At 39.1% G+C, this 1,153,433-nt stretch overlaps 4 protein-coding genes and 3 pseudogenes across 9 annotated transcripts in view; 2 read left to right on the top strand and 5 right to left on the bottom strand.

The window, feature by feature from the left end:
- FMN2 (formin 2) overlaps positions 1-181,249 on the bottom strand; it is a 405,197-nt gene extending 223,948 nt beyond the window's left edge. Inside the window, 8 exon segments of the mRNA XM_050770753.1 lie at positions 7,008-7,095; positions 59,327-59,471; positions 61,471-62,003; positions 62,006-63,340; positions 82,435-82,490; positions 92,413-92,560; positions 148,304-148,470; positions 179,403-181,249. Of these exon segments, the coding sequence (XP_050626710.1) occupies positions 7,008-7,095; positions 59,327-59,471; positions 61,471-62,003; positions 62,006-63,340; positions 82,435-82,490; positions 92,413-92,560; positions 148,304-148,470; positions 179,403-181,023 (4,093 nt within the window). The 5' untranslated portion in view covers positions 181,024-181,249.
- LOC126942849 (alcohol dehydrogenase class-3-like) lies at positions 99,252-100,609 on the bottom strand (annotated as a pseudogene).
- LOC126951483 (26S proteasome non-ATPase regulatory subunit 2-like) lies at positions 115,512-128,391 on the top strand (annotated as a pseudogene). The gene is made up of 3 exons (XR_007724490.1): positions 115,512-115,604; positions 118,115-118,314; positions 125,502-128,391. The product of XR_007724490.1 is annotated as a 26S proteasome non-ATPase regulatory subunit 2-like (transcript).
- An 85,907-nt stretch (positions 181,250-267,156) lies between the features above and the next one.
- LOC126942884 (40S ribosomal protein S7-like) lies at positions 267,157-273,079 on the bottom strand. The gene is made up of 2 exons (XM_050771017.1): positions 272,786-273,079; positions 267,157-267,792 (listed from the first exon to the last, which is right to left on the bottom strand). The coding sequence occupies exons 1-2, from the start codon at positions 272,843-272,845 to the stop codon at positions 267,451-267,453; spliced, it is 402 nt and encodes a 133-aa protein (XP_050626974.1). The 5' UTR covers positions 272,846-273,079; the 3' UTR covers positions 267,157-267,450.
- Positions 273,080-282,384: 9,305 nt separating this feature from the next.
- Positions 282,385-313,523, bottom strand: LOC126958686 (hydroxymethylglutaryl-CoA synthase, cytoplasmic-like; annotated as a pseudogene).
- Positions 313,524-365,755: 52,232 nt separating this feature from the next.
- Positions 365,756-881,545, bottom strand: CHRM3 (cholinergic receptor muscarinic 3). 5 transcript variants are annotated; one of them, XM_050770803.1, is made up of 6 exons: positions 881,293-881,545; positions 722,353-722,460; positions 641,546-641,608; positions 602,227-602,329; positions 450,547-450,673; positions 365,756-373,755 (listed from the first exon to the last, which is right to left on the bottom strand). In XM_050770803.1, the coding sequence occupies exon 6, from the start codon at positions 373,734-373,736 to the stop codon at positions 371,964-371,966; it is 1,773 nt and encodes a 590-aa protein (XP_050626760.1). In that variant the 5' UTR covers positions 373,737-373,755; positions 450,547-450,673; positions 602,227-602,329; positions 641,546-641,608; positions 722,353-722,460; positions 881,293-881,545; the 3' UTR covers positions 365,756-371,963. The 5 variants fall into 5 exon arrangements, with proteins under 5 accessions (XP_050626760.1, XP_050626738.1, XP_050626771.1 ...); XM_050770781.1 differs by lacking the exon at positions 881,293-881,545 and adding an exon at positions 723,750-724,299; XM_050770814.1 differs by lacking the exon at positions 722,353-722,460.
- A 251,849-nt stretch (positions 881,546-1,133,394) lies between these two features.
- LOC126958643 (interferon-induced transmembrane protein 1-like) lies at positions 1,133,395-1,133,913 on the top strand. The gene has a single exon (XM_050797053.1). The coding sequence runs from the start codon at positions 1,133,395-1,133,397 to the stop codon at positions 1,133,911-1,133,913; it is 519 nt and encodes a 172-aa protein (XP_050653010.1).
- The last annotated feature ends 19,520 nt before the right edge of the window (positions 1,133,914-1,153,433 follow it).

The following is a 1,153,433-nucleotide window of genomic DNA, read 5'->3' as shown; positions in this document are numbered from 1 at the left end:
CCTGTTAAAGAAAATGTGGCACACATACACCATGGAATACTATGCAGCTGTAAAAAAGAATGCGATCATGTCCTTCGCAGGGACATAGGTGAAACTGGAAACCATCATTCTCAGCAAACTAACACAGGAACAGAAAACCAAACACCACATGTTCTCACTCCTAAGTGGGAGCTGAACAATGAGAACATATGGATATAGGGAGGGGAACATCACACACCAAGACCTGTCAGGGGGTAGGGGACAAAGGGAGGGATAGTATTAGGAGAAATACCTAATGCAGATGACGGATTAATGGGTGCAGCAAACCACCCAGGTACATGTATACCTATGTAACAAACCTGCACATTCTGCACATGTACCCCAGAACTTAAAGTATAATAAAAAATAAAAATAAATAAACAAATTTTAAAAAGAATATGTATCCTGTATGCCAACAGCAGTTCTCTTTTTGGTATCTGCTACATTAGGACGATTTCTTCCTAGACAATTATCAGAATAAGGCTTCTCAGCTTTGAATCCTTTTGAGGGAGGGAAATGACAGATCAAAACAGCAGCAACATGACATGATTCCGATGAGAAGTCATAATTAACACTGAGATCTCACTGGCATTTCTGATTGAAATCTAAAAGCCTGTGTATTGTCTTTGCAAGTTACCCTTAACTATATAATTTTAAATAAACTGTTTGGGAAAGCAATCATTAGGCTCAGAGATTAAATAATAAAAATAACTACAATTGTATTGACAGTATCAACTATATTTCTGATGGAATATTAGGTAGTTTACATTACTATCTCATTTAATTTTAAGACACATGATTTTCATAAATCATGTTTAAACAGGATAGAACTTTCGGCAAGGAGGTCATATAGCATTCACTGCCCAAGGGCCCATAATTCCAGTTAGCTTTAGACAGGACAGATATAAAAGCCAGGAAGGAACCAGAGCCATTCATACCCTGGGGTTGGTATCCCTGCAGTATATCGAAACGTGTTTCCATAAGTTTAATGTGTAAGACTGCTAAACAGATATTAGGTATTCCTTGTGATGAGATCTGTAATCTATTTTCAAATATTTTTGCAGAGGGAGTGTCTAAGAGACCACACCTCAGGGATGGCTGACCAGCACTGTGCAAGAAAGGCCATTCTCCAGAGGCAGTTAATGCAAGCTGCTCAGCTATCTCTATCTAAATCAACAATCGAGGCTTTAATACGCACACTAATGTCTGAAATGGGCTTTCAATGGTGAAATTAAAGTCATTCTGGATGTGTGGATTAGCTGAAATCTCTTAGAGATGCTCCACTACTACCTCTTCCATAGCTAGAATAAGAGTCTACTGGAGGCCAATAGCTTTGTTCTTTAAGGAAGCTGCCTGAGGCCTAGGACCTAAACAGTACTGGGTGCAGCCACTGGCTGAGTTGAGTTTCTAGATGTCTGGTGCAGACTATGAGGGTAGCAGATTCCTACCTCCGTGCAAAGCTTGTATATGTCTGAAGCAAACCTTTCAGATAAGATCACGGTGAGAGCCCCTATAAAGAGAGAGCTAGACAACCTCAAGTTTATGAAGCAGGGTTTTCAAACTATTTTGCTTGAGATGGCCAAGAAATACCAGTGTAATAAAGATCTGTGTGTGGGGAGGGTTCAGTCTGAAACTTGCTTCACTTCGATCTGGTAGTAGGGTGACAATACTACTAGCGTATTTGAAAAGTTTTTGGGGCCAGGTAAGGTGGCTCACACCTGTAATCCCAGCACTTTGGCAGGCCGAGGCGGGTAGATCACTTGAGGTCAGGAGTTTGAGACTAGCCTGGCCAACATGGTGAAACCCTATCTCTACTAAAAACACAAGTTAGCTGGGTGTGGTGGCAGGTGGCTATAATCCTAGATACTCAGGAGGCTGAGGCATGAGAATCGCTTGAACCTGGGAGGTAGAGGTTGTAGTGAGCTGAGATTGCGTTACTGCACTATGCCTGGATGACAGAGCGAGACTCTGTCTCAAAAAAAAAAAAAAAAAAAAAAAAAAAAAAGGAAAAGTTTTCACTTTACATTTGTTATCCAGGCAACATTATCAATGACATCCCCTTCCAGTCTTAAAGTATCCCAGTTAGGATGATAAATTATATGGTATTTCTATCTAACCGTGACATTGTCGGGGGATAAAGCTGAACCTTATGGAATTGCAAATTCTTTTGCAACTACCGTTACCTATGAAAATGGACCTAAGATGTGTGAAGAGCACACTGACCCCTGAAATATGGACCAAATGTTGTAAAAAAAATTTAATCAATTTTCACAAAACTAAACTACCACTGTGAAGCTGTAGGATACTCTTATAATATCAATTTATGGGAATAACAGGCCAAAATCATTTGAAATCAGTCCACCACTAACACCAGCTAAAAATGCTGAGTGAAACGTGTTTGTAAAATATCACAAAGACATCAAAGAGCTGACAAAATAATAAAGAATTACCGTGCTAAACAAAATGAAGAGAGAACTCAGAGAAGTGACACAGCTCGCGAACTGCTTTTGCCCTGAGTGTATCTGCCTATCCTAACAAATGTCAACTTTCTCGCGACAGTTTCACAGTGGCAGGGGCCAAATATCAAAGCCCAGAACCCACTCATCATAGAGATTCTAGACATACCCCACAATGAAATGGGACTCAAAGGGCTATACTGAGGGGAACCAACCCATTCCGTGGACATACAGTTAGCACTGGCTGAAGGGACCCCCCCACACCCCCCAAAGCTTGATTCAAGGTGATCCTAAACCCACAGTGCCCCCAGACCCTAGCACACACACACACACAAATGGTAAATCTTCTCTGGAAGGCACTTTCCTCTCAGACTTCAAATTAGTGTAAACCACAGAGTGAGACTTTTTCAGAGCTATTATAACTGTAGGACAGTTTGAACATTACCAAAGAGCCAGCAGCTCAGGCCTTCACTATAACTTTTATATACTAAACATACACAGGTAATTATTTTGGAATGCCTCCTTATATTTGCCGCATTAATAAACTGAGTCAAGAACCTGACCTTGGCCGGGCGCAGTGGCTCAAGCCTGTAATCCCAGCACTTTGGGAGGCCGAGACGGGCAGATCACGAGGTCAGGAGATCGAGACCATCCTGGCTAACACGGTGAAACCCCGTCTCTACTAAAAAAAAAATACAAAAAACTAGCCAGGCGAGGTGGCGGGCGCCTGTAGTCCCAGCTACTCGGGAGGCTGAGGCAGGAGAATGGCGTGAACCCGGGAGGCGGAGCTTGCAGTGAGCCCAGATCGCGCCACTGCACTCCAGCCTGGGCGACAGAGCGAGACTCCGTCTCAAAAAAAAAAAAAAAAAAAAAAAAGAATCTGACCTCTTCTCCTCTCTGCCTTTTGAATGTATGTGTTGCCGAGAATGCTCCACATCTGTTATCGTGGGAAATAACCTGTATTCCAATAACAGACTGAGCAAGTGGTGCTCAGTAGCTGTGGTAGCAGGACCAGGATTAGAACTTTGATACCTAGAATCCAAGCCTTACACACGAATTACTCTAACGGAGCACTTTGAAATATAAATGTTACAAAGTAAATGCAACCCTAGAGTACTGACAGCAAAGAAGAGGAGAGAAAATGATTCTTGCTGTTTATTACAATATTACATAAACTTTGTTTTAGAGAAACCAGTGCTGGTGATAAGAAAAGCACAATCTTGGAGAAGCAGTGTGTCTGAATGAAAAAAAAAAATACTGGTTAATGAAGGGGCCCAAGTGCAAGTTCAACCTGTTCCACTAATGAGCTGTGTGATACTGAGAGGGAAACCGGAGCACTCACAGGTCTTCTTTTGCCTGTCAATAAAAATGCCGCATAGCCAAAGCAAGACTAAATACAAAGAACAGATCCGGAAGCATCATATTACCTGACTTCAAACTATACAATAAGGCCATACTCAGCAAAACAGTATGGTACTGGTATAAAAACAGACACATAGACCAATGAAACAAAGTGAAATACTTACAGCCAACTGATCTTTGACAAAGCAAACAAAAACATAAAGTGAGGAAAGGACACTCTATTCAACAAATGGTGCTGGGATAATTGGCAAGACACTGTAGGAGAATGAAACTGGATCCTCATCTCTCACATTATACAAAAACCCACTCAAGATGGGTCCAGGACTTAAACCTAAGACCTGAAACTATAAAAATTCTAGAAGATAACACTGAGAAAACCCTTCTAGACATTGGCTTAAGCAAAGACTTCATGACCAAGAACCCAAAGCAAATGCAATGAAAACAAAGATAAATAGGTGGGACTTAACTAAACTAATGAGCTTCTGCATGGCAAAAGGAATAGTCAGCAGAGTAAACAGACAACCCACAGAGTGGGAGAAAGTGTTCACAATCTATACATCTGACAGAGGACCAATATCCAGAATCTACAAGGAATACAAACAAGTTAGCAAGAAGAAAACAAACAATTCCATCAAAAAGTGGGCTTAGGACATAAATAGACAATTCTCAAAAGAAGATATGCAAATGGCCAACAAACATGAAAAAATGCTCAACATCACCAATGATCAGGGAAATGCAAATCAAAACCACAATGGGATACCACCTTACCCCTGCAAGAATGGCCATATTTTTAAAAATTAAAAAAATAATAGATGTTGGCATGGGTGCAGTGAAAAGGGAACATTTCTACACTGCTGGAGGGAATGTAACCCAGTACAACCGCTATGGAAAACAGTGTGCAGATTCCTTAAAGAACTAAAAGTAGAACTACCATTTGATCCAGCAGTCCTATTACTGGTCTACTCAGAGGAAAAGAAGCCATTATATGAAAAAGATACTTTTGTACATGCATGTTTATAGCAGCACAACTCGCAATTGCAAAAATATGGAACCAGCCTAAATGCCCATCAATCAATGAGTAGATAAAGAATTGTGGCATATTCCATATGATGAAATACTACTCAGCTATAAAAAGGAACGAATTAATGGCATTCGCAGCAACCTGGATGGAGCTGGAGACTATTTTTCTAAGTGAACTCAGGAATGTAAAACCAAACATTGTATGTTCTAACATTCATAAGTGAGAGCTAAGCTGTGAGGATGCAAAGGCATCAAAAGTGATACAATGGACTTTGGGGACTTGGGGGAACGGTGGGAGGGGGTAAGGAATAAAAGACTACAACTCAGGTTCAGTGTATACTGCTCGGGTGATGGGTGCACCAAAACCTCATAAATCATCACTAAAGAACTTACTCATGTAACCAAATACCACCTGTTCCCCAAAAACCTATAGAAATAAAAAATATTTTTTAAAAATGACACTAGAGGTCTAGATAAATTCTGTGGCCACTTCTATATCCAAAATCAATGATGTTTATGCTTCTGTGGATTTCTCAGTGGAGGCATATCCTGAGAGAAGTCAAGTTTACTCTAGAGGACACAAGCGATTCACATATCTAACTCCTGTTTGCAGACAATACACCAAGCCAGAACAGGACTTTGCCTGCAGGAGGGCACAACCTCTTACTGCTTTAGAATTGGAAAGCCGCCATATTTAAAAAAAAAAAAAAAAGTGTACAGGGTTTCAAAGGGACTAAAGGAATCACTTAACATCTTAATGGGATAAAGTCTATGCATGATTCTGTATGACCCTTCAACTACCGCCTTTCATGCCATGTTATTGCTAGCGTTGCATGTTAAAGCAAGCAAATTTTCAGTGAACTCTCACTGGCTTTACCACAGACACAGATGTCAGGCGGACTCTTTTGTTCATAAGGTTCTCATTATCAACTCAACCCAAGTTGAATACTTGACTGAAGGAAAGAACCATATCATTATTTTCAGATTTCATCCTATGACTTAACTGGGCTACATCTGCCAGCTTTAGAAACACCAAGTACTGCCTGGCGCCAGCCTTGGCCTTCTCTTCGATGACTAGTACCCCAAATGTTTCAGCTTGAGGAAGTCTCCTCCCCATCAAAACAATGTAATAAAAACTGAAATTGTGATTAAGAGTTACTCATCAATTGACAGGCATACCAAGCTTGTGCTATTTATGAATTATCCCACACAAGATTTTCAGTCCAACAAATAGAATCCACATTCGTAAAGGGGTAAGCTAGAAAGCCAGTTAAATGCTTTCGTGATTATAAGGTCTGTGTTATTCTTGAAACCATATTTCTTTAATAGGTAAACTGGCATTCCACTGGATAATTCAATCTGCTTTAAATCTATTCTTAGGTTCTAGTCAGCTTAAGGGAGGCTCTGAATTTACACTTAATTCCTCTATTCACCTTTGGGCAGTATCTCTCAGCAAAAATGTCATAAGAGGATACAGCATAAGAATGGTCATCAATTGTACAGTAGAATTCAAGTATTAAAATATTGACACTAAAGCTATTTATAAAATATTAAGAACCACCCTAATTCCAAACAGAAAATATTTCTGTTCATATGTTGCAAACCTCACTCCCACGTGAAGGTACTAGGAGACAGGATCCTACGGGGTGGTCATTAGGTCACAAGGGTAGAATTCTCATGCACGGGATCAGTCCCTTTATAAAACAGACCAAGAGAACTCTCTTTCCTTCTTTCTGCCAGTTGAGGATACACGGAGAAGATGGCAGTCTGCGACCTGGAAGACGGCCCTCCCCAGAATGGAATATGCTGGCACCCTGATCTCGAACTTCCAGCCTCCTAGAACTGTGAGAAATAAACTTCTCTTATTTATCACCCACCAGTCTGGGGTACTTGGTTATAGTAGCCTGGACTAAGATAATAATGTCACATGAGAATGAGACTGTTAGTAAGGTATACAAATAACACCTCAGGCAAATTAATAGTAATCCTTCCAGAAACAATCATGGGAGATAGCTTGATCACACTTATGGGAAATATACTAACCTCAGTCTACACAGAAACCCTAAGTTTGAAATAACTTTACCACCAAACATCATATCCTTCAGCCCAAATTTTAATATTCAAAAGCTAAATTTTTATTCTGACACTTACCATGTTGTATGTCTTTCATATCTAAATGAAGACTAGACATTAGTATTCCAACTGCTTGTGATCTTTTGTTGCTTAATAACTTGACAACCTGCTCGAGAAAGAAAGTAAAAGGGGAAAACGTTAATTTGAACTCCAATATGCTTACTAGCATTTTAAAAAATCCTAAATGAAGAACAAATTAAGAGAAAATACCTCACATCATTACCTAAAGTATTCAAAACAGTTGGTTTTTTTAATGTTTGAAGAGTTTTTGGTTTTTATATCATAAATCTTCAAAATCCATCATTTTCCCCCATTATTCACCATCAGCCTCAAAGACATGTTTTTAACCAGTCTTTTGAGAGCCTGATCTGTCAACAAGTAAAATTTCTAATGGTCTAGGAAATTAGTCTGATCTCTGTAAAATCACAATTACACATATGATCATTTGCAGCCTGAGATTTGAAGTGTTCTTTTTTTTAATGTGAGTCTTGAAACACTGAAGCTTGAAACATGTCAACAAGTGAAGGGCAAAAAAAAAAAAAAAAAAAAATTACAAACATAGAGAATCTGCTAGATTAGTTTGGTTGTATCACGAAATTTTTTTTTAAAAAAAGTGCTTTCACTTGGGTCACATAGAAAGCTCACTATTTTACTGGAAGTTCCTCTCATTCTGCATTTGACCCACATTTTGGGGAGAACTTTCCTACTAATTAACAGAGGGATACAAGTATCATATTAAAATTGCTGCACCAGCACAATCTCAAGTCTGGATTTCCAGCAAGTCTTGAAGAATCAGGGCACACGATCCCATGGGAAGGTTTCCTAAAACAGAGGTGGGCAGGCTGTTACAGAACAGACAGATATTTTTTTGACCATGTTTTCCAGACAATAGCATCACCAGGAAATCCTGCTTATGAAACTGACCCAGGTCCTGATCGTGTGAAGGGCAGCATTTTCTATTTACTCCCAATGTTTTGTTTTAAATCTGCTTAAAACACTGGAGGAAAAGGAAAGAAAGTGGTTATAGTCAAATTACCAGAAGTGACAGCTGCCCTAACAGCTATTGCATCTGTGGACCCTGTCTTCCCTTATGGTTTAAGCTGGGTCAATCAGAATAGTAATAAAATAATCATACCCAACTGTTACACAAAGTCACAGAGTAAAACAATATTCTTAACAGCAATAATAGCACTCTGGGTGCCCCAGCATGGATGGGGTGGGGAATAAAACATAACACTTTCAGAAGGACCAACCACAAAAACCACCCTGACCTTTTTTGTTGTTGTTTGTTTGTTTTGAGATGGAGTCTCACTCTGTCACCCAGGATGGAGTGCAGTGGCGCGATCTCGGCTCACTGCAGCCTCCACCTCCCACGTTCAAGTGAGTCTCATCCTCAGCCTCCCAAGTAGCTGGGACTACAGGCGCATGCCACCAAGCCTGGCTTTTTTTTTTTTTTTTTTTTTTTTTTTTTGTATTTTTAGTAGGAACCGGGTTTCACCATGTTGGCCAGACAGTTCTCGAACTCCTGACCTCAGGTGATCCACCCACCTCGGCCTCCCAAAGTGTTGAAATAAGAGGCATAAACCACCGCTGCCCGGTCCTGCCCTAATCATTTCTGAAAGCCTCTGGGTAAGGCACAGTATCTCCCGAAAGGCGCTGCTTTTGCAAAAGAAAAAACAACATATACATTTTGATTCTAAATTTACTCTTTAAACATTTCTCTAAGTCCCACCTAGAAAAATGAGGTTATAACTAGAATATGAACCTATTAGTACAGTGAAGTATTTCTATCCATAGCATTGTCCTCTTCAGAGCTTAAAAAATAGGAATTTAGTATCAGAGAAGCAGAAGGTGTATACTCTGTCCTGAAAACCAGTTTCTAACCACAAGTGAGTGCAATCCGGGCCCAGTCATGCTGCTTGATGAAAATGCTTTTATTAAGGTTTTCTATCATTTTCTGGTTTCTCAATGCAATAGGCACGTTTCAAACCATGTATCATTTGACCTCCCTAGAGTATTGACATGTTGATCACACCCTTACGGTAACTTCTTTTCCAGGGCTCCTAACATTTCTTCTCAGTTCTTTTGAAGATGAATTATTCTGATTTCACCTTAAATATGTGCATAACCTACAGTTCTGTTCTCTGTATCTTATTCTCTTCACATTATAACCTATAATTTCTCCTGTAGAAACATACATGTCTGCATCTTCAACTTGGCAGTCTCCTACTTTCCAAAAAAAATCTCCATTTAAATTGTCCACATAATCTCCATTTGACATGTCTAAAATGACACACATGGATCAGTTCCGCCCCAACACTAGCAGCCAGCTTCTTCTCCTTTATGCTACATATTGAGATAAAGGCACCGCTGTTCTTCATCCGCCTAGCAACGTTAGGAATCTAGAAACCAGTCAAGACTCCTGCCTCCCCTTCACCTGCACACTCTGGTCTGGGATCGAGTCCTGCCAATTACAGCTCCTCTGTATCTGTGGAAACCACCCTCCTCCTTAACTCTATTTTCAGCATTTAGTTCTGTACTTTATCTTACATAGATACACGCAAACATTTCTGATGGGTCTGCCAAACTCTAGCCCAGTGGTTCTCAAAGTGTGTTCCTTGGACAAATGAGAACCACCATCACCTGGGAAGTTATCAAAAATCCAAGAAAAAGTTAGAGGGGAGTTTCAAGACGGCTGACTAGAGGCACCTGGTACCCACCTCCTCCACAAACAAGAACTGAAATAGTGAGTAGGTAATCACAGGTCAAACAGATCACATTAGAGAGAACACTGGAATTCAAAAACTAAGTGACAGGAAACATGGGAGGCGAAGAAGAAGAGGGAAGTGGGGCAGTCTGCTCAGCCAGGACCAGCTGGGAGCCTAGACAGGCTCTCAAATGCAATAAAGGTTCTCCAGGCTCCCTCACGTAGTAGTCAGTGACCCCAGCAGCCCACATGTCCTCCACAGACTCCTGAAATCGTAGCCACGGGAGAACCCCACGATCCACACAGGCCCTGAGGCTAACACGGGGAGCCACCCGGAGACCAGGAAGCAGCACACCTCCAGAGAGGCAGCGCACTGAGTTCCACTCACCTGCTGCATCATAAGCAGTTACAGGAAGGCACTATTTTGAAATGCCAGCCCCACCAGACTGCATCCTGCCCTGGGGCCCAATAGCCCCTGCATCGCCACATCCCTGAGGCTCCCCTGATATCCTCAACTGCAGCCAGGGCCAAAGCACAAGCCTTTGCCAATGACCCTGCTACCCCTAGTATAAAGGCCTTTGTGCATTTAAGAGCACCCTGAGGATGGGGTACCCCACTTGCGGCTGCCATATAGAGCCACAGCACATGCTCCCCCAGTCAGCTGTTTACAACTGTGGCCACGGTAACTCCACCCTCCCCAGCAGGGCCTCAGGGCCACCACGCAGTTGCTGCCACCCTCACCCAGCCATTCTGCCAGGGTGGGGTGTGGGGGACCTGGGGTCCATCCCTATCCTGCTTACCACAGCCAGCACCCACATGTACCACCTAGGCGCCAGAGAACAGGGCCACTAAAACAAGTTAAAACAGTTAAAACCCACCCACTCCCCCAGTGCCCAAGCACACTATCCAGAGGCTTGGGAATGGCCCTGCTCCATTCACCCCCACTGGCACCTGAGCACTCCTTCTGGGGGCCTGAGGACAAACCCGCCCATCCTACTGCAAATACCACAACTAGCACTCACCCACCCACACCATCCACTCACCCATGCCACCTGCAAGCCTTGAGACTGCCCCGCGTGGCCTGTCACAGCCACTGCCAATAGCAGTGCAAACCACTTGGGAGCCTAAGCGTTGTCTCATCACTGCTCCTGCTGTCCCCAGCACCATGCCCACTGCCTAGGAGCCCAAGGACCCTCCCAGCCACCCAGCCCACTTCCTCCACTGCTGGCACCCAAGCAAGCCACCTGGAGGTCCAATTGGCCTGACTGAACCTGCTAATATCAGGGCCAGCATACACGACCCTAGGACCAAAGCACAGGCGTGCCCAGCCTGCCACTGCCACCTCAAGCACCTGCCAATGATTGAGGACTGGCCCACCTAGCATCCTCATCCCCAGCAAAACTTACCACAAGCTCCACTAACAACCACACCCTAAGCCACTGAGGAAATTACAAGCACTACTGATACTTACGGAAGAAAAAATCATACAGAGACTACACTGCTGTATTCACCCAGAATGAAAGGCAAAACGCTACATCAAATCAACACCACAGATACATCTTCAGGAAAAAGTCCTCCTCTATAAAAGTAAATTCAAAAAAGTTGGAATAAGTGACTGTTATACCAGATGCACAGATATCAATGTAAATAAACAATAAACATAATAAAACAAAGAGATATTACACCTCCAAAGGAACATAATAATTCTCCAGCAATGAATTCTAATGAAAAAGATATTCATGAAGTTCCAGAAAAAGAATTCAAAATAATGATATTAAAGAATCTTAGTGATATACAAGACAACTCATATAAACAATACAAAGAAATTAGAAAACCAATTCAGGATATGAATAACAAATTTATCAAAAAGGTAGATCTCATAAAAAAGAACCAAACAGAAAATTCTGGGATGGAAGAATTCATTGAATAAAATACAAAACACATTAAACTAGATTAAGCAGAAGAAAGAATTTTATAACCTGAAGACAGGTCTTTTGAAATAACCTAGTCAGACAAAAATAAAGAATAAAGAATAAAAAAGAATGAACAGGCCAGGCGTGGTGGCTCTCGTCTGTAATCCCAGCACTTTGGGAGGCTGAAGCAAGCAGATAACAAGGTCAGGAGATTGAGATCATCCTGGCCAACATGGTGAAACCCCATCTCTATTTAAAAAAAAAAAAAAAATACAAAAATTAGCTGGGCCTGGTGGTGCGTGCCTGTAATCCCAGCTATTGGGGAGGCTGAGGCAGGAGAATCGCTTGTACCAGGGAGTCAGAAATTGCAATGAGGCAAGATTGCATCACTGAACTCCAGCCTGGAAACACAGTGAGACTCTGTCTCAAAAAAAAAAAAAAAAAAAAAAAAAAAAGAGCGAACAAAGACTACATCACACATGGGACGCCATATAGCAAACAAATATTTCAATTTTCAGTGTCCCAGAAGATGAAGAATAAATGAAAGGGATCAAAAACCCACTTAATGAAATAAGAGCTAAAAAAATTCCCAAGTCTAGTAAGAGATTTAGACATACAGATACAGGAAGGTCAGAAATCCCCAAATAGATACAGTTCAAAAAAATCTTCTCTGTGGCACATTAGAGTCAAACTGTCAAAAGTCACAGGCAAAGAACAAATTCTAAAAACAGCAAGAGATAAGCATCTAGTCACTTATAATAGAACCCCCCGTAAGAATAACAGCTGATTTCTCAGCAAAAACCTTACTTGCCAGGAGAGAATTAAATGATATATTCAAAGAGCTGGGAAAAAAAAAAAAAAAAAAAAAAAAAACCTGCCAGCCAAGGATACTCTTCCCAGCAAAGTTACCCTTCATGATGGAGAAATACAGTCTTTCCTAGACAAGCAAAAGTTGAAGGTACTAATCACCAAAAGACTGGGCCTACAATAAAAGCTTATGGGAGTCCTATACCTGCAAGCAAAAAAATGCTATCTACCATCATGAAAGCATGCAAAAGTATAAAATCCACTGGTAGAGCAAACGCACAAATAAGGAAGAGGAAGGATCCAAATGTTGCCAATATAGAAAACCACAAAATCACAATGATGAACAATAAGAGAAAAAGAAAGGAGCAAAGGATATACAAAGCAATCAGAAATCAGTTAAGGAGGCCGGAAGCAGTGGCTCACACCTGTAATCCTGGTACTTTGGGAGGGTGAGGCAGGTGGATCACCTGAGGTCAGGAGTTTGAGACTAACCTGGCCGACATGGTGAAATCCCATCTCTACTAAAAATACAAAAATTAGCCAGGTAAGATGGCAGGCACCTGTAATCCCAGCTACTTGGAAGGCTGAGGCAGGATAATTGCTTGAACCCCGAAGGCGGAGATTGCACTGAGCTGAGACAGTGTCACTGCACTCCAGCCTGGGCAACAGAGTACAACTCCATCTCAATAAATAAATAAATAAATATATATATATATATATATATATAAATGAAATAAAAAAATAAAAAAAGAAATCAATTAAGGAAATGACCTGAATTTGCCCTTACATATCAATAATAATCTTGAATGTAAACAGATTAAATTTTCCACTTATAAAGAAGATGATAACATGATAAAAGTTTCAGTTCAGCAAGAGGATGTATGTACCCAACAACAGAGTACACAGATATATAAAACATATTATTAGATCTAAAGGGAGAGACAGACTCAAATACAATAGTAGGAGACATCAACATTACACTCTCAGCAATAGTAGGATCATCTAGACAGAAAATTAACAAAGAAACCTAGGATATAAACTGTACTTTAGACCAAATGGACCTAACAGACATTTACAGAACACTGCATTCAACAGCTATAGAATACACATTCTTCTCATCATCACATGGAACATTCTCCAGAATAGATAATGTGTTAGGACACAAAAATATCAACAAATTTTAAATATCAAAATCATATCAAGTATCTTCTCAGATCTTAATGAAATAAAAGTAGAAATCAGCAACAAGAGGAACTTTAGAAACAGCACAAATACATGGAAATTAAACAACACGCTCCTCAATGACTACTGAGTCAAGGAAGAAATTAAGGAAGAAATAAAAAAAGTTCCTAGAAACAAATGAAATTGGAAATACAAAACACCAAAACCTAAGAGATACAACAAAAGTAGTACTAAGAGGGAAGCTTAAAAAAATAAATGCCTACATCAAAAAAAGTAGAAAGATCTCAAATAAACAATCTAACAATGTATATCAAGCAACTAGAAAAGCAAGAACAAAATCAGTAGGAAGAAATAAGTAATGAAGATTAGAACAGAACTAAACAAAATAAAGACTTAAAAAAAACCCACAAAGAATCAACAAAATAAAAAGTTAGTTTTATGAAAAGATAAACAAAATTGATGAACTGCTAGCTAGACTAACCAAGAAAAAGAGAGAGAAGACCCAAATAAACAAAATCAGAAATTAAAAATGAGACATTACAACTGATACCACAGAAATACAAAAGATCATCAGAGACTATTATGAACAACTATACAATAATATACTGGAAAATCTAAAGGAAATGAATAAATTCCTGGACACATACAATCTACTGAGATTGAATCAAGAAGAAATGGAAAACCAGAACAGACTAACAATGAGTTGTGAGATTGAATCAGTAATAAAAAGTCTCTCAACAGGAATAGATGGCGTCACTGCCAAATTCTACCAAATGTACCAAGAACACTAATTTTCCTCAAACTCTTCCGCCCCGCAAAAAAACAACAGAAGAGAAGGGAATGCTCCCTAATTTATTCCACAAGGTCAGCATTACCCTGATACCAAAACCAGATAAGAATACAACAAAAAAAGAAAACTACAGTCCAATATCCTGATGAACAGTGATGCAAAAACCTTAACAAAATACTAACAAGTTAAGTTCAACAGCACATCCAAAAAAAAAAAAAAAAATACCATAATCAGTGAGATTTATCATCCCAGGGATGCAAAAATGGTTGTACATATGCAAATCAATAAATGTGATTTATCAAATCAAGAGAGTGAAAAACAAAAGCCATATGATCATCTCAATGGACACAGAAAAAGCAGTTGATAAAATTCAACATTCCTTCATGATAAAAATTCTCAATAATCTAGGTATAGTAGGAACATATGTCAACTTAATAGAGGCATATATGACAAACCCACAGCTAACATCATACTGAATGGGGAAATGCTGAAAGCCTTTCCTCTAATAATTGGAACAAGACAAGGATGCTCACTTTCACCGCTCCTAGTTAACATAGTGCTAGAATTCCTAGCCAGTGAAATCAGGCAAGAGAAAGAAATAAAAGGATTCCAAATTGAAAGACAGGAAGTCAAACTGTTTCTCTTTACAAATGACATAAGCTTATATCTAGAAAATATAAGATGCCACAAAAAACCCATTAGTTCTGATGAAACTCAGTAAAGTTGCAGTATACAAAATCAACATACAAAAATCACTAGTGTTTCTACAGAACAATAATGAACTAGCTGAGAAAGAAACGAAGGCAATCCAATCTCAAATAGCTACAAAAAATAAATAACTTATGAATAAATTTAACCAAGAATGTAGAAGACCTCTGTAAGAAAAACTACAACACACTGATGAAAGAAATTGAAGAGGATAGAAACAAATGAATAGACATCCAATGCTCATGGACAGGAAGAATATTGTTGAAATGACCCTACTCCCCAAAACAATCTCCAGATCCAATGCAATCCTTATCAAAACAATGACATTTTTTCACAGAAATACAAAAGCAACCCTAAAATTCTTATGGAGCCAAAAACAAGCCTGAATAGACAAAGCAATCCTGAGCAAAATGAATCAACAAACAAAGCTGGAGGAATCACACTACCTGACCTCAAAATATATTACAAGGTTACAGTCATCAAAACTGCATGGTATTGGTATAAAAACAGACACATAGACCAATGGAAAATCATAGAGAACCCAGACATAAATCCACATATTTACAGGCAACTGATTTTCAACAAAGACACCAAGAACATACAAGAGGGAAAAGACACCCTCTTCAATAAATGGTGCTAGAAAAATTGGATACCTATATGCAGAACAATGAAACTTGACCCTTATGTCTCACCATACACAAAATCAGTGCAAGATGGATTAATAAGTTAAAGGTGAGACTCGAAACTATAAATCTACTAGAAGTAAACAGGGGGAAAATAACTTCAGGAAATTGGTCTAGACAAAGATTTTATGGCTAAGACCTCAAAAACACAGACAACTAAAACAAAAATAGACAAATGGGACTATTTTGAGCTAAAAAGCTTCTGGACAGCAAAAAAAAAACAATCAACATAGTAAAGACATAGCCTGTTTAATGGGAGAAAATATTTGCAAACTATTCCTTCAACATGGGACTAATATCCATGTACAAGGAACTCAAACAACTCAACAGTACATAAATAAATGAATAAATAAATAAATAAATAAATAATTCATGTCCTTTGCCCACTTTTTAATGAGGACATGAATAGACATTTCTCAAAAGACAACATACGAATGGCCAACAGGTATATGAAAAAAACTGCTCAACGTCACTAATCATCAGGATAATGCAAATCAAAACCACAATGAGATAATATCTTACCCAGTTGGAATGACTATTATTAAAAAAAAAAAATGGATTCTGGCAAGGATGTGAATAAAAGGGGATTTCAATTAGTACAGTCACTATGGAAAACAATATGGAAATATTTCAAAAAACTAAAAATAGAACTACCATATGATCCAGCAATCCCACTCCTGGGTATGTATCCAAAGGAAAATAAATATTAAAAGGATATCTTCACCCTACATTTACTGCAGTACTGTTCACAATAGCAAAGATATGAAATCAACCTAAGTGTCCATCAATGGACAAATAAAGAAAGTATTGTTAAATATATATAACATGTTTTAATATATACATATAATATATAAAACATATCCATACATACACAACAGAATATTATCCAGGCATAAAAAAAGAATAAAATCATGTCATTTGCAGCAACATGGACAGAACAGGTGGTCACTACCTTAAGTGAGATAAGCCAGGTAAAGAAAGACAAATATCGCATACTCTCACTCATATGTGGGAGTTAAAAATGTTAATCTCATGGAGGTAGAAAGTAGAACAAAAGATACCAGAGGCTGGGTAGGGTGTGTGGTGGAGGGGGAGGTGATGAGGACAGATTGATTAATGGGTACAAGCATTAGATAGAAGAAATATGGTCTGATGTCAGATAGAGGAGGGTGAGCATAGTTAACAACAATGTATTATATATTACAAAATAGCTAGAAGAAAGGACTTGAAATGTTCTTCACTCACAGGAATGATATATGCTCAAAGTGATGGATACTAAATATCCAGACTTCATCACCACACATTCTACGCATGTAACATCATAAATATGTATAAATAATGATGTATCGTAAATATGTATAAATATGATGTATCAATAATAAACATTAAAAATGCAAGTGCTCAGGCCCTATCACAAACCTACTAATCAGAATATGAGAGTAGGAACCATCACTCTGAATTTTAAAAGCCTGCCAAGTAATTCTAAAGCCACCCATTGCATTTCATCCCTTCCTGTCCATTCTCCAAATTGATATCCAAGTACCCTCTCTAAAAATGCTGATATCTGCATGTTGCTTTTTAATCATAGGTTTTAAACACAATTGGCTCATGTTTAAGGGTTAGTCCTTTAAAAAGTCTTACAGAATCTTTCACATATCATACCTGGAATTTGCCTTTTTTTTTTTTTTTTTTTTCTGAGATGGAGTTTTGCTCTTGTTGCCCAGGCTGGAGTGCAATGGCACAATCTCGGCTCACTGCAATCTCCACCTCCCACGTTCAAGTGATTCTCCTGCCTCAGCCTCCCGAGTAGCTGAGGTTACAGGCATGCGGGACCATGCCCGGCCAATTTTGTATTTATAGCAGAGATGGGGTTTCTCCATGTTGGTCAGGCTAGTCTCAAACTCCCAACCTCAGGTGATCCACCTGCCTTGGCCTCCCAAACTGCTGGGATTACAGGCTTCAGCCACCACTCCCGGCCTGCTTTTTCTATTATAATTCAAACGCACTTGATTACAACTGGATTTTACATTTAAATGCCTGAGATGTTACATAGGAACAATAATCATCTACCACCTTCCAGAAGGCAGACATTCAGAAGAGGATAGATGTCTAAAAGCATGGATTCCACAGTGTCTTTAAGTAACCCAACCTTTGTATTATGAACCACTGCTATGATCTGGCCTTTTTTTCCAACACCTTGGAAAAGAAGAACCTAGGGTTAGAACATTCTTAGAATTCAGTGACCACAATGCAATGAAGAGGAGAGTAGTCTCTTCTAAGATGATCTCAGAACTTAGGCAAAAAGCAGAAAATGCAGAATGAACACATTTGAAATCTATAAAATTAGAACTTACAATCAGAAAAAAGAACTATCTTGAATCTGCTTTAACGTCATATCTCTTCATAATTCTCTTAATAAAGTTAACATCTTCGGCTTCCCTAGAAGGCAGGACTATGTAGAGATTATGAACATGGTCTCTCTAAAACAAAGCACTATTTCTCAAACTTAACGTGTGCTTGAATCATCTGGGATCCTCTAAAATGAAGATTCTGATCCCTAAGTCTGGGTGGGACTGAGGTTCTTTGTTTCTAACAAGCTTTCAGGTGATGCCATTTCTTCTGGTGCACAGATTGTGGAGGTTCTCCTGCTTCATCACCACACATTCTATTCATGTAACATCATAAATATGTATAAATGTGATGTATCATAAATATGTATAAATATGATGTATCAATAATAAACATTAAAAATGCAAGTTCTCAGGCCCTATCACAAACCTACTAATCAGAACATGAGAGTAGGAACCATCACTCTGAATTTTAAAAGCCTTTCAAGTAATTCTAAAGCCACCCATTGCATCTCATCCCTTCCTGTTCATTCTCCAAACTGATATCCAAGTACCCTCTCTAAAAATGCTTTCTAACGTATTTGAGAAAAGCTACTCCAACATCCTAAAGCCTCAGTTACCTCCCCTAGAAAAATGATTAAAACAGTATCAACTTCCAAAGACTGTAGTGGACATTCAGTGAAGTACTCTTAGTGGCATGGTTATAGCTGATTGTAGTCTCTAACTCCCAAGCTCAAGTGATCCCTCCCACCTCAGCCTCCTAAGTGGCTGGGATTACAGCCATGTTCCACAACACCTACTTTTATTCCTACTTTTATCCAGGGATAGCCATATGACTAAGTTATGGATAACAGAATGCAGGCAGCAATAAAAGCACAGCCTTCAAAAGGCTGGCTGGCCCTCTACTTTCGTTCTTTCTTTCTTTTTTTTTTTTTTTTTTTTTGAGAGAGAGAGGGAGTCTTGCTCTGTCACCCAGGCTGGAGTACAATGGCTTGATCTTAGCTCACTGCAACCTCTGCCTCCTGGGTTCACACGATTCTCCTGCCTCAGCCTCCCGAGTAGCTGGGATTACAGGCGCGTGCCACCATGCCTGGCTAATTTTTTTGTATTTTTAGTAGAGACGGGGTTTCACCATGTTAGCCAGGGTAGCCTCAATCTCCTGACTTCATGATCCACTGGCCTCGGCCTCCCCAAGTGCTGGGATTACAGGCGTGAGCCACTGCGCCTGGCCGGCCCTCTACTTTCTCTATCCTTTTCCTCTCAGGCTGAGGCAGAATTATGGAAGTGAGCCATTATCAGTTATACTACGCCCTGAGGGTGAAGCAACAGAAGGCCTGGGGAATGAATCTCTGGACAGCCTGATGGAACACAGGCACTGCACCTCCCTGGGCACTTACCTGCCTAGATTTCCCCATGAGACAGATAAAATGAACTTTTCATCTTTTACAAGTCACAACAGAGACAGCCAAACCAATATTTAACTAATACCCCTACTACACATCAGGCATTGTGCTAGACGGTGGGGTAAATGCACAGAAGACCAAAAAAAAAAAAAAAAAAAAAAAAAAAAAAAAAAAAAAAAAAAAACACCAGACCCTTATCATCCTCTGCCTAATCAGCTCTATTTCACAACCCCTAGAGCTCAGTCAGTGACAACGTGATCTCCAGTCATCATGATGGAACCTCTGACTAACTTCCTCTGGATTTCTGGTATCCAGCCACACATCAAGTTCCACTGATGTTTCCTTGCCTTTCCTTCTTCTCTTTCACGACCACCACCCCGCTGCAAGTTCTCATCACTTCCTCCCAGAGAGTACAGGCAGAATGGGATTCTGCCTCTAGGATCTCAGTCCTGCTCTCAGCCCAGCATTCTGTACTGCCTTCATCCTGTCACTCCCCTTTAAACAGATATTTAGGGGCCCCTGATAATGTATTTCTCTTCTATTTTCTATTGCCAAAATGACAAACTCTGACTACTCACTGGACAGGAATGTTCAAGTCTCATTCCACTGTGATGCTTTTCCTGAACATCCCTCTACCTCCCACAGAACTCTTACAGGAGCTGGCTTAGGAGCACTTCTTTTTTTTTTTTTTTTTTTTTTTTAATTTATTTATTATTATTATACTTTAAGTTGTAGGGTACATGGGCATAACGTGCAGGTTTGTTACATATGTATACTTGTGCCATGTTGCTGTGCTGCACCCATCAACTCGTCATTTACATCAGGTATAACTCCCAATGCAATCCCTCCCCCCTCCCCCCTCCCCATGATAGGCCCCAGTGTGTGATGTTCCCCTTCCTGAGTCCGAGTGATCTCATTGTTCAGTTCCCACCTATGAGTGAGAACATGCGGTGTTTGGTTTTCTGTTCTTGTGATAGTTTGCTAAGAATGATGGATTCCAGCTGCATCCAAGTCCCTACAAAGGACTCAAACTCATCCTTTTTTATGGCTGCATAGTATTCCATGGTGTAGATGTGCCACATTTTCTTAATCCAATCTGTCACTGATGGACATTTGGGTTGATTCCAAGTCTTTGCTATTGTGAATAGTGCTGCAATAAACATACATGTGCATGTGTCTTTATAGCAGCATAATTTATAATCCTTTGGGTATATACCCAGTAATGGGATGGCTGGGTCATATGGTACATCTAGTTCTAGATCCTTGAGGAATCACCATACTGTTTTCCATAATGGTTGAACTAGTTTACAATCCCACCAACAGTGTAAAAGTGTTCCTATTTCTCCACATCCTCTCCAGCACCTGTTGTTTCCTGACTTTTTAATGATTGCCATTCTAACTGGTGTGAGATGGTATCTCATGGTGGTTTTGATTTGCATTTCTCTGATGGCCAGTGATGATGAGCATTTTTTCATGTGTCTGTTGGCTGTATGAATGTCTTCTTTTGAGAAATGTCTGTTCATGTCCTTTGCCCACTTTTTGATGGGGTTGTTTGTTTTTTTCTTGTAAATTTGTTTGAGTTCTTTGTAGGTTCTGGATATTAGCCCTTTGTCAGATGAGTAGATTGCAAAAATTTTCTCCCATTCTGTAGGTTGCCTGTTCACTCTGATGGTAGTGTCTTTTGCTGTGCAGAAGCTCTTTAGTTTAATGAGATCCCATTTGTCAATTTTGGCTTTTGCTGCCATTGCTTTTGGTGTTTTAGACATGAAATCTTTGCCCATGCCTATGTCCTGAATGGTACTACCTAGGTTTTCTTCTAGGATTTTTATGGTATTAGGTCTAACATTTAAGTCTCTAATCCATCTTGAATTAATTTTCGTATAAGGAGTAAGGAAAGGATCCAGTTTCAGCTTTCTACTTATGGCTAGCCAATTTTCCCAGCACCATTTATTAAATAGGGAATCCTTTCCCCATTTCTTGTTTCTCTCAGGTTTGTCAAAGATCAAATGGCTGTAGATGTGTGGTATTATTTCTGAGGACTCTGTTCTGTTCCATTGGTCTATATCTCTGTTTTGGTACCAGTACCATGCTGTTTTGGTTACTGTAGCCTTGTAGTATAGTTTGAAGTCAGGTAGCGTGATGCCTCCAGCTTTGTTCTTTTGACTTAGGATTGTCTTGGAGATGCGGGCTCTTTTTTGGTTCCATATGAACTTTAAAGCAGTTTTTTCCAATTCTGTGAAGAAACTCATTGGTAGCTTGATGGGGATGGCATTGAATCTATAAATTACCTTAGGCAGTATGGCCATTTTCACAATATTGATTCTTCCTATCCATGAGCATGGTATGTTCTTCCATTTGTTTGTGTCCTCTTTGATTTCACTGAGCAGTGGTTTGTAGTTCTCCTTGAAGAGGTCCTTGACATCCCTTGTAAGTTGGATTCCTAGGTATTTGATTCTCTTTGAAGCAATTGTGAATGGAAGTTCATTCCTGATTTGGCTCTCTGTTTGTCTGTTACTGGTGTATAAGAATGCTTGTGATTTTTGCACATTAATTTTGTATCCTGAGACTTTGCTGAAGTTGCTTATCAGCTTAAGGAGATTTTGGGCTGAGACAATGGGGTTTTCTAAATATACAATCATGTCATCTGCAAACAGGGACAATTTGACTTCTTCTTTTCCTAACTGAATACCCTTGATTTCTTTCTCTTGCCTGATTGCCCTAGCCAGAACTTCCAACACTATGTTGAATAGGAGTGGTGAGAGAGGGCATCCCTGTCTTGTGCCAGTTTTCAAAGGGAATTTTTCCAGTTTTTGCCCATTCAGTATGATATTGGCTGTGGGTTTGTCATAAATAGCTCTTATTATTTTGAGGTACGTTCCATCAATACCGAATTTATTGAGCGTTTTTAGCATGAAGGGCTGTTGAATTTTGTCAAAAGCCTTTTCTGCATCAATTGAGATAATCATGTGGTTCTTGTCTTTGGTTCTGTTTATATGCTGGATTATGTTTATTGATTTGCGAATGTTGAACCAGCCTTGCATCCCAGGGATGAAGCCCACTTGATCATGGTGGATAAGCTTTTTGATGTGTTGCTGAATCCGGTTTGCCAGTATTTTATTGAGGATTTTTGCATCGATGTTCATCAGGGATATTGGTCTAAAATTCTCTTTTTTTGTTGTGTCTCTGCCAGGCTTTGGTATCAGGATGATGTTGGCCTCATAAAATGAGTTAGGGAGGATTCCCTCTTTTTCTATTGATTGGAATAGTTTCAGAAGGAATGGTACCAACTCCTCTTTGTACCTCTGGTAGAATTCAGCTGTGAATCCATCTGGTCCTGGACTTTTTTTGGTTGGTAGGCTATTAATTGTTGCCTCAATTTCAGAGCCTGCTATTGGTCTATTCAGGGATTCAACTTCTTCCTGGTTTAGTCTTGGAAGAGTGTAAGTGTCCAGGAAATTATCCATTTCTTCTAGATTTTCCAGTTTATTTGCGTAGAGGTGTTTATAGTATTCTCTGATGGTAGTTTGTATTTCTGTGGGGTCGGTGGTGATATCCCCTTGATCATTTTTAATTGCGTCGATTTGATTCTTCTCTCTTTTCTTCTTTATTAGTCTGGCTAGTGGTCTGTCAATTTTGTTGATCTTTTCAAAAAACCAACTCCTGGATTCATTGATTTTTTGGAGGGTTTTTTGTGTTTCTATCTCCTTCAGTTCTGCTCTGATCTTAGTTATTTCTAGCCTTCTGCTAGCTTTCGAATGTGTTTGCTCTTGCTTCTCTAGTTCTTTTAGTTGCGATGTTAGAGTGTCAATTTTACATCTTTCCTGCTTTCTCTTGTGGGCATTTAGTGCTATAAATTTCCCTCTACACACTGCTTTAAATGTGTCCCAGAGATTCTGGTATGTTGTATCTTTGTTCTCATTGGTTTCAAAGAACATCTTTATTTCTGCCTTCATTTCGTTATGTACCCAGTAGTCATTCAGGAGCAGGTTGTTCAGTTTCCATGTAGTTGAGCGGTTTTGATTGAGTTTCTTAGTCCTGAGTTCTAGTTTGATTGCACTGTGGTCTGAGAGACAGTTTGTTATAATTTCTGTTCTTGTACATTTGCTGAGGAGTGCTTTACTTCCAATTACGTGGTCAATTTTGGAGTAAGTATGATGTGGTGCTGAGAAGAATGTATATTCTGTTGATTTGGGGTGGAGAGTTCTATAGATGTCTATTAGGTCTGCTTGCTGCAGAGATGAGTTCAATTCCTGGATATCCTTGTTAACTTTCTGTCTCGTTGATCTGTCTAATGTTGACAGTGGAGTGTTGAAGTCTCCCATTATTATTGTATGGGAGTCTAAGTCTCTTTGTAAGTCTCTAAGGACTTGCTTTATGAATCTGGGTGCTCCTGTATTGGGTGCATATATATTTAGGATAGTTAGCTCTTCCTGTTGAATTGATCCCTTTACCATTATGTAATGGCCTTCTTTGTCTCTTTTGATCTTTGATGGTTTAAAGTCTGTTTTATCAGAGACTAGTATTGCAACCCCTGCTTTTTTTTGTTCTCCATTTGCTTGGTAAATCTTCCTCCATCCCTTTATTTTGAGCCTATGTATGTCTCTGCGTGTGAGATGGGTTTCCTGAATACAGCAGACTGATGGGTCTTGACTCTTTATCCAGTTTGCCAGTCTGTGTCTTTTAATTGGAGCATTTAGTCCATTTACATTTAAGGTTAAGATTGTTATGTGTGAACTTGATCCTGTCATTATGATATTAACTGGTTATTTTGCTCATTAGTTGATGCAGTTTCTTCCTAGCCTCAATGGTCTTTACATTTTGGCATGTTTTTGCAATGGCTGGTACCGGTTGTTCCTTTCCATGTTTAGTGCTTCCTTCAGGATCTCTTGTAAGGCAGGCCTAGTGGTGACAAAATCTCTAAGCATTTGCTTATCTGTAAAGGATTTTATTTCTCCTTCACTTATGAAACTTAGTTTGGCTGGATATGAAATTCTGGGTTTAAAATTCTTTTCTTTAAGAATGTTGAATATTGGCCCCCACTCTCTTCTGGCTTGTAGAGTTTCTGCTGAGAGATCTGCTGTTAGTCTGATGGGCTTCCCTTTGTGGGTAACCCGACCTTTCTCTCTGGCTGCCCTTAAGATTTTTTCCTTCATTTCAACTTTGGTGAATCTGGCAATTATGTGTCTTGGAGTTGCTCTTCTCGAGGAGTATCTTTGTGGCGTTCTCTGTATTTCCTGGATTTGAATGTTGGCCTGCCCTACTAGGTTGGGGAAGTTCTCCTGGATGATATCCTGAAGAGTGTTTTCCAACTTGGTTCCATTTTCCCCCTCACTTTCAGGCACCCCAATCAGACGTAGATTTGGTCTTTTTACATAATCCCATACTTCTTGCAGGCTTTGTTCGTTTCTTTTTCTTCTTTTTTCTTTTGGTTTCTCTTCTCGCTTCATTTCATTCATTTGATCCTCAATCGCTGATACTCTTTCTTCCAGTTGATCGAGTCGGTTACTGAAGCTTGTGCATTTGTCACGTATTTCTCGTGTCATGGTTTTCATCTCTTTCATTTCGTTTAGGACCTTCTCTGCATTAATTACTCTAGCCATCAATTCTTCCACTTTTTTTTCAAGATTTTTAGATTCTTTGCGCTGGGTACGTAATTCCTCCTTTAGCTCTGAGAAATTTGATGGACTGAAGCCTTCTTCTCTCATCTCGTCAAAGTCATTCTCCGTCCAGCTTTGATCCGTTGCTGGCGATGAGCTGCGCTCCTTTGCTGGGGGAGATGCGCTCTTATTTTTTGAATTTCCAGCTTTTCTGCCCTGCTTTTTCCCCATCTTTGTGGTTTTATCTGCCTCTGGTCTTTGATGATGGTGATGTACTGATGGGGTTTTGGTGTAGGTGTCCTTCCTGTTTGATAGTTTTCCTTCTAACAGTCAGGACCCTCAGCTGTAGGTCTGTTGGAGATTGCTTGAGGTCCACTCCAGACCCTGTTTGCCTGGGTATCAGCAGCAGAGGCTCAGTTGAAAATGCAGAAATCACCGGTCTTCTGTGTCGCTGGCGCTGGGAGTTGGAGACTGGAGCTGCTCCTATTCGGCCATCTTGCTCCGCCCCCCCCAGGAGCACTTCTTTACTCTTCTGAGACTACATATACTCCTATTACAATATATACATGATAAAGTGATTTGGGGGCAATTTTCACTAAAGCATAATCACCTCTAGACACACTCTGTATCATACTGCTTACTGTAGTACTCCGCATAATGACTGATATATTGTAAGCATCCAAAAATGTCTACTGAATAAGTAAACCTTGTTAAAACTGCTATGCCCAGCTTAGATGTCCCACAATAAACCTAGAAAAATGGTTAGACAACCAACCCTGGCTAGACATCAGAATCACTTAGGTACCTTCTTAAACAAAGGGTCTTGCTCTCCTTTCTGAAAAGTCAATTTTCTCTAGAGTAGGGCCTTGGAATACATATGTTTTTAAAAATACACAGCTGATGCTGATGCAGACTTAGGAACCACTGAATACTTCCTTTGAAAAGGAAGTATTTGAATAATGGTTGAACTGGGATTGAATAATGGCCGAACATAGTAGAAAGCTCATGTGAACTATATTTATTACACAAGTAGCCAAAACCACATTTAAATAATTATTTGATCAGACAACATGGTGTTTGTTGCTAATTCAGAAGTTTAAATGTAGTACGCATTTTATATGTGTCACATGGAATACTAGCTAATTAAGATGACATCAAAGGGCTTCACATTAAATATCCAATAGAGATAATTTGAAGTTTCTTGCAATTTCTTACAAGCTAGTAAAATCTCACAATTTCTTACAAGCTAGTAAATAATTTGTACACAGTCTAAATGTAGAGTCACAACAAAAGTTTTAGTTTCCTGATTCCTAGTTAAGAGAGAAGATTGCTTTCTTCTGAAATGGCCTTGCTGAAAAGTGGACATTAATTAAAGGGACAAATGGCCAGATCCAATACGGCAAATCCTTCTCTGAATAGAAAAAGATAAGATTGCTCAATTATAGAGATTAATTAAGGTAAATTTCAAAGCAGAACCTCAGAATGTAAAAACTGTTGTTTCTCAAACAGACGTTAGAGCACAAGGTGGTATATCAAGAGGTATGCAATGTACTCAAGGAATACGAGCTATCAAATGCACCCAAGAATACCCTAATGACCAGGAGAATATAAGCAAATATGAAATAGTAAAACCAAAGTGAACAGGAGACGTAAGAATAGAAGGAAAGGCAAAGAAAGAACTATTCCCAGACTCAAGATTTCCAATGATTTGATCTATATCAGAGTAGGAGATCAGTATTTCAGGATATGTCTTTGCCTAAATTAGCAGCCATGTAACTTTGGACAAGTTCCTTGGCCTCAAGATCTAAATTTTCATACCTGTAGAATACAGTTAATAATCCATATGCAATATTCCCATAATTTGAGATAAACAAATTTGGCAAAATATAAAATATTTTCAAAGCATAAAACGTCTTGCAAATGCCAGGTGCTGGTGTTTTATTTTGTAATCCAATAACTGGCAGTTATATTTATGATGTTGTAAAATCACTTGAGTTTATTCCAACAAGAGGAACAGCAAAGATAATAGAAGGTGATAAGAAATAAACATCTAAAATTAAGAAGGAGAACAATCCATACATTGGCTAACTCCTACCCCCTTGGGAATTTACAAAGTGTGATTTCTCCAAGAACTCTTTAGACATACTGTTGTTGGCTATCTCATAACTTTGATTTGGATTCAATTTTCTTTCTTTGGAAAGATAAATTCATCTCGAGATTTTTGACCCAATGAGAATCAGGAACCATGAGCCTTTTCTGAACCGTCTGATACTATTTCATGAAAACAGCAGTCATTTTAAATCTTAACTAGTCTACACTCAAAAGTGAAGAATGCTGGCATGGGATTTTGCAGAGCAAGAGGTTATCAGGGTTTTTTTTTTTTTTGGTTTTTTTTTTTTTTTTCTGTCTACTCCCACAACCAAGGAAGACTGCAGTCTTATTTACACTACTGTATTCTCCTACTCAGATTAATGGTAAGCCTCAGGGAAGGGTGACTGACCTCAAAGGCATCCAGCAGCATTCCAAGGCACTGCAGACCACAGAAGGCATTAACACTGACCATGCCCACAAGTGGTATCTCCAGACTATCTGGTTGGCACCAGACAATCCTCTTTGCTTGGGCAGCCTAGATTTAATCTCAGAAACAAAACAGAGGTACAGTTTGCTAATTGGTGAGGTGATATTTGACACCTCTCACTGATTAAGAATCTAGAAGCCAACTTCGATCACACATCAAGGTCTATTTAGGCACGATGTGCCTGCTTCTGAACTTGGTCCCAGATGTGTCTCTTGGCAGAGGATCAAGCTATGGCATGGGTGAAAGCGTCTTGCTTTGCTTGTCCTGCCTTTGGGTCTGAGTCAGCCTTGGAAGGAGACTGACAGCTGTGGAATTTGGTAAGGTTACCAAGAAGAGCCTCTTGTGCTCTCCCAGCCTGTCTCTCTCGTTTGGTTGTCTTGATATATATTTTAGACTTAAGTTTGGAGAGCTGTGTCTCTTGGTTGTAACATCATCTGGATGTTGTTCATCAACTGAGTGGGTTGTTTCAATCTCTCCTGACGCCATCTTCTTGGTTCCTGCTTTCATTCTTGTTTAGTCTGTGATCCTGATACCGGTCTCCTGGTCCCATCCCTCAGGTTGTTCTAACAAACTAGAAGCAAGAATTTCAAATATGTGCAAGTAAGTCTACAGGACATCTTCTCACCAAGTAAAAACTAGTGTCCATCTGACTTCTCCATTGTTTCTTGATAACAGTATCTCCCTCGACTATCTTTTGCCATTCAATATACTATTATAAATCACTGTTAAACCAGAAATCAAGTCAGACATGGAAGATGTGTCGTTTTTAACAGAAGCAAATGCATGTTATATAAAAGCGATTTGGTAAACTCCAAGACATACGTGTTCCAGTTGATTTTAAGAAAGGCACACTAAAATAGAGAGTGATACCTACCTAGCCTACAAGATCGGCCACACTTATGATCCAACCCAATCAATGGTTGGATTCTTCTCTTAGAATACAAGCTGTTAAAGGAGAGGAGCAGAGCCATAGCCTTTTCTAAATACAGTCAAGTTGAATGGAGTAATTAAATGTTCCAACAGCATGACACACATAAATCACATCTGTCAAAATAATAACAACTATTATCTATTGAGTCACAGAAATGAGGGATGTTCAGTATGAAAAATTGCTGAAAGACCCAAGCCAGAGAGGCAGGCTGGGATTTCCTGTCAGCTAAGTCTGACTCCAAAGCTCACTCGTCCTCTGGTGTAGGCCCTGTGAGCCATGTGCACACACACCTCTGCCATAACACAACACTAAATACAGCACAGGAATGTGCTAACAAAAAACCAAGGGAACTTCTTAGGCTTTTTGATATTTTTCTTTAAAGGGATAAGTTTAAAAGAATTAGAAACTCAATTTCTTATTTAGATCAACTTTTCCTTTCTTAGAAAAAAGGTGAAACATTTAGGATGACCTTGACCAAAAAAAAAAAAAAAAAAAAAAATCAAGAGTTGAAAATATACCTAAGTGATTCCAAACAAACAAAATGGCATTAGGTATACATTTTATTAAAGTTTTTATTCTAGCAGACTGCATTACTTTTTTTTTTTTTTTTTTTTTTTTTTTTTGAGATGGAGTCTCGCTCTGTCGCCCAGGCTGGAGTGCAGTGGCCGCATATCAGCTCACTGCAAGCTCCGCCTCCTGGGTCCACGCCATTCTCCTGCCTCGGCCTCCCGAGTAGCTGGGACTACAGGCGCCCGCCACCAGGCCCGGCTAGTTTTTTTTTTTTTTGTATTTTTAGTAGGGACGGGGTTTCACCGTGTTTGCCAGGATGGTCTCGATCTCCTGACCTCATGATCCACCCGCCTCGGCCTCCCAAAGTGCTGGGATTACAGGTTTGAGCCACCGCGCCCGGCCAGCAGACTGCATTTCTAAATTTCATGTTTTGTTTAAAAATATCACAGTAACATGCACTAAAATGTTTAAGTATCACCAGGCTCTTAAAACAAAATGCCTTTCTAATTTAAACCAACTATCCTAAGTCTCCAGCTTCCTCCACTTTTTAAAGCAAAAAAATATGCAGAGATGTTTAAACTCCTTGAAATTAAAATAACATTATAATCTTTTCTTCTTTGAACATATCTTTTTGCCAGTCTAGCCAATTTTGGCATGAAAAATATTTGCAAGCTATGATTTGGACCTTCACTATTTCAAATATCTTAGAAATGAGCAAACAATGTTTCACCTATCTGGTTGCATACAAGTCTGCTGAGCTGTATTTTTCCCTTCAGAATTCCCTCTACAAATCTGGCTTTAGATATGTATCCTATCTATAATTTTCATATTATGTTTTTAGCACTTAGAATTCAGTTAGAAGTATCAAAGTTTACAATAAAAATTAAAATTAAGAAAACCAATACATTGTGAGTACCATATCTAAATGTTTCATGATATTGCCAAAAATATTTGGACATCACATATGTGTCTACAAAATATAGGCATCAGCAGCTCACTTTGTACTTCGTTATCTCAACGAGAGATATTAATCATCACAAATAAAAGACACGATGCAGATAAGATAATAAGGTTAATGACAACCACAAAGGAATAAAAGACTCTTATTGAGACCATGTGCATATTTATTATTATTATGTTATAGCAAGTACGTATTGAGAGAACATTACTTGGTGCATAATAAATAAAGGGCTTTATTTTATTCTTCCTTGTAATCACTGCCAAAATCCAACAAAACAGGTACCACTACAGTCCACAGAAGTGGCTGTTCGAGGTCACATATCCATAAAGTGGCAGAGCCAGGATATGAACCAGGCAGTCTGGCTCCAGTGTCCACCCCCTTGACCACTATTCCACACTACCTCTCAGCCGTATGGAGAGCACACTCCTGCCAAGGAATGAGACACACGGCGTCTCATTTTCCCCACTATTTCCTTAGTGGCCTGTGTTATCAAATACAATTAATATGGACAGACAGAACGTAAAGAGAATAAATTAGTTTTCAAATTGTTAGCCAAAAAGCAAACCTTAGACGGTAAGGTCCATCTGAATATTCTGTCTTATGTACTGCTCAATTTCAGGGAAATTATGAAAAACAAACAAATAACAACCAAACTAGTTCCCTTCCTTTGTAGTTATCACAACAACAAAATGCCTGTGATAAATTTAGATGAAAAGTTTGATAGAGAAGAAATTAAATATTTAGAAAACGAATCACTTAGCATATGTTTGTTGACTAGAATCACATAATAAACTTTTAACGATTTAGTAAATGGTCATTCGGTATTCAGGCATTTTGCTTTACTTCCTGCTCTCTGGCCAATGGCCTGATGTTTCATTCTGACCCTTTTATAGGGACAAGATTTGATTTCTTGCTCCATCCATAGAGTATGCTGGTACTTTCAGAACTGTGAAGACAGAAAGATGAAAACTGGATTTGACCCTATCCTATGGAGGAAGACATGTCCAGCTTCCTTGCAGGTCTACAATCTTTATTTCTGGAAACAACATACTGAATAAGCAAGTGGCTGATTCTCCAAAGACTTTCCTAGAGTTTGGAAGTTAAAGAGAGATAAACAGTGACATGTCAGTGAGTTCATTTATGATGCTCATTTTTGGAGAATAAAAATTTCAACATGTGATTTAAAGTTGTTACAGACCAAGTAGTCTTCTTTCTGATGGCACCATTTTCAAGGATCATATATTTAGCATTTTTCCTTCCTTCAACAAATGCACTTGAATAAATTTATCATATTGTGTCAAACAATTCTATCACATCCTTGTCCAACAATAGCCAAATAATTCATTATTCCTATCCCTGAAGTCATCTTCAATTCTGTTGTCCCAGAGTCTCAAATTAGTGTTTTGCTGTTCAACAAAAAGTTTTTCTAAAGTGGCCACTATTGAGAAATTTTAGTTTTTAAAATATTGCTATTCTATAGTCAAGTGAACAAAACCCAAGTACAGAGTTCATTTAATTATTGCTTACAAACGCATCATTGTAAATATCATTCAGATCATTGTATAGGACATTATCAGCACTCCTGAAGGCTCCATTTATACCTCCTTCCTTTCAATACTCCCCCACACAAAAGTCTCATTCTAACTTCTATCGTCACAGATAACGTCTGCCTGTTCTTGAACATCATAAATGGAAACACTCTGTTTATAATGGCTTTTGCCTATAAAATCCATATTGTTGTTGAGTATAACAGATTGCTATTTTTCATTGTTACCATTCCACTGTGTATCTAATATTGATAGATATTTAGAAGGTTTGCAGTTTAGGATTTTTACAAGTAATGCTACTCCTACGACTACTGGGTGCTAGGGTAAATGTGTTTGGACCTGAGTATTTACTATGAAGTAGATTTCCAAATTAATTGTACTTGTTTGTAACTTTAGCAGAGCAACAAATGAAATGAACAAATAAAAATTTCATGCTTTTCAATAATTGTCTTAAAAATTTACATTGTTATGACAAAAGTATTAGCTGCTTCAGAACAAAATCATGAGATTAAATAAGTCACGCAGGAGCCTATAAACTAGTTAAATATCTTGAAAAGTCATTATATGTGTCAGTGGTTTCTAACACCACATCTACAGATATATACACATGATGAAGACATATACTGTTAGGTATTCACCAAATAAGTTTTAATGTCTACCCAGGATCACTGGCTGAACATTGAGAAGCAGTGGTTATGAGGATACACAGGGTTAAACATATTTCAAGTTTTCATATATATATCACTATTGAATGATTATCTAATAGATAGTTAAATCATGTCATTCTAACTCCTAAATGTTCCTCAAATCAGTCCTTTCTTCTCAATCATCATTACCTTAATTTGAACACCATTATCTTCCCCAAAGCACTACAGTCAGCTGCATGAAGGTATTTAGTTAAAAGTACATTTGAATTTTCAATAAGTATACAAGCATTTGCTGGAAATGACTACAGGCGAATGTTTATTTCTGGGTTGGATTTTTCCAGCTAGATCATTCTGCTTAATGCCTAGAAGCTGTAGGCAATGCGTTTATAGAAACAAACACAGCCAGATGAAAATCCTAAGGAAGCAAATCGTCTTTTAAAAGACTCATTCAGAAGTCAAATAAAAGCAATTTTAGAATCAGACGCTATTTGGGATTATGAAAGTTTGTTTTCCCAAGCCTAGTGTCATTCTCTTAAATTTAAGGCAGCAAGTAGGCAAAGAAACTCAAGTATCCTCTAGAATTCTACATGCATAACTCAACTCCAATCTCTCTCAAAGCCCAGTCTTATTCTGCAATTAGTCCCCTACCCCGCCCACCCCTCCCAAGATAAAGTACTAAGCCCAGTGCTTGGCACACAGTTACTCTTCAATAAACAGTAATGGAGTGAATTAATGCCACATGGAGTCTCTGGTTCTCTTAACGCTCCAATGAAATTCCCTTATGTCACCACACCATGACTCAATCTGAGAGGAAGACATGTGTCCCATTCTGTAAGTGATTCCATCCCAAGATAAAAAGACCAGCTGGGGTATTTAATTAGTCTATTTCTAAAAATCCAGAGAAGGGAAAGATACTGAAAATGCAGATCACTAAACAAAATGCATCACAGCAATTCCACAGAGTAGGAAACTGATAACGGACAAGACCTTGACACTTAAAATCACATGGTCTGTGCAAAGGGGCAAGCTGGGGTCACCAGCAGCTGGTATGCACAGCTGAGTCAAGGCTGACTTGAACAACTGTAAGTAGCTCTTAAAAAAGACCCCTGTTTTCTAAGTTGGTGGCAACTTATCTGAGTATACCTGTTAATTATCTGCACAAGAACCGTCAACAGGGACAGTCAGCAATCAAACAAACTCTTAGAAAGAACTGTTAGCCCAGTCTTTAAATCATTGTTTTGTTTCATGAGATAAGAGGTAGAAATACAGCTTAAGAAACTCAGATCCAAATCCTAGCCTATTCCATGACTATTCCCAGGTATGTGAAAAACAATAACAAAACCTCACATCCTTCCTGTCCTCAGCTACCATTAGTGGAAGCAATATTGACTTTGCTGAAGACATAACGAACACGTCACTTAACTTTGTAAAGGCACTTCCATGAAAAATTAAACCCAAAGTAGCAAAAAGGAAGACAAAATCCTTGAAAGAAATCCCTCGAAGAGTTTCATTTTTGTACAGCTGATAGAGTTTGGATGTCTGTCCCCTCCAAATCTCATACTGAAATGTGATTCTCCACTGTTGAAGGTGGGTCCTAGTGAGAGGTGACCACGTCATGGGGGAGGATCGCTCAGGAATGGCTTTGTGCCCTCCTCCTGGGAATGAGTCAGTTCTCACTCTATTAGTTCCCACGAGATGTGACTGTTAAAAAGAGGCTGGCACTTCCTCTTCTTTCTCTTGCTTCCTCTCTCACCACGTGACATCCCTGCTCCCCTCTTCACCTTCTGCCCTGAGGAAAACCTTCATGGCAGAAGGTGATGAGGCTTCCTCAGAAGCTGAGCAGATGTGGGTGCCTTGCTTGTATGGCCTGCAGAACCATGAGCCAAATCAACCTACTTTCTTTGTAAAATACCCAGTCTCAGGTATTCCTTTATAACAGTGCAAAACTAACACTAAGGTCTTTTTAAAAAGTCGAATGAGTCAGGAACATATAATCTTTAATGCTGGCGATGAGGCAATACCATGGGGTGTCCCACTGTATTAGGGGCCTGAAGTATGTAGTTAAAGGCATGGCGAGAGTCACTAAAGCGAAAAGCTTCCATTCTAAACAGTATAGGTGGTGCTGGGAGACAAGAAAAAATTCCATTTTCAGGTAACCACCTGAAAGGAAATCACCTTTCTACCAATAGAATGAATGAATGCAAAAAGCTAAAGTCATGCAAAAAAAGCTATAACGATCAGCAGAATCCTATGCTTCAGCTTTCACTGCAGATCATGCATGGATTAAATTTGCTCAAGCATGAATCACACACCCGCCTCCTTTATGTCTATCTCCAATACAGGTACAAGGTAATTCCACACCAAAAACGGTCTCCTGGGGAAGAAGAAACCCTCACACATGACACAATAGACATGAATAACCTAAGATATTAAAAAACTAGAAACTTAAAAAAGAAACATCTGAATGATGGGGAGTGACTAATGAATATATTACCAGACTTTCTGGGTGGGATTTTTTTCTGCCAGGCCAACTTTGATATTGGGGGAGAGGAAGGAAAGGGGTGATGGCTCCTTATTCTCAAAGGAACTGGTTGACTTCCCCAGAAGACAGGAAAAGCTTGAGGTTTATGCCCTTCACTGATGCAAGATTACACAACTAACTAATCTGGGTCTGGACACAGTGGCTCATGCCTGTAATGCCAACAACTTGGGAGGCCGATGTGGGTGGCTCACTTGAGCCCAGGATTTTGAAACCAGCCTGGGCAACACAGTGAGAACCCATTTCTTAAAAAAAAAAAAAAAAAATTAGCCAGGCATGGTGTCATGCACCTATAATCCCAGATATTTGGGAGGTTGAGGCAGAAGAATCACCTAAGCCCGGGAGTTTGAAGCTGTAGTGAGCAATGATCACACCACTGAACTCCAGCCTGGAAAACAGAGAGAGACCTTCGTCTCTGAAAAAAAAAAAAAAAATCAAATTATTTTAAAATCAAAATCTGATCCAAATAAAACGATTGTTTAAAATGAAAAGCAAATGAATATCATAGCAATATTAACTTCACCACAGACTGATATCTTGGCCTAGAAGTCTTTCTATTTAATCATGCAAAGATGACGTCTGTGCATTGTTTCTCAACTTGTATATGAGGATACCCTGGACAGAAAGAAGTCACTCTTGATTTATTGCAATATATCAGGCTTCATCTTTTCCCCCTTTCTCATTTTTGAATTGGAAGCCAAAAAACTAAAGTAGAGGCAGGAAAGAGAATAATTTTAGTTTGTATAAATACCAAATTACTCTTTGGGATGAGTCATGTGTTATAGAATCTTTCAAGAATTTTGCATGCAATACTGGTTGCCATACACGAGATGCTAATTGTAGCTCGACATGGAATACAAAAAAGAATACAGATCCTTGAACAATCTAAAACTGTAAGTGTAGTTAAGAGGGATGTACTCATTCCTCTTAGAAACATTAGAAGCTGACACGGCCCGGATTTTTAAAAGTTTATAAGTATATGAAAAAATATTTTTGCATAATTGGTTTGCTAAAATGTAACTGGAGAAATAAAGTAAGAAAGCTATAGCTGATCATGAAGAGAATAACCCTTAGTTTCCTCAGGGACACAGGGAACCAAGGAAGTTATCCTCATCTGACTCAACGTGATTCAACATGGTTTCCTAATTACAGCTAATCTGTGGGGAGGTTGATACACACATTTTTAGTGGGTAGGGGGAGTGGTAGTGATGACAGAAAGTTTTTTGCACATCTCCTAAAGCAGAAATCATGTGGTTATTGTCCAACATCACAATTATGGCAAGCATGATATATGTCTCTTTGTGGTGGAAGAGAAACAGACATGCAAACTCAGACTGGATTTGGGCTAAAGAGACAAACCAGCATCTTCACAAACAATGCTCAGGTGCACTCACCCTTCCAAGGCCTGTTTCCCTTTCTTCTACAATGGGTTTTCCCTTTTCTGGAAGGTCTCTACACCCTTGGTATCTTCTCCGACAGAAGTTCTGCCCATTGTGTAAAATTTCTTTGGCCCTTCTCACCTTTTTCTCCTCTTTTCAGGGGTCATCGGGAAGAAGGTAAGAATCATGGCGAGGGTAGGGGGGATGAGTGTCACCTGAGGAGGTTGTTAATGCAAAAAAATTCAATAATTTGTTCGAATTTTTTCTGCCTCTTTTTTTTCTGCTTTGTCCCCCTTGAAAAACCAGCTGGCACTATGAGCTCAAGAGAAGTCTGACTGGAATAGGTGGAAAGGAATGAATTTAAACTCACAGGCTGTCTATGAGTTTAAAATACATTATCAGTTTAAAATATCCAAGAAGTAATGAACTCATGCCCTGCAAAAATTCTAACCCTACCAATATCCCTTTCATCCATCTGAAAGGCTGAATCACATCTGCCTGGGACTTTAAAGTAACTATGAAATATAGACCATCATTGCCAGTGAGTATCGCCAATAGTTGTAAAGAATCCATTTCCGGAGTTTCCGGATCACTAAAATGGACTATTTTGCTTGTTAAGGAGGGAGGGGGCCAATGTGCAACGTTCGAGTCCGCCTGCCTCTTGTTTCTAGTTATTTTTCTGCACACACAGAAAGAGCAGGAATATCATAGGCTGGTTTTATCCCCAATTAATTAATGAGGTGGTCCTATTCTTTTTAAGAGTTATGTATTGAGTTTTTCAGAATAAGCAACATCTTTCAATGTGAATTTTTCTCTGAAACTCAGCATGAGTCTTCAGCACAACCGTATGTCACCTCCTCTAGATGACTTCCATGGAATTAAATTTAAAAATCAGTACAATAGTCTTAGCAAGAGAGATGGTTTCACATGCTTTGAGAAAGAAATTTCAAAGGAAGATAGACCCATACACAGTTTATTTATCTATTTATTTATTTAAGACAAAGTCTCACTCTGTCACCCAGGCTGGAGTGCAGTGGTGCGATCTTGGCTCACTGCAACTTCTGTCCACCTCCAGGGTTCAAGCGATTCTCTTGCCTCAGCCTCCTGAGTAGCTGGGATTACAGGTGCCCGCCATCATGCCCGGATAATTTTTGTCTTTGTAGTAGAGATGTCAGGCTGGTATTGAACTCCTGACCTCAGGTGATCCACCTGCCTTGGCCCCCCAAAGTACTGGGATTACAGGAGTGAGCCACCGTGCCCAGCCACCATACTAAGTAGTTCCAATAATCTGAATTTATTAAGTGGCTGTTACAGTGAATGAACGAATTTTTTAAAAGCGTGGACAACAATAAATCACTAGAAATTTATAACAGCTTACATTTTAAAACTACGATGTTGATGTGAGTAAACACAGAGAAAAGATAAAATAAATATCTGAGCAAAACAGCAAGGCCACAGTAAGATGAGTAAGAAAAACAGTGAGGACGTGACAGATTCAACAAAGTCCTGGGTGGCCTAGTGGGGAAAAAAATGTATAGTAGACTATTATAAGGAAAGAATGCCATGGTTATTAAAACAGGGTACTGAAATCTGTGAAACCATATTAGTAACCTCAAGAATGGCAAACATGACTTATTAAGTTGGATTAAGAAAAAAAGAGCGCAAATTGAAAACAAACAAATTACTGTTTGGTATGAATCATATGTTATAGATTCTTTCTAGAATTTTGCATGCAATCCTCGTTGCCATACATGAGATGCTAATTGTTAATCTCAAGATGAATACAGAAAAGAATAGAGATTCTTGAACAATCTAAAGTTTTAAGTGTAGTTAAGAGGGATGTATTCTTTCCTCTTAGAAACATTAGAGGCTGACATGGCCTGGATTTGTAAAAGTATATAAGTATATGAAAAAAATATTTTTAAGTAGGTTTTCAACTCCATAGTGTTGCATAATTTCAAATTAAGAAAAAGAGGCTGAGCGTGGTTGCTCATGCCTGTAATCCCAGCACTTTGGGAAGCCAATGTGGGCGGATCATGAGGTCAGGAGATCGAGACCATCCTGGCCAACATGGTGAAACCCTGTGTCTACTAAAAAAAAAACAAAACAAAACAACAACAAAAAAATTAGCTGGGCATGGTGGTTTGTGTGTGCGTGTAATCCCAGCTACTTGGGAGGCTGAGGCAGGAGAACCCCTTGAACCCAGGAGGCGGCGGTTACAGTGAGCCGAGACTGCGTCATTGCACTCCAGCCTGGCAACAGAGCAACAGTCCATCTCAAAAAAAAAAAAAAAAAAAAAAAAAAAGAAAGAAAAGAAAAAGAAAAAGAATGAGCAAATGGAAGAGATTCAGCAACATAAATGTTAAGATACTCATGGTAGAGAATATTAGTAATGCTCTTATCTGAAAAAGTGAAGAAAACATATGGAAGATGTTACCAGGAAGGAAACCAATCAATGGGGGTAAATGAATTCAGGAAGTGCCTACAAACGCTTTGGAGAACAGAGGGATTTTTAAAAGGGATAAACTCAGAGGATGATAAGACCAGATAAATGTGACAAGAGGACTTCTTCAAAATCACTATTTCTAGTGCCTGAAGACATTTGTTGAATAGCATAAACCCAAAGAAGCTTGCCTTACATAAGCTCTTCATGCTGTTTGGGTGGAAAAAATCTCTCAAACTAAATCCAAGTTTGAAAATGCAAACTACTGAATCAGTTCAAACCTAATTATTATTTCAGGTCACCACTGTACCTACTACAAGCCCCTCCTAAATCACACCAGATTAAACACCTCAGGCCCTCAAATTTCTATGCCTTCAAATCACTATTCAGAAGCTGTGCTTTTCCTCCTAAATATATGAGTCTAATGTAACTAATGGTATAATTTGCTTTTGAACTGTGTATTTTATACTAACACCTGTTTCCTTCCTGTTCAACTTTCTGTCACCAAAATATTCAGAATAAACTGAAACCACCTTGCCATTTGATCTTCTTCATCTGCATCTTATAATGATCAGATTTTTTAATACAGTCAAGCTTTGATCATATTGGTAGAAACATAGGGAAACACATTTTCAATCATTTTAAAAGGAAAAAGCTTTGTTTGGTCTTACATTTGGCAAGTTTGTATTGTTTTATTTTTTGGAAGGCTTAATGTGGAATGCAAAGAGATGGTCAACTTAAAGAGAGTTTTTCGTTTTGTTTTCTTGTTTTTGGAAGAGCTCTGTCTACCTGCTTCGTGTGTGGCAGTATTGAGAAGAAGGCTGGCATTACTGGAATAGGAAAGTTTTTACTTACAAAACAACAGCCAAGTCAGTCTGGCATCACTGGGGGAACACTGCAACCTAGCTTTCAAAACAAAACAAGTCACTGTCTTTCCTTGTAAGTTCGAAGGATGGAGACCAGCTCAAAGCCAATTTCTACGGAGCCTTGGGCCAATCTAGGCCATTGAAGAAAAACTGATCATTTAAAAAGCACTCAGGAGCAAGTGGATTTCAACTCAGATTCTAGCTTCTAGTGGCATTTGAAGAACATGCTAGTTTGTTTTGCTGGCACTAGAAAAAAGCAGGCAAAATTCCATCCTAATTATGAAAAGCTTTACTTAACAAGGGTAATTAAGTATACAAGATGTTAGTAAAGGGATCGCAAGTAAAAACACCAACAACATTATACAGGAGAGTATTAAAAGAGAGAAGGAGTCATTCTGTACTATATTGACGGTTAAGGAAGTTTAAAGAGTGACCGACATAGATTTTGTAAAAAGTTTTAATGGCAACATTACAATCCATGTAGAAAAATATACAGAACTATACATAAAGATTATCACATAGATCAATTAAAGAAAAGCCTTGCCTACATTCCTACTAATACACACCTCAAAACAAAATTATTTTTATGGCTGTCTGAGAAAAAATAAGAAAAAATAGAAACACTTTGGGCGGCGTCAAAGCTTTAGGGGACGTCAGCTCTTCCTGCTCTCATTTTAACTTCATTTACACTATTCTCTTTCTTTTCTATAAGCAATTGAGGCTTTTTTTTTTTTTTTTTTTTTGAGACATGGTCTGACTCTGTTGCCCAGGCTAGAGTGCAGTGGCTTTATCTCGGCTCACTGCAGCCTTGACCTCCTGGGCTTAAGCGATCCTCCCGCCTCAGCCTCTCAAGTAGCTGGGAGTAGGTGGGGCTACAGGCACATGCCACCATGCCCAACTAATTTTTGTAGTTTTTGTAGAGACGTGGTCTCACTATGTTTCTCAGGCTGGTCTCAAACTTCTGGGTTCAAATGATCCTGCCAGCTCAGCCTCCCAAAAGGCTGGGATTATAGGCATGAACCACTGCGCCAGCCTCTCTTCTATAAACTTTTGGTTAGCAAGGTTTATACTACAGTTTCTTAAAATGTGTTTACTAAAACCTGATATTTTAAAGATACTTTTCTGCCCGGCATGGTGGGTGGCTCATACCTGTAATCCTAGTACTTTGGGAGGCTGAGGTGGGTGGATTACCTGAGGTCAGGAGTTCGAGACCAGCCTGGCCAACATGGTGAAATCCTGTCTCTACTAAAAATAGAAAAATTAGCCGGGCATGGTGGTGGGTGCCTGTAATCCCAGCTACCCAGGAGGCTGAGGCAGGTGAATCGCTGGAACCAGGGAGGCAGAGGCTGCAGTGAGCCGAGATCGTGCCACTGGCACTCCAGCCTGAGACTCTGTCTCTCAAACAATAAAAAAGAAAAAAAGATACTTTTCTTAAAGAAAAGTCAGCTATGGAAGGATAGCACAGATATTCCATTCACTTTTAAACCTGGTGCACCATCACATGAAACAATTCCACAGAACCACCATAGTCATTTTTTATAAACAGTACATTGGTACTATCATTAGCAGCATATTAAGTCCTGACTCTTCTAGGGAGGGCATCGTTAACTGTCACCAAGAAATCAATACCTTTTGATCTTCACTCCATATATGAGCGTAAAGGGCAAGGTATGTTGATTACCAAGAGAGGATCAAACATCACAGCACATGAAAGAAAGAGAGAGGGAGGGAGACAGATAAGGTGAGGAAGAGGGGGAAGAACGGTGGGAGTTGAGAGGGTATGGGCTAATTTTAATTTGTGCATTCAAATTTAGGTTCAATAATGCAAATCTCCATTACCACATAGGTCTGTTCAATGAGTAAGTTAAAAACACAGAGGTCTTTAGATTTTGCTTTCAATCCTCCTTCCTCCATGAAGACTTGATGGAAGAAAGAGTCTTCAAAACTTTCATCAAAATAGGCAATAAAACCAGTTTACTGTCAAATGTTAAAATAACAGTGGAGGTAATCTTCATAAACACCACAAATCTGTCTCTGGGGGATTCTGGTGACCATGTCCAAGAGTAGTCACTGGAAGGCCAGAAAGGATTTTCCAAAGGGGTTTTAATTATATTCCCAGAGCCCAGACTCAAGAGAAAAATCACAGTCCATATATCTTTAGTCTCTTCATCAAAAGCAAAGAAAAAAGTTATAAATTTCTCCTTCTGAGATTAATGAACTCTTGCCTATAAAACTATATTGTGCTTTAAGTTAAAAACAGCTTTAATTTTTGACCATTTATTTTTGGGGAAAAAAAGTTTATCTGAAGGTTTTTTGAGCTTGAAAAATGTATTATTTATCCAGAAAATTATAGTCTGATATCATGATCATTCTATGGGTAATAAGTGCTACCAGAAAAATTATTTACCTTCTCATAAAAAATATTTACTAGCAAATACATGCATAAATAGGCTAAGACTTGAAATTCTTACTGAAATTCAAATGGCCGCACCTTTTTTCATTCCCACCAGCAGTGTATGAGGATTCCAGTTTCTCCACATCCTCATCATGCTAGCCTTTCTCTTTGATTATAGCCATCCTTGCACTTGGGAAGTGGTGTCGCATTGTGGTTTTGATTTTCAATTCTTTAATGCTAATAGTGTTGAGTAGTATCCTTTTATGTGCTTATTCGAAAGCAGTACCCTTTTTTTTTTTTGGAGAAATCCCTACTCAAACCTTTTGCCCTTTTTTTTTTTTTTTTTTTTTTTTTGAGACAGAGTTTCACTCTTGTTGCCCAGGCTGGAGTGCGATGGTGCAGTCTCGGCTCACCACCACCTCTGCCTCCTGGGTTCAAGCGATTCTCCTGCTTCAGCCTCCTGAGTAGCTGGGATTACAGGCATGCGCCACCACACCTAGATAATTTTGTATTTTTAGTAGAGACGGGATTTCTCCATGTTGGTCAGGCTGGTCCCGAACTCCCAACCTCAGGTTATCTGCCCCCCCTTGGCCTCCCAAAGTGCTGGGATTACAGGCGTGAGCCATTGCACTTGGCCTTGCCCATTTTTAAATTAGATTTTTAAAAAATGATTGTTGTTATTGAGTTGTAGGAGTTACTTAGATATTCAGGATGTTTACCACTTATCAGATTTGTGACTTGCAAACATTGCCTCCCATTTTGTGGGTTGGCTGTCTTTTTAAGTTTTTTGATGGTATTGTTTGTAGATTCAAAATTGTTAACTTTGATGTAGTCCAATCTATTTTTTCTTTTGTCATAGGTGCTTTTAGAGTCACAAGTCTAAGAAACCATTGCCTAATCTCATTCTTTTGCATGTGGATATACAGTTGTCCCAGCACTATTTGTTGAAAAGACTATTCTTTCACCCTTGAAATGTCTTAGTACCATTGTCAAAAATCAATAGACCACAAGTGTAAGAATTGATTTCTGGATTCTCAAATATATTCCATTGACCAATATGTGTATTTGTATGCCAGTACTACACTGTCTTCTTTACTACATTTTTTTTTCACATGAATTTTTAACTTAGCTTGTCTATTTTGCTAAAAAAAATGAGGTTGGGGGAATGGTTGGGATGTTGCTAGACACTGTGTTGAATCTGTAGGACAACTTGGCAAGTATTGTCATCTTAACAATATCAAGTCTTCCCATTCATAACTATGGCACATTCCATTTACTTAGATCCTCCTTAACTTGTTTCAACAATGGTTTCTAGATTCAGTGTAAAAATCCTGTACTTCTTTTTTTAAATCCATACTTCAGTATCTTCTTCTTTTTAATAATATTGCAAAGGGAGTTGTTTTCCTAAATGCATTTTCACAACAATAATTACTAATGTCTAGAAATACAATTAGATTCCTTGTTACATCTAACAGTTTCTTCTAGTGAATTCCTTAGGATTTCTTACATACAAGATCGTGTTTCATCTGCAAAATGTTTTGTTGCTTCCATTCCAATCAGGATACCATTTATTTCTTTCCCTTGACTAATTGCCTTGACCAGAACTTCCAGAACACTGTTAAACAGAAGTGACAATAATGAATGTCCTTGTCTTCTTCCTGAAAAACATCCAGTCTTCAATGTGAGCCCTGGGTTTTTCACAGATGCTCTCTATCAGACTGAGGAAGTTCCCTTCTAGTCCCGTTTTTTGTTTGTTTGTGTGTGTGAGTGTGTGTGTGTGTGTGTGTCTGTGTGTGTGTGTGTGTGTGTGTGTATCACTAAAGGGTATAGGATTTAGCAACTGCGGATTCTGCAGCTATTGAGATGTTCATCGACTTTTGTCTTTTTTCTTTTGTAGAGACAAGGTCTCATTCTACCATCCAGGCAGTACAGTGGCACAATCATAGCTCACTGCAGCCACAAACTACCACTTAAGAGAACTATGTAATTATACTATGCTTTGTGCAGATAAAATATGTTTACCAGTCCTCTTTGTTTTTGTATATGTGATCTCAAATTACCATATCATTTACGCTCAACTTGAACTTTCTTTACTATTTCTTGAAAACCAAGTCTTTTAGCAACAGATTCTCTCAGTTCTTGTTTATCTGGAAATGTCTGTCTTTTGTCTTCATTTTAGAAAAACTCTCACTGGATGTAAGAGGACTGGTTGACCATTTCGCTTTCAGCACTTGGAATGTCATCCCACTGCCTTCTGGTCTTCACTAATTCTGATAAGTCTTCTGTTAGTATTATTGGGGTTCCCTTGTATGAGATGTGTTGTTTTTCTTTCACTACATTCATACTTTTTAATCGTTAGCTTTCAACAATTTGACTATGATATAGGGGGTGTGGATCTCTTTATGTTTATCTACAAGGAATTCATTGTATTTCTTGGATGTGTGTATTAATGTTTTTCATAAAGTTCAGATGTTTTCAGCCATATACATTCAAGTATTCTTCTGTCCCTTATCTCTCTCCTCTCCTTTGGATATAGTTCACATACATTGGTCCCTTAGTGGTGTCCCCCCATTTTTCTGAGGCTATGTGAGTTTTTTTCATTCTTTTCTGTGTATGTTTTTCAGATTGTGTAATCTCTATTGATCTATGTTCAAGTCTGCTGATTATTTCCTTCTGTCACTACAAATCAATTGTTAAATCATCTAGTAATTTTTTCCCCATTTTGGTTATTGTACTTTTAACTCTAGAATTATGTTATAATGTCTATCTGTTTATTGATATTCCCTACTTGATGAAACAGTGTCCCCAAACCTTCTTTGATTTCTTAGAAATAGTTGCCTGGAGTTCTTTGACGATATTTTAAATGGGTGCTTTGAGTTCTTTGTTAAGTCTAACATCTGGGCCCTTTTGAATAATGTTTCTGTTGCCTGTTTGTTTTCCTGTGTACAGACCACTCTTTCCTGTTCTTTGTATGACTTGAATTTGTTGTTGTTGAAAACTAGACATTTCAGGTTTTATATTTTATCAACTCTAGATATTGATTTTCCCTTCTCTGCCCTAGAGCTTCTTGTGTTTCTGGTTTGCCTATTTATTTGCTTGGTTACTTCACTAGGCTCATTCAGTGAAGTCTATTTCTGGCTCAGTGCACAGGCTGACATTCCTGCACACATTTTCCCTTTAAGTTTTTAATCTTTCAGCCTGGCTACCTATGGATCACCCCTGAATCAGTGAAAGATTATTCTTAAGGCCCCTGGGCCCTTAGGGTTTTACCCTTAACCACTGGGGCTGAGGGGTGCCTTGAAGTGTGCTATCACAGTTCAGGGAATTTACCAATTTTTTTCCACCATGTTCATCCAGAAACTAGTCACTGCTTTTCCCTCTCCAATTGCTCCTCTGAGGGTACAGCCTTGGGTATGTACACAGCTTTCATACTGCCACAGATGACTGCAATATTATTTTTAAGCCTGGTTTCTTAGGAATTGCCCCTGTGTCAGAACAGCTTATTGTTTGCTCAGTGTTTTAAGAGAGGTATTGAAATTGACCCAATAGTCCCACAGACAGATCTTTTGGATGAACATAGAAATTGATCATTTGGTCTTAATGCTTGAAACTTACATTTGTTTTATCTGAGTTCCTTCACCCAAAAAGCACCTTCAGGCCTCTAAAAAAGTATCAGAGAACTAAAACTCATCAGCTCACCACACCAGAACTAAAACTCACCAACTCACCACACCAGACCCCTCATTCACCATGATTGCTTCCTTGCTGCTTGCTAGTTCTTCTTTTCTTACACATTGCTACATTTCTCCCCCACTATATAAACCCCTAATTTTAGTCAGCCAGGGAGATGGATTTGAGACTGAGCTCCCATCTCCTTGGCTGCAGCAACCGATTAAAGCCTTCCTCCTTGGCAATACATGTCGTCTCAGTCATTGGCTTTCTGTGCGGTGAGCAGCACCAACTAGACTGAACCCCTGGTGTTTCAATAACAGCATGTTTAAGACTCATGCCAAGACTTAGACTCCCACACAATAATATTGGGAGACTTTAACACCCCACTGTCAACATTTGACAGATCAACGAGACAGAAAATTAACAAGGATATTCAGGACTTGAAATCAGCTCTATTAGACATCTACAGAACTCTCCACCCCAAATCAACAGAATATACATTCTTCTCAGCACCACATCTCACTTATTCTAAAATTGAACATATAACTGGAAGTAAAACACCCCTTAGCAAATGCAAAAGAACAGAAATCATAAACAGTCTCTCAGACCACAGTACAATCAAACTAGAACTCAGGATTAAGAAACTCACTCAAAGCTACACAACTATATAGAAACTGAACAACCTGCTCCTTAATGACCACTGGGCAAATAACGAAATTAAGGCGGAAATAAATAAGTTCTTTGAAACCAATGAGAACAAAGACACAATGTACCAGAATCTCTGGGACACAGCTAAAGCAGTATTAAGAGGGAAATTTATAGCACTAAATGCCTACAGGAGAAAGCAGGAAAGATCTAAAATCGACACCCTGACATCGAAATTAAAAGAACTAGAGAAGCAAGAGCCAACAAATTGAAAAGCTAGCACAAGATAAGAAATAACTAAGATCAGAGCAGAACTGAAGGAGACAGAGACGGGAAAACTCTTCAAAAAAATCAACAAATCCAGGAGCTGGTTTTTTTAAACGATCAATAAAATAGACCACTAGCCAGACTAACAAAGAAGAAAAGAGATAAGAATCAAATAGACAAAACAAGAAATGATAAAGGGGATATCACCACTGATCCCACAGAAATACAAACTACCATCAGAGAATACTATAAACACCTCTACCCAAATAAACTAGAAAATCTAGAAGAAATAGATAAATTGCTGGACACATACACCCTCTCAAGTCTAAACAAGGAAGAAGTTGAATCCCTGAATAAACCAATAACAAGTTCTGAAAATGAGGCAGTAATTAATAGCCTACCAACCAAAAAAAAAAGCCCAGGACCAGACAGATTCACAGCTGAATTTTACCAGAGGCACAAAGAGCAGCTGGTACCATTCCTTCTGAAACTGTTCCAAACAGTAGAAAAAGAGGGACTCTGCCCTAACTCATTTTGTGAGACCAGCATCATCCTGATACCAAAACCTGGCAGAGACAAAACAGAAAAAGAAAATTTCAGGCCAATATCCCTGATGAACATCGATGAGAAAATCCTCAATAAAATACTGGCAAACTGAATCCAGCAGCACATCAAAAAGCTTATCCACCACGATCAAGTTGGCTTCATCCCTGGGATGCAAGGCTGGTTCAACATACATAAATCAAAGACGTAACCCATCACATAAACAGAACCAGTGCAAAAAACCAGATGATTATCTCAATAGATGCAGAAAAGGCCTTCAATAAAACTCAACACCGCTTCATGCTAAAAATTCTCAATAAACTAGGTATTGATGGAATGTATCTCAAAATAATAAAAGCTATTTATGACAAACCCACAGCCAATATCATACTGAATGGGCAAAAGGTGGAAGCATTTCCTTTGAAAACTGGCACAAGACAAGGATGCCCTCTCTCACCACTCCTATTCAACGCAGTATTAGAAGTGCTGGCCAGGGCAATCAGGCAAAAGAAAGAAATAAAGCGTATTCAAATAGGAAGAGAAAGAAATCAAGGGTATTCAGTTAGGAAAAGAAGAAGTCAAATTGTCCCTGTTTGCAGATGACATGATTGTATATTCAGAAAACCCCATCATCTCAGCCGCATAACTCCTTAAGCTGATAAGCAACTTCAGCAAAGTCTCAGGATACAAAATCCGTGTGTAAAAATCACAAGCATTCCTATACACCAATAACAGACAAACAGAGAGCCAAATCATGAGTGAACTTCCATTCAAAATTGCTACAAAGAGAATAAAATACCTAGGAATACAACTTACAAGAGATGTGAAGGACCTCTTCAAGGAGAACTACAAACCACTGCCTAAGGAAACAAGAGAGGACACAAACAAATGGAAAAACATTCCATGCTCATGGATAGGAAGAATCAATATTGTGAAAACGGCCATACTGCCCAAAGTAATTTATAGATTCAATGATGTTCCCATCAAGCTATCATTGACTTTCTTCACAGAATTAGAAAAAACTACTTTAAATTTCATATGGAACCAAAAAAAGAGCCCATATAGCCAAGTCAATCCTAAGCAAAAAACAAAGCTGGAAGTATCACGCTACCTGACTTCAAACTATACTACAAGGCTATAGTAACCAAAACAGTTTTGGTAATGGTACCAAAACAGATATATAGACCAATGGAATAGAGCAGAGACCTCAGAAATAACACTACACATCTACAACCATCTGATCTTTGACAAACCTGACAAAAACAAGCAATGGGGAAAGGATTCCCTATTTAATAAATGGTGTTGGGAAAATTGGCAGCCATATGCAGAAAACTGAAACTGAATCCCCTCCTTACACCTTATATGAAAATTAACTCAAGATAGATTAAAGACTTAAACATGAGACCTAAACTCTGCTGAGGTGGGCAGATCACTTGAGGTGAGGAGTTTGAGACCAGCCTGGCCATCATGGTGAAACCCCATCTCTATTAAAAATACAAAAAATAAAATAAAATTAGCTGGGTGTATTGGTGGACGCCTGTAAGCCCAGCTACTTGGGAGGTTGAGGCAGGAGAATTGCTTGAACCTGGGAGGCAGAGGTTGCAGTGAGCTGAGATTGTGCCACTGCACTCCAACCTGGGTGACAGAGCAAGACTTCATCTCGAAAAAAAAAATAAAAAAAAACAAAAACCCTGCAAGAAAACCTAGGCAATACCATTCAGGACACAGGCATGAGCAAAGACTTCATGATTAAAACACCAAAAGCAATGGCAACAAAAGCCAAAATTGGCAAATGGGATCTGATTAAAGTAAAGAGCGTCTTCACAGCAAAAGAAACTATCATCAGAATGAACAGGAACCTACAGAATAGGAGAAAATTTTTGCCATCTATCCATCTGACAAAAGGACTAATATCCAGAATCCACCAGAATCTACAAAGAACTTAAACAAATTTACAAGAAAAAAAAACAATCCCATCAAAAAGTGGGCAAAGGATATGAACAGACACTCCTCAAAAGAAGACATTTATGTAGCCAATAAACATATGAAGAAAAGCTCATCATCACTGGTCATTAGAGAAATGCAAATCAAAAACACAATGAGATACCATCTCATGCCAGTTAGAGTGGCAATCATTAAACAATCAGGAAATAACAGATGCTGGAGAGGATGTGGAGAAACAGGAACGCTTTTGCACTGTTGGTGGGAGTGTAAATTAGTTCAACCATTGTGGAAGACAGTGTGGTGATTCTTCAAGGATCTAAAACTAGAAATACCATTTGACCCAGCAATCCCATTACTGGGGATATACCCAAAGGATTATAAATCATTCTACTATAAAGACACATGCACACATATGTTTATTGCAGCACTGTTCACAACAGCAAAGACTTGGAACCAACCCAAATGCCCATCAATGATAGACTGGATACAGAAAATGTGGCACATATATACCATGGAATACTATGCAGCCATAAAAAAGGATGAGTTCGTGTCCTTTGCAGAGACATGGATGAAGCTGGAAACCATCATTCTCAGCAAACAACCACAAAAACAGAAAACCAAATACTGCATGTTCTCACTCATAAAAAGGAGTTGAACAATGAGAACACACGGACACAGGGAGTGGAACATCACACACTGGGGCCTGTCAGGGGGTGGGGGACTGGGGAACGGATAGCATTAGGAGAAATACTTAATATAGATGATGGGTTAATGGGTGCAGCAAACCACCACGGCACGTGTATACCTATGTAACAAACCTGCATGTTCTGCACATGTATCCCGGAACTTAAAGTATAATAAAAGAAAATAAACAAATAAAATGGGATTAATAACACACACACACACACACACACACACACACTCATGCCAGTGAAGCTTCCGCTTGGTTTTGATGGGTCTGTATGAGGTTAGCCAAGGCTTTCCTGGGGGCACCACATCTTGCTCTGATTGCTCTTGGCTGGGTGCAGCCTGGCAGGTGTGTATTCACCCTCCCTACCTCCACAGATGATGGTGATCCTTAAAGGGACCTTCTCAAAGGTCTCCTGTGGTTCTCCATGCTTGCCTGTTAAAAAGCTTCTCCAACAGGAGACTGAAGAAATTAGAAATGCCAGCATCCTGCCTCTACTAGACCAAAATCATAGCCATACAGGAGTTACAGAGAAAGAGAGAGAACTACGGTCCTCTTGGCCACATATGTCCAGAGTAGAGCAGAGTTGGGGGTGGCTGGTAACGGAGTAGGCTGTGGCTAACTGTCAGAGTACTCTTGCTGTTCTGAGTTTTAGCAGATTTTCTTGAATGACTGTTTCTCCATTTCCTGTGCGCCCTTAGGACAATTTTCAGAGACTTCAAATAAATAATTTTTTGTTATAATTTTCACCAGTTACATTGTTTTACTGGGGAGAGGATCCACCACGTTCCTCACTATCTTGAGAAGACTCTCCTCCAGACAACTTGCTAAAGTAACACTTCAGATAGTTTCAAGTCCCAAATTAATTTTAAAGATTCATGAATTAACAATTAACAGAAAATAAAGGTGAAATATTAGATATCTTCCATTTAGTTGTCTGGGCATGGTGGCTCACACTTCTAATCCCAGCACTTTGGGAAGCTGAGGCAGGAGGATTGCCTGAGCCCAGGAGTACAAGTCCAGCCTGGGCAACATGGCAAATCCCCATTCCTGCAAAATAAAAATTAAAAAGTTAGCCAGGCTCAGCGGCCCACACCTAGAGTCACAGCTGCTTGGGAGGCTGAGGTGAGAGGATAGCTCAAGCCAGGGAAGTCGAGGCTGCAGTGAGCCATGATCATACCACAGTACTCCAGCCTGGGAGGCAGAGTGAGACCCCATCTCAAATAAATAAATAAATAAATAAAATAAATAAATAAACCTTCATTTTGAAAATGGTTATGGCTTTTTAAAAAAAGTTTATTTTCCATTTACAAAAAGTTTTAAATTAAATAAACTAATGACACAAATAAGAACTTTATATTTTTTTTCTAAGTCTTAAACATATGCCCTCAAATAACAGGAACTCTTTTTCAGTTTAGGTCACACTAAGTTTGGTTGTGAATAATCTGACTAGTGTCGTCACCGGCATCCCTTCTGGTAGACAAAAGGTAGGGCCTATCATAATTGTGACTATGTAGGTCAAATGAGGAATAAACTCCTCCTTTGCCCTGAGATTATCCCAAATCCTGTTGCTATCCATGGTAAAGAAGCGTACATCCTGCTATTTCATACCTTGACACCAAAATAAGCTTCAGGTCCAATTAATCTAAATTCAGTCCCCACACTTATTTCTAGTATGACAAACTGGAGGCCGGGTAGGAGGATGAGAAGGAAACACATTCAGTGAATATAAATGATCTAAATTCACATTCCTAAAACTCCCAGACAGGGGAGCACACAGGGGAGGCCTGCTACAGTGATGACTGAGTTATTCTCACTTTAATTAAGCTGCAAGGAAACCTTTGCTCATGATGCTATTCTCAAAAATCACCCCTTAATCCTCTCTACATATCTAAACCAAATAAATTCTTCAAGGCCCATTTCAAGTCACATCTCCTCCACACAGCCTTTATCCCAAGTCCAGCCTATATACTCTGTTGAACTTCTGACCACCCACAGTTTGCACTATCTTTAGTATATAGCATGGAACCTGAAGGACAATTCAAGTATAGTCACTTGAATACTCAAAGCTGTCTCTCTTGGGTTGTTCCACAATAAATTAGCCCTCCAGAGAACCTCTGTGCCCATTCTGGTATCTTAGCTCATTTCCTCTGCTGTAGTCCCTGCTGAAATGGATCAACTGTGCTGCCATCAGATCAAAAAAGGGTGCAACAGTGAAAGCGCTCACTGTTTGGTTTTTCCAGTGAAACTAAAGAGGGCTGTCTGCAATAGTGGCTCCAGTCTAAACCGGCTCTGCTGAGAAAATACTCTCCCATCATCTGCTCCAGATAGAATTCATTTAAAAATTTTTTCTTAGACATGAGATGGGGTCTCACTATGTTGCCAAGGCTGGAGGGCAGTGGCTATCACAGGCACAATCATAGCACACAACAGCCCACCTTGTAGGCGGCTCTACAGGTGCACGCCACTGCATCTGGCATTCCAAACAGCATCTGTACTCTATTCTATACTCGTTCTTCAATTCCTATGAATGATAAACAGAACATTATAGCCATTAAAAATTCATACCACTTTCCTTGTACATTTAGTCCAACAGAACCTTTTTTTTTTTTTTTTTTTTTGAGACAGAGTCTCACTCTGTCGCCAGGCTGTAGTGCAGTGGCGTGATCTCAGCTCACTGCAACCTCCACCTCCCGGGTTCAATCAATTCTCCTGCATCCGCCTCCTGAGTAGCTGGGACTATAGGCGCACGCCACCACGCCCAGCTAATTTTTGTACTTTTAGTAGAGATGGGGTTTCACCATGTTGGCCAGGATGGTCTCGATCTCTTGACCTCGTGATCTGCCCACCTCAGCCTCCCAAAGTGCTGGGATTATAGGCATGAGCCACTGCACCCGGCCCAGAATCTTAATATCATGGTATATAAATATAAAATCCAAAAGAATTAACAGTCTACACTATGACTAAATTGTATGCAATTCTAACGCACGGTTACCCAAATATAATTTCCCTAATATATATCAAGGTGAAAGATAATTAGCTTAGTTACATTTCCTTTATATTATGCTGGTGTATTTGTGTTATTTTTTATTTTTAGCCTTTTACTTAGAAGTATAAAAATAATTTTATTGGCCAAAAGAAAATTTAAGAGGCTGAGGCGGGAGAATGGCATGAACCTGGGAGGCAGAGCTTGCAGTGAGCCGAGATTGTGCCACTGCACTCCAGCCTGGGCGACTAAGTGAGACTCCGTCTCAAAAAAAAAAAAAAAAAAAAAAAGAAAATTTAAAAACAGAGGTTAATATTATTGCATTCCTTGAACTGATTGGGTATGCTCTACAAATATAGGAATAGCATCTTCAAAAAAAAATAATAAATCTTTCAACATCTTAAACAAATCCAGATTCCACAAAACCTATGTTCCTCTAATTATAGTTTTGTATTTTGATGTGGTTTTCTATGTAAATACATTTTTAAGGCTTGCAATAGGAATGTATTCTATTAAAAGCAGATGTTAAAAGTTACAAAGTACCAAATGTTTATTGTGTATCCTCAAAACAAATCTAAATTGTCTTATTATAAGATATTTAGTGTTTCAGACATGATTTTATGTCTTTGGTCAAAAGACAAATATAACTGTTCAAATCAACCAAAACACACCCTTGCCAGCTACAACTGGAACAATTAACACCAATACAAAACACTAGGCTTCTATAACACAGATCTTCATTCAGTCTGTCACTCTGTAGCACTGAAATCTCTACTAATTACAAGAAAACATAGTTTTCAATCTAAAAATGAATGTCTGCAATAAATAAAATTGCAGCAAAGATCACAGATAAAATATGTAATCTATTTTTCCTTTTCATAGCAGCCAATAATACAGTGGCAGGCAATATGTGAAGTGTGCCACACCTGTTCTCCCAAATTCTTCAACACAGTAAGAAGAAGCTTTTATTGGCAATTACTGCTTCCCGTAAGAACACTTACAAGTATTATGTTATACACGCCCATAAAAGAGCAGCTGAATGAGGAATACTTCTTTTCCCATCGCTATTACACATTTTTATAACTTTGTTGTTTTTTTTTTTTTTTTGAGACTGCGTCTCGCTTTGTTGCCCAGGCTGGAGTGTAGTGGTGCGATCTCGGCTCACTGCAAGCTCCGCCTCCTGGGTTCAAGCAATTCTCCTGCCTCAGCCTCCTGAGTAGCTGGGATTACAGACACCCACCAAGACTCCTGGCTAATTTTTTGTATTTTTAGTAGAGACGGGGTTTCACCATGTTGGTCAGGCTGGTCTCAAACTCCTGACCTTGAACATTTTCAAGCTACTCAGGAGGCTGAGACGGGAGAATGGCGTGAACTCGGGAGGCGGAGCTTGCAGTGAGCCGAGATCGCGCCACAGCACTCCAACCTGGGTGAGAGCAAGACTCCGTCTCACAGAAAAAAAAAAGAAAAAACAAATCTTTCTTAGGGGTTAGGTCATCAAGCACAATGGAAAGACTGAACATGATACCAAATATCGAATTCCTTAAAGTTAGTATCTGTAATAAATGTGAATTCTAACAAATCCTTTCACCACCTGCCCTTATAATAAGTAGCAGATTTAACAATGTATTTTTTCTGATCAGATTTCCAGAGGCTAAAGTCCAACAAATATTTAACTGTCATACTTTTTCTCCCATTCTCTGGGCAAAGAATTTTAATCTGATAGATTAAATAGAAGAAACCCACAGAGATTCATTGTGTTGCATTAAATGGTTAGACAAATGTCAGTTACGTACTTTTTAAAAAATAACAGATTCTTCTTTTTCACTCTTGCTGACTTCTATGTGCAAATTTACATTCTGGGTATCATGTTCCTTTACAGATCCTTTAAACATGATTAGACATTATTTACCTATGGCATATTTTACAAAGATGATTCTTTTGGTACCATGGGATAAATGAAAGGTAGCATCATTTCACATTTGGCAAGGTTTAACCACAGTGGGTGTCTGCCTCTAACCACTATTTATATGCCACGCAAGCAAGTGACTCTTATTTTTACTGCTTACAGAAACTTACGTATTTAAATCTCATACCATTCAAACTTTTATTTAACTGGGCAAATGTCATGTTGGTGAAATCACAGTTTATATGCTTGTCAAAATCTGCTAAAATATTGGCCAGGCATGGTAACTCATGCCTGTAATCCCAGCACTTTGGGAGTCCAAGGTGGGTGGATCACCTGAGGTCAGGAGTTTGAGACCAGCCTGACCAACATGGCGAAACCCCGTCTCTATGAGACCAGCCTGACCAACATGGCAAAATCCCGTCTCTACTAAAAATACAAAAATTAGCCAGTCACAGGGGCCTGCACCTGTAATCCCAGCTACTTGGGAGGCTGAGGCAGAAGAATCACTTGAACCTGGAAGGGGAAGGTTGCAGTGAGCCAAGATCACGCCACTGCACTCCAGCCTGTGCAACAGAGTGAGACTCCATTTAAAAAAAAAAGAAAAAAGAAATCTGCTAAAACATGGTAAAGGTTTTAAAAGTGTCTCACATACAATTTTATTTATAACCACAGTCATTTAAATACAGAACATATATGAAAAACCAATACACATTCAAATTCTTTTTTTAAAGTATTTAATTCATTTTTTAAAGTATATATTCTGGTCTCCATATAAAATACTGCACTTACACTCATATAAAATATTCCACATCCATAATTATCACTTAATTAGGAAGAGCAGAGGCTCTGCAGCCAGATGGCTGGAGTTTGAACCTGAGCTCAGCCCCTTACCAGCTTGGAAACATTACTGAATTCCTCTACATCTCTGTACCTGAGGTTTCTGTACTATGAACCATACTATGAACTGAGACTAATGGTGCCTGTCTCATACGAGTAGGAGCATTATATCAGTTGATATAAGTACAGTGCTAAGAACAGTAACTGGTACATGGTAAATAATGGACACGACATGGTTTCCATGGTTATTATTGTTGTAATAATTACTACTATTACTACTACTACTACTACCGTGTTTACCAAAATATATTTCCTTATGACATTTATTTCATAGAAGATTAACCAAAAACTATGCAACCCTTATTATTAAAATCACTCCAAAGTAAATTCTCTCACTTTCCTGCTAATGAGCTCAGATTAAAATTTTTTTTTTTTTTTTTTCCTGAGACAGGGTCTTAATCTGTCACCCTGGCTGGAGTGCAGTGGTACTATCACAACTCACTGCAGACTCAACCTCCCTGGGCTCAGATGATCTTCCCATCTCAGCTTTCCAAGTACCTGGGATGACAGGCATGCACCACTGCAGCCAGATAATTTTTACATTTTTTATAGATCCAGAATTTCACCATGTTCCCCAGGCTGGTCTCAAACTCCTGGGCTCAAGCAGTCCACCTGCCTTGGCCTCCCAAAGTGCTAGGATTACAAGTGTGAGCCACCACGCCCAGCAGGTTAAACTGTTTAATCCTTATTTGATCACCAAAGATCCTGAGGTGACTTAGGGTCATTATAAACATTAATAATCACTGAACTACCCTGCAAATAGGGAGGAAATTGGACTAAATATTACTGGCTCTAGAGCCTTCCTTAAAAATGGGCAAGTGTGAATGTGTGTGAATGCTTAAGCACGAACATCATATGAGATCACTTTTTCTATTTTCCTCTTTATTCCTTAAGACATGGGGCTCTACATCAGACAGTTCTAATGTCAAAATGTCACACTCATTTGGGTTTGAAAAACTGTGTCAGACTATAGTCTGACAAACTTCTATGTACCTTCTCAGCTAATCTTTCGTGTGTTACTTCAAAGTGAAGAAGGATAAATGAAGTCATTATAGAACAAACTTAAATCCATGCTCCATAAGAAAAGTATAAAATGCTTTGTCTTAAGTTCTTTGGAGAGAAAAGGAGTTGGAAATATAAGATATTCTTCATTTCTATCAGTCTGAGCATCCAGAGAAAATAACCCTCTTTCTCCTTATGCCAAACGGCAATGTGCCCAGCTGAAGAATCTTCTATTATCACACTGAAAACGTCTCCGCCACGACAGTAAAAACAGCACAGGCACCTCGTTAAACACCAGTGCATTCAACCACAGTCTTACTTTCAAGGAGAAGACAGATCACAGAAAAATTATTTGGCTATTTTTAAATATTTAAATAAAAACAGAACTTCCAGCTTCCATTGTATATAAGAAGAATTGCTTGAAATACCTCCATAAACATATGCCATGGCATTAAAGGCTATTAATTTTACTGGAAATGAATCATAAGGTACCAAAATGTCTGCACATACAATCAGTGCACATTTCCCATAAAAAGGGGAACAATTTGCATGCATCCTGAAAATACACTTTCCTTAAACAAAATTTTAAATGTCTCAAGTAAATGGAGTGGACAGATTTTTCTTCCAAATACAATGAAGTTAAATAAAACTATGTTTCTTCAGCAATCCATCACTTTGTAGTGATTTTTCTCTAACATACATTTAAAAAAATCTTTTATCCCTCCAAAAACAGATCTGAAATGCAGAGCTCCGCACCAAGCCCCAGGCCAAGGAGTTGCTGAATAGGTTTATCTGGAGTCATGATGGAGACTGTCCCATAAACCCTGTTTGAAGCTGAAGGTCAACAGTAGCGTCACTATCAATAAACACAAATGAGGACATTGGCAAAGTCTCTTACCGACAATTTATGAAATGTCTTAATGACAGAATGAGGAGATTATCTTAAGATGATGATGCTCAACACAGATGCACTGTTTATATGCAGAGAGATTCCTTCATGCCAACTAGTTTAATTTGAAGTTTGATGATTTAGATGTAAATCATAGTTCAGTAAGCTAAAACTTAATACTAAGTCAAACAGAGCATGAAATCCTACAGTCTTGGTCATCCTGGGAGACTTCTTCCTTATCTGTATTCCCTTAGCCAAAAAAAAAAAAAGCGGTGCTGGGAGTAGGGAGAGCATGGCTCAATTTTCTGAGTATTTGGTCCCTGGACAAGAGACGCTCCATGCCACATCTACACATTAGTCAAGTGACAGTTCTGGCTACCCGACTCTCCTCAATGTAAGCCCCGCCCATATTCCCCACTCAGACAGATTTTACATCTCTGACACAACGCAAAAGAAGAGACACGATGACTCAGCCTCAGTGTACTATATGCAAATATACCGTGGAAAGGATTTTTAAAATATTTATCTCTGCCAGAGAAAATATGATTTTCCATTACTCCTCTTAACATTGTCACCCTGGACTTACTGCTTATTATGAAATGGGTAACTTTCTGGTTTTTAATCACTGCTAGACATAGCCACTGATATTTATAAAGTTTTCATCCCTTAGTCAGCTGATTAATTTAATAAATATTTACTGAGTGCCTGTGATGTTCCAGGTGCCATTTCGTTCACTATGTTACTGACCTGAGGTCACCAGCAACCAGCAATAATACAACAAAAGCATTTCTAAAAGAATTCAACTGCATAATGTTTGGGTTTAAATTATTCTGAGATTAATAAAATGCCTGGGGTGAGCCTGCTCACCCAGCTAACTATGGGTTACAAGGGTCTAGCTGTCCCATTGAAATTCATCTTCTCCTGGCTGGATATGGCGATGTCTGTCTGGTGAACATTGTCTGCTCTGAAATAAGTATCAATGGAAACAACTCCAGGTCATGTGCCTAGCTACTACTTCCAGGTCAGAGGCAAAAATTCGAGGAATCAGCCCATGAGCTGGAACTCTTATGGCGCTACTGGGCAAGGAGAACACTGGAGATATCAGTCTCATTTTTCCCTCTTTGCTTCCCAAGACTGAGCTGCTTGCCATTCCTTTGCTTCCAAGACCTCTTTCCTGCCACCCTGCAAAAGTTAAGAAATGTAGCCACTCTCCATTTCAGGGTAAAGACGGGCACCATTAGCAATTCTATCTGGAGTTCATTATGATGAGGTTTTACTCTACTTTCCAAATGACACCCCTGAGAAATTTATAACAATATCCCTTTATGACAAGCCCAATGGATATATCAGTTGAAAATTTTTGCTTGGAAATGTTTTTCTTGAAATGCAGCAATCTTTCTTTTTATGACTCAAAAATGTCACAGGTTAGATCAAAGGATCTAACATAAAATAGAGAGGTTAGAAATGGATATAAGATTTCTCTTCCACATTTCAAGTACAGTGTAACTGTTTAACTGGATTCTAATGGCATCCACTTCAGATATAATGCAACAAAATACCAAACACATTATCAGTTTCTAAGGATTGGATTTCTTGCTTGTTTTCCTTTGCCCACTTTTTCCTTTCTTTCCATCCATAGGAGCACTCAGATGGATATAAATCAAGTGAAAATTGATTTCTAGGCAACTAATTCTGGAAAGAAACAGTGGCTGAGACTTTGGAAATATGTGTTATGATGTTACGAATAAAAGTCGGGACATTATCACTGGATGGAGATAATTATGTGTTGTTCTATTTGTGCTAGTCTTACTTAACCACATGTTCTAAAGTCCTAACCCTTGCTATCTGCCTAAGATCCATGGAGGTTTACACAGCCCAAAAACTATTTCAAAGTTTTCTCTAATGACAGTTCACACTTATGCCAGAAACACTGTCCAATTTCATAAGGCACAAAAAATACTCACTTGTTTAGCCTTTGTCTTTGAGATGGTATCAGAGATAGGTTTCTTTCTCTCCTTTACAGCAGTTTTAGAAAATAATTCCTCAAATTCATGACAATCTATGGATGGCTCCTCAATTTTTTCCCAAATAAGTGAAGTACTGGAGTCTCTAAAATTAAGCAAAAGAACAATAAAACAGCCATCAAACTGAACTACATCACAGTAAGCATAAACAGAAAGGAAGAAAGGGAGGGAGGAAGGCCAGCAGGAAGCAGGGAGGGAAAAAGACGAGAGATAAGAAGGAAAGAATATTCTTTTTCTTTAAGACCACCATTTGTTTGATCCACTTATTGGGAAAGTTAAAATACCATCCATGAATGAAATCTTACCCCAGAAATAATTTCCAGAAACCCTCAGTTATCAGGTCACCGTATAAAAACGCAAAAAGAAAACCTATCTCAGTATGGGCTAGGGAGGCAAGAAATGTTTGATATCTCAAAATCCCAACTTGACTTATCACCTCTGCAGATTATTCATGGGTTAAAAAACACACATTTACAAGATGGCATCCTCTCCCTCCTACTGCCTCCCATCACCCCATTGTTATTTGTCTTCTCAGTGACCGCAGATTCATGTAATACCACCTAAAAAGGGTAAACATATTTTTAAAAAAGCAAAGCAATAACAAAACACGAGAACTTCCCATGTCATATCTGGAGAAATGACTTTGGGGCACAGTTTAAAATGAATCACCCACATACATAAGTGGAGTGGTAACAACACAGAAGACAAACTGAAAAATTAGAAGTCATCACAATATACAGTTTCTTGCCCCCGATATGGTTTAGAGAGTAGAAAAATTCATATAAGAAATGAAAACGAACCTGGCAAATACCGTTTCTAAATGCATGCCACACACACAAAGGAAATTCAAGGAATCATGAAACATTAGAACAAGGCAGGCCAGTGAGGTTTAAAGTGTACGTTTTCCCCTGCCACCTACACATTCCACAGCCAAGTATCACAGCATTGTCTCAATGTCTAGGGAACACGGTTTATAGATGATGCATGAATGCATAAAATGCCACCAGAATACCTGGTGGAAAGTATTCTTTTATGATGATTATTCCCAGCTATGATTGTATGACTTTGTGCTGTGTTGCCAATGATTGACAGAAGTGTCATGAAATTTTCAAAACTAAATTATTTCACACTTGGGGTGTGGATATGTGTATTTTTGTGTAGCATGTTTCTGAAGAAAGCCTACAAGATGGGATTGTAAAGCAGGGCTGTGCTTTTTTTTTTTTTTTTTTTTTTTTTTTTTTTTTTTTTGAGATGGAGTCTCACTCTGTCGCCCAGGCTGGAGTGCAGTGGCGGGATCTCAGCTCACTGCAAGCTCCGCCTCCCGGGTTCCCGCCATTCTCCTGCCTCAGCTTCCTGTGTAGCTGGGACTACAGGCGCCCGCCACCACACACAGCTAATTTTTTTGTATTTTTAGTAGAGACGGGGTTTCACCGTGTTAGCCAGGATGGTTTTGATCTCCTAACCTCGTGATCCGCGCCTCCCAAAGTGCGGGGATTACAGGCGTGAGCCACCGCGCCCTGCCCCGGGGCTGTACATTATAAAGTGTGTACTAAACCATGCTCTAGAGTCAGTTTACTTAAGAATTTGATTTACATTTTTAAGCTGTGTGTCAGAAATGGAAACTTGAAGTAGTGAAAGCAAGGAGTAGATTCTTACATGGAAAATAATTTGGCTACAGATTTTTCTGCTTACCTGCCCTCATTCATTTTCCAGAGGGCATAAAAGCATAGTTTCACTGGAATTCAGGCATGAGTCGCAGTCTTACAATTAGATAACAGAGCATGTATGCTAAGAAAAATATATCCCTCAATCTTTAAGAGATATATCAATAACTATATAGATGGATATACCTACATCTCATACATTGATAAATATATATATTTGCTTTACACCTTTGGTACTTCTGGAGAAAAGCCTAAAGCTTTAAATAGCAAGCTGCTGCACTATATACTGATGTAAAAATCTAGACAAATTTTAGAGCTGTGCTTAAAAATACATTCAACGGTAATTTTCCCGAGTTTGACAATAAACACTTCCCTAATACTGACACACACTATGCAAAGATGAGCTCACTTTCATGTTACCTTTTACTATGTAGTTGAATCCTGGTCCAGTAAAGAGGCTTCATTGGTCGACAAGGCTCTATGGGCTGCTTCCTACTCCCTTTGTCCTGATTCATCCCTAATCCAAACAAGCCACTCGGCAATGGAGGAGGAAGAAATCCACACACCTGTGGGGTTGGTAAAGTGCTACTCCCAACTTGTGGGAGGAGTGGCGGGCCTGATGCAGGAAGCAGAGGGGGCGGTGGGATTCCTGTCCCAGGCGGAGGGGGTGGGGGAGCTGGAGCAGGTGGAATCCCCATACCTGGCAAGGGAGGAGGTGGGGGAATCCCAGCACCAGGTAGGGGGGGCGGAGGAGGTATTCCCATTCCGGGTAGAGGGGGCGGAGGGGGTATCCCCATTCTGGGTAGAGGGGGCGGAGGAGGTATTCCCATTCCGGGTAGAGGGGGCGGAGGAGGTATTCCCATTCCGGGTAGAGGGGGCGGAGGGGGTATCCCCATTCCGGGTAGAGGGGGCGGAGGGGGTATGCCCGCTCCGGGTAGAGGGGGCGGAGGGGGGGTATGCCGGCTCCGGGTAGAGGGGGCGGAGGGGGTATGCCGGCTCCGGGTAGAGGGGGCGGAGGGGGTATGCCGGCTCCGGGTAGAGGGGGCGGAGGGGGTATGCCCGCTCCGGGTAGAGGGGGCGGAGGGGGTATGCCCGCTCCGGGTAGAGGGGGCGGAGGGGGTATGCCCGCTCCGGGTAGAGGGGGCGGAGGGGGTATGCCCGCTCCGGGTAGAGGGGGCGGAGGCGGTATGCCCGCTCCGGGTAGAGGGGGCGGAGGCGGTGTGCCCGCTCCGGGTAGAGGGGGCGGAGGAGGTATTCCCATTCCGGGTAGAGGGGGCGGAGGAGGTATTCCCGCTCCGGGTAGAGGGGGCGGAGGGGGTATGCCTGCTCCGGGTAGAGGGGGCGGAGGAGGTATTCCCGCTCCGGGTAGAGGGGGCGGAGGGGGTATGCCCGCTCCGGGTAGAGGGGGCGGAGGGGGTATGCCTGCTCCGGGTAGAGGGGGCGGAGGAGGTATTCCCGCTCCGGGTAGAGGGGGCGGAGGGGGTATGCCTGCTCCGGGTAGAGGGGGCGGAGGAGGTATGCCCACTCCAGGAAGAGGAGGGGGAGGCGGTGGCAGCATTTCTGTACCCGGCAGAGGAGGAGGTGGGGGAATGGCTGTACTGGGCAGAGTAGGCACTGTCATGCCAGGGAGAGGGGGAGGTGGGGGAGGCACCATGCCCAGGCCAGGCATGGAGCTGGAGGACTCTGTGCAAGGCAGAGGTGGTGGAGATGGGATGTTACAGCTGTTTTTAAAGGCGGAGGAAACAGAGTGTTCATGGCTGGTTTCAAACTCGGTAGAAAGAGAAGAATGGGGTGGCTGTGACCCAGGCTGTCCTTGACCAGCAGACCACAGAAGGGATGGAGGTGGTGGAGGCTGTGAGATGCTCTGTGTGGGCTGATGGCTGTCGAGCTGGACTGATATTCGCCTTGGAGACACAATCAAAGAAATCTCTGAACAGAACTTTGTCTGAGGTCCACTTTCAGCCCCAGGCGGGCATGGAGGATGCCCCAGCGCATCCACAGGAGGCAGTGTCAGTACCCCGCCCTCTTCTGTCGGGGAAGTCTGTATGGATTTTGCCTCTAAAATCCTTTGATGCCGTCCTTCCTTTTCTTCTAACCTGAGAGCTTCGAGACAGACATCGCCTGAGGCTGTCACTCCATTCCCAAGCCCTTGACGACCACTGGCCACCTCTGTGTCCAGGGCAGGATACTGCCTCTCTAGTTCAGCTATTTTGGTTCTCAGATCCTCAATAGTCTGTTCCAGCTGCTGAATTACATTGGCCTGTCCCTCAGACTTCATGTCAACAACTTCCTGAAGGGCAACAAGGACAGACATAGTTAAGTATGAAATAAGGAAAAATTTAAATATCAAAAAATTAAGCAAAATTATATCTGTTTGTTGTCATACTTCCAGAAAGACCCCGTGACAGAAAGATGGTATTAATATTTCTGTGTCCCCTGGCTTGCACCCTGAGATTTCAAAGTGGTTAACACACGTGACTTACCACAGAATCCTAAGTCCGTATCTGTCTCATTTTCAAATGATGTCATTGAGGACAAATAGACCACTGAGAATAGGGAAGAAAGTTCTGAGTGATAAACCAGTTTATTTCTAAGACAGCCTTCTTTCCAGCCTAGGAACATTTGTTTCTAGGCTGTCTCCTAAAAACATTTTAAAGGTAATCCTGAAATTTAAAGGCAGCCACTGCTTTTTAAAAGTGATCACTGAATGAGTATTCAATACGAATATGTAAAATATTTTTGATATCCATATGGGCAAGGTAAATGCCTTACAAGCATGTGCCATACCGTTTATATGACGTTTACTAGGACTGTAATATTTTACCTAGGGTATTTCAGGAAGTGATAACTGACAGTTCTCCACAATTTATAAAGATAGCTGATGGCCAGACATGGTGGCTCACGCCTGTAATTCCAGCACTTCATGAGGCTGAGGTGGGAGGATCACTTGAGATCAGGAGTTCAAGACCAGCCTGAGCAACATAGCAAGACTGCATATCTACTAAAAATTAAAAAAAAAAAAAAAAAAAAAAAAAAGGTAGCTGAGCACAGTGTCACATGTCTGTAGTCACAGTTACTTGGGAGGCTGAGACGGAAGGACAGCTTGAGCCCTGGAGTTCAAGGTTGCAGCAATCTATGATCACACGCCACTACACTGTACTCCCGCCTGGGAAACAGTGAGACCCTGTCTCAAAAAAAAAAAAAAAAAAAAAAAAAAGGGTGGCTGATCTCAACTGGCCAACATATGGGGCACTCTGACATCTAAGTGGTGTCTTCCTTTCCTAAAACTTACAATCAACCAGGAACCCTTCAAGAAAAAAAAAAATATTTTGAGTAGAAAGAAGGGCATTGCCTTCTTAAGGGTAAATTTAAATGAATAACAGATGAAAAGAGAGGAAGAAGGAATTGATAAAGAGAAAGGAACACAAACAAAAATAGGAAGACAAGCCCCAGCCTTGTGGAAACTGCAGTGTCAGACAACTGCTCATACAGATGTGGATTGGCTCACTCAAGGCTGGAATGAAAGGGAAAGAGAGGATGAGAGACTTCTTGTGTTGAGAACTATTTCTTCAGAGTGTTCCAGGGTTTCCTGCAACACTCCAGAGTGTTCCAGAGTGTTCCAGATGATCCCCATAGGGCATGGTAAAGAGCCATAGGTCTACATGCAAATGCTTCTTACCCACCTGGGAGGCTGACACTTACGCTCTAAGACTTGATTTTTACATATTGTGGAAGAATAATTAACAGGTAATATAAAGATAATATTAAGTATAAAACTAAACTCTTACCTTACTTGCTAAGGTTAAACTCTGGATCCAAGAAATACCTCCACAAAGTGAAAAGCAAACATCTTTATTAAATCTAAACAGACATCCAACCCATTTGCAGTGGAAAAAATGCAGATGGACAAGACAGAAAAGGGTATTTACTACAAATGAGGCATTTGTGGGTGCTATGATAGATGTGATAAAAATCTTTAGAGCAACTTTTCTCCCCCCATCTCCATGAAGGAAACGTAAACTTTTTTCTTTTTTTTTTTTGCAACGGAGTTTCGCTCTTTTCGCCAGGCTGGAGTGCAATAGAGCGATCTCAGCTCACTGCAACCTCTGCCTCGCAGATTCATGCAATTCTCCTGCCTCAGCCTCCTGAGTAGCTGGGACTACAGGCATGTGCCACCACGGCCGGCTAATTTTTGTATTTTCAGTAAAGACAGGGTTTCACCATGTTGGCCAGGCTGGTCTCAAACTCCTGACCTCAGGTGATCCACCCACCTCGGCCTCCCAAAGTGCTGGGATTATGGGCGTGAGCCACCGCACATGGCCTGGAAATATAAACTTAATAGTCCTTCCTTTTTTCCACAATGGAGTCTTGCTACATTGCCCAGGCTGGCCTCAAACTCCTGGTTTAAGCGACCCTCCCAGCTCAGCAACCCAAGTAGCTAGGACTACAGGCACACACCACTGCACCCTCCTAAATTTAGCAGTCTTAATCCTAACCTCTGTTACTTCTTCCTTGGAAACTATATCTTTTGCTACAACATTGAATTTGCTGAAGGTCAATCGTGATGTTTGCTGACAGCTGAAGACAACCAGTAATTTAGAGACACAACACCTACGAGGGGTTGATTTCCTTAATTTTCTATTGATAAAAAAAAGAAGTAGCCCTTATTATGAAAGGAAACTGAAAAACACTGACTTTTCAACTAATAAAGGAATGTAACACACTTCAAATAGGCAAGATTTTTGAGAATTTATATGCTATTCAGGCATATATACCTGCACATGCACACCCCTTAAAAGCTCATTATTTTTCACCAATGTCTACACAAAAGACTAAGGTATTTGTAATGCATAGTTTGGGAAAAACTATATTGCCGTGTAGTTTTTAAGTAGCCCATAGTGAAAAAAAATAACCTTTTTTTATTATTTAATTCTTATCTTAAGTCCCAGGATACATGTGCAGGACATGCATGTTTGTTCCATAGGTAAACATGGGCCATGGTGGTTTGCTGTACCCATCAACCTATCACCTATGCATTATTCCCAGCATGCATTAGCTACTTATCCTGATGCTCTCCCTCCCCTTACTCCTCCTAATAGGCCCCTCTGTGCCTTGTTCCCCACCTGTGTCTATGGGTTCTCACAATTCAGCTCCCACTTTTAAGTGAAAACATGCAGTGTTTGATTTTCTATTCATGTGTTAGTTTGCTGAGGATAACGGCTTCCAGCTCCATTCATGTCACTGCAAAGGACATGATCTCATTCCTTTTTGTGTCTGCATAGTATTCCATGGTGTATACGTACCACATTTTTCCTTATCCAGTCTATCACTGATGGGCAATTGGGTTGACTCCATGTCTTTGCTATTATGACTAGTGCTGCAATGAACACATGTGTGAATGTATCTTTATAATAGAATGATGTATATCCCTTTGGGTATATATCCAGTAATGGGGTTGCTGGGTCAAATGCTATTTCTGGTTCTAGATCTAGGAATCACCACACTGTCTTCCACAATAGAACATAACCATTTTTAACATCCTGTATGGCCACTATACTTAATTCCACTCTCCAATTGTATGATGCTAGTAAGTACAAGAAGAAACCAGAAGCCAAAAAACCAGCACCCAAATTTATCTTAACCAGGAGTACAATTAGTCAGTATTTCTGACTGGATTAGTAAAATGCACAGATCATTTTCGTTTTTCCAGCATACTCTTAAAGGTGACCTTTAATCATTGAAAAGTATTTCTTGAGTTATGCTGGTACATAACTATGGTTTTCTTTTTCCCATGAATGATGATTATATAAAAAGTTAGTTGATAAATAGCATGTAAGAAGTAGATTCTGGAAGAGTTTTCCAAAACTCGGTTTGTAAATGTTATTGCCTAGGTCAGCTCTTTTCATCATAAATTTGAATATAATGAAAATAGCATAAAATTAAAGGATATTATTATATAAACACACACACACACAGAGGAAAAAGTGATTCTGATCAGGCACAGTGGTCATGCCTGTAATCCTAGCACTTTCCGAGGCTGAAGTGGGAGGATCACTTGAAGCCAGGAGTTCGAGAGCAGCCTGGGCAACATAACACAACTTCATCTCTACAAAATGAAAAAAAAAAAAAAATAGCCAGGTGTGTTGGTATGTGCCTGTAGTCCTAGCTACTTGGGAGGCTGAGGCTGGAGGAGCACTTGAGCCCGGGAGTCCAGCCTGGGAGACAGAGTGAGACTCTGCCTCTAAAAATATAAAAAATAACAATAGTAATAAAAAGAAAATGATCCTAATAATGGCATAGCACAGTAACAATTATCACACCTCTTTCTACATGGATTTCTGCCCCACATCACAGGCCAGCTAGTTCCACATGGCACCCAAGTTAGTGGTAGCAGAGGTCATAATACTAGTGACTGTGAAGATTCCTGGGATTTTTTTTTAACCTTTCTAATTTACATAGCCAGTCAAAAATGTAACTGCATGATTACACATGATACCCAGTACCAGAAAAAGATCTCTTAAGGAGAATCCACTTAAGTTTTCTTTTGGTTACTTTGGATTGGCCCTCCCAATCTCCATCCTCCCCTTCCCGTTTACAGAAATAGGAAGGAAAACTACATTTACAGACTCCCTTGCAGCTAGATTCATCCAATTAGAAGCAGCCACACAAAGATTTAGAAAGTCAAATGAGGTAAGCATCATATTCCTGTGTCTGGTCTGCTCTGTTAGCAGTTAAGGTCTGAAAACAAAGCTTCTCTCCGACAGTGTTCAAATGTCCACTCTACAAATTGCAATGGTGGCCTCAAAAGTTTTAACTCCCCTGATAATCCAGTTGTATTTGATTTCTTTGAAAAGTGTCACCTTAGACATAGATGCTTCAGACCTTCGAAACTTCCCATAAAACACCTGATTTTACAGTAAACACTCTGTTTCATGCACCTAGCATAGTTTCCGGTTCCTGCAAAAGGTCTGACTGACATACCCAGGTTCCAATACTTCAGAATAAATTATGAAAAAAATTCACTTTTTTTCCTTAAAAACAAAATTAAAAATTAAGCAAGGGTGTCATTTTAATTCAAAACAATTTTTATCATAATGGAAAAATACACAAATTCTTAAAATTAAAACTATTTTCAGTGCTAATTTTTTAACAAAAATATATGGTGTCATGATAAATGACATCGTATCACCTTTTATGAAAAGATGGTCCTTTTTTATAGTATTTGAGAACCTCATTAATTTCCCCAAAAGCCTCTGACAATCCTAATATGCAAATTCATTTTTTAAACACATCTATCACATCATCATTCTTACTGTATTAACTAACTCTGCGAGGTGCTTCTAATCAATTACAGTTCATGTGATTCAAGTTTTCCACCATCACCTTCTCTGATTTCAAGAAACCCTCCACCTTCTGCATTAACAAGTTCACTTTATGCTGTATTTGTATCATATGGTTTAAAACACCCAAAAATCATTGATAAACTGATCCTGCCAAACTAAAGCATGGTGGATAATACCAGATGGTCTGTGTCAAAAGAAGAGGGATTTGGGGTTGGATCTAATTTTATAAATGATCGATTTATTAGCGTGTATTGTTCTGTTATGTATTTTATTTATTTTTTTAAACAAAGTGATAATTGAGGGTACTTAGATAATAAAAAGTTGAGAAAATAAAGAATTGATATACCCCATAAGCTTCAAAGGTTTTCAAATGTAAGATACAATAAGAACCAGAGCTAACAAATGACAGAGGAAGTAGTGATAAGAGGACAAAATTCCAAATCTGAATCTTTAATAAATACAGCAATGCTAGCCTTGTGATGCCAGGAAAGTGGAAGAGTCAAAAAATTCATAAAGATGGTGATCAACAGACTGGAAAGATGAGGGACTAAAATTTTTATAAACAGAACTTTTTTGTACAAATCATTTTTAAAGAAGAGAACATGGACAAAGAGTTGGGGGGCAACAAACTATCTGCTTCTTACATTATTCCCACTGTAGGGAGAACAAAAAACCAACTTGCTAGAATCTTCATTCTCCCAATGACTTATCCTTACCTGCACCCTAAAATCCCGGCCAGCCCTGTATTAATGTTACAATCCCCCTTTTCTAATCCACACAAGCAGAGCAACTAAATGCATCTCAAACCTTAACTGACTAGCCTGTAAAACAAGGCCGGCCATCCACTACTACAGAGTAGGCAAATGTACGTAGGATTTTTGGCTCTGTAGCTAAGAGTCTTCAAAGAATCTTATCTGGCCTTCCTTATCCAGGGCTATCAGTCAAGGGCTGGCTGGCTCTCAGAGAGTACCAATTCAGAAAGTCAGCTCAGATATTTCCTGTAGAGCGCTCTAGAGAAAGCTGCATTGCTTGTCAGAAGTAAGAGCTGATTTCTAATATAGGTTATTTTCTTTCAGGGATTTATAAAGAGATTTACATGGCAGATATTAGTAATTATCGGGAAGAAAAGGCCATACATTTTCTTGCCATTTAAGCAAAAACCCTATTCTCAGGACCCACACAAAGTGGAATGAAGTTCCGCAGGGCCCCCCCTCCCACACAGCCTAGATTTAATCTCGAAGAGACTGCCAGGCGCTCTGTGGTCCGTGGAAAGCCCTCAAGTTAGGAGCCTGTTCCTCTGTGTCCAGGGCCTGGAACTTAATCTTGTCTCTTCGAGGTGCAGCTAGATAGAGCCTATCAGATTCTCAAAGGACTTGACAATGAAAAGATGCACTTTTCATTATCTTTAGCCTTCTCCAGTTTTCAGAAAGACTCTCACTCAGCAATTCCAGTGATTGTGCAACACTTTACCGAAGGCTAATGGCTTTTTCTATCAAAAAATGTAACTAAATGTTGTAAAAAAGAAAAAGAAAAAAGTAACCGTGGCAATTTTGTACAGAACCTATCTAATGGGTGCATCCTTAGAAATGGAGGAAGGTTAAATCTATTTTCAGGCAATACAATAAGTAATAGGCTTTATAGATTACCAATTTTGAGATTATTTGTACTTTAAAATACTGTTTCAAAACCCTAAATCATAAGTGGTAGAGTCTGCCATCTACGTTGGCTCAATAATTACATGCAGTAAGTCAGCCAAAATTCCTCCATTCCTGTATAATCTTATATGTGGGTGGTGATGGTTAGCTCTTATAAATTGTTTGAACACTTGCATATCACAAAATACAAGTTTCCATTAAAAAATAAAATGTTCACCAAAAATATTTTTCCAAACAGAAGATTATCTGATTCCCAGAAAAAGAAAACATTACTGTAACATTAACGTTACAACTGTCAAAAAAGAAGCCAAGATACACTCAAGTAAAGCTTGTGCTGAAAAGTTAATTTGCTCATCTTTGAAACTTTATTATGTTTATTATGTAAGCAGGATACTTTTAAAGCCTAGAATTTAAAAGCTGCTTATTGGTAAGTTAACACTGCAATAATTTATTTTATAAATTTTAACATGAGATATATAATTAATTTTCAACCATAGTTAGATTTTTCAAATTCTGCTAAATTCTAAAGCAACATTACTGGCAAGTTAGGATACCTCTAGACATCTGTAAAATAGGAATTCTATTCTTCACAGAAGCATATAAATTCTCTATTTGTCATGTTCTTTTTTGTTTGTTTGTTTTTTGAGACAGAGTCTCACTCTGTCACCCAGGCTGGAGTCCAATGGTGCGGTCTCGGCTCATTGCAACCTCTGCCTCCTGGGTTCAAGCGATTCTCCCTCATCAGCCTCCCGAGCAGCTGGGACTATGGGCACGAGCCACCATGCCTGGCTAATTTTTGTATTTTTAGTAAAGACGGGATTTCACTATGTTGGCCAGGCTGGTCTCAAACTTCTGACCTCGTGATACGCCCACCTCGGCCTCCCAAAGTGCTGGGATTACAGGCATGAGCCACCATGCCCGGCTGTCATGTTCGAAATTCAGAAACATCCTAGTTTTGGAACAAACCAAAGGCATTCCAGTTGATAATATGTTAACATCTGCTACACTTGATCCCATAGGGAAAGAAATCAAGGTGTTATGTAGATACGATTTTGCAGAAAACTGAAATACAAGCAATTTTACGTTTGAAAGGGAAACTTCAAGAAAGAATATTAGAGCAGATGGTAAACAGTAAATAACTTGCCTAGGGCTTCTTAGAAAAGAACATTTTATGGGAGTGAGCCTCACACAGGGAGCTGGGATGGCATCTCTAAAATCCTTATTATAAAATACATGATGAATTATGGAAATTGTAGTATTTCTGAACTGGAATGGACATGGCAAATCTCTTTCCATTCCTTCACTGATGAATGAGAAATGTGATACGGAAGGGAGAGGCATACGTTAGAAATCATAATTGGCTGTATTACTTTTAACATCTCTTTAGCATAGTAGCTAATACCATGGGAAGGTTAAAGTCATGATCTTTGGTGAACAAACACAGTGGAAGCAATAAACATTGAGGGAAGCAAGCCAGGAAAAATGGGAGATAAACAGCAAAAAGAACAAGTCTTTTTTGTTCCTGCTCACATATTGAGAATTTTCTTTCTACTTATTTGAGCTAGAGTTGCAGGAGGTGCTGGGCCATACGTTAAAACAATCTGTTCCTTAATTGTCTCAAGTAGTGCAAGGAAGAAAAGCACTATTTTATCACAGCTTCGCTTTCCTTGAATGATCTATGGATGGAAAGTGCAGCTCAGTTTTTCACCTCCTAATCACCTCCCTTGCATTAACACCCAACTATTCTCAAATTGGTTTTGTTTTTGTTTTTAAAGAAAAATCCTCCTGGCCAAGCATGGTGGCTCATGCATGTAATCCCAGCACTTTGGGAGGCAGAGGTGGGCGGAGCACCTGAGGTCAGGAATTTGAGACCAGCCTGGCCAACATGGTGAAACCCTGTCTCTACTAAAAATACAAAAACTAGCCAGGCGTGGTGGTGCACGCCTGTAATCCCAGCTACTCTGGAGGCTGAGGCAGGATTGCTTGAACCCGGGAGGTAGAGGTTGCACTGAGCCGAGATCATGCCACTGCACTCCAGCCTGGGCAACAGAGTGAGACTCTGTCTCCAAAAAAGAAAAAAGAAAAAAAAAAAGAAAGAAAAAGATAAATCTTCCTAAAGAATAAAGCCTGGAGAAAATCAAACGGAGTGGATTTGGACTATTACCTGGAGTGGTGGCCCTGCCACTCTAATGGAATTAGTCTCGGCACTCTCATGGTTTCCTTATTGCCAAATACTATATATTTAACCCTGTCCTTTATAAAGAATCCGATACTAGTAATCATTCCTTCTCCCTTAGAACTCTTTTCTTCTGGTTTCTATAATTTTACGCTGCTCCTCCTCATTTCTTTCTCTGTTTCCTCCCTGGGATTTTTTGGGGGGTGGAGTAGAGACTTTGTACTTAGCCTACGATCCCCTCTATATATACTGGGAGAGTTCATCAATTTTTACATCTTCAATCTCTCATCTTGATAGTTATTATCGCAAGTGTTTCTCTCTCATCAATACTTCACTTCCATATTGGGACTGCTTAGCTAATACTGCTATTTGATTACGCTACCCTGTTCCTTAAAGTGCATCTGAGGGTATAGGAAAAAACCTAACCATAATGCTTTCCCTATTCTCTCACTCAACAGTGAAAACAGAGGACTTCTGTGACCTGTATCATCGAAATGTGTAAAGATTTCATCCCTCCAGCAGCCAATCAATTCTATTATAGATACCAGATGGGTGTCCTCTAATTCAAATCAATTCTAACACTATCTACCTGGAGGTAGCATCAGGTCACACAGGTTGAGGGCTCAGTCCTCAAAACTGCCCCCACTTCATATGCAAGTCACAGGTCCAGGCCTCTGGAACTTCTGACCGACTGCCTATAAAACCAGGATCCCCCCACCCGCCACCCCTCCTCAGGTTCAATGTGTTAGAGCAGCTCACAGAACTCAGGGAAACACATACTTTTGCTGACTTACTAGAAGGGATGTTACAAAGGATGCAGATGACAAGATGGATGGGGAGGGGCTTGGGAAAAGGGGTGCACCATGCTCCAGGAAAATCATGTGTTCATCAGCTCTCTGGAAGCTCTCCAAACCCCATCCGTTTTGGGGGTTTTAATGGAGGTTTCATGATGTAGGTGCGATTGATTAAATTACTGGGCACTGGTGACCAACTTAACCTTCAGCCCCTCCCAGTTCCCGAGGCTGGGGCGTGGGGCAGAAAGTCTCAACCCTCTTATATGCCGTCGTCTTTCTGTGGACCAGCCCTATCCTGAAGTTACTGGACAACAGTAGCCTACAAAAAGACACTTACCACTTTGAAGATTCCAAGGATTTTAGGAGTTGTATGCCAGGAGATGACAATTAAGACCAAATGTATATTTCGCAATATCAAGCATCTTATCCTCCAACAAAATATTCCTTTGCCTGTTCTGCAGTTTACCTAGGCTTGGGAACATCTTTTGATCATTTCTCTAATTCATTGTCTCTTAAACTCAGTGTGCACCAGAATTGCCTAGAGGGCTTGCTAAAACACAGATGATTTGGGAGGTCGAGGAGGGTGGATTGCCTGAGGTCAGGAGTTTGAGACCAGCCTGGCCGACATAGTGAAATATCGTCTCTACTAAAAATACAAAAAAAATTAGCTCGGCATGGTGGTGGGCGCCTGTAATCCCTGCTACTAGGGAGGCTGAGGAAGGAGAATCCCTTGAACCTGGGAGGCGGAGGTTGCAGTGAGCCAAGATCGCACCATTGCACTCCAGCCTGGGCAACAAGAGCAAAACTCTGCATCAGAACAAAAACCAACCAACCAAAAAACACACACAGATTGCTGCGTCCCACCTCCACAGTTTCCAGTTCAGGAGGTCTGGGTAGGTCCTGAGAATCTACATATCTAACCAGTTCCTAGTTGATGCTGATGGTCTACGAACCACACAGCCTAATTTACACCCTAGACATGGTTACCAAACCCATCATTCCAATTCTTGGTTGCTACTTTTCCTGTATCATATCAGCACCTTAGTTGAAAAGTAATGGAATTACTTTGAGAGTTTAACAGCTGGTCCTACCTGGCTCTACTCTCCCTCTTACTATCAATTCTACATTCCCTTGCCAGGTAATTGTTCCTTAAACTTCCTTGCTCATTGGTACTTCCTTCCTCAAAAACTCATGGCTCCCGACTACTGAGCATAAAATGTTTTAAATCCTCTGTTAGGCTCATAAGACCTTGAATAGCCCATAAAATGTGGCGACCCCATCACTCACTCTGCCTACTGCAAAGGGGTATTGTGAGAATGTTTTTTTGGTTTTTTGTTGTTGTTGTTTTGTTTTGTTTTCTTCAAGACAGGGTCTCATTCTGTTGTACCAGCTGGATTGCAGTGGCACAATTGTAGCTCACTGCAGCCTTGACTTCCTGGGCTCAGGGGATCCTCTTGTCTCAGCCTCCCAAGTAGCTCATGCCACCATGCCCAGTTTTTTTTATTATTACTGGTAGAGACAGGGTCTCCCTATGTTGCCAATGCTGATCTCAAACTCCTGGGCTCAAGTGATCCTCCCACCTCAGCCTCCCAAAGTGTTAGAATTACAGGCATGAGTCCCCACACCCAGCCTTATTGTAAGAATTTTAAAAGATACAGTAAATTCTTGCTATTTGCAGTAGTTTTGTTCTATAAAGTTTTTGTGAACATCAAATTAGTGAATACTGAAATATTGCTTCTAGAAAAAAATACAGGTTTAGATTCCTGCAAGCCCTTCGTCACGTTTTTGTCAACCAACCAATGTATTACCTTTTTAAAACGTGTGTTCCTGCTGAAAGACACCTTATTTAATGTATATTGCTGATTTACTATGGCCAACAGCAGCGTCACTCAAGCCTGAACAAAGCTTATCTGACATGTGTTTTCGCCACAAGGCACATCACAGCCTTCTTGCACATAGGAATATTAGACAACACGGCAGCTCTATGCTTGGAGGCAATTTCAAACAGTAAAACCAACAAGGAAAAGCACAAAAACATGAAAACACAGTCGCAAAAATACTCTTATTTACAGAATGAGAGCTGAAAGCAGAAAGCAGAGCTTCATCTCATTCAACATGAGCTGGGAAACAGCGCGTCAAGCAACTCAAATTTCTCGCCACTTGGAGCATGTTTGCAACTGGCCATGAAAGCACCATATGAATATGATTTGGGGGCTCCATATAAATTTTAGCAAGTAGGTGAGTTCGCAAATACATGCAAATCCAAGAATAATGAGGACCACCTATGCGATGAAAGCAACTTTCAAAACCAGAGCACTGCCCAAACATAACAACAATAATGATAAATATGATAAACTACAATAATGATAAATAATGATAAATAACAATAATAATGATAAACTAACATTTTGAGTGCCAGGAGCTCCTCCAAAGCATTTTACATAAATGCATTTAAAACCCACAAAAAAAATGTAGAGATAGGAATTCTTATCATGCCCATTTTATAGATGAGAAAACTAAGGCACACAGAGTAAAATGCTATACCCAAATTCTGACAAAGATCCTCTCCTTGACCAAGCTCTAGCCAGGCTCCTCCGAGCCCTCTTCTCAACTAGGCCTTAACCTTGGCCTGTAAAGGCTTGAGCAAACATTAACATCATTTTCTAACAGCTAAAGGCTGCATCCCAAAGATCACCCTACCCCTCTTTAAATTACTGCCTAAGAAAACTCAAGGCTGCCAAAACAACTTACTGATTGTTTCGGCCTTCACCTGAGGATAGCGCATCTTTCCTAGTCTCTGGCGGAGGACAGACTCCTAACTTCTTATAACTGCCAGTTAGCAGACACAGCTGGCCTAATCTCATTTACACTAATGAACCCTTTGCAGTTTTTCACTTCTGAGTCTCCTGAGCCTCCTCTCACCGTTCTCCCTATTCCTTTATTCTCCCTTTAAAATGCTTGGTCACCTATGTACGAATCAAAGTTGAGTTTAGTTCACGCTGGACTCTTCCCTAGCGCAATAGTTGCCACTGATATAAAATCTGTCCTTACCATTTTAACTAATGTCTGACTTTGTTTATCTTTGACAGTTCCCCAGTTAAAAGTGGAATAACTGGGATTTGTGCCCAGGAAAACTGGTCCAAAGCCCAGATCCTCAACCACTATGGTATGAGTATAAGCAAATGTTCTACCACTCCCGAAATGCACCCTAGACTGAGTCTTCCCAAGTCCAGTGTCTAGAACAAAGTCAAGTTTAGACAAATTTAGATTAAAAAATAGAAGATTTTTTAAAAGGGAGTAGGAGTGCAGAAGAAACATATGTATAAGACAGATATGAAGGATCCTAAAGATTTAAAAAAAAAAAAAAAAAAAACTAGGGTATTTTTTAAGGCTGGAACAAGCCAATCATACAGGAAATAGTGGTAACGCTGAAGATTGAGGATGGCAAGGGAAAACTCCGTGTGTCAAACTCAGGAGTCTGAACATTTTCTCAAATGCTATGAGCAGTCACTGGATGAGTCTAAGCAGATATCAGACATTAGCAAATTTGGATTTTAGAAAGATAACTCTGGAGGCATTAGAGAGACCCATTGGGAGAATACTGCAGTAATCCAGATAAGACTGGGCTCTGGGTTAGGTGCTGTCAGACTGCAGGCCAAGGAGGCCCGGGAAGAGGAAAGCAAAACTGGGTCTCCAGGGCAGCTGTCAGCTGAGCGCCCCTCAGGTCACCTGGACTATTGTGCTTCACCCTGGCCACACATCCAATGCCATGCTCACTTCCAATTTTCTACCTTTACTCTCTTCTCTGATCTGAATGAAATACTCACTCTTCTTCCCTCCACCTGTCCAAAAATAACCATTTGATCTAAATTTCACCCTTCCTAAGAAATTGCCCTTAATTGTAGTCTCTCAACAACCTTCCCCCTTTTTGTGAAGTTTATCTTGGCAGAATCACACTGCATCTTGCAAATCATTTCATGTGCATGCAAGAGGTATGTTCTTCTGTCTGCTTCTTAATACCCAAGACTTTGTCTTATAATTCTTCGTATTTCCTTCAATATCTACCACAAATACCTTGCACACAGTAGGCCAGCAGATGGTCAATAAAGGACAAGCCCGCTTTATAAGCAGAGAACTTTTATCAGCTCCACTACCCCCACTGGATTAGCTGCTTGGACTGTTTGCCTTTCTCCACAGGCCATTAATAATGTTGCATAGTGCAAACTAGTTTTACACCATCCAAAACTCAATAGAGCAAAGATGTTACTTCATTTCACCTCCAAGCCTGACCACCCCAAGGAAAAACAAAAACAATCTGTGACATCCAATTATTTCTTCACATTCTCATCTCAAGTTCTAACTACTTTCCAGATGTTAGCTGGTTTTCATTCTTAAAACTCATAGAAGAGTTTCTTTTATGATTATTTCTAAGCTAAAACATCTATATTTTTCTCTGAGCTCCTTCGAATTTCTACAGAAGAAAAATTCTTTCCCCACCAAAAAAAAAAAAATACTTTCTTTCTGTTAACATAGTATGGTAAATACCTTTCAAAATGCTACCTAACTTCAATGTCAGCACCGCCCCACGGGTATCCTGTCTTCTCTTCCCTTCCTAACCATCTCTCGCTTGCCCCTTCCCAGACTCATTTGGTCAGAGTATTTACTGGTTAAACTATTTATTGAGGACCTAAGAATGATGAGACACTGAGGAAGACTTCAAGGATAACTAACTCATGGTTTCAGACCCAAGCATCTCTCTCTCTCTCTCTCCTTGTGTTTCTTACTCTGCCTTATTTTAGTTATTTACTTGTCTTGTGGGTTATTGTTTTGTTGGTTTCCAATTACCTTGCAAATTCATATTACCTTTTGCCTTGGAGTTGAGAAAGACCTCACATTCAACAACATTTCTTTAGAACCCTTCTATATGTCTAAGACATTCTACCCTAATTCAAATGGCTTGTTTTATTAAGTCTCCAGCATTATTTCTTCAAAATTACTTTTACCACCCCCCCTTTCTTTGGATCTGACCAGTGCTGCCTTTGCTCTTCAAACTTTGCTTCTGAGTAATCAAGACCATCCCATCGACGAGGCTACTCCATATTACTCCATCTGTTTCCTTGACTTGTTCCTAAATTATTTCTGAAACTAATGGAACTGAGTGGCCATTGCATAAAGAGTACTATAACAGATACTTTAAGGAGATCCAATTTAAAAAAATTTACTTCTTCAAATACATTTGCAGTTAGATTGAACAATGAGGAGACTCAGCAGGGCTGATCAGAGCAAAGAGTTTTTCTGACACTTGAGAATGTATTTGCATATAGACCATACAATATACGGGGGAAGACAGTACTAATATTGTATAATTCCTTTTTCTTGTCGAGCACTTTGTAATAGATGTGACTACTGATAAATAATATCATAATGTGCAAAGACCTCACTTTCGATTGCCTGTTATTTTCAATTCTTACCCAAAGATAGAGTTTTTAAAAATCAAAATGTTATTCTATTTCCTTTCCAACTAGTCCATTTACATTAGAAAGATATCAAGAGTTTTAGAAACATGCTTTGAAACAAAAATTTTATATATAATTTCAAAAGCAAAAAGTTAGAAACCAGGTAGCTACCAGGTGAAGCATGTTACCATACACCAATCTTTAACTTAGAAGCAAATGTTCTTAGATAAAATAATTGACACTAAGCTATTATAGACTATAGAGTGTAAAAGGCTTTACAGTTTAAATATTTCAAATGCCAAAGGATTTAAATAAACAGAATCAAAAGACAGTCGCATTTCAGTTTTATGACATAATTCTTCAGATATAGCAGATTTTCAGGGCATATTACTTGAAATTAAAATAATCAGTAAGTGAGGTCTAAAGAATGTAATTTTATTTGAAAACCTAATTCCACAGGGTCATCAATAAAAGCACTCAAGGAGTAGCTATAGTCCGTTCTTTTCACTCGAGTGCCAGCTGTATTTGCTTTAAGCATCAGACCCTCTGGCAACACCACAGCCTCTGATGCCTATGAGTTGAGGAAAGGCTTTATGAGTCATGTGTTTTTTCTAGGGATATTGAGCTCTCAGAATTATTAACTACAGAAAGAGTAAAAGTCAAAACTCATTCAATAAATTCCAGTGTGCTCAGATTGAGAGAACAGGTGCCTGAACGCACATCTGAAGAATAACTTAGAGAGGATGCTTTCCAACTCGGCTGCAAGCCTCTCACTAAGCAGTCCTGGGGATCTCGCATTACGACCACAGAAGAACGCAGGCAACACTGGACGGACCAGAAAAATCTCTTAGGTTCATCACTCATACTGAGAAAACTGCCTTCAGACCTCTCATTTCCATCTGCAGTGGTGATTTAGAGATACAGAACTGCCATCTAGTGACTAAGAAGGAAAAAGCAAGGACTTTCCATGAAAAATAATTTTTTTTTACATAACAAAGCACGAAAGTTAGTAAAATTCACACAACTCAGCATATCAAAGTTCTAGTAAAACTTCAAAACATATAAGTGAACTAATATACCTATTTGCCTCTATAATGTATCTTGGCATCTGACTCATACATGGTATCGTTTAAATATAATAAAATAAATTTAGAATAAACTTCTCATCTCATTCATCTGATGATTTTGGCATACGGTGATTATCCATGTAAAAGGATAATTTTTATCATTGTATAAGTATAAAATCAAACAGATCTATACTCAAATAGTGGGTCTACGCTTTATCAAGCCTGTGATCTTATGCAAGTTACTTTTACCTCGTATAATCATTTTCTTTAGCAGTTAAATGTGCATTATAAGAGTTGCTTTAAAGGATTGTTGTAAGGATTTCTTAAGGTAATAGAGTAAAAGAAGAGGTATACAGTAGGTTGACAATTAATTTGAGTTTTCTGTATCCCCCTTTATGGACAGTTACTTTAGGCTGTCATGAAACATACCCATATCATCTAAGAAAAGAATCAGCCCATAAAATAAATGTATGACAAAGAGTTAATGATTGCAAAAGTAAGTGATGTCATTGTTGGGTGCTTAATCTCCATTGCTTTCAAATATTGTTACCTCTCAATTAATTTTCCTGACTTCTAGACACTTCACTGTCAACAAGGATAAGATGTAACATTTGTTCAATCTATTTCACCCTTGAGTCTTCAAGTTGTAAAATCAAGTGTTTTAATATAACCTACTCCATTAGGTTTCTGCTTATTGCTATACATATATTATATATATATATAATTTTTTTTTTTTTGAGACGGAGTCTTGCTCTGTCGCCCAGGCTGGGGTGCAGTGCGCCATCTTGGCTCACTGCAAGCTCTGCCTCCTGGGTTCATGCCATTCTCCTGCCTCAGCCTCCTGAGTAGCTGGGACTACAGGCGCCCGCCACCACACCCAGCTAATTTTTTGTATTTTTAGTAGAGACAGGGTTTCACTGTGTTAGTCAGGATGGTATAGATCTCCTGGCCTTGTGATCCGCCCGCCTTGGCCTCCCAATGTACTGGGATTACAGGTGTGAGCCACCACGCCCAGCCCCGTTGTAATATATTTTACTATGGTCCATCACTCAGGAAAAACACTCTATAATGTTACACACATGAATATATATCTTGAAATAGCATAATATAGAAAGCAATGTTGTACACGTTTTATCATTGTTGATATTATCAAATACTTCCTGTTCAGGTTCTCTTTGACATTATCATATATAACAATTGATTCATACACGTCCTGGACATAAGAATTTAGAAAAACTTAATATATTCCTTTAAATCACAATTTAGCCATGCTTTCCACAAAAGAAAGGCTTAAAAAATGAGGGGAGATTTGAGGGTACTATTTTTCTTAATAGTTGCTGACCTTACTATTTCTTTTTCCCTTTTTATCTTTCTTCATCTTTTTTGCTGTGGGCTAATCATTGCAGATAATTAAGGGACCATCAGTTGAGCCTACCATGCCTCTCCAAGTGCCACCAAGTTGATGTAGGCCTCTGCTCCCATAACAATAAGCTGCAAAAGCTTGCTTTTTTAATGAACTGTCCTTAAGGATAGCTAATCTCACTGCATTTTTGAAAATTACCCAGGTGCTGTTTTCAACCAATGTTATACCCCAATTTCTCCTCCAGGGGGAGCACAACTTTCATGTATAACAGGGATTCTTTTCTGAAGGGAAGTTACTTTATTCTTTGATGGCTTCTCAGAGATCAGCAATAATTTAATTTTACAGAGAAGAACCCTATGTCCCAGGTAATCTAAACATGTTGTCATCACACTAATCAGAAACAGATCCGGGTGTAAAACCCAGGTATGTGTCTCCTCATTTTCTCTTAGACCACCAACAGAACAGAACACATCTTTTTACTATTCATTTCTAAAACTAAGTTACTGTCAAAAGCATAGCTGGGTGAAAATGTAAATTAAGCAAATGGTTTTATATCCAAAAAAGCAATTGCTATTCACAATTACTATTCCATACAAATGTTTCCTTTCTTGCAGCCCTTTTTTTTTTTTTTTAAATAAGAAATCCATTTTAGCATAAGGAAAAAAAAACACAAAATTTGGCTTTTTTGGTAACGGATATGGTTTGGCTCTGTGTCCCCACCCAAATCTCATCTTGTAGCTCCCATAATTCCCACATGTTGGGAAGGGCCCTGGTGGGAGATGACTGAATCATGGGGGCTGGTCTTTCCCATGCTCTTCTCATGATAGTGAACAGGTCTCATGAGATCTAATGGTTTTAAAAATGGGACTTTCTCTGCACAAGCTCTTTTTTGCCTGCTGCCATCCATGTAAGATGTGATTTGCTTCTCCTTGCCTTCCGCCACGAACTTGTGAGGCCTCCCCAGCCATGTGGAACTATAAGTCCAACAAGCCTCTTTCTTTTGCAAATTGCCCAGTCTTGGGTGTGCCTTTATCAGCAGTGTGAAAACAGACTAATACAGTAACAGGAAAAAAAAGTTTCTGTGGAAATTAAACAGATACTAATTAATGTTTCATCCACCAAAGTAATAAGAATCTTATTTGACTTTAGCAAAGCTCTGACAGATTTTTTTTTTTAAAGATCATAGCCATGGGACTATTTGGGCAGGCGCATCTCGGCAGACTTCTCCCTGGAGTGGCCACCGTTTCCTGCTGGAGCCAGCTGTCATTGGGCCCAACTCTTTGGCTGGATATAGAATAAAACAGCTTCTGAAAAGCTTGTACTCAGTTCCACTTCAAGGCTGATTTTCTACGCAAAAAAATAAATGGAAGAAAACATCCCCTTCTGCCTGACTGGGTTCCGCTGCAGGCTTAGGGAAAACGGGGTCATCCTAGCCAGCCGGGCAGATGGAAAGATAAATCGCAGAGTCTGTCACAATCTTAAGACAAATAAGACAGATGGGAATCTGACATCCTAATAAGATCGTCTTACCTTCTGGACAGCATCCAAGCGTTTTTTGGGAGTTTCCGAAACAGCAGATTGAGATTCTAGTTTGGAAAGGAAGCAGAGAGTCAGTATCTTAAAGGATAATTTTCCTATTTCTTCAATCAGAAAATAAAACTTTCAGTAAAATATATCATTAACCATAAGTACCAAAACTATCCAGTCTCTCTCCCAATTATATAACTGGGTTATTAGGATATGACTACTTCTCAGTATATATAATACATATAATGAGAGTGCCCATGTCATTTTTTAAAATTGGGATATTCCTAAGCCCTTCTCTATATATCAACTATCCTTATTTGTCTCAATTGCTAGTTTCTAAATTGTGCCAGAAAGTCCTTCTAAGACTTTCACAGAGTATCTTATTCACTTAGCTGAAGTCGGTGTCACGGTAGAAGCTACCGCACCAAGTTTGAAGGATGGGATCTCAAAAGCCTTGTCTAACTGTTGTCAAATTGCCCCTTGATTTCAATGAGAGATAATGAACACTGTTACCAAGAGACACTGAGTGAGGAGGGTTTCTGAAGCGGTTTTTCTCTTTTAGTCCTCATGTCATCTGAGATTCTACGAGACTGCAAATTCATCATGCTAAAAAAACCTAAGGCATAACCAAGTCACGGATTTATTTTTCTTAAGCTAGAGGGCACTTTCTTCTAAGTGAAGCTTGCATGCAAATTTAAAAGTAAAAGGGCCTTTACGATAAAAATAAAAATGAAAGGGCCTTCAAGGGATCCCTCACGCTCCATGAATCAGAGCCTGAAAAACCACTAATCTCATCCATCCTCCACACCTTTCAGAGGAGAAATTCAACGCCTATAACGCAAGCGGTTGTTGGCACGGTGAAGACGAGAGTTTATATCTCCTGACTGTCACGTTGCTCCCCTGACTGGCATGCAGACCAGACCCTGGACACAAGGCACAGCAGTCACTGGTTTTTTTTTTCTTTTTTTTTTTTTTTTCCGAGATGGAGTTTCGCTCTCTTGCCCAGGCTGGAGTGCAGTGGCGCAATCTTGGCTCACTGCAACCTCTGCCTCCCGGATTCAAGGGATTCTCCTGTCTCAGCCTCCAGAATAGCTGGGATTACAAGCACCCACCACCACGCCCAGCTAATTTTTGTATTTTTTTAGTAGAGATGAGGTTTCACCATGTTGGCCAGGCTAGTCTCGAACTCCTGACCTCGTGATCCGTCCACCTTGGCCTCCCAAAGTGCTGGGATTACAGGCATGAGCCACCCCACCCAGCCAGCAGTCACTCTTTATGGTCATTTTGACATTTCCAATTTAGCAGCATGGTAGCTGATGTAAGTGACAATGCTACAGAAAAATAAAAGGCATTTAGTATTCAAACAGCATAACATACTGTTAAGCTACATTGAAAGTTACATTGAAAGCTACATTGAAAGTTTTCATTTCACTCAGATGAGAATCTGTCTCCACAGGGGCCCACAAGGCCTGGTTTCAACTAGTGTTACTCACTAGCCTCTCTACCCACCTACATCTGTACCAACTTGCTCACCAGGCCAGCCACCCTGGCCAGCTTGCTTGTCTTGTAACACACCAGTCATGCTTCTTCCATAGGGCTGCCAAAGCCACAGTGGCTACTGTCTCTGCCCAGAGCACTGCACTCACTCTTCTTCCCAATATCTGCAAGCCCCACTCTGTGGCTGCTTCCTTCGGGGCTTTGCTAAAGCAGCAACCCCACCCACTCCTTAGCACCCACCACACACTCACCCTTACTTTCTTCGTAACCTGGATCATCACACCATATATACTCCATAATGCATTTGGTTGCCTACTTATTTATACCTGTTATTCCACTAGAACATAAACTCTGTGAAAGCAAGAATTGTCAGTTTTTCCCCTTGTTGTGTCCCCCACATCCAAATAGTGCCTGGCACTTAGTAGGTGCTTAAAATATTTGTTGAGTAATTGTAGGAGTGAATGAAAGAAACACGAAAGATCAAAGCAATGATGAGACCACGAAAGTGGGTTCCACCATGAAAAGCTGGGTATCCTGGGCAGAGAAAGAGACAGTAAGGATTTTACATGAGACGATATAGATATTGCCTTGCCTTTCGCTATTTTCTGAATCTCAGCTAAGAGCATATATTTTAAAACAAAAATCATTGAGAATAGCATGATGCAGTCACTTACCAATAAGTGTCACAGTGGCAATAAACAATTGGCCTTAAAATACAACCATTTCCCCAGATAAATATAGTATATCATTGAGCTAATCAAAAAGAGATTCTTCTCTCTTATATTGACAAATCTCTACTCTGAACTTAACACCGGAGTTAGCCAAATTTTAATAAAGATATTTAAGAGCAAAGCTAGTTAACAGTTAATATTAAAGCAAATCCAAACTCCAGAATGCTCTTATTTTCTATTGTTTTTCATCACTTCCAAACCCTCCCAAACACAATAGACTCAAGACAAGTCTTGGCTTTGTACCAGTGGGGAAAAGTCTCTCTTTCTCTTCTATTTAGATCATGCAATAAGAGGCTAAAGGCTCTCCTGGTGGTACACAAAGAGTTAAATGCTTTCCAGCTTTTTTCTATAGTCCTTGACCCGGTAACCAAACCCAGCAAGTAAACTTCTGGGCTCTGATGGTAAAGAACAAGTGCAGTTTATCAGAAAAACATACTTAGAAAACCACGTTTATTAGAAAGATACATCAGCAAAATATTCTGCACACCTACACCCAAACTTTCAGCCTCTCTCTGTCTAATTCGATAGCTACTGAACTGAATTCATTCTCCCATCCCTAACCATTTCACTGTAGTTTTTATTTGTGTGAATCTGTGTGTTAAAACATCAAAGAGAAATTTGTAGGTTGAAATACTGTCTTCAAAATCATAAGCTGGAAAATAGGAGTTCTAGAGGGTCACGATTTTAAGAGGAATGAGACGTACAGAATAACTCTACTGAAAAATAAAGGGAAAATCAATGAGAACCACTGAGAGAGGAGAGAAAAATACACGATAAGGAAAAAGAAAACAATACAGAATGAAAGAAAGAGAAATAGAAGGAAAAAGATATAGGAGGGAGAAAGTAAAGGGAAGCATGAAAAATGGCAAAAGTGTCCTTTAGGGAGCAGAGAGAAATTGATGTACCAGTAATGGCTGAAGAGAGGAGTCACTAGATAGGTGTATCTGAGTTATCAGCTTAGTTCCAACTTTCATAGCGCTCCCTAAATGAAAATGATCACTCCCAGAATTCCCGGCGCCCTCGTACCCAACACTCTCCTCCTCTTGGGATCCAGGGCACTTTCAGGAATTGCCTTAAACCCAGCTCTAGGAGAGACTGACCATCTCCATCAAATATTCATCACTAGAATGGTTATTATTTTCAAAGAGTAACCCGGTAAGAGAGCTCTCAAGGGTACATTTAAAACTGCCACCTCCTTCACCCATCCTTAAAATTAAGACATCAGAATGTTCTTTAAAAAAAAAAAAAAAAACCGGCCGGACACAGCGGCTCATGTCTGTAATCCCAGCACTTTGGGAGGCCTAGGCGAGTGGATCACAAGGTCAGGCCAATATGGTGAAATCCCGTCTCAACTAAAAATACAAAAATTAGCCGGGCCTGGTGGTGGGCACCTGTAGTCCCAGCTACTCAGGAGGCTGACGCAGGAGAATCACTTGAACCCGGGAGGCAGAGGTTGCAGTGAGCCGAGATTGTGACACTGCACTCCAGCCTGGTGACAGAGCGAGACTCAGTCTCAAAAAAACAAAACAAAACAAAACAAAACAAAACAAAAAAACATTATGAAGCAGAAACAGAGAGGGAGAAAGAACATTCCTTAAAAAAAAAAAAGTTAAATATTCCATTTGAAAAAGTTACCTCATAAAATTCTGAGCGTAATCTAAAATTCTGGACTCCCTATGGTACCAAATATGTTTCAGGAGTGACCTCTTTTTCATCACAAAATAAGCTGTTCACTCATGAAACAAAACATACTTGGATGAGCTGTGTATTTATAGAGAGAAGACAAGGCAATGAGCAGGATATGCGTCTCTGCTAAAAAGGGAAAATAAACTAGCCTTTTAAAATATATATACAAAATATGCCTTCTAAAAATGAATGAAGTAGTCTCTAAATAGTTTGGCATTTTAAGTTCAAATGCAGCTACATAAAATTATTATATGATAGCTTCTTTAATGGTATATACCATTTGATTCAAATCCAATCAATTTAACTGAAACGTAATTCATTAAATTTCATTGAAATAGCATGACTTATGATTGGCTGCCTAATAAATGCAAGATGCTTTTAATTCTGATATACCATGTCTTTCCAAAAATGAAGATGAGGTTAAATACTTGAATTTTCCTAAATGAGGCCAATTCCATGATCCGCTTATTTGATTATTTAATAGTATTGAGGCTCTGCCTCTCATTGTCAACAAAATATAGCCACACCTAGGCTATAGTTAGCTCAGGAGAAAAGGAAGGCCAATTTTATAGAAACTAAATGTATGCGTGTATATATATACACACACGTATATATACATATATGTATATATACATGCATACATACACTATATAATATATATTCAATTCAACATATTATATAATTAATATATAATATATAATCATAAGCCAATCATATAATATATATTATCTAAGATAATATATTTTATCTATATATAATGTAGTTACATGTTGAAAATGGAGAATTATCTTTGGGAGATGCAGTCAATCTACTCCAGTACATTTTACTCCTTGATTAAGTGAGAGGCTCAGAAAGGTAGAATACTACCAAGTCTCCCCTGGTCCCTTACAGAATTTCTGCATTATCTCAACCGAACTTATGTGAAAACATTTGAACAAAACACAGAAATGGACCGGGCATGATGGCTCATGCCTGTAATCACAGCACTTTGGGAGGCCAAGGTGGGAGGATCACTTAAGCCCAGGAGTTCAACACCAGCCTGAGCCACATGACAACACCTCATATCTACAAAAAATTTAAAAAAATTAGCTGGGCATAGTGGCTCACACCTTTAATCCCAGCACTTCGGGAGGCTAAGTAGAAGGATCACTTGAGCTCAGGTGGTGAAAGCTACAGCGAGCCAAGGTCATGCCACTACACACCAGCCTGGGCGACAAACTTAAACCCTGTCTCAAAAAGAAAAGAAATGAGTTGATACTGTATTGACCTTGCACGGCACAGAATCTTTTCTGTTAAGAACCATTAGAGATACTTCTTTGGGATATGAATTGTGCTTCTCTGAGTGACTGTGTTTTCAATCTCATGGACACTGAGGAAGACATTCACATTCCCCTTTCTGCTTTACAATTACCTTGAAAAATGGCAGATCCTTATGAGATACATTTCACGGGGCTGTCTTAGCTCAGCTTCATTTTATCGTTCCATCCTAAATTCCTTTTAGTTTGATCTATATTCCTTATTCCTTTATGATCCTTTTGTACATTTTACATATTTATAAGCTGCTCAAATCTTTTTTTGCAATAAAGGTGAATTACAATGTACTCAGCCAGTGCATAACTGCATTTTAAAGGATTTTCACCTGAAAATATCCTGCCATGGTTCTTTGTTTCTTTCTTTTCTTTTAGTCCTTGCAGCAGGAAGTCATCTACCATGTTTCTACCAGATCCTCTTCCATATATTTTCTTCTAGGATTTTCTGTGCCTTGATTCTCTTTCTAAAAAGTCAGTTCTCTGTCTCCTCTCAGCCATTCACATTTTCAAAGAAAGGTGAGGGATTTGATTTTCCAAAGACGAAACGACAATGATCAAAAGCCCCTATACACATCTACACACCTGCTCCTGCTCCGGGGTTCTCCATGAATTTGAAAACTCAAGTTCATTATTTCATGTTGTTCAAATCTATTGAATGACCTTTGAAACTTGGTATTGAGCCCCGAAATTGGTCCATGAACTGTTTTAGCCCATACAAAACTCTCCCTCAAATCTTGCATTAATGTGCTAAGTAAATGTTTACTTAGATCTTTTCCAGCAAAAGATTTTCATCATTCACTCAAATATTTAAGTATATACTATGTACCGGAAAGTCTTGAAATTCTGAAAGCTGATGGGGAAGACATGTATATATATAAACAGAAAAATTCAATACATAAAGCATTCAGATGACAGACAGGAATAGGATGTCATGGGACTCCAGAAAAGAGCCCGCGAGTGGAAAACAGCCATGGATGGGTGGGTGCGTGCTGTGTATAGGCAAGGGAAACAGAGGGAGAAGATAAAGTGAAAATGATAAATAGAAAGGGTTTCTTTCTATCAATGTTTTTGTCACCAACTGGTTTTGGTTTTTTATTTGTTTAATGCCACCAACATGGGAAGCATATGACTTCCTTTTTTCCCAGCCAGTCTTATCCTTCAGGGGTGTTCTGCAGACTTCAAAAGGTCAATGCTAACACCTTAGGCCCATCTGTGGAGGCAATGCCAACTGCAGAGGGAGCTAGGATGAGAGCAAAGGACTGCCAGGAATCTGCAACTCACTGGTGAGAAGAGGCACCAAGACCTCACCATAGCCTCAGCCCTTCCAATTCATACAAAGAAGGGGCAGTTCCTTCACCAACCCATAAAGGAAGAAAAAAACCATCTTTCACAGAAGAGATCATGAAAAAGTTAAAGTGAGATGCTCCCTATGCAGTTAAAGTGAGATACACGAAAAAGGCAGAAGAGAGAGTACCACAAATCTGAATTAGCTGGACATGTGAATTAGGTGACCTATTTTAAGAGCTGGAAAAAAGGTCGAGCGCAGTGGTTCATGCCTGTAATCCCAGCACTTTGGGAGGCCGATGGGGGGTGAATCTCCTGAGGTCAGGAGTTCAAGACCAGCTGGGCGAACATGGTGAAACCCCGTCTCTACAAAAATACAAAAATTAGCCGGGCATGATGGTGGGCGCCTGTAATCCCAGCCACTCGGGAGGCTGATGCGGGAGAAGGTCTTGAACTCGGGAGACAGTGGTAGCAGTGAGCTGAGATCATGCCACTGCATTCCAGCCTGGACGACAGAGTGACACTCCAAAAACAAACAACAACAACAACAAAATGAGCTGCAAAAAACAACAAACGAGGCAAGCAAAAAAAAAAAAGTCCTCCATTTTCTAAGCTAGACCTGCAAGTCTTTCTTCTTCTTCTTCAAAAAATGTCATTGAACTCTTTTACTTTGAATTAAAATAGAAAGGGGTCAGCCGGGCACAGTGGCTCATGCCTGTAATCCCAGCACTTTGGGAGGCAGAGGCGGGTGGATCACTTGAGGTCAGGAATTCGAGACCAGCTTAGCTAACATGGTGAAACCCCGTCTCTACTAAAAATACAAAAATTAGCCTGGCCTGGTGGTAGGCGTATGTAATCCCAGCTACTCGGGAGGCCAAGGCAAGAGAATCACTTGAACTCAGGAGGTGGTGGTTGCAGTGGGCTGAGATTGTGCCATTGCACTCCAGCCTGGGTGACAGAGTAAGAACCCACAAATAAATTTTTTTAAAAAAGGGGAGGTCATGTGTTATACACAGTGAATTTAACCATGATGTCACCACATAAGAATATGCACCTATCAGTTAACTACAAATAGATCATTACTATTAATAATTATATTATCAAACTTTGTGATTGATGTAAAACATGAGACTGTAGGCAAAGTTTACCTATGATATTGACATTCCCACTCTTACAACTGACTGATTAGAAGAGAGTGTGGTGTGGTTCTGGGAATGAGGCTGTCTCATGGAAGTGTCTTTCCAAATGAACATCAGGGAGTCACAACAGAAAAAGTTTAGAAAGACCCATTAGATCACTCTGATGAAAAAATGCTACAATAGATCAACTAGAGAAAAATAAGTCACTAACTTAAATTACTTCTTACCTCCATCATCCTCTTCAAGAATGCATTTTTAAAAAGGAGACAAGTTATTTCATTAAAAATCACTTGCTCTGGCATTTTGCAAGCTACAATAAATCATGAAGCACAAACCAGGTGACAAACTTCCTGGTATCAATTCCAACTTCATCTTTTACCAAAGTAAAATTCAGATGATCACACTCAATTAACTTTGAGTCAAGTGTTCCACCAGTATATATGCCAGCAACATAAAATGTTTTATAATGTTTTATAAAGTGCCCTAAAATTGAAGAATATCATATAAATGTTTCAGTGAAACAAGTTGAGAATGATACAGTAGGGAACAGAAAACAGGAAAATATCACCCAATCAATGATGCAAAACATGGGATATAAACAACTGTTAACAGGACTCTCCACGCAATTGATTAATTCAACTATATCTACCCCTAAGTATTTTATATCACTAAATGTGATCATAAATAGAGTAGTGTAGAAAATGGGATCAATACTTTTAATTGTGTGTTTTCCTTTCAAACTAAAAGTCTCTTTACTTCCTTGATTTTCAGGCGCTATCATGGTAGAGGTCTCTCATCTCTGAAGATCTTTGCTTAAAGGAAGTCTGCCTTGGCCTTTGAGAAACTGCTGTCTGTAAGTGTTATGATAAACTCAGCGTCCTTCCTGGAACAGCATTTCCTACACCTTCTCTCTCACTTGTTCGTTTCAGGGAGTACAGCCCACCCAGTGAATACCACGCAGTGTTTCAAAAGCACTGGACACTTAAAAAGGGAGATTCAAGGTCAAGTGTGGGCCCCCATTTCAGTGCATTGGTGGAAAAAAAAAAGGCACAAATACATCCCTCCAGAGACGGGGATAAAAATGGGAGGCAAGGTTCCCTTTGCAGAACTTTGGGTGGGGGACTGGAATAAAACCTTTTACATTGTTGGTCACTGTTGGTTGAAAGGGACCTCATGAATAAGGCAATGACATGAAACAGTGATAATTATAATAAATAATATTAAATACACTGAGCTAGGCACTGCATTCTGCATTCTAATGCTTCATACAAATGCCTGTAATTCTCAAAACAGCCCTACACAGTACATGCTATGCTCATCACCATTTTACAGATGAGAAAACTGAATACAGTTGTTAGGAAATTTGCCTGAGATTACAAAGCTAGTAAGTTGGCAGAGCCCAAGCTTCATGCTTTTAAGTTATGTTCTTCTACTATGCATCCAAAATAAGTTTCTAATGACTATCTTCCTCTCTATGAGTCAATCAGAAAAAAAAAATCAAAATTCTTAACTCTAATGTCTATGTTACCATTTAGGAAAATCTAGTGGAGAAATCTATGAATAGCAATGATGCTCTTCTATTTACTCCTCACTCATGCTTCAGAAATCAATATTTATGCCTGGTCAGTCCACCAGGAAGAAGTTGGGAATTTATTACAACAAAATGAAGAAAAGTCCAGGTGCAGTGGCTCATGCCTGTAATTCCAGTACTTTAGGAGAATGGAGAATCGCTTTAGCCCAGGAGTCTGGATCAGCCTAGGCAACAGAGTGAGACTCTGGCTCTACAAAAAATTTAGCCGGACATGGTAGCACACGGCTGTGGTCCCAGCTACTTGGGAGGCTGAGTTGGGAGAATTGCTTGAGCCAGGGAAGTCGAGACTGCAGTAACCCATTGCTCCACTGCACTCTAGCCTAGGTGACAGAGCAAGACCTTGTCAAAAAAAAAAAAAAAAAAAAAAAAAAAAAAAAGAAGAAGAAAAGGGAGAAAACAACCATATTCCATAAAGCATTGTTCCACAAATATGGTTCTCAATTCTGTATGACAAATATAAAGTGTTTTCTGAAAATCAACCTAGGGGGTCATCATCCTGCTGAACTCCTCCAAATGAACCTGAGGCTAATCTCACGCTATCTTCCCAGCCAATAACACAAAATACTTTAAGACAACAAAAGGAACAAAGAGAGAAAAGACCCCAAAATAAAAATTTCTTAAAGATTATATCTGAATGCCACGCAATTAAAGATTAAAGATTACTTAAAATTAAGATTTAATAAAACGTATATCTCTCTATCTTGCCTCTTCCAGTTACCTCTGAAGACAAAGGAAACACTTACCTGTTTCAGCATCCCCGAGCCTGTGTTCTTCATCAGGAGGTTTGGATGGTGGCCCCATGGATGGGACTCGCCTAGGAAACTGCCCTTCTGAATAGTCCAACGAGTGTGTGGGTTGACTAACTGCAGCCCAGGTATAAAGCTGATCTTGCTATATTTAAAAATAAAAAATGTTGAAATGCTGTTAATTTGGTTACAAAAAAATAAGCCATGACTAATATATTGCGAAATCATTTCTATGTATATTACTTATATATGCATATATATATTAAACATTAAAACAGCATTTTATACTATTCAGTGTAGATTCCTAAGATACACATTTTTTTTCACGCAGTCATTTTATCTTTATAACCACATTTGCCTCAACTTCATTTCTATAGTAAAACCTTCGCCTCTTTCTTTGGAGGGAGAGAGGCTACATAGCCCCGCAGGGAATTATACAATCAGACGGTTCAGACACTCAATCAGAGAACTCCCTCAACTAGCATCTTTCATTCATCTGAATACGATATCCCTTTTAAAATTGTTTATATACTTGTGGGAATGTTAAAGGACAGGCTGTACTTGGGCACCACAGGACAATAATAGCTCCCGTGCCTTCAACCACAAAAGGCCCAGGAAACCGACTTATCTGGGGTCCAGGTTGGAAACTGTTTGGGAGAGAAACCATGAAAAAGTGAATGAACCTGCCAAGAAAAAAAAAAAAAAAAATTGAATAGGGATCTTCTGGCCAAGAAAGACCTCGCCAGCTACAGACCCACAGAATCTGGACAGAATGAGAAAGCAGCTAGTACTATACCTAGGGCCAGGAGACAAACTAATCTCACAAGGAAGCCTGCTCCACGGCCTATAAACACCTGGGAAAACTGCTCATTAGGATTTCAGAATAACAGTGTGTCCAGCCATTTTAGGATGCATATGCTTAATATATGCATGCCCTCTATTTGTGACATTTTTCTGAGTGTATTTCCCTAATACCTTTGATCCACGTCAAGTAAAGCAAAGAGAAGAACAGTATGGTAGAAGTGAAAAACAAAAAACCACTGTAATCCCTGGGTCGAGATTACAAAGTAAATGAGTAATCTGATGGATGTTGCTATTTCTGTATTTAACAAATTAAGAAATTCATAAAATAATCTCCAGCATGCTGGAGATACAATGTAGAGACCAGTTAGTTTAAGCTTTACATTTAGGGACAGTCATTAGCCCTAACTGAGAATTCAGATTCCTGGGGTCAGCCAGCATTGGATCAGAAAGGACCACATTTCAGACCTGGCTAAGCATTTGAGCTACTCATATATCTTCCAGCTATCCCATCTTGACCAACACCAGAAACTGCGCTATTTAGCACACTGAATATCAGAAATAGTTTTTTTTATTGCTGAAATTAGTGGCTTTAATTAACATAATAAATATTAGGTATGAGCTGTCATTGGAGAACCTGAAGGAATTCAATGTAAGTAGATTGAGTACGACATCAGAGAACATGCCCACAATTAAAAAGGATAAAACTCAGGCAAGGGGTGATGTCAAGGTGTGACAGCCTGAGAGTGCTGCCTCCCCCTCTAGTTTAGGAGGACATCTCTTTGCCTGTTGCCAGCAGTCGGGCACAGGGTCCTATTCCTTGGTGTTTGTATCACATGGACCTTTCACACAAGGTGAGGTCAAGCACCTACCAGCGTGGCAAGCTGGCCATGCTCTGACTCTCGAGTCAGGTTGTATAGGCTCTTGTGCAAACTAATGTTGTATGTTTAATAAATGTTTATATGTTGGGCAAAACTTCATTTGAGATTTGCTTTCATTAAAACCCAGTAAATCCTTGCCCCATATACAAAAATTCAAAATGGAACAAAGACCAAAACATACGACCTACAACTACAAAACTCTTAGACAAAAACATACAGGAAAAACTTCATAACATTGTTTTGGCAATGAGTTCTTGAATATGACAACAAAAGCACACGCAACAAAATTTTTTTTAAAAAATCAATGAAGTGAACTATATCATAATTTAAAACTCCTGTGCATCAAAGGACACAATCAGAGTGAAAAGGCAACCTACAGAATGGGAGGAAGTATTTGCAAATCAACTCTGATAAGGATTTAATATCCTGAATATAGAAAGAACTCCCACAAGTCAACACCAAAAAACAAATAACCTGATTTTAAAATGGGCAAAGGGCTTGAATAGACATTGTTTCAAAGGAGATACACAAAATAGTGAACAAGCACATGAAAAGATGCTCAATATCACTAATCATTATGGAAATGCAAATCAAAACTACAATGAGATCGCCTCATACCCACCAGGATGGCTATTATTTAAAAAACAAACAACAACAACAACAAAAATAAAATAAAGCATCAGCCTGGGCAACATGGCAAAACCTCATCTCTACAAAAATATAAAAGTTAGCCAGGTATAGTGGCACACGCCTGTAGTCCTAGCTACGTGGGAGGCTAACATGGAAAGATCACTTGAGCCCCAGAAGTCAAGGCTACAGTGAGCCATGATCACGCCACTACACTGCAGCCCAGCAAAAGAGCAAGGCCCTATCCAAAACGAAGACAAGATAGAACATAAGTGCTGGTGAGGATGTGGAGAAATTGAAAGCATTGTGTACTATTAGTGATACGGTAAAATGATACTGTTGCAATGGAAAACATATGGCAGTTCCTCAAAAAATTAAAAATAGAATTACCATATGATCCAGCAATTACACTTCTGGATATGTACGCAACAGAATTAAAAATAGGATCTTAAGGCCGGGCACGGTGGCTCATGCCTGTAATCCCAGCACTTTGGGAGGCCGAGGTGGGTGGATCACGAGGTCAGGAGATCAAGACCATCCTGGCTAACACAGTGAAACCCTGTCTCTACTAAAAATACAAAAAAATTAGCTGGGTGTGGTGGCGGGTGCCTGTAGTCCCAACTACTCGGGAGGCTGAGGCAGGAGAATGGCAGGAACCCGGGAGGCGGAGCTTGCAGTGAGCCAAGATTGTGCCACTGCACTCTAGCCTGGGCGACAGAGCGAGACTCCGTCTCAAAAAAAAAAAAAAAAAAAAAGGAATCAAAGAAATATCTGTATACCTATGTTCATAACAGCATTGTTCACAACAGCCAAAAGGGAAAAGCAACCCAAGTGTCCATCCATGAATGAACAGATAAACAAAATGTGATAGATATATATATAAACTGGGAAATTATTTAGCCTTTAAATAGAAGGAAACTCTGATATATGCTACTGCATGGACGAACCTGGAGGACATCTGGCTAAATGAAATAAACCTGATACAAACAGACAAATACTTTATGATTCAACCCATATGAGGTACGTAGTATTGTCAAATTCATATTGTCAGAAAGTCAAATGGTGGTTGCCAGGGGTTGGGGAGATGGGGGATGGGAAGTTGTTGCAAAGTAATGGGTACAGAATTTCAGTTTTGCAAGAAGAAAAAATTCTGGAGGTTGATTGTACAACAATGTGAATACACTTAACAATACCAAATTGGACACTTAAAATGGTTAAGGTGGGAAATTAATGTCCTGTGTATTTTGCCACAGTTAACATTTTTTAAATAATTTTTTTAAAAACAGTGAATTGCAAGGCTGTTGGGAATAGCTAAGACTCACTTATTCAAGAGCAGTGCATGATTAAATTGACAGGTCAGTTCTTAAGAGGTAATATGGATACTGTGATGGCTTAAGAAAACAACTGAACTGTAGCCAGGCATGTGGCTCACACCTATAACACCAGCACTTTGGGAGGCTGAGTCAGGTAAATTGCTTGAGCCCAGGAGCTCAAGACCAGCCAGGGCAGCACAATGAGACCCCACCTTTACAGAATATTTAAAAAAAAAAAAAAAATAGCCAGGGATGGTGCACACACTTTTATTCCTAGCTACTCAGGAGGCTGAAGTGAAAGGATCACTTGAGCCTGGGAGGTCGAGGCTGCAGTGAGCGATGACTGTGCTTCTGTGCTCTAGCCTGGACAACAGAGTGAGACCCTGTCTCAAAAAAAAAAAAAGAAAGAAAATTTTCTGAAACGTAACGCCCTCTCCACTCTACTCTTTGCCACCCTCCAGTTAGTGGTGATGATACCTACTTTAGCTACAGTTACTCTACACGGCCCCAGAAAATAACCTATCTTAAATCTTTGCAGCCATTGCCCTCCTAATATTTTCCAGAATAGCAGAACCAAATTGGCCACAACAGCACGTTTCTAAGCCTGAGCTTCGGTTCCTCGTGCATAAAATATGATATATGTAGCATGCTTAGAAAAATGCTTGGCCTACCAGCTCCCCTGGGAGTTGATGGAGAGAAGCAGGGCTGGAGTGACTGAGAGACTCCAGACCTGGCATCATGGTCAACCACAAAAAGGCTTTTTTTCTAGAGAGCCATCATCCTACTAACAGCCTCAGACATAGTTTGTTCCGTATAAAAGAGGGACCACCAACAACCAAGGGGATAAACTATCTCACTGAGTTTCATCATTCACCAAAATACAAAGCATGCTAAAAGCACTCTAGAAAACCTCATATAAACAAACAAAAGTATCTGGTCAGTCCCCCAGTCTCTGAACCACGCCTCAGAACTGTGATATATTACTGGGTTGTAACGGTAATCTCAAAGCCTCTCATTCATCACATAGCTCCACTAGCAGAAAATAAGCAAAACAGACTTCTTTCATGGGTCCTCCACGTCTGCAGAATCAAATCCCAACTCTTCAACTTAAATATCATTTCATCATTCCTATATCCCTACTATCTTCCTTCCCAAATTCATTTCTCATTTCCTAAACCAAGCTTCACGCCACTAGAATGCTCTACCACTCAAGGAGTCTAATCAATCATTTAAAAATCTAGTTGAAGTCCCATTTCACCTGAATCAGACCCTGAAAGGGTCTGCTGAAAGGCCACTCCTGAATCAGACAGCTAACTCAGCACACCTGCCACCCCACATTTCAACACTTGATGTGTACCATCCAAAACGGTGGCTTGCCACCTAGTCCTGAGTGTATATCACGTTTCCTCGAATTGACTGCAAACTCCTTCAGGATGAGAAGGGTGTACATGGGTCTTGTAAATGTCCCCTAGCTCTGGACAGTGCTATGATGACTACAGAAAAGCCACCTGAGGCTGGGCGTGGTAGCTCATGCCTGTAATCCCAACACTTTGGGAGGCCAAGGCAGGCAGATCACCTGAGATAGGGAGTTCGAGACCAGCCTGGCCAACATGGTGAAACCCCCATCGCTACTAAAAATACAAAAATTAGCTAGGCATGGTGGCGCACGCCTGTAATCCCAGCTACTCGGGAAGCTGAGGTGGGAGAATCCTTTGAACCTGGCAGGCAGAGTTTGCAGTGAGCCAAGATCAGGCTACTGTGCTCTAGCCTGAGTGACAGAGCGAGACGTCATCTCAAAAAAAAAAGCCACTTGATGCCTACTGAGTTATCACATTTATCAAAAATAAATAAAAGAGATGGCTGGTCAATACAGGCAGAGGCTGCAGCTGCTAATCTCATTTCCTTCATTTGTTTAGCAAAGTACCAAAAGGAAACTTTATGGGTACCATATAGAAAATGAAGGTATCAGGTTATCTGTTATGTCTAAACCTATTGATAATTAACTATTTAAAGAAAAAACATGGAGTAGGTAAAATTCCTAGGATATATTCATCGCTCCCCCTAAGCAAATCTCATCACTTTGTAGAGCCTCAATATTCTCATCAGTAAATCAGGAAAAATGCATCCCTTGTCTTTTTGGGGGAGCTTTATGAGGCAAGAGTAAATGACATGTGAAAAGAACTACAAAAATTACATGGTGATATTCAAATGTCATACGCCATGAATAGTATTTGTTTTGACTTTGAAAAATCTGTGTTTGATTACAATGGTCATACTTTTTTGTTTAAAAAAATCCTTTTCAGAGGAATTGAAAATCATTATCTCATGTACACATCATCTCTACATAACCAGCACTAAATCTTTCTGTGCTCTTTGTATGACTATAAGTAGTTGAGCAAACTGAGTTTTCTTGGCATTTGTGCTGTCTGGCAACAGGTTTTGCATTCAATTAACAATTGCCCTATGGTATTTCCTCAACCATCCATAAATGTCTTTTTCTCTGTGTGTGTGTGTGTGTGTGTGTGTGTGTGTGTAACATTTCACCAATGTATTTGTTATTTTCCCAAATAGGGTATATGAGTTTCTAGCTACCAGTTACCATATCCTATATTCCCCGGTTCTCTCAGGAATGTCAAGTATAAATAATCAACATACTGTGAGTATTAAGGACAAGGTCAGGATGGATAAGAATTGTTTAACAGAGCAAATCAAGGTTTTATTTTTGAGTTAAGGCAGGGATGCATTTTCGTGGCTCCATTCCACATCCTTAAATTCTTAAGGTCTGTTTTGGCTTTTGCTGAATGACATTATGTCTTCCTAGTAAAGAAAACAAATACAAGCTTTCTACCATAGGCATATGAGAAACTTTAAAATCACAACCTAAAAGTGGTGTAAGTAGGCTACAGGCCTGCTAGCTTAAGAAAAAGAAAAGTTACTTTTAGCAGCTATTTCCCCATCTTTTCACTAGGTTATAAATATAACAACACCTAAAATAACTCAGAGCTATAATCCACAAATAATTTATCATAGTGTGTCCACTAGAAAATAAATAACAATGCTCAAAGGTAGGCATTCTAAGAGTGCTTCATTGAGATTTTCACAGGTAAGTTGAGGGTTTGGTTCCCACCTTAAAATATTTCAGATCAATATTTTTTCTGGTTCTTCCATATGCAAGAAAATTTCATTGTCCAATGGTCTGTAATATTTTTTGTAGAAATTAATTTTATTATGTTAAAATATTCCTTAATGAGCTGGCAATTATTCATGTGGAGGACAGTCCAGAAAACAGGTCCATGACTGAATTATCCTTGTCCTTGATTACAGAGATTCATGAATGACACACATCACACCGTTCTCTGGAGTAACTGCTGAAGGTCTAGGAGGCGCTTCTCCCTGCCTGTTAGGCTGCTCCCGTCGCATTACGACAGGATGTACGTTGTTTTTCTCTTTTGAATTAAATCTTGACAACAGTTCGAATGCTCTTTCCAGAATGCATCAGTTCAAAGGCTTCATTAATTTCATCAAAAGACAGATTGTGAGTCACAAATTCATCAACTTTTATCTTTTTGGGACATATATTCAGACACCAACTTTGGGACACTTTCTACAGTCTTTCATCCTCCAAAGGCAGTGCCTTTCCATGTGCGACCTGTTACCAGCTGGAATGGATGAGTGGCAATTTCTTCACCTGAAGCAGTGACTCCAACCACTACACTGATGTCCCAGCCCTTGTGACATGCCTCAAGTGCTGCTCTAATGTATTTCTAATACATTCAAAGGAATAGTCCACTCCTATATCAGTCATCTCAGTGAGTACTTCTTGGATGGGTTTACTATAATCCTGAGGGTTAATACATTCAGTGGCTCCAAACTCATTGGCCCTTGGAAATTTATCTTGATTGATGTCCACACCAATGATTCCAGATGCACCAGCCACTTTACCACCCATAACTGCCAATCCAACTCCTCCCAGGCCAAAGATGGCACAAACAGAGCCAGGCTCCAACTTGGCTGTGTTCACAGCAGCAGCATAACCAGTTGAAATGCCACAACCTAGAAGGCAGACTTTATCCAAAGGTGCTAAAGAATCCATTTTAGCAACAGAGATATCAGCCACAACTGTGCATTCAGAAAATGTGCTGGTTCGCATGCAATGTAAAATCGTCTCTCCTTTGCAAGCAAATCTGCTGGTACCATCTGGCATTAATCCTTTCCCTTGAGTGACTCTTATCTTCTGGCAAAGGTTAGTTTTAGGATTTAGACAAAATTTGCATTCTCCACACTGTGGGATGTAAAGTGGGATGACAGTTATCACACGCCTTCAGCTTAGTAACTCCCTCATCAACACTTTTCCACAATTCCAGCACCTTCGTGTCCCAAGATCACTGGAAAACAACCCTCAGGCTCAGCTCCGCTCAGGGTATAGGTGTCAGTGTGGCAAACTGCAGAGGCAAAGATCTTGATTCGAACTTCATGAGCCTTTGGGGGTGCCACCTCTATCTCCTCTATGGAGAGAGGCTTTCCAGCCTCCCAGGCAACTGCAGCCTTGCACTTGATAATCTAGTTCGCCATGTCCGCGGGTTCTCGTCGGCACGGAGGGCGGACTGTATGTTAATGCAGAACCTAGATTATTACTGTCTGAGAGGAATTGCTGCTATTCTCATTCCATGGTTGGCTTCTCTGTGAGTAGAGATAGGACGTCCATCTGTGTGAGAATTAATCTGAGTTCAGGTTCCTCTCTTAATGAGAAACGATCAGCACTGCCCCAACTCAATTGTCTATCAAGGCCAGCAGACCCATATTTAAGTAACAAAATAGGGTAACTATATCCCAGATATTCCATAAAGTACAATCTCCCATCTGATATCACAGTTTGCATGAAGGAGAAAAAAATATTAAAAATTAAAATTGCCTTGAAGTATGCAGCTCACTGATTTCTTTATAACCACTCTAAAATCTATCCTGGTCAGGTGTGGTGGCTCACGCTTGTAACTCCAGCACTTTGGAAGGCCGAGGCAGGAGGATTACTTGAGCCCAGGAGTTGGAGACCAGCCAAGACAAGATAGCAAGACCCTATCTCTACAGAAAACAAATTTTTAGATGAAAAATTAGCCAAGTGTGGTGGCACACTCCTGTGGTCCCAGCTACTCGAGGCTGAGGCGGAAGGACTGCATGAGCCCGGGAGGTCGAGGCTGCAGTGGGCTGTGACCGCACCAGTGTACCCCAGCCTGGGCAACACAGTGAAACCCTGTCTCAAAAACAAAACAAAACAAAACAAAATCAAATCAAATCAAATCTATCCCTAGATTATGTAGATAAATCCATCTCAGGCCAGCAGAGGGCTCTACACCTTGTCCTACTGACCTCAAAAAGAATTGCCTCAACTGAACTATGCTTGGATGTGATCTCGGAGACAAGACTCCCAAGTCTACAGAAGACGGCTGAAAATGCCCATGCCATTACACAATATTTTGTGTAGGAGGGCTCTGAAGACACACTTATTCCTGGTCTTAGAATTTCACAGCTCTGTCTAAAGAACTAAATAGTTGGATGGTAATTTGAGTTTGTGTTTTTTTTTGTTTGTTTGAGATGGAGATGGAGTCTCTGGGTCCTGGGTTCAAGCGATTCTCCTGCCTCAGCCTCCAGATTAGCTGGGACTACAGGCACGTGCCACCACGCCCAGCTAGGTTTTGTATTTTTAGTAAAGACGGGGTTTCACCACGTTGGCTAGGAAGATCTCGATCTCTTGACCTCATGATCCACCTGCCTCGGCCTCTCAAAGCGTTGGGATTACAGGCGTGAGCCACTGCGTCTGGCCATTTGTGTTTTATTTTTTTTAATCTCAGGGACAATATATATTGTGTCGATCAGATGTGCTTTTCATTTTGGCTATTAAAAAAACACAGTGAAATTCATACATGGCCCACCTGCCACATGTTTGGAGACTCTGGAATATATGTTTTTGATTAGTCTCATTCCTGGTTCCACTTCAGTCTTGTCTTTTTTTCTTTAATCTTTTCACTGAAATAGCACATTTTTATTTTCTTATTATATCTTTTCTTCCTAATCATTGTAAATACTTTTTGGACTAGGTAACAATAAACACATTATTACTATTAGGGAAATAATGAAAGGGCCTTATTTATTTAATTACCTAAAGAGATGGGATTTCATTCTGTGGCCTAGGCTGAAGCGCAGTGGTGTGATCACAGGTCATTGCACACTTCAATTCCTTAGTTCAAGCACTCCTACCACCTCAGCCTCCCAAGTAGCTGGGACTACAGCTGAGTGCCATCATGTCTGGCTAATTTTTTTGTAGAGATGGAGTCTTGCTATGTTGCCCAGGCTGGTCTCAAACTCTTGAGCTCAAGTGATCCTCCCACCTCAGCCTCCCAAAGTGTTGGTATTCCAGGTGTGAGCCACTGTGCCCAATTAAGATGTCCATTTATTTATCTATTTTAACTCATTTGAACCATTTATAAGATAAATGACTGGCTGGATAAAAAGTAGATCTACTGACAGTAGTCTGAATTGAACTCTCAATATCTGGGTTTGTGTTAATCATTTAATTATTCAAAAATAATAGCACAACCCTATAGAATTGTTATGAGGTAGGGAGATAAGAAAAACAATAACTAATCAGTACCATAATATAACAGCATCCACTGTGTATATTTTCTAAATTTTCTTTTCTTTTGAGATAGAGTCTCAGTCTGTCACCCAGGCTGGAGTGCAGTGGTGTGATCTTGGCTCATTCAAGGGATTCTTCTGCCTCAGCTTCCTGAGTAGCTGGGATTACAGGAGTGTGCCACCAGGCCCAGCTAACTTTTTTATTTATAGTAGAGATGAGGTTTCACCATGTTCTCCAGGCTGGTCTCAAACTCCTGACCTCAAGCAATCCACTCGCCTCGGCCTCCCAAAGTGCTGGGATGACAGGTGTGAGGCACCACGCTCAGCCTATTTCTAAATTTTCTTTGAATGTTTTATGTAGATGTAATCATAGTGCACGTGCTTTTATAAATAATACAGACTTTTAAAATAATTGCATCATCTTCACACTTGTAATTTCTATTTCTGCCACAATCTTCGCACAACACTATAACATAACCATTAAAACAGCTCTGCATGGAACCCATAAATGTGACTGCCCAAAGCATCTATGGTTGGCTTTAAAAAAGCGTTTATTTTTTTAAAAAGAAAATGTATATAAAAATGTCAAATGTAAAAGAATAATAAGATAACATCAAAAGATTAAACCCCAGGATGGACTGAGATCTCTGAAATGTTCACAAATAGGCCAGGCACTGTGGTTCCCACCTGTAATCCAAGCACTTTGGGAGGACAAAGTGGGGAATTTACTTGAGCCCAGGAGTTTGAGGCTGCAGTGAGCTGTGATCACACCACTGTACTTCAGCCTGGGTGTCAGAGCAAAATTCTGTCCACCCCCACCCCAAAATAAAATACAAATGACAACGGAGTGTTTTCTTAGCTGTGTTTGAAAGAAGCACTAACATTACTACCAGCGAAATACAAATTGGCACAAACTTTCTACAGAGAAATTTAATATCAAAATAATTTTAAAACCTTTTTTTTTTTTTGAGATGGAGTCCTGCTCTGCCACCCAGGCTCAAGTAGAGTGGCATAATCTCGGCTCACTGCAAACTCTGCCTCCCAAGTTGGATTGATTCTCCTGCCTCAGCCTCCCAAGTAGCTGGGATTATAGGCATGCACCACCATACCCAGCTAATTTTTGTATTTTTGGTAGAGACGGGGTTTCATCATGTCGGCCAGGCTGGTCTTGAACTCCTGACCTCAGGTGATCCACCTGCCTCGGCCTCCCAAAGTGTTGGGATTACAGGTGTGAACCACTGAGCCCAGTCACCCCATCCATTTCGAACCACCAATTCCACTCATGGAAATCTTCTCTATGGTGAAAATGTATCAGTGACATGCACAAATATTTATGTACTAGAATATATTTATTCCAACATTACTGCGTTCTTTAAAGAGAAAAAAAAGTAGAATTTCCAAAAATAGCAGTAAGAAAAACATTTTTATTGTGTACCTATAGTGGGACAATCAAGAGCCATTAAAATCACACCTCATTGAATGCCATGTAAAATATGTGTATGGTATGTTGTCAAGTGTAAGTATTTGGCTGTAAATTGTATATTGTAAAAATAATACATGAGGCCGGGGGCAGTGGCTCACACCTGTAATCCCACCACTTTGGGAGGCTGAGGCAGGTGGATCACCTGAGGTCAGAAGTTGAAGACCAGCCTGGCCAACATGGTGAAGCCCCATCTCTACTCTAAATACAAAAATTAGCTGGGTGTGGGGGCTGGCGCCTGTAATCTCACTTACTCAGGAGGTTCAAGCAGGAGAATCGTTTGAACCTGGGAAGCGGGGTTTGCAGTGAGCCAAGATCGTGCCATTGCACTCCAGCCTGGGCAACAAGAGTGAAACTCTGTCTCAAAAAAAAAAAATTAATAATAATAATACATGCGCTAATGGCCACATAATGTATAATTATATAATGAGGTAATGTGTGTGTGTGTGTGTGTGTGTATATATAGGAACACATAAATGTGAGTTTATATATATCTTATATCTTAAAGGGAAGAGGGAAGAGGAAAGGGAATATTAAATCAAGAAAAAATCAGCAAGCCAGGATTCAGGGGAGAACACAGACCTAGGGAGTGGAGGTTGGCTCATGGGGGGTCCTTTTGCCCCCACCCCTCAACACTTCACAGGATTCCTGTGAGAGTTTGTGGGTGCATTTTCAGGGGAAAGGGACTGGAGGACCCTGATCTGTAAGGGAGACTGGCCCTACTAACACCTTTACTTGGGGTTAGGATCTAAAACAAAGGTAAACTAGAAGTAGGCGGGTTGAACATTTTCAGGGCTAAAATTCAACTTTAAAGCATCTAAATCTTTGAACATACCTCAAGGTGATCTTGGAATGTTAGTGCCCCAGGTCCCTGGCAAAAGCAAACATAAATCCTATCTGGGAAGAGATGAGATCAAACTAAGCATCTGCACAGTATAAAATTTAAAAAAAAAATCGAAAATGGAGACATAAATAAAAAATAAACAAAAATCAATAGAAACAGAAAAAGACACACAAAGATCCTAGATTATTATCAGACACACATTTTAAAATAGCTATGTTAAATCTCTCCAAGAAGATAAAAGACAAAATAGAGAACTTCAGTAAGGAGTGGTGGCTCATGCCAGTCATGCCAGCCTTGAACTCCTGGGCTCAAGCCATCCTCCCACCTCAGCCTCCTAAATAGTTAGGACTACACTACAGGGGTGCGTCACCATGCCATGCCACCACGTGAAATTTATTAAGTTAGGGAATCTCAAGGTTGCTTAATTTGTCTGTAAACAGGTCTTAAGGTTGCTTAATTTCTCAGGAAATAGGTGAAAGTACAAAAAACAAAAATTTAGTCATGCCAGCACTTTTGGGAGGTCGAGTTGGGAGGATTGCTTGAGTCCAGCAGTTTGAGACCAGGCTAGATAACATAGAGAGACCCCATCTCTACAAAAAATTTAAAAACTAGCCAGGTGTGGTGGTCCACACCTGTAGTCCCAGCTACTTGGGAGGCTGAGTCTAGAGGATCACTTGAGCCCAGGAGGTTGAGGCTGCAGTGAGCTGTGATCGCACTACTGCACTGCAGACTGGGAAACAAAATGAGACTCTGATTTAAATTTTAAAAAAGAAAGAATGCCAACAGATAACTAGAAATAATTTTAAAAACTGAGCAATTCTAGAACTGATAAATAGCCAAAATTAAAACCTCAACAGATCTACTTAATGGTAGATTAGAAGCAGCTGAATAAAAGATTAGTGCATTCAAAGAGGGATAAAAAGAAACAATTCCGAATGAAGAAACAGAGTCAAAAGGATGGGAAATATTGCAGAGAAAATAAGAGGATAAAAGATACAGTGAAGAACTCTAACCTATGTATAACTGGAGTCCCAAAAAAAAAAAAATCATAAAGAGAATAACATAGAAGCATTATCTATAGAGAGATCATTCCTGAAAATGTAAAATGAAAGAAAGTATCAAACTACTACTGATTTCAAAGCCCTATAAATCCTATAAATGGGTGAATACAGTAAAACTGCTATAAAAGAGCTAAAAATAACATCTTAAAAGCAGCCACAAATAGATTACCTTCAAAGAATCAATAGATAGATAATTTTTGTTAAGAAGCTAGCATCATTGAAAGCTAGAAGATAGTGGAATGATCTTTTTTAAACTGCCTACTAGAATTCTACACCTTGTAAAAATATTTTTCAAGAAGAAAATGAAAGAAATCTATTTTAAGACAAAAAACACTAAAGAATTTGTCACCTAGCAGGCTTGCACTAAAGGAAATACAAAAAGATGCTCTTTGGGCTGAAAGAAAATAATCCCAAACAGATTCCTGAAGATGCAGAAAGAAAGAGCAAAGAGAAAAGATTGAATAAATACCAAACAGAAACAGTATTAATGCCTTGTGGAGATAATATAGAAAGATAATTAAAATAAAATAACAACGTGTAACTTGGAAGCAAAATTTATTAAGTTAGGGAATCTCAAGGTTGCTTAATTTGTCTGGAAACAGGTCTTAAGGTTGCTTAATTTGTCAGGAAATAGGTGAAGGTACCAAAAAAAAAAAACCAAAAAAGGCAAAAATGTATGCGATTTTAAAAGATAAGCCTAGGTGTAGTGGCTCAGGCCTGTAATCTCAGCACTTTGGCAGGCCAAGGCCAAAGGGACTGCTTGAGCCCAGGAGTTCAAGACCAGCCTGGGCAAGACAGTAAAATCTCACCTTTATAAAAAAATTTAGAAATTTAAAAATAAACATAAAAATTATCTTGCGTGGTGGGCAAGATAGTAAAATCTCACCTTTACAAAAAAATTTAGAAATTTAAAAATAAACATAAAAATTATCTTGGCGTGGTGACGCACCCCTGTAGTGTAGTCCTAGCTACTTAGGATGCTGAGGTGGGAGGATGGCTTGAGCCCAGGAGTTCAAGGCTGCAGTGAGCTATGATTATGCCACCGCACTCCACCACGGGTGACAGAGTGAGAACTTGCATCAATAATAAAATAATAATAATAAAAAAAGATAGTTGGTAAAATTACAGTTTTCAAACTACCAGAGAGAACAATTAAATAGTAAAGCATAACTGATAAATCCAAAAGACACAAAAGGAAAAGGACTATAGAACAGATAAGACAAATAGAAAATGTACAATAAAATAGTACTTTAAATCCAAGCATTTAAACAATTGTATTAAACGTAAATGGACTTAGTTATACTTCAGTAAAAAACAAGACTGTCAGACAAGATAAAAAATGAGTTCCAAACCTATGCTCTTTATTGAAGATACAAATAAAAAGGTATAAAAGTGATTAAGATTACTAGAAAGTAAAAAGATATAACATGTAAATTTTAAACTAAAGAAGGCAAGTATAGCTATATTAATAACAGATAATATTTCACAGCAAAAAGCATCATAAGAAACAAAGTGGAAGTATTCTATTGATAAAAATGTAATTCATAAGGAAAATAAATAATTCTAAATATGTGTGCTTCAAATAACATGGCTTCAAAGCATATATAGCAAAAATTGGCAGAGCTATAAGGAGAAAAAAAACATGTCCACAAACATAGTAGCAATAACTTTCTCAATAGCTGCTATAATGAAAAGAAAAAAGTAAGGATATGGAAGATCTGAACAACATAATCAGCAATTTGCCTAATGGACTTAAGCAGAACATTTAACCTAAGACATTCTTTTCAAGCATACACAGCACACTGATGAAAGCTGATCACATCTTGGGCTATGGTAAATCTCAATAAATAGCAACATACTGAAATGAAGAGTATGTTTTCTTAATATAATGCAATTAAATTAGAAATAATAAAAGAAGATAAAACAAAGTCTCCGTGTTTGGACATCAAGCAATAAAATTCTAAATCACACATTATTCAAAAAAGGCAACATAGTCAAAACTTTTAAATATTTTTTAAATGAAGGATATATAAATATTTGCCTTAACTTTAGATATACAGTTAATCATGTTTAGAGAGAAATCTTTAGGTTTAAATGCACATATTAAAAAGATAAAAGGCTACAAAAATCAGTATGTTAAATATCCATCTAAAGAATTTAGGAGAGAAAAAGATGCAGCAATTTAGTCCAAAGAAGGGAGAAAGAAGGAAACAGATTTAAGTGTTAATAAATAGCCTCCAAAGAAGCCTTCTGAAAAAGCTAATAAAATTTAAAACTTTGGCAAGTATAATCAAGTAGAGATACAAATAACTAATGTCAGAAATGAAAAAGGAACATAATATTGATCCTACAGGCTTTAAAGTGGTAAAGATACTAGAATAACTTTACACTAAAATTTTAAAATATTAGATAAAACAATTTTTAAGAAAAAAATGCAATTTACCAAAATCAACATATAAAACAGAAAATGTGATTCGTTCCATAACTAGCTTTTGCTTTCTTTTTTTGAGATGGAGTCTTGCTCTGTCACCCAGGCTGGAGTGCAGTGGCAGGATCTCGGCTCACTGCAAGCTCCGCCTCCCAGGCAGGTTCAAGCGATTCTCCTGCCTCAGCCTCCTGAGTAGCTGGGATTACAGGCACCTGCCACTGCGCCTGGCTAATTTTCGTATTTTTAGTAGACACAGGGTTTCACCATATTGGTCAGGCTGGTCTCAAACTCCTGACCTTGTGATCTACCCGCCTCTGCCTCCCAAATTGCTGGGATAACAGGCATGAGCCACCGCGCCCAGTCGCTTTTTCTTTCTTCATAATTTCTTTTGATGATTTTTTTTTTTTTTTTTTTTTTTTTGAAACAAGGTCTTGCTCTGTCGCCCAGTCTTGAGTGCTGTGGTATGATCACAGCTCACTGCAGCCTCAACCTTCTGAGCTCAGGAGATACTCCCACCTCAGCACCCCAAAGCGCTGGGATTACATGCGTGAGCCACCACACCCAGCCCATTTACTTTCAGTATGTTCCAAATTATCAGTCTTTTCCTCTATAGCCAAGATATTGTCCTATTTCAGAAGTTTTTGCCTACTCCACAAGCAACAAGATTCCTCCTATATTATCTTCCAGAAGCTTTGTTATTTTATCTTTCACATTAACATTTATAATCATCCTAGGAGGAGTTTTGTGTTTGTGAGATGGATATCAAGTTTCATCATCTTTTTCATATGATTACCCAGTTGACCCCATCCCATTTATTTAAAAGGCTGTATTAAGCTGCTTTTCAGTGCCACTTTTGTCATTCATTAACTGTCTATACACATGAGAGTCTGGTAGGTGGTTCTCTACTCCACTGTGTGTGTGTGTGTCCTTGCACAAATACTAGAATGCTTCATTACTCTTGCATTATAATAAGTCGTGATACCTGGAATAGTAACTCTTTCCACTTTGATTTTTTTAAAGATCATCTCTAGGCCCTTCCAACATAAAGTTTAGAGGCAGTTTGTCACATTCCACTAAAGCACACACGCACACATTCACCCACACCCTTGAGATATTGATTAGAATTGCATCTAATCTATTAGTTTGGAGAGAAGTGAAATAACAGACTTCAAAACGATAAAGATGATAAATCTGTTCATATATTTGTCATTTCTGATTTCTCTCACTGAAGTTTAATAGGCTTCTGCATACAGGCCATGCACATTTCTGTTCAGTGTCTTCTTAGATTATTTAATGTTTTTAATACTGTCTTAAACATAGTATTTTTTAAGTATCTTTAACATTTTTGTTTGCTGATAGAGAAATGGCATTGGTTTTACACATTGATTTTGTGTTCAGTAATTATGTAAATTATATTTCTAATTAATGTATTTGAAATTTTTACATATACGATCACATCATCATAAATAATGGCAGTTTTATTTCTTCTCCAATTTCTTATTTATCTTCTAGACCATATAGGAATAATTGTTCAATAGAAGACAGAGTGGTAATAGTGGCATTGTTTTCTCATTCCCAAACTTAAAAGAACAAACCTTCAATATTTTACCATCTAAAGATATTTGTGGTAGGTTTCTTATAATCGTCATTTATCAGAGTAAGCAAGTTTTCTAAGTTTCCTAAGAGTTTATGTCATGAATGGTGATACAGTTTACCAAATGCTTTTCTGATAATCTCTAGTGAGGATCATTATATATACACACATTATATACATACATTATATACATTACATGATGTACATATACATATTATATACATATTGCACACATTATATAATGTGTATATATACATGTTGTATACATTATATATAATATCTATTATATACATATATACATACAATGTATATAACGAAAATTATATGGCTTTTAAACGTTAAGCTGACCTTACTTTCCTGGAATCAACCTAACCTGGTTTTGATACATCATTTGTTTTCAAATGTTAAACCAGCCTTGCATTCCTTTATATACATTGCTGAACTAAATGTGCAGATGTTTCATTAAGAAATATTTATATTTATCAGGGATAGTAGCTACAGTTTTCTAATGATTGTATCTGGTTCTAATATCAGGGAAATTTTGGCCTCATAAAATAAGTTGGGCAATGTTCACTCCTGCTCTGTTTTCTGAAAGAGTTTATACTGTCTAAGACTGGTTTTATTTCTTCTTTAAATGTTTGGTAGAATTCACCAATGAAACTACCTAAGCCCAGAGGTTTTGTTAACAATCTTATTTTATTAATAACAAAAAAAATTCTAAGGTAAGGAACAAACTGAAGTTAAGACCAAAAGAATATGTGTGTGTGTGTATCGATAGATAGATAGATACACACACATATTATATAGGGGTGTATGTGTGTGCATATATACACATATATATATATATCCATGTATGCAAATAATTCCTATGCTCCAAGCGGGCTTGAAAATCTAAGCACTCAAGAGAGAGCAAAAACATTCATACCACCATGACTTGGGCTTTTTAAAATAAATTTTCAAACCCTCTCAGTGAGCATGCATTATTTGTAATTAGAATTAAAAGTAATAAATGGCAGTCATGGCTGTCTTCCCACAAATAGGTTAGGTTAAATAGAATAGGTTCTCCCCACACTCTGTTCTGAGCTTGTAATTCACTTTGAAGATCTATTAGTTCATTTCACTAGCCTTCCGCTTCTCACAAAGTCAGAACAAAGTAATGCTGACTCTTAGAAGGGTGAGGAACCCCATTTTGAACTCCATAACCAAAAGAGAGAGATGTGACGGCTCAGGTTTGTTGGGAGTGGGGCTATTACTGTCAAATACAGAAGCCATAGAAGTTAGAAGAGGAGGGAAAAAAATAGAGTGTCAAGCCTAGAAAAATGGAGAATCTCTCTCAAATTACTAAAGGTCATCTGGAAGACATTAACACGATGCCTTTTATTTCTAATGAGGCTAAAGCCGCTCACTTTAAACCCCAGCGTATCAGAGAGAAGACAGACATAAAGATAAGTTTTATATGGTGGATTAAAAAAACACACACACATAAAAAGGCAATCTTTATAATTTTGTAGTAGTTGGACAAGCAAGCCAATTAAAATTTCTTGTTAGTCTCTTTATGGTGTCATGAGACTATTCTATCATCAACTAGATAATGCAAATGATGGAAAATCCCAGAATTAAGGGAAACAAAACAAAGCAGTCAGGTTGGAGGGGAAACAGTTTTTATGAAATTTATAGCAGTTTTATAATGTTTCTCAAATCTCATTGGTTCCAGATAAAAGACTATATATAAACATTACTCAGAAGAGTAATCATTAAACTACCAAAGAATAACAAATACAATATGAAACATAAAATCATATTAATTCAATCTTTAAGAGATGTTACATCTGAATTGAAATATTACATTAGCAATATTCAGCCTGTCTTTTTTTTTTTTTTTTTTTTTTTTTTTTTTTTTTGAGTCAAAGTCTCCCTCTGCCTTCCAGGCTGGAGTGCAGTGGTGCCATCTTGGCTCACTGCAAGCTCCGCCTCCCGGGTTCACGCCATTCTCCTGCCTCAGCCTCCCGATTAGCTGGGACTACAGGCGCCCGCCACCACGCCCGGCTAATGTTTTGTATTTTTAGTAGAGATGGGGTTTCACCGTGTTAGCCAAATGGTCTTGATCTCCTGACCTCATGATCCGCCCACCTCGGCCTCCCAAAGTGCTGACAGGCGTGAGCCACCGCGCTCAGCCGGCCCAGTCCTGTCATTTTTATCACCTAGAGTCTTTATGAGAATGTGGACAAAATAGGGGATGCACTAGGGGTTCAGAAGAAAATTATTAATCAGTTCGACACAAAATGCAGGACTGGTACACGTGGTCAATAACACACTAACAATAGAGACTGAGTAGTAGCTTGGGAGAACTTACTGGTAGGTGGATCAAACTCAGGCATGGGGGAGGGAGATGCAGTTATGTGCTTCTTATAAAAGTATTTGACCTATATTTAGAAGTTCATTTCCATTCAACTTGATGTCTGAATTATTGGTTGACCTTGAAGGAAATAAAACTACTGAAATCTAAATGACTCTTTCCTAATCATACACTAGAGAGGAAACATATGTAGCCAACCTTGTGGCATTGATAAAAATAAATTATATAACATCAATAATGCTCTGAACACCACCCAGGGAGGTCAGTTGACTTACCCAAGGTCATAGCAAATTCAGAAAAAGACAGCAAGGTTCTCCTACCTCCAGCTAAGCATAGAAGCTTTCCTGTAATACACAGAGCTTATGCTCTGAGGCCTTGAAAAACAATGGGTTTTTGTTTTTGTTTGTTTTGTTTTGTTTTTCAAATCCAAGCTGAATGTAACTTGGCACTCTGGCTGGATTAAATATTTGACACATCTTCTACCATTATCCAGCTGCAAGAAAAAAATGAGAGAGGTAGGATCTTGTGGTGATTAGGGGATGCTCTTAGAATTTAAAAAATTAATTTTAAATCCTGGTTCCTACTCTTAATCTTGACTAGTTAAACTCCCTGAACCTCAGTTTTCCCTCTATGAAATGGGGATATTATGAGATAATTTTTGCAAATCCTAAAGCCTGAAATATCTAGTAAGTGTTCCACAAATAGTACCAACTGCAGTTATTATAGTTAATAGTGCTTCTTTCCTTCCTTCATTCCTTCCTTTTTCCTCCTTCGTTCCTTCCTTTTTTCCCCTTCCTTCCTTTATTTCCCTTCTAAATTTTAAAAAAAAGTTATTATAATCATTCACTAGTTTCACCTTCAGATAACCCAGACATGGAGGCAATTTTTCTAATACTTCTGAAAAGTGAAAACAAAATCTTTCAGTACTGCTGTGCATAGCCATAACAGAAGCTATTATTTCTCTCAGTGACTGGTGTTTCAAGGAAAGCATTAAACTAATAGCAATGACTAGGAAAGCACGGTTTTAATGAAGTCACATACTCCCACAGATTTCTGACTACCACAGACATATACAAAGCTGAGTTCTTGAGTAATTAATTGTGAGCAACTACTTTATGCCAGATAAACTAGGTTCAACTAAATGCCAACGTGAAATGTTAAAGTTATAAGCCTCTCCACAGCTTCAGAAGGTGGCTATATAAAGCATTAGCTATTAACACAGCACTGTAGAGGAAACAATAGTTTGTCATATTAAATAACGTAAGCTGTGAGGTAGACTTTTTAAAGTCAATAGTTAAATGCCTTTTCTTGCTAAGAAAGTTTTTTTCCTAACTTTCATTTTCTAGGTATCAGCAAGTACAATTAAGAGTAAATCCATTTAAAATTGAATACTTCTATTATTCTGCCCACTCTTTCTAAAGCTTTCAAAAGCTTGCTCAATTAGCAAAGTCAATCACGTTTGTTTCTAGATCTTATTTTTCTTTCTTCTTGTGTTTCCTGTATATTATAATTCAGGCAATTAACGAATTGCATCTATTGACCTAACATATCCCACTTTCTCAGCGATTCCCGCTAACCTGTAGATGTTCAAATTCCATCTTCTCGGTCAATGCATTCTGCTTGATCCTTTCTGGAGACAGGTCCTGACAAACCTTTTCTACTTTGCATAAGGCCGTCCCATCACAAGAGTGGATGCTTTCTCTTACCATCCCAGGGCCAACCAGGATCTCAGCCCGCCACCTTAGCCTGCTCTAACTCAGCTGTTGGAGAGAAAAAATTCCCCCTGTGAAACAAGTTCATGGTGTCTCTATTTCGGAGACTAAACCCTGCCCTCACTACCTCCCACAGTGTTACTGGAACCAGTTTCCTGACTCTGCATTACCTCTCTAGCACTTCCTTTGGAAATGTAACAAGAGCAACATGGATGAATTAAAAGGAAATGCCTCTGCCGAGACATCTTAAGAGAAGGCAATCAATAAATTTTAAGTATCCTAAAATAAATTTTCGGAAGTAGTGAATGGTTTGGAGTTTAAACAAATGGATTCTTTTTTATCTGCCTCAAACCCAGCTGAACATTTCCCTCTGCAGGAGGCTCTTTTCAATGACATACTTCTTGTTGTTGTTGTTGTTGTGACAGGGTCTTACTCTGTTGATCAGGCTAGAGTGCAGTGGTGCAATCATAGACCCCTTCGGCCTCCTACTCCTGGCTCAAGTGATCCTCCTGCCTCAGCCTTCCAAGTAGCTGGGACTATAGGTGTGCACCACTGTGCCTGGCTGACTTTTTTTTTTTTTTTCCAGTAGAGACAGAGTCTGACTATGTTGCCTCAGCTGGTTTCAAACTCCTAGGCTCAAGTGATTCTCCTGCCTCAGGCTCCTAAAGTGCTAGGATTACAGGAGTGAGCCACCACGTCTGGCCCTTTTCAATGATATATATTTATAAAAATTCTGAGTTTTAGTCATTATTTAAAAAAAAAAAAAAAGTATTTAATTTTGAAGTCCCAGGACAGATGGTCAGATTTTTTTTATGATATAGCTAAAAAGTCCTTTTATATACTAACAAATTGTGGATTGCTCATCAAAAATTGAGAGTATGAATTATCAAAAAACATTACTCAATAAAGCATTGCCCATCTAATCTCCAAAACTAGACAAGCTTACCCCTTCAAAATCTAGTAAGTCGCCAAAATCAATTATTTCCATCTCAGATGTGTCTGTAGAATGTGCTTCTTATTCATCTCAATCACTTTGGGTTCTCAAATGTAGTTTAAAAATATTTTGATAGGCCAGGCACAGTGGCTCATGTAATCCCAGCACTTTGGGAGGCCAAGGCAGGAGGATCACCTGGGGCCAGGAATTTGAGACCAACCTGGCAACATAGCTAGACCCTGTCTCTACAAAATATTTAAAAATAGCTAGGCATGAAAGTGCATGTCTAATCCCAGCTACTCCAGAGATGGGGGTGGAGGTGGGAGAATCACTTGAGGCCAGGAGTTAGAAGCTACAGTGAGCTGTGATCGCACCACTGCACTCCAGCCTGGGCAACGGAATGAGAGTAGTTAAAAAAATAAAAATTAAAACAACATGTATAGTCTCTTACATGATTACCACATCCCTGTAGCTAGCTCTCCACTAAGCAGAAAATCGTCTTCATCAAAAGCAAAGATTAGTGGCCAGGTGAGGTTGCTCACACCTGTAACCCCAGCATTTTGGGCAGCCAAAGTGGGTGGATTACTTGAGCTCAGGAGTTCGAGACTAGCCTGGGCAACATGACAAAACCCTGTCTTTACAAAAAATACAAAACTAGCAGGGTGTGGTGGTGTGAAACTCTAGTCCTAGCTACTCAGGAGGCCAAGGTGGGGGGATTGCTTAAGTCTGAAAGGTTGAGGCTGCAGTGAGCTATGATCACAACACTGCATTCCAGCCTGGATGACAGCACAAGGCCCTGTGGAAAAGGGAAGGGAAGGGGAAGGGGAAGGGGAAGGGGAACTCCTGGCCTCAAGTGATCCTCCTGACTTGGCCTCCCAAAGTGCTGGGATTACATGAGCCACTGTGCCTGGCCCATCAAAATCTTTTTAAACTAGATTTGAGAGCCCAAAGTGATTGAGATGAATAAGAAGGGAAGGGAGGGGAGAGGAAGGGAGGGGAGGGGAGGGGAGGGGAGGGGAGAGGAAGGGAGGGGAGGGGAGGGGAGGGGAGGGGAGGGGAAGGAAGGGAGGGGAGGGGAGGGGAGGGGAGGGGAAAGGAAGGGAGGAAGAGACAAAGGGAGGGAGGAAGGGAGGGAGGGAGGAAGGGAGGGAGGGAGGGAGGGAGGGAGGGAGGGAGGGAGGAAGGAAGGAAGGAAGGAAGGAAGGAAGGAAGGAAGAAGGAAGGAAGGAAGGAAGGAAGGAAAAGATTAGCGTATTTCTTTCTTGCTACTACAAATCTGAGATCTCTGGTTGGTCCAAGGGTAGTGAGTTATTTCAATTGATTTCAATTGATTGTTCACAGTCAGTTACAGACCAAATTCCTTGTTTTACTCTTTCCTTCTTCTCTCTACTATACTTGAGTAATTTTTAAAAATAAGTAAATACAAATATTTGAGACCTCGAATGATTCTGAGATAGAATTGAGATTGCTGATGTGCCTGTGAAGATGCCCTTAGCAACAGGTATCTCCCGTCCCTGTCCCCGCCCATCCTTCACAGCCCACCTTGGTTTCTGCCACTGGAATTGCTCACCATTTCTTGAATGTGTCAGGATCTTTCACAGCCAACCATATCTCTGAGGCAGAAATCAGGTTTTCTGCCAAGAACGACCTGCCTTTTCCACCTGGAAAACTCCTACTTAACTTTCACGTGCTGCTTCAAATGCCATCTTTCTAGAACGGGGCCTTCTTCCACTTGTGCAGGTGGAGTTTATTGCTTCATCTGTGTTCCCAGAGCACTTTGTACCATCTGTGCCAGCATTCACTGTGTTTGAACTGAGAATTCTCTTTGATGCATTGTCTGTCTGCTCCCTATCTCCAACGAGAACGTAAGTTCTCCTAAGACATGGACATGTATTCTTCTTAACTGGGTAGGCCTTGTGAGTATTAACCCTTCTTTTTTTTTTTTTTTAATGGAGTCTCACTCTGTCGCCCAGACTGGAGTGCAGTGTAGCGATCTTGGCTCACTGCAACCTCTGCCTCCTGGGTTCAAGAGATTCTCCTGCCTCCCGAGTAGCTGGGATTACAGGCATGCGCCACCATACTTGGCTGATATATCTATTTTCTGTAGAGATGGGGTTTTGCCATGTTGGCCAGGCTGGTCTCGAACCCCTGACCTCAGGCGATCTGCCTGTCTCGGCCTCCCAAATGCTAGGATTACAGGTGTGAGCCACCGCGCCCGGCTGGTATTAACACTTCTTGAATCCCTTACTACATGTTAGCTTTATCATAATCTAACAAAAAGTTCATAGAATTTAAATGAGGCAACTTCTGGGCTTAAATCATAACTCCATCTTTTTCTAGAAATTTCACTGTGAGAACATTTGGTCCCTGGCCTATAAAACAGTATCACACAGGCTGAGAGTAGTGGCTAACACTTGTAATCCTAAGATTTTGGGAAGTCGAGGTGACAGGATCACTTGAGCCCTGGAGTTTAAGGCCAGCCTGGACAACATAGTGAGACCTCATCTCTACAAAAAATAAATAGATAAATAAATTAGCCGAGCACGGTGGCACGCACCTGTGGTAGCAGCTACTAGAGAGGCTCAGGTGCGAGATCACTTCGGCCCAGGAGGCTAAGGTTGCCGTGAGCTATGATTGCACCACTGCACGCCTGCCTGAATGACAAAGTGAAACTGTCTCAAAAGAAGAAAAAAAAAACCGTAAATACAACCAGCTCAAGGGGTACTTTTTGAGAACCGAGATTAAATGAGATGATACATGAATTTTGCCTGAAAAAGTCCTGCCATGAATATAACAGCAAAAATGATGATAAAATGGCTCTAGCATCCACTCAGTCCCCATTCCATGCTAGGCATTGCCCTAGCCCCTTTACAACCCACGCTGTAAATATCATTAACCCTCCATCTTAACAACTAGGAACCAAGCCCACAGAGGACAAGTGAGCCAGTCAGTGCCACATAGCAATCACCCAGCAAAGCCAAGACTCATACCCAGCTGGGGATTCTACCACACATACTCTATAATGTTCTCTTACCTAGGTGCCTGATATTTTATCTCATCCTCACCAAAACGCTTCGATTTTCCTCACCTCACAGATGAAAACACTAAGTCTCAAAGAAGTAACTCGCCCAAAATCACAGGGCTACGGAGCGAACAACTCAGACTGGAACTCTGGAAAGTTTAGTGGATTTTATTGCCAGTGTTTGTGGCTGTCTCCAATAATCACTGATGGCTCTGAGTAAGGGAGAAGGAGGTGGTGAGTTGCAAAGTAGACACTCCGCAGGGTTGAAAGGCTGAGAAATGCCAAGCCAGTGGCAGGCTTCTCTCTGCATGGATCTGCTTAGTAGAGCAGCAAGGGTTCCAGAAACAGAATCTCCTAGATTGGTATTCTAGCATGACATGAGCTTCTTGGGATGTTGTCTCTACTTAATCCTAGCTCATCCCAGAAGTAGGCACAGGCAACAGGGCCACCATGCTGGGAACAAGCGTAAGAAGAAGAGAGCTTGGTATGTATGAGTCTACCGCATGATGCTATTGCTAGGACAAATTTGGAAACGGAAACAAAAGGTCACGCATATGGAACCCACCCCCACACACACACATCCTCCTCCTGGCTCTATGACAGTAGAAGATGCAAAGGAAGGAATTAGAGTGGGGTGAATTTCAAAAACTATAGCCTTATAAAAGGAAACCAATTTTGAGCTAAAGGAAGGAATGAAAGGAATGTAAGGCTTTTTTTTTCTTTTTCTTTTTTCTTTTTCTTTTAAATGAGCTCAGAGTATCAAAAGGGTCCAGTGAAGAGCACGGAAGATTTAGACTGGGCCTAGAGGAGACAGGATCAGGACAGGATTAGACAGAGGGGAGACTTATGTGTATTCTGTAAATGTCAGAGCCCATGCTGGTACCTACCCTCCAGAAGGAATAAGAAAAGAGAAGATGAAAAGTGCTGATAGCAGGGATTAATTCAGAACAGTGACATGCATTAAAAAGTCCATTGGAGGCCAGGCATGGTGGTTTATGCCTGTATTCCCAGCACTTTGGGAGGCCGAAGCAGAAGGATTGCTTGAGCCCAGGAGTTCGAGACCAGCCTGGGCAACATGGCAAAAACCCATCTCTATTAAAAAAACAAAAAAAATTAGATGGGCTAGGTGGTACACATCTGTAGTCCCAGCTACTAGGGAGGTTAAGGTGGGAGGATCGCTTGAACCTGGGAGTTTGTGGCTGCAGTGAGCTATGATAGCACCACTGCACTCTAGTCTGAACAACAGAGCAAGACCCTATCTCAAAAAAAATAAAGAAAAAGTCCATTGGTTCCTCTGCTTTGCTACACAGACAGTTCTGCTCCTTCAGAGGCAGACTTACACTTTTCAGTGATTCAGTCTTAAAATTAGATAGCAAGTCTCAAGCTGAGCGGGGCAACGTCTAAATGCCTATCATAAAGATTTTCTTAAGCAAAAAGAAACACTGTACGAAACTGCATTCACAATTTTCTAAGACTCCTGTCTCTCAGAATCCAGATTTTGCCCACACCGGAGCTTACATTTTCTCAAAGGTGTTAGCTGAAGGTGAGGTTTGAACAATGTGCTCCGGGAAAACACATACCAAGCAGAAGTAGCACATATATTAAAGCTGCCTGTTGGGTCTCTTTTCACAGAAAGCAAAGCTAAAATAAGGGCTCAGCCTTAAGATCTGTCACCAACCACGTATAGCACAGGAAGCAAGCTGGAACTGAGATTAAGATCTGTGACATGCTCTGCTACTTATAGACTAGGGTGCCTTGTTGGTGCTTAGAATGGGAATTGACTCACCCGTTAGTAGACCATATAGCCATTATGGCTACACTTATTATCATCATTTAAAAACAAGGTCGGCCTTCACGTGCAGTGCTTCATCCCAAATATAATTCAAGAGAATAAAGTAGAGAATTTGAACAAGTCATTTCTAAAGACCATGTCCTTAAATCAACACAACAATTGGGACTTAGAAGCCAGGATATTTATGCATAATATCCATGTATAGTCCCATAGAAGGATGGTTTAGGTTCTACTACATATTTTTTATCTTCTGAAGCTATGGATAAAGGGAAAGTTCCTGTGAGAACCCATAATCTCTTTGCCTTTGAACATACTTGTGAAATGCTAATACATGTGGATGCATAGCCTGTAATGATTATTCCAAAATAGATTTAGGGACTTCTGCATAATAGGCACAGCAGTTAGGAGCAGGCATTTCAGAGTTTAACATACCTAGATCTGAATAGCTTCTCTGCTAATTATTATGACCAGTCTCTTTATAAAAAACACACCTGACAAAACGTCCAAGGGGTGTTAAAGATCAAATGATATGTGTAAAACCCCCAGCAAAGTAAGAACTCAGAAAATGGTGACTATTAGCATTAAACAGGTCATTAGAGGGTTTAGTTTGACTGTTACTGGTGAGGCCACACCATTGGTAAGAGTTGAGAAACGAAACCAATTTTCATCACCTAGCTCAGTACTCTTTAGCTGGATTTTAGTCTCAAATTATTATTAAATGTCAGTTTGACCTTAATTAAAGCTTTGATCCAACAAGGTTGTAAGCAAGATATGCCTTCCCTGTTTTTCTTGGTCTCACGTTGTAAAAACTTTCCTCATGCTTACAGGCATTGCTTCTTGTTCATAATTAATGAGCGCATGGGATGGACTGATGTCTTGTTTCATCCTGTACACAGAAGACACTACCCAGTTTCCACCCAGTTATTTGTTGACTATGTCTGATGGCTGGCTGAAGGATTGCTTGGTGGCTGGAAGAAGGATTGCCGTATCTATAAGCAACCATGATCTTTGTACCTTGATATAAGCTTCTGTACAAAATTTTTGTTCACATCCTTAAAAGTGAAAACATATTTCAATAATGGTTAATCATTTAGCTAAAGGAGCATATAACCCTTTAGCAAATACAACTTAATTAAAAATCCATTTTATCTGAAAAGGAAGTTGTGTTATTTTAACCTATCAAGAGATTTTAATGGAGTAAGTGCTATATCAGAAGAGGACAAAAAATACTTAATCAACATTAGCATTTATACATATCAGATTGTTTTCTCTAATGTTATTGTTACCTTTACTGTAACCGTATTTGTTTCCACCTGTACTTGGGGGAAAAAAAAACACAAATGCTTTTTTTCTTGAAAAATCTATAAAGATTTCACTCCTCTCTAATTTCAAAAATTTACCTCAAAGAATTTTTCATTTTAAAATGTAAAGCTATTACAATTAATTTTCCTGGAATATATTTTGCAGGGGTGAAATTTTAAGACGCCTTCCTGAAACTCCTTCTATTTGGAAATGAACACTATTCTGAGAATTCTTCTGCATAATTTGAAATGACCAGCAGAGGGCAGAGCTAAAAATTTGACACTAGAATCCCTGTGCATGAATGAGAAGAAATTTCCAAAATGAGGCTGAGGAGTTCTATTTTTGACTGAAATTTAGCACCTCGGTTGCTATATTTGCTGAGCTTAGAGACATGCCAAGAAGAAATGTCAACCTAACATTCTCTTCAGTACAAATGGGGAAAATAAAAATCAACAGTGCAATAAAATAATTTAATGCAGTACAAATGCTAGAATTAACCAAAAACAAAGAACTGAAATAATGTGACATAAATAGTAGCTTGCTCATTTTATGCACACATATGAGGTGCAACTAAATAACTTACAAATCAAATACTTGGTGATAAAGGTAGACAAAAATATCTGTAAAAATTAATCTGTGAAAAGTAATTTTATCTGTATCTGTATGTGCATTACATAATAACTTCTTAATCTAGAATATAAACCTTACAGACAAGATTCTTGCAAAAGTTTTCCAAATTTTTGTAGGGTTGTTTGAAACTTTGATAAGTACAAAAATGGTTATTTTATTCTCCACATTCTGTAAGTTCAAAGTTTTACAACCCCTTATATTTCAAAAGCACATTTCGAAAAACGTGTTAATATATAAAGGAAGAAGCAAAAGGAAGAAAAACCCTGGGGTTTAGGCTTATGGGTACAGTATATATTGAATATGATTACATTTAATATACAGAGATTTTTTTTGTTTTTTGTTTCTTCGAGATGGAGTCTCGCTCTATCGCCCAGGCTGGAGTGCAGGGGCATGATCTCGGCTCACTGCAAGCTCCGCCTCCCGGGTTCACACCATTCTCCTGCCTCAGCCTCCCGAGTAGCTGGGACTACAGGCGCCCGCCACCTCGCCCGGCTAAGTTTTTGTATTTTTAGGGGTTTCGCCGTGTTAGCCGGGATGGTCTCGATCTCCTGACCTTGTGATTCACCCGCCTCCGCCTCCCAAAGTGCTGAGGATTACAGGTGTGAGCCACTGTGCCCGGCCAATATACAGAGATTTTATTCAGCAACATATCTGGGCATGAACATCTGCATTTTACATCTCAAGTTTTTTCAAATAGAGAAAAGGTTAAATAGAGAAAGTTCTTGTAAGAAATAAAAAGTGGTGTTAATTCCACCGAAAATTCTGTTAACCCCAACTGGAGACAAACTCAGTCTCAGTCTCTCTCTCTCTCCTTCTCTCTCTCTTTTTCTCTTTCTCTCTCTTTCTTCCTCTTTCTTTCTCTCTCTCTCTGTCTCTGTGTCACTCCATGTGTCTCTCCGTCTCTCTTGGCTGAGCAGTTTCTCAGTTACACACGGGAAGTTAACCAAAGTCATAATAATGATCAATCCAGGGAAACTGTTTTGTTATTAAGGCTTAGCTCTGGCACAGCACTTCTCATGAGCAGAGCTGTATTGTAACTCTTGAGAATTCAAAGGTGAGTGAAATAAAAGACAAGAGCAGCTTCCATGGCGAAGTAGCAACTAACATTCACAGAACACACTTTCTAGAGCAAGACTTTCCCAAATCTGGCTTATCAAAAATTCATATTCCCAGAGCCCAGTCTCAGATCTAGTCAATCAGACTTTCCAGAAGCAGAGCCCAAGAATTTGCATTTCATAAATATTGCCAGGTAGCACAGTAACACGGAATAGCATAAGATGAAGCTGCCGACCTAGCCAGGAGGTAGCTAAGGGAGGTCCCTGTAGATCACAAATAAGAGCTACAGTAGCACCCTAGGGTAAAGCATCTCCAAGTGTAACAAGATTGGACTTGGTTTTTAAAAATCAGGGCCAGGTGCAATGGCTCACACCTGTATTCCTAGCACGTTGGGGGGCCCAGGTGGGAGGATTACTTGAGTCCGGGAGTTTGAGGCTGCAGTGAGCTATGATTGCTCCATTGCACTCCAGCCTGGGTGACAGAGAGAAATCCTCTTTTAAAAAGAAAAAAAAAAAAATCACTCTTTTGTGGAGAAGGAACCAAAGGGAGCAGAGTGGACCCATGGAGACTAATTAGGGGACTACCGCTTGAGACCAAGCTCAACACTAAGGTGACTTGGACCAGAGTGATGGCAACAGAAAGAGACAAAAGGTCAACAGATTGGCTATGGAGGGTGGAGAAAGGGCACAAGAAGTAGAGTCAGCCTTTGTGGGTTGGAATTCCATCTTCTGCTGCTTACAAAACGATCGACTCTGGGCAAGTTACCCTAAGTCTCAGTTTTCACATCAGAAAATGGAAGTCAGATTAACTGAGTTATTTAAGTTAAGACCAATTAATTGAAGTGATCATGTTAAATACTTAGCACAGGGCTTGACCCTCAGTCAGTACTGAATGTCATGGCATGAAGAAACAAGAAATTAAAAGCCTCAATTTTCTATGACTCGTTCCTCCACTCCGGCCAACTAAACTGGAAAAAACCAAACAGACTCACTTAGATTCATTAATCTGCATTCACCATGGGGTCTCATTGCCCCGTCTTCCATCTTACCCTGAGGAGAACATCATCCTCCATTAGTTCTTTACAGCTTATCTCCAAAATGAGTCTGAAATTCCCATTCTATCAAGATTCCATTTTAAAGAACAGACCCTATAACAACTGTCAAGTGAAATGGTACAATAACGATACTAGATTGGTGTTCACTTATTTGGGGGCAAGTTCCTAAATAAACTCAAAACAGCCTATAAGGAAAGTGAATGTTTTCTTACTACATAGTAAATTAGGCACTTACTCTTCACTATATACTATTTATTTTTATTTTTATTTTTTGAGACAAAGTCTCAGCTTACTGCAACATCCGCCTCCTGGGTTCAAGCGATTCTCCCATCTCAGCCTCTCGAGTAGCTGGGACTAGAGTTGCATGCCACCACGCCTGGCTAATTTTTTGTATTTTTAATGGAGATGGGGTTTCACCATGTTGGCTAGCCTGGTCTTGAGCTCCTGACCTCAAGTGATCTGCCCACCGTGGCCTCCCAAAGTGCTGGGATTACAGTGTGAGTCACTGTGTCTGGCCATACTTTTTTTTTTTTTTTTTGAGACAGTCTCGCTCTGTCGCCCAGGCTGGAGTGCAGTGGCGTGATCTCAGCTCACTGCAACCTCTGCCTCCTGGGTTCAAGCAATTCTCCTGCCTCAGCCTCCCGAGTGGCTGGGACTACAGGCACATACCACCAAGCTCGGCTGATTTTTTGTATTATTTTACTAGTAGACACGGGGTTTCACCATGGTAGCCAGGATGGTCTCGATCTCCTGACTTTGTGATCTGCCCGCCTTGGCCTCCCAAAGTGCAGGGATTACAGGTGCGAGCCACTGCACCAGGCCATACTATTTTTTTTTTAAATCATTTTGAACGTGGCATATGTAGACCCCATCTTTCAGTTACACAATTGACACCCGGGAAGAAGAGTGATTATATGTACCAACAGATGTCACCCTCAAAGACCAGCTAATTGATGCATGAAGCTCAAAACCTGTCTCCTGAGCGCCCCTGTCTGCAGGGGATTGTGTCAAATGTTGTAGCTTTCTAAGGCTCATAACGCAAGGTTTCTGCCTCGACCCGTGGCCTGGCTTTGGCTGCCATCTATTTTGAATATGAAAATTGCCTCATTGTCCCAGTGCCCTCACTCACACCTGTGATTCCAGCACTTTGGGAGGCTGGGGCAGGAGGATCACTTGAGGCCAGGAGTTCAAGACCAGCCTGCACAACACAGCCAGAGCCTGTCTCTACAAAATATATAAAAATGAGCAGAGTGTGGTGGTACATGCCTGTGGTGCTCGCTACTCAACAGTCTGAAGCTGCAGTGTCATATAATTGTACCACTACACTCCAGTCTGGGTCACAGAGCCAGACCCTGTCTCAAAAAAAAAAAAAAAAAGAAAAAGAAAAATTGCCTCATTGTAGTAAAAACATTAGGTGCATTTCAAATACAATACTAAAGAAAAAGTTTTTCCCATACACACACACACACACACACACACACACACATATATATACGCACACATACACACACACACACACACACACACACACACACACTATGATGTACCCATGAAAATTAAAACATAAAGGGCAGTAGCAGCAGAGGTGGAGGAGGGAGGCCGGGACAAGACGCCAGTGCAGCCCCCAGCGGCGGCTCCCCGGCAGCGCCAACAAGAAGTCAAGTGGCAAGGAGTGGCAGGATGCCGGGGACAAGGACAAAAAACAGGAGCTGTCTGAGGAGGAGAAACAGCTTCGAGATGAACTGGAGATGCTCGTGGAATGACTCGGGGAGAAGGACACATCCCTGTGTTGACCAGTGCTGGAGGAACTGCGAAGGCAGATTCGTTCTTCTACAACTTCTATGACTTCAGTGCCCAAGCCTCTCAATTTCTGCATCCACACTACGGCAAACTGAAGGAAATCTTTGAGAACGTGGGCCCTGCGGAGAATAAGCATTTTGCTGCTGCTATCATCTCTGTTTTGGCCACGGCCGTGAGTGGGGAGCGTGACTGCCTCAGGTATCAGCCAGTAGGCTCCCAGAAGGAGTTGGCGTCATGGGGTCATGAGTATGTCAGGCATCTGGCAGGAGAAGTGGCTAAGGAGTGGCAGGAGCTGGATGACGCAGAGAAGGTCCAGCAGGAGCCACTGCTCACTCTGGTGAAGGAAATCATCCCCTACAACATGGCCCACAATGCAGAGCATGAGGCCTGCAACCTGCTTATGGAAATTGAGCAGGTAGACATGCTGGAGAAGGACATCGATGAGAATGCACACACAAAGGTCTGCCTTTATCTCACCAGTTATGCGAATGACGTGCCTGAGTCTGAGAACTCAGCCCTACTGCGTTGTGCCCTGGGTGTGTTCTGAAAGTTTAGCTGCTTCCCTGAAGTCCTGAGATTGGCCTCGATGCTCAATGACACGGAGATGGTAGAAGACATCACATCCTGCAGGGATGCGGTCGTGTGGAAACAGATGGCATTCATGCTAGGCCGGCACGGGGTGTTCCTGGAGCTGAGGGAAGATGTCGCAGAGTATGAGCACCTGGCAGAGATCGTGTCCGGTGTACCGCTCAACAGCAACTTCTTGGCCGTAGCTCAGGAGCCGGACATCATGGAGCCCCAGGTGCCTGAGGACATCTGCAAAACCCACCTAGAGAACACCAGGTTTGGGGGTAGTGGCTCTCAGGTGGACTCTGCCCCCATGAACCTGGCCTCCTCTTTTGTGAATGGCTTTGTGAATGCAGCTTTTGGCCAAGACAAGCTGCTAACAGATGATGGCAACAAATGGCTTTACAAGAACAAGGACCACGGAACGTCGAGTGCGGCTGCATCTCTGGGGATGATTCTGCTGTGGGATGTGGATAGTGGCTTCACCCAGACTGACAAGTACCTGTACTCCTGTGAGGACTACATTAAGTCAGGAGCTCACAGGCAAAGTGAACTCTGGGATCCAGAATGAGTGTGACCCTGCTCTGGGACTGCTCTCAGATTATGTCCTCCACAAAGCAACACCATGAAACGTAGTTCCATCTTTGGGCTAGGCTTGGCCTACGCTGGCTCAAATCGTGAAGATGTCCTAACACTGCTGCTGCCTGTGATGGGAGATTCAAAGTCCAGCATGGAGGTGGCAGGTGGGACAGCTCTAGTCTCTGGAATGATGGCAGTGGGGTCCTGCAATGGAGATGTAACTTCCACTATCCTTCAGACCATCATGGAGAAGTCAGAGGCTGAACTCAAGGACACTTACACTCGTTGGCTTTCTCTTGGACTGGGTCTCAATCACCTGGGGAAGGGTGAGGCCATCGAGGCAATCCTGGCTGCACTGGAGGTCGCGTCAGAGCCATTCCGCAGTTTTGCCGACACACTGGCGGATGTGTGTGCATATGCAGGCTCTGGGAATGCGCTGAAGGTGCAGCAGCTGCTCCACATTTGTAGTGAACACGTTGACTCCAAAGAGGAGGAGGAAGACAAAGACAAGAAGGAAAAGAAGGACAAGGACGAAAAGGAAACTCCTGCTTTCTTTCTGGGAAAGAAACATGGGAGCGCATCAGGGAGTGGCTGTTCTGGGGATGGCCCTTATTGCTATGGGGGAGACTGGTGCAGAGATGGCACTACGAACCTCCGGCCACTTGCTGAGATATGGGGAACCTACACTCCGGAGGGCTGTACCTTGAGCACTGGCCCTCATCTCTGTTTCAAATCCACGACTCAACATTCTGGATACCCTAAGCAAATTCTCTCATGATGCTGATCCAGAAGTTTCCTTTAACTCCATTTTTGCCATGGGCATGGTAGGCAGTGGTACCAATAATGCCCGTCTGGTTGTAATGTTGCACCAGTTAGCTCAATATCACGCCAAGGACCCCAACCACCTCTTCATGATGCGCTTGGCACAAGGCCTGACACACTTAGGGAAGGGTACACTTACCCTCTGCCTCTACCACAGTGACTGGCAGCTTATGAGTCCAGTGGCCATGGCTGGGCTGTTCACTGTGCTTGTCTCTTTCCTGGATGTTTGAAACATTATTCTGGGCAAATCACACTATGTATTGTGTGGGCTGGTGGCTGCCATGCAGCCCCGAACGCTGGTTACGTTTGATGAGGACCTGTGGCCGTTGCCAGTGTCTGTCTGTGTGGACCAGGCAGTGGACGTGGTGGGCCAGGCTGGCAAGCCCAAGACCATCACAGGGATCCAGACACATACAACCCCAGTGTTGTTGGCCCACGGGGAACGGGCAGAATTGGCCACTGAGGAATTTCTTCCTGTTACCCCTGTTCTGGAAGGTTTTGTTATCCTTCGGAAGAACCCCAATTATGATCTTTAAGTGGCCACCAGGGGCTCTGAACTGCAGCTGATGTATCAGTGGGCCATGCATCCTGCCGCCAAGGGTGGACACGGCTGCAGACTTCTGGGGGAATTGTTGCCTCCTGCTCTTTTGTTACTGAGTCAGATAAGGCTGTTCAATAAAGACCTTTATCCTGCCCCCAAAAACATATATAAATAAATAAATAAATAAGAAAAGGTTTTCTCCACTTGTCCTGTGACCCTGGGACCATGGCTCAGAAGTCCTCTTGTCCATCCGTCTTCAGTAAATATAATCAAAATACAATTAATATTTACCAAAACATGAGGTAACTTTCAGATTCAAAATAGCTCAGTTCGTTATAGTCTTTAATCTCAGCTATATTTTGGCTTTGCACTAGCAGCTTTGTTTTTTTCAGACACCCTCTTTTCATGCTCCTGACTGGGTCAGAAGGAGCCTCAGTACAGCCTAACTAGGACCATGAGCAGCTCAATATCAGAAAACAGTGATGACAATGAAGCCACCGTACTCCTACCTACAGGCTTAAACACAGCCCTCTTGCAACTTCAAAGCTACAGGGAGACTCTGATAGATTTATGATCTGCACCCAAAGCACATCCCATCAGTCTGATCAAAACTGTCCTCGTCTCATGTAGCTACTTCCAAATGAATCAGTGTTGCCAAGTTTTTCCACACAAAGCATCATGGGAACTAAGTCTAAATTGCCTTAGAAATTGTGGCTTTGAGCATCTGGTTCCCCCAGGCCAAATGTCCCAACTCAACCACCCAACCTCTGAGGACTTCCCTCAGAAGCCCCATGTGAGCCCTAGCCAGCGTGCCACATAGACACATTCTCTCCTGTCCTAAGAGGAGACAGTGAAATCCAGTCTCAGCAACTATCCTCTCCCCTTCATTTCACTGCACAAAATGCAAACATAGGAGACACTTAAAACTCTTCAAAGTTCTCATTTCACCATGGTATTTAAAGTACAGGGCTGGGCGTCATGGCTCACACGTGTAATCCCAGCACTTCAGGAGGCCACGGCGGGTGGATTTTCTGAGGTCAGGAGTTCAAGACCATCCTGGCCAACCTGGTGAAACCTCGTCTCTACTAAAAATACAAAAAAGGTAGCTGCGTGTGGTGGCGGGCACCTGTAATCCCAGCTACTCAGGAGGCTGAGGTAGGAGAATCGCTAGAACCCTGGGGTGGAGTTTGCAGGGGGAGGAGTTTGCAGCGAGCTGAGATCGTGCCTTTGCACTCCAGCCTGGATGACAGAGAGAGACTCCATCTCAAAAATAAATAAATAAACAAACAAACAAATAAATAAAATACCGTCATCTGTTATTTTTCATGCAGATTTCTCATGCAGATTATCATGCTAAGCTCCACTCTTGTCTTAGGCTGTCTTCCATCTTTGAATCCCTAGTATTTTCTTAAAAGCATCCCTTTGAATGCCTAGTATTTTCTTAAAAGTAAATTCTAAAAATGTCCAGGATTCTTCATAACACATAACACCTTCATAACACATTGACCTGACCCAGAAGTGAGGTAATTAGTTTATTAAAGAAATATTTGTTACCCAACTACATTTAACGAATGCACAGGGCCATTAGCTACCAATAATATGAGGAAAGTTAGACTCTGTTTTAAATGAAAAACAATTTCCTTTTCTAATAGAAGGCAGTGTGGCGTGGGGAAAAAGCAAATTGCCCTGAACAGCAGGAGACTAAGATCCTGGCTCTGTCAAATCTATTTTGGACAGAAAAGTCGCTTCACCTTTTGAGCTCCAATGTCCTCGCTTGCCAATTTAAGAGAACTGGGCTATATTAAATACTTGCTAAGGTCTTCTTCAGTTTTGATATTTTTATTATTCCCTCATAAAACAGCAAATTAGTCAAATATGTACACTGTGCAGACACATGGCTTGAAATAATTAAAACAGGAAAATTCTTCCCATATCCTGGGATAGGCTGTGTTTGATAGCGGGAATCAGGGAACACCATAAATCGAAAACTGCTGCTAAATGGAAGAGACTCCCCCCATCCACAGCATTTAACCTGGACATCAGCTGCTCTACATATAAAAGCCTGTAAATAGCATGAATTACAAACACAAAGCACAGAAAGAGAAGTCACTCCCAGGAAAACAGCAGGCCCCAGCAGTCACTTTACACACTATATACCCAAAGGAGAAAACAGCTTTGTGTTTCAACCTGCATGGGTCTGTGTTGTGGCAAGTTAGGGCCAGAGATAGCCAGAAATGCAAAAATGCAGTCGAAGGTTTTGTGCTGATAAGGGAACTTCAAAGCAAGGAAGAAAATGAACATAATGTTCTCGTGCTTCAGTGCATTCTGCAAAAGGAAAATAAAAACTATCTCACCAGGCTTGTAATGAAGATTAATACAGTTAATAATTGTAAAGTGCTTAAAACAGAGCCTGGTACATAGAAAGCTTAATGTGTTTTTAAATACTGAAAACAGTTTTGTTTTGTTTTTTAAGCACCAATACAAAAAAACGGACAATGACCTGAAAACAGGTTACATACTGGAATGGGAATCACGATGAGCAAACCATTCACATCCAGAGGAAGAAAGAAAGTGAGAGTACGCCAATGCAAGCACTCACCTTCACACAATCTTAGCCAGCAGACCACTCACCAGGCCACACCCTCTAGCAGTTTACCAACTAAAACCAAGTTACCTACCCAATAATACCTGTAGGCATCCTATCTGAACCCCCTTAGCCTGCAGACCTTGAGAATCTTGGCTGCCCTCCTTTCTGCCATTCACCCACTCTGGTCTTCTGACTTTGTAGCCTACTCTTTAAACCACCGCTTTAGGCTGGTATCTTCAATTCCCACCCTCACTAACCTTCCGATGCATCTACCTGGGCAAAAAGCCCAAGTGAGCTGGCACAGAAGCTCTTGAGCTAATCACACACGTGGACTGACTTCACCTCCCATCTTCCCACCACACCCTACACCCCTGTCTCCAAACCTCAACCTGCTGAAATCTGGGCAGTGCTCTCAGCGCTCCAAATTCCTCTCTACAAGGGTATTATCAATAGCTTTCAGTCTTAATCTTGATCTCTTGGCAACACTGAATATCATTTAACACTCCTTCTTCCTTTTTAAAAACTATCTTGTGTTTTTCTCTTTATCATTCTCCTTGTATCTTTTTCCCCCTAATTGGGTAAGTATTTATCTACATGTCAGTCTCTTCTTGCTTCCCACTCCACAGGCACTTTCCAGAGCATAACGGCTTCAAGCATCATCTGCACACTGAAGATTCATCAATCTCTCTCCTCCTAGGCTCTCTCTCCTGACCTCAGATACAAATAACTAATTGCCTTTTTGTATATATTTAAAGAGGTACCCTCAAATTCAGTAGGATTTTAATTGAATGAATCATCCCCGCAACCTGCTCCTCATTGTGAATTTTACACACAGAGCGAATTGCATCACCCTGTACCCTAGTGCTCAGACCAGAAACCTGGACATCCTCCTTGTCTCTGCCCGCTCCCTTACCTTTATACGAGCCACCAAATCCCCAAGGCTTCTCACGTCTACCCTCTGAGGCAGTGCTTCTTAAAGTGTGGTCCCCGGACCAGACCGGCATCATGGGCATCACCTGGGAAGTTGTTAGAACTGCAGCCGGCATCATGGGCATCACCTGGGAAGTTGTTAGAAATGCAAATGCTCTGATCCTAACTCAGACCAGCTGAGTCAGACACTCGGGGGTGGGGCCAGCAAATTGTGTTTAACAAGCCCGTCTGACTCTTAGAGTTTGAGATTAGTAGAAGTAACAATATTAATCCAAGTATAATTAGAATCTGCCTTTTTTTAGTCCCAAATTTCTTTCCCAAATATAAAGAAGATGATTTTATTAATTAACTATTATGGTATTATGAAAAGAAAATTAAGATGTATGATTTGTTAAAGGAAAAGCTCTGATTCTTGCACTAGCGCAACTCCCTGGATACTTGGAAGTCTTTTAAAAGGGGGAAAAAATTGTGTGACCGTATGTGATTTTTCGTTTGTTTGTTTGTTTTGAGACAGAGTCTCGCTCTCTTGCCCAGGCTGAAGTGCAGTGACACAATCTTGGCTCACTGCAACCGCCAGCTCCCGGGTTCAAGCGATTCTCTGGCCTCAGCCTCCCAAGTAGCTGGGACTACAGGCATGCGTCACCATGCCTGACTAATTTTTGTATTTTTTTTTTTTTTTTTTTAGTAGAGATGGTGTTTCACCAGTTGGGCCAGACTGGTCTTAAACTGCTGACCTCAAGTGATCTGCCTGCCTCAGCCTCCCAAAGTGCTGGGATTACAGCCATGAACCACCGTGCCCCGCCCACACGTAATACTTTTTAAAAATAAAAGGACTTTCTACTACCTAACTCCTTCATAGCTTCTTGAAGGCATTCTGTCTCTCCTGGATTGCTGCAACGGTTTCCTCAGAGTCTTCCAGCATCCCAACCACAAACACAGCACACCTCTCCGTCCACACTCCTCTAACACCCAGAATGCTCCCTCTAAAACATGCAACTGACCACATTACACTCCTCCACCGAACGCCCTCCAGCGGCTCCCCGAGATAGGGTTCACTTCTTAAACGCTTCTTCCAGAAGTCTTCACAAATGCCTCTGGGTCCCAGGCAGCATTTCTCTTTTCTTTTTTCTTCCCTTTCGTTATTTATTTATTTATTTATTTATTTATTTATTTATTTATTTATTTATTTTATTTATTTTGAGATGGAGTCTTGCTCTGTTGCCCAGGCTGGAGTGCACTGGTACAATCTCAGCTCACTGCAACCTCTGCCTCCCGGATTCAAGCTATTCTGCCTCAGCGCACACAACTGCACCCAGCTAATTTTTGTATTTTTAGTAGAGACAAGGTTTCACCATGTTGGCCAGGCTTGTCTCAAACTCCTGACCTCAAGTGATCCGCCCCTTGGCCTCCCGAAGTGTTGGGATTACAGGTGTGAGCCACCGCCCCTGGCCACAGCACCCTTTGTTAAGACGCCTCTTCTGGCCGGGCGCGGTGGCTCAAGCCTGTAATCCCAGCACTTTGGGAGGCCGAGACGGGCGGATCATGAGGTCAGGAGATCGAGACCATCCTGGCTAACACGGTGAAACCCTGTCTCTACTAAAAAAATACAAAAAACTAGCCGGGCGAAGTGGCGGGCGCCTGTAGTCCCAGCTACTTGGGAGGCTGAGGCAGGAGAATGGCGTGAACCCGGTAGGCGGAGCTTGCAGTGAGCTGAGATCCGGCCACTGCACTCCAGCCTGGGCGACAGAGCATGACTCCGTCTCAAAAAAAAAAAAGACGCCTCTTCTGGCCCTCCTCCTCTACACTGGGCCTCCAGGTTCTGGGCATACTTGACCACTCAACACCTCAAAACTCCTCTATCACCCTTTATCAACTACTGTACCGCTTGCTGTGTCTGTTCACCCAGGAGCCCCTTTCCATAGTCAGCTACACAAGAACAAGAAAAGGCTCTATATTTTTCATAGAAAAATTCCATAAATATTGTGTGACTGGCTGGTGACCACACATGGTTAGAGACAGAAAGAAAAGCTCACAGAATAAATTCACTATCTATATATTACATGAGTATACAGCAGGGGCTAGCCAACCTCAGTCTGCCAGCCAAACGTGGCCAGCTGCTCCATTTTGTAATACAAAGTTGTATTAGGAAACACAGCCTTGCTTATTCGTGGCATATTGTCCGTGGCTGCTTTTATACCACAACAGTGCAGTTGAGTAGTTGTGACAGGTACTGTAAAATATTTACTAAAGCCTAAAATATTTTCTATCTGGCCCTTTACAGAAAAACTTGCCAACCCCGATCTAGACAATAAAGGTAATAACAGGAGAATAAATCTTTCAGATTTCCAAAGTCCAGTACAAATTGAGAGGATCTAAAATAAAACAAAACACAAAACAAAACAAAAAAAAACTCCTTAAGCTCCTGAATTAAGTGATGTTTTCTCAGTACAGGATCCCTTCACTTTGCCATAGAGTCCCATTTTTTTTTTTTTTTTTTTTTTTTTGAGATAGAGTCTTGCTCTGCAGTGTCCGCCTCTTGAGTTCAAGCGATTCTCCTACCTCAGCCTCCCTAGTAGCTAGGATTAGAGGCGCCCACACCATGCCCAGCTAATGTTTATATTTTTAGTAGAGACAGGGTTTCACCATGTTGGTCAGGCTGATCTCAAACTCCTGACCTCAAGCTCCATCTGCCTCGGCCTCCCAAAGTGCTGGGATTACAGGCGTGAGCCACCGCACGGGGCCGGATTCCCAATTTTATACTCCTTCTGGCTCTTGAGAAAAGGAAAAGGAGGTCAGAAGAAATACAAGTCACATCAATAGAACTAATTAATATTCAGTGCATCTACAGGAGAAGGATAAGAAAAGAAAATCATGACAGAAAAGTTGAGCTGAGTCACCCTTTTTAATAAAAGTCCATCATACAAATTCAAAATGAATTCTGAGTCACCCAACACTGTTTGCCAAACTGGTGATAAAAAAAAAAAAAAAAAGGACCAGTTGTGAAAGTCAAAATGGATATGTAAAACAGCATAATCCTCTTAAAGGAGGAAAAACCAATCATGAAGAAAGTATGTCATTGTCTTAAAAAGCGTGATTGCCATGCGTGTGTTTTCTAAAAATCTATTTTTCTAAGTTTCAACTACCTTTACTGTTGGGAGGCATGCTAAAATCCAGGAAACTACTGACTGGCAGCATTTCCTCTGAGCTCAGAAAATTTCACGGTGGGGAGAATAACAATAATTATCATTACTACTTTTGCAACAATGTGCTTGAATTGAGCATTACAGGGAAAAAACATCACCCGTTTTGCACTCTGAAATAAGATACATAAATGGCAACACATATTAGCAATTTATTAAATTATGTATCGGATCAGAAAAATAAAATAATCTCAAAATAGGCTTAAACATAATAATCTCCAACCACACCTAAAAATACATATGCTTAAACGCATATGTATAAAAACTTGGATACTGATTACTACAGGATCCAGTCATACATTCACTGAGTAGTAACTGGGGACAAATTACCATAAATTGATTTAAAAAAAAAAAAAGGAAAAGAAACATGGCCAGGCACAATAGCTCACACCTGTAAACCAAGCACTTTGGGAGGCCAGGGTGGGCAGATCACCTGAGGTCAGGAGTTCAAGGCCCTCTGGCCAACATGGTAAAACCCCGTCTCTACCAAAAATACAAAAATTAGCTGTGCATGGTGGCATGCACCTGTAGTCCCAGCTACTCGGAAGGCTGAGGCATGAGAATCGCTTGAACCCAGGAGGCGGAGGCTGCAGTGAGCCGAGATCGCACCACTGCACTCCAACTGGGTGACAGGGTGAGACTCCATCTCAAAAAAAAAAAAAAAAAAGAAGAAGAAAAGAAAAGAAAAGAAGCATGACAAAGTTCTTTCTAAAATGATAGAGTCCAGATAATTAACAATTTTTAAAATATATGTTAAAAGCCTTCTACTTTACACTGAACTATCTGACTACAAACACAGGGGACATAATTTGAGGGGACACAATTTGACCCACTATACAATCAATATTGTGGTAAAGAAAAGTTACCCATCCAAGGCAATTTTTTTCAAACCATATATCAAGTGCATAGCCTGCAAAGAAAGAAATCAAGTAGGAACTTCTTGATACATATCCACTTACTATATTCTTTATGAAATAAATCAACTTTGTAACTAAAAAGTAATATTGGATTGGAAAGTCTCCCTTAGAGAAAACTTAGTAAGCAGATTTCTTCCTGTTTATATGTATTGACTGGTCCCATCAATGATTTTATCCCACAAGAAATTATCCAATCAAGAAAATAAAACAAACTCTTTGAAAGAGAAGAGCAATGTTATGTAGCAAAACGATCTCCAGCCCTCTCTGGTTCCTCCCTGTCTTAGGAATTCTAGATGAAATGGAGGTTCCTACTCTTTGGTGAGGTGCTAGGGAAAGCAAAACGCTTCGTTCTTTCATGCCACAATGTCTGTCAAGTATGCCAGACACTTGCACACATACACACAGAGAGCTAAATAAGTACCTCATATGTCAATATTCGAGTGTAATACTTCTACAGACTGACCTAGGGAAAGCACGGAGTCACTACGGAATGGTCATGAACATAACACCAAGTGGGCACGACAGATTTCCCTTCACAATTTGCAGTTACCTCCCCATAGCTTTCCCTACTCTTTCCATTTCCCTTTCACTCATCCAGAAAGATATGGGGGCATGAGGGTTGGTGAAGGAATGTGGTAACTACAGCAGTAAAATTAAGTAAAATGAATTAAGAAAGGAGGATGACAATAAGCCCAGAAGCAGAGATCCAATACAGAGTCAACTCCCAGACTAATTCCAGAACAGACCCATATCCCATCCCTTCTCCCATCTTCTCCCTCTCCAAGTGTTTTCTTTTCTCTCTCTCTTTTTTTTTTGTTTTGTTTTGTTTTGTTGCTATTGTTACTGTTTTTTGTTTCTTGGTGAGACAGGGTCTCACTCTATTGCCCAGGCTGAAGTGCAGTAGTGCAATCACAGTTCATTGCAGCCTCAACCTCCCAGGCTCAAGCGATCCTCCCACCTCAGCCTCTCCAACAGCTGGGACTACAGGTGTGCACCACCACACCTGGCTAAGTTTTTTAATTTTTTGTAAAGACAGAATCTCTCTATGTGGCCCAGGCTGGTCTCATACTCCTGTGCTCAAGCGATCCTCCTGCCTCAGCCTCCCAAAGTGCTGGGATTACAGGTGTGAGTCACCGCACCCAGCCCAAGTGTTTTCAAGATTATCAAATATAGGCAACCTTTGATCATTCAAGACAATTCACTGAATAGATTCTCCAGTTCCTCCTCACTGCAGTCATCATAGCTTTCCTACAGCTCTCTTCTTTACAAAATCAAGGCATATTTATTAAACAGTTATGCCTGATTCTGTAACAAGAACTTGAAGGGCAATAATATTAAATACCAACCACTAATAATTACCTAGCATTTGTGATGTGCTAGACATTGTGCTAAATGCCTTATAAATTAATCTCATTTAATCTTCAAAACAACTCCAGGGATTATTAGACACGAAAAATTTTAATGAGACCTTGGGTAAATGTTTTCACCTCTTAAGTAGGTGGAGGAGATGGGATAAGAATCGAGTCTAGGACTAGAGTCCACTCCTAACTACTCTGGGGAGATCTGTCAGGTAAACACAAGGACACAGCATTACATTGTTCAAGAAACCTTCACACAATATTTAATTTGCATTCAGGCATTACAGGGTACATAGCCAATTATAATATGTGCAACATATCCTTTCAGAGAGAAAATGCAGACTGAGATGGCTAAAGAAGATGTCTGGAAGGGAATGGCATCTAACTCTGAATAGCATCCTATGAGAAAGAGTGGAGCCTAACTGGGAAATAATAGTGAAGAGCAGAAGTAGTGGTGTCCACAGAGCCCCAGAAGTGACAGAAAACACGGACAATTAGTAAAATCAACAACACTTCAGTGTGGCGAAAGAGTTTGGAAAGGAAAGTGGGTCAGGAGTGGTAGAAGTGGGAAAGTTTTGAAAGGCAGAAGGAAGACCACGGAGATCCAAAGAAGCTGGAGTTTATTCTGACAGAGAAACAATTAAAATGACATGGCCAGGTGTGGTGTCTCGTGCCTGTAATCCCATCCCTTTGGGAGGCCAAGGCAGTAGGCTCACTTGAGCCCAGGAGATCAAGACCAGCCTTGGCCACCTAAGGAGACCCCGTCTCTATTAAAAAAAAAAAAAAAAAAAAAAATTAAAAACTAGCTGGTCATGGTGGCATGTGCCTGTAATCCCAGCTATTTGGGAGGCTGAGGTGGGAGGAACGCTTGAGCCCAGGAGGTTAAGGCAGGCAGTGAGCTGTGATCACCCAACTGCACTCCAGCCTGTCTCAAAAAATAAAGTAAAACAACATGATCAGACATATATCACTAGATTTCTCACCCTTGGCACTACTGACATTTTGCACTGGGTAATTCTTTGTTGGGGGAAAGGGGGAGATGCCTTGTGCATTTGGAATGCTTGGCAGTGCCCCAGTCTCTACCCGCTAGAAGCCAGTTGCACCCCTCTCCCCACTGTGACAACCCCAAATGTCTTTGGACATTGTCAAACGTCCTCTATAGGGCAAAATAACCCTGGATTGAGAACCACTAGACAAGACTGAGGAGACTGGACTGGAAACCAGTAACAGGCAAACCCAAGAAGCTCATGAAAAGGCCAATGTGATCACTGAAGCCAAGTGATGACGGAACCTGAAAGGTGATTTTCCCAATCCTCCCTCATACCGCGACCTTCTCATCTAGCCCTCCATAATCAGCTAGAGAGGATTCCATGTCCATTCTGAGCATAACCCGCTCCACTTCTGAAGCCCGTATCATCTCATCTACCCCTCTTCATCACAGACCCTGACAAACCTCCTTGGTATAGCCTTCACATGTCAAGGACTTTACCACGTGGTCCTCTCTCTGCTTCTCAAGGCTGACTCTTCCACATTCTATGGGACATTAAGTCCCAAACAACACCCTGAACTTCTCAATTCTAATCACAACGGGCCTACCTCTCCACCATGGACTGGTCTTTGGAATGCGAAGACCACCTCCACCTCTTAAGTCTTAAACACCAATATCCTTCCCTCTGGCCACAACCACCAACGAATTCATTCTCTCTATATTCTCACTACATCTAATTATTCTCCACTGTCCTTAAGAACTTTAATCTTTTGATTGGTCAACATTCTCTTAATTTATGAGATTTATTTGCTCATGATTTTACCATATAACCTATGGTCTATGCCAGCAATATCAGTTCCCTTGCCCTCAAGGAATAGCCACTGTAAAGTCCCAAATAGTCGCAAATTCTAGATGTCAAAAGAGAATTATTATTCTCTCTGAAACCTGTTTCCTCTTTAGTATGCTAACTCTTTAGTAGAGTATCCCAGAAATATGAACCAGAAACTCAAAGAAATCATCTACTCCACTGCCTCACATCCAATCAAATGGCAAGTCCTGTCAATTCTAAATCCTAAAGATTCCCTGTATCTGGCTCTTTCCAACCCCACAGCCTCTGTTTCAGTTTAGACACTCTTCTGATCACCCAGATGCTAATTTTAGTTTTCTTCAATCCATTCTCCATCCTGCCACCAGAGTGATATTTTATAAATGCCAATCTGTTTATGGCTTAACTACTCAAAATTATTCAAAAGCACGCCCAGGTTGTCTTTGTTTACATTCCTGGTCTCCTTTCTATTCATCATTCTCCCAATTTACACTCCAGAAATACTTAGGAACTGTGCTCACATGTACCCCCATGCCTTTCTAAGTACTGCCCAGTATACAGACTTATTTTTTTTTTTTTGAGACAGAGTCTCGCTCTGTTGCCCAGGCTGGGGTGCAATGGTGCGATCTTGGCTCACTGCAACCTCCGCTTCCTGGGTTCAAGCGATTCTCCTGCCTCAGCCTCCTGAGTAGCTGGGATTACAGGCATGTGCCAAGACACCAGCTAATTTTGTATGTTTAGAAGAGGCAGGGTTTCACCATGTTGGTCAGTCTGGTCTCAAACTCCTGACCTCAGGTGATCCACCCGCCTCGGCCTCCCAAAGTGCTGGGAATACAGGCGTGAGCCACCGCACCCGGCCTACGGACTTCTTTCATGGCTGCTCCCTGCAGCTAACTCCTACTCATTCCTCAAGTCTTGCCCCAGCTATTATCTCCTGAGTTACCAAGGAGACCCAGTTACAAACCTTCCCCTTTGGTCCCTGTACTATAAATATCTCCACCTAGAGCCTAAACATGATTATGACCTGTGGTGACAGCCAAAGGGCATTGAACACTTACTATGTGCCTGTAGTGTGCAAAATGCTTTATTCATATTCATACTTTCCTCTCACTCAGCAACTACTATATTTATTCCTCATTTTACCCAAGAAGAAGCAAACTTTGAGAAATCCAGGCATTTACCTAAGTTTGCACCATAGTTGAGAAATCCCAGACACTTTGACTATGGAGCCCACTTCATCCAATAAGCTCCAATAATTCATTTCCATGTGTTTATTTATTTAAAGTGGACCGTAAGCCAGTTCAGGATAGAAGCTTTCTTTTCATCTTTGTGTTCCCAGAAACAGGGCAGGGGGTTGGGGTGTAGGTGTCAGAAGGGAAAGGGGGAGCTGAGAAAAACAAGTGGAAATCATTATTAAATATGAAGAACCCAATCTAAATTAGAAGACAAAGAATTTAAGAATTCCATGAAATGGCAAGAATGAGCTGAAAAATAAAAAATACTGAGAATACAGGGGGAAAAGTTATGTTTCTTCACCCAAAAAAGAAAATAAGAGGCAGTCAAAAACTTCATCGTGCTGGATGGGAGTTCCCTGTATAAGAAAAGGATAAACCAAATGTAAACTAAACTAAATATGGGATACTTTTGAGCAAGTGATTGTTTACTAAAAACATAGACTTCAGCCAGGTGCGGTGGCTCATGCCTGTAATCCCAGCATTTTGGAAGGCCGAGGCAGGTGGATCTCTTGGGGTCACGAGTAAGAGACCAGCCTGGCCAACATGGTGAAACCCTGTTTCTACTAAAAATACAAAAAATTAGCCGGGCGTGGTAGTATCCGCCTGTAATCCCAGCTACTCAGTAGGGTGAGGCAGGAGAATTGCTTGAACCCAGGAGGCGAAGGTTTCAGGGAGCCGAGATGGCGCTATTGCACTGCAGCCTGGGTGAATGAGTGAGACTCTGTCTCAAAAATAAATAAATAAATAAACACAAAAATCTTTTGAACTGGACCCAGGGAAATCCTTGTTCAAATGGTCTGGGGGGTGTGATATTGGAATACTGAAAAGGAAACAAAATCAGAATATGCTATCTGCCTCTGCAGTGCAACAGTTACATAGCATCCATATGTCTTCCAACTTATAGATAAACTATTAACCTTAAAAGTATACCCTAAACATAAAAGTGTATCTGGTAGAAGCTGGGAGGTAGACAGGGCTCAGACTAAATGAAGGCGAAAGTGGAGACACAAATAGTGTGACTATTACATGGTGGGTGGGGTGGCAAGAGATACGATCTGAATTTGATGAAACAATGGCAAAAATCATAAGCGTATTATTTAAAATTCAAAGAAGTGTTATGAAAGAGAAACTTGAAATAGCAATATTAATTATATTAGAAGGAAGAGGGAGAGACAAGCAGCTACATTCTCACTGGTGACTGCCAGAAGGCAAGAGCAATGTCAATAACGGTGGCTAGGGCATGTTGTCCCACATCTATAATCCCAGCACTTTGGGAGGCTAAGGTGGGTGGATCACTTGAGGCCAGGAGTTCAAGACCACCTTGGGCAATGTGGCCAAACCCGATCCCTACTAAAAATACAAAAATTAGCTGGCCATGATGCCATGTGCCTGTAGTCCCAGCCACTCAGGAGGCTGAGGCAAGAGAATTGCATGAACCTGGGAGGCAGAGGTTGCAGTGAGCCGAGATCATGCCCCTGTACTCCAACCTGGGTGAGAGACTCCATCTCAAAAACAAAACAAAAAAAAGGCATCAGCAGGCATTAACATACAGCAAGTCCACACAGCTTATGTAAATTTTGGTAAACAAAATCATCAGGTAAAATAATTGTTAAAGTTGGTCTGAAAAAATTAAGTATCATTTTAATACCACCTTTAAAATACAAACAACTTTGAGAGTTGATACAGTATACAATGTTTCAAAAATAAATATACAGCAAAAAATATATATGTGTGTACATTCTCTTAGAGCTGAAAGACGTGGCAAGGCTTTTGTTGCTTCTCAGGAAAAGATCTGTGTGGGCTTCGCTAAATAGCATCAAAATGTTTTTCCTGCTCTAGAAAAAAAAAAAAATGAATTCAAGGCCAGGCTAGGTGGCTTACACCTATAATCTCCGCACTTTGGAAGGCCAAGATAGGTGGATCACCTGAGGTCAGGAGTTCAAGACCAGCCTGGCCAACATGGTGAAACCCCGTCTCTACTAAAAATACAAAAATTAGCTGGGTGTGGTGGCGCATGCCTATAATCCCAGCTACTCAGGAGGCTGAGGTAGGAGAATCCCTTGAAGCCAAGAGGCGGAGGTTGCAGTAAGCCAAGATCGTGCCACTATACTCCAGTCTGGGCAGCAGGGTGAGACCCTGTCTCAAGAAAGAAAAAAAAAATAATGATTTCAAATGCAAATAATAATTTGTTTGTCCACTTAAGTCTTCTTTTTGACTATGGTGACAACCAGTAGAATGTATTTCATTAGTTTTCTAGGACTGGTTGCTGTTGGTTTTGATTAATTACTTCATCTTTCAACAGGTTCAAAAATCTTGTTTCTTGGGTTTCTTTGTAACCCGAATTTTTATGTCTTCCTTGTCTTTAATTTTAGCTTCGCTCACACATTCATCCAAACCGATGTCCATTTACATACATATCAAAGAGCTCTTGCCCATCTGGTGAGCATGGGATCACCACATGTTTGGCAAAATCAGCAGATCTGCCAACCCCAAACAAGTCCAGCAACCAAAAACATGCATCCAGAAATATCCTGCTAGGCAGACGTTTACACATAAGCTCATGAAGGATTAAGTAGATTTAGAACCACCTACACCTGCAAAAATGCTTGGGTCAAGTAAACTTGCTTAACTCTTGGTGATGTAAGCGGATCATATAATATCTGCCACAGTTAGGATTAAAGAAATCCTAGAAGAGCTTGTTAATGAATAATCAACAATTATGTAAGATAAGTGTGGTTGGCTGGAAAATACGCATATGACCCAGAAAAAGGGATGCCATTTTGAAAAAGGCATGAGAGAGATGACTAAAATAGGTTCCAAATAAACAAAGAAGCCTAGCCTCAGACCACTGAAATATACCATGATCTATAAGTCAACAATACAATCTGCCAAGTAGCAAGCATTAGTATTAGCCCTGTTTTCTCTTGCTAGCAGTTCTATCCTTACGTCCTCCTCCCAAAATGGAGCTGTCTTCTCTACCTCATGAATTGCATAACCATCCACCCAGCTACTTCAAACCAAGAAGTCATCCTTGATTTCCTTGTGTTCTCTTGCTGCCATGTCTACCCCACCAAAAGTCCCATCAGCCATACCTCCAGAATCCACACCAACCTACTAACTGGTCTTCATCTCCCCTGTCACCATCCTGCCCCAAGCTACTGCCACCATCTAGAACTAAACTACTGCGATATCCCACCTGCCTTCCTGCTTCTACTTCTGCGCCTGCCTACACTCAAACATTCAAAGAGCAGGCTTGGGGGCGGGCATGGTGGCTCACGCCTATAATCCTAGCACTTTGGGAGGCCGAGGCAGGAGGACTGCTTGACCCCAGGAGTTCAAGACCAACTTGGGACAACACAGTGAGACCCTGTCTATAACAACAACTTAAAAAATTAGCTGGGCACAGTGGCTCATGCCTGTAGTCCCAGCTACTCGGAAGGGTGAGGTGGAAGGATCGCTTGAGCCCAGGAGGTCAAGACTGCAGTGAGCTGTGATTGCACTACTGCTCTCCAACCTGGGCAACAGAGGGAGACCCTGTCTCAAAAACAACCACCACCACAACAAACAAACCAAGACCAGCCCAGGTGATCCACAAAAGAATATTATAAGACAAATATGTTCTTCCCCTGCATAAAGCCTCCCAAAACCTCTCATTAAAAAAAAAAAAGGCCAAGTGTGGTGGCTCGCGCCTGTAATTCTAGCACTTTGGGAGGCCGAGGTGGCAGATCACTTGAGGTCAGGAGTTCAAAACCAGCCTGGCCAACATGGCGAAACCCTGTCTCTACTAAAAATACTAAAATTAGCCAGAAATTGCTTGAACCCAGGAGGCAGAGGATGCAGTGAGCCAAGGTCATGCCTCTGATCATGCATGGGCAATACAGCAAGACTCCGTCTCAAAAAAAAAAAAAAAAGCCATATTCCTTCCATGGCTTTTCAGACCCTACCTATGCTATGGCCTGAGCCCTTGCTGTCCTCATCTCTTGAAGCTCCAGCTTTCTCTGAGTCATGCTTGTGCTCTTCCAATGATGCCCTTTGGACTTGCCCTGGGAGCTGCCTGGAATGGCCTTCCCACAGACCTCATCTCACAGGGCTCCCCTCTGCACTCATCCTACCCCATGCCTTTCACTCCATCCTGTTAGTCCTGTTTTCCTTCATATCACTTATTAGAATCTAAGAGCAATTCATTAGCCTGTGCATTTTTACAAAATCTGTCTCCCTCCCTTTTGACTAGGTCACACATTTCAACAGAACACATTCTCCTGCTCACTAACACATCCCCAGAGACTACAACACTACCCGGCTTCTAGAACGAATATACTTGGTAAAAATCTGTGAATGAATTAACAGGATCACTCAAAGCCATCTTTGTCTTTTAAAGTTCTTGACATCTTAGTCATGTTAAAAGGTAAGACAAAATGTGCAATTGTTTTTCATACTTTCTACAGCACTCGATAAAGCAAAATGTTAGGCCCTAAAACTGTATAAAATAACATAAAACAAAATCAGAAGGGTTGAGTCAAGTAGGCTAATACATAAACTACATCAGTGAAGAGCCTCAAACTGAAGATATTTATTGCTGTAATTGCAGAGGTAAGTGCAGAGATGAGAAGGGAGAGGAGTGGGAGGTGGGAGACAGGATCCCATTAGGGAAGGGAACAAAGTTGGGGGGGTGGGGAGGTAGGAAGGGTGCCAGTTATGACCTTATTCCCACAGCATGTTCTGTCTCGAAGGGCAACTGATCTCAAGAGGATTGTTAGTTAGAAATGTTCCCAACAGCTATTTTCTGGAAATCAGCAGAGAGACTAATTATCGGAAATTTCTCTCCCCATAGATAAGCACATTTTTCCCCATCCCTCATTGACACCCCAGTCCTCAGAACCCCCTGTATCATTATATCGTCACCCTCTCCGGGTTTTCAAGAAACTCCTTGACTACACATCCAATAAACGCATAGTTCTGTTGCTGAGCTGCTATTTAAGTATAGGGCATAACATTTCATACAAGAGTATCTTCAGTTTTTTTCTTTGTTTTGTGTTCATTTTGAAGGGGGAGTAGAGAGGTCGTACAGAGCCAGTGAATAAAGGAAGACAAAATGCAATCCCATCAAGTTGAAGGAAAGAAATTCCCGATTCTGAGGAAAGCCTTCACACAACATCAAGGCACTGTATTCCTTTGTTGTTTGTTTTCCACACTCGATGCCACACCCAGCTGCCCTCCAAAATAAGATGACGGGGAAGAGTTACTAGTCTCTAACACAAGGATAGAGTGAGGTGAGTATAAGAAACAACCAGGTTAGTCGATTAAAAAAAAATAAAGAGAGAGAGAAAGAAACAGGATTACCCTTTCTTTTCTGTTTATCCAATTCTACATTCATTGACTGGCAAGACTGTTCACTTCTGGGATTTAAGGGAGGAAAATGTCGTTAACTTGGGAACAGTTTGAATCAAAAAGCAAGTGCTAGACATGGCTAGTGTTTGCCTTTGCCTGCACTATACTAATTATAGTTCCAACTTGCCAAATCAATATATCTTCTAGAACTGAGTTCTATAATATTTAACACACCATCATTCTAGCATTCTGCCTCTACAATAACACAGACCTCTCATAGAAGAGAAGGGAGGAAAACATTTAAATTACACAAATTTTCCCCATAAGAGAAAAAGATCTACCTAGTAGTGATTAGCTGCAATGTCATTTTAAAAAATTGCAGCAGGAAAAATGTAAACAAATCTCAGGAAGGAAACTTGCCAAGTCACACACAGCACAACATGGGGAATTTTCTTTCAAATGGGAAGCATCAAGAATCAAGAAGATCTCCAAATATTTTGTGTGATTTATTTCCCTAATGCTAAAGGAAGATTGAGGAAGACTGCAGGCTGTAATGGGTAAAGAAGAGGAAGCAAAGTGAACAGATACAGACACTTCATTATTTATTATCGTATCTTGACCTTAGCCAGGGCTCATTTTCATTGTCTTTAAAACTCATCATTATTTCATTCCTATATATTGAAGAAGGCTAAGAGAGCACAGTTGGCAGTAATAAAACAAAGTAAATAACCATGATGAAAAACCACAGCCAGGCGCAGTGGCTCATGCCTGTAATCCCAGCAGTTTGGGAGGCTGAGGAGGGTGGATCACGAGGTCAGGAGTTCGAGAACAGCCTGACCAACATAGTGAAACCCCATCTCTACTAAAAATACAAAAATTAGCCGGGCATGGTGGTGCGCATCTGTAATCCCAGCTACTCGGGAGGCTAAGGCAGGAGAATTGCTTGAACTTGGGAGGCAGAGGTTGCAGTGAGCCAAGATAGCACCACTGCATTCCAGCTTGGGCAACAAAGTGAGACTCCATCTCAAAAAAAAAAAAAAAAAAAAAAAAAGAGTAAAAGAAAAAGAAAAACCATTATCCTCAAATAAAAATCCTGGGCTCTGCACAAGTGGACCAATCTTCAATTTAGTTATGAGAATTTCACACATGAGAATTCTTACACATCTGGGTTTTAGAGGTACTCATCCCAACCAATGCCACACATATACCACATACCTGAGAATGACTGGCAATACTCTGTCTCGACAATGAGAATCCAGCTGTGCTCATATTCATTCTGAACTGTGAATATGCCTGGTGAATTACTGTTCTACAGTATTAACTCTCTCGGTGAATGGGAGCTGGGGATGAAGCAGACGATGCTGCTTCATGTCCGTACTTCACACATACATGAGTTAGGAACGCACCAAAATAGCATTGTAGGGCCCATGGAAACCTCCGGCCCGCTGGGAGGAATAACTGTGCCCGGTGGAGCTGCTTCTGAAGGAATGCCTACGACCAGCAAAGTCATAAATACTGACTTACAGCCACTTTAGAATCATCGCTGATTCCAGAGTCTTGAAGCGTTTTTGTACCTCATGTTCACAGCGGCATTATTCACTTATTATGAGCCCATATTCATAGCAGCATTATAGCAAAAGGTGGAAACAAGCCAAGTGTCCATTGACAGATGAATGGATAAACAAAATGTGACATATACCTACAATGGAATATTATTCAGCCTTAAAAAGGAAGGGAATTCTGACACATGCTCCAACACGGATGAATCTCAAAGACATTAGGCTAAGTGAAATAAGCCAGCCACAAAAAGGACAAATACTGCATGATTCCACTTATATGAGCTACCTAGCATAGTCAGATTCATAGAGACAGAAGGAGAATGGTGGTCGCTAGGGGCTTGGGGAAAGAGGAGAATGGGGAGTTATTGTTTAATGGGTACAGGGTTTATTTTGGATGATAAAAAAGAGTTCTAAAGATGGATGGTGGTGGTAGATGCACAACCACATCAATGTATTTGATGCCGCTAAACGGTACATTTAAAAATTGTTACAATGGTAAATTTTACGTTATCTGTATTTTACCGCAATTAAAAATAATTCAGAAATCACTTTTTTTTTTTTTTTTTTTTTTGAGACGGAGTCTCGCTATGTCGCCCAGGGTGGAGTGCAGTGGCCGGATCTCAGCTCACTGCAAGCTCCGCCTCCCGGGTTTTTACGCCATTCTCCTGCCTCAGCCTCCCGAGTAGCCGGGACTACAGGCGCCCACCACCTCGCCCGGCTAGTTTTTTGTATTTTTTAGTAGAGACGGGGTTTCGCCGTGTTAGCCAGGATGGTCTCGAACTCCTGACCTCGTGATCCGCCCGTCTCGGCCTCCCAAAGTGCTGGGATTACAGGCTTGAGCCACCGCGCCCGGCCCAGAAATCACTTTTTAAAATCATCGCTGATTAAAGCAGGCTAGAGAACTCCTGAGTGACCATCTGTTAAGAAAAGGAGGTTTGGCAAATGTACTTAATACTCTAGTTTTTTTTTTTTAGTGTACAAACAGACATACTGAGCTGTTGAGCAGCTAAGGAAAAAAAAATGCTTGCATCACATGTTGTTTTTAAATTATAGGGTGACTGGGCAGACACACATCGTAGTTGCTATTTCAACAGCAAATCTGCCTCACAGACAGAAGTGATTTCTCCTACTTACATCAAACGAAGCTGCATTGGTCTGGGCATTCTGATTACACGGTTCCCTGAAGCAATCACTAAAAGGAAGGAGAAGACCCATGGCAATGATCCGTGAGCAAAACTTCTCTGCTTCTTCTGGAGGCCCGTTCTCCTGCTGGCTGAACAGCTTCTCCAACAGTGTTCGCCCTGCAGATGAAACACAGTCATTAAGAGGGAGCACTGCCGATCACCTGGCTCTGAACTCACCAGGGGACAGCGGCTGGGTAAACACTGCCAGGGAGCAGCACCGTTTCCAAGGCTACTGATAGAAAGGAGCCTCTCAGGCTAGGAGAAAGCTCTGTAGTCTGAGGCCACAGTTGCCACATAAAAAACTACAGAACTGGTTTGCTCTCTCATCCCCCTAAATACCTCCTGCCTCAAAAGAGAACAGGCCAAGTTATGGGCTACACAGCTTCCATCTAAGATTCTTAATTCAGACAGGGTCTTGCTATGTTGCCCGGGCTGGCCTTGAACTCTTGGGCTCAAGCAATTCTCCCACCTAAGCCTCCTGAGTGGCTAGATTTATAGGTGTGAGCCACCACAACCAGCTGGGTTTTTTCTTTAATAGAGATGAGGTCTCACTATGTTGCCGAAGCTTATCTCAAACTCCTGGGCTCAAGCCATCCTCCTGCCTCAGCCTCCCAAGTAGCTAGAGCTACTGGCACACACCACCTCACTCAGCTCCCTTTTGGATTTAATTGGTAAATCCAATTTTGGATTTAAATTTGGATCCAAGGCCAGACACAGTGGCTCACACCTGTAATCCCAGCACTTAGGGAGGCCAAGGCGGGTGGATCATCTGAGGTTGGGAGTTCAAGACCAGCCTGGCCAACATGGCAAAACCCCATCTCTACTAAAAATACAAAAAAATAGCCAGGCGTGGTGGCAGGCGCCTGTAATCCCAGCTACTCGGGAGGCTGAGGCAGGAGAATCGCTTGAACCTGGGTGGCGGAGGTTGCAGTGAGCTGAGATCGCACTATTGCACTCTAGCCTGGGAAACAAGAGCGAAACTCCATCTCAAATACATAAATAAATAAATAACCAGGCGTGGTGGCGGGTGTCTACAATCCCAGCTACTCAGGAGGCTGAGACAGGAGAATCGCTTGAAACCAGGAGGTAGAGATTGCAGTGAGCCAAGATCATGCCATTGCACTCCAGCCTGGGCAACAAGAGTGAACCTCTGTCTCAAAAACTAATAAATAAATAAATAAACAAACAAATAAATAAATAAATAAATAAATATTGGATATAAAGGCTAAACCCCTTGAATTTAATTGCAGATGGCTCTCAAAGGAAGCAGTTCGTAACCCAACATGCCGCCATTTAGACTCAGAAATATCAGTGACTGACATTCACAGTGTCCATCATGACGGGGACAGAGAATGAAGAGACAAAGAGGCAGGAGGCAAAGGCACCAACCCACAAGAAGTGAAGAGAGCTGGCCAACAAAATAAAAATAAGTCACCCAGAAAAGGGATAAAAATTCACATTTCTCTCAGATGCTCCTCAGAAATATAACTCTAGCATAGGTCTGAACTTAAGGACTTTTTTTTTTTTTTTTTTTTTTTTTTTTTTACTATTTCCCTAAAAAAAAGGCAAGAGAGGCATAATAAGAAGACACTGGGCCGGGTGCAGTGGCTCACACCTGTAATCCCAGCACTTTGGGAGGCCGAGGCAGGCAGATCACGAGGTCAGGAGATCGAGATCATCCTGGCTAACATGGTGAAACCCCGTCTCTACTAAAAATCAAAAAAAAAAAAAAAAAAAAAAAAATTAGCCGGGCGTGGTGGCTGGCGCCTGTAGTCCCAGCTACTCGGGAGGCTGAGGCAAGAGAATCACTTGAACCCGGGAGGCGGAGCTTGCAGTGAGCCGAGATCGTGCCACTGCACTCCAACCTGCTGACAGAGCGAGACTCTGTCTCAAAAATAAATAAATAAATAAGACACTGGCTGAGGATCCTAGAGGGCCCGGGTCCACTTAGGCCACAGGTTCTCAATCTTGGCTGAAACTGAGGATCACCTGGGAGAACAGAATTGCTGGAAGCAGGGCTCAGGCATCAGTTTTCTACGGGTCGTCAGTTGGTTCTAATGTTAGCAAGAGTGCAGAGTCATAGCTATGGGCCTTATTTTATTTCTGACACTTTTTTTTTAGATAGACTCTCGCTCTGTCACTCGTGCAGTGATGTGGTCTGGCTCACTGCAACCTCCGCCTCCCCGGTTCAAGCGATTCTCCTGCCTCAGCCTCCCAAGTAGCTGGGACTACAGGCATGCACCACTACGCCCACCTAATTTTTTTGTATTTTTAGTAGAGATGAGGTTTCACCATGTTGGTCAGGCTGGTCTTGAACTCCTGACCTCAAATGATCCACCTACCTCACCTCCCAAATTGCTGGGATTACAGGCGTGAAATACCGTGCCTGGCCTAGCTCTTTAATTTCAAACATTTCTGTAGCTTGTTTTGCGTTCATAAACTTTCATCAGAGGAAATGGAAAATCTCTAGGGTCCTTTCTGGGGTCACAATTGCTCCTCCTTCTAATCAGCAGATTCTTTCTTCAAATTTAGATCAACTGTTATCCAGGAAAGTCTTCAGTAATCCCCTTCCATGCTCTTTTGGAACCCTTCATAATTTCTTTGAGGAATTAATTATTTTATCTAATTGGTTATGCAATCATTTGCTTAAAGCTGACCTTCCTCACTGAAATGCAAACTTGCTGATGACCAGCATCTGTCTTGCAAACTTGGCCACTTGCACATAAAAAGCATCAATAAATATTTTCAGGATTTCTGAATAAACACAATGCTATGACAGATTCATTCATATAGCCAGAATTGGAAATGATTTATCAGTCTATACCATCAAACTTTTTACGTAAAGGGCCACATAGTAAGTATTTTAGTCTTTATGAGCCACGTAAGGTCTCTGTCGCATATTTTTCACTGGTTTAATTTTGTTTTGAGCAACTTTGAACGTGTAAAAACCATTCTTAGCTCCGGGCTTTGCAAAACCAGGCCAAGTCTATACTTCAGTTACAATAACTACATTTCAAATGCATAAATGTTCAATTCTATCAGGATACTAGTCATGCAATTGTTATGCCTCTTCTTATTTCTGTCTATAAAACAAATCTCAAAAGCTGCCTTTGATATTTCGAGTAACAAAGCAGGACACAAGAGGTCTCTCTATTTTCTCCATTTCTTCCGGTCATTAGAGAACATTCTTTGGTCTCCCAGGATTTTTTTGAGGGGAAATAAAAAAGTTTTCCCCTACAGAACTTCAGTTTGCCTGCATCTAACTAGAACTAAATATCTAGGAAAAAGCATCCCTCAATTCTCAGGTGATTAATTATTAGAACAGTATATTGTTGTATTCATCTTACTGAATTACTGGAAATAGCCCTAAAACTAATTATTTCCTACCACTCAGATAATGTATATGACAAAAAATAAGGGCATCAGGATCTTGCATGTGTGTGACTGAGAGTAAATGTGTATGTGTATATCAAGCCAAAAATTATCAAAAGAGTCCAGAACAGTGTGGAAGAGAGAGAATGATGACCTGTTGGAACTCCACTTCCAAGAAAGCATATATCCCAAAATCCTTAATGAAGGGTTTCTCTACCACAACCCTGTCGAAATCCTGGGCCTGGTATTTCCGTGTTTAGGGGTAGTGGGGAAAATTATCCCGTGCTTTTAGCAGCATCCCTGGCCATTACTACCGGATGGCAGTAGCACAGCCACTTGCCCCCAGCGGTAACAGCCAAAAATGTCTCCAGACATTGCCAAATGTCTCCTGGGGCAGGCGCAAAAATAACCCCAGGCTGAGAACCCCACACCTAACCTCTCTCTAAAGAAACTTCACCTCCTTCCTTAGTGATAACTTGGCTTCTGCTTGAGGATCTCCTCGCCTTGCAATCATCTCAGGTGGAGGCTTTTTTGTTTGTTTGTTTGTTTGTTTGTTTGTTTGTTTGTTTGAGATGGAGTCTCGCCCTGTCGCCCAGGCTGGAGTACAATGGAGAGATCTCGGCTCACTGCAACCTCCGTCTCCTGGGTTCAAGCGATTCTCCTGCCTCAGCCTCCTGAGTAGCTGAAATTACAGGCACGTGCCACCACACCTGGCTAATTTTTTGTATCTTTCGTAGAGACGAGGTTTCACCATGTTGGCCAGGCTGGTCTCAAACTCCTGACCTCGTGATCCACCCACCTCAGCCTCCCAAAGTGCTGGGACTATAGGTGTGAGCCACCATGCCTGGCCAGGTGGAGGCATTTTAAGTCAAATCCCTCACATTTGAGGGACAAAATGTGGGAAACCTCCTTGTTCCCCATGAACACTTCCAGATGATTTATTCTCCTCCAAAACCATGAGCTTTTTTGAAAATTCCTGCCACTGGCTAGACTCTACTATCCCTCCTCCTTTCTGCCATCCACTAACCTCTAGTTATTCCCTCCCCTGGTCATTCACTAAATAACTCACCTCCTTGCCCCCGTTCCACCTCTACTCCTATCATTCTTAGTGATTTGGACATCCACATGGAGAGCAAACCTGTGCTCAGGAGGATACGTCGCCTAAGACCTTGAGCCCCTTGCCTCCAGCTAACATTTTCTCCACCACAGAATAGCCACCCATTCCCATCTCACAGCCTCAAAGCGGTCACTATCAGGAACTGTACCACCTCCAAAAGATCAATTCCAAAGTTTACTCCAAACTCTCCAGTGGCCTCCCATCACCCTCAGAGTAAAATCAAATCCGTCACTGTGGAGTCCTGATAGGTAAGTTAGCAACAACGAGGAAGGGGGGTCCCAGGTGGGGGAGAACCATTGTTCCAAGAGATGGTTAACCACAAACAACCCACTTGCACACTATCCTGTTCCCAAATACCTCACTCTGCATGCAGCCCCAGCAGCATCACTTTATTTGCACGTAGCCCCACAAGCAGGACCCTATCAAACTTTACCCCAGCCCCTGCCCCTTGGCAGACAGCCCCTTCTCTGCTGTGCTACCCGTTGCTCCTTTGCAACGTACTTACTCTCTAATAAACTTGCATTCTTCACCTCACTACTGTTGCAGTAAATTATTTTATAACCCAGTCAGTCACAACCCCGCAACACTCACCAGATGCAAGAGCCACCTCCCTACCTCCCACCTCTCACCACTCTTGCCTACCGGCCTTCTCCTCCTGGAACACACTGAGCTCACTCTCACCATGAAGCCTTTTGCACCAGAACACTCTTCCCCCAGATACATCAATGACTCCCTCACTCCTTCATCTCATTCAGGTCTCCGGTCAGTGGTCACTTTCACCAAGAGAACTTCCTAAAACCCTTTCTGAAGGAGCACGCCCCATTACTCTTGTTCCCATTATCCACTTGATTCTTCAGAGAGCTTAGTCCTTGAATTTATGTAAGTCTGTGATCTGTCTCCTACTCCTGGAGTGTAAACTCCATTTCGGCAATCCCTGCTGTGTGTTTACCACCTTTTACTCAGGACCTCAAGGAGTGGCTGGCAAAGAGGGGATAATCAATTAATTTTTTGATCATCAATGAATCTATGTACAAATGCCTGAAAGGAACATCTAACTCCTGAGAAATACCTTCTACCTTTAGACTCTTACTCTAGAACCCCTTCTAAAGCTCCATCCACCATGCTGACCTTGAATACCAGTTATCCCTACTACTGTTGCACAATCTGTCACCCGTGCTGTGTCACTTCCTTCCTCAGCGGCTTAAATTCTATGTTCTATCACTATAATTAAATACTTCAAACACTTCAGCTCTCTTATCCCTCTTTCCCTCCACCACGCTTGTCAGGTGAAACCACAACCTGTTTCGGCGCAACCATCCACTTTCTCTTTGCCTGCACCTGAACAACTGAACATTGTAAAAGAAAGTCACATGGGTAGCCTGGGCGCGGTGGCTCATGCCTGTAATCCCAGCACTTTGGGAGGCCAAGGCAGGTGGATCATGAGGTCAGGAGATCAAGACTATACTGGCTAACACGGTGAAACCCTATCTGTACTGAAAATACAAAAAAATTAGCCGGGTGTGGTGGCACGCGCCTGTAGTCCCAGCTACTCAGGAGGCTGAGGCAGGAGAATTGCTTGAACCTGGGAGGTGGAGGTTGCAGTGAGCCGAGATCGCGCTGCACTCCAGTCTGGGCAACAGAGCAAGACTCCATCTCAAAAAAAAAAAAAAAAAAAGAAAAAAAAAGAAAGCCATGCAGGTGTTGTCTGTCTTCACTTTCAGTGCACAGCTATATACCTCAATGAGGTCAACACTGCTGTGTGTTCTCATGTAAGCTTCCACTCCAATACAATGCTTAAATAATCTTCTCCCCACCTGACCCATTCTTTCCAATGATGAGATGATATTGTCAAATGATTTACTGAGACAAATTCCAAATATGCAAAAATGCTCACACTTGTCTTCCTCACAATGGAAAGAGGCCCTGTTACAAACAACAGCCAGTTCTTTCCCTTGTGTTGTGAGCTGAATTCCTTATTGCTTGCCAGGATATCACTTCTTTGGCTATCCCTTCTCTCCTGAAATACAAACACCTCCCTCTTTGCTGGACATTCCCAGTATCACACAAACATGCTTAAAAAAAAAAAAAATCCGAAAGAACAAATCCTCCCTTGAGCCAAATCACTCTCGGCTCCCACCTACTATTCCACTGCTTGGCTTCCCTTCACATCAAAACACTAACTGGAATTGACGACGTTTGCTACCTCTCCCTCCTTGCTCAGTCTGCTCTAATTTGTTTTCCATCCCCATGATGTGCCAGAAATTGCTGGCCAGCATGGTATCAGTAACTTTTTTTTTTTCCATTTTTTTTTAAAAAAAGATAAGGTCTCCCTCTGTCACCCAGGTCAGAACGCAATGGTCCTACCATAGCTCACTGCAGCCTCAAACTTCTGGGCTCGAGCAATCCTCCTGCTTCAACCTCCCAAAGTGCTGGGACCACATGGGTGAGCTGCCACACCCAGCCAACATTTCTGTCTTCATCCTACTTAGTTTATCTTTCAGAAAAATTTCACTGCTGATTTACTCCTACTCCTTAAAGCATTTTATTCTCATCTCATGATATTCCCCTCCCCTGTTTTCTCTAACTCGCTAGACATTTTCTCCCAAGTCCCTTTTAATGGCTTCTCTCCCCAACATGGCAATGTAGGAGTGCTTTCAGGCTCACCCCACGGCTTATTCTCTCAACTCTTTCCATATTCTCTCCATAATCTCACCCAGTCTCTAAATACCCCATTCTTTGAAACTGGGCAGACCTTTGTGAATGCACTGACTAGTCAGGAAGTTGCCCTGTATGGTCTTTAAGGGGGAGAAGCCCTCAATTCTGGGAATTTCCTGTCATTTTCCAAAAAACTCATGAATAATCCACCCCTTGTTTAGCATATGATCAAGAAATAGCCATAAAAATAGCCAGCCAGAAGCCCGCGGGGCTGCTCTGCCTATGGGGTAGCCACCCTTTTATTCTTTTACTTTCTTAATAAACTTGCTTTCCCTTTACTCTGTGGTTCCCTCTTGAATTCCTTCCTGAGGGAAGCCAAGAACCCATGTGGTCGCCCGGGCAGAACCCCAGTTTTGGGGTTGGCTCTGTGACAAGACTGTATTGTAAAAGCAGGAGGACTGGGGAAAAAGATGAGAATTCAAAGAACCACCAAACCAGCAGGTTTACCAATTTTGCTCCTCCAGTGTCCCTCAAGCTGAACTCAAGGTACCCCAAAACCCAGAAGTGAGCATCAGCACCGACAAGGAAAGCTTCAAGGGGCAATTTGGCCATGTGTGTCAGTGATCTTTAAAAATTCACCCCTTTGACTCAGAAATTCAACTTTATAAAAGCTATTCTAGGTAAATATTCAGAGGTATCCTCAGAGTGATGCATCATAGGAGTATTATGACGATTAAATGAGATAATGCATGTCGAGTATTTATCACAGTTCCTGGTACTATAACAAATAGATTATTAATAGTACCAAAATTAAAAGGAACTAAAATGTCCAACAATAAAGACATAAATAAAAAAGGAAATGATAGCTTTATACACATGACTGTTAACTATAGAGCCATTAAAAGCCATGCTATTACAGAAAGAATAATAACTTAATTGATTTAAACATATTGAATATATATAAAGAAACCAGAAAAATAAAACATCAGCTATCACTGGAGAATGCTAGGGCACTGCTAACAGAATAGGAAATAATGAAGCATTTATGCTGCCTTTCTAGAAAGATCTGTATTTCAGGGTAACAACCATACCTCGTGAATAAAGAAAAGTCTTCAATACAGAAAAATTCCGGCCAAAATGTGCAAAAGAAATGATAGAATTAGAAAATCACCATTTTGCAATTCCTAATGAAATAATGGGCTCACTTAATGAACAGCAAGTGGATGGAAAATCCATTAGAGAAAATGTCAATTGAAATGCTTGCAAAGAAAGGATCAAGCTGTCAGCCTCAAACCCAGGGATCATTCACAGCTTCAGGACAATTGAGAAAGCCAGACTTGGTGGGCCCCTGCTGGGGGTGATCATAAAGTACACAGCACCCCCCATCAAGCTCTCCCGCTGTCCCCCAGCCTGTGGAACAAAAGAAGGGAGAACTGAGCATGAACCAAATCAACTGTCAGATTGCACCTAGCATCCATTCTAGAGTATCAGAGAGTTCTGAGGATGGACTAGGGTAATATTGAACAACTCAATCTATTTGCTTTCAATATAAAGAATGGCATTGTAGCATATTTTTAAAGCCCATTTTTGAGACACATATTTGATACTAAAATAACATGATGTCTGGAGCTTGTTTTAAATTATTTCACAAAAAAGTAGGTGGCATGGGGTAGAAGGGGAAAAAGGGGGTTGATAAAACTATTATGGCATTGAAAATATTGATGCTTACTGAAGCTGAGTGATGGATTCATGGGAATTCATTTAATTCTCTAAGTGTGTATATTCAACTTTCACAACAAAATATCTTCAATCACACTATTAAAAAGATTTAATTACATAGAAATATGTGACACAAAAATCATGTGAAAGTTCAAGACACAAAGCTAAACAAAGCATGTTCCTGATTTTGTAAAAGCAAGAGATATGAACCCAGTTTATTAAAGAGTCAAAATCACTGTGGCGGGAAGGTGAACAGTTTTTGTTATTTCCAGGAGACACACTCCAGCTAGACTATATACTGAACTCCTTTTCTATTCAAGGAATGTAATTTGACCGGGTCACCGGGAGTGGACGGAGACATCAACTTTTATTTCTCTTCCTGCATTTGATAATTGAGTATTTAATCGGGAGACACTCACCTACTAAATAGGACGCCTTGAATCTAAAGTAGGGAGAATGGGCTGCCCTGAAGCCTTCCAAACACAACTTTACTTTTTTTTTTTTTTTTTTTTTTTGAGACGGAGTCTTGCTCCGTCCTCCAGGCTGGAGTGCAGTGTCACGATCTCGGCTCACCACAACCTCCACCTCCAGGGTTCAAGCGACTCTCCTGCCTCCCGAAAAGCTGGGACCACAGGCGTGTGCCACCACTCCCGGCCAATTTTGTATTTTTAGTAGAGAAAGGGTTTCATCATGTTAGCCAGGCTGGTCTCAAACTCTTGACCTCAGGCAATCCGCCCACTTCAGCCTCCCAAAGTGCTGGGATCACAGGCGTGAGCCCCGGTGCCTGGCCACAACCTTACTTCTTAACTGTGCAAACCACAGGCTTCCAGCTTCCCTCTGGCACTCGCTTTCACACCCCGTGACTACAATATCCCCCCCCAGTCAAGGTATCCCCCGTCCCCTCACTCTACTCCTCGGTCAAATCACTGTTCCTAGACAGACATGTCAACCACACCAATAAATGAAAATCATTGGCCCTAGAATAATTTTAACTTTTTCAAGTGTCCAGTTTTCAAACCTGCATTTCACTTCATATTTGCATACATTTATTTATTCAACCATATTTCCTGAGCTCTTACTCTTTGCAAAACAGCACTAAGTCAATTTGCCAAAAATCTATCTGCTGAATGAACAGCTCACAAAACACTGCCTGTGGGCAGCAGCCATTTCACAGCAGGGGCTGGTGCCAGCTAGAAGGTCAGTCCCTAGGGCCCGGACCACAGGGTCAGCTAGGGGGGCCTTCAGAAGCACACATTGTCCCAGGGTCACTTATCAGGAAAATTCGAATGGAATCACCATAAAGGAAGAGTTAGGCTCTACCACTGCCGAGGGAACACACCCCCAGCAGCTGTAGCAACACTGCAACTAGAGAAAATTCTCAAAAGCTGATAAAAATCATCTCTACAGCACAGATTGTTATAAACTTTATAAGTATCTAAATGCTAATTTCTGAGGAATTTATAACTCTATAAAGATGAAGGCAGGAGAGGGACAAAGTTTCTTGGGCTCTTTCTGCTCCCTTCCCTCCCTCCACCCAAATACAAGACCCAATGGGAGGGGCCATCTTTCTGTCCTTCAAACCCAGCCTCTATTGTCATTTTCTTAACTAGAAAATGCAGGCCTGTCCAGGCACGGTGACTCACGCCTGTAATCCCAGCACTTTGGGAGGCTGAGGCTGGCAGATCATGAGGTCAAGAGACAGAGACCAACCTGGTCAACAGGGTGAAACCCCGTCTCTACTAAAAATACAAAAATTAGCTGGGCGTGGTGGTGCGTGCCTGTAGTCCCAGCTACTCGGGAGGCTGAGGCAGGAGAATCCCTTGAACCCAGGAGGCGGAGATTACAGTGAGCTGAGATCACACCACTGCACTCTAGCCTGGTGACAGAGTGAGACTCCGTCTTAAAAAAAAAAATAAAAAAGAGCCGGGCGCGGTGGCTCAAGCCTGTAATCCCAGCACTTTGGGAGGCCGAGACGGGCGGATCACAAGGTCAGGAGATCGAGACCATCCTGGCTAACACGGTGAAACCCCGTCTCTACTAAAAAATACAAAAAACTAGCCGGGCGTGGTGGTGGGCTGTAGTCCCAGCTACTCTGGAGGCTGAGTGGCGTGAACCCGGGAGGCGGAGCTTGCAGTGAGCTGAGATCTGCACTCCAGCCTACAGAGCGAGACTCCGTCTTAAAAAAAAAAAAAAAAAAAAGAAAGAAAGTGCAGGCCTAAGGATGTTAGGTGTCTTGTCAAAGGTCACGCTATCTTTATCTAGGAAAGGCCCATGTCACTGATCACACATATTACATATTATATACCTAATTATACAGAAATGAAGAAATCTAGAATAGTGTAACCATAAACAATTCTCTCATTCTTTTATAGGATGGAAAGTGTTCCTTATTTTCTGCCCATTCCTTTCCACTGAAAACACATGGACTCTGTACCTTGACTTCATGAAGTACACCCATGTGGGGAGGCATGGGATTGCAGCCACAGCTTAAACAACAGAAGCTACTTCCTGGATCCCAATCCTGATGTCAGAGATGTTTGAACCAGAGCGACTCCATCTTGAATAGGGGCTAGGTAAAATAAGACTGAGACCTACTGGGATGCAATCCCAGGATGTTAAGAAATTCTTAGTCATAGGATGAGTAGGAGGTCAGCACAAGATACAGGTCATAAAGACCTTGCTGATAAGGCTGATAAGACACTGATAAGACAGATTGCAGTAAAGAAGCCCGCTAAAACCCACTAAAACCAAGACGGTGACCACAGTGACCTCTGATCATCCTCACTGTTACACTCCCACCAGCGCCATGACAGTTTACAAATGCCATGGCAACATCAGGGAGTTACCCTATATGGTCAAAAAAAGGGAGGCATGAATAATTCACTCCTTGTTTAGCATACCATCAAGAAATAACCATAAAAATGGGCAACCACTTGGGGCTGCTCTGTCTATGGAGTAGCCATTCTTTTATTCCTTTACTTTCTTAATAAACTTGCTTTCACTTTACTCTAAGGACTGCCCTGAATTCTTTCTTGTACGAGATGCAAGAACCCTCTCTTAAGGTCTGGATTGGGATCCCTTTCCGGTAACATTGATGCTTCCATTATGCTAGGTATGGCCTTAGACAGGTTACATAACCCCTGGGAATCCTGTTTCCTCATCTAGAAATTGGAAATAATCATCCTCATTACCTCCAAGGTTTAATGTGAAAATTAAACGAAACAATTTTTGTAACAGGTTTAACACAGTACCCAATAAATGTTACCTGTTATTATTATGATCAAGATGTACTTCAAATACTCTCTACTTGTAAGTGTGATTAAAAATTTTGGTTCAACTTAAAAGAAGGAAATCATAAGTTGGATCTAAAAGCATTTGAAATAGTATGGTAATAGGCAAGGTAACCACAGATTCAAATATCTTCATACACCAAGTTTTGGGGGTTTTTTCTTAAATTTAGCAAATTTTAACAACAAGGTAATATTTAAGACACTGCTTGCTACAATTCCTAACCTCGATTTTTTTTTTTTTTGAAAAAAGGGCTTGTATTATTTGTTTTACTATATTTATTAAATTCACATCAAAAATAACATTCATTAAATGAGTTGGGGACTTACTAATCATTAATGTTCTCCAATTATCGCTGTACTAATCCCCTCACACTCTTCCCACATATTCTTCCACACTGTAGCTAATCAAAAGTGAAGCTTGTAGAATCAGCTTTGCAGTCATACACTAGCTGTAAATACTCCTCTTACCTTGGGAAGCAAAAATCACAAGCCTAGACAAGTATGGACACTGCAGTGGGTGGGAAGTTTTCATTCACCATCACAACAAATGTTGCAATCCTCTTGCACAATGAAGAAGTAAAATCAACTATCCTTGCACTGGGGTTTTATTGGGCCTCTGACTATCAACACTACAAAAAGTAAAAAATACTTTATTTTAACAGGGCTATACAACGTAAAAGGCATTTCTGCATCTACTGTCAGCTCTGTGAAGTAGGCAGAACAGGATTTATCATCACAACTTCAAAGAAACTAACTGAGGAATGAAAAGGTTCTAGAGTCTGCCCCAAGTCATAAGATTGGAAAGTGGCAGTGCCAAAACTGGACGCACACTCTGCTTTCCTCATTTTTATTCCAGGGATCTTCTACTTCTGACTCAGCCAGCAACTCTGGGAAAAGCTTCTGACCAACTTTCTGCATTAGGATATAAAAGAAACAGACCAGCGATCGGTGCCCTGCAGGGGCTAACAACCTACTTACAACAACCAAAGTCCAAGAAAGAAGATTTTAAAAGCGGTCTGTTTAGAACACACTGCCTTCATTAAACATCCTTAGTGGAACTGGGAGGTTGGGGAGGAGCAAACATAAGATATAACCAAGCACTTAGGAGTCTGTCATATCCCAAAGAATGTCCTAGGCCTACTAGAGGAAGACAATCTGAAGAAAACATGCTCCCTGCCCTTAACTAAGAATAATAATAATAATAATAATAACAATAATACCATAAGGCAATGTAGCTGGCATACTCTTGTAGAAGTGATGCAGAGTACGGGCTGGCTCCTAACTGCTGACAACACAGAGCAGGGAGAGTCTGTGTCTCAGTATATGTATTTGCTATAATTGACGTGGAACACATCTTTAATACCCTTCTCAATATTTCTAGTGTCAAGTAATATGAATGCATCAAATGTGGTCTCAGTTCACCACAGAGAACAGCCAACTTCTTCAAAACAATATAGAAGACGCATTGTAGGCACTTTTTCTGGAAGACTGAGAGGATCTTCCTCTAAGAGTGTCTAAATGAAAGGTGTACATAGGTTCAGTGACTTCAACATAGAGCAGGGAGAGTCTCCCATTTTACTGAGACAAGAAACTGTCCAAACAGGAATAGAAGCTTTGAGGACAGACAGTAGAAGATGCTTTTCTCCCACTACCCTTGATGGTACATGTAACCTTTCTGGTTTCACTCACCCAAAGACTAATGATTGTCATGAGGAGGACCAAATGACTCAGTGACAATCCACTACTGTTAATCTTCAGTATGTTGGAGCCAGAAGAAATCTTAGAGATCATTTAGTTCAAACCACTAATTCCGTTGTAAAGAAATCAAGGCCCAAATATTTGAGTAATATGTTTAAGGTTATATACAAGGAGGAGGGCTAAATGCAAGTTTTGTACTGCGTTTTATGTCCTATAATAGCATTCAATTTTAATCATCTGTTTGAAACTTATATTTTAATAGCCTACAAATACGTCATTGATATTTTTTCCATGTGTGTGTTTGTGTGTGTGTGTGTGTGTGCGCGTGTGTGTGTGGTTTTTTTTTTTTTTTTTTTTGAGGGGGGGAGTCTCACTCTGTTGCCCAGGCTGGAGTGCAATGGCAGCATCTCAGCTCATTGCAACTCCGCCTCCTGGGTTCAAGTGATTCTCCTGCCTCAGCCTCCTGAGTAGCTGAGATTACAGGCTCTCGCCACCACGCCAGGCTAATTTTTGTATTTTTAGTAGAGACAGGGTTTCACGTTGGCCAGGCTGGTCTTGAACTCCTGACCTCAGGTGATCCATCCGCCTTGGCCTCCCAAAGTGCTGGGATTACAGGTGTGAGCCACTGCACCAGGCCCCTTCTGTGTATTTTTTAACGGTTGAAGGATGAACAAGATAGTTGCTGTATTTTAAAAGGTGTCAACATAGGTTTCTGTTTCTTCCAGGTCACTATATCTTATGCAAAATGAGAATTAAAACAGATATCTTGTCACATTAAATTTTTCTCTGACCTTATAGCTCAGACATAACTATCTAATAAATTTCCCTGATATCCCATATTATCTATAAATTGAAATATTAGGAGGAAATAAGGCTGTTGACAAACAAATCTATTATAAGACATTAATGATAATTGCTTAAGTTTATGATATCACTGAATACAGAGATATCACATATTCTGTATCTCACATACTAACAGCCTATACTGGCTAAATAAGAAAAAAAAATAAGGAGGGCCATTTATGATCAAATAGAAATTACCATGTCTAGTTTTAGGTCCAAAATGCTGCAGGTTTTACAGTACAAAGAAGACTGCCACAAGGATAAATATCTAGGGTTGTCTCAAAGAAAGAAAACAAATATGAAATCCAATAGCTACACAAATCATTAAGGAAACAAGTCACAAAACACACAGGGATGAGGAACTCCCTGCCCTAATCTGCAATGAAGATGACCACGGCTCATAAAGGGATCTGCACCAACATAAAGCAGAGTGAAACTCTACTATCCCTGGAGGAATCAAAACTCACCGAACCCAGGTACACCTTTGATTTAGACACTTTACAGGAAGATCCTCTCAGTCTTCAAGAAAAAGGGCCTGCAATGTGTCTTCATAATTGTTTTGAAGAAGTTGACTGTTCTCTGTGGTGAACTGAGGTACACGTTTGATGCATTTATGTTACTTGACACTAGGGATATTGAGAAAGGTATTCAAAGATGTGTTCTACATCAATTATAGCAAATACATCATACTGAGACAGAGTATTCAAAAAAATGACTTTGTTATAGAGAGTTCTTGGTACTACATGGTCTATTAAAATTGATATAAAGTTCAATTTGACTAGCATCAAGGGATTTTTTTCCCTGGGGAAGAGAGAAAAAGAAACTATCCAACTTCAATTTACCAAATGCTGAAAATGACAAAAATAAATAGAGAAATTTAATCTAATAAATCTAACAAAGTTGAAAAAAGAATATCATAGAACACATATGATGATAACTACCAACGATGTCAGGACCTATGACAGTTTATGAATTTCCTGGTATTTTTTTAAAAGGTCATGTAATAAATCAAGATTAAAAGGGAAAAACTATAGAAAGTCAGAAGAAAAATGATTTTTTAATTTAATTTTTCTATCTATTAAGTTAAATCCATAAAAGTGAATCTAATAAATGGCAGCTTCTAAAATCACTTGGTTGAAGAGTTTTACATAAATATTTAAAGCACTCTCAAATAAAAGAATGAGTCACACAGACCATAGCTGCTGCTCTGACTTTTCAAGTCGCATATCATTGACTCTCCTAGTTGGAAAGAATATCAGTGGTCAAGTTCAGCCTCTCCAGGGCTATGACCAGCCCCTTTGATCTTCTCAGTCTCTATTTTAACATCTCCAGTGATGATGACATTGATCGTCGCAAGACCACGCATTCCAACACTGGACCTTCTATAAGGTATGGCCTCCCTTGTGCTGAGTTGAATCATACAAACCGCTAGCAAATCTAACTCCTTCATCCTGAACACATTCAGTCTTCAGCTTGAATATAAATCTCAGGTTTCAATTGTGTTCCTACAGTCAATGGAAAGCTACTGGAAAACTTGGAGAGTGGCATTAAAAATCCTCCTGGGAAAGGCCAGGCACAGTGGCTCATACTGTAATCCCAGCACTTTGGGAGGCCGAGGCGGGCAGATCACAAGGTCAAGAGTTTGAAACCAGCCTGGCCAACATGGTGAAACCCCGTCTCTACTAAAAATATAAAAATTAGCTGGGCGTGGTGGTGGGTACCTGTAATCCCAGCTACTGGGCAGGCGGAGGCAGGAGAATTGCTTGAATCCAGGAGGTGGAGGTTGCAATGAGCCAAGATCACGCCATTGCACTCCAGCCTGGGCAACAAGAGCAAAAACTCTGTCAAAAATAAATAAATAAGCAAATAGCCTCCTGGAAAGGAGGGGATGAGTATTTAAAAACATATTTTTGGAGGTATATTTTAACAGGATGTAGAGACTAACTAAATATAAGGAGGCGGAAGAGCGGGGTAGCTTGGCTAACTGGCACAACTTCCAGATTTCTGACTTAAGAAACGGGGCAAAGGGCTGTGCTAGAAGGTATTATCCACCAGGAATCCAACATTACATAAGGGAGCAGGTTGGGTTTGGAGAAAAGATGAGTTCAGCTTGAAACTATTCCCATATCTTTACAAAGATGTTCAAAAGACAATATGAAATTGGCACCTGAAATTCACAAGAGAGATCTGAGCTAGAAATTTGATTTGTCAACATGCAGGGAAAGGATCCCTCAGGGTGGATGTTAACATAGACTACATATGAAGCCTGGGGAGAAAGCATCATTTAATTAGGAGAGTTAGGTGGAAGAAGAAGATCATATGAAGGTGTCTAAAAGGCATCCCAAAAGGCAGAAGGCAAACTAAGAAAAAGCATGCAATGGATACCCGGGGATGAATGGTTTTCTGATTAGATAAAATATTATATAGTTGTTTAAATTATGCTTTTGATGCATTTTAAATAATTAGTGAAATTTGTATTAATGTTGAAAACACAACATACTAAATTAAAACATTAATAATGTTTCTGGGTTTTAGGATTATGGCTCCCCAAAAAGAATATGGAAATCCACAAAAACTTACCATATTTAATGCTAAAAAGAAAGCCACAATAATTTCAAAAGAATCTACACAATGTACACTGTTCTATGATTATATTTCAATTATTTGCTGTAAAAAAAAAAGCACTACATTTAAAATCTCATATAACTCTAAACTATAGATTTTACTAAGTAAACTTTACATTTAAATAACATTCATAAAGGAAATCATGCAATATTTATATTCGATATTCGATAGATACCGAAAACAATTTCTTTACCCTAACAATAATCAACTAGAAATAAAACTAAAGTAAGATTCCATTCCCATTAGTAATAAAATATATGACGCATCAGGAAATAGTTCAGCAAAGGAAACACAAACTCTTAATGGAGAAAAGTCGAAACTCTATTAAAATGAATAAAAGATAATCTGAATAAATGAAGAGATCTTTCACAATCTCAGATAAAACAATAGTATAAAAGTGGAAACAGTCCTCAATTTAATCTACAAATTGACTAAAATCTCAATCAAACACCTTCAGGATGTTTTAAGAAACTCAACAACCTATTCTAAATTTATATGGAGGCCGGGTGCGGTGGTTCACACCTGTAACTCCAGCACTCTAGGAGGCCAAGGTGAGTGGATCACTTGAGGCCAGGAGTTCAAGACCAGCCTGGCCAACATGGTGAAACCCCATCTCTACTAAAGATACAAAAATTAGCCAGGCATGGTGGTGGGTGCCTGTAATCCCAGCTACTCGGGAGGCTGAACTGGGAGGATCACTTGAACCCAGGAGGTGGAGGCCGCAGCGAGCCGAGATCACATCACTGCACTCCAGCCTGGGTGACAGACCGAGACTCCGTCTCAAAAATAAATAAATAAATAAATAAAAATAAATTTATATGAAAACTCTAGGGTCCATATTGATGAACTAAGTCAACTTTGAAAAAGGAGGTACTTCTTTTGGAGATATCAGACATTTTGCAAAGTCACATTTATGAGAACCATATGGTACTTGCTGAAGATAAAAAAATACACATAAAAGGAATGAATATAAACCTCATAACAGACTTATCTATATATGGGAATGATCTAAAGGTAGCATCAAAAATCAATGAGTAAAAGACTAATTAGTAGATGGTGCTGGGAAAACTGGCTTGTCATATGGAGAAAAATAAAACTTGAGCTCTATATTACACCATACACCCAAGAGGACTCTACATCAAAGACTTAAATGTAAAGGGTAAGATGACAAAGTTAATAGAATACTATAGAGGGCAGAAAAGTTAATAGAATACTACAGAGGCAGAATTTTTGTAACCTAGGAGTAAGAGAATTTCTTAAATGAGACAAAAATAACACAAACTGTAGGTTAAAAATAGATGTGCACAGGCATGGTGGCTCACATCCGTAATCCCAGCACTTTGGGAGGCAAATGAAGGCAGCACATGAGTTCCAGACCAACCTGGGCAACGTGGCGAAACCCCATCTTTACTTAAAATACAGAAAATTAGCCGAGCTTGGTGGCGCATGTCTGTGGTCCCAGCTACTTGGGAGGCTGAGTTGGGAGGGTCACCTCAGCCTGGGAAGTCAAGGCTGCAGTGAGCTATGATCATGCCACTGTACTCCAGCCTGGGCGACAGAATGAGACTGTCTCAAAAAAAAAAAATTGACTATATCAAAATTAAGTATTTCTGTTCAACCAAGGACACTACAAATTTAAAAGAAGGATAAATATTAGGGGAAGATCTGTTATATCTAAAACTGACTCTATATGTCAAGATCCCATGATTACACAGAACTGAATCCACTCCAAATCATTTAAATAGGAAGAGACTTACTATAGAGTACTACTTGGTTTACAGATTCATGGAGGGCCTAAATAAAAAGGTTCTAGCATCTTTTTAGAAACCACTCACAGAGCCACTATACAGGACCAGGCCACCAAAGAAGCGACTGCCTCACCTCTGATCTAAAGTCGTTGGCTGCAGAAGCACACTTCCACTGCTAAAGCAGGACTCCTCATCACCGGATGCTCCCTCTGCTGCCAGCACCACAACTGTTGTGCCTACTTCTAGCCACACCAGCCGCATGGGCGAACCAAGCCCCCTTTTGGGTTACGGTAAGGCTGGCACCTGAACACTAGACCCCTGCTAACATTGCCCTGGAAGAATTAGAGTTTTTCAGCTGTGCTTGCACGTAGAAACAACAGAAGTCAATCTTAGGACTTACTAAGGCCTTCTAAACCTGGCACAAATCCATCAAACCTAAATCACATCTGAAACGTCACCTGCAAGGGAGTCTGAAAAATGTCATTTTTAGATTTCTGGTCTCTAAGCTAAGAAAAAGCCAGAAAGAGGCTTAGTGACAATCCATCGTATCTCTAACATTGGTAATAAATAGAATAATAGCTAGAATATACAGGAAGCCCTGTGAATAAACAAGGAGAATCGGGAAACTCGACAGAAAAATGTAAAAGCATATGAACAGGCAATTTGCAGAAGGCTAAACCTAAATGGCTAAAAATATACAACGGTTTTCCTCAAAAGCATTAGTCAGCAGATAAATACAAAGTAAAACAATGAGATACCACGTCCCCTCATTGGATTAGTAGGAATTGGATAATGCCAATTTGCCATGCTAAAGAAGCATAAACTAGGAAGGCATTCAGGAAACTAATCTGACAGTACCTACACAAATTAAACCTTTTATTTCATGACCTGACAATTCTACTTCCAAATGTATATCTCAGAGAAGTTCTCACATAGCTCCCCATATGGAAATATTCACCAGAGTGTTTTCTGTGGTGGCTGAGAAGTACAAGAATCTAGATGTTCACCATCATGCTTATGTTTAAATAAAATCTAGGGAATGTATCCAGAGCCACCACATTGCACAGCTCTAGGGGAACATTACTCACACACAATAAAAGGTGAATGGTAACCCTGGTACTAAACAACCCAGCAGGACTTTCATTCTTAGGAATACTACATAACAGTGGGAAGCAAAAACAAGGTGGCAATTCACCCAGAAAAGTTTGTAGATTTTTTTCCAAAGGCGGTTGAGTTTTGTTGTGTTCTTTTTAAGAAACAGAATGAGGTCTGCAACTCAGAGTATTTGTGTAAACTAAACATACACAGAAATACTATGTACTTTACAAAAAATGCATACTAATTCAAAGAGGGCAATACATAAAAGCGGTTCTGTGTGTCTACTAGCGGCTTCGGAATGGGAAGTGAAAATGCAGGGAGTATAATGAGGACACAATGAGTTCTGTCTGGACTGATGATGCAAGTATGTCACAGACTGAATGGATTCTCATGAATACAACTACATGGATTCTTTTTTTCTCTGAGGACCAGAAAGAAAAAGTGTTAAGAATACCTAAAGCTACAGACAGAACATGAGCTATCTGAAAAATGACAGAGACACTTAGGACGAGGTGAGGAATAGTAGATCCTGAACAATGAGGTGACAAAACTACAGAGCATTAAATATTAATACATATTAAAATATATATAATGTCTATTATATATAACATATATCTTATATATGCTAGGTAACATAATGTGTATATTAATATATTTAATATGTACATAGTAAAGAATTTAACTGCAGCCTCAGGGTGATAGGGGACCAATGACATGTTTCTATACTGGAACCAGTTCAAGTTTGTATTTTAAGTCATTTAGTCTCTTGCTTCATGCAGAATGGAGTGGAGAAAAGGCAGGTTGTGGACGAGAAATGCTGAGGAGGCTGTTGATAGGGATTTAAACTAGGAAGGGTAGAGATAATGGAAACAGAAATTAGAAGACATATGAAAGAGATATTTAGGAAAAGAACAGAGAAAATGAAAAAGATGAATTGGGTGTGAAGTATCAGAAGGATGGAGGAATCAAAGAACATGGCAAAGCTAGACAGCAACGCTTTGATTGGGAAACCCAGAAGGAGGGTGTTAAGAGGGTGGGTAAAATAGTAAGTATAGTTTTAGACACGGTGAATATGCTCAGCCTGTGATATCTAAGTGAGATATGTCTGATGTCCAGAGAAACACAGAAACTGTGGACACAACTCTAGCAGTCTATCGGTAATTAACAAAGCCAAGAGGACACATACAAAAGGAAAGTGGAGGCTCAACCTTAGGGGCTGAGCCTCCAGCTAAAGCTAAAGCCACATGCCTAGCTTTTACTATCCAAAAGTAGATGATATGAAAATGATTTGTGAATTTAGAGTCAAATGAGGCTCCTCAGAGAAATAATCCAAGTTAAAGATTAAAGGCATCGGCTGGGAGCAGCGGCTCATGCCTGAAATCCCAGCACTTTGGGAGGCCAAGGCAGATGGATCACCAGAGGTTAGGAGTTTGAGATAAGCCTGGCCAACATGGTGAGATCCCGTCTCTACAAAAAAAATGCGAAAATTGGCCGGGTGTGGTGGCATGTGCCTATAGTCCCAGCTACCCAGGAGGCTGAGGTGAGAGAATCTCTCGAACCTGGGAGGCAGAGGTTACAGTAAGCCGAGATGGCGCCACTGTATTCCAGCCTGGGTGACAGAGTAAGACCCTGTCTCAAAAAAAAAAAAAAAAAAAAAATTAAAGAATCACCTTTTTACTGATATCATGTAGTCAGCCCAGTCAAATGTCTCTCCACTTAAATCACTGCAGTTCTTATACAACCTTCTCTGCCTATCCCCAAAATATTGAATCCAACAGAGTCAACATACTTCTTGATTTTTCTAAAAATTGAACAGAGACAGATCAAACCCTATATCCTGAAAGAAACTGCAAGGATATCGTCCACACATTTTATATCCCAAAAGCCATTTAACCAAAATAGCACCAAAAGGACAGAAGATATAACTGGCTTATAGAAGAACATTTTGGTTAGCTGCAAAATGTAACACTTCCCACAGAGTGCTCAAATAACTTACCCTCTCCAAACAGGCAAGTATTGGTCTATAAGAAAAAGAAGCCAATTATCTTCAAGTATATAGGTTAAAAAATGAGTTGCAAAAGATTATCTCTATTGTTACCTCTTTTATTATACTTTTAAAAGATAAAGCTTGTATCTCAATAATGAAGAGACTCCTTACAAAACTCTCCACAGAGTATTCAAATGCATTTATTTGGGATCCTGAAATGGTTCTATTCTAGTCCATTTGCTTCTTAATGGGCTCAAACAAGCTGTACTTGTTTAAGGCCAATGGAACTTTTTTCTTTTTAAAGTAAAAAACCCAGCAGGGCACGGTGGCTCACGCCTGTAATACCAGCATTTTGGGAGGTCGAGGCGGGTGGATCACAAGGTCAGGAGATCGAGACCATCCTGGCTGACATGGTGAAACCCCGTCTCTACTAAAAACACAAAAATTAGCCAGGCGTGGTGGTGGGCACCTGTAGGCCCAGCTACTCGGGAGGCTGAGGCAGGAGAATGGCATGAACCCGGGAGGTGGAACTTGTAGTGAGCTGAGATCGCGCCACTGCACTCCAGCCTGGGCGACAGAGCGAGACTCCATCTCAAAAAATAAATAAATAAATAAATAAATAAACAAACAAACAAATAAAATAAAGTAAAAAACGTAGGAACTCTCAACACCTTTTACCCTTCTAGTTTCTAAGAAATTTTTATTATCAATGCATACTTCTAAATGGGATACCACTCTCATAAAAAGTATTTCAGTAAGCATATTCAATAGTAAGAAAAATTGAAAACGTAACAAAAACCAATATATTAAAGTATATTGAAGTAAGAGAATTAATAGTACTGCTTTTATTGAGCAATTTAAACTAAGGAAAAATGCAAAGCCTACAATCCATCCAAGAACAAGAGATGACTTAAGTTGCAGATAATGAACCTAAAAGTAATTACTCAGTATATTTTGTGCCAATATTAGAAAGCCTTCATATACTCTAACTCTTTGAGCCATACATTATATAATATAGCTTTCCATTTCATATATTTTCATAACACAGGATTAACCATCATACACAATCACTGTATCAGTGTTCAAAAACACAAGGTCCTATCGAGACCTGCCTGGGTAACATAAAGAAACCCTGTCTCTCCAAAAAAAAAAAAAAAATTATCCAGGCATAGTGGCTCATGCCTGTGGTCCCAGCTATTCAGGAGGTTGAGGTGCTGAGGTGGGAGGACTGCTTGGGACCAGGAGTTTGAGGCTGCAGTGAGCCATGAGCACACCACTGCGCTCCCGCTTGGGTGGCAGAGCACGACCCTGTCTCAAACACACACACACACAACGCAGACACACACACACACACACACACAGTCCTATTGTCAGATAATGACAGTCTAACCAATCCAAATCTCCTTCAGTACGAACCAAAAATTGATCAAAGCTATCAAAGTCAAAACATCACCACTCTCACCATCAATTACTCCATGGCATAAATGGGTCTTCCAGTATAGGAATTTTCTTCAGCTATACCAATAAAGGAAAGCTCTAAATACACACAGCATCCCTATTAGGCAGAAAAGGTACCTGCTGGAATCATTATTTCTGTAGAACCACAGTGTTGAAATTGACTTGAAGGAAGACGCTTCCCAGCAGGATTGCATTCACTCTTCCATCCTGGGAAGCCAGGGTATGAACAAGAGGCAAGAAATGATTGCCTTGTGCCCTAATAGGAAACTGGTGGTAAAATGGAAAGGGAAATAGATTGTTCTCAGCCTGCACTCTTCCCATAGCGCTGACACTAGCTTATTGATACACATTCTTTCCCCTCCTGCGCACCTAAAACAACCATTTAAATGACACAGAATTTCTTCCCATATGTGTCCACTGTATCACCAGGTACTACAACAAAGGACCCTTCTGCGTGAAGTACAAAAAAAGACTCAACTGAGTAGTGCCTAAGCCTTTTTAAGCATAATTTTGAAACGCATTATAGGCTTGATTTTCTCAAGAAAGTATTCCATTCCTCCTGAAAATAATAGGACCATATTCAGTCCATTGCAGCTCTAGGATAACAGACAATAAAGCTTCCAGTGGGTTCCTGGTAGGTTGGAGCCTGACGGGATCACAGAAGAGTGGCAGTAATTTTCCCATCCAATCAACACTTCCAAGTACATCTTTACAAAGGAGTAAGACATAAATTCTTCCCTCCCTCTCACCCATAGTAGAGCATCAGGTATCAAAAGGATAATAAATCTCTAGTGTGGTTAGCACCTTATTATAGCATCCAGAAATAACTGTTCCTTACTCCTAGAATTTTGATGTTATAACGACCTTGCTTTACTACCATTCCGAACTGATTAGAAGTCATTTTTTTCCATATATTTATATTTTAATATAAAAAAGCCTTAGAAAGTTTCTATAGTCACTAAAATTATATCTAATAACTAGCAGGTCACAGGCAGTACTTTTTTGTTTCTTTCTAACAGTCCTTTAATGCTAACTTTTATTAGCATCAGGTTAGTACTTAGAATATAAAAACAGGGATGAACAGAGGAATACAATTTTCTCTATTCCCTTTACCTCTTCTTTCATTACAATAACGTTTATATTTGGAAGCTCAGTTACTGTAATGTCATTACTATTTTAACATTAACCTGCAGAAACAAGAATAGCTATTCTTCTATCAACATAAGTTCTATAAAGTATCAATGATTCAATCACACCTCATTGAAAATAATTAATTTTGACTGCCCAGCAAGGTTAGTAATTTTCCAGCTTCAATTCAACTGGTTTTAATTGCCAGTAGGAAGCCTGGATACTCAACTTGTCTATATTACCACCAAAAATGGTGAATGAGCAAGTATTCATCAAGACCTCAGTATAGTCAGTGCCTTTCCCATACTGACAGGCACGCAGCAAGGCACGGAAGAGATACCTGTGGACAGATTAGTAGGAGAGGAGATGATGGACGGATGGAATCAGGTGAACAGGCAAGGAGGAAAGAAAGGCAGAGGGTGGCAAGAAAGAAGACCAAAAGAATCTCTAAATCCAAGAAGCCTATATAATATGATCTAGACAGTAAAGTACAGAAAAAGTGAGATGACAGCCAGTAAGGCCTGGCTGGAAAAGATACAAAGAGGAAATGGAATTCAATCAGCACTTTTCAAATGCTAAAGCCAAAGAGACAAATCATGTATTCCAAGAGGGTAAAGCTGCAAGACAAAGGCACAAAGTCGGGAAAATGAAATGCGTGTTCATAAAACAGTAAGCAGATTAGTTTGTGTAAAGTAGAGCATTTATGAAGGAGATCGTGGGAAGGTAAAGCTGCAAAGTCAGGGGATTGCAGCCAGATGCTGTGCAGAGCAGAAACACTGAGTGAGGGTGTCAGCTGCCGCCTCCTCTTCTCACCCCTTCTTTGGAAAGCAGCACCCTCCCCCGAATCTCATAGTCACACCCCATCATATGCTTTCCTTATCCAACCCCGACAACAAAACGAAATATCTGATAAGTGACAAAAATGCTTACAATTCCAGGAAAAAAAAGAAAAACAAATACATAAAATAAACAATTCGCAAAAAAAAAAAAAGAAAAAAAAGAAAACTGGGGCTCAACTAGTATCTGGTCAATTCATATCCTCCTAAGTTTTTGTATACAATTTCAGAGTTGTTTTAACAAATTTGGTTCTGATCACTTTGACGAATGACTTTTTTTAAGATAAGACATCCAGTCAGGAGCACAGATAGCCCAGATGACTGCCTCTCAGGTACCAGGCAGAATTGTAGGGGCTTTACGTATGCTATTTCATTTAATCTTAATAGTATTAATTTGAAATTATTCTTCTACCTTCATAGATACGAGGAGAAATTACTGGAGAGTCACTTAGCTATACAGCAAAACTAGGATTGCAAATATACCTAGAATGAAAGTAGTCAGAATAACTACTGCTACCTTTATCCAACTGTATATTTTCTGTATCTTTTCACAAGAATCAGAAGGAAAAGCACTCAAAGCACCTGTTCCATTTCAAATACACATGGCTTAGATACAAATGCCTAAATGCACTTAAAACTAGGCCAGTCCTCAACTCATAAAGCAGTCATTAAAACCCATCACTGAAGCTACTGGTGCACTTGACTTCAATCCAAACCACAGGCCCAAAGAAACCATGAGAAAGGATGTTTCAGACCAATCTAAAATGATTTAAGATCAGTGTTCCGGTCCCGGCTTACGTTGCCAAATTCTTCTCTGATATATGGAACCCAGTAAGGCAGTATTTAGGTGAAAGCATAGCATTCATACAAACCCCTTTCCTTTTATAATAAGCCATTTTATACGTATCAGGGAGATTCTGACCTTCATTCATTCGTCAGACATTAACTGGACATCTATACTCTGTCAGGGGCTCTTGCTGGAAATCAAACTACTCCTGGCCTTAAAACAATCCAGTGTAACAATTTCCCAAGCCATATGAGAAAAGGCATACTCCTAGAGTGGGTCCTTCCCTCTATTGATATAAAAATCGAGATAGGCCGGGCACAGTGTTTCACACCTGTAATCCTAGCACTTGGGGAGGCCAAGGCAGGTGGCTCACCTGAGGTCAGGAGTTCAAGACCAGCCTGGCCAACATGGTGAAACCCTGTCTCTACAAAAAAATACAAAAATTAGCTGGGTATGGTCATGGGAGCCTATAATCCCAGTTACTTGGGAAGCTGAGGCAGGAGAATCGCTTGAACCCAGTGGGCGGAGGTTGCAGTGAGCCAAGATCGCGCCACTTCACTCCAGCCTCAGTGACAAGAGTGAAACTCTGTTTTGCAAAAAAAAAACAACAACAAACAAACAGAAAAACAACATAACCTTCAGAAAGGCCAAAATCAGAGTTGTACAATCCAAGTTCTAGAGTCTATGCACTTTATTAATTAGCTAGTCCTCCAAAAGCTCACTGATCTACTTGGTTTCATCTTATGCATATTAACAACAGATTTGGTTTTCTAAGGACATATCCTGGATGGGCCACTTACTAGCTTAATGCCCTTAGGCAAGAAGTTACTTTACTGTCTGAGCCTGGGTTTTTTCATTGGAAAAATGAGGATAAACAGCTATACTTCAAGACTGTTGTAAGGATTAGAGATAGTTATGTAATGCACCAACAGAGTCTGGCACTTAGTCTGGCACTTAGAAGTACAATAAGTATAGCCAATATCATAATTACAGGAATTGTAAGCCAATTACAAATTGATCAGAAAAGTCCAATTACAAAAAAATTGAGAGACAGGAGCAAAGCGACTAAAGGCAGCTAAAACAATAAATATCTGGCAGCAAGAAAACAACCAAGAAACTACACAGACAAAAAAAACCTCAGAAACTACAGACTGAGGCCAACAGCCCACACACTTTGATAGCTGTTGAGGACATCACTAATGTTTTTATAAGATGTAACAATGATGTGCCTGAAGATGACATTAAGCCCTTTAAAACAGATTAAACTTTTATTCCATGTGTTTAAAAAAAGATAAGCACATAATTGACTTGGGAAAGATTCCTATCAAAAGTGATTTAGCATCACAAATTTAACACGTTAGATATCTAAAGTTTAATTAACTGCAAAACTCTAGTACCAAGCTTCTGTTATACTTCATATGTAAGGGAACCTCCCGAATTTCAGACGCCATTTTTTCTACTAAACACTGAAAAAGATGTATTTCAAACAAATTTATTATGAAATACTTAAATGCAATGGCCTAAGGCATCATCAGTTTCTTAATAGCTAAAACAAGATAAAGTTTGGTCTCCCTCATTGCTAAATGTTCTTAGATCTACCAAAGAGACACAAACATGTGCCACAGAAATCCCTTTTCACGTGTATTTTCTCCCTACATTTGGAAGGCAGTAAAAAGCGAAAAACATCTGTTCCTTCCTGTAGCGCTGACAATCCTCATTCTATGGTCTAAAAATAAAACATGCTTATGGAAGCTTATAGATACAATGCTCACCTGCTTCAAAGGCAGCTGGCAATTAATTGATCCAAATACATGTAAAATTAAGGCCAAGAAGAAATTTCCCTAAGGACAATGCTAGTGTTCCCCATGCCGGTAATTTCCAAGACACCCATAAAAAAATAGTGGAGGAGAGTAAAGCAGCAAACGTAGTGCCAGATGACATGAAGAGTTGACAGCTGAGAAACAAGGGCCTGTGTCAATCTGGATTCATTCTACCACCATAAGAACAGTTTCCATGAGAGCTGCTTAGAGAAAATCTGGTTCACTCTGGCCAACAATCACCCTTCATCCAGCTCAAGGAAGGCCAGATGTTTAAGCATTAAAGGAGTACACCTTATTAAAAACAGGAACTGGAAAATCTAACTAAAGAAAGGCCCTAAATCTGATCATATATTTTATAAACAGTTTTTACTCTCTATAGGGCCTTAAAACATTGAACATCCAAACAGAAATAATAAGTACATTAGACTTGAATCATCGACTCACTTTCTATTTCTGGATCTGCCTCTGAATGAATCACAGTGTGACCTTGAGAAAGTTATTTCACCTCTTTCTCTATCTCCATTTCCCCACCAGTTACGAAGTTGGGTAAAGCCTACTGATCCTCTTTTCCTGAACAATGCTGAGTGAATGAGATAAATATATGGAAGCTGCTACACAAAAAGATATTTGCTGATTACCAACCAGCTGTATCCAACCATCAAATACAAAATAGGTGATGTCCTTATAAAAATGACTAGCTCTGCACTTCTACTCTGCACAATTTAAAAAACAAATCGCCTGGAGAGGTCAACAAAACCCAGGTGGTTCCTATACAGGACTCTTTTAAGAGTCCCAGATTTCAAATTTGGGAATACTTAGCAAATTAAAATAAAATGCGAGTTCCAAGAAGACACTTTTTTTAAAAAGGAAAAGAAACATTCAACCTATTTAGGGTCTTGTGATCTTCCAGGACTCTGTTCAATCCTCCTCTCTCAAGTCCTCTTCCCTCACCCCTTGCCACCAAGCAGGTAAGCCACTGCATCCGTGATGTCCCAGCAGTGATTTGCATGTCTCTATCTATACAGATATTTCTGTGCACTGCACTTATTTCATGTCTCCTCCTCACTAGTCAGTGAGGCTTAGAAGGGCAAAATCATGATTTAATGGCCTATGTATCACCTACATCTAGAATACTGCCTAGCACAGTGTGCTACCATTTAGAATACTGCATAGCACAATGCGGCTGCTCAATGGGTGTGTGCGTATGTGTGGGTATGCACATATATGCACACAAATGTATATACATATATATATATATATTTGCTAAATGAATGAAAAAAATAAATTTCCAAAGTCTTATGCTACTAGGAATAACTATCATTAATATTAATGATTGATAATCATTATGGTGAATTATTTTCACTTTTCGAAAACGATATACGTGAATGTCACTTAAAGAGAAAATATGTGATGCCTCACCAACATTAAATTCATGAAAATTAATGCAAAAACTTTCCAATTTTCTTTTATCAAAAGTGATCTTTTTTCAATTTGTTGGGTTTTTTTTTACAATTTATCTAGTGGGTATAAAACTACAAACATTCTTTTTAACAATCTACACAATAAAGAGAAGGTGGAAAAGAAGAAAAATAAGAGTATGTGAAATGAATAGAAGAAGCTACTTTTAAGGGTAAGACCCTATAAAGGCAAAATAAAAGGTAGCCCACAGATGTAAATTAAAATGTGGTCAATAAGTAGCTACCCCAACATTACCAGCATTTAGTCAGCCAAGAAGTCGCTGTCTGTGCTGAGAAATTTCATCTAAGCGATGTTTTATACATAATGTTTAAAATAACAGAACATAAGATTTTAAAATTTTCAGATTGCATTTGAAATGTTTAATCCTTCAGATATTTATCATAAACCTATCAGTAGTCATGTGACTTTTCATATTTTTCCATTCATTAAATTCTAACACTCTATTTCATTTAATAATCAAGAATAGAGGTTAGGTAAACACGTCGGGCTCTTAAGGTAAGGCCTTGGGTCCTGTAAGCCTGTAAGCTAGGATAAACTCATTAGACTGCTTGACATTGACCACAGCAAACAAACTCTGGCTGTGCTTTATGTCACCCTGGGTGTGAGTCTATAACATATGCTAGGGAAGGGAGGTACCAGTTGAACTAGATGTGCTTTTGACCTTCTCACCTTCACTATCTCCAAACTACAGGCTGTTCTGGGTTGGACCATGAAACTAAATGAAAATGATCCCTACTATTCTATTTATTAATTTTCTAATAGCATGTATCGGATTTTCTTGCAGCAGCAAACAGGAGTGAGTGACCGCTTAACTTCACTAAGTAGCGGAACCCAGATTGCTGCAAGATAGAAACTACATATTACATACATACCAAACGTGTACAAATACACACAGATACTAGAGCGGTCAGAGATTGCATTTGGATCGTACTTGAATAAATGATTTGTGCCTCCAAAACCGACTGTTGCGAAAGAACCATGAACAATTTTTTTCTTTGTAATGCTGTGGTGATGAGAAATGAAAGAGAAGAATGATGGTTTAGCTAACAAGACGAAAAAGGAGTTTATCTCCCTGGCGTGACCCTACACATTGTGAAGAGCAGATATTTTGGTGAAATGGGCAGAGCAACCTTTTTTGAGATGACTTAGAACAGACACAACTAAGTTGTTCCCTTTAAGATCTTGTAAGAACACAGAAAACCAACAAGTATGTCCGAGGCATTTCACCGAGGGGGGCGAGCTCGGTGGGCCGAAAAGGATTCCCTACGGAGAAGAGACACGCCACTACCAGGTCACCGCCTTCCAGAGTCCAGGGAGGGCGGGTGGCAGGGGAAGGCCCTGATTGGCAGGCGACTTGCGACCCGGAGGCCAGCAGCAGGGCGCGCTCACCTGTGAACACGTTCTGGAAGCCATCCGCAGCCGCTGGCGCCCCAGACGCCTTGGCGGCCAGTGCCGGGGACACTCCACCGCCGCTGTCAGCGGCCACCCCGCGCTCCAGCAGGTGCGCGGAGCCTCCCGCCCGGGGCGTGCGGGCGCCCAGCTCCTCCGTCCAGTCCGCCGAGCGGCTCAGGCCGCCCGCAAGGCCGCCGTCGGCCCGGTGCTTCTTGGCCGGGGCGGCTACGGAGGCCAGGGCAGTTCTGGACCCTCGGCTCAAGGAGGGCTCCGGCCGCCTCTTGATCCTGGGGCTCTGATTAGGGGACTGAGACGGGGAGTGATTGGGCGAGCTGAGCTGCCGGGTGGTGGTCTTGATGTAGCAGGGGGTGATGAGCGGGTAGGGCTTGAAACAGCGCTGGCTGGGCGCAGGGCTGCCGGGCAGGGAAGCGGCCGCGGGGGAGTCAGGTCCTTGCGCTTCCTCCTCCGGCTCTTCCTCCAGCCTCTGCGGGGCGTCCTCTCCCACCTCCGGGGCCCACTCCTCCCCCGGAGAGCCCCGGGGCGCATCCTCAAAAGCATCCTCCTCGCCCTCCTCATCCGTGTCCCCAGCCCCTCGCACGGGGGCTCCGGCCGCTTCCTCCCCCGGCCCGGTCTCGGGAAACGGGAAAGCCGTGGAGGACGGCGAGTCTGCGACCGCGGGTTGGGCCGCCGGGAGGCCGGGCGCCTCGGAGGCTGGGAGGCCGCCGGGGGACGGCGATTGCTGGGGCTCCCGGGGCTCGGCGGCCAGGATCTCGGGCAGGTCGGAGAGCGCGGACAGCGCCTGCTCAGTGTCCGGACTGCCCGGGGCCTCCCCAGCCCCGCCGCTCGGCCCCAGCAGGAACCGGTCCAGGCCCAGGAAGGCCCCGGGCTGAGGGGAGACGGCGGTGGGGGGCGCTGCAGGCTCCTCGGCGCCCTGGAGCTGCTGCTGCTGCTGCTGCTGTTGCTGGAGCTGGAGCTGGAGCTGCTGCTGCTGCTGCTGCTGCAGGCGGATCGCCTGCTGGATGTCTGAAAGCAAATCCTCTTGCTCCGTAGCCGAGTGGAAGCTATAGATGTCCGTGTCCGAGCCCGAGCTGGTCCTCTGTCCATCTTGCGCCCCTGCTGCAGTTTCCACATCCTCGGCGACCGGCCGGCCCCTGACCCTAGCCTCGGCAGGCCCAGGACCCCCTGGACGGGTCACCTCAAAAGGGTCCGCACACTCGGTATCCGATAGGCCGGTCTCGTCCGCCGAGAGGCTGAGGTCCGGAGTCTTGGTGAGCAGGGAGTGAGCGCTGTCCAGCTCCCCCGTCTGCAGGGCCTGGGAATCCAGCACATCTTCGCGGGAGCCGCCGGCGCCTTTCCCCTTGGACAGATTCTTCCTGATCCGCAGGTTGGAAAACACCGAGGCTCTGGAGTCCGACTTGCTCTTCTTCTTGCCCGACTCCCCGCCGCCGCCCCCTCCCCCCTTGCCGTGCTTGCCCAGCGCCTTCTTACCCCCGCTCCCCTTCTTTGTGGTTTCCACATCCCTGGGCCCCAGCGCATCCTCGGCGCCGCCGCCGCCGCCGCCGCCTTCGTGCAAGGCATCACCTGCGCTCCTCTTCAGCTTCCCATCCTGGTTCCCCATGGTGCAATCCCGCTGCTGCGCCGCCGCGACGCGGGCACTCAGGCCATCCCGGCCCTCCTCGGCCCCGGGCCCGGGCCGAGGGAGTCTCCCGGGAGAGTCAGGCGGCGGCTGGGCGAGCCGCTGGGAGGAGAGGCCGACGCGCGCCCGGCTGGCCCCGCTCGCATCTGCGGCCGCTTTGCATAATGCGCGGCGGCTCCCGTGGCTGCCGTCGCTGCGGCTGCGGCTGCGGCTCGGGGCCGGCGGGGCGCGAACATGCTCAGTGCAGAGCGCGGCGCCCGCCAATGGCTGCGCAGAACGCAGCTCAGGCCTGGCTCCTCGCCCGCCGCCACCGCCCCCTCGGCCCCCGCGCGCCTCCTCGCTGAACCTGGGCGCGAAAAACGTTTCCTCTATCTCGGGGACTTTAATCTCCACCGTGCGAATCGCATGCATTGTCCCCGACCGAAGAGATCGTCAGCTGGAAGATGCACTCTGATCTTCAGAGCTACTGGACCTGCCACGAGAAAAGTTAAACAAAAAAGAAGAAATTTTTACATGGGGAAAAACTGAAGCCCAATTCCAGTTTAGAGGTGCCATCGGGTCACGGCCACATACACAACCCCCTGTCTGCCTCTGCATGGCTGTTCAATAAATATTTGTTGAATGAATGGATTGTTCTGTTTCTTGAATAATTGATCATCTCGTTGAACACTGTTGATGCGCGTGAGCATATGGTTCAAGAAAGGTTACTGCGCATGGTACTGCTTTTATGTTTCACACACAGACCCTGCTTCTCCAGAAGAGGACATTAGCTGTCATTTCTAAAGTTGGGTTATAATTTTTTTTTTTTTTTTTTTGACAGAAGAAAGAGGTAGGAGAAGTAGAAAATACTGAGATTAGAGTTGATTAAAATGCTAATCTCCAAATTCTATGTGTTTACCATATAAATTAAACAGCATTTGTATTCAAAAAGGGTACATATACGATAACTCCCAGGAGGTCAAACTCATCAATATTAAACATGTCACTATTGTAGCTGCCTATAAAAAGGAAAAAGACAGAAGGGAAACACCCTTGGCACAAACACACAAAATCAGATGTTATGCTATAAACTACCACTTTCCCAAGCAAACCCTTCCAGGCAGACTTCGTCCTGTAAAAGTTTCTTAACCTTCTGTCCACAATATTGGGATAAACATTTTTCCTCATTGAACATTTCGTCATTATTTGCATTATTTATTACCTATTTTGTAAGAATTGTTTTATTTAAAAAAATATGGATATCTAAAGAAGCTTTAAGCAGTAAACTGAGATTAAAGTGGCATTAGTAAGTTTTACAAGTATTTAAGCAAAAGTTCATTGATAACCACTTGGAAAATATGGAATAGATATCCAACTTATTAATATTTTCAAAGTAACCCAGAGGAGGGAGAAAGGCTATATATTATATTGTCCAACTTAAATGTAACAAGCAAATGTGTAGCCTTCCTTTGCATATTATGAACGAGGCTTTTAAATTTTTTTTTTAAAAAAAGGTTGGTCTTGTCAGTCTTTGATTACTATCCTTTTTCAAACTATGTTTTTTAAAATAAATGTAATTTAAGGGCAGTTAGCCAGTTATCCTTAGGTGGCCCTTTCAAGTAAATGCTTTAGAGAAATCAACTTTAATAACTTTGCCAGGGTTATATCCCAGTCTCCAAGCAATTCCGGAGTACATGAAAAGCCTTTGTTTCACCTCTTTCACAAGACTGCTCTCTCCTTTCTTCTAGAATCTAGGCTCCTCTGAGGGCACAATTTGCCTGCAGCTATTAGAATTTTCTGCTTCTTTGAGTGCTGAGGTACTTTGAATCTTGATTTTTGCTCTTTCTTTAGCAGAACGTCTTTGATTCTGAACTATTGATTTCCTTATTATTTTCTTCTGTGCTATATTCCAGAAGTTCAGAAGACAAAAGAAGGGAAAGAAGGAGGGAGGGAAAGAATTGATTATTTTTTTTCACAGTGACAGTTGTGCAGCAGGCCACAGCTGCCAAATCTCTATTGCATTCAAAGGCTCATTTGAAACTCACAAGTGTGATTATCAAATACACATAGGTGCTCTTAACCCAAGGATAATTAAAGCATGAGCTCAGGCTCAGAGAGGCTAAGAGATTTGTCCAAGGTCACATAGCAGCAGAAACAATGCTGGAACCTGCAAATTTAGACCACAATTTTTTTTTTATAACAAACAACGCTGCATAGTTTACTCTTGGGGGACTGGTAAGGAAATCATAAAGGCAAACTACAAAGCTTTGCCAAAGGGTTCTTGTTATTTAATAGCTATTTAGTATTCCTAAAGATGCCTGAAACATGGCCTAACCTTAATTCCATTTGATCAGGTAAGAATATCATATCTGTGGTTGCAAAACTAGATTTAACAGATAATTAGAGATTTTACCTCATGCCTGGCCACATCCTGGTAGCAGGATACAGACGAGAAACAGCAAGTGTGACCAGCCTATATATTCATGTATCTAGAGTAATTCTAGTGTAATTGTCAATAAAAGTCTTCAGTGTTAGCATTCCAAAATGGTCACAAAAACTATTTTTATAAAATAAAATAAAGTACTACTCATTTTCCCACAAAGGAAATTGGATATGGGCTTTAAAAATTAAATTAGTAACAGTAGGTTAGAAAACTCTAAACAAATATCGAACTCTAGCTGAGAATACGTATGCTGATGTAGTTGGCTTAAGTGTACTGATTTTGGCAACTTACTCTAAAATGCATCAAAAAATAAGACACTTGAATGGATGCATGGACAGATATGTGATAAAACAAATATAATAAAATGTTAATTATAAAATTTACGTGGTAGATATATGGGTGTTCACTGGGAAGTTCCTTCAACTTTACTGTATGTTTGAAACTTCTCTCTCTTTTTTTGAGATGCTCTCATTCTGTCACAGACTGCTGTAATATGATCATAGCTCACTGCAGCCTGGAACTCCTGGGCTCAAGTGATCCTCCCACCTCAGCCTCCTGAATAGCCAGGACTACACGCATTCACCACCATACCCAGCTAATTTTTCAATTTTTTTTTTTTTTTGTGGAGATGAGGTCTCCCTTTGTTGCCCAGGCTGAGCTCAAACTCCTGGGCTCAGGAGATCCTCCTGCCTTGGCCTCCCAAAGTGCTAGGATTATAGGCATGAGCCACTACACCTGTCCTGTTTGAAACTTTTCATGTTCAAATGTTGGAAAAGAAAGTGGGTTACAATAATACATGCATTTCCCAGATTTTTAAAAATTAAATTATGTAATGGTTGATGGCAATTAATAAATACTAAATGAATCTTCCTCTCCTTCACAGTTACCTGTCTGTCAGAATTCCATTTCATTTCCTTTTCTCTCTTCTTTCAGCTCTCTTCCTCCTCCCTCACCCTCTTAATTGACTGAAAGATATACTGAAATGTTTTTGATACTTGGTGTTTTGCTTTGTTTTGTTAGTTTTTATTTCTGCTTAACCTTGGTGGAATGCTTTAGAATCTCTAACAGAATAATTAGTTTGCATCTTAATTACCCAACTCATTCTTTTCTCTAGCAGGTGAATGACACTTTTCTGCCCTAGTGTCAATTACTAATCTTTTGCCTTCCAAGATCCACCTCTCAGTCCTGACTTCACTCCTACACACTCGGCTCCTGAACCTACATCCTAGAGAACACCATGCCCCCAGTCAAATCCAATGTCTCTATAACTGAACTCATCTTCTCTTTCATATCTGTTCCTCCTTTGTTTTTGAGTAAGAGCACCACAGTCCCTCCAGTTTCCCAAACCAGTGTTGTTGCTTACTCCTCCCTCTTCCCCAGTCCCTATAATTTACCAGTCACTAAGACTTCTCTATTCTTTTTTCGTAATGTCTCTCAAATACAGTCATGTCTCCCACCCCAAGTGCCACTTCTCTTGCCTCCTTCCCACCCCCACCTCCAACTCCCATCTGCTCCTTCCCATTATCACCAATGCTTCTGGACTGGGGTGATGAATTTGCTCTGCAGGGAACACATGACACTGTCTGGAGACATTTTCGGTTGTCACAGTGGGGTAGTGGGGTAATGTTACTGGCATCAAGGATGCTGCTAAACATAATGCACAAACAGTCTCCCCCGACCACCCCGCCCCATAAACAAGAATGATTTAGCCCAAAATATCAGTAATCCAGGGGTGAAGATAAGGGAGGAGACCACCCCTCATATCGTCTTATGCCCAATTTCTGCCTCCAAAGACAGCAGAAGTAAAAACTAAAAGGCAGAAATGAAATCCACAGGCAGACAGCCCGGCGCCACACCCTGGGCCTGGTAGTTAAAGATCGACCCCTGACCTAATCGGTTCTGTTGTCTATAGATTACAGACATGGTATAGAAAAGCACTGTGAAAATCCTATCTTGTTTTGTTGCGATCTAATTACCGGTGCATGCAGCCCCCAGTCACGTACCCACTGCTTGCTCAATCAATCACGACCCTCTCACGTGCACCCCCTTAGAGTTGTGAGCCCTTAAAAGGGACAGGAATTGCTCACTCGGGGAGCTCGGCTCTTGAGACAGAAGTCTTGCCAATGCCCCCGGCCGAATAAACCCCGTCCTTCTTTAACTCAGTGTCTGAGGAGTTTTGTCTGTGGCTCATCCTGCTACAAAGACACTTGCTTTAGCCTGAAGACTCTCACAGCTGACAGTCAATAAATGGTTACTGAAGGAGTGAAATAAAGAAGAAATAAAAATTACATTTCTCGGTTAACTGAATTAAATCAGGAACTTAAAGGGAGAACCTAACAGAACAAATCAGATTTTCAATAGTCTATCTACAGTACCAAATATCTTAGAGAGAGAATTCACTCTTCTCTAAGGCATTCTAAGTTCTAAAAACTATACAACCTATATAAATATTTCAATTCCCAACATACTTGATAACATTATAAAAAGTCCTTGCTCATACCAGAGATTTCCTGGTAACCAGAATGGAATTCCCAGAGCTCATTTTGCTCATTATGTGTATCACAAACAATTAGTTATATAGCTTTCATTTTTACCACCATTATTCATTTTATCACCAATGCAGAACTTAAAGTGTTTATAAAACAGAGAAAAAGTGAAATATTCCTCTCCCCAAACAATACAGAATGTACTACAAGTTTGTTTCTATACTGGAAAAAATTTAAAGGTAAAAAATTCTAGGTCACTTAAGTTCCTCCCTGCTGCAAATGAAACATAAAAGCCATTGTCTCCTAACCTCTAGAAAACTTATTAGCTTCCTCTGAATAATTTTCTCTTCATTATATAGGCATGCTTTGGCATTTAACACGTTTTAGCCTTTTGATTATTGGCAACCGAGAAATAAAAGAAGACATAAAAATGTTTATTTTAGTTTTATGTCACAGAGAAATTCCTCTGAAGCTAAAGAACTCTGGTATTGAATTTCTAGACATATATAGCCTTTCTAAGTGAAGACGTACTTTTTCTGCCACTGCGCCCGGCTTTGATTCATACTTTTTTCTGTGCCCAAATATTTTTCTTATATATTTTGCTTGCCTTAATCCTTCTCACCTCCAATTTGTTGTTGTTGTTGTTGTTGTTGTTGTTGTTGTTTTGTTTTGAGACAGAGTCTTGCCCTGTCACCCAGGCTGGAGTGCAGTGGCGTGATCTCGGCTCACTGCAACCTCCACCTCCTGGATTCAAGTGATTCTCCTGCCCCAGCCTCCCAAGTAGCTGGGATTACAAGCACATGCCACCACACCCGGCTAATTTTTGTAGTTTTAGTAGAGACAGCGTTCCACCATATTGGTCAGGCTGGTCTTGAATTCCTGACGTTGTGATCAGCCCACTCGGCCTCCCAAAGTGCTGGGATTACAGGCGTGAGCCACCACGCCCAGCCTCCCACCTCCATTTTTATCATGAATATCAGGTTCTCCAAGAGGCCTCCTTTAAAGTAGGTGATTTCCCTGTCTTGGAGCATCCGTCTTAACTTTCAAATTCTTGGTCACAATTTGTAATTATATGTTTGATTACTGACTTGTTCGTTGACTGTCTTGACTCTTACCCATTACAATGCAAATTCCCTGAGGGCAGGAAGCAAGTGTGTTTTATTATCACTGTCACCTGCTGGCATAGTGCTTAGTACTCATATATTCTCAATGAATCGTGAACAAAATAAGGAGTTAAACAAATAGGTCAGGCTTCAAGCAAAGCTTTCTAAGCCCCTTTTCAAGTTGTTTTGTTTTGGAGACGGAGTTTCACTCTGTCACCCAGGCTGGAGCGAAGTAGCACGATCTCGGCTCAGTGCAAGCTCCGCCCCCCAGGTTCAGGTGATTCTCCTGCCTCAGCCTTCTGAGTAACTGGGATTATAGGTGTACCCCCATCACGCCCGGTCTGTGTCTCTCAGACCACAGTGCAATCAAACTAGAACTCAGGACTAAGAAACTCAATCAAAACCGCTCAACTACATGGAAACTGAACAACCTGCTCCTGAATGACTACTGGGTACATAACAAAATGAAGGCAGAAATAAAGATGTTCTTTCAAACCAATGAGAACAAAGATACAACATACCAGAATCTCTGGGACACATTTAAAGCAGTGTGTAGAGGGAAATTTATAGCACTAAATGCCCACAAGAGAAAGCAGGAAAGATCTAAAATTGACACTCTAACATCGCAATTAAAAGAACTAGAGAAGCAAGAGCAAACACATTCGAAAGCTAGCAGAAGGCAAGAAATAACTAAGATCAGAGCAGAACTGAAGGAGATAGAGACACAAAAAACTCTCCAAAAAATCAATGAATCCAGGAGTTGGTTTTTTGAAAAGATCAACAAAATTGACAGACCACTAGCAAGACTAATAAAGAAGAAAAGAGAGAGGAATCAAATCGACGCAATTAAAAATGATAAAGGGGATATCACCACCGACCCCACAGAAATACAAACTACCATCAGAGAATACTATAAACACCTCTACGCAAATAAACTGGAAAATCTAGAAGAAATGGATAATTTCCTGGACACTTACACTCTTCCAAGACTAAACCAGGAAGAAGTTGAATCCCTGAATAGACCAATAGCAGGCTCTGAAATTGAGGCAATAATTAATAGCCTACCAACCAAAAAAAGTCCAGGACCAGATGGATTCACAGCTGAATTCTACCAGAGGTACAAGGAGGAGTTGGTACCATTCCTTCTGAAACTATTCCAATCAACAGAAAAAGAGGGAATCCTCCCTAACTCATTTTATGAGGCCAACATCATCCTGATACCAAAGCCTGGCAGAGACACAACAAAAGAAGAGAACTTTAGACCAATATCCCTGATGAACATCGATGCAAAAATCCTCAATAAAATACTGGCAAACCGGATTCAGCAACACATCAAAAAGCTTATCCACCATGATCAAGTGGGCTTCATCCCTGGGATGCAAGGCTGGTTCAACATTCGCAAATCAATAAACATAATCCAGCATATAAACAGAACCAAAGACAAGAACCACATGATTATCTCAATAGATACAGAAAAGGCTTTTGACAAAATTCAACAGCCCTTCATGCTAAAAACGCTCAATAAATTCGGTATTGATGGAACGTACCTCAAAATCATAAGAGCTATTTATGACAAACCCACAGCCAATATCATACTGAATGGGCAAAAACTGGAAAAATTCCCTTTGAAAACTGGCACAAGACAGGGATGCCCTCTCTCACCACTCCTATTCAACATAGTGTTGGAAGTTCTGGCTAGGGCAATTAGGCAAGAGAAAGAAATCAAGGGTATTCAGTTAGGAAAAGAAGAAGTCAAATTGTCCCTGTTTGCAGATGACATGATTGTATATTTAGAAAACCCCATTGTCTCAGCCCAAAATCTCCTTAAGCTGATAAGCAACTTCAGCAAAGTCTCAGGATACAAAATTAATATGCAAAAATCACAAGCATTCTTATACACCAGTAACAGACAAACAGAGAGCCAAATCAGGAATGAACTTCCATTCACAATTGCTTCAAAGAGAATCAAATACCTAGGAATCCAACTTACAAGGGATGTAAACGACCTCTTCGAGGAGAACTACAAACCACTGCTCAGTGAAATAAAAGCGGACACAAACAAATGGAAGAACATACCATGCTCATGGATAGGAAGAATCAATATCGTGAAAATGGCCATACTGCCCAAGGTAATTTATAGATTCAATGCCATCCCCATCAAGCTACCAATGAGTTTCTTCACAGAATTGGAAAAAACTGCTTTAAAGTTCATATGGAACCAAAAAAGAGCCCGCATCTCCAAGACAATCCTAAGTCAAAAGAAGAAGCTGGAGGCATCACGCTACCTGACTTCAAACTATACTACAAGGCTACAGTAACCAAAACAGCATGGTACTGGTACCAAAACAGAGATATAGACCAATGGAACAGAACAGAGTCCTCAGAAATAATACCACACATATACAGCCATCTGATCTTTGACAAACCTGAGAGAAAAAAGAAATGGGGAAAGGATTCCCTATTTAATAAATGGTGCTGGAAAAATTGGCTAGCCATAAGTAGAAAGCTGAAACTGGATGCTTTCCTTACTCCTTATACGAAAATTAATTCAAGATGGATTAGAGACTCAAATGTTAGACCTAATACCATAAAAATCCTAGAGGAAAACCTAGGTAGTACCATTCAGGACATAGGCATGGGCAAAGACTTCATGTCTAAAACACCAAAAGCAACGGCAGCAAAAGCCAAAATTGACAAATGGGATCTCATTAAACTAAAGAGCTTCTGCACAGCAAAAGAAACTACCATCAGAGTGAACAGGCAACCTACAGAATGGGAGAAAATTTTTGCAATCTACTCATCTGACAAAGGGCTAATATCCAGAACCTACAAAGAACTCAAACAAATTTACAAGAAAAAAACAAACAACCCCATCAAAAAGTGGGCAAAGGATATGAACAGACATTTCTCAAAAGAAGACATTCATACAGCCAACAGACACATGAAAAAATGCTCATCATCACTGGTCATCAGAGAAATGCAAATCAAAACCACAATGAGATACCATCTCACACCAGTTAGAATGGCGATCATTAAAAAGTCAGGAAACAACAGGTGCTGGAGAGGATGTGGAGAAATAGGAACACTTTTACACTGTTGGTGGGATTGTAAACTAGTTCAACCATTATGGAAAACAGTATGGCGATTCCTCAAGGATCTAGAACTAGATGTACCATATGACCCAGCCATCCCATTACTGGGTATATACCCAAAGGATTATAAATCATGCTGCTATAAAGACACATGCACACGAATGTTTATTGCAGCACTATTCACAATAGCAAAGACTTGGAATCAACCCAAATGTCCATCAGTGACAGATTGGATTAAGAAAATGTGGCACATATACACCATGGAATACTATGCAGCCATAAAAAAGGATGAGTTTGTGTCCTTTGTAGGAACATGGATGCAGCTGGAAACCATCATTCTTAGCAAACTATCACAAGAACAGAAAACCAAACACCGCATGTTCTCACTCATAGGTGGGAACTGAACAATGAGATCACTTGGACTCAGGAAGGGGAACATCACACACCGGGGCCTATCATGGGGAGGGGGGAGGGATTGCATTGGGAGTTATACCTGATGTAAATGATGAGTTGATGGGTGCAGCACGCCAACATGGCACAAGTATACATATGTAACAAACCTGCACGTTATGCACATGTACCCTATAACTTAAAGTATAATAATAATAAATAAATTAAAAAAATACAAATATTTAATTTATCAAGCTAAAAAAAAAATTTGTGTTTTTTCAGTAGAGATGGAGTTTTCTCATGTTGGCCAGGCAGGTCTCGAACTCCTGACCTCAGGCGATCCACCCGCCTCGGCCTCCTAAAGTGCTGAGATAACAGGTGTGAGCCACTGCACTTGGCCTCAGGCTCTTTAAATATTGAAGGGAGTTGGCACTTTGTGGGAGTTAAGATAACATATCTTAGAGACTAACAGGCTGTTGTGTACCAACGGCTTGAGCTGTACCCACCCATCCACTTCCATCCCTACAGGTGAGATTGATTAGTTGAACGCTGGCTAAGCCATCGTTGCCCGAGGCCCATAAAACTATTGCCTCCCTGATGAAGGCAAGTTAGCAGACCCTGAGCCTTTCTCCCAAGGAATCCCGGAATCAACAACAATAGGATGTCCAAAGAAAGGAAATTTTAAATTGTAAAAAAGACAACCCAATTGCTGAATTGCTCTTTTTATTTTTATTGTCATTTAAAAATCTTACATTTAAGATTTTTCTTATCTGCCGTAAGTGAAGTCCCAGGAGCTTTAGTGGAGCAGAGGAAGAAATGGCTAGAAGATGTTTCCTTGGCTAGGAAGTGTCTAAAAGACCGGATGAGCACTAAAGCACTAAAGCACTAAAGAACTGCAGCAACCTTTCATGTGTTGTCTGAGCAAGGAGAGGCAGACTTCCAAATTCGTTTTCTTATCCTCCCCTCCTAATCTCCAAGCAAAAGATTTAAAGTGTTGTCATAGGTACTGATAAATTAATCCCAGTAAGAGAGTAATACAATCACCTTTCCCTTAGACTCCAGTGACAGATTTTTTTTTTTTTTTTTTTTTTTTGAGGAGTGCAGTGGCACAATATTGGCTCACTGCAACCTCTGCCTCCCGGGTTTAAGCGATTCTCCTGCCTCAGCCTCACGAGTAGCTGGGATTACAGGCGCGCACCTCCACACCCAGCTAATTTTTCTATTTTTAGTAGAGACCGGGTTTTGCCATGTTGGCCAGGCTGGTCTCAAACTCTTGACATCCGCCCGCCATGGCCTCCCAAAGTGCTGGGATTGCAGGTGTGAGCCACCCAGCACGGCAGACAGATGTTTCTGTACTACTACGAGAAATACTAGCCATGTTATAGATGGTAAAATTGTCTCGCCAGGCATGGTGGCTCACACCTGTAATCCCAACAGTTTGGGAGGCTGAGGCAGTTGGATCACTTGAGGTCAGGAGTTCGAGACCAGCCATGGCAAAACACTGTCTCTACTAAAAGCACAAAAATTAGCTAGGCGTGGTGGTGGGGGCCTGTAGTCTCAGCTACTTGGGAGGCTGAGGCAGGAGAATTGCTTGAACCCAGGAGGTGGAGGTTGCAGTGAGCCGAGATCGTGCCATTGCACTCCAGCCTGGACAACAGAACGAGACTCCGTCTCAAAAAAAAAATTGTTCCCTTCCCTAGTGATCACCTTTATACAACTGAAGCTCCAATAAAGGTGTGTGAAATCAAATTTCCCCTACCCTTTTCCTGCTCTTCTGAGGAAGATGAAGCTGATGCAAAGCTCCTCTTTGAAGGTACTGCTTAGCGTTGCACAAAAACCCAACCACCAGCAATTTCCTAGTGACGTCTACATTACCTGAGGGCAGTTCCCTGGAAAGATCTGCAGTGAGAGATGTGAGTTTAAAACTCCCTTTCTGATCAGAACAAGTTCCCCCTAATTCCTGTGCAGAAGTGCAAAGGGTGAAGGCATTTGTTTTAAAGTGAGCAAGCAAGCCATTGCCCCTCACTGAAACATTTATATTTTCTACTTCACCTTTTTCTGGCCTTTTTCCATACATTGGCTCTTACATTCTAAGAGAAAGTGCTGATGCTTATAATTCAAAGTGTATGTGTGTATATATATACACACATACATACATATATAAATATATATACACATACATATATACATATATATATATACTTTTTCTCTCTCTCTCTGAGGTTGCAGTGAGCCGAGATCATGCCACTTCACTCCAGCCTGGGTGAAAGAGTAAAACTCCGTCTCCAAAAACCAGAAGATTTTAGGGAGCAATGTGATTTAAATCAATATTAAGAGCGTCTTCATCATGCATTAAAATATGCATGGACAAACTAATGTCTATTAGGAAAAATGTGTAGGCCAGCTGTTATTGGTGTTATTCTTAGCTTACTGAAAAATCCATGTATTTGCTCAACTTTTTGCTAACTTACTAGTTAAGACAGAAAAAAAGATTACTAAGCCCAGAATGCTCAGCGGAATATACTTTCCTCTCTTCTCTCCATATTTATACTGTCAGAGGCATTTGAACCACAGCAACTCCGTCTTGAGTAGGGGCTGGGTAAAATAAGACTGAGACCTACCGCGCTGCATTCCCAGCCAGTTAGGCATTCTAAGTCACAGGATGAGATAGGCTGGCACAAGATACCGGTTATAATGACCTTACTGCTAAAACAAGTTGCAGTAAAGAAGCCAGCCAAATCCCACCAAACCCAAGATGCCAACGAGAGTGACCTCTGGGCATCCTCACTACTACACTCCCACCACGCCCTGGCAACGTCAGGAAGTTGCCCTATATGGTCTAAAAAGGAAGACATGAATAATTCTGCCTCTTGTTTAGCATATAATAAGGAAATAACCATAAAAATGTTCAACCTGCAGCCCTCCATAGTGCTTTTATGGGGTAGTCTTTCTTTATTCCTTTACTTTCTTTACAAACTTGCTTTCACTTTACTCCATGGACTAGCACCAAATTCTTTCTTGCGCAAGAACCCACTTTTTGGGGCTAGATCAGGATCCCTTTTCGGTAACAATACAACAATCAGCTTTTCTCCTTCCCTTCCCACGGTCCTTTCTGTTTTGTAAATTTTTTCTTTTTCTTCTTTCTTTTATTTATTTTATTTTTTTGAGGTGGGAGTCTAACTCTGTTACCCAGGCTGGAGTGCAGTGGTGCAATCTCAGCTTTTGCTGCACCCTCCGCCTTTGAATAGCTGGGACCACAGTTAGGCACCACTACGCCTGACTAATTTTTTGTGTTTTTGGTACAGACAGTGTTTTATTATGTTGCCCAGGCTGACCTCAAACTCCTGAGCTCAAGCGATCTGCCCGCCTCAGCCTCCCAAAGTGCAGGGATTATAGGTGTGAGCCACCATGCCCTGCCCTGTTCCAAAAATTCTTTATTTTAGTGGTGGCAAGCTCTGTCAAGAGCAAAGACTTAGTTCTGCTAAATCTCTATTAAACTGAATGACTAAAAAGAGTTTTGTAAATTTTTTTCCACAGTGTATTGTTAAATAAGAAATTTTGTGCCTGCATGTGAAAACCTATGGTGCTCTTGTATATATTTACATATAACTTTCATTTTAAGTCCATCAAAACACATAATACTGTTTTAAAACTCAATAACATAGTTTTGGATCAGCCATTGCAGGTTCTAAGTGTTGCTCAAGAAGCTTTGAAAAATCTAAGGCTAGGGTTGCAGGGTCCAAAGCAGTAGTCATTAGCCATACGTGGCCATCAAGCAATAGATGAGCTTTAGATGAGCACTAAAGCACTAAAGAAATAGGGCCAATCTGGCCAGGCTCAGTGGCTCACGCCTATAATCCCAGCACTTTGGGAGGCCAAGGCAGGTAGATCACCTGAGGTCAGGAGTTCGAGACCAGCCTGGCCAACGTGGTGAAACCCCGAATCTACTAAAATATACAAAAATTAGCCGGGCGTGTTGGCAGGCAACTCAATCCCCGCTACTTGGGAGGCAGAGGCAGGAGAATCGTTTGAACGTGGAAGGCGGAGGTTGCAGTGAGTCAAGATCGAGTCATTGCACTCAAACCTGGGGGATAAGAGTGAGACTTCCCTCAAAAAAAAAAAAAAAGAGGGGGCCAATCTGAATGGAAATGTTGCTGTTAGTGTAAAATATACACCAATCTCAAACACTTAGTAGGACAAAAGCATGTAATGTATCTCAATAATTTTTATTGATTTTTCAAATAAAAATATTTTGCATATTTTGGGTTAAACTATAGAATTAAAAATAATTATATTTGTTTATTTTTCCCTTTTTAAATGTGGCTACTAGAAAATTTTGAATTATGCATGAGGTTCACATTATACAACATTTCTGTTGCAGAGCACTACTCTAAGGCCAAGGATTGCCTTCCTCAACCTTAATTTCTTATTGATTTTGTCTTTAGAATGCCTTTTGCAACTTTTTGACACTGGAAAAGGTTATTATGGGTTGAGTCAATTTTAGTGGACTTCTATAGGTAATCCTGAATATTTTTCACAACTCACTTAAGAGATCCTGAGGGTATAGTAACATACAGTCACAACTGTAAGCGAGAGGACGGCTTGAGCCCAGGAGTTGAGACCAACCTGGATAACATGGTGAGACCGAGTCTCTACTGGGGGTGGATGTGGGGGAAGGTGGGGGGAGGGGGTTGGGGAACGGGTGGCAAATGCCTGTGGTCCAAGCTACTCAGGAGGCTGAGGTGGGAGGATCACTTGAGCCTGGGAGGTCAAGATTGTAGTAAGTTGGGATCATGCCACTGCACTCCAGCCTAGGCAACAGGGTGAAATCCTGTCTCAAAAACAACAGCAACAAAGCAAAACACCAAACAAACAAAAAAATAGGAACCCATGTAGTTTATTGATAAGAGCAAATGGTAACATAGTTCTATGCCTTAGAATCTATCATTCTACTTTCACACCATCTACAATCCTGGGAAGTCTGTTAATATTTTTATACTTCCATTTATAACCAGTTTTCAATATAACAGAATAGAGCATTATTAATATCTTTTAAGAACTATTTGATTCTTGCAATTATTTATGTAGCTAGGGTGTGAGCCAAGCAATGGTATGGAATGCGGGAACACAGTTAATGGATCACCTTGGGAGCATCTTCACACTGAACAGGTGGGACTCTTGTTCTCTTAACCCTTCCCCTGCCACCATGTTTCTGATACGTATCCAGCTTCCGTTCTTTTTCTGTCCCCCAAAATCACTATAAAAAAGTCTGTTTAAACCATTTGCTACTTCTTCTCTCATCATTCTACCATAATACATTAAATCCCCCCAACGTACCTTTTTTTTGAGACAGGGTCTCACTGAGTCACCCATACTGGAATGCAGTGGCATGATCACAGCTGACTGCAGCTTCCACCTCCTGGGCTCAAGTGACTCTCTCACCTCAGCCTACTTAGTAGCTAGGACTACAGGTGAAGGCCACCATGCCTGGCTAATTTTTTTGCTTTTTGTAGAGATGAGTATCTCAATATGTTGGCCAGGCTGGTCTTGAACTCATGGCCTCAAGCAATCCTCTTGCCTCAGCCTTGCAAAGTGCAGCATAAGCCAGTGCTCCCATCTGCCTTTTTTAATGATACTTTTTAAAAGTAGGTTGGAAGAGTGTAGGGAGAATTGGCCTTAGAGAAAGTGAGTTCAAATCTTGACTTTACCATTTATTGCCTGAGTGATTTTGAACAAACCATTTAATCTCTATGAGGTTCAATTTCCTCATCTGTGAAAGAAGTATAATGGCAGTGTATTAGTCCATTTTCATGCTGCTGATAAAGACATACCCAAGACTGAGCAATTTACAAAAGAAAGAAATTTAAAGGACTTACATCTTAAATTAAAGTTCTATGTGGCTGGGGAGGCCTCACAATCATGGTGGAAGGTGAAAGGCACATCTCACATGGCGGCAGATAAGAGAAGATAACTTGTGCAGGGAAACTCTCCTTTTAAAAACATCAGATTGCATGAGACTTATTCACTATTACGAGAACAGCACGGGAAAAATCTGACCCCATGATTCAATTACCTCCCACTGGGTCCCTCCCACAACATGTGGGAATTTAAGATGAGATTTGGGTGGGGAACACAGCCAAACCATATAATGTCACCCTTTGCCCCAACCAAATCTCATATCCTCATATATCAAAACCAATCATGCCCTCCCAATAGTCCCCCAGGGTCTTAACTCATTTCAGCATTAACTCACAAGTCCATAGTCCAAAGTCTCATCTGAGACAAGGCAAGTCCCTTCTGCCTGTGAGTTTATAAAATCAAAAGCAAGTTAGTTACTTCCTAGATACAGTGGGGGTACAGGCATTGGGTAAATACAGCCATTCCAAATGGGAGAAATTGACCAAAACAAAGGGGTTACAGGCCCCATGTAAGTCCAAAATCCAGCAGGGCAGTCAAATCTTTTTTTTTTTTTTTTTTTTTTTTTTTTTGAGACAGAGTCTCGCTCTGTCATCCAGGCTGGAGTGCAGTGGCCGGATCTCAGCTCACTGCAAGCTCCGCCTCCTGGGTTTATGCCATTCTCCTGCCTCAGCCTCCCAAGTAGCTGGGACTACAGGCGCCAGCCACCATGCCCAGCTAGTTTTTTGTATTTTTTTCAGTAGAGACGGGGTTTCACCGTGTTAGCCAGGATGGTCTTGATCTCCTGATCTCGTGATCCGCCCGTCTCGGTCTCCCAAAGTGCTGGGATTACAGGCTTGAGCCACCGCACCCAGCCAGGGCAGTCAAATCTTAAAGCTCCAAAATGATCTCCTTTGACTCCATGTCTCACATCCAGGTCATGCTGATGCAACAGGTGGGTCACCATGGTCTTGGGCAGCTCTGCCCTTGTGGCTTTGCAGGGTACAGCCTCCCTCCTGGCTGCTTTCATGGGCTGGCTTTGAGTGTCTGTGACTGTTGCAGGCACATGGTGCAAGCTGTCAGTGGATCTACCACTCTGGGGTCTGGAGAACAGTGGCTCTCTTCTCACAGCTCCACTAGGTGGTGCCCCAGTAGGGACTCTGTGTTGGGGCTCTGACCCCACATTTCCCTTCCACACTACCCTAGCAGAGGTTCTCCATGAGGGCCTTGCCCCTGCAGCAAACTTCTGCCTGGTCATCCAGGCATTTCCATACATCCTCTGAAATCTAGGCAGAGGTTCTCAAACCCCAATTCTTGACTTCTGTGCACTCGCAGGCTCAACACCACATGGAAGCTGCCAAGGCTTGGGGCTTGCACCCTCTGAAACCATGGCCTAAGGTCTGTATTGGCCCCTTTCAGCCATGGCTGAAGCAGGGTACCAAATCCCTAGGCTGCACACAGCACAGGGACCTGGGGCCTGACCCATGAAACCATTTTTCCCTCCCAGGCCTCCAGGCCTGTGATGGGAGGGGCTGCTATGAAGACCTCTGACACACCCTGGAAACATTTTCACCATTGTCTTGGGGATAACATTTGACTTCTTGTTACTTATGCAAATTTCTGCAGCCTGCTTGAATTTCTCCTCAGACAACGGGATTTTCTTTTCTATCTCATTGTCAGGCTGTAAATTTTCCAAACTTTTATGCTCTGTTTTCCTTTTAAAAGTGAATGCCTTTAACAGCACCCAAGTCATCTCTTGAATGCTTTGCTGCTTAGAGATTTCTTCTGCCAGATACCCTAAATCATCTCTCTCAAGTTCAAAATTCCACAAATCCCTAGAGCAGGGGCAAAATGCCACCAGTCTTTTTGCTAAAACATAGTAAGCGTCACCTTATGGTTCCTGCCAAGTTCCTCATCTCCACCTGAGACCATCTCAGCCTCGATTTCATTGTCCATACCATTATCAGCGTTTTAAGCGAAGCCATTCAACAAGTTTCTAGGGAGTTCCAAACTTTCCCACATTTTGCTGTCTTCTTCTGAGCCCACCAAACTGTTTTTATTCTTTTCTTTCTGAGACAGAGTTTCACTCTTGTTGCCCAGGCTGGAGTGGGATGGTGCGATCTTGGCTCACCACAACCGCTGCCTTCCAGGTTCAAGCAATTCTTCTGTCGCAGCCTCCTGAGTAGCTGGGATTACAGCCATGCACCACCACGCCAGGCCAATTTTTATGTTTTTAGTAGAGACAGGGTTTCTCCATGTTGGTCAGGCTGGTCTCGAACTCCCAATCTCAGGTGATCTGCCTGCCTCAGCCTCCCAAAGTGCTGGGATTACAGGCATGAGCCACCATGCCTGGCCTCCAAACTGCTTTAAACTCTGCCTGTCACCCAGTTCCAAAGTCGCTTCCACATTTTCGGGTATCTTTTCAGCAGTGCCCCACTCTACTGGTACCAATTTACTGTATTAATCCGTTTTCACGCTGCTGATAAAGGCATACCTGAGACTGGGCAATTTACAAAAGAAAGAAGTTTAATGGACTTGCATTCCACATGGCTGGGGAGGCCTCACAATCGTGGTGGAAGGTGAAAGGCACATCTCACATGGCGTCAGACAAGAGAAGAGAAGTTGTGCAGGGAAACTCCCCTTCTGAAACCCTCAGATCCTGTGAGACTTTTTCACTATCACAAGAACAGCATGGGAAAAATATGCCTCCATGATTAAATTACCTCCCACTGGGTTCCCCTCCACAACATGTGGGAATTTAAGATGATATTTGAGTGGCGACACAGCCAAACCATATCAGGCAGCTACTTATAAGATCATTGCAAGGATTTAATTGGAGAATGTATGCAAATGACCTCACACATATTAAATGCTCAATAAATGTTAAACAATGGAAATAAGTTATTTGCCAGTTATGTAACCGAAGTATCTCAAGGCCTCTATAGCCAAAGCACCCCAGAAAGGCAGAAAGGCAGAATCGTTAATTCATCAAGACGGAGGAAGCTTGCCAGGCGTGAGAAGCTAGACACTCTCAAGCTTTGTTGCTAAGTGTACTGAACTGTCATCTTGTCTATCAAGACCCTCTGCTTATGCCATTCTTTTATGAGTGCCAAGGAGTAAGTGTTTTTCTGATTGATCCGGAGTTTTCCTGCCTCTAAATGCTGATTTCATCCACCACAGCTTTCAAGATGTGGGCTAGGAAACGTTGAGCTCCAAGCCAGTGTTCCCGGGACTTCTAACCATGAATGGAAGAGGTCTGTAGCCCTCACCAGAAGCAGATGCTAGCGGCATGCTTTTTGTATAGCCTACAGAACAGTGATCCAAATAAACCTCTTCTCTTTATAAATTACCAAGCCTTGGCCGGTGCACACCTGTAATCCCAGCACTTTGGGAGGCCAAGGCCGGTGGATCACCTGAGGTCAGGAATTCTCGACCAGCCTGACTAACGTGGTGAAATCCTGTCTCTACTAAATACAAAAAAAATTAGCCAGGTGTGGTGGTGCATGCCTATAATCTCAGCTACTTGGAAGGTTGAGGCAGGAGAATTGCTTGTACCTGGGGGGCAGAGATGGCAGTTAGCCGAGATTGGGCCATTGCACTCCAGCCTGGGCAACAAGAGCAAAACTCCATCTCAAAATTAATTAATTAAAATAAAATAAATACATTACTGAGCCTCAGGTATTCCTTTATAGCAACACAAAACAGATTAAGACACCACATACCCCTGATCTGACTACATCTGGCAGGTTCCTCAGACTACATTTTCTGACCATGATCTAGTGGTAAAAAATCAATAGTTTTAGTGAATGGATAAGCAAAATGTGGAATAGCCACACAACAGAATATTCTTTACTGATTAAAAAAAAGTACTGATACATGCTGCAACATGAATAAACTTCAAAGACATGGTAAGTGAAAAAAACTAGGAAAAAAATACCATATCTTAGATGATTTCATTTATATTAAATGACCAGGAAAGGCAAATCTGTAGAGACAGAAAGTAGACTCATGGTTGCCCAGGGCTCAGTGCAGCCATGGGACAGTGACTATAATGGGATGACTTTCATTTGTGGGGAATGGAAATATTCTAAAATGGGATTCTGGTGATGGTTATGTCAGAGGTGTTAGAACTGGACTGACTCCATCTTTGACAGGGGCTGGGTAAAATGAGGCTGAGACCTGCTGGGCTGTGTTCACAGGAGATAAGGCATTCTTGGTCACAGGATTAGATAGAAATTTAGCATAAGATACGGGTCACAAAGCCCCCGCTGATAAAATAGGATGCAATAAAGGAGCCAGTCCAAATCTACCAAAACCAAGATGCCAAAAAACAGTGGTCTCTGGTCATTCTCATTGCTCATTATACACTAATTATAATGCATTAGCATGCTAAGAGACACTCCCGCCAGTACCATGGCAATTTACAAATGCCACAGCAATGTCTGGAAGTTACCCTATGTGGTCTAAAAGGAAGAGGAACCCTCAGTTCTGGGAAATCCCCTTTCTCAGAAAACTCATGAATATCTGCCACTTGTTTAGCATATGATCGAGAGATAATCACAAAAATAGATAACCAGCAGTCCTTGAGGCTTCTCTGCCTATGGAGTAGTCATTCTTTTATTCCTTTACTTTCTCAATAAATTTGCTTTCAGTTTACTCTGTGGACTCGCCCCAAATTATTTCTTGCATGAGTTCCAAGACCCCTTTTCAGTAACAACTGAATTAGAACAGGTGGAGTTATGATACGTGAATTATACCTCCCCAAAACTGTTAAAAAATCAATATTTTAAAAATCTATAGTGCTCACTTTGGGCCTCGGTGTAGGGGCAGTAATTTCCTAATGAGAAATGGCCTAAATGCTGTTGCTGTTCAGCCTTGGCCTGGTGTCCAAATTCAGTCAGCTCTTGGGTCCAAAAAGAAACCCGAAATGGATTCCAGGGATGAATATTTCAAAGTCATGTTGGCCAGGACTACTTAGGAATGAGCTTGTCTCACTAAACAAGATAAGCAAGGAAAGGGTCTCTCCTCTGAATTTAATTGTCATTTTATTGACAGGAACTGGTCAGCTGTTGTATACATTATGAGTTTCATACCCTCAGCACCCCAAAACCTTAATATTTATTTTTAAGAAGAGATGAGCTAAAGAGAATAAAAATGATTTTCAAAATTGCTAAGCTGTAAAATAGACCAAAAATGTATTAAGTGCCAGTTGGAGTGACAGGAACCATCAAACATCTCAGTATCCAACAAGGAAACTTTTCTTAATTGGTTATTTACCTGTCTTCTTTATTGGTCTGAAATATATACTGGAAAGAAAATAGTGGAGTGGGAAACTAAATTCTAACCCAGTTTTAACTGTTTTCTAATTCAGTTTAGAAAATCAGTTTTCTAATTCAAAGTGCTGAGATTAACACCTGTAATCCCAGCACTTTGGGAGGCCGAGGCAGATAGATTACTTGAGGTCAGGTGTTTGAGACCAGCTTGGACAACATGGTGAAATCCCATCTCTGCTGAAAATACAAAAATTAGCCAGGTGTGATAATATGCACCTGTAATCCCAGCTACTTGGGAGGCTGAGGCACAAGAATTCCTTGAACCCAGGAGATGGAGGTTGCAGTGAGATGAGATCGCGCCACCACACTCCAGTCTGCATGACAGAGACTCTGTCTCAAAAAAAGAAAATCATCAGAACTACTTTATCTCTGGTCTGTCTCTTGCTGCTACTTCTCTCTCTGTGCCTGCAACCTCCTGTTTCCCTCTGTTCGCTAACCAGCATGTACATGGCCTGCAATAGCTGAGCAAGGCTGAGTTCTACATGACTTCATAGTCAAGTTCTCAGTCATGTTTGACTCATCCCAAGTATGGGCTGTTCCACCCATTTCAAGTGTCCACCCAGATCCAACCAGCTGAGGTCAGGAGAGAAGGGAGACATCGGCCCACAATTGTAGGTAGAATGATGGCCCCCAAAGATGTCCACGTCCGAATCCCCAGAACCTGTAAATAAACATGTTACTTGGCAGTGGGGAATGAAGGTTGCAGATGAAATTAAGGTTGCTAATTAGCTGATCTTGAGATGGGAAGAGATCCTGGATTATCCAGGTAGGCCTGGTGGAATCACAAAGGTCCTTTGAACGTGAAAGAGGGAGGAAGGAGAGTTGGAGTAAGAAAAATGGAGAGACAAAAGCAGAGGTCAGAATGACATGAGGAAAGAGCTGTGAGCCAAGGAATGCATAAAGCCCCTGGAGGCTGGCAAAGGCAGGGAAACAGATTTTCCCTAAGAGCCTCCAGAAGGAGCACAGCCCTGCTGACATTTGGATTTTAAGACTTCTGACCGCCAGATCTGTATGATAATGCAATTGTGCTGTTTGAAACCACTAAGTATGTGGTAATTTGTTACAGCATCATCAGAACATGAATGTGGTGTTTTAAAAAATGAATATTCTATTCTAAAATGAGTATTTACTTATTTATTTATTTATTTGAGACAGAGTCTCACTCTGTTGCCCAGGCTGGAGCGCAGTGGCTTGATCTTGGCTCACTGCAACCTCCACCTCCGGGATTCAAGCTTGGCTCACTGCAACCTCCACCTCCTGGGTTCAAGCCATTCTCCTGTCTCAGCCTCCCAAGTAGCTGGGATTACAGGTGTGTACCAACACACCTGGCAAATTTTTCAATTTTTAGTAGAGAAAGGGGTTTCACCATGTTGCCCAGGCTGACCTCTCACTCCTGACCTCAGGTGATCCACCTGCCTTGGCCTCCCTAAGTGCTGGGATTACAGACACACCCAGCCATGAATATATATATTTCTAATCCACTGAATAGGTTATCTTCAGAACAACTTCAATTTTAACCCTCAGGCCTTGCTCATTAGCAAATTTTGCATCTGTAAATACAGGAAGAAGTCTTACTGAGAGACTACTGGGAAAAGGTGCTGCTTGTCTTGTTTTCTTGTGCTGGACAAGAGAATCCTGACTGCGATTGGGAATTTGCAGAACAGCTAATCAGACATCTATATAAAATCATACACACAGTGGTTTGTCAATTTGAGACATTCAAATGACGACAAGGATTGGATTGAGACTGAGGAATCAGAACACTAAGGAATCAGAACCCCAGGAATCAGAATCTCAACTATTTACTTAACAATTAACTTTTAGAGAATAAATAATAGGTAGGCTTTGTTAAAGTGATTGAAACCACCTTTGCAAAAATTATAACAGTGAGAAAATTATGACAATGAAAGAGATCTGACTAATCCCCATCTCGCCTTTAATCTCCAAGCTGCCCTTAATTATTCCCAGGCTTGGTCCATGCTAACTTTTGGGAAATTTAGTTTATAGTTTAAATGGTAATAGCCCTTCTCCAAAACTAAACTACCTTTGTAGAGCTAATGAAAGACCACTGGATTAGGAAAATGAGAGGAACCTGAATTCTGCTAAAGTGTAGATATAAATGATTACTAGCCATTATTCTGGAGGTCACAAGATTTACAACTATCCCAATTACTCCTGCAGATACCATCACTATTGTAGAACCTAAGGTTGGCCTTTTGAGATATCTTCAGGTTTTTGCATTTTTGATGACCAGTGACCCCACCCATACCACCAGCCAGTCCTGTGTACCCACCTAGAAGCAAAAATGAGGACCATTTTTGCACCTCTGTGATTGCATCCCCAACCAATGAGTAACACCCATTCCCTTGCCTGTTGAATTATCCTTGATAATTCAGAGGCCCTAGCCTCTGAATTTTGAGGGAGGCTGATCTGCATAATAATAAAATTCCAGTCTCTCTTGAGCCATCTTGTGTGTAAGATTCTTTCTCTATTGTAATTCCTCTATCTTCATAAATCAGCTATATCTGGGCAGCAGGCAAGAAGAACTCACTGGGTGGTTCCATTAGTGCCCAATCTTTTATTAAGAGGTTTAGTCTACTCAAATTCTGTTTTTGGTTTTCATAGGTGATTATCACCTATCTCTGCTCTCAGTCTAACTGTAATACATCCCCAAATCCACTTGCCTACTTGACATTTCCTATAGGTTGACTTAAAGACATATTAAATCCAACATGTTCAAGATAATCTGTCAACTGTGGCCATCCTACCTCCCAATTTGTTCTAATATCCTTTATTCCCCAATTTGTGGGATTATCAATTAGAGAAACAAGAAAATCATTCAAAATGCTTTTTATTTTAAAACAATTTTTTTTAGAGACAAAGTCTCCTTATGTTGCCCAGGCTAGACTCAGACTCCTGGGCTCTAGCGATCCTTCCACTGTGGCCTTCCAGGTAGCTGGGACTACAGGCAAGCACCACCATACCCAGCTCGAAAAGCTTTTTTGTCATTGTTTTAATTCCTAAACATGTCTTGAATTTGCTGTCTCCTTCCCATTCTCCCTGCCACTGTCACAGTTATAGTTGAGCTCAAAGCCCTCAGCTTGTCTCTCCAGGACCACTGCTAGAGCTCTCTCATTAATCTACCTCAAGGCATGCACAGCTTGTATCTCTTCCAGACTAAGAAAATAAAATTCTAACATGCAGATCTAACACCTTACTACTCCTCTGTAAGATGTCTCCATTACTTTCTGATATGGTTTGGATCTGTGTCCCCGCCGAATCTCATGTCGAATTGTAATCCCCAGTGTTGGAGGTGGGGCCTGGTGGGAGATGATTGGATCGTGGGGGTGGTTTATTAAGAATGGTTTAGCCCCATCCCCTTGGTACTATCCTCACAATAGTGAGTTTGTTCTCTTGACCAGATCATTTTAAATGACCAGATCTGGCACCTCCCACTCCCTCTCTCTTCCTCCTGCTCCAGCCATGTGAAGGGCCCACCCCTACTTTGTCTTCTGCCATGACTGTAAATTTCCTGAGGCCTCCCCAGAAGCTGAGAAAATGCCAGCATTGTCCTTCCTGTTCAGCTCATGGAACCCTGAGCCAATTAAACCTCTTTTCTTCATAAATTACCCAGTCTCAGGTATTTCTTCATAGTAAAGAGAGAATGGACTAATACACTCTATCACCTGTTTAGACATAAAACCTTTAATGATCTAACTCTTAACCCTTTGGTTTCATGCTGGCATTGCACATATGTGACTGCTTTCCCAGCATTTTAGAACAGCGCCCAATTTCCATTTGGAAATCCATGTGCCTCTGGGGAAGCTGACTCCACCCCCGCCCAGTATCTGGAGTGGAATATATGACTTAGCACAAAAATACTATTTTAAGAATGGACATGTGACCTTTGCTGATCAAATCAGAATGGACAGAACAATTGCTGGAAATGCTTACATAAAGATTCTGGATGGTGTAGTAAATGGACAAGAGGCCTGGACTTCCAGACTGTGATTCTCCTTCCAGGAGACAGGCCTGCCAAGGGCAAATGTTGCCTCTGTGGGGCAAACTTGTTCCCTACCATAAAATCATGAACCTCTTTAAAAACAAAATAAATGGCCGGGTGCGGGGCACATGCTTGTAATCCCAACACTTTGGGAGGCTGAGGCGGTGGATCACAAGGTCAGGAGTTCGAGACCATCCTGGCTAATGAGAGGTGAAGTTGGCTGGGCTTTTGGGTGGGGTGCAGACTTGGAGAACTTTTGTGTCTAGCTAAAGGATTGTAAATGCATCAATCAGTGCTCTGTGTCCAGCTAAAGGATTGTAAATGAACCAATCAGCACTCTGTAAAATGGACCAATCAGCAGGATGTGGGTGGGGCCAAAAAAGGGAATCAAACCTGGCCACCCAAGCCAGCAGTGGCAACCCGCTGGGGTCCCCTTCCATGCTGTGGAAGCTTTATTCTTTTGTTCTTCACAATAAATCTTGCTGCTGCTCACTCTTTGGGTCCGCACTACCCTTATTAGCTGTAACACTCATAGTGAAGGTACACAGCTTCACTCCTGAAGCCAGCGAGACCACAAACCCACCGGAAGGAACGAACTCTGGATGCGCCCCCTTTAAGAGCTGTAACACTCACGACGAAGGTCTGTGGCTTCACTCCTGAAGCCAGGGAGACCAGGAATCCACCGGGAGGAATGAACAACTCCGTACCTGCCACCTTTAAGAGCTGTAACACTCACGGCAAAGGTCTGCGGCTTCACTCCTGAAGCCAGCGAGACCACGAACCCACCAGAAGGACCAAACTCTGGACACACGATCTTTAAGAACTGTAATACTCACCACGAGGATCCGCAGCTTCATTGCAGCTTCATTCTCGAAGTCAGTGAGACCAAGAACCCACCAGAAGGAACCAATTCTGGACACACTAACACAGTGAAACTCTATCTCCACTAAAAATACAAAAAGTTAGCTGGGTGTGGTGGCGTGTGCTCGTAGTCCCAGCTACTCTGGAGGCTGAGGCGGGAGAATCACTTGAACCCAGGAGGCGGAGGTTGCAGTGAGCCAGGATCACACCACTGCACTCCAGCCTGGCGACAGAGCCGGGCTCCCTCTCATAAATAAATAAATAGCTGGCCACAGTTGTTGTCGGAAATAAACAGGTTCTTGATATAGGACCAGGAAAGTTTAGGCATGCTGAGGCATTGTAGGGTGAGTAGGGCAGGGCTTACTGGGTGAAGAGGAAAGAGGAACTCTTGGCAAAGAGAGAGAGAGTCTTGCTAGCAGGTCTCCCCGCTCACAGATTGAATCCCCAGCCACCACCAGGAACTGAAGCAGCCAGGTTCTTCCTCCCTGCAAAGGGCACAAATTTCCCAAGGCTCCACTTCATTTTTTCCAGTGTGCAGATGGGCATTATCTAGAGAGAATTAGCTGGGAAAGGGCGGGTTTCATCTGGGACCAGGAGCCTCAGCTTTCAGGCTGTTTTAGGCTTGGAGGCAGGGTTTCCCCTGGGACCCTTGGCTGTATCCCGTCTCTAGCGCAGGGGCACGTGCCTATAGTCCTATCTACTGGGGAAGACCACTTGAGCCTAGGATGGTGAGAATGTGGTGCACTATTAACTCTCTTGTGAATAGTCGCCACACTCCAGTTTGGGCAACATAGCGAGACCCCATCTCTAAAAATAAATGAATAAACACATACATTTTAAAATACTGTGTTGTATTACATGTACCCTATAAATACGTACAACTATTATGTATCCACAAAATGTAAAAATATAAAAAATAGACATACAAATAACTAACTTGTGTTATATCACATGTACCCCATAAATATGTATAACTATTCTGTATCCATAATTTAAAAATTATGAACCTTTATATGACCTTATGCCTGAAGGCTGTTACCTTGAACATTTTGTTTTCTTTTTTTTTTGAGACTGAGTCTCACACTGTTGCCCAGGCTGGAGTGCGGTGACCTGATCTCAGTTCACTGCAACCTCTGCCTTCCACGTTCAAGAGATTCTCCTGCCTCAGCCTCCGGAGTAGCTAGGATTACAGGCACCTGTCACCATGCCTGTCACCACGCCTGGCTCATTTTTTTTGTATTTTTAGTAGAGATGGGGTTTCACCATGTTGGCCAGGCTGCCCTCGAATTCCTGACCTCGTGATTCACCCACCTCAGGCTCCCAAAGTGCTGGAATTACCGGCGTGAGCCACCGCGCCCGGCCGAACATTTTCAAATATGTGAGTGTTACCTTGAACATTTTCAATTATGTGAGTAAATTAATTCATTATTTGACATGTTTGAATTGGAATTTACATAAACGGGTAGATACTTTGTGTTGCTCCATGTTTACGTAGATTGGAAAGCTCAACATTGTTAAGATATCAGTTACTTCTAATGTGGTCTATAGATTCAACACAATCTCAAACGTTCCTGCAAGCTATTTTATAGCTATTGACAAACTAATTCTAAAGTTCATATGAAAAGGCAAAAGATCCAGAATAGTAAACGTAATACTGAAGAAAAATGAAATTAGGGAATTGACACTACTAGATTGCAAGATTTATTACAAAGCTACAGTAGCAAGACAGTGAAGGATTGGTAAAAGAATAGACATACACATCGTGGAACAGAAAAGAAAGCCCAGAAATAAAACCATATAAATATAGGCAGGTGATCTTTGATGAAGAAGCAAATACAATTCAATGGAGAGGGGACAGTCTTTTCAACAAATTGTGCTGAAGCAACTGGACTTCCATATGCAAAAAAATAAATAATAAGCTAGACATGATGTCTACAAATTCACAAAAATGAACTAAAAAATGGATTATAGACATGTGTTAAACACAATACCATAAAACTTCTATAAGAAAACATAGTCTGGGTGCGGTGGCTCACGCCTGTAATCCCAGCACTTTGGGAGGCCGAGGTGGGCGGATCACTAGGTCAGGAGTTTGAGACCAGCCTGGCCAACGTGGCGAAACCCCATCTCCACTGAAAATATAAAAATTAGCCGGGAGTGGTGGCACACACTTGTAATCCCAGCTACTCGGGAGGCTGAGGCCAGAGAACAGCTTGAACCCAGGAGGCAGAGTTTGCAGTGAGCCGAGATTGCGCCATTGCACTCCAACCTGGGCAACAAGAGAGAAAACTCTGTCCAAAAAAAGAAAAAAAATATATATATACACATATGCCAGGCGCAGTGGCACATGCTTCTCATCCCAGTAAGGCAGGAGGACTGCTTTGAGACCAGGAGTTCAAGCCCACCCTGCCTAACAGTTATCACAAGCCCTTACCACTATTTTTAAAATAATTTTTTTTTAAAAAAAAGATAGAAGACATAGGAGAAAACTTATATGACCTCGGGTTTGGTCACAAAAATGTATGACTAAATTTATGAGTTTTTAGGTATAAATGCAAAATTACATTCCATGAAAGAAAAAAGTTGGTATTACACTTTATTAAAATTAAAAACTTCTCTGTAAAAAGCACTGTTAGGAAAATCTGAAGACAACTGGCAGACAGCCAGAAAATATTGACCAAACTCATATCGGATAAAGGACTTGTATCCAAAAAATACAAAGGACTCTTAAAATGCAACAATAAGAAAATAGCCCAATTTAAAAATGGGCTAAAAAATCTAGATACCTCACCAAAGAAGATACATGGATGGCAAATAAGCATATGAAAAAGATGCTTACCATCATTTGTTTTCAGGAAATTGCAAATTAAAATAACAAGGAGATACCATTACATACCTATGAGAATGGCTAAGATTGCAAACACTGACAACTCCAAATCCTGACAAGCATGCAAAGCAACAGGAACTGTCATCCACTGTGGGTGGGAATTCAAATGTGGCACAGCCGTTTTGGAAGCCAGTTTGGCAGTCTCTTACAAAGCTAAGTGTAGTCTCACCGTATGATCCAAGGAATCTTATTTATCCAATTGATTTGAAAACATATATTCACATACAATTCTGCAAAATTATAGAGACAGTAAAATGATCAGTATTTGCCAGGGGTTCCGGGAGTCGGGGGGTGGGGCAGATAAACAAATGGAGCACAGGGGATTTTTAGGAGAAGTGGAATGTGTTTTATTTTACTGTGAGTCAAAATCTATAACCTTACCTTGTTACTTTACATTCTAGTACTAACAAGCTAATGTTCTTCTATGAGCACTTTATTCACTATTCATGTATCCATTCATTCACTCAATAAATGATTACTGAGTACTCTACAACACGTTAGGCACTATTCTATGCCAAACTCTTCTACGTTCTTTGGACACTTCATTCCCTATTGGAATTTCTTATGTGAGTATCTTCTATAATTGAATAGTTCACCTTATAATATAATATATTACCTCTCTTCTGTATGCTTTTAGAGTTGGAGGACCACCATTACTAAAATTATCTTGTAAAGTACAATTACCAGTCAGAGAAAACCTTGCCAAACACACAAGATTCAAAGAAACACACTTTCAGTATCGATTTGTGTGGGTCTATCAAATATATAAAATACCGAAGAGTTTTAGTAAGGTTCAGAGGTGTTTACATTTAAAAGGTAAACACATTAATTTATCTTAAGAGCCAGTCTTGCAAAATGTAATCAAAGGACCAATTTGATAGACTATAGAGATCTCTAAGAGACTCCAGAGTTAGGTGATAAGTATAACTGAAATCAGGGACATGGCCTACCTCTTGAAGCTGTGGAGTCATTGACATGCAACCATAAATGAGGTTGAGGGTTATGGATGATAATGTAGCAGCCCAACCAACTCGCCCATGAACAGAGACAGTAACTTTTTTCTTGCTTTCTTGGGCCCTCGCAACTCTTTCGGGCTCACAATCACTCTCTTTCTTTTAATTTAATAGATAATTTTTTGAAGCCATTTTAGGTTAACAGCAATACTGAACACAAAATACACAGAGTTCCCAATATAATCCCTGGTCCCCCAACCTCCTTTGCTATCAACATCCTGTGCCACACTGGTAAATCAATGAACCTGCCTTGACATGTCGAACTGTCTTGAGGCATCTTTTCAGTTTCAGGACAAGTCTAAATGTGTAGGAGAATCAAAGCCATCGTATAAATATATCTGCGTTAAGGAATTGTTAAGGAATATGCATGAATTCCTTTCTTATTTATTCTAATGTGTAACATAAGATGGCCCACTAGATCTTCTATAAATCTAAAATAAGAGGTGGATTAATTGATTTAGACTTGTGATTTTAAGTTAAATCTTCCTGAGTTGGAACATGGATATGAACTTATTCATGTTTGAACTGTAATTATTAGTTCAATGGATTATATTTATAAGAATTATCTAGCACTCGGAGAGGTTTTGTTTATTAGGTCAAAATATTTTTGAAGGAAATGGAATATACTACATTTGTAAATGCAGCTTAAGGTTTAAAGAAATAAAATTTGTAAATGAGGCCAAGACTTAACAATAAGCTCCGTGGAAGTAACATTGAACAATAACAATAAAATAAGAATACTATATTATATTATGCACTTAAAAACTTTGGGAATAACTAGGATTTTGAATTTGTAACTTTAGTAGATTGAATAGTAATTTTTAAAAATCTCAATAGACTTTTGGTATATATAAAATTGCCTCTGAGGCAAAATAAAACAAAAACCCTTATATTTTATGTCCTCTTTTTTAGAGTTAATCAACCATACATTTAATCTTTCAAATTTCTTCTAGAATTGCATACATCAATACATGGTTTGGGGTTTTGGGGGGACATTTATTTCTTTTTTGCCATACAGTAAAAACCAAGAGTTCAGGGACAGCATCTTATCTATATTTGATTTTGTAGTGTCTGGAATGGTGCTTTGGCACAAAGCAGGTGCTCAATAAATTCTGACTAAACACAATACAAAGTTTCAGGTAAAAGTGAGGTAGCAGAGTGTGACAAAATGCTTCAAATTTACACTTACTCACTGTAAAGATAGCTGGATCAAAGCAAATTGCCTCCCTCTACAGGCATCTTCAAGATTATCTGAAACAGGATTACCATTTCAGTCAAATTTCAAAATGGAAAAATCCTATAAGGGTTCATCTCTATTTCCCATCTGTTCTTGTGTCAGTTCAATTCTGCAGTAGTTGCTGTTGGTCCTTTATGTCCCATCCTGCGTAGTGCTGATGCTTCTGGGTTTGTTGACACTTGGTTGTTTCTAGTTCTTTATTGCACACATTAACTGTCCTAGTGAAAAGAACTTGGAAACAAAAAACAAGCTCAAAGTCTGATTCTCCCTGGGCACAGTGGCTAACACCTGTAATTCCAGCACTTTGGGAGGCCAAGGCGGGTGGATCACCTGAGGTCAGGAGTTTGAGACCAGCCTGACCAACATGGTGAAACCCCATCTCTACTAAAAATACAAAATTAGTTGGGGGTGGTGGCACATCCCTGCTACTTGGGAGGCTGAGGCAGGAGAATTGCTTGACCCCAAGGGGCGGAGGTTGTAGTGAGCCGAGACCCACCCATTGCACTCCAGCCTGGGCAACAAGAGTGAAACTCCATTAAAAAAAAACAAAACGAAAAAAACCCTGATTCTGTCATAAGCCAAATAGACTGCAACATCTATGCAGCCCAGGCCAGTGGCTTCCCCTTTCTGAATATCCTTTCTCTTGGCAGTGACAGGAAATGATATTAGTATCTACCTTACAGTATTTCTGTGTTTATAAAATGCAATATTAATTTATGAACTTGGAAAAACTAGACAAATGAAAGACATGCTGTATGGCCATGACAACTATTTCTCTCATTTGTCATGACGGTGCCTTCTAGATTTATTCTACTTCAAGTGTCCATAGCCCAAAAGGGCTGGCCTCACCTGGGAGCTTGTTAAACATGCAGAATCTCAGGTCTAACCACCCCAAACCTACTGAACCAGAGGCTACATTTTAACAAGGTCTCAGATTATGGTTTGAGAAGCACGTTCTGCCTAGAACTGAAGCCATATTAATTTTGTATTGCTGCTGTAAGTCACCACACATAATTGTATTATCTTACAGTTGTATTATCTTACAATTGTATTATCTCCAGACTTCTGGAGGTCAGAAGTCCTAAAATCAAGGGGTGAACAAGGCTGTGTTCTTTCTTGGGGCTCTAGGGAAGAACTGATTTCCTTATCATTTGTGTATTCTAAAGGTCACCTGCATGCCTTGCTTGTATCCCCTTTCTTCCTTCACTCTGCCCACTGCTTCCATCTTCAGATCTCCTCTAACTCTGAGTCTTCTTTCCATTGTTCTCTAATAAAGACCCTTCTGATTACATCGAGTCTACTTGGACCTTCCAAAATAAACTTCCCACCTCAAAATCCTTAAACTTTAATCATTTCTGTAAAAGTCTCTTTTTGTCATGTGAGGCAACAGGTTCACAGATTCTAGGGATTAGGATATGGATATCTTTGAAGGTCATTATTCTGTCTACCACACATTCCATGTGATTAAGCTTAGCTCAGTTTCTCAGAAGCCCCTTCAGAACAGCAGCACAGAATGACAGGCCCTTATTCATTCACTCTTTCATTCAGTCATTTGTATTTTTAGAGTGGCAGGGCCTAAATGCTGTCCAATAATTAATCTATGTTCTCTTTGTCATCACTTTCTTCCATTCCTAACGCCCCAAATTCCACTCTCTTCAACTTGCCCACTCCACCATTTCTACTTTTTGTCTCCTACTTGGCCTCCTACTTCACAGAACAATTACAAACCATCAGACAAGAATGTCTTCAACTTCTTCACATTCTCTCTATTCTCATTTATTTACTCAGAAAATATATATTCAGTGTCAAACTATGGACTGAGCGCTGTCCTAGGTTTTCAGACAAAATGGTTCATAGGTCTCATGGAGTTGACATTCTACTTGAGAAGAGGTCAAAAGAGAAATAAGAAGAGAAGGAGGGAGATAAGAAGGGGAACTATCAGACAGTGAAAAATACCATGCTGAGAATATGTAATAATGCACTAGGTAGCTATAAAGACAGTGTGGGCCAGCCATGGTGGCTCACATCTGTAATCCTAGCACTTTGGGAGGCCAAGGCAGGAGGATCGCTTGGGCCTAGGAATTTGACGAGCCCAGGAGTTCAAGACCAAAATTTATAATTAAAAAAAAAAAAATTATCTGGTCATGGTGGCATGCATTTGTGTTTCCAACTACATGGGAGGCTGAGGCGGGAGGATCACTTGAGCCCAGGGGGTCAAAGCTGCAAGGAGTCGTGTTTGTGTCACTGTACTGCACCTAGGTAACAGAGCAAGACCCTGTCTCAAAAAAATAACCAAAAAAAAAAAAAAAAAAAAAAAAAAAAAGCAATGAAAACAAAAAAAGCATTCCTGGGCAGGTTCATCAGGAATCATTTTCCTGACTCTAAACTTCCACTGTTATTCTTTTCTAAAATTAATCTAAGAGTATGCCTCGAGGTCAAAATATTCTCCTTTTCTTTCCTACCCACCCCCCTTTCATAATTGCCCTTTTGTTTCTTGAGGAAAGGAAGCATCATTCTCACCCAACCTAAATCGTAATATGTTGCTTTGCCTTCAGGATATAAAGCCTCTGGCGTGCCAAATAAGATACAATTATAGATATTGGTGGTAGTGTTGGAAAGTGAAGGTGGAAATAAACAAAGAATACCCAAATAAGAACGAACAGAAGATTGATTCAGAGGCTGCTCTGACAAGGGAATCAGTCACCATCACTTCCCTCTGGCAGAGGCTCAAAGGTAAGCAGAAGAGTGGGAAAGCTTTATACTGGAAAAAAGAAAAAGAAAAAAAAGGCTTCTGAGTGCTCTGATTGGGGAGGCTGATGGCGTGCGGCATCTTATGCGCCTGGTTTCAGGAGCATACGGGGGCCTTCAAAGTTCGTGGAAAATGTGCATTATGAAAAAACTATGGATTTCAAAAATGGCTTGCACCAAAATAAACTCATAGTAACTTTTTATAACATGTCTGAACAGGGGCTCGTTGGACACACTGAGAAGGATGAGGCATCAGTTTGAAAAGAGCGTCTATCAGAGCAACATGAATTCTGCTAAAATTGAAGCAAGAGCAAACATTCAATGTTGAGTGGGAAAAGGGTGAAATAACTGATGCTTTATGATAAGTTTATGGGGATAATGCAACAAAGAAGTCAGCAGTTTACAAATGGATACCTCATTTTAAGAAGCAAGGAGATGGCCTGGCGCAGTGGCTTATGCCTGTAATCCCAGCACTTTGGGAGGCTGAGGTGGATGGATCACGGGGTCAAGAGATCAAGATCAGCCTGGCCAACATGGTGAAACCCCGATTCTACTAAAAATACAAAAACTAGCTGTGTGTGGTGACATGCGCCTGTAGTCCCACCTACTTAGGAGGCTGAGGCAGGAGAATCGCTTGAACCCTGGAGGTGGAGGTTGCAGTGAGCTGAGATCGTGCCATTGCGCTCCAGCCTGGCGACAGAGCGAGACTCCATCTCAAAAAAAAAAAAAAAGAAAAAGAAGAGGCGAGGAGACATCAGAGCTGAAGGCCACAGCGGCAGACCATCCACATCAGTTAGTGAGGAAAGAATTTGTCTTGTTGATGCCCTGATGGTTGACATCAGAAAAAACAGCCATGGACTTCTCAATAGGTTCAGCTTCACGATTCTGACTGAAAAACTAAATGTGAGCAAACTTCTCACTCAATGTCGCCGAAACCTTTGTGCCCAGATCAGCTGCAGACAAGAACAGAGCTTTCAACTGAAACTTTAAACAAGTGAAATCAAGATCCTAAAGCAGCTCCACAAAGAATTGTAACAGGAGATGAAACATGGCTTTACCAATATGATCCTGAAGGCAAGGCGCCGTCAAAGCAACGTATATCCAGCAGTGGAAGTGGCCCAGTCAAAGCAAAAGCAGGGGCCAGGTGTGGTGGCTCACGCCTATAGTCCCAGCTACTCGGGAGGCCAAGGTGGGAAGATTGCTTGAGCCCAGGAGCTAAAGACCAGCCTGGGCAAGGTAGTGAGACCCTGTCTCTGTTATATTATTTCTTAAAAAATAAAAAAAGCAAAAAAAGCAAAACCAGTCAAGCACAAAGATCATGGCAACAGTTTTTTGGGATGCTCGAGGCATTTTGCTTATTGACTTTATGGAGGTACAAAGAATGATAACATCTGCTTATTATAAGCATGTTTTGACGAAGTTAGCCAAAGCTTTAGCAGAAAAATTCCCAAGAAAGCTTCACCAGAGAGTCCTTCTCCACTATGACAATGCCAATGCTCACTTCTTCCCATCAAACAAGGGCAATTTTGCCAGAGTTTCAGTGGAAAATCTTTAGACATCCACCTTCCAGTCCTGATTTGGCTCCCTCTGACTTCTTTATGTTTGCTAATTTTAAAAACACATTTAAAGGGCATCCATTCTTCTTCAGTTAATAATGTAACAAATATTGCATTGATATGGTTAAATTTCTAGGACCCTTAGTTCTTTAGGGATGGACTAAATGGTTAGTATCATCGCTTACAAAAGTGTCTTAAACTTGATGAAACATACATTGAGAAATACAATTTATATATATATTTTATCTTTATTTCAATTTTCCATGAACTTTTTGATGTCCTCTTGTGTTTAGCTTTCTCTGGTTGGTCCTGAGTTGAAAGGGGTCAGGGAGAGAGGGAATAGGGAGGGAAGCTGGCAGTCATTGACCATTCAACAGCCCTGAATATTCTGAGTCAATGCTGCAGAAGTTGCAGTTTGGTTGACATTTGGACTTGTTGCTTCGGAGGCTGTGGGTCAATTGTCATACAGGGTCTGGCCATTGTCTGTTTGCTTATTCTGTCTCTCATGAAAAATTTTGTCTCTAAGGCTCTGCTCACCTTTAGATGTTCATTTTAGCATAGCACAGCTCCTCTTTCCCCCACCTCCAATCCACACCACCATTAGAAATTCCAAATATACTGATGGATTTATTATTTACTGTTTTTTTAAATGTGATCTCTACTTCTCAACTCTGGGGTTGCCATTAAAGCTGTCTGGAAAACTTTTCTGCTCCCCTCCCCACCCTTGCATTCCGTGCTAAGTTCTACCCAACTTCAGATTGCAGCTCTTCATCCAAGAGCTCTCCCTGGACCCTTTAAATTTCTCGAATGTGCTCTCAGAGCCCCTAATCTTGGACTCAGTGATCACATTTATCACAGGTTGTGGCTCAGAAACCAATACCTGACCAATACCCCAAAATACGGCACTTTGACATGCTGAACTGAAGAAGAAGCCTCAAGGTCTCTGTGATCTTCCGTGTTCCCCTCTGGCCCCAGGTCTGTCTCTCAGTTCTCTGTCTCTCCCAAAGGATGAGGTTGTTCTCCACAGTTCCCTTATCCACCTAAAGCATGGACCTTTCGTCCCTTCCCTGAGTTTTCGTCACTGAACTCATTACTGCAAGAATGACCGAAGTCTGTCAACACACCTGGACATATTTTTGTCACGAACCATTGTCTGCTCTGCCGACCCCACAGACGATGTTCCAGACCATTGTATGTGATTCAAGCTCATTAAAGTCTCCGAAAAAATAATTTACTACCCCATTAAATTCATCCATACTTCCCCATCTCCCTTTTACCTAAGAAGAAGGGTATGTAAGCATCTATCTCCATTGCATAATGGGGATTTCCCTCTTGTGACATGTTAATAAATTTGTATACCATTTCTCTCTCTTTTTTTTTCTTTTTGAGACAGGGTCTCACTCTATTGCCCAGGCTGGAGTGCAATGGCACAATCACGGCTCACTACAGCCTTGATCTCCGGGGCTTGGGTTATCCTCCCACCTCAGCCACTTGAGTGGCTGGGACCACAGGCGTGCACCACCATGTCCAGCTAAGTGTTTTTTTTTTTTTTTTTTGAGACTGAGTCTCACTCTGCCACCCAGACTAGAGTGCAGTGGCACGATCTCAGCTCACTGCAACCTCTGCCTCCCAGGTTCAAGCGATTCTCCTGCCTCAGCCTCCTGAGTAGCTGGGATTATGGGCACGTGCCACGCTGGCTACTTTTTGTATTTTTAGTAGAGACGGGGTTTTGCCATATTTGTCAGGCTGGTCTGGAACTCCTGACTTCGTGATCCACCTGCCTCGGCCTCCGAAAGTGCTGAGATTACAGGCGTGAGCCACCGCACCCGGCCTGTCCAGCTATATTTTGTAATTTTTTTGCAGAGACGGGGTCTTGCCATGTTGTCCAGGCTGGTCTTAAACTCCTGAGCTCAAGCAATCCGCCTACCTCGGCCTCCCAAAGTGCTGGTATTACAGGCATTGAGTCACCACGTCTGGCCTCTCATATTAATTTGCCTTTTGTCAGTTGATTTTGAGTGAACCTTCAGAGGGCAAAAAGGAAGTATTATGGTGGTCCCTACACATATTTCATAGTATTTGCCTATTTGCTTGCCTGTCTCTTTCCTCTAGACTTCATACCTCTGAGGATAGGGCAGTGTCTTATTTACTATTATATCTCTAGGACCCCATACAGTGCCTGGTGCATAGTGGGTATGCCTTAAATGAATTGATGTATCTCCCATTTGCATTGTACTAATGGTGAACTGACAAGAAAAGCTAATATATTCTTATGGCCCTTACCTGTAGCAATTTTACATAAGAAAGTAGCAGGAAAACGTATACACAGAGAAAGAAAAGACGATATGGTTGACCGTGAGAAAGTTCAGTGGCCCAAAATCTAAGTGCAATAGAAGTTTAGAGAGAGAGAGGATATCCCGCTTGATGGAATGGTTGGAGGAGACTAAATGAGGAGCTTAAACCTCACATTTTCTCTTCACCACTTTTACAGTTCAGGACAAAGGGTGTTTTTTGGGTCCTTGGGCAAGGCAGGGAACAATTTATTTAGTGTTGGTCTTTTCCCAAACTGGGAGCCATCATTCCCAAGAGGAGTTCGGCAGCCTGTCCTCTGACCTTCACTTACAAGGAGTCCAAAGCTTATAATTACTACTGATTACTATTATTTTTGCATTTAGTTTATATCTGATCACCATGAACAAAGACAGACACAGAATTTCAGGTTTTGGAAACTGTATAGAAGCCTGCAACAAGTGAATGGCAGAGAGGTCCTCCAAAAGCTAGCTTGCTAGTTGCTCTAGTTGAAAAATATATAATAGTGTCTGCTTTCAAAAAGATTTAAAGGCATACAATTTCTTTCAAGTCTTTTTTATTTTCTTTGGAGACAGAATCTTGCTCTGTTACCCAGGCTGGAGTGCAGTGGCACGATCTCGGTTCACTGCAACCTCCGCCTCTCAGGTTCAAGGGATTCTCCTGCCTCAGCCTCCTGAGTAGCTGGGACTACAGGCACAGGCCACCATGCCCAGCTAATTTTTGTATTTTTAGTAGAGACGGGGCTTTACCACATTGGCCAGGCTGGTCTCAAACTCCTGACCTCAGGCGATCCACCCGCCTTGGCCTCCCAAAGTGCTGGGACAGGCGTAAGTCACCGTGCCAGAGCCCTCAAGTCTTAGATACTATACAAAGTGAAACAACTCAAAGATTCTAAGGAATCAGGAAGCCTTATGTTTAAACACAGTTTTAAAAATCCTTTCAGAATGTTGACCTGGCACTTTTATAAAAAAGTTCAAATTTCCTGATAGTAGCGCCTACTATTACTATTTATTTATTTATTTTTAAGACAAAGTCTGGCTCAGGCTGAAGTTCAGTGGAGTGATCAGCAATCATCCCACCTTGGCCTCTCGAGTAGCTAGGACTACAGGCATGTGCCACCATGCCCAGCTAATTTTTAATTTGTGTGTGTGTGTGTGTGTGTGTGTGTGTGTGTGTGTGTATGTGTGGAGAATGGGTCTCACTATGTTGCCCAGGCTGATCTTAAACTCCTGGGCTCAAGTAATCCTCCTGCCTCGGCCTCGCAAAGTGCTGGAATTACTGGCGTGAGCCACTGCACCTGGCAAATACTGCTTATTAAAATACCATCACAAAGATGTAAGTTTCCCATACGCGAGGAACAATTTTGGTTCTGCTATCACTGTTCCCTTTGACTATCAGGCAAGAGTCTCACTCCTGCTCATGTTGGCCCTATTTACTTAAAAGTAAATGTTAGGCATGTTTATTTAACCTATATGGCTGTGAATTCCCTGACTATTCCGTTCAAAAAAGTATCCAGAAAATAATAAGGTTCCGAATGAAATCTTTCAGGGAAGAAAAGCAAACTGCTGTACATGAGCAGAAACAGCTAAGAGTGTAGCCTGCTGACACAAATAGGAGCACTTACAAGACTAGAAAGCCCTTCTGGGGAAATGATTTGAGGGAGTGCAGTAAGGAGGTTTATGAATGTTCGTGGGACGCAGCTCCGAGCATAAAGGTCAATAAAAAACAAGGGATGGAGTTTGGGAGTGGGTGAGGAAGACAAAGAGCACAGTCAGAAGATGGGCTTGGACAGAGTAGCTGGCGAGCTGCGTGTAGGAGGGTGGAGGGTGAGAAATGTACTCAGATGCCAATAGGATCAGCTCTATATGACGCAGGAGATGCCAAGAAAAGAATGCAAATAAGAATGTAGCAAAACATGGGCGAAATTGTTGGAGCAGGTGGTCTCTCGCTAAAGAGGAAGGGGTAGGGAGGAGCAGTGGGAATGAAGTGGGGAATATGTCACCATACTTACAATGCACAAAAATGAAATGTGTACATTGATTTTGTAAGATTGAGGCTGTGTATTCTTTCTTCTAAGAGACACTGTCACCGAGGCTAGAGTACAACGTCACAGCTCACTGCAGCCTTGAACTCTTGGGTTCAAGCAATCTTCCTGCCTCAGCTTTCTGAATGGGTAGGACTATAGGCACATGCTACCACACCTGGCTAATGATGTGATTTTTTGTAAAAACAGGGGTCTTGCTTATTGCCCAGGCTGGTCTTGAACTCCTAGCGTCAAGTGATAGCCTGGTTTTGACCTCCCAAAGCGCTGTCACTACAGGCATGAGCTACTGCATCTTGCCAATGCTGAAGGTGTTTAAGAAGAGCAGTCAATTAATTTATAATGCTGAAGAAATATCACAAAGTTTGCAAATGGGAAACACAAGGATTATTTTTTAATGCCATTAATAAGTTGGACGAGATTGAAGGAGTTACTAAAGACTGAAAAACCATATAAAGAGAGAAGAAGAATTGTATACAAATGAATCAAGGAAATATGGTAGCATATGCTATGTAGTAATTTTGGAATATATAAAATATATTAGTTGAACTGAAACGGTTAAAATTATAATTATTTTGCATATCTGTGCAGCACACATTTAGGTTTGACAAATACAACATGGGAATATTAAATATGCTTTGGCATCAAAATACGAAGAAGTCCATTATAGTTAACTGAATATGTCCTGCTAAAAATTATAATGCAAATGAGCATTCTTCATAGCCTTGACTGCAGGATGGGATATATATAGATAATTCATATTCAAAATCTCAAATGCAGCCACCTGAGTGGATAAGAAGTAAATATTAGCTTCTTCTCTAAATTTATTTGCTTATGAAGAACAAGGCTGAAAATATTGAATACATTTTTATTTTTCTACTGTGCTTTTAAAAGGAAGTTAGTTTAAGAGCCTAAGGAGTTGAAAAAAATATATTGACTGGCAACAAATAGAGATATTTTTTCCTGGAAAATGTAGTCGTAATTTACAAAACAAGTACTGGGTTTTTTGTTTGTTTGTTTTACAATGCTGTGAAAGCTTACGTTCAGATGATAGTGTTAGTAAGTCGTTTTCAGACGTTTTTGTAGTGTGCTGATAATCTCGGCAAAATTCATGAGAACTGTTTAAATGAAACAAACTTTAACATGACGACAGAGATGATTGTGAATTCTTGAAAACACTTCTTTGGGAGAGAGCTAAGTCTTTAAATCCCTTCAGTGAGCTCTTCTCCTAGCAGCATGGCAGTGGCTACCTTGGATGTGTTAGAGACACAGATGCTGAAGCCAACTCATGGTTGATGACCTTATTCAAGGTCACTGAATAAATCGGTTTCAGTCCTAGGGCTAGACTTCTAACCACAGAGCCATTATGCGCAGCCTGTCTCCTGAGCTGTGTTGCCATTAATTGACCCTTTAAATACTTTGGGTTTTCAAATCTCATTTAAAAATTCAACGTGATGAAACCATAAAAATGGACTCTATCTCTCTTTCTCCGGCCCTCCATCTCCCTCTCTCTTTCTCTCTCTCTGTCTCTCTCCCTCCCTCTCTCTCTCTCATACACACACACACACAACTTATCTACTTCGCAGCATTGTTTAGGGTTGAGTGAAAATCTAGAAGCTTTTAGATCCAGACAAATCCAGCTTATAGAAATGGGTTGTTTGGCCAACAGAATGTGTACTCACGTTGGTTTTAAATTAGCTGTCAACATTTGGAAATTGGGAATTTTGTGTAGTTGGCTTCCTGACTTCTTTTTAACAACTTAAAGATCTGGTGACCTTGGTTTGTCTTTTCAAAGGGTAAAAATCCCCTGCGGCTGGGTAGCACAGACCCTTTTAAATGGGCCTAATTCATCACCGTCTCCGCTTGGGGCCTCTTCATAATTTACATTTAGTGCCCAGCCTCTGCAGCCATGTGAGCTGGGAGGGACCTAATTATTTGACCAGATTAGAAACGTTCAATAGTTTCCAGGCCATTTTCCAGTCAAAGCCTTTATAATAGATCTTCGATTTATCTTTCTATCTTACCTGTCTGCGTTCCCCACCACCATCTTTCTGTTTCCGTTCCTGAATATAAAAGTACACTAGAGTATAAAGTATACTGTCTTTATCTAAGGTACTCACTGTGTCGTAAGTACAAGGCGTACATGCTGGTATTCATGATTTTATGTGTACTCCTGGCTTCCCTTGCTTAAAGAGCCTTCCCTATCCCTACACCCCAGGGCAACTTCCTGTGGAATTTACTCAGCTCTAATATTCCTTCCTAAATGCGGACTTGAAAATTATCCCCCATCTCCATCCTCTCTGGAGTTCCTCACTTTCTTCTCTTTGATCATCTATCACAGCACTTAGCAACTTGCCTTATGGTAATTTGCCTACTTATCCATCCCACACTGTGTTATTTGCGGCTCTGACCTCAGGATCTGACTTTCCATTTTCTCACTTTCCTACAGGAGCAAAGTTGTGGCCAGGACCATTGACAGTTCAGTAGTTCGTTCTGGGCTTAGGCAGAGGTACCCTGCATTTAGCTGGGGTGGTCCAAAGAGGGTTTTGCAGAGCAGACTCTTGCTTGAAGATAGAGGTAATTGCTTGAAGGGAATGTATACACCTTTTCTGATTCTTGATCTTCCTTAACGTGGGGATACAGGATGAAGACAGGAGTATAGTAGAGCTGCTCCGTGTAAGACCTGATCACGCTCCAAAAGGGGCAGGACCACCAGGCAGCACAACTGTATCATCCATATCATTTTAATTTAAAAAGGAAAGCAGAGTTCTGGTTCAAGAGCCATCAAAACTGCTTCTGGGCAATATCACAATGTCTTGATCATAAGGAGTTACAGGCCCTGCTGGTAGCCTTTGCTGAACCCAAAACCCTCATCAAAATGATGTGTTTTGGTTTCCAGCCAAGGCTTGCCTTTGAATCTTTACTGAAATAGATTAAGGGAAATTGAGATGTCATATAGACAAGGTCCTGGTCAATGAGCCCAGCTATCAATCAACCCAAAGCACTGCAGATGGAGGCCAGGTGTATAACCCATATCGCAAAGAAAATCCACCTCCTTTGAGGAACTTATATGGTCCTTCATATACTGCCCATTTGGGGCACTGTGCCTTGGTGTTTCTGTTATCCGAAAGGGGTTCCGATCCAGACCCCAAGAGATGGTCCTTGAACCTCACGCAAGAAAGAATTCTGGGCAAGTCCACAGAGCAAAGTGAAAGCAAGTTTACGAGGAAAGTAAAGGAATAAAGAATGGCTTCTCCACAGGCAGAGCAGTGGCGTGGATGGCTCGACTGAATATGCTTATAGTTATTTATTGATTATATGCTTATGCTAAACAAGGGTTGCATTATTCATGAGTTTTCTGGGAAAGGGGTGGGCAATTCCCGGAACTGAGGGTTCCTCCCCGTTTTAGACCATATAGGGTAACTTCTGGACGTTGCCATGACATTTGTAAATAGCCATGGCACTGGTGGGAGTGTCTTTTAGCATGCTGATGAATTATAATTAGCGTGTAATGAGCAATGAGGACGACCAGAGGTCACTTTTATTGCCGTCTTGCCTTTGGTGGGTTTTGGCTGGCTTCTTTACCGTGTCTTGTTTTATCAGCAGGGCCTTTGTGACCTGTATCTTGTGCTGACCTATCTCATCCTGTGACTAAGAATGCCTGACCTACTGGGAATGCAGTGCAGGAGGCCTTAGCCTTATTTTCCCCAGCCCCTATTCAAGATGGAGTCACTCTAGTTCAAACGCCCCTGACGTTTCCATGATTTCACTGTTTCTGAGGAAGCATTCACTGCCAAGTACGCTGCAAGTGCTGCCCTCAGCTCTTAAGATCTCTTACTACACAATACCATCTTTAGCTCTTGGGATACTGGCCAAATACAGCATTCATTAGAAGGATGTTCCAGATCAGAAATCCAAGGAAGTACTATCACACTAAAAGTATAACTGTGTCCTTTCCATTGTAATTAAGATTCCTAACTAACGATCTTCTGAAAGTAGTATTTTAGTTTCAGAATATAATTTTAGGATGCTTCCTATAAAAAGTATCTGAGTGTAATCCCAGCTACTCAGGAGGCTGAGGCAGGAGAATCACTTGAGTCTAGGAGGCAGAGGTTGCAGTGAGCCGAGATCGTGCCATTGCACCCCAGCCTGGGCAACAAGAGCAAAACTTAGTCTCAAAAAAAAAAAAAAGTATCAGAGTACGTTATTGAAAGTAGTTAAAACTCACATTTTTAAAAGTCAAAGTAAGGCATTCTACGGTTGGTTAAATCAGAAGTGCAATATTGGTATCAGGGACTTGGGTGTATTCCATATTCTAATATTGCTGTCATTTGACTTGTCCCTTCCTGGTTTCAAGCCAGTTGTTACACTTCCAGGAATCAAGTGAAGACAATGTCTTGCAAAACAAAGGTTAATTATATATGATTTTTTTTTTTTTTAATTAGGGAGAAAACCCATTCTAATAAGTCTCCCAGCCGTGTCCCACCAGGTCACATTGGCCACAGTTAGATCTCATTCTTAGCACAAACTGGAAGAAGGAATGGAAATAGAATCCATGGCATTTTCAGTCCTATAGTTAGCCAGAATGGAGGAGGAGATGTCGGTGTGATGCAGGGAAAGGAGGAGATGGCTATTTTGAAGGCAATCAACAATGTCTACCCATCCTACAAGAATGCAAAGAATCAGCAGCAAAGAATAATTGGTCATTCAGTGTCTTTCAATGGACTACCTATGTTCTGAATTTTTTCTTTTTCTTTCTTTTTTTTTTTTTTGTCGGGGGGATGGAGTCTTGCTCTGTCGCCCAGGCTGGAGGGCAGTGGCTTAATCTGGGCTCACTGCAACCTCCGCCTCCTGGGTTCAAGTGATTCTCCTGCCTCAGCCTCCCCCGCCCTGAGTAGCTGGGACTACAGGTACATGCCACCATGCCTGACTAATTTTTTTGTGGTATGTATTTTTAGTAGAGATGGGGTTTCACCATGTTGGCCAGGCTGGTCTCAAACTCCTGACCTCAAGTGATCCGCCCGCCTCCATCTCTGTCTCGATTACAAGCGTGAGACACCACGTCCAGCTCGATGTTTCTAATATTAAAGGCCTTTCACTAACGTCATGTATATTAAATGCTTGTTTCTTACCTACTTATATTCTGATCTGATTTCTATCTAACTTTAAACACTAGACACCAAACCTTGACTTCGATCTTGCTCGTGTCTACTTCTATTTGATGTTTGAACTAATTACTCAAATGTTTTATTCTCAACTCTTTCTCACAGACTTTCAGTTTAGCCTGAGATTTCTGACTTCCGTACTCCAGATGACTTCGATGGGTGACTTAGGTTGCTGGGACCCGACAGGTAGCGTTGGCTGCCTGACAAGAGCAGATGGATTTCACATGCTCTCCCATCCCCACCAGCGCCAGCATAGAGCATTTGTACCAAGACACCAGATGGAAAAAAAACCTGGGACCATCCTCTTTTCTGTTTCCACCTGTGATCAGAATTAAGAAGATACTATTTAGGGACAAAAGGAATCTAAACATTATCAGATAAGAAACTTATAATAATAGAAAAGTAGACAGTTGTTTCCCTACCTCTACCCTTAAAACAAGAAGGTCCTGGCCGGGCGCCGTGGCTCACGCCTGTAATCCCAACACTTTGGGAGGCTGAGGCGGGTTGGATCACCTCAAATCAGGAGTTTGAGACCAGCCTGGCCAACATAGTGAAACTTATCTCTACAAAAAATACAAGAATTAGCCAGGAGTGGTGGCACGCACCTGTAGTCAGCTACTCAGGAAGGAGAATTGCTTGAACCTGGAAGGCGAAGGTTGCAGTTAGCTGAGATCGCACCACTGCACTCCAGCCTGGGAGACAGAGTGAGACTCCATCTCAAACAAACAAACAAAAACAAACAAACAAAAAACGAACAACAATAACAACAAAAAACCAAAAAACCAAGAAGGTCCCACATGTTCTGTGACTCCATTTCCATAAAACATACAGAATAGGAGAATCCACACAGCAGAAAGTAGATGGGTGGTTGCCAGGGGCTGGGAGAGGCTGGGGGAAAATGGGGAGTGACTGCTAATGCCTACAAGTTTATTTTGGGTTGATAGAAATGTTCTGAAATTGGCCGGATGCGGTGACTCACACCTGTAATCCCAGCACTTTGGGAGGCTGAGGTGGGTGGATCGCCTGAGGTCAGGAGTTTGAGATCAACATGGTGAAACCCCATCTCTACTGAATACAAAAAATCAGCTGAGCATGGTGACATACACCTGTAATCCCAGCTACTTGGGAGGCTGAGGCAGGAGAATTGCTTGAACCTGGGAGGCGGAGGTTGCAGTGAGCCGAGATTGTGCCGTTTCATTCCAACCTGGGCAACAAGACGAAATTCTGCTTCAAAAAAAAAAAAAGTTGTAAAATTGATTGTGGTGGTGGTTGCACAACTTTATGAATATAATAAAAGCCATCGAATTGCACACTTTAAATGGGTGAATTATATAGTATATAAATTATATCTCACTAAACCTTTTTTTTTTTTTTTTTTTTTGAGACGGAGTCTCGCTCTGTCGCCCAGGCTGGAGTGCAGAGGCCGGATCTCAGCTCACTGCAAGCTCCGCCTCCCGGGTTCCCGCCATTCTCCTGCCTCAGCCTCCCCAGTAGCTGGGACTACAGGCGCCGCCACCTCGCCCGGCTAGTTTTTTTGTATTTTTAATAGAGACGGGGTTTCACCGTGTTAGCCAGGATGGTCTCCATCTCCTGACCTTGTGATCCGCCCGTCTCGGCCTCCCAAGGTGCTGGGATTACAGGCTTGAGCCACCACGCCCGGCCAAACTTTTTTTTAAAAAAAGAGCTTAGGTAAGATTTTTTAAAAAGTTATTCATTAGATTCCAGTGGTGTGATTGCAGTCTCATAACCCACTTCACTGGCTTGCAAATGCTTGCCACATGACTAAAGAAAAGATGAGGATTTGCCAATACTCTGGTGCTATAGAAGGATTTCTGTTCTTCAGTGTTCAAGAACTGTGAATCCATTGGATGAGTAGGAAAAGCAGAGGACATAATGTTCTTCAGTTAGAGGTTGTCTTTTTTTTTTTTTTTTTTTTTTTTTTTCCAAATTGAGACCAAGTCTCGCTCTGTCGCCCCGGCTGGAGTGCAATGGTGCCATCTCAGCTCACTGCAACCTCTGCCACCCGGGTTCAAGTGATTCTTGTGCCTCAGCCTCCTGAGGAGCTGGGATTACAGGCACACACCACCATGCCTGGCTAAGCTTTTTGTTTTATTGGTAGAAATGGGGTTTCATCGTGTTGGCCAGGCTGGTCTCTAACTCCTGACCTTAGGTGATCCTCCCGCCTCAGCCTCCCAAAATGCTGGGATTATAGGCATGAGTCACTGCGCCTTGCCTAGACACTGTCTTTAACAGAAATGCACATGCCACTGTCCCCCAGACTTTGGTCGTTATTGATGTGATTGCCAGAATGAAACATAATTCTTCAAATTATCCCTCAATTTCTGGACTAAATCAATGGTTTTACATCATTATCACTGAAATATAATCCATTAAGTGCTTAATTTACATCATATTAACAATCTCGGTACACTGGATCAGGAAAAATATCACTTCAATCAATGTCTGTGAAACATTTTTCCTTGAGTGCAAAGGAACGTTTCAGTCTAGTTTTTGTATGTGAACATCATGGTAACCAGACTTCAGGGAAAAGTTTCTATCCTTTTTTTCTAACAGATAATACTATCTTCAACATATAAAAGGAATGTCTTATTTCTAGGGATATTTCAGTTCCCAGCAGCTTCTCAGAGTCTTCTCAACAATTACGCGAGGTAAGTGCCCTTGGATATCCACATTTCCACCTTTGAGTTTTGCAGATTAAATTGTTCTAATAGTTTTAGCCCTTTGTGCAATACGATGGAAAGGTGCTAATTTTTCACTGCATAGAGTAGCTTCTTTAATTTTTTATATTCTCCACATTAAATTATAAGAATTTCATATTATTTATTTATTCTGTGCATTGGCCCCATTCTTTTTTTCTTTGCCTTCTCGGGTTTTCTGTTTTGCCTCCTGGTTTTCCTTCTGCCTTATTTAACTCAGTTCCCCTTGTTAACTCTTATTTGCTTAAGTTTTTTTTTTTTTTTTCCAAGACAGTATCTTGCTTTATTGCCAAGGGTGAACAGCAGTGCTGCAATCATGGCTTACTGCAGCCTCAAACTCCTAGGCTCAAGCTATCCTCCCACCTCAGCCTCCCAAGTAGGTGGCACTACAGTTACTGAATTTAAAATTTTTTGCAGAGATGGGATCTCTCTATTTTGCTGGTCACCAATTCCTGGCTTTAAGCAATCCTCCTGCCTTGGCCTCCCAAAGTGCTGGGATTACAGGTGTGAGCCACCATGCCCAGCCCACTTCATTTTAAATATTGCTGTTATATGTCATTTCATCCATAGCTTCTGATTCTATACACTCTCTATTGAGGAAAGCTGGGCTTCTGTACATTCACCATGTCACCTAGCAGTGGTAATAACAATATTAATCACAATTCACATTTTTGGAGAACATTGTTGAGTTTCATGAGCCTATATCATTTAATTGCCAGGCTTGTTAGGCAGATATTGTACTGTTATGTATCTTATATAGAGTGAAACTGGGTTTAGCAAGAGTAAGTAAAATCGCCAGGATCGCATGATTAGCAGGTGTTGGGCCTGGGCAATCTGACTCCAGAGCTTAGACTGAACCACTGCACTATCTTTTTCCTGATAATCAGGCAATAGGCTTCACTTCTTAGCCTCAAAGACAAATGGGGGCTTGGCGTATGAGAATATTTGCATACCTCATTTTTAAAAAATAGAGGCAGGGCATTGCTGTCACCCAGGCTGGAATGTAGTGGCACAATCATGGCTCAGTGCAGCCTCATCCTCCTGGGCTCAACTGATTCTCCCATCTCAGCCCCCTGAGTAGCTGGGACTACAGGTACACACCACTATGCCCGGCTGTTTTTTGTTTTTAATAGAGACAAGCTTTGGCTAAATTCCCCGGGCTGATCTCAAATTCCTGAGCTCAAGCGATCCACCCACCTTGGCATCCCAAAGTGCTGGGATTACAGGAGTAAGCCACTGTGCCCAGCCTATACATCACATTTTCATTTAAATTTGTAATCATTCTAGATCTTACCATCATAAATTTGAATTATGGACTGCTGGTACTTTTCTAGAATATTCCGATATTTAATCTAATTATTCCAAGGACTACTGATTTATAATGTTGAGATTATAAAGGTTTGTTATAGTAATTTACATTTAGAATATTTGCGTTGGAGAACTGTGTTTGATTACTTCTGGTTCTAAAAAATATTTTTTATAGAAAGAGGAAGTGCCCACCAATCTTGTTATAGTTAACTATACCATGACTTCCTTGGTCTTGTTAAAATAAAATCAATTGCAATAAAAGTAATGTGATTTTTTGGAGTCTTCATTTTCTATCCTTTTTCTCTTTGCAGAATTTTTTTTTCGGGCATAATAAGCAAGTAGTTCTAATAGACCAATTTTAAAGCACAATGCAAAAATTTATTCTTCTAGGAAGTACAGCATACCTTAGAGACATTGAGAGTTCAGTTCCATGTTCCAGACCACCACAAAAAAGCAAATATTTAGGTAAAGTGAATATCACAATAAAGAGTCACAAATGCTGACACAGAGACACGAAGTGAGCACAAATGCTGTGGGAAAAATCTCACTGATAGATGCTCGATACAGGGTTGCCACAAACCTTCAATTTGTAAAAACCCACAATATCTGCAAAGCGCAGTAAAGTGAAGCATGATAAAATGAGTTATGCCTGCAAACCAAATTGTTAGCATTCCCTAAATACATCACCCTTTCTTTCTTTGTGTCTTTACCACATACCTAAGTCCTTTTCCTACATGATCTTACCCCCACCCTAACTCTGGTACCCTCCCTGTGCTTGCTGAATTTCTCCTTATCCTACTTACCTTCCAGGACTCTCCTAATGTCACTTCCTGGGCGACATCTTCCAAGACCCTTCCAGGAGAAGTTAGTGTTTCTCTAATGATTCCATGGCACTTTGTTCAAATCTGTACCAAAGTACTTATTTCATTGTACTTCAATTACTTGTTTATATCTTCCTCTATCATTGTGGACTTCTTGAGAGGGGCTGTATCTTTTCCACTGTCACAATATCATATGTGCTTAGCAAACGAGGGAAGCAGTGAGGGAGAAACATCTACATGAGGGGCATTGAAGGGTAATGAGAGGTGATGAGGTAGGAAACCTGGGGAAATGCCTAAATTAGCATTTTGCTTTTTGCCATGTACACAGTATTCTACCTGGAGAAAAGCAGGGAAAGGAGTAAGATTATGGTTAGTTCAATTAGAATTGAGCAAGAAATTCAGATATGGTTTACTATATTTGTTGAACATTCCATGTTTAATTTATTTTTATTGTTTTGAAAGGTGATTCCTTTCCTTCCTGAAAATATCTCATGTGATATTTTAAATACATTCTGTGTGGACTTTAGGCTTACCCTGAGACTCTCCCAAAAACTTTGACTTAAAATATATTTTCTATGAAGAAAGTTAGTGAATTATATGCAAAGTTATCATCCATTGGAATTATCACTGGTAAATGAAATGCTGTTCTGTGGTAAGAGATTTTTTTCATTTCAAAGTATTGTATATTTCACATAATAGACAAATTTTGACAGCAAGATCACATTTTAGAAGGCTGTCATCTTCTAATAATTGTGTTAATACCTGCCATATTGTCTTAGTTTAAGAGGCTAAAACAGGATACCACAGACTGTGTGGCTCAAAAAACAGAAATGTATTTCTCATAGTTCTGGAGGCTGGGAAGTCCAAAATCAAAGTCTCAGCAGATTCAGTGTCTAGTGAGGGTCCACTTCCTGGTTCGTAGACAACCATCTTCTCACTGTGTCTTCACATGGTGGAATGGGTGAAGAAGCCCTCTGAGGTCTCCTCTACCATAAGGGTATTAATGTCATTTGTGAGGACTCTACCTTCATGATCCAATCACATCCCAAAGGCCCTACTTCCAAATACCATCACACTGGGGATTAGGCGTCCTCATATGAATTTCGGGAAACACAAATATTCAGACCCTAGCAGATACTGACGTTATTTATTTCCCCTGGGTTTCCAGATTATGAAAGCCTGATGTATGGTGGGGAGAGTTACTCAGATCATCTCAGCAGAGCTTGCCATGTTTTTAAATTAAGGAGGTAATTTTAAAACATGGGCACCTGTAATCCCAGCTACTCTGGAGGCTGAGGCAGGAGAATTGCTTGAACCCGGGAGGCACAGGTTGCAGTGAGCCGAGATTGCACCATTGTACTACAGTCTGGGCAACAAGAGTAAAACTCCCTCTCAAAAAATAATAATGATAAATAAAATGAAATAAAATAAAATAAAATATGAAGAGCTCTGCTGAGGTAAGAAAAGGAAAAGACTTTTCCTTAATTTAAAAATAATCAGCTCTTCATCCCCCCTTAAGGGGCTACTTGGAGGGTATTTGTGTTAGGGGAAAATCAGGAGAACTTTCAAACCTTCTTTAGTGAGCTAGAGTTGTGAGAATAATTACGTGAAAGGATGGAGGTAGACATCTTGAGTAAAGGGTATTGTACCTCTAGCAAGTTTAGGTGAAGTGGGCCTTGAATGAACATGCGATGTCTAAAGCTTGGGAAGTCATTGATAACATTCTGTAAACAGACTTTGGAGTAGCAGACCATTATTTTAATAGCTAAAGGTCTATCGCTCCTGCACTCAATGATACAATTCTGAGTGGACCCGTGTCCTAATATTATAGCTACTCTAGGCTATAGAGCCACTGTGAAAGTTCTAGAACTTTGGAACTTCCACATTTGAACCATAGAAAGGCTCTCTCTCCTTTTTCCCATACTTTTCTCTGCTGTTTGGATCAGGGGTCAGTCGAGTCTTTCTGTAAAGGGCCAGATAGCAAATTAGGCTTTGTGGCCATCTGGTCTCTGTCTAAGCTGCTCAGCCCTGCTATTGTAGTGCGAAAGCAGCCATAGACGATATGTAAATGAACGGCATGACTGTGTGTCACTATCACTTTCCTTATAAAAATGGGCAGCCACCTTGAAGGTCATATAGCTTGCTGACTAGTGGTTTAGAAGAACTAGAAAGAAATTCTAGGCTGAAGTGTTTTGGGTTTTTATGTTTATTTATTTCATATGTATAAACGTGGGCATGGGGAAATCTGTGATCCGGGGAAATCTGTGATCCAGGGAAATGTTCCTTTTCTTCCTCTGGGTGCTGGTTATACAGGAATTTTAACTTTGTTAAACTTCAACAAGCTTACAATGATCATTTGTGCATTTTTGTATATATATACTAATTTTAATAAAAATCTACTTTAAAATATTTTTTCCTTTGTTTTCTTTCTCTTTTAAAAAATATCTTAATAGTGTTCTACCTTGCTGCTTCCAAACATTTCTATAGGACCATAACCATATGCAAAGTTCTTTTCTAGAAATAGTGTTATTTTAGCTTTGGACAAGCCTGTTTTATTTGCTTACTTGGACCTGGGCTGAGTTTTGAACTTCCCCACAAAACTTTCCATGTTATCCATGAAAAGACTCATCATATTTCAGAGACCAGCCTTCTTTCTGGCAGTCACATTTGACCAGAAGTTTCATAACTGCCCAACTTCCCACCCAGTCTTGGAAAGTCTGTCACATGTTTTACTCTTTTATGACTTTGTGAGAACGTGCAAATGCCAAGCCAAGCAAGAACCCTGCTACCCGCCCCCTTCTTTTGAGCAAAAAACAAAAACAAAACAAAACAAAAAACAGGGTGTGAAAACCCATGTTCTAGTTTTTGAGGAATTTCAAAGTGGCCAGTGGGATAGAGTATGGAATTTTAGAAGAAAATGATTCATCAGAATTTTATTTGGAGAAGAAGAAAGAAGCTTTTCTCAATGCCCTGCATCAGGCAGAGCCCTGAGATTGTTCACCATTTTTACCTTCTTCAATTTGAGTCCAAAAGCTTTTTAAACATATACATCAGCTAGCAGAACAGATTTTGTGCACTTTTTCAAATTAGGCTGTTAATAATTTTAGAATTTGGAATGGAAGATTTTAGTACTTCCATTTTAGTCACCTTGAAGAAAACAAAGCAGCATGTATCAAAATTCTAAGAAGTATGCCCATCATTTATTTCCAAAATTAATTTCTAGGAATTCATCCCAGGAAATTAGGGAATTGTTCAAAAACGTGTGAGAGGTGATAGCCATCAAAAATTGTTCATGCGATGGCTCACGCCTGTAATCCCAGCACTTTGGGAGGCTGAGGTGGGCAGATCACCTGAGGTCAGGAGTTTGAGACCAGTCTGGCCAACATGGTGAAACTCTGTCTCTACTAAAAATACAAAAATTAGCTGGGTGTGGTGGTGGTGTCTGTAGTCCCAGCTACTCGGGAGACTGAAGCAGGAGAATCACTTGAACCCAGGAGGTGGGGAGGTGGAGGTGGGGAGGTGGAGGTTGCAGGGAGCTGAGATTGCAGCCTGGGCAACAGAGTGAGACTCGTCTAAAAAATAAATAAATAAATAAAAATAAAAACAAAAAAAGGTTGCTCAGATATAAATAAGTAGGAAATAACATGAACATCCAATAATTGTGGCTTATTTCAATACATTAGGGCCCATTCTTCTATTGGGATGACGGTAGCAGCCACTCATGAGTGGTGTGCCTCTGTCTATTCATGTGGAATATGTGGATGCTGCATTTCCTCTCCAGTCAGGACTCAGATTTCAAGTAACTCCAAACCCAAATCAAAGGGGTTTAATCAAAATAGATTATTTCATGCAAATGAATAGTCAGGGCACAAATTTGGCTTTGGGCAGAGATGAAACTAGGGATTCCAAGGATGTCCAGATTTGCGTTTGCTCTTTCCCTTTTCATCTTGGAGAGATGTTCTTTTCTGTTCCATTCCCATCCTACTCCTTCTGTATGGTGCTCTGTAGCACATCGGGGCCTTCTCCAAGGCTGTCTCCAAGGCCAGAGGGAGAATAGGGCCTCCTTTTCAATTGTGTCAGCAAAACCTTTAAGCCTGGTTCTCAATGGTTGCAACTTGCATTTCATTCCCATTTCTGATATGATTATTGTGGCCGGAGGGGGGAGTGGAGCCTGGCTCACAAGCTTGGCGTGAGTTGAGGGCAAGAACAGGACACCTGTTCACAGGCACTGAATGTAGAGGAGTGATTCCCAATAGGAAAATTGGGGTGCTGCTACCAAAAGACAGAAAATGATTGTTTTCCTGTTTTTCTTTTACATTTATGGAATAATATCAAATTTAAGCATCACTAACCATCACTATGTGTAATAGTTTTGGAAAGAGTATACAAAGTAAAATTAATTTTACTGCTTATTTGCATAAGCTAATGAAGAAGGAACCATGGGTAGTGATATAGCTTGAATGTTTGTTCTCTGTAAATCTCATGTTGATATGTGAACCCGAATGTTGGAAGTGGAGCCTTGTGGGAGGTGTTTGGGTCATGGGGGTGGATCCCTCATGAATGTCTTGGTGCCCTCCCTGCAGTCATGAGTTAGTGCATGCGAGAGCTAGTTGTTAAAAAAAGCAAGCGTATCTCTTGCTTCCTTTCTCACCATGTAACACACCTGTTCCCCTTTCACCTTCCTCTGTGATTGGAAGCTTCCTGAGGTCTTCACCAAAAGGAGATGCTGGCAGTATGCCTTTTGTACAGTCTGCAGAACCATGAGCCAAAAATGAATCTCTTTTCTTTATAAATTTACCCAGCTTGGGATATTCCTTTATAGCAACACAGAACGAACTAACATAGGTAAAATCTATAGTCCTCATTTCTGAAATGATTAGATGGCTCTAAATGGTATTTAGTATAATTTCTTACCCACTGCTATATTAGTTAGGAAAAACCAAAGAGTGTGTTAAAGGTGGTGTCTTCTATTGTTCACTTAACGAGAAGTCCCGCAGAAGAGGAACCTAATGTTAAATGGGATGCTAATGTGGTCACGGGTTGGGCTTCTTAGAAACAAAGATTGTGTAATTATTCAGAGTGAGCTCTCAGGTGAAAGGTAAGGGGATGAGGAAAGCAGAACAGGGCAAGGAAAGCAATAGGTGATAAAGTGGGTTCAGGAACTTCAGGCTGATCTCCATGGAGAGCTCTGGAGTGTGGATGGTGTCATGAAGTTTTTCTTTCTTGGGCAAGAGGCCAGGCTCCTGCCTTCTATCCGTCAGCCGTTGGCTATGGGCTGTAACCTTCCAGCCATTTCGAGGTGAGCCCATAGGATTTTTCAGGAGAAGGATGCTGTTGTGAGTTATAGCAGCTAGCACTCACAATCCCTTGGTCTGATAAGGCGGGCCTCCGCTGGTACCAACAGTGTCTAATATTGTTCTGTCCTTTGGACCAGTCCCATCGACTCCCTTCTCATATTCACTTCACTCCATTTCAGGCATAGATTTTCCAGGATTCTGGTTGATGACAATTTCTGGGAATCTTACAAGAGGAGGGAAGCGGGTCCCAATACTGTAACTGACCCTCATCATTTTCTCTCCCTTCCACCTGGTCTGCATTCCTCTCACCCTTGGTTGACACTTTCACTGGAGGATGGATTCACTGGCTGGATAAATGGAGTCAGCAGCATCTGCTACAGATGTCAGGAAGGATCCAAGCTTTTTCTATCCTTCTACTTCACCATCACTGGCGTTTTGAATTTCATCTTCATGCTTGTTTCTTCATGAATCCAGGGTATCTGCTGCAGCTCCAGACATTAATTTTCCCCAAAGGCAAGATTAGAAGATGGGAAGAAACTAGCTTTCCTTTTACTGAGAAGAAAAACAACTTTCAGAAGCCTCCTTTTCATCCACCCTTCAGACTTCCTGAATTTTTCATGTTAGGATTGGGTCACATGACTGCATCTACCCATAAGAGAGGCAGAGAAGAAAAGACTATATAGGTAGCAAAAATGTGTCCTAATAGGGAGAAATGGGCTTAAGAAGCTGCTACTTGAGTAAGCAACCACTGGTGTCTTCCTCTTTCACTATGCATCATTTGCATACACTTTTTTTCCCCCATATACCACATTGCCACTCAATCCTCCAAAATAAGTATGCATTTACCCTTGGCCCTAGAGAATAAACCCCCAAATCTCATCCAGTTTCTACATTCAGCTTGAAGCCCTATATTGCCAGCAATAAGCAAGTCTGGATTTGGCTTCTTATATGTGGTGGCCTGTAACTAAAAGACCAACTTGTCCGCCATGGAAAGAGTTAAGGACTTGCCATCCCAAAATTGCAGGTTTGGCTCACTTCTTATTTTGAGCTGAAAATACTGCAGAAAAAACACTTGCAGGAAAGGCTATCAGACCTGCCCCTTCTTGCCTGTTGTAAGCCATAAAAACTGTTGTGAGAAAGATGCCTTTCCTGTGCCAGGATGAGAAAATAACCCTTATCACTAGAGACTGGGAACTGATCTGCAATACATCTGTACAAATAAACTTACTAAAATCACCCTTATCTTCCACTAGCTTTACACTCTCCTTTCCCTTGACTTCCCCACAATTTGCTACCCCTAGCCCAAACTTCTTTGTCACCATTTCACAAATTTATTATTTCTACTAAAAATAAAAGAGAAAAAAGCTTTCTACTCTGGCCATTTCTTAGGATCGTCACTGTTTTGTGTAAGGCTCCCTGTACATGTAAAGATTAATAACACTCGTATGCATTTCTCCTGTTCACCTGTCTTAGGGTAATTTAATTCTTAGACCCAGTTGAAGATACTAAGGGAGTAAATGAGAATGTATCCTTCTTCCCAATGCTGCAAACACGCTTAAAATACAGTGAGGGAGAAAATTAGAAATCCACAGTGAAGTTTTGGGGAAACCGGAAAGTAGAAAACAACCATAGCAGTGCCTGCTAAGCCATATTGGAACCTAAGGCCAAAGGGGGAAATAAAAATCAGTAATACGGGCTGGGTGCAGTGGCTCACCCCTGTAATCCCAGCACTGTGGGAGGCGGAGGTGGGCAGATCACTTGAGATCAGGAGTTCAAGGCCAGCCTGGCCAATATGGTGAAACTCTGTCTCTACTAAAAACACAAAAATTAGCTGGGCATGGTGGTGGGTGCCTGTAATCCCAGCTAGGCTGAAGCAGGGGAAATGCTTGAACCCGGGAGGCAGAGGTTGCAGTGAGCTGAGATCATGCCATTGCACTCCAGCCTGGGCGATAGAGCGAGACTCCGTCTCAGTAAAATAAAATAAAATAAAATAAAATAAAAATAAAAATAAAACAAAACAAATCAGTAATACAATGTGTATTTAAAATTTTGATATTCTGTTCATCATGGATTTTTTGCAGTCACTTAGATTTTCTAAATATTGCATTAAAATATTACTTATCTTAATTACCAAGTGTTTTAGCACCTGCTTGAAATTTTTGCCCCAGATGAGTGCCTCATCCACCTCACCTTAGCCCCAGTCCTGCCTATGTTAAATACCCTTTGCAATGTAATAGCTTCCCCAATAGGCCAGTCTCATTTGTCCAATGTTGGTTTCGGCTCTTTAGGAAAATTCTTTCCTATTATTTTCCATGGCCATTCAGAGACAGACCTGTATTGGTAGGAGGTAATTCATGGTGGATGCAATGCATTTACTATCCAGTTCTACTTGGTTTAAGTGCTGAGACTAAAAAGTTGAATAGTCACAAACTAACTGCAGCCAGGCCTCATGTTTTTGTCACAATACAGTTCTCCCAAAAATTTAATGTTTTCCTATTTGTTTCTAATCAATTTCATGTCCTAATAATCATAATCAAAGATTTTGTCTACTCACAGTTTTTAAGTCCAATGAGTTTCCTAAGCACTGGTCTTGAGGCTACTCATTCTTCTAGACTTAAATGGTCTCTGCACTGCAGCAATTTGAAATAATATCCTCTACTTAGGAGATGCTAAGCTTAACTGCATTTTTCTGGCGTGCATACTCTTTTTGTCTTTCCAAGTACATTTAATGAAAACATTTTTTAAAAGGGCTGGAGTCTCAAACTTGTCAAAAATTTTTGCTATTAAACCCATAACGTCTGTGCTAGTGCTTGTTTAGTTGTTGAGTGTAGAAGTCGGCTGTTTCAACCCAATAAGATTACAATGATGGGACACTCAGTCAAATTCATGCTACAGATTACAATGAATATCTCTTTTAGCAAAGCTACAGTTTCTTTCAGGCCAGGCACCTCCATTTGAACTTTCAACCTCTCTTGCAGGACTTCACTGAAAGACACAGGATTAAGGAACATTTGCCAATATTCTGAGCCTGGAATGTTTGAGTTCTCACTGTCCTGATATACCTCCTTCACTCATTCATTCTTTATTTTAGGGACTGTCACCAATAACACCTCAATACCAAGGTCCAAGTTTTTATTAAGCTGTTCTTTAGCTTTGCCTCCTGGGTAACTTGGAATTTTGAAAATGACATCAAAGATCCAGGCTTCCTCTGTCCTTCGACACTCCCTCTTCCTTAGTTTATTGGCTTTTTGCCCTCATGACATTGCCTTACAATTGGAAGATGAGTGTGGGAAAAACAGCTTTTCTTTTATCAGGAGTCAAAAAAAAAATAAACACAAATTTCCCAACTGAGTTCCCCATTATTTGCTTGTTGTTTTTTGTTGGCTAAAACTACAAGAGGCTGAAAAAGTATCTGACAAGACAGGAAAGGGATTGCCATGGTTATCTTGACAAATCATGATTGTCGAAGATTTAAACCAATATCAGTAGAGATCAAACAAAACAACCAATCAACCAACCAAACAAACAAAACAGAGCTGATTTTGTTAACTTGCAAGGCAAAGTAATATATTGCCAGTAAAGAAATTCACTCATTGAAAGAAGTCAGGACTTTTTAAGTAAAAGAAAAGGGGAATTGGTGCTTATGCTAATTAAGCATTGAAAACCAGCACTCTGGATAAGTGGTAATGAGTCCATGAGTAGGCTCACATTTGGTTAAAACAAGTTCTATTGTTCACTGGTCAGAAAAGAGTGGGTCTTTTTGTAGCTTCAGCTGGTCTGAATCCACCAGGATAAAGCACCATAGTAAGTTTTGATACCTGCTTGCTAAGGGCTACTGAAAATGGAAGTTTACTTTTAAACATAATTCATCATCTGGCTCTATTATTTAAAAAGAAAAAGGACAGTTTCTCTTAGAAACAAAGAGGCAGGGGAGGAAGCTGTAGGGTGATACTCCAGTGTGAACTTCTCACACTTCTACACATCTTGCTGGGTATTCCAAGAACACAAGACCCCGGCCATTCTCTACCTGGGCCATCGCTCAGACTTGTGTTGGCAGTAAACAACATTTAGGCATGAGGCAATATCCTTCTCTAGGGCAGAGGGCAGGCTTGCTTACTGGTGGGTTTTGACTTTTGAATGTTAAATCAATCTTGAATTCCTGGGATACATCTACCATTGGTCAACATGTATTATCTTTTTAATATATTGTTGAATTTTATTAGTTACAAAATTGTTATGAAATTTTGCATCTTTGCTCATAATATCAATGTACCGCTGGCCTCATAGAATATGTTGGGATGTATTCCTTCTTATTCAATTTTCTGGAAGATTTCATATAGAATAGGTCTTATTCCTTCTAAATATTTAGTAGAATTCTGCAGTGAAACCACCTGGATATGAAGTTTTCTTTGTGGAAAGGCTTTGAATTACAAATCCAATTTCTTTAGTTATATTTATGGCTATTCATGTTATCGCTTTCTTCTGGAATGTGCTTTAGTAGTTTGTACTGTTAAAAATATTAATTAGGAGGCCACTGGGCCAAGACAGCTCTAGTGCCTTGGGTTCTTATGTAAGCCAATTAATCAGAAGCCAGCAACTCACTTCTAACTAGAGACTTTCCTCTTTAACCAATCAAATATTTTCTTTATGTTGCTTCCAAAAACACTGTATAAAAGTTTTCCCCTGGCTGGGCTCAGTGGCTCATGCCTATAATACCAGCACTTTGGGAGGCCAAGACGGGCGGATCACAAGGTCAGGAGTTTGAGACCAGCCTGACCAACCTGGTGAAACCCCGTCTCTACTAAAAATACAAAAATTAGCGGGGTGTGGTGGCAGGCGCCTGGAATCCCAGCTACTCAGGAGACTGAGGCAGGAGAATCATGTGAACCTGGGATGCAGAGGTTGCAGTGAGCTGAGATCGTACCACTGCACTCCAGGCTGGCCAAAGAGCTGGACTCCATCTCAAAAAAAAAAAAAAAAAAGGTTTCCCCTTGTGCCCCCTCATTAGAACCCAAAGTGGTTTGGTGCTGCCCAATTAATGAATCACTATCTGCTCAAATAAACTCTTCAAAATTTTAATGTGCCTAAGTTTCTTTGTAACAGTATCTTTCAAGCAATTTATCCATTTCCTCTAAATTGTATAATTTATTGGCACAAAATTGTTACCATATTCTACTCTAACATATACTTCTAATATTTGCAGAATCTGTAGTGATGTCACCTTTCTCATGCTTGAGAGTGGAAATTTGTGGCTTCTCTTTCCTTTGCTCATCATTCTGGCTGAAGTTTGATCTCAAAAAACCCAGACTTTGGTTTCATTAACTTTTTTCCCCGTTGTTTTCCTATATTTGAATTCACTGATTTCTACTCTGATATTTACTACAGACAATCATTTCACATTACAACAGTTTGAGTGCTATACACATTCAGTAGAAAGCAGTACAATATTCTTCTGTGGTGCAGGGTAGTAGCAGTGGCAACTCCCAGTCAGCCACATGATCACGTGGGCTAACAACCAATATTCTACAGTGTACTGTGTTACTAGATGATTTTGCCCAACTTTAGTTTAATGTAAGTGTTCTGGGCATGTTTAAGATAGGCTAGGCTAAGCTATGATGTTTCATAGGTTAGGCATATTAAATGCACTTTCACCTTCTGATATTTTCAACTTATGATGGGTTTATCAGGACATAGCCCCGTTGTAACTAAGTTGAGAAGAATCTCTTTTTTTTTTTTTTTGAGACAGGATCTTTCTCTGTTGCCCAGGTTAGAGTGCAGTGGCATAACATCCTGGACCTGGACTCAAGTGATTTTCCCACCTCAGCCTCCCGAGTAGCTGAGACTAGAAGCACGTGCCACCACATCCAGCTTATTTTTGTATTTCTGTGGGGATGAGGTTTCACTATGTTGCCCAGGATGGTCTCAAACTCCTGGACTCAAGTGATCCTTCTGCTTCAGCCTCCCAAAATGCTGGGATTAGGTATGTGCCACTGAACCCAACTGAGGAGCATCTTTAAAAAAAAATTGTTTCCTTCTTACTTTACATTTAATTTGCCCTTTTTTTTTTCTATTTCTTAAGGTAGAAACTGAGGTCACTGATTTGTGACTTTTCTTTTTTTTTCAAATACGGGTCTTTAGTGCTATAAACTCTTGAGAGACAATTCTCTATGGATCTCTCATGTTTCTACATATCCAGGCATTAACCACCAGGTCTATCAGGCACGTTTGTATAAGCTGGCAGCCTTGGAAAGATGAACGCGGTGACTTCCTGCTGAACAAATTGATTTACCTTCCTGAATAGAAAAAATTGAGAAACATAAAAAGATTTGCTTACATTCTAGGGTAATAAAGATAATGTCTCTTCTGAGAGGAGGAGGGGCAGATTTTACAAACTCCACCTATATATGATCAATGTCTCCTAATCTCAAGCTTCCTCCTGTAACTTGCTCCCACTGTGTGTGTAAGCAGCATAGGGCCACATCGTGTCACACCGTGGGAACTAGGACTTGGGAAACTAGTGACAAGATGTTATTATTGCTGAGGTAATAAACTGTATAAGTCCATTTGGGCTTGTTGTCTCTTAACTTGCTGAATCTATGGAAGTGTTGCAAACCAATTTGTAGTTGGCATTGCAGGGCTGCTTAGGAAGTGCTGTACTGCATGACATAAATTATCCAATGAGTGTTATTTTAGCTGCATCCCATGCATTTTGACGAGCTGTGTTTTCCTTCTCTTTCAGTTCAAAATTTCTTCATTTCCCTTTGGATTCCATCTTTGACCTCTGGGTTATTTAGCAGTGTATTATTTATTCTCCAGATATTTGCCTTTTTTTCCCCCAGATATCTTTGTGTTATTTATTACTAACTTAATTCCCTTTTGGTAGGAAAACATACTTTGTATAACTCAATTTCCCCTAAAAACTTATTGAGATTGGTTTTATAGATCCACGTATTCTGACCAAGAAGTACCACTTAATTTTAGACCCATTTGGAGGAATATCATATACTGGTCATTTATTTAAGATATATGCAGCATTATACAGGACATCGCAACTTTGCAAGGTGTTGTTAATTGATCTTTAACTGAGTCCTCAAAGAACTTCTCCAACTTTTCATAAGGGTTTCTGTTCAGGATGATGATATGGTATGTGATAGCTCTAGCGAATCCCTGGGGGAGCCCATCTATTACCCGATTTTTCTCAATAGCAATCAGTGTTTCTGGAAAACATAGATGACCTGTGATATTAGTAAATCCATGAATGATAACATGGCGAGACAGACAAATAAAGATAATCAATCCCAGATTAAGAATATTAAGCAAGAACAAATTGCTCTTCTTTCATTATGAGTGGAATTCAATATAATAAGCCTCCTACCAGGTAGCTGATATGCTGATATCTGTTCTCATTCTGAGAGTCGTTTCAAATATTTTTTCTCCAAAACTTTTCATCACCAACCTCCAATTTTTTTCTTTCCAGCCAAACCATGAATCAATCTCCATAAATCTATTCAGACTCATCTCTGAGGCTATTTGGATGACGGGTATTTTCAAAACTCTGCCCTCTGAAATAATTTTTCTTCTATGTTTGTGGTGGTTTGAATGTTTTTTCAACCTCCAAAACTCACATTGAAACTTAATCCTCAGTGCAACAGTATTGGGAGGTGGGACTTAATGGGAGGTGTTTAGATCATGAGGACTCCATTTTAATGAATGAATTAATGCAGCTATAGAAAAAAGTTACAGGAGTGGCTTCCCTGTCTTCTGTTCTTCTACAATGTGAAGACACAATATTCCTCCACTCTAGAGTAGCAAGGGAGCACAATCTTGGAACTAGAGACCTAACCTACTGGCATCTTGATTGTGGACATCCCAGACTCCAGAACTGTGAGGGAATAAATTTTTGTACTTTATAAATTACCCAGTTTCAGGTATTCTATTATAACAGCACAAAACAAACTAAGATAATGCTCTATCAGAGAAAATGGAGCTTATAGAGTTATAATGTTATTGCAAACAGTTTTATTCAATTCAAGTCAATTAATCCTTACTGAGTTCCCACTCTATGCATGGAACTTCAGGCTGGTGCATGTATATTTTGTATGATCTTACTGAATTATTTTCTCTTTAGTATTTTTTAGTAGGGAGCAGTGAGGAGGGCATAGGTAGTCTGAGAGAGTAGTGAGAGAGTATCAGGAATAGGCATAAGGGATTATGAGTCACTTGTTCAAAGAACTTATTTAGGACATGAGAATTATCAAATGCCTGGTTTGACATATAACACTTTGACCTGGTGATGGATTACCAAGGAGTATTCCAAATTTCAAAGCTGTGTGGTAACAGCACTAGTTTATAATGTGCTCTTTAAGTTGTATGCTTAATTATGGTTTTACAGTTAGATGATTATTATTCACCAAGGCGTAGTAGGAAGCTAAGAGCCACTTAGTAAAAGGATAATAGCAGAAAAAGGCATACTTTTGCTTTCAATTATTATGCCTTCACTGTGAATTTATTATTATTATTATTATTATTATTATTATTTATCCAGCAATGCCATGGATTCCATTGAGTCTTCTGATCCATCACAGATTCTTTGAGCATCATTGGATCTGCTAGCTCTTAAAGGTCAGGAAGCAAAATGACCAATACTATTTCCTGACTCATCTGGATACGATTCTTTTGCCCAGGGTTGTGCTTAAAGCTAGAAGCCTCTGGGAGACATGGGTAAATGATTCATGGCACGTACTCAAATGTAGCAAACGCTGCCTCCAAAAACAGAAGACTCACTTGGTGTCAGAACTTGCTGTTAGGAGTAGGGGAAGAAATGGAAGGATATCCCAGCAGGTGCCAGACCACTGGACTCCCTGAAATTTCTCTGAAATATTGTTCCCTGTATTTTCATGGTATTTATCTTCCTCTGGCATACATGATTTTTTTTTTTTTTTTTTTTGAGACAGAGTCTCCCTGTATTGCTTAGGCTGGAGTGCAGTAGAGTGATCTCTGCTCACTGCAACCTCCGCCCCGCCCCTTGGGCTCAATCGATTCTCGTGCCTCAGCCTCCCTCATACCTGGGACTACAGACATGTACCACCACACCCGGCTGATTTTTGTATTTTCTGTAGAGACGGGGTTTCGCCATGTTGACCAGACTAGTTTCCATCTCCTGGCCTCAAGTGCTCGGTCCGCCTTGAACTCCCAAAGTACTGGGATTATATTTCAGTGATATTTAAAGTAGTTTCTTCTTGCTTTTCAAGTCCTGTTTATATATTACCAGCAATGAAGTAGGAATGCTAATATGGTTCTTGTTTGAAAGTTGGCTCACTCATGTAAGGAAGGAATTGTAGCTTCAGTGAAAAGATAAATAATTTCATCAGATACGTGTGGTATGTGTGGGAGCCTGTTTTGAATAGAGAGAGAAGTTTAGAGGGTGTTTGAAATGCTGAGGTTCTTGGAGTCCTTTGCATATTCCAGTAAGTTCACATTCTTAGAATTATTTTCCTTTTTTTTTTTTTTTAAAATCCAGATCATATGTTTAACCTAAGTTACCAGAAGGACCTATAAATTCAATTGACATAATTAGGGACCACCTGGATCTAAATTTGAATTCAATTTTTAATTACCCTGGAGTACAGGAGATACTGTTAGGAAAACCATAGAAAAGTGCTAAATTTTTGTCTGTCTCAAGAGAGAATTTAAGGATTTGAGATTGCTGTTCCCTTTGCTTACACTTATTTAGACAAACTCTAGGCCTTGACTTTTTATCCTTCCTGCTGTTCTTTGGAAAATTCACCATGGCACTCTAAAACATTGCCTTTAGAGAGCACACTATTTTAAGTGACCAAAAAATCTCTAATTCGATTTGCTATTTTGCCACCTTGTGTGCTGTAAACCAGCAGGGTCTCATGCCTGGTTTTTACTGCCTTCAACCTTCAGCTACTTGGATAGTAAGTCCCAGAATCCCCACATTCTCCTGAGATGCTGTTGCCAACAGTCCAGGCCTTATTCACACTTTCTGTATGACTTGAACTCCTCAACTGCAAGCAACAAAAAATGACTTTAGATAACTTACATGTAAATAAACTTGTTGGAAAGTTACCCTTAGCTTACAAAATTGACAGTGAGGTTGAAGAACCAAGCTTTATAAAAGGGGCAAGCAAAAAAGGAAGCTTTAGGCATTAGAATCACCTGGCTATTCCTTCTATGCTATAACCCATAGCCATAGCCACACATTGTGACCATCTGTGGACTCAGCCACCAGAAATCTAATCTAACAATAGGTTTGTCTTTGTAGGTTTTAAGATTAAAAGTTTCCAACAGGGGCTTCAGATAGTGGCCACGTACAGGATGAACGAAATAAAGTGGCCTCACTTTTTGATTTCCATAGTGTGAACAAACATCAGGACTCTTGATGACTTTCATGAAAGAGCAATTTTCCATGTTTTTTTTTTTTTTTTTTGAGACGGAGTTTTGCTCTTGTTGCCCAGGCTGGAGTGCAATGGCACGATCTCGGCTCACCGCAACGTCCACCTTCTGGGTTCAAGCGATTCTCCTGCCCCAGCCTCCTGAATAGCTGGGATTACAGGCATGCACCACCACGCCTGGCTAATTTTGTATTTTAGTAGAGACAGGGTTTCTCCATGTTGGTCAGGCTGGTCTTGAACTCCCGACCTCAGGTGATCCGCCTGCCTCGGCCCCCCAAAGTGCTGGGATTAACAGGCAAGAGCCACAGCGCCCAGCCTGATTTTCCATTTTTAAAAAACTTTTATTCATCACTTTCATTATAGAAGTTCAACAGTTTATCCTTCTGTTCCCTCAGGTCATATGTGGTGTTCATTCCAACACCATAATCTTTTGTAAGGTGCTTCACACTTACACCATCGTCCAGTTTCTCCAACAACTTGGTCTTCTGTACTGTAGATAAACCTAAATACTTCCTCTTCTTATCACTGACACCCATACCCATATCTGCAGGCCTTTTTGGACTTTTTCAACACTATCTTTACACCACAGAGAAGAAATCAGCAAAAAACCACAGCGAGTAAAGCTCATAGGCCTTGGCCCCACGTAGGGCAGTACAGGGGACCTGCCACTGGTGCCGTCTGGTGTGCTTACATGGGGGAGTCTGGGCATGTCTAGAAAAGATATTTTGCAGCTGAAGGGGGCTGGAAGGGTCTTTGTTTCCCTGGGGATGCTGAAGAAACTGTGTTGTGTGCACCTGCATTTTGACTGCCACCTGTCACGTGATGTCAGATGTGGAATTTTCCACTTGTGACCTCATGGCAGTGTTCAAAAAGTTTTGGATTTTGGAGCATTTTGGATTTTGGCTTGTTGCGTTAGGGATGTTCAACCTGTGTCTGGCAAGAAAGGGTCTCCATTGTGGTTATACTAATTGAAGTTTGAAAACCTTCAATTAGTTTTGAGAGACAGGGGTACTCCCAGGTGTATTCAAAATTGGCTGAAACAAATCCCACAGTTCATTGATCAGGAAACAGACTTTGATAAGTCCTCTGAGGATCTGGGGAACCAGAGTGAGTCAAAGTTCATGACTCTTAGCCAGGCGCGGTGACTCACCCCTGTAATCGCCATACTTTGGGAGGCCAAGGTGGGTGGATTGCTTTAGCCCAGGAGTTCAAAACCAGCCTGGACAACATGGCCAAACCCCACCTCTACAAAAAATACAAAAAATTAGCTGGGCGTGGTGGTGCATGCTTGTAGTCCCCGCTACTTGAAAGGCTGAGGTAGGAGATCACCCAGGCCTCAGGAGAGCGAGGCTGCAGTGAGCTGTGATCATGCCACTGCACTCCAGCCTGGCAAGCAGAGTGAGACTCTGTCTCAAAAAACAAAACAAAACAAAACAAACATAAAATTCATGGTTCTTGAACAGCTTTTGCTGATTAGAACCATTGAACGAAAGTGCAGTATTTATTATTGTAACTCAGGCAGGTGCTGATATAAGTGGAAAATTTTCCTTACTTAATAAAGGCTAAATCACAAAAGGGAAATTCCCTGCGTTTGCTAACTCTTGGGTTATTTTCTGTTTTAGAAGTTTAGATGTTACTGGTGTTGTATTTGGGATATTAAGACTCAAAGGAGCAAGTCTGTGGAATAGCCCAGTTTCTGGTTGGCTCCCCTTGTCTCTCTGCTCATCTTGTTCCATGTCAAACAATAAGTTTAAGAGTGGGAGAATCATTTGTTGTAGAAAATAGCATGTTAAAAAATATTCATTGTAAATACATAAACATTGTGGTGGTATTTTGGACCATTTGATAGAATAGAAATATAACTGCATTATACGAAAATTATTTTTGCAATGAAAATTGTTGGAATAGAATTGATATTCCAAATATAATTTCTTCAAAAGGAATACTTTATATGAAATTCAAAACAGAACTCTAGAAGGGTAAAATATTTGTGAATTATCTATTTTGCTACAGTGCTTGAATTTTTGTTGCTTTTATTGTTTATTTTGCTTCAGTTTCTTGCCATTCTCCGAGAGAATTCCAATGACTGGTCATTTTTAGACAGAAGTGGGGTTTTAACCTGTAAGGGCCAGTACACTGATTTTTTTTTTGATTGAATAAATTAATATGCTTGTGGAAATCTCTGCCTGGTTTAGGTAAAACTCTGGTTTTCTTAAAAATTATAGCCAGGCGCGGTGGCTCACGCCTGTAATCCCAGCACTTTGGGAGGCCGAGGCGGGCGGATCACGAGGTCAGGAGATCGAGACCATCCTGGCTAACACGGTGAAACCCCGTCTCTACTAAAAATGCAAAAAATTAGCCGGGCGAGGCGGCGGGCGCCTGTAGTCCCAGCTACTCGGGAGGCTGAGGCAGGAGAATGGCGTGAACCCGGGAGGCGGAGCTTGCAGTGAGCCGAGATCGCGCCATTGCACTCCAGCCTGGGCGACTAAGCGAGACTCTGTCTCAAAAAAAAAAAAAAAAAAAAAAAAAAATTATAAAAGATTTGTAAAACCTAGAGATTCAAGTTATCTGAACTTTCTTCAATGTTTAAATACGGAATTTAGATGTATTTAATTCCCACGACCAAAGGGTAGAGTTAGAAAATGCAATACCTTTATAATTTTTAATATTTACAGTCTATTACTTATATATTAATTACTAATTGATATTAACCACATGCTTTTAAAATATGAAGGATAATATTGTGAGACTAATTGTTGTTTATTGTGAATCCTAAATACTGTATCAAGGAATTTTCAGAGTTTGAAAATTACATCAGGCTGGACCTACGGTGTAATCAATGTTCTCTAATTGATATTCCCATTGATATGAAAGATAGCATACGTTGTATTTATCAGAGCTAACTTCTTTTAGGTTTACTTTAAATTTTATTGTTAAATTCAGGGACAGATTACAGTTCAGCATCTTCCCATCCAGAAGCATGATAAGATTCCTGTTGTGTTCTAGAACTAACTGTTGCGTGTAAAATGTTGAGTGAAAATGGAAATAGAGTTTATAACCTTTTAGGATTTTTGTTTTATGTAGAATTCATCTCCCTAACTTGTATACCTTCTTGATTCCTTTAAAAAATATCTAACACTTAACACAAGTATGAATAGAAGTAAACTAGAAATGGAATTAATCACTAATTTAATTCAGGCATTACTAATAAATGCACCTATCAATCTATTAGGCTATGGAAGGCATAATACAAGTCCTGCTTCGAAGCCACTCTTCATGTCAATTGGCAAAGCATGACATATCTGTGGTAGAGAGTGTGAATATAATTCAAATCTAAATAGGTGTTATAACTATTCAAAATTTAAACTTTGATCAATGGGATCAATATTCATGACATACTATTAAGCAAAAAACACATTTATAGTAGAATTCCATTTCTATTCTGTATATATTATTTATTACAGATAGGACTATATATGTTTACAGAGAAAGGACACATATAGAGGACATGCAAATATGTGATATACATGGAATATTCACTGAAGTACAGTATCTTTGGAGGTTAGCCAGTGATTAGCACCTTTTCCTCAAGTTATAAGAATTACAAGCTGAAGCTTGTTTTGCCAATGTCTAACAGTTTTGGGTATTGAAACTCGTGTATCTAGGAAAAATAAATTAATCACCAGCTGTGTAGTGAAGTATGTGCTCCAATATTTGGTGTTAGCATCCAACATTCATGCTGCACATTGCAGAAATTGGTAGAAATGCCCTTCAGAACGCTCTTGCTACTGCAAATGGGAGAAAGATGCAAGAGGGCAGTACAGAATTATGGTACTATTTACACCATTTTCAACGTTTAGCTGGAAAGGAACATGGAATAGTCTAAAAGAGTGGGATATATAGAATTTACTGTAATGAGTTCGTAAGTTATACTGTTGCAAAATGACGAGCAGAGTTTTATTGTTTTAGAGGTTTCTTGCTGTCATCTTCGTTTTTTTTTTTTTTTAAAAAAACCTGACCTCAGCGATTTCACGGCAGTAGGATGGTGACCACTGCCACCTACAGACCAGAAATGTGAAGCTCTTTTTCAGTTAGAGTCCCTCAGAGACTCGGCATCAAACGTTCTATAGAAAGGAATTTTTCAAGCAAAAGTTGAAAGAATTTCAAATGAAATAGTAAATATTCTAGAGAAATAAAAAATGAATAATCATATTTTCCCCAGAGATCACTCTTTGATAGTATACAGCATACACATTAGAAGATTAATGCCTAATTTATATTTTGAGTCAGACACACACATCTGACCATAAGAGTGGACCCACCTAATATTTCCTTTATTCACTTCATTTTTTATGTCTAGAGGGAAGCTGTGGAGGGGAGAATTACATTTTGCAACAGAAATTTGCATCCACATTGAAATATACACACAGACACACATATATGATTGAAAGGATAAGTAGATGGTAGGTAGGTAGGTAGGTAGGTAGGTAGGTAGATAGACAAGCAGACAGAATTATAGATATGAAAGGTGGGAATCTATATAGACAAAAATGTTTATATAATTATCTCTTAGTATTAGAATTACAGATTATTTCTGCTACTTTAATTCTTCTTGCTTCATTTTATTTTAAAAATTCTACAGTGAAAATATACTAGTTGTGTGGGGATTGTTTTCTAACTTGAAGGCAGAGCTTTGAAAATCAATGTCCACATAACATAAAGCTTTTAAAGTCCTGCTCCAGGTAGAAAAGAAATCACTAATTCTTCAAATATTCCTGGCATACATTATTTTTAAATTTAAATGTATACTTAAAGGCATCCAATTTTATTATTTTTCCAAAAGATTTTAGAAAATTATACACAGTAGTGCCTCATTCCATTGACTGTAAGAGTTTCATTTCTCATAGTAACAATGTATACTAAAATTTAATCGGTAACAGATAATCTATTATGTCATGGTCTTAAAGGGTTACACAGGTAAAGGTTAATAATCAGATCGTGAATTTTGGCTATGGTCATTCATAAAGGGTTTTTTTTGAGACAGTCTCACGCTGTTGCCCAGGTGGAGTGCAATCTATCACTGCAAGCTCCGCCTCCTGGGTTCACATCCATTCATTCATTCCTGAGTAAGGAAAACTAGGCGCGCCCCACCGCCACCGCGCCCGGCTAATTTTTTTTGTATTTTTAGTAGAGACGGGGTTTCACTGTGGTCTCGATCTCCTGACCTTGTGATCCGCCCGCCTCGGCCTCTCAAAGTGCTGGGATTACAGGCTTGAGCCACCGCGCCCGGCCATTCATTCATTTAATAAAACATATTGAGTACCCACCATGACGATGACACTAGAAATACGAAGGTGAACCAGACAGGTCCCTGGAGTCATGGAGCTTACAGTTAGGAGGGGAGCTGATCAATGACAGGAACAGTTGTCAGGTTGTGTCCTTAGTGCTGTACTAGGGAAGGTTCTTGGTGCTCTAGGCTGAGGTAGGGATAGAAGATCAGAGAAGACCTAGACATCACACAACTAGGTTGAATTATAGCCTCTAAGTTTTTAAGACTTCAGCTTTCATTGGTTCAATTGGATTATGGGTCAAGATGGCTAACAAAGATTTCTCATGTCATTTCAGCATCTGGCCACTTATTTATATTCAACAAAACATTATCAAGATAGTCAAGATTGTTTCATTACAAGAGAAGGATAATTTAAAGAGTAAGCTTACGATGATCATTTACTAACTTTATAGAGTATAATTTTATGAATAGTGCAGTGTTTGTAAGGTTCATATGGCAACATTACTTCGAAAACCACAATGCAAAACTCTCTGACAGTAAAAGCTGTATTTTTGCAGTCGCCAAATATATATGGGTGCTTACTAAGAGCCAGGCAATGTACAAGGCTTGGGAACACAGAAAACAACATCTCTAGAGTTCTCCACTTTCTGGCTACCAGAGCTCACTCTAACCCCTGTCAGCCCATGTTAAGTAGGAGGCATTTAATGATGGTGAATGGACTCGGGTCTCAGATAGGCAAGATCTGTTACATGAACCATGCATTTTAAAACCTTTCTCCCCTTTTACAACTTCTTATCCTTGCTGATTTCCTGGGCTCTGATTTTTTCTGGGTTTGAAAATAGGTCTTCCTTTTTTTTTCTTCTGAGATGGAGTTTCACTCTTATTGCCCAGGCTGGAGTGCAATGGTGCAATCTCGGCTCACCGCATCCTTTGCCTCCCAGGATCAAATGATTCTCCTGCCTCAGCCTCCCGAGTAGCTGGGATTACAGGCATGTGCCACCACGCCCAGCTAATTTTGTATTTTTAGTAGAGATGGGGTTTCCCCATGTTGGTCAGGCTGGTCTCGAACTCCCAGCCTCTGGTGATCCGCCCGCCTCAGCCTCCCATGCCTGGGATTACAGGCGTGAGCCACTGCACTCAGCCCTGGAATGAGATCTTCTAATGATCACATGCTTCCCAGCTTCATTTTGCAGCCATACTAGTCAGGGACCATATTCAGCATATCCCCTGAGCAGCTGGATGCAGGCCTCAACTTGCTGGGCACGGGCACTGACTGATCAGTCCTGAGCACTGATGCATCAGAATGGCCCAGCTGGACGGCAGCCAGGCCACCCTCAGTCCTCTAAGGGTGGGATTCATCACCACTAGGTCTCCGGCTTTCACTCTAGTCTGTTAATTCCATCTACTGATCGATGCAGATGTCAGATCCCTGGTACCTCCTTGGGCCTTTGCTTCCTGCTTGGCTGTCCTGACATTGCTGAGCCCAGAACCCTTCCTCCAGCTCTGTCAGCTTGGGCTCATGTTACTTCATTCTTTCCACAGCCTGCTCTGGTAGCCTTGGATTCCAGACTCTTTCCCCCAGGGTTTTACTCTAGAATCTGATTTTTCCATCGTTAGCCCTTGTTAACCCAAAAACCATCTGTAACAAATCCTTCTGGTTGATGTAGAATAGGAGAAAAATAAATGACTTTGGCAAGGTCACAAAACACAAAACGGTGGAATCCCAACTCTAAGGCAGGTGAGCGTGAACCCAGCGCCGCTGCCTTTAAAGACTGAGATGTACGGTCTTTCCACGCCGGGAAAGACGGTCTCAGCCACCTCTGTCCATCTGCCCTGCCTCCCACTGACACGCACTTACTCATTGTCCTAAAGTACATCAGCTTGTCCCAGTTCAAACCAGAGGTAGATTAACATGGCTGACAATTGCTTAATCTGGAAGGTTACTTTTCCAGAAGACCCAAAAACACCTGCTCCTCATTCTAACTCAACTACTCACTAGCTTTATGATCCATGTAAACTTCCTTGCCCTCTGAGTCTCAGTGTTCTCGTCTGTAAAATAGAGATGATATCTATGTACTAAACAAAACGCCTGATAGCATAGTAGGTACTCAAAGAAGAGGGGCTACTTTATTAAGTTATTCAGAAGTATTGTTATTTAAACTTGGCCTCTTGGAGACACAATGCATTACAGAAAAAAAAAAAAAAAAGAATTTCTGACAAGGGAGCACCTGTGGGGTGGTGCAAACTACATTTAATTCTAACCACAAAGCCGCTCTGCCTTGACCTGGTGATCCCGCTACTTAAAACCCTATGTACGAACAAAAATCTGCACACTAATGAACAGAATAAATATAAAAACAAAATAAAAAAAAAACGGAAAAGTCAACTCAAGATTTCTGGGTAGATTTGTTGACCATTGTGGATAGTTTCTATGCTTTGCTGAATATCTAACACTAATTAGTTGTCTCGGAACACAGCTAAATAGGGCTCCATCACTTGCCAAGAAACAAAGAATGATGCTCCAAGATCCACAGGAGTAAAAATCACTGCAAGGTCCCCTTCCTGCCATTTTAGGATTTAAAATATCTGTGAAAAATGGAGGGGCTCTTTTTGAGTCATTGATAGAGAAATAACATAGATCCTAAGGCTTCCTTCAACCTCTGCCTGCCCCATGACTGCCCCGCTGCAGGCTTGGTCCTGCCCAGTCCCTGAGCTGGTGAGAATGAAGCCTGGTGTCCACTAGGCCCTTAGCTCTAAAAGCGGGTGTCTGGTTTGGGGTTCGATGCCTTACACTGTTATCCATTGCCCAGGGAGCTGCAGGCCTCTCTATAAACTTGTAATCTGTGTCCATGGGGTTGATTTTCTTGCCTGGTTCCTGATTTATGTCTGAATCTTGTCTAATCCTAGAAGATTTCCTTGCTCTCTGCTGATTTGGCAGGGGTTTAAACACCAAGCCTGGCTCCTGTTGCTCTTCTCCAGTGAGCTGGACCCTGCCCTCTCTCTCTGGTCTCTGCCTCCTGCAAAATGAACTTTCCTGAAACCGAAAGGAACCAATCCATCATATATGGTCAGTGTCAGAGACTGTGCCCTCAATACTTAAAGTTTCAAGACCTTTGGAAACCGATGTCATCGCTGTCTTGCCCTGGGTGTCACATCCCCCAGGGATTTGGCATTAGGATGACTGCTCCTTACCTGGGGCAGGCCTACCATCAGGTTGGTTTACTCCTTTGCAACTTTGTCTATTAGAGGCATACCCCAGTTTCCCCACATAGCCGGTGCCTACGGACTTGCCCTTGAACTCCCATCTTCTTAGGAACCAGAGTTATTTGCTCTCCATTCACTTATTTATTCCCATGGCTCCATCTTTAATTTTGTCCAATGTGCATAATGTATAAAGTTCCATCATGAGGCATTTATCCTGAGGCCACCTGATGCCCAACTTTCTTTCTTTCTTTCCTTTCTTTCCACTTATTTATTCCCATGGCTCCATCTTTTAATTTTGTCCAATGTGCATAATGTATAAAGTTCCATCATGAAGCATTTATCCTGAGGCCACCTGATGCCCAACTGTCCAATGTGCATAATGTATAAAGTTCCATCATGAGGGATTTATCCTGAGGCCACCTGATGCCACCTTTCTTTCTTTCTTTCTTTCTTTCTTTCTTTCTTTCTTTCTTTCTTTTTCTTTCTTTCTTTCTTTCTTCTTTCTTTCTTTCTTTCTTTCTTTCTCTTTTTCTCTTCTCTTCTCTTTCTCTCTCTTTCTCTCTCTTTCTCTCTTTCTCCCTCCCTCCCTTTTTTATTTTTTGGACAGAGTCTTGCTTTGTTACCCAGGCTGGAGTGCAGTGGCACGATCTCGGCTCACTGCAAGCTCCGACTCCCGAGTTAACATCATTCTCCTGCCTCAGCCTCCCAAGTAGCTGGTACTACAGGTGCCCGCCACCACGCCCGGCTAATTTTTTTTTTTTTTTTTTGTATTTTTAGTAGAGAGGGGGTTTCACCGTGATAGCCAGGATGGTCTCGATCTACTGACCTGGTGATCCACCCATCCTGGCCTCCCAAAGTGTTGGGATTACAGGCGTGGGCCACCGCGCCCGGCCTTTTTTTTCGTTTTTTGAGACGGAGTTTTGCTCGTCACTCAGGCTGGAGTGCAGTGGCACGATCTCGGCTCACTGCAACCTCTGCCTCCCGAGTTCACGCCAGTCTCTTGCGTCAGCTCCTGAGTAGCTGGGACTACAGGCGCCCGCCACCAGGCCTGGCTAATTTTCTATATTTTTAGTAGAGACGGGGTTTCACCATGTTGGGCAGGTTGGTCTCAACCTCCTGACCTCAGGTAAGTCGCCCGCCTCGGCCTCCCAAAGTGCTGGGATTACAGGCGTGAGCCACTGCGCCCGGCCTATGCCCAACTTTCAAAGCCACTCGGGTACTTCATAGCAGTGATTATGCATACAAGAGAAAACAGGAAACAGCAATAGCAACACTAGGTTGAGTGCGGACACAGTGCACTGGGCATGTGGGTCAGTTTCTCAGCTGGCTAAGGAAATCCTGCACACCAACTTGAGAGTCTTCAGATTTCAAAACTGCACGTAAGCCCTGCAGTATGATTCTCCAAATCCTTTCCGGCAGTCGCAAACCCGCAAATCAGTGTTTCCCTGTTTGTGTGTTTCTCATTGGCTTCCGTGTCATATCCAGCATGGGAAAATTGAGTTCATTTTCACAAGTGATTCATTTGCCATGACTGGAACCCAATGAATACAATGTGCAGAAGCTGAGATATGCTGCCTTTGTGTTCAGTTCTGGCCCGAGCTTCCCCAAAGCAAAACTGAGCCTTCCTATTGGCCATGGTTAACAATAATTTACATTTTGTACATATGAAGTTATCATTAAAGAACCAAAGTGAACTACATTTGATGCTGTAGAGGCAGGTCATTAAGCTGACAGAGGAGGGTTCTGGGAGAACCAACAGCACTGACATCAGCCATTCTTCTCATTCTTAATTTTAGAGGTTTTGAGGAACTTATCATACAAATGCTTTTTGTTTATTTTTCTTTTCTTGAGTTTCCATTTTACTTCTAATTTAAGCATGGAGGCTATGTTATTATCAATTTGTAAATGACTTCCTGAATTACATTTAAAATATTAGGTTTTGTCATCTTTCTACTCTATAGAAGTTTCTATGTTAGGAACAACTACTTTTTTAAAATCCGGTTTCATAAAGAATGTTTCAATACTTCTCTTAATATAGGTATAAGTCTAGATATTTTTGGATTTCTAAGCCTTTGTGACATCTGGTAGATAAAGTCATTTAAAAGTTTCTAAGTAAATATTACCTCGTTTGATATTTTTCCAAATCTGAATACAACACTAGTAACTTTGGTTAGAGACATAGGAAGATGAAAGAAAGAAAGAAAGAAAGAAAGAAAGAAAGAAAGAAAGAAAGAAAGAAAGAAAGAAAGAAAGAAAGAAAAAAAGAAAGAAAGAAAGAAAGAAAGAAAGAAAGAAAGAAAGAAAGGAAGGAAGGAAGGAAGGAAGGAAGGAAGGAGGGAGGAAGGAAGGAAGAAAGGAAGAAAGAAAGAAAGAAAGAAAGAAGGAAAAGAAGGAAAGAAGGAAAGAAAGAAAGAGAGAGAGAGAGAGAGGGAGGGAGGGAGGGAGGGAAGCAAGCCTGAATTTAATACATTTATGTTCCTACTTTACGTATAGTATTATCCAAGTGACTTAGGATAAAACTTTAAGCATTTATTCATGGACTCACTCAGCACTGCTATTGATCCTCTACCATGTACCAGGCACCCTGCTAGCTGCTAGACAGTGGCCTACCCTAGTGAATATATCATGAGGAATGCCTGCTTCCTAGAACTTGTAATCAGTGGATTCAGAGAACCCCAAGTTACTATTTACTATATATATTCATGGTGATTACTGCTTTACATGGATTATTATTTAATCTTCAAAGCCATTATTATCTATTTTTTTAAATTTTTGTAACTTTTAAGTTCGGGGTACATGTGCAGGATGTGCAGCTTTGTAACATAAGTAAATGTATGTCATGGGGGTTTGTTATGCAGGTTATTTCATCACCCAGGTATTAAGCCTAATGTCCATTAGTTATTCTTCCTGATCCTCTCCCTCCTCCCACCCTCCACTCTCTGATAGGCCCCCGTGTCTGTTGTTCCCCTCAATGTGTGCATATGTTCTCATCATTTAGCTCCCACTTATAAGTGAGAACTGGCTGTATTTGGTTTTCTGTTCCTGTGTTAGTTTGCTAAGGATAACGGCCTCCAGCTCCATTTGTGTCCCTACAAATGACATGATCCCATTCTTTTTAATGGCTGTATAGTATTCCACATATATATATACACCATATTTTCTTTATCTAGTTTATCATCGATAGGCATTTAGGTTGATTCCATGTCTTTGTTATTGTGAATAAATAGCAAATCATAAACATACATGTCCATATGTCTTTATAATAGAATGATTTATATTCCTTTGGGTATATACCCAGGAATGGAATTGCTGGGTCTAATGGTATGTCTGTCTCTAGGTCTGAGAAACTGCTACACTGTCTTCCACAATGGTTGAACTAATTTACACTCCAACAGTGTATAAGCATGTCATTTTCTCTACAAGCTAGTCAGCAACTATTATTTTTTGGCTTTTTAATAATAGTCATTCTGACCAGTGTCAGATGGTATCTCATTGTGGTTTAGATTTATATCTCTCTAATGATCATTGATGTTGAATTTTTTTCATATGACTGTTGGCCACGTGCATGTCTTCTTGAGAAATGTCTGTTTATGCCCTTTGCTCACTTTTTAATGGGGTTATTTTTTCTTGTAAATTTGTTTAAGTTCCTTATAGATGCTGGATATTAGACCTTTGTCAGATGGGTAGATTGAAAAAATTTTCTCCCATTCTGTAGGCTGTATGTTCACTCTTTTGATAGTTTCTTTTGCTATGCAGAAACTCTTTAGTTTAATTAGATCCCATTAATCAATTTTTGCTTTTGTTGCAATCGCTTTTGCAAAGCCATTATTGTTTCTGTTTTACATGGAACCTGAGACAAGAGAGGTATGTAGCATACATGAAATTGCACAGTAAGTGGTGAAAGCAGAATTTCTATCCAGATGCAGTCTAACTACAATGCTGCTGGGTGAAGAAGAAGATATGATTCCTCCCTTCCGTTTTCTTATTAGCTAAAGAATAAACAAAATCAGGTATATGAAGGTCGGTAGTGGAGGTACTCCCTAAGTTGCCCAGACATTCTCATGGATTAGTGAGTAATAATCGGGATAATGTGGGCAGGGAGGAGGGCAGTATTTGAAGTGGAGATCTATGATGACTCATTCTCTGGGGCAGCACCAGATAAGCTTGATTCCTCACCTTAAAGCAGACCTTGTCCTCCACAGCAGGACTTTCAATTCATTTCTCCTTCCCAGCGTTTTGCATTTCAGAACTGAGAAGTGCTTCAGGGAACAAAATTTCTATGGATGCACTACAGGTAAGGAAATCAGGCTGTGGGTCACTGAGACTGACCATCTGAAGAGCTGTATAAAACCCTGGGTTCAGACAGTGAAGGGCAATTTTTTTTCTTCTTTTTTCTTTTCTTTTTCTTTTTCTTTTTTTTTTTTTTTTTTTTTTTGAGACTGCATTGTTTTTGAGACTGAGTCTCACTCTGTCATCCACGTTGGAGTGCAGTGGTCAGTCCTGGCTCACTATAACTTCTGCCTCCCAGGTTCAAGCAATTCTCTGGCCTCAGCCTCCCGAGTGGCTGGGATTACAAGCATGCACCACCAGACCTGGCTAATTTTTGTATTTTTAGTAGAGATGGGGTTTCACCATGTTGGCCAGGCTGGTCTCAAACTCCTGGCCTCTAGTGATCCACCCTTCTTGACCTCCTAAAAGTGCTGGAATTACAGCCATGAGCCAGCATGCCCAGCTGGGTCATTTTCTTTTTATGTATATATATTTTTTCAGTTGAAAATCTGAGATTGAAAACCAAATGAATGAATGGAGAAATCTCACATGCTTCATGCCAAGAGTCACTCATTACAGAGCAGGAGAAAGCCTTCCTTTCATTGAAATAAACTATTACAAATGAAAAAGGGTCTTGGCGGAGAGTTTACTTATGCGTCTCAGGTGAAATCATCACCCACATTCTGCACTGAGGCTGTCAAGCTTCCTCAGGAGACAGCACTCCGTCTGCCTCAAGTGAAGTTAATCTCCTTTCTATCTTTTTAAAACTAAGGTGAGCAGATGTTTCTTTTCAAATCAAAATGTTCTTAGTCTTTGACTTATGTAGTGAGCTACATACTGAAGAGCATAAAACACTTAACACTAAAAGAAAACTACATACTCTATTCAGTTCAAGGAAACAAAATGGAAAATAAGCTAAATGCAGAGCTTTTTATTACCATTAAATAGTTGATCAAAATAAGCAGAGTTAAATAAAAGGGGCAAATCTGAGTAAATAAAGTTTTCATTTATGCCCAGGAATATAAATATATATAAATATAAGATAGAAGTCATGTTGATCATTCCGTCGTTTCCCAACAGATAGTTGAGGAATTTCTTTCCAATATTTTTATTGCACCACCTGGTGGAATATTTGCCATATGATTGATATTTGAGAAGCAAATAAGTGCTGATTCCATTCCTCTTCACCTTTTTTTGTGTTTTACTTAGAAGGTTGGTTAAATTAGGGAGAATTTCATGTTGTTATTTCTAGTCTCTTTTATGAGTAACTTGCCTTGCCTTTCAGTTAAGTGTTCATAGAGAAAAATGACTAAATTACTCATTGTGGAAGTACACATCAACATATGTAATGGGATATTATTAATCATTAAACAAGAAGGAGGCTCTGGTGCATGCTACCACATGGATAACCTTGGAAACATCATGCTAAATGAAATAAGTCAGATACAAAAGTGCAACTATTGCATGATTCCACTTATATGAAGTTCCTAGAATAAGAAACTTCATAGATAGAATGTGGCCTAGAGTTTACCAAGAGCTGGATATAGTGGGGAATGGGGAGTTAATTGTTAGTGGGCACAGAATTTCACTTTGGAATGATAAAAAGTTCTGAAAAAGATTGTGGTGCTATTTGCATAACAGTGTGACTGCACTTAATGTCACTGACTCATACACTTAAAAATGGTTGAAATGGTAAATTTTACATTACATTCGTATTTTTTTTCCAACTTTTATTTTACATTCAGGGTGTGTATGTGCAGATTTGTTACGTGGGTAAACTGTGTGTCGTGGGGATTTGGTATACAGATTATTTTGTCACCCAGGTAGTGGCCATAGTACCCGATAGGTAGTTTTTCAACCCTCATTTTCCCTCCACCCTCAAGGTAGGCCTTGGGTCTATTGTTCCCTTTTTTGTGTCCATATGTACTTAATATTTAGCTCCCACTTATAAATGAGAACATGCAGTATCTGGCTTCCTGTTCCTGCGTTAATTCACTTAGAATAAAGGCCCCTAGCTCCATCTGTGTTGCTGCAAGGGATATAATTTTGTTCCTTTTTATGACTGTATAATATTCCATAGTGTATACGTACCACATTTTCTTTATCTAGTCCACCACAATATTTTAAAATTGCCAAATAAAGTACACATGAACATACATTTTACATACTTAATTCCTAAGTAACAAATAATTTTGTTAGAATTCTTTATAAGAAGTTCAAATTCTAAATCTTAACCTCATATATATGTTGAGAGAATCAAAGTAGCTCTGGAAATATTTAAGAAATTAAGAGTAAGAAGGCAGAGAAAAAAAATGGTGAACACCAGCTCTGTTAACCATACAGCTTTGGACAGTGTGAGGAGACCAATGACTTCAAAGTGCCCTCAAAAATATTGACAGGATAGAGAGTTAGCAGCATTTTGGATTTGTCTGAGAATTAAAATGTCCTTTTAATTTATTTTCCAATTTAAAAAATTATGGTAAAACACATATAATGTAAACTTTACCATCTTAATCATTTTCAAGTGTACAGTTCAGTGGTATTAAATACATTCATGATGTGTCACTCTCACCACCATCCATCTCCCGAATGAACCCTTTTTATCTTGTAAAACTGAAATCCTACACTCACTAAATAATAACTTCCTATTACTCCCTTAACCTTGGCACCTGGTAACCACCATTCTACTTTCTGTCTCTATGATTTTGACTATGCTGAGTACATCATATTAGTGTAATCATATAGTATTTGTCTTTTGTGACTGGCTTATTTCATTTATAAAGTCCTCAAGGTTCATCCATGTTGTAGCATATATCAGAATTTCCTTCATTTTAAAGACTAAATCATGAAAGAATAGAAAATCTGAATATACCTGTAACTTGTAAGTGGAGTAAATTGATAATCAAAAATTTTCCAATTGAGAAAAGCCATGGACCTGATAGTTTCACTGGTAAATTCTATCAAATATTTAAAGAACTATCATCAATTTTTACTGAACTTTTCTAAAAACTTGAAGAGAAGGGAACACCTCCTAACTCCTCAGAGTCCTATACCAAAACCAGACAAAGACACTATCAGAAAACGAAACTACAGACCAGTAGCCCTCATGTATATTGATGCAAAAATACTAAAAAAAAAAAAAAAAAACAACCAAATTCAGCAGCGTACTAAAAAGATTATACACTATGACCAAGTGGAATGAATTCTTGGAAAGCAAGGATGGTTCAACATATGAATATCAATCAATGTAATACATTACATTTACAGAATGAAGGAAAAAACATATAATCATCTCAATGTATGCAGCAAAGGCATTTAACAAAATTCAAAACTCATTCATGGTAGTAACACTTAGCAAACTAGGAATAGAAGGAAATTACCTCAAAATAACAAAAGCCACATATGAAAAAACCCCCAGCAAACATATTCAATGGTGAAAGACTAAAAGTTTTTCTCTAGGATTGGGAACAAGACAAGGATGTCCACTTTCACCAATTCTAATCAACATAGTACTAGAAGATCTATTCAGAGAACCTAGGCAAGAAAAAAGAAAGGGCATTCAAGTAAGAAAGGAAGAAGTAAAATTATCTCTGCAGATGACCAGATATTACATTCCTAAAGATTTCACACAAAGTTGTTAGAACTAACAAATGAATTCAGCAAATAGGATACAAAGTGACAAATAAAAAAATCAGCTGCATTTTATATACTAATAATGAACAATTAAAAAGGAAATTACGAAAACAGTTCCACTTATAATAGCATCAAACATAATAAAATACTTAGGAATTAATTTAACCAAGAAGATGACAGATTAGTATAATGAAAACTACAAACTACTGCTGAAAGAAATTAATGAAGACATAAATAAATGGAACCACATCCCATGTTCACAGATTGGAGGACTTAATATTGTTAACATGTTAATACTACACAAGGTGATCCATAGATCCATGTATTCCCTATAAAAATCCCAACGACACTGCAGAAATAAAAAAAACCCTCACTTTAAAATTTACATGCAATCTCAAGGGACATGGAATAGCAAAAACAATCTTGAAAAATAACAAAACTGGAGGACTCACACTTTCTTATTCCAAAACTTACTGCATAGCAACAGTAATCAAAACAGTGTTGTACTGTCTTAAAGACAGACAAATAGACCAATAGAATAAACTGGAGAGCTCAGAAATAATTCCTCACATACATGGTAAAATCATTTATGACAAGGGTGCCAAGACCATTCAATGGAGAAAGGACAGTCTTTTCAACGAATGGTGGTGGGAAAATTATACATCCATATGCAAAAGAATGAAGCTGAACCCTTACCTAACACCATATTCAAAAATTACCTTAAAATGTATCAAAGACCTAAACGTAAGACATAAAACTCTAAAACTCTTAAACAAAAACACAAGCAAATGATTCAGAACATTGGATTTGGCAGTGATTTCTTAAGTATGACACTAAAGACACAAGAAATTAAAAAAAGACCATAAAATTAAAAAAAAAATGCACACCAATGGTTGACCTTCTGACTTAATTTAGAAAGTTGAAATCACAAGGAATTACTTTTTAACTGTCATGATTTAAAAGTAAACATATTGAAGTTTTGACTTTGCATTTAATTTTATATGATGAATTTATAAGTACTCGAGAGAAGAGAGGAAGTGTCATCTCTTTTGCATAAGAATGTAATTTCAGAAATGTAATGATGCAAAATTTTGAATCCTTATGAGGTGTATCTGCATGGGCTAAAGTACGTGTGGAATGGCTCTCCTGGGAGCTCTGTCACAAAGGAACTCTCTTGTTGACAATTCAACTTCTACATCGATAGGGCTCCACTGTTCTGGAACGCAATTTGACCATTCTTTAAAATGTTAAGCATAGTATTACCATATAACACCTCTGTATTATAATTGCCCTACATCTAAGGGCAATCAAATTGAAAAATTTATTCCAATGAAAGAAAAATAACATTTGGAGGCTTAATGCAAAGTTTTATGGTACTAATGCAAAATCACACCTAGTACTTCTAGGTATATAGAATTTAATTGCCCTGGGATATAGGACAATTTAACTGTCCTGAATATAGGGCAATTGTAACACAAGGGTGTTAATTGTTAATTGCCCTATATCTAAAAGCAATTCCACCCTTAGACATACCCAAGAGAAATAAAAACAGATGTTCATATCAAAACTTAGACGTAAATGTTCAAAGTAGCATTATTCATAATAGCCAAAAAGTGAAAATAATGGAAATGTCCATCAACAGATGTGTGAATAAATGGAATGTACCAATATTCATACAATGGAATACTACTCAGAAACAAAAAGGAAGTGCTGATCCATGTTATAACATTGACAAACCTTGAAAACATTATGCCAAGTGAAATAAGTCAATCACAAAGACTATACACTGTATAATTCCATTATGGAATATCTCCAGCAAAGGTAAATCTAGACAGCCAGAAAATAAATTAGTGTTTGCCTAGGGCCAGGAGTAAGAGGTTGGGAAGTAACTGATAATAGGTATGAGGACTCTTTTGGAGTTGATAAAAATGTTCCAAAATTGTGGTGTTGGTTGCATAACTGTGAATGCACTAAAGCCAATGAATACTACAATTTAAATTGGGAATTACATAGAATGTAAATTATATTTCAATAAAGTTGTTAAAATGGGGGCTCTAGTATTCTGATTTTTTTAAAAAATATCTATTTTGGAGATAATATTTGGTTGTAAGTTGGTGAAATTATACACCTAGATGTACTAGGTTTGCTTTCGCATTAGTAGCAAAAAATTAATTTGCATTAAGCCTCCAAATGTTTTTTTCGTCTTTTATTAGAATAAAGAAGTTAAAAATTTACCTTCCGTAAAATTAAATCCATTGAATTGCTTCAGGAGTTAGAGTTATTTAAAAAATATTTTTATATTTATAGTATAATAAGAGAAGGGGGTCTTGCTGTGTTGTGCAGGCTGATCTTGAACTCCTGGACTCAAGCACTCAGCCTCCCGTAGTGCTGGGATTTCAGGCATGAGCCATTATGTCTGACCTGATGCTTATATTTTTGATTGAGGAATAGAAACTTAGTGTTAGATGAATTAGTGACTGCAAGGCTTGACAAGACACAATGGCAATCTGAAGGCAGCATGAGCTGCCCACCACAAGCTCTTGTATAACACGTGCCCCTTAGAGAAAAATCCTAAAATTGCTACCAAGAAAACTCACAGATGTGCCCCTCACCCACGAAATATAATCATAAAAGTTTAATTGTAAATTGCAAGCCAATTTTATTCTTAACTTTATAAGACAAAAGAAAAAACAAAAACAAAAACAAAAAGAAAACAAAGAAACTTCTATCAGCCCAACCTGGGGCTGAGGATAGAATTAAGCCCTAATGGTTGAAGGCATCTATGGTCTAGAATGGTTCTCGTTTTCTACCATTTTACGGAGAGCCAAGACTCGAATTATTTTCCGCATTTGGTGATGCAAATAACTTTGGTTAAGAAAGATACTCATTTCTTTGCCTTTTGAGATATGATCCTAATTTTCCAAATACAGCTGTTTTTTTCATATGTCACGCAATAAACAGTACTTTCACAAGGCACACAGCTGAAAAAGAACACAATCTTCTCAGTTTTAGACCTAAGAATTAGAAACTGTGAAAGTCCACAATTAACTCCATTTTTTAAGAGACTCTAGCAAAACTGGATAATAGCAATTTTCACAATTATCATACAATCCTTTTGGTGATTTGTCGATATCTTTTATTTCTGTTCTCCCAGAAGACCAGATCTTTAGAGCATCATCAGAGAAAAGGTAAAATTCACCAGCATGCTCATTTTTCAGAAAAACATATTTGTTTGAGGCCATCTTACTTTAAAATTAAATGTTTAACAAAAACACCACCATTAAGATACAGTCATATCAGTGTGGGTTTTTTTGTCCATATAATTATTGTTTTGTAAATTGTTTTGTAAAAGTCCTGTCATTAAGCTTTAGTTCCATACAAACTAATATTCTGAAACACCTACCTTTTAACAGCACTAGGAACCTCTTCAACGTTCATAAATCTCATGCTTGGAGCTGACCAAGAGGAAAGAGAGCCGTAGAGAGCGCCTGGGTTCAGCCATTCTGGCGATGGATAAAGGTCTTCTCAAGTCTCTGCTGCTGTGTGTGTTGGGCAGCAGAGCTGGCTTCCTGCCTCCAATTAACTGGTAAATAATATTACAGTCTGGGCTGTTCTGAGCCCAGCTAAGATGGTTTTAGAGTGCTGTTTCTCAGAGAGGATACAGAAAGCTAATCAGAATTGTCAGTGTAATTCCTCTCTGCTCAGTGTCTGGAAAGGAGCCTTGTTTATTTCAAATTGCTGTGCTCAAGAAATTTTATTTTGCCATGGTTCACCAGAAACAAAGGTGAACCTACAACGAGTAGTAAGAAAATCTCAAGACGTTGTTAACAGTGTTAAATAAAGTTCAGTTCTTCTAAATTAGACTAATTGAGTACCTACTACTGCATATAAAAAGCACCAGCTTGGAATCTGAAGACAGCAAGAGGAATAAGACAATGTCCATTTTGTAAGACAGGTGAAGGGATTGGTGCCATTAGGTAAGACACAACCTTCCTTTGGGCCTTAGCTGCCTCACCTGCGAAAGGTGAGGATTTGACCATTTGCTTTCTAAGGTTCTTTTCAGGTTAGAAAGCATTTTAAAAAGCAAACAAGGCTAGGCGCTGTGGCTCACGCTTATAAACCCAGCACTTTGGGAGGCTGAGGCAGGCGGATCACCTGAGGTCAGGAGTTCGAGGTCAGCCTGGTCAACATGGTGAAACCCCATCTCTCCTAAAAATACAAAAATTAGCTGGATGTGGTGGTGCATGCCTGTAATTCCAGCTATGCCAGAGCCTGAGGCAGGAGAATCACGTGAACTTAGCAGGCAGAGGGTGCAGGGAGCTGAGGTTGTGCCACTGTACCCCAGCCTGGGCAACAAGAGCGAGATTCCATCTCAAAAAAAAAAAAAAAAAAAGTAAACAAATAACAGAATGTCCTTATTCCAGCCATCCCTAGAAAACAGAGTTAGCTTTACCTTAAATTCCATATTTTAAATGATAGTCATATACATAAAAGACAAGCGTCTACTGGTCATATTGTTGAAATGATTCTTTGTCGTTTCTATCAGAATTTTGCAGATTCTATTTTTTGCTGTCAACTTTTCTCACTCCACCAAGCAGGATAAGCCACTTTTTTTTTTTCTGTTAATATACTTTATTTAGTCATTTTTGTTTATAGTTGAAACTGGGAATTCAAAATTTATATCCTTGCCTGTGAGCTTCATATAGACACCAGAAAAAGTTTTAACGTTGTGTTCCACATTGTTTGCTGTGCTTTGTCCAAATGAGCCTTTATGAGATGCTGCCATCCAGTTTCACGTGGATTCTCTTGTCCACAATTTCACTTGGGAAGACCAAGTGTTCGGGGATTGAGTCATGCGTGACTTTCAGGGTACGGCACCTGGGATGCTTTTGCTTATTTTTTTGTACGGCTTTTCAGGTTGGCTTAGGCAGAATTCTCCTCTGAGCAATAAAGACAACATGCTTCCCCCTAAACTTTTTCTCTAATTCACATACTAGCCAGGCTTGGATTTTCTGGAAAGATTTCAGGTGAGCAATGGGAACAAAGATTATGATAGCTTTCCCACCACCATCATCTTCAGTTTCCTTGGCTGCTGTAATATTCAGCTCCCTGAACTGAGCCTTGAGGTCCAAGTTAATCTCCAGCTCCAGAAGAGCCTGGGAGATACCGGACTTTGAACTTGTCTGGCTTCTTGCTCTTGGGCTTCGTGATCCTGGCATTTGACTGAACATGGCCTTCTCCTTGCTGAGTGCCACCTTAGGAAGAGTAAAACCACATTTTAAAACCAATTTGTCAGGAATTCATAATCATTTTCTAGCTAAGATAGGATGAGACCCCTTTTCTTCCCTACACATTTGTAGACATCTAAAACCCTATCCCATGTGGGGATGATGGAGTGTACAGGGGCTACCTTGGTTAGTGTGGCAGAGTTAGCATGCTGGGAAGGTTTCTTACCCAGAGTTGCAGGTGACCGCAGTCAAGGCTGTGCACAGAACCAAGAGCAGATGACGGCAGATTGGCCAGAAAAGGGAGAGCCAATGGGCTACCAAAAGCATTATCAGGCCGGGTGTGGTGGCTCACACCTGTAATCCCAGCACTTTGGGAGGCCAAGGCAGTGGATCACCTGAGGTCAGTAGTTCAAGACCAGCCTGGCCAATATGGTGAAACCCTGTTTCTACAAATAATACAAAAACTAGCCGGATGTGGTGGCACATGCCTGTAATCCCAGCTACTCGGGAGGCTGAGGCAGGAGAGTTACTGGAACCCGGGAGGGAGAGGTTGCAGTGAGCCAAGATCACGCCACTGCACTCCAGCCTGGACAACAGAGCAAGACTCCATCTCAAAAAAAAAAAAAAAAAAAAAGCAGTATCAGAGGTGTTCCCTGAGACTTAAAGTAACACACATTACGACAATCATGGAGACTAAGAAAACAGAGAAGGCAAAGCAGGAGGCTGATTCTGGAAAATACCTGGTCGCCCAGGCTGGAGTGCAGTGGTAGGTCCAGGCTGGGAGATGCTGTGGGCAGATAATCAGGTCTAAAGGGCTGGCAGGAGAGACAGGTGTGGGAGCTTGGAGGACTGAGACTTGGGGTACAGAAGGATGTGGCAGAGCACTGTATGTGTCATCCTTGAACAAAGATGAAGACCACCTGTTCGAGCCTCGGGAGCTTCATTTGGAAGCTGAGGCAGAGTCATTGAGCTGACTGTAGTGATGTGGCCTCATGAGTGAACTGGACCCCAGTACCAGTGCTGGCAGTAAAGGGACAAGAAAATGTTCTAAGGCTCCCATCAATGACTCTGGATCTCATGGGTGTTGCTCCTTTGCCCTGCTAGGACCTGAGAGAGCTGATGCCTTGAAGTCATTCAACAGAGGTGTTTTGCTCATGGTTGTCCTCCCTTGGGTGCAGGGCTAGCACTGGCCTCCAGGGAGGCAGTGCCCACAGTGCTCTGCTGGAGCAACTGGAGCCAGGGAGGAGCCACCCATGGGTCATTCTGGCCATTTTCTTGCCACCAACCAGACCTCACTTCCTGTTGTGAGCTTTCATCTCCACAGTGTAAGCTGGTCAGATGGAGGAAAGTTGGGACGAGGGCCTTGAGATCCTCTCATTTACTCATTCAGTAACTAGGTCCCAAGCACTTATCTTGTTCCAGGGCTAAGTATGGTCAGGGTCTCTGAGTGAATGAATGACATGACCCTTGTCCTCCAGGAGCTCACAATCTGGAGGGGAGGAGGAGGGACAGACCATTAAAACAGAAGAAAAGTGCGAGCATAAAATTGAAATAAAGCACAGTGCTATGAAGGGGAGATGAAGATCACTTCAAGGGTGGGAGATGGGTCTGAAAAGACCTCACTGAGGTGACATTTATGCTGAGAAGGATAATTGGGACCACCCCTGCAAAAGACTGAGACCAGTATGCCATGGGAAGAATCAATGGCCAAAAAGTCCAGAAAAAAGTGAGTTTGGCCAGAGAGGAGGCAGAAAGAAGGCCAGTGTGGCTGGAGAGGGCTTGTGAGTAGAGGAGGGGAGGGAGGGTAAAGGCAGGGGTGGATGCTGGATGTCCCTGTGTTAGTGATCTACAGCTGTATGAAAGCATTACCCCAATCTTAGAGGCTTACAATGAACATGTAGATCTTCCTTTTTCAGGGCCTGGGAATCCAGCAGGACTTCTCTGGGTGCTTCTGCCATGATATCTCTCAGGAGGCTGGGGCTGTGGTCTCAACTGAGGCTCAAGTGGGGCTGGATCCAATGCTAAGCTCACTCATATAGTTACTGGAAGGATTCAGTTAGGACTGATGGCCTGAGCTCCCCTCTGTCCGTTGCCCTCTCTATATCCTAGGACACATGAACCTCTCCATAGGGCAGCTCATAACACAGCAGCTGATTCTCCAGAGTCAGGGATCTGAGAGAGGGAGAGACAGAGAGAGGACAACACAGAGAAAGGAAAGGAGAACAGAGAAGGGAAACAGCAAGATACTAGTCACAGTCGTTTTATAACTGAATCTTGGAAGTGACATCTCATCCCTTCTGCCATACTCTATTGGTTAGAAGTGAGTCACTAAGTCAGTCCACACTCCAGGGGAGGACATGACACAAGGATGTGTCCACCAGGAAGTGGGGGAACCTTTTGGAGCCATTGAGGTGGCTCCTATCACATAGGCTGAGATGTGGCCCTTGGGTCTGAATCTAAACACACATTTAACCATTGCAAGCTTTTATAAGGATGACAATATCAGAATTTATTAAATTTCAGCCCTCTAATAGTACACACAGGAAAATGAGGCCAGGAGGAATGGGACATTTCAAAGATCACATGGCAGGAACCCAGGCCTCTTTTTAGTTGTATTCCAGGATAATTCCTACCATCCCTTCATGCATTTCATGTCTAATTTGTCCATTACCTACATGCGATACCAGCCCACAGGTTTCTTAAGTGTTATCTCACACATGCCTGATGACATCCCTAGGGAGTTGATGCCAGGATGATCTCCCTTGTGCAGGAGAGGAGGCTTGGGGAGACATTGAGAGGCACAGTGGCTTTGCCCAGAGTCACATAAGTGGTAAGGAGGAGGAGCTGGGTCTGAACCTACATCTGTCTATTCCAAGGTGGGACCCTGGCTGCACCCAGGCCTTCCACAGGGGCTGTAGGGAGGCAGGGTTGGTGAAATTCTGTACATCTATGGAGGGTCATGGGGTAGGGGGTGTGTAGACAGTAGTCCACAGGGTCATTTGCAGTCTTCTAATCAGGGAGGAGACTCAGGTAAGGGAACCCCAGGATGTACAGAAGGTGTGGACAGCACCCTGCTGAGAAATCTGGCTGGAACCTCAACAGTGATGTCCAGCCAGGTCTCAGGGGTCAGGCTGCTCCCCTCCCCACTTCAGAGTAAACATCAACATGACTGACATTCCACGTGCCTTCCAATGACAAAACCTTCCCCCTGCCTATCAGAGAAGCCCAGTCAATGTCCTACTCCCAGGACGTCTTCCTAGACTGCAGTCTACCACATAATTGGGCTGAGTTTATCACTGCTGTGTCCCCTCTCCAGTTTCTGGCAGCTCTGCTCTGTGTGGTCCAGCCCTATCCCTTCCCTACATGCTCACCTGCACTCACCTCCAGGCCTCCTCACCCTCAGACTCTGCCTCAGTGGGCTCTGGATGCTCCAGCTGGGCCAGGAGTAGGTGGACACAGTGCTGCAGGCCCCGGCCAAGCATGTTGAGCTGCAGATAGGCCCCAGCACCTTGAGAGGGGGCAACTGTGGCGTCTGATAGAAATCACTGGAGTAATGATCCATCCAGGTACCCAGCATGGAGGAGATGGTGCAGGGGGAGGCAGGTGAGCAGAACACGTAGAGGCCCAGTCTCTCCTTCCACCCTGTCCCCCAAGGGATGCCCCTGGGAAAACCTCAAACTTAGCTCAAGCCTAAATTCCTGTGTGTAGCCTATAGATCTCCTCTTCCCACGGACACTTCTCTTACCCCACCCCCATGGTCTCTATCTGTGATGTCAGGGTGTGTGTGCATGCATGTGTGTGTGTGTGCACGTGCGTGTGTGTATATGTGCGTGTGTGTGTGTATATGTGCGTGCGTGTGTGTGCGTGCGTGCGTGCGTGTGTGAGCGTGTGCGTGTGTATGTGCGCGTGTGTGTGCACATGTGTGTGCGTGCACATGTGTGTGCGTGCACATGTGTGTGCATGCGTGTGCGTGCGTGTGTGTGTGCGTGCGTGTGCACGCGTGTGTGTGTGTGGATGCTGAGAAGTAAGAGTTTGCCACGGGGATGGTCAGGCAGGATGGTGATTCAAGGTCGGGACTGTCTTCCTGGGGAAGACACAGGTGGACCCTTTCCCGAGCAGCTGAGCCTATGTCAATGCTCACACATGGGGCCCACGTGGGGTGCAGACAGTGCAGAGGAGACCCCCTGCACAGCACACGCTCAAGACACCGGTGGTTCCTCCAATATCTGTTCCCACCTGTCCTGTCCCCTGCAGCCAGAAAGTGGTGTCAGCCTCACTTAACCATATGGAATTGCAGGGAGTGGATAGTACCCTAAATGGTAATGTAGGCACTGTAACAATTAGAAGTGAACATGGACGTGGGCCAGGAAAAAACTCCGGATCTTCAGAATTATGCAGAGCACCGCACCCCTGCCTCTTGTGTAGAACGAATAAGTCCCAGGGAAAAAATTGTCTGGTTCAAGTTCACACACTGATTCAATGAAAAGCTGGTGTCTTGGTTAGGATTAGTTTTGCCTACACATAGCAGAAAACCCAGAATAACAGCGCCACAGAGAAGATAGGGAAAGAGCTTTTCCTTTCTCCCATGAAGGAGCTCTGGAGGTGGTCTCCGTGCTGCTCTGGAGGTGGTCTCCGTGCTGCCCCTGGGTGGCCCCCCAAGGCACTCAGCCAGCATGACATCTTTCTCCCCCACCATCTTCGTAGCTGGTTTCCATCCTGAAGCCTGTCTCAGGGCCCACGGAGACTGCTTTTCAGAGGAAAAGGAGGAGGAAAGAAGGACAAAGGGGCCGCACAGCTGTGTCAGTTCCACCTAAGCACCCTCCCCAAAGACCCTCTCAGTCCTTCTGCTCACAGCTAATCAGCTTGAACTTTGTCCGGTCCCTCTTAGCTGCAGGAGAAGTTAGGAATAATAGATGTCTAGTTTGTCTGGCAAATTGTTTTCCTAATAAAACGGAGTCTCTGTTTTGAAGAAAAAGACAGGAATGAAAACCGCATGTAACGAACAGGGCCCTCTCCCTACCCTAAACTCCAAGCTGAAGGAGGCAGGAGGGACGGACTTCTCCTTGGGTGCACTGGGCATCCCTTCACCTACCGCAGCCTCTCTTTTCTTGGTGATTGTTCATTCTCAGAGAGCGGCCAAAAGCCGGGGTTCCAAACCGGGACATTGGAATGGGAAACCTGCTTTCAATTCCTCTGTGTCATCTTTCATCTGTCTGCGCATTGGAAGAAGGTCTGAGAAAATCCTCTTTTATATCCTAAATGGGTGGGCAGAGGGGGAGGATTGTGGAGACTTTTGGGCAAGTAGCACGTTCCTAAACCGGGTCACGATTGAATCTCTGTAAGTGAACGAAGTGGAATGCTTTGACCTCACCGTGTTGGCCCCCGGGACACCTTGACCTCTATTGTGAGTGTTACGGCAAAAATAGTCCACCCAAAACAAAACTAATAATGGTGGTGAAAACTTCACATGGTAAAATGTATCACTGACAAAGAACTGATGAGAAAAAAATATTGTACAATATTATATATTGTACCTATATATATTAGGTACAAGTTTTATAAATTAAAAAGCATTTTGACATGTATTATTTGACCCCGGGCACATGAAAAAGTAGAACGAATGATTCCTAAAAAAACTTAAAAAGAGAGAATATATAGTCAGTAAATTATGTGGGCAAATCGCTTACATAAAACTTAATTGATCCTGATAACAATTTCAGTTTCCTAAACTATAAAAAATCAAATTTTAGTAAATTAAAAATAAAAGTGAATAAACGACATTGGTTTACTTTCTATAGGTTAAAAAATCACTGAGTTAAAATATCTTACCGAAGTTTGCTCTCAACAAAATTTTAAATTGTTGATAATAATTTTTTTTTTTTTTTTTTGAGACGGAGTTTCGCTCTTGTTGCTCAGGCTAGAGTGCAATGGCACGATCTTGGCTCACTGAAACCTCCATCTCCCGGATTCAAGCGATTCTCCTGCCCCAGCCTCCCGAGTAGCTGGGATTACAGGCATGTGCCACTAGGCCAGGCTAATTTTGTATTTTTAGCAGAGACAGGGTTTCACCATGTTGGTCAGGCTGGTCTTGAACTCATGGTCTCAGGTGATCCGCCCACCTCAGCCTCCCCAAGTGCTGGGATTACAGGCATGAGCCACACACCCGGCCTGTGTTGATAATAATTCTGATTTCAAAGGTTATTGAGCACAGAATAAAAATGATTTGAGAGATCGAAGTTCTCTGAGGTAAAGTGGCGGAGTCAGAACAGCAGGGTCAAATGGAAGGCAGCTCTTGCAAGGCCAAATGGATTTTTGTCATTTTAAATGTGACAGATATAATAACTATGTAAGTTAATCCCACAATGAAATTTTTAAGCAGCTTTATCAGTGAGATTATGGTAATAGCCAAATAACCCTTCATATTCCGAGGGTGTAACACTGTATTTCACTGCCCCCTGGCTTTATTGGTTGTGCACTCAGTTTGGGGAGGCAGTTCTCCCTGTGGTCACTCAGGAACCCTGAATTCTTTCACCTAGTGCCTTCACCATCCCTGGGACTTCAACCCCATAGAAAAAGAAGAAGCATGAAGAAATACCCTTGGGGGGATTTTATGGGCCTAGACCGGCAGTGGCTCCCATGAGTCCCACTCCCCTTCCATTGACAAGAAGTGGTCACATGACTACACAACACAAGGGAGTCTGGGAAATGTGGTACAGCTGTTTGTGCAGAGGAGGGGAGAATGGATTTTGCTGGACAACTAGAGTTCTCTGCAACAGTGAGTAACTCATTTAGATTAATTGTGTTTCTTGTTTTATTTTGTTTTAAGACAAGGTCTTGCTCTATTAACCAGGCTGAAGTGTAGAGATGTAATCATGGCTAACTGCAGCTTGGACTTCCTGGGATTAAGTTATCTTCCCACCTTAGCCTCCTGAGTAGCTGGGACCACAGGCATGTGCCACCACACCCAGATACTTTCTTAACTTTTTGTAGAGATAGGATTTCACCGTGTTGCCCAGGCTGGGCCCCAGCTCCTGGGCTCAAGCAATCCTTCCGCCAATCTGACCTCCCAGAGTTCTGGGATTACAAACATGAGCCCCCACGCCTGACCAACTGTGATTCTCAAATCTTTGTTGAGTGTCTACTGTATGCTAGGTCCTGAGCTAGGAGCTGAACAGAGGGCTGCACCATAGCCTGAGAGAAGCTCCCAGTCTACAGAAGGAGATCGGACATGGTATGAAGTGCCTGCTATCCTAAGAAGGATAAAGTGAAAGTGCTAGAAGGCTGGTGAATTATTCCAGCATAGGAAACTGCCTGAAGATGACAGCAACTGAGCTCCACTTTTGCAGAGAAATCAGATTTGGCTGGTAGAGGGAGACAGCACGGGGAGCTACAGAAGCATGAAATTTTTTTTTTTTTTTTCTTTTTTGAGACGGAATTTTGCTCTTGTTGCCCAGGCTGGAGTGCAATGGCGTGATCTCGGCTCACTGCAACCTCCACCTCCCGGGTTCAAGTGATTCTTCTGCCTCAGCCTCCCGAGTAGCTGGGATTACAGGCATGTGCCACCACGTCCAGCTAATTTTGCATTTTTAGTAGAGACAGGGTTTCTTCATGTTGCTCAGGCTGGTCTCGAACTCCCTACCTCAGGTGATCCGCCCGCCTTGGCCTCCCAAAGTGCTGGGATTACAGGCGTGAGCCACCGTGCCTGGCCCAGAAGCATGCAATTTATGTACAAGTTATAGTAAGGTACGCTAGACAGCAATTAAAATCAGATTTTCAAAAACATTAAATGGCACGAATAAGTGTTCATATTAAGTGAAAAAGTAACTGTGAATACAGGATCTCCCACTGTTTATGAAAAAAATCTCTGTATCTAAATTAGATGAAAATATACAACTGTTTTGAATGATAGTTTTCATTTCTCTGAGATGTTTTATTTTTATAATATCAGCCTGGCACGGTGGCTCACGCCTATAATCCTGGCTACTCGGGAGGCTGAAGCAGGAGAATAGCTTGAACCCAGGCGGCAGAAGTTACAGTGAGCCGAGATCGTGCCGCTGCACTCTAGCCTGGGCAGCAGAGTGAGGCTTCGTCTCAAAATAAATAAATAAATAAATAAATAAATAAATAAATAAATAAATAAATAAAATAAATCAGAAGGATTCCATCAATATACTTTGATTTAGTTTTCTATTATCTTTAAAGCAGACATACATAGCTGTGATGTAAACCGGTTACTCTCAACACTGCCCCACCCCTCATCCTGCTAAGGTGGTGAGACTGCAAACTTGTCTCCATTTTCTGCTCTAGAATCCAAAGCCTCATTCAGCTGCTCAATAAAAATACTCCCTGAAATGGTGTACTGGGGAGAGACCTATTTTTTCATAACGTGCAATGACAAAACCAAGACTTCCACTAGGAGGCACCCCCAAAGCATTGACTCTTACACAATTTGTTTTGGATCTAATCAGAATTCTTAGACGACACCTCACTTTTAATGTGATCTTTTGGAGACAAAGTTACGGAGCCCTGCAGCACTCATGCCATTTTCTCATATGGCCACCAGAGGGCAGTGTGTGACTGCTTTTGACGAGGATACTGCCTGTTTCAGTAGTTGTTCTAGCCGGCCTTCTTCAGAATGTGTTCATGACCTTAGGGAATTTCTTTTTCTTTTTCTTTTTTGTTTTTTGACACAGGGTCTCGCTCTGTCACTCAGGCTGGAGTGTATGGCATGATCGTAGCCTACTGTAACCTCAAACTCCTGGCCTCGAGCAATCCCCATCCCCGCACGGCCCTTTGCCTCCCTAGTAACTAGGACTGCAGGTGCGCACCACTACACCTAGCTTTTTTTTTTTTTTTTTGAGACAGAGTTTCGCTCTTTTTGCCCAGGCTGGAGTGCAATGGCGCGATCTCGGCTCAACGCAACATCTGCCTCCTGGGTTCAAGAGATTATCCTGCCTCAGCCTTCCGAGTAGCTGGGATTACAGGCATGCGCCACCATGCCTGGCTAATTTTGTATTTTTAGTAGAGACGGGGTTTCTCCATGTTGGTCAGACTGGTCTTGAACTCCCGACCTCAGACGATCCACCTGCCTCGGCCTCCCAAAGTGCTGGGATTACAGGCGTGAGCCACCGTGCCCGGCCTCTAGCTAGCTTTTAAAATTTTTTGGAGAGAGAGTCTTGCTATGTTGCTCAGGCTGGTCTTGAACTCCTGGCCTCAAGTGATTCTCCAGCCTTAGCCTCCCAAAGCACTAGGATCACATACAGGTGTGAGCCACTGCATCTGAGAATGTCTTCAATAAACATTTATTTTTTTATATCTCTATTATCATTTGGAAGCTAGTGAAAATTCCCCATAAGGAACAAATATAAGATAATCCTCTGACTGGAAATGTATCTTGAAACACAGGCAGCCAGGGACAATTGTGTCTAACCCCAGGATCTGAGTCCAGATCTGCCGCTCCCTTCTCCATCCATCCATTCTAAAAACCTCTGTCTCTACAAAATATATTTTGACAATTGGATGTAATGTACTAGAGATGCTTTCCAATCACAGCACCCCCTTCTTTGTGATATGAATCTTTTGGTAACAAGGGGTCTTCCTCATAAGGGAGTAGAATATGAAATAAATGAAGACCAAATAAAGGAAATTGGCAGGAGGTCTCAGTGGAAGTCTGTCCAGAGGGGAAATCTCATGTTAGCATAGCAAAAATCCATTATACTTCCAACACAGTGAGTTTCCATTTTCCCTCTAAGAGTTTGCTAAAATCCTTTATATTCTACAAACATCGATTTATAACTAAAGTAGTTATAATAATTTTAAGAAAGAGTTAAAGTTACTATTTTAATCACCAGATGCTCCAGCTTCGACAGTTCATCCCTCAGTATTCTATCATAATCATTGGTCAGCCTCTCAAGATAGTAATTTGAGAGGAGTGATTCTACATCTTGGTTCCAACCGTACTGGAGGTTCTTAGCCCAGTACCTGGCCAAGCAGAGGTGCCTTAGAATACCCAGGGAATGAACTTGAGACACAAGATCTGACAGGTTGGAGAAGTGCATTTGACACTGGGACTCGTCTAGAAGAGCTCGGATATGAGGTCACCGTAAACAAGCTACTTGATAACCTGACAGGCTCTTTAAACCTGATCGTCCTTCCACAGCAGCCCCCAGCTTGGACCTACCTGGCCCCAGGTATTTCCCAGAATCACCCCCTGCTTTGACTTCTCTTGCTCACTGTGGCCTCCCTTGTGTCCTGGTGGGTGGTTCTTCACTCTATGTCTCTGAGGACACCTCTGACACCCTTGGGTAGCCTAATGCATCTCGCTTTTCTGGCCGACCTGCCATCACCTGCCGCTGGTTCTACACTCGACTTTGATTGCTGTATCATCCACACTCCAGTTAGAAGACAATCCCAGCATGCTGAGCCTGGGAGCCCACACTAACCAAAGTAACCCCCAACCCCATCTCTTCCAACATCCCCATTAGGGATTGGAGATTCAAATGTCTACAAATATGTTGGGAAGAAAAGGGACCTCACGCCATCTTGCCTGGAAAATGATTTCCTGTTTCAGATAAGTTGCTACACAATTGTGTGATTTATTTGTTGTCCTCCACGGAATAAGAGAACTTGGCATAAACAAATATATTTTCAATGTCCTAATACAAATAACAAAGAATATCTTAACAATGTGAATATTTCTTTTCCTTATTTTGTTTATAATGTTATTAAAAAATGGAACTTAAAGTAAAGCTATATCTGCTTTCTAGGGATGGCTAGAACGGCAACGTTCTGTTACTTGTTTGTTTGCTTTTACAAATACTTTTTAGTTCAGTAGGAACCATAGAATTCGATGGGTCACATCCTTGCATTTTGCAGGTGAGGCAGCTAAGGCCCAGAGAGGGTGTGTCTTCCCCAATGCTCATGGTCACCAATCCCTTCACCTACCTGGAGAAAATAAACAGGATCTTACTACACCTAGCATCTCCAGATTCTAGGCCAGTGCCTTTAAATAGTAGGCATCCAGTAAATCAAATTAATTGGATTATAACTTAACTTGGAGGTCTTGCCTTCCCTGTCCTGTCTGCCCCTGAGTGCCTGGTGCTGGCTTTGACCCTAACTAGATATTAAACAGGAGGAGTGGTATAGGGTAGAGTTCGGAACAACGCATTTTCCTTTAGTGTATAAAAATTCTATGATTTCCAAATGTATAAAAAACTTTGATTTAAACTACTTCTCTCCCTGAGATCAAAGCTATATATATGTAGCTTTGTTATGTGTGTGTGTGTGATATATATGGCTTTGTTTTATTTACGTATCTTCTCAGCCCATTTGGGTAAGGGATGGGGAAGAGCTATTTGTGATGAGAAAATAATAACGCTATTGAATTAATTCTGTGACTTGTGTTTTTCACAGTTTTACACGTCTGGAATTGACAATGTCTGAAAAACACTGGTGTCTCCATGGACTTGTGGTGCAGTTACCATTGCCTGTGGATATGTGACTTTGGTTGTTATTACTGGACACCTGCCTGGATTATGGCAACCACTTGATGTCTGAGTCAACAAAGTATGGACACAATTAAAGAAGTCAATGTTCTGGTTGTCTGAAAGCATCTTTGACACCTGATAAAATCAAGACAGGCCCAGCAGTAAAACTTGCAGACTTAGTATAATTCAAGAAGAAAATTCCAGCAACTAAACTGTGGCATGGTTTTAAGAGCTGCTGCATCCCCAAGGTTCTGCAGAGCATCCAGTATTTAGAAAACCCAAATGAACACCACTGACTGTGAAAAGATGGACACTGAATACCAAAAAGATTTGAAAATACCTAAGCATTTTATTTCGCTTATATTTTCTCTTTTACACATGCATAAAAGGAACATATATTTTAAAATCCATGTGTAAAGACTCCATAAGCTCGGTGTATACACTAAATGTGTAATGATTTTGATGACTAAAAAGCATTAGGTTTTGTAAACCTAAAACTGTTATAATATAGTTTTTTTTTTTTTAAAGAAGCATTGGGTAATAGTACAATTGAATAAATGTTTCTTTTTTAGTAGTACATAAAGTAATGTTTTTACAGTTGAGGATGACTCAGATGCAATGAAATATGGGTATTTCATGCTCGACTCTGAGTCATTTTGCTACTATAATTAATAGACAATAAGTTCCCCAAACAAGTGACAGCAAAATTTTTTTTTTGTTTTTTGACGGAATCTCACTCTGTCAACCAGGCTGGAATGCAGTGGGAGGATCTCAGCTCACTGCAACCTCCGCCTCCTGGGTTCAAGTGATTCTCCTGCCTCAGTCTCCTGAGTAGCTGAGACTGCAAGTGTGCACCACCACGCCCGGCTAATTTTTGCATTTTTAGTAGAGACAGAGTTTCAGCATGTTGGCCAGGCTGATCTCAAACTGCTGACCTCAGGTGATCCACCTGCCTCGGCCTCCCAAAGTGCTGGGATTACAGGTGTGAGTTACCACACCTGGCCTGATAACAACTTTTAAAGTTTAACTTTATATTAATGGTTTTAGGAAAAAAAAATCTGACTCCTTACTTATTTTTGCACCAAATGAAAAAAGTCATAATAAAAGTAAAACTACGAGGTTATAAACTGTTCTGTGACCCAATAATAAGTGAGTATGTGTCTGTGTTAATGACTTTCCATACTCAGAAGTCACATTGCATATTTGTTTACCGTAAAGAAGGTAGATCTCGGCCAGGCACGGTGGCTCACACCCGTAATCCCAGCACTTTGGGAGACCAACATGGGTGGATCACCTGAGGTTGGGAGTTCAAGGCCTGCCTGACAAGCATGGTGAAACCCCGTCTCTATTAAAAATATGAAAATTAGCTGGGCATGGCGGTGCATGCCTGTAGTCCCAGCTACTCAGGAGGCTGAGGCAGGAGAATCGTTTGAACCTGGGCGGCGGAGGTTGCGGTGAGCCAGGATCCCGCCATTGCACTCCAACCTGGGCAACAAGAGCAAAACTCCATCTCAAAAGAAAAAAAACAAAACAAAGAAGAAGGCAGAAGATCACATGTGTCCTTAGGCTGAATTTTGAAAATTTACCTAGTTTAGTGAGATAAAAGGTATTTTGACATGATTCACTTGCCTTTTAGCATACTTGGGATGTAAATGAAGAGGAACTTTGATAATTCCAGTTTTCTAAATATAAAATGTGTTCTCCATAGATATGACTTTGCTAAGATGAGGGTATTCCTGTTCGTCTGCATAGGCGTGATCTGCAATTTATAATGGCATCTACATTCATAATATTAATATAATTTTTCATCAAGATCGGAAGAGTGTGACTTTTGTGATAATGTAAAATGGTAAAAAGCTGCACGTCTGAAGTTGTCTTGGGGATCTCTTTTGCAGTGCATCAGAGTATCTGGTTTGCTGCTGTGTATTTCACCATTACTCAGTGTGTGGGTGACTGCTGGCTGCTCTGCTCATTAGGGAGGCTTGCTTTTCAAATAGCCTTTGGAAAACTGACAAGTGATGACATATGCTTATATTTATCTTTAGATCCACAATTTAGTGATTGTTATTTGTAAAAACCCCTTTTCATGGTCATCTATTCAGCAAATATTTATTGTGTATTCACTGCAAGTCATGCAGTACGTTACAATTACCTTACAAACAACATAGCTAACTAAATCAATATTTATGTTAGAATTAAAGGTATCAAGCCTTAGAAAAAGCTAATTTAGTTATCATAAGAGAAGCTGTGACCAATATGTTTGACATCTATACATACAGATAAAATATTATTGCTCGCACAAGGGTGATGTGATAAGTGGTCAAATTCCCATTATCAAAATTCTTATCCAGTAGTTTCCTAGGTTGCTTAAAATGTTCCCCTTTAGTCTTATTTTATTTTTAGTTTTTGGTAATTTTTGGCAAGGTTTTTTAACCAGCAGTTTATGGAAATCTATGTTCCACAATCCTAGAGAATTCATCACTAGATCTGCAATATGAGAAATATTAAAGGGAATTTTTCAAAGTGGAAGATTTTAAAAAAATTAATAGTTGAGGGTGCAGAAATGTAGGAAGGAATGAAGAGGAGCACAAAATTTTATATATACTACCTATACATATACACTCTGAATTAACATCTACTTTTAAAAAATAACAATTATAATAATAGCTAGTCAAGTGAAAACGTGTAGAAGTAAAACATGGAAATAATTGTGAAAAGGGCAGTAGTATGATAAACGGATTCAATGAGTGAAGATTCCGGATCGCTTCTCCAAGCTACACTATAAGTGGGTCTTTTGTTTAAGCGACAGTATTAAGTCAAAGATAAACGCTGAATCTGTAGGGCAACCACCAATCAAATTAAAATAATTATGTATATTTATGTACACATTATGGAAATAAATGAATAAATGTTTATTCATACACATAACTAAAAGGGTGAAAAGTGGAATTCTAAAAAAAAAAAAAAACAAAAACCAAAAGAGAGGAAGCAAATCTCAAGTGTCCTGTCATTACCAAACAATAATTATATGATTATTAGAGAGATTTGACGTATTGAAAAGGGTAACAGAGGAGAAAATGGACTGATTTAAACTTACCTCGAAAACAGGCGCGGTCACAGCGGAGCGCTGACATCAGCCTCCCGCGGCCCAGGCGGCTGCGCCCCCGCGAATCCCCGGCCGGAGCAGCTGCCGGGCGCCGTGCGGGTGGCGGAGCGGCCGCCCCGCGGTGGAGGAGCGTGTCCAGCGCAGCCCGGATTCGGAGCAGGGCCGCAGCCTGGCGGTCCTTGCCCGCGGCGACGGTGACATCTGCGTGGACTCACCCTTTAACACCCGCGACGTCCCGGGGACCGGCCCGGGTCGGCGGTGGCCGCAGGGCTGTGAGGACGGCGACGAGGTCCCGCAGGTGGGCGAGTCGCAGGGCCGCCAGGGGGCGGTGTGTCGGTCCGTCTGTCCCGCGCCGGGCCGCCCCCAGCCGGTTCCCTGTTCCCTTCCCAGCCCGGCACCCTCCGGACCCCTGGTTCCGGAGCCAAGCGCCCTTTTCCTTCTCCCGTCCCCATCCGGTCCCCCGACGGGGCGCGTGGAATTGCCTGGGTTGTATTTTCTTATTCAAGAAAGGCAAGTGCAACTTTTTAACCTTTACTATGTTTATATAAAAATTAATAAATTTTTAAATTATGTTTAAGGTAGGGAGAGTAATATAATGAAATGAACCTGATGAACCCACCATTTTCCTTCAGGCATCAACAACATTTTACCAATCTTGTTTCATCTCTCTCCTCAAATGTATTGTTTGTTTTATTTTTCCCAGAATATTTTAAAGCAAAACCAAGACATTATGCCATTCTTCCCCCACATTTTCTTGTAGTATTCTCTAACTGATAATTACCTAAGCTAGGCAGGACTATAGATGCTATTTTTAATTTATGTAAAATTTTTATTAAAATAGTGAGTCATATGCTCAGAAGTTATGCAACTGAATGTAAAATGTGTCATATATTTATATATCATAATTTTTATAATTTTGGCTACACATTTTTATCAAATGTATTATTTATATTTTGAACTCATTCTGTAATCCTATTTCTACCTACGTTTCCAAATCTTACAAATGGGCACATTTTCTCTTTTATTGAGCTCTAATCTCTTTTTCCGGTCAAGAGCATTAGAGTATTGGTTTAAGCTTCAAGATTTCAAGTCATATCGCCTCAAGTAAATCCTTCCTCTGCAGCCGTTTGAAATTTGTCAAGTAATAGCACTTTCCAGAACAAAACCAGACACAAAAGAAAACACATTCTATGATTCTATTTATTTGAAGTCCAGTAACAGGCAAAAGTCATTAGATGTTCTGGGGATTAAGAGAGTGATGGTTTTTATGTCAACTTCATTAGGCTGTAGTCTCAGCTGATCATTCAAACGCTGTGTTGCTATGAAGGTATTCTGTAGATGTGATTGACATCTACAGTTAACTTGAAATAAATAAGATTATCCTCTTATCTGGTTGGGCCATTCCAATCAGTTGAAAGGCTTTAAAAAGAATTGAAGTTTCCCTGAGGAAGAAGAAATCTCATCTCTGGATTGTCAGCTCCTACCCCAGAGTTCCAGCCTGACCTCCTGACGCCTGCCCTGTGGATTTCAGACTTGCCCAGGAACCCTCACAACTCCTTGCTGTATATGTATGTTGCTAGTTCTGTGTCCCAAGAGGAGCTTGACTGATACAGGTGAGGAAGTGAAGAGGCCCAAGGGAAATTTCTTGAGTGACAGAAGGGTTCTATAATTTCTTCCAGAAGTGGCTACAAAGATTATAGAACAGGCTGGGTGCTGTTACAGGCTCATACCCGTAATCCCGGCACTTTAAGACGCCAAGGCAGGAGGATCGCTTGAGCCCATTAATTGGAGAACAGCCTAGGTAACATGGTGAAACTCTGTTCTACAAAAAATACAAAAATTAGCCAGGCATGGCGGCAGGCACCTGTAGACCCACCTACTTGGGAGGTGGGGTGATCATTTGAGCCCAGTAGTTTGAGGCTGCAATGAACCGTGAACCATGATTGCACCACCGCAATCCAGCTGGGACAACAGAGCAAGACCCTACCTCAAAAAAAAAGGAACGGTTGTAAAACAATTTCAGGATTTAGTTTCATCATCTGTATTAGAACAAAAAACCTCCCTACCACTAATCATACTCAAAAATTAATTTGATATGAACCATAGGCCCAAATATGAAAGTTACATTATAAAGTTTTGAGGAGGAGAATTTGGAGAATATCTTTGTTTACAATAAAGAAAACTGGACACATGATTCAAATAGACCTTCCACAAAGGGAAGTATACAGGTGGCCATTCCACAGGGACACAGTACTCAACATAATTAATCACGAGGGAAACAAATGGAAACCACAACAAAGTGCCAACACGCAATACTGAACAGGGCTAAAATTAAAAATACGAACACTACCAAGTGTCAGTGGGGATGCAAAGCAAGACCGCTCATGTTGCTAGTGAGAGGATAAAATGGTATAATCACTTTGGCAGTTTCTTATAAAAGTAAACACGTTCCTGACCTATATAGTTCAGCAATTCCAGCTCTCAGTATTTACCCAGGAGAAATAAAACACATGTCTGGAAAGAGACCTTTACCGGAATGTTCATCACCATTTTATTCACAGCGGCTCCAAACTGGTAACAGCACACACATCCATCAACATGAACATGCAGTATATTTGTCCAATAGAATACTCCTCAGCAATGAAAGACAAACCATGGAGAAAGCAACAGAATTGATGAATCTGAAAAATATCTTGTTCTGCAGAAGAAGTCAGACACTAAAGCTGAAGTGTGATTTCCCCTCCCACCATTGGATTGTCTTTGTCTTTGTCAGGAAATAGTTCATGGATAAGTGTGGATCTACTGCAGGATTCTGTTCTGTTGCTTTGATCTCTGTGTCTGTTCTTATGTCAGTACCACGCTGTCTTGATTCTGTAGTTTTCTAGTAAGTCTTGAAAGTAATGTGATCCTCTAACCATGTTCATCTAAAGGTTATTTTGACGGTTCTGTTTCTTTCAGTGATACATTTTTAATTACTCTAAGTGTTGTCACGTTTTACTTAGATTCTAAACTTAGTCGCTGAAGTTGTAATTCATATTTATAATAAATAACTTATATACCTTTAGTTTCTAGCATGGTAGTAGGCATAAATTAAATGTTGATTTCCATATCTTTTTTTTCTACTCTGCCCTTCCACAAAATCTTAGACTTGCATAGGAAAAAAACAGCCTTTCCTTTTGTGGGTTACATTGAGTTATAATTTAACTTCGAGAAAAGAAGGGAACTAAAATGAGCAGTAGAGAGAATTTCACTATAAATGTTAAGTTTCCCAGTAGTCATTTTAAAAATCTTTATGACTATAGGATTCCATAATTCATATCAACAATTTCTTATTTGGCCAACTTTGTAACCAAATTTTCAACAGGTGTTCACGTACCTTTGCCTTCTCAAACAAGCTAGCTAACTCCAAATGCCATGGGGAATTAAAGTCCTAGACCTGGCTGAGCACCCAGGCCACCTGGAGATTGTTTTACCATCTGTCAGGCTTCACTTCGGACCTCTGTATCCTCTGTATCTGTTTTTTTTTTTTTTTTTGGAAACAGAGTTTTGCTCTTGTAGCCCAGGCTGGAGTGCAGTGGCACGATCTTGGCTCACTGCAACCTCCGCCTCCCGGATTCAAGCAATTCTTCTGCCTCAGCCTCCCGAGTAGCTGGGATTACAGGCACCGCCACCCCCCCCTGGCTAATTTTTTGTATTTTAGTAGAGACGGGGTTTTGCCATATTGGGCAGGTTGGTCTCAAACTCCTGACCTCAGGTGATCTGCCCGCCTCGGCCTCCCAAAGTTCTGGGATTACAGGCATGAGCCACCATGCCTGGCCCTATATCTCTATTTTTTAAGGACCTTAGTAATCCAGGTACATTCAGACTTTGAGGAACCAGAGCCTGGAATTGCCTGGCCTTAAAGACTCAGCTCATGGGACATTGAGGAGAAGCTGGCAGTGCCCAGCAGAGCCGACCAACAAGTCCCATAAAGGAAAGAAAGACTTTGGAGATCCTTACTCCTGAATGGTGTCCCACCCATCCTTAAGTCAGCTTTGAAACTAGGGATGCAATATGCCGAATCAACCTTACTCGAGAGCGGCTTTCTGAAGCTGGCATAAGTATCAGACAAAGGGCTGCTTTCCTGCCCTGCCACTGTCCCCTGGCTCCCCGAGAGCTCCTCAGTCACTCTTTCCATCTGCAGAGGCCCCAGGAGGCAATCAGCACAACAGCCTTGCCCCGTCCTTCAATCCTCCTTGGATTTGCTCCTGTTATTCCTTCTCCCTGAAATCTCTACCTCCCCACTCCATCACCGCCTGTCAGATTATTTCCATGAATACCTGATTTAAATGGCATTTCCTCCCTAAGCCATTGTGACCGTCTAGGTCTGGATTTTCCAGTCATGTTCGGACTCCGTGCATTCGGTTCCACTGTCATGCTTTGAGGAAAGCTCATGTGTGCTGAAGTTTTGGTTTTCACTCTGTTTGCTGCTCTCAGCGTCTTCACTTGGAGTTCATAGTTCCCTCCTCCATGCCCTCTGGCACTTTGGCTATGTCTCTGTGTTGATGATAATTCCTGGCCTCTTCTCTTTAAGAAGCATCTGGGATGGCCCTCCGGCTCTGAAGCTGTCTTGAGGACAGGTATTGATTTTTATTCCCTGCACGTTCTCTTGGCATTCACCCCAGAGAGGAGTGTGATATTATTCCACAAATAACTTCAACCTCCAAAACTACTAATGCCTTCACTGTTTCACTTTACATTTAGCCATGTGGAGAAATCTAAGTAGGAATTGTTTTTATAGTGGTACGCTCTAATGTTAGTACTGGCTGTGGGTTGAATTGCATCCCCACCATTCATATGTTGAAGTCCTAACCCCCAGTACTTCAGAATGTGACCTTATTTGGAGACAGGGTTGATGCAGATGCAGATGTGATGAGTTAGGTTAGGACGTGATCCTAATGGGATAGAGAGAGCAGGGTGGGCTCTTAATCTAATGTAACTTGTGTCTTTACAAAAGGAGAAATTTGGACACTGAGACACAAAAAGGGAGAACTCCATGTGGACGGGAAGGCAGAGATTCAAATGATGCAGCTACAAGCCATGGAATGCCAGAGATTGCCAGGAAACCCCCAGATGCTGGGAAAGAGGCATGGAGCGGTGTCTCCCTCACAGCCCCCAGAAGGAACCAACACTGCAGACAGCTTGATCTCAGCCTTCTGTCCTCCAGACTGGGAGACAATAAATTTCTGGTTTTCAAGCCATCCAGTTTGTGGTATTTTGTTCTGGAAGCCCCAACAAACTAACAATGGACTTGACCAATGGACACCTTTGCACCTTCCCTATCTATAGCTGTAGACCTTTAGTGTTATAATCTGGAATCTCTAAGAATAATTTGTGTGTTCTTTAGCTTGTCCTTCTTAGGGAGATAAGCAAATTCACAACTTAGTTCTTTCTTTTTTTTTCTTTCTTTGATTTTTTTTTAACCAATATGGTTAATCAACTATAGATTGTTCTTCTTTTATGTCTTATCAAAGTTTTTGTGCCTGATAAACATTTACTTATCCTTCAAGACCAAGTATTTGAAATAAAATTCAGTGTGGCTACACATATCAGAGGCTTTAAAATAAGAATTATTTACTCACAGAAGAGTTTGTTTCTCTCTCATATGTAAGTCTCAATGTAAGTAATCCATGAAATCTTTGTAACCCACGTTCTTTCTACCCTACCGGTCTATCATCACTAGGACACTCATTCTCATGATTCAGTGTGGCAACCAGTGCTCCAGGCATCACATCTGCATTTCAAAGAGCATAATGTAGAAAATAACCACGAAGAAAAGGGCACATTATATGAAGCATCTATCTTTTTTTTTCTTTCTTTTTTTTTTTTTTTGAGACGGAGTCTCCCTCTCTTCCCCAGGCTGGAGTGCAGTGGCGTGATCTCGGCTCACTGCAACCTCCGCCTCCCAGGTTCAAGCGATTCTCTTGCCACAGCCTCCCGAGTAGCTGGGACTACAGGCATGTGCCAAGTAATTTTTTTGTATTCTTAGTAGACACAGGGTTTCACCACATTAGCCAGGATGGTCTCCATCTCTTGACCTCGTGATCTGCCCATCTCAGCTCCCAAAGTGCTGGGATTACAGGCATGAGCCATGGCACCCAACTGAACCATCTATCTTTTAAGGAAGAATCCCAGTAGCTACCACATGATGCTTTTGCTCATATCCTAGAATTAGCCACTTAGCTAGAATTTTATCACACGATCATACGCGTGACACACAATGAAGGCTGGGAAAGGTCATGCCGTGTTTGTTCTGAGCCATTATCCTCCCAGATAAAATAAAACATTTTATTACTGTGGAAGAAGACAGTGGTGAGTGAGAGAAAACAACTTATCTCAGCCACATCTAGTTAAGATTTACTCTTGGGAAATAATTTATTTTATAAATTATTGATATTAGTGATATTCTATATTACCCAGCCCAACATCTGTATTAGTTACTTGAATGCTAGTTACTAAAACTAGGAGGTCCACAAATTTCAGTGTCCTAATGTAATACATATTTACTGTTGATTCACATTATAATCCAAGTATAGATTTCTTGTTGACAGGCAGCTTTCTTCCTCAATGCAATTCAGAGACAAAAGTTTCTTCCATTTCGGCCAACAGGCAGGGGAAGAGGGCATGAACAGGCCACATTTCAAAGTCACAACCTGGAAGCGAACATATCACTTCCACTCACATCTCATTGGCTAGAACTCAGTCATCTGGCCACAGCCAATGCAAGACGTCCAGGAAGAAGAGGAAAATAATTTATCTAAACAAGGAGCTATGCTTGACACAATATTTATCTCTCTTGGAGGAAATGGTAGCATATATGGGTCACCTGCTCAAATAGCAATGTTGCTTGGGCCTTAACCCAGAAGGCAGCACCTTCACCTCTCTATGAGAACTGGAAGTATGCTGAAATCAAAGATAGTAGTGGGAAATTGGATGCTTGAAGAAAAATGTTAAAATTTATCTAAAAATGAACCACTTGCAATCATAAAAATAAATTATACTGCTAAGATGGGAGAGGGAGAGAATATTGACATTCTTTGATGCTTTCTTTGAGTATGAAAAATTCGCTAGTCATTGATATAATGAGTTGTTTTTATTTTTTCTTTTTAAGGGATTTGTCCATTTTATTTAAACGTCAAAATTTATTGACATAAAATTATATAGAAGAGCAGTAGAGACTGGGGTAACTAGGATTTATGTTCAGAAGTGGGTGCACACCTTCTGCCAGGCCAGTAGTGTAGGGAATTGAGACCATCTAGTCAGTAGTTGGGCTGGATTCAAATTCCTCCAGGGCGGGCTATTTACTGTGACCTCCTGCTTAGCGTGGAGCCTGTGGTGCTGGCAGGTTTTCCTGTGTCAATTCTTCATGCTTAGCAGCTGGCATCATGGAAGGGGTCTTGTGCCATGCTCAGGGCCCTCCCGCAGCAGCTGTGTAACTGATGGATTATTTGTGTTGAGATCTCCTACAAACAGTCACACTCCCGTTGTCTTCTCCATCTGATTACATTTGTGGAAATCTACTGTTCATCTCCATGACTCATCTGGCTTCTAATGTAGCCAAAGAAGCAAGGAAAATGAGCAACAGTGGGAATTCCTAACCTGCCTGTCTTGAGGGTTTGATGACACTGCTCACCTCTCCTATCTCCTCCATGGATGACGTGTTGCCTTTGGTTTACTCTCAAGGACAGGGTAATTCCAGGAAACTCTACTTGGGCCTTTCTTCCCTAGTAACGAAAATTCCTGGGTTCAGGAAACCAGTGTGGGGATTCCGCCAGTGGCTAAAAAATTCCTATCCCACTAGTTGATAAATACATCCGTTCTGGAATGGGGAGTAACCACAGGAGGACGCCATGGTCTCACTGAACAATCTTAACCTTGGGCCAAGGCAGCTTCTCTCCCCAGAACTCCAAAGCCCCTGCTTCAACTGATGGGCCACACAGCATTTCTGATGTTGGGGACTCAAAATCTACTCTGAACATGTAGACAAAATTCTCTAGAAACCTCATGTAGATATTTTCCTTCTTCCAGAGTGTGGTCACAGCAGTAATTACCTTTGACTTTGGGGACATTTGGGGAAGCTGAGGGAAAAGATATATGATACATACCAGAGACTACATTGCAGCCTTGAAGGGCTCCAATCTCTCCTTCAGTCTAGGAGCTCAGAGTCATTACTGGCTTATGTCTCATAACTACATTAGAGACAATGGGTCCTCACTGTAGCAACAATCATATCTAGATTTCTTTTTTCTTGGTAGGCTGCCCATCAATTTCATTTCTCAGGACCCCTCGATCAATTACCCCTCACCACATATCCCTGTGGGTCATTCTCTAATTCCCATCCTGCCTGCATGGCATACTATGTGACTGCATGCACCTTGTCTCTGATGCCCGAGCCACCTGACCCAGCCACTCTTCACTGTCCCCTACCATCATTGGCAGCAATAGAGGATGGCCAAGCACAGAGCTCTTCGAGGATGCTGGTGCCTCCTTTGCCAATGCACTTTTTAAATACTTTGATGAAGTGAGTGAGCTCTGCTTTCTCCCAGCAGGCAAGATTAGGGATGGCTGAGCAGACTGAACATCATAGTTCCATCCCACCGTGCCTGTCTTTATCCATTCTGATTCCTTCCTCCCTCCCTCAGCAGTATGGCAAGGACATCCGAGGATTCTGACCTCATTATCTGGAAGTCCTCATAGGGCCCAGAGTACCAACACCATTAGCAGGTGGTCTGTCCAATACTTTAAACCCAAATCCATAGTGGGCTCTCTCATGTCAATGAATTCAGTCCAATCAAGACCTTTATTTTGCTCCTTGGTCCACCACCTTGGACCCACTCCCGCTCCTGCTGCCCAGGCTTTTGCCAGCATGGAACTGCAAAGTCCCATAAGCTTTCAGCATATAGTCATCTCCTCCAAGGCAGTCCTGGCAATGTTCTCTCCTGGCTAATGACCTATCTTTAGATCTGCCTTTTATTATGGGTTCCTAACTGTACAGCGAAGCAAGGTCAAGCAATTTCTTCACTGTACAGACCACCTCCTCCCCAAGCAAAAGGTGAATGTGAAGGACCAAACAGAAGTTATTTGTACATCAGACTAACAATGTATTTTTACAAATAAATGAGAAAAATCTTTTCAGGGCAATGGATACATGTATATTACCTTAATGGCAGTGATGATTTTATGGATATATACATGTGCCCAGACTTGTGAAATTGTAATCTTTAATTGGATGATGTTCATTGTAATATCAATTATACTTCAAAAAACTGTAAGGAAATTTACAGACTAACATACCTAGGAAACTGAGCACAGTGTCCTTATCAATATGAAATATTAAACAAACAATTTATATTTCATAAAATGTTACAAAGTCATAATGAGGAATTCTGGTAGGCTAAAATAATTATATATAAAAGTATATTAAGATTCTTGAAATACAGAAAGGATAATTTAATTTTTTATTGACATTCTTAAACTCCAAATTTAAAATACTATCAGAGTGAAAAAAATTAAAGTGAAACGTAAAAATATCAAGAAAGGCAGAAGGTCCTTGAAATCAACAATGAGAAGACCTAGTAAGTGAAAGACCACCAGAGGGCAATGCAGGACTGCTTAGGACAATGACATTGCTCTCCCCCCCAATTTTTTAATTAAAATTTTATTTGACAACAATTAGCAACTCAAATTGTAATTAAAATACCATCTGCTACATATTTAGGCAAACACCCAGAAACCCACTTTATATTCTATTAGTATACGAATTAATTGTGACACTATTCTTAAAAAAAAACAGAAAATAATGAACTCATTGCAAATATAACACTAATAATTTTAACTCCTTAGTTCTCTCATTGCATCATTTCAATACTTCTATAAGCTAGCATTCAGAACAAGTTTTATTATTTTAGAGAATTTTAAAAGAAATATTTACTTGCTGTTATTATTTGGTAAAATTTGGAAAATAATGTAAATTCCCTATAAGAAACAAATATAATTATCCCCTAATTGGAAGATGTATCTCCTTATGCATGCAAATGTATACGATTATTAATAAATGAATGAATGAATGAGTGAAGTTGGATTTTAACCAAACAAGCTATAAAAACCCCAAATGATGAAACAACTAAATGTAAGAGCTAAAACTAAAAGTCTTAGAAAAAAATATAGGGGTAAATATTTATGACCTTGGATTTTGCATTAGTTTCTTAATGTGTCCCACAAAGCACTAGCAGTAAAAGAAAAAAACAGATAAATAGGACAGCATCAAAATTAAAAACGTTTTGTACATCAAAGCACACTGTCAAGAGAGTGAAGAGACCACTCACAGAATGGCAGGAAATATTGGCAAGTGATAAATTTGACAAGAACCTTGTACCCAGAAAATATAAAGAAGTCTTCCAGCTCAAGTACAGAAACCCAAACAATTGAACCAAAAATGGGCAATAGACTTGAACAGACATTTCTCCAAAGAAGATATACGAATGGTAAGCAAGTGCATAAAAGGTGATCAACATTAGATGTTAGGGAGATGAAAAGGAAACCAACAATGAGATACCACTTCACACCCACTAGGATGACTATAATTAAACAGTAAGAACAAAACATAAAATAGCAACTGTTGATATCTGTGGCCATCCGCACACCTGACCCTCATTGAAATATAAATGCAGGAGACAGAGCTAGACTTGAATGCTCCCAAAATTGCTTTTTAGCAGTGCTTCATAAGGGAGTTCCGAAACAAAGGAGTCTAAATAAAATGCAGGAGATACAACCAAAACCTAAAGAAGACCCTTCAGAATTTCTGGTAGGGCTTTTTAAAATGTGCAGGCAATACACTGATATAGATTCAGAGGCCCCTGAGAACTTAAAAATGGTAAATATAAACTATATTAGCCAAAGAGCTCTGGATATTCAGAAGAAACTACAGAAAACAGAGGAGACCCTGGGGATGTTGATGTCTCAAATGGTTGACATTGTTTTAAAGATTTTCAGTAGCAGAATCAAGTCCAGAAAGTGAAACAGTAAGCTGCCTTGCTGGCAGTGGCACTGACCGAGGAAATGACCCACGGTCCACAAGTCGGAAGACTGCAATTAAACATAGGTGGCCCCCCATCCCAGAATCCAAACCACATAAGACACCTCATAATGGGACCCCACCAATATGCCTACTGTAAACAAGAGGGCCATTGGAAGACAGAATGCCCCAACCAAAATAAGACTCTTGAAGAAGATAGGCATCAGTCAATGCACCAAATGCCTGAGATCACCAGTAGTGATGAGGAATGATGAAACCTGGGCACTACTTCTGACTCTACTGATCCCATTAAGATTTTCCACATGCAACCCTGAGTGACCATGATGATAGGAAATCATCTTCTGGATTTTCTGATTGATACTGGGGCTACCTATTCGGTTCATAGTATTAGACTTTACAAGTTATCTGAAAACAATGCTAATAGCTAGAATCCCTGGAGAAACCTTGAAAAAGTCATTTCTCTAATCTTTAGATCACCAAGTGGGCAAATCACACCTAAAACATGGTTTTTAAATATATGCTTGAGTGCCCTGTCTCACTGCTAGGAGGAGACCTACTAACCAAGCTGAATGCTAGTATCTTTTGCACCCAGAGGGAGGTACATTAAAGTGCCACCAGAACAAGCATCAGCCTCCAGGTGGTGCTGCTGCAAGTCAAGGAATCCCCAGTGGAGGTCCCTGAAGACATCTTGTAAGACTGGATATGCAGGTGGATTGGAGGGTGTGATGGGCAAAGAGAACAACACCTATGCATGTTAAAGTTCTTCCTGCATTGAGAGTTACAAACTTGAGATGGTATCCACTGAAGGAAAGTTATTATTCCACTTATAAGTTAGATATTCCACTTTTCCTTCCTTCCTTCCTTCCTTCCTTCCTTCCTTCCTTCCTTCCTCCCTTCCTTCCTCTCTTTCTCTCTCTCTCTTCCTCCCTTCCTCTCTTTCTCTCTTCTCTCTCTCTCTTCTCTCTCCCTTCTCTCTCTCTTTCTCTTTCTCTCTTTTCTCTTTCTCTCTCTCTTTCTCTTTCTCCTTCCTTCCTTCCTTCCTTCCTTCCTTCCTTCCTTCCTTCCTTCCTTCCTTCCTTCCTTCCTTCCTTCTTTCTTTCTTCTTTCTTTCTTTCTTTCTTTCTTTCTTTCTTTCTTTCTTTCTTTCTTTCTTTCTTTCTTTCTTTCTTTTTTCTTTCTTTCCTTTTCTTTCTCTCTCTCTCTTTCTTTCTTTATCTTTCTTTTCTTTCAATATGGGGTCTCACTATGTTTCCTCAGCCATTGAAGAAACACAGTGACTGGTCTGCAACTCCTGGCCTCAAGTGATCCTCCTGCCTCAGCCTCCTAAAGTGCTAAAATTATAAGTGTGAGCCACCCCACCAAGCCTCTCCTTTCTTAACTGCCTTTCTTGAATGGGACCTCATCTGCCCATGCTGGTTCCCATATCACACCCTAATTTTGTTAGTACAAAAGCAGGCACACAAGACTATTGAGGTATGCAGGACTTAACAGCCATTAATTAGATTGTAGAAGATATCCACCTACTGGAACCTAACCCTTATGCTTTAGTTACTATTCTGTCTAGAGACTTAAGCTGGTTTACTCTTGTGGACCTTAAGGATGCATTTTTTATTTTTATTTTTTGCACATCTCTAAGCTCCAACTCTCAGGACATTTTGCTTTTACATGGGAAGTTCCTGAGACTAGGATCAAACAACATTGTTGGACTGTTCTCTCTCAAAGTTTTAAGAATTCTCCCACCACTTCTGATGAAATCTTAACCAGAGATATAAGGATATCTAATTAAAAGAAGGGTCACATCCTAGTTGCCAGCAAGGATGAAGAAGCCTCAGGCCAGAACACAATTTGGAACTTAAATTTTCTAGCTGAATAGGGCTACTAAAGTCTGCAAGAAAAAGGCCCAGATTTCCCCAGACTTCTGTTAAATACTTAAAATTTGAATTGTCACAAAGGTAGAGGAGTTTATACCTTGATCCAAAAGAGGCACTGGTGAAGGTAGCAGTACCTACTACCAGGAAACGATTGCATGGATTCCTAGGTATGACAGGGTTTTTCATATCTGCATGCCCAATTTTGAACTGATAGCTAGGCCCCTTCAGAAAGCTTTTAAAGGAAGAGACAATGAGCCTCTCAATTGGACTCATGAACACCATAAGCCCTTCCAAGTTATTAAATAAAAATGACAGACTCATTCATTGTTCCTGCTCTAGGTCTTCCAAACATTAGAATGCCTTTTGACCTGTTTGTCCATTAAAGGCAGGGGATTAACTTTGAGACATTAACCCCAAATCTAGGTAATGTGAGAAGATCCAATGCCTGTTTGTCAAAGCAGCTGGACGTAAGGGCTGAGGGATGGCCCATATGCCTGAGGGTGGTAGCAGCCACCTGTGATTTACTACAAGAAGCAGAAAAGGTCATCTTGGATCAGCCCACTGCTGTATACACTCCCCACTGTGTACTTCCTCTATCAGAACCAAAAGGAGGATATTGACTTACTTTTGGAAGGTTAGGCAAGGACCAAGCCATATTAGACACCCAATCAGGACCTGCACTAATGATAAAAGGGGTACAACCCAGAGGCTCTGGACTCAGAAAAGACAGATAAATTGAATGTACTTTGTTGAGAGCCACCCAGAATTTCAGGGATTTTGTTGGTATTTATGGATGCTTTCACTTGGATGGATGGAAGTATTTCCCCATCAGTTGGAAAAGGCTTCTGAGATTGTAACTGCTCTATTAAAAGAAATAGTTCCCCAATTTGGGCTACCCATATCTATTCAAAGAGACAGTAGAAGAGCCTTTATAACAAAAATAACTCAAGAAGTCTCTGGTGCATAGACATTCATTGGAAATTAAACGCTTCTTGGCAACCACAATCTACTGGCAAGACAGAAAAGATGAATCATGCTCTTAAAAAGACTGTAGCTAAAATTTGTCAGGAGACTAATTTACCTCAGGGATGAGGTCTTACCCATCGCTCTGCTTCAGATGAGAGTGGCCCCTAGAAGCAAACTCTAATTGAGCCCCTCTTAACTGTTACATAGGAGACACTTCCTATGCTCAAAGGATAGACTGGGGGACCTGGAGGGAAGCTGAACTAAAGAATTAGATGCTGTCAGGTGTGTTCCATCACTGGAAGTCTCTCTCACTGCTATACATGAGTTCACTTCTAGCAGGTTAATATTGCCCGCAGATGTTCCTCTGCATCACCTCTGTCCTGGAGACTGGGTTTTATTAAAGTCCTAGAAGAATGAACATCTGGAAGATCAGCTTTGTCCTTGTTGGATCAGGCCTTATGAGGTGCTAATGGTGACCTGTTCTTCAGTCAAATTGAAAGGAGTCAAGCTGTGAATCCATCATACCCAAGTTATGCTGGTCCTAGTACAGTCTTTGGATTCACAGCACCTTGTATGCAGAAACACCTCCAGGAATGGAAACCACATGGTAGAACACCATAGCCAAGATCATCCAAACATCAGTTGGCAGTAGGCAGTACAAACCAGATACTGACTCCTCCAAATGGACCAATAAAGCTGGTCCGACTTCACATTGGTGTTTAAGAGATCACCCGCCTAAAGATAAGCAATGAACTACTCTCGGGTTCTTGCTTTACTTCTTGGTTTACTTGCTTGTCTTCTAATTCTCCACCTGCTCATGACTTACTGTGTGTTGCCTGATTGCTTTCTCTGCAAACAGTGCTAACAGGTCTTTCCTTAAGTAACCAAACATTATCGCTTTCTTTTGTTGTTGTTGTTGTTGCATCTTCTCATTGATCATAATCTTCAGGGCCCTCTTTGGCTGTTTCAGGCCCCTAGTGTGGAGTCTTCTCTGTGTCCACTCCCACCTGAGCCAGTGCCTGCCCCTGTTGGTAGCATGAGGCTGCTGCCCCTCATGGAATGAGATGGAGTAGAGGGCCTGTTGACCAGCTCCACGTAGATCTCCTGCCTCGAGTTCAATAAAGGCAGTGCTTGCCTAGTAGCCAGTAGAAAGCACTAGAGTTTTGCCTGGCCATTGTTGGACCGGTTCTGCTCCCTGACTGCACACATATCCTTGTGTCACAGACATCCACCTTGGAAGGAGAGGAGATGGGAGTCTGAGGGCCCAGGATTGACATGGGGGCAGATAGGAGCCTCCCCAGCACTCCCTGCCATCCTGATATGGGGAAGAACATGACAAGAACCACCGGAGTTACAATCACCACCAACATGCTCTTGCCAGGATGGGCCCTCCCCTCAGGTTTCCTGTCCCCCACACTCAGGTGGAGGGTGTGGGGCTGCCCAGATGGGCTCACAGGCATGGCCTGGATTGGACTGGCCTGCTTTGGGCCACCCTGGGCTACCTTTGACCTCCTGGCAAGTGGCCAGAGGAGCTCTTAGAAAATCCTCTTTTATAGCCTAAATGGGTGGGCAGAGGTGGAGGATTGTGGAGACTTTTGAGCAAATGGTATGTTCCTAAACTGGGACAGAATTGAACCTCTGTAAATGAAAGAAGTAGAATGCTTTCGCCTCACTGTGTTGTTCCCAGGGATGCTTTGACCTCCGTAGTGAATATTACTGGAGGTCAAAATAAAACTGGTAGTGGTGAAAGTTGCCCATGGTAAAAATCACTGTTGACAAAAAATTGGTGGGAGATAAATACTTTTAAAAATATTTGATATACATTATTTGACCTAAAGTGCCTAAAAAGATAGAAATAATAATTCCTTGGGACAACTTAAAAGGCAGAATCTACAGTCAGCAAATCACGATGTGTAAGAGAAGTCAAGTTATTTATATAAAACATAATTGATCTTCAGACAGACATTTTCAGTAAATTCCAAATAAACTGAATCAATAAATTGTAATGAATAAATTATAACTGGTTTGCTGTGCTGTATTAGTCAATTTTCACACTGCTGATGAAGACATACACAAGACTGGGCAATTTACAAAAGAAAGAGGTTTAATGGACTTACAGTTGCACATGGCTGGGGAGGCCTCACAATCATGGTGGAAGGCAAGGAAGAGCAAGTTACATCTTATGTGGATGGAGGCAGGCAAAGAGAGAGCTTGTGCAATAAAACTTCTTTTTATGAAACCATCAGGTCTTGTGAGACTCATTCACTATCACAAAAACAGCATGAGAAAGACCTGCCCCCATGATTCAATTACCTCCCACCAGGTTCCTCCCATAACACATGGGAATTCAAGATGAGATTTTGGTGGGGACACAGCCAAACCATATCATTCCAGCCCTGGCCCCTCCCAAATCTCACGTCCTCACATTTCAAAACCAATCGTGACTTCCCAACAGTCCCCAGAGTTTTAACTCATTTCAGCATTAATTCAAAAGTCCACAGTCCAAAGTCTCATTTGAGACAAGGCAAGTCCTTTCTGCCTAATCTGTAAAATCAAAAGCAAGTTAGTTACTTCCTAGATATGATGGGGTTATAGGTATTGGGTAAATACAACCATTCCAAATGGGAGAAGTTGGCCAAAACAAAGGGGCTACAGGCTGCCTGCAAGTCCAAAATCCAGTGGGCAGTCAAATCTTAAAGCTCCAAAAAAATGATCTTTGACTCCATGTCTCACATCCAGGTTACACTGATGCAAGAGGTGGTTCCCACGGTCTTGGGCAGCTCTGCCCCTATGGCTTTGCAGGGTACAGCCTTCCTCCCAGATGCTTTCATGGGCTGGCATTGAGTGTCTATGGCTTTTCCAGGTGTATGGTGCAAGATATCAGTGGATCTACCATTCTGGGGTATGGAGGACAGTGGCCTTCTTCTCACAGCTCCACTAGGCAGTGCCCCAATAGGGACTCTGTGTGGGAGATCTGACCCCCATATTTCCCTTCTGCACTGCCCTAGCAGAGGTTCTCCATGAGGAGCCTGTCCCTGTGGCAAACTTCTTCCTAGAGATCCAGGCATTTCCATATATCCTCTGAAATCTAGGCAGAGGTTCCCAAATGTCAATTCTTCCTTCTGTGCACTGGAAGACTCAACATCACATGGAAGCTGCCAAGACTTGGCACTTGCACCTCCTAAAGCCACAGCCCGAATTATACCTTGGCCCCTTTTAGCTATGGCTAGAGCAGCTGTATGCAGGGCACCAAGTCCCTAGGCTGCACACTACAGGGGGATCCTGGGGCCTGCCTACAAAACCATTTTATCATCCCAAGCCTCTGGGCCTGTGATGGAAGAGGCTGCTGCAAAGGTCTGTGACATACCCTGGAGATGTTTTCCCCATTGTCTTGGTGGTTCACCTTCAACTCCTCATTGCTTATGCAAATTCCTGCAGCCTACTTGATTTTCTCCTCAGAAAATGAGCTTTTGTTTTCTATCACATTGCGAGGCTGCAAATTTTCCAAAATTTTTATGCTCTATTTTCCTTTTAAAGCTGAATGCCTTAAACAGCACCCAAGTCACCTCTTGAATGCTTTGCTGCTTAGAAATTTCTTCTGCCAGATACCCTAAATCATCTCTCTCAAGTTCAAAGTTCCACAAATCTCTAGGGCCGGGGAAAAATACTGCCAGTCTCTTTGCTAAAACATAACAAGAGTAACCTTTGCTCCAGGTCCCAACAAGTTCCTCATCTCCATCTGAGACCACCTCAGCCTAGATTTCATTGTCCATATCATTATCAGCATTTTGGGCAAAGCCATTCAACAAGCCTCTAGGGAGTTCCAAACTTTCCCACATTTTCCTGCCTTCTTTTGAGCCCTCCAAACTGTTCCAACCCCTGTCTGTTACCCAGTTCCAAAGTCACTTCCACATTTTTGGGTATCTTTTCAGCAGTGCATCACTCTACTGATACTCTACTGATACTGATTACGGTATTAGTCTGTTTTCCCACTGCTGGTAAAGGCACACATGAGAATGGGCAATTTATAAAAGAAAGGTTTAATGGACTTACAGTTCCACATGGCTGGGGAGGCCTCACAGTCATGGTGGAAGGCAAGGAAGAGCAAGTCACATCTTACGTGGATGGTGGCAGGCAAAGAGAGAGCTTGTGCAAGGAAACTCCCCCTTATAATACCATCAGATCTCATGAGACTTATTCACTATCACAAGAACAGCACAGGAAAGACCTGCCCCCCATGATCCAATTACCTCCTACCAGGTCCCTCCCATAACACATGGGAATTTAAGATGAGATTTTGGTGGGGACACAGGCAAACCATATCATGTGCTATATTTAAAAAGTATTAAATAATTAAAATTTACTGTTGAAGTTTACTCTTAAAGTTGCTTCTCAACAAAACTTTTAAAATATTAGTATAATTCTGATGTCAGTGTTTATTGAGCAGAGATTTAAAACATTATGAGGGATGGAAGTTCTCTGAGGTAAAGTGGCTGGGTCAGAACAGCAGGGTCAATGGAAGAGCAGCATTGGCAAGGCCTGATGGACTTCTGTCATTTTAAATGTGACACAGAGATGATTATGTAAGTTATCCTGTGATCGAATTTGTAAGCAGCTGTATTAATGAGGTTACATTGAATAAACAATTTCAGTGGCATAACACTGTATGTGGCACCCCCCCCCCGGCATTGCTAGATGGGTGCCCAGGTTGGAGAGGCAACTTTCCTCCCTGTGGTCATCCAGGAACCCAGGGTGTTTCCTTCTTGTGCATTCACCATTCCTGTGAATGGTGATCATGTAAATTGGGTCATTCTTGTCAGACCCAGCTAAAACAAGAGTCCAGAGACCAGAGGGAAAAAGCACTCAGGGAATATAACATTGTTCTGAGAATGTAATTCTCTGCAAGCCCAGCAGCTGAAACTGCCTGCTGTAACCTGAAACCAGTTTTCTATTAGTTTCTACGATGACCTGCCAGGAAGCTAAGGCTAGTTTTACCCACCACCACCACTCACCAATTAGAGGATGCCAATTCTCTAAAATTTTACTCATGCTGATGACCTTATTTTCAAAACAAAACATAACATAGCTCTTTTTATAAAACCTCCAATCTTCTCTTTGTTCTTGGACATTCTGAAGACCACTTGGACTATGTGTATTCCCTGAACTGCAATTTGTGCTTTCCCAAATAAAACATTTAAATTTACAGATTCACCAACATATTTTATTTTGACTTTGATATCTGGGGCTTCCTCCCTACTTGCATCCATCCACAGAAGAAGAAAGAGCACGAAGAAATGTCCGCAGCAGGATTTTACGGGCCTGTACTGGCAGTGGCTCACATTAATCCCACGCCTCTTCCTTCGGCAAGAACTGGTCATGTGACCACGCATAATACAAGGGAGCCTGGGAAATGTAGTCCAACTGTGTGTGTAGAGAAGGGGAGAATGGACTTTGACAGACGACTAGAGTTCTCTGCAACAGTAAATAACTTGTTTGGATTTATCGTGTTTCTCCAATTTTTATTGAGTGTCTGCTGTATTCTGAGCACTGTGCTAAGAGCTGGACAGAGAGCTAATTCAGCAGCATCTTGACCTTGGAGAAGCTCTCAGTATTTAGAGGGAGATAAGACATGGTATGGAGTGCCTGCTATCCTAAGAGACAGAAGGATAAAGTGAAAGTCTTAGAAGTCCCATGAATTATTCTAGAATGGGAAACTGCCTGCAGAAGATAGTGATTGAGCTCCACTTTTAGAAATAAACCAGATTTGTTTGGTGGAGGGAGACAGCAGCAGAAGCTATGGAAGCATGTAATTTATGTACCAGATATATTAAGGTTCTGTGCAGCAATGAAAATCAGATTTTCAAAAACAATTGAATAGCATGGATTAGGGCTCATATTAAGTGAGAAAAGTAACTGGGAATGTAAGTTGATGCTGTGTTTGGAAAAACTCCGTGTCTACGTTTAGATGAAAGCATACAAATATGTTGGGTAATAGTTCTCAAATTTTATAAAATGCACTGTTTAAGTAATCAGAAGGATTCCATCAATGGGCTTTGGTTTGATATACTATTTTCTGTAAGCCAGATATACATAGTTGTGATGTTGGCCAGTCATTCTCAACATTTCCCAGCACTGCTGCCCCTTTTCCCCGACCCCCTACCCTGCTATGAGACAGTGACCTGGTCTCTATTTTTCTGCGCTGGAATCTATGTGCTCAATAAATACTCCCTGAAATACCACACTTGGAAGGAGATCTCCTTTTTACAATGTGAAATGAAGAAACAATGACTTCCTCTCGAAGTTATCTTCCAAACATTGATTCTTACGAAATTTGGATATGATCTAACTGCAAGCCCATAGCGATATCTAAATTTGAATGTTGGCTTCTTTTGCTGACGCCAAATGCAGAGCCCTGCAGCATTTGTGTGTCATGCTCTCATGTGACCACCAGAGGGCAGTGCATGACTGCTCTGACATTGTTTACTTCAAAATGTTTGCAAGTGAGCCTTCTTGAGAAAATTTTATAAAAACTTAGGAATTTGTTTTTTCCTTTAAAATAAGAAATTATTTATTTTACAGCAAATAAAGTTTAGAAGATTTAGTTCTGTACCTTAGTTCAAACTATCCGTATTTTACAGTCTATAAGGCTCATTGTCAGCACCACAAAGCTGTCTAACCAATCTTCTTATCTATCCTGGGTGATAGGTTTTCTTTGTTCTCTTTTAGAGGTAAAAGTCTAAGAAAATGCTTCATAAATCCAACTCTCAGACCTTGAAGTGGAATACTTCTAGTTAGACTATGTAAAAACTTGGGTTGTACCTTGTCATTTTCACTCAGAAGATACCAAAAGGAAAAAAAAAAGGAGAAAGAGAAAAAATGAAAAGAACCGTTTTACACCATGAATTTAGGCTTTCAGTGGATATGTTGAATTTATAACACTGAAGCATGAGAAGTAACCTAATAATGTCCTGCTCCATCCTTCCTTTCCATTGATAATTTTTAAAAAGACAACCAAAAATATGTTTCGTTCATTGTTCAAAATAAGTTGCAAAGAAGGATGGCGACAGTGAATGTCCTCATCCACACCTCCGTTAACATCTCAATGTTGCCACCATAACCTGCCATGAACTGATTCAGGAGCCACCTAGAGCTTTATTCACGGCTTTGGAATGTACCATGTTTCCTATACCAGAAGCCTGGTCAATGTCAGTGTCTCTCTGTTCAGAGGTCATTACAACAACTTTTGTCACGGCTGGCCTTGTCTTGCCATTGTCAAAGAATCTGTGCATATCACGTTTTAAGACCACATTTCCCAAGCTATAAATGTTTTTCAAGAACCACAGGTACTTTCAGTAAGCTAGTTGTTCAAACTACAAAATTCTTACCCGTTTTAAAAAAATTTAATTGAAGGTTAGTACCTCTACTTTCTGACAGAAGTACAGGGTTCATTATACCATGGGTGAAAACTAAACTTCATGTATACGAATGGCCAGAGAGGTCTGCAGTTTTACAAAGCCCTTAACATCACTCAAGTGCACTTGGCATTGGCCAGACCACAATGGGAAACATCCCAGCAAACTGAGTAAAAGAGACTTTCCCAAGTACACGATGGTCATCCAGGCTCCATGTCAGTCACATAAAAATTTGAGCAACATGTAATCCCATCCCCACCCTCACACCGAAGCCTTGCACCTCACAGAATATCTTGATGTTCCCCGTTACTAATGAGAGCTCCTCCCATTTCTGCTGCCGTGGCAGGGAGTCTTGGCACTGTCTTAGCAGGTCTTGGAATATGATCAGTTACTGTGTTTGAATGCACAAGTCTGACTCCTTCATCCCAAGTGTCATCACTTGGAGAAGGACACGGAGCGTAAGTTCTTCTGTGCTTTTCACCTACCCTAGCTAAGTACCATGTTTCTTCAAAGAGTGAATCTCTTGGGCCCCGGGGAACAGAGTTGACCAAATGATGGGTGTCCTCTTTGAGTTTCACGTTTTCAACAAAGACATCTGGTACCACACAAGTTCTTGAGCTACACCTTGATTTAAGATCCCATAAGCTTGCTGTTATTTTATCAATAGCAGACCCTGGTGAGGCATCTTGTGTAACTTTAAGAGAGTACAGGGTGGCGGCTGAACCAGAACCACACAAGAACACTCCAGTCTCTTCCCTGATCGTTGCTGAGGTGAGTACTGCGCTGGGACAGTTGTGAGGAACCATATACTGACGATGTGTACGTGTTTCTGTTTCATTGGATATAGCAAAGATGCCTTTGCTTTCTGATGGAAGAGTTCAGAACTGTCCTTCGTAAATGCCATCTCCACGTTTGTATCAAAATAGATGTCTTCTAATTTAACATTCCCACAGGCTTCCAGGCCATTCTAAACACTGTTTTTATCTCTGTTCTGATCATTAAGGAAGTCATTCCGCAACGTCTGAGACCAGTTTACAATATGGTGAGTGAAGGATCAAGATGCCAAAATTATTCAAGGTAAAATCTTGATCATTTCCTTCTTTCTGCAACTAGGCATGGGTCTTTTTGCAGTCGACAGAATAGCAGTGGTCTAACACACTGAAGCAGCACAGTATAGAGGGTTTTCCATCTACTAGAGGACATTCAGAGAGCATATCAGGCTCATAAAAGTCATAGGCACATTGCATATGTGTCCCACGAAGCCCTCGTTCAAAAATTAAAGTTGCATTTGACCTAATTAGCAGAGCTACCGCTCCAACTCCACCTGTCAGTCTAACATTTCCTGTGGGATATACAGCAATATCTCCTCCAACCTCCAGGGCAAACTGTCCATCCCAGGAGCTGGACTCAATCCAGTTAGCAACACTGAAGACAGCAGCTGGGACTCCATAGAATGCATGAGTTGTGTCGGTTCCCTCTACATCTATATCCCCAGGATCCTCAAACAGCTACATCAAATTAGACTTCACTGACTGATTTGTCGATGATTGTCTCTCTTCCACCTTCCATTTGCCCAATGCAATCATAGGAAAGGTCATTTCTCTCCACAAGATTCTGAACCACAGGCATGCAAAGAGAGTTGATCTCTTCTCTATGTGTGCAGAAGCCCATCTTGGCCTGGCCCAAGCCAATGGTATACTTTCCAGCATCTATATCAACATACTTTTCCAACTTTGAAAATATTTCCTTGGCATGCCCCAGGTTTGATATCCATTCACTGTGTCCAATCCAGGCTTGTCCTGGACTTCCTGGCGTCGTGCTCAGTTTGGTGCCCGGACCTGGATCTGGCGGTGCTGTTGCCCCCTCTGCTGCCCTCCCAGCACTGCTCAGCTGCACACCCTGCAAGCCCAGGCCATGGGCCTAATTCTAGAGAATTAGTAAAGAAATATTTATTTGCTTTTATTTTTCAATTTAAATGGGAAGCCAGTGAAAATTCCACACAAGAAACAAATATAAGACAATCCAGTAACTGGGAGATACACCTTGTGATGAGTGCAAACTCGTAAAATTATTTGTCCAACCTCAGGATTTGCGTCCAGATTCATCTCTCCCTCCTCTATTATAGACAGTGCATCTGTCTATAATGTGATAGACATTGATCGGCAGGTGATCGGCAGGAGGTCTCAGCCACAAGTGTGTCAAAGTGGACATCTCATGGTTAGCATAGGCAAGGTCTAGTATACATTGTCTGCTATCCCCAAAGAACTCAGTGTCTGTGTGAGAACTTTGCAAAAATCCTGCCTCCCTCCCTCCCTTCCTCCTCCTCCTCCTCTTCTTTCTCTCTCTTTCTTTCTTTTTCTTTCTTTCTTTCTTTCCTTCCTTCCTTCCTTTCTTCCTTCCTTCCTTCTTTCTTTCTTTTTCCTTCCTTCCTTCCTTCCTTCCTTCCTTCCTTCCTTCCTTCCTTCCTTCCTTCCTTCCTTCCTTCCTTCCTTCCTTCCTTCCTTCTTTCTTTCTTTCTTTTCTTTCTTTCTTTCTTTCTTTCTTTTCTTTTTCTTTCTTTCTTTCTTTCTCTCTCTCTCTCTCTTCCTTCCTTCCTTCCTTCCTTCCTTCCTTCCTTCTTCCTTTCCTTCCTTCCTTCCTTCTTCTTTCTTTCTTTCTTTCTTTCTTTCTTTTTTCTTTCTTTCTTTCTTTCTTTCTTTCTTTCTTTCTTTCTTTCTTTCTTTCTTTCTTTCTTTCTTTCTTCTTTCTCTCTCTCTCTTTCTCTCTTTCTTTCCTTTCTTTCTTGACAGAATCTTACTCTGTTGCCCAGGCTAGAGTGCAGTGGCACCATCCTAGCTCACTGCAACCTCTGCCTCCTGGGTTCAAGTGATTCTCCTGCCTCAGCCTCTTGAGTAGCTTGGATTACAAGCATGTGCCACCATGCCAGGCTAATTTTTGTATTTTTAATAGACACGGGGTTTTACCATGTTGGCCAGGCTAGTCATGAACTCCTAACCTCAGGTGATCCACCCACCTCGGCCTCCCCCAAAATCCTTTATTTCTTAAAAGAAGATCAGATCAGAGTAATGATAAGCGATTATAATAATTTTGAGGGAGAGATTAGGTTTTATTACAATAACCCAGTAGTTGTGCTTGCTACCATACTTGCTATAATCCTTAGTCCCCTGCACAGGACACTGGGCAACCTGAAAGCAGAGTCTACGCCTTGGTTCCGACTACATCGCAGATTCTTAGCCCAGCACCTGGCCAAGCAGAGGTGCCAAGTACAGCTGAATGAAGGCACTTGGGTTGCAGGATATGACAAGAATACTACGATGTTGGAAATTGGGACTTTCCTAGAACAGCCCAGATATGAGGTCATCATAAATATGTGCCTTGATAACCTACCAGGTCCTTTAATCCCACTGCAACCCCCAGCCTGGACCTACCTGGTCCCAGGTATTTCCTAGAATCACGCTCTTGCTTTGCCTTCTCTGTTTATGTTGGTTTCCTTCATTGGCCTACTCTGTATTACTTCACTCTAGGTCTTGGGGGTCACCTCTGATCTCCCTTGGATCTCCCTTCTCTGGATCTCCCTTCTCTGGGAACCCATTGGATCTCCCTTCTCTGGCTCACCTGCTGTCATGTTGTTTCTGGTTCTGCACTTGACTTGGATTGTAGCATTATCCCAACTCCAGTTAGAAGAGCCCCCAGCATGCTGACCCTGGGAGCCCTCACTAACCAAAGTTACCCCCTCACCTCACCTCTTCTGGCATCCCCTCTTGGCATGGGAGTTCAGATGTCTACAGATGTGTAAGTAAGAAAAGTGGCTTCATGCTCTCTTACTAGAAAATAATTCCCAACTTCTGAAAAATTAGTAGAAAATTGTGGGTTTATTTGCCTTGCTTCTTGGAATAAGAAAACTTGATGACATAAAATAGAAACTGCAATATTCTGATACCAATAACAAAGAGTAATTTAAATACTGCGGCCAGATATATTCCCTTCTTTTATGTTCATGACGCTGTCATTTAAAAACATGGATCTTAAGATAAAACCTACTCTGCTATCTAAGGATTTCTAGAAAAAGAAAGTTTTTTGCTTGTTTGTAAAAATTCCTTTTAACACAAATGGAACTTTAGAACTCAACTACTCAAATTGTTGCTTTTCATAAATGAGGCAGCCAGAACCCAGGGAAATGTTGTGTCTCACCCAATGTCACCAATCCTTGCCCTGGCCTTGAGAGAGCACACAGGGGTCTTATTCCACTTAGTATCTCCAGATTCCATGTCCATGTTTTTTAAATAGTAAGAGCTCAATAAATCTAAACAGAACTGAACTATACTGAGCGATGTGATAATGCCCTGAGATTTTCTTACTACTGGTTGTAGGTTCACCTTTGTTTCTGGTAAATCATGTTAAAATTTCTTGAGCAGAGTAACTTGAAATAGATGTCTCCTTTTCTGACACTGAGCAGGGAAGAATTATGCTGACCATTCTGATTAGCTTTCTGTATTCTCTGTGAGAAGCAGCACTCTAAAATCATCTGATTTGGGCTCAGAGCAGCCCAGATTGTAATATTATTTACCAGTTAATTGGAGGCAGGAAGCCAGTTCTGCTGTTTCACACACACCAGCAGAGACTTCAGAAGACCTTCATCCACTGCGGGAATGGCTGAACCCAGACGGTCTCTGAGGCTGTCTTTCCTCTTGGTCAGCTCCAAGTATGAGATTTAGACATGTTGGAGAGGTTCATGTTGCTGTTAGAAGGTAGGTCTTTCAGAATATTAGATTTTGTGGAACTAAAGTTTAACAACAGGATTTTACTTATAAAACAATAACTATGTGAATGCGTAAAGCTTGGTATGGCTATACATCAGTGGTGTTTTATTCATTAAACAATTTATTTAACTATAAGATTGCCTAAAATATAAGCTTTTCAGAGAAATGAGCATGCCTAGTGGTTTACGAAGCACAGAAAGACCTGACCTTCTGGAAAAGGAACATAAATAAATTACGTGAGTACAACATGAAATGCAGAATTGCAGAATTCTAAAACTGCTCTTCTCCACTTTTGCTGCAGTAACTGAAAAAATCATGGCATTAATATTGATCTTTCACAATTTTTTGACAAATAAAAATTGTATATATTTAATATGTACAATCTGATGCTTTGATATATATATAATGAAATGATTATCATAATTAAGCTAATTAACATATCCATCGCCTTATATAGTTACTTGGGGTGGGTGTGTGTGTGTGTTGAGAACATTTAAGATCTACTCTCTCAGCAAATTTTGAGTATAACTGTATAGTTACCATAACTATACAGTGTTAGTATTATTGTTAAGTATAGTTACTGTACTGTGTATTTGATCTCCAAAACTTATTCGTCTTACACTGGAAAGTTTGTGCCCTTCGGCTATATCCCCCAATTTCCCATTCCTCAGCCCCTCGCAACCTCCCTTCTACTCTCTGTTTCTTTGAGTTAGACGTCTTTAGATTCCCTGTGTCAGTGAGAATATGCAGTATTTGTCTCTCTGGTCTTATTTAATTTAGCAAAATGTCCTTTATGTTCATCCATGCTGCCACAAATAGCTGGATTTCCTTCTTCTGAATCACATTATGTATATATGTCATCAATGGTATAGCATGTGTCAGTACCTCATTACTTTTTAAATGCTGAAGAATATTTCATTGTACAGATATGCTACCTTCGTTTATTTGTTCATCAGTAGGTAGATGTTTGGATTGATTCTGGGGTTTTTTGGCTATCATGAATAATACCTCTTTGAACATCTATGTAAATGGTTTTGACATATACATTAGCTTTTCTTTCTCTTGGGTATTTCTAGGGATAGCGTTGCCAGCACCAGCCCACCCAGATGCATCTCATAAGGTTTCCATATTTTATGTCTTTGCCAATCTTGAAGTCACGCTTTCTCTTGCGAAAAGAAAAGGTGACGCTTTCTCTCCTCCTTTACACTTTCACACTCTTCCTATAAAATTAAAAGCCAACTTAAAACTCAAATATATCTATTTTTTAAATCATAGCAATCAGCAAGTGATCCCCTGGAATTTCAACTTTTTAAATTAAATGAAAAGGTAATCTTTTAATTGAAAGCAAAGCCAAGTGGTTGCTGAGTATCTATCCTGTGGTGGAATTATTGAGGACGTGTCAGTGATAGTCTGCTCAGGGCCCACAGTTCTGTCTGGCGATCAGAGCTGGCCTTCACTCTTTCTTTCCCAGCTATCTTATTCCTAATGTCTGAAGGGTTTCCAGAGTTACTTTGATCTATTTTTTGGACATACATTTTTTTTGGACAAAAACATTTCACATTTGAGCTTTTTTATAAAGAAATTTAATATATGGTTTCCCAGCTAGTAAGCAAATAAATAATGTTATGTTGATTTGTACTTATTTGGGCCATTTAGAAATTGTGATAAAAGATAATAACACTAAATTTACCATACTAACGACTTGAAGTATACAACTCAGTGATAGTAGATCTATTCACATTATTCATTTCCAGAAATTTGTTATCGTACCAAACCAAAACTTGTTGTCCATTAAACAATAACTCTGCAATCCCCCTAACACTCATCCCATAGGAATCTAACTAACTTTCTGTTTCTGACTTTGCCTATTCTAAGTTCCTCATACATATGGAATCACACAATATTTGTACATTTCTGCCTGGCTTATTACATTTAGCATAATGTTGTTAAAGTTCATCCATGTAGTAGATCTCATTTCTTTTAAAGGATGAGTGGTATCCCATTGTATGTGTTGATGTTTACTTGTAGAATAAGTAATTTATATATTTTCTCCATGAACAACTGACTGAAAGGCAAAGTGAATTACTGATAAAAGAGACTAGAATTGGCTACAAATGGAATCCTGGAGATATTATTTACTCCCTAATATAACCAATTTTCTAAGTAAAACAATGAAAAGACGAGTGGGACTTGCTGCTTTTTGGTTTTTCACATGCTAATCATATAGACAATATGCCCACAGACAGCACAGTAAAACAGTGAGAACAAATTCCTGTCTGTTAAGAAATGCTGGAATATTCAACATGAATTCTATCCTATGACCTGGGTGTACATAGAAACTGTTTATTCAGGTTTGCCTCTTGTTTAACTCTGCATATTATGGTGAATTATTACTGTTAGTATTTTTAAATTAAGACGGAATCTTGCTCTGTCACCCAGGCTGGAGTGCAGTGGTGTGATCTCGACTCACTGCAACCTCCACCTCCCAGATTCAAGTGATTCTCCCACCTCAGCCTCCCGAGTAGCTGTGATTATAGGTGCCCACCACCATGCACGGATACTTTTTGTATTTTTAGTAGAAACAGGGTTTCACCATGTTGGCCAGGCTGGTCTTGAACTCCTGATCTCAGGTGATCTGCCTGCCCCAGCCTCCTAAAGTGCTGGGATTATAGGCGTGAGCCACCACACCCAGCCCTAGAAAGCTCTGCATGTAGTTAATTTTCCGTCTTGTTCTATTGATCTGAATAGAGCATGCAATTTTTGTGTGTGTTGGGTAGTTTATGTTCTGATGCTCATGGAATGCCACAGCAGTCAAAGACCAAGGATATTTTGCCGTAAAAACCAACTTGTGCTCATGTGAGAAAAACAAAAACAAAATGAAGATTTTCTTTCCTCCGGGGAGATGCTGTTTTGTCTCCTGAAGAAGCTTGGTAAGCCTCAGTGTAGGATGTACGTGATGGTTTCACATGAGACACGTTTTAAAAATCCTCTCTGATACCCTTTTTTTATGTCTGATGGCCAATCTCAATCAAAAGAAGGCTTTCCCCTGCTCTGTGATGAGTGACTCTCGGCATGAAGCAAGTTAGATTCCTCCAGTCAGCAATTTGGTTGCAGTTGCAAACTTTCAATTGAAACTAAAAGAAGGAAGGAAGGAAGGAAGGAAGGAAGGAAAGAAGGAAAAAAGGAAAGAAAGAAGGAGAGAAGAAAGGAAGGAAAGAAGAAAGGAAGGAAGGATGGAAGGAGAGAAGGAAGGAGAGAAGGAAGGAAGGGAGGAGAGAAGGAGAGAAGGAAGGAAGGAAGGAAGAAGAGAAGGAAGGAAGGGAGGAGAGAAGGAAGGAAGGAAGCATGAGTTCATTTTATAAAACTTTTATCCAACATGTGTGATGTACAAAACTCCATCTCGGAATTCCTGAGAGATATATCCTAACACCATCTCGATCCCCAACTTTCCAAAACCACGGTGACACTTCTTAGGAGTGACTGTGTGCAGAGGAGAAGACAGGAAGCAGTAACAGCAGCCCTGGGCTGGGCTCAGGTGCTCTGGACACAGATAACAGGTTTACAGAGGGGCCTGCAGCTCCCTGGGCAATGGACAGCAGCCTTCAGCATCGAACCCAAACCAGACACCCTCTCTCAGAGCTAAGGGCCTAGTGGACACGAGGCTTCATTCTCACCAGCTCAGGGACTGGACAGGACCAAGCCTGCAGTGGGGCAGGGGTGTGGCAGGCAGAGGCCAAAAGAAGCCTCAGCATCTACAGGTCTCTACATTACTTCTCACTCTCCCAGTGACTCAATTTTTCAGATATTTTACACCCTAATGTGTTAGGCAGGACACTTGTAGTGGCTTTGCACCTGTGGATCTTGGGGCATCACTGTTTGTTTCTTGGCAAGTGACTGAGGCCTGCCTAACTCTGCACAGGGCCAACTAATTAGAGCCGGTTACTCAACAGAGCGCAGAAAATATCCACAATGATTAGCAGATCTGTTCAGGAATTTTGAGTTGCTTTTTGTGTGTTTTAAAATTTCGTTTGTTTTTATATTTACTCTGTTAACTAATGGCATATGTTTGTGTGTGCACAGAGTTTAGAATGACAAGGTAACAACATAAAGGCAGAGCGGCTTTGTGGTTAGAGTGAAATGCTGTTCAAACACGCCATGCCTCCTCCCCACCCTACATTCATTTTTTTCTGTTAAGGCGTCATGTCTCCAAGAGGCTTTCTTTAATAAAACTGCTTTTGAATTATTTAATAAAAATAGCCCCTATTCTTTGCACACTTACAATATGTCAGGCATGTTTTTTGAATACATGGATATTATATCTCTATTTGACAGATGAGAACACTGAGACTCAGAGAGTAAGTAAGTTCACAAGAACTCTAAAGCTAGTGAGTGAGTAGCTGAGCTAGAATTAGAAGCAAGTGTATCTGAGTGTTGTAGAAAGATAACTCCCCAGATTAAGCAGTTGTATGTTGTTACTGTCTACCTCTGGCTTGGACTGGGACAAACTAATGTGTGTTAGAACAATGAGGAAGCGCATGTCAGTGGAAGGCAGGGCAGGTGGACAGTGGCAGAGACAGCTGCCTGGGACATGGAAAAGCCATGCACCCCATTCTTTAAAGCAACAGCATTGGGTTCACTCTCACCTGCACTAGAGTTGGGGTTTCTTCATTTCACCTTTTGTTTTGTTACCTTGCTGAATTGACTCAATTTTCTCTGATTCCAGGTCAACCTGAAGGATTTGTTACAGATGGTTTTTGGGTTAACAAGGACTAATGATGGAAAAATCACATTCTAGAGTAAAACCCTGGGGGAAAGAGTCTGGAATCCAAGGCTACCAGAGCAGGCTGTGGAAAGAATGAAGTAACATGAGCCCAAGCAGACAGAGCTGGAGGAAGGGTTCTGGGCTCAGCAATGCCAGGACAGTCAAGCAGGAAGCAAAGACCCAAGGAGGTACCAGGCATCTGATATCTGCATCGATCAGTGGATGGAATTAACAGACCGGAGTGGAAGCCGGAGACCTGGTGGTGATGAATCCCACCCTTAGAGGACTGAGGGTGGCCTGGCTGCCGTCCAGCTGGGCCATTCTGATGGTTCAGTGCCCAGGACTGATCAGTCAGTGCCCGTGCCCAGCAAGTTGAGGCCTGTGTCCAGCTGCTCAGGGGATGTGCTGAATATGGTCCCTGACTAGTATGGCTGCGAATTCAAGCTGGGAAGCATGTGATCATTAGAAGACCTATTTCCAAACCCAGAAAAAATAGGAGCCCACGAAATTAGCTGGATAAGAAGTTTTAAAAATGCATGATTAATGTAACAGATCTCATCTATCTGAGATCCACGTCTATTCACCATCATTAAATGCCTCCTACTTAACATGGGCTGACAGGGGTTAGAGAGTGAGCTCTGGTAGCCAGAACGTGGAGAACTCTAGAGATGTTGTTTTCTGTGTTCCCAAGCTTTGTACACTGCCTGGCTCTTAGTAAGCAACCAATATATATCTGTCGATTACAGAAGTACAGCTCAGATTCCCAGGGAGTTTTTAGCCATTGTGATTTTCTAAGTAATGTTGCTATAAGCACCTAACAAATCGTTGCATTATTAGTAAACTTACAATCTGTAAAACAAATTAGTAAATTAATATCACAAACTTACTATTTAGTTCACTCTTTTGTTTAATGACACAATCTTGATTTTATTCTGATAATCTCTCATTGAATAAACAATGAGTTCCCAGGTGCCAGAATGACTTGAGAAATCTTTATTACAACTCCTGATCCATGATTGAATTTGAACCTGTGAATTGCTGAAGTCTTGAACACTTAAAGGAAATAATGTAATACAGTTAGTTGATGTCTAGGTCTTCTCTGACCTTCTATCCCTACCTCATCCTAGAGCACCGGGAACCTTCCCTAGCACAGCAGTAAGGTCCCAGCATGACAACTGCTCTGTCACTGACCAGCTCTGCTCCTGACTGTAAGCTCCATGGGGCCAGAGATTTATCTGGTTCACTCTTGTATTTTTAGTGTCCACTCTGCTGATTGCATTGTCATGGTAGGTACTCAATAATTTTTTATTAAATGAATGAATGATGGTGAGCCAAAATTCACAATCTGATTATTGGCCTTTGTATATCTAAACTTTTAATACCATGACATAATAGAATATCTGATACTGATAAATTTTAGTTGTATTGTTACTGTGAAAATTTAAATTCTTACAGTTAATAGAATGAGACAGTGCTGTGTATGACTTTCTAAAATCTTTTGGAAAAATATATAGTTGGGTGCTTTTAAGAATATATTTAAAGTCAAAATAATGAATTTTGAATATCAAATAATGAATATTTGAACAGTTATTCCTTTGATTTTCTAAGTGGCACAAGACTCGAAAAGCTTTATGCTATGGAGACATTTATTTTCAAAGTTCTGCTTTCAAGTGTGAAGAAATTTCTATACAAGCAATATATATTTGTAGTAGAACTATTTAAAAATAAAATGAAGGAAGAGGAAACAAATTACTAGAAATAATGCATTGTCCTAACATCCAGGTATAATCAGAGTAAAAGCCTGGCAGAAAGATTCTGGAATCCAAGAATATTTTTGCTCTGGAATCCAAAAAGATTCTGGTAATCCAAAAATATACCCATACCTTTACCATATCTTCATCCTTTGTCTCTCTCTTTCTCTCTTCTTAACCCTCTCACACTCATGCATATGTGTGTGTGTCTCTCTGTATGCACGTATGTATGTGTTTCTGTGTGCATGTGTTTCTGTCTGTGTGCATGTGTTTGTGTGTGTATTCCAATGCAGATGCAAATTTATATTTCAAAATATAATTCTCCTCTCACAGCTCCAATGTAAACATAGGAAATGAGTTGTCAGTGGAGCTGTGGAAAAAGGAAAGGTTAGCAAGGCCAGTCTTGATGGTCAGATGTGTGTGTCTGACTCAAAATGTAAATTATGTACTAATCCTTCAATGTACATGCTACATCCTATCATAAACTTTGATGCCTGGGGAAAATATGACCAGTAATTTTTATATTTTTGAGAAGACTTACTATTTCATTTGTAGTTCTTTCAACTTTTGCCTGAAGAATTGCTTTTTGTGGAATGTCTGTAGGTGGTCTCTAAGGGACTCCACAGAAAAAGAGCCAAGCCCCTCTTATGTCTGGTCTGCAACAGGTATCACCCTACTACTGCGAATTCCACTAATTGAGGTTGAGTTTTTGAAAAAACCAAATATCTCAGCAGGAAATCTGTAATACAATAAAACTGCTAATCATTCTGTGACAGTATAATATGTAAACTCATTACAGTAAATTCTATATATTCCACTCTTTTAGATTCTTCCAGGCCCCTTTTCAGCTACACATTGAAAATTGGATAAATATACCCAGTAATGGGATCGCTGGGTCTGGGTATATACCCAGAGGGATATGAATTATTCTACCGTGAAGACCCATGCATGCAATGTTCATTGCAGCATTATTCACAACAACAAAGACATGGAATCAACCAAGATGCCCATCAGTGACAGATTAGATAAAGAAAATGCGGTAAACATAAACCATTCAATACTATGTAGCCATAAAAAGAATGAGACCACTGCTTTTGCGGGAACGTGGATATAAATGAAGGCCATTATCCTTAGCAAACTAACTCAGGAACAGAAAACCAAATACCGCATGTTCTCACTTGTAAGTGGGAGCTAAATGTTGAGAACTCATCAATACAAACAAGGCAACAACAGACACTAAGGTCTACTTGAGGGAGGAGGTTGAGAGAAGGGAGAGGAGCAGAAATAACAACTATTGGGCATTAGGCTTCATACCTGGTAATGAAATAATCTGATGCAACAAATCCCCAGGAGACAGGTTTACCTATATAACAAACTTGCACATGGATACCCAAACCTCAGATAAAAGTAAATAAAAAAAAAATTGGGTAAGTACCCCCATAATTCTGTACTGTCCTCTTGCATCCACTTTTGGTGTCCAGTAATAAGAATATTCTGAAGGGTACTACTACCAGCTTCTGCACTGTGCAGTGGAAATTTTGGATGTGAATCCTACATATTAGCATACACACTTCACCATGCAGCTGCTGATTAATTCATTTTTCTTAGCTATACCAGTTTCAATTTCTGAAACTATCAAAGATTGGCAAAGAAAAAAAGGCTTGGACATGTTGTTTACTCTTTTTTCAGTTTTGCTGAGGTATAATTGACAATAAAAATTGTACATATTCCAGGTGTACAATGTGATATTGTGAGATACATAAACACAGTGAAATGATTACCACAGTGAAGCTAACTAATATATCCATTGGCTCACATGGTTACCTTTTTTTTTTTGGTTTGTGGTGAGGATACTTAAGATCTATTCTCAGCAAATTTCAAGCGTACAATACATTATATTTGACTCTTGAACAACACAAAGGCAAGGGGCACTGACTCACTGTTCAGTCCAAAATTTACATATTAACTTCTGATTCCCTCAGAACTTAACTCCTAATAGCCTACTATTGAGGTATCAGCCTTGCTGATAACATAAAAGTTTGATTAACACATATTTTGTAAGTTATATGTATTATGTACTGTATTCTTTCAATGAAGTAAGCTAGAGAAAAGGAAATGTTACTAAGAAAATCATCAGGAAGAGAAAATATATTAACCATTGATTAAGTGGAAATGGTCATTATAAAGGTCTTCATCCTTGTCGTGTTGACATTGAGTAGGCTGAGGAGAAGGAGTAAGAGGAGGGGTTGGTCTTGCTGTCTCTGGGGTAGCAGAGGCAGAGGAAAGTCTGTATATAAAGGAACCTACACAGGTTGCTCAAGTGTCAACTGTATTATTAACTACAGTCACCATTCTATATAGGGCTCCAGAACTCATTAATCTTATAACCAAATGTTTATACCCTGTGACCAACATATCCCCATTTCCCCACCTCTCTACCCTGGTAACAACCCTTCTACTCTCTCTTTCTATGAGTTCAACTCTTTTGGATTCCACACAAAAGTGAGATCAGCAAGGAAAAAATAATTATAAAGATATGTAAGATAAGTAAGGATAAAGATATTATCCTTGTATTTGTGCTATTCACTGTCTGGACTTAAAAGACACCATTCCTCAGTTAAATTTCAAACATATTATATATATTTGCATATCATATATACATATATCATCTTGCTCTCTACTATATATATATATCTAGTGTGTATATATATATAGTAGTATGTATAATACTATATGTAGTAAATACATAGCGTTATACCTAGAATCAAATGGAATTATACTATAAATGTTTTATAATCTAATGTTTGGCTTTAGAATATATCATGAATATCATTCCAGGTGACCAACTTTTAAACTCTGGTTTTCTATAGCACTTGTTTAGTTTTGCATTATTTTCTCTGCCTGTGCAGCAGGTATGTATCATGCTTTGCCAATGCATATGAAGGCAACATGGAAGCAGGATTTGTGTTGTGCCTTCCATAGCCCTTGATAGACTCATGGATACATTAATGCTATTTAATAAGTGATTATAAAATTAAATTAGTGAATAGTATTGAATCTAGCTAGACACTGTTTCATATTTAAGTGTTAAGGAGTGGACATTATACAAGGTGATCAAAAAGGTAAATGGGCTAGGAAGTTGAGTTCTGTGTAAAACAAAAGCCTTAATTGGTTATAAACTGTTCATTCCCACCTGTATTTGACAGTCCTATGTTCAAAATTTAGTCTTAAATTAATACAACAGTGACAATCTTAAATATCAATCATTAGAACTTCAGTTATAGAACTTCAATTACAACAAGGGCCTAGTCCAATGTAGGATGAAAAATCTTTAAAATTTTTTATAATCACACCAATAATCTGAAAATTCCTTGATTTTTTTAGCATTCACAATAATAAAAAATCAAGGAAAATATTGTCTTTCACATCTGGAAAACAGTATATAGTATACCAAACTGTAGTTAGATATGAGTAGTAGAATGTATATAATAAGAATGATAAGCATATAATGTTTTCTAACTCTATGCCTAGGCCATGGTACATTTACATTTCACATTAAACATTAAAGCAAACGGAGATAACTTTAATCTCTAAAGATGTTTTATATCTCCTTTGTTATTTACAAGAAAAGCAAATGGGTTTACCTAATATAATGAAACTGGGCAGAGATTTATATAATAAGATGAATTTATTAAAGAAAACTCAATATATCAGTTTTAGCAGCTGAAATATTGCTTCAATTTTAAAATGACCAGTTCATTGGGATTTTATTTAGGAAAGGCAAGAAACTAAAAGAAAATAATTAATAACAATATAATAAATCTAAACACTTTGGCAGAATACATACTTCCTAAATATTATACTTGTCTAGGATTTCACTTTGAATATATTGTATTCTTTTGGAGAAAGTTTCATTTGGAATATCAACTGTAATTCAATAAATTTCATTATAAAAACAGTTTTTTTGTTATCCTGTTATTTTCTTGTTACATGAAATACCACTGTTGTGTAGGTGTATTTACAATGAATATGTTTCAACAAACATTTTCTATAACAACATAATCTACCACGTGTATGCAATTGTTTGGGACAAAGAAAGATTAGGAGAGAGACAGGCAAAATTGACCTAAAACTGATTTATCTGGTAGACTAACCCCTTTGACTTCACAATCTCTAATACCCCAGCTATTAACATCTAAACTTCCAAAGCGGAGAGGAAAATAACCCAAGAATTAGCAGCTAGGAGATAATTTCCCTTTTATGAATTAGCCTGCTATTAGGGAAAATTTTCCACTTACAGCAGCACCTGCCAAGGAGGTACAAAACTGAATACTGTGTTCAAGTACAGTGGTTCTAACCAGCTAAAGCTGTTAAAGGGCCATTAACCTTGAGTGATTCAATACATTGGATCCCCAGCAGACTCAACAAAAGTCTCTGTCCTGGCCAATGAACAGTGAGACTTGTATCAGCTAATCTCACACAGACACTTCAGGAACGTTTCTGGGAATCCAAAGGTCTAGTACATGCTGAGACATCCCCTCAATTTCTTCCCCTTTATGAAAATGTGGGGAGGTTATTTGAAGACTCAGGAAAAAGTCAAACAACATCTTGTATGGTTGGGATTTGTCCTGCATAGTGCTGCATATCTCTTAGATAAGTGATGCTATGTGGCATTACTACACATAGGTCTAAGACAAAGAAGTACCTCTTGGTCAGAAGACAAGGGTCTAAAAACCAAAAGATACCTCTCACACTCACATATAATAATATAATATTTAAGAATTTTACTTCTCCTTCCTGTAACTCTGAGCTTTGCTTGTAGTAGTGTTTTAGATACAAATAAAGGAATCCTTAAAACCATATGCAAAAGTAATTCTCTTGCATTGGAAGCTGAATCTGCCTCCTAATCATTTCATGGTATTCATTACAGGGAAACAGCTGAATCGTTGTGGTGCTACTTGAAGTGGTTAATACTAACCACAAGGGAAAACAGAAAAACTACATAATGGGTATAGGAGGAGTATGGATAAAATTCAGATGATCTCAATGGAGATTTTTAAAATTTCATATTCTCATATTTTTTCATAAGAGTATGTCAGGATACACTTCAATATACAACTAAGATGGACTAAAACGTATTCGATTTACTTTCCTGCCTAAAATAACTAAAAAACAAAATGTATAAAACATACAAAATATATGAAGCAGCTGTTTGCTAGACAATGAACATTAAGCAACAAGGGACAGTGATCCTTCAAAGACGAGAAATAAACTGAAAAGCCAGATGTTTGCCCCGATTTACTACTAGGGAAAGTTTACAGACTGTGGTGCAGAAAGGGGAACGTGGGCAGTGCCCAGAATCTTGCAGAGTTGTGGAGATGAATCTGGGAACCCGCAGCGGACAAGGCAGTTATATTTTCCAGGACAGAGCTGTGCCAGAGAGGAGAAGATTGACAGAGAGAGAGCCCAGATATCTGCAGAGAATCCCCTAGCATGTTCAGATCAGTTCTGCATGTGATGAAACTACTCAAGTGTGGAGAAATAATCACCAAAAAGAATTAAAGGGAATTATCCTTGGAGCTCATACAGGGCTGGAAATAGTGCCTGTTCCCAAAGGTAAAAGTGAAAAACATTATAATTCGTAGAGCATCTGCTAAAGGACTGAGAAGGATGCTGTCTCCAGGGTGGGAAACATTAACAACTCTAGATTGAAAAACTTTTGATCCCACCAAATGCAATAAAAAGCAAGATCCAAAAGGATCAAACTGAAATTAATTACATCCCAGAGCAAAACTGAAGAACATTTCTAGCAATGCAAAAATATCCAGCACACAAGAAGATAAAAATCCGTTATTTTCTTCCAATAAAAACTTACTAGGAAGGAAGGAAGGGAAGGAAAGAAGGAAGGAAGGAAGAGAGAGAGAGAGAGAGAGAGAGAGAGAGGGACAGGAGGAAAAAGGGAGAGGAGGGAAGGATGAAGGAAGGAAAAAATGAAGGAAGGAGGGTAGACAGGAAGGAAAGAAGATACAACTCATATTAAAGAAAAAAATCCCTGAATGGAAATTGACCCATAATTAACAAAGATGGTAAGATTAGCGAACAAGTAACTTAAAACAGAATTATATCTCAATTCATTCTGCTCACTATACTAGAGGAAATATACTAGTGAAAACACTGACCAAGTCAGATATAGAGGACATAAGAAAGAGAGAAATTAAACTTCTAGAGAGAAAAAATACAAGGTGTGAAATGAAAAACACACTGGATGAGATGAATGCAGATTTTATACTGCAAAAGAAAATACTCGTAAATTTTAAGACAGGGCAATAGAAATAATCCAACGTGGATAGAAAACATGGAAAAAGAGTTTTATTAAACAAAAAGAGCATCAGTGAGCCTCGGGACAACTTCAAGGGTCTTTTGTAGTTGCAATTAGAGTCCCTGAAGGAGATGGTAAAGATAGAGTTAAAAAAATTTACAATTTGAGGGCCACATTTTTTTCTTTCTTTCTCTTTCTTTCTTTCTCTTTCTTTCTTTCTTTCTTTCTTTCTTTCTTTCTTTCTTTCTTTCTTTCTTTCTTTCTTTCTTTCTTTCTTTCTTTCTTTCTTTCTTTCTTTCTTTCTTTCTTTCTTTCTTTCTTTCTTTCTTTCTTTCTTTCTTTCTTTCTTTCTTTCCTTCTCTCTCTCTCTCTTCCTTCCCTCCCTCCTTCCCTCCCTCCCTCCCTCCCTCCCTCCCTCCCTCCCTCCCTCCCTTCCTTCCTTCCTTCCTTCCTTCCTTCCTTCCTTCCTTCCTTCCTTCCTTCCTTCCTTCCTTCCTTCTCTCTCTCTCTCTCTCTCTCTCTTTCTCTCTTTCTTTTTCTTTCTTTCTTTCTTTTTCTTTCTTTCTTTCTTTCTTTCTTTCTTTCTTTCTTTCTTTCTTTCTTTCTTTCTTTCTTTCTTTCTTCCTTCCTTCCTTCTTTCAACAAGGTCTCCGTTTGTTACTCGGGCTGGAGTGCAGTGACACAATCATGGCTCACCACATCCTCAACCTCCCAGGCTCAGGCAATTTTCCCACCTCAGCCTCCCAAGTAGCTGGGATCACAGGGGCACACCACCACGCCCAGCTAATATTTGTATTTTTTGTAGAGACGAGATCTTGCCTACTCCGCAGGAAGGTCTCAAATTCCTGGGCTCAAGCAATCTGCCCACCTCGGCCTCCCAAAGGCTGGGATTATGTGAGTGAGACACTACACCCAACCTCAAAATTTTCTACATGTCAAAAATTACAAAACAGGAAAACTCAATGCACAAGAAACTGCAAGCACAAGAAGCTTCAGGAAACGACACCAAAGCACACCAATTACATTTCTGAAAACTGGTGATAGAAGAAAATCTGAAAACCAACCAGATAAAAGATTTTCACAAAGAAATAAAGACAAGAATGACAACTGATCTCTATTAAAACTAACAAGTAAGATTTTGGGTAAGTAAGATGGGTTAGATCAGGTAACAGTTAAAGAAGAGACAGTCACTAAGGAAATTCATGGAAACTGCGAAGAGGTTTCCATGAGCACCATTTAAGTATCCCAGGATTAAAGAGACCTTTAGAAAAATTACCAAGGCTTCAGAAGATTTTGGCCAAAATGCTATAATTTGGTTAGAAAATTTGTGGCACAAATACCCAATCAACACCGGATTGGTTCTTTGTTGGTTCTGGGAGACAGTGCATAGTTACTATTATAATCATACTTTGTTAAATATAAGATTCATTTATATTTCATAATTTTATTTATTTATTTTCAAAATGAGTTGCCAAGCATGCTTTTTTTCTCCATAACTTCTTTGAAGAACTGACTTCTAATTAATAAAGTAGCAGCCTCCTGGTTCCCATTATCCATGATAACCGCCCCTTTTGTGTCTGTCTTCCACAGTATACAGGAGCTCCAGGTACGCAGACAGCATGTTGGGTCTTTGGTGAGAGGCAGAGCCCCCTTCCCCACTGAAGCTGAATATGAAGGATACCAGGGCTGGTGGCTGGTGCAGGGGTAGAGATGTCGGTCATTGCTGGAGGATCCTGTGTGGGTTGGTGTTTTCAGCTGTGTCCAGCTCCAAATCTGCTGACCGGATACTTGGACCATTCTGAAGCTTGCACAAGCACCTTGTGAGCTTTGAAAAGTTCTCTCCTGTTCACACAAGCTAGAGTGGTGCTGCTATTACAGATGAGAATGTCATCTGCCTCCTACACATTCACCGTGGTGTCTATAATTCACTGACCTCCCCTTACAAGTGCTTTCCTGAGTGAGAGAAAGGAGCACTGGGCTTGGAGGGAGACCAAATAGGCAGGGTGGCCAGACCTGCCCCTTCTTCTCTCCTGGATGGCAGTGCCGGACTGCTTTGCTCAGAAGCTGAGTTATGGAGCAGAAGGGCTCAGCAGGGCTTTCTGGGCTCCCTGGTTCATTTCAGGCACCCTGGTGGACTCCACTGCTGGCTTGTCTACCTCCCTTTGTTCCCTCAGGTCTCAGCCCCAGGATCTCTGCAGCCCTTGCTTTCCTCAGCAAGCCTCCACCCTGATAGAGAGACTCACATCTTGGAAACTGCAGCCAACGCCTTGGAAATGTGTGTACATTTCTATTTGTGATCCAGAATTTTCACTTCTAGAGTACCATCTTTGAAAAAATGGAGACTTATGGATGCAGGTGTTCCCTTCAATGAGAGTGAAAAAGGAAAAATGGCCCAACGTCCAACAGCAGAAGGTGCTGAGTAAGATGTGACACAGGGCCACTGAAAATGCACAAGGGCTAGAGAATGTCTGGGCAGTGTCCACCTGTGGGGACAGGAGATCACAGCAGCGCATGGGCTACACATGGAGGGCCAGGACAGGAGGAGGAGCATCTCGTGGGGAGGGCACTGTGTCTGGGTGGAGGGACTAGATCTTTTATTTTATTTTTCATTAATGTTGAATTCCTTCTTTTACTATTAATATATTACATATTTTTGGCTTTATAATAAAATGTCTATAAAAATTAAAACTAGGTGATATACATCAATTATTTAATAGTGAATTTAATATTTATTTATTTAATAGTGAATTATTTAATAGTGAATGTTAAATGGATAGTATTTAATATGATGTGAACTTTTCATAATTATAAAGATAAGACGAACATTCTAAAATATTTAAGTTTTACTTAAAGGAGAAAATAAAATATTTTCAATGTCCCACCACCAAATCTGATCATCAGTAAATGGTTTGGCCACCTCTCTCAGGCTCTGTCTCTCACTGTCGCTCTCCTTCCCCGTCAGTCTGTCTCACTGCCTCATATGCACATTCATTTACATATATGTGTGCCTGTATGTTTACACGGTATATTTTATTTTTTAAAAAAATAAGATCCTCAATGCTGCACTTTTTCACATCAATTTCCTTGCAGTCTTTCCCATGTGGGCACAGAGACCCACCATGCCCACCTCAGCAGCAGCTTGGCATTCCCTGGTTACACGGACCCAATTTTCTTCACCCATCCTCTCTATGTGGATGTTAATGATGTTTCCAATTCCTTGTTATTTCAACCTGTGATGTGATGAAGAGTCTTAAAAATAAATCTTGAAACATGGTGCACCAATGTCTATGGGATGAAGTCCCGGGGTTATCACTGCTGGCTACAGAGGCAGTGGTTTAGAGCTTTGATAGACGCTGCCAGCTCAAGAGAGGCGTATCCCTAAACAACTCTCCCAGGGCATCTCCTGAGGCCTCTGCTTCCCACATTCTCACCAGTGCTGGTCGTCACCTGACATGCAAACCTGCCAGTCTGATGGGGACAAGTGACAGCTCAATAATGTGTTCAGGTGAAGAGGTCAGCTCCTCCACTCCAGGGGGATGGCATTTGAGCAGTGCCTAGAAACAAGGACGGGGCAGGGGGCTGGCTGTCAGCTGAGGGGCTCCTGGAAGAGGCAATGATGTGATCCTGTGGCATTTCCTTATTCCCTTGCTACCGGCTCATGCAGAGAGGGCAGATTGGGCCCTTGGCAGAATGTCTCTGTGTGTGAATGTGTGTGTTTCTGTGGAGTTTTGTTTACTGTATATGTACATATATGATGTTTATCTGTTCATAATTATAAAAATAATACGAACATTAAAAAATATTTCAGTATCACTTAGAGGAGAAAATAAAATATTTTCAATGTCCTACCACCAAATCTGACCATATTAAATGGTTTGGCCAGATCTCTCAGCCTCTGTCTCTCTCATTTTCTCTTTCTCTGCCAGTCTCTGTCACTGTCTCACATTCACATTCATTTACATAAATGTGTGCATGCATGTTTATATGGTATGTTATTTATTTTTTTAATGAGATCCTCCATGCAGATGATCAGCGTGCTTCTTCACATTCATAACATGTTTATATATGTGTGTGTATATGTATACACATATATAAATATAACTCTATACACTACATGTGTGCATATATGCACAGGTAGTGTTTGTGTCCCTCTTTCTGCATGAGGCTCCCTGGACTGGTGGTTGACACCCACGATTCCTTTGAGCACTGCTGATGAGCTGCGGGATGGCCTGAGACCCCGCTGAGTGCAGGCCCCCGGCTGGTGTGCTGATGCAGATATCACCACGGAGTCCTGGAGTAAGGGCCGCTTTCCTTCTTGGTCTGTCCCTGTCAAGTGAGTCTGGAGGAAGTAGGTTTACTCTGCCACGGGTGGGGCACAGCGGGGGGTTGGAACCTCAGGGAGCACTTCTGAATATTGCACCCAGGGGGTTGGCTACAGAGAGGCCATGGGAGCCTTTTATCCAGGTTCGCGTGTGAAGTGTCAGGGTCCTGCTGCTCCAGCCATTCTGGGATAAGAATGGGGGCCGGGAATTCTGCTGCCCATCTGTGCCATGCTACATATCTGACAGCCAAGGGCCACAACCTGCCTTGTGCCCGGGTGGATGGCAATGGGTTAAAAGGTAAAAGCCAGAGGGACCTTGCTGTATCAGGGGGTCCCCCATTCAAGTCCTATCCACTCTCCACCCTTCTGAACTTCAGAGAACAGAGGAGAAGGGGTTCTTTTTGGCTGGCGTAAATGTATACGTCCCCAGCCTTTCCGGGAAGTCCTGAGAACCGCTCTAAAGCCCACACTGCTGAGTCCCTGGGGCCAGAAAGGACTGGGGGCTCGCGGCAGCTTTCCGGCTAGCGCATGCGCAGTTAGCATTCCTGGCCCCTGCAGGACCTCGGCCTATGTCGAAGCAGGTCCTTAGAGAGTTCTCATTTACAGAGCTGCTGCATTCGTCCTGCTCAGGTGTTAAAAAGAGAGCTTTTTCTGACGGAGAGGTTTCTGTGAAGAGGCCATGGCACGAAGGTCTATCAGATTTGTATGTGTAACTGACCAAAAGGAAAATTGAAGCTCAGATACCATCACGGTTCAGCCCAACTGGCGATGGACGAAGGCCCTCTGCAGTCTGCTGGTGCGTGGGCTGAGAAGCAGAGTGGACTTCCTGCCTTCAATTGATTGGCAAATAACAGCACATTCGGGGTTGCTTCCTTTCTCTGGAACACAGTCCTGTCTGCATGAGAGGGAAAGGGTGGATGCTCTGTACGATTCTAAAGATCTGGGGCTTTCAGTTGGCCCATGTCCATGTCTACTTCTAATTGTCCCCATGCCTCAGTTTCTCTTAGGGGAACTATCCCCCGGCTCAAGCCCATGTACTTAAGTGAGGCTGACACACTTCCTGGCTACAGGAGGCAGAGTCTATGTGGGATTAGATATTGGAGGAACCACTGGTGTCTTTTCCATGCACCGTGCAGAGGGGCTTCATGGATGCACTATCTGCAGCCCACCCTGGCCCAGTGGGCGTGCCCACCATGAACGTGAGGCCCAGTGGCCCTGTGCTTGGTCCACTTGTGCCCTTCCCAGGAAGAGAGTCTGTGTGGGCCCTGGAGTCCCTGTCTGCCTCACCCTGTCAGGGTGAAGGGAGTAACACTGTCCATGCTAAGCTCCTACCTGCATAGTTCCAGTACATCCACCATTGGACATTGGGGAACCTGAGTCCCATAGAGAAGCAGAGACTGCTGAGGGTATAGGGCATGGGCATGTCCAGAAAAGAGTGGATTCCCACCTCCTAGGCCAGGGCTCGACCATCTCACGTGGGGTTCCCTAAAAGACTGGGGAGTCCTGCCTAGCCTTCCCATGTGGTCCCTGCACCTCTTAACAAGCCCATGGGTGTGCACCCACATGCATGATGATCATAGGGCTGAAGTAAGAGGAAAAGTGGACCCTGGATGGGTCGGAGGGGAGGGTGACAAGAGAAAAATAAGAAAGAGGCTGGAGGTAGCTCTGCAATGGGGCAGGAGCACCCACTCTCCTAGCACCATAACCAGGGCCATAGCCTTGGAAGGACAGAGATGCCAGGATGCTGGGCTGGGGGCATTGAAAGGTACCCAGGGGTCTGCCTGGTCTGGGACCATCTCACTGCAGTCAGAAGACGATGGTACCTGGGGTTCCATGTTCACCATTCTGGGCACTTTCAACTGAGACAAGACCCCGTAGGGTGAGGAGGGCTACAGGCAAGAGGGCCTCAGTTTCCCTCTTTACATATTGTGATGCTACAAGTTGGTCACCCCAAGGTTCCCACAGGTTTAGAAAGTGTATGGCTCCAGGTTCCCTGTAGATGACTTACTGAACTCCATGGTCCTTGGAAAATGCTTTCTATTTCCTCGGAGTCTTTTGCAGCACAGAGAGTCTTGGGGGACTGGAGGACTGAGATGTGGGGTAAGGAAGAACATGGCAGAACACTGAACTACTCATCTCGAATAAGGCAAAGACAGTCTGTTACAGCCTCGAGTCCTCACTGGAGATGAGCCCATAGTCACTGCCCTGGCTGTGGTGAAGTGGCCTGATGAGTGAAATGGACCGCAGAGCTAGTGCTGGCAATAGGGGGACAAGGAAAGTTTCCGGGGTCCCTCTCAATGCCCTGGATCCTGCAGTTCCTGCTCCTTTGTTCCTTGAAACCAGGGAGAGCTGATCCCTTGAAGTCACTCAAACAAAGGTGTTTTGGTTGGTGGTTTTTCTCCCTTGGGTGCAGTGCTAGCATCAGCCACCAGGGAGGCTGGGCCCACCGTGCTCTGCTGGAGCAACTGGAGCCAGGGAGGAGCCACCCAGGGGTCACTCTGGTCATTCCCTTGCCACCTCCTATTAGGAGCATCCACCTTCACAGCCTGCGCTGCTAAGGGAGGAACGTTGGGACGAAGGGCTCGAGATCCTCTTATTCATTCATTCACTCATTCATTCAGTAACTAGGCCCTGAGCACTCACTTTCTTCAGCCTCTATGAATGAATGACATGGTCCTTGCCCTCTAAGAGCTCATGGTCTGGACAACGAGAGGACAAAACCATGAAAACAAATGTGATCAGAAGAAAAGAGTGAGCATAATGTTGAAATAAAGCAGAGTGTGTAAATGTGAGATGAAGGCCACTTTGTGGCTAGGGGGTTGGAAAAGGCCTCATGGAGGTGACATTTATCCTTGATGATTAGGCCTCTTTGCCAGTACTGCCAGCTTCAGGGTGGTCACGGATGGGGCTGGCCTCTGGACAGGAAGGGGCCAAAGGCCTAGGAGCCCAGCCCCTGCAGGGGAGCCCTGGGAGGCCAGTGAAGAGGACAGGCCAGGGCTTTGACTCTTCTACTCTTTCCTGCCAACCCTCTCAGAATCGTCTCCTCCGTGCTGGGCACCTGGATGGATCCTTGCTCCAGTGATTTCTATCAGCCCCCACAGTTGCCCCCTCAAGGTGCTGGGGCCTATCTGCAGCTCAACACGCCTGGCCCGGACCTGCAGCAACATATCCACCTTCTCCTGGCTCAGCTGGAGCCTCCAGAGCCCACTGAAGCAGACACCCCCCCTCCCCCCCCCCCCCCCCCACCCACCACCCCTCCCCACCCCCCCCCCCCCCCCCCCACCCCCCCCCCCACCCCAACCCCCCCCCCCCCACCCCCTCCCCCCCCCACTCACCTCCCCCCCCCCCCAACCACCCCCCCCCCCCCCCCCCCCCCCCCCCCACCCCCACCCCCCCCCCCACCCCCCCCACCCCCCCCACCCCCCCCCCCCCCCCCCCCACCCCCCCCCCACCCCCCCCCCCCAACCCCCCCCCCCCCCACCCCCCCACCCCCCCCACCCCCCCCCCCCCCCCCCCCGCCCGAATGTGAGGAGGCCTGGGGATGGGTTCACATGAGCCTGTGGGAAGGGGACAGGGCTGGACCGCACAGAGCAGGGCTGCCAGAAGCTGGGGAGGGGATGCAGCAATGAGAAACTCAGCCCAATCATGTGGCCGACTGCAGTCTGGAAGACTTCCTGGGTGCAGAGTTTCTCTGAGCTTCTCAGAAAAGCAGAGGGAAGATTTTTGTCAGTGGAAGGCACATGGAAAGTCAGTTATGTTGTTGATCTTTCTTCCTCTGGCAGCTCCAGTCCAAACTCAAAAGCCATCTCCAGAGTGTGTGTGAGGGCTAGGTCCACCACCAGCTCCAGCTCCAGGCTTAACCAGCTGCTCTAGGGAAATCTGCAGAGCTGAAAGCAAGAGCAGCAACAACCGTAGCACCAGCTCCTAAGCTCCTTTGCAAGCTCCATCACCAGCTCCAGCTGCAGGGCTAAGGCAGTCCCAGCAACGGCACCAGACCCAGCCACGCAGCCACTGCAGCCTCTGGCCCCAGCTCCAGCTCCAGAGCCCAAGTCAGCTCCAGCTCCAGCTCCAGCTCCAGCTCCAGGTCTTGAGACAACAGAACCTGTTGCTGTTTCGTAATAGCCATCCTAGTGAGCGTGGAGTGGTATCTCATTGCTGGTTTGATGTTAGTTTCCCTGATATCTAACGTTGCTCATCATCTTTCATGTGCTTGTTCACCGATTGTACATTTTCTCTGAAGGAATGTCTATGCAAGTCCTTTGCCCATTAGTAGTTGGATTGGTTGTGTTTCTGTCCTTGAACTGTAAAAGTTCATTATATTTTCTGGGTACAAAATTGTTATTAGACTTATCACTTAGTAATATTTCCTGAAGTCTTGAGTTGTCTTCCTTAAGAGTGTGTTTTGATGCTCAAAAGTTTTTAATTTTGTTGATATACAATGCATCTGTTTTTCTTTTTTTCTTTTACTGCTAGTGTTTTCAGTGACATGTTTAAGAAACTCTTGGCCAGGTGCAGTGGCTCACGCCTGTAATCCCAGCATTTTGGGAGGCCAAGGTGGGCAGATCTGAAGGTCTGGAGTTCGAGACCTGCCTGGCCAATATGGTGAAACCCTGTCTCTACTAAAAATACAAAAATTAACCGGGTGTGGTGGTGTGAGCCTGTAATCCCAGCTACTCAGGAGGCTGAGGCAGGAGAATCACTTGAACCCGGGAGGTGGAGGTTGCAGTGAGCTGAGATCGGGCCATTGCACTACAGCCTGGGTGACAGAGGGAGACTCCATCTCAAAAAAGAAAGAAAGAAAGAAAGAAACTCTTGCCAAATTCAAGGTCTTAAAGATTTGCTCCTATATTTTCTTCTAAGATTTCTAGTTTTACTTATTAATTTAGTTGTTTCATTTGTTTGCAGTTAAATTATTACATCTTGATGTATTAAAATCCAACTTGACTCATTGCATAATTTTACATATGTGCATGTGTGAAAAGATACATCTTCCAGTTAGTGGATAACCTTGATTTGTTTCTTGTAGGAAAATTTTCATTATTTTTCAAATTATATTAAAGAATAATAGCAAATAAATATTTATTTAGACATTCTGTAAGATGATAAAACGTGTTTTGAATGCTAGCTTGTAGGAGTATTGAGGTGGGGCACTCGTTGTTCTAAGCAGTCCTGCACTGCCCTCTGGTGGCCTTTCATTTATCATGTGTTATCATTTACTTCCAAAGACCTTCCTTCAGCCTTTCAGAAGGCAGATGTTGACATTTTTGCACTTCTTTGTTTCACTTAGTTAACATACTAAATTCGGAGTTTAAAAGTGTTTTATATTTCTTTAGAAATAAAAATAAAAGTAGAAATAGCTTCAAGAAATTCAACTCTAGCTTCATAATACACTTACATATAATTGTACGTGGCACGTATTCATACACATAAAGTGTATGAGTCACAGTACACTGTTACATATAATTATTCTAGCCTTCCGGAATTCCTCATTATGACTTTGTAATACGTTTTGCAATATGAATGGTTTATTTAGTATTTTATGTTGATCAGTATATAGTGCTCAAATTCCCAGGTGTGTTAGTATTTAATTTCTTTACAGGTTTTTTAAGTATAGTCAATTTCACAAAGAACCAATCAATTTAAAATGTACAATTCCATGAGTCTTGAAACATATATCCACAAAACCATCACTGCAATTAAAGTAGTGTACATGTATCCATTACCTCTAAAACACTGTTCTGATTTCTGTTTAAAAATCCATTATTAGCTTGATGTACAGATAAATTCCATTAGTCCCCTCAGATTCACTCTTCACTTAGGGTGGAGGTCGTCTGTGCAATGAAGGAACTGCTTGATCTTGTTTCACTGTACAATTAGGAACCCGTAATAAAAGACAGATCTGAAGATAGATGTTAAAATAGCCAAGATAGAGCATTGCCAGAACTGCCCTGGAGGAGATGACTATATGCTGAAAGCTTATGGGACTTTGCAGTTCCATGCTGGCAAAAGCCTGGGCAGAAGGAGCAGGAGTGGGTACAAGGTGTGGACCAAGGAGCAAAATGAAGGTCTTGATTGGACTGAATTCATTGACATGAGAGAGCCCACTATGGATTTGGGTTCAAAGTGTTGGGTTGACCACTTGCTAGTGGTGTTGATATTCTGGCCTTATAAATGGCCTCCAGATAATGAGGTCAGAATGCTTGAATGTCCTTGTCATACTGCCGAGGGAGTGAGGAAAGAGTCAGAATGCATAAGGACAGGCATGGTGGGATGGAGCTATGATGTGCAGTCTGCTCAAACATCCCTAATCTTGCCTGCTGGGAGAAAGCAGAGCTCACACTCTTCATCACGGCATCGGCAAGGGAGGCGCCGGCATCTTAGAAGAGCCCTGTGCATGGCTGTCCTTTATTGCTGCCAATGATAGTAGGGGACAGTGAAGATCAGCACCATCAGGTGGCTTGGGCGTCAGAGACAAGGTGCATGCAGTCACACAGTGTGCCATGGGGGCAGGATGGGAAATAGAGAATGTGACCACAGGGATACGTGGTGAGGAATAATTGATCAGGTGTCCTTACAAATGAAATTGATGGGCAGCCTACCAAGAAAACAATCCTAGATACGATTGTTGCTATAGTGAGGATTCACTGTCTCTAAACTAGTTATGAAATATAAGCCAGCAATGGCCTGACTCTGAGCTCCTATGCTGAGGGAGAGATTGCAGCACTTCAAGGAATGACCCTGCAATAGAGTCTCAGATATGCGCCGTGTATCTTTTCCCTCAGCTTCCCCAAATGGCTCCAAAGTCAAAGGCAATTGCTGCTGTGACCACACGCTGGAAGAAGGGAGATATCTACACGCGTTTTCTGGAGAATTTTGTCTACATGTTCGGAGCGGATTTTGAGTCCCCAACATCAGAAACGCTGTGTGGCCCATCAGTTGAAGCAGGGGCTTTGGAGGTGTCGGAGGAGGAGCTGCCTTGGCCCCAGGTTAAGTTTGTTCCGTGGGACCGTGACCTCCTCCTGTGGTTGCTCCCCAGTTCCAGAAGGGATAATGGGAATAGGTAGATTTAGTAACTGGTAGAATCCCCACATTGGTTTTCTGAACCCAAGAATTTTGGTTATTAGGAAGGGAAGGCCCAAGTAGAGGTTCCTAGAACTACTCCTTCCTGAAAGTAAACTGAAGGCAACACGTCATCCATGGAGGAGACTGAGGGGTGGGCAGTGTCATCAACCCCTTGAGAAATGCAGGCGGGCAATTCCCACGTTGCTCATTTTCCTTGCCTCTTTGGTTACTGTAAAAGCCAAGTGGGGGCTGGGCGTGGTGGCTCACGCCTGTATTCCCAGCACTTTGGGAGGCTGAGGCTGCTATCCTTAATCATGAGGATGAGTGCCCCTAAGGAGGATGGAGTGGTGGGGTGGAAGGAACCCAGGCAACAGTGATTTCATGGATGACCTATGTTGAGACTTACACATGAGGAAGAAATAAAGAGTGATTTAATTGTAAATCACTCTTATTTTGGGCTCTGCGTTATGTGTAGTCACTCTCAATTTTAAATCAAATATGTAGTATTAAGGGATAAGTAAACGTGTACCAGGCTCAAACATTTTGAAAGGTGGATCACGAGGTCAGGAGTTTGAGACCTCTCTGGCCAAAATGGTGAAACCCTGTCTCTACTAAAAATACAAAAATTAGCCGGGTGTATTGGGAGGCGCCTGTAATCCCAGCTACTTGGGAAGCTGAGGCAAGAGAATCGCTTGAACCTGGGAGGCGGAGGTTGCAGTGAGCCGAGATCATGCCACTGCATTCCAGCCTGGGTGACAAAGAAAGACTTCATCTTGGGAAAAAAAAAAAAAAAAGCCAAATGGGTCATGGAGATGGACAGTGAATTTCCACAAACGTAATCAGATGGAGACGGGAGTGAGAGCTGTGACTGTTTGTAGGATATCTCGACAGAAGCAATACTTCAGTTACGGTGTCTCGCAGAGGAGCAGGCCTGGCAGGCTGCTGTTGGGGGAGGGACCCGAGAATGGCATGAGATCCCCTGCCTGTTTAAAGGACAAATTCCTTTAAAGGAAAAAAAAAAGACTACACTACATCAATGGCTAGTGTTTTTTTTAAATATGTATATACTGATAGAATTGACCTCCAAGAAGTTCAACCTTTTCTCCTTCTCTCCTCTTAGCAAGATAATTTATTGTATTTTTTTTTTAAGTGCAAGTGGCTCATTTTTAGAGTAACCTTAACAATATCCTTCAGGACCCCAAATATCCCACTACAATCATTTTTTTCCTTTAATTTTTTTAATTGACACATGATAATTATACATATTTATGGGGAATGCTATATTTTGATACATGCATACAATGTGCAATAATCAAATCAGGGTAATTAGGATATTTGAAACCTCAAGTTTTGGGGCCAGGCGCGGTGGCTCACACCTGTAATCCCAGCACTTTGGGAGGCTGAGGCTTGGTGGATCACCTGAGGTCAGGAGTTTGAGACCAGCCTGACCAATATGGTAAAACCCTGTCTCTACTAAAAATACAAAAAATTAGCCAGGCGTGGTGGCGGATGCCTGTAATCCCAGCTACTCCAGAGGCTGAGGCAGGAGAATCGCTTGAACCCGAGAGGCAGAGGTTTCAGTGAGCCGAGATTGCACCACTGCATCCAGCCTGGGCGACAGAGTGGGTGAGACTCCATCTCAAAATGAATAAATAAAAAACAAATCCCAAGCCTCAAGTTTTATGATTTCTTCTTCTTCTTGTTTTTTGTTTTTTTTGTTTTTGTTTTTGTTTTTTTTTACTTTTATTTAAATTCAGGGGCACATGTGCCGGTTTGTTACACAGATAAATTTGTGTCATGGGGGTTTGTTGGACAGATTATTTCATCACTCAGGTATTAAGCCTGGTACCCATTAGTTATTTTTCCTGACCGTCTACCTTCTCCCACCTGCCACCCTCCCATAGGCCTCAGTTTGTGTTACTCCCCTCTATGTGTCCATATGTTCTAATCATTTAGTTGCCCCGTGTAAGGGAGAATGTGTAGTATTTGGTTTTCTGTTCTTGTGTTACTTTGCTAACGATAATGGCCTCCAGCTCCATCCATGTCCCTACAAAGGACATGATCTCATTCTTTTTTTATGGATGTACCTCCTACTCTCCTTTATTTACAGTTTTTATAGAGAGGTGAAGATGCTGCTTTTTGAGTCGAGGCTTAAGTGAGATTGCTATGTGAGCTGATGTGTCATCTGTGCTAATGTTTCCTCCAAGAGAGGCAGATATTGTGGCAGATATAGCTCATTGTTCAGAAGAATTAATTTTTTCTTCTTCCTAAATACCTTGCATTGAATGTGGCCAGGTGACTGCGTTCTAGTCAATGGGAGATGAGTAGGAATGATGTGTTGAGCTTGGGTTGTGATTTTGAGATGCGGTCATGCCTGCTTTTGCCCTCTTCTTCCTCAATCTGCTGGTTGAAATCTGATATAATTTAAGAAGTCTGTCCCTGAATCACATGTAGAGAAAAACTGCCTGTCAACCAGAAAAAATCTGCTTGGGCTGTTATGTGAATGAGTAATAAACTTATTATTGCTCACTGTCCTACTGTATTATGACACTGAAATATTGCTTTTGTGGTTAGCATTAATGTAATTAATAAAAATGTCTGGGTGGGTCATATAGAATATCATTAATATCAATGACTTATATAAAATAAACGATTTTGCTGGATAAACCTTTTGAGCTCCATATGTGTGCCAAGCACCTAAGACTACTAGTGTTTAGTCACTCTCCACTGTCCTCTTCCATGCTAATAAAATGTCTGATTTTATGTGGGAACACGGCTGAGAATAAAGTTGACAAGTGACCTCCATTGTGTGTCATGGGTATGGCCATGTGACTAAATTATGACCAAGTGGAAATTCTAGTCATTATATAATCAGAAGATATAATCAGAAGTGTCATGTGGTAGATAACGAAATCTTTCCTTAAAAGATAGATGCTTTCTACAACGTGCCCTTTTCATTTCAGTTCTTTTCTCCAATCCACTCTCTGGAATGCAGATGTGATGGCTGGAAGACTGGCTGCTATCCTTAATCATGAGGATGAGTGCCCCTAAGGAGGATGGAGTGGTGGGGTAGAAGGAACCCAGGCAACAGTGATTTCATGGATGACCTATGTTGAGACTTACACATGAGGGAGAAATAAAGAGTGATTTAATTGTAAATCACTCTTATTTTGGGCTCTGCGTTGTGTGTAGTCACTCTCAATTTTAAATCAAATATGTAGTATTAAGGGATAAGTAAACGTGTACCAGGCTCAAACATTTTGAAAGGACAGCATAAGAAGACACTATATTTGCACAAGTCTATTTGCTAAAAAAAAAAGAAAAAGTCATCTCCTAAAAAGTGCAGCCTAAGGAACAAGAGAATCATTCTTAGAGATTTAAGACCTATACTACTAAAGGTGTATAGCTGTAGATGTGAAGGTGCAAGAGTCTTCACTGAATAAGTCCCATGTTAATTTGCTGAGGCTTCCAGAAGAAAGTAACACAAACTGGATGGCTTGAAAGCCAGAGATTTATTGTTACCCAGTCTGGAGGACAGAAGGGTAAAATCAAGCTGTCTGCACCGTTGGTTCCTTCTGGGGGCTGTGAGGGAGATGCTGCTCCATGCCTCTTTCCCAGCATCCGGGGGTTTCCTGGCAATCTCTGGTGTTCCTGGACTTGTAGCTGCATCACCTGAATCTCTGCCTTCCTGTCCACATGGAGTTGTCCCATTTTGTGTCTCTGTGTCCAAATTTCCCTTCTATAAAGACACAACTTATATTGGATTAAGAGCCCACCCTACTCTCTCTACCCCAATATGATCGCATCCTAACCTAATCTTTAATCTGCATCTGCATCAACCCTATTTGCAAATAAGGTCACATTCTGAAGGACTGGGGCTTAGGACTTCAACAAATGAATGGTGGGGATGCAATTCAACCCACAGCCAGTACTAACATTAGAGCGTACCGCTATAAAAACAATTCCTACTTAGATTTCTCCACATGGCTAACTGTAAAGTGAAACAGTGAGGGCATTAGCAGTTTTGGAGGTTGAAGTTATTTGTGGAATAATATCACACTCCTCTCTGGGGTGAATGCCAAGAGAACGTGCAGGGAATAAAAATCAATACCTGTCCTCAAGACAGCTTCAGAGCCGGAGGGCCATCCCAGATGCTGGAACAGAGGCCAGGAATTATCTTCAACACGGAGACATAGCCAAAGTGCCAGAGGGCATGGAGGAGGGAACTATGAACTCCAAGTGAAGATGCTGAGAGTAGCAAACAGTGTGAAAACTAAAACTTCAGCACACATGAGCTTTCCTCAAAGCATGACAGTGGAACCGAATGCACGGAGTCCGAACACGACTGGAAAATCCAGACCTAGACGGTCACAATGGCTTAGGGAGGAAATGCCATTTAAATCAGGTATTCATGGAAATAATCTGACAGGTGGTGATGGAGTGGGGAGGTACGGATTTCAGGGAGAAGGAATAACAGGAGCAAATCCAAGGAGGATTGAAGGATGGGGCAAGGCTGTTGTGCTGATTGCCTCCTGGGGCCTCTGCAGATGGAAAGAGTGACTGAGGAGCTCTCGGGGAGCCAGGGGACAGTGGCAGGGCAGGAAAGCAGCCCTTTGTCTGTCTGATACTTATGCCAGCTTCAGATAGTCACTCTCGGGTGAGATCGATTCGGCATATTGCATCCATATTTTCAAAGCTGACTTAAGGATGGGTGGGACACCATTCAGGAGTAAGGATCTTCAAAGTCTTTCTTTCCTTTATGACACTTGTTGGTCGGCTCTGCTGGGCACTGCCAGCTTCTCCTCAATCTCCCATGAGCTGAGTGTTTAAGGCCAGGCAATTCTGGGCTTTGGTTCCTCAAACTGTAGCTCCACAGGGATTTTTCAAGGTGCTTAAAAATACTGATATAGAGGTCTGAAGTAAACCCAGACAGATGTGTGAAGCAATCTCTAGGTGAGCTTGGTGCTCAGCCAGCTCTGGGACCCTAATTTCCTCATGGCATTTGGAGTTAGCTAGCATGTTTGAGAAGGCAAAGGGGTGTGAGAACCTGTTGTAAATCTGGTTACAAAGTTGGCCAGATAAGAAATTCTTGATCTCAATTGTGGAATCCTGTAGTCATAAAGTTTTTTAAATGACTAGTGGGAAAACAGTGAGAATTTATAGTGAAATTCTCTCTACTGTATATTTTACTTCTTTTTCTTTCTTCTCTAGGATGTAAATAGAACTCAGTGAAATCCACACAAAGAAAGGCTATTTTGTCTTTTGCTAAGTCTTAGGTTTTCAGAAAGGGAAGTAAATTGGCACCAGTAGAGTGGTGTATAGCTATTAAGATACCTGAAAATGTGGAAGTGACTTTGGAACTGGTTAACAGGCAGAAGTTGAAACAGTTTGTAGGGCTCAGAAGAAGACAGGAAAATGTAGGAAAGTCTGGAATTTCCTAGAGACTTGTTAAATGGTTTTGGCCAAAATGCTGATAGTGATATCAACAATGAAGTCCAGGCTGAGGTGGTCTCAGATGGAGATGAGGAACTTATCAGAAACTGGAGTAAAGTTGACTTTTGCTATGCTTTTGCAAAGAGACTGGTGGCATTTTGTCCAGGCCCTAGAGATTTGTGGAACTTTGAACTTGAGAAAGATGAATTAGGGTATCTGGCAGAAGAAATTTCTAAGCAGCAAAGCATTCAAGAAGTGTCTTGGGTGCTCCTAAAAATATTGTTTTATTCATTCAGCAATATATGGTTTGGAATTGGAACTTATGTTTAAAAGGAAAGCAAAGCATAAAAGTTTGGAAAATTTGCAGCCTGACAATGTGATAATAAAGAAAACCCCATTTTCTGAAATGACATTCAAGCCAGCTGTAGAAATTTGCATAAGTAACAAGGATGTGAATGTTATTCCCCAAGACAATGGGAAAAATGTCTTCAGGCCATGTCAGAGGTCTTCATGGCAGCCCCTCCCATCACAGGCCCAGAGACCTACGAGGAAAAAAATGGTTTTGAGGTCTGGTTCCAAGGCCTTGCTGCTTTGTACAGTCTAGGGACTTGATGCCCTGTGTCCCAGCTATGGCTACAGGGGAGCCAATTTACAGCTCAGGTCATTCCTTCAGAAGGTGCAAGCCCCAAGCCTTGGTGACTTACACATGTTGTTGGGCCTTTGGGTACGCAGAAGTCAAGAATTGAGGTTTGGGAATTGTTGCCTAGATTTCAGAGGATGTATATAAATGCCTGGATGTCCAGGCAGAGGTGTGTGTCAGGGGTGGAGTCCTCATGGATAACAGTAAATTATAAGCTACAGCAGTGCAGAAGGGAAATGTGCAGTGGGAGCCCCCACAGAGTCCCCACTGGGGCACTGCCTCGTGGAGCTGTGAGAAGAGGGTCACCATCCTCCAGACTCCAGAATGGTAGATGGAAAAACTGCAGACGGAATATCAACTCATGAAAGCAGCCAGGAGCAGGGCTCTGCTCTGCAAAGCCACAGGGGTGGAGTGGCCCAAGACCATGGAAATCCACCTCTTGCATCAGCATGACCTGGATGTGAGACATGGAGTCGAAAGAGACAATTTTGGAACTTTCAGGTTTAGTGATTGCCCTATTGGCTTTTGGACTGGCATGAGGTCTGTAGCTCCCTCATTTTGGCCAATTTCTCCCACTTGGAATGGGTGTATTTACCCCATAACCGTACCCCCATTGTATCTAGGAAGTAGATTCAAGTAGATTGCTTTTGATTTTATAGGCCTTATTGGATTTTGGACTGGTATGGGGCCTGTAGCCCCCTCATTTTGCCCAATTTCTCCCACTTGGAAAGGGGGTATTTACCCCATGCCTGTACCCACATTGTATCTAGGAAGTAGATTCAAGTAGATTGCTTTTGATTTTGCAGGCTCCAAGGAAGGGACTTGCCTTTTCTCAGATAAGACTTTGTACTTGGACTTTTGAGTTAATGCTGGAATGAGTTAAGACTTTGGGGGACTGTTAGAAGGGCATGATTGTGTTTTGAAATGTGGGGACATGAGATTTGGGAGAGGTCAGGGGCAGAATGATATAGTTTGACTGTGTCCCCACTCAAATCTCATTTTGAATTGTAGTTCCCATAATCCCCACCTGTTGTGGGAATGACCTGGTGGGAGGTAATTGAATCATGGGGGTGGTTACCCCCATGTTGCAGTCCTTATGACAGTGAGTGAGTTCTCATGAGATCTGATGGTTTTATAAAGGGCCTTTCTCCCTTTTGCTCAGCATGTCTCCTTCCTGCTGCCATGTAAAGAAGGATGTATTTGCTTCCCCTTCCACCATGGTTGTAAGTTTTGTGAGGTCTCCCCAGGCATGCTGAAGTGTGAGTTAATTAAACCTCTTTCCTTTATAAATTTCCCAGTCTTGGGTATGTTTTTATTAGCAGCATGAGAACAGACTAATATGGAAAGGAAAGAGGAGAAGAAAGAGGGATGGGAATCAACATTTATCTTAATGAGGTAATTTAAAAGTCAATGCTTTATTTATTTATTTATTTATTATAAAACAGTAAGTTATAAGCTGGACATGGTTATAGGGCTCATGCCTGTAATTCCAGCTAACCATGAGGCTGAGGAGCGATTGCTTGAGGCCCGTACTTCTAAACCAGCCTGAGTAAGATGGCAAGACTTTGTCTCTACAAAAAAATAGAAAATAAAAGCTTAGCCTGGGTCAGGTGCTATGGCTCATGCCTGTAATCCCAGCACTTTGGGAGGCCAAGGTGGGAGGGCTGCTTGAGTCCAGGAGTTCAAGACCAGCCTGGGCAACATAGTAAGACTCTCTCTAAAAAACCCCAACTTAACCTGGCATGGTGGCACAGCCTATCTTCCTAGCTACTCAGGAGGCTAAGGCAGGAGGACTGCTTGAGCCCAGAAGGTCAAGGCTGCAGGGAGCTGTGATTGCACCACTGCACTCCAGCCTGGGTGACGGAGTGAGACCCCATCTCTTAAACAAAACATAATAGTAATTATCATTTTGAATATAAGTAAAAGGTGACCAAAGCTTAGAGTACTAAAAATGCATTGCTGAAAAACATAGAATAGCCAAAATGTTCTTAAAGAACATGGTTGAAAGGTTGCCATTACTTATTTTCTATTAATTAAGACTTACAAGAAAACTGTAGCAATCAAGACAGTGTGGTATTGACATAAAAATAGACATATAGATCAAAGTAACAGAACAGAGTCCAGAAATAGATCTACTTGTACACCAACTATTTCTTGACAAAGACATGAAGGCAATTCAATGGTGAGAGGAGAATTGTAATTCATGTGCTCTTTTGTGTCCTTTTCTGTATAACCTGGCGCTTTTCAGATTTGTTGATTTTATTGCATTTATCAGTATTTGTCCTCAATTGCTGAGGAGTGTGCTATTTTAGTACAAATGTCCCACATTTATACGATTGGCTGTTCTCCTCTTGATGTATGTTTGAACTGTTTCCTATTGGGAGCTGTTATGAATAAGTCAGTAATGAATATTCTGGTACAAAACTCTCTTTGTAAATATGTGTTTTATTTCTCTCAGGTAAATACTGGGAGCTGGAATTGTTGGATTACAGGGTAAGTATATGTTTACTTTTATAGGAAACTGCCAAAGCGATGGAATCATTTTATCCTTTCACAAGCAATATATGAGATTTCTTCTTACTGATATTGAAGCTCACTGATATTGGTGTAGTTAGTCTTTAACTTACAGCCATTCTAATTTGTTTATTGATCACTTATTATGATTTTTTGTTTCTGTTCCATGGTGGGCAGATCTATGCAAATCTACCCCCAGTTTGAGGAAGTTGACAGGCTGAAGAAAGAAGCTGACAAATCCAGTTCTCAGAAAGAAACATTTAATAGGCACTTATGAATAGAAGCCATGTCTGTGTCTCAGGTTATGGTGAGACAAGATGGCGAATGCCTGTGCCATTTCCCCTGTATTATTCCATTCTCCTGCTGCTGTAAGGACACACCCTAGACTGGGTAATTTACAAAGGAAAGAGGTTTAATGGGCTCACAGTTCCACATGGCTGGGGAGGTCTCACAACCATGGCGGAAGGCAAAGGAGGAATAAAGTCACATCTTACATGGTGGCAGGCAAGAGAACATGTGCAGGGGAACTGCCTGTTATAAAACTATCAGATCTCATGAGACTTATTCATTATCACAAGAACAGGATGGGAAAAACCTGTCTCCATGATTCAGTTGCCTCCCACTGGGTCCCTCCCATGACATATGGGAATTATGAGAGCTAAAATTCAAGACGAGATTTGGATGGGGACACAGTCAATCCATATCAACACCCAAGACCCAGGGCTTGTATACCATAGGAAAAGAGTATATGTGATTCAGAAGTGATGTGTAGGACAACTGAAGTATGATAATATCAAGGTTGTTTTGACATAAGGGTAGGATTTATACTAAGTACAGATAAGTATGTGCACTTACACAAGGAGCAATAGATAAACTAGAAATCTCAGAGGCCTTCCTGGAACAGAGGTTCATCGGAAGCCAACATGGCAGATTAGCATCCAAGATGGACTTGCTTTAGCCTCCACAGTTTCCCTAAAGACTAATCATGTTGAGCACTGCGTCCCTGTTACTGAGCCTTTGTATATTTTCCTTTGTGAAAGGTCTAACATGATGGTTTTCATATTCATCAATTTTGTTGTATTTATCGGGACAGGATATATGGCCTATCCTTTCATTGCTGGGTAGTTGTCTATTATACACATATACCACAATTGTATGTATTTTCTTTTTGGCTGGTTTGTCCTGGTAAATGCTATATTTGAAAAGTTCAAACTGCTACAGAGAAAAGATTTATTTGAGGCAATGTGATTTGAAATCCTGCAGTTTAAACCAATGTGCTATGCTGCTTATCAGGAGAAAGAGTGCAATAAAGGAGAAAGAGTGTTTTGGAAGGCATAGGTAAGAAACAGGATTACAAGATGAGTTCAAAACATGTGTAATACATTTGATAAAAATGTGTAGCCCAAACTATAAAAATTATGGCTTGCAAAATGTATGACATATTTTACATTCAGTTGCATAACTTCTATCCATGCGACTATTTTAATTAAAAATTTATGTAAATTTATAAAACAGCATTTATAGTTCTGTCTCATTTAGATCCGACAGAAATGTCACATCCCAGACTGTCCAGTTCAAAATCAGACATCTGCTAATCTTGATAAGAAAGTGTATCAGTTAGGATTTAGCCAGGAATCAGAAAACCACCAGTAATTTGGGAATAGGGATAATTTAATATGAGGAGTTATTAATTGACAAGAGGCGATTAGTTGCTAACAGAGTAACTTAAGTGAGAGAGAACTCAAGAATACAGGAATTGAAGCTGGAGTGTAAGTTCCACCAATCAGATCCATGTTCAGAGGATTTCAAATCAGAAGCAAGCTACTTAAGCAAGGAGGCTCTGCATTTTGCTGCCAAAAGCTGATGCACAGGTGTCTGGCTTTTGGAAGCATCCAGGGTGGCAGGAACAAGTTGCTGACACAGGAGTGGAACCGTGAATAGTGTCAGTAGAAGTAAAATCTGGAGATGTGGCAGCCATCATTTGCATGAGGGAAAGGCCAAGAGAATCATAAAACGCAGGACAAGTCACTGTTGAGCTGCTTAACCACGTGCTGTTGTCTATTTATGCCGACTCTCTGGGCAGTTTCATGTTTCGGTCTTCTCTGATCTCTATTATCAACCCTGCCCATGCTTAATCTTTTTTTATGTGCCAGTTTTTTTTTTTATAATCTTATTTGTTTTTCAAAGTACCAACTTTTAGCTGTTGATTTTCATATAGTACATTTGCTTTCTTTTAATTGATGTCTTTTCTTTATTATCCAGTTGCTTCTACTTTCTTTTGTTTAATTTGCTATTCTTTTTCTAGCTTCTTGTGATAAAAGCATAGTTAAGTGATTTTCAATGTTTCTTCTTTTCTAATATAGGCATTGGAAGCTGTAACTTTTCATCTAAGCTACATTCCACAAGTATTGGTATATTTTATTGTTATTACCGTTCAGTTCAAAATATTTTAAAAATTTTACTATGATCTTGTCTTTGACCCATGGGTCATGGAGAAGTATGTTGCTTCATTTTCAAACATTAGGAATATATTTTGAATATAATTCAAAAATAGAAATATTTTTCTTTGTGTTATTGATTCCCAGTTTAACCAAGACTGTGGTCAGAGAACTCAGTCAATTTGATTTAAGTCCTTTTTTTTTTTTTTGAGATGGAGTCTTGCTCTGTCACCTGGGCTGGAGTGCAGTGGTGCAATCTTGGCTCACTGCAACCTCTGCCTCCCGGGTTCAAGCAATTTTCCTGCCTCAGCCTTCTGAGTAGCTGGGATGACAGGCATGCACCACCACGCCTGGCTAATTTTTTTATTTTTTTATTTTTAGTAGAGATGGGGTTTCACCATGTTGGTCAGGCTGGTCTCAAACTCCTGACCTTGTGATCCACCCACGTCGGCCTCCCAAAGTGCTGGGATTACAGGCGTCAGCCATCACACCTGGCCGATTCAATTTAAGTCTTTTGAAATTTGTTATGACTTGCTTTATCATCCAGAAGATGGCCTATTTTGGTAAACGCTATTACAGATTTGCAATGGAAAGGAATATCTACTCTCCAATCAGGTATAGTGTTTCCTATATTAGGCCAACTTGGTTAATCATGTTCTAGTCTTTCATATCCTTACTGGTTTTGCCTACTTTTTCTGAGAGTGACTTATAGACATGTGTTAAAATCTCCAACTATGTTTGTGAATTTGTTTTTATCTTCCTTTACTTAGAAGCTATGGTATTATGTGCATATACATTTAGAATTTCTATATTATTGTTGAACTGATCCTTTTAATTATAAAATGTTCTTCCTTATGGCTAGTAATAATTCTTCATTTGAAATCTACTTTGTCTTATGTAACATAGCTGCACTTGTTTGACTTAATCAAACACAGCTCTGCAAAGTCCTAGCCTACTCCTCAATTACTCATATAGCTTTCTTTTGGTTTGTGTTTGCAAGGTACTTGTTTTTCTATTCATTTATTTTCAAACTTTCTTTGTCCATCTGTACGTGCTACTTATAAACAACATACAGCTGAGTTTTGTCTTTCATTTCAGTCTGACAATTTTTACTTTTAATTTGCTTTTGATTAGTCTGTTTACATTAAATGAAATGTTTAATAGTTGTATTTATGGCCACTTGCTATTTTATTTTATTTCACCATTCTGCTCTCTGTTCCTCTTTCTCCCATTCTTCTTTTCTTTTGGATTATCTTATTTCATTTTTTATTCAATTAGCTTTTGAATTATATCTGTATCTCTCATTAATAATACCAATTGTCATTTGTTTGGTGTACCCTTGAGATTTGGCTCCTTTCTTATTTTCTTTTGGATGATTTTTTTTATGATTCTACTACTCCCCTCTATTAGCTTTTTAGCACATCAATATAGTTATAGTTATTCCCATAAATATGTACATAGATGCATAAATATATATATGTATACGTGCTTGTGAATTTGTTTTTATCTTCCTTTACTTCGAAGCTATGTTATTACGTGCATACAAATTTGGGATTTCTGTATTATTGTTGAACTGACCCTTTTAATTATAAAATGTTCCTCTTTATGTCTAGTAACAATTCTTCACTTGAAATCTACTTTGTCTTATAGTAACATAACTACACAGCTTTCTTGTATAGTGAAAGAACAAAGTATATTTATAATATGCTTTAACAATTTACATTAAAATAAAATAGAAGGTATTTTATTTTAGTTGTTACTATAGAGATTCAATATTTACCCTTGACCTATAATAGTGTAGCTTAACTTAGTCCTTGTACCACTTCTAAACAACCAAAAATCTTAAGACTCATTAAATCCAGATTTCACCCATCTCTCTTTTTTACTATTATTGTCACATAGTAAAAATTTTACTATATTGTCAACCCCATTAGATATTATTGTAATTGTTATTTTTAAAACATCAATGTTAAATCATAGTGTATATATCTGTTTACTTATTTATTTTTTTCTATCTTTATTTCTCCCTGCAGCTCGTGCTTTCAACTAGAATTTTCATCAGTCTGAAATATTCTGCTTAGTATTTCTTGTAGTGCAGACCTAGTGAAGAATTCTCCAGGATTTGTAGGCAATAATGTTTCATGATCTACTGGTTAGAAAACCTCGCCTAAGAAACAAAGAACGAGACTAAGATGAACATTTTAGACAATCTAGGAAACTATTGGATAGATATTTTGAATTAGATGAGAATTTTATTTTATTTACCTAAATTTTATTCGTATGTTAAATATATTGGCCACAGCATGTCTTCATAACTAAATTAGCATTTTTCTTTAAGATTTGAGAACTTTAACCGTAATATGGATTTATTTAGCTGCCTTTGTTGGGTATCTTAACATAACTGTGCATGGCTTACTGTGAATACTCAATAAATATTCACTGAATGAATGAACATGAAAAGAGGATTTTACAAATAAAAATCATTAAATTAACTGACCTAAAGATAAATATAAGCATATGTTATCACTTGTCAGTTTCCCAAAGGCTATTTGAAAAGCAAGCATCCCTGATGAGCAGGGCAGCCAGCAGTCACCCAAGCCACATGTTGAGTAATAGTGAAACACACAGCAACAAACCAGATATTCTGGTGACACTGCAAAACAGATAGTCGAGGACAACTTCAGACATGCAGATTTCCCTCTTTCTGTATGATCGCACAAGTCACACTATATTCTCTTTGATTTTGATGCAGAATTACATCAATATTACCTAATTAGAAGCCACTATAAATTGCAAATCAATCCTATCCTGATGGAAATGAGTATATTTATACTAAATGATCACATAAATAACATCATACATTTAAATCTGTGAAGAACAAATTTTATATTTAGAAAATTGGTGATTATCAAAGATAACCTTCCTTTACACCTGAATGACATTGAAAGGCAATTGAATCATATTAAGATACATTTCCTTTCAGTAATCCAGGCAAATTCTCAAAACTAAACCCAGGGTAACATCAGATATGTTAAACATAAATATGTGATGTGATTTCATAGTGTGGACATACATCAAACACAAAAGTGTGCTCACTGCAGCATAGTTTATTAACTTCAGGTAGCTTTTCTTTTATTAAGATAGTTTGGCCTGAAATCTTCACACTTTGAGAGGCTGAGACGGTAGGGTTGCTGGAGCCCAGGAGTTCGAGATAGGCCCAGGCAACATGGTGAAACCCTGTCTCTACTAAAAACACAAAAATTAGCTGGGCATGGTGGTGCGGGCCTGTAATCCCAGCTACTCAGAAGGCTGAGGTAGGAGAATCGCTTGATCCTGGGAGGCGGAGGTTGCAGTGAGCTGAGATCACGCCACTGCACTACAGTCTGGGTGGCAGAGCGAGACTCAGTCTGAGGGAAAAAAAAAAAAAGTTTGGTTTTACATTTGGTGCAAAAGTAGGCAAGCAGTCAGGAGTTTTTGTTTCATTGAAAACATTAACCTAAAATAAAACTTTAAAAATTACTATCTCTTGTTTGAGAAACTTATTGTTTATTAATTTTAGTAGCAAAATAACTCAAAATTGAGCATGAAATACCCTATTTCATCGAATCTCAGTCATCATCAATTGTAAGAACATTATTTTATGTGCCATTAAGAAGGAAGCACTTTTTCAATTCTACTATTACCCAATACTTCTTTTTTTTTTTAAAAAAAGAAACTTTGTTTCACAACCATTTTAGGTTACAGAACTCAATGCTTTTCAGTCACTAAAATCATTATTGTGCATTTAGTGACAGAGCTCTTGGAGGTTTTAGACATGGATTTTAAAATATGTATCTCTCTTATGTATATAGAAAAGAGAAAATATAAACAAAATAAAAATTTGAAGGCATTTTCAAATTGTTTTGGTATTCGATGTTCATCTTTTCATAATTACTAACATCCAGTCTTTAGTTTCCTCTGTGCCCTGTGTTATGGAGAACCTTGGTGATGCATCAGCTCTTAAAAGCCCTGAGGTCAGGAGATCAAGACCATCCTGGATAACACGGTGAAACCCCATCTCTACTAAAAATACAAAAAAAATAGCTGGACGTGGTGGTGGGTGCCTGTAGTCCCAGCTACTTGGGAGGCTGAGGCAGGAGAATGGCGTGAACCCGGGAGGCGGAGCTTGCAATGAGCCAAGATTGCACTACCGCACTCCAGCCTGGACGACAGAGCAACACTCCGTCTCAAAAAAAAATTAAAAAAAAAAATAAAATAAATTGAAAAAAAAGCATACCCTGCTCTAGTTGCTGGGATTTTCTTCTCAGTTTATATTCCTTCTGCAAGTTTTTTAGAAATCAGTTTCATAGGCTTATCCTTTGAAGTACAAATACCTATCCCTTCTGGGGAGCCCAGGAGAGTAAATGATGCATTACCACTTTTGGAAGGCAGAATAATGCCCTCCTAGTGCTGTTAGAAGGAACATGGTCCTGACAACAGCTTGATTTGGGCCCAGTGAGTCCCATATTGGGTCCTTCAGAATTGTAAGACCCAAAATGGGGTCCTTCAGAACTGCGACCCCAATGTGACCTTCAGAATTGTAAGTGAATACATTTATGTTGTGTCAGCCACTAAATTGGTGGGAATATGGTACAACAGCAATAATAATTAATACACCACTTGTGTCTTACTGTAAATTAATTTAGTAGATACTTTGTTCCAGGGCAGTACCTACCTGGAACAAGAAGGACTCTGGGGAAAAAGAACTCCATGCCAAAAAAGGGAACTCCACTTATTTCGCATTCTTTCCTTGCCTAGAAAGGACCGCACATAACTACCAGATTAAATGAAACAAAAGAAACCACAGTCAGCCTGAAAACAAAGCAACACCAACAACAAAAACAGAAGCTCATTTCCAATAGGACGGGAGCAGCCTCTTTCCTTAGACTGAGCGGGGTCAGTGCTGAGCCTCATTTGAATGAATTCATCTTGGTATATGTACCTTTTTCATTCCATTGTCCTTTTCTTTTTTCTTTTCTTTTATTTCTTTTTCTTTATTTTCTTTCTTTCTTTTTTTTTTTTTCTGAGACAGAGTCTTGCTCTGTCGTCCAGGCTATAGTGCACAGTCTCAGCTCACTGCAGCCTCCACCTCCAGTGTTCAAGTGATTCCCCTGCCTCAGCCTCTCGAGTAGCTGGGATTACAGGCACGCAACACTACACTCGGCTAATTTTTGCATTTTTAGTAAAGACAGGGTTCCACCATGTTGGTCAGGCTAGTCTCGAACTCTTGGCCTCAAGTGATCCGCCTATCTCCGTCTCCCAAAGTGCTGGGATTACAAATGTGAGCCACTGCACCTGGCCCCATTGTCATTTTCAAGGTCTCCAAAGTATTATCTGTCTTTTGTAATGACAGAATACATTTCAAATGACTGGATTTATTTATCTGTTTTTTTGGAAAACAGAGAAGAATATGTGATTCACACATATTCTTTTGCATTACATGGAAGTCTGGGAATGGTAATACAATGACCATGAAATACTTTCAAGAAAAAGTCTCAGTCAGAGTGGGGAATGTGTTTGATAACCCACATGAGCAAGTCCCGGGAAGTTTAATCAGGACACATTTCTGGATTCTGCTGCCTGAGGTTTTAGGACTGCTAGTAGAAGGGAGGGGGTTGTTTTTGGAGTGACCATTTACGCCCCATAAAAAGAAAATGTGGTCCATGAAGCATATGGACCACGAAACATGTACAGAGATCATTCTTGGTTTTGGTGTTGAAGTAGCTTTCACCTAGAATCACTCTTTGGTAGGAGAAAAAAACAACTGTTTAGAAGCTGATTGGACAGTTTCAAGTTCGAAGGATGAAAGGAAAAGGACAATCACATCAAAATTGAGAAGCTTAAAAATTGTAGCTAAAAAGAACATAGTGAAAAAAGTCATGTTTCTCCAGCTGACAGAGAAACAATAAATATTTATACATACATACATACATACATATATGAACAGGCATTAATATATGACAGTAATTTGCATTAAGAACATTTCAGAGAGAGACATTTCTAAATGCAAATACATTCCAAAGTAAAATCTTAAAATAAACATATACTAAAGACCTGAACATGTATGTAGTTCATTCAAAAATTCACATCATTAATGAATATGTGATATTAAATATCCTTTTGGCTTTCATTGAAATGAGCTTTTAATTATTTCTAGAGCTCTAGAAATAGCACAAAATATTAGAAGTCATTACATGTTCTGCAAAGAGAGGCTTTGATTTGGAGAACGGAGAGAATTATTCATTTTGCTGGCTAGTATGAGGGTCTGGAGTCTGTATTAAATTTCTGCTTGAAGAATTATTGATCATACAGTAGATAGGAGGCTACATATATTGAAAGAATAATTCAAATCAATTAAAATGTGGAAGTATGAAGATAGGCTCTTGCATTTTTAAATGTTTAACAAATATAAGTACCTACCAAGTGTCAAAGTGTTTTTCTAGGCTCTATATGTACACTGGGGTGGAGAGGGACAGAAAAAAGACACAAACACTGTTGCCATGGAGTTTACCTTCTAGAGAGGGGAGATAGGCCATAAACATATTTGAAAACATATAAAGAATTAATACGTGCTGTGAAGAAAAATAAAGCAGGGTGCTTAGATTGAGAATAAAATAGGAATGTGGTATTTTGGATAGGAGGACCAGAGAAGGCTGCTTTGAGTAGTTTACATGTGAGCAGAGCATAAATGACACATGACATAGAACAGCCGTGTGAATTGTTGGGAGAGGCATGTTCTAGATGGAAATCCAGTAAGCCTAAGGCATGCGGCTATAGCCAGCTTTACTTGTACCTCAGGTAATGCCTCTAAGCTCTTCCTCTCCCATTGGTGGCCACTAGAGAATTCTGGGTGACAGAGTCACCCAGAAACTCATCCTAAGTCTATTCCCCCTTTCTCTCGTTGCTTGGCATGAAACTCTAGACTCAAGAACCTTTCCACTGTGCTTTCTATCCTTTAAACCCTCTCTTGAAGAAGAAGAAGACAGGGATATATAACCAACCTCTGAAGTATTGCCTCAACTATGACGAGAAGTGTTTGGGGCATTTGGGGTAGTAAGAATTCTGGAGACCTTCCCTTTATTCTGAGTGGACTTAATTCTATATGTTGTTTCACCATTTAAAATCATCGATAGCCTAAGAATATAACTAGAGAGCTTTCAGAAAGTGCTGCGCCTCCCAGAGGAATACTCGAACACTCAGCCCTCAGTGTGAACCTGGACATGCACCTGGAGCCGAGGGCATCTGAGCTAGAAGAGGTGACTATTTCTTGTGGGGGAAAGGGGGTTTCCCTCTCTGTGGTTACCTTTACTCTGTAAAGTAGCCAAAAGTCTCTATCAGGCAGGAAACAGCAACTTCAGCTGTTGAGCTGAAAAAAAGCTGGAGTTTTAAATCAGGAAATAGCAAACAACACAACAACAACAAAAATATTTGGCTACAAGTTGGAAAAAATGGGACTGGGGACAGATGTCAGGACAACGTGGTTCTCGTGTCCTGCGGTGAAGTCTTCACCATGGGAAAACTGCTCCTGTAAACTTTATAACATTAATCAGAAAAACATGGAGGGAGAAAATTTAAAAACAAAAAAAAAGCTTGCAACACATTCAACATTAATCATTAAGTCAGCTTGTTCTCTGACCTGCTTTCTGATAAGTATGTAATGTCTATAGCCTCAAAATAATGTAGGCCCCATTACAAGATTATAATTCCCCTTAACTTTCTATAGATAACAACTTAACCATTATAAAATGTCAAGTTTTCCCTTTGAGATATTCAAGTCCTGCATTCTAATAAAATTACTGACTCACCTGGTCTGAAAGACTCTACTAATGCCAGCTGATCTAAAAAACTCTACTGATGTCAGCTGGTCTAAAGGATCCCACAACAAGCTGACTCACCAAAGAATGCACTTTCCACATCGTGAAGGTCTCATGCCCCTTATCCCAACCAATTAATGACCCCAATTCTCTAGCCCTTCATCCTTCGTAATCCCCTTAAAAGTCACAATCGTGGCCGGGTGCGGTGGTTCACACCTGTAATCCCAGGACTTTGGGAGGCCAAGGCAGGCGGATCACAGGGTCAGGAGTTGGAGACCAGTCTGGCCAATATGGTGAAACCCCATCTCTGCTAAAATACAAAAATTAGCCAGGCATGGTGGCGGGCGCCTGTAGTCCCAGACACTCGGGAGGCTGAGGCAGGAGAATCGCTTGAACCTGGGAGGCAGAGTTTATAGTGAGCTGAGATTGTGCCACTGCACTCCAGACTGGGTGATGGCGTGAGACTCTGTCTCAAAAAAAAAAAAAAAAAAAAAAAAAAAAAAAAAAAAAAAAAAGCCCAGCCTCAAACTCCTCAGAGATACGTACTTGCGAGACTCCTCCCATCTCCTCGCTCAGCGCGCTGTGATAATTACGCTCATTCTCTGCGACATTCCTGCTGCCTGTGTAACTAGTATATTACTACACAGCAGACGTACAAACCTGTTGGTCCTATAACAAGTTAAGCCATTGGGACAGACCTGGAGACAAGTCCACGTGGCTGCTCGGTTTTGGTGAACGAGGGGCTCTCTCCTGTGCCTTGTCTATTGACGAAGCAGTGTGGATCTGGTGCATAAATTGCCTGCAGCAAAGTAACAATTTGTCGTTTTGAAGACATCTTTGGTAAGTTTTCTCTATGCAGCTGGCACCCTCTTTCCTTTCTCCTGATTTTTTGGCCTCTTCACAGGTCTTGTGGTCTCTTTGGGGGTTTGCGGCTTCTTTGGGAGTCTTGCAGCGTCTTTGGAGGTCTTGTTGACCCTCCCTAATAATAGGAAGGGTCTTGTTTAAGAGGATTCCTCCAATATTGAAAAAAAAAAAAAAGGGTACTGCCTGGGAGAAATAATGTTAATTTTTAAAATTTAAAACTTTAGGAAGGCCTTTTATTTGTCTTTGTCTTGTTATGTGTGTTTATATTTGTGAAAAATATCCCTAAAGGAATTGCTAGCGAAAGCTCAGCAGGCCTCATGTAGGGTGGCCATCCACCCTCCACCTTGCCCAGAGACCACCTGCAGAACTCCTGGGCACAGGTCATTCCTCTCCACTTTGATCCCTGGATCAAAGGTGCCGGGGCCCGCAGAGGCAAGGTCGAATCTTTCCAGGTCAAATCTGGGCACTGAGCAGAGTGACTAGTGTCTGTGTGTTGGTCGTGCGCGCCCTCTCAGCCGGAATGGGAAATGTTGGTTTGGTTCCTCCAGGCAGCCCCATTGGGCTGCATCTTGTAAACTGGGAAAACAAGAGGTGTCTCCTTCAGATCGGTACAGTGGGCAACATCCATTAAGGGCAGAAAAAACTGCAAAAACCCTGGGAAAGTTAAAGGCATGCCATGTTTTCTAGGACGCCAGCTGGTTACATATATGGCCTGTTCTTGTGCACATTTTAAACTGATGGGCAAATGACAGTGAGGAAAATTCAGAACTCAAAAGGTCCATTTGCAGCTATAGGATTCAAATCTCTCTGTGTGTCTATCTCTTTATTTTCTTTTCTGCCTACTTCGAATCTGCTATTATTAAGCTACTGGTGTTGAGATAAAACTCACTGTTTGTGGTACTACTAATTCAAAGTTACTTGGAGATTTTGTTTTTCTTATACAGTTCTGCCAGTACTAGCTGAAATGTAAACATTAAAACTCATTTAAAACTGGGAGTGGAGGAGAAAGGATAAAAATGTTTTTTTTTTTCCCCCATAAAAACTTCTTTGGTCCACAGCCTTCAATGGATTACCTATCAAGGCACACAAAGTTTAGCCATGTGAACAGGCTCCCAATTTTATCCAAAATAATTCAGATTCAGCCAACTTTTATAAACTGGTGAGTTTGTGTTACCATCTTATGGCTAGAATTCCGAAGTAAAAGCTGTAAAATCCTTGTTTATATGTGTGTATGTTTAGATAAATTTACCTATATAAACATATATTGTGTTACATATTAAGTCTACATGATACCGACTTGGCTTATAAATAACAAAGCACTCATAAATTAAGTAAATAACTCCAAATATCTTTCAAATTAATGTGATTTAAATCTTTAATTTAAAAACTGGCTTTAAAATTATTAATAAAATTAAAATTAAAATGTCTTCAAAATTGCCAGCATACATTTTTGTCTGGGTTTATTGACTAAATGGTTTTATATTTGTTTTCACTAAATCTATTATGGTGTCAGAGTTTGGCATGAAGGATATAAAGCTATAAACCCAATCAAAAACAAAATAATCTTTATTTGTATATATTTTTGATAAATAGGGCCAATTTGATGTTATTGGTTTAATGAAAACAGCTAAACCTTCTGAGTTATTGGCAAAAGTATCCATATGTTTAAGTTTCTTACTTAGGTAAACACCTAATATTCAGAGGCTATAAAAATGGTTAACAGGGAAATGATTTTAAATGATGATTATCTTTGTCTAATATCTCAGTTTTCATAAGCAATCTGGTTAAACTGTTAAAAATAAATTAGTATAAATGAGACAAAGGCCTAGTGGAAATTTTGTATAATTTAAATCTTAAAATTAAAATTATTTAAATACCCATTAGATGTGTGGGTCATTTCCAACTAAGAAAGGGTTATGATATTTAAAAAAGCATGTTTCTAAAAATTGTGGAGTGGTTCTCATCCATAAAGCATGAATGTCTGGCAGACAGTTCAAAATTTCTTGCTTCCTTGGTTTTCACTAAAATTTAAGGTTACTTAAAATAAGGATTCTAGTTAATATGTAATTCTGTATATAAAATGTGCCAAAATATGTTCTTATTAAAAAAAGAATAATTGTGTCTAATTCAGAAATTATCTAAAGGTTGATTTAAATTTATAGACTTGGAAGTTATTCACAAAACAAGGTTAAAGAAAACCCAGGAAGTAGGAGAGAGAAATATTTAAAAAGTTATGACTATAAAAATAGTTTTAATATATGAAAAAATTTTGCATGGTAAATTTTTGTCCTAAAATAAAATAATCAGTTATTTAAAAAAAGAAAATGTTTAGGACAAAGCAAAAATTTAAGAATGTCATTGATGGCCTACAAAAGTCATAATAAGGTTCATAAAAGACAATTTATTAGAAAAAAGTTTATGCCTGGGTAGAGTGGCTCATGCCTGCAATCCCAGCGCTTTGGGAGGCCAAGGCAGGTGGATGGCTTGAGCTCAGGAGTTCCAGACCAGCCTGGGCAACATGGCAAAAACTCACCTCTACAAAAAATATAAAAATGAGTCAGTTTTGCTGGTGCACGTGCCTATAGTCCCAGCTATTCAGGAAGCTGAGGTGGGAAGGTCACTTGAGCCTGGGAGGTCAAGGCTGCGGTGAGCCTTGTTAACGCCACTGCATTCCATCCTGGGTAACAAAGTCAGACCCTGTCTTAGTTAGTTACAATTTTATAAAATAATTTATAATAATTTTTCTAAAATTTAGCTCCCTATATTAAAATAAGATTTTCTTAAGATATTAATTTGCTCATAAATTATAAGATGTTCTCATTTTTAATTTTGTAATCTGTTTTTTTAAAAAAGTCCCTCAAATTTATATCTCAGAAGTTCCACTTCTGCTGTGTCTTGGTGCTATCAGTTTTTTCACCCTTTGAGAAGGCTTGAGATAAGAACTCTTTCAACTTTTTTTGTCAGCACCTATAACTTTTGCCTCCATTTCTAACCTTACTGTGATAGCCTGACACTGTAATGTTTATCTTAAAGGTCTGAAAAAGCAATGTTTTCTTCCAGTGCATCCTGACTGTATACTCTTGGCTTTTCTTGATATGTCTAAATTGTTCCGTGTAACAGGAAGACTTTCCATGGTGTTACTAAGAGTCATGTCTAAATAGTTTCTAGTTTCTCGTTTCCTTTATAATATAGTTTATGTTCATAATCCTGGACACATGCTTCCTGTATCTGATTAATTCAAGAACCTTTTTTATCAGGTTTGAATTTCAGGTTATCTAAACGGGCTTCCCATAAGGAACAGTAATCACACAGCAGGAAGTTTCTCTTTGCCTTTTTAATAACTGGCCTAAGAAACAGAGATTTTTACATTTTGTCAAGATAATTTCTGTGTCATTGTTGTTAGGATTTTCATTACTTAGAAACACTAAGATTTAAAAGGATTAAATTTTTTATATACATATAACTTTCGGTATTTTCTTTAAGGTCTTTTAATTCTCAATCTTAAATAAATAACTATAACTTTACAGTGACCTCTGATTCTGTTTTGAGCCTTTTAACATCGTTGATAAACATCTTCCAAATCAAATACTAAATTAAGTCTCTGACTTATTGCTGGGGCTTATCAAAGCTATAAAAATTAATCACTGCAAAGTTGTAAAATCTTTTTACAGCTTCCAGTCAGACCATGAACTGCAGTATCGTCACTTCTAGCCTGACAATTACATATACTAAAAGAAAAATCAGTTAATGGACTCACTCCAGCCCCTTTGAAAGTGTTCTTTATTTCAGGTGCTATTAACTAATCCTTGATTATAGCGCCTTGTTAAGTGGCAGGTCTTTGACTCCTGGATACGCATATCTCATCTAAAAAAGGCGTCAACTCTTGCTAAATCTTAAACGTTGATACCTGTGTGTGACATCAAACTCAAGTTAACCAAAGCCTCATCTTCAGACCCAGAAAAAGGTTCTAGTCAAAATGAACTGCTTTCATGAGACATGAGGCCGAATTTAAAGCTATTAGACTTCTCTAGGCTCAGGGACTATCAGGAAAGAGGTGAGCACATAAAATTCCAAGGACCACTTTTGAGGGATAAAATTAGTTTAGATCCTCCAGATCCAGGATGGGCACATGGATGGCTAAATAGGTGACAAGTTGAGAAACTGCCTCTCTAAACTCCTTAGCTCAAATGGGTTTAACAAAATGCTTATGCCTTGTATAAATAATTGCTATCTCAGTATCTAAGACCAGGATTCAATTCTGTAAGCTTTTCTTTGACTTTTGGCTCTCAGCTGTTACGCTGCTCAAAAGGTTTTTAAGGGTTATTGAGTGTCTGCCTACCTCCATTGCCATCTGGCCTCTGACATTTAATTGGCAATAAGTCGTTTGGCTCTAAGTCCTTTGGTCGTAGGAGTCCCACTGAGAAACAAGATGGACACAGGGCAGGTAGCCACACCACCCTGGCAACAATATGGGAAAAATAAAAGTTTGGCCATCAATGCCACGTCTGTCCTATCTTAACCAAAAAGGGGAAATGTAAAATCCTAAGCCCCCTGTACTGACTGAACAGACTCACTTGTGGCCAAGAGGACCCCAGAAAGACCTTAAAACTTAGTTCCTGGCCATGAAGAGATGGGAGGTCAGACATGGCTCACAATACACCCTTCCTTTTTGAGTCTAGACACAACTCAGCAGCATTACTAGTAAAATAGAAACCACAAGGCAGAACAGACTCTGTGACAATAAAATCTCACGAGTACCCCCAGAGCTTTCAATCTATTTTACAAGGACTTTAAAAATGTGGGCTCGTAATTCTGACAATAGGGCTTATAATGATCTTATAGTCCAGTATATAATTAAATACACGCCATGCTAAGACAGCGTGCAGGAGCTCTAATGTGTTCATGCTGCACCCCTGAAATTTCCAACTGGGCAGCCATACGTGCTTGCAGATTAGTGCCAGGCAGTTTTATTCCTCAAATCCTGACTCTTACCCCCACTGTGCCCCTCACTGGCAGTAAAAAGCTAGAGTGGTCTTCACCCAATTCACACTGTATTAGCTCTCACCTCAGGGCTGGGGTTTGATTAAGCCCAGGCAGGGCTAAAACTACTCCTATATACTTGACGAATTAATCAGCACATTCAACATCAATCATTAAGTCAGTTTGTTCTATGACCGGCTTTGTCATAATTATTTAATGCCTATTGCCTCAAAATCATGTAGACCCTGTTACAAGATTATAATTCCCCACAACTTAACCATTATAAAACATTAAATTTTCCCTCTGAGGTTATCCTTGAAGTCCTGCATACTAATAAAACTACTGACTCAGCTGATCTGAAAAATCCCGCTGACACCAGCTGATCTCAACCCCCTACTGACTTCACCTGGTCCAAAAACCCCCACAAGAAGCTGAATCACCAAAGAATGTGGTTTCCACGTGCTGACAATTTCATCTGTCTTACTCCCACCCATCAACGACCCCAATTCTCCAGCCCCTCACCTTCCACAATCCCCTTAAAAACTCCAGCCTAAACCTCCTTGAAAAACTGGATCTGAAACTCTGCCCCCATCTCCTTGCCCATTGCTCTGCAGTACTTAAACTTTCTCTGCTACACCACTGCTGTCTGCATAATCGGCCTATTACTACACAGCAGACGTACCTGTTGATCCTATAACAATAATACAGTAAGTCTTCACTCAATGTGGTCAATAGGTTCTTGGAAACTGCAACTTTAAGTGAAATAATGACTAACAAAACCAGTTTTACCATAGGCTAACTGATATAAACAAGAGTTAGGTTCCTGTGGCCTTTTTCTGGTCACAAAACCATCACCATGCTTATAAATAAAAACGAAACCACTTTTACTGTTGAGCATTGACATAAATGTGGGCTATACATACATTTAAGAAAGATTAATAAAAACAAGATAATTACTTACTTGTGTATTCCAGTTCCTGATGGCGGGTGGGTGGAGCCTGTCCTGGCTGCCTAGGGTACACTGAGACCATGTAGATACACCGATTCCAGGTGAATTATGAAGCTTAGGTATGAGCACAGCGTTTGGATGTGAGAGGAAACCAGAAGACGTGGAGAAAACTCACATAAACATGGGGAGAACACACACACTCCACACAGTGGTCCCCAGGAGTCCTTTCTTTTCCTCATCAACGCTATAATGAAACAACGTTAAACGAGGTTATTCAAGGACCATGCCCAGGTGAGGGCTAGAGCCAGACAATGGTGGCCTGGCGAGGATATTTGAAGAAAGCAATATTTCTGGGGGTGCAGAGGCAGACATCCTTTGATAGAAGCCTAAGGGAGGTTTTAGAATTTCCAAAAACCATTTTTCTCTTTCAGGTGCCTGGTTGTTACTTTGGAAGAGACTTCTTTTACTAATACTGATTTGTTACAAATCTGCCTAGAAGATCTGAAGTTAAGATTTTGGACTCTTTATTCTCTTTGGATCAACCCTTTCCTTGAAGGCAGTTGTATTAGTCAGGGTTCTCTAGAGGGACAGAACTAATCTATCTGTCTGTCTGTCTGTCTATCTCTCTGTCTATCTGTCTATCTATCTATATGTATGTATATATGTGAGTGTATATATGTATATATATGGGTATATATCTATATCTATATCTATATCTATATATCTATCTCTCTGCGTGAAAAGGGTGAATTTGCCTTCCCCAGTCCACTGACTCAAATGCTAATCTCCTTTGGCAACACCCTCACAGACACACCCAGGAACCTTTGCATCCTTCAGTCCAATCAAGTTGGCTCTCAGTATTAACCATCAGAGCAGTATTTGTAGCAACCTACAGTTTTATGGACAGGGTTTGGTCAGGACTGGGGAGGAATGGTAATGGTGATAGAGAAAGCAATGGATTGAAAGACACAAGGAACATAGCCACCTCTTACCCTCTCAAAAACTTAGCCTCTGACATGAGTGTGATGCCACTGTCTATTTAAAATACTGTTGACTCTAATGATGTCATCAGTGGTCTTGTTTATTTCCGTGCACTCTCATCTTCAGCATAGCTGGACACACACTTATTTTCTCTCAACCTCTTTTTCTTCACGTGCTCCTACGTTTTTGACCGTCTTCTACTTTTAGGTTGATTGTGCTTTGAGGCAGCCACAGCACCTCCTAACATGTGAGATTAGCCCGAGGCTGAGTAAGAAATTGTGTTCAAGCCACTTGTTGGCTTATTAGAAGATGAACTGGATGTTACTATTGTCTTTTGCTGGTGACTTACAGTGCAGGCAGTGAGGTTTATGGAACATACCATTAGGACCAGGTTGAGGTGTGAGCTGGAACTCCAGAAAGACAGGGAGAGCCTTTTTGGGGTCACTAATTCCTTCCTGCCTTAGTGATGCTCTAGACATGCATTTTGAGGAATTGTGGAGGTCATCAGGAAGGATTAAAGTGGAAAATAAGTGACATAAAGGAGAAATGACAGTTATCATATATTCAGAGATCTGTCATATGGCTGATGGAGTTTATTATTCTGCATTCTATACAAGTTCTCTCATTTTTTGGCTCATGTACACTCAAAAGAATCTTCAAAAGCTATATACCCTTGCATATTTGTAGTTTGTTCTCTAAACAATTTTCTCATAAATTTAATAGTTCAAATGATGTAATTTCCTACTTATGCCAGATTTTCTCTGTTTATTAATATTTTTTATCACAACCTTATAGTATAGATTTTATCATTCACCTTATGGAAAATGTAAGCCATATAATCCAATTGGCAAAGCTAGTCCTCATTGTCAAACTGATCAGCTAAATTACATTTGCTTTATGTTGAAAAAATGTCTGAACTAATTTTCCAATTCAAAGATATGCGTTTTTATCATGGCCACTTCACCTTTGAATTCTAATTCATAAATGGACTGATAGATGGACGAATGGATAAATGAATGGATGGATGAATGAATAGATGATTGAGATAGATAAATAGATGAATGAATGGAAAATGGATGAATGGATGGATAGATGGATGGATGACTGGATGATGGATGGGTGGATGGATTGATGGATGGGTGCATGGATGGATGGGTAGATGGATGGATGATAGATAGATGGATGGAAGCTTAGCATATGTTGGTTCTCTAGATGAAATAAGGCACTGCCCTCTTCAATATTTCTTAAGGACTCTCTATTTGCTCTTCTGTCACAGGACATTTTCTTAGGAACCATGCATTTTGAAACTGTCCAGATTTGAAACTGTTTGATGTCCAGATTTTTTTGCTTGTAGGAATAAGATTCAGGCTGGCTGAGAGACATATGGTGTAAAATGGAAAGGCAGGTGTAAAGAAGATGATCTTTTTAAGCAGGTCAACCTGAGACTGAGTACCTATGGTGGCTGAGGATCTTGAAAGTGACTCTTAAATGGACAATATTCTAGTACTTCCTGGAAACTCCTCATGTATTTCACACCACCCCAGCTTGAAAAGCAGTGCCTTAGAAGAGAAGATGAGAATTGGTGGATAAAATGAAGCTATCTAAACACAAAATGGCCTGCTTAATTTAATATGTAGTTTTTTTTTTTTTATCATTGAAGTTACTTACACAGAATCCTGGTGGCCAGTTGTCAAGGATGCTGTAGGAGGGCCCCTTGCATTGAATATAAATTTGACTGGAGAATATTTAAAAGTTCCCTTCCAACTCGAAAATCTATGATATTCTAGAAAGGGTGGCTCAATCTATGATGTGCATTGAGTGGATCTTAATATTATTTAGAATCCTGAAAGTATAAAAGGACCTCATTATCTCTTAAGAAACATTTTCTCTTTAATGGTCTTTATCTCTCTGTTTTTACACATTGGTTCCATCTTCTGAAGCCACTTTTTTTTTGTTTGCTGCCACTTAGCTAACAGGAGATGTAATCTGCTTAATAGTATACAAATTGATTTTGGTTTTTTACTTCAGAAGCGTGAAAGTCTTAAAGTGTATTAGAAAGTACATACGGGCTGGGTGCAGTGGTTCACGGCTGTAATCCCAGCACTTTGGGAGGCCGAGGTGGGTGGATCACTTGAAGTTAGGAGTTAGAGACCAGCCTGGCCAACATGGTGAGACCCCATCTCTACTAAAAATACAAAAATTAGCCAGGCATGGTGGCAGGTGCGTGTAATCCAGCTACTCTGGTGGCTGAGGCAGGAGAATCACTTGAACCCAGGAAGCATAGGTTGCAGTGAACAGAGGCCATGGCACTGCACTCCAGCCTGGGCAGCAGAGTGAGACTCTGTCTCAAAAAACAAACAAACAAAAAACAAAACAAAAACCAAAAAAAAAAAAAGTACATATGAAGGTGACACTTAATTCTGGGTTAAGGGACATGTTAGGGAGTTGGGGTACTGTGCACAGGTTGAAAAGAGCAGAGAGAAAGGCTGGCCTATTAACTCAGTTTTCCCATCTTGGCAAGGAAAAGTTTGTATTAGATGTACTCTTTGTTTCTCTTACAATCAAAAAGGGAGTAGAATTCTGGCAAGTTTTCTATCTGGGTTTCTGTAATAGTTCTGCCGTAGCAGGTCTGAAATGGAAGCTGGTAGGGGTGTGGATTGGTGGAGTAAAGAGGGCGGTGTGAAGGGAGCCATCTTTTATCGTATCATTTCCTGAGGACCCACAAGGACTTCCTCTACTACTTCCAGCACCTAAAGATAATGGCACTGGTGTCCACCGCAAGGGTGGGAATGATTTTACACAATAGTGTCTGGGAAAATATTTACTTCTGGCCCACTGGCAAAGGATTGGCCTTTTTATATTGTTCTGAAGTTAACTTCAGAGGAGGTTCTTCCCTGAAAAGTCACAGCTGAAGGAACTCACTGCAGACGGTGGGTAGTACTGGTTTCCATTTGTTGTCTTTGTTAGTTTTGTTCTTCTATATTTTGGTCTGAACCGCTATAGATTGTTTGCATTTCAAGCTAACCCACGCAGCACAATAACATAGTCAATAACTTCTAACGGTATCTTTCCTGCAGGTGGAACTGGTTACAGCAGTCAGGGTTTAAAGGCACTTTGTTTTGTGGAAGCCTGAATAGGGAAGTTGTCACACCTAGAGATCTGTTTGCATCAGTGGGTCAAGATTTAAAAAGCTAGAATATTGGCCGGGCGCGGTGGCTCAAGCCTGTAATCCCAGCACTTTGGGAGGCCGAGGCGGGTGGATCACGAGGTCAGGAGATCGAGACTATCCTGGCTAACATGGTGAAACCCCGTCTCTACTAAAAATACAAAAAACTAGGCGGGCGTGGTGGCGGGCGCCTGTAGTCTCAGCTACTTGGGAGGCTGAGGCGGGAGAATGGCGTGAACCCGGGAGGCGGAGCTTGCAGTGAGCCGAGATCACGCCACTGCACTCCAGCCTGGGAGACACAGCGAGACTCCGTCTCAAAAAAAAAAAAAAAAAAAAAAAAAAAGCTGGAATATTATCAAAATTCCGTTGGCCCTATCAAACTAAATGTCAAAGAATCATCCCTCTGATATGACTATACCACACTCCACTTTCTACCTGATTTATAGCTTCTAAGTGGCTGTTTGTATCAGAAGACAAATCACAAATTTGTCATCTCTATGAATTAATTGCTTGAAGGAGAATGGTTTGATTCAGAAAGGTAAATTAGTAAAGGTAAGGAGAGTTTAGTAAGTGTCATGACAGAAACATTGGCTGAGATTAAGCCAAATACATACGCAGCCTACATGGATATTAAAAATAGTTTCCCCTAAATAAAACAAATAAAAGACTTTTGAAAATCAAAATCCCAGTTTTTAATGGAAAAGAACAATTGGTAATATCAGTCAGGGAAGAAGTCTGACAGATACATGCGTTATAGACAGGATATTATGATGACAGACATGTCACTCAGTGAATCCAGAGCTTCGATAGTGGATTTTCATGTAAATATCCTAGCCCACTGCACAGTCTAGAATGAAGAGAAACTCTATGAAGAGAAGCATGATGCAATCATTTTTTAAAAAAAGAATTACAAAGGAACACTAAGGTAGTGACCAAAAGATTTTAAAAATTGATGCAAGCATCATTTTTGGGGGTCAATCTCTGCTTACATGTTGATGAGCCCATCATGTTTTGGGTGTTACCAGGGGTTCAGAGCTCACTTGTGGTCTTCGGGTGCATCCTATTCATCTTTGGTCTACTGTGGTTTGCATGCTCAGCATATGGGAAACACAAGACACCCTCTGGGTCCTAATAAAAATATCTAACCCTATGAAAGCACCTGGATTATTTTTTTTCTGGGGTCTGAAGACAGTTTTTTCCTCCTGCAGAGATTTCTGATTTCTCAGATATTTCCCAATAGCAAATTGGCAAATGACTGGTGTCAAAATAGGCATAATAAAAGCTTGGGGGTTGGAGATGTGAGTTGAAATGTCAGGAACATCCTTCACTGACTACATTGCCTTCGACAACTCTCTTTCCCTTTTGCTGTAAGATTGAGTTAATAATTCTACTCTTATAAACCACGGCTAAAATAGTCTCTTTAGAAACACAGTGCTAATGAGAGCGAGCATCTCCATAATTTGAGACTCTCATTCCAACATGATTCTCATCATTATCCTCCATATAACTGAAATAAAAACCAATCTTTTACAGACTGTTACTATGAAGGATCCTTCTGCCTTTTTACAACCTCTCTGCTGTTGTTTAATTCTCATGGAGAATGACAAGTGCCACTGAAATATGCACATGGCATCTCCAAGAAACAAAAGCAAGAACTGAAGTGAAGGGGTGGTAGGCAAAAAAGGCCAAGAATGACCATAATTAGACCAAAGGACTTCCACTTCCAAGCCGTAGCTGGCTGCATCCTCTTCTTAACTCTGTAAATTCTCTGGACTACAGGACATCTTTTCAAAAAAGTTCTCTCTCTCTAGACTCTTCCAAGCCTTTGTAGGTGAGATTCAATTTCAATGAAAGATCATTCATGCTTATTGCTTAAGTTGTGTTAATTTTTAATGCTTTTAAAAATATGCTGGATAGTTAAAAAAAAAAAATATATATATATATGACTCCTGTGATAGAAACATTTATTTCAAGGGTGAAATATCTCAGTTCAGTCAAATAAAATAATAATTGTGGAAAATATTTAAATCAATTGATTGGTCATATTTTGTAAAATTTCTGCTCCCTGTAGCCATTTGGATAAGGAAGCTTCCCTTATCTAAGGGAATCTAAGCTTCCCCAAAAGTTATTTATTAACTCCCAACAAAGTACTCTTCAGTTAAAAATCAACTCATACTTAATGGGTATTTCCAACATTGACATATTCTTATGGTTTATTAATCTTCCATACTTTTAGCCAATGTTTCTTTCCATAGTCAAGATTTCATATTGCATAAATGTGTGCAGCAATATAAGGAAGACTTTCACACAATAGAAAACTTTTCTTCTTAAATCTCATATGAGTTTTATGTAAAAATGTCTACTATTATGGAGTAGTGAGAAAAGCAGTTGCTTTTCTGGCCACCTACCTTGATCTAAATGGTAATTGTAATAGCATGAAATAGCAAAACAGAAACGGGGAGGGGATGCCCAACGTTTCAGTGAGCACAGGTTCAAACTGTAAACTGAGGATGAAGATATGAAGATGTAATGACTGGCAGAAAAAGCTGTGAGAGAGAAATAATATATACATATATATGTATGTGTGTGTATATATATATTTCCATATATAGCTATATATATACCTCTCTCTCTCTCTCTCTCTTTCACTTTCTCTCTCGTACTCCTTCCTGTTTTTTCTTGCCCTAAAGACTAAGGAGCAATGGTTGGTTTCTATGGGACAGGTTGTGAAACAGTACAACAATCATGAAGTGATCAGGCATGCCATTCAAAAAAATGTCATTTCTTGCCCAGAGTAACTTCAGTTTGTACCTTCACTTCTAGCAGTTTTAAAGTCAGTGTAATAAAATATGAAGCTTGTTTTTTTTTTTTTCTCCAGTGGGAAAATATTTTCTGTGGGGTCTAAAAGAAATAAAAATACACCTGAAAAGAAAAAAAAAAAAAAAAAGATAAGCATGCCTTAAAAAAAGAAAATTCCCCTTCCCTATATGTATCTACAGACAAATATTTTTCTTCACATGCACTTTTGGAGTAAGGACTGTACGTGTAGCTATAGTTTCCACATGCTTATACTCCTCTAAACACATGGCCAGGAGGTATTTGGTTTATGATGGTATGATGATAGTTGTTAAAGAAAGTTCTTTTGCATGTGAAAAAGAAAGAGAAGTCAAGGCAAATAGCAGTCTGTTCAGAATTATCCTTTCAATGAATTCTGCCCTTTTATACAATAAAAAGCTGTGGCTGTATTATAGGCCCTGGATTAAATAAAAGCAAACCACATTCTTTGTTCAATAATAGTTTTATTTATTATTTCACTGTTAACTTGGGGATAATATTCACCACAAAGTTGCAGGCATCATTTTATAGTACAGACTACAGACGATTGACTTTTTCAAGATTAAAAATGAACATGGTTTGTGACACACCTGAAATGCCTACTGAGGAAGTGCTGGCCACGAGGTAATAAAAAAAAAGGTAAAATTCAGTGCCTTTGGCAAAGATGTGGACACTGTTTTAGATGCGAGTATGATACATGCCCTTTGCTTACAAAGCAAATATACACCCATCTGTTTTTGGACTGCGGTTTCTCTATCCACCAGAGAGCATCTTTACATGATTCACAGACATTTCCCTGAGAGCTTCCTGCCAAGAGAAATCAGCATGCTGATTCACCATCTTGGAAGCCCTTTTTAATGTAATTATTCCTCAAGCCTGCACCAAACTTGGAAACGGTTCTTATATTTAAAAGAAAGAAGGGCTTTGCCCCAAATGTGGCCGTCACATAGCTCTAAGTGGACGCCCAAAGGAAGTGTGAAGTGTTACATGTAGGAGGCTGGGAATGCCCATGTGCTGGATGAGGAATGGATAGAAGGGAGAGCATGTGTTCGATTGCCTGCAGAACAGGATGAAGGATTCTCTCTTAATAACTTTCCACACCAAGCAAAACTACATGCAAGGATTTTTAAGCCAAACTACAGATCTTCACTTGTACAGAAAACTGTGTTTATGAACTCTCCCGGCCCTCCAGATACTTCTCTTACTAAGGCAAGCAACCAAGAAGCCTGTTGCAAAAGAATTATCCCTTCAATGAATTCTACTCTTTTCTACAATGAAAAGTTTCTCTTTGTTGACCAATCCAGTAAAGTTTCTGAGTTCTAGGGATAAAAGAGAGAGTTAATTTTCTTTTTCCTTTTTGGACTCTAAATTATTTGTTCATAACTTCAAATCTATTTAAAATATTTCTCCTTATTGCTCAGTGATATTTTATTAGATAACCATCATATTTGTGAACATTCTCCATTTCCCAGCCAAACAACTCCTGACTACAGTAGCAGCATGGGACATTGATGTGCACAGAATTTTGACAATATTTGTTATATTAATAAAGAGATTATTAGATATTCAACATTTATTGAATATATGCAATTTACCAGATTCTGTGTGAGCCACAGGATTCAGAGTGATGAATAAGACCCAATTACTATCATCAAGGAACTCACAGAATACAGGATAAAAATAGTTTTGAGTTTTGTATTTGAACTGCAGAACTGCTAAGCATTTTGGACTCCAAGAAAGAACAATAGTAAGCTTTAATATTCTGGGGATAATCTTTTTAGTTTAAGGTAGGATTGCCAGATTATAATTTGGGTGCACGAAGTTTTAGTAATATTTCTTTGCAGTGGAGAGTACGGCTCCTTTATCTTTTACGTAGAATGCAACTGAGACGTGAGCCTCTTTGGTTCTCTAGATGATTTTTTTGGGGTGGTCTCAAGCCCAGACCAGAGTAGTAGGGTCAGAACTTTGTGTGAGTCTCTGTGGTTCTACCAGAATAAACATAGGCCTAATGTTCTAGCAATGCATTTGGATGACTTCCATATATCCAAATGTACTATTCGTCTCTGCATGAAGCTGTCAACGTGATGTATGCCTAATAATACCAACACTTGCTCATTTCTGAGCCGTACAACATAACACTGTGCAGTTACAAACTTACATGGAGTATAGTCATGTTATGAACTAGATCTTCTTTACTCATTTATATTATCTTATCATAAGCCTACTTTCCCAGACATTAAAACTAAAGCCAGAACAAGAAAATGGAATTCTCCAGTTCTAAAGAGCACTGGGTTACCATTCTAGAAACCTTTCTCTTAGGTCTGCAGTGTTGACTCACACAACATTAATGCTGGGAGAGGCTGAATATTTAGAGTCATCGAAACAGAAGAAGAGAGTATAACTTAAGCGTATAGAAAGGAAGTAGTAAAATTGTCCTTGAACCTATTAAGGGCTGGAGTTGATCCTGTTTAAATAAGTTTGTTGCACGTAGCATTAGAGCAAAATATTCTTTCAGAGGAGGTGCTAAAAGTAGGGTTGTTTAGGTTAAAAAAGTAACGTTGGAGTGTTATATTCTATATAGTTTCAGTCCTACTGTGAGAAATGCTATTGTAAAACCAAAGCAAACACCTGCTACCCAGAAACTCTATTTTGTGTGGTTGCCAGACCTCAGTGCTGGGTTGGAGTGGTATTTGAAACCATACTACTCTGGGTTTACCAACAAATTTCCAAGCTTCCCTGGTTACCTTCCAAATTTCAAGATTTTGTGGTGTTGAAATATAGTAAGTAAATAATTTTACAGAGTATAAAATCTGAAAATTTCAAGCATTCACTCAATATACCATTTTACTTTCATCATGGTATTTACTGACTTCAGTTTTGACCCATTTGCCATCAGAAGACAAATTGGAGAAGCTTCAGTGTTGTTGCTTAGTTTGAGCAATGAGGAGAAAACCCAGAAAGTTTAGGTTAAGTGACAAGCATGCCTAAGGACATGTAACTAAGCAGTGACCAAACTGGCACAGGAACTTAGGGTTCCTCATCCTGAATTCATTGCTTCCTTGACTACACTGCACTACCTTCACAGGTCCTCGGAAGCTGCCAGGGGAAGATTGTGCAATTTCCTGGAATATGTCCCCATCTTTGAATCATCTCTACTCAGATAAGTACAGGACACCCTGGCTGATCCCTGGAATCCTTCTCCGTGTCACTCTAGTATTAGCTTTCCCCGCTGTGACAGAGCCTTGGCATCCTCCTTTCCTGCCTGAGTCAGAGCTGAAACAGCCAACTTTGCAGCAGAGCTCTGTGCTCCAGCTTCTCTCCTGACACACAGACGGGCTCCCAGCGCTCTGCAGAGCAATGAGTCCTGCCCACGGGCAACGCGGGAAGCCTGACAGAGAAAGTCGATGTGCCTTCTAGATCTTCAGCCACAGCAAGGTCTAATGCTTAGGCTTCTTGTTTGTTTTCATTCCGTCAGAGTCTACAACTGTTGTACACTAAAGGGTAAAGAGAAATGAAAAATATGTAGAGAGTCAAGGCTGGGCTTAAGAGGCAAAGGGTGATTAGAATAGGGAGGACTAGCATCGAGGCCACAGGGAGCTGATGGGCAAAGGAGAGCAGAGCCGAGGGAACTAGGGGGCCAGAGAGAGCTCACTTCTCCTGACCATCTGGCAATGCCTGGAGAATGGAGAATGTGTGTTGTGTGTGTGCTTGTGAGAGAGAGAGAAGGAAGGAGAGGGAGAGAGAGAGATTCTCCAAGTGTAGTTTGATCATTTTCTTCTTTCAATCAAAGTGGCTAATCTTGAAATGTCTGCAAGCCTCATGCATATGGCATGAAATAATTTGATTCCCAGTTTGGGATGAAGACATTTTGATCTTATGTAAATGCTGAATATCTCCCGTAATGACAAGCCCTTTGAGAAATGCACATGTAACTAAGGTCCAGTTATAAACACTCACTATATCTTCAATTATACTTTTAAATTCTTCATATTCAAAAGAATCTATTTTGCTTGTTTTCTTTCTCTGAAAATGACCCAAGAAATGGACATACCTTTCTATAAAGTCAGTAGATAGTATTTAAATGCAGCTTTCATCCATAAGAGGCTTAAAAACAATTCTATAATAAAACCAGTAAAACCAAAAAAGGAGACCTAGAGTCTTGGATTTGTTCCTTCTCTGCCATTATTAGCATCACAAAAGGACAAGGATAAGGAGATAATCATATTTAAGGAGATTGTAAGTGACTCTCAAAGTTCTGCTAAATTTCAGGGTTTCTCCTTTTCTCAAATTTAATTCTATTATTATTTTTTTTTAAATAAAAGAAACAGCCCTTTTGGGAGGGAGGCAAGATAGGAGTTTGCAAAAGGATGGGAAGTGCTGAAGTACTGGGACACTTGAATAAGCTTTCACATATTTATTAGTGCCAGGCCAACTGGAGAAAGAAAATATAGATGCAGTTGCTTACTAGACATTTCACAGGTGGATACTATGACATTCTGTAGTTTGCTGTACATATTAGAAAATCGTCTGTTTTTTCTTGTTCTTTGGTTGAATGTGGGCCCAAAAAAATCACTTACAATTACACTGATCGTTTTTTTTTTCCCCGTGTAACATGATTTCAGACACAATGGTGGAGGGCTGCTTTGTTCATTTCCTATCAGATTTAACTAAAGAGTGGTTTTAAACATTTATGTTGAAGTGACGGTTGACTTTTTGTTACCTAGAAAGAGTTAGGTGCTTGCTGATGCCAGCAGGATGACATGTTTCTTCTTCTTAGCCACAGGAAAGCTCAATAGACTCTATTCATTGCTCAAGTGGACTTTAAAGAATCACTTTCAAAGGACACCATGGCTGACGACTCAAGAGTAATATTTATCAACATTAAATAAACACTTGGTGTAGTATCCATAAATATTTCTGCATATAAACATAACATGAAATTAAATAGTTCAGATACACAGACACCACTGAGTACACGTCCACTGTTGTCAAAGTCGTCTGTAAACACCACCTCACACTGAATACAAAAGCAGCTTCTACCCAGCTCTGGGTTCACAACACGAATGCCCCGTACAAAGGGAAGATATCTCCGCAGCCCTCCCACCTCCCTCCCCTCCCTCTCCCCAAACAGCCCCGGAAACAGGAAAAGAAACCCCAACAACTACAGCAGCAACAACAACGACAATGACGGCAGCACCCCAGCCCCTCCCCAAATAAAACAGTTAACATTTTGGTCAATTCAAGGGAGAATGCAAAAACAATTTTTTTTTTTTCCCCCAAAAGGTAAGGAAATCAATTTGAAGCATTACTTTTCAGAGTGTAATTCTTTCTTCAGAGGACATGGAACTTCCTAAACCTCACCTATTCCTGGGTGAAGGTTACTCAATGAACACCAGAAAGCACTGGCCAGAAAGCTGAGTAACAAAGGTGCAAGCCCTATTTTCTTTTAGAAGGTGCCATTCAGCAAGAATCAAACACAATGTTCTCCTTCATTCTCTCTCACCATGTTTTTTTTTTTTTTTTTTTTTGCCATATATATATATATACATATACATATATATATATTGCTGTGTATGACATTCAAACGTGACACTATTACTGAGTTTCAAGCAGTTTAGATAGCAGAAATTTTGTTTAGAAACATTCAGGTTTAGATGATTAAATTCAAACGTGTGGATGTGGTTCATTCTTTGAGCTCAGAGGGGCCCCGATGTGGCTCTGTTGAGACATCAACAAAGGAGATTGCTTAACACCAAGTCTGGTGAAGCCACGGTGCTCAACTGACTCACGAGCCTGTCCGCTCTGCACAGGCCTGCTGGGAAGGCCTGGCTGCTCTCTGTGGAAAACAGCCCTGGTTTCAAAAACATTAAACTGGGCTTATTTCACGTTTATGTTGCATTAGGATCCTAGAGAACTTCAGTCACCAAAGTACTGAAAGCGTATATTGCAGGAATAATTTGCCAGTTCAGTGTTTCCCATGATATTATATACACTATGTGTGTGCGTGCAGAACTCACACATATATATATATATACTTAAGTATTTTTATTTGTACGAAACTTGAACTGCACAAAACAGTACTTTGCAAGAATCAAGAATCAAGTCCACAAATAGAGTTTAACAACACACCAAAGAAAAGACAGGAAGCTCTATTGGGACAAGAAGATTCAGCTTTGCAACGTGTGAAATAATTTTGGAACCACAGATTCGTTAGCCTGCAGTGTTCCTCGTGGGGTCTGGATTCCCACTTTTGGGATCCTTGGGAAGAATGTGGGAACTGGGTCAGCTATGCTCATGTGAGATTCCAAAGCTAATGGGAATTAAAGACCCAGGCAAATCAATTTGGGTATATAATTGCTGTGAAGCAATTATTTTTCTCCTCTTTAAGAAAAAAACATGTAAAGTCTATTTCAGAATAAATTTCTATATATTCAGTAGTATGTTTTTTGTTTTTTTTTTTTTTTGCTAAATTGGTATTGACTTTTTCTGTTAAAATGGGTTTATTCAATGGATCAGTAAACAGGCAGCTTCTTTCACATCCGGGTGATAAAACCATTTTTATCATCACCAGAAATCACCCCACCCTCAGCTTCCTCCTCCTAAGGTCTGTGGGTTGATGTGTGCGTTTCGTCACTGCTATTGATAAAACCTCATTCTACAAGGCCTGCTCAGGTGCGCGCTTGTGAAAAATGACCGACTGTCTCTGCTGGTACTGCTGCTTGCGCCTCTTTTTTTTGTCACACTGGCACAGCAGCAGCATCTTGAAAGTGGTTCTGAATGTTTTGTTGCACAGGGCATAGCACACGGGGTTCACGGTGCTGTTGATGTAGCACAGCCAGTAGCCCAGATTCCAAAAGGTTTTGGGTATGCAGCTGTCACAAAAGGTGTTCACCAGAACCATGATATTGTATGGGGTCCAAGTGATGATGAAGGCAAGCAAGATCGCACTGAGGGTCTGGGCTGCTTTCTTCTCCTTGACAAGGGACATCCTTTTCCGCTTAGTGATCTGACTTCTGGTCTTCAGAGCAAACCTCTTGGCCAGAGTGGCTTCCTTGAAGGACAGAGGTAGAGTGGCCGTGGTCTTACCCACTGAGGAGTCGACGTCAGAAGTCTTGGCTGTGTCCACGGCTGACTCTAGCTGGATGGGAAGCTTGGAGAAGCTTTTTGGAAAACTGCCTCCATCGTCCACGCTCTTCTGGGCCTGCAGCTTGTTAGTTTTCCTCTCCAAGTCCACCATCCCCAGCTCCTCCTCAGGCACCTGCAGGTTATCGGACGAGGGTAACTTGGTGGAGTTGAGGATGGTGCTGTGACCTGGAAGCTTGAGCACGATGGAGTAGATGGCTCTCGTCTCGGAGCCAATGTCCTCCTCATCGGAGGAGGCGGAGTTCTCCAGGGAGGCAGCAGCATCATTGTTGTTCCAACTGTCACTGCTGCTGTGGTCTTGGTCCATCTGCTCGGAGCTGGGTTTCCAGCTCTTGGTTGTGAACCAGAAGTGGCAGCGGCTGTACTTCCTCCTGTTGGAGCGTTTCATGCTTTGCTGTTGAAGTTCGTAACTGCTGCAGCTTCGAGAACTGCCCGTGGGGTGGACAAAGTTTTCTGTCTCTGCCTCTGTCCCAGAGGCTTGCAGCCCAGCAAGCTCTTTGGTACGCTTTTCAGTTTCCTTATAGATCCTCCAGTATAAAATAGTCATAATGGTGACAGGCATATAAAAAGCAGCGATGGCTGTGCCAAAAGTAATGGTGGGCTCACTGAGGAACTGAATGAAGCACTCTCCTGGAGGCACAGTTCTCTTTCCAACAAAGTATTGCCAGAACAAGATGGCAGGAGCCCAAAGGACAAAGGAGATGACCCAAGCCAGACCGATCATCACACCAGCTCTCTTTGTTGTTCGTTTGGCTCGGTACGTGAGCGGCCTCGTGATGGAAAAGTATCTGTCAAAGCTGATGACCAGAAGATTCATAACAGAGGCATTGCTGGCTACGTAGTCAATGGCAAGCCAGAGGTCACAGGCCAAGTTCCCTAAGGCCCATCGATTCATGATGATGTAGGTCGTAAACAGATTCATTGAAATGACCCCAATTATCAGATCGGCACACGCCAGGCTTAAGAGGAAGTAGTTGTTGACCGTCTTCAGCTGCTTGTTGACCTTAAATGACACAATTACCAGGATGTTGCCGATGATGGTCACCAAGGCCAGGATGCCCGTTAAGAAAGCGATGAAGACCACCTGCCAGACGGTATGACCTCCCAGAGGGTCATCGGTGGTACCGTTTAGAGAGGAGAAATTCCCGGCTGCTCGAGAAGCATTGTAGCTGCCCAAATGAGTGACGGTTCCTGGGGGCAGCCCTGCATCGGAGGGGCTGTGTATCCAGGAGGAGCTGATGTTTGGAAACAAAGGCGAGGTTGTACTGTTATTGTGCAAGGTCATTGTGACTCTCTGACATAGTCTAGGGGAAGAAAAGAGAGAAAAGACGGAGTTAGAAAAACTTCTGCCTTTATTTGCTTGTTCTTTGCATTGCATACGTTAAAAGACATGGAAGGCCTATGACAGGATGCTGAATCTCTATGAAGCCAAACATTAGCAAGTTCATTCTCTTATTTTAAATGAGTGGAGTCTAGGGCAGACAGACATGGATTTGTTTGAGATAGTATTGTATAATTGGTGGCATGCACTGAACATTGTGCTTTTTTCCCACATTTTTCTCATTTCTAAATATATTCCATGTAATTCTGTTACTAAACAAACTCGCCCTTACTTCTCTTATTTTGTAAAGGCAAAAAATATCAGACATTTCTATTACAATTATCCAAACAGTTTTATCATCATGCTAAATTGATAACTTGACTTGATTTGCATTTTATCTATCTGGGCATTTACCCATCTGAGGCTTGAGAAATACACAAATTTAAGGTGATACCAGCCATTTAAGCCTCACTAAAAGGAGCAGTGCCAACCTGGAGAAGGCATAAAACCAATGTAAATCAATTCATATTATATTATCTCTTTGAGACAATTGAAAAAGTAAGATATCAGTTCCTTGTAAGGACTGGTAACACGACTGTCTCCCGGGAAGCTATCTTCTACTTGATGACATGCAGATGAACTTTTAGCAGAATGTTTTGAATGGATCAAGCCAGTTTTAAATATTTCTAGTATTTAGATCTTTTAGATCCAAGCATGAAAACGTATTTTAGCATGTCACACATACGTGAACAAATGGACATGCCCACACGCATTTGCATATAAAAGTTGCAAAACTGCAACTAGTGCTTTCAAATGCTTGTTGCTAGAGTATATGAACAACTAAGAACCATTACAAATAAGGTGCCACCAGTAAGACCCCCGTGGTGTCGCTGCTGGCCTTGGTTGTGACCTGCACCATTCTCTCAGAGCCTCCAGGGCTGTACTTCCGGGACACCACTGGCTCAGGAATTCACACACCACCAGCCACTGTACACTAGATAAGCAAATCATTCCTCAATTAGTGTCATTCTGTGAGTTCAAAGTTTGATCATCCTAGCAAAAATCTATTGTGCACCCTGCTACTGCATTTATGCTCTTGGTTAAAAAAAAATCTTCAACAATAAACTCTTACAGATAAACATATATGTGCAAGTGCAGTGCAAGAGTCCTAAATCAAGTCTTAAGGTATTGAATGTCAGCTTTTTCTCAGAGTGTCTCTCAAAGCAGTAGCCAGATTCACACAGAGCCTTCTGGAAAGGATTTCTGGTATAGCAGGAAGACTATGGGGTCAAAAGGAGTAGTTCAAATCTGTTTGACCACTTACTGGAGGTGCGATCTTAGCTATTTAACTTCTTTGAGTCTAAGTTTTCTCATTGAGAAATGGGAATGATAATTTTCTGTATAATAGAATCAATTGTTGATAAATTCTTTTCAGAATTCAATAATAAGTGACCAAAGAAGCTTCATTTCTCATCAAAATGTTTTAACATGTATAAAGTACTTAGAACAAGAGCTGATACAGTAAATGCTATATGAGTATCTGTGATTATTATCTTATTCTTTTTATTGAACAATGAACTCTCTTTGCTTTGACTGCCAGGATGCTCAGAGCTAAATTTAGTGCAATAATAAATGTTAGTAGAAATTATTTATTGGACATTTACTATGTGGTACATGTTGTGCAAATGCATCGTATGCATTATCTTATTTATTTATTATATTTTTTGAGACAGAGTCTCGCCCAGACTGGAGAGCAGTGGTGTGATCTTGGCTTACTGCAGCCTCTGCCTCCCAGGTTCAAGTGATTCTCATGCTTCAGCCTCCTGAGTAGCTGTGATTACAGGCATGTGTCACCTTACCTGGCTAATTTTTGTGTTTTTAGTAGAGATGGGGTTTCACCATGTTGACCAGGCTAGTCTCAAACCCCTGGCCTCAAGTTATCTGCCCATCTTGGCCTCCCAAAGTGCTGGGATTATAGGCGTGAGCTGCCGTGCCCAGTGTATTATCTCATTTAATCCTTAAATAACCTCATTTTACAGGAAAGGAAGACACATTTAAATAATTTGTGCAAGGAATTGACCTAACAAGGAGACGTGTGGGGGGACCTAAAGAGTTCCATCCAGACAATCTGAACCCACAGCCTCCATGTGTAACTGTGAGGCTATGCTGCCTCTCCACCAGCTCCTTCCAGGTGTCCTATACAACTAGCCCCTCCTAGCTGGTTAAAAATCATCATACGCCTCCTTAAGGTGGAATTGATGTGCATTTAAAAATTAATGAGATACTCCTTATCACCTAAAACAATGGCAAAGATACAGATGATTCGATACATTCAGCATTCACAGTAATATGGCAAACATAATCAATTTTCATGGTCTTGGGGTTGCAGTATACACTGGTCATTTGAAAGGCGATTTTGCAGTTGGTAAAGAATGCCAAAATCCATGATCTCAGGAGCTGCCTGACTCTATGTATACACATAATACCTATGATGTTAGACATAAATACACTCACATACGCACATATAAATACACATACACATGTTCACTTTAGTGCTCTTTGAAATAATAAAAAAATTTGAAATAGTCTAAATATTCTAATATAATACTCAATTACAGAGAGGAATAATACAAAATATTCTGTATAATCTAACGTTATTTTCCCATAGCTAAAATATCTGACATTGTACTAATTTTCAATTTTAGAAAATTGATGAGACTATTCTCTTTTACTTTTTTTTTTTTAATATTTGAGTTTTATTAGGTGTCAACTTACACTTAACTCTCATTCTCTCTCACTGAGTGATGTCTGGGTTTGGAAAGTGTTACATGCTGTTTGTAGCACGCAATTGCATTCAGGGTTTCTTCCAAGATGCATGTATGGAAGATCTGTCTGTGGTTCTCCCTCCATCCAGATCCCAGTTTACAGCAGTTCTAAAGGTGTTTGCCTTGTTCTCTCTCCATTGCTGACTGTGTATATCCCACTCCACTGCGACCGTGTATATCCCACTCCACTGCGACCGTGTATATCCCACTCCACTGCGACCGTGTATATCCCACTCCACTGCGACCGTGTATATCCCACTCCACTGCGACCGTGTATATCCCACTCCACTGCGACCGTGTATATCCCACTCCACTGCGACCGTGTATATCCCACTCCACTGTGACTGTGTATATTCACAAGGATAGATGTGTCTTTAATCAGGTCAACACCCTGTCTCTGAGGTTAATAACTACTATTACTATTGGTCTACTGGGGAGTCTGGGGTGCCTCTTAAATGCTCTCGGCCCCATATGCTGATAAGTGGCATTTGGTCCTCTTTAGATTATCATCTTTATTCATCCATTTTTGTTTGTTTGTTTTCCAGCACGGGACCTGTGTTTATTTCTCATGTGCTCTGAAGAGCCTTTCTCTTTCCAAACTCTCCTTCACCCCTGAGATTCCTGAACATAGCAGTTACATTTCCTCGTTTCTACTATCTAGGTCTCTGCTTTCATGTCCCATGGGAGGCAATCATGTCCTGTAGCCCCAATTTCAGGTCTTTAGCCATGCTGGTTTTATTATAAATAAATGTAATGCCCAATCATCCTGATGCTTTATTCATATTTGCGCTGATGATACTTCTTTCATCTTTGTTGGTTAAAGCCATGCCGTGAGTATCTGTTATTTGTCTTTCTTTGGACTGTCTTTTTGGAAATAGCCTGTCACCCATAGTATGTAGTTTGGGACAAGCATCAATCAGATGGTCCTGGCTCCTCTACCACAACAATGAACATGAAGAAGACCCAGGCAGGAGGGCTGATGTGGGGATTTGATGTGGATGTTGGAATGAGATAGTTACTCTCTTTCATTTGGAATTACTAGGTGCCGATCACCGTATTTGCCACCACATGGGAAACCAAGAGCAAGCAAACATAGAGTAAAGGCATGGAGGAAGGAGAGAGACAGGAGGGAGTGTGGCAAACAGAGATAGCATGATGATGATGATCTTTGAAACCTGAATTTAGCCACTCCTGAGGTCAACACCACCTCCTTGACCTCGCCTTTCCTTTGTTGCCAGGGCTACCAGAGACACTTTCTGTCACCTGCAACTGGAAGGTGTCCCGTCATTGTCAATATCAGTGCATGCTCATTTAACCACTGCTAGTGTTAGATTATGGTGATTGGTGCTGTGGAATTCAGGGAGTCCACAGCCTCTGCATTTCATAGACTCACCCCTAGGTAAGAGATGGAATACTAATAAAATATTTTTAAAAGCACAAGTTATTTAGGCAATATCAAATCACTCTCGGTGGATAATCACATGATGTTTGTATACATTAAACAACAATTTAATTTGCTCTGTTGACCTATATTATTGAAGAATATATTGAAGAATTTTTGAAATTGGCCTAAGGTCAATTGTTTTCTTTCAGTCTATTTCATCCTGTGACTCTGAAGAGCTCCCCAAAATGAATAGTATTGTAGTCTAATTATGCTTTGTTTGACTACAGAAAATGAAAGAAGCCAGAATTGAGGAAAGACAGCTATCGGTGAGTTTAGTTGTCGGTATTGGGTTAATTAAATACCGGTTTATCTTTGACCTGTATTCTTTGGCATATCTACCATTGGCCATCATTCTTCTTACACTTTGACATTCATGCAATATCTAATACCTTTCTGAAGTTCTCAGAGATGTGCTTTTCCTTATTTAAAAATGTTTTAGTCCCTTTCTGTCATGCAATAGATGTACAGTATGAGATGAGCAAAAATTTTAAAGGTAGACAAGAACCATTAGAGGGAAATGACTTGTAGGCATTTGCTTACCCATGTGATACAACATCCAAAGGACAAGAGTTAATAAGTTAACGAGTTACTAGTCAATAACCATGGCAGTCCTAATGCTACCCTTGGGTTTCCTTCTAAGGACCTCAGATATTCAAGTAACGAGAAAGAAGGGAATGTGGTATATGAACATAACTTTGAGGAAAATAAAGCCTTTTGAATGGGAAGCAGAAATTATGAGCAAAGCACACTACTAAAACCCATTGTGACTTGTAGCTACAAAGAGAGAAATGTTTAGGAAGTCATGGGTACTCATTTGGGGTTCTGATGTGATGAGATACATTAATACCACTCTATTAATAAATACGATGTTCTCATCATCATTAATTTTTTTTATTAGAAAGCAGCAGAGCAGAGTTGAAAAGCTGTGGTCTTTGGAGTTTTGCTGATTTGGGTCTGAGTTCTGGGTTGGCCTAGGAGATGTATAAACTTACCAGATTACTTGACTACTTTGAGACAACCTTTCTTCATCTATAAAACTAGAATACTGTCACCTGATCTGTGGATTATGGAGAAGATAAGAAGCATTGTGGTGTTGTAGGCTAATACTCTGAAGTATTAACGGGGATCTTGCCTCCCTTCTCCCAATGCTAACTTTTCGTGTTCTCAGGGTTGTGTTGTTACTGTAGAAACACAGGGAGAAAGAAATCAGTATTTCCTAATATTTTGCTTTTTAAATTAGACTTTAAATACTCTGGTAGAGAGAAGGGATTTAAAGATAAGGGCTTTTAAACTGCAAACATTTGGTCTTCTGAGCATCAATGCGTGGTATACTGACCTACACACTAGGAAAATAAGAAAAATTTTCCCTTGCCACATCCAGAGTGAATAAATTGATATAAGTACTACAAAAGGTGATTTGGAGGTATTAACTAAAACTGAAAAGGTATGTAAAATGACCTAGCAATCCAACTGCTAGGTATCTACCCTTTAGAAATTATTGCGTTCGTATGTATACAAGGAGACATGCACAAGGCTATTAACTGAAGCATTTATTTTTATGACAAAAATGAGGAAAATCTATAAGACCATTCATTTGTTTTGAAATGAATTAAAAAATGAGGTCATTCATAAAAGGGAATACTATGCAGCAGAAAAAGGCAATCAACTCGATATATATTAACTTATAACCGTCTAAAAATACTTGTGAAGTAAGAAAGGCAAGTTGTGGGAGGATAAATACAACATGATAAAATTCAGTTTACAATGAAACACAGCAATAGTATACTAAAGATTGTGCATGCCTATATACTAAAGGTTGTATATAGACATATAGACATATACCACCTTTAGTATATTAATGTAATTAAAATTGTCATAAAAGGATAGAAACATCTACATGTAAATCATCTATTAGCAGTGGTATTTTGGAGGAGGAAGATAAATAGGATTGAGGGTGATGGACAAAGAAGACTTCATCTGTAATGTCCCAAATGAGAAAAAAAATTCCCAAAGTTTCCAAAGCCAGAAGGAAGTGAAGAAGAGACTTGAAAGGGGGAAGATATTGGTGATGGTCACCAAGGAGGGCTGGGGATCTTGCCCTCCACCCTGCTGTTGCTTTTAAATGCGGAGAAGGTTGGAGAAGAAAAAGGTCGCATCTGATAATATTGATCAGACTCAAAGACGACGCGTGCCTCATGCCCTCCTGCCTGGTGCCCAGAGATGGCAGCTGCTCAGAGGTCAGTGGGTCACTGTGGCAGAAGCATCGACGACCTGAATGCCTGTTGTAATGAATTCTTCCTTAGTCTTGCCTGAGACATAAACTCAGCAGGGCAAACACCTTGATTTCGGTGCTGAGACTCTGGACAGGAAATCTGATTGTAAGCTGCTAAGTTTGTGGTGATTTGCTATGCAGAATGGGGCCTCAACAGGCAGCTTCGAGGCAAATTACACAAAAATGAAACTACTGGTCTTGCTCGCCTGAATAAGATGGAGTAAAAATATTATACACACTTTATATGTAAATTAGCAACGTATTATCTCACACACAAGAAATCCTAGTTCTCTGGGTTGTGGATTTTCTCCCCTCATTGCTGTAGGGGGCCTTTCTTGCCTTTGTTCCTCCAAGGGACATTCAGCACCTGCCATGCCTCTTCTGAGTCCACTGTCTTTTCTCCACAGCCCAGGTGAGGTACATTCCTAGTGCTCCCCAATCTATTCCTATCAAGACTGTACCCAGCTTTATCAAGGAAGACAGTGTCCTTACAGGGCCAGGAAACAAGATTTCTCCCACCTACCCCCATCTTCCTTCGAACATTTCCTATGACCTTCTCCCAGGCCTTGGGGCCACAGCCTCATTAAAGGGACTGTTCTCTGGAGGCTCAGCAATGGAGGTCCTGTCGGTACACAGGATGACGTGAGGAGAAACTGATCAGCAGGTCATAAGGAGTTCCAAAAAAAAAAAAAAAAAATCTAAAAATACTTATTAGAAACAAGAGTTGTCAAATGTTTTACTTCAGGTATATCTATTATTTCACAGATAATATGTAACTTCCTGAGAATCAGGTCTGCAGGTCAGACCCAAATGAAGCAATGATAATCCTGGGCTAAGAGCCCTCAGTTGATGGTGATTTTCTGAGTAGAAGGTATCATTTCTATGTTTAATATTCCTTCCTCATCCTGACTCAACAGCCTATATTCCATAGTGTTAGGATATTTTGAGTCAAGGGAGTTCATAGTCTACACTCATTGAATTGAATGATACTGGTGAGGAGACCTATGGGAAGCCTTTCCTTTTAATGCTCAGGAAGAAACAGGTGGTGGGAACAGAGATTCTTGTCAGCCCAGTGATCTTCGCATTTTATAAGTAATCCCAGGCAGGATTTCTAGGAATGCAGCCTGCATGAGGGCTCAGGGCATGGTCAGGTAGGTGCAGAGCAGGGGCAGGTGCCTGGCTCCTCTCTGGGGTCAGAGCAGGCTCCCTCCCTGCCAGATTGTGGGTGGAACATTCAGGGAATGGTTACTGAACTGTTCCAGGCACCAGAGCTCAGGTAAGAAGTGGAAAACTGAGCAAGATCCTCCCCGTGGGTACCATGAGTGCCTTTGTGGGGTAGTTACATCTATGTGTATGTATATATACTTAGTGTATATATACCACATACTTAGTATACTTATATAGTGTATATATACTATGTACTTACTATACCTATATACTTGGTGTATATATACATTGCATGTTGAACTTACTATGTATATACACTATATATATACATACACACATTACACACACACACACTAATTGGTCCACTAATCGGCTGTTGCATTTTGAACTTGGTGTGTGTGTATATATATGTGTGTGTGTATACATATATATGTATGTATATACATACACATATGTATATATGTGTGTATATATAAGTATATGTGTATATATGTATGTATATATACGTATATATGTATATATACACACATTAAATTCAACAGATATATATGTGTGTATATATATATACACACACACACTGAGTTCAAAGTGCAAGAGCCAATTAGTGGGTCAATATGAGAATTAAAAAAGAAAAAAACATACAGCAAATTGAATAGGATATATCAGAATACATACCACATAATGACAATCACACTTCATTAAATTTTTGCTCTACATACACACACATATAAAATTATGTCTATAGTGGTGAGGTACATACAATGTATTTTGTGTTGAATAATGTTGGAAAGCCACTGCAGTGGATATTTTGACATCTTTTATTAATATTTAAAAGAAGAGGGTAAAACAAAAAATGTGAAAAAAACCAAAAAAAATTGACAGTACAGAGCTTAGGAGAAATTGAAGGTTAGTTCTAGGAAATTTGCCTTCTTCCCCCTAGTTATGGCAAAAAATAACTTTTCTGGGGTTACAAGTCTGTAAAATCTATAGGTAACTTTAGAAAATGTAAAAACGTGTAAATATCCAGTGTGAAAATACATGCGAAATTGCTTACAGAAACTGACAAGGCCAACATACGTGTGAGGCATCTGGTTATAATGAATTCCAAGGAGACAAACTCATTTCATGTCCTCTGAGCCAACCAGGCAGTACCTATTTGGGAAAAATGTTTGAGGGCTCTCGATTTTTAAATCTACTGAACTGATTAAAAACGTGTAAATTTTCTAGATGTCTAGATTAATTCTACCTGTATAATTGTTTTTATTATTTTTAACTAATGATACGGGAAAAACCCAAAATATCTTTGCAACATACAGCCGAGCAGTTTTTTCTCAGACCAGCTATTTAGTGCTTCTTCCCTATTTATAATCCAGTCTGCTTCATTTTTCAGGGCTTGTTTTGCGTCTCTCTTTGACTGCCTTCTTTGCTTAGAGTGTCTCTGTTTTCTGCCGTAATTCACTATAGCGTTCAACGGCTAAAATGACTTTTAAAACTATCCGGTGAATGGAAATACCACATCAAGCCACTAGGTGGCAAAACAGACTCGGAGAACAGCCTCTGCCAGCAGGCACTGAAGCAGCTGCCCATTCCCCACGCTGGTGACCGGGAACTTCAGCTTAGCTCAGTCATGCAGCTCGGGGAGGATATCAAACACTGTCAACAAAGCTTTGCAATCAAACGTGTCTTTAAAGGGAATCCAACTTGTGAACCTGGCTCTTGATATTCATTTCAAGCTGCAAGGGGGAAAGATGTTACCTAATATGGAGCAATGGCTCTTATTGTGAACAAAACATCTCTGAACGCCAAAACCGGAACAAAATTCTATTTAGAAAGGAGATTTTTTTTTTTTTTTCCTAAGAAAGTTGATGTATCATGCTGCCTCCTCCCTTGGTTGCCACCTTTCCTGGATTTTTACCTGATTTGATAAATATGGACCTTGACAACAAAAACGCAGGATGCTTGGAAAAGGATTTGCATCAGGAACTCTTTTGTGTAGCAGTAGCTGTTGAAGTAACACAGTTTTTCCTCAAAACCAAAAACCTAGATTGGACTGGTGTTTACTTGCATTAGTACTCTCAAGTCTACAACCTTTTGTCATTAGAATATCTAGAGAAATGGCACGAAGTGAAAAGCACACGTGAGTGGTTCTTGTTAAATATTAGTATGACCCCTTCACCTGGAAAGGGCAGACTCCTTGTTGCTGAAGTTTTCTTTTCTGAGAGAAACAGGGAAAGAGTGCAGCTGGATTCTGTTCCACCACAAACAGATTTACTGATGATTCTTCAACATTGTAGCGATGTATTTATTATTATATGTTTTTAATACTGTGCTTTTATAGTGCAGGATAAACAATGCTTTTAAAATACCAGCCAGTCTAATGTGACTGTGGAAGTCATTCTGATGAAAAATCTAGTGAAAACAGTCATTTGGACTAACTATTTCTAATACGTCAGTTTATGTACTGAAAGGACACCTGGTGAAGAAAATTCCTTTGGCTTAATATTTATGCTTTCATGATTAAGTTAGACTCATGATCACTTTTTAATTCAAGGTCCGTATTTATCAGAGTATTTAATTTTATATCTGGACACGTTCCACACATCTGATTTCCCTTCGAACTTCAGCCTATTTGCACGTCCCAACTCATACATGTAGATAGAACTGTGTATTTGCAAAGAGAGTAGAAGCAATGTGGGAGACATGCATTAAACAGCTAAGACCTGCCATAGCATGTTAGGGCCAAGAAATACACCCCATTCTGCCATGTGGGCACATTCCTAGGCACTCTGATCCTACATCCTCATCTGCAAAATGAGGATTATAATACTTGAGGATTAAATAGAATCTGTATAAAGCACCCAGTATAGCCTGACTGGCCCACAGCCGATTCTCAAAAATGGTAAAATCAATTCAATAATTTTCTCTGGCTGGTTGACTTTATAGCAAGGTCTTTTTCATGCCTAACAAGAGCTAACATTTGTTGAGTATAAAGCAGTGGTTTTCAACCCAGGGTGACTCTGCCCTAGGGGATTTCTGGCAATGTCTGGAGCCACTTTTCTTGTCACAACCTGGGGAGAATGTGCTACTGACATCTAGTGGGTAGACACTATCAACGCTGATAAACATCCCACAACGCACAGGACATCTCCCGACAAAGAATTAAGGCTGCTAAGATGTTGATAGTGTGGAGGCTGAGAAACCCTGCTATAAAGAGAGATCTTACAGACCCAGAAAAATGTAGCTTTGCGTTTTTCAGGAAAACCTGGAAAATGTCCTGATACTTATTAATGAGGCAAACTCTAAATCTCTTCGAGAATCCGGTCCCACTTCTCTGGAAATCACATTCTTCACTCACCCAGCACAAAAGGAATCTTATATTCATGTGTTCAACCCTTCAGTCGTTATTTCACACAGTAAATGTGTTTGAGTACTTCCTGCAAGACTTAGACTGGGGGTGTGGTTCTGGTTCTGGAAAACCACTTGTTGGCCATGCCACCAACTAAACAAAATAATTGCAGTGGAAGGAGCAGTATAGATGATTAGCTTTGCTTGAGTTGATGTGGCAGTAACAAAGATGAGGACATTTTGTGAGTCTTGAGGAATAAGACTCCAAGCTGGGCCGGGCGCGGTGGCTCAAGCCTGTAATCCCAGCACTTTGGGAGGCCGAGACGGGCGGATCACGAGGTCAGGAGATCGAGACCATCCTGGCTAACATGGTGAAACCCTGTCTCTACTAAAAAATACAAAAAACTAGCCGGGTGAGGTGGCGGGCGCCTGTAGTCCCAGCTACTCGGGAGGCTGAGGCAGGAGAATGGTGTAAACCCGGGAGGCGGAGCTTGCAGTGAGCCGAGATCCGGCCACTGCTCTCCAGCCTGGGTGACAGAGCGAGACTCCGTCTCAAAAAAAAAAAAAAAAAAAAAAAAAAAAAGACTCCAAGCTGCCATGCAGTCAAGAGCGGGCACAGCATTCCAAACAGACGGAAGAATTCATGTGAAGCTAACTCCCAGTGTCCCCGATGCACTCTGTACATATTCCTGTTACCTCACAGAGCATTTCACTGTGTCTCTGGGACAGCACAGACCCCTGGAGGGACACTTTCATCTTCACCTACTCAAGGTTGTGCCTTGAGAATAGCATAATGTCGTTCCCAGAGCAGACCTAGAATGATTGCCTCTACTCTGTTTTAATTGAGATGAGTAGTTACATTTTGTTGTTGTTGTTTCTTAACTTGGAGGTTCAGGGGTACATGGGCAGGTTTGTTATATAGGTAAATTGTGTGTTGTGGGGGGTTTGGTGTACAGATTATTTTTACACTTATGTAATAAGCATAGTACCCAATAGGAGATTTTCAATCCTCTCCCTCCTCCCACCCTCCACACTCATGTATGGCCCTGGTATACGTTGTTCCCTTCTTTGTGTCTATGTGTACTCAATGTTCAGCTCCCACTTATAAATGAGAACATGCAGTGTTTGGTTTTCTGTTCTTGTGTTACTTTGCTTAGGATAATGGCTTCCAGCTTTATCCATGTTGCTGCAAAGGACATGATCTCATTTTTCACGGCTGCATAGTATTCCACAGTGTATGTGTTCTACATTTTTAAAAAATCCAGTCTATTGATTATGGGCATTTAGGTTGACTCCATGTCTTTGCTATCGTGAACAGTGCTGTAATAAATGTATGCATGTATGTGTCCATAGAGTAGAACAATTTGTAATAGTTACACTTTGGATGGGAGAACCAGTAACAGAAGGGCTCAAGAAAGCAAACTTTGAGAAAAGGTAAGAGAGCAGGAATGGAGGTTGTGTCTGATGAGCAGTAACTTGGAAGGATGGAGAGCAGAGGACTGGGGGCTCCAGAGGCAGCTGAAAGGAAGACTGAGAAACAAATTTGGGCTTTCTCACAAACTCTCTCAGTGACATTCGGGAGGGCTGCACTCAAGAAATGAAAGAATTCAGTGGAATGCATCTTTCAGGACAGGTAGGAGGTACGGCCGGGAGAGAAGGGCATCGCTCTATACCCGGGCGGTTGTCGTGGAACTGCTTCAACCTCTGCTGCTGCACAGAAAAAGCAGTGAGCTCTCCACAAACACATCCTCCCTTCAAACGTCCGTCCGCTCATGGACACAATCTGGCATCACATAATACTGAAATTGTTCTGTAATTGTTTCTTGCTGCCCTTGAACTTATCTTCCAGGGCAGTGAATGTTTGCCATATACTGAAGGCACCAGGGGGTCCTGCAAGGTGCTAGACAGCCCGAATTTGTGTCCTGGCTCCTCACTTATGAGCCGTGAGACTGCAGGTTAGTGATTAAAGCTCTGGGATCCTCTGTGCAACACTAGAAAATTAAGACTAGTAACACCGTATGGTTGTTAAGTGATTCAGTGAAACAGTAGGTGAAGCCTCTGACACATGGGTGTGTTAAGCTTTATAAATGGAAGGCTTCTCGGCTGGGTGCAGTGACTCATGCCTGTAATTCCAGCACTTTGGGAGGCCAGAGCGGGCTGATCACTTGAGGGCATGAGTTCGAGACCAGCCTGGACAACATGGTGAAACCCCGTCTCTACTAAAAATACAAAAAATTAGCTGGGTGTGGTGGCACACGCCTGTAATCCCAGCTACTTGGGAGGCTGAGGCATGAGAATCGCTTGAACCCGGGAGGTGGAGGTTGCAGTGAGCTGAGATTGTGCTACTGCACTCCAGCCTGAATGACAGCATGAGACTCCATCTAAAAAAATAAAAATAAACAAATAAATAAAATGGGAATCTTCTCTCCCGCTTCCTGCACACACTCATAGCTGAGGTCCCTGGGGCATGCCGGCAAGGCGGCCACCACAAGGCATCCATTTGCGCCTCTGCCCATCCCTGCTTGAATATTTGAAATATCCCTTGTTAAGTACATACGTTTTTATTTTACTATTAGGTTGTTAATCCCTTGAAGACAGTATCAAAAGACTTTTTCCTTTTCCTTCGTTTACTGAGTTTCCAAATCTGTCTTAGAATCTCCAACTGTGATGAAAATAAAGTGGTTCCTTAGTAGATAAAATGTTTAGTGGATCTATATTTGATGCCTATGACTTTATTAGTCATCAGTGTTTCTCAGAAAAGCAAATCTGGCCAGGAAAAGACAGTCATTGTGATTCCTCCCAACAAGATGAGAGCAAAAGACCCTTAAGATCAAAGCGAATTCTACTGAAGAAGAAGAAGAAGGCAAAGTGGAGGAGGTGAAGAAAGAGATAAGATACAAAGTGGAAAAACCTCACCAATAGGAAAAACTGGGTAAGATACTCAGCAAAGGACTTTATACATGGCTAAGGGATTAAAAACTATAGTGGGAAAATTAGGAAATTATGGAAATGAGAAAAAAGCCCACAATTTCATTTGGATTCCTATTGTTTTTTTCAGGGACATGTTTTCTAAATTCTTTTTTTTTTTTTTATGATTTCAAAGACAAACATCATGCAAACCTCAGGGCATTGCAGATTTTGACCCTACCCTTTCCTCTGCTACTGCTACAGCTGCCAATCACTTCTGTCCTTCCAGGAACAGAATGCTTTTCTAAGTGAAACGCATGTACTGACTCATTTCATCCACACAATAGCCATACGAGGTGGGGACTGTTATGATTTCCACTTTAAGTGTGAAGAAATGGATGCGCCAAGGAGTCGAAGACTTGTCCCAAGTCACACGGCTGACTGTAAATGCAGATGCAGGATGCCACACACACAGGCTGCCTCTCAGGTCTGTTTCCTCATCTCTGTCCTCGTAAGCAGATCTTCCATGAACAAGCAAAATTGTAAAACAATAGCTAAGCTTATGAAGCAGAAACTCAGTCCTCTTGCCGTTGCCTTTCTCATTCCCATGCCCTAGAGGTAATCCCTGGTAGCAGTTTACTAAGTAAATATTTGTTAGATGAATGGATATATTCTTCCAAAATGTGTTCTTTTGCAAAATGACAAACGCATATTTTTAAACACGCAGTGTGTGCCAGGCACTGTTCGCTGTGTGTACACATATTAATTCATTTCATCCTCACTGGGATCCTGTGAGTTGAGTCTATTTTTTAGTCACTAGATGAGAAAATGAAGACACAGAGAGGTTCTGAGATGGGGCCAGTGTCACACAGCTCCTAGGAAGCCAGGGTTAAGACTGAAACCAAAGCCATCTGATCCAAGATTTTATTCCCAAGCCTCCAATATGTATTATGTTCTCTAGCTTGCTTTTTATTTTCATTAAACAATATATTGTGGACATCTTTCCTATTCAGTGCAAATACATCTATATGTCACACACACTTTAAAAATAACCCCAAAACATAAAGAGACACTGTCCAGGGTTCAGATGTGGGCACATTATGTCCTTGGCTAAAATAGGATTTCCAGGACAGGAAGGTGCATGAGACAGTGTGTTTGCTGAAGACTCTTTTAAGTGAAAGTTGCAGAGCTCAGCATCAGTGAGGCCAATACAAATCTAAGATACTTTGAAAAAAAAATAGCTAGTTTCTAGATTCATTTTCCCCCACTAGATCTATTATAATTTTAGTAAAAAGTGAAAGCTGCATGTCTCATTTTATCAGTGTCAAAGGAGCTAGTCATCAACCATCTGTCCCACATCATAAAACTGTATAAAATCAAATAATTAATAAATATGCAAGGATTGCAATGAAGTTTAAGATGGATCAGGAGCTCAAGGAACATTTTTATTAAAACAATAAACTCCAAGGTCATTTGCAGATTTTGATTAAATCATAAAATATAAATTAAATTTTTAAAATTTGATACACAAGAATAAAAGATTATTTTAATGAAAGTACCACCTATCTGTGAAAATGAAACAATAAGTACAGAAACTGCAAGAATCAAAATAAAATAATAATAAAATGTTTACTTTGGCACAGCCTATATACTTAAATATTAGAAAACAATGATCTCTTGTTTTGAATTTCCTGAAACCAAATGGAAACTAAAGCTCATATCACTATTAGTTCTGGCTCTCTGGGATTAAAAACAAAGGGCCAAAGGAATAAAGTTGAGCCAGTCAAACAAAACAGTGCGAATCCTTATTCTAAAACATGAGAGGACTATGATTGAAAAAACTAAACACCAAAAGTGTCTGTAAGCTAATAAAATTCTAAGCCTCTTACTTGACTGAACAGACCATGTCTTGGCCAAAGGGACCCGAGGGTGACCTTGAACACTGAGTTCTCGGCTGTGATGGGATAGATGAGACACACCTTGCTATACCCCTGCCCTCAATAACTAGGATGAAGATTTCTTCCCTTAAGGCTGAACAGAAACCATCCCTTTCAAACTCCACTCTGATATCCACCAACCCCCGATGCTACCCCTCCTTCTTTGCCTGATAAAGGACCATCTACCATGGAGTGGCTCTGGCCAGTCTATGGAGAATGTGCGTGAGGGTTTTCGTGTCCCCTGCTTCACCTTTTGACGTCAGAGGGCTGGAAACTCCACCTTCAGGTCATGCTAATGCTGCCATTTTTTGTATATAGGACCCACGAAGGGGCATGAAGCTCAATTGTGCATGCGTGTACATTTCTCCCTTCATAAATATTCATGACACTTACTATAGCTTATTAAATATGTATATTAGGCCACCCTACTCAGCGAAATTCCTGTTCCCTTTGTGTGTTTTGCTTCTGACAGGAAGTTATGCTTCTTAGCCTGTCAGAACGGCCACCCTCAAGGTGCAACTCTTTATGGGAACTAAAGCTCTCTTTTGCAAACTCTTGAACCTAGTCATTTTTCAGTTAGCATGTGGAAGCAATACAAATGGAAAGATTTATTCAGAGGGAAAAAAAGAAATTATACTGAAATTTATGAATAAAAACAAAAATTAAGTGCAGGTTGAATGCTGAGGTTAGGTGCCTGGAACTATTTTTAGAAAACCCCTACATTGCACCACCTCTGGGCGATAGAACTCTGGCTGCCTGGGGTGTGCATGAGGATCTCAGCATAGAAAGTCCCTTGCCCTGATAAGTTCAGATGTGTCATCTTTCCCCACCCACCTCTAGGCTCCCTGAGGACAAGAAAGGGGCACATATGGATATACAGGCAGTAAGTAGACAATTTAGAACCATATACGCCTGATTGCAAACTGTCTGCGTACACCTAGGCTACCAGTGCAGATGATTTCATCCTGTAAAGCTTGTCTTTCCCTTTCCTGGGATCTTATATGAAGGGCGCATAATTCAGTGGCTGAGATGTGATGAAGTCCTTATCTGTGGCAAACATTATCAATTGGATCTTACCGATGACAACGTGCATCAAACACTTTACAGAATTAATATGCTGCAAAGGAGTGGACAAGCTTCTCCAAAGGAATTCTTTTTTGCAATTGCCAACTCCCAGATTCAAATGATTTAATAATCTTTATGATGCGAGTGGAAGATTCAACATGTCTTATTGTGTTAATATTTGAAGTTGCACTGCACCATGTACAGTGCTATGAACGTTGCTGAACAGTGATATTTCAGGATGTACAATATGACCCAAAGTATAAGCAACCCTATAATAGTTGGTACTGCCCACCATATTTTGAGTGCCTGCTGTGCGTCCTGCAATATATGACATATATATTCATTAGGTTAAATCCTTATAATAATTCAGTAATTCAGACATTATTCTTGATAGTATGCATGAGGACACTGATGCTCAGAGGGGTTAAGAGGAAACTTGCCCGAGGAGCATTTGACTAGTTAACTAGCAGTACTAGGAGATGGACTGTGTATGCCAAACTCTAAAACTAAAACACACACTCTCTCTCTCCTTTTTTTTTTTTTTGAGATGGAGATGGAGTCTCACTCTTGTTGCCCAGGCTGGAGTGCAAAGGCATGATCTCAGCTCACCACAACCTCTGCCTCCTCTCTGCAACCTCACCTCCTGCAGCCTCACCTCAATGTCAGCCTCGCAGGTTCAAGTGATTCTCCTGCCTCAGCCTCCCGAGTAGCTGAAATTACAGGCATGCCCCACCAGGCCTGGCTAATTTTGTATTTTTAGTAGAGATGGGGTTCTCCATGTTGGTCAGGCTGGTCTCAAACTCCTGACCTCAGGTGATCCACCCGCCTTGGCCTCCCAAAGTGCTGGGATTACATGCGTGAGCCACCATGCCTGGCTCTCCATTTGTTTAACTTACAATACTGTGGGGTCCTCTTGTGACTGGCATTAACCATGTGATTATTGTTATGTTCATACATTTCCAGTTCTACATTCAACACAGATTTGATTCCTCTGTACTCTGTGACAGATGTATACCAGAAACCGCCAAGACCAGAGGCCCTTTGAAATGTACACTATACTCCTTGAGGCAAGCATTATCTTTCTCTCTCACCATCATTATGCCTGATGCTCTCTGCAAGACTGTCATTTAGAATTGGTTAAATTTCCGACAGAGGTCATAAGCACAGCCTCAGCCCATCCCAGCCCAGGGGTGGTAGCCCGGGACTGACTGGCTGAAACACCATCTCTCTCGAACCGCTGATAAAGTGAATGTGATACAGGAGGTAGAAAGAAATTATTTAGTCAGATAGTGTGAAAGAGTCCTTGGCAGAGCTTCCCTTTCAACAAAAAGCAGCCCAAGAAATCATTTTTTTTTTTCTAATAAAAAGCAGCCTGAAAAATGGAGCTGCAAACATAGATAAGGAAGCTGGAAGCTTGTACAGGGGAATGCTGGCAGCTGTGCCAATAGAAAAGGGCTACCTGGGGGCCAGGCAAGTCCAACATGGAGGCTCCATCTTCTCTGTTTGTGTTACCACGTGTACAGTAAAGGGAGGGACAACATGGCACAGGTCAGGCAGAAAACCTACCTGCAAAACAAAAGATTAAGGTGGGGGCTACCAGAAATGGACCCCTATGCAAATAGGGCACCTAGTCCTAGCCAGTTTTTCGTGCCCTAAGCAAATGGCACAACTGGCCCAACCAATCTTCCGTGCCCTGTGTAAATCCGACACCACCTCCTCACCAGGCATCTATAAACCCCCCTGCATTTCACTGTGGATCCAGGGATCCATTCCTCCAGGACCCCTCTTTCCAGCAGAGAGCTGTTCTCTTTCTTACATCTGTTAAACTTCCTCTTTACTTCACTCTGTGTGTGTCTGCATCCTTGACTTCCCTGGCCATGAGACAATGAACCTTGGGTATCACCCCAGACAATGAGGCTGCTTCAAATGGACTGGAGTATCATTACCAGCCCACTATGGAGATGACAGTATACTTGGTTGCCCTCCGTTGCTGGCTTAGCTTGATTAACCAGTCTGCATAAACCATGGATAAGAGCCAACAACAGAGGTGGACTGAATTCTTTGAGTGGGTTTTACATGATAGAAGAAGCAGCAGTAAGATCCCCACATTCCTTCCCTTAACACTAAGCAATTAGCAAACCTGGGTTTGGGACACTACTGATGAAACTTAATTGTTCAGGGAGGTTGATTAACATATTACTTGGTTTCTCCCCATGAAGGCATCAGGCAATTGCATCAGAATTGATGCAATGCTATGTGATCCCACCTAATTCAGTCTATTTTTCATTGCCACTTTTTTTTTTGAGACAGGGTCTCACTCTGTGGCCCAGGTTGGAGTGCAGTAGTGCGATCATTGCTCACTGCAGCCTCAACCTCCTGGACTGACCTCAAGCAATCCTCCTGCCTCAGCCTCCTGGGTAGCTAGGACTACAGGTGTGTACCACCATGCCTGGCTAACCATAGAAATGTTTTTTTGCAGTGACAGGGTCTTGCTATGTTGTCCTTCTTCTTTTTTCCTTTTTTTTTTGAGACAGGCTCTCTGTCACTCAGGCTGGAGTGTGGAATGCAGTGGTGCAATCACGGCTCACTGCAACCTCAACCTCCTCAGGCTCAGGTGACTCTCCTACCTCAGCCTCCGGGGTAGCTGGATCTACAGGTGTGCACCAACATGCCTGGCTACCTTTTTGCATTTTTTGTAGAGATGGGGTTTTGCCATGTTGCTCAGGGTGGTCTTGAACTCCTGGACTAAGTAATCGTCCTGCCTTGGCCTCCCAAATTCATTGCCATTCTTATTGATATATGAGTGTTGGTGTCAGAATGCATTTCTCTCCAGAGATAAATACCACAATAACCATCAAGACCACCACTTAAACAAGTAACTCAACTATAAAACCAGGCTATGAGAGAAAAGGCCTTTTATAAGATTTGTATCTCAATATATTACAAATCAGGGACAGATGCAAGCTTTGTGGAAACTGAAGCTTATACATTTTGCTGCCTTTCCTTTAATAAAATACATACAAAATTATGAATATAAAATACCATTGCTCCTCTATCCCTCAGGGGTCCCTTGAAGCTTTAGCTTTATTAGCTTCAGAGTAAATCTTTGGATTTCAATAAAAATCTAGATGATCTGGTTATAGTTGAGCAACCGACACTTTTAAAAATTTTGTATATTGAATAACTAAAGATAGGCGTATTCATGTACTTAGAAGTAATGATATGCTCTTCAAAAACATCTCAACAGATGCAAAAAAAAATGCTGTTAGCTCTGATGAAAAAGGAAATTCAACTTGCCCAGGTGTAACTTATTCCAACAAATCGCTTCTGAAGGTTTAACTAGCTTTTAAAGTTGTCTGAAGACCTGGCACCATGGCTCACACCTGTAATCCCAGCACTTTGGGAGACTGAGGTCGGGGTGGCAAGGGCAGGCTGGAGGAAATCACTTGAGGTTAGGAGTTCAAAACCAGCCTGGCCAACATGGTGAAACCCCGTCTCTACTAGAAATACAAAAATGATCCATGCATGGTGGTGGGCGCATATAATCCCAGCTACTCAGGAGGCTGAGGCAGGAGAATAGCTTGAACCCAGGAGGTGGAGGTTGCAGTGAGCCAAGATCGCCCCACTGCACTCCAGCCTCGGTGACAGAGCAAGCCTCCGTCTCAAAAAAGTTTTTTGAGCACTCATGAGTTCCCATGACATGCCACCAAATTATCGCATTCAAAAAAGGGAAAAATAAGAAAAAAGAAAGTGGATTCTCTCTGCTGGCAAGCTGATATCAGTGCACAGCCTACAACGTAAAGGACCCCAGCTGGAAACACGAGGAACATTAATGAATTCTGAGTCACGAAAGCAGTTGTTTAAGGAAGACAAAGAGACAAATCAGGACAAATAAACATCATGGGAGGGTGGTGGAGGAGAGAAACGTTAATTTCTGTGAGAATGATAAAGAATAACAAAGAAGAGGTTGCTTTGATAAAAATCACATGTCAAAGGAACATTTATGGAGGGTTGTTCTCCAAGTATCTGGCACAATGTGGTTCACAGAGAAACCCAGTAATGCTCTTTGGAACCGGGCTGGAACACAGCATACGTTGTGACAAATGGTACCCTATCCAGCTGCAGGCAGGTGTCTACCGCAGTTCCTGAAGGAATGTTAGATTTAGCTAACTTAAAATTCTTAATTAGAGATCTGGAAACGAATGTTAATGAAATTTTTACATGATATTAGATTTGCAGCTATTGTAAGCACAAGCAAACATATGGAAATCGATGGACTTGCCTACAATTATACAATTTATTTAAGGAAAACCTCTGACCAGATGTTACGCTCTCCATGGCCACTGAAAATAGAAGACACACAGAGGGATTAAGTTTAAACTGATTCCAGGAAATATTTAAATAAGATATGATAATAAGACAGAAGAGCTGGCCCTGAGAAAATGTTGCCATGGGAACGTCTATTTTTTTCTTCCCTGTGATATTTTAAATTAGAATCCATATCCATCAGGGTTGGAAACCTTCAGTGCACATAACCCACGGCCATATCACTGGTCTTTGGCACCTCCTCCTCCCAAGGGGACTCCTCCTTGGTTGGTCATCCATGACTCAAGGTTTGCTTTTGTGCTGCCTACAATTGCAGCCCAATACTTTTCTCTGTTGTTTCACCAAGGTTTGGGTACGAGAAAAAATGAAGTTCGAGGCTCAGATTCTGTCTCAACAACCACCAGGATTCATTCTTTTCTTCTCTGCTTTCTCAAAAATATCACCACCATGTGCCTTTCATTGGCTTGAAGTTAGAAGCACATTTATAAGAAATTAGGGAGCAGCTTATGTGGCATTAAATATTTTAACAGAATGTGGTTGATCATTTAGACTGAAGACGTAGCTACACTAACACTTAGAAATAACTCCCAGCGCATTTTCATTACCCTCGCCCTCAACAAGCCAGTGAGGCATCAGAGAAAGGTGGATTCCCACGTGACACATCAGACAAGGAGAATGACCTAGGAAAAATATTTGCACCCAGTGCCCTGGGATCATTACCTATTTAGTTTAGTGTCACCTTCCACTTATTAGAATGACCTAGTGGAGACTTAAAGATTCCTTTAAGGATGGGACATTTAAGGGGAAGGTTATTGCAGGTGTGGAATTTAGGGAGGATTAATGGCTTGGTTGCTGTATATGGGAAGCACTGAACAGGTGTGCCCGTGATCAAAACACAATGAATGCGTCGCCGAAGTACATATTGCAGAAAGTCATTGTTTGGCACCGAAGTTGTCATCCAACAAACTTACCTGAAGACAAAAAATATACTGATAATTGCTCTCGGTACAAGAAGGAGCCCAAATATCTGTCAATAAGCCAACTGTCTTCATTAGATCACTATATACTTGACTCATCAATTTTCCAGACCAGTTGTCATCCAAGTGTGGTCCCTGGAACCCCAGCATCATCAACCGGTTACTCGTTAGACATGCCCATTTTTGGACCCTACTCTGGACCTCCTGTCACTAAAATTCAGAGTGTGAGGCTCAGAAATCCATGTTTTAACAGGCCTTCCTTCCAGGTGATTCGGATGCATGCTAAAGTTTGAGAATGACAGTCCTAGATGACTATCACATGTTTTCCATATCACCTGCTTGCACAATCAAGAGATAGACTGGATAGTTTGGAGGTAGTTCAGGTCAAGGATGTAAATTATTTTTTATTTCTTTTAAGGCACCTGCTTGTTAAAATTTCTCCAATGAGCTCTAGAAAGTCTTTCCAAGTATTCCTCCTGGCCACCTCCCCAACTCCAATTCTTATCAGTCCCAGATTCTAAATAGGCAGTCAGATTGTAAGGTCTTTACTGGTGAGAAGGGAGTCAAGGCCAGCGGCATGACTCATGTTGTCCATCTGTAAGGCATCCATTGGTGGGAGTGAACGATATTATGCTTGTTTTTTACCAGCCACTTAACAAGAATTCACTGTTCATCTTTCTTATGAATTTAGTCTCCTAAGGTTTTGAGGGATATTTTAAAAACTTGACAACTTTTTAAAATGGAGAGTAATATTTAACATCTACTGGTAAGCACCATACAACTGCTGAGTTTACCTGCCTGTATAAGCGTGCACAGTTCAGTGAGAGTAACTAAGAGATAAAAAGAAATTTCAAGATGTCTGTGGTGAGCCATTTTTCCTACCCTTTCCCATCCATGTTTATACAGGAGAGGTGAACCAAATCAGTCTCAAGAAAGCTTTGTTAAGGAGACTTTTAAGAAGCAGTTAGTGCAATCTTCAAGCATCAGTGTATTCATTTCCTGTATTTGCCATAACGAATAACCACAATCTGAGTGGTTTAAAACAATAGAAATGGATTCTCTTCCAGTTCTCCTGGCCAGAAGTCCAAAATCAAGGTGTTTCCAGGGCCACACTCCCTCCAGAGGCTCTAGGACAGAATCCATTTCTTGTCCCTTCCGGTTTCTAGTGGCTCTGGGCATTTCTTGACTTATAACCATATCAATTCAATCTCTGCCTCTAAGGTTACACTGCCTACTTGTCTTCTCTCTTCTCTGTATCTCTTGTATGAGGACACTCGTTATTGGATTTCGGGCCCACATGAATAATCCAGGATGATCTCTTCATCTCAAGCTCCTTAACTTAATTATGTCTGCAAAGCCTCTTTTTCCAAATAAGGTAACATTCACAGGTTCCGAGATTAGGATGTGGTCATATCTTTTTGGGCGACCATCGTTCAACCCACGATAGTCAGCATAACATAAAACATACAAGCTTGGCTATTCTCTTGAGATCAGAACTGTTATCATCAAACTACATCTGATGTGTGTGGGTGTTTGTTGGGGTTCTTTTTTCATAGGATACATATATTCCCTTTGGAACTCTAGGTCAGTGTGCTTTTTTATTTGCATTAGAAAAATTTTAAGAGGAGAGATGCTCTTTCAAAAATACTTCAAAAGAAGATCAAGAGATTAGAGGTGGGGATAAATATAGACATAGATGTAAGAAGTGCTGCAGTAGACAGGAGACAATTTGGTCTTAGTTTCTTTACTTACGTTTATACTTCATTTATTTATTTAGATGTTCAACAGATACGAACTGACTGTGTGTGTATTTGTTCAAAGTAATGGTTGAACACAAACCAAGAACTAGACTTAGTGGGTTCAAAAACACATACTACTTTTGTGTCCCACGGCTCAAGCCGAGGCTCAATTTCTCTGCCTCAGTTTCCTCATCTATAAAACGCAGAGTAATAAGAGTACCTAAGTGTGGGGTTGTAGGGAGGATCAAATAAATTTAGAAAGCAGTTAGAATGCTCAGCACATAGAAAGCAAGTAGTGTTTGCTGAATAAGTAATGTAAACATGCCAGCCTCTGTGCTAGCTTTTAGGATGAACAAAAGAAATGGAAGGTGCCTTACACTAGAAAAAAACTCCAAAAAACATGAATGGACCTAACTGAAATGCTGCAAATGAAATAAACGAGGGACATAGTTGGCGTTGAAGGGTGTGTAACTGGGAGACTCTATCTTAGATAATGTGGGGAGGAGATGCCTCTAATGAGGTAGCATTTAACCTGAACACTGAAAAATAAATAAGTGATGGAGGAACATCAAGGCTGAGAGATGTTGTTTCTTGATAAATCAGTTTGTTTTACAGTTTACGATGATGAGTCAAGGATCAGGGTCATTTATCCCATTGAGTGCGTGATTAAATGTTGTGTGTTTCAATAGAATCTACACTAGACGGGGTGGAAATAGGCAGGAAATTCTCCTGAACTATAAAGAAATATCCCATGCAGAGGAAAACACTTAGATATGTATTTCTGAACCTACTGGAGCAAGAGGATCCCCAAATCATCTTGAAGGGATGCCTTTCTCTGCAAAGAGCTGCCCCGGGCTGATGAGTCTCCAGGAGTATAAATCACCCTCAATGTCAGTTTCACTTCTTCATGGGTTTATTGAACACCTACTGCATGCTGGGCAGCCAGTGTGCCCTGCCTTAGGGGATGCAGAGACCCTGCTTTCCAGCAGCTCAGGGCCTCTGACAAAACACTAGGTCACATGACCTTGTAGTAGCAGACACGCATGATATTCTAAAGATACGTTAATTGTAGGTTATTGTAATTTAGTACAGATTAGATTTTCCTTCGAATTTCTCTTCTTATTGCATTCATGCCAGTTAGCAATCATGCCATTCACATCTTTTCCTAAATCTCCATGAAGAGTGATGTCAAAAACCTTAGGCAACTTCCTGCATCTCTGTGTTCTCTCTCTGTACCTAAGTGGTAAAACAGAAGTTGATAATAGCACTTATCTCATAGGATTGTGCTGGGATTAAAAGACATTAGAAGTATTCAGAATACTTTAAAATACATGTATTTTGAACAGCGTCTAGTACATGGTAAGCACCTAATGTGAGTTAAAAGAATATTGTTATTATTACTAGTATCACTAGCAAGCCTCTTAAGTCAAAACAAAATAAAAGCAAATAGAACTAACAATCATCTGCATGCCAGAGCGGCACCGCTACTAATTGGCATATGATTTGGGGCAAGTGGTTGTTCTCTTTAGGTCTCAGTTTTTCTCATGGTTAAAATAAAATGAGGACATTGGGCTGGGGCAGTGGCTTATGTGTGTAATCCCAGCAGTTTGGGAGGCCAAGGTGGGCGGATCACCTGAGGTCAGGAGTTCGAGACCAGCCTGGCCAACATGGCAAAACCCCGTCTCTACTAAGAAAATACAAAAATTAGCCAGGCATGGTGGCGGATGCCTGTAATTCCAGCTACTCAGGAGGCTGAGGCAGGAGAATCGCTTGAACCCGGGAGGCAGAGGTTGCAGTGAGCTGAGATCGCACCACTGCACTCCAGCCTTGGTGACAAGAGAAAGACTCCATCTCAAAAAAAAAAAAAAAAAAAAAAAAAAAAAAAAATTGAGGTAATGAGTTGTTCTCCAGTTGTAAATTTGTAGAACTCAATGTATGCAAACACCTCAGTGCTTATGTTGATCTGGGACTTGTCAAATGGTCCTGTTTGTCACGCTTTGCCAGGAAAGAACCAAAAAAGTGTTGAAATTAAAGGGGTTGGGGGCTTTGCTGACAAGGTTTCCTTCCACTGGTGAAGCTCAAGCTCGAAGAACTTACTTTAAATAGTTATTGAAAGGGCATAGGAAGCAGATGGCTGAGTGTGGGTTCCAAGTCACTGGCTTGGGAAAGAACCCTGGTACAATTCAGGTAAAATCTGGAGATTTGGATTTTTTTTCCGATTGATTTAGGACATAGGCAGCTTTGATGAAAACCTGATTGAGAGAAAGGGTGAGGTAATCAATGATTACCTGAATGATAACCCAGGTACATTTGTGGATGGAGCCCCAGTCGATTTGCCATTTTGTTTTCTTCGTTCCTCATTTATTTCATTTTTTTCCTTTCCCTTTCTTTTCCCTTTACCCACTTTCTCTTGTGAGACCAGCTGGTGGCAGCTCTCGCAACAGGCACCAACTCCTTTCTGGTTCAGGGGTTGTATTCTTCTACTTAGCACTTGCCTGCTGTCTTTTTTTTTTTTTTTTTTTTTTTTTTTTTTTTTTTTTTTTTGAGACGGAGTCTCACTCTGTCACCCAGGCTGGAGTGCAGTGGCGCGATCTCGGCTCACTGCAAGCTCCGCCTCCCGGGTTCACGCCATTCTCCTGCCTCAGCCTCCCGAGTAGCTGGGACTACAGGCGCCCACACCGCGCCCGGCTAATTTTTTGTATTTTTAGTAGAGATGGGGTTTCACCGTGGTCTCGATCTCCTGACCTTGTGATCCGCCCGCCTCGGCCTCCCAAAGTGCTGGGATTACAGGCGTGAGCCACCGCGCCCGGCCGCCTGCTGTCTTTATTACTAAGTGTCTTGCCCCCAGCCGCCTCAGCTGAGAACTAAGATTGCTGCTGTTTCTTCTTCTGAACTTGAAACCGAAGGCTAACCTGATTAGGCCTGCCAAATGTAAATGACCTTGCTTGCTTTTAGTTGCTTGCTTCTAGTTGATTTTAAAACCTACATGGCTGGCCGGGCACGGCGGCTCACAGCCATAATCACAGCACTTTGAGAGGCTGAGGTGGGAGGATCACTTGTAGGACAGGAGTTTGAGACCAGCCTGAGCAACAAAGCAAGACTCTTGTCTCTACTAAAAAATAAATAAATAAAAAAAAATAATTAGCTGGGCATGGTAGCATGCACCTAGAGTCCCAGCTACTCAGGAGGCTGAGGAGGATAGCTTCAGCCCAGGAATTAGAGGCCACAGTGAATTATGAGCATGCCACTACACCCAGCCTGGGCAACACAGTGACACCCTGTCTCTAAAACAAAACCAAACAAACTCCAACAAACCCCCACATAGCTAAAGTTGCATAGCCAAATACCATGTAACTAAACTTCACAGGCTTCCATAGAGTAGTATCTCTCACTATAGGTTATCATGGTAATGGCTGCTTACATTGTTTTTTCAGGAACTTGGGGTCAGCTCTTGTCCAGTTCAAGCCAGCTGAGACTGGCGGCCCTCTAACTGGGACTGTGTGAGTGCTCGATGGGTGACCTCTGGATATCACAGGCCAAAACCCCACCCTCAGATCATGCTAATAATTCCATTTGGTAAACACAAGTTCCATGAGGAGCCACGGGGCTTGACTACACTTGCTTAGATCACCAATTACCACCCTTTGCTGACCCCCAATTTCCCTTCCTCATGCTTCAGATTGCCTTGTTCCTTTATCCTATAAATGTCCCTAAGCAAGGGACATTGTCTTTGGCAAGTTGGGTTTGGGATCTCTTCTCCTGTCTCCTTGCTTTGCTGCTTCGTGAATAAACCCATTCTTTGCTGCAAAACTCATCACGGTGATTGGCGTACTGTGTGACAGGCAGAACAAGCCTGTCTGGGTGACAAACTCACTGGAATGTCATACAAATTAATAGCAACAAACAGCTGTTTGAAATTATCATTATATTTTCATGGCCCTCAGAAAGAGATTTAACCTTAACTATGTCCAGTGTCGTTATAGCTGGGGGGAGGGAGAGACTTTCACTGCGGCAGAGCAACCAGCTGTGTGTGACCGTGGAGGGACACGTGGTTGACTGGCTTTGTTCCGGATCGGCAAGTGCTTCTCTAAGGGGACTAGAGAGACAAGAAGGAAGAGGGCATTTCTCTCTCCTCTCTTGCTTTCATGGCTCCCGGCTTCTGCACACTGGGCACTGCTGGGCTGTGGCTACTCACGCCTGCGGGGACAGCAGTGCCCTGTGCCTGGTCCAGCCAGTTCACCCAGGAGCCTGCTTTTCAATTTGATGATTCATGGCTTCCTTGCCTGGGGAATTTTCAGATGGAAAGAAAGACATCTGACAGATTTATGGATGTTTTAATAAACATAGGCAAGGCAAAGTTGGCTTTTGAGCTAACACATGGATATAAATACCAGATTGATAAAACCTGGAAAGCACAGGCCATGTCTAATGGCCTGCAGAGGCTGATCTGCCTGTGCTGTTTCAGGTGGTGCTTCGCACCGTGGGCCAGCAGCAGCAGCAGAATCTCCCGGGAGCCTCACAGAAATGCGCACGCTGGGTGCGTTGGCTCACACCTGTAATCCCAGCACTTTGGGAAACTGGGGTGAGAGCACTGTTTGAGCCCAGGAGTTTGAGGCTGCAGTGATAAATGATCGGGCCATTGCAATCCAGCCTGGGCAACATAGTGAGACCCTGTCTTAAGAAAAAATGGAAATGCACATTCTTGGGCCCCACCCTAGACCTGCTGACTTGGAAATTCTGGGGGTGATGCCCAGCAATCAATGCTTGGACCAGTTCTCCAGGCAATCCTGAGGCAAACTTAAATTTGAAAACCCCCGGTGTAAAGGAGTTTGGATTCATTCTCTCTATTGTACCTCTGCACTTGCCACTGTAGACCTGTAAAGTGCTCTCTTACCCTCCACAGCCACCTGGTCAACCCCAGCGAGATGCTGCTGGAGCCCTTCCTTGTCAGGTTGAATTAGGGGTGTCCCATCTAGGCAGTTACAGAGTGACCAGCACGTACCCTCATGTGGCAAACTGACCTGTATTGTAACTGTCTTGATTCTCACCTCCCTTAACACCTATAATCATCTGAGGGCAGAAGCCTGGTCTTAATCATCCCCTTTGCCCTCATGTCCAACAAGCTACCTGGCCCAGAGTCAATGCATGGATATATATGGCATGTGAGGGAGAAAGAAGAGAGATTTCATTAAAAAAATAATAAAATAAAATTGAAAATACTGAGAAGATGGTCATTACTGTATACAGCAGGGATCTCCAAGCTGCCGGCCACAGACCTGTACCAGTCTGTGGTCTCTTAGGAACTGGGCCACACACTACGAGATGAGTATGGGCAAGTGAGCGAAGCCTCATCTGTGTTTATAGCCACTTCCCATTGCTCTCATTACTGCCTGAGCTCCGCCTCCTGTCAGATCAGCAGCGGCATTAGATTTTCACAGGAGCACAAACCCTATTGTGAACTGCACATGCGAAGGATCTAGGTTGCATGCCCCTTATAAGAATCCAATGCCTAATGATCTGTCACTGTCTTTCATCACCCCCAGATGGGACCATCTAGTGGCAGGAAAATAAGCCCAGGGCTCCCACTGCTTCTACATTATGGTGAGTTGTAGAATTATTTCATTATATATTTTAATGTAATAATAATCAAAATAAAGTGCAGAATAAACGGAATGCACTTGAAGCGTCCAGAAACCACCCCCTCCTCTCCTCCCAGTTGTGGAAAAATTGTTTTCCACAAAACTGGTCCCTGGTGCCAAAAGGGGACGGCTGGATGTGGCATTATCTGTAGAAAGACAAAAAAATCTGAATATTTCCCCTCATGAGAAGAAGCATGAAGCAGCCCATTGACACCTGGGTTTGAATTCTCTCACAGAGCTGTACGGCCTTACGAAATTCAATTCACCTCTCTTAGCCTCAGTCTCTGCATCCATAAAATGGAGATATTACTTTTTTCAGCAGTTTTGAAAGTTATAAATAATGTATACAGTATCTGGTATGTAACAGGTGTTAACTAAAAGGAAACTACATTATTCTTCACCAGTTAGGGTTTACTCACCACATAGTTGAAAGCCATTTATTTTATTCTCTCTTGTCTTTCTTTCTTTCTTTCTTTCTTTTTTCTTTTTTGATAGAAACAGGGTCTTGCTATGTTGACCAGGCAGGCCTTGAACTTCTGGCCTCAAGTGATCCACCTGCCTCAGCCTTCCTGTTAGCTGGGACTATAGGTATGTGCCACTGCCAATTTATCCTTTTTAAAAATGAAACTGGCTCCCCTGAAGCCCCTAACTTCCTATAGAATTTTAAAGAAAAATGCCTTGATATTTCAAAATAAAAAACCTTTCAATTAGGTTCCAAAGGGATGATTCACTAGAATTTCAATTACCTGTGAGTACCTTTTATAGATTAAAATTGCAAGCAAACAGGATGACTCTGCGTGTGTATGTCTGGGTTTCAGAGAAAGAGAGATGGGGCAATTTTAACCTACATTTGCTTATTTTCTGTAAGTCCTTTCTAACGCAGAGATTTTTCCAGACATTTTGCACTTGCTCTCTCTGTTGAAGATACCAACTATGAGTCACAGAAGGTGAAAACAAAATGACATTTATGCCTTTTCCCGAGAGTTGTTCAATAAGTAGATGACTTCTTGCAAATGCGCCTGCTTTGATGAACCCCCAAGCTAAGCAAATAAGAGTAAGGCTCATGAAGTGAGTGCTGAGTAAACACTAGCGAACTGATTGTCGGCGTAACCCAAAGATATATATAGCATACTCCAAATGCAGAGCAGCCTCAATAAAAATCCCTTTGGCTTCCTACTTTCTGCTGTTTATGCCTGCCCTTCTGAGGCATGTGATTGACCACAGCAGGACAGATGGCATCCTCTCTCCCAGGAATGCATATGTGGGACTGAACAGCAGTCAGCACGTCCCATGGTGGAGGCTGGTCTCATGCACAGTGGAGATGTATACCTATGAACGTTATCCTCCATTCACCATTTATATAGAGGCACAGAGAGAGTTGGTTTGCAGAAGAAACTGAGGCACAGCTGAAGACACAGATCTGCTAGGATCCTAATGGCTTTCCACATTCCAGTTAGGGCCCTCCATAAGCCTGGTTTTGTTCTGGCCCTCGGATTGCCTGAGATACCTCGCTATCACGTCACCAATCTGTCCTTTTGCTTAGGCTACTTTCAGCTGGTTTCTGAAACTGATATCCACGTGAACCGTAGTAATGTTGTGTTAACAATAAATGCATACCAATAATTTAACATTGAGAAACAAGATCAGTATGAAGGGAATGGGCTATGTCTGTGTATAATTAATTGTTGAGTTATATAAGAAGATGTCTTAAAATGAAGCTGGCTATTCAAATTATTCCTATAGAATGGGCTAATACTACTAAGATCTGAACAAGAGATTGAACTGGACTAATGAGCTGAAAAAATTGGCCACTTTTGGGTTTTCAATCAGAAACAAAAGTGAGTTTTTTAGCATGTCATCAGTGGGAAAGGTATGGCAATCAGCTTTTTTGATGCTCTCACCTCCACGATTCAAGGATTGAGGTGTAGTCTAGTATAAGGGATGCTATTTCCTTCTCCTACAACATTTTATAAAACTACCTTTAAGAGGGGAAGCTGGAGTGGCAACAAGTGTTCTGATCTGGGAATGGGGGAACAATTCAATGTAAATTGCTACCTTTTAATTCATTTGATATTGCCTTGGAAGAAATGATAGGAGAGACCATAGGAAACATTACACAGAAAAACAGTAACTCTCACTTAATTTTGACCAGTTGCTACTCATTACCCCAACATGCTAAATCGAACACCAGTATTGAAGACCAACAATTTGGGGCAAAATGAATGCAAAGCGATCATGGCTACATGATACTGTCTTAAGATACATAGATGTTGTCAATACAAGACCCAATTCAGTTAGGTCTCCATTGTGACATGATTCCATGGAGCAGGGTTGGCCTTGGACCGAACCTGGCTTGTGCCTTATTTTGTGCAGCCTGTGAGCTAAGAATGGTTTTTGTGTAGAAATATAAAGACGACAGAGAACAAAACCAGAAGAATAACATTTTGTGACACACGTTAAGCATATAAAATTCAAATTTCCATATCTATACACATAAAATTTACTGGGACACAGCAACACCCCTTTGTTTATGTGTTGTCTGTGGTTGTCTTTGTACTACAACAGAGTTGAATAGTCGCAACAGAGACCTTGCGATGGCAAAGCCTAAAATACTTGCTGTCAGGTCCTTAACAGAAAACAGTTGCCACCCCTCTGCCGTAGAATCTTAGCTCTCTGTGTAACACCCATCTGCTCTCAAGCCTCATGGGTCCTGAAGGACAGAATTCATGTCTATTGTATTAGTGCTGTTTCTGTAACATGCAACACAAAGCTTTAAATAAAGCTGGCCTTAATAAAGATTTGTCAAATGACTGAATCATCAACAACTATCTTTTGGGCATTTTGCTAGTCACACAGATACAAAGATATATTGGGTCGGTGCAAAAGTAATTGCGGTTTTTGCCATTTTTTTTTTTTTTTTTAAAGTAATGGTGGCTAGGTGCGGTGGCTCATGCCTGTAATCCCAGCACTTTGGGAGGCCGAGGTGGGCAGATCACCTGAGGTCGAGAGTTCGAGAACAGCCTGGAGAAACCCTGTGTCTACTAAAAAATACAAAATTAGCCCAGCGTGGTGGTGCATGCCTGTGATCCCAGCCACTCAGGAGGCTGAGGCAGGAGAATCTCTTGAACCTGGGAGGCGGAGGTTGTGGTAAGCTGAGATCGCACCATTGCACTCCAGCCTGGGCAACAAGAGCAAATCTCCGTCTCAAAAAAAAAAAAAAAAAAAAAAGTAATGCCAAAAACTCCAATTACTTTTGCACCAACCTGGTAAGAGACTGACCCTGCCCTTAGGTTTAAATTGAACTAAGACCATCGAATGTGTGTGTGTGTGTGCTCTAAATGGATACATGTATATACGGCTTTCCTTCACTGTCATCAGGGATGGGTTCCACAACCCCTGCAGATAACAAAATCCTCAAATCCTCACCCAAGTCCCACAGCTGGCCCCGTGGAACCTGTGATTATGAAAAGTTGGTCCTTCGTTTACACAGGTTTCACATCCCTCAAATACTGGATTTTCCATTTGCGTTTGGCTGAAAAAAATCTGCATATTAAGTGGACTTGCACAGTTCAAACCTGTGTTGTTCAAGGGTCAACTGTGTATATAGATATATATCTTGAGATCTCTCTCTATATATTTATATATAGAGTGAGATATATATAGAGATATAATATATAGAGATATATATATAGTGAGATAGATCTATCTATCTATCTATCTATCTATCTATCTATCTATAGATATATATATTCTAAAACTAAACTAAAGCTGCAAGGAAGTTATACAAAGGAAGCCCATACATAGTAAAGTTCAAACTGAGTTCAAATGGACCGAGTTCAAAACCATTCCACGTGAGTGCTGGTACCTTTGGCAGGTCACTTGTCCTCCTGAGCCTCAGTTTACTCAGCTACAAAGTGGGGATAAATCCTACTCTTCGGGTTCCTATAAGGATAAAAAAGGATGATGTATGTGAAATTTCTAGTCCAAGGCTAAGCACACGAAATCCATGAAATACATGACAGTCCTCATGAGTGAAGAGTTCAGTGGATGCTGTGGAGAGAAAGCCCAATGAGAGAAGCAGGTAGGCAGAGTTGGGAGGAGATGGGGGACTTCAGCTGGGCTGGAAAGAACCAGTTCTTGGATCCCAAAGCAAAAACAAATATCGGGAGGTGCTCAACACATGCGGAGGAAAACGAGGCAAGTATGGCAGCAGAGAGGACTCATGCAGGGGGAACCGTGAGAAGGACCAGAGATGCAGAGAAACAGCAAACCAGGCAGTGCCTGGTTCCAGAGTTTTGACTGTCACCTGAAAATCACAAGAGATCTGCTAAAGATTTTTCAACAGGCAGTGATAGGTGCAAAATAGCATGTAGAAACAGAAAACCAAACACCACAGGTTCTCACTCGTAAGTGGGAGTTAAACAATGAGAACACATGGACACAGGCAGGGGAACATCACACACCGGGGCCTGTCAGAGGGGGCAGGGGCAGGGATAGCATTAGGAGAAATACCTAATGTAGATGCCGGGTTGATGGGTGCAGCAAAGCACCATGGCACGTGTATACCTATGTAACAAACCTGCACGCTCTGCACATGTACCCCAGAACTTAAAGTACAATAAAAATTAAAAGAAGAGAAAGTTTCCCTTTGCATTATCATGTTACCTGTGTGGGCATTTAGGAAGCCAAAATGGTAGCATTTATCCCCACTGTGTAGCTGAGGACACTGAGGCTCAGGAGGACAAGTGACCTGTCAAAGGTACCTGCACTCATATGGAATGGTTATGAACTCAGTCTGTTTGAATACCCTGGTTGTGTTCAGATAGACACAATACACAATAAATGCCCTGGGTGTGTTCAGATAGACACAATACACAATAAATGCCCTGGGCGTGTTCAGATAGACACACTACATCCCCATTGTACACACTGGCACAGTCACGATTTGCAAAATGACTTGGGGATCCCACGAATAGCTGTGCGTCCCTAGCAATTTCTGTATTGGGGTCATTTCAAAAGTACACTCAAGAGACAACAACTTCTGGTCCTGGATTCTGCATGCAATTTAGGAAGGAAACAAACAAACAAACACACTGGAGGGTTGTTCTGCCAAACTTTTCAGCTGAACAAGAGAAACTCAGACTAAGACACCGTTTTTTGTGCAGGTGGCTTTATGCTCTGAGGGATTCAGAGCCTGCTGATTTTTGAGATCTGTTCATGACATCTATCACAGCATGTATATTACTTGAAAAAACATATCTATGATGCTAAAAATACTCCGCAGTCTAGCTTGACTGCAGGCTGTCAGAATGTTACATTCAGATTTTTCTACTTCCTGCTGATATTTGGACATTTTCACAAGTAGAATGTTTACCCTTATTTTGTTTTTCCTTATAAAAGTAGATTGCAGATGAATAAGGCTTAAGGAAGGCTCAGGAAAGGATTTGTGTTGTATCCTGCCATTTCTCAGTTGTTCTGGATAGATAATTCTGCCTCAGTTGCTCTTCTGTGGAGCTGATTTCGGGTTGGGGCCGTCCCACACAAGGTGGGTGTTAGTTCTCTTTGGAAGGAGTCCTTCTTTTCAGGATAGCTACTCCTCTTTCCGGTCTAGACCAGGTCCACAGGTCTGTTGGGTATAATTGGTGCTATGACTGGTCACGGAAGGTCTGAGCTGAAAGGTAGCTCTGGCACATTAAAGTTCATCACCTCATTTTATAGAGATGAAAACTAAGGACTTTAGGGTTTCAGTCTAAAACTAAAAAGTAGCAATGTGACCAAGGTGAGATCTTCTGACTTGCAGAGAATTTATATGTTGCTCACACCACACTACCATCTTTCTAAACACACAAGTCTTGCCTTGGCCTAGTATTTAACAAACAGCTCCAAGTCAGAGAGGGCTGATGACACAGGCCTCACCAACCTTTCACCAGCAGATCCCAGAGAGACCAGTGGCTAGCGTGGGGTGAGGTGTGTTAGCTTTCTTACAAAGTTGATTCGAACAATGATGGGCCAATTATTTTTCATTTCCATTTTCAGAATTCAATCAACACAACTGTCTAAATTACCGAGATGTAGAGAGGCTGTGTGTAAATATGGGCGTGTTTGTGGTCGAAGAATTTTTTTCATTCTTGAACCCAGCTAAAAATTGCAGTGTGCCTCTTGTATTTGGCTACTCTTTGGGAATGTCAGCTTTTCCTTACGAGGAAAGGAGAAACGATCCTAGGTGAAGAGATTTTGATCGGGTCTAAGGCAGTAATCATTAGCACTCCAAAATCCTTGGGGGGTTGGGCAGCTCAGGGAACCACATCATATATACTGCATGTACCTCAGGGAACCATATCATATATACTGCATGTACCTCAGGGAACCATATCATATATACTGCATGTACCTCAGGGAACCACATCATATATACTGCATGTACCTCAGGGAACCACATCATATATACTGCATGTACCTCAGGGAACCATATCATATATACTGCATGTACCTCAGGGAACCACATCATCAGGGAACCACATATATATACTGCATGTACCTCAGGAACCATCATATATACTGCATCATATATACTGCATGTACCTCAGGGAACCATATCATATATACTGCATGTACCTCAGGGAACCATATCATATATACTGCATGTACCTCAGGGAACCATGTACCTCATCATATATATACTGCATGTACCTCAGGGAACCACATCATATATACTGCATGTACCTCAGGGAACCATATCATATATACTGCATGTACCTCAGGAACCATATCATATATACTGCATGTACCTCAGGGAACCACATCATATATACTGCATGTACCTCAGGGAACCATATCATATATACTGCATGTACCTCAGGGAACCATATCATATATACTGCATGTACCTCAGGGAACCATATCCATGCATCATATATACTGCATGTACCTCAGGGAACCATATCATATATACTGCATGCACCTCAGGGAACCATATCATATATACTGCATGCACCTCAGGGAACCATATCATATATACTGCATGTACCTCAGGGAACCATATCATATATACTGCATGTACCTCAGGGAACCATATCATATATACTGCATGTACCTCAGGGAACCATATCATATATACTGCATGTACCTCAGGGAACCATATCATATATACTGCATGTACCTCAGGGAACCATATCATATATACTGCATGTACCTCAGGGAACCATATCATATATACTGCATGTACCTCAGGGAACCATATCATATATACTGCATGTACCTCAGGGAACCATATCATATATACAGCATGTACCTCAGGGAACCACATCATATATACTGCATGTACCTCAGGGAACCACATCATATATACTCCATGTACCTCAGGGAACCACATCATATATACTGCATGTACCTCAGGGAACCACATCATATATACTGCATGTACCTCAGGGAACCACATCATATATACTGCATGTACCTCAGGGAACCACATCATATATACTGCATACCTCAGGGAACCACATCATATATACTGCATGTACCTCAGGGAACCACATCATATATACTGCATGTACCTCAGGGAACCACATCATATATACTGCATGTACCTCAGGGAACCACATCATATATACTGCATGTACCTCAGGGAACCACATCCTATATACTGCATGTACCTCAGGGAACCATATCATATATACTGCATGTACCTCAGGGAACCACATCATATATACTGCATGTACCTCAGGGAACCACATCATATATACTGCATGTACCTCAGGGAACCACATCATATATACTGCATGTACCTCAGGGAACCACATCATATATACTGCATGTACCTCAGGGAACCATATCATATATACTGCATGTACCTCAGGGAACCATATCATATATACTGCATGTACCTCAGGGAACCACATCATATATACTCCATGTACCTCAGGGAACCACATCATATATACTGCATGTACCTCAGGGAACCACATCATATATACTGCATGTACCTCAGGGAACCATATCATATATACTGCATGTACCTCAGGGAACCACATCATATATACTCCATGTACCTCAGGGAACCACATCATATATACTGCATGTACCTCAGGGAACCATATCATATATACTGCATGTACCTCAGGGAACCATATCATATATACTCCATGTACCTCAGGGAACCACATCATATATACTGCATGTACCTCAGGGAACCACATCATATATACTGCATGTACCTCAGGGAACCACATCATATATACTGCATGTACCTCAGGGAACCATATCATATATACTGCATTTACCTCAGGGAACCATATCATATATACTGCATGTACCTCAGGGAACCATATCATATATACTGCATGTACCTCAGGGAACCACATCATATATACTCCATGTACCTCAGGGAACCACATCATATATACTGCATGTACCTCAGGGAACCACATCATATATACTGCATGTACCTCAGGGAACCACATCATATATACTGCATGTACCTCAGGGAACCACATCATATATACTGCATGTACCTCAGGGAACCACATCATATATACTGCATGTACCTCAGGGAACCATATCATATATACTGCATGTACCTCAGGGAACCACATCATATATACTGCATGTACCTCAGGGAACCACATCATATATACTCCATGTACCTCAGGGAACCACATCATATATACTGCATGTACCTCAGGGAACCATATCATATATACTGCATGTACCTCAGGGAACCATATCATATATACTGCATGTACCTCAGGGAACCACATCATATATACTCCATGTACCTCAGGGAACCACATCATATATACTGCATGTACCTCAGGGAACCATATCATATATACTGCATGTACCTCAGGGAACCACATCATATATACTCCATGTACCTCAGGGAACCACATCATATATACTGCATGTACCTCAGGGAACCACATCATATATACTCCATGTACCTCAGGGAACCACATCATATATACTGCATGTACCTCAGGGAACCACATCATATATACTGCATGTACCTCAGGGAACCACATCATATATACTGCATGTACCTTAGGGAACCACATCATATATACTGCATGTACCTCAGGGAACCATATCATATATACTCCATGTACCTCAGGGAACCATATCATATATACTGCATGTACCTCAGGGAACCATATCATATATACTGCATGTACCTCAGGGAACCATATCATATATACTGCATGTACCTCAGGGAACCACATCATATATACTGCATGTACCTCAGGGAACCACATCATATATACTGCATGTACCTGTACAAAATACGATGACAGAGACATCTTGCAAATGAACTAACAAACAGAGGGAAGAAGAAACAGGCCACTCATCATGTGTTATGATTGACGTTTACTGTAGTACTTATTTCCATTGAAACTGTATGTAAGACATAGAAAATAATATGGCAGCCATGGGCGGTGGCTCACGCCTGTAATCCCAGCACTTTGGGAGCCCGAGGCGGGCGGACCACGAGGTCAAGAGATTGAGACCATCCTGGCCAACATAGTGAAACCCCGTCTCTACTAAAAATACAAAAATTAGCTGGGCTTGCTGGTGCGTGCCTGTAGTCCCAGCTACTCGGGAGGCTGAGACAGGAGAATCACTTGAACCCGGGAAGTGGAGGTTGCAGGAAGCCGAGATTGCGCCATTGTATTCAAGCCTTGCAACAGAGCAAGACTCCGTCTCAAAAAAAAAAAAAAAAAAAAAAAAAAAAAAAAAAAAATAATATGGCAACCCAACTCTATATACTAGTCTGTAGTGCATCCTGCCATTTTGCAACCTAAGAAATCCTCTTTCTAAATAACATTATATCTTTAAATACATTCTCTTATGAGGCCAACTGTCTACTTTTCTTGAACGTCTTCTGTCACTAGTTTGGAGTGATTTCACAATCCTAACTTACAGGGCCTGCAGGGAACACGTCTCAAAGCGAGGACACTGCTGGGATGGGTCAGGAAGAGCAGCACGTCCCGCCAGTCTGGGTGATGCCAGGAGAAGTAAAGCACAAAATCGCCTCTGTGGTTTATCCTTTTTAAAATCCTTGCTAGTATGAAGTGAATCTGGCTTTCAGGTATGCCTTAGGCGAAAACTAATGAATGTCATTTGAGTCAAAAAGAGGATAAACACACCCAGCACCTGTGATCACTCACTTATTTAATGCACCAGTGAGAATGTTTGAAAAGCATGATCTCCTTAGAGCACTTCTGCGTTTGACAGATTTTAATACGAAGGAAGGTGGCTAACGAGAGCCTCAGCTATTCCATGAATACAAGCATAACCGCAGAGTGAATGCCCAGCATGGAACATAGAGGAGGTACTTTTGTTTCCTTCACAGAACACCAGGCAAAGTTTTGGGGGAAAATACCCAAAGAACAAAGGAACGAACAATAAAACCAGCCCACAAAGCTCTGAACTGCTCACCTGTGAGACTGAGCCACCTCGTCAGCAGATCCATTTTATGTCTGGATTGCTGGCCTGTCTAGCGCTCCCGGGAAGGGGTGGCGTTGAATGTCTGGCTCGTCGCTAACACTCAACAAACAATATTAATCCTTATCATATGACTTTATTGAAGGCCTGCACAGGAAACTAACAGACAAGGTTTCACATGTCCTCACTGTCTGGAAGGGGTATTTCTACTTATCTGGACAACTGTTACCCACCTGGGAGATGGACGGGCCGGCTCAGTGCCTGGCTTTGGCCTCTCTTAACTTCCCTATGTATACACATGTCACCCTATAGAGATGTGACTTGGTCTGTTTCCTTGTCAGCATTGCATAAAATGCCTATTCTTTCCCTCTCTAGATAACAGACTCCTTGTATGCAGAGACTGTGCCATTTACACATTAGGAAACTTCCCAGGGGCACCTCATAGAATGTGCCTTAACCTTATTTAGCTTCAAGGACCCATGAATGACTCACAATAATTGCAGAACGGTCCCCAAACATGAAGGACATAATACAGCAGAAACAACAAACACAAAATGACCTGTTTGGGAGAGAAGACAGTGTGCCCCAAACCACATATCAATGACTTGAAAGTAACTCCAAATGCTCACTCACTTTGCAGGTTCTTCTTTCCTCAATGCGGGAAACCCCTGCCACTCTATCAATCAAATGAATACCCCATCGATAAGTATTTACCAAATACCCACGAAGGACCTGGCATAAAAAGAAATTCAGACACAGCTTCTCCCTACAGGAGTTCACATTTTGGGCAAATAGAGACATATGCACATAAAAACATAATACTTAATAAGGGGCAATTACTACAGTAACAGGTACACATTATAAGCTCTGGGGTCAGAGGAAGAAAGGAAGTATTGGGGATCAATGGCTGAGGGCTGGGGATGTGCTCATTCCGGAGGGTGTGATCTGTGACTCCAGGCTGCGCCAGGCCACAGGGGACTTTGACTCCTGTGGCTGATTCTGTAGCCCAGGCAGAGACCACTTTAAGGCTTACCTCCCCCAGAGAAGCTGTAGGCCACAGGGTGAATGAATTCAACATCCCACCTAATTGCCTGATTACTATGTTCCAAGCTTACAAGGCTGTTCTTTGACTATGTGTTCTTTTCAGATGAGAGGTTGAAGCTGGAAGTGGGAAACAATTCTTGGATTGTTCTCAGGGTTTTGGCTTGCCTTCCATCATCGTTTTAGGGCTCAAATGGATCCTAATTCTTGACTCTGTCTTCCTCCAAGAACTTGTGATGCCTTCAGTTTGTACCATATGGTTCCTTTTAGTGCACGCTGCTGTGTGTCCAGCCCAGGTGCTCTCCCCACCCTCACCTGCTGTTTTGGGACTGGCAACTCACAGCTGCTCCCCTAGGTCCCTGTGTCAGCGTGGGACGACCTCTGGCATGCAGTTTGGGGTGCAGGGTTTCTGGGCGTCAGGCAGAAAGCTAGGCTGCAGTCAACCTCCATCTTGCTCAGCTCCCGGGAGTACATTCCCAGTACTCACTGGTACAGGAATCTCCTCCCCAGGCTCTGCTTGTAGAGACCTTGACCTTGGGGCTTAGAAAGCAATTTCACAGGTGTATTTATTTCATATGAAGCAGACTATTATCCATAGTTTATCAGTCTTGAAACTGGGGCTCAAAGACACGAAAGTCACATGGTCAGTTAATGAAAGCAGTGCCTACTACAAGCCAAGGCTCTGTTGTTGTTCTCAGCATCCATCATCGTTTCATTAATTCATGTGCTCCTCTGGCAGGTTTGAGATTGGACTGCAGGATCAGGGTCCTTTCGCTGATTTATGGCTGAATGTAGTGGGAGAGAAGCACTGTGTCTTCTTTATTAGCAGGGCAGGACGGGAGCTGAAGGGGGATGTGAGTACCTAGCAGTGCTTGCGAACAGATTTGAGAACTCCCTAGCCTGGGCTGGTGGATGGGCTTGAAGCTCTGGGTGACAGAAACAGCTTAAAGTTCATAGTAGTGGTCTTTGCTTGGGGCTATTTATTTTGAGATATCCGTATATGTCCCAGTCATCATCAAAGTCAGGACAGCCACTTAGAGACTGCGAGAAGTTAAAAAAGAGAGGGAGAAAGAAGGAACGAGAACCGAGGGAAAAGGACCTCTGTGTGGTCCCCGGGTGGCAGTCCAGCTACACCGTGTGAACAAGTAAACGTGCTATTATGTAGGGACAGCTGTGAAATCAACATGCCCAGTGGAGATTTGTACTACAGTACCCTGATGCAGCGTTGCCACCGAAGGTCATGAGAGGCCACTCACGGCATCACGCTGCAGGAGTTCCCTTCTGTTCTCTGAAAGCACCCAAGGCTGTTGCTGAGCATTAATTTCTCACCCACACAATAGTATGAGTGACTTCAGAGTTTTGCCTCTCTTTCTTTACAGTGTGTGCAATTCAAGGAGGGAGAGATAATTGAGTGTTTGGTGCTGTGTGCCATGCGTACACTAGCAGTGGGCTTTGGTTCCCGTTTTATGCTCCTCCTTGGCTTGCCTGTGACTGGCTAAACACGGGACAGATGAGGGCAGGCTCCTCTGAAGCGTATGTGACACAACACTGATCACCAGGAGAAATCCCGTGTCCTGCACTTCGGGGACTGGGGTCGTTGAGTTACATACTCACTCTAAGGCTGCCTTTGGAGGGAGATGGAAGATAAATTAGGAGGCACTGTGCTGTCTCTGGGCCCCAACAGAAATGGCTATAGCCAGAGCTATAAGAATACCTTGTACTTTTCTAGTATGATGTTAGGTTCTGCCATCTCATCATATACCTGGACATGACTTTTTTTTTTTTTTTTTTTTTTTGAGACAGAGTCTTACTCTGTCACCCAGGCTGGAATGTAGTGGTGTGATCTCAGCTCACTGCAACCTCCGCTTCCTGGGTTCAAGCAATTCTCCTGCCTCAGCCTCCCAAGTAGCTGGGATTACAGGTGTGCGCCACCATGCCTGGCTAAGTTTTGTATTTTTAGTAGACAGGGTTTCACCATGTTGGTCAGGCTGGTCTGGAACTCCAGACCTCTTTGGAAATTTCCAAAGGCCTGAGAGATAGCCTTTCACCTCTTGGAAACTCAGTGAAGTACTCTGTGAAAAAAGAACTAATGAGTCTGTGTGATCTTAAACACATCACACCACTTCTCCTGCCCCAGCCTTGAACTTCGTCCCATGGACAATTACATGGCTCTGTGTGACCCTGCATGAGTGGACCCTTGCTACCTCTCCAGTCTCCTCTGGGACCTTTGTCTGCACCATCCTTGCATTCTAATGCCTCAGTCATCTTTCAGTCCCTAATGCTGGTCATGTTTCTTTTTTATCATATCGTCTGCTTATACTATTTCCTCTCCCTGGAATGTTCTTTTTGTCCATTTTTGCTAGTTACTACGCAATTATCCTTCATATCTTAACTCCATCATCACTTCTTGGAAAAACCTTTCCTGATCCCCCATCTGGGTCAATGTCCCATTATAAGCGGTCATATTACCAAAACACTTGCCTTCAAAGAAGTTTTTTCAAATTGTGATTTTTGTGTTTATTTATGTGGTGATTAGACTAATAGTTCTCTTTTTTCCTTTATAAGCTTCATCGCTTGTTTTTGCACAACATCAAATCCCTAGGGTCTAACAGGATGCCTGGCTCACAGAATACACTCAATGGAATATAATTGAATGTTAATAATAGATGTTACTGATAGAAAGAAAAGTAACTCTCTAATTTTGAGTCCTAGTTCCCCCCCACTAAGTGACTTGTAAGGTATTGGAGATCACATTTCTTTGGTCTTTAATTTTTTACCCTCTAAATATAAATAATATGAATCGTCCTCAAAGGTTATTGTAAGAAAAATATAGTAGATATAATGACTACAACTGATAGGCATTAACTTAAAGGATATTTAAAATGCTTCAGATTTTTTGATGAACTAAACTACTGGTATAGTTGGCACTAAGAATTTCAGCTACACAGGCTGATTGATCAATTCTACCCTATCAGTTGCTACAGATTGAGCATCCCTAATCTAAAATGCTCCAAAATCTGACATTTTTGGAGTGCTGACACAACACCACAAGGGGAAAATTCCACACATAAGTACTTAACACAAACTCTGCTTCATGCACAAAATTATTTAAAACACTGCATAAAATTACATGCAGGCTATGTGTATAAGGTGTGTCTGCAACATAAATTTCATGTTTACACATGGGTTGCATCCCTAAGATATCTCATTCTGTATGTGCAAATGTTTCAAAATCCTAAAAAGTCTGATATCTGAAACTCTTCTGGTCCCAAGCATTTCGGGGAAAAGATACTCAACCTGTATATGTATATTTAGAAATAATTAATAGACAAGTATACCTATAATAATTTTAATTTTAAAATGCATGCATACTTTTATACCATGTTTGCTGTTAAATGCAGAAATGTGGGTATTCATACATTTAGTAATAATGTTTTTGTATAGTACTTTTATAGCTTACAGTGAATTTTCACAAAGATTATTATGTTCTCATTTTATAAATGCAATATCAGACTCGTTTATGTGATTAAGTGAATTGCCTAAGGTCACAGACCTAGTAAATGAAGAGCTGACATTGGAATAGAGATGCTCTGATTTGAGTTTAGTGTTCAGCTCCAACTCCCTGAGAAATTCTAATCATCTGCCAGTTTTTTAGGCTGCTTCCTTTTCTGTGTGGCTGCACACAATTTAGAGAATGGGTGCTTCCTTTCAACCAGCCGACTGTCGGGTTCTCTGGGCTACACATTGCAGTCTGCATTGATGGAGGCTGGGTTTCAGAGTATTCCTGAAGGTCTTTTAGAGTTCACCTGGGGACATGCTTTTTCTTTGGTTTACTATTTGCAAAGTACTGGTCTGCATATTTTACATATAATAATAATATTATACTTATTTTGACATTAAATGGTTATGTATATATAACACTTAGAACTTATATATAATTTAGAACAATGCTTGATATATGGCATGAATTACATAAATACAACTTATTTTTCAATAAATCTTTATTTAAAAAACAGTATGGCCAAGCACGGTGGCTCATGCCTGTAATCCTAGCACTTTGGGAGGCCGAGGCAGGCGGATCACTTGAGGTCAGGAGTTTGAAACCAGCTTGACCAATATGGTGAAACCTCGTCTCTACTAAAAATACAAAAAATTAGCTGAGCATGGTGGTGCGTGCCTATAATCCCAGCTACTTGGGAGGCTGAGGCAGAAGAATTGCTTGAACTGGGAGGCGGAGGTTGCAGTGGGCAGAGATCCTGCCACCGCACTCCAGCCTGGGCAACAGAGTGAGACTCCACCTCAAAAAAAGCAAAAAACAAAAAAACCAACCAACAAACAAACAAAAACAGGCCAACAAATCCATAAAAAGATGCTCAACCTCACTTGTTATTAGGAAAATGGAAGTCAAAACCACATTGAGATACCACTTTATGGCCACCAGGTTGGCCAAAATTAAAAATAAAGTAGAAATAAACAAAAAAGAACAACAAGTATTAGTGAGGATGTGAAAAAACAAACTCTCATACAACGCTGGGAGAATGTAAAACGTTACAGCCACTTTGGAAAACAGTCCACAAATTATTTTAATGGTTAAACATAGAATTACCATATGACCCAACAATTCCATTCCTAGGTATATGCCCAAAAGAAATGAAAACATATGTCTACCTGGAACTTGTACATAAATGTTCATAGCAGCCTTATTTATAATGGCCAAAAGGTAGAAGCAACTCAAATTTCCATCAACTGATGAACGGATAAAAATGTGGTATTTGCATTCAATGGATGATTAGGCAGCCATAAAATGGAACACATGGTACAAGGTGGGTGGATCTCAAAAACGTTCTGCTAAGCGAAAGAAGCTAAACACCAATGGTCACATACTATACAATTCTATTTATATAAAATATCCAGTATATGCAAATCCATAGACACAGAAAGCAGACTGGTAGCTGCCCGGGGAGAGGCTCTGGGAACAAATGGGGAGTCCCCGTTCAATGGATACAGGGTTTCCTCTAGGGTGATGAGAATGTCGGGAAACTAGAAAGAGATGACAGGTACCAACACTGAATGAATTAAATGCCACAGAATTGTGTACACTTTAAAATGATTTGTGACTAATTTTTATGTTATATAAATCCTACCTTATAAAACCAAACAAACACAAAAAACCCAAACTGTAAGAGGCAAGTACAATTATTCTCTGTTTTTTTCAAATGAAAATACTACGGCACATAAAGGTTAAGATCCTTGCTTCAGGTTTCACAGGTAGTTAGAGGAAAAACCAAAACAGGAATCTAGGTAGTCTGATTTCAGGTCGTCAGACTCCAACTACTATACTTACATTCCTCATGTTATTCTTTTCTGCTATTCTTTGATTTCAGTGACAATAAAAGCTAAAACCCAGCTCTAAACGGGGAAGGGTAGAGAAGGAAAGGGATGACTCAACATATACTTAGAGTGAATGCATTCATGTGTATGATTAAAGAACAATGTCGCTTCGTTCTGCAGTATTGTGAAATCGCAGCAAGGATGCCAGCGTGGGAGAGCTATTGAAAACTGGTCAGTGGATTTAATTGTTGAAGTGTTCTTGCTTTCTAATTAGTGCATCATTAAGTGAATTAAGTGAAGTCATCTTGCTCTTTGGCAACCAATAAGAATTATGATGAGACACAGTATGAACCACATACACATTTACAGCCATGTTATTAAAGTATGATCTATTTTAATTAATAGTCTATATCAATAATATATGTCAATTAATTTCCTTGTTTTCTGAGGGATCACACTAGATAATGTTCAAGGCAACTTCAAATAATGTTATAACAGAACATAAGATGTCTAAGATTTCAGACAGGTGGCCATAGTGGCAAAACATGATTAAAGACCTATGGGTAATTGAACACACACTTTGTTGGCTAACAAATTATTTTCACCTTTGTGTATGACTAAACTAGAAAGTCTGGCTTTCATTTATTAGGATTATCCACCTCCCTTCCAGGTCTTTTTCTGGACCTAGCTGAGGTGAAACAAAGACACTGAGTGATACATCGAATTACTCTAAGAGAGCCTCTGGCATCACTAAATAATCAGAATAATTTAACAACCATTTCAACAAAAACAAATGGTGCATAGTAATTCAGTTTCCAGGGATTCTTTTGGAATTATACGATAAACTTTAAAAAGATGTTTTATTCTTAACTTGATTTTTACTTTACACACACACAAACACAGACACACACACACACAGTGATTATTTTATATTGTTTTCATCCTTTAAAGCAATAAAACTTATCTTAGGGAACAGATTAATATTTAACTTATTCATGGTAGTATCATAATAAACCAACTTGGGAAAGGCTCCTTAGTTTTAGATAGTAAATATGAGAAGATTCTGGTTCCAAATGGAAGTGTCAAAAAATATTTCTATTCTGGCTCTTTCCCTATGGGGCATGTGTTGAGACATTATCATTTTCCTTATAAATATTGAGATTGGTGGCTGAAATTTATGAGTCTATGTTTTTTGCTTTAGCAACTTTCTGTATACCTAAAAGTTGCCACTCACTCATTTCTACCCTCCTGGTTTCTATCTCAATTTCAAGGCCATCAAACAGCCTCCTAAGCAATCTTTCAAGTTTTAAAGAGACTCCTGAATGCTGCTTGTTTTCAGGAAGCTTTCTCCTGTCGAGTTTCTGCTCAAAGAATACAAGTATTCACTGGCCATCTGTCCCTTTAATTTAGCAAGTGATTCAGTACTATTAATGTGCTACAGAGAATATTGTTCATTTGAAGGCTTGCTTAAAATTTTCTGTTCAGATGAGTTTTACCTACATTCTCTGCAAAATCCCACTCAAGTAAATGTTAGCTCTTCTAAGAAGCCTTCATGCACTATCCTAGCTAGTGCTGTCCCTCTCTAACTCCTTTCCATTTCCTCCTTCCTCTTCTCTCTGTTTACCTCCTTCATGCCATAAATGTTTATCAAGAATCATTTATGTGTCAGACATTATGCTGGGCACTTTCTCAACTTGCCTTCCCTTTCATCATCTGTAATCTTCCATGGCTTTTAATTGTCTTCCTGGTAGTGATCTCATACCATCTGTATTAATCCATTCTCACATTGCTATAAAGAACTGCCCAAGACTGGGTAATTTATAAAGAAAAGAGGTTTAATTGGCTCATAATTCTGGAGGCTGCATGGGAAGCATGGTTGGAAAGGCCTCAGGAAACTTAAAATCATGGACGAAGATGAAAGGGAAGCAAACGCATCTTCACATGACCAGCAGGAGAGAGAGAGAGAGCACAAAAGGGGAAGTGCTACCCACTTTTAAACAACCAGATTTTGTGAGCACTCACTCATGAGACAGCACTAGGGGGGTGGTGCTAAACCATTAGAAACCACCTCCATGATCCAATCACCTCCCACTAGGCCCCACTCCAACACTCAGGATCACAATTCAACATGAGATTTGGGTAGGGACACAGAGCCAAACCGTATCACCTTCTATACTACACAGCTATAAGCAAGTTAGGTTCAAGAACTCTTACTGATTCATGGTTGTACAAATAAGTCAGTGTGGTGGAGGGAAAAGGGATAGAGATGTGAACATAGAGACAGGACAGTTAGCACCAGGCTCAAAGAAGCAGTGGATGAAGCCAAATAGGAAATGGAGAATATTAGATTTTTGCAGAGGCAAGTACAACTAGACTAGAATTTTAAATAGCTTACAAACTTTAAGATCACCTGGAATGATCCCTCCTGAGAAACTGCTAAAAAACACAAAAACATAAAAATTTGTTACATTGATATGCCTGCTAAAGCATTTAGGGGAAAACATATAGATGTCTACAACTAAGTTTGAAATGCATCAAAAAATATGACAGATTGTTAGATGGACAAAGGGACGGACATGTGGTATTATAAGATTATCACAATGTAAATTATTGACTAAAAAACGTGGGTTTATAGACGTTGATTGTAACATTCTTCCAACTTTTCATTATGCTTGAAAATGCTTATAATCAATGTTGAGGAAAAATGCTAGTCATAATGTAAAAAGGGCAATTAAAATGATGTTTCCTTATCTTACCCACTGGTCAATCTATAAGCAGACTCTGACCTGTCAATAAATTCCAGGGGTGTGTGTGTGTATGTGTGTGTGTGTGTGTGAGAAAAAGTCTGTTAGTAAAATCCCCTAATGCTGACTAGGTTCAAAGGACATATTTATGTATCAGATTAAAATGTATTCATCTCAGTTGTAGTTTGTCTTGTCTATACATAGTAAAGGAAATTCTCGCCTAATTGAGAGAAAGTGGATTTGGAAATTGCAATTCATCTAAAGTTTAAATGAAAATATGTGTAACACTGAGTTAGGTAAATTATGAATGGATTTCACAATGAAGCCATTTCTCAAAAAGAGTCAACTAGAAACCTGAAAACCTCTCTATAATTTTTTGTTCAAAAGCTAAGAAATGCTTTTGGGAATGCATGATGACTTCGTGATTATCCTGACCATTACAAAGCCATTATTGGAAGGCCGTGATTTATTACAGGCCTCATCATTTCTGTTGAAGTCAGCATTATTAAGTAACTGCTAGCAAGGTGGAATATGGCAAAGAGCGTCGGAAACACTTAATGCATGTAGATCAATAAAACCTATTTCAATTTGCAAAGTCAAGAGTGAAGGGCATTACTAGAAACAACTGCATAATAAGGCTGTTAAATCACTGCAGACTTTATGAATGAAGTGACATCTGATACACAGTGAAAGAAAGACATGACAAAAACTAGGAAATGGCTTTTACTCTTGAGTCTGAGCAATGCAATTTTTACAATGAAGCAATTAACTTTAAAATGCCTTCCACTTATCTGAATTCTTTTGAATTCATTCAGTATTAAGCTTTAAAAGAATGATGGAAACATGCTAGCTCTGAAAGTACATTTTCCATATTTTCACATAGGAAGATATTTCTGAAATTCCTAATAGCCATAGCAATTTAGAATGAACAGATTGGTAAAACTTTTGGAAGCGTATTTCTTCTCTGGAAGTAATAGTGGCAGAGAGCCCATGTTTCATGCTGGATATGATTTTGTAGGCATGAGAGACAAGACATTTAGAACTTCTTATCCTCTTCACAGGCTGTTTTCTGGGTAACATTTTTTATTTGTTTATCATACCAATGCTAGTGATTAGTATTTCTTCTTCCTTTTATATACTCTTTTCTCACTTGTAGTTTTAGGAGGAAAACACTTAGGATGCTGTGTTTTCTTGCTCCTAGTCATTTCTTTGACTAGAAGACCATGAATAAGACTCAGAAGGATTGTATTTTGTTGTTGTTGTTGTTGTTCACTGTACATCACCAGTGGGCAGAACAGTCTCTGGAACATAGGAGCTCAATAGGTATTTCATGAATCAATGACTAAATGGATAAATGCTTATTACAAGTAAATATGGAAGTATCCATTTTCCAAGGGCCTAAAGAATAAAATCATATTCCAAGCACGGTCATTGTTTCTGATATAAACCTTGATGGTCTCTTCATTTATATGGCCTACGGCAGCCTACACTTTATTCTAAGTTTCAAAATTCTAAAGAATAATGAATTTACTGGAATCAGGTATTTTTTTAAGATTTTATATTGTGACTCATATCTTAAATAGAATATCACATGCATCCTCCATAAAAGCGATGATGTAGGTAAAATCTTTAAAATGAAAACAGAGCAATTCCTAACTTCTCCACCAACGTGGGCCAACATCCAAGCTTTAAGTAAATTACATAGCATCTTCTTCCTTCTTTTTTTTTTTTTTTTCAAATCTTTCTTTTGAGATTCAGTTCTAGTCTTTTATGCTATGAAAAGGATAGAAACAAAGGTAAATAAGATTGGTTCAAAAATTAATTTTTATGGCTTAGAGGCAAGATGGAATTTCTTCCATTATCCCTTATCCTTTTAACTTAATCTAATTTGAGAAATATTGATTTTGTACTGAATTTTTGCATAGAGGAGAGGAAGAGGTACATACAGGTGAATCAGGCATGCTTCCTGAAGATAGAGTTTGTAATCTATACAACAGAATACACTAATTGACTAATTTTTTTGTACAAATAAACAGAAGAGGTAAAAGAGTATTCATTTTGTCCTTTTAAATTCAAAAACAGTTAAATTCTACTTAAAAAGGCAATGTCTTATAATATTGGAACTTAGAGAGTTTTATTAAATTTATAAGAAAAAATAATATTTTCATTTAACAATAAAAAAACTGGTACTATGCTTGGCTTGAAATTGCATTTTTCAAATCACTGACAACTGTTGGCATTGAAAGAAAGAAAGAAAAAGAAATGAAAAGAAAAAAACAAGACTATTTCAACATGTTGGATTTACTTTACAAAACCGGGGAGAGTTCAGATTTTTAAAAATACATTTACAGCAGAATTTGACATTAAGTTTACTCTAATAAAACTAGAAATTCTAACTCTTTACATATTTAAAAACTAATTCTCCAAATATTCATTTGGTCATGGAGAGAATACTGAAATAAAATATATATTTATAAATACAATCTCATAGGATAAGACGAAAGCTTTATTGATAGGTTAATTTTTAGTGATAGTTTCCCTCTATTAAGAGAAACAAAGAAAATAAACATCATTGAATTAAAAAAGCTGAAAAAAGAACAATGATGAAAACCTTAAGGAATAGAAAGAAAAAAAACCATAAAGGTAAAATAAATTCATTTGAACACAGAAAAACAAAACAAAAGCCAAGTATAATAGTCCAAACCTTCACCACAAAATATATTAACTTCTTATAAGAGAGATTTAGAGAAAACAAAGACATAAGCAAAAGTTACCATATAACACCTGTCAATACATAAATTAGAATGTTCACAATGACAGATGAATTTTCCATAATACTACTATTAAGTGTAAACTTTTCCATTTAAAATTAATCTCATGAAAGTATTTCGTCATGACCTATGTGCCACTGTCATGAACTATGTGTCATGGACTATGTCAGCACTATGTGCTGAATAATTCTGGGGTATCTGAAGACTATTGCTAAAATATGGGCAACTGGAAAGATTTAGGTTATCTGTTCATAATTCAAGACCGTATCAGCACATTTTTCACTCACACACTATTTCCTGAAGAATGTATTAGCAGTATGGGTCTGAGCATTGAGTCAAGAGCCCCGAATTCTAGTCTTGGCTACTATGACTTTATAGTCTTTGCTATAAATGAAAATCCCCCTCTCTGGGAGGGCATCGTATTGCTTGTATCTGAAATTTGGTTCAAAGAATATAAACGAGGACTTGGATAAAATGCCTGATTATTACACATGCACAAGCATGTCATCGTCATCATGACCATTATATTGGAAGGAGCTTTAGAGGTTTCCAGAGGGGTACACAGCTTAAAGTGACAGTGACTAGACCAAGCTCACATTGTAGTTAAGGGCAGTGCTTAATACACTGCTTTTTCAAATTCGTCAGACTGTCTCTTTTTCCTCTACCTTATGAAACAAACATAGATTTTTCATTTTCTTTTAAATCCTTTCTGAAAATATTTTCTGTAATTTCTTGAATTGACCAGGAAAACATTTCCTTTACACCCCTTCAACAAATTTAGTGTAAATACAAATAGAAGAGAGTTTATTGGAGTTGAATTGGACCTGATGTCTCATGTTTCTGCTGATAAGTTAAAGGACAGTAAGGATGATAGTGAAGAAGATGATCAGCACTTCTCAAACATCACGATGCCCACAAATCACCCAGGAATTTTGTTAAAACACAGACTGATTCAGTGGGCCAGGGTGGGACTTGAGAATCTTCACCTCTAACAAGCTCCTGGGCGATGATGCTGGCAGCTTTGAGAAGCCCAGGTCTACTAGATGATAGGAAAGCCTTTCATTTAGAAACTATTTTTTATAAAGTGTCACCCTTAAAGGTAAGAAAACTATGCCTTTTTAATGCTAGCTTTATGGAAAAGAAGCAAATAGTCAAATAGGCAAGCAGATGGCTGCAACACTTTCTATAAATTAAGTTCTAGGCCACTGCTGAGAACAGCACATGCTGCTTCTATAAGTATATTACAATGATTCTGGGTCCCCAAGAAGGTGTCAGATGTTGCTATTTATTTCCCATTTGAAAAGGGCTGTGGGTGTTTAATACATTTCAGGAAGATTTTTAATCAAATGTGGTCAAATTTGGATCCTTAAAGACCTCAATTTCATTTGTCAGACAGTCGTATTATATGGAACAGCTTCTTCTCAAAGCAAGGGTGATAAACACTGGGCTGAAGTCCCTCTTTCTAGGGTTTTGCCTGCTCCTGCCAAATAATATTGTAAGATAAAATAAAATGCTTTACTTATATTTGCAATAACTTAGCAAAGATACATGGTTCTCCCTGAATAAAAGAAATTATATTTTCTTAGAACTTTTAGGATCTTTCAGTGATGGAAATTCTAGTTCAAACAACGAATTGTTTTTTAATGAAGAATTTAAAAAGCACCAGATTGCTTTCTTCAGATTTTCTTTAATTTAATTTCTGAGATTAATAATGAAATCTGCTACATTCCCATGACTTCAAAATGAAGCATCATTTTTCATTCATGCCACTCATTTTCTCTACCTTACTGGAAAGTAGTCAAAGTGAGTTTTCCTCATCAATATTATTTTTCCTAAGCTAGATCAGCTCTGATTTTCTCATTTTTTTTTTTCTGTAGCTTCGCTGTCCTTTGGGCCTGAATCTTAGGGTTCACAACAGATATAAAAATGGTACCTGTGTCAGGGATGTCTGATATCCCATAATTGGAAACCTACTTGTGTTACGTTTCCTCATGCTGTGAATAAAGACATACCCAAGACTGGGTAACTTATAAAGGAAAGAGGTTTAATTGACTCATAGTTCCATATGGCGGGGAAGGCCTCAGGAAACTTACAAGCGCAGTGGAAGAAGAAAACACGTCCTTCTTCACATGGCAGCAGCAAGGAGAAGTGCCAAGCAAAAAGCGGAAGATCCCTTTATAAAACCATCAGATCACATGAGAACTCACTCATGGTCATGAGAACAGCATGAGGGGACACACTGCCATGATCTAACTACCTCCCAGGAGATCCCTCCCTAAACACATGGGGATTACAATTCAAGATGAGATCTGGGTGGGAAGACAGAGCCAGATTATATCACTACTCTTCATAGATGACTGGTGATAACAGATTTCTCAACAAATGAGATGACATTTTTGAAAAGAGCATGCAGTTGACTTTTGAATGACACGGGTTTGACTGCCTGGGTCTATTTATATGTGGATTTCTTTCAATGAAAATTACACCGAGTGTGCCTGCCTCTCCTGCCTCCACTTCCACCTCTTCCACAGACACCTCTGTTATCCCTGAGACAGCAAGATCAACCCAACCTCTCTCTCTTCTCCTCTTCAGCCACTCAGTGTGAAGACAATGAGGATGAAGATCTTTATGATAATTCACTTCCACTTAATAAATAATAAACATATTTTCTCTTCCTAATGGTTTTCTTAATAACATTTTCTTTTCTCTAGCTTACTTTGTTGTAAGAATACAGTATGTAATACATATAACAAAATATGTGTTAATATAACAAAATATGCATTTATCCACTGTTTATGTTACTCGTAGGCTTCCAGTCAACAGTAAACTATTGGCAGTTATGTTTTGGGGGAGTCAAAAGTTATATGCAGATTTTTGACTGTGCAGAGGATCAGTGCCCCTAATCCTTATGTTGCTCAAGGGTCAGCTGTATATTTATTTTCCCAGGAATTTCAACATATTTATATTAAATGGATGTTCCATGTATAACAAAGGGAGCAGATACCTTTCAATAAGAAAACCAGGGTTTGCCAAGTGAGGATACCAGTTTCATCTACTACTAATAGTAACAAGAATAGTTAATCTATTACTAATAGTAACAAGAACTAATAGTAACAAGAACTTCACATTTACAGTTAACTAGTTAAATAGCTAACATTTATTAGACACTTGCTAACAGCATTCTGTCTTAAGTTTTGCAAATAATGTATGAGGCAGATACCATTATTATCTCATTTTAAAGGCCAGGAAACAGAGGGAATAAGAGGTTAAGCAGTTTGCATAAAGTCACACAGCTAGTAAAGGAGGCTCTATGGTCAAATCAAGATCAAACTGCTTCAGAAACTTGTATTTTAACTACTTGCTTAGACTATGAGAAAAGTGTCAAAATATTTGATAGGTTCTTTTTGTCTTTTGCAGCACAATACAGATTGATACAAATGTCTATATTTTTATTATATTTTATGTATCATCTGAATTTTATTGTCTTGTGTCTCCTGACGATGTTTCTAGTATTCAAAGAGACGAAGTCAACAACCTTTATATGCAGACATATTTGAAGTTTGTTTTAGGACTCAAGCCCAGGCGTGTGCTGCACCTATAATAGGAAATGTCTGTAGATGAAAGAATGTGGCTGCTGGTCTTATCTCAGGGCTACAATGATACTTGAGTCATCACCAGTAATAGAGACTATTGGGACAGTGAAGTAAATATGCAAAATCAGAATGGTATTCAGTGTTTTCCTCCATTGATGTGTTGGCTTTGCTAAAAACAGCCCAGATTTTGCCTGAATTGTAAACTAAGCAAATATAACTAGAGGATACATAGGGAACAGATGTTGATTTTTAAAAGACCATTTATCCATCATCACTTTTTTTATATAATCAGCTGAAACTAGCATTCAATCTCTTGTCTTAAAATTGTTGAAAGTTCCATAAATTGTTAAAAATCCATAAGGACTAACACTCAAAGATTGTAAGGTGAAATCGAGTAATATCTCTTAAAACTCTATACTGTAGCTATAGTTTGTAAATATAGTTTGGTGGAATTATTTGTAGATGATAAAATTATTTTTAATCCTAAAGGACCAAGAATGTCAAAACTGTATTCCTGTATGTGCTGTGGAAACACCATGACATATTTATACCATAGTGAGTTTAATGAGTCAAGTTACATTTTATCTATTCTTGATAATAAATATGACATCCTGTGTTTTATCATACACGAACAGAGAATGTTGAAAGTCTCTTGCAAAAATGTGTTCAAATAGTTATAAAGACTTCTGAATAAATGAACAGTCTCTTTCCATGTTAGAGAAATACACCATAGGGATTCAGAAACTAAGAAAAACATGCACCTGCTGCATCCTAAATGTGAACATTAAGCAAGTTATTTAATCTGTCTGTGCCTCAATTTCCATTTGAAAAATGGGGATAAAATATGAGGATAAAGTGATATAACATATGTAGATCACTTCACAATACTAAGCGGTCCATGAATTGTAACAGTTTTCTAAAAATTTTTTTGGATCATTAAAATCATATAAAATCAACTGTAGTTTTCCTAACTGGATGTTTGGAAAGTATCAATAAATAAAGTATATGTAATTTGTTGTGGGTTAGAACCTATCAGAACAAAAGACTAGGCCAAGTAGGAGACAATTTTGAGGTCAACGAATTTCCAGAATAATTTTGAATGGTATAAAAATTTTCTCACAACTCCTCCCTCTCGTTTTGTAAAGCATTTGGGTAGTGATTTTCTCCTTAGCTGAGTCAGAGCTAATTTTATTATTGAATGGTATGAAAATCCTCTGAATTTGGACAATGTCTCCTTAGCCATGGATGAGTGGATATATCTATTATAATTAGGCAAATGTATGCAAGAAAGTCTTAAATGGGTATTTTTAATATGGAGACGAAGACTGTGTTAAATGGTGGTTTTGTCTTATATATTTTCAATGGATCAGCTTCTTGCTACCATGAATTGACGTTGCTCCACTCCTCTCCTCTCCTCTCCTCTCCTCTCCTCTCCTCTCCTCTCCTCTCCTCTCCTCTCCTCTCCTCTCCTCTCCTCTCCTCTCCTCTCCTCTCCTCTCCTCTCCTCTCCTCTCCTCTCCTCTCTCCTCTTTCTCTTCTCTTTTTGAGACTGGTGCTTGCTCTATTGCCAAGGCTGGAGTGCAGTGGTGCAATCACAGCTCACTGCAGCCTCAATATCCCAAGCTCAAGCAATCCTCTCACCTCAGCCTCTAGAGTAGCTGGGACTACAGGCGTGCACCACCAACACCTGGCTAGTTTTGTGTATGTTTCTGTATGTGTGTCTGTGTGTGTGTATGTTTGTATGTGTGTAGGGATGAGGTCTCACTATGTTGCCCAGGCTGGCCTAGAATTCATGGGCTCAAGTGATGCTCCCACCCACCTCGGCCTCCCAAAGTGCTGGGAGTACAGATGTGAACCTCTGCACCTGGTGGTTATTTTTCCTTGACTTATTTTTCCCACGTGGTTCAACCTTACATCCTATCCCTTCCACTTTTTTTTTGTTATGACTTTAAGAAATTAATGCCAGTAAAACAACAAACTAAGGCCATTGTAAATAATAATTAAATGTATCGACATCAAATATAAATGTTTATGTATTATTTTGAAGATCTATTTTAGTGATTTCTGAGACATGGCATAGATTCTTATGGCCTACAAAATATCCATTCTCCCTTTCTCTCTGAAATAAAGAAATCCTCTATTTTCAGCTGTGCATGCAACCATCTAGTGGAAAGACAGCATTTCCTATCTTTCTAGCAGTCAGGAATGAGAAATAAAAGGAAGTGTTGAATCTACTTCTGGAAAGTCTCCTTTAAAAGAAAAGTGACACAACACCCTCACTTTCATCTTATTTTTGAAATACAGATGTGATGGGTGGAGCTCCAGCAGCCATATTAGACAATAACAATGCGGATCAAATTCTATGATGGACAGAGTAGAACACCAGAAGGAGCTTTGGGTCCTTACATGGAGATGGCATATCATCTTAGCCTGCTTCTAAACCTTTTTACGTGTAAGAGAGAGAAAAATCACTATTACTGAAGCTTAGCATTCTGTCTCCTGCAGCTGAACTTAATCCTAATCAATAAATAAGATCGTTTATATAGAGCACTCATCTTACAAGATGTTCTATCAAAACTGGACTTCTTGTAAGCATTAGTCTATGCCACTTACCTTTCCTGGGAATTCACCATTTATAGTCACATAGTAAAATAATAAAAACTCAGAGAAATACTGTAGCAAAGGAAAATGTTTGGCTTCATTAAGTCACTGTTTCCCAAACTTATATGATCATAGGTTTAAAAATAATTGTGGGTATAACATTTCTTAATATCCTTGGGTATTCCTTCCTCACAATTCACTTCGGGAAATGCTGATTTATATTTGCTGTTCCTCTGAATTAGCACTTACCATGAATTGTCCATATCACTCTGCCATTTGCTCATTTGCTGTTGGGGAAACTTGTCTCAGTTTTTTCTCGTAATTTGGCAAAGGTGGCAGTACTATTGTATTTTTTATTGGCTTATCCATTGGTGCATTAGACCAAGAATCCTTTCTGTGATACTGAGGCAATCAGTTTGATTGAATTTCGATAAAGTCTGTTGGATTTTTTCAAACTTGTAACAACAAATTAGTAGATGCCTACTAGGAGTAATAATTTTCCCTTTATGACTAGATATATGTTCAAGTCTCAAACAGCCAGTAACTATAGTAGTCCCAAGAATATAATTTTTGTTATAGTCCTTTCAAGAGAAAGCATTTTCTGGAAGTTACTTTAAAAATGACATTGATGCTACCATCTATGTGGGAAAGAAAATTCACAAGGAAACAAATCACAAATTTATGGTATCCACAAAAGCCCTGGCCCAGAAAATGTCTATTAAATCATAGCTTTATAGAAAAAAAAAGTTGTACGTTTCACTTTAAAATCATCGACCTGAGATAAGCCTATGGAGATACATTGTCTTCTTCAACAGTTGAAGCTTTGTTAGTATGCATTTAACAAATCTTCCCATCTATCCTTCCATTGACAAACTACTCTATACCAGACTTTTATTTTGTAGAATCAATACTAACTTAAGATCTACTTCTATAAAGGCAATGCTTAAGAATGATACTTTGGAAAAACAAAAATAATATGTAGTTAAAAAGAGTAAGCAAGAACCCATCTGAAACTGAATGGCCATGATACACAAACATTAATGGTGAAGCCATGAAAACAGGCCAGAGGCTATAATTCGGTATGCAAGACCTAAGCTGTTAGCTGTTTTGTTCTTCTTTAGATTTACTAAGTTGTTTACAACGTCTCTTTAAGAAATGTTTTCAGAAATAAAATTATGACGTGTTCATTTCAGGAACTCAAGTAAGCACAAACAAATATTCTTAAAGCTGGCACAAATGGTGGGTCCAAGCTCAAGTAACTACATGAGAGCTGGTGGGGAGGGGGGGTGGTGATGGACCGCAGCAATGCTGACTTGTATAAGCAATACACAAGAGAACTGGGCTGCTGGGCGCGGTGGCTCACACTTGTAATCCCAGCACTTTGGGAGGCCGACGTGGGCGGATCACGAGGTCAGGAGATCGAGACCATCCTGGCTAACATGGTGAAACCCCGTCTCTACTAAAAATACAAGAAATTAGCTGGGTGTAGTAGTGGGCACCTGTAGTCCCAGCTACTTGGGAGGATGAGGCAGGAGAAAGGTGTGAACCCGGGAGGCAGAGCATGCAGTGAGCCGAGATCGCACCACTGCATTCCAGCCTGGGCGACAGAGCGAGACTCGGTCTCTCCAAAAAACAAAAAAACAAAGAGAACTGGGCATGGTGGAGCCTCCTGGAGACACAAGACTTTCAACCTGTGGATTCAGGCCCAGCAGGACCAGGTTGGACTTTTCAAGAAAAACTTGTAAATATCTTCATTTAAAAATATTGACAAGTAATTATTAAAAACAAACCAAAACCAAAACCAAAACAAAACAAAAATAAAAACCTAGCCGGGTAAAAATCAAATGAAAACAAAATAATGTCAGTGAGTTGAAATCCTAATTTGGCTCATGAGCTGCTGGTTTGCTACCTCTTGTTTTATATAAAGTTCCATTTACTCACTGAACACCTGAGAAAGGAAGCATTTCCTACAGTTTTCTAGTTTCTCCTTGTTAACTGGCTCTTTCATATGCATTGTATAACTTCTTTACACTGTTACTAAATAGAGTGTAATGGAAAATTTACTGTGAATTGATTACAATCTCTTATCTGCAAATATGCCATTCAGCCCATCTGTGACCTCTGCCATCTTGAACATGGACCAGTCCTTTCAAGGCAGATGAAATCCTGCTTGCATCTGGCGGTTGGAAAAAAAATTAAGGTATCTTTTAATAAGCCTTCTTTCCTTAGTTCACATTGCATTCCATCTACAAAGTTCTGGCCATCTTCTCCACCCCTCTACTTCTTCTGTCCACAGTTATCAAAATGAGTATCAGTGTTTGGGTTAGGAGCCTGGGCTTTAAAATCAGGTTCATAAGGGGTGACTACCTGCTATGCCACTTACTCGCCAATAATTCAGGGTAAGATACTTAGTCTTTCTGCATCTCAGTATCCCTATCCATAAAGTGGGCTTGATAATAATAGAGTCTACTTATTGGAAGAAATGTTTATTAAATAGAATAACAACAAATCATAGTTTGTTCTATCATAAACACTAGGTAAAGATTAGCAAGGGCCACCCATTTTGCCAGTATATAGCTCTAACGCTCAGGAAATTCTTCCTGAATTTGAGTTAAAATGTCATCCACTGGTCCCAGTGCTACTTCTTAGGGCCTAATCCACCAAATTTATTCTTAAATGTAGCCTCTGAGTGAACAGGTATAGTTTGATCCATGTGGAGATAGGGTATGCTATCACCTCCTTTATTCTAGATATTGTATTTCTTTTCTTGTAGTTTGGAATCACATCTGCTGTAACAAATAAGTGCATTGTATTAATGACTCATATTGAGTTCACCAAAAATATCAAATCCCTAAACCTTGATTTTTCTATATTCACGTATAGAACCTCCCATTTATACCTCCCAAGTCTCAGTCTAAACAGACATATAAGGTGGGTGGTGGGGTGAGTTTGGGGAGATGTTGATCAAAGGATACAAAATTTCTGTTAGACAGGAGGAATACATTCAAGAGAACTATAGGAAGCATGGTGACTATGCTGAATAACAATTTATTGTATACTTGAAAATTGCTAAGAGAGAAAATTTTAAGTGTTCTTATCACAAAGAAATAATAAGTGAGCTGCTGTGAGCTCCACCCAGTTCAAGCAACCCCATCAAAAAGTGGGCAAAGGATATGAACAGACATTTCTCAAAAGAAGACATTCATACAGCCAACAGACACATGAAAAAATGCTCATCATCACTGACCATCAGAGAAATGCAAATCAAAACCACAACGAGATACCATCTCACACCAGTTAGAATGGCGATCATTAAAAAGTCAGGAAACAACAGGTGCTGGAGAGGATGTGGAGAAATAGGAACACTTTTACACTGCTGGTGGGATTGTAAACTAGTTCAACCATTATGGAAAACAGTACGGCGATTCCTCAAGGATCTAGAACTAGAGGTACCATATGACCCAGCCATCCCATTACTGGGTATATACCCAAAGGATTATAAATCATGCTGCTATAAAGACACATGCACACGTATGTTTATTGCGGCACTATTCACAATAGCAAAGACTTGGAATCAACCCAAATGTCCATCAGTGACAGACTGGATTAAGAAAATGTGGCACATATACACCATGGAATACTATGCAGCCATCAAAAAGGATGAGTTTGTGTCCTTTGTAGGGACATGGATGCAGCTGGAAACCATCATTCTTAGCAAACTATCACAAGAACAGAAAACCAAACACTGCATGTTCTCACTCATAGGTGGGAACTGAACAATGAGATCACTTGGACTCGGGAAGGGGAACATTACATACTGGGGCCTGTCATGGGGAGGGGGGAGGAGGGAGGGATTGCATTGGGAGTTATACCTGATGTAAATGATGAGTTGATGGGTGCTGACGAGTTGATGGGTGCAGCACAGCAACATGTATACATATGTAACAAACCTGCACGTTATGCACATGTACCCTAGAACTTAAAGTATAATAATAAAAAAAAATTAAAAAAATAATAAGTGAGGTAATGCATATGCTAATTAGCTTGATTTAGCCATTTCACAATGTATACATATTTCCAGACAAAACAAACTATATGTAATGTGTGTATGCATATGTGTATGTATGTGTCTCTATACATAGATATATAGTTTTGTAACTATACGGGACTTCTTTTCGTGGCAGAAAAACTATTTGGGGTCTGTGGGCCTAATGAAAAACAGCAAGTCAACAGGTAATAGAGTTTTACTCTCTCTTTTTCCTCCTTAGAGATAGCTGAAAGTTGAGTATCTGCACACAATGAAACTCTACAGTCAATCCCACTCGATCATTGGTAACCAATGTAATTGTTTTACCAAAATTCAACATGCCCTACCAAATCCCACATCCCTTTTAAATTCATCTCCAGAGCATAATAGCTCACAGTGCCTTCTGAATCTTCTGTCAAATTGTCACCTCCTCTAACACATACCATATTGCTACTATTCAAGGAGAGGCTGATATCAAAAGAAAAATCCAAGTTAAGTGTGCAAAGCCTCTATCAAATTTGAAGTCATCCTCAACTCGTAGGGACTAGTGAAAAGCCACACAACATGTTCTCCCTTAATCTTTGCTCATTACTAAAGTAGACACCTCGGGTCAATGTTACAGCAGCAGAGAGTCAGGGTGTCATGGAGCACAATGTGGGTGGATGGCCTCTGAGCAATCTGCTCTGGTAGCTGGCTCTTTGTAAACGGCCTAAAATTATGGCGCTTCCTCAGTGTTTGCTGCTGCCCACACGTGCACCATGAATCAAGGAACAATCACTTCACATGCCAGGGTGTTGGCAATGAATATTAATCACGAAGAAATGGAACAAACAGTGACGGTGCTCAGTTTTCCTAATACCATACTACAAACTGAAGCCATCCTAGAAATTCTGGAGAGAAAACACCATGGTAACCCTTTTTCTTATGTTAACTGACAATATTTACATTATTGAAAGAATATATAAATGCAAAAATGAGATATCTGTTGTCCTAAAGATTTCATTTGATTTGTCTTTTAAATGAGATCTTTGAAACATTTTCTCTTTATCTCAGAATAAGGGCCAGTTTTGTTCAGTAACAGTTCTAAATCGATCATCCTGCCATCCGTCAATGGTGTGTGCTACAGCTGCCTATGCTTTTTCCTCCAGGGCAGTAGACAGCATTTTGACACTAATGGTCGTTTTCTTGCTCACCGAATTGAATTTTTTTTGTGTATTATCTGTCACTTCCTCCCAAATATCAGTTTATTAGGAGTTAAACTGGAATTGCAGAACAAGATTGCTTCTTTGGGCATTATTAAGAATACAAAATCAATGCCGTGTGAAGTATTTGAGTGCTGCAGGCCACTGATTGGCTTTTAAATGAGCTATGGGGCATAGAAATCAGGTTAATGGGGTTAACGCTCTAATTTACACAGTATTCTAAGGTAACTGACTTCTTAATATATTTAATGAGATTAAATATATTAAATCTATTATATATTAAATATATATTAAATATATATTATATATATAAATATATATTTAATATATTAAATATAATTAAATATATATTAAATATATATTAAATATATTAAATAAATTTAAAAAAAGTCCACCATCAAAGTAAACTTACATATTTCTAAATGCACACGTAATGTACAGGTAAATTTATAGACAACTTCCTGGATGGATATATCTGAAACTGATAAATGAGGTTAGCTCTGGGGAAGACTGAGGTTGAGTGCTGATCAACAGAGGTGTCAGCTCCATCATTGTTATTTACAGTTTTTAGAGTAAAAGTGTATGCATGCATTATCATTTAAATGAAATATAAATTAATTAATAAAAATTGTGTTAACAACTCAAAAACCGAGGCCTTGGCTGGATGCAGGCTGCACCAGGGAATGACGTTCTTTCTTTACCTGCTGGGAGAAGAGCCCAGCCTATGTCTACCTTCCTTTCTTTCCTTCACTTCTACTCCAGCTGAGTGCTTTATGCAAAAGCACTTCTTTTCCCCCCACCACTGAATGTAATAGCAAACGTCCCAAAGCATTCATGGTACTGGTTGGTCTCTTTGTATGCCACTCTTCCCTTTCCTCTTTCTGTATAAAGGGTGAATATGAATAAGTGGACTCTTGATCTTGAATATTTTAAAACATTTAAGCCACGAGGAGGATAAATGGTACTGTTGCTCCTAAGCATCATATTCTGACATGGAATCTTTAACCACAAACGTTTGTCTTTGACCCAATCACTCTTTTCTGCCCAAACACCTTCCTTGGATTCCCATAATCTAGAATTAAGTTGAAGCTCTCTTGCCTGGTACTGTATGACTCGAAGTTACTATTCCAACCTATATCCCATACTTTCATTCATAGACCCCATAGTGCATTCCAAAAGCCCAACAGAGATCTGTCCCAGGAAAACTTAAAAGATGTGGTTGATCAGTATGCAGAACCACTGAGTGAATTATATGTCCTAATTGCATGCACTCTATAACAACACACTATTGAATCATCTCAATCATCTTCAATGGTGATACAGATCTAGAGGCAGTGAAAGTAGCTTTGAATTACAAGCTACAAGACCTACCCAAGTTTCAGTCCCAGCATGATTTGGGGCAAATTCATTAGCCCTGATATTCTTATTTGCCACAGGGAAAATAATATCTACCTTGTCTATCTTACGGAGTCATTTGGAGGAAAAAGTATTTTGAAAATGCCCTGAAGGGCCAATCAAATGGTCTTCCCTGAGTATATAAAAGCATATATACCTGCATTTTTCAGAAGTATCAGTTTCCCAGGGAAACACTTTAAATTTCTGCAGTAAGAGCTTTCTCTTCTTTACCTATTCTAATGTTTTACACATCAAAAGGTCCATAATATTTTACAGGACTTGTGGTTAGTAGTACAATGAGAATATGTGCGGGGAACCCTGTCATATCATGGGAAATTCTCCAGGTTTGAAGGGAGAAGATGCCAAGTCTACTTTATCACTAACCAGTTTTGTGACCAGATCACAAATCACCCAACCTTCTTGAGCATGGGTCGCATTGCCTATACAATAGGATACACTTTGTAGGCTTGTGGTAAGGAACATGAGATCATTTGCATACAAAATATGGCATGGCCATTTTAATGCGTTTAACAATGCTAACAGGAGGAATGAGAGAAGGAATGTGTTTGCCATGTGTTGTTTGACAATTACAGCCACCAAGATACCTATATATTGTAGAGTTGTCCAAAACTGCATGAAACAGATGGTGTTTGTGGTGTAGAATGGAATCTTTAACCACAAACATTTGTCTCTGATCAAATCACTCCTTTCTACCCAAACACCTTCCATAGATTCCCATCATCTAGAATTCAGTTGGAGCTCTGTTGCCTGGTATTGGATGATTCAAAGCTGCTATTCCAACCGATATCGCATACTTTCACTGTTAGACCCCATTCTTCAGTCCATATAAACTGCTTCCCACTAACCAAATAGTCCCTGGAATTTCTTCTGGCACTGTTTATCCACCACCTAGAATGTTATCTCTCATTTTTACACGTCCTGGCCTTTAAGATTCAATTCATATACAATTGCCCTCATGATCTTTCTCTGAGCCTTATATTTTGAAGTACTCTCTCTCTTCGTTAAAATGCCATAAAGCATTTTTATTTTACTATTTTTGCCTTTTAGTATTGTTATCTATGCACATGATTTATCTTCCCAACTACAATGTAAACTTTTGAGGGTAGAACTCTAGCTGTTTCAGCTTCATAGCAGGTACAACTTGGTCTCCTATGCTGCACCAAATAAAAACTTAATGAATGGGTAAGGAATGAATGGATGAGAGAAACTATGCTCAGTGGTTAAGATAGGAGAATATCAAACTCTAACTCTCTTCAGGAGACTGGTGATTGGAGATAAACAGGTAAAGTCAGCCATATATAAAATTCTGAAGGAGAAATGTCTCGTAATGATTATATAATTATGTAGTTAAGTACTTAAGCACACAGATACTTTGTTGGAATTCAAGTTCACTACTACGACCTTGCTGTGGTTACTGCTGTGCTTCACCTTAAGTTCCGTAGAGTCTAACTTAAAGCTTATAGAACATATTGTAATCATTACGTTTCTGGAATTGATGGGTTGCAAACTGTCTGTCAGGGTTTGCAGCTTACAAAGGATAGCAGGGTTGAGAGAGAGAAGAGGTGAGGACTTGTACCTGATCCCGGCTTCAGAGTCCTTCCCAGCTCACAGGTAATCGGTAATGTCAGGAACAAAAAGATCTGGAGACAAGAAGTTGGATTTGATGATTTCTACAGCTTCATTCTCATTTTGCAGTTCTAGGTGCTTGGAGATTTCTCTGGCACTCTTGATCTGTCATTATGGATGTGTCAAATGTATCGCTTTGTTGGCTCCAAACAGAGTCTTCAAAGGGCAAGCGTGGAAATGAAAGAAAAGTAAGACGCGCTCTCCCTGCCTCGTACATCATGAGAAACAACAGATTCCCATCATGGTCTAGCTAGCCTGTGACTGATCCGTGGAGCACGAAACCAAAATGTTGCATTTTTTTCTGCTTACAACCCTGTTTATCATGCATTACTGACAGTAGGAAAGGATACTGACATTGTGTGGTCCAAAGAGTCCTCATAATTGCCTCTCCCCTCCAGTCACCTTTTTTTTTTTTTTTTTTTGAGATGGAGTCTTGCTCTGTCACCAGGCTGGAGTGCAGTGGTGCTATCTCAGCTCACTGCAACTTCCACCTCCTGGGTTCAAGCGATTCTCCTGCCTCAGCCTCCCAAGTAGCTGGGATTACAGGCACGTGCCGCCAAGCCCAGTTAATTTTTGTATTTTTAGTGGAGACGGGGTTTCACCATGTTGGCCAGGATGGTCTCGATCTCTTGACTTTGTGATCTACCTGCCTTGGCCTCCCAAAGTGCCAGGATTACAGGCATAAGCCACTGCGCCCAGCCACCTCCACCCATCTTATAAGTGAAGAAACCTTCCTTTTGTTACTCATTCCTGCACACATAGACAGTGGTCTAGGAATCCTACGAGGGTCTGCTCTCAGGTGAAAAGGAGGTTTGAGGTGAAAAGGGATGGCAGAATGAACTTGGCTTCCCCACTTCTAGCAGAGCATAGTGTTATTAAAGGACAGGAGGGCTCCTACTGTAGTTCCACAACCAAGAAAAATACTGGAATAGAAATAACATAATCATGGGGATTTTTATCAATTGAAATACATGCATATTCTGCCTGTTAAAAAAAGCAGAAAATGATTTGATATGTCTCCATTCAGCAAACATGGTGCCAGCTTGGATGCTTGATTACATAACAGAATGGAGAAAAACACACCTCCTCTAAAGCTACACCCTTTCTCAATCCCAGGATAAGACTTTGTTTTTGAAATAGCTGTGGGAGACAGGACTAAAACAACTAGCATTTCCTGCTGTTCTCTGAAATGTTCCTATTTTTCACTGGTGGACTGCTGGCTGGGGAACTGGTCACTAAGCTTTGTCAGTATGAAGCCAGTATGCCCCTCAGTTGAAACAAGAGGTCACACCAGGTCATTGGCTGGAATCTGCAGCCAGCTGCATCCCCATAAAATACCATCCGTGCCGGCACACACATAGCATGGATCTTTTTCTTCTCTACAACTGTATCTCCATCAACTCAAAAGAAGCGGCAAGGACATGATGCAAGGTTGGCAATTTGGATCTTTGATGCTTATTAACTTGACATTGAGTCCCCCATGCCTACTTCCATTCAATTTGTTAAAACCTAAAATGTGGTAATTCAGGTCCATGTTCGTTCATTCTTCTGAATCAGCAGGCTTCTAAATTTTTAACTGTGTCCTATGGAAATAAACACAGTTTTCTTTGTGACCCAGTGCACACACATACACGGAGAAATAATTTTCATGTGATAATACCTCACTCTGTGGGAGGTACTTGGATGTCTTCTATTCTATGCCATTCAAAATAAATACAAACGTTCTTCCTAATGCACTAAGTTGATTTCATGACTTGAAATTTGAAAACCATTGTTTAAACCTCGAAAGGCTTTGATGGTCGAAAACCAAGCCTTATCAGTCTCCGTCTCTTAGAGTGCCTTTGCACATAGAAGAAAGCCAAGAAATGTTGTTAAATAAATAATCATTTTCCAAGTGAAAAAAGAATCTCTTCGACAGCATTGCCCAAACAATCTTTTTCCTTCCCTATTTGTGTTGCAGTTGTGCAGCGAACATAGTGGGCATTCATCAGTTGCTTACGGAAGGACTACAGAAACCTTTAAAAGATTCATGCTTAGTGTCTTCATTGACTTAGTGTCTTCATTGAAGGAAGGAATAAGAAAAGGGGAAAGAAAGGAAGAAAGGCAGAGCCAGCTCTGTTCATCTTCAAACAAAAGACGTAAAATGATGCTGGCACGGAGGATCCGGAAAGACTGAAGATCTGCCCAGTTTCCTGTTGGCCAGCGAGATATCCATGTGGTTTATAATTTAATCATTGCTAGACAAAACACTGCTAAAGGGGGAAACATGTTTAAATCACAATGGCAATTTAAGGTAGAATATGACTTGTCCCTTGACATCTAGCCCCATTACCTGAATCTTCAGTAAACTGATCCTCTAGAATCTCCAAGTAATGAAAATGACCTAATTCGCCTAGAACCAAAGCTCACCCATATTTCCATTTGCTTATCCTGTACCACTGACTTTAGACATACAACTGAGTGTATGTGTTAAACGTAAGCCTCAACATGTTTATGTAAAAAAAATTTCCCTAAGAAAATATATTCAAGGTATACCCAGTGAATATCATTGAGAACTTTGTTACAATTAGTGTGGTACTAGTTCGTAGGGTAGAAAAAAGTGAAATCTGAACAGTTCTCAGTCTAGTTGGTGGAGGCAGCTGCATACACAGTAAGCCATGCTACTGTACTTCAAGTGTTGTGCTATAGGTCTGAGCAAGGGGCCATGAATACTCAGAAAGATAGCCAGACATTCTGCCTTCAGGGGGAGTGATGATTGAGCAGATCTTTGAAGACTGGGTGGGAATCACCTAAAGTCGAAGGATAAAGAGCATTTGGCTCAGTGGGGAGTGTATGAACTTGGCTGTCAGGAGCAGGTAAGTGTAGAATGCTTTGGGGATTGCTTAGTGGGTGGGTATTTCTATTGCCTAAAGGTCTACGGTGCAGGGAGAGAGAATAAGCCCCTCACCAAGTTCGGGAAGCTGAGGCAGGAGAATCGTTTGAACCTGGGAGGCAGAGGCTGCAGTGAGCCAAGATCGTGCCATCGCACTCCAGCCTGGGGGACAGGGTGAGACTCTGTTTCAAAAAAAATACATTAAGTTGAGAAGAAACGTGGATATCATAGTAGGGAGTTGAGTATTTATTGAACGTTTAAACATGTACTACTTTGCTTTTCCTCTAATTGTTGAGTGTGTGCAAATTTTATCCTCCCCAGTTTGTGTGTGTGTGTGTGTGTGTGTGTGTGTGTGTGTGAGACGTGGAAGTATACAGCCAGAAGGGGATTGAGGTTATTTAGCACCAAGCAACTAATTTTATACATGAAGAAACAGAAGCATAAGTCATTTAGTTAGAAGGGTCTTTTCCCGGGGACTGGAGAGAACTCAGCTATGTATCTATTTGCATACAGATAGAAAGTAATCTTCCTGCTGCTGTTGTATAGACTGGCTGTTAGTCAAGAAGAAAAACAGCTCATTGTTTATTTAAATTGAGCAGGAAGGAAATGCAGGAGCAGGTGGGTGTAGCCGATAATCTCACTATTCAGGACATCAGGACACAAAGGAGTATGGTATAAAGGTAGCTTTGATTTGGACACTTTCCAAGGGAGCTGAGCTCCAGAAGCACCAGAAGGACTTGGTAATGAGGCAGTTTTATGGCTAAAGTTATCCCAAGCCAGAGCCTTCAGAGTCCACCAGGGAATCTGTTACACTCAGTTATCAACAGCATGCACGGAAGGTTGTCCCCTCCTCGGGAATGTATCAATAAAAAAGTTAGTTCTCCTCAGCCAGCGTGCAGGAATTCCTCTGCTTGGTAACAGTGAGGTTTTGGGGAAAGGCCAAAATCCCACGAATAGCGCTGGGTCTGAGAGTATTAGCCTCTTTTGTTGAGTCCTGGTTTTGACCTCCACTGGGATGTAGTGTGAGGGCCAAAGGATAAGAGGTGACCCAGGAAGATGCTCCTCTGAAAGTCACCACCTGGAGGAGTTGGAGAGACTTCCTTTCACCTGGTTCTTCTCTTGGTTTCCATGGACATCAAGCCTGAGTCTAGACTATATTCATCCTAGTCATAGGACAAAGCCAGGGTTTCTTTGCAGGAGCAGTCAAGGAGCTTGCTTGGAAAGATCCTATCCCAAGCGGAGAAAGAACTGACGTATACAGACCTGACGCAAGGAAAAAGCTTTACTTCTAGAGGGAGTGACAAAGTCAGCTTAACCTCTGGTCCAGGCTGGCCCAAATTCAAGTCAGTACTGAAGAATAGCTTCATTAAAATATCTGTGGGGACTGAGATACAAGGCTTTGTAGCTTATGAAATCTGCACAATGGTTCCAGAGATGGTTTGTTTTTTTTAATTTTTTAAAAAATTTTATTATTATACTTTAAGTTCTAGGGTACATGTGCACAACATGCAGGTTTGTTACATATGTACACATGTGCCACGTTGGTGTGCTGTACCCGTTAACTCGTCATTTACATTAGGTATATCTCCTAATGCCATCCCTCCCCACTCCCCTCACCCCATGACAGGCCCCGGTGGGTGATGTTCCCCACCCTGTGTCCAGGTGTTCTCATTGTTCAGTTCCCACCTATGAGTGAGAACGTGCAGTGTTCGGTTTTCTGTCCTTGCGATAGTTTACTCAGAATGATGGTTTGGGCATTTGAGCCAGAGCGACTCCATTTTGAGTGAGGGCTGGGAAAAATGAGGCTGGGACCTGCTGGGTTGTGTTCCCAGAAAGTTAGGCATTCCTAGCCTCTGGATGTTTATGGTAAAGGGAACAGACTGATGACGTTTACTAAACAGGCCAGACTCAGGAGTGTCCTGATATCCCAATATCTTGAGAACAGAAGCATTCCTAATTTTGCTCTAAAGATAATAATATTGATACGTGCAAAATATAGTAATTAAGAAAATTAATCCTTTGTCACAAACCCATGTAGCAGAGCAGCATGTCCCCATGATCTTTTTTTTGATTCTGTATATAAACACGTATTGCATCTAGGATGAACGTGTTCTTCCTCTTACTCTTGGGAATGCGTTACTCTGTCTATGGAGCAGCTGTTGTTTCACTGTTTTACTTTCTTCATAAATTTACTTTTTTGCACTGCAGACTTGCCCTGAATTCTTCCTCGGGTGAGATCCAAGAACCCTCTCTTAAAGTCTGGATCAGGACCCCTTCCCGGTAAGAGTTTCTCTATTGCTAAGGAAGGCTGGGAGGGTTTCTTAGCATGTTCAAGTAAGGAATGACTACAGCGGAGGCTGCTTCCCTTTCTAAGAACGAAGACAAACACTAGGGATTTTGCTAAGAAAAAGTCATTCAAAGTTGTACACTTTGCCATGGAAATACAGATGTGCTTAATGGCAGCACCAGATTCCAGTTTGCTTTCTGCAACTGTGGCAGCTTTTTGTTTTTTTTTTCTTTTCCCCCTCAGTTTGACAAAATTATAAAGGAAGAACAAAAATGTGACAAAAGGTAACTGGCTGGCCATGAACCCGTGAAAAAGCATGACCTCCTCCAGAAATCAGGGGGCCGGCCGTACAATGGCGGGACCATCAGGCTCGCATGCAGCTGCTTCCTCTCAAGCGATTTTACCATAAAACATGCAGTGACAGCTTCTGTCCTAGACCACAAGCAGGCAGAGTTAATTATTTTCTTCATTTCCATAAAGGTCAGAAACCAAAAATGAGCATGACAACTGAGGCAAAAGTGTGATGGTCTTTCGGTAAATACACAGAGAAAGCACATCCCATAAAGCGTGCTAGCGGCTGTTTGCCTTTTGGAAAGGATGCTTCTAGGAGGAAAATAATAGTTTCTAACTGCTTAAAAGCGTTACTGCCTAATTCCTCATAAAACACACAAATACTGGCTTTAATCTATATAACACCTGATTTCATGGCCAGGACACTTAGCCAGTGGTATTCCAGAATGCTGTTGGCCAAGGATCCTCCCCTCCCACATGGCACTTACATGTCCGGCTCAGGCAGCCCCAGGCCTCACATGTGCAATTGAACTTCTGACTTAATTTGCAGAGGACAGATATTTGCCAGGCTATGCTTGAAACGACAAACTATCTCTTTTCTTAAGACTCCCAACAGTTCCATCAGTCTGTTTGATATTCTTTCTATAACCACAGACAAAATTAGAGGATGAGTTCTCATTTTTTCTGTTTATGTCTGTTAAAATGGCCAGAACACTTACCATGATAGGGTCTGAAACAGAAATGTATTAAACAAGTCAAAGAAAAATGGTTCCTTCCAGTATTCTGACGCTGTGTTCCCTTAATTGATCAAGAGGGCATTGGTAAGGCACTTGGCAGAGAGGGCTCTGAGGAAGGCCCAGCAGTCGGCCATTCTCCTGTTCTGTCCAGTCCCAAGGGGAGAGACCACCAGGAGCTTCCTCTGGTGTTCATACATCAAAGGATTATAGATGGAATTAAGGCCTTAGAAACCATCTCGTTCAATATCTTCCATTTAGAGTTAAGAAAACGGAGAGGGGAAATGACCGAGTCAGCGTCTCCTGACTGGTGAGGGTGCACTTGGTTTGGCCCTGTTGTCCTGACTCGCTGGGCTGTGCTCTTTCTTCTAAGCAATGCTGCTTTTACCTCTCGGTGACATGTGACAAAGTAGTCAATAATAACGAAATGTTATATGGCACTGCCCTTTCTTAAATGTACTTTTAAAATACAAAGTCCATATTAAAAAAATAAAAATCCCATACACAAAGCAAGCCAATTTTGAAAATCTCATGGAATGAATAGGGGAACTTTCCACCTCCTCAAGCCCATTGGTACGAAATGTTCTGAAATTAGGAGACTGAGGAACCACCAGTCAAAAATGTGGTTGTTCCGGGGGTGGGGTGAGAGGCTGTAGGGTGGTCCTGCAAAGGCTGGGTATAGGAGGCTAGTGGTGTCCACAGCTCAGGGACATCATTGGTCCTCTTTGCTCACAGGGACAATGTCACCATGAATGGCCTTGTTTTCTTGTAAGTAACTCTTTTTTTTTTTTGAGATGGAGTCTCCCTCTATTGCCCAGGCTGGAGTGCAGTGGTGCAATCTCCACTCACTGCAACCTCCGCCTACTCGGTTCAAGTGATTCTCCTGCCTCAGCCTCCTGAGTAGCTGGGACTACAGGCACGCACCACCACGCCTGGCTAGTGTTTTTGTGTTTATAGTAGAGACGGGGTTTCACCATATTGGCCAGGCTGGTCTCAAACTCCTGACCTCGTGATGCACCCGCCTCAGCCTCCCAAAGTGCTGGGATTACAGGCGTGAGCCACCATGCCCGGCCATAAGCAACTCTTATCCACGTGTGTTCCACAGACATTTCATTTCTGAATCCTCATTTCTTTTCTGAATCCTGAAGGCATCATGTTAAATTTCACATACACCGCTTAAGTCACACAAATTTTGACTGAGGGTGGAGAGGTAAAGAATGTAATATTAATATATTTTCTAGCACTTTGCATGTATTATCTCTTTTAGTCCTAACAGCAACCTCAAGAAGTTAATCTTTATTTGACAGATGTATGAATGTAAGCTCAGAAAGAATTTCCACAAATACTTAGGACCACTAAATGAGCAGAGCAGGATGAACTGAGTTCTTTCAGATTTGAAAATCCACGATGTTTTAAAAAGGCACATTTCCCAAGTGGTCCATCCTAAATGACAGTTCCAAGGCCCAGGTATCATTTTGCTATTAAATTCCTTGAAATAATCGCAGAGATTTCAAATACCAAGTATTTTTCAAATTCTTTAAAAATAGAGGTAGGTACAGTATTTGAGTAGAGATAAAAATAATAATTATAAGGGGCTCTTAGTTGGTGTTTCTATGTGTCAGGCAACGTTCTAAGTGCTCATTGGACATTAACTCATTTGATTATCCCAGCAATTCTGAGGCTCTGAGGGAAGTACTACTGTTATTCTCATTTTAGAGACAGGGAAATCGAGCACAGAGAGGGCCAGTAATTTTCCCAAGATCACACAGTAAGTGGCAAAGCTGGGTTTCACATCGAGGCAGTCTGCCTCTGAGACCCTGCTTTAAGCACTCTGCGGTGCCGTCTGTCCTAGCCTTCCCCAACCTGAAGACCACATGAGTCAAACAATTTTTAGTAAAACGGTTATAAGATGAAACACAAAAGATTGATAAATTGAAATTTATCTGAAAACACACGCTTTTTTAGTATGGAAAATAAAATACGGTAACAGATAGCTCGTGTTTTATAACCCTCAACTTGCTGGAATAATCCTTGATCTCAATGGAAACCAAGCCAATCAACATAAAAAATTTAAAATTTCCTTCCTTTTTCAAAAAAAAAAAAAAATTTCACTTCTTGCAGTCAATTGAACTAATTCCTTCCCTGTCCCAGGGGGCTGTACCAACTGGGAAAGCCTTTGACCAAACTGACACCAATACCATAGCTTTTGGTAGGAGAGGCCCAGACTTGCAAAGCTAGCGGGTTTTCTTACTTTATAATTGAGGAAACTGAAGCTCAGAAAGGCCAAAATTCCCATTGTTGGAATTAGACTTAGAACTGTCAGTTCTACTCATATCTACAGTTAAACAATCCACTTCAGCGCAGAGATTCATTACCTTCAGCCTGCTTTAATCACAGAGATGGAAAGAAATTAAAACAAAGCAAAAACAATAACAACAACAACAACAAAAGCAACATCAAGGACATTTCAAGAAAGCAAGTGTCTGCACACCTGCTGCAGCGGGTCACATAAAGTCACAGATCTAGCCCTCGTAATGCATCCCATCCATCAGCAGGTCCCTTTGGCTCTATTTTAAATTTGCCCCAAATCTTAGTCCAAGCCATGACCACCTCCTGAAAGTCTCTTAAGTGGTCTCCTTTGTTCATCTTGGATCTCCTTCCATCCGCTGTCTGCACAGCAGGCAGAGTGACACTCCCAAAACATAACCCAGATCACATCATTCCTTAGCACAGGATCCCTCTGATACCTTCCATTTTCTTAGAGCAAAATCTGCATTGATATTCTTGCTCCCAGCTGCCTTCCCAATCTTATCTCACACCCCTCTCCCTTTGCCCACTGTTCTCTGTCCATACTGCATCGATGCTGTTCCTGGACTGCTCCAAACATGCTCCCACCTCAGGCTTTTACACCTCCTCATTTGTCTTCGTTGACGTGGTCCCTTCCCAGAGAGCACCCTCACTTCAATCAGTTCTTTGCTTAAATGTTACCATATTAGACTGTCCTTCCCTGAGTACACTATATAAGCCATCTTATTCATGCTCTACCCTTTGTAATCAGTTTTCTTCATGCCAGTTATGGTCCCACAACATTGTGTGTGTATATGTGTGTATGTATATATACACCTGTGTGTGTATCTATGTGTGTGTACCTATATAGGTGTATATATATCTATGTGTGTATATATCTATATGTATGTATATATACGTGTATATTTATGTGCATGTGTCTGTGTGTATTTGTGAATGTGTGTATCTACGTGTATGCATATCTATGTGTATGTAACTGTGTGTGTCTACGTATGTATATATGTGTCTGTGTGTGAATATCCGTGTGTGTACATATGTGTATCTCTCTGTGTTGACGTGTGTATTTGTGTGTCTATTTGTGTATGTGTATTTGTTTTTCCTAACAGAAACGTAATCTCAAAGGCAGCAGTAGCTGTGTTTACTTCACCATTGCCTCCCTTGTGTCTAGAATGTAGTAGGTGTTTAATAAATATGTGTTGAATGAGGAATAAATAATTTATGATAAGAACAGAAATCTGAAACACAAAGTTAAATTGTCTCCCATGTGTTAGAAAAAAGAATGTAAAGAATTACATGCTGCACTTTATAATGATTTTTTAATTTAAAATACATTAAAGGTGTTCTAGTATTTCATACTTAGATACTGTAAAAATATTTGCAGTTCAATGTGATTTACTGCCTCGAATGAATTCATGAACAGGTAACGTTTTACTATTAGGTGGTAACTATGTTGAATTTTTTTTTTTTTTTGCGGGTTAAATTTGTATTTATAAGATTTAAAAATTATCTGTGCATAGTAAACTATATGATGCTTATTAGGTTTATACAATCTCTTAGCAAAAATAATATGAGTAATAGGTAATTTTCAGTGAAATGTGCTATTTCTAGGCACTAATCTAAACCTTTTACCCACCCTATGCCATTTAATCTTCAAGAAGCCTGTGTGGTAGGTAGGAACTGTCATTACCTTCAACATATAAATGAGGAAGCGAAGACACAGAGAGTTAAAATATCCTAATTGAGGTCACACAACTAATCAACAGTGGCCAGAATACAAAAAGGCAATTTGTCCATTCTTCTATTCAGTCATCCATTTTTTAATTAAAAAAAACACCTCTGTGTACTTACAATCTACCAGGAACTGAGTTATGTAACAAGGATGCAAAACAGTGACGTAATCTCTACGGTCATGATGATCCCGGCATAGGACAGAGGAGTGGACCAGATGTCAGGCTGCCCAAGAGACCAGCTCCACCTGGGGAGACAGAAATCAGGCAAGGAGTCAGTTCCTTCTCCCACTTTGGATTCCTGTTTTTAATGGTGGAGTCATTAAGCATCATAGAATGATCCAACGTCTCTGTTTTCCCTCCCTAGAGTCTTCAACTGAAGTCATAAAAGAAAGGGACTATTTCAGTACCAAGTTACCTAAGTGTTAATGTTTGGTTCTGTGGGTGGCCTTGAATTTGTAACTTTGCAGCGTGCCACTCTTGCTTCATTTCATCCAGGTTTTTCTTGACATCTGAAGAGGCAGTATCTCTAGGGAGTATATTTTTGTATTTCTCCATATGTTGCTTTTTGTCTCCTCACATATATTGCCAATAAGACTTGTGAGTTCCACCACAGGCCAGCTCTGCAACTTATGTTTAGTGTTGGCCTGGAAAGAAATATTATTATTTTCATTGGTTCATGTCTTTTCCTCTATTGTAGAAATGATCTTTTCCTGCATTTTCCCTCAACAGATTGAGGCATTTTCTTCCATCTTATTTGATCCGTATTTTGTACATTGCTCACAGGTTTTTCTCATTCAGGATCGTGTTTGCTTCTACCCTTTATCAAAAATCTCTTTAACAAAGTACCCTCCTCCCATATTAACCCTGTAGCTCTTCCAGTGATTACGTTTCCCGATACTTTTCATTTTTCCTTTCCTGTAGATTAAGGTAATTTTTTTGTATATTTGGTTCTTTGCCACAGTCCTCTCCTTGAAATCTAGGCTACATTGACCTTGGTTTCCTCCAGAACATGGCTGCCACATAATACTGAAACCAGAGATGCACTGATGCTGAAGAACTTTTTTGCTTCTCTCTCTCTTTCTCTTAGGTAGTCACTTTGCAGTCATATTCAAGTATGCCCATAGAGCATATTTACTCATCTAATGTTTCCCGTGTTTACAGAACAAATGGCAACAGGGACTATAAGATAGCAAAATGCAGCATCTCTTAAATTCCTTACAACCAAATGGGGAGCAAGGGTGGTGGGGAAGAGCATATGTGATTTTAAAAAAGATTTTTTAAAAATTGTAGTAAAATACATGTAACATAAAATTTACCATGTTAACCATTAGGTGTAAAATTCAGTGGCATTAAGAATATTCGCAATGATATATATCCTTCCCTTGAATATTTTTCATCTTATAAAACTGAAACTCTTTACCCATTAAACAATACCTCTGCATTTTCCCTCTTCCCAGTTCTCAGCAACCAGCATTCTATTTTTGGAGTCCACAAATTCCACTACTCTATGTTCCTCATGTAAATGGTATCGTATAGTATTTGTCATTTTGTGACTGGCTTATTTCACTTGGCATAACGTCCTCAAGGTTCATCTATGTTATTGAATGTATTAGAATTTCCTTCCTGGACAGGCGCAGTGTTTCACACCTGTAATCCCAGCACTTTGGGAGGCTGAAGCAAGAGGATCACTTGAGCCCAGGAGTTAGTTCAAGGCTGCAGTGAGCTATGATCGCACCACTGCACTTCACCCTGGGAAAAAGAGCAAGACACTGTCTCTAAATAAAAAAAAAAAAAAAAAAAAAAAAGAATTTCCTTCCTTTTTAGGACTGAATGATATTCTGTTGTATGTACACATTACATTTTATTTATCTATTCATCCATCAATGGACACTTAGGTTGTTTCCGTCTTTTGGCTATTGTGAATAATGCTGCTATGAACGTGGGTATCTGTTACATCATGAGTAATTCTTTTGTTTTTTGAGAAAGCGTCTTGCTCTGTCACCCAGGCTGGAGTGCAGTGGCACAATCCCAGCTCACCGCAAGCTCTGCCTCCCAGGTTCATGCCATTCTCCTGCCTCAGCCTCCCCAGTAGCTGGGACTACAGGCACCCACCACCACGCCCGGCTAATTTTTTGTATCTTTAGTAGAGACGGGGTTTCACTACGTTGGCCAGGACGGTCTTGACCTCCTAACTTCGTGATCCACCCGCCTCGGCCTCCCATACAGGCATGAGTCACCGTGCCCGGCCCACATCGTCAGTAATTCTAAAACTCAAAGTCACAGAACGACAATAACATACATACACGAGAACTTACAGCCGTATGTAAGTGCCGAGTGTACTGTGGGAATCACTGAAATCAAGTGAGAACTTTATAGAAGATGGAATTATTGAGCAGCACTTTCAAGGTACCAAGAGATAAGATTTGAAGGCAAACAGAGAGGGAGGGCGCTTGGCATATTTGTATTGTGCATATAATAATCATAAAAGTTGAGAAATAAATGATATAGAGGGCGGAGCAGGGATGGGATGTTCTTTAGGCTAGAATAGATAGTGCTGGCCTGAATAGATGAGAAGAATGCTAGTGAATTGATATAAAATATTAATGACTATGATTTTAAAGTTTTCACAGAGCAATCGCTACAATGAAGCAATTGTGAATTTCTCAGAATTAAAAAGGCATCCACTGGACTGTAGGTCCCGTAAGGCAGGCCTGAAGCAATTTGCTTTGCCCACCCCTGTAACCCAGTGCCGATCACAGCGTGTGCACTGGCAGGTGCTCAATAAATGTATGTTAAATACATGAATGAATGCATGAACTGCCAAGGATGATTGCCACTGATGAAGATGGGCTAAAGTTGAGAAGGCTGAAGTTGCAGGTTTTATTTGAAGGAATCAGGTCTCATTGGAATAGCTGAAAGAAATAACAAAGGTATGGGATCTGAAATACTTTAAGGAGGAAGAATCTTTCAGGCAAAGCCACTAGATCTCCTTGGTTAGGATTTTGCTTATAACTATCGTCAATACCTGTGTTAGTTTGTCCTATGTTACTATAACTTTTTATAACTGGTGAGTATTTTAATAGATGTTAATTGTTTTCCTCTCTACCCTAGATGTGCTCTTAATAGCTAATTCTGTTTTACAAGGCTCACTTTTGGTCGGTATTTTCTTGTTAAGATAATCATAATTCTAAGGATATAGGGAACACAAAGATGATTCTAATTTATAGATATACAAATTGTTTTTGACTGCTTTTCCCTCTTACAGGGAAAAAGAATCAATATATTCATTAATTACCTTTTGCTTATCTGTAGATAAGAGGTTTTTATCATTTTCACCTAACTTTGTGATTATATGCCAGCAATAAATGAAATTCTATTGGCATTGTACAAGTATGGAAGTTGGGGGCTGGATTGTCTTATACAGCAAGCAAGGGAAAAAGTCTACATTTGCATGTTGAAACACCTCGATTGAAGGCACCGAGTCCACCTTCTGTAATCTTTGGTCCTAAATGGAAGAGGATCCATGTATTTGCTGACTGTTGTTCTTTGCCGTGGCTCACACCATGGCATCTTTGGTGATAGAATTGCAAAGCTTCTCTATGCTACATTCAAGATATAAAACAAGTGGTTATATTTTAGAGGAGAGAACAAAGATGTGTGATACGATGGCATGAGGAGCTGGAGTGAAATGCGGCCTCGCCAACGAGACAGAGGGCACCGCCGGCAGCCTGGCATTCTGTGCCCGGTAGCAGATGGTCACGCACATGCTCCCGAGTCCCAACCACAGGCACACGGGGAACCTTGCAGGCTCCTTTCAACAGTAATTATTCGAGAGCTGTTTTCTTTAGGTGTTTGGGAAAGGTCAGCGTCTGATCTAATTCCGCCCACAGTTACACAGTTATAGTTTCCTTGACTGCATTTGTCACTGTTTTAGCATCATCTGACATTCTATCTGCTTGCCAGTTTTCTTGTTAATTCCTTTTGGAAAACTATTTTTTCCCCAAGTTTGTCATTTTACTTAAAAAAGACACCACAAAAGGGTCTTCTGTGCTATTGAGTTGTTCGCTTTTTTGGCCTTTCCTATTGGAAAAATCTCACATAAACCACTTCCTGATGAGAAAAAGCATTGATTTAATCCTTCGCCTATGTTTATAATTACTTCTGAAAGATGACTTCAGTGCATTAATAAGTGATTAAATCAAACATATTTTGGAGAATCGATGATAATATATCCTTCTCTCGATAGTGAGTTGTGGCTGAGAGGGCGGGGATCAGGGATGAAGGTGTTATGGTCCCAATCCCGAATGAACAAAATGCACAGGAAACCAGCAGAAGCCTGGCTGGGTCCCAGGTATCTCACAGGTGGCCTCCCTAGACCAAGGCTGGGGGAATCGATCATAATTGTCTTGTCAACTGTCTTGGGCATATTAGATACCATCCTGCTCAAGACACCAGGCTTGACTAGATGGTACCTGGAGGTCTCTTCTCTATGAATCTATCAGGCTATTGTCTTCTATATTCCTAGTTGAATATGATTACGTCATTGACTCTGAGCTTAGTTTCCCAAGGGATACTACCTTATCTGCCTCTCTCATTGAGCTTTCTTGATGACCAGCTAAGACGGTGTAGGAAATAGTAATTTAAAGTTTATAAAATGCTGCACAAATGGTAGAGCTTATTAGGTTATGTGCAAGGATAAATCACTCACTTCGGCATACATCTGTGATAAACTGTCTACCATCGGTTTGTAAAATTTCAGCCTGGAACTCTTGAGTACCTGGAGAACAATTATTTCTGATATTAACATCTTTCTGCCTTTCTTTGAAGACCAGGGTTTTAGTCTATTTCTTTGCCACTTTGTGACTGTGGGGAAATTACAACTGCTGGATTTGGGTCTCCACACGTATCTTTTCTGTTTCCTTCTGTAACATTGTTACTCTAAGTACCTATATTACTTGGGTAATGATGCAAATGTTGCAAATTGCCTAAGCTCCACAAAGGCACAATTTAATAAAAAACCCTTTTCCATGTCTCATTATTCAGCAATGATGTTAGTGTCCATAACACAAACTTAACTTTTATTAACTATATTCTTTGCCTTGCATGTTAGGGTCAACATGGGGTTAAATAAAAGGAACCTCTGTGCTTACTGGGGTTATGATAATTTATTTAAATATAAGCAGAAACTTACCTTCCTGGATTGAGATCTGGGTCTCAGTCTAAGTTTTTAACTCGGTGTCTGTAATTTTTCAAGTTGTAGACGTTATTTGAAGTAGTATTGATTTAGTTTATGTAGAATAAGGATTCTTCAATATGCTCACATTTCATGCTAGATAAATCATCATAATCACTGCACATCCACCTTTGGATGTTCTGGTTAAACAAGTAACACAATCCCTAGAAAGTAGAAAAGCTCTCTTGCAATTTGGAGTACTCGATTTAGCTATCTTTAAGTTATTTCTCCATCCTTGTTTTAGAAACACAACCCAAGTTATAAGACACTCCAGGGATCTCAGCATCACAACCAAGTTATGGGTACCATTTGTTGGTTACAAAAGGGCAAGTGTTGCTAATTACTATTTAATTGTGTTGGTTGTGGGGCCATACTTTTAGAAAGATATTATCATTTAGTGGATTAGATTTCTATCCAGAAATATTTCTGTTAATGCTCATCTATTAGCTTCTGTATTAGTCTGTTCTCACACTGCTATAAAGAAATCCTCGAGACTGGGTAATTTATAAAGGAAAGAGGTTTAATTGACTTACAGTTCCGCATTGCTGGGGAGGCCTCAGGAAACTTACAATCGCGGTGGAAGGCAAAGGAGAAGCAGGCACTTTCCTCACGGGGTGGCAGGACGGAGTGAGTGCAGGCAGGGGAAATGCCAGACAGTTATTAAACCATCAGATCTTGTGAGACTCACTCACTATCACGAGGATGGCATGGGAGAAATTGACCCCATGATCTGATTACCTCCACCTGGTCCTGCCCTTGACATGTGGGGATTATGGGGATTACAGTTCAAGATGAAATCTGGGTGGGGACACAGCCGAACCATATCAGTTTCCAAGTGTTCCAAGTACAGTTTTAGAAAACTATTCTGATTGTGGAATTTAGAAATTCTGTTCCAGCTAAATTTAAGCTTCAATAAAGTAGTTTCCAATGTGACCACTTTGTATCCCAAAAGGAATTATGTGTTGATGTGCATGGTGAAGGTTCGTTTCTCATCCTAGTGCCGGGGAGACTGGTGCCCCTGGGGTCCCTGCCACTTGGTTCCTATTTCCCAGCCTGCGCTGAGTGGTATATGTCCCGCTGGAAAGTGGGGGCAATCAGAATGTGCATCAGAGAATTTCTGGGAATATCCTGATAATGGATGTGTGACTAGAGAGTCACTTAAAGACCAGCAATGATGTCAAAGTAAAGAAAGCAAGGTGGTTTTTGCCCTGCCTTCTAGGACACAGCTCACATCTTCCCCTTATGCTGAAGTACGTTAACTGAGGCACAAATTACAAATGCCATTTTTATGTCAGATAAAACAGAGATCAATGTGTATATGGCTCATTAGAGACTCAACAGCTTCACTGAAAGTGTTGGTCAGCTTTATCCTGGATGTTGGAAACACCATAGAGTTAACAGGCCTTTTGCATTTTCAAAAACAACCGTACCACAAATACTTTCTTCTAGCTTTGGGATGGCCACTGAACCCATGAAGTCAGAACATGTAGTTCTTTTTGCTGCGGGTGGCACATCACAAGAGGATAATAAACCCACATACATCATGCAAGATTATACCTTTCCTAGTTTGCGCTCTGTTTGTCAGTGTAAGAGAAAGATAAGCAAGGAGAGAAAAAAAAGAAATCTCACTCAATGCCCATATTGTGCAAGCCCCTAGTGAACAATATATAAATTTAAATACTAACATTTTTTAAAATTTATTTTTTATTGATACATAATGTGCAATTTGGGGCATATATAATCTGATATATTCATATGATGGTTATTCTCTGGATAGTACTAATAAAATTATTTCAAGAAATGCATAGTTTTTTCTGGAATGTAGAACAGCAAGGGCACAACTTTTGCTTGCTTGTTTTGTTGTCTTGAAGACCAATTTGGCATCTTCCTGTTGCAGGGACTCACAAACCAACACCCCAAAATATGGCACTTTGTATACACTGTACTGAAAAAAAACATCTCAAAGTCTCTCTAATCACCTTTCTCCCCCCATCAACATCTCTCCCAAAGCATAGGATGAGATTGTTCTCTGAAATTCCCTTATTTGCCTAAAATCTGGACCTACCATAGAAGAAAACAATAACCTCTGGTCCTTTTTCCAAGTTTTCATCAACTGAACACATCTCACAGGAGGGAAGACTAACATATCTGGATAGACTTTTTGTCGCAAACCGTCATCTTCTCTGTGGCCCCAACAGACTTTACCCCAGACCACTGTATGTTCCTCAAGTCCATTAAATTCCCCTAAAAATCATTTACTATCCACCTAGAATCACCCACACTTCCTACCTCCCTTTCCCTAAGAAGTAGCATATATAAGCATATGTGCCCCACTGGGATACTGGTAATTGTTCTGTGATTCTCCCTGTGTGCACAGTAGTAATAAATGTATAAAGACTTTTCTCCCATTAATGTGCCTTATTGTGAGCTGATATTTCAGCAAATCTTTTGAGGGTAAAGGAGAAGTGGTCTACAGTTGTTTTGGGCTTGAGGGTTCAGAAATGGGTAGTGTGAATTACCCTGGAGCTCTCACCGACATGGTAAACACAGAGTGTGACCTCACCCACTTTCTCACTGCCCAGTGAGCACAGGTTCGGCCAGTAGTCTCCAGGCATCCGGTTGGACAGGCTGTGTCTAGAAATCATGGTCAGTGAATAAAGCCATGAGTGGGGCAATGCTGTGGGGAGGGAAGTACGAAATTCCATAGCAATCACATCGCCTCTTCTTCCATGAAAACCAGAAGATGACTGGCAGGAAGAAAAGCTCCTAGACACCTCTCATCTGCTCTGTGCCTCAAGCCTCACTACAAATAACACATTCACAAAAAGATCTCATTTTGATTTAGCGGGTCTGCATATGTCTAAGCTCATCTCATGGTGATTGAGCCTTACTGATATTTTTACCATACGAGCTTCTTCAATGAACATTTCAACACAGAAAATACTTCTCATAGCCGTCTCATGTTATTACCTGATCTTTCCATTAATCTTTCCTACAGGCTTTTATATATTTATTGAACTTTTGGATCAAATTTCCCTGATTGCTTAAATATGTATGTATCTCAATGAACTATTTTGCTCAACATAGAAGGCAGTAATAGAAGACTGAGGTCAGATACAGGCTGAGCTAGAAGTGACCATGGACTCATACTTTTATTCTTCTGAAGGAGCAACAGGACCCAAAATAACACCTGATCAGAAGAAATAGTGGAAACTTCGGAATGTGTAAAGTGTTGATCCAAGCCCTTCACGTGCATGAATGAATTTCTGCCTGCCTGACCAGAGATCTCCTGCAGGGGGACCTAAGGGACCCATCTGTGACTGTGGGGTCTGTGCCTACTAGCCTCGTTTATTTGGGGTGACATCGACTGGAAGGAGAGCAGGTTAGGGGTGCAACAAGGTAGAGCTTAGAAGGAGCACACATCTATCTGCTTGGCCAGGGACCCCAGTCAGGTAGTCACTGGCTGAGTGGCAGGAAGTTGAGAGGATGACTGGCTCATGTTAAACAAAGTTTATGGGAAGCCATTGTTTTAGACTGAGCTCCTGCACTAGGCCCCAGCAGACCAGGCCAAACCAGAGTGGAGCCACTTACGCTTAGTATTACATAATCAAAGTGAACTTGGAAATGGGTCAGTCTTCCACACAACAGGAGCTTCAGAGCAACCAGTCAGAAGGAGCCCAGTTTACCCGAGTGTGCATCCTAAGGAAGTCCATTTAGCTTTAACCCTGTGAGGAGAGTAATTCTGAAATGACCAATCTGCTTTGTGTTCCCTGTTTCTGCCTTCTTCAGCCCTTTCCTGCCCACAAAGCCAGCTCCCTCTGCTCAGCTCAGCAGAGCATCCATTCTATTTCATAGCATGAGGTGTTGCCTAATTCTAGAATTGCAAATAAAAGCCAGTTAGGCCTTGAAATTAAACTCGTCATAATTTTGTCTCTGGACACAGGGAAGCAGGCATCAATAGCACAGGCCATGCTCTCTAGAGCACAAAGAACTCCAGTCCTGAGAGGCTGGCCCTGTGTGAGAAGCAGGGCTACAGTGCTCTTAGCCCATGGGCCGCACTGAGAGCAGGACTCCAAGATGAGGCAGACGCACACACGTGCTTTAAAGACTGGACGCCAAGGAGCTTCCAGGGAGTGGGAGAAGCTCAGAAAGGGTAAGGGCAAATGTCACTGCGCCCCTATGGTGTATATTATGGACCGAATTGTGTTTTTTAAAATTCATAGTTTGAAGACATAATCCCCCATGTGACCAGATTTGGAGACAGGGCCTTTAGGGAGATAATTAAGGTTAAATGAAATCCCAACGTTGAGGTCCTAACCCAGTAGGATGGGTGTTTTTGTAAAAGAAGGAAGGTAAATCAGAGTTCTCTTTTTGTGGGTACAGAGAGGAAAACTCATATGAAGACCCAGTGATAAGGCGGCTGTCTACAATCCAGGAAGAGCGCCCTCACCAAAATCAACTCTGCCTGCACCTCGATGTTGGATTTCCAGCTTCCAGAGCTGTGAGATAGAAATGTCCGTTGTTTAAGCCACCCAGGATGTGGTATTTTGTTGTGACAGCCCAAACAGATCAAGAAAATGTGCCAAATACCAGGCATACTATTAGCTCATCTAATTCTCAAAATGTGCCAAATACCAGGCTTTACTATCGCCATTTCATAGATGTGGAAACAGGCTCAGGAAAGGAAAGACATTTCTCTAAAGTTGTGTGGACAGTAAGTGGCTCTTGACATTTGAACAGGAGATGGGCTGAGAGGATGAGAAGGGGGTGGACAGTAACATCGTAGCTCCTTAATGGAACTGAATCACAGAAAGTCTGAGCTTAGAGATCTGTGCAAGTGTGTGTGTGTGTGTGTGTGTGTGTGTGTGTGTGTAGAGGGTGCACTGTGAGTTTTCGAGGGAGGAGATGGGAGTCTTGCACGTGTGTCCTTGTGCATTTTGGGTGGACAAACTAGGTGAGAACAGGTGGGTGGGGGTGGAGGCTAAAGGCAGAGGAAGCCAAAGACAGACAGTGCCTCCAGTAGCCTGTGGGAAGCTTCCTCATGCCTTTGAGATATTGCAGAAGGTCCCAGAGATTCAGGGAAGCTCTGGCCCATGGTCATCTCAGTGGTACTGGGTTCTGTCTTAAAGATTTGGGCAGTTCTGGGGGTGACGCAATTAGGGAATATGACTCACATCAAACTGACCATGAAATACCAGTTGAGAAAGGAAAAGTAAGAAGAGAAAGATAGTTTTGCAAATGACTCAAGGTTACATAGATGGAAGGAAGAGCTAGGCTGGATTTAAACAGATCTTCGTGGTTTCACAGGGAGCTTCAAAATGACTCTCTTCATCTCCAGAGCTCCAGGACAGCCTCAGAGCCTTCAGGGCCTGGTCTTGCTTTCCCCACAGGGCTATGGTATAAGAGGTAGATATTCCTGTCTCCGTGGAGAAAAGACAGGCATAGTAAACCCTTAGGAGGCGCTGTCTGTGTCCAAATATTGTGCAAAGCTTTTGGCATACGTTTGCTCATAGCGCCTCACATGTGCTAATATCATCCCTAGTTTATTGATAAAGACTGAGGCGGCTGGTGTGGTGGTTCACACCTGTAATCCCAGCACTTTGGGAGGCCAAGGTGGGCGAGGTCAGGAGTTGGAGACCAGCCTGGTCAACATGGTGAAACTCCATCTCTACTAAAAATATAAAAAATTAGCTGGGCGTAATGGTGGGCATGTGTAATCCCAGTTACTCAGGAGGCTGAGGCAGGAGAATCGCTTGAACCCAGGAGGCAGAGGTTGCAGTGAGCCGAGATCGCGCCACTGCACTCCAGCCTGGCGACAGAGCGACACTCCCTCTCAAAAAGAAAAAAAAAAAAAAGAAAAGACTGAGGCACAGAGAGGCTGGATATTATTTCTACAGTCACACAGGCAGAATAGGACTTAGGCAGGCTTTGAGCCTAGGCAGTCTACTAGACTATGCTGCCTAGCGGCTTCCTGAGGAAATCCACCTTGCTTAGTATTTCCCGGACCAGGAGAAGGGCAAGCAGGCCTGGGGAGCAACATTCTGAGCTTGTTACCTGGAGGTCTGCGATTGATTCCCGCTTCTGCCTGTGCCTCAGTTTGCCTAGCTTCAAACTGTGTCATGTGATATAGATCTTGCATATAGATGCTCTGTGAGGATTGCTCAGGGAATGCTCAGAAGTTATTAATAAAGCTCCTCAGCAAAACAGGATTACGTAGATTTAAAAAAAGAAACAAAAAAAGAAGCAACACCCGTGGTGTAGTAAAGCAAGACTGTATTAGGAAAGACCATGTCTTTGAAGCAAGGCAAACACATTCCCTTGGCTTGAATCAGCCTCATGGGAAGGGCAGCAGCAGCCATCAATCACGAAGCACCGCCTTCTCTGCATTCTGGACGCTTCTCTGCAGCTCAGAAGCTCTGCCAGCTATTAGGCCACCTAGATGGCAGCAAACTGGTGGGTGGGTGAATCCTCTGGATATGTGACAATCGAGAGGAGGGTGTGAGAGCAATAAGCTGGCATGGAAGTCTGTTCTTTTTATCGCCCCCCCCACCGCAGAATGAGAAAGTTTTAGCAAAAGAAAAAAAAAAAAAAAGGAGAAACCAGACTGAAATGTATTGATATATGATGAACTACACTGACCCAGAAATACTATCTGATTTGTCATTGAGATAAAAGCACCACATCGATTTTGCTGAAGTGCTGTCACGGCACATCATTCACCTGGAGAAGAGTTAATTAAGAGTGCAATTTAAAGATGCATAAAACCTGGACCTAAGATGTAGCCTCAGACCCAGGCACCTTGTGCTCCAAGATCAAATACAGGTCCCAAGACGAGAACACCTTCGTCCTCCTCCCAAAGTCAATTTACCTCTGCTCAATGTTCAGGTATCATTTTCTGCATTTGACTTGGTTACCTGTAGGCTGAATTCGACCTACCCTGTGGTAAATGTGCTGGCGTTTTCTTCATGCTTTCGTCTATAAGCTTATTGTTTTCAAATTTTCAAATTACGTTTTTGCAAGATATAAGCTTTCAGAACCACTGTACTCTATGCTTTGTTTAAATTACTATGACTCCCAAAACAAGCATCACATCATTCAAACGAAAATAGGGGTTTACACATTGCTTATGAAATCAGAGAAAAAGGCAGGAGGGGCCTTTAAAAGTTTTAGACAAGCCTTTTAATTTTATAAATAGCAAAACTTGATTAAAAATGCAAGAGAAAAACTCCGCAAGACAAAGGGATGAGAGTTTAAATGCCCAGATTAAAGTCACACATTTCCTCTAGTGGGTGAGTCATGAGAATGGGTACATTCTCATGTGTCCTGACAGTACAGAGGAAAGCGTAGAAAAATCAGCACAGCTACTTTCAATTTTATTGATGAATCCCTCTCAACCGGCTTCAGTCTTAAAATTTACTTCGTCTCTGCCATCCAATAACATGACACAGTGCTAAACTGCATCAAAAAAGATCAATGGGTACTTTGCCAGAGAAAAGAAAGAGAAAAGCAAACAGCGGGCCGGGCATGGTGGCTCCCACCTGTAATACTCGCACTTTGGGAGGCCAAGGCAGGTGAATCACTTGCAGTCAGGAGTTCCAAACCAGCCTGACCAACATGATGAAACCCCGTCTCTACTAAAAATATAAAAATTAGCCAGGTGTGGTGGCGCGTGCCTGTAATCTCAGCTACGTTGCTGAGGCAGGAGAATCACTTGAAGGGAGGCAAGAGGTTGCAGCGAGCCGAGATTGCATCACTGCCCTCTAGCCTGGGCGACACAGCGAGACTCTGTCTCAAAAAAGAAAATAAATAAATAAAGAAATAGAAAAGAAAAGCAAACGGCAGAGTAACAGGAAAAATCACTGACCTGACCGTGAGTCACGCTCAGCAACCACTTGCTGGGCTGAAACACAAGATATCATTTATAGGATTCTGTGTGTGGACCCTCTTTCTCACTAGTGCATAGTCGCTAATCACTGTCTCAACTCAGGGAAGACTTAATCAGCATTAAAGGCAACCTCATTGGCATCTAGAATGATAAAGGTGCAGGCAGGTACGCATGGCTGTTTCCGCAGAAGAAAGAAAATAGGTGCATTTCCTCCCGTGGTGAGGGCTGGGAGGCACAGGGAGCTCTGGACGTCTCTGAACTGCATATCACATTCATCTCCAGCCCCAGGCAGCTTTGATGTGACACATGACCATTTCTCTTATGTGTGACTAAGAGTAAAAGCAGCCAGCACTGTAAGGAGAGGAGGCTGGATTTGCTGAGAAACGCACCGAACACACTCTACGGTGCCCTTCTTAAAAATCAAACATCTCCCACCAGCAAGACCCAGGTAATGCACATGAATTTAAAATATTGAGAGAGAGAAACAAAGAGACAGAGAACCCACACGAAACTTCTCACTTTAAAATGAACAATTTGACTTCTCGTCCAGGGACACCTAAAATGATTATAATCCCTCATTTAAATTTAGGCTTAAATAGCCAAAAATTCCTAAATTGGCCTTCTGAGATTGTTTCTGCATTAGTTATTATTATTTTTTTTTCCTTAAAGCGAGTAGTGACTTTCACAGGATTATTGTGACATCTGGGTACAAATAAAAGGAAAGGGCTTCATCCACAGGAAGGCAGTCTACAACTGAGTTTCATGGTGGCTGTGACTTCACTTTCTTGGGACTTCCTGAAGTCTTCCTCTCTATTTTGGACAAGACTAGGGGAACAGAAGATATATATTTGCTAAGGCAGCTGAGAAAGATGAATGTTTGCAAAACTTAATAGTATAAAGAAAGAAGTGTTTTTGGTCAAAGAAGCGTTAGAAATGCCACTTAGCCATTAGTCTAACGACTTACGGACTTAGCCAGTTAGTCCAAATTATTTTTTTCTCTCTTTAAGTTTTATTTCTTAGAACCATTAATATACTGACTTGTATCTATGAATCTCTGAAGAGAGAACACAGTAAGTACCTTTTACTAAATTTATTTATTTATTTTTTGAGACAGAGTCTCACTCTGTTGCCCAGGCTGGAGTGCAGTGGTACGATCTCGGCTCACTGCAACTTCCGCCTCCCGGGTTCAAGCAATTCTCCTGCCTCAGCCTTCCAATTAGCTGGGATTACAGGCACCCGCCACCATGTCCGGCTAGTTTTTGTATTTTTAGTAGAGATGAGGTTTCACCATATTGGCCAGGCTGCTCTGAAACTCCTGATCTTGTGATCCGCCCGCCTTGGCCTCCCAAAGTGCTTGGATTACAGGCATGAGCCACTGCACTCAGCCACTAAATGTAATTTTTAAAGGAAGTTTCATGGAACCAGCTTTCTGCAAGAGACCCTTCAGGAAATGGTGCGGTAATGAAAAGGGTGCACATTTTGCAGGGAGAGGTGCTGGAGAGCAGACTTTGACTTTGCTGTTTCCCACCTATGTGACCTTGGACAATTAACCCCTCTGAGCCTTGTGCATCATCTCTAGATTAAAACACTTTGTACTTTCAGGTTGTTGGATTGGAAGTTGAGTAATGTGCTTGGCACAATGTTGCCACAGGTAGACATCCAACCCATGGTGTTTCATTTTGCATGATAAATAGATGGTTTGCTCATTCAAAGCATCCGTTTGAAAATAGCCGGGCGTGGTGGCTCATGCATGTCATCCCAGCACTTTGGGAGGCCGAGACGGGCGAATCACGAGGTCAGGAGAATGGCTAACACAGTGAAACCCCGTCTCTACTAAAAATACAAAAAATTAGCTGGGTATGGTGGCGGGTGCCTGTAGTCCGAGCTACTCGGGAGGCTGAGGCAGGAGAATGGCGTGAACCCAGGAGGTGGAGCTTGCAGTAAGCTGAGATGGTGCCACTGCACTCCAGCTTGGGTGACAGAGCGACACTCCATCTCGAAAAAAAAAAAAAAAAAGCATATGTTTGAAAGTAGATTTTTTGTTTTGCCACTGTAGAAAACCACAATTAGTTGCTAGCTAAGTCAGCCTTACACAGACCTTTATACAAAATCACCTTAAATAAAATCTTTGAAAATTAAACCATCCAACTTTGTATTTAATTATGCAAAACCCCTCTAATCTCCTTTGTTTATCTCTCATTTTACATAACACCTTGAGTTGTTCTACTCAGTAGATAGGGTTCTCTTTCTTACCTAAAGGCATTTACCTAATGTCACCATTGCTCAAATTATGTTAGGTGCCTTACTCAGCACACAGTAAATCCTATGTAAAAATGATTAAATTGGCCAGCCACAGTGATTCATGCCTGTAATCCTATTACTTTGGGAGGCTGAGGCCAGAGGATCGCTTGAGCCTGAGAGTATGAGACAAGCCTGGGCAACGTGGCAAAACCCCATCTCTACAAAAAATACAAAAATTAGCTGGGCATGGTGGCACATACCTGTGGTCCCAGCTACTCAGGAGACTGAGGTGGGAGAATTGCTTGAGCCCAAGAGGAGGAGGGTGTAATGAGCTGAGATGACACAGCTGTATTCCAGCCTGGGTGACAAAGGGAGATCCTGTCTCAAAAAACAAAAAACCTAGCACATATCAGCCTCTTGATAGACTTTTTTATTAAACAGATGAATAAGTACATAAATAGATATGAATTAAAAACTTACTTATGCCTTCTACCTTTTCCCATGTTGCTTACTTGCAAAATCTATCCATTAGTTTTGTTATCTCCTCATAATCAGGTACCTTCTGCTGCTATAAATTGTCTATTTTGTTGTTGTTGTTGTTGTTTTAAAATGGCTTTAAAACAACCCGCAACTGTGCTGCTTAAAGTAATATTGGAATATTGGAACAGCTCCTTCTCCTCCTAGAAACTTCCCCTGGAGAAACTTTTAACATTAGATGGCCTGATAGCCACATAAAATATGCAAAGCATGAGTCAATATGGAGGTCCCATTCCGGTGTGTCTTTTTCTAAGTTCTAAAGGTTAGGCAGCCAATGAAACTAGCACATGCAAGAGAGAGACTTTGCTTTATAAGAACACTTTTACCTCATTCTATTCTGGTAAATTGTACTAGAAAAAGCAAAGTATCAAACGTGTCAGATGCTGTCAAAGGAGTCTGTGAATAGCTTTGCTAGGCTGGAGCAGAGGAGGTTGACAGCAGATCGGGGGAGAATCTGTGGTGAGGGAAGGGCTGGGCTGCAACAGCTGAGGCTGATGTGAAGGGCTTTAGGGCACAGCGAGGAGCCTTCGGTGCAGGAGTGACAAGATCAAAGTGGCTGGCAAGGAAGCTAATTTTCACAGCGGTCTTGGATGGCCCGCATGGGAGACAATGGTCTTGCGGTTAGCATGTCAGCACGCTTTCTGGCGCCAATTGTGCTGCCACATCATAAGAGCTAAAATAAATCTAATGGCGGACTACCTAGGAAACACAAAAGGCATGGACCTCATTGTGTGGGTCTGCTCTCTGGTCACAGCGCGTTCTCTGGGATACCTTGAAATGCTATTGGGATTTTGAGTCAGGACGGCTTCTATCAATAAAACAAAACAGTTCAAATTCATAAACTGTTTGAATTCATAAACACTTTAAAAGGAAGGAGACTTAATTCACACATACATGTTTAATGTGACTATGAATAGGCAAGATATGAAGGCGGTTCTGTGCTTTTAGCGACAAAACTTATGGCGATTCCAAGGATTTCTTTGGAAGCCGTAGCTCAGTTAGAACCTGTACACACAGGGACGGGTACTTGGCAATGAACTTTACTTTTATGGATGGCCATTTTCAGAAAGGTTATCAGGGCACAACACAGGGTGTGAATGGTCAGATGAGGACAACTACTTCTCTTGGCCTCAAAGGGTTGATAAACAGGTGGCAGTGTTTGATCACAACCAAGTAGTTCAGCCTCATTGGTTAGCTCTCACTAACAAGTGATCAAGGTGCCTTTGGCCTTGGCCAAGGACACACTGATAATTATAATTACTCTGAATTTAATATTTGTCACTTGGCCCTCAGTGGTGGCTACTGGAAAATGCAACTTCCAGTAAATCTCAGGGAAATAACATTTGGGATAAGTGGCACGGGTTGACATTCTAGAGTCCTAAGCATATGATTCGGAAATCTTCCCCCTTCCCAGTCCTCCAGGCTTGTTCCCCTCAAAGATCTTGAGATGAGTGACCCTGGAGAAGCATTTTCTTTTATCTCACAGCAGGAAGTAACAATTCCCTTGCTGGCCTGGCTATCCTTATCCCTGAGAAGACAAACAGTGTGGTCCCCTTGGCCCTGGGGAAACTACAGGCTGTGACTTCAGCCCCCTTATGTCTGTGGCTGTTTCTGCAACGCAGCTACAGTGGGAAGACAAAGCACGCCCTCAAGTCCCCCGGCATTCCTTGAATCGCCTGGGGAATCTGAAGCAGCAAGGATCCCTTTTTGGTGAGGATTACCTCACAGCTGGCATTTCATCACGGCCCTAGTGAATGCAAAAGGATGCATGGAAGAAGAGTCATTATATGCTGGCAGCTGCAACACACAGATCAGCTTCTGTCCCCCAAGCTTGTGGCTTGGCACACATGGATCAGCACTACAATAACGGTGGCTGCATTCCACATGCGGCCTCCTTTGAGCGCAATGAATCTCAAGGCAGATGCAGAATCTTACCCGTCTCGAGATAAATATCTGCAATAGCTATAACACCTCCTCTTTAGTCGAGCAGATACTATGTGCTTCCTTCACCTTTACTGAACCCCTCTACCAGCCCAGGTGCAGAAAAGCGTGGCTTCCTTATCTTCTTGTAAGACCCATCAACTCAGTGGAAAGTGCAAAAGGAGCCTTTGGTGAAGCAAATTGGAAAACAACTATAGTAGGCCAGGCATGGTGGCTCACGCCTGTAATCCTGGCACTTTGGGAGGCCGAGGAGAGAGGATAGCTTGAGTCCATGGGTTCAAGACCAGCCTGGGCAACACAGGGAGACCCTGTCTGTACAAAAAAATTAAAAATTAGCCAGGTGGTGTGACGTGCACCTATATTCCCAGTTACTTGGGTGGCTGTGGTGGGAGGATCGCTTGAGCCTGGGAAGTTGAGGCTGCAGTGAGCTGTGATCATGTGACTGCACTCCAGCCTGGGCCACAGAGCAAGACCCCATCTCAAGAAAACAAACAAACAAAAAACAACAAAAAAACAGTAAGTGGACCTCGGACTCATTCCTATCATTCCTAGGAAGGGACATAGTGAGGGAAGATGGAAAGAAAAAATGAGGAAGTGGGGGAACAGACATTGGGTTCAGTGCTGGAATCTTATGGGTTCGGAAGTTGACCTTCTAAGGCCTTTGGATTAAAAATGGACTTCAGAGTCAAAGACTCCTAGCACAGACCTTGACAGGGTGAGGGAAATATCAACTCACCAACTTCTTTATTTCCTCCTTTTGTAAAAAGTAACATGCAATGCTTAAGTGGGAACTTGACAAGATTTTACAAATAGGAAAAAGCAGTATTCTAAATAAGACTTTTCAATAACTGCTTGTCCACTGCACCAATACAAGCTGTCGTTTCTGATGGGTTTTCTAAGAGAATGCTGATTTAATTCTTACAAACAGTGTATTTCTAGGAAATGCAAATACTGGGGCAATTCTTTGGAGGGCTATCATAGAAAGTACAGGAAAAGTCTGAGGTTATGAAGAAAATCAGTGGTTCACCCTGGCATTTCCTTCATGATCCACTTCTAGTTACAGGAAGCAGTAGGGCTTATCGCAAATAATTGGTCCAATCGATATGGCAAAAACTATCCCTAGGCATTTTAGGTGGCGAATAAGAAGAGACTCTCATCTTTATCCGTTAGATGTGATCTAGTACTACAGCTGGAAAAGATCACTTGCACAGGAAGGAAAACAGCTCACACAGCAGGTAATTAAGGCAGGATGAAGCTGTCCCCTTACCCACAGTGTGATTCTAGGGCAAAGTCTGTCTCCCTTTGTTCATATGTCCAACATGAATCTCCACCTTCTCTGTTGCAGATTAATCCTGTCCATAAAATAATCTAGTATTTTATTGAGTGGTATCAGAGCTGTCCTGATTTACTCTGCCTGAAGGTCACACACGAGGATAAACAGAAAAGAGCATTGCGATTCCTTTCTGCACATCTGACTTCAGCTACTACTTGTCACAGGCAGCTGGAGAGCTTTCTTTAGGGCTGTCTTCCTCGAACTCCCATGGAATTTGAACTCCCATGAAAACACTGGGACTTTGGGGCTAGTTAGATACGGGGTTTGGGTTGAAACAACCAGTTTTTCAAAAAATAAAAAGGCAGATGATTACCGATAAAGAATTCCAAGGAATTTTGGAATATGTTTCTTAAAAAAACTTCATTTTTTATATAAGTAATGAATATTCATTGCAGAACAGCTTGAAAACAGAGGGAAGAAAAGAATAATGAGATAATCATAATGACTCATGATGCAGCCACCAAGCAGCAAATTCTTTTATCACTCTGGAATATCCCAGCATTTTGGGATATGTGTGTGTGTGTGTGTGTGTGTGTGTGTGTGTGCGCGCGCGTGCACGCAAAGCAAAAACACTCAATTACATGTACTCTCAGTTTCTATAGCAAATTTGCTTCTCTCATATATACTAAAAGGTATAAATTAGATTTTTAATGTGATTAAGTCGATGAGCTAAAATATAACAGAGCATGTAAAGATCAAAGATGAAGTGAGGAAAGCCAGAAACATTTCACTTAAATATCTGAATGCAATGCATGGTTACTAAGCCAGAGAAAAACTATTTATCTGGCCTGAGAATGTTATTTAAATCCCAGGCTCATTCATGCTAAACAGAGGTAACATTTTCCATTCACTTCTCCAAGGCTTCTCTTCTGGTGGAAGGAACCCCCCTTTCATTCGCCCCGTAGCATTCCTATTTATGGGCTTAATGCCCACAATTGAGAAGGATAAGTTTAGAAGGTGCTTATTGCCAAAATGATGATATTTAAATGGTAGGTCAATTTTAAACAAGGTGTCTTTTTCAGGTTGTGCCAATCTATAAACATTATTCTTGCCACAGTAGTATAAATGAAAATCCACTAACAAAAAGGCCAGAAGAAGAATTATTTACAATGATGTATTAAGGAGTTGGAGCTACTTTTCTTTCTCTAAAGAAGTAGAAAGAAACTGCATTTTTAAAGTTGAAAAAGTCACATAATCTTCTACCTAAATAGGACTTTTATTTCTTTTATGTTATCATTGTGTTCACAATCAAAACCTGCAGAAGAGAATATTTGTCAAATCATCACATTTTGCTTTTGGATGCAATCATCTAACACCGGTCTCAAATAAAGAAATTATATTAATGGAAAGTTTCATTATTATCACCATCAAAACTCATGTGGAGCCAGGACCATGTGAAATATTCTCTGGCTTGGGAGCAGCTATGGAATGACGGCATGTACTACTCTCAAAACAGAATGTATGCCTCTGTGGGCTTCTTCTGTGAACAGTTTATTAATTTTATGTCTTGAAAGATAATGGAAGTACACCTAGTATTGCCAGATACTCTAATTCTATCTCTTCTTCCGGCATTTCTCCTTATTGGCCAGCATTGCCTATTCTGAACAACTAAAATAAATTAAAACATTAAAATGTACCTCTTTTTTTAAAAGTCGAGATAGCATGCAGCTATGTGTATGTTTTCTACAATGTCTACAATATGTGCATTTCTCAGAGTGAACACGCTAACTTCCATCTCCAAGAGGGAGCCCTGCCTGTATGGCTCATCCCCACACTCCCAGCCACGTGACTTGCCACTATGCAGGCCTAACACATCTGGCCTTCTAATTCACTTACAGATCTCCATTTAATTCCGGCAGTCAATCCTATTCTTTTCCTAAGCACACCCATCCGCTCCCAATAGATTCAACAATTACAATCTCTGGATGTCCACAGGTGTGTGTGTGTGTACGTGTGTGTGTGTGCTGTGTAACTCCATCCCATTGGATACTGCAGGTCTGCTTAACACCTGGAAGCAAAAGTGGCTTCACAAGCGAATGAGGCCAAAGCAATTTGAAGCAGACAGTCGGGAGACTGGAAGATCAGACACTCTGAGGTTTTTCAGCTGTTGTTCAAAGCTGGGAAAAAGCTGCCACTGAATTAGAGGCTGGCAGCTGAGGGCTAATTACAACATCTCAGAACTTCTCTGAGGGATTTTCAGACAAGAGTGGAGTCAGGGTTTGAAGTGGACCTATGCCAAAGGTGTCTGAGCAGGCTGGGTTCCCCCACAGACTAGCGAATCCAAAGCTTTCAAAATGCGGACTCGAGCTCCAAGACTCATTCCTGTTTTGTTCTGTTTTGTTTTTAACGTGGTAATGAAATAGCAACTATCAAGATGCCAGCAAGAAACCGTGAAAGCAAACCTCTTCTGAACTAACCAAGAAGGGAAATCAAGTGCTTTTATGTGAGTACAGTTAATAATAATAGAAATAATGAGGCCAATAATAATCTTTGGAAAGCATTTTATACTTCGTAAAGCATTTTAAAGTACACTGGTTCATTTGGCTTTTACAATAATAATCTGATATATATGGCAATATATTTTTATTACTCAAAAAATACAACTAAGGGGAATCTATCTATCTATCTATCTATCTATCCATCCATCCATCCATCCATCCATCCATCCATCCATCCATCCATCCATCCACAAACCCACACTCACCCCATCTCCCTCCTATCAAGGCCCTAGACTTCTAGAAAGGTCAGCTGGGGCAGAGGCTTTAAAAGCATGGAGAAGGCAGTTCTTCTCACTTTGTTTTCTCTCTTAGCTACTTCTATTGTCCCCTCTTCCCCTCCTCTCTTAATCCTCCACTTGTCTATGTATAACACCTAAGTTATAAGCTTCTTCAGATAAATTCTCAATAGATACTTGCTGATAGACCTGCAGTCAAGGCATTTATCCGTTCAGTGGATATGGGTAAGTGAACGGTCCTGAGTGAAATGGCGAACTTAGCTCCAGGCCTATGAGTTATAGTTCATGATTAAGCCAAACACATCCCGCTTTGGCACACCAGAGGTCATGTCGTCTGCGCTGGACTAGCAGGTCTGCCCGTGATTCACGGCCTGAATGAACCTCATTGAGTTTCATCCATGAAAAGGGCATGACACCGTCCTCCCATTTGCAGGGATTAAATGAGATGCCAAGTGTGAAATACGTAGCCCAGTGTGTCATGAAACATAGTAATCTTCAACACAGGGTAACTATGACTCTTGTCATTATACTCGTTTTAGGTCCAGAAGGGAAATTACGGAAGAGTTAAGGAAACGGGCAGAGAATAGTTTCAGAATGTGAAAGAACAGGAGATGGAAATGAGTTAATGACCTTTGAGAAGAATTAGCAGAGACTAAACAGTAGAAATAGTAATACCAGGAAATGATAGAAGAGAACATTTTATAGGGAAGAAAAGAGTTGGCACAAGTCACCGCCAGACAGAGACAGATTAAGAGGAAAATATATGGGTGTAAAATGACACAGAAAACAGTCAATGTGAGAGGCAAGGGAAGATTTTGAAGAATCATAACTCTATCTTCTGCCGCCTCCTCGGCATCGATTAGGAAGTAGGGGCTGCATTTAGCTCAAACCGAGCTGCAGGATTTGGGGATGAACCTACACATGCCCCATGGAAGGATGTGACTGCACGGGAAGGATTCTGTGGAGTTCAAAGTCGTCAAGCTCCTTTCCTTTTGAAACGCAACTGCAAAAACAAACTCTCTTAAAAACAAATGGCAGTTCTGATCCAAGTGAAGATGTGACTGGCAACAGTAATAAGTGGCAGGCAGGACCTCCGCCTACACAGAGCGGAAACAGTGTAGCTCTAATGCCCTCACTTAAAAAATTTCCCAGGAGAGAATGTCAAACAAAACCCATAGTTCCTACCACAGAAAGGGCAACTTCCACATTGTGGTCCACTACGAATACAAAAAAGAACACAGTGAATGACCTTTGAGGATACAATGGGATGAACTGAAGGAAAGAAATCAATTTCTCCTCATGGTCATGATATCTCATTGTTCACTCCTGCGTTTTATTCAGCTTCTACTTCATAATACGCTCCCACCTTCCTGTGCTTTTGCTCTTGGAAATACCTGAAAAGACTGTCGATTTTGTAAAGCCACCTTCCCTGGATTTTCACAGTAAAATCATAAACCTGTCATCACTAAGGAGAGATAAAAGCTCCCTGAGAAGGGGGATGCTGCCTCTCTCCTGTTGCCACAATGCCTTCTGCTGCTGGAGGCTATAAATCCTCCAAGAGTCAGAGTTTAAGTGGTAAATTGATTTGTTTGGCAATTCTTGCAAGTCTTAGAAAGGCAGGAAACAGTCTGTCTGCTGTCATACCCAGGGCTACCTCCGCAGAGTTAAATTCAGACAAACGTGCTATCACGACTTATCGCAGTTACCGGGATCTCCGATAGGTGGTTCTGAGAGGGTGGGTGGGTGACCCACTATCCTGCTTCACTTGGTGGAAACCGCTGTGCTTGGCAATGTGGTATATACTCTTAGTTTGCTGCATCATTTGACTTGATCACCCTGATCACCTACTCTCCACCTTCCACACTTGATTTTAGTAGCTCACTCTAAAATTCACATGAAGGGAAAAAAGGTGATCTTTAAGAATGTAATCTACGACTAAACTTGACATGATCAGATATTTGACCATCAGTGAGGATGGGTGAAGGCACATCATGAAATTCAAGGCTCTACGTATCAGCTCTGTCTCATAAAATGGAAAATATTCCCTAGGACTCTTGCCTAACATATTAATATAATATACTTTCCTGGGAAATATACGTATTTAAAAAACAATTTTTGTAAGCCAATTCATGGTTTTGAAGGGAGTATGATAGTGGAGCTGCTTGCCCTGCATTTTTAAAGTAATTATTCTTTTCATTTTCCCCACAATAGCCAAGGAAGTAAATGCTATGAAGACACGTACTTAAAGTTACCTGTAGAATGTGCCCTAAGGAAAGTGGCCTCTGAATGTATTGCCTGGAGTTAGGCTTTTGTGTTGTAGTAACAGACTATCAAAATAGCCTGGCACAATGGAGCCTTGCCCTACTCCAAACCAGAAAGAAGATAAGACACGCGAATATTTCCTAATCTCCTTGTTCATGAAGAAAATAGAGCCTTCACCCTGTTACCCCCCAAAAAGGGTTTGAGAGTATTTTATACTGTGATGTAAGGAATGCACTGTGTTACCCATTACAGGGATATTTGTATTTTAAAACAGTGGAAGAATACGGCAAAGTTTGGCATGGACCACAGATTGCATATAATGGATTTTAGGCTTTACTAGAAGAGAGATTTTTCTGTGAGGCGGCTGCCTTGCACCTCAAAATCAAATCTCAGATTCAGATTTAGAAATAACTACACCTGGTTAGGAGAGGTGGCTCATGCCTGTAATCCCAGCATTCTGGGAGGCTGAAGCAGGCAGATCACTTGAGCCCAGGAGTTTGAGACCAGCCTGGGCAACATGGTGAAATCCCATCGCTACAAAAAACACAAAAATTAGCTGGGCGTGGTGGTGCACACCTGTAGTCCCAGCTGCACGGGAGGCTGAGGTGGGAGGATCACCTGAGCCCAGGGAGGTTGAGGCTGTGTTGAGCCTTGATCATGCTACTGCATTCCAACCTGGGCAACAGAGTAAGTAAGACCCTGTCTCGAAAACAAAAACAAAACTAAATAACTACTCCTGCCATTCACATGTAAAGTGGGTCCTATGAACCCCCACTTCTTTTCCTCCCAAATGTGATGTACTGTTTTACTGCTGCTGTTGGACAACAGAGGGCACTGAAAAGCCTTTTGATGAGGTCATTAGCAAAGCACTCACAGCGGTAGTGGTGTTCTGAACAGCCTTACTCTGGTGTTTTCAGCTCCTGCTGCATTTCTTGGTTAATGAACTATGTTAAATTTTAGCATATTCTCAACCATTGATGTGAAATAACATACAAAGTGATAATCCTGTGTGGTTCAGATAATATTTTCTTCTATGGCATATGCTTAATGGTTATTAGCTTGAAGGAGAGAGAGAGAAAACTTCAGGGTTTTTGCATACCCTGGGATCTACCAATGGCATCAGCCATGTCAGCTTACATCATTTCAAAGCCGCTTGGCTTCATCCAAACTTGAACTTGTACAAAGCTTCACTTAGTAGAAACAATCCAGAATTTCTCATTTTTGGAAATGTCAGGGATTCATTATAATGAATAGAAGAGAACTAAGTTTATTTTTGTAGAACAGAGGGCCATAATGCATAAGAGAAATTGGCCTAGAAGCTTCTGGAAAGCTTCTAGAAAGTTGAATCAAAATGCACAGGAGTAGATAATTCATTCTTTATAACTCTCCTGATGCTACCCTTTTAAAATTCTATTTATGTAAGGAATGAAACACATTACCTATTCACCTAGTAATGCAATTTATAACTGCTGATTACAGATACCATTTTCCTTTAATTATGATGGCTGCTTGGCAGGAAAAGTATATATTAGTGAGAAAGTATTGATTTTCTATGAGCCTAGAACCATGGCTTAGTTACTAAACAGAAAACACACTTAACCTGCTTATTGTTATCATGAAAGAAACAATAAAGGAATCAATGTCCAGATTCCTATGAGGCACACTTCTGTAATTTTTAAAGACACTCTTTGGAAACACCAGGGGCTGCCAAATTGCATCAACCTGCTTTATCTCAGCTACTTTATGGAAAACAGTTCCATCTTATAAACCAAGTCCTGGACAGGAGAGAGAGAGTGGTCCTAGCACTGGCTGCATCTACTTCAGGAAGCCCTAAATCACTGTAGTTGATGGCAGGGACTTCACTGTCAGATAGGTGTGTGTTTGGGGGTAAACTACGCCACTGCTCTAAGCATCAATTTCCTCAGATCCAAAATTGGAACAACAATAATATGAACTCCAGAAAACTTCCATGAATAGTCAGTGGAATAGTGTATGCATTTTGCACCATTGTCTGACTTATAGTAAGAGTCCAATAAATGTTAGTGGTTGTCATCGGTATTAGAATCAGGCTAACTAACTAATTAAGCCTCCCTGGCACCCCATTTCCTCATTAGGACTAGATTAGTGCTTTTGAAACTTTTCCTCTAAATTATCCCTAAGAGAAAATAAGAAATGCATCCTCTGGAGGCCAACTGGAAGTGTAACTTGAAAGGGGAAACTTCAATGGGGGAAAAAAAAAATCCATTACATTTTTGTTACCTTTCTTAAATTTTTTTACAGTTTATATTTTTCTTATATTTCTTTTTTCTTTTTTTTTTTTTTTGTCGCCCACGCTGGAGTGCAGTGGCGCCATCTCAGCTCATTGCAAGCTCCGCCTCCCGGGTTCACACCATTCTCCTGCTTCAGCCTCCTGAATAGCTGGGACTACAGGCACCCGCCACCACACCTGGCAATTTTTTTGTATTTTTAGTAGAGACGGGGTTTCACCATGTTAGCCACGATGGTCTCGATCTCCTGACCTCGTGATCCACCTGCCTCGGCCTCCCAAAGTGCTGGGATTAGAGGCATGAGCCACCACACCCAGCCATTCTTACATTTCTTAATCAAATGTATTCTGCCTCATAATAAATCTTTGTTTAAATATTTTAAAAAATATAGCTTAAATGATCTTCCACCATATTTGATGCTGTAGGAAAATGTACTATGATCATCTCGTAACTCTGGTACCCCAGCCCATCCACAGTGATAGGCAGACCTTGTAGGAGATGCACTCCACCAGATCCCTGTTACTCCAAGTGCGGTCTGAGGGCCAGCATGCTGGCATCTCCTTGGACTTGGGCTTTGTAAGAATTGCAGAATCTCAGACTTCACTCTGATCAACAGGTTCAGAACTGTTCTGGGGTGATTGAATCACCCAGGAGGTTCAAGTGCATGTTAAAGTTGACAATCGTTGAACTAGATGATTTCCAACAAACTTCTGGTGCTAACCTGCTTTGATTAAATAAAGTGAGGAAATCAGCACTCACTCACTGAGCATCTAATGGGAGCCCGGCACTGTGCTTTTTAATGTGAGGAACAAAGAGATGATGAAGATATCTTAACTACTCTTGGGCGTTTTCTAGCTGGGAACAAGGAGCCAGAAGTGACCTAGCTCCATGGAACCAGAACCAGTCATTGACCCCACTGGAACTTTGCTGAGCTATTCTTACTAGGATTGCCATCCTTAAGGAGAATAGAACACAAAGCAGACTGATGATCTCAACCTGGGGAGCTTAAAACAGTGAAGATAATTCTCCTTTCTTATATCCCCTTCCCCACACCCCTACCTGTTTTCAGACCTATTAACAAATTCTTCACTGTTCTTATCTATCATCTTTACATTCACACTCTATCATTAGTGTATGGAAAAGCAGAAATGGAAAACAAACAAACTGACCTGATATGAAGAAGAAATAATGCATTTTAATAGAATAATAATAAGCAGTTTCCCTAAGGCAACCCTTAGGGTGCATAATGAGTTAAGTCTGTGGATTGCAGATACCTGTTTACAGTCTAAGCTTCCAACGTGCTCTCATTTGACTCTGTTACTCATAATTCATGGGTTCATTGAGGGTTGCAAGGGAATAAATGCTTTTCAGTGTTTTATAGAGCCCTCCTTTTCTCCCCCTGAGACAGGGCTGTGTGAAGCAGTTACAGTTTGATGTTGTGCAGAGTGACATTTTTTGCCTAAAGACAACGTGATCTGCACTGTTATGAAAAATTGTCATGGCAGAAAAAGCAATAAAGTCAGTGGCAGCCTCATATGCCTGTTTCTCCTGTTGTCTACAGTAGAGCTGTGTCACTGAAAGTGACAATAGTGGCAAAGTATGACCTGTGGACATCGGTACATTGATGGAGAGGAAGATGAGGCTACAACCAGTAGGTTCCCTGGGAGGGTGGGCTGAGGGATTCTTTGAGCAGGCTTCCTGGTTCCTCTGAATCTCAGTGCCTGGAGGGAAAACAGCATGTTCGATCCTGCCCCTGAGAAGTGAAGACTCTCAATTCTGGTAATGCTCCTTGAAGTCATTTATGATGCGTTAGTCCTTTTCCTGCCCGTCATCATGAACATTTTCCACACCAGTCACCCGTCTTTCCCACAGACTCTGTCTCAAGCTCATTCAATCCAGTGCACTCCACTCCTCGTCACATAAGTTGCTCTCTCTAAGTCTATCCATGACCTCTTAAGTTCCCGGTCCAATGGCCTTCCGGAAGGTCTTCTGGGAAGACTTTACTCCAATATTTGAAACAATTTTCTCTTTTAACATTCTCTCTTCCATGGGTACCTCGTTATTTTGCTGGTTTTCAGCATATCTGGTCTTCTCTTCTCTGTTTCCTTTAATGGATTGACCCTTCACCCTGTCAGTGAAACACAGCTATTTCCCGAGGTCCAGTTCCTGCCTCCTGCTAGCTACACTTTCATCTTTAGACACTCATCCACTCCAACAGCTTCAAACAACACTTCGCTGCAAAGGCCTCCAAAATACACTTATGAAAAATCTCAGTTTTCCCCTCGGATCAAACAATACATGTCCCACAGCTTGACCGGTCTTTGCATATGACTGACAGTATTTCTACTTATCAGCACCTAATTTTAAGATTAGCCATCTCCCAAGCTGAGTGCCAGTCTTATCAACATCAGGAAGTCTTCGATGGCTTCTAAGCCTAGAGGAACCTTTCTTTCTCCCTGTGTCAGCGGAGAGTCACAAAGTAATCCTTGATCTTTGGTATTTCACAGTCATTTCCCACCCCCCGCAAGACAGTGCAGTGTTGAGAAGTTTGATGGTGTGCAGAGTGACTTTTCTACCTTGCATTATTTCCACCTCGCATATCTGCAAGGTCATTTAGCACGTATTTGTTGAGTGTCTACTGTGTGGTCATTTAGCACATATTTATTGAGTGTCTGCTGTGTGCATGGGGCTGTTCTATGTGCTAGAAATAGAGGGATCAACAAAAAAGGGTTTGCCATCGAGAAGCTTATATTCTGGAATGGGAGGAAGACCTGGCATATACAATTGAACCTTGAACAACGCGGGGATTAGGGATGCCAAACCTGCCCCTTCCATCAATCGAAAACCCACATATAACTTTTGACTTCCCCAAAATGTAACTATGAATAGCCTACTGTACACTGGAAGTCATACTGATAACAAACAGCTGATCAACAGAGATTTTGCATATTTTATATATGTTATATATTGTATTCTTACAATAAAGAATACAGCAGGAGGGAAAGGAAGAAACAAGGATGACTCTCAAGTTTTAAGCCTGAGCAACTGGGAAAAAGGAGGTGTCAAAGATGGAAGGTTTGGACTGTGAGAATGTGGACTTTGGTTTTTGATTTTTTTTTTTTTTGGTAGAGATAGGGTCTTGCTCTGTAGCAAATGCTGGAGTTCAGTAGTACAATCACAGCTCACTGCAGTCTTGAACTCCTGGGCTCAGGTGATCATCCCACTTCAGTCTTCTGAATAGCTGCGACTACAGGCACAAGCCACTAGGCCTGGCTAATTTGTTCATTTTTTTTTTTTTTTTTTTGTAGAGACAGGGCCTCACTATGTTGGCCAAGCTGATCTCTAACTCCTGGGCTCAGGTAATCCTCCTGCCTCAACCTCCTCAGTAGCTGGGACCCCAGGTGCAAGTCACCACGCATGGCTTGGACTTTTTAAGTTTGAGGTGAGTACAATATTAGACATCCAGGTGAAGAATCAAGGAAGCAATTTGTTAAATATGCCCTGGTTACCTCACTCTTAGATGACCACTGCACTGAAAACACAGCTTTTAAAATGCTTTGGAACAACAGGAAATAGACCTGATGGGGAATGAATGAGGCAGATTACACAAACTACTGCTGCTCTTTTGTACGCTACACACTGAGAAACTGTCATCAAACATACAAAGTCATTGCTATTATGTAATCAAATTATTCCTTCAAGTGGGCCTAGCCATTTTCATACTTTTAAACCAACACTTTGGAGCATTTGAGACCTTTTGTCTTACTCCTTTTTTTTTGAGGATGAGTATCCCTTTTATTTTAGTTTTAAAGTTTTGTAGAGATTTTCATTTTATTTTAGAGTCGGGGGGTACACATGCAGGTTTGTTACATGGATATGTTGGATGATGCTGAGTTTTGGGCTTCTATGGAACTCATTGCCCAAACAGTGAACATATACCCAGTAGGTAGTGTTTTAGCCCTTGCCCCCTCCTTTCCTCCACATTTTTGGAGTCCTCAGTGTCTATTGTTCTCATCTTTATGTCCATGAGTACACAATGTTTAGCTCCCACTTATAAGTGAGAACATGTGGTATTGGATTTTGTGTTTCTGCATTAATTCACTTAGGATAATGGCCTCCAGCTGCATCCATATTGCTGCAAAGGACACGATTTCATTCTTTTTTTTAATTACTGTGTATCGTCCTACTCTTGATACAAAACATATCAGTGTAGTGTAAGGTGAAAGGCAGTAGTCATAGAGTTGATGAATTCACTTTATTTTGTTTACAAACAATAGTGGATAAAGTGTCCTGTAGTAAGTGGAATAGTAGACACTGGAGACTCCAGAGGGTGGGAGGGTAGGAGGGGCGTGAGGAATGAAATGCTACCCATTGGGTACAATGTACACTATTTGGGTGAGGGACACACTAAAAGCCCAGACTTCACCACTATGCAATATATCCATGTAACAAAAATGCACTTGTACCCCCAAATCTATTTTTTTTTAAAAAAAAGGTCTTGCAGTGTGACTTGGTGGATGCCAAGAAGGAGTACTGGGAACTGGCCTTTCCTAGAACAGAGAGAATCCCTCCGAGATGAGGATCAGCCAAATGCTCTGACCATGGCCGTGTGCATTAAGCACACACCCACGAGAGCCTAAGCATATAATTAATTGCACCAAAATGTCCACGAAGCCTACACAACTGATTTTCAGTTCCCATTCATTATTTATGAGACAAGTGATAAGTTACACTGAAACGACGCCAATGATACTTGGCATATAACTATGATAAGACCTTTGGTGGTGTACGTTCCTCTTGTGTGATTTCTATTTCTTAAAATACGCTGTGATTTCTTTCTGTCCCCTCTGATATACAGATAAAAGCCTCTATTTTCCACTTTTTTTTTTCTCTGTGACTGCCCTCCGTTCCACTTCATCATTATTCTGTTTTCTTTCTTGAGCTCTAACGGAAAAGATGGGAGTACCAAGCCAGAAGGAAAATAGAAAAACTCCAGCACCCACACAGGAGTGCAACCTTGGATGCTCTTCTAGGAAGACAAGCCCCCATCTAGGTATGTATTTAATATATATTTGCTCACAGAAGTCACAGTAATGTCGTAGAATAAACTATAATAGCAACAGGAATTTCAGCATTTTGCATTTCTTTGATGAACTTAAAAAAAATGCTCAGCCAAAAGACTCCAAGAAAAGTGTTCCCCAAGCCAGAATGTAAATGTCACTGAACACAGTCAATGTAAAAATATGAGCATAAAGTCCCCTTACACCCGTATCCCTGTGGAAACGATAGTTTATTTATACTCAGCTCAGACTAAGATGAATTGGTCAGGTCCGGTGTGCTGCCAGCTAGGCAAAATGAACAAAATTTCAATTATTTCAAAACCCGATCTCTCCAAATCTGGAAAAAACAATCCACTATTCATGTGAACCCAAGGATGATCAACTTCTAATAAAAATTATGAATCTTTTCAATGTTTTCCTAATTTTGAGGTGACAATACATCCATTAAGAATTACATTATCATAGATCAATAAAGTTCTTTATAGGAAGATGGAAACAAATATAGAAATCTTTATATTTATTCTGAAATGGGGAGTTGTTCTTGTCTGTCTTTGGTTATGTATTTGGACAGTTTACAAGGACTGAAAGAGAGCCAACTTCCACACAATGGAGGAAATCTGCTTCACCAAAGATAATCAGAAAACTTCCTCAGAGACACTGAGGTGCTAACCCCTGGCATAAGGGGTTGAAATGAATAACTAATTGTCCAAGTCACTCTCAATGCAATTGGTGAGTTACGTTAGTCAGAGGCTTACATTTTTTTGGAAGAGCTTGAGAAAACCAACCTTTAAGGATCGTCAATTAAAATATCCTTTAAATCCACTTTGGTTAAGTAAAATTACTTTTAGATCTCTTCAATAAAATATGCATCATCCCTCACCTACTTTTTATGTCAGTTCATTTTCAAAATGTCACTCAGCAAATCATTCAAAGGATTTTAGGTAAGTTAACACCAGAGAAGCTATTTTCTTTCAGGTAAAAAAAAAGTGGTTGCTGCAGAAAATACATTGTTTTTCACATAAAAAGTAAAATATTTATTAAAGATAATTCTGGCTTCTTTAGAATAACCAATACTACACTATTGTAAAGATTGGTTAGTTCACCAGTGTGAGTTAATTAACGGATTAATGATGTATTCTCATGTACGGATCATGGTGTAAGTATTTTTGGAAATTATCCAATATCAGATATTTACAGAGATATGATACCAATTAAATAATGTTAGCTGACCAACATAATGGCTACTCTGCTTTTTAAAAGACGTACTAAATTTACTGATAGGATCGGAAACATCTTAAAAATAAGTAACGGAACAGAGAAACGATGGGATGGAGATAGATCAATGTAAAATAAATTACTTAATATCTGAAGTGGTTTAATGTGTTATAAAACTTGTAAATTAGTAAACAGAAACACTACTGCGTGTTAAGAAGATGGTAATTAAAAGCACGGAGTTAGACCTGAAATAAGCTACCGAATTTGTGTAGCTCAATTCCCACATTTTACTGGTGAGAAAATAAAAACACAGAGAGATTATGTAGAAAGTACCCAACCGACACTAATTAAAACAAAATGCAGAATGCATATAACGGTTTCCTGGTTAGCACTCATCTTGCTCTAATGGCTGAAATCTTGAATGTTATTGAATCATCCATTTGAATTATACAATGATATACAGTAAATCTAACCCAAATAATAGGTCACCCCAGGGAAAAAAGACAAAGAAAAAAAAAGGAACAAACTAATTAATAAGTGGGAGAGGCAAAGCAAAAGGTAGCTCTAACAAAGGTGTTTGTTAAACTTGCGAGGGTTTTTTTTTCTGTAACCACGGTGCATGTCATCATCAGAAAAAAACACATCTCATTTATTTCACTGTGATCTCTGTACTGTCTCTAGTCAGAAATGTTAGAGCTAGTAGGTGATATATCATTTATTTAATCTCTGTGCTCTCTATTCAAAATTATTTTCTGTGAAGAAAATAAAAATTCTCTGATCTAAACTATTTAAAGCAAGTAATTTAGGCTGGGCACCATGGCTTATACCCGTAATCCCAACACTTTGGGAGGTGAAGGCAGGCTATTGCTTGAGTAAGAGACCAGCCTGGACAACAGGGCAAAACCCCATCTCTACAAAACATACACAGACTAGCTGGGTGTGGTGGAGTGAACCTGTTAGTCCCAGCTACTCAGGAGGCAGAGGTGGGAGGAAAATTTGAGCTGAGGAGGTTGAGGTTGCAGTGAGCCGAGATCGCACCACTACCCTCCAGCCTGGGTGACAGAGTGAGACCTTATCTCAAAAAAAAAAAAAAAAAAAAAAAAAAAAAAAAAAAGTACACATTTCATTTCTGACAAGTTCATATTTGCTTATTTCTAACAGAATAGGTTGTGATAAAGTCAGAATTTCCCAAACGCCTCAGAAAACTGAGAAAAATTGACAATATCCCACCATTCACACGGTTCTGCTTAATCCTAGCAGGTGAAACGTTTTCATGCTTAAAAGCTGAAAAGGAAAAGAAGAAAAGAGCATCTATAGCAATTCCAGTCTATGACTCCTCATCTGATACATTTAATTCTCTGCCTGAGCAGTTAGAAAAAAAATTAGAACGTTACTAGAAATCACTTTTCTCAAATTTGTGGTCTTATTATTTATCGTCAGTTTTTAAAAAGTCCCTAATGCTCACAGGCTCCCCCTCACTCCTTTCTGGAATTATGATAACTGGATAAAGAATCAAAGCATGGATCCCCTCAAAGGTAGGCCCACTGGTCTTCCTGAGACCCTCCCTGGCAACTTTAACCCAGGAACGACAACATGGTTATTGTGATTTTATTTCATCGTGCTCCCAGCAGCACACTAAATTGTCACTCTTGGAAGAAAAGGTAAAACTACATTAAATGAACAATCTTGAAGTAATCCCTGGAAAATGAAGATATCGGTGTTACAATACAGTACCTTTTAGAATGGCTACTCATTTTAAAAGACCAGACCAAAAGACAGCAGTGATTCACTGAGGTTCAATAATTCATATCTTTCTAACATTGGGAAAAGTCCAAGTGTGTGGCAAATCCTGAGAAATGCTTCAAGTACACTGTAGTGTCGCTGGAAAAATAACTGTGGGGCAAAGTCAAACTCTCCATCGAGCATCAAAGGACTGCCAGGAAGTTTAGGATTTGGCTTCCCATTGATACTTGTGTTATAAAAGATGATCATTTTCCATTTCACAGCATCTGTAACTAGGCCACAAACAAAGGCGAAGGTCTTGCCATAAAATGCAAGTCATACATGTGTCACTCAGGCATGTCGTAATTTATTGAAGACATCATAATTTGATGAACGAACCTCAAGCCTGGGGTCTAGGGCTTAAATTTTAAGCTTGATTCTGTGGTCCATTATTTCAATGATCTTGGCAAGAGCCAGTTACTTTGAACTTTACCATTTAAAAAATTCATTCGAGTCCTGAGGTCCTATAACTTTATTTGAACACATTTTAGTTTTAATAAACTTCTATAAATGAGAAGAACAAAGAATTTGGAAGTCATCCTCTGTATAGGTTTTTGAAGATGAGAAAGAACTCTTAAAATGATTTCATGTATTTGCCTACATTAAAATTCATGTTCATATTGAAAGTTTCTCAGGGTTTGTTTTGACTTGGATCTATGTGAGAGCAAGTGACTCTTTTTCTCTGTCAACCCCAAGACCTCACCCAGAGCCTGGCAGACCAGCTTTCTTTGACTAAGGGATGAACACTAATTCTGCACCTTAGATGCTTTTGATGATCAGACTGCAAGCTGTCAGTCTGAGAGATCGCAGAGATTTCAGAGATCTGTGAGATCTTCTTGTCTTGTCCATCACCATTCCCTGGTGTTTGGTGCAATGACAGGCATGTAATAAGTACTCAACAACCATCACCAAAAAGCAGAGTTCCTCTTCCTCCATGATCTTGGCAGTGAAAGTCAGAAAGGAAGAAAGGGCAAAGAAAGGAAGAGAACTAGCCTTGACGCCCCGGTGGCCAAGGTGCTCAGAGAGAACCTAGAAGACACTTGAACCACAGCCGCAGTGAGACATACTGCGGGGTGATGAGGAAACCGATTCCACAGCTTGATCTGTCCAAATGCTTCTCCTTCTCAATTAACTCTTCTCCGTCTTATTATTCTCTAAACCAGTATTTGAAGCAGGATTGATAAGACTGAATATGTATATTTACAGACACATACACCCACTATTGTAGATCTTGTACCTGCCAATCTACCCACTAAGTTTCTGGTAGCCACATATCCCTGTTGCTGTCTCATGTTCGCAGCTGAGTCCATAGACTTTCAAGACCATCTCTTTATACAACTCGTTGAGGACCTGCTTCTTCCTTTCTTACCCATCTCAGTGTCTATGCCTACGTGCCTAATGAAATATCCCCAACCCTTGTTTTTACTTTCTTTTTTTTTTCCTCAAGCTTTCCAAGCTGGCAGAGATTATACTGAGCCCTCTGATTGGTTTGTGATCTCCAGGGCAAAGCCAGTCTTAGGATGGCAGGGAAAATGTATCCTCGTCTCACACATCAGAAAATAAAACTGATTAGAAAAACAGAAATGCCTGTAGTAGCATTTCTACAGCCACTAAAGACGTAGCCACACTCCAACCAACTCACTCTTCACGGGTCTCCCTGCTTAGCAGATCCTTTCATGGTATTACTGAAATTGCTCAACATGCCCATTTTAAAGGAATTGCTACTGGCTGGGTACGGTGGTTCACACCTGTAGTCCCAGCACTTTGGGAGGCTGAGGAGGGTGGATTGATTGCTTGAAGCCAGGAGTTTGAGACCAGCCTGGCCAACATGGTGAAACCCTGTCTCTACTAAAAACACAAAAATCAGCTGGGCATGGTGGTGCATGCCTGTAATCCCAGCTACTCAGGTGGCTGAGGCAGGAGAATTCCTTGAACCTGGGAGGCAGAGGTTGCAGTGAGCTGAGACTGCACCACTCCAGCGTGGGCAACAGAGTGAGACCCTGTCTCAAAAATAAATGAATAAACAAAAATAAAGAAAAGCTGTGGGACATGCTAGTTTTGTGTTTTGTTTTGTTTTTTTCTCTAGGAGAGTCTCCTACAGATGTTTTCCTAGTTTTTGGTGATATTTCACCAGGAAAAAAAAATACAAAATAAAATATCTATTGTTTTTCTGTGAATAAGTTTTATTGTGCATTTTCCTTTTCACAGTACTTTTCACAAACGTATACATTTTTTACATTACGGAGTAGATGAGGCTTTGCCCTGCCATTGACTCTGATGTCCACAAAGCTGTATTTTGAGACCCAAGCACAGGCCTTGCTCTATCATATTTGTGCTCCAAGAATTTAATGAGGTTTAGGAACTAATATTCTGTAAAAGAGGTCAGGGAGCTTCTCTTTGAATTTTAGATCTGCTAACAGATTTGTGATTCTCTGCCCAGGTTTCCATAATTGCCAGGCTAGAGAGAGGATACTGATTGTAGTAGTCTGTTCTTATGCTGCTAATAAAGACAGACCCAAAACTGGGTAATTTATAAAGAAAAGAGGTTTAATTGACTCACAGCTCCACATGGCTGGGGAGGCCTCACAATCATGGCAGAGGACAATTGAGGAGCAAAGTCACGTCTTACATGGTGGCAGGCAAGAGAGCTTGTGCAGGGGAACTCCCCTTTATAAAACCATCGAATCTCATGATACTTATTCACTACCGTGAAAACAGTATGGGGGAAACTTCCCCCATGATTCAGTTATCTCCACCTGGTCCCACTCTTGACATGTAGGTATTATTACAATTCAAGGTGAGAATTTGGTAGGGACATAGCCAAACTCTTATCATTCTGCCCCTGGCCCCTCCCAAATCTCACATCCTCACATTTTAAAACCAAGCGTGCCTTCCCAACAGTGCCCCCAAATCTTAGCTCTTTTCAGCATTAACCCAAAAGTCCACAATCCAAAGTCTCATGTGAGACAAGACAAGTTCCTTCTGCCTATGAGCCCATAAAATCAAAAGCAAGTTAGTTACTTTCTAGATACAATGGGTACAGGCATTGAGTAAATACACCTAGGGTACAGGCATTGAGCAAATACACCAGTTACAAACCGTAAAAATTTACCAAACGGGGGCTACAGGCCCCATGCAAGTCTGAAATCCAGTGGGGTAGTCAAATCTTAAAGCTCCAAAATGATTTCCTTGAACTCCGTGTCTCACATCCAGGTCACTGATCTTAACTATTCTTCCAAAGACCAATGAGTAATCTGCAAAACTGAGCTAACTCCACACGTGTCCAATGTGGCTGGGAAAGTGGTTGCTATAGTTTGGATGTTTGTCTTTCCAACCCTCATGTTGAAATTTGATCCCCAATGTTGGAGGTGGGGCCCAACGGGAGGTGGTTGGGTCATAGGGGCAGATCCCTCATGAATACATTATTGCCCTACCTGAAGTTGGGGACGGTGAGTAAGTTTGCTCTTAGTTTCTGAGGGAGCTGGTTGCTAACAGGAGTCTGTCACCTCCCCACTCTTTCTCTTGCTTTCTCTCTTTCCATGTGATCTCTGCACATGCCAGCTCCCCTTTACCTTCCTCCATGAGTGGAAGCAGCCTGAGGTCCTCATCAGAAGCAGATGTTGGTGCCACACTTCTTGTATAGCCTGCAGAACTGTGAGCCAAATATACCTTTCTTCTTCTTCTACATTACCCAGTCTCAGGTATGCCTTTACAGCAATGCAAAATGCACTAAGACAGTGGTGTTCTGCTTAATGATGGTAAAAGTATATGCCTATTTCATATTGCTTATTTATTGTTCAGAGACTGCTTAATCTTCACCAAATTAATTTTTCTTCGTCCAGAGCATACAACTAGATGACATTTTCCAGTCTCCTTTGTAATTAGGCATAATTTGAGCACTGACCAGTGACACATGACAGATGTAATATGCACCACTTCAAACCTGGTCTAGTACCCTCCAATGACCACATCTCACATGCTCTCTTTCTCTTCCGAATGGCTGCAGCCAAGACACCCTTAGTGTGACCTTGGAAACCATATTTGAACATGGTAAAGCCAAAGGATGGAACGATCCTCAAATCACTCAGAGAAAAGACGCCTGACCAGGAAGACCCCAAGTGGATTCTTACACAAGAGAAATATAAGATAATGCTGTTTTAATCCATTGGGTTTTTGGAGTTTGTAAGTTATAATAGTTAGAATTACTATAACTAATACACATTCAATATCCTTTCAGAGAATTAAAACGGCATAAAATATACTTTACAATTGAATGAAAATTTCATTTTCTGTAGATTTAACATATATTACAGTCTTTCACTCAGGGTTATCACTTGTTTGTTTTGTTTATTTTTGTTTTTGGGACAGACTCTCACTCTATCGCCCAGGCTGGAGTGCAGTGGTGCCATCTCAGCCTACTGCAACCTTCACCTCCTGGGTTCAAGCAATTCTCCTGCCTCAGCCTCCCAAGTAGCTGGGATTACAGGTGTCCACCATCACTCCTGGCTAATTTTTATATTTTTAGTAGAGATGGGGTTTCATCATGTTGGTCAGTCTGGTCTGTAACTCGTGACCTCAAGCAATCCACCCACCTTAGCCTCTCAAAGTGCTGGGATTATAAGTGTGAGCCACTGTGCCTGGCCTCAGGGTTATCATTTGAAACATGAATTGACTTTAAAGGACTGTTAACATAGGCCTTAGAGGACACTGGAAGGAAACCTGGTTATCATATGAAATGGTACGAGAATCTAAATACAACAAGTAAAGAAAAGTCTAATTGCCGAAGCTGAGTGGTTGTCTGATTTCTCAATATTAAAATATTTGTTCTACATGAGATTCAGGGGAAGAAAAACACAACTTTTTGTTTTGTTTTGTCTTGTTGTATTATTTTGAGTTGAGAGTCTTACTCTGACAGAAAGGCTGGCATGCAGTAGTGTGATCATGACTCACTGCAGCCTCGAACTCCTGGGCTCAAGTGATCCTCCCGCTTCGGACTCCCAAGTAGCTAGTACTACAGATGCATACCACCATGCCCAAATAATTTTTTAAAAAAATTGTTGTAGAGAGGAATCTCTTTATGTTGCCCAGGCTAGTCTTCTCCTGGCCTCAAACAATCCTCCTGCCTTGACCTCCCACACTGCTGGGACTACAGGTGTGAGCCACTGCACTTGGCCCACTTAACCATTTAATCTTAGAATTACAGTGAAATAACAATTACAGTGAAATAACAATTACAGTGAAATAACAGCTGTAAGAATTACAGTGTACTTTTTTTTTTCTTTTTTTTAAATTATTTTTTATTATTATACTTCAAGTTCTAGGGTACATGTGCGTAACGTGCAGGTTTGTTACATATGTATACCTGTGCCATGTTGCTGTGCTGCACCCATCAACTCGTCAGCACCCATCAACTCGTCATTTACATCAGGTATAACTCCCAATGCAATCCCTCCCCCCTCCCCCCTCCCCATGATAGGCCCCGGTGTGTGATGTTCCCCCTCCCGAGTCCAAGTGATCTCATTGTTCAGTTCCCACCTATGAGTGAGAACATGCGGTGTTTGGTTTTCTGTTCTTGTGATAGTTTGCTAAGAATGATGGTTTCCAGCTGCATCCATGTCCCTACAAAGGACACAAACTCATCCTTTTTGATGGCTGCATAGTATTCCACGGTGTATATGTGCCACATTTTCTTAATCCAGTCTGTCACTGATGGACATTTGGGTTGATTCCAAGTCTTTGCTATTGTGAATAGTGCCGCAATAAACATACGTGTGCATGTGTCTTTATAGCAGCATGATTTATAATCCTTTGGGTATATACCCAGTAATGGGATGGCTGGGTCATATGGTACATCTAGTTCTAGATCCTTGAGGAATCGCCATATACAGTGTACTTTAAATATATACGTATATATACATACAATCTTTTTACATTTAATTCCCAAATACGAATTGAGATAAATAGAATTAATAACATGTTAGAAAATTGCAGGCAAGCTATGTTAAGACACTTGCCTAAGATCGGACAACTTGTAAATGACAGGGCTGTAATTTAAACTTAGTTGTGGTGATTCTCAGGCTCATTCTCATTAACAGAGGAGTCTGAGATAGTTGTTCCTACTTCCTCTCAGCATGGACCAGCACGATCACACTGCAATCTGGGTCTGTCTGTTTCACTTTACTGAACTATCCCAACGTTGCAAGGACCTTTGAATTGCTGAGTCTCATGATACTTTTTCTATCCTCATTTTACCTCTCTCAAGAATCCAGGTTATTGATCTCTCCTGCCACTGGGAGCTCCTGTTTTGGCTTCTAAGACGTGACGTCTCTTGGCTTCTTCCCTCCAGGCTGGCTTCTTTCAAGCTTCTACACGGCTTCTGCTTCATCCTTACTGCCAAGGCTTCATCCTCTGCCCTGGGGGCTCCTTAGTCCACATGCAGGTGGCTTTAACTAAACTGCCTGAATCCACAGCTAACCTCACGGAGAAACTGTTTCTTTCACATCAGACATCATCCGAGTTCCAGACATGGCTCTTCAGCCATCAGGTGGATACCATGAAGAGATGACTCTGGCATTGCAGACTTCAGAAATCTAAAATCAAACTCACCATCTTTCCTTTCCAACTTGGCCTTCCTGCATCCAGTCTGAGTTGGTATCATTCACCTATTTATGAAAGCCAAACTTATGGGCAAGACCCTACATTTGAATTTTTTTTCTCATGCATCACCTGGTTTATTGTAATCACCCACTGCTTAGTCTTCCTGACTCCTGTCTGGCCCCTCTGACAAATGTTTCTAGGTGGAAGCGAGAGTGGTCTTTCTAAAATATAAATTTGTCATTGAATTTGCTTGCACAGTGTCCTTCGGTGGCTCCCTGTGACTCAAACTTTGGTTTTGCTACAAGATTTTCCATGACCTGGTATTTCTCATCAAACTTCTCTCCTGCATTCTGTTCACTTGGTCCTTACCCTGCCTTCCACTATGCACATGATTCCCCAAGGCCGGGTGACACTACGGCATTGTCTCATTTGCTGTGCATGTGACACTCTGCAGCAGCATTCCCCACTGTGGAAGGTCCGCCTGCCCTCGGCACCCTGCAGGGTGAGATGCAGCATTCCTCTGAGCCCAGTGACCTCTGAGCACATCTCTGTTATAACAACGATCATAAGGCACTGTCCCTGCTTGAGCTGCTTAGGTAAGGCTCATCTCAGACTAGTACAGAAGCCGTTTAGAAGCTAGACAGATTTACGAGCTGTACCACCAGATTCCTCTCCTATTGCTCATTAGCTGTGTGGCCCCTGGGCAAATTACTTATCCTCTCTACGTCTCAGCTTCCTTATCAATAAGACGGGAATCGTAACAATATCTATCTCATAGTAATGTTGTGAGGGTTAAATGGGGAAATATACATGAAATGTTTAGAATGGTGCCTGGCACACAGCACATTGTAAGTATAGGTCATTATTATTTGCTTTTGCCTCACAGTAATCTAGCACGATTACTATTTTGTATTACTGTACAAATATTAATAAAATGAATTATACAAGGCTGAGGGGGGAGTGCTGTTTGTTTTAAAAATAAAATTAAATCAGACTGCATCCTGACTAAAGTAATATCCAGTCCTTCTGAAATTAAATGGGTATCAGGAGAACTATAGGATAATGCTATTAAAGAGGAAATAGAAAAAAAAATAGGTTAAAAGTGAAGCTGATGAACCCCTCAACGTATACTATCCTCAAACAAATAACTTGAGATAATACGTTTAAGATATTAGACTGATCAATATCGTGTAAACATTTCAGCCTGTTTCCTAAGGGCAGTTATGCCCATATGTACTACACATATACACACATACAGAGGACAAGGGCAGTTATGCCCATATGTACTATACATATACACACACACAGAGGACAAGGGCAGTTATGCCCATATGTACTACACATATACACACATACAGAGGACAGGATTTTAAACACACACAAAATATTACATAAAGAAAATAATTCTGGTCCCTTCCTTAGGAAAGGCTCCTAAATCTCCAAGCAGGAAGAACTTGCAAACTAAACCCTTCCATGAAGATGAAAATAAAAACCAAAGCCTATTAGTGGCAGCTGCTTCCATCAAGTAGTTTAGCTCCCATTTTTTTCCATGAAGAAACTAACCATCGTCAATCCCAGTTGATACCTGTGAATATAGAAGAAGTTGTCCAAGATAAAACTAAGCTGAGAAATCTATAAAGCACCGATAGAAATAATAAAAAACAAGATAGACATTAAAAGAAAGAAAGAAATTCTGCACTGAAATAAGAAAGATAAGAGGTGAAAACATGGAGAGGAAGAGTGACGAGAGCAGAGAAGTCAATGAGACCGTAGCAGAAGCAAACAAGCTGTCTACGGGGTCTTCACGCATGCAGACAGAAAGCGAGGGGGTTACACAATTTACTTTTCTATTTCTAAATCCTCAAATGTTCATCACAACTACATTCCAAAACCCATTTAAAATCATGCAGCCTTCAGAACTCACAATGTAACTTTAAGAAGTCACATAACTAGGTTTATAATGTTTTCCATCTCCATTAATTTCAGCTGATCTATAGAAATATTCCTCAATTAAGTCACAGAGTGTTCATCTACAATCATGGGCCCGAGGATGCTGGACCTGAACTGCTTGGCTTTATAGGAGAGCAATTGCACTGCAGTGGTTGGAAGGCTTCCCTCTGCCTTCCTGCTTCTGTTTATGCCAAGACCCTCAAATCGTGCAGAAGGAGCTGCGAGCCTTGCTGAGAGGTTGCAAAGCTGGCACATGGATAGTGGAAATATTGCCAAGTCAGCAAACTGGCAGATGGCAAATTGGAAAAAAAGCAAGGGAACCGAGAAGACAATGAAAATTCTAGACAACTATAGGATACAATGTGGATTGTTTTTAATTAACAATTTGGTATGCAAATCTTGTAAGAAAGAAAAGAACTAAAGAGGCTAAACTAAAATCACTGAAAAATAGAGCTGGAAGGACATTAGAAATCACTTAGTTCCCTCACTCCTCCAAATGTGTCAAGGGAGGAGAAAGACTTAGAGAGGCTCAAAAGATTTCCATTAGCCTTGTTGCTAGTAAGTTAATTCAGTCACTAAAAATATAAAGAAACACAAACAAACAAAAAACCATTAGGAATAAAAAGGAAAAGCATTAGAAAAAGAATAAAGGTAAAATCAAAACTTCTATTTTTGTATTTTTAAGTAATCTAACGGATAACATTTTGTTCAAAACGTTAATTGTAACAACATATTAATAATTACAGCTAAGGTACAAGTCAAATAAATGACAGCAATGATATAGGGGACAGGAGGGAGGAATTTGGAGTACTTTGCTATTATAAGGTACTCATATCACCCACAAAGTGGTACAGTGTTAATTGAACATTGACCTGAGTTAGTTGTAAATGTATTGCACACTTTAAGGCAACCACTAAAAAATAAAAATAAAAAAGGAGTAAAACTGATATACTAAGAGAGAAAATGAAAACAAAAACCAAAGCCTATTAGTGGCAGCTGCTTCCATCAGTTAGTTTAGCTCCCATTTTTTTCCATGAAGAAACTAACCCTTGTCAATCCCAGTTGATACCTGTGAATATAGAAGAAGTTGTCCAAGACAAAACTAAGCTGAGAAATCTATAAAGCACTGATAGAAATAATAAAAAACAAGATAGACATTAAAAGAAAGAAAGAAATTCTGCACTGAAATAAGAAAGATAAGAGGTGAAAACATGGAGAGGAAGAGTGACGAGAGCAGAGAAGTCAATGAGACCGTAGCAGAAGCAATTAAATTAATGTTCAATTAAAACCACTGAAAGTAGAAAAAGAGGAAAAAGTAAAAATAAGAACAATGAACTTGGGCAACACATAGAAAACAACAGCTAATGCTAATCAAAAGAAAGCAGGTGCAGTCATACTAGTTTCAGACAGAGTAGACCTCAGAGCAAGAAAAGTTATCAGAGATAAAGAGCTGCATTGCACAGTGATAAAAAGGGGTCAATTGCCAAGAAGGCCTAATGATGAAAGTTTATGAGAAAGCATCTAAGTAAGCGAAGCAAAAACTTACAGAACTGACAAATCTTGGAATACCAGGCAGATATCAAAAATAATCAAATCATGTCCTTTGCAGCAACAATGGATGCAGCAGGACACCACTATCCCAGGTGAATTAACGCAGGGACCGAATACCAAATACTGCATGTTCTTACTTGTAAGTGGGAACTAAACATTGACTACATCTGGACACAAAGAAGGTAACAATAGTCGACAGTGGGGACTACCACAGTGGGGAGAGTGGAAGTGGGAAAAGGGTTGAAAAACTACCTATCAAGTACCGTGTACACACTGTGCTGACAGGATTATTTGTATCCCAAACCTCAGCATCAAACAACTTATCCATGTGACAAACCTGCACATATACCCCCTGAACCTAAAATAAAAGTTGAAAAAAAATTAACAAATCTATCTTGTCTTGCAATTCTTAAATGTCATTAGCATGTATCTAAATTTGAGTCTGTTTTTATTCATTTTGTTCAGTTCTCAGCTATTCATTTCAGACTTTAGATTCATGTATTTGATTGCTTGACTATTTACTCACTTCTCTCTGCTTTTTTTGGGAGTAACCTGGAATCCCTGCAAGATGGCTATTATTATCTTGCATGTTTTATATAAATCCTGCATATACTCTTATTCATTTATTTCAGTGAAATTTATCTTTCTTAGTCTTCTATTAATAGCTTTCTATCTTCAGCTGTGTCCATTCAATTTTCAACATAGAAACACATACATAGTAATATGTATTTTCACATATATTAAGGCTACTGAATACGTTTTTAAAACTTGTAAATTTTCCAAAATATTGTTTCTTATCTCTGTAAGCAAAACTATAATTATTATATTAAATTATATTTTGATCCTCCATTAAAAAAGAAACAGGTGAATCCAATATTATAGTTGGAGACTTTGACATCTACTTATGAGAAATAGATCCATTAGACAGAAAATCAGAAAGGACATAGCCGAACTCAAAAATACCATAGGTATAATGAACATCTGTAGACTATTCAGTCAAAAGCATTAGAGTATACATTCTTCTCAAGTTTATATGAAGCATTCACCAAAATAGACCACATTCTGGGCCATAAAACACACTTTAACAAATTAAAAAATATATAAATCAAACAATGCCTGCTTTCAGACTACACTGAAACTAAGTTAAAAAACAATAAATATAGCTTAAAAGTCCCCAAAAGAGAGAGTAAACAACTGCCTTCTAAATAATACATGGGTCAAAGAAGAAATCGTGAAAGAAATTTGGAATATTTCAAACTAAATGCAAATGGTACACAATTTTATCAAAATTTGTGTGGTGCAGCAAAACTAGTGATAAAGGGAAATTTATAGCATTGAATATATATATTAGGAAAGAAAGATCTTAAAATCCATAATCTAAGTTTCCACCTTAGAAAAGTAGAAAAGGAGCAAATTAATTTCAAAGTAAGCAGATAAAAAATATATACGAATGTCTCTACTAAAAATACAAAAAAAATTAGCCGGGCGTGGTGGTGGGCGCCTGTAGTCCCTGCTTCTCGGAAGGCTGAGGCAGGAGAATGGTGTGAACCCAGGAGGCGGCGGAGCTTGCAGTGGGCGGAGATCGCGCCACTGCACTCCAGCCTGGGCGATAGAGTGAGACTCCGTCTCAAAAAAAAAAAAAAAAAAAAAAAAAAAAACATGCTAATAAATGGAGCAGAAATCAATGAAACTGATTTCTACAAAGAGAAAATCAGTAGAGAACATCAACAAAACTGAAAACTAGTTATTTGAAAAGATCAATAAAACCAATAAGTCTCTAGTCAGGCCAACTAAGAAAAAAAGTAAGGATTCATATTACTAAATCATAATTGAGAGAGGAGATATCACTGGAGATAACATGGACTTTACAAGGATGATAAAGGAACATTATGAACACATTTTGCCCACAACGTTGATAATCTAGATGGGAGGAATTAATTTCTTGAAAGCTACAAGCTGCCAAAAACTTACACAAGAAGCAATAGTTGATTGAAATAGGCCTATATCCATTAGAGAGATTAAATCGATAATTAATCACTTTCCAAAACAGAAAGCACTAGTCCCAGATGGGTTCACTGGTAAATTCTACCAAATATTTAAAGAAAAATTACACCAATTCTCTATGATCACTTTCAGCAGATAGAAGCAGAGAAAACACTAATACACTTTATGAGACTAACATTATCCTAATATCAAAACTAGACAAATACATTACAGGAAAAGAAAACTATAGATCAGTATTGCTTAAGAACATAGATGCAAAAGTCCTCCACAAAATATTAGCAAACCAAATCCAACAATACATAAAAAGAATATACAATACGACCAGGTGAAATTTATCCCAAATATGCAAGACTGGTTCAACATTTGAAAAATTATTAATGTAATCCATAATATCAATATGGTAAGATGAAAAACAACTTGATTATATCAATAAATGCAGAAATAGGATTTGACAAAACCCAATACTTATTCATGATAAATTCCCAGTAAATGAAAGAGAGGGAAATATCCTTAATTTTTAAGGAATATCCACAAAAATTTCACAACTAATATCATACTTAATAATGAGAAACTAGTAGCTTTCCCACTAAGTATGTACAAGGCAAGGATGTCTCCATTCACCACTGATTTTCAACATGACACTGGAAGTTCCAGTTAATGCAATAACACAAGAAAAGGGAATGTTAGGAATTTAGATTTGGAAGGAAGGAATAAAATTGTATTGACATGATCATCTATGTAGAAAATCCAGCAGAACCCATAAAAAATCCACAAAACAAAAACAAAAGAACAAACCCTCTTGCCCAAGCTGCTAAAACTAATAAGGAATTGTATCCATGCTGCAGAGTGCAGTTGACAACAATCCATTGCTTTCCTGTACCAGCAATGAACAGGAGGAATTTGAAATTAAAAACACATATTAATGTTAATTTCCCCCCAAATAGGTATAAATCTATCACAATAGGTATAAGATTGACATGAGGAAAACATAAAACTCTGAAACTATAAAAGCTATTAAAGAAGAACTAAATAAATGGAGAGATATTTCATGCTCATGGATAGGAAGACTCCATATTGTCCAGACGTCAGTTATTCCTCATTTGATTTCTAGATTCGAGACAATCCCGATCAAAATCCCAGAAAGTTATTTTGTATATATGGGCAAAATGATTTTAAAGTTTACATGGAGAGGCAAAAGATCCAGAATAACCAATACAATATTAAAGGAGAACCAAGTCAGAGGACTGATACCATCTTATGTCAAGACCTGTTAAAAAGATAATCAAGACAGTGTTCTATTGGTGAAAGGACAGATAGACCAATAAAACATAATTGAGAGCCCAGAAATAGGTCCACATGAATACAGTGAATCGATCTTTCACAATGGTGCAAAGGCAATACAATAGACTAAAGATAGTTTTTCCACAACTGGAACAACTCGGCATCTACACACACACACACACACACACACACACAAATAAATGCAGACACAGACCTTACACCCTTCACAAAACATTAACTCAAAATGAATCACAGATCTAAATGTAAAACATAAAATTATAAAACTGCCAGAACATAACAAAGGAGCAAATCTAGATAACCTTGCGTTTGGTGATGACTTTTTTGATACAACACCAAAGTAACCATTCATGAAAGAAATAATTGATAAGCTGGACTTCATTAAAATGTCTTCTCTGTGAGAGACACTGTCACGGGAATAAGAAAAGTCACAGATTGGAAGAAAATATTTGCAAAACACATAAAGAACTGTTATCCAAAATATACAAAGAATGCTTACAACTCAACATTAAGAAAACCAACCACCTGATTAAAAAATGGTCAAAGCCTGAACAGACTCTTCACCAAAGAGGATATATAGTTGGCAAATAAACATAGGAAAACATGCTCAACATATTTTCTTAGAGAAACGCAAATTAAAACAACAGCATACCACTACATATCTATTAGAATAGCAAAAATCCAGAACACTGAGAACACCAAATGCTGGTAAGGATATGGAGCAATAGGAACTTTAATTTATTGCTGACGGGAATGCAAAATGGTACTGATGCTTTGGAATACTGTTTAGCAGTTTCTTACGAAACTAAACATATTCTAACTATACAATCTGGCAATCGCATTACTTGGTATTTATTCAAAGGAGCTGAAAACTTATGTCCACACAAAAGCCTACACATGAATATTTATAGCAACTTTATTCATAATTGCCAAAACTTGAAAGCAACCAAGATGTCCTTCAGTAGGTGAATGAATAAATAAACTGCAGTACAATGGAATATTATTCAAAGCTACAAAGACAGACACTATCAAGACATGAACTGACATGAAGGAACTTTAAATGCATGTTACTAAGGGAAAAAAAAAGCAATGTGAAAAGGCTACATACTGCATGATTCCAAGTATATGACATTTTGGAAAAGGCAAATATATGGAGACAGTAAAAAGATTAGTGGCTGCCAGGGCTTAGGGTGCAGGGAGGGATGAATAGGTAGAACACAGAGGATTTTTAGGTGACACTCTTCTTGTTTTCTTGAGACAGTGTCTTGCTCTGTTGCCAAGTCTGGAGTACAGTGACACAATCTCAGCTTACTGCAACCTCCACCTCCCGGGTTCAAGCAATTCTTGTGGCTCAGCCTCCCAAGTAGCTGGGATTACAGGCCTGTGTCACCATGCCTGGCTAATTTTTTTGTATTTTTAGTGGAGATGGGGTTTTGCCACATTGGCCAGGCTGGTCTCAAGTGATCCACCTGCCTCGGCCTCCCGGAGTGTTGGGATTAAAGGCATGAGCCACCACACTTGGCCTAGGTGAAACTATTCTGTATGATACTATGATGGTGGATACATGATTCTGTAATTGTGAATACACTTGTCTGAGCCCATAGAATATACAACACCAAGAGTGAAACCTCAGGTAAACCAGGGTCTTTGGTGATGATGTGTCAATGTTGATGCATCACTTATCACAATTACACACCCTGGTGGGGAATGCTGAGAACAGGGGAGGCTGTGCATGTGTTGGGGCAGGGGGTGTATGGGAATTCTGTATGCTTTCCTCTCCATTTTGCTATGAACTTAAGACTTCTCTAAAACATGAAATCTATGAAAAAAACAAATGAACAAACAAACAAATAAATAAAAAACACCAAACCCCCACAAGTCAAGTTTCATCAGTAAGGGAATATAAAATATTATAAATATTAAGATGGAAACATGAAGCAAACATTAAGATGGGAAAACTGTCCACTTATCCTTCTGACAAGTGGCAGTAAAATATTGTTAAACCATCTTTCTTGAAGGAAGAATAAAGGAAATGGAAATAATCACATCACACCTTCTTGAAACTATAAGTGTGTCTCTTTTAAGGATAGGACTTTATATGGTCATTGCAAATGTTCACAATAGGAGAAGGAAAAGTTGGACAAAAAAGGCCAAAATGAATAGGACCTGGCATCCCCTGTAATCGTGGCTCCAAAGAGAGGAATTACAGGATTGTGTGTGGGTAATGTCCAAGTCATTTCTGAATCAAATCCAAATCCCTTAGCTGCTATCGAGAAAACACTATGCGAACCAACAGATTCACAATCATCTACCTCACAGCAAAGGATATGCACTCTTTATGTCTGCCCTATGAGAATCCTATAATGTTGCTGGAGAAGGGCCATAGAAAGGCAATGAGAATGATCCAGGTCAGGAGGGACTGCTAAATTTGTATAAATTCTTGTCTGCCAAGATAAATGTTGGGGAGGTGGCTGGTGGAAGTCTATAACATCAAAAGGGCACAGATAGGATAAACACGGAACTTCTAGCCAGATGCTGTTAAAACCAGGATATGGAGAGAGGGTGGTAGATGTGATGACTTGGAGATTTCAGAAGTTAAATTTAAGACGTATAACAGTAATATTTAATCCAATCTAGAGTAAACATTGGTCACTCATTACCTCAAGAATTGGAAACGGTTGAAAATAGAAAGAACTCCGAAAGATAGTTTGCATAATTTCAAGTTGAATCATTCAGTTTTTATGTTTTGAGACTATATTCTTTTGAGTTTAGGGATGTGGTATTGCTCGATGTGCCGCTGTCAAGCTTAATACTGGGGCAGATGGTCAAAGGTCAACCCAGCACTGTTGCTTTTCTTTTTTAAAAAATTTCAATAGTTCTAGGGATACAGGTGGTTTTTGGTTACATGGATAAGTTCTTTAGCAGTGATTTCTGAGATGTGAGTGCACCCATCACCCAAGCAGTATATACTGGACCCAGTATGTGGTCTTTTATCCCTCCTTCCCTCCCAACATTTCCGCCAACCCCCGAGTCCCCACAGTCCATTATATCACTCTTATCCAGGGCTGTGTTTCTTATATTCCCCTGAAGAAAAAAAATTGGCCAAAGGCATTTTATCTAGGTCTCAGGAAATACAACCCTGTAACTATTTGAAGGATTCACATTTTTGGCTAATATCCTAAGCAGAACCTAGAATAGGTTTAAAGCCTTTACACAGCTCTCTGTGAATGCTCATTTCTTTGTTTTTTTCTGCACTTAGTTTGCATCTGAATATCATAAATCGCTGGTCAGCCTTATAGGCTGACAAAGAATATGCTCAAAGAACAGAAGAAAGCTGTGCTTTTTTTACCTTTGTGCATTATCTGTATCCCTACCTCAAATTCCTTAAACAAAAACTGTGCCTGGCTCAAATTTGAGACTTAATGTTTATTTACCTAAATGTGATAGATTTAACATTTTCTTTTCCTGAAGTTTTCATTGTAATTCAGTCAATTAGTACCACGCCAAACAGCACAGCTTCCGGAATAAATTTTTATAAAATAATGTTAGTTTTCATTTTTATAATTATTAAGCTCATTAAACATCACCTCATTAAATTATTAAGCAATCTATGTTTCAATCACAGTTCCTTGAGAGCCTTCCTCAAACGCCGTTCTGAAATCAAGATGAACTAACCTACAGCAGTGTTTTGCCTGACTAGTCTCTTCTATCGTAGATGATGATGTCGATTTGGCTTGATTTTCTTTTAGTGGATTCTTGTTTATTCCTAGAGATGTCTTCCACTTTCTTATGGCTTACAACCATCTGTTTAATAACCTTTCCCAGAATACAACCTTTTCTAGAATAGCACAGAGTGTTACATAGAGCAGACAGTTAAAATCTTTGGTTGAAAGGATTATTGTGTTAGCTCATGGATAAAGGATATACTATTGATACGGTTTGGCTATGTCCCCACCCAAATCTCATCTTGAACTGCAGTTCCCATAATCCTCATGTGTCATGGAAGGGACCGGGTAGGAGGTAATTGAATCACGGGGATGGTTACCTCCATGCTGTTCTCATGATAGCGAGTGAGTTCTTACAAGACCTGATGGTTTTATGAGGGGCTTTTCCCCCACTTTGCTCCGCACTTCTCCTTGCTGCTGCCATGTGAAGAAGAACATGTTTGCTTCCCCTTCCACAATGACTGTCAGTTCCTGAGGCCTCCCCAGCCCTGTGGAACTCTGAGTCAATTAAACCCTTTTCCTTTATAAATTACCAAGTCTCCGGTACGTCTTTATTAGCAGCATGAGAACGGACTAATACAAGAATATTATATTCCACTATATGGTGAGTACCTTGGCATGGCCCTCATTTAGTGAATTTTTTCCCAGGGACAGAATCTTTCTTTTCTTTTCCACTCTTTGTTTGTCTTCCCTTCCTTACATCAATTTTTTGAAGGGTTCACTATCTGCCAGGGGATAAGGAAAATATGGGGAGTGGCATCTAGTTCTGAGCAGCCACACTGAGAAAGATGAGAATATACTGAATAGTACTTCATATTATTATTCTATGTAATCACTGGGACCATTTTAAAACTTTTAAGATACACTTACATAATTAATGCTTACATGTGTTACACATTGTCTTAAGGATTTTGCAATCATTAACTCATGTAATCCTTATGACAACCTTATAAGGCACTTATTATATTATTATCTCCATTTAAAGATGAGAAAACTGAGGTACAAAGCTGGTAACATGAGGCTGTATTCAAATCCAAGGAGTCTGGCTCCAGAGTCTGTGCTTTTTTAGCCACTGTATTGTGCATCTATGAGAGTAATAGGAGAAATGTTCACAGAGACCAAATCATTATTTGATGTCCCTTTGAACAGAGAAGACAATACAAAGAAAGCAAAGAGATAAATAAAAAAGAACAAACAAAAGCTGAGATGTACGAAAGCCATCAACTTTCTTTTTTTCTAAAATATGTAAGACTTCAGGTCTAGAAATATCGATAAGGGTTAAAATCCCCTTTCAAGATGCCACAATACTACACTATAATCAAATCATTCTTTCCTGGAAATTCTCCTTACAGCTGAATTTCATTCAGCACAGGTGAGAACCTGTAAGGAAACTTTCTTTTACGTTCTTTCTGTCACCACTAGCAGCAGTTCTAAGCCTTCGGCTCCTTCTCTTCAAATCCTGCCCTATGACAGTCTGTTTCTCCTCTCCATTTCTCCCTGATCATATGATGACTGGTGCAATATGCCACATTCTAGTGTGTCTCATAACATGATGCTATTCTACGATTTCCTCTTTTACAAAATACCTTGTGCTTTCTTCCACCAGGCCGCCTAAAATGGAATCTTGAGCAAACTCCCTACGGGCATTGCCATACTTATACACTCACCAGGGAAAACAGCAACTGCTACTTGGCACTGAGATTTTGGAAGTTCTTAGAGTACAGATTAAAGCTGAATTGTACTTTCTGTTTAAGGAGACCCTAGGACTATGTCTCTATTCATATAACAAAAGAAAATATGTGTTTTAAACCTTTTTTCACAGCAGAATTGTTTTAGATAAGGCTTTGAAAACTGAAAAATTCCTCCCATCTGGGTAGAATCTTGAACATTTTTCACAGACAATCTTGTACCTCTTAAAAAAACTAAATGTATTAAATATAAAAAGAGAACTTTGGGTTTCCCAAATACTTTTCAGAGTCAACAGTAAGTATAACTGGTTATTAACATGAATGTCAAAGATAAAATGATTGCTTGATTTTTCAGTAATTCTTAAAATTAATCTGAATTTTTTAAATAAACTTACCCAAAGAGGTAAAACTAACTTTTTTTTTTTTTTAGCCATGATCCCAAGTTAGGTAAGACAGACTATCAGATCATGGAAGAATATCAAATAGCACTTAGTGCAAAGTTTTAATTCAGTATAGTCTCTAGAAAGACTGAATTCGTATAAAGACTATATGGTAGTTCTTTTTCTTTTTTTCACATCCTTTTTCTCTATAGAGTTAGATTCACTCTCCTATGACAAGGAGATTTCCAAAACTATCGCGCACTAAGGTTTAAATAAGCTTCCCTCACATTTTTCCCCTTCTCTCAAATTTTTCCTTCTCTATATTCCAGAGTAGCTGTCAGAAAACATCTGATGGTAACAAACAATGTCCTTTCCTCTGTGAAGGGAAACACTTCCTGGTCTTTTTATTAGTAGAAATATCTGACAAGGCAGGGATCAGATAATTATTTAATTACCATTTCTAAATGGAGGGACTTCCCCCAGATCCTTCTGTGAACCAGTGCAACCCTAGGTTTTGGAGAAAGCTGCCAGAAGGAAAGGATGGCTAACATTATTCTGAAACGTGATGCAATCTCTCAGACTCATTATTTTATTTATGAAATATGTGTCATTGTTGATGAGCAAAAAATTTTATTTGATGAAAACTATGCCATCCAAAGACTTCAGCCTCCAAAGAAATTTCATTCTGCACTGATTTAAATTGAATTTTCTTTTTCTACATCCTGATTATAAAAATCTTTCTTTTCCCCACATTGAAAGACTAATTGGCTTTCATGACTAAGCAAACACAGGAACTCCTATTTAATTCTAGATTTAATTACCTACCAGTCTGATAATGGCTAAGGAATATTGGAGCAGGTAGTCTTTCTTCACCAAAGACTCATTTTCCTTCCTTCTTCCATTCTAACGAAACCCCTATGCATTGAGGTAACATGCAGGTTCCTTTAATTACAGGAGTTATTCTCGTTCTCCCAAGTCTAGGGATTGAAGCATGATTGATTACAACTAGCCATCTTCATCTTATTTCCCTTGACTAGTGATTGATAGCTGAAGGGCCAAGTGTGAGGCCTTCCAGTGGAAGGTAGGACTGCTAGTGGGGACTTCCTTTTCAGAATTAAAAGGCAAAGAAAAGAAAGTCTTTTGCTCCTTTACTTTCATTCCTGCCTGGAATGTGGCTGGGATTTCTGGTAGTGCAGTAGACACCTTGCAACTGTTATACAAAGCAACAGGAATGGGAATGAAAGCCAACATAGTAAGAAATAGCAAAAATAAAGATGGAAAGAGCCTGTGCTCCTAACGTCAGAGTTAAGCAGTTAATTCAATACCAGCAACTGCCTTCTTCCAGACCTCTTCATATTTGAGATAAGTAAACAGTTACTTAAATCATTAATAATAGGGTATTTTATTATTTGCAGCTGAGTACGTTCATGATAAATATAGCTATAAAGTCAACTTAGACTAGAATGTGCTATTTGATGAACAATGTAAAAAGCTTTGGTTTGTGTTGGTTACTTAGATGATGGTGAGAATGCCTGCAACGTTTTGGTGGTAAAGCAGACCCCAATACACACTCTCCTCTTACACATCATTAGTGAGTAACCCTTTCCTAGATCAGGATGTTTAAAAATTGTTCACATACAGTGTATACTGTAGACTTTCCCGAACATTTTAAATTTCAGTCTCAAAATTTTCCTATCATATCACCGAGAATCTCCAAACATCTCAAGAAAGTCTTCCTCTGCATAGATTTAATGAGTGTTTACCAGGTGCTAAGCTCTGTGCTGAGTGTGGGGGTTCAGAAATGACAAGACAACATCCTTGTTTGAAGACACTTAGTCTAATAGTGGAGATGAAAAATAGAAACACGTATGCATTAAAATAAAAGGTTGGAAGCCACTTCTGCCTTTAGGAGACAGGAACGACATGAGAGAGGAGGGATATCTGACTGAGGCAGTGAGGTATGGGTAAGAGCTTGTTAGGAGGAAAAGCAGGGCAAAAGCTATTCAGAGAAACAAGGGGTAATTGTATAGAGAGAGTCACAGAAAGGCATCGTGTACAGTGGGGGTGGGAGAATTTGCAAAAAGAACTGGAAGATAGGAAATGAGACCAGAGCAGACTGTAAACTGCCTTAAATGCTCGGACAAACTGCTTAGAGTTTAGCCTGCAGACAACGCAGAACAATAGAAGCCCTTTAAACAGTAGAGAATAGGGTCAGATCTGGGGAGATTATTCATTACTTCAACATTTTTCTGTAAGACACAATAATACACAATCACGTAAAAATTTAAATAACAAGGAAGTATAGGCTGGGTGTGGTGGCTCATGCCTGTAATCCCAGCACTTTGGAAAGCTGAGGTGGCCCGATCACCTGAGATCAGGAGTTCTAGACCAGCCTGGGCAACACGGTGAAACCTCATCTCTATGAAAATACAAAAAATTAGCCAGTTGTGGTGGTGCACGCCTGCGATCCTAGCTACTCGGGAGGCTGAGGCAAGAGAATCGCTTGAACCCGGGAGGCGGAGGTTACAATGAGCTGAGATCACTCATTATAACCATTGCACTCCAGCCTGGGTGACAGAGGGAAACTCTCTCTCAAGTGAAACTCCATCTCAAAAAATAAAATAAAAAAGTATATACATAGAAATGGAAAGTTTGTTTCTTTGCCTTCACACCCACCCTCTCTCAGGGGAAGCTGCTAATAACAATTGTTGTGTATTTCTCTGGACTTTTCATTTTTATGCATACTATATCACCTATTTTATCTTTCTTTTGTTTCTGTTTGTATGTCTCTATCTCCTGTCTGTCTCTGTATCTATCTTTTTAACAAAGATAGAACCACAAAGAAATATAGGATATTTTTGCAGTTTACTTTTTGACCTGAGAATTACTGTGGATATCCTTTCCTGTCCACACATACAGATCGACCACACTGCTTTTCATATCTGCATGTTAATCTAAAACAGGGCTTTGAAACCTATGGGCGTGTAGGCCAAATGGGGCATGCTGTGTGGAAGACAGCCACAGCCGTTTACGTATGTATTATCTATGGCTGCTTTCTTGATACAGGAGCAAAGTTGAGAAATTATGATAAGAGACCGTATGGCCCGCAAAGCTTGATATATTATAATACTATCTGCCCCATACAGGAAATGTTTGACGACTCTCGGTCTACATTATGTACACACTAGAATGAATTTCATCATTTCTGCGTTGATGTCCACTTAGGTCACACAGTTGTTTTGTCACAAATAAGGCTGCAATGAACAACCTGACATATCTTTGTGCTCAGAAGCGAGTGTTTCTGTAGGAGAGTGTGCTGGAAGTGGAGGTGCTGTATGAACACGTTTCCATTCTTTTTTCTTTTTTTGACGGGAATCCTGGCGGCAGTGTGGAGAGGAGTTTGGAGCTAGGAGTCTCAGGGAACGAGATCAATTAGGAGGCTATTCCAATAATCCAGGGTAGAGAGGAGGCAAGCCCAAAGGCGCAAACGGAAAGAGGCTAGAACTGAAGAGATATTTGGGAGGAAATATTGAGAACGACATGTTGGATGAAATGAAGGAGGGAGATGGTGGCTAAAATGCTTCTGAGATTAAAAGTTTGAATAACTTACTCACTGAAAATAAAAAGATTAGCATCCTCTGAAATGTGAAACTAAGAAAGGATGTTTTCTTTGAATGTCATTTTTTTTTTCTTTTTAGAAGGAGTCTGGCTCTGTTGCCCAGGCTGGGGTGCAGTAGGGTGATCCTGGCTCACTGCAACCTCTGCCTCCCAGGTTAAAGCAATTCCCCTGCCTCAGCCTCCATAGTAGCTGGGATTACAGGCACCCATCACCAGGCCTGGCTAATTTTTGTATTTTTAGTAAGGACAGGGTTTCACCATTTTGGCCAGGCTGGTCTCAAACTCCTGACCTCAAGTGATCTGCCCATTTCAGCCTCCCAAAGTGCTGGGATTACAGGTGTGAGTCCCTGTGCCTGGCCTGAATGCCACTTTAAAAAATCTTAAGACAAATTGATGTAAAACTCACTTGGGTACTTTCATTTTGAGATAAGAAGCATGATTATGAACAAAGGCTTGTGGTTCCTTGTATCACCAATGATCATTATTTTAAGTCTAATAGTTCCCTCTGTAGCTGTCATCACTCTGGTCCCTCCACTTTCCTGGGCACGGTGAACCTTTCCTGGTCATTCAAGCAGTCCTCTTCCATGAGGTCCTTTCCTTCATTCCCCATAACAGCAGACTACGTGCCTAAGGCAAAGATCCTTGGATCCTCAACATCGTGATTATTGAAATTTTTATCCAGGCTCTTAGCCTTCTTCTGAAGCACATCTTCACAGGATGGTACAGATTTCCTGTCTATATCCTCAAATCACAAGTTAAACCAATTTTCACATTTCACTAAGATTATGTCTTTCACTTGACCATTTTTTGTTGTTGTTGTTGCAAAAAAATAAATTTATCATACTACAGGCATTACTGACTAAACTGAGATGAGGAAAGGGCCACAAAGCCAAATGAATCTGCAAACACATACACTGTCTAGGCCCACCCACTGATCTTGGAGCCCATTCAGATCTAGGCCTCCACAAACCTACGTCCCGTGAATTTTAGGAGCAACAACACATGGTTGAAATGAAAGCTAATAAATCTGAAAATACCATAGGTCGGCTGTACTCTCCAAGCACTGTGGAATTTTCCATAGACAGTGTTCAACATATTTTGATATAGAGCTTTTGTGAGTATGAAACCAGAATGCTCCAGAATCTAGAAGTACTTGAAAATGAGATAAGATCATGACGTTGGCTTTTTTGGTTAGTTTTTGTGATTTTTAAGTGTGAGGTGCCCCGGTAACAGAGTTTAGCTAAAAAGAAGGTGATGGATGGCCCTAAAAGAAATAGGTGAGCCCCACACAAATAACTTTTTTTTTTTTTTTTTGAGACTGAGTCTCACTCTGTTTCCCAGGCTGGAGTGCAGTGGCGTGATCTCTGCCCACTGCAACCTCCGCCTCCTGGGCTCAAGCAATTCTCATGCCTCAGCCTCCCAAATAGCTGGGACTGCAGGCACCCGCCACTACGCCCGGCTAATTTTTGTATTTTCAGTAGAGACAGGGTTTCGCTATGTTGGTCAGGCTGGTCCTGAACTCCTGACCTCAGGTGATCCACCCGCCTTGATCTCCCAAAGTGCTGGGATTACAGGCACCACACAAATAATTCTAAACCTACAGGAAAAAAAATGGATGCATTTACTGAGTGATCTGGAAGGAGAAGAGCTACAGTAACAAAGTCGATGGCAAAATGTCACGACTCCTTTCGGAACACAGTGCTTATACAACTGTTCTACATGCTGAATAGGTCAGTCATCTCATTACCAAAATTCACATTTTAAAGGAAAGAACATCTTGGGGCTCTCTGTCTATGAAATCCTGCCACTTTGATACTAAAGTTCTTAGACAGCTCTGAGGCCAAGTCTTACAGAGTTGACATAACAATAACATCAATGCCTTTGCCAGAGACCTTTGAGATCAGATCCAGGGAAATGCAGAGTAGGACAGATCAAAGCCTCACCAGGCCGGTGGCAGGCACAGCAGTCCTTCCCTACTTATCCATTGCCTACCTGTTCTCCCCGTCCTGGGAGAGAAAGGCAAGTGTCAATATCCCTGCCACTTTCCCTATAGAACAACTGAATGAAAGAAGAAATTCCTAGAATAGATGTGCAAAATCATGAAGAACATATTCAGAAGAAAAAAAAAAGTCGCTTAGGTCAGGTGCGGTGGCTCACGCCTATAAACCCAGCAATTGGGGAGGCCAAGGTTGGTGGATCGCTTGAGGTCAGGTGTTGGAGACCAGCCTGGGCAACATGGTGAAAATCTGTCTTTACTAAAAATACAAAAATTAGCTGGGCATGGTGGCGCGTGCCTGTCATCCCAGCTACTCAAGAGCTGGGCAGGAGAACTGCGGAACCCAGGAGGTGGAGGTTGCAGTGAGCTGAGATCATGCCACTGCACTCCAGCCTGGGTAACAGAGACTCCATCTGAAAAAAAAAAAAAAAAAGCTGTTGTCATTTTACTCTGGCCCTTAGGGAGAAGTAAGGCGAAGAAGAGACTTCTGGACTTCTGATATGGGAAAAGGTTACGTCTGGAAAACATTCTCAGCCCTCTACATCTCTCCGTGAGCAATCACCAGTGTCTAAGGATTGTAATAAAGGAAGTCTCAGATGAAGGAAAAAAGGAGAATCGCAAATCACTACCAAATGTTTAGAATTCACAATTCCTTTATTCTTTACAGCATGTTTATTTCAACCTGCATTTAGCATTTATTTAATTTTGCCCTGCAATTAATTTTTACGTGTTCATTTTCACCAGGTTGAGCTTTCTGGAAGGCACAAGTGCTGCGTTATTCATTTTTGTATCACATATTCATCCATCCCTTCCCAACTCCAGTATCAACCTGGCACATATTAGGTACATCAACAGCTATGTAATTTTACCCTATCCTGACTACTGCCTTCATTTCAGTGTTTTCCCTCCAAAAATCTGATCTTTAAATAGCTTGATGGAGTTCAATGCTTCTGAAGTGAATGTTAATCCTGAGATATGCTTTAGGAGAAATAATTTACATTAGCAAATAGATCTGAAAAATTGGGCATACTCTATTCTCTTTTTGGAAAATCACAATGCATATTAGCAAATTAAAACCTCTGAGATGACTTGCAATGAAGGGATCAGTTCAAGCCTGTTTTGCTCAGTCTTTCCTATTACGTTGAATAGGGGCATTGTGCTTTTGTTTTTGTTTTAATCCTGTCTATTGACGTACTCTGGAATTATTGTTCTTTAGAATGTTGCTATTCAAACTGTGGCCTATGGACCAGTAGCATTGAAACTACCCGGGGCTTGTTATAAATGCAGGCTCTCATGTCTCACTCCAGCCCACATGAACCAGGGCCTGCTCTTAAACAAGATACCCAGGTGATTGACACGCACATCACTGCAGAAAACACCTGAGGAAACTCAGGTGTAATGGAAAAGGATTTAGCTTGGAAAACCAGGTGGATCCATCTGATTCCATCAGTTACAAACTATGTGATCTTCTGCAAGAAAATCTGTATATTGCATGATCATTGTGAAGATTAAATAAAATAATATATCTAAATCACCTGGCACATAATAAATACTAAGTAAACTACAGCAATTTCTATTAGGACCATTATTCATGCTGTACATATACTTCACTTATTACATAATTATAGTCATTGATATTAATTGACCAACCAAATTGATTTGTTAACCACATTGATTCTAGAAAGTTAGTATAATTAAAGTGTGCTACAATCAAAGGAGAATATAATAATCCCCAAAATCCCCTTTTGCTTCCTCTTTAAAGAAGCTGTTTTTATTATAGGAAATCTATACGTACAGAGGAATAGGAAGATGTTTTATGAAAGTCCAAGATGTTTGTCTTTGAATTGCATCCCCTCCTTTCCTCCGGAGCAAAAAATTGGAGGATTCAGAGTTGGAAATTCTCATGCCTGAAAGTTTAGATTCCTAAGGACCACACATTTTGCGTCATTAATACCCTAACATTTAATTAGCAATTTAATTTATCTTAGGTATGTATAAACAATATCCATTTACTTAAAAAAATCACGCCAGCCTGGTTTTCATGTTCCATGTGACAAAGATTTTCTGAACTTTTATCAGAAAAAAAAATAGAAAAGTCAATTGGGGAAGAGGTGAAACTAATTGAGAAAAAATATAATTAGCAAGCAAATATCCTTTCTGCCTATATTTTCTATTTTTGCTCTATTATTTAATATATATCCTGTGAGACTGAGCGCGGTGGTTCATGCCTGTAATCCCAGCACTTTGGGAGGCTGAGGCGGGTGGATCGACTGAGGTCAGGAATTTGAGACCAGCCTGGCCAAAATGGCGAAACCCTGTCTCTACTAAAAATACAAAAATTAGCCAGGCATGATGGCATGTGCCTGTAATCCCAGCTATTCAGGAGACTGAGACAGGAGAATCACTAGAACTCGGGAGACGGAGGTTGCAGTGAGCCCAGATCGCACCACTGCACTCCAGCCCAGGTGACAGAACAAGGCCCTGTCTCAAAAAAATTATATCTATATCTATCTATCTGTATGTCCGTATCTATATACATGTCCACATCTATATCTATCATCTATATCTCTCTATATTTATATCTATCTATAGATAGATATCTTGTGAACTTCATTTGTATTTTACATCCACAAATGCTTTGAATGGCCAGAGCACATTTAATTTATTCCTTTTTTGGGGCTTTTAAGTTCAAAGATACAAGTGCAGGTTTGGTACATAGGTTAACTTGTATCATTGGGCTTTGTTGTATAAATTATTTCATCATGCAGGTATTAAGCCTAATACCTATTAGTTGTTTTTCTTGATCCTCTCCCTGTATTTATTTACTATAAATATATTTATTCAGCTTAAGAGACTCTAGTTATCTACCTTAGATTCCAACAAGTGTTGGTGACAAAGCACTGTGATGCATGGACTGCTTTTCTTCTTGCTTTCTCTCCATTTTATTCTCCCCATGTGGCATCATATCCATATATGGTCATCCTACATTTGATGATAACCCCTCAGGGCTTCAGTTATTTAGACATGCCATTTCTTCTTTCTTATCTCTCTCAGATCTGGCATTTATTTTTGTTAAGAAAATACTCATGCATGGCTGGACGCCGTGTCTCACACCTGTAATCCCAACACTTTGAGAGGTCAAGGTGGGTGGATCACCTGAGGTCAGGGGTTCAGGACCAGCCTGGCCAACATGGTGAAAGCCTGTCTCTACTAAAAAATACAAAAATTAGCCGGGTGTGGTGATGGGTGCCTGTAATCCCAGCTACTTGGGAGACTGAGACAGGAGAATTGCTTGCGCCCGGAAGGCGGAGGTTGCAGTTAGCCAAGATTGCGCCATTGTACTCCAGCCTGGGCGACGAGAGTGAAACTCCATCTCAAAAAAAAAAAAAAAAAAAAAAAAAAAACCATAAAAAAGAAAATACCCATTCATTTTATTAAACTTAGTTCATTGCCAATTTGATTTTTTCCCCCAGTTTGAACATATGAATGCATGTTGAATATACTAACCGCTTGAGGCCATTTTTAACATATCCAAACACTCTTGCATCAAATACAGCAGTTAAAAGAAAGAAGTTGGGCTCTCTCCCTACAAAGTCATTTTTTGTGTGTAAGGAAAGAAGTAGGTTTCGGTTTTTAATACCAATCTGACACCAGCAACATCAAGAAGTTCAACCACTTGGTTTTTTGTCCTAAAAATATGTGTTCAGTTGATTACTGTCAAATGTCACAGACTGTCAAACTAAAGTCTGCATAGGTTTCTTGTCTGTTGCTATAAACAATTAGCATCACAAATGTCATAACTAGAAAATAATAAAGCATTAACCGGGCCTGACCCTGAACAGGACTTACTTCCCTAGTGGTGAGTGCGTAAGTAGCAGGCAAGGCACCAGGACCCATGGCCAAGGACCCCAGTGTTTGCTATTAGACAACGGAGCATCAGGGAGGACAGACATAGATCCCTAGGCTGCTTGAACGAAGAGATCTGCAAAGTATTTTGCTGCTTCTGTCATGCAAGATCAACCGTTACTGCAAAAAGACTGGGTGGCCCAACTGTGGCACCCCTAGTGCCATCTCGAACAACCTGGTCAAGGCACCCTGCGACTGGTCCCATCACCTCATCTCTAAAATGAGGAATTACTAAGAATCCCTGAGGCTTCTTTCATTTTCACACTGTTGTAAGTCTGGGATTTCAGATGCCCAAGGAATTTTCTTTTCTGGAATATTCTGACATGTAGATGACGGAAAAAGGCAAAGCCTTTTTAGAATCATAGTATTTCCCCTCAGTGGAGGCCAGTCAACTGCATGACTAAATTCCTTCACAGGATCACACTTGTTCACCAACAAAAGGCAATTTCTGGCTCACTGAACCGTACTCTCTTGAATAGTAACTATGTGGAAGATGACTTCACCTGTTCAGAATTTGTCAAGCCCAGAGATAAATCTCATGAGACGTGGCTAGAGAATAGCCTCTTCTTGCCAAAATGATTTATTGAGTTAATGTAGCTGAATTTATCAACTCATTTTCCCATAGTTGGAGATTTGCCTGTAAACATAATTGTTTTCTGTTATGGACAACTGCAGCAGGCATCTGTATGCACACTGAGAAAGGAGATAAAGTGATTCAGAGAAGTGAGATTTTGTAGAGCAGCTATTTAAAACCTCTTTGGGTTTCCTCAAAGCCCTATTCCACTTCACCTCCTTGCCCATACCCAAGTCTCATGCCCAATACACACAGTCAGGGCAGCTGATGTGCACCATAGAATTCACTGAGACACAGAACAATTCGGATGGGAACTTGCTCAATACGCACTCACTAGCACCTTCTATGCTAATTCTTTTCTCTTTTCCTTCTGTTCTAACGGAAGATAAGACCCTTCCTCATGCCAAGGATAATTCTTCCAACTAGCGTCAATATTCCCCCTTTTGGCCAAATTTTCAACATCCACTTCCAAGGACCCTGTCAACTTTGAATTCTTAAAGAGATATACAAATCAACGTAAGATAAGCACATTAATGAAGGTGGAACAGTAGGACAAATTAGTAACTCTGGCAGAATGAGGAAGTCGTTGGAAGTGTCATCAGCTTATCATGCTAATGTCCACTTTAGCCCCTCAGGATTTTTTTGGTTTTGTTTTTTGAGACAGGATCTCACTCTGTCACCCAGGCTGGCGTGCAGTGGTGCAATCACAGCTCACTGCAACCTCAGACTCCTGGGCTCCAGCCATCCTCCCACCTCAGCCCCTGAGTAGCTGGGACTACAGGCATGTGCTCACCATGCCTGACCAATTTCTTTTTTTTAGTTTTTTTTTCTTTTTCTTTTTTTTTTTTTTTTAGAGATAGGAGTCTTGCTATGTTGCCCAGGCTTATCTCAAACTCCTGGCCTCAAGTGATCCTCCTTCTTAGGCCTCCCAAAGTTCTGGGATTACAGGGATGAATCACCACGTCCAGCCAGCCCCCAAGGACTTAATGAGATAAAAGCTCCATCAAGAGAAAAGGTCTTAAATTGTTTGTCTTCTATATTCCCAGTGCCCGAATGTGAAAGGTAATTAATGAGTCCTTTTTTCTTGAATATTGAAATGATTCATGGGAGTTCATGGCAGCACTTTTTCGGGGGTGGGGCCAGATCTCCAGATTACAGACAATAATATTTACTGCCTCCCACTTCATAGCACTTTGGTGCTTTCAAAGCACTTTGGCCTATATTCGTGCATTTGGATTACTATTTGTTCTACATAGTATTGTAGAGAGCTCTATGTTTGGGCGATGTCGTTAATTAGCTACTTGACTTGAAAGAAAGTTCCTTTCTCTGGGACTACTCAATTTTATCATCTGTGCAATGCAAATAGTATTTCACAGAATAGCGATGAGGTTTAAATGATATTATATATTCATGAGACATTGAAAAGTCAAAGGAGCTATTTGCATGCTAGGTGTTCTTTGCATGCCTTAAAAGCAGTTAGTACAGCACCCATTGAAAATCTAGTGAATGTTAATAACCATTTGTCATGTTTTTCATTTATGAACTCCCAATACCAAGGCTTTTGTTTCAATTTAAGGCAGTGGTTGTTCTTTCTGGTTTGAATATTTTCTTTGTTAAAACATGATAGTTTTCTGTGTATGCACTTTGTTCTTCCAGAAAAACAAAAAAAGCAAAAGGGAAAAAGGGAATAAGATTTCCTCACGGGTTCCATTGGCAGCATTTTAACAGCGATCTTCTTAAAACCCTATATTTTCTGGTGCTCTTAAAATAAAAATGGACCTCAAAAATGCCACAGAATTTTATAATAGTTTTACAATTATGACTATAAAAGGACAATAGACACAATTATACTCTGCCATTCTTACCCAGCATCTTATAACAACAGGAAATTTCATTTTCGACTCATTTTTAACTTGTGATTCACTATGGCTCCTACAATCTTATTTGAATCCAGCCTTTTTTATCATGACATGTGGCTTTGTTTCCTTTTAAAATTAAATACCTTGTAGTTTCATTTAATTTTACTTGCTTTCTTTGTGATCATCCTACTTGTCAAGGACATAATTAGCTCTAATCTTATATTTTGAGATTATGATTCCTTTTGGATTTTGGAGTCATCTACAAATTTAATGAACATTCTCATTATTTCCTCATTCTTGCCACTGGTAAAATTATACAGAAAACTACAGCAGAGAAAGCAGAGTGAAAGCAAATATAGGCAGACGTATTTATCTGCAATGTTAAACACAGGCCCAATGATCACATATTAATAAACGTGAACATGTTATAAATACCCTTGGAGACACTCAATCTATTCATTCCACTGACCTTTATTAAGGACCATTTATGTACCACACACTTTGTTCTATGCAACTGGGGATTTCAAAAATGGTGTGTCATAAAATCTGCTCTCAAGAAGTTCATGATTTATTGAGAAGGAACTTGTAAACCTCTCAGCATAGAACACAGATGTTATATAATGATGCTAGAGAAAGTGAAAAACTGCAAAACTGCAGATGAAGTCACAGTCAATTCTCCCGGCAAGAAGAGGGATTCCCAAACTTTGGTTAGGGATGTGATTGTTGAACTAGTATTAAAGGAGCTGAAAAGGGTAAGCTAAATTTCTGCTCTGGTCATGAGAGAGTTAAAGAACTGGATTTACCCTCCTGCCTCAACTACAAAGCTGGATAAAACAGATGAAGCAATCGTTTTCAGACGCTGGGCAACAGGCAATGCATGACAGTGATCTCCAAGAAAAGGGAACGAAGCGAAGTGAACCCGAGGATCATTCCAGTCTACTCCCGGGAGAGAGCTTCCAGGCTGCAGTGCAGGGCAGGGACGTTCAAACAGAGCTCAGGTTCTTGCTGAATTGGAGAGACTGAATTGGGAATTCTGGGAGGCTAAGGGGGCTAGAGTCAGCAGGGCAGACTACCAAAGAGAAGAAAATGGCAAAGCGAGAAAACTCCAGACATCTGTCCGGTGTAACTGATCAATGCAAGGGTGTGAGAAATCCACCTGCGTCCAGGAACAGGACCACTGGGAAGAAGCTGCAGGGGCAATCTGCAGAGCACCCAGGCCAGATGCAGTTTGTATTTCCACCAGCCAGAGTGAAAAGGCCCCCCAACCCATGAGGCATTTGGCTGAGCACTCTGAAGCATATTGCCTCAGTGGTAGCGCCAGAGTAGGCACTCGTTGGTTCCTGCTAACATAGTTAAAAAGCAAGCCTAGAAAAGACTGAACTGTTTCCAATTTGAATGCATCCCCAAACAACAATAAAACATTTTAGAGGAATACAGAAACTCTAGGACCCAGTGATGTCCCCAGCAACTCAAAATATCTGGTATCAAATAAAAGAATCCTTAGACATGTAAACAAAGCAGAAACATACAACACATAAAGAGAAAAAGAATCAATCAGTATAAATGGACCCAGACATGACATAGATGATACCATTCGTAGATGAGGACATTAAAAGATCTTACACGGCCAGGCGCAGTGGCTCACGCCTGTAATTCCAGCACTTTGAGAGGCGGAGGCGGGTGGATCATGAGGTCAGGAGATCGAGACCATCCTGGCTAACATGGTGAAACCCTGTCGCTACTAAAAGTACAAAAAATTAGCCACGCATGGTGGCGGGTGCCTGTAGTCCAAGCTAGTCAGGAGCCTGAGGCAGGAGAATGGCATGAACCCGTGACAGAGCGAGACTCCGTTTCCAAAAAAAAAAAAAAAAAAAAAAAAAAAAAAAAGAGCTTATACACACACGATCTCTCTCTATGTTGAAGAAAGTAAAGCACAAACATGATAAGGAGGAATCATACAAGGCATAAAAAGAATCAAATCAAATGTCGAGAGATAAAATATGCAATATCTGATATAAAACATACACTATCTTGGATTAATAGCATATTTTGAACCTGCTGAAGAAAAGATTAGTGAGATATATAGAGATATTAACCATCGGAAAGAAACCAGGGAGAAAAAAGACCAGAAAAAAAATGAAAAAGCATTTAAAAAAGTGAGCAGTGGGACAATTTCAGATGGCTAAATGAAAAGATAATTGGAATCTCAGAAGTATTAGTGGTTTGGGCGAGGGGAAAGGAAAACGGATAAAATATTTGAAGACAAACGAACATCTGAAAAATTTCCAAATCTGATGGAAACTATAAGTGCATAGATTCAAGAAGTTTGGCAAATGCCAAGCACAAGAAATATGAGGAAAACAACACCAAGGACCATCATCATGAAACTGCTTAAAACCAGTGATAAAAATAAAATCTTCAAAGCGGTCAGAGAAAAAATGCAAATTATGAACAGAGGCGTCAAGATAAGAATAACAGCCGAGTTCTGGTCAGAGACAATACAAACCACACATGAGCCGAGCGGCCCCTTTAAAGAACTCAAAGGAAGGAAAAAGCAAATCGACCTGGAGCTCGGAGTCAGAGAAAATACCTTGCACATATGAAAGTAAAAAAAGAGAAGAGGAGCTCATGAAGGGAGAGGGACTAGTGTAAGGAAAGGTGTGTAGGTGGGCAAAAGGCTCAGAGTGTTCAGCAATAGACAAGAAGACCACACAAAAAGGTAGACAAAGAGGCAAGGCTGGTCATGAGGTGAAAAGACAGGTTAGTGGCTAATCAAAGAGGCTCTTGACTGTCGTGCTACAATAAACTATACATATATATATATATTTTTCAGGCAAAGTGAGGATTTCAGTGATGATTTTTAACATGGGATGATATGATGCACAGTATTTTAGAAATCTCATTCTAAATCAAGAATGGAGAACCCACTGTGGAGACAAATTCTGGAGGGAAAAATAATTATAAAATTATTTTAAACAAAAGTATTTGATATATCAAAAGACATGAAAGGATACATCTTGGAAGTGGATTCCAGATGATTCAATGAAGCTTCTCCAGGTGCTGTAAAAAATAATGACCTTACTCCTTAAGTAAGCACTCAAAATTTTCTTCCAGTAGAGAGAGCAGGGGCCAGAACTTGTTTGCTCGGTCCCTTTCTGGCTGTGTAAAAATGTGTAAAGCTTGGCATGACCACATCTGTTTTTTAATTTCAAAATGTCTTAATTTTACAGTTTATTTCAAAACACATTTTTAAAAGCCACTGACTATATTTGCTATTTTTATACACAGACTTAAGAACAAATTTGGATATCTAAAAAGACGTAGTGCTGTTTCGTTGGAGTGATAAGGCTGGATAATACTGCAGTTTAATTCTCCAGCCTCTTTTGTTTTGTGGTTTTATGGCTAAGATTCGTTTGTCCAAAAAGGCTGTGATTTCCTTTGCTGCAGCTCCTTTTAAAAAAGTTTAGGGTACTCATATTCATCCCCACTTCCATTTTGATAAATTAATATAAAATAACATCCTAGGTAAAATGTAACGGATAATATACTAGGTTTTTTTTTTTTTTGTTTTTTCAAAATAACATGTTTTCTATTGAGGTAAAATTCAGCCAAAGGTGTATATGCATACATATTCAAATGTGAGTTTCATCTCTGCTAAAGCATGCAGACATTCAAGATAAGCCTCTCAAAAAGGGGGGGGGGGGGAAGCCATAAAGCCCAGGGGGGAAAATGCTCAAGCTCTGATTGGTTTTCACCCCTGCTTTTTTGATTGAGGTATGGAGCCATTTAATAAACCTGAATGCTTGACTTCCAACACTGTGGAAATATCTACAAATTTAAGCATCAAGTACCTGATGATAAGACAATCTGTACTGCTGATTCTCTTACTTCTTACAAAAGAAGCCTTAGGCTTCACATTTCCTGGCAGGAGCCCTCAGACAACCAGATGCATGAGAACTAGGAATCACATCACGGTCTCACATTTCTGTGATAGTCCAAGCTCTACTACATGATATCTATGAAACCAACTTGCGCGCTTCTGAAATTCATCAATAGCTGCAATAATTTACCAAAAAAACATAGTAGACTCTGTCAACAAAGAGTTTTTCTAAGGGGAAAAAATATCCTAGAACTATAAAATAAAAAATAACCTTTCCTTTGAAAAATTGCTTTTAATAGCCAAGGCAATTTGAAGCAGAACTGCTTTTAATAAACAAGCCAATTTTTTAAAACTGTGAGCGTTCAAGCATTTAATAATTTAATAATTTTTAAAACTGTGAGCGTTCAAGCATTTAATAATTTCAGTTAACTCAAAAATTATAAAGCATGAAGAAAACTTCCAAAATGTTGGATAAATCTGGAATCATTTACATCTATGCTATTAATATCTTCGTATTCCAATAAGCAATTGCCAACCATTTTCATGTAAATGTGCTGCTTCTTGTGCAATATCATTACAATGATTACACAGCACCTTGTTTGTTGGGGTGGGGAAGGGGTACACGTAGCCTACCATTCACTGACTCATTCAACTTGCGCTAATGAAGACCTGCTACGTGCAAGCACCAAGCAAGATGCTGTGGGAAATACGAAGATGAACAAAAATATATCTTCCGCCCACCACTTAGTACACAGGTATTTAAAATACTAGATATAAAAGGCTCTATCCTAATTAACATGTTGAGACATTTATTTAAGTTTCAGGTATAATTCTTTGAAAGTATTTTATTACGTCAAGACAAGCTTTTCCCTACCCTAAGCCTCAACGGACAGTTTTAGGTATCCATGCTAAGTGCAGGAGGGTTGTATAAGATATTCAGTGTTGTTATTTATACAGCAAACACCAAGATCTAGCATTATTTTCTTTGGCAGTGCTGGGAATTACTTAATTATATGAAATAACCACACATAAGGTGTTTGCAATGGACTGACTGTGCCGAACCTAGAGTGACTCGGGAAGACTGGCTCGTCTTTAAACATCTTCATACCACCAGGATTAAGTGCTTAAGCCACTGCTGCTTTATTAAGGTACCTACTTTCTTTTGTCTCTTTCAGGAGATGGGCAAACAGAATGCATTAACATTCAACATTCATTTACCAAATGTTTATTGAGCATTAAAGTGAGGAAGGCACAGGATTAAAATGGATGGCTTTTACTGAACTTCTACTTCACATAGCCACTGGCAAGTACATAAAAAATATACGATTCAGACATTCTTAATGAGGCTGTCTTTTCTACAGTTCCTTTAAAATAGGTTGTATATACTGAATGGAGATGTAATACACATTCATTAGTAAACCAGGATAAGAAATGTAAACAGTTGATCTTTCAGTATTTCACGCCTTGAATTAACAACTAAATGAAGTTTGGAAGAAATATTAATTTGAAACTATTTCACGGATGAAGGATACAAATTGTAACAACACTAAAAACCTTTCATACATTTGTCTTGAAATTCTCAAAGTCCTTTACAAATCATATTCACAATGTCATGTGACAGAAAAAATGGTAATTTTATTGTCAAGTGAAAAATTTGAGGCTACAGCAAGATATGTGGTCTATTTTAAATTCCATTAAATAGAGTATGGATAAAACTCTTCAGTGATCACAAGCCGCTTGTCTAATGCTTAAAAACTCAAACAACTGCATACATCTCAGAATTCCCTTATAAACTAAATACAAATAGCCTAAAATATACCTCCGTGCAAAATTATTATGCAAAGCATTATGTAAAATTATGTGAAAATATTACATTAAAAATCTCAGATATGAATAACATGAGAAGAAGTAGCATTGAGGAAAGCAAACTGCTTACTTATGCTGTCACCTCTGGCATCAAAATTTAGTTATAGAACTCGATGGTTCTATAACTCAAAACTTCACATAGAAAACAGGTCAGCCATTACTCTCCACCACTTTTTGCACTTATAGCACCTGCTTCATTCTTTCAGAGAACCTTCATTGTTTATCATTATTTCAGCAATGACTATATTTTTCTTCCTTATTAGACATTGGGTATTAGAATAATAGTGGTCCAGTACATACAAACATTTTAGGGCTATGCATGCTATGTTATCAACGTCTATTAACATCTCCCTGAAATAAATTGGTAGGTAGAATTCTACTCCACGAATACGAATGCAATTATATTAACCTAAGAGTTATTAATAAAGAGATAAAGATCTGTTTTACAAGCTTTAATTATTATGGAACAGATATGTTTCATTTTGGTAGCATTGAGTTTCAGTCGAATTCTTAAGTCCTCTTTATTCATCACAGTACAGACTGACTAGGAGAAGCGCCCTTCATCACTGTAGTGAGTGTTGAGAAGTTAATGAATGAGCCTGACTCTGTATGTTATAGTGAGACTGAGTCATCATAGATCCAAATGCATATGAGAAAATCAAGTGAATTATTAGATCGGTGCAAATGTAACTGTGGGCTTTGCCATAATACATACAGTACCAAGAAATCTGTAGGTCAGAATGACATCTATCATTTGCTGGGGAAGCTTAGGAAACTAGAGAATTTGTTGTTTCCTGCTTTGAACAGTTCTCACTTTCAAAGGTGGATTTCTGGAATGAATTCTACATACAATTGCCTCATCTATATGGTTTTATTAGGGAACAAGATATCCTTAAAAAAAGCGATTTTTTATTTCTTTGTATTCCCTGTAGCGAGATGCTGTGGGAAATATGAAGATGAACAAAATATATCTTCTAAGACAACTATAGCTTTGTCTTATAATTAACACTGCTTTCAAACACTCCCAAGTTTGAGGGGAACCTTGTAAAATGTGCTACAAACCACTCTGGCTTGCTCCAGTGTGGTTATGGTGATCACCAATGACAAGATCCCAGCAAGAGCTGAGAACCAACAGTGCTTCAGAAACTACCCAGTGTGCTGGCTTCTCTGAACACAACCACCTGGTCTCCAACCCTCCTGGCTTGGAAGCTTCTTAATTATTTTTAAATTAATGTTTCATATATTTTTTTCCATACCTTTTCCTTGCTAGGTTATAGGCAGTCTCCTTTTGTGGTCAGTCTGAACTAAATAAATCTCTGGCTGTTCACTTTCTGTTGTGAGCTAGAAATCCAGATAACCAAGCTTCCTAGAATTGTATGTCAATTTCGAATAAATGGACTTTGAGGATAGTCTGAAGGTTTTCCATTATCGGCATAAAAATCAGGAACTTTGTTGCTTGGGCATACTATGCCCTAGATATTTGAGGTTTACAGTTAACTCACTTCCTGATAAGTGAGGTTTTATTGTGTTATTTAAATGAAACACAATGGTTTACAAAACTCAGTTGGGGGCTGCCTGACATACTTAAGGTAAATAAAACCTTTCAGGATGTTGATCACAACATCCCTGATGGTTTCGGACAGATTCCTTTGAAAAAACAGGAAGGTGGAGTCCTCTGGGATCTTTAACCTGGGCAATAGAAGCATTGATAAAGGTGTGGTTTGGATTCAATTTTAAGAGAACAAAGAAAGGATAAATCTCATTAGAATTAAAAAGAATTCTACCTCAGTAAAATAGGAAAGCTCTTGTAAGCTTTGATGAAACAGAAAAGTACCTTAATCCAATGCCTGATTCTTTTAAGACAAGATAGGATAGCCTTGGGTCTGTATTTTAGAAATTAATTAATGATCTTAACATGAGAATTAGATTGCCTGTTTTTTCCACAATAAGACAAATTATGGAAGAAAATCTTCCATCCTACCCTGTTCCTCCTTTAACCTCTAGAGGACTAGACTCATGACTTTGAAATTTTTTCTTCCTTGCTGTTGGTTAGGTAGGGGTAACCCAAGGGTCACAGCTCCACTATGAACACAGCACTAGTCCCCACAGATTCTGGTAGGGTTCTTTGGGTCCTGAGCCCCAGAGTGTGAGTGGACTGCCTTTTCATATGCCATCTAAAGCAGAACCTTCAGAACACTGATAGGGAGTAAAATGACTTGATATCTCCCAGACCTTCCCAATGTGGAACTGAAGACATTCTGCACAGAACAATTCTCTGCATGACTGAGCTGTCTTGTTTACTGTAGAATATCTAGGAATCTTGGCCTCTGCCCAGTGTCCCCAGTCCTTGGGAGAACCAAAAATATTTTGATAACTTTGCAAATGCCTCCTGGAAGAATGGTACTGCCTTCAGTGAAGTATCATTTTAGAAGATCTGCTGAAATGTCTATGGAAACAAACACCACCACAACCCAACAAAAACATACAGGTTAAAATAAAGCTAGCACTGATAACAAATCTCATTAAATAATTGGTGGGTCAATATGCAAAAGATGTTTTAGGTTCCAGATTATTTGTTCATGTGGAACACAAATATTTATACTTTATAATTGTGGTCATAAGATACATTTCCCCTGACCCAGACACTGCAATTGAAAAATGTTTGCTTGTAGTCTCTGTTAAATAGTCTTTTAACTAATCACATACTTAAAAGCCAGTGATTGTATTTGCCTTAAACTATAAGCTCCCTTAGGGCAGGATTCTTGTCCCTCTTGCTTATAACTATAATCACAATGCTAAGCACAATGTTTGGCATAAGTAAATATTAAAAAACAAGTAAATGAATGAATATAGCAAAGCCTCTAGCCTACCATCCGAGACTTCTACAATCAAACAGAAATGAGCTCTGCCACACATGAGTGATGATGCTGGAAGAGTCAACAGAATATACTGTTTACTTGTATTGAATTACTTTTCTTACTCTGTAGAAAAATATCTTTAAAACATTCTCTTAGGCAATATCCACTGTTGTCTTTGTAGCAACCATGGTCATCTGCTAAATGACAGCTTCCCAATATACTGCTTGCTGATATAACCCAGGATTCAGGCAAGGCCACTCTCATGCTAATACTTCTGCATTCATTCAGTCAACAAAATATAAATTACTATCTGATATGGTTTGGCTCTGTGTCTCCACCCAAATCTCATGTTGAATTGTAATTCCCAATGTTGGGGAAGGGACCTGGTGGGAGGTGATTGAATCGGGGGAGGGAGGGGATTTTTCCCTTGCTGTTCTTGTAATAGTGAGTAAGTTCTCATGAGATCTGATGCTCATAAAATGTGTGGCACTTCCTCCTTATCACTCTCTCTCTCCTACCGACCATGTGAAGATATACCTACTTCCCCCTCACCTTCTGCCGTGATTGTAAGTTTCCTGAGGTCTTTCAGCCATGCTTCCTATAGAGCCTGCAAAACTGTGAGTCAATTAAGCCTCTTTTCTTCATAAATTACCAAGTCTTGGGTAGTTCTTCACAGCAGTGTGAGAATGGACTAATACACTATTAATACTAGGTATCCCTCTAGATCATGGGGTTGTACTCTTCTGAACAACACAGACACAATTCTTGCCTTCAGAAAGTTATAATGACATATCTATACTTTTGACTTGAAGTCATTCTAAGAGCTAATCCCTTTGATAGGGATTTGTATACTCACTATAATAGATTTCAGAAAGCATATAAATTATTTTAATCTTATGCATAGTAGTTTATGTCTTTGCAGTCTTGCCCTCTACCTGAGGCAGATTGCCAATATAGTTCTTTCAAACAAATACTATGCTTCCCCAGAGAGAAATAAAAAAAACATTGCCTATCTCCTTCTATGTAAATATCAATAAAAATGATATATATCTTGAAACTCTACATTTTCTTTACCAATATATGAAAGGTTAACCCTTTTAACCCTGACCCTAATTCTTCTTTTCTGTTTGGCTTCTGATGTTTGAATCCTATTATAGCTTAAGCCTAGTGAAAAAAAGACTAAAAATAAAATTATTGTCACATTTCAGAGTAGTTTCAGAATTTTCCATATTAGAAAAATTAGCTTTATTAAACTATTCTATCTGTTTTTTAAATGTTTGAATGAATAAATATGACAGTCGTTTGTCACAACCTGAAAACATTATTCGCATTTGAAAATGAAAAACAAAAAGTAAATCCACATGGTACTTACCCTCTATTTTTGTATCCTATAATTTTTTCAGTTGGGAAAGATATTTATTCAAGGTGGTATTTTGCTAACAAGTTAATATTACCTAATTCTATAACAATGAGAACTGGAAACCGTATTGCAAGCTATTTATTTCCACTCACTAATTTAATAAGAGAAAAAAACCCCCACAAAACTAGAAACTATAGCTGGCTCATATACTCAAAAAGCAGGCAATTTCTTTACAACCTGTATGTGCTCTGGCAATCTCTCTTAGAGGACTAACAGCTCAAGAAAAAAATCCTCTCTTCTTCTCCGACAGACATAGAACAAGGGCTGGACATATGGCTGCCTAACTACAGTCTTTTTCCCAGCATCCCTTGCAATTATGAATAGCTCGCTGATGATTTTTTCCCCAGTGCAATCAGGTCAGGAGTGGACCTGACGGGTGCTGCGTCCATGTCTGACCACAAATCTCCCACATTTGCTCTTCCATATTCTTTTGCCTTTTGCATATGTTGCAATGATAGTAATTAGAGTGACCTTGAAAATGACCCCAAGAAGATGAACTCACTGTCCTGGAACACTTGTTGAAGAGCAATAAGTGAACAATATGTAAACTTATGCATTCCTTGAGCCACTGAACTACAAAGGAGCTTTTGTTAGGGCAACTTCACAGCTTCACATTTCCTATCCCATATGTAGTCCTGATGAGCTCTTCAGCAATCTTATTCCATTTTGTGTCTTCTCACATGCCTTTAAAATAATGTTAATATTATTATAGTTTCTATTTTTTAAATGCTTAGTTTGTGTTACACCCAATCTTATGCACTTTACCTGAATCATTTATTCACCACAAATCTTATCAGGTACATCCTATAGCTGTTCTTATTTTGTAGATGAGAAAATTGAGGTTCCTTGAATAACTCGGTGGATCTGAGATGAGAATCCTCATCGGTCTGACTGAGTGCCTGTGCTCTTTGTTCCAAACGGATCATTTTTTGTTTCTCTGGAGTTTCACTAGCTACTTACATAAATTAGCACTTAGCCTAGAGGTCCAGTATCTAAAAAATTATAAGTAAAAGCATCTTAATAAAAAGAATCCCAATAATATGAATTTTATTTAGGTGCCCAATGGCCATTTGTTCTTAGCAGTATAAATCAGTTGGAGATGACTGATGTAAATTATAGATTTATTTTGCAAAAACTAAATTATAGAAATGTACTGGGTGGTTGGCACCTATCCCAGAAACTTTGCTCTTATTTTTCCCTAGAATAACAAAAAGGATGCATATCGAAATTGACAATGAATAACACTTCAATGAATATCATCCTTGAAGGGGTAATCAAGTTATTTCATACATCTTCATATTAGCAGAAATCCCAAAGAAGTCCTTTTCTCCTTTTTTTTTCTTTTTTTTTTTTTTTTTTTGTTTGAGATGAGGTTTCACTCTTGTCGTCCAGGCTGGAGTGCAATGGTGTAATCTCGGCTCACTGCAACCTCCGCCTTCTGGGTTCAAGCGATTCTCCTGCCTCAGCCTCCTGAGTAGCTAGAATTACAGGCACTTGCCACCATGCCTGGCTAATTTATTTTTTATTTTTTATTTTTAGTGGAGACGGAGTTTCACCATGTTGGCCAGGAGTCTTGAACTCTGGAGCTCAGGGGATCCACCCTCCTTGGCCTCCCAAAGTTCTGGGATTACAGGCATGAGCCACCATGCCCGGCCTCCTTTTCTCCTTTCTTAAGGATACAATGAAAGGATACATCAGGAGATAACTGGTGTTAAAAGAAAAACTTTAGACAAATTAAATTTAACAGAGTTTGAGCAAAAAATGATTTGCAAATTGAGCAGTCCTACCAACCAGAAAATGTAGAGACCAAGGTACCACATTGTAAGATAGAATTTATGTACAGAAAAAGGAAAGTGAGGCACAGAAAATGGAAGTGAGGTTCAGAAAAAGCTAGACTGGTTACAGTTTGGTGTCTGCCTTATTTGAACAAGATTGAACAGTTGGCCGCCTTTGACTGGCTAAAACTCTGTGATTAAAGCAAGACTAGGTTACAATATGTTTACACATCCTGTTAGGTTACAGTTCACTATAACCTAAGTGGAGAAACCTGTAGGCCAAGCTTAAAATACATGAGGAGGCAGCTTTAGGCTAAATTTAATTTAACATTGGTCAGAAGAACAAGTCCTCAGATGAAAATAGTATTGGAGAGTTGCTTGAATGATGGAAGCAACGCAAGCCATCAAAGAGATTTCTAAATAAATAGCAAAAATACATTTGATTACAATAATATGTATCACTGGAGACAGTCTAGAGCATTCATTCACCGTAGGTCTTCAATGTTTTTCTCCATTTTATTGTTGTAGCCTTTCATGCACTTTCTTCCAAGTGCTTTCACATCTCTTCATTTGTCATTTTTCCATTTTTGCCTTCTGCACACATTTATTTATTTGTTTATTTATTTATTTTTGAGATGGAGTCTGGCTCTGTCGCCCAGGCTGGAGTGCAGATTTGCGATCTCAGCTCACTGCAAGCTCTGCCTCCCGGGTTCACGCCATTCTCCTGCCTCAGCCTCCCGAGTAGCTGGGACTACAGGCGCCCACCACCACGCCCGGCTAATTTTTTGTATTTTTAGTGGAGATGGGGTTTCACCGTGTTAGCCAGGATGGTCTCGATCTCCTGACCTCGTGATCCGCCCGCCTCGGCCTCCCAAAGTGCTAGGATTACAGGTGTGAGCCACCGTGCCCGGCCCTGCACACATTTATTAAATCATCTGCCAGCCAGCCCATCATGTACCTGGAAAACTCTACTGCTGAGTTACAAGTGCAATGACGAAAGTATGTACAGAACGAAGTAGCATGAGAGGGGGTGTTCAGAAGAGAGTGGTAATAAAAGGTGTGGAAGAATGGGTGATTCTTACAATATAACAATGTAATAGCACAAGTATGTTACCAATTAATGAACATTCAATCTTTGAATAATTATTTCTTAAACAGCAGCCATGGGGCTTTTTAAACTTTTAACTGAGATTCAAAGCCATGGTATTATTACTCTGTAACATTCACACGACTTCTTATAACTCAAGTGTTTTCTCACCATTTGGCCAGGCAACTTCTTCAATATCTTAAGTGAAGTATTTTGAGGTCAGAATACCCTACGTAAATTTTAATGCCTTTTACAGCAGAAACTCTTATTTAACACATATGAAAATTCTGGTTAGTGATTAAACTGCCCTTGTACAAACTCACTTCCAGTACCCTGAATCTCAAATGCTCAGAAAATATACAAAGCTACCCTCCACACTTCATTTTCTTTGAGATGGAGTCTTGCTCTGTCACCCAGGATGGAGTGAAGTGGCATGATCTCTGCTCACTACAACCTCCGTCTCTGGGGTTCAAGTGATTCTCCTGCTTCAGCCTCCTGAGTAGCTGGGATTACAGGCGCACGCCACCACACCTAGCTAATTTTTGTATTTTTAGTAGAGATGGGGTTTCACCATGTTGGACAGGCTGGTCTTGAACTCCTGACCTCAGGTGATCCACCCACCTTGGCCTCGCAAAGTGCTGGGATTACAGGCATGAGCCACTTGTGCCCAGCCTACCCTCCAAGCTTCTTGCAGGAGCACTTCAGAGTTTAAGTGGTAAGGACAGCACTTTTGCTCTCCCACCTTAGGGCTCATCTGAAATATTACACCCAAGCACAGTGGCCTGAACAAAGTCAGTCTCCCCAAAGAAAAAGAAAACAAAAGATCTCATTTACAATCACTACTTCAAATTTGTCAAGGGTTAAAAGGTAAAGTTTGACCACTTAAAATGATTTGTCTTTCTTTAACGAACATTGTCTAACCTAAATTTTACTAAAAGAGAAGGCAAAAATGAGAGGAGAAAAATAAATAGGTATCTGGCCTTCTGAACTAGTGAGAAACACAGTCGGTGGTCCTGGTGACCGTATGGTTCAGACCCCAGGTTTTCCCTACCTGCGCTGTAATGAGAAGCCGTCTTTCCTGAGCATTTCAGTACTGATACTCATGCAGCACCCATTTGCAAAGAGCCGCCAGTACAGGGCTGGTGTGCCCCAGAAATCATTTTCCTTCAGTAAAGCTAGCCACTTAATATGAAGGTCAAGTTATCTTGCTCTGCATAAACCTAGACAAGGGCTAACATAAAATACAAGGCACACCAGAATTTGCATAAAACTCCTTTGTGTTCTATAAATTATTCCTTGTTAAATGAAGTTGGTGTTTAAGGGCTAATTATATTTATCAAGTGAATTAAATCCATCCAGTTTGGACTAACCACATATTCCCTGGCCATTCTTTCCTTCCTTCCTAACACTGAGGTAACAAGAAAGCAAGATATAGGCAAATTGATTCTGGTTAATAACTTCATAGTTTAAATTTTTCTGACCTAGAAATCAGCTTCTGCACAGAATTTACGACTCAGCTGTGCAGATATTTCATTAGCTAAAACACACTGTATATTTAAAGATTCTATGGAATGAGACAGTCAAGGACACATGGGTATTAGGATTTATCCTTTTCCAGAATAATGGCTCAAGAAATGTCCACCATGGAGTGGCAGTAACGGGAAACTGATCAGTCTGAGAGTTAAAAAAGAAGTGTCAATGATTCTGACTTCATCATGAGAGAGAAGTGATGTTTGGAAAACCAAAATGAAACAAAAATGAGGAATGTGAATCCTGTAATGAGAATTAATGATAAAAAGCAGTTATTTAATAATATACAATACACCTTCAATTAGTGCAGATAACGGATGTGTATACACTTTCTTCTTAAGTGGTGGTTTAAAATAACACAAAAGTTGGTAATCCAGTACAATTTTGGAAGACAGTGAAATCTATAGGGTGTCTATTCAACTTGTAAGTGCTTTTCCTTACTCCTATTTTCACAGTGTTCCTTTAAATATCAGTGTTTATTTTTTTGAGGCAGAGTCTCACCTGTAGCTCAGGCTGGAGTCGTGGCACGATTTCAGCTCACTGCAACCTCTGCCTCTTGGGGTTCAAGCAATTCTCGTGCCTTGGCCTCCCAAGTAGCTGGGATTACAGGCATGTGACACCATGCCCAGCTAATTTTTTTTCTGTATTTTTAGTAGATATGGGGTTTCACCATGTTGGCCAGGCTTGTTTTCAACTCTTGGCCTCAAGTGATCAATCCACCTTGGTCTCCCAAAGTGCTGGTAATGCAGGTGTGAGCCGCCGCACCCGGTCTAAGTGTCTATGTTTCTAATAGATTATAAGCATTATTTTACTTATAAAATGATTTGAAAACATGTTACTAATACTTTTGAAATGCAGAGCAAGCCACACATTCTCAAAGCAAGAATTCTGTGCTCTTTTTTTCTCAAATTGCTTTCCATGCTTTCCATGCTTGACCAAAGGGTAGGGATTTGATAGGGAAAGAGGAGCAAGAACAGGTTTAATGGGGAAATAATGTGAGCAGCTGCTACATTAGTAAAATCTCTCATCCCCAGGTTCCTAATCACAACCCCCAGCAAAGCTTTTAAAAGATGTAAACCTCCTAGGATCCTGAATGGAAGTTCTCTGCATCTTTAAACTGCTCCTTGAGTAATTCTGATGGACATCTTTAGTTGGACTTACTACAAACTTGAGCTGAATTCATGATCCAAAGTCAGGAATTTTTGTTTATTTTGTTTACCATTCCCTAATCAGCTCTCAGATCAATGTCTGACAGATAGTGGGTGCGCAATAAATATTTATGTAATGAATCATATTTATTGAGTTCCTTGATAAGAAAATAATACTAGAAATCAGTTTACTTATATGTGGGAAAAATAAAATAATTTATATTTTTGCATGATATAAGTGCTAATTTTGATTTTTCTTGTAATTTCTTTAATTATTTGTCAAACTTAGACAAATATCTTGTTAATGGATTGAAATAGAGCAACACGCTGGGTGTGGTGGCTCATGCCTGTAATCCCCTCACTCTGGGAGGCTGAGGTGGGAGGATCACGAGGTCAAGAGATCAAGACCATCCTGGCCAATATGGTGAAACCCAGTCTCTACTAAAAATGCAAAAATTAGCTGGGCTTGGTGGCAAGCACCTGTAGTCCCAGCTACTCGGGAGACTGAGGCAAGAGAATCGCTTGAACCCAGGGGGCGGAGGTTGCAGTGAGCCAAGATCATGCCACTGCACTCCAGCCTGGTGACAGAGTGAGACTCTGTCTCAAAAAATAAAAATAAAAATAAATAAAAATAAAAATAAGAAATAGAGTAATAAAGGCAAATATCTGGTAAGGCTTTTAAGTCTGAGAAGGCAAACAGACAAAAGAAATCCCCTTATTTAAATATTTTTTTTGATCCTTCAGACTTATACCTACATCCTGACCAGGGATGAGACAGAATGAGAGTTGATATTTGTTAATGAGATAAATAAATCTTCATAATAGTATTTTAAGCTTTCTATGAGATATAATATTCATATAACCCTTCAACCTGTCTATGTATATTTTGCTTTACACACACAGCAAGTATGTCTTCTCATAAGTTAAGCAGAGGTAAAATGGAAATAACAATCAATTCGGAGAAGATTTGCTTGTTCTTAGTCACATTATTTACTCCCTGAGCTTCAGTTTTTTCACTTGTCACATTATACCTGTATCACAGCGTTTTAAAAATTAAATGAAAACTCATGTGAGAGTGCCTGGCACAGAACAAATGTGCAAGAAATATGGCTTTACACTCAGTCTCTATTAACACCAAGAAAAAGCTCATGTTTTAATCACGAAGAGTTACCTTCACAAACCTTAAGGTATACAGATGCCTGGCACCTATGGCTTGTATTTGGACAGAATGCTCCATTGGTTTTCCACAGTGAAATGCTAACATTTGATCAGCATTATGTGGGTAATGTCATTGCGGGATAGAAAACTCAAGGGCATTTCTGAATTGACACTATCTTTCTTTTTCATATGTTAAATCAAAATGGGATTTAATCTAGTTCCTTTACAAGTTAAATGAAATGATTAATTACAGTGACACCTGAGGGTCCAGCCCTGTGTAAAATATATGAATATTTACATTGCACTCACCTTTAGAAGTAGATTATAATTTTAGAAGGAAAGTTGTCAAGATAAGAAACTCCTTCAAGACAAAGCTGTTAGCCATATCATATTATGTTCTATTAAAAATTATAAGAAAAAGTAACATTAGCTGCATAAATGTCTTCTTTTGAGAAGTGTCTAATGTTACTTTTACTCATAATTTTTGATAGAGCATAATATGATATGGCTAACAGTTTTGCCTTGAAGGACTTTCTTATCTTTACAACTTTCCTTCTAAAATTATAATCTACTTCTAAAGGGTGGTTGGGGGGGTAGGGGAGGGACAGCATTAGGAGAAATACCTAATGTAGATGTCAGGTTGATGGGTGCAGCAAGCAACCATGGCATGTGTATACCTATGTAACAAACCTGTATGCTCTGCACATGTACCCCAGAACTTAAAGCATAATAATAAAAAAAGAAAAAGTAACAGTCAACAAAGGCCACTATTGGTCCCTTTGGAAATTATTTTTTGACAAGGAAAGGTACATACAGCCTTTCCATAGCTCTTGGCTTTCATACCTTGTGGCTATCACTTTCAACTTTGCTGAAAGTTGTTACGTATATGACTTAAGTTTTTCTCTTCTCCAATTCACCTTCACGATGCTGCCTTTTAGTTTTCTAAATGATGCATCTGATCACGTCACTTTCCTTCTTAAAAACCTTCAATATCTCCCATGTGGTTGCAGAACAGATACTAAATTCCTTAGCATGTCATAGAAAGACATTGGCAACCTGGCTCTCCAGTCTGTTTCTCTGACCTCATCACCACTTCCTCCCACCCCCTTTCTTGCCTCTCCATTCATGTCCTGAAATGCCACATCTGACTCCTGCCTGCCCCCTTGTCATTCCAAACCACCGCTTGCTCCATGTTCTTGCACTAAGCCAGTCCCTTTGCCTGCACTGTGTTCCTCCTCAATTTCTGCTTCTTCACCTTCTCATGCAAGGCTCAGGATCCCACCTCAATGGATCATCTCTTCATGGACAACTCCCCAGAAGTCTGTTTTTCTCTTCCCTCTCTGAGCTGCTGCAGCTTTAAACACTCAGTAGAGACTGATGACTTCCATGGGTATTCACCAGCCTAGATGTCTTCCAGGCATCTTTCCTGACTCTTCTATCTACCTGCGAACCTCCTCAACATCTCCCCTTGGATATTCAATAGGCACTTCAAATTACAATTTCTAAAATATACCCTTCCCTCCCAACCTGTCCTCTCGTCTTCCCAGTCTCAGTAAACATCCCCTGGCTTGCTGCCCTGCCTGGCTGACCTGAGTGCTTTTTGGGAACAAGCTGTTCACACGCCGGTCTCAGGGCATGTGCACCTGCTGGCCCCTCACCTCCTCACCTGAAAAGTCCCTCCTCCACAGCCACAGGCCGCTCCCTCCACTTCTCCAGTTTGTTGCTGAACCATCACCTCTCAGTGAGGCCTTCTCTGAAATTCTGACCTAAAATGGCAATCTGCAGTTCCCCCATCACCACCCCATTCCACACACTTTCCCTTTTCGCATTTTTCCCCTAGAATATTTATCACCCACTTATACACTGTATATTTTTACATCCTTTCTGTGTCCATTCCCCTGACTAGAATGTGAACTGAATAATGTCAGGAACTAGGTCACTTTTGTTCGTCTCTGAAACCTAAGGGCCTAAGAAACTAAAATATTAATAGTTCCCAAGACACAGGTGGTTCAATGAATATATGTTGAATGAAGTAGGTATTAATTTTGCCATGAAAACGGAAGTCACTGGCTGGACACAGTGGATCATACCTATAATCCCAATGCTTTGGGAGGCCTAGGTGGAAGGATTTCTTGAGGCCAAGAGTTTGAGACCCGTCTGAGCAACATAGCAAGACACTGTCCCTACCAAAAAAACTTTAAAAAAAGTAGCTGGGCATGGTGGTGTGCACCCGTAGTCCATCCTAGCTCTTTGGAAGACTGAGGTGGGAGGATCAGTTGAGCAGGAGTTCGAGGCTGTAGTGAACTATGATCGCACCACTGCACTCCAGTCTGGGTGACAGAACGAGACCCTGCCAAAAAAAAAAAAAAAAAAAAAAAGAAAGAAAGAAAAGAAAAAGAAAAAAAAGATCACTGAGGCAAGGAGAAACTGAGTTATTAGTTTTGACCAGCTTGAAAAAGGAGTGAAAGCTGCTGGTTAATGGTTTGGTTTGGATCTGGGCTGTAATTCACATATACTGGATCTGTGACCCCAGACATATGGCAAGGTCTTCTCCCTTGGTTTGCTTGTATGTGAAGTGGGAGAAATGAAATACTTATCTGGAAGGTTGGGTGGCATGTATGTGTAAAGTACCCACAAGAGCCCTGGCACATGTTAAGTGTTCAATCCATGTCAGCTGCTACTATTATTAGAAATAGCTCCCAGGACTCTCATGCTCAGACCACCTCCATTAACATTGCCCCACCTATATCTATTGTTCTACTATTAAGGACCATGAATTGAGCACTGTGTTAGACACTGGGAATTAACATTCAAATAAGACATGTCCCTTGTCTCAGAGAGTAGACATTAGACAATGGAGAAGACCAACAAGTAAAGTGATGAACTGAAAATATTTAAAATACAATAAAAAGCAATGATGAATGGCATTCACTGGCCCCTTGTTACTAACGTCAAAAATAATCTGCTTCCTTTGAAAACTCATTTCAATTTTGGGTTTAAGTTATAAATAAAATGAGTAGTAAAATAAAGGTATCCTCATTACCTAAACAATTGTCAGAGTTTCTATTTAAATAGAAGACATTTTTTTTTTTTCCCCTGAGTAGTTTTACTTTGGGCTCCAAGTCACTGCTTCATTAAACATTATGAGCCATTGAACATATCCTGACATGATTCCCCTTACAATAAATTATAAACCTGGTAGCTGTCCAAAAAGACCTGTCTTCAGTAGATGAAGCTTAGATGGAGACAGATGTCAGTAAGTATAAGTAAAATGGAAAACAGAAATATTTTTGTGGTTTCATTTCAACTATCACGGGGTCATGGTTTCTGAGTGAATCTTGTTAGAGGTTTTTAAATGACATCAGGCTCTTGTTTTCCCAATTTTGAGACTTGCAACATGAAATTGTTATTTCTCTTATTTGCATATTTACTACTACTTAAATGAATTCCACAGAACTTAGGATGGTTGTGATAAATTAAACATGTTCCCAACTTGTTTGCTGCTCTTCCTGTTATGCAAGCCTGTTTCCTCACCCCTTGAATGGGGCTGGCGGTGTGACTTGCCTTGACCTACAGCAGGATGGGAAGAGCATGATATTTGTGACTTCAGAGGCCTGCTGCCTCTGCTCTCCCCATCTTGGACTGGCAAGACTGTCATAAGAAACCCAACTGTTTTGCTGGATCGGCCATGTAGAGGAGAATGTAAACACCCTCAGAGAGTCCTGCTAGCCACCCTAGTTGTGAATGAAATCATCTTGGGCCATCTGGCTCTGGTTGAACCTCCAGGTGACTGTGGTCACAGGAGTGACCCCAGGCCCGACCAGCAGAAGACTACTTAGCTGAGACTACCCCAAACTGAAGAAATGTGAGCAAATGGCTACTGCTTTAAGTCACTACATTTTGGTGTGGTTTGTTTTATAGCAATAGATAATAAGAGCCTTGGTACTTGATTAGATATAGGGGCCAGGGAATGAAGAGCTAGCAAGTAGAATTTCTAGCTTCAATAACTTGGTAAAACATTGGAATATGACACACAGAGGCATCAGTGGATCAGACGGAGGAAGATGATGCAGCTGTCTTTCAGGTATATTTGGAATTTCTATGTGAAAATAAATGCCCCACTAAATATAATATATAAATATTATATATATAAATGTAAATATGTCCTTTTATTATAAAATTGACTTTGTATCAAGTTTGTCCAAAGTTATATGAACAGAGAAGGAGCAAAAAAACATATACACGCTGCAGAGATAAGGCAAGAATTGGAACGCTGTTTTTCCTGCAGTGTGAGAAGGCTCTGGTCACCACAAAGGGGGCTGAGGGGACAGTAAAGGGGGGAAGAGAATCAACAGATGAGTAGAAGCTAGAACTATGTGATGCATGGGGCTGACTTCACCTCCTGCAGACAGTGTTTGATGGATAGGTAGAAATGAGGTTGACGGACAATTTTAAAATCAGATTCGTTTTTTAAAAGAATGTCTTACTTTCTTCTAATCCACCGCAGCTCTCAGCTCTCATAATCTCTGTCCTTGTGAAGCCAAATATAGCTTCCATGTTTATACATAAATGTAAGATGTGGACTTTTTGTGTGTTTAAGTGCACAGTACATATGTGTGTAGTGTGGGTGCATGTTATTAAAAAAAAAGACTTTAGCTGATTGAATTCAACCAATATTTGACTGACTCCAGTGGTGAAATCCTTTCATTTATTTGTTCAAAGTCAAACGCCTTATGAAAAGTATATGAGGGTTGATGGGGCTTAGGACAGTCTACCCTAACATACGGCATCTTGGCATCTGAGAAAATAGCAGAAGCAGGAAGACACTCTCAGACTTCTCCTGCCCTCTTCCCCTGAAGCAGGCTGTAAAACCTAGAAAAGACATCCTAACCTTCCTTGAAGATGGTCATAAGACCCTCACATGAGAAATGTCCACCCTATACCTTGCAGTATCTAGGAATACTGGGAATATCCCTATCTTTGAAGACACAGGGACACAGAGAAGAATCTGAACAAACAGGCCTTGCTAAGTTCTCCCAAGTTTATTACTATTAGAGTGTGCTTTTTTTTTTTGTCCTCTAACCATACTTCTCCATGTGTATCTTCATCAGATCTAAACATAAAAATACCTGGGTTTACCTGCTTCTTTGAATCTCCCCTTCTGAAGGTTCCCATGTCATATAAAATTTATACGAAGTAAATGTGCATGCTTTTCTCCTGTTAATTTTTGTTATGGGAAGCTTAGCCATGAACCTAACAATGGGAAAGATAGTTCTTTCCCCTCTGAGACTTAGAGAACACAGACAAAGAGTTAGGAAGACTAGTATATGAATACATCAGGAAAAAATACCAGGGGATGATGAGATTAAGCTAAGAGAATCATTCAAAAAGTACCATTGATACATGTATTTAATAGCTAAATTTAACCTTCACCCTCACCTCAGTGCATGTTTATAAAAACACCCTCCAACAGTGTGAAAGCATTCCAATTTCTCCACAGCCTCACCAGCATTTATTGTTTCCTGACTTTTTAATAATCACCCTTTTAACTGGCATGAGACAGTGTCTCATTATGGTTTTGATTTGCATTTCACTAATGACCAGTGATGATGAGCTTTTTTTCATATGTTTGTTGGCCACATAAATGTCTTCTTTTGAACACATGGACACAGGGAGCGGAACATCACACACTCAGGCCTATCAGAGGGTGAGGGGCAAGGGGAGGAGAGCATTAGGACAAATATCCAATGCATGCAGGGCTTAAGACCCAGATGATGGGTTGATAGGTACAGCAAACCACCATGGCACATGTATACCTATGTAACAAACCTGCACGTTCTGCACATGTATCCCAGAACTTGAAAAAAAAAAAAAAATCCTCAATGTCAATTTCCTTGGTAGTCAGTGGTACTCAGAGCAATCTAGAACATGTTGTCAAAATTTCAGATTTCCAGCTTTGAAAATCAGTAAACAATTTTCAAAGGAAAAATAAAGAAACAATTTTTCAGAGGAAAAATAAACAATTTTTCTTCCAAATTTTAGGCAAAGAACTTCATGGTATTATTTTGAAGCAATTTCCAGTTGTTGTATTAAAAGACAATAGTTTTCTCAACTTCAGTTTTTAACTGTAAAATTCTTGGACTAGAGTATATCCTATTCCGTTGTATTATTTCTGCCTCAACAGGAAGTGGAAGGTTGTATGACAGGAAGTGACCTCGCAAGAGACACCCAAATATCTCACAGCAGGCTAACTCTTCTCTACTACACTATTCCATCATGCTCCACCCTTTTGGAATATATTCCTTCTCTATCGCTCTTCTGACTCCAAAGCTAGCACATGTATTCCATTAATGCCCAGAGAGAGATGAGGCCCCATACAAACACATATCTCCCTGGCCACCTCTCCTGTGCAAAGCATCTCATGTTCGTGTCTTAAGCACTAGGACCAAGAACAAAGTCAACTGGCCTCCAGATGTGAAAGGCCCACCAGCCAGCAGAGTGCAAGAACAATCCAAATGTATCAATATCTTTAGAAAACATAGATTGCTAAAGAAAATAGACACTAAGTCTTTTGATATCATTTTCATTATTTTCCCTGAGATGACTGGGACATGCCCCATTTTTCTAGCTTCGTTTTTAAAACTAGCAAAACATTAAAAAAAAAAATCCTCCAGCATGTGACTGAGGCTATCTGAGCATATAATACAATGCTGAGCTCTTCAGAATAATATAATGTCCCAGCCTTATTAGCATTATAGCTGAGTTAGCCAGTTCCAAGAGTGGGTGGGAAACCTCAGTATTCACCATCTTCATTCAGTGTGGGCTCGAAAATATTCTGTGTACAATGGGGAGTTTCTTACCTGAAAATGAATGTGATTTAGCTCACCTGACTAAAGTTTCAACAGCTATGCATTGTTACGGTGAAAGATTGCTGCAGTTGGCTTTGATTGGTACTGTTTTGGAAAAGAAATACTTTTGGATTTTTTTTTCTTTTATAAAAAGGGCGATACAAGTGTAAGTCCTGAGCTCCTATTAATAGCCCCAGCAAGCGCAACAGCAAAACCCAGTGCATGCCCGTTTTCAAGTGCTTCTGAAATGACAGGAGCTTTCAAACAGAACTGGGCAATGCATTTTTCCAATGCCAATGCATGCTGGTGCTGCTGTGGCCTGTCAAATACATACTATTGAAAAGCCCAACTGGGCACCTATTTGCTACAATGTTCTTGGCTGTTCTCCACCCATCATGTCCCAAGATAGAATCTGCTCAGAACAGCAAGTCTATTCTTAGGTGCTTCCTGTAGTGAGCATTAACAAAACGATTGGAATCTATGGAAACAGGTAGGGACGATGTAAGGGGAGGCAGGTGCAAAAATCTTCCAGGAGCAACCTCAGAAGAGATATTGCATGCACTATGCTTTAGCGGTGACCAAGGCTTCTACCTCAAAAACAAACCTTAAGTGAAAGTTGTCTTTTCTAGGACCATGCATAGATGGGAATAGATACAGGACTCTCTGAAACATATCTGCTATTTACACAGTACTTTTCTAAGTGAACAGAGTACACTCTACAAGCTCTCTTGAGAGAGCAGAAAAAGTGCTCAAATCATTAATTTTAAGTTTCTGCTCCCAATGCACAAGATCTGCGGAAAGAAAGTCATGGGTCTGTATAGACTGGGCTTTTGTCCCTCTCTCATTTCATTCCTCATGTTCAATCATCTCCATCTACTCAGAACAGTCACACTTTCCTAGGGAGGGACTGTTTTCTGACTGCCCTGAAATTAATGCATTCCATTCCCCCATTTGTACATGTTTCCTGGACTCCCAAACCCTCCCTGAGCCTGGCTCTGGGATAATAATCCCCATGTGGTTGACTGGGACCATCTGCTAACCCTGCCGTTAAACTCCACTACTGACTGCAAGCTAGGGCTCTCCCGGCAGGGCATTGGTGCCCAAGTGCTGAGCAACGTACCTTCTCTCAAATCCCCTACAGAGTTGCATTCTACAGTTACACATGTCTTCAGAGCAAGAAATGAAGGGCATGGGGTTATCAGGAATGAGGACCAGGTGAGAGAAGGAACCAAAAGCTTATTACCAAAATGCAGATCCAAGGTACCATTAGAAAAAATTTAGTCACGTTGATGTTTCACTGAAAACCTGCCATAGTGGAGGAATTGTGAACTCAAACCCCATATTCGTTTTAAAAGTTGTTCTCTTAATTCTTGCTGCTAATAAAACAAATAGACAAATTAAAGAAGCTTCATTCATAGGTAATTATTTCTGTTTTTGTTTTGTTGTTGTTATTTTTGTCATTCTCATTCCCAGGTTGTTACTATAAGGAAGAAACAAAAGTAGTCAATCATATTTTTTGCCAATGGTTTCTGGGTGGTTTTTATTTTTTAATTGCCCGTATGTGTTCTGAAAGATCAGCTTACTTCAGTTGTTGACTCTCTGAGATCTAATCAGACATCTTAACAGATAACTTTGTAATTCATAAGTATTGTCTCCTAGGCAGGATGTCTTACGAAGAGTTTTCTGGGTAATCTATTCCTTCAAACAAATAAAAACAACACGGAGAGCAGCGTAACATGACAAACAATGCCATCCCAATTCTGGAAAACACTGCTGTACCCTAGGTCAACCCACAGTGCCCTGTCTAAGCAGCCAAGAACCAGTGATGCAAACGTGTGAGAAGAAAGTGGTTATAATTTGAGGTTGAGGAGCAGAGGATGTTGCAAAAACAAGCGAGGTCAAAGCTAAGAGTCAGGGCTTTAGTTTTGAACTATGTGCTTAGGACTTTGCTGAATGGCATTTGAAACATCTGAACACCCCTAAATAGGGTTAGTTGTGTGTTTTTGTTTTTCGTTTTTTTCTGAATTTAAATGATTGGTGGCAACCATCCCAACATTATCACACTTTCTATGACTGAGGATGGATTTAGTGGTGAGTTTTAAGTTCCATTATTAGCTCAGATTTTCTCTGGAAAATTTATTTTGTCAAAACAGATCATTGCAAAGTGGCTTTCCTCACTACTCATGGTGATAAAGGGAAATAATTGCATTGTAAAAGTTATTTGGTCATTTTACTACAATGTGGGATGAAAATTCTTCTAATAAATACGCCCTAATGACTACTGGTTTTAAGTATATTTAGGCACATCATTGTAATTATTTATACTTTAGTGTAATATATTAGTGAAATAATATGCATGAAGACAATATCGATATTAAGTCACATGTACACTTACTTAGCCAGAGTTCGTTTGGGGGATAAAAAAGTCCCTTAAATGAACCAATAACAATAAACTGTTTTAAAATACTTCTGCAGTAGCAGTAATTCTATACAAATATAAATGTGTTATGTAAGTATATTCTCACATTTTCAGCAAGACTGAAATTTCATGCAAAACTAAATTAAGAGTGGAGAATCGATTTCTATGATTACCCAATGGAATATTTTAAGTGGATTTCAAGTTGCAGCCATTTTTATAGGCAAATTCTTTACAAGTTACTTAATTATACTTTATTATATATAAGAAAACAAAACATTACCAACACAATGCTGCCAGTGCAATGCCAGAAAGGTACATTGTACTGGCATCGGTGGTTATGGAACTCACATTAGCAAGGTCAGCGATTTATCTTGGAAGAATTTCAGAAGCAAAAACCTGAGATGGAGTTTCAAACCCAGGCTATAAAGCAAAATCTGTAGCACTGTATATTCATCTGAGAGTCATTAGGTTTAACATCTGATAATACATCCTGAAATAAACCCTTCATTCCCACACCAGTGTCCCCATGTATAATGCATGTGAAGAAGGTTATCATTTATTTTAAGGAAGTATTAAAGTAGAGGTGAAGGTAAATGATGTATCAAGTTTTAAATTACGTTGTTATTATATTATTATTATTTGGTTATTGGTTGTGGCTTTAACTACACCTTGTTTTTTAGCTAATAATAATAAACTATTTGTCCTCAAAGAGGCTGCTCTAAGTAAGGGATGGCAGGGAGGATTCAAATCCTGGTTCTATTGGTCTAGCTTATAGGCTTTGGGGCAGCTTCTTTCCTTTCTATACTGCCGGATCCTTAAATGACATATCTGCCTGCAATAATGAATAATATCTCCCTCATGGGACTTTGGTGAAGATTAAAGGTGCTAATATTTATGAAGCACTTTAGTTACATGTGCACATAGGGAAAGTGGAGTAGTCGATACTAACTGCTGTTATTCAGAGGGCAATATAATAACATGAGCGGGGGTTTACTTCTCCTTGCCCTTCAGACTTGAATCTTACAGGCAGTGAAGTTGGGGATCGAGTTGTCATTAATTTATTTTCTACAGTGTCTGCAGAAGGATTCCTGATTGATGAAGGGAGTGGTCAGAAAACATCATGCACGTCCATGTATCCCCAAGGAAACCCTCCTTGTGGTTTCAGCTGCTAAATTACTTTAGCGTAGCTGCTTTTCTGATGTGTTTGTGTTATTGTAAATTGTATAATAATGTAAATTTATCAGCATCTTTCGGAGCGAGGAAGATTTTTCTCCAGGTGGCACATTGTCAAGGACAAAAGAAGAAAAGAACGAATTGAACCAAAATCAACCCTCAAGAGGCAGCGATCAAATAACATACTGCAGATGGTCAGCAAAAGAAACGGGGCAGCAACTTATACCTCTAGCCAAAAATACTGCTTCATTTATTGTTTGTTGTTTTTATTCATCACTTTTATTTGATTCAAAATTAATGAATCCATATTGGGGAAAGAAAAGCTTGACAGTGGCCCTGTTTTGAGAAAAACATTCAAAACGATTTCAGGATTTCAAATTTGGCTTATCATTTTAAAAGAATAAATAATAAAAGCAGGAAAAAAAACTTGCCTCTCATTTAAAACTTATCGGCTACATGAAACATCTGCAGTTGCAGCAGATGGACAGTAGCAGAGGCAAGTGCTGAACACGATTATTTGGCAGCACAGGAAATGGACACAGGCAATGTGCTCCGAGTACCCTATTTATGCATCAAGCAAATCAGCATCATCTATAATGTGGGGATAGAAATGATTTGACTTTTGCTTTGAAAGAAGACACATGCAGGACTACTGGGGTAATACTTCAGTCACACTGATCTCCACGAGGCTGGCATTAGAGATGTTAACCTCAGGTTACATTGATTTTATAATAAAGTTTTCTCTTTCTGACTCTGAGCAGGATATTCAGTCTATTTTCTCCCCCAAAAATTGGTAAATCAAAAGTATGATAACTCTTTTCCTGTTCTAACATAACCACCTTTTTGGAGCAAATGCAAATGCCCTGTATTTCAAATGAATACATGCTATGGAATAGGAAGACTTTTGAAAAATTTAAATCATGGAAAATTTCCAACATCCACAAATGTAGAGACATAACGAATTCCATCACCCAGTTTCAATAATCGTCAACATATGGCAATCTTATTTCATCTAAGTTCCCACCTACTTTTCTCCATCTTGGGTTGTTTTGAAGTAAATCCCAGTTATCTCATCATTTTGTCCGCATACTCATCAGTATATGTTGCTAAAAGACACTTAAAAGAATGTATAATCACTACACCAGTATCCCAACTTAAAAAAAAAATAAGAAAAATTCTCAATGCACACTTATAACATGTATCTGATTATATAATAAATGTTATAATCAGTTATTCACTGGAATTCTTCAAAAAGGATAACATTTCCTTCTTCGATTTCTTGGTACAGCCTGAGGTACAACTTGCAAAGGAAAAGCAGAAAAAAAAAGCGTGATTCTTTTATTTAAGTTTTCGGAATGTTGAGTTGTGCTCTGCCCCTAGAATTCTCTAAAAGTTACCAATTTCCTTGTAGTATTATTATAAATCCATGAAATTTTAACACACTTAATGCATTCCAATTAACTGTGAATGTTGTTTCTGATTTTCAAAATGTGCCACTGGTCACTAGCGAAAGTCCTTTCAAGTTGGCATGACCTCAGCAGTCTCTGGCTTCTTAGGTGTCTGGTGCAACAAGATACTCTACACTCATCCTGAACATTTCCTGCCCCAGACCTGGAGTCTGGCATCTCTCCAAGAAGAACTATTTCCCTTAAGTGGTAAATTACTGTTAAAAAGCTACATGCGAATGCCTGAAGTAAGTGCTCATTGCTATTAGGTGGGTTGCCTGTTATGCATGAAAGTTTTGCTTTCTGTAGCTAGGGATGGAGGTAATAGTCACATCATGGACAAAAATAACTGACCATTGATAGTGCCCTCCACATTGAGTAAAAGTGTGGAAAGGCTTCAGGGTACAATCATTACTGTCCTTTGAAAAAATTCTTAAGTAAAAATAAAATTTGGATTCACAACATCTAGAATCAAATTTAATATGTTACATTAAGAAGCATAAGAGATGATATATTTTATATTAAATTAAATAAGGTATATAAAAGATTCAAGCAATGTCTGATTGAGAACAGATGCTTAATAGGTGGTTACTTCCTTTTCTTTTTCTTTTCCCCACCTAAGAAAAATGTAGTGAAGCCATACATAAACCAATAGTTGAGCTTACTTTAATTCAAAACTAAATTCCCTATTTCATCTTCATCTTTTAATTTTATCTCAAAATATTTTTTCTCTCAAATGAATATAAACGTTCTTACAGAAGATGCTTTGTAATGAAACTAAAATACCTCTATATGCATCTCCAGAGCCTGATAGCAAAATAAACACTTATTAATAGCCTCTAGTTTATGACTACCTAACTTGATAATAACTAAATAAGTATAGTAATGAAATATTTCTCAGATGCTTACCAGATGTCAGGTATATATCTACAGATAGCCACTTGCCCACTATTAATGGAACTTTTTGCTCAATTATCTCCTTTTGTTCATAAGTCTTTGAGACAGTGGGGGAAATCTCTGGTATCTTCATTTTGAATTTTCTCTGCATCCTTTGGAGCCTCTTCCAACTATGCATAATTTGGGGGAGCTGTCCAGATGCTGGAGCCACACCCAGTCTCCACTTTGACTCATGGCTGGTTGAGGTAGTTGGTGGATCCATTTGGGATTAGAGGGCATACAGAGGTTAATAACTCCAACAGGTGGAGAGCTCAGGGAACATTTAGTCAACCTGATTAAATGACCAAGAAACAGAAGACAAAAGGATAATGTGTTGTAACATCTTTACTGAATAAAATGGCATTTAGGCAATGGAGATATCTGGAGGGAAAACAACACTTCTAAGAATGTAAGCAACGTTAAAATATTTGATCCAGTTTTGGATAAAGTTAATCCAATTAAACAAACAAAATGAGATATTAGGTATACTTAGCTAAATGTTATGTATTTTAAAGACTTCATTTGAATCATTGAACTTCATCAGCACATGGCTAGGAGGCAGACCAAGTGCGAATCTGTGGAGTAAATCCCTCAGGCTGTGCTCCATAGGTGTGTGGCTGGGCATCTGTAGACTCAGAGATTTTTCTGAGTTAGAACTAAAATGGAAAGGTTGCTAAATAATTGTGTTTGGATCCAATTGTTTACATTTACTGTCTGTAATTTGGAACCAGAATCCCCATAGCGTAGCTTAATATGTATTTTAAAATGTAAAATGCAAGCACATATGGCTAATTACTGGTTAATTTTTTAGCTTTGGACTAACATTTCTCTGCCAAACCATGGAGGCAATGGTAAAGATTTTTCTGTTTTTGAGGAAACAATCTTAATGGCTATATATAGATCATAAATGGTTGGCAAAAGATGCATTTGAATCTAAACCAAAATTAAAATGTTTTAAATTATCTAACTGCTGCCAGATATTCAAACGGGGAAGATTTGTACTAGAAAGTGTTCACAGTTTCCATACACATTCACGCTCGCTCCACTCTACCCTCCCTCCTCTACTGTTCTCTCTCCCCTTGCGCTCTCCCTCTTCCTTTCTCTTGTTCTTGCTCACATGAAAGAAATGCATACAGATTATCACAACACTAATGGCATATAAGAATAGTGACAGAACTGATCACTGAATTCTTCGGTTATGAACAGATCATCAACTGGAATCTTCTTTAATCTCCACCTTAAATAAGACAGCGTATATTAGAACAGCCAATATCACTTGCAATATAATTCCTCTTCCTCCATTCATCTGTTTGATGTAGATATCCTCAGGCCAGCTATGTTTTCATCCCATACCAACTGTCTGAGTGCTCTCAGTCAGACTCATGGATTCCACTGACATCCATATAGTGATGACTCCTGAATCTCATTTTAGCCTCTGCATTTTTCTTACCTAACAGAAGTGCACATTCAACTGTCTACTGGCTATCTTCATGTGATGATCCACAGCCTTTAAAGCTCCAAAATGTTATAGTAAATTTATCAACACCATCCTTCCCCAATTGTTTTCTTTTTAAATTCTCTCATTCAAAGAATGGCACCACTATCTTCCAACCACCTGAGTAAAAAACTTAAAGTTGTATTTTTTTTCTTATTCTCCTTCATCCTTTGCATTCAGTTGGCTACCAAGTCTTATAAATTCAACCTCCTTAACACTGCTGGAATCTATTTCTTCAGTTTCCTCCATTATGTTACTGCTTCAGTACAGCGTTCATCAGTGCTCTCTCAGATCATTGCAACAGAGTCCTAAATTATCTCTGTCTCTCTCTGCCTTTTTTCCCAATGCCCCCATGAACCTCTCTGCTTCTGCTAGAGTTATCTTTCTAAAATAGTTACCTTTCAAAATTTATAAAATACAAATCTTTCCGTTGCACCCCCACTGTCAGGGCCCTGTGAAAATTGTACTGCTCTTCGTCTCCACTCCAGACTCAGCGTCCATGGTTCACTCATGCAACCTAAACTTGCAGCTCCTAGAACATGGCTTGTTCTCTTATCATCAGTTTCTCTGAACAGACTGTTCCCTCTACAAGAATGCCCACTCTCTCCTTATCAGCCTAACATGTACTTGAACTTAGAGATTCAGATAAACTTTGAGGCTCTGATAAAATAATATTTCCCTTAAGAAGCCTTCCTTCTCCCACTTCTATGAGTTAGAAACCCTGCCTCTGTATTCCCATAGCCTGCTTACAGACCTCTACGACATCACATGAAAGGTAGGAACTGCATTGCTTGTTCTACCTCCCCTATTAAACTGTGGGGGGTGGAGTCTGTGTCTTTGATACTGCATTCCCCATATCTAAAACACTAGTTCTCAAAATTTTTGCTCTCAAGTTCTCCTTACTCTGTTAAAATTATTAAGTATAACAAAGGACTTTTGTTTATGGGGACATATAGCTATACCATACTAAAATTTAAAATTGAGAATAATAAACAATTTTAAAATAAAAAACCAACTACAAAGTTTTAAAATTTACGTATTTTTGTTGAAAACTGGCTATATTTTCTAACTCAAACATTTATTGATAGGAGTGGTATTGCCTTACAACTTTGTAAATCACATTAATGTCTGGCTTAATCAAAGATGGCTAGATTCTTGTGTCTTTGTCCAAGTTCAACGATATGTTGTTTTTTTGATACAAAGGAAGAAAATCCAGCTTCATACAGATATATAGTTAGCAAGAGAGGAGTATTTCAGTAGTCTTTTCAGATAATTGTGGATATTTTACTTTGAAAATACACCCAAACTCAAAAGTAGTTGTTTCTTAAATATGTGACGCAAAGTGGAACCTGAAACCATTTCTGTAAAGTTTTCACACTAAGTATATTAAAGCCTGTTATATTTTGAATGAATCTTTTACTATGCATGATTCGTAACATTATGCACTTTTAAGGCATTTGTTCACTGAGTTATACAGATCATCCAAATTTGGTCGCTTTCATTATATCTAATACAAAAAACCCACATTAATTAATCTCACCATCAATCTCACCAGAAAACTCTGTAACTATTATGAAGTTGTCCAGCTCATTGTGGTGGACACAGTTTTTCCAAAATTCAAATTTTGCTTGAAAGCTCAAAATTTTATCATTGACAACAAGTAATGTCAACTGTTTTCCTTGTAGTGACGGCTCACTTGATTCATTTTTGAGAAAACGTCTGCAAAATATCCAAGTCTGAATAACCAGAGTTCATCTGTTAGTCCTTTCAAGTACAAACGATGCTTCCTGAAGAAGTATGTAGTTCAGCTTGCATCTGAAACAAGGCCACTGTGATTTTTTTCCTTCATAACAACCATTATGCTTCAGTATGAAACAGACGTTTATGTGTACTTCACACTGTGCACACAGAATATTAAAAAGATGTTCACTCAGGGATGAAGATTTAACAAAATTATTATTATTATTTTTACTGCTTCATCCCAACATTTTAAAGTAAAACCTGTGTGAGCAAGGGGTAGTAAATAATATAATGGCTAATACAGTTTTGTGCCCTTGCCTTGGTTTGTACTTAGGGACCAGCAGTTTTACTTACAATTGCTTTTACACCAGCAATGCAAATGTCAACACAGTGAGTTCTTATGAGTATTAGTGTTATAATAAAGTTCATGTCATTCTCAGTGTTCTCATCTCATGCACTCCCTGAAAGGGTCTGGAAAACACACAGCTTGGCAACACACTACACTTAGAGGCCTGCTGATCAAGGCAATGACTAAAACACAATGGGCACTCAAGACATTTTGAATGAAGCATTGAATGAATGAATCCACATTGGTTTCATCTGTAGTAATAATAAAAGTGCTTGTGATGATTCAAAGGGCGTACATGTGAGTGTGTGTGTGTGTGCACAATGGAGACTGACAAAAAGGTTTAGTAGATCCTTGAGTCAAAGTTAGAATGAAAAACAGAGACCTTGTGATAAAAATTCCATTCTGGTTTAAGAATATATTAATGTTATTCCGTTAACTCCACCACCTTCAGCTACATGAGAAGATGATAATGTTTTTGCTGATTTTATAGAGACTTGTCAGTTAATGTTATTGTGAATATTTTGAAGAGCAATTTATTCATATAATATTTAACTGAACTACCATTGTGAACTTACAAAATACAGGGCAAACAAAGATTCAAATATTTGAAAGACTCACTTGACCAAACTAAGCAAGAATATTGATGGATGGACATGGTGTCTTCTAGACGATTCCTCTCCTAATCACCATACCTACATTACTTCCTTTATCAGAGAGTTGGTTACAGAATAGGCATGTTTTCATCTTATACAGAGCAGGTATTTTTGCCAGAACTCTTAAGGTCTCATTCTGTTATATCCCAATCTCATTCAAATGGGATATAACCCTGAAAACTGATGTTAAATTCAGCTTCTGTCAGTGGGGTTGTTGTGAAGTATGTGTTTGTTAAGAGCGAAGCGTATTTGCTCCACTTCCAGAAAACTCTTAACAACAATGGGCAAAAAGGTAGTTAACCCTACAATCCTAGCAATATTGTGTGAAAAGGAGTAGATTATGTAAATTACCTTGATTGGGGTGTCCCATCTTTAAGAAAAGTATTTATTTTCTAGTAGTCTTACAGCACGACAAGTGTAATCTTGGAAAAGCTCAACAAGGAAACTTTAAGGGCAGCAAGAATTTCAGAAAAAAAAAAAATAGTGAGTAAGGATAGTTGGTGTCTTGTGCTCAAGGTGTCCTAGTCCCAGGACTGTCAAATTGTGCAGGTACAAGCTAAACAGATGTGGGGTGATTAACCATCCACTCCAGGGAACACGTGTGGGAAGGTATCCATCAGTGGAGCAGGTTTGCAAATACATGACACGTGAGACTCGCCACTGGCCTTAATGAAGCATGGACCATTCAGTGCTGAAAGCAAATGGTGAGGTCTTTTTTTTCCCTCTCTGCTTTCTGTGATGCTTCTCTCATGTTCTCTTTAAAAAAGTCATTTTGAGGCCGGGCGCGGTGGCTCAAGCCTGTAATCCCAGCACTTTGGGAGGCCGAGACGGGCGGATCACAAGGTCAGGAGATCAAGACCATCCTGGCTAACACGGCGAAACCCCGTCTCTACTAAAAACACAAAAAATTAGCCGGGCGAGGTGGCGGCGCCTGTGGTCCCAGCTACTCGGGAGGCTGAGGCAGGAGAATGGCGGGAACCCGGGAGGCGGAGCTTGCAGTGAGCTGAGATCTGGCCACTGCACTCCAGCCTGGGCGACAGAGCGAGACTCCGTCTCAAAAAAAAAAAAAAAAAAAAAAAAAAAAGTCATTTTGACCCTTGCTGATCTGTGGAGGCAGAATGCTCAATTAAATTACTTTCATTATAAAAGCACATACAGCCAAATACTTTTTATAGCAAACGATTTCAAATTCATAATAAGCATCAAGGAAAAGTAGCACAAAAGCTTTTTAAAATTACAGAGAGACTTTTAAACAATTGGTGCTACCAAAAAAGGTCAGAGAGAGTGCCTCACTGTGGAAGGTTCAATTGGCCAAGAAATTATGAAACTGACATTTTAAAATAATAATACATTTTAATATTCATTCTTTTGGGGTCAGGTGCAGGCTACTCAGAATAACAATTCTGTCCAAATAGAAAACGAAAACCTTCCAGGAAGAATTACCTTCAAAGCAGGCTGTATCTGTCCATTTAAGAACTGCATTGAAACATGATAGTAACTTACATTTCCTGGGTACGGACTATGTGTCAAGTACATTGTTAGTGCCTTATTTCGATTTTTTAAATTTGATCCTCACAATAACTCTATGGGATAGATACTATTATTATCACTATCATACACATGAGAAAATTGTGGCTTAGAGCTTAAATAAGTTTTGGAGACAGTGAGTGGTAGACCCAGTAACCAAACTAAAAGTTACTAAATCTAGAAGCTAGTTCTATTGTTAATGGTAGCTTTCCAGAACATCTATGATTTTCAATTGTATAATTATTAATTTAGACAAAGAGTATTCAATAAGCACTGCTATCAGGTACTGCTAGATGCTGGGATTGTAATAATGAAATTGTTCTTATTTATTCAAAAACACACAGTCTCATCAACACCCCATTTCTTGGAGCTGGTTCAATAAGACATTTATTGTCATGTCTAATTTCACAGAAGAAAAGCTAAGCCAGGGGTTAAGGATTTTACATTCAGCAGAAAACAGAATTATTACTCACTGATTTCAGTCAAGTGTTCTGTACGCTAGATATCACCATGCATCTTATAGAGAATCAGACAAGTAATTGCTGACGCCATTAAAGTCAGTTCTGAGCCCCACAAAACCTGATACAACCACCTGATAACCTCTTTAGCTATAGGATCTACTTTAATACGTTATGCTTCAACACAGCCACAAGGCAAAGGAAAATCAGATCAGATTTTTTCAAAGGTAAATCAGGATTAGTCACAATGCAAGAAAATATAGGGGGAAAAACCCCTAAATGATCAATAAATGGAATCTAGTTTTGTAATACACGGCACGTTAACTTCATAAAATATTATTCATCTACTACTATTTTATTCAAAAGTTTGGTACACATAAGAATATTATTTTAATGCATACATAAAACCTATACTGACTCATAATGCACTAAAATTATATGTTAATATAACAGCATCTAGACACAAAAGAATTAGAATAGCACATGATCTAGAACATGCTAGAACAGGGGTCAATACACTTTTCAGAGAAGGGCCTTAGCGGTTCCAAAGGCGTTGTTGGAACTACTCAACTCTGCTATTGTAGTGCACAAGCAGTCATAGACAACATGTAAATGAATGTGCATGGCTGTGTTCCAATACAAATTCTCTTATGGAAACAGGGAGTGGGCCAGATTTTACCCGAGGGTTGTGATTTTCTGATCTCTGTGCTATAATATACAAGTATGGGGCAGTTTAAAGACATTTACACTGGTGTTTTTAGTAATATTTTATAATATTGTTTAATAAATTTTAAGAAAAGTCTGTACATCTGCATAATCAAGTTATACATTTGCTCACTTGAATTCAAGCCATTGGTCATTATTTTTACCCAGTCTAAATTATTTTTACCCAAAGCTACCCAAGAAGGTAGCTTTACCTTTTTGAAATAGTTTGCAAATTCCAGACCAGACGTCAGGGCAAAGAGTCTTTGTAAAGTATTTAGCCAGATAGTAAAGTTTTCATTACTGTTGGTTCAACAATCCAAAATCCATGACCTGACCACCAATCAATCAACAAGCATTTACAGATTGATGACAAAGTATTTTGCCCTGTTCTAAGCACGTTTGTCAGACAGTCTCCCTCCTGTCAAGCAGTTTAAAATCTAATAAATGAGGCCATAATGTTATCTTTATTTATTCAGTGAGACATTTTGGCATAGAAACATCAGGCATGTCCAGTAACCGGAAACAAAAAAATATATCATGTGACATAGGGTGGAATTACTCTAGTAGATAAAAATATCTTTTCATCCATTTTCAGTAGAAATAAATTCAATTTTAGTTTGTATATGTGGGCTGTTTACCTGATCTCTTTACTCACTGATAATATAGTATTTTGGGGACAAAAATGGTCAATAATTCACCAGTTACAGTTATTTATGTTCCCCAAGCTTCAATTTAACCCTTCTAATGGTAGAAAAATGACATAATCATTTCATAAAGTATGCTAGCATTCTGCTACCAAAACAAAAAGAAATGCACTGCCATTATCCTCCAGACAATAATAAAGCTTACTAAATACTTTTCTAAGTCTAAAATAGGTTGTTGGAGAAGGAAGCAGCGACTAGATCATAGATGACACCATCCTAAAGTGCTTAGTTCATATTGCTAAGTAATAGGAAGAGCAACATGGTTGACAGTGCAGATAGGGATAGCAGCGGGGAATATTAACAAGATTAAACATAAGAATAAGTCACTTGGCTGAGCATGGTGGGGTGGGTCAGGACTGTAATTTCAGCACCTTGTGAGGCTGAGGCAGGAGGACCGCTTGAACTGAGAAGTTCAAGACCATATTTAGACGGTAAAATCATCAGGCCTTGATACGTGATTAGATGTGGGAGCCAGGGAATGAAGAGCTAGCAATGAGAATTTCTAGCTTCAATCATTTGGTAAAACATTGGAATGTGACACCCAGAGGCATCAATGCATCAGAGGGGGGAAGATGAAGGAGCTCTCTTTCAGGTGTATTTGGAATATCGATGTGAAAGTAAATGTCCAACTAAAGAATCCTTACCCTAAACATTATCTTATTCTCACATTAGCATTTATTGAGTGTACTGCATGTATCAGACACTGTGCTAAGCACTTCACCTATAAAATCCCACTGAATCCTCCCAACAGCCCTACTGATATATGCATTTTACACCTAAGGGAAATAGAGTGAGGTTAAGTAAACTTCCAACACACAATCAATTAAATGGCAAAGCCTAGATTTATTAACTCATAATTCTAAAACGGACTCAGCCACTATCGTATATGGTGATAAAAAGAAAAAGAAAACAGCTTACTCTGAAGAATACTACAAAGATATTATCGCTTTGCCAATGTCAGCCCCACAGGTGTACTGTTTTGGACTTTGACACGAGACTACTCAACGAATGACCTAATGCAGAGAATTAGACTTACTTCATTTCATTAAGAGCTCAAGAGGCACTTCTGTACATTTGGGAAGTTTATCAGGGCCAGGATGTGTTCACACCCTCCTAAGTCAACATTCTTACCAAGTCGACGTTGGTCCAGCATCTACAACATGACCAAAAACGGCAAGGCTTCTGACTTTGGGCCAACATTGACTTGGATGGGGAAAAAAAAAGGCAGGTTTGTGTGTTTTAAAGCATATTTGGGAGTACCAGAGGCCGTACAGCTTGGCTTCAGTGAATATCAGCTCAGGGCCAAAATACACCCATTCATAAACTGGAGTTTGTTTCCCTAGTTTTGTGGTGAAAGCCCCTGGAGTTTTGGCAGGCTACTCAACCTGGCACTCAGCTGAATTGCTGCAGCCAGGATGCAAACTTCTACTGGTCTATACTCTGAGGCCTCATCTTTAAGTTCTAGAATCCCACGAGGCTAAATGGTGAGAAGAGGAGGGCCTTAAAACGTATTAGCTCTGGGCCAGTCATGTTGACCCACAGCAACTCCTACTCTAATTCTACGCATACCTCATACACTTTGCCCCAGATGATGGGGATTATATTTAATCACCATACATCCTCCAAATGATCAGTGTGGTGAGATGGAACATATGAAGTACTAAGCAGCATCTGGTATACAGGAATTGTTCCATATATGGCAGCAATTATTACAGATATTTGTAGTAGTATATTTTAGTAATAGCCATATGGGAGCTTAATAAACATTTGTCTATGTATTGAATTTGGCAATGCTTATTGACCCATTATTTATTTTGAAAGACAAAGTGGAAACATCAGTCCAAAATGAGGCAAAATGTAATGCAGTTCATATGATCTCTATTAAGATAATATACATTGTTGACCTTTCAAAGAAAAATATTGACAAAACATTAGCATTTAAAAATTAAAGCTATAATTAATTACAGTTTAGAATGCATTTATTTTTTTTCCTTATTTTTTCCTTAGAATATCTATAGCACCATTTTATCCTTATTGAACAGAATTGTTTCATGTATTTAGCATTTCTGGCAAGTAATTAACTGAGTGCTAGTGCCTGGTGTATAGCTAAATAAATGGACATAGTTACCTCTTCTTCATGAAAGCCAGTTTAGATATTAGGGACATTCCAACTCAACAGTATTTCTCACCTTACAGAAGTGAAATGAGAGATAGAAAGCAGAGGATACTGAGAAAATTCAAAAATCTCTATTGACTCCAAGTGCTAATCTGGGTACAATATATACATCAACATGGAATTTTTGTACTTTGAGGAAAATGAATTAGTACAGTGATGACATAATCAACCAATTCTAGCTTGATCTTTATTTCCCTTTTAATTTTTTCTATTCCATAGTTGATACATGTTCATATCTACCCTGGAATGTGCTAACAATGAAAAAAATAAGTTAAAAGAAATAGCAGATTCAATAAGGTACAATCACGTTTATGAATGTTCTTAACAATAAATGCATAGCTCGTCCAGGCCAGAAAGAATTCAGTTTCTGAATTCAATGCCACTCTTGAATATGTTAACTCAGTTCTAAATGAAATGCATTGTTTGTACAAAGTTCTACTTAATATTTAACATAATGAAGATGTTTAATTCCAATACATTTGCACTGCAGAAAATGCATTTGTATTGCTCAGAGTGCTGAATGAGTAATAATGCAACGAAGAAAAACCAAGACTAAGAGATGTCAAATAAAAACCAGTCACAAATCCTATAGGCAATGACATTCAGACTAGAACTTAAGTCTTAAGATTTTGTTATTTGTGTCCTTTTACTGTTAAATTGCAAGAGGAAAGTCTTTTTGAGGTAGCAAAAATAATATTTGTGGGGAGGAGACAGCAATAATATCTGTTCATGTAACTAACTAGGTCTATGTGAGTGGGTAGGCACATGAGGCCAACGGGCACTGGGAAACATGTCTGTCAGGTTCTCTCTGTTTTGTTAGCTATTGAGTCAACCTGACCGAAACAAAGACACATTTCACAAGAGTGAAAATTGGTTTCAGTCAATCCTTTTAGCATTTTCCAGGTGACTACATTTTTATAAATCGCCTGACAAAATCAAGCAGTTACATTGCTTCACAGGCTTTGGCTGGAACATTAAAGGAACTGAATGATTTATGCAGGAGAAGATCAAATAGGTTGCGTTGTATCTAAATGCTTGTCCCATGAACCAAAAGCTGAATGTGAATTGGCAAATTAATGATTTTTCATTTTCTTCTAGGATTTCATGGTCTGGAAAGCCTTTTGTTGAAGGGACACATTTCACCCCTTTTTAAGGTGCATCTTAAAAAATACTTCACTGTCCTGCAAATCTCCCATCAGTTCTGATTTCCCTCTCTCACCTGCTGCAAAATTTATTTTTTCATGCCACACTATTACGTTGTTTTGTTTTGTTTGTATTTTCCTCCAATTGTTTCACGAGTGCCTATGATACACTTGAGTGCATATAATCTGAACCAGATTATATAGTAAAGACTTCTTTTGTACTTCTCGTACTGTAGAAAGATAATACCTATTGGCTATTGCATGATGAATTTTCAGCACAGGAATTAATTCAATACATGTTCTTCATTTCTACTGACATATGTAAAGGACATTTTTCAGTCCTTTTCAGTTTTTTTAGGAGGGCAGCTTTTCTGTACTTCATTAAAATACAAACTCCTACTTTGATTTACTTTCAACTCTAAACTTTGTTCTCCCTGTTAATGAAATGCATTTATATCTTGCATGAGATACACACTCTTTGTTATGATTTAGAACCTTCCAAAACATTAACGGTTGCTCAACAGAAATGCCATAGCTAAGGTTTAATACCATGCCTATCATTTACTTGTTTTTTGTTCTCTTGATCCTGAAGTACCGGGATTCTCACATAAGTACCTTTGCCTGAGCTGGGGTAAAAGTTGACTCCTAATGTAAGGTGAACTGGGGAAGAACATTTCTTTCACCTCTTTCCCTGATCTCATCTTTTTTATTCAGCATTCCCTCTAAAGAGAATTTCACTCACAGAATTAGAAAGAGACTCTGTACTCTTGTGTTGTATCACTTTTAGAAACTAAAACCCATTGGATTTTTTGAGAATTAGGAATCATTGTACTGTGCAGAGTTTGGGCTTTTTGATACATTTCCGATCCTTCGATTGAGCACTCCCTTTTATTGGATCACTGGAACAAAATCATGATTATTAAACATGTCACAATATACAATTCTCATACTATAATAATTTATGAAGATCTTTGCTTAAATATATGTTCTCAAATCAATTTCAGTTGAGTGCAAATTAAGCAAAAATAAATTTAAAAATGCATCTCACCCTTCAACAAGATATTTCCTTGTCTGAGTTGTTCAAACTCATGCAGAAAAAGCATATTGAAATAAAGATAAGGGGCTATCACTTGCTCTTATTTTCATTATATTCAGGAGATGACCACTTTGATTATAAGTACGAAGACTTAACAATACTCATGATTTCCAACATGAATTACAGTACTTAAGACTTTGTCTTCTCGTTAAATCATGCTTATTCATGCATTTTATATAAAAACTCTGGAGAATAACTTAACAGAAAATCTAAAATAAGAGAAAGAAACACTGAAATTCCCCAAATCTCTATAGATAAAACCCTTTAAGGCTTAGGATTAAGCATTTGAAAATATCAGGAGCATTTAAAATATGTTCATGCTTAGCTTTCTGTTCACTTGCTAACTATCTGTAATATGAAAAGTCTGGCGTTGAATGGCATGAGAGCATTACTGTTTCATTTTCATAATCCAAGTTTAATTTTAATATATCTTTTATTTTAATTTAGGTTTTTCTGGGGGGGTTCAGAGGCAGAGAACTACTTTATTTCTGACTAAATGACAAAAATCATTAACTGTCAGTGACTATATGAACATGATGTGAACAATATAAGCAAAGAAACTAGGGCAAAGTTTTTTGCTTTAGAAAAACATATGCTCATATTCTATATATTCTGAATTATCCTCATAGAAACAACACAACATACAATATCTCAAAACGTTACTATAACACGGCTCATTAGTTTGCAGGCTGGAAACGCGGCGTGTTAAATCCTTTCCTCTCAACCATAGTAAGTAAAGACACAGATATGACACAGTTTGCAAGTCTTAGCTCTGCTCTGCAAACTCACTGCTATCATAGGTCTTCTGCATGGGTATTTTTAGTGCCCAGTTCCTAGTTCAGTGCTTAAAAATCCTGCCGATCCCTGGGTTGGAACAAAGCTTTCGGAAGCAATTAACTGCTTTTGCCATCCCAGGTGCCAAACACACACACAATGTCCTTTTATTTGTGGAAATACACACAGATCTGTTCTGCATGTGCTCAGAGCTCAACACAAATATCACCCCTTTCCCACAGGCAGCAGGAAGGATGTGGTTTGAAGGACACAGTGGCTCCATCTGAATGTTCAGTTGTTCAAAAGATCTCTTGTTGCTACGCTGAGTCGCGGCTCTACTACTTATATTTAAGAAGATATAACCAGGCCGTGCCCAAAATCCCACTTTTATCTATTTAAAACAGGCATTCAAGTAGATCATGCAATTCTTCTTTGCCCCTTACCTTCAGTGGACACATGCTGAAAGTGTGTTCATAATCAAAAGACGTTCCCCTGAGCTGATGACCCAGTAATTCCTTACGTATACAGGTCAGTTGCAACAATACTGTACTAAAATCGCCAGATGAAATGGACAGAATTACCCGGTGGCTTGATAAAATCAGCTTACTTTGAGTCTAATCCAAGGATAAACATACAGAAAGCTCCAAGCAGTGGAAGCTGTAAACACTGTAGAACTGCCCCCTGAAACTGTAAGACTGCCAGGAAAACAAATATTTGCTGGATTATAGGGTGCTATCTTGGTTTTACCTGAATGCAAATGAGGGCTAAATAACTACAAGCTACTGTTTAAAGTGGAAAAGTATAACACAAGTGCAGGGGACTAATTCTGCCGACACCACTAACACCAGTCTCCAAAAACCCTAATGATACACTCAGAACAAGCAAACCAGTAGATCTGATTACCAATTTCACACATCCTGCATTCCTGGAGCTCACCCATTTCATCATTTCCAGACACTCAGACTCTAACTAGGAACGCCTAACTCATAGCCCTGTATTTTGTTAAATTTTTCCTCTAGTCTTGAGTCCTCCTTTAATCTGTAGGGTGTTATTCTACACAGGACCTCTCTCTTATTTTTTGGAGTCTAGCATCTTGCATCTTCCTGGAGCCCCAACTAAACTCATAACTTCTAAGCTTCTAAGAAATATGTAAGTTTTTCAACTCTGTTCAGTAAGTCTTTTTGTGACCTTAAACTTACCTTAGAAAAAGATGTATTGGTAGTTACCAACTGCTTCTTCGGCCTTGCGTATAATACCTGTTCCTCTTTCTGACTCCCCTGCAAAGTTACTAGCTCATGAGAATCTGTAATTTAAGCAAAAAGCTTTGGCAACCGGGTAGTTAAATTGCTACTAGTGGTTACTTCTGAATGACTTCAAGTTGATTCTTTCCTTGTGTTTTCTCCAACCACTTCTCATTTCTACTCATCAGTGTCACTATGTGTGATCTATGACACTCCTTAGAACTATGCAAGCAGACTTCAAGAAAAAGAAGAATGGACATTTGATGAAAATGTTTTATTGGTAACACTCAGATAGAAATACCACCTCGAGAAAGTGTACACAACTCCATGTACCAGGTGGAATATTACTCCCGACCCAGAGTATTATATAAACATCTGTATTTTCTTCCGCAATTAGAAACAAACAGCTCTTGATGAAATGTCTGTGCCCTGGTCCTTCAGAAGTCTGTATCTGACTCTAAGATGCCAGGAAAATTTCATCTTGTGTCATGTTTCATGCTGAGGGGTTTGTATAGCACTAGTGTAAACCTTGGTCTCTAAGACACATTCCACGGTGAATTTATTTCAAATTCCAAACTGAGTTTATTCCATTTCACTCACTTAAAATTCCAGTTGTGATTGGAAAATATACACTTCATTTACCTTCTGCGCAGTGTTCAATGAACTGCTTGTCATGTTTCACCCTAGTAGGTTGCATTTCAATCCTGAGTGTGTCTGTACATCAGTTGATTAAAGCTTAGCTATTATTTGTAAGGGACGTTATAACATGCACTGTCATCTTTCTTGGCATTTTTTGAAACGGTAACATGAGGATTCTGGCAAAATAATATGGTAATTGCTACTCTTTGCTTATACCTATACCATTTACTTGTCAGTAAACAAAATCGTGTTTTCAATGAAGTAGACAAATAGAAAACTCAACTTCCCTATCCTGTTGTATCTTGTGCCACTCTCTATAAACTGACATGTCATAAAATGACATAGCTTGATAAACTGCTGGAATAAAACACAGATTACTGCCATTTAGCTAGAGCAGGACACGTCACTTTGAGGACATGGCCTCAACGAATGTCAATTCTAGAGGAGGAAGGATAGAACTGAAATGAGGGATCTGGTTCTTTGTTGTATATGGCTGAATTTCCTGGACATTGTTTAAAGCAGAAATGACAGGTAGCATAAAAGAGTAAACCATACCTTAAGAAAGCAAATTATGTAAGCACACCCCTCGGATTCCAAATTTTTGCCACACTAAGACTTTACCACATAGGTTATTGCTCAGATCTGAAGAAACATTAACTCCAATCCCTAACCAACTGATAACAACCAATAACCACATTAGTTGTTATTTAGTAACGTAACAACGATAAAAATCTTGTGTGTGTGTGTGTCTTTTCTTGAGCTCTATATCAGGATTTTATAATGCTGAGAGAGTTGTCTATTAAGAGACATATTTCAACTTTATTCCTAAGAAATGGTCCCCACTCCTCTCTGTGATACTGTTAATGTCCAGCATGGCTCTTGTTATCAAGAGGATCTATTCTATGCTTTCCTGGTACCAGCATAATTAAGTCCACAAAACTGGTTGCTTTCAAGGCCAATAGCTATTCAAGGCTACTTCCTCTGCAAGTGTACAGTTTTAATACACCCATAAGCCTTATTCGGGATCTCAATCTTTTGCAGTTGAGACATGAATCCAACAAGACTGTTTGAGAAGCTCACAATTCAATTCAGATCTTACATTTGAACTTTTTCTTTTTTGGAAAATGTACTCATGGTAACTTTGTTCATGCAAAAAAAAAAAAAAAAAAACTGGAAGTGATTGAGAACATTCGTTTTACTGGCATTGAGGACATTTCAATTATCGTCTCTTAATATGTCATCTCGTAACTATCTTCTGGAACAAGTATTCTTCAAATATGCCATATGGATGGTTAAAATCAAAACAGACTATTAATAACAAATCTAAACCAAGCCAAACAACCAAATACACATACAAATAAACCAAATGAACCCTCCTGTACATTCTCATTTTTTCAGAGAGCTACATCCCTGCTCCACTTGAGCTATGTTTGGGCTCCTCCCTTCATCTAGCAACGTTTTTTAAAGTTTAGGTTCTTCTTTCCTTTCCCTTCTTCTCCCTTCCCCTCTTCCTCTTCTTTTTTTTAATCCTCACTATTTTAGGACCCACTGGTTGGCTTTCTTTATTACCAAATTAAAAATATTATTTATTCACTCTCTTGCAAAAAAAAAAGAAAATGACTCTTTTGAGAGTCACACTGTTTAGCCGTAAACATCATTTCTCCCTGTGAATGGCTGGGGTCCCAGTGAAGCCTTCTACATTTAACAAAGGCTTTGGTACACGGCTTAAAGTCTTAATATCCAACCCAAGATCCTGGATGACGTCAATGCCCTTTTCAGTTATCATCCAGCACCAGCTTTACAGTTCCCTATTATTCACTATGATAGTCTTTTTGAGCCTCCACTCTGCTTCAGCCAGTCACAATCATGGCCACCCCAAACTTGGCCACCTCTATACTTGTTCTTTCTCTGAAGTTATTCTCTAAACGGCACCATCCAACTTTTCAACTCTACTGACTTCGTATTTCCACTCCATCTGTTCCACAGCCTCATTCAGATCTCAAATCTCTTAAAAGTATCACTTTCTTTACTTCTAAAAGCTCCCCTTGGCTCTCTTTCTTCTCTCTTTTACCTAGACATCATAGCCTATCATTTCAAACATCCTCCTGTCAGTACCCACTTCTCGCTTGAATTCTTGTCATCCCTCCACATTTTCCTCCAAAATTTCAACCCAAGATCAATGCAATTATTTTACGTCTGTTTTCATATACCCAGGTTGCTACATTCCAGATAATTTCATGTGACTCTGCAGAATGGTACGGGTACAAAGCCCTGGTCTTCAACATCTCTAGGACTTCAACACTGTCCACATTTCCTTCCACATCTCTTTTTCTTTCAAGCTTTAACTGTTTCTTCCAATCCAACATTATGTACCAACTGCCACTTCCTCACTCTCAGCAAAGCCCTCCTGTCCTAATTTACAGGTAAAATAGCCCATGAAGTGAGAATTCATTCAATTTCCTTTCCTCCCAGTGAGCTGATTCCAGTGTAACTCTTTGCCACCCAACTCATTAGAAAAGATATCTTTTCTCTTATCCAAAACTAATCTTCCCACCTTTACTCTGGATCCTACCTTCTTCCCTCTTTATCTGTTTTATTAGCAATCCCACTTCTCACACAAACCATCAACCTCTCCCATCCCATTGGTTTCTATGCGGTGGTGCACTGAAGCTGATAGCTAATTCTGGGTATCTTCTCAAATCTGCATTCTGCCTTGATAGTTTTACCCCAGCCATGGTGAGGGTGTTTACGCCATGGTCATCTGTAGTAGCTACAAATTAGAGCTTTTATTTCTCCTCTGGAGGCCTGGTTTATCAGAACACCACTGCATACAAGCCTTCTCAAAACAAACCAAACCAAATCATTGACAAAAATTCTTGTACATAGCCTATTTCCTCCTCTAGTTATAGTGCCCTCTGTCCTTTTATGGTCTAACTACTTAAAATATGTAGTGTGTACCCAGTCATTTGCTCTTAACCAATCTAAATATGCCTTTAATTCTTAACAGTTCTTCACTGAAGCTGATATTTCCAAGGTAATCAGTAACCTCATAGTTGATAAACTTAATGGGTACTTTTCAGTTTTTACTCACTTAATCTGTGGTATTTGATACTGTTAGCCACTCCCATCTTATAATTCACTCTTTCCCTGGCTTCAGGACATCATCATTCCCTAAATTCCCCCTTACCTCTTCTTTTCAGGGTTCTTTTCATTTGTCCACCTTTTAACAAGTTCTTCCACAGTACTCTTTCTCAGCTTAAACTATTGGCAAAATCTTCATTCCATGCAATGCCATGTCTCTCTCACATCTCTTTCACATGCTGTAGTTATCACTGTACAACTACCCACTTAGGTTGTTCAAGAGATCAGGCATCTCAAACCTCAAACTCACCAAATTTTGCCTCCTTCCTTGTCACCTCACCTACTCTGGTTCTCCTGCCCCTCAGTCTATTCTTCACAACTGAGTTGAGCTAATATTTTCTAGGCACAATTCTGACTGTATCAACACTGGATTAAAACACTTGAATTTCTTCCCTACCTCTTGAGCTACCTCTGCAGCCTCATTTTCCACGAGGCTTTCTCTTCTTGCTGTGTTATGTGTTTGTGCAATTTCTGTCCTTTCTATCTCCTCCCCGTCCTGTGCCTGTGCGCCCTTCTACTGCAGGGCCTTGGCACAATCTGTCTTCTGTCTCTGCTCATCCTGCCTCACCCAAGTAACTTTGATTTCTCTTTCAGGTCTCAGCTTAATGAGAGCTTCCACAAAAAACTTTCCCTGAGCATTCTTCACAAGCTCAAATCCCACTATCAGGGGCTCTCAGAGCACCCTACTCTGCCACCTTTCCTTTGAAGCATTATGGGCTAGGTGCAGCATCAGAAGAGCAGCTTTTTGTTTGTAAAATTACTAACACCTGTTTCTCTCTTTAGATGACGAGCTCCATGAGGGCCAAGGCTGTCTGTTCTTGTTCACCACTGCACACCCAGGAGCTCACGGCATGCTGTCTGTGTTAGTGCTGTGAGTATTTATTAAATTAATGAATGAAGATCCTGGAAATTTCCAGAAGTTCTTCAGCTGCAAAAACTAATAGAAGGCTGGGTTTCCCGCAGGCAAGCAAAAAGCAGTTTTAAGTCAGTGAACTAAGGCCTTGAGAGACAGCTCCTAATTTTGTAAGCATTGCTGGTTAGGCATACACAGACGAGTTACCCAAATGATATGAAAGAAATCTGCCATATTAACATCATGTCTGGTTTAAAGAATAGGGCTTAAAACCTTAAAGAGCTACATACATTTCTCTGGGTTTATGTTTTGTCCCTCCTCCATAAAACAATTTAATGGAACATCATTTTTTAATACTTAAATAAGGTGATCACACAATTTATCATCCAGACTAAGGCATGTTCGTTAGTGAAAGAGAGTAATCATAACTGTGTCACGGCAACAGAGGTAAATTGCAGAGGTCTCCAGCAAACTGGGACAAGTGGTCACCCCAGCTGTGGCTGACATAACAGAATGAAATAGGTAAATGCAAAATTCTCTGTCCATGGAGATCTGTGATGGGAGGTATAGAATAACTAAGCCCAACATACAGGGAGGCTTCTCATCAATGTGATGTTGGTGTTGGCGCGAATTGTGGAATAAGCAATGCATCTTCAATAACGCAGTATACAAAATAAAATTATAGTTGCATTAATCATTCTACATTTTATTTGGAGGTTGTTCTGTTTATTATTTTATTTTATGCCCCACAACATACCTATTTTAATTCCTCAAAAAGCCTTTGTTGAGCAATGGGCCAGGGACAATTGTGATGGAAAGGAAGAACAAGATATCAACCATCCCTAGAGAATCAACAGTATAATTACAGGGCAAATAGTATCATCCATAATTATAGATGAAGAAATGGACACCCAGAACTCAGAAATGATTTGGTTAAGGATATGCAGATAATAAACAGTATAACTGGAACTATAATTCAGGTCTCTGACTTCCAATTTGGAATTCACTTTATTTGGCTCAGCTGCCTCCCAGACATGGAGTGAACACACTTAATGTACTTTATGCTCTTGTCTTCTACTGCACAGAAAGGCCCATGAAGTACGTTTACACAGTCTTTGCAGAAGCAGATTGTGCCGGGCTCAGCAGGCAGCGCTGGTGCTGCCTGTGTGGACTTCCTTTTTAGGCACTGGCTTCTGGCCCTGTGTCAAGGATTTGAAGGGGATTTAAAAGGCCAAACACATCTCTGATTAACTTGTCGCTGTATCATACCTATGTTTAAATCCTGGGTAAATTAAAAGGCCAAAAATATGCCTTTTTACTTTATGATCAAATTCCACTGCAGAGGAGTAATGAAATAGTCCAGATATGGTCGGGGGATAACCCTGGGGATAACAGGCCATCTCTACTCAATAAAATGTGGGTATTTGTCCATGATGAAACACTGGACCTTCTCATTAAAGAGAAACACTCATTTATTAGTGCTTTGGGGTTTACAAAATACAGTCTTTACCAAATAGATGTATCACTGTTCTCAGATTTCTAAGGGAAATAGCTTTTGAGATTGCAATGCAAGTATTCGAGGAAACATGGCATTATGCTTATATTCTTTTAAATGCTATCCACAGACACTTGTTAAAATGTAAAGTATTTTCAGTAGTCAGAAATACCCCAGCTTACAGAGAGTTCTGTTTTTTCATTCATTCCAACTACATAGTTCTGTTAGTATAAGATCCTGACAATAAAACTGAAAGGTGAATTTTGTCATTTTCAGCTTTCAAAAAAAATTTCACTTATTTTCAAGAAATATTTCCTAAGTAAGAGATTACTTTCAAATAATCTTTTTTCTTCTTCTGACCTGAAGAGAATTCTGTAAAGGACAAAAGCAAAATTAAAATAGCTCACAAACCAACTAAGTCATTCAAATCACAACCAAGGATAACTAAAATAGAAGGCTCCTAAAGTTACCTGAAATTGATCAGGGACCAAGATAACTGGAACAATTACAGTGAATAAAATTATTTTTTAAACATCTACAAAATTATTGATCCTATGCTCATGACAAAGATGGATATAATGTATAACTGAGATAAAAAAAAAAAAAAACTTCTCTGTTTGAGTAGTCTGCGAGTTTATCTTAAAGGGAGAGTTTTCTTTGTTGGGAATATTTCTGAATGGGCTTACTGGAGGCAAAGGCTGAGATCAAAAGGCATCTAAGTCTGGGGGGATCTGCTCTGGGGATCCCTGGTGAGGATCTAGCTATAGCTAGAGGGGAATGGGGCGGGATGTGGAGCTTGAGACCAGCTTGGGCAATAGAGTGAGACTTCATCTCTACAATACGGTGGTGCATGCCTGTAGTCCTAGCTACTCAGGAGGCTGAAGCAGGAGGATCCCTTGAGCCCAGGAGTTTGAGGCTGCAGTAAGCTATGATCACACCCTTGTTCTTTAGTCTGGGCAACAGAGTGAGACCCTGTCACTAGAAAAAAGAGAGAGAGAGAGAGAGAGAGAGAGAGAGAGAGAGAGAGAGAGAGAGAGAGAGAGAGGGAGGGATGAGAGAGAGAGAGAGAGAGAGAGAGAGGGAGGGAGGGAGGGAGAGAGAGAGAGAGAGAGGGGGAAATGGAGATGAGGAGATAGAGACAGAGGGAGTGTGGCAGTGGACTAAAGAGTTGGTGGAAGGAGATCTATTGTTTTGTGATCCTCTCCTCAGAACCCCTCAAGCCCTCTGGAACTTGATGCATTTATTACTATTTATCAATAATAATAATTTATTATTTCTTACTATTTAATATTAATATCATGTATTATTAATAATTAATGATTTATTAAATCTTTGGGCTGATGGATGGAATGGGGGGTCTGGGTGGCCAAGCTTTATTGAACCATATGGAAAGAGGAGTGCAGACACTGGGGACTGAATAGGAGTAAACTCTTGAGTAATGTTCAAGACTTTTGGGGAGCACCCTGGACTCAAAGGATGCAAAGTTGGATGGGAGTCAGTAAAGTTTACCCAGTCTCAGAGGAGGAAGAAAACTCCAATTTGTTATTGGGGTTACAGACACGATCCATGCATGACCTCAAAACCTTATGGTGTAGTGGTAGAAACAGAAGGAATGAGAAAATGAAGGAATCTCATCTGTGCCACTGCAGCTGCATCTGTACAATGTCAAGGGCCCAGAAGGAGGTCTCACTTATGCTACCTGGAAACGCAGGGTGGTATCGTGGGGAGGTGGCATTTTTGCTGGGTCTTGCAGAATGAGTGAGAGTGGTCAAATAGTTTTGAAAACTCAGAACAGTATTATTTCAGTTTCCTAAAATGAAGCCACACAAAGGGGAAAGAAGGAGATGGGCTTTCTTGGTGGGAGGTATAGCATGAATGAAGTTAGGAACACAGCAGGTGTTTTGGGGTGTGGTGAGAGGTACCAGGGTACATGGTTGAGGAGTGGTCAACCTTCACTCCAAAGCCAAAAGTATTAAGGCCTTAAAGGCTATACTTATTTTCTTTATGCTTAGAAAGAAGCAACTTGTCAAGAATTGAGATATAAGAAAAAAATTTTAATTTACTTTATCTAAACTTGGCATTCAATACAGTTACTAAATTCTCTGTCTGGTACCTGGTTAAATGACTAAATAATACTCAGTAAACTATTCTAATTTAAGTGCTTAACTGAAGCTTGTATCCAAAGTGAACCACGAGTCCCCTCCTCATCTGTTCATACCCTCCTGCTCATATGTCACATACCCAAACCCATAACATATCTATCTCCATAGTTTTAACAATCTTAACCATTTACAATGCTATTTCTCGTCATTTAGGTTGTCGGGTGTTCTTGCATTATCAGCCTGCCTATAGATATGGAATTAATAAGATTATACAAAATATTTGCCCAACTTAGATCACAGAATTTTGCAATTTCCTGATCAACTGCAAGACTGATCTTCCATAATATGGATGTAGTTATATACATACATACACATATATATGGGTATAGTTCCATATATAGAGAGTATCTATATGCATATAGCTATATATATATTTCAATAATATGGATATAGTTATACATATAACACATAGATGCAGATAATGGAACGACTGTTATTTGTCTTTAATTGGGCTATTTAATTGTTTGATTCACAATGGTTTGTTTGTGGAATTCCATGACAAGTCCAACAACATTAACTAGCTTTCAAGGTCTATGTTGGCAACATGAAATTGCCATTAGAAGCATCACAATCAGTGTCCTTCCTCACCTGGCAGAGGTGGAGGAGGACTGCAGAGTTACCTTTCGTAATATCTCATGATACAATGGCGCTTCATGTCAAATAGCAATTAATATCATTTTAACTTAATGCGGATATTGTTTTACATTTTGATATTAATTTTTTAAAACACTTGAGCTTTAAAGAAAAGATAAAACAAAGTAGCTTTGTCAATAATGAAGAATTTAGATCTGTCACTGGTTAACCTCTTTAATTCGCAATTTAGCTACTTAAGTAGAACGTCCCAACTTAAAATAAATGTCTAGAAATTGCCTCATAGGTTAAAGAACTCTCAAAAACCTGTCCCTGACAATGGTATTTCCAAAAGCAGCTAGTGACAAGAGGTTAAAGGGATTTATAACCCCCTTTTAGCAGCTTAATGTCTATACAAAGGAATTCATTCATTCACTTTTTTTTTTTTCTCAACACATATGGAACCCCTGCCACATAGGCAGCTCTGTCCTAGCTGGAGAAATGAGTAGATAAAGTCACCGATTCAAAGGAACTTTATTCTACTGGAGGGTACAAAATGACAGCTAAATTTATAAGGTAACATTGGCTGCTTTACAGAAAAAAATAAAGCAGGCTATGTGGGTAAAATGAGTGATTGTCAAGAATATGACTATTTTAGATATGGTGGTCAGTAAAATCTGCCTCAAGGTGGAGACATTAGAACCAAGGCCCCTGCTCACCAGGAGGCAGTCTGAAAAAGTGTTAGACAAAATAACCCAGAGAACAAAGACCTGGGGTGGCAAACAAGCTTCAAGTGCTCAAGAAACTGCAAGAAACGTCGATGTGATTGGTCTGGGTTTCAGTCTGAAAACTTTGAGCGCTAAATACTGAACGTAGTTGCAGAAAAATAGAAAGCAAGAGAAAGCATTGTATGTTTAAATATAAGCAAATAAATAGATAGAAACAGATAGAAAACAGTATGTTTTAGGGAGTATACTTTTGGGGTAACATATCTTTTATTATTTTTCCTAACTGGGGAGGGAGTGAAAGACTATATTGCCAGCAAAATGAAAGCTTTTACCCTCTACATGTGTCAAGCAATTCAGCAGTGGATAATTACATTTATTGGAGTTAGAAAATAAAGTGGGATCTTAAGGAGAATTAATTAGTTTATTTGGAATCATGGTGACAGAGAGTGAGAAGACAAAGAGATAAATGTGAAACTTCTGTTTCACCCACTAAGGAGTCAGCAGATAGTATCACAGAACCTATAGACCCCAAACACGAAAAAAAAAAAAAAAAAAAAAAAAAAAAAAAAAAAAAAAAAAAAAAAAAATTAAACCAGGAAACAAAGAGCCAGGAATAGAACAGTAACCTTGGCAAAAACTGGCCCTTTCTGGATGAGGCTTATATTTTTAGGTGGTTAAGCCCACAAATAAACACCCAAAATTATAGGATGAATGCTGGTGAACGGTGCTGTGGAGAAAAATAAAGGAGGTGCGGGGTTTAGAGAGTCCCAGGGGTGGAGGTGCTGAGATGTTCTTTTATGTAGGATAGTTAGGAAATCCTCTCCAATAAGAGAGGCTGGGAAGCCACTGGAGGGTGTTGAGTAGAGACTGAATTTTAGAATATAACTCCAGCTACTGTGCAAAAGATAGGTTGAAGGGATCAGTGCTAAAGCAAGGAGGGCAACTGGAAGTCTCCTGCAATCATCTGAGTAAGAGCTAATCTGAGCTCAGGCCAGCATAAACGGTGAGAATTTGTGAAATTCTAGATACAGCTGATGAGTGCTGATGAATGAATCCAACTGGGAGCATGGAAGAAGAGCCAGATTCAAGGATGGCCCCAAGGTTTTGTCCTGAACCACCACAAGCTTGTTGCTATCATTTAGCAAGAGGTGGGGGAAGATCACATATACATGGTTTAGTCTAAAAACTAAAGTGTTATTACACACCCTCAATTATCCTTCAGGCCACATCTCCTCCCATGTTGCAGAATTAGCACATTCGCTTACTGCCATTGCCTGCCTATGAGGAGTTCAATGGTATTTTTTTCTTCATGAAATATTCCACAGTAGTTATTTACCAAGTTAGAGACAGATTGAAGAAAGAGTTAAAAGAGTATTCATAAATGAATTTAATCTGAATCGTGGTCTGAAAGATTGTTTCAAGGCCAATACTCTTCTATATTAAATTATCTCAAGGTATGTTTATTTTCAATCCATGCTTAAGTTTAGCTACAGAGTCAGGGATAAAGTAGGATAAGTGAAGGTATTTAATTATTGTTTTTTTTTTTTCCAGATCCTCAACAGAATAATTGCTGACAAACTCTCTTGCCCAGAAAATGTCTATTGGAATTATGGAGTACAAAAGAACTACAAAAGCAATGAAGAAAAGAAGGATGTTTTATTTACATCCTATTTCAAAACCATTGCTTTCTTGCTATTGTATGTCTCTGCAGGCCCAATACCGTGCATCTGCGTAAGAAGTTTAGAATTGTTCCTTATGTTTCCTTTTAACACTGGTATATTCACTTGAAAGTGTAGATTTTATTCACTTCTAAAACAGTTAGCTCATAATTCGGAACACTGAGGTTTGCAAAATGACTGAAGGAAACTTTACCCAAACAATAGTTGCCAGTTCTGCTGAGAATTATCACAGGCCCACAACAGCTGTGTGTTTTTCCATACAGATATTCTGATTTTTTTATTATACAGCTAATTTTTTTTAGACTCATGAGTAAAATAGCAAGTCAGTCTGTGCATAAGCATATGTTTAAATCTACTGGGAGAAATGTCTGGAATCCTTCTGGTTATTAAAATTAAAAATCAGAATAATGAAAGGCATATGCAACTTACTGTATTCTTTATATAACTTATTTCGTCTAGTCCTCCAAATAGCTATATGACATATTTATCCCTACCTTACATAAATGTTAACCAAAGTTTGTAAGGTTAGTTCATTTGTCCACAGTTACCCAGAAAATTGTTTGTGGAGCTCAGCACAAGGCTGACTGCCAGACTCCAAAGTCTATGTTCCTTCTACTACCACACGTTGCCTTTGCTGTTCTTATAAAAGTTGAAAAAATATCCTTCTGCTTTTCCTACTTTTCCAGAAACTATTTATGATGACAAATCCAGTTTTTTTTGTATGTAGCCCTTTAGCATTTCAATGCATGTAGCATAAGGCATGTGCATTTGTGCATGCCGTGCACGCCTCTGTGTGTACATGCACACGTGTGTGGGGGTGCATGCCTTTGTGTGTGTGTGTTCACGCACATGTGTGGGGGCGCATGTCTGTGCATGTCTGTGTGTGTATGTACATACACACATGTGTGGGGAGTGAGATGGGGCAGTGCTGAGAGGGAGGAACATTTTTTTCTAGGTGTTAAGTTTCAAGAAGTTGGTGAAATGGAGACAGCCAATCCAACCCAGGAGACAGTGTTTGAAAACAGGGCTTCAGCTCCTCGTATGATGTGGATTGGGGAACTGGTCTGTCCTCCTAGCCATGGGATGACCCTGCTGTGTTCAGGAACCTTTCCATCTCTTGGATTTTAAAGGAAAGTATCCTTTCTGTCAGCAAAATTTTCCTTCTATCCCATAAATGAATCATTTACAAATAATTTTCTAAATATTTAGAATGTAATAACATAATTATAAATTATAATAATGCATGTTTATTATATTTTATTGTATATTCACTATATATAATATATATCATTGTATTTATTATAATTTACTTGCATATCATGAATTATTTATAATTCACATATAATGTAACATATAAATATAACATAAAATAATTTAGTAATTTATTAAAAAACAAATTAAAATAATCTAAATAAATGATAACCATTCTCCTTGACATCCAAGCTCCTCATCAGACTTATGATATTTAATTCTTCTCTTTTATTTTCAATCTTATCTACCTTTATCATTTGTTTTACAACTTTGCATCTCAGTTGTATATAAAAGCTTACTTAGTATTCCAAGGTAATTTTATCATCTTGTATACATTGGCCATGGAGCTCCATTGCCTAGAATAATGTCTCTATTCTTTATGTTGAACATCAAGGCTATTTGATAAATATATATATACACACACACACACATATATGTGTGTGTGTGTGTGTGTGTGTGTATATATATATAGTGAATCTATTTGCCAGCCTAAAAGTCATTCTCTTCTTTATATCCTCATACGGGTTAATTTTCCCTTTCCTATAAAGATAGGGTCTTTATAGAGGTAATCACCTTAAAATGAGGCCATTAGAGTGGCCTTAATCCATTATCATTAGTGTTCTTATAAGAAGGGGACATTTGGGCCGGGCACGGTGGCTCACACCTGTAATCCCAGCACTTTGGGAGGCCGAGGCAGGTGAGGTCAGGAGATAGAGACCATCCTGGCTAACACGGTGAAACCCCGTCTCTACTAAAAATACAAAAAATTAACCAGGAGTGACGGTGGGTGCCTGTAGTCCCAGCTACTTGGGAGGCTGAGGCTGGAGAATGAACCTGGGAGGCAGAGCTTGCAGTGAGCCAAGATCGCACCACTACACTCTAGCCTGGGTGACAGGGTGAGACTACATCTTAAAAAATAAAATAGATAAAATAAAAGAATTAAAAAAGGGGACATTTGGACACAGAGACATAGGGAGAACATAGAGAGAACGCCATATGAAGACGAAGGCAGAAGAGAGATTCATCTACAAACCAAGGAACTACAAAGATTGCCAGCAGCCCCCAGAAGGCAGGAGGCAGACATGGAACAGATTCTCCTTCACAGCTGTGAGGAGGAGCCAATCCTGCCTCCAGAACTGTGAAGCAGTAAGTTTCTGTTGTTTAGGCCTTCCATTCTCTGCTACTTTGTTACAATAACCCTAGCAAATTAATGCACACATGGCAAAATGGTATTTTTCAACTTTTATGAGAAAAGTAAAGGCAGTTATAGTAGAAGACAGCATCATGAGTCTACTGTGCTCAGATACGGCTATTTGCTTTTCCCCAACTATGTTCCATACTTTCTTCTTTTCATACTTTTCCTTTTTTATTTTGAGTCAGGGTCTTGCTCTGCTGCCCAGGCTGGAGTGCAGTGTCATGATCATAGCTCACTGTAACCTCGACCTTCTGAGCTCAAGTGATCCTCCTGCCTCAGCTTCCCAAGTAGCTGAGACTACAGGTGCATGCCAACACACCTGGCTATTTATTTATTTTTATTTTATTGTAGAGACAGGGTCTCATTGTGTTGTCCAGGCTGGCCTCAAACTCCTGGCCTTAAGTCATCCTCCTGTCTTGGCCTCCCCAAGTGCTGGGACTGTGGGCATGAACCCATCACACCCAGACATTTTATATTTCTTTAATTTGGAGTGTCTTTCCTTTCCATGCATGCCGATAGAATTTCCAATTATCACTTAGCCCAAAGAAGACTTTCACATAAATTCTGCCATAACCCTTATTAGAATAAATGTATTCCTCTAAGATCCCTCTAGCTCTATTTGCATCTTTATTATAAATATTAATATATCTTTCCCTGCATTGCTGTTACATGTATACACATCTTATCTTCTGGTAAAAAATAAGCCTCGTCCCTTGGAGGAAGGGCTAACCTTTCCTCCTTCTTGTATTACTCATGATGCTGACCACAGCACCCTGCACAGAGAAGAAATTTAATATTTGTTTCATTACTTAAATTGCATAAGAGGGACCTACCTACTTGTGAAAAAGGTTGCTGTGACCCGTGTTCCTCCTTCTGTGACAAGAAACTAAAACATACATATATTTATTCTCTTCTCTTCTTCCTGGATCTGGTTCACCAGATTTCCTCCCCTCCTTCTTTTTTCATCAATACAAAACTTCAAGTCACAGTCTTGCCGATAATTCTTCTTTGACTAATTTATGAGTTAAATAAAGAATGAATTCCCCACACATGTATCATTTCCAAGGTCAGCTCTTCAACACTGCTTTATTCCACACCTCTCAATGGGTGTATGATGCAGGCCCACTTTAACACTACTGTACCTGTGGTTGATTCCTACGTGCAGCTCTTTCTGCTCTTTTTGCCTGAATTATCTTCAATGTTCTTTGTGCAAAAATCACAGCCAGTGTAGACTATTTCCAAAAGAGCTGTAAAGGGGCATTTCAGAAACTTCCCTAAACAATATTTCTTTAAAATGCACCGAGCTGGATAAAGCCTCTTTATGACCTGCATAAAAACTCCAAAGGATAAATGTGTGTCACCTTCCCAAAGAACTACTTCTCCAAAGTGATTCCAGCTCTTTCCAGTTGAAATGTCAAACTTGACATAAAAATGAGATGTTCCTGCATGAATTAATAAACAAATAAATCTGTGTTTCCCATTGCCCTTTCACTCAGAGTGTTTTCTGATTATTCTTTGGTTGAAGTTACTGGTTACATGTCTGCTTCCTCCATTATATTTTACTCCTCAGGAATAGAATCTACATTCTATTTGCCTTTATGTCTCTAAAACCCGACACAGAGTGGGTGTTCAATTAACTTTACTGATATCAGTAATTTGCAGATGCAAGCAATTCTGAATAGAGTGAATCAAACACAAACTTCAAGTAGATTTAGCAATTCTTACAGGATGGCATTATCACTTTAATGATATTTCTCAATTTGTGTTACAATTTGATTAAACAATTTTTACCCTAAAGCTTTGAGACCAGGTTTTTTCAGAATTATATAATTTGATTTTAATGCTTATGTTAGAGGGCATATGTCTTGGGGAAAGGATAAAAGAAAATAACAGATTCTTAGGTGACAGTCATCAACTGTTTGCCTTTATGAATTTCTTGATTTGTATGGTAGCCATTTCTCACGCTTCTCCTCAAAACAAAATAAAATCAGCCTGGCGCAGTGGCCCACGCCTGTAATCCCAGCACTTTGGGAGGCCAAGGCGGGTGTATCACAAGGTTAGGAGATGGAGACCATCCTGGCCAACACGGTGAAACCCCGTCTCTACTAAACATACAAAAAATTAGCCGGGCGTGGTGGCGGGCACCTGTAGTCCCAGCTACTCGGGCAGCTGAGGCAGGAGAATGGTGTGAACCTGGGAGGCGGAGCTTGCAGTGAGCCGAGATCACACCACTGCACTCCAGCCTGGGCGACAGAGCGAAACTCTGTCTCAAAAAAAAAAAAAAAAAAAAAAAAAACCCAAAAAAAACAAAAAAACAAAACAACAACAACAAAAAACAACATAAAATCAGAATAATAACATTAATCTTCTATGTTTTCCTTTACATGGCAACTCCCAAAGGTGACGGAACCTGGAATTGACTCACATTTTGCTTTTTGGTCCACAGACACAGCAGTAGTGAAAGCTGAATCATCCAGCTCAGAGGATTTTAGTGTGTGGGGACATGCAATCTCCTGACAACTTAGGAACTTCCTCTGTTACCCGAGGAACAAGAAACTGACATGAACTTACAAGATAATTGAGCAAAAAAGAATTTCCCAGAAGAATAAAAGTACGGCTTATCAATGTTCCTCTCTTTTTAGAATATCAAGCCCACTGCCATAAAGCCCATAGTTGGGGGCCTAATCAGTATATTTCTGGGGTGGTGATACAACTTTGAATTAATTTTAACAATATTTGACAAGGGAGAGTGGAATAGCAGTGTGTGGGATTTGGGAAGCACTTAAAAATGTTATCAATTTGCACATAGTATCTATTATAGATTATAAATGTTGCTAAAATAAATATACTATACATCAGGACACACAAACAAAGTTACCTGTAACAGGCTACTTTCTTTGAATGGGAACTCAGGTCCGCACAGACATATATAACTAAGTGAATTATATTTGTTTCTTAAAGTCGTATTAAATGGTGGCACATGCCTGTAATCCTAGCTACTCAGGATGCTGAGGCATGAGAATCACTTGAACCCAAGAGGTAGAGGCTGCAGTGAGCTGAGATCACACCACTGCACTCACTCCAGCCTGGGCAACAGAGTGAGACTCTGTCTGGGGAAAAAAAAAAAATCAAAGTGAAGGGTGAATTTTATTTTTGTAAATGGTAGACATTAATTTAATATGCCAGACAGAAAATGTCTACAAGCTATTATGATACTAAAGTTTTTATTTGGGAAGGGAAAATGATAATGATTACCTTTCTAGATCTATAAGTGAAATGAACATTTGTGAAAGTTAGCTCAGAGTAGCACCCAGAGAGAGATTGTTCAGTAAAGGGAAGAAATTGTGTACAGTATTTTTAAAACCAGAACTAACGGCAGCGCCCTCCCTTGATATAAATGCCAGAACTGAATCCAAAACACCCATGTTCTGGGGGCAAGTAGGCAGCTCTTCAGAATACTGTTACAATGGCTGGGCATAGGTTAATTGCCCCAAAATGTTATCCTCAAGTTGAAATTCCAAGAATAGTGACAAATTTAAGTACTACCTCCCTTTAAAAGGTAAATAAGTCAACCAAAGAGCAGCAACATTTGCCAAGCATCAACCATCTCTTTAATGCTATCTGAGGAAAAATGGTTTCTACCAAAGCATTGAATGAAATTGCCTCTCCTTGAGGAAATTTCCCTGCAGCCCAGAAGAAGCTTGACATGACTAGAACTATAAAGTGATAATGTTAATAGAAAAATTATTGTCTAGACATTAGGAGTTGACTTAGAGTGATTAACATAAACAGAAGCAAATAAATTCCATGGAGAAAAAGAGGTTTAAATCTGGCCTTTAAAGAGTAGATAAGATTTGGATAGCTGATAAGGAGAGTCAGGAATATTCCGGATGGAAGGAATAGCATGAGCAAGGAATGGGGTGAGAAGGAGCAAACATCCCTATGGCGATCGGAGTCCAGGCTGCATAGAACACTGGGTGGGTTAGGAAGGAAGGAGATGACTGAGTCAATGCACTCTACACAGAGGGATCTGCATTTCTAACTGGAGTCTAAAGATCAGGAGCAGAAGAGACGTGATGAATGTGACATCTTAGGAAAATGATCAGGCAATGTTATGCAGGATGGATGAGAACGTGAGAGGTAAGAGCCAGCTAGCTGAGCTAAGTGATTACCGGCACAACTCTAGGCCTAATTTGATGAGGAACAGCTGTCAATCATGAGAACGAAGAGGAGAACTTGACAGTCATTTTAAGGACAGACCTTGCACACCTTGGTGACAAGTCTTGGTGAATGAGGAAAGATTCAAAGAAGAGAAAGAAGCATGGAGGACCCAGAGGGAAACAGAAAGGTTTTCAGTGCCGTGCCTCTGGCACCCCTCTGTCTGGTCTTGCTCATTAGTTGATCAGTACATGCTAGAGAGAGAAGGCTGTCTGCACACCACACAATCCCATGAAGAACTGGTAGAACGAGGACCAAAAAGTCTTTAAAATTCTGCCTAGCTGAACTGACTTTAGGAAGATGATGGTCAGGGGTACTATGTACAAAGTTCTATGCTTAGGTTCAAAAAATTAACTGCACAAGTAAAAGAGAGTGGAGAACTTTAGTCAACTGGATTGCCAATCAGTCAGAAAATATCTTAGGAACTTCAGTTATTATTAAGAAGACAACTGAAGGGTAAATAAGAGTAAAGGGTAAAAACAACTGATAAAAGCATCACATGGGTTTTAATCATTAGTGGAATATAGTTAGGATAAGGGAGCCAGTAGCTCTTTTCCTCCAGGCTGTTCACATCATATCTACAGTATGGGTTCAGTCAAGGGAGTTGCCCTTTCAGATGAGATCAGCCATGTTCAGGGTAGAATGATAGACAGGAGCTGCCCTTTCAGACACAAATTACAAACTGAAAAACTTCCCAAAGCCACTAGGTAACTTAGATAAGGAAACACTTCTTAAGTAAGAAAATAGGAGGAGTGTGCCAAACTAAAGAAATAACGTCCCACACATCTTTCTTAATTTTCCTCCCAAACACTCAAGGACCAAAAACGAGTCTGTGGGCTACAGGTACATGACTGTCTGCAATAGGAATATGCCCATTAAGATGCCAGTAGGACTCAAAGGCATATCCTGTAGGGGACAGGGTATGAACAGATAACATTTACCTAGGAAAAGGCTTGTTTGATAGCTCTTTCCAAAGTTCTGAGGGGTTATGAAGTGAAAGTGGAATTAGATTTGTTCTTCGTAATTCTGTCAGAAAGCAGTACCAGCATTAACTCATAGAAGTTTCAGAGTTTGGGACTTGCTTTTTAGAGCAATTTTCCAAAGGTCAAAGAAGAATATCTGTAAATTAGACTGACTTGCGAAATAGCGAGCTCCTTGTCACTTAATGTACTCGTGCTGACATTAAATGGATACCTGCTGAAGATGTTACAGAGGGAATGGCATATATTAGACGGGTGTGAGGTTGATAGCCCCAAGATCCTTTTCAAAGCTAAGATTCTAACATTATATCACAGCCAATTCTCAAGAATGAAGGAATACAAGGGAACACTGGTACCTTGATAGAAAGGTATACAAGCTGATGACCAAAGAGCCCAGTAGCTGTTATTTAATATTTCTTTTATGAGGATCTCTTTATCAGATATCACCTTTCTTCCATGAGAAAAAAATAATGAATTAAATATCTGAAGGCATAGAAATTCAGGTTTATTTTTCCTTCCAGAGTGAAAGAAAATGAATTCTGCTGAATATAATGAAAATTAAGACTAGAAAAAAAGTAAAGACAACAGAAAATAAACTAATTTTCTTCCCTATTTTCCTGAGGCTGTTATCAAATATAGTTCTGATATTCTAACTAATAATTTAGAGAGTTTTGGTCACATTTTCAGGTTCAATGCTGTTAGGTTTCAGAGATATGTTTTCCTTATTCTTTTGGGTATGCAATCTGTTATAACTAATCTGTAAACATCTAGTCAGTATTCCTAGGTTTTATCAAATAATTCCACTTCTGAGAATTTACACAAAGGAAGTAATGTGGAATACACAAAAATACTTTATGCACGAAGACATATATCCTAATTTTATTGTTATGAACAATCAGAAATAATTAAACAACACATGATACAGCCACTTGTCTTAGTCTGCTCAAGCTGCTGTAACAAAATACCATAGATCGGATGACTCAAGCAAGAGAAATTTATCTCTCATAGCTCTGGAGTCTGGGAAGTCCAAGATCAAGATGCTAGCCCATTCAATTCCTGGTGAAGGTTCTTGTCACTTGGCAAATACAGCCACCTTCTCAACACATTTTCACATGACCTCTTCTTTGTGCAAGCGTGAAGGAAAAGACAAAGAGAGATAGCTATCTCTTTTTATAAGGCCTCTAATCCCTTATAAGAAGGCATTGGACCAAGGCACTAATCCTATTGGACCTCATCTAAGGGTAATCACCTCCCAAAAGTCCCCTCCCCAAATACCGTCACACTGGGAGTTAGGCTTCAACATATGTGTTTTGGAGGAATACAATTCAGTCCATAATACTACTCAAAAATGAGTTTTGCAAAACTATGTAGTAAAACAGAACATACTTTTAATACATGAAATAAGAATACAGAAACAACACATGCAATATTATTAGATGTACCATATGACCCAGCCATCCCATTACTGGGTATATACCCAAAGGATTATAAATCATGCTGCTATAAAGACACATGCACACATATGTTTATTGCGGCACTATTCACAATAGCAAAGACTTGGAATCAACCCAAATGTCCATCAGTGACAGACTGGATTAAGAAAATGTGGCACATATACACCATGGAATACTATGCAGCCATAAAAAAGGATGAGTTTGTGTCCTTTGTAGGGACATGGATGCAGCTGGAAACCATCATTCTTAGCAAACTATCACAAGAACAGAAAACCAAACACCGCATGTTCTCACTCCTAGGTGGGAACTGAACAATGAGATCACTTGGACTCGGGAAGGGGAACATCACACACCGGGGCCTATCATGGGGAGGGGGGAGGGGGGAGGGATTGCATTGGGAGTTATACCTGATGTAAATGACGAGTTGATGGGTGCTGACGAGTTGATGGGTGCAGCACAGCAACATGGCACAAGTATACATATGTAACAAACCTGCACGTTACGCACATGTACCCTAGAACTTAAAGTATAATAATAATAAAAAATAAATAAAAATTTAAAAAAAGAGAAAAACTTAGGAAAAAAAAGTCTTCAAAGAAAAATGCCAATACGTTAACTGCGGTTGACTCAGTACGACAAACTATGAAGGCCTCATTTTTTTCTTCTTTTTAAAACTCTTTACTTTCCAGGTTTTAGTAAAAATGTATATACAGTTTTAGAATTGTGCTAAAAGAAGTAAGTTTGTGAGAACATACTTGCATGTCAACTCATCAAAAAGAATGAACTCAGAGACTATTTTATTACTTTTGAAGTGTAAGTGGATCTGTGAGGCAAGAAGGACACAGACAACCCAGATCCTGCTCATGTGGAGAGACGGCACCTGTATACCTTGGTCAGAGCTGAGAAGACACATGGTTGTCCCTCAGTAAGCGTTTATTAAACTCAATGTTTCTGCAGTAAGACAGGCAGCTGTACACAATGGGCGACCATGGGAAAATCAGCCTTTGATATTTGGAAGAATTGACTTTTGCCAAAAGTGTATATGCTTGACTGGAAGCATGTTATTAATACATTTATTATATCTGAAATGCTATGCACCGCTGATCAATTTAATAGTCTTATAGTGTTAAGTATTTTACTTCCAGAAAACGAGAAAAGTAATTGATTCACTTTCACTCTTTGTAGATGAAGTGTTGGAGTAGAATTCTAGAATGCCGAGATATCAGATATGCATGTTCCTGCCTTTTGAGAGGTCCACAATTGTAAATTAAATTCCTGCAGCATCTAAAGAATAAATCTGCTTTAAACATGTAAGCTTCTTTCCTATATGCTATTCAAGTACTCTAATATTTCTTTTTAGACTAATGACTTGGAAATAATGACCTTTGAGAAGGAAATAGGAGAGTGATTTCTCAAGATTTGAAATAATCTAGTCTTAATTATGTAGTAATGTCAAGTATAGACATCACAGCATTCATAATACCTGCCATGGCACACAGTTTTACAAAATAATAATTACCTTTTAATGCCTGTTTTTAGAAAACGAATTTAACAAATTTGGCTTGTCAGTTCTTTCTCAGAATCTCTTTTTAAAAATTGCTTCTGTGTATGAATAATTCTCCATTCTGTCTGCATAAAGCCATATACCTGAAATGTAGTCACCTTTCCTCCCTTACTTTTCTATGCTGCCAGCTCTCTCTCGTCATCTACCAGGACAGTGGTTTTCGATGCCACAAGTATGAAGAAAATGATTCAGGGAATTGTTATCTTTCCTATTTTACTTCTATGTTTTGAAGAAAGAACTGGAAGGTGGTTTCTATGTGTACCTCTAGACCTCTCTACAAACCACTTTGGAAACAATCCTGCCAGCAAAGTGGCCAAATACTATGGGAGGCAATGGGGAAACCACTGTAACTCTACCCTAAGCAAGGCCACAGGTTTTAGCTCTTCAGCCTTTGGACTAGTGCAGTAATTCTCAGTTCTATTTAAAACTGTAGTTTTAAACATCTGTTGCCTCCCTCTCTCTTACATGTCTTGAATTCTTCTTCCTTTGCTGGGTGTCTGTACTTAGGGACTGGTTTCTTGGCACTGAAACCCATCCCCTTTCTATCCTTGTCACCTATGAACCTTGATTTTCCCTAATACCATTTTTTGCTCAAATGCTTTTCCTTCTGAAAGATGCTAAATGGTGATTTTTATTTGGGTAATTTACTGCTTTGCATTGTATTCGTCAATGACTGGGCAATTTACAAAAGAAAGAGGTTTAATTGGACTTCCACGTGGTTGGGGAAGCCTCACAATCACAGCGGAAGGCAAGGAGGAGCCAGTTATGTGGCATGGATGGCAGCAGGCAAAGAGAGAGCTTGTGCAGGGAAACTCGCCCTTATAAAACCATCAGATCTCGTGAGACTCATTCACTATCATGAGAACAGCATGGGAAAGACCTGCCCCCATGATTCAATTACCTCCCACCAGGTCCCTCCCACAACGTGGGAATTCAAGATGAGATTTGGGTGGGGACACAGTCAAACCATATCAGACATATTGCCATATTGATATTACTTGCATATTTATTTCACTTCATGTTCTCAAGAAATCTGGGAGATTTTGAGGGGCCAGTGACTAAAATCATCATCCTTAGTTCCCTGTACTTGCTATAGTTATTCCCTGAAAAATCATAAAGGCTCAAGCTTGTGTTATAAGCTTTGGTGATTAACAACAACAACAAAAAAAACCTTGGGCTACAAAAAAATTTTAAACTACTACTAATGAACTGTTTTTTTCCCATAGAGTGGTCATAATTAGAGGAAATTGCAAGGATTTTATTTAGATACTGCTGGTTTTTGTTTTTGTCCTGAGGCTTCTCTGTGTATTCTGATCCTTTATAGCAAACGTGTATTATTCGGTTAATAGAAAAACTAAATATCATAAAGATGAAAATAGAAGATATTTTTGACACATAATTCATATTACTCTGAGTCTATACAAATGCCAGCTACATAAATGTGCCAGTGTGCTACTGAATCTGTGTACTTTAAAGGAGATCATATTAATTATTTATTTAATGCTGGCTACCTGTCCGGCTCATCTGTAGGGGTTTTCCATGTATTTTATTGTTCAAAGTGTACTTTGGCCCTGGGAAGTGGGTGTTTTTGTAAGTCTCATTTTGAAGATGAGGAAATTGAAACTCACACAGTTTAAGGATCTTACCCTAAGTCACTAGGCATGTAAAAATGACAGGTGAGTGATGAACCCTAGGAGAAATGCACCAGTGTCCACGCTTCAGCCAAGACACCTACACTGTCACTCAGATGACAGCGTGAATTTTCATAGTACTTTACAGTTTACGAAAGGCAGCACTTTTTATAGTACATGACAGTTTACAAAAGATAGCACTTTTTACCTTGATATAAGATTTCTTGGCAAGTCACAGGGCGGGTATAAGATTTTTGATATAAGATATCCTGACAAGCCATAGGACAGCTATCATTATTTCAATTTTAATGATGCAGAAACTGGAGTTTAGGGGGGTTAAATGTCCCACCCAAGGCCAGGCATTTAGCAAACAACAAAGTTAAGACTAGAAATCATGTCTTACAACTTCAAGCCCTGGCTTACATGTTCTCTGTATTGTAAATAACAGTCATAGGAGAGAATATGTTAATACATACAAGAAAAGGTGATGTTTAACACAGCGGTAATGCTACTATATATAACGATGTGTATACAGGTAATCCATTCACTAAGACAAAGGGAAAAAATCAAGATACATACTTTTGAAGTACTTAGTGCACATGAATTGTGCAAATTTTCAAGTGTATTCCCCAAACAAGTAAAGTTAAATAACTGTGTAAGTCTGGTTCAAAATCTCATTACAGAAGAGCAAACCGGCAATATTTCAAAACTAATGAAATTTTTTTTTTCTGGCTCTTGAAAACAATTGTTTAAATGAGCTTCCTTTCCTTTTCCTTTCCTCTCATTATGAGTGCTCTAAGGGAAAAATCAGTTCATGTAAATATAATAATAGGTTTAAAAATTCTTATAGCATAACTTCGCATTTTTCTCACTGAAGCTCATAAACTGGATGTGAGCCTTTATTGTTTTCCAGGGAATGACTATAGCTGAACACGGAGAAATAAGGAGGATGGTTTTAGTCACTGGCCCCTCCAGATCTCCCAGATTTCTTGTGAAAGTGAAGCAAAATAAATATGCAAGTAATATCAATGTGCCAACATGTCTAAGTAGTAAGCTGAATTTTCCTAAATAACAATCTACAAAATACAATTTTAATTTGTTCTGTGTATAGTAAGAAACTATACAAAATGTTAAGAACTAAGATGGTATTTTCTGTATAAAAATTGTATGGCTGGGCACGGTGGGTCACGCCTGTAATCCCAGCACTTTGGGAGGCCGAGGCAGTGGATCATGAGGTCAAGGAGATAGACATCATCCTGGCTAATATGGTGAAACCCCATCTCTGCTAAAAATAGAAAAAATTAGTCAGGCATGGTGGCACGCGCCTGTAGTCCCAGGTACTTGGGAGGCTGAGGCAGGAGAATCGCTTGAACCCGGGAGGCGGAGCTTGCAGTGAGCCAAGATCATGCCACTGCACTCCAGCCTGGGCGACAGAGCGAGACTCCATCTCAAAATAAATAAATAAATAAATAAATAAATAAATAAAAAAGTAAAACATTTTAATAATCAGTTCCATCTTTCCTTGCATCATTTCTATGGTTCCGTTTTTGGTCTGCAGCGTAGACACCAATGAAAAATAAATATATGACTCTAAAAGGTTAAAAAAAAAGACTGATAAAAATGAAAGTGTAGTTTGTATTAAAACAACCTGTACATATTATTGGTATTTTAAAATAAAAGATACTGATTTTTGTTTATATTGAAAATGCAGATTAAGACTAGTGTGATAATTTTAGGATGTTAAGTTTATCTTAAAATACAAAGGATCACTCAATTTTTATTCAATTCCATTTTCATATGTTCACGAATGGGCAAGAGAATGGAACATTTTAATCCCTTTGATTTTTAAGCTCTGATCCTTAAGGTAAAAATGAAATATAATATTTTTAAATTAGAAGAAGGGAAATCATCTCTACTGTTATAACACCAAACAGCCAAAAAATATTAATTCACCATGATGCAAGAGTGAATTCACATTTCATAAGCACTTCCTGCCAAACAATATCTAAGATCTTTCTTTATTTTTTGGAACCTCAAGCCTTGTTTTAAAGATTCAGAACTTAGAGGGCTCATTTGCCCAAGGCCACTGTGTGGAAGCAGAGGCATAATCACATGCCTGAAATGGATGAGCTCCCTAGAACCTGTGACTAATGATTTGTGCTTTGTTTCACAGTGAGGCAGAGAAGGATCTTGCACTCATTGTTGACTTCACGTCTCAAGATACTGTGAAATTGTCTTCATTACAATCATAAGTTTTTAGGTTTGTATTGATCATCTAATTCTTTATGAATAAAAGAAGTTTGAGAGGTGGAAGAGCTCAATTATTTTTGACATATGTAAATATCCTTTAACTAGGCTATACATTTTGGAGTGCTTATTTTTTGTCTTTAATTCTCTTAAGCTCCACAGATATCTAAAGGTCTGAAGCCTGCATATCATACAAACAGCATAATGCTCATGGCATCCCAACACACAGTACCTAATAGATGAATTATTGCTATGTGAAAAGGGATTGGAAATCATCTTTCTGAAATATGGTTTTCTGTCATTCACATATTAGCCAGAGGCTAACACATCTTTTATTCATATTGGAAAAATAAGCCCCATCGGGTATGAAATTGAAGGAAACCCTAGATATTTATCTCCTAATCTAATATCACCAAAGCATTAAATGAATCCAAATGAAAGGATATTCCTGCATTTCCCTTGTATGGCATACCCCAGGTGTCTTTTCACTCTAACGAGACATGGTCAAACTATAGGCTGACCTCAGCCTTTCCTACCACCCTCACCTTGCTCCCACTATCTTCAGTTTTCCCACCTCTCACCTCTATAGAGACTATTACAAGGAAAGGCTCTCCAGTTTCTAAGGTTTCTTCTAATTAAACCAACTCAAAAATCATAGAATTATGGCAGTAAAGAAGCAAACTTGTCTCTATATATTAGTCTGCTTAGGCTGCCATAACAAAATGCCACTGGATGCCTTAAGCAACAGACATTTATTTTTCAGAGTTCTAGAGACTGGGAATGTCAAGACCAACATTTCAGCCAATTTGGTTTCTGGTTAGGGCTCTCTTCCTTGGCTTGCAGAATGCCACCTTCTCACAAGGTCTTTGCATGAGAAAAGAGAGACAGAGATCCTACGCTTATGGCCTCATTTACGCTTTATTACCTCCTAAAATCCATTATCTCCAAATACAGTGGCATTGGGGGTTAGGGCTTTAATATAGAAATTTGGGAAGTTTCAAAATTCAGAGCATGATACTCTGAAGAGTCTAAGAATTGCTAGAACCTCATGAACAAAAACGGGATGGAGAGAGTCTACTTTGAACTGTGTAGCCATGATTTTGTAGAGAGCCAAAGGTAACAATCACCATACTTTTCCTTCAAAGTGGCGTGAAGAAAATATGGAGGAAGCACAGGCGTGCATGAACACAGAGCAGGGATACAAACACTGCATGTGATCCGGTTTCTTACTCCTAAATGCACTTAAGATGTACATTTACAAAGTGCATGAACAAAATTCATAGAAACTGTTGGAAAAATTAAAGAATCAATGTAGGTCAGAATGTACCGAAGCCAAAACAAACAGATGAAAAATCTATCCTCTTTGTAGCCAGGTCCTTTGAACAATTAAATGCTACGATCTTCTTTAGGTCCCACTCCTGCAATTTCCCAAGTTTCACCATGGAGAAACTGTTTCCTTCCTCCAGTATAAAGCCTTTACATTGGTGTTTGCTGTCTGTTTTGTTCCTTACAGGAAGAGCAAATGGAACTAGCATCTTCTCTCAAGTAGCTCTTCCTGAGTTCAAAGATCATTGAATTTCCTATTGGCAAGCACTTCAGTTTTCATAACTTTTCCTGCCTTTTGTTAGGTTATTAATTTTTGTGATTATCCTGCAAACCCTCTTCAAATTGTCCATGTTCCTCTTGAGTAATGGAACCAATTTACTCATTAGAGTCTCACCAGGTTTGAGTATAACAGCAGGATTACCTTGTGGTCCTTTCGTGTTAGTTTTGAAAATAGCTGACAATATTTCAAAACAGTGAGACACACAGTTCCTTCTTTAACCTCAGCTGCTATTTCTTACTCAAGGAGAGTTCATTTTAAAAAAATAACTAACTACAGATTTTAAATTATTTTTGATACAGAAATCTTCTCTGAGCAGATTTAAACGCCAATGTCTTGATTCTTGGACCTTAATTCATGTAAACTTCATAGATACTCTGCCCCATCGAAAAGCTTGGTCCACCCATATACAAAGTTCACAGGAAGATGAGGTATATAATCATGAACAAGGCCAGGTCCTTCAAAAAACACATACCTAAATGTATCTCCCAGACTGACTGCTATCCGACTCTTATTATTTATTTGGAAGATATTACCGTTTTGCTCAAGAGCAAGACCACTTCTTAGATATGGAAGAAGGAAACCGGAGTAGATTTCTGGAAAGGAGTCTCCAGGAAACTGATGTAAGACACTGGTGACATTTAAAATCGCTAATTCTTTTTGAGATCATTGCATCCCCTGAGGTCTCTTGCCTCAGGATCCTTGTCAAAACACTAAAATAAGTACTCTTTGATTTCATGACTTCACAACTGATCTTTCTAGACACTTAGTCTTTAGGGGGGATTCTCAAATGGTGTGTCCTTTGGGGCTTGTAAGCCTTGAGTCTAAAGCAGACATCCTATTTCACATCAAAATATGGAGAGAGACATTTCATTCACTATTTATGTATATATCTAAATTAGGAGACATTAGCATGACTGAGAAAAAAAGGTTAATAACACATAAAACACTTAGAGTTCATTTAAAATTATGAGTGACTGTTTTCTCTGTAGGAACAATATATAAAATTTAAAAGTCGATGAATAACTATATGCTAAGATCTCCAGATAGGCATGAAGGCCACAGCTTAATATCATTCTAATCTGTCTTCAGGTAACAGCTTGATAGTTACTCTCTCAAGTTGACATTTTGTTTAAACTGAATACATAGACTATATTATCGATGTGTCTTGGCTAAATGATGAAAAGCTTGTAGCTTCTGACCTTGAAAATATTTTCTTTCTTTCTTTTTTTTTTTTGTAGGAATCAGGAAAATGTTCTAACAACATGTTGAGTGAGGTAAAATTCTTTGAGCAAACACAAAGGCAGAACCATAATATTTTTAAAAATTACTCCCACAACCCAACCATGGCAAGTTCTTCATTGCACTTACCAATATCTCTTTTTATATGTCTGAGGGGATCCTGCAACTTTCAAATAAAAGCCAACTGCTTCCTGAAAATCTTAAATTTGCCCTTGAAGCCCATCACTGCCCAGCTGTCACTCTGTGATCATGGAGGTCTGGTGACCTGTGACCATGGAGGTCTGGTGACCTGAATGGGACTGCTCCTGGATTCCCCCAGCAGCAGGAAGGGCTCAGCTCATGATACCTCCAATTAGAGCCCAGCAAAATTTCCTGAGTGATATAAGGTCTTTGCTTCCCTTGGTCCAGCCTATAGACCAGTATCTAATGGTCACAGCTAACCAAAGCTGTCTGCTATTCTGCTACCCTCAGCTAGGGTCCAAACATCATCATCAACCTCAAATCCTTTGCCATTTCTCATTAACCCACTGGATTCCTGTCTCCTCAGATCACTATATATATATTTAGGTACTTTGTTACAAGCAGATGAATTAGAAATAAATATATATTTAAAATTTTTCAGCCACTACATATCACATAAACATCCTGAATTTCTTGGAATACTAACAAAAACAACCATATTCAGCTCTTTTAAAAGATGATCTTTTCCCAAGCAGAGAAGAAAATCATTTATTGTGAATTTCCATATAAGGGGTAAATTCTGAGAAATATAGTCCTGTTTTTAAGTAATTTTTTTTTTTTCTTTTGAGATGGAGTCTTGCTCTGTCACCCAGGCTGGAGTGCAGTGGCGCGATCTCGGCTCACTGCAAGCTCCGCCTCCCGGGTTCACACCATTCTCCTGCCTCAGCCTCCCGAGTAGCTGGGGCTACAGGCGCCCGCCACCACGCCCTGCTAATTTTTTTGTATTTTTAGTAGAGACGCGGTTTCACCATGTTAGCCAGGATGGTCTCGATCTCCTGACCTCGTGATCCGCCCGCCTCGGCCTCCCAAAGTGCTGGGATTACAGGCTTGAGCCACTGCGCCCAGCCAGTATTTTTTTTTTTTTCTTAAATTGAGAAAGTACTTTGGGTTAAATATGCTCAATTTATGTTAATGCAGCCCCTTTTCTTGGTGATTATTTTGCCTAGCTGGGATTATTTTAGAAATTTCAGGGCCGGGTGCAATGGCTCACACCTGTAATCCCAGCACTGTGGGAGACTGAGGCGGGCGGGTCACGAGGTCGGGAGATAGAGACCATCCTGGCCAACACGGTGAAACTCCGTCTCTACTAAAAATAAAATAAAATAACATAAAATAAAAAATAAAATAAAATAATTAGCTGGGCGTGGTGGTGCACGCCTGTAGTCCCAGCTACTCAGGAGACTGAGTTGGGAGAATTGCTTGAACCCAGGAGGTGGAGGTTGCAGTGAGCTGAGATCACCTCGCTGCACTCCAGCCTGGCAACAGAGCAAGACTTAAAAAAAGAAATTTCAAGTTTCAAGTATTATATCTCCAAAAACTTGCTCTCATACTACTTTGGAGAAATACATTGAAATGTGAATCTGTGAAATTCTGGATAGTATGGCAGAGGTGAATGCATTGCCTTTGAAGAAAAGGAGAACTTTTGAAGAAAAGGAGAACTCCACCCAACATCTCTCTCTCTCTCTCTCTCTCTCTCTCTCTCTCTCTCTCTCTCTCTCTCTCTCTCTCTCTCTCTTAGTGTCAAGTGACCCTTTAAGCGTGTTCTGGGATGCTATGGGCTCGGAAGCACGGGCAGTCCTAGGGCTCTTGTCTCTTCTCGCCTCCTCACTCCATGTGCTCTCCCTGGGCAATCTTAGCTCTTCCCAAGCTTTGAATTGGCCTAAAATAATGTGGATTATTCCCGAATCTCCCCTAATTGGACAGCTCCTGACCGAAATCCCTACCCTGGACACTGAATATCTACGTGTGCATCCTAGTACTTTCCACCTTCCTCTACCAGAATATAACCTCCACAAAGGCACGGACTCTTCCATTTTATTTGCTGTGTTAGCCTCAATGCCTAAAAGAATGTTTGGCACAGAATATGCAGTCAATAGATATCCCACTGTTAGGATCTCTGAGAAAGAGAAAGCAAACTCTTTGAAGACATAGTGCAAAGTTGTGGAAGTAAAGGAAATCCCTCCTCCAACATAAGTTGAATACATTTGAGGCATAACTGTATGTCTTCTAATGTGCAGCAATATTAAAAATCTATTTCATGGCCAGGCGCGGTGGCTCAAGCCTGTAATCCCAGCACTTTGGGAGGCCGAGACGGGCAGATCACTAGGTCAGGAGATCGAGACCATCCTGGCTAACACGGTGAAACCCCGTCTCTACTAAAAAATACAAAAAACTAGCCGGGCGAAGTGGCGGGCGCCTGTAGTCCCAGCTACTCGGGAGGCTGAGGCAGGAGAATGGCGTGAACCCGGGAGGCGTGACAGAGCCAGACTCCGTCTCAAAAAAAAAAAAAAAAAAAAAAAAATCTATTTCATAAACCCTGTTATTTTGTAATCATTTTAAGTCTTATTTAAAAATACTTTAGAGAAATTTACATTTTTATTCATTTTTTTCATTCTTTTATGCAACCAACATTTAGATAGCCTAAATTCGAATGTAAGTCTTTCTGTGTGCACAAGGGGAGTACTCAAAGCTAAGGAAACAATTGGTGTCATATCCTCCTGCATCTTACATTTTTGACATTTCAATATAGAATCCTTCTGTGAAAAAAAAGTAAACTGAGAAAAATCTCATTCTATATTTTTCAACAAAAAAATTAGTGATTATGAACATGAAAGCAAATCACATTTTTACTCTGTTATTTAAAACTCCCATAGAAAGGGTTAGAGGATTTTAAAATAAATGTAGTAGTATTATATTAGAAAGAAGGTAGTATATTTTAATTATTATCTTTAATTTTTGAATCTTTGAATAGCAATCTTTAATTATGACTTAATCAATGGTGAATTTATCATAATACTGCAGCCAAAGTCATATACACTTTCATTGTATATGAAAAGCAAGGAAATAAATAAGATTGCAGGGCAAGTTTACTATCCTAGGAACACAAAATGATTTAAAATAATTTAGAAATGTATATTATATATATACATAAATATATATTATATATAATGTACAAAAATAAAATATATAAATACTATGTATAAATATATGATATGTAATATAGAATATTAAATAATATATAATTCATATAATACATAATATACATAGATAATATAAAATATATTATATTTTATATATGTATGAAATACATATAAAAAACATAATATAAAATACATAATATATTATAAATTATAATATATATTATAAATTATATAATTATATATCATGTATTATATATAATTATATGTTATATAATATATTATATACTATATATAATTATATAGTATATATTATTTTATATTATATATTGTATTATGTATTATATATAATTATATATTATATTGAGTAATATATTATATATTATATTTATTATATAAATAAATGGAAATACATGCAAATATATATTGTATTAAACATATAATATATGTTATATTATATTGAATCATATATTTATGAATATGATATATAAATACATTTCTATAACATATTTATATACATATATATTTATATACATAGAACCCAAAACAATGCTTATAAATTAATGGGAATATATATACACACACACACACATGAACACACACAAATTTCTATACATACACATGTATAAAATACCCACATATACATATATATGTATAATATATAATAATAGAGTATATAATACATATATGTGCATGTATGTTATATATAATACATGTGTATGTATATGTGTGTATTTATACATGTATTTTTTTCCTTCTGCAAATAGATCAATGAAAAACCTTGCAATATATTAAAAGAAAAAGTAACAGAAAGTATCAAAACTCCCTATTTTTTTCAGCCTGGTAACTACCTTAAGAGCAGTTTTGTGTATTAATGTGAAACATCAGTATTCATGACACATTAACAGCAGTCGTATTTGATGGTGGTAGGAACATACATCCATGCATCACTTAGCGACACTAACATGTTCTAAGAAGTGTGTCATTAGGTATTTCATTATTGTGTGTACATCATAGAGGGTACTCACACAAACCTAGGTGGCATAGTTTACTACATACCTAGGTTATATGGTATAGTCCATCGTTCCTAGGCTACAAACGTATACAATATATTACTCTACTGAGTATTGTAGGCAATTGTAACACAATGGTATTTGTGCTATCTAAACATATCTGAACATAGAAACAGTAGGGTAAATATATGGAGTTATTACGTTATGGGAGCACTGTTGTACTGTGGTCTGCCTTTGACTGAAGTATCATTGTGCAGCATGTGGCTATGTTTGTAAACTCTAATGAATATTTTCTTAACTGTCCCTAGTTAAAATATGTCACATTTATATTAATAAAGGCACGTTTTTATGATCTCATAATGTAGAGATGGCAAATTTGCTAAATTTGTTCAATGTTAAAGAGCTTGAAACTTACAAAGAACGGAATTAACTATGTAGTAAGTTATTGATTAATTTTAGTATTTCTAAGTACTATCAACATGATCTAATTTACTCAGAAAGATCATGATGCTCTGATAAATAACGATGGATTAGGAATACTACATGTTATTGTCCTGGAATACCATCACTTATAAATCATACTAATGAATAATTTCTGAACCAGCACCAGAGTTACAAAAGTGGCATGGGCTGCCATTAAAATGAGTTATTAACAAATAAACTAAAGTGATAAATCAAATATAAAACTTGTACAAATATTCTTAGTAAAAATGGATCAATTAATTATTCTTGGATATCAAAGGACATATCTACCATTTTATTATTTTTCCAAGCATATTATTATTTTATTATTGTTAAAATATAGTATCTGTAAAATAATAATGTAATAGATAATCTTGCATATATTAAGATAATCAATACATATTGAATGAATGGATAACATTTGACATTAAGTAGTAGCTATTTTTCTTAAGAGAGCATCATACATTTCTAAGCACTTGTGTTAATAATATGAAATAAATTGAATGCCATTCCCTGCTATTAAAGCTACTAACATTTTAGGAAGCAGGTATATTACATTTTTCTCTATTTGAACTTTCTTCTAACAGGTGAATGGGGCAGTAGCAGTTCAAGTGAATGAAACTCTCTGCAGGTCTTTCCGAATGCTCCAGCATGTGGAGCAAATTAGTTGATTGTATAATTTCCCAAGCTGCAAAATGATGATACATCAAGAAATTTATGGATCAGTTAAAATTCAACAAGAAAGCATTTATTCAGTGACCACTTTGCACTGTCATTAGGGACACAGTACTATGATGAATATAGTGGGGATTCCAGTCCTCAAGGAACTCGCAATCCGAGGAGTAGAAATAAATGAAATTGATAAAAGTAGTGAATTCTGCATAAATATGAAGGAAGGGCTCTGGGGAAAAACATGGAGAACTTTTAACTCTGCCCAAGGGTGAGCAGAGGAGGGATAGGCATCACTGAACAGGTGACACTGGATCTGAGCCTTGAAGGTGAACACCAATTTCCCAGGAAAGAGGGTTCCGTGTAGTCCAGGCAGGATGAGCAGCATGTGCAAGCATACTCTTTGGATAAGTCCCAGGAAATCATAAAATACTGGAGCAGTGGAACATAGGATTCACAGAAGGGAACAGCTTCAGATGAGCTCCCATAGAAACTCTGCTGTTTTATGATAAGTTTATAGAACAAAGCACCTATAGGCACCACGGAATCAAGAGTAACAGGAAGTGAGTAACAGGAAGTCCAGTTTTTAAAATTATATATTACTTCGGAATCAGTGCAGAGGATAAATTCAAGTGAGACAAAACTGATGGTAGAAAGATCATGAAGGAGACTCTTAAAGAGCATATTAGAGTCATTCAGTTGAGATTAGAAGGCAACAGTGGCAGGAAGGCAGTGACGGGAGTCAACGACAGACACGGTTTTTTGGTTTTTGTTTGTTTGTTTGTTTTGAGATGGAGTCTTGCTCTGTTGCCCAGGTTGGAGTGCAATGGCACGATCTCAGCTCACTGCAACCTCTGCCTCCTGGGTTTAAGCAATTCTCCTGCCTCGGCCTCCCATGTAGCTGGGACTATGGGCGCACACCACCATGCCCAGCTAATTTTGTATTTTTAGTACAGACAGGGTTTCAGTATGTTGGCCAGGCTGGTCTCGAATTCCTGACCTCAGGTGATTTGCTCACCTCGGCCTCTCAAATTGCTGGGATTACAGATATGAGCCACTGAGCCCAGTCCAGAACACAGTTTTGAGAGGTACCACAACCCAGTGCATGAGAGGAGAAGGAACTTTTCATTATTGCTTTTTTTTGTACTATAATATAATATTTGGAGAAGTGCATGGCAGAATACAAAGGACTATGGGTTACAATGCCTTCTTATAAGAAAACCAATGAATTGCCACTAATAGTGAATTGGGGAGATAATACGATATTTAAGAAGTACTTGCTTTTTGTTAGATACTCCTTTATTCCTCACAAAACTCCCAGGAAGAAAATATGACTATTTTTACTTTCACAGATGAAGAAACTGAAGCTCAGAGAATTTAAATACCTTTCCTCAAATTATAGAGCCATCCAGGTCCCAGCTGGAGTTCTGTGGCTGGGAGAACAGAAACGTGGTTGCAGAGTAAGACAAAGCCATTACATGTGTCATGAATAGTAATATTCATTAGAGCCAAAATGCCCTGTGAAATCAGAGAAGGTAGGCAGAGGTTAAAGAACAGGGAATTCCAGTGACATGGTGAGTGGGGCTAGAGCAAGAGAGGATACAGAAGAAAATGTAAGGGAGGGGTTTTTCTGCTGATTTTAGTTTTGTTTCTGTTTTGTTTACTTTTAAATACATGTCCTCACACAGGTCCTTTTGGTTCACCTGCAAACATCCCCTTTTCTTATCTTTTCCCCTCTGGTCTCCAATCTTGATCTCTCCACTGTCCCAGAAAAAAATTATCATCCTCTCTCCATATGCCTTTCCTTCCTTCCTTCCTTCCTTCCTTCCTTCCTTCCTTCCTTCCTTCCTTCCTTCCTTCCTTCCTTCCTTCCTTCCTTCCTTCCTTCCTTCCTTCCTTCCTTCCTTCCTTCCTTCCTTCCTTCCTTCCTTCCTTCCTTCCTTCCTTCCTTCCTTCCTTCCTTCCTTCCTTCCTTCCTTCCTTCCTTCCTTCCTTCCTTCCTTCCTTCCTTCCTTCCTTCCTTCCTTCCTTCCTTCCTTCCTTCCTTCCTTCCTTCCTTCCTTCCTTCCTTCCTTCCTTCCTTCCTTCCTTCCTTCCTTCCTTCCTTCCTTCCTTCCTTCCTTCCTTCCTTCCTTCCTTCCTTCCTTCCTTTTCCTTCCTTTTTCTTTCTTTCTCTCTCTCTCTCTTTTTTCCCTCCTTCCTTCCTTCCTTCCTCTTTCTTTCTTTTCTTTCTTTTCTCTCTTTTTCCTTCCTTCCTTCCTTCCTTTCTTTCTTTTCTTGTTCTCTTTCTTTTCCCTTCCTCCCTTCTTCTTTCTTTCTTTCTTTCCTTCCTTCCTTCCTTCTTTCCTTCCTCCCTTCCTCTCTCCCCCCTTCCTTCCTTCCTTCCTTCCTTCCTTCCTTCCTTCCTTCCTTCCTTCCTTCCTTTTTCTTTCTTTCTTTCTCTCTCTCTCTTTTTTCCCTCCTTCCTTCCTTCCTTCCTCTCTCTTTCTTTCTTTTCTTTCTTTTCTCTCTTTTTCCTTCCTTCCTTCCTTTCTTTCTTTTCTTGTTCTCTTTCTTTTCCCTTCCTCCCTTCTTCTTTCTTTCTTTCTTTCTTTCCTTCCTTCCTTCCTTCTTTCCTTCCTCCCTTCCTCTCTCCCCTTCCTTCCTTCCTTCCTTCCTTCCTTCCTTCCTTCCTTCCTTCCTTCCTTCCTTCCTTCCTTCCTGCTTTCCTTCATTTCTTTTTTTTTTTTTTGAGATGGAATATCCCTCTGTTGCCCAGGCTGTAGTGCAGTGGCATGATCTCAGTTGACTGCAGCCTCTGCTTCCCAGGTTCTAGCGCCAACATGCCCAGCTAATTTTTTTGTATCTTTTAGTAGTTTAAAAAAATTGGTTTGTTTAAAAAACCTTCCCCCATATGGGAATATGGTTTAGGAATCCTAAATACATGAGTTACTTATTCCCTGAGGCACAGTATGTTGTTACAATGGAGAATGTAATTCAACATCAAAGTGAAATTTCACAATTGCTGAGAAAAATAATTTGACATGTGAAAAGCTTATATTTTTGCTAAGATCATCCTATTGCTTTGGACCATCTTTTTTTTTTTTTTTTTCTAAAATGCAAACGTGAGGCAATATGTAGCATATCATCTTTAACTGGGTTTAAGCTTTGCCAAGAAAGTCAGAAATTTCATAGAAAAATAGACAGAGGCAAAAGAATAATCCAAATGCTTCTTAGAAACTTTACTGAGGTAATATATTACCTGACTGGATAACTTAGAAGCTTTTCAGTTGTTCACAAGTAGAGCTGTTTCTATACCAGACTAGAGTTTGCAGAGATACTGTCGAATTTTATCTCTTAATGTTTGTCCACATGACTCTAGCAAAGTTGTTAAAGATAAGAGGCTTCAATTAGGAATCCTTAGACCTAGCACATCTCCTTAATACGGCAGAAAAAAGTAAAAAAGACTTTAAAGATGAAAATAATGGTGAAAAGAAAGTGTGGGCAGCTATGCCCAAATAAAATCTAGATGAGCTGCTAATAAAAGTATTAGCTTTTTTGGCCCTTTGACTTTGTCCAAATCCTTTATACACGATGTCTCTCTCTCTGCTTCAGCAGAGCGCACCAGAGAGAGTCTTCTAATCTGATGAATTACCATTTCTATTGCTCATTACTTCATACATCTAGTTCATTGGTTAAGTCACTTCCTAGCTTTGGTATAATTTCATCTGCTTGTGTTTAAAATAAAAATGCATTGGATGTGAATTATTCATTTACTCATTCCACAAATATTTACTAAAGTCTAATATGGCTTAAGCATTGAGGATGTTGGGAGAATACATCTTTTGTTCCAAAATAATCACACCCAAAAGTCAATACATTGGTCAATGGGTACAAAGTAACACTTAAAAAGGGGGAATAAGTCTTGATGTTCTATAACGCAGTAGGGTGACTGTGGTTAACAATACTGTATTGTCTATTTCAAAGTAGCTAGAAGACAGGATGTTGGATGTTCTTACAACAAATAAATGAGGTGACGCGATATGTTAACTAGCCTAATTACATTTTTGTACAATGTACACATGTATCCAAACATCAATATGTGCAATTATTATGTGTCAATGAAAATCAAAAAGTCAATAAAAGGTGCCAGAGAAATAACAGATTAAAAAAATTTTGCTGTAACAGTAAGTAGACATTAACAAACATATTTTTGAAGCATTTGTTGTATTAACATAAAATAATACAAATCTTAATCAACTCAAAATTACCAAGTGTCCATGTTGTATCTGCCATATAATAAACAGAGGGCATATTTATATTTTACATTAGTTTTTTTAATGATTCCTAACCAATAGCATGTCAGTTTTAGAGAAACTCTCTGATTAAAGGGAGTTAATAGCAAATAAAACAAGCAGTAGAGCATTCAAGAGGAAGTAAGCTTAATCCAAGGTTAATTTCAGATACTATTAATTTATCTCCCAATAACTCTTCCATGTAGTGGCAAAATGATGGCTTTTTCAGAGATTTTAATTTTCCTTTATTCTGAACCCAGACATTTGAGAATAGAAGGAATTTAGAAGAAAAAAATGGTGCTTTACATTAGTTGAAAAGCTTTGCCTGTACTAATGTACAACTCTAACATATAAGGGACATTGCTGCTGAATCCTTTCAAAGAAATTCCTAAAATGACATGAAAGGAATCTGTGACCTCATTACAGCTCTATTCACGAAGGAGAAGAATTGTACACAAGGCCAGTCCATCTTGATCCCAGAAGGACACACAAAGACATCTCGTTAATAAGCACTGTTCCATAATGTGCCTCTAAAGATGCTCAGTGTGTATGTGTTTGTGTGTCTCTGTATTTTGGTCCCCATTTTTATCCCAAAATAAATATGGAAGCTTAAAAGATCGACTGTTTTTTTGATTTCAGAATAGCTCTGCACAGGCATATCGTTTGAGTAAATTAGATCCGCAAACACACTTTAGCTTTGCTGATGAAAATAATTTAAATAAAGAAGGTAACCATGCCTCACATGTTGATTCAACACCTTATAACATCTTTTTTTGTTTGTTTGTTTGAGACCAGTTCTTGCTCACAGGCTGGAGTGCAGTGGCATGATCATAGCTCACTGTAATCTTAAACTCCTGGGCTCCAGCCATCCTCCCACCTACAGGTGTGCGCCACCACACCAGGCCAATTTTTAAATTTCTTTTGTGTAGACACAGGATGTCACTATGTTCAGCTCAGGCTGGTTTTGATTTCTGATCTCAACTGAATCTTTCACCGTGGCCTCCCAAAGTGCTGGGATTACAGGCATGAGCACTGCACCCAGCCTAATTTATAACATCTTTATTGGTCTCAGTTATTTGAATGTCATATACATGTTTTTAGTTACATTTTTAAACACAGGGGCTTGATCTTTTTTATAGTGTAAATCGTGAAACACTGATGGTTTCATATTAAAGACAAAAGTTGTCACCAGGATAAAATAGTAATTGATTGGGCCATGCACCAGGAATGTTGGCACAGAACCAAATTTCCACTTAGCTTCAATGTGGTTTGAATTTATCAATTGCTTTATAAGTCCTAATTAAAATACCTCCAAAGGTATCTTTTCTGAAGAAAACTTTCTTATGACACCCCATCTTCTTCCCTTCCGATGGGAAATGTAACCACGCGCATAAGGGTCTACAGGAAAGATTTCAGTGGCTAAAACAATAGTGATGTGGTTTGGCTGTGTCCCCACTCAAATCTCAATTTGAATCATATCTCCCAGAATTCCCACGTGTTGTGGGAGGGACCCAGGGGGAGGGAATGGAATCATGGGGGCCGGTCATTCCCGTGCTATTCTTGTGACAGTGAATAAGTCTCAGAAGATCTGATGTGTTTATCAAGCGTTTCTGCTATTGCTTCTTCCTCATTTTTCTCTGGCTGCTGCCATGTAAGAAGTGCCTTTCACCTCCCGCCATGATTTGAGGCCTCCCCAGCCATGTGGAACTGTAAGTCCAATTAAACCCCTTTTTCTTCCCACTCTTGGGTATGTCTTAATCAGCAGCATGAAAACAAACAAATACAAATGGTTTATAAGGTCACTTAGGAGAAAAAAAAGGTCTTCTCCACAGTTCAAATAAAATGTTATTTATTAGTGGGAAAGAAGGTCATCTACATGTCTGAGCAGCAGGAGAAAAGACCTCAGCTATAAGCACTCCAACCACACACACGCACAACAAATTCTGTTATTCTGCCTAAGAATTCACCCATATCAAATTTTGTTGGGTGAATCATGCAACTTAGGAAGGAGAGACATTTAATACACTTTGGTAGCTGTGACATCAAGTTAATCTTATCGTAGTGTCACTACCAAATTACAACATCCCTTTGATCCTCTGTAAGGTGCAATCAGGACCCTGATTGGTTGGCAAACTGGGACAGGTAAGCAATGTATGCCATTTCTATACTTGTGAATGACTTTTGGCCTAAGGATCACTATGGGTCACTTCTGGGAGGAGAAGACCAAGCAAAAGGTACTGCTACAGCTTTTGTAGTCTTCTTCCATCTGCTTCCAAAATTTAATGTTTCAATGACTCAATCCTTCAACAAAGACTGAAGTCAGATTCTTCATTCAACCTAAGTATAAATGATCACCCTAAATTATTATTATTATTATTGAAGATGGTGAAGCAGCAGTCAACCAGGTATTTTCTATAAAGACAATTACTCTGGCTATTGGATGAAGCATGGATTGAACAGGACAAGAACAGAAATAAGATAATTCAGGGACTATCAGAGAAGAGTGGTGAGATGAGGAAGTGAGGAATGTGACTTGGACTTGGGGGATATTTTTACACGAAGAGAAGGGAAGGTATTAGGGCAGTGGCTGCACCATGGAATAATTTGAGGAACTTTTAAAAATTCTGAAGCCCGCGGTCCACCCTGAAAGGCGTTGATTTAATTTTCTGCAGTGAAGCCTGAGCACCAGTATCTCTTCACAGTGAGGGTTGAGACCTACGGGCTCAGAGTGAACTGTGAAGGACTGGATGGGTTAGACGTAGAAATTAAAATGAAGAATTTCTGATCATTTACAGAGAAAGAGAAGACTGGGAATCCAGATTTTTATGTGAACTGTCCTGATTTTTTGGTTTGGCAATTTCTTAGTTATCATGCATACAAATTTGTGTAGGCCCAAAACAAATAATAAAATAAATGAACTAAGGTGGATCTGACAAGTAGATGACCAGTTGCAATTTCTGCCTTAAAATCAGGGCCATTGATCTCTAATCACGGATTTCAGACTCTCACAGATGTAAAAGTAAACCTTTTTGGAAAACCTTAGAAACACATCCGTTAATTACTTCATACATCTCTAAGAATAAACGTGACCTGGTACATTTGGGACATTGCAATTTGAGGTGAATTTTTCTACTCTCTCTCACTCTCCCTCCCTCCTGTTCAGATTTAAATAACAACAGGCTTCCCAAGGAAGTACAGAAACCTTCCCAAGGCCATGGTTAAGCAGTAGAGCTAGGTCTTGAGCTCACACCTGATTAATTCTCCTCTGTGCTACTTCCCAATTTCCCAAACTTCATTTTCAACATGCTTTTTATGGAGGTGAGGGAGGAGGCAGAGGCAGGTGAGTTGTTATATAGTTTTCCTGTTGAAAATATAACTTATGGGAAACTTTTCCAAATATGTACAAGTATTTCAACAAGCCTGCTATATTTCTAATAGTATTTTTAAAAGTTGCATACAAGCAAGCAATCTTGTAATAAAGTATCCCTGAGTCATTGCATACTATATATACAAACACACACACATACATATATTATGTAATAGGTGTCGTGAGATACCTATGTCTCTATTCATCTATCTATCCATCTACCTATCTACGTTACATACTCACAAACAGTGCTCATCCAAGTAAGTCTGAATTAGACAGAAGCTACAGGCTGACATATTTATATATAGTGAGAATCTACTTTCAGAATATCCCCTTCAAGAGAATTCATTAAACATTAATATTATCAAACACCATACTGTTTTGTTTTTATGTAATATTTATGTTGGCATACACCAAGGGAGTAACTGTCACAAAATCTTAGTGTTCGAGCAGTCAATTAATTGATTTAATTCTGTTAATTAATTCACATATGTAGTCATTTTTATCCTGTGAGTTATTACACAATTTTCTCTAAGCCTGGACTAATTTGGGGAGGGGAAAGAAGTTGATATTTTTCTGTAATAATTTTGGACTACAAATACTATACTTATACCAGAGTACCAGTCATATTTCATTCATTTGATTTCCATAGATTTTTAGATAAATCTTATTTTCAGAACCATATAACTGTAGACTTTCCCCTCTCTCTTTGAATGACTATAATCTTAATTTGAGCTTATCATATAACCATATCATATAACCAAGAAAATGAAGTAGTCTTCAGGAGTTGTAGATGCCAAAATATAAACATATGCTTCTAAGTAGAAAAGACAAAAGTCATCTCTGACACACGAATTTAATTGTTCAGACGATATTCCATTCTCAGTAATCCACTGGAATGAATATACATCCGTAGTTATGATTCAAAAGTGTCAGTAACCATGTATTGGAGGTTTTACATACCTGTTCCAGGTAGGATCATCAAACCAATACAATGTGTCCAGAACTGTGCTGTTTGTTGAACTTTCCTTCTAGAAAGAGACCAGGTGCCACGCCACAGCAAAAGCTAAAAATGAAACAGGGAAGGGACAAGTTTAAAATAAGATAAAAGAACAAGTAGTACACTCAGATCACTGAATTGTGAGATGGAATATTAATTACATGATGGATTTCAAAAATGGAGATTTATCCCAGCATTTCCTAATATACTTCATCAAGGAATTCTTTTATTCTATGACACCTGTTGGTGTCCCACTGAGGGAGTGATCCACAGCAGTTACTGGGGAGGCAATGAGACACTGTAACCTCCTTTTCAACACAGATGCCTCAGCTTATGGTTTCTGCCATATGGTCACCTGCCCTCAGTTTGAAACTTCCAATAATTGGCAGTATTTTATAAGCTTCCCCCACAAATATGTACACATAACATACATACATTTATATTATTAGGTTCATACAAAGCTGCTATGGTTTTGTATAGAACGACTGTCCTTTTCAAAACTCATACTGAAATGTAATTGCCAGTGTCACAGTAGTAAGAGGTGGGACCGTTAAGCGGTGATTAAGCTATGAGGGCTGTGACCTCATGGGTGGGAGAATGCTGTTACAAAACATTGAGTATCTCCCTTCTCCCTCTTTTCCTCTTTTGCTTTTCTGCCTTCTGCCGTGTGAAGACACGCATTTTTCTGCTTTGTGGTGACTCAGCAAGAAGGCCAGATACGGGTGCCTTGATCTTAGACCTCCCAGCCCCTAGAATTACAAGGCAATACATGTCTGTTGATTGTGAATTACCCAGTCTGTGGTATTTTGTTAGAGCAGCACAAAAAGAGACACAAATAGTATGAGTTCCCCCTAATGTTTTATAGCAAGTAATTTAAGAATCACTCACTTTACCGATTCAACTTATTTCATAGCAACAAGTATTTGACATTCACTCATCATTTCGATCAATATTTACAAAGCAAATAATATAAAGCAGGTATTGGGTTAAAATACTAAGTAGAGGCTTGGTCTTCTTCTCGAAAAGCCAAGTCTAATGAGGGAAAGAGGCCAAGTTAGATGTAGATCACTCCCATCTAGGATGTGGAAAGCTAAATCACTGCCAGTCCAAGGTGCAGAGAGATAAGAAGGCGATGTCACAGAGCAGAGGGTCTTTAACCTGAGTCTTACATGCAGTGTAGGAGAGTGATGGACAGACAAAGGGAAATGGGATGGGGAGGGAGGAGAAACAGATCTAGCTGTCATGCTCCCCTGCAGGAGGCTGTGAGGGGGAATGGCATGTTCTGAAAGCTGCCCCAATGGGGGCTCATAACGAGATGAGGAAAATCAAACTTACACTCATGATGTGGCAGAACATCCTTTTATAGATGGAAATGATTGCAAATCAGACTAATGGCACAAATGAAAGCATACACCCCAAGAAGTTTCAGAATTTGAAACTCATTCCAAAATCCTTTGCACACATTATCTCATTCTGGTTTCACAATCTCTCTGCAGGTTGGGCAATGTAAGTTCGCCTCTACCATGTGCTAGGGGAAACTGAGGTTAAGGAGCTTGCCCAATACCACAGGGTGATTTGTGCAGACTTGGAGTAGAGGCTAAAACTGGGGGCCAGTCCCCCTTACAACACAAGGAGAGCTATGATGCCAGCGTTCTTGAAGAAGTTAAGTGTGGCACAATGATGAATGTGGTATGACCACGATAGACACGATTTCTTGACAGTGAGTGCTTTGCTGTTACATGCTGCAGAGTGGGCTCTGGGCAGAACTGGACTGTTTCCAATCTCACCCTTCCTGTTTCCAATGCCATAAATGCAAGCATGGGGCAGACACACTCAACTGTGATCAGGTCCACATTTTTCACCTTGTGAGTTTCAATAATAGACTTCTCTGTAATACACATGGCAGACATGTCAGGCTACTTTGTACTGTCCAGTAACTACAGAAAACCTGGTCATTCTGTCTGAATCCAGCTGGGTATGATCCTCAAATTTCCACTGCATACTTGTTATATATGAGCTTCTCTCAAACCTTGTGATTTCCGCCTCTGAGATCCTTCGTACTTTAGTAACTTTGCTGGTGTAGCTTCTGGGGCAAGGGTCTTTGATGCCAATGAGAAGTTAGAGCTGCCTTGTTTATTTAGGTAGAAAAAGAGGCTAGCACTCATTTGTAATAGGCGAAAACAGGGATAGTGGGCATCGATATGAGGGGAAAGCAGGCTTAATAATGCAAAAATGAAGAAATCTTCTCTATGACACTTAATGAGAGAAGGCTCATATGAAATAATATCTAAAGGAGCCTCTGGGATTCTCCAGAGTTGTGAAATACAGTTGCTGAAGCTGGGAAGATTGCAGAGGAATTTTTCCCCTTCCTCTTCCCTCCCTCCCATTTTTTCTTTTAAACTCCTAAAGTGGAACTGCTTAGAATATTTCCTACACAGCTCAATATCTTATCATGAAGGTAAGAGACTAGAAAATCTTTTGGCAGTCCCCAAATTGCCTCACCCTCATGAAAGAGGACAGAATTTGATGTTTTTAATGCATTTCCAATTGAAAAACTGTATGCTTGGTACAGCCTTTCTGACACCTTATAACGTATTAGAAATTACTTTTGACTTTAAAGAAGAGTGATTGCTTTAAAAGGCAGTTTCTACTACAAATTCCCTCAAGATAAAAACCAATTTCCAGACAACAATGAGTAATAATGCCTAGAAAATAGACACTGGGTATGAGACAGACAAGATCCAAACGGCAGTACCATTCTGAGATGTAACTTCTGACAATGATCTTGTCTTGCACTTCTTGACAAACTACATTTGCTATCACAAGAATTAAGCTTGTTGTCCTTGGGTAGGATGCAACAAATAGAAGATTAAACTGAAGTATTATCTGAAACCAAGACAAAGAAGCAGAAACACAAGTCAAAAAGTCTCTGAGAAACCTAATGGGCAGAAACTTGGATAAGATGTTTAAATGAGAAATTGGACTATACAAACCATTCAAAAATGAGCAATTTACGAAAATGTATTAATTCTGAATGTATTTCCCATTTGGTTGGGTGAACACAAGAAAAGTCACGGGGTGAACAGAAGTGACCTCAGTGATTTGCAACCTAATTCAGCACTTGCTATCGAGAGATCAGGTTTCTAGAGAACACTGATAATTGACCCCTATTAACATAAATTCTGGCATGAGAAAGTGGAGTCTAGAAAACTTTGTATCGAAAGAACTCGAATGGATAATCGATGCAAGAAGAAGTCAGGAGTGGAAGGGGAGGTAGATAAAATTAGAGAAGCAGAGATAGCGAGGAGGAGTAATAATTTTCTGTATGGCCATGAACACACCAGACATTGATTAATTCACCAAATCGTTTCAACAATCTTGTAAGGGAGACACCATTGTTACCAATTTGCCATTGAAAGAAACTATTTTTGTGAGAGGCTCGTCCACTTAACATACAACAGGAAGTGGCCTGAGTTGGGATTTGAATCTGCTTGTCTGATATGTAAGTGATTTTTCTAATGAAGCCACACTAATTCTCAAATAGTAAGTACAATGTACATTCACTGCAATTATAATGAACAAAAAGTGAAGATGAGACTTGCAAAAAGAACTAATAAATTTATATTTTCTACTGGTCCTATAAATATGCACAGCCCATCAAATAACCAATCTGACCCGTATCTATAGTAAGAGTCCTTAAATATATTCCTATCTATGGACCTAGTAATCCCACTCACCAATTAGTCCATGGAAATAATTTAAAGTCAGAAAAATGGCATTCCTAGGAAACTGATCACCATAACATTACAGACTGAGTATTCTTCATCTGAAATGCTTGGCATCGGAAGGGTTTCAGGTTTCTGATTTTTTCAGATTTTGGAATATTTGTACTTGTTGGGCATTCCTAACCCAAAAACCCAAAAATGCGAAATGCTCCAGGGAGCATTTCCTTTGAGTGCCATGTGGGTGCTCAAAAAGGTTTGGATTTGGGAGCATTTTAGATTTCCGATTTGGGCTGCTTGATCTGTATTTATAATAGTGAATAATAGAAACTATTTGTATATCCAACAGGAAAGCATTTAAGAAAATGTGGGTATAGAATTGCATGGTGCATTAAGTAGCCATAAGTGATAAATAGGTAGCAATAAGAAAAATGCTAACAAAAGCAGAATATAAAATTATATGCTCTGATGATAAATAGATACTCTATATATGTTAATAAAAACTAAAAGGATGCTCAGAAAGAAAGAAATTGGTTGTGCTAGGGCAGAGTAATTATAAATATATTAAAATCATAATCTCATTCTTACAACATACTATTATATTATACCCATTAAAATATACATTGAGTGAAAATATAAACACAGAAATAAAAAGAAAACATAGCTGATATATGTGGGATATGTGTTTGCATGGTTAAATAGTTTGAAGCACATACGATATTATTATGTTACATTATTAACTATTTGATATTGGAGGAGGGGTGAAGGAGATACACTTAGAGAGTATGATGAAAATTAATTTCTTATAATAACAAGAGTTAGTGGGAAATAAGATTACAGTAATAGGAAGATTTGTTGACAGAACTGCTATTGCATATGACTTTAAATGCATGATCACAATCTTCCACTCTGCACTGTGAATTTCACCTTCTCACCTTCCCTCCATCCCATTCCTACCCCATTCTCTGGACAAGGAAGGAGCTAAAGAAAAGAGCTGAGCTGCAGAATTCTCCCACTCCTTCATTCTCTGCTTGAAGGCATCAGGCCATGGCCCAAGCATGTTCTCCAGCTCGGGGAAGCCATTCTGTCTTCTGCTGGGCAGGAAGAAAGTGCATTTGAAGAAACTGAAGCTAATTTGGGGGTGCTGCTTCTGTCTCATGTAGGAAGAATAGTAAACCAGAAGATGTTCATCATGTGTCTCACATGGTGCCCTACTCACATCTCTCTAGTCTTGGTCTCTTTGATAGTTTCAGGCAGTATCTTCTAACATCTGGTGCTTCAAAAAAACTCCTGTCTTTTAGACATGATAGGAAGGTGAGGAACCTGCACTATCCACCTCCTGGGTTAATAGTTCTTAGAAAACAAAGGAGCTCCCTAAGTTTATAAATCTTACAAATAGTTTGAAATTCACAAACCCTTGCCCCTCCCCCTGTATTATGCTTATACTTGCATGTATAAAAAAGAAACACAAAGTTAAGTGTAATTCAGGCACCATTTGATCTCCTTTGGATAAGTTAGCCTCTTAACCTTCCTTTCTCATTCTTTCTACCCCACCCCTTTCTCTCTCTCTCTCTCTCTCTCTCTCTCTCTCTGTGTGAGTGTGAGTGTGTGTGTGTGTGTGTGTGTGTGTGTGTGTAGTGGGAAGAAAGAGGCATGGTTTAAATGAACTCAGGAATAGAAGAAAGAGTCTGTGTCTCCAGAATTTGATTGTCTTCTCTGATCTACGGCATGGGGTTCCTTACCCATCTGGGTGCTCCTAGCCCTGCTGACATTGACAGTGAGGTTTTTCACTTGCATGCATGCCATTTGCATTTTCTTGACCTAGTAAGCTTGGGTAGACATCTCTGTTCTTGGTCTCATCTTCTCTCCTGCTGACAAGGAGGCCTTTTCTGAGGTCTGACTGTGATGCCCACAGAACCCTAGAGTGCTGCAGCCCCCAGGAGAGTTGCCTTCATCCGTATGATGGCATGCCATCCTCATTGCCAAGTCCTCTAGCTATCTTGGGGTCCCATCTACGCCACACTGGAAAGTAAGTTGTAAGGCTTTCCTCTGACTGACAGGCTGAGCTTCCAAGTTCACTAAAATATCGATAGAGGGCTACATATGAAATGGATCCCTGTCTTGTGCTAACTCGTCTTTACCAACATGCCTTTCATTCTCTGGGATAAAATTCCAGGTGGAAAAGCTGGGAGGCATGATTCAGACTGCTTTGTCTCTTCCCTTTCACTGTCATTCTTATTTTGCAGAATTCACCAAATTCAGCAAGGAAGCATGATTTTCCTTTCCTTTCTTGGTGACATATTCTCCCAACATCAGAGACTGAGGCTAGATGTAATCAGTTGAAGAATTCTCTTCCATACAATCTGACTTGAGTTTTCCAGGCTTGGCCCTTGATAAACTAAAAAAAAAAATTTAGAAATTATTTCTCCAAAACTAATCTGGATTTCCAATTATATCCGAGGCAGAGTAACAGGATGAAGTGTAACCTACATCCCCACTTCACCTCCTCAAAAAAAAAGTAAAATAAAATAACTGTTTTCAATAATGGGACAGCAGGCAGTGCATAACTGTGATAAATGTGAGAAGGAAAAGCTGCATCTGGGCCTTTATTTTTTCTTTTTGACAGGATCTCGCTCTGTCACCCAGGCTGGAGTGCACTGGAGTGATCCTGGCTCGCTGCAGGCTTCACCTCCTAGGCTGAAGGGGTCCTCCAACCTTAGCCTCCCAAGTAGCTGGGACTATAGAGTGCATCACCATATCCATATAATTCAAAAGAAAATGTAGAGATAGGGTCTTCCTCTATTGACCAGGCTGGTCTCAAACCCTTGGGCTCAAGTAATCCTCCCTCTATGGTCTCCCAAGCTGTTGGGATTACAGGGTGAGCCACTGCACCCAGCCTGGGCTTTTTATTTTGGAGAAATTTCTCAAAAATGGGTAGAGACAAGATAATCCACAGTGAGTTTGGTTGCCTCACTGAGTTGGAGAAATGGTGATTAGAATTTGAGGCGTCTGGTAATCCTATGAAAAAGATGCTAAACAAAATTAGTGATTAGGAAAACGCAAATGAAAACCACAATAAGATACTATCCCATACTGCAAGAATGGCTAAATTAGACCAACATAGTATATCTATGTTGGCAGAGATGGGAAGCAACTATAACTCTCATACACTGCTGATGGGAATGTAATGTGGTACAACCACTTTAGAAAACACACAATGGAAAGTTTATTATATAGCTAAAGACATACTTTATGTATACTGCTGAGCAATTATACTCCTACTTATTCGTCAAAGAGAAGTGAAAAATACAAGTCTACTTACAAACTTGCATATGAATGTTCACAGAAACTATCCACAGTCACCCCAAACTGGGAGAGAAAAAACTCAATTAAAAACTTTGGGATGCTGAGGTTGGGGGGTAAATCACCTGTGGTTGGGAGTTCAAGACCAGCCTGGTCAACATGGTGAAACCCCATCTCTACTGAAAATACAAAAATTGGCTGGGTGTTGTGGAGCACGCCTGTAATCCCAGGTACTTGGGATGCTGAGGCATGAGAATTTCTTGAATCTGGGAGGCTCTTGAATCTGGGAGGCAGAGGTTGCAGTGAGCCGAGATTATGCCACTGCACTCCAGCTTGGGTGACAGAGTGAGACTCTATCTCCATAAAAACAAAAAGTAATTATCCATCAGATGGGCTGGAGAAGCAAAATGTGATACAGTCATGCAACGGATTTTTAAAGATGCAATGCAAAGTGATGAACTACCGATGTTCACAATATATGTAAATTTCAAAAATATACTGTGCAAAAGAAGTCAGACCCAAAAACACTTCACATAGGATTTTATTTTTATAAAGCTCCAGAAAAAAGAAATAGAACCTATGGGCCAGAAAGCAGAAAAACATTTTTTCTGGGCTTGGGTTGGGGGTGGCATGTGTTTACAGCAACTAGGAAGAGGTATAAGAGAACTTGGCGTGATGGTGGAAATATGTTAGCGCTTGATTTAGTGGTAGTAACATAGTAGATAAATTTCTCTAATCTCATCCAAATATACACTTAAGATGAACGCTTGTTATTGCACATGTATTATGCCTTAATATAGTTGATTAAAACAAAACCTTAACTGGCTTCTTATTCTTTTATAATATCAGACTGATCTCCTAAAATCTCATATTTCAAGAGTCATCTTTAATATTGAATATTAATTTAGTACATGCAGAGATATTTTTGTCTTGTGTTTGTTTTAAAAATAATCCAATGTTTGTGGGAAAGGAGTGCCGTGTAAAAGAAACAAGTTGGCCATGGCCATATATTGCTAATTATTGAAGCTGCAAGATGGGTATAGTGGGTTGATGATAGTATTCTCTCTACTTTTGAATATGCTTGTAACTTTCTATTCAAAATGTTTTTTTAAATATAGTGGATTGCATTTTAAATGACAATATTATAATTAGTATATTAGAATGAGGTGTCTAATGTAACCCCTTCCACCTTGTTATCCCCTGGTCATGTACAAAGTCTTTCTGGGTCTTTCTAACTTTTCTATGTCATTCTAGAATTTTTTTCCCCTTTTATCTTTTAGTCAACGGTCCCTTTCATATTAAAATCAACTTGGGTGACACATGTAGGTGAAGACCTGAAACATTTGAGGAAAATTAGTTAAACCTGAGTCTGGTTCTTTATATTAAATAGTAATGATGCTTAGTGCTCTTAACTATTTCATCCAGCAAAGTATTAAGAAAACAAAATAGTAATGCCAGGCCTGCAGAAATAAGTCTTTTTAAAGGAAAAAATAAAACAACAACGTGTGGAGAAATGCCACTTTGTTAACTGGATGAATAACCATTTGTCCTTACAAGTTGTCTGAAACAGAACAAAGAAGTCAAATTCACATAACAAAGACAAAGAAAGGAGTGTATAAAAAGTTTAAAAGGGAAAGAATATTGGACTTAATTATTTTCACCCTATCTTTCCCTTTTAAGGCATTAAAACTCTTGCCTAACTTCGGGGAGCGCTGGCTCCAAGCTAAGAGTCATATGAGTAGGGTTCGTGTCCAGGAGTGTGCAGCCTAGTCCAGTTCAGGCACCAAGGATCAACAGGCTCCATGCTGACAGCGCCTCAGGGAATTTTCGGTGAGATGGAAGCTCCGGATGAAGTCACTCAGAAAAGACATTGATTAAGGATGTAGAAGGAAGATAGTGTTCAACTATGTAGGCAGGGATGCCCTTTAAAGAACTTAATGTCCCTTTCAGCTTCTTAGTGTGGTGTAAAGTGGAATATGGCATTTCTCCCAATCCTATTATCTCTAGAACTACGGGTTCGTTCTCTGAATAAGACCCCTAACTTTCTCTCTAATGAGCAAGACTGGACAAGAAAACACATCCTAATCACCAACAAAGAACATAAGCTTCTGCAATCACACTGTGATGTGACAAATTAGAATTCTGCTCTCCAGAAGTCAACACACTATAGATGAGTTGAGAGTTCTTTTTAATGTTAACCTAGAACGGCAAAGCATCAGAATGTTTGAGCCCAAGCTGTACAGAGGCAATACACAATTCTATTACTGTAGAATTCTAATTTTCCTTTAGACACAGTTCCTTTACATTTTAACTGTATCTTCTTGTACTTTATCCGAAGAGCAATGCAGAGTTATTAAAATGCTTTGAGTGGAAGACTGAAGTGATAGAGATGGTCTTTATGTAAAAGGTGTCTGGAAGCAATGCTCAGACTAAACATTATAGGAAAAGGGGTTCAAGAAGTGGGGGACACATCAAATTTTAACAGTGTATTTGGGCCAGACACGGTGGCTCACACCTGTAATCCCAGAACTTTGGGAGGCTGAGGTGGGCAGATCACTTCAGGAGTTCGAGACCAGGCTGGCTAACATGGCAAAGCCCCATCTCTACTAAAAATACTACAGGCGGTAGTTCAAGCCTGTAATCCCAGCTACTCAGGAGGCTGAGGCATGAGAATTGCTTGGGCCTGGGGGGCAGAGGTTGCAGTCAGCCAAGATCATGCCACTGCACTCCAGCCTGGGCAACAGAGCAAGACTCTGTCTCAAAAAAAAAAAAAAAAAGTGTATTTGACCTTAAGTGATAAAAAAAAGAGGACACTTCTAAGCAGTACTGAATTCTTAATAAAATTAGGTTGCATGGAGTCTGCACCCATTTCCAAAAAGCAATGTAAAACAAAACACTTATTGCATATTGCTTTTAGGTCGTAGGAGAAAAACGGGTCTGTAATAGAGTTACAAAGGTACAAGAGCGCACATGGATGATTCTGTTCCTATCAGGCATGGGAAGACAATAAAGGACATGACGGAGAAAGGTGATTTGTGTTGGATTCTGAAGAGCTGGGTAGAGTTTTGACAGGCAGACTTTCAAGATAAGGGGATTCATGCATACAGAAAAACATCCGGAAGCCTGCAGCACAGAGCATATTTAGACAGCTCGACCAGCGCATGTGCACTTACAGGAGGTAGCACGTGAAAGGGAAAGGGTGAAGAGGTGCTTCTTTGAGAGCTTAATTCTCCCCCTTGAGCTTCAGTTTCTTTGTGGAGTCTAAACTTTCCTATCTGGGCTCACAGTGAAGAGCTGTCCAAAAGTGGAGCAACATCAGTCCATAGCTGAGAGTGTTGAGGCCGGGTGATCAGGAAAAACCGTCCTGATAGGATGCAGGAGAGAAAAGGCCTTGTAATAATGCATATGAGACGTCTGCACAAGTCTCCGCACATGGCAGTGGACTTGGATGCTGAGGTCTGTGTGGGATATGAGGGACATTGGACCAGACGTCTCACCTGACTGGACAGAGAAGAGGAGATCCTCCACCTATTTTTATAATCAGGGGAACGGTAATCCTTTGGAGATTAAAAGAAAAAGGAATGTACCTGTGCTGGGTGTATGTGCGTATGGACTTTAGGAGACGGTGGTAAATAAATCTGTGTTGTGGAGATGCTCTATAAGCTGTGAAGGTGCCTTGCTCAGCTGGCAATATAAGCAATTCGTGACACAAAGAAATTAAGCCATGGAGAAATCATTAAAAAATTGAAATACAAAGATGACCTACCTGCACAACAGTTAACAGACTGATTTGAGAGGCGATGCAGATTAAGAAGAAAAGAGTGTCACGCAACCATAAAAAAGAACAAATCGTGTAGTTCGCCGCAACATGGATGCAGCTGGAGGCCATTATCCTAAGTGAATTAACACAAGAACAGAAACCCAAATACTGCATGTTCTCCCTGTAAGTGGGAGCTAAACATTGTGTACTCATGGACATAAAGATGACAACAGTAAACACTGGGCCTACCAGAGCGGGGAGGAGAGGGCGAAATGTTGAGAAACGAGTTGTTGGACACTATGCTCACTTCCTGGGTAACGGGATCCGTCATACCCCCAACCTCAGCATCTCGCAGAATAACCAGGTAACAAACCTCACATGTACACCCTGGACTAAAACAAAAGCTGATATTGTGAAAGAGAGAGAGACTGTCTAATGGGAGGGGCAGAGAGCTCAGTCTCAGGAAACGTTAACTACTTCAGGAGGCAGGTGGTGGAAAAGAAAAATCCAGCCACAAAACCAGGAAATAACAGGAGAAAGTGGAAGAACACATAATTGTGAGATATTATTAGTGGCATTGTCAAGAAATAATAACAGCCTGGGCTCGGTGACTCACGCCTGTAATCCCAGCACTTTGGGAGGTCGAGGTGGGTGGATCACCTGACGTCAGAAGTTCGAGACCAGCCTAGCCAACATGGTGAAACCCCAGCTCTACTGAAAATACAAAAAAAAAAAAAAAAAAAATTAGCTGGGTATGGTGGCAGGTACCTGTAGTCCCAGCTACTCAGGAGGCTGAGTCAGGAGAATTGCTTGAACCAGGGAGGTGGAGGTTGCAGTGAGCCAAGATCAAGCCACTGCACTCCAGCCTGGGTGACAGTGAGACTCCATATCCCACTCCCCCCACCAAAAAAAAAATCTGGAAACCACAGATGCTGGGGAGGACGTGGAGAAATAGGAAGACTTTTACACTCTTGGTGGGAGTGTAAATTAGTTCAACCATTATGGAAGACAGTGTGGTGATTCCTCAAGGATCTAGAACCAGACATACCATTTGACCCAGCAATCCCACTACTGGGTATATACCCAAGAGATTATAAATCATTCTACTATAAGGACATATGCACACGTATGTTTATTGCAGCACTATTCACAATAGCAAAGACTTGGAACCAACCCAAATGGCCATCAATGATAGATTCAATAAAGAAAATGTGGCACATATATACCATGAATACTATGCAGCCATAAAAAAGGATGAGTTCATGTCCTTTGCAGGGACATGGATGAAGCTGGAAACTATCATTCTCAGCAAACTAACACAGGAACAGAAAACCAAACACTGCAAGTTCTCACTCACAATTAGGAGTTCAACAATGAGAACACGTGGACACAAGGAGGGGAACATCACACATGGGGGCCTGTTGGGAGCGAAGGGCTAGGGGCTAGGGGAGAGATAGCATTAGGAGAAATATCTAATGTAGATGATGGGTTGATGGGTGCAGCAAACCACCATGGCACGTGTATACCTATGTAACAAACCTGCATGTTCTGCACATGAATCCCAGAACTTAAAATATAATAATAAAAAAAACTGAAAAGTAACAATTGCCTCAAATTCTATGTTTTCAGGCAGAAAAACCAGGAAAAAATAGCTTCTATTAAAAAGGAGAAGGGTTCACTGATAACCTTTAAGGCGAATGGTTCAAGGTAATTAAAGGGTACGTAAAAAGTGGCAATAAATTCAAGATGAGAGGGACCAAGGCAGAAGGACAGACAATGCTGAGAAGCCTAGCAGCTCAGGGAAAGCAGAAAAATGGCCACTGATTACAGGAGAGAGCACTGGGCATACAGTAGGCACTCAACGTCTTTTTGAATGAGTTGAAGAAGACAGGGAGGTAAGGTCTAGAAAAAGTCTTTTTTTTTTTTTTTCAGAAAAAAATTAACTTTTCATGTTGGAAATGCCAGCGTAAGAAATCAGGCTAAAAGGACAAGAGAGAGAGGATGGGGAAAAGTGAACACAGTCATGGCAGGGACCATTCTTTTCCAGAGACCAGCGGCTTGATGGGAGAATGAGCACACAGATCTGCTGCAGGGGTCTGGGCTGCAGATACGTGGATTCTAGGTTCCGCTGAACAGCAGGTGATGGGTTCTCTAGGAGAACATTGGTTTGAAGGGACAGGAAGGGAGAAGGAACTTTTAGCAAAGCTGCTATCAAGAGTAGACCAAACTGTGGTGAAAGGTAGACAAGAAGTACGCTGAGAAGCCAGGAAGACCCACACTGAGAATGGGCCTTGTCTACAAGGCATTGGATTTCTCTACTACAGATGTGCAACACTGAAACATGAGAAGAGAAGGGCTTCAAAGAGGGTAACAGGAGATCACAGGGGAGGACAGGAGTGACAGGGGTTAGAGTCCCAGAGAGGGTGCTACCCAGGGAGGGAGATTGGACAACTCCCAGGTGTGGCCACAGGGGACTCACCATCTTCTTATGAGACTAAGAGGAAAGAAAAGGGCCTAGAGCTCACCAGGAGAGATTCTCAAGATCAGGGGTAAGAGAAAAAACAATAAACTTTCCAAACTATACAGGTCATTTTCCAAAAGTGCAATGGCAACTGTTTTCTCCATCTTGCAGAATGAAAACAAAAAGAAAAGTTTTGGAAAGTATTTTAGAGGTATGTAGGAAGCCCTGTTAGTGCTAAGGAAGCAAGACACTGGTGCCTGTCACTTTCATTCAAGAGCACAAAGAACCATGCCACACAAAAGCAGGACTTTTAACAATGCCTTTGACACTGTTGGATCATTGAATCAGTGATAAATCAAAAATGGAGTGAAAGCCTTTTCCTTCCCAAGCTATGCACATGCACTCATAGAGCTGGATTTAACAGGATGACTTACACGAAGGTAATGCTTTATGCTCAGAAGGACTATGTAAATATTTGTAGGCAAAGAGGGTTCTTGGATGAATGAATAGTCATCTACTGCTTTCTGATGTCTTAAAAATATTTTTAAAGCAAAGACTAAAACGGAATTTTGGTAGCTTTTAATTCTTCATGGAAACCAGAAGGAAGACCCAGGGGATAAATTTGAGTATCCCATTTGGGAAATTTGGTTTCCTGATGAAGAAAAAAAAATGTTAATTTTTTTCTTTAAGTGTTACACATATTTCAGAAAATTGTTTTGATATTTAAATGGATCACTTACCAACCAACATTTCATCCTACTGTTTCCCTAGCCATGTGAAATCATCAGACATTTCCTGAGATTTCTTTAAAGGGACAGCTTTCTGGGTACCACTGCAGTGATTCTAATTCAGGAGGCCTGAGGTAAGGCCCAGGAATATGTATTTTTTAAGTGTCTAAAGGAATAGTGAAAGTGGTAAGTGCATCCTACAATTAGCAAAGTGCAAAATGTATGTATTTAGATTTGCGTTGTACAAAATTTACGAGTACATTGGCACTGTTCAACTCCAGTCTCAGATTTAAGCCTAACTGGTTTCATTTGGAAACCTAATAAATGCAGCTTCAGTTTTAGTTATTCTGCCTTAAAAATACAAACAGGTCTAAAAATAAGGGGGCAGTACACTACAAATTAATTTACTAGTGTGTATTCTTCCTTTCTCTTAGGAATCTATTCCATCGACTCTGACGGCACCCGCATGAGACAAGATCTCCTTCAGTCGGTTGTCACAGGGAACATTCAGCTTTCCCTCTCCAGGGGATGTGCCACAAGAAAAAGACATACGGATGTGTTTAATGGGGATTGTAGAAACTTGGGAGTTCAGCAAACTGTTCACAAAATCCAGGGTGCAAATTATTTTGAGTTACCTGAGAAGACAAAAGCTCTAAAGTTAGCTCAGGTAAAAGCCAAAGCTCTGCTAGTGATCTGCTAGAAAAGGGTGGGGGGCAGGCAGAGACACGCAAAGCAGGTGAGAGTGAAGGGCAGCAGGCAGCAGAAGGGGCAGAACAGAGGCACCTCCTTAGCCCTAACATCAGGGCTGCCCGGCACCGGGACAGCCCCGACTGACTGAGACCTTCTGCTTCCCAAATACGTGTGAGAGATTTAAAAAACAGAAGAAGAAGAAGAAGAAAAGAAGAGGAAGAGAAAAAAGGAGGAGGAGGAAGGAAGAAAGGAGAAGGAAGAGGAGAAAGGAGAAGAAGGAAGAAGAAGGAGGAGAAGGAGAGGAGGAGGAGGAGGAGGAGGGAAAAACAAACAAAAACAACATCACCAAATAAACACTCCTACATTTATTAATATCCATTGCAGAAAACTATTAACTTGAGTCTGTCAAGTTACTAGAAAATTGTACTTTCTGGATACCTGTCCTGAGTAAGGCTAGGGGACAATGGTGGAGCAGGTTATTTTAAGAATTTCGTACATATTACGCTTGCTATTGTTTTGAGGCTATAATTCAATTGTGCTGTACTCAAAAATTAAGTTACTCCCAATATTTTATCAAAAATGGACTAGGGTGTTACCATACCAAATCAGAAATACTGATAAATGAATGCCTTGACAAAATACATGCTGCCATCCACATCATTTGGGTTAATTTTATTTCCCAAGGTTAAAGGTTTTCATAAAGTCTCCTACAACAATCATGTACCGTCATTTCAAAAAACAGACACGTCCATCACACTTCACATGTACTAGGACTCTTCCTGCTTCTGGGAGGCAGGTTTACAGTCATTACTAGAACTCTGCGCAGTGTTTCAGTCGGCTGACAAATAAGAAGCGTGTTTGCAATAATCTCTCAAATGACGGCTTTCAAACTTTTTTAACCTCTTATCCACAGTTAAGATACACACACACACACACACACACACACACATCTAAAACTGAAACAGATATTTCCTTAAACAGTTTTTATCCTCACAATGCATGATATGCTTAGATACATTCTATTCTATTCTGCTTTTTTTATTAATAGGCTTTATTATTTATTTATTATTTATGGTAGTTTTAGGTTTGCAGAAAAGTAGAACAGAAACTACAGAGAGTTCCTATATACTATCTCTCCTTTCTCCCTTCTCACACAGTTTCCTTTGTTATTAATGCTTCGCATTAATGTAGCATATTTGTTACAACAAATGAACCAATATTGATATATTACTATCAGCTAAAGTCTATAGTTTAAATTAGGGTTCACTCTCTGTGTTGTACATTCTATGGATTTTGACAAATCTATAATGATGTATCCACCATTACAGTATTATACAAAATAGTTTCACTGCCTTAAAAATAGCCCATGCTCCAACCTATCCATCCCTCCCTCTACGCTAACTCTTAACCAGTCATCATTTTACTGTCTCCACAGTTTTGCCTTTTCCAGAATATCATATTGTCAGAATCATCCAGTATATAACCTTTGAAGCCTGGCTGCTTTTACTTAGCAAAATCCATTTAGGGGTCCTCCATGTCTTTACACGACATGACAGCTCATTCTTTTTATTGCTAAATATTCCATTGCATAGGTGTTCCACTGTTTATGATTTCATTCTATTTCATTAAAAAATTGGATGTGAACACAGTAAACTGAGTTTAGAACCTAAAACTCATTAATCAGCCATATCCATAATTTGAAACATACTGCCTAAAATATGTTGTTAAGTGCTTGCTAAGACTGCAAAGGAGCAGACACTTTGGTCTCCACCTTAGAAGCTTATAATGTTATTGAGAGGAGCAGCCTATGTATGTGACATTTAGTAACAAAAGCGTAATCACAATACAAATGTTAACATCAAAATAAAAGTAGAAGACATTTAAGAATAGGAGTTCTTTAGTTCTGTTGACTATTAAGAAGAATTGGCAGGTGCTGGGATTTAACTGTACAAGCAGGACCTTTCTGTTACTTATTGATCGGGAGACCTGGGCATGTTATTATTTCTATGTGCCTCCATTTCCTCATTTGTGAAAGTGATATAATAGTAATATCTATCTCACTGGGTAATCATGAGAAGTAAATGAAATCATGCACACATAGAGCTTGGAAGAGTATGTGACATGTAAGAAGTCTTCAACAAATATTAATCTATTACTATTGTTGTTATTATTATTTTTGAGACAGGCTAGAGTGCAGTGGCACGATCTTGATTCATTGCAACCTCCACCTCCCAGATTCAAGCAATTGCACCCCAGCCTCCATAGTAGCTGGAATTACAAGCATGCACCATCATACTGGGCTAATTGTTTTGTATTTTTAGTAGAGCCTGGGTTTTGCCATACTGGCCAGGCTGGTCTCCAACTCCTGACCTTAAGTGATCCACCTGTCTCAGCCTCCCAAAGTACAGGGATTACACGCATGAGCCACTGTGCCCAGCCATATTAATTTATTATTATCATTACTAACCACTCTATCCATCTTGCATACTTGTCTGGAATATAGTAAGAGTTCGACAAGTTTTTTTAATATATCTAGACTAAGGACTACACTTATCTTAGGCTTATTGCTCTGTGGAAGCTTGTCAGAAGAGCTAGACCATGAGCCTTGAAGAAATGTATGTGATTTGGTAAGTGTAGGAAAGGAGAAGGTTGTAAGATGCTGAAGAGATAGTATAATACAAGGCTGAAAAGTAGAAAAGTAAAAGTAACATTTGGAGGACAGTAATCAATTTGATGAAAGAGGAGAGTTAGGGACAGGTGTAATGGTTAATGCCTGTAATCCCAGTACTTGGGAGGCTGGATCACTTGAGGCCAGGAGTTTGAGACCAGACTGATCAAATCAGTGAGAACTCCATCTCTACAAAAAACAATACAAAACAAAACAAAAACCACTGGCGAGGGTGAGCATGACGCCATGCACCTGTAGCACCAGCTACCTGGGAGGCTGATGCAGGAGGATCATTTGAGCCCAAAAGTTGGACACTGCAGTGAGCTATAATGATACCACTGCACGCCAGCCTGGGCAACAGAGTGACACCTGGTTTCTAATAAGTAAAGAAAAACAAGACAGTTAGAAATTAAGAATGAGAAACTTACAAAGATCACGGATGGTCTTTGCAAATGGCAGACATTTGGACTTCCTCTTTCAATGAGTATGAGAGGACAACCTCAGTTACTGAAATAAAGAGAACAAAGTCCTAATGTCCTCAGGTATCCACTGTAGGTAATGAGCTAACTTCTCCTCTATACATGTTGGAATGGTACTAGTTATGCACTATCCTTTGGAGAGTTGGGGAGATACACTTAAATAATTTTCTGTGGTTCAGTTGAAGAAATCTGAAGCAGATGTTTATCTATTGTCCATTATGGTAGACACTTGCCAAGTGTGACATTTCCAATTGAAATTTTAAAAAAAGAATTAAAATTTCCCTTCTTCAAGTGCCACTAGTTGCATTTCAAGTACTCAATAATCACAAGTGCTTGGTGGCTACTGCACTGGATAGTACAGAGAGAATATTTCCTTCATCATGGAAAGTTCCCTTGAGAAGGGGGCCCAGAGATTAGAGATGCACCCGTGAAGGGGAGGAATGGGACAGTGGCTGGAGGAGAGACACAGAGTGAAGGAAAGTGGAATTTGCCCATATAAATCCATAGGGATCTGCCAGTCCTTCCTCCACACAAGAGGGAGACATTACCGTTATTGGAAATCTTGGGAACAACTCAGACGGCAAGATCCCAACCAAAAGAAGATAACAGCAGAGAAGTGGCTAACTTAGAGATGAAGAGAAAAAATTTCTTTCTCCCCAGAGACACAGGGAGCAGAGAACATGTACAGAAAGAGAATATAAAGCAGAAGATGTTAGAACTCATACCTGTTAACCTTGAGCAAAAGGAAAAACAACCACTGAGAATAAAGAAGGTAAAGTGTTTTCACAATGTGAATATGGAATGGATTTATTAAAAATCAAACCAGGGCCAGGCATAGGTGGCTCACACCTGTAATCCCAGCACTTTGGGAGGCCAAGGTGGGTGGATCACTTGAAGTCAAGAGTTTGAGACCAGCCTGGCTAACATGGTGACCCCTGTCTCTACTAAAAATACAAAAATAGCCAGGTGTGGTGGCACACACCTGTAGTTCCAGCTACTCAGGAGGCTGAGGTGGGAGAATCGCTTGAACCCAGGAGGTGGAGGTTGCAGTGGGCCAAGATCGCACCACTGCACTCTAGCTTGGTTAACAAAGCAAGACTTTGTCTCAAAAAAAAAAAAAATCATCAAATCAATAAAATTATCTTGAAGAAGCTATGAGATGATGTTCTTGAAGGTATACAGTTGCTTTTCATGACTCTTCAGCTTTTAGTTGCTAAAAATCTTTGATAATGTGCATAGTCCTTAATCAATCAGTAAGTTATTATTTATTAGGTCCCAATATACCAGATGTTTTGGGCAACCATATATTCAAGATGTAAAGTCGGCACTTCCAGAAAGCACCATGAGATCCCGCATTAGTCATGGCAACTCCCTGGCCTCATGTTGCAACTCTTGGCTCTTCTGCTCTTGCAGGTATCAGAAATCAATCTTGACATTCCTTCTAGTTGAGTCCAAAGAAGCCTCAGGGTATTTTCCATCACAACACCCACTATTCAACCTACTAGTTATTATGAGAAATACAAACTATTTTTAAATTTGGTACAACATCAGAATTGTATTGTCAGTCAAACAGAGGAAGCCCATTTTAAAGCTAACAGATTTATTTTATGATAGTAAACTCGCTTTATTGTTTGAGGCCCAAAGAGTCAATCCATCACTCACATTAAAAGACAAGATCTCAATAGCTAGTTTCATATTTATTAGATACCTAACTCTCAGTCTCAGGAACTTTTCTTTCTTTGAGAGACAGAACTATCAAAAGAGCAAATTATGAAATTTCAAATCAAAATTAACAAGAAAGGCACAGACTGGACCACTTAAAAATAGTCCCCAAAAAGTGCATTCCATTGTTCTCACTTTTTTTTTTCCAGAAATCCTACAACAATGTAGCTGTCAGAGTAAAAAAGATTAAAACCTCCAATTGCAATGTCTCTCCAAACAATTGTGAAGAATGATGTAGTTGTACTAATTATATAAGAGATAAATGAAGCCCACAAAGTAAGTGAGGGCACTGGAAACAGATGATGTTATTAATGTAATTCTGCTAAATTTTAAAGGGCACCTATAAATGTGAACATTTTTCTCAGGTTCAACGATTTTCCTCTCCATACTTCAAATCACAGGATCAAAATGGGTATTCAAGTGGTTTTGTCATGGAGATTTAATGTCTAAGGTATTTCTGATGGAGGGAAAAATGTCAGAATATAAAAAGGCAATTAAGAAAGCTTTGCAAATGCCTGTTCTTGTAGCAACCTTGTGGAAGAGTTCATATTAGTTGTTGCTGACTTTTCTGTGTTGACTCATCAAAGCCCTAACTGCTGAGCCTTCTTTGTTAGCTCAACTTCATAACGCCAGGCTCTGCAGGGGGAAAATTTTGGCAGAGTACTTAGTTGTTCTTTGGTCTCTCTCACTTTCAGGTAAATTACCTGGAACATTCCAAACTGAGTGAAATAGTATTAAGACTATTGTTTTCATTTTCCTCAACATGCTTATGTAAAACTGGACAATTTTACAAGGGCAGTAATGTAGAGAGAGCATTAGGACATTTCGGGTATTTCAGCTCCTCTTCACATTCCACTGCAAACTGGGAGACTCCAAAATAACTTTGTACAATGTAATGTTAGTATATCCAGTTTTACTGGATTTGAAATGGTATGCACATATACAAACATCCATGTGTGTGTAAATGTACCTGTCGGCTTTTCTTGTGAAGGACCCTATTTAAATTCTAAGACTAGGTCTTTTGTACCAGTATGGCATCCTAACATCCTTTATTTTTCTTAAAAATGTTGACAGCAAAGATTAGTTGCTTTTTTTATGACCCTTATTTTCAAAGCCAAAGGTTCAAACTTCTATGTCAGTTTTCTAAACTATTTTGAAGTCCAAATTTTTGAGAACCGTTGGTATAGAAGTAAAGAACTCTTTTATATGCACAATCACCAACATATTTCAAGGAATGTATCTTTTGGAAAAAAAAAAATAAATTATAAAAATAAAGTATGATTGTGCTGGTTGGAAAAACATGTTTTATAATAATATATTTGTTAACTCATATGTGTAATATTTTAATTACCAAAAATGTTAAAAAAAATTAAAAAATAATTTAAATCACCTATAATCTCAACACTAAAATTTTTTATTTTATTTTATTTTATTTATTTTTTAAGATAGGGTCTCGCCCTGGTGCCCAGGTTGGAGTGCTGTAGTGTGATCATGACTTACTGCAGTGTCAACTTTCTGGGCTCATGTGATCCTCCCACCTCAGCCTTCCAAGTAGCTGGGATTATAGGTGCATATCACCACACCAGCCAATTTGTTTTGTTTTGTATTTTTTAGCAGAGATGAGATCTTTCCATGTTGCCCAGACTGGTCTCGAACTCCTGAGCTCAAGTGATTTTCTGCTTCTGCCTCCCAAAGTGATGGGATTGCAAGCATGACCTACCACACCTAGCCTTTTTTTTTTTTTTTTTTAAATATTTTATTGAAAAATTTTAGATTCGGTGGGGAGTACCTGTACAAGTTTGTGACACAAGTATCTTGCGTGATGCTGAGGTTTAGGCGTCTAATGATCCCATCTACCAAATAATGAACATAGTAACCCAGAAGTAATTTTTAAACTCTTTTCCCCTCTTCCCTACCTCTCCCATTTGGGGATCTCTGGGATTTATCCTTTCCTTCTTTGTGCCCGTTTGTACCCAGTGTTACCTCCCACCTATAAGTGAGAACATACAGTAATTGGGTATCTATTCCTGCATTAATTCACTTAGGATAATTGCAACATCTACATTGCCACAAAGGACATGATTTTGTTCTTTTTTGTGGCTGCATAGTATTCCACAGTCTACACAATTATCATGTTCTCTTTATCTAATCAATCATTGATGGAAACCTGGATTAGTTCCACATCTTTGCTATTGCCAAGACCAACATTTTCATGTCTCTTCTTTTTCTTTGTATTTTTTTAATATTTATTTTTACAAAAAGGACAATTCATGTGAAATCAATTGCTTATTTTACATTACTTTGGAAGCCTTTAGAAAGATTGTCCATACAGGGGACGTGTTTCAAAATTACACTGATATTATACTGATTGTCCAGGACAATGAACTAACTTTAGAGATGAAAAGCCAGATGGACAGTAAGGTCTTAGAGAAAGTGAGATGAAAGCACCCAATCCTTTGCTTAAAAAATTATACTAAGAGAAAGAGCTGGCCCAGAGCCATGTGCATAAGGTTATCCAAAATACATTTAATCTGGGGCTCTATGAAAATATCTTGAAACTAGGGACCTCAAATAGATTGTGTTAGAAAGGCAGGGATAGATGAAAAGTAAGATTATCTCCCATTCAACAGACACAAAAAATCTGACTCAGCCAACAGTCCAGGAGGTCAAAGAAGAGACTAAAGTTTTTGATGAAGCCTTGAGCTCTATTGTTAGGTCTTGTACATTTCTGTAAGAAATGAGAAACAGTTTGACTTGACTTCGCTTGGCCTTTTGGCCTGCAAAAATACTAAGACAGGATGACATTTCGGCTACAAATTTTGCAGCTGTGTAATCACTGGGGTCTGGGAGACCTTACTATACTCGGTTCAGCATTTGAATTCCTTTTGAGACCCAGACAATAGAACTTATAATTAGCAAACTACCACAAGTCTCAGAGTATGACACATGAATAGAACTCTTCCTTTTCCTCTTTCCCTGCACAAGAACATAAAAATAGAACAAGTAACTAGTATATTTGTACTTCTCACAACTTTAATAAAAAACATATCTAAAGATGGAACTCAGTAAGAACAACGTCCAGTAGCAGATTAATTATTTTTATTTTCTTATAATATTGTGGCTTATTGTTGACATGAAAAAGTAAATGTGAACCTATGAGAAAGGGATGTGTCCCAATTGTTGTCCTTTCCTTACATTTCCAGTATTGCAAATCCAGCTCGGGGCCTTATTATTTTTCCTAGGCCACTGAAATATCTCCTCTGATTTAGTCTCTCCACTTATTCTCGCTTTGCTCCAACTCATTCATGGATGCCAGATGAATGTTCCAATATCACAGCCCTGATTATGTTCATTCCCAGTTCAGAAACAGTATGTAGGCTGAATGTGGTGGCTCACGCCTGTAATCCCAGCACTTTGGGAGGTCAAGGAGGGCGGATTACCTGAAGTCAGGAGTTCGAGACCTTCCGGGCCAACATGGTGAAACCCCGTCTCCACTAAAATTACAAAAATTAGCCAGGAGAGGTGGTGTGTGCCTGTAGTCCTGGCTACTTGGGAGGCTGAGGCAGAAGAATCACTTGAACCCAGGAGGCGAAGTTTGCAGTGAGCCGAGATCGCACCACTGCTCTCTAACCTGGGTGACACAGTGAGACTCCGTCTCAAAAACAAAACAAAACAGTATGTGACTATTCATCATAGGAAAAGTAGGAATTGAACACTCAAGGTTCCTCAAAATCGAATCCCTCCTTAGTTTTATAACCTATTCTTCTCTCCAATCCTGTGTGATTGAGTTTCCAAAGAAGTTTCTTGGCTGGGTACAGTGGCTTACACCTGTAATCCCAGGATTTAGGAGGCCTAGGCAGGAGGATTGCTTAAGCCCAGGAGTTTGAGACCAGCCTGAATAACATAGTGAGACCCCTATCTCTCCAAAAAGTATTTTTTCAAAAATTAGCCAGGCATGGTGGCTCACATCTGTGGTCGCAGCTACTCAAGAGGCTGACATGGGAGGACTGTCCGAGCCTGGGAAGTTGAGGCTGCAGAGAGCTATGATGGTGCCACCACACTCCAGCCTAGGCAACAGAGCAAGACCCTGTATCACAAAAATTTAAAAAAAATTAAAAAGAAGCTTCTTTACCCTTTCTTCGTGTGCTTCAAGCTTTGCTGCCTCTGTTTTTTTGTTTGTTTGTTTGCTTTGTTTTTCTCCTCTCTTGCTATTTCCTCCAAAAAGATTGCAATTCTCTCTCAAGATTCTGTTTATCCCCCAGGTCAACCAGAACAGTCTTGACTCTGAAGCCCTGCAGACACACGACCAGAGGCAATCACTCCTTCCTCTGATCCTCCATAGAACTCTCCTCTATGCCTACTTGTTTGATTTTATCTTGCTCTTTAAGTGGATGTGCCTTATTTTCTGCTACTGGATAAGGGAAAGGGCAGAATGCTAAAAGAGCCCTTGTAAGTTCAGACCATTTTTGAAAAACAGACTTTCTGGTATCTATATGCAAAGGCCTCTGTATCTGAAGAGGCAGCCACCTTCCCCTCCTTCCCATCTGCAACCAGCTTGGCTCTTCGACAAAGACTCCGTCCTTGACCAAACTTCAGTCAGGCCCTTCTGAAGCTCCTTCCCAAGCAGGCCCCTACCTTGGCACTTCTGTTTTTGTCTTGGCATCACTCAGTTGTAGCAAGATTCCTGCTAAGTCGGTTTATCCAGAATTCCCCACCCTCAATATCGGATCCCCTTCTGCGTCTGATCAAATTCCTCACTCCTCATCATCCCCCAGATGGCATCTGCTCACTCCGCACTGTCTGCAGCTAGAGTCCCCAAAGGTCTGTTTCCTAGGAATCCCCCTTACTCGCGAGGCTTCCTCTCAGGAATTTTCCATCCGCTGACTCCAGGCGGCTCCTTGGCTACACACCCCCACTTGTCCATGTTGTGTTCGCAAGTGATCCCAGTTCTATGCTGAGGTCTCTTTCCCCTATTGCAATAGTTCCTCAATCAAACCTGATTTTTCCACATTAACTACGGTCTGGCTCTGGTTTTTCATTAACACTGTCCAAGGGCAGGGGGGATGGCCCTATCAGTCATTCACACCATATATTATAAATGATATATATCAACACTTCATATTATCAGTCTCTTATATTGAGATGATTCTACTTGTGAGATCTGCCATCTTAACTTCCACAAAATAGCTCTTAACAATGAACATAATACTGTCTTATGGACCACTTTGTTTGGTTTTCACAACTTTATGAGATAGGCTGATGTTAAAAGCCCATACCATGAAGGATGAAAAGAAGGCTCAAAGAGGTTAAGGGACTGATCCATAGTAATATAAGTAGAAGTAACATTTAGCAGTGAAGGAAACTGAGAAAGATTATTAGACCTATTTGCAAGTCTATGCCTGGAGGTAAATCTTTTTTTTTTTTTTCTTGTCATAGTGAGCATATAGTTGAGAAAATAAAAAAAAAAAAAGAAGATCACATGGAGAATGCTTCTTCCTCACTACTTTCTTTTGCTGTTGCTCAGCAGAGAAAAAAATAGTAAAAAATGGTAACATTATTGAACAGTTACTAAGAGGTAGGCACTACATAAACACTTTATATGTAACTACTTATTTATCTCTCATAGTAGTATTCATGAGGTGCCTATTATTATACCACACAGGTGAGGAAACAAGATTAGAAAATTAGCTTGCTCAAGGTGGAATGGGGATTTGAACCAAGATCTATGTGCTTTAAGGCCCACATTTCTAACTTCATTGCCAGTGCTTCTCAAATTTTCACGTGCCCACGAGTCACCCAAAGAACTTATTAGTTGCGGATTCGGACTCAGTAGGGCTAGGGGGTTGCAGGACGCAGAGGACGAGAGAGACCAGTACGGGTGAATACAGGAGGATATTTATTTTGAGGTATGCACTGGCTCAGTGGATTCACATCCAAAAAGCTGAGCCTCGAACGAAGACGGAGTGGGGCTTTTTATAAGCAGGCTTATAAAAGCAAAACAAAGGCCGTTAATCATACAGTGCATAACTTGGGGCCTTGCATAGCTGGTGGTCTTGTAGCTGCAGCGAAAGAAAAACAAGAACTGGCTAAACACAGACATTTGTAAAACAGTCATGCTTCAGAGGCCAGGGAAAGGAGTAACAGTAAAGGAATTTGTCTTTCTCTCTTTTTTTCCCTCTCAACCTTGCTCTGGAGGGGTGGGGTGGGGGGTGCTGTCTGGAGCTCATTCCTTTGGCCTTGGCTTTTCGGACAGCATTATCTTATAACTGTCCTTGAAGTGAGCTGCTGTGCAGAGGAAAATTTGTCTCTTTTTCTTTTTAACCCTTACTACAAGGGTAGGGTCTCAGACTCTGCATTTCCAACAAGCTTCTAGGTGATGCTGCTGCTGCTGATCCTTAGACCACACTTTAGTACCAACTTCTCTACACTCCCCTCAGAAAGTGTGGAGTCAGTCAGGCAACTCACTGGAGTTCAACTCTAGGGGCTGGCCTGGGGAAGGGGAGAAGTGAGGAGAGAGGAACCCACAAGCTGTCTTAGCCAAGTCTAGTATTCCATCTTTTCTGAACACCCCAACACCATTCTCTGTGCAAGGCTTTATTGCCTCCAGCTTTAAGTCATGCCTTCCTTGTTCTTGAATAAGAAGCGCAAACATTTTGAAGCAGAAACAACATTGTTTTGGGTAATACTTCATGACGTCTTTTGTACCGCACCCTCCTTTCTTCTGTCTAAGACACAATCCTATCTCCACCTACATTACTTGCCTTTCACAATGCCTTTCCTTAGTTCTTTCATTTGACACATCAGCTCATATAAGATATTCTTTAATTGTATCTAGCTTTCCATCATTAAGCATCAATTTGTATTAAATTTGTTTATAAAGAAACAAATAGAATATGTTAACTACTTTTTTCTAAGATGGGGATCTCCAACATAAGTTACACAAGCTGCAAATATGGGTTTGATTAATTCATTTATTCATCCATTATTTTTCAACATCTGCTATGTGCCAGGCACTGAGCTAGGTTTGCTGTCATGAGCCTTATGATTCCATTTAGAAATCAAAACACATGATGTTATGCATATATGTACACTTACATATTTACATATATTAACGCACACATATTTTATGCATATGTATTTACACATATTTACATATATTAATGTGTGATACTACAAAACACAGAATTTTATGTAATTGAATAAATTTACTTAGTTTTAACTTTTGTGCACTGATTCAGATGCTGTGTTATACTCTGGTAATTAATGTTGCTTCTCAGTATAAAATCTCATTACATTTAGTTAGCCTCTGCAGACATTTGCTCTTGTATGTTTCCATGCACACACAGAATCTCCTCTCACTTTCGGTGAAGTGAAAATGAATCCATTTTTATTAAATTTATCATTTCAAATGAAATGCTTGTCCCGGGCCACATTGTCAGGCTTTAACTGGCTTCTTCGTCTTACAAATTAAGTTTAAAACTCTGCCTCCAAATCACAAATCACTTTCTCTCTCCAAATCTTCCTTAGAAAGTTACCAATTTCTGTGGCGGCAGAGTGAAGCCATTCCTCATGCTCACTCACACTTCTTTTTTCCCTTTTACTCTGTTTACTGTGTGCTAGGAGCTTGACATGCGATTTATTTTTATTCTCACAATAATCATGTCTGACAAAGTGCATCATTGTCTCCATTCTGCAGATAGAAACTAAGGCTTAGAGCAGTGAAATACTAACTGCTAACATGGGCAGGCCATGACATATATGTAGCAGGCATTACACTATGAAATTTACCGTATCATCATCCATTGCTCACCCTGCCTATAAGAAGAATCATTTAATTGTCTCCATGTTACAGAAGAAATGTGGAGGAGGAAGGGCTTAGTGCTTAACCCAAACTTACACATCAGTTACTGACAGAGCTGAGAGCCAAGTCCAGAGCCTGGGCTGTTGCACAGGACACCTCCCCGTCTACCTGATGAGAGTCCCACAGCTGGACAGAAGGTAGCAGGGTCAGGACACCGAGGGCTGTCTGAGATCAAAGACCCTGAGCTCAGTAACTGTGCACATGGCTTCTTTCTTCAGAACCATCCTTCTAAATCCAAAGGATGGCTTTAAATATTTACCTTATTTTAATTGGATGGAACACAGCGCCCTGCTGCCTAGCACCTTGTAGTTAGGAAAAGGAAAGTAATAATAATCCCATTATCTTTATCTCTTCACCCACCAGCATCTGTGCCATGAACTCTGCCTCTGTCCCTGCATCACCCAGGGAAAACCCACCCAATGTCCTTCTCCCGCACTCAAGATCTCTACTCCTGCAATAGTCCTCTTTCTCATCCATCCTCAGTTTATCCTTCCTTCCTGAGTTACTTCCACCATTTCACAAATAGGCTTTAATATCTCCTAGCTTAAAAAAGCCCTCACAGGGTCCCAGGTCCTGCCTCTTCCATTATTCTGCAGCCCCTATCATACAATGTTTCTGCTCCCTTTTAAAACTGAGCTTACTTATGAGGTCATTTGTATCAACTGCCTCGAATTCCTAAATTCCAATTTTGCTTTTTAACTCATTTCAAATCAGACTTACATCTCTTCTATTGCCTTAGGTCCATCTGGGCAGTTAAAATACCACAAACTAAATAGCTTATAAACAACAGAAAAGTATCACTTACAATTCTGGTGACTGGGAAGTCCATGATCAAGGCACAAGCACATTTGGTGTCTGGTGAGGACTTGCTTTCTGGTTCATAGACGGTGCCTTTCACTGAGTACTCACATGATGAAAGGGGCAAAGAAGCCCCCTTGGGCCTCTTTTATGGGGGCACTAATCCCTTTTAACCTCCCAAAGGCCCTGTTTTCTCATACTACCACCTTGGGGATTAGGATTTTAACATATGAATTTAGGGGAACAGAAACATTCAGACCATAGCACTGATGGCTGCAAACATTTCTATAATAAACATTGCATTACTCTTACAATCAAAATATATACAATGTGTATATATAATACACTATTACATATGACACTGCATATACACACATATAGATAGGTGTGTATGTATACCATAACCCAAAAATACTGTGACTCAATAAGACTATGGATATATGTCAATGTTATTAATGTTACTATCTATAATTCCTACACATCACTGACTCATGTATCAGTCATGTCCATTCTTCATTCTTGAGACCGAACATCTCAATCTGTTTGAATCTGCTTCCAGAAGATTTTATACAGATACAAATTTATCATCAAGTCAGCATGAGCTCTTCTGACTTACTGGTGACGCTGTGCCGGTCCCTTCCACTGTCCCAGTTCCTTCCATGCTCATCCACTGTAAACAATCTATCAATTGACTTCCATTCCTTCCTCACATCATTGTTTGAGACAAAACTTAGCTTATCCTTGAAATCACCATATTCCCTTTAGCTCTCTCCTCTCCAGAATTCCCCCTCTTCCACTACCCAGATCCACGTGGAGGGGTGGGGCTGGCTCACCTCCACTGTCGGCTATTTCTAGATGAACTATTCGTGCATCCAACTGCTTATTCTCTTGTGTTGTCCACACTCTCCTGTTATACTTCCTCTCAAAACCACTTACATATCAGCAGTGCATTCTCTACCACGAAGGAGCTGCCTTTATCTGAGAGTCAGATAAAGATGTGCGCACAATGGCAATGAAGGGTGAAAAACCTCTAAGTCAGTGGCTCTCCAGGAGCAAAGAGAGAAAAACAAACTCAGACTTGGGGAAAAGGGAGCAAGAAGAGACATCCCACATATACTTTGAAGCATCGGTGAAAACTATTAAAGATAAGTCATGATTAATAACAGGAAGAGACACTCATGAGCTTGGGGGTGGATAGGGCAGAGCAGCCTCCTAGAGAATCTTTCTTTCAGGGTAGAGGGTAGAGTAGAAGTTAGGAAATGATGATAAACGCAACTTGAGAATTAAGCAAAAATTAAACAACATGCTGAGGAACCTAGTTTCGTTTTTTCTTTTTAAGTCAGTGGGGACTCTGATTATTTCAAACTGTGAAATAGTTAATATTTACGGTGGGCTTACATTGTGCCGGTTACTATTTCCACAATACTCCTGTGAGGTAGGTGCAATTTTTTTTTCCATTTTGTAGATAAGAAAACTGAGAGACATAGAAGCTAAGCAATTTTGAGCCAGCTAGGAAGTGGCTTAATTTGAATTATGATTACTTTTTTTTTTTTTTTTTTTTTTTTTTGGAGAAAGAATCTCGCTGTCACCCAGGCTGGAGTGCAGTGGCACCATCTCGGCTCACTGCAAGCTCCACCTCCTGGGTTCATGCCATTCTCCTGCCTCAGCCTCCTGAGTAGCTGGGACTACAGGCACCCGCCACCACGCCTGGCTAATTTTTTTGTATTTTTAGTAGAGATGGGTTTCACTGTGTTAGCCGGGATGGTATCGATCTCCTGACCTTGTGATCTGCCCGCCTCGGCCTCCCAAAGTGCTGGGATTACAGGCGTGAGCCACTGCGCCCAGCCGATTACATTTTCATTTCAGAATGATAAAGGGATGTTTCTCATTTTTGAATTGTACCTAGGGTAGAGATATGGAGAAGTAGGGAGAAGCAGAAGACCTCAGTTTTGCTATTCTGGTTTTGGGAGTATAGGGTGAAAAGCCATGTGGAGTTGTCCAGCTGGAGATACAGATGTGGACTAGGGGAAAATGTCTAAGCTGAGGCACAGCTTTGTGTCACTGGACTGATGGGCGAGTTAAGTAAAGTAAAAAGGAAAAAATCTGAACCAAATTTTGGGGTGTGGGAAGGGAAGGAAATCATCAGTTTAGCAATAGATAAAAGAAGAAAAGGGAAAAAAAGAGAAAGAAGAAAAGAAGGAGAGGAAAAAAAAAGAGAAAGAGGCTGATGAGATGAAAGAGGAGATTCAAGAAGAGAGAGCTTCCTTCGAATCCAAGAAAAGAGAGAATTTCAAAAAAGTCAATAGTAACGAAATTTACAGAGGAGTCAAGAAAGTTAAGGACCAAAGATTCTTGAGGGTTTATCAACGAGAAGGTCTTTACTCATTCTGGCAACCACAGTTGGAGCGATGTGGTGAAACTGCAGGGGGTGGAGGAGGTGAAGGGAAGATGATGAAATTGAATTGGATAAGTGGGGTCATGGATGGTGACAGGAAGAGAAGGCAGGTGAGACTGAAATCAATGGAGAGCCTAAAAGGAGGTGTTTGTGTTTTCTTTATAAATCAAACATTTAAATATGAAAGACAAATAATCAAAAGAATTAAAAAGTGTGAAGACACAGGAGAGGGCAAATATAAAACTGATGTACAAAGGGATAAGATCCAGATTTCTTCGTGGTGTCTTCTGAGTCTATCCTTTCCTCACTCCCGTGGTAGTTTTCCTTGTTGAGTCCTTCATCTCTTCTTACCACAGAAGAGTGACATATCTATGCATTTCCCCACTCTCAGTCAGTTTCCACATATTGTTGCCCAGTTAATTTTCCTTAATGTTATTCCTCTACTCAAGCTCTTTCAGTGTTATTCTGTTACTTTTAGTGTAAAATCGAAGTTCCTTAAGATACACAAAGTCATTCTCACTCTGGCCTTGCCTGCCTTTCCTCATCCTTATAACTCACACACCCACATCCACACACATCACAACTCTGAAGCTATCACTTGCATTCAAATTCCTACCCATGATCCCTTGCAGTACCCTCTTTGTGCCTATATAAATCCTGCCCTTTCTCAAGTCTCATATTATATTACCTTCTTATAGACGGCTATCTCTATGTCCCTGAAGCCACATATTACCTTTTATTCTACCTTAGCATGTCAATTAACATGTCATTTCCATGAACATTTTCCAACAGTGCTTATATGTGCCTATCACTGTGAAAAACATCCAAACGTGCTAATGATATAGACCATGACAACTTGGTCACGTGACTTCTATCCAGCATCATACTTAACAGCCATAGCATTTTTTAAAAATATGTATATAGCTTGTCATTAATACTGGACTGCAAGCTCTTCTTTCATACACATAGGCTGTGTATTAAAGCGTTAGAACAGATCAGCTACATGGTCCATTTGGAGAACATATAACAGGAATTGAATAAGTATTCTGCTGAAAGGACATGTCAAAATTGGATAGGGTTTGCAGTCTCAGAATACTAAGAAATTGTGTAAATTGAATTTTATTTTTTTTCTGTGATACTCTAGATTGTGAATATTGCACATGCATTGCCTTTTCCTTTGGTCAAATTATAAGTTCTTTTTTTTCAAAGCATTCTTCTATGTGCTTTGAACTTATTTCTCCTTACTATTGCATGGATTGTGCATGTTGTTTAGTACAAATGTTATGCTTTAATTTTCAAGTCCGTTCCCAAAACTTTTTCACTGTAAGCCCAAGAACTCTCTCATTTCTCTTGGAATGTAACTTAATTTCTCCATGTTACGGAACTATGTTAAAAACTCTCTTTTAGTTAAAAAGTACCACCCACAAACGTTGAAGCTGTATTTTTATGAAAGTAACCACCTCTATTATTTCACGTGACTACTGCCGGTTCTCTATGGCTGTTCTTTAGTTACATTTTTTTGTAGCCATTCCATTATAGTTACTTTATTTTTGATGTCCATATTTTGATACTATTTTTGTTTTTGACATAATCACTATTCTATAATACATTTTGATACCTTAACCTTTCCTAGCTTTTCTGCATTGTGTTTGTTTGGTGTATGACATCACATAGGTATTTGTTTCCCAAAAGTTTCTTTAATTTAAACGTACCATCTATTATTTTGTTTTATTTTTTTGTTCCTGGTTTGGATTTTCTTTTCCTTTCGGTTCACATGTTCCTTTGGCAATTTAAGGATTGCTTCTTTAAAATGCATTGTTTTCATCGGGGCCATCTGAAAAGCTGAATTTTGGTTTTTAATCTGTCATCATATAATGTACTACAATATCACTGGAGGACTACTGTGTTTACTATCTCCACTGAATGTGCCATTTTGAATCTAACTATAAGGCTTCCCACATGTTGTCCCACAGTATCCTGGTGTTCAAGAGAGAAGCCAGTACCCTCAGACTCCAGTGGCTGGCAGGACTTGGGCAGGGGCCCTAGTCCTCAGAGGAAGGCATAGCTGAGTGCATCTGGTGCTGTGCTTAAGGTCTAGTCCAGCTGCAAATACGGTGGAGACACTTGGCTCCTGCTGCTCTTCCGTGATACTCTGAGCACAGCTGAGGGGGTTCTGCCATTCAGATATCAAGGTCAGTGCCTATCACAGACAAGGAGCCATGAGCTGATGGAGGAGGTAGCGGTACAGGTTGAACACCAGGGAGCATGGTGTTCAACGGAGAAGAGGAGGGGTGGGAAGGCCAGGCTGGGAATTCCTGCTGAAGACAGCTGTCCCAAGCAGGGACCACCTCTCTGTCTTCACATCAAGCCAATACTTGGGTCCAGTTCCCAGGCCATGGGACCGTGCCTTGACCCTGTGTATCACAGTTTGGTTACTCACAGTGCAGTCAGCTTCATCAAAGGGCATCAGCTTCATCTGAAAGCTTGTCAGAAATACAAAGGCTCATCAGCCCTTCTGAATCAGAATCTGTATTTTAATGGTGACTGTATGCACATGAGTGTTTGAAAAGCACCGTGTCAAAGGGTCTACTCTGGCCTTCTTCTCATCTCTCTCATCACAACCCTCTCCAAGGGACAGGCCGATGAGAATTTTGGTTCCTTCTAGACCAAGTTTCACACAACCAGGTCCTTCAAATTCTTTGCCCTAAAGCTCACAGTCCATCCCCATTTAAGGCATAGAATAATCTTTCACTGATGCATTCCCATTGTGAACCTGGAACCCAAATACATTTGTGATCAAGGGAGAGGCATGAGGACATGGCGAGAAGCTGTTTGGGCTTTCAGGCTGAGAGTCCACATGCAGGCTCTGAGGCTGAGGACCCTGGGGGAACAGGACTGAGCCAGGGATGGGAAGAGGGGTGGGTGGGAATTGGGTGTAGACCTAGGACCTTCAATTGCACTTTTGTTCCTAGTCACTTAGTCTATTATCTACTTGTTCTTACAAAGCATCAAGGATTGAGTCCGCTTCTGTCCATTTGCAGCTGATATGTTCTTTTAGTGATTTCAAGCTATGTGCAGGGTGAGGGCTATAAAAACATTTATGCCTTCTAAGAATTTTTCAAATACTTGATACTAAAAGGTTAGGATGGGTTTCAAAATCATTTGCCTTATCCCAAGAGGTTTCAACATTACATTTGTCAATGAAAGAAAGTAATAGCTGTTAGAATCTTTAAACATAATTTCAATTACAGGAAACTTCTGAATGGCTATAAAATAGGTTTTGACATTTTCTGTCATCTACTTGTTCTTACAAAGCATCACACAGACAGTGACTATCAAGACTTTGATGAAAGGAAAACCATATAGTAAATATCAAAAGCCTTAAAAATGTGTGTACCATTTGATCAAGGAATTTCATTTCTGGGACTATATTCTAAGGAAGATATTCAGGGATATGTGTAGAAAGTTATTAACAATGATTTTCATCAATATTAATTTTTAACACGGAATACTGGAAATGATCAGGAATATTTATGTATGTTATAGAATATTATGCACATTTTCTGTGAATATAAATATAATGGTATTTAAAAAGAATGTTTAGTGATGTAGCAAAATGTTAGAGCAGAAAATAAATTTACAAAACCAAATAAAAGACTTTGATAAGACCATTGATCAAGAATTACAGGTCATCATTTCTATATACCTGATAATATAAATTTATACAAATTTCTGCTTCTCATTACAATCTTTGAAAAGATTTTATTTGGAAGTTCTATATAAATTCAATACTTTGTATTCCTCCCAATGCTTTTTATTTTCTCTTCTTTTAATACCAAGGATATAAACTAAATCTCTTTCACAAAATTTCATATAGATACTCCAAAATCCTATGTAATGTGCCATCCAAATATTACCATTTTATGTACAGAATAAAGTGGAAAAGGGTAAGAAGTATGTGGCCAGCCACACACAGCTGATGAAGAAAAGCTGAGGTACGCAAGGCAGGCAGGGTTGGGAGGGATACTATACTGCACCTTATATGTAGTGTGTTTTTGGATCACAAGAATCTGCTACTTCTGACTTTTATTAGATGCACATTCTTTAATAAAGTGGGTGCCCTTCCTTTGCACAATTTTAAAAACAGATTTTTCTCCTCAACAGATCAGCTTCAATTTTTTTTAACATTTTCCTAACATATGATTATCATCTTCCAAAGACCCAAAAGTGCTGTCAATGTGACAGAAATCAGAATGTAAATATTTTACAAACAGCTGTCAAATCTCAATCGGCAGAAAACAAAAAACCCCGGAATTGCTGTAATCTATCCACGAGGCGATATCATTTAACTGACAGATAAGACATTTTTCTAGTTTTCCTCTTCCTGTCAGTATTTTTAATACATTAACACCATGTGCCATTCTGGATAGTCACTGTGACAATTCCCTTGAAGACAGAATAAACTCTGAAATGCGCTAAGGGAAATGCCTGGCATAGGGACGGACTTTTGTTTCACAGGGTATTTTTCACAGTCATTGTTATCTGGAATGTTTGTTACTAACATGGATTAAACACTGGCATCAAGGGAATATTGTCATGCCCATAAAAACAGGGAAAATTTTGCTCTTAGCAGTTCAATAATTTATTATTTCATTCCTTCGGGCCTTCATTCAACAAACATTTCTCATTGTGCATGTGCCAGGTTTAGCCAATAAATCTATGTAAGATCCAAAGAATGGAGCCCTGTCACCCAACATCATAGATCAGAAATGTCACTGAGTAAAGATCCCTGAAACAGTCCCACCCAAGGATTTACTGCTATTTTCTATTTATACCTCTGTCTGTCCTCTGTTCTTCCTATATTGTTTCTTCATCTTTTTCTTTCTCTGTTTTTCTTTTTTTTTTTTTTTTGAGACGGAGTCTAGCTCTGTCGCCCAGGTTGGAGTGCAGTGGCTCCATCTCGGCTCACTGCAAGCTTCGCCTCCTGGGTTCACGCCATTCTCCTGCCTCAGCCTCCCAAGTAGCTGGGACTACAGGCGCCAGCCACCATGCCTGGCTGATTTTTTGTATTTTTTAGTAGAGACAGGGTTTCACTGTGTTAGCCAGGATGGTCTTGATCTCCTGACCTCGTGATCCGCCCGCCTCGGCCTCCCAAAGTGCTGGGATTACAGGCGTGAGCCACCGCGCCCTGCCTTTTTTTTTTTTTTTTTTCTTTTCTTCCCATCTAAGCAAAAGACACACTGGGGACTCTATAAGAACTGCTTAATTTCTTTTAGGATATTTAACATAGGGTATTTTCTGACTCTATATTCATTTACTCAACAAACATTTACTAAGCTTCTTGCAGGGGGCAGGCATCGTTATAAGTATAGTGGTTTTGGCAGTGAAGAAAACAGACAAGGCCCTGCCCTCATGGAGCTTAGATCATATTAAAATGGAGATAAATAACAAATTATAAACAGGTGCGACAGATTCATCACGTCTTACCTAAATCTCTTAAATGACATATGTAAGTATTTTGTCCATAAGGGGTTATTTTCATATGCCTTAAGAAATAAAACTTCCAGTTTCTGAAGGGAATTAAACCTGGGTGTCCAAGATGGTGGTTATTTAGAGAGAGTGGTTAGGAGAGGTCTTGGCAGTTGAGATTTGACTGGAAGGGTCAAGTAGTAAGAAGAGCCAGGGGCTCAGTGCCAGGCCCCCGAGGGCAAAGAACAAAGAGAAATATTCAATAAATAAAGACAGGGAGACTTGGAGTATAGGAAGAAAGAGAGAAAAGTACAAGTAGAAACCAGATCATATCAGATTTATAAGTCATGTTAATGCATTTGGATTTGATTCTAAATGTAGGGGAAGGAATTGAAGGATTTTGAGCAGGTCTCAAATAGGAGAATAACACGATCTGACAGAGGCTTCCCAAAGCAGACGCTGGCTGTGACAGAATGTAATTTTGTGTGGTAAGAATGAAAACCATGTTGACTAACATGAAGCTAATGCCATCGTCCAGGCAAGACAAGATGATGGCTTGGAGTAGAGTCATAACAAAAGAGACAAGGGATTCAGGATGTATTTGGAAGAAATAAAAGGAAAACGAAAATAACTGGTCACTCTCAGGTTCAATGGACAGAAATAAAAACTGTTGCTTTGAATAGATACCAGAGTATTTCCCTGCATTAGCAATGGAGACCCAAGAAGGTAAGCTAGTATTTTGTACTAACAGCATATCAGAATACCTTATACCATCAATTTACAAATAAGCGGCAAAGGTCCAGAGAGGTGAAATGGCTTTTTGTAATGCCAAAAATTGCTGGGCTGTCCCCTGCATTTCCAGTCCCTTATTTTCCAGCCAAAAGATTTTTCCATTATCCAGCTCCCCCATCTCCCAAGTCAGCTCAGTGCCTTATGCAATGCCTTGTATAACTTTCTTCAGAAAGAAATTTCATTATGTGACTTAGTTTTTAAGCTATATATGTACATTTTTTCTGAACCAAGTCAATAAGAGTGAATTAATGAAGACAGTTAGGCAGAGAATACTTAATTCTATGATTGTTGGGTAAAAGCTGAGTTTTGGTGACCATATTTTGACCATTAGTTCTAGACTTTTATTTCAAAAAAAAAAAAAAAAAGAAAATAAGATGCTCAGAATTAATATTTCCTTTACCAACTTTCATAGGCAATTCCAGTATAAACTGATTCTCCCAAATCAGATCTTGTTTTCCTCTTTTCCTTTTATTTTCTTTTTTCCTCTTTTCTTTCTTTCTTTCTTTCTTTCTTTCTTTCTTTCTTTCTCTTTTTTCTTTCTTTCTTTCTTTCTTTCTTTCTTTTTCTTTCTTTCTTTGTCTCTCTCTCTCTCTATCTTTATTCCTTTCTCTCTCTCTTTCTTTCTTTCTTTCTTTGTCTCTCTCTCTCTCTATCTTTATTCCTTTCTCTCTCTCTCTCTCTCTCTCTCTCTGTCTTTCTCTCTCATTTCTGTTATACAGGAACAGACTCAGTTCACTTAGTTTTACAAATGGAAAATATAATAGAAAGTCTGTGCTATTGAAGAGTATTGTAGTCAAAGAGTTACTGAGCTGACAATGCCCACTGCCTAACTGTAAAATGTAATCAGCAAAATAAGCTCCTGGAACCAGGCTATCAGGGCCAGCATTGAGGCAGCTGTGTACAGGGATCAGCCTCTGACAGGTCCAAGTTCAAATCTCACCTGTGCCAGTTACTACCATAGGACAAGTTTCACAGGACAAAGTTCTTCACATCTGAGAGCCTGTTTCCTCGTACATCAAATGGGAATAAAAATACTCGACTTAATAGTACTACTGTGGTGTTTAAGTAAGATAGGGTAACGTGTCTAGCATGATATCCAGATATAAATGTTACTGAATCAGCTAAGGCTCCATTTGGCTCTGAGTGTCAGCAAACCTAATAAGCTCGTCTAAATTAGGGACTGTATGTGTCTCATGAAACAAGACATCTGATGGTGGGCTTGCAAGAGCTCAAGCTCATTTTATCTTCCCACTCCAGTATCTCCAGTTCGGCTTTTGTTGCTGTGATTGCAAGAAGGGGTGGGGGGTGGGGGCGTGATTTCCTGATAGAACGATGGGATAGGAACAAAGGAAAAAACATTTGAAGAGGAATCTCCTCTTGAAAGACTCTCCCCAGGGACCAAGACTGAGAGCTCATTGGCTGGAGCTGAGTCACATGGCCACAGAAAGAGAATCTGGGAAGATGAGAATATTTTTTAGCTGGGCACTTTGCTATCCTTACAACATCAAGATTTTATTAGGAAGGAAGAGGGTAGTGATAGGATTTGGCTCTGTGTCCCCACCCAAATCTCATCTCGAATTGTAATCTCCACATGTTGAGGGAGGCGCCCGGTGGGAAGTGACTGGATCATGAGGGCGGTTTCCCCCATGCTGTTATTATGATAGCAAAGGAGTTCTCATGAGAGCCGATGGTTTTAAAAGTGGCAGTTTCCCCTGCACTCTCTCTCCCTCTCTGCTGTCACTATGTAAGACATGCCTTGCTTCCCCTTCGCCTTCTGTCATGATTATAAGTTTCCTGAGGCCTCCCCAGCCATGTAGAACACAATTAATAAATTACCCTTTTGTTTATAAATTACCCAGTTTCAAGTAGTGTCTTTATAGCTGTATGAGAACAGACTAATATAGGGAGATTGGATTTAAGGTAGGATGTTAGCAGTGTTTGCTGGATAGATAAAACATTATTAAGGATAACATCTAAGAAAGATTGAGCTTTTCCACAGTGTTGCTGTTTATGTTCACAATCGTATTTGTACAGTATTCTGAAGAAAGGCAATCTAAATCAAAGGATACTTCTTAAGCTTCTAAGAATTAGACAAGCTACACAATCCTATATATGTACTAATAATTCAAACATTTTGCAATATTTCAAAAAATTCCACATTGCTACAGTTAAACACAAATGTGCTTTTGAAATAAAGTTAACTTATTTCAAATCTCAATCAACATGCCTTTATTTCCATTTTTAAACTGATGAGAAAATGAACACACTTAGCTTTATTAAGACACAAAAAATTGAGCATGACTAATGGTAACAACTGTACATCATGTTGAAAACACCAACTTATAAATTCTTATTCCTTATTAATCTGTTCTCACAGATTGGGCCATCAATTCCCCTTTCCAAGGAAATAGCTCAACTAGAAAAAGGATCTTACCTTATTGTACCTTAGCTGACGTTCTGACTGTCATTTTTTTGGCCGCTAATCACAATACAAGTGCTAGAAAAGAAAAACAGCAAAAAAAGATGGTATTAACAAATAACCAGGACCCTGAGAAAGAGAACATCAATAGGTTACACAACACGAGTAGAGGCAATCAAAAAAAAAATTACAGAATTTTTGAGTTGGAAGTGACTTCCTGGATCATGGTGCCTAACCTCATGTACCTGAAGAGGATGGAGAGGGTCAGAGAAGTTAAAGTACCTGTCACTGGAAAAGAAATGTATCTATTGACTTCCTCATTCTACAGCTCCTCACGTCCTACCTGCCTAAGCTCCAGTTGCAAGGAAGGGAGATAGAGTGAGAATAAAAACAAAGAAGTTGCTCATCTCTTCATTTTACACGTAAGTGATGATTGCCTTCTTCTCTTAGCAAATTGGCTAGTACGGTCTGTGTTCAACAAGTATTCCAGTTTCTATCTTCTCCAAGACACTACTCAAAATATATGCATACAGTGATCTTACAGTTAACTCAATCTCATACAGAAAGAAAATGCAATCTTCATGAAAATCTCCCAACTCCACTTCAGACACTAAGTGTACTGAGCCTGATAGCGAGGCCAGAATCTTGGGAAAGCACCTCCATTAGAAGGTTAACCTAGAGAAAGAAAAAGAAGTGCCAGGCTTTGCAGAAGAACCGGGGAACTGTGTCACTGTGAAGGATGTGGCTGAATTCAGAGGGTCATGAAGGGATGGGAAATGCTATGGAAGAACTTGAGGATAAGATCCCCTGATAAGGTGTAGTTGAATTTTTTAAAGGAGGACCTTGAAGTTTGCACAGCACGGTGACGGTGACACCAAATGGAAAGAGGACCGAGAAGAGACCATGAGGGAAGAAGTAAAAGGATCCTAGAGGTGCATGTGGAGGGATTTTCTCAGCAAGTCAGAGAGGAGCCTAGTGAAACCTCTGTGAGTGTCATCTGTGACAAGATCAGCACAGAGATGGAGAGCAAACTTCGAGAGAGTATTACAGCAATTGGATATGTAATTGAGAATTTAAAAATAGATTTGTATTTTACATGTTTCTAAAAGTATTAATATGCAAAGGATTTGGGGGAAAAGAGTAATTGCTCCTTCATCAGTTTGAGAAACACATTTATGCTCGCGAGCATTGGTCCTCTGCTGCCCTCATATCCCTTCTTCCTCTCTTTAGTGCCTCCCTCTCCTTCTGCTATTGCTTGCCATGTTGGAACTGTCAATCACCGGATCCTCTCCCACTTTCAGCAATGGAGGGCATCTGACTCAAGCAAGGCCTCTCAGACTCCTCCTCTCCCAAGATCCCCTTCCTCCCTGCCGCCCTCCCCTGGCCCTCCCTATCTGAGAAGTGTGTCTTATGGAAGGAAGGGCTGGAGCTATCATTCCATGAAATGCATGCACTTTATACCCTAGGGTGGAAAACTGAGGTCGAGGGGGTAAGTTACCATGGGTCACAACTTGAAATCAGCTCTGCCTGACTCTTTCCACTAGCTGCCTTGCCTCTCTTACATAGCAGCACATTCTCAGGAAATAATATCTGTGTACCCAGAATTTCAAGAGTAAACTCAATCATATCAACACTTTCATTCCTACTACAGGAAATGAGGGTAAGTCATCAAACAACACTTCAGTGAGAGGATGGAGTCATTTCTCTCCCTCATCTCTATCTAACAAATAGACATTTTCTACTATTTAGGGCATGCTGATGAGCATACAATTCATCTTTCACTGCTAATATCCCTGTAACATCTAATGAGTCAAAGGGCAAGTATTCAGTTAATTCCATTTAACCATGTATCAGTCATCTCACAGAAACCCATTGTCTTGTACATAGTAGGTGCTCAGAAAATATTTACAGGGGATTTTTTCATTTAAAGTGATAAATGCCCATTATTACAAACACATTTGACTAATTTACAATTAGGAGTCCCAACATGGCCTACATGTTGAAATTCAGATCATTTTAAATAAGTAAATATATTATACAAAATTAAGTAGCACCATTAATGTTAAAACAGACATAAACACAACTCAATTATTGAAGTGTCTACTAGTATCAATATCTTGTTCACTAAAAGAATGGGGAGACAATAAATGAGATTGAACATCTTGAAGTTTCTCTGATTAAATTTCTCTAGTATCAGATTCAGAAAGACATTCATTCTGAAAACAAGCAAAGGAATTGGCTTTCATCCTAGCTGCAGATTCATTCTATTGAAAATTAATTGCATGTAACATTCATTTAGAGATGAGGTTCAAATATCTAAGTACAGATGACAGTCTTCTCCAAAACCCAGTAAACATGGCTCAAAGGTCACATAATCAAAATAAGATTGGCAATTCCAGAGAATGCTGTCCTAATTATATAGTTAGCCAAATAAAGAAGAAAACAAAACTAGAGACAGAATAATTATGGAAGGCCAGATGACAGGCTTCTTTCAACAGGTCAGAAAAAGTTACTCTGATTTATGATGCCCATAAAAAAGGTAAGATATTTTGCTAACCTCTTTAAAGTAGTACTGGCATGCCTTGGAAATACTGTGGTTTTGGTTTCATACCACCACAATAAAGTAAGTCACACACATTTTTTGGTTTCCCAGTGCATATGAAAGTTATGTTTACACTATATTGTCATCAATTAGATGTGCAATAACATTACGTCCAAGAAAGCAATGTACATCCCTTAAAAATACTTTATTGCTAAAAAATACTAACAATCATCTGAGCCTTTATAGAGTTATATATATAATTTTTTTTTTTTTTTTTTTGGTGGAGGGTTTACCTCAATGTTGATGGGTGCTGACTGATTAGGGTGGTGGTTGCCAAAAGCTGGGGAGGCTGTGGCAGTTTCTTCAAATAAGAAACAATGAAGTTTGCTGCAGTGATTGACTCTTTCTTTTGTAACAGATTTCTCTGTAGCATGTGATGCTATACATCTCATTCTCAAGTAGCATGTGATACTGTTTGACAGCATTTTGTCCACAGTAGAACTTCTTTTAAAATTGGAACCAATCCTCTCAAAGGCTGCTGCAGCTTCTTTAACTAAGTTATTGTAATATTCTAAATCCATTGTGGTCATTTTAACAATATTCACAGTATCTTCACCAAGAGTTAATTCCATCTCAAGAAAATGACTTTCTTTGCTAATCCGTAAGAAGCAACTCCTCCTCCAGGTTTTATCACGAGATAGCAGCAATTCAGGCCCATCTTCAGGCTCCACTTTAAATTCTAGTTCTCTTGCTGTTTCTGCCACAATGGTATTTATTCTTTCTTCATTGAAGTATTGAACTCCTCAAAATCATCCATGAGGGTTGAAATCTACTTCTTCAAACTCCTGCTAGTGTTGATATTTTTACCTCCTTCCAAGAATCATGAATGTATTTAACAGCATCTAGAATGGTGAATCCTTTCTAGAAGGTTTTCAACTGACATTGCCCAGATCCATCAAAAGAATCTATGGCAGCTATAGCTTTATGAAATGTATTTATTAAAATAATAAGACTTAAAAGCCAAAATTGCTCCTTGATTCATGGGCTGCAGAATGAATGTTATATTAACAGGCGTGCAAACAACATTAATATCTTCCTTGTATGCCTACATGAGAGCTATTGGATTACTAGATGCATTGTCAATGAATAGTAATATTTTTAAATGAATCTTTTTCTGAGCAGTAGTTCTCAACAGTAGGCTTAACATATTCAGTACACCAGGCTGTAAACAGATGCATTGTCATCCAGGCTTTGTTATTCCATTTATAGAGCACAGGCAAAGTAGACTTAACATTAAGTCTTCAGGGTCCTAGGATTTTTGAAATAATAAATGAATACTACCTTCAACTTAACTAGCAGCTTCATTAGCTCCTAATAAGCAAGTCAGCCTGTCCTTTGAAGCTTGAAAGCCAGACCTTGACTTCTTTCTAGCTATGAAAGTCCTAGATGGCATCTTCTTCCCACAGAAGGCTGCTCGGTCTACCCTGAAAATCTGCTGTTTAGTGTTGCTACCTTCATCAATGATCTGCACTTGCTACTTCACCTTGTAATTTTATATTATATAGACAGCTTTTGTCCTTAAACCTCATGAATCAACCTCTGCTAGCTTCACATTTTTCTTCTGCAGCTTCCTTTGCTCTCTCCGCTTTCACAGAATTGAAAAGAGTTAAAGCCTTGCTCTGGATGAGGCTATGGCTTAAGGGAATCTTGTGGCTGGCTGGATCTTCCAGCCAGGCCACTCAAACTTTCTCTGTATCAGCAATAAGGCTGTTTTGCCTTCTTATCATTTGTGTTTTCACTGGAGTAGCACTTTTCATTCCCTTCATGAACTTTTCCTTTGCATTCACAACTTGGCTGTTTGGTGTAAGAGGCACCGCTTTCAGCCTGTCTCAGATTTCCACATGGCACCCTCACTCAGCTTGGTTATTTCTAGTTTTGGATTGAGACATGTAACTCTTCCTTTCACTTGAACACTTAGAGGCTGCTGTAAGGTTATTAATTGGCCTAATTTCAATATTGTTGTGACTCAGGAAATGGGGTGGAGCGCAAGGAGAGGAAAAGAGATAAAGAAATGCGTGGTTGGTGGAGAAGTCAGAACACATTCATTAATAACATTTATCAATTAAGCTTGCCATTTTATATGGGAGTGGTTTACGGCATCTCAATACAATTATAACAATAACCTCAAAGATCACTGATCCCAGATCACCATGTCAGATATAATAATAATTTAAAAGTTTGAAATACTACACCAATTACCAAGGCCGGGCGCAGTGGCCCACGCCAGTAATCCCAGCACTTTGGGAGGCCGAGGCGGGCAGATCACGAGGTCAGGAGATCGAGACCATCCTGGCTAACACAGTGAAACCCGTCTTTACTAAAAGTACAAAAAACTAGCCGGGCGCGGTGGCGGCGCCTGTAGTCCCAGCTACTCGGGAGGCTGAGGCAGGAGAAAGGCGGGAACCCGGGAGGCGGAGCTTGCAGTGAGCCAAGATGGCGCCACTGCATCCAGCCTGGGCGACAGAGCGAGACTCCGCGAGACTCCGTCTCAAAACAAAAACAAAAACAAAAACAAAATTACCAAAATGTGACAGAGACACAAAGTGAGCACTTGGGGTTGGAAAAATGGTGCCAATGGATTTGCTGAAGCAGGGTAGCTACAAACATTCGATCTGTAAAAATCACAATATCTGCGAAGCACAGCGAACTGAAGTACAATAGAATAAAGTAAGTCTCCACCCGCTTCTTTTACTATTATCCTACCACTCAGACGACTATGCATATGCCCTTCTCATGAATCAGTACTTTTTATTTCTCATCAATGCCTGTTGATCTAACTCCCACTTTGTAAGACAGAGTCAATCCACCTCAGCATGGATGTGCCCTAATTTATTCTTTTACTATTTACAGAATTATGGTTGCATCTTTTTTCTTATTATAAACAATGTAGCAATAATAATCCGTGTGTGTGTGTGTGTGTGTGTGTATATACATATATATAATCCTCCTGAGGAGAAGCAATCCTCCTCCCTCAGGCTCCTGGGTAGCTGGGACTACAGGCATGCGCCAATATTCAAAAAAGAGATATTTTATACACACACACACACACACACACACACACACACACACGGATTATTATTCATTTTTTAGTTCTATATTCCTAAAATTATGATTTATATGTTGTAGAGTATTCACATCTTAAATTTTGGTACATACTGCTAGATTACTTATCAAAATAGTTGTAGCAATTTTGTTTCCCATTTCCTCACCATAACTGGATATTCTCTCTCTCTCTCTCTCACTCTCTCTCTCACTCTTTCTCTCTCTCTCTCTCTCACTCTTTCTCTCTCTCTCAATCTCTTATCCACCTACCTACCTATAATTACCTATCTCTATTTCTATCTATATATGCGTCTACCTATGTATCTGATTTTTGGCAAGAAAAGTAGTGTTCACAGATAAATCTATTTATTATCTCTGGGGCCTCAAACACAGTCTTGCAGCAAAGGCAGACTGAAAACAATCTTTAGGAAAGGTTCTGATATTGTGGCATTAAGAGGGAGATAATCCTTGAAAAATGTATTTTGAGAAAACAACATAACAATTATTCACAAAGAGAATTTTAAAAGACTGTGTCCTGTTGAGTAAAAACTACGACATGCTCCATTTAGTAAGTAGCTTTAACACAGAAAAACACATCCAGATCTAAAAGTCAATGCTGTTATTTTTCCCATGAAACTATAATTTTAAAAATGTCTAACTCACCAAATGGTTTCCTATAATTTTTAAAGTTCAAAAAAAAAAAATCTATAACAAAAGAAAAGGTCCAGTCTTGAAGCTCCTTAAAATTTTTAAAATAATATTATATCTTTAAAATGCTATTCTTTAGCCAGAGATGGCTCCATTTAGATACTTGAAAATATTAATCACCCTTTTCTTCAAGTAACCTTTCAGCAACCCCAGCTCAGGTGACTTATAATTATAGTCTATGAACCTGAGCCTCTCCCTCCACCCCCACCCTGACTTCCACCCCTCTTTCACTCTCTCTCTTAAGTCATAACATGAATGTGAAAGCCAGGGATAAGTAGTTCTTATTTTGGGCCAAACCAGTGTTACAGAGTTTGACTAAATAATAGTGTTTACGGGGGTTCAAGAAACCAACTTTAAAGGGGAAAAGTGTACCTATAGTTTTGATTCTTATAAAAGACACTCTTTTGGATGCTTCCGCCACGAACCAGAAACACAGCTTAAAGGACCACTAGTGCAATTTACAGTCCAATATCTCTCCATAGTTGGGCCGTCATTCTCATCAATTATACTTTGGAACTGATTAGAAAATGAAGAATCAGTAACAATATTGGCTCAGTTTTAAAGCCTGCAGGCAGATATATTCTTAAATACTAGAAAGTAGCTATATTTTGTTCTATATGTAGGACCTGCTTGTGTGGAGAATCTGTTTCATTTTTGCTCTTCACTGCAATGGCAGGAAGTCTCCATGCAGGGTCTTCAGCAGCGGTCGAGTGTGGACTTCAGGCAGTCCAGACTCAGGCCCTTGGTTTTTCTCATCCACAGCCTGAAGTTAAAAACCAGTAATTTACCTCAGAGGAGTGATAGAATAACTATATGTTATAAAAAAGAGAAAGGGGGTCAGGTGCAGTGGCTCACACCTGTAATCCCAGCACTTTGGGAGGCTGAGGCAGGTGGATCACCTGAGGTCAGGAGTTCAAAGCTAATGTGGCCAACATGGCAAGACCCCATCTCTACTAAAAACACAAAAATTAGCTGGGCATGGTGGTGGGCGCCTGTAATCCCAGCTACTCGGGAGGCTGAGGCAGGAGAATTCCTTGAGTCTGGGAGGCAGAGTTGCAGTGAACCAAGATTGCGCCATTGCACTCCAGCCTGGGTGACAGAGTGAGATTCCATCTCAAAAATAAATAAATAAATAAATAATAAAAAAGAGAGCGGAAATATGACATCTAAATGTCATCTTGACTACCTTTTAAGTGATAGGAATGTATATCATTTTTCCTCGAAGATTTCTGTTTTCCAAGTTCTGTTTTTGTTTTAAATGGGCATATACTACATTCCAATTAAAAGGTGACTTGAAAACAAACCTCCTAGCAGATGAGGCCTGAGCTTCTCTCCAGGCTAGACAGGGGTCCCCATGACTGAAGCTGCATCAGCCCCTCTAAGCTTGCATTTACCATTTGGGCTTCTAGTTTCCTCTGTGACTTACCATTCTGCTTGTCATAAAAAACAAACAAACAAACAAACAAACAAAAATCTCCTACTCTCTATTCACATGTCTATCTCTTTCACAGGATGGTGGGTAAAGACTGCAAGCCCCAAATGTGCCCTTAAGTCCACATCACTGCCCAGACACACATTGAGACCAGGGGAAATATGTAATAAGTCACACCTGGGGAGTTTTTAACTGTATGCCCTTCCCTGGGTGTTCTGCAGCCAAGCAAAACTCCTTAGAAACACAGTTGATAAAAAGAAAAAAGGAAACTTAACAACGGCAGGCAGAGAAGATTGATAAATGCTGCTAAGATATAGGATGAGCAGGATACTTAGGAATACTGCCATGAAACAATAAAAAGGCCTTGCCAAATGCTATTTAATGCACAAAAGGAACCTCCAGGGGCACACTACAGTGGTCATCTTACGTACAGACTGCCATCTGTTGTGAGCATGTATGTGTGAAGAAGGCGATAGAAATGAATATTGGAACTCTACACCACGTACAGTGTGTTGTATGATGATAAAAACTACAGATACTTTAATATCATATTGTAGGTTTAATTTTTTTCCAATGTTTTATCATCTTTACAAAATCCACTCACTCTCTCTCCATATATATCTATCTATATATCTATCTATATCTCTCTATCTATCTATATATCTATATATCTATATATATATCTATATATATACACACACACACACATACATATACACACACATATATATATAGTCTTCCGCTGTCAACCAGGTTGGAGTGCAGCGGTGCCATCACGGCTCATTGCAGCCTAGAACTCCTGGATTGAAGCAATCCTCCTCCCTCAGTCTCCTGGGTAGCTGGGACTACAGGCATGCAGCACTATATCTGGCCAATTTTTTACATTTTTAATTTTTTTGTAGAGACGAGGTCTCACCATCTTGCCCAAGCTAGTCTCAAACTCCTGGGCTGGAACAATTCTCCTGCCTCCGCCTCTCAAAGTGTTGGGATTGTAGGTGTGAGCTCCAATGCCTGGCCAAAAATTCACCCTTGCTAGTATTGTAGAGAGTCACCAGGACTGTCTGGATTCTAACTGATAACTGACTAAGATGATAGTGTTTAGAGTAGGCAAATTCAAGTAATCAAAAGACACTACCTAGATGGTTACAACATTTCCTAGATTCTACTGGATGTCCCAGGGCTCCACATATTCGAAAAAGAGATACGGTGCTCAAATAAATTTGGAAAATTCTGGGTTACATACTATGTTACCATTACTGTTACAATGGGATTACTCAGAAATGTCAAAACTGAGATGTGGGCTGTGATCTTTCTAAAGGCAGCTATATTCTGATGCTTGCTTTTCTCAATTTTGTTTGACCATGTGGGGGAGCTATGCTAAATGATGCCCTGCACAGACAGCTCAGGATTCTTCTCTACATCAGTACAGAAAGAAACAAAATTATTCTTTAGAGTCTAGCTTAGCCGAAAATTGAATGTGCTCTTGAGTCTAGATAAGTATTTGCCCAGATTTCATAGACTCTATAATATCACAAAAGTAAATGTATCTTTCTAAGAAGGGAATGCTGCACTCTGCATTGCACAACAATGACTAATGGATTTGGAATATTTTTTAAAATCTGATAACATCATTTAGAAACACGTATCTTCAAATACCACATTTTGAAATGTAGCCATGATATTCTTAGATATAGTCTTGAAAATCTAATGAGCTCCTGAAACTGTATTTAGCTAAAATTTCAACCTCTTAAATATTTGGAAAGGTCAGTTTTGATGTGATGAATTATAATTTTGGCAATTCCTATTGTACAGCTGTTCTCAGGAAATACAATACTGCTGGTACTGCAAACAACGTATTTAATTGGATTCCCTCAAGTTTTTCTTGTAAAAAAAGTCTTCCAGAAAATGCTCAAATGTCCTAACTAAATACAGCTTTTTTCTGCTGGCTTAAGCAATCTCTTGGATTAGTAAATAGTTAAAACTTACTGCTGAATAAATGCCTGCCTGGAGCCAACGACACCCTGGCTCTACAGAGCAAAGGCACAAAGGAGGGCGTATTTTAAGTGAAACTCCCAATTAAAAATACGTTTGCAAAGAACCGTTGCATGGTAAAATGTACTCTATATTATGTTCAGCAAAACACAAACAACCTAGATATAAGTTGTGTGGACATATCCACAGTTTTATAAATATAAATCTATGCACAAAATAATCTTAAAAAGACATACATTAAATTTAGGTTTAAGCACATGAATTTGCTGAGTGAGGAGGACAACAAGTCTATCAGCAGCAATTTCGTATAGTTCAACTTGCAGATCACAATGTTAATAGTGCTTACAACTTGAGGATTGATAATAATAGTTATTTGTTTATTTAAGGTTCTTTCCTTTATTTTCCAAAGTGTTCCTAACTAGCCATCATTGGTTTTAGAAAACACTATTTTTTTTTTTTTTAAACAAAGATAGAGGCAAAAGTATGTTGAGAGATTAGGTTGCTTATTGGAGAGGAAGAAGTAGAAGGAAGGCTCTGAGCTCTGATTTCAAAGTCATGTTCAAAGGTTGTATAGAGAGTGGAACATCTCACTAGAAGAGTAGCATGTAAGAAACCGTCCTGGCTGAACCAAGGTTTAGGAAGAAACACTCGTCACATTCAGTGTTAAAGACTGCCCTCCTTTTGGGTCCAAGTCATGGAACAGAAGGGTGACATCAATTACATCCAGGATGAGGCACTATGGTAATGGAAATATTTGGGTGACATCAATTACACCCAGGATGAGGCACTACGATAATGGAGATAATTGGATTATTGATGTAGTAACATTTTTCTTTGTCAGTTAAGATACTTTCCCTCTATTTAATTTGTGAGTATACAGATGAACTTCCTACAAATATCTATCAAAGTTGTATAAGTTGTTTATTGCTTGTGTTTATGGTTGCCCAATCAATGCATTCTAATAACCAAGGCTACTGCCTGGTCTTTCTAAAACAGAAGCACTCTAGAAGATTCCTACCATCCTTCAGCCCCCATGCCAGATGACCAAAGGAAGTGTCACTTCTCCCACTTGGTAGGAGCACCAGGCCTGTACAATGGAAGGAGCTTTTCCCACCCGATTCTTAGCTGGTAACATGGAGGTACCTGCGTCTTCTCTAAGAAAAACCCTCTTGGATCTTAGATTTAAGCGACTCACATTTCCTATAAAACAGAGATGCTCACCTTACATAAGTTTTTGAAAGCATGAAATAAAGTAGCATATAGAGTGTAGCAAATGTCTGGGACATAGAAAGTGTCCAGGAACCTGAAGCTACTATTTTTATATAACGGGACTGTGCCCAAAGGGTGGCTAACACTAATATGCTTTTTCAAAGCCTGACCTCCCGCATCCTTTTTCTTCAGGGTATCTGCCCCACCTGTAAGCTCCGTATCTGGCTTATTTGAAAGGCTATATGCTTTTTATTTGAGTATAATACCTTTGTATTCCATTTTCCTTTTTTAAATTCCAACAATCCTACTGTGTATAAAATAAGCATTACTTTGAAACACATTTCCTGAATTTTTGGCAATTAGACACTCATCTTGGGATTGAAAAATACTCTCTCTCTCTCTCTATATATATATCTATAGATATATCTATAGATATATCTATAGATATATATATATATCTGCAATCCATAAAATCATTCCTACCGTTTGTGTAAATTAAAGCACACTGTTTTCCTTAAGCCATATATAATATCAGCTATCCTGAGAAAATGTGTTTTGTCAGATAAGGTAAAAGCTAGCTTATTTAATTAGCTAAAAGCAGCACGCATCATTGGAAATCTGAGTTCCAAGGAAAGAATAGAGTTAGGAACTTAAGTCCATTTTTCCTGGGCCCAGCATAAACTTATTTTGTAAATAAGCATGAAAATTCTACCATTATTTCCATGTCCTCCAAGTAAGACCTGACAGCCATTATCCACATCATACACATAATATTAGTAATGAATCCTTAAACTAGGATTCTAGTTTAAAATTCCATACTATGGGTGCCATTGCCCATTTGGATCTTTGGGTTGCTCTCTCAGTAATATGATGTAACTGATGTTTTTATTTGTTCAGTTTTTAAGGGATTGATTTGATTGTAAATATTTTAAAAATAAGCAGTCTCTTTTCTACCTTCTGTATTTTTCAGAAGTCAGAATCTGATTAATTTTTGAGAAATGTAACTAATCACTTTAACTCACAAAACTTGGTCTCTAGGAAAGCACAGGCAGGATACAGGAATATCTGAATTACCCTGCTCTTTTGTTTTTCTCTTAAATGCGATCTTGCATCCTTTTAAAATTTGTTGTTATTGTTATTATTATTGGAGACAGGGTCTCATTCTATCACCCAGGCTTGAGTGCAGGGGTGCAAACATAGCTCACTGTAGCTTCAAACTCCCATGCTCAAGAGATCCTCCAGTCTCAGCCTCCCAAGTAGCTGAGACTACAGGTGCACACCACCACATTCATCTAATTGTTTTATTTGCTTATTTATTTATTTTTGTAGAGAGGGGTATTTCACTACGTTGTTGAGGCTGGTCTCAAACTCTTGGTCTTAAGCAATCCTCCTGCCTTGGCCTCCCAAAGTGCTGGGATTACAAGTGTAAGCCACTGTGCACAGTCCATCCTTCTTGATCACTGCTGTCAGCACTTTACATCCTGATTAATGACTGGAGTCATTACTGTGGGGTGAGTGTGTGTGAGAGAAGGAGACAGAGACACAGACAGAAGGTGAAAGAGAAACGGAGTGAGTCAGAATGAGACAGAGAAATAGAATAAGAAACACACACATGTAGAGGGAAAGACTGCTGGGGGAGAGACAAAGACAGGTACACATACAGATACACAATGACTGATACTTGTTTTTCTTCTCCCAAAGCACTTATCCTATGGAGCCTTTGCTGCCACTCCCCTTCTACCTGCAGACCTTTCATCATCTGACATTGAGGCTTCTGCTTTTTGTCTGTGTGTCTGGGATGCCAGCTCTGAATTCTGCTTCATTACGTGGTACTTGAGATTGGGAGGGGTTTCCAAGACACATGTTGTGTGAGCATCATTTTTCTATAACTACAAACCCTATATTTAAATATACATATAGATGCAACATTGTCTTGATTCTTTTCTTTAAAAAAAAAATCACATATTGCAGTTTGCTGCTCTGAAGTTACTTGTTCTGCTCCAAGTCACTAGTCATTTGTTGAAGATAAGCTCTAACAAGGCAGAAACAGCCTTAAGGATGATCAGATGTTTGGCCTTTCTTGTGCACACCCTACATGCAATCTGTTCTTGGTTTAGCAAAATCTTGGGCTTTGTGAAACATCACATCATCTCTTCACTTAGCTGCTTAGGTCCTCCTAAAAGTGCTGGGAGAGCCATATGGAAAACGATGAGGGGCATCCCAAATCACATCTGCCCCATTTGCCATACAGTTTTCAGCAGCATTCTCCTAATCTTAGGGCCAACAAAGAAAAATAGCATACACAGACAGGGTTTACTTAATGCCAGGCAGTTTTCCATAATTACTTCATAAAATTCTTACAATAACTCCATAGTTAGAGGGGTATTCTTATCATCCCTGTAATTGAGAAGGGGAAATTGAGGTCTGAAAAATTTAAGGAGCTTCCTCAAGATGGCCCCATTAGCAAACCAGCAGTGGTAAAGTGTGAACCAGGGAGCTGGAGCTCCTGATCAATACACCGTTCTACACAGCTGTTTGGTGAGTCCATCGCACCTCACTTCACAAGGACACAAGAGTTGAGAGGAAGCTCCTGTAAGAACTGTGATATGATGCTCAGCATCCTTTTAGGTGCATGTTTGCAGGGAGTGGAAAAGAAAGCCTGGAGAAGAAAACTAGAAATTCACTGCTTCTTGGAGTGCAGGAATGCTACCCTGTCCAAGTTGACATTTCTCAGTGCTTAGTGAAAAGTGAGGCTGGCAAGCAGTGAGAACAGGCCGGTGTCTGTTTATCTGTGGATTTGATTGCTTTTTTTCTTATCTGTCTGAAGAGGAGGGCATGCAATTCACAGAACAGGGAGAAATATTTTCTGATTTAAGGAAAAGCTTAAATTGTAAAGAACACTTTGCAAAACTCAGAATATCCTGAAATCCATAAGAGGTGACAGTTCAGTAAACAAAAATGTACATTTCAGCTATATAGCAATTAATAAAACTACCTAAGAAAAATTAAGCAATAACTGGTTAATTATACATGATATTGTGTCTTGTGATATATTAATTAAAGTAAAAATTAAAAGTATGGCACATGTCATCTAAGACTCTTCCTTTTAAGAAGCTTGGAGCAACAGAAATTGTGATTGCCCCTTTGAAATGATGAAATGGTGAGATCTAACAAAAAAAGGTGTGGCGCTTCCATCCCTGAATATCTCTAAGCAGAGGAAGAAAAGAGATTGCCAGGTTCATGAGGAGATGAGAAAGCAGAGAGCTAGATTAAAGGCAGAACAACCTGGGCTCCCCAGCCCTGTGATCCAGCAGTTATTTTATGAATGAGTCTATGTACATCAACTCATTTACATACATTAGAATCATATATACTGTAGTTAGAATTATTAAAATCTGTTAAAATTGTCTTATTCACTTCATTTTTTGTCAGCATCAGAAACATCTTAATTGTAACATTGGTAATACGCTTTTGGTGTCTGAATTGTCATGTTATAGAACTTTGTATCGTCATGCAATGATTCCATTGTTCAGAGAAAAATGACTCAAATTAGATTTTCTATTAGATGCAATAAAACATGTCGCTTGCAAACCTTGGATTTGGTCAGTGTTTAATGGATTGTCTCTTGACAAAATATTATACTTTTGAAAGTCAAGCTAGAAAAATGAGCATATCAGAGTGTATCACATTTAATGACTATAACTGAGAAGGACTCAGTTTGCAATTTTTAGACTTTTCCAGTAAGATTAACTTTATTGTATTTCATCCCATTATATTCATTTTGGCAATTTTATTGCTCAGAAAGGGAAATAAAGTTACAACTCAGATTTATTTATTTATTTGTACAAAGGTTCACTGGAGGAGGAAAATTACGGCACGATTTATAATTTGTTGCTAAAAAATTCATTACTGTTCAAGGCATTTCTTTTTTTTTATTTTTTTTGAGACTGAGTCTCACTCTGTCACCAAGCTGGAGTGCAGTGGCGCGATCTTGGCTCACTGCAACCTCCGCCTCCCGGGTTCAAGCAATTCTCCTGCCTCAGTCTCTTGAGTAGCTGGGACGACAGGTGCGCACCACCACGCCCATGTAATTTTTGTATTTTTAGTAGAGGCTGGGTTTCACCATGTTGGCCAGGATGGCCTCGATCTCTTGACTTAGTGATCTGCCCGCCTCAGCCTCCCAAAGTGCTGGGCTTACAGGCATGAGCCACAGCGCCTGGCCTAGGGCACTTCTTAAAAGAAAACATTTCAGTGTTTTATAAAAGCACAGAGGGTGGAAACTAAAGTCAAGCAGACTTGATGTGAACTCTACTCTGTCACATACTCATGACCTTGAGAAAGTGTCTTTCCTTGCTGTGCCTCAGTTTTGTCATTTTAAAAAGGGATCACAATACACACAAGCTGATGTGAGGACCAAACGGTTTAATGTAAAAGTGCTATTCACTTTTAGCTATTATTGTATCCACATGAAGCTACAACGTGTTGCATGTATATTTCAGATTAGGAGCAGCATTAGAGAGAACTCAATAACCATGACATGAGAAATGGGACTGTAATGCATTGTTTAAAAAGAAATTTTAATCATATGTGAGAGAGGTATTAAAAATAAGATGCATAAATTCTAGTATCAAATCTCTTGAATAGTAATACTAGAACTGGTTCATATTTTTGATTATTCTTTTAAGATTAATCTTAAAGGATAATGAAGTTCGGCCGGGCGCGGTGGCTCAAGCCTGTAATCCCAGCACTTTGGGAGGCCGAGACGGGCGAATCACGAGGTCAGGAGATCGAGACCATCCTGGTTAACACGGTGAAACCCCGTCTCTACTAAAAAATACAAAAAATTAGCCGGGCGAGGTGCCGGGCGCCTGTAGTCCCAGCTACTCGGGAGGCTGAGGCAGGAGAATGACGTAAACCTGGGAGGCGGAGCTTGCAGTGAGCTGAGATCTGGCCACTGCACTCCAGCCTGGACGACAGAGCCAGACTACGTCTCAAAAAAAAAAAAAAAAAAAAAAAAAGGATAATGAAGTTCAATTGGATGAATTTAGGGATTAAAAAGGTGACTTTTTTTTTTTTTTTTTTTTTTTTTTTGAGACGGAGTCTCACTCTGTTGTTCAGACTGGAGTGCAGTGGCGAGATCTTGGCTCACTGCAAGCTCCACTTCCCAGGTTCATGCCATTCTCATGCTTCAGCCTCCCGAGTAGCTGGGACTACAGACATCCACCACTACGCCTGGCTAATTTTTTTTTTTTTTTTTTTTTTTGTATTTTTAGTAGAGATGGCGTTTCACCGTGTTAGCCAAGATGGTCTCGATCTCCTGACCTCATGATCTGCCTGTCTCGGCCTCCCAAAGTGCTGGGATTACAGGTGTGAGCCATAGCGCCTGGCCTATAGTACTTTTAACATACATTTACATGATCTGTGCCTAAATAGATATGAAGAATGATTACACTCTACAAGACAAACAACCCAGTAGAAATATGGACAAAAGATTTCAACAGTCACTTCAATAAAAAACATATACATATGCTAACTAAGTATATGAAAAGATGCTCAAGATCATTAGTCATTAGGGAAAAGCTAAGTAAAACAAGTACCACTAGACATCCACTAAAATGACCACAACTGAAAATACTGACCACAACAAGTATTAGCAAAGATGTGGGGGCAACTGGAATTGTCATCTGCCGCTGAAAACGTAAAATGCTATAATCGTTTTGAAAAAAAGAGTTTGGCAGTTTCCCCAAAATTTAAACATACCCCTACCATACAACCAGACATTCTGCTCCTTGGTATTTACCTAAGAAATGACAGCATTTTTCCACACATAGATAGGGACGCAGATATTCACAGCAGATTTACTTCAACAACCCAACATTGGAAAAAAGCCAACTGTCTCTGGAGGTGATTGGATAAACCAGTAGTGGCATATAGGCATAATGGAGTAGTACTAAGCAAGAAAAAGAAATAAACTATTGGCAGAAACAAAAGTATACATAAATCTCAAAATAATTTTGCTGACTGAAAGAAGCCAGATCAAAAGAGAGTACAGTTTTTATCATTCTATTCATTTAAAATTCCTGAAAATGCCAACTAATCTATACTGACGGAAAGCATATCTATGGTTGCCTGGTGATGGGAAATGAGGGTGGGAGGTCAAAGGGAGGGATTACAAAGCATTGCAAAAACATGACAATTTATTACAAAGTGTGCAACATGCTCATCATCTTGCTTTTGTTGGTGATTTTCACATGTGTATACATATGTCAAAACTTCAAATTGTACACTTTAATATGTACAGTGTATAGTATATCAATTACGTCTCAGTAAAGCTTAAAAAAAAGCCATAAATAAACTCTGTGTTTTGATTTATAGTACTTTTCAAAAACCTGCAATGTATGCAAACAGAAAATTTAAAAATATGGGGATCTGTACCAAAAATGATTTGAGATTGAATTGTTACATATAACATGTTTAATCTATTTGTGAAGTTAACGTTCTTCCTGGAGCAAACATTCTGTCTAATCGTTTTACATTTAAAACTGTTGTCTTGCTGAAACTTGCCATTTTTTTTCCAGAATTAAGTAATGGAACTCATAAATGTTGACCTTCATTCACATTCCTGCGCTGCTGGCTCGGCAGCACCACTGTCGTTCTATGGCGCTTGCAAGGTGGTGCTCAAAGATACGAAATGTTCTAAAACACAGAATTATCGAGGCTTATTGTTTCGCAGATTTGGCAATTGTAGCTATGGCACTTCCTTGCATGTAAAAGTACTCATGTTGCTTATTTTAGGACATACAAAAAAAAAAAAAGATGAAAATATCTAGGAGGAAATATCCTTGCAAACAAGAATTTTCTCAGAACAGCTCTTTTTAGAAATTCTAATTTATTAAAACCCACACAAAAAAAGTAACAATAAGTATGTGGGGAACATTCTCAAAAGCAAAGCAACCTTTGAACAACAAGGGAGGCATATGTGATAAACACACAAGGATTCAGATGGCAGAATACGTGAGCTACATCCTACACCTACCATGGTGCATGCTTGGAAATCTCAGCCAATGAGAAAGGAATTTGCTTTGTCTATACCGAAATGATTTCAAAATACAATTAGACATAAACTTTAAAATGTAACTATAACAAGAATTATATTTAACATTGGATATGAGTGCAATTTATTACATTTATTATGATATACAGTGGAGCCTATCAAAATAAAAGTAGTACTTCACGAAGCACGAAAACAACTTCGCTATGAATAAATACTTGGGCATGGCTTCAAGTGAAAAGACGTCTTCCTGTTAAAACACATAAACTCCTGAGGCAATGAGTAGTTGCCCAATGAAAGCTTTCTCTAGTTCTAAATGCAAACAAATAACGCATACCTATGTCACAATCATAAAACAACGCAGAACACAAAATGTAATGTAAAACATTTTTCAATATTAAGTGAATAGAAGCAAAGAAACAAGCATTGCAGTTTTAAAGTATTATAGGCCACTTGCATTAAAAAAAAACTTCAAATAAATCTAAGGCATGTTAGGTTTGGGATATTTTTCAGGTGAAATAAAAAATTCCAAAATTAATGTGTGATATACACACATACACATAAAATAGAATGGTTGATTTTACTAAGCCTTTTTTTTTTAGTTTGAACTTTTCATATTAATAGTATTTTTGTGAGATACATAATTAACATGTTAAAAAAAACTCCCATGAGAAAGAAAAGGCTTAGTAAGGGTTTGTTTATTTTTTTAAATTTGTAAACATTCGAAATTATTTAAGAAACTGACCTTGTAATTAATTTCAGTCTCATAAGCACGTTTTTATTCCCTAGGTACATAAAAACAAGGAATCCAAGCAACCTCCAAACTAAGAAACAGTTGTTTCAACAGGATGCCCATGCATTTGTTAAAGAGAATTTGACAACTGTTTTTTTTTTTTTTAATTTTAAATTTTGGTTTTTTTTGAGACAGAGTCTCGCTCTGTCGCCCAGGCTGGAGTGCAGTGGCGCCATCTCGGCTCACTGCAAGCTCCACCTCCTGGGTTCACGCCATTCTCCTGCCTCAGCCTTCCGAGTAGCTGGAACTACAGGCGCTCTTTTTTTTTTTTTTTTTTTTTAACATTAAAAAAGAATAACTTTTTCTGTGCAGTTACCATATGCTAGGCTTTATTCTAAGCACCTTAAATGTATTAACTCATTTCTCACAACAATCTTATGCAGCTACTACTACTATTCTCCTTATGTAGATGAGATAAGGTACTGAGTCATTAAGGGTTAGTCTGTGGGAATACACACAACAGATGAACTTGTATAAATTCCCTTTTGAGGTGGAAATTTTTTTGTTGCTTTAGAAAAACAAACAACAAAGAAGAAAATCACACGTTTTCACTTAAATGAAATTAAATGACTTTCACTTAAATAAATTTCACTTAAATAAAACCTCAGCAGTAAGAGGGTATGAAGGCCACAGAAGTGAGAATAAGAAGGCAGAACACACCCTTAAAGGAGAAAGGGGACTTAAGCCCCCTTTCAGGGCTTAAGTCTTGGGTGCTGCCTGGTTGGTTTGTGGTGATAATGTTTTTGGATGGCCTTAGGAGAATTTTGGGAGCACAGAAGAGACCATTTAGAAGTTTACATTAGAATTTAAAGTTAATTTTCCACTCATTGAAGTTACAAATCAAAACCACAGCTCCCTTAGACTTTTTATTTAGCCTACACCAAGTTATACATCTGGTAATTTTGACAATCAACTTAGAGTACCAGGACTCAAGGTTTTAGGTTTCAGGATGTCTTCACAGTCTTAAAAATTATTGAGGTAACACAGAGCTGTTCTTTATGTAAATTAAACCTACCATATTAGTCATTAAAACCAGAAATGTATGGTCAGGCGCGGTGGCTCATGCCTCTAATCCCAGCACTTTGGGAGGCCAAGGCGGGTGGATCACAAGGTCAGGAGACCAGCCTGGCCAACATAGTGAAACCTTGTCTCTACTAAAAATACAAAAATAAGCCGGGCGTGGCAGTGGGTGCCTGAAGTCCCAACTACTTGGGAGGCTGAGGCACAAGAATCGCTTCAACCCAGGAGGTGGAGGTTGCAGTGAGCCGAGATCACACCACCACACTCCAGCCTGGGCAATAGAGCAAGACTTTGTCCCATCCCCGCCCCCCCCCCCAAAAAAACACAAAAAACACAAAAAACTAGAAATTTATGAAACACATGTACTTAATTCAGTTAATTTAGATAATAATTCCATTAAAATTAGCATAAACAAAATATCTTTTTATGAAAATAACTACATATTCTAAAGATAAAAAAGTAGTAAAAAGTGACATGATTTACATTTTTTGCAAATCTCTTCCATATTTGGCTTAATGAACAAACATCTGGACTCTCTTCTCTGCTTCTGCACTGTGTCTACTACAATACTATCCCTAATGACTCCTCTGGTCAAGTACACTGTACACTGAGAGAGTGAGAGCAAACAAGGCAAACTGACTCTTAGCAGTATTATGAAAATAGTTCTGACCATGGTAAACCCTGAAAAGACCTGGAGAACTCTCTTGGAAACTCAACCTAAAGTGACTTTGAAGGATATTTATTACCATCAATATGCATATACCTTTCTAAGTGTTATAAATGCCTGAATGAAAAACCTTCATTACCACTCAAGTAGTTCTCATATAGCTAATAAACTGACCTTATAAAAGGAATAAACCTTAAGTTATCTTAAATATCTTGATGGAGGACACAGATTTTTGCTCAAAATTCCAACTTTAAATGAATGATATGATTATACATTGTAAACTGGAATTATCAGACTGTAATTCTAATAGGAAAAATTCTTTTAAAATTACATCTGTAATTTTCAAACATAAACACATTCTCCTTAAAACAAAAACACTATATTATAATCAGGATTATTTTAAACATTTCTGTACAGTCATGCTTTGCTTAATGATGAGGATAGAATCTAAGAACTGTGTTATTAGGTGATGTCCTCTTTATGGGAACCTTGTAGAATATATTTATGCAAACCTAGATGGTTTAGCCTACTATACACCTTGGTGATATGGTATAGCCTGTTGCTCCTGGGCAACAACCTGTACAGTATGTTACTATACTGAATGCTGTAAGTGGTTGTAACAAACCTGTACAGTATGTTACTCTACTGAATACTGTAAGCTGTTGTAACACAATAGTAAGTATTAGTGTATTTATACTGTATCTTTGATATGTTTAGATGCACTAATACTTACTATTGTGTTACAACAGTAAAAATACCATGTTATAACCTTATGGGACCACTATTACATGCACTGTCCGTCACTGATGGAAATATCAGTACGTGGCACATGACTGTATTTAAAATGTTAGCTCTCTGAAGCTTGGATAGTTCGTGTGGCTCTTCCTGGCAAACAGTCAGTGTAACTCAATCCTTACATGACTTCGTGAAATATATAATTCATCTTTACTTCATACAAATAATATTGATTCAAATTTCTCTATTAAAATTGCAGTTACTAAATGGGGCAGTTTGATCTTCAATGAAATTAACCCATGAAAGTTGTTGGTTTGCATGGCAAAAAATAATAATAAATAAAAATAAGACAAATGAACCCCAATAAGCATTGATTAAGAAAGTAAAATTGAGAAAAATTACTCTGAAATTAAACAACCAAGAAATAGAGTGAACAATCTTCAAAAAGTATAGAAGTTCTAAAATATCAATTAGCATGCTTTTTTCCCCCATTGCACCACTTCAGAAGAAAACTATCTGCAATGGCTGCAAATCCCTAGATTAAGGGAACAATGAAAATATCTAAAAGTTCTCAGGTTGGAATGCATCAGATATCATCTTTGTTGAGATCTATTTCTCTTGGATTATTTGTAAGCCACACAAAATGATGCCAGCCTCTGGAGATCCAGGGTCTGTCCCTTCATTATGGAGGGCAGTTGCCACCCAACACACTGCGTAAACAGGGCAAAGAGAGCCAGCAGAGATTCACTTGGCTCTGGACATAAATCTCAGAGAAGTAAGTATATTGCTCGACATATAGTGGAATACTATAGACAATCTTTCCAGTTCTCAATAATTTCAGTTATAAACTAAAAAGGTGAGAATGTGCTCAAGAATTTATCTAGCCCAGGAAGTATTAAGTGAGGGAGATAAAATTAATGAAATGATTGAATATTAGGGCAATACTCTTAAGTCGTATTTAGAGAATTTTATTTTTTTCAGACTGTCAGAAAAAAGAAACCCAGAGTTTCCCAGATGTGCTAAGAATTTTCTAATCCATTTAAACTTTTACTACATTTCCAACTTAATAAACGTTACTTCTTAAAGTGTAAATAATCACCACCTTCAACTTAAGCAACAGAAAAAACACAGGCCTGAGTATGTTTAATCAAGCATCTGCATCTCAAAGAACAACAAAGAATAAGATGTTTAATTCAAAGAAAAATGATTTACACAATCTGCTAAATGAAAATAAGCTGGTCACTAAAATACAAATATTGTATGATTCCATTTTTATGAGGTATCTAGAGCAGTTGAACTCTTAGAAACAGAAGGTGGAAAGGTGATTGCCAGAGACTGGGGGAAGGAGGAATTGGGGAAATGAGTTTAATGGGTACAGAATGCCAGTTTTGCCATATGAAAAAGGTCTGGAGACTGGCTGCACAACAACAGTGTACTTAGTAACATTACTGAACAACAGTGTACTTAATAACATTACTGAACAACAGTGCACTTAATAACATTACTGCTGCACATCAACAATGTACTTAATAACATTACTGAACTGTACACTTGTACACTTAGAAACTGTTAAGATGGAAAATGTTATCTTTTTTTACCATAATTAAAAATTTTTAAAAGAATTCTCTATACTATAAATATAAATTTGAAAAAGAAAAGTTTATAAACACATATGCAACATTTCTGATAATTCCATGCCAGATGAACATTCCTTACACTATTACTGCAAATAATGCTACACAAAGAACTTTTGCGTAGATGCTTAGTAAGGTGTTTCTAGCACTACATAGGAACTACTTCCAACAGGCTTCGTAAATAATTACTTGCACATTGAAGTTAATGAAAATCCCATGTCAATTCAACATTTCACTCTCCCAGTTATTTCCTTTTCTTACCAAAATTCATAATCTTAAATGAATACTTCATCTATAACAATACCTAAAATTTTCCGGGTTTCTTGTTAGAATGAATTTTTATTACTCGAGAGGCTGAGGCAGAAGAATGGCGTGAACCCAAGAAGGAGAGCTTGCAGTGAGCTAAGATTGTGCCTCTGCACTCCAGCCTGGGCGACAGAGCGAGCCTCCGTCTCAAAACAAACAAACTATATATATATATATGTGTATATATATGTATGTGTGTATATATATGTATATATGTGTGTGTGTGTGTGTGTATATATAGAGAGAGATAATTTTAAAGTCAGAAGTGGCTCCTCTTAGTAAAGATACAATTAAAAACACAGAATCAATTTATTGATATTATGGGCACTTATAAAGTCAAGGTCTTGTGAGATGAAAGAAGGAGGCAGTATGGAAGCTTTAAACTGAAGACTATTTGGTGGGAAACAGTTATTGCACCACTAGGAACAAAGGGATAGTGTTCAAATATATATAAAAAGCACAGAAACAGAAAACACTGAAAAGGACAAAAGCATCTAAATAACAACTATAAGAGCAGCCACAGAAGCAGAGCAAGAGCTACCATTTATCCGTTTGTTGAGCACTTATTATATTAGATATTTTATTTATCTCTTTTATTTAATCATCACAATAAGTTTGTCAGAGTATTTCCTACCATTTTAAAAAATATGAAGACTAAAGTTTCAGAGTGCTTAATTAATTTGTTCATTGCTACACTGTCGGTACCCATGAGCTTTTTTTTTTTTTTCCTAATGGGTCTTAAGACTATAAAACTCTAATAGGCCCACATTTTCTCTAAAACGCATTTCCTTTATCTGACTCTAACCTCATTCCCATTTATTTCCCATTTTATGACTCAATAGGCTCTGCCAGATTTTCATGCATATTGACATTTCCTTTAAGAAAATACAGCTTAAAAACCACTTCCATCACAGGGGATGAGTTAGGTCAAAAAAATTATTTCCTTGTTTTATGGATCAGGAAACAACACCACATTGCCATTACACACATCACCATCACTCACATTCTGTGCCTCTTTCAAACCTCCCATCAATCACCAAACAGCACAGACCTCAGCAAATTAACTGGAGAAGACACAAGATTTGAGAGTGGAACTGGCTAAAATGAAGGTTCTAGCAGGGATTTACTCCCTTAGGATAATTAATACATTTCTTGAAATATAAAGATCCACTTAAGAAGTTATATAATCCTCTCCATTGGATTCCTACAAATAATATTTCAAATGAGAGAGATGATTCCTGACTTCTGTCGTTAAGCTTTAAAATTACTCCCCCTGCCTCACATACTTTTAATCAATGGGTTTAACAATCTCAAATGGACTTTGTTGCATTAGAATGGAGAAAACACATTATCATTTAAGCTATGCTCAGAGACGGATGTTAAATGACAGACAGTGAATAGAGAAAAATAAGGAATGAATGCAAGAAAGAATGCATACAATGTGAAAGCAAAGAGGAAGAAAGGAAGGAAGGAAGGAAGGAAGGAAAAAGAAGGAAGGAAGGAAGGAGGGAAGGAAGGAAGGAAAAAGACGGAAGGAAAAGGAAGGAAAGAAAAAGAAGGAAGGATGGAAAAGGAGAAAAAGAAGGAAGGAAGGAAGGAAAAGGAAGGAGAAGGAAGGAAGGGAGGAAGGAAGAAGGAGGGAAGGAGGGCGGGAGGAAGGAAGGAGGAAGGAAGGGGGAAGGGAAGGGAGAAGAAAGGAAGGAAGGGAGAGAGGGAAAGAGGGAGAGAAATACTCCTTTGATATATTTAAAGGTTGTTGCACATGTGAGTCAATTCCTATTTCTCATGCTTCAATAAAGTAGCCCATCATTTTACCCTTCTTTTCTTTTTGAAAGTTAAAACATGACTTATTTTCAACTTAATATATTCTGAGAAGAAAAGTCATTCATTGGGAGCAAAAGTCATCTTTCTTGTTTCCATTCCTCCTCCAGGATATTAGCCTAGCTGACACAATCTGGAAAAAAGCCTATCAATTCACATGCAATGGGAGAGGTGCACAAGCAGGTGAAACAGAATATGGTCAAAGTTTCACTCAAGCAGAAGAGCCCACATAGGGGTCAGCCTCCCAGGGCACCAGACAGGATGAAAGAGGGCAGATAATAAATTCGGATGGCCCACCAAGACTAACCACCAACATGACTAATGACATGGTCACAGTAGAGATGATGTGGGTCTGAACAAAGGGAGTGGTGGTGGGGAAGGGGCAGACACTGGAAAGTTTTTGAGAGTTAAACACAAATCAGATGTGAACTGGATGTGAAGAAGATGGGAGCATTCACACTTGACTGAGATTTTTGGTTTTGGTGATGGGTGGCAATGCTTTTAATCAGAAGGAATATGCAGCAAAATGCAGGTTTCAGGATGAATCAGTTCTTACATGTGCATTTTATGTGTGAAAGCTGGTGGCACAGTCAAGTGGATCTACATAGACGGTCCCTGACTTAGGATGATCCGACACAATTTTTTGACTAGGATAGTTTGAAAGTGATACATATTCAGTAGAAAACATACTTTGAGTACCCATACAACCATTCTGTTTTTCACTTTCAGTATGGTATTCAATAAATTACATGAGATATTCAACACTATTATAAAATAGCCTTTATGTTAGATGACTTTGCCCAACTGTAGGCTAATGTAAGTGTTCTGAGCATGTGTAAGGTAGGCTAGGCTAAGCTATGATATTTGGTAGGCTAGGTGTATTAAATGCATTTTTGACTTACAATATTTTCAATGTACAATGAGTTTTTCAGGACATAACCCCGTGGAAAGCTGGGTAGCATCTGTACCCTAAGTTATGAAATACAAGTCTTGCAGTCCTTCAGTGGGAAGCATGGGTGGGAGATGAAGTTTGGGTATAATCAGTAAATGGATAGAAGTTAAAGCCAAGGGAAAAATGGGAAACCCTTAAATACACTGTCAGAGAAAAAGCAGTAAACGGAGGATTTAGTAGTAACCCTGCAGAACATTAATATTTAAGGATCCAAGAATGGAAGAAAAGCCACCAGGAGCTTGCAAAAAAGACTGACAATGAATGAGAAGTCATAGAAACTATGAGGGAGAGCATTGTCACTGTGGAAGAGGTTGTCACTGTGGGAGACAATTCAACAAGAGGATGGAGAAGTGCCTTGTGGATTTCATGATGAAACAGTCATTGTGTTATTGGGTGATAAAGGGAGAATCTCTGTTGCAGTTGGCAGAGCAGAAAATAGGAGACAAAGAAGTCGAGAAGGCAAAGGTCTTTTATCCCCTTAAGTTTCCTAGTGATGGAAAGGAATGGAATGGAGCAGTGTCTACAATGGAAGATGGGATTAAGGGGGGATCTCTTTAATGCAGGGGAGAGATAAGATCCCAGGAAAGATATTATAGGAAGGAGCAGCCAGGAAGAGATTAGGGAAGGGCCAAAACATGAGTGAGTGGTACATAAATGTTTAGGGGGCTGAGTGGGAAGTGTCCATGCATGGTGGCCTCTGTGCAAGTTTGATGGCAGCATGGGTTTGGGGTGGGGGTGGGAGAGAACACAGTCCACCCTCTTGCGTATTTTGACCTCACAGCCCATATCCCCAAATTTGGAAAAAGCATTCTCCATTTTGAAAAAGAAAGAATAAGAAAAGGGTAAAGAGCAAGAGTACTTTGGTATTTCAGAGCAGTTTGGACACATTCAAAATTTAAGAGCCAAATGAAAGTTTAAAGAAACCTGAAACCTTTGTTGCTGCTTCTCCAAACAAGTCAGGGGGTACTGTCCCTGCTCTGAGCTAACTGGGACTCCTTTTCAAACCATATTTGTGTCTTATTCTTAGTTGGGAACTTTTAATCAAGCAACCTCTAAAATTTCAGGCTTGGATAAAGCAAGTTCAGTTTAACATCACTTCAATCAAAATACAATTATAAAGGCATTTATATTAAGACCAAATTGCAAGCTCAGGCTTAGAATCAAGGTCTCCTGAGCCCAAGTCCAGCAGCCTTTTCATTATACCAATTTTATAAGACTATAAATGTAATGAGTACGATTTCATCTCAGGGAACATCCTAGATGCAAGGGGGCCAAGGAATAACACGCTTCTTGTTTGCTCTGAATCAACATAGATCCAGATTTAAGCCCCTCTGCTGGACTGGCAGGGACATCTAAACAATAATAATAATAAAAGAACAATAACAACCTCAATAATAACTGAGGCCTTTCCAAGATCCTGGGGTCTTACAAAGCACCAAAGGAGGAAAGAGGGCCTCACCTGCCCTGGTAGTCGTGTGTGAACTGTGCATCCTGGTATGTGCCCCTGGCCTTCGGGGCCCCTGGCTCTGGGCTGTGTTTTCTATGTGCCATGTTTAAGGCCCAGGAATTAATTTTATGATGCAGAATTGAATGTTTAAGTCTCGCTAGAACTTCCTCTGAACTCTTGTCTTGTCCCCAGACAATGCCACTGAACTGCACGAGACCCCTGTTCTCAGAGAGAAAGAAAGATTTGTCAAAACTCTCACTTCCCCTAAAGAAAACAACTCTGACGGGTTTTTTTTTTTTTTTTTTTTTTTTTTGACCTCAGGAATACCCGGTAACAAAATCTCATCAACACATTTAAGCTTTTATAGAAGATGAGAAATGCTGTTGATTGCGGTGGGGGGGGGGGGGGGGGGGGGGGAACAAATAAACAACTTTTTAAAAAACAAAATAGAGTTAAGAAATACTAAAGCATATTAGTATTTTAAATATTTATAGCATTTTTGTATTTTAAATCTTTTAGTATTTAGATTTTTATAATTAAAGTGGGGTAAAAGGAAAAGCTGGAAGAGTAAACACAAGTTAGTATTGTAATGATATGGCCAGATTTTAAGAAGAGATAAAAGAACAAATAAAAAGATATAATTAGAAACAACTCATGAGGAGAAAGCTAACTGCAAGCATCACATATAAAAAAAATCTACAAGATCAGAAATGAATTTTTACTGTGATATGGCTTAATAACTTGGACAAGATCTTTCAGCATCTGCTACAGGTTAGCTACTGATGGTTATGCTGTCATGTATATCATTTTAGCCTTCAGAAATAAATTTCCCTGTGTATAGGGCCATGAAAACAATAATAAAGGTGCATTTTTTATAACACAAAAAATGAAAAGGTTTGAATCCCTAGAGAGAAGAGAATGTATCCTATACCTTCTTTTTCTCCAGTGCTCAGTTCATAGGACATGTCTAAAAATGAATGTTGATGATGATAATAAATTTGTAGAATATTATAAAAAAAGGAATATTCCCAAAAACCTCAGTTGAACTGAATTATAACAGAGTTTTCACCCATATAGGCTTTTGGTTTATTGACATAATTGTGTTATTTTATTTTAGTTTTTATTTCGACTGTTCTGCTTAAACTAAGAGCTACTTAGAAAATCACAAAAAGAGTGATTTTCTTAGTGAAAAGGTTCTCATTTTCAGACTTCTGCTTTCCTCTCTTCTGCTTCCACAGACACACACAGAAAAATGCAACATCTTTGCTTTGTGTGTCCTGAATCTTCCTAAAAATTTTTGGTCACTTGTACAGCATTTAAAAGATTATATAGTAGCTGCATATATGTGCAGATATTTAAAGAAAAAGCCAATCTGCTGCCCCCTTAGCCATTAAATACTAACCTATTTTAAAATCACCTGGGCCTCAGGGGTGACATCTGTTTCTTCAGAATGTGTTTCACATTCCAGACACTGAAATACACATTGCTACAGGAAAGCATCCTCGTCAAAGCATAATGATCGAAACTAGAGTCCATTCTTTGATGTAAAACTAATTAATTAATTTATTAATTAAAGTTAAAATTCATCAGGTATACACTTATCTTTGAAACACATTTTGATCCATGGAAAAGAAATGGCACAGTTCTGTTGCTATTTTAAAAACCTATCCTATTCTTCAAATAGTAAAACAATGATTTGTTCTTTTTGCTGATGATTTTTTAAATAACAGAGGCACCACTTCTGTTCTCCTCTTAGGACTCTGCTCCTCATACAAGCTGCTGATGGTCTCCCCTTTAGTACTTGCAGCTCTCCTTCCACTTAAAAAAAATTAAATAAAACTCTTAGGGACATATGGCTTTTCTTCCACCTCCATGTTTCAAATTTACTTCAAAACACCTACACAGAGTTGGAGGTTTCTAAAGTGTCAACAGCTGAAATGTCCCGGGAGCTGTAAATGCCTTTCATGTAAAGAGTCAGAGATGGAAAATTACTAGTTTTAAAGAATGAAAAAGCAGGCAGCCTTAGAGAGGTTATCTCAACATTGGTTTATTTCTATGAGACCTTGAATGTTTTAATAAAAGAGATACAGAACAAACATTAGGTATAAAATTGCTCAAAGTTTAAATTTTGAGGTAAAATACACTGAGGTCAAGAGTTCGAGACCAGCCTGACCCACATGGAGAAACCTCATCTCTTAATAAATACAGGTAAAATACACTGAAAAGTGGATTTTGTTTTGCTTTGATTAAAAATGAGAAGCATGAAATTACACTGCTTCTTAGTCTAAAGACATTATATGTTTTAGGCAAGGTTCTATCTTCTAAAAATAACAGCATATAGTAAAAAGGATTGGTATAACAGTATTCAGAATTATGGGACTATCTGTAAAATTAAAGAAATAAATACTAAAATAGAAAAATGGAGCTATATTTTGGCATTGATGTTTACATCAGGATATATTCCCCAGTACACAATCCAAATTTCAACAACACTGGAGCAAATGTACCATTTTAGAGTGAAATGGTTTAAGTAAGTCAGACTTGTTTGTCTAAAGAAGATTCTAATCTCTTCCACCCAAATGAATAAATACTGAATATTGTCCCAAGATTACTTACAAATCTCACAGGCTTGGCAAATTGGGTAATTGAAAGAGAAGTTAGAAAATGCTGTTATAACACAAAGAAAGTAAGCAAACATCTTGGAAATATATCGTTTCCAAATACTTAAATAAATCCAAGGATTTTGTGCTTTATAAAAATAAAGCATAGATAAATAACTTAAAAAGTAGAGATCTAGTTGAATATGTCAATATCTTAAGTCATGGAAAATATTTTGCAGACACACTCTTCTTTCAGTTACACAAGATAATACTACAGTCATCCCTTGGTATCTGCAGGAGATGGGTTCCAGGACCGCCTGCGGATACTGAAACCTGGGGATGCTCAAGTCAGTGAAATAAAATGGTATAATATTTTCATATAACCTATACACATCTTCCTGTTTACTTTAAATAATCTCCAGATTAACAACAATACCTAATGCAGTGTAAACGCTACTTACATAGTTGTTTTGCTGTATGTTTAGGGAATAATGACAGAAAAAGTCCGTAACTGTTCAGTACAGACACATTTTTTTGGTTTGTTTGCTTGTTTGTTTGTTTTCTTTGTGAGACAGAGTTTCATTCCTGTTGTCCAGGCTGGAATGCAATGGCACGATCTCAGCTCACCATAACCCCCACCTCCTGGGTTCAAGCGATTCCCCTGCCTCAGCCTCCTGAGTATCAGGATTACAGGCATGCACCACCACGCCCGACTAATTTTGTATTTTTAGTAGAGATGAGGTTTCTCCATGTGGGTCAGGCTGGTCTCAAACTCCTGATCTCAGGTGATCCTCCTGCCTCAGCCTCCCAAAGTGCTGGGATTATAGGCGTGAGCCACTGAGCCTAGGCCAGATACAATTTTTTTCCCGAAGATTTTTGACATCCATGAATGCAGAACCCAGGGGTATGAAGGGCCTACTATATTACCTTTCTTAAAAGACCTTCTTTTCACCATATATTCCAGAAGTTGTCTGCATGCCACTTGCATTTTAGCGATTAAAAATGAAATAGTGGGAGATCAAACTGTGACGTGGCCCCAAATGTATGTGAAGTTGTACCTTCTCAAAACACCTCAAAAGTTTGAGATGGTGAAGACTGTCTTACAGCAGACTTTGAACTAAATGAGCCTTTTCACCGATGAGAAATTGATTCCGTAACAATAAATTCACAGGTTTTAGAATAGAACCTATACACTATTGCAACAATACCACAGCTACATTCGCAATAATGATATTGTTGTATAGATACAAACAATGCTTCTTGTAACACAAACATCTTGCAAAATGTATTCTTGGCCAGTGCATCTTATGATACATACCACATATAGAAAACTCAGCCCATTTGGGGAAAAGCTTTGTTGCTGCCACTTTTAGCTTCCTAACAAAAGTCAACAAACTCCCAAGTAGTACAACCGTGCTTACCAAATTTGTCTGGCTTTTAAATGCAGCTTTGTTCTCTTACTGGTACATCAAACAAGTCAATACAAAGTACTTCACTTTTGATTTCCAAATGTTAAAACTAATAACATTAAATTGTGTGATAATACAGAAACAGAAATAATTTATACCTAACAAAATAATTTAGACATTAAAAGGGAGAAGAAAGGATACCTGCTTATACTTTTTACAAGACTTTCTGATGTATTACATGTCCAATGATGATTATTAATATAACTTAAAAGAAAGTAAAAAGATGTTAATGATATGGGAAGTACCTAAGAGCACAATTAAAGAGGTCATACAGCACAGTAAATGATGAACTTGCTTATCAGTGGATTTGAACATCAGGGTTTAATTCTAAAGATTTATTTACAACGTAATGGCAATTGATTTTGAGTAAGGGTTATAGGTGCTAATAATTGCTCTTGAACAAGCTTGTAATCAGCTGTGCTAATGTGTCAGGTACGCTAATGACTTCTGCTCTCCCTGAGCCAGAATGAAGATCTCTATCAGTGGATATTTTGTTTAACCTGGTAGTTCACATAGAGCCCAATACCGTATCCTCAAGTTGAGAATTGCTACCATACTGAACTACTCTTAGTTCTAATGTGCATCGTCGTAATTCATCTTTGGTTCTCTAGTGGTGTGAACTAAATATTGAATGACAACAGCCTAGTAAACAGATCACAGAATTTATTTCAACCAAATGAAATAAAATATTTGAGTTTTTTTTTTAAAGGAATGGTCTAACTTAAGAAATAAATCAAGTGAATCCAATTATTACTTTGGTCCAATGCTGAAAACGATCGTGGAAACTAAAGAAGAAATCAGGACTCAGGCATCAGACTGAAGATCAATTAAGAACCAAAACCAAAACCAAAACAAAATGGAACACTATCATAAAAGCTGACAGTGTCTGATGAGGGGAAAAAATATGGCAGGGCTACTCTAGGTAAAGAATACAATTTTGGTTTTAAGGTCAATCATGGTATATTACATCATGCTCAAAAAAGTATAAGGTCAAATAGTGAGCAAACAGATACTAATCAAATAATCCCATAAACATAAACACAGGAGTAAAGTATATAAAGAATGAATGACCTAATTGATTTTATCAGCAAAGCTTCTCTGGGGAATACTTCTATTTGAGTTGCAACTGGGTTAGACATGGGCTGCAGCAGGGTGGAGGATGAGGAATGGAGGGAGGTGCAAAGGATAATATCTGAGTTTCTGGCTTGTGCAGCAGGGTAGGTGATGGAGCCTGCAGTGCATCGGAAGACGAGCAGATCTGGGGTGGAGTGGGAGATCATGAGTCCAACAAAAAGGAACAAGTATGAAACCACAGAGAGCAATGACAGAAAACGATGCAGTGGATCCAACAGAAATGACAACATGGACCTACACAAAATCTTGTACCTGAATGCTCATAGTGACGTTATTCATAATTGTCCCACAGTGGAAACAACCTAAATGGCCACCAACTGATAAACGGATAAATGAAATGTGGCATATCCATGCAATGGAATATTATTTGGTGCTATAAAAAATGAAGTACTAATATATGCTACAATGTAAATGAACCTTGAAAATATTATACTAAGTGAAAGAAGCCACTCACAAAAGGCCATGAAATGAAATGGTCTTTTGGAATATAGCATAATTCCACTTATTATGACATTTCAAAAAATAGGAATATATGTAGAGTCAAAACATAAACTAGTGGTGACTTAAGGCTGGGGAGATGGGGAAAATGATGTGGCTATTAATAGACATGAGTTTTTTTTTTTTTTTTTTTTTTAGGGTAATGGAGATGTACCAAAATTAATTCTGACAGTTGCAAAACTTTGTTATATTAAACACCATTAAATTGTATATTTTAAATGGAAAAAATTATTATAAGGTCACAAGTTTTCAGAATAGATATATTTTTGAGGGACACAGCAAAAACCTCTTTGCTGCAATGAAGATTTCTGAGAGTAAAATTCAATTTTAAATATAGTTATGCCATTATAATGTCTAGGACACTAGACTATGGATGGATGTCATGTAACAGGGACTCTCTATCTATTTTTAATGAAGACATGGTGAGAAGGCCTAATTCAAATGAATAAGCTCCTCTCACAGAAAGCAATCTACCTCGCCAGAGAGAAAATAAAAGACTGGAACTCTGGAAACACGGAACCATTTGTTCTGCCAGCTCAGAGTTCTAGTTCAGGGATCTAGGGCTTAAGAAGGACCAACAATAAAAGGCCCTGCCAATCAAGGCCTCTGAACTTTTACTTCCTGGGCCTAAGCCAAGCAAATGTCTCCCATGTCACTTACTACTTTCTCTTTTGAGGACATAGAAACGACACCCTTCTTCCTTATAAAAATAAACACAGTGCTATAACTTTGCAGGACATAAAATTTGTAGCAGGCTTCAGCTACTTAGATAAAACTCCAAAACTGTGTTACGGTACTGCATTCTCAGACGCAAGGCCCAATGACATGCTTGTTTGGGACTCAGTTATTCTGAACTTTCAGCTGACAACCCATCCATTTACTTCAGAGGTTGTTAAAATGCCAGTTCCGAATCTTAGTTCAGAGTAATCTTGTTTCTTTTTTTTTTTTTTTCTTCATCTCCAAGAAAAGACTGCATGTATGGTGAATTTTGCTATAGTCTTGATTTTAAAGTAAATAGAAATAACACTTCCTAAGCAGTCAATTGAAGTCATTGCTTTAGCACATTAAGATGGTGTGACCAAATTCTGTCACCTTAGCTGTGAACTGAATGTGAGAGACAAAAGTGCAGGTGATTCCAGCTACAGGCAAGACAATGAAGTATGTACGTCCTGTCTCTGTGCCAGGAAATGTCAGAAAAGCAGAGGCAAAGGTCCAGAAGAGGTAAAGAAAACTAGAGTTTTCCATGTGGGCGGAGGCTAGAGTACCAACACTAGTAATGGAAGCGTGTGTTACAGGAGAGAAGCTTGCCCCGAGGAAGGAAGGGAGACCAATGCAATTTTACAAAGGCAGAGTTGTCACCAACCACAATGAGAAAGGTGCACAGCCGTTGGTCAAAACTGAGGATCAGGAGAAGGCCAGGGCTAGCCTAGAGATACATACTTGAACGTCTTCTTCATAAGCAGCTTTCCATAACTTTCAGTGTAACACACGGAACCTATTATGTTTCCCATGTGTTCTCACCAGCGCCCAGCATAAGCAGCATTAACACTTACTGTGATGGGAAGACTGTTTCCATGAATGCCAGCTGAGATCTAGAGACTGTGTTAGGTTTTTAACAGCCATATCCTACAATGGAATTATATTTGAGTTTGTAGCCACCTAAAATCCTCAGACCTTCCTCTTCTTTTTTTTTTTTTTTCCCATGAAAATGAGTGCTTCTCTTGTCTTTTATCTGTATGATAACATTTTAAATTTAAATATAGGGTTTTATGTTTATTCCTGTTATATTTAATCTTTTTGGTTTTGATCCAGCAATTCTGCCTGCCAAAAATTCAGATTGCTAAATAAGGGATACCAATCAGATGTTTTCTATCTTCCCTGGAGAAACTAAGGAACTTCAAGTTTAAAATGCATCATGAAGAATTGGGATAAAATATAAAGAATTTCCTGAAGAAAGGGTAAGAGAAGCTAGAAGAGGGATAGGGGACATTTTTAATCTCTAACTTTTTTAATTATAAAGACTTTTAAAAAATTATAAAAGTTCATCTTATCAAAAATGGTTACAACAATCTTCTTAGGGATATACCCGCATTCAGGAGAACTGACTCTCTTTCCTTTGGTTCCCAAATGTACTTGTTTTATACCTGTAAGATGTATTATCCTCCTTGGTGTATTTGTCCTCTCCTTCTGTTAGACTATGAAGTCTTTCAGGACAAGAATCATATCTTATTGGTCTTTATATACCCAGAGATATAATGGCCATTTAACATATTTTTAATGGTTGTTTTAAATCACTGAATAAATTGAAAGGCAAGTATGAGGGAAATAAATTCAATCATTTCATCAACAAACATTCAGCACTGACTCCACACCAGGAGTAGCTAGGGATTCCCAGGGCAAATCCACCATCCTGGCTTCCTGAGGGAAGATGAGAAAGGAGGAGACAGACAGACTAGATGATCTATGAAGGTGACTTTGAGCCTTGTGGATCCATCACATCCACGATTTTAGGTCCAAGACCATCGACATTCAAACATTTTATAATACACTTCAGAGAGAAATAGAAATAAAGGAAGATTTTTAAAATTAATGATGCTAAAAATGTGGATTTGTAAATAAAAAATAAAAGCACTTACATTGATCACTAAGGCATTTTATGGCATTTAAATACACATAATCTTGTTTCTAAAAGCATGCATGTATTGTGGAATTACAAGTTCTTCAGATGCATAGTCAGACATACATATATATATAAAACTAGATGTATAACTATATATATATAAAACTATGAACAGCCTCCTACCTGTGTCGACATCTTTCTGCCAAAGATAATTTAAGGTGCTAATTGCAAGCACTGTTCATGAAAAAAAAATTCACATATTAGTGCATGGCAATTACATAAAACTATGTATATAGTTTTTTATATATATGCATGAAAATTACATAAAACTATACATATATATGAAACTATATATACACATAGTTTTATGTAATTTCCATGCCCTAATATGTGATTGTTTTTCATGAACAGTGCTTGCAATTAGCACCTTAAATTATCTTTGGCAGAAAGATGTCTACTCAGGTAGGAAGCTATTTTCACTCAGTTGAGTGATTTAGTAGATATGAAATTTGGTTCCTCATTGTAATCAGTACATTAACTATTAATGAGAATTAATACTTTTCCAGTTCTCATTTAAAGTGATGCTTCAGGCTGGGCACGGTGGCTCACGCCTATAATCCCAGCAATTTGGGAGGCTGTGAGGAGGGCGGATCACTTGAGGTCAGGAGTTGGAGACCAGCCTGACCAACATGGAGAAACTCTTTCTCTACTAAAAATACAAAAATTAGCTGGGCATGGTGGCACATGCCTGTAATCCCAGCTACTTGGGAGGCTGAGGCAGGAGAATCACTTGTACCTGGGAAGCGGAGGTTGCAGTGAGCCAGGATTGCACCATGGCATGACATTCCAGCTTGGGGGACAGAGCAAGACTCTGTCTAAAAAAAAAAAAAAAAAAAAAAAATGCTTCAATAACTCACCAAGATGAACTGTTTGGCTTTTTTGTAACACCTGCAGGTCCAAGGTAAATTTAACAAGTGATTTTCTTTTCTATAAAGTAGTCTGGGCATTTGAGAAATATATACATGTATTTCTATTCATTCCACTGCTCTACATATTGAAAGTCTGTGCAGTTTTTTTGTAGATGGTAATGCTCCACAGAAACAAAAGCTGTAACTGCTATTAGCAGTATTTTCTAGACCTTGTGCACCTGGTCTAGTGGCATTTTGGTTCTTTTGTTACAGAGCAGCAGGACACTGGGGCATAAGACAGTTAAAAATATGTTTCTAAGCGCCTCACCGATCTTTCATTTTCTTTTAACACTCAAAATCATCTTTTGTTCACAGGAGGAAGATGATTGTGTACTGAATAATTGCAATAGAACATCTGAAAATGTAAAATGGAAAGAACTGAACTTTTCTACGAAGAGCTTGATTATGGCCATACATTGAATTAATGAGCATTCAGCGGGTCCATAGTTTTTTGTTGAGGGCCTCCTGCATGCCATACACTGTGCTAAGTCCTGGGGCTCCGTGAATTCTTTGTTAACAAAATAAATATACCCCCATACAGAGAGGCACTTTCAGATACATTACCTCATCTCTAACAGAACACAGTCAACAGAACCATGTTGAAGCTGATCAATATTCTAAGCGATAGTTTCATAAATACTGTCCCTGACTCGTCTACTCACTGGGAGTTGCAGGGGTTGGTATTCTAGCTAGCAAATGAAACAATCTGCATACATGCTTAAATCAAGTTTGTTTAAAATTAGAAAATGGCATAATGTATTCAAAAGTTTTCATGCAGTATTTGCATGGAATTTAAAAGATGCTACATGCTTTGAATTAGGAGAGGAGAGCGATGTGTAACTCATCTATTGGTCTGATCGAATGTTTAAAAATCAGATTTTAGAGAGCTCTGTACTTAAATAACTGTAAAAGAAAATAAAATCAGAATGCATAAGTTTGTTTACTGGTCTAATAAAAGTATAATTAGCATGTGTGAGAAAACCAGATTGGTTAAATAAGATCTGTAAAATTTAAGTAAATATGAAGCTCCTTTTGTTGCTTAGCAAATGAGAAAGTTTCTTTAGATTCAAGTCTGAGGAAATGTTTCTCTTGGCCAGACTACACTTGTGTAATGGTGTCTATAATTCCTGAATTCAGCCCTGGAAAAAATGACTTTGTTGCTTAGGAGTTAAGAAAACTTGAGAAAGGAGGAAGTATGGGACAGAGATAGGTAGATACTCGGAAACATTAAATAAAGACTATTAAGTGTCTACAGGTAATGTGATCAGTTTTCCCAGCTGCGCTATATTTCATTGTACAGTCGGCTTAAAATCCCCGCATACTGCGTGGGCAACCGTCTGCTTCCTCATGTTCTTGCCTCAGCTTATAAATGCATACAATTCTTGATGAGAAGAAAAGTTCTTTCTGGTGTGTTTGGCAGGGGAAGGCAAAGGGAAAGGGGAGGACTATCTAGCTTACATCTCTCTTGCCACCATATTTTTCATCAAAAGGAAAGAAGTTGCAGTAAATGACTGATAAGAGGCTGGCCTGTATGGGGCTTTGTTATTATTACAGGAAGGAGGGCTGAGTTGCTCCCTTCAATGGGAAGTGAGCCGCATGCCACTCTCTCTCTGTGGTAAGTACGTGGATCTGCAGGAAGCCACCAGAACCTGCCTCACTGCTCTGTACAGCACATGGAGGTGAGGCCAGGGGCCCGCTTGCCAGAGGGTGGCCAGGAGGGTCACTACACTCTGATTTCTGATCATCCTGTGAGAGAATGTGTGAGGTAGCGCTGAAGTCAACTCTTTCCCAGCTCAGGGAAGAGGACGTGGCCCCAGCTTCTCTACAAGCATGGGAAGGTACAGGCTTGAGGAGTTAGTAGGAGCCCAGATTTCTCAACCAGCCACGTTTTGAAATCCAGCTTTATCCAAAGGACCTGTATTTTGGGAGATGCCAATATTCATCAGTAATACAGTTAAAGCTTCAACTTTCCCTTTTTTCTCTTGGTCTCTACCAGACAGAATCTAGAAAGAAGAGGCAAAAAATTGGCAATCCAAACTTTTAGTATCAATCCTAGAACTGGGTGTAGCTCAGGAAACATCACATAAAGTGCAGGAAATAATTATAACTCACTGAAAGAAATTTAGAGTCTTATAGCACTTTTTTTTCCCTGAGTGTCAAAATTATAATTTCCCCACAGAAACAAGGAGGAAGCATGCAACATATCTGCTTTATAATATCCGAAAATATACAACTACAAGAACTGAAATATTTCTAAAAGAACAGCTGAATACTTTAAAAATAAATTAATGGTAGATATGAGCATACAATCCTTGAAATGTTGAAGAATGGGAAGGGGATTATTTTCTGGCCTTTAGTTTGGGTTCCAAGAGTTATCTAAAATTTTATTTTTGTCTGTGTTTTGATTCATGAGTATTCAAAGCCCTGACATTTGCTTTGAGAAACTTCCATGCTGCAAAAAATAGGCTGCAGTCCAAGCTCACCTCCAAAATTTTCACATAAAGACCTTTACAGCTTACACAGGCCACAGTTATGTATTAATAGGCTTTGGTGTAATTCCAGAGCTAAAATCCATGAAAAGACAGCAGCAAAAAAACACCTATATAACTTTCAGTCAGTTCTGACTCAGCTTGGCCTCAGATATTGTTTTATAAAAAAAATCTAAACATCTTTAGCACATTAATTCACAGACGTCAGAGGTTACTGGGCCTGTCTGCCTCCCAAGGGAGAGCAGGGAGTGGACAGAAATTACTCTTTCAGAGACACAGCATGGAAGAGTAGAAAGTGGACGGACTTCCAATACCTGGAACCAAGATCTGCATTATGATTTATTAGTTGAGTTCCCCTAGGCAAAATTATGTTACGCAACTGGAGTGAAGTATTCTCATCTCTAAAATGGGAATGATAAATAATAAAACCGACACTGCAGGGGAATCTTTTTTAATTGAAGCAAAATGCTTGAGAAATAACTAGTGCATATTCATCTATTTGTTTTTCTTTCTCATTGCATGCTCTGCAAAATTTGATATAAGATGCTGACTATATTTTACGTGCCAAATTAACCCTGCTGTGGCCATTTAAGGTAGTGCTGAGGCCAACTCTTTCCCAGCTCAGGGAAGAGGACGTGGCCCCAGCTTCTCTACAAGCATGGGAAGGTACAGGCTTGAGGAGTTAGTAAGAACCCAGATTTCTCAACCAGCCACGTTTTGAAATCCAGCTTTATCCAAAGGACCTGTATTTTAGGAGATGCCAATATTCATCAGTAATACAGTTAAAGTTTCAACTTTCCCTTTTTTCTCTTGGTCTCTACCAGACAGAATCTGGAAAGAAGAGACAAAAAATTGGCAATCCAAACTTTTAGTATCAATCCTAGAACTGGGTGTAGCTCAGGATTTATAATACTTAAAATTCATATTTTATCTCTCTGCTTAAAGTACATGATGTATTGAAATACAAATGTCCATTGACTTTTATAATATTCAGTCTGAGAAAGAGAGTAGTAGTATATCTGCCAAGCATTTATGCCCACCTCAAACTGTGATGGTTAGGTGCAGCTACACTGGACCATTCAGCTGGGTATTGACTCTCAGGTACTGCTATGGAGAGAAAGGCTGACGATTTCCCTTTATGACATGATTAAAGGGGAGGTGTTTCTTCCACACATCTCTAATCCATGAAAGGGTACAGAATGTTCTGCTCCATTCATGCATCACATCTTCACTTCCTTAAGTAATCTTAGTAATTCCCTTTAATCTTAGATACAACTGCTCAAAATCTTTGCCTACTGACTTCAGCTTAAACATCTCTCAACTCACACCTACAGGGGACACACTTCTCTCCTAACCAGCTGGGTGACTCCCATAAAGGCACTGAACACCTAACTCATGAGAAAACTTATAATCACAAGAGAAAGGAAGGACAACCACCCACTATTCTAATGGAATTTCCAGATTATTATCCTTTTAGCATCAAAAGCTCCTCAACTGTATTTGCATGTCAATATGTGCCTAAAAACATATATATATGTATATGTATACATATGTGTATATATGTGTGTGTGTATAATTGTTGCTCACCTGAAGAATGGTTGCCTCTTCTAGTTGCAAATCATGAAATTATTTGAATCACTCTAACCAGAACCTAGTTTAGAAGCCTACAAAATTAATTAAACCTTAATATTATGATACTGATATCTCAGTGAACATGAATTTGAGTTCTTAATGAGCTTTGTAAGCAGCAAGAACTACAGTTTACATGTGCTCGCCAACACAATGTCCATATAACCAACAGACGCTTTTCAAACTGGCTTTGGAATGAGATTAGAAGAGACACATTCTGAGTTAAGTAGGGAAGATGGTCACCACTCTTGGCACTTTGTAGGGGCTAAATCTGGACTCCATTGAAAATCCCTTGAATCCCAAGACACCCAAGACTCGAATCCTCAACCTAGCATTTTATATACTTTCATTAGCTCCCAAAGAATTCATCTGTTATGTCACAGCATTCTTTAGTCTCTTTAATGTTTATTTTCATCCTACCTCTCCTCTTTTCTTACATATGTTCTTCAATATACTACTTAAAATATTTGAATTTAGTTTAACAAAGCCATAAAATAATCCTTATTTTAAAAGAGCCCAACAGTTTATGGATGCGAATCAGCTCTATCTTTGTTTTCCATCTCAGCTGCTCAAAATAATTATTCTAGACAAGGCGTAGTGGCAGTGGCTCACGCCTGTAATTCCAGCACTTTGGGAGGCTGAGGCGGGTAGATGACTTGAGGTCAGGTGTTCGAGACCAGCCTGGCCAACATGGCGAAACCCTGTCTCTACCAAAACTACAAAAATTAGCCAGGCATGGTGGCACACCTGTAATCCCAGCTACTCGGGAGGCTGAGGCAGGACAATCACTTGAACCTGGGAGGTGGAGGTTGCAGTGAGCCGAGATTGCACCACTGCACTCCAGCCTGGAAAAAAAAAAAAAAAAAAAAGAAGAATAAGAAGGAGAAGAATGATTAATTTGAATCCAACACGAGAAAAATACAACCATGCTCTGATGCTGTGGTGCAGAACAAAGTCTGGGAGGAGGTGAAGGACTCCTGGGGTCCCCCAGTTGACAAGGGGCCAAGCAGGTCTTTTCTATTCCTCAACGCCTAATCTAACAGAATCATGAGGTTTAAGTTTGTGGTGTGTTCACTGGCCAGCAGAGTAGGATAAAACTCATAATTTAATGCAATTTTTTTTTCTAAATAGTCAGAAGAGTTTTGCAAAACTTCCCAAGCTAGAGTAAATAAAAATGAATGATTAGTAACTATTCTGACAATAAAAATGTGCTGGGTGATAAAAAATAAAACAAAGTCCTTTTATGGCAATTACACTGATGACTTTCTGCTGTCATGAAGCCAAATGAACTAAATTAAATAAATCTTATATTGCTGTTCAGAAAAGTGGGTGTGGGGAAGGAGAAAAGGGAGAGAAAAGCAAATGAGAACTAGTACATTTACCTTCAAAGCAGTTCTTATCTAAGTAACTAACCAGCAAGAATAAATTCTTAGACTAAGTATCTCTATACTAAATTGACCTACATGACCATAGCTCTCTGTGTCAATGTCCTGTCTTCCCAACTAGATTGTCTAAAACTTTGAAGACAGGAATTTTGCCTTATAGCTCTCACATCTAGCACAGTGCCAGGCATAGCAGAGACATTTACTATTTCTTGAATGAATGCATTATTTCTTGTGTCTAGTATTTAATAAGCTTGTAACAAATATTTTTGAGATTGGTTATGTATATGACCATTTCTACATTTCATATACTCAATGAATCATTTGTAATTAAGTTGTCTACAAATACATATGCATGTTTAATACAAAATACACAAATAGTATTAACATACTGCCTTCCCATATGGTTCATTCATACATGTGACCTGCCCACACAGAATTTCACTCTTTCAAGGAAAACAGATACTAAACTGTCAACTGCTCTAAAGCATGGTGAGGGAACTTCACATGGTCCATGGTGAGGAAAGCGCCACTGATTGGGTGACAAGGAAGATGGTGGCTGGCGTTGAAGGCATGGATATGAGTGAGCACTCACATCCAAGTAATTGAGAGGAGCACAGACTGGCTGGAGAGCAACAGAGAAGAGGGAGAATAGCTTCTATGACTCTGGAGAGCTCACTGAGGACCAGATCAGAGAGTGTTTCATAAATCAAATTAAAGCCCGTGGACTTTATCCTAATGAAAGACACTGGAGAGTTCTGAGTAAACTCACGGCTCGATCCCATGTGATTTTGGAAATTTCACACTAGTCACTATGTGAAGAATGCCTTCTGTAGGGGAATGACATAGTTAAGTGGCCAGCTATGATGCTATTTTAGTAACCCAGGAGAGAGAAGATGATGTCATGGATGAGGCTGGTATTGGAGAGATCAGCTTAAGAGGATGGGAGGAAACACCGTGTTCAGTTTGGGACGTGTTGTGTTGGAGATGCCTGCAACACACAAAAGATGAAGTGCAATGAGATGTTGGATGTCCTGTATGGAGCAGAGGAGGGCTGTGCTAATCAGGGAAATCATGGAAGACCCATAAGCATAGGGGCTGCCAATTGAAGCCACGCTGTGCATGGCCTCTCAGGGAAATTGGGTCTTGTGAAGTTTAACCCCTGACTGAACAGTTTTTCTATAGGAAGAAAACTGAGTTGGTGATAAAATAACACTCAAAAGGAAAGTACCACAAGTATACGATTTTATACAAAAAAATGATTCTTTTTTACATGAGACGATAACATAGGTTAAAAATAAATACTTTTAGCAGACAAAGTAAGCCTACTACTTTTCTAAGCCTGCAGAGCTGTCCAGATTCTCTTTAAAGTTCTCGTGTTAACACGAGTGCAAGTGAAAACTTCATAAAGCCTAGTAGGTGGCCATAATTTGTATTACCCAATAGGATCCCAAGTTCATAGTACATAAAGCATAGCTTCACATAGCAGATAATTTAGCTTCATTGTGCTCTTTCACAAGAAATTAAAAGTTGTAGTTATTTTAAGTGGTATGTGCTTGCAGAGTACTTAGGTTAAAAAATCCTACAAATGTTGGATATTTACATGTATCATTTTATGTTATTGTCACAACATTATGGCAGAGATGAAAAAAAACTACAAATAATGATATTATAAATAATTGGTAAAATTTTCTCTGCTCCATATTACAGTTGAAAGTAAAGTTTTTAGACTCTTAACTTCTATTCAGAAAAGCAAAGTGGTAAGACACACAGGCTTTAGACTCAGGCAAGTTAGGTTCAACTCTTGTGTTTTCCACTTATTTGCTAAGTAACACTGGAACTTAATCTTCTAAGACTCATATTCATCATTTATAAAATAGGGATTCTACCTACTTTTAGGATGATTGTGAGCATTAAATAAGAAAATGTTATTAAGATATTAGCATAGTGTTAGCTGCCAATAAACCATTCTAAACAGAGTTAACCAAGGTAAATGATATTCAATTAATAATCCAGACTTAATCATGTCAGTACCCAAAAGGTGACCAGCACAAGGCTTTGTGGGTCCTTCATAATAGATGTTTGCCAATGCAAAATTCGTAAGCATTTTATACATACACCCCTCCCCCCGACACACACACACACACACACACACACACACACACACACACACGCAACTCAGCAGCAATCTGAGAATGAAAAAGCAATGACGTTAAACAGGCCCATATTTGAATCCTAACTTTGTCACCTAATAGCTGTGAGACTGTAAACAAGATCTAAGTTTTAATTTCCCTATCTGAAAAAGGAGAGCAATATATATTCCCTTTAAAACACAGGGATGCTTTAAAGTTTAAAGAAAACAACTTTTCTATAATAAGTCCTCAACATATGCCTTTTCCTTCTCTTTTATATTATTACTATTTCTATTCAAGAAACAAAGCCATGTGCATGACAGTACAGGGTCCACAATGGTACCGTATGCTGCATGCTCTCCCTTCCTACCAAGAAATCCTAAATTAAAATGAACATCAAGGGCTGTGGTGAGAGGATTTTTTTCGAAAGTGACAAAATGCAACTCTGCAGTATCCTGAAGTTTATGTAAAGAGCCGTCTCCCTGGGTCACTGCCAAATGTTGTGAGTGGGACCCAAACTGCATTCATTTGGGTAGTCAGATACATAAGAGGTAAAGAACGCCCTGCCAAAGGTGGAGAGATGTGTGGACGTGAAAAACCAATCCTAAGAAGCACTTTTGCTGAAAATTTCTGCATGTAAAGATTACACAAGGCTTCATAATTTCTTAACCTATATATAACGTATTATATATATACACACACACACATATATAGGCACAAACACACACACTATATATATATATGCATTTGTATGTGGGGGTGTATATGTATACACACACAAATTGTGTGTGTGTGTATACATATATACACTTGGGCAAAGTAGCCTGAATGGCACATCTAAAATCACATACAAATGCGAGCAAGCACTGGTGAACATTCTGAGATTCTGACAATAGGTCTGGAGCTCAGATTGTACTATTAGTTTTGGTAAATCCTAGAGGACCACAAATCAATCACTTGACAGTTCCTTCTTCTGTTGAGTGAGGATAACAGTGACTTTCCAGCAAGGCATAAACAGTTGCTAAACTCTTTGCCAAAATAGAAGATTATATAAATAGTTGAAAAGTGTGAAGAGCAGAGAAGAATTTTAGTTTCCTTCTTTGTTAGATAATAGCATACTCACAATTTGATTAAAAGAGAAGAAAATGTGGAAACGGACGATAATAGTTGAATATGGTCAATTTTTGACGTGTATATGTGTGTGATAGTGTATATTTTCCACGTAGTACAGACTGGCTACAAAAGACTTGGGAAAATATGGGGGCAAGGGGGAAAGGAATGTCATCTTTGTAGTCACAAATTCTCTTAGTGATAGAAGGGGTAGGTAAGTAATAGAATTAATATGGATGCACAAGGTACTCATCAGTGAATTCATAGAGTTCTAAGATCTGGACAAAAGTTGTAGACAAATAGCACGTAAATGAGGGCAGCTAAAGAAGAGGCAGTCTGGCATAGTGGTTAAGAACACTGGAGCCAGGGAACCTGAGTTCGTATCTCCACTCACACATCTGTAAGTGCAGGACCCTGGGAAAATCGCTTAACTTTACTGTACCTCGGTTTCTTCCCCTGTAAAATGGTGACTATTATACTTACCTCATGGTGTCTTTGCGAAGTACCTGCCTCATAGTGTGTAGGTAAAGATTAATGAATAATCAGTTAATATGGATGTATATATTACCTAAAGCAATGCCTGCCATACAGTGAATACTATGTAAGTGTCAACTGTTATTAAGGATTGGTAACATTTTAAAAAGTCCAAAATATGTTGAAGTGCACAACAATTATTGAAGGCAAGAAAATTTGTTTTAAGAGTAAGAAACCCCACATGTGAAAATGGCTAAGGTGAACCCTAAGCCCTCAAAATGTGAATGCAGGGATTATTCAAGGGCTACTCTAAGTGAATTCCAGTATCCTGACCTCAGGTCTATTGCCTTTATAGGTACTCAAAGAATCCACTAGTGATAGTCCTTAGCTAAGGCTGGTGACCTTCGGAATAAAATATACAAGAGTTTTTATAATTCTGAAAAATGACACATGCTGTTTCAATTTTCTAAAAGCAATGCCATTTCCAAATGTTGACATTAATATGTTTAATATTCCAGAAATTATTCTGTAATAGATTAGCACAGTGATGGACTTCATGAAGAAAGACTGGGGAATCCCTAAGAACCAGTGTGTGTTTAATGAAATCAGCATGTGTCAAACTAACTTTATTATTTCCTTTGGTAGAGCTGGTAGATTGGTAACCAAAGGAAATGTGGAATATAAAAAAACCAGGGGCAAATAAGGCATTTAACAAGGTCTATTATGACATCTTTCATTCACTCACTTCATCATTCACTCAATGAATATTTAGTAAGTCTTAAAACTATGCCAGAATAGAGTCTAATTACTTTATTTGAGATAAGTGGTGAAATGTTCATGCTAATAATTAATTCTAGTAATGGAACAGTGAGATGCTTATATTGTAAAGTTAATAGGATCTAGTTAATAGAAAGTGAATGAGGAAGTCCGGGGTTGCTACAAGTTTCTGAACTTGGGCAACGATGTAGGTTAATGCTTCTTAATGGTCCAGCAATAGGTGCTAAGCTGGCTGCTTAAAAAGCACTTGAGGAAACTAACTACATGTGTGCATCCTGAGTGGGAAACCTGGAGATTCTGGGTTGGGGACCGGGTGGAGTCCTAGTGATCTTTTAGTGTAAAATGCTCTTCAGGTGATTTCGATATTCGTTCAAGCATGGGAAATGCTGAAAAAGATAATAACTAACGGAGGACATACTTTGAGATAAGAAGATTAATTTTTTAAAATCAGACACATCATGATCTATACATTTGGGCAAGTCAGGTCATCTTCAAAATAGTCACATAAGAGGTTTTATACACTAAAATGCCGAAGACTATCATTTGATCAAAACATGATAAAGTACCTCTTTGGGAATTTATTTCAGATTCCCCAGGGTGAGCTTTCAGATCTTGACCATAATAGTAAATTTTGACCTGTAGATTTTTGGGAAAAGTTCAGTTATTCAGAACTAACTAAGATAAATAAGAAGACAATTTTTTCTGAACAAAGTGGTGTCACTGAAATATATGTAGTATATCTCTGTAAAACTCAGTAAATAGCGCTGGTGAATGTAAAAATATGAAACGTACAAAAGACAAAAATGCGCCAAAGGTTTCTTGAACGATGAACAGCAGAGCCACAAGACACAGATTTGTGAATATATTTAATATAACTGCACACACAGATGGAGCTATAAACTACCAAAACTGACTGACTGACCTAACTGGCCTTCTGTGGAGACAATCGTCTGCGTGGTATGACTCTGGGGCTCTCATAAACCTACACCTTATTAAAGTCCTGTTTCCTTGGTCCACTATAGGCATTGAAAATCAGACCATTAGTTTTCCATTCCTGACGCTTATAGCATTGACCATTACAAAAACGCACACATTCTTGGGAAGAATGACATAATAAGCCTTCTCAAATATTAATGCCTTCACATGAATGAGTCTGTCATTTCCTTCATAAATAGGGTTTTGCTGGAAGTATAATGATTCTCTTGGGGGATCCACACACCTGTCATGGGCACTTTAGGGGATGCCAGTGACAAGGAAAGTGAAGATGTTACAAACAGGACCTGCCTCCTTCAAGATAATGCATGGTCTGAACATATTTGAAATGGCAACCAATACATAAATCTGATAGGAAATACAATTTGGAAAAATGTTTAGGATGTTATATTCAAATGTGACTAATTTTATGCAGGATTCTTTAACGGAACAGGTACCAATGCAAAACGATTAAGCAATTTGTACTCTGCAGCCACCATTATTCTGAAACCCAAATGTCTGTTAACAGTGGTAAGAATTGATATAACCAATCATTCTGCTTCTGTGAGGCAGAAGAGGGGACAGTGCACAGTAGTGAAGCATTTGTTATTTGGCCTCCACACACAAGAAGACTGTGTGTCAATCCCAACCACACCTTACACATTTACTTCATTCTTGTCTCAGATATGAGAACTTCAATGATGTATTTTCTCTGAATATCTTATTTTCCCTTATTGTTTTTCAAAGTGAATTTGAACAATTACAGAAATACTTTTTATTTTAAAAAATTAAAAGGATATGTGTCATAGCATATCCTTATCAGTGAATAAACACCAAAAAAAAAAAAAAAAAGGAAATAAGGAAGGAAAAGAAAAAGCAAAGAAAGGAAGGAGAAAGGTGGGAGGGTGGGAGAATGGGGAAGAGAAAGAAAATAGTAGACAACACAAGTAGAGAATAAATCTAGTCAGAAATCTATTAGAAGCCTCTGGATTCTAGTCCTTTACAAATTCTGAGGAAGCAATCAGAAACAGATAAAGTTTATAATACTTCACTTTCAACCTAAAGACTTCAAATGGTCTAGAAAATTCTGAAATATTTATGACAATTTATTTTTTCTTTTTGAAAATATTTTTATATGGAGAAGTAAGTAGGCTAGCTTTAAAGCTGAAATTGCTGTGCATTTAACCTTTACTGGGAAGGGTCGTGCTTGCAGGTAGCACAATGCTTTTCAGAGAGCTGTTGGTTTTTGTACTCTGATGAAACACCTATAGTCCACGGTAGCTGTGCAGAAATGCTGATTTTTTTTTCTTTTAGATAGGGTCTTGCTCTGTTGTTCAGGCTGCAGTGCGGTGGCACAATTGTAGCTCACTGCAGCCCCAAACTCCTGGTCTCAAATGATGCTCCTGCCTCAGCTTCCCAAGTAGCGAGGACTACAGGCACATGCCACCATGCCCGGCTGATTTGTTTGTTTGTTTTGTGTGTGTGTAGAGATGATGTTTTGCTGTTTCCCTGATGGGTCTTGAACTCCCAGCCTCAAGCAATACTCCTGCCTTGGCCTCCCAAAACACTGAGATTATAGGCATGAGCCACTGTGCCTGGCCAGAAATGTTGAAATTTCATATTCATTCGTGAGCCAAACTGTTCAATAGTTAATACTCTCATTCCCAATTTTAAATAAGAATCATGCTAATGCTCTCTTGTCACTTTTTGAATAATCTCAAGTACATTCTATAACCACTATAATTTCATGTGTAAGTGCCATTAACTTATGATCCCTGGGGGTAGGGGTGGGTAGAGGGGTCGGGAAGTCTTACAGCTTTTATTGGTTCTAGCCTCACAGGATGACTGAATGAACAAAATGTGGTATCCACATACAATGGAGATTATTCAACCTTAAAAAGGAGAAGGATTCTGACGTATGATACAACATGATGAACCTTGAAGACATTATGCGATGTGAAATAAGCAAGCCGCAAAAGGCCAAATACTACAGGATTCCATTACCTGGAGTAGTCAAATACATGACTTAGTAGTCAAATGTATAGAAACAGCAAGTAGAATAGTGGGCAGTCGCCAGGGGCCGGGGAGGTGGGGAAATGGAGAGTTATTGTTTAATGGGTACAGAGTTTCATTTCTGTAAGATGAAAAGCTTTGGATATTGTTTGCATGCAATGTGAAATGTATATAACACTACCAAGCTAGCTGTGTACTTAAAAGCGATTAAAATAGTAAATTTTGTTCTATGTGGGTTTGTTTTTAACCATTATATATAATACTTGTATGTATGCGCACACACACACACACACGTGTGGGAGTGCAAACATGTTCTCCAGCCCGTGTTCAGGCCTGACTGATTACTTCCCATGACCGTCAATGACTAGAGCTGCCTGTGCTGGCCTGGACACCTTCCTGGGCCTTTCAAGGTCTACTGTGGCTCAAATATTCCATAGTTTTTCCAGCTTCTAGAATGGAGTCTTACTTTAGCACAGAACCCAAAAAGACTGGCTTAGCCTAGGAGAAAACATGAACCCCTATTAATTCAGAGACATAGCAAGCCAAATACTGTGGTTCTTGCATTGGAAATCTTGTAAGACATTAATGATAAAATAATATGAATTATTTGGGTTGTCACTGGGATTTATTAGGACTTGTAGTTTCTCTCTCTTCATTCACAACAGGCTAATGGCTTTAGTCAGCCAGAAGTATAAGAAATACCCTCAACAACCCTTCAGGCAGCCCAATTGAAAGAGGAATCACTCCCACTTCCTGTACTATTTTACTCAGAGATTTTCACTTTTTTTTTTTTTTAAATGTGAAGGTGCTAATACATAGAGGTTTTTATTTAAATGGCATTTTTACAAAATGAGAAACTTATCTACAAAAATAATATACCAGTTGGAGAAAACAAAACAAAACTTGAGTCTACTTAATTTAAATCCTCTAATCCTTGTCTTAGGACATACAAGATTTAAAGTTTCGCTACTGACAAATTTATCTTTACATCAGAATCGGGTCATAGGTTCTGCCACTATAAAATCAGCATCAGTAATTATTGAAATGGTGCCTCCTATTCTGTTGATAACATTAGAGCCAAATCATTGATTAAGATTGTTACCTCCATTCAACAAATAATTTTGAATGCCTAATATATGCCACATGGTATTCTAGGTTAGAAGAAGAAGAAAACAAGAGGAGGAGGAGGAACAAAGAAGAGGAAGAAAAAAGACGAAAAAGAAGGAGAAAGAGGAGGAGGAGGAGCACAAGGGGAAAGAAAGAAGAAGAAAATTATTTTCCTCATTGAACATAATATGTGGTGGAGGGAATAAAATAATAGAAAATAAATCCAATAAAAAGTAACTTATAAAGAATACCTCAAAGTGATAAATGATAAGGCAAAAAAGAATAAGAGTTCCTGGATGCGGGAGGGAGGGAGGAGGACAGGTTGCTCTGTTAGGTAGGGTAGTCTAGGTAGGCCTAGCAAAGGGGGTGAGATTCCCACCGAAGATGTGAAGGAAGGGAGGGAGCCGGCCAGTGCATAACTGAGAAAAGCATACTCCAGGCCCAGAGCTGGAGCAAGGGCCCCAGGGTGGAATCTGGTGTGGCCTGAATCAGGACCAACAAGAATAATAGTGCAGTTGGAGAGAAGTGAGAGACAGAAAGAAGGAGAGGAAGGCGGCTGGGAAATGAACATCCAAACCAGGCTGGGCCTCTGAACCTGTAAATACTCTGGCTTTTTCTCTGAGTGAAATGGGGAACAATGCAGGGATCTGGGTATAGGGGTATTACTCTCTGGCTGAGCTTTTACAAGGATTGTTTTGGCAGCTCACCTGAGAATAAACTCAAATGGGGTAAGAAATATAGACAAATACCTTGACCAAAAACCAGCTGTGTACAAAGACAAGACTAACCCTCAATTGCCAGGGTAAGTCAGCTAGCGTTGCTTTTAGATGAGATGATCTCAGGGTCATCCTTGTACAGGGCAAAGAGCACTGGATCAGGAGACAAGAGACCAGGTCCAGTCTCTACTACTACAACTAACTAAATAGAGAAATTACTAAATAGATCAAGAAATAACTTTCTAAGGTATGATGGGGGACCTAGTGTGGAAGACAAGGTCCAGATGACAGAGCTAAGGAAAAAGAGTTATATGTAAACTACTGGTTCAGGAATGTGAAATTTAAAAGAACATGATTAATATATGTATAATTATACCATATGTACACACAAAATGCTTGCTTTTTGTGAAATTGTTTAAAAGAGAACCATACAGTGAAGAGATTTGCCCTGGGACCTGGAACAAGCTAAAGATCTTGGCTGCAGTACCCACCAGCAGGCAGAACTAGAGGGATAAGAGGATGATCTGTGGAAATCTACATTGCATACATTGCATAGTTCTATGAGACCACCTATATTAAGGATCATTTGTTTTAATATAGGCTATGAACACTTAATAAAACTTTTTTCTTATCCCCATAACTCTCATGTAGTAAAATTAAAAGACTTTAGTAACTGGTTTGGAAAGAATATGGTTTAGGGAAGAGAATTTCCCATGACATTCCAGGGTCAAGGCTTTGGCCCTGGGACGTATCAATGTTAAACTAATTAAAGTAACTTTCCACAGAGAGACTTTTCTTGACTCCATTTTAAGGTGATATTACTCAGCATCCTCATCTCTTTGATTTTCTTCACACAGAAGGAACTCAGTAAAACTGCCGGGATATCAAACTGGTATAGCACTGAAAAGGTAGAAGCAAGGATTAGAGGTGAAAAAGGGAAAGTGACAGCCAAAGTTGCAGAAAAGTTGGCACTAAATGGTAGGGAAAAAAAAGAATGCCAGACACTAGGCAGCCTCGTGGTGATGGAAGGGAGTGTGGCATGGAAGAGGAGGGATGAAAGGTGTCTGTACTACATGCACCCCTAAGTACTAGGGTCAGGCCAAACCCTCAGAATGCCAGAGAACCCCTGGAAGCTTAGGGATAAATAGAAGGATATTCAACTAAGTGAAGAAGAGGTGAGAACATTTAGAGAAGAAATAGAATATTGGAAGCGAAAACTAAATTCTAAGTGGGATAAAAACAATCACAGACAAGGGAAGGCTACGTGTAAAGTATAAAAGTTCTCTCTTTGCTTTGAAGTGCTTTGTGGAATCCTTAATAACATGATTGCATTTTTCTCTGAAATAAAAGTAATCGCTTTAAATGAAATATGTTTCATATGCATCCCATATCACATCTATTAAGAGCTGACATTTAGTGTCACTATTCACTTAACTATTTTGACTAGAAGAGTGTTATTATGTTCAAATAGCTATAAGACCCAGTTATCCTTGGGAACAAGGTTGCAATATGCCAAATACCGAATGAAAAAAGAAATCATCATTTAAATGAACTAGTTTCAAAGAGCAATGACAAACATTTATGAGTTTGCTGATTGCTAATGATTATTAGTTGTGATGGACATTAGCTGGAAAAGATGTTTATTATCATGATGCAAATTTATACAGAACTAGGAAATCTCAACATGACCTTCGTTAATATCACATTTCAAACAAAAATTTACTAACTTACAGTCTACAAATGATGACTCAAGCTTCTCAGTTTCAGACAGAAAATTAGTAATAACTGTTATCCACTTCAGTGTCTGGAAGAAGAGGACTGAAATTGTGAAATCTTTTAAATTGGAATCTCGTCTCCATTTCATCAATGGGGTCCGGGGCTTCTTCAGCAGTCACTGGGGCTGTCCTGGGCCTCAGTGTCATCATGGGTAGAGGAATATTTCCTTCTCGTGCCTGCATCTGGATTCCCCTGCATATATGCAAGTCCTAGATTATAACTTGCATGAGCTTTTGGTGATAAAATGGCTAAAAAATACAGCTTTAGATTAAACCCAAGCTAAAATGGGGAGTACCGTAACTTTCCAATAAGATGCTTGTAAAACTTATTTAGACATTATCTGCGAATTATTTAGCATAGCGTCTGGCATATGGTAGTTTTATAATTAAATGGTAGCTGATATGACATACTGGCTGAGCCAGGGCTTGGGAAAAGAAGTCAAAGAAGTCAGTCATACTGCAAAAGCACTGACCAGTATCAAGAGGTTGAACTCTAGGAGGAAAAAAGAAAAGAAAATGGCTACACATCTATTTACATTTCTGAATTAGCACAAAAATTACTTGTAAGAGAAAAGGAGATGGAGCTCTGGCCCCTTTCATTTGGAGTTGGACAAAGTGGAGACTTCTCTGATGTGCTGGGACTGTGCTGACAGGGCAAGAGAATGTAATGACATGCAGGGGACAGAGATCACTGTGAGAATAAAAGATGGACCAATGCAGTGTTTGACAATGCACAGTGCTGTAAGGGCCACAGGAAATGTTACTCCCGGAAAAGAGGACAGCTGGTGGTGACTCTGTCCTGATTCAGCCATCTCAAAACAGGTCAGTGTCCCTAGTGGGTCCTAGAGGTATAAGGGAGGATATATGCATCGCCAAGACTGCTCTACACTAAACAATCTGGGCTCCAAAGAGCTCTGCAATTTCACAGTTGTGCACCTCAGTGTGGATTTGAATTCATTTGAAGTGCTGGACAGTCAGCATGTCTTTTCAATCTGGAAACTCCTATCTTCTAGTTCTGGGAAATTTTTTTTTGCACTGTTTCCTTGCTAAAATATTTCCCTGCAACTTTCTCTGCACTAACTTAGTTGTTCTTGTTTACAGGCCAGGCTCTAACAAGCTGATTGGAAGGTGTAGTGAGAAGGTAGTGCTTGTTCACTTTTGCACTACAAGGAGATCTTGGGCCTGGTCACCTTTTTACTGGCAGCCACTTAATCTCCATTATTATTATGTCATTTCTCTGGGTAGATTTGGGTTATCCCCATAAAGATCCCCCTGTCTCACTATTGCAGCCAGCTTTTGTTATCTGGCGCCGGGCAGGGAAGGAAGCTGGGCATAGGGGTCTCAAAGTTCACTCTGCAGACTTGCATGTAAGCCTGTGTTTAATCCAGCACCTGTTCCCCTTCCCATTTCTCCAGAATTATTGGTATCTTCTAGTATCAGTGAAGATGGAGCTTGAGTTTACTTCTTGCTCTTTTTGTTTGCCAGTGATTTTCTAGATGGGAGGGGAATGGAAGTATTTTCACTCCATCTCAAAGCTAATCATTCAGATCATCTAATAAAGGTGCCCCATGAACTAGGGTGACCTCTCAGTCACTTACTTCTTTTGGGAGTTTAACAGTAAACTTCCTTGCATTTTTGAGCAGACTATATAATTTAAGGGACCATCCTGTAGCATTTCACCATTTTTATTTGTAATGCACTCTCGGCTGTCAATTATTTGAAACAATGGCCATAATCAATGCTCAGCTGCAAGCAAATAAAACCAATCTGCAAGCATTAGTATAGATTTGAGTACATCAACAAACTGGCCATTCATGAACCACTAGGGCAGTTGATGTTAGTAACAAATATGAGAAAATAACAGAAAGAGATTTTCCGTATCTATCACAGCTCTACTACTTCCACTAGGGAGAGCAAGGGCTCCTGACCTTGTCATTTTAGAATCATCACTGTATTAGTTGGTTATCATGCTGCTACAAAGAAATACCTGAGACTGGGTAATTTATAAAGGAATGAGTTTTAATTGACTCATAGCTCCATAGGGCTAGGGAGGCCTCAGGAAACTTACAATCACAGTAGAAGATGACGGGGAAGCAAACATGTCCTTCTTCACTAGGTGGCAGGAAAGACAGAAAAGCCCAGGGTAAACTGCCATTTATAAAACCATCAGATCTCGTGATAATTCACTCACTCTCACAAGTACAGCATGGGGGAGACTGCCCCCATGATACAATCACCTCCTACCAGGACCCTCCCTCGACATACAGGGATTATGGGCATTACAATTTGAGACGAGATTTGGGTGCGGACACAGAGCCAAACCATATCAATCACCCTGAACTTTCTTTTGTTGTTGTTGTTGTTGTTGTTAAAAAAACATAAATATCCCTTTTGATTTCCTCAGAAGGGAATCTGAGAATCATCTTCAGAATTCAGTTAAACCAGTGAAATACCACACAGTGGGATAAATCATATATATCTACAGACATCATCTTAAAATTCAAATCTTTTGTGCCTAAAATCTGGTATGCCTTCTGTGCACCTTCATTCCAGACATTTATAACCCAGACTCCCCCACTGAAGGAGACACCTGACCCAGTTCAGCTTTGCCACACAATTCAGAGGTTCGGTATCAGGAAACTTACTTCACTATTGACATAAACCAACATTTTCTTACTTCAGCTTTATTTATAATAAGGGTGATGTTTTGCTTTGTTATTTTTCAATTACTTTTTCTTATTTCATATTACACTCAGAGCTTACAGTGGAAGGAAGAATAGATATCTTAAACTCCAACAGATATGATCACTTTCCAAGGAATTCTGCAAATTGACTGACACAACTAACCTATTGAAAATACATAAATGTATTTCCTACTAATTTTCATTATCACAGTATTTAAATTTTTCTTAGTTTGCAAGAATTATAAAAGCTTTTATGATTGTTCTTCTTAGAAGCCATCTGAGTCATTATATGATGAGTTGATGGGGCCTGATTTGTGAAGTAAGTCATCAATGTCAAAAAAGATCATTAGAAGACCTGTATCTTTAGAAATCTTGAGAGCTTTATCTGTCATTGAACATACTAAACACCATTTACCATTTTAAAAAACAATGTTTGAGGTATGTACTTTTACATCCATATCTTAGCGAGAGCAAACAGAATTAAACAACTTTCTTATTGTCATATAGCTAACGTTGGGCAGGAATATCATATTTACATGTGCATGTATACACTTATCACATAAATATTTAAATATTGGGATAGTGTGATTGTAAAAGTATTAAACCAATGTATTCCACTTTGCCTTCTTTAATTCTGCCCCAATACTGCCTTTCTCTTTCTTCTAGGGGCAGAAAATGGGAAAAAAAACCCAACAAACTAAAAAACTTGATTATCTTTAGAAAGAGATATTGAGAGGTAGGCATTATATATAAAGGACTTGCTGAATTCCAGTTGTTGTCATTTACTTTTTCAAGAGTTAATTAAGCAGGTGGGTCACAGCCCAGAGTTATCTCAGCGAGTAGAGACCTTGCCCCTGTTCTTCCTTGGGGATTATTTATTAGGCTTGCATCCAGAGGCAGCACAGGATCTAGGAAAAGCTGCCTTTTTGTGGGTCCTGGAGAATGGATGGTAGAAGAAGAGAGGAAGCTGAGGAAAAAGAGAAAAGGAGGCTGAGGGTGAGAGGATATATGTCTAATTTTTTCTTCTATTCACATCGTCTGTGGGATGGGAGGGTAGGGTGAAGCAAGGGGAATATCACTAAAGCAAAGCTGGGTGTATTAGTCCGTTTTCACGCTGCTGATAAAGGCACACCTGAGACTGGGTTATTTATAGAGAAAAAGAGGTTTAATAGGCTCCTAGTTCCACATGGCTGAGGAGGCCTCACAGTCATGGTAGAAGGTGAAAGGCATGTCTTCCATGGTGGCAGACAAGAGAGAACAAGAGGCAAGCGAAAAGGGTTTCCCCTTATAAAGCTATTAGATCTTGAGAAACGTATTCACTAAGACAAGAATAGTATGGGGGAAACCACTCCAATGATTCAATTATTTTCCATCAGGTACCTCCTGTAACAGGTGGGAATTACAAGAGTTACAATTCAAGATGAGATTTGAATGGAGACACAGCCAAACCATATCACTGGGCCTTTGTCTTCCTTCTCCACTCAGGACTCTAGAGAGAGGCTACCCAAACCAGCCTGGGGAACAGCCACCATATGAAACTGAACCTGGCTGTCCAGAAGGCTGAGTAGGGGTCGCTCTGCAGCTGGCACTTCCTGGGCCTCCCTCAGTTGCTGTGAGGTGGAAACAGGCTCTGAAGTGGCTGACAGGCTGCCAAGAGACTAGCCAGAGGAGGCCTTCAGAGAAGACTCCAGTAGGAGCCAAATGGGACAAAGTGTAGACCTCACTGGGGCCTAGAAAGAATCCACCAGCAGGAACCAAAGAGAGGTGGAGGCAGCCAGGGAAAGTGACCAGCCAGGCTCCAACCATGCCCAGACAGAGCAGTCTCTATGTTACCACAAAGCCAGCTCCCAGTCTTAAACACAAACCAGGCAAGTGCAGGGAAGTGGGGAAAGGCAGCATCCAGGAGCCCAAAGGAAACAGCCAGAAGGCCCTCTTGCCCAATAATCTGCTCTCCATGCTTCAGGATACAATGGAAGCCACACACTCACCTTCACACACAGATATAATTTTGACCCGTGGGGGTAGAAGATGGTTTCAGACCAATCCTTTCCCCAGAGAATGAGGAGTACCTGAGGCACTGTTTTAATTATTGCTTCAAGATAAATTCTATAAGTTGTTACCTAAAACCAGTAGGTTACAGTCAAAATAAATGTATTTTTTAACCTGCATGTCTCCCATATTGTTGTATTGAGAAAAAAATGCATCTATCATTCTGAGAAATAATGTATCCAGCATATTGAGAAAGAAAATTTTAACTGCATCACACAGGATTTCATCAAGTTGTTTTCTGAAGTTAGAAATCAGGTGCCCAAGGAGAGCTTACCAGTGTTTGAATTCGTGCTTTTTTTTTTTTTTTCAGAGGAGGTCTTACTCTGTTGCCCAGACTGGACTTGAACCCCTGGGCTCAAGTGATCCTCCTGCCTCAGCCTCCATAGCTGGGACCTCAGGTGCATGCCACTGCACCGGCTTACGAGTTTTAATGAGGTTCTAGATAGGTTAACAGATAGGTTAAACAGCCCATCACAGTAATTCTTAAACATTTTCCATAGGATAATTGCAATTTTGTTTATGGTTTGGAAAGAGCAATCATAAAATTGTATTAATTTAAGTTCTTGAGATACTTATAAAATCTATGATTGCTCCATTCAATCCTTCAAACACAGTGATGGTTTTCTTAGAATAAGCACTTCTGGTCATTATGAAATAAAGATCCAGATCCAAGTAATTTAACTCTAAACTAATTTGGTAAATTTCTGCAAAGAATTTATGAATTTATCATTTTGAATACACTGGCGCCCAGATACAACATATTAATATGTATTTGTGATCAGTGAGAGGAATTGTATTTGTAACCAGGAGAAAGCCACACTTGGTCAGCATCAGCTCTGGGCCTAAACCTCAATACTGAACTAGAAACATTTCCCCATGAAAGTTGAGTCAAAGAATATGCCTCAAAATTCCCTCCAAACTTATATGTATAGAATTCTTCACATTTCTTAGAGAGTTAATGACCCAAAGTATTTGACAGCAATATAAGATAAAAACTAAATAATTAACCTGGGTCTCAGTGATTCTTGAAAGGAAATAAACAAACACAGAAGAGCTTGAATCAAAAAGAACTAAACCTAGACATCTAAGGAAAGCTGAATAACTCTGATACAAAAGCTATAATGTGTTTTAATAACAACATTTTCCCTTTCCATTAGCAGGTACAATTGCTGCCACTTAAGGAACTAATATGACTTTTCTACCTCCTATTACCATGATAAATTGCCAGTGGAATGCATTCCAAAGTGAGTAATGTCTTGCTGGACATTGGTAATTCACTTAAGCTGGTTAACATAATAACAGATACAATGACATAATCTCCGGATTCACATTAATATCTATAGCTTCGTCTGCTCTTGCAGACATGCTGCTGAATCAAAATTAAGGATGCTTGGAGGCTGGGCATGATGGCTCACGCCTATAATCCCAGCACGCTAGGAGACAAGGCGGGAGAATTGCTTCAGCCTAGGAGTTTGAGACCAGCCTGGGCAGTATAGCAAGCCCTGTCTATACTTAAAAAAAAAAAAAAAAAATGCCAGGCATCGTGGCACATACCAGTAGTCCCAGCGACTCTGGAGGCTGAGGTAGGAGGATCACTTGGAGCCCAGGAGCTCAAGGCTGCAGTGAGCCATGATCACACCACTGCACTCCAGATTGGGCAACTGAGGGGGAGACCTGTCTCAAAAAAAAAAAAAATGCTTTGAATGAAAATTGTCTTGCTCATGTGGTGTTTTAACATATATCATTTGCTTTATTGGAAGTGATACAAAACAAGACCAGATCAGAGCTGTTATTTTATTTTCTTAATTACTTTACCACATTAACAAATTGCCTGAAGGTGAAGAAAATTACAACCAGAAACAAAACAAAGAGAATTACTCATCTAATTGTGAAACTTTTAGAAAGACTAAACGCAACTCTTCTAAACTGCTTCCCATATACATCACAAGGACAATTTAAGTAAAATGTGTCAAGAAGTCTTACAAAACAAATTCCTAATACAAGAAATCTATTTTTGACAAAACATTTAAAAATTAATTCCTACATTTAATTAGCAGAGAACAACAGAGTTTCATAGTATGACTTCAATAATTGAGACCAGATGAACATCTGGGGTAAAAAGCCATTATTTTCACCCAAAATACTTTCCTTCCTGCACTATTACAGTCACAGTAAGTTTTATTATATTTAACTCTAGTTAGCACCTACATTCCAATATAGTCCTCATACTGCAGTAGATTTAAAGCTACTTGAGAATCAGACACTGTATGTTGCAGCACGTAGTAGGATGAATAATCATCCTAATTATGAGGGCCCATCCAGGATCCTAATCCCTAGAATCTATAAGTGTTAACCTTATTTGGAAAAAGGGCCTTTGCAGATGTAATTAACTAAGGATCTTGAGGTGGGGAGATGATCTCGAATTATCCAAGTGGTCCCTGATGGTCATCACATCTATTCTCAGAAGAGGGAGATCTGACCCCGCCCCATAGAGGAGAAGGCAATATCGAATATGGAGGCAGAGACTGGAGGGATACAGTCAGGAGCCAAGGAACACCGCAACCACCAGAAGCGAGAAGAGGCAAGGGAAGGATCCTCCCCTGGGGTCCCCGAGGGAGCACAGCCCTGTTAAAAGTTTGATTTTGGCCTCTGCCCTCCAGATCTGTTAGAATAAATTTCTGCCATTCTAAGCCACCAAGTTTGTGGTTTTTTGTGCAGTAGCAATAGGAAATAAATACATGTCATTTTATTATTTTTTCCCTCCAAACTTCAAATGTAATTTAGGATCAAGGAGAATCTTATTTGAATAGTGGTATACCCTTTAAAAGTGTTTTCACATACTTTTTCCTAGCTGTGTCTCCTTAATGACTCTGGAGCAAGAGAAAGGCAAAAATTCCAATGAAAAATACAATTTGTTACCTAAGAACTATAGTTAGTTGCAGTGGTTAAGATAAACATGAGACAGGAAAATAGTTTTAAACCCTTAGATAATATTTTGAATGGAATAATTAATTTCTCTGTACCACTAAGGAAAATATAAATGTTTTTTCTTTGTGATACTTAACAAAGAGATTACATTTAAATATGTTGGGATAATTAAAATACAAAAGATAATCCTCACATAGGTAATTAGCTCCATTAAAATATTCTTCCAGGCTCCCTCTAGATATAATTTTAAATTGAGTGATTTAAGTATGCTTACTTTTTCCATTCCAGTTCTCTTATCTTTTGGATATCCTATCTCTTATTTGCATCAGTTCTTCTATTTCCTTATTTGGAAAAATTAAATGCAGTTTTACAAAATGTAATATATGTTCTACTTTACATTAGGTTTATTATTTTCTCAATGCTTAAAATCTTCATTACTCTGTAAAACTAAGTTTTGAATTCAATACAGTACATGTTTTCTAAATGACATAAATGGAAATTTGTTTCCTCTTATCTGTATTCAAAATTCTTCATTCTACCAAAACTTTTAAGTAATTGAAGTTAGAAATATATGCGTTGTCTCATTAAAGAATCTCAGAAATATCAAAAAACTTGAGCTTCTAAAAATTATTTTTGGTTATTAAATTTTTACAGAAATCTGTTACAGGAAAGTAAGCATGCTTTTGAACCATTTCCTGTCCTTATTCCAGTGTTCATGAAAAAGAGGAACTCTTTGGATAAACCAGCTGCTGGATTTCCTAGAATAGTAAATTACTCCAAAACTCCTATTTCGTGTGATCCTGCCACACTTTTATTTTCCCAGCAGGATTTCCTCATTTTTCACAACGATTTGTTTCTACTCTAAATTAGCTTCCTATAAATAGCCTCCTGTCAGATGAGTACTTACCTCTGCAGAGTAACCATGAATAAAGAGACCCCTTGGTTCCTTACACCCACATCTCTTTAATTCAATTCACAAAGCACAACTTTTCCATTGAAATTTTGTCTCCTTCTCTTCAAACAAATCGCTGCTGCAGTACAAAGGAAAAAATCTAGATTCTGTGAACCCATTTGAAATTCTTCATGAATATTGAAATATCTTTTAGATTTAAAAATAGCAACAATGAAAATATCATATATTTGGAGAACTGGTAGAAACGTAACTCAAGCTTCTTCGACTTTTTTTTTTTTTTTTTTTTTTTTTTTTTTTTTTTGGCTTTAGCCATTCTTACATTTTTTTGTGTTCCCAAACATGGGTCATTTTAGGGACATTCTGATAAATCATTATTAAGTTAGCTATCTGAGATGCTTTTTTTTTTTTTAAATTTATTTATTATTATTATACTTTAAGTTGTAGGGTACATGTGCATAACGTGCAGGTTTGTTACATATGTATACTTGTGCCATGTTGGTGTGCTGCACCCATCAACTCGTCATTTACATCAGGTATAACTCCCAATGCAATCCCTCCCCCCTCCCCCCTCCCCATGATAGGCCCCGGTGTGTGATGTTCCCCTTCCCGAGTCCAAGTGATCTCATTGTTCAGTTCCCACCTATGAGTGAGAACATGCGGTGTTTGGTTTTCTGTTCTTGTGATAGTTTGCTAAGAATGATGGCTTCCAGCTGCATCCATGTCCCTACAAAGGACACAAACTCATCCTTTTTTATGGCTGCATAGTATTCCATGGTGTATATGTGCCACATTTTCTTAATCCAATCTGTCACTGATAGACATTTCTCAAAAGAAGACATTCATACAGCCAACAGACACATGAAAAAATGCTCATCATCACTGGCCATCAGAGAAATGCAAATCAAAACCACAATGAGATACCATCTCACACCAGTTAGAATGGCGATCATTAAAAAGTCAGGAAACAACAGGTGCTGGAGAGGATGTGGAGAAATAGGAATGCTTTTACACTGTTGGTGGGATTGTAAACTAGTTCAACCATTATGGAAAACAGTATGGCAATTCCTCAAGGATCTAGAACTAGATGTACCATATGACCCAGCCATCCCATTACTGGGTATATACCCAAAGGATTATAAATTATGCTGCTATAAAGACACATGCACACGTATGTTTATTGCAGCACTATTCACAATAGCAAAGACTTGAGATGCTTTAAGCAATTTTATGCCCACTCTGAGCTGACCTTGTCTTCCTGACTTGGGGTAAACCATTTCAGTGATGATCTCCTTATTCTTAGAAACAAATAAATTTTCATTATATAAACTAAGAGAAAAAAATGTACACCTGGATGTATCTCTTGGTGGTCTCTTTCCTTGTTGCCCTACATCAACTTCAGAATAAAGAAAACATTGTTCTTCTTGAGAAGTCAGTGAAACCTCTGAAGCTGTAAACATTTCTAGAGGACAATATAAATCCCATCTGTGTGAATTATAATAATGATTATATTAATGGCATAAATAAAAGGTTTGTTGAAACTTCCAACAGCAGTGTACTGTTTCTTTGCCTACATACGTGATGAATTTCAGTTTATTCCATTTTACTACCTGTGACATTTTTCTTTACATGGTAAAAACATAAGTCCTTTTTAAAATGAATAACACTTTTTTTTTGAGACAGAGTTTCGCTCCTTCCCCCAGGCTGGAGTGCAATGGCGCAATCTCAGCTCACTGCAACCTCCACCTTCCAGTTTCAGGCGATTTTCCTGCCTCAGCCTCCCAAGTAGCTGGGATTATAGGCATCTGCCAGTATGCCCAGCTAATTTTTGTATTTTTAGTAGAGACAGGGTTTTACTATGTTGACAAGGCTGGTCTCAAACGCCTGACCTCATGATCCACCTGCCTCGGTCTCCCAAAGTGCGGGGATTACAGGCATGAGCCACCACGCCTGGCCTAACACTTTAAATAATGATCATCATCATCATCATCATCATCATCATCATCATTATCATCATCATCTAAATAGAACACCACTATCCAGCAAATACATGAAAACTTTATCACTAAGTCTCAGGAAGTTTGAATGATAGAAATGATAGAGACAATCCCTTTATTTTTATGGTGAAGTATTAACAGTTTGGGCTTTGGCATCCTCCAGACATGAGTGTAGATTTCAGTTCTATAACATTAGCTCCATGATGCATAACCTTTCAGAAGCCAGCTCTTCGTCTGAAAAAATGGGGATAATGTCTCTTATCCATTTTGTAAAGTTGTTATGAGGGATCACAAGACTTGAAAATGTGCAAATACTTACGTGTAAACACAGATAACTGGGTATGGTCTCTAACACATGCCTCCCTTTCCCTTCCCCTTTGCTTTCAGAAGTCATCAGGTACACATGGCCTGCACGGACTGATCAGAAATGACTGTGGCTGCCATCGAGAAAGATGTCCTAAATTTCAAAATGTTTTAGCCTCATTAGTAGATGCCAACATGACAATTAAAACAATGGTCAAACATTGTATCCTGAACCGGCAAAACAAAATTTATGTATGCAAGGTTGGGCAGCAGGTGCAGCAACCTTGGCCCTCCCATACAACGGAGGACGGGAAAGAAAATTGGTATCTCGGAAGGATGGAGATTGTAAATTATAAGGCAAAAAACTAAAACTTTTTTTTGACTAAGAAATTCTGTTTACACCATTTACACTCGTAAATCTTCAAGGATATATTGGTTCATTTAGTAAATATTTAGTGTCTACTATATGATAAGGACATTTCTAGGTTCTGAGAAGAAACTGAACAAGAGTCCAGGCATTTTCTCTACTTTTCATAGCGTTTACATGGTAATGAGGCAATATATGATAATATGAATTATTATCAGTAATATTATCTATTAATAGATGGTATTAATATTAATAATCTTTTGATTATCTGTTATATTTATAGTATCTACTAATAGATACTATTACTATTATCTATTCTTAATATATAATATTCATTATGAAGAGAAGAAAGTGTAAATCTCTGTTTAAGAATGATGAGGGTGCTCATTTCACACTCAATAGGCAGGAAGCTGCTAAGAGGAGATGGAACTTCCAGTGAATCTTGAATAAAAACCAAGAGGCAGCCACAATCTGAGAGAATAGCATCTCAGCCCACGAGGACCAGGAGAAGCCAGTCTGGTAGGTTACATATGTAGTGAAAGAGGAAGGTGAGAGGAGATGAAGGGGAAGTTCTGGGCAATGGCCAAACGGGGCCTTGCAAGCCACAAATGAGAGTATAGATTTTATTAAGGTATTTTGAAAGCTCCATAGGATTTTAAGCAAAGGAGTGTTATGTTACATTAATGTCATGTTATGTTAACCGGATTTCTTGTCTCGAACACTTACATCATGACTCTGCAGATAACCGATTAAGGACAGCACAAGAGTGGTCCTGCAGAAAACAGGTGAAAGGTTACTACCTACACTGGTCCAGGCAAGTTGAGATGAACCAGATGGTGCCCGGAGAGTCACAAGGAAGGGGGCAGATGTGGGATGTGTTCTGAGACGGATTCAATAAAACTGACTGAGGAACTGAATGTGGGGAATGAAGAAAAGAGGAAAATAACACCTATGCTTTTGCCTAGATCTGGGAAAGGAGTGAAGCCTGGGAAAGGGAGATGAAACAGATGGGGGAGAAACAAGTTTGGAGGAGGTGTGGGAAAACCTAGAGTTCTGTTTTCGACATGTTAATTTAGAGCTACTTGCTAGGCATTCAAGTAAAGATGTCATCCTTGTTGTGTGGAATCTGAATTTCAGGGGTCAAGGATGGAGCTGACATATGGGGAGAATGGACCCAGACACAGTCAAAGATTTACAAGCAAGGATATATACACACACACACACACACACACACACACACACACACACACACACACAGACATATATATACACACACATATATATACACACATATATATTTAAAGTTGCAATACAGAATGAATAAAAAGAAACTAACTCTTGGTACATTCATATAATACAATGCTACATATCTTTGGAAGTATATTTTTGAAAAATACTTAGAGAAATGTATAAATGGGAATGTATTGTTATACTATGAAGAGGTACGAGGAATGTGATCCCACATTTGTGCAAATATATAAATTACCAAAATCTAAAGCATACAAATATTTGTAAGAATTACTTTGGAGTTTTCAATGGTGAGATCATAGGTGTTTTGTACTGGTTTTGCATTTTTTGTATTTTCAAGATCAGAAAATATGGAAAAATTAATGACCATAAAAACAAATATAATTAAAGAACATCAGCCTATGAGTTACAATAAAACAGCTGAAGACACTAAAGAAAGATTTAGCAAATATACTTTAACAATAGTTCACTTAATGTCCTAACATTATTGTAAAGTTACTGAGAATATGTAAGTATTGATATATTTTCTAATGAATTTGCTTAAATAGTGATATTTAAAAATATTTATCAAACAAAAATTTCTAAATATTTTTTCCTGTGTTTTACACACATACACTTTTTGCCCCAGAGAATTTTGCACACAAAATGCCATACTTCATCATTTTTATATTTTATTATGAATAAGTGGTATCTAGTTAGTCCATCTATCACTCTGAATTTGATTTGAAAAATTGCAATGTGACATCCACTGCCATCAATCCCAAAATAAATGGACAATAGCCATATAATGTATTGTTTCACCTGAAAGGTTAATTTTGATAACACCTTGGAAATGATCAATTGTGCAAGAATTGGGTCTTATAATAACAAGAAGGGTAAGATCCTGGACAGGGCATTAATTCCATAACTCCAGTGGTATAATGTTATGTAGATGTGGAGTTATGCAATTAATGCATGATGTATCCTTAACAAGTTGTAGGTTCTCATCATCATCGAATAAAATGTAACAATTTAATCAATTCAGGTACAAGAAATGTTGGCCAGCTTCTTGCAACTAACAATAATGTCTTAGTTTTGAGGTTAAAGCAATCATCAGGCTCTCTCTCGAAATTTGGCCTACCTTTCCCTGAAATCTTAGGAGGCACGTTTGATATTTTAAAAATTAGCCCCACCGAATTTGGGTTTTAAGTTTGATATGATGGTTGAACTGTCAGTTGTTGGCATTCAATTAAATATTCTTGACTGAAATGAAGCAATTAGGGAAAACGTGTTTTATATGGTCAAGGTTAAGCTGAAATGCGAGATTCAATTTTAAACACAGGATTTAAGTAAGTATTCAAGGGCATATCAGAACACGCTTTTAGGAAATACACTGTAAAGATACTCAGATTAGACAAATTAACTGATGAACCCAAGAAATATGATTCTGACTCAGGCTCACAGCATCAACTGGTTACCAATGGCTCCTATAAACTGTGAATAATAGGTACAGCCTGCTTTGCTAGTATGACCTTTTCACAGTTTGTAAGACTCATAGACTTGCAGAAAGGAAGTGAAAGGGAAAGTGATAAGAGATGGCTGTTGTGCAAAACATTTGCGTTATACTTATTACAAGTCTAGCAAAAGCTTATGTCAGTGGTTAAGGAAGGGCATATTGGTGGAAAAGGATTGGCAGATACCCTAGATGTTTCTGGGCACAAGAATTCACTCAGTCCATATTTATGGAGTATCCTCCAGGTGCCCTTCCCTGTGAAAGATTCTTTCTAGGGTAACAAAGGAAAATCAGCAATACATATGCAAGAGGAGCTTGAAGACCAGTTAGGGGCAGGAGAATAAACATACAGTGAATAATTTCAGTTTTATTTGCTGAATATTTAGTAAATAAAGCAAGAAGCTGACTCAGGTGACTCATAATTCTTACATAAGGTAAAAACTTTTGACCTGTATATTAAAGGATGAGTAGACAGTTTCCAGGCACAGAGGGAAAGGCATTCTAGGAAAAGAGAACATGGGCCAGTCCAGTAACACAAAAGAGCTTAGAACGTTTGCCTGTGGAGGATGCTGCCCAGGTTCCAGCTGTCAGTTGTTGGCATTCAATTAAATATTCTTGACTGAAATGAAGCAACTAGGGAAAACGTGTTTTATATGGTCAAGGTTAAGCTGAAAGGCGAGAATTTTAAACACAAGGTGTACGTTAGCTGCATACAAGAGTGTCGCTGGATATGAGTTTGGAGAATTTCTTGAAATCAGACATTGTAAGGCTTTTTATTCCCATTCAGAATGTGTGTGGACTTTTTGCAATCTATCCATCTGACAAAAGTCTAACATCCAGAATCTACAAGGAACGTAAGCAAACTTACAAAAAACAATCCCATTAAACAGTGGACAAAGGACATGAACAGATACTTCTCAAAAGAAGACATACATGCAGCCAACAAACACATGAAAAAAACTCAACATCACTGATCATTAGAGAAATGCAAATCAAAACCACCATGAGATACCATTCTATGCCAGTCAGAATGACAATTATTAAAAAGTCAAGAAACAAGAGACGCTTGTGAGGTTGCAGAGAAATAGGAATGCTTTTACACTGTTGGTGGGAATGTAAATAGTTAAACCATTGTGGAAGACATCTGGTGATTCCTCAAAGATTAAGAACCGGAAATACCATTTGATTCAGCAATCCCATTACTGGGTATATAACCCAAAGGAATATAAATCATTCTATTATAAAGATACATGCACATGTATGTTATTTGCAGCACTATTCACAACAGCAAAGACATGGAATCAGCCCAAATACTCATCAATTATAGACTGGATAAAGAAAATGTGGTACATATACACCATGGAATACTATGCAGCCCTAACAAGGAACAAAATCCTGTCCTTTACATGGACATGATGAAGCTGGAAGCCATTATCCTCAGCAAACTAATTCAGGAGCAGAAAACCAACACTACGTGTTCTCACTTATAAGTGGGAGCTGAACAATGAGAACACGTGGACACAGGGAGGGGAACACCAGGCATTGGGTCCTGTTGGGGAAGGGTGAAGTGGTGGGGGAGAACAATAGAGAAAAGTACTAATGCATGCCAGGCTTAATACCTAGGTGATTGGTTGACAGGTGCAGCGAAGCACCATGGCACACATTTACCTATGTAACACAAACCTGCACATCCTGCACATGTACTCTAAAACTTTAAAATAAATAAAATAAAATAAGTGTCTGGATTTTAATCTTGAGGCAAAGGGAGAGACATTTACACAGAGAATAAAATATACTCAGAGGTGTGTTCGAGTAGTCCCCAATGTCAAGGGGAATGATTACCAGAAGGGAGTAACGATGATCAGAGAGACCATTAAAATATTTATTGCCATAGTTGAAGTAGAAAACCTCAGAGCCACGTAGTAGTCATGGCAAGGCAAAGAAGATAGTTTTAAAGGAGGTTTGAACAACACGGACAGAGAACTCAGATGTAAAGATTAGTTTTACTCAGCATCCAGCTGAGCACAGAAGTGGAGGTGTCAGGAGCAATGCATTCGCGTTGCCTTCATCAAATTCTCATGCAAACAGAATCAGAGCCAAAGAAGGTAACTCTCTGGCCTACTTAAGTAGCTTTTACACTTCTCAGCAGAGCCCGGGAGGGTCTCTTAGCCCCATGCATGAATGGAAGAATGAGATGAAAGTCCAAGATCCAGTTACTGCTTAAAATAAAAAAAATAAAAAAAATAAAATCTTTTATTTATTCTCAGGTTGTAACTAATGTCCCCCAAAATAAATACGTAGAAGCATCATTCAATTCAATTCTATCCCATTCAACTAACATACATTTGCTTTCTTCTATGTATGCTGCTTTGTGTGATTCTCCTAGGGAGAGATAATAATAAAGCTGAAATGAACTCACAATTGGAACGCTTTATAAATAGTGGTTTCTTCTTGTCATACATTTTTACCATTTCTGTCTTGCAACTTATTTTATGTGCCTCCTCTATGTGGAAGCTGTGGATGTATTCCTAACTTGAGGAGGCCCCTGTCATTACAATCATCTGTTTAATGTATTTCAACAGGCTTAGTATTAGGAGAATCAGAATTGAACTGGAGCTTTAATTACTCTATTTTTAGTGTGCTACATTTTGTAGGTTGTTAGTACTTAGGGTAGAAACCCAACAATTCTTGTCAACAATTTTCACTTTGGCAAACATCTTTTTATTTTTGCTTTCCATGTGAAGTAGTGGGAAAAAGGGACAAATTAACCTTGAGACACTATGTGTGTTTCTCTACCTCAACACTGCATTGTCCCATTGTCAAAAAACCATGAGACATTATCATTTGACTATATTATTTTTGGAATCTATATTTTAAAAAAAAACTAAAATGAGAAATAAATTGTCAGGAATGACTCAAAAAATCTTTTGTGCCTCATATGTGTATTAAGCATTGATTTTTACATCAAGGGCATGAAAATTGAATAATCTTGATTTGGGAGAGCCACCAAAATCATGTATTCAGAGAACCTAACAGTAAAAAGTTTTCAAACATGAATCTGCATTTCATGGAAAGAAAAGGAAATATTTTTAAAGGTACATGCATAGTTAATGTTTCTCATTTCCTCCAGCAGGAATTGACTATTTTGTCTATCACTGCAATGTAGTAAACAGAATTTGACACCTATTTACTGGCTGAGCTTAATAAAGAGATCACTATATTGCCTCCAAAAATCACTAAAAACAATTGATTTACTTTCTAGTTGGAAAACTGTCTCAGCACAGTGCATGACTGACAGTTTTTCCAATGTTTGAATTGTTCCTTTTGAGGCAGGACAGGTGAGTTCCAAATTGGGGCTTAGCACATGAGGGTTTTTGGCTTCACCCAGGAAAGAATTCAAGGGCAAGCTGGTGGTAGGGTAGAGGAAAAGAGCTTTATTGACGAGGCAGCATTACAGCTTTGTGACTGCAGAGTAGGACTACCCCATAGACATAGAGTAGCAGTTCAGGTCTGTTCTTCAATCATATTTATACCTACTTTTAATTGCATGCAGATTAAGGGGCAGTTTGTGCACAAATTCCTAGGAAATGGACAGTAACCTCTGGGTTGCCAGTCATTGCTGTGGAAAGAGGCGGTAACTATTGCCGTGGAAAGAGGCGGTAACTGTTGCCGTGGCAACAGTAAACTGACACAGCACACTGGTAGGCATGCCTTAATGGAAAGCGGCTTCTGCCCCATTCCTGTTTTAGCAAGTCCTCATTGTTCTGGTGTCCGAGCCCTGCCTCTGAAGCAGAGTCCCACCTTCCACCTCACTTTGTCACAAGCTCTCAAGTGCACATTCCATATTATCTGTAATACAGTAATGTTTATGAATCAATTACTCTAGTTCCACAACCAAACTTCCTTGCGATTAAATAATAAAAGCTCAACACTTCCAAGTGACTCCATGTTTCAGCACAGAGAAGACTTAAACTTTAATCGAAGAACCAAAAAACTGGGAGTTGCTTTTCTTCCTTTGGTGAAAGGGTAACAATTTTTTCCCCTTTAGGTCTCAGAGTGCTCACATTTTCTGCCCCCCATCATCCCTCATAACCACTCTTCAGTACAATCTGATGAAAATAGTCTTGAGAAATTTTCCTTTAAATTCTACTCACATCTACAAGTATTTTAGAAAGAGTTAAAAAATGATTAGAAATACATGAACCAGGGCTGGGCACGGTGGCTCATGCCTGTAATACCAGCACTTTGGGAGGCCACGGTGGGTGGATCATGAGGTCAGGAGTTCGAGACCAGCTTGGCCAATATGGTGAAACCCCGTCTCTAATAAAAATACAAAAATTAGCTGGGTGAGGTGGTGTGCACCTGTAATTCCAGCTACTTGGGAGACTGAGGCAGGAGAATTGCTTGAACCCGGGAGGCAGAGGTTGCAGTAAATCAATATTACACCACTGCACTCCAGCCTGGGCAACAGAGTGAGACTCCATCTCAAAAAAAAAAAAAGAAAAGAAAAAGAAAGAAATATATGAACCATTTTAAAAGCACAACAGATATTTTATCAAAAATTTTGTTTTTAGTAATGATCAAAATATGACATTTTTGTGAGTAAAAACGTCAAATTTTGTAAACTCAAACTATGCTTTAGAAAAGCTGAATGCAATTTTGCTATAAAAAGGAGTTGCTTTCATTTAAAATAAATTTATTACTTTTTGTGTATACATATATTTAACGATCACTTTTTCTTCATGCCTGAGCGCACGTGCGCACGCACACACACACACACATTCACACACACACACTCACACACACACATTCTGTTCCTTTCCATACATCCTGTCCCTACCCATCTCTAACAGCTACCTAGAAATGTAAATTCCGTAAGGACAGGCATTTTGTCTATAGTTTGTAGTCCCAGGGTATGCTATACTATAGGAGGTCACTAAATATTTGCTGAATGAATAAATAGAATACCCGAATTCTCTGGCTTCAAATATTTAAAGTCATTTACAACATGACTTTCTTTTCAAATAATTTAATCCCTTCAAATTTCAAATGACTTCACAATATCATAATTATCTTCTTTATTAAAAAAACCGATGTTATCCCAGTATTTTGGGAGGCAAAGGTGGGAGGATCACTTGAGGCCAGGAGTTCGAGACCAGACTGGCCAACATGGTAAAATCTGTCTCTACTACAAATAAAAAAATTATAGTTTGGCCGGGCACGGTGGCTCACGCCTGTAATCCCAGCACTTTGGGAGGCCGAGGCGGGCGGATCACAAGGTCAGGAGATCGAGACCATGGTGAAACCCCGTCTCTACTAAAAATAGAAAAAATTAGCCGGGCGTGGTGGCGGCGCCTGTAGTCCCAGCTACTCGGGAGGCTGAGGCAGGAGAATGGCGTGAACCCGGGAGGCGGAGCTTGCAGTGGGCCGAGATCGTGCCACTGCACTCCAGCCTGGGCGACAGAGCGAGACTCCGTCTCAAAAAAAAAAAAAAAAAAAAAAAAAAAAATTAGCCAGGTGTAGTGGCACATGCCTGTAATCTCAGCTCTTCAAGGGGCTGAGGAATGAGAGTTCACTCAAACCTGAAAGGCTGAGGTTGTAGTGAGCCAAGACCGTGCCACTGCACTATAGCCTGGGTGACAGAGCGAGACTCTGCTTCAGAAAACAGATGTTAAAACCACTACTTCAAAAGTAGTTCTGTTTCCTAGGGTTGTTTGCTCCTACATTTAAATTTTCCTTTTTGGGATAAATAACACAGCTGAGGGGATATCTAAAGGAACACCGGTAATTATATCTCTATCATAGAAAGAAGCAAAATAGGAGATAAATCAGCAAAATTATTTTCAACTAATTGAACTGAAAAGAGACAGTTCATGTGAAAGCATTTTGATGGGAGTGGGATGGGATAGAAGAGACACTTGTTGAGACCAAGAATCCTAGTCCCCACTAGGGAATCAATCAATTATAGGACATGTCCATTGATTTCACGGTATTTACATCCATCATTCAAGTGAAAGAAACAAGACATAAGAAAACAGGTTAAATGATATTATTTGATTTTTATGAATAAAATTTTCAATCTTAAAAATGGGTAATGCATTCTCCTGAAAGCCTCCTGCTTGTATCCTAACTGAGAATGTGTCTCCAAATAGATATAGATTCTCATTTGTATGCACATTGGTTCCCATGGAAGCATAGTAGGGGAAATCTTTAATTATGAGTTTAGAAGCTATTTACTCTCCAGAATATTAAATTAGCAAGGGTTAACCTGAAGCATATTTTCTAAATTAATTTTATTTTCAAAAATAAAATTAGTTCCCTATTTCCCCATATGAAAATATTATATGCCTCTGTATTTACGTGTCTGTCCTATAGTGGAGAGGCTGACTTCCTTACAAAGTCTTTGGAAATCAGTCTTACAAATTTAGGTTATATACATATGCCAATCAGTAGCGTACACAGCACAGTACATGCCTCCTCATTTGTACGCGGAAGATGATAATGGAGTCCTTGAAGACTTGTGAAGATTAAGAGACAACGTGGCTAGGAACTCCCTGAAAGTTACCAGCTGAGTGTATGGTAGTCATTATTGTTATGATCAATTTCAACATAAAATTGTAAGTCTTTTCGTTAAAAAGAAAGTTAGAAAATAGTAAGAAATGTTCATCCTCAAATGCATAAAATAGAGACTTATAAAGGTATCAGGAAACAAGCAGGTATTTTGTCAGGTGTTAGCTTTTGAAACAATAAAAAATATTTCTTCCAGGCTGGGTGTGGTGGCTCACACCTGCAATCCCAAAACCTTGGGATGCCAGGAAGGAAGGATCACTTGAGCCCAAGAGATGGAGACCAGCCTGGGCAATTAAGTGAAACCCTGTCTCTACAATAATAATAATAATAATAATAATAATAATAATAATATTGGTCAGGTGTGGAGCATGAGCCTGTAGTCCCAGCTACTTGGGAGACTGGGGTGAAAAGATTACTTGTGCCCAAAAGGTTGAGGCTGCAGTGAGCCTATCGTTTATATATATATATGTATAAATAGATATATAAATTTATATATCTTTTTATATATGTTTTTATATATGACATATTCAAATGATATATAAAAATATATAAATAATATATATCATATAAAATATGATACATATCATCCATACATATATGACACATATAATCTACACATATATAATATATGACACATATCTACACACAGGAGAAACAGATGATATATATCATAATATAATAAATATATATCACATATTAAATACATACATAGAAAGAAATAGCCATTTTCATTCAACAGTAATTATTATTGCAGTATTGCCAGTTACTTGAGCATATCAAAGCTTTAATAATGTGATAATACCTACATTATTCCACTATATTTCTGGTTACACAACTGGATGAATACTCTTGATATGGTATATATGGTTCATTCAAACATTACCCCTTTTTGCTTGATGCATGTTAATCTACAATAGTTTATGTGCTGGCAACTGGAGTAACCTATCGCCTATTTTCTTCTCTTAAAAATTATCTTTATTAGCCCAGTGCTTTACAGTTACCTATCTACAGCCATCTGTGAAATCCGAGTGGCTTGACATAATTTGTGCTACTCTATCTCATTAGCTCATGTTGACTTCACTGTATATGATTGGTCTACAGCAAGCAACAAAGATGGGTGTCATGTGTTAAAACACTGTTTTAGTGGACTTAATGATCTTTCACGTTAAAATTGTATGATAGAATTTCAGTTAAAATCGTACAATTCAAGAAGAAACAGCTGAATTAAACAATTTTAAGTCCTTCTCTGAGTGATGTATACCTACTCATTTATTGACAGAGGACTTTCTTTTGGTTCAGTTATTTTTCACTCTATTTTTAAACAAATAGCTGAAATCTACAAGAATAATAACACAGGTCAGGTGCAGTGGCTCACACCTGTAATCCCAGCACTTTGAGAGGCTGAGGCGGGTGGATTACCCGAGGTCGGGAGTTCGAGACTAGCCTGACCAACATGGAGAAACCCTACCTCTACTAAAAATACAAAATTAGCCAGGCATGGTGGTGCATGGCTGTAATCCCAGCTACTCAGGAGGCTGAGGCAGGAGAATCGCTTGAACCTGGGAAGCGGAGGTTGCAGTGAGCCAAGATCACACCATTGCACTCCAGCCTGGGCAACAAGAGCAAAACTGAAACTCCCTCTCAAAAAAAAAAAAAGAATGATAACACATATACATTTTCCACCTTTCCCAAATGATTAATGGTCGGGGACTTCCTTGGACATATGAATTATATATATAAATTATATAGCATGTCTGTGCTTTATATTTATGTAAATATGCTTTAATATGTATAATTTAAAAACAGTGATGCATTCAAGCCTGGAGTGTTGAACAAAAGCAATCAAAAGAAATATGACAGTTATTATAATAAAAGAAAACCTTAACTATTTTAAAAATATTTTTCTCACTAACTCATATTAGGGCAGTCACTCCACCTTCAGTTAACATGAGGTCAGAATATTTCTCATCATTGTTGAAATGCTGCTCTAAAAATCAAATTTTCCAGCCCACCCAGGGACACAATCAATCAATCAATCAATCAATCAATAAAGCTTAATGATAAATTAAGAAGGTAGGTAGTAGAGTCAGATATACATTTTCAAAATTCCTAATATCTTTTGATAAAAGTATTTACAATGATGTAAACATCATGGTAAGATAAAATTTGCCACTTTTCATTTTTTTCTGGTCATACTTTTTACAGATTTATATTAATAACATTTTAAGATAACATCCATATTGAAAGACATTTCATGGAAATCTTTGTAACATGCCAAATGCAATTATTTCTTGTGCAATCTAAGGACAAAATGTATCATCAACCATTTGAATCACTAATTTTATCGGTAACTATTGGTTGAGTTCTGGACCCAGGAAAAACAAGAATGAACAAGACAGGAACTGCCCTCAACTAGCTAACACCATAGCGAGATAGTTTTTATATCAACAAATCATTGCAAAAGAAGCGAGCGTGATTTATAACACAGGCATGCACACAGTACAGAAGAGCAGAAAAAGAAACAGTGAATTTTAAGGGGAAGATCAAGGAAGTTTTCACAGATGACAGTGCCTGTAAACTGAGTCTGAAAGGAAGAACATGAGTTTGCTTAATGGACTGTATGTCTAAGCACAAGGAGGCTCATGGGATCATGGCATGCAGGTAAGGCTTGGTGCTACTAGGTGGGGCTTGGTCAGCAAGGAAGGAGAGGACATTGGTAGCCAACACATCCGAGAGAGTCACTAAACCTCTCTGGGAAATTCACAGCTCATTGATTCCACTTCCAGTCACCATTGAGCAGGCTCTCTTCTTAAAGGACTCACCTTCTGCTTGACCCACAATACAGCCTGCTGGAATACACCTCCATTCCTAGGCTTATACGCTTCCCTTCACCATGATTATGCCATGCGTAAAGTTAGGGGCTATTCTCAGAATCCCACTGTAGTAAAGGTTTCATCTATTTCGTATCTCCAAATTATATTTCAGGTCTGAACATCCCATGTCTACTCCATAGTCTGCATTTAAGTAGTATCAGACAGATACTGGATTCTTTTTTTTTTTTTTTTTTTTTTTTTTTTTTTTTTTAGAGGTGGAGTCTCTCTCTGTTGCCTAGGCTGGAGTGCAGTGGTGCGATCTCAACTCGCTGCAACCTCCACCCCCTAGGCTCCAGCGATTCTCATGCCTCAGCCTCCTGGGCAGCTGGAATTACAGGTGTGTGCCACCACACCTGGTGAATTGTTTTTTTTTTTTTTTAGTAGAGATGGGTTTTCACCATGTTGGTCAGGCAGGTCTCAAACTTCTGACCTTAAGCGATCTGCCCATCTCAGCCTCCCAAAGTGCTGGGATTACAGGTGACTGCACCCAGCCAGAAGAAGACTTCTAAAGACATACATAATTTAACTTGTGATGTTAAGGTAAACATCACAAATATATATAATGACCATAAAACCACAAAGATAAGTAGAAATCCACAAAAATATGTCTGTTTAGTAGGTGATATGGTTTGACTGTGTCCCCACCCAAATCTCACCTTGAATTCCCACATGTTGTGTGAGGGACCTGTTGGGAAGTAACTGAATCGTTGGGGCAGGTCTTTCCCATGCTGTTCTCATGGTAGTGAATAAGTCTCAAGAGATCTAATGGATCTATAAGGGGGAGTTCCCCTGCACAAGCTCTCTCTGTGCCTGCTGCCATCCATGTAAGATGTGACTTGCTCCTCCTTGCTTTCCACCATGATTGTGAGGCCTCCCCAGCCACATAGAACTGTAAGTTCATTAAACCTCTTTATTTTGCAAATTGCCCAGTCTCAGGTATGTCTTTATCAGCAGCAAATGGACTAACAGAAAATGGACTAATAATACAGCAGTGCCAGCATTCCAACTGCATAACCTTGCTTTTTTCATTTTATTACATTCTAAATCCTAATATGAGACTTCTTAATGTGCATGTTGGCCACACTGAAGGGCTAGAAGTATGGCATGCTTCAGGCCCTGGGAGAGCAGGCCAGCATCACATCAGTGCCATGAGCATCTCTCACCCAGGCCCTCATGGAGGGACAGCAACACAGCAACCAGGCCTGTACCCATGTCCATAGTATGTAGGTTCTTACCAAGAAATGCACCCCCAAAGCCTTTATGCCCCAAAGCTTCCTCCATAACCACTACTGTCCTCATCAGAGGAAAACTCTATAAAGGCTGAAGAAGTTACTGCAAAAATAAATAAGAAGAATAAATGGGTGTGTGCAAAGCAATCCCAGATAACATTTTAATCTGAATTATAAGCAAGTCAGGTAAGTCAGATGAAATTTACATGTGAAAGATTTTCTGGGTACAGAGATGGACAGAGTTGGACAAACCAAACGCTGTCATTGTTTTAGATGGTTTATAAGGAGGACGCGAGGGAACAACACTTGGCTTTCTGGTCTGAGTGATACACGTCAGCCCAGCAACTGGCTCAACTAGAGAGATGGACACAAAACATGGGCTCATGCTCTTGACTCTAAATATTGCCTCAAGTTATCAGTACTTTCCACCTTGGGAACAAACTATGACTCATTTGGAAAATGTCACCCACTAAAACCACTGAATTTTGTCCAATGTAAGCTCAAAGGACAATATCTTAAGTTGATTCATAATAAAAACAAGTGTACGTCTGATATAGAACTCATGATTATGAAAGTGAAAGTTCAAGCCCTTACTCCCCATTGCTTTGTGAAACATTTTCTACATTTATACCTCCTTTCTTTTTTGCCCTCTTTCTCTCCTGCAAAAAAAAAAAAGTAATTTTAAACATGGTGACAGTCCAAAATTCAAAATAAATTGAACATTCATTTGATATTCCTTGATCGGCCTAATAAAGCCATTTTTTTTTGGTCATTTCAGTATTCCATATTCAAGCTATGTTTGCATTTTGTTGTTTGATTTAAATATTTGTTAATCTTTTTAGAAATTCTGAATCTAACAAAATAAATCCTATAATTGAGCACATTTACAAAAGTCCTTTAAATATAACACATGGCAAGGACATTTTCAAATTCAGAAGTTCTCTGATTTACATTATTTTAAAATCATACTATATAATGATTTGTGATGATATCTTTACAATGTCTGACAAAGGTGATAGCTACCATTCCTTGTGTGGATACTGTGTTAAGCCATCTGAACAAAGGCAGTATGGAGTATATCATAATCATTACCATTTTATTTCTCAGAAATTGAGGCTTTTGAAAACTTCACAATTAATAAATGACTTTTGACCCAGGGCTTTCTGATTCTAAAATCTGTGCTCATCAGGATAATCCCACACTCCCCAGGGAACTGACTGATAACTTAGTAAGTCTCACACTGCTCCCAAACACTTGCCCATATTAACTCATGTAATCCATACAACAAGCCTATGCGATCAGATAGATCTCTTTTTATCAGTCTCATTCTATAAATGTGCAAACTAAAGCGCAGAGAAATTAAATGACTTGTCCAACTTTGCAAAGCTACAAAATGGTGGAACTGGGTTGCAACCTCAGGCAGTCTGACTATAGATCCTGCATACTTCAGCACTACGCTACAATATTAGCTAGTGAATATGTCACCTGTTAAGATTTTTGTTTCATTTATATGCAAAACTTTTATTCATGTAACAGACCACTGCCCTTCTAGTGAAAATCATATCTAATTTCAGGAATTAGAATTTGCAAACCAGTTTCATTGCATAAGCCTGGTTATATAACTTGTTTAAATTTAGTGGAAAAGTCTTTCTCAATATTACTGAATATATTTGTTAAGATTACATTTTCAGTTGTTCATTTTAAACAGGCTAGCTGTATTCTCCTAGCTAAAGAGAACGGCCATAGAAGATGTTAAAAAGATGTCAGTTAACAAATGTTTTAAATATTATATTTAAATAATATTTACAATCTCACCAAATTCCTCCATTGTTTCCTTAGTATCTTGAAACTAAAGTACACGTAAGAAATATCTAATATATCTTTCTCCTTCATGTGTAAAGACCTAATAGATAAAATCGAATAAGAGTAAACACGCTGGAGGGAAGCAGCAGCAGAAATTCCTTATGGTTGGTGGGGATTGCTGTGTGCATGGGTGTGTGAGAAACATGTTTCCTCATATATCATTTAAACATAATTTTCTCAAATATACAAAATGAATTTGGGTCATAAATTAGAATTAATTAGGATTTTATCATTTATCTCTTAGGTAAGTAACATATAAAATAGTAGACTGCATTAATCAATTTGAAGAGACAATTATGGTCACAGTTTTTTCCAGCTTCCTACTTGTGATGTTAGTTGACCACAGATAACACCATTTATTTTTACAGAGTTTGAGCGTTAGCTAATAATTTCACATCCGTTACCTCTTTGGACCTTCAAAGGAAATCTTATGAAGTAGGTAAAGCAGAAGCAATTCCTATCATTTTTCAAATGAAACTGAGGCCGAGAGATTAGGGGACTAGTATGAGGAGAAATGCTGGAGACGAAATAAAATTAACATCTTCTGACTGAGTTTAACTTTCTTTCCATAACAGCATAAATATCATGCACCAACTGTTAGTATGGTGCATCGGTAAGTGGAAGCACATCAAATACCCTGTATAATAAAATTAAACTGCTTCAAAGTATAAACTAGGTAAAAAGTTTAAGCTTACATTGGCACCAGATCTATATAATATTAACCAGAAGATATTGAAACTGTCCAGTGATGTTTTTTAATTCAATTAAAAAAGAGGGAAGATTCTACAGTTCTAAATTCTGCCTATACAGGTATACATAATTATCATATTTGTATACTTACACCTAATAGATACAGCTCAGCATGCTCCTTCATTTTACAATTGGTTGATACAGAAATAGACTAGATCTAGCCATATTTCATACCAGCAACACAAATACATGTGTTTTGCACATTTTTCATTATAAAAATAGGTACTCTGTTGAAAATCTCAACATATAACTGTGTACATGATATTAGTTTAAAAATACCTACTAGTGAAGAGACTGGTGTTGTACATCATGATGGGGATGGATACAGTTCATTCAATCCACAGTCCACTGAGTGACTCACAACCAAAATATGTGCCATTACTGTTCATATCTAAACAGACACAAAAAGATGACAAAATCGGTCAATAAGTATGATCTCATATGGTTTGCATAAGATTATCTTTCTAATCTGTAGTATAATAATAATAATAAAAATAAAAAGATGTTTGATAAGCAACCCAACAGAAAGACCTTATCCTACATACCTCTGTTGTTGTTGTTTTTATTTCATTAGCTTTAAGAATACAAATGGTTTTTGGTTACACAGGTGAATTGCACAGTGGTGAAGTCTAGGATTTTAGTGCATCCATCACCTAAGTAGTGTACATTGTACCCAATAGGTAGTTTTTATCCCTTACCCTCCTCCCACCCTCTGAATCTCTAATGTCCGTTATTATCACTCGGATGCCTTTGTATACCCATAGGCTGGCTCCTACTTATAAGTGAGAACAGGTAATACCTCCGTTTTGTACACAATGTGAAGTATAGCCATGCGAACATACCACATAGTCAGTAAATATCTCTGATTCAGAAGTAAATTTACTAGTAACTCAATGTAACATTTCTAGAAAGCCATATGCTTATCAATAAGAAAACCAAACTTATCCCGTGATGTGAATTTTTTAAGGCCTATGTGTTGAGCATTACCCTATGCATGCATATGAACTTCCATTTAGTCTTCACCACAAATCTGCAATGTAGTCGTCTCGTTTTACAGATTTAAAGACTCAGGGGAGTAAGGCAACTGGCCCAGGACTCTGCCCTCTACAGAACATGCTGCTTTACCATATCACGTGGACCATGCAGAGCAACCCTTCTTTCAATGATTGGTTGTGCCCTATGCGTCCTACAATGTGACCAACAGCTATTGAGTTGATATATAAAGATACATCTCACTGGTTCTCTGTCTCTCATGTAGTTCTCTAAAATGCAAGCATAGTATTCTACTCATCTTTGTATGTCAAGATAGATATAAAGTGAGATCTCACTTTGAAATATAGTGCCTGGCACATACAAATATGTGCTGAGTAAATGAATGAATGAACAGCAACAACAAAAGTAGGCATTGGCATCTATTTTTTGCCTTAATTCACACTTTTGTTTTGTCAATCCTTTAATTTACTTGCCAAAGTTATCTTTCTGTTTGCAATACAATCTCAAGAAGAAAAAGAATAATCTGAAATATCATTTGAATGAAGTTCAAATATATTCATTCCAAAAATCACACACTAGTTAGCAGTTTAATTTAATTCATTTAGAGATCGAATTCTATTTCTCAAAAATAGAAAAAGGTTAAATAATAAAGACATTTTCCAGAAAGAAAAAAAATCCATGTTTTACCTGTAGATTAGGTATCGGCTTCCTAACAGGACTTACACCTACGCACCTTCCCCGATCACAGAGGGAAGGACAGCACGAATATAGGAGAAAACTGAAGTCGAAGTCTATAGGCAGAAACTGCATGATTACTAGGAGCTAGGAAAAGCTGCTCTGGATTGGAGATGCTACAGAAAAACAGCCAGCTTGGAGACTCTAGTGGTCAGATCCCAATTTACTCTGCAGAAAAAGCAGCACCACAGCAATCTCCCCAGAGCAAGAGTGGGCAAACTGCAACCCTGCTGCCAGTTTTTGTGTAGCCTGTGAGCTAAGAATGGTTTTGACATTTTTAAATGTTTGGAACAAACTAAAAGAATTGTGCGAATTATTTGAAATTCAAATATCAGAGTCTATAAATAAAGTTTTATTGGAACACAGCCACAGCCATTCATTTACATATTGTCTCTGGCTGCTTTCACGTTACCATGGCAGAGTTGAGTAGTTGTAACAGAAACAGTATGACCCACAAAGCCTAAAATATGTACTATCTGACCCCTTATAAAAATCGGTTGCTGGGCCGGGCGCGGTAGCTCACGCCTGTAATCCCGGCACTTTGGGAGGCCGAGGCGGGCGGATCACGAGGTCAGGAAATCGAGACCATCCTGGCTAACACGGTGAAATCCCGTCTCTACCAAAAATACAAAAAATTAGCCGGGCGTGGTGGCGGGCACCTGTAGTCCCAGCTACTCGGAAGGCTGATGCAGGAGAATGGTGTGAACCCGGGAGGCGGAGCTTGCAGTGAGCCGAGATTGCACCGCTGCACTCCAGCCTGGGCGACCCAGCAAGACTCTGTCTCAAAAAAAAAAAAAAAAAAAAAAAGAAGAAGAAGAAAAATCGGTTGCTGATTTCTGGTCTAGAGAATTGTTCATGCTTGATTTGGAGGAGATTATATGACAGGAAGAGGGGTGCTTTAGGGCAGATTGGACGCAGACGCTGCGAACCCCTGGCCCTACAGAAGATCATGAGCCTCAGGGGCAATTAAATAACCGCCTTGAGTAGGGCAGGGTATTTCTTTGGGGACAGCAGGATTTCCCCTGTAGGAAGCACAAGAAATGAGGTCAGACTCAGCCACACTTCATGTCAGGTGCACAAGCTGGGGCAATGAGGATGGATGGAGAAAGCTGGCCACCGGGATAGTGTCATTCTGCAACGTGCCAGAATGGCATTCTCTTCAAGGAAATCTCCAGAGCTCTGACTCCCTCCCTAAAGGTGCCAATCTTCAGAATGACAGATAACTGAGACAACCAGTCTTCTTGCTGAAGGCCTAAGAAAGGTCATGATAACAGCAAACAGAAGAACTCTAAAAAAGTTAAAAGATCCTCCATTTGCCCCCATGTAAGGGCAAAGAGTGGAGCACAGCAAAGATGCATAAATGGTAAAAATGTAAAATGAAGAAAGCATGAAGGTTATAGAGAAGAATCCGCTACATACATAATCCTTCCACGGAGAGGTGGCATTTCTTTTTGAAAAACATCAAAGGAAAGTAAAATACATTTTGTAGAATGTCTGTTTTTGAGACAACAGAGAACAAAATCCCAAAGATTTATCTTCCAGCAGAGAAGTTAGTTAAGCCCAAATAAATGAGAAGATCCCTAAATGGTTTCCCCATTGCATCTTAGAGGTGAAGAGAAGGTGGGTTTTGAGCTGGAAGACTTGGCTCTAAACACCAATTCTGATATATTCTTGCTACAGGACCTTGGACAGCCGGCCTCATATTCGAAGTCTCACTGGCACCACCTCTAAAATACAGTTGTTCTGAGAGTCGTAAGACAAAATATGCACAAGATGTCTAGAATACTGCCTGTCTCATGGGAGGTACGTGAGATTTCCTAACTGCCTAGCTTGCTTTCTCTCCCTCCTCTTCTAATACTAATCTCCAACCAAAATTATTACAGCTATAGGAAGTGGCTGCCAGATACTCAGTTCTCTCCTACGCTCCATACTTTACTTTGCTCCTTCTGTTTTCTGTGAGTAGGCAACATCTTCTTATTTGGGGTGCCTTTCTATTTGTCTGGTAAACTGCTACTCATTTCAAAAAATAATAATTCAAAAGCTAATTCTTACCAACCCCTAGTCCCTCAGGCACAAATATACTGCCATAACATTTTGTACATAATGTATATAATATAATAATATTATATTGTATTATCATCTGTTTGTATATCTGTCTTTCCCAGGAGGTTAAATCTTGGTCATTCTGTCTGATATAGTATAATATCAAGATGATTAATTATAATTTCCAGGGGAAGACAGACATAGTTTTTTAAAAAATGCTCACACATACATACTTCTGCCTATCTACCAGCCCTCTCTGCCTATCTACTGCCTATACTGCACAAGGGTCTTCTGATTCCTGTTGAATAGAGGAATTTCCTTCACAGCAGTTACAATCTGGAGTATTGCAGTGATTTCCAGACAGCTAGGTGTGCAACACGTTCTGATATTTGTTGAGAGAAAGAAGTGAAGAATGAACAAGTAAAGAAAGAATGACAGAAAGGCAGCCTTGGTGAGGATTTGGTATATAAAAAATTGGCTTGGCATGGTGGCTCATGCCTAAAATCCCAACACTTCAGGAGGCCAAGGCAGGCAGATTGCTTGAGTCCAGGAGTTCAAGACCACCCTGGGCAACATGGTGAAACCCCATCTCTACAAAAAAATACAAAAATTAGCCTGGCACGGTGGTGCACACCTGTAGTCCCAGCTACTTGAGAGGCTGAGATGGAAGGATCACCTGAGCCTGGGAGGTGGAGGTTGCCGTGAGAGGTAATCACACCACTGCACTCCAGCCTGGGTGACAGAGTGAGACTCTGTCTAGAAAAAAAATAAAAATAAAAATAAAAAATGAACATAGCATATTGCAGGTGGCATTGACAATTTAGTTATCCTGGAGATCCATCTGGAAATACACACAAAATGAAATAAATCTCATTTTATGGATGTAAGTCAACTTTAGGCAGCTCCCAGTAACAATATTCCCTCATTTCTTGAACACCTACTACATGTGAGGCTCAGTGGGAGGTACAACCTCTAAGTCAGCTATTATTTGTATGTGTTCACAAGAAGATATTGAAGATGAAGAAAAAAATAGGGAATTTTTTTTCTTGACTAAAGTCACACAGATATTAGTACAGTAAGTCCTCACATAACATTGTTGATAGGTTCTTGCTCACCTTAGTACCTGGAGAAAACCCACACAGACATGGGAAGTTTGTGCAAACTCCACACAGACATTGGCCCCAACTAACATTTTTTTCCGCCAATATTATAATTATAAGAAAATAAAGTTGAATTAAACAAAGTTATTCAAGGACTTGTTATATACCGAGTTCTAAAATCTATGCCTTTCCACATGACAAATCAAGATTCTTCGTTACTTTGATAAATGATGCTTTTAACATAGTATTTATTGTGTGAACAGTTAATGAATGGTAGCTGTTGTTACTACTGTTATTAACACCATCACACAACAACAGGGGAACAGTTTAACATTATGGAATGTTAAACTGCTAAACTTATATAATACTTTATTATTATAAGAAATGTGGAATTTATACTGATATAAGTAAATGTATGTAAAATGCAGAATATAAAATGGCATGTATTAGTTAATTAAAATTACAGGCAATATTGTGTATGGTAAATTAATAAAAATTAGAAGTTAGTATGCTGAAAATAATGAGACTGTGTGTTTGTAGGTAACTTATTTGAAGTTCCTCAGTTTCTTTGAGAGCACGAAAATTTCCTTGAATTCAAATTTATGTTAAAACAAACATAATGTGTAATTTCTAAAAGTGGTGTTACTATCCCAGACCTTCTCCACATTTGAAATCTCATTTCTTCTGGTGCAAGATAGCAAATTACTGTTGTTTTAGTAAGAGCTGTTTGTTTGTCTATTTATTTTACTATTGGGAATGGAAACACTTAGAGGCAGATTTTTTAAAAGAATTACTGAAGTGAAGTTTTCTTTGAAATGGAGTCATTTAAACCACTTACTTCACTTAAAATAGACATAGTTTACCTTAACGTTTCCCGATTAGCATAAGCAATCTACATATTATGATGCCGACTTCTGTAGTAAAGGCTAGACTATGTTAACATTTTGTTAAGATAAAGTAGTCAACACGTGCTGAAAATAAATTTATTTCTTATACAGTCATGCCTCACTTAACAATGAAGACACATTCTGAGAAATGCATCATTAGGTGACTTCTTCGTCATCTAAACATCATAGAGTGCACTCACACAATCCAAGATGGTATAACCTTGTACACACATAGGCTCTATCATACTCCCTATTGCTTCTAAGGCTATCTGTATAGCATGTCACTGTACTGAATACAATAGGAAACACCTGTGTATGTAAACATCAAAACGTAGAAAAGGTAGAGTAAAAATATGGTATTAGGCCAGTGCGGTGGCTCACACTGTAATCCCAGCACTTTGGGAGACTGAGGCAGGTGGATTGCTTGAGTCCAGGAATTTAAGACCAGCTTGGGCAACATAGCAAAACCCTATCTCCACTAAAAAAAGATGCCAAAATTAGCCGGGCATGGTCCCACTTAATCAGGGGCTGAGGTAAGAGGATCACCTGAGCCTTGGGAGGTTGAGGCTGCAGTGAGCCAAGATGGCCCCTGCACTCCAGCCTGGACAACAGAGTGAGACCCTGTCTAAAAAAAAAAAAAAAAAAAAAACCCAGTATTATAATCTTATAGGACTACTCTTGTATAAGTGGTCCATCGTTGACCAAAACATCATTATGCAGTGCATGACTTTACAGAAATATGAGAAAGAGAGATTTTAGCAGAACCGTAATAGCAATAGTGACAAAAGTAATTGCTGCAAAAGGGTAAGAATATTTGATAAGAGTGACAGCTGAGACTCAAAATCGTCTTTGTGCTCTGAGAGCTGTGGAAGGCTAACCCCACTGGGGAACATCCAGCTCAGAGCTCATCTGGGCCTCAGACTTTCATCTGAAGGGAGTTCTAACCAGTGTCACTAACTGCTGAAGCAACTGACATTCTCTTATTCTCACTGAATTATAAGAGAACAAAGGCCAAAAAAAATTGAAAGAATTCTGTGTAATCAAAGCATCTTTTAACAAAGAAGGTACAGAAAAATGACCTTGAACCTGATCATCAGGGAATCTGAAGCAGCTTCTTGGGCATGAGTGGGTGGCTTTTCTTCCCCACAGCAGTTATGTCCAGAGTTTTACATCTGACAGAGCCATGTCTTAAGCACACCAAGGGTTGGGTGGGCCTGGGGCAAATGGTGATATTCTGGATAAAAATGCACATTGTAGCTCAGTTTTCTTTAATTGAAAGGGTTATATGAAGAGTCTTTTTTCTCTCTTTGCTAAAATCCTAAAGTTATTTTTCATTAGAAATAACTATTTTAGGGCCCTTATTTGATAGCCACAGTGGTAAGGAAGGAACTAATAAATCAAAGGGAAAGATAGCCTTGATGAAGAAAGGCTCAGGCATAACAAAAGTAGGAGGTGGATTCCTAAGCTTGTTTCAAATTGCTACTGGGTAGGTTTATATATGTGTTTACATTTGTAATGAGGCAACTGTCATTTCGTGTTTATATTTATTGACTATTAAACTTTAAAGACCAGTTGTACTGAAAATTAACTCCTATATTTATTCCACATGTGCTATGCTGATGTTCCAACGACTTTTTAAATGAAGTTTATGTAAGGACAGCTGAATTAACTAGACAAAAATCAGTAGATTTTTAAAATATATAGTTTACAAAATAGAGACAGCAGCTTCAAAACCTATTTAAATTAAGTCTAGCTCCAACATTATCTAATCGGGTTGAAACAGCCCTTTGGCGGCAGGGGATAGAGTCCTCTCATGAATCAGAGCTGTCACAATAGCGAAGAAGTGGTCAAGCTGTTTGATAGAGGGGTGAGGTGGAGTTTAGCTAATGCAGAGAGGAGGTCAAAAGTTAGGGCAAAGGGCCAGCAGAGAGAAACTGAAAAGCAGTTTCTATTGGCATCTTCCTGAGGGAAAAAGAAAGGAAAGGAAAACAATAAATTTCAGAGAGACTCTCATCACACTTTGTAATTGCATGGAAGATGAGAACTATGTAAATTAAAGGAAGTGATACTTGGCAAACCTTCCTAAAAGGCTAAGCTACCATCTCATTATTTTAGCCATTACATGCTCTTGCATTTCTCTTTCTTCTTTTCCTTTCTTCTGCTACTTCCCCTCTTCCCTTCTTCTTTTTTTCTCTTCTGCCCTTTCAACCTTTTCAGCTGGAGCAATATCATAATTAACACTGCTCATGTGTCTACCCACAAGTCAAGCACTTATGACTGATTTACATGCATATTTTCTTTTAACACTCTTCCATCATTGTTAATAGTATCCATATTTCATAGATGTTAAGGCTCATATAGACTGAATTTCAAAGCCAAATTAGCCAGTGAGTGGGAAAAGATGGAAATCAAATCTTAATCTGATTCTTTAATTAATAAAAGAATGATTTTCAGGAGTGAAACTGTAAATTGCGGAACTCAGTGTAATCACAAGCCCTTTGCACATAAGAAATTAGGATGCGGATGGACGAACTTTGGGAACGGAGTTAAGTGGCCATATGAGCAAAATTCTGTATTGGAGAGCTATTCGACCAAACATTTTTAAAATAAAAGCAATCAAGTAAGTATTTAGGGAACAAATGGAATTCAATTCTGAACGTTACTGGTAGAAGGGGGTCTTCATTAGTGACTGATATAGAGTTTGGAGGTCCCCTCCAAATTTCACGTTAAGATGTAATCCCCAGCATTGCAGGTGGGGCCTGGCAGGAGGGGTTTGGGTCATGGGGGTGGATCCCTCATGGCTTGGTGGGGTCCCCAATAGTAATCTGGCTGTTTAAAGTATGTGGCACCTCCCTTTGATCCCACCTTGTAAAGGTCCTGCTCCTGCTTAGCCTTTTACCATGAGAAAAATCTCCCTGAGGCTTCCCCAGAAGTCAAGCAGATGCCAGTGCTATGCTTCCTGTACAGCCTGCAGAACCGGGAGCCAATTAAACCTCTTTTCTTAATAAATTACCCAGTCTTAGGTATTTCTTTATAGCAATGCAAGAACAGCCTAACACAGGATGATGTACCATTTAAGTCACATGAGAAAAGAGAAAGAACAATTGACACTAGTCCAGGAGACATCTAGACTGGAGGAGCAGTTAAAAGGGTATTTTTTTTTTTAAGAAACTGCAAAGAGGTTGGCAATCAGTCTAAGAATACCTCAGGCATGTAAAATATGCTGAAGACCCAAAGATAAAGCCCAAAAAAGTGACACTTAACAGTCAACTCTGAAGCCAAAGAAAGAAAAGAAAATGAAATTTAATTATCATTTTAAAACCTAATAGAATCCATTCTGGGATGTGAAGCTTTCTATCAGAATACATCAACAGTTGCAAAATATGCATTTAGATTGAAATGAAAATGGTTCCCTTACAACCTCTTCTAAACCATCCACTAGGATGCATAATAACTCTCAAGTACTCAAAAAGCCAGTGCATAACTGATTCTCAAATCTGAAAAGACCTTGGTTTTCCTGGAAATACAGTAAGAAGGCAGGCAGCCAAAAGTACATAAAAAACATTACAACCAGGGTTTCCTTGTTTTACATTTACCAGCCCGGGTACTTAGATGGCTATCTTCACTAGTCTTTGGATATTTTCCTAGTTTTGTATTAAAGGGAAATGATTTGTGACTCAGAACTCACATAATTACCTTGAGTGGATAATGGTTTACTAATATCTTGGATATGCACGTGTCTGTGTCTATGGTATGTTTTGGAATTACAATATTTACACATTTTAAAACTTGTCCTTAGTCTTTGGAATTGATAACACTTCCTTTAATGTCAAGACAGAGTTAAAGATAACTGCAGTAAGCAATCAAGGATGACTACGATTATGTTCTCATCTCCATAGAGATTGTTTGCAACAGGAGGAGGATGACTGTAGCCAGAAGAATACTTGTAACCATGTCCTCCAGCTAGGATTTCTAAGTAAATTATAGAATGGAAGATCTTCAAGTCACATGCTCCTCAAGACACTGTCCATTTGGGGGAACTGAAAAACCAAAGCTGAGGTTAGAACTGAAGGTAATCAATCAAACCTAAGCAAACCTGAAACCGTGAAGATAAGCCACATAAATTCAACATTGTCACTGCTTCCTTGACTCTGAATTCAGATGGAATTTGGGTCAACATATTTAAGATACCTCCCTAGACTAGGAGCTAGCAATATAATGATGGGGTCTAAATAGTACCCTTTCACACCCTCAGCTAGCTTGCAGTTAAAAAGACATGCACATTGTTCATCTAATTACGCTTATGATATCTAACCTGCCTCAGCCTCATTAGCCATTCCAGGCCAGGCTGCCTTCAAGGTATGGTGCAGGATCAAACTGCAACACCCTGTATCCAACATCCCAGGTCAATGGCCTCTTTAGCAGCCCTTATCTTTGCTCCGGACTAACCTGTGGCTGTGCCCATTAATAGCCACTGACCTCCATGATGTTGTCTCCTTGATCTTAGGAAACAAGTTTCAGAAGTTTCAAGAGCAGCTTCAGGTCAGAAATGTGCAAAAAGAGATCCCCAAATAGAAATAAATGTAGGGATAAGGGAAAAACAAAATCTTCCCCATGGAATAAATGTCTTAGGCCTAACCAAAACTCAAGAGCAACACAGAAGCCCGAATAATTTACTAACAAGAGTGTAAGAGCATTTTCATAGGACAGAACCCACACTCAGTGTGGGTCTGGGGTGCTAAAAACACAGGGCTCAAAGGAACAAAGGGAAATAGGAAGGACTGAAAATATACTAGATAGGAACTAAAGGCATCTTTTTTTTTTTTTTTTTTTTTTTTTTGAGACGGAGTCTCGCTCTGTCGCCCAAGCTGGAGTGCAGTGGCCGGATCTCAGCTCACTGCAAGCTCCGCCGCCCGAGTTTACACCATTCTCCCCCGCCTCAGCCTCCCGAGTAGCTGGGACTACAGGCGCCTGCCACCTCGCCCGGCTAGTTTTTTGTATTTTTTAGTAGAGACGGGGTTTCACCATGTTAGCCAGGATGGTCTTGATCTCCTGACCTCGTGATCCGCCCGTCTCGGCCTCCCAAAGTGCTGGGATTACAGGCTTGAGCCACCGCGCCCGGCCCCAGGCATCTTAAGTAAGACTTGGTGATTGGGGCTCCACTCAAAATTCTAGCTAAACTTGGCAATATGGCAGGGATATAATGAATTCTCCCTTTGGAGAGAGAAGACAACATACATGGAGAGGTTTTTGCTCTAAGTATGAGATGTACATAATACCAATATTATCCTTTTATTAGAGGACTTCTCCAAGTGAGTTTAAGTTCATAGTATGTGGATTCTGGGCCAGTGTGGGACACTGGCATTGGTTGATTGGTACCCTGGTGAATCCCCAAGTTCTTCTTTGCGCATCCCCCTTCCTTCAGCAAACACTGTGTGCTGAATTAATTCCACTTCTGAGGTTTTGATCAAAGTACACTTATTTGGTGCAAGAAAGCTGTAGGAGCAGCCCAAGCTGCAAATACTAATAGAGCCATCTAAAATGTAAGCTGCCTGAGGGCAGGGACTCTTTCTCACTACTCTATGTCCAGCACCTAGCACCGTGCCTGGCATGTATTTTTGAACGGATTAGCAGTCTTATAAAAAATATGGCATCTTCAAAATAAGTCTTTACTGAAGCTTAGCAGCTACCAGCAGTGGTACTGAACCTTTCATTTAATGATAACTTTACGAAAATCAAAGTTAAATCATTATTTTTATAATTTATGACTATTTCTTGATGGTCTTATGTGAACTAGGTAAAATACTAAATGTTCTATGTATAAACCTTATCATTTAATCTACATAATAACCTCAAAAACGTATACTAGCTTCATTTTACATATAAGGAAATTGATGATACAAACTTAGGTTGGATTTGGCCTAATTTCCGTCACTTTGCACCATACAACAACTTGTCTTTATCTGTTTTCCGTTTCAGAGAATCCCTTTAAAACCAGAAGTAATTTTCAGATTTAATAATTTTTTTTTTTTTTTTTTTTTTTTTTTTTTTTTTTGAGATGGAGTCTGGCTCTGTCGCCCAGGCTGGAGTGCAGTGGCCAGATCTCAGCTCACTGCAAGCTCCGCCTCCCGGGTTTACGCCATTCTCCTGCCTCCGCCTCCCGAGTAGCTGGGACTACAGGCGCCGCCACCACGTCCGGCTAGTTTTTTTGTATTTTTTAGTAGAGACGGGGTTTCACCGTGTTCGCCAGGATGGTCTTGATCTCCTGACCTCGTGATCCGCCCGTCTTGGCCTCCCAAAGTGCTGGGATTACAGGCTTGAGCCACCGCGCCCGGCTAAGATTTAATAATTTTTGAAACTAGAAATAAGGTAAATGTCTGGAAGTAAGATGTGGCTAACTTTGGCATCGGTACATAGTTATATGACATTAACTTAGCCAGCGATCCATATCCCAGTCCATCAGATGGAATTAGTACCACCAGCTCAGCAAATTAAATAAAGGTAATATTCTGTGAATATGCTTTGAACATTCAATATGTATATGTACAAATCAGTATGCACGTTCTCCTAAAATTTTCTTTTTTGAGACAGAGTCTTGCTCTGTCACCCAGGCTGAAGTGCAGTGGCACGATCTCACTGCAACTTCTGCCTCCCGGGTTCAAGCAATTCTTGTGCCTGTTTCCCAAGTAGCTGGGATTACAGGCACCTGCCACCATGCCTGGCTAATTTTTGTGTTTTTAGTAGAGATGGTGTTTTAACATGTTGGCCAGGCTTGTCTCGAACTCCTGACCTCAAGCGATCTGCCTGCCTTGGCCTCCCAAAGTGCTGGGATTATAGGCATAAGCCACTACATCCAGCCCTAAAATGAGCATCTTTATTTCAACACTTATGGTGAGGAAAAAAAGCAGAGACCTCCCCATAACTAGCAAGAGCTGCTAAGTCAGCCTCAGAATCAACGGGATAGGAGAGATGTGGTAGGGTTTGGCTGTGTACCCCCCAAAATCTCATCTTGAATTGTAGCTCCCATAATCCCCACGTGTCATGGGAGGGACACGGTGGGAGGTAATGAATCATGGGGGTGGTTACTCTCATGCTATTCTTGTGACAGTCAGTGAGTTCTTACAAGATCTGATGGTTTTTAAGGGGCTTTCTTTTTTTCTTTTTTTTTTTTTGAGACAGAGTTTGACTCTTGTTGCCCAGGCTGGAGTGCAGTTGTGCAATCTCGGGTCACTGAAGCCGCCATCTCCTGGGTTCAAGCAATTCTCCTGCTTCAGCCTCCTGAGTAGGTGGGATTACAGACACCTGCCACCCCACCCAGGTAATTTTTTTTTTTTTTTTGTATTTTTAGTAGAGATGGGATTTCAATCTCCACGCTAGTCTCGAACTCCTGACCTTAGATGATCCACCCATCTCAACCTCCCAAAGTGCTTGGATAATAGGTGTGAGCCACTGCACCCAGTCTCTAAGGGGGCTTTCCCCACTTTGTTCCACATTTCTCCTTCCTGCCGCCCTGTGAAGAAGATGCCTTTCTTCCCCTTCACCTTCCACCATGAGGCCTTCCCAGCCACGTGGAACTGAGAGTCAATTAAACCTCTTTTCTTTATAAATTATCCAGTCTCGGGCATTTCTTCATAGCAGTGTAAGGATGGACTAACACAAGGTGGCAGCCAGTTTAGCTCCATTGCTGGCATAGTGTTTTACAATCATGGAAAGTTTAGCTTAGTAATGGGGGCCTTGTTCTGTATTTTTAAAAAATCATATCCACACGCAAATTTATGAAAAGAAGGGACAGAATGTTTTTCTGTTCTGAAAAAAAGAAGAAAACTTGAGGTTATTTGACCTTTTCTCATCTAAAGGGAAGTGAAAGTGCTTCAAAATATATTATTTCCAGAAGAGCAATATAGAGAATTAAAGGATGTTTCAAAATTATTTAACTTAAGGTTTTCATTATGTGGTCATTTTGCAAAAAACAAAAAAACTTTTTATTGCAACTAATGAATTAGTGAAAAGCACTTAAAGACATAAATAATATTTTAGCTGAATCTGCTTTAATCTTTGGTGTTCTCATTTCCTTAGAGGTGATTATGCATAGATTTATAGAAGAGATTGTATTAAACTTCACCAGAGGGTCTTTTTCTTAATCATCTATTTTTTCAATATTCTTAATTACTTTCATATTTAATCTTCTAGTTTTCATTACATTTTTCTATTTTTCAGGATCTTAATGTTAAACTTTATCAAGTAGAGTGGAACTCCTACATATCCTTTTTTTTTTTTTTTTTTTTTTTTTGAGATGGAGTCTTGCTCCATTGCCCAGGCTGGAGTGCAGTGGCGTGACCTCGACTCACTGCAACCTCTGCCTGCCAGGTTCAAGTGATTCCCCTGCCTCAGCCTCCTGAAGAGCTGGGATTACAGGTGTGTGCCACCACGTCCAGCTAATTTTTGTACTTTTAGTAGAGACGGTGTTTCACCATGTTGGCCAGGATGGTCTCAATCTCCTGACCTTGTGATCCACCTGCCCCGGACTTCCAAAGTGCTGGGATTACAGGCATCAGCCACCGCACCTGGCCAACTCCTACATATAAGAAATATACTCCATCTTAAAAATCCATTCTAGGCCTGGCGCAGTAATTTTATTATTATTATTGTTATTATTATTATTATTATATGAATTATTATTATTCATATTATATGGGTCCTATGAATTCATGGGTCCTATGAATTCCCATATTAAGTTTTGGATCAGCTTGTCAATTTCTGCAAAAATAAATCCTAATAACAGTGTCTAATATGTTTTTAGTTTTTCTATCTTGTTTTCTCTGTCTTCATCTTTCAGTAGTTTGGTCATGATGTGTTTGGACATAGATCTCTTTATGTTTTTCTGACTTGTAGTTCATTGAGCTTCTTGAATATGTAAATTGATATGTTTCACAAAACTTGGGATGCTTTGGCCACTATTTCTGCAAATATTTGTTTTCTGCCTTTTCTGCCTTCTTCTTTCGGAACTCTCATACATTGGTATGCTTGATGTTGTATAGACCACAGTCCCTGAGGGGCTATTCATTTTTCTTTTTTTTTTTTTTTTTTCCAGGGATAATTGCTATTCATCAATCTTCAAGGTCACTGGGTCTTTCTTCTGCCGTCTCAAGTCTGCTTTTGTGCTCCTCTCTAAGTTTTCATTTTGTTATTTTACATAATTTCTGCCTCTTTATGGATATTCTCCATTTGGTGAAGGATCAAGCACACACTTTATTCTTCAATTATAGTATCCTTTAGTTCTTAGGCCATACTTACTATAGCTCCACTGAAATCCATTGAACTTTGTATACCTAGTTTAATACCTGGAACCCTGCACTGGGAGTTTCTATTGAATGCTTCTTTTTCATTAGTGTGAGTCACACTCTGGAAGTCTCCATTTTCTTAGTATTTTTCATTATTAATTTAATTTTTACAGACACATTGCTTGGAGTGGCTTGCCTTTTAAATGTCAGCATAAATTTTAATGGATCAAGCAATATAGCTAAAAATATATTAGTTTCAGTTTGTTGGGATAGAAAGTTGAATTTGAGGAGTTGAGAAATATGTAGCTGACTCAGTGGTCCAATTAATTAATTTGATCTATATTTGAAGAAGAGTACCAACAAACGTAACAAAAAAATAATTTGAAGAGTCTCGTCAAAGAAAAAGTTAGTCCAGTAAACTTGTTTCTAATAGATGAAAAGGGTTGAGAGGAGAACCTCAAGCAGGCACGGAACCTGCACAGAGTAACATCTGAACATAATGGCTATTAGGTTAATGTAAAGATTAATGACAAACGGACAGATACAGAAAAATATACAATTAGCCAAGTAAAGTAATAGTAACAGATAATTAACAAGGCATCTTTTTTTTTTTTTTTTTTTTTTTTTTTTTTTTGAGATGGAGTCTCACTCTGTCACCCAGCAGCACAATCTTGGCTCACTGCAACCTCCGCCTCCTGGGTTTAAGTGATTCTCTTCCCTCAGCCTCCCAAGTGGCTGGAATTACAGGCACATGCCATCATATCCAGCTAATTTTTGTATTTTTGGTAGAGACAGGCATTCACCATGTTGGCCAGGCTGGTCTCAAACTCCTGACCTCAAGTAGTCTGCCTTGCCTCGGCCACCCAAAGGGCTGGGATTACAGGCATGAGCCACCACACCCAAAAGGCATCTTATAACATATCAGTTATTTAGCTTTCAAAATCAAAGACATTTGAAATTGAAACTTCACATATTCCCTTTCAGATTATCACTCCAAAGCATCTGGTACTCCATAAACTTAAGACGTGCTATGGTGTGATGTATCACCTCCGAAAACAAAGCAAGACTCATATGCATTTCTTTGGTAAAGATTTTTTAAATCTAATTTTTTTTTCTTGAAAGGAAACCATTTCTGAACCATTCCATCAAGAACTAGATAAAAACATCATGGATTATGAAGTAAATGCGAGGAAACAGAGGATCTAGCAGGTATAGAGGGCTCCTTTAAGCCTGAACGAGAAGAAGAATATTCATATTGTTGTTGGGGGTTATTCTGGAAAAAAATATTTTATTTAGACTGTCTCTATCCCAAATTCTTTTTTTGTTCTTGTGTTTAGACCAACTCTCCCTCTGTTGCCCAGGCTGGAGTACAGTGGCGTGATCTCAGCTTACCGCAACCTCTGCCTCCCAGGTTCAAGCAATTCTCATGCCTCAGCCTCCCAAGTAGCTGGGATTTACAGGCGTGTGTCACCATGCCCAGCTAATTTGTGTATTTTTAGTAGAGACGGGGTTTCATCATGTTGGTGGGGCTGGTATCGAACTCCTAAACTCAGGTGATCCATCTGCCTTGGCATCCCAAAGTGCTGGGATTACAGGCAGGAACCACTGCGCCCAGCCTGCCCAAAGTAAATTAATGTCCTTTTATTTCCATCTCTAACCTCTGCTGCTGCATTATCTGCAGGTTATATTTGTAACAAAGATTACCAGGTACGCTGTTCAGTCATGCTTTGGAATGTACTGTAGTTGGATTACCAAAATTTACAGAAGGGCACCTTATTTCTTCGGTCACCATCATGCCCTGCACTTTCAAACAGATGGTCAGCCAAAAGACCAGTGCAGGACAGAAAGGATCTGTGGAAAGCATTTATCCTCTTGTCAGAAGAGACATGTCAGCAAGATTTGCCAAGTCTCTCGCTGATCAACACTTCAGATACTCCTTGAACAACAGCAGGAATCGGTGCCGCCGGGTACTAATAGGAAAAAAATCTAAAGACTTGTCACATCTCATCACACAAAGAGGTCTATCTATGAGCTAGCAGACATGAACCACTGTGACTTGCCATCATCTCTGCATAAGAAAATAGTGATATGCAAGTGTTTTACTCCCTTTAAATGCATCCATTCATTTATTCAAACTTACTAAATAATGATAGTTGCTGACACTTACTAAAGTCTTTCTATTCTAATCAGTTTTACATTTTCTTTTAATCCTCCTATCAGCCCTTTGAGGGTCGTCATTTTAGAAATTGAGTTAAGTAAGCCCACACATTTCCATTCTGTGCTGAGAACTTTGCAAAACATGGAAATATAAAATGCATGTCATCACGTCCACTTTCATAAAGCAGTTGTGAAAAGAAAGATTTCGAAAGTTGTAGTACAAGGGGATGGTAATGAAATACAGTTAATAGATTTTAAATGCTTATTATATAACATACAGCTAAATATCTTACATTCATGATCTCCTTTAATTCTTATAAGCCTCTGAGATAAGTTATTTGATTGTCTTTATTTTTGTAGATGAGGAAACTGAGGCTTACAGAGGTTAAACCATCGAAAGCTATTAGCTGGTAAGTGATGAACACTGTGATCGAGATATTTACCAAGTACCGTAAGAACAGGGAAAAGCACAAATGACTGATGTGGGGGCTCAGTTAGAGCTTCACATAGAACTGTTTGACATTTGAACTAAGTTGAAAATTACGAGTGGGAGTTCACCTTGAAGGAGAGAGCAAAAATCTCAGACCTGAGAAACAGCACATGGCAAGACGTGCAGTTGTCACAGATCCAGGAACAATCAGTGGGTCAGTAGTGCTTGAGGAAAGGTAGGTAACAATGGCAGGGAGTGGGAACAAAGGGGATGTAAATGGAGCTCAGGACTAAACTTTTTAAGGGCCTCAATTTTTTTTTTTTTTTTTTTTTTAAGAAATCCGGTTTTCATAACACACGGTCAACAGCTCAGGCTCTGGGAATTCAGCAGTGTTAGGTTTGAATCCTCCAGCTCTGTCATTTCTTGAACCTTGGTCAATAAACATTATTCAATCTACTGTTTCTTCATCTGGAAAATGGGGATAAATACAGTAACTGTTTTGTAGGTTTTTAAAATTAAAGGAGACAGCATTTGTAAAAGACTTACGGCTTTTTTGTTTTCGTTTTTGTTGTTTTTGCTTGTTGTTTTGTTTTTGGAGACAGGGCTGTTGCACAGGCTGGAATCCAGCGGCGTGATCACGGCTCTCTACAGCTTTGACCTCCTCGCAGGCTCAAGCAATCTTCCCACCTCAGTCTCTTGTACAGCTGGGACCACAGGCATGCACTACTATGCCTGGCTAATTTTTTAAATATTTTTGGTAGAGACAGGGTCTCCCTGTATTGCTCAGGCTGGCCTTAAACTTCTGGGCTCAAGAGATCCTCCTACCTAGTCCTCCCAAAATGCTGGGATTACAGGGGTGAGCAACTGCACCCAGCCATGACTTATGTTATAAGGATGGAAAAAGGTTGCAATGCAGGTTAATTATTCTCATCATTATTAATATAGTTATCACCATGGGTGAGGCAGACATGGTTTGAAGCTGGCGGAAAATAAGATGTAAGAAAGAAAATGTCTGATAAATGAAAAAGGGCTCTTTTTCGCTGATCCAGAAATTAGTCTAATGCAATACACCATCAACATAAAGTGCATTCACTTGCACTTAATAGAAGCAAAGGAATCAGAGCAGTAGTGTGCTTGCTAAGCCAGATGTCTTCCTGGGCAAAGCTAAGGGAAGACAAACCCACACACGGGGTGCCAGCAAATACTGACACCCAGGCCAGCATTGGTATTCACAGAGGTCAAATCCAGTAGGCAGGTGTGCCAAGTAGCTGGTAAAAAACACTGGGATGAAGTAGAATTGTTGTGTCTCCTAATTCATGTAAAAATATCAGTTGTTCATTGACAGTACAACCATATCAAGATTTGGATGTTCAGAAAATAAGATTTCACTCTACAGGGAAATAGATCAGAAAAAGCATACAAGTAGGAGATGAGGTACTTATCAGGCTAATTACAGGGTAGTTTAGATCAGGAGACCTCTCTCATGGACTGTTTCAATCCAGAAAGACTGTGACATGCAAGGACGCAGGCAAAGAGAGAAGAATCAGGGTTAGGGAAGGGTTTGTTTGAGGGCACTAGATGTGAGGAAGGCTGACAACACAGTTTAATTCTGATTGTCCTATATAATAAAGCTAAGCCTACTGTTTTCCTTCCAGTCCCCCATCACACCCAGCTGAGACTCCATGATCATTTGAGATGAGTCGTTCCCAAACCTGGATGCCTGATAGAAGCATTTGAGAAGCTTTAAAATGTACTGATGCCTGAGTACCACTCCCAAGACTCTGATTTAACTGGAATTGGGGTGTCCTGGGCATCGGGGTTTCTCAAAGTTCTTGAATTGATAGCAACATGCAGCTGAGGTTGAGAACCACTGGGGAAGCAACAGGCTGTGGACAGTGTTTACATCTTTTGCCTACATGCCCTTGTTCCAAACAACAATAAAAAGAAAACTGTCCTGTGGAAAAATGCATCACTCCGAAAGCAGTTGGAGAGTTGCAAATTAAATCTATTTTAAGGCATTAAAATAAAAAAAAATTAAGCTGTTATATAAAATGGTGGGTGGGTGGGAGAAGGTAATGTGGTATGTATGCATATATTGTCAGTTCATTCATTTATTTTCTCTAAAGAACAATCTGGGAAAATGTTATGATTTGTGTTGTTCAACTTCTGTTGAACTTTGGGACCAGATCTTAAGTGAATAGCTTAATCTGTATATAATCTGTATATATGATTTACAGGTAAAATAAAGTTTAAAAAAAAATAGAAAGAAAAAGAAAACCAAAATATTTAAAAATACAGTAACTGATAGTCAAATCAGGATACAGCAACATGATGTCATGTGCTAGGGAAGTAAAAATCATGTGAATTTTTTTTCTTTTTTGGGGACAGCATCTCGCTCTGTTGCCCAGGCTGGAGCACAGTGGTGAGATCACTGGCCCACTGTGGCCTCAGTCTCCTAGACTCTAGCAGTTCTCCTACATCAGCCTTTCGAGTATCTGGGAGCAAATTTTAAAAATATTTGTAGAGACAGGGTTTCCCTCTGTTGCCCAGGCTGGTCTCTAACTCCTGGGCTAAAGCAATCCTCCCTCCTTGGCCTCTCAAAGAGCTGAGATTACAGGTGTGAACCACTGTGCCCTGCTGTGGATCATCTTAATACCTGAAAATTTGTATAACAAAAATGAGGCAAAACACTCAATAATATAGTCCGGTTAGTACATTGTAAAGGATATTTTACCAGATTGGAATGCTTGAATTTATTCTCTTTTACTTTACAAAAAAAATTTTACTTTATTAATACTTAACAAAAATTAAGAATTTTTAACAATTCTTAATTTATCCAAGTATTAAAATAGAAAATAATTAGACATCTTCAAACACAAAAGATTTAAGAAAAATTCAAAGAGCCATGGCTGGAAGGAACCTTTCTTGACCAAGTCTTCTGACCTAAGCCCGGCTACTGGGCAACACAGTAAAAAAACTGCAGCTCAAAGAATCCACTGAGCTTTTATCATTCTCTTTCTTCAAACTTTTTGTGTGTGTTTGTTTAATTTTATTTATTTTTATTGTTAAGGTAGTACATGGCTTACCCTGGTTAATATTTAAATACGAAAAAGGATCTGGTTTTCATGCTCAGGTTATAAATTCAGTTGGTAGAATTCACTAATTCTATGTAACAGTGAAACCTCTACAATACCAACTTTCTTCATTACATTTATCCAATTTTAGTTGCACATGTAGTTAACCAACCCTGAGAGGGGTCTTGGCAACAAATAATGGAATTCTCTGTCAGTATTTCCACAAAAAAAAAAAAAAAAAAAACTAAACTACCACTCTGTAGAGATGCAGAACAATTTTGCTGGGATGATAGCTAACATATTACAAAGTGGAGAACAGGTTACTTAAATAAAATGTCAGGTTGCTGGAAAGAACAATGACAAGGAACTGTCTTCTTGAGGAGATAAAAATATATGCTGTCAGTACAATTTGTACTTATTTGGAAAATCACACAAGGCCTATTTCTCAAAAAATTAAAAAGGCAAATAATATGAGAAACTCACATGTATGCAAATATATATACACACACACACACACACACATATTCTTGGAATCTGTAAAGATCTAGAATTAACAGCAGGTGAGGTTATGGGGTTTTCAAAAGTGTTACAAAGGTGGGATGCAGGTTTAGTGTTTTTGGTGGGTTCAATACTTTAAAGTTGAGAAATGTGGCATTAAATTTTGCAAGACGACCATAATTCAGCATCCCTTGCTGGTCAGTTTCATCCTGTAGCTCCTATTTTCTAATGAAGTGCTGCGTGTGATTTCCCATCAGAAATATTCTGTTCATTAATTTATTATTTCATTTATTCAATTTCGTGAGCTGACAACTCCTTTTCTGGTTGTCACCTCTATACTACACAAAAATCTAAACAAAAACATTTTACTTGATGCCATCACACTGTTTTATCCCATTGATTTTGTTTGTATATCTTATCACTTCAGCTATGCTTTCAGCCCTCCTGAAACATATGTTCCAACAAACATACAATAGTTGCTTATTGTTGATTGGATGCCCCTAGGGTATGCTTTTTGTTCCTGGTTCTGTTTTGAAAATGAAAATCGACTAAAATCAGAATTTCAGAATTAATATGACAACTAGAGAGGGTCATCGAATGAGAATTTTCAAGAAACAACATAAAACATTTTTACACACTGGGGAAAATGGATTCAGATTTTATTTTTATCTTAAACCACATCTGTCACTGATTATTTCCATTCATCAGCTTTTCTGTAATTTTTAAATGTTATTTTCACTTGCAAAACATCACTGCTGAGAAATTATTTTCCTATTGCAGCTTGCATGTAGGATACTGGTCTGTGGACCAGTCGTCTTGTTTAGACTTAGGTTACTTAATTTATAAAATATGTAAATAGTAGGTATCAAGATTTTTGAGATAATTTAGTGAGGTAGAATGGTAATTTCTAACTTGACACGTCGAAAATTATCATGTCTGATACACTGTGAGTGGTCAAAAATGACCATACATATATAAATATAATACGTATACATTCTACGTACATGTACATATAGCATATATTATCTACATATGCAATCAGCTCGATTTTTGTCATTTTCTTCTTTTTTTCACTACTGTTTCTTGGGTGGATTAGACAGGCGGGAAGAATCCACACCACCCCACACACAGCGGGCTAAATTCTATGCTTCCCTTAGTAAGGATGCCTGATCTTAGGAGGGTGAGGCTGGAGGAAATGCAGCCTGTCTCGGCAGAGCCTTCCTGGGCTCATGGTTCATAATGGACACGAGTAGTAACACTATACACTCAACAAAGCATTTTGCCAGGTCTGAAAAGCTCAGAATTTTGCTACACCACTAACTTTTCTACGTATGACCTTTCTAGAAAGACACACATGATGGATGAACTCTTGTACAGGAATGTTCATACCCATTAAGAGTTCCGTTTTCTCAAACCAACCTCAGCAGTTGTAAGGCCACATAGCACATGGAAGGAGAAAGTAGACTCGAAGCCTAACTGCATCAGCCCAAACAATGTCTCTACCTCCTGATTGTCAGCAGCCCAGAAAGCCCATTTCTCCACATGCATAAAAGCAGAATATGCAGAGAACATACATGTCCAACCAAAGTCAGTGTCTGCTACCTATTATTGCATACAATAATCACACCAAATGTGGTAGCTTGAAACAATAATAATCATTTCTTATCCTTCTTGGTTTTGTTTGGACAGGACTTTGGAAGAGTTTGGCTGAGTAGGTCTTGTTTAAGGTCTTTCATGCAGTTGTAGTCACATGTTGGCGAGACCCGGAGGATCTACTAAGGGATTGGGTGGGACCCTGGCCCCAGCTTCCAGGAGGCTCGCTCACATGGCTGGCAGGTTGGTGCCGGCTGGTGGCCAACGGCCTCAGCGTGTCTCCACGTGACCCTCTCACTCTCCAGGGTTTCTTCAAGATCGTTGTGACATGGTACCTACAACTCCCTACTTACAAGCAATTCAAGAAAGCAAGAAGGATGCCACAAAGGCTTTTGTGACATGACTTGGAAATTACACACCACTGTTTACGGGATGAGGAAGTTACAACAGTCTGCCTACATTCAACGGGTGAGAACATACACCTGTCTTTTGATAGGGGTGTTTCTTCATCACACTGTAAGAAGAACACTATGGCAAAAACCAAAATATCCAGTCATCACTCGGTATCCTTGGGGCACTGGTTCCAGGAGCCCCTTGAATGCCAACACCCTTGGATGCTCATGTCTCATATGAAATGGCATAGAATTTGCATATACCCTACACATATTCTCCCATGTACCTTAAATCATCCCTAGATTACTTGTAATACCTAGTACAATGTAAGGGCCATGTAAATAGTTGTCAGACTGCACTGGTTTTTGAATTTGTGCTATTTTTTATTGTTGTACTGTTATTTCGTTGTTGTTGTTGTTTAGTGTATTAAATCTGAGATTGGTTGGATCTGCGGGGGTGGAAGGCTGGCTGTACATCCCTCTGCTATGCGCACAACCCACATCCAATTGTGCAATAACATTTCATGCCTGTCTACAAAACCAGTTCATGAAGAAGTCGTTGGACAATTTAGCATAATTTACATGGCATTGTATTTCAGCATCAGAAATCACTTCAAATATTTAGTGAAAAATAAAAAAATGCATATTTATATTCATTGTAATGATAGAAAACCAATATTATCATGTCACCACTTGAGAATTCCAGAGGATTTTGTGAAGCACAGATTTTCAGTGAATAATTCTGTAAGGAAGCTGCCTTGCAGGAGGAAGAAGAAGGCCTACTGTTTTCTTACATCCTCAGAGATTCACTGTCTTCCCAAAGCCTCTGACTTCACTGGAGCCATAACTCTAAAGGTCTAAAATAGCTCCTCTTGCATGGAAGAAGGCAAGTGGAAATAAGGCAATATTAGCCTGGGAATGACCATCTGTCCACCACTGGAAAGCCTGAAACTGGTCTACATATTGGCAACAGCAAAGGAGTATCTTTAGCCTTTGGCTAATAGTTGAAGTCTAGGTTTGCTGCAGTAATTGGAAGTAAATATAATAGAATTCTGGATGCTGCCACAGAATTGTGGGAGGACCACCATCTAATTCATTTTAATACAAACCTGAATAATAAACTATATTCTAAAAGATTTCCTTTGTATGTCTATTTTTACACTCACTGCCAATCCTGATTCCTTCAAGTTCATATTGGGTCAAATTCCATTTTATTTCTGTGCTCTGTAATTATATAACTCCAAAGAGAGAGGATTTTTATCAGGATATATTGGAAACCCTTCATAAGTTTGTACTAACAGTATGTTATGTAGGTACAAAATGCCTTAAGTTGAAGTTGCCTTTTGAAAATCAACAAATGCCTCAGCAAATACATCAAAGCTTCCCTAAAACAGGGTCAATATCAAATCTTCCTAAGGGAGCTTACTGCTCTAAGAGCTGGAAAGATCTGGTTAGGATGCTATTTTAGTTATTGGTCTGACTTAAATTGTGACACACCTGCTATACCTGTTTGTATTGGGATGTTCCTGCATTGCTATAAAGAAATACCTGAGACTGGAAATTTACAAAGAAAAGAGGTTTAATTGGCTTATGGTTTTGCAGGCTGTACAAGAAGCATAACACAAATGTCTGGGGCCTCAGGAAGCACTCAATCATGGTGGAGGGTGAAGCGAGAGAGCAGGTGTCTCACATGGCGGGATTGGCAGCAAGAGAGAGCAAGCAAGGTGCCACACTGTCCAACAGCCAGATCTCATGAGAACTCATTATCACCGGGACAGCACCAAGGGGATGGTGCTAAACAATTCATGAGAAATCCACCCCCATGACCCAGTCATCTCCCACCAGGCCCCACCTCCAACATTGAGGATTGCAATTCAACGTGAGATTTAGGTGAGGACACATACAAACCATATCACTGTTAAATACTGGAGTACTTATGACATCAACCATTCTCATCCCCACATATTCCTGATTTCAACTTAAATGTTTGTATGTATTTCTTGGATACAAGAATACTAATATATTATGAGGGTTAAACAAAATAATTTTTCCTCAGCAATAACTGTGTACATTTCGAGTTAAACATTTGGTATTTGGTATATGAGACAATACATTTTGAGCCTTAGGAGAGAGAAAAGTGAAAGAGTAAAAACTAGTTTTTAACCACATGAAAATGGCAAGGTAAGTTGTAATGGCAAGGAAACAGAGATAATAATTCTCTTATGGATAAAATATTTGAGAAGTCAAAATAAATTTGATTAATATTGAATATTCTCTGTGTTAAAAATATGTCTACTAACAATTCATTTCAAGGTAGATCTTCTTTTGATGATTAAAAAGAGAATACTTATGCTTGCCTTAACCCAACTAATGAGCTGATTAACTTATGAATCACTAACAATTGATGTGTCAATCATAGAAAACCAGATTTCTATTATCAAATAAGAAATTACAACAAATTTTGCAAGTTAATCTTGGTATGTCTTCAAACATACAGAAGAGGCTATATTTGGTGCATCTCATAAAGGATGCTTGATTTCAACTACAATATGTAATCTTAGAATTTTAGTTTAAATTTAGAATTTTAGTTTAGTTTCTTAGAGGAGCATCTGTATAAATTTTTATTTATCTAGAAAATTGTACATAACATGCTACATTTTTATATTATTTACATTGAAGGAATTACATTCAAATTATCTCCAAATTATACCCTTAAACTAAATTTATGTAAACAGATGTCAATTTCAGTAGCTAATTTTGAGCACAGAGGGATAAAAATATACCAATCTTACTATAAATTATTAGATAGCAGTAATCCAAAAAGTCAGAAAGGTAAAGATGAAAAAAATAGAGACTTTTACTTTGTAAATAGGTAACTGGAAAGAGGAAGTGAAAGAGGAAGTGATCCTGTCAACAAATGATTGGCAAAATTTAAATAAAAATGCCAACTGACACAAAAATATATGCATAAAACTTTTCAAAGGTAAATTTGTGCAATGCAAATACATTAGTTCACTAGTCTGTGGACTAAGTCTTTGTGTCAAATATAGACTGGGCTAAATTCAGGAGGAGAAGGGATGGGATAGGGCAGACTGCTGATCCCTTGGTAGCCCAGCCACCACGCCTCTGTCTTTCAGACAAGGAGATTTCACCTGCAACTATTGCCCAGAAACTTTTCCTTAATAAATACTGATGTACAGATTTTCCTATCGTGACCTGAAATGCTCTTAACTGTAGTAATAGGTTAATTTCTATCAGGATATTGGCAATGGCCTCTGGCTTTTTTCTCCCAAACTTCGGGGTCTGAAAAATTTCAAGCCTATAGAAAAATCGAAGGGGTCTTAACCCGGGTTGACAAATTGTCTACCTTTGGTCATATTTGTTTTCTCCATACTCCACCAAGAGCATCTCATGGGATATGTCCTTGGTGGACCTTAGTTTGGGAGACACTACAACCAATAAATGAGCCTCCCACTTATAATATGCATACAGTTTAACAGTGAAGTTGAGAATGATTTGAGGTGAGGTGGCAGCAGGGTTAAGTGAAGGCTGGATTTCAGTTCAAACCCACATTCATTTGAATGGCTTCCATTATATTTACTATTTTCCTTCATATATTTAATGAACTGATTACTTTTGCTTATTACAGATAGTCAACAAAATGTATTTGAGTAACTTAGTCTTTCCTCGTGCTCTTTAAAAAGCAATTAAATTAAAACGCATGGAAATGGTTTTTTGTTGTTGTTGTTGTTTTTGAGATGGAGTTGCCCAGGCTAGAGTGAAGTGGCATGATCTTGGCTCACTGCAACCTCCGCCTCCCAGGTTCAAATGATCCTTCTGCCTCAGCCTCTTGAGTAGCTGGGACTACAGGCACGTGCCACCATGTCCAGCTAATTTTTGTATTTTTAGTAGACAAGGGGTTTCACCATATTTGCCAGACTGGTCTCGAACTCCTGACCTCATGATCCGCCCACCTCAGCCTCTCAAAGTGCTGGGAAGAAACTGTCTTTATCTCATCACGTGCACTGATTCTTTATTCCTGGTTCACCATATTGAATTTTAAAGTAGAATATACAAGACAAAGACCATCAAAACCTTGCTTTCCAAAATGAGTCTTTCAAAAAACGTTCATTTCTAAAGATAAAAGTAGTGCCTGGGTGTGGGCAAAGGATTCAGATTTCAGATGTTAAAAATTTGTAACTCCATGACTCTTCTAGAATGTCTGAAAGATACTTTTGACCTGGCTACCATCAATAATGACTGGTAATTGAAAACCTCATGTATTATATATGCTTCACTAAATTCTGGATCAACTGTATAAGCCATATTATGTTGATGATAAATTCATGTTGCTAATTTGTTTATGGTCTAAATGAAAAACATAAGAATGGCAAGTGATGTAAAATAAATAGGAAAGTGAGGTTTGGGAGGTCGGGAAGTTTGAACTCTTGTTTAGTCACATATCTGCTGTGTGAATTTGGGCAAGTTACTTAACCTCTCTGCACCTCAGCTTTCACATTTATAAATTGAGGGAAATAAATAATCCTAACCCAAGTGTCAAGGTTTTATTGAGATACTGTAATCAGTGATAAGACACAACTAGCACTTTCCAAGAACTTACTATAAGCCAAGATTTACTTACATTGTCTCCTTTAATTCAGTGGCCTCCAAACTTTCGGGCACCAGGGATCGATTTCATGGTAGACAATTTTTCTATGGACGGGGGAGGAGGACGGTGGTTTCAGGTTGATTCAAGCACATTACATTTATTGTGTACTTTAGTTCTAGTATTATTACATTGTAACATACAAGAAAAAAAAAATTATACAACTCATCATTATGTAGAATCAGTGGGAGTCCTGACAGTGTTTTCCTGCAACTAGATGGTCACATCTTGGTGTGATGGGAGAGACAGTGACAGATCACCAGTCATTAGATTCTCATAAGGCGCGTGCAGCCTAGATCCTTTGGATGTACAGTTCACAATAGGGTTTGTGCTTCTATGAGAGTCTAATGCCACCGTTGATCAGACAGGAGGCAGAGCTCAGGCAGTAAAGCGAGCAACAGGGAGTGGCTGTAAATACAGAAGTTTCGCTCGCTGGACCGCCACTCACCTCCTGCTGTGCAGCCTGGTTCCTAACAGGCCACAGCAGACCAGTACCTATCTGTGGCCCAGGGTTAGGGGGCCCTGCTTTAATCCGCCCAGAAGTCCTGCAAGATTCATGCACCGCTTTTCCCCATTTCAGAGTAAAGGAACTGAAGCTTCATGAGGTTGTGGACACCTGCTATCTCATACAGCTAGTGGGAAACAATCTGGGTTTAACCATACTCTTTGATATAACAGTATTAAACTATTTGATATGTGAATAGGAGCTCAAAAAATACCCAAAGGAGATGAAATGTCATTAATATTTACTAAGTCTATCTCATGTGCTAAGCACCTTCGCATGCACTGTCCACTCTAATTCTCATAGCAGCTTTTTGCGAGTATCACGATGCCCATTTTACAGATAAGCTGAAGGTCAGAGTTTAAAATGATATTTTCAAGGTTTCGGAAACTCTTTGCAAATTTCTTAACATACAGCTATTTTCCTTTATTTAATGTGTTTGCATAATTGCTTACGATGTTCTCCCCTCCTGGGAATAGTTACCCCTCTGTTCATACTATAAATTCTTTCAAATCTTAGCTAATGAAGAAAAAAAGAGTTACATTAGCAGGACTAGCCTGCAAATGATTGCTGCAAGTAAGCACACACAAAAAGCTCAACTTTCTGGCAATCTCGACGAGAGAGAGAGAGAGAGAGAGAGAGAGAGAGAGAGCAATCATCAGTTATCTAAGTTCTTGATAGTAAAAGGTAGATGACCAGGGTTATAATATCCTACAATCTCATTCAGCTACCAAGCCAAAAGTCAGCAGAGTCTCAATTTCATAGCTCATGCTCCAAAGAAGTTCAGAGACTTTTTACTGAGCTTTTGTCTTAATAAACATAAAATATAGTACATTTTAGGCATCTAACTTTTTATTAAGAGTACTTTATTTTTATCTATTGTGAAGTAAATAAATCACAATCATTTTGTATCATTTTGGCCAAATGATGACAGTTTGGCATATTCCATCACATGTTATTCATTTAAGATGCAAATTTCTGCCTGTCAAAAAATAGGATGCAAGGGGTTAAATGCATTGTCAATTCTCATTTCTCACAATAATTGTTTGTGTGGAATGCATTTGAAGCCATGTGGCAAGCTTTTGGAAAAATAAATAAGTTAAAGTCCTCAGAAATAATTCCCTCTTTGTTTATGGTAGAAAAATGACTGCAACAGACGTAGCTCTTCTTCAATTATAAATATTGTGAAATTTTTTAAGGTAAGATAATATATATTACCCTAACAGTATCCTTACCCCAGAATTAAAAACAAACAAACAAACAAACACATGAACAATTGCAAATTACCCTAGATGCCCTATTAAGGTTACACAGATATGAGATATTTTCTGGTTGATTAATATACTTTGAAAAATTTATGTAATGCTTTTTTATAAAGTCAATACAACATTCATAAGCCACCTGCAGTCCTCATGCATTTTTAGACAAAAATTTTATTTTATTAGGCATTTTTTAAAAGTTTAGATTTGAATATTCAGTTTATTTTTAGAGAAATATATATACTAACCAAATAGGCCACATGTTAAATATTAAAAATATGACCTGTGAGAAAACATACTGAGGGAAAAAAATCAGAATATTTTGATGTGCAATTTAGCACTCTACTGACATTTCTGTTATTTCTACAAAAAAAATGACATGTGCTGACAAACATGTGTGAGTTATCAAATATTCAATGGGCTAATTTAATCTTCATTTATGGAAGTGACATTTGGGTATAGAGAAGATTATATGATGGATTGAGAGAGTCCTTCAGATTTCAAAATTTTATTTCTGCCATGGTATCATTCCAAATAAAGTATCTCTCGTCTGTAAGTTTTCTCCTAGATCAAGTTCAGCAGCCAGGAGTCAGAACGAGAGGACTGAGATAAGGGAGGCATGCAAAACACACTTAAATTCTCTACCTAGAAACTCCACAAACCCAGTAAACTTAAAAAAGAAGCTTGATGACAAATTTCGTCACCACTAAGTTCAGAAACAAGACAAGGATTTACCCTCTCGCTACTCTTTTCCAACATAGTACTGGAAACCCTCATTAATGCAGGTAGACAAAAAATAAAACAAAAGGTATACAGATTGATAAGGGAGAAATAAAACTTAATTTGTGTGTAGACGGCATGAATCTCTATGTAGAAAATCCAGAAGAATTAACACAAAACTCCCGGAATTTTAGCAAGGTTTCAGGATATAAGAATAATACATAAAAGTCAGTTGCTTACCTATAAACCAGCAATGAACAGGGAAAAATTGAAATTTAAAACACAATACCATTTATATTAGCACTCTACAAAATGACAGACTTAGAAATAAAACTTAAAAAAAAGTAAAAGATCTACACAAGGATAACTTCAAAATGCCAATGAAAGAAATCGAAGAACTATAAATGGAGAGATATTCCATGCTCCTAGATAGGAAGACTCAATATTGTCGAGATGTCAATTCCTCTCAACTTGGTCTATTGATTCAATGCAATGCCAGTCAGAATCCCAGCAAGACATTTTATAATACTGGTAAATTTGATTCTATAATTTATACAGAGAGGCAAAAGACCCAGAATAGCCAACTGGATGTTGAAGAAGAACAAACCTGGAGGACTGGCATTACCCAACTTCAAAGCTTACTGTAAAACTACTCTAATCAAGACAGAGCGGTATTGGTGAAAGACTAGATAAATTGATCAAAAGAACAGGAAAAAAGAGCTCAAGAAGAAGCACTGAATAAGTACAGCCACTGATCTTTGACAAAGGAACAAATGCAATGCCAGGAACAAAGATATCATTTCAACAAATCGTGCTGGAACAACCGGACATCCACATGCAAAAAAGAAAAAAAAATATCTAGACATAGATCTTAAAACATTTATAAAATTTTATCCAAAATGGATCATAGATCTAACTATAAAATGTAAAACTAGGTAACTCCTAAAAGATAACAATGGAGAAACTCTAGATGACCTTGGGTATGGCAATTACTTTTTAGATAAAACATCAAAGATGTGATCCATAAAAGAAATAATTGATAAGTTGAACTTCATTAAAATTAAAAGCTCCTGCTTTGTTCAAGATACTGTCAAGAGAAAGAGAATACAAGCCACAGACTGAGAGAAAATATTTGCAAAACATGTATCGGATAAAGGTATATTCATCCAAAATATACAAATAACACTTAAAATTCAACTATAAGAAAAATAAATAACCCAATTAAAACATGGGCCAAATCCTTGACTGATTGCTCACCAAGAAGATACACAGATGGAAAGTAAGCCTGTAAACATAAACATCATATGTCATCGAGAAATTCCAAATTAAAACAACAATGAGATAAACACCTACTAGAATGGCCAAAATTCAAAGTACTGACAAAAGACATTATTTTGAAAAACAAAGACAAAATTTTCAAAGGCAGATTTACACTAATTTCATCAAGGCCCCCCCAAACAAGATCAGGTTAAGACAAAATGTTTAATAGTGTGCCCTTATTGCTGTCTGCTACTACGTTTCACACTACCCATAAAAACATCGAAAATATGTATTGTTCGAAAATATGTTGGTATTGGCCTGATACCAATACCGACTTAGAAAATCTGTAATTTTTGTTGTCAGAATATGATCCACAATGTAAAATCTCTCTTACCATAAAACATCTATCAATGCTGAGGAGACAGGGAATAGCGCATGAGAACATACATCTGTCAAATGCATGCCTGGCTTGCTTTAGCACAAAGGGAGACAAACCACCAGACCCAAGAATGATGGGAGAGCTGATGACCAAGCAGGCCCCAAACCCACAGATAACCTGGGCCATCGGCCACTCTGCTCATTCAACAGTCTTGACTCTAATAGTTTTTTTTCCCCCCCAAGAAAGAGGGTAACCCTTAAAACTACAAAATATGGATTTGGAATTAAAGCCTCTACAAAAAGCTAGTTTTCTTAGAGGGTTATACCTTCAAGAAAACAAAGCAGTGGAAAAAGAATGTCCACAGTAAAGGAATAGAAAGATAGATGAAATAAAGAGTGAGAGAAAGCAGGAGAGGGAGGAGGAAGAAAAAGAAGGGTGGGAGGAAGAAGAATGGGTGCAAGGAAGCAAGGAATGAAGTGAAAAAGCAAACTGACTATAAATTTCCAACAAGAATAAATGTTCCAAGTGCTCCTAACAACACTCTGAAGTTCTTGGCAAACAGTGGTGGAGTCATCAAAGGAGAAGGAGATGGGGGTCAGAGAAAGAATCTGGAGACCCAGGTCTTGGCTGCTTCACAGGCTCTACTTGTAGCCACCTTCCTAGGAGATCCCTTAAATAAACTAGGCATTCATTGGGTAAAATTTGTTTAACTGAATTTAAATGCTTGAGCTATCCTCAGAGCTCAGATGGTTCCCCCATCTCTCTGACCAGTCTTCTCTGACTTCTAGCCCTGAATTCGACCTGCAGCTTGAAAACCTGGACTTGACACTCCAATTTTTACATTACATTACAGCCAAGAGTGAACTGTGGTTTACACCAAAAACATGCCCCTGCTGGACTACCTATTTGCTGGATTCGTGTTTCTCTCTTAACCCATCCTCGTGCCTGTCCACCCAGGCAATCCTTCACCTGTCAGCTGTTGCCTTCCATCTGGTTGCCATGACAACAGCTTAAACCCTCATCTAGAACGAGAACCCTCATCCTCCCCATTCAGTGTCATCCCTCCAATCCACACTCATAAGCAATTAATGTTCCTACAGGATTCCTCTTTTTAAACAAGTGAATTTTAAATGTACTTGGAATAAAATTCAAAGTGCTCATTCATTAAAATTTCTATCACCTTACAAAAAACTTATTTTGCTTTCCAGATCTATTCATTTGACAATGGTAGGATTTTATCTTCTGTACTTCCCTCAATTTCCCATGAAACACGTCTCATTTCTGTCAAGAAGTAAATCTGAAAGTAAGTATTAATCTGTACTGCATAGAATTAAACTTAATTAAAATAAATGTTTAATTCGTTATATGTCTGGCAAAACATCCCCAAACCTTTATATTTATATAATTTTGTCCCATTCCCAAACAAGTGAGCCTAATTTATTTTTAAAAATCTTCATAGTTGAAATCATTTCACAAAGTAAAGACAAAAATGGAAGAGACATATCTAATCTTCTCAAAAATTACTTTTTAAGGAGAAAAATCACCCTAGAAATCACATTTGATACTTTTGTTTTTCAATCCTTTAAAAACTTAATCTCACCAGAGGGAAAATGAACATTTACTTTCAGTCACATAGTAACAAAGCCACAACAATGAATTATAAATCTCAGCTTTATAATGCTTTACTTTTAAATAGGACTACAAGATGACAACTGCAAGAAAACTGGAAACCAATATTGCATAGCTATAGATGATTTATTTACTCTATATGTAATTCATTTTCAAATTATTGATAGTGGTAGAAAGTAATTTCCATGGTTCTAGCTGGTCTTCATAGTTGTTAATAAAATGGCATGCAATCCATTTGATTAATACTTCTCCCCAGTTCCTTGACTTAATGTACATGAACCAGAACCACATAACACATCGGGCTGCTCAGCAGTGAAGGTTTTTCTATTCTTTGCATGGGGTACTTTTCTTTATCCCTTGGATAGCTCCTTCTACTTCCCCCATGGAGGTGTTTCCCTCTTCAATATTCTATTTCTGTTGTTGCTGTAGTCTCATTTTGTTCTTTTGGTCTATTCTATCTTGCTCTTAATGTTTCATTATCTATTCTGCATTTATTAGGAGGTTTTTCAATTGCAGGTAGGAAAAAACCATATTCAGACTAGCTGAAATTATTTCGCATTATAAGAATCTGGGCTGACCGCGGTGGTTGATGCCTGTAATCCCAGCACTGTGGGAGGCTGAGGCGGGCAGATCAGCTGAGGTCGGGAGTTCAAGACTGGCCTTACCAACATGAGGAATCCCCATCTTACTAAAAATACAAAATTAGCTTGGCATGGTGGCTCATGTCTGTAATCCCAGCTACTCGGCAGGCTGAGGCAGGAGAATCATTTGAACCCAGGAGGCGGAGGTTGCAGTGAGCCGAGATGGCACCATTGCACTCCAACTTGGGCAACAAGATCAAAACTCGGTCTCAACAAAAGGAAAAAAAAAAAAGAATCTGAGGGGTTAGTATCAGCTCCAGGGACATTCCAATCCAATAATGCCACTAAAGATAGAGGTTCTCTCCATCTGTTAGTTGTACCATTAGCTTCTCTGTGATGGTCACAAGACGGATACAGCATTTTCATGTTCCCACCCCAAGAGGAAAAAGAGGAGATAGCATCTTCCTAGTTCTCCTTCTACTAAACAAGAAAATACTGTAGAAGTCACCAGTTGATTCTGGCTTATGTCTCATAGGACTGGACCACCATACATCCTCTTTTCTAAACCAACATTTGGTAGAGAAAATGAGGTATGATGTTTGGCTTAAACTAATAATTTGGAAGTAGGATAGGTACCGGAGAATCAATCTTAAATGTCAACTACAGCATCTTTTATATCTCAGGAATTATTACACGAATGTAAGGTAAATAGCTTTTACTTCTCAAAACTTGTTTGTTTTGTTTTTTTGTTGTTGTTGTTGTTTGTTTTTTGAGACACAGTCTTATGCCGCCCAGGCTGGAGAAGAGTGGCGCGATTTCGGCCCACTGCAACCTCCATACCTTGGGTTCAGGCGATTCTCCTGCCTCAGCCTCCCAAGTAGCTGGCATTACAGGCATGTGCCACCACACCTGACTAATTTTTGTAGTTTTTAGTAGAGACAGGGTTTCGCCATGTTGGCCAGGCTGGTCTTGAACTCCTGACCTCAGGTGATATGCCCACTTTGGCCTCCCAAAGTGCTGGGATTACAGCAGTAAGCCACCACACCTAGTCCTTAAAACTTGTTAATTGTTGACTGAGAAGATAAAACCCAGAATATACAATATCTAAGCAAAATTAATGCTTAAAAAGACACCTATTATTTTATGTCCTGAATTTAATCCCAAACATTGAAAAACATTTAATATTATTCTATAGGCATTATAATAGCATAAATAATGTTCAGAAGACCTTGCCTTCTTAAAAGCTGTTCCTATCTGCTACATAGGTATAGTAACAACATTTCTATGTTAATACACGGTTTCACATGATTCCAGAAGTTTGCGAGTTTCTTGGCTGGGGTTATCACCCAGAAATCAACTCCAGCTGTACCTTGAGGGAAACATTTGCAAGTATTTTATATACAGATTTTCCTGGAGTCACAGGCATGGATGCTGTTGGATAGAAATTCTAGGTTAATTTCCTCTTTATATAAACAGAAATACCATATTACTGGATATTCTCATTGATAGTATTTATTAAAATAATTGTAAGACTATAAGAAGATCAGTAATTACTCATTAGTTAAAAAAAAAAAAAAAAACCTGATATTGCTGTAATATATCCCATAAGGGAGGGTAATGAGAAGAAATACTTCTCAATAAATAAAATTAACTAAATACATTCACTCTTCCCCTGCACATTTTCACTAGATAGTTTAGCTAAATCAAGAAAGTAAAATACTAGCTCTTGATTCTGAAGACCTTGTGGTTGGAGATAAAGTGACAAATTCTTTATCACTGTAATACCTGGCTAAGATAGTCAACAAATGTCTGTTAGGATGAAGACATTTTACATAGTATGAGGCCCAGACCTAGTTTTTTCACTGTGAATCCAATATATTTATTTGGAACAATTGTTTCTAAATAATTTCCTGCTTCTTCTAGTCTTCCCTACTGCTTACAATCTGCGCAAAGTTGTTTTTTATTCCAAGTTATCATCTCACAATACACAGCTGAACCATAAGCCTAAAGAATACATAAAGAGATGAAAAACTGAAATTGAAAGATTGAGCAACGTATCCCATTTAACAACATAACTAGTCAGAGATAGATCTGGGATTAGAACAGAGCTAATTTGATATTTGATTCATGACTCACGTAATCAATAATTATATGTTGAACACCCACCATGTCAAAAGCACTTTGCTAATAAGCTCTAGGGCTGATTTCGTAAGAACATACTCACTGGAATTATAAATAGGAGCTTATTGGTGATTATGCTTGAAGTAGAATAATAAGTGTAGAAGCTAGACCTCCATGAGTTGAGGAAGAGATTAAAGACCAAAGACATATAGTCACTTTTTAAATTTAAACCACAGAAAAGAATGTTACAAGTATTAAATTGCAAATAACAAAACCAAAAATAATTAAAGCATGACCAGAATAGAGCTAGTGATGTAGTTCAATGAAAAACACAAAGAATTCCTTTATGGTCAAATTTGATGCTTAAACATATTATTTACATTTTAATGAGAACTTCTGACGTTCATGATGATTTACCCAAATTCTGGAAAATACCGAAATATAGAGCTCGAGGTCTCATATTTCACTGTACAGAACAACCTAGCTTCATAATTGTCCTCTTATATTCAGCTAGCAACTATTCTTAAATGGAAAATGCGTAGCTTCACCTCTTTTTTCTCTGAAGAATAACTTTGGAGAGTCAATTTAATTGTTTTCTTTGGGAAATTAATTTGAATATAATTACTAGTCATTTCCAAAGACTCCAAAATTTAAAGGAGAACCTTGTCTGGTGTCACCTTCCCTGTGAACTCTTCCTCCGTCTTCCTAGTCAGAACTAATATTTTCTGCCTCAGGCTCCATAGCTCTGTGCTTGAAATAATTACTGCATTCTGCCTTGTATTCTAATCAGTCCTATACCACAGAGATTTTCTCCAATCGTGACTTCAATTATCATTTAAATCTCTGATTTTCTCAAAAGCACAAAGCTCACATTTTCAGAAATTTCTTTATAAATTATAGGGATACCCTTTTACATCCTAAGTCCCCCAAGTCCAAAATAGATTTTAACTTTTTAACTCAACAGCTTATTCTTTTAAAGTTCAGCGAGCACAGTTCTGCTTGATACACAAAAATAAATGAGACCAGTTTCCTAAATTCCATGAGTTTTAGTATATTCACATAAACAGGGCCATAAACATATCATTAAAAATATAATACAGTAGTCATATAACCCATATAAAGGTGACATCCTTAGTTTTCATCACCTTCACTGTTATTATCAAGAACATAATCATCATCATTGTATTAGTCCATTTTCACGCTGCTGCTAAGAACATAACTGAGATGAGGCAATTTACAAAAGAAAGAGGTTATTGAACTTAACAGTTCCACGTGGGTGGGGATGGAAGACTCACAATCATGGCAGAAGGTGGAGGCATATCTCACATGGTGGCAGACAAGAGAAGAGAGCTTATGCAGGGAAACCCTGTTTTTATATAACCATTAGATCTCGTGAGACTTATTCACTATCACGAGAATAACATGGAAAAGACCTGCCCCCAGTGATTCAATAACCTCACACTGTGTCCCTCCCTCCCACAACACGTGGGAATTCAAGATGAGATTTGGGTAGGGGCATCGCCTAACCATATCATTCCTCACCTGGACCCTCACAAATCTATGTCCTCATATTTCAAAACCAATGATGCCTTCATCAGCAGTCCCCCAAAGTCTTAACTCATTTCATTATTAACTCAAAAGTCCACAGTCCAACGTACCATCAAAGACAAGGCAAGTCCCTTCTGCTTATGAGACTGTAAAATCAAAAGGAAGTTAGTTACTTCCTAAATACAATGGGGACACAGGCATTGGGTAAATACAGCCATTCCGAATGGGAGAAATTGGCCAAAACAAAGGGGGTATAGGCCCCAAGAAAGTCCAAAATCCAACAGGGCAGTCTAATCTTAAAGCTCCAAAATGACCTCCTTTGACTCCATGTCTCACATCCGGGTCATGCTGATGCAAGAGGTGGGTTCCCATGGTCTTGGGCAGCTCTGCCCCTGTGACTTTGCAAGGTACAGCCCCCTCCTGACTGCTTTCATGGGCTGGCATTGAGTGTCTGCAGCTTTTGTAGATGCTTGGGGCAAGTTGTCTGTAGTTCTAACACTCTGGGTTCTGGAGGACAATGGCCCCCTTCTCATAGCTCCACTACGGAGTGCCCCAGTAGGGACTCTGTGTGGGCGCTCTGACCCCATATTTCCCTTCTGCACTGCCCTAGCAGAAGTTCTCCATGAGGGCACCACTCCTGCAGTAAACTTCTGCCTGAGCATCCAGGCATTTCCATACATTCTCTGAACCCTAGGCAGAAGTTCCCAAACCTCCATTACTGACTTCCATGCACACACAGGCTCAACACCATGTGGAAGCTGTCAAGACTTAGGGCTTCTACCCTCTAAAACAACAGCCTGAGCTGTACCTTGGCTCTTTTAGCCATGGCTGGAGTGGCTAGAACACAGGTTACTAAGTCCCTAGGCTGCACAGGGCAGGGGGCCCTAGGCCCAGCCCATGAAACCATCTTTTCCTCCTAGGCCTCTGGGCTTGTAATGGGAGGACCTGCTGTGAAGACCTCTGATATGCCCTGGAGACATTTTCCCCATTGTCTTGAGGATTAACATTCCACTCTTCATTACTTATTCTAATTTCTGGAGCTGGCTTGAATTTCTCCTCAGAAAATGGGATTTTCTTTTCTATCTCATTGTCAGGCTGCAAACTTTCCAAACTTTTATGTTCTGTTTCTTTTATAAAACTGAATGCCTTTAACAGCACCCAAGTCACATCTTGAATTCTTTGCTGCTTAGAAATGTCTTCCACCAGACACTTTACATACCTCCCAAGTTCAAAGTTCCAAAGATCTCTAGGATGGGGAAAAATGCTGCCAATCTCTTTGCCAAAACATAACAAGAGTCACCTTTGCTCCAATTCCCAAGAAGTTCCTCATCTCCATCTGAGACCACCTCAGCCTGGACCTTATTGTCTATACTGATATCAGCATTTTGGGCAAAGCCATTCAACAAGTCTCTAGGAAGTTCCAAACTTTCCTACATTTTCCTGTCTTCTTCTGAGCCCTCCAAACTCTTACAACTTCTGCCTGTTACTGAGTTCCAAAGTAACTTCCATATTTTTGAGTATCTATAGCAGTGCCCCACTCTACTGGTACCAATTTACTGTATTAGTCTGGTTTCATGCAGTTGATAAAGACACATCCGAGACTGGGCCATTTACAAAAGAAAGTGGTTTATTGGACTTACAGTTCCATGTTGGTGGGGAAGGAATCACAATCAAGGCAGAGGTGAAAGGCATGTCTCACATGGCAGCAGACAAGAGAAGAGAGCTTGTGCAGGGAAACTTCTGTATTTATGTAACCATCAGATCTGATGAGACTTATTCACTATCACAAGAACAGCATGGGAAAGACCTGCCCCGTGATTCAATGACCTCCCGCCAGGTCCCCCTCACAACATGTGGGAATTCAAGATGAGATTTGGGTGAGGACAAGGCCAAACCATATCAATCATCATCATCATCATCATCATCCTCATCATCCCAGCAAACAGTTACTGAACAATGTGTCTCAAGCATTCCTCTATACCTTAATTCCACTCAGTTCTCACAACTCTAAGAGGCAAGTACTAATATGAACCCTAATTTTAAAGCTGAAGAAACAATGGCAAACAAATCAGTAATTTTCTCAAAATACATAACTGATAAAGAGTGAGGTTTTCAGTTCTTATTAAACTGTTATTTTTTTCCATGTTATTGGGGTACAGGTGGTATTTGGTTACATGAGTAACTTCTTTAGTGGTGGTTTATGAGATTTTGGTACACCCATCACCCGAGCAGTACATACTATACCATATTTGTAGTCTTTTATCCCTTGCTGCCTTCCCACCCTTCCCCCCAAGTCCCCAAAGTCCATTGTATCATTCTTATGCCTTTGCCTCCTCATAGCTTAGCTCCCACATATGAGTGAGAACATTTGATGTTTGGTTTTCCATTCCTGAGTTACTTCACTTAGAATAATAGTCTCCAATCTCATCCAGGTCGCTGCAAATGCTGTTAATTCATTCCTTTTTATGGCTGAGTAGTATTGCATCATATAAATACACCATAGTTTCTTTATACACTTGTTGACTGATGGGCATTTGGGTTGGTCCCACAATTTTGCAGTTGCAAATTATGCTGCTATAAACATGCATGTGCAAGTATCTCTTTCATATTATGACTTCTTTTTCTCTGGATAGTTACCCACTAGTGGGATTGCTGGATCAAATGATAGTTCTACTTTTAGCTATTTAAGGAATCTCCACACTATTTTCCGTAGTGGTTGTACTAGTTTACATTCCCACCAGCAGTGTAGAAGTGTTCCCTGTTCACCACATCCATGCCAACATCTACTGTGTTTTGATTTTTTTATTATGGCCATTCTTGCAGGAGTAAGGTGGTATCACATTGTGGTTTTGATTTGCATTCCCCTGATCATTAGTGATGTTGAGTATTTTTTCACGTTTGTTGCCATCTGTATATCTTGTTTTGTGAATTGCCTATGCATAGCCTCAGCTCACTTTTCGATGGGATTGTTTGTTTGTTTTGTTTTGTTTTTTCTTACTGATTTCTTTGAGTTTGTTGTAGATTCTGGATATTAGTCCTTTGTCAGATGTATAGATTGCAAAGATTTTCTCCCACACTGTGGATTGTCTGTTTACTCTGCTGACAAAGCTTTTGCTGTACAAAAGATCTTTAGTTTAATTAAGTCCCAACTGTTTTTTGTTTTTATTGTATTTGCTTTTGGGTTCTTGGTCATAAAATCCTTACCTAAGCCAATGTCTAGAAGGGTTTTTCCAATGTTATCTTCTAGAACTTTTATAGTTTCAGGTATTAGATTTAAGTATTTAATCCATTTTGAGTTGATTTTTTACAAGGTGAGAGATGAGGATGCAGCTTCATTCTCCTACATGTGGCTAGCCAATTATTCCAGCACCATTTGTTGAAAAGAGTGTTCTTTCCCCAATTTACGTTTTTGTTCGCTTTGTCAAAGATCAGTTGGCTGTAAGTATTTGGGTTCATTTCTGGGTTATCTCTTCTGTTCCTCTGGTCTAAGTGCCTGTTTTTATACCAGTAGGATGCTGTTTTGGTGACTATGGCTTTATAGTGTAATTTGAAATCAAGTAGTGTGATGTCTCCAGATTTGTTCTTTTTGCTTAGTATTGCTTTGGCTATGCAGGTCTCTTGTTTTGTTTTGTTTCATATTATTTTTAGAATTGTTTTTTTTTCTAATTCTGTGAAGAATGATAGTGGTATTTCAATGGGGATTGCTTTGAACTTGTAGACTGCTTTTGGCAGTATGGTCATTTTCACAAATATTGATTCCAGCCATCCATGAGCATGGGATGTGTTTCCATTTGTGTCATCTATGATTTCTTTCAGCAGTGTTTTGTAGTTTTCCTTGTAGAGGTCTTTCACCTCCTTGGTTAGGTATATTCCTAAGTATTTTATATTATCTTTTTGCAACTATTGCAAAACGGGTTGAGTTCTTGATTTGACTCTGCTTGGTTGCTGTTGGTGTATAGAAGAGCTACTGATTTGTGTACATTAATCCTGTATTTGGAAACTTTGCCAAGTTCTTTTATAAGTTCTAGGATCTTTCTGGAGGAGTCTTTAGGGTTTTCGAGGTAAACGATCATATCATCAACAAACAGTGACAGTTTGACTTCCTCTTTACCATTTTGGATACCCTTTATTTCTTCCTCTTGTCTGATTGCTCCAGCTAGGACTTCCAGTACTATGTTGAAGAGGAGTGGTGAGAGTGGGCATCCTTGTCTTGTTCCAGATCTCAGAGGGAATGCTTTCAACTTTTCCCCATTCAGTATCATGTTGGCTGTGGGTTTGTCACAGATGGCTTTCATTACATTGAGGTATATCCCTTATATGTTGATTTTGCTGAGAGTCTTAATCATAAAGGGATGAGGGATTTTGTCAAATGCTTTTTCTGCAACTATTGAGATGATCATGTGATTTTTGTATTTAATTCTGTTTATGTTGTGTATCACATTTATTGACTTGTGTATGTTAAACCCACTTGATTATGGTGGATTATCTTTTAGATATGCTATTGGATTTGGTTAGCTAGTATTTTGTTAAGGATTTTAGCATCTATATTCATCAAGGGTATCAGTCTGTAGTTTTCTTTTTTGGTTATGTCCTTTCTTGGTTTTGGTATTAGGGTGATACTGGCTTCATAGAATGAATTAGAGAGGGTTCCTTCTTTCTCTGTCTTGTGGAATAGTGTCAAAAGGATTGGTACCAATTCTTCTTTGAATGTGTGGTAGAATTCTGCAGTGAATCCATCTGGTCCTGGACTTTTTTTTGTTGGTAATTTTTAAAATTACCATTTCAATCTCACTGTTTGTTATTGATCTGTTCAGAGTATCTAATTCTTCCTGATTTAAGCTAGGAGGGTTGTATTTTTCCAGGAATTTATCCATCTCATCTAGGTTTTCTAGTTTATGTGTGTAAAGGTGTTCATAGTAGCCTTGATTGATCTTTTGTATTTCTGTGGTGTCAGTTGTAATGTTTCCCATTTCATTTCTTAACGAGGTTATTTTGATTTTCTCTCTTCTTTTCTTGGTTAATCTTGATAATGGCCTATGAATTTTATTTACCTTTCCAAAGAATCAGCATTTTGTTTCATGTATCTTTTGTATTTTTCTTGTTTGCTTATTTCAATTTCATTTAGTTCTGCTCTGATCTTGGTTATTTCCTTCCTTCTGCTGGGTTTGTGTTTGGTTTGTTCTTGTTTCTGTAGTTACCTGAGGTGTGTCCTTAGAATGTCAGTTCATGCTCTGTCAGTCTTTTTGAAGTAGGTATTTAGGGCTGTGAACTTTCCTCTTGGCACCACATTTGCTGTATCCCAGAGGTTTTGACAGGTTGTGTCATTACTGTCATTCAGTTCAAAGAATTTTATTTATTTATTTATTTATTTTGAGACACAGTCTCACTCTGTTGCCCAGGTTGGAGTGCAGTGGCATGATCTCAGCTCACCGCAAGCTCCACCTCCTTGGTTCACGCCTTTCTCCCGCCTCAGCCTCCTGAGTAGCTGGGACTACAGGCACTCGCCACCACGCCCGGCTAATTTTTTTTTTTTTTTTTTTTAGTAGAGACGGGGTTTCACCGTGTTAGCCAGAATGGTCTTGATCGCCTGACCTCATGTTCTGCCCACCTCGGCCTCCCAAAGTGCTGGGATTACAGGCGTGAGCCACTGCACCTGGCCCAGTTCAAAGAATTTTTAAATTTCCATCTTGATTTTCGTTTTGACTCAATGCTCATTCAGGAGCAGGTTAATTTGCATTGTTCTGAAAGTTCCTTTTGGAGTTGATTTCCAGTTTTATTCCACTGTGGTCTGAGAAAGTGCTTGACATAATTTCAGTTTTCTTAGATCTATTGAGGCTAGTTTTATGGCCTAGCATACGGTTTATCTTGAGGAAAGTTCCATGAGCTGTTGAATAGAACGTGTATTCTGCAGTTGTTGGATAAAATGTTCTGTATATATCTGCTAAGTCCATTTGTTCCAAGCTATAGTTTAAATCCATTTTTTTTTGTTGACTTTCTGTCTTAATGACGTGTCTAGAGCTATCAGTGCAGTATTAAAGTCCCCTACTATTATTGCGTTGCTGTGTATTTCATTTCTTAGGTCTATTAGTAATTGTTTTATGAATTTGGGAGCTCCAGTGTTAGGTGCACATATGTTTAGGATGGTGACATTTGCCTCTTGCATGAGGTCTTTTACCATTATATAATGAACCTCTTTGTCTCTTTTAACTGCTGTTGATTTCACATTTGTTTTGTCTGAAATAAGAATAGCTACCCCAGCTCGCTTTGGTGTCCATTTGCATGAAATGCCTTTTCCACCCTTTTCTTTAAGTTTCTGCTAGTCCTTATGTGTTAGGTGATTCTCCTAAGGGCAGCAGATGGTTGGTGAGTTCTTGTTCATTCTGTGTTTCTCTATCTTTTAAGTGGAGCATTTAGGCCATTTACATTCAAGGTTAGTATTGAAATGTGAGGTACTGTTGCATTCGTCATGCTTTTTGTTGTCTGTGTACTTTGTTTTTGTTGTTGTTGTTGTTGTTGTGTGTGTGTTTTTTTTTTTTTTTAACATGTATTTTTGTTTCATAGGTCCTGTGTGATAGATGCTTTAAAGAGGTTCTGTTTTGATGTGTTTCCAGGATTTGTTTCAAGATTTAGAGCTCCTTTTAGCAGTTCTTGTAGTGGTGGCTTGACAGTCGCGAATTCTCTCAGCATTGGTTTGTCTGAAAAAGACTGTATCTCTCCTTCATATATGATGATTAGTTTTGCTGGATTCAAAATTCTTGGCTGATAATTGTTTTGTTTGAGGAGGATGAAGATAGGACCCCAATCCCTTCTAGCTTGTAGGGTTTCTGCTGAGAAATCCGCTGTTAATCTGACAGGTTTTCCTTTATAGGTTACCTGGTGCTTCTGTCTCAGAGCTCTTAAGATTCTTTCCTTCATCTTAGCTTTGAATAACCTGATGACAATGTGCCTAGGTGAAGATTGTTTTGTGGCTTTCTACCTCCTGATGGTCATGGTGGTGGCACCAAGTTCAAGAAGAGCACATGGGATGTGAAACGCTGTTGAATCTCTCTTTAGAAAATACAATCTTTTACTGAGCCTCGAACAACCCAGTGCCAGTCTACCTTTCCAAATTTAACTCCAACCTCCCAGCCATTTAAAACTACTTCTTGTATCCTTGCTTATCTCAACAGTCTTCTCTTTGCTAACATACGGTAAGTGTTCAATATGTGCTTACTGAATTAATTAGGTCATAAAGAACTCCTCTCTCTGCCTGAAATATCTTTTTAAACCTACTTTCAAATACGACCTCCTGTGAAAGACCAGTTCCGACCCTCCTGTTAGAAATATTCTCCCAGGCTGAATAACACTCCTTTTCTGCACCTCCTTAAAGGCATGAAATAGAACTGAATGATCTCCTAAATCCAGGAGCCAAATCCTTTCTAAATCATGGAATCACGAGAAGTAACATATCAAGCTGAGGAAACTCACCCTTTATTTCTAGTAACTTACCAATATGCACTTCTGCCTTTCCCAGCTGAAAGATCGCAGCCTTGAATGAAATTCAGTTCAAACAGTTCTCAAGCATCTTCCACATTGCTCAACACTAACAAGATTATAAAAATTAAGGTTCCTGACAGCAAGTATCTTTACATTTACTAGGAAAGGAGGACCTACATATAAAGAAGCATGCTAAATAAAACAGTTACAGCATACAACAAAGAAGGTGAAGATCAAACAAAGGATGTCAGATGTGTAGCTGCATAGTAACTTGCAAATGCCCAGAATCTAGTACTCATTTATTGAAGTTTTATTAGCTATCTGTTCCATAAAAGAATAAGAGAGAAACGATACATTTTAAACAAAAGTCTTAAAAATTTATTTACACGCAAAAGTGTATCAGGCTTTGCCAGACACCTACATTCCAGTTCGTGATGTTAAGGTAATGTCCATTACAGCTTTGAGGAACAATTTATCAATCAGTAAGAGAGACAGTTTTCTGCTAAGCTCTCAGAAAGTCTAAACTTATGGTTTATGTTTCCCTATTTTGCTTATTAATAAAGCAAAGTTGTGGTCTTCTGTAGATTCAACTACCCTTTAGAACACTTAGATTACACACACACACAAAAAGATGTAGGATTCATTATCCACAAATTTAATTTTATTTAAATCAAATTTACTTTTAATGAAATAAACTATTTTTTTGCAAGCTATTTTTGCAATGACTAGGTTACTTTAAAAATAAATACAGTGATCCTAAAACCCAAGAATGCATGCGAGTAACACTCATATTTAATATGGTAGGTATTTTAAAACCTCTCAATCATAGACATCTTTACAAATTGAATTATTATTCACAGTAAAAATTTGCAAGATTTTGTTTTAGTTCTACCAGGAAAATGCCTTGATATGTACTTACATATGATAAGCAAAAAGTTGAATAAAGCAAATATATGATTCCCCAAATTGATAACGCTCATTATCTGTCTTCGACTATCAGTTGCACTACTAGAGCCTCAGTGTGGCTCCATTTGCAGCTCTAGGGCTGATATTGAGCTGTCATACACGGGTCTAGCCATACCAACTGGTAAATTATTGTTAGGAAGTTATTGTTATTATTATTTTAAGGGTTTATATGGGTTGGTAAATAGCTAACGATTTGCTCAGGTTTCATAATTGCTCTCTTGCCACCCAGGTGCCCTGATTCATATCCTGAAACACTGTATAACTTTCCCCTTGGAGATCTAATGAGTGACATGGCAGATCCCTGCTCCAACTCCCTAGCCATGTCCACTCTGATTTGTTGCTGTCTGTACTATCTTAATTGTTTTAAATAATTTACACATCACCCGTACTCAGTTTCTCTTTCTGATCTTCTCAAAGTATTGGCAATGGCTGCATTCCTTACCAGGTTTCACCACTGTTAGTCTGCCCGGGCTTTATACTTCATTTTACCTCTCTTTTATCACCTCTGTGAAATAGAGAGGAGGCAGGAAAGAAAAGAAAGTATAAAAAGTGGGTATAGATCTCTCAACTTTTCATTATTCTTTCAAGAGAGTAACTTGCAGATAAGGAAAGGAAGACCTTGGAACAGATAGTATAATCTGCTTCTACTTCATCCAAGTAATGTGCTGGGGAAATAGATTGCTCATGAGCCAGCAAAGGAGTGAGAACATGAAAGAGGCACAAAGAGAGACATGAAATCAACATCCTCAGTGTGGTATGGGGTTCAGTGACCCCCAACCTCTGGTGCTGTGCTGCCCTGTCACCCTCTGCTATTATTACTCTTCATGAAAAATTCCTTACTAATGTACTTATTGATTTACTTTTTCTTTCCAAAGCCAATTAAGCTTGAATGTATACTAATCAATCTTTTTACAGTCTCTGAAGAGCACTGAATAAAATGAAGAGTAATTGCAACATCAGGATGTGGGGTGCCTAACCCAAATGATAAAAAGAAAGGCCATGCTAAGCCTTACCATCATCAACAACGATCTTCCAAAAATGCTGTCCCTCTTTGGCATTCCTTAGAATAACACGTGTCTCTAAATTTACTCTCCAGAAACATGGTTCTGGTTACTATTTTCAATAGATCCTACTTGGGAATATCCATGCAACTGTATTTTCTGGGTCTATCTAGTTAATTTAGCAGACATCTAACCTAAAGTACTTCTTACTATAAGCATAAGAGGTCTAGTTTAGTGTCTGTGTATGCATATACACATAAGAGGACTGGCTGAGAAAGTGAGATTTCCAAAGGCAATTGTTGAGGTAGGGAAATGCATTTGGTGGCAGCTCTCCTCAGCAGAGAACATCATAGATGCAGCCAAACAGGACCCTGACTGCAGAAAGTTAAAAACAACAAAATTCTTTTTAAGAACCTTCAGACTGTATACATATGGTATATACATTAAACTTGTATAAAGTTATGTTCAAAATGTATCATCCATGTTGAAGAAGTACAAGGTATCAGTACAAGAAATTGCCTAAGATTAGTTCCTGGTGTAATCTGAAGATAAATGAGACAAAGGTTGTCACTGGAGATACAACCATATGATTATACACACACACAGTAGAATTACTGGCATACACTAGATATTTACTGTATAAATAGGTAGATGACAGCTATCTTACTATATCAGTTATTGTACAATTATCTTCTTCAGTCTTTAAAATAATCTGCAAGATAGGTATTATATACATTTAACAAATGAGGAAACTTAGATGAGAGGATTAGAGAGAGTAAATAAACTCATAAAACTGGCAAGCATAGGAATGGAATTTTACAGAGGTGATTGATTTAGCCTCTCCAAATCTTGATTTTTTTGCATGTAAAATGGGGTTCATAATATCCATCCAGTGGCCAGTTCCTGCCAGACTATACTCAGATGATACCATTATACCATTTTCATCTGGTTTGCCCCCTCAATCATTTCTGCATCTATATGTCCAAGAAAAAAAGAAACAAATAGAGAGACATCAGCTAATAACGAGTGGTGAAAGTATTACGAAAGAGACTGACTGTCCTCAGGTTTCAACACAGCACAGACTTAAGCTTTAGATACCAGGAACAGGAATTGCTACAGAATTCCTGGTCCCTCTGGCCTCCCAATGATAGTAGGTGTGCTTTCTGCCCCTTTGCCCTTGTAATTCTAGTTACTTTACAGGCTGCTAAAAGTAGGGAGAAGGAAATACGAAATGAATTCTAGAAGAGAGTATGCTTGTCTTTGAATAGAAGAAAGAAAATCAAGATGGGGTGTGCAGCAATGAACAACAACAGTAATAATAACTAACATCTACTGAGTGCTTACTAAACGCTGGGAAGTTTATAGGGATTTGATTATTTCTTCCTCACAATAGCAATTGTTATTATCATCCCCATTCTAGAAGAGGAAAGCAAAGCTGACTGTTTAAGTAACTAGGGTGAGATCTCACAGCTGGTGAGGAGCAGGACCCTGTTCAAAGAGAGGCAGGTTGTCTCTCAAATGTGAACTACCTGTGCTTAAGCCACACCCGATCTCCATTCCACTGTAACCTCAGAGAGCGTAAATCCCACTGCAGTACAGGTCAGGAGAAGGAAACAGAAACATTTTAGGGCTTGAACTGAGAGAGTGGCTCAAAGAAGAGGTAGCTGAATTTGCACTTGAAGGACTGGAGGGAAGGACTGTAGGCTAAAAGGAAAGCTAATTAGAGGGAAGATAGATAAAGCAAGAAGTCCACAGGCTGGCCTGCTCTTCCGGCATTGGCCTTTTGCCTAAGAGTTGATGCTTTAATGTGGGGAAGACCCCACACCCACACGGATTTCAGTGACCTCAATTCTAAGGATGTTGGTGTGACCCTCCTTCTCGTGGGTTTCACAACTGATGGAAACAATGACAATATTTGAAGCAACCAAACACTTGAACCCTGTAGCTAATATGTGAATTTTGAAAAATTATAAGCATAGAGTTCAAGAATTTCATTTTCCATTGGAATAAAAGCTGCGATATGAGGAAGGGACTGTGTTAGTACAGTCAGAAATGTATAATAATGGAGCACTGAAAAATGTTAAAGAATTCTTCAATACAAGGATGACTGGAAAGGAAGACCCAAAGGAACCAGGACAAATATATCATTTTTTTTCTTATGAAGGAATGATTCTCTAGAGGGAGAATGAGATGAAGTACATACACCATGGAATACTATACAGCCATGAAAAGGAATGAGGTCATGTCCTTTTCAGGGACATGGATGAAGCTGGAAGCCATCATCCTCAGCAAACTAATGCAGGAACAGAAAACCAAACACTGCATGTTCTCAGTTGTAAGTGGGAGCTGAACAATGAGAACACACGGACACAGGGAGGGGAACATCACACACTGGGGCCTATCGGGGTAAGGTTGGGTTGGGGAGAGCATTAGGGAAAAGCGCTAAGGCATGCTGGACTTAATACCTAGATGATGGGTTGATAGGTGCAGCAAACCACCAGGGCATACATTCAACTATGCGATAGACCTGCACATCCTGCACGTGTATTCTGGAACATAAAAAATAAATAAAAAATAAAAGCAAGCCATGTGTTTAAAAAAAAAAAGTCTGAACTATATACACATTTTGGTAAGTTGTTTAGGTGTTTTTTATGTATGTATCTTCACACATATATCCAATATTAAGTTGTCTACTGAAGGGCACATAGTGTGGATTTGAGGTAGGAGATCGGTAGGACTTGTTTTTCAGTCACAATCCTGCTGACCAAAACAGGATTTGGTCCCTAGGAAATGAAGTGAAGAAATCAAATGGGCAGGAACCAGCAGATGGCAATGAAAGCCGTCCCTAGCTGCTCTCATTGCTCTTTAGTGTAAGACATTCCCACCAGCATCATGGCAGTTTACAAACGCCATAGCGACAACCAGGAAGTTATCACCCCATTCCACAGCCATGACCCGGAAGTTGCCGCTTCTTTCCTAGAAAGTTCTAAATAATGCATCTCTCAACTGGAATTAACCTGCCCCCTAATTTACACGTAATTAAAAGTGAATATAAGTAAGTATAAATACAGTTGCCAAGAGCCCATACATTACCAAATCTGGGCACATTGCCTGTGAGTTAGCCCTGGTCTGCAAGGAGTAGTAATGTTCAATAAAAGATTGCTGTCTCACATTACTGGCTCACCCTTGAATTCTTTCTGGTGAATTCTTTCCTGTGTACAGCCAATAATCCTCCTGGTCTAAGCCCCAATTTTGGGACCTGCCTTTCCTGCATCAGGTTCAACTGGGCAGAAATATGATTTTATCATTTGCATACAGTTTGTATTTAAGAACTATTGGTCATTATTAAAAGTCAGTGCTTTGACAAGCTGCCTTCAACTGAGCATCAATAATGCCTAGGGTCTGAATTCTCATTCTTCCTTATATGTAGTTCCAAGTAGGGGATTTTAATTTTCTGCTCAGTCAGAGCCTATTAATTAAGTACAAAACTCTTGCTTTTAACAGCCTTACTGCTTTTGAGATCCCTATTGTGTGCTTGGCAGTCTATGCAATATGTTTTAATACTATTATTTTTAAAAAGTTTTCAAGAAACGATATAAATAAATGTTCGTCTTATAAATATGTGATAAGAACATCTTCCCACAGATTAATTTAGCAAATATATTTTTAGTAAAGGATGTATAATTTTTTAGAAAAATTCATCTGATAGGGTTCTGATAAAAAGTGGCAAGCTGCCAAGTGAAGCCTGGTTGATTGTGTCTACTTTAGAAACCAAACCCACAGTTCTTCAAATAAGAACCTAGGATCTTCCAGATGGATCCTGGAGACCTGCCTGAGAACAGTTATTGGTCAGCCTGTGTGGATCTGCATGAAAGGTAGTAATATATCAGCAATGAATAACTTCACCAGTTGTATATTTCTAGTATTTAATCGTACTACAAGAAACAATTCCTAAGAGTGTTTTGCTTTTAATATTAGTCTTTTCCTTGCAAAATCTTTCCCTTACTGGAAAAATACTAAATCTGTGGCCTAGTTTCAGTTCAGCTACAGTGTTAAGCTGTGTAAGTTTATTGATGTTTTTGAACCTCAGTTTCTTCACCTGTAAACAGAGGAACTTGCAATGCTAAGCTGTCAGGATTATTCTATTTCTTAAACAGTATAAGATTGAAGTTTTAGTCTTCTCAGATGAATTTTGGACAATTGAAGACCAAGACAAAAGAATCAGCATATGAAAGCCTTGATCACTCTGAGTTCTGATGAAAACTGGCCTGGAGAATGGGTAGATGGAGATCGATTTCACTTACTTTGTTGCAGGCAGCAATGGACAGGGCAGGTTCCCTCTGCCAGGGCAATGGTTTACACCTAAGTTCAGAACCTGGCCCAAAGCAGCCAAGTCCTTATTTCTGCAGACAGAGAAAAGAGATGGTCCCTAAGCAGAGCATGCAAGGTTATTCTGTTCACATTTCTTAGCAGCTGAGTTAGTCCTCAGCTGAGCGTGTGGGAAGAGTGAGAGAGTACAGCAAGGCCAGGAGTGTTTGAGCAAAAATGTCTCTCAGGAAATCAGGAATAGGGAGAAAACATTTTCCTCTGATTCCTGCCATATCCACTAGGAGGAAGGAGGACCAGTGTTTAGATCGGTGGGTAAATCCTATTTATATAAAGCACACTTTTGCATGGAAGTTAAAATGTTTCCTTTCCCATGAAGGCTCTCTGTGAGCAATGAAGCATTAGGTATGATAAGGATACTTTAAAGGGACCAGAAGTTGAGTTTAATATCTTACAACGTCTACCCACTATGGGAAGAAAGGGGTCATAACAGAGAAAGTGGGGAAAGTTTTCGAAGGAGAAGAGCAGGAAGTTCATGAGGAAAGACAGAGCTCTCCGGGTAGGTAGGGAGGGAGGTATCTGCCGACTTTTTGGAAGTAAAAAGCAATATTGCTGGGTGGCTAGAAACATATATATAGCCAGGGCTCAAGTTTTTGTTCTGTACTTACTAGCTGTGTGTGTGTGCTTCCACAAGTTATTTGACATCTTAATATCTTTGAGAGTCAGTTTCCCCATGGCCAAAATGGATCATTATACATTTTACCTCATACGGCCAACTTGTGAATTACATAAATCAATACACATCATACACTGGGATTAGTGTCTGGCACATAGGAGTGTGTGAGTGTTAACTAATATGTGATGTTGTACTCGCTTCACAATAACTACTTTGAGCTCCCCTGCACGTGGCTTTCAGAACAACCCAGAAGGGTTTAGAAGGCAAAGAGTAATATTGAGTTTAAAAAGCAATAGAAACAGCACTGTTGATTGGAATGTAAATTATTATAGCCATCGCGAAAAACAGTATGGAGTTTTCTCAAAAAAAACTAAAAATAGAACTACCATATGATCCAGCAATTCCACTATGGGCTACATATCCAGAGGAAACGAAGTCAGTATGTCCAAGAGACATCCGCACTTGTAAGTTTATTGCAGCACTATTCACAATAGCCAAGATACAGAATCAACGTAATTGTCTAACAGTGTGTGAATGGCTACAGAAAATGTGATATATATATACAAACACACACACACACAAAAATATATATATACACACACAAATATATACACACAAATATATATACGCACACACAAATACACACACACACACACACACACACACAATGGAATACTATCTAGCCATGAAAAGGAATAAAATTCTGTCATTCATGGCATCATGGAGCCTGGAGAAGATTATTTTAAGTAAAATAAGCCAAGCACAGAGACATAAACACCACATGCTCTCATTCATATGTGGGAGCTAATAAAGTTAATCTCCTAGAACTACAGAATAGGACAGTGATTACTGAAGGCTGGGAGGGGTAGAAGGTGGGAAGATAGCCAGAGCTTGGTTAACAGCTATAAAAGTGCAACTAGGTAGGAAGAATAAGTTCTAGTGTTCTACAGCACTGTAGGGTGACTATAATAAAACAATTTATTGTATATTTTTAAGTAGCTAGAAGAGCAGATCTAGAATGTTCCCAACACAAAGACATGATAATGTCTGATGCGATGGAAATGTTAACATGGACGAATGGATGTGGGCATTACACATTGTATAAATGCATGGAAATATCACGCTGTATCCCATTAATATGTATAATTATGATGTGTGAATTTAAAACAATAATAATGGGTCAGGCGCCACAGCTCACGCCTGACATCCCAGCACATTGGGAGGCCAAGGGGAGAAATCACTTGAGGCCAGGAGTTTGAGACCAGCCTGGGCAACATGGCAAAACCCCGTGTCAACAAACAAATACAACAATTAGCCCACAATGGTGGTGCACATCTGTAGTCCCAGCTACTTGGGAGGCTGAAGTGGAAGTCAGCCCCAGGAGAATGAGGCTGCAGCAAGCTGTGAGAGCACCACTGCACTCCAGCCTGGGTGACAGAGTGAGACCCTGTCTCAAATAAACATAAAATAAATAAATAATAAATACAAAATTAGCTGAGCTTGGTGGTACATGCCTGGGGTCCCAGCTACCCAGGTGGCTGAAGCAAAAGGATTGCTCGAGGCCAGTAGTTCCAGACTGCAATGAGCTATGATTGCGCTACTGACTGGAAGGCAGAGTAAGACCCCACCTCAAAAAATAAGTAGTAAGAATACTAATACTAATAAAAGAAACAGAATGGATTCAATTCAAGAGATATTTACTAATCATTAGGTCTTGTGCTTGATACTGCAAGTGTAACAGTCCTTATTTCTGAGCAGCCTCTACTTCTAGTGGAGACAGACCAGTGAACAGACCATTACAGAGGAGGAGGATTCCAAGGTCTCTTGCACTGAGGCTTGACCTTTGTTTGCTCCTTTCACTTATTTCATAAATAAATTTAGAAACATTGTAACACGACTAGATCTTTCAGCCGAAGAGCACTCTTCAGCAGTGCTTAACATGTACACAACTGCCGCGTGTACATAAGACATTCGTTTACTCCTGAAGTCATACAAATGAAAACCAGAACTGCCAACTTTGAAGTCACAACCAATCAGGAATTGATGAAGCAGCAAAAGAAATACTACTTTTAGCTAACATTATGGAGCACTTACTATGTACTCATACTAAATAGTATATGCAACATTTGTTTATGTCCTTAAGCCCCCAAACTGCCCTACGATACAATTACTTTCATATTTGCAGAGAGGCTAGATAACTTGCTGAAGTTCCCACAGTGAGTACGGGAAGAGCCAGCACCTGAATCCAGTCTATTGTTAACATCTGCTGTCTTTAGCACTACCCTCTATTGCATAGGACGAGGTCAGAACAGATTATATTTTCCTCCTTCTTCCCATGAGAACCGTCCATATACCTATCCAGAAACAAAGCCAGAACAATCCACCACCACTTATCAACAAAACATTTTCATAAGTTCTGGGCACATGCGTCAGAACATGAATATATGGTACACTAGTTCCTCAAATTTAAGAAAGCTAAATAATAAATGGCCAAATAATTTCAAGTTATTTAGGATAATAATGGCCATATATGTCCCCAAGATATACTTAAAGCCACAAAACATAGCAAAAATTATAGAGTATCATTAATGAATCATCTATGACTGATATAAACAGATGAACAGCTCACTGAAGGCAAGAACTATTCTGTTCCCCTACCTGACTCATGCCTTCCACATGATAGGTACTGAAACCTTGTGGAAAATGTGTAAAGGGTTAGATGACCTTCACCACAGTTATGTAAGTGATACCAAGAACGAGAAATGAAGTTGTTCCTAAATAACCCCCAATTTTGTCTTTTTCTTTTTTTTTTCTTTGAGACAGAGTCTCGCCCTGTCACCCAGGCTGAAGTGCAATGGCATGATCTCAGCTCACTGCAACCTCTACCTCCCAGGTTCAAGCAATTCTCCTGCCTCAGCCTCCTGAGTAGCTGGGATTACAGGCGTGTGTCCCCACGCCCGGCTAATTTTTGTATTTTTAGTAGAGATGGGGTTTCACCATGTTGATCGAACTCCTGACCTCATGATCCGCCTGCCTTGGCCTCCCAAAGTGCTGGGATTACAGGCATGAGCCATCGCGTCCGCCCCCCCAAATTTTTTCTTACTCAAAAAGAAAGACTCATAGTTTTTAATCCTGCCTTTTTGTACTTGCAGAAGATCTAGGAGAAGTTTGAGAATCCTTATTTGTAACCAGATTTTTATTACAAAAGTAGCATATAAATGTAACTGAAAACATATAGACAGGTATAAATTTTAAACCTTCCCAAATGTTCTCCTAACTTATTTTCTAGAAGGAACTACTGACACTAGTTTCTTACCAATTCTTACGGAATTTTATGCATATAAAATGCCAAACAAGTTATATAGGGGAAATCAGAACTTAAGTACAGTATATGCTGTACTTTCTTCCCTTTACATTGTGAAGATTTTCTTATACCTGTATCAACATCTACAAAACCATCTGATTCCTTTTTAATTGCTTTAATTCCACAACAGAGATTTACTGTAATTCTAGTGGTCCACTATTAATGAACATTCTGGTTGTGTCCACTGCAATAGTACCTTCTGTACCTCTGCTAATACATAAGTAGGAAATCTTTCCGGGAGGGGAATTTGACTTTTAGGAGGAGTCAAAGGGTATGCACATTTCATACATACTTTTAAGTATGTATGTATGTTGGTAGATTGTATATGTGGCATTTTGCATGGTAGTTTGTTGGTAGGCAATTAGTCAAATGCTTACCCATGAGTGTGCACCCATGAATACTCTCACAAAGAGACTATGAGAGGACCCAATTACCAACACCCTTAGTATATCGGGAATTAACAAACTTGTTGATCTTTGCCAATCAGTGTGTCTTATTTTAATATTCATGTCTTTACTGAGTCATGTGGTTGAGATTTACATGACTACTTACTAGTCCTTTAAATGTGAACTGTTTATTGCCTAATTTTCTATTGGGTGGTTTGTATTTATCTCCCTTTTAAGGATATTTTTCCTTTTTTTTGTCTTTTTTTTTTTTTTTTGCAATATTATCCAAGCATATTTTTGTCACTTGACTTTCTATTTTTAGTAGCACAGCTATCTTTTATAAAAAGCAATACAATTTTTCCTGTATAGATGAAGATTTATACATTTGATAGGACTGAAAAAGATGATACTATCTTGGGTTCGTTTTCTTATTATCCTTGTATGCACTTCTAAATTTTTTTGTTATCTTGATTGAAAATGTGATGTAGTTAGAAAGAATTGACATTTTCACAATACCAAATCTCCCTGTCTAAAAACTGGCCATTGTATTGCCAAAGATTCAACTATTTTTTTAATCTCATAGTGAAGTCTGAAGTGTTTTGTTGTTGTTGTTGGCCCTAACATGTTTCTGGCTGACCTTATTCCTAGATATTCTATACTTTTTGTTGCTATTGTACATGGAGGCTTTTCTTCCAAAATCTAAGTGCTGATTTCCTGTGTACCTTAAAACTACTAAATTCTGAACAACAATTTTTTAAGTAGACCATGCACTAAATTCTACTCTGCTTTTCATTTATTTTCAAGGGGTTTTCAGGTTTACTGAAGATTTTATCATCTGAAAATAATGATAATATTATACTCAATTTGAAAAACTAGTAATATTTTTATTAGGGGTTTCAATGTACCTAGCATGCACAAAAATCATAAAATAGCTTTGTCTTGTCTTACTTTAATGTCTTAAACAAGGGACTTTTCCTCCATCTATTTGAATCTACCGACTTCACAAAATTCTACCTATTTTGGTGATACTTTGATCAACTTTCGTATGCAAGTAGAAGAAAGAATAGCATAAATATAACAAGAATTTACTCTGTTCTGCTTCAGCTTTTATTGCTTCGCTCAATTAAGTTCTATCTAGAAATTGGGATTGCAATAAATGTCAAGATCTAGGAAATTCAGTGACAAAGAGCAAATGGTTCTTCATATTTTCATTCAGTCAATATTACTGAATACAGGGATATAAAGATGAGTAACATTTGGTCCCATCATCCAGGAAGTTGTCACGTTTCAGAGGGTAGCCTTTCCATTACCATCCACAGCAGTAGACAGCAGTGCCATGGGTAATCAGAAACAAATTTTCTAGTGACGGTGATGAGGAAGCATCAGAGAGCAGACAGTTCAGAAACACAGAGGTAGGGGAAGATATTCTAAATCAGAGGCTAGTAAACTACAGCTTATGAGCCACCTGTTTTGTAAGTAAAGTTTTATTGGAACACAATCATACTCATTCACTGACCTTGTTTGCCTACTCTCACATTACAACCACAGAGGTGAGTAGTTGCGACAGAGGTCATATGGCCTGCAAAACCTAACATATTTACTATTTGGTTCTTCAAATAAAGTTTCTCAAATCTGGTTCTAAATCATGTCACGATCAAATTCCCAGAGACAGAAAACTCAACATTTTCGACTGTTCTTGTGTGTATGGGCAGGGATCAGGGGATGACGGCTGAAAGGAAAAGGGACTGACAGAGGATGGGGTTTGTGGCGGTGCAAGTTGAGAGCTAAGAAAGTATGATCCCCTTGTCCCCAGAAGGCACTATGATAAATGAAGACTGAAGCAAAGGACAGACCATAGCCAGAGTAAATCCTTGAACACTGGACTCAATAGTTTAGGTTGCATCTGACAGCAAGAGAGATTTATAGATATTGCTAGAGGGCATGATCAATATAGAAACTGAGAATGACAAACCTGATGCTCAAGCATTTGGAAAGAGAAAAAGCAGGATGGGAACCCATGTGTGAGGACATGGCTTACAGTTTTGTTTCTCAAGCACTTTGTCAGGTGACCAGCCTACAGTGAGCACACCAAATTTCTCTCCTGCAATGAATAAAAATAACGGAGCTATTGCATTAGTTCAGGAGTAAGTTAATGAGACTACCCCTAGGTAAGCGCTTGGTGGAGACAGAAAGGGAAAACTAATTTTGAGACAATTATAAAGAAACAATACAGACTGTACCTACAAATACTAAATAATTTGAAAATAACATTACAAGGAGTACGGTAGATCACCGACTGACAGAAAACATTAGGTGGAAAAACAGTCTTCTAGTGTTGACAGGGTACTCAGTTTAGCATTTTTGAGGTCAAGTTCTAGGAGAGAGCAAAATGGCTCACTGAAAATATACATCATGCGGTGGCAATACAGAGCTAGAGAGGGTTCAAGGTAAAAATCGAAGGAAATCTCACAGGTGACATAACATGTTTTGGGGAGGCAATCTTTAAGATCAGGAGATTTCAAGTGAAAACCTTTTGCCTCCTTTCTCTTAAACTAACAGGGAGCCAGGTGTGGTGGCTCACGCCTATAATCCCACCACTTTGAAAGGCCAAGGAGGATCGCTTAAGGCCCAGAGTTCAAGACTAGCCTGGGCAACATGGTGAGACCCTCATCTCTACAAACATTGAAACAATTAGCCAGGTGTGGTGTTATGTGCCTGTGACCCCAGCTACTTGGGAGGATTGCTTGAGCCCAGAAAGTTGAGACTGCAGGGAGTCATGATTGCACCACTGTACTCCAACCTGGGCAACAGAGAAAGACCCTGTCATAATAATAATAATGGGGAGATTGGGCCAAGATTGTACCCTGTTCATGTGTGATGGTGACAACCTAGGGTCTCCCATCTGGGATGGCTGGATTCCCAGTGTGCCACAGCCCCCACCGTCCCCTGATGCCTTCGCAACCCTAAAGCCAAGTGTCATTTGCAATTTATCATTGAGCTGGAATTTATATTTTTCCTTAGCAGAGAAGTAGTTTCTATTCCCACATCAAGGTCATAATAAATAAGAGAAATGTTCAGCAAAAATCAACTTAACTTCAAGATTTCCATAAATATAGGGATGTCCTGTCTTCCTCCATCCAACAAATTTAGACTGGTGAAAGTATAGGCTTATAAAAATGTATGAACTGGAGTTTACTTATAATATTTCCTGTTATACGAGAAGGTTTTATGTTATAGAAGCCTTTGTTATAAGATCCCTTTCAACTTTCCCCTTGCTTCCTCAGAGCACAGCCGCCCAAGGATAGAAGATGCACATGGTGTGTACTCTGTGCCACTGGCTCTGGCATATGTCAATGTGGGATGTGAGCGCTCCTACACAATGTCCACTGCTGTCCTGTTCCCATGTTTCACTTTATTTTTCAAAAATATTTTTTAGAGACAGGATTTGCTCTGTTGCCCAGACTGGAGTGCAGTGGTGCCAACATACCTCACTGCAGCCTCAAACTCCAGGGCTCAAGTGATCCTCCCAGCTTAACCTCCTGGGTAGCTGGGACAACAGTCCCACACTACCACACCTAGCTCTTTCTTCCATTCCAATAACAGTGTTCTACACTGTTGGAGTTATATTCTGGTGATGTGGTTTGGGTATTTTGTCCCTCCAAATCTCATGATCCAATGTAATTTCCAATGTTGGAGGTGTGGCCTGGTGGGAGGTACTGTAACATGGGGGCAGATCCCTCATGAATGGCTTATCACCATCTCCTTGGTGATGAGTGAATTCTCATTCAGTTAGTTCATGGGATACCTGGTTGTTTAAAGGAGTATGGCACCTCCTCTCTCTCTCTTGCTCCTGCTCTCACCAAGTGATGTGCCTGCTCCCTCTTCACCTTCCACCATGACTGTGAGCTTTCTCAGGCCCTCGCCAGAAGCTGAGCAGACGGTAGTGCCATGCTTGTACAGCCTGCAGAACTGTGAACGATTAAACCTCGTTTCTTTATAAATTACTGAGTCTCGGGTATTCCTTTATGGCAACCCAAGAAAGAATGAATACATCCAGAAACATTTTAAAATAAAGATATTTTGGAGATCTTGAGGAAAAATTTCAAAGCTGAAAAGACTACACACTTACTTCGTTAATAGCATTATGTTTTTCAACAAAGTCCATTGTGGTTAAATTACTGTTTTCCTTCCTGTACAAAATAAACTCCCAAGGGAAAGGTAGCCAATTTCGTAACTGTGCTAGAAGGAGACAACAATATCCTAGTTGTGTATAATCCACACTTGCTGCGATACCAAATTATCATTTCAGCTTATTTAAGGATACCCAGAAAGAGGAGCGGTTTGCCAACAATCTGGTTAAGTAGACGGGGAAGAGTGATAATTTGTCTCTACTTTATTAACACCACTTTCTGTTTACTTAGACTCCATCTCTGAGGTGCTCAAATAATTTTTCAGACAGTATCCAATTAATCTCTAGCTACGTAGGTGGCAGCATTTCAGATTAAATTATCTCTCAGTCACTTCCTCATTAAAAAAGAAAAAAAGATGTCAAGCATATGACAAAGCATCTTGTCAAAATGATTTCACAGTTGAAAAAGCCTTGCAGAAAAAGGGCAAACTACTTCTAGTTGCTCCTGCAAACCCGCTCTTTGGAGGGACAACCATCTTAGGCTCCTCGAGCTCAATCTTCCAGGGAAGTCCAATAGTGAACAGCCTCTTCCAGGACCGTACACAGGAAGTGGAGAACCAAACTGGGAATCCAAGAACAGTGCGATGAGCTAATTTTATATAAGCTACAGAAGAGCTGTTTGGAATTCCAATGAGAGCTTATGACAGTGAGAGCTTCTTAACAGTCTTCTACTGGGACAACATTTCTGAACCTCATCTTAGTAAATCTCTAATATCTTCCTGTACAATGAAGGTTAGAATAAGTAGAATGTAGAAAATGTAGAAAGAATGTGAAGTAATTTTTTCAAACACTTTATCAAGTCTGTTAATTAGGCTATTTTAAACTAGTGTCCTCGAATTATCCCTTCCCTTTTCTCCTTCATATTTATTTCAGATGGCGATGAACCCAAACCAAAAAGCAACTCCAAAGAGATCCATTTGATTCAAATAGTGTTTTTTACAAACTCAATTGTGAGATCAGAAGAGAATAGCACAGTGGCTTTCCAGTGCAGGAGGAGGGAGAGCAAAATGCTTTAGAAGTATAAGAATACAGTAAAATGTTAAAGGCTTACCAACATTTCCGAGGAATTTAGTTTCATGAAGACAAAGATGAAATACTGTAAATTCTTATCATATTATTCATTCAATCATTTGACAAATATTTACTGACAGTCTACTAATATCCAGCTGAGCTAGGTACCAGCCATAATGGATAAATATGAAAGATATGATACAAAACCATATGAAATTTATAGTCTAAGAAGGAACATAGACAAACCAGCCATCGCCATTCAGCGTAATAAGAGAAGTGTACAGTTCAGAGCTAGGTAGAAGTAACCTAGGTATGGGAAGTCAGAGAAGGATCCCCAGAGGAAGTGGTATAGTAATAATCTGAGATAGTAAGAGTGGCTGGGGGTTAGGCAGGTGAACTGACAGTGAGGCAGGTGAACTGACAGTGAGGAGAAGAGTAGGGATGTGAAAGATATTCTAGGCATTAAGGTTATCTTGTTTTTGCTGATGAAAGAAACTGTAGCTCAACCAGAATATTTGGCTTTCCAAACACAGTCCTGTGACTTTGCAAAGTAGAAGCTTGAAAACTCTTTTGGCTTCCAGTCTTGTGGGTGCTTTTCTCCCCTAAAGAGCCACTGTGTTGCCCATCACAGTTGCATGTCCATGTGGACAGAAGTTTCAAAACACAGTCATGCAGAAAAGAGACACGATATATTCAACAGTAGTGTGAGAAAATGCTTGTTCTATGAGTAAGAAGAGTGGCCCATAAAAGCATGTGGGTGTCTCTGGGCTGTTACTGTCATACCCAGGGTCAGAAGTGACCTTGGGCTGTTACTGTCACACCCAAGGCAGGGTCAGAAGTGCCAGGAGAGGAGAGAAAGGAAAAAACTGAGAACTTGAGCAAGAACATAGGTGAGGTGTCTGGGAGAATATAAAAGAAGAGAAAATGAAAAAAAAAAAGTTTTTGTAATAGAAAAAAGAATTGTCTTCAAAACATGCTTCCAAAAAAATAAAAATAAAAAAGAAGAACTTCTTGCTGGATTAATTGTCCGAAAGCTATGAAGCTATGTTATGTTTAAAGTTCACCTTGTTCAAAACTTATCAATCACTTCCCTCCACTCCACAGTACAGCACCACTTACTTTACCAGTTCATTATTTCCCCCAAAAGATTCTATTACACCAACATGTAGCTATACTTCTCTGCCTCTCCATCTCTGTGGGTATCATTCCTGCTGCCTATAGTGATATACCTTGTATCCCAGCCCCCAGAATAGCACCCATCCAGTAATTAGCTGTTCAAATATCACCTCCCACATTACATGTTTTCTAAACCATGCCACTTATTTCTGTGTTTGCCTCTTTTACCAATATTTCAATAAAATTTCGCTCTTCAACATCACCAATGTCCTTTTAATTGAAAGTTTAACAAATATGAGTGCCTACCTATCAGGGAATTGTACAGGTTCAAAGAAACGAAAAATGTAAAATATGACCTCTATCCCAATAAGCTCATATTGTAAATCCTCAAATTTAGTGCAGTAAAATGAGCAAAGGTATTACTTATTTTAAAACTAGGATAATTTTACACTGAAAAAAGCCCTAGTATGTGGAAAAGTGCAAACAGTGCTAATGGAAGGTGAAGTAAAAAAAGAAATACATGAAGTGCAGTAAAATATCCCTAACTTGCAAGTTCTAAAATACTTCTTCCGAAATTCAAAAATCTATTAGCAGTCTATACATATTGTTAAGAGATATTCTTTATGTGTTTATACCTGTTTATGTCTGTGCATAAAAGCACACATATATGCACATATGCATGTGGAAGCATACAGGTTACTATACTCAACCTGATTTTTTTTCCATTCAAGATTATATGTCATGAATATTGTTCCAGGTCATCACACTTACATGTACCCCATTCTATTAACAGCTGCCAAATTCCATTAAATGGAAACACTGTAATTTGTTCAAGTTTCCTATATATAAAATCAAGTTATTTTCTGTCTTCTGTTCATGTAAATAACCTTAAAATCTTATTCCTGCATGTTAGTATACAAGGGAGCAAGAGCTAAAATCCTCACTCTGCAAGTTAATGGCTGTAGAATATTGCCAAGTTACTTCACTCATCTGAGCCTTGGTTTCTTATAAAATGTGGGCTATTGTAGGATTACGTGAGTCAAAATGGACAAAGTTACATTTCGCATTACCTGACACACAGGAGGCGCTTATTTTTCTAGGAATTCGTTAAATATTACATAAGATACTGCTCATGTGCTAGGAATCTCACAGCACACCGTTATATACAATCTTTGAACAGGACTTAAAAGATAAATAAATAAATACATATGTGTATTTCACAAAAAGGAGTCCTTTGTTTTTAGCTACATAAATACCTTTATTGTTGGTCTTCATTTTTTTTTCTCTATATAGTAGCTTTTCATCTGGTATAATTTTCTTTCAGCATAAATCACTTTCTTCAGTATTTCATCTTAGTGCAAGTCGGCTGTTGACAAATTATTTTAGCTTTTGTCTGCCTGAATATGTCTTATTTAATACTCATTTTTTTTCTAGATGTAGAATTCTAGGTAACATACACTCTTGGAATGCATAATCATGGTTCAGTCAACTACAGATTGCATATATGATGATGGTCCCATAAGATTATAATGGAGCTGAAAGGGTCTTATTGCCTAGTGACACCATAACCTTTGTAACATCATAGCACAATCACTTTATTTTTAAAATAAATTTAGTGTAGCCAAAGTATACAATGTTTATAATGTCTACAGTAGTGTACAGTAATACCCTAAGACTTCACATTCATTCACCACCCACTCACTGACTCACCCAGAGCAACTTCCAGTCCTGCAAGCTCGATTTACTGTTAGTGTACTTTAGAAATGTACTATTTTTTATATTTTCTACTATATTTTTTATTGTGACATTTCTATGTTGAGATACACAGATACTTACCATTGTGTTACAATTGCCTACAGTATTCAGCACAGTAACAGGCTGCACAGGTTTGTGGCCTAGGCACAATAGCCTAGGTTTATAGTAGGCTACACCATCTTGGCTTGTGTAAGTGCACTCTGTGATGTTCACCTAATAATGATATCGCCTAAGAACACATTTCTCAGAATGTATCTCCACTGTGGAGAAAAATACATATCCCCTGTATTATTTCTCAGCACTTTGAAAATGTGGTTCCATTGTCTTTGGCTTCCATTGGGTCTGATGTAAAGTTAGCCGTCCTTCTTATCTTTTTTCGCCTATGGATGATGTGTGCCTTTCATTTTCTGGCTGCTTTTAAGATTTTCTTCTCATCTTTCGTTACAGCATTTTGACTATAATGCATGTAGTGTGATTTTTCTCTGTATTTAGACTGCTTAGGGTTTCCTGAAGTTATTAGATCTATAGATTGCTGCCTCTCTCTCTCTGTTTGTTGTTTGTTTGTTTGTTTTGTTTTGTTATTGAGATGGTGTTCACTCTGTCACCCAGGCTGCAAAGCAGTGGTACAATCTTGGCTCACTACAACTTCCATCTCCTGGGTTCAAGCGATTCTCCTGCAAAAGTCTCCCAAGTAGCTGAGATAACAGGTGCCTGCCAACATGCTTGGTTACTTTTTGTATTTTTTTATAGAGAGGGGTTTCCCCATGTTGGCCAGGCTAAACTCAAACTCCTAGGCTCAAGTGATCTACCCGCCTTGGCCTCCCAAAGTGTTGGGATTACATGCATGAGCCAGCAAGCCTGGCCTGTTGTCTCTTTTTAATTTGTGAAAAACCATAGGCCATTAGTTATTCAAATATTTCTTCTCTCTCATTCTGTCTGTCCTAAGGAAATTCTAATTACACTAATTAAGGCTGTTTGATCCTGTTACCCGGTTCTCAGGCATTCAATTCCATGTTTATACTCTATTTCCTACTTGCATTTTAGCTTAAGTAATTTCCATTCACCTATCTTAAAATTCACTCATTCATTCTTCGCATTCATCCATCCATTCCCCTATTAAATTTATGGACTGGATTTTCCATATCTTACATCACATTTTTGAGTCCAATATTTACACTGGATTCTTTTTATAGCTTCTCCTGCTCTGCTGAAATGCTACGTGTTGATTCACATTGTCTACCTTTTCTGCTACATTTCTTGCAATATTTATTATAGTTATTTAATTTTTTTTAATCTAATAGTACTGGCATCTGTACCATTTCCAGGTTTGTGTCTATTGACTGTTTCCTTTTTGGATGATCAAAGTCATTGCTGCTTCAACATTTTGTTAGTGTCTATTTTATGCTGAACATTGTGTTCAAAGAAGAGTTGGGAGTAAAGGTAAAAACATATTCTCCCAGAAATTGTACACTGCTTCTTTTGTCAAGCTGCTAGTGTGGGGATGAGTTCATCTTACCTAAAGTTGAGCTCTATTTGGGCTTTTTACATCCCTGATTCAGCTAACCACTGAGGGCAAAATCAGGACTTTCCTTTCATCAGAACTTGGGAGCTTTAGTGCCAGCAAGACTCTAGATATTTCTTTTGGTTGAAGCCCACCCAACTGGGTTCCATGTGGTAGATCTTTAACTTCTTTACAAACTTGCTACGAGAGCTCTTTAAGTCACTGGGGAATTCAAGTTCTCTCCAGTCCTACTCCTGGATTATCGCACCCTAGGTGCACCTTCTCAGTACTACTCCAGCTTCAACCAGCCTCACTGTGCAGGAGACCTCAGGGGAATGTCTCTCAGCTCCTTTTAAAACCTTAAGCAGTTACTACTTGTATTTGATAACTTCCGAGTACTTCCAAGGGGTTGCACTCAGCTCTTCTGCTCCTCTGCAGCCTTTGGACTCTTCAAGTTTGCACTCAGTGAAGACCTAAAGTTTTCTAAAGGAATTTTGCTCAGCTTTCTCAGATATGTCTCAGATTTTCACCCATGCCCTCAGCCTCGTATAGAAAAGTTTCTGTACCATCAGTGAAGGCCCACGGGAAAAAGTCAATGGGTGGATGCAGACTGATTGTGAAGCTGGGGATCTTCAGGATTCTAAGCCTCTACATGAGCTGTCATGTAGATATTTAAAGTTGATTAACATTTGGCTCATTTCTTCTTACTCCTTCAATGCCAGATTCCTTTCTCTTGTCGCTTCTCTGAGATCAAACATGGCCCAGGGACTCTTAATACATTTCTAGATTTCAGTTCATGTAAGTGTCTTTGCTTTGCAAGGTCTTGAATGGATTTAAAAACCAAGAAGACTTTTCTCATTGTTAGAAAAACCTTCTTCTATAATTTTCTAAATCTTAACCTAAATTGGAAGTTCCCCAGGCATTTCTCTACATGCTCTCTTTATATTAACTTTCCAGTCCTCACCATGCTACAGAATTATTGCTAGCCTTGCCTCAATTTTAGAGTTGAAAACTCAGGCAGATAAAGATTATCTTGCACAATTCATATAGCTAAAAAGTGATTGAGTCAGATATTTAACCTAAGGAGCACTAATTTAATTCACTATTATTCTGTTTGTTTTAATCATATTTTAAGTAATACAGAATTTGGTAGATTTTCATGAATTCCCTATGCTACTTTAGCTCAGCAATTTTGCATATGCTGATCCAAAAACCCAGAATACCCTTCCCTGGACATTCTGTGGGTCTAACTTCCATTTGACTTCCAATACATAAATCACTCATCCTGTCCTTGTAGTGACCTTGTGTGCCCTCCAATCCCTTGAAAACTATTTTATTTTCCTTGTGTTTCCTGACTTTTGGATTACTCTGAAGTATATTTTTATTATTTTGTCACCTAACAATGGGATTATTTATTTCAGTTTAAAGGTACGTCTCTGGAAAATACATGTGGAGGTTGAAGAAAACATAGAGCTCATTATTTGAAAATGTAATCAACATGCTTTTGAAAAGTAACTTTTAAGTAAAGACTATTTTAATTGGGGTGAAATGATATGTCATCCTTTTCCTCAACATTGTAGATAACCTATATGTAGCAATTTTCATTAACAATTATATCCACATCTATATCTAAATCATCGCTGACATATTTCAAAAGGGAGAGCTCTCTCTCGGGGGATTTTTGCATAGATTTCTGCAATGTGGCAACTGATGTGAAAATAATCAAGCCATTCAGTTTGTTACTAAGAAGGTTTTATAATGTGAGAGACCAGCATTTGTTTATTTATTTATTTGTTTATTTATTTATTTTTGAGATGGAGTCTTGCTGTCTCCCAGGTTGGAGTACAATGGTGTGATCTTGGCTCACTGCAACCTCCACCTCCTGGTTCAAGCAATTCTCCTGCCTCAGTCCCCCAAGTAGCTAGGATTACAGGTGCCCACCACTGTGCCTGGCTAATTTTTGTAATTTTAGTAGAGATGGGGTTTTGCCATGTTGGCAAGGCTAGTTTCGGACTCCCAACCTCAGGTGATCCACCCACCCCGGCCTCCCAAAGTGCTGGGATTACAGGCGTGAGCCACCATGCCCGGCCAGACCAGCAATTTTGTCCACTCATGATGCAGGCCCATGTGGCAGTATAACCATTAATTAGAGTCAAATAATTTCCACTGTTTATTAGGAGATATATATATATATATATATAAAAAAAACTAGTAACAGGATATATATATAGAGAGGATATATATATATATAGTAATAGGATATATATACACATATAAAACTAGTAAGAAGTAACTGTGCTTTAAGAATCCAAAGAAATTATGTTCATTTTTCTCTCTTTACTTTTAGTATAATACCTTATACTAAAACGGTCATTTTTAAAGAAGACTATAAATCATGATTAGGGAAGACCAAATGGATGATTTTCTCACAATTCTCAACCACAGAGTTTCAAATCCCACCATCCACTGCATGGCATTATTTTCAATATCGAAGCTAAAACCTTCCACTATATGTTGAAAAACATATGGACAATCCAAACACTCAGAACTTGTTACTAATATCGTATTTTTAATACTATTTTTTAGAAGTTTTAGATTTACAAAAAATTGAGAAGCTAATTCAGGTTTCCATATTCCTCTACCAGTTTTCCCTGTTATTAGCATGTTACATTAGTGTTTGTTATCATCAATGCGTTAATGTTGGTACATTGTTATTAACTAAAGCCCAATGTTTATTCAGATTTCTTTAGTTTTTAATTCATGTATTTTTCTATTCTAAGATCCCATCCAGGATACTACATTAGATTTAATTGTCATGTATCCTTAGGTCTTCTTGGTTATTTTTGATGACCTCAAAATTTTGAGCAGTATTAGTCAAGTAATTTGTAAGACTCCTCTCTCACTACTCATGATTGAAATTTGTCTGAAGTTTTTCTGATTATTAAACTGGGGTTATGGTTTTTGAGGATGACAACCCTATAGGTAAAATGTCCTCTTCATTACACCATATCAGGGTACATTCTGAACATAATGTAACTCTGTTGATGTCAATATAAATATTAATTTTGAACATTATTGTTTTACTAATATAGCTCTTATTTTCTTCAGGTCACATCCTTACTTGAATCTATCCTTCACACATACAACATGGATGGTTTGTTCTTAATTATCCCTTAACCAGACCATCCACAATTTTGTCAACTTAATTTTAGTTAGGAATTAAATTATCCCATTTTCTTAATTGTTTTTTGTTCTTCACAGACCCTCCTCTTAATTGTATAAATATGTCTGGTACTTTGGTGCCCCAAAACAAATGCAGACATAAAAACATGGTTTAATCTTATTCTTGCAAGTAGGCAGTATCAAACTAGTTCTGCTTGTGGCCAAAATTTAGAATAGTACTAAGGACTGAAAACTTATTTAGCTCTCTCGTTTATTTTTGTTTGATGCAAACACAGTCTACTATTAACAACATGTTCATGATTTTTATAAAAGCGAATATTTACTCTTCAATAAAAATCATTTTAGATAATTTTTGGAAGGGTAGTTTGTTTGTTTGAATTAGGTTCTTTGTATGCAGTAGCCCACCCTCCGCAACAAAATCCACTTCTAAACTGATAGTTGACATTGTTTCATTTCACTACACTAAATTAGTTTGCATCAAGTTATTTATTTCCTTTGTCAATAACTACATTACTTCTCAAAGTTGTCTTAATTTTTTGATTATTTGTCTCATTATATTTCCATAATACATCATTTTACAATTATTATTTATTGAGCACTACACATCAATCACTATTTTACATGCTGGTGGCATGGTGACAATAGTGAGACAAACAAATTAGCAAACACACATACATATACACACACATACCCACATCTATACCAATAATCAAAATATATATATAGATATACATGATGTATGTGTTGTTATAGTAAATGCTGATACACTTGTATAGTATGTATAGTAAATGCTGATATATTATTAAAGTGTGTTGCTAATAATTTATTTGTAACAGAGTTATGGAAGTAAAAACAACACTAAGTCACAAGGTATGAGGCCTAAAAACTACCACATTAATTTCCAGAATATTTTTACCAATTTGCAGTTACAATGAAGTTTATGAGAAATATATTTCAATGTAAGTTTGCTAGTTATTTTTTTAAAGGCTTTTCTAATTTTATAAGTAAAAGTAACATCTCAGTGCTTTAGTTACTATCTTTTTAAATAAGACTGAACACCTTTATATGGATGATTTTAATTTTATTTTTTCTTTTATACTGTGAAATGTCATTATATATAATACTATGTATATAATATTTAAAAATCCATGCTCAACACTCAGCCCTTCAAATTTAGCATTTTTCTCTTGTTTCAGTTATTTTTTTCAAATAAAAGCATACAGTTTCCATTGAAGCCTTCTCTAATACCATTTCTTTCTCTGTTGCTCTCCTCAGAATAAACACTATCCTGAATTTTATATTTACCTTTCTCAGGCATTTTTTGAAATTTACTACAACTATGCATACACAGAAATAACACACATTACTTACATATGGCTTAACAGTACAGAACTTGTATAATAATGTATTGTGTCTGAAAATTCCTCTTTATTTACTTATTTTTGCTAAATGCTTTTGGGAGATACATTTATCCAAGCTGGTGTCACAGCGAACAGTATTCCACAGTATTAAGGCACCGCAATTTATCTGTTTTCTTTTCCAGTGTCATTTGAGTTGTTTCTGGCTTTCATTATTATAAACAATGTTGCCACTAAAATATCAATATCAAGGAGTAAAACTGCTTTACTATACATTGCTAAATTACCCTCCAAATTAGTTATACAAAATTACTTACCAACATTTCCTGAGGGCTCTGGCTGCATTACATTCTTGCAGCCATTTGAATGAACTATCACTTATGTGAAATGCCTATTCTTTTCTCTCCAATTTTCTATTGGGATGTCTTTTTCTGGGAATTTTCAATCTATTCTAAATGCCAGTCTAGTTTGGTTATGTGTGTTACAGATAAATTTCCCCAGTCTCTGACTTACTTTTCACTTTTGTAAGTCCTTTTTTTTTTTTTTTTTTTTTCCAAATACGCTTACGTTTGTTAAGTTAAATGTATCAGTATTTTCTTCTTATGGTATATTCTTCCCTTCCCTGAGTTCATAAAGACTTTATCCTACATTATTTTTATATTTTAAAAGTTAGTATTTAATAGCATTGGGCTTCATGGTTAAGTTGGTTTAAGGTAATGGACTAATTTCATTCTTTGTGTTTACATATAGCCAGTTTTTTTCCAGCACTATTTTTAAAAACTGTTCTTTTTAAATGCCAATTTGTCACACATCAAGATTTCTTTTTTATCTGAGACTATTTTTGATCTTTGTTATTTCATTGATTTACTGTATGTAACTCAGTACCAATACCATCATGCCTTAATTACTATAGTTTTCTTATTTTTAATTTTTATTTTAAGTTCTGCGGTACATGTGCAGGATGTGCAGGTTTGTTAAAAAGGTAGACGTGTGCCATGGTTGTTTCCTGCACCTATCAGCCCTAGGTACCCCTAGGTACTAAGTCCAGCATGCATTAGCTATTTTTCTTAATGCTCTCCCTCCTCCATCCCACCCCCAACAGGCCCCAATGTGTGTTGTCCCCCTCCCTGGGTCTATGTGTTCTCATTGTTCAGCTCCCACTTATAAGTGAGAAAATGTGGTGTTTGGTTTTCTGTTCCTGCATTAGTTTGCTGAGGACAATGGCTTCCAGCTCCATCCATGTCCCTGCAAAGTTGTTATCTGTCAAAGCAAGTTGTTACCTGCTCTTTAAAAAATGTTGTCTAGTCTTGGTAGTTCAGTTTGCCACATCCGAACAGAATTGCTCTTTTGATGACATTGCATTTTGCTATCAATGAACATGGCATATCACTCTATTAATTATTCTCAGGAGCTTCCAGCAATGACGGCTTCCCCTAGAGTGTGGCTACAGGAAGGAAGGAGGAATCACAGAATAGACAATATTAGGTCACTGCAAACACCAAATGTATAAGAAAAATGAAATCATTATAGAACTAAATTAAGATACATGATAGAAAACTTCTCAGTACCTATACTTGAGGACAAGAAAGGGACAATCAGGTCTATCTACGAGATGGGATGGGCCAGAAATGAAGCAATTAGAAGAATAACAGAGACATGTAATAAGCGATCTTCCCCTGTCTTTGGAGCTAATAAGCTTGCAATCACTTGTGTCCTATCTGCCTATGAAGTAATACTGGACACCACATAATAAATGCACGAAATGCCAGGAAGCTTTTTGCTGAATATTTGGTTACTCTCAATGTATTGGAGTCTCCTTGATACAGGCAAGCAACAAAACAAAATAACAACAACAACAAAAAATTGGCGAGTCCAGCACCTGGATAATAACCTGTGTGTGATTTCTGAGGCCTCCCCACAGTCAATTACACAGCCTTTGCTGGGCAGGCCTCACAGGGAAGCTACCTCCTGGCTACAGGCTTGGTGCACAGCCCATACCTCACCGTCTCTGATGGGAACTGCAGTCAAGGCCTCAGACCTCCCTGCAGGGCCGTGCTCTCAACATGGATGCATTCCTAGGCCCAGAGCCTTCATTCCTAGGTCTCTTCCTCTGAGGCCTTGGGCAGAGATCCGCTTCAGGTGCCTCTGCTGAGACCTCCTCAGCGGGAGGGGAGAGAAGGGGGAAATCTTGAAGATACTTTCCCTACTCTCATTCACTACCCAGTATTTTCCCACTCCCAGACCCTCCTCCTGATCCTGCCTCTGACCTCAGGGTCCATAAAAGTGCCAGAATCTTTTGTTCAGGCTCTCTGAGGCATAAGACAACCCCAAGTATGTATGGATCTCCCTGACTCTCAACTGTGCGTCATTCCATGGGGGACAATGGACCAGGGGGAGTCAGCGTTTCTGAGGTTTTAGCTTCTTGCTTCTACTAGTAACATATAACGTATAATGCAATTTACATCTTTACTCTGCCAATTGCGGCTTGTGTTTTTGATTTGCTGCTCGACACCTGGTAGCTCAGCTCTCTCTTACAGCTCAACTAAGCTCCAGGCACCATGTTTTGATAGAAAAAGAAAAAGGCCAGCAACAGTGAAATATTCAGTTAAAATTTACTATCATAAACACTTCAGTTATTTTGAAATTCTTCAAGGGACAATTAGTGATTCATTATCTCATTTAATTAACACAGTGAATTTATGAACATTTTCTAGAACTATTTAAGAGATTAGAAAGATACACAGTTTTTGTATATGTAACAGGAAATCTTGTTTCTATAAATGATCTATTTGATACTAGGCTGGAAACTCAGCCCCTTAAGATTGTTTCCACTGGAAACTATTTTATTTCACCAGAAATTTTGCAGGCAGTGAATGTAATAAAAAAAAGTAAAGCCTCTTTATAATTCTTCAACTGAATCCATTCACTGTTTTAGCCAAGTCATCTATAAACCAGAGCCTGAAGCAAGGATTTAAAAAAAATACTGACACTTTATTGGGGAGGTGCAATTTGAGGGTGGTGATAGTGAGGAAAAAAGAAAATGAGGCAAAATAAAAACACAAAACAATGCCATGTGATGTGATGTGACGTGACGTGACGTGACGTGATGTGATGGCTTCCACAACACAATGACCTGGGAAGAAACAATGCAGCTGACTAGACAGATGTGGCCAGTAGGCATTGAGGTGTTCCCAGAAAGACTGCAAGAGGAAATCACACTACGGCACAGTCCAAGGAAGAAGGCAGGGGAAACTGTTAACAGGTTCCCTCCTGTTTCCAGTTGGTTAAGGTTCACACCACAGAGTGTTAACCTCTCCACAATTCTGGGTTGCTTCCCTGGGCCCCATGATGGTCACTCCACAACACAGACCCAAGGTCCACAGGGTAACATTTTCTGTAGAAGAGTGGAGGGGTGTGAATTCTTCTACTAGGGCTGCCATAGCAAATTACCACAAACTGTGTGACTTAAAACAACAGAAATGTATCCTTTCCCAGCACTGGTGGCCAGAGGTCCAAAATTAAAGTGCGGGCAGTAGTGGTTTCTTCCAAAGTTCTCAGGGAGAGTCTGTTGTACATTCGCTGAACTTTTGGTGGCTGCCGGTAACACTTAGTGTTCCTCGGCTCCCAGCAGCATCACCCTAGGCTTCCACCTTCACATCACCTGCTCCTCTGTGTTCTCTGGGTCTCAAATCTTCCTCTCCTTTCTCTCATAGTAACACTGTCTTTGGACTTAAGGTCCCACCCTAAACCCAGGATGATCTCATCTCAAGATCTTTAATTCCATCTACAAAACCCCTACTTCCAAATAAGGTCACATTCACAGGTACTGGAGTTTAAGACTTGGACATCTCTTTTGGGGACCGATATTCAGTCCACTACAGGGTAAATGGCACAGATAGGGCTCAGTGGGTAGGATGTGAAGGGGACACAAACTTAGGGCTTCACCTGAGACTCCAGTCAGTTTATTAAGGGGCTAGGCAATAAGTCAGGGAAATGCGTGGTGCTTTTGAAAAGAAGTAGGCTGTCCAAGGAATCTGACAAAGTGCTCAAGACTGTCTGGGTGCAATGGCTCACGCCTGTAATCCCAGCACTTTGAGAGGCCAAGGCGGGCGAATCACTTGAGGTCAGGAGCTTGAGACCACCCTGGCCAACATGGTGAAACCGCCTCTCTACTAAAAATACAAAAATTAGCTGGGCGTGGTGGTGGGTGCCTGTAATCCCAGCTACTAGGGAGGCTGAGGCAGGAGAATCACTTGAACCTGGGAGGCAGAGGTTGCAGTGAGTCGAGACTGTGACATTGCATTCCAGCCTGGGCGACAGAACAACAACAACAACAACAAACAACAACAACAACAACAACAACAAACCGTGTTCAAGGCTTGCGTCTAAAACATACCCCTCAAAACTAACTACCAGGTTGAAGATTTTTCACGTGGTAGTAGTGATTGTAAAAGTAAAGTTTGTTTCTCAAACATGTATTTGTTCAAAAACTTCTATGTGCCAGGTTCTGAGGATACCAAGATGATTCAGAGACAGACCTTTGGGAGCTCACAGTCCAACCGGCAGAGAGAAATATTTAAAATTGAATGGGTTTAATAAATTGCACATACAAAGTGTGGGAGGAGGGGACAGAGACACAGAGGTACGATCAATTCTGGGTGGAGACAGGAAAGCGCAAAGCACTTTAATAGAAATTGTATCATCTGACCCTCTACAATAACTAATTTCAGGGGAGTAGATCCGAGATCCAGGTTGAATAAATAATCTAGATTTCCTTGTTGGATAGACATGAATTACAGACTAGAACTCGGGCATTTTGACTTCTAGTATAATTTACATTCTTCTTCACTTGCCTTTTATATGAATTAATGACTTTTGGTCTTCCCTTATAAATTTTGGTGTCTATAAAATTCAGCATAATTTTTCCTTTTGTAGAAACATATTAGTCTGTTGGTATTATTTATTAATAATGATCTGCTAATGGATTTATTGACCTTTTGTAGCACTGTCTCCTATTTTATTTGAACTTCTAGTCATATCTTTCCCAATCTGGCTTGGAGAGTGGACCTAGGGAGCCATATAGCCAATGCTGGAGTTCAGGGTCATGCTGAATGCTTGCAATGGTTTTAGTACATGAGAAGATATAAAGTCATTACAAATGAATCATTTAAAGCATATTATGACATTAAATTTGAAGAGAAAAATCATAGGACTAACATCTAATTTTCACTGTTTTAAATTTCAATATGTCAAATGCTAAACAGTAAAATGGTATTGCTCTAAATACTTGAGTGCACCATCTAAAGCATAGAATTTAAAGACCTGACTGCTGTTTCTAGAAGTTAACAAAAATTCCTCCTGAAATAGCAAATTTCATTCATATAGGATTGGCAAACATCACCTTCATTTTGCCAAAAACATAATGCCAAACATTAGCTTCAGCAAATTTAATTTTCCAAGGAAGAAAAATTATACTTTAAAATAAGTACATACTGAGTCATTACTCATAGAAAAAATATATTTACCATTATCATGGTAGAAACATATTCCAAGAGTAAAGGCAGATGAGGACATCTCCTTATTTTTTCAAAAGTCAGAATCTTCTGATAAACCTTAGTAATCATCTTATAACTTGATATATTTTATTTCTATTATCAATAAAAAAAAATCATGGCCACATTTTTCAGAAGTACCAGTGAGAGTCTATTGAGCATTTCTCAATGATGGATCCAAAATGGATTGTTTCGAACCCTGGGACAACAGCAGTGAGTCAGAGTACGGAGAAGAAGAGATTTATATATGCCTTTCACAAGCGTATCAAAGCCTATTCCATTACTAAGACTAAGTTTTGGAGCTTTGTAAAGAATAAAGTGTAAGGGCCATGTGCTTTTAGCATAATTCCATCTGTTTTAGCACTCAGAGCTCTTTCACACCCTCAGACTCTGAGAAGACAAATGATCACATTTTGCCATCTTTTTCTCTTGGAATAAGGTTGGGAGGGGGGTAGGGAAAATTGGTGGAGAAAATGATGAATTCTGTTTTAAGGATGACACTCGGGAAATACAGAAAATAAAAGTGATCCAACCCTCTAAGCAAGAGAAAAGCATGACATTAATCATAACTCACTTTATCCCAAGATTCAAATTATCTCACCAAAAATGTATGTGCAATTTAGTGACATCAGTATAGCTGTGTACTTTAAAATAAAGCTGATAGGTAAGCTTACAGAATATGTCCACTACCACAGCAATCATGTACCCCATTTTTAAAATATCTGTGTATCACTTGCTTAGGAACTAGAGGCGGCTGGGTGCGGTGGCTCACGCCTGTGATTCCAGCACTTTGGGAGGCCGAGGTGGGTGGATCACGAGGTGGGTGGATCACGAGGTGAGGAGTTCAAGACCAGCCTGACCAACAGGGTGAAACCCTGTCTCTACTAAAAATACAAAAATTAGCCAGGCGTGATGGCACATGCCTGTAGTCCCAGCTATTCTCGGCTGAGGCAGGGGAATTGCTTGAACACGGAAGGCAGAGGTTGCAGTGAACTGAGATCACGCCACTGCACTCCAGCCTGGGTGACAGAGGATAATCCATCTCAAAAAAAAGAAAAAAAAGAACTAGAGGCATTTACACCAAGCGACCTCTACTCATTCAGTCATGATTGAAGCCTCTTCATCACAGATCATTTAAAACAAATATAATTTTAAAAGGAAAAATAAGCACTCAATTTCAATATACGGTTTGTTTGAAGTCCCTAGGGATGGAATTCTTGAAGTGATGGGGTCACTTTCTTAACTGCTAAGTGTATGATATTGAAGAAAAAATGCGAAATAACCAGAGAAAAATTTAGTATTTTTATAACCCATTTAAAGAGGACAGCAAAACATTTCCTTATTATTTGAAAAAATGTGTTACTCTTACTCCAGGATTATAATACCTTTAGGAGTGACTAGGAAAGGCACAAAGATAGGAGTCCAAAAACCTGAACTTTACTCACACTTCTGCACTTCATCATACAGATGACTGTGGAGGATTGACTAAAACCTCATAGCTAGCTTCCTCATTTGTGTAATACAGATAGTACCATAAGTATTATAGGATTTTTATGTACTCAAATAAGTGTAATAGATATGTAATTTATCATTTAAAATATTAAATTGCGGCTAGATATGGTGGCTCATGCCTGTAATCCCAACACTTTGTGGAGCTGAGGCAGGAAGATTGTTAAAGGCCAAGAGTTTGAGACCAGCCTGGCTAACATAGCAAGGCTCTATTTCTATAAAATTATTATAATATTATACTACATAATAATTGAAAATTAAGAATACTTCTTTTCAGAAATACAGTTGATCCTTAAATAATGTGGGAGTTAGGGGTGGTAACCCCCTGCACATACAAATTTTGATTTTTTAAATTAAATCTACATAAAACTTTTGAGTCCCCCCAAACTTAACTATTGTTTATTGCTGACCAGAAGCCTTATTGATATCATAAACCATTGTCACATATTTTGTTTGTTATATGTACTATATTCTCTATTCTCACAGTAAGTTAAGCTAGAGAAAAAAAAGTTACTAAGAAAATCATAAGAAAAAGAAGAGACATTTTCTATTCATTAAATTGTAATGGGCCAGTCGCGGTGGCTCATGCCTGTAATTCCAGCTCTTTGGGAGGCCGAAGCAGGTGGATCACCTGAGGTCAGGAGTTCAAGGCCAGCCTGGCCAACATGGTGAAACCCCATCTCTATTAAAAATACAAAAAAATAGCCAGGCATGGTGGCAGGTGCCTGTAATCCCAGCTACTCACGAGGCTGAGGCAGAAAAATTACCTGAACCTGGGAGGTGGAGGTTGCAGTGAGCAGAGATCATGCCATTGAACTCCAGCCTGGGTGACAAAGTGAGACTCTGTCTCAGGGGAAAAAAAAGAAACACCCAAAATGGATCATCATAAATGTTTTCATCCCTGAGGTATTCCTGTTGAGCTGGCTGAGGAGGAAGAGGAAGAGGAGGGGTTGGTTTTGCTCTCTTCGGATAGCAGGGGTGGAAGAGGTGGAGGAGGTAGACGGGGAAGCAGGAGAGATGTAACTTTTACATACTTGGTATAACTTTTACTGAAAGAAAATTCTCGCGTAAGTGAACCCATGCAATTTAAACCCACGTTGTTCAAGGGTCAACTGGAGGTTCTAGCACTCAGATTCAAAAGTTCGGAATTATATGATAAGGAATTACCTGAACCTAAATCATGTGACCATGAAGATACGGAAGTGGAGAGAGTGACCCCTCATCTTACACAGTTCCTGGTTTGGCCATGGAAGAGAAGGCAAACAGTGTCAGTGATGGCAAACAAAGGCAAGACCCCACCACGGAGAAACTGAACAGCAAACCACTGTGAAAACCACATTCACATCTTTCTAAACTGACTGCTTGGCTGTGTCAAAAACTGCTCTGCCTATGGAGGAATATTTCAACTCTTCACCCTATCATTCAAGACTCTTTATTCCTATTTCATCCTTACAATTTTAGTTTGAATTTTTCTTTACACATATTCTATGTTGTAGCCAAAAAGATTAACTTAACAGATTATAAATATCTCATGCCATTTCCAGATTTTTGCTTTTCTTTGCTCTCTCATAAGCCCAGAAAGTTCTCCTTGTTACCTCACTTACCCCCAGAGAGCACAGAGAATAAGCTCTCTGTGAACGCAGAGATGGAAACCTTTTACATCAGCTGGACTGGCCTATCCATGAGTGTTTAATAGACTTGCTCACTGTCTAAATAAAGCTTAGAAAATATAATATCTCCATTTTATATTTTAATCTTATCATTAGACATTTATACAGAAAATTTTGTAGACACCTAAAAATATTGAATTAGATTTTTGAAAAATAAATCAAATGAGAGGCACAGATTTTGAATTCTCCATGGACAGACTGGCTCATCTCTCTTTTATTTGTACATTCTGCATATTTCAGGGACTTACAAGGCTACACTAGATATTAATTACACCTCTTAGGAAGCAAAGGGAACGTCTCAAATGAAAACATAAATAAGAGACAGGAACCATGACAGTCCTTTCTTTAATACAAGAGAACAGGACCACCTCAGGGTAGTCGGACTTTTTATGGGGTGGCTTGGCACATCAAGAATGAGAGCTCCAGAAGAAAGAAGGCAGAAACTGCCCGTCACGTGAGGCCCAGGACTGGAAATTGGTCCGGTGTCCTTCCTGCTCTATCTCAGAACATTACAGAGCCTTGCCATATGCAAAGGTAGGGGACACCAACATCACCTCTTCATGGGAAGAATGCCAAATAATTTGTGGCTTTAATCCATCACACCTAGAAGTAAACACAAAACTTCAAGTATGCTTATATGGTAGCAGAGTAAGGTTGCTTATGACTTTGGGGATGAAACAGAAGGCATTCCAGACAATGGAGAAATGTCCCCATGGAAATGGAGGCTAGAATGAATTCCCAGTCATGGGAAGTAAAGTCCACCATAAGAAGTAGAAAAGCCAGACAGAAACAGAGAATGCATGCTGATGAGAAGTGGGAAAATAAGATATACGTATGTTTTTAGATTCTAATTGTAAGGGCAGACAGGTGAGAGCTGAACATTTATTTTATTTTATTTTTTTGAGACAGGGTCTCGCTCTGTCACCCAGCCTGGAGTGCAGTGGCACGATCTTGGTTCACTGCAACTTCTGCCTCCTGGATTCAAGTGATTCTCAGACCTCAGCCTCCTGAGTAGCTAGGACTATAGGTGGGCGCCACCACACCTGGCTAATTTTTTTGGTATTTTTTGTAGAGATGGGATTTCGCCTTGTTGACCAGGCTGGTCTCGAACTCCTGACCTCAAGTGATCCGCCTGCCTTGGCCTCCCAAAGTGCTGAGATTACAGGCGTGAGCCACCACGCCCGGCCAAGAACTGAACTTTTATTTGCTGAGTCACTGTGGAAGTAATATTTAAGAAAGACCAATACTGCATGATTTTATTTATATGAGGTATCTAAGATCCTGAAATTCACAGAATCGAAGAGTAGAATGGTGGTTGCCAGGAGCTGCAGGGAGCAGAAAACGGGGAGGAACAATCCATGAGAAGGAGGTTTCAGTTAAGCAAGATGCATAAGCTGTAGGCATCTGCCATATCACATCTTACCTACAGTCAACAATGATGTATCAGAAAAAATCTATTAGAAATGAATTAAAAATGTATTAGAAGAAAAAGAGAAAGAATAAAGATAAGAAAAATACCTAAATGTTAACAGTTAATAATTACGGGGATCATGAGCTCTATTTCCTTTCTTTACATAGTCCTGTATTTTCACAATTTCCTTTGAAAATGGATCAATTGAGTAGAGAAAAAACAAATGTCATTAAAAAGAAATAAAAAAGATCAGACAGCAGTGACAGGTTAAAACTAAGACATCTCGGATTCCAAAAGCTCACCCAAGGTGCTTTGAGTCCAGCATGGAATTAGAGTGAGATCGTGGAGGTGCACAGTTCCTGGGGGAAAGGGCAAAAGAATGAGCAAGGAGGGATAAGGAGAATGAGGATGCGATATTGCCGTGAAAGTCATTCAGGGCATACCCTTTCAGATTCACCGAGAAAATGCATGAAAATCAGATTACATATAGCAAAAAATTCTGACCTTGGTTTGAAAATAATGCCTCATACAATTCCAATACTAATATAATCACTGGTTATTTATTCATGTATTCACTCACTGTCAATATCTATGATATGCCAAACTCTGTGCTAGGTGCTTAATATTATTCATCTCATCCTCAAAACCATTATAAGGGAGGTGTGACTGACTATTCCTCACTTTGTTATCTACATTGTTCAATCGATGAGTTAGTTACATCCAGTCTGGTTTAATATAAAAATGTAGCCATGCATTTTAGCTACATAAAGTAAACTGCCTTTTCTAGAAGTTAGGACTTATACATTTTCCCCCCTCATATACTTGCTGACTGGTGATCAGAGAATTAATTCTGTCCAGTCGAACTAGGAGTTATGTAACACCAAATGTCCAAAATTGATTCTCTAAAATGTCTGCACTAATGGTGTAAGTGTACTTCACACTACGGAATTTTAAAACTGTGTGCTAATATAATGTGAAGCATCCAGGAAAAAGCTACAGAAACAGTTAAGTAAACTTGAGACAGGACTCTAAAATCTCACAAAATTACTAGTAGCTTCCAACATGCTGTGTGTACAAAAAGTAAATCTAAGACTTTATTTTACAAATTCTAAAGTTATCTCTTTTATAGTATTTGTGGGTGATTTGATATTAATCATCTATTTTGATATGCTAATCTACCAGAAAAGTTAACTCCTAGTCAAATTATTTTTACACACTCCCTGTAGGCAGCTGTAAAAGTGTGAATGTACAAAATGAAACTCTGTTTTTTATATCCCTGGGATGCATTATATTATAAAAACAAAACAGAAAAGTATTTATGTTCTGGCAGAAGAACAACAATACGAAAAGTTTTTTTTTTTTTTCCTTTTGAGCATGAAGATTCAGAATCATGACTTTTGAAACGTATTATCAACTTTGGATAACAAAAACTGGTTCTCCTCAATATGACTAACCTGGTATAACCCAGGGTACATTTTCATACTCCCAAATTTATATAACAAAAAGGAAAGCACTTCTGTTCAAATAAAACTGCTTGTGGAAAAATAAAATGAATGTATCCTCAGTTTTCAAATTTAGTAAATATTTCCAAATCACCAAAATTCTCACTTTAAGCAAACTCAGCACTTAGACATTTCATATTTCAGAGAAAAAGATAAAAAATTACAATTATGTAACAGTTAAATGAATGCAGGAAACAGAAACTCAAATCATGAGTAAATTAAAGATAATTTTTTGGAGATAGTATTTATACCCAGCTGAGAGAAGTGGTATTACCCAAGGGTGGAGAGGACAGTGGACAGGGCCATTGGAGGATCATTTTTTCCTGTCACTTTACTTATTTGCTTTTGAAAGTGGGAAAGAATTGAGAACGCTGAGGGGAATGAGAGCTAGTCAGAAGGGAGATGATGAAGGAAAGGAAGGCAGAATGTAACCAACCAACATGTCCCCAGAGGAGACAGGAGGAGATGGAATATGCTGACGTCCTGACGTCCACATTCCTCGGTGGTGAGGAACAGATAGAAAAATAGGGATAGAAGATGGTATTAGTAATCTCCAGGGAGAAAGGGTACATGTTTGCATTTGCTGGGAAAAGTTACATTGCGAATCAACCAGAGATACCACCCAGGGAGCTCATCCTGTCAAGGGAATGATAAAGGTTTTTTTTGTTTTCTTTGCATATACGGAGGCATGCACACAAGCACATTAACAGTCTAAGGTTTGCTTGTATAAAATCTGTGTTAAACATACACGGAACAGAAGGAAGATACACATAAAGGAGCCACAAAGGAAAGTAGAAAGAAAGCCAGTCACCAGTTGTCCCACATATAAAGAAAGAAAGAAATAAAATCAGCTTTTGCAAATTTTATCCTTTTTTTTTTTTTTTTTTTGAGACGGAATCTCGCTCTGTTGCCCAGGCTGGAGTGTAATGGCATGATCTCGGCTCACTGCAAGCTCCCCCTCTCCGGTTCAAGCGATTCTTCTGCCTCAGTCTGCTGAGCAGCTGGGACTACAGGCGCCTGTGCCCAGCTAATTTTTTGTATTTTTTAGTAGAGTGGGGGTTTTCAACATGTTATCCAGGATGGTCTCGATCTCCTGACCTCGTGATCCGCCCACCTCAGCCTCCCAAAGTGCTGGGATTACAGGTGTGAGCCATCGCGCCCAGCCTGTCATCTTTAAATTATTTCCCCCTGAGCTAGCTTGAGATTCAAACACCCCATCTTCTATATATATTGACCAAAAACTGCAGCAGTTGATATCTACTCTCAGAAGGATTCATATACGATTTCTAAGTTATAATGCCTTCATTGTACTATAAAGGGGAAAAAAGCATTTAATTTTAAAAATAATCTTGATCAGAACCTATAACCCATATAAATCTCTCCTTATTCATTGGCACATTATATCCAGACTTGAAGCATTTGTCAGAAAATATCTTGAACTTTCTTCTCCAAATACACTAAATCTCATTTTTGAATCAAGCCAAAATAATGCATACATGGACCCCATGATGTTGGCTCTTAGAAGAACTGCTTTGTTGTATTTTTCTTGACTATTAGGCTATAGATCCCAATGGAGGCCATTTTGAGAAAGTCCGTGAATTTCACTTCTGTGTTTGCTTTGAGTATTGCAGATGATACTCATTACTTCACACAGTGTCTCTTTATGAAGAACTATGGAAGTTTCTCTCTGAAGCAAAGGAATTAATTAGTATACATTTGTGTAAGAATCTTTCCTAACCTGAAGAACACTATATTTTACTTTGTATTTTCCTTTGTTTGTGTTGATCACTGAAAGACTATAATTCCATTTGTTTCCTGCCACTTCTAAGTATACGTGAAAATTAATAGTGTTAACTCATTGTTAGCTTCTGCTAATTTTTATATCATTATTTCCCTTATCTACTTTAATCTCACTGTGTTCTACTTTATATCATTTTGAAAATCACCTGAAATCTTCTTTGGAAGAAGGTGTGTAGATTATTTTTAATTGAAAGGAATCACAGTAGGTTAAGGAATAATGTCTTCCTTAGATACAAGGATGAACTATATAGAAAGACAGAAAAGACTTGCTGAAAGCAATAATAAAGGAGAAAAAATAATATAAATGCCACCTTGGGTTAAAAACAACTCACTAGTTTCACCGGATACCAATCATTCTGGGATAGAGTTTGGTAGCAAATCTATCTCCTAATACAGAAGGTGTCATTAACACTCTTCTTAATACCCTGGAACTTCTTAGCAAGAAGCATCAATCCTTAAATGATGATGGGGAGGAAAAAAATAGCAGTGGAAGCCCAGACTCAAGAGAGGGCAGAGAAGTACGAAAGGCCCACTTTTTACACCCTGTTCCCTTTTATGTTTGGCCTTTCCATTCTTCCCCAGTGCACACTCCTTACACTTTCTTACAAGCTAATGGATAAATGTCCAGCACTTCTCCTGTTCCTGGCACATTTCCTGTTCAGAACCTGTTCTGGAGTCGGACTGTGTTTGTTTGAAGCTCAGTTTGATCATTGACTAGCCAGGTAACTTTGTGCAAGTTACATAACCATTCTGTATCTTGATTTCTCCCTGGGTACCTTCCTCAGAGGGCTGTTTGGAGAGTCAGATTAGCATGGGTAAAGCCCCTGGATAGGGCCTGACACACAGTTAATGCGTGACAATTATTTATTCAATAAAAATGAGTACTTTGAATGTTGACAACATTGAGGAGACAGCTAGCTAATCTCAAAATCCCATCTGTTAATGCATTTACATTACTTCTTCAGGGTATGTGGACATTATTTTTAATAAGAATCTTTTGGAGAAAATGTCAAAAGCTCTCTCACCACTTAGATTTGCTTTATGGCACTGGCAGACAAAACTATCAACCGTGTTAAAATAATTCTAGGTTAGAGAAGAAGAATCTCAGAGAACTATCCATCCTGTCACTCCAAAAAAGTTCTCTAAAAGCTAAAATAAAACCATATCTATTAATGAATGTTGCTTTCATTTAAGTATAATTTATCAATCTTAACTGAAAGTGTGTAACATTCAGTGGAACTCACTTTGATCTTTATAACCATTCCTCTTACAAACTAGAGCTTCAAGCAAAATAAGAATTCTAAGGATGATATTAATATGGAAAGTAAATGAAATATAAATAATAATAATAATAGTATACATTCTTTTGAAGATTCCCTTACATGAGGTATAAGGAAATTTAAGAAGATTAAATAGGTTCTTACAGTTACTTTTAAATCCAATATATTTTCAGCCATATTTTGTTAAAATACAAGTAGAAAATGTAGCAAAACGAATAGAATGATTTTTATATTTTTTCTTGGTTTTAATTATGACTATTATTTGAAAATAGGTACTTGATATTTCATTTAGATTTAGGGACAAAAAGGACTCCAGATTCAAGATGATGGTTAAACTTCATGCTACTTCTTTGGAAATATCATTCTAGCCACTGGTCCATGTTACAAAATCCCCTGTCCAACTCTTCCCTATATCACAAGAAATCTGGAAACCTTGGCCACTGTGGGGAGAAGAGCAGTTAATGGTGGGGAATTAGCTCTGACTACAGAGAACACAATTCTTTTAAAGAGACCCCTACAGCTTTGTTCAATACAATGTGCCATTTCATTACAAAGGAAGTAAGTAAGACCTGCACATCTAAGGTGCAAGTAACCAGAAGAGTTCCACCCTGATGGGGCGTTTCTCATTTCTTCTTTCTGCATTCAGATGAGCAGCGAAGTATAGAGTTCTTTTTCAGAGTTTTGAGTCTGGCTCATTATGCCCATAACAATATCAAGTCAATTTCCTTAATATTTCTGATGAGGATCTTACACAGTGAAAACTAATGTAGGCTAAAAAGAAGTATCTTTCAAATCAAAGATTGATGAAGTTTGAAGATTCTTTCAAAATGCATTCAAGAATCAAATGCTTTGGGTTAGAAAGCTTGTACATCGATGATACTTTATGGAATTTAGACATAATATGTCTTATTATTATAATTATTATGCTTTACTTTATATATCTTCATTCCTACATTAGTTTTAAATATACTCAGCATTTAAATTTATCAGTTTAGGACTAAGATAGTAGGGACTTTCATTTTGGAATAAGCAATATATTTCTTTTTATCTGCAATCTGCTCTATTTCTTAGTTGAAACCACACCAATACAGCCCCGATCACACATTTAGCTCTGCTTCCTAGACACCCACCACTTCCCGAAACACAGCAGCCAGTCATCTTAAAAAAATGGGCTTCTGTATTCAGTGGCTGCAGTATGCCTGGAAACACAGTCACATCTGTTCATTAGAAGTAGATAGTTAATAGATAAAAGTTTATGGTTACCCCTGAGACTTTAAAAACAAGGCCCTTTTCTCGGTTTCATTTTTCTTGATAACGTTTGCCACGACCTAACATACCACATACTCTACTTTTTTCTTATGTAGTCTCCTGTATTATGTATTATTTTCCTTTCTTTTCCCAACTATAATGTAAGCTTCTTGAGAACACTTTTTTTCTTCAGCTACAAATCTTCAACTATCACTGTGGCATGTACTTTCCTAAACAACACAAGTGCGGCATAACTGAGACTGAATTGAAACCCACAAATTTGTACCTTCCCATAAGAAACAGTTTCCTTCATCGACAGAAACAAGTGATGAAACCACTTCACAAATTACTTGGTTTGGATCCACATCATAAACCATATTTGAGACCATCCTTTCAATTAGTTTATAATCTCCTTCTTAAACAACTGTAATTTTTCTCATATCCATCAAAAGCATTCTCGAGCAGTTAGTAATTTTATGAAACAAAAGTAACAAATGTATCATTTCTTGATCCTGAAACTGAGCACCTCTGAAGCATGAGTGTGTTGGCCTCAGTCTAGACAGGTAATTTGCTTGCTTTTATCCATTCAAAAGCCCTCAATGTTTATTTTTGTCCTTTGGGAATACGAAAACTTAGTACACACTATGGAATTATGACTTTGCTTGCAAATAGACAAAACCTCAAATTTAAAGTCCACAGCACTAGACAAGAAAGTATTGAACTTGGTGCTTTATAGGGCTCTGATATCATTTATACTATACTTATTAAATTGAAGGACATAGTTGGAGCTCTCAAAAGAAAGCCTGCCAACACATATAGAAGAAATACATATAACAATCTGTTTTTTTCTGGAGTGCAAACTGTATAGATAACACAAGGACACTAAAAAAATTATAATCCCAATAAAAACTGCTAATATATTAGGTTGCTTAGCATATGCCAAGCATCGTATTGAGAGGTTTATATGTGTTCTTTCATTAAATCCTCACTTTCAGCCCTTGACTTACTCCCAGTTTACAGTTGAGAAAACTAAGGCTTAAAAAGTTAAGTAACTTGCCTATGGTCATACAAAGAAACGGGCCAGTAGGGACCTGAGTGTAGATCCCAGTGTGTCCAGAGTTGGTTCTTGCCAGTGGGTTCGTGGTCTCCCTGACTTCAAGAATGAAGCTGTGACCTTCGCGGTGAGTGCTACAGCCCTTAAAGATGGCACGGACCCAAAAAGTGAGCGGTAGCAAGGTTTATTGTGAAGAGCAAAAGGGCAAAGCTTCCACAGCATGAAAGGGGACCCCAGCAGGGTGACACTGCCGGCTGGGGTGGCCAGCTTTTATTTCCTTATTTGTCCCCGCCCATGTTCTGTTTTTGTCCTATCAGAGTGCCATTTTTTCAATCCTCCCTGCAATTGGCTACTTTTAGGATCCTGCTGATTGGTACGTTTTACAGAGCGCTGATTGGTGCATTTTACACCAATGGCTTCTCTGGCTTGATCTGAGAAAGGATTGATGCAAACATCAAAGATGCATCTGGCTGAGGATTTCCTGGGAATGACAACAGCAAGCTGTTTCATCTATGGCTTCCCCTCAGAACTGGAATGCCTGAGGCTTAGGACACCTGACCACAAAGTGGGATGCACATCTTCAAGTAGATAGTAAAGAAGTTAGAGGTAGATAAGCTTTCAAGTGCGGCTCCTGTGGAAGAAAGGTATTTTAATTTTTATACGTGGGTCAGTAAAGTGGCCATAATGGTTTCTGCTCAGAGCTCTCTTCGATAGAACCTGCTCTGGGAAGGGCAGTTGCCTGACAGCCTCAAACCTCAAGCTGTTGTACGTTTTGATCCAGTGTGGTGTCCACGCCAGGCCACACTCTCTTCCACAGCCCCAGTTCCAAATGCCCCACCCTGGATACCCTCATCTGGGGATCAAGGATGGCAGGGTACCCCAATCCGGCTGTTCCTGTCCACCACTTTGGCATGGAGACTTCCCGTTACATTGTAAGAAATACATACAGTCACGCATCACTTAACGACCAGGATATGTTCTGAGAAATGCCTCCTTAGGTGATTCTGTCATTGTGCCAACATCGTAGAGTGGGCATACACAAACCTAGACGGTGTAGCCTACTACACACTGAGGCTATATGGTATACAACCTATTGTTCCTAAGCTATGAACCTGTACAGCATGTTACTGCCCTGAATAATGTAGGTAACTGTAACACAGTGGTAAGTACTTGTGTATCTAAACATAGAAAAGGAACACTAAAAGTACCTTATAAAAGATAAAAAATGGTTTACCTGCATAGGGCACTTACCTTGAATGCAGCTTGCAGGATTGGAAGTTGCTCTGGGTGAGTTAGTCATGAAACCAGCCCAACTTCCACACACAGTTGTTTTTGAATAATCATAGAAATTGACCTTTCTGCTGTTAAGGCTTAAAACTTATATTTGTTTTATCAAGGAAAGGACCTTCAGGCCTCTCAAAAAAATGTATCAAAGAACTGAAACTCACCAGGATCATGGCATCTGATGCCTCCTTGCCCCTCTCTAGTTCCTGTTTTCTTACACACTGTTACATCCCCCCACCGCCACTATATAAATCCCTAGTCTTAGGGAAACAGATTTGAGGCTGTGCTCCCATCTCCTCATCTACAGCACCCGATTAAAGCCTTCTTCCTTGTCAGTGCTTGTCATGCCAGTGACTGGTGTTTCGGTAACAGTGAGTGGTGAGTGGATGTGAAAACCTGGTACATTACAGTATTCTGGAGACTTTATAAACACTGTACATTTAGGCTACACTACATTTATTAAAAATTTTTCTTCTTTCAGTAATAAAATTAACCTTAGCTTATTGTAACAGTTTTACATTATAAATTTTTTAAAAACGTTTTGACCCATACGTAGTAACACTTAGCTTAAACACAAACACATGATACAATGCACAAAAATATTTTGTTTCTTTATATCCTTATTCTACAAGCTTTTTTCTATTTGTAAACTTTTTTTTAACTTTTAGAACGTTTTTTGTTAAAAACTAAGACATAAACACACACAGTAGCTTAGGTCTACAAAGGGTCAATGTCATCAATATCACTGTCTTCCACCTCTACATCTTGTTTCACTGGAAGGCCTTCAGGGGCACTGAACATGCATGGAACTGTCATCTCTTATGATGGTGATGCCTTCTTCTGGAACACCCCTTGAGGGAACTGCCTGAGATTTTTTCACAATTAACTTAAAAAAAAATAAGTGGAAGGCCACGGTGGCTCACACCTGTAATCCCAGCACTTCGGGAGGCCAAGGCGGGCGGCTCACCTAAGATTGGAAGTTCAAGACCATCCTGACCAATATGGGGAAACCCTGTCTCTACTAAAAATACAAAATTCACTGGGCGTGGTAGCGTATGCTTGTAATCCCGGCTACTTGGGAGGCTGAGGCAGGAAAATTGCATGAACCCAGGAGGCAGAGGTTGTGTTGAGCCAAGATCACGCCATTGTGGTCCGTCTCAAAAAAGTAAAAAAAAAAAAAAAAAAAAGTAGAAGTTCTACACTCTAAAATAACAATTAAACACATATAGTAAATACATAAGCCAATAATGTAATAATTCACCATCATTACCAAGTATTACATACTATACATAATTCTATGTGCTATACTTCCATACAACTGGTAGCAGAGTAGGTTTGTTTACACCAGCATCACCACATGCATGGGTAGTGAGCTGCTGCTGCCACATCACTAGGTGATAGGAATTTTTCCGCTGTTATAATCCTATCGGACCACTATAGTTATCTCAGTCTGCAGTTAAGGAAAACAATGCTACATGGTATTTAATTGTATTTGATCTCTCCTGTTCTTGCACACAGCTCCTACAACTTTTGGAATCTCCAAAGCACTGTGTCTTTTTGTATGCTAATGAGATGATTGATGGCTTTGGGGTCAGGGAACCTTAGCACTGGCCTTGTTGCCAGGGTACCCAAATGTGTGATTAGAGGACTGGAACTTTTAGCCCCACCCCCTAACTTGGAGAGGAGAGAAGTGCTGAACATTGAGTTGATCACCTATGGCCAATGGTTGAATTGATCACGTCTAAATAATGAAGCCTCCATAAAAAAAAAAAAAAAATTAAAAAAAAAAATAAATAAAGGACAGGGCTCAGAGAGCTTCCAGGTGCTGCCGGGAAGGTGGCTCACCTAGAGAGGGCTTGGAAACTCCTCACCCCTTCCTCCACAATTTGTTCTGTGCATCTCTTTCATCTGGCTGTTCATCCGTTTCCTTTTAACAAATGGGTAAACATACGCAAAGCATTTCCATGAGTCCCATGAGCCAATGTAGCAAATAATTTACCTCAAAGATCAGGTCATGGGAACCCGCAATTTATAGTTATCAGAAGCTCCAGAAGCCCAGACTTGCTTTTGGCATTGGAAGTGGGGGACAGTCTTGTGAGACCGAGCCCTTCATCTGTGGCATCTGCCACTAGCTCTAGGTGGACAGTGTCAGAATTAAGTTGAACTGTAGGGCCTCCAGTTAGCATCCTCTGGAGAACTGCTTTTGCTTGGGGAAAATTCCCTACACATTGAGAGTGTGAGAGTGTTGAGGGTACAGTAGGATAAAACTGTTGGTTTAGTTTTTCCTACTATATACACTTCGCATCAACCTGGCTAAGACTTTCGCCTAACTGCTCTGCAGTCCTTGGCTCTTCCATTCTTCATTGCTTTCCCTCTCCCTTCACCAGGGTGCCACCTGTGTTGTGGTTTTGAGGCCCTCCCTGCCTACTCACACTCCCCTCCCCTTTATCCTTCGCAGGCATCTGCCGCCATCCCAATAAATTTCTTGTACCTTGAAATCCACCTTGGGGTCTGCTTCTCAACAGACATATTTGCTCATGAAAATAACACTTTTAGAATATTTGCAACATCTAAGATGGTCTAATAGAATACATAACTAATGCCTAGTAGAATGCATAATATATATCTATGTGCATCCTTCTGTTTTTAATAGCTAAACTTGTGCATTCATTTTGGAATATATCCCTGTTAATTTTATGGGAATACAAAGAGGCAGCATTTTGTTTCTAACAAGACATAGAATGTATTTGCACAGTGGTGCAAAGGTGTAGCCATGTATTTAAAATAAGAGCATAGATATTTTCTTAGACACTGGTGTCTATTTAGATGAAACCACATTAAAGAAATCAATTTCTAAAAAGAGGTATTTTAGCTTAGCTTTTGCTACAACACATGAGATAGCAACAAATCCATTTCCATTTGTTATTTGCAATTAGCTATTACTTTGCATTGATAAACATTGTAAGGTAGGAATAAAAGATGACTAGTTTAAACTTTTACCCTTTCTTTTGTCCCAGAAGTAAAACTGAAATATAATGGAGAGGTCAAATTATCTTCACGACAGCATATTGAGCTTGAAGTTTGAAGGGCTTCTGAGCTGAATTGTCTAGTCTCTCCTAGTCTCTTGTCTCAATCCCCAGCATTTAATTAGAAGCATGCCTGGGCTGGGTGCGGTGGCTCACGCCTGTAATCGCAGCACTTTGGGAGGCAGAGGCGGGTGGATCACAAGGTCAGGAGATCGAGACCATCCTGGCTAACATGGTGAAACCCTGTCTCTACTAAAAATAGAAAAAAATAGCCGGGCGTGGTGACTGGCGCCTGTAGTCCCAGCTACTCGGGAGGTTGAGGCAGGAGAATGGCATGAACCCGGGAGGCGGAGCTTGCAGTGAGCGAGATCACGCACTCCAGCCCTGGAGACAGAACGAGACCCCATCTCAAAACAACAAAAAAGAAGCGAACCTAAATACAGAAAGAGTATGTTTTATCTTTTTAACTTTCACTGCTTTCTGGAATAGGAATGAGTTTCTTTTTAAATATAACTGTCAGATATTAATCTAGAGTTCTGCTACAATTTATACTCCCTTTGGGTAATGAATTTGACACATTCATTAATTCTTTGTTTGCAGACACCAAGCAACAGATTCTGATGGATCCTACATTATTACACTAAGCTTACATCTTGGTGAAATCTGTTGGTTACAGTGAAAATTGATATTGGAAGTATTAGAACATACTTAGAATCCTGCTCCATGGTTATTCAGGGAGAGATTTTAAAAATTGGAAATCACCTTTAAAATCTGAGCTTAATGAAGCAATTAATTCCTAGAATTCCTGAGGTCTTTTTCTCACTACAGTCACAACCTCCTGGAATTGTCACCAGCCACTTAGTGCTGTAGATATTCATGGCTGGGTAATAAGAGTAATTGTTAATTGTTTAATAATAAATAATATAATATTTTTATAGACACAAATTAGAATTAACTTCTACATAGGGCAGGTGATTTTTGTTACATGAGTGGAAACTCAAACCAAAGTTAAAAATAATTCAGTCAGTAAATATTCACAATTCTTTTAACATGTGAATAGCTTTTTCCATCATGTGGCCTAAATGAGGTTGGTATATACAGTACTTGAATTAGAACAATAGGATATCAGTATCTATTACATAGTTATAAGAAAGGGATAAAAACCATTTTTTAAAGGATGCACCTAATATTTTATGGATAGTATATTTAAGTAGCAATGTTGCATAATGTAAGAATAAATATAGATACAGCACAGTCTGTTTAAAGCACATATTTTTTGTTTAAAAATATATTGCATTTTAATCAAATAGTAACCATTTACAAATATAATGAAATAGGTATTCTAAAATAGAGTATTCCATTTTAAAAGGCAGTAGAATTTAGGAAAACAAGATCACATCTTTTATGTATATGTGCATTTTTGGTTACTTTACTCATATATTTTGCATTCAATAATATTTCCATGTTAAGATGTGTTTATAAATTTCTTTCCATCCTTTGGCTGGATGTTTCCCTACCAGTTATTAAGTTAAATATATCTAAAATACCTTATTAAAGTTTGAAATCCGTATTCAGTTGAAAATCGGATTAAAAAAATACGTTCCAGACAGTTTCAAGTACTCTGCATGTGTGAATATGTCTAATCTGTATGGCACGGGTGGAGTTAGTACTGTTGTTACCCCTGGTACACCAGTGGGGAAACTGAGGCACAAGAGCTGAAGTGGCCCCTCCATGCCAAACCAGATTCTGAGTCCACACTCTCAGCTCCTGATTCTGTGCTCTCAACACCCTGAGATACTAGCTCTCCATATCCTTGACCCGACCCATCTCTTCTTGCCTATATACTAATTCTTGGCAATAACTCTTGGCATTATCTGATAAAATTTAAAAATTTAATTCCACAGAATTATAAAAGATAAGCTGTTTTAATTTACTTCAAATTCAGACTACTATAGTGTGGTAGGTTCACTAAGCGTTTATTACTATTATTATTTATTTCTCTCTTTTTTTTTTTTTTTTTTTTTTTAGGGACAGCCTGGCATCCAGTGGCATGATCACAGGCCACTGCAGCCTCCAACCCCTGAACTCAAGCAATCCTCCTATCTCAGCCTCCTGAGTTGCTAGGACTATAGATGCATGCCATCATACCTGGCTAAGTTTTTAACTTTGTTTTGTAGGGATGAGGGTCTCACTGTGTTGCCCAGGCTGGAGCGCATGATCATAGCTCGTGTCAGCCTTAAACTCCTGGGTTCAAGTGATTCTTCTGTCATGGACTCCCAAAGTGCTGGCATTACAGGTGTGAGCCACCATGCCTGGCCTTCACTAGGCATTTATTGGGCCTGTAAGAGCCGATGCTCAAATTTAAAACTGATACTGCTCCTTGAACACCAATTACATGTATTAGTTCATCACTATAATGTAATTTTTTAGGATCAGACCTACAAATGTTCTATTTTATAAGTAATACCTCAATAGTGGTTGAGCAGAATGATTCAAAAATTTAAGGAGAGATACCTAACCAACCAAAACTTATTAATATCTTACAGTTTCAAATAATACAAACTGAATATATAACCAATGTGAGCATTTGCAAGCCTGAGTTACCTGAAACATGTACATTAATCAGCATGGGACCTGCATGCATTCCCAGGAGAGTTTGTCCTGTTTTCTTCTTTTCTTTAAATAAAGATGTTTTTATATCTAAAGTCATTTTTTTTTCTAAAAACTTCTAAATGACTTATCATTGAAAGTAGACTAGGCTGAGGCGGGTGGATCACAAGGTCAGGAGATCGAGATGGGGTGAAACCCCATCTCTACTAAAAATACAAAAAATTAGCCAGGCGAGACGGCGGGCGCCTGTAGTCCCAGCTACTCGGGAGGCTGAGGCAGGAGAATGGCCTGAATTTGGGAGGTGGAGCTTGCAGCGAGCCAAGATCGCACCACTGCACTCCAGCCTGGGCGACAGAACGAGACTCGTCTCAAAAGAAAAAAAAAAAAGTAGAGTAAATATAAACCTACTTTTTAAACCATATTTAGTTTCTATACTGCTAATGTTGTAGTAAAGGAAATCATCTGTCCCAGATCAGATCAAAGCCAGTCCTAAAATTAAAATACTGCATTCACAGGATTATTTAATGAGGTGTCAGAAATGGCAGTATTTCATATTGTTTAATATCATTGGCAAGAAGCAACATACAGAAAAATAAGATAAACAGAACAGAAACAAACTAGAAAACTACAACAATTCATTCTACAAATGTTAACTTAGCACTTATTTTTCATGGTAGTCTCCATGCTAGACCCTAGCATTAAAAATGAGTAGGATACAGCTCTTGCCTCCTCATAGGTGTTTGTAGTCCAGTGGCCAGAGAAAGACAAGTAAATACATTGTTAAAATACAGTGTGATGAGTCCTGCCCTTGCAGGAAAAGCCACAGTGAAAATGGCCACTACTGCCTAGGGCTGGCAGAAGTGCAAAAAATGATGCAATTTCTCTAGGGGCCCATTTGGCAATATATTTCAAAAGGATAAAAAATGTACGTACCCAGGAATTCTTCTAGGAATTTGTCCTGCAGAAATAGTGTTAGACCTGGATAAGAATAATTTATAAGAATGTTTTCATGCTTTGCTTATAATATTTTAAGGAACCCCAATGGCCAAAAAAAAAAAAAAAAGAGCAGCTATTAATTATGCTATACATCTGGGATAAACTACTATGAAGATCTGAAAATCATGCTTTATAAGAATAAAGATATGAAAAAATGGACGTGACTTAATGTTAAAAGAGAATATAAAAGTATACAAATAAATTCCTAAGTTGTTTTTTCTTTGTTATTATTGTTTGTTCTTTGGAGGGGAAATATGAATTCGCAGAAAATAAAACTGGAGAGAAATAGCAAAATGCTAATGATATTTATCCCTAATTCAAGGAGTTATGAGTGGTATTTATTTTGACCTTTTTATTTGTGTAATTTTCCACAAGGAACTTAAGTTTCATTGAAAATCAATTATGTTTTTTAAACAAGATAAAACTAAAAATTCTTTGGAGAAAAACTTCAGAAGGAATGTTTGAAATGAGCATAGAAGGATAACAAGACACTCGCAGAGAGGAGGAAGGGCAAAACACGCAATTGACAAAGGCAACAACGTGCAAAACGTGTTCTTGACAAAGGCAACAATGTGTAAAAACAGCCATGAGATGCTTAAGACAGTGGTATCTATTTCCTATATTGTTAACTGGTCCAGTGCACCCATGTAATTCTAAATTAAGAAAACACAATTTGAAAGCCGGAACTCAACCCCTAGTAGCTCACGTTGCTTAAGTGATCACCCTCCTAACATACAGGGACTTGAATCTAGGTCTTCATCCAAACCTATGTCTCTTTCCACTTCACTTTGATATACTGCCTCTATGATGCAGTTTTATACACACCCAAAATATGCATATACACACACACTCACACACAACAGAATGTGACAATTCATCCTAAATAGAAAGCTGAGAAAATTAGGTCTCAGCTTTAAGTACAGTAAATACTATCATTAACTAACTTGTATCTTAGTAGCATCTATTCTACTTAATACAAAAGAGAATTTGGAACCATCTGCAAATTTCACCCCCTACCACTTTTACTTTTGGTCCAAATTAAAGTTGCTATCTAGATCAACTAGTGGAGTAGAGTATAACAAATCATTTTCTAAATAGTACCCACCCTTCCATTTTTAAAGTCTCCTATAAGCCCATATAATGACCTTCATAGTCACCTCCCTTGCAAGTTTAATGTGTGTTGGATTGTATTGTTCTGGTCTTTATGTAGTAATTTTCTTTTGTTCTTTATCGAAATGATCAGTTAAAACACACTTTCCTTTCGAAAGACTTGTTTGATTATTGCATTACTAAATACCTATATAGAGTTAAATATGCTAAAATTATAGTAATAATGTCTTTGGGGTTTCACCAGAAAAAGTAAATTGAGCTGTCATAAGCCCCCTTAATTTATTTGCACAGCAGAATTGTAAATGCAGCAGAAAACAGCTTACTGTAATGTAAACAGAGTTTTCCATGTTCTGCTCACAGGACAAGTTTATTTAATGTAATATATTACACTCACCCATCATTGCTACCTTTCAGTTTATACTTTTATGGTAACAAACGGTTATAATAAACAGAGCCGTTGTGTTAAAATCAAATAGAAGGCTAGGTATTCATTCTGTGGCTGAAAAAAATCTGATATTCCACTTCATACTTTTTGATACTAAAGATTGTCAGACCACGGTGTGTTAAAACTAGAAAGGTCTTCAATTCCTAATGTTGATGTATGAAGAGTTTTGGTCTAAAGTTTCTGTATCTAGCTCATTGTCTAGTCTCTGTTTTCATGCTGCACCTGATTTTAAGATTGAAAACAAAACAAAACAAAACAAAACAAAAAAACTATTGGGTGCTTTATAGTAATGATTATTATCAATAGTTCTATCCCTTTTAAATTGCCTTGTAACTATAGCCAACAGCAATATTTTAATCATGAGGAGAGAAATCAGTTATGATATCATTTTAAATGTTTCTAAGAAACTATTTCAGGTTTTAGACAACAGGGAAACTTTTCTTATATGAGATAAAATAGAGCTCAGATCTATTACAAACTTGATAGAGTGTTCATGTTTTAATATATCAATTATCTTTCCCCAAACCTCATAATCAATATTACATGTCATTCCTCAATAACTCCATACAATAATTCATTAAATCTGAAAAATTATTGAATGGAATCTATTCTAGACTCCAATCTAATATGTTAATAATTTAATATGCACATGCTACTTTATATATAATCATTTTAAAGTTAATAATTTGACTAATCAGTGACTAAAACTCCTCCGATCTAGAAAGTGAATTTTACATTGTGTCTCCCTTACAGAACCAACAGTAGATAACCTGATGGAGGCAGATTTAGAAAAGAAACATTTATTGAGCATTTATTATGTTGCTTACTATTAATGTTGCCATTGTTATTATGTTATCACTATGTGCTAGGCCTTTTCCTGTTATGTGGATGCTGAGAAAAACATCCTGATTCATAATGTCAACTTCAATGATGCCTTATCAGGCTGGAGTGCCATGGCGCGATCTTGGCTCACCACAACCTCTGCCTCCTGGTTCAAGCGATTCTCCTGCCTCAGCCTCCGGAGTAGCTGGGATTACAGGCGCCCGCCCCCACGTCCGGCTAACTTTTTTGTATTTTTGGTAGAGATGGGGTTTCTCCAGGTTAGTAAGGCTGGTCACGAACAATAAATGTATTCTAATTGTATGGCTCTCCTTACCTACCTGAACCAAAAGCTTCCTGTCTGCTAACAAGATTTCTAGGTAGCTTTTCTTTGTTTTCTTGGTACACAGGCGCTTTTGAAGAAAAGAAAACATACAATTTATTTTCTTCCAGAACTTTGCCTCCTGCCATTCTCTCTCTCTCTCCCCAAATTCTTGAGATATTGTTATAAAATATATATAGAAACTAATTTGTACTTAATCCTCTCTTCCTGTTTTTTTCTTATGAAGTTTCTTGTGACGTTTTTCTAAAATAATATTTTTAATATTGAGCTGTCATGTTCCCTGTTTTGTTATCTCTAAAAGAAAAATATAATTCTAGCCCTATCTTACAAATTATTGTGAAAAAATCAAGATGAAATACTTTAGTGAATATTTGAAAATGCTAATCAAATTTGAGTTGGTGATGAAATTGATTGCACGTACACATGCTCATGACTTAGATTCCAATTAAATAATATTTGCAAAGTACTGAAAAACCCAAAGAAACAAAAATTGCTTAGAGGCCTGTTACTCAAAGATAACCATTAAGAACAATAAAATTATTTTATTCTGAATATCATTATTTTAACTATTTTAAATACACAGTTTTTGGATCCTGCTTTATTTATTTAATGATATTTTGTGAGTAATTTCCATGCTGCTAAATAAACATTACTAACATCCTTCTAAATGTTCCCTTAGAACCACTGTTTACCTAACCACTCCCCACTTCTAAATGGGTATTTTGATTGCACCAACTTTCCACCACTTCAAATAGTGCTGAAATAAAAATGTACATTGCCTTCATCATATTTAATGTTATTTCAGTAGTACAGGCCCTCAAATGTAGACTTTCACATTGCCAAGGTGTTTTTTCAACGGATTGCACCATTTATATTCTTGTTGATCATGCATGAGCTAACCCATTTCACTGGAAACTGACAGTCACTGAAAATATAAAAAATCTCTGTTTTATTTGCCAAGTGAAAAGGTAGCTCATAATGGATTTCATTTGCATTTCTAAGTTGTAATATTTTTGTTTTCCTTTAGACATTTTCATTACTATTTAGTAAATGATCACATACACTGATCACTAATCTATGAGGTGCTTACTGATTTCTTAGCGGATTAAATGATACCATTATATACTAAAAACTTTAGTATATGTTTCCTATAGTTTGCTACAAATCATACTTACAGCTTGTTTGGCTCCTAATTTGATTTCTTATTCAGTTTGAGAATTGTAAATACTAATGCATTCAACTCTGTTTGTCTTTGTTATTTCTTCTGTCCTGAAGGTTTAGGAAGTGCACACTGACCAGGCATGGTGGCTCACACCTGTGATCACAACACTTTGGGAGACCAAGGCAGGCAGATCACAAGGTCAGGAGATCAAAACCATCTTGGCCAACATGGTGAAACCCCATCTCTACTAAAAATACAAAAATTAGCCGGGTGTGGGGGTGCGCGCCTGTAGTCCCAGCTACTCAGAGACTGAGGCAGGAGAATTGCTTGAACCCAGGAGGCAGAGGCTGCAGTGAGCTGAGATCGTGCCACTGCACTCCAGCCTGGGTAACAGAGCGAGACTCCATCTCAAAAAAAAAAGTGCACACCATTCAAGATGTTATAATTCATTCAATCTCTTCTGAAATGGGTCAGTATCCTCTGTAGTTGTCAACTTTGCCTCCATTTCCCATTATACTATTCTTCACAGCAAATTCTACGTCTTGTATCTCTGGATTCACCCCTGCCAAGTAGATAGCATTCATATTTACTGGCTCGATGGATGGATGATGATAGTAATAATAAGAGCTAATATTATTTGACTTCTTACTAAGCATTATTCTTGAAACAGTGCTCTAACCACTTTTAAAAACATTAGCTTCTTGGTGTATTACATTTTCTATCATTAACCACATTTCTACAACAATCCTAGAAAGATAAATCCACCTTATAAAGTCTCCTTTTCTAATGAAGGAGCATTGGAAGGTAATTGTCAAACTTCTACCTCCACACCACATCTTAGACAGTGTCTACAGTCCACCTGCAACAGAGGCATGTACAAAGTGCTATGAAACATTAATGTCATACTGTTTCCACTCCAGCTCCTGTTGTGAGTCCATTTTCTCACCCAGGCCCAGATGCCTGAGTCCTGAAACTTCTCTGCCACATGGCTGATCACTCTCTGTTAAGTTCCACATATATTTTCCCTTCATCGTTAGAAAGAAAATCATGAGGGTGCTAAGAAGGTAAATGGGAAAATACTCAGGTAACACCTGGCTCCTGGTATGAGCTCAATCACTCTTAGCCATTCTCATCAACATCATTATTAGACCAGCTAGCATTGCCCATATATTCATTCTTTCTCCTCTGCCAAGTTAGATACAATTTGGAAGACAAAAAAGTAGTTCACATGTGCATGGTTCAGCTTCCTCAATTTTCACATATTCTTCAACATTACAATTGGATTATCATTCATTAATTCCTTCAACGTCAATGATCTTATTGTTGCCAAATCCAGTGGCCCACTGCACACAAGGAAACCATCATCCATTACCCTGTCGATCTGCTGATCCTTCTCTCTTCCTGTCTTTACTGCCAGAGACTTTGGTGGCATCTTTGTTCTTTCTTTTACCATCTCCGCCCCTACAGGTAAACAACCATCAAATCCAACCTCTCTACTTTAGGGAGATATTCTTCCTCTTCTACTCCCACCTCTTAGTTCATCCCATTCTTCTGGGCCACTAAGAAACACACAATATTCTCTGGTCCTTTTCATTTTTTTTCTTCATCTCTTGTAGTTTATATTTGTTTGTTAGTTATTAGGTTGGTGCAAAAGTAATCATGGTGTTTGCCATTACTTTCAATTACTTTTGCACCAACCTAATATAATTCTAATTGTATCATCTAGTGGATTTCCACATTCCCCTCCCCAGGTTCCCTTCCAGTCTTATATCTTCCTTTGAATTCATCATACTTGACTTCTCTCCTTCACAAAGTCCTATTCACCCTTCAGGTCCCAGCTCACCCGGCAGGGCCTCAAATGGTCTTTCTTATTCCCTCCAGCACAAATTAATTGCTTCCTCTTTAACAAATCCCTAGTATTGTATATTCCTCCTAGTATACTTCATCATTCAAAATGTTCTTTTTATTACAGTTGTGTATGAAACGTCTGCTTCTCCTATTATATTGTAAAATGTCTTGTTTATCTTTGTGTGACCTGTGGTAACTCAGTAGAAAATGTGTGTTCTTTAACACTTTTAGATCTTATTGTAAAACAGGAAGCAATTTAAAATATACGGCGACAGTTAAAATAGAATAGGATGGGCTTTCATATTTTGTCTGGTGCATACTAATTCCGTGACTCCTGAAGAAAGACCCACAGCCAGCCTCAGGCGTTTTCCTCTTGACTGAGGCAGGGTCCTTACAATGAAGCTGATGGGTTCTTGAAAGGCCCAGAGATGGCACACAACACGCTGAGCCTGGTGCCTGACTCCCAGTACCCAAAAACTGTGACTGCGATTATTGAGAGCAGACATCTCATACGACACTTTTTTGCATTAAGTAAGACAATAAATGTAGATGGACTTTGAAAACTATAAAATCTGAAACACGTATTTCACACAAAAGAGTCCAAGTAAAATAACTGGATGAAGGAAGACTCCAATGTGGATTTTATTTCTCTTCTACTCTTCCTCCAATGTTCTGTGATGAGTGAAGAAGTTTCCCTCAACTAATTTTGGATATATCTGGCCTTCGAGGAGTTAAAACATTATACTGACTAATGCTAAAATGAAGAGAAGTGTTTCTCTTATGATTTTCATTTCCTAAGCGTTTCTTCGGATTCTTCATTAAAGTAAGCACTTTCCGACAGAATAGTCTGGATTTATTATTTCCAGTTTTCCATGTCACAGACACCTTAAACAACGGGGAAAATCTTATCCTAGCAGCAGTTTTTCTTCACAGACACTTGGCTGTGATCTTTGCAGTTTCCACTTCATTTGTGCTTACATAAATGGAGGTTACTGGCAGGGTTTTTTTTTTTTTTTTTCTAGATTTGATGTTCTCATAATTATTTATTTAGAGAAGTTGATATCAATTTTGCATTTGTGACACTACAAAGAGAAGCTTCCCTTCACAAACTGTAGGAAACTGGAATAGGAAATACTCATTTTAATACCATATCAGGAGACTCTATGACGAAAGACAAATTATACAATCATCAGATTATTCCTCAAACACACAACTGCCCATAAATGACTTTCATCCTCTGTGAACACCAAAAACTGTAATTACACATGAGCGAAGACAAATATTGTAAATTCACTTCAAATATTTTTATGTGAGAACAATTACCTCAGACTTTTGTAATTCACTGTTAAATGAAATAAAATCTCACTATAAATTAAATACATAAAACCATCAAGCAGTAATAAATACTTGGTACAGCCAAATAAAAACGTTAAGGATAGGTGGCTCTATTAAATTAAAATTGGTATTTTATCCTTATTTGTCAGTACATTTATTAAAATGTCAGACTTGATTAAACTACAGTCATTGTTCCTTCTACCCCACAACCCAAGGGCTTGTGCACAGGAACAACTACTGTATCCATTGCCAGACAGAGAAATTCACTCAGCCCTGATAATTCACCAGAAAAAAACGCTACTTGAGCTCCTAGTGTGAAACGAGCATTTTCTTTCTCCTCCCATATCTGTTGACTGTGAGAAAATGCTTGAGTGTCTGCCACTTAGGGGCCCCTTGGTAACTTAAAATAAGACCTGCGTCATAAGATTAATCAACTTTTAAGAATTCCCTGCTTATATTTTTCTCTTCTCCAATCAGAACAAAATAGTGAAAATACGCACTCTCACAACAACCTCAAAGAGTCTGATCCAAATTCCCCACTTATGCTTGAAGTTCCCATGGGCAGGATAAAGAAATATCACTGGTTCTGGCCTCACACACTGGTTTCCAGAGACAGTCCACATCCACATCTCTCACCCTGAAAATCCTTAAACTCTAAAAGAAAAAAAAAAAAGGGGGGTGGGTGGTTTCTCTACCTATGCATGCATCAAGAACTAACACGTATTTTGGCTGGGTGCGGTGTCTCACGCCTGTAATCTTAACATTTTGGAAGGCTAAGATGGGTGGATCGCCTGAGCTCAGGAGTTCAAGACCAGCCTGGCCAATATGGTGAAACCCCATCTCTATTAAAACACAAAAAATCAGCTGGGCGTGGTGACAGGCCCCTGTAATCCCAGCTACTCAGGAGACTGAGGCACAAGAATTGCTTGAACCCAGGAGGTGGAGGCTGCAGTGAGCCGAGAAGTGAAACTCTGTCTCAAAAAAACAAAACAAAACAAAAAAAAGAACAAACATATATTTAAACTGTCTTTAATGACAAACAATATTAGACAACCTCATTAGACGCTGAACCCTGCTATGGAACTGAAGCATTTGAGAAGAGATACATACTAGTACATTTTGAAAATTAGTATGTGGTCTACAAATAATATGTGGTCTACAAAAAAGTAGTATGTGGTCTGCAAATCAAATAATACTGAATGCTTATAAATTATATATTTGGAATTTTATTTTAATTTCTCTTAAACATTTATTTGCTATCAAAGATTTTTAAATACTTCACATCTGTGCTTGGAAAAGCGAGGCAATAGTTCAGCTGAGAAGAAGTATATGGATTCTTACACACACAAACAACTTTATACCAAATTGATCACAGCAGGTTTGAAGGAGAATTTTGTTTCATTTATAATTATTAGCTACAACTATAAAAAATTGGCAAAGGCATTAACCGCCTGGGAAAGCCTTTCCCAGTCTCCTCCAAGGGCTTATTTGAAAGAATCTTCAGTGCTTTATTTTATCACAGGTCAGAAATGAGTTAACATTTACATTGTCTATGTCCATGGACCTTTCCAAAATGTGCTCAGTTGGTTTTGTCCAGCCCTCTCCTACATATGAGCAAAGTCAGTCTGTTGGTTTGCAGACAGATATGTGAACTACAGACCTGTTCATTCCTACATCCTCAATTTGCAGATGCAGTTCTTCTCAAATGTAGAGAAATACTGGAATTTCTGTATGAGAAATGAAGCAATGGAAATGTCGACTCGCCCTCTGACCTTTTATAGGGACAAAAGATATTAAAATATCTTAGTAGATACTGATGACAGGTACAATAGTCTAAGACCTTACTTAGAATGGCACAGATAAGCATGCAAACGAGCTCCATTTTAAGTAATGACCGTGTTATTGTTTGCCTTTTTCTTTTGTCTTACTTTTGTTTAACTTACCCAGAAACCAGCATTTCTAATAACTTTTGCAATTATAAGTGTGCCTTCCCATTTTTTCCACTTCGGATCTATTCATCAGCAAATAATGATGCATACTTTAAATCATAGCCAATAGTCCTAGAATTTTACAGTCCCTCCATAAGTTAATAATCACTATGAGGAGACTCCATTTTTAGCTTACTTTTCCATTTCTGCCCTCAGTCTGCTGGTTTATGAATTTAACTGTCAACACTAAGAGCACTAACTAATCAAAAGACTGTCAAAATGATACACCACGCAGAGTAATGTCTGCCTTACAAACAAAGTGTAAATGTCAATTCAGTCATTCCAGCAGGACCAAGCTGTTTATGGAGTTTAACCATCGAGACATTTGGGCTAATATTGCAGGTTTCCAGACAAAGATTAAGAATTTATTTAATGAGGTTCAATTCTGGTGTTGTACTATTTTAGCTCTATTACAAGGGATACATTTGTTAATTGGCTGAAGAACAACAGAGCACTCAGACCTGTTCTCTGACAAAAATAATTCATTCAATAAATGTCGAGTAATACTTTGACTAAGAGAGACCAAAGAAAACATCACTTTAATGATAAATATGCTTTAGAGTCCCTGACTTCCAAACTGGAACAACTTAACACCTGAATGTAGAGTTGGCCCTGCCCTTAATTCTAGCATTTCTCCTATATGAGATACACGCATATTGTCCAAGACCAGCAGCCTAGTTTCCTACTTGCATTTTCTCTCTCTTGTCTTCTTTATTTTAATTTAAAAAATTATATATATACACACACATATTATTTATATATATTATATATTTAATATAAACAACACATAATATATTTATAAATATATTATATAACACAATTATATATTATATATATCATGTCTATATATAATATATAACATATTTTATATATATATATATTAGCAGCAGGGTCTTACTAAGTTGCCCAAGCTGGTATCGAACTCCTGGGCTCAGGTGCTCCATCAGCCTCGGCCACCCAAAGGGCTGGGATTATAGGCATGAGCCACTGCACCTGGCCTCTTGTCTTTTTTTTTTCTCACATTTTGTGTGTGTGTGTGACTTATTTTCAAGAACCACCTTCTGGCCGGGCACGGTGGCTCACGCCTGTAATCCCAGCACTTTGGGAGGCCGAGGCAGGCAGATCACGAGGTCAGGAGATCGAGACCATCCTGCTTAACACGGTGAAACCCCATATCTACTGAAAAATACAAAAAATTAGCCAGGAGTGGTGGTGGGTGCCTGTAGTTCCAGCTACTCGGGAGGCAGAGGCAGGAGAATGGCGTGAACCCAGGAAGCAGAGCTTGCAGTGAGCGGAGATCACGCCACTGCACTCCAGCCTGGGTGACAGAGTGAGATCCTGTTTCAAAAAAAAAAAAAAAGAAAAAAAAAACCACCTTCTACATTTTGGCTTATATGTAAATTTATCAGGCTTATGCCCCTAAAGTAATGTCCCTATAGAGATGCCTTTTTGTTTTGTTTTGTTTTGTTTTGAAACAGAGTCTCACTCTGTCACCCAGGCTAGATAGAGTGCAATGGCGCAATTTCGGCTCACTGCAACCTCCACCTACTGAGTTCAAGTGATTCTCCTGTCTCAGCATCCTGAGTAGCTGGGATTATAGGTGCATGCCACCACACCCGACTAATTTTTGTATTTTTAGTAGAGACAGGGTTTCACCATGTTGGTCAGGCTGGTCTTGAACTCCTCACCTCGTGATCCACCCGCCTCAGCCTCCCAAAGTGCTGGGATTACAGGTGTGAGCCACCGCACACGGCAATATAGAGAGGTTTTTATATTTCCTGATATCAACCATCTTCTCTGCACACCAATTATTTCCTAAAATCTAATAACATGGTGCCAAGCCCTAATAAAAGGCATGATGATCACCTATTGCTCCCTACCTTACTCCCTCTGTACCGACAGTCCCCTTACTCTGTGTTCCAGACGTGGCCAGTCTTCACCACTCAGGTACAAAGACCCCAGGCATGATGATATGCAATGACCATAATAGATCATAAGCAACCGACAAGGCCTAAACTTAATGGAGCTTTAATAATTGGAACCTTGATATTAAAGATCAGTTTTTAGGAGTACATTGGCTGATTGCATTCTCCATTATTCCAAGAAAAACTAAGAATTTATCAGGATTTATCCAATAAACCTTTTCTCACCCTTCTTTGACCCTATTTTAATCCTCCTCTCATTGTTCTTATCTAGTTCCAGGTGTCCATTGTCCTGGTACTGTCCACTAGCAGTCCAAAGCCCTGACTCCAGCCCCTCATTGTTACTGTCCACAGGAAGTATCACAAATTGCAATATGACCTATTTTCCCCCAATTGCATTTACATTTTCCCATGAGTGACTAAATATAAAAGCTTGGACATGCTAGTGTTGTTACTGTAATTGTCAGTAGAGAGATTCAGATTTAGGTGTCAGGAGATGGTTACTATCTTGACATGACCACCTGGGATATTCCAGGGGTTCTAATCAAATACAAACCTAAGGACCATGTTTCAAAGTATTTTTACTGACCAATATTTAAAGTCCTTCAGAGGAATCTCTGGCCAACCCGAAGCACAGTGTGCATTTTCAGTTTCCGCCACTAACTGATCTGAACCTGTAGATATTCACACTAAGTACGCCAAGAGAAGATGCTGCTGCAACTCTTTAAGAAATTAGATATGAAGCTAGGCCCAACTTACACAACTGCTCAGGAGGGGGATCATTATGTTCATGAAGAAAAGCAGTTTGGACTGTGCCTTGATTCCGCATTACACATTATTTATTTCTAGAGTCCCTGAGATACCTTGATTTGGTTTTCTATTTTTTAATGACTGGTGCACATTTGGGCAACTTTTTGCTTATGACATATGAGAATTACAAAGTAGGCTTCAGAAGCACATCACTACTGAAAAATAAAAAAAAAAAAACATAGTTACCTTTTTTTAGATGCATACTCAATCAGAAAGCCTCAACGTTCTTTACAAAGGATTCACACCTTCATAAAGGTAAGCATTATCTCCCCTAACAGACAGATCTCTTAAAGCTTTTTGTAGTCCATGAAAGCCTCCTAAATCTCAAAAATAACGACACAACAGCCCTGCCAAACTCACAGTAACCACGGTATTCACTATGATCCACATCATGAGGATAGTCTACAAGAAGGAGATTACATGATAAGCTGTGGTGTATCAAAGTAAAATATAGAAATGAACTCCACCAGGGTCAGCTGATCAAGGTAAAGCAGAGAGATGTCAGTGGGCATATGCCCACATCCTATTTAACATCTTACCAAGTCACAGCAGAATCTTGCTCTTTATTAGTTTATAAAGTGTAACTCCACTTTCAGCTGGATATGAGCTTCAAATCAAACACTGGGCTAGCTTTACTTGAGTGGGGTGTGTGTGTGTGCATGTGTGTGTGTGTGTGTGTGTGTATTTATGAAAAAAAAATTGCTATTTCTAGATAAGATGTAAGTTTTACAAAAATCCCAGTACTACAGCTGTAGTTTTATAGAGTAAATCTTTCTTAACTATTAAGAAAAAAATTCTATGGTGGAAATAAATGTAAATGTACTTAAATATAATAAAATGTAAGATAATTTAGGTGAGAACATTAGCGTGTCTCATTATACTTTAAAATGTCATATGGCTATGGCTGAAAGAGAAATAACAGTGAAGAAGTCATTACTGAGCTTTAGAGTCTGTGGTTCAATCTGTGGCTTCCGTGCGACCTTCACCATGCGATCCCTCCATTCCCTGTAACCATGACCCTAGCGAAAATCATACTCACCCGCTGAGCAAAGTGTTAGGGACATAATAGGGCCTTAGAAATTTGCAAGAACCATTCAAAAGTGTTTCTCATTTTTGTCTTAAATCCAGTTTAGACAGTTTGCCCTTTTAGTACCAGCTAGGAAATCCTATCAGTGGTCTCCAGCTTCCGATTTCGGACTCAGATCCCCTGAGTTGTTTTGGTGAACCTTTTGGCCTCTCATCTCTATTTGGCCAACTTTCCTCTGCCTCCACTTCAGTGGTGTGCACGGGCCCAATAAGAGGGTGTGGTACGCACACCTGTCGTACCAGCTACTCAGGAGGCTGAGGTAGGAGAATTGCTTGAACTCGGGAGGCAGAGGTTGCAGTGAACTGAGACTGTGTCATTGCACTCCAGCCTGGGTGACAGAGCGAGACTCTGTCTCAAAAAAAAAAAAAAAAAAAAAAGACAAAGAAAGAAAAGAAAAAGAAAAAGAAAAAAAGTAAGACTTTCCATGTCACCACAATTCTGAGTTTACCCATCACACCAGGGAAGCAGATTGTGTCCCAGAGAACAGAGAGTGGCAGAATTTCAGAGCTCTGGAAGAAACAACAATGGCATCAAGAAATAGTTAAGTGGGGCCAGGTGCGGTGGCTCATGACCATAATCCCAACACTTTGGGAGGCTGAGACAGGAGTCTGAGACCAACCTGGGCGATACAGCAAGACCTGTCTTTACAAAAAATTTAAAAACAAGATGTAATGGCATGTGCCTATAATCCTAGCTACTTGGGAGACTGAGGCAGGAGGACTGCTTGAGCCCAGCAGGTGGAGGCTGCAGTGAGCTGTGATCATCCTGCCATTGCACTCTCCCTGGGGAGTGTGACCCTCCCTGTCTTAAAAGGAACAAACAGCCGGGCGCAGTGGCTCAAGTCTGTAATCCCAGCACTTTGGGAGGCCGAGACGGGCGGATCACGAGGTCAGGAGATCAAGACCATACTGGCTAACATGGTGAAACCCCGTTTCTACTAAAAAATACAAAAAATTAGCCGGGAGAGGTGGCGGGCGCCTGTAGTCCCAGCTACTTGGGAGGCTGAGGCAGGAGAATGGCCTGAACTCAGGAGGCGGAGCTTGCAGTGAGCTGAGATCCGGCCACTGCACTCCAGCCTGGGCGAGAGTGAGACTCCGTCTCAAAAAAAAAAGGAACAAACAAAAACAAAAGAAATAGTTTAGTGGGGAAAAAACAAAAGAAATAGTTTAGTGGGGAAAAAGTTTAAAAAGTTTCATTACCCACTAGATTATAAACAGTGTAGAGCCACTTTTTTTAAGAGTTCCTGTGTGAGATATGGTGAGATACAGTGTGGTCTGGTAAGCCATTCATGTGTTGGCCTGGATTTAGCAATCCCACAAGAGATCACCTCACTGGAGGTGTCCTTAATGATAAGGTAAAACAGAAAATAGATAGGCAAAAGCACCAGTCCCCAGGAAGACGGAGTAACAGCATCCCTTAAATCAGGATTTTAGGGAAGGGTGCTGCGGAAAAGAACAAGTAGAAAGATAAAACCTGACATGGCTACTAAAATGAATACCTTTGCCCTAGAAAAGTAGCTGTCAATTACTTAGAGGTTTTGGAATCTAATGCATTTGAGGGAAGGAAATTACAAGAAGCACCACACAGAAAAAGTATCTGAGCATGATTAATGAACGTGAGAAAAATTCATAAAGCTTTTCCTCTTTCAATCAAAATAAGGATGGGTGACTATCCCTTGGCTCTTCCTGACTGATTGGTGAGACAGATGAGCAAACAGAGCAGGTGATTCTGTATGATTCAAAGGGACACATAAAGCTGTGTTATCTCCAGACCGCACATGGTACCGTGCTGCCCACATGAAAATCCCTTGGGGGTAGGGGCAGCCAGACCACTCATCTCCTAATGGTCCAGTGAGAGCAGCAGGACATAGAGCTCTGTCCACTGTGAGGAGCGCAGCATCGGCCCTGCAGCCTCTGCTCTGCCACACTCAGGACCAAGGGGATCCCGGGACCTCCAAATTCCAAGTCGCTTGCATCCCTCAGACGCGGCAGCTCAGAAGTGACTTGACTAGTCCAAAGTGGTACCTTCTTAATTAATGTGTTTACAATCTGCTGGAAGATTTCAGGGAAAGCCTCTATAAGCAACCTTACTGCCTTCTATAGTGCTAAACCACACAACTAAAAGGTGTCTCTCTCCCTCTTATGCACCATGAGCATACACATGCACACACACATATACACATCCAGCAGATTCATTTTAAAGATACTTGTCTCACATGATCATTATTCACATTGTCCTCCAAAACTACTTTCAAAAAATACCCTATATATCCACTTTGTCAGCTTTCCACCTCCCCACTTAAATGGTGAGCACAGTCCCAAAAGAAACGTTTTCCATGCCACCTCAAGCCCTGAGTTTGCCGATACCATCCGCGGAGCAGCCTGTGGCCCAGGGCAGAGAAATGTGTCTCTAAAGAGAAATGTGATCCTCCTAACAATGCCTTATAGATAAATATTTTGCCCAATAGTGCAAAATATCACACTAAGGAACTGTGAAAAAGAAAAAAGAATGGTATAAAATTATTTTCAGGCAAATCAAAGGTTCAAATTCTTATAAATAATATGTATTAACACGGTAGAATTTGTTGCCACTAGGATACTCTTTCAGTAAAGCACAGAAAACACTGAGCACATTTTTTTTTTAAGTATGGACACTTACCAAAAAGAAACATAAAACTTCCAAATGTCTAGCCTACATCAGATATTGATTTGAAGGCAAAAGTGCAAGCCCAGGCATTTATTTACTTCTTTATTCAGTATTTCCTTGAGATTTCATCAAGTATAAATTCCCCGGCAGTAGTGAGAGAACATGTTTTCTTTTTTTTTTTTTTTTCTTTCATGAGAGAGAGTCTCGCTTTGTCACCAGGCAGTGGTGTAATCTCAGTTCACTGCAACCTCTGCCTCCTGGGTCCACACCATTCTCCTGCCTCAGCCTCCCGAGTAGGGGGGACTACAGGCGCCCACCACCATGCCCGGCTAATTTTTGTATTTTTAGTAGAGACAGGGTTTCACCATATTGGCCAGGCTGGTCTCAAACTCAACCTCGTGGTCCACCTGCCTCGGCCTCCCAAAGGGCTGGGATTACAGGCATGAGCCACTGCGCCCTGCTGTGGGAAAACTTTTTATTGCACTCTTAAAAGCATTAAGCATTACTAAGTAGTTTTTTTAATTTCTGAAAAGTTACATAACTTCATATGATTCTCTTTACTGCTACATTTTACTAAACATTTATTAATAGAAAGGAACTGGGAACAATACTGAAATCCACTGGGAGCTGAGTCCTATAATGAAGGCATGAAGCAATCAGTAGCATGAGAAGGAATACAAAAACCTCGGGAAGCGATCTCAAGGAGGTCCACTTCCATTTCTATAAGCTGATAATTTGCAAATTTCCCAACCAGAATACCAATGATTGTTGCCTTTCAAAGCATTACAATTCCACATTTTCATCTCAATCCTCCCTCCTATTTTCTTTTCTTCTTCTCTTTCTCTCCTCCTCCCTCTCTCTCTCTCTTTCAACACCAAGCAATATGCTAGCATATAAACTCATGCATGCAGAAATTTTTTGTCTGTTTTGTTCACTGATGTATTGAAAGCACTTAGTGTCTAGTACATAGTAGGCACTCAATAAATATTGACTTGAACTGAATATGCCCATTACTGGGAGAGTGGTAAATACACAGTTCCTGCGCTCAAGGTAGTCACTATCCATATAAAGAAACCAATGCGGTTGTCATATAAACAGATGTGGTAAATTATAGGAGGCATGCACATAATGTTCTTGGAATACTGCAGGGCAGCACAGTAACACTGCTATTATATAGATAGAGTGCCTTGGGAAATTTCCCAGAGAAGATGATGTTTATCTTGAGTTATGAAAGAGTTGTAGGAATTAGCTAAACAAAGGAGGCAAGAAAGGGCCTTCCGGGTAGAGGAAACAGGACATATAAAGACATGGAGTCTGAGATCACAACACGTCGCCTGCAGGACTAGAGACAGACTTGTTCAGAAACAAGAGTACAGAAGTTATCAGGCATAGGGCAAAGGTGTAACTGAGGGAAACCTTCCGAGAATTTCCAACAAGGCAGTAATCTGATGAGACTGTGATTCTCAAAATAGAGCTTTGAGATGGGAACGGGAAGGCGTGGAAAAGACGGCAGGACTGACGCTTGATTAAGAATTAATTGCATGTGCTGAACCACTATGGAAAACAGTGTGGAGATTCCTTAAAGAACCAAAGGTAGAACCACCATTTGATCCAGCAATCCCACTACTGGGTATCTACCCAGAGGAAAAGAAGTCATAGTACGAAAAAGATACCCGGACATGTGTGTTTATAGCAGCACAATTCACAATTGCAAAAGTATGGAACCAGCCCAAATGTCCATTGATCAATGAGTGGATAAAGAAATTGTGGTATATATGATAGAATACTACTCAGCCATAGGAAGGAACGAATTAATGGCATTTGCGGCAACCTGAATGGAACTGGAGATTACTATTCTAAGTGAAGTAACTCGGGAATGGAAAACCAAACATCGTATGTTCTCACTCATAAGTGGGAGCTAAGCTATGAGGATGCAAAGGCATAAGAATGATACAATGGACTTTGAGGACTGGGGGGAAAGAGTGGGAGGGGGGTGAGGGCTAAAAGACTACAAACTGGGTTCAGTGTATACTGCTCGGGTGATGGGTGCACCAAAATCTCACAAATCACCACTAAAGAATTTACTCATGTAACCAAATACTACCTGTTCTCCCAAAACCTATGGAAATAAAAAAAGAAAATTGCATATGTTGAGTAAAGAAATGAGTCGAGCCTAAACTAACGCAATAGAGGTGCCATAGGAGAAAAGAGATTTAGCAGACAGGTGTGGCACGGCTGAATTAGAGGGAGGTGGTTAGAGCAAAACACGGGGAGTTAGGCTCCATGAGAGTTTTCCAAATTGAACAACTAAGAACCTCTGAGTTCCATTCACTGAAACCACAGATAAAGAAAACAATAGCATTCTTTAGATTCTTAGTATAAGAATCTAGTATCTAATGTGAAACTATAAACCTATTCTTAGGATAGGATAAGATTCTTTAAAAATATATAGGTTGTGAGCCGGGTGTGGTGGCTCACGCCTGTAATCCCAGCACTTTGGGAGGCTGAGGCGGGCGGATCACAAGGTGAGGAGATCGAGACCATCCTGGCTAACACGGTGAAACCCCGTCTCTACTAAACATAAAAAATTAGCCGGGCGTGGTGGCGGCGCCTGTAGTCCCAGCTACTCGGGAGGCTGAGGCAGGAGAATGGCGGGAACCCGGGAGGCGGAACTTGCAGTGAGCTGAGATCCTGCCACTGCACTCCAGCCTGGGCGACACAGCGAGACTCCGTCTCAAAAAAATAAATAATAATAATAATAATAAATATATATTTTATTATATACACAAATAAAAATATTTATATATAAATATAAAATATATATAAATAAATATATATATATGTTGTGATATCTGGGGAGCAGTCAGTTTGGGGCATGAGTTTGAGTCTGGAATTCAGGGTGCCTGACGGAGAGGAGGAGAGGAGGAGACAGCTAGAAAGAAAGGTAAAGATTTGAAAACACAGCTGAGCTGGATTAAGACAATGTAAAGTGATAGCTAAAGTTGTAGGGGATAAAGTCAAGACTGGAAATGTGTTATCTCAGAGAGAGAGTAAAAATAGGACAGAACACAATAAATAGTGGTTGAATTAATTAGAGGAACAAGAATACCATCCTGGGAAGCCCAATATTCAAAAATAAAAGAACCCGTGAAAGCGGCATAGAAAGCAATGCTTGCACATTATTTAACAGAACAACATGATCACTAGAGAGAAAATGGATTTGACTGGATTTGACAGTTTCTGTTTCCATTTTGAAGTACCCGTAAAACCTCAATCTTCTCCTTAAATTAGTTTACTAAATGATACCATAATTGATTTTCATACGTTCCTCCATCTTGCTGATTATCACATCATATTTTCATATAATGAATGTCAAAGCCAACTTTTCAAAGTAAACAAAGTAAATGTCCTAGCACAGCACTTAAAAATGAGATAGCCTGGGGTCAGTGTAAGCCCAAATTAGCAAAAGCAGCTCTGCTCATCATCTACATATAAAGCATTTTCCCTATTCACTCTTCACATAACAAACAGCAAAGCACGCTGGTATCTAATTAAGTAAGATTAGACACAAATGAAACCCAGATGACTGAAGAGGAGGCTCAATATGTTTCAATATCAATATACAATATGAATTACTTTCCAAATCTATCATGACAGACCAGCAGGAGCGCAGGCCTGCTGATTTAATGCCCCTGAGAAGTTACCAACAAATAACATGCTGTTTCTAGGCATGAAAAAAAAGTGTATAAAATGACTGTGTAGGCAATCACCAAATAGACCACTTGCAGATGAGATTGTGAACTTCTTACCTGCCTTCTTCCTCCTCCTTATCCAGACGCCCTTGACAGTCACCATCCACAAATGACAAACCGTCTTACACTGACATACTCCTATCTACAAACCGTTTTGGCGTGATCCATCGAGACTTCACGACTACCCTCACAGCCACATCCTTCCAGCATGAGAAGATGGTCGTAAAGAAGTGTGTGGAATGAGGAACACCTGGGAACCTGGGTCCTGCTCTATACTCACAGCAGGGGCTTACCGGGGTTGTATAACTTTTCACATCTATGATTTTAGTGCTCTAGCTGATTTAAATAGAAGATTTCTTGAGTCTTGAGGGGAAGTATCTGGATACAGTAATATGGAAATAACATTAGTTTAGGATTTGAGTCTATAACTTTGTTCAGTTAATTAGTATTTCAACTTTTCTAAGGTAGGATTACGGTACCCTTTTCAGCTTAATTTCTTCAAAGGGTACCAAGCTCTGTTCGCTACCTCTTTGTATCTTTCATAGCACTTAACAAGCATTAAATGCGTGAAATGAATCTTTGCACACTCAAAATGCTAACTGACACTATCTTTGACTGTGAAATACACAGCATGGGAAAGGTGGGGTTCTCAGAGAACTTAAATTATAGCTTTTGTCTTCAAAAACCAGTGTCTGCCCTTGAGCACTGGGTTTATTTTCGTTCCAACTTAAGTCCACACATAGTAGTTTTAGAGAAAAAATTTATTTCCTTGTTAGGAAAAAGGCAATTGTGTCATGTGGAACCACTGAACCTTGTTAATTTCATTATTTGGCATGTTTAGTTATATCCTCAGGCATTTAAATTGCTATTTTATAGCCTTTAAAAAATTTTTTCCTGCAAATGAAAAACAATTAAGCAGATTTGATCAGCTGTGGAGGATTACTGGAACAAAAAATCTATTATGTAATTCACATGAGTCACATAAATTTATTTTAGGGGGACAATAAACAAGGTTGCATAGATTAAATAAATTAATTTTACTCCTAATGTATACCAGAGCATTTGATTGGCATGATAGGTACCTATAAATATTTCATGAACAAGAGAATACATGAATTTTATTTTACTTTTCAATATCAAGGATTTTGAATGTCCTATCCACTCATTCATGGTGCAGAGTTTGGTTCCACAGTGTAATGTATGGATCAGGGACAGAGATTAGTTTAAAATGAACTCCAATATTGATTAAAAGTAATAGATATTATGATTTTAAGTAGTACATCAAAATGTTGAAAATGTGTTTATATTATTCATTTAATATCGAAAGCAACTAGGATTTCCTTAGACATTGTTCTGCTCTCATGCTCTGAAAACTCCTTTCTCAAAATTCACCTATTATAGAAAAATCGATGCACCAGGCAACATTCCAAAGCAAAAAGAAATGCAAAAAAAAAAAAAAAAAAACCTGCAAAAAGCTAAACTCTAATCAGAGTCTTGATATATATGGGGGGTAGACACCTTGATGTGTGCATATATATATATACATATATATATCTAGTATGTGTACACATATCTTAATATCTTGAAGGGGAAAAAAATCTTGTGATTTTAGGTATGAAAACTGCTTTTTAAAATTGAGTCTAACAAGTTTACTGTTTAGCCAGTTATCTCTATCAGTGTTCTCCCCAAATTTAGCTGAATGTGGTTTTCCCATAATCACATTGGCCAATGAATGAAAAAATATCTAGTGGTCACATGAAAACCGTACCTATTGACTTGTAAATGTTGTACTTATCTTAGACACATATTGGTGATTTGCAAGAGTTTTTAAAACTGTGTTTTAGGCATCTATTTAGTTAATCTGGAATCAAAGTGTGAAAAATTTTTAAAAATGTGTAAAGTTATATATTCCACCTATTTTTATATGGTGCAAAAATATTTGAAAGATTGTCTGGGGGCTGGCTGTGGTGGCTCACACCTGTAATCCCAGCACTTTGGGAGGGTGAGGAGGGTGGATCACGAGGTCAGGAGTTCAAGACCAGCCTGGCCAAGATGGTGAAACCCCGTTTCTACTAAAAATACGAAAATTAGCCAGTTGTGGTGGTGGGCACCTGCAGTCCCAGCTACTCAGGAGGCTGAGGAAGAGAATTGGCTGAACCCAGGTGGCAGAGGTTGCAGAGAGCCGAGATTGTGCCACTGCACTCCAGCCTGGGCAACAGAATGAGACTCTTTCTCAAAAAAAAAAAAAAAAAAAAAAATTGTCTGGGTGTTTATTTACTTAGTCAAATGGTTTTTTTACACACTTTGGGCATTTTTTCCTTTAATTTCAGTCCAAACTTTAATAAGTTTAACCATCATAAAGACGGCAGATCCCATGTGTAGGAAGTTTAAGAAAACTTAAATGAATTACTAATGAGATGTTAGAGGAGAAAAAAAAAAAATCTCCCTACGAGAAGATGGACAAAACAACAAAATATACTAACAGAAGGGAGAAAATAATTAAATGTAAAGAGAAGCAAAATGCAATCAGACTAACCAAATAAAAATACCAGACATGAAAAATCAACACATTGTCATCAGTGTAAGGGAGCAAAGCACAGAAAATATGTGCCTCACACATGAGCTCTGCAATGGAACATGCTGAAGAAAATGCTGTGAAACGCATTCAATAAGCACTGATTACCAGCAATTACATCCTGGTTTTATAGCATATGTTACACAGGGTATGACTACTAGATCATAGCTAGCCTTTTTGATCTTGTTTGAAGTACAGAATTATAGTCAATCATGATTAGATTGAAATAAATCACAGGTAATGACTTAACAATCAGGTATTATAACCTTACTTGCTAGATTCAATTCAATTCAATCAGTATTTGTCATCTTAAAGTTTGTGCTCAGGGATAATGGATTTCAAGTCACTTTGTTCATTTTCTTCTTAGCCAGAGCTACAACTACATTCATTTGACAGGCGGAAAGATAAAAATTACTAGATTTTCGCAGGCAAAAGAGTTGTTAGACATGCAAAAAGCTAAAGAAAATGAAAGTGTTTTTACTCAAAAGCAAGTTTAAGAATTTGTAATATCAAATGTACTTAAATTGCATTGAGATTCATCATAATGCTTTTATTCTTCAACCTAGTAATTTGATTTCAGAAAAGCCAGAAATTTCCCAAGGAAATAACTCAAAACTCAGTGGGAAAAATTTCTGGGTAGAATGCCCTCATGTGTATATTTTCTAAAAGTGAAAAACATGACTCCACATAAATACTCAGAAACCGCTAAGAAGATCATCTTGTATCTTCTGCACAGGCTCTTAGCCACTAACAATGATTAGAAAGTACTATGGAGCATGCTTACGCTAAAAAACTAACAAGGAAGTGCTATATACAATTATATACACAATATATTTTAAAAATGCACATAAATGTTTAAAGTCTGCAAAATAAGTGTATCAATGTGATAAATAGAGTTATGCTGGCATGTTATGAATTTTGTTGTAGTTGTTTGGTTAATGAAGTTGTATTTTGTAATGGGAAAAAACAAACTAAAATAGGGACAAATATTACTTTCACTAATCTTTTGTTAAGGTGTCGAACAGTGTAAGATGAAAACACGTTCTCTGTCAAGTATCCTTATGACTAAATGTGATTGCATCTTTCAAAAATGTCATTTTATTCAACAAACATGTATGGAATGTGTGCTATGTACTGTTCCCTGTGCTATATGCATTTCATTCATACTCCATAGGACTGTTCCCCTGATATTGCCTATTAAATACAAAGACGGCATCTTTGTCCTGTAAAGCATCTCCTAGGCCGTGATTCCTGACTCCTTGTCAGTTCACAGCCAGGCCATATTTGGCACTCTGAAATATCTACTCAACTACACCAGACCAAGACAGATGTCGCTAATCCTTTATGTAAAATACTCCACCACTGTATCTGAAATGGAGAACACCAAACTCTTGCTCTTGCATCTGCTGTGGTCAGACCCTAAGGGAGCGGCAGAAAGGAGCAGGCTACTCCTTTAACCGTTGTCACTGCCTGCCTTCCTTGGATCATGTCATGGTGGCTTGAAGTTGGCAATGACCTGTCTCTTCTCTTTCGAGCATGTGCTTGGAGAGTCAGGGTCATAGATGGAACAGGAGGTAAAGGGAGTGAGAAGGAGTCTACTATACAGGGTGGCAAACTTTCTACCCCTATCTTCCTGTTAGATGCAAAAACAATGACACTGACGTTTGCAAACTTGTTCCTGTGGCTTCTGCCAATTTCATAATCTCATGTGTGCAGATCACGAAATGAGATAAAAATAGTCACCTCACCCAGGACTCTAAATGGCTACTTTGCTGGGAAATCTTTGGACTCTTATTATTGTACTTTGATCCTGCATATGTGACAATGTTGTTTCCTCTTTCATAGAACGTTGCCTTTTCTTTCAGCAAAACCACTTACTCATCTAATCTTTTTGGGTGCCACTTCTCAGGATCCTCCATCTACTTGTCTCTTAAATGTGGGTGCTTCTTGAGGTTCCATCTTGTCTCAGTCTCCTCTGATCGTCATCTCATTGGTTATTTTCCACTTGCCATGCCAAGGTCACTATTCCACCATCCACCCTCCTCGACCCTGCCCTGGGCCCCAGGAGGATGACCTCTATGAAGCCTCCTGGTGTTTCCTTGCCCTTTGGCTTCATGATGGATTTGGCCAACTGGGGGCTAAAGATAAGAGGTGGGAAGAGAGGCAGGTCAGCATGTCTATTCCCCAGGCTCCTTCCCTGCTAGGCTGTGGGCTGGCAGTGGCTAAGTTCCTCTACTGAGGCTGAGGTCCCATGGGCAACCCTCTCCTACCACCACACCCACAGATTTAGCTCCTGCATCTCTATGTTGTAAATGCTCTTTCCGTTCCACCCTCCAGGCCGACGAGAGGTCATGGTTCTCTGTAGTTGCTAGTCCCGGTGTGTTTCATCATCTCAGTTGGTTTCCTGAATCCTGCCCACAACCTTTATATATAGTCTTGTCATCAAATTCTCCTTAATTATCCCATTTGAGTGTGACATCTGCTTCCTGCTGGGATCCTGACTAACACTCCCTCTTATTCTCACTCAGCTTTAATTACTACCACAGGAAAATGACTTTAAATCACTATCGCCCAATCTCTTTCCGATTTTCACACACGTATTGCAAACTGCCTGCTAAGGATTCCAAAATAACTTCAAATTAACATGTCTCAAATGGAGCCCACCTCCTTCACTCACCTCTGCCTGCTCCACCCACCTCTCCCTTCAACCCATTTCTCAGCCTGTATTTAGAGAACAGACAACCATCCACCCACCTGCACAATCTAGAAAATTGCCAATTATTCCCAATTCCTCTCTTTCACCTGTTCTCAAATAAGCTTGTTTTACTGCCTATATAATTCTTAAATGTGTTTCCTCCTCTCCATTAACATGGGCTGTACTTCAGTTCAGAATCCATGCTCATAATGTTGTAGAGGAATTTCTGTTGTTGTCTCTCACCACCTAGATTGTGTCTGATTTGAGAAAGCAAACTATTTTCTGCTATATGCACCAGTAAGTGTGTTGGTTGAATGACTGCCTGAATGAATGAATCCCAAAATGAAGATGAGAATAACAAAATTTCACTTTTTTTCCCATAGATCTAACAAATAGCTCTCTTTCCCCTCAACCTGCACACACACATGCTCACACACTCACGTTTAAGAATACATTGAACCCACTCATCTTAATTTTGTTTTGTTTTGTTTTGGATTTTTTTTTTCTTTTTTTTTTTGCGGGGTGAGTTCGAAGCAACCGTGTGCTAGAAAATCATTCATGACTGGCTTCCCGGAGGAAAAAGTTAAAACCTTGATTTGCACCATTTGCCAATTTCCATGGTGAAAAATACTTCCAACATTGCCAATTTCAAGCTATTAAAGTAAATCATTGAGTTAGGAGCTAGAAAAAGATGTGAACAACTGGCTTTCCTGAGCTGGTTTGAGCTGGCTTCAGCAGAACACTGCACAGCTTTTATGGAAGACCCATATGTCACAGGGGAAGTTAGGTTAACTAAATTACCAGAGATTTCTGAAAGGACACAATGACAAGGAATGGAGTGTTTTACAATTCTACATGAAAAATAAATCACTTACCAAAACTAGTAAGAATAAAGAAATCCAGGGGCATCATAGAACCTGATGATCATTTGGAGATAATTTAATTTTGTTTTGTGAAGTTTCCCGCCTGTGTATTCTTTAATTTAGTTTCACTCAGCGGAACAGTTATTTACCATGTGCCTTTATTTTGTGGGTGTCTGTTTAAGTGAGGAACCAAGCGTCAAAAGGAAGTTGTTGATTTAATTCCTACAGATGAAGTCAAATAACTTAATGCATGAAGATTGTGCCGTTTCAAACGGGGGAAGGATGAGCGAAGGCTGCTTCTGCATACCTGGGAAGACCAGTGAAGGGCTCTCAGAAGAAGAAGTTTTCTTTTTTTTTTTTTTTCACTTTGGTAAGAAAAGCTAGGATGAATTGAGACAGAGGAAAGGAAAGTTGAGGTTTGCAGGAGTACTTGATATAAAGCTTGGCACATAGTAGGAGCTCAGTAAACACGTATCGTGTCAATGAATAAATGATGTAGTAAATGAATTAAGGGAAAACCCAGGTAAAGGAAGAGACGTCAGTGAGCGTAGGTATTGGGTTTGATCTATGTGGCCCAACAGACTGAGTCTTGCATCGCTTGATCCCAATATTTCCTATTCGACCTTCATTCTTATCACTGCTGAATCACTTGTAGTGAAGTTGTCATTTTTTGGTGTGAATCTCTGTGTCCATCTACTCTGTTTCCATCACTACACTTGCATCCAAGCTTCTATCATCTCTCAACTGCACGGTTGCGGAAGCCTGTCCGTCCCTCCACCAGAATCCACCCGGGCTCTGCCCCCTTGCATTATCCACTCTGCAGCCAGCATGAGCTTTGCAAAATGCCAACAGGAACATCTGATGATTGCTGAACTCCTACACCAGTCTTTAGGACTTAAGGTTGCTCAACGGTTTGGATTGTTCTTGTAAGAAAGTCAGCACTCCTGGATGTGGTTTAAAGGGCCCTACATGATCTGACCCCGACTTGCTTCTTCAGCCTAACATCCCACCCCTGTACCCCTCCATCCCCACAGCTTCCTTTAGGCCATTGAGTGGAGTCTGTACACACTACTTCTATTGGCAGAAATATTCTCCCCTAATTTCACGTATATTCTGTCTTCTGTAACCAAGTCAGACTGTCTCAGAGCACCACGGCCCTCTCTTTTGTAGAATTTATCACAGTTACAAATGTGTATTTACTCTTAGGACTGTTTGATGACAGCTGATTTCTCCCTCTAGTTTGTAAGTTCCAGAGGAAGAAGCTCCATGTGCTTTTACTCAAGTGTTTGGCACATTCAAATGTTTGTTGAATGAATGAACAAAATATCATGTCCATTTCAGTCTCCACGAGATTGTTTCCATTCCTGAGGTCACCTCACATCCTCCCACCCCCACCACAAATGCAGATCTAATATTTCTTTCCAGGCCTAGCTCAAAACCCATTATTTAATTCAATAAATATTCATTAATGAATGATTATGTTCTAGACCCTGTGTTTGAGACAAGGATTATACGGCCGCATCGAATCTTAGCAGCTCCCTGAGGAATGCCTGTTCCACCCAGGAGGATACACCACTCATTGCCAGGTCGACAGTATGTGAGGAGCACTAAGAGATGTGTGGTCGAAATCTACGGAAGCACATTGAACAACTAAAAGAATAGCCTCTGGATATTCAATAAAGCTCCACAAAGAAAGGCATTTGGCTTTTTTTTTTTTTTTTTTTTTTTTTTTTGAGACGATGTCTCGCTCTGTCCCCTAGGCTGGAGTGCAGTGGCACGATCTCGGCTCACTGCAAGCTCCACCTCCCGGGTTCACGCCATTCTCCTGCCTCAGCCTCCCGAGTAGCTGGGACTACAGGCGCCCGCCACCACACCTGGTTAATTTTTTGTATATTTAGTAGAGACGGGGTTTCACCATGTTAGCCAGGATGGTCTCGATCTCCTGACCTCATGGTCCGCCTGCCTCGGCCTCCCAAAGTGCTGGGACTACAGGTGTGAGCCACCGCGCCCTGCCTATTTGGCTTGATTTTTAAAATACTTTCTTCTTTAATGCTTTCCTATTTCTTAGAAAAAAATATGAAATAATATGTATTTCTTTGAAAACCATACTATTTACTGGGCTTCTACTCTGTACCAGTCACTCTGAGGCTTTTTTTTTTTTTTTTTTTTTTTTTTTTGAGATGGAGTCTCGCTCTGTCGCCCAGGCTGGAGTGCAGTGGCCGGATCTCGGCTCACTGCAAGCTCCGCCTCCCGGGTTTACGCCATTCTCCTGCCTCAGCCTCCCGAGTAGCTGAGACTACAGGCGCCGCCACCTCGCCCGGCTAGTTTTTTTTGTATTTTTTAGTACAGACGGGGTTTCACCGTGTTAGCCAGGATGGTCTCGATCTCCTGACCTCGTGATCCGCCCGTCTCGGCCTCCCAAAGTGGTGGGATTACAGGCTTGAGCCACCGCGCCCGGCCTCTGAGGCTTTTTATAAATTACTAATTTAATCCTACCTTAGAATCTTTTCTGATTCCTACATTTTAGTAACATGGTTTTGCAATAAAATTCCACTCAAATATATAATGCATGTATTATTTAAATTGTTTCATTTAATGTCCTGGTTTCCCAAAATACTGCTCCAAAGCTGCAGTCTGATATTGTATATTTTCTGCATTCCCGCCTCCATCCTCCTCCACAGTGCTGTGCTAGACACAGAGTAAGTGGTTAATAGACACCTTTGGATAAATGGAATCCAGGTGGCCTTTGAGTATATGTGGTAGAGAGTTTCTATTACAGTCCAAGAGTTCTACAAATAAGTTATCACGCTTCACAAATAGTTTCACTTCTTAATTGCATATGATTTTCTTTTAAATGCAAAAATATGAGGATCATGATTGCACACCTGCTGTACATATTTTTAATGCATGTTCTAAAAGAGATCAAGAAAAAATGCAGAAGAAGATAAAATTTCTTTGGAATTTCAATCTTTTCTTGAGATTCCCTAGGTACAGGCACTGTGCTGGTGCTTCTGACATGCTGTACTTCATTGAGTCCCAGTTACAGCCCTGTGACAGTGACATCTCCAACTGACAGATAAGAAGGAAAAGATCAAAGAAGTTTCATGAAACTTGGACCAGATCAAATAAAACTGGCACTCAGAACTTAGGATCTTTGAAGTCCACCCTCTCCTATCATTCTTTTATTTCCTTCCCTGCAAAACTATCTCCCCCGTGACTTGTTCTATCCAACCATTGCTTTCATGTGTTAATGGGTTTTCTTCTTGTCAAAGTGTATTTTCATAAACAAGTTATGATCTTTACAAAAACTTTGCCTTTTTTTTTTTTAGACAGAGTCTCACTATTGTCACCCAGGTTGGAGTGCAGTGGTGCCATCTCTGCTCACTGAAACCTCTGCCTCCCAGGTTCAAGCGATTCTCCTGCCTCAGCCTCCCAAGTAGCTGGGACTACAGGCGCCCACCACCATGCCTGGTTAGTTTTTTGTATTTTTAGTAGAGAGGGGTTTCACCGTGTTAGCCAGGATGGTCTCAATCTCCCGACCTCATGATCTGCCCGCCTCAGCCTCCCAAAGTGCTAGGATTACAGGCGTGAGCCACCACGCCCGGACAACTTTGTCTTCGTAAGATTGTCTTTTAATGAAAATTGTCTTTTAAACATGATTCAACATAATAAAACTGCAATTCATATTTTACCAATGTTTATTCTGAGGAAACAAGGTAAAATAGAAAAAAAGACAAAAAATAAAAATAAAAGTAAGGATTATTTACTGATGTCCCAGAAACTCCCTAAATAAATAAACTAGGTTAGCCACTTTCAGGTTTTAATGATCTAAGACATTAAGTTACGGCGCAAAATAAAACTCTCAACCCTCAGCTAAAGTCTGCAACAGAAAAAATGTAGCCTATGCTCAAATATTGGAATCTCAAGGCTTCCTTACGGTAGTATTATTGAAATTACTGCCTGGTCTTGCATGAAGTAAAAGCATTCGGTAAAATACAAAAGAAAGACAAACTTTCCCTTTTTCTTGCCATAATAGGTAAGCTGTTTCTAGCATCATTTATTATCTCTCAGCTAACAAGTCCCACGGCCCTCCTTTTCCTGTAATGTTATCTGTGTCACAGCTTCACGGTGACATCGTCTAAAGAGCATAATTGCGTCTGAGAGCCTTACAATTATTGAATTTCGCACATTCCACCGTGTAAAATAAATTACAACCTGCATTCTTAACAAGTGAAAAGAAAAGAATTAAGCATATTATTTAGCCTAGTTAAAAAAAAAATCTGGCATCAGTATGGTGTGGTTTGGCAACGAGGAGTAAAGACTGTAAAACTAGCCTAATATAGAGAAATGGAGAGATGAGGAATACATTAGAGATGAAACATTCCACAGTGTAAGCTTCACCCTGATGGTTGGAATATCTGAGTAAAAGGTTAAGAACACCTTACTTCCTAAACCATGCAATAAAGGTCAATTTAAGAATGATAGATCAGTTAATATCTTTAGAGAGCAAAGAATTTATTTTTATAAACAGTAAGTCACACATACACGACATATATAAATCAGTACATAAGTATAGTTTTAAAAACAAACATGTGCAGGGTATTTTAAAGGGGAGATTTAATGTTTAAATGTAATTATGTGATAAATATTTGTTAACAAAAAATACAGTAAAGCTTATAAAAACAAAGGTACATTTATACTTCCAAGTCATCTTACTCTAATGGAAAGGTCAGAGCCTCCATATAAAGAGCTTAAAGCACGGTGGCATTTCATACAAGGGAATCAAAAAATAAAATGGGTGTATGAGGCCACTACTTATCAAGAATGATGCCATGTTTCCAGGATACCTGCTTACTCAACCTGAAAATTAAGAAGTACTAAAATCAGAAAGAATGTTTTAATAAGCATTGTGAACATACAGCAGAACTGTGTCATTTTATAACAACCCAATGTACGGTATGCCTTTTAAATGCACAGTAAATATGTGTTGAATAATGAAAGAAAGGTTGGGTCAACCCTTAAAAAATATTAAATTTGGATATATCATTATTTCCTCTTTTTAAAATATTAAGTGTACTTAGTAAACCAACTATTTTAAAGGCCTTATATGCAATCTTTATAGCCTCTTTTTGCCTTTTTCTCCCTCAAAAACAAAAATTTTTAAGAAGAATAACTTGTAAGAGATTCGATAAGTTATGAAATGACCAGCACACCTACAGGTTAAATGTGAGAAGGAATAATTTACATCACGGTGCTGTGGTTTCATTGTTTTAATATCATGGTATATTTATAGAAGTTTCATTTTCTTTTCTTTCCTTAAAAATAAAAATATACTGAGGTAAAAGATACGTTTAAACTTCTAACCATCAGCGTAAAATGTATTAAAACAGAATAACTGGGAAAGCAGGCCTAGTTCTCCCAAAGGATTTATATTGAAATCAATACCTATCTATCACAAAAGATAGAGGGTATTTTTAATAATCTTACCCAGAATGAGCAAAAACTGGAGAAACCTCCTACTCTTTCTTATTATGAAACTCATGTTTAGGTCAAACTATAATGTTCCTTAATTAGAGCCTATTGACGCTCTGAAGTTTGCAAAAACTCAGGCGACATCTAGCTCAGTGGTTCTCACCCCTGCTGTGAATCAGGACCCCCTTGTGGAACTTTCCAAATCGACCGAATCCAAAATTCCCAGGTGGAATCAGGGAATCCGACTTTCTCGGACACCCTGCAAGGGGTTTGAGAACTCCAGCGATGACTCTGTTCATTCAGCATATGCTCTCTGGTGCCTACAACATTCCTCTGTGCCCACCACCATGCGGCTGAGAAAGCAAGGATAAAGAACGTGAAATCCTTGTCAATAAGGAGGATAAACAGTTGAGTACAATAAAGCAGGTGAGTGTGAAGGCAGAAGTAAGTAAAGAAAGTGCTTTGGGGTGATGAAAAGGGACCCCTAAACCAGATGGTGTTCAGTGAGAGAGCTCAAGTCTCCAAAAAGAGAAGCCTTCTCAGGCCCAGCTTCTCAACAGGCCTGAACTAGGGAACAAAGACCTTGTCTTAAACCATGTGAGAACTTGAACCATTATGCGGGCTAAGTGGCCTGATTACTAACTGGAGTCTGTTCGTATGCTAGGAAGACCAGACAGTCACCGGACTGCCCAATTTTCAGACAGGGGCAGGGAAACGATCAGTCTCATTGAAATGACATAAAGGGACAACGGGAGAAAGATGTAAATACAATTGTTTACACGCAGTTGTGCTTGTTCAGTTTGATGCTTCCCTCGAGAAACTCTTACAAGCCCATGAAGAATGGTGTAACGTACAGAGAAAAGGCTGAAGCTATTTTCATTTTGATCTTTATGTGTGATACATTGTTTCGCATTCATGTCCTGACAGGTACTTGTGGGCATTGTTACCATTTCATTTTACTGAATGCTGGAATATATAGACAAATGGACCACAGAATCTCCAAGTCTGAGAGCTTTACTCATACATGGTCTGAGCCCTCTTTTATCTATTATCCCTAAAAATAACAGGAAGATGAACTAAAGCACCTTATATGTTCTTCCCTTGTGAGTTCCTGACATCAAATCTTAGATCCAATTGTACATATTGTCACAAACCAAAGGAAAAATCCAAATGTCAAGACAAGCTATATCTACAAGTGATTAAAGATAAGAAAACTGTAACACATCCACTATGACTCTTCCAAAAAGGTTAATCTGTAAAAAAAAAAAAAAAAAGACTGGGTCAGGCTGTCCGTACTAAAATGACTATAATAAATAGACTTACTTATAAAAACCCTCTTGAAAGCTGGACATCTAAAGTCAGATCAAGTCAAATCAGCAAATTTCATTGAGACAATAGCACGAACGATAGAAAAAAAAAGGAATAGATGTTTTTGCCTTCACAAAGAAACACAGGTATAGAGAGAAGCAATATAAGAACCCTTAGACTAGAATGTGGCTATTAGTATTGCCTTTGACTTTCTTCCCTCCTACTTTAACCCTATGTTTCAGACAAACTGGGAGCTGTCCCTTTCTTCACTCCCAAAGGTGGTCTACCAGGGCGTCTCAGCACGTCCTCATCTAGAAACAGGGATATCTGAAATCCTCTACATCTTTAAAGGTCTATGTCAAATGACATACTCATGCTTACTACACACTAGATTTTGTCTTTTCTCAAAGTGGACCCCATCTGTTCAAAGAATGAGGACACCAAGAATGGCTTGCCATGTGCTGCTGCATTAATGTCCTGGGAAGTAGAGATGAGGGAACCAACCATTCAAATGACTGATTATCCTGGGCACCGTTTCCCTTCCCTGGAGTTACACTTTGTCCCACCACAATATCAATAGCAACAGAAATTTTTTCTGAGAAACACTTTGAGGGCAAAGAGAATGCATTGAAACGTTTAGTTCCTTTGATTTTCTAAGAAGCAAACAGATTTTAAAGAACTGTGTTGTGTTGTTAATAATTAAAAACTTTTCAACGTTTGCCAGAAGTGAAAAAGAAAACTATTAAAAAAAAATTTCTCCCCAAAACATGAATACTGATAGACTTAAAATTACAAAATGCTTCTAAGATGTAGGTTATAGTCCAAGAAATAGAAGACTTTGCATGCACAGTATCACGTACATGTACCACATACACAGATGTTGGTCTTTTAATGTAGAAACTGAAAAATGACTGTTTTCTAGATAAATCTGAACCTCAGAAATCTTGTTTGCCCATGCAATATTTTTTAAAGATACACACACACACACACACACACACACACACACACAAAGCAACATCTAAGCACTGCTAAAAGTTATGTTAAAAACTTGATTTTAAGCAGCTCTTAGAAACATAGAAGATCTGCCAGCAGAATGTCAGCATTCTTTCTGGTATTTTTAAGACAGGCTCAGGTTTAGCAGTGCTGGGTCTTCAGAAGGCCACATGCTATCTGTTTGGCTGTAGTCCTCTCCCAGGGGGTTCATCTGCACATCTGCCTGGTCCGCTGCCTTGCTACTGCCTGGCATGTGAATGTAGCACTTCTGGTTCAGCTTCTCAATGTATATACATTTTAGCAAACATTTACCAAACATGGAGTTAACAGAACAGGCACTACAGTCTAGGCAATCTGAAATTTAGCTTTCTTATCAAGACATAGCAACCTATCATATAGTTTTTAATTCAGAAGCAAATGTTTAGTGACGGTAAATAAAAAATTCCATTGAAAAGGAAAAAAAAATCTGTTAGAACTGGTTATCTGCTGTTAAACAGTCATAAAAAAGTTCATGACTTGGATTATTTTTTCTTTCGTTGCTTGTATTTGTCCAGGGCTAAAGATTTTCTGCTTTTCAATTTGTCTTTAGTTAAGAGGGAAATCTATGTAACTTATAATTAATTTCTTGTTAATTTCTAAAATTTTAAATTAAGAATACTTGAAAGAGATGTCTTTAAATAGTTAAGAAGAGTTTGAATGCCAAATCATACTCTATATACATACACATATGTAGGCGTAAAATTAAGAGAAAAAGCAAAAAAAAAATTAATGTTTCCTATTTCCTCAATCTGACATACTGGCTTTAAAACATAATTTATAGTGAATGTCTAGGAAAATAAACATTTCACTATGCACTTATGATTTATTGTTCATAATGAAGTTAACCATTCCTCGGCTCCTATGACAATCTGCTGAAACTAAAGATGTAATTCTGTCCTGCAGATCTGACCATTCAGAAGGACATGTAGGAATAACTCTTTAGACAACCAAATGGAACAAGCTCAGAATTTACCCAGAAATGCAGACCACTTGTTCTAAAATATACTGTAGTATATTCTTATGCTACCATGAAGTCTATGAATTTCATTTCATAAAATTTTTCTCCATTCACACATTTTTCCTTTTGAAAACAGCATGTGTGAGCAACGCAGATTCACAGCTGAAATTGTTTTCTTCACATCTTAGAAGGATGATGAAAAGTTCACATGCATCTTCCTTCACTAAACTCTGAAGCAGATGGTAAGGCTGACTGCAAAATCACCTAGTCAGTCTGTTGTTCGGTGGCCTCTGATACCATGAGATGCTGTCATTTTTCAGGCCATTTTTTTCCATCCTACAAATGGATCCCAAAACTCTCAAGACATTATAGTTTATCCCCTTGTTAAATACTCAGTTCATGAAACTGACAAGCCATCTTTGCTACCATGTTCCTCCCTACTGTTTCTCCCACTTCCATCTTCACCAACTATGGTGTTACCTTGGTAGTTTATTTTCCTTTTCTATCCATCCTCATACTTATTGAGAGGGTTGAGGTAGCTTGCTGGCTGGTAGGCATCTGGGCTTCCAAATTATACATCTTGCTAATCTACTGGAGAGAAGCAACATATATAAACCCTTCCAGAAAATCTCCTAGCCTTCCAATCATAGAATATGTGGAGTATATTCCTCGTTAAACCTGACACTTCTTTAACTTAAACCTTTTCCTCTTGACATAAACATTAGCGGTTCTTGAAATCATTTTCTGAGAAGAAAGAAAATATTAATTGGCAGCAAAAAGAAGAAAACAATTCATAATTGCTACTGATACCTCAGTCATTAATCCAGACCAGTATGTTTTCAGTGGAAAGAAGATAAAAGTGTATTTCATTCTTGTTCATATTACTGAATATTATTCTTCTAAACCATAATACTCAAGAGAAAACGGATAAAAATATCTGTCAGAAGCTGTACTCTTTACCACTGAGAATAGCATTATTGTTCTGTAGAGAAAAATCTCTCTTTCTATCAAAGGGGGTTGAAATCCTTTACTTACTGCATATACCGGTGGTTAGTTCCTGTATCGATAACATATTGTCTTTCGTTTGAATCTAAACGTTAGGAGAAAATCAGTGATCAAACCCGATAAAAAGTAGTCCACAAATCAAAACTTTTATTTAATAAAAACCAACCTATGGCCACTGGAAAATCTTATGAAGCATGGTCTCTAAGATTTTATTTCTTTAAAATAGATTTTGAAATCTAGATCAAATTTGGCTTCCCCACGATACTTACTTCTGTTTCTGAAGTGCCTCTTTTATTTCTCTCAACAGTGAATAACCAAAGAAGGTAGGCCCCATAGCAGCGTCCTGCTACCATGTGTAAAATTCGGGGTCTGCTTTTCTTCCTTAATTTTTACCGAGTAAGAAAATCTATGGCAAACATTAAAATTAAGCACTTTTGCCTGTCACCCTTTATATCAACAATGCATTATTTACATAAGACCACCAACTCAGCATCCAAGTTGCATAGAGAACAGTATCCTCAGTGCCTAGATGATACTACTTGGATGAATGAAGTGACATATGATTAGAATTGTGTTAGAAGACTACATTGAAAAATATTTTTCTCCTCTCCAGCTCTTAATTAAATGGTCACATGTCCTTCTTGCTCTAGCTTCATTTGCTAATTAAAATTTATTATTTTGGATGAGTCACAGCAATATATTAATAAATGAACAACTACACCTTTAGCTATGTTAAATTTTTCCCTATCTGAATATGAGTTTCTTCGTTGTTTACAACTTTATATATTTTCCTCAAGTTCCCTTTATTTTCCTATTTTCGTATTTTATTCTGGACTTAATTTATCTTAATTTAATGAGTTCTTATATAACAGAGAAGAAGAAATATTTATGTATTTATTTATTTGCAGACAGAGTCTTGCTCTGTCAGCTAGGCTGGAGTGCAGTGGCACGATCTCAGATCACTGCAACCTCCGTCTCCCGGGCTCAAGCAATTCTCCTGCCTCAGCCTCCTGAGCAGCTGAAATTACAGGCACGTGACACCATGCCTGGCTAATTTTTGTATTTTTAGTAGAGATGACCAGGCTGGTCTCAAACTCCTGACCTCAGGTGATCTGCCTGTCTCAGCTTCCCAAAGTGCTGGCGTGAGCCACCGCACCTGGCCGGAATATTTTTAAGCATCATGTATAAAAAATGTAGACTTTTTTTTCTTTGTATTTAGTCTATGTGATTTGTTTGTTACTTTACTCCAGAAACTGAAACCAGAGTGAGAATCAGACATGCATTTGTTTGAAAGCTGCTTTGGACAAATTATTTAACCTGTTTGTGGTTCATTATATTCATCTATTAAACATTACACTCATCTATGAAACTCATACATTAAAAATTACTCCTTAATCTTTTTTAGGATTAAATTAGATATTACAAGAGAAGTACTTAGAGCTCCTCGAACACAGAGTAAGCTAACAAACATTTTTGTAAATGCTAATATTGGTATTTTTACCAATAAAGTATTCTGTATCAAAGAGTCAAACTGTGGTTTTTCACAAACTAGAATCTCACTACTCATCACGTGTTCCTTAAGGCCAGAAGCTCTTAAGAAACTGACCAGCATGCCTTGCATAAAATGCATATTCAATTTCTACACTGTCCATTGAATCAATCCTCCTTAATCTTAGCTGAATTTAATGGAAGGCAGTATATGAAATCAGGCACGCTGCCTATGCTAGACTAGCTTTTCAAAGTTTACATTACCCGACTGAAAATATTTTGTTCTGTTCCAGCTTTTCTACTACCTTCTTCAAGACAAACATAAAGTGAGAGGTTGATATTTGTTTAATGCCACACAGCGCTGACAAATTGAAAAGGTTGGAGGATGGTTTGTTCCAAAGAACATCCAACTGCTGTAAACATGTGCCTTAGGTAGACACAACCTAAATGAATATTCAAAATTACTTAGGTTTATTGAAACCAAACTGAGGAAGAGATTAACAACTTTTTTTTTAAGTAGGCCATTTGTGTCAGTCAGTGTAGAATTATTCTTTTCATTTATGTCAAAGATAAGCAGTTACCTGTTATCAAAGCATATGTGTTCAATACCAAATTAATTGTGAATAGAAAGATGGCAAAGGAGCAGATGAAACAAAAAGCAGAGCAGTTACGAGGCACGCCAGGGCCTCAACATTCAGACACAAACACATTTAGATTTTTAGCTGGAGAGACGGCACCTGCTCCTAATGGCAATACAGAGATCGCTCATAAAACTACCACGGAAGCTTTAGAAACGACAAAGGCCCAGCAAAGTCTAAAACTCAAATTCTTTCCATCAGGAACCCTGGTTTCTCCTCAACAAACACCTCATGCTTGGGTTTGTGTTATTTTGATATCTTGCAAATGATTTAAAATTATATCATCAGTATGATTTTTAAAACCAAAGCGAACATTTACAATGACAATGAAAAACAAACTGACATTTAGCTCTTTGTTTAAAAAAAGTACACATATATGTGCATGCCCTCCACACCGCAGAACTACGCTAACTTCAAAGACATCTAAATCCATCTGATCCTGAGCCTTTCCAATTAATTAATTAACTAAATAATGCAGATAAGTGAGTTCTTCATTTGAATGTAGCCACACATTATTTTGTGTCCCATGGTTTTGTTCAAAATAACGTTGAGTGAGTGGATTGTAGCTCACAAAATGTAGAACCCTACTAAAAGGTGGCCAGGTGTGGTGGCTCACGCCTGTAATCCTAGCATTTTAGGAGGCTGAGGGGATCAGATCACTTGATGTCAGGAGTTCAAGACCAGCCTGGCCAACATAGTGAAACCCCACCTCTACAAAAATACAAAAATTAGCCGGGCGGGATGGCGGGTGCCAGTAATCCCAGCTACTTGGGAGGCTGAGGCAGGAGAATCCCTTGAACCCAGGAGGTGGAGGTTGCAGTGAGCTAAGATCCCACCATTGCACTCCAGTCTGGGCGACAGAGTGAGATTCTGTCTCAATAAATAAATAAATAAATAAATAAATAAAAGGCACCAATACATGATTTGAACCCAGATTATGAGTCACTTCCCACCGTCATGGAAAAGGAGCTCGTCTTGTCGGGCCAAAGGGTAGAAGATGTGAACAGCAGTGGTGAACCAGTAAGGCTTGGTTAGACTTAAAGGGAGCATGCTTTTCTCTTTGAGGTGATATCTGCTCTGATTTACCTTTGTTGTTTTGGGGGATTTTTGTTGTTGTTGTTGTTGTTGTTGTTGTTGTTGTTTTGGTCATTTTTTTTTTGAGACGGAGTCTTGCTCTGTTGCCAGGCTGGAGTGGAGTGGCACGATCTCGGCTCACTGCACCCTCCGCCTCCCGGGTTCAAGCAATTCTCTTGCCTCAGCCTCCCAAATAGCTGGGACTACAGACGTGTACCACCATGCCCAGCTAATTTTTGTATTTTTAGCAAAGACGGGGTTTCACCATGTTGACCAGGCTGGTCTCCATCTCTTGACCTTATGATCCGCTCGCCTCAGCCTCCCAAAGTCTGATTTATCTTGAAATAAGTCTGCGTTCTTGTGGACCATTAATAATAATCTAGTAATTATGATTATGTAATTGCCAACCAAGCTGTTAACGTGTTCTACAGCAATCGCTTATTCTACTCACTTATCCCATAGAACCATTCCCATGAGACAAGATAAGAAAAATATATACAGCAATAAAAGCAAGATATATTGCAGCAGTGATACTGTTTTGGGGGTGCTTGCTATGTTCTGAGTTATTTGTGCACACATATACTCATTTCATCTTCCTGATAACCATCAGAGGCACGTACCTGCACAACTGTTCTTACTCTCCAGATAATGAGACTGAGGAACGCTGGAGAAAAGGGACAATGGTGGTGGGGATGAGTAGAGTGAAGGAAACCCCAAGACTACCGTTATATGGCAGGCCTGGAGAGGAACAGTACTGATTGGAGAAACCAGTGCTGACTGGAGCAGAAGGATAGATGACTCCTGGAGGAAAAGAGGGAGGGAGGGAGGGAGGAAGAAGAAAGGAAGGGAGGTAGGGAGTGAGGAAGGGAGGGAGGGAGCGAGGAAGGGAGGAAGGAAGGAAGGAGGGAGGGAGGGAGGGACAGAGGAAGGAAGAAGAAAGGAAGGGAGGGAGCGAGGAAGGGAGGAAGGAAGGAGGGAGGGAGGGAGGGAAGAAGGAAGAAGAAAGGAAGGGAGGGAGGGAGCGAGGAAGGGAGGAAGGAAGGAAGGAGGGAGGGAGGGAGGGAGGAGGGAAGGGAAAGGAAGGGAAAGGAAGGTGGAAGAGGAAGGGAAGAGAGGAAGGGAGGAAAGAGGTGGGGGAAGGAAGGGAGGAAAGAAGGGTGAGAAAGTGAGAGAGGAAGGAAGACAGAAAATGAAGGAGAACGAGGAAGAAAAATAAGAAGAAAGGGGAGAAGAAGAATGGGAAGGAAGGGGAGAGGACCTGAGATAAGTATTAATTCAATAAAACCAAAAAATAATATAAAAAAGATAACATCATAGTTGACTAAGTAATTCATCAGTGAGTAATATATAGTCAAAACATATTAATATTGAATATTAATATAACCAAAATTTTTATATGATTCTCTTAGAAGCATAAAAAGATTTATAAGAGGGCTAAAATTTTCTAGAGTAGGAAATAAATTCTAAAAGTCCCAAAAGCAAAACACAATACTCTGTGCTTGCTATTTAGAAATATGAAAGTAAATAACAGAAAAAACAGCCTAAGAATTTGAACGAGTTTGCCTCTCAGGAGTAGAAATTGGGGATCGTAGGCTAAGGACTGCTAGTATTTTATCCCAAGCCTTGAGAATTATGTAACTTTCTAAATTACATATAAAATTAATATTAAATGTAAAAAGATAAATAATTAAATTAGAGTCCAATCCCTTTTTTTTTTTTTTAGACAGAGTCTCTCTCTGTTGCCCAGCCTGGAGTGCAATGGTGCGATCTTGGCTCACTGCAATCTCCGCCTCCCAGGTTCAAGGGATTCTCCTGCCTCAGCCTCCTGAGTAGCTGGGATTAGAGGTGCATGCCACCACACCTAGCTAATTTTTGTATTTTTAGTAGAGACGGGGTTTTACCGTGTTGGCCAGGCTGGTCTTGAACTCCTGTCCTCATGATCCACCCACCTTGGCCTCCCAAGGTGCTGGGATTACAGGTGTGAGCCACCACGCCCGGCCCACAACTTATTTCTTATTTGTTTTTCTTTTGTGCAGGTCTGCCAGTTAGAAACTGTATCTAACTTACTTATGTTTGCTGTTCAAATAAGCTACGTGTTAAGTAAAACAAAACATTATAAAAGTGAAAGGCACAATGCTTTAAGAGCACAGATCCAGGCCACCTAACCCAGACAGGAGGCCAAGCAAAAACCTGACATGTTACAGGCCCCACAAGTCATTTTTGAATCTCTAAAAATGAAGTCACCTACCACTGTTTCTGTCCCATAGGAGAGTTCAATACATTTTATTTCTCCCCTTTCCTTCTTTCTTCAAACCTAATGATTGCATAAGCCAACACTAAAGCATCATAAAAGCTTAAAAACTCGTTAGTGACACAGGAACACAACAACTGTGCAAATCATAGTTAAAAACAAAATAGAGTGGACCTATCTAGGCAGTGCTTTGTCTCGACTATACTTCAGTGGTGAAAAGAGGCAGATTTCCCAGTCGGAGCAAAGCAGGTTTAAGGACGCCCACAGCAATGAGGCTGAAAAAAAAAAACAGTGAGAAGCTGGAAGATAAATGAAATCGTGCTCAGAATTTCTTATGTTGCCTCAGAAAAATATATTGATCTTTTCGACAGCTTGGAAACTAAGTATGAAGGGGTGCTGTGGTAGAAGTCTTAATGGAAATCCTTTAGAGAAAGGAGGTGAGTCAATACAGGAGCTAGGGCCAGAGGGGTTGGGGATCTTGACAGAGAGGTGGTGCTGGAGGAAGGGGGTGGAGAAGGGACACTGCATGCCGAAAGCATGGTTCAGAACTTCTCCGGAGAGGAATCCATATGTGAGGTAAAAGACTATGCGATGTGACAGACCATGAGATCGCCGCTGTCACCATGACCAGAACACCCTACACCAGGATGTGTCTTCAGCCCTGGGAAATGACTGATGCATGCATTTCACAGCGATGCTATCAGCCCTCTAGGGCTTTACAATGCGTTCTTAGGGGGTGAAAAACATTTTGGATTTTGCAATGGTTTCTGACTCTCTAGGTGGCCACATTCTATAAAAAGGTACACAGTATCTATAGTATATATATATAAAGTATATGTATGGTATTAAAATTTCATGAGGCTAAAAGGTGCTTAGGAGAAGAACGTCTAAAAGGCTCCTTAGTGGGACAATAATGAGAAAAAATCCCATTGAGAAACACTGGATTGAAGGAAAACATTAAGAGGAAAAATTATGGTTGGAGAACTGTGGACTGTAAATTGATAAAAATTGAGAAGAATTTCTCAGTTCTGGGAGCATGAGAGCATTATATGATTGAAAACCATTTTAAAAATTGATAGCAGACATCTCAATATCATACACCAAAATGCTTCTTAAAATGATAGAAAAGAAAGAACACTAGATATCTTTAAATCAAGGCTGCTCTAGTATCCACAGCCTAGATTTTGTTTTAAGAAATTCTTTAGGCCGGGTGGGATGCGGTGGCTCACGCCTGTAATCCCAGCACTTTGGGAGGCCAAGGCGAGTGGATCACAAGGTCAGGAGATCGAAACCATCCTGGCTAATACGGTGAAACCCCGTCTCGATTAAAAATACAAAAAAAAAAAATAATAATAAAATTAGCTGGGCGTGGTGGCGGACACCTGTAGTCCCAGCTAATTGGGAGGCTGAGGCGGAGCTTGCAGTGAGCCGAGATCGCACCACTGCACTCCAGCCTGGGTGACAGAGTGAGACTCCATCTCAAAAAAAAAAAAAAAAAAGAAATTCTTTATTCACTGAATTCCTAGTTACCAAGCCCAAACATGCCGCTGTCTTTTAGAGATCCATAGCTAAAGCTCACAACAAGCCCAAATTTTACTTCATCACAAACTTCCATGTGGTCCTAGTAAAATAGCCTCAAAATTTTTAAAAATACCTGCTTAAAAGTCACACCCGTGTAAGCATTGTTTTGTTTCTATTCAGAGCCCAAAGGTTTTCACATAGACAGATGGGAAAAGTTCAAGCAAACTGAGATCCCGCGCCCTGTCCAAATCGTTCATAAACTTGCAGGTGCCACAAGGATTAGGTGATCCCAGATTCCAAAGAAACAATGTCTCCAGTGAGTATCTTCTACACAACCAACTTCAGAATACAATTTACAGTATTAGGGATATTGATCTTGTCACCATTATGCCCACGTCAGCATCCTGCAAACCAGATTACATATTGCATCATAATATGTTTAAAGCTACTTCTCAACAGCAATAAAATTAGCTGGACTTCTTAAGTCCCAGTAAGCCCCAAGCTCCAAGAGGGCAGGACCCTGTCCTCTTTCCTCATCACTCTATCTCCAGTGCAACATCCTGGCCTTGGCAGTTGCTCAATAAACATCTGATGAATGAAAAAAGAAAAGAAAAGAAAAGAATACAGTATCTTCAAGCAAGTTTAGCAATATTTGAAGACTTAGATTTTAATGTAAAAAATCTGACAGAATATAATATTTAGTTACATTAAAGTGTTTCAGAATAACTGAAAAACTAGAAATCATATTCTGGAAACCAGCCAAGTAATGTAAAAAGTAAAGTGCCTTGTAGCACATCAAGAGCATTCTGGAGGCCGGGCATAGTGGGTCATAATCCTAGCACTTTGGCAGGTTGCAGCGGGAGGATTGCTTGTGTCCAGCAGTTCAAGACCAGCCTGGGTAACACAGTGAGACCCCATGTCTAAAAAAAAAAAAAAAAATCTAGCCAGCTGGGGTGTTGTGCACCTGTAGTCCCAACTCCTTGGGAGGCTGAGGTGGGAGGATTGCTTGAGTCTGAGTGTTCAGGCTGCACTGAGCCATGACTGTGCCACTTCACTCCAGCCTGGGCAACAGATCAAGACCCCATCTATTAAAGAAATAATTTTTTAAAAGAGCATCCTGAGTCAACACAGTCTTGGTTGCTGTATTAGTCCATTCTCACACTGCTATAAGGACATACCCAAGACCAGGTGATTTATCAAGGAGAGAGGTTTAATTGACTCACAATTCCAAAGGGTTGAGGGGGCCTCAGGAAACTTACAATTATGGCAGAAGGGGATTGCAAATCTGTCTGTCCTCACATGGCAGCAGCAAGGTGACAGGCAGAATGAAGTGGGGAAAAGTCCCTTAAAAAGCCATCAGATCGGCCGGGCGCGGTGGCTCAAGCCTGTAATCCCAGCACTTTGGGAGGCCGAGACGGGCGGATCCCGAGGTCAGGAGATCGAGACCATCCTGGCTAACCCAGTGAAACCCCGTCTCTACTAAAAAATACAAAAAACTAGCCGGGCGAGGTGGCGGGCGCCTGTAGTCCCAGCTACTCGGGAGGCTGAGGCAGGAGAATGGCATGAACCCGGGAGGCGAAGCTTGCAGTGAGCCGAGATTGCGCCACTGCACTCCAGCCCGGGCCACAGAGTGAGACTCCGTCTCAAAAAAAAAAAAAAAAAAAAAAAAAAAAAAGCCATCAGATCTTGTGAGAACTCACTCACTATTACGGGAACAGCATGGAGGTAACCACTCCCATGAGTCAATTACCTCCCACCGGGTCCCTCCCACCACACATGGCGAGTATGGGAACTACAGTTAAAGATGAGATTTGAGTGGGGACACAGCCACACCACATCAATTGCCTATCATATTTTACATAGTGGTAACTTGTAGGTACTCAGTGGTAGATTTCCTAAGGTATGCCTCAAGAATAGTATATGCCAAATTCAGAAAAGCCCTTCTCCATCTTCCTCTTCCATTTTATGGCCTAAGGAATTTCTTTACTTCCTTTTTAATGCATATGCTCATAATTAAGTCAATGAGCATTTGCATTTTTTTTTAAATTAGAAACTAACAAGTTGGTTCTCTCTTATCTACTTCTAATAGAAAAATAACATTAATGGAAACAGAGCTAGGCATCTCCATGGAAATCTGATTGAATGTGCTCATTTATTTCATGGTTCTTCAGGTGTACCACCCTATAATTTATTGTGAATGACAGTATTAATGGTGATTTCAATATAGATGGTCAAAAGAAAAAGCCCTGGAGGGAAATAATATAAGGGTGGGTTGTCAGTTTTCCTTTCTGCAATAAGAAAAATAAAAGTGGGATTGAGTATTCATTCATTCTGCTAGCATGTATTAAGAGCCCATCCCCCGGGACAGATAGTGTTCTAGAAACTAGAAATTTACCCCCCCCCCCGCCCCGCCTCTCTCTCTCTCTCTCTCTCTCTCTCTCTCTCTCTCTATCTCTCTATATATATATATATATATATATATATTTTATAGTCATTGGTCCCATAGAGCTCATATTGTAGTGGGTGTTAACAGACAGTAAGTGAAAAAATACATATATATTTTGTCAGGCAGTGACAGATGCTATGAAGAAAAGGACAGCAGATTCAGAAGACGGTGAATGATGAAAGTGATGCATGCCACTTAGAGGAAGTGATCACAAAACGCAGCCTGATCAGATGGCATTTGAGGACAGCTCTAACAGAAGTGAAAAAGAAAGCTATATAGACTTCTGGAAAAAGATAGTTTCAAACAGATACAATAGTAAGTGTAAAAGCTCTGAGGCAGAATGTTCTTAATATAGACAACAACAAAAAGAAAACAGCAGGAAGTTTTTCACTTGTAAGGTAAGTTTTGCCTGGATCTTCTTCTCTATCTATTTAAACCTTACTGGTCCTTTAAAGTATCTCTCAAGTGAAATCCCTTAAAGGAAGAAATGCCTGGTATCTCTCCAAAAAGATTTGGCTTCTCCATCCTCTGATTCCCAAGAACAACTTGGCTCAGACAACTCTATTTTACAAGTTAACATATTTGTAGATTATAAACACGCATCTAGGGTCAAGACTTTGCTACAAAATTTTTTTATCCCCTCCTGAACCTAGCTGCCTTATAATGATCTTGGCCAAGATGCCTTGGAAGTCAATAACAGCATCCGTAGTTGAGAGAGACTTTGCAGAAAAGAGTCAGTGGGCATTACCTCTTGATAGCTTAGTCTGGTTTGGACTTGGAAAACATACAATATGGCACCCTGACCCTGAGTCTTCCAAAAGACTTACTGGGTTAGTTACTTCTTTGCTGGAATGAGGATGGGTGGGCTACTCAGTAGTGGGGTTTGGGCCAGCTTTCTGTGCGGTAATGGCGATGTTAGTGGTGATGTTAATCTTGTTCTGTGCATGTGACTTGCTGGATTTAACTTTGGTTCATACTTCATTTTCTTTGGACTCCTATAGCTGATGGTGGATCAAGGGAAGGAGTCAGGCTGAGAGTATCAAATTTCTTTGTTTCTTCTGTCATCACTGGAAAATAAAGCATTTGTTTCTCGCATATTTGAAAAAATTGCATACTTGCCAGAGCCACCAGGGCATTAATCTATATCTCATTTTGCAAAGCCTATTTTAACTTTTCATATAAACAGAACACTCGTCAAAATACCCAGGGAGTCTCCGTTAATTTACAAAATACATGTGACTTTCAAAAGAACTTCAGCCAGGCATGGTGGCCCACACCTGTAATCCCAGCACTTTGGGAGGCCTAGGCGAGTGGATCACGAGGTCAGGAGTTCGACGCCAGCCTGGCCAACATGGTGAAACCCCGTCTCTACTAAAAATACAAAAATTAGCTAGGCATGGTGGCAGGCGCCTGTAGTCCCAGCTACTGGGGAGGCTGAGGCAGGAGAATCACTTCAACCCGGGAGGCGGAGGTTGCAGTGAGCCGAGATCGTACCACTACACTCCAGCTGACAGAGTGAGACTCCATCTCAAAAAAAAAAAAAAATAATAAATAAATAAATAAATAAATAAATAAATAAATAAAGAATTTCATCCTGTCCTCTAAACAGAGCAGGTAGCCAAATGAAAACCAAATGCCAGGGAGTAAAATAATGGCCATATTTAAAACATATAGTCCACAGAACATAACAGCAATGTCTAACTGTCACTCATATGAAACTAACAACATTTTTTTTTTCACATCAAGAGACGCATTTTGAACCTTTCAAATCTTGACCCGTTCATTGGACACACAAATGCAGATGTCTGCCATCTAGTGGCAAAAATCAGTATTGGTAGTTTAACTTTTCTAAAAGAAAAAAAAAATTTTTTTAAAGAAAAGTTTAATTTAAGGCCCACCTTTAAGAGGTGGGGGAACAGTGAGGCCTAGAGGAGGACTCAAGTCTAATTGGCCAAACTGTCCTACTATATCCATCTCCTCTAATCTTGACACCGAGTAGAAGAACAGGCTTGTTTAGAAATTCCCTTACAAGTGTTAGTCCAGGTCCTGTGGATTTTCAGAAAGACATAAATCCCACGAAGGCAGCATCTTGTCCTGCGTATTCATCTCTTCATCCCTAGCACTTAGAACCCTGCCTGACACAATTCAGGAACTTAAAAAAACGTAACTAGCAAGTGAACTACCGGTACAATTGTTGGAAATAGAAGAGATTGTGTGTGTGTCACCTGGCTCAGGGGTTTTGCTACCACAGGAATTTCTAAACTTCTAACGAACAGATTGATTATTAATTTTGTTTTCTTAACCTAATGTACTACTTTACATTAAATTCGTGAAAAAGTGTTAGTTGTATATGATTTTTGAAATTTACTCATTTATAGAAGACCTTTATAAAATGTCCCCTAACGGATGGGCAAAACCAACAATGTCCATTTTTTAGACTGTTCATGATAATCAAACTATTTCGCACATAGGCAGCAGTTCTAGACTATGTTGTCTTTGCTTTTTATACATCCTGCTGTTTATATCAATAATACATAGGATGTACTTGCTCAGAAATGTAACCCCTAAATATAGCATTATACCCGTGCAAAAATATGGTCTGTTTTTGATAGTCAGCTCCCTGATAGAACTCAAGAAACAGACAAACAAAGTTAAGAACTGCATATATTTGTGATAATACTTTCTGTTTTTATAGTACCCTGTGAACATTTAACCATATTTCCCCTCCACACACACACACAATATATATATATGTATATTTAGTTACAGCAGGATACATTTAATGGAAGCAGTTTCATCTTAATTTTCCAGCTGCGATCTGAATTCTTGCTCCATTGTGTTTAAATTCCAGTGGGAAAGAGCACTCCACCCTTTGCGAAGCCTGAGAAACATCCAATATGACTCATCTTACCAGAGAGAATGACCTGAGATAGCGCACACCCCTTGCCAATCCATGCTATTAATCTCACTCAGAAAAATAAATACATGCTCCTCTGTTCGTTTGTTCTCTTTTCTTTTCTTTTCTTTTCTTTTTTTTCTTTTCTTTTCTTTTCTTTTCCTTTCCTTTCCTTTCCTTTCCTTTCCTTTCCTTTCCTTTCTTTTCTTTTCTTTTCTTTTCTTTTGAGACAGATTCTCACTCTGTCACCCAGGCTGGAGTGCAGTGACGCGATCTCGGCTCACTGCAAGCTCCGCCTCCCGAGGTTCACGCCATTCTCCTGCCTCAACCTCCCCAGTAGCTGGGACTACAGGCACTGCCACCACGCCCGGCTAATTTCTTGTATTTTTGGTAGAGACAGGGTTTCCCCGTGTTAGCCAGGATGGTCTCGATCTCCTGACCTCGTGATCCACCCACCTCGGCCTCCCAAAGTGCTGGGATTACAGGTGTGAGTTACCTCGCCCAGTCTCTCTCTCTCTCATTCTCTCCCCCCCCCCCCTTCTGAAATGGATCTTAAAATTTAGCAAGCAGAAGTACTATCTGAGGTACAGTATTTAGAATGCAGAACGACAGACCCTGTCCCCATTTTTATTCAGTTGGCCTGGTTTCAATCCCCAAGGTTGAATCTTTAGCAGACATTGCATATGACTATGATGCATACAATCCTGGGCCACACACCATCACCCTTCCAAGTCCCTGTGATTGAAAGCTTTCCAGTGGTTACAAAAACCTTCAAGAGAGCTTGCTGCTTGTGGCATCTGATGATCAACCAATAATGACTACTCAGAAAATACTTGCCATTAGAAATTAGCTGGTGAAAGGAACCATCATTTCCAGGATGTCTGAAAGACTACACCTCTCAAAATGTGAGGGTCACCAGTGTAACCATTATATCTACAAACACACTGGTCCAGGCAAGAGAAGTTCTGAATCTCAATGGGAGAAATTCTAGTATGTTCTGCATATCAGTCATCAGGAACTGCTTACTGTTTACTAATAGATAAACTATTTTGTCATTATCAAGGTACATTGAAGACTGCTAAAACTCATGTTTCTTTTTCTCCCCCAAAGGGAACAGTAACAAGGAACTCACTCAACAACAAATACTTAATGAAAGTCTATTATGTGCCAAGCAGGCCCTTGGGATAGATCAGTGAATAAAACATAAAAATCTCTGCCTGCACAGGGACCTAAAGCATCATTCCATTTAGTGAGCTTCTACAAGGTGTAAAGTCTACAAGGTGTACAGAGAAATAAATAATTGGTGGCTCCCGATGAGAAGCTTAAAATCTAAAGAAAAAGGAGAGTTATTCACATAATTTATTTGAATGCAGGTAAGTATGGTAAATGTTATAAGAGATGTGAGAATAACATACTAAAGGAGCATGGGGATTGAAAAAGATGTACAGTCAGCCCTCTGTGTCTGTGGGTTCCACATCTGTCAATTTAACTAATCTCACATCAAAAATATTCCAGAAAAAAATCCACAAAGTTCCAAAAAGCAAACTTGAATTTGCCTCGTGCTCAGTACTATGTTGAATCCACTCACATGAAGTGATGTGTAGGCACTGCATTAGGTATTATAAGTAACCTAGAGATGATTTAAATTACATGGGAGGATGGGCATAGGTTATAATTCTGTGCTGTTTTATAGAAGAGACTTGAGCATCCTGTGATTTTGGTATCCGATAGAGGTCCTGGAGCCAATGCCCATTGGATACTGAGGGATGACTATATTTTCCTGAGGAATTCAGGCCTCCTAATATTTTTAGGACAGCTACAGCCAAGCTAGGGAGAGTAAATTTCAGGAAGTGTGGTTTCCACAGAAACCTAGAGGCAGGACAATGGAGTCACATCCAAAGAACCACAAACAGGCTGATGTGGCTACAGTGACATGACAGAGAGGCGAAAGGGAGATGGAAGCAAAAGTTACCTGGAGGTAAAATTGTAGGTCTTGTTACAGAACAGTAAAATCCAAAAGAGACTGAAAGTAGGGGAACAAGTTAGAGGCTATTGGAGCCTTGTAAGGGGGAGATGATGGGAAAGACCTGGATCGAGGAGGTCATAGTGAGAACAGGTGACAAGTAATTAATGTGATGCAGGTTAGGGAAATTCAATAGGACTTACGAGCTGCATGTAAAGAGGGAAGGTATCTTTGTAAACATTCAAAAGGATTCAAGTCTGAATCCTTGCTTCTCCTAGGAAGAATGTGATGCAATCAATGCATATAGGAAAAATAGGAAGAATGGCATATTTTGGAGAAAGGTGATGGGTTCCAATGTCCAAATCAGACATTAGAGGTGTCTGATAGATATTCTTTGCAGGAATGTCTAACAGAGGGCCAGAAATGGATATGTAGCACTTGGGAGGAGGTTTCATGCTTGAGATCTGTTTCTACGAATACTTGGTACCATAAATGCCATAAATGCAGCTGCAAATAACAAGAGTGAATAAAGAGGCCAGGCCATCTCCAGGCAGTGACTTAGCAGGAGTCTACACAGAAACTTAGACATGGACTCAGAAGATACAGGCTTAGAGTTTTGCAGCTTTGGGTGTGGCATTCAACCTTTTCAGATTCCAGGATCCTCAAATATAAAATAAGAGGCCCCCATTAGATAATCTTAAAAATCCCTTCAAAGTCTGCCAGGCACGGTGGCTCACGCCTGTAATCCCAGCACTTTGGGACGCCGAAGAGGGTGGATCACCTGAGGTCAAGAGATTGAGACCAACCTGGCCAACATGGTGAAACCCTGACTCTACTAAAAATTCAAAAAAATTAGCTGGGGGTGGTGGTGTGCGCCTGTATTCCCAGCTACTCAGGAGGCTGAGGCAGGAGAATCGCTTAAACCCAGGAGGTAGAGGTTGCAGTGAGCTGAGATCGCACCACTGCACTCCAGTCAGGCGACAGAGAGAGATTCCATCTCAAAAAAAAAAAAAAAAAAAAAAAAAAAAAAAAGAAAAGAAAAGAAATGAAAAAAAGAGAGAAAAAAAAAACAGAGGAAAAAAAGAGAGAGAAGAATTTTGGGATCAGGAGAAGACAAAATACGGAATGGTAACTTGGAAAGTTTCAAGGGTAAGAAAAAGTGTGCTTTAAGGAAAGTCAAGTCAAACGTGCCATAGTTAAAGGAAAATATCTTACAGAGAAACAGGATGGAGAGTGCCAGTGTGGGAGGAAGAAGATCTGAGCGTGCAGTGGAAAAGTGTGATGGGGCACAGATTTCTGTTTTTGATGAAGCTGGAGAGGGGCCACAGGCTGCCTCATTTGCCACAGCCTTCAAACCCAGACACCAGTTTCTTTATTCAGCCTGGTTCGATGTTGTGGCCTCACCCTTGAGAATCGGTATTTCATCCGTAGATTAACATGGGCTAGGCCTGTCCCTAAGACTGTGGGAATGTTTCAGTGCCTCCCAGAATCAACTTTCTGATTTTCTTTTCAAGCCTAGACCCTTGGGTTGTTCTCTTTTTGCCTGGTTCCTGCTTCTGATGAGAAAGATATGCATGCATTTTATATAAAAGGCAACATGGTACGACCTGGATTCACTGAGCTTCTGTGACATTATTAGCTGTTTAAACTGAGGAAAGTCCTCAGTATGTTTCAGTTTCCTTTTATGTATATATAAAAAAATAGTAACAATTTCTATTTAAAGAGGATTGTTGACTGCATGGTATTGGCATAAAAACACACACACAGACCAATGGAATGGAATAAAGAGCCCAAAAATAAATCCTTGTATTTACGGTCAACTGATCCTCAACAAAGATGCCAAAAATACACAATGAAGAAAGGACACTCTTCAACAAATGCAGTTGGGAGGACTAGATATCCCATGCAGAAGAATGAAGTTGGATCTTACCTCACACCAAATACGAAAATCATATCAAATTGGATTAAAGACTTAAATTTAAAACCCAAAACTCTGAAACCACCATAAGAAAACATTGGGAAAATGTTTAGAACATTAGTCTCAGCAAAGACCTTTTGGGTAAAATCTCAAAAGCACAGGCAACAAAAACAAAACTAGACAAATGGGATTATATCAAGAGAAAACATTTCTGCATGGCAAAGGAAAAAATAAAGTGAAGAGGCAACCTAAAATATGGGAGAAAATATTTGCAAACTATCCATCTGACAAGGGATTAATAACCAGAGCATATAAGGAAGTCAAAAGACTCTAGAAAAAAAACAAAATAATCTGATTAAAACATAGGCAAAAGATGTGAACAGAGATTTCTCAAAATAAAACATACAAATGGCCAACAGGTATATACAAATAAAACTAGTGGCCGGGCACAGTGGCTCACACCTGTAATCCCAACTTTTTGGAAGGCCGAGGTGGGCGGATCACTTAAGGCCAGGAGTTTGAGACCGGCCTGGCGAACATGACGAAACCCCGTCTCTCATAATACAAAAATTAGCCGGGCATGGTGGCAGGCACCTGTAATCCCAGCTACTTAGGATGCTGAAGTAGGAGGATCACTTGAACCAGGAGACAGAGGTTGCAGTGAGCCAAGATCATGCCGTTGCTTTCCAGCCTGGTGACAGAGCGAGACTCCGTCTCAGAAAAGTAAAATAAAATAAAATACAAATAAATAAATAAATAAATAAATAAATAAATAAATAAATAAAACTCCATAGGATCCAGCAATCCCACTACTGGGTATACATCCAAAGGAACTGAAATCAATATGTCAAAGAGATATCGGCACTCCCATATTCACTCCAGCACTATTCATAATAGCCAAAATATGGAACCAAACTAAGTGTCGATCAACAGAAGAATGGAGAAGAAAATGTGGTGTATATACACAATAGATACCACTCACCCTTAAAAAAGAAGAAAATTCTCCTTCTGCAATGAAGTGGTTGGACTTAGAGGACATTGTGTTAAGTGAAATGAGTCAGGCACAGAAAGACAAATGCCGCATGTTCTCACTGACATGCAGAATCCCAAAAACTTACAGATGAAGAGTAGAATGGGGGTTCCCAGCAGGGACAGGGAAGGGGTGATGGTTGGGGAGATGTTGATCAAAAGGTACAAAGTTTCAGTTAGGATGAGTAAGTTTGAGAGATCTATTGTGCAACACAATGACAACTATGGTTAATGGTCACGAACACTTGGTAACTGTTAAGAGAATAGATCTTATAATGTTCTCACAGCAAAAAAATAAAAAAAAAAATCAGAGGTGATGGATATATTAATTAGTCTGATGTAATCATTTCACAAAGTACCACAATATCAAAGCATTACACTGTACGCCATAAATATATATAAGGTTTAATTGTCAACTATACATGAAAAAAGAGGACTGTTGATTCAATGAGATATTGTCTGAAAATCTGAAGCCTTATAATTCATTATTTAATATAATTCATCATAATTATCAACAGCCATCATCGTCATCATCATTGTTACCTGTTCTTTCTTCAGGATATCTTGCATTGGCTAAAAGTTACTTTCTTTGCCCATGGTGGTTCCTGAGGTTTTCAGACCGCGAAAATGAAATAAAGATGGCTTAATTTTATTGTCAGATAATTGCTCTTATTATTCCAAAGGAGGTTCAATTTTCGCTTGTATTAAACTGCAGAAAACACACAGTACCATGTGGGAGACATATTAACTATACCAAGGAACAAAATTTTCAGGGGTTTGATAGAAGACGTAGAAATATTCTTTATATTGGCAGAGTATGGTGGCTCATGTCTATAATATTAGCACTTTTTGGGAGGCTGAGGGGGTCAGATCACTTGAGATCAGGAGTTTGAGACCAGCCTGATCAACATGGTGAAACTCCATTTCTACCAAAAATACAAAACTTAGCCAGGCATGGTGGTGCATGCCTGTAATCCCAGCTACCTGGGAGGTTGAAGCAGGAGAATCGCTTGAACCTGGGGAGGCGGAGGTTGCAGTGGGACAAGATGGTGCCATTGCACTCCAGCCTGGGCAAAAGAGAAAAACTCGGTCTCAAAAAAAAAAAAAAAAAAAAAAAAAAAAAAAAAAAGTCCCCATGCTCTTGAGACGGGGTTTCACCATGTTAGCCAGGATGGTCGTGATCTCCTGACCTCGTGATCTGCCCATCTCAGCCCCACAGAGTGCTGGGATTACAGGCATGAGCCACCACACTCGGCCACAACATTTTCTATATTTTTATTTCAAATTTATATTCATTCATGGAATAAAAAGTAATATACCTATACATATGTGTTAGATGATAGATAGATATGTATACATTCAGAATTTGAAAGGGGTCATCTATTCTTTATGGTGCTAAAGAATTTGAAGACTTACATTTCAGTATAAAATGCAGCAATCTGAGAGTGCATGTCATCAAACACGGTAATTTTAACTTGGCATCAAAGATCAATAATTACTACCTCATCAGTAGTTCATCACTCAACATTAGCCTGAAGACGTAAGTATAGCTTGGAACTTCCGGGGTAGTATTTGTGTCTTACTGTTACAAATCCAAAGTCTAGCAAAATCTGAGGAGCAGAGGGAGAAATTGCTGAATAAAGACATACTTAAGTGATCAGAAATTCAAAGGAAACATATTTCTACATTGCTAGGCCATTTTAAGCAGATTGATTTTTATGCAGTTAAATCAGTCAATCTTTTGGAATAAGTTGCAGATTTTAAGAAGAGGGAGATAGATTTACATTTAAAGTCAAGTTGCCAGGGTCTATTATTATCCCAGTTTTGTACAGAGTAAATGTTAGAATATGTATAGAAAAATATCAGAGGCAACCCTGTCGTGGCATCAAACTGTTAACCATAGTTGTCTTTGGGGGCATTGAGTTATGGTGGACTTTTACTTTTGATATATATTTCCATAATGTTCGAATTTTTGTATCACATATATTACTTTTATAAGGAGACAAACAAAAACATTATATTTACTTTTTTCGAGACAAGATCTCGCTCTGTTGCCCAGGCTGGAGTGTGGTGGCACCATCACAGCTCACTGCTGCTTTGAACCCACGGGCTCAAGGGATCCTCCTTGCCTCAGCCTCCCAAGTAGCTGAGACTACAGGCAGGTGCACCACCAAACTCAGCTGATTTTTAATAATTTTTGTAGTGATGTGTTCTTGCTAAGTTGCCCAGGTTGGTCTTGAACTTCTGGCCTCAAACAATCCTCCCACCTCAGCCTTCCAAAGTGAGCCACTGTGCTTATTTACATATTTTATATGTGAATGTGAATACTAAGCATTTATGAAGAAGACTCGGCACTAGATACTTGAAGGCTGTCAAAGACCAACAAAAGAGCATCTTTCAAAGAGTTCACAGTCTGCTATTTGAAACAATGTATGACGCACACACACCTTAAAACCAAGAGTGAATGGAATCAGGGATAAAAGTGAGATTCTGATAGAGTAACAGAAGATGAAGTCATTTCAAGTGGTCCTGGGCAAATTGCTAAAATTTGGACCCCTGATGATGTGGCAGAAAGGGCATCCCACACAACAAGAGAACATGGCAGAGGATGAGGATACCTGCAACAGCAAGTACCAGGGTAAAGTGAAAGGCGACCTTGAGACTTGAGACTGAACTCAAAATGCAAACCCAAGCCGTGAAATAGGGTGAAGCTGATGAGAGACGTTTAGTCTTTATTCAACAGGTAATGGAAAGGGATGTCAAAGAAGGTGTTTGAGGGTGGGAGAAAGATGATCACATTTGGTCTTCAATAAGAGTAATCTGTATAAAATGGATCAAAGGCAATAATATGGTCAATGAGATAATCTGGGAAGCTCAGAGACTAACAAAAGATATAAAGCTGTAACATAAAGCCTTTCTTCTCAGTGTGGTCCAAGCACAGAGGAGCAGTATCTGCATCGCCTGAAGGCTGGTTAGAAATGCAGATTCTCAGGCCCCAACCCAGACCTCACGGATCAGAGTCTGCATTTTATCAAGATCCCTATGTGATCTGAATGCACATTAAAGTTGCAGAAATGATGAATTAAGATATTGACAGCAGGAGGGGAAAGTAGCCAAGAAGGTTGAGATCTTACTTGGTTGAATCATGAGAATTTGGTACCTGGCTAAATGTGGGAGGTGAGGGAAGAGAATAAATCTAGATTACTTGATTTATTCATAGCATTTGAGCTGTAGGATGGTCATGCTATTCATAGAAATAGGAACCCCAGGAGGGGAACAGGATAAGGAAGAAGGAGGTGAAGGCTGTGCTATCCAGCAAGCACATAGAAATCTCCTTACTGAAGCCAAGTGAGGCTTGGAGATGAGCAAATGAGTGTGACCCACATGGAAAGGGTATTGGAAACCATGAAGACAGAGGCAGGTATGAAAGGAGAGGCAGGGGAAGAGTATGGGAGTCAACCAGGGAGAAACTGCTGGAGGGCCCTACACTCTGCAGAAGATGGGGGTGGGGAACAGGAAGGAGAGAAAAGAACCAGAGGAGAGAAGAGAGCTAGGGAGGTATAATTCTCTCAAAATTAAGGGAGTTTAAAGGTGTTGCTAAGAGATTAACCAGGACAGACAAGGAAGGGCTACCCGTTTTATGACTAAGAGGTTACAGATGACTTTTGGAAAAGTCGTTGCTATAAACCTCATGAAGGTGGATGAGAGGAGTCAAAAGATTTAAAGTCAGAGGATAGTGAGATTAGGGTAGTGTGATTGCTGTTCAGTGAGTGTAACTGAAAAGGTTAAGAAAGATCATGAAAATTTAGAAGTGGCACATAGGACCAGGTTGAAATAACTTTAAACTTTTCAACTTTAAAGATTTTCTTATGGAAGAAAGATCAGAAGTGTTCTCATTATAATTCTCATAATTATTAAGAAGGCAAACAAGCACAATGAGAATTAGATTTTTGGCTCAATATAAAGAGGACCTGCGTCTCACTGCTCTGTGAAAATGGAATGACCCTCTGGTGAGTGTTAATTTCTCAAACATACAGACTGCACAGTGTAACACAAGAGAGAGGTCCAAAGCCAAAAGTTGCTCATTAATGACATCTGCAATGGTCTGAATGGTGGTTCCTCCAAAAGATGTGCCCACCTCCTAATCCCCAGGTTCTGTGATTACCTTGTATGACAAAAGATGTGATGAAGTTAAGGCTCTTGAAAGGAGGAGCTTATCCTAGATTTTCTGGGTGGGCCTTCACTGCAATCACACATATCCTTATAAGACAGGCATATACAGGAGGAGACAATGAAAGAGGTGGGGGAGCCAACGTGACCACAGAAGCAGAGATTGGAATGATGTGCTCGCAAGTCAAGGAATGCAGATAGCCACCAGGAGCTGAAGGAAGAAAGGAAGGATTCTCCCCTAGGGTCTTTAGAGGAAGTATAGTCTTGCCAACACCTTGATTTCAGACTTCTGGCTTCCAGAATTGTGAAAGAATAAACTTCTGTTTTAAAACCTAAGAAATTCATGCAACATCTAACATCCCCTTCCAACCCTGATTTGTTTAGCTATACTCACATTGATCATATGCTCCTGAAAAGCAGAGCCCTTGACTTACTGTGTATCCAAAACAGAACATCCATGGTGCCTGGCACATTAGATGATACTGACATGAAAGATGTGATAACAGATGTATATACAACTCCTATGTAAATGAACATAGGTGGATTAGATACAAAGAGATAGATAATTGATAGGTAGATAGATGGAGTGATTGAGTCATTTACTCATTCTACTCGCGCATGTATTTATTATATATTTACTTATATACTCTCATGAAGGTAACTTCTTTGGAGAGAATCAAAATAACTACTACCTGGGTTATCCTTGAGCATCAAATTTTATATTAAAAATGGTAAGTGCCCTAGTATTCAGAGTAGAGGGAAGTGACTTGTAGCTGTTTAGTCTGAACTATTTTCAGTTTCTAAATTCAAATGAATGAGGGGATTTAAAATAATTAATCTCAAGGAAAACAGAATGGTAGTTGCGCTCAAGGAAATCTGGAAGAATTTGGCTGGTCCTTGCGTGATGGGAAGGATCTGGGGCGAGGAGAGAAGAAGGGAGGACTCCATATAAAGAAACATCATGGCCATTCCAGATTCCCATCATCTCTCCCTTCACACAAGCTACTGCATGTGGCATGTGTTATTGGGCATGTGAGAAAGCACAGGAAACATGGCAGGAGGATCATCACGTCTATTTCAAGCATGAGAACTTCTTTTCAATGTAAATCATTTGAGAGACCTCCCACAACAGAAGTTGTGCTTTTAGACTATTTTGCACTAAGAAAATTGAAAAATCACAAAAAAGACGGTGTTCAATAACATTTTTCAAGTGACTATGCATATATATTTAAATATAATCATCAAAAATATTGTCAATATGAAGCCAAAAACCCAGTAATATTTAATATTTATATGGATTCTTCTTTCTTTCTTTCTTTGCTATGTTGAAGAGATGGAGTCTTGCTATGTTGTCCAGGCTGCAGTACAGTGGATATTCACAGGTTCAATCATAGTGTATTATAACCTTGAACTCCTGGCCTCGAGTGATCTTCCTGCCTCAGCCTCCTGAGTACCTGGGACTACAGGTGTATGCCACCATGCTCAGCCAAAATTTATGTGGATTCTGAGTCTATAAAATACCACTGGATTAGGGTTCAATGGAAGTGAGAGCTAACTCAATGGAATGCCAAATGGCTGTGGGCAAGAATTGGCCTGTATATATTAATAGTTAGCAGTAACCAGGTTTCTCTCCAGTCTGGATCCCATGGGCAATTCTAGTGGGAGAAATATACTCCAAAGTGACAAGTCTTACAAAATGTAGACAAAGGCTGTTAGCAGCTCCTTTTTCCTACAGTTTAGTGACAGAATATTTTTATATGTATCTACGTCTATAGCCATAGCTACCTGTGATAAATTAGAAGGCTTCATTAGAAACCAAACACTGCATGTTCTCACTCATAGGTGGGAATGGAACATTGAAAACACTTGGACACAGGAAGGGGAACATCACATACTGGGGCCTGTTGTGGGGTGGGGGGAAGGGGGCGGGATAGCATTAGGAGATATACCTAATGTAAATGACGAGTTAATGGGTGCAGCACGCCAACATGGCACATCTATACATATGTAACAAACCTGCACGTTGGGCACATGTACCCTAGCACTTAAAGTATAATAATAAATATATATAAGAACATCAAAACACTTCGCAGCCATAAATGCAGGGAAGTACACACTTGGTAACCCTCTCTCTGGGGACTCTCTCCAAAACAGGCTGAAAGTATTTTACCTTGGTTTAGACTCACCTGAATTCTATCTGAACAGCAGTAGTTGGCGGATATCCCGCCTGAACCAGGATGTCTATATTAGTACCACTTCCTGTGCTAGAGGTGACAGAAGGTAGACGATGTCTTGGCTCAGCTGACATGCCAAATTTCAAGGGAACAGTGGGGACAGGAAGCGGGCTAGGGCTGGGCTAGAACAAATGACCTAATGAAGGATTAATTCTGCAGTGGATAGTCAGCCACTCAAATTACATTGCTTGGGAGAGGTGTGGAGAACTGAGATTTGATCTTGCCAACAATGACAGACAAGGAGAATTTATTTGTCAAGTGGAACCGGGCAGTACAAGTCTCAGACGGAAATGATGTGCTATCGGAGAGGAGCTGTGCCTTAGGTCCAAGGGTTTGTCACATTGAGATTGAATCAGAGACAGAACAGAAAGAAAGGGGTCTTGCTCCTGGAGAGAAGTTCTTGGCAAGGCGAGGCTGACTGTCAAGGTCATAGTTAAAATTTTCCCAGGTCAGACATTAAATCCAGTACTGAAAGTGAAAATTGAAAACTCCATAAAATCCTAGTCCTATGAAATGGTAAAAATGACAGGAGTTAGAGAAACTGAGGTGAGGGGGCATGGGAATTGCTAGAGCTCACTAGGGTTAGGACAGACTCTGCACTGGTTGTAGAATCAGAAGGGCGAGGCTCCCGAGTCCCATGCAGAGCAGGCTTGGAAAGGGAAGGTCTCAAAGCCCACAATGCATCTGCCAGCTACTGCTTGTCAAATTGTTTTTTGTTTTTTGTTTTTAATTGTTGGCCACCATCGTTTTTCTCAAAGCGTTCATATTCCGGTTGGTTTCAGGATGAACTGGCACAATTGGTGAGAAGCTGGCAGGGGCTCAGAATATTCCTTCTGTTGACTTCCTGTCATCACTACTGAACCCTGGGTCTGTGTCAATGTGACAAGCTGCAGCTGCAGCCTCAGCAGAGGAAGCTAAGAAGGTACATGTTGGCCAGAGTCCTTGGCCTTCAGGAGGGGATGAGCGGGAAGTTCCAACAGGTGGGAGAATGCAGATCGCCAGCCTAAAGCAGAGAGCCTGCCAGAGGCTAGGAGAATCTGCAAGCTGCCAAAACTTCTGGATAGAAAACAACACATAAGCTAAAAACTGAGCCAGAGGGCCACTACATACTGGCACTCAGTGCTGTCCATCATGGGGTACTGAGGGGACTCTGGGTTCCAATCAAGCACTGCATTTCAGAGTTTGTTCAGAAAGCACATCCACACGCATTGGATCCTCAAAACCAATCCATGGTATGGACAGGGCAACTACTATGGTCTCCAAGTGTACAGTGGGGAATGAAATGCTTGAGGCCACACAGTTATCATATAAGCCACGCTATGGCTTAATGTTTTCAATTGCTTCACCAAACCAAAATTACTATTATGATGATGATTATTTAGAGACAGAGTCTCAGTCTGTCATACAGGCTGGAGAGCAGTGGCATGATCCTAACTCACTGCATACTCGAACTTCTGCATTCAAGCTATCTTCCCACTGCATCCTCCTTAGTAGCTAGGAATACAGGTGCACACCACCATGCCTGGCTAAGTTTTTACTTTTTTTGTAGAGATAGGGTCTGGCTATGTTGCCCAAGCTGATCTTGAATTCCTTGCCTCATGTAATCCTCCTGCCTTGGCCTCCCAAAGTACTGCCATTACTGGCACGAGCCACTGTGCCCAGACCAAAATTATTTTTATTTCTTGAGTTGAAGACAACACTAATGGAGATCTATACTCTCTGGGGCATGCAACTGCTAAGGGAAGGCAGCAGGCTAACAGAGCTCTCCAGGTGCTAGGTTCACTAATGTAAAGGGAAGCCTTTCATGAGGCAGAGAATTGCTTGAACCCGGGAGGCAGAGGTTGCAGTGAGCCAAGATCACACCACTGCACTCCAGCCTGGGCAACAGAGTGAGACTCTGTCTCAAAAAAAAAAAAAAAAAAAAAAGAAAAAGAAAAAGAAGTGGGGGAGGTCTTTCATATCTGCACATCCTCTCCGTGGAGGGCGGGCAGAGGCAGCAATGTAGTGATGAGTGATCTGAAGAAAGAGTCTGCTTAGTATTTGATCTGAACAAAGGTATCTTCCCTAATGGAGAAGATAGGGCCTTTCAGATCCCAGAAACTAACTTCCAATTTGACTGATTTTGCCTCCTGTCATATACATCAGATTATCTCTTCATAAAATCAAAACTTTCCATTGATGTTGAAATTTTATTCCAAAGTTCTGAAAGGCTAGTAATTTTTCAGAACAGGGCTTCTGCTGGACTTGCTGAACTTTATAGATGAAAATACATTGCATCTAGGAAAACACTATATTCAACAATTAAGCATCAAGGCACATTTTATTACGCCGATTAACTTTCAAAAGTAAACATGGTAGAGGGATTTGATTAAAATTTTATTAGGCTCATAGATACCTTTAACAACAGTCTTATGTAAGGAGGATACATTTTAAATTCACAAACATAAAAGACGACATCTCTAGTTACTCACTGATCCTCCGAGATCACAGTGAGAATAATGCTATTAGTCATCATATGATATAAAATCAGGTTCCATAAGTGAAGGACAGACACATGTCTCTGCATACTGATCAGGGTCTCCATCTTCATATGATTCACGGTTCATTCATCTCTTATCTAAAGTGCCACTACACCACAGCTGTCCCCAGTATAAACTTCCCGGCACTGCAAACAAGACCCAATTTCTTAATAGTCACACTGGAATCGTCCAGGCCATTTAGCAGTAAGCAACTGAGCCTGCCAATGTTAACAAAGTTATTAGGCAAGAACAATATGTTGGCTGGGAAAATGACAGAGATTTTAACTAAAAATCTGAAAAAAAATATTATTTTATAGTTTACAAATACATGAGGCAACTGTGCTTCTAACCATATTGTTTAACTTTCTGTCTATTCAATTTACAAGTGTGAATCTAAGAAATTCTATTTCTGCCAATTTCACATTTTTTTCTATACTCACTTTCAACAGGTTGCCTGCAATTATAGGCTAAAATATCATTAAAAGAACTTCATATTTTAAATACTCTAATTTAAAATAACACATTTTCTTTGTTAAGAAAATAAATCGTTTGTCTTTATAAGGAAAAAATGAGAAGGTACACTCTAAAGAACTTTTACACATTCCTAAGTAATCTTCAAAAGTAAATAATACTTTGAAGTGACATTTTACTTCCCCCTACCCCAGAATAAAAATAGGGTACTGAATATTCATCATAGATTTCTCTAAATTTTAAAGCAAAGTTTCCTAAATAAGCTTAAATGTAGGTTTAATACAGAACTACTCATTATAACACTTGTTCTTTCTTTAAAACTTGACCAATTCCACACCTGCTCCTTTTCCCAAATTACACTTTTCTCTTACAATAATTTTCCACACAGAAAATTTACAAAGATTTTTCAAAGTCTACTTTTTATCTCATTTTCTTTTTCAACTATCGAGTTCATTTGAATAATGACCCAACGCTATTTAAAAAACAATATTTCGACACTGCTATTTTCATGCTACATTCAATCTCATAATACCCCCCAACCTAGAGAAACATTGTAAATCAGACCGGCAATGTCATCATTTTTAAATTAGTATTAAAGCGAACATTATATTTCCATATGGAAACCACTAGAAAAACAATGTGCTTTCTAGCCCAACAATAGCTAATTATGTATTAAGCTAATTGAGACAAACTATGTAAACAAAATCTAAAAATAGGCTATTCGGCAGTCGAAGCTATGATGTAAACCACATTTCTGTGGCATGTTGGAATGCACACTGAAGAAGCAGGCATGTTCCTTGCACATGTAAACTTCGGAATATCAGCTCTTATAGCAAGAGGGTGCACCCAACACCTCATTTATCCCACAGTATTTGGAACAGAAATACCTTAGTCTTTTATTAGCGTGGCACCACTACAATACTGCCTGTATGCAGGTATCTGCTCTAGGCCTAGCTTTCCCCTTTCTGAACTACAGGTTCTTATACATAGTCCCTCTTAAGTAAATATACAGGCATTGTTTTAAACACAGGAAATAATGATGAATGGTTCATGCAATATAACGATCTCACAATATGAAATTATCTGGACTATATAATCACTGCACCCAGTTAAAAATTATTTTTCAAATAGTAACCTACAAAGGTCAAAATGGGGGGAGGGGACAGGTTATCTGTCTTGGAACTCAGAGAGCAAGAGAGAAAGGAAAAGTCTGTGCAAAGCATATTGTGAAATAACCAGTGTTCTTAACTACACATCGCTTTGATAAATACATTTCTGTCCTAAAGAGGGCCGTCCTTTCACATTGCAAACACGGACACGGGCAGGGATCGAAGGGACATATCCTTGCAGCCTTTGGACAGGTTCCAGTAACACTTGCAGACAAATGAAGGTTTGCATTCTTGAAATCTGTCCATATGGATACAGTTCCCGAATCTCTGCTGGCTCTACCACTTCCAAATGCGTGCAAGGAGAGTTGGACACACGCACAAGCATGCAGAACAGGATCTCCATTCCAACACGCACACCGCGAAGTAGACAAGTGAATTCTGCTACTGGAGTCAACTGTCCGCCCGCCCCCGCTGTTTAAAAACACGCAGAAATTAACCTCGCTATTAGGAGGCAATGCTGAGAAAGTGTTCCAAAGAGGAGAAACGGTGCAGCCCAGCGGCCGCTGCCTTGCCAGTGTGGACTCTCCCTGGGTCAGTCAAGATGCGCACTAGGCTAGGCGCCTTCGCCCAAGTGTTACTCGAAGTGCCAAATCTGCTTTTCGCCCCCTGAAACGGAATCCGAACTTGCGGCCCCGCTGCGAGGCTGGCGAGTGCCGGCTTTAGCCTTCTTAGAAAGAAATGACAGGAAACCAAATGGGGAGATGGGAGACAAACGCTCAACACACGAGTGTGCTCACAAACACCCCGAGCCCCGTAGCTCCTCACGCTCGGGCACTTTGGAACCTCAGATCCGGCCCTGGGGAAGAGAGAACCGAAGCGAGGGAGAGCGGGGTGGGGCGTCCCCGGCTCTCTCCGGGCCACCTCTCGCATGATTCCCGTCCCTTTCGGGGCACTTGGGTGCCACCGGGCATTCCCCACCCTCAGTCCCAGAACTCCAACTCCGCACCAGATCGCGCCGTCAGAATTCAAGTGCCCCCATCGTCCCCAAATCAACAGCCTCTCTCGTCCCTCCCCAGTTCCATCTTTGAACTCCAAACACAAGACGTCTCCTACCCGCGCCGAAAACTTTTTCCTCTTTTCACAACGAGATAAGGCAAGAAACCAGGTCAGCCGCTACCGCCACCCGCTCTGCCCCGCGCCTGGGTGGCGGGCGCCGTCCCTACCTGGCAGCTGCGCTCCAGGTGGCTGTCCCACGCCGGTCTCCGCGCCTGCCCGGTGCGCGGGTGGCGTCCGCTCCACCGTCCCTTCGTCTCCTCCAGCTCAGCGTTCAGGTAGCGACTGTCCTTAGGATCGCGCGCCCCTGCCAGGAGCTGCCCTTCGGTTCATTGCCGGTCTTCCCAGAAGCGCTGCGGCCGCCCCGGCGGACTGACGAGGAGCCTGGGGATCCGCGATGGCACCGATGGCTCCGCGGTGTGCGCTCCGGGGTCTGAGAGCGCTCCGCCCGCGGGCAGCTGTGGCCGCGCGTCACATGCCGCCTCGGGGCAGCGGCCGCGGCACCTGCCCAAGCGGCAGCGCTCCCGGCTCGGCAGTGCCGCCCCCGCGCCCTGGGCTCCCCTGCACGCTCCGGCCCTTTCTGTTCACGCCCTTTTCCCTCTGTCTCCCGCCTCACTTTTTCTCTTTTCTCCGTCTCCCTCTTTATCGTGTATTCCCTTTCTCCAAAAGCAGATAGAAGGGGCTCCCAGGGGGAGGAGGGTCTTTTCCTTCCCACGAACTCTTCCTCTGCCTGGTGGTGGCGGTCGTGGCTACTGCTGGCCGCTCCTCCTCTCCTTCCTCCTCGCGTTCCTCCTGCTCCTCCTCCTCCCCGGACTGCGAGAGCTGCTGTAATGCACAGGCTGCCTGCTTGAGACCCAAACCTGCCCGGCTTCTGAGCATGCTCAGTCGCCCTGCTGGCGCCTAGTTCCACTGCCGCGTGCCCGCTGGGCTCCGCGTTCTCCGCCTGGCAGGGGGCGAGGAGATCCCAGGGTACTCCTGGGGTGGGTGGACTGAAAGCGGGACACCAAGCAGGAGAGAGGAGGGCCTCACCCACCCAGCATGGCCTCACCTGTTCCCCAATTGTGCCTCCCGCGGCGCTTCAAGGATAGATTTTGCCGGTCAGTTAGTGGTGGTGTGTTCGCTTTTAAATTGGTTTCCCTGGACTGCTTAGAAGGACTGGAAGGAATTCGATTCCTTGGGCACAACTTATCGATGAATGAACTTCAGCTCAGTTATAATATACGAGTCCGTGGCAAGCCTTTCTCTAGGGAACAGTCTGATGAATCTACTTTTTGACATTTAGTGAGTCTCTTTCTGCAGAGCAGTGTAGTAGAGGACGACTTGACTTTTCCCTCCCTGGACAGTTACATCTTGGGAGAAAATGAGACAAGCATCCATGAAGAAGACACTGACGTGCACGCGCACGCGCATACACACACACACACACACACACACACACACACACAAACACACACACACCCCTGTTTAAATCAGAAAATAAAATGAAAGGTATAATCTTGCTAGCCAGGCTTTTAAAGCTCAAGAGGAATGAAAATCTAAGACAGAGAGAGAGAGAGAGACGGAGAGAGAGAGAGAGAGAGAATAGGTTATTATGTACTACTGCCAGCTAACTATATAAGGAAAAAGTGGAGAGATACCAAAGTTGCAAAGATACCAATGAGGCTGTCCCACGGCACTCTAGAGATTTTGTTTAAAAAGCATGTAAAGAAAGATGACAGGGGAATCTCACAAGAAAGGACAAGCATAACGATAACTGAAAAAGAAGAAAATAATGAAAAGGAAGGAAGGAGGAAGATAAAAAGAAGAAAAAATCAAAGCAAGAAATTGAAGCATAGTATGAAGTGAAATATTTAACAATATTAAAGGCAGCAAGTGATTTTAATTCTATTTGGAACAAGAAGATAAAAAGGAAAAAGAGCTCTTTGAAAAATTAAGTAATGTTAAGAGATTAGAGAAACACCAGCATACTAATTCTTTTATGAATCTATATTCTCCTCTAGGTAGAACAATCTTTAGGAGAGAAGCGACTAAACTTTGTGTAGAGAGGATTGAGATCATGATGGGAAAACAGCTAGTGAGAAAGCATGTGGCTATTTAAATTAATTAAAATATCCAGGCTTAGGTAAATTGCATCCAGGATACTAGAATAGTAATAATAATAACAATATTGTAACAATTTTATTGAGATACCTATCAGAAGAAAATATAACAGTTCCTTCAGATATTTCTTTAATCTTTAAAACAATCAAACAAGTATTTTGTCCCCGTTTACTAAAGGAGAAAGGAATTTAAAGGAATAATTTAATTGTCCATTATATAGCTAGTAAGAGGAGCATAAATTCAGATTTAATATATTTCCCATTACATAGAATTGTTATTTGCCTATGGGAACAGGAGTAGCTTTGATAATATTTGAAAATATTGATTCATAAAGAACAGACAAGGACCAAAAGAATGGACAATTAGTGATTATGTGGTTTTCAGAAAAAGACAAAAGTTATTAATTTTTAATGAAAATATTCTGGTATATATACAATGGTTAAGTTTGAGACTGGCCTCTGGCAATGTTCTGGAGAAGATCCTGAAATAAATCATTTGTGACTAGTGAGAAAAGAAAAGGAAGCAGCTACAATTTAGTAAAATAAATCATACCAGATTAAATTCATTTCCACTTGTAAGTAGTTGCTAAACTCATAATACAGTATTTCCTGATTTCAGCCAACCTTCCCATTATCATTATGGACAAGGTAAATGTAGATTGCATGTTTGTATCAAACAAATTACAGTTTAGACAGAGTTGCCGCCAGTTTCTTGGTAAGTGGATTCATGCTGGGCTTGAATAAGGTATTGGTTCTGCCCTTGGTGCCAGACCATTCAGCAGATTTATCAAATTATATTTCAGAGGAAAATATAAAAGGGATACTTAATAGATTTGAGAATGAATCAAACTGGAGGCAATGCTTATTTCAAGATGCCAAAAATCAGAAACCAAAGAGTATTTACCTTTGGATTTTGGTCTAAAACAAAGAAAATCAGCTAGAACTGAAAAATACTTAGAAATCCTGCATTTTAAGTTTGGTTTTAAAATACACAAGATAACCAAAGGATTTATTCAATTATGAAACGAGACTCTGGTTCTGGACAAAACAATTAGCTAATAGCACTCACTTGCCTTTCTACCACAAAATAGCTATAAAACCTGGAAAAACTATATAAAATAACATTTTTTTGCTTCTGCAAAACCAACATAGGGCTGCAATTTGGGGTAATTGGAGGCACATGGAATGAACCCATTCCCATGGACTAGTTTTCCTCAGGGAAATTTTTTTCAGCAGAAGTTTTGGGAGGTGGAGAATAAGCAGAGAGCTACAGTTTCACTGAGCAGAGGGCATACAGCGCAAGAGCTTGGAGCTATAAAGTAACTAAGGTTTCTGGAGGTGAACAAGGCAACGGAGAGATGAGTACTGAGAGGCAGCACCAGAAGTCTGTGTGGCAATTCCTCTCAGCTCCTTGGCCGAACTGCTGGGCTGCATGTGTCCAGAGGGATGATTCTGGAGACCTGACAGATAGAGTGCAGTGGCAGAGAGGCTGAAATTTGAGTGGAGCTTCTAGCGATCACACAATTCTGAAGAGATGTTGGAGTTCGTTTCTAGCCAGAGTGGAAAGACTTTGGTGAACACCTCAGGCATTTGGATGAAACCCTTGAAGGAGATTCCTTAGATAGAAGGATGATATCCTAAGTGAAAGAATAAACTGAAATAGACATGACTGAACAAAGCAAAAACTAGGCTTCTGCAGGATTAGGGTGATCTACCAATGACTTAACCACCTGCTAGAGCACAACTCGAAGTTTTTGAGAGGAAGAAAACATAAGCTAGAATTTCTACAAATGCAGCATGCAATCAAAACTTACCAGACATGCAAAGAAGCAGAAAAGGCTACCTGATGGCAAAAAGAAAAAAGAAAAGAAAATACAATCAATAGAGCTCAAGAAATGATACAGATTTTGGAATTACTAAGCAAGGGTTTTTAAATAACCATGATTAATAAGTCAATGAACTACCCTGGAGATGGCAAAAATGGATTAAACAACAGAGCATTTCAGCAGGATATTAGGTTTTATAAAAATAATAAAATGAACTTTGTTGAATTGCTAAACCAAGAAGTAATTACATAGGTTTAAAAACCACCAGGATACTACACAAATAAAACTGATGGTTTCATATACAAGTCAATAGAAAATGTCCGGAGAGAGCAGAAAGGGGTGGGGCGGGGGGGGGGGGAGAGAGAGAGAGAGAGAGAGACTAGCAGAAGCAACATTTGAAAAAATCGTGGTGAAGACCTTGAAAGATATTGATATGGTTTGGCTGTGTCCACATCCAAATCTCATCTTACAGCTCCCATAATTCCCACATGTTGTGGGAGGGAACTGGATGGGAGATAATTGAATAATGGGGGCAGGTTTTTCCCGTACTGTTCTCGTGATAGTGAATAAGTCTCATGAGATCTGATGGTTTTAAGAATGGGAATTTCCCTGCACAAGCTCTCTTCTCTTGTCTGTTGCCATGTGAGATGTGCCCTTTACTTTCCACCTTGACTGTGAGGTCTCCCCAGCTATGTGGAAGTAAGTCCAATAAACCTCTTTCTTTGTAAATTTCCCAGTCTCGGGCATGTCTTTCTCAGCAGTGTGAAAACAAACTAATACAGATATCAACCAAGAAATTCAAGAAGCTCAATGAACCCTAGACTAGAAAAACCCAAAGAAAACCCCAGCTAGGCCTATGAGAGTCAAATTGCAGAAAGAGGAAAAAGAAAATCACCTTTGGGAGAAAAATATAAATGAACATTGATTTCAGCAGAAATATCATGGAAGGTAGAAGATAATAAACATATTTCAGGTACACAAAGAAAAAAATAAAAACTATCTAGCCAGAATTCTCTGTCCATTGAAAAGAATCTAAAAATGAAAAAGATTTAGATTGACAAAAACTGAGAGACTTCATTGTCAGCTGACTATAAACTGCAGAATTTACTCAGGGTTATTCTTCAAGCTGAAGGGACATAGTCTCAGATTGACTATCACAGAAATGTAAGCAAGAATAAATAGCCACAGAAAGGGTAAATGAGAATATATAAAAGACTAACTGTTTAACATATAAAACATAAGAGTATCTTATGGGGATTATACTATTTATTAAAGTCAAATATAGAATAACAACCTTAAAAGGATAAATATAAGATCCTTGCATTGGATGATGATTTAAGGTAACAGTGTTAAGGATGATTTTTTAAGTGTAACCAATGAAAGAATGACATCAAAATGCACAACAAAAAAGGTAATACAGAAAATAAAATTGAATTATAAACTATACATGACTGATGTAAAAGAAGGCAGGAAAAGAGGAATTAATGAACAAAGAACAGATGGGGCAAAGAGAAAATGATAATAAGATAGTAAATGTAAAACTCAACTGTGTTATTCATTACATTAAATATAAATGGCTGTTTTAAAGACAGATATTTTTAGAATGAATAAAAATATGTATTTGCTATTGAGAAGAAAGACTTTTAAAATATAAGGATATAGAAATGTTGAGAATAGAGGGAAAGTTCTAACATGCACATACTAAATGTTTTTAAGGTACTGATTCTCCTTAAATTGGCCTAAGTTCCAGTGCATTCCTAATCAAAATCCAAGATGGATGTATGTGTGTGTGTGTGTGTGTGTGTATGTGTGTGTGTAAATTTATAAGCTGATTCTGAAATTTTTATGTCTACTCAAGGAACCAAGATAAAACATTGTTGAAGAACAAAATTGGATATTTAGACTTACTATCAGATTTCCAAACTTATTATAAAGCTACAGAAATCAAGACATTATGTTATTGTCAGAAGGAAAGTAAAATAGACCAATGAAAAATAATAGAAAGTCTAGATATAAACCCACACTTTTATTTTAATCTAAGCAGCCCTCAAATCAGTCAATAACAGTGGAAACTAATTTATGGTGATAGAGAGTTACTGGGTTAGAAGAGAGTGAAGAGAGTATTTACAAAAACGTGGAAATAAAAAATACATGGGTTGATGGTAATGTTCTATGTTGAGCTGAGTGGTAGTTACTAAAGTAAATTGATATGTAAAAATTCATCAAACTGTACACTTCAAATGTTCATGCATTACTGTGTGTTTATTATATCTCAGATTTTCCAAATTATATGTTGAGTATTAGATACAAAGCACTAGGGCCCAGACAAGACGGGGAACTGAAACTTAAGGAGCATCAAATTCCTGCTCCAGAATGGGAATATCTGGTTTTCAAAAGTTTATTGAACCAAAACTTGGAGATAATTAGAGACTTGAACAACTTTCTTCCCATTGAGGGACTAAACAGTATACAGATTACATGAAGTACTAATTCCTCAGTACTCTATTTTCATTCTTCTGAGTTGATCTACCAGATTTAGGGATAAAGCGATTGATGGAAAAACACTTATTCTTTCAGGACTGTCTTTACTCACTTACTTTAAACCACTCTTTGGACTTTGCTAAAATGCCAGATACTAGGTGGTGCTCTAGGGATACTAAGACATCAATCAATAATTAAAGGACGTAGCTCCTCTTAGAAGTCTTAGAGGATGGCTGGGTGCAGTGTCTCACACCTGTAATCCCCGCATTTTGGGAGGCCCAGGCAGGCGGATCACCTGAGGTCAGGAGTTCAAGATCAGCCTGGCCAACATGGTGAAACCTCGTCTCTACTAAAAAAGACAAAAAATTAGCCGGTCGTGGTGGCATGCACCTGTAATCCCAGCTACTCAGGAGGCTGAGGCAGGAGAATCGCTTGAATCTGGGAGGCAGAGGTTGCAGTGAGCCAAGTAGCACCATTGCACTCCAGCCTGGGCAACAGAGCAAGACTCTGTCCCCGCACCCCCCTCAAAAAAAAAAAAAAAAACTTAGAGGACAAGAATGGTTTTCTCAAAGTTTTGAAGAAAGAATAAATAAATCATGCAGTTCTAGAAGAAATAATGGGATATAGGCTGCAGCTTATGATAGGGAAGACTTAGCTTAACTTTCATAATGCATCTGTCTGCCCTAAGACGTGGTGAGCTTTTCATGTCTGAAAACATTCCACTATAGAATGATAATAATAATCACTTCTGACCTCATTTTTTTCTCTCCCTAGACTGTGCAGTAGAAACCCCATATTTTTGTTAGGAAAGGGGTTATGCATTTTGTATTTATATTAACAACTACCTTATCAGGAAATTCATATTGTTGCCCTTTTATGGATGGGGAAACTGGACAAGTGACAGGGCAAAATCCAAACACAGCTGGGGATTTCCCTCTTTTAGATGATGATTTTAAAAGAATGCTGCCAGAGAGATTAGTGCAGTGTTGGAGAACATATATGACCTCTAAGATATTTTCCAACTCAGAGACGCTATGAATGTATCCTGAATGCATGGATGAACTTCAGTTTTGCAGATTCTGTGGCTTATTCAATTTGGTGAGGTTTCTTTATAAGAAAATAACACATTTATAAATATTAAAATAGGCCCAAGACCTTACAAGGGCGTTCATACAAACGAGAGGCTCTGAAGTTTGAGTTTGTTCACTTCCTAGTTATCTCCTACCTATTTGTCATAAATGTGTTTTGTAGGGAGCTGCTAATGACAGGTTCCTCCAACAGACTGTGGAAGAAGGAGATGACAGCTGGCTTCCCCTCTGGGACAGCCTCACAGCTAGTGGGGAGACTATGTTAGCAGAGTAATGCACTGACCAAGCAAATAGCACTAGGAGAAAGCTGGTCCGTGAGTAGCTGATGAGAAAAGGGGTGGTCATCATGTATGCGCTTTCCTGTTTTCTTTTTTATTGGGTTTCCTTTTGCCTCTCAATTCCTTCTGATGATACAAAATGCTGGTTGGAATGTGAAGCACCTAGAAGTCTGGTTCATTTTCTCTCAGTCTCTTGATGCTCTTTCAGGTTCACTTCCTGTTGTTCTCAGTTCTACACTTGAGCAATCCCCTGGATAGCCACAGCTCCCACAACTGTAGATCTTGTGATGACAAATTCAGCATCGCCCAGCAGAACTTATTTTTTTTTTCTGTCCTCTCTTTCCTGACCTTTTTCTTCTGAGTATTTTATGTTACCTCGTGAACCATCCTCTTCTCAGTCATCTACCTAGTAGTCCTGATTTTTTGACTTGTCTCCCTACACCTCAATAAATCACTAATTACTATGGATTCAATCCCTAAAATTTTCACAAACTTACAAATAGATTACGGATTGAAACTTAGAGAATTCAAACTTGAGAAACGAGTTTAAGTCAAGAAAAATGACCTTTACCTTGAGAGTACAGGCAATGTTATTTCCAGGAATAATTATAACAATATTGTGTTTAATATTTGAATGTAACATTTGAATACCTTCAATATTCGTATTTGTGTTATTTTAATCTCTTGATGTTACTAACTCATTTTGTAGGGAAGAAAACATACTAAAATAGGCATGAGTGTCTTATTAAATGTGACGGAAGTGAATAGGTGGCAGAAATTGGATTCATATTCAGTTTTCCACCACCCTGGAAATCATGCGGAGATGATTTCTGCTTGCAAATAAAAGTAACCCAATGAGGGGAATAGCTGTTCTTAGGTGAAAACAAAACAAAACCCTCCAAAACCTTTATTCTCTTTATTATGAATCAAATTTTTCCTCTCAGATAGTAGTTTTTTTATTTATTATTATTATCATCATTATTATTGAGACCTAGTCTCACTCTGCTGCCTAAGCTGGAGTACAACTGCACGATCTCTGCCCACTGCACCCTCCGCCTCCCAGGTTCAAGCGGTTCTCCTGCCTCCGCCTCCCAAGAAGCTGGGACTACAGGCTGCACCATCACACCCGGCTAATTTTTCACATTTTTAGTAGAAATGGGGTTTCACCATGTTGGCCAGGCTGGTCTCCAACTCCTGACCTCAGGAGATCCGCCTTCCTCGGCCTCCCAAAGTACTGGAATTACAGGTGTGAGCCACTGTGCTTGGCCATTGTTTTATATTATATAAATTTTTAAAACATGTATTGCGTTTACTTTGTATTATATGTGGTACAATTTCAACTCAAGAATTTCCTGCTTAACATCCTACCTAGTTTGTGTGTTCTAGAGAACATGTGCCTAAGAACACAAAATAATTTTAACAGTTGCCAAAGAAAGAAATACATAATTTAGAGATTGAATGTACTCATAAAATACTACATAATTAATTTAAAAAGTATATATATATTCTTGATTATCTGTTGAATTATTAATGCTTGGAATTAACACTTAATTGCATATCATTAAATATGTTGGCCGATACTCCCAGAGCCATTTACCATGTGGACTGTGCAAAAATGACTTTCCTAGACAGTGGGAGACTGCATTTTGACCTACAACATAAACTTCTATTACTGTTTCAGTCTCTATCTATATAAAACTTCTTTTGGTTTTCATTTTTAGAGTTTTCTTTCTTCCTCCTCTTCTTTTTTTTTTTTCTTTTTCGCTGACAGACATTTGGGGGTTCTGAATTTTCCTTCTCCCTCCCTCCCTCCATCATTCATGTCTTCCTTCCTTTCTTCTTTCCCTTCTTTTCTTTCCTTCCTTTCCTTCTTCTCTAGTATTCCAAAATTTTATAAACCAATAATCCTCTCCCCTGAAATTTAATAAATATGTAGCAACATTTATTAGCACTGTATATCGTTTGGCACGAGCATTTGATTTGCCTAGTGCACTGCCTCCTACCTCTTTAGTTGGTCATTGGATTAATTCCTCAGTTACATCTGCTCTTCTCTACTTCTACTTCTACATTTTATTTATTTATTTATTATTTATATTATTATTATTATAATTTTGGAGATAGAGTCTTGCTCTGTCATCCAGGCTGGAGTGCAGTGGCCCAGTCTTGGCTCACTGCAGCCTCCATCTCCTGGGTTCAAGCGATTCTCCTGCCACAGTCTCCCAAGTAGCTGGGATTATAGGCACCTGCCACCATACCTGGCTAATTTTTGTATTTTTAGTAGAGACAGGGTTTCACCATCTTGACCAGGCTGGTCTCAAACTCCTGACCTCAAATGATCCATCCACATTGGCCTCCCACAGGGTTGGGATTACAGGCGGGAGCCACCGTGCCTAGCCCTACTACAATATTTTAAACCATGACACTTCTTTCCCTGACATTAGTGAGACGATCTACCTTGCTACTCTCCCAAATTCTACCCTTCATCCTTTCCAGTACATGTAGAATAATATTTTGAAGGCTTTGGTAATGCAACTCTTATGTTTCTATTCCCTGGGAGAGAATAACCTTTAAAATAAGTTCCTTAATATGCCCTCTAAAGGCCTTCCAAGTTTTAGCCCCTACATATTTATCTGTATTCATCCTAATGCCATCCTCATGTCAATTCCCACTGCTCCCACTACCTTATAAATCTTCCCTTTCTCTGGGAATTCTTACCAACTCTTTCCCCTCTTAGAATACTCTTGACTCTCCTACTCACCTAGCTTGCTATTGTTCGTCCTTGAGGTCTCAGCTTAGAGGTCACTTTCTCAGGGAAGCTCTCTAAACCAAGTTGAGTTTCCTAGATGTCCTGTATGCTTTCTTTTGAAAAAAACCTTATACTCCAATTCTAATGCTCCTGTAGACAGTAGCCCTACAGGTGCAGGTACGTTATTGCTTTTCTCACTGCCATATTTCTACTACTCCAGATTTATTCTTCATCTAGGTCATCTTGCCTATTCTTAATTTTTAACATTTCCATATGAATTTTGCAAGTAGTTGTTGCTTTTCACAAAAACATCCACTGAGATGTTGATTGAGATCACATTCAGTCTACAGATCAATTTGGGAATAACAACTCTCTTCACATTATTGATTCTTGCAATCCATGAATATAGTTTATCCCTTTGTTAATTTAAATCTTCTTTAATTTCTCGAAAAGGCAATGAGTTCACCTTGATGTAGATGACCTTAATCTGGTCTGGCTTGAACTGATTTGAAGCTCAGTTTCTTCAGTCTTGGGGAGAATTGTACTCTTTCTAGGTTTTTATTCCTAAGAGGCTCCAACTGAATCTCTGGGGTGGTTGAAGGAACCCTCTTACTTTGCCAGCCCTCAAACTCAATTTTGGTGTTTCCATCAAAAAGATTTCTGAAAAGTGTTCTCTGTAACCTAATCTTTTAATCCTTGCATTCTACTTGGCTATTAATCCACTTGGCTCAGGGAAACAAATGTCTCAAAGGGAAAGGTAGACTGCACCATGTCAATCTTACCTGAATGTGCTTTTCTCTTCTCTGAGATCTTAGTCCCTGAATCCAGGTTGTATTGACAGCAGTCCAATCTTTGACTTTTATAAAAAAATAATTTTAGTTGTTCTACTTCAAAGAATTTGATTTGATTCTGTTAAGGAAGTCAATAGTAAAGTTATATATTTGAAGGCTGTATATTCAAGAAGTTCAAGACCATGTTAAATTAAAAGTTATAATTGCATAAGAAAGGCGGAAAATGCCTTTGTGATCATACTTGTAAGTGACAATGGTAATGTCTTACCTCCTACTCTTGTTAGGCCGATTTCTTGACTCTTAACCTGAGCTTACTATTCTATTCCTCTGTGTGATATTTCGGGACTAAATTTAGCATATATAAAACAAAGCCTCAATATTAATCTCAAACAAATTAGAGACTTATATATCCTACCCATAAAAAAAGACCTAGAAGTATACTAACACCACAGTCATCAGGAAGTCATGTTCCTTCTAGCTTTCTGCTTTGGCATCTATAATCTTGTAGGTTTCAAGTTCTCCTTAGGGCCTATAATGGCTGTCATAGTTCCTGTAATCGTTTCTGTGTTTGAGGCAAGAAAAAGAAGGACATGGTAAGAAGGAAAAGTAAAAGGGCTTATCTCTAGCCTGGGATGGTTCACGTCAACATTAAAAGACATATCCAACAACTGCCCCCTTATATCACATTGACAAATCTGTTTGCAAAGGAGACTATGAAATGTAGTCCTTTGCTCAGAGTAGAATGAAAGCTCTGTAAGTAAAAAAGACAGAGAAAATGGATATTGGTTGAAAATGATAGCAGTCCTGGAGTGGTGGTGCATGCCTGTAGTCTCAGCCGCTATGGAGGCAGAGGTGGGAGGATGGCTTGAGCTCATGTGAGTCCAGCCTGGACAACCTAGTGATACCCCTCTCTCTTAAAAAAATGCAAACCAGCACTGTCTCTGCTGTATTTTTTCTTTCTCATTGCTCTTAGGATTAATGTATAACATATTTGGAAACATTACCTCTAGCTATAAAATAGCCTCTGACACATTTTCTTTTTTTTTTTTTTTTTTTTTGAGACAAAGTTTTGCTCTTGTTGCCCAGGCTGGAGTGCAATGGCACAATCTCAGCTCACTGCAACCTCAGCCTCCCAGGTTCAAGCGATTCTCCCTCCCTCCGCCTCCCAGGTACAAACGCCTCCCAGGGTTCAGCCTCCCAAGTAGCTGGGATTACAGGTCTGCACCACCACACCTGGCTAATTTTGTATTTTTAGTAGAGACAGGGTTTCTCCATATTGGTCAGGCTGGCCTCAAACTCTTGACCTCAGGTGATCCGCCCCATTCGGCCTCCCAAAGTGCTGGGATTATAGGCGTGAGCCACCGCGGCTGGCTGCCTCTGACACATAATTTTACTCATCCTTTTGTAATTCTGCTACAGTTCACATTGTTGCTTATATCACTCTATTTGTAAAACAGATTTATCACTATAACTGATTACATTGCTATACACACCTAGCTATACTGTCCTAAATAAGCCTCATCTTAGACTGTGTTAAATTTAGCTGAAAAACATATGGGAATAATAGGTACTAATAGTTCTTTTTAATCTTCTAAAGTGTAGGTATGAAGTAAGTTTTACTCATTTACATACTCTCAAAGCTTGGTCAATACCCCATCCTATGATAAAATATTGAAGTCATTGAAATAGTCACAGTAAATAAGAATATAAATTGATTGAAAAAGAGTAAAAGAATTTTCAAGACTCCCGGAGTTGTGGAGTTTTCACTGATATTAATGACCTGACTTTTAAGACATTATTAACTGAGTTTTAGGCCTGTATTTGTGCCTCTTGCCAAGCAAAGGGCATGGCATGCTTTTTAACAAATGTATTATTTTGTAAGCTTACATGGCTACATATATTTGGTCTACTTTGAAGGCATGCCAAAATTATACTTCTTTAAACCAAAGATAAAACAAAGTACCCAAACACATGAAATCAATCCCTTATCTCTGGACTCTCTGAGCTCAGTTAAGGCATATTGCTTAGAGATTCATAAGCTCTGTTGGCATTAGAAGTCACCTAACATCATTCTTTTCTATTGACTTAAGTTTTTTCTTTAACTTCCTTTAACTTTGATATACCTTTAAATTGTTCCAAAGGAGATTTAGGCATTACATTCTTACCATTGATCAAGTGTTTATTTCTCAGTCTCTCTCTCTCTGTGTGTGTGTGTGTGTGTGTGTGTCTGTGTGTGTGTGTGCGCGCCTCTCTTTCTTGTTTATTTCCTGTATCCGTCCTAAAATTCTATAATCAGCTCAGTTGCCTTTGCATGGTACACCCTACTACAATCTCATTGTATTGTCAGTCTCTCCCTAATTATCAGAATGTATTTTATTTTGGATTTCTTTTTTTTTTTTAATTGTACTTTAAGTTCTGGGGTACATGTGCAGAACGTGCAGATTTGTTACACAGGTATAAATGTGCCATGGGTGTTTGCTGCACCCATCAACTCGTCATCTACATTAGGTATTTCTCCTAATGCTATCCCTCCCCTAGCCCCCCACTCCCATGGCAGGCCCTAGTGTGTGATGTTCCCTTCCTGTGTCCATGTGTTCTCATTGTTCAACTCCCACTTATGAGTGAAAACATGCGGTGTTTGGTTTCTGTTCTTGTGTTAGGTTGCTGAGAATGAAAAAAAGTTCATCAATGATTATTAGAGAAATGCAAACCAAAACCACAATAAGTTACCATCTCACACCAGTCAGAATGGCTATTATTAAAAAGTCAAAAAATAACAGATGTGGGAAAGGTTGTGAAGAAAAAGGAAAGTTTATACACTGTTGATGGGAGTGTAAATTAGTTCAACCATTGTGGGAGACAGTGTGGCAATTCCTCAAAGACCTAAAAACAGAAATATCATTTGACCCAGCAATCCCATGACACAAAGGAATATAAATTGTTTTTTCATAAAGACACATGCACACATATGTTTACTGCAGCACTATTCACAATAGCAAAGACTTGGAACCAACCTAAATGCCCATCAATGATAGACTGGATAAAGAAAATGTGGTTCATATATACCATGGAAAACTATGCAGCCATAAAAAGGAATGACATCCTGTTCTTTGAAGGAACATGGAAGGAGCTGGAGGTCATTATCATTAGCAAACTACTGCAGCAACAGAAAATCAAATACCACATATTCTGACTTATAAGTGGGAGCTAAATGATGCGAACATGGACACATAGAGGGGAACAACACACACTAGGGCCTCTTCGGGGGGTAAAGGGTGGGAGGAAGGAGAGGATTAGGAAAAATAACTAATGAGTACTAGACTTAATACCTGGGTGATAAAATAATCCGTACAACAAACCCCCATGACACAACTTTACCTGTATAACAAACCTGTACCTGTACCCCTGAACTTAAAATAAAAATTAAAAAAAAATTCCTCCTAGCCTTTTGTAATTCTTCCCTTCTTATTCTTGTCTGATACACCCAGGCAACCACTGGTTTGCTTTCTGTCATGAGAGGTTAGTTTTCATTTTTAGAAATTTAAATGAATGGAATTACAAAGTATGCAGTCCTTCCCTTTTGGTATGGTTTCTTTTATTCAGCATTGTATTTGGGGATTTATCTCCGAATACAATACTGTAGCATGTGCCTATAGTTAATTTGTTTTTGTAGTACTGAGTAGCGCAGTTTGTTTATCTGATTACCTGTTGATGAACATTTGGGTTTGGGCTATCATGTATAAAGACTCTACGAATGCTTCTGTATGAGTTTTATGGATACATATACATTTGTTTATCTGGTCTAACTACCTAAGTATGGAATGACTTGATCATACAAAAAGTGTATGTTAAACTTTTTAAGAAGCTGCCGAAATGTTCTATTTTATGTTCCCGCCAGCAGTAGATAAGCGTTCTAATTCCTCCACATCTTCCCTAATACTTAGTGTGGTCAGTCATTTTAGTTTTAGCAATTCTAATGGGTGTGCAATGATACTTGATGGTGGTTTTAATTTGCATATTTGTAATAAATATTGGTGTTGACCGTATTTCATGTGCCTATTTGTCATATCTCATATATGTATATGTATATGTGTGTGTATATATATGTGTGTGTGTGTGTGTGTATATATATATATCAGGATTCCTCCCTTCTACCACTGAATTCAGAATATTCTGGGGTAGAAGAAGGGCATCTGGTCAAAGGAATAGACAGTGCAGTTGGTTAAAAGGAGCTGGCATAATTACCACTGTATCCAGAATATTCTGGAGTGGAAGAAGGGCCTGTGGTCAAAGGAATAGACAGTGCAGTTGGTTAAAAGGAGCCGGCATAATTACCACTGTATCCAGAATATTCTGGGGTAGAAGAAGGGCCTGTGGTCAAAGGAATAGACAGTGCAGTTGGTTAAAAGGAGCCGGCATAATTATCTTTCACAACCAGAGGAAAGAAGGCAAAGATAAGCATGGATATAGAAACATAAATGGCTGAGCAGAACTGACACGAAGTAAGGGACATAACATCTCGCTATTCTCATTCTGTTCAAGTATTGCCTCTGTTTACTTCCAGGCTCACCTGGGAGAACCTTTGTTGCAGGTTGGAAGAGTTCTCTGCCAGAGAAATTGAGTTACATAGTTTAAGGCATGGTGCTCCCCTAAGAAAGACAGTCTTAATGCATCCCCAGTAGGAAACTACAGACTAAAATTTTTTTAGAGAACCAGACGAAAGCAGTTTGGGGACAGTAGAAATAATGATAAGTGAGAATTTGGATAAGTTTTTGGAAGCCTTGCTATTTGTTGAATTCTGTTAATATTTCTTTTATAAAATTTAGTGTAGAGTCTCATTCTTCTTCAATGCTTTTGAAGTAAAAATTGGTTTCTTTTGAATACAGAGCTTTTCTAGGACTAATGTTATGTCAAGGTTTAGATTTACATGCTATATACACAATTTGTCATTGGCAGGGTGAATGTGGTAAGAGGTCATGCCTAATGGCTAAGCAGAACTACAAAGTCCAGGACAAATATTCACTGATAGTGTAGGTGATTTGTTTGTATAGTGAGTGCACAGAGAACAGTAAAGAATAGGGAGCTTTGGGAAAATCATGAGAAATGAAAGAATTTGAAAAAAAGTGAAATTACATTTTTACAGATTGTTCTGAGGTCTTGGCTAAGTTTTAACACCATAAGACTTTTATTTGTAGCTACCCTAAGCTCCCAGGATCTAGGAGATAAGAAGTTAGATCATAGTATTGAATGCTGTGGGCCTGCGTGGTATAAGTATGAGACACAGACTGGGCAGGAAAGGTGGAAATGCAAAAAGGCGAGAATTTTAGAGGTATATTTTGTTGTTATCAGGGTAGTGAAATCTACCACTGAACTTTATCCTTCAACTTGGCTTTGTCAAGGAGTTTCCTGATAAACCCATTCTTTCCATTTATTTATTTATTTATTTATTTATTTATTTATTTATTGAGACAAGAGTCTCAGTCTGTCGCCCAGCCTGGAGTGCAGCGACATGATCTCGGCTCACTGCAACCTCTGCCTCCTGGGTTCAAGTGAGTCTCCCACCTCAGGCTCCTGAGTAGCTGGGACTACAGGCGTGTGCCACTGTGCCTAGCTAATTTTTTTTTTTTTTAGAAGAGATAGGGTTTCGCCATGTTTGCCAGGCTGGTCTCGAACTCCTGACCTCAGGTGATCCACCTGCCTCAGACTCCCACAGTTCTGGGATAACTGATGTGAGCCACCACACCCAGCCAATTATTTTTATTACTGTTATTACCAATTATTGGTACACCACTGTTAGTATATTACCAATGACTGAACAAGTACAACACAGTACATCTGTGCATTGTGCCAGGGATACTAAGATAACCAAGACCATGCCCCGCGTTGATGGCACTCTCAGCATTTACACTTTATTTCACAAACTTGTAAGATCTTTCATATCTTCAAAATGGTCTTATCACATCAGTATTTCATAATTAGATAATTCCTAATATTCCTTACAATTAAAATTATTTTGAACGCTATTCCCCGATGTTACATAATTCTGTCCTATTGTCTGACTCTTTTGTGGACAATTTCTCCATTTTATATTTCCTTCACCTCTGTAAAATGAGATATCTATTTTGATGAGAAAATATTTAAATATATCAGTTCTGGTGCTTTATAAAATGGCAACTGTTTGAAATTCTGTTCTATGTTTTCTCATTATTTTTATGGAAGTTAGAGCTTCTTGTTCTTTTTCTATATTTACAGTTGTCTCTTAATTTTAGTAGTTCATTTACTTTTTCCCAATATTATTACAGCCCTGGGATATGAAAGAATGTTTAATTGCTCCATTAAGCTACATCTTTTGTGCTTGTAAAAAAACGGGGCTTCTAGCCAGATATCTTCACCTCTCCAGTCATTTATTAATGGACCAATAAAACATGCCCTAAAGTGTTTTCATGCTCTAATAGAAATCATAGCAGACATTTATATAGGGGTTTCTTTCTGTGATATTCAAAGCATTTGGCAGATTTTCACCATCAAGCTTACTGAATTTATGAAAAGCAGAGTAGTAATTGATTAAGCAAGGAAAAGAAATGATTTCTGAAATACAGAGCTCATAGAGAGTGGCTAAATGAGGAGGAAAAACATTTTTGTATTTCTATCATATTACAAAACAATGGTATCTGCCATACAGGAAAATGTGGGATGGAAACAGTTACAAAAATGTGCTCTGAAGAGGGCAGTGATGGGTTTGTCAAAAAAAGGGGAGGAAATGCAAGTTAAAGAAGGAATCTGTGGGATTAAATGAAGTCAAGGAATACAGGGAACAAAATCAATGTTTCTGTTGTGTGTGGTGCTCGCTTTGAACCCTACCTACATATCATCAAAGATAAGATGCCAGCAGCAAAAAATAATTTCTAGGTTTGTCCAGCTGGTACCGGCTATAATGGGAAACACTAGGAATAATGAAGTCTGAAGATACAAATGCCATAATATCCCTTTTTTTCTAGTTTCACTTGATAGACAGTTTTGATACTTATGTTTCACCGGCAAGGATAATGAAATTGACACTTGAGTTTCACATTTAGACATGGTATAGGAATTCAGATGCACAAAAAATATACTTCATAATTAATGGGGGAAGTCTACCTTCCAGGTTGAATACGTGATATAGGAAGGGTTTAGAGGTGTTTAGAGAGAAGAGAGATTTCTATTTTACCCTGCAAATAGATGAAAATCACAAGAATAAAGCATAAAATCGAAATCATGCTATTCTTCCTTAAACTTTTTGATGAAATTAGCAAATAATTTCATATATAATTTTAAAATTAATGTAAGTTGAATTTTATTATTTTTGGATAGAAAGCAAATTCATGAGAGCATCTAAGATGAATGAGAAAGCTTTGGAGAAATCTCATGCTTGTTGTTAGACATTTTGAAGTACATGGTCAGCTACCCGTCCACCCCAATACGTCAAATACAATTTCATACTCCTTTATCTTAGGAGGAATTTGGTGGATAAATTTGAGCTTTATTGCCATAAGAAAACAGTTTAAAGTGTCCTAATTGGACTCTGACAGGCAGTCTGAAAGTTATCAAATCGTCGATAAATCTAGTTACTACTATTTGAAAAGTAAATTATGAGAAAAATGAGAAAATGAACCATTTTATTGCAAGAAAGCAGCGTGAGTAACTCTCTCCATGTAATAGCCCCTAATAAAATGTGTTTAATCACCTGCCATGAACAGGAATTTCCTTTCGGCATTTCTAGAGTCAGAACAAAGGAACTATTTTACTTTTCCCTTTTAATACCTTCTCTCATTGCCTGTCTTCAGTACAGCTGAATTGGCAACCTGTTATGTGAAAGGTGGAGCACAAAGTTCCACCTGCCACTGGGTCTCCCCTCCCTTGTGTCTAGACACCTCCTCGCCCTTGAGGAACAATACAAGTCAGGTGACTGGTGTAGAGAAGGTCACTTACATTCATGTGTGTTACCTAAGAGGGTTGTATGAGAAAGTGTAAAGAACCCAGGGCTAGCATGGAATTTGTGGGCTTGTTTTTCTTAGTAAATTTCATGTTAACATGGTTTACTTTTTAATACTCTTTAGAAGCAGATAGAACTTGTTATTCATAAACATTAAATATGTGTATATTTAAAGCTGTGGGCTATTGAGGCATTAGGAACTATCCAAGCAAGGGATAGATTTGGATTGAGTACTGGTGGGAAGTTGCTCCAGGCATGGGGAAGCAAGGCAACAGGTACCCACCCATAAGCCTCCCAACTGTGTCCTGCTGACCCCTGGGAAATATGTACAACTGACAGCTTTGTCCAAAGCGGGCCTGCCTCTTTATAATTTCATGGAATAATGAAATCAAAGACTTGGGATAACCTTTTACATCAACACCTTCATTTGAATAAAGCAAGAAGCTGAAGTTCGAGAGAGAAAATGATTTCTATATAGTCTCACTGCTAGGTAGTACAAAACCTGGGACTAAAATATGGATTTTTTGGTTCTTAGTTTTCTGTTCTCCCTTTATGTATCATGGATAAACCTTTCATCCAAAATACACAGAATCAATGCCAGCAAGTTAAAAAACACCAGTCATAACTGAAAACTTTTTCATTTTTTCTAATAAGGAAATGGAACAGCTGGATGCCTGTAACTTATGCGGGGTTGATAGAAACAGATAAATAGTAGAGGCACATCATCTGTTAAGTATCTGCCCTATTTTGATTTTCCCAAAGCCAGTGCCCGAGAAGAAGAAATGGGTATAGGTCATTTATTCAGGGGGACATTTTAGGAAGAAGAAGTGAGAGAGGTAGGAAAATGAGAAAAAGAAGGAAGAGGAGTCAGCTATGAGTTCCATGATGCAATTGCTTCTGTGAGGAAGTAGAGACTCAGTCCCCATGGACCCTCTGAGGAACTGTAAAGAACAGTCCTTAGCATTGTTTCCTCAGAGGACAGGATTTCTGGGGTCTTTCTCAAGACTCCTGTTTCTCACTTGTGAAGGATTTCTCTTGGGGTACTAATTCCCCTGCCTTTGTGTATTGAGCTAGCTTGCAGCTCCATGGTCTCCTGTGGCAAGGGAGAAAGCCTTGAGAGAGGCATTCCTGGTACTGGCTCTGGCTATGCACGTGGAATTGCCCACCACCCGTATGCTGAAAACAGCTGGGCTTAGGGGAATTTGCACAATGAATCACAGCCGTTGGCTACAGCCTAATTCTCAACTATGACAGTTTTATGAGTTCTTTATCAAGTAATAATTCTTATGAAATTGGAATTGAATCTCTTCTTGGGTTCTCTTGAAGGAGATTTGTGGGTTCTTTGTGAACTAGACCATTAGGCATATATATTATTCATTGAGAAGATGTAAAACTCCAGGAAGAAAATGCAGTCGATATCAATGAAAATAATGCCTTTGAATAATGTCTTTGAATTCATGTAAACTTTTAACTTTTCTCAAAATTCTTTCTCATATATTATCTTTTTTTGTTCTCCCAAATCTCTCACTATTCTATGAACATGCTTGTCGCCTTTTTTGCTTCCATTCTCTTGTGATATATAATTCCCTCTTTAAATGTCTTTTTAAAAAGTAGACAAATCTTTGAAGATATAGGTGAAATATCAGGTCTTTCATCAAGTCTTCCCCATTTCACTAGAAAAGCCAAATTAGCTGTTTTCAACTCTGTTATAAACTTTCAGGCATTTTTTTTTTTTTCCAGGAGACAATACCACTTCTAGATCTTAAGTATGCAAATTCAAACAAGATGATATTCATTCTCTACTACTTTGGTTAGTGTTTAGAATACAGTTTAATACCCAGCATGGATATGGCAATATAAAACATGTTGAATACGGTATTGCTATTAATTTGGAATATCTGAAGGGCAATATTTTCTATAATCTTGATTGTTAAAAAGAATGTCATTGTTAAAATTGAATGTAATGGATTTCTGAAGACAATTTAGCAAAGTTTGTGCCCCCATCAGGAAGTAGAAACACTGATTTCATCTGTTATTAAATTAGAAGTTATCTATAATTCTGAATCAAAATATATAAAGGTGCAAAGATGTATGAATAATAAATTACTTAATAAGTTAGAAAAACTTCAAACACATAAACACACACGCATACACACATATGTACCTATAAAGGGACCTATCAGTGAGAAGAAAGCTGTTCTTTAGAATTCATGTAAGGACACTTTAATCTGTTCTCTTATAGAAATTCTTTTTTTTTTTTTTTTTTTTTTTTTTTGAGACAGAGTCTCGCTCTGCCGCCCAGGCTGGAGTGCAGTGGCGTGATCTTGGCTCACTGCAAGCTCCGCCTCCCGGGTTCACGCCATTCTCCTCTTCCCGAGTAGCTGGGACTACAGGCGCCCGCCACCTCGCCCGGCTAGTTTTTTTTTTGTATTTTTTAGTAGAGACAGGGTTTCACTGTGTCAGCCAGGATGGTCTCGATCTCCTGACCTCGTGATCCGCCCGTCTCGGCCTCCCAAAGTGCTGGGATTACAGGCTTGAGCCACCGCGCCCGGCCTAGAAATTCTTTTGATTTGTGAAGCTGAGGAACCAGGACTATTCTTCCTATAGTCCTGGTTCCTCAGGACTATTCCTTGGAGATGGGACGTAAGTTTGGGGTAATTTGGAAGTTTACATTAAGAGCAACTAGATGTTCAGGACCACCTCCCCCTCCCCAAAAGTCAGGCTGGTAAAAGGGTTCAAGAATTTGAGGAATCCTTAGCTAGAGAAACTGAACCATCCCAGAGAGTAAACTCAGATCATGCCAGTTAGTCATCTCCAAAGGCCACCTGATTATTTCAAAGTGAAGTCTACCAGTCAGAACAGTCTGCCATTCACACAGAGCTTAAAACCAAGTTTTAAATATGAACAGATAGCTTAGCATTTTAAAACTTTTGAGAAAAGCCTCTATCATGAAAAGAGAAAAAGCAGCAAATGATAAACAGGGAGCTGAGAAGGAGCAGAAGCAATGTTGAAGGCAAAAACAGCTTTGAAGAAACTGCACTTAATATACTCAGAGACATAAGAAGATAATGAACCCATTAAAGAAGAGCAGAATGCTATGAAGAAGGAATGGATATTAAAGTAAGAGCTCTAGGACATTAAAAATACCATAGCAAAACAATTTTAAACAAAAGCAAGAATTTTCCTTTCCACAGTCAAGGGAAACTCCTAGAAGGTAGAAGATATAGGCAAACACATGGATTATAAGAAATAAAGGTGGGGCCCTTTTAGGAACAATTCAGGCAATGTCCAAATAATAGATTCCAGAATGGGAGAAAATAGACACTAGAGAGGAGGAAATCATCAAAGCGATAATACCTATAAGGTTTGGCTGTGTCCCCACCCAAATCTCATCTTGAACTGTAGTTCCCATAATTACCTCCCACCAGGGATCTGCTAGGAGGTAATTGAATCATGGGGGGAGTTACCTCCATTCTGTTCTTATGATAGTAAGTGAGTTTTCATGAATTCTGATGGTTTTATAAGGGGCTTTTCCCCACCTTCGTGCTGCAGTTCTCCTTGCTGCCACCATGTGAAGAAGGACGTGTTTGCTTCCCCTTCTGCCATGATTGTAAGTTTCCTGAGGCCTCCCCAGCCATGATGAACTGTGAATCAATTAACTTTTTTCCTTTATAAATAATCCAGTCTTGGATATGTCTTTATTAGCAGTGTGAGAATGGACTAATACTGTACATATGAAAATTCACCAAAATAGAGGACATGAGTCTCCAGATTAAAGGGAATCTGTGGGTGTTCAGAATAACGAATTAAACAGAAGACTTAACCAAGTCACATTTTGGGAGGATTCAAAATATGAGATCATAAAATTTCCAAGAGTTAAAGGACAGATCTTATGCAAAGGATCACAGCTAAAATGGGCACCAAACTTTTCTGTAATGGCATTTAAACTAGAACACGCCAGATTAATGAATTTAAAATTGTGTGTCCAAGTGTTACAAATATGGGGGTGTAGCTCAGTGGCAGAGGGTTTGACTGCACAAATGTTACAAATTGGTATGAGAGGAGGTTTGCAAACACACACACACACACACACACACACACACACACACACACACACAGGAGAATGGTGGAGAGAAAACGACCCTCCTATATCCATACTCATCTACTCAGTCTTATCTTCAGATGTAGTAGTAGAAGCATCAGAACCTTATCAAAGGCCAATCCTGCCTTTGAGGTCTGAATCTCACTCCAATTAGTTTACTCTAGAACCTTTTGTCTACAATGATTCTGTTTCTCTACTGCATCATTTTTCTTCCGCTTTACTGAATAATCTGCCTTAGCACACAAATAAGCTCTAATCAATCTTAAATTCAAAAAACTTGCAGACAGCATGTCTCCAGCTCTTACTCCCTTTATCTGCCCATATTCACAGCAAATCTTCAAAGATCTGCTAAGTTCTATTTTCTTTATTTCCAATTTTATTAGCTCCCATTTACTCTTCAATATACTTTAGTTGGACTTGCATTGCTACCACCATCACAAATCGCTCTTATCAAGATTATCAACTATCTCTATATTGCCAGAAGCAATGACCAGTTCTCTGTTCACATCTTCCTTGCCTACTGAACAGTACTTGACGTCGTAAACTGCTCTCTGTTCTTTGAAACAAGTTATTTGCTTGACTTCTGCGATACCACCAAGCACTTACTTTCTTGCAATTTCTAGGTTCCTCTTTCTTGGTCTGTTCCTCCTCCTCTACATGACTTCCCTATTGAAGAACTTAGTCAAGATGTTCAACAGACATCTCAAAATACTTCCAAAATAGTACTCTTGTTTCTCCTGCTCTCAAGTACGCTGCCATCCCAGTCTTCTCCATCCCATAGAATGGCCCCCAACTATCCATTTACTCATCATAACAACTAAAATTATCTCTGTTTTCTATATCTCAGCCTTCCAAATAAATTCTGAAACTTTTCTCACCATTTATATTTGTACTATCCTGGTCTAAGCTACCATCAGAAATCATATACCTGGCTTTCTTGTTACTGTCCTTGTCCTTTCTCTACGTAGCAACTATATAATATAATTAAAATTATAGATAATATAATTAAATTACAATTTAAATGAGACCGGGCATGGTGGCTCATGCCTGTAATCCTAGCACTTTGGGAAGCTGAGGTGGGCAGATTGCTTGAGCCAATGAGTTCAATGCCAGCCTGGGCAACATGATGAAACTCCGTATCTACTAAAAATACAAAACATTAGTTAGGCATGGTGGTCTGTGGCTGTGGCCCCAGCTACTTGGGAGTCTGAGGAGAGAGCATCACCTGAGCTTGGGAAGTCAAGGTTGCAGTGAGTCGTGATTACATCACTGCACTCCAGCCTGGGTGACGGGAGTGAAGCCCTGTCTTAAAACAACAACAAAACAACCAAAAAAAGGTAATTCATATCGTAACGCCTCTTTAGAATCTTTTAAATAATTCTCATTCTACTTAAACCAAGATTTCTGACTACGACATACAAGGCTTTAAGTTAAACCACATACATAATGTAACATTTTCTGATAAGCACTTTAGAAAAAGTAAAACAAGTGAATTAATCGTAATAATATTTTAATTTAATCCAATGCATCTCTAAATTATCATTACAATATATAATCCATATAAAAATTATTAATGAGATATACTATATTCTTGCTTTATACTAGATCTTCAAAATCCAGTCTACATTTGTGTTTTACACCCGGAGTGCATCTCAATTCAGAGTAGCTTGACTTCAGGTACTCAGTAGCTACTTGTGCCAAATGGATCCCGTATTGGACAGTACAGCTATATGTAGCTTAGGCCTTATTACTTCTCCCACCTCAGCTATTGGTCTCCATATTTTTTAACATACTCTAATCAAACTGACTTTCCTTCTAATCCTCAAGTATGACAAGCTTATTCCCACCTTATGTCTTTACACAATCAGTGCCTCTGTATAGATTTTGATTTCCCAGAGCGTCTCAGGAGTGGCTCCTTCTTATCATTCAGGTATCAGCTCAAATGCAATATTTTTGCAAAGGCCTCTCCTTACTCTTCAATCTAAAGTAGCACTCCTTCCCCCAGGACATCTGAGTCCTGTTAATCATGTTTGACATTTTCATGGAACTTATGTGCTTCCTTTTCACTTGCACCACTATAATGCTATCTTGAGTACGTGGGCTTTACGTAGCTTGTTCGCAGAGCTTAGAATAGTTCCTGGAATACTTGCTGAATGAATGGATGAAATACTAAATGAAAGAATGCAGAGATAGTCATTAAAATGTTAGCAGTAGTAATAGAAAGACTAGAATGTATTCCATTGCATTGGAATTTATAAAACACAATAACAATAAAAGATTTTGTAATAAACTAAAGAAAATACTGTGAAACGATTGTATGTTGGGTTGTGTGAACAATCAACAGTATCAAAAAGATACCCCTACTGGTGAAGTGAATGCAGTTTCCTCCAAATAAGAGATTAAACTAATCTGCAATATACATTCAATGGAATGTGTTTGCACTTGACCCTGAGCTAACCAAGAGTATAGTTTATCTCGAAGCTTGCAGTGGATGGATATTGCTTATGACTTGACTCTATTCTTCTTGACATTTGGCATGGGACCAAATTATAGCACTCGTGTGTGTGTGTGTGTGTGTGTGTGTGTGTGTGTTGCATACAAACTTTCTTTAGGAGGCATGGTAGAAAATACTTGAGGGTACAAATCACCTTTGCCTTAACCCTAACTCTGTACCCGAATATGGTGATGTCCAAATGTTTGATCGTTCCAGTCTAATAGTTGTCATTTCCCAATCTGGGAAGATTGGAAGATTCTTGAAAATATGTATTCTTATTGTGGCAGCCCAGGAATCTGCATTGCTAGTTCATTCCAGGAGACTCTGCTATCCTTAGTTGTGGAATATTGCCTAAAGTCAATGATCCATTTCCTTTTGCAGTGCGTGTTCTCCTGAGGAGAATAAAGTGAACTACCGTGAGCTACTAACCACTTAGAGGATGATATTTTCAGATCTTTTCTAATTGGCAGCTTGCTGAAAGCAGAGTTTGAAGAGAAAAGGGTAAAGATTTTTGTAGAATTCAAGAGACGCCTGGAGAGAGACTCTGTTATAATGAAATTCTTGGAGTTGCTAGGGTTCAGGTAGCACTAGAAGACAGGACATGACCAGCCTGCACGAAGATAGAAAGACACTGAAGAAAAGCAGTGCCCATTGCATGATTTTACCGAAACGTGTAATTAAACTGGGAGAAAAAAACAAACAAAAAAAAAAAACAAAAACCTTATGCATAAACACACATTCAAATTCAAAGAAGAATGAAGGAAAATATTAGTACTTTGGAGCATAGACTTACAGGTAGCAGAGCCCCTAGACCCCTAATAAAGGCTGCTTTTAGAGACTTACATAGCTGAGATGCAGAAAGATGAATTGTCAGGCATGTAACTCCAGCAGCTATCAGTGCTGAGAAATGAAGCCTGAATCAGGGCTCTTAAGGACTCTGAGTCACCTGGCTATTAGCCTAAAGTGAAATCAAGAAACTATTCTATCTTGTCTTTCCCTCTAAGCTTTAGGTTTAGCGAGCCAGTTTACACCTACTGCAGATGAATCATCCTTCTAAATGACCCTGCTAAGCCATATGCAGTTAATTATAAAGATTTTAGTGCTATGTTTTGTGCGTGGGTGGTAGAATACCATTGCCAGACCACATCCTCAGCAAAACCTTCAACTGCCATCACAGCACGAATGAAAGAGTGAATTCTTCATTCCCCATAGCTTCAGACGGGGAAAAAAGGGATAGACTTTCTTATCAGGATGCAGCTCTGCTCCAGCCCCGCCTCTCTCTCTGAACACAGCTAGCCCAGTCCTCCGTGCGGGTCTCTTATGTACTGTTACTTGAATCATTTGTATCTTTGTAGATGAGTGTGTTCATGGAAACAGCATAAATATCATGTTAAAAGGTAAATAAATGTAGTATCAGTAAAACAGAACTGTATAGGGGGAAATGTGGGTTTGTGTGGCCAGATGATTTGAAGAGCAAATTATTATTTTAAGTAACACATTCATTAACCAAGAGAGGTGAGCAAGCCGAGCAAAGGTGTGCAGTGTCTTCAGCATTTGTTCCAGGATAAAAACGATTCTCTTTTCCCATATCGTAGGGAGTAAAATGTATCCGAGTGCAGACTCTTCAGTATTACATACCTGAAAGTTCTGATTCGCTTTAGAAAAAAGTAATATTTGCATTTAAAAAATAATTGCTGGTCATAAATTACTTTCCAGATCAAGAATTTGCATTACATGTATCAAATTTGCAATCATTTCAATTTACATTTATCAAAATGTAGTACTGCATTAACTTAATGGGGAAAAAAAAAAACGCTCTTAATGCTATTTCCTAGTCAGGAAACATTTTAACCTGACTTAGTGCATGTTTTTTAAAAGCCTTTTTAATGCAAAAAAAAAAAAAAAAAAAGTATTTTTTTCCACTTAACTATAGTCTAAAATCTAGAGTTTTAACAGCTATTGCAAACCTTTCTTACTTATGGGGAGGAGATGTATGAAGTTATAAGCCAATAAAGCCAATTTCAATATATTTATGTGAAAGAAGCAAAATCAAATATATTAAAATTCTAATACTTTACTGGTCGTAGAACACAATGTAAACTGTAGAGCTTTTCTCCCAGAATTTTTAAATTTTTAGTGTACTCTCAAATTTATTTTAGTTGCATTTTTAAAATTTACTTATTACATGTTTTGTGGAAAATAGTGCATATCAATGTGAAAAGATTTAAGAATACAGGGACAAAGAGAAGACAATCCTCTATCTCGTCAACCCTCAAAGGCTATGTAATACTCAATTGTTTGATGAAGAATTTGTTTGAACAAACCCTAGTGTTGACTAGTTCTCACCCAACTATCAGCCTTTACAATCAATGTTATAATCAAAACTTTCGTTCAAGTATTGTTGACATTTATCTGAGTAGTTCAAAATGTTTCTACTACTTTCTAGTGCCGTTAAGAATAATATTTCTAAATACCATCTTTTCTCCCACTTCTCAATAAGCAGGTCAATAAATAAACACATATAAACTTCTGTATTAATACATATTATTTAATTGCTAGTCAAAGTGAACATTTTCTTATATTTACTATTTATTCATATTTATTAGCTATTAATTTATTAGCTCATTCTTTAGCCTATTTTTTAAAAACAAAAAATACAAATATATTTTTTGAACTTGAAGTGCATTGAGTTGAGCTAATTATACTCCTCACTAAAGAACATAATTATCTCTGAAAAGTCCCATCCTGTTTTGTTCTTTGTTTTTTGTTTATATTTATTGACACATCCATTTCTCCCTTTTCCATTTCTTATCTCCCCTTACACAATTCCCTGTGTAAACTACTTAGTGTATTGTTTTTGTTTGCATGTGTTCTTGTACATATGTTCTTTTGCACACACATGTACTCAGCTCACTTAAATTGCTATGTTATAGAACTCATTCTATTTTATAGTTTTCTCATTTATTGCAATGCTTTGTAAAAGATTAATCCATATTGCTTGGTGTATATCTAGTAATTGCTGCTTCTAACTTTGCAAAATATTACGTGCTGTTTTCTCATCATAATTTACGTTTCTAATCTCCCAGGGATGAGCACCCAGATTGATCCTAACACTCCACTTGTACAAAAAATATAGTAATCTTCGGTAAATTATACCGAGGAATGAATGTAATTGCTGTGCTATTGGGTAGACTTATACATTTTTGATTGGGCACAGTTTGATCCATTACAAAATCTCTTTTATTTTGTGATTTATATATGTGTGTACGTATTATGTAATCAAATATATCAATTTGTTCATAATCCTTCCTGGCCTTGGCATCACAGTTAGAAAGCCCTCCCAATTCATTAAATATTTATCATTTGTCTATGTGATTTATTTTATTAAATTTGTAACTGTCTCAATTTAAAATTCATTTTGTTAAAAAGAGAAGGTGTGGATTTCACGTAATCCTTTTCACGTTTAACCAAGGTATCAACTTGATTCATTGAATAAACACAATGCACAGAATTGAAATATTAGGTTGGTGTAAAAGCATTACTTTTAAAAGCAATTAAAAGTAATGGCAAAAACCACAATTGATTTTGCACCGATCATTTAACGCTCCATTCTATTTAAATCTTCCCTGGACTTGCTATTCACAATTATTAATCATGTTATTCTCATGCATATCTAATACTTTTCAAGAAACTTAGAGTTATTATATGGTTTATTATCTAGTTAATCAGGAAAAATTTTTTCCTAATTAAAGTTTAGAAATAATATCTGCTTCTCTCTTTTTTTTTTTTTTTTTTTGAGATGAGATCTCACTCTATCACCCAAGCTGGAGTGCAGTGACATGATCATAGCTCACTGCAGTCTTGGATTCCTGGGCTCAAGTGATCCTCTTGCCTCAGCCTCCTGATTAGCTAGGGCTACGGACATACATCACCACATCTTGCTAAATTATTTTTAGTTTTTGTAGAGATGGGATCTTGCTATGTTGCCCAGGCTGGTCTCAAACTTCTGGCTTCAAGCTATCCTATTGCCTCAGCCTCCTAAAGTATTGGGATTACAGGCATGAGCCACTCTACCTGACCCCTGCTTCTTGTCTTAAAAAATGAAAGTACAATATGTAGAAAGAAATACTCTCTACCTCCTCCTCATAATTTCTTACCTCTCATAGCTTACCAATTGTTAACATTTTCATGTCTATACATCAATAATTTTTTGGTCTTATATGAGCATATCTTTTTGCTATTTAAGTGGAATTCTAATATACACATTATTCTACCATCTTCACTTTAAAATATATCATAGACAAGTTTTAAATTTTTTATAAATAAGAATTTTATCAGTTCTAGTCACATTATGCTTCAGGAATAGATAATAAATCATTTGGACATAAAAGGTTTACTTCTTGCTCAACTACATGTTTCTTTAGGCTGCCTGGGACTCTGCTGCACATTGTCCTTACTTAGGGCAATAAGCAAGTTAAGAAAACACAGATAATGCATAGGCTCCATGACTTTCACCCAACATAGCAGCTCTCGTTTATTGGCCAAAGCAAGATACAGGATGAAGCTGGAGGATATCAGACTGAGTAAAATAAGCCAGGCACAGGAAGACAAATAGCACATGGTCTCATTTATATGTGAAATCTAATAAAGTTGAATTTATAAAAAGTGGAGAGTAGAACTATAGTTACCAGAGGCTGGGAGTGGGCTAGAGAGGGAGGGAAGGAATGGGATGTTTTGACCGAATAATACAAAGATGCTATGAAGTTTCTGATAGACAGGGGAATGGAGAGTTGTTAATCAAAGGGCACAAAGTTTAAGACAGGAGGAATAAGTTTTGATGTTTATTGCACACTAGGGTGGCTGTAGTCAATAACAATGTATTAAAGATTTCAAACTAACTAATAACATGTTATATATTTTGAATGTCTCATCATGGAAAACAATAGGTAAGTGAACAATAGGTGATGGATGTGTAAATCAGCTTTATTTAATCCTGCCACTTTGTATACCTGTGTCAATACACTGCATTGTGTCCCATACACATATACTGCTACAACTTATCAATAAAAAGCTAAAACATAAAAACAGAGTGCTAAAGATCTAGAAAGAAAGACAATCTTCATTCAAGCTGAAACCATTACTGATTACTGTGAAAATTTCAGGGCATATATGTAGCCATAAATAGGTGTGATTGGGAGAGACTAGATGGAACTAGGTCTATAAGAGGAGGTTAAGAAGAAATTTGCAACACAATGAAAGAAATTCTGGGCCGGGCGCGGTGGCTCAAGCCTGTAATCCCAGGACTTTGGGAGGCCGAGACGGGCGGATCGCGAGGTCAGGAGATCGAGACCATCCTGGCTGACACGGTGAAACCCCGTCTCTACTAAAAAATACAAAAACTTAGCCGGGCGAGGTGGCGGGCGCCTGTAGTCCCAGCTACTCAGGAGGCTGAGGCGGGAGAATGGCGTAAACCCGGGAGGCGGAGCTTGCAGTGAGCTGAGATCTGGCCACTACACTCCAGCCTGGGCGACAGAGCGAGACTCCGTCTCAAAAAAAAAAAAAAAAAAAAAAAAGAAATTCTGAGACCTTGAGGCCATGAAAAACATCCAAGTGAAAGGCAAAGCTGTGGACAGAGTTAAAACATCGGCCAGGGGCGGTGGCCTAGGCCTGTAATCCCAGCACTTTGGGAGGCTGAGGCAGGCAGATCATTTGAGGTCAGGAGTTCGAGACCACCCTGGCTAACATGTTGAAATCCCGTCTCTACTAAAAATACAAAAATTACCTGAGCGTGGTGGTGTATGCCTGTACTTCCAGCTACTCGGGAGGCTGAGGTTGAGGCAGGAGAATCTCTTGAACCCGGGAGGTGGAGTTTGCACTGAGCCAAGATCATAGCACTGCACTCCAACCTGAACCATAGAGCAAGAGTCTGTAGTGAGAGTCTGTAAAAAAAAGATCTATGGTGGGGGCGGGAGTGGTGAATGAATAGGTGGAGCACAGGTGACTGATTTCTAGGGCAGTGAAATGGTTCTGCATGATGCTGTGACAATGTGACATGGAATTATACACATGTCAAAACTCATAAAATGTACAACACCAAGAGTGAGCCCTAGGGTCAACTGTGAACTTTGGTTAATAATTATGTGTCAATATAATATATAATGAATGTGCTACATTAATAAAATATGTTAATAATAGGGGAAACTTTTTTCAGGGAGAGGGTATTAGGTACTTCTGTACTTTCTTTTAATTTGAAACTATAAACCTAAAAATGCTTTGTAAAAAGTCTATTAATTAAAAAGAGATTAAAAATTGGAAACTGGATAGTTCTGAATTTCTCTAAAAGACAACTTCCTCAAGTTTGTGATGCATTTGCATTTCAATACACTTTTTTAGGTTACAGTAATCCCTCTTTTAGGCTTATGTCTCTTACTTAGAGCTGAGCCAATTAAACCAAATTTATTGGAACGGATATTAACCAGTAATTCATTTCTACACTGTGTTCTTCAATCATCTTTTCCTATCACAAAAAGAATGAAGTGGTTAACTGATTTGGGGAATTTCTTCTTGATCAGCTCTTCAGAGTGGGGACTATTCAAGGTCCTCTTTGCGATCATTATGCTCTCAAATAAAATGGAATCAAAACCTGTGCAGACACTGAAGACCCAATGTGACTCTAGACCTTTCTCAACTGCTCTAAAGGAGCGACAGTCGGCTGTAAAGAAGTTCCGTATGTGACATCAGTCAGAGTTACTGGACGTAATAATTTAATGAGATGAGCTTCCAATGAATTAAGAGTCTGAGTGTATGTGTGTGTGTGCGTGTGCCCTTAAAGGTCTTGATATATTTTTTAAAACAATAAAAGATAAACATTCATTGTGACACATTTATGAGGTGTTTATATTATTTTATTTTATTGTTTAACAAGCACCTCTTGCAGGGATTATTAAATATTGACTCATTGAATTAATCTCTTGATGGTGTCACTCTTCTTGCTGGAGCTGAAATCAGTGATGGTTGTCCAGCACCACATTTTATATATGGCTACATCAGGTCCCTGAAACGTCACCTTCTGTCAGTCTTCTGTGCTGTCCCATATTCAGCGCCTTCTATATGTAGTATCCTTTCTTCTTCACTGCTTAGGACCAGCCTCTTATCCTTCAGGCTGCAGTTAAATGTGAAATTCCTCTGTGTAGTTTTCCACAACTCTACAGACATTTATTCTCATGCTCCCCTACTGCTTTATAGGTATCTTTATTCTAATGCTTATAATGTCCATGATTTTATTTCTCTATGATTTTCGGGAGTTTGAGGTCCCTCACAGCAGAACCTGCATCTTAATCCTGCTTGTATCTTCAGTGTTAAACCCTGGGTCATTCCACAAATGCTATGATTGAGTAAACTCCGAGTTCCTCTGGGCTAGAATGAAGGGAGTCCAGGAGACAGAGATTCCTGAACACTCGTTCAGGAATGGCCATTTACTCCATCCTTAATGGTAGGTGAAGGCTAAGGCGTTTTACTCTATCCTTCACCCACCTTCACACCTTCCACCAGTAGGAGCGTCACTCTGCTATCTAAGGCTAGAGTCTTATAGTACATTAAAATGATGACAACATGATCCATTCAGATTCTTCCTCCCATTGAAGGACCTTAGTGATGACACTGTAAGAAGTATTTTATTATGGAAGTGGATTGGAAGCCAACTCTGTCATCTCTCTCCCTTCTTCCTTACACCTGTCCAGGTGGTAAGAGTGTCAGCAACCAGCATGAGGCATCGCTATCGCTTTCAAATGGGGACACCTGGATCCAGTTGAAGAAATGGTAAAAAAGCAGGCCGGACGCCTAAAACGAGATTGATTGATGCCATCTAAATTGATGTAGCATTATCCATCAGTGTAAACTGAGACCCTTTTCACTGCAAACCTAGCCATGGGAAGAGGGTTGATGTTCCAAGTGCAACCATGAGGACTTGGAGAGGTATCGACTACAAGACTGGAAAGAGCACAATAGACTACGTGTTGAAGATACACACACTCTCTATCACTTTTAATGCATATTTCTCAAAGTTTTGCCCAAGAAATACCTTTATTATAAATACTCAAGGTGTTTTCAAAAATTAAGAGCTTTTTGGAGAAAGATAAAGGGGTCAGGAATCTTCATTTGTGAAAACATGGCTCATAGATAATTCTTTTGCCTACATAAGACTGAAAAGTATTCTTGTCTAGTCTCCCAGATGGCATTTTTTAAAAGATGTAAATGGCAGTTCTCAGACTGTCTTAAATATTTATGAGAAAACACGTTCTTTCCCCTAGGTGGGTTGAGTTTTTATAACTTTAACCTATTATGTCCTGCTCTCTGATGTCACAGGTTTTTGTTGTTGTTGTTGTTGTTGTTGTTTTGTTTTTTGTTTGTCTGTTTGTTTCAGCAGTAAGCTAGGTCTTTCCTTAGCTTCTTCAGTTTTGGAAACAAAATTGGTGGTGGAGCTTTCCCGAAATCATAGTGAGAAGATGAACTTCTTTCCTTTGTTCTGACTCACTACCATTTGAAAACAAAATTAGTGATTATATTATTTTAGTGATTTTGCAAAATCCTTTGGCAAGCATTTAGATTTTTTTTCCCTGAAGCTATTCATATCAATGACTGCACAGGAAGTGTGGGAAATCATATATATAAACACTGTATCAGGAGAGCAATCAACCAACATCCTAAATCATCCCAAGACAAGAAAGAGCTCATATTTGTATTTCCACTGAACAATGCACAGTGATTGTCATATAATTTATTAGCAATGGTGTCAGTAGAGTCTGATCAGACAAATGTATGTGAGGGGAAAGCTCAGGTGTTAATTTATATTGCAAAAAAACATTAAGCACACTTTTAATAACTAAATGCTTCTTGACTTTTTAGACCATTCAACTACAACTACATAAATACCACATATATATATTCTTTTTTGAGGCAAATAATCTTTGTTTAAACTCTCAAGGATTAAACTGCAAGGGTATGGAAAATATTCTTTTCCTCTCAATTGGGAAGTCAGTAAATCAAACATCATTTAGAGGTCCTGCTCTGAGGGCCAGGGGCTCTAGAGCATCATTGGTCTTGATAATCCAATTATAGCAGGTGGTGAATCAGGTAATTCTCCCAGAGTGTTGGAGAGCTCCACAGCTACAAAGAGATGTAAGGCAAGGGAGGCAAGGAAGTTTATTTGAGCACTGGCTCTATCACTGTGCAGATAAACACCCTTTTGCATTATTAGCATGTCTAATCATTAACGCGCAGGCATAAACTTTCCACTTCTTCACACCTCACTCAGTTCAGGGCTCAGGGAGACCGGAGTTAGCTTTCTCTTTTCCATCTACCAATCTTTGACTAGGGAATAGCTGTGCTTTGTCTCTCAGAACTTTTATATCTTCCTCTCTACAACTCTTCTCAGGCAACAAAACTGCTGAAATCACTTCAAGCTAAAATAAACAAGGAGAAAAAAAGAAGAAAAAACAAGCTAACAAATCTTCTTTTAATGTTGCTGCCTCTTCCTGCATTGCCCCGTTTCTGTTCTTTCCTCCCCCCAAAAATTGCTTATTCTTAACCCTTGGAAATCCTACTTTCCTATTTTCTTCGTCTTTTTTTTTTTTTTTCTTTTTTCTTTTATTTTTATGGCGTCTCGCTCTCGTTGCCCAGGCTGGAGTGCAATGGCACGATCTCGGCTCTCTGCAAGCTGCACCTCCCGGTTTCAAGTGATTCTTCTGCCTCAGCCTCCCAAGTAGCTGGGACTACAGGTGCGCGCCACCACACCCGGCTAAATTTTGTATTTGTAGTAGAGATGGGGTTTCACCATGTTGGTCAGGATGGTCTCAATCTCCTGACCTCATGATCCACCCGCCTCGGCCTCCAAAAGTGCTGGGATTACAAGCGTGAGCCACCAGTGCCTGGCCCATCTTCTTCTTTTTTTAAAACAACAAAACAAAACAAAACTTTTCCAATCTTTTTTGTTTACCCCACACTTACTTCTAAAACGTGTCTCTAAGTAGCACCTCAAATGGTACTTAGACAATGTGGTCTACAGCATTTGGGGTCGATTGTTAGCAATAATTGCGTCCAATAACTAGCGTTGCTCACCACTCTGGCATTTGTGTGAATCTCTCCTATATTTCCTCTGAGCTTGACCAATGGGATGTCAGCAAATGTAGAGCCAGTAGATATTTTAACAGGACTTGCTGAAGCAAGATTGTTCTCTGGTGCAGCTCTTGCCTCATTCCAAAACAAAACAAACAGCTTCCGCTCGCCTTCTGGAGGTTGACAGAGCATGAGGAGAGGAAAGAGCCAGTCATACCACCTGTCCCGACCAAGGGCATGAGTGAGCAAAGACAATTCTTCTCAGCTGAGCCCAGCCCCAAGTGCCAACTCACAGCATCATGAGCAAATATGCAGCTGTTATTTTAAGGCATTAAGTTTGGAGATAGTTTCCGAGACTAGGTAACATCATCTCCCTGGAAACATAATTTCCTTAGCTTCCATTTCATGTTATCTCAGGCTCCTGGTTCTTTGTCTTACTCTTTCAGTTATCTCTCTTGTCTTCTCTCTCCTTTTTTTTTTTTTTTTTTTTATTTCCTTTTTAAATGTAGTAAAATAGGATGTATTAACTTTAGTGAGGTTAGGTCACAAAGCAGGAATAAAAAGAACATCAGTACACAGGCAGTTCTCTGGGTACTGCCATCTCTGTTAAAAACTGTACATGATTGGCCGGGCGCGGTGGCTCACGCTTGTAATCCCGGCACTCTGGGAGGCCTGGGAGGCGGAGGCGGGCGGATCACAAGGTCAGGAGATCGAGACCATCCTGGCTAACACTGAAACCCCGTCTCTACCAAAAATACAAAAAACTAGCCGGGCACGGTGGTGGGCGCCTATAGTCCCAGCTACTCGGGAGGCTGAGGCAGGAGAATGGCGTGAACCCGGGAGGCGGAGCTTGCAGTGAACTGAGATCCGGCCACTGCGCTCCAGCCTGGGCGACAGAGCGAGACTCCGTCTTAAAAAAAAAAAAAAAAAAAAAAAAAAAGTACGTAATTGATGGCTCAGCTAATAAGGAAACCACTCTCATTTGAGTCCTAAGTTTGTAATCAGAATGGTGGTCGTCATTGTTTGCATGCTATTTATGAAACTTAGACTTTCCTAATGTTTCTCTGGAAGAAATAACAAAGATTTTAATGTAGCATGTGTGTGAACTACTGACACTCTATACTGTAACCAGGAAAAGTGAAAATTTTGGTTTCTGATTTCCCACCTCTATTTTGCATCATTTGTTGCTAATATGTAAACTTTGTGCATAGTCAAAGGTTATTTAGCCACAGTGAGTCACTACATAGCACATTTAATTAATTATGCAACTTTCTCTATGGTTATTTATGTGCAACAGTAAAAACCAGTGCTTTTGTATATTGAGTAATGCTTTAGTGTGGACATATACTTGACCAACAGGATATTTAATTAAATGGGAGGTATTTTTCATTCCACTGTGTGATGCCACGTTTCTAACTTTAGTAAAATCAGATGACAAAACTAAATAGTTTTCTTACAGGTCGACCTGCCAATATGTTTTTTCAGATATGCAGTGAAGCAAGACTCCTTTTTAATAGTGGAGTCTTCCTGTAGGTTATTCCACTTAGCATTTATTCCTGACATTGTTGTATGCTGAGTTTTAGATATGGAAGGGTCACTTTTTGGCTGACCCACATTAAAATAGCCCATGGTCATCATAAAAGTACTAAATGAAGCATGGTAGACTCATACCTTTAGAATTCCCTTTAGATTTTAGATACTGACAAAGCCTTTGAATGAGTCCTCTAATAAGCACAAGGCAATAAGTATTTATTAAATTACATTAGGTAAGAACACGGTTAGATTAATTTAAAAAGTCATTACTCAATTACTTTTCCTCTAATATCTGCCAGCGTGCCAGTTAGCAGAATATGTTTTAGCTAGTATTTCATAAGAAATAGTAAATCCAATAATTAAAAAAAAAAATCATTGAAAGTAAATTTTATTTAATTCCCTCTAGGTTCTTGTGACATATTTGGAAGATGGTGTTTAGGGCTAGAGGTTTCAATGATGTTTCAATGACTTGCACATGAAATCATTCAGGGTGAACTAGCTTGATGTATTTCTCATAAGCAAGAAATAATGAAAAGACTACTTAACATAAAATATAATTTATTTCACCAAATCAGAATTATATGAGTGGTGCTGTGTTTGTTTCTCAGCCCTCTGGAATTCTACCTTCAAATGGTTTTGGTTCTCTTTTTATCTCCTACAGAAACAATCTTTTAAAAAGTAAACAATATAATCCACAAGGCTTTGACCATCGAGGTCTATGCCCATCATCTGTGACTATTGATGAACACGTGACTCCTATTTTCACTAAAATTCTTTGTTGTTTGGACTGTTTCCCCCCGCCCCCGTTATTGTAGACTAGTCCTGAATAACTTCATTTCTCTGGAATCACTTTTTGTAGCTATTTTTACTATTTGTTTTCTTTGGCCAATTTCAATAGAAATAGTTGGAAGTGATACTAGAAATGAAGCTTACATTGGCCAATTGTATAATTTTTTATCTCTTCAGATTTGAAATATCTTATGCCAAGAATACAAACTAGAAAAGATATGGAAACTTCAGTAGAGTTTTTTTGTTTTTTGTTTTTGAGATGGGGTCTCACTCTGTCACCCAGACTGGAGTGCAGTGGTGTCACCTACAACCTTTGCCTCCCGGACTCAAGTGATCCTCCCACCTCAGCCTCCTAAGTAGCTGGGACCACAGGTGTGCACCACTATACCCGACTAATTCTGTGTATATTTGTTAGAGACGGGGTTTCGCCATGTTGGCCCAGCTGGTCTCGAACTCCTGAGCGCAGGCAATCTGCCTGCCTCTGCCTCCCATTCTGCTGGGACTGTAGGCATGAGTCACCACACCCAGCCAGTAGAACTCTAACTTGAGTCCCTGAATTTGTGATGACCAATATGATATTTAATCAGAAGTGAAGCCTAAATTAAAAACACGATCTCAAGCATTCTACTAAAAATGCAAACCTGTTTTAACTAGTTTATTTAAAGCGTATTATTTCCAAGTTATAGAGGAGTCGATCTATTTATTATGTTAGAAAGTCCACAGAAATAAAACCTGAAGAATAGAGTGTTTACAAAACCATACATTTTGGAATTATTTTAAAATTAATTTTCTGGTTTTCAGATATTTATGAGAAGCCAAAATGTTTTATGACCCTCATTATGTTACAATACACTCTGGATTACTTCTTCCCCTTCAAAAGTAGATAAAAATAAACATACTCATTTTTAAATCTTCCTTTTATTCTTAATTTGGAATGCTAGCTTGAAAGTTTTACTGTTGTGAAGGTAAAAAGTAGTTTTCGGGACTTAGAATGCTGATATTTGGCTGAAGCTACCGATTGCAGCATAAACAGTGTTTTTTCTAGAATTTGAGCCTGAGTGTCTGGTTTACGTTCTGACTGTATCATGTAATTGTGTAACATCACTTACCCAATCAGTTTCTTAACTACTCAATGAGCTATGACTACCAAACGTGTCAATACTACCGTGTATACATCAGTGCCACAACATGGTAGAGGCTAACTAACACATGATACTGCTGTGATTGCTATTTCTGTCTAATGATTTGAGATTAACTTTTGTAAGTGGTGAACTAGAAGCAATAGTTTATCAACAACTTTGGGTTAACATTCTTGTTTCTCGAGGAAGGAACATACGAGTGAAGGACTAGATTGCTGATGTAGCCTGGGTAGGTTTCTACTGGAGTGGAAAGAGCAATAATAGTGTTACTTCTCTATTCCATTGAAAAATAGTATTTCCTTGCATGATTACATTAAGGCTGAAGGCTTCAGTAACAGTTGCACAAAGTACAGAAAAGAATCCAACTTCTATAAATGAAATCATGCACTACAAAGTATGTGCTGCTCATTTTGCTTTTTCTTGCTATTTTGGATGAAAAAAAGTATAACTTCAATTGCATATTATACTCTTCTCTGTAACAAAGAATAACTTTGTTAATCAGTAGACAAAGTAATGAAAGAAGGCAGACATGAGATTAATTAAAGGGAAAAGAGACTTCTTTTTAAATTCAATTCTCTTATGTAATTAGAGGTATTATGAAAGTTTGTAACAGAGAAAATCTAAGTTTAGAGTTCTCACCAAAACACACATCATTTAAACCACGAATAGTTATGCAGAAATCTAATCATTATTTACCTTACTCTTGGCACTTTCATTCCAAAACCTGCATATGTATTTGGTCTATATATGAAGTGACTCTTATAGGTCTTGTTTAGAGTTTAGATCACTGCTATGGCACATGTCACTCTTCATATTTAAGAATAGACAGAATACTTTTTATAAGAAAAGACCTTTGGGTTGATACTTTAGCAATGTAAATGGATTTGAGTCTGTGCAATGTATCCGTTGTCCAATATTATTCTTAACCAACGATAGAGGTATCAAAATTATTCTAGTTGATCTAAGAGGTCACATTTGCAAAGCATACTCATTGAGCCTCTGCTAACTCAATATGGAGAGACTGAGTAAACCCCAAGTGTCTTCAATGTTATTACAAGGATAATACTAAATGTTCTCCCTGACTCAATTTTTCCACTTCAATTACTGTATTTCCTAACTAAAATTTTGCCATGACTATTACACAACGAACATTCATTTTTTTTCTATTAATTATTTTCTGTATTAACTTTCCTTAAAATCCTCTTGAAACCACACTTAAAGAACACTGACATCTCTCTCTGAGGCTGTTTTAAAAACATCTACAGCCTTATCTTTAGTAAAAAAAAAAAAAAAGGCTACATAAGGCTTTGAGATGTCAGCTCCGTTTCCACAGGGAAAAATTCATGAAATTATTGTGACGTTTTTCTATTTTATTTCAGCATTTGAGTTTTGTTAGTTACAGAAATAGGCTCACACTTTATGAAGAAGACGTTGACTCTTACAATTTCTTTAATTGTAAATTGTTTCACTATAGGCTATGAATCTTAGTGCTTTGGTGAATAATTCATCAGCTTTCTTTCTATGTTGTCAATCACACAGTGTCTTTTTTTGAGTGACATTTACTACTGATAGGAACAGATTTGCCCAGAAAGCCCATTGAAGCTGCAAAAAGAAAAATGCCTATTCTGAAATGAATATTGTTTTTGTTGCTTATTTCCCCTATTGAATGTGAAATTTTACAGGTCTTTCTTCTTCTCTAATTTATATTGCTCATCAAAAGGTAAAAAGTTTCCAGTGTGCTAAAACACAGTCATCATTACCAGTAGTCTCCCTATACTTGCTTCTGTGCCCTACATTTAGGAAGTTCTAATAAATTCCCCTGCGGAAAGTAGGGGTCCATTTATTCAAGAATTATGTATTAAATATTATTTAATAATTATTTATTAGACACTCATAAGCAAAACATCATTTAAATGCACAGCTAGAAGGGTCTTCAGAGGTCTTTTAGTCAATATTCACCTTGTTTAGGTGAATATTGTAAGGCCAATGGGTTTAAGTGACTTCTCTAGAGCCCTATAAATATCTCTTTGGTAAGAACAAAAGAAGAATAAATGCACAGCAGAGGAAGGGACAGAAAGTGGGAACATTTGACCCATTTTATTTTCTCCCTTTTTTATTGACTCAGCCACCAAGACCTGCAGGGTACTGCCTTCATTATGTTCCCCACCACCCTGCTTTACTACCACCAAACAAATCCACATGTCTGTAAATTAACGTTAGTCTATTTCAATGCTTACTACTGAGGCTCTTTATCTGATCTTTGAATATTAATCCTAAGGTTCCCCAGCTGTGTGGACATTCATTCCAAGGGCTGAAGTTACCTCATAGCGGGGGCTTCATATTTTTTCTCATTTAACTCTACCTAGAATGTCTTCTATAGCTTTCTCCTATCTATTTGTAAGAGTTAAATTCAGGCCTCCGTAAGCAACCCATCTCTCATTCTTTTAATGTCAGACAGAATCTACTGTAAATACTTCTTATGGTTCAGTGAGACTGAATCCAACAGACTTAGTGTCCAAATTTGACTCTATCGCTTCTAGCTATAGCGCTTTAGGCAAACTACATAATGTCTTTGAGCTTGTTTCTTTATCTGGATTACTGCAGTATAAAGGTTTATTTTAAAAGGCAGACGTGAGATTCAAACAATGAAATGTATTGGAAACACAGGACTATCACATGGTAGGCAGACAAAATAAAATTGATCATATCTATTACTACTGTCTTGTATCATTGGTTATCTTTTTCTTTGGATGAATGCATTATCTCCAAATTGGACCCTAAAATTCATAAGGGTTATATACATTTCTGTATCTCCACTATTTGGAGCTGTGGAATTGGATATAATAGACCTTCAACTAATATTTGGGATGGAAATAGAATATTAAGTTTCTAATTTTAGTAGTTTTTATGTTAAAAATTTTCACTTTTACTGTACTTTATTATGAAAAGACTTTCACTCAAGCATAACCTGGTTGGCCAACTAAAAAATTATTTTAAGAATATATTTATTCAGGAAAATTTTTTTTTTTCGAGACGAATTACAGTTACAATGAATTCTTAGAATTATAATGACTGCATTTTCACTGCAGTTCTGATATGAACTACAGTCTTGGCAACGCAAGAATCTCTATAGCTTTGGATAACATCACATCAGTATCTTGCCAGTCCTATAAAATGTGGATGAGCACAGTTGTGCCTCCTTCTCCCTCACAAAAAAATGTGAGAATTATTAATTCTATGCAAAATGTTTGAGTCTTGAATGCAAAGAGGTCTGAACCCATATTTAAAACACGTGGATTTGAAATTGTGGAATGCCAGAAATGGGCATCATTTGTTCTATTCCTGAACTTGACAGAATTGAATAGTTGTTTTTTTTTTAGACGGAGCCTAGCTCTGTCGCCAGTCTGGAGTGCCCTGGCGCGCTCTTGGCTCACTGCAACCTCAGCCTCCCGGGTTCAAGAGATTCTCCTGCCTCAGCATCCTGAGTAGCTGGGATTACCGGCATATGCCACCATGCCGGCTAATTTTTGTATTTTTTTTTTTTTTTTTTAAGTAGAGATGGAGTTTCACCATGTTGGCCAGGATGGTCTCGATCTCCTGACCTCGTGATCCGCCCACCTTAGCCTCCCAAAGTGCTGGGATTACAGGTGTGAGTCACTGTGCCCGGCCTTGAATAGTTTTTTAAAAACAATTTCATGGTTGCGAATTGATCTATTCCCACTGTTGTGGGACATCTTTTATTATTATTATGTATTAAACCTAGTCTTAAGAATAAAACTTTGCAGCTCACTTTGTTCTCTTTCATACCCATTTCCCCACATTTTTCATATGCTTCACAGGTGAGCTGCAGGCCTCTCTTCTCCTCTGAATTTGAAAGCAGAAAGTATTAATGTTTATATAGTACTGGAGAAGTGATTCACGAATGTTCTGCTTGCTTCCTCTGTTATTCACGAATAAGAATGGTCCACTCAGCTGGATACAGATATTGCATCTTCAATTTTAAACAATTTGTATTTCAAATATTTGGCAAAAACGCTTACCTAATATGTGATATTTTAATAAATTAATTTTAATAAATGAAAAAAACTTATGATCTTTTCATCTTGCAAAGTAATTAATCTGCTTCCAAAAATAGCATCAAGTTTTAGGATGTGGAAAGCAATATAGTATTTTTAATTTTGCCAAATATACAAAAAGAGATTTATATGTAAGATCTCTCTCCCTCTCTCTCTCCTCATAATTTACCCTTCAATATAGATATTACATAATTTTATTTATGAGAATATAAAACCACATAACAGAGGTATAATGTGCTCATGGTCTTGGATCTTCTTAGTAACAAACTTGGCATTTCAATTTAATCTTCTGATAGTAGATTCAATTCCATAGACCATAATTACTAAGATCATAATTACTTGAAACTGTTTTCTCTTGCTAATCATACATGTAGCATTTTTTTTGTAAGAATGTTAAACTGCTTTGCCATAATGTAGTTTACAAATAGATTATTACCTCGCTATATCCCCCAAAATGGATATCTAACCTTATTCAAAAACCATTTTAATCATGTGTGGGCATGAAACACTGAACTTGGTGCAGGGTAATGGTAACTATCATAAACTCTTCTGCAATATATATATTTCACTATAAGTATGTTAGTAAACCCCAGTAAACTCTCTTTACTGATAAGCCAATAATAAACTGACCCTAAGTCAGTCAGTTTATTCATAAGTCAGTAGTAACGTGTTTTACTCATGAGTTATCTTTATTCATAAGTCAGTGCTCAGTTCAAATCCCAACCACATTTATTTATTTTTTATATTTTTTGAGACAGAGTCCCACTCTGTCGCCAAGACTGCAGTGCAGTGGCGTGATCTTGGCTCACAGTCACCCCTGCCTCCCGGGTTCAAGTGATTCTCTTGCCCCAGCCTCCCAAGTAGCTGGGATTACAGGCACACACCACCATGCCTGGCTAATTGTTTTGTATTTTTAGTGCAGACAAGGTTTCACCATGTTGGCCAGACCGGTCTTGAACTCATGACCTAAGGCGATCTGCCCTCCTTGACCTTTCAAAGTGCTAGGATTACAGACGTGAGCCACCGTGCCCAGCCCCAACTGCATTTAGAGGTAAGCTCCTCATCCTTAGTTTTCTAATCTTCCTTTACATGTTTCTTTGGTGCATTTCTTCCGGAGTACACATCACATTATAACTTAAGGCTTAATTTCTCGCTTATACTGTGCAATCCTTGAGGATAAAGTCCAGTCTTGCTAGTTTTCCTCTATCAACAGCATTGATTTTAGCATTGGCCCAGAATAGGTGTTCAATGAATGTTTATTCAAATGAATACACAGACCTTTTCTATTATAGTTTGTTTCTCAGGGAAGTTAAATTTCTAAGAACATTGGTCTGAACTTCACCTCAGTGCCATTTGTTCCGAAAGAATCCCATGAGTTACATAAATTATGTTCCTTAATTTAGAAATAATGATGTGGTCATTTCAAGACAGTGAATGGAGAAAGCTGGCCAGCATCGCCGTGTCCCAGCTGTGGTGACTCAGCCTGAGCCGGGGTGCTGCCTCTCTGCTGTGTTGCTTCCTCTCTCATTGCTCTCCCAAGGGTCCAGCATTATGAACAATCTTATGCTCACTTTGAGTTTTCACATTTACCTTGTTCTCAATGCTAGCGAATAAAAAAGAAAGCAATGTTTTTTTGTGGTCACAATTAATTTCCCTTTTCAAACCAAATATATTCATGGGTGACATATCTGAAACATAGGCAAGTGGATCCTAATATGAAAAATGGATCGCACTTTGGGAGGCCGAGGTGGGCAGCTCACGAGGTCGGGAGATCAAGACCATCCTGGCTAACACGCTGACACCCCGTCTCTACTAAAAATACAAAAAATTAGCTGGGTGTGGTGGTGGGCACCTGTAATCCCAGTTACTCGGGAGGCTGAGGCAGGAGAATCACTTGAGCCCTGGAGGCGGAGGTTGCAGTGAGCCAAGATTGCTCCACTGCACTCCAGCCTGGGCAACAGCGAGACTAGTTTTATACTAAATTCAAGATGAATAAGGAATGAAGGTGTAGAGAAGATAAAAAAGAATCCCTAAACAGAATCTGATACCCAGCTTCTGATTTACAAGTGCGTGTTTACACACAAACATATAAACACACAACACTTCAGTTTTATTCACCTAATTAAAATTTATTCCAAATGTTTTAATTCATTTTTTTATCAGATGAAATGGTATTCTTTCCACAGGTAAAATGCATCCTATTTGTGCACTTAGGAATGCTGAAGCCTTGATTTTTATTTTTTCTACTTCTTTATTCACAGTACAGAACAAATGGTCTAGTGTGAAAACATGAATTTACCCAGTATGTATGATGAGACCAAAGCACCACTATATTGTCCAGCAAGTCACAAGCTGATACAAATGTGATTTGTGAAATATTGAAGCTGTTGAATCATCTCACAATATTGAGGAGATTCCTACTACTTATTGTGACACTAGGTTTAAGGTAGGTCTCTGAGAATAAAAGAATTTCAAATGCCTGAGTTGAATTATATATCTTCCCTGCTCCCTATTGGGTCACAGACCTGGTGACAGTTTATTAATCTGTGATTATTTTCTGAGTTTCTTTACTACACTTACCAACAAGCTAAAGCTTGGGCTTTAGAGACAGATTGATTTGGAACTTCTTGGCTCTCACACTGTAAATTTGGGTCAATCATGGAATCTCTCTGAATTTTATTGTTTTGACTATAAAATGTGAATAATAATAACAATTTCTCTAGTTTTTAAAAGGATTGCTCCTAATATATGTGATCCACTCAAGAGGTGAATGACAAATGATAGGTCCAAAAGGCATGAAATTTCTCCCAGGATGCCTTTAGGGTGTTGAAAATATTCCCTCACCCATATGAAACAATTGGCAAACCATACATGATGATATATAGATGAATGCTAAGATGTAAACTCTACACTCTTGTGAGCTATAATTTTGTATGGTATGCTGACCATTCATTGAATAAGATTTTTGAAAGAGTCAAATAATTGAAGACAAGGATGAGTTTGAGATGATTTCTTGGAGGAAGGGGTTTTTAAATAAACAGTATTTTGATAGCTGGGGGAATTGGGGATAATTTCAGACAAGAGAAAGATATGAACAAAGCTATAGAAGTAGAAACAAACATGAGACATTTTCCAAGCATTTAGGGAAATGGCTTTAGAAGTACAGAGAGTAGAAGTAGAAAATGTACTTGACATGGGGTCCAGATTAAAAGGGTATTGAAAATGAGAAAATAAGAATTAATTAAAATGTTGCAAACAAAATGAAGCTAATCAAGTTTTTGGAGGAGTTGAGCACAATGATCCAAACAATATTTCATGAAAACTAAGACATGGGCAACAATATAGTCAAGGAGGGGGGACAATGAATGGAAAAATAATAATGGAGGCATTGGAGAGCTAAACATTAGGAGAAGTAAAAGGAAGCACTCGGTTTTACTTACATTGATTTGTAAAAGCAGTGGAACGGCTACTTGAAGATAGTAAGAAGGATCAAAAACAGAGATTTCAGCGGTAACAATGTTTTACACCTGAAATGTTTTACCTTCAATGTTTTAGATCTAAATTTTATCTTAGAGATGACTATTCATCATTGACAAATGAGAAAAACTGAGTTCCTGAGAAGTTGAGACACTAGCCTGTGAACTGGGTTCAAGAGTCTGTCCCAAATCCCTGTCTGATATCATTTCCCTCAAAATGGCATCTTACCAGTGAGAATGAATGAACTCCACAAAGGAAACATCATTAAGAGAAGAAAACAGAAGGCAAACTTTCAGAGGGAAGAGTAAACTAAGTGCATAAAGAACATCAAAGGGATGATCAAAGAGACACAGAATTAGTATATTGTAGTTCATAGAAAATGAGGGAGGAAAAAATTCTGTGGAAAAGGGATGATCAACTGACTCAGGGCTGAAAGGAGAAGAATGACAAGTAGAAGCCAATGAATTTGTCAATGACTAGTGGGAAAGTTTAAGGCCAGTAGTGGGAGCAGGTGCCTGATTGAAAGAAGTTATGAGAGAACAAGAAGGAAATAAAGGCATTGAACATTTTTAAAGAGGCTTAACAAAGGACAGTAGATTGATATTGACTAAGTTTTAAATTTCATATTAAAGTATATTTACCCAAGGCAGGAGGATGGCATGAAGCCAGGAGTTCGAGGCTACAGTCAGCTATGAATGCTCCATTCCACTCCAGCCTGGGTGACAGAACAAGACCCTATCTCAATAATAAATAAATTAATTAATTAATAATAATGATTTTAGGCAGACTTGAAGACATAGAGAAAAGGAACTAAATCAGTAAGAGAATTCAGATTAGCCAACTGTGGAGAGCTGTGGAAAAAGATGTCCTCAAGGAGGAGAAAAGAACCTTAAAAGACATCTAAGTTAGCTGTAGCAAAGTGAAAAGTAATTTATCTCAAGACTGAAGGGAGGGATACGAGGATATGTCTCCTTACACACAGGCAAGTGTTAAGTGAATGCTTATACAAAACATATTTGCTGATTTTTTTGGTTTCTTGGTTTGTTTTGAGTAAACATTGAACTCACTAACACAGGATGAGGCCATGAGAAGTGGTGAGTTCTTACTTCAGAAAGAATAGACTGTCTTCAGAATTTGGGGTATAGAGAGCAGAATTAAAAGGTAATTGTATTAGAAATATTATGTTAAGAATTAGGAATGTGCTAAGAGAATAACACCACAATGGCTGACCAATACTATCTTAAGACATTTAAATAGCTCCCATTATAGGAAGCATAGCAGTAGGTCGCTCCAACATTGGTCCAGCACCTCAGTGATATCAAAGCATCAAGTCAGCTTCTGTGCCTTTTTCTTGGCTTCTCCCTCATGGTCCTGTTGATGTATCTTCATGGGAACATCAAAAGCTGGAAGGAATGGGCAATGAAAACAGAAAATTTCCTCATGATGTTTTTTGTCTTTTATTAAACTCTCTCCAAGGCGTGCCATCCCTCCTCATCAGCAGCTTTTCCCTTATATCTCAATGGCCCAGAACTGGGTTACAAACCTCAGAATTTAAGATATTTCTGTCCAATACCCAAATGAAATGGCTAAAGTAAGAAGAAATAAGTGACAAATAATTTCGAGTAGGCAAAGAACTATGTCTGTCACATGGATTATCAGGCAATGGGCCAGTCTACCATCCATGTGTTATTTGTTGAAATAGTGGAGACAAATAAGGTAGTCTGGAGATTAGAAGCAGTCAGCTCATTGTGCATCTGTTAAACCTATTTGAAATAAAAACAAAAATCTTAATGATTCACATAAAGTTGATGGCAGTTATGGGAGTTTCTTTGTTTCCTTGTTTTTACAATTTCCCCAGAACAAATTACAGCACCTGATAGGAAGAAGTCCCAGGGACATACATTTTGAATAAACCAGTGGAGAAATCACAGGCAAAAGGAAATGAAATGAGCTTAGATGAGAACAGCACACAAGAAGAGTGGACAGCAAAGACTGAATAAACTGAAAAAGAATAAAGTCAACGTGAATGAAGGTAGAGGCAGGAACAGAAATGGGAGCACATAAGAGATAAGCAAGAAGTTTAGAGAGTGCATATGAAGCCAGTTTGTGCCTGTGCACAGGACAAGTGACATGAAAGCGTCAGCTACATCTCCATAAATAATCGATCACCTAGGAAGTAGAATGGAGAAAAACATTGGGACAGGGGGTATTATGAAAGTTAAGAATTCATATCAGTCGGTGAATAGGTGGCAGGAATCTCTAGATTACCGGTGACAGCAACACAGAGTTGCTGATTTGCCAGACCTCCTTTGTGACCGACTGCAGGTCCACATGATCCTGTGTCTCTGAAGATCTCAGCATGGCCTCTTGGCCAGGGTGGTCTCAGTGAAGGTTCATGCTGATTCTGTGGTCACAAACCCAGCCACTGCCCCCAGGAGAATTTTGCTGTCCTTTACTCAGTTTCCAAATCGCCATCAGTTCACAAGCATAGAGCATAGAAACCATTGATTGAAGGGGAGTGTAGGGAAGCATCCCACTGAGAATGGACCCAGCAAAACTACTGCGAATATATTTGAGAAACATTTATCATTCCTTCTCCAGAGGAACCTAAGACAACTGGCAAGAGCAGAAGTATGTGGGGGAAAGGACAATATGAAAACTTTTCAAGAACTGTTAGCTTTAGGTCTGAGCTTAAACGTATACCAGGAAACAATATGCTGTCACTGTCCTCTTTTTGGAGACTAGGTGATAAATGGAGTTTTGGCCAAGTCCAACCTACAGCGGGTTCAATAGGTCCATGAATATACCTTCTTGGTCTAGCACTTAATATACGCTCAGTGACAAGAAAATTGGCATTTGGCATTTATCTCATACAGTTCCGTAACCTGTAAGTCAAGAGCAAATTTTGTAGGAGGGATCAAGCGGAAGTCTCTGAAACGGCCTGATTCCTGGGCAATGCAGTAAAGCAGAAGCAATACCACATCCCAGAAGGAACGACAGAGATTAATGCCACCATAAAAGGCTCTATTTTTTAGGCTATCTGGGCAAAGACTGCTGGCCAGAGTCTAAACTAGCTGGTGGAGTGTTTACTGTGACCAGAGGGCACATTAACTCTTTGAAGTAGGAAGGCTTAAATTACTGGAATCTCCAGTGGTGATAAGGATCCAGTTCTGGGTGTTGGCAAGAGCATAAGAAGATATAACAGGAAAGGAGGCTGTTCCTGGGGAAGAATAAGAATGTAGAGAACAGTCAGTGTTCTATAATGCCAAGGTCTGGCATGAGGCTCTGTTGATTTGAGGCTTATCAGAAGAGGAAATGGGATCACATTAATGAAATGGATTACAGAATTTTGCATTTACAAAATCTTATGGATCACCAGCATAGGTGTTGAAATCATTGAAGAAAACAGTAATTTTCATTACTGAAAAAACAGCTTTTTCATCAGATATTTTAGTGCAAGGGGCACAAAATTTATTATAAAATGATATACTACTTGAGGAGAAATACAGTAAAATGTATTAGAAGGTACTCCAGCATATCTTAGTGTTATGATTCAATTGTTTTGACCCTCTCATTATTAATCATTTTTATTATGCCATTCTTTTACAAATTTGCTCTTTTTAATATACTACTTGTACATGTTTAAAAAAACAAAAATACAAGTCACAACACAGATACCGAGTTCAGAAAAAATAACTAGCCCATACGCCACTTTTTTACTATATTATTCTGTTCTTGAGTTTAAGACTGAGTAGCCAAGCAAAATAATAGCACTCGAGAAAATATTTCCCATCCTACTCCCTGGAACCTGGGAATGTTATCTTATTTGGAGAAGGAGTCTTTGCAGAAATAATGAAATTAAGCATCCTGGGATGAAGATGCCATCCAAGACTATGCAGGTGGGCTTTAAATCCAATGACAACTGCCCTAAGAAGAGACACACAGGAAAAAACAACACATAGGCAGACGTGGAGAAGACAGTGTGACCACAGAGGCCAAGATGAGTGATGTGCTCACAAGCCCAGGAGTGCTGACAGCCATCAGAAGCTGGGAGATGCAAAGAGCATTTTCTGGAGGGAGAGCAACCCTGCCACCACTTTTAGTTTGGATTTCTAGTCTTCATAAATGTAAGAGAATACGTGTATTTTTATTTATTTATTTAGAGACAGGGTCTTGCTCTACTGCCCAGGCTGAAGTGCAGTGGCACAATCATGGCTCACTGTAGTCTTGAATTCCTGGGCTCAAGAACTCTTCTCACCTCAGGCTCGAAAGTAGCTGGGACTACAGATGCATGTTACCAGGCCTGGCTAATTATTTTTTCATTTTTTGTAGTGATGGAGTCTCGCTTTGTTGTCCAGACTGGTCTCAAACTTATGACTCTAGATGTGTAAAGAATAGTAGATCAGAATCATGGAATAGATTAAGGACTAGCAAAAATTATCTGATTTCAGAAGAACGAATTTTTTTATTATTATACTTTACGTTCTGGGATACATGTGCAGAACATGCAGGTTTGTTACATAGGTATACACAAGCCATGGTGGTTTGCTGCACCCATCTGAGATACCATCTCACACCAGTTAGAACGGCCATCATTAAAACGTCAGGAAACAATGGATGCTGGGGAGGATGTGGAGAAATAGGAATGTTTTTACACTGTTGATGGGAGTGCAAATTAGTTCAACCATCGTGGAAGATAGTGTGGCGATTCCTCAAGGATCTAGAACCAGCACCTCCATTTGACCCAGCAATCCCATTACTGGGTATATACCCAGAGGATTATAAATCATTCTACTACCAAGTTTTTATCCTAGACTCAGTTCCAAAGCAGAGGGAACTAAAATTGCTTATTTATTTTTCAAGTATAAGGCATTTCTTTGTTTTTTTTTTTTCAGTTCTTAAATGAATTTTGTGAAGTATTTAGCATAATTCTCATTTTGTAGGTGTGGAAACTGAGGTTTATAGAGAAGCTTATTAATAAGTGTCAGACATAAAATTCAAACCTAAGTCAGTTGGTCTGCCTGTCTGCAAAGCTGTGTTGTCATTCTTCCATATCATTGTCCTAAAGGAGCAATAGATAAACCAGGGAGTGGGTAACGTCCTGCAACAGCTTTACACAAACAGGGTGTGAGTTTATGACAATTTTGCTCTAGTCATTGTGTGGCTGAAAACCACAGAACTTAGGGCAAATTTTGAGGTTGGAGGTTAGACTTGGAAATGTCTAGCATCTGCCTTACATATTGGGTGAGCTTCTGGATACCCGTGAGCAACTGTGCTCAACAGCATTCCAGAACCAGGGCCTTCCAGAACCATGCTCTGAGGTGCTGAGGCTGTTTCAAGTTTCTTGAGTATGAAAGCCAGATCTGATACAAAGTCTCTACTTAGCATCTTGTCTCTTAGCCTCTTTCCCACTCTCTATTGCCTCTTTCATTTCTTTCTGCTTCCCTTCCCTCTCCTCCTTCTCTACTGTTACATTGCTTAAAGAAATCACTGAAATGATTAACATGCATAACAGCATCAATTTTGATCCTGTTTTAAAAAAAAATGCCTATTTTATCTGCATCTTGTGAAATAATCCAGGTAAGAAGAACTTGTTGACAAAGTTTGATTTGTACTCTCTTACCTTCAAATTAGATGTGATGAGTTCGGTTACCTCTTAGGACTGCCTTGCTTTTAATTACAAACATTTATTGATAACGTCTGAAACGTGATGAATATAAAACCTGCTCAATCTAGTTGGCCTTAACATTATCTCGATTATTCTTTAGTGTCATGTACCAAGAATAGACTCATTCATTTGACACCAAAAAGAATTTTTTATTTTCAAACTGTAGGGCTGTACTATTTCCTTCACTCATCTAATGGCCAAATGCAAAGTTTCACTTATTGAGCTATGTCAGTTCAAATATAATAGAAATTGGGTGTTTTGCTTCTTCTACTCAACATAATACAGTAATTATAAAATTCAACCATGTTGTTGTGTGTATTAGTATTAAAAATACTTTATTTGTAATGTGCAGGAAAGGTGCAAGACTAGTTCAAAGAATTCCTGTGACCTATTGACCCAGGTTCCCAAATGTCAGTTTTTATTCTATTGACTTCTCTTTCTTTTTTGGAACCATTTAGGAGGTAGCTGTACACTTTATGTCCCTTTACCCCAAATACTTCATATGTATTTCCCCCAAATGATATTATCTTACAGAGCAACAGTGCAATTATCAGTCAGAAAATCAACACTGATAGTACAGTAACATCTAATGTAGATATCTTAGTAATATTCTATCAGTTGTCCCATGACTGCCATCACTGTCCTTTACAGAAAAACAAAAGAGTGAGGAGTTTTATTTCAGGATCCAATGCATGATCAAGTACAGTGTTGTATACATATTCAGATATCTTTGGGATCATTTAATCAGGAAGAGTTCCTCAGTCTTACCTTGTCTTTCATAATCTTGACATTTTTGAAAAGTACAGACAGGCATTGTGTAATGTCCTTCAATTTGTTTGTCTCATATTTCATTATTAGATTCCGGCTATGCATTTTGGGGAATCATTATTCTTTCTACCACACAGGAGTTTAAAGGAACTGAGGAATAGAAGAAATTATATAGAATGTATATATATTCTTAAAATATGTGATTAACTATATTAAATATAGTATATTGAAATATATGTATATACACACACACACACACACACAGAGACGCACACAAACATATTCAATCCTATAGTTTTCATGTGTTTAAACAGAAGGCATGAAGAGGCTTATAGGATGATGTGGCCTGTAAAAAAGAGTCTATAGAGGAAGTTGTCAGGACCAGTGTTAGAGGAGAGTATACTTTTTTGAGGAGGATGAACATCAGTTTTAACTGCCAAAATTTTAAAGAAGTACTTGGGGCTCCATGCTAACCCCTCTAGTGACCTAATTAAGAGGAAGGGACAGGTGAAGTCCTTAGTTCCGGTACATTGTCAGATGTAGCAGACAACGCCAAGAGTGGGAAATGGCAATGCACCACGATATGGTTTGACTCTGTCCCCACCTAAATCTCATCTTGAATTCCCATGTGTTGTGGAAGGGACCCAGTGGGAGGTAACTGAATCACTGGGGCAGGTCTTTCCCATTCTGTTTTCTGATTGTGAATAAGTCTCATGAGATCTGACGATTTTAAAAATGGGAGTTTTTCTGCACAACTCTCTCTTTGCCTGCCGCCATCCATGTGGAACGTGATTTGCTCCTCCTTGCCATCCGCTATGATTGTGAAGCTTCCTAAGCCATCTGGAACTGTGAGTTCTCCATTAAACCTCTTTGCTTTGTAAATTGCCCAGTCTTGGTTATGTCTTTATCAGCAGCGTGAAAACAAACGAATTCCCACCACTTCAAAGTGCTAGTCCCAGTTGGTACCTATGATGAAAATGGGGAATCAGAACAGAAGTAGGCTTTGTGAGCTGAGAACTGGCATTGAGTGAAGAAAGCAAGGCTTTAGTTGAGTTAACATTCAGGTGTTTGTGCCTACATACCAGACTTGGCACGGGGGTGCTGTCACTAGACATCATTTGAAGATGAGATGCGCTTAAGTGTATTCACAGGATTAGTCCTTAATTGCTTGAGTTCTAGAATAGGCTATATTTGTAGGCCTTATGGTTTCAGTAGTCATAGTTGTGCAATAAGGGGAAAATCATAATTTAATAATCAAATGCATCCAACAATAATCAAACTTTGTCTTTTAGAGAGTGCACTTAAATTTGAATAAAGCTTTATTAGAAAAATAATAAGCCTTACTTTTGGAAAAGTTTTAGGTTCACAGCAAAATTAAATAAAAAATACAGAGATATCTCATATATCCCCTGTCCTCACACAAAAACAGCCTCCCCACTATACACTTCTCACACAAAACTGGTAAATCTGTCACAATCAATGAACCTATATTTGCACATAGTTATGTCTCAAAGTCCATAGTTTACACTAAGATTGACTCTTCATGTTGTACCTCCTTTGGGTTTTGACCAATGTACGGTGACAGGTATCTACAATAGTAATATGCAGAATAGTTTGACTGCCCAAAACATCCTCTGTACTCCACCTATTCATTTCTCCCTCCACACAAACCACAGACAAACACTAATCTTTTTTACTGTTTTCATCATTTTGCCTTTTCCAGAAATGTCATATAGAATGTTGGAATCATGCAATATGTAGCTTTTTCAGATTGGCTTCTTTCACTTAGTATTATGCATTTAAGTCTCCTTCGTGTTTTTCTCCTGGCTTGATATAGTGTTTCTTTTTAGTATTGAAAAATATTTATTGTCTGGTTGTTTATTTTTCAGCTTACCTACTGAAGGGCATCATGGTTACTTGCAAGTTTTGGCAATAAAGCTGCTGCATACACGCTGTACTAGGGTTTTATGTGGATACAAGTTTTCAGCTCATTTAGGTAAATACCAAGGAGTGTGATTGCTGGATTGCATGGAAAAAGTCCGCTTAGCTTTCTGAGATACTGCCCAACTGTCTTTCAACATAGCTGTAACTATTTGCATTCTCACCAGAAATGGATGAGAGTTCCTGTTGACTCACATCCTCACCAGCGTTTAGTGTTGTCCGTGTTTTGGATTTTGGCATTCTAATAGGTTTGTAGTAGGATCTTATCATTGTTTTGCTTGTCAATCCTCTAATGACATATACTATTAAGTATATTTTCATATGCTTACTTTCCTTAAGTAGATCTCCTTTGAGGAGATATCTGTTTAGGTCTTCTGTCCATTTTAAATTGGATTGTTGTTTTTTATATTGCTGAATTTTAAGAGTTCATTGTATATTTTGGATAACAGTTCTTTATCTGATGTGTCTGTATTAGTCTGTTTTTACACTGATGATAAAGACATATCCGAGACTGAGAAGAAAAAGTTGTTTAATTGGACTTTATGGTTCCACATGGCTGGGGAGGGCCTCAGAATCATGTAGGGAGGCAAAAGGTACTTCTTACATGGCGGCAGCAAGAGAAAATGAGGAAGATGCAAAAGCGGAAACCCCTGATAAAACTGTCAGGTCTCATGAGACTTATTCACTACCACAAGAACAGTATAGGCGGAACCGCCCCCATGATTTAAATTGTCTCCCACTGAGTCCCTCCCACAACACGTGGGAACTGTGGGAGTGCAATTCAAGATGAGATTTGGGTGGGGACACAGAGCCAAACCATATCACTGTCTTTTGCAAATATTTTCTTTTCAGTCGGTTTTGTCTTCTTTTTCTCTTGACAGTGTCATTCACAGTGCAGAAAATTTTAATGTTAATAAAGTTCAGCTTATCAATCCTTTATTTTTTTCCAGATTGTACCTTCGGTGTTGTATCTAAAATGTCATCCTATACTCAAAGTTACTTAGGTTTTCTCCTATGTTATCTTTTAAAAGTTTTATAATTTTGCATTTTGTAATTTGGTTTGTGATTCATTTGGAGGTAATGTTTGTAAAGGGTGTAAGGTCTGTGTCCAGATTCTTTTTTTTTTTTTTTTTTTTTTTTTTTGCGTTTAAGTGTCCTGTTGTTTGAGCACCATTTGTTGAAAAGATTATGGTTGTTCCATTGTATTGCTTTTAGTCTTTTGTCAAAAATCCGTTGACTATATTTATGTGGGCTTATTTCTGGGTTCTTCTTTCTATTCTTTTGATCTATTTGTCTGTTCTTTTGCCAGTAACACACTGCCTTGATTACTGTAGCTATCAGCAAGTCTTGAAGTCAAGTAGTGTCAGTTCTTCAACTTTGCTCCCCTTCAATATTGAGTTGGCTATGTTGGGTCTTTTACCTCTTTATATAAACTTTAGAATCAGTTTGTTGATATCCACAAGATAACTTGCTGGGATTTTGATTGGGATTGTGCTGAATGTATACATCAAGTTTGAAAGAACTGACATCTTGACCATATCAGGTCCTGATCAGTGATCATGAAATATGTATCTATTTATTTAGTTCTTTGGTATCTTTCATCACAATTTTATAGTTTTTGTCATACAGATTTTGTATTTATTTTGTCAGATTTATACCTAAGTATTTCATTTTTTGGAGGTACTAATGTAAATTGTGTTGTGTTTTTAACTTCAAATCCTACTTATTCATCACTGGGATATAGGGGAATGATTGAATTTTGTATATTAACCTTGTATCCTGCAACCTTGCTCCAGGTGCTTATTGGTACCAGGAGTTTTTTGGTCCACTCTTTTCAGATTTTCTACATGGATGATCTTGTTATCTGTGAACAAAGACAGTTTCTTTCTTTCTTCCTGATTCATATACCTTTTTATTTCCTTTTCTTATCTTGTTGCATGTGCTAGGACTCCCAGTATGATATTGAAAAGCAGTGGCAAGAGTTTCCTTGCCGTGTTCCTAATATTAGCAAGAGGGTTTTGAATTTCTCACCATTAAGTATGATGTTAGTTGTAGGTTTTGTAGATGTCTTTATTGAGTTAAGAAAATTCCCCTCTATTTTTAGTATGCTGAGAGTTTTTAGCATTAATAAGTGTTAAATTTTGTCAGATGCTTTTTCTGCATCTATTGATATAATCATGTGATTTTTCTTCTTTAGCCTGTTGATGTGACAGATTACATTAATTGTATATCCTTGCATAAGTGAAATAAATCTCTCTTACTGGGGGAATATAATTCTTTTTGCACTTGTGGGATTCAATTGTTGTTAGCATAGAGTGATGGCTTCCAAGCTTCTTAGATGCTGAACCCCAAGCTGGAAGTTTTGAATAAAGCTTTTCATCTATGTGAACGCTTAACAATATTTAATTTGTTATGAAGATTAAATAAGTACTGCATGCATTGCATATGCTTCCAGCCTACATAATAGGCACTCACAAATGAACTATCGGTGTTTTTCTTATTAGCTTTCTGTGTCATGTGAAGACTCTTTCCTGCCTTATCTCTTACCATAGCCAACATCAAACATGTTCTAGTCACACCAAGTCCTCTAACAGTCCTTAGGCATGCTGGACATTTTATCATCTCTCTGTGTTGGTACATGCTGTAACGCTCATTGCCTTTCAAACCCTCCTTCATCTTTAAGTCAACATTCATTGTAATTATTTGTTTCTTTGCTACTAGACAGGAAGGCCACTCATTGTTGTTGAGGTCTGTGTCTTGGTCATCTTTATATCCCCAGGTTCTAAAACCCATCATTACTTGGCACCTAGTTGGTGACTGTTTTTTTAATCTAAGTAGTTTATACATACCACATGATAAATGTTATTTGCTGTTATATTTCCCTGCTTAGTATTAATGGAATTAATTTATTGGTAAATTAGTTATTTCAAAATAACATTTTAAAAGTGTTTATCAGGTTTCGGTCCCTGTAGATACAAAAATCATGATTAAAAACCAACTCAATCATACTGCTTATATCCTTAAAGTGTTTATAATTTAATGGGTGACTTGGGGCAGGAAATTATAATGCAATGTGCTAATTATAATAGTAGATATATGGACAAAGTACTCTTGAGAATTCACTCTGGGAGTCCCTAGAACCCGAATGTGGGTTCTGAGAAGATTCATTGGAGAAAGTATTATCAAGTTCTTTCATGCTGCTATAAATACACATGCACACGTATGTTTATTGCAGCACTATTCACAATAGCAAAGACTCGGAATCAACCCAAATGTCCATCAGTGACAGACTGGATTAAGAAAATGTGGCACATATACACCATGGAATACTATGCAGCCATAAAAAAGGATGAGTTCATATCCTTTGTAGGGACATGGATGCAGCTGGAAACCATCATTCTCAGCAAACTAACACAGCAATAGAAAATAAAATACCACATGTTCTCACTCATAGGTGGGAATTGAACAATGAGCTCACTTGGACACAGGAAGGGGAACACCACACACCGGGTCCTATTGTGGGGAGGGAGGAGGGCGGAGGGATAGCATTAGGAGATATACCTAATGTAAATGATGAGTTAATGGGTGCAGCACACCAACATGGCACATGTATACATATGTAACAAACCTGTACGTTGTGCACATGTACCCTAGAACTTCAAGTATAATAATAATAATAATAAAAAGTTCTTTCAGGGAAGTAGAAGTCAGGGATTGGATTGGGAAAGTCTAGCAGAATGATGTATCTGAACAATAGCAGTGATAAAGTGCCAAGATTGTGAGTGTGTGAAATGTAGGGTGTATTGTTGGAGCAAATGAAATTACAAGTAATGAGTATTCAGACAATAAGCATGCACTCTGTCCCACCTAGCGAATGAACTGAAAATGCATAGATTCCTAAGATATAGGACACAGCTGAGATTAAAGATACTGAATTCCAAAAAACCTAAATTCAAAGAAGACCCTATAATGATGTCAGAAGCCCATAATTCAAACCAAATGTGAATGAGACAAAATTATGTATTTTCTTTTTATTACAGCAGAGGTAAAAAAGGGAAATCTAGCTAAGGAAAGAGAGAAGCAGTAGAGAAGAAAGTTGAAGATGTAATTTTCTTCATCCCTACAGTGGGGGTGTACTCAGAATGTCTCCCCTTAAAGATAGAGCCTCTAAGAGCATTGTCTGGACGTTAGAGACATTATTCTGAACGCAGGAGACTAGAGTTTGGTGATGATTGCTTGGCAGCACTACGAGTAACTGCAGGTACTTTTGCAGTGTAGATAGCACAGAACTTGAAAAGGGACATAAGTTGGTGGAAAAGGCAAGGATATCCCTCAGTTTCCTTTAGAGCTGGGTTGGCCTGGTAGAGATCCAAGGTTTCCAATGGGCCTAACATGGCCTATGAAAAAATCTGAATAAGGTGAGCCACCTTCCCAGGCATCGCACAGGGCTAACCATTGCAGTAAGCGGGCTCTATCGGTCAAGACTCTGGATGGAAGCCCCTCTGGAATGAATTTTGAGGGATGTGGCCATGCTTCCTTGCCCTAGGGTGCAGCTGGGGACCCACAGACATAGCATGCTTTGTGTCCTGCGGCCAGTGTTGGGTGCTGCTTAGGCTGGGTGAGCCACCTGGACCCTGCCTGCCTCCATGATGGGTCGAAGACAGGAACAACAGAAAACAAAAGGATTGCACAGACCAGATAGACAGCATCTCTCCCTTAAGGAGGACCAGCACATAAACCCACAGCCGCTTTTCCACCTGCAGTCATGCTGGAAAGGGACACAAGAAGCCTGAGAAAGGAGAAGTGAGAACAGGAGGTAAAGGCCTTGAGGCAGGGAGGAAGTAAGGCGCTGTGGAGAGTGACGGAAAGAATAATACTTGTATTTAGCTGAATCTTTACCCAAAGGAAGCTAAGTTTTAAACTATAATTGAGAAGAATACCTGGAAATGTCATAATTTTGTTAACCCTTGGCCTTTGAGAAGGACAGCAGGCTTGAGAAAGGAAACCAAATTTATATCAAAACAGAATTTTTCCCCCTTACAGACATTTAATTTTACCGTCTAATTCCTATCTTTTAACAATTGCAGTTAGATGATACTTTAATATTCTAAGCACTTTCCCATGGAAGCAGCAAGCTTTCACTCTTGTGACTTAATAAGTAACAATCTACGAATATTATAATCACAGTGCATTGTATCATTTTAACCTGACAATGACTGAAATAAGGAAGGATGGCATTAATATTTCTTAATAAGAATAAACAGCTTCAGAAATGTGGTGACTTCTGACACACAGGCCAGTGATTATTCTAAAAATCTGTCATAATTACCCCCAGATTAAAATTCTTAAGGCTTGGTTCAGGGGCCTCCCCCAACCTCCGCATCAGAAATGCTTGGAATATTTGTTAAAAATATAGATTTTTGGCCCTACACCTGATCTATGGAATCAAAATATAGGGAAGTGAAGCCTAGGGAAACAGCATCTTCACCAAGTTCCCAGGGTATTTAATGTTCACTAAAATCTGAGAACTATTGCAGATTGCTTCTCTAGATAATGTATAATCCTGAAATGGCTTTAGAGTTTAGTCGTAAAAAGGACTTAGAAGGTATCAAATTCTGCTTTTGACCTTCGTCAATTAAGGATCCATTTAGTAACCTTTCCTTTTACCTCCCAAACAAGCACATGACAAAATAAAATCTTATATCTCAACTCTAAGAGGTTGTGATTAAATCCTTCATATTCTAAAATGCTACAGCTGACACCTTTGATACATGCAGAAAGAAGTCAGTCCTTGTAATGTGGAATATGTCAAATGACTTTTCCTCCACTTGTTAGGTAATTAGTTTTCCTATGGGTTATCCTGAGACTCCTTTTCTCTTTAGCTTCAGACCTGTAAGCCTTCTGATATTTGGCAATAAATATTTTTGCACTTATTTACTGATTGAGACATTGCTCTTTACCCAGATGTGTAAGTGAATGGTTGACTTTAGCACCATTTCTTTCTTTCTTTCTTTTTTGAGACAGAGTTTCACTCTGTCGCCCCAGGCTGGAGTGCAATGGCATGACCTCGGCTCACTGCAACCTCCGCCTCCTGGGTTCAATCAATTCCCCTGCCTCAGGCTTCCGAGTAGATGGGACTACAGGCGTCCACCACCACACCCAGCTAGTATTGTATCTTTAGCAGAGATGTGATTTCACCATGTTGGTCAGGCTGGTCTTGAACTCCCGACCTCAGGTGATCCGCCTGCCTCAGCCTCCCAAAGTGTGGGGATTACAGACGTGAGCCACTGCACCCGGCCAATGTCTCTCATTTTTACCATACATAACTCAAACCTGTGATTATCCCATCCCAGCTACCCCAATTAGGGCTAATGTAATAGGACAACTTATCACCAGGACAAAGCGTTGAGAAGGCTGTGGTCATATACCTCTTATACCTTTCTCCTAGCTCATGACATCTCCTACCTCTCTGTGAAGTCCACATTCCAATTCCCGTTTCAACTCTAAACGTCCCCTGGGTCTGTTTATCCAGTTGTATAACAGGACTTAAAACTTAACATTCTCCAAAATTGAACTTTTATTTGTCCCCAAATCGCCATTCTTCCTAGTATTTCTCACAGTTTTCTCCATCCTGGAGGATGGCTTCACCATGTCCCAGTGGCATAGGCATGAAACCTGAATCCTCTTTTGTTTCAATCTTTTTTTCATCTCCAGAACTTAGTCATTGTCAAGACTTTCATCTCTATCTTCAGAATGCATTCTGAATTTGACTATTTCTCATCTTTTCGTTACACTGTAGATCAAGCGACCATGATCTTTTTTTCTTGTAATACTCAAGTATTCTGGCTTCCACTGGTATTTCCTTGCAATTCACACAGCATCCAGAAAAATATGTCAGTTCAAGGTTCCTCTCCAGAGCTTCCTGTCATGCTCAGGATAAAACACAATCTTTTTACCAAAGCCCAAAGCCCTCTGCCTCTATCTGAAGCCTCTTCCACTGTCATTCTTTGAAAATTGCCCACTCCCCTCTAACCTGGTTGTCATTCTTGCTCTTCTCTAACACCCAAGACTTGGGGCCTTTACATGTGCTCTTCCCCCAGATATTCATTGGGCTGATCCCTAACTTAATTGATATTTATGCCCAAATGTTATCTCCTTAGGATTTCCTTCATTGTCTACACCCCAAAATGTCTTCTGTCTCCTGTAAGCTTCTATTTTCTTACCCTGAGTTATTCTTCCTCTCTGTATACATCACTTCCATGTATACAATATGTTAACTTTTTATTTTTTCATTTTCTGTTTTCCTGGGACTCTTATACTCACTGTTCTATTTCAGTACCTTGAATAGTGCCTAGTCCATAGTAAGTATGCAAATACTGAATGCATTCTTAAATTTTTGAATGAATGCCAAGTTATCCTTTCTCTTACCATTTACCCTCCAAATTCTAAGAGTCCTGTGACTTGAACAATTCACTCTGATGAAGTCCTGTATTACCAGGATTAAAAAAAAAAAAAAAAAAACTTTATATGTGAAACTATGTGTGTGTGTGTGTGTGTGTGTGTGTGTGTGTGTTTCCCCTCAAATATATCCAAACTAATTCATTCTTGCTGCCCCTATTTCTAATATGCATTCACATTTATTACTCCTTCACAATTTGCCATTCATGTCTAACAATTCCCAACAGTTCTCTCAGATGCCACAAAACCACCTCTTTATTTCTCTCTCTTTATTACGTATAATGGGTTGTTCCTGTTCCTTCTCAGAGGCAGACCTAAGTTTGTTTTTGTTTTACCAACCTGGTATCTATTTACCCTTTTCTTGGTAACTTACCCAGTCTTTTCCAGGGGAACCATTTGTTCCCATTTTCAATTCTGACACGTCAGATAGAGGTGACTTCAGCTGTGAGTAGAAGCCTCGAGTCTGATCAACCAGAAAACCATCAGCTGTAATTAAAGTTTTTGTGATGTACCTTGACCCAATTCAGGCCAATGTGAATCAGGGCTGTATACTTTCATAAGCACTGGGGAAGAGAAGACATTCCTTTTCACCAGCTCTGGACATGAGAAGATGTGGGCTTGGGGCCACTAGCAGCCATGGCGAAATCACATTGTCTTTGAAAATAAAATCAATATATGGACAAGAACAAAGTTGAAAGGCAGAGAGAGACCAGAACCTGATGACACTTACTGATTTCCTGAATGATCACTCACGTAACCGAAAATATTTTTTCTCTAAGTTAGTTTAAATTGGACTTCCTATCTGTAAAGAATATTTAGCGTAGCTCCATTCCTATTTTAAGACTATCTTCTTCTCATGCAACCGTTGGTTTAATCCAATAATAAATCCACTTTACCTTGCTGCCTTCTCAAATTTTATTTTTTCTTTTTTCCTAACTTGTTGGATTATAAGCTTTTATAGCTATAGGGAAAATCTGACTTCATTGATCACAGAGAATGTCCTTCTTAGAACATTTTACCTCCCTTCACTTACAAGATAGAAATATCTTAGTAAGTTCTCAGTCTGTCTCCCTGACCATCCTTTCCCTATTTTCTGGTTCTTTTTACTCCTTGCTTCCTTGGAGTTCATCCACTACTGATGCTACAATTATCATATCTCTTATTTTACTTGTGGACAAAATTCTTAATGTCTAAGCTTGAGTTCGTTTTCTTCTAAAGCTTGATTCTGCTGCTGGCTTCTACTAATAATTATATGGAAAACCTCAAGGATGAAAAGAGGAAAATAAACCAGAAATGTAGAGAGAGATTGGCCAGAGCAAGAAAGAGGATCAGTGTCTTCCAAAATATTTCTATGTCTTGTGAGTCAAGAGAAGTGAGTGTTTCAAGAAGGAAAGGATTCTCAATATGGAACCTTTCGGTCCATAGGTTTGGAAAATTGGAACTGTTTTTGATTTATTAATATCTCTTCTACTCTGTGTTTTGTTAGTTATACTATCTTTAAAATGTGTTTCTCTCTTTGTCAGTCTATGGAAAGAGTTAGCCAACTGAATTAGCTGAAGGATGAGAAAGCCTGCTGAAATAGTGTGAGTTTCAGAAATGCAAGGAGACACATTGTCTAGTGCTAACCCAGAATTTCCCAAGGGTTCCATCAGAATAGAATATGGAAAAAATTAAAAGGATTCATTTTCCTAGAAAATTGGGATGAGATAATGTGCTAAGAGAAAGAAATTGGGAAAAGACTCCAAGATGACTTGAGATATCTGATGAGTTTTCCCCTTGCATATCTGTGCCCTGGAGTCCAGTAAGGCACATAAAAACCTTGGTTGGAAAGTGACTACCCAAGATATCATCAAAAGAGTTTGCCAATCTCATAGGGTTACAGAATTGGAAGTAGGTTAGAATCCCATCAGAGAGACTAGAGTAACTGACTGTTTTCTGATCTACTGAAGAAAAAGAACAAAGATGGACATATCCCTCACAGCCATTTTAGGGCCAAAAGGAGGAAATATGATAATAAATGTCTCTAATTATCAATATAATAGTCATAGTAATATATTATTGACTATATTATTTTTTACATTTTGGCTTTTCCTATTCTCAACCATCAGATTCATCTTTCCCAAACAGAAATTTGTTAGTGGTTTTATACATATATATGTGTGTGTGTGTGTGTGTGTGTGTGTGTGTGTGTGTGTAGATAGATATATTTTAACTAATATCCCAGCAGTGATTCCCCCATTATCTTCTGAATAACAAACAGCTTTTTTAGATTGACAGTAAATACCTTCTACAATTAAATCTTGGTTCACCTTTCAGCTTTCTATTAAGTCACTTTCCTATGGCTTTGTCAAAATAGGTGGCTTCCCAGTGAGTTATGGTGTCCTGTTGTTTCCCTCGCTTTGCTCATGCTCTTTTTCTGGGATTTCCAATCCTAACGTCACATGTGGAAGTCCCAAACATCCTCCAGCTCAAATATATCCTGGAGGATGCTCTTCACATCCCCAATTTAGAAGTTATCTTTTCCCTCTCTGTACTCAGATTGTACATTACTTGAGGTGTCAGAAAGTACAAACAGAATTGCTTTTTCATAATAGATTATATATTCATTGAGGTTTGGGACTACATATCTATACTTTGTGAACTTCAGAGTCCCAGGGTCAATGTGTCGAATGCAGCAAGTATTCAATAAATATCTGAAGATGAAAAACAAGGACTAAGAAAGACTACTTTAAAAATATCAACAACAAAAGACAAATGTACCATCCGCTTTAGATCTGCGATATAAAATTCAGCTTCGAGTTTACTTTTGTCAGATTGTCACATGACGTTTTTCAATGAAAAAATTAGGAAAAGCAAGAGTAATTTCTATTAATGGTTACAAGAACCTATTAAGTTATCAAAGGGCTTTTGAGAAGCACTGGGCTTTTCATAACATGTGGCATAGGAATGTCCTATAGAGTAAATAATTGCTATGCTAAGAAGTCAATAAATGTGTACAACAGCTGTATCTCAAATTTAAATAATCTTTTTTACCAAGGGAATTATTTTAAGATGTGAAAAAGTTTTTGCTTGCAGCAATCAGTATCTAAAAAAAGATTATTCTCAAAAACACCCTTCCTTTTGTCACTCTTAGAAAAACAAAAAGACAACTTAAAATAAATACAGTGTCATCCAACTTCCCCTCCAACATGCATAGCAGTTAAAAAAAAATCTAAGAAAATGTGTATCTAGCTGGCGCCAAATTGAACCCAATGCAAACAGGAGTGCCTTCATAATAAACACTTTAGAATCGTCTCACAATAAAAACTTGACACATCCTTTAGTGTAACAAAACTGTTAGGAGCCACTTTCAGTGCCAATTGCAGAGTGAGACTGCACAAGAAAAGTGAGGGAGTGGTGAGAGGGGAGAGGGGGAGAGAGAGAGACAGAGAGAGACAGAGATTTTAAGAGGGTTCATAGAAGCTGCCAGTTCAGTGGCATCTAATTGAATGTAATTGCTCTTGTGGTATTGGTAACTGAGCCACAAAAATAGTTCATAGAGCCCATTGACTTCTTTCCTGGGATCAATCAGCCTGAAGCTTTCGCATCCCTTGAAAAATAAAAAAAGGAGGAAAATTATCAAGGCAGACATCTGAACAAACACATGTTGTTTATACAGAGCAGGGTGGTTTCTAGAGCTGATCCCTTACCTGAATTGGCATACCAATTATTTGTACCTTTCTGCCTCCTCTTACATAAACTCAAAGCTATGCCATGTCTTGATGATTTACTCTGATAAGGTTTCACTGCTTAACTTTAACAACCTTTTGCATGACCTTGGGTAATGCATTCACATAATATTAATATCTGACATCATGTGCATAACTGGAAATACTAAATTAAAACACCAAGCCCACAAATATGAATATATGCATTTTAAAATAAAAGTTAAGGAACATTGCTTATTTAGACTTATTAGTTCAAAAGGAAGAAATAAATCTACATTATGTGATGATACAAGTAATTTGTCATATTTCCAGGTATACTATAATTTATGATCTATCTACATATTAGAAGCAGACATGATCCTTACAAATCAAAACAAAAAATCCAAATAATGCCAAACCACACTCTTTACCACATGTTTCATATTTTCTTTCCTAAAAGCAGATCTGCTGCCAGTGTGGTCAGGTAGATTCATTTGACTCATCAAATGTCAGGAAAAAGACTTGGATAAGACCGTAAATAATAATTACTACCACCACCAGAACACACAGTGTAATATTAATTCAGTAATGATAGAGAGAGTCAGAAATATTACTTGGAAATTTTAATATTATATATCAACATACTAATTGTACAGACAAGAAAACACAGCTATTGGCAGAGCCTGGACTAATATCCAAATACCAGTTTTCTCTATGTCATTATCTTGTTTTGATTTCCATTTTATTTTAATATAGAAGACAGAGCTCTGGGAATGGAAAGTAGAGTAGTTCATGGGAAGATGCAGTGATGATATACAGCTTGCATTGTGGAGCAAATAAATACATGAGATAAGACGTGAAAGCATAGTACTTCTTATGGTAGGTGTGTAATAAAAGTTCATTGAATTAATATGATAAATGAATAGATCTTAACCTATAATTTGGTTATAACCTTCATAACATAAATGTCCAATATCTCATAGGAGAGCCTTTCAGCAGAAATTATTCTACTGTCAGCTTGATTTAAGGCAACATAGATAGATTCAGGATTTCATGAATGCCCTCAGTTCTGGAAATGTAGCCGTCGTCGTTTTAGTACAACACGGATTATTTATATTTAAAAGGTCACTTCTCCCTCCATCCCATTTCTAGCAATAGAGAAAGGTTAATGGATGGACTCACAATTTAAAAAATATATATAAAAATTAAATATTCATTGAGAGTATTTCTTACTGTTCTTACTTTGCTGGGTATAATTTTACTAAATGTACATTTTAAGTTATTTAATGCATAAGGTTCTAGGATGCTTTAAATACTACTTTGAACTTAAAATTCCTAAATATTTTGTATTGTGTCATTTAACCAACAACTAAACCTATTGCAAAGGTTTTTGTTTTGTTTTGTTTTGTTTTTTTTCTTGAGACAGAGTTCGCTCTGTCACCCAGGATGGAGGAGTGCAGTGGCACGATCTCAGCTCAGTGCAACCTCTGCCTCTCAGGTTCCAGTGATTCTCCTGTCTCAGACTCCCAAGTACCTGGGATTACGAGAGCCCACCAACAAGCTGAGCTAATTTTTCTGTTGTTTTAGTAGAGATGGGGTTTCACCAAGTTGGCCAAGCTGGTCTCGAACTCCTGAGCTCAAGTGACCCACCTGCCTCAGCCTCCCAAAGTGCTAGGATTACAGGCATGAGCCACCATGACCAGCCTGGGAGGGGTATTTTATTCCCTAAACATCTCCAATTTGTGAGAATTTCTCATCAGTAAAGAACTCTCATCCCCTCAGCCCCACTTGCTTATTCATCAAGTGACGCTGCAGTCAAGCAGTCCTGCTGGCTTGAGCAGTTTGTGCTTCCTAACAAAGTCTTTCTGATTTTTTTTCCCTCTGCCTGTTTCACCTCCTATTGATAGTGCTGGCCTTAACTATCAATTTCTTTCATTTCTCCACTGAAGTTCTTTACATCATAGCCAGGTCTTGTTGACAAGGCAAGGTCAAGCAAGCATGCAATTATCTGACTAAATTAAGTCACCACCATGCTCTCTCTCTATTACGTAGACAATTGACTTGCTAGGAAGGAATTCAATAGTGAAGAGATGATTAACTTGCAATTAATCAGGCAATTCAAGTCAAAGCAATGTCTTTTGCTTGAATTATCTTCAAATCTACATTTTGCCTTTACTCACTGAAAACTAACCTTGGGAAGCATGGTTTAGGGCTGCCAGCAGCCTGAGGGATCCCAACTCAAACACTCTTCCCTGGAACTCTTACGATTAGCAACTCATTCATTCTATTTTTATAAGAGGAATACAGTACATCACGTCACATATAAGGAGCAACTAGATAAAGTGTCTTGTATATGTATGCAGAAATAGGAAGTTGTGTGAGCTTAATAGATCATCATCGTTAAAACTCAGCCACGTAACCTCTGTAATGGCCCTTGGTTCAGAGCAGGAGGTGAGGGATGTTATTGCATCTTCTGCAGAATCGTGTCATCATCAGCCTGATTACAGAATAGAGTAAGGGCTATTCTTAGTCTATTCTATAGACTGAGATATTGAGGAGCTAAGGGATGAATAGTCATAGAGAAAGCGAGGTAAGAGAGGAAGTCAAGGCCAGGTTCACGTGGTTCTTTAGGTAAGAAGTTTGGACTTTATTCTACATTTGATTGCAGGACTTTGAGTAACAGAATGACATTAGATACTTAACATTTTAAAAGAATCACTTGGTCTGTGTTTTGATTTCTGGATAGGAGTGGGATAAGAGACAGATCACCGATACCATTTAAGAGGCTACTGCACTCTATGCCTTTGACTACAATTGCAGTGAAGTGGCGAATGCATGGATTCACAATTTATCTTGATGGGAAAGCTGATAGAATTTGTGATTATTTGGATTTGGAGTATGAGCAAAACAAAGGACTTAAAAAAGATTCCAAGGATGTCAGGCTAAATGAACAAGTGAATGGTAGTGCCATTTACTCAGATGAAGAAGACTCAGGGGGCCAAGGTTTTTGGTGTAGAGAAGCAAGAGTTCATTCTCGGACATACTCATTTTGAGGTTTATACTGGTCATCCACGTGTGGATGCTAAATGGATAATTAGATGTCTCATTCTGGAGTTCTAGGGAGAGATTCAATGAGAGAATTAAAGAGAAGTTATCTTTAAGGTGAAGCAAAGATCATCTCATTGAGATCGTTGTGTGGAAGAGAACTGCCTCTTCATCAATGCCATTTTCAGTTCCTGGATAGCCTTACTTCTTTTTTCTTTACATCCAGAAAAAATTCTAGCTTCATTCTAATCACAAACAAATACCTATCCTGATAACATCTTAATTCTTTGCTCATACAAGAATTACAATTTCCTGCTCAGAACTACTACTGCCATTTTGGGTTTTACAGTGTTATCTTCCTTATTTTATCTTCTCCACCAAATTACGATTCTGCGTCTCTCGCTTTCCACTTTGTTTCAGATTAGGTTAATAGTCACTTCTCACATTAATTTCATGAGACTCTGACCCGTCCTTTTTTGTGTACCCATATTCCACTGATTTCCATTTGTACCGTATTGGTTTTATACATGATTCAACCAACAGTTTTGAAGAATTAATATATGGTAAAAATTGTTATCCTATTGCTTTGTGTATGTTCTGATTCTTATTAATATCAATCACAATATCTAGAAAATCATCTTATAATAATGGTAACCCTAGTAGTAATTCAGACTCACATAATAATAAGTAGTGCTTTACTCTCTGCAAAGAATGCTCGCATAGACGATATCACTTAAGCCTCTAGATAAGACTATGAGGGATATATTATTGTTCATTCCATTTTATAGACATTTATATTGAGTGCCTATTATGGCACCTGTTCAAGGAAATAAAGAAGATATAGAGAAGGGTGGAAAAATTACACCTAGTCCTATTGGTTTATAATTTGAAATAATGTTTACATTTAATTAGATAGAAAATAAGAACAGACCAAAGGTACAGTTGTGAAGCAATTAAAGTTTCAGTGACCTGTTTTATATGAGCAAACACTGTTAAGTGTGAGAACCAGAAACAAGATTTCCAACAGTTCCTTACACCACCATTGCAGTTGTTTTTAAGTGTGTGGTAATTACACTGACAGTTGTTTTTTGTTGTTTTTATTTTTTAAAATAAAAATAAAATTGAGGCTTGGCGGCTCACATCTGTAATCCCAGCACTTTGGGAGGCTGAGGTGGGTGGATCACTTGAGGTCAGGAGTTCGAGACCAGTCTGGCTAACATGGTAAAACCCCATTTCTACTAAAAATGCAAAAATTAGCCAGAGCGTGGTGGTGAACACTTGCAATTCCAGCTACTCAGGAGGCTGAGACAGGAGAATCGCTTGAACCCAGGAGGCGGAGGTTGTAGTGAGCCAAGATAGCACCACTGCACTCTAGCCTGGGGGACAAGAGCAAGACTCCATCTCAAAATAAATAAATAAATAAATAAATAAATGATTCGGACAGTGGGATCATACCATTTCAAATCATTTTATGTCAAAACACAGACTCATTTACTAGAAAGGCGAATCATCTTTGCTTTACAGAAGTACTGGGATTGTTAAGGAGTAAAGAAGAAATAATAAATTACTCTATGCTCGTCTGTATGAAACATTCCCAAGCAAAATAATGAAAGGGTGCATAAGACTACAAACCACAGAGATTTTTTTTTCCTTCCTCTGTCTATTACAGTAATGAGCACTCTTGTGTGGTTGTTTCCAAGGAAGGTTTAGTTTACTTTGTCAACTCAAAAAATTCCTTCCTCATCATGAGAAATTACACGAAGGAAGGAATGGGCCCCAGTGGATTCCTTCACCATCTATATTAAGAAATTATTTTTAACATTAATGTCTTGTAACCAGAAGACATTTTTGCATTTGCTCAGGACCAGTTTCTTTAGGGTAATGTATTCTCTCTTTTGAGTTTGACAAGCAACTGTGAAACAAGCTGTGTACATTTAAATAAGTCATCTAATTCCTCAGTGCTTAATTGCCCCAGCTATGAAATGAGATGGTTGAATTATGTGATCTCTACTCTTATAATTTAAAAATTCTATGAGTCTAGGGCATGTATAATAAACTCATAATACCATACCCTGCCTGTCCTGTAACTAAGTGCTCATAATGACTCCTACCATGCAGGAGTCATTATGTGACATGGGGTAAATATCCTAGCAAATAAGTGTCAGCTGGGAATTTAATCCTATTCAAATTGCGGTGTTCTTTTGCAAGGTTCTGTTCTTGCTGGTCATTTGTCCATGAGCAATCTCTTATAGTCTCAAGGATTTAATTACCACATAAGTATTGATTACTCTCAAACATAAAGCTACAGCTCATCATTCTCCAGACTGTGTTTGCGGGCTGGTAATGTTCCACACGATATTAATAGTAACTTGACCAAAAAATAGTTCCATTGAAAGTAATTTTAGGATTCGGCTCGATTCTCCATTTGGAGATACACAAAGCACCCAAAGCATATTAAGTACTTTGAAAAATCTTGCAATACAGAAAGTTTTTTTAAGCCAATGTTTTCCAGACTTCTTGGGGAAGTAGGAATAGTCTTTAGTTAACTGTCTTCTCTTGAACCCCATAAATCCTTAATATGCATAGTACATAGAGCTCCTGGTGCTTAGATAAGTCATCTTGAGTTAGGGTCCTTGCATGTTTGCTCACAGCCCAGTGGAAGACTAACTGCTCACGTTTTGTTTCTCGAGCTACAAATACTTTTTTTTTTCATTTTTATTTTCTGCAGTGAAAAATCTTCGCTACATGTCAGAATATCTGCTTGATCAAAATCTGAGTGATTATTCAAGTCAGATCAACAAGAAGAGAAGAAAGCCTTAGAATCCACAATTTATTTTCCCCACCGAACAAACACTGCAATATTTATGATTTGCCCACTGTCCTTCAGTGGTAGTAACAACAGATGTTTGGGATGGTTTGAAATGCTTAATCGAATACTTATTGGGGAATCCCCCGCACAACTGACCGTTGAGATGTAAAATATTTCAGATATAATTTATTTATTAATGTTCCTGAAATCACAAAGGCTTGTTTTAGTCCATATAAGGAAGTAAATTGGATGATATTATTTTATGGAATCCAAGCATGCAAAATAAACTTCCTTACAACTGACACTGTCAGGGAATAATACATTTTATTGTCAATATTATAATAACTTTGGTGAATACTGTAACTTTGTGTGTGTGTGAATATGTATTAGGGCTTATTTAGAACTCATTCTAAGCTTCGAGGGACTTAAACTTTACTGCTCACCTGTGAACTGTATTATTAAACAAGGTCATTCTTATCACATGTCAAATTATAGCTTACCTTAGTTAATTGTTAATAGCTCAGACTTGTGGCTTTCAGTGACCAGATTATCAGGTCAGTACTACATGCAACAGTTATTTAAGGAGAAACTAATTCCTCACTATCTTTATTCTAAGCATTAAACAACTTATGTTTTATGGGACAATATCAAATGCATAATTTTAAGTGTCATGAGAATATATTTTTTTCTTATGAAGATAATAGTAGTGATCTTAGAAAGTAGGATTCGATCCAGGAGGCGGAGGTTTCAGTGAGCCGAGATCGCGCCACTGCACTCCGGCCTGGGCGACAGAGGGAGACTCTGTCTCAAAAAAAAAAAAAAAAAAAAAAAAAAAACCAAAACAAAACAAAACAAAAAACAGTAGGGTTTAGATCTTCAAGCATTATTCACAATTAGAACTCTCCACCACATTCTATGGCTAAAATTGTGGTTTAACTCTAATGTACTATTTTAAAGAGGACAATATGTTATTCTACTATAGTTTCTAGGGTTCTTTAATCTTTTCAGATATTAGATTTTTTTGCAGGGAGAAAGATTTACGAAAACAAATAATATGTTTATGTTGGTTCATAAACAAAAGTGAGACATTTAAATGTTTTATTATTATTACTACTATTATTTTGTTGTTGTTTTCTTTTTGAGACAGAGTCTCGCTCAGTCGCGCAGGCTGGAGGGCAGTGGCGCAATCTCTGCTCACTGCAAGCTCCGCCTCCCGGGTTCACGCCATTCTCCTGCCTCAGCCTCCCGAGTTTAGCATCAAAGTTAAGTTGGCTAGAAGAAATAATTTACTAGCATCAAGCAAATGGCATCAAGCAAACTAACAGCAACAGGAAAAGAAGTCGAATATATTGTAACTGTCAAGCAAAAAACAGTAATGGCTACATATTATCATTTCTTGTCTCTCCCCAAATATATGGTTAAAAATTAAAGCTAATTTAGAAAATGAAATAGAATCTTACAATTTTTAAAATGCTCAAAGGAAAATGATTTTTTTAATTCAATATGAATTATGGATTGTACAAAGGTAGAATTTCCCATTAAAAAAATGTGGAATTTTCTAGGAAAAAAATTCATAAAATGACCAAATATTTATTTGGTTGTTAAAAAACAAAACTGAGAAAAGCAAAGAATTTTAATATCAGACATCCAAGATAAATTTTTGAATCTTTCTCTTCACTTTACAATAGAAAAATCTGGGGCTCAGAGAGATTATGTGACATGGGGGAAATGTCCTAGCAAGTAAGGGTCAGCTAGGAGCTTAATCCCATTCAAACCCAACTACAATACCTAGAATATTTTCTTTTTTGAGATAGTCAAAAAGCATTTATTGAATTTTCACAATGACTAGAACACTGAAGTGTGACTCCAAAAAGACACCCAAAAAATGAAACCCAGTGGTGTTATTTTTCAAAAATTCAACAAGAAATAATAATCGTACAAAAAGTTAGAGGAGAGTGGAATGCTTGTCTCATGAGCATTAACACTCCTGAAAGTTACTCTGTGTAATTCATGACACATTGATGTAAATAATTAGAGCCAGGAGGAATGAAGACAATCATAAATAATCTTGGCAATTATTTAAATTTCTCCTTTTTATGCTTGCTCATTGGGTTAATTTTAAATAAAAGTGTTGAAGAATATATGTATACACTAACCCAGAAAAATTCAGTGACTTTATAAATCTCAACTCCACTTCGGCTTGTACGTCATCCCTGTAATGATTTTATGATGATCTCTATTGATATTTAAGAACTGATATTCAAGAATATAGTGCAACATCCTGAAAATCATCGTTTAGTCACTGTAGGCAGACATAAAGCTAGATGGGATAATATTTATCTTGATGTAATTGACATTGGTCTATAATAAATCAATTTAAAGAAACCCACAAATACCTCTTCCAAAACTTTAGGCTTCAACTAATTAAATCAGCTCAAATTGGTAGAACATCAGGAACTTGTGGATGTTTTCTATCAGGCCACCTTTGATGCCTAACTACTCAAAATATTTTATCCAAGTTGCACTTCTGCAAAAGAAAACCCAAGAACCTCTTGGGGTGTGAGGGCCAAACTCGGGCTGAAATGTCAAATTTTGCCAAGAATAGCAACAACTTTCAAGAATGAGGCTTTTTAACAAAAGCCTCTAAGATGAGTCCTGAGAATGAAAACAGAAAGTGCATCTCACTCCATGAGTGTAGAAAACCAACCCTCCAAGCACCTATTTTCCGTCAAGCTCTCCCCAGAGTGTATGCCAGAAAGAAAACTGGAAATGGAAGCTTTGCAGTTTGGTGTAGAAACAGCCAACTCACTAATCAAGCGGGGAGGTACCACAACTTGGCAGGATATCACTCAGGTTTGACACAACTTGAGTCTCAGTTTGTCATCAGTGTCTTTAGCACTGTAAATTCAAGGGATATAAATATGGAATGTTTTCAATTTTTCCCTCCAGTGATTGCTTTCCATCAGACTCTCTTGAATCTCTTTCCTGCCCCTGAATGACATGTTGGAAAGATTTTGAAAGTTTTTAGTCCCATGAACAAAATTGAGTGCAATTGAAAATGGCTCTCTAAAACTTGATTCTAATGTCCTCCCACCGCAGGACAGCACCCATTCGGAGGAGATGGGCCTCGTCAAGCTTTCTATTCCTAAGAAACTTCCTCTTTGTCCTCTCTCTTCCACCCACATTTCTCCAGTGTGTTGGGGTTAGGAAAAAAGGGGGAGGAGACAAGCAAGGCTTTATTGAACCCACCACTATCAGAGTACTCACCATGATGGCTATGCTGTTGCTTCTTGTCTGGCTTACTAACCACTGTCAATTCTTTCTCTGTGGCAAACATCCAAATGCTGGCTCATTTATGGGGCACTTTGCAAAGTTCTTCAAACTCTTCCCTCCCTGGCATATTGCACTTTTCTCTGATGTGAAAGATTCAACTCTAACTTGACTTTTTTTATTCCAATACTTTCCCATTCTCTATCTTTTGCCTCTTGGAAACCTGCAAGATGGCTGGAGCTTGTCTATTTCTACTGTCAGCCTTCACTCCTGATACACTTGTTACATCCCTGTCCACCAGCTTGTGGGGATATAGATGGCTCCAAGACTGCCTCCTCATCTTATTCTGCTATCTCTTTTCAGTGCCACATCAGTAAGAGTAATGTCCATAGAGAGAAGTTAGACACCAGGACGCCCTTCTGAAAGGCATCTTTAAAATGTATGCAGAATATTCTTGGAACCACACTCACTTGACTTCAGAGAGAGAAGCAAGAGCACCTGTCCTTTCTTTTCCTATTTGCAGGGTAAGAAAACGTGTCTTTTCTGAGAAGTCCTAGTAACTTATCCCCTTCTCTCAGTGTCTCAGCTTTATTTCAAATTGCTTGGACACCGAATTTAACATGATTTGTTTCTTCCTCCCTAAGTAAGCTCTTAATGTATTTAGTACAGATTTAAGCACGCTGTCTTTAGAATATGGGGTACTTAGCCAGGCACAGTGTCTCAAACCAGTAATCCCAGTGCTTTGAGAAGCTAATTCAGGAGGATGACTTGAGGTCAGGGGGTTTGAAACCAGTCTAAGCAACATAGCAAGACCCTGTCTCCACAAACACAAACAAACAAACATAGCAAATAATTAGTGGGGCATGGTGGTGCATACCTGTGGTTCCAGCTACTCAGCAGGCTAAGGTGGGAGGATCGCTGGAGCCCAGGAAGTTGAGCCTGCAGTAAGCCATGATCACACCACTGTGCGCTAGCCTCGGCAACACAGTGAGACCCTGGCTCTAAAAAACAAAAGAACAAACAAAGAATGTGAGGGTATTTAACACTTTTTTAGACTATATTTTGTGTAACATAAGCCTTGGTTAATGATTCTTCATGGTAAGAATTCCTGAGTATCAGGCAAGAAGGATTCATTTAGCATCTCACTGCATAGAATAAATGTTTATATTAATCCTGCTAACATTAGTGAGCAGAATATCTAGAAAAAGAAGGCTTACCAGTTACAATCTGGTTTAAAGGGGGAAAGGTTTGGGACTTGTCTTGAGGTTGCTTGCAATCCTTAGTACTCTGGTCTTTTGGTACATTTTTGGTGGTGGTAGAGGGAATTGTGATAGAGATTAAGCGTTACAACATTCTCTCGCTTTCCTCAAGCATTTGCTCCAAATACACCCTTGCCTAACCCAAGCCACCCCTCAGCTGCTGGTACTGCAGTTGGCACCTACGAAGAGACATCACTCCATGGAATGGGGACGAACTTGCTGCTTCTTGCATGGTGAGATCAGTTCTACTTTGTGAGTAACAGAGTTCCTGCTGTGCTGACACCGCCGGGGCCAAACACGCTGCCAAGTCCCAGAATGTTGACAAGGCTTCTGCCAGTGTGGGTGAGACCTTGCACATTCTTTTTTTTTTTTTTTTGGTGTGGCTTTTGTTTTCATAAAATTCATGGGACCATGTGAGGTATAGTAACTTATCTATTTTGGTTGGGATTTAGAATAATGAGTAACAAAGAGGTATTTGTGTATTTATTTATTGTCTAATCCATGCATGAGAATTCTCTGCGATATTGAGGCATTATCATTTCCTGGTTCGGTCTAGAAACTATCTCTTCGTGTTCTTCATTGTCAAGTGCACCCTTCCTGGCTAATGTCATATGTCCATCAAAATAAAAAGGGAGCAGCATTGTTATTATTCAAAATGTCATGGCTCTTCAGAACCTGTTCGTATTGAAATAATACAGACCTTCTTGCCTTTGCAGCTTCCTGCTGTTCTTTATTTTATTTAACGTTGGTTGCATGGATACTTATAACACTATAAGGTTATTACTGAGCTTTGTTAATGATGACTCCAGATGCAAGTCTTACCCAGGGTATTCAGAATTAGGTGAAAGTTAATTTGTTTTCTTGTCATATTAAATTTGCTCTCAGAATTGTATAGTATAAGCACAGGAAAACATGTGATTTTGCCTTATCTTCCTTGAAAGCTTAATGCCAAAAACACTGTATTCCTAGAATGTGATCCTACCGTGTTGACCCTGTAGTCTTCACACCAACACAAGTTGAAAGGGTAATTGAGGGTCCCATGGGCAAAGCAGAGTTGATCCATTTTCACAGAATTGTCAGCTCCTCACTTGACATGGCTTAAAAATGATCAGAGATACCATAACATTATCATATCCATTGGAGGCAAGAGTGGACATTGATCAGAATTGCCTGCCCATTGTTCATATGGAGCAGTGGTCTCGAAATCCCTTGAAAACAAGAGGCCCACTTGAGAACTGCCTGCTGTATGATGTAAAGCCTATGGGGAGTGAGTTGGTAACCCCTGGAGCCACCCATGGCATGGGGAATTTGGAGAGAGGGAAGCCTGTTGCTACTTGTTACTTTGGGATAGACCAGAGGCAGTGATGGATCAGCGAGAGCCGATGAACCGTCTCACAAACATGGCTCAAACCCAAGGGTCAGTGGGCTCCTTGGTAGCCCATAGCCTTGAATGTCTTCTGCTTTTTCCATGAGTGAAAGTTAATCCAATTTAGTGTATCGGCACCATTTTGGCAGCATAATCTCATACCAGCTTCTGGAAGAGATACTGCAGCAGCCAGAGGGAGCCATCTGTTTACCAAGCTCGTTCTTGAACTGGGTACCGGCCACAGGATCCTGGAATAACATGAAAGCTGTGAGGACTACAGCTCCTCCTTGGCTCATCCGCTCGACCTTACGTATGGGGTAGGTTAATGGGATAGAGTTGGAGACCGGCCCAAAAGGGATAAATGGGGACCAGGGCCCAAGTGGTCCAGGCCTGTGACACCACGCCGTGGCAATACTTCAGGCCCCAGCTTGTCCTACACACTACAGGGATCCTGGTAGACTTTGAGGAAGGCACCCCAGAGTGGGAGTAATGACCCCACTTGCCCAGGTCTAAGGGTGGTACTGCCTATGAATGGCATGAATGAGGGGGTACCAATGTGTCATCTCCTCAGCAAACATCACCTAGTTACTAACTGGTAAAATGTCATTTAGGACTCAGATCACCCACTTGATAAAAGGGACTTTAAAGATCTCTGCCTGTTCCTTCTGAGATTGAATCCAGTGGTATCTCAGCTCTTTTTGTACGCTGACTCTCTGGATAAGATCATGGGTGGGTTTGATGTTACAGCTTTGCCTTCACTTCCCCTGGGGGTGTCTAGACCAAGCCTGAGGTCTCTGCCCTTCTCTAATCCTCAGAGGCTCTTTTTCTCTTTTCTCTAGTCACCCATATGTAAATGACCCAAATTCTTGGTCTTCCTCTTTGTCTCAGGTGGAGTCTCTAAAGGCAGAAGGCTAGAATCCTGACTGTCTAGCCCTGATCACCTGGCTGATTTCTCTTCAAGTTTTTGAGTGAATTGGACAGAGGAGAAACTCTAGGATAAAATTAAACTCATTTTGCTGTCTGGGGCTCTGGTCTCCAATTTTCATGAAATCTACTTAAGGGAATGGAGTAGACTACCTATGAGTCTGAGGAATTTCCACTGTCTGGACTAGAGACAAACTTCTGCTTCCTGCCCCATGTTTTCTCTCCCTGGCCCTCACCCCGGTTCCCCCTTGGTGTTCTAAGCAGATGAATGGTGTGCATTATGTCAGTCAGGAAGACGTCCTGTATCAGACCCAACAGGCAAAGAAACAGTAGACATCCAAAAGTACCAATCCAAAGAAGGAAGGAAGGATTACAAAAGAGGTAGACCTGAAAAAGGTGGATCCCCAAAGCAGTGATCCTTAAAGGAACATCTCAAAAGAGATATCCAGCTGGGGGTTATTGCTTTTAGTATCTTTTTCATACCTCACCCATGCCAAAGGTGTATGCCCCAGCACCAATGCTGTCTTTGGTTTCTGTCAAAGTCAGCAGCCAGTGTCTGGCTCAGAGGGGTGAGGATATGAAGTCAGGTGGAGACTCTTGCGCGCCCTCTAGAGCTGAATGCATGCTTCCAGCTTTCAACAGCGTTTTCTTTCCAGAGGCAGGCACCCTGATTAGGGGCCTTAATTCCTGGGTGACACTAAACAGATGTAATTTATTTTATATTTTCTCAAGATGAAAGCTTTTGTTTGTTTGTTTTTATGCTAAAAATGAAGATATAGAAAAGAGAAAAAAATAACAATTTTCCCTAGATTCTTCTCCCACAGGGACTTCAAAGTCTGCAACTGGTTGTGAGAAAAAGAAAACAAAGATAATACACCATGAAAATATTTTGGGAAAGGCTAATTTATAGGAAAAAAATAAAGCACCTGAGATATTAAAATAAATGATATGACTCATAAGCTAGAACTGTGATTAACAGTATGTTATGTAATGTGTTATCAGGACCTGGGGAATAACAAAGTACATTTTATGAAACAACTTTTATGAGAATAAATGTAACTCATCTAGTCTCTTTCTCTTAACAATCTATACCCCCATGTTAATTTTTCAGATATGTCTACTTTTACTGAAACTTCTTCCTTGGAACAAAAATACCTTGGCAGTAGCCAAGAATAACAAAAGGAATGATTTCATTCCTTCAAACAAAAATTTGAACTTGACATGTTATATTCAAGTGATGTAAATATTTCCCCAATTCTCTGAATATTTCATAATAATTTGGTTGAAAACATACTTTTAGATATCTCTAGAAAGTGATAAGGAAAACTAATCTCTCTAAATTTCTGCAATATAAAAAATAAAATCAGTTATTCGGGCATTGGAACCATAAACATTACATTGCTTAAACAGATCTATGTTGGTTTAAACCAAATATTATGTAAGAGAAGCCTGCTTCTTAGGTATTTTTAGGTATGAGGTTTTTAAAACCAGTTATACATAATGAAAATATGTAGTTTCACAATAATTTAATCAAGTTATCTTTCAAGCAAACAAGAAGGCATTTTTAAATACAGTAAAGTTATTCCTTCTTGGGGACTTACTAGAGATTTTTGGAAGCAAATTTGCTCCTTGAGATTAGTATTATATTTCTTGTTTTGACATTCTTTTTTTGTTTTATTTTATTTTATTTATTTATATTTTGAGACAGAGTTTCGCTCTTGTTGCCCAGGCTGGAGTGCAGTAGTGTGATCTCGGCTCACTGTAGCCTGCACCTCCTGGGTTCAAGCAATTCTCCTGCCTCAGCCTCCTGAGTAGCTGGGATTACAGGCGCACACCAGCATGCCTGGCTGATGTATTGTATTTTTAGAAGATATGGGTTTTTGCCATGTTGGCTAGGCTGGTCTCGATCTCCTGGCCTCAGGTGATCCACCTGTCTTGGCCTCCCAAAGTGCTAGGATTACAAGCATGAGCCACCGCACCTGACCTTTCTTGCTTTGAAATAGTTTGGTGTAGAACTTAGTTTTCCAATGCATGATATCAGTGTGCTCCATGAACAATGAATTATTTGCCCTGTGTATGATGGCAATTATGTATATTTTGACCAACTATCTACTGTGCACTATACAGAAAGCACATGGCGGATGTGAAGATTTGCACCCAAAGAAACTTAAGATCTTGGTCAGAAAATATGGCCTGATGTAAATATCCATAATGTATGAGTGCTTCCAAGAGTTAATGAAACTCTACAGAATCATAGAACACTGGTTATAAGCATTTTTTGTAAAACCTATTTTTAAGATAAATCATGAAGCATTTTAGCGAGGGAGAATAGAATGGACAGAAAGATCAAAGGAATGAATAAGCCGTGTTTATTTATAATTTATCATTGTAGAATAACTTGGGCACTGTGAAAAATCCTCCTCTTCTGGCTGGAATTAACTACCCTCAAAAAGTCTGCACGAGCAAATTCAAGACAATGAGACTAACAGTAAAATAGACATTCTTCAGGTTTTAGACGTGTCCAGCAAAGCTAGATGCTACGATGACTTTTTAAAGCAATTGAACCTTTAAGTACTTTCTGTTTTATTATAAAAATGAAAATGTGTTCCTAGAAAACAAATATGGTTTACTCTAGATAAAAAGGAAAAACATAATCTAGGATGCGGTCATAGATTTAAACATGAGAAAATAGGAGTATTTTTCTTTCAAACAAACTTAAGAAACAATGCAAAGATGTATTTTATTAGAGGCTAAATCCTATCTCAAATAAGCATTATTTAAAAGCCAGACATACAAGTTAAAAGCAGCTGGGTTCTTTACTAATTCAGAGTTCTTTGTTCCTTACTGTAAATATACTAATTGCTCATCTGTTTACCTAAGGTCTGCGAGGCTCATAACACATAAAGATATTTGCTGCTGTTGATTTGTCCTGAGCTACAGATTTGTACATAAGTAAGAGGCTTTTTGGACTTGTACCAGACTATATGTGTATATACTATCATTTTTCCTTAAGTGGTGGTTTTTCGAAATAATTTTTTTCTAAGGTGAGGCATACCTTTGTGATATTTATGACTTTTCAAGGAAGCAGTACCTTTCAACATAGCCATAGAGTTTGATGAAGGGACTGTTTAGTTAAAAAGGCATTATTCTAATGACAGTGTTGGACTATTTCTAACATTAAAAAATTTATCTGAATTTTATGGTATGAATCTTTTAAATACTAAGAATATAAATATAACAGAAATAAAAAAGTCCAGCTTGAAGACAAGTAGATTTAAAAATCTACTTTTTAAAATATATTTTTGAATATCACAAACAAAATCAGTTATATAAAATATTTTGTCATTTGGTCTTAAAATTTTTCCTGGGTTGAGCTAAAATTCCCATCAGCTAAAGAGCCTTCGGGTTTTGTTTTTTTTTTCTATGTACATTTCTAAGTTTTCTTACAAGAAGAAGAGACTAAGATAAAGAAAATGTCATTTCAAATAAGAAGACTGGAGGAAGGAGGATAATTTCATAGTTGAAAAGTTAATGTTTCCAATCATAGTGCGACTCAAGAACCAAGGACTGAGGATCCTATGATACTGAACACATTCTATTTAAAAACTGGTGGCATTTATCCATTGTTTAGAATCATTGAGGTGGGTTGCATTTCATCTGTTACTTAGCAACTACATAAATTTAGTAAATATCTTATTACCCAGGATCCAAGTAAATGTCTTCTGCTTTAGTAGAAATCATTATAATTTTGTTGTTAACAAATATTAATCCTGCAATGTTATTTTTTCTATTTGTTTCATAGCAAATAAAACTCAAAATCAATCAGTGGTTTGCTTGAGGGAATACATATTTTCTACTTGTGAATGCTTTTTTCCAATCTAACCACTCTCAATAATATTAATATATCATAGTTTTGTCATCTGAGGAAGAAATTCAATATCAACTTACAGTAGTTTTGGATTTGAGCAGATTTTCTTTGAATCTAAGCTCTCCTCCTTAAATAAAATGATATCGGCCAAGTTATTTCCATTTCTGAGCCTTTCCTCTTCTCTAGGATTGGCATAAGTATACCAAATTCCCAGTTTAGAGGTGACAAAACAGTGTTCTGACCAGATGCTTGGCATCTTTCTGTAACTTAAAAAATCCATCAGTGCATCTTCTTTCCTCCATCTTTTGATGTACGATCAACACTTTTTATTTGAACAGATGCCCACTGATGGATATCTTCTGGTCTCTCTTGCATAAAGCATATTCATAATGCAATGCCAAAGATTTCCATTAAAAATGTAATGTTAAGTGATAGATTATAAACACTTGTACAGCAAATTAAGAATTCGTCAATGCATTTACATTTTTAATTCATATTTTACAGTTATTTGTTCCACACCTAATTCCACAGGCGGTTTGGGAGATAGGGGAGAATAGAAGCCACTTGTCTTTACTAAGTTTCTAAGTTTTTAACTTATCTTTATATAGCTATCTACTGGCTAATTAAAATGTGTAATGAACATCATGAAACAGATGAGATCAGGGTCTTGGCATCAAGTGACTAGGCCTATGTTAGTATTTTTGCAAGGGAAATAGAGAATTCCTAGTGAATCTAAGAGCCAAATCAACAGCATATAAGTTACAAAATTTCTGATAACCTTAAGCCATCTGCAAATACATGTTTATCAAAGTAAAGCAATAGTTTAGCATTTTATATGATCTAAATGATAAGGCTGGCTTAATGCATGTAAACAAATACTGCATCTTCCCTTTTTTATCTACTTTCACAGACATTTTGTACTCCGTGTGCAAGTGGAAGCAGAGTGTCAGACCCTTTCTGCTCTTCCTTGGGGGCTGGGGTAACTAAGAATGGCGCTCATGTCTGTAGTATGTTATTTCTAACTCTATGTTGATCTGACTATAGAGTTTGGAGACAGCTAAGGGGAAAGAAAAGAACTGAGAAATGATCCTGGGGATACTTCACTGGGAGTCATGAAGTCTGCATTACAGAGTTTGTACCACAATGACCACTGTATTTTTCTCTATGTATCTATCTATGTATCTATCTAACTATCTGTCTACCTATCTCTGATAGTCAGTCTATTTGTCTATCTATCTATTTATCTATCTACCTATCTATCTAGTCTATCTACCTACCTACATATCTATATCTATCTAATCTATCATGATAAGACTGAATACACAGTTGAGATTTCTGTTTCACGGATTCTACATGAGCATTTTGTTTTTACAAAACCATACACTGCTTGTCAACAGCATAGCTGTTCATGTCCTTTGAAAATTCCACATTGAAGCAACGTTTATTGAATTACCAGCTTCATAGTGCTTTAAGTTGGAAGATACTTTTGTTTAAATTTAGCAGACATTCTTTCATTTAAATTATATTTATTTTGAATGGTTCACATTTCACATACTTTATTATTTGATAGTTATCCACTTTAATGTATTATTTTAATACAATTAACTGTATATATAACTATATATAATATAGTTGTAATTAGGTCAATAAAATTAATATGTATATATTAATGTACATGAAATTTATGAACCATTAACATTTAAAGTACTAATCAGGTTAAGCACAGTGGCTCCTGCCTGTAATCTCAGCATTTCGGGAGGCCGAGGTGGGTGGATCACCTGAAGTCAGGAGTTCAAGATTAGCCTGGCCAACATGGTGAACCCCATCTCTACTAAAAATACAAAAATTAGCTGGGCGTGATGGCACCCACCTGTAATCCCAGCTACTTGGGAGGCTGAGGCTTAAGAATCACTTAATCCCAGGAGGCGAAGGTTGCAGTGAGCCGAGATCACACACTGTACTCCAGCTTGGGTCACAGCATGAGACTCTGTCTCAAAATAAATAAATAAATAAACAAATAAATAAATAGATAAGTGGTAAACAGTACCCAATAAAAATATGTTTTCAATTTTATCTGATTTTTTTTCTGACTTCCAATGGTTATAGCTCTGATGATTGTGCTGCTTTTAAGCTTATCCAGAAAAACAAGGATTTAAAAAAGTATTAAAGCACAGCATCTTTATTCTATAATAAATCAGAAGAGGTCATCCTCCTGTGGCTTGAATACTATAAACACTAGAAGTATTATAATGTTAACTAGGATAGACTGTAATCACTGTAGTTGGGATTGTGTTTAGCTACAAGTAATAGAAAACCAAGTTTAAAAATTCCTTGTACAAAAGATGGATTTATTTATTTATTTATTTCACATGGCAAGTAGTCCAGAGGGAGGCTGCCCAGGACTGGTGTGGTGGTCCCAAGACACTCCTTGGAATTTAGTCCTCATTCCGCATCCACAACTTGTAAATTGTGTGCTTATGCTTGTCACCTCTGGTTCACCTCCAGCATTGCACTGAGTTTCAGGCAGGGAGACGGAAAAGGGCAAGGCCACATGTGAGCTGACTCTTGTCCCTTTAAAAGAGATTTCCCAGCAGCCCCACTCAATGTCATAATGTACGTAACCTTAGCCAGCAATCAGTCAACTCCAATTGCAAGGGAGCTGTAAATTGTTGTAAATCTTTACTGAGCATGTTGTATCCCCAAACAAAGGGAGGGCTCTTTAGACAGGAGGGAGGAAAGAATGAACACCGGGTAGGCTGATATCAGTGCCTCCCACAACCCACTGAGACCCAAGCACTTCTATCATTGTAGAATTCTCCCAAGAATCCGCGTTGTAGTCTGTCTCTGTTGTTATGAAGAAATATCTGAGGCTGGGTAAAGTATAAAGAGAAGAGGTTTATTTGGCTCATGGTTCTGCAAGCTATACAAGAAGCATGGTGCTGGTATTTGCTTCTGGGGAGGGCTTCAAACTGCTTCTACTCATAACAGAAGGGAAAGGAGAGCTGGTGTGTGCAGATATCACATGGCAAGAGTGGAAGGAAGAGAGAAGGGAGGGAAGCATCATGCTCTTTTTAACGACTAGCTCTTGTAGGGAGTAATAGAGAAGAACTCACTCCTTACTGCAAGGATCACACCAAGACACTCCTGAGGGATCTCCCTTCATGACCCAAACACATCCCAGCAGGCCCCACCTCCAACAGTGTGGATCCAACTTCCGTATGAGATTTGGAGGGGTCAAGTATCCAAACCATATCAATCTGACAGTTGTCTCTTCATTGCCTCTTCGTGTATGTGTGTTTGGGGGCTGGAAAATGCAGAAGGATTAGCAGGGAAGTGTAACATACTCTAAGATGCTTTTCTCAAGTTTGGAGAGGGGCCTGGGATTCCCAAGTTCTGTGCTTATGAAGAAGAATAGTTTGCTAAGTGACAAAAAGGATGTTATAGTTTAACACAAGCTGTGACACTGAGGAGTGGAGCTGGGAACAGGGGCAGCTGCTGCATGGAGAGATGCTCCCCGAGTGATCTAAGAGAAGTAATTTGCAATTTGATGACAGTACAGACAAATTTTGAGAAGCTAGTAAGTCCTTTTGATACAGGATTTTTAATTAAAACACATTTTAGTGCTTTGCTCTTTGAGTCTTGCTGGCTGAATGAATGTTGTTTCTTTAGATGTTACAGTGTAACGTGAACTTTTAATATGCACACTTAAAACATGTAAAATGCTTATGTAGCTAAGTATGTATTTTTTGAACCTCATAGTCATCCATACATGTGAAAAAAATCGTATGTATATGCTATGATAAAGAAACTAATTTCACTTAACGTGCTATTGCCTTCAATTATCTGTGGTATGATTTTTAATGATAAAAAAGTGTATATAATATGATTTACTTTTGTAATAGCATCATTTGAAATGGGTCCATTTTTATTTTCAGATGTATCCTAATACTGTGTCTTTCTGGAGTAATGAAACAAAAAGATGCTATTTAACTCCAAATTCATGTGTTGTATTTCTGTGTCAATGTATTAAATTTATTTGAAGTTTTGATATATTTGTCCCAGCTTTATAAAACTTCATTTTCTAAAAAAAAAAAAAAAAAATACTACTGCTTGTATTTTTTTTCTAAAACACCATAAACACTGCTCAAAAACACTTTTCCAGCTGGGCACAGTGGCTCACACCTGTAATCCCAGCACTTTGGAAGGCTGAGGCGGGAAGATTGCTTGAGCTCAGGAGTTTGAGACCAGCCTGGGCAAGACAATGAGACTCTCTCCAAAAAAGTAAAAAATTAGGCGTATGTGGTGGCACTTACCTGTAGTTCAATCTGCTTGGAAGGCTGAGATGGGAGGATTGTTTGAGCCTGGTAGGTCAAGGTTGCAGTGAGCTGTGTTTGTGCAACTGCGATCCAACCTGGGCTACAGAGTGAGACCCTGTCTGAAATTAAAAAAAAAAAAAAAAAAAAATTCCATGACTTTAAAAAGCATGTATTCACTGCAGCTGGATGACATGCAAAATGTTTATAACCAATATTTTCCTTTGTGCCTTAACTGAAATTCAATTTTGTTTCCTCATTTTCCTATTGCAAATCAAAACTTCAAGAAAAACAAATGTTTTGTAGATATAATAGCACAAATTCAGTTATCTTTAGATACTAGGTTGTTTTCTTTGCGCATTGGATTAGTTATAGCCTTATCATTTATGAAAAGTAAATACAATAGTTTTAAGGAAAAGGATTTTTTTTTAATTTTTTCAAAGATTTTTATCGTGGTATTCTGATGAAATTGGTGAAAAGACATTGTACATATTTTGAAGAGTTAACTTTCATTATCCTATAAAACTTTGTTTTTTAATGATTTTTCTCACCTTTTCTTATCAGTGGCCCAGAACAATTGTCTCATTCAATCTTTCATTTATCTGATATGTCTATTACCTCACTGAAATTGTCCTGAAATTGTCCAAAAATTCTGAGAATGCCCAAGTTATCCCAGGTTGGTGTTTTTTCATGGTACTGAGTCCTGTCACTTCCTTTTTACCAAAACTTGCCCATCTTATATTCCAACACAACAGACACTGTGTTATTTCTGCCTGCACTAAAGAGGTTACTAAAGAGTCCAAATGAATTAATGTATCTTAGTGCAAATGTATACAGGAGTCCTCCTAAGACAGTATTATCACCTTCAATTTTCCAACCTAGCTTCTGCCCAACAATAGTGACAAAGGATGTTAATATATGCTCATTTTAAAAAGTTATATTGAAACATTTTTAGAAATAGTGCATGGCAAGTAGTATGCTCTTGCTGTTATCTTTTCTCTAGTCAATTGCTATCTGAACTAAACTGACTACAGGACACATTCTTTATAGCATTTCTATGGGTGGAGATATTCTCCGATACATACATACATATATATACACATACATATATATGTATATATTAAAAATGACCGTTAAGGACAATAGCCTGACTAATTAGACTAAAAGTCCCATTTAAACGTCGCTTCAGGCTAACATTTCCTTTCAAATCCTGTCTTAACCAACCATCTTAAATAATACCTAAGAATATATTTATTTTATTTTATTTTATTATTTTATTTCTTTGAGATGGAGTCTTGCTCTATCACCCGGGCTATCTCGGCTCATGGCAACCTCCATCTCCCGAATTCAAGCAATTCTTCTGTCTCAGGTTCCCAAGTAGCTGGGACTATAGGCACATGCCACTACACCCGGCTAATTTTTCTTTTTTTAAAAAAAAATTTAATAGAGATGGGGTTTCACCATGTTGGCCAGGCTGGTCATGAGCTCTTGATCTCAAGGTATCTGCCTGCCTTGGTCTCCCAAAGTGCTGGGATTATAGTTGAGCCACCATGCCCATCCAAGAATTCCTAAGACAATATTTTAAAAGACAAAATTACAGAGAGAAAAACACTATGAAAACCATAGACTATGGCTCATCAGGGCTATTATTTGCTGGATTGAGAGAACAGTTAGTGGTCTATTTAATATTACACTGTTCTATAGTTTAGCAAAACCCACTCAGAAGGGGGTTGAAGAGGCAACTCTATTGACAACCTGTGAATCAATCAGTATCTAGCAGCAAAACAGAAATGACATTAGTTCCTTCCAAGTAAGATAACTTAATACACAGATGATGAAGCCAAAGAGAGATAGTAAAATGACCCCAAATTTAGCTACAATCTGAAGCCACTACTTGCAGGGACAAGTAGACATAGTGTTAACAGGAACTGGGAAGACGGCAAGAGCAGAACACATCAAGGTGACTTTCTGTTGGGAGTTGTGACACAAAGAAAAGTCCCAAAGTCCTATCTGGTGAGAAGTGACATGACTGAGGAGATGGCAGGAAGGAGAGGGGCAGGGGTGGGAGTGACACTCCATTCTCAGGCTTCTCCCCTCCTCAAGCTCTACTTCCCATGAACTGAAACCATGCCAAAGTCAGAGGATAAGGGAGCATGGAAAATGTTTTCTGCGATGCAGCGTAGACAGGAGACTGGCAGGGAATATCTGAGAGGAAACAGAGCATATCCTGTAATTAAAGGCTCACAATGACCAAAAAGATGGGAACCCACTTTAGTAGTAACACCAGGTGCTTATTTCTGGGGTGGCTATATCCAGGCCATCCACTTGCTCCCCTCAAATTGTTAGATGAAATCCAAACCAGAAGCAAATAGGCAGAGTTCCAAACCCTGCAGAGTTTTGTGATTCTGGAGTTTTCCAAGCCCTAGAGACCACAATACAGGACTATCAGAAAGCAAAACTTCTCAGAGACCACAACTAGTGACTGTCAGGAAGTCCATCCCTCAGGTGAATTCCTTTCCTCAACAGCAGGGTGGTCGTTTCTCATCACTTATCACACTAATGTCTCCATCCTTCCCCTTTAGGGAACGTAAACCTGGCCTCTTCAAAGCTGTTTTTGGCCTTGCTAAAATTTGTACAAATTTATATGTTAGGTTGCATTGCCTATATAACTTTGCATGTAATGGAAATGAAGAAGGGTTTACACACTCTTCCCTGGCTTTTAGTGAGCATGAGCTGTCTTTCAGTTGCTGTGTTAGCAGAAAACATGCTCAATTAACTTTTTTCCTTTGTTTCCTAGCTTGATTCGTTTCGCACCTGACTCCAGACTCTGGGCAGAAGGTCGCTACATGCTGTCTCAAAGGAGATCAAAAGGGAAGATCCATTTCATGCTCACTTGTAAATGAGTTACAGTAGCATTCTTGTGTTTAACACCGATGTTCTATGAATTTAAACATCATATCCTGGTTGTATAGTTGATCATACTGCTGAATCATTAGATCCTTGAGGGCGTGATCTCTGCTCAAGAAATGATTGTTGATTGATTGACTAGCGATTTGTGCTGATGCTTAAACAGTGTCTTCAAATTGTAACAGTGAGAAACAGGTATATACGGCAATTACACTGTCCCTCTAGGTATAGTAAAAAGAACAAGTCTGCATATAATAAACCTCTAAAAAATGGAGTGGCCTTTGTCTTAATAATACGAGAGTCTGTACAAACTACAATGAATAGGAACAGATGGACGCACCTTCAGTTTTATTCTATTAAAATCCTGAGAAAATGACTTTTGTGAAGTGAGGGAAAATATTTGGAAATGTTTGTGACATAACTTGACTAAAGTAGGATTACATATAAAAGTAAAAATTTTTTAAATGGAGGCATAACAGCAATTATGTCTCCAGTAACATTTAAACACTTTTATTCCTTGAGAACAAAATACAATCTCTTCTGAAAGAAACTGGTGTATTATTTTGGACTTGTTTAACAGAGACGTAAATATAAATGTCTTCTCAGCATGGTGGGGTAGGTCAAATGGAAAAATAAGATTGAGACAAAGGTCAAGACAGCTGACAGAACCCATCTGAGGGGGTGGATCATTGTTATTTACAAACGTAAAGAAAATAGGTAGCAGGGAGCTTGAAAAATGAAAGGAAGAATTCAATGCTTATGCTGAAATAAAGAATAGCATAAGCTGTCCAAAACAATTCCTCTTTTCCTAAATCAGACATGAAGACTAGAAAAGAGAGTAATTGTACATTACTTTTGTCTTCCATTCATCTTCATTGTCTTTTTTCTCATTTTAACTTTGTCCTCTTTGCCCAAGCTTTCCTTTTCATGTCAATAAATGCTTACTGTGATTTTCATTTATTGTAGAAATAAGGTTAGGTCCTGAGAAATAATTTATTCACTAATTCATTCACTTGTTTTATACCTTTCCAAATTCTACAAATACTTTTTGAGTGCCTTTTATGTATCAAGCACTGTCTAAGTGCTAGGAAATGTGTGGTAAGCAAAACAGACAAAAATCCCTGCCCTCTGGAACTTATGTTCTAGGGAGGAGAGAGAGCCAATACATTAATTAAATAACTAAAATGTATAATGGGCCACACGGTGATATGTTTTATGGAAAGACATAAAGTAGGAAGGGAGATAAAAGTGGTCAGGGGAGTTTCACCTCCCTAGAGATGATCAAGGAGGGCTGTTCTAGGAAGACAACATTTGAGTCAACACTTACCAGCAGTGAGATAATGAACCATGTGGATAATTGGGAGAAGAATGTTCTAAGCCAAGCTTGCCCAACCCAAGGTCCATGGGCTGTATGTTGCCCAGGACAGCTTTGAATACGGCCCAATACAAATCCATAAACTTTCTTAAAATGTTATGAGATTTTTTTTGTGATTTTTTTTTCTTTTTAGCTCATCAGCTATCGTTAGTGTTAGTGTATTTTATGTGTGGCCCAAGACAATTATTTTTCTTCCAGTGTAGCCCAGGGAAACCAAAAGACTGGATACCTTTGTATCTAGGCAGAAGGAATACCAAGTACAGAGGATTTTGCCTGGGATGTTTGAACAGCAGTGAGGAAGCTCTAGTCTATCAGAGTGATACACAGAGGAGGAGTAGAGGTAATGAGCTAGAGGTGGGATGCGAAATCCAGAAAGACCCTAGACTTTTGCAATAGGCTTACCTTTTATCTGAGTGCAGTGTGAAGCCATGAGCAGATTTTGAATTGCAGGCTGCCATGACCTGCCATGTTGAGCACAGGCTGAAGAAAGTGAGGGCATCAATGAGAAGACAGGTTGAGAAGCCTCTATGACAATCCAGGTAAGAGAGAATGGTGGTTTGGGCCAGGATGGTGACAGTGGAGGAGGTGTGAGCTCTGCATAGATTCTGAAGACAGGGGTCAGAGAACTTGCTAAGGGACTGGCTGTATTACAGGAGACAAATGAACAGAGCTGGAAATGACTCCGGGGATTTTAGCCTGAACAACTGCAGGAATGGAATTACCTTTAACGAAATGTGAAAGCCTGTGCTAGGAGAAGGTTTGAGAGAAGAGAAGACTCAGGGCTCATGTTGGGACAGGGTAGGACTGGGACATGCCAGTGGAAATGGCAAGCAGGCAGATAGATGTCGGAGGCTGGGTTCAGGGAGATGTGTGTGCTGAAGATAAACATTTGGTGTTTTTAAAAATTTTTCTTTTTCTTTCTGGAGAAGGTAGTCACATTCAAGAATGGAAAAAAAAAGAAATTTGGGGTCTGTCAGCATGCAAATGGTTTGTAAAGCCACGGAACTGGAAGAGATAATTTAAAAAAAGATAAGAGTAAATAAAATAGAACATACTTAAAGAATTGGGCCATGGGAGCAGGGCTGTTATATCCAGCAGCCTGAATCCAGCAGGGGATATTAACCTGGACCCGAGAGAAGCGGATAAGCAGGGGCCAGAGCAGTTGTAGAAATGTTGAGAGCATGTGATGATGACAGCTAACGGATGGAAAGTGTTTCAAGAAAGAAGGAGAATCAATCTTGTCAAATGCTGCTGAGAGTTAGAGTAAGATGAAGACTGAGAAGTCAGCATTGGTTTTATCATAAAAAAGAAATGAGGCATGAGGGTAATTCACAATCTAGCTGATTCCAACAGGCAAAGTTTTATGACATGGTTATGGACAAAGTGCTGAGGTAGCACAAAGGAGGTGGACAGCAATTTGGATAGAAGGCAATGGCGAAAAGAGCAGAGAAAATTTGATACAAACTTGTAAGTGTTGATACGAAAAACTGTTACGATCTAAGGTAAATGTTTGAAAATATTGTGCAGTAAGTGGCCAGGAATAAATTATTATTTTTTCTAGAAAAACTTAGTCTGGAAAATGTTTCTTTCTTTTAGATTGTTGACAGTTCTTTTATGAAACACTTTCTTAAATGTTCCGATATACTTGAAAAGGTGTGTAGTCTGCATAACTGTGAGATGGTCAAGTAGGTTGATAATATTGGCCAATATTTCTGTGTTCTTAATGATTTTCTGTCTATTTGTCCTATCAATTATAGAGAAAGGGTTGTTGAAGTTTCCACCTATAATTGTGGATTCTTCTGTTTCTTCTTTCAGGTCTATTAGTTTTTGCTTCATGAATTTTGAAACTCTATTATTAGGTTCATAAACACAAGATTTTATGCTGTCTTGATGCGTTGACCCCTTTATCATTTTGAAATGACCTTCTCTATCTCTGTTCATATTCTTTCCTTGGAAATATATTTTGTCCGATATTGCTACAGCCACTCTAGGTTATTTCGGATTAGTGTTAACATACTGCATCTTTTTCCATCTTTTATTTTTAACTTTTTGTGTCTTTATATTTTAAATGGATTTTGGATTTTTCTTGACAGCCAATAGTTGGGTCCTGCTTTTTTATCCAATATGAAAATCTCTTTTTTTCCACTGGAATAAGTAAAGCATTTATATGTCATGTGAATTTTGATATACTTGTCCTTAAGTATATCATTCTACTATTTATTTCCTATTTTTCTCCAGTGTTCATTGTTCAATTTTCCCTCTTTGCTGACATGTTTTGAACACACTGGGTATCTTTTATTGTTCTATTATATGTGCTCTGTTGGCTTTTGAACAATAACTCTTTATTGTATTATATTAGTGATTTCTTTTTCTTTAGGGTTTATAGCATACATCTTTAACTTATTCCAGTCTACCATAAAGTGATATTATGCCACTTCCCTGTGAACTTTACAAGAATATACTTCTGTTTATCTCTTCTTTGTGATTTTTTTTTTTTTTTGGTTATACATTTTACTTCTGATGAATGTTACAAAACTCACAATTCATTGTTATTATTTTTGCCTTAAACAATTATTATTTAAAGAGATTTAATTAGTGAGAATAAAATTCTACATATTCACATAGTGACAATTTCTAGTGCTCTTCTTGTTGTAAATTTGGATTTCGAGTGGCTGTCACTTTTCTTTTTCCTGAAGGACCTTTCTTTTTCTTAATATATCTTATAGTGCAGATCTGCTACTGCTGAATTATTTCCATTTCCTTGATCTTAGAAAGTTTTTATCTTTGCCTTTGGTTTTGAATTTAATTTTGGTCAAATGTACATTATTAGGTTGGTTGAAATGTTTTTCTTTCATTCCTTTTAAGGTTTTGCTTCACTATCTTCTGGTTGGTCTTATTTCTACAAGAAACCACTGTCATGCATGTTTTTGTTCCTTTGTGTATAATTTAGTTTCTTTTTTTTTTCTGTTTGCTTTAAGGTTTTCTCTTCATCACTGATCTTAAGCAATTTGGTATAGTTTCCTTCTTTTTGTGTGTGTTTTTGGCAGGGGTGTAATTTGAATACAGACAAGATGAAGATTTAAAAATGAGAGATTGAATATATTAGAGAGGAACAGAAGAAAAAGGAATCATCCATCGTTAAACAGACACTAAGAGAAAAAGACAATTGAAGTCTTAGAGACTTTTGAATTTAAGAGGGAAAAGAAAGCAGAAGAAGACAACCAATTTATTTAGGACTTTCCTGTGTACACTGCTAATTCAATAACCCATTGGCCTGTGATTACTAAGTGAGCGAAATTAGGTTCAGGGATTTCCGTTCAGGTACTGTGTGTCTAAATGCGGTATATCTAATAGTCTTTTTACTCCAATCAGTCAAGCGTGGGAAGGGATTGAGCTTGAAACTGGATGCTTTTATTTTACACAGAATGAAAGGAAGTAAATGTAAATGAGTACTGAGATTTTTATGACTGGAGGCAGAAGGAAATCAAAAAGCTCCTATCAGATGGTCTTACTTTATCTGCAGATGAAGATCCTGCATGTGTATACCTGGGGTCTTGGGGTGACAGATAGAGGATTTTTGATCAGTCATTACAGAAAAGAGAAAAGATGACTGACTAGAAATAAATAAAATAATTATGCTTGTTCAACTTCTAAATACATTTAGGAAAAATTTCCCAGGCCCAGTGGCTCACATCTGTAATCCCAGCACCTTAGGAGGCTGAGGTGACTGAAGTGCTTGAGCGCAAGAGCTCGAGACAAGCCTGGGTAACATGGAAAAACCCCATGTCTACAAAACAATATAAAAATTAGTCAGTTGTGGTGTCACATGTCTGTGGTCTCAGCTACTCTGGAGGCTGAGGCAGGAGGATTGCTTGAGCCTTAGAGTTTGAGACTTCAGTGAGCCGAGCTCACACCACTGCACTGCAGCCCAGGTGACAGAGTGAAACTGTCTAAAAAATAATAATAATAAACAAATAAATAAATAAGAAAAGAAAGAAAGAAAATAAAAGAAAAAGTATAAAAATAAAATAATTAGCACTGTTGACTGTAACTGAAAAAATACATGAAAACTATGATTTGTATATAGTATTTGCCTCTGCACTTCATTGTTGGATATAACTATTTTAATTTTACCAAGAAATATCCTGAAAGCTTTTGAATTTATTTTATAATTGCAAATCTTCTGATAAAATAGCAGATATACATCCATTTGGGACTGAGAATACAGGCTTTTTCTTATTTAATGCAATAACTTTTTTCTCAGTTATCTCATTTTGAATTTTAGTAAATAAATTATAGTCCAAGAAGAATAAACCTTTTGAGGTATTTTGAAATCAAAAGGCAATTGACTTAAAATTATTTTTTTCAAATCTATCTTTGAAAATTGATTTTCCTTCTATTCATGACCAATGATGCTTACAAAAGAAAATTGTTTTATTCAAATGTTTTGAATAAATATTTTAAATATATTTAGACAGTCAGAATTCCATCTGTTTGCAGAAATATACATTTATCCACAAAATAATGGCTAGAAATGTACTAGAATTGAATGAATGTACTAGATAAATTCACGATGATCCTTTAGTTTATATTATGAAAGAAAACAAATAAACAAGCAAGTTTTGAAGTATTGACTAGGGAATAAAATGTAAGAAATCACCAATGTTCTGTGTGATGTAGTAGGGAAGGAATAGGTAAACAGGGAGATAAGTAAAGGCTTTACAGAAGAACTGGCATTTGAGTGCTGCCTCAGAGGATGATTAGGCTTAAATCAGAGTTGTTAACAGGAAAAGAAGCTGGCACACAACGAAAACAAGTAACACACTTATATAGTGGCTACAATGTGTCAGGTATTTCCCAAGCACTCTGAATCTAACCTCTGAGGTAGGTACTGTCATTACCACAGTTTCATAGATAAGGAAATTGAGGGGAGCTAAGTAACTTGCACAAGTTTTCACCACTAATAGTGATGAAGATTCACACTCTAACATAAAACATGACAGAATGAATGGATTCTTCTTGAATGTTCTCGAAGGCAGAGATTTCAGGTAACTATATATAAAGTCTAAACATAAGCAACAACCAGTAAAGTAAACAGTAATCGTTATTCCCAGATTATATACTATCACATGAGAGACAGAATTGAAACAAGAATTCTAGTTTCAAGCTCTGTATTTGTTCTTTTTCGTTTGAATGTTGACCCATGTACCACTCAGCAGTTATTTATTTGGCCAACAAATATTTATCCTACATTTATTATGTTGTAGATATTCTCCTGGGAACTCAGAATTCAAGCTAGAATGAAATTTACCTTTTATGAGGGTCAGACAAATAAACATATTACACAAAAACTAAAGAAAGACAATAATAATTCTGAAAAGGAACATCAAATGAAGCAATAGAGTGTGGCGGGAGCAAATTTATACTGGATGTCTCAGGCAGGCCTCTCCAGGGATGCCATGTTTGCTCTGAGAGATGAATCAGGAGAAGAAGGGAAGATACAGACAAACAGAAAAGCCCAAGCAGGAAGAACATGAATTTTAAGACACTAAGGCAGAAAGCCTAAATGTGATCAAGGAGCAGAAAATGAACCAGTGTAGCTAGAATTAGGGAAGGGAGGGAGAGTGGAAGGAGGAGCAGAAGCAGAGTTAGTCTCTCAGATCATAACAACCTGGAGGCCAAGGGAAAGCATTCAGTGTTATTTGTAATTCTGATGAGAAAGCTCTGGAAATTTGTCATTAAATGGCCAGTGATAGGTGAGTATTTCCAAAGGCATACATGCTAAGGTTTTCATATAATCTATGTAAACTACTTTTCCTGAATGCATTCTTCATAGGCTTTTCTTTCTATAAATATTTAGGAAATTCCAGAGCAATTAACATATCATTATAATCAGCACACAGAAGAAGAAAACCCAAAATGCAGTGACATCTCCAAGCACTGGGAAAATCCTAGTAGATAATCCATCAGAACAGTTACATGCAATAATACAGACCTGTACAGTTCCGGAAATTCAGAGTTTAAACTCTAGTATATTGTGTGCACATAGATTCATAAAATCGTAATGTTAGAGCCAGAATGGAACTCAGTGATCATCTCATTTTATAAATGAAGAAATTGGAGCCTAGCCAAGTCATTCACTTGCCCAGGGTCATAAACCTCATTACACAGAGTCAGAATGAAATTATTCCTGTAAGTAAGATGCCAAGGAAGGGAAATAGAAAAATCTCTCCTTTTTATTCATTGACTTTGCCAAAGCATTTCATTCTGTACTGTAGTAATTCATTGAGGCTGAAGCTGGTATTTTGTACAACTCAATGATTATTTCATCTACAATACTTTCCCTTTCCCTCCCTTGCCCTAGGGAGGCTGAGCATCTCATTCATTTACCCACTGAAAACCAGAAATGCCACTATTATTACTGCTTACATTAGACACTTGTTGTACCTAGGTCTTCTTCACTCACCCACCTTGTTGTTCTATGTTTGGTCTGTCCATCACTATGTAAATGCAACCTGACATACTGTGCCTTGGCTGTATCACATATTTCTTACTTTTTGCTCAGGGGATTCTCTGCTGCTCCCACACAGGTGCTGTAGGGACCTACTCAGGCGTTCCAAGGTGAGACAAACCAGGAAGTTTTTTTGCTTTTGTTTTTTTTTTTTTTTTCTTTCCATTTCGTTAAAATATTTACTGCAATGGGAAAGGAGGAGGACGAGAGAGGAAGGAGTAAGGGGGCCCCCCAGGGAAAGATCCAAGCCCAGGACCCACTCCCCAGGGAGATCCAGACCCAAAATCTGCTCCCCAGATAGCCGAGCCCACAGATTGGGAACTGCCCAAATATGGCCACCCCCATGGGCTGAGGGCCCTGCAGGGACTTGTGCTTCATCAGGAGTGGCCCCAAGGGAAGGGGTCATTGGGTGGACTGGGAGGCAGGAGACAAACCAGGAAGTGTAAAAATCCCCTTGACCAACAAGAAAGGAGAGCTGGTGGATAAGTATGCCCTGATTTAATGACTAAGGTGAACAATTCTGAGGGCCATTTTTCATTGAGAAGTTGCCATTATTAAGTTCCATTTGTGATTAAGTCATTTCCACGAGAATGGGAGAGCAATCTGGAAACTGGGACAGTAGAACAGAAATGGACTGGCTGTAAAGGGGAGAGAGGTAGCAAAAGATGATTCATCTTCTGTACTTGGTTCAGGTCAATGCATCGTGTCTCATGTGAGTGTGCCCAACTGAGGCCACGTATGGGATCATAACAGACCCATGTCATTTCCTCTCTCAACATCATTTCTAACGTGGCCCCTAAGAGAATGGTATAATCAATGTGTCTTTTCCTTTCCGTGTAATAAAACATCTAATCAAATTTATCATGACATCGTTTGTGGATAGCCATTCAATCTATGAGCTATGTGATAGTGCTCAACCAAATTTATAGTTGTTAGAATAAATGCATCTTATAAATGTAGTTTAATGATTTAATTCTTTCATTTTAAAAACTAAAATCAGATTATGTGCCAGGCAATATTCTAAACACCAGAGATACAAAGGGGAACAAGACATTATCTCTGCTCCCAGATTTATCATTGTTTAGTGGTGGACGTAGATAAACAAACACAAAATGATAATTCCGTAAAAGTTTTAACGAGGAAATGAGAGCACAAAGAAAGAGCACTTCAACAATCCTGAGTCTCAGGACAGGCTTCCTGGATGAGCTCAATACTCAACGAGACTGTAGGAATCTTGGAAGCAAGAGAAGGGGGAGGCCCTTCCCAGAAAGAAGGAAATATTTTGCAAGCCTAAAAGAAATGAAGAACAAATCATCAGATTATGTTTGTAGGGAGCTGTAATCATACTAGTGTCATTGGGCTGTAAATTTTGAAGAAAAGATGAGTTGACAGGTGAGGCTAGAGAGACAGGAAGAAAAGAGATAAAAATAAATGGGAGTGAAGGGATGATTAAGAGCAGAGAGGGGGAGAAAGTAAGGCTTTATGTTAAATGCAAAAATGAGTTCTTCATAACATAGGCAATGGGAAACTAAGCCATTGACAATTTTTCGAAAGGAAGAGTGGATGTAATAAGATCTTAGTTTTAAGATGATCATTCCTATGGCTCTGCATGGGATGAATTTCAGGAGGGAAGACTTTTATCTTCATAAGAATAGACTGTGTACAATTTCAAAGGTAAAAGCTAGGGTTGAAGGCCGAATGGGAGATGCCAAGTGGAAAAGCAGAGAGAACAAAGGTAAGGAATTTGAGTAAGAAGGGAAGGATAGAGATTTTATGTCAGTTAGATGAAAACTTAGGTGAGAGATAGGAATGAATAATTTTAAGTCATGCTTATGGTTTATAAAATTATATTTTAATTTATAAGCCAACACAAATACTTTATGAAATACATGATGAATGGAGAAAAAGATTAAAAAATCACATAAATATTTTACCATTCAAATGTAACTTGCCTAAAAATATTGATCTATTTCAATCTAACCTAACATGTCTATTTTATGTAAATGTAATTGTAGTTTTTAAATATTTTTTGGATCCTGCATAAAGTACTATCCATATTGGTACATAGTATTTATGAGAATAAATAGAAGTGATCATGCAGTCAGTTGGCTTATGGTGGCGTCTAAACTACTTTGGGGATACAGACATGAAACATTTTCCTTTTATTTCAATCATTGCTTTCAAGTCTTCTGTGTCAAATCTCCCTTCTTGACTGGGTCCCAACCTCCTTGTTCCCATCTAATACTGATTCTGTAACTCTTGTCATTTTTCATTTTTGAAATTAGTGAGAAGTGCTTCAAATGGAGGGGCTTAGCACGCTCTGAAGTCCTCTCCTTTCTCAGGTTCCCATCCCACCAATCTCGGTGGCTGTGGAGGAGGGACAGGTTTTGAAAAGGCCAAGGTCTCTATGAACGAGTGAGGTCCAGCCCTCTGCTCGTTGGCTGTCTTGCTATTCCTCCAATTAATAGTGATGCGTTCTGTGTAACAGCAGGAACCTGAAGGTCAAGTCCGTAGTATGGGTTCTGGGTCTAGCTCTGTTTTACTTCATTTCTTCTTCTGAATTCTGTTGCTGGATCTCTTTGCCATCTAGGTAGTACTTCATTGGGTTAAAAAAAAAAGGCAGCAGAAGCTCAACTACATATGTGTCTTTCAATTCAGTGAAAAAATTCAAAGGCAGATCCTCAAACTAAATACACTCCAAATATATAAATTGCTGGCTGTGTTGAATACAATCAGTCACAAATTAACCTCTCCAGCTATATCAGCTTAAAATCTTTGTAAAGAATAGACAAAAGTACATTTGTCTCTTCTCTAAGGGGCAGGGGGCTGCCTAATTTGTATTTATACATTGACAATTTTATATGAAAGTCCAAATTGAATGAGACTCCTGGGGAAGATAGCAATGATGTTTCCATTTTGATATTCCAGGGTCAAGACACTTGAACAACTTGCAGGGAACAAAGATGCCCCACTATTAACGCTTAACGAAGCCATGTGACATAGTTTGGCTGTGTGTCCCCACTCAAATCTCATCTTGTAGCTCCCATAATTCACATGTGTTGTGGGAGGGACCTGGTGGGAGATGATTGAATCATAGGGGCGGGGCCTTTCCCACCCTGTTCTTGTGATAGTGAATGGGTCTCATTTGATCTGATGGTTTTAAAAAATGGGAGTTTTTCTGCACAAGCTTTTTTTTTTTTTTCTTTTTTCCTGCTGCCATCTGTGGAAGACGTGACTTGCTGCTCCTTGCCTTCTGCCATGATTGTAAAGCCTCCCCAGACATGTGGAACTGTAAGTCCAATAAACCTCTTTTGTAAATTGCCCAGTCTCAGGTATGAAAACAGATTAATGCACCATGGGTAGAGAAGTCATTTTAAGGAGGGTAGAAGTGAGGTTCTCAGCCCATCTTGTGATTCTGGTTTGTAGATCACAGAGAAGAGATAATAAATTGTGATGATGTACTTAAGTCCCTTCTGGAAGGAAAGTTAATAATACTTTAGTATTAACAAACTACCATTAATTAAACATGCACCAGGCACTTTACATATATAATCATTAAATTACTGTACAAGATATCTATCATTCCCATTTTACGGATGATGTTCTGTTAAATAATTTGTCCAAGACTACAAAGCAAATAAGGTCTGTATTTTCCTTTATATGATCCAGTGAAGAAAACGTTTTATTTCTGTTTCTACTGTAATTGTTATCTAAGTTTTAGTTTTCGCTTACCTACATCTCAAGACCTGTTTAGGGGAGACGATAAATGTGTGCATTCAGAAACGAATGTGTATTCAAAATATTTTGTTTCCGAATGTGTAATATTTCTAGTAAACACATTTGCTTCTCTGTCAAAGAGAAGAATAGAAGGTTCAAGTGGCTGAAGGAGAAAGAGGTACAGAGAGTGACCTCCAAGGAAAGTCAATCAGACTGACTTTTAACTGGAACGAGCAGAGAAGGTAAGCTCACAAAGAACTGAAAGTACTGGGAGAAACAGAGGCGCTCCATCTTCCATGGCCAGGATCATGCAGGTGACACCAGGGCACCAGGCAGGGAGAGTCAGCAGTTCTAAAGTCTAGCCAATTCCTAGCCACACAGATGTACCCAGACACAGAAACTACACCTCAAGTGGGAGCAGAAAAAGGGGCAGAAGAGATCGATGAAAGAATAAAGTTAGTGGATGCTTTCTTTTTTCTGACCCCCTCCATGATGGCTTAAATATTCAAATGGCAAAACTGACATTTCAAAGAAAGAACTATTGACAGTTTGGTCCAATCTCCCCAAGGGATAGTAAAGGAAGAACTGTTTTGCTGAGAGAGTTGAGCAAATATTTTGAAATTACAAAGAAAAACTAAGGCTTTCAGCATATCTGAAAACAGAACATGCCAAAATGAAAGAGTTACTGGCTAAATTCTGAATGTGAAAGCAAGCAGTTCACAAATAGACAAAAGTTAAGAAAATTTTTGCTGTTAATAACAAAGTATTGTTACCACATAAGCTTAACAATTGCCTACCTGAAATTTTCCTGACTCTGCATATACTTGCAACTCTGAAGATAGTGTCAATACCTAACTTTTGAGAACATGAAGAGGTCATTTTCATAAAATGAGGTAAATCTCTGAGTACAGACTCATACATAAAATCACCTTCCTACAGCAACGTCAGAAATTCAAAACACATTTGATTCATCATAGAAATGAAATCAATCAAAAAAGACTATAGTTGACCCTTGAACAATATGGCTTTAAACTTTAAAGGTTCATTTATATGCAAGGTTTTTTCAATAACTATATTGCAAAATTTTTTGGAGAGTTGTAACAGTTTGAAAAAACTCATAGACAAACAGCATAGGCTACAAATATCTTAAAAATTAAGAATATATTATGTATGTCATGGATGCATCAAATATGTGTAGATACTTATCTGTTATGTCATTTACTACCACAAAAAATACACAAATCTATTATAAAAAGTAAAACTTTATCAAAACTTATGCACACACAGACTGTGTATGGCGCCATTTGCAGCTGAGAGAAATGTAAACAAACATAAAGATGCAATATTAAATCATAACTGCATAAAATTCACTGTAGTGCATCCACTGTGATAATTTGTAGCCATCTTCTGTTGCTATTGTGATGAACTCAAGTGTTGTATCTGCTTACAACATTGTGAGTATCTGTTTAAAATACCTAGTAAAGCCAGTCATCTCTGCATGAGTAGTTTATCTTTCCAGCAAATTGCCTATCACAATAAAAGCGGTCTCTTATAGTTCTCAGGTATTTTTCATCGTGTTTGGTGCAATATCGTAACCTTGAATAACACCATGGGAGCCATACGAAGTGCCACTAATGATGCTGGAAGTGCCTCCCAAAAGCAGAGAAAAGTCATGACATTACAAGAAAAAGTTGTAGTGCTTGATATGTGCCATGGATTGAGGTCTGCAGCTGTGGTTACCTGCCATTTCAAGATAAATGGATCCCACATAAGGACCTTTGTAAAAAAGAGAAAAGGAAATTCATGAAGCCATTGCTGCTGCTATGCTAGCAGGTGCAGAAACCTTGCACTTTTTGTGAAATGCATTTTTATCTTATGTTTGAATGCAGCTTTTATGTGGGTGCAGGATTACTATAAAAAAAGGGATACCTATAGACTAATAAGATTTGTGAAAAACTGAAGCCATTATATGACAACTTAAAGCAAAAGGAAGTGAAGGATCTAAAGCTAGGGAATTTAATGCCGGGAAAGGATAACTTCATAATTTTAGAAAAAGGTTTGGCTTAAAAAAATAGTCAAGATAACAGGGGAAGCAGCTTCTGCTGACCAAGAGCCAGCAGAGAAGTTCCCAGATGCCATTAAGAAAATCACTGAAGAAAAGGATATCTGCCTGAACAGGTTTTTAACAATGGAAGTTCCTTATTCTGGAAAAAAATTGCAAAGGACATTTATTAGTAAAGAAGAAAAGGGAGCACCAGAATTTCAGTCAGAAAGTTATAGGCTAACTCTACTGTTTTCTGCAAATGCAGTCGGGTTTATGATTAGGACCACCCTTATCTATAAAGCTGCTCACCCCTTGAGCCTTGAAGGGGAAAGATAAACCAGTTGCCAGAATTTTTGGTTGTACAAGAAGGCCTGGACACTAAAAACCCTTTTTCTGGGTTAGTTTCACTGATGGTTTCTCCCTGGAGTCCAGAAGTACCATGCCAGTAAGGGACTGCCTTTTGAGGCTCTTTTGATACTGGACAATGCCCCTGGCCAGGCAGAACCCCATCAGTTCAACACTGAAGGCATCAAAGTGGTCTTCTGGTCCCAAATACATCTCTAGTTCAGCTTCTAGATAGGGGGTCATAAAGATTTTAATGCTCACGACACATGATACTCTTTGGGAAGGATTATCAACGTTATGGAAGATAACTCAAATAAAGGGGGAACATCATAAAAGTCTGGAAGGATTACCCCATTGAAGATGCCATTGTTGCTATAGAAAAAGACGCAAAAGCCATCAAGCCCTACACAATGAATTCCTGCTGGAGAAAACTGAGTAACGAGATTTACGACAGAATCAATCAAGGAAATTATTGAAGAGATTGTGGATATGGCAGAAAAAAAAAAAAAAAGGTAGATGGAAGGCTTTCAAGGTATGGATCTTAGAGAAATTCAAGAGCTAATAGACACCACACCAGAGGAATTAACAGAGGTGGACTTGACGGAGATGAGTGCCTCTGAACCAGTATCAGACAATGAGGAAGAAGAAATTTATAAAGCAGTGCCAAGACCAGGCACGGTGGCTCACACCTGTAGTCCCAGCACTTTGGGAAGCCAAGGTAGGTGGATCGCTTGAGGCCAGGAGTTCAAGACCACCCTAACCAATGTGGCAAAACACCGTCTCTACTAAAAATACAAAAATTAGCTGGGGGTGGTGGCGCATGCCTATAGTCCCAGCTACTCTGGAGGCTGAGGCAAGAGAATCGCTTGAACCTGGGAGGAGGAGGTTGCAGTGAGCCAAGATCATACCAGTGCACTCCAGCCTGAGTGACAGAGCAAGATCCTGTCAAAAAAATTTGACAAATTGATATTAGATAATCTGGCAGAAGGGTTTTGATTATTCAAGACTGCTTTTGACTTTGTATGACATGGATCCTTCTATGATATAGGCTTTGAAACTAAAGCAAACGATGGAAGGATTGGTAGCATAGAGAAATATTTTTAGAGAAATGTAAAAGCAGAAAATAAGATAGAAAATACAATATATTTTAGTAAAATTACACCAAATGTGCCTGACTCTCTTACCTCCCTTCTACCTTCTCCACCTTTTCTGCCTCTGCTATCCCTGAGACAGCACGACCCTTACTTTTCCTCTTCCTCAGCCTATTCAGTGTAAGGATGATAATAAAGGTGAAGATTTTTATGACGATTCACTTCTACTAATTGAATAGTAAATATATTTTCTCTTCCTTATGAATTTCTTAATCTCCTTTCCTTTGCTCTAGCTTAGTTTATTGTAAAAATGCAAGATATAATACATTTAACATTAAAAAAGTGTTAATTAGCTGTTCATATTATTGGTAAGGATTCTGGTTAACAGTAGCCTATTTGTAGTTAAACTCTGGGGGAGTCAAAAATTGTACACAGATTTATGACTGTGTGCTGTGTGGGACCTCCAGTACTCCTAATCTCTGCATTGTTCAACGGTCAACTATATTTGTTTTTTCTGGATTTGTGGCACTTTATACCAAATTCAACATTAATATTGAAATTAGTGATCATTTTGTTCGTAATTTTAATTGTTGTCTTTTGGTAATTAAAGTTTGGAGGTTTTTGTAAGTCAGGATTCCACCAGAGAAACAGAGTCAATAAGAGATGGGTGCACACACACACATACACAAACACACAGATGCATAGACTGCAGACATACAGAGACATACATGCACATACACACACAGATTTATTTCATGGAATTGACTTATGCGTTTGTGGGGTATGGCAGGACAAGTCTGAAATTCACAGGGTAGGCCAACAGCCTGGAAGGTCTCAGGTGGGAGCAAACGGTTGGGAGGCAGAATTTCTTTTTTGTTGGGGAAACTTCAGTTCTGCTTGTAGCCCCTTTCAAATGATTGGATCAGGCCTACTCACATTATAGAAGACAATCTCCTTATCTAAGTCAACTGGCTGTACATGTTAATCACATCTGTGAAACAGCTTCACAGCAACACTTTGCATTAGTTTTGAACTACTGGGTACTACAGGCTATCTATGTTGGCACTTATCCAAGTTGACCCATCACAGTTGTGCACTCAAATACACATTTAGAATTCCACTGTCAGTTTCCATAAAAATATAACATTACAATTGAACCAACAGAAATTCAAGGTGCCTAAAAAATGTATCTTTAAATGTGTGGGGATAATTACCATATATAGGAGGAAGGGCAGTGAGTCATAGTCTAAAATGACATTTCTTCCTATTTTATTTTTATTTTGAAAATTTGGTGCTCCCCAAGTATGTAGGTTTGAAATTGTAGACTCCTCAATTCAAAGTACACCATCTCATTAGTTCATATAAAGATGCTGGCTTTCCATTTTATTTTTCTCTTGTGTATTTTATTTCTCATTGTTCACTGGAAACAACTTCCTTCCTTTCCCCCATTAGACATATTCTATAAGGTACTTAATGCACACATTATTATGTTGATCATATATGCCTCCTTTAATTAAGAAGTATCATTCATATGCATATGTATTTTAACATGTATTAAATTATGCTATACATTTTATTCTATTTTATTTTATCACTCAAGGCTATAGGATGCTTCATACTGCTACATACTCTTTTATTGTATGCATTCATCCTATTTTCTTTATCAATTTTTCCAGTTATAGACAGTGTGGCTTCCAAATTATCAATAGCACAAGCAAAAATCAGAGTCATAGACTTTTGTGTACTGTCTCCTTGCGGATCTTAACAAATATTCTCTGATAAATATACATCCCAGCAATTAAGTCAATCTGTAAGTGTAACTTACCACATGAATAGATTAAAGAAGAAAATACTATATGCTTTGTTAAATATGTGCAGATCAAATCCAAAACCTGTGACTATTTTAGCTAACGACTCTTGTGTGTAATAAATAACTTAGAAATATTATATCTAATATTTGCAAAACTGTAGTTACAAATAAAATGGACTTATAGTTCCTTTCTTTTAGTCTACTTCTTAAGGTTTTGACATTATGTTTATAAACATCTTGTAAAACAGACTGAATGGATTTGACTTTCTCTGTTCCTTGAAATTTTGGTAGAAGTCATTTGGGTCAGGGGCCTTCCGGGCAGAATGGAAGATATTTCTCATTAGTCTTATTGCTCAGCTCTTTAAAGCCATATGCTCCTTTGAGGTTTCTATTTCCATTTGCACAATACGTGTCTAATATATTTACATCAATTTTATGTAGGCAGTTGCGTGTATATTTGATCAATATTTTCCTCTATGATTCTATTAACCTCCCTTGAATCTATAATTGTCCTTCTCCTCATTAATGTATTTTGTTTGTTTGCAATTTATTTTTTTCTTGTTTCATATGTTAAAACTTTGGATATCTTATTCATCTTTTCAAAGACTCAAGTTGTCAATATATTATCATTGAATTCATTTTCTAATTCTCTAATTTATATGTCTTGATCTTATATTTATTATTTCCTTTAACTTTATTACTAAAGGGGTTGCTACATTTCCTTTTTTCCAGATCTTTGATGTGAGTGCTCAGTTCTATAGTTTCAACATTTCACGTTTTCTAGGAAATATGTTTAGAGTTATATATAAACATTTCTTTAGAACTATCTCACAAATATTATTATACAGTGTTTTCACTGATAATTATTTCTATGTCTATGATTTTTAAGACACCCTCTTCAATAAAATTGTGAATTAGTGATTTGTTACAAAATTCATAATTTTGCAACAAACGTGGCCAGGCCCGGTAGCTCACGCCTGTAATCCCAGCACTTTGGGAGGCTGAGGTGGGCAGATCACCTGAGGTCGGGAGTTTGAGACCAGCCTGACCAACATGGAGAAACCCCATCTCTACTAAAAATACAAAATTAGCCGGGCGTGGTGGTGCACGCCTGCAATCCCAGCTACTGGGGAGGTCGAGGCAGGAGAATAGCTTGAATCTGGGAGGTGGAGGTTGCAGTGAGCTGAGATCACGCCATTGCACTCCAACCTGGGCAGCAAGAGCGAAACTCCGTCTCAAAAAAAAAAAAAAAAAATTATAGACCTATGTAATTTTATTTTGAGCTGTTCTTTAGTTGTTTATTTCTAATTTTATTGTGTTGTGTTCAAAGCAAGACTAGTTTATCCCTCACCATCCATTGAAACAATCTGAATAAAGGTAATGAATACACAAAGAGCTTTACCTTAGCAATAAATTAGACCTAAGATTAACCTGAAATTCTTAAATATAGTATTCAGTGGTCAGGGCTTACATCTGCACAACAGAAATGCCCACTGAGTTTTACACATCTTCTGACTCTGGGGCAATTTTGCCTCTGCCCTTGTTTTCTGATTTTACTCAGCTTCCCTAAGGATACTGAATCTCTCTCCAAACTCAGACTTTCCTTAAAAAGACCCTGATGACATACTAACTCTTACAAGTCCCATTCCCCACGTTGGTAACCTCTGGTTGTATCTTGTCCAAACCTGAACGAACTACCTAGCACCGTGAAGAGGCTACCTGGAGACTCTAGTTTCTCGGTCTCATTCATCAGATACACCCTCTTCCATTCCTATTACATTTATTTGTACCGGTAATTCTCATACTTGATTGTGCATAATAGTTACAGGGTTAGTGTGTTGGAGGAGAAGGTGGCTTGTTGTAAATGTATCTTCTTCCCTTCCGTCCATATTCTGATATGTAGTGTGTCTCAGCTGAGAATATTTTGAATAAGCAGACTGAATTACTGAAAATGACTGTCCCAGTAACCCACATTGAGGAGCATGAATGTATTCAGGCATGGATAGCTAGTTTCTGAAAGTCATCTCTGCAGTGATGGTGTCTTCTTCTCCCACTGACCCTCAGTGTCAGGGAATCACTGGTCGAGCAACATCATCAATATTTGTTCAAAGACTGATACCTGTAGGGTCAGAGTGCCAATTTGGACTGCTGGCCATACTGGTTGAAGAGTTGACCAAAAGTGAGGTAGTCATTCATTTCTAGAGTCTTTTCCTTGCCTACTATTTGTTTGTTTTGTTTTGTTTATTTGTTTTTGCTGAGAATTCAATAAAATGCCTAAGACTAGACAGATCCTTATAGTGAATTGATTTGTTTTACTGCCAGGATAACATTTGGTGTCCAGCAAATACTTAATGTTTGATTAATAGATATCAATGGCATATATTTGCTGAAGCTCTGTTATCTCCAATTTATAGGAGAAAATAAGGAAACAGTGTGTGTGACTAAGTGTGTTGTTGAAATTGCAGCCTAGTTAACCCAGTTTCAGGGTGTGATTATTTCCAGGCTTCTAGGGAACTTTTTGCATGCCTGGCACACATGATGAGTTGTGGTTTGTTTTCCCAGGAGGGAAGAACAGAAGATTTGAATGTAGATGGGTGAGTTGGATGGAGAGTGCTGCCCCAGTGAACTCTCCTCTGCCTGCAGTGTTCCTCAGCTGCAGTCAGGTGGTCCTCACCAGTGTGAGCTGTTCTTCTGTTTCAAAAACAAATACCATCAGATAAACTACCTATAATCCATCCCTTTATATTAGTGACTCTTAATTTTGTTGTAATTTTCTTATTTTTAATGATGGATCTGTATGAGTCTGCTTGGGCTTCCATAACGAAGTACCACAGATTGAGTGGCTTAAACAAGGGATATTTCTTTTCTTTTCTTTTCTTTTCTTTTTTTTTTTTTTTTTTTTGAGATGGAGTCTCCCTCTGTCACCCAGGCTGGAGTGCAGTGGTGCGACCTCGGCTCACTGCAACCTCTGCCTCCTGGGTTCAAGTGATTCCCCTGCCTCAGCCTCCCTGAGTAGCAGGGACTACAGGTGCATGCCACCATGTCTGGCTAATTTTTTTGTATTTTTAGTAAGACAAGGTTTGACTATGTTGGCCAGGCTGGTTCTGACCTCAGGTGATCTGCCTGCCTCAGCCTCCCAAAGTGCTGGAATTATAAGCATGTGCCACTGTGCCTGGCCACAAGGGACATTTGTTTTCTTACAGATCCAGAGGCGGGAAGTCCAAGATCAGGCAGAAAGCAAGGTTGATTTCTGATAAGGCCTCCCTCATCGGCTTCCAGGCAACCTCCTTCCTGCTGTGTCCTCACATGGTCCTTCCTCCATCTGTTTGTGGACAGACAGCCATTTGGTGTCTCTTCCTCTTCCTGTAAAGACACCAATCCTTTCAGATTAGAGCCGGACCCTTATAATACCAATTAACTTTACTTCTCCGAAGGCTCTATGTCCAGATATAGTCACACTGGAGGTTAAGGCTTCATCATATTAATTGCAGAGTGGGGAGAGCACAGTTTAGTCCCTAACAGGGCCTTTTGGACAGTCTTTGTGACATGAACTGCTGGTTTTTATTATTTTAGGGCCTAGAAAACTGGTTAAAATTATGGATGCTGAAGCAAAACTGCTGGAATATCTCCCAGGTCCTCTGTTTGATATTTCTTTAGGCAAGTGACTCAAGCACTCTGTGTTCATTTTCTTATTTGGAACATAGGAATAATGACAATTAATGTACATATCTGTGGCAGCTATGAGAATGTGTGTTATAGATATCCAACTACAGGGAGCATAATGGATCAAGAGTCTCAGAAACTGTGGTCTGAAATACTCTTCTCAGGTGCCTCCTCCACTCATTTCTGTCACAGGTATTTCTCTGAATAAAATAATTGCATATTTAATTCCAACATGGAGAGGGGCTACTTTTAGAGCATCCAGACTAACACAAGTGGTACTGGACCCAGGAGTGGTCTGATAAGATATGCAGTAAGATGGTGATGCTGAACTTGGTCTTGCCACCCAGCAATAAAGAGGACACCATCTTGGTTCGTTGGTGGGATAGATAGTACCTGGCTCAAGGTAATGCCTCCACTGGTAAGGATTTCCCTGGTAGTAGCCTGGGAAAATATTCCCATGGAGGAGAATGCTGTGGCTGATGTGCTCATTCAGGCATTTGAAAACAAGGGGGAAAGCAATGTCTATAAAAACAGCATAGTGATATTGATTCTAGGTTGTATTGATGCCCTTCAAAAGAGTAAAGAAGACTGAGGACTATTAGCAGTTTATGGCTAAGTGTGAAAACCAAAGACCTCTGTGATGGCTTATGATAAGAGCCTTCTCTCTTGCAGTAAAAGAAGAGATATAGTTGAATGACAAGCTTACAACTCAATCAGTGGAACTGCAAACCTCCCAAGACTTTTGGACACTCAATGAAGGCAAGTAGGTCTATTGTGCAAAGGTCAGGGTCCTGGTGGGAAAACTGGAATTCTGAAACATTGAACTAAGACATTTGATGCCCATGAGGATGTTGACTGTGTGACCTGTTCCTACTCCCCAGACTCCTGGACTTTTAGACATGACCTACCCTTCCCTGATAAGAGCTGGTACTTCTGTTGTGCTAAAAGATGCAGCAACAGCATCTTCCAAACTAGGTAACAGGTGCCCTCTAAGATGTTCCTCTACCTTCTGTTCTGACTGCCAGGCTGATAATGCTAATATAACATGATCCCAGCAGGGGAGATTTTGGACATGATACAAGAAGAAAGAAATGTTAAGGAAAGAAAGAGATCTAAAGAATGCAAGCATAAGCTGGATGTACCAGCATGAGCCTTGATCAGATTGGGCTGGAATTTAAGGTTGGATAAGCAAGAATGCAGTGACTGGGGGGCATTTCTGGGGAATCAGGTAATCTCATTGCCAGAAGAAGCCTGTATAAATTGTATAAAGACTGCATAAATTGATGGCCAACTCACAGTGAAATGGAAAGCCTGAGTTTCCCCTGACAGAGAAGACAAAGCAACCAGAGAAAGCAGGAAGTGGGCATGATAGAATAGATACATTATATTTGACCAGAATACTCACCAGAGAATTATGTTCCATGAGTGGGCTCAGAGGACACGCCATTCACCAAGACCGCCAGCAATGCCCTGGTGAGAGTGCTACAAACATCACAAAGAATTTAAGAGGTGGTTTTCTTCTGGAGATTCAAGACAAAGTATAGAGAGGTTGTCACAGGTCTAAGTTTCTTAACAGCCATAGGAGTAATGGAGCTCTAAAGTAATAGAAGTCAGTTGGTGACATTTAAACAACAGAAGACAGAAGACTTCACTTGTCATAACAATCTTTAAGGATCAGCTTATGAGGGCTTGAATTGGAGAGTAGTGGCTTGAATTGGAAAGTCATGGAAATGATTAATAGAGTACAGTGTCCCTAGGGGAAAATTAATGGGCAGCCAGCAGAAGTGCTGTTTAATATCTATAATGGAACAGAAGGACAAGAACGGAGGAGCAAAAGGCTGAAGGTGATCATTTCAATTACAACTGACAATGTATTGCTTAGTGGTCAGATCTGAACCAACATTCAGATGCAGAACCCATAGACTTAGGAATGATGAACCCCTACCAGAAGAACCATACAATGTCATGGCAAAAATATACCCTGACAATTCTCCTAGTCCTTTCCCAAAGGACTTACAGACATTTAATCAGGTGGGCATATATTGAGGAAAGGGGGATCACTACTGCCCTAGTCTGTTTTATGGTGCTATAACAGAATACCATAGGATGGATTATTTATAATAAAAGAAATTTAGTTGTCTTATGATTCTGGAGGCTGGGAAGTCCAAGAGCATGGTGCTGGCACCTTGCAAGGGCTTTCCTGCTGCCTCATCCCATGACAGAAGATGGAAGAGCAACAGAAAGTGAGAACAATAGAGCAAGAGAGGGGTGAGCTCAATTTTATAGCTAGCCTACTCTCTTCATGATGACATTAATCTATTCATGATAGCAGACTCCTCATGACCGAATTATTCTATTATGAAGCCCCATATTCCAGCACTGTTGCATTGGGAAATAAGTGTTTAACACATGACACATGAGGGACACATTTGCAATATAGCAATCACCAAGAAGTTTCGAGGACTATTTGACATGAGGTCTATGTTGATGTTAATACCTAAAGAACAAAAGAGTAGTCACAGGCTCTCTTTTTAGAATAGAGGCTTAAGAAAAAGATAATTGAAGTCCTGACTAAAATCCACCTCACAGTGGAGCTACTAGATCTATGAACACACCCAGTAACTTTTTCTAGACTTGGCAATTAGAGCAATCACCATATTGAGCATCTGGTTTATTCAGTAAGTGATATCGCAATGGGAAAGGAAAAATGGGAGCCTCTAAAATTGTCTCTCTTTGTCCAAGAGAGTAACTAAAAAATCAATATTGTTTCCCAGGAAAAAGGGCAGAGACGCCACCATTAAAGACCAAAAGGATGAAGGGTTGCTGGTTGTTACCAGATTTCCATTTAATTCACTATTTGATTTGTATTGGAGAATGAACATAGATGATATTCAAATAGTAGCCCTGATGGCTTCTGCTGTTCCAGATGTGCTGCTATTGCTTGAGCAGATTAATAAGGCCTCAGGTACATGGTATATGGCCATTGATTTGGCAACTGTATTCTTTTTTGTTCTAATTAGAAAAGAAAATCAGAACAGTTCACAATAATGTCACCATGTGCTTGGAATTGCTAATTATGAGATACATTCTGTTAGACCTTCCAAGTCATAATGCTGGATATACATGGCAGAAATTCACTGAAGATGGAGATGGTGCATCTGAGTTCAAGCTTAATCAGGGGCAGAGGACATGAATATTTGGCCCAGAATCCCTCATCACCAAGTACAGTTGCATCAGTGCTTCCCCTCCGGCTTACATTTATGGTCATATGGGAGGTCCTGTGTGGCCAGCTGAAAAAGGAGGTAAAAATTAAGTTTATGTTATGGATGGGCCAGCTTGAAGCACGGATGTAAGCCAAAAATGGACACCACTGCATTCCAGCTATATTTGGAGGTGGCCTTGAAAAGCCATGAAGAGGACAGAGATGTGAGCAGTGTACCTGGTCATTCCCTTTTATGAAAAGTAAAAGTCCTAAGATGAGAATATCTACAGATTCCTGAGCAGTGGTCAATGACCCGGCCATGTGGTCAGTGGTCTGAAAGAAAAAAGACACTAAAATCAGAAACAAAGAGATATGGGGTAGAGGCACATAGATGAACATATGAGAGTGTACAAAAAGTTTAAAGAATTTTCTATCACATGTTATCCCAGACCAGCATTTCCCCACAGAAACCCACAGAACAAAGGAAGAAACAATTCAGCCAATGACATTAGCAAGGCTTTATCATTGACCACCTCATTACTGACAATATAATCACATAAATAGAGTGACCATGGCAGCAGAGAGGAAGACTATGTAGGGATCTAACATGAGGGAATCTCATTTGCCAAAGCTGGTTTAGATATTGCATTAGTCTGTTCTTGCATTGCTATAAAAAAACTAGCTGACACGGGGTAATTTATAAAGAAGAGAAGTTTAATTGACTCACAATACTGCAGGCTGTACAAGAAGCATGGCTGGGGAGACCTCAGGAAACTTACAATCATGGCAGAAGGTGAAGGGAAAGCAGGCACGTCTTACTTGGCCGAAGAAGGAGGAAGAGAGAGAAGCAGGAGGTGCTTACACACCTTTAAACAACCAGATTTCATGAGAGTTTACTCACTATCACAAGAAGAGCAAGGTGGAAGTCCACCCCCATGATCCAGTCACCTCCCACTAGGCCCCTCCTCCAACACTGGGGATTACAATTCGACATGTGATTTGGACAGGGACAAAAATTCAAACCAGATATTGTTGCTTGTGAGTGTCCAGTTCATCAGGAGCAAAACCAACCCTGATCCCCTGAAAAGGCCATTCTTTAAGACGACCACCCAGCTACTTGATGGGAAACTGAATGCATCAGGCACTTTCTTTCATAAAAGTTCTGGTAGTTTATCCTCACTGAGACAGACACCTACTTCAAGTATGGGTTTACTTTTCCCGCCTGTAAAGGATCAGCTATCACCATTACTCAGGAACTAATGGAATAACTGATCTATAGACTTAGAATCTCAAACTGCGTACGCTTTGTCCAGAGAAGGAGGTGTAGGATTGAGCCTATGACTATGTGATTCATCTGTCATCACATATACCCCTCCGTCCAGAGGTGGCCAACTCTGTACAATACTGGAAAGGCCTTCTAAAGGCACAGCTGAAGTGCCAGTGTGGAGGGATCATGCTAAAAAGATGTCAACTTTATAGAATACAATGTATTTTTAATTAAAGAGCATTCAATAGTACTACTTCTTCAATAGGAAGGATGCAGGGTCCAGGAACCAAGTCACTGAAGAAGGAATGGCTATGCTCACCATCATCCCCTATGATCTACTGGAACATTTTGTATGACTCATATATGCAACTTTGAGCTCTACCAGGATCAGAGGCCATGGCCCTCAAAGAAAGACCACTCTTAGTCCTTCCCATTGAGCAATAACTTAGGATTGCCATCAGTACATTGAATATCTTTTGCTCAAGGACCTAGCAGGTGAAAAGATGAACTGCCTTACCATCGCAGATAATAGGCCTGATCAAGAGTAGGAGGTCGGGCTACTATTATACAATGACATCAGGAAGAAATATGTGGAGCCCAAGGGATTCATTTGGAAGTTTCTTAGTCTTACTTGCCACATTGGACCTATAAATTGAAATCTGTAGCAATTTGGAATGAGAAGGCATTGATTATCAGGTATTCCAAACTCCCAGATATAAGGTTTGGATCACACTAACATGGAAGCCATCAGGACCTGCAAGGTTATAGCTGAGGGTGAGGGGAAGTGAGAATGGCTAAAGTGGGAGGGAGGAGGATCAGCTGATGCTCTGAGATTAAGTACAATGACAGGAGCTGTAGTTCATTTCACTAACATTCTGTGTTCACTTCAAGAGGAAAGGACCACTGGAACCATAGAGAAATTGCTTCTCAAACTCGTGTAAAGTAGATCTGGACAAGACAGGGATGACTTACGGTTATCTCCCCTTTGGACCTCCAAATACAGTGAGTGTGATTGCCCAAGGGCCCCGGGTGCTGGACATTGAAATCCTCAAGTGTGGCAAGGATACTAGGTAGGTTCAGTCCTGGAAGATATGGAACTTTTCTGATGGCCAGCTTTAGCTAGAGAACTCCCCAAAGCCAGGCTGGGCTTTCCTTAGACTACAAGGTACTGAGGATGCTTTCATTCCACTTTCTTTCTCTTTTTTGCTCAGAGTCAGTCTTGCATTTCTGTGTGTTGGTTCTCCAACCTTCTTCTGCTCTTTAATCATTTTTTTCACCAGCGTTTTCTCTACAAAATCCTTGCATGTATAATCCTCTCTTGGCAAATGTTTCTCAGAAGACTCAGAGCAACAGTATTTCACTGAATTGCTTGGAGGATTAACCATATTCCTGGCACGTTGTAATATATACACATATGTATGTGTGTGTCTGTGAAAGTGTTTCTGGTTTGGCAGTATATGACATTAAGGTTTAAAAGTCAGTGTTTTCATTTTTTGTTTTTGTTTTTTAATTAATCTCGAGCTAAGAGTTAGGCTTTTCTGAGCAAAGCTGTTGTCAATTTTATGGTCTTGCAAGTAAGCCTTTTGGAAGAAAATAAAAGGAACTCTTGATATGTAAGAATGAGATCAAGGCTTAAAATGTTTCAGAACAGAGAACAGCAGAATATCTAAAAAACGTTTCTTAATTTTTTCCAAAGTTGTAAGGATCAATACCCTTCAAATATTCTACAAGTTGAAGCCATTCCTTGTGGCTTCATCATCAGCAGGAATTCTGCTGATACATTACAAATTTCAATGATGCTACATTCAGACTTGTTATTGGATATCTTCCTAGGATGCCCCTTCAGTCCGTAACTCTCTCTTTTTTTTTATTGGTTCTTCAGGTTACCATTAGGATTTGTACATATGAAAGTTACAATGGATGCTTTCCTTGCTTTCTCTGTTATTTATAAGATGTTTGAGAACAAACAGAAGTTAATACATAGCCTTATTCCATCCCTAGAGTATGAAGAACACTTGAGAAGTTTCTGGTCTACATTTTAACAAGCCAGTGTGAACATATATTCCATCAACATTCCTAAGTCTTGCCTTCTTGAAGGAACTTCATGTTCCAAGTGACGTGAAGGTTACTTAGCAGATTCAGTTACTCTGAGATCTACATCACACCACAAGGTTTTATTCTTTGAGAACACCAAGATTATGGTGCTAATCTTCATGACAGGAATGAAGCCAGATTTCCACCATTTCTTCTCCTGATCTCAATTTGCTAGAGCTCCCATATTAAAATCGACAGTGGGAGATGTGCCTTTTAGCTACTCACGTGGTGATTATCTGTTTTAGTGATAGGCACAGGTCAAGGAAACTTAAGTAGTAGGTTTAGTTTACCTTTGGCATCTCCCATTTTTCAAAACTTTTCCTCCATCTTAATGATTTTCACTTTCATGTAAATTTGCGTCCTGGGACTCATTATTACTATGCTACTTCATTTAAAAACAATTCAAAGAAGTGATGATGTCCAAACTCCAAAGAAGTTAAGCAATAATGTTGACTGACAAACAATGGAGGTAATCATTACAGGCAAGGAAACTTTGATGCCAACGCATACAATGGTGCTTCTTGGAATGCAGACCTCCTTCACAGTGAAGTTTTCAGACCCGTGAAGAATGTGAGAATGCCTCAATTCATTTAACCAGTCTAGCCTAGATGCTGTGGGAACTGTCTGCTATTTGGATGCTAGTTATTCTGATTTATTTTTTCCTATCTCAATATTTTCAGTAAATTTGGATAAAAGAAAAAAAGCTTTTAAAATGGTATGGTATGTGGTTTCAGGATTTGACTTACCTATGGGAAAGAGATGATTTTACTCAGTTAACTTGTAGACTTGCATGTCTCCAAGAGGGTAGGCTTTGGAAATGGTATACTCAGTTACTCAGAGGCAATTGTGCCCTGTAGATAGGGCAGGGGAAGAGAGTAGGATCTCACCATACCTAAGAGGACCACTTACTTTCTACTTTAGTGAATCTAGTTAGAGTTAGTGGGTCTGGTGACTAATTCCAAGCAGAAGCAGATGTCAAGTTGACTTAAATGAACTCAGGCACACAGCACTGAAAAGACTTAGAACACAAATAGCTAAATTTTAATGAACGAATACGTTTGTGGGGGATTTAAAATTTGCAACCTTTTTCATTGCCTTGGCCACACAAACTGCTGTTGCTTTATGCTGCCAGAACATTTGTTACCAGGTTGACATGGTATGAGCTTAAAGCCAGGAGATTTGGTTTCTATATTCCGAGTGTTTTTCTTGTAAAACAGGTAAATCCAAAGTCTCATTGCTCTTTCCAGTGACAGAGAAATTTATACAGATTGGACAGGAACTCTTGCTCTTAACAGCCTGATCAGATAAACATAAACAGAAAAATAAAATGGCAGTGATTTTATTAACATTTGCTTTACTTTATTTCACTAAATATTCTGACATATATTCTTACCTTAGCACAGATACAGATAACTCATTTAATATTATGACTCAATGACCCACAACAGGAGATATTGAATAAGGCCACTTAGGAAAAAAAAAAAACAAACCCAAAATTCAGAAAGATACACATAGACACACATACACACACACACACACACACACACACACACACACATGCATGCACAGAATTACATGGATGGGGAGGGAGTCATTTGGGTATACAAAAATATAGAAAATAAAGTTAAGGAAAAAGGCAAAGACTTTACTCAAGTATATACCCTTTAAAAGTATATCCATATGTCTATGCACGTGTATGTATGAGATGTAAAACTGACATCATACGTAATATTTGCAGATCCTTGCATTCTTTAAGAACATTCTTTAAGAACAACAAAACAGCCTCCTCTCATTTGCAATGGAGTTGCTGCTTTTGAGAACAGCAAAATCTATTGCTATTGCTATTTTTTTAATTAAAAAAAGATCTTTAATAAAACTTGATAGTTGGTGGTCATGTAAAGTCACAGTTTTTTGCCACCATTGTTTTATTTTTTATTTTTTATTTTTTGAGATGGAGTCTCACTCTGTCACCCAGACTGCAGTGCAGTGGTGCCATCTCGGCTCACTGCGAGCTCAGTCTCCCGGGTTCACGCCATTCTCCTGCCTCAGCCTCCTGAGTAGCTGGGACTACACAGGCACCCGCCACCTCGCCCGGCTAATTTTTTATATTTTTAGTAGAGACGGGGTTTCACCGTGTTAGCCAGGATGGTCTCGATCTCCTGACCTGGTCATCTGCCCACCTCGGCCTCCCAAAGTGCTGGGATTACAGGCGTGAGCCACAGCACCCGGCCCAACCACCATTGTTTTAAATTGTTCCATTGCCTACTGCTTGTACCCCAGGCCAGCACATGTTAAGGCTGAGGTCCCTATCACTATGCACCATCTACTTGGGTCTCCTGTCCGAAGCCAAAACTGCTGCATTCCACACTGTGCCTTGCATTGCTACATGATCTTAATTTCTCAATTAGTTATGTTTTCCTTCTCAGGAAATGAGATTTTATTTAAAAAATTTGTATAATCAGGATTTCTATTTGAGGAAATAAAAAAAAAAAAACTAACAGCAAAATTACATAGTACTAGTCCTCATGTTTTTAGACATTTTATGAAACAAGTTTTTTCATGTATTAGACTCATGTATTAGAGAATAAATACGTATATTTCTATGACATTTAATGCAAGCTAAGGAAAATGTAATCTCTTTTTTCCATACCTATGTTACAATGCAAAATTAATTGATAAGTCAAAGAAATTTCAAACAATTAGAGTTTGTGGAGAATAAAAGAGAAAATGAAGAGAGCTCATAATTCAATTGCTCTAAAATATTATAATGATTTCTGTGTATTTTCTTCCTTTTTGTCTCAATAATACACCTTACATAAGTAAATTAAATTATATCAATTTATACTAAATTTAATATTGAAATATTACTAATTTTACATCAAATTGTCTTTCTGGTTTCAGTAGCACCAATATTTGGCCATAATGAAATTTTAATCACATTTTTTTTTTGAGACGGACTTACACTCTTGTTGCCCAGGTTGGAGTGCAATGGTGGGATCTCGGCTCACCACAACCTCCGCCTCCCGAGTTCAAGCGATTCTCCTGCCTCAGCCTCCCAAGTAGCTGGAATACAGGCAGGCACCACCATGCCTGGCTAATTTTTGTATTTTTAGTAGAGATGGTGTTTAGCCATGTGGGCCAGGCTGGACTCAAACTTTAACCTCAAGTGATCCACCTGCCTCGGCCTTCCAAATTGCTGGGGTTACAGGTGTGAGCCACCGCGCCTGGCCTTAATAACATTTGAATATAATCATTTTCAAAAGTTGAATAGAAATTAAAATTCACAGATCTATGCTTTAGTGTCTATGTCATAATCAAATTAGAAATTATTTTTAAAATATTAAGATAAAGTGTAAGTGAGTCTCTTTGTAACATAAAGCCATTTACAGATGCCCAGAGGAAAACACTCATGAATAAGATTAAAATGACTATATTGGAGAAAATTAATTTAAACAAACTAAAAAGAGGCCAGGAGCGGTGGTTTATCCCTGTAATCTCAGCACTTTGGGAGGCCGAGGCAGGTGGATCACTTGAGGTCAGAGTTCGAGACCAGCCTGGACAACATGGCGAAACCCCATCTCTACTAAAAATACAAAAATTAGCCAGGCGTGGCGGCACATCTGTAACCCCAGCTACCTGGGCGGCTGAGGCAGGGGAATCGCTTGAACCTGGGAGGCAGAGTTTGCAGTGAGCCAAGATCTATCACTCCTTTGCACTCCAGTTTGGATGACAGAGCAAGACTTTGTCTCAAATAAAAAAATAATTAACAAACTAAAAAGAGATATAATACAATAAGAACATCCTTTCCAGTTTTCTTAGTTCTAAATAGCTCTGAAAAAATAATAGAAGGGTAGGCAAGTACACAAACAGAATTTTCAAAGAAAGAAATTCCAAATTTAATGAATAAATTTACATTTATTGAACCATTACAAAATATATAAAATATCCTAACATTTAAAAACCTTAAATTCACTATTGTGCTATTCATAAAGCAAGGACTCTGAACTCAGACAATCAGACAGTCTGTGTGAAATCTCAACTCAAAAACCTGACTGGTCTTGTGATCTCATACCATTCACTTAACTTTTCTGTGGCTCAGTTTCGTCATCTGCAAAATTGAGAGAATAACTCATTGGGTTGTTTTGAGGATTATAAGTTAGTGTTCATAAAAAATAGCACACAGTATGCACTGCATATATATATTCTGTATTGGTAAAGATGAAGGACAAGAGCACTTTCATACTCTACTATATTGGAAACTGGCATATTCATTAATGGCAATTTTAAATGAATAAGCATTTTCATGTTCAGATATTCATCTTTAAAAATGATGATATGCTTGTACCTGTATTTATGGAAAGACAAAACAGAAAATGTCCAAGGAGGTGTTCATCAAAGCATTGTTTGTAATAGCAAAAAAGTGGGAATAATATTCAAGCACGTTGCTAAAGGGCACTGATTTAAACATTTTGATGCATTTGTATAATGAAAGTTTACACAGCCATTGGAAAATATGGGTCTATGTGTAGGTTAGTATATTGAGGTTTATTTATTATTATTATTATCATCATCATCATCATCATTATTTAGAGACAGCATCTCGCTCTATTGCCCAGGCTGGAGTGCAGTGGAGCAATCTCGGCTCACTGCAGCCTCCACCTCCCTGGTTCAAGCACTTCTGCCTCAGTCTCTCCCAAGTGACTGGGATTATAGGAACGCACCACCACACCTGGCTAATTTTTTGTATTTTCAGTAGAGACGCAGTTTCACCATGTTGCCCAGGCTGGTCTCAAACTCCTGAGCTCAGGCAATCCATCCACCTTGGCCTCCCTAAGTGCTAAGATTACAGGCATGAGCCACTGCACCCAGCCAGTATATCGACATTTATAATAAAAATTCACTCAGTTATGCTTAAATATTGAGATGAAAATATCTGAAAAAAAAGATAGACTATTCATACAGTTTATCTCTGTAGAGGATCACTGGAGTGATAGGGAAGGGAATTATTTTTCTTTTCATTTTATATCCTTTTATGATGTTGAAAGTTTTTATAACTAATGTGTTACTTTTATAATAATACTATACAATTTCTTGATGTATTTAAAAACAAGGATCACCAATAAATAAATAAAGTCTGTCTATATCAGACTCTTTAGGAAAAATAAAATAAAATTTTAAATTAACCCTAAGGTTAAACTCAGGGTAGGCTACAAATCTTGGTGTCAATTTTTTTTTCTTTCTGTTACCTTTTTGGTAATTCTGTCTCTTTATAATATGTTTATTAACAGATTGCTGAGAGCAGTAGCCCTCCAAGTAGTTTGCATCAAAATCAAATGTGTGCTTCTGCAGAACAAAAATAGATTGGTTTCACAGAAGCGAGCCTCTTACTTTTGTGTTTTTAACAAGACCACCCACAAAAATTATCCAAGGGCCACCAAAGTCTGGAGAAGCACTTCTGCAATGCAACAGAAATGGGCTGGATGTGAGAGCTGTTTTTCCATCCTTTGTCTGACAGCTGTTGGATTTATGACCTTAAACAGTCACATTGAACCTCCTGACAAGTCAAGTTATTCATCTGTTGAAGGAAAACATCGACACAGATGAATTCCTAGATCCTTTTTAATGCTTCTATGGGGCATAGTACATAGACATTTAATACATTTTTAAAAATTAAGTTTTAGCAAAGAATATTTTTAAAAAATTAAATGACACCAGGAATTGGTCAGGTCTCTCAACTGTACACAAATAGTGTGACTCTAATTGATGTAGTACGTTGATAAAGCAATTTGGAAATGCATCTAAATAGCCATAAATTGTTTATGTCATTTAACCTGTGCTGAGAATCTATCTAAACAAATACTTGAATTTTAAGACGACACTGTATCGTATACATGTATGATGCATATATGTGATATATATATTACATATATAATTATTCATTGTATTATTGATAATCGTAGTTTTGAGGGGGAAATTTCTGTTTGTTTAACATTTCAGAAAAGTCAATATGATGACAATTCCTTCTAAGAACTTTCTATGCAGCATTATACATATAGTAATTAATAGATTAGAATACTATGGATAATGTGCATATTATGTCAAAAGAGAGAAGCAATTCACCAAAATACATGCATTGTATTTGCAATTCCATGAAATATATAGGAGATTTTAAATGTTCAGTTGAAGAAAAAGGAAATGAACTATAAACATGAGCCTCAACTTTAAACAAAATTTACTGTCTTACATTTAGGATATATTTAGTATATATTTTAATACACTCTAAGTATTTAGTCTTAATACTTAGATTTTTTTTTGGAAAATGTTGGAAATATATAATAACAGAAGCATTAGATTTGGTATCATAGCTGTTTGTGAAAATATTCTCCCTTTTCCCTAGAAAAGATTTTTGTGAGCGGGTAGATTAGGCAGAAAAATATAACCCCTAAGATTCCTGGCCCCTGATGTACATGCTCTGTATTATTCCCTCTCCTTCAGTGTGGGTGGGACATTTGAATGTGGTGGGACAGTCACTTCCTTCTTAACTAATTCAAAATTGTCTTAGCAGACTGGATACAGAGATTCCAAATGAAAAGTGTTCTCTTACTGTCCTTGAAAAACTAAACTGCCATTTTGCAAGAAGGGAGAATGTGATTAGGACCTGAGGTTGGCTTCTAGGAGCTGAGACTGACGATCCCTGGCCAACAGCCAGCAAGAAAATAGGAAACACAGTCCTCCAGCTTGAGGGAACGGAATCCTGTCAATAATCAGTGATTTGGAAGAGGATTCTAAGTCCCAGATAAGAACACAGCTCAGTCCCACCTTGATTTCAGCCTGGTTGAGACCTTGAACAGAGAAACCAGCTAACTCATAGCTGCACTCCTATCCCATGAAAACTGTAAGACAATTCATGTGTACTGTTTTAAGTGGCTAAGTTGATGGTAATTTGTTATGAAGCATGAGGGGTATAACCTCTTGTCATTCTTTGACGGTCCCATGGGATCTAATGCGTTGTATTTATACTTGTGAATAAATACTTGCTCAGTAAATATATAAAGAATTGCCAACTCTTGTTTTTTATCTGGCATTTGGATATTTTACAATAACATACGAGGTCATTCTAGCTAAATCCTTTCTATGATTCATAAGCAAGAAAAAAGTTATTAAAATCACCACTTAAATCCAAGGTGAAAAAAAAATAAGAAATGAAAATAAAGTACTGAGATTCTTTTCCATTAATCACATGAGAATACTTTTGCCTTGTAGTATTATAGTCAGATCAAGTATTTTGGAAAGGAAATGGAGAAATGACTGTGAAATGTATCCTTGGGTGATAAAACAGGGAGAATATCTGGTAAATTAAATGACACACTTACAGCAGACTGAAGCTTATTTGTTTGCAATAATATCTAGTTAAAAAATAAAATGATGCTATGCTTCCTGTTTTCTTGATAACAAAACTCACAACATGAAGTCAATCACATAAATCTATAAGACTTCTAAATCCTACTTCTATCACTTTCAGCATGTGAATACATTTTAACTTTTAATCAATTTATTGAAGAATTTCAATATGAGGAAGCATAAACAAAAAAAGGTTTTATGTGTTATAACCACTGCTTCTCAGCTGTCCCATATGGAACCCTATTTCTTGTTGAGTACCAGTTTTCCCAATAATGTGTTGGCTAAATTCCACAATTTTCACTCACTTTTAGTTGTATGAACAGGTTTCATTATGGCATTTAAGGTCAGTCATATGCAAATTCAATAAATACTTTCCATTCTTGCTACATTTAGTCATCTCTTTAATCTGACCCCCTAGCTATACAACCAAGCAGCATTTCTTTGAAACTGTACCACATTTTCAGACTGTATCCCACTTACCCAGTGCTGTAGTAATCCTTGAAAAATGTAGACTATTGTTGCCTCTCCACCCTCACCCCCAACACACATTTAATGCCCAACTGTCATACAGAGTGCATAGTCTTCTTGAGAACCAGGAGCTCAACATGGCAGTAAGGGAATGGAGGATGTCAGTTCTGGTTTCCTCTTTCTTTGGCGAACTCCACCATGGCACCTCTTACTAATTATTATTTATTTTTTCAAGGTAGCAAATGAATATATCAGAAAGACCTGTGGATATCAGAAATCCAGACTAGTAAAGGAAATTTTATTTTCTCTTCCTTGTATGCACACCCAGTCTCCAAGAGTGATTCTGCTGGAATTTTTCTTCCTTGTATCTACTGAAAAACAATTTTTCTATAAACAATGCATGTTTTAAAGGTTCAACGACCTCGTCACCATTCTGTTATTTTCTTTTATTAACTAGGCTCGGTAGAATTGTAGGTTGGGAGTGATGAGTGTTGAAACTGTTGACTCAGCAAAATTAGAAATGGATTTTATTAATGCTTATTACTCTTGCTGTTGACCTTAGAAGCAATTATTTTATTGAATCACAAAAGCATAGCCCTAAAGATTTGTCACACAGTGGCAGATACTGAGTCATATTTAGTGTTTCCTTCACTGAGGATAGTAGACAGTGTAATTATTAATAGATGTTTTGGGCTGGGTGTGGTGGCTCACACCTGCAATCCCAGCACTTTGGGAGGCCAAGGCAGGCGAATCACCTGAGGTCAGGAGTTCAAGAGCAGCCTGGCCAACATGCTAAAACCCCATCTCTACTAAAAATACAAAACAAACAAACAAACACAAATTAGCTGGGCATGGTGGGATTACATGCCTGTAATCCCAGCTACTCAGGAGGCTGAGGCAGGAGAATCACTTGAACATGGGAGGCAGAGGTTGCAGTAAGCTGAGATCGTGCCACTATACTCCATCCTAGGCAACAAGAGTGAAAAATTTGTCTCAAAAGCAACAACAATAACAAAACCAGATGTTTTGGTTTTGGCACTAGAGAAGAAATAATGCTGACAGTTTCTCTGTTGATTTACAAGTTAAAAGGAACCATAGAATAAAACAAAGGCCTTGGTCACAAGGGGAATGATAACCAAATTATTCCAACTGAAATGGGCTACAATATTAGAATGGACTGTGACTAAAGCCAACCTGAGATTCAGCCACTGAAGTAATAAATTAAGAACCTTTTTTTCTGTGTCCATAGATGGTACTGACTTTCAACTTGGGCAGGATTTTTTTCTGTAGGTGCAGCACTTTGTCTGTAGATACAGATGCAGGGACAGAGAGCATTGCATAAGGTAGTGCGGCAGGTCACTATATAGAGAAATACAACTAATCAACAAACATTTGGTGAGCACCTATTTTGAACAATAAGAACTTCTATTGTATCATCGTCTGGGACCTATACAATAAGTTTTTCATTATTTACCTGCCTATTTGCTAATGCAACTCATAACTATTAATCAGCTACTGCCAAGCAAGCTCTGCGCTGACCTGTAACTACTTCATCTTTACCATGGTGACTTTATCATGAAATAGATTACTATTATTATTATTATTTGTGTTTTTACTAGTACTATACTAGTAAAAACTGTAGCTATAAGTGAACATTCTAACCTTCATCATTCTTTGAGGGACTAGTAATAATTTCTGGGTAATTAGTGTGGGTTTTTGACTGAATTTAAATACAGACACATAGACCTCATATCTAGTATGAAATATTCAAGACTCAATTTCAGTTTCACCTGGTGGGTTTTCTCTTTTTTGAGTGGAAAACATACTATCATCTGACTATGCTCACATACGTGACTATTTTCAATATAAGCCACTCACAAGGAGTGCTACAAGTCACCAGTGTGTCTAAAACCTCAGTGTGAACTGTTAAACTTCTTCAGTAATTGTGTTCCTTTAACTTGTGATTGCTATGCAAAATGCTCATGGGGACTTCCTGTAACTTCTCTACTACTTATTTGTAATTCTCCGCTCTGGCTAATATATCAAGATCTTGACACACACACACACACACACACACTCTCACACACACACACAGTTGAATTCATCTGAGCTACACACACACACAGTTTAATTCATCTGAACTACACACACACATGGTTGAATTCATCTGAACTACACACACACACACACACACACACACACACACGGACATACATCTTATAACTCCATCTCTTGGAGGTGGAGCTCATATTATCTCTGAAAGGTATTCCCTGCTAGGAAAAGATGGTAGAGGGACATGAAAATAAACCACACAGTTTTTATATATAAAAGGCACAAAGAGAAGAGGAAAAGATTTTCAACAATGACATCCTTGATGTCCAACAGCTGCCCAGAAACATGAGAACAACACCCTCTCTTAACAATTTGTTAAATTACTATTGGCCCAAGTGGCAGTTTCACACAAAAATGTCTTCTATAGTTGTGGTCTTAAATTGAAACACATGTCAACTTTTACAGCTGCTATTCTCTCAGGAGGGCTTTAAGAAGTTGATTGCTGAGGGGAGTTAATTCAATAATGGATACACCTGCTCCAGCAGCCAATCCAGTCATCTGTCATACTGCCAGTAAGGTAGTGGATTATTTCAAGTCCAGGAAGTAAAAAGGACAGGGGGAATATGATGAAATTGGCCATTATAAAAATTTGGCTAAAACCTGGGAACATATGCCTTTACTTTTATATTAAGTGCCAGAGGACTTAGAAAATAACAAGCTCATTGCCTTGAATGTAAACTACCTGAAGGGATGAAACTTTGAGAAATTGTTTAACCATTTATTTCATATTGAGGAATAATATGCATCTCCCCAAACTTTATTTTCACCCCAATCTTGTCAATTCCTTACATAACAACAATTAATTTAAAAATTATGTTATAGAAACTTGTGTTAGATGCAAATTGGTGTGTAGAACCACCGAGTAAATTACAACAGCAAAAATAATAAAAATAATAGGAATAGGAAATTCTCAGGTGATTGAAATAAAGAGAAAATAAAAATCAAAACAATTAGAAGTGAGCTGATATGGTTATATAAGGCTTAGGGAACATAACAGAAGTTATCTGACCAGCAGCAATGGAATACAGGGTCTTAAGTACTTGTATGGCAAGAATTGTAACTGTGACTCCTGTATTCATAGAGATACTATGTGTCCTGCACCATCAGTAGAACAAAGCTACCTATTATTCCAGGAGGTTAACAAGCTACCTGGGTACTAGGTGCAAAAACATTTTTTAAAGTGTCCTGTGAATAACAGAATCATGTATTCACGTGATTGTCTTTTACACAGATTTAGAGTAAATTTATACAAACTTTGATTTCTCTGAAAGCAAAATTATGTCTAAAATTGTCTTGGCACCAGTGAGAGCTTCGGCGTACCTGGCAGAAGCAAACACAAAGCTAGTCTGAAGTGTCTTTCAAAACCCAGAACTTGGGATATTTTCATAAAAGAAAATGATATGGACAGGAAGCAGGAAAATAGGGCAGAAGAGGACAATTCCCCAGCAAAGGACCCACCCTCAAGCCTTGAAACCTGTGACCCTAAATGGGAAAAGGCATTCCTGTTTTTGTGTCCAAATATTGCCTTTTCCAAGACCACTCAGGCCCACCGCACCCCATCCTGTGCCCATATAAATCCCACACTCCTCTGGGAGAGCAGCAGAGTGGCACAGCAGAGAAGAGAAGAGAAGCGGAGTAGCTGGGATTACAGGCATGTGCCACCATGGCCAGCTAATTTTTGTATTTTTAGTGGAGATAGGGTTTCACCATCTTGGGCAGGCTGGTCTTGAACTCCTGACCTCAAGTGTTTTGCCCACCTCAGCCTCCTAAAGTGCTGGGATTACAGGCATGAGCCACCATGCCTGGCCTCACTAGTTTTAAATATTTTTCTATTGATTCCTTAGAAGTTTCTATACAAGATTATGGCATCTGCAAAGGACATCGTATTACTTCTTTTCCAGTCTGAATGCCATTTATTTTATTTTCTTGACTAATTGCCATGGCTAGAACTTCCAGTACAATAGTGAATATCAGTGGCAGAAACTGACAGTTTCACCTTGTTCCTGATCTTAGGAAGATAGAATTCAGTCCCTTACCATTATTTCCAATGTCATCTTTGGGTTTTGTATATCACTTACAGGACTAAGGAAGAGAAGGAGAGAAGAGAAGCAGTGTATGAACGTCGAAAGGAGTTTGACTTGGGATGGTCAGATAGGAGATAGGCTGCAGGACGGCCAAACTCCAGGGGAAGATCATCTTCCCACTCCATTCCCTTTCCAGCTCCCCATCCATCCTGCTGAGAGCCACCTCCACCACTCCATAAAATCCCCATAATCACCATCCTCCAAGTCAGTGTGACCTGATTCTTCCTGGATGCTGGGCAAGGACCTGAGTACCAAGAGGGCAGGATGTAAAAGGCTGTCCCCGACTCTCTGTTGAGCTGGTTTAACACTTAGCCATCCGCGGACAGCAACTGCTAAAAGCATTAATTGTAACACACTCCTAGATGCTACTGTGGGGCTGGAGCCCAAAAGCGCTCACATCAACTCCTACAGCTGCCTATCTGCATGCTCCCCTCCTGTAAGGTGGAGCAAATGGACCACACCTGTCGCAAGTCCCACAAGGGGATCAGGGAGCTCTCTCATTTCAAAAACAAGACCTGCTGCAGACAAAGTAATAACAAACATGCAGAGAGCATAAGAAAAACAGTCTTCTATGAATGTAAGCAAGCCAACCCAATACCATAGAGGAGGATTTGATCATAAGAACGTCAACATGGATGAAGAATCAAAAAACAAAAACAAAAAACTATGCAATAATTATGTTTAACATGTGTAGATGTATAAGGCAATGAACATTTCAGTAAAGGAACATAAACCCCATTTGACACCATGAGCAAAGAATATCACGGTTTGAAATAGAACTAGAAATTCTGAATATAGCAACTGACATTAAAATAGTAATGAATGCGTTTGCATGTGCACATACCCACACATTCATATATGTGTGTGTGTATATATATACATACATATGTGTATATGTACACACATATATGTATATGTGTATATATATTTGAAGAGCGAATTGTTAAACTTTAGGATAGATTTTAGAAAATTACCCAGAATTCAACTAAAAGAGGTAAAGATACAGACATTACAAAGACACTACATGGAGACAAAAATAGGAGGAATAGAGAATGAAAATAGTCAAAATGCGCCTAATAATAGTTTGAGGAAAAGTGAATAAAGATAAATGGCAGTTGGGTGCAGTGGATCATGCCTGTAATCCCAGCACTTTGGGAGGCCGAGGCGGGCGGATCACGAGGTCAGGAGATCAAGACCATCCTGGCTAACATGGTGAAACTCCGTCTCTACTAAAAACACAATGGCAAAATTAGCCGGGCCTGGTGGCGGGCACCTGTAGTCTCGGCTACTTGGGAGGCTGAGGCAGGAGAATGGCGTTAACCTGGGAGGCGGAGCTTGCAGTGAGCCGAGATCGTGCCACTGCATGCCAGCCTGGGCGATAGAGCGAGACTCCATCTCAAAAAAAAAAAAAAAAGAATAATAATAATAATAAAACAATAATAATAATGGCTAATAAGTAATATACAAATAATTTTAAGGAACTGATCAAATACATTACTACTAACATAAAATATTAGGATAAAAATAAATCTACCTGTAGACACAGTGTTGTGAAACTATAGAATGCCAAGAAGAAAAAGAAGACAACTGGAGAGAAAAGCCGTATTCCCTACAGGAAAACAATGACTAGATTGAAACTAGACTTCCCAGCACAGCAATGGTACTAGATAGAAGTTAGCAGAAAACTATCTCCAAAATGCTAAAGGAAAATAGCTCGATTTACATATGTAACTAAACTACAGTTCCATGTTCACTGTGTGGAGTGGAAATAAAGACATTGCACGTGATATTTAGAGATCATTCCAATTCTAGGTGCTCACCAACAAAAGTACTATATTGTTATTATGCTTCAGAAAGAAGAAAGAAAATTAACCTCAGAATTTTGAAGTAGAATAAAGAAAAAATATTGTGGACAGGCATGGTGGCTCTTGCCTGTAATCTCAGCACCATGAGAGGCTGATGCGGGCGGATCACTTGAGCTCAGGAGTTTGAGACAAAATCTGGATAACATGGCAAAAAGCCATCTCTACAAAAAATAAAAAAAATTAGCTGTGTGTGGTGGAGCATGCCTGTAGTACTAGCTACTCGGGAGGCTGAGATGGGAAAATCACCTGAGCCTAGGGAGGTCAAGGCTTTAGAGAACTGTGATTGCACCACTGTACTCCAGCTTGGGTGACAAAGCAATACTCTGTCTCAAAAATAAATAAATAATTACATAAATATGTAAATAAACAAATAAATAAAAGTGAGTTTAGTTAAAAAATAAAATAGTTAAAAATAAAATAAAATCATTGACTTAAGTAAACAAAGGTAATATTAAATGTTTTGGAGAATTAATAACAAGCAAGAGTAAGTAGTTAATATTAAACTTAGAAAAACAAGAAATGGGGCAGTTGGGTAGTTAGAAATGTAACATTCTGAGTTTTTGATGTTATTTGGGAGAAAGCGGGGGATGGTAGATGGTGATATACTTTGTAAAGTCAATAATCTAAATTTCCACCAGAAGAAATTTGAAAACAAAATAGCGAATTAAAGTAAAAGTAATTAGACAATAGAATATAGTAAAGAATGATGACACACAAAAATAAATAATACCCAATTTACAAAATCAAAAAATGATTTTTTGAAAATATTATTAAAACTGATCACTTGTAGTAAGGCTGAACGAAAAAGGGCCAAAGCACAATAATTGATAATAATAACGTGTAAAAGAAAGTCAACACATATGAACCACTGCTTTTCACTGTCTTCTCTTTCGAGATCTTGTCTGTCTTGTTAGCTCTCTACTCTCTCCTCCTGTGTGTGCTGCTAACCCCACTGCATATACTCTGGTGCGAAATAACTGTTAGAAAGTACTTTGTAAGTTTCAGACACTCAAGCTTGAGGGCTTCGGTAGATGAAAAGAATTGGAGTTGCTTTCTTTGTTATGGTTTCAGCATGGAAGCCTTTCAAGTTGTGAGTAACTTGCTGACGGCATTGTCAAGAGGAGACAAAGGAAACGAAAGGGAAAATTTGGGTGCTGCTTAATCACAGAATGAACAAGGTGAGAAGTTGAACAAATGGGATGGGCTAAGGCAAAGAACATCTCATAGCTACAAAGATGTAGTATGTTATTTTGATTGTGTGTGTGTATTTACTTTAACACGCAAATAACTTCAATGAGCCCGTGATGAGTACATGTAGACCTGTTGTGACATCCTCAGAATAAGAACAAAACTAAACAAAAAAACCAACTCCTGACTTGATATACCCATCTAGTTTCTTCCCTTTTAAAGACAGTTCTTTAAAAATGACCTGGCTGTGCTTATGCCTTCTATCTCCCAATTTGTCTTAACTTACTCTAATACAATTTTCATTCCCATCACTTCATCGAAATACCTAGCACTTTCATCTTGGTCACACAGTTCTAAATATAATACGCAACTCAGAGCCTCCATTTTACTTGGTCTATAAATAGCACACAGAACATTGTCTTTCTTGAGACATCTTCTTCCAGGAAAACCTTTACCCCAGTTTCTCTTAAACTGGCTGTTTCTTTCTATCCTCCTTGACCTCTATATATGACAGTTTCCCCGGAATCAGACATTAAACTTTTCTTGTCTGTACTGACCCTGTACTTTGCTCTCATGATTTTGTCTACCATTCATTTGCTCATTCACCCAAATTTATTATCTTCCAGATCCCTCTCTTGAGTTCAAACTCGTATGTCCTGCTACATACCGTATATGTCTTACTGGATGTCAAATAGCCATCTCAATTTTAACATATTTGAGCTATGCCTGTCTCCAAATCTGCTATTCCATGAGAGATTTTCAGTAAATGTCCCCGTATTTCCTCCATCTTATGCCATCAAGGTCACCAAAAACTTTTTAGCTTTTCCATTAAAATAGGTCCATAATCCAACTATTTCTCACTATCTTTTCTGCTACATCACCTCTCCAACATCAATGTTGCATTCCTTTCTTAACCGAACTACTGAAAAAGCCTCTTGATTGGGTTCCCTGTTTCGATTGCCATGCAGCAGAATTAATTCCCCACTTAAAATGCAGCATCATTCTTTTAAAATGTAAATCATATCATACCATTCCTTTCAAATCCCTCTCTGGCTTTTCATCACATTTAAAATACAATTTTAAGTCTTAACCACAACCTACACAATCCTGACTACTTCTATGATCCTCGTTTTCTTTCATTATTCTTCTTGTTCACTTTGTTACAGACAAACCTGTCCTGATGATGTCTCCGAAATGTATCAAGCATATTATTGCCTCAAAAGTATTCTAATTGCTAGTTCCTCTTCTAGAATGCTCTTCACATAATGAATCCACTAACTGTAAGAGGATTTTTGCCCTCTTCCATTGCCATATGAGTTTTGTAATACTTCCTTTAAGGAGGAGAATCCATTTCTGTCCAACTGACATGAAGGTTGGCCATGTTACTTGGTTTTGCTAATAGAACATGAGCACAAGTGACAAATGTCACTTTTGTGGAATGATTGAGAGCTGCTTTATGGTTCTTTGATTGTTTTTAAGGAGGCTGCATATCTATTGCTGAGTTGACTTTTAATATGTGTCTCTATATATTATATGTGTCACTATATATAATATGTGTCTCTATACATAATGTGTCACTATATAATAGTGAAATCTATTTACAATTTCTTGGAGGAAATTAAAAAATTACACGGCACTTATTTAGGTCTATAGAACTTGGAATAAGAACTGTACAAATTGGATATCAGTAAGATTCTGAAACTCATTAAATTCAGAAGCAGGAGCTCAAAGACGGAGGTTGCCCTGAGAACATCAGGTGAACCCTCTTCCAACCTAGTTACTTCACAGAAATTTTACGGAAGGCATTGGATTTTTCATTAATCAATAAATGTGAATTTGGACCAATGTTGTCTAGACCTTGGAGAAAGTGTTGGCCCTGTTTACATCTAGGGAACAGTTAGAGAAAAGTTTATAGCAAACTCTCGATTTTACCTGTTAAGTATAAACTATCCATTAATAATACAGTATTTTGTTTTTCATGTTTTTAATGAAAGGTGGTTCCAAACTTAAAAGTACCTGCATGCAAATCCACTTTATAAAGCAGAATTAAAACTTAAATGAAGCCAGTCAAAGATCATTTGAGTCTTTCTATGCCCAGTCACATAAAATTATACCAAGATGAGTATTCTCTAGAGCAGGATGAAGCCTGTTTGAAGTGTGAGTGATTTAGATTTGATCACAGTTATTCTGAGGTTGAAAAGATAACAGAATTAAACCGAACAATGGGCTTCTGAGTTCACTGGCTTGGGATTATTTATTTTGTGTAATAAGCCACCATAGAACTTAGTAGCTTCAGTTATTCTCTCTCATAGCTTTGTGGACTACTGGGCCCAGCTGAATGGCTTTCACTTGAGTCATGTGGTAGAGGAAGCTGCAGTCAGCAGAAGGCGTGACTGATTGCATGCCCAAAATGGCTCACTCACATGGGTGGAATTTGATGCCAGTTCCTGGTTGAGAGCTCAGCTATGGCTATTGACTGGATATCTACACAGGGCTGTCCTTGTGGCATGGGAGTCTCACAATGACAACTGACTTCTCAGAAGGAGAGTGCCTGTGGCAGGCATTCCAAAAGAGGTAGGCAAAAGGTGTAACACTTCATATGACCTAGCTTTGGGAATCGTGCAATGTTACTTAGTTCTGCTTTTTACCAATCAAGAGTCACAGGCTCAGTCCAGATTCAGGGGAAAGGAAACTCAACCACACCTCTTTATAGGGAGAATGACTAAGAATTTGGAGCCACCTATAATCTCCTATATGGTCTGAGGTCTCAGTTGCATCTGTGGTTAGACTAGAGATCTCTGGATCCATATTAACACGTACTGTCAACAAACAGAACAAACAGTAGGCTTCTAAGGAGATTCGTAAAATGACTAAGCTGTCGAGATGGTGTACACATACAAACACAGACACACACATATGCGCACACACAAGTATCTTATTGCTAATGGAATATTACTAAGGATGAAGAAAGGCCACTTTTGTGAGTGTATTTTATTTCTCCTTTACTGAAAACTATCTGCACTTTAAGAAATATAGAATAATTTTAAATGCATTCCTACGAACTACTGCTCCTCTACTTGAGTCTTTTGTGATAACTTTAATAGATATGCTTGACCTAATATGTTGAAAGTTAAAGGAGTAATTGAGGTGAATGAGATTGTAAGTCTAACCATTATAATATTAACACCTAGCAGAGTTGTAGGAATATATTTTTTAAAAAATGATTGAAACAGCATACTGCTATACTTAAAGTCAAGACGCTAAAGAAGATATTCACAAGTCACCTGGCTTTATCACACAGCTTCCAGAGAAGCAAATGACTAAAATTCCAAAGAGAAGTGGTTTGTATTCTTCTTTAAAATATGTTCCTATGGGCCGGGTGCAGTGGCTCATGCCTGTAATTCCCGCACTTTGGGAGGCCAAGGCAGGTGGATCATGAAGTCAGGAGATCAAGACCATCCTGGCTAATGTGGTGAAACCCCATCTCTACTAAAAAAATAAAATAAAATAAAATACAAAAAAGTTAGCCACCAGGGTGGCGGGTGCCTGTAGGCCCAGCCACTCCGGAGGCTGAAGCAGGAGAATGGCGGGAACCCAGGAGGCGGAGCTTGCAGTTAGCCGAGATGGCACCACTGTACTGCAGCCTGGATGAAAGAGCGAGACTCTGCCTCACTAAAAAAAAAAAAAAAAAAAAAAAAAAAAAAAAAAATCTCAGTAGTACAAGGAGAAATCCTTGACTTGTCCTAATATTAATTCACTGTTACAATCACAGCATTCTTCCTTGTTTCCGCAGTGAACTCCTTGAGGACAAGGAACAGTGTCTTGAAAACCTCTATAATCCTCAAATTACCTAGTACTGTGCCCAGTATATGATAAACAACAAGCAATAAAGGGATCAGGTAGTAAAAGTAACATTTGATCTTCCTGGGAAATGGACACTGAATGACCAACAAGATTTCTAAGTAATTCTATTACACAGAATTCTTGAAGCTACCACACAGCTTGCTCTTTTTCGATCAAAGCAATTCTAACTAACTCAACAAACATCTGGGAATTCCTGATATGGTCATAGGACCCTGTGCTAGAGTCTAAGGAGGAAAAGTATGTATAAAATGCCGTCTTATATATTTTATACACGCGTGATTTTAGTGGATTAATCTGGTTCATAAAGTGTTGTGGGAGATACTTAAATTATTACTTAAAGTATAAAGAAAAGGTTTAGAATAAGTTTACTTTTTTGGTTCTTTTTCAACAAGAAGAACAAAGCAATCAGGTACTTTTGTTGTAAAAAGAGTCTGAAAAAAATCTATGTTATAAAAGAAGTAGTCATTGTAGTCATTCAGTTAAAGTAAAATTATATTGGAACCAATTTTTACAGGTTTTTAAAAATTTGTGTCTGTTTAAGGTAGTAGATAATAAGCAAATTTATTATTTAAAAAGCAGTGGTGGTCGGACACGGTGGTTCAAGCCTGTAATCCCAGCACTTTGAAAGGCCGAGGCAGGTGGTTTTTTGAGCTCAGGAGTTCAAGACCAGCCTGGGTAACATGACAAAACCCCATCTCTACTAAAAATACAAAAATTAGCTGTGCGTGGTGGCACACACCTGTAATCCCAGCTACTTGGGTGGCTGAAGCAGGAGAATCGTGTGAACCTGGGAGGTGGAGGCTGCAGTGAACTAAGATCAAACCACTGCACTCAGCCTGGGGTGACAGAGTGAGACCCTGTCTCAAAAAATAAAATAAAATTAAATTAAATTTAAATTTAAATTAAATAAAAAACAGTGTTAACAAGCAGTAATCTTATAACTTTCATTTTCTCTAAGGCACTCCCAGACCAAAAGATGGATTAGCTCTTTACCACACTCCTTTTTATTGCTAGTCTCCACATCTTAACCTATAAGAGACCATATAATTGAGCTGTAGATGAAATAAGGTGGGCCAAAGCAATACATGCCACAAGGAATACCCACAAGCATGACTTATGTTATTTTTCCTGCTCGACTCTAGGAAATAAAGCAGCACCTAGACTCAACCGCTCCACCGGCCCCAGAGTCCACTTACCTGGAACTCCCATAGATTGTTACATAGGTGAACATTAAAAACTTTCAATTTGTTGACCTATTATATTTCTGAGTCCATTTGTTGTTCAGCCTCACCTACCCCGACGAATATATGATATCAGACATATTAAAAGATATCTGGATTCTGTAACAAACTATTTTCTATCCAAGTTTTAAAAGAACATATGATTTCAAAAATATGTTTGAATGAATATCTTTAATACACAATTGGCTATATGCTGTCTGTGATTATACCATAAGCCTGAGAATTTTTGTAATGTAAAAGTTTAAATGACAAAATCCTAACAGATTTAATTAGGTTTTAGTGAATGTTAAGTTGATGACTATAGGTAACAGCATTTCATTTTATAAGTATTTAAATAAATGTTAATTTTGATTTTACAATTTTCACTCCATTAGGACATACTGCACTTTTTTCATGTGTCTGTAATGCATAATAAAGTACTCAAACAGATATTCACTCACTGTATTCAAAGGCACAATTCTAATTCCCAGAAGAATTAGAAAGTGTTTGTTCCTTCATCTCTGCAATATATTCAGTGCTTACCATATAGTGTCTGGCACCCAGTAAACTCATAATAAGTAGTTTTTGAGTGATCTGTGGAGAAAGAATTTCAGTCCTGATGAAATTTGAGGACCAGGCAGGGAATATCAATTGAATCACTTATAAATTGGGTAATCTTTTAGCAATTGAGGGTACAAGATAAGGGGTGAATCTTACTGGTCATAGACAAATAAGCATACTATAAACATCAGTGCAAACCAAGGTCAGATACTGAAAAATGTTGACACTGAGATCCTTGAAGAACCAAAATTTCCACTACTCAGGAAGTATAATGGATCCTGAACCTGCAAGGAAAGCTTAGTTATCACAAATGTAGTTTGGGGAGTTTTATAGTAAGGCAAAATATAAGAATACCTTTGTATTCTTACTTACAAATAAAAAAGGCTTCCCATAATCTGCTAACCTACTGTTTATATTTTCCAAATTAGTTTTAAACAAGAAGGCTGGAATAGACATAATTAAAAACAAGATTTGACTAATCCTGGATATTTTCTAAAGAGATAGTCTTGCTTTTTGGGATCTGCATGTCTTTCATTTTTCCCTCATTCAAGTACCCTTTAGGCATTTTTAAATTAAGGTATAATTTATTTAAAGTGTAGTATGTAAATCTTAAGGGTACAGTTTGATGAATGTTAAAGGATGTGTATACCCATGTAACTAAAACCTTCATCAAAAAACAAAATGGTTCTATCACGCCAGATATAATATTTGTGCCTCATTTCAATCAATGCTCAAACTCCCTTGGAGTAAATGCTACTTTGATTTCTAGCATGGTAGTTTAATTCTGCTTTATTGAAGTTCATGTAAGCAGAATGATATAGTATATGCTTTTGTTTTGCCTTATTTTTTCCAACATGATGTTTTTAAGACTTATCCATGCTTTGTGAACATAAATTATTTATTCTTTTATATTTCTGAGTAGAATATTCTACTCAGCAATGTATAAACTATATTGACTCTCCATTCTTTTGGTGACAGATATTTTCTGCTATTAACACTTTTGTATGTGTGTTTTTGAGTGATCACATGCTTTCATATCTTCCATGTTTATACCTAGAAGAGGAACTGGTAAGATCCATTATATATTTAACTTTATATAAAATTGCCTATCAGTTTTCTGAAGTGTTGACACTATTTTGCACTCCCTCTTGACATATGTGAGCATTCTCATTGACGCATACCTTTATTAAATTTTTTAATAAAAAAGTTTTTCTGGCCTTTTTTTTTTTTGAGGTGGAGTTTCGCTCGTTTCCCAGGCTGCAGTCCAATGGTACGATTTCAGTTCTCCGCAACTTCGTCTCCTGGGTTCAAGTGATTCTCCTCCTCAGCCTACTGAGTAGCTGAGATTACAGACATGGACCACCATGCCCGGCTAATTTTGTATTTTTAGTAGAGATGGGGTTTCTCCATGTTGGTGAGGCTGGTCTTGAACTCCCGACCTCAGGTGATCTGCCCGCCTCGGCCTCCCAAAATGCTGGGATTAGAGGCGTGAGCCATCGCGCCTTTCCTGGCTTTTTATTTGTTTTCATTCTAGTGGATATGCAGTGGGATGCCGTTGTGGATTTAAGTTTTCGTGATGATATTCAGCACCTTTTCATTTACAGATGATCCCTTACTTAGGATGGTTTAGCTTATGATTCTTTGACTTTGTAACAGAGCAAAAATGATACACGTTCAGTAGAAACTGCAAAAGTGATATATATACTTTCAGTAGAAACCGTACTTTGAATTCTGGGCTCGTGACATGTGGTAGGAAACTCTCTTGGGATGCTGAGCAGAGGCAGTGAGCCACAGTTTCCAGTCAGACATGCACTCATGAGGCTAGCAACCTCGTGAACTGTGTTGACAGATGATTTTGTCTAACTTTAGGCTCATATAAGTGTTCTGAGCACATTTAAGGAAGGCCAGGCTAAGCACCGATGTTCAGCAGGTTCGATGTATTAAATGCATTTTTGACTTACAGTATTTCCAACTTATGATGGGTTTATTGGAAGGAAGCCCCATCGTAAGTCAAGGAGTATCTGTGCTTATTAGCCATCCATCTATCTTCTTTTGGAAATTGTCTGTTCATGTCTTCTGCCAATTTTTATTAAATAATTTGTTCTATATTATTAAATTGTGTGTGGTTTTTTTTTCTTTAAAAGACAAGGTCTTGCTCTGTCACCCACGCTAGAGCTCCATGGCATGATCCTATCTCACTGCAGCCTTGCATTCCTTGGCTTAAGCAATCTTCCCACCTCAGCCTCCCCAGTAGCTGGAACTACCCACACTGCCACCATGCCTGGATATTTTTATTTTTATTTTTTATTTTGATAGAAACAGAATCTCACTATGTTGCCCAGGCTGAATTGTAGGACTTCTTTATGTAATTGAATATGTCTTTTCTTAGATAAATGAAGTGTAAATATTTTCTTCCCATGTGTGTTTTCTTTCCCTTCTTAACTGGTGTCTTTTGATGAGCATGATTTCAATTTACTGTTTCTTTCTTTTATATTTAGTACTTTTTATTGCCATGTCTACAAAATATGTGTCTACCCTAAGATGAGAAAACGTGTCCTTATTTATGCTTTTAGTAGCTTTATAGTTTAATTTTTATGGTCAGGTCTATCTTTCATTTGCAGTTAATTTTTGAACAGTGTAAAGGTCCATTGTTTCATTGTTCTAACATCATTTATTTCAGACATTTTTCTGAATTGCATTAATTCCTAGGACTCCCTATTTTGTTCCATTGATGTATTTACCTATCTTCTTGTCAAAATCATGCTGTCAAAATTAATGTAATTTTATTGTAAGCCTTGCGATTAAGAAATGTCTTATGATACAGTATATTGCCTTGAAACCAAATAGTGAAATTTGTTTTTCTAGATTGTTTTGGCTATGCCAGATCCTTTTCAATTCCATATATATTATAGAAGAAACTTGCCAGTTTCTACAAAGAAGCAGTGATTTTGATCTAAATAGCATTGAATCAATAATTTGAGAATTAACATTTTAATAATATTGATTCCAATTCATGAACATGGCATATCTCTTCATTTACTTACATCATCTTTAACCTCTCTCACATTGAGTTTTATATTTAATTGCCAAGTTCTTGCATATCTTTCAGTAAATTTATTCTGAGTGTTTTATGTATTTGATACTATAGTACACTTTTAAAATTTCGTTTTCCAACTATGTGCTGCTATTCTGTAGAAATACAGTTAAATTTTGTAGATTGGCCTTGTGCTCCTGACCTTTCTAGTTGTTTTTTCTTTAAAGATACTTTGGGATTTCTTCATTCATTAAAAGTGCTTCCTTCAGCATATTCTTTGGGTGGTTTGGGAACCAATAAATTCTCTCAACTTTGAAGTATCTAAAGATTTCTTTATTTTAGAAAGATAATTTTACTGAATATTGAAGAAAGAATTGCAGGGAATTTTTCCCTTTTCACACACTGAAAGTCTTATTTTATTGTCTACTAGCATTCATTGTCTTTTCATATACATATCTATAAACATATATATAATACATCTACATGTGTATATTTCATATATAATATATATTTTATATATTTTTATATAATATAAATATATATTTCATATATAAAAAATATATACATCTATACGTGTATATATATGTCGCTATACTTCAGTTTGGATCATTTCTATCCATCTGTTTAAGAGTCATTGACTCTTTCTGCTGTGTCCAAACTGTGCCCAAAATATTCACAAAGGACAGGAGGGCAAAAATGTTTTATACTGTTTTAAGTTTCTAATTTTAAATACATTTTACATTTTATATGTTGTATTTTTACTTTTTAGGCTTTTTGTTTCATTTATATAGTTTCTTTTCTATTCTGTATTTCACCATCTCTTCTCCCAATTTATTTCTTTTGTTTCATTGTTTTTTTTCATAATTATTTAATATACTTATTATAGTTCTTTTAAACTTCTTTCTGCTAACTCCCATATCTTGGTTACCTGTTGCTCTGATTCTGTCAGCTATTTTTTTCCATTTAATCACAGTAACATTCTCTGATTCCTTGTACATCATTTTAAAAAATTAACTAAATGTTGAGCATTTACATTAAAAAGTACAGATTGAACTATAATGTATTTTATTGTTTTTGTTTTGTGTTATTTTTCTTAAGAGAGTTCAAACCCATTCCTCTCTCTGGGGACAAGTACTCTTAAGGAATGAGTTTTGAGATTCCATGAAGAGTTTTACTTGCATTTCTGTGCCTGGAACCACGAACTGATTCTGTTCACCTGTGGTTTCAAATTGGATTTAGGCAGTCGCTCTTTTCTCTTCAGCCAATTTCTTTGCTCTTTTCAGGACTCAAGCTGGGAGGGGTTTGAATTCAAGTGCACATAGTCTCGGTTCATGACTTTCTGCTTTTCTCTCTCAGTTCCGTTGCCTTTACTCAGCAATCATCTCAAAAGGGCAGTGGGAGGATTGTCAGGCCAAAATATTGACTATTTGGTAATTTTCTATCTCCCAATGTGTCATTATAACATTGGCTGGTTTCACAATGTCTCCGTAAGGCTCTCCGCCTATGGAAGGACCAGTCCATTACCCACTTATTCCCACACTAGGTCCTTGACCCCAGTGTGGCAGTGGCACTTTGATCACCCATGAAGGGATTATCTCTCTTTGGAATTGTTCTCAAGACACCTTTATGTCCACTGCTCTTCACAGCTTTATAAAGATAATAAATTTTACTGTATCTATTTTTGTTTTGCTACCACCATGGAGCAGAGATTCTTTCAAGTACTCCTGCATCCTAACTGGAAGTGGAAATTCAATTAACTTTGTCTACAAACATAAATCTCTAACTTTTATGAATACCTTCAGTGTGTGGCTTATAATATTTTTTGCAATATTTCATGTTACATTTGCAGATTTTTCTCAATTTATTTGCCCATCTTGAAGACTCCTTATTTGTTAATGATATCATTAACCACTTGACTTATTACATGAGAGTAGTATGAGGTGTATTTTGAGCATATGAACTTTGGTGTTGAGAAACTTGGGTTTGCGTACAATACTATCATGTGCTTGTGATCTGACATTGACCTCATCTAAAATGATGATAATAGTAGTGTCTTTACTTAGTTACTATGAGAATTAACATACAGCTTGTTCATGCTTGGTGTATAGTAAACACTATAAAAGAAATAGCATTATTGTTGTACCTTATTGTAAACGTCTTTTATTTTCTCATACTTGGCACCCCATAGCCCCTCTTTCTTTGTCACTTTCAAATTATCTAATGAGAAATTTAAATAATTTTTAACTCTAGTTCTAGTGGGTGATCTGCTGTGAAAATACAGAACTTCTTTGCATATTAAAGTACCACCAACTTAACCAGATTTAAATCAGCCTGACAGAAAGAGGATATGGATTAAAGGCAACTGAGAAAATAGTTGCAATGTTTAAAAAAATGTTTGCACATAGCTACTTCTTTATTTAATTTTGTGTCACAGCTCTGGCTTAATGAACCTTATGATGATTTAATAAATTAATTAATCAACTCTTTAGAGAACGTAATCAACAATTAGTAATTTCAGGTGATTATTTAGAAAAAATATATTTGAACTTCCACATTTTACTAAGGTAGATACATTGCATGGGCAATGTTATTTAGTTATAAATGGGAAGAACATGCAATATGACAAAGCCTATATCTGCAACTGACATACATTTTGGAAGCAATGCAGTGAGGTATAACATTCATAATATATTGTTCTAGGCTGCTAAGTGTGTTGCTTAAAGAAGTAGGTTATGAAATTTACTTTTGACATTTGTTGAACACCTGCATTGTATGTTCATAAGAAGTTAACTTTATAAGGAACTAATATAAAACATTTGAATTTTTCATTTTGTGAATGGTAGTAAATATATAATAATGTCAGTATATACTGATTATTAAATTTTTAGTAGAGAAAAATAATAAATTACAATTATTAAATCATAAAGTATTAAAGTTGGAATTAACCTGGCCAGAATACCAGAATAATGTGGTAAATGGACAATATAATTAATATATAAATATATGATGATAGTAATATAAATATTTAATTAGAGATAAGTGCTTGCAAGTTTATTTATATATATATATATGTAGAGAGAGAGAAGAGAGAAGCAGAGTCTTCACACTTCCGTTTAGCAAAAATCACATGAATTACAGAACAGTAGAAATATGACAATAGGAACATGTGTTAAAAGACATGAATCTTAGAAAACAGCAAATCCAATGACTGTTTAGCATGAGAAGGTAACAATGACATTGGTAATCAAATTTGCACCAATGAGTAAATAATGGTACCTAAAGAACAGGAAGTGACAATCCTGTTTAACTAGAAGTGTGTACTACTTTCAGTCAAGGAACTCTCTCTTTAAAATCAATGTGGAAACTAATGATGTGTGCCCAAATGAGAGTATAGGATATTTTAAGAACTAAAAGCTATTTTATGTAATATATTGATTAAAAAATTCATTTTAGTTGCTCACCACTTCTTTCACATTTGAACTTTTGGTCTGTGGTGAGTAAAACGAATTTGGGGGCTGATCATGGAAAATAAAAGGATGTTTAGGTAGCAATAGTGCACAATGAGCTTTATTTAGGTTGGTGCTTTGACAGGTGTGCATATAGGGGAAGTCCTGTAGGGTATCAGAAAACAATACTCCAAAATGAAGGCCTCAGAGGCAGCTCTCTTTGACATTCTCCTGCCCTCCTGTCTGTAGCTCGCTATTTTTCCCCAAGGCGAGACACAAAAACAAGCATCTCTCTTCCCCAAAGCAGGTCATAGAAACCAGAACCTCTTTTCCCCCAAGCCAGACATAAAACCTAAAAATATTACTCTAACTTTCCTCTCACCTTTCTTTCTAAAATCTGGCCATAAAGAAATTATTTGACCCACCTGGTTTGACTGCAGGTCATAAGACCCCCATTCCGGAGGGGGTCCTGTCCCATACATATAATGAAGGAATGCTGCACAGAGAGGCCAACAAGAACCGAAGCTGACAGGCCTTGCTGTGCTTCCCCACTCTGTCTACTAGCATTAGATTATTCCTTCTTTGTCCAGTCCTATTTCTACATGGCAGTCCATATTTTGTTGAACCTAAGCATAAAAATGAACACTTTCCTCTACATAGTAGAGTCTTCATTCTCTAGGCTCCCATACCACATAAAACTGTGAACAAATACATGTGTGTGCCTTTTCTCCAATAAATCTGCCTTTGTCAATGATTTTCCATGAGCTTTCAGAAGGTGAAGGAGCAGCTGTCTCTTTGCCCAGACAGTCCCTAACAGCATGAAACCATCTAGAGGACACAGTGAGGAAAGTGAGAAGGAACGCCACAACTCGGAACGGTATTTTTCTCAGCACAGAGAACGAGTCCCTGGATCAGACAGCTGAGAAGGGCAGCAGTAGCTTGAGTGGGTTTATTTTTGTTTTTTTGTTTGTTTGTTTGTTTTTGTTTTTTTTTATAGCTACAGGGTTTATCTTATCTATAGCTAGGAGATGTTGGGTATAGTTTCATGAAATATGCAAAGCATATAGACTCTAAATGGCTTTAAAAATCTGCTTATTTGGGTTATGCTTAAACAACTGGATGTGTAAAATTTAAGTTTGGTGCTGGTGGGATTTTGAACTAATGGGTCCCACTCTGTAGGGAAAAAGTAACACGTCAGGCCATTTTTGGCTCCTTTATAAGATACGCGTGATATCCAGTCTGGTTGGAACACACTCCAAACCCATCTTTGTATGAATAACTTTTTACTTATTTGTAAGTTTCAGTTGAAACTTAACATTGTCTAGATGGCCTTCCTTGATGCCTAAACTAGATTACAAACATTGTACCATGATCTTGTAGTTTGTGTCATGCCCTTATACTATACTAAATGGCATCAAATTTTGCTATTAATTGCATGAGATTTCTCTTCCCTTTTATGAGGTCAGAGATGGCATCTTCTCCTGTCACCACCCTGTTTTCAGTACCATGAATAGAGTTTGGAACATAGTAGGTGATCAATAAATATTTACTGAATAAAGTAGCTAGAGCTTTTTATCCTATAAAAGAAAAATTCATGGAACCTTGATTTTTTTCCCTGAAACATTTGAAGGGGTTAAATTTAAAATATTTTGCACATTTTTAAGAAAGCCCTTAAATGCTGAAGAGTTAGCTAAGGATCCATGTGTGAATACCACAGAGGCCATTATTTTGACTCCTTACAATCAAGTATTAAAAAAAAAATCTAACAGCTCTCAAAGTTGTTAGGAGTTGTCTTGGAAGATGGTAAGTCTCTCAATCCTGTGGTATTCAGCCCGGTGATTGTTGATATTGTACAGAAAATTCAAGTGTCATATAAAGATTTGGACTAATTGATCTATATGGAATGTCATCTTCAAATTCATTGATTCTAAATAGCCTATTCTCTATACCTACCCAATCAGTCAAAGTGATCTTTTGTTTAAATAACTTTATTAAAGTATAATTGTTATATAATAGGCTGAAGACATTAAAATGTACAGTGCAAATTTTGACACGTGAATGCACCAGTAATACCGCTGGAACACTCAATACAACATAATAACCACCCCCCAAAGCTTTCTCATGTCTGTTGATAATCCCTCTCTCTCACCTTTCTCACCACCCCAACTTCTCGCAATCACTGATGAGCTTTCTGCAGCTACAGTGTAGTTTGCATTTCCTAGATTGTTAAATACATTGAATCTTAGTATTTTTTTGTGTGTCTTTCATTCAACTCACCATTTAAAAATTTATCCATGCTGTTTCATGTTATCAATAAGAATTTATTCTTTTTATTCCTTAATAGTATTCTATCTTGTCTATATATCACAATTTGTTATCCATTCACTTTTTGACCAACATTTGGGCTGTTTCCAGTTTGGGTTATTACCAAAAAAGCTGCCTGAGCACTCAGGTAAACACCTTTAAATGGACATATGCTTTCATTTCTCTTGGATAAATGTCCAGGAATGATTGGGTCATATGATAGCTACATACATAACTTTTTAAGAAACTTTCAAACTCTTTTTCAAATTGCTTGCACCTTTTCATAGTCCTATGATCACTGTTTGAGATTTCTAGCTTCTCTACATCCTAATGAATATTGATAAGGCCATTCCTTTTAATTTTAGCCGTTCAAATAGATGTGTTACAGTGTTGTAGGACTTTTCCTTCATTCAGCTAAAGAAAGGGTCCTTGTCATACAACCATGAAAAATTAGGCTCGCAGACCATTTGAAGGGTGAGAAAAATGGAATTTATTGGGCAAAAAGGAAAAAAGAAGAAAAAGAGGGACTCTCAGAAGAGCAAAATTCTGCTAGTATTTGCTTCCAGCCTTGTAGATTGAATCCCTCCTTCCATCCCGGAAGAGGAGAGGCCAGGTTCCTCCCTTGTGCAACGTGCGCGAACTTCCCGAGACTCCACCTCAGTGCGCATTCCTCCCAGGGCCCAGGCCGGTCAGAAGTTCTCCAGGGACACCTTTATCCTTGGCTATCTCAGTAGTATCTCACTGTGATTTTAATTTGTATTTTTCTACTAACAAATAATGTTAAGCATCTTTTCATGTGCTTAGTTGCCATCATTATAGCTCTTGGATAACGTATCTGTTCAAATAGTTTGACCATTTAAAAATTTGAGTTGTTTTCTTCCTTCTGAATTTTAGGATTTCTTTATATGTTCTGGATACAAAAGTTCCTTATCAGATATATGAATTGCAGAAATTTTCTCACTGTCTGTGACTTCGTTTTTTATTTCCTTAGCAGTATCATTGAATGAGCAAATTTGTTTAATTTTGATTTCATCCCGTTTATCAATTTGTACTTTTATAGTTTGTACTTTTGGTGTTATATCTAAGAATTCTTTGCCTAACCCAAGATTATGTAGATTTTTACTGGTTTTCTTTTAGAAATTTTGTAATTTTAGGTTTTATATTTAACTCTGTAATCTATTTTGAGATTTTTTTGTGTATGTTGCTAGGTATAAATTGAAGTTGTTAAATTTTGTGTGTGTATGGATGGATGGATCCAAGATTTCCAGCAACATTACCTGAAAACATTGTTCTCCACTGAATTGCCTTTGAACCTTGTCCAAAAAATTATATGATATATATGTGGGGTTCATTTCTGGACTTAATTATTTTATTAATCTCTTTCAATACAAATGCCACATTGCCTTGTTAATATAGGTTTATCATAAATCCACATGAATTTTAAAATGAACTTGTTAAATTTTCCAATAAAAGCCTACTAAGATTTTGATTGAGTTATGTTGAATCTATGGAACATTCATCATGTTAAAATTATTGAATCCTTTGGCCGTGAATACATCTGTCCATTACTTAGGTCTTTAATTCATCTCAGCAATGTTGTGTAGTTTCCACTATGTAGCCTTTGCATCCCTTATGGCAGATTTAGCCCTGAGTACTTTTAGTATTACTTTTTAAAATTTCAACTTCTGTTTTATTATTGTTAGTGCCTAGAAAGAAAATAGGTTTTGGTATTTTGAACTTGTACCTTACAACAGGCTAAACTGTGCCCACTGGTTTACCTTCTAAGTTTAAGAGCACCCACAAGATTACTAAAGTAATCTTTAGTCTACCTTATCATAGCCGCAGCTGGAGAGGAAAGAAACGCAAACTGCAAGAAGGAAGAACACTCAGCACTGCTTTGATCTTCACCCCTAAAACCCCTGCCCTTGGCATCGCTTTCAGAATGTCAGTTCTCCCTTCATCAACCTAGAACATTTCACTCTGAATAAGGATGAATGAGTTATCCCAGGAAGTGACCAGCTCACCTACAATCCAGCATCTGAATTTCTCATTTGTTTTAAACTTATTGAGATTAACTTTTTTAAAGAGTGTATTATTAGAAATTATTGCTTTAGGCTGGGCACGGTGGCTCACGCCTGTAATCTCAGCACTATAGGATGCTGAGGCGGGCAGATCACAAGGTCAGGAGATAGAGATCAGCCTGGCTAACATGGTGAAACCCCATCTCTACTAAAAATACAAAAAAATTAGCCAGGGGTGGTGGCATACGCCTGTAGTCCCAGCTACTCAGGAGGCTGAGGCAGAAGAATAGCTTGAACCCGGTGATTTGGGCGCCACCATACAATCACAAGTACAAGCCCTACAAGATCAACTACACTCCTCCAACAAAGACCCCTTCTCATGGTTAAAGCTTGTCCGTCAAGGGTTAAACTTAACACGGGCAGCTAACATAACACATCTCTCCCACTGTTTCCTCTGTGCAGCCCTTAAAGAAGCCCCCTTAATGGCAGTCCCCTTACCTACTGCTTTCAGGGCTACAACTGACTCTACAAGCACCTCCCAAAAACCGTTCTTACTCCAAGTCCCACTATACCAAAACCCAGAAAATCCAATCCTTCCTTTCTGCTACTCTGCCCCAAACTCCTCCTGGTGTAATTACACCCAATCGCCCAATAAGACCCAGACAGCCCCCGTTGGACGTTATTTCTGGTGTAATAAAACCCTCTTCAAGGTCCTTAACCACACATCCACCAGCCAATCTCTCTGTGTCCCAGTGTCCCTAGTACCTAGCTTAACCCTATATAGCAAAGCAGAAGTGGCTGAACTCATTTTACCATTTAACTCTCCTCCTAATAATCTCCAAAAACGGGCCGTCTTCCTTCCTTTAGTAATCGGAATTTCTCTAGCCTCCTCCTTAGTGACGTCAGGGCTCGGAACTGGGGCACTCCCCCACTCCGTACAGTCTACTCGATCCCTAACTGCACAAATTCAGGAAGCCATAGAGGCTTCGGCTGAAAGTCTAGCCTCTCTACAACGCCAAATCACTTCGGTAGCCCAGGTGGCTGCACAGAACAGGAGAGCATTAGATCTTTCTACAGCGGAAAAAGGAGGAACATGTCTTTTCTTAGGAGAAGAATGCTGCTATTACATAAACGAGTCAGGTCTAGTTGACACCAACATCCAAACCCTAAACAGGATTAAAACAGAACTCAAGAACTACAACACTTCCTTAACCCCTGGTCCACCTATATGGTTATTACCAATAATACAACAAATGCTCCCATTCCTCATTCCTATATTAATCCTCTGTCTTATCCTATGCTTTGCCCCCATTTTAATCAAATTTCTCCCAGCCAAAGTTCAAGAGATCACCCGCGTCGCCTTCAACCAGATGCTCCTACATCCCTACGTCCAGATACCAACCACAGACCCTCATGACGACGCCCTCTGACAGCAGGAAGCAGTTAGACAGATAACGACGCCCCCAATCACTATAATCAATAAAAGGTTGGACTGTGGGGGTGGGGGAGAAAACAAAGACGACTAAGATGGCGCATTTCCGGGTTCTTCATCACCAACTTACCTGCGCGCGGGAAAATGCAGCCGGTGCCCCCGAAAAATGCAGACCAACTGCGCAGGCGCAACGTGACGTCCCAGTGAGGAAACCGAAACCTACCTGGCCGCGCCTAGGGAACGCCCCCCCACACGCCCCTGTCCCGCCTACTGCCCGCCCACTCCCAGGCCCTAGACATAAAAAGCCACTCCCGGCAGCCATCCGGCGCAAAGTTCCTGGGCCCCTCCTCATATGCGGACCTAGGAACCTCCCCTGAGAACGCCAGAGCAACTTCCTCGGCCTCCACCGCCAGAGACTGGTGAACCTCGCACTTTCCTCCCTCACATTGGCTAGCTAATAAAGTTTTTTTACCTTGCCTACTTGCTTCATCTCTGGCGCCTGCTCCGGTGGTCGCATAAAACAAATCACCCGGGAGGCAGATGTTGCAGTGAGCTGAGATGGCACAACTGCATTTCAGTCTGGGTGACAGAGCAATAGTCTGTCTCAATAAATAAATAAATACATAGAAATTATTGCTTTAGAATTTGTCACCAGTGTTGTTTAATCATTCACTCACCCTAGATCTACATCTTGATGCTGCAAAAAATTTATCCACATGAAAGTCATTAAATATTTAAACTTCTGTTCCTTAGGCTAAAAATACTTAATTATCTGAGTCACTTGTTCAAGTCTATTAACAAATGGACAAATGATAATTTCTGAAATTAAGTTTCTACCATAAAATACAAAAATATTGTGCACTAGCATCTATTAAAATATTTTGTTAAAAATCATGCTTTTACATTTAAAGTATTAAGTAGATATTTAGAATACATTATAAAATATAAACCAACTTAGAATGGATGAAATAAATATTCAAAAGTTTAAGATAGAAAAAAATACATGGTTGAGGGCAAAGAGCTGTCAGAGGCGTGTGAATCAGAGCAACTCCATCTTAAATAGGATCTGGGTAAAATGAGGCTGAAACCTACTGGGCTGCATTCCCAGATGGTTAAGGCACTCTAAGTCACAGGATGAGATAGGAGGTCAGCAGTAAATACAGGTCATAAAGACCTTGCTATAAAACAGGTTGAGGTAAAGGAGCCTGCCAAAACCCACCAAAACCAAAATGGCGACGAGAGTGACCTTTGGTTGTCCTCACTACTACACACCCACCAGCACCATAACAGAGCACAAATGCCATAGCAACGTCAGGAAATTACCCTATATGGTCTAAAACGGGGAGGCGGAGGCCTGAATAATCCACCCCTTGTTTAGCATATCATCAAAAATAACCATAAAAATGGGCAACCAGCAGCCCTCGGGGCTGCTCTGTCTATGGAATAGCCTTTCTTTTATTCCTTCACTTTCTTAATAAACTTGCTTTCACTTCGCACTGCAGACTCGCTCTGAATTCTTTCTTGCACAAGATCCAAGAACCTTCTCTTGGGGTGTGGATCAGGACCCCTTTCCTGTAACAGAAGTATAAATGGAATTATTCTATGCTTAATGAGAATTTCATGGCTAATCTTCATTATGTTTTATTTTTTCTCTATAGCTTCTATTTAAAAAAAAAAAAAAAATTCCACCAAGAGAGCAGTTGCTTATATTATTTGCTTAAAAATGAAACAAACAAACAAAAAAAAACCCTGCAAAACACCAGCTTCATTTGCTGCTTTTGCAGCAATGAAGAAAGGTGAACCTTCGTTAAGTAAGAAAGTAATTGAAATTCAGATTTCTAAATTCACAGAGATGAAAACTGAAAGTCACTTCAAGGGCACAATCTCTGCTAACGCCAATTAGAGCCTCTTTGGAAGACTAAAACTTTTGAGGAAATTTTTCATCACTGCTGAGTCCAGGCACAAACTTTTTCTCATTCATATTCTCTTAGTAATGAATCTCAAATGTTTTGTTTAATTTCTACTACAGTAATAATTATGGCTAGGAAGTGTAGGCCCTAAACAAAAATAGTAACACATCTTCTAACTCTGTGGATTGAAAAAATAAAATAAAAACTCAGAGCTACTTTTGTACAAATGCGGTTCTATCATTTATTAACCGTGTGTTCTTGGGCATGATTTTTGTCCTTGTTGAGGATCAATTATATCATCAGTAAAAACTGATTCTAAAGGAACTTGTTTGAAAATCACTTACATGAAATCATTTTAAAAATACCTATTAACTGCCCAATTTAGTGTCAGACAAATAGTAAGTGCTTGATAAATGTTGTTTGTATATGTGACACATATATGTTACCTAGACAACCTGGACCAAAGCAGAATGTTCATTATTTTAGCTCCACAAAAAGCGTTTGAATATAGTTGTACAACCATAAACCAGGCATCTAAAGTCATTTGGATGAACCCTGGGGAAAATGGGCTCATAGAGAGTTCTTGTACAATCTGTTGAGTCAGCTTTCTGTCTCAGCTTTCTGATTTGCATTTGGTTTATCTTTCAATGACTGGAGTTCTGGAATGAGCCTTAGGCCAGTACTCCTTACACCTTAATGTGCACACAGCTCACATTAAGATGCAATGGGGCCTGAGTTTCTGCATTTCTTAAAATGTCTATGTGAAGCCAATGCTGCTGATTTGTAGATCACGCTTTGAGTGTCAAGACTGTCCAGACAACTGAAATACCCCACATCTGTACTGTCTAGTATGTCAGCCACAGGGCACTAAAATGTCCTAAGTGCAACTAAGGGACTGCATCTTTAATTTTATTTATTTTTAAGGCATTTAAATTTAAATAGTCACCTATAGCTAATGGCTACTGTCTCAAATGGTATCCCTGTGAATAAGATGACTGACACTCTGATATCCCTGTGAATATCCCCCTGTGAATAAGATATCCCTGTGAATAAGGTGACTGACACTCTGATATCCCTGTGAATAAGATGGCTGACACTCTGATATTCTGTATGTTTTTTTCCAACTTTCCCTTTGTAGTCCCCGGCTCAGGGTGGGCTCTGTTCTGAAACAAACCACCATTGTTACTCACTTCACTTGAAGGATTGTCACAGTCCAGAGATTTCTGGTTCTTTCTTTCATCTACAGAATCAGAGCTCTTAGAATATAACCAGGACAGGTATGAGGCCATCCAACTGGCTGCCAATTCTAGAATTCCTCTGAGCTCTCTGGATTTCACAATCTGACTTTGTGACTTCCTGTTAAGAGTTGCTCAAGGGTCATTATCCCTTGAAGCTGAGTTAGTCTGAAATTCCACTGTAAGGCATTTCTGCTTTTCTTTGCTTGGCAAATTCACTGCTTTGTTTATTTTACATCCAAATTACACTTGTGCTTCTGTCTTCCTTTACCTAACAATTCACAGTTTTGATATCAAGGTGCTTTGTTTGGAAGGAAGATGAAATTGATCACAGAGGAATTATACAATCTGAAGGATTATAATTTTATATTAAAATCATTAATTTTACCCCCATCACCAAAGCAGTGTAAAAAAAAATTCTTATAATTGTGAACCCCAAATATCTAAGACCAATCTCAATCAATTTAGAAAGTTTATCTTTCCAATGACACAGCCTCAGGAGGTTCTGATGACATGTCTCCAATGTGATCGGGGTACAGCTTGCTTTTGTACATTTTAGGGAGACATGAGACATAAATGAATATGTGTAACGTGTACATTGGTTAGGTCCAGAAAGGAGGGACAACTCCAAGGGTGAGGGGGCTTCCAGGTCATAGATAGATAAGATACAAAGGTTGGATTCTTTTGAGTCCTGATCAGCCTTTCACTGAATACTCAATTTAGTCTAGCTCAGTGAATCTGCATTTTTACATAAACAATAGGGTAGAGGAAGCAATTAGATATGCATTTGTCCCAGGTGAGCAGAGGAATAACTTTCTGTCCTGCACCTGTAAAGATAAGCTATCAGTTTACATTGCAGGTGAAAGTCAACAGAACTGGCTTAGGGTAAAGATCTTCAGGCCCTCAAGGAATTTCCTTGAAGGCAAATTGTGAAGGAGGTCTGTAGCTTTTTTATCTTTGTAGCTATCTTATTTAGGGATAAAATGGGAGGCAGGTTTACCTGACATAGTTCCCTGTTTGACTTTCCCCTTGGTTTACTGATTTTGGGGTCCCAGATTTATTTTCCTTTTACATATTTATATGGCATTTTATACTTTTGCTTATTTTTATTTCATTGGAGTTTTGCCTTTATTCAAAGGCATCACTCAGCCTTTCAAAGAAGGTGCCTATTGCTTCTTTGCTCTGGAATTCCAAGATATACAACACTCCAAAGATGTGACAATACCACATCAAACTCTAAGAAAGCTTGACATATATGCATATCCAGATTCAACACAATTAAATTAATATTTTATATATTATTATATGAAATATATGAATATGTGTGAATAGCATATAGATTTCATATATATACTATTCCAGTACTGCTCCTATATATGAGTATTCATATATGAAATTAACATACATCAAATTTCACATTAATTTCATATATAATTTTTTCATCTGTATATCATAAGTTTCATATTAATATCATATGTAAATACTCATATATAGGAGCAGTACTGGAATACTACATTTAACATAGTAAATATTAAATGTGAAGCAATTATTAAAATAAATCTTTGATTAGGACAAATATGTTTGTCAAGATTCTAGGTCACATTACCTAAGTCAGCTTTCCCAAATCAAATGGTCTGAGTGTGATCTAGGCTTTAGTTGTAAAAGATATTTCTTCTACTGTTGTTGAAGTTATGTGGTGATTTAATAAGTTTCCCTTTTTAAATCAAAGAAATTATCAAGATATTTATTTTCCTAGCTTTTATTTTGCCTCTGAAATGGGAATTACCTTACACAAATAGAGCATAAATACATATAGATTCTCTTTTTAATATGAACGGGAGCACATGTCAAGCTGAGGTGTGATTATTAGTAGCATTGTACTTTGATCATATTTCTTATATTTGTTTCCAAACATTTCTGGAAATTGTTCTCTTATTAATGAATGAAATGCCCTGGAACAAACATTTAAGAAAAGGGTAGGAAAAACTGAATTTGGTTTAGCATGAGAAAACTAAGAATTAAAGGAAGTGTTGAAAACCAATAGAGACCATAACATTTTTTAAGAGAACAAAGCTAGAAAGTGCTGACGGGGAGAAACGGGAAAGGGAAAACAGCATAATACCTTGTGAGGGGTCAGATAATTTGCCATTATAATTTTAGGAATAAAAGAATGCAATTAGAAACCAAGAATCATCTTGTGCATTGTAAAGGTGGAAGCCACAAATCTCCTCATGCAAATGTAATAGCATTGAAGTTTCTTAGCAATGACCTTTCTTTTACAGATAAGAAAACTATGGTGGGGTGATACACTGATTTTCTTGCTAAACTCCCTAGTGAATGGCAGAACCAGGGGATGAGCTCTGGTTTCTGATTCACTGATATTCATTACAGGCATCGTTGGGAGAAAACTAGTTTGCATCCTCATAAGGTTCACTCCAACACTTGTGACCTGAGAGCCCTTTCCTGTTGCTTCCTTCATTGTGTTCTTCCTCTTGGTCTGAAATGTCACCTGCATTGTCATTCATCTACAGAGTATCTCATGGGTTTGTTTTTCCTCTTCAGTCTACTGGCTCATCACATTCTTTCTGTCTCTGCACACTTCAGACTGGTTTGATACAAATATCAATTTTTTCATGACCTACCTACCCATATTTTTCTTAATTTAGAAATACTTCTAGCATGCATAAAAGTAATGACAAAAACCACAATTACTTTTGCACTAACCTAATATCACACACAATCATATAGCTACCCATTAAAAAAAAACTTAGATTGCTACTTTAGCTTCAGAGCACTCATAGATTCAGTTAATGTGCCCTATCCTCAGCAAAATTCCATTTCCTTCTTTCACTTCTCCATTAACTTGGATTCTGAATTTGATGTTTATCATGCCAAACCTGTTTCTATACTTTCAACAAATTCACACATATCTGGAAACAATGCCTCATATTGCTATGACTAGCAAATGTTAACAGACATGTGCAAGACAAACTCCCAACAGTTTCTTCAGTGCTTCAATCCTGGATTAAAGAATATGCACAGTGGCTGGGTACAGTAGCTCACGTCTGCAATCCCAGCACTTTGGGAGGCCAGGGCTTGTGGATCACGAAGTCAGGAGATTGAGACCATCCTGGCTAACACGGTGAAACCCCATCTCTACTAAAAATACAAAAAATTAGTCGGGCATGGTGGCGGGTGCCTGTAGACTCCAGCCTGAGCGACAGAGCAAGACTCCGTCTCAAAGAAAAGAAATATGCACAGTTTCAGCCTTACTACATATGCCTAATTGTTCTCCAAAGCAGCCGGACAAATTTATGCTCTTGGACCCAACATAAAACTATCCCCTCAGCCTACATCATTTACAATACTTGGTATTGCAAGACTTTCATATCTTTATTCATTTCCTATGGTGCTGAAATGATGGCTGACTTTTACTTTACTTTTGATTTCTCTAATTATAACTTCTCTTGTTCCCAGTGAGGTTTTTCTCACGCACATTAGCCCCTTGGGTTTATGTTTCTATAGATCATCTCTTCATATCATTTACCTACTTGGTTTCATTGAATTATTGGTTTGCTATTTAATTGCTCTAATATTTTACTTGATTCATTTTATATTTTTAAAGGTTAATATTTAAATTAATATTTTATTAGTTTTCTGTCCAATTCTTCTACTAATGTTTTCTTAGTTTTTTATCTGTATTCTTCTACACTTCTAATTATATGCTAAATATGTGCTAAATTTTCTATGAATGTATCTCATATTCTCCCAAATTCTCCAGTGGAACTCTAATACTCTTCTAATGAAGTAATTTATTGATTCCATTTAAAAATCCCCTTCTGGGAGGACTATGTTCTTCTAGTCCTACCTGGACTGATTGTTTTCTAGCTCAAGGACACATCTATTCTCTGTCTTTGCCTGTCATTCACATCCTGGGATGTCTCCTTGCTTGACTCCTGTGTTGGAGCCTCTCTTTCCTGGATTCTATGTTATCTTTCTGATATGTTGTTTTAGTGGAATACAGTTTTCAATGCCTTCATGAGAGTTAATGTGGTACCCATGAGGTTAATGTTTTAAGAACTAGCATGCCTGAAAATCCATTTATTCTGTCATTTTATTTGACCTTCTTCCCATTATTCCTTTTGACTTTTTTTTTTTTTTTGGAATATTTTCTCAACAATAGTTTCAAAATTTTTAATTCTTATAATAGTTTTTATTTTAAGAAAATTTTTCTTGTATCTCTTCTTTTTTATTGCTTTTTTCTTTTATAATGAGTAAAGCATCTTCTCTCATTGTTATGAGAATATTAATTCTAATTTCTAAAAATTTTTGCATTATCATTTTCTCTTCTGAAATCTTCTGTGATCTATTTGATTTGATCTCTTAGATTTTCCTCACATACTTATTTTCTTAGCCTAAAGCATTATAAAGATCATTGAAATTTTATGTTCATGTATGGGACTTGTTGGCTGATGAATTTTATTGGAAGAGTTGAGATAGTGACCTGGACTTTTTTTTCAGGGTATATTAAGTGTGGTTCTCCATAGATAGATAATGAATGGAGAGAGAGAGAGAGAAAGAAAGAGAGAGAGGAGAGAGAGAAAGAGAGAGAGGAGGGAAGAAAAGAGAAAAAGAAGAGATAGGGAGAGGGAGTGAGAAAGAAAGAGATTTATTTTTAAGGAATTGGCTTATGTGATTATGGAGACTGGCAAGTCCAAAATCTGCCAGATGGACTGGTAGGCTGCAGACCGAGGAAAAAGCCTCTGCTGCAGTTCACATCTGAAGATCATCTTGCGGGTAGAATTCTTTCTTATTCAGGAGAGGTCAGTCTTTTGTCCTTTGAGGGGCCTTCAACTGATTGGATGAGGCCCCTACCGATAATATGGAAAGCAATCTGCTCTGCTCAAAGTTCACAGATGTAAATGTAAGTCCATGTAAAACACTCTCACAGAAACATCCAGAATGATGTTTGGCAAAGTATCTGGGCATGGAGGCCCAGCCAGGTTGATACATAAAATTAATAATCACATGGGATACCTAAATGTAAGTACCAGGAAGCATTCTTTCTTATTCTAGAATGCTTTCCAAGGAGAAATCCTTTAATTGTTTACCTGAGGATAGTTAGCAAGCCTTCTAGCAATCTGGTAGTGGAGCAGAAGATTAGGGATGGGCGGGGGGTCTTCACCTTTCATTATGTAAACTGTCTCTTTATCTCCCTGTTGTTGGCGTAGTGCCTCATTCTCACTCACTCTCTTCACTGACTTATGTCAGAGCTTCTCAGTTCAATTTCTCCAGAGAATAAATGCTGGTCTCTGCTAGGGTATGGACAGTTACTTAAAACTCTAACTGGTCCTTTATACCAACAGCTAACAAATTATCCTACATTCAGTGTCACAGTTCATCAATGCCTTTTAGATAACTGGAATGTTTTCATTTTAAAAAATCATTTCCTATGGTCTGTGGCATGAATCAGCATATTTATCTTAGCATTCCCTTCTGCAAATCTTTAGACTTCAAATTTCTTGGTTCTATTGACTTGGTTGCCAGTCATTTTCCAGATTTCCAACCTTCAAAAATGTGTTGACAAAAGTCATCCAATATTATTTCTTCTGGTCTCTTATTTTTTTGATATGTTTATACTTTTAAAAGCTGTTTTATTGAGATATAATTCACATACCATGCTGTTAACCTACTGAGATTTTAACTAAATTTTTTTAATCATTTTTGAGAGCTTCAATAAAGAGTAGAAATAAAAATGCTTGTTTGATTATACATTTCCTGTAATTTTTATTTTGGCCCGTTCAAACCTCCTTTGCAGTGTGTTAAAAGCTGTGATATAATTCACATGTCATAAAATTTATGCTTTGAAAGTGTGACATTCAGAGGTTTATAATATATTCAAATGTTTGTGCAAATATTACTGCTATCTGATTTCAGAACATTTTCATCACCCTCCCGATGAAACCCCATATCCATTATCCCCATTTCATATTGAATGGGCCATTCCTCATTTCCTCTTTCACCAAGTTCTTGGGAACCAATACCCTACTTTCTGTCTCTACAGATTTTCTTATTCTGGACATTTAGCATAAATGTTAACATACAGTATCTGACCTTTAGTTCTGGCTTCTTTCACTTAGCAATATGCTTTTTAAGGTTCACCTACATCATATGTTCATACCTGCTTCTTTTTATGGCTGAATCATAGTCCTTTATATAGCTATTGCAGATATTGTCTATCCATTCATCTGCTGATGAACTTTCGGGTTATTTCCACACTTGGCTATTACAAATAGTACTCCTATGAACATCTGTGTACAAGTTTTTGTGTGAAAATATGTTCATTTATCTTGAATAAATATTTAAGTATATAATTACTGTGTTATATAGTAATGATTTGTAGCTTTTTGAGGAGCTGCTAAACTGGTTTCAGAAGTGGCTGTTCCATTTTGCATTTCTACTACCATTGTCCGAAGATGCTAATTTCTCCAAATTCTTGCAATGCTTGATATTTTCCATTGTTGATTATAGGCATCTTAGAGAGTATGAAATAACATTTCTTTTTTTTTTTTTTTTCCCCAAAATGGCCAACTGGAAGTATTTCAAGCACACCTCATCCACTTAGAAGAAGCAAAATAATGTGTAGACAATCACACTTTTAATACATTGTCCAAGGAGGAACATGAGAGTTCAACAGCAAAGTGACAGAAAACTCTAAAAATTAGGAAGGAGGCAAAAAATAAGCAGCCTGTGTGACTGGGACCAGCCAGAAAGTAGGAATGACTCTCAATGCAGGAGAGAGTGAATGAGTATTTGTCTGTGATTTACTTTTTCCCTGGTACAATCGAGGACACAAGAGAGCATCATGACCCTCCCAAACCCTGAATCTAACTTAGGGAGTGACCAGAAGACTGAGATAAAATAATTGCTCCAGGGAGAACATACCTTGTGTTTCACACCCTTCTTGAATGTAAGTGGTCAGAGTAAGACACTATACTCAGTCCTCACTCCCAACAAATTATGCATGGTCTTGGGAACCAGCAGTCTCAGTCCTAGGCATAGGGAAACTGAGGCTACTGCTTATGGAACAATGGCAGAGGGATTCTGGAACCAGTATTGAGAAGTAAGCATGGTGTGAGCTGTGGCCACTGGCAGTTGCCCTCAGGACTTGAGCAGGATGAGATTTGCAATGGAGGCTTAGTCTTCAGCTGGGTAGTAGTTCCTATAGCTTGGGACAGAGTTACAAACTTGGTGCAAACTTGTAGGTCTCATGGAACCTCCAGGTTGTCTGTGACAGCTGGGATAGTAGAATAAGCCCCACCAGGTCTGGGGTGGGATAAAAACACTGTCCCCCGCCTACCAGCAGAGGCTGTGGCTGCTGAAACCTTCTCCACTCTCACCATGGAAGGACTTCAGTACAGTGGTGCCAACCCCTCAGCCAAGTGGTCTTCCAGGGCCTGAACAATTAAGCCATCCCCACCTGTCATGGCTGATGCAGGTACTTGACTTTGGGGGGCCTGAGCACAAGCCTTCCTGGTCCAGTTCCACCTGGCTTCATCCCCACTGAGACATAGTATGGGATCCAGGGCACTAGGGGTTCCACAGCACAATCCACCACCTGGGACAACTGAGTACTCCTCCCGGGGAACTAAAATTGAACATAAACAACCTATAGCCAACACCTCAATGAGCTCCTACATCCAAACACCACTACTGGCCTGGAGACTGGCCCACAGAGCCCACTGCCAGCATTTCACCACCACTGCTATAGCCTTCACCCACGCTATGGCAGCTGCCCAGGAGCTCAAGAGCTCACTTATTTTCCTAGTGCATTGCTACTAAACTTGGCACCCAAGAAAGCCACTCAGAGGTCCAGAAATCAGCCTGCCTAGAATTTCTAACACAATTGCTTGCATATACCACCACAAGGCACAAGGACAGTCATGCTAGGCTACCACTGCTATGACTGAAACCTGAAGATGGGCCCAGACACCAGTCCAACTTTACCATAGCCTCCACCAATAATCAAAACTAACACACTGAGATGACTGATGTCACTATAGCCAAATAAATTATAGAGAGATTTTCCTACCATATGCACCCAGAAGCAAAGCCAAAAAACCCTTCCCACCCAAAATTATAGTCACATTTTCAGGAAAAATCCCTGCCCTGAACAAAAGTAAATTCAAAAATAAAAAGTGACTACCCTGAACAAAAGTAAATTCAAAAATAAAAAGTGACAATTACATAAGATTACACAAATCAATAAATGTAAAGACAGAAAATATAAAAAAGCAAGGTAATATGACACCCCAAAAAGAACACAATACTTCTCCAACAACAGAGCTTAGCCAAAAAAAATCTTCAGAATCCCGGATAAAGAATTCAAAGTATTGATTATAATGAAGCTCAATGAGATGTAATAGAAATCTAAAAGCCAATACAAAGAACTCAGAAAATCAAGATATGAGGAATAAATTTACCAAAGAGATAGATATAAAAATAAAACAAAGCACCAGAAATTCTAGAACTAAAAAGTTCACTGAGGGAAACACAAAATTCATTTGAAAGCTTTGACAATAGACTAGACCAAGCAGAAGAAAGAATTTCAGAACTTGAAAACAAGTGTTTTGAAATGATCCAGTCAGACACAGTTAAAAAAAAAGAATAAAAAGGAATGAACACAGCCTTGAGACATTTGGGACCACATAAAATGACTGAATTTATTAATTTTCAGTATTACCGAGGGTGAAGAGAGATCAAAAACTTTATACAATCTATTTAGTTAAATAATAGATGAAAACTTCCCAAGTCTAGCAACAGATTTAGACATCCAGATACAGGAAGCTCATCATATTAGTCAGGACTCTCCAGAGGAACAGAAGTAATAGGATACACAAACACACACACACACACACACACACATATATATATTTTAACAAAAGTATTAAACTTGTGATCATGTGAGTCCTTAATGAACTCCTCTGTGTATATATACACACACATATATATTCATTATATATATTCATTCACATATATATTCATTGTATATGTATATATGCATATTTTAGATATATAGGGGAATTTATTAAGGAGTATTAACTCACATGAATATATATACATATATATATATATATATAGGAGTTTATTAAGGAGTATTAACTCACATGATCACAAAGCCCCACTCAGCCAGGCTGTCTGCTAGCCAAGGAGCAAAGAAGCCAGTTTGAGTATCAAAGCTGAAGAACTTGTAGTCCAGTGTTTGAATGCAGGAAGCATCCAGCATGGGAGAAAGATGTAGGCTGGGAGGCTAAGCCAGTCTAGTCTTTTCACGTTTTTCTGCATGCTTTACATTCTGGCCACGCTGGCAACTGATTAGATTGCATCCACCAGATGAAAGGTAGGTCTGCCTTTCCCAGTCCACTGACTCAAATGTTAATCTCCTTTAGCAATACCCTCACAGACACATCCAGGATTAATACTTTGCATCCTTCAATCCAATCAAGTTGACACTCAGTATTAACCATCACACTCATGATCCCCAGGAATAGGCAGTGTAAAAAGGACTTCATCATGTCACATTATAATCAGACTGTCTAAAGTCAAAGTGGAAGAACAAATTCTATAATCAGCAAGAGAAAAGCATCCAGTTACTTACAAAATAAACCCATCAAGCTAACACTGAAGTTCTCAGTGGAGACCTTCAGGTCATAAGAGGATAGGGCAACATATTCAAACTGCTGAAACAAAAAATTAATAATAACCAGCCAAGAATTTTATATCTAGCAAAATTAACTCTCATGAAAGAAACATAAATAAGGTCTGTCTCAGAAAAACAAAGGCTGATGAGAAATCACCACTAGACCAGTCCTACAAGATATGCTTAAGGGAATCCTAAATTGGAAGTGAAAGGACAAAATTTAGTAACATGTAAACACACAAAAGTATAAAACTCACGGTAAAGCAACCACACAAAAGAGGAAGGGAAAGGAATCAAAGATACCACTACAGAATTCTACCAAACCACAACTACAAACAGAGAAAAAGAAAGAAAGAAAGAAAGAAAGAAAGAAAGAAAGAAAGAAAGAAAGAAAGAAAAAGAAAGAAAGAAAGAAAGAAAGAAAGAGGCTTATAAAACAACTAGAAAACAATTAACAATATGACAGGAAGAAAATCTCACATATCAAAATAAATCCTGAATGTAACTTGAATAAATGCTCCATTTAAAAGATATAGATTGGCTGAATGGATTTTAAAAAAACCTAACTATATGTATTTACCACTACATGCTGCTCATTTTCTATTTAAAAGCACATACAGACCAAAAGTTAAGGGGTAGAAAAATTATTCCATGCAAATAGAAACCAACAGTGAGCAGGAAGAGCTATACTTATATTAAATAAAGCTGACTTTAAGTTAAGGATAATAAAAGAAAGACAAAGAAGGTCATTATATAATGACAAAAAGATAAATTCAGCCAGAGGATGTAACAATTCTAAATAGCTATGCACCCAATACTGGAGCACCTAGATTCAGAAAACAAATATTAGTAGACCTGAAGAGAGAGAGAGACAATAATGCAATCATAGTGGGGGACTTCATCAATCCATTTGCAGTATTAGACAAGTCATCCAGACAGAAAATTAACAAAGCAACATTTGTCTTAAATTGGACTTATTAACCCAAAAGTGACTGAGGCAGGTGTCTTGATCAGTGGAGATTTCGCGAGCCAAAGTTTGAGGAAGTGCCCAGGCAAAACACAAGTTCACAGGAGCATCTGTGACCTGTGCTTCTCAAAGACAGTTTGGAGAACTCAGTATTTAAAGGGGGAAACATCAAGCAGAAGGGAAAAAGTGAGAGAGAGTAGGTAGTGAAGCAAATGGTTACCTTGTTGTGAGGCTCTAATTAGTGTTCAGTAAATCTACAGTTTACATAAGATAAGGTAAACATTTGAAAAGACGGAGGGAGGACAAAGTAAAATATGCCTCCATCTCAGGGTAGGCAGAGAAGTCATTTCTTGTTCTTGTTCTTGTTCCATACCTGGGAAGATAATCTTGAAATCAACATTGACAGTGTGAGATTTAACAGAACTCAATTTTAGGGCTCTTTTTATGGGGAGATATGTATCATGTCCTGAAAGATTTAGAGGTTAATAAATAATTTTTTGTGAGGAATTTGTGAGGGGGACCATCTGGGGAGATATATGGCCTTTTGTTATTGTGAGAACAAGCCTTATGTATGATGCCATGAAACAGGATTGTGAAATTACAGCTATCTGTTTGGGGAAAAAAGAAAAGTATTGTGTGACTCAGTTCCCAGGCTTAACTTTCCCCTTGGCATAGTGAGCTTGGTGTCACAATATTTTATTTTCTTCTACAGACCTAAGATTAATTTGACCTAACAGACATTTACAGACCATCAGTCCAACAAGTACAGAATATACATTCTTTTCATCAGCACATGGAACATTCTCCAAGGTAGACTAAATGTTGCACCACAAAACAAATCTTAACACATTTTTAAATTTGAAATCACATCAAGTATTTTCTCAGACCACAGTGGACTAAAACTTCAAATCAATAAAAAGAGGAAATTTGGACAGTATATAAATACATGAAAATTAAACAACATGCTCCTGCACTTCTGGGTCAATGAATAAATTAAGTCAGAAATAAAAAAAGTTTTTGAAACAAATGAAGATGGAAACAAAACATATCAAAACTTTTGGGATACAAAAAAGCAGTGATAAGAGTGAAGTTTTTCGCATTAAATGTCTCTTTCAAAAAAAATAGAAAGATTAAAAATTAACAATCTAATGATGCACCTCAAGGTATTGAAAAATCAAGAAAAAAACAAACCCAAAACTAGCAGAAGAAAAGAAACAACAAAGATGGGAGCAGAACTAAATTAGAGACTAAAAATATACAACAGAGATCAACAAAATGAAAAACTTATTCTTTGAAAAGGTAAACAAAATTGATAAATCACTACCTAGACTAAGAAAAGAAGAGAGGAGACCCAAATAAAATCAGAAATGAAACAGGAAACATTGCAACTGATATTACAGACACACAATGAATCATCAAGAACTATGAATTATGAATAATTATATGCAAGATTAAATCAGTAATAAAGTCTCCTAAAAAGAAAAGTTCAGAACCAGATAAATTCACTGCAGAATTCTACTAAATATACAAAGAAGAACTAATACTATTTCTCCTGAAACTGCTCTAAAATTTGAGAAGGTAGTAATTGTTCCTAAGTTATTCTACTAGGGCAATATCATCCTGATACCTAAACCAGACAAGTACACAACAAATAAAGAAAACTACGGATCAATACTTTTCATGAACATAGACAGGAAAATCCTCAACAAAATATTAGAGAGCCAAATCCAGCAACACATCAAAAAGACAATACTATTTAGTGAGTTTCATACCAAGAATGCTAGGATGGTTTAACATGCAAATCAATAAATGTGATACATCAGATTAACAGAATCAAAGACAAAATATATATATATAATCATCTCAATAGGCACAGAAATAGCATATGATGAAATTTAGCATTTCTTCATGATAAAAACCCTCAAAAAACTAGGCATACAAGGAATATGACTCACAGAAATAAAGGTCACAAACAACAAACCCACAGGTAACATCATACTAAATGAAAAAATGTTGAAAACATTCCCTCTTAGAACTGGAACAAGATGGCCGGGTGCGGTGGCTCAAGCCTGTAATCCCAGCACTTTGGGAGGCCGAGATGGGTGGATCATGAGGTCAGGAGATCGAGACCATCCTGGCTAACACGGTGAAACCCCGTCTCTACAAAAAATACAAAAAACTAGCTGGGCGAAGTGGCGGGTGCCTGTAGTCCCAGCTACTTGGGAGGCTGAGGCAGGAGAATGCCGTGAACCCGAGAGGAGGAGCTTGCAGTGAGCTGAGATCCGGCCACTGCACTCCAGCCTGGGTGACAGAGCGAGACTCCGTCTCAAACAAAAAAAAAAAAAAAAAAAAAAGAACTGGAACAAGACAATGATGCCCACTTTCACTGCTCTTATCCAACATAATAGACATACTAGAAGTCTAGCCAGAGTGAACTGGCAAGAGAAAGAAATAAAAGGCATCCAGCTTGGAAAAACAGAAGTCAAATTATTACTGCTTTCTGATTATATGAATTTATGTCTAAAAAAACTAAGACGCCACACAAAAACTCTTAAGCTTTGATTAAAAAAAATTCAATAAGTTGTTGCTTGGATGATTCATGGGCATTAATTCAGCTCCTCCAGGAACCTGGTCTGGATTTTCAACAGCAAATCCAAAATGACTCCTTGGTTCATATATGTGTGTGTGTACATATATATGTTCATGTATATGTAATATATAAAATATATATAATATATACAAATATATGTAAATATGTGTATGTTTATATATAGAGAGATCATTTCTGTTTCCTTATTAATATTCTTTATTTGGTAGAACATCATTTTTATACTATTCTTCATTTATTTATACTGGTTTCTTTTAGTTCTTTAAAGCATATTTAAAATAGCTCTCAGTATTCTTTCTTGTGTGCAATCATTGAAGTCTGTACTCTGTTAGCTTAGTGTTAGTTTACCGAATGATTAGACAGATATTTTATTAAATGCCAGAAGCTGCAAAATCTCCCAGTCTTTACTGAGGGACTTTATGTGCATATCCAGACAAGTTTCTAATAGTCAGCAAAGCAAAAAAGTCTGCTTTTGTCTTTACTCTATGTTCATGTAGAGCTTCCAAGTAAGCCAGAAGTGATAGCTTTCAGCTTTCTCCAGTCTTTCTCAGGTAAGTGCATAACCCTACACATGTGTGTGGTGTTCTAGATTTCTAGGATATGTCATGACTTTTCAAAGTCCCTCTAGACAATTCATTCCCTAGTTTACCCTTTTTATCTGTTTGGTTAGTGTGCTGTTTACACCAACTATTATTCCTCCTTATACCAGCCAACATGAGGTTAAAATGCTTGCCTGTAATTGCTTTTGACAAACACCTCTCAGATAGAGAATTTTTGCTCTGATTCAGTTTCACATCAGGCCAAATATAGATAATCTTGTTAAATGAGGTCTTCCAGGGAACTACCGGCAGGTCAAATAATGACAATTCTTTGGGAATTAGAGTTTCAAAGTACTCCATTACCGTATCCTCCTTCCGGTAGCTTTCAGGATGTGTTGTGACTGTGAGCTGTTATTTTTCAATGCCATTACAGAGCTGGAGAGCAGGAGCTGGGACTAAAGCAAGTTAAAATGCCACAAAAGTTCATACTAAGATTCAACTGCTTTTCTTGAATATAAATGCTGCCTGAGTTGCTGCAAACTTGTGGTTGATTGCATTCCAGAGTTCTGAAAATGTTGATTTTGACAATTTTGCCCTTTTTTTCTTCATTCCTGTTGTGGAGGAGCTCATTTTCAGAGGTCCTTACTTTGCTGCTTTTCCTGACATCATTCTGTCTTTGAGGTTTGTTGATATAAACTGAGACTTTGGAGAATTATGTAAGACCTACCCCACATGATGAGGCCCGTATCTAGGTAACTTTGTCATTTTTCTCAGTCTGCATTTTTGGCCTTTATACCAGCTATAATCCATGGAGAGAATTATATTTCCTCCCCTGACTGGATGATTACAGAACAATTAATTTCATATCAGGGCATGATTTAAGATATACCATACTGCCTGGGATTTTGAGAAATATAAACTTTATACTCTCTTGAGCTAAGAGAATCATCTTCCTTTTTCATTAATCTAGAACACGGGGAAATAGTAACGGAAGGATTCTTTGATTTAAAAAGAATTTCTGGGGGACATTTTTCTGCACAAGGATCAATTCTGCCAGAGGAGAAAAACTGACTGTTAGCTTTATCTCTGAAACTAAGAAATTATCCTTTAAAATTATATTAACCTGATGAAGACTACTGCCCAACAAGCTATGAGAGGAAGATAATCAATTTGGTGTTGCCTTGACTGCTTTGCTCTAAATGGGTCTACACTGAATGGACTCCTGCAGGGCCAACTTTAAGCCTTAATTTTCACTTTATCCCAGATTCTCTAGCCTACTTTTGACCTGAGCTATAGCCTGAGCATACACCTCTAATTTTATGAAGGAATGCTAGTCATGCCTGTTCGGCTCATGCGGACTGGATGATTATTTCACCCACATGAGGTGCAAGGTCATAGTGCACCTTACAGGGCCTGAGGGTGGCGAAGGACCACCTACCTTGCTGGTCTATGTCATTCCCCAGAGCTTCCACAAGGGAGCATCAATCCAAATCAGGCCCAGGTAACTTATCTTAAAGGTGCTTACTGGGTATACTTTTCTATTAGGTTTTGTAGCGGTGCTTCTGATGTTACCTCTGCCTCGAATTAGCAATAACCACTTACCTTAATGACACAAAAGGCTTATATCAACTTAGGCCTACCATGTGTAGGGTTTTCACCAACTGTCTGTGCTAGGAATGGCTAGTGTTCTCCCGAACAGCATAGAGTCCTATGATTAGCCAAGCATAAAATTTGCAGTTATGTTTTCCCAGTTTGACTAGTGCAACTACTAGTGGCTTACAGCTGAGTCAAGTCTCTGGCCTCTTCTCATGTCTTTCCATTTGCTTTATATGGTATTTGTTTACTTTCCAGTTATCTTGGAAGCAAACCAGGAAACCTGTGACACCAGCAGATTAGAAATTTCATAAACCTTGCTTTCCGGCCAGGTGTGGTGGCTCACACCTGTAACCTTAACACTTTGGGAGGCTGAAGCAGGCAGATCACTTGAGGTCAGGAGTTTGAGACCAGCCTGGCCAACATGGTGAAACCTTGTTTCTACTAAAAATACAAAAATTCGCCAGGTGCGGTGGCACATGCCTGTAATCCCAACTACTCAGGAGGCTGAGGAATGAGAATTGCTTGAACCCAGGAAGCAGAGGTTGCAGTGAGCTGAGATCACGCCACTGCACTCCAGCCTGGCAACAATGTCAGTGAATGAGGCTCTGTTTAAAACAAACAAACCAACAAAAAACAAAAACAAACCAACAAACAAAAAAACCAAAGACTTGCTTTCTGGATTCCCCTCACCGCTCCTGAATCTTCCTCCCCTGACAGAGAAAGAGTCCTTGATTATACAAAATCCGCTTAACACTGTTAGTTTTCTTGATACTGCTTTACGCTGCTTTAAGTCATCCTTAGCAAGGTCAGTGGTGTTCCCTGGTACTGGCCCAGGTTATTCAATGAATTCTTACTACATTGGTTTGTCATATCTGCTTCTCCCACTTTCAGAGTTAAACTGTGTTTGCAAACACATTTGCTATGTCAAAAGTTATAATCTCAGCCATGATCCATAGTTCCCTGGTGGGACCAGGATTTGGGTTTGAATCAATGGGGTGGATTTTGTAGTAAGCCTATTTTACACTCCGCCATTGTGGGTGGTCAGGAGTAATCAAATCCCTATGAATCTATTACTAGGTTGTAATGATACCCTCCTTTTAATTATTTCACTGCCATCAATAGTGAGGCAAAGACAGTAAACCTATTAACAAGGACTGAACCATAACCATGCAGAGATTCAACAGACTACATCTGCCTCCAGGCAGAAATCTGGCTGCAATGCTAGATTAGAGGTGGCATAACTCCCTGAGACCAGCAACCTGCTCAAAGTCATTATGCAAGGCCCAGCTCCTTCTTTCTTGGCTTTTGTGGCTCAGATGATTCACAGGCATTAATTCATCACCTCAGGGGAACTGGCCTGACCCAACAAGGCATCTGTGTCATCTTAATAGAGGGCATCTATGGCCTCACAAACACCAGAACTGAGGAGACTTAACAGACATTTGTTTTATCACAATTCTGGGAGCTAAAAGTCCAAGATCAAAGTATTGTGAGGGTTAATTTCATTCTATTTGGCTTATCGGTTGCTGTCTTCTCCCTGTGTCTTCATATCCTCTTTCCTCTGGGCATATCTATGTCCAAATTTCCTCTTGTTGTAAGGATATAAGAACACCAGTCTTAATGGATTAGGGCCCAATCTAAAGACCTAATTTAACTTAATTACCCTTTGAAAGACCCTATCTCCAAATACAGTCATATTCTGAGGTAGTGTGGGTTAGGACAATCATTTGTGAATAGGTTTGAAGCACTGATATTGAACCTATTATCTGTCAGTGTCACTTATATAGGAAAGCTTGTTTAAAATTGACTTCTCCAAAACAGCGCACCATGATCTAAATTGAATAAGTTGCCAGTCATCTAACTCATTGAAAACTAGTTGCGTGCATGTCTGCCCTGTCTGTGTACCTTGTGACCTGGATGGCTGTGCAGTATTGTGAACAAAAGGGACCTCCACAACTGTCCTCAATTGGGATGTTTTCTTTAAAACCGCAGGTGAGCTTATCTAAATTAAGAGCTTTATTTTATGTATTTATTTATTTAATTTTGAGAATGAGTCTTTCTCTGTTTCCCAGGCTGGAGTTCAGTGCACCATTTTGGCTCACTGCAACCTCCACCTCCCAGGTTCAAGCGATTCTTGTGCCTCAGCCTCTTGAGTAGCTGGGATTATGGCGCATGCCACCATGCCCGGCTAACATTTTTTGTATTTTTAGTAGAGATGGGGATTCACCATGTTGGTCAGGCTGGTCTTGAACTCCTGACCTCAAGTGATCTGCCTGCCTCCGCCTCTCAAAGTGCTGGGAGTACAGGCATGAGCCACTGTGCCCAACCAAAAGCTTCATTATCTAATGATCACCTATTACTTGTGTTATAGCAAAAGTCCTTCATTACTTTTCTAATGTCAGGGCAATAATGATATGAGAACATCCACAGGAATTTAAGAAGAAGGCCAAGCAAGGTTAACAGCTACATGACAGGCATGTCATTCCTTGGTCTGTTTACCAAGGAAGACCTTAACAAACAAAGCAACTACATGAATGCTATTTTTTTTGTAAGATTCTTCTTCAGAATGGGAACTAACATGTGGCTGCTCGCACCCCTCCTCCCCCCACCTAATGTGGGAGAAGGTAATTGGTATCTCCTAGTGGAGTGAAGACTATGTGGAGGTCAAAAAGCAATTTTTGGCTGAAAATCTTAACTAAATGATCAAACTTTATTCTTTCTAAATATCAGAAAGAGCTTTGCCCTTCCACCTCAGTCTTCCAAATTCTGCTCATTCTGCACCTCTTGGCATCCCTTACTAGGTAAGGTGAGAAAGGGCTGGATGCCCCTACCATCTTCTCCCCCTTCCCCGCCAACTCCTTTCTTACAAGACCTATCAATGAGCTCTATCAGCAGGACAGAGCTCACAGGGGAGGACTGTTACTAACAACTGCTTGTTTCTAGATTATCTTCCTCTCTTAAACAGGGCTTCTTTCATCAGAGAAGAAAGTTATTACCTCGTCTGGTGTCCTTTGTCCCTCCCCAACTACCCTCTAAATATATAAAGTGGCAGGGGACAGCTCCTTCCTTTCAATCAGGACCCATGATCTTTCCATATGCCCAACTTTCCCTAGTCAAGCTTTATTATCAAAATGAGCCCAAAATTCCGATTATAGTGGCATCATTTTACTTATTTTTATATACAGTAAAAAACTCTGATAGCGTGGTAACTTGCTTCTGAGTATTTTGAATAGAAAGGTACATACATACATAAAACCACTTATTTTAAATTATCCACTCATGTTCTATTGGCTCATGTGAGTGCACAACAGATTTTAGAATTTTATCATCTGTTTAATTCCTTGTGAAAGCATCGAGTTCTTTACATATTTTAGGATAATAATTAACGACAGTTATATCTTGCACAAAGTATCAATAAAGTATTTCCATTTAGGGGGGAAAAATACAATGCACTGAGAAGACAGAAAAACAGACGAGCAGGCACTTAAGAGTCCCTGAAAACAGATCTTAACATATCCAATAATATGTAAAGTGCTGTTTGATTTCCAAGTTCTAAACTTTTGTTGCTGAACATCTGGAGCACATTCATAAAAGCACATTTTTTTTCAACTTTCTTCCCTCCTGAAAATAATGTACAAAACTCATAACTTCCACGGATCAAATGTTCATGCATATGGTTGGACAAGATGGTTATACAAATAAATGCTGACATGAAAAAGTCTGTTGTCAACTCTGTGTAAGTGAACATCTGTCAATCTTGTAATATGTTAATAATACACATTTAGAATAACTGGTTCACTCAGAACATTAGCAAAAATATGGTAGAACCCTTAAACCCTAAGCAACTGGTGCTAATTTGTCTAACAATGGCAATTAACCAACCGCTGCAGTATTTTCTAATCTTGTATGTCTGTTAATATTTGCTACAGGCTTAACAAAAGCCTTGTACTGAGTGTTTTGAGTTTGGGTCATTTTTTTCAGGGTACATATAAGATATGGCACCTCTTTTCCAAAAATTTAGAGTCTTGTTTAGAAACAGCAACATAGAATAATCGGGCATATTTACACTGGAAATCCAAACAAAAATAAAGATGGATTTTTTTTTTAAGAGAAGCGCCATTGATAAGTCAAATGGGGCTAGAAAATCCAAAATTGAGTTGTAAAGAACTGAAAAAAAAATAGACTGAAAAAGATGAAAAGAAAGCTATCTCTGCATAGGTGGTAGTGATTGCAGGGTAAAGTTTGGGTGGATAGCAGCTGGGAAATAAATAAGATTGTAAAATATCAATGAAAGTAAATAAAATGAGATAGTAGGTGATCAGGTTTAGAAGTTGTAATGTGATAGAAGAAGGAAGAGTAAATGATGATTTTTTTAAGATTCTACTTACAACATGGTGAGTTGTTGCCACAACATTTGCTTACCTTGTCTAATTAGTCTTCTTTAATATAAAGAACAAGGTGTTATTACAGTAAATTCTTAGGATGTTTTACAAATGATAACCTCCTGGAAAGTATTTGTTTATTCAGTATTAAGTACCTATTATGTGTCAAATACCATGTTATGCACTGAGATTATGCATTTATGACAAAGACATGAATCTTGACATAAATTTTAAATTTCCAAGAGTATTAAGACCAGCATGTAAATATCCATAATAAAAAGTAAGTTGCTTTAGGCTCACAAAAGTAATAAGTTATTTGGGAATGAAATTATGGAGAAATTAACTCTAGAAGTGGCAAGACATTATCTATGTCACTAAGAGGCCAAACAGAAAAAATTCTGCCATCTGATTAATATTACTTGTAGTATGATAAAAAGAGACTTAGAATCATAGACCCAACATTCATTTTTTGTGTGTAACTTCAAGTTAGTTATTTAATATTTTTAGGTAGCACTTTCCCCATCTATAAAATAATATCAATACTAGGTCCTTTGCTGTGTGAGTAAACTGAGATAATTAATATATATCACTTGCTCATTGACTAGCACTTGGAAGCCAGCACTGATGGCTGATTTTTCAGGTGCTCTCACCTTAGTATGACCCAAACAAAGGAATAAGCTTGTTTTCTCTACTTCTTTGAAATAATTATTTTCATATAAATTCTCAAGTGAAAAGTTTGTATTAGGATAAAAATTATTTCCACAGAGCTATTGGAATTCTAAATCTAAATAATATTAAACAGAATTCAGAATTTACAGCGTCATAAGCTTTATGGTTCCTATCCTGACATTACCAGGACTTGAGGTATTTCTGGCTTAGCTTGGGTGTTGCACCAATCTTTGTCGAGTGATTTAATTTGCAAAAGTAAAATACAAAATAAGATAGAGGAAAATCTTAGTAGTATATACAGAGGGCCAGGGACCAAATATTGATGACTGTAGGTTTTTCAGCACTCAGTCTCCTTTCATCAGATTAGTGAGCCAAAGTCTCTGCATTGGTATACGTGTACCAAACTAAAGTGCCCAAATTAAAACCCAGTGTGTTTTTTCATATTTAGGGTTGCTTAATAATGGGAAGCAATGTAAAAGCTAAACAGAGGAAAATCTTTTGGCATTACGTTAATTTGGGCTCTTCTAAAGAGTTCACAAATAACTATCTTTTATAGACAATCATGATAAATGCATTTTAAAGTTCTCTTCATAAGGTATAACAAAAAAGTCATAACCAGCAGTTATATTAAATTACCTCTACCACAGAGCAATAATATAATGTACCATACAGCAATATTAAAATATGGTGCATACATAATATTACATGTGCAAGAAAATAAACCATTAAAAAAGATGTTATTCTCAATTGTTAATAGGGGAATCTAAGAAAAAATGAAAATCTTGCCTCACATACTTCAATGTATAAGTAGTTGAAGTTGAGCTTTTTCTCTTCCTTTAGGAAACTTTGGGTCTAAATACTCAGTTTTAATTTTTATGAATACACATTAGGAATCATTGAAAAGAAATGTAGACGATGAGTCTTAAATATTTATCTATCCACAAGCAGGACACCACCAATTACTTCTTTCCTCCTTCTCTCCCCCACGAAAAGTCAAGATTCGTTATTTCTTTTCCAACACTCTATTCTCCATAGCTGTATAAAATGCTACTTTTGGTGGCTGAGTGGCCTTTCCTGCAGGCCAAGAGTGTGATTCTGGAAGTTAGCCCGAATACCCTTTTCCAAACAGAAGGCTACAGTGAATTCCACTGCCCTCACAACTTCTGTCAAACCTGGGTTCATCACCTCCCTGGTGGTCTTGATACCCAGTGGCCAAAATTCCCCTTTAGGAAGATCTTTGGGGAAAAGGCAAATTCCAAATTCATTTCTGAATCACAACACTCAAGAGACTGTACTTCACTCCATATCATCTATTTGGAGAGAAAAATATTTTGCACTCTACCTGTACTTCATCAACAACCGATAGAAAAAATGTTTTCCTCTAAGACCTGGCAGCCTTTGTTTCCTTATCTAATCAGCATTCGCGGTACCAGTTCCACAAAAAATGGAATTGATTTTGGTGACCACATCAAGTAATTCCGCCAATTTTTTGCTGTTGTTGCTGAAGCGTACGGTAACTATGCACCCGTGTCTTTCACTGTGAATAAGGCAGTCCTTGTTCTTTTGTAAGCTTTTTCGCATTGGTTATGCTATTGTGACCACAGTCACATGAATCGGCCTGAGCCTTTATCTTCAGAGACTTTGATAAAGTTAATCTTTTGTACAAACTGGACATGAGCCAGTGTTTATGTCTTTACAGCAGAACAGCCTGTTATGACAAAGCACACAGCAATATTTGCAGCCAATTGATCACAAAGCATATGGATATTTTCCCCTTCTTGGGAGAATTTCACAAGGATGGCAACGTGTTCATCTGAAACATTTTATGTTTGGGCTATAATGCTGCTTTCAAGAGCTTAGAGCTTTAGTTATGACAATTGATATTATTGATATATTACAAAATTCTGTAAAATTGAGATGGTATTTTTAAGCACTATATTTCAGGTACTGGGTTATGTGCTACAAATATAAAGAGGAGTAGGATGTAGAAAATTGTGTGATTTCAAGATACCCTGATAGGTTTGATTATTTTTCCAGTAATAAGTTTAGAAGTTTTAAGGATTTGCCTCTAAGTGCTTTTGCATTTTTGTTTATCATATGGAGTCAAATTATGTTTACTTTCTTATTCCTGGGTGGAGTCTAATGTCAGTTTTTTTTCTACATAGAAAAATGTATTGTCCCTTTTTCAGTATTTTTCTAGCACTGTTATCTTTCATGATAAGATGCTCCACATTTCAGACATTCAGCACTTCAAGTAGGTTTACTAAATATAGCAACTGATGACACCATTTGTTTTCAATGGTTAATGTTACTTTATTGCGTATACCTAGTTCATAGGTAGAATCTACTGGTCATACATAATTTGTAGTCTCTAGAAACTATAGTTTTACTTGATGGCTATGGGATGAAATACTCATGGCATATGTCCTACTGTTTTTATATGCTAAATCACTGGCAAAATCAACAGAATAATGGAGTAAAAATGGTGAATGTTTAAAGCTTTTTTAGGTCCTGCTAAAGTTGAACAAACAGAATGACAAAGTGTAAAGTATTGAAAAGTTGGTTCTGCATATATTTTTATATGGCTCATAGTTTTGAAAAAGTCCTTTAGCTGATTCAACTACTAGCAAATCTTTAGTATTTTAATGGACTCATAAGATACGGCACTTTGCAGTGAAAGAGTTCTGTATTTTCAGTTATCTGTGGTTCTATTTCATCTTCACTTTCCATCTGACATATACATTTCCTGGGTGGACATTCTTCTTATATTCAGAATTTCACCCCTGAGGAATAAATTATAAAAATATCAGCATTATATTTTAATGTTGGCAAACAACATCTTAGGTGTGTGGATTAAGATGCTTTCATTACAAATTTTTAAAAATGTTTCGGTCTTAAAAAATCAATTGGATTTTTAAATTACATGGCTACACTTTGTGCCAATAGCATTAGCCTCTTTTTTCTTACTTGCATTGTTGGTTGCAACGAGGCAGGGTAAGACATCTGAAAAAAACAGTAAAAGATTGTCTGTACATCCACATTAACTAAACCACTCAAAGCAGTGGTTTCAAGGATAGTGAGTAACATAATCACAGTTTATAAAAATGTCTGTCTTGCAGTGACAGATGCTTCATAGTGGAAACAGCAGTATTATAAGATCTGGATTTGGTCTTTTCTTCCTTGCTATTTGCAATGTGTTTAATCTCATTTAATCTCATCTTTAAAGTTGTCAATAATGTCCCCAAAGGTATATTGAAAGGAATAGGTGTTGTGATATATTTTGAAAGTATTTTTAAGTATTAGGAAGTGTTAACATATCTATTCTTCTTAGTAGGTGTATTTGGTTGTGGTTTTGAGAATAAGATTTATTATTCTGTGTTAACTCAAAAACAAACCTGGATGAATGATGTCAATGGATGTTGTTTCTTGATTGTGTCTAGCTTTTATTTTTACAATATGCCTTAATCTTGGGACAAGAAGAAAATAGAGTTCCTAGAATGTATTAGAGGCATGAAAATACAATATCAAATTCTAATGAAAGCACTATGAGTATGAGGTCATTTTTCTATGTAAAAATATCATTTCTGATTTACACATGTTGACCTCAGCATTGCATTTAATTTAGAAATTGTGGTATTTGCCAAGAATAACTTGGATAAGGCAGCTTGACATATGTTGCTAAAAATTCCTATTGACACATTAATACTCTTTGACATTAGTTTCTCACGTCTATATGGGACTTAAATCTTGTGCCTGAATTCATCTCTGTCTCCTCTGTGGTTATTTAGTTGGTTTTGGCTTACGGTAATATTGGTAAAAACTAGACAATTATATTTTAAATGCAGGTTTCTGTGGTCAAATGGCAAAATCGAAAACTACTTTTATTTTTGTGTTTTTTGAGATGGAGTCTCTCTATGTCACCTGGACTGGAGTGCAGTGGTGCAATCTCGGTTCACTGCAACCTGCACCTCCCAGGTTCAAGAGATTCTCATACCTCAGCATCCTGAATAGTTGGGATTACAGGCACTTGCCACCACACTCGACTAATTTTTGTATTTTTGTAGAGACAGGGTTTCACCATGTCGGCCAGGCTGGTCTTGAACTCCTGGTTCAAGAACAGCCTGGCCAACATGGTGAAACCCTGTCTCTACAAAATTACAAAAATTAGTCAGACATGATGGTGGGTGCCTGTAATCCCAGCTACTCAGGAGGCTGAGGCAGGAGAATTGCTTGAACCCGGGAGATGGAGATTGTAGTGAGCCGAGATTGCACCATTGTACTCTAGCCTGGGTGACAGAGCAAGACTCCATTTCAGAAAAGAAAAGAAAAGAAAAGAAAAGAAAAAGAAAAGAAATCAGCTTTCAAAATGGAGAGAAGTCAGTCTAGAGTTATGATGATGTATCTTTCAATGGGCCTAAGACATGGCTGGTTTTAATGCGTAGAAAACCTGAAGCTTCCAGTACACAGTTTGGCTTAGTGAAGCTCATTAGTCACTGGGTATCTCTTGTTCTAAGTAAGGAAATTGAGGTAAATACTCTAGTGCACTAGAACAATGCAGTAAAGAAAATAAACACATAAAATAACACAAAACAAAATCCAGGCTTGTATCTCCTGTCAATCTTCCTGCCAACAACATTCCTTGCTATTCCTAAAAAATTAGAATTTGGCAGATGATCAGAAAACAGGAAAGATCATACTGAATACTCAAAATGTGTAAAAATATGATGCCAGGAGGTATATCCCAGCCTTTTTCATTATTGGCAAATTTACCACCAGATGCTAATAGCAGATTGGCTTGTAAAGTTAATGAGACTGAGCAGCTTTCCTGTGTCATTTTGCCGCAGTGCCACGGAGAGATACTCTCTCAGCCAGCTGGAGATGACACTGAATAAATTCAATCCTTTTTCACTCCATTTCTTTAGCTTTGGCTAAAAGGAAGGGAAGAGCAGAGGATCTCCCAGAGCGGTGAGAAAATGGCTGTTGAAGGATTCTTTTTTCCCTATCTCTATATAAGCAAGTCTGTGGATCACTCGAGTCCTCCCGCGAGGGAAGATGTTTTGGGCAGATAAGCATCAATACATTTTTAATATTGGAGTAGAATATTATTAATTTGTTAGTCAATAAAACATAGTCCAAAAGTGTGAAGTAAATATGAAATCCTGTATTGCACTATTTAAATTTGATCATCTTGCAGCCTTCAATATACTGCAATGCATGACTGGAATGTTAAGGTGGAATCAAATAAATTAGCTCTCACAAAAATCTCTTTTCAGTTGTATTAGTATATTTGGTCTTGGAAAAAAAGTCTGACTGTTTTCTGCAGGTCAGGAGACACCTTAATAAATTAATCGTTACCTATTATAGTCAACACACGTTATTTATATTATTTATAACATTAATAAGTCAAAGTTCAAATCTTCAGCCCTGACTTTGACTTGAATTTAAGACATATTTATCCAATTGCCTTTATGACCTTTCAACTTACTGTTAATTTCAAACTTATTATGTCTAAAAGAGAATTTTGTTTTGTACCCCCAACTCTTCCTGTCTCATAAAAGTCATTCTTTATTGTTCTCTTTCCCTCGGTGCTCACGTTCAAATCCATCAAGATTTGAGACCGAGTCTGGCTCTGTTGCCCAGGCTGGAGTGTGGTGGCATGATCTTGACTCACTGCAACCTCTGTCTCCTGGGTTCAAGCAATTCTCCTGCCTCAGCCTACTGAGTAGCTAGGAAAACAGGTGCCCATCACCACACCCAGCTAATTTTTGTATTTTTAGTGGAGATGGGGTTTTGCCACATTGACCAGGCTGGTCTCAAATTCCTGACCTCAAATAACCTCAAATAACCTGCCCGCCTCAGCCTCCTGAAGTGCTGGGATTACAGCCATGAGGCTATACTTTCAAACTACATTCCAAATCCAACCCCTTGACACCTCTCTACCGTTGTCACATTATTCCAGTCAACTCTCATCTCTCACACAGGTGATGGCCATATCCTGGCTGGCCAGAGTAATCCTTCTGCCTCCACTCTTGATCCAATACAGACCACACCTCACAAGACAGGTAGGGTGATCACTTTAAATCAGGAGTTCATTTATGTTATTCACATACACGTAACTATCCAATGGCTTCTTATCACACTTAGAAAAAACCATACACACTTCTCAGACCTCCAAGACTTAAAAGAGCTGCCTAAATTCCCAAACACATTTTCCATCACTTCTCTTGTAAATGTGCTCCAGCTCACTCACTTTGTCTTCCTTGAGCAAGCCTGCATGGTTCACTCCTTCACACCATTCAGTTCTGTTTAAATTTCATCTCCTAACTCCACTGTCTAGAATTGATCTTTGTATTGTCTGTTGGAAGTTCCACTACAATGTGGTGAGGCACTGAATTACTATTTTCTCTTATTTGTGTACGTTATTCTTTCAGTGTCTATGAATTGCTTCTTTCATCAAAAAGTTTATATCCTTCATTAAATCTGAAAACTCCTCAGGCGTTCTTTCTGTAAATATTGTCCCTCTCACATTATCTCTATTCTCCTCTTTGAGGATTATGATTAGTTGTCTCTTAATCTTTTTTGTTTTATATAAGTTAATAATTTATAAAGACCCCACATTTCAATTCAAAATAATAAAATGAGAATTTATTAGTAACAACAAGATGTTTTAATTAGTTTTTATTCTCCTGCTTAACTATCAATGAAATGTTCATATTGGTCAGTACAAAAATGAGACTTTCATAATAAATGTACTTAACATTTAAATATTTTACAAATCTATATATTAAATACAAAAACTAATTTCCTATAGTCTAATAGATACAAAAAAATCTTCATAGAACATAAGTGTAGGCCGGGCGCGGTGGCTCAAGCCTGTAATCCCAGCACTTTGGGAGGCCGAGGCGGGTGGATCACGAGGTCAGGAGATCGAGACTATCCTGGCTAACATGGTGAAACCCCGTCTCTACTAAAAATACAAAAAACTAGCCGGGCGTGGTGGCGGGCACCTGTAGTCTCAGCTACTTGAGAGGCTGAGGCGGGAGAATGGCGTGAACCCGGGAGGCGGAGCTTGCAGTGAGCCGAGATCACGCCACTGCACTCCAGCCTGGGAGACACAGCGAGACTCCGTCTCAAAAAAAAAAAAAAAAAAAAAAAAAGAACATAAGTGTAGAGCTCAATAAAATATAAGCCATGTAAACTCTCAGGTCAATAACTAGAACATTGCCAACACTCCAGAAGTTCCAAACAAATAAATGGAATGATTACAAATTTTGATAAATACTCTGAAATATTGAGATTTAAAATAGTAGGGAGATGTACTTTTACTGGTATATATAGGCACTTATCTATATTCTGAGGGGCATGATCCAGTAGTGAAGGAGTGATGACTAAGACAGAATCAGGAGCAGGTAACATGGCTTATACCCTTGAGAAGAAGGCAGTGCGTAAAGTGCTGCATAGTTTCTCTAGGGCAGGACATTGATAGAAGGATAAGTACTTCCTGTACTGAGTTAGGAAAGAAGAAGAAAATGGACACAAGAAAAGATAGAGTTGTAGTTATATTGGAGTAATGTCCTTATCTGATGACTCTTCTATAAGATCAATTTTTCTCCTGAATATAGATATAGGGAGAGCCTAAATGTTTTAAAGGAATGTGAAATAATGGTTTCAAGAAAGGGGAGATAGGCATATAAGGATGGCCAGAGAGGGATGAGTGACTAGTTGAGTTTAGGAACCATTGGTTTAAAGCGCAACCAGCTGATCTGGTTGAGTATTTCTACCCCAGAGTTGTGAATCTGTTAAGGCAAACTTACAGATAAGGTAGGTGCTAGAATTCCTTCAGGCCTGGCATTCCGACTCTTGAACACAATTGAGAGAAAGAAAGATAAGCAAGTTAAAGATTTTGCAAAAGAGAAATTGAAACTATTGATCTTAGATTATTTGGATGGATATATTTGCTTTTCTTTCTTTTATTTTCTACTGGATATATTTATTCATGTATACATATTTTCCGTAAATATTTACCAAGTACCTCTTTTTATATTAGGCACTATTTTAGATATTAGAAATTCATGCTATTGAACATTTAACATTTCTTCTATTTGAACAAAGTACAAAACAATTCCTGCTCTCAGAGAACTTATACTCCAGATTTATGTGCATATTCTAATGTTAGATTTTGATCTTTTGCATGTCCTTGCCACATCGATCTGGTCACCTCTGGACATTTTGTTCACTTAGTGTCACATGTACAAAATGAAATAAACCAAGTAGTCATTGTCTATGATGCTTTTAATTTCTATATTTTACTTAGAGTAGAGCCATGTATATGGAATCATGTGTAAAAGCTAAGTTATGAGCACTCTTATGGATGGGCCTGCATATATGTGTGTTGTGGATGGTAAACTTCATCTCAATCTTTCTCTTAATACGCATTTTACCCAGTGTATCTGGTATTCCCTGGTGTTATTAGCCACCTAGCTAATGACTTCTACATTTTTATGTGAACATATATGTATTAGCCTATTATACCATACACGTTTGGTTTTGTGGGTTGGATTTTGGTCTTTGCCACTATCCAATAAGCTCTTTATGAACAAACATTGTGTCTTAGGCATCTTTTTATCTTTAATACCTTGTGCATTAATTCATTTTGTGTTGCTGTCAAGGAATACCTGGGGCGAGGTAATTTATAAAGGAAAGACGTTTATTTGGCTCATGGTTGTGCAGGCTGTACAAGATGCATGGCCCCATCATCTGCCCAGCTTCTAGTGAGGGCCTCAAGTTGCTTGCATTCATGGCAGAAGGCGAAGTTGATGCAGTGTGTGCAAAGATCCCGTGATGGGAGAGAAAGCAAGAGAGAGAAGGGGGAGATGCCAGGTCTTTTTAAAAATCAGCTCTCATGAAAACTGATGGAGAACTGACTCACCCTCTCCTGAAGGGAGGGCATGAATCTAATCATGAGGGATCCATCCTCATGACCCAAATGTGGATCCCACCTACAACGGGGGATCAAATTTTAACATGCCATTTTGGCGGACAAACATCCGAGTCGTATCATTCTACCTGTGGCCCCCCAAAAGTATATCCTTCTCACATTACAAAACACAATCATTCCTTCCCAGTAGTCCCAACAGTCTTAGCTTGTTTCTGCAGAAACTTAAAAATTCAAAGTTCAAAGTCTCATCTGAGACTGAAGGTAAATTCCTTCCAGCTGCAAGACTGTAAAAGCAATAACAATAATAAGTTATTTACTTCCAAGATACAATGGTGACACAGGCATTGGGTAAACATTTCCATTCTAAAATGGAAAAATAGGTCAAAATAAGGGGGTAATAGGCCCCACATGAGTCTAAAACCCAGCAGCATAGACATTAAATCTTAAAGCTCCAAAATAATCTCCTTGCCTCCATATGCTGTGTCCTGGGCACACTGGTGTGAGGGTGAGCTCCTGAGGCTTTGGACAGCTCTGTACTCATGGTTTTGCTAGGTACAGCCCATGTGGCTGCTCTTGTGGGTTGCAGCTGAATGCCTACAGCCTTTCCAGGTGAAGGTTGCATGCTGCAGTGTCTCTATAATTCTGGAGTCTCCGTGGCAGTCTTGCTCTCTCCTCTCCTTTAGGTATTGCCCCAGTGGGGACTCTGTGGTGGCTCTGCCTCTGCGGCAGTTTTCTGTCTGTGCTCCCAGGCTTTCCAATATATCATCTGAAATCCAATTGGAAGCTACCAAGCTTCACCATTCTTGCATTCTTTGTGCCTGCAGGCTTAACACTATGTGGACACTACCAAGGCTTATGGTTTGCATTCTCTATGGTCAAGGTCTGAGCAGTACCTGGGGCTGTTTCAGTCATAGATAGAGTTGAGGCCTTGTAGGGCAGCAGTCTCCCCACCCCATCCCCTGAAACCATTCTGTCATTCCGTTCTCCTAGGCCTCTGGGGCTATAATAGGAGGGACTGCTCCAAAGATTTCTAAAATGCCCTTGGGGCCATTTGCTCACCGTCTTGTTGATTAGTAGCTGGCTCCCTTTTATCTGTGCTAATGTCTTAAACAAAAGGTCTCTCAGCTTTACCTTTGAATTCTTCTTCTAAAATACTCTTTCCTATTCTATCTCATGACCAGGTTGCAAATTTTTGAAATTTGAATACACTGCTTCCCTTTTAGTTATCAATTCCATCTTTAGGCCATTCCTTTGCTCCATTAATTCAGATGATTCAGAGTAAGCAATTACAAGTAGCCATGCCACTTCTTGAATGCTTTCTGCTTGGAAATTTTTACCTCCAGATTATCACTCTTAATTTTGACCTTTCTCAAAGCCCTAGGGCATGGACACAAAGCAGCCAATTCTTTTCTAAGGTGTAACAAGGGTGACCTTTGCTCAGGTTCCCAATAATTTCCTCATTTCCAGCTGAGACCTGACAGCAGGGCCTTTATTGTCTGTATTTCTGTAAACATTTTGTTCACCATCACTTAACCACTCTCGAAGAAGGCCCAAACTTTCCTTCACCCTTTAGTCTTTTTCTGAGCCCTCCAAACTCTTCCAACCTCTTCCCATTACTTAGTTCCAAAGCTGCTTCCACATTTTCAGTTATCATTTTAGAAACATTCTACTTCACTGTACCAATTTCGTGTCTTAGTTCAGTTTGTTGCAATAAAGGAATATCTGAGTCTGGGTAGTTTATAAAGAAAAGAAGTTTATTTGGATCACAATTGTGCAGGCTGTACAGAAGCATGGCACCAGCAGCTGCCCAGTTTCTGGTGAGGGTCTCGGGCTTTTTCCTTTCACAGCAAAAAGTGAAGGGGAGCTGGCCTGTGCAGAAATCATATATAGAGAGAGGCAGCAAGAGAGAGCAGGGAGAAGTCAGGCTCTTCTTAATAACCAGCTCTCAAAGAGGAGAATGCAATCATCCCCCTCCCAAGGCAGGGCAATGATCTTTTCATGATGGATCCATCTCCATGATCCAATCACCTCCCGTTAGGCTCCACCTCCAACACTGGGATCAATTTTCAACATGAGGTTTGCGGAGACAAATATCCAAACCATAGCACCTTGCGTATTTCTTAAAATTTAGTAAACATTCAATACAATTTATTTATTAATTTATTGAGACAGAATCTCACTTTGTCATCCAGGTTGGAATGCAGTGGTGCAATCTTGGCTCACTGCAGCCCCTGCCTCCCAGGTTCCAGCGATTCTCCTTGCCTCAGCCTCCCGAGTAGCTGGGACTACAGGCCTGTGCCACCATGCCTGGCTAATTTTTGTAATTTTAGTAGAGACAGGGTTTCGCCATATTGGCTAGGCTGGTCTTGAACTCCTGACCTCAAGTGATCCGCCTGCCTTGGCCTCCCAAAGTGCTGGGTTACAGGTGTGAGACACCGCACCCGGCCTCAATACATTTTAAGTGAACAAATGGATGATAGTGAACGTGTTGGGCATATTGTGGAAAATATTAAATTTCAGGACTCGGTGACTGGATTTTGTCCTTTCTTGTTTTAGGTCCTTATAAATCTGGATTGCAAAATTCAGGGATGTTATGAGACAAGGAGTGATGTCTGAGTAGGGCCTTGCCAGGTGGACATAGATGCTTGCCAGATAGACAAGGAACAGAGAATGATATTCCTGGCATAGTAAACAGCCTGTGCCAAGGCACAGAGTCAAGAAACAATACAGCGTGTCAGGGGATTCTAAGTTGTCTGTATTGCTGGAGTATACATTGTGAGGTGGGTTGTGTGGGAGATGAGTTAGAGAGGTGGCAGAAGAATAGAAGCAACAGCATTTTATGCAGAAAGCCTTGTAATTTGAAGCCCTAAAAGCCTGCAGCATCTCTGCAGCCAGTTCATCTTTACAGAGATTTCTACATGAATAGGCAATGACCTGCCAAGACAAGCATGGAACCCAACCAGAGGGCAAAGCAAAGCAAAGTCAGCCAGGCCCCATCCCAGTGCAAGAGCTGTCTTCTAGCTAGTCACAGATAGAAGACTTAATGAACTCTCAGTAAGGAGTTTGTCATTAAGCAAAAGAACGACTGGGTGATGTATATTTTATCAGTAGTAAGGCATATTTCTATGTAGTTTATCATGTCAGGAAGTGGATAATTTGAACATATGTGACTTTCAGTTGCTTACAATTCCATGGTTGCCACTTACCAGAGGTAGATAATAACACTGGATGTTGTGAAACAGTTAAAAAAAAAAAAGGAAATAAGATAGGCCTAACCAGCTCTTCATCACAGTCTATACCTGGGATGAGTTTGCCAACCACAAGTGAGTTCGCTTGGACAAATTGTTCACTGAGCTGCTACATTAAGTTGGGTACTACATACACAGAGATAATGAGGACATAATTCTTGACCTTGAAGATCTTATGGAGCTTATGGGTCCTGATTAGTCAAGTGGTTTCTGAATGGGTACCATTGTTGATTTGAGTATCACCTGGAAGGAAGCCTCACAGAAGTTGAAACAGTGATTGAGATTAAGAATGAAGATCTGTCTTACAGAATGTGCTCTGCCATGAATCTTTAAAATATGGAGCTGTATTACTAAGTGACAAGGCAAACACAAAGGAACAGAAAATCATCTAATGTTTCCATGTACTTCACATTGAGATTTCAAACATGTTAATGTTTTACCAATGAACCTCAGAAATGTGTACGATTTTTTAAAGAAATTTTTTTTTTTTTTGCCGGGCGTGGTGGCTCACGCCTGTAATCGCAGCATTTAGGGAGGCTGAGGTGGATGGATCACCTGAGGTCGGGAGTTCAAGATCAGCCTGACCAACATGGTGAAACCCCATCTCTACTAAAAATACAAAATTAGCCTGGACGTGGTGGCACATGCCTGTAAGCCCAGCTACTGAAGAGGCTGAGGCGGGAGAATCGCTTGAACCCAGGAGGTGGAGGTTGCAGTGAGCCGAGATCACGCCATTGCGCTCCAGCCTGGGCAACAAGAGTGAAACTCTGTCTCAAAATAAAAAAAAAAAAAAATTAAAAATAAAATTAAAAAAAAGAATTTTTTTTTATAGATTGCAATTATCATGGTTCTTTAAAAATACAGAGCCAACAGGATATGGATACACAACTAGATAGATATTGATACAGATATATGAGAGGATTTGTTATGGGAATAGGCTCAGATGATCATGAAGGTCAAGAAGTCTCATGATAGGCCGTCGACAGCTGGAGAACTGGGGAAGCCATTGGAATAATTCAATTTAAATCTGTATCCCTGAGAACCAGGCAATCCGATGGTGCAAACCTCAGTCCAAGGAAGAAAGCCTGAGAACTTTGCAGCGGCTTCAGGACACTGTAAGTCCCCAAATTAGAAGGCCAGGGAACCAGGAGCTCCAGTGTTTGACAGCAGGAAAAGACAGATGTCCTGGCTCCAGATGAGAGAGACAGCTGCCCTTATTCCACCTTTTCATTTTATCTGGGCCCTTGACAGATTGGATGACACCTGCCCAAATTGGCGAGGGAGGATCTTCTTGACTCCGTCTGCTGATTCAAATGTGAATTTCTTGAAACACCCTTACAAATGTACTGACAAGTAGTGGGTGTTCCTTTATAAAGACGGTATATCCCTTGAACCCAACCAAGTTGACACCTACGATTAACCATTATCCAGATGAAAGAGAAGCCAACTGCACAATTATATTCACCTTTATTCCTTCCTAGATATATAATCCACAAGCTAAATTTATTATTTATTCCAATTGTGTTTTCATACCTTTACTACATATGTCGGTATTCATAATAAATACATAGTATTTATGCTGTTTTATGTAAGAGAACATATATGTTCTCTTACATAAACATACTTTACAGAAGAGAATATATATGTTAATTTACTATATATTGCTGTTTAGTTGTCCTTTTGTAAATACATTATAATTAAATTACCCAATCCCTTATTGATTAAATTTTATGTTATCTTTTCCCTCCCTCCCTCCCTCCCTCCCTCCCTCCCTCCCTCCTTCCTTCCTTCCTTCCTTCCTTCCTTCCTTCCTTCCTTCCTTCCTCTTTCCTTCCCTCCTTCTCTCCTTCTTTTCTTCCTTTTCAGCAGCATCCTGGTGCACGTTATTTTACCTGCTTCTCTCCATATATGTGTGTGTTTCTATAGTGTAGATACCTAGTACTGGGACTTCTGCAACTTAGGATGTTCTCATCTTTATTATTTTGACCTGATATTAGAAAATTGCTCTCCAGACTTGGTGTGGTGGCTCACGCCTGTAATCCCAACACTTTGGGAGGCCGAGGCGGGTGGATCACGAGGTTAGGAGATTGAGACCATCCAGGCTAACATGGTGAAACCCCATCTCTACTAAAAAAAAAAAATACAAAAAATTAGCTGGGCATGGTGGCAGGCACCAGTAGTCCTAGCTACTCAGGAGGCTGAAGCGGAGAATTGCTTGAACCCGGGAGGCAGAGGTTTCAGTGAGCCGAGATGGTGCCACTGCACTCCAGCCTGGGAAACAGAGGGAGACTCCATCTCAAAACAACAACAAAAAGAAAGAGAGAAAATTCCTCTCCAAAGTGGTTGAACTAATGTATACTTCCATCAGAATTATCAAAGAATTTCCATATTCTTACACAAGTGTCAACCTTTGGTATGATGAGGCTTTCAACATTTATATGCCTATTTGTTATTTTTAGCATTCATTGTATTTCTGTTCTAGTTTGTTCAACCAGTGAGATTGAGCCTCTTCGTATTTATTAGCTACTTGGGCTTCCTTGTCTGAACATTGCTTTTTCATCCCCATTTCCTAGATTTCCTTCATTAGGCCATAAGGAATGATGATTTAGAAATGTACAAACCAACCCTTCTTGCCCTAACATGTATGGTGCTCACATTCACATGGATGTACAAAATTCTGACAATCATTTAGAAAGACAAATGGTTTTCTTGAAAGAAAAAAAAAAGCAGTATTTTCAACTGATGCCATAATCCAAGTCACTTGTGTAAGAATGTTAAATCTTTTTGAGTAAGAGATAGTCAATAAAAGTCATGGATCCCCAAGAGACTGATTACTGCATTTAGGGAAGCAGTACTGGTCATTCAGTACATAGAAAAAGTGGAGGGAAAAGATAAAAATATTTTTACTATAATTAAGAACTCTAGTTTTAGAGCATAGTTTTATATAAAAAAAAATTCCTGGTAATGCAATGATATGAATGCAGAGGCCAAATTGACATATTTCTGTTTATTTATTAGGCAGCTAACTATCATCTTTTGCTAGCTTCTATAGAGTATTATGCATATTACCAAATCATGTAATTGTTAATATACCACCTAGCAACAGCAACAACCATGGTTGTCAATGCAGCTCTCCTCCATGTGGTGACTCAGGGATATAAGCTCCTCCCATCCTATAATTTCTCATCCCCAGGGCTCACAAGTACTCTGCATCTGCTGGTGGAGATTCAGAGGTGAGGAATTCACGCTCACTTCCTAACTCTCTTAGCCTAGCAATCATCCACATCACTTCAACTAATAATTGTGAGTGAGGACTAGTCACATAGTACGACTTACATGCAAGGGAGGATGAGAAATTTAGTCCCTGGCTGGGAAGTTGTTTTCAGCAATAACTTTATCATATTTAAAGGAGAATCTTAAGTTTTTAGAAGCTATTAGGTATTTCTTTAATTTTTGCTTTTCTTTTTTGAGACAGAGTTTCACTCTGTCACCCAGGCTAGAGTGTAGTGGCACAATCTCAGCTCACTGTAATCTCCACCTCCCAGTTTCCAGTATTTCTTGTGCCTTAGCCTCCTGAGTAGCTGGGATTACAGGTGTGTGTCATGACACTAGGCTAAGTTTCGTAGTTCTAGTAGAGACAGAGTTTCACTATATTGGCCAGGCTGATCTCCAACCCCTGACCTCAGGTGATTCTCCCGCCTTGACCTCCCAAAGTGCTGGAATTATGGGCATGAGCCACCACGCACAACCTCTATTAGGTATTTCTGTGATGCAGGAACATTTGTTTCATAATAATTTACCTACTATGAGGAACATTTTTTTCAAAGCACTCAGCTAAAGTCCTGGTTGTTTAGTTTAATATACATCGCTAGCTTCATCTTCTGCTAGTACTATTTCTTCAGCCCATGTGTTAGTTGATAAGAAAATGTTTCCTACCAAGACTTTTCTCTCACTCACCCTGATGGCACCTAATCAATCATTCTTTAAGTCTTAACATTATTATCATTTCTACTTAAATGCCCTTTCACTATGAACCCACATCACTCAAAATATCTGTATATTGCTTCTCCTAAGTTGGGCTACAGTTTTTCCTCGTGATACCTGAATGCCAAACAGAACTGTAAGCATCGTTTAGCCAGGGAACACTTGCAGCCTCTGCCCCAGCACAGCATTTGCTCAGTCCAAGTGTTCTGGCGTGAATAGAAATTTGAATAAATAAATTAATGCATCCCATCTCCCCTCTCTAGTAAATAGGCTCTATGAGAGTAGAGGCTATGTTCATTTTGCTCCCAATTTGCCTTCACTTGTAACCATAACTACGCAAAATAGGCATCCAATATACATGTGTTGGATAAACAAACAGGAATCTCAATAGAGCAGTAGTTCTGGGGGTGCGGGGAGAGGGAGAAAGGGGAGATACCTAAAATTCCTCTAAAAGGTAAGGATCAAAGTCTCATAAAACAAGTGGTTATCATAAAGAGCAAGAAATATATCCAAAAGGTAGGATCTGAATTGGTGAGCTGGTAATGTAGAATAGGAATTTTCTAAAGTGGAGCTGGTGTGTTCTCTTAATGAATTGGGGGATCCTGTTGTTAACTTCATGAGGAACTACTGTGGCATACTGGGAAAATGAGAAACTAAAAGAATGGCTCCAAATCGTCTTTTAAGGAGATGTGGAGCTTGTAAAAGAAAGTTCTCCTTAAAAAGGCTGCATATCTACAAAACTGATGTAGTCTAGCCAGAAAAAGGTAAAAACTGTATGTGCGTGTATACACACACGCACACACACATAACTATATATATATGCATATATATGAATTTAAATTTCAACTTTAATTTTAGCTACAAGGGGTACATATGCAGATTTGTTGCATGGGAATATTGCATGCCGCTGAGCTTTGGAGAATGGATCCTGTCACCCTGGTAGTAAGCATAATACTTGATAGGTAGATTTTTAACCGAACCCCTCCCTTCACCCTCTAGTAGCACACAGGCTATTGTTTCTATATTTGTGTCCATGTGTGCTCAATGCTTGGCTCCCACTTATAAGTAAGAACATGCAGTATTTGGTTTTCTATTCCTGCATTAATTTGCTGAGGATTATGGTCTCCAAATCCATCCATGTTGCTGCAAAGGACATGATTTTAGTCGTTTTTATGGCTGCATAGCATTCCATGGTGTAACAGAAATCAACAAGCAAAACACAAATAATTCCATTAAAAATGGGCAAAGGACATGAAGAGACGCTTCTCAAAAGAAGACATACAAGTGGACGACAAACATATGAAAAAATGCTCAGCATCGTTAATCATCAGAGAAATGCAAATCAAAACCACAATGAGATAGCATCTCACACCAGTCAGAATGACTATTATCAAAAAGTCAAAAAACAACAGATGCTGGCAAGGCTGCAAAGAAAAGGGAATGATCATATGCTGTTGGTGGGAATGTAAATTAGTTCAGCCACCGTGGAAAGCAGTTTGGCGATTTCACAAAGGACTTAAAACAGAACTACCATTTGAGCCAGCAATCCCATTACTGGGTATATACCCCTCACTACGCACACAAAAAATCATTCTACCAAAAGAAAACATGCACTTATATATTCATTGCTGTGTAATTCACAATGGCAAAGACATGAAATCAACCCAGGTGTCCATCAACGGTAGATTAAAGAAAACAAAATATTTTGAGTTTCTTTCTTTCTTCCTTTCTTTCTTTCTTTCTTTCTTTCTTTTTCTCCTTCCTTCCTTCCTTCCTTCCTTCCTTCCTTCCTTCCTTCCTTCCTTCCTTCCTTCCTTTCTTTCTTTCTTTCTTTCTTTCTTTCTTTCTTTCTTTCTTTCTTTCTTTCTTTCTTTCTTTCTTTCTTTCTTTCTTTTCTCTTTCTTTCTTTCTTTCTTTCTTTCTTTCTTTCTTTCTTTCTTTCTTTCTTTCTTTTTTTTTTCTTTCTTTCTTTCCTTTTTTTTTCTTTTCCTCCTTCCTCCTCCTTCCTTCCTTCCTTCCCTTCCTTCCTTCATTCCTTCCTTCCTTCCTTCCCTCTCTCTCTCTCTCTCTCGCTTGCTTGCTTGCTTGCTTGTACATCAATCTGGTATTTTTCCAGGCACTCCACTATGTACTATAATTAAATAGTATATAAAAAAAACAGTCCATGATCTCATGGCTAACAGTTCATTGACCTCTGCTTAATATCTTCTTGGGCTGTAATAATATAGAGTCTTAATTTTTGGAATAAAGAAATAATACTAATTTTGTGAATACATATTTACTTTTTATTTCTATGTTTGCAAAGTCTCTTGGTATTCATATGTGCTTTTCTTCATCTCTACCTTATTACTTTATGAATACTACTTTAAAATAAGTTGTATTTCTGTATTTTTATTCAATAAAACTTTAAGATAATTATGTTTTTATTAACCTCTAGAATTTCTGCTCAAAATGCAAGTGTTGGGCTTTTTCATTTGAATGAAAGTTTCACTATTTATTCATTCACTATCATGTTGTGTATTAGGCATATTCATAGATAAACAAGAAAATTTTCTTGCCATCCGAAAGCTCACAGTCTAATAAGTGGCCAGCATATAAATAAAATAACAATAAAGTACAAATTATCCTGTGAAAGATGTTAGTGCAGTGCTGGATAGGTGCAAAGTATAGTGAAGAAAAATTTATCCACAGCAGGCATCATCAAACTATGACCCTTGAGGAAAATGTTTCCTGCTGTCTGTTTTTGTAATAAAGTTTTATTTGAACAGTGCCATAGCCATTCAAACATGTATTATCTATGGCTCTGCCCATGCAACAATGTCAGAGTTGAGTAATTGTCACAGTGACCAGGCTAGTAAAAATCATTACTAAAATATTTACTATGTTGACCTTTAGCGAAAAAAATTACTAACTTCAGAAAAGATTTCATAGTTGAATTAAATCTTGTAAACGTAAGTAACAGTGATGGCCAGAGAATAGAGTTTATGAGATACTAAGACTAGGCAAAGAAACGTGATCACTGTCCTAGTTAGGGTATAGGCTCTGATTGTGCTAAAGAAACAAACGAACAAACAAAACCCCCAAACAAAACACAAAACTGAAGTAAAGCAGAACATTGTGAAGAACATAGGGGACATGCAAAAGCATCTGATTGTTTTCTTCATGGGTAATAGAGATATCTGAAGAAATTTCAGCAGGTCAAAGGCATACTCACATTTAATCTTGAGAAAGATTACCCTGGCAGCAATATATAGAATATATCGGTAAAATTACCAGACACAATTCAGACTGTATGCGCCCAAACTATTTTCTTGGCAATTCTGATTGAGTTGGTCTGAAGTCAAACCTGACACTTGCATTTTTAGAAAAGCTTTGTAAGTAATTTCTGTTACACGTTTCTGACTAAAAGCGACGATACCATACCATTTAGAAATCATCAAAATAATTCTGATATGAGATAAAAAGTATGTAAATAAGGGCAGTTCAGCAGGAGTAGGAAGTGGCGACATGTTTGCATATTATCAACAGGATGACTATGTGCCCAGTTATTAGTTATATATAAGAGGCAACAGAAATTGGGGCACATTTTTTTTTCTTTTTGAGATGGAGTTGTGCTCTGTTGCCCATGCTGGAGTGCAGTGGCACCATCTTGGCTCACAGCAAACTCCGCCTCTTGTGTTCACACCATTCTCCTGCCTCAGCCTCCTGAGTAACTGGGACTACAGGCCTTTGGGGCACATTTTAAGCTTTAGTTACTAGATGGCTTCTAGTCCCACTCATAAAAATAGAATCTCTAGATGAAGGGGTAATTTTAGGGGACAAAAGTATGAGACTGAAACTAAATATGTAATGTTTGAGGCATGTTTGGTATGTCCAAGTGGAGACTTTCCATTAAGCAATAGAATCTACAGGTTTCTCATTTAGGAAAAGCTTGGAGTTGAATCAGATATTGAAAAGTTATAACATTAGAGGTCACTAGATTTCTGGGGACAGATACAATCTCTCATGGAAATCACGTAGACTTTGACAAGAAAACTCAGGGAGAGAATTATAGGAAACACCCACTACTCAAGGGCAGGAAGAGTTTCTGGAAAGAAATGGTACAGTTTATAATGGATAATTATAATTTCGGATATGGGAATAGTTTACATTAGAAAAGCCCCCTTTTTCAGAACAATTCTAAAACCTGGGTAAAAATACAAAAATTGTCCGAAGGCATCAGAGGGCTACCAATGCTGTGAGGACTGAAGGGTACAAGATCCTAAAGAACTGTAAAACCCACAGTGGTGTTCCTGACATCCAGCAATGCTTTTTCCACTAAGACATTTTTTCAAGTTTTTAAGTCGCTAACAAAATTCCAAGAAGCCAAAAAAGAATGACAGATAAGAGGTTGAGAAGCTAAATTGAGATTATTCTAAAGTCCAATGGGAATATGAAAACAAACAAACAAAAAAAATGGAAATAAAAACCCACTTTTTGACATCCAATCCAGAATTTTCCTCTAAGAATCAACCCACCTAAATGCTTTATCTTAAGATTAAGTGTGAAATTGAAAATGAAATAGCCCTCAATCTCACAGAGAATTTAAAATTTTCACTACACTAGTTTCTGCAAAATATTGAGCATTGAATGACTAGTTACTAGTCATATGAGAAGACAAGACCCTAATGACCAAAAATCAAGAGAAAAATTGTGAGATTCAGGTACTGGAATTTTTGGATATAGATTTTAAAATAACTGTAATTATGTTTTCAAGAAAATAGATGACAACATGAATAATTTTAGCAATGAATACAATCTATGAAAATCAAATTGAAAATACGTAACTGAGAAATGTGATAACTAAAACTAGCAATACAATAGATAAAGTTAACTAGAAGACTACACACAGTTGAAAAGAAGATTAATGAACTGGAAGATAGCTTAGTAGAAAATATTCAGACTGAAACTCTTGGAGGCAGTCACTTATTTTACTCCAGAATTTTTCCCATTTGCCTCTACCCTTTGCTAATTTCGCATTGCAACCTTTCATTGTAATACATCATGATCCTGAATATGACTATATGCTGAATCCTAGGAATCCTCTTAGAGAATGGGAATCCCCAATACAATATCAAAAACAAGGTGGTTTTTTTCCCAGAAATTAAAGATTTTTTACCATTTGACAATCAGCCAATGTAGTACACCACATTAAAAGTAAAAGTATAGTTGTGTGATCCTTCAGATAAATATAGAAAAACGTACTTGAACATTTAAGCTTTCCATTACAATTGAGGAAAAAATCCTTACCAAAATACACGTAGAAGAGAATATCCTTTCAATAGAAGATTTCAACATAAAACCTACAGTAAACCTCAAACTAATGTTGAAATATTGAAACTGACTTCCAGAGATAAAGAAACAGGAGACAAGGACCCACTATTAACAATTTTTAGTTCATGCTTAGGACAATAATGCAACAAAGTATACAAATTTCAGACAGATTTGTTCTTGTTCATGAATGACATGATTGTGTAGGTAGAAAATTAAAAAATGAACAGATGATCCATGTAAGTATATGTAAGCGAATTTAACAACGTCACTAGATATAAGAATTACATAAAACTCAGTGTATTTCTAGATTCCAGGAATGAGCACCCCAAAACAAAGTTTTAAAAACATGATACCATTTACCATATCATCAACATAAAATAGCTAGCAATAAATCTCAACATAATATTCAAAAGCCCTGTGTTCATTTTCTATGGTTACATGCAAATTACCACAAACTTATTAACTGAAAACAATACAAAAGTATTTGTTTATGGTTCTATGGAAACCTGGTACATGCAGCTATTTTCTTTGCTGATGGTCCCAAGAAGGCCAAAATCAAGATGTCAGTCAAGTGGGATTTTTGTCTGGAAGCACTGGGGAAACATCCACTTCAATGTTCATTCTTGCTGGCAAAATTCAGTTCATTTTGGTTGCAGGATTGAGATTCCCACCTCATTGCTGGCAAATGGTCAAAGGCAATTTTCAGCTCCTAAAGGCCATCTATATATCTCGCCACAGCACTGCTCGAACTTGAAGCCAGCAATAATATGTTTAATCCTTTCTCATACTTTGAATCTTTGACTGTCTCCTTCTGACTGCTAGATCCAGATTTAAAGATCTGATGTCATTAGGTCAGTCTCACTGGATGATCTTATGTTAAGATCAGCTGATTTGGAAACTTAATTGCGTCTACAAAATTCCTTTTGTCATACAATACGACAGGACCACGGAAGTGATATTTTATCATACATACAGATTCTTCCCACATTCAAGCAATGGAGATTATACAAGGAAAAAAGTCATTAAATTCTGCCTCCCACAGGCATGTATTGGAAAAACTGTAAAATGTAATTTTGAGAAATTAAGATTTAAATAATCAGATTAATCGACAATGTTAATGGAATCTATATTACAAATTTGCTGATTCTTTCAAATTGAGCTGTATGTAGGTTTAGTTCCATTGCAATTAAAATGGCATCAGAAAATGAGATGCATTTGATAATTTAATTATAAATATGAATACATAAAGTAACCAATATAATTTTGAAAAATAAATTTTGAGAACTTACACTAATAAAAAGCATTAGTCACTACAAAGGTATGCCAATACAATACTGACAGGCAAACAGACCAATGGAATATAATGGAGAGTTCAACATCAGTTCTAAACACATTTAGACACAATTTATGAAAATCGTGCACTACAGAAAGGGAAAACTACTGTTTTCATAAAATGATGCAGTGTCAAGTGGGTATCTATATGAAAAAAATAAACACAATTTACTTTGACTCTTATCACAACATAAAAAAATACTTTATGCGGGTTGTAATATTGATGAGGATGTGGAATAACATTATTTGTGTAACAAAACTGTTAAATCTTTTTAGAATAATGCTTGGCAGTATGTATATAATAAAGCTGAACATATGCCTAACCTATGATTCAGCAATACTACGCTTGAGTAAAATGTGTATATATGCAGAGTTAGAACATATAAATACATTCGCTGCAACATTATCAAAATAGCTCCAAACTGAAAATCATCAAGTAGTCCACTAACATTAGAAGGGATAAATACATTCTTGTACATCCATAAAACAAAATACTACCTTGCAATAAAAATGTGGGCATGAAACACTATGAATCAATCTCAATATAAAAAGTTAAATGAAGAAAAGCCAGTCATTAATGCTGCATACTGGGTGACATTATTTTCCTCTTACTGAAGACATTGAGCTGGAGAAATGTGACCCACATCCAATGTCTATATTTTCTACTAATAAGCATGGTGTCATAATTGGAAATTCAATAGTCAGCTATAAACAAAGTTATAGTCAAATCCATCTATTTTTGTTTCTATTTTTGTCTCCTAAGTCTAAGGTTTTAATTAATCACTGGACTTTCTCCCTAAAAGAAATGATAATTAAATATTTATATAAATATAATTAGAATTATGTACATGTCATATAGTATAATTATAAAATATTAAAGTATGCATTCATGGCATTCCCTCAATCCTCCCATGACTGGGTATAAATTTCAACCAAAAAACAATTTCTTCTTAATAATAAAAAGTTATGAAATGATAGTTTATTGGGAATATTAAAGAGGCAATTACATGCAGAGATATAATATTCTACTTAATGAAAAAGAGATATTTTAATGTTTCAACTCTCATATTTCTTTATATATTTATCACAATCCCCAACAAAATAAGCATAAGATTTTAGAGAAATATTACTTCGACAAAACACAAAGGTTACATTGTATGAGACTCTCAAATATGATGGCAGAGTAGCACCAATATTTATCAGAATATACTTAAATATACATAATATGATATAATATTTGTTATATATAATAGTTTTGTTATATATAAAATATATTTAATATGATATAAATTTGTACAATATATTTAACTTAAGGTTTATAGTAGCCCCAACACTTATCAGAATATACTTAAATATACATTAAGTATTTATAATATTCCATTTAACTATTATATATTAAGTATTTTAAATATTGTATAATATATAAATATTATAAATATTTAATCTATATTTAAGTATGTTCTGATAAGTGTGGAGGCTGCTGTACTGTCATGCAATAAGATATACTGAAGTATATAAAACTATTTAAATACTTATAAAGACTATGAAGATAAAAGTTTTTGGATAAAAAAATCAGTTTGATCCGTAAAATATTAGAAAATATGAAAACAAGCCAGAATAAGGGCTTTCAATGACTTTGATGGGTGATAAATATAATAAAATAACCAACTGCTTGGTCATAAGAATTAAAAGGGAATTATAGATATCTAAAATTTCGGTCTTTACAAATATAAAATGAGCACAAATATACTGCTACGTCATTTCACAAGGAAAATTATAAAAGGTATACATTAATTTGTATTGCATGGATCTTCATAAAGAAAGAAAATCCTGAATGGATGCTATTGTAGAGAAAAATGTATTTTTAATAATGTGTACTATGTTGTAATATTGAGGAAATGCAAACCAATCCTATCACAGGATGCTTAAAGTGATTTCAAAGAAATATCTAACATTTTGGGGATCGTCTACCTTTCGGTACTCTGATTGTGACCACAACCAGTAGAGATTATAATCAAGTTTATTTTTTGTTAAAAACTAAAATCTTTAAAATTTTATTTTTAATCAGTTAAGACATACTGGCATTGTGTAATGGGAATTGACTTGAGCTGGAAATCAAGATGTTGACTTATATGTGGTTCTAAATAAGTCCTTTACTAGATCTGAGACCTGGTTTCTTAATCTGTAATGAATAAAGATAGATTTATATCTTTTTACTTGTGAAATACTGATAAGGTATACTCAAGACTCAGACAACCTGGGTCCTTACTTTAATTTTAATTACCTGGGGAAATCTGAGCGAACTTTGTGGCTTCATGGGACATTCTTAGCCTCGGTGGACTTTGGTTTGCTCTCCTGTAAAATGAAGCAGTTATTCTGAATAATGCTTAAGGTTCTTATATTCTAATTCTAATATTCCATGTCTCTATTTTGCTGCTTCTGATTGCTGATTTGTGATATAATCACTTAAGTAGTTCTTTGATATGAAAGCACAACTAATAAAACATCTTAAAACATTATTATTTCTCAATGTATTTCCTGCCCTTATCCTTTCCTCAAGTTTGTAGCCAAAGGTATTTTCTAGTGAGGCAATTGTATTCCTGTTATATGATACCAAAGCAGCAAAGAGCCCTTTCCAAAGCATTACCTAGATCTTTCTCTTGCTACCCCTTTCTCAAAAACTCAATGATTTAAACCATTTTGAAATATCAGGCATTAAATTAGTAATAAGTGAAATTGCCCAAATAGTGTAGAGAAGTTTGTTTTTTTTTTTTTTTTTTATCCACACAGGTTGTTTCTGTGCTTTATTAACTCCTATATACTGTTAAACAAAATTATGGGAGACCATATTGTTTTGGCGAAGAACCTCTGCACTAGGCCCCAACAGACCAGACCAAACCTAATGGAGTGACACATGCTAAATACTATACGATCAAACTGAAATGTTTAGAAGGCAGAGAGATCCCAAAACAGACCAGTTTTTCCTAAAAACAAGATTTCAGTCTACCTGACTCAGCATATTAAGGAAGTCTCCTCTGTTTAAACCTTTCCAAAAAAAAACCTGAAATAAGTTGATGTTAATCAATCAGGTGTTTCTTTGTTTTGGGGGTTTTTTGAGATAGAGTCTCGCTCTGTTGCTCAGGCTGGGGTGCACTGGCATGATCTCGGCTGACTGCAACCTCTGTCTCCTTGGTTCAAACGATTCTCTTTCCTCAGCCTCCCCAGTAACTGGGACCATAGGTGCGTGCCACCACTCTAGGCTAATTTTTTGTATTTTTAGTAGAGAGGGTTTCACTATGTTGGCCAGTCTGGTCTCGAACTCCCGACCTCAGGTGATCCATCCAGTCCCAAAGTGCTGGGATTACAGGCATGAGCCACTGCTCCCAGCCTTTTTATTTATTTATTTATTTATTTATTTACTTACTTTACTTATTTATTTATTTTTCCTGTTCTTCTATTTCCCTGTTTTCACCTAATGAAACTCACTGCTCTGCAAATTCTTGGTTAGAGCTCCCATCCTATTTTGTAGAATGGAGGTTGCCCCAATTCCTGAATCTCAAATAAAAACCAATTTGATACATAAACTAAATTTGCTGTAATTTTCTCTTTGACAGCTTTATAGGTTTCTGTTTTGTTGCTTTTGTTGTGGCTGTTTTATCTTATTCCAGTTACTCTAAGGGTGAGGTGTGGAGAAGACTAGCTACCTGGGGCACCTCTCAGTTATTAGACAATAGCTTGGTAGGTCTGCAATGTGAGTACATTAAGATAATTTCTTTGGGAACTACCCATTTTTTCAAGAGAGAAATCCTCAAATCTCAGAATTTGGAGGCATATCTCCTCGAGGAAGGAGAACAGGCAAGAGGTCCCAGAGTTCACAAGGGCATCTTTTACCCAATCCTTTTGTTTTCATCCCTGTGCTAATCGCCCTCTACCAACAGCTGCTGATATTACTAAGCCCAGAGCATTTATTGTTAAATTTCTGTAAATGTTAAACGCCTGATTTCCTGGGGGAGGCGAGGGTGTAGTGGGCTTACCACTGGTATTTGTAGGATGTCAGTAACTTTCCAGTGGTCTAACTTTTCTACACTGACGTTCTCTTCATTCTTGAGTAATTGCGCTTTTTCATTTCTGTATTGTAATTTTAGTGAGATTTTAGAAGGAAAGTAGATGGATATATGTGATGATTCATCCATGTTTAACAGTGTTGGCCATGGCGATCTTGATGAAGTTAGCTAACCGCTGTGCATCTGTACCTTTTTTTTACTTTAATGCTATAATTAAGGTGAAATTAGAGAAGTTAGAGAAGAATGTGAAAGACTGAAATGGACTAAAACTATGTTAACCTAAAATAATAAACAATGTCAGAATCTAGTTCAAAGAGCGTTTATTCTAGTGAAAAGGTGCAGACTGCAGCTTGGGACACACCTCCAAGTTACCTTGAGGAGTGATCTTGAGAAAAAAAGAGAAGCTCGAGTTTGTGAAGAAAGAACAAATCAGGAGAGGGGGCAGATACAAAAGTTATTTGTCAGAAATTCTCATTGATTTACAGAAATAGCATTGGTTAGTGATTGACTAGACATAGTTAACTATATAGGGTGTATGGCATTTGATGACTACTTGGTGTCAGTTAATCTAGAGTCCACGTAGCAAGTGGCTTTAAGAGACAATTATTTCACTCAGGAGGGAGTGAGATGTGGCTGCTGTTACATTTTTTGTTTGTTTGTTTGTTTTGAGAGGGAGTTTCTCTCTTGTTGCCCAGGCTGCAGTGCAAGGGCAGTATCTTGGCTCACTGCAACCTCCGCCTCCCAGGTACAAGCAATTCTCCTGTCTCAGCCTCCCAAGCAGCTGGGATTACAGGCATCCACCACCACGCCCTGCTAATTTTTTCTTTTTTGTTTTGTATTTAGTAGAGACGGGATTTCTCTATGATAGTCAGGCTCGTAGCGAACTCCTGACCTCAGGTCACCCACCTGCCTCGGCCTTCCAAAGTGCTGGGATTAGTCATGCATCATCGCGCCCGGCCGCTGTTACATTTTAAATGCCTTTCTGGGCACGATGGTTTAAAGAGGCTTGCATTTCTCAGATACAGTCTTTCTTTCTTTCCTTCCTTTCTTCCTTTTTCTTCCTTTCTTCCTTCCTTCCTTCTTCTTTCTTTCTTTTTCTTTCTTTCTTTTCTTTCTTTCTTTCTTTCTTTCTCTTTCTTTTCTTTCTCTTTCTTTCTCTCTCTCTTTCTTTCTCTCTCTCTCTTTCTTTCTCTCTCTCTCTCTTTCTTTCTCTCTCTCGCTTTCTTTCTCTCTCTCTTTCTCCTTCCTTCCTTCCTTCCTTCCTTCCTTCCTTCCTTCCTTCCTTCCTTCCTTCCTTCCTTCTTAAATATTACTCAGTGTTTACAAAAGAAAACTGGGCACTGCCAGAGTGTGTGATTCAATGGTGTCTCTTATCCTTTCCTAGTCTTCATGCTACTTCAAAACTCTGTGAGTTGTTGAATACTGAAAGTAATACAAATGATTCTTGTCCAAAAGAATACAGATTTCCTTGGGGAGAAGGCTGATTAGCGCTCTGTTGATATTGACCAGTTTTGCATCTATTAGGAAAATGTAGCCCAGCATTTCTAACTGGCCATATATGTTTCTGCTCTTTGGATTCTTTAAACCTTTGTAACATAATATTGCTTCCCACATTAATAAGTTAATCTTTGACATGTGTCCACTTTAAATTCTTATTATAATCATTATTATAACTTTTCAAGATTGACAATTTGAAGTTTGCAAACTGTAAAGTCCTAGACAACATTTTTTATTTTCTATCTTTTGGTGTTTTAAGAGCAAAATTATAGTTTTATATTTCAAAATGAAAAAAGGAAACATTATTTAAGAAATAATGACAATAAAATAGCTCACACAAATGAAGGTGGAGGAGGATTAAGACAACATGTTGAAGAAGATTTGCCATGTAGACATTCTGTCAAAGACCTAAACTTGAATCCAGATAGGCCTCATTTTAAAACGTAAACTTCACTAGTTCCCGACAGAGTGATATTGGAGGGTTGAGCAATATCCTTATATCTGAATTTTCTCAACTCTAAAATAAATATAGCAATTTTAAAAAAGAAAATACAACTTCAGCACTTCCCAAATTTATTATACCAAGGGGAAAAGTGAAGCCTTAGAAATTGAGCCACATCACATGGCCGTTTTCCCGCTCTGCTGCGTGAACTTCCTTCCTGATCTTGATGTAATGTTATATGTTAACTAGAGGCCTTATTCTTTACTCAAACCTAAATTCAATGACACTGGAGAGGGAGACCCCAGAGTGTCATCAATAGCAGACAATCACATCTTCTATCTGCATGTCAGTCTTTTTATGGAAAGTATTGTAATTCTGTTCAGCACTTCTGTTTTTGCCTATATAAATGATCCTCATTTTTCCCCACATTTGGAGTACTGATGTAGCTCTGCTCCCCATATGGCCACCCTTACATTTTATGCTTAAATCAACTCTCTTTAAATTAGAAATTATTCCTTTTGATTATTTGAGATTGACATTTGTTTGACCACAAAGGGACCCAAAGCGAGCCTCCCGAGATCCTTGCTGCTTCACTGACATTCAGAGCTTTGGAACTGGCGTGAGTGGCTGTCACTTATCTGACTTTACTGGATCTGGCAGGTATCTCTGGAAGACTTCTCTTGGGTTTTCTGTCTTCCTAGCTTTGGCTGAGATTCAGACTTTATTCAAGCAACCTGAATTAAAGCTCTACTTTTAAAGGTAAGAGTTTCGTCTGTTATTTCTCTAAAAAGTCTGCTGTTTACAGGTTTCACTCTCCTTTGAGATTAAGGTTCTGTGTGTCTTACTTGCTAAATTATGAAACATTTATTTTCTGGCTCAAATTTGGTAAAAAAAAAAAAAAAAAAAAAAAAAAAAAAACAGAGAGAAAGTGAATCTTTGTTGCGTAAGCTATATTTGTGGTTTTAAACTGGCCAAGTTCTGAAGCTTAGTTCAGTGGACATATCTTAACCAAATTTCCCATACAATCTTTGGTCACTTAAGAAGAAAACCCATATTGAGGACAATTGTTCATCCTAAATTGAGTCTTTCTCCTTGGGAGAAATTCACCATAAAAATACCAGATGGGTTTGTATGTAATACTTATAGTGTCAACTCATGTTGTTATTTTTAAAAATCATCTCATATAATTCATAAAACCCCCAAATTACAATGGCCAAAGTAGATACCTTTAAAATGCCGAAACTAATTTACTTGCATGCTCAGTTTTAAAAAGCCAACTCCAAGATAAAGCAAAATAATCAAGAGAGTTATTTTCAATGGTACTTAAAAGTGTCCAAAAGAGGTTCTGATAAAGTTTTTTCTTTATAAGAAAAAGTAAACAGTTGTTTCAGTTTCTAAATGTAAAAAAACTGCTAAAATTCATCCTTTTTCTTCCTCAGGTTCTCCTTCTTTTTATCCATTATTATTTAAACTACCTTACCCAGACCTACCTCTTCTTCCTCTACCTCCTCCTGCTCTACTGCCACCTCCTTCTCCTCTTCCTCCCACCTCCTCCTCCTCTGTCACCTTCTCCTCCTCTTTCTCCAACTCCTCCTCCTCCTCCTCCAACTCCTTCTCCTGTCCTGGCTGCATTTCTCAGACAGTCAGTGTCTGGCTGGGAAAAGCCTGCCCTAGTTTATCAATCATGGTGAAAGGTAAAACTTAAAAGATATACTTTAAAAATTTCCTGATTTTTACCAGGACCCTGTGGTTTTTCCAGGAAATTTAAATTAAATATTTAAGCTTAGGACCCTGGCTTGACTTTAAAAAAATAGTTATTATTTTAAGTAAAAAGTGAGCACAAGCTCTTATCACTAACACAAGCTCTTGTTAACACTGGAACCTCTTTATCTGTAATAAAGCCCAACTTATTACAAGATTTCATTCCTTGGTGTAAGCAAACAATTCCAATGGTAGATGTCACAAATAATCCTTTGTCAACATACAAGTCTCAGCCTGTAGCTTTTCGACAAGGTCCCATACAAGGGACTCATGTTTTCCTTCTGGTTCTGTCACCTCCCATCCATTTTCTATCTTATAAAAAGATAATTCTTAAAATTATAAAATGCTCACTTTTCTGTCTCCCAAAAAGGGAAAATGTATATAGAATTAAATAATAAAACGGAATTACTAGACATAACTAATTTTGAAAATCTAATCCAGTTGCAATCCATATTGCCTTAGAAGACACTAAATTATTGAGTAATAAAAAATTACAAAATCTTCTAAAGGCAGCTCTTGATTAATTGTTAACAAAGTCTTCAACTGATATTGGAGAAATCATCTCAGCTATCCATATCAAAATTCAAATAGGTCCATCAAAACTTCTTCCAAACTCAAATAATATCCTTTGAGGAATAAAGCACTAAAGGAATAAAGACTAGAATTTTAGGATTTTTATATAAAGAGAGGATTGATTATTCCCTTTACAAGCCCATGCAACATTCCAGTCCTTCCTGTAAGGAAACTAAATGGTAGAAGAAGGAGGTTTGTATGTACAGAATCTAAAAGCAATTAACAACACAGTCATTCCTCAACATTCAGTAGTGCCAAACCCCCACACGTTGTTGGCTGCCTTTCCAGCAGAAGGTGGTTATTTAATGTAATAGACTTATGCAGTGAATTCTCTAGTATTCTTTTAGATAAAAATAGTCAATTTCTGTTTGTCTTCACTTGGGAAGACAGACATTACTAATGAACAGTCATGCCTTAGGGATACACTGAGAGCCAAACTTACTTTTCACAAATGTTGAAAAAGACCCCTCAGATGTTGACCTCTTTAAAAAATCCTTTAAATATAGTTTGTGGACAATTTTCTCCTCTGCTCAGAGGATGAGCAGAACTCTATAGGAGATGAGATTTACTTGTTACAACAATTAGCTTTAAAGGACACAAGATACTTCTAAAGCAAAACTTTGATTTTGAAAAAAAAAAAAAAAAAAATTAGAGCACTTAGGCCACCTAATATCTTAGGGAGGACTTTTTGTTAACGTAGACAGACTAAAAGGTATCTTAAGTTTTTCACTACCACGAACCAGGAAACGGGTGAGAGGGTTTTGAGTTGGCAGGGTAATTTAGAGATTGGATCCTAAATTTTTCGTTAAAAGCCCAGCCCTTATATGCTGTTTTCGTGCAAGACATTCCAGACCCTCTGGATTGGACAGAAGAAAATCAACGTGGTCGCTCATGCTTGTAATAGCAGTACTTTGGGAAGACAAGGCAAGAAGGTTTCTTGCGCCCAGGAGTGCAAGAGCAGTCTGGGCAACATAGTGAGACCTCCACAAAAAATAAACAAACAAAAAAAGATCAAAGATGACCTTGCTAATGCTCCAGTTTCGGGGTATCCAAATTAGAACCTTCCTTTTTATTGTTTGTATGTAAGAGTGATGGTAATGCTTTAAGGGTGCTAACTCAAAAACATGGAGAACAAAATAATCCTGTAAGGTACTATAGACAACAGACCCTGTAACAAAAGGATTGCTAACTTGCATGTGAGCTGTAAAAGCCACTGCTTTGTTAAGGCAACTAAAGAAACTTTGATGGGGATATACCTTAGTGTTTTCATTTCTCATTTTGTGGAAGTAATGCTAAACTCACACTACATTCAGCATTATTCAGTTAGGAGAATAGCTTCATATAAAGTTTTGCTTCTTTCAGATTCTCATATCACCATCTCCAGTTGTAATAACCTAAATCCTGCATTCTTCTTCCATTGTCAGCTGAAACTCTGCACAATTGCATAACTCTAACTGTTCAACTTCTTTTTTCTAGGGCTGGCCTGCAAGATATTCCCCTTGCTAATGCTTGATGTTGTTTGGTTTACAAATGGATTTTACTTTAAAAAGTATCCTTAACTGAAGAAATAAAGAAGTGCTTAAGTTCCAAAAGCCACTTTAAATCAACAAACAAAATTAATTACAATGATTGGGGCTCCTCAATTAACAACAACAACAACAACAAAAAACCTGCTCATATTAATACAGACAGTAGATATGCTTTTGAAGTAGTTCATGATTTTTTAACACCACAGAAACAGAGAAGATTTTTAACCTCTTCTGGTCAATCCATAAAAATTGTACACCTCGGGCTGGGCACGGTGGCCCATGCCTGTAATCCCAGCACTTTGGGAGGCTGAGGCAGGCAGATCACCTAAGGTCAGGAGTTCAAGATCAGCCTGGCGAATATGGTGAAACCCCGTCTCTACTAAAAATACAAAAATTAGCCCGGCGTGGTGGTGCATGCCTGTAGTTACAGCTACTCAGGAGGCTGAGGCAAGAGAATCTCTTGAACCTGGAAGGCGGAGGTTGTGGTGAGCCAAGATCACGCCACTGCACTCCAACCTGGGCCACAGAAGGAGACTCTGTCTCAAAAAAAAGAAAAAAGAAAAAAAAATTGGACGTCTCATTTCAAAATTGTTAGAACTTATAATACTACCAAAGTTACTGTTCATAATTAGAATTCCAGGTCATTCAAAATCAGATACCCCAGAAAACAAACAAAAAATGAGCTAGCTGATAAGTTAACAAAAAGAACGGCTCTAAATGCATCTACATAAGAAAACAATATTAACTTTAAAAAAATCTACTTTTGATTTTAGGAAGTAGCTTAATCTAAAGCTCTAAACTCAAAACAGAAAAATTGGAAAGTAAAATGGGGAAGACATGCCTCTCAAAAAGAGGTAGGGTATGGACCAAATGATTTGCCTGCATTTCCTGCTGACTTACAGTTACATACATGGGCTAACTCACTGGAACCTGAAGACATAATTGCTTGGGGAAAATAATATTTTTTAAAACCTTTTTCAACTATAGCTCATTGTTACATTTGTTCCAAATATAATCCAGGGAAACTATTACATGGCTCCCAAGGATATTTTTCTTTACCTGAGGTCCCTTTTGAGGTATGGCAATTAGATTTCATCCAGTTGCCACCCTCACAAACATACAAATACATCCTGGTGATGATTTACATGTTTTCTCACTGAGTAGAAGCATTTCCCTACAGAAGAGCAATGGCTTTAACAGTGAGTGAAATTCTCTTTAAAAACTATTCCACCCTGGGGAATTCATAGCAATAGAGGTACTGACTTCACTGGGCAAATTTAAGTTTAATCCGTATGTAAAGTTTGGTCTATTTGCCAACATTTCCATTGTGCTGACTACCCCCGGTCATCTGGGTTAGTGGAAAGCACCAGTGAAATAATCAAAACTCCATTGGCAAAAGTAACTGAGCCTTTAAAAATGTCTTCCCCAAAAGCTCTTCCACTGATTCTACTTAACCCGAGGTTGACCCCCTTTTGCTAAATACCAGTAATCTCCAATCAAATGTATAACAAGCAGACCTATGAAATTGTCTCCAGGAAACCATATGCCTTTAATAGTAAAGGGAGACATGTTTAGCTATTACAACGGTCTTATGAAGCAACTAACTAAAAATCATAAATTGGTGAAATAATCTTTTCATAGCAAGCTCCCAGAAGATGGGAAATTTCAGAAGCCACGCAGACTAGGAAACTTCATCTATTGGAAATGACTCTTTTTATTTTGAGAGTGAGTCTCGCTGGCTTTTGATGATACCGTACCGAACCATCACCATGGGAAGAGTGTCTTGGTAGAAAAATAAAAACCCTAACTAGTTAGCTTTTACTCTGACACTATCTGAACTAAAACAAAAGACAAAAACAATAAGCAAATAAAATGATGCCCCCTGCAAAGGACAACTTGATTTCAAGATGATATAGAACAAATTTGGAACAGGTTTATTAGTCTCACTCCTTCTTTTGGCCAGCTTAATCAACACGGTCCTTTATGTTGGGAACAAAAAATTACACCAAAGATGAATGGCCCGCTGCACTAGAGATATGGGAAAGATAGCTAAAACACAGTGCACCTACACTATTATATTGCAAAGTGCTGACTCACATGCCACTAATTAGAGACAATCACTGGGTATTTATTGGTTAGCTCCAAATAAAATGTCTTGGCTATGTGACACTAATCTATGGCCATAGTTACCCCAAGATGAAGAGGACAATGTCCCCTGGATTATACTTAGGTATAAGGTCAAATAGTTCACACCCTGTCAAAACCAACAAATTTTCCCCATTTATAATCTCATTAGGTATATTCTGTGTTCCATTGGTGTGATCATTTAGTTTGTATCTTCAAACCAAAGCTGTGTATTAAAGATGTCATTTGACATGTAGAGGCCTCACCAATTATATACAAAAGGCCCTAAATGACAGCTGCATTTTCTAACTTGTTATTAAATAATAATAAGATTCCATACCTTGTTATTAAATAAAGTTATTGTCATAAAAAGGTATATTACAAAACCACATTACTTTAGACGTATACATCACAGCCCAAAAGAAACCTGTGCTATCCTAAAAACTAAACGTTGTGTCTATATTATAGTTAAGTCAAATAACATGACTAAATTAATGGCTAATATAAAAACGCAAGTAACCAACCTTCAGATCCAAAATCTCCTCTAAGCAACTTGCTAAATAACTGGTTTGGATCACAGGAAACTTGATGACAAACACTGTTAAATATCCTAAAAATTATAATCATTTGTTGTATTTTATCCTGTTTTTGTCTCCATTACTGTACAATATTTGTCTTCAATCAAGTCAATATACAACTAAAAAACTAAAGTAATGATTGTTCCAAAATTTGCTTTGATTAAAAAGATAGACATGTAGCCTAACCAGGCTCCAAGACTACTTTCCTTTTGTTTCTTTGTAATTCAGCCTTGGTCCTTTCTAATATTTCTCTCCTCCATGAGACATGACTTCCTATGAGTCTTCCTAGCAGTGTGAGATTGGATCAAATACGAGATCTGACTAAATAATTCTCCTGCAATGCTTTCTCTTAGAGTTTGAAAGAAAGAGGGAAATGTAAAACAAACGAAAATTTCAGGATCACCTCAATTTATTATGCCAAGGGAAAAAATTATGCCCTAGAAATGGACTTATTTGACATGGCTGCTTTTCTTCTCTGGTGTCTGGCCTTTGCTTCCTGACCTTTGTGTTAAGATGTTAAACATTAACCAGACTCCCTATTTCTTTACTCAAACTAAACGATGTTAGAAAGACCCTTGTGGTTGTTACCTCTTTATGATAAAATATTACATGACTTTCTTAGAGTGTAATCAGTAGTAGCCAACCAAATCTTATTATCTGCATGTCAGTGTTGGAAAAATGTTGCAATTCTGTTCACCCCCTCGATTTTTGCATATACAAATGATCATCATTTTTTCTCACACCAGGAGCATTGATCACCATTCTTTGGTGTAGCTCTGTTCCCCAGATGGCAACCTTCACACTTTGTGCTTGAATACACTTTCTTTAAATTAGATTTTGTTCCTTTTGGTTATTTTAGGTTGACACAATGAAGATAATTTCAAAGCATTGCTGTGAGGGTTAAATAATGTATGTAACTTACTTAGCAGAGTGCCTGGAATGTAGTAACCTCTTTAAATAACTGATAACTAAAACAGATACCAGATATCTGTGCTCAGGGATATGGCGAATTAATTGAATTATTGTAAATAATGCAATAGATTTAAAGGGTAAAGCATCCAAGATATTTGACAATTTCTCCCAATATATTATAAAAATATGATTAATGATATCACCCTGCATTATCAAAATAATATATTTTGCATCAACAAGAAATTAACTATTAGGTTAAGTTTCTTTTTCTTGGAAGTTAGTAATCAGAATAATCATGGTTAGTTTAAAAAGCAAGTTTTATATTATACACATGATATCTTATGGCCATTCCCCTGAAAGATTACAGTAATTTGTCACTTTTGTGCAAAGCCCTGGAGTTTTGTTCTTTTCTCATAAAAACTCTTCACATTTCTTCTTGGAATTTCTACTTTCTTTTATGTACATTGACCTTGAGCAATGATAATGACTACTGCTTGTGAGGGGAAATATCATTAGCCATTTTTGACTCTCCTTAAAAGGATTATTGCTGCGCTGCTGCAGCTGGAGATAATAGATGCAGAGGTGCTTTCGCTAATGAAGTATGGTCACAAAGAAATCACTCAAGGTTCTGGTGCTTATTCCCTGAAGAACAGTGTAGTGGCCAAGGCAACGCTTCCCCTTAACCCTCTGAAGGTTTGCTGAAAATCAATAGACAAAAGACAAATTTTATTCAAGAAAAGGAATACAAATGTATTTGATCATAGATTTACATGACACGAGACCTTCAGAATGAAGACCCCAAAATACAAGGGAAACTGTCCATTTTTATGCTCAGGTTCACCAAAGTATGAACAGCCATGTAGAAATATGACTGGACAAAAAGGGAATGATCTAATGCTAGTAGACTGAGTGGGGAAACCCAGCAGGGCCTGTCCGTCTAAATTCTCTGTGTCCTCTCTCTGCAGCTTTCCTTCCTTCTGGGTATGGGGGCAGGACTCTCTCTGGAAAGGGAGTCTTATGACCTACAGTCAAGTAAGATAGGTCAGGTAAGTTCTTAATGGCAAGATTTTACAAAGAACGCTGGGGGATAAATAGTAATATTTTTAGGTTTTATATCTAGCTTTGGGGAAAAGAGCTTCTGATTTCTATAATCTGCCTTGGGGAAGAGAGATTCTAGTCTCTCTGGCTAGTCTTGAGGAGGATAAGAGGCATTCATTCTCTTGTGGGCACCCCCTACAAGAAGGTAGGTCAAGGTCTGAAACTTTTGCTTCTCTGACTGAAGAACCTTCATTTTGGGGCATCATTTTCTGATCCCCAACAGCAAGTTGCTCCTACTATGAAAAACTCATTTTTTTTTACTACAGATAATTTAAACACTTTTCCTTTCATCCTTCTTTTGTTACAGATGTCTGATTGCTTTTACAACAATCTAGAGCTGTAACAGAGGTCAGAGGAACCGGGCAAAAGAAAAACAGAAAAGAGAGACAGCTGTTAAATTTCTACTTATCCCCTTCATGACAAATGGTTTGTTTTGGAGATTGGTTGCACAGGGCCTGTTATGGGTTCGTTATGATTTCAGTCGCTCCTATTTTACTGACTGTTCCCATTAGCATAAATAAGACAAAATTGAATGAATTCTCTCCGTCCTGATGTCATAAATTCTGAAAGACAAAAACCAAAATAAAAGAATGAAATTCAGTACAAGAGGACAGTGGAAATGCTAGCATTACTCATAACAATGATCTTACCTAGAGTAGTACTAAAATAATTTTTGCCCTAAATGGTTCTTGAAGGATTGAAGAGAAGCTGGACTGGCTAGACACACAAATCAAATAGGAGATTTTGTATTCAAAAAGGAAAGAAAGCTAACGTTTTAAAATGACTACTGTGGGACATACTTTGTCACCATGTTATTTCATTCAGCATTCACAATAAAAATTTTTTTTTAATTTATTTTCCTTTTTATTTGTTGAAGGAAAGACTAAGAAAAAGACAGTTTTCTTAAGCAGTCCTTTGCTTACGGATCGCTTAAGGCAACCCAATTAAATGGCAGAGCTAGAAATTTAACTCAGTCCTGCATGATTTGAAAGACAATGTACTTCCTAAAGTGCCATGTCCACTTAAAATGGAAAAAGAATGTAGGCAAACCTTGAAGCTTGGCAGGAGAAAGTAAGACGTAAAAAGACTTAGGAACCAGAGGAATGAGTGAGATGTATAATCCTTTGTTTTGCTTTAATGTTGAATAAGAGGATTAAAGAATATTTTGTCTTGATATCCTTCTCTGAAACTGGTTAAAAATAAATGTTCTGTTCTTCATAGATGAAAACTGAAGGTATCCTAAATTGGCTGCACAGGCTTTCTGATAGGCAGTAAGATTTTCTTCCATGACTCTTGGATAATATGACTCCCTGCTGACACGCCTTCATCTCTGATTAGAACTGTTTAAACCATAAGGAATCCCTAGATGCTCCCCTCTATTTTCTTCTACAAATGTTATTAATTTTGCTTTTATATATAATTAAGATCTTTATAAGTTAATTTTAAGGAGTGGCTTTAGGTAAAGGTCAAAGTTAAATTAAAATTTTACTTGTTCCCTTTTTTGACAAATAGTTTGATTTGGAGGCAGGTTGTAACGAGGAAGGTCATGTGTTAGAAACTTAGAAAGATTACATTACTTTTCAAAAGTCATAATGCTATTAAGTATGGGAGCCAGGATCAATTGCAGGAAATCTTTCTCTCTAGTCTGTGCTCTGGACCACTGAAATTAACCCCTTTTCAAGGGATTATTGAAATTATGGTAAATAATTCACTGTTGTTACTACCACACTATTATCAATTAAACTTATGTAAACTTTGGTTGTTTCTAGACTGTTATTGATTTATTTATGTTTAACCAATACTATACTGTTTACTCTTTTAATATCATGCGGGAAATAATGCTCATTTATACATTTTTTCACAGGTTTAATGAGGTAGAATTGACATAGCATAAACTAGAGTCTTTTTCACTCCTTCTCTGTCCTTTTCTTAGGCAACCACTGATTTGCTCTATTTGTTATCATAGATTAATTTCCATTTTCTAGAATTTTAAAAAGGGAATCATGCAATACATACTCTTATGTGTCTTTTTCACTAAGCATAATTATCTTTTTAGGTTTATCAGTAGATTTTTTATTGCTAGGTATTATTTAATCGTTGGGATATGCCCTAATTTCTTCGTTCATTCTTCTCTTGATGGGCATTTGCGTTATTTATGTTTTTTGGCGATTGCAAATAAAGCTGCTATAAACATTTTATGCGTCAGTTTTCATGAGGATATATGCTTTAATTTCTCTAGGGTAAATACATAGGAATGAATGCCTGGGCTATATGTTAGGGATATGTTTCACATTTCAAGAAGCTGACTAAGCATTTTCCAAAGCGATGGTATCATTTTATATTTTCATCAATAGTAAGTTCCAGTTGCTCTACAACCTTGTCAGGAGTTATGGCCTGATATTTTATTTTAAAAAGTGTATTTTATTCTAATAGGTGTATTTTAATGTCTTGTGATTTTTATTTGCATTTCCCTAGTGACTAGTGACGTTAAAGACCTTCTTAACATTCTAATTTATCATCTTTTTTGATGACATGGCTGTTCAAATTCTAGCCCCACCCTTTTTATTGGTTTGTTTTCTTACTGAATTTTGAAAGTTCTTTATATATTCTAGACTCAAGTACTTTATCAAGTAGATAATGTGCAAATATCTGTTCCCAACCCATGACTTATCTTTTTATAATACTTTGGAGAGAAGAATTCCTTAATATGAAAAGTCAACTTTGCCAAATTTTACCTTTATCATTTGTGCTTTTAATGTCAAACACAAAGTTACAAAGACTTTCTCCTCAATTTTCTGCCAGAAATTTAGTAGTTTCAGTTTTCCATTTTGGTCTATGAGCCAATTTAATTTTTTATATGATGTGAGATAAGGATTGAGGTTATCAAAGTTATTATTTAAATTTAAATGAAGTTATCAAAGTTATTATTTAAATCTAAATGTTCCACTACCTTTTGTTTAAAAGACTCTCTTTTCTCCACTCAATTTCCTATAATTTTTGTCAAGAAATGAATTGTCAAAAAATTAATTGGCTCTCCCTCTATATATGTGTATATATATACATTTATATATCATATATTCAATATATATTTTTTTATATATAATCAATTTATATATTTTATATATTTTTTTCTAGGCTTTTTTTCTAACCCATTAATATATTTGTCTGTCTTGAAACCTATAGCACACTATCTTGGTGATTCCAGCTTTAAAATAATTCTTAAGTTGTTTTGGCTTTTCCAGGTCCTTTGCATTTCCATATGAATTTCAGAAATAGCTTGACAACTGCTCTAAAAATGCCTGTTTTTATTGTGATTATTCTTGCACCATCTCTGTAGACCAAAATACAAATTATTATTTATTTTAACGATATTAATTCTCCTTATCAACAAATAAGATATGTCTTTTCATTTGTTTACATCTTGTTTAATTTCTCTCAAGAATGATTTATAGTTTTCAATAGAGTCCTTTTGTAAGATCTAACTGTAAGAATTTCATCTTCTGTTATTATTCATGTGATTGATTTTTATTTCAATTTCTCATTGTGTATTTCTAGTACATAAAGATAAAATTTATTTTTATGTTGATCTTGTATCTTGTATCCTGTATTTTATGTTGGTCTTGTATCTTGTATCCTGAGGCCTTGATGAACTATTTCTGTTAGCTCCTTTGTAGATTCTACAGGATTTTCTACATAGACAGTGATGTCATCTGTGAATAGACACCATTTTACTTATTTCTATCCTCTCTGGATACCATTTTTTTCCAGGCCTGATTACACTGGCTCGAACCTCCACTACCTTGTTGATTGGAAGTGGTGAAAGCATACATCCTTGCCTTATTCCTGATACTGGGGGGAATGTATGCTATTTGTCATGCTACATTTTATCTGTAGGGTTTTCATAGATTCTCTTTATGAGATCGAGAAATTTCTCTTTTCTTTCTTGTTTGTTGAGAGTTTTGTTTTATTTTATTTTACTTTGAGACAGGGTCTCCCTCCCAGTGGTGCAATCCCACTAGAAATCGTGGTGAAAAGGGAAGCAAACCCATCCTTCTTCACATGGCAGCAGCAAGAAGAAGTGCAGGTGAAGGGGAGGAAAAGCCCCTTATAAAACCATCAGATCTCATGAGAACTCACTCACTATCACTAGAACAGCATGGGGAAATCACCCCCATGATCCAGTCGCCTCCCACCAGGTTCCTCCCTTGACAAGTGGAGATTACATTTTAAGATGCGATTTGGGTGAGGATGCAGAGCCAAATCATATCATTCTACCCCCGGCCCCTCCCAAATCTCATGTCCTTTTACATTTCAAAACCAATCATACCTTCCCCCAAATCCTCCAAATCTTAACTCATTTCAGCTTTAACTCAAAAGTCCAACTCCAAAGTCTCACCTGAGACAAGGCAAGTCTCTTCCACCTATCAGCCTGTGAAATCAAAAACAAGTTAGTTACTTCCAAGATATAAGTTAGTTACTTCTCACTCCTAGTGGTGCAACCACAGTCTCCCAGTGGTTCAATCACAGCTCACTGCAGTCTCGACTTCCCAGGCTCAGGTGATTTTCCCACTTCCTATTATGTGAATTATGTAATACTGAAGTTATGTAATACTTACATAATTTAAAGGGAAAATAGGCAATTCAGCAATAAAACTTAGAGACTTGATAATCCATTATCAATTATTGATGCAACAAATAAAACAAAATCAGCAAGGATATAGAATACTTGAATGATACTACATCCAAATTAATCTAATCTACATCTACAGAGCTGTCCATCCAAAGACAAAAGAATACACATTCTTTTTCAATGCTAACGGAACACTGTGTTTGTCCATTTTCAGCCTGCTATAAAGAACTGCCTGAGACTGGGTAATAATTAATAAAGAGAAAAGGTTTAATTGACTCATAGTTCCACACTGCTGGAAAGGTCTCAGGAAACCTACAGTCATGGTGGAAGGGGATGCAGGCACGTTGTACATGGTGGCAGACAAGAGACAGAGAGTGAAGGAGAAGCTGTCAAACACTCAGGTTTTACCTTCATGTAATTTCAAACTTTCTTTTTTGACACAATAAACAGTGTGTATATTTATTGCTGTAAAATTTTGCTGATGAATTGACCATTTTAAAATTATGAAATACCTCTTGTTTTTGTAGTAATATTTACTATCTTAAATATATTTGATCTGATATTAATATAGTCACTCCAGCACTCCAATAATTATTATTTTCACTTGACATTTCTTTCCATTCTCTTTTCCTTTTATTAACTAAGATGTACTGTACCTACCATAAAATTTACCCTTTTAAACTGTCAACTAAGTGGTTTTCAATGTACTCAAAATGTTATAAAACCATAGCCATTATCTCATTCCAGACCATTTTTGTCATTCCAAAAAGAGACCCCATACACATTAGCAGTGTCACTGCCCCTGGCAATAACTTACCTACTTTCTGTCTCTGTGGGTTTGCATATTTTGGGCATTTTCTACAAAGGTGTCATGCAATATGTAAACTTTTGTGTCTTGTTTCTTTCATCTGGGATACTGTTTTTAAAATTCTATGTTGTACCATGCATCAATACTTTGTTCTTTTTCATGCCTAAAAATTATTCCACTGTATAAATATGCCACATTTTACTTATCTATTCATCAGTTGAGGAACACTGTGTTTTTGTTTATCCATGTTTTTATTTGTCTTTGGCATATATCTGTGAAATTACTGAATCATATGGTTAATTTTAGGTTTGACTTTTTGAGGAACTGCTGGACCTATATTCAAATACCTGCATCATTTTACATTCCCACCAGCAATATATGAGGTTTTCCACTTCTCCACATCCTCTATCCTCAACAACACTTGTTACTGGCTTATCATATATATATATATATATATATATATATATATATTTTTTTTTTTTTTTTTTTTTTTTTGAGACAGAGTGTCGCTTGTCTACCAGGCTGGAATGCAGTGGTGTGATCTTAGCTCACCGCAAGCTCTGCCTCCTGGGTTCACACTGGCTATCATTTTTTTATAGCCAGCCTACTAAGTGTGAAGTGGTAACTAACTGTGGTTTGGATTTACATTTTCAATTGATAATGATGTTGCACATCTTTCCATGTGCTTATTGTCCATTTGTGTATCTTCAGAGAAATGTCTCTTTAGAGTCTTTGTCAATTTTCAAGTTAGGTTTTATCTTTTCATTCTTGAGTTGAAATACTTCTTTGTATATTCAGGATACTAGATTTATCTTACTTCTCAAGTATGTGATTTGCAAATATTTTCTTTCATTCTGTGGATTGTAGTCTCACTTTCTTAAAGGTATTCTTTGAAGTGCTAACATTTTTAATTTTGATGAAGTCCAATTTATTTATTTTTACTTTTATGGTTGGTGCTCTTGGTATCATGTTTCAGAAACTATTGCCTAATCCAGTGACCATGGAGGGTTACACCTATAGTTTCTTCTAATAGTTTAAAAGTTTCAGCTGTCACATTTAGATTTCAGATTCGTTTTGAGTTTATTTTTGCATATACTGTGAGATAGGGCTCCAAATTCATTCTTTTGCATGAGCATATTCAGTTGTTCAAGTACCATTTGCTTTTTTTTTGTGGTTTGTTTTTTTAACTTTTGTTTTTGTTTTGGGTGTGTATGTGAAGGTTTGTAACATAGGTAAACAAATGGTGGTTTTTGTACACATTATTTCATAACCCAGGTATTAAGTTTAGTACCCAGTAGTTATCCTTTCTGCTCCTCTCCCTCCTCTCACCCTCCACGCTCAAGTAGAACCCAGTCCAGTGTCTGTTGTTTCCTTCTTTGTATTCATTAGTTCTTTATCATTTAGCTCTCATTTATAAGTGAGAACATGTGGTATTTGGTTTTTTGTTCCTGAGTTCGTTTGTAAGGATAATAACCTCCAGCTCCATCCCTTTTCCTGAAAAAGACATGATCTCGTTCTTTTTTATGGCTGCATGATATTCCATGGTACATATGTACCACATTTTAAAAATTCTGTCTGTCATTGATGGGCATTTAGGTTGATTTCATGTTTTTACTATTGTAAATAGTGCTGTAATGAACATTTGTGTGCATGTATCTTTATGATAGAATGATTTATATTCCTCTGGGTATATACCCAGTAATGGGATTGCCGGGTCAAACGGTAGCTCTGCTTTTAGCTCTTTGAGGATTCACAGTACTGCTTTCCACAATGTTTGAACAAATTTACACTCCCACCAACGGTGTATAAGTGTTCCCTTTTTCTGCAACCATGCCAGCTTCTGTTATTTTTTGACTTTTTAATAAAAGCTGTTCTGACTGGTCAAGCACCATGTGTAAAGTACAATGTCTAGGTTCCCTTAGAAAAACTGTTTTGTTTTATTTTTTCAGCACATGAACTGTACTTTCTGGTTTAATACTATGTGGCAAAACTGGAAATTAGATTCTTCCTCCATTACAGGGTTTTTGTTTGTGTTGTTTATTGTAAAAGTTGTTTGTTTATTTAGTGACTTTTCTGAAATAATTCTGTAAATTCTATCTTCTTTGTCTTGTGTGGCTGCTAAACTCGGCTTAGTTAATTTAAAGGTCTGTAAATAATTGGAAAGACATTTTCTTAAACAAAACCCAGTAATTCTTCCAGTCTGTGCTGAGGGGCTGCGTGTGTGTGTGTGTGTGTGCGTGCGCGCGCTGAAGCATGCTTTCAACACTCTGCTAGCCAGTTGGCAACTCTACCTCGGCCTCAGCCTCTACATCCTGCTTGCATAGAGCCTCAAGGCCAGTCAAAGAGGCTTATTTAGGGCTCTCTCAGGTCATTCTTGGGTATGCATGTGGCTTTCTAGATGCATAGGAATATAACTGAGTTTTTAAAAGCTGCTGTGAACATATCATCTCACAGCTTTTCTTCTTAAGCTATTTGATTTGTTTTGTTTGCCTCAACAGTTATTCACTACTTTAGGCAGGCACTACATTTATTAGTTTTATTTTCTTTTTTAATATTTGTCCCTGAGCAAAAAGCTTTTGGTACTGAGAAAGCTCTCAGTCAAGTCAAATACAGACAGCCTTGCAAGTGTAGTTTTCAGTGAACAAACAGAAAAGTCAAATAATGAGAACACTCTGGGAAGAAGGCTTGAAAGAGCTCCAGTTTTTTCTGATCCCTCAAGTGACTATCAAGCTATTGGTTTTCACCACAAATGTGACCTGTTACTACCAGGTTTCCGTGGAGCTAAAGAGTGGGAAATGTGACGAGGGCAAGTTAAAACACGACACAGCTCACTGTTTTTACTAAGATTTATCGATTTTTTAAAAAACTAAATACTGCCTTGATTATGTCAAGCCCTTATTTAATTTCTGGATTTCCAAAAAAGTTAATTCTGACATTTTTTTCCCTAGTCTTCCTGTTGCATTTACAGAGAAATGAATGTCAAAGGTCTTAGTGCACCATTTAGAAAAATCACCCGTATCATGTTATTTTCAATGTATTAGTATATTTGAATCTGAAGTGTGTCTCTTGTAGGTAGCATATATCTGGATCTTGGTTTTTAATTCAGTCTGACAATCTCTTTCTTTTGATTAAAGTGTTTAGTTTGTTCATGTTTAATATAATATTTATAGAATTGAAATTATTCTGCTATTTGTTTTTTATCTATCTTGTTTATTTTGTTTCTCTATGCCTCTTTTATATATTTTTAAATTGTATATATCGATGTATGTGTGTGTGTGTGCATAGTGCAAGAGTCCCATTTACTTCCTGTGTTGATTTTTAAACTATATTTTACTATATAATACCTTTACCATATTTTTGAGTTAGTTTCTTATTTCTTGATCTGCACCTTCCAAGAAAAGGTCTATCTAGGTATTCCTGCTATACTCAGTTATGATGTGAGCTCAGCTTTTCAGAAGCATGGCCTCAGTGCAAATGCATCCATGAAGTTTTGAATATAGAGCTAGTGCCTTTACTATTTTTGCAGTTACAGGATTGAGAGGTATATTCTCCTGACCTACTGATACAATCTCACTTCTGTATCACTGCGTAGCAAATGTGTCAAGCAGTAGGCTAGAGTAGTGGTAGAGTGTTATGGACTGAATGTTTATGTCCATTCAAAATTCGTATGTTGAAGCCCCAACCCTCAATGTGACTGTATTGGAAGACATGGCCTTTATGGAGGTAATTAAAATTATATAATGTGGTTATAAAGATGATGCCCCAATCTCATAGAATTAGTGTCCTTATAAGAAGAGACATGAGAGCTTGCTCTCTCTTTCTCCACTATGTGAAGACATATAGAGAAGGTGGCTATTTACAAGTCAGGAAGAGGGTCTCACCAGGAACTGACTTCCAGCACCTTTATCTGGCACTTCGAGTCTCTAGAACTGTAAGAAAATAAGCTTATTTTGTTTAATCCACCCAGTCCATGCCAATCTATTATAACTTTTTTTTTTTTTTTGAGATGAAGTTTCACTCTCTCATGAGGCTGGAGTGCAGTGGCATGAACTCGGCTCACTGCAACCTCTGCCTTCTGGATTCAAGTGATTCTCCTGCCTCAGCCTCCCAAGTAGCTAGGACTACAGGCATGCACCACCATGCACAGCTAATTTTTGTATTTTTAGTAGAGATGGGTTCACCATGTTGGCCAGGATGGTCTCCATCTCTTGACCTCATAATTCGCTCACCTCAGCCTCCCAAAGTGCTGGAATTACAGGTGGGAGCCACCACAACCAGCCTCTGATAATTTTGTTTTTGGCAGCCAGACTGAGAAGACTAAGACATGAGGTTTAACTCATTTATTTTCTTCCCGTTAAGCATACTATTACCCTGTCTGTTGTCAAGGATCTGATAATGGTATTTTTTATATATTTTGTTCAGTTTTCTAGATGTGTGTGTGTGTATGACAGAAAGGTATGCATAATCTAGTTATTTTATTGCAGCTGTAAGTGGTAGTATTTTAATAAGATGTCTGCCTCTGCTTTTGGGTTGGGATATATATATGTGTGTGTGTGTGTGTGTGTGTGTGTGTGTATATATGTGTATATATATGTGTGTGTGTATATATATCAATGTATATATACATATATCAGTAGAAAGATGGGCCACTACTTCCAATTTTAGAAATAATAACTTCTTCCACTGATAAAGGTACTACTTTCTGCAAAGATGATCACCTAGAGTAATTGACACTCTCCTTCTTATTCTCTTTATATACCTTCTCTGCATTTCCATTTATACAGCTTTGGTGGAATGCTTCCTATAGTGCATTCTCTAATACAATATATCCATTCAGTGTTCCATTAACATAATATATGGCTAAATATTTTGGGAAACCCATACTACGCTTTTTATGTTGGTTGTTCAGAATATAAGGCAGCATATTTAAAGCTATGAGAACTACTGTCTTTTTAACTCAGATTTTTTCTTTGTTATTGATGTTGAATTCTATTAACATTCCATAGAATCCTTGTTTTGCAGAACACTCTGAGAAATATTATGTATCTCTATGTAAAAGCTTAGAGGTCATATAGAGTTACCTTAACATTCTATCTTCAGCACATACTATTAATAGATCTTTCACTAAAGTCATGTTAAATTTTTGAGCTTCAGTTTCTCACCTAATATGTGATAATAGTGTTGTGAGAAATCAGATAAATTAATGCATATTAAAGTGTCTATTTGAAGTAGACAATCAACACCGTGTTAGTTCCTCTCCCTGTAGCTTTTTGTGCCAAGTATAAGAAATCAGAAGCTTTTTAAATTTATAAAACACATTATCCAAATGTCTTATGTCTTTGTATCGATGTCATTTTAAAAGCCTGTGTAAACTTATATTGCAAGCTTTAATCAAGGAGAGCCATATTTTGTTATTTATTTTGTGTTCAGTATCTGGCAGTGTCTCTATTATATAATAACTAAATGTTTTAATAAATATTTCTGTTAATGTAAGATGTTGTGGTATATTGCATTTAGTATTTCTTGCTCATTTCTTGCATGGTAAGTTTTTTATTTTATTTTATTTTTATTATACTTTAAGTTCTAGGGTACTTGTGCATAACATGCAGGTTTGTTGCATATGTATACATGTGCCTTGTTGGTGTGCTGCACGCGTTAACTCGTCATTTACATTAGGTATTTCTCCTAATGCTATCCCTTCCCTATCTCCGCACCCCATGACAGGCCTCGGTGTGTGGGTCTGTGATGTTCCCCGCCCTGTGTCTGAGTGTTCTCATTGTTCAGTTCCCACCTATGAGTGAGAACATGCGGTGTTTGGTTTTCTGTCCTTGTGATAGTTTGCTCAGAATGTTGGTTTCCAGCTTCATCCACGTCACTACACATGAAAAGGTTTTGAAAGAAGTTTAGTTATAAAAATGGAAATATATTCTTATACCCTTTACCCCCAAAATTTTAATTGATCTTTATGGAATCTGAACAAGTGTTGGAGCTAGAGATAACCTAATTCAGGAGACTCACTAGAGTCATCAAATAAAGTTTACTGCCAGCAAACCAGCGAGATATCAGAGTGTGCTTCAGCAGAACACTGGAGGAAGAAATTTAGAGTAGAGAATCACTCTAAACTATAGTTGCCAAAACTACTGCACAACCTCAGTCTTCAGTTGACCACCTTCTGCTTCATGCTCCCATTATATTTCCTTATCTTTTTGGAAAAGGTTTGGCAATAATTTATCTTCTCCCCACTGTTTTATTATTTGCATGTTTTCCTTAATGTCTTCTGAGGCCTACTAGTCAGTAGGCAGGTTTTATAGCTGTTTGTTTTCCTAGGATATAATAGAGTGCTTAAGGAGAAAGAAATATTTAATAAATTATGTTAAATTAAATCGTTGTCTTCTCCCTATCAAATTAAGACGTGATTTTGTATTAAAAATTGTCTCAGCTTTGGGGTTGCTTTGCTTTAACTAGACAGCTGAGATCCAGATAATAATTTTGAACAAATAATTTGACTCTATAATATCCATTATAAGCTAATTAAGAAGAGTGACCATGCCTTATTTATCTGTGTATTTCCTCAGCAACTAGGATAATAAACTTCATACAGTTGCCATTCCATAAATGTTTGTTGAACTTTAACATTAAAATTTTAGAGATGCTTGTATTATATGTTAATATATTCCAGTATTTAATGATGTCAAAGAAGCCATCGTTTTAAATAAACATCATAATAAGAAAACCTTTTTATAAATGCTAAATTTTTATATTTTGAAATTTTATTTTTCTATTAAGTGTCCTTCCAATTTTAAAAGATAAATTACCTTTATATTTAAAAATCTATTTTTTTTAAATTCTTTTGTAGGTCTTACAAATACAACCCTGAAAATTGTCAAAATGTCCATAACACTTTATTTTCAAAATACTTTTTCATTTTTACTATCAAGGCACACAATAATCGTAAGCAAGATATCAATATTTTCTCCAGCAAGAAGGTGAACAGAGGTAAAAAACATTTTTCAATGACTTGTACTTGTCTCATAATGAGTCAGATACACCTGGACTCTATCCCAAACTATTACTATGACCTGATTCAAAGTTCCTCACTCCCGGAAATGTAGGGTATACTTTGCCAAATGCTTTTAGATGAGCATTTCATACATAACAGATTAATTGCTTTTCTCCATTTTGATCATCTTCCCTGTGGATCCATTTTTTATTTTTCGGTTGTGAGAATTACAAAGTGAATTTTCAGCTGACATATGTTAGCAGGTCATTTCAATATCAAATATATGATTTGAAAATAATTGCGCAGCCAGTCGTGGTGGCTCACGCCTGTAATTCCAGCACTTTGGGAGGCCGAGGCGGGGCGGATCACGAGGTCAGGAGATCGAGACCATCCTGGCTAACACGGTGAAACCCCATCTCTACTAAAAATACAAAAAATTAGCCGGGCGTGGTGGCGGCACCTGTAGTCCCAGCTACTCGGGAGGCTGAGGCAGGAGAATGGCGGGAACCCGGGAGGCGGAGCTTGCAGTGAGCCGAGATTGCACCACTGCACTCCAGCCTGGGCGACAGAGCGAGACTCCATCTGAAAAAAAAAAAAAAGAAAAAAAGAAAAAAGAAAAGAATTGCGCATGCTAAGTGCTACACTGGTGACTGAGATAATAAAGGGGATTATGTTCTTAGGTAGGTTGTGTTAGGATACTATTTTCATAAGTAAATATACTACCTTGAAAGTCATGATTACACCCAACCTGAGTGATGTTCACCAGTGTGTTCAAAATTTTCTAACTGGAAGCTGATTTGCACTTAATTCTGATTCATACATCTTATGAAATCTGGCACTTAGTATCATCTAGCCTGAAATATTTTGAAGATTGTTCTTTCTTATGAATTATACATTATCTCTAGCAACGCCTTTTTTGTGGGTACAGTAGAAAGTGGTATAGATCATATGAATGAAGTGTAGAAACGCCCTACTTCCGTTATCAGCCATCAGTTAACTGACATGCCAGATTCACCGGCATTCCCTTTTCTCTCAGTAAAACAGAATTATGGCTGCACATAACCTGTTATTTTCAAAGTGATTTTGTTTCTGATTTCACTCACAGGGCTAGGGGGAATGCTCAGAATTAGTAGACCACTTTTTGGTGTCCTGGCACATTGATGCTTCCCACTGATTTGAAGTAGTCAGTTTCCTATGTTTTCATAAAGCATACTTATGACACTTGTAATAGTTATTATTCTACTTAGATTATTTAAATAAATATCATTTAAACCAATGCAATAAAAAATGGTTGTTTCTGTAAAAATTGAATTCTGCAAAGAGAATCAATAATGGCGACTTGGTAAATAAAACTGTAATGAGATTAAGATTGAAAGAGATGACTGGAAAATATGGGGAAAATATTCTACAAATTGAAATGGTTTCTATGCTTTAGGTTGAAAGTGTTGTGAAGATGTTTTAAGTTCACTGAAACTGAAGTTCACAGATAATCACCTTTAAATATGTTTATTGCAATAAAGACAAAACTCAAATCGTAGAACTCCTGTTCAAAGAAAAATCTTTTTTCTTTATCAAATAATGTCTAAATAAATGCACATATATTTGTTTTAGATTAAAAGAAAATGTTTAAGTACATTTAAAAATATTTACTTGTTTTAGCTAACTTTTAGTGACCAGGTCCAGGACACCATATTTTGGCAGGAGGATTTTGTTTTGGTGTGTTTGGTTTGCTATACATAATTGAAAAGAAGTTTTTAAAATATTAATTCAAAGCCATGTACTGTAGCTCAAATGTTCTTGACTTTTACTATCCTACGTTAAACATAAAACATCCTTCAGAATCCAACTTTTACCATGAAGCTTATTTTATCAAAGATATTGGCCATAAAATCAAAATTTCAATCTTTATTTATTTTTAAAACATAATTATTGACCTAGAAGAATTTTAGAGTAGGAAGGAATCATCAAGATAATTAGTTCCCAGATTCTCACTTTGTGGATATGGGGACCTGGGTCCACAGGAAGAAAATGACTGCTCCAGGTTCCATGACTGAGGAATCGGAACTGGGATTAGTGTCCGGGGCGCCTGAATTCCAGGTTGTCGTTCTTTCATTTTGTTGGACTGATTTCTCTTTCAGGGCTTTGCTGTGCCCATGTGTATCTTTCCACAAATATCTGGAGGCACACGAGAGTCTGTGAAGATAACATTCTGGCGGTTTTTTTTTTTTTTTTTTTTTCCCCACTCTTTAAGTAACATTGCTGCTTGCCTTTTTCATCCATTCTGATACTGGCAACCAAATACTACTTCAGGCTCCTTTTCTAGTCCCTCATATTTTAAGTAGTCACAAATGATGGAGATTTAGAAAATCTCTCACAGCCAAAAGTCCTTCAGAAACCAAATGAATGTTGAATTATCAAGGGGTAAGGACAGATTTGAACTTTGTTCAGATTAATTTGAAAATACCTTCACTATTTGATATTTTAAATCAACATCACGTATTTTTCTGCAAAGAAAATAATACATATTCATTGAAGAGTGTTAGGAAAATTAAAACAAGAAATACAGGGATAATAACTGTCTATTAACTATACTTACTCCCAGAAATAATTGCCACTAATACTTAGGCATTTATTCCAATATATATATACACATTCCCATATGCATATTTCATATATGTTGTTTCTACGTTTTTATACATTATTTTATTGATTATTATAATACAATTTCCTATATTTAAAAAACCTTTTTGAAATAATTACTTAAGCATTACACAGTATTGTTATATGGATAAACAGCATTTTATCATTTTGAAATATTTTCACATAACATTAGTAAAAAATGGCATTTCTGATTTATTGACATATTTTAATTATTAGTACAATTGAACATTTTACATACTTTTGATTTTTAAATTACATTTTATTAATTAGAAAGCGCTTTTTGCATATTTAAGTATTTAAAATTACGCTACTTGATTTTTTCCATAATTTATCTTCAAATTTTAATTTTGTTTAAACATTTTGGTATCATTTTATGTTGTCATCTCTCTTTTCTTCTATGACTATTTTCATGCTGTTAATCTTAGGAAGTCTTCATTTGTCACAATATTTTTTAAATTTCCTTATTCTTATATTTTAAAAGTTATTTCCAATAATTTTACCTCTAAAGGTACCACCTGTGTGTCCTTGCCAAATACGTAACTCTCGGTACTTCAGTTTCCTCATATGTGAAATACACATGTCATTATTAGCTTTCTTTGTGATGATTCTGAATTTTACATGAAGATGTACATACATGTACTGTATTGAGAACAGAAGTGAACACAGAATGAGTTCTCAGACAATGTTAGCTTGATCTGTTTTACAAATTTAACATCTGAAGTTGCTTCTTTAAATAAATAGCTTCAGCATCGTTCATTGAACACCTCCACCCCACATCGATATATATTTTATATTTTAGAAATATTCAAATTTTATACATGTGTATGTATAAGGGTCATCGATGTTATTGCCTTGCTCTGTAAGTTATTGCACTTAAATGTTGGTCTTCAAATTGTTGCATCATTATATTCCCTTAATTAACAGAAAGGAAGTATTTCACTTGCATCAATCAAGATAGGCAAGGTTATGCTGTAGTATAAAACAGTGACCTATGACCTATCACAATAAAAAATTCATTCCTTGTTTGCATTTCATGTCAAATGCACATTGTCACAAGGCTCTGAAGAATATAGTCATTTACGAACTCAGTCTGATGGGGCTCCACCTTTAAATGGACTTCTACAGTCATCTTAGAAGGATGACGTGAACGTGGTGAATTATACATCAGCCCTTTAAGCATCCACCTATGGGTAACCTCCATCATTTCCATTCACATTTTGATGAAAAAACCTGCCATATGGCTACACATATTTAAAATAAAGTTAGAAAGTGAATTTAGCTATGCGCCTAGAGGAATCAGAAAATTTAGCAATTAAGATATTCAATACCATCTTCTATTTATTCTTTTTTCAAAATTTTTAAAGTTTATTTTTTCCATATCACTTTTCCAGAAAATAAAATCTGAATCATTTTTCAAAATTACAATCATACTTTAATTTATATCACATTAAATATGTAATTTGAAAGAATTTTCTGCCCGAGAATTTAAGAATCGTATAATTCATATCAATTATGCTGCTGTCCTCATGGGTGTCTTACGTGTTTCTTTATGAACTTAATCTTACAACTTTGTATTTGTAGCTACCTTGAGACCCAGTAATTATTTTTCTATTATATTGCTAATAAATTACAGCAAATAAACTAGAAAGCTATTAATTCTTGTGTATTATAAGTTGTTATTATAAAATAATAATTAATCACGAAATTTCCATTGATTCTCTTGGAATTTGTTGTAATTATTCTTTTGGTGTACAATTGTGCCATCTGCAAAGGAGATAATTTCTTTAAAGCTTTCCAATAATTAGACTATATATTAAATGTCTCTGTTTTGTGTCTTATTGCATTGTTCCCAAATTCCAAACAATGTTAAATGTGCAACAGAAATAAAAATATTCATTGAAATGCACAAATCATTGCAGATAATTTGGTCTTTTACATGAAGTAAAAGGCAAAATTAATGTCATGACGTACATTCATATATCTTTGGCTTCCTTCGTCTCACTGTCAGTAGTGCAGGTGGCATAAGAGAACACTAAGATTTAAAAACCTCTACTAGTTTTTCCATAATTCTAAGTGATGATAGGCTCTAGAGCAACCCCTGCATTAAATATCAGAGCATATTAATGAATCCTTAAATATGGGATGATAATTCCAGACATGAATAAGGTGAAAAAGGTAACCCTTGTTTTATATAAAAGGAAAGAAAATTACTTTCACCTCTGGAACTTGAGGCAGAAGATGGTGAAATGTGACTTTGAGAAGAAGGATGTTTAATCTTCAAGTTTTGGATTTGTACAATGTCATATTTGGATAAGATTAATCATCTGTCATATTCAATGTATTCATCCATTTTCTGTTGCTTATAACAGAATACATGGAACTGGATCTTTTACCAAAAAAGGAATTTATTTCTTACAGTTCTGGAGGCTGAAAAGTGCAAGGTTGAGGGACCACACTAGTGAGGCCCTCTTGTTGGTGGGGTCTCTGTGCAGAGTCCTGAGGCAGAGCAGGGCATCACGTGTCAAAGGTGCCAAGCATGGGCATGTGCTGTCTCTTTTCATAAAGTCACCAGTTCCCCTCCCATCCTAACCCGTTAACCCACTAATCCATGTATGGATTTATTGTGATCGATCACCTCCTAAAGGTTCCACCTTTCAGTACAGTCATATTGGGGATTATTTATTCATTTATTTTGAGACGGAGTTTTGCTCAGCTCACCGCAATCTCCGCCTCCCAGATTCAAGAGATTCTCCTGCCTCAGCCTCCTGAGTAGCTGGGATTTCAGGCATGCGCCACCATGCCAGGCTAATTTTGTATTTTTAGTAGAGACAGAGTTTCTCTATGTTGGTCAGGCTGGTCTCGAACTCCCAACCTCGGGTGATCAGCCCACCTCAGCCTCCCACAGTGCTGGGATTACAGGCATGAGCCACTGCACCCAGCCAGAGATTAAATTTTAACATGAGTTTTGGAGCGGAAATGCAAACCATAGCATTTAGTGAAGACTGCTATCCCAGCTGATGGATAGCAGCTGACGGGTGGACTGGGACAGTGCAGTAAGACAATCCCCTGAGCTCTCTGAGCAGATAAAAGCACTCACCAGAAGAGCTCTAAGCAGCAAATTCCCAGACGCAGGGGCTAACTGGTGACCTATAATAACTAAATAGTAAGCACTGCTATGCTATGGAACATAGAGAAAATTTCCCAAGTAAATATTGCCCTGAAAAAAAGGCAGTGTCATCTTTGGAGCTGCAAAGGCCTAAGGCAGGTAGCCATAATGGTCAACAATGGCTTCCTCCATTTATCTGGTGGTTTGTTGACTGATTCACAACTGAAAGAAGTGAGACATTTTGGTTGCAGGCTAGGGAAAATAACCCATCCATGCCCACAAACTTCCTGAATTCTAGTTCCTGGACTTCAAGTTAAGAACCCATGTTGTAATAGATCAAATTAGAATGGGTAGAGTTGGGAATGTGATATGCTTAGAACCTCTTTAACGGCACATAAAATATGTTTCCTTTGAGAATGCTTAAGGTATGTATATATAATTTTAGAGAATTAATAAACGTAACAACAACCCTAGAAAATGTTTGAATACATTTATTTTCTTGAAAAAAATCTTTTCAGTTAACTGCGTAACGCTGTTACCTGAATGGGCACAGCAATCTCTTAATAATTAGAAACGACTTTGGATTGGCGGGAAAAAATATAATAGCAATTCTATGAAGCGTTGTCTAGAAGACTTAATAAAATGTATGGTGACTAATACAGAAACTTGTCTGGGTTCTTACCTATTATAAAATAAAGATGTCTTGATCCTTAATAAAATTTGTTGCTTCCAGAACATAAAATGAAATCAATTTTATTTTCAATTATAACCCCAAATATAAGCTAATTGAGTTGCATTAAAGGTTTGCTTCTTTAGGTGTCTTGAGGGTGGCATGACTATTTCTATAATATTTCCAAATTATTACAATACAGAGGAAGATTCAGATAAAACCTTCACACATTTTTGTGGTTAACTGTCACAAATTACTTTGAGGAAAATCTGTGTAGTGAGAGTGGCCTTTTTCTACCCTAAATGCACAGGATAAAATGCCAAAGGGAGGTGAAATTGTATTTTATTTTTTAATTTGAATTACATGCTTTCTAACAGAAAATAAACTTTGCTATATTTAGTGCTGTAATTAAGAACTAAATTATTATCTTTTACTGATTTTGTTGCAGGGCTTCTGGCCACAAAAAGAAGAAAGTGCCTCAGTTCAAATCTGTTGGAAGATTCTTCGTTTAACACTGCTTTTGGGTGTTCATTTTGCAAATTATCACTGTTTATATACACAAAATAAATGCTTTTTCTTATCCATGTAGAAACATTGAAAAAGTATCCATTTGTTGTTAGAAAAACAACAGTGATAAAATTATTAATTATATTAGTGTTCAATGAATTGATACCACAATTTCAAAATTCCCTATTGCAAATACTAGGTACATGAGGTGCCAATGTTAAATATAAATGTTGCAATATGGTGAAAATATTATCCGTCTACCACCAGTCAACCTCTGCTTCCCTGGAACTATAAGCAAAGGTCAAATATCTAATGCACTATCTTGTAAATCAAATGAAGTGTTATGGGAAGAAGAAAGGAGAGATGGTAGACAAAATGCAAAATAGTTCCAATATCCCAAACGCGAGTCCTAGAAAGAAGGATATTGACGAATGTCTCAGAAGCTCAACTGCATGCCCAACAATCTGAGGTGCTGGGGGGAAACAGAGACAGAAAAAGACACTGTCTCGCCCTTAGGAAACATGCAGCTCAGCTGAGGAAGTCAACCTGTCACCATGGCCCCAACTCAGCTGCTGGGCAACCCTCATTAAATATGGGACCAAAGAGGCCGGGCATGGTGGCTCACACCTGTAATCGCAGCACTTTGGGAGGCCAAGGGGGATGGATCACAAGGTCAGGAGTTCGAGACCAGCCTGACCAACATGGTGAAACCCCGTCTCCACTAAAAATACAAAAATTAGCTGGGTGTGGTGGTGTGCATCTGTAATCCCAGCTACTCGGGAGTCTGAGGCAGGAGAATTGCTTAAGCCTGGGAGGTGGAGGTTGCAGTGAGCTGAGATTACGCCTCTGCACTCCATACTCCAGCCTAGGCAAGAAAGTGAGACTCTGTCTCAAAAAAAAAAAAAGGAAGAGACCAGAACTGAGGAATTGGAGCATGATATGAGGAATCAGAAAAATATCTGAGGTCAGAGAAAACCTCAAATAATATGCATGGAATATACAAATTTAGAAAAAATTTATGACTGAATTTCAAGGCAGGACACTGGGAAAGCCAGACGCTCGGGATGATGAGCTGTTTTCAGAGATAATCAAGGACCTAGACCTGGAATGTAACTGTAGCAGGGTCTTGGCAAAAGCAACAGGTCTCAATGGAGTCCTAAAATCCACCATGAAGAAATAGTGGTATCTCTCAAGGCAGCCCCAGAGGAGTGACGGCCCAGCCATGGAGTCTTACAGTTATGTAGTAGAATGGGGCTGCTAAGGAAAATTCTGTCTCCACTAAAACTCCATATGTATATACATTTTTATTCACGGTTCCTGGCTCATAACCCCCAAAGGCCTTGTTATTTCCTAAGTGACTAAAACAATAGGCATAACTTTTGTGAAAGCAGTTGGTCTTTTGTCCTTGGTTCCTGAATTGGTTTCCGAACAGCTTCAGAGCAACAAAGGTGAAAGAGTATTTTCTTACCAAGTCAGGGCACTTCAGACCTCGAAAGCAGGCCTCAGAAAACAGAATCCCTCTCTCGGACCTTCTCCTGCCCTCTTTCACCTCTTTTTCTCCCCAAGGCAGGAATATTCCTCTGCCTTTCTGTCTTAGAGCTGCCCATAAGGAAATTCTCTGACCTACTTTGTCTGAGTGTAGGTCATAAGGCTCCCATTTCAGAAGGGGTCCTGCCCCAGGGCCAGGTGGAAGGAAGGCTGCACAGAGAGGCCCGGAAACCCTGAACACCTTTCTGGGTTTTCCCACTCAGCCTATTAGTATTAGATCATTTCCTTTTTGCCCAATCACGTATCTACACAGTTGGCCATGCTTCCATTATGTTTACCCAGTGAAGTCTCCATAAAAGATCCAAGAGGGTGAAGTTTGGGTAGCTTCCAGAACATTGGGAGGATCCTAGAAGGGGGGCATGAAAAGAACACTGGGAGGTTCCAGAACCCAGGGTCTTCCAGAGCTCTGGGGGGTTCCATCTAGGGAGGGCATGAAAACGCTATGCCCCTTTCTACATACCTTACCCTAAACATCTCTTTATGTGCATCCTTTGTAATATTCTTTATAATAAACTAGTAAACATAAGTGTTTCTCTGACTTCTGCAAGCTGCTCTAACAAATTAATTGAATCTAAGGAGGAGGCCGTGGGAACCCTGATTTATAGCTGGTGGGTCAGAAGTACAGGAAAAATGACCTGGAGCTTGCGACTGGTGTCTGAAGCACTCTCTCCCGGCAGCCAGGGCAGAATGGGAGGACACCCAGCTGGTGTCTGCTGCAGAATTGATTGCTTGCTTGTATGGGGAAAAATTTCCCACATATCTGGTGTCAGAAGCATATTGTGAGAGTATAGTGAATGGAACAACTTGTTTTTTTCCTAAACAGCACCACTTACATGTAAATGCATTGCTCAGCTTCCCTAGGAACACAATTGACAGATGGTCCCAGCAGCTGCCATGGTGGATTCACCACTGCACTCATGCCAAAGCCATGCTTCTCCCACGCTTCTCACAGCTGATGGTAGAACATGGCAGAGGAACCAAGTGTTGGCCTATTCCCATAGTATGTGGGATCCTTCTTGTGGAGGGCTTTGAGTGCAGGGTACCCCTTAGTCTGGTTGAAGCTTTTTCAGAACTGCACTGTAGTGTGAGAATCTTCCTGTTTCACTTGCTCCTCTCCTTTCACAGATCTGCCTCACAGACTGAAGGCTGTTCCTGTCTACTTCTATTTTTTCCCTCGTATCCATCACAGACATTTCCCCTAATAAATCTCTTGAACATCTAGTCCTATCTTGGTATCTCCTTCTTGGAGGTCCCAAACCAACAACCACCAGAGCCTATCTTCAGATTATCCCTCTCCTTCTTTTTCTTAATTGCCAGCACCACTTTAAGGTATCATTCATTCCTACTGCATTCTCTGTCCTGTACTTCCTGTATTTGAACTTCCTCCACTCTGCCAAACTGCTGCTTTTCCATTTTCATTCCAGCTCCTAACCATCCTTTCTTTCAGACTCCAGATTATTTGGTGTTATGCCTACGTATCTGACTTTAACTTGGGAGAACATACGCAATGGCATATCTTTAATGGCTTAATAATAGACTCTTAGGGCAAAAAAAAAAAATCTCTGATTTGTAGAAGTGACTATTTCCATTGTATAAAAATTCTCATCGTGGTCCATTTCAAACTCCCAACATAGATCACTTGAAGTGCAGTTTGGATGCGATGTACACAGTCACTTTTTGCAACCTACACAAGCTTGGCTTTGACACATCACTGTATTACCCCTCTTCTCAACTCATCCAGGTTCTAGTCCCCATCTACGGGAAAGACCATTTGTAGAAATATTCTCTCTCTTATGGCCATCCTGAACAGCTTTGAGATAAGTGTAAATTATAGTCTCTGGGATTCTTTCCTTCTTTTTTTTTTTTTCCCTTGTTTCTCTTTATTAGTGCTGCTGTAATGAAATACCTGACACTAGGTAATTTATAAGAACCTAAGTTTATTTTATTGTGGTTCTGAAGGCTGGGAAGTCCAAGATCAAGGTACTGGCATTTGGCGCCTGGTGAGAGCCTGGGCTCTGCTTCCGAGTTGTACCTTGTTAATGCGTCCCTGAGAGGGGAGAAGTGCGGTGTCCTCACATGATAGAGGAAACTGAAGGACAAAGAGGATGAATGCTGTAATCTTAAATGGCAGAAGGAACTGAAGAATAAAAAGGAGATAAGCTCTGTGTTCTCACATGGCAGAAGAGTGGAAGATTAAAATGGGCCTAAGCTCGTTTCTTCCAGCCCTTTTACAGGGCACAAATCCATTTATCAGGAAGGAGCCTTATGACTTAATAACTTTCCCAAAAGGTCTTTCTCTTAATACTGCCCCAATAAGGCTTAAGTTTCAACATGAATTTTGGAGAGGACACATTCAAACCACAGCATTCTGCCCTTAGCACTCCCTCAAATTCATGCCCTCCTAGATACAAAGTACATTCATTTCATTCCCATAGCCCCCAGAGTCTTATTTCATTTTAGGACCAACGTAAAAGTCAAAAGTCTAGAGACTCATCTAAATCAGATATGAGTGAGACTCAAGGTACAATTCACACTAAGGCAAATGCCCCTCCTACTGTGGGCCTGTGAAATCAAACAGGCTATGAGCTTCCTAAACTGCAACGGTGGGACAGGAATAGCATAGGCGTTACCATTCTAAAAGGTATAAATGGGCAAGAATAAAGACGCAACAGGTCCCAAGTAATCCCCAAACCCCAGAGAACAATCAATATTAGGGTTAGAGAATAATCTTTGACTCCAACTCTATATGCCACCTCCTGGATACACTGGGGTGAGGTATCAGGTTTCAACCTCATAGAGGGAAGCAAATATAAATTTAAAGTTGTCAGATTCTTGGATATTAAAGCCACAGGACAAGATTTTATATAAACTTACAGAGCAGGAAATATCACATTCCTTGTATTCAGAATTATCATCTCTGTGATGGTGAGGTCTTGCTGTGAGGTTGCTGGAGGGCCACAACATTTTGGATTGATTGTACAGATGTTTAAAAAATGAAACAAAACAAAACAAGGCCTTTCTTCTCTGTAAGAGGCCCTTTGCCAGTATTATGGTGAGAAGGAAAAAGGAATCTTATAGAAATATGCAGAAAATGAATTGGTTTGAGAACTAGAATGCAGTTACCACTGATGGCTTCTGTCTTGGAGAGGGGTAGAGTTGGCCTTAACTTCACAGAAGCTACTGGAGATGGACTTAGTGCTTTTTTGGTAAAAGATATGCTAACCTTCCCATCATACTCTGAGGAAATAATCTGAGCAGAGTTCTCAACTTCAGGTTTTCAAAATTGGATAACTTAAAGTCATGAAAGTTACCTTCCTTGTTCCCACATTGTCCAAACGATTGCTGCAGACATCTCATCTCTCTTGCTAGAATGGATACTGCAAAATATATTTCCCTTGTAAATGTTTCGGTTCTTCCTCTTCCTAAATCAACATTCCTTAAATATATTTTCTGTAAACTAAGATTCTTTTCAGATTCTAAAGGTTACAATAATTGTTCCATTCTTCCAGTCACTCAGAAATAAAAAATAGAGAGATTTTGTCCCTCTTATTATTATATTTAATCAACTGCCTCCTCATACAGATTTTATATCTGAAATATTTACAAAGTCATACCTGTTTGTTTATTGCTTATTACTTTTAATGTTAGCAATCTCTATATTATGACTTTCTCTTATGTAGGAAAAGTATAGAAAAGATCTCAAGAACATAAGCATTGAAAGCAGATTCTTGGGTGAAAACTGATGCCAATCCTAGAACTTGCTGCTTAAGAGATGGACATGTGCATCAGAAGGCATGTGACATAGTAAGATTCAATGTCGGCACTTCTATTGACTAATTTTGTGAGTTTTAGAGATTTAATCTCTGTACTCTTTAATTTCTTCTTCCCTATACATAATTGTCATAAAATAATGCCTATTTTGAGAGCTATTGGAAGATTAAAGGTGAAAATGTATGTTAATTGCTTATTATTTTTTCTTGCATTTGGTAAGGATGTAACAAATACTACTTATTGCTATTATACATCAATAGTAGTGCTTTCCAAATCCTAATTCAGTCACCTCGCATAAGTAGCTTGAAACTGAGCATAGTGGGAATATTTACATCACATAATTGGCAAACAATACAAAATAGTTTGTTTTATTTGCGTGTGTGTGTGTGTGTGTGTGTGTGTGTGTGTATGTGTTTCTTCCTAGGGAATCTACTACTAAACATTGACTAGTACACCAGTGATGTTGGGTTGATCAATGTACTTTGATACAGTTATTTTAAAGAGGTCAAAGATAAAATGATGGCCAAATGAGTAAGTGGAATGAGTTCATTCCTTGATAAGTTGGCCTAGAAATGAAACAGGTCCTCAATCAGGAATCTAGAACTGAAAGAAAAATAATTAGATTGCTAAGAGACTTGGCCCTTCCTTTGACTTGGATTATGTTGAGATGTGTGATTCTGGTGGATACTATGAGTCTATTAAACTTCAGTAGCCTGTAAGCTAGCTTCTATGTAGTGAATCACAAGATAAAAATGATGTCGTATTTCATATGCCAGTGTATTTGGATTTTACATTCTACATCAACTTGCATACTAGTCTTCCATAAATTCTTTCCTGATTGTTCCAATTTTGTCTCTGCTCCGCTATGGAGTAGGTGGGAAAGGGAGCTTAGGTGTCCACTCTCGGGTCATCAGAGGACCGAGGGAGAACAGTGGCATTTATTGTCCAATATAGTTGTAAGAGTGGTAATCGGAGACCCCAAAGATATTTTAAGATTGGGTTAAACCATCCTTCAGTGTCTCCCAACAAGAAGATTCTCTTTCAAATATCAATTGTAGTATTCTGCTTTATTTTCTACCAAGCATTTTTTCTTCTACTATAAGCATCTTAATTCAGACTACTGTTTCATCTTGTTTGTGCTGTTGCAATATCCTCCCAAATATGTATTTCCAGCTTCTAATATTGATATGTTATAATCTTCCTATGTCCACAGAGAGAGAGAGAGAGAGAGAGAGAGGATCTTCTCATTAATTTTATCTAAAGTATTTTGTACAAACTCGTCTTTTCAAATTCTAGATCCTGGCCAATACGGTTTTATCCTGCTTTTTCAGATTTGTCTTATATTCCACAATCTCATATACCATACAGACAACACAGACCGAGTTATTTATTTGTGTTACATGATTATGACTATTGTGTCCCATGCAGTCGACTAAGGCTATTTCCTACTTGCACACCTTTCTCTACCATCTCTGCTTGCCACAATCGTTTAAAATTTGCAGCACACATTTCATGGTTCAATAGTACCTTTCATCATTTTTTTTTCAATGAAAGAGAAGCTTTCCAATTTTCAAAGACTCATTCTAATTTATAAAATTTACAAAATTATTCTTTCTAATTTTCAGACTCTTTCTAATTTATAATTTTTTTTGCCAATTGTTACATTTGGTTTTGTATTATAGTTATTGGGGGACTGATTATGTTCAGACATTTGAATGAGACATGGTGATATAATTATATGAACTCTGGGCAAGATGGAGGGAGTCAAGAGCCAGGAATAGCACAGTTGCCTTTTATGACTACAGAAATGAGAAGGAATGAAGTGAATTTGACTCCAGACTGAAGGGATAGTTGAATAAGTAGACACAGAATTCAGAGTATGTGGAATGCTCAGGTGAGATTCAGGGGAGGATTGGTACCGGCATTTCTAAAGGGAAGTGAAGTAGGGCAGGCAGCCTGTAACACTGGGTGGTCCCATTATGAGACAACCCTCAAGAAGGTAACACCAGACAAATAATCAGGGCACAACTCCTATCCTAAGAGAGGATGGAAGAATCGGACAGAATATTTGGGTGGAAATCAAAGTACAGTCCATATGTTTTTCTGTGTTTAGCAAGCATGATATCAGAGAAAGAGGACCAGTGAGCTTTGACCAATGTGAATACTTACAGATAATCCCTGGCTCCGATTCATAGCGAGGACCTAGCAGTGTTAACAGAGTTCAGACGTGAGAGGCTAGCCCAAACTACATTAGAACAAAGGGGTAAGGGGAGAATGGAATTAGGTGTGATGTTTTAATATACTCACTGCCTCTGCAGGATTAGCTGGAGATCCAGAGAGCCTGAACCCACTGATGTTGACTGTGGAGGTTACCAAGCTGAGGACTCTATAGCAGACTCCTGGGCATGGGAACTTATGAGTGTCAGATTATATGTGGATAGGGCTGTGATACCTGATACTTATTTATTTGTGTTTTGAACCTATGGAGAGTAGAAATTTGCCTCATTAACAAGTCTATTGCTTGAGGCGCCTAAAATAAGACTGTGCTTATAGAAAGTTCTGAAAAATATTAGGATTAGATATACTTAAGGGTATTATGGAAGAATATCCTTGTATTACAGCGAGGCTCAACATTTAAATCCTGTGTTTCTTTTTCCTTATCTGCAAAAAGTGGATAGCACTTGAATATTGCAGGATTGCTGTAAGAATTAAATAAGATAATTTATGTAACAGTTTTTTAAAAGCCTAATAATTAACAAGCACTTTATACAAGCTAGAGATTATTGTTTTATCATTAATATCATCATCATCCTTTTTATTTCCATTCATATACTTAAAAATTAATCTAATTACACTATATGCAAGGTATCTCTTATTTTACTTTCTATTCCACCGACTGAAAATAAGATTTCCATTAATCATTCATAATAAATCTATGCTTCAACCAAAATTATGTGTATCCCCTTCAGTTGCCCATATTAGGCAACCTATATAGATTATAAAAGATTTCAACTGTTTATGGTTGTTTTTAACAGACACTCACATATGTTGTTAAAACATGTCATCCACATTGAATGTGAATTGTTTTCAATTAAAGAAAAAAATTATACCATCTAAAGGTCATGTTGTTTATATCTGTAATAAATACAGTACAACAAATGCCAGTATAAATATCTCATCAAGTACTGAAGTTTGCTAAACTATTATTCTTGGAATTCAGCTTAGAAGGAAACATCTGCATTTTTCTTGGATGCTACATCTTACAACCTCACAAATGCTGACTGTGCAGCTAGTCAATTCAATTCAGATGAAAAGTTAGAAAGCATCGCAGTATTCTTCCTGAAGAGTGACAACACTGAGACAAAACAACAACAACAAAAAAATTAAAAAATAAATCCAGCCAGACACAGTGGCTCACCCCTTTAATCCCAGCACTTTTTTGAGGCTGAGGTGGGTGGATCACAGGAGTTTGAGACCAGGCTCACCAACATGGTGAAACCCCATCTCTACTAAAATATAAAAATTAGCTGGGTGTGGTGGTGGACTCCAGTAGTCCCAGCTACTCAGGAGGATGAGGACGGAGAATCCCTTGAACCAGGGAGGCGGAGGTTGCAGTAAGCCACGATCATGCCATTGCACTCTAGCTGGGGCAACAGAGTGAGACTCTGTCTCAAAATAAATAAATAAATATTTTACCTGTAGATTTGAGTCAATGGTCATCAGAGCCTGAGGTTTATCCAAATCTTTGGATTATTGTTCACTTGTAAGAAAATCACTAAGCTAAAATGTTTATATCTGAAAAATGTTTCCAGAAGCCTCAAATTCATACACATACCGTGAGTCTGAAAAAACTATTAGCATGTTGCAAAATTAAATAAGCAGTTGGATTAATACACACATATAAAATACATTCCTATTAATAATATGATTTAATTTCAGAGCTCAACAAAGACTCCCAGATCTGTCTCTTTAGCTGTCCCCAGTGATGTAAGTATACTGAGGACAATCCACTCCAGCAAAATGTGCTCAGAGGTTTTGCCTCAAAAGTAAACATTTCTTGAGTTCACTGGTAGTTTTATGTTGCAAGGTCTTGTCAATGTTTGGGCTAGTAATTGCAACTCCTTGTATGTGAAATTATTCATTAAATGACAGACTTATAATTATGATAATAATTATAAAACTAATGATGAATGTGATGATGATGATAACTAAGATTTTTGAATGCTTATGTATGCCAGGCATTGTGTTGAATGCTTTTCATGCATTACCACCTTTATTTGACTCCTTAAATGCCTTATGTGGTGACTAATATTATTAATTCATTTAACAAATATTTATTGAGTGCTTGTATACGACACACTCTTGATGGTGAAGGATTTGGAGGTGATAGTAATATGTAAATTCAGTGTTTTCATAGAGCATCTATTCTAGGGTAAATTAGACTCTCAATTCATAGAGTTTAAATTCGATTATTTACATATTCTTCGATCTCGGAAGTTCTTAAAACTTAGAGAAGTTATCCGAAGTTGCAGAGTGTGTGTGGTTTTCAGTGCTCCTTCCCTTTCAGATGGACTAACGTTCATTTCAGCTACAATTAGGACAAACGGTGGAAATTTTTTTCCTGACTGTGGAATGTGTGGAAATGGTAAATTAAAACAAAACAAAACAAAGCAAAACAAAAAACTAGGCTGGGAATGGTGGCTCGCACCTGTAATTCCAACCTTTGGGATGCTGAGGTGGGAGGACTGCTTAAGGCCACGAGTCCAAGATCAGCCTGGACCACATGGCAAGACTCTTGTCTTTACAAAAAACAAAAAAGTTAGCTGGGTATAGTGGTGCATGTCTGTAGTTCCAGGTACTTGGGAGTCTGAGGTGGGAGAATTGCTTGAGCCTGGAAGGTGGAGAGGCTACAGTGAGTGAGTTAAGATCACACCACTGCACTCCAGACCCCAGCCTGGGTGACAAAGTGAGACCCTCTCTCCAAATATTAAAAGTAATAATAATAATTTTTTTTAAAGTCCTCTATCTCATAGTGCCTATCCCTTTTTCTTGTGTTAATGACTTGGCTTTGCCTTTGCCTTATGCTTAACTTTATTGTACTCATAGCACTTCACCACAAAGGATAAAAGTTACTGACTGGGTAGGTATTGTTTTTCTAATTCTATGCCTAATTTGTGCTAAGAATATATTATTTCAAACCTGAGTATAAACTTTTCAAATGCAAATATTGAGATGAACATATCTTCACCTCTTTCCTTTGTTATGATGAGTTTAATTGTGTTTTTAAAGTCAAATTGTCTTTGTCTTAGCGATATCACCCGCAAATGATTCCGCTCCCATCTCTTAAGTATAAGGGCATTATTCTACAGCCACAATGTCATTATTATGCCTTAGAGAACTAAAAAAATTTCATAACATCATAAAATAATTAGTCCATATTTAATTTTTCACCTTGTTACAATTATTTTTTATGCGTCTCCTCCCAAGTTAGGATCCAATCGAGGTTCTTGCATTGTTTTTAATTGCTATGTCTTTTTCAATCTAGAAAAGTCTTTTGTTTGGTTTTTGTTCTTTCATTTTTTACGTTAATATTCTGAAGATACTGGTGATTTAAAGTTTGTATTCAATCATAATACAGACCCCCTCACACCTGAGACTGGAGTCAGTTTCCTTTCCATAGTCATTATGCAGGATATTTTTTTATTGACTGATTGTTTTTTCCCTATTTACAGTTTTACAATCCCTGGCTTCAAGATTTGTCTAGAAAACGCATTGCCATGTCATTTTGATAACGAATCTGACTCTAAGGCCTCATGGCAAATGTTTGGATATTTAAATTGCAACTCCTAAAGCTTAAATCCTGTGTTAATAACAGCACGAGACCTTGGCTTCACCTCCTGGTCACTAAGATTTGGGTAGCCTGTTTCCTGATGTACTCCTAATTACTTTTTTATCCTTTTTGGGAGTCAACCAAATAATTTTTTGAAGTTTCAGCATTTTATCTAATACTGTATTTTTAAGGAGAAAGATGACTTAACTCATCATAGTCTATCATTTTTGTATAGAATTTTTTCATTATTATTAGGCATTAGATTTATGATAATGAGTGGAAACACTTTGATAAAACAATATTTTGAAGTGCAAAGAGAACTTCATAAATGAAGATAATTTATTAGGCAACAAAAGCATCAAATAAACAAATTTTTAATGTCAATAACAGTAAATATTATAGAAAATAAAGTGTTTTTTAGCTCTTTGATGATTTGAGTCCTATTTATATCAATAAATTTAACCTATATCAATTAGTGTTTGAACGTTCAGTATTTGTGTGAGTATACACATTTACATGTGCATTCACATAGGCATGTTAAATGTTTTTCATCCTAATTCTCATTAATTTTAAATTTTAAATTAATTTTAAATAAATAAATTCTCATTTATTTAAATATTTACATATATTTATCTGTATAAAATTAGCCAAGCCTGGCTGATTTTTATATTTTTAGTAGAGACAGGCTTTCACCATGTTGGCCAGGCTGGTCTTGAACTCGTGACATCAGGTGATCCACCCATCTTGGCCTCCCAGAGTGCTGGGACTAGAGGTGTGAGCCACCATGCCGGGCTGAATTTTAGATGATTTTTAACCTCATTGGGATTTCATCATGGTATACTTTCACTTGATAAAGAAGTTGATGTAGAGAGCTTGTCCTGGACTCTGCATTTTTATATGAGCATTCTGTAATGGCCACGTACAATTTTTAATTTTCTTTTAGAAGAAAGTAACAATCTTAGCAAAGATTTATTGGTTAGAGAAACTCTTTTTCATATCAGTTTAAATTTTCATTAGGCCACTTTCTCATATGAATATAGGTAAGTTAAGATGTGACAAATTATGCATCCCCAAACACACTACTTTCTGATAAAAGAGGATGTAGCCAATATTTTAAATTCTTCTTTCTTTTAAATTCAGTACTTTCTCCATAAGTATTGGACAGAGCAATGGAAATCATATTCTAAGGTTAATAACATAAAGCAATGTATCTTAGAATGATCATAAAGAATAGATCATATCCAAAACACTGAATATATAAAAGGATAATTTTATTACAATAACCCTGAAGAATAATTTTGGGAAAGAACACCACAAGATGTGTATGAAAGATTATTTCCTCTCAGGGACTAGACAAGGTAAAGAGAAAATAAAAAGTAGAGTAGCTACAGTAAATAGTACATGAACCAGTTCATGAAAGTGATAAGCAACTTAAAGTACAGGACATTTAATGTGTCAAAGGGAAATAAAACAAACAAAAAGAAAGAAATGATAAGAACAAAAATTATGCAAGTGCTTTACGAACTGAAATTTCCCTCCTTTGCCTGACTGTCATCCTGTTTTCCAAATGCAATCCCTGCGATGGTCTCACAGTGGATGGGTGAGTAAGCCCTTGGGGGAGTCATCAGTCACAAAAATGATACAGTATTTATTTAAGCTCTGAATGTCAAAAAAAAAAAAAAAAGTGACAGAAAAGTGATCTCTTTCCATATCACCCAACTCTAAAATTTTATTCCAAAAGTCAAAACTGTTCTAACCCATCATTACTACTCTTTCTGTATATTTGAAGAAAGCAGTTTGAAACTAGACCTTTCTCCACATTTATATTATTTTAAGGCAGAAAGTTCAATATTCTCACAAAAAGGCAGATATTTAAGCATATGAGAAAAGTTGTATACATGTCTCACATATTTTCCAGATATTTTTAAACGGTATGGAATAATTCCAAGCTATTCAAAATTACATTTCCTTTAACGATCTAAACTACAGTCACTTTAATTAAAATAACCTTTCCTCCTTCAGAACCTGGTCAGACTCCTTTTTATGTCCTACATCAATGAATGGAAATGTACTTATATAGATATTAACTCAGTGGAATCACTTTATGAATGATTCTTTAAAAATCCTATAAATTATCAGATTATATAGTTAATTTGAATTATATAGATGTTAATTTTTAGGAAATTTCATTAGGTTACTGAATACATATTTATTATCCCATATACAATATTAAACATTTTCCATTTTTTCCTTGAGATTTTCTTAGTCACCGAACTGCTCACATTTAAAAATTCTCATAACATACCTTTTAAGTTTTAAACTTTGTCTCCCACCTTTAGTAACAGTTCAACTTTGTCATGATTTAAAATCATGAATTTAAAGGCTGATCCAATTCTTAAAGTATAATACATTTAAAAGTTAAGGGCAAAATTAAAACATTTATTTCTAATGTTTGTCTTGAAATGATATTAAGCTCTAGAAGAAAGCACTATGCAAATCTTATATAAGGTGTTATTGAACAATGTACAATGACCAATGGTCTTTCTTTTTCACAATTATTAATAGTATATATTTCAATGTTCAAAGAATGAATGGCTTTAAGACCACATGGAAATTGATGGTCCAACCCTGTACTACTTTTCCCCCACCATAATGTCATTCATTCACCTAAGTATTTACTGAACAGATCCAATACGCTATGAACTTTATCAGGTGGTATACACGTGAGAAGATTCATGGTCAAAATTGGGTAGACAGGCACTTAGGAAGTCTTTGACCCTGTGGTAGGTGTATCGTTGTGTGATTCTGAATGTATCACTGTGATGTACAATGGGAACACAAAGGGTCTGACTCAGTCTCAAAAGTCAATGAAGGATTTGCAGAATAAGTAGTGCCTCTACTGAAACTAAAATATCTTCTTCTACAACGTGTGCGTGTGGACTAAATTATCTTCACCTATAGTATGTACATGTGTGTATTTTTGAGTACTCTTTATTACATTTGTAAAATAAAAAGAAATAAAACTCAGTCGGAAAACTACACAAAGCAACTGTGCAATATTTACTATGATTTCAATGGGCTAAGATTGGTGATTTCCAACATTATTTAAATGTAGACTACTCAGATATTGTAAGTCCCTCTAACTAAACATTAATAATAAACAAAAATTTGGTAAAAACTCAATAGCACTGTTACCCATTACTCCCCATGATCACAACCACTAAATGTAATGATGTTGTCTTTTTGTTTTGCTTGTGGGTTTTTATTGTTGCTGCTATTGTTATTTTCTGGTGTCCTTGATGTTTTTGCTGCAATAACTAATATAATGGTGAAATTTTTGGAAACTTTGATAATATGATTTCAGCTTATCATGTGGAAAGAAGCATAACTGAAGTTTTACCATAAGCTAGGACATTTTTGCATACAAAGCAATATGGTTTAGGACTTCGTAGGTGAATGATAGGCTGTGAAGGATGCATTATAAATGAAATCAAATGGTGTTTTTACTCTTAATGGTTTAAATCACTTATTTGTAATTTTATTCATTTGTTCATTAAAATGAGTTTCCCTGATTACTATGTTCAATATGTTATGTCAGTATATGGACAAATGACCAAAAGCATTGATATTTTCATAGCGGGATTCACTAATTTGCCTAAATTGCATCACGAACATACTGGCAAATACACTGAGAAAATCAGTTGATTGTACCTCTTCTTTTTTGTTTTGGTTTTGAACGCACGATAAAAAATAAGACTTTGAAGCAAGAAAGCCCAGTAGAGCTTGTTTGGCTTTCCTCATGACAAGAATGTGCTGGAAGTATACCTGACCTGAGACAGGATACAGACATTGAATAGTAAAGAACCTCAAATAATTGTCCTTAAATGGTATCATTTTATGACTTTTTGTCAAAATCAGACTTTCTTTTATTTACTAACTCAATTCAGGAATGTTTTAAATGTCCTGACAGCTTTGCTAATGCAAATAAATCACTAAGAAATGTTCATTTGCAGTTGTTGTTTTTGCTGACCAAGGAGGGTCATGGATCTCTTTCACATACGAACAGTCTGTGTTTCTGTTTTCCCTAAAAAGATTGTAATCTGAACATATGGATAGTAAATTAAAGTGTTAGAAAGTATTATAGATGATCAATGTGTTCATGTCATTACTTTTGTGAGAATTTTACATTTGTTATAGAATATAAATTTCTCTAGACTTACAATGATTTTGTAGATTTTCTAGCTAATGGAGAACTCACTGTTTATTGAAATCTAAGCAAAGAAATGTTATGACTTATACAAAGTTAATTAATGGCCCACAGCAGGAGATGTTCTCAGGAACCAGGACTCTTATCAAGCCTTTCTCTAAATACCAACTTGAATGACATAATAGATAGTTCATTAAAAGAAAGCACTCAGTCTCAGAAATAAAATATAGATGGAAATGTTTACCATGCACCACACTATCATCAAATATTCTAACTAGAAAGTTGCTAAATGACTCCTGTCATTTTATACTGCCTAATTTTTGTGAATTCAACTAAAATTCTAAGTAGCTATATATCTTAAGCTATGAAAGCAGTGGACATGTCTTTATTTAGTAATATTTTAAAAGTTTTAGGCCCTGGCACAGTGACTCACACCTGTAATCCTAGCACCTTGGGAGGCCAAGGCAGTCGGATCCCTTGATGCCAAGAGTTCAAAACCAGCCTGGGGAACATAGGGAGATTCCATCTCTCCAAAAACAAACAAACAAAAAAAGGTTTGTGTGATGGTGTGCACCCATAATCCCAGCTACTTCATTGTGTGGTGGTGTGCACCTGTAGTCCAGAGCTACTTGGGAGGCTAAGGTGGAAGATTGCTTGAGTCTAAGAGTTTGAGGTTACAGTGAGCTATGATTGTGCCACTGCACTCCAGTCTGGGCAACACAGCAAGACTCCATCTCAAAAAAAAAAAAAGTTTTAGGAGTGAACTATGTATGTTTTGTAAATGCCAGTAGCATCCCTCCATTACCTTTATCTTCAGCACCACTTTATTTATCTAGAGATGGAAAGTACAGGACCCAAGTTCACCTCCTAGTCCTCCATTCTATACTTCACCCACTTCCCTACCTCCAAAGCCATGGAAAACATCACTAATCAGCCCCAGCCATCTTTCTACTGGATATAGCCCCATACTCCTTAGCAGGAGAGTGCTCCAAGACGTCCCTAAGCATGAAACAGAATTTGAAAATGAAATGACTCTTGTTTAACATCCTAGTTCTAATCCCTTTTGCTTATATCCTGGTAGTTATTATTTTCTTATTTCTACCTTATCCCTCTTTGTCCAGAAAAACATTGAAACATTTTAAAAGCTTGACACTTTCTTACACAAGAGTGTACAGAACCAACTTAAATTTTTTGACAAGAAGACATTACAAACAGCCATCATGATACTAAGCAGTGATAGAATTTTGAGTGTTTTTTTGTTGTTGTTGTTGTTGTTGTTTTGGTTCCTTTTTCTCTATCCATTGTTATGTCTTCATTTCTCTTACTGTGGGTGGCTATTGGGCATCTGGCAACCAAGAGTTTCTTCTTCCGTCATTATCTACCACTCATTCTTCAAGTTTTTGCTTCTAGTATCCCTTCTTATATGTTGTAAGATAAAAAGCAGTGAACTAAACATGCTCTGTGTATGTAAAGGAAGGATCTATGAGATTGTACGAGTTCAGGTAGAAAGATGCAGGCACAGGCACTGCTGTTACTGAAGTTCCTACTTCTTTTTATTAAGACTTGAAGTGTGAACTGGGTTGTGACACCTAGCAAAGAAGATTTGGACAGGTTACACGAAACTGGTCAGCTCTGTCTGTTTCCTGCATGTGTCTCTCTCTATACTTCAAATGTGATTCTCCTGAAAGCAGAAAGCAGAGGTGAGTCTTTTGTGACCTCAGGTGAAAGCAGCTCAGATCAGAGCCTCAGGAGATATGTCAGTTGTTCTTGGAGTGTACATAGTGACTATGGCCGACTCAAATCTCCAATCTATTTTCAGAAGAGAAGCCCAACTTTGGTAGTCAGATCCTGGAAGCCAGAGGTACAGGCAGGTAGGGGTTGAGGGCATGGCCTCAGGTGGAAGCAGCGGTGCAGGCATTGCAGAGAACTCTCAGTAATCAGAAGGCCTCAGGTGGAAGCAGCGGTGCAGGCATTGCAGAGAACTCTCAGTAATCAGAAGGCATCAAGCATGGAGGTTCGGTATGAAGAGGTTGTCCCTGGGTATTCCTGTAAAGGAGCCTGTTTTTCTATCAGAAGTCAGTTTCATAGTTAGGTTTGGATTCTGCTATGATTTTCCCAGGTGTGGGATGGGAAACATGGAATATTTGTTAGCACAAGTTCAAAATTGCATCCTTGCCAGCACCTGATTAGGAGTAAGAGGCCGGGTTGGCCTGTGGCCCGGGCTAGGTTGAGCACCCTCAGTCCGTCAGCATTGTGATTCCACGCTTATTCTTCTGCTGAAAGTGGGTGGGTTATTAGGGCTTGACTTTCCCCTTCCCAATTACATTCTTGATTAAAATTAACCTCCTTTCAAATTCATTAATGAGCTCAATGACACAGGCATTCAGAAGATCTCCCTGGAAAGTTGTCAGTGGTGACCATGGGGTGGTAAAGGCCTTGTCATCCTGATATTCCTTACACAATGCGATGAATCCCCTAACTACCTCCACCCTGCTTGTTGCCATTATGTCCATGGGACGTTTACCAGTTTTATTGAGAATATCATGGCAGTCGTTCAGAGTTTCCGATCCTTTCCTGATGACAGCCATCATCATAAGCATTATGTGTTCTGTGCTGTGAAAAGTTCTGAATGTCAATTGCCATTTCCTAAAAATGGTTCTGCTGCCCTTGGAGAGCTGGTGTGGGAATGGTTGGGGAAGCATCTTTTGCTGTTGCAACTCAAGTCAGAGGCTCCTTCTTGCAGTGTAGTATCTTTGAATGCATCCAGATAGTTCTTTGTTTTTCCTTTTAGTATCAAGGAAAATATCAATAATATTGTTGGTGGCTCTGAAATGGTTTCTAGTAGAAAATGGTTATCTCCACTGTGTATTCAGAGAGTGAGCATTGAGGTTGTTCTTGAGAATTTGACAGGTGGAGAGCATCTCGTACATTAGGGCATTTGTTCAGTCTCCTGTCAAGTGTTTCCTTCTACAGCCAGACTGACATCAGGGACTGTGTAGTTGGACAAGCTACCACCTGGTAGCAACTACATGTTGTTTGTACTAGACAACAAGGTTTGGACATAGGCCACTGGACAGACATGCTGTGAACTGGCTTGTACTGGATTGATCAGAAATTCAGAATTAAGAATATAATGCACATCGTTAGGAGATAAGCACCAAATTTTAATAATTTGGAGTGTTACTGTCTTCCAAGATAACCTCGCTGTATGTACTTTTAATATCTCAACAATAGAAAATGGCTCCTTATTCCTTCCCTCTATAAGCTAATTACTCTCTAGATTTTTCTCATTCCCCTCTTGACACAGCTGCTAGACAATAGAATAAAAAGTTGACTACTGGATATTAATACTAGATCAGATGTGCATACATGATTTGACAAACTCCAAAATTGACTCTCAGTGTGGTTTACAATCTTGGCAAATCCCGTGTCTTAACTTAAAATGGAAAGCATGTATTCTTCAGGAAGATAAAGATCAATGATAACAGGGAGATAATCTTTTAGGGAGACATTGTTCTTACACACCCACCACAACACCTTGTTCTTAGGAAGCAGAATGTTGTCCTCTACAGGAGTCCAGCTCTGTGTCAACAAGCTCTTGTCTTCCGGGTTCCAAGTCCTTCCCTTCCCAAATGTCCATACCAGAAAGCAAGAAGTTCAGGCCAAAGTAGAGCATGGACAGGAACACACTACACTCTATGAAGAGACTAGACAGTTACTGGCTCTGCATTTTGATCAACTTGTTGTTCTTTTCCTGGACTGACCCACTTGGCCATGGCATTTGCCACTCCTCCTTATCTTCACCAGCATGCTAGTGCTGACACTGTCTTTGCCTTCCTTGATCCTCTCCCAGGCTTAGAGGTAGACTTTTATTGTTGCTGCTGTTTGCTGATCGTTGCTGCAAGACGGAGAACTCACTGGGTCAGTGTGAACAACTGACCTTCAAATGAGTGTGAAAAATGTATCATTTTTTTCTTTCCTAACAGTAATCCTGCTACTCTCACCCCAGCAATATCACTAACTCAATCAGGATGTAGACCTTTCTAAGAAAGGAATAATGTTTGCCAAATCAGGCAAAGTGTTAATGAGCTTAGACTCTAGACCACCATCTTGTTACTGACCATAGGCAATAATCATTCAGGAAAAGGTTGAACATAGGTTTTAAATAAAAGGAGTTTTAAATACAAGAGCCAGTGCTATCTCTCTGGCAATTTCAGAGTTCACGTGTCATGTCTTTAAAATCACAAAAGAATATTCAGTGAGAAAAAAAATTACTGCATTTTTATTGCTGTAGTAAGAAAATAATACTTTTAGTTATGTATTTTAATTAGTAATTCAGAAGGTTCTAAGCAGCTTTAATGAGTAGCCTCTAAAATATGGAATGTATTTAATGATGTGTATATTATTGATTTTATATTTCTGGTAATATTTTGGGACCATAGGCCAGGTTTCACGCTGCTACAAGCACAGGTATTTTGTGTTTCTCAACATCCAGTAAGTACTGCTGCTTCAGGGACAGGTTAATCCTCTTTGCGAGAATTTGGCTATACAAATTGGCTTATTTTGGTGAAGAGCACTGTCTAAATTATTTTATTGTCTTTTATTGTGCCAATGTCATGCAATCTAAGTACCAGTTACTTTTAGAGTGAATTCCTTTACTCTTAGTTATTTTAGAAAAAAATATGTTAAAAAAAAGTAATGAAAACTTTCATTGAATGACATACTTCCAAAGAAGGTAAAATGTATTTCTTATTTATATTTCATTTTCATATTAATGGATAGTAATGTCTCTTTTTTGATTGGTGGGTTAATAAAGAATACAAAACAAATTGACTTAATTTGGGGGTAGCATCATGGACAGAGTAATATGTAAGAATTTTTAAAAGAAAAATTGAGGTGAAAATCAGGAGTGAAGGTCAAAAAGAACCCTGGAGAAAGGATGTGTTGGGCCAGAGAGCAGGAGATGTTGGTAATGTTTGGGAGCTCTGTTATTTCTGTGAAGATTTGAACCAGTGTGTGGTGGGGGATATATATTTGCTTTAAGAAAGTTCTGTGGCAAAGTAGAGGAACCTACTAGATAATGTAAGCTTTCGAGAAAAAAAGAATTTAAATTCTCTGAAATAAAATGATACCCATTTTATACTCTACAACCAGATACATTCCATACTGTAAAAATATGAAAGACAAACAATAAAATGAGAAAAGCACAGGAATTTCTGTGTGATGGTCTGAGAGTTAAGAGAAAAAAGAAGAAGAAAAAATACTAGAAGAAAATATAAGTGAATGTGAACATAACCTGATCTAGGCATACACCCAAACCTAAAATCTTAAGGGAAAAGATTTACATATTTGACAATAAAATTTTGATACTCACATTTGGCAAAATGGCTCAAACCAAACAATAATCTAAAAAGTGTTTTATATATCGAATATATATGCATATATATGGTTGACAAAGGGTTAATATATTAAAACATAATACACTTTTTCCCTGTGGCTTTTTTTTTTTTTTTTTTCTAGATGGAGTCTCACTCTGTCGCCCAGACTGGAGTGCAGTGGCGTGATCTCGGCTCACTGCAAGCTCCACCTCCCGGGTTCCCGCCATTCTTCTTCCTCCGCCTCCCGAGTAGCTGGGATTACAGGCGCCCGCCACCGTGCCTGGCTAATATTTTGAAGTTTTAGTAGAGAAGGGGTTTCTCCGTGTTAGTCAGGATGGTCTGGATCTCCTGACCTCGTGATCCACCCACCTCAGCCTCCCAAAGTGCTGGGATTACAGATGTGAGTCACCGCTCCCGGCCTTCCCTGTGTTTTTATATCTTTTTCATCTCCATGAAATATTCTTGTGTCCTTCTTCACCTGATTGACTTTCACTTACTCTTCAATCTCAACTTGTCTTACTTCCTCAGGTGGTCTTCCCTGATGGCCCGATTCTCTGACCTCTCTTGCAGTACATTTTCTGTGCCAGAGAATTATTTTCCAACCTTGATTGTAGCTATAATTGTTAGTGACCATCTTTTTTGCTAAACTCTATGCTCCAGCGGGCAGAGCCATGTTTCATGCTTACCACTGTATCTGCAGCTTCTGAAGACTCTTGTAGAACCTCCCTCAGTACTATTTGCCATTGAAATGAATGACTACTGGAAACAACAGGGGAAAGCAGGGCTCACTGAGCACCATCCCAGCATCCAGACACTGCAGCTGCCCTTCCCTCCACGCTGAAAACCACACTTCTCAAACCTTCACTCAACACTTCCTTCCCCAAAGACAGAAAAGGCACAAGGAGGATCACGAGGTGACTGTGCTGGGGGCACCCCATAGCACCATCCTCCCAAGGTCCACCGTTATCAACATCCACAGCAAGACCTCCGTGCCCAACCATGTCGTCTGGTCCCTGTTCAACACCATCTTCTTGAACTGGTACTGCTTGGGCTTCATAGCATTCACCTACTCCGTGAAGTCTAGGGACAGGAAGATGGTTGGCAACATGACTGGGGCCCAGGCCTATGCCTCCACGGCCAAATGCCTGTACATCTCGGCCCTGATTGTGGGCATCATCATGACCATTGGATTCATCCTGTTACTGGGGTTTGGTTCTGTGATGATCTACCATATTATGTTACAGATCATACAGGAAAAACAGGGTTACTAGTAGCTGCCCATAGCCTGCGACCCTTGTACTCCACTTTGCAATGCTGGCCCTCACACTGGGGCTATTGATCCTGCCCCCTTGGTCCTGCCCCTAGATACAGCATTTTATCCCCACACACCTGTCCACAATGATATTCAATAAAGTGGATGTGCTTGTGGAAAAAAAAAAAAGAAAAAAGAAAGAAATGAATGACTACTATAAGAACTCATTGTGAACTCTTAGAGGAAGGAAACGAACAGGCAATTGACAAGAGGAAGCATACCAAAGCTCGAAACCCAAACAGGCTAACATATGCTGCATCAATAGTCAAATACATACAGATTAAATGATATATTTGTGAATATATTATCTCTATTTATAAAATGTGTTTGTGTACTTGTTGTCAGAATACCCCAAAAAATTAATAATAGCATTAATTGCTTGTGGGAGTGTGATGAAGCATACCTCATAACCTGCTATTGGTAGGAATGTCAATTGGTAAAAATTTTCTGTAAAAACTGAATACTGTTCAAGCTGAAATTTACATTAAGAAAATAATTTGTGGGAGGGATGCATGTAAAGTGATGCTTCTGACATATTGTCTTATCACAGTAAAAAACTGGAAATAAACTAAATGTTTATTAATAAGGGATTATATTTAAATCTGAGTCAACCATCCAAATTTTGCAATGTTAACATGTTGCAGTTACAAAAATGGGTGCTATATCTAGAATTATTGAAATCAGTAAATGCTACGTTAAGTTTAACTGAAAAATAAGAGTCTTGACATGTATGTATGTGTGTGTGGCTATGTATAATGGTATCTCATTTTTGTAAAAATACATGTACATATGTAAATATTTAAATGTCCAAAGAAAAACTCTAGAACGATATACCAAAAAATTGGAAAGTGCTTGAGTTTCAGCATTGATTGGCATGCCTGGTGAATGGTTTGGCTGTGTCCCCATCCAGATCTCATCTTGAATTTAACTCCCATAACTCCCCCATGTTGTGGGAGGAACCTGGTGGGAGATAATTGAACCATGGTGGCAGTTGCCGCTATACTGTTCTCATGGTAATGAATAAGTCTCATGAGATCTGATGGTTGTATAAAGGGAAACCCCTTTCACTTTGTTCTCACTTCTCTCTTGCCTGCCGCCATGTAAGATGTGCCTTTTGCATTCCACCATGATCGTGAGGCCTGGTGGAACCTCTTTTTCTTTGCAAATTGCCCAGTCCCAGGTATGTCTTTATCAGCAGCATAAGAACAGACTAATACATCTTGCTAATTATTCATTGATGTATTCTTTCTCTCAATCCAGTCATTTTGGTCTAAATTATAAGTCCTTAACAAGGGTGGGTGGATAGAGAGAAAGGTAATCAGACAGAGCAAGAGAGAGATGGAAACATGAGGGTTCAGACTTCTTGGGTTGGGTTCTGCCAAAAGCAGAGCTTGAGAGAAAAAAAGAAATATGTGCAAGTGGTTGTTTCTGAAACGCCATCCCAGGGAGCAAAAGTGAGGGATGGAGGAGTGAAGCAGGGAAGGAGAGAAATCTAATAAAAGGCTGTGTGATCAGTTTGACCACAGCATCTGGTGACTAGATCCTTGATCCCATGAGCCTTTAAGGTAAGCTTACTTATGTCTTCCATGTGGCAGATGTAAAGCCTGACCATCCTTGCCTCCCGCTGCTAGCACACCTCTCCCTGTGGGGGTCAGGATGAATGTGACTGAGCTACTTGGAAGGAAATAAGGAAGAAAACACAAATAATTATTGTAATTGTTAATTTTGGAGTGAATATTGCTGTGATAAAATATTAGCATTGAAACGAAAATCCCCTCTGCAGTCCATAGCAGTTTCAGCTGTGACTGTTTCTAGAAACAGAGAAAGCTACAAGGAAAGCCAAATTCCATCTTTCTTGAATTTCTAGCCTGGACTACTGAGTGACCAGATTAGATGTTAATCCCATTTCATGTAATGGGACCCAGATGGAATCTAAAGACCAGATACCTGGTTTGGGGCACTGGTAAGCAGGGATTTCAATGTCAAGTAAGCAAGGGACTGTTCTCTAAACATCTCTACCAATTCAGTCTTTATTTGTATTCAGGAAATATTTTATAATCCTGACCCCTTGACCCAATAAGGATTTTGACAATTGAGATCAATCATGATCTCAGTTTTTGATTTAGGACTAAAGGGGAAAGTGTTAGCAGTGGAACGTATCCAAGTCATGTGGCACCAAAGTTTGTTACCAGCTGCGAATCCATATGGGTTTGCAGCAACCTCAATTCTAGCCTTCTCAGAAGAAAGAATTTGACTGAGGGGCATAAAGCAGAAGGAGAGATCAAGGCAAGTTTTAGAGCAGGAGTCAAAATTTATCAAAAAGTTTTGGAGCAGGAATGAAAGCTAGTAAACTGCCCTTGGAATAGGGCTCACTGGGCAACGTGAGAGAGCAAGTGCACTGTTTGACCTTTGACTTGGGGTTTTATATGTTGACATGCTTCCGGGGTCTTGCGTCACTTCTCCTCTGCTTCTTCCCTTGGCCTGTCTACACATACAGTGGCCGGCTAGCACTCGGGAGGGGCCTCAGCGCAGTGTGTTTCAGTTGTATTGGAGTTTTTACAAATGCTCCCTGGGGCCATTCTTCCCTTACCAGTCGAATGTTTCTAGAGGAAGGTCATAGACCAGTTAAACTCCACCGTTTTGCCTCTTAGTGTGCATGCTTGAACCCAGTCACCCAACTCCTGAGATCTCGTCAGGAGGCTACTGATCACCAGTTTCAGGTTTTTCCTCTTTATTGGGAGACTGCCTTTCCCCTGGGGCCACTGGCTGTAATCAATTATTATTTTAGAGAGATAGTTAACATTTGATTGACCATCACGTGATGGTTGCTGGATATTCCTGGTGTGTGTGGGGGGCACCTATCCCGCCCTGTTCATGTCTGACTACCTACCTAGAGTAACAGAAGGCTGTTTTAAGTGCCAGATTCCACCTCTATTTGGCATACTGAGTTGTCATCAGATACATGGCTTGGCAACTTAATTATGTTGCTTCTCAATAGTGCCTTGCCAACACTAGAGTGCTGCCCTTCTTGCTATGGGAGAAAATAAAATAAATAAAAATTATTTTTAGGAATGTGCTTAAGGAATTAATATGAAAAGCTGTTTTTAGATGTTTTTCTAAGTCAAGAATTTTTTGTTGAAGATAGCATTGGAATCTCATTTGCTCTGCTGTGAACGGAAATGTAGCATTGCTGATGTACTGATTAAATATGCTGCCATTGAGGAGCAGATCGACTGGCATGTAGAATATGTGAGCAAGCACGAATAGAAAATAGTGTTATAAATGACTAACTCTCATTTATGTATGTAGATGAATGAGTCTCAGGTTTGAAAATGAATGAATCTTACCAGATCCAAGTTCATACTAGGAAGAAGTTAATATCATGGAAATTCTGAATAAATTAGAAATGTTCTAAAATGTGGCTAATTGCCTTTTCCAATTAAGGAACAATGTGGAGGTGAGTGCTTTTTTTAAAATTTATTTTTAATTAAGACATAGTCATTCATTTCAACTGTTTTATATTTTATTCAGCATAATTCTATTAATAGGACCATGATCTAGAGGTAAGGGTATAAAGCTAGAATAACTTGCATACAGCTCCTCAAATGCTATCACAATGGAGCTCCCTCAGGCTAGGGGAGTCATTTAGGCTCCAGTGCTCCTAACTCTCAAAGGACTGTGGGATGCTTAAAGGGGCAGCAAAAAGTCTCTTAAGCATCTTTGCTTGAAGGGAGAGAATTTGAAATAAAGGATATTTACTTTTACCAGCTTGAATTTTTTTCATATTTTCCAATCTATTACATTTTTCAATAGGAAAAATTGGGGGAATGATATCCATTAGTTCAATTGACTGGCTCCTGTACGCTGCTCAAAATGCATTTCTTCATCTTCTGAATGCTAGAGTGCTTATCCTGGGGAAAACACCTCTATTCATCTATCTTAACTCTAATTTCATTCCCAGCCTGTTCTTCTTCTGCTCTTTCAGCCCCTACCACTTTCCATACTCTTCCCCTACCAGTTGTTTTAGATGTGTCTGTTGAACAAGTTACTGAAACACCAAGAATTTTGCTGACAACTTTAATGTTGCCTTAAATAGCTTCTATGGCAGACTGGGTTATTGGTGTCAGTCTTACTTTTTCAGTTAAGTGAGAAAACTATTTCCTTATATATTGATGTTGCACTGGCCATGGCACTAGCTTTGTCCAATAAGACGTGGACAAACTAACAGGAATAAAACAAATCAGTAACAAAACAGACTGTCTGTCATCTCTCACCCAAGGAGTAAAAGATATCTATAAACCATCAATCCATTTATACTGATCATGAAATAATCAGACCAAAGACCCAAAACCCCATTCATTGCTACAACCAACGAGGATTCATAATGTAATGGCCTTGAACAAACCAAAACCAAAAACAAAACATTAAAACACTCCATGTCTAGTCTGGGAGACACAGTGAGACTCCATCTCCAAAAACAAAACAAAACAAAACAACAACAAACAAACAAACAAAAAAACACACTCCATGTCTGCTGACCATGAAATTATGCAGCAGTTTGAAGCAGTTATAATTGTAAACACAGTAACATGAGGGATTTTAAAAGCATAAAATACAAATGTAGAATAACATATATAAATGGTGATATTTATGAAAATTTAAAACAGATGTATATAATGAACACATAGAAACCTAAAATAGCAAACATTTAAAAATAACAAAATGGTCCTCTATGAGAGGAGTAGAAAGAGAGTGGATAAGAGACATAAACATCAGCTCAAACAATAAGTGAGGCAAAAAGAGAGCTTTAAAGTGGTCAGATGTGAGAACGGACTACAGATCAACAGTACCATATAATCTAATCTCTGTATCTGAGTTTTAAAATAAAATGTTAGAAAGTCTTTCCCCAAACAGTGCAAATATGATCATCTTATTTTTTTCTGGTAGTTATGAAAGTGATTGATTTTTTTCATTTGATATATTTGGACTTTATTGTGCTAGCTAGTATAAGATTATGACTTAATCTTATTTTCTTTCCAAATAACTAATTCTCTCAGAGTCTTTTATTGAAAAATCCTTATTTGTTTCTAGTGATGTGTGGTGCCTCTATAAGCCTGTATTAAATTATTCTACATACTCTATGGAAGCTTTGAGACTATTTAATCTTTCATTGATCTGTTTTTCCATTTGTGTACTGGTATCCCAATGTTTAGATATTGTAACTTTATATAATTTCGGAGGTCTTCCACCCAAATGCTTGACAGATTCACCTGACAGAACCAAATAAACTTCATCACTAGAGAAGTGGTACAGTTCATGAACAGAATAAACCTCCTTATGATAGGTCCAACGTGACAGTAGAACTTTGTTGACTCTATTTTTCAAAAATTTCTTTCCTCTCTCCAATATTTTTGTGTTTTGTTTTTGCTTTTGGTTTGTTAAAGGCTGATGAGTTATTATTCCTCATTAGTGGCAGCAATTATTAGGAATTAGCTTTTATTGTCTGAATATTTGTTGATCACTATAAATGGATTAATAATCTATGGAGATATTTTATCCCTTGGATGAGAGAGGACATAGGGTCTGTTTTGTTATTGATTAGCTTGATGGCTTATTTTTCTATTTTAGCTAAAATCAGTTAAGATTTTTTTTGCTCATTAGGAAGGAGAAAAGTTACTTCATATCTAAACAAGTGAGTAGCTGCGTTCTTATATTTGTTTTTGGTTGAAATTATAGAACTGAAACTATAAGCATTTTCTACGTCTATGTGTCAAGGTGTCTAAGTTAACATGGCCTTTACTACTTACTGTTGGTGTGTAATGTTTTTCAATCTCTTGAGAGAGTTAATCATTTAGATGAATCATTAATGATTTAGACCCAGTGTGGAGAAGTATGCATGGTTGCAAAGGTGCGTTTCTCAAAACTAGGAATGTGTATTAAAAGGAGAGGGTATTCTGTCTCCTGTATAATCTTTTCAGGCAGAAATTACTGGCCCTGGTAAGGTTAATAATATTTTACAGTACTTTATTGAGTCAACTTAACGAGTACATTTTCTGCTTTTCTGTAGCATCAGTGTTACAGATTTGGACAGAGATTTCTCAAATGAATTTTGCACATATTGTACATTTCATCTCCAACAGTATATGAAAGTTATATTCTGAGAAAGTGCACAAAGCTGTTCATGTGACATAGTTGAAAATAATAGCTAATGGTCACACTTAAAAAAATATTGTTTGCCTAAGAGAAATGAGAAAACCCTGAGAAGCTTGGAAGGTGTTTGGATACTTCAGGATTTAACCAATGATCACCTGGAGCACTAAATGCAAACACACACACATAAACGTACACACAGAATCACACATTCAGAACCCCACATACTGAGAGACTTACACGTGAGGGTTTATCTGTGTTGTGTTTTACTGAGAACTTAGAGATGAACAAGGACATTGATATAGTCCAAAGAGAAACATGGTAAATATAATTTTCGATATTTATCTTCCCCCTCCTTCTTAGAACTAAGAAATAACAAAGAATGAACAACAAATTCCCCTTATTTTCCAATTCAGATAAATCTCTTTTTATCTCATATCTCCAAAATCAGCTCTGGGATTCCCTAGTCCTATCTTGCACAAAAGCCAATTAAACTGCTCCACTACGGAGGCAGCCATCTTTTCAGTGTCTTTCTCTTCCGTTCTCCAGTCGAAATACGGCTTTGAAAGCAGCACAAAGAGGGTATTCCTCTAGTCATAAACATTGCATTCCATCATTCAGAACAAAACAGCAGTTTTGGTTTCAGTGACAAATCTCTTCCTTTTATATCAATGCAGTTTGATATTTCTATTTCTTCTTGTTTCACCTGTTTGCTATTTATTTTTTTTCCTTTTAAACATCCAGTATATTTCAGAAGTGTTTCATATAATTAGTGTATAGTTGGTTTAATTATGTAAATTTGCTTGAACAACATTCCAATTTCCATTTCCATTTCTTCTCTTTTCTTTTGTGTTTACTTAATTGCCCCCCAACGTTTACATCTTTAGTATATTTCAGAAATCTTCTGTATAATCAGCATTTAGTTGGATGTGATCATACATGTTAATTTGTGTGGTATCCCAATTTATTATCAATGGGATTATCTTGCACCCACTGTGCCTCTTTCTTGGTCTTTGAGAATAGCATTTTCTTGCATAACCTGTCATTCTCTAAGCTTTCTCTTTCACTGTAAAACAAATTTATGAAACATTCCAAATTCCGTAATGCATCACACCTACAGTCCTCAGTTTCCCCTCCCAAGTACAGATGGCGCTTCATATCCAGGTGCGGTACACCCCCAACCCCCAACCCTTCGATTTCTCACCTTGTTAATGGAAAGAAAAGGCAGTGTATCATGAACCCAGTGAAAGGGAAGACAGGATATCCTGAACAAGTGGCTTCATTTTCCAAATTTCCATATTTCCTCTGCTGGAAAACTGATGTCCTAATAGTACCTTCCTCATGAGTTTTTGTTGTCGTTGTTGTTAGGATTAAATGAGATAATATATGCAAAATTATTGGAATGGTGCTTGCACATAATAAACAGGAACATTGTGTAAGCAATTGCTATAACTGTTGTAACGATTACTGAAGATGTGGTTTGGCTGTATTTTAAAAGCCTTGATTCCTGGGCTAAGATGCTAGCAGCCTCCTGAGTAGGTAGTGACTTGATTGCTTCTGCTTTATGAATCACCAGTACGTAGGAGGGATGGAGTTTGTGTGAGGAGACTGCAGCAGAGATACACGTCAGGAGATTTTAGACAAATCAAGATGACTGACTCCTCATTTTCAGGCTTAGAGATTCTCAAGCTAAAGGCAGCATGATAGTGGAGAAAAGACAAAATATTCCCAGTTTTGTCACTTACCCTGTATAACTTTGGGAAAATAATCTAACTTGAGGCAGCTCAAGTGGTCTTTATTATTAAACTGAGTAATGGCAATATTTTTCTTACAATTATTTTGGAGTACTAAGGGAGTCAGTATGTGTGAAGCACTTTCATGCCCAGAAAGTACCACTCAAATGTCAATTATTTAAGTCAATTATATAAAGACATCCAGGAATGGCAAACAATGCTGTAAACAAAAGCTAAATCTAAATTCTTGGAAAAGTCTGGTAACAGGGCAAAAATATTTTTCACATCACTTTTCCCCCCTCGTAGAATAACTTCCTGGATGTTTATTTTCCTTCTTAAATAGATACTTCCCTTCTATCTAATTATGCAGCATTTTACAGTTTCATCAGCTATCAGCAAAATCAAGCTGTCCTCGTTTGACTTGGAATGTCATAGAAATGATAAACTAAACAGCTTAGAATAGCACAAACTGGAAAGCAGAGTGTAACCCTCTAAAATCTCAACTGTCTAAATCCAAACCTAAATCTAGAATCTTAACCATTATCTACAGATTGTACACTTTAATATTTAAGAAGGGATTAAAATCACATATGTTCATGAGCGCATTGCTGTTATTACACTGCATTTGTTAAGTTCTCATTAGCATGTGGTCTTCATCTCAACAGTGTAAAACTATAGAGTAATTTGAAGTATGCCTATGAAATTGCCTTCCACACTGACTTAAAAAATAAAAATAGGCTGGGCGCGGTGGCTCACGCCTATAATCCCAGCACTTTGAGAGGCCGAAGCAGGCGGATCACGAAGTCAGGAGATCGAGACCATCCTGGCTAACACGGTGAAACCCCGTCTCTACCAAAAATATAAAAAATTAGCCGGGGGTGGTGGTGGGCGCCTGTAGTCCCAGCTACTCGGGAGGCTGAGGCAGGAGAATGGCATGAATCCGGGAGGCGGAGCTTGCAGTGAGCCGAGATCGCGCCACTGCACTCCAGCCTGGGCAACAGAGTGAGACTCCGTCTGAAAAAAATAAAGCAAAAAAATAAAAATAAAAATATATAACCTCCCCAAGCTTTGAACATAACTGTGTAATTTGGAAACAATTTATTCTCCCACTATCTTAATGTTTACCATTTAAGAGACATGCTTCTCTAGGAAAAATATGTTTATCAGGAATAACATTTTTTAAAATGCCGAGGTTACTCTCCTGCTGTTTGATAACGTTCCTCAGAAAAAGCATAAATGTACATTCTGACAACTTTCAGAAGGTTTATATTAATGAACATTCTCTTTTCTAAGCCTCAAAGAATATGATTTCTAATGATATAAGCACATACATATTTCTAGATATTTGAAGCTTTGAGGTACTCCCCTCTTTCCATTAGAGTTGGGGCATTTTCCGTATCTTTCACTCTTCTGTGAAGGATGACTTACCTCACTCAGTTCCCACTAAGGTCTCTCATGTAGGCCTTGTCTTAGTCTTTCCAAGCTACTATTAAAAAAAGTACCATAAACTTGATAGTAATAAACAACAGACAATTATTTCTCACAGCTATGGAGGCTGGGAAGTCCAAGATCAAGGCACTGGCAGACGTGGTGTCTGATGAGGGCTTACTTTTGGTTCATAGAGGGAGCCTTCTCACTGTGTCCTCAAGAGAGTGGAAGGGATGAGGGGACTTTCTAGGCTCTCCTTCGTAAGGATACTAATTTCATTCCTGAGAGCTCAACTCTTATGACCTAATCGCCACCCAAAAGGCCCCACCCCCTAACACCATCATCTTGGGTATTAGGAGTTTAACTTAGGAATTTTGAGGGGACACAAATGTTCAGATTATGGCAGGCTTAAAGCAAGTCATTTGAACTTAGAAAGCTAATTTACTTTTAATCCACATATCTGAGGGGCTACTTCTCATATTTAATTTTATATATGTCTACGTCAATTAAGTTCTCAGCTGTCTGTCCCTAACCCCAATTTAACTAATTCCTGAGGAGAGACTGGTAGAAGGTAGAAGGTTCTAAAAGGTTCCTCTATACTGAAATGGGTGCCTCTGGTTTCAAAGTACACTTCCCAGGGGTTACAGAGAAGAACTAACTGTACTTTACTGATAACTAAAAACAACAACAACAACAACAACAAAAACAGTTCTCTTTTGCATTCCTTATAGGATGGGGTATACGCTATTCTACCTGAGCAAGGATGTGTCCAATATTCCCAGCCCATATAAAAGCACCTCCCCTCCTTTTGGTATTTTCACAGAAACTTTGCACTTTCACAATAGGCATTCATTCTACAGAGACAGGCCTTGACAATTGAGCAAATGATCATTCTGCTAATTCCATATTCATGTATGACTCATGACTCATCCAGCAACACTGTGGAGCCTTCTTTGTGAGAGGCGACAGCTGCTTTACATTAAGCATCATTACTAAACAGTTTTTTAAAAAGATGATGTGCAGAGAATCATTCCTTTGCGGAAAATCTAGGTAGCTTTTCAGGTTTGGAAGACTAAATGTAGTGAGGGCTCTGCATTTTATTGTAGGTTTATAAATGATGACACTTTAATTCCCCTGCACCTACAAAAAAGACAGCATGAAGCAGTGGAGATCATGAAAGGTGAGAGGCTTGGGTCTTGATTTTATTTTAATTTACTCTCCCCTAGCGGGATGACTTTAGGATCTTTGATTTAATGAGACATCAGGAAAAATAGCTATGAATCTCCTGAAAATGCAAACTTCTATCTCTTCATAGGTGCTAAGTATTTTATTTTCTGTGTCTTTAATCAGATGTCCATGGCAGTTAGCATATTCTCAACAGAGTCTTTGATTCCCAGGAGGTTAAGAACTACTCTTCTATGTGGTCATTCTCATAATAGGGTTCCATGCCATGGATCATTTTGCTCCCTCCCAAATTCTCACCCAAGGATGATCAGAATGATGCATCCTGACCAAAAAGAAAGAGGCTTCATTTTCATGAAACAAAGTATAAATACAGACTTCATTGCTATAGGATGTATTCCTGATTATTGTAAATTTTGGGTCAATCACTGAGAAGACTGAAAAATTATTTTGATCCTGATACATTATGAAATTTATACTAGTGGGCTTGAGGATGAGTTGGACTCTTGAAAGAATTTCTGTATATTGCTCTTTAAAACAAAGGAAAGCAATTTAGTTGAAGTTAACTCTCATATTTGTTGTAATAGCAAGAGAAGCACTCTACCTTTTCTGTGTCTAAGTATCTTACTGTTGACATGTGGGGCATCATCAGGGAATCCAGATTTCTGCCCTTAAATCCGGAGAGTAGGTTATTTCTGCCACTCTCCCCTCATGCCTCACTCTGATGAATGCTCTATATGTGGTCACTCCAGCTGCTAATTTACATGTCTTTAGCCCTGTCTGTACTGGAGCTCTCACGGGATGCTTTGGAAGGGCTTCATGTCCTGTCCTGTGAACATTCTACCTCACTAGTATTCCCAGATGATAACAGATTATGTATCAAATGTTACTCTCGAGTCTTTTGAAGAATCAGGTGTTTATGTTTTGTTTGTTGTTCTTGTTTTTTAAACCACAGCAATAGAATGAGAAGAATAGAGGCTATAGCTATAACAAACGTACTTCCTTTCCCCGCTTTAGGATTGGGATTGGGCTCTACATCTATTCAAATAAGGTTTTTTTAAATGTAGATTCCCCCTTACCTGGAACTTTAAACACCTCCCACCCATTATTTCCTTCGAGCCGACTTTAGGTCTTTCAACACCAGGCGCTCTCTGCCTTCTCCCATTAAATAATTTTTTTTCTGCAGAAAAAAGATTTTTATTTATTCTTTTTTTATTATTTTATTTATTTGTATTTTAGAGATGGTATTTTATTATGGTGACTTTAGGTCTTCTAACACCAGGCTCTCTCTGCCTCCTCCGATCATTTATTCCTTCCTGCAGAAGGAAGATCTTTACTTATTTATGTGTTTATTATTTTATTTATTTATATGATAGAGACAATGTCTCACTGTGTTGCCCGGGCTGGAGTGTAGTGGCTATCCACAAGCAGAATCATATCACACTGCAGCCTCGAACTCCTGGGCTCATGTGATCCTCCTGCCTCAGTCTCCTGAGTCTAGAAGGAAGGAGCTTTAAATCCCATCTGGGTCACTTCTGCCTGGCTCAGGCTCGAGCATGATGCTAATTTCAGCTCTCCCTCTGGGGGCATTGCTCCCTGCATTCTGCCCTGAACTCCTGCAGTCTTCTTACCATTCCACTTGGATATGGCTAATTCATAGCCCCATCCTAACAGGCTCCAAGCAGATCGGTCTCTGATCTTTTTCAAACCTCCTCGCCCTCCTGTCTTTCCCTGTTGTCTTTCTTTCCCTCTCATTTGCTCGTTCTCTGCATTTATCTCCGCCCACTCTGCCCTTGGCTCCTGCCCTCTGGACACACTGGTGGGTGTTGTCACTGTTCCTCCTTCACAGAACACAGTATCAGACACGTGGGAGGAATCTGCTGTGACCTCTGCTTAAAAGACAATGCCCCAGGCCTTTCAAGGCTTGCTTCTCATCACCTTTCAAGTCTTTGCTCAAATGTGTCTGCTAAATTCACACTTTCTAGGACACACTGTTTAAAATTACAACCCTTCCCTAGTCTCTTTCTCTGTTTTATTTGTCTTCATAGCAGTATCTCCATCTGCCATTATATGAATTTACTCCATTTATTTTTTTATTGACTGTGTCCCCACAATTTAACTAAAATGCAATTGCCATGAGGGAAGAGATTTTTGCCTGTGATTATTACTGTGCCTGGAATAGTGCTTGCCACTTTTAAGGATGTCAATAAAGGTTTGCTGAAAGAAGTTATGAAAGAGGCTTTTTAGTTAGAATAAATATAAATACATAAAATGAATTGTGTTTAGAGTAGCCATTTACTTTGGGAGTGTAGAATCCGTACTCTTAACGGGAAACTAACCATTTATGAACAAACTCCTTTATACTTTATAAAAGAGAAGCCCCTATATCAGACATTTTCAGCCATCTCAGCCCAACTGAAGAATTACTCAAGCTTGGGACCATGTAGAAAGCTTTCAGCCTAGGACTGGGTGGCATATTATGTTTAGCCTTACGTGGCAACTTTGATTGATAAGTCAATTGGATCATAAATCAATCAAATCATAAATCGCTGTGTTGGAAGGCATCCAGAGACATTTCCTGGCATAGCGGAAGGTGAGCTATGATTACACGTGGGTATGAGAAAAAAAAAATGGGGACAGTTGTTTGTGTTGCTTTCTGTATTAAATTCTAGTCACACTAGAGATTATATTCTGATATAAAACCATTGAGAATAAGTTTTAGAAGTAATGTGAAAATCCATTGCCACTCTGTCAAAATGACATTATGTAGAATTTCTCAATAAACCAGATTTACTTGATTCCAAGACTGAGATGAACTCAAAGATAAATAAATGAATAAATTTTTAAAAGTAGTGAAAATTTATCACCACTATCATAAAAAAAACAACAACAACCACCCATGTTGTCTGTTTTTTTGGTGATATTCAAGGTGAGCACAATTTGTCATTAATATTATGTGACAAAAGTGTTATTAGATGTCCAAAAAATGTATCATAATAAAATGGTCAAAAAAATGAGAATTCATTCCCTAGGGGAAACTGGATGCCTGTAATTACAAACAGAAAAAGGATGCTAGGACAGCGGTTCCATCTATTTTAGTGGAACCAATCCATGTTACCAAGTAGATACTTCTAGATGTACAAAAACTTGATTTCATGCATAGACATGTGTCTTCTTTGCTCAAATCCAGGCTCCGAAGTACAAGAGGAATTAAAGGTTCACAGGACATCTAATGGGAGTTCCAGAGGAGTCTGCTTTAATATTCTGATAATTTATTTCATTCTCAGTCCTAATTAGAGAGACCAAAGAAAAGCTTATTCTGGCTTTTCACAGGAAGAATTCTACCTTTGCACCCAGGGAGATGCAGAGATCATGACGTGCCAGGAACTCACGTAACAGGAAAGCTGCATTCAACTGCTTCTCCTTCAGTCCAACAGCCAGTTATTGCACAACTCATCCGATCTTCTCGCCTTTCCTTCTCTAACAAACCCAAGCTAACGTGCCAGTGAGAGTCACTCCTTTTGCAAAGTGTAAAGAATCTTACACTGCCACATCTGTTTTCTTCATCTTCTCACCTTTCACTATTTTATTTTATTTTTGCAGATGAAGGCTCTGCTATCTGCGCCATTTCACTTGGTAATAAACAGGTGAAATCAAGCACAACTAAATAAAAATAACATTGATTTACTCATTTCACTCACTCTCTTTTACGCAGCCTGCTTTCCTTTTGGCAATACTGCTTAATTCTTAACGCTGTTAATATATTCATCTAGACCATTAACATACCTTTTTTTTCTATCTTTTTTTTTTTTAGACAGACTCTCACTCTGTCACCCAGGCTGGAGTGCAGTGGTGTGATCTCTGCCTCCCAGGTTCCAGCAATTCTCCTGCCTCAGCTTCCCAAGTAGCTGGGATTTCAGGCACATGCCACCACACCCGGCCAATTTTTTATTAGTAGTAGAGACAAGGTTTCACCATGTTCGCCAAGCTGGTCTCCAAATCCTGACAGTTCATCCGCCCACCTCCGCCTCCCAAAGTGCTGGGATTATAGGCGCGAGCCACTGCCCCCAACCCTTTTTTTCTTTTATTGTCCTTTCTTAAACTGCTTCTTTCTTGAGTTAAAAAAAAGTAACCGTTTACTGTTTGCTTAGCTAGGCACTATTGTAATATTTTAGCATAGACTCTTTTTTTCTTTTTATCTCTACTATTAAACCTGTGAGGTAGAAATGATTATTCTCATTTTCCAGATGAGGAAATTGAGGACCAAAAGGTTAAGTAATTTCCTCAGCATCACAGAGTTAGTAAGTTCCAGGTCTGGGATTTAAATAGAGGTCCGGGTTCTTCACTATTATACCATCTAGTCAGGTTTAGCGGAAACAGCTAACCTAATGGCTTTTTGGAAAGACTACAAATGAAACTAGAAGAGAGTGGAATGACTTAAATACTGGCAGCTTTTACTTCCTACATAATCTTTCAATCCAGCTTCTCTTCATTCCTACCACTATTGCTCTAATTCATCTTTGCCTTCTTAATGGAGTTCTGTGTTTTCAGTATTTTTCTCATCAAAATTGCTCTTCCCACAGATGCAGAAATATCTTTCAAATGTAAATCTGACAGTGTCATTCCCTTCCGTATAATCCTTTGCTAGTTTCCCTTCACCTACACTAGCAGTTTTCAAACTGTTCATTGCGTGCAGGTGCTTCAGGGACTCTGCCAATGTTCCATTACAATTTTAGTTTAAAATTGTTTTCCTGTTCTATATCTTTTTAGAAAGATCAAAGTGTTTCAATAAAATTTATTTTTTTAACCCCTCAAAGTCGGTGTTAGGTTAAGGGGCAGGCCACCATATGGCTGCTCGCGATGCCTTCATTTAAGGAGCACTAAGAGCTTTGTACTAAGAATAGGTACTTATGATACAAGAAAATGTTTAGATCATCGGTAAAATGTAAATTTGCTCTTCTTTCCCCAAAGTGCAATAAAACAAAAACAAATAAAGCAAAATAACAGCAGCAAAAACCTAATTTTCATTGGTACTGATGTATCTTTGTTAAATATTTTTACAATGGGCCCAGGTGAAGTGAATGACCCAACCACATTCCTCTGGCAAATTTACATAGCTGATTTGGTTATTTCCAATTATTGGTTATTTTTATTGGATATGAACATTCCCCAATTTTTAGAAGTAGCTGAGGTGCTTGGGTTTCTAATCTTCTGACTCTGTCACCAATAGTAGGTGCCAAAATGAAGGAAAATCTCAGATCCAATGCTACCACGTATAAAATCATCTATTAGCAGAAATTACAAAGGAATTGTCTGATCACATCTGAAAACTTGAAGTCAGAGCTCTCTGTCTTTGAACTGTGCACAAAACACTCACTCAAGACAACTGTGAAGCATCTTGGCAACAAGATTCAGTTAAATCTCAGGTCAGGCAGAAGAAATGTCTCTGATTATTTGCTAATACAGGTCTACTTCTGAATCCTAAACCTGCTCCAGAATGTACAGGGTGCTGAGCTCAATGGATCATTGGTAGAGTGGGAATCTTAAATTTTCTAGTCTATGGACATCTCTTGGATATTTTTTAAGAACATCATGCTAACTGACACAACTAAGTAGTAAAAGACAGCCCTACACTTAGAGTAACTATATTTGAATTGTAAATTTCTGAATAACGGGCTTTTATATAAGTAACACTTGAGTTGTTAACTAACCACCTCTAAAATATAGAGTAAAACTAAACCCAAACACCAGCTTTATTTTTAAAATAAAATAAATGGGATCCAAAAATTCGCTGTGTTACAGCAAGATGATCTCAAGATATGAGATCTACACAATACGGGGTATGTTGCCTGGTTCCTCCAAATAGTGAGAAATTTTGTCTGCTAGCACAGTTTTTGAGAACATGAGGTAGACTGAGAATATGAGGTAATCACTAATAAATTCATATTTAAACATGAGTTTTCATGAAATTTTATTTTATATATTGAACTATGTTGACTATTTCAAAATAAATGACAAAGCAAGTAAGTACATTTCTGCCAGGAGTCTCATGATGTTGATTATCCCCATCACCATGAATTCTAAACCAAATTCATTTCCCTGTAGTCTTTTCTAAGAATAAGCAATTTATTTCTTTATATCTAGTTATTTTTCAAATCTTTAATCTCTTGTTCAAGAAGATATTTGATTTGAAAATTGCAAAAGAACTTGAAAAAGAAAAGAAGAACAATAGAATAGGGCAAAATATTTTCTCACACAAAACAGAAAGAATTACGTGTTTATTAAACAAAGCTTTGAGAATTGTTAGCCACTTTCTTCATGAGTATGAGTAACCACTGCTTTTTAGTTGTGAGCAATGAAAAAATTTCTTTTTTATGCAAATGTAGTTGATATCAAGTTTAGCGTTAACCTCGCAAAATAAGTTCAGCATATAAGCTACAAACATAGACTCCAAGTAAGCTACCTGGATGTCACATCTACTTCTGCTTTGTATTAACTGTGTAATTCTGGACGTATTACCTAACCCCACTAGTTCTTGGTTCCTTCATATTTAACACATGTAACATGGTGGATAATACTAGTAGTACATTCTACATGGTGGGATATGAGGAATAAATGAAGGCATGAAGTGCTATGACTATTTTGAAATTAAGATTATTTGTTTCTTTCTCAACACCTCACTTAATCTGCTTTACTCACCCACTGAGTTGCTGCCTTAGGGATATTCAAGAGTTTTCTGGAGTACAGAAGTTTCAAGGAAGGACCTCCCATGAAATTCAGTTCATATCGGTAATAACATATTACTAGTGCACACTAGTGGGTTGTCAGAATGACCATGCCCCGTGAAGACAGGTGTTTTTCCACCTCTGTACTAACCTTGGGTATTTCTCCATGATACAGGCCAGAGGAAAATTCACCTGCTAGCCAGTCTTCATAGATTGTCAAGCAGCTACCTCCATCTGATGTCCTGTGAATTCTCTATGGTGTTGTGGAGGGAACAGAAGATGAACCCATGCTATTAACAGAATAAACAACACCGCCATTCCCTTCTGAGTTATCGGGAAGTTCCATAATATCTCTTTTTTTCTGCAATTTGTTGACTTCTGTTTTCTAAACTTTAAGCCAAATCTTCCCATTCTTTGTCAGTAGCCATTGCTACCTTCCCACTGCAAATGCCCCGGGAACAAGATATTCCTTCTCCCCATCTGCAAGGAACCAGGTTGGACCCAGGACCTGAGCTCAGCTAAAAGACGTTCATGCTGGGATGGTTAGTAATCGTCAGTGGCAATGGCTACAGTGTCCCTGAAGTGGAAACTGCCATGCAACACATTGTTTGCATCCTGGCTAGACTGGCCCTGCTGAAAGTAGAGTTCTGATTTTGGAACTTTAGAATTATCTTGGTTCTTGTGCGTTTACCAAGCTTTTTCCATCCTCTTTGCAATTCTGTGAGCCTTTGTATCTTCTCTAAGCTTCCCCCTTTTGCTTAAATGTCCAGAGTTGGATTTTCTTACTTGCTAATGAACAATTTTGAATACAAAGAAATACAGTGTTTCCTAAAAGAAAATCAACAGCCCTCTGCCATTAATAAAAGTTATGCAAATCCTGAACAAATGCTACTAAATACTTAGCCTGTCCAGAGAGTTCACCTAAATGGCTCATCACTGGTCAATTTATTATATTTGCTATTATTCCTAGCATTCAATCTCTTTTTCTTCCCAGATCCCAGAATAATGTCTCTTTTGCTACTTCTGTTTAAATTGAGTGACCATTTGAAAAAATATCTCTCTATAATTTCAAAGTCTTTTTATGTTGTGCAACTAAAATTAAACTTGGAAATAAATTATGCGCTAAATGTATGATTTTGGGGATTCATTGCAGTGGCCTCATTGCACCAAATGCCTGACTATGTTAGTTGATGTCATCAAATGTAGCTCATATAATTAAACTTGTAAGGGACTATTTTTTTTTCACATTTTTCCATATTAGATCTCTAGTAGCTATTGTTTGAGTAAAGGGTTATTTTACTTAAAAAAAATTGAAAATCTGTGCTCTGCAAAATGCTTTCAATTATCTGGCATATGTTTATAAGACCCTCTATGATTTGGGCATGACTAATCCCTTCGTCCTCATTTCTTTTTTTTTTTTTTCTTTTTTCTTTTTATTATACTTTAAGTTCTAGGGTACATGTGCACAACGTGCAGGTTTGTTACATATGTATACATGTGCCATGTTGGTGTGCTGCACCCATTAACTCGTCATTTACATTAGGTATATATCCTAATGCTCGGCCTCATTTCTTTTAATGCAGTGACTCACTTTTTTTAAGTGTTCGGACAACTGCTCAGCTTGTTGTCCTACTTCTTTCCTCCTACACCATATGTTGTTTTTGCCTCATGTTTTCCCTTCTGCCTGGAACGCTTCCCCCAATCCTGTGAGTTGGCTAAATCCTGCTTTTTCCTTAAGACTTATCTTTGGTGATAGTCCCCATACACTTTCATTTGGCTGAGTTAGGAGCCTGCAAATGTAGCCCCATGAAACCAGGTATAGATGATCTTCCTCACCACGGGTGCTCATTGGTTTCGCACTGTTTGTTTCCTGTCTACCATAATGGAAGAGGAGTTCCTTAAAGTCAGGAAAATCACGGTGCTTGGCCCCAAACTGAGATTCCATCCATGTTGACACACAGTATATTAATTTGTGAACAGTAGAGTATATGCTTGTTAAAAATGTCCAAAAATTTAAATTTCCCCATAATCCATATCTACTCGAAGACATTTCAATGTATGTAGTTTTAAAAACAAAAATGAGGATATGATTTATATTCTCTAACAAGCTGCTTTTGTCTTCCCAAGTAAATTATAGTTTGAGAATTTTTGCAATGATTGTTTTCTTAACTGTGCACACAGTGACGTGGTACGACAGATCAGAGCCACGCAACTATTGTGATTCGCTTTCCTTTGTAAACCTGGGATTTTTTCTTATTCGT

This window comes from Macaca thibetana, chromosome 1 (genome assembly GCF_024542745.1).
Source record: "Macaca thibetana thibetana isolate TM-01 chromosome 1, ASM2454274v1, whole genome shotgun sequence".
Classification (NCBI taxonomy): domain Eukaryota; kingdom Metazoa; phylum Chordata; class Mammalia; order Primates; family Cercopithecidae; genus Macaca; species Macaca thibetana.
The sequence above is the reverse complement of the archived record's forward strand: the minus strand, read 5'-3'. Positions and strand labels throughout refer to the sequence as shown.

What these genes read in the sequence shown, in the direction of transcription:
- LOC126942884 (XM_050771017.1), bottom strand. Translation starts at nt 272,845, where the DNA reads ATGCCCAGTGCACCCAAGGAGAAGTCCGTCCCTCCTGCCTCCTTCAGC. An exon ending in CCTTCAGCTTGGAGTTTAGG is followed by an intron (nt 267,793 to 272,785) that starts GTAGGGAGAGGG and finishes ACTCTTCCTAAG; the next exon opens with GTGGCACTCAGCAAGGAGAA.
- CHRM3 (XM_050770803.1), bottom strand. Translation starts at nt 373,736, where the DNA reads ATGACCTTGCACAATAACAGTACAACCTCGCCTTTGTTTCCAAACATC.
- LOC126958643 (XM_050797053.1), top strand. Translation starts at nt 1,133,395, where the DNA reads ATGACTACTGGAAACAACAGGGGAAAGCAGGGCTCACTGAGCACCATC.